Here is a 1,153,433-nt window from a genome sequence, read left to right on the forward strand (position 1 = left end):
TTCTCAGGTCCATAAAATTAGTACCATTGGGTAACAATAAAAATCTGTTATTCAGCGCCAAGATACCCTTCTAAGTGAACATGCACTTTACAAGTACACCTATTATGTCTGGGTGGGCCATGAATAGCCCATAGGGCAGGGTGCAGTGTATTTCAAAAGTTGGGCATGTACCTTTAAGCTTTACATGTTCTGGTAGTGAAAAACTCTTACATTTGTTTTTCACTACTACAAGGCCTACCTCTCCCATAAGATAACATTGGAATTACCGTATTACATTTAATAAGCTGTAACTTCTAAATGGGAACAGGTAACCAGTTCATGTTTGTAGTCTTTGGGAACTGTAATGAAAAATCCTCTATTATGGTAATGTCGGAATTTAGATTACAATTTTGAAAATGAGACTTTTGGAATGTTGACATTCTCCTTCCTTAGCTATTTCGTGCCTGCAGATTGTCTCTGGGTCACATGACTGGGCATACCTAACAGTTGGGCTTTATGTATTCCTCATAGACAGCCACACCCAATGAAGAGCTTAGGTGTGCCTGGATGGGTCATCACTGGCAGGGTGGGAGAACGGAGCATGGGCACAGCCCTACTTACGCTTGAATAACATACCCACTGTAGTTAGTCTGGAGCCCGGGCGGCAGGAAACCTGTGCAATTCAAATGGAAACCATATAGAAGCTTCTCGCACTTCAAAAGAGGCACCAGGTACAAATATTGGACCTCAGACACCAACTCTTCAGTACACTTCTGGATCTGTGGAAGACTCTGCCAGCAAGAAGGATTGATTTGCTTCTGAAAAGACTTCCACTCTGCTGGACAGCTGCCTGGTGTGCTGACCTGCTGCCTGCTTCCCTCTTGCCTCGATGAGAAGGACTGGACTGTAACCTGGACCTAAAACCTCCAGAGTGAATCCAAGTGCTAGTCTATTGTGACCAGCACCTTGACTGTGCAGCTGTAGGTCCGGCTCTGCCGGTGGAGAAGTGTAGCTCACTGGTTAGAGGAGGCATACCCTGAAGCAGAGATCAGACCCGGGACCTGGGTTCGATTCCCGACGCGGCAGGGTCCAGAGCCCAATCGTCCACGGACTCGATAATTCTCGCTTCGGTGCCCACTCTAAGCACGAGTTCACACTATGCAGCTCTGGGCAACAAGCCTGCTTAATCTCCACAACGGCCCCCCGCGGCGGGATGCCTGGCTTTCACCTTGGGGATGCCCAGTACGGGAAATCTTACAGGGAAAAACCAGGACGGGTTCCCAATGCAAGCGCCAAGATGCCCGTAGGGTGATAGCTGCGCTCTATAAGTACATCAATCAATCAATCAATCAATCTGCGAAGTGGTGCCACCCCAGACTCTTGGAATTGGGCCTAAAGGTGCTCTACAAGGTCATCTGTGGATACAGCACAATTGACGCATTACTTCAGCTGCTCGGCGCAAGCCCGAACAGAACTGACTCATCGCCCTGTCTTCGATGATTCTTCCAGTACATTGACACTGTATCAACCTTTCAGCTGCATCGGAACTGCCGCTGCGTGATGCATCCCCGATGCAGGCCTTCGCATCTCTAAACCTCTCGCTGACAGTAGCCTAGAAGAGAACGCAGGACTTCGTTTCACAAACACTACAGTCTCCGCAGAATCAGCCGGTGCGCTACGCATCCTTAACACAATACTTCGCATCACAAGCTTCCCTTGCCGACGGGCTTTTCGAGGACAACACAAGACCATGCATTTCAGCCTTGCAGCTCCCTGTAATCAACCCATCTTCTGGGCTGTACAACGTATTCTCGATGCGGGACCTCGCCATGTTCCACAACTAGGATTTAAGGTACTCTTGTGGGCCTTACTAGGTCCATGTAACTGGTCCATACTCCATTGCAATTGGCCTGAACTTGTGTCTTTGTCCCGGTCCGTCACAGCCAGATATCCACAGTTGGCACTTTGTACCACTATTTCAATTACATCTTTACAAATTGCGTATCTCCAGTTCTACTGATTGGATTTTTGTCATTTTGGTCTTGTTTTATTTATTAAACTTTACTCTATTTTTAGGTCTCTCCTAAGCAGTGGCGGCCAGCATGGCTCACGGGTGGTGGGGAGGGCAGGTTGCGGGTCATTCGGAGGGAGGGGGCCGGGCGGCGGGTCACGCACATTAAAAAAAAATCATCAAAAACAAAAATAAATAAACTTACTGCTGAGCTGGGTCCCGCGTCTCCGCTCCTGCTCTTCTCCGATGGAAGAACAGCTAGGCCCCACTGACCAATCACTATGCTGCAATGCAGCATTGTGATTGGTAGGCACCCAGGCTCCCCTGACCAATCACAATGCTGCAATGCAGTATTGTGAATGGTTTTGAGCATCCTGGTTGGACGCTCAACCAGAGAATGAAAGCCTGAGCTTGTTCTTCATGCAGGCTGTAATGCAGCCTACATGGAGAAAGGGGAAAGTGTGCAAGACTGGTTCGGGTGGATCGAGAGTGCCGACCAAACAGTCATTGCGCACTTAGGAGTGGACAAACCACTCCTCCCCTGCTCTGAGAATAGAGCAGCCCTGCCCACCCGCCCGCTGGCAGAGAGGCAGGAAACATAAACTGTTAATAACTAGAAGCTATTATTATTTTATGTTTCCTCTTCTCGCACTGCTTGAAAGCAGTGGGGCAACGCTCCTCCGCCATAGCATAGGAGCTGCCACTGCTCCTTGGTAGCACTTGCGCTGTCTCTTCGAGACATGCTGTGTTCTGGATATGGGCTTTAAGCTCCGCCCATTGCCCGCCCATGTTTTCAATTGGCATCTTGTCACTGCCTTTTGTAAATGCTTTTTTTTCTTTGGTTAGTTTGCTTAGCGGTCCCTCCTTAGCCCTTGCTTTCCTACTCTTGTAACCTCCTGTAAGGACTGACCCTCTTACATGTGCTCTTACTCTGTATGTTTCATTTACAATTGCAGAGCACTACTTTCACAATAGGCTGTTGTTGCAGGCACAAACCTACCACTTCCTGACCACACTTCCCCAACCCTAATGGTATTTTTAATGTATTTTATTTCTTTTGGTGCAGCCAGTATGATTTGCATTATCTTGAAATATGGCGGTCACGCCTTTCTTTTGTTCTTGAATGGTGCGGCTCACCCACCTCCATTTCTTAAATAACTTCAAAAATACTTTCACACTCAGTGCGGTGCCCGTTTCACAAGTGCCACACTTCAGCCTTTACTTGAAAATTTGGCGCTGAAGCTCCCTGTGCGGTGCCCTGCTTCCCTCCTCAGAACAGAACCCTTCCTATTCTACACTCCACTTCCCCACTGCCTGCTTATGCAGCCCGCGACTTTAGCTTCAGGCGGCTGCTCTGGTTGGAACAGATGCTCCGCAGCAGCCATTTTTTTCTTTTCTTACAGCGCAGCATGCAGAAAAGTGGGAAATAGTATTTTTTAAATAGGTACTTGCTTTTGTTGCAGCACGGCATGTTGGTTTTATTCTATAAATGCAGTTTCTGTCGTTGAACACGATCCCTCACAGGTTGCAGTACCTCATGGGGCCAAAAGAGGTCACCTAGTGATAGCCTGTGGTCCTGCACTCATTCACTGCTTCATGCACAGTAAAAAAGTAAATATTGCTGTACCCACAATAATATTCTGCATAGCCCAAAGGCAAGACCTATTGCATTGCAAATAGTTGGTCTAACCTGGTGTGGAGTCATTTTTGTGCTGTGTTTTAACTTTGTCACTGTTTGAAGCGTTGCACAAATACTTTCCACATTCTCTCTGAGTTAAGCCTGAATGTTCAGTGCCAACCTACCAGAGGATGAGCACAGGTTAATTTAGAGTTTGCTTGTGACTTCAACTTGACACAAATGGTGGGTACTACTTCAGTAGGGTTTCGCCCCCCTCAACCAGTTACCCAATTTCTTACAGGAAACTCGTGCGCTAAAAGGCCTGCTCAGCTACCATACCAGGCACTGGAGGGATCATATGAAAACTGGTGCGCTGAAAGGCCTCCTCAGCTACCATACCAGGCACTGGAGGGATCATATGAAAACTGGTGCGCTGAAAGGCCTACTCAGTTACCATACCAGGCACTGGAGAGATCATATGAAAACTGGTGCGCTAAACGGCCTGCTCAGCTACCATACCAGGCACTGGAGAGATCATATGAAAACTGGTGCACTAAAAGGCCTGCTCAGATACCATACCAGGCAGTGGCGGGATCATGTGAAAACTAGTGCGCTAAAAGAACTGCTCAGCTACCATACCAGGCACTGGAGGGATCATATGAAAACTGGTGCGCTAAAAGGCCTGCTCAGCTACCATACCAGGCACTGGCGGGATCATGTGAAAACTGGTGCGCTGAAAGAACTGCTCAGCTACCATACCAGGCACTGGAGGGATCATATGAAAACTGGTGCGCTAAAAGGTCTGCTCAGCTACCAAACCAGGCACTGGAGGGATCATATGAAAACTGGTGCGCTGAAAGAACTGCTCAGCTACCCTACCAGGCACCGGAGGGATCATATGAAAACTGGTGCAGTAAAAGGCCTGCTCAGCTACCATACCAGGCACTGGTGGGATCATATGAAAACTGGTGCACTAAAAGAAGTGCTCAGCTACCATACCAGGCACTGGAGGGATCATATGAAAACTGGTGCGCTAAAAGGCCTGCTCAGCTACCATAACAGGCACTGGAGAGAACATATGAAAACTGGTGCGCTGAAAGAACTGCTCAGCTACCATACCATTCACTGGAGGGATCATATGAAAACTGGTGCGCTGAAAGAACTGCTCAGCTACCATACCAGGCACTGGAGGGATCATATGAAAACTGGTGCGCTAAAAGGCCTGCTCAGCTACCAGACCAGGCACTGGAGGGATCATATGAAAACTGGTGCGCTGAAAGGCCTGCTCAGCTACCATACCAGGCACTAGAGGGATCATATGAAAACTGTTGCGCTGAAAGAACTGCTCAGCTACCATGCCAGGCACTGGTGGGATCATATGAAAACTGGTGCGCTGAAAGGCCTGCTCAGCTACCATACCAGGCACTAGAGGGATCATATGAAAACTGGTGCGCTGAAAGAACTGCTCAGCTACCATACCAGGCACTAGAGGTATCATATGAAAACTGGTGCGCTGAAAGAACTGCTCAGCTACCAAACCAGGCACTGGTGGGATCATATGAAAACTGGTACACTGAAAGAACTGCTCAGCTACCATACCATTCACTGGAGGGATCATATGAAAACTGGTGCGTTGAAAGGCCTGCTCAGCTACCATACCAGGCACTGGAGGGATCATATGAAAACTGGTGCGCTGAAAGGCCTGCTCAGCTACCATACCAGGCACTGGAGAGATCATATGAAAACTGGTGCACTAAAAGGCCTGCTCAGCTACCATACCAGGCACTGGAGGGATCATATGAAAACTGGTGCGCTGAAAGGCCTGCTCAGCTACCATACCAGGCACTGGAGGGATCATATGACAACTGGTACGCTGAAAGGGCTGCTCAGCTACCATACCAGGCACTGGAGGAATCATATGAAAAGTGGTGCGCTAAAAGGCCTGCTCAGCTACCATACCAGGCACTAGAGGGATCATATGAAAACTGGTGCGCTGAAAGAACTGCTCAGCTACCATACCAGGCACTAGAGGGATCATATGAAAACTGGTGCGCTGAAAGAACTGCTCAGCTACCAAACCAGGCACTGGTGGGATCATATGAAAACTGGTGCACTGAAAGAACTGCTCAGCTACCATACCATTCACTGGAGGGATCATATGAAAACTGGTGCGCTGAAAGGCCTGCCCACTTTGTTGTGTGCAGATTTAGATTCCGTATATAGGTTTCCTGATTTATGCCCTTATATAGGTACAATTCACATTGCGCTTATTTGGACATAGAAATCCAGCCCTTATTTAGACATTGTCCATACAAACCAAATACAGGCATGGCCACCTACATCCGTCCATCCACGTCACAACGAATTCTTGGAAAAACAGACCCTTAAGCCTTTAGGAATTTCCCTCAGCTTGAATATTGATTTCTCCAAGAACTCATTGAGAATGCATGAACATCTATTCCTTAGGGGTTCATTCATGACATTCCTCTGCCCGACTTTTACGTCAATACTGGCATTCCTAGACACCTTCAAGGTATAAATGTACCAGCACTTGCCCTAGCAAATGGTGGTTCCCGGAGGATTCGATCCAACCCAGACTACGCGGTTTGCCATGGCAAGTTCAGAAGGAAATCGAGTTCCAGCCTGATGCACTGACCTGACGCTGCCATCCTCCTCGCAGAGAATCCAGCTCCAGTGCTCTCTGACTTCCCTTGTGGGGGCTCGACTATCGAGTCCAGAAAAGAGATTCCAACCTCTCTCATTCTCAGGTATGGAGCCGACTAGAACTTAGAGAAACGTTTGGCAACTCTTGGCTAAACTAAAAATATAGCTAGCTATACTTTAGAAATAGCACCTACTTCAAACCTCGTACTACACTGAGGTTAGGTACACTGGGATAGAACAATTTAGAAGCATCAGATGAGTATCCCATTTTAGCATTATGTTATTTATGTATGTATTTTGATTAATATATGTCATAGCTACAAACCATGCTATTGCAGTATTATTTTATCTTACTGCTAACCTCGTACATATTGTACTGCACAGTCTGTCTTACGATTGTAGCAATTCATATCTCTTGCATTAGAAATAAGACTGTTCAATAAACCCTTTTATTGAAACGCCCGTCTCTTTATTTCTGTGCACTCTGTAGAAACAAAGCATGCACAATTGACCAAGTGAAACTGTTATCTTTTGTTTCCACGATTCTGAGACTGTTCCGATTCTAAAAGGAAACAAAGTTGTCATGTTTATGTGGTTGTCAGAGACTAATCCCTTCTTATATATTCAAAAAGTTTCTAGTGACCACTGAGTTAGCTGGCACACACAAGTAATTAAGTTTAATATACTCGAGAGAGATATACTGACCTTAGTCCTATGTCAAATCTATAGTGTATGTTATTCCAATGTGCAGAGCCTTTCAGGGATATAGGAACTACACTACATGGCGCCCAACGGTTTGGTAAGGCACTAATTTAACGCTAGATACTGAAGTAACTCAGTCGTGCTTTTTTCAGAGACCCCTACTCATAAAACTCCATAAGACGTCTGGAGTGGGTAGGGATAATATCCGCCATAGCTGAGTAGGACGAAAGTCCTATGTATTAGCTGTTTTGTTCTGTTCAACGTTGAAGGATACAGTGTTCCAAAATATTGTGCACCATATCTTTGTTCCCTTGAAACTTGCTCTGCATTTTGCATTTTAACATGTCCGAAATCGGCACAAACACCGATACTGGTGGAGCTGCGGCTGACCAAGTCACAGCAGCTTTTAATCGTACAGGTTTTTAAGAAACCGACGGGGATGCTATAATCATCCATCCAAATTTAAGGAGAGCCATCACTCTAAAACTTATAAAACATGGCCTAACACCAAGAGGTGGTAGAGCAGTTTTCGTGATAGAGGCACATGAATCTCACCAGACAGAGGTATTCTATTCATGGATAGTATTGCCAGAATCAAATCTAGTAACACATGTGTTTCACTTCTACAAAGATGATTAACTACCAGAGGAATATATTCCTTTCGAGGATATTGAAATTCCACTCACATACCAGGAGCATGAGCTCTGGTTTAAAGGCGCCCTAAAACATTACAATCACATTACCAGGCTCGGTCCACTAGGTAGACCAGGAGCAACATGGCCCATTTTAGCCGGCTACCCACCTCATCCTGACATTGAAGAAATGTTAGATGTGGATCTACTAGCTCAACTCAAGGAGCTAATCAAAATTTATAGACAATTGGTTCAATATGTCATGCAGACTTTTACAGTCCAACCACCATTAACCATTCAAAATCCAACCCCTTATCAGGGGAATACACTAAAAATCACTCCACAGACTTTACACGCAGTCATGGGTAAAATGCCCACAAAATGTGAACAAATTTCATTCTGGATAGCTCAAAAAATTACTCAAATCGAAGCAGTATTTCCTAATACTAGCCCTTATGAGAAACACAGAATTCTAACAAATTTTTTTACCAATGGGGATCACACCACATGTAGAAGACTGCACCTCTTGGGGCACAGTCTTTGCTGCAATCTACACAAAAACACATGGTGTTCCGTCTGTGGCGGTACTACCTGACGTCCTGAAACAGATTCAAAACGAATACTGGGCAGAGCCTGCTCTGAATTCAGGTATGAAGTTACTTAAAAATTTCGACCAGGTCTCAACAATAATATTATCTAATATTAAAGGAGAAGCAGCATCAGTGGCTTTCTGCCAGAAACTAAGGGAATTTGATGTAACAGTACAACCTCAAGAACTAGCCAGAATAATTGAAAAATCCTATGAGGAATTAGGAAGAGACAGTCTGGGATGGAAAGCAGTAAAACCACAACTGTTTGAAAGTCCTGATATGGTCTTTCCTAAAAACACTCCTACCTCTTCTAAAAAGAAGTGGGAAAATAGCAAACAGAATTCCAAAGAGAAGCGTTCTCATTCCAGAGGCAGGTCTCCTCCACAGAAGGAGCCCTCTGAAAGGAGGTACAACTACAGGAATAGGGATCATTTGAGAAAACCTGACAGATATCAAGATAATGATACACGTTCCTCTCGTACCTTTCAGATATCGTCACAGACATTCGAAAGAAGAGGACGGTCAGAAAACAAGGAAGAACGTGTGAAGTCCAAAGACGATCAACACATTCAGAAAAATAAAGCAAAACCTCAATTCACCAAGAAAAAGGTAGCAGGTCTGAAGATCAGACATGCCGAGAATACTGAGAACCCAACTCAGGAACGGAGAATGGTCCCAGACCATGCTGGACAGTGCAGCAGAAGTTACAATAGCTCGCCAGAAACTGAAGGGACTTCTGGAGACAGTGGATTTGAATGAAGTCATACAAGTTGAGACTGTAGACACCAGGGTTAGTTCTCCACATAGGTTATATGACATAACATTCCGGATGGAGGGAGACATACCAAGAAAAGTGAAAGCACTCTTTTGGGAGCATCTTTCAAAGGGTTATGATATACTTCTAGCAGAACAGGACTGGCCAACAGAGTTTGTCAGGGAGTGCCCACATGGCGAGGCCATCATTATGCCTGCCTTCTCCAACCATGTCCCAGTTCATTTAAAATATACATTAGCCAGGAAATGGGCAGTAGCCCAAGCCCCAGCACTGTATAAAAATCATGTAGGATGGGATGAGGACTCACCTCACCATAAAATCCAGTTAAAAAATCAACCGACTGCACAAAGGCAGTACCCAGTTAAGCAAGAAGCTAAAAAACAGGTCAGGGAAATTTTAGATCAACTTGAATATCAGGGGGTGATTGAAACATGCACCTCATCAATGAACAATCCTTTGTTTCCTGTCTCCAAACCAGACAATACATATCGTCTAGTTTTGGATTACAGACACTTAAATTCTTGTTGTAAAACATTTGCAGTGCAAAATGCACATGGTACAGCATCAATGAATAACATTGTGCGTAAAAAATATAAACCCACATTAGACATTTCAAATGGTTTCTTTTGTCAAAATATTGCACCAGAAAGCAGATATTTGGCCGCTTTCTCAATAATGGGGACCCCGCGTCAATTTTGTCGACTGCCCCAGGGATTCAAAAACAGCCCGGGGTTATTCCCAGCAAGGGTAACAGAGTTACTACAAACTTATGATGACGAGGCATTGTCATATGTCGATGATATATATCTGACAGACGATGACCTGGATAAACACTTGAACAGGGTGAGCACCATAATATTGGGCTTCGCCTCAGAGGGTTACAAATTCAACTTTAAAAAGTCAAGAATTGCCCACCTCAACGTCCTTTCCCTAGGATATGAACTATCAAGTGAAGGCAAAAGCCTGGCAGCCAACTTTTTAGAAAAGTTTGCGCTGCTCCAACCTCCAAAAACGCTGAAAAATTTACAGTCGATTCTAGGTTTCCTGAGTTTTGGAAGAACTTACATTTTAAATTACGCAGAAAGGGTTAAACCTCTCTACGAATTAATCAAACCTGGTTTTAAAATCACACATTGGACACAAAAACACACAGAAATTTAGCGTTCACTACAAACAGACATGTTAGCAACGAAACACTTGCAAACACGCGTAAACATACGCAACTTAGTGATCCGAAGAATTCCGGATCAATACGGATTCACCTACTTAACTTTTAACGAAGGTGAAAAAGTACCAATTGTATACAAATCCCACTTGTATACACAAGCAGAAATGAAATTCACTTCTACAGAAAAAATTCTGACAGCAGTTCAAACGGCTGTAGCAAAAGAAAGAGCCCTAGCACAGGGGAAACGCATTATGGTTGTAGCTCCTGTACCAGCCCTACAGGCAGTTACAAAGGCTAGCATTCCAAATGCGAAAGCTTTACATCTGAGATGGATACAATGTGTTAATTCTCTTGCTGCAACTGATGTTGAATATGTTTTTGATCCATATTTAAAAACACAAGCATTCCTGCAATATGAACACGAATGTCCTCTGCCTACTGAAATTCTCCCTCTTGACCAGTACGAATTTATAATTTATACTGACGGATCTGCACAGCCCGCTACGGGGAGTAAACAAGCTTACGGTGCAGCGTGTGCTATCGTTAAAGGTCACATGCGAGATGCCAAATTCAGACCAATGGTCACAAAAACCCAATCTCTAGGAGATTGTACAGCTCAGCGAGCTGAACTACAAGCATTTAAGATGGCACTTGAAAACACGGATCGCGAATTCCCCACACTGATAGTTTGCGATTCTTTTTACTGTGTTCAATCTTACAATGAATATTTACAGAATTGGATTCAAAATGGTTTCAAAGATGCAAAAGGTGGCACAATCAAGCACAAATTGCTTTGGGAACAAGTAGTTCAGTTGCGAAACGGACTACAAAACACTCACTTGATACACACGCTGAGTAACCAACGTGATGGCGTTCACGTTGAAGGGAATTCATTGGCTGATGAAGCTGCGAAAGGGGCTGTGGAAACGGCTTCCGAAGCTGCAATCACTCGTTCAAAAACGAAAATAGACAGCAAAATAATGCTGGCTGTCAATGCATCAAGCAAAGGCAGCGGTGCGCCATTACCTAATAAGTTGCCACTCAAATACTCATATATAATTTATGCGAATGGCGTTCTGTTTGCTCAAATCCCTGGAGTGGGGGATAGAGTAATTCCAAACAGGGAATGTAGAACAGCTTTGATGTACGAAGCACATCTGGGAGAGGGTCTGATACATCAGGGGATCTCAAAGACAATTTTAGAACTAAAAGAGATGTACTGGTGGCCAGGGATGAATACTTTAATTCACATCTTCATTAATAACTGCATAGACTGCAATAGAGATTGCAGTACAGAATGCCACCAGATACCTGACTACAACATAGCCAGCTCAGTTCAGACACCATTATTAGACAGCATTAGACTATCTACGTGCAGGCGTCCTCTTGGACAAATGCAATCCCAGAAACACTAAGTCTCGGTTCCTATGGATGTGGCCTCAGCGCTCAGCTGACGCTCGAACTGTTATGAAAGATTTGCGAGACTTTATCGGCACATACGCAATAGGCACACTACATTCTGACCAGGGTCCTGCGTTTAGCTCTAGGGCTTACAAAGAAGCCATAGCCAGTCTGGGCGTAGCATTGCGGCATTCTTCTCCATTCCATCCTGTGGGAAATTCTGTTGTGGAAAGAAAAAACCGGGACATAAAGCAGTCTATAACAGCTAGGGTATTAGGTTCCGGTGATGGGTGGGTCAAACATTTATATGGGGTGAAGCGCGCACTAAACAACTTACCAAGAAGTTCTCTAGGGGGTGTCACTCCATATGAGGTCCTGTTTGGGACTAGAATGTTGGTTCCGGACTTAGATATGAAAAGCACAGTGGTGGAAAACAAACAATTTGATATCAAAGATCGTTTGGCTGTTTTAAAGGACTTAAATGAACTTAGAACGCAACAAAGCAACGTGGTCCTGAAGCCAACCACCACTGAGAAAAATCCGGCGGTCCCAGCAAGGCCTGTCTGGATCCCAAAGCTTGGGGATCTAGTCAGAGAAAAGATCGAGGACAAGAAGGAATTTGGGCTTTCTTACAGACAACCAGTACCTGTCCTAGCAATCCACGGATCAAGAACAGTACTTTTGCCGCCCCTTGCTGGTAAAAAGGAGAAAAGATTTGTGTCCATCGACCTGATCAAACCACACTATGTGGCCGATACTGAACAGTAGGCCAAGTGGACTCCGCCAATGTAGCAGACGCACTCCTCTAGCTACAATCCGAGAGGTTCAAACTGAGAGACTCATCACCTTTGAAGATTCGACAGTGAGAAATAGAGGACTAAGCAACAATGCTATGGACCTTGTACCTCTTGAGACCCAAATAACAGTTCGCCCAGATACACCTGTTTACAACGAAGTAACAAGTGATCACCTGGTTCAAGCAATTGCATCAAATACGGATGCAATTCCAACCATTGACAGAACTGCTTCTGGCTATTTCATGAACTTTGATACATTTTCTGAGGATCCTAGCGAGCCTGAAATGACGCCAGTACAAAGAACGTTCAAAGAACAAGCAACAGACTTTTTTCATCTACTGAAAAAGACTTATCTAGTTTCACCATGGATTGAACTATGGATTGTTCTGGGAATATTCTTCTTTCTACTTTGGTTAGCTCTGGTAATAACTCTGAGTATGCTGATTAATGGAAGATATATTCAAATGGACACAGCAAGTAAAAGAGTGAACTTACTTCTCCAGCCCCACAAATCATCCCATCGTGAAGCAAGAGACTTGTCAGCAGTGAACATCACAGCGTTTCCTATACCTGATGGTATAGTTTGGGACAAAACCGAATATGACATTTTTGGTCCGTCAGAGCTTTTGAAGATTCCACATTTATTTCAAATTTCATTAAGTGACTTTATTACCTCCAGTAACATTTTCTGATGATTGGGACTTCGAGACTGTTAATAATATGATGTCTGATCTAGAGATATTTACAAGGTTCATCAGACTATGAACAACTGTATTGTTATAACCACTATGGTCATCATTTCTTGCATAAATCTGCAACCCCTAGAAATGTATTTATGTATAACCAATGGGAACATTATCCTACACCACCAAAGGGTAGCTCAAAAACATTTGCAATGAAATTTCCATATTTTGCAGGGTTTAATATCTCGAAGACATTTTACTTTAACCCCTTCTGTGCCCATGACGTGCTGGACACGTCATGGAGCACAGTCGCGCTGTGCCCATGACGTGTCCAGCACGTCATGAGGCATTCCCTGGGGAATCCCTCTGGTGCGTGCCAGCTCCCGAGGCACCTCCCCCCCTTTCACTGTAATGACGATCGGCGCGCACGCCGCGCCGACGTCATTACAGTGAAAGTAAAACTGAAATGAGCCACGAGGCTCATTTCAGTTTCACTTTCTACGTGCTTCCCACACGAGTGAGGCACCGTTATCGGGAGACCCAGGGGGAACGCTGGGTGGTAGGAAATTTGTGTCAGCCCGGTGACGGCACAACTTTCCCACACAAAAATGTGTGAAAAAGGTGATTTTTTCAGCTAAATTTGAGGTTTGCAGGGCATTCTGGGTAAGGAAATGTTGGGGAATCCACGCAAGCCATACCTCCCTGGAATCCCCCGGGTGTCTAGTTTTCAGAAATGTGTTAGTTTGGTAGGTTTCCCTAGGTGGCCGCCGAGCACCGGGACAAAAACCCAAGTGACCCCCCTTTCAAAACCAGGTCGCTTTGAGATAGGCAATTTTCATGTCGCCTCACTACGTTTTGGGCCCTTGCCTGTCGCGGGTACTTGGGCCTCCCACACGAGTGAGGCACCGTTTTTATCGGGAGACCCGGGGGAACGCTGGGTGGTAGGAAATTTGTGTCAACCCGGTGACGCCACAACTTTCCCACACAAAAATGTGTGAAAAAGGTGATTTTTTCAGCTAAATTTGAGGTTTGCAGGGCATTATGGGTTAGGAAACGTTGGGGGATCCACGCAAGCCATACCTCCCTGGAATCCCCAGGGGGTATAGTTTTCAGAAATGTGTGGGTTTAGTAGGTTTCCCTAGGTGCCGGCAGAGCTAGGGTTCAAAAACTACAGCTAGGCACTTTGCCAAAAAAAGTGTCATTATTCACAGCGAAATTGAAGTGTGTCCACGTTGCGTTTTGCGCCGTTTCCTGTCGCGGGCACTAGGCCGACCCACACAAGTGAGGTACCATTTTTATCGGAACACTTTGGGGAACGCGGGGTGGGTGGAAATTTGTGGATTCATGCAGATTCCAGAACTTTCCACCAGAGAAATGTGGGGAAAATGTGTTTTTTGGCAATTATTTAGGTTTGCAAGGGATTCTGGGTAACAGAACCTGGTGGGAGGCAGTCAAGTCACCCCATCCTGGATTCCCCTGGGTGTATAGTTTTAAAAAATGTACAGGTTTGCTAGGTTTCCCTAGGTGCCAGCAGAGCTATGGTTCAAAAACTACAGCTAGGCACTTTGCCAAAAAAGGGTCATTTTTCGCTACAAATTTGAGGTGTGTCCACGTTACGTTTTGCGCCGTTTCCTGTCGCGGGCACTAGGCTGATCCACACAAGTGAGGTACCATTTTTCTCGGAAGACTTTGGAGAACGCGGGGTGGGTGGAAATTTGTGAATCCACGCAAATTCCAGAACTTTCCACCAGAGAAATGTAGGGAAAATGCATTTTTTTGGGCAATTATTTAGGTTTGCAAGGGATTCTGGGTAACAGAACCTGGTGGGAGGCAGTCAAGTCACCCCATCCTGGATTCCCCTGGGTGTCTAGTTTTCAAAAATGTATAGGTTTGCTAGGTTTCCCTAGGTGCCGGCAGAGCTATGGTTCAAAAACTACAGCTAGGCACTTTGCCAAAAAAGGGTCATTTTTCACAGCAAAATTGAGGTGTGTCCACGTTGCGTTTTGCGCCGTTTCCTGTCGCGGGCACTAGGCCGACCCACACAAGTCAGGTACCATTTTTCTCGGAAGACTTTGGGGAACACTGGGTGGGTGGAAATTTGGGGATCCAAGTAGATTCCAGAACTTTCCACCACAGAAATATGGGGAAAATGTGTTTTCTTTGGCAATGTTTGAGGTTTGCAAGGGATTCTGGGTAACAGAACCTGGTGGGAGGCAGTCAAGTCACCCCATCCTGGATTCCCCTGGGTGTCTAGTTTTCAAAAATGTATAGATTTGCTAGGTTTCTCTAGGTGCCGGCAGAGCTATGGTTCAAAAACTACAGCTAGGCACTTAGCCAAAAAAGGGTCATTTTTCGCTACGAAATTGAGGTGTATCCATGTTACGTTTTGCGCCGTTTCCTGTCGCGGGCACTAGGCTGACCCACACAAGTGAGGTACCATTTTTCACGGAAGACTTTGGGGAACGCGGGGTGGGTGGAAATTTGTGGATTCATGCAGATTCCAGAACTTTCCACCAGAGAAATATGGGGAAAATTTGTTTTTTTTGGCAATTCTTTAGGTTTGCAAGGGATTCTGGGTAACAGAACCTGGTGGGAGGCAGTCAAGTCACCCCATCCTGGATTCCCCTGGGTATCTAGTTTTAAAAAATGTACAGGTTTCCTAGGTTTCCCTAGGTGCCGGCAGAGCTATGGTTCAAAAACTACAGCTAGGCACTTTGCCAAAAAAGGGTCATTTTTCGCTACAAAATTGAGGTGTGTCCACGTTACGTTTTGCGCCGTTTCCTGTTGCGGGCACTAGGCTGACCTGCACAAGTGACGTACCATTTTTCTCGGAAGACATTGGGGAACGCGGGGTGATTGGAAATTTGTGAATCCACGCAGATTCCAGAACTTTCCACCAGAGAAATGTAGGGAAAATGCGGTTTTTTGGGCAATTTTTTAGGTTTGCAAGGGACTCTGGGTGACAGAACCTGGTGGGAGGCAGTCAAGTCACCCCATCCTGGATTCCCCTGGGTGTCTAGTTTTCAAAAATTTATAGGTTTGCTAGGTTTCTCTAGGTGCCGGCAGAGCTATGGTTCAAAAACTACAGCTAGGCACTTTGCCAAAAAAGGGTCATTTTTCGCTGTGAAATCGAGGTGTGTCCACGTTACGTTTTGCGCCGTTTCCTGACGCGGGCACTAAGCCCACCCACACAAGTGAGGTACCATTTTTCTCGAAAGACTTTGGGGAACGCGGGGTGGGTGGAAATTTGTGGATTCATGCAGATTCCAGAACTTTCCACCAGAGAAATGTGGGGAAAATGTGTTTTTTGGGCAATGTTTTAGGTTTGCAAGGGACTCTGGGTAACAGAACCTGGTGGGAGGCAGTCAAGTCACCCCATCCTGGATTCCCCTGGGTGTATAGTTTTAAAAAATGTACAGGTTTGCTAGGTTTCCCTAGGTGCCAGCAGAGCTATGGTTCAAAAACTACAGCTAGGCACTTTGCCAAAAAAGGGTCATTTTTCGCTACAAATTTGAGGTGTGTCCACGTTACGTTTTGCGCCGTTTCCTGTCGCGGGCACTAGGCTGATCCACACAAGTGAGGTACCATTTTTCTCGGAAGACTTTGGAGAACGCGGGGTGGGTGGAAATTTGTGAATCCACGCAGATTCCAGAACTTTCCACCAGAGAAATGTAGGGAAAATGCATTTTTTTGGGCAATTATTTAGGTTTGCAAGGGATTCTGGGTAACAGAACCTGGTGGGAGGCAGTCAAGTCACCCCATCCTGGATTCCCCTGGGTGTCTAGTTTTCAACAATGTATAGGTTTGCTAGGTTTCCCTAGGTGCCGGCAGAGCTATGGTTCAAAAACGACAGCTAGGCACTTTGCCAAAAAAGGGTCATTTTTCACAGCAAAATTGAGGTGTGTCCACGTTGCGTTTTGCGCCGTTTCCTGTCGCGGGCACTAGGCCGACCCACACAAGTCAGGTACTATTTTTCTCGGAAGACTTTGGGGAACACTGGGTGGGTGGAAATTTGGGGATCCAAGTAGATTCCAGAACTTTCCACCACAGAAATATGGGGAAAATGTGTTTTTTTTGGCAATGTTTGAGGTTTGCAAGGGATTCTGGGTAACAGAACCTGGTGGGAGGCAGTCAAGTCACCCCATCCTGGATTCCCCTGGGTGTCTAGTTTTCAAAAATGTATAGATTTGCTAGGTTTCCCTAGGTGCCGGCAGAGCTATGGTTCAAAAACTACAGCTAGGCACTTAGCCAAAAAAGGGTCATTTTTCGCTACGAAATTGAGGTGTATCCATGTTACGTTTTGCGCCGTTTCCTGTCGCGGGCACTAGGCTGACCCACACAAGTGAGGTACCATTTTTCACGGAAGACTTTGGGGAACGCGGGTTGGGTGGAAATTTGTGGATCCACGCAGATTCCAGAACTTTCCACCAGATAAATGTGGGGAAAAAGTGTTTTTTTGGCAATTTTTTAGGTTTGCAAGGGATTCTGGGTAACAGAACCTGGTGGGAGGCAGTCAAGTCACCCCATCTTAGATTCCCCTGGGTGTCTAGTTTTCAAAAATGTATAGGCTTGCTAGGTTTCCCTAGGTGCCGGCAGAGCTATGGTTCAAAAACTACAGCTAGGCACTTTGCCAAAAAAGGGTCATTTTTCGCTGTGAAATTGAGGTGTGTCCACGTTACGTTTTGCGCCGTTTCCTGACGCGGGCACTAGGCCGACCCACACAAGTGAGGTACCATTTTTCTCGGAAGACTTTGGGGAACGCAGGTTGGGTGGAAGTTTGTGGATTCATGCAGATTCCAGAACTTTCCAACAGAGAAATATGGGGAAAATGTGTTTTTTTTGGCAATTTTTTTTAGGTTTGCAAGGGATTCTGGGTAACAGAACCTGGTGGGAGGCAGTCAAGTCACCCCATCCTGGATTCCCCTGGGTATCTAGTTTTCAAAAATGTACAGGTTTGCTAGGTTTCCCTAGGTGCCGGCAGAGCTATGGTTCAAAAACTACAGCTAGGCACTTTGCCAAAAAAGGGTCATTTTTCGCTACAAAATTGAGGTGTGTCCACGTTACGTTTTGCGCCGTTTCCTGTTGCGGGCACTAGGCTGACCCACACAAGTGAGGTACCATTTTTCTCGGAAGACTTTGGGGAACGCAGGGTGGGTGGAAATTTGTGAATCCACGCAGATTCCAGAACTTTCCACTAGAGAAATGTAGGGAAAATGCGTTTTTTTTGGCAATTTTTTAGGTTTGCAAGGGATTCTGGGTAACAGAACCTGGTGGGAGGCAGTCAAGTCACCCCATCCTGGATTCCCCTGCGTGTCTAGTTTTCAAAAATGTATAGGTTTGCTAGGTTTCCCTAGGTGCCGGCAGAGCTATGGTTTAGAAACTACAGCTAGGCACTTTGCCAAAAAAGGGTCATTTTTCACAGCAAAATTGAGGTGTGTCCACGTTGCGTTTTGCGCCGTTTCCTGTCGCGGGCACTAGGCCGACCCACACAAGTCAGGTACCATTTTTCTCGGAAGACTTTGGGGAACACTGGGTGGGTGGAAATTTGGGGATCCAAGTAGATTCCAGAACTTTCCACCACAGAAATATGGGGAAAATGTGTGTTTTTGGGCAATTTTTGAGGTTTGCAAGGGATTCTGGGTAACAGAACCTGGTGGGAGGCAGTCAAGTCGACCCATCCTGGATTCCCCTGGGTGTCTAGTTTTCAAAAATGTATAGATTTGCTAGGTTTCCTGTTAGAATCCGGGGTCTCTGGTTGGCGCAGGTATGCACTTGCGACAAGCAGGGACCCTTTTCATCTAAGTCAGGGCAAAGGATCACCTCTTTAAAAATAACCCCTGCTCACCCTCTAGGTAACGTGGCGCGAGCAGTCAGGCTAAATTTCCAGAGGGCATATAGGTTAAGCGTTCAAGTTGTCCCACACAATAATCACCACCCCACCACACAAAGACACAAGGCTGTATTTATGTCCAAAATATAATTCTTTATATAAAAGGTTTTCTTTCAGGCAGGTTGCATAAATACAGTTCTCTTGGTAAAATAATCCAGTTACTCTCAAAATGCTTTACGGGCAGTCCACAGTTGTAAAAATGGCACAGTTCTCTTTAAAATAGGTTTCTTAGGTCTTCTGGGCACTTCGTAGCGCCTTTGGGGTGCCTTTGGCAAGGTTTTTACAGTGCCTTGCCGTTTCCCACGCTTCTCGCGTGAGCCGGAGTACGCTTGCCGAGTCTCACTCTTCTCGAGTGAGCACCGGTAATGCTTTTCAATGCAGTACGGTTAAAACGTAGGTACGGTTCGAACCTTGCTGTTCCCAGGGTAAGTACGGGTCGAACCAAGGCTGTTACGGCTCGAACTCAGCCAAAAGGAGCACTTTTCAAAGCGCCATTATTTCAGCTGGCAGTACGGTGCGAACCAGGCACAAGTATTTACAAGGCGGGTACGAACCAAGGCACTTCACAGGCAGTACGGTGCGAACCAGGCACAAGTATTTACAAGGCGGGTACGAACCAAGGCACTTCACAGGCAGTACGGTGCGAACCAGGCACCCGTAGTTACAAGGCAGGTACGGTTCGTACAAAGGCAAGTACGGGCCGTACTTTTCACGCGCTGGCACAATACCTTGCAGATTTCACGGGGAAGGTTCGTGGCGGCCTCGCGGTCCAGTCCAGGGGTGTCCCACGTCGCGCTGGTGTCCCCAGTGTCCAGGGGGCGGCGGAGCTTCGTGGGGCGCTCGGGCAGGATGCAGGTTGCCACGAAGGGGGTCAGAAGCAGGAGGGCAGCCTCGGGGTGAGATCACAGCGCCGCGCGCTGTTAGCTTCGGCCGGAGACGCGAACCAGGGCACTTTAGTCCTTTGCAGAAGCCTCTACAACCCGGCAGGGGTCACAGGGACTCGGCGCTCAGGCGCGGAGATCTCCACCTTACTTTGCGAGCTACGGCTCGAGGGGGCAACTGTTCACGGTGCTCGGGCTGTCAGGCCTTTACGTTGTTTGCAGCCACGCCAGCAGCAGAAGTCGCGTTGCTCAGCGAGATCAGGGGATGCACAGGTTCTCCGGGGTCAGCTTGCTGAATCACTTCAAGGCACTTCTCCTCTTCTTTCAGGATGGTAGCGCCCACTATTCCTGGGGCGCAGGTCAGGGGGCAAGTTCACACGCAAGCCCTTGGAGATTGTTTTAAAGGCACAAGTTGAATCAAAGTCCTTTTCTTCAGGCTTTCCCTCTCCTTCCAGCAGACAGGCACCCACTGCAGGCCAGTCTCTCAGGCAGAGAGACAGTATTCCTCCTTCAGCTTCTCCAGGTCCTTCTCCTTCAGGCAGAGTTTCTTCTTGGCGCAAACAGGATCTGATTTCTTAGGAGCCAGGCTCCTACTTTTATACACCAATTCTTTTGTTCTTTAGCGCCAGGGGGCCTGGGCCTGGCTCAGTCCAGTTTTTGGAGCACTTTGTTGTGGTGACTCTGCGCTTTCTTTTCAGCAGCAGGGCAGAGACATCAGCCGCTCCACAGGGGGCGGTGCCGGCTTTGTGCTGGCAGAGCACAGGTCTATTCAGAGTCAAAGGTGTACTCCTCCCACCCATCCTGGTGTAATCTCTCTACCCACCACCTGGCAGCCAACCTGTCTCTGGGGTTTCCCCAACCCTGCTCCTTACTGTTGCTAGGCAGAACACACACACAGCGCAGAGGCGGACTGAATGGCCAGATCAGTAAATACTAACTTTCTAAAAGTAGTATTTACAAACACAGGATATTAAAATAAACTTTACTAAAAGAAGTATTTTATTATTCTGAGTCCAGGCATACTAAACATGACTTTCTACCATGCTCTATGAGTCCACTGGGGTCACAGCGTGTAGTGACTCCAGCAGCCCATTCTGGCCTATGGAGAGCAGGTAGCCTTCAATAGTGAAAAACGAAAATGGCTGTAATTCACTATTAAGACATGCCACACACATCAGGGCATGTCCTACCTTATGCCTACAATGCACCCTGCCCTTGGGCCTACCAGAGGGGTGACTAATATGTAGTTAAGGGAAGGTTTAGGGACTGGCAAGTGGGTGCACTTGCGCAGTCAGCGCGACGGTACCAGACCGCACGCAGGTTCTGCAGTGGCAGATCCTAGACACATTTTACTAGGCCGCTTCTGTGGGTGGCACAACCAGTGCTGCAAGCCCACTAGCGGCATTTGTATTTACAAGCCCTGGCACTCCTGGTGCACTCTACTAGGGGCTGACAGTAAACCAAATGAACCAATCATGGACACCAATCAATGTATACATTTTACCATAGGGAGAGCATATGCACCTTAGCACTGGTCAGCAGTGGTAAGGTGCCCAGAGTCATAAATCAGCCAACACCAGGTCAGAAAAAATACAGGAGGAAGGCAAAAAGTTTAGGGATGACCCTTCAAAAAGGGCCAGGTCCAACACAACCCCCTTCCAGCCAAAACGCAGGGTAGACCAATCACCACCGTGATGGTCTTCCCTGCTTGGGGCGATAGAACAAGGACCTGGCCCGCAACTGCAGGGGCAGACTCCATTTCTACGCCAATCTGAACCTATCGGACTCCCTCTGTCCATACTCTCAGGGCCCACCAAGCCAATCCATGGGGAACCCTTCTCCTTGCCTGTGGACACCACCTGTGCAGCACCTAACCTTAACTGGCCCACAGGTGTGTCCCACCAGAGAGACAGCAAAATGCTACAGTGGCCACTGACAGTAGTCAGGGATGAGACCCAGGCCGTATGCCTCTCAGGGCTCTCAATCCTCTGTGGTGCCAGGGAGCAGGGGCCAGTAGCCCCAGGTGCTTGGCACCCTTTGTCCATTCTCCCCCTTGTCAGGTCAGGTATGACATCCTGGCACTGACCCACCAGCCCCGGGACTGTACCCAGCGGCTGGACCAAAGACTGGGGTGGCCTCTCCCACACCCGGTCCTCCTCCTTGGGGCTCTGTACCCTCCCACCTGGAGTGGCACCCCCTTCCAGAATTGCCACGGCACCTGTGGCAGGTGTCCTGCGCAATTCGCCCACCAGTTCAGGGGTTCTATCCTGCAACTGGGTGCCCAGGTCAGGGGGGACACCCTGAACCTGGCCCTTCAACCTAGGGTCTAAACCCTTCAGTTGAGCCGGGGTCAGAGGCGAGGACTCCCTCCCTCTGCACCCCCCTCCAGAGTACTGCCCACTCCCAACTGGCGTGGTACCCCTAGAAGCAACATGGGTCAGGACACTGATTACAGTGGTCCCACCCTCCAGGTCAGACAACACCTGAACCTGGCTTCCCAACCCTGGGTCCAACCCATGCGGTTGAACGCTCGCCTGGCGCACCAGGACTTCCCGGGGAGCACGCATGCCCCCCCTGAGGGTGACACATAACTCATGTGTCGTGTGACAGTCTGCCTGGCGCTGATCTCCAGACCCCTGTCCATCTGACAGTGCCTGAAGATCCCCCAGGACAGAAGTGGTGTCACCATGGTCACTCACGGGGGACGCAGCCCTTCTGGCTGGCCCCTGACCCACTGGTTCTTCCACTGGGGACTCTTTCCCCCTCTCACCCCTCAATCTGGACCTCTGCACCCTCCCAACTGGAGCGGTACTGCCAGACACCAGAACTGATGGAGGCCTGCTTACAGACACTCCCAGCTCACCAGACACTAGGGGATCCCCCTCAACGGGTGGCCCATCAGGACAGCCTAGGCTCCCCGCCTGGTGTTCCCTTAAAGAACCATCCAGGCTCTGAGACTGGGTTTCGGGCACCTGGGGGCACGCAGCCCCACACTCACTCCTTCTCCACTGAGACAGGACGTGAGCCCCTACACCCCTCCCACTACCATGGGACCTAGCTGGGCTACTCTGCACCACTTCCACCACTCTGGGTTGGAAGATACCTGAGCCACTCCCCACAGGGTCACTCCCCAATGCCTCTCCAGACCCTCTGGAATCCACCAAAAGGTCTACCTCCAATGTGAGCTCTCTGCGGTCAGAGAACTCGGTCTCCAACAGGTGTTGACATAGCTCTGGAAAACAGGGACTTAAAATATGCTCTCCCACAATTGGATCACACAGCCCCCTAGCAGGGTTAACCAAACTAGCCTTCACCTTACCATCCAGTGCCTCACACACGTACTCCACACCACTCTCCTGAGACTGGCAAGACAGTATCTGACTGTCTCTGTCACACAACCCACACTCTTCTGGGCGGTCTTCACACTCACCTACCAGGACTTCAATGTTGGGGGAACCCCTCTCCCTGCGCCTCTCATCTAGAGCCAGTAGAGTGTCCCTCCCGCCACTAGGACTATGAACCCCTGCGCCAGTTACCCTATTCCCTTCAGGGATACTGCGCACTACTGGAGCTACCTCATGCCCTTGAACCTCCTGGTGTGTGTTAACCCCCTCCTTCAAGCCAGGCGCCACATCTCTGGGTGTGCGTACTACTCTTTCAGCACTAGAGAATTCAATACTGCTGCCACCATCTGAGCTGGATTCCTCCTCCCACTCAGAAAAGCTCAATCTCTGAGCTACGCACCTTTCTTGCTGCTGGGCTGAGACACTCATGGCCTCAAGCCTCTCGAGCTCCATATCATATTTCTTCATTAAAAAGTCATGCTCCATTTGCATTTTCTTTTCTTCAAGAGCCAGCTTCTTCTCTTCCAGAGCCAGTTCCAGTTTTGCCAAAGTGACCTCCTGTTCTCTTGCGGCCTGCCTGTCTGCCAGCTCCCCTGGCGACAGGTTTCTACCAAAGCTGTGGACGCTCTCTGCTGGTTCCACTAACACAATCTCATCAGTTGCATTCTGTGACTCCATCCAGGCTTTCAGCGCCTTGTAGAGATCTTTCTTGTTCCTGCATCCTGCATGCGGAACCTTGAACTTCTTGCAAAAGTACCTGAGTTGCTTTTTTGTGTAGTCGTCCAGTTTTGACGCATCCCACTCCCATTCCATCTCAGAGGCTTCAGATGCTGTGCTGTTTGAGCCCGGCATGGCTTCAACGCAAGGGATCTTTTCTTGGCAGGCGAAATTAAATGGCAAAGTTCTGTGGCTTAAGCTACTGGACCGCCTACTGTGCAATGGTTAGCAATCACTGCGCAGACAATTAGAACGCAAATCCGTAAATCCGCACCGCTGCCACCAATGTTAGAATCCGGGGTCTCTGGTTGGCGCAGGTATGCACTTGCGACAAGCAGGGACCCTTTTCATCTAAGTCAGGGCAAAGGATCACCTCTTTAAAAATAACCCCTGCTCACCCTCTAGGTAACGTGGCGCGAGCAGTCAGGCTAAATTTCCAGAGGGCATATAGGTTAAGCGTTCAAGTTGTCCCACACAATAATCACCACCCCACCACACAAAGACACAAGGCTGTATTTATGTCCAAAATATAATTCTTTATATAAAAGGTTTTCTTTCAGGCAGGTTGCATAAATACAGTTCTCTTGGTAAAATAATCCAGTTACTCTCAAAATGCTTTACGGGCAGTCCACAGTTGTAAAAATGGCACAGTTCTCTTTAAAATAGGTTTCTTAGGTCTTCTGGGCACTTCGTAGCGCCTTTGGGGTGCCTTTGGCAAGGTTTTTACAGTGCCTTGCCGTTTCCCACGCTTCTCGCGTGAGCCGGAGTACGCTTGCCGAGTCTCACTCTTCTCGAGTGAGCACCGGTAATGCTTTTCAATGCAGTACGGTTAAAACGTAGGTACGGTTCGAACCTTGCTGTTCCCAGGGTAAGTACGGGTCGAACCAAGGCTGTTACGGCTCGAACTCAGCCAAAAGGAGCACTTTTCAAAGCGCCATTATTTCAGCTGGCAGTACGGTGCGAACCAGGCACAAGTATTTACAAGGCGGGTACGAACCAAGGCACTTCACAGGCAGTACGGTGCGAACCAGGCACAAGTATTTACAAGGCGGGTACGAACCAAGGCACTTCACAGGCAGTACGGTGCGAACCAGGCACCCGTAGTTACAAGGCAGGTACGGTTCGTACAAAGGCAAGTACGGGCCGTACTTTTCACGCGCTGGCACAATACCTTGCAGATTTCACGGGGAAGGTTCGTGGCGGCCTCGCGGTCCAGTCCAGGGGTGTCCCACGTCGCGCTGGTGTCCCCAGTGTCCAGGGGGCGGCGGAGCTTCGTGGGGCGCTCGGGCAGGATGCAGGTTGCCACGAAGGGGGTCAGAAGCAGGAGGGCAGCCTCGGGGTGAGATCACAGCGCCGCGCGCTGTTAGCTTCGGCCGGAGACGCGAACCAGGGCACTTTAGTCCTTTGCAGAAGCCTCTACAACCCGGCAGGGGTCACAGGGACTCGGCGCTCAGGCGCGGAGATCTCCACCTTACTTTGCGAGCTACGGCTCGAGGGGGCAACTGTTCACGGTGCTCGGGCTGTCAGGCCTTTACGTTGTTTGCAGCCACGCCAGCAGCAGAAGTCGCGTTGCTCAGCGAGATCAGGGGATGCACAGGTTCTCCGGGGTCAGCTTGCTGAATCACTTCAAGGCACTTCTCCTCTTCTTTCAGGATGGTAGCGCCCACTATTCCTGGGGCGCAGGTCAGGGGGCAAGTTCACACGCAAGCCCTTGGAGATTGTTTTAAAGGCACAAGTTGAATCAAAGTCCTTTTCTTCAGGCTTTCCCTCTCCTTCCAGCAGACAGGCACCCACTGCAGGCCAGTCTCTCAGGCAGAGAGACAGTATTCCTCCTTCAGCTTCTCCAGGTCCTTCTCCTTCAGGCAGAGTTTCTTCTTGGCGCAAACAGGATCTGATTTCTTAGGAGCCAGGCTCCTACTTTTATACACCAATTCTTTTGTTCTTTAGCGCCAGGGGGCCTGGGCCTGGCTCAGTCCAGTTTTTGGAGCACTTTGTTGTGGTGACTCTGCGCTTTCTTTTCAGCAGCAGGGCAGAGACATCAGCCGCTCCACAGGGGGCGGTGCCGGCTTTGTGCTGGCAGAGCACAGGTCTATTCAGAGTCAAAGGTGTACTCCTCCCACCCATCCTGGTGTAATCTCTCTACCCACCACCTGGCAGCCAACCTGTCTCTGGGGTTTCCCCAACCCTGCTCCTTACTGTTGCTAGGCAGAACACACACACAGCGCAGAGGCGGACTGAATGGCCAGATCAGTAAATACTAACTTTCTAAAAGTAGTATTTACAAACACAGGATATTAAAATAAACTTTACTAAAAGAAGTATTTTATTATTCTGAGTCCAGGCATACTAAACATGACTTTCTACCATGCTCTATGAGTCCACTGGGGTCACAGCGTGTAGTGACTCCAGCAGCCCATTCTGGCCTATGGAGAGCAGGTAGCCTTCAATAGTGAAAAACGAAAATGGCTGTAATTCACTATTAAGACATGCCACACACATCAGGGCATGTCCTACCTTATGCCTACAATGCACCCTGCCCTTGGGCCTACCAGAGGGGTGACTAATATGTAGTTAAGGGAAGGTTTAGGGACTGGCAAGTGGGTGCACTTGCGCAGTCAGCGCGACGGTACCAGACCGCACGCAGGTTCTGCAGTGGCAGATCCTAGACACATTTTACTAGGCCGCTTCTGTGGGTGGCACAACCAGTGCTGCAAGCCCACTAGCGGCATTTGTATTTACAAGCCCTGGCACTCCTGGTGCACTCTACTAGGGGCTGACAGTAAACCAAATGAACCAATCATGGACACCAATCAATGTATACATTTTACCATAGGGAGAGCATATGCACCTTAGCACTGGTCAGCAGTGGTAAGGTGCCCAGAGTCATAAATCAGCCAACACCAGGTCAGAAAAAATACAGGAGGAAGGCAAAAAGTTTAGGGATGACCCTTCAAAAAGGGCCAGGTCCAACATTTCCCTAGATGCCAGCAGAGCTATGGTTCAAAAACTACAGCTAGGCACTTAGCCAAAAAAGGGTCATTTTTCGCTACGAAATTGAGGTGTGTCCATGTTACGTTTTGCGCCCTTTCCTGTCGCGGGCACTAGGCTGACCCACACAAGTGAGGTACCATTTTTCATGGAAGACTTTGGGGAACGCGGGGTGGGTGGAAATTTGTGGATCCACGCAGATTCCAGAACTTTCGACCACAGAAATATGGGGGAAATGTGTTTTTTTGGGCAATTTTTTAGGTTTGCAAGGGATTCTGGGTAACAGAACCTGGTGGGAGGCAGTCAAGTCACCCCATCCTGGATTCCCCTGCGTGTCTAGTTTTAAAAAATGTATAGGTTTGCTAGGTTTCCCTAGGTGCCGGCAGAGCTATGGTTCAGAAACTACAGCTAGGCACTTTGCCAAAAAAGGGTCATTTTTCACAGCAAAATTGAGGTGTGTCCACGTTGCGTTTTGCACCGTTTCCTGTCGCGGGCACTAGGCCGACCCACACAAGTGAGGTACCATTTTTCTCGGAAGACTTTGGGGAACACTGGGTGGGTGGAAATTTGGGGATCCAAGTAGATTCCAGAACTTTCCACCACAGAAATATGGGGAAAATGTGTTTTTTTGGGCAATTTTTGAGGTTTGCAAGGGATTCTGGGTAACAGAACCTCTTGGGAGGCAGTCAAGTCGACCCATCCTGGATTCCCTGGGTGTCTAGTTTTAAAAAATGTATAGATTTGCTAGGTTTCCATAGGTGCCAGCAGAGCTATGGTTCAAAAACTACAGCTAGGCACTTAGCCAAAAAAGGGTCATTTTTCGCTACGAAATTGAGGTGTGTCCATGTTACGTTTTGCGCCCTTTCCTGTCGCGGGCACTAGGCTAACCCACACAAGTGAGGTACCATTTTTCACGGAAGACTTTGGGGAACGCGGGGTGGGTGGAAATTTGTGGATCCACGCAGATTCCAGAACTTTCGACCACAGAAATATGGGGAAAATGTGTTTTTTTGGGCAATTTTTTAGGTTTGCAAGGGATTCTGGGTAACAGAACCTGGTGGGAGGCAGTTAAGTCACCCCATCCTGGATTCCCCTGGGTGTCTAGTTTTCAAAAATGTATAGGTTTGTTAGGTTTCCCTAGGTGCCGGCAGAGCTAGGGTTAAAAAACTACAGCTCGGCACTTTGCTAAAAAAGGGTAATTTTGCATTGTGAAAATGTGGTGTGTTCACGTTGGGTTTTGAGCCATTTCCTGTTGTGGGCACTATGCCTACCCCTACAAGTGAGGTACCATTTTTATCGGGAGACTTAGGGTAATTCAGATTTGTAAAGGAACTGTTATTACCTATTGACTTTCAATGCATTTCTGCCTTCCAAATGAAAGACATTGTGTAAAAAAGAAGTCATTCTAAAAAATGACTGATAATTCTCATGCTAGTATGAGTATTCCCAATTTCGGAAATGTGCAAATATCTACTGTTTCTAAACTCTATATTTTGTTCCCATTTCAGAAATACATAGGTGTCTTTCATACCGATTTTTCCATGTACACATTTTTACAGAATAATTACTATATACCCGGTACATAATAAAAAACCATTGCAAGTTGCTGCTCAGTTTTGGGCTCTGGGTATGTCGTGTTCTTGGTGAACCTACAAGTCCTATATATCCCCACAACCAGAAATGTCCAGCGGATGTAAAGGTATATTGCTTTCAAAGAGCTGTCATAATTAGAAGAAGTTACAGGTGAAAACGTTGACACAAAAGTCTTTTTTATTCAACAAATTTTCAATTTATCCTATATTTAACTGTTAGTTTCTATAAAAAAAACCTTGATGGATCTACATAAATGACCCCTTGCTGAATTCAGAATTGTGTCTACTTCCTAAAATGTATAGCTTTCCAGGGTCCATTATTGCTTTTGTACCCATTTCTACCATTAACTGGAAGGAGGTCGAAAGCACAAGAAATAGCAAAAATAGGCTATGTCCCAGAAAAATGCCAAAATTGTGTAAAAAATGTTAGGTTTCTGACAAAAGTCTGGTATCCCCTAAAAGCTGGGAAAATTGTGATTTCAGCCCGACAAACTCTTTTTTGATAACACTTGCAGGGAAAAATCCAGAAGCTTTCATTTGCAGCCCGTTTTTCCCATTTTCCCCCCCAAAAAATAAATGTTGCTGTATTTTGGCTCATTTCTGTGACCCCTCCAGGGGAATCCACAAACCCTTAGTACCTTCAGAATCCCCATGATGTTGGAAGAAAAGGACGCAAATTTGGCGTGGATACCTTATGTGGTCAAAAAGTTACAGGGGCCTCAGCGTGCACTACCCCAAATAGCCAAAAAAGGGCATGGCACAGGAGGGGAAAAGGCCTGGCAGCGAAGGGGTTAAGAATGTCAATAAGACAGGAATGAAAACTATGTTAACGAATACCAAACAGATTTATTCTACAGCTTTTATTGCCCAACTGTCTAAACAGGGTTACGACTTTTGGAAAGACAACATTGAGACAAAAACTGTTTGGGTACTAAAGATTGGCAAGTACAAGGAATAGAAGCTTTGTTTAGAGCCTGTATCATCCCTGAGCAAATTATGTTTTTGAACGACATTGTCCAACAAACATCATGCCTTGGACTAGCCAAGATAAAAGACATGAACACTCGGTCTATACCTGCACCTACAAGTGAAAGCACTACACAGGGGGAGGTCGACATACATACTATTTTGAAAAATAACAGATCAGATCCTGAATGGAAAAAATGGTTTCTCTGGCCCTTAGAACCACAAACAACTGTCAAGATAGATTCCTTAACAAAACCTTTTATAGGCCAGACCCACATTATGTCCAAAGACAGCATCCGGGGGTAGTAACAACTTACAGTGTAGGTAAACTTTGCCGTGATTGGCTACAGAAAGCTACACTAGAGGATGTAAAACAACATTTAACTTTACTTCAAGAAGGCGCGGACCTTAGGGAATTCTTGCTAGGACCAAGAAAACCACATCAAAAACGTTTCATATATGCCGATATCTACGCTGCTTATAATGAAGCATGGAAGGTCACCCAAGCAGAGAATGCAGAACAAATACGAGAAATTGATCGTATTAATCTAGAGAAATCTCTCTCTGTAGTAGACAATTAGTTAACGACTCTTTCATCCAGCAGGATATATTCTTTGGACAGCATTGTATCCTCTGTCATAGACATCATGGAACAAGACTTGGTCCTGTTACAACATGGTCAGTCACAGCTACGTGCTATCATGCTATTAGGCTGGACGCTTCAAAACCTGCGTTCTGACTATGTGCCTTGGCGTTTAATCAATACTACGTCACTGTTTGCAGAATTCAATCTCACTGATAAACAGATCAAAATGGCACAAAGGGGAGCAGACTATACGGTGCTGAGCATTGAAAAACTGGAGAAATTACCATTCACAGTGGCAGAAAAACCAGCTACTGGGTGGATCATACATGGTAAGATTACTCTGCCTATTACGACTTTCCATTTTCAGTATTGCCTAAAAATATACCAGCAGGTAAATATGAGAGGTTGGGTAAAGAATACATCAAGACATCCTGGGATTGACCTTACACACACAGAGGTTGGAGTGGGGGACGTGAAGTGTTTCTTTGCGGTGAAAACTGTGAACACGCACTAAGCGGTTCTCTCCTTTGTCAGGGTATTAATTTACATGGGGCCTGTGACAGTTCCACTACAAACTTATCCTGCCACCTGCACGGTTAACCGGCAGCAGTGATTAATCCAATCTTTGGTCAACTTTCGAATGGGAGTTACATTATGTTGAATGAGCTGCTGGTGTCCCATATCTAGTAACGGTTACATCCAGGGTCACTTGCTGTATGCAAGTCTTGTTTCCTCAAATAGACATAGTCAGGGAGTCGCCTTTATGGTCTTCACTGAATATCTCTTCTATATGAATTGATACTCTAAGCAGAATGAAAGCCATTCTTTTACAAAAAACTGGGCCTTTGACCTCTGACAAAGAAACCTATGATCTCCAAGTCGCAAGGACTTCTGCGGAAATACATACCCTTTTGTATACAAACTGCCCTGTGCATTTCTCAGAAATGTTAGGTCGTATCTTAAACATGTCTGATACGAGCGGTATTGTACATGTATTTAAGAACGTGTGTGCAGGACTGTTAGCACCTTTTCAAGCAGCCCTCGGAATTTTTCCAAACTTCGTGCTCACTGTATTTGGTGGACTGCCGCTCCTTTTAGCACTCGTTGCAGTGATACTATTTTTGCTCCTACTGCTACGATATGGCAAGCCAAATCACCAGCGACACCCAGTTCATCATGGAAAGAACTCTATTGGAGATGAAGTGTCATGAGCGCATCGTCCAAATTCTGGGTGTACCTCGTCTACGAGAATTAAACACCACTTGGTTTCTGTCATTCAGACTAATTTGGCAAGATTGCATCTTACCTGTTCTACGCTGCCTGCTATGCGGTGAGGAATGCGTGCTGGACATTTGTCTGACACTCCCATCAGTCATGCCTACGGATATCGATACTCTGCTGGACCCGATAACGGCCCATGCTATATGTTGTCCCCAGCGGCTGCCAATCCTGATGGTGGCATTTATTGAGATCTCACAGACGCAACATGCTACTGCTGAGGTACGAGAGGGAACACCAGGCACGCAGGTAACACCCAATCCGGACATTGTTGATGCTTCCCATGCTGAAGGCGATAGTTCGCATCTATGTGCTGTTGATCTTCTACACAAGGTATTCCAACTGTCACCTACAACGGTAGACGACTTGTTGTCTACAGGATTAGAAAATGTTATGTTTTCTCCATCCCCACACACTGACTTTTGATTCAAGCACACAGTGTTCCGGAGAGACTATGAATTTGGCCTTCATTCTTTTTCAAACATAATACTGACTTTGGAACTTTTTCTATGATTATATTTTTTCTTCTCTTCCCCATCCCAAAATTGTATTTTTCATTTTTTGGCACAGTAATCTGCTTATAGTAGAACTATTCATAGAGAGCAGAATTCTTTGAGAACACTTCCAGGGACAGGATGCCACTTTGTCATGAATAACAAATTGACTTGTGTAACCTGATTTGAAATGGTTTCAGCCCCTTTTTTCTTCTGTATTTACGAGCCATGTCATCACATGTATATATTTTGGTTCATTCATTTAGCATTCCAATTTGATCCTATGCTTAGAATGGAACATTGCCTTTAATATGTACAACACTTTATGCATAGCAATGGTTTTGTAATGTATTTTTTAGAACATATGTTTTAGAAATGTTTTTAGCTCATTTTAGCAAACCCATGCGATACTCTGTTTTAAGATATGTTTAGAACGTTTAGGATTTAGTAACGTCGTACGAAACTGGAGTGGGTGTTGTGCACAGATTTAGATTCTGTATATAGGTTTCCTGATTTATGCCCTTATATAGGTACAATTCACATTGCCCTTATTTGGACATAGAAATCCAGCCCTTATTTAGACGTCCGTACAAACCAAATACAGGCACGGCCACCTACATCCGTCCATCCACGTTACAACGAATTCTTGGAAAACCAGACCCTTAAGCCTTTAGGAATTTCCCTCAGCTTGAATATTGATTTCTCCAAGAACTCATTAAGTATGCATGAACATCTATTCCTTAGGGGTTCATTCATGACGTTCCTCTGCCCAACTTTTATGTCAATACCGGCATTCCTAGACACCTTCAAGATATAAATATACCAGCACTTGCCCTGGCAAATGGCGGTTCCCGGAGGATTCGATCCAACCCAGACTACGCGGGTCGCCGCGGCAAGTTCGGAAGAAGATCGAGTTCCAGCCTGATGCACTGACCTGACGCTGCCATCCTCCTGGCAGAGAATCCAGCTCCAGTGCTCTCTGACTTCCCTTGCAGGGGGTTAGACTATCGAGTCCAGAAAAGAGATTCCAACCTCTCTCATTCTCAGGTATGGAGCTGACTAGAACTTAGAGAAACTTTTGGCAACTCTTGGCTAAACTAAAAATATAGCTAGATATACTTTAGAAATGGCACCTACTTCAAAACTCGTACTACAGTTAGGTTAGGTACAGTGGGGTAGAACAATTTAGAAGCATCAGATGAGTATCACATTTTAGCATTATGTTATTTATGTATGTATTATGATTAATATATGTCATAGCTACAAACCATGCTATTGCAGTATTATGTTATCTTACTGCTAACCTCATACATATTGTACTTTGCAGTCTGTCTTACAATTGTAGCAATTCATATCTCTTGCATGAGAAATAAGACTTTTCAATAAACCCTTTTATTGAAACGCCCATCTCTCTATTTCTGTGCAACTCTGTAGAAACGAAGCATGCACGATTGACTGAGTGAAACTGTTATCTATTTTTTCCACGATTCTGAGACTGTTCCGATTCTAAAAGGAAACAAAGTTGTCATGTTTATGCGGTTGTCAGAGACTAATCCCTTCTTGTATATTCGAGAAGTTTCTAGTGACCTCTGAGTTAGCTGGCACACACAAGTAATTAAGTTTAATATACTCGATAGAGACATACTGACCTTAGTCCTATGTCAAATCTATAGTGTATGTTATTCCAATGCGCAGAGCCTATCAGGGATATAGGAACTACACTACAACTTATCCATTATGCAGCAGCATAGACTTTTTGAATTCCTCCTGATGATGGTGAACATCTGGAGGGTTTTTTATTCAAATGCCGATTTTCACCCAATCAACACGTTATGCCGTGTGCACCAGTTTTGAACGGTGTATTGTGTTCTCACGGTAAGAAATCATAAGGGTTTTCCTTTTTCCCCTTCAACGAGGGCGAACTATTACTGCTCACGAACAGAGGTGAAGAAAACAAAAAAAAGTGCCAAGTGTAAGTTTTTAAGAAGTTTCAACCTATCATGTTAGTTTGTTTTTCCAGCCAATATTTGTGTTTCTGTTTGCAAACATTAGGAATCTTCAAGTAACTAGAAGGCTGGCTTTTCCTGATCTTCACAATCAGAACAACAGAAATATAATTAACTCATTTTGGAATTATTTATGAAACGTGGGTGGAACGAAGGAGGCCGAGCTCTAACGCCTTCCAAAGGTGGGAATATATTCTGCCTCTTTATGGGGTTTCACAAAGTAGATTCCCAATCAAAACGGCGCTTTCTGAACCCTCCCTAAACCTTTGTCCCCCATGACCATTCATTCACCTGTCTGGCCAAAATTAAAGTGAGTCTATTGTAAATTATTAGGTAAAGTGGTGCAGACTGCTGAAAAGGTGCAAGTTTAAAAAAAACAAAAAAACGTGATTTATAGATTTTTAACAAATACAAGCCATGGCCCACTGTCCGAGAAGAGGGAACATAGGAGATACACATGGATGCAAGACTGTGCATGTATACATTCAGATATACAGTCAGCAGGCTGCGAAAAATGGTGATCCAGCAATATGTTTACAGTTCAGTGGTAGCATATATTCTTGCCAGTCTGTGCATCTGTCCGGGTGGCAGTAGCCGTGAGTCAGCAACGAAAGAAAGGAAAAAAAGTTAGAGTAGAGTAAGAGATCTCAAGTGGAGATCAGCATGGAAAGGAGGAAGAAGAAGAATAGGGAAGCATAGAGGGGAAGGGAAGGGTACCTCTCTGGTCAAGTTGGGGAAAGGGGTACTCCGGCGTGTGAAGCGGTCTCCCACTGACATTGGAGCCGCTCATACCTCCACCGCTGGAGCATGTGCGCAATCATCAGAGCGTGCTTATAGAAAACTTAGCAGTGATTCCCATATGTTGTGTGGGCAGCCTGTGCCGGCATGAGTTCCCAGAACGCTGATAATTGGCTATGGCAGAAAGCAACATCTCTAAGCCATTCCTCGGTACGCGGTCTACGCCTGCGGCCCCAGCAGATAGCCACACGCCTCTTGGCTAATAACAGCAACATAGCAGCCAGTCTCCTTATGTCTGTTGGGAGGTGTCTGACATACCCAAGCAAAGCAGTAAGCGGAGAGCGCTCCATCCATGCACTCCACCATTTCATCCAACACATCAAAGATGCAATTCCAATATTTCAACACATCCTCGCATTCCCTAGCCTGGTGCATGAAGGAGGCCTCAGGCGCACCGCAGCGCAAGCATCTCGCACCTCTGCTCAACCCCGTCCTACACATCCATACAGGGGTCCTATAGAGCCTATGGGGGAATTTGAAATGGATAAGCCTCAATCTGTAATTGGGTGACATATCTCTTGACTGTGTGCAGCAGTACGCCCAGACTCCCTTCTCAAACGGGGTTTTCAGGCTTTCCTCCCATTCGCGTTGGGCGGGGGGAACGCTGACTGGAGATTCGCGCTGCATGCTGGAATAATGCGTGATATGAGTTTGCAGCGCGAGGGGTGAGTTAAAAAAGCTTTCGGAACGTGGAAAGCTGGGGGCGCAACCGGGGACGAGGTATATACCGCTCCGAGCGCTGCCAGCAATTGGAAGTAGTTCAGTCTATCAAGTAGGCCAGTATGTTCATCTCCCAGTGCGGTGTCCAAATCAATAAAGACACCGTCCGGGAAGGCATGTCCCAACGTATGCAACTGAAGCTCGCACAGTCGCGGACAGACCCCTGCCTCATTCGTGAAAGGCAATGCTGGGTGTCTAGTGAGCGGCACTGACGGTGCGAATAAAGTGTCTAGGTGTGCCCTGCGGCCGAGTTGCTGCCAGGCCCAGACTGTGCAGCCAACTGTGTTGATCCCAGGCCTCGGGCGATTTTGTGGGCGAAACAGCACCATGTGTAGCAGAACTGGGTCTGCTTGGTCACTTTCGGGGGCGGTGTGCGCCATAAAGAGGGTCGGTTATACTGAATGGAACCCAAATTGGGCCTGCGTGCAGCTGTGGTACGGTTCCATATCAGGCGCTCCCAGACCGTCCTGCTCAAACAGGAGCGTAAGAGTTTCCCAGGACACCCGAGGTTGCCCTCCCACCCATGCAAGAGATATAAGATTTGAGCGAAGACTCCTCTTGAACTCGAAGGTAAGGGGGATTGGGAGTTTCAAAAAAACATATAGAAATGTAGGCAGAATCACCATTTTGGCAATGGCGATCCGGCCAGCCAGGGAGAGGGGAAGCTCTGGCTGGAAAGGCCGCTAAACCTGGTGATTTCACGTATAAGGGGGTCAAGATTGGTTGCCGGATTGATGACGTATAGAGTCACGTCATTCGCATACATAGACTCAAGGATTACCCTGGGCGTGAAATCGAGCTCCCTTCGGGCATGATGCTGCCATAATCTGACCGCCAGCGGCTCCATGGCTATGGCAAAGAGGAGGAGTGAAAGCAGACACCCCTGCCTCGTGGCATGGGCCACGGAAACTCGAGGGGAGATTTCCCCGTTGATCCGCAGCCTTGCTGTCGGGGAGGTATAGAGTAACACAATCTTTTTAAGGAAGACAGGACTCATACCAATGCGGGCGATGACCGAGAACAAATAAGGCCACTCCAGCGTATCAAAAACTTTGGTTGCGTCCCGAAAAACAGCAGCAGCGGGGAGGGAGGGATCCACCTCCTGCATCACCGCAAAGAGGGTGCGGAGGTTGTAGGTAGTGCTCCTGCCAGGAACAAAGCAACATGAGTATCATAGGAAGCAGTGGAAGCAGCCGCATAGCCAAAAACTTAGCAATGATTTTATTGTCTATGTTGATCATTGATAGTGGCCTATAAGAATCACAGAGTAGCGGGTCCTTATCCGGCTTAAGGATGGTCACGATAAGTGCTTCGCAGAGGGAGGGAGGGAAAACGTCCCGCTCAAGTGAGTCTTCATACTTATTGAGGAGGTGAGGTGTGAAAAGCGGCACAAACGCCTTGTAAAAGGAGAGGGTGAGGCCGTCCCTCCCCGGCGCCTTATCCCCGGGCACAGCCCAAATTACCCTAATCACCTCCTCCTCCGTATATGGCTCGTCCAGGTACTTTCGGTGGGCATCACTGAGCCACACGAGTTCAATGGAGTCGAAGAAAGGGAGCAGGTCAGGAAGTGCCTCCAATTATCGTGCCGCATACAGTGAAGAGTAATATTGAGTCATTTCGACCTGGACAGCTTCCTGCCCGATCACCACCAAATTCTTGTCCGTACCCAGCTCAGAGATATAGCCATTTGCCCAAGCCTTTTTACGAAGACCCGCAAGGGTTTCGCCGGCCCAGTCGCCCTTCCCGTATTGGCGAGTGTGCGCTTCCCGACCCAGAAAATGCGTTTCTCTGTGCCTCCTCGAATTCCGCTACCTTAGCCTTGATCTGCCCAAGGGTCTTGAGCTGATTGGAATCGAAAAATTCCAATTCAAGCGAGCAAATCTTTCTCTAGCCACCACAGATCGTTGCTCAATGAACGTAGAACACCAGTTTGTTTAGCGATACACTTGCCCCTGATGACAGCCTTAAACGCCTCCCATAGTGTGGTCGGGGAGTCCACAGAGCTGACGTTGGTGTCAAAGTATTCCATTATGGCTGATCCAATCTCCTCTCGGAACACCTGGTCCCGGAGGTCACCAGCAGGAAGTCTCCAGCTGGAGGCTTTATTCGGCGCATCTGTCTAATAGTACTGGAGCGTGATCCGATAGGGTTCGAGCAAGATGGGCACAGTGCCTAACACGTGTCCATGTCACGGAATATAAGCCAGTAGTCAATTCTAGACCACGAGGGGCCCGCACAGGAGATGCAAGTACCATCTCAGCTGGACTGGTCTTGGCGGCGCCAGACATCTATCAAATCCTGGTCATCCATAAGGGCCTGCAGTTGCACCGCAGCTCGAGGGTGAGGCCGGCGAGAACCGCTTGACATGTCATAATCGGAGTTGGGAACCACATTAAAATCACCTCCCCATAGCACCGCCCCGGGGTGTAGGGAGTCCGCCAACCGCCACAACTCACTAAAAAACTGGGGGTCGTCAGTGTTGGGGCCATATATTGATATGAGTCTCACCGGGCGACCTTCAAGTACCCCCGCCACTATCACATAACGACCCTGGGTATCGCATATTGCAGTGCGCGTATGCCAAGGGAGGCCCTTTCTAAGAATGATGGCTGTGTCCCTGGTGTAGTTGGAGTATCCCGCTACAAACTTTTCACCCATTCATCCCGCTCACCGGCGCAAATAGGAAGCAGCCATCAGATGCAGCTCCTGTAAAAAGCAGATGTCTGCCCCATATCGATTAAAAAGCGCTGCCACTAACTGCATCGTTCTACCATTGTTCAGGCTCCTCACATTCCAGGTTACAGCTTTTAGCATGCGCGTCTTGTCAGCAGTTACAGTCATCTCTGCATTTCCATGCATCCAGCGCGCCAAGAGGGGAGCAGAAGCTAGCAGCTGTGGACTCAGGACCAGAGAGAGGAAAGTAGAGAAGAAGGAAGAGAAAACACATAGAGGGAGAAACAACCCGACCCAGGTAACTTACCTGCCACTCCAATGGCCCAGCCCCAACCCACTGCAGCCGCCAAACCTGGCTGAAGAGCATCTATCCCATTCACACAAGGCCAGAAAAGGTCAACAACAAACTCCAACATGGGACTCATCCCAGGGGGTAGCGCCAGGGGGCTCAGCGTTGCCCAACATTTGAGTGTTGGGTGGCTGGACCAAAAACGCCCACTAGGGCCGCAAAGTTAGGCAGTCAGGCCACCCAGTTCAGTGCCAGCTTCCACATGTGCTCCGAGGGTTGCCGGTCCCAGGAAGTCCAGGGCATATACCAAATCAACCGAGCACAGAAGTCTCCCCAGGCAAACTTTACACTACTGGGCTCAAACAGGTTTATTCAATCGTTCTTGTTGAGGGAGTCCTCTGCCATTTGATCCCTATTCACAGGGGCCTCCGAACTTGAAGGCTTGAGGCTATGTGCAAATTTGGCAGCGAGCTTGGGGTCCGTAAAGAAAGATGTCTTGCCAGAGTGGAAGACGCGGAGTTTAGCTGGATATAACAGTAAGTACTTGATGTCTTATTGCAGTAGCATTCTTTTGACCGTTACAAATTCTCGACGAGCGGCCTGTACAACAGGATAAAATCGGGGAAGAAGGAGATCAGGTTACCCTGGTACCTGATTTCTTGTTGATCACGAGCCTTTCGCAGCACATTATCGCGGTCCCTTTAGTTTAAGAGTCTCACAATGATAGGGCGGGTCGGGGCTCCCGGGGAGGCCTTGGTCCAAGGGACCTATGAGCACGTTTCACAATACACATCGCCGATAGGGCCTTGCCAAAGAGGGAGCGCAGCATTTTCTCAACATAGTCCACTACTTGGGTCATCGCAGTGGTCTCCAGGATTCCGAGGATGCGGAGATTGTTGCCCCGAGACCTTGCTTCAAGGTGCTCGTTTTTATTTCTGATGACATCCAGCACCTTCTCCATGCGGAGCAACTTCTCCCGGGTCGTTGCTCCTTCATCTTTCAGCATGGATGTGCGCTGTTCGACATCCGCGATTCGCTCATCATGATTCAACACCTTGTCTCGGAGCTGGTCCTGGCGGTCTGACATCGAGTCGATCTTTAGGTCAATGGCGGAAAGAGAGTGTTTCAAATCCGCAAACATTTCACAAATGTTAGGCTCAAAGGTAGCCGTAGAGGCCAAGGCCACTTCGGTTTGTTCTTTCACCGTGGGGATGGCACCTTTTGGAGTTTTCTGCTGGTCAAAGGAGATTTTTGGCTGCCTCGCGTCTGCCTTACCCATGGTGAAATGCCCAATAATTTAGCCAGAGATGGCCAACCCCTAGGCGGAACTGTCCTGTCCCCGTCTGTCCGGGTTCAATATGGCGCTGACACAGGTCGACACAGACACTTCTTCTGGGGGCAGTCTCCGCACCCCGCAAGAGCCAGAATCCGTAGACTGCAGCTCCCAGCACACTGTGCGCACCAGCAGCGCTCCTCGCATTGCACAGCATGTCCTTATGCTCCCTGCTTTGTCTCCGCAGCCGTGAGTCCCACTGGGGCCCCGCTTCCTGGTCGCTGTGAGACCGTCCACTCAGGAGCAAGTGCCGTGCTGCAGCGCCGCTTCCGCCCTGCCCCGAGGTGCCGGTACGATCAGTCCTCAGGCTCCAGGTGGCCAGAGGACACTCCCCTAAGGGGCAGTCAATTTCAGGCACTAACAGCTCCCAAACCCCGCAGGCGCCACATACCTTAGTTCATGAGGGAGGGAGGGGGGGGGGGCAGTCCCGCCGGCAGGGTTCCAGTCAGTAAGGCCTAAGCAGGGCCTCCAATCCCCACCAGACAGCGCAGCTCCAGGGGAAGCAGTCTCGCACCCGATGTTGGCCAAATGTAGGTCAAAGAGGGCCGTCCAGCTGGGAACCGGTGCAGCCCCAAGGATACTGTTCCCTCGCTTTGGCACTTCCCCCACACAGCCAGGCAGTCCAGAGCGCAAGGAGCCACAAATCACAGCCAGCACTGCCTTCCAAGGCCAACGACAGGAGTCCACCGGTAAGGGAAGGCTTCTCAGCCCCCGCAGCCACAGCACCCATGCGGCACCGCCACACCGCACCAGGTGCCCGCAGGCCGCGTCAGCTTCTGTGCCAGTCGGGGACAAGCACATCGGCCCGACCGGGCCGAGAGCGATTCTCGCAGCCCCAGTCACCACCACACAGTCCCCCAGGCTGGCCACACCCCACAGTCTGCCTCCCAGAAAATCTCGCAGCACCTCCACCGGGTCAGCTCCTGGCCGATCGCTCCTCACCTGCATGGCTGCGCGGCGGAGGGTCCAAGCCACACCGCAGGTCCTCCTCTCGGTGTGCATCACCGCGGCCCAAAGAGGAGCTCACCGACGGGCAGTGCTACACAAATACAAGGCTCCCACAGAGCACCAGCCGCATCTGCTGTGATTCCAGGCCCCTCACGCCACGGCAGGGCCGCTTGGTATACTGCACTCCGCTCAATTGGGGTCCGGCGCTCCTGCTCTCGCTCCGCTCAGGCCGGGGCCGCTATTTTCTTCCCTCAGGTAGCCCCCGAACAAGCTCCTCTGCTATGCCTAAGAAGTTGTCAGAATGCAGCTAACTGTGCGTTGATGGCAGCTACGTTCATTAAGTAGCTCACACACAAGTTTGCCTGCCACGATGGGCCCCCGAACTGCAGGATAACTGGTGGATTGGCGATCCAGCCTGCAGAGCCTCACTTCGTGGCGGCCATCTTGCAGCCGGCACTCTAGCGCCCCCCCCCCCCCACGGTGCAAGGTTACTAGCATGTCAAAAACAGTGTTTTTACTCCTCAACTGCAAATAAGGCCTCTAGTGAGGTTTTTTTTGTTTTTTTTTTTTAAAGAGTTTTATATAGCGCAAACTAGACCCGAATCCAAATCAGGTATCAGAGCACTTTACATAGCACCAGTTACGTTACATGAGGACACACATTAATTTTTTGTTAGGCACGGAGAGATGAAGTGATTTGCCCAGAATCACAGGATGTTCAGCGTCATTACCGAGACTCGAACCCAGTTGCCCAGGTCCGAGGCCGAGCACCCTAGCCGTTAGGCCAACTCCTCTTCTCTAGGTAGCTTTAGAAGTAGCAACTCTGGGCCATATTTATCATTCTTTCATGCAGCGCAACACAACAAGCCACCTTTATTGCGCTGCGTAAAATGGAAAGGCAGGAAGGCGCCGTATTTACCATTATATGGCACATTCCTGTCCTACCCTAGTGCTGTCGCACTTTTGGCTGCCTAACGCTAACACAGACACCTTTGAGACATGTTGCAAGGGTTCCTGCATTGTAGGAAGGATTATTTTGTGCAGGAAGAGACACCTTCCTGCACAAAAACAATCCTGAGAGGCATTTCCCTCTTTCTATGTGTGCTGCATCGTGCAGCACACGTAGAAAGAGGAATAACTGGGAGAAATAAAGATATTTCTCCTTGTTACGCCTCACCTGGAGAGGCGTAGCATTTTGACGCATTCCCAGATCTACCACTAATGGTAAATCTAGGAAAGCGCCAAATCCCACCCATGGAACGCCGCCCTGCCACTGAGTAATACAAGAAAGTGATTTGCACTGCCTTGCATTACTCTTGGGGCATTTTTGCAAGGAGCCAGCGGGCTGCTGCGTCATTTTCTTTTGATGCAGTGGTGGTGCTTTCTTTGCTCCATATTTACAAGGCGACACATCTAGGCAGATGCGTCACTTTTCATCGTCCTGCATCAGTTTCTTCCTTAGTTGGAATCAGCTGTGTCGAGTTAGTTTTAATATATGCAAGGTAGGCGTTCCCACCTTAAATTCCCCATAAAACTGATGCAGTAGTATTTATGACATTTTGCAAAAGTGACATGTCTTCGGGAAGAGGGTCACTGAGCTTGAGATGCATCAAAATTCCTAGGCCTCTAAAACCCGAGCATAGGAATGACCCATTGGCTGTGGCATAAGTATCTGACCAGCTGAAGTGAATTGAAACAGTGTAATCTGCAATCAAGTCACATCCCCTCAACAGGTAAGTGCACACATAAGGTAGGTAACACAGTAAATATCAAAACACACACCATCACACACTTGTATGCACTCACAGTGTACTTTCACATAATATGTGACACATACGTAGGCATAGTGGTACACACGAGTACACTATGCCCACTTGTGTGCGTGACATCCAGGACAAATGTAATGGAGTGCAAGGTGAGTGTTCCACCTTTCACGCTCTATTACATTGGACCCACACATGAGGCTACATCCGTAGAGTCAATACTGGTGCATTGCCTGAGGTTTCTGACGCATTGCTGTAGTTGTGTCAGTCTTAGGACAAACTACAGCAATGCACCACTTTTGGGCTGGATGCCTTGCGGCATCCTACCCCTGGATGGATCAGAATTTCTGAAGCATCCTTGGGAGCTGGCGCCATGGGCCCTTGTATTGTAAATACAGCGCACCCATGGTATCATACGGTTGTTTGATGCAGGAGCAAGACATTTTGATGCATCGCTTTATTGGAACAGCGATGCGTAATTTCTTGTAAATAAGACCTTAGATTTATAATGCCATGCAGGACCATGTAAGGTGGCCATGCGTGGCTTGATAAATCTCACTTAGGTTTTGCATCGCCCTTGCGCCACCTTTTGTGGTGCCATAGCAAGGGTGGCATCCTTGCTATGGCAGGAACAGGTTTCAACCCGTACTGTAGACAAGGCTGCCTCTCTGACGTCAGTCTCCTTGGAATCTGATCTGCCAGAAGGGTTTTCTCAATGACCGAGGTGGCAGTAGCTCTGTCTTAGGAAAAAATCATTAGTAAATGCATTAGGTTTCAACTATGTGATATAATAAGCTGTTTTTTGTTGTAAGTTGTGGCTTGCTGAGTAGTTGTACAATATAAGTTACAGAAAGTCTGTTAAAGTGTTATGACTTGTTTATGCACAAAAAGGCAATATATTGTGCTGTTACTAGTGGTATAGTGTGGATAAGTAATAGCAACATTTTGAAAAATCAAAGAAGGAAATAATAGAATTAATTGATGTAATAGCAATATTATGTGCTTGGAGGAGTTCTGACAACTTGTGGGCCTGGTGCCACTGCATCTGCTGCATCATTAAAATCATACCCCTAGTGCCTGCAAGATAACTGCAATTGTGACTTCCTGTTTAGTAGTAAAATATAGCAATAAATATTGGTGTTTAGAGGAGTTATGACAACTTTCGGCCCCAGTGCCATTGCACCTGCTGCACCATTCAAATCATGACCCTTTTACACCCTGTAAGGTAACCTCACACGTGACTGCCTGTTCAACAGTAAAATATTGCAATATTTGGTGTTTAGATGGGCTCCTAGAGCTTTGGGCCCAGGTGTCACTGCACTGTTGCACCATTGAAATCATGACCTTAGTGTGCTGCGTCAAAGAGAAAGGGCAGGAATGTGCTGAATTTAACATTATATGGTGCATTCCTGTCCTCTCCTTGCGCTGGCGCACAAACTACTGCTTAATTCCAACGCAGGCACCATGGTGCAAGGGTGCCTGAGTTGCAGACAGAATTGTTTTTGAGCAGGGGCGACGTCCTGCACAAAAGCAATCATCTGAGGCATTTTCGTCTTTCTACATGTGCTGCAGAAGCACACATAGAAAGAGGAAAAAATGAGGAGAAGTAAAGAAATCTCTCCTTGCTACGCCTCACCTGGGAGGCCTAGCATTTTCACACATTCCCAGGTCTATCAGTGTTGGTAAATCTGGGAATACGCCAAAATCCATGGGTAGATGCGTGGGAACACGCATGCTCAACCCATGGAATGCCTCCCTGGGGCAGAGTGGCCTTGCGTGGCTTGATAAATCTAACTTAGTAGTTGTGTCACCTTTGCGCACCATTGCGTGGAGCAAGGGCGACGAAAATCTTTGATAAATAGGCTCTATGTTCATAAACAATTAGGCAAGGGGTGAAACCACATAGGTTAAACAATGCAAGAGGTGACTACTCCAGATCAGCTTTAGCTTTTTTGGACCACCCACAGTAGACAGGCAGCTGTGGATAGAAAGTATGTTTCGGTGACACATTTCAAGAGAATATAATTCTGTTTTTGTTGAAACACTGTTTGGGGCCTGACGGGACAATGCTACTGAAGCATCTTCCAAGAATAGAAGAAACAATGAGAGAAGAAGAGGTAGGTGCACTTAAAATAGATGAGCATACTACCATAACTGGCATGCAAGACAAAGGATACGACCTGAAAAAATAATGTAGCAGTGGAGAGGTATTCTTCCAGAGAGGTCAACTATCAGGGAAATAAGTGCTGGACTATGTGAGGATGTTGAGGTGAGATTGATAGCTGATTCGGGATCGTGATGCACCTTCAATTGGTGAAGATGGGTTCAAAAATTCAAAAATATTATCTTGTCTAAATCTATTAGTGAATGTTCACATATGATAAAAAGTTGTTTCAAATGGGTTGAGAGTTTGTAGGAAGATTTGAGTTCAAGGAAAATTGTGCAGGGGCTAAATTTATGTTGCTAAAGATAGATCATGGTTGTTGGGGGTGAGGAAAAGAAGAATTTAAACATACTCTTAGACTTGAACCATCTGGACCAGGTTATATGCTTATTAAAATCAGATATGCATCAGATGATAAGAGGTGGTGGACGTTTTCTGATGTTTGCTCGGAGAAATTGGGGATGTTTTACTAAAAAAAATAAGGTTGAAGGAAGTTTCCATTCTGTGCATGCAGAATGGGAAATGAGCATGGCTATGTTTGCATGAGAATGGGAAATGAATTGAGGAAACTGTGCATCAGGAGGTGACTTAAAAAAGTGCATAATAGTTATCTCCTATGATCTTAGCACACTAGCTGAATGATGAGTTAAGAATGTGTGTCAACTTTTGTGATTTAAACAAATGTGTATGGGTATGCCACCTACTTCCCAACATCATGGAAGAGTTGAAACTATTCAAGAGGACACACATTTTTTCCACATTGGATATATCATCTTCTTGTAATTAAGTGGAGTTATAAATAATGCCCTGTGGGCAAGTATCAGCTTTCGTGATTTCTCGAACAGCTATGCACATCCTGTTCCATGATGTTGAGGGACTAATCTACTTTCAAGATGATATACTGACTTTTGGAGTGGATGTAGAGGTAGGTACATAGCAAACCAGTGGAGATGGTGTTATTCAATTTGAAAATTATTGGTGTGATCTTTAAGAGAAAAAAAATGTAGAGTTGAGGTGTATTCAGTGGATTGTTTAGGGAATGGAGTATCCGGTTCTGGTGTTGAACCAAAAGAAGTTTGCAAAACGCAATTAGTGGGGCTTTTAGTACAGTTTGTAAGGACTAACTACAAACTTTCTTGTGTCTAGCTTAATTCCATGTTCCGTTTATGCCCCACTTTGACAGTGTCCTTGCACCCACAAGACAAATACTATAAAAGAATAAGGTTTTTTATGGAGAATGGACTTTGATAAAATGTTCTGCTGGTAAAAGAGAAATCCTGTAGCATTACTTCCAATATTCACAAATGCTTTTCTGAATTGGCACCATTAAGCGTTGTGACATCCACATTAAAACATGTGCAATCATCCATAAACAAACCAGGCGAAATCACCTTAAAAGTAGTATTTCTGAAAACGTGTTTATTGTATTTGGAGCTTGAATTGTGATTGTTAATTAATATTTTGAATTTCCATTGAAATGAAATAGAAAGGATGTCATTAAAATGAATTGATCAAGGTATTGTAGGTCATCTAAACTTGCTATACAGTGCCTAGTGGAAATGTTAACCCCTTCCATGCTCATGACGGAATGGTTCCGTCATGGGCACAAGTTCTAGTGTGCTCATCACGGAACCATTCCGTCATGAGCACACTTTCAAAAAATCCCTCTGGTGTAAACAACAGAGGGATTTCCCCTTTTTTTAGGTCTCGCCTACGCAGCACGCATGCACTGCATAGGAGGAGACCTTTAGTATTCGTTTCAGTTTTTGGCCCAAAAACGTGCACACGTTGCATTGCTTTCAATGGCAACGCGTGCACGTTTGGCGATTCCCTTGCGGGAGCGAGCTTTGAAACCATCTGTTTGTAATTAACAGATGGTTCCTGCTCGCTCCCACAAGGGAAACAGGCGCAGACCCTCTTCTCTTTCCCCTCCCCCTGCTGCCTCCTCCTCTTTCATCGCGAGGCGTGCGCGCTTGTTATTTCATAGGTGGATTCTATAATCTCTCGGGGCTGACTGCAGCGATGCGGCGGGCACAGCCCCTCACCCACCCTGGCAGAGGCTCCCATGTGAGGGCTTTTATCTGGTCAGAGAGGACTGGGAGGAGGGGCAGGGGTAGAGGAGACAGCTGAGAAAGATTTCTTCTGACTGAGTCTCCTTTTCAACTCGACTTGACACCAGCGCTTCCCCTCTCGCTGCCTAAACAATCCGCTCTGTCTCAAACCCCAAACCAAGGAAAACAAAAGCCTGGCCGTTTCCTAGAAAGAAACTCGGAGAGGGTGATTAATCTCTAAACCCTAATTAGCTCTAGTAATTTGTCAAATGACATTAGAAAACACACAGGCAGCGGCGGGCTATGTCAGCAGATTTGGGCTGCCTTGTCACAGCATGTTTGTGGTCAGCGAAGTCGGAAGGGCAGGCTACGAGCAGAGACGCTCGTTCCCAGCATGCAGGGAGGGGACCCCACCAAAACAAATGATGCCTCGTGGCATTGCTGTGGGTATCACATGACTCCATGTCACCAAGGGCACGCTGCGCCTGTCCCCAGCTCTTCTTTTACAGGTCATAATTTTAATTTATAGTAATTGGTTCCACAGGACTACAACTCCCAGAATACATTTGTTGTAAACGTAAAGCCAGGTTTGGAGTATGGCATAATGGGGTAAACAGAGTTATCGGGTAACTGCAAACATGCCTAGCTACTAGGAAACATTCTGTCAATATAAAACATCAATAGGCAGCAATAAATGGCAATCAATACCTGTGACTGTGCTATAACTGTGTGTGGATAAAAACTATTTGGGTAAACTTCATTACTTAGGGTTAGGTCAACTTGAAGGCGATGGAAAGGTAACCTGTGGTACACACTGAGTTATAATTCAATTTGCCGTCAAACTTGAGCATAAAAAGACTCTTGTCATAGACTTGTGAGGACAGGGTGATCAGATAGTGCCATGGCACTAGGTTACTACGTTTCCAGTCCTGGGCTTTCAGCGAATTCTGGGATTTCTCATCTGTACTTCAGTTGAACTAATTGAACCAATTGCTCTGACACACCTGAAACACAAAGCCCAGTGCAGGAAAAAAGGTAATCCAATGACATGAAGCCATTTATGAACAAAGTGAGTGGAGATCTGGCAACCTCTATGGTGGGTGGGAATGCATCATATCTGTGCCTTCAGGTACGTAGAGCGTCGCTACTCAGCTAGTGAGTACCACAGACAGAGCTTTCAAATGCCCTGGGTGCATGTGTGAGAAGCTGACCCAGTGAAGGGTCCCTTTCTTTGCATTGTCATTGAGGAGTGCTGGGCTGGACGTCAAAATTGTGACACGTTCACGCCTTTCCCGCCCTCCCAGTGCGCAGAGCTCATGCAGGCGCGGCCTCCTCTGCATACCGCGACCACACCCTCTGCCGGGAAGCGCCAGCTTTACGTCATCTTCGGCTGGTGTGTTAAACTGCTGACTCGCGTTATTTGCTGCGTGACTCGGTGTCGCGTATTTGTTCCTGGTTAAAATTTCGTACATATTGTGTCAGTACCTATCTACCTAGCGTTCTCAGTGTGTTACAAGGATTTGTTACGATTCAGATGGAGAAAATGCTAGTGTATTCTCTCCAGTTGCATTATCCAAATAGTGTTGTACATTTCTAAAGGCCTGTATATGTTCGTATAACCCCACCCGGTGTTTTTGTGTCATTTAAAATCTAAAACCAAAATATTTTCATATAACGTTGCATGTTTTCCAGAGCAGTGTTGGGATTAACCAAATACAAAATGAGAAAAGCTTAAGTCTCTGAATTGTAAAAGTTATGCGTAGACTTGGTTGGAGCAGGGCTTATGCATCCAGCTGAGCCAGCTCTCGTATTTTTGGAAGCTTACCATTGTACTGTGCAACATATATAGCCTGTGTGAGGCAGTGCACACGTTAGTTAGTATCTGGGGTGTGTGATGAGCTGGATTGTGAAGTGTAGCCCAGGCTCACCTGTGGCCAGTGCTTAATTTGTAAATAAATAAGTGCCAGAGCTCTTGTCAGGACGCCACTCCAGCTTGCACCACACATTGCTCTGCAATAGGTCTCGCCTTTAGGACCTTATAAGTATTTAGTTATGCAGCACAATATCCTTGGTGCAACAACATTTACTGTTGCATGGCTAAACACTTATACGGTCCCAAAGGCCAGACCTATTGGCTATGCCAATGCTTGTTTTTTTTCCTTTGGGAGGTGAACAGCTTCCCCAACCTCCCAAAGCATGGTTTGTGTTTTCATTGCAGTGACGATCGCGCGCGCATGGCGCGCTGTCGTCATTACAAAGAAAACTAAACTGAAACTTAGTTTCAGTTTCACAGTTTCGGTGCTTGTGGGCTATCTCAGCCCCCGAGCACCGAAAAACATGGGAGAGGTATCGATGAAAAGGGGAGAATCTCCCCTTTCCAATGGTACCCTTCCCTAGTGGGTCCATGCTTGGGGATCGCCCCAGGAGGGCGACCCCAAGGGGCATCCACCCAATAGCCACCAGGGAGGGGGGAGGTGCCCCTTGGGCAAGATCCTTTTCTCCCCCATACAATTCTGCCAGACAGCTTTTCTGCCCCCATTTTTTAATATATACGTAGGGGTGGGGGCTGCCCAGAATGGGCATGCCAATGCCCCCACCCCAATTTTTGTTTTTACAGTCTTTCTGCCCCCCCCCCCCCCCCCGGTAGGCAGATAGGGCAATAGCCCCCATCTGCCCCCCAGGGGAGCAGAAAGGCCACAAGGTACCAGTGATTTTTTTTCTCCAAAGTTCAGGGTGGGGGCTGCCCCTGATGTGCCCTGGGGGGTGGTGGAGGCAGAACGCCCACAAGGCGCCAGGGATTTTTTTTTATATATACTTAGGGGCGAGGGCTGCCCAGAATTGGCATGCCAATGCCCTCACCCCAAAGAAATAAATGCTACAGTCTTTCTGCCCCCCCGGAGGCAGATCGGGCAGTAGCCCGTTATCTGCCCCCACACAGGGGGGGCAGAAAGCCCCCTAGGCACCAGGGATTTTCTTTATATGTTGGGGTGGGGGCTGCCCAGAATGGGCATGCCAATGCCTCCACACTCAAAAAATTACCACAGTCTTTCTGCCCCCCCCCCCAGGAGGTAGAAGGGGGCAATGGCTCCTTATCTGCCCCCTCGGGGGGCAGAATCCCACCAGGCACCAGAGGTATTTATCAAAATTCAGTAATTTTGATGTCTCCGGAATACGTTTTGGGCCCTTGCCTGTCATGGGTACTTGACCCACCCACGCGAGAGAGGTACCATTTTTCTCGGAAGACTTTAGGGAATGCGGGATGGGTGGAATTTTGTGGATCCACGGAGATTCCAGAAATTTCCCACAAATAACTGTGAGGAAAATTAGTTTTTTTTAAATAAAGTTAGAGGTTTGTAAGGGATTCTGGGTAACAGAACCTGGTGAGAGCCAAACAAGTCACCCCATCCTTGATTCACCTTGGTGTCTAGTTTTCAAAAATGTATAGGTTTGCTAGGTTTTCCTAGGTGCCAGCAGAGCCAGGGTTCAAAATCTACAGCTAAGCACTTTGCAAAAAAGGGTCAGTTTTCACTGTAAAAATGTGGTGTGTCCACGTTGTGTTTTAGGCCATTTCTTGTTGCGGGTACTAGGCCTACCTACATAAGTGAGGTACCATTTTTCTCAGAAGACTTTGGGGAATGCGTGGTGGGTGTAATTTTGTGGAGCCCTGCAGATTCCAGAACTTTCCACCACAGAAATGTGAGGAAAATGTGTTTTGTTTTTTTACAAAGTTTGAGGATTGCAAGGGATTCTGACATAACAGAACCTGGTGACAGCCAGACATGTCGCCCCATCCTGGATTCCCCTGGGTGTCTAGTTTTAAAAAAATGTATAGGTTTGCTAGGTTTTCCTAGGTGCCGGCAGATCTAGGGTTCAAATCTACAGCTAGGCACTTTGCAAAAAAAGGGTCCATTTTCACTGTGAAAATGTGGTGTGTCCACCTTGCATTTTGGGCCGTTTCCATTTACGGGCACTCGGCCTACCCACACAAGTGAGGTACCATGTTTCTCAGAAGACTTTTAGGAATGCGGGTGGGTGGAATTTTTTGGATCCACACATATTCCAGAAGTTTACATCACAGAAATGTGAGAAAATGTGTTTTTTTTTGTCAAAGTTTGAGGTTTGCAAGGGATTCTGGCATAACAGAACCTGGTGAGAGCCAGACAAGTCACCCCATCCTGGATTCCCCTGGGTGTCTAGTTTTCAAAAATGTATAGGTTTGCTAGGTTTTCCTAGGTGCCCGCAGATCTAGGGATCAAATCTACAGCTAGCCACTTTGCAAAAAAAGGGTCTGTTTTCACTGTAAAAATGTGGTGTGTCCACGTTGCGTTTTGGGCCGTTTCCTGTCGCGGGCACTAGGCCTACCCACACAAGTGAGTTACCATGTTTCTTGGAAGACTTTGGGGAATGCGGGGTGGGTGGAAATTTTTGGATTCACTCAGATTCCAGATCTTTCCACCACAGAAATGTGAGGAAAATGTGTTTTTATTTTACAAAGTTTGAGGTTTGCAAGGGGTTCTGGGTAACAGAACCTGGTGAAAGCCAGACAAGTCACCCCATCCTGGATTTCCCTGGGTGTCTAGTTTTAAAAAATGTATAGGTTTCCTAGGTTTCCCTAGGTGCCGGCCGACCTAGGGTTCAAAATCTACAGCTAGCCACTTTGCAAAAAAAGGGTCAGTTTTCACTGTGTAAATGTGGTATGTCTACTTTGCGTTGTGGGCCGTTTCCTGTTGTGGCCACTAGGCCTACCCACACAAGTGAGGTACCATATTTCTCGAAAGACTTTGGGGAATGTGGGGTGGGTCGAATTTTGCAGATCCACACAGATTCCGGAACTTTTCACCACAGAAATGTGAGGAAATGTTTTTTTTTTGACAAAGTTTGAGGTTTTCAAGGGATTCTGGGTAACAGAACCTGGTGAGACCCAGTCACGTCACCCCATCCTTGTTTCAATGGGTGGCCTACCCACACAAGTGAGGTACCATTCTTATCTGGAGACTTAGGGTAACACAGAATTATAAAGCAACTGTTATTACCTATTAACTTTCGATGTTTTTCTGCCTTTCAAATGAAAGACAATGTGTAAAAAAGAATTCACTTTGAAAAATGTCCTATAAGTCTCATGCTAGTATGAGTACTCACAATTTCGGAAATGTGCAAATAGCTACCAGACGCTTTCATTTGCAGCACTTTTTTCCAATTTTTCAAAAAACAAAACCAAATTTAGCTGTGTTGTGGCTAATTTCTGAGTCCCCTCCGAGGGAATCCACAAACCCTGGGTACCTTTAGAATCCTCATGATGTTGGAAGAAAAGGATGCCAATTTGGCGTGAATACCTTATGTGGTCAAAAAGTTACAGGTGCCTAAGTGCAAACTACCCCAAATAGCCCAAAACAGGCTTAGCACACAGGGGGAAAGGTCTAGCAGCGAAGGGGTTAAATAAAACTGAACGTATGTCTGTATCTGTCTTTTCTGTATAAAAAGGATTGTACTGACAAATAAGTGTTGTGATACAAATGGTGCAAAATTGTTTGTCCTGAACTTGTGGGTTGGAGAAAAAAATGAATGCATGTAGTTTTGTGTTATTTGATCTCTGCAGTCTGGTAGACAAATTGATATATACAATAAAGGTTTCTTTATAATTTATTCAAATAATATAATCACATAATTTACAAGTGAGGGAGCCACTGATACCCACTGATAAGTTATTTAAAGCAGACATGTAGTCAGTGAGCATGGTAGTAGTTTGTCACCAGCCTGGAGAAGCTCATTGCTCATGAATGGCAGTGAACTGTTCAACAGACCAAAAGATACACACTTCATGCAGGTTGAGGGTTTACTGTGTGGTGTTGCTAGATCTTTCATTCTTGTTCTCTAAAAGAATATAAACTGTTGAGGTATTATACGATTTATTAGTAATTCACTGTGGTTATAATTAAGGAGAAGTCCTCATCCTGGGCTCCAACCCCTCTGCCTGGGAAGACTCCTGTTGGCCACCACATCTTGGAAACCCCCCCACACCCACAGACCACGTACAAAATCTCAGCATCATCCTGGACTCCTCACTCACCATGAACCGCCAGATCAACCCTGTCTCATCATCCTGATTCCTCAAGCTATACCTGCTCTGAAAGATCTTCAAGTGGATACCCACTGAGTCCAGAAAGACGGTCACCCACGCACTCATCTGCAACTGACTCAACTACAGCAGCGCACTCTATGCCAGCATCACGTAGAAACTCCTCAAGAAATTGTAAAGTATCCAGAACGCCTGCACCAGACTAATCCTCAATATCCCCGGCCGCAGCCACATCATCAGCCACCTGAGAGACCTCCACTGGCTCCCAGTCAACAAAAGAATCACCTTCAAACTCCTCACACATGCCTAAAAAGCCTTTATACGACGCGGGACATGCATACCTCAACCACCGCTTAGCATTCCATGCACCCAGCAGAGACCTCCGCTCTGCCCAACTGGCCCTGGCCGCCATCTCATGCATCCGCAAGACCACAGCCAGGGGAAATCCTTCTCCTACCTCACCGCAAAGACCTAGAACACCCTACCTCTCCACCTAAGGCAATAACCGTCACTGCCCCAATCAGGAAGGACCTCAAGACCTGGCTCTTCGACTGAACTACAGTGCCTGCGACATATCAGCAGTCCACCTCTCCCCCCCATGCCATGAGACCCTTACGGGTGACTAGTCGCACTTTACAAGTCACTTGATTGATTGATTGTAGGAGATGGGGTGGCTCGGAAGTACTATCATGGTATGAGGTATGAAGCTATGACTGGCCTCGTTTTTTATTTAACAATTTAACAATTTAGCATTTTTCACAAACAATCAGCGAGTACGGACAGGAAGCAGTGCACTTACTTGGCCACTTCACTATCCCTGGGAAGGCGACGCTGTGGGTCTCCCCTGCCGCCACTTGACATCGCTGGCCGCAGTCGGGGGAGACTACAGCTCCCAGGGTGCCAAGCGTCATTCCCTCACTTCCGCCCAGCAGTGCGCAGCGCGCCCGGAGGTGCCGTAAAAAGGAGAGGCTCCCTCGGTGGAGCGGGGGCATTTTTGACAAACAATCAGCGAGTACGGACAGGAAGCAGTGCACTTACTTGGCCACTTCACTATCCCTGGGAAGGCGATGCTGTGGGTCTCCCCTGCCACCACTTGACATCGCTGGCCGCAGTCGGGGGAGACTACAGCTCCCAGGGTGCCAAGCGTCATTCCCTCACTTCCGCCCAGCAGCGCGCCCGGAGGCGCCGTAAAAAGGAGAGGCTCCCTCGGTGGAGCGGGGGCATTTTTCACAAACAATCAGCGAGTACGGACAGGAAGCAGTGCACTTACTTGGCCACTTCACTATCCCTGGGAAGGCGACGCTGTGGGTCTCCCCTGCCGCCACTTGACATCGCTGGCCGCAGTCGGGGGAGACTACAGCTCCCAGGGGGCCAAGCGTCATTCCCTCACTTCCGCCCAGCAGCGCGCAGGGAGGCGCCGTAAAAAGGAGAGGCTCCCTCGGTGGAGCGGGGGCATTTTTCACAAACAATCAGCGAGTACGGAGAGGAAGCAGTGCACTTACTTGGCCACTTCACTATCCCTGGGAAGGCGACGCTGTGGGTCTCCCCTGCCGCCACTTGACATCGCTGGCCGCAGTCGGGGGAGACCACAGCTGCCAGGGTGCCAAGCGTCATTCCCTCACTTCCGCCCAGCAGCGCGCAGCGCGCCCGGAGGCGCCGCAAAAAAGAGAGGCTCCCTCGGTGGAGCGGGGGCATTTTTCACAAACAATCAGCGAGTACGGACAGGAAGCAGTGCACTTACTTGGCCACTTCACTATCCCTGGGAAGGTGACGCTGTGGGTCTCCCCTGCCGCCACTTGACATCGCTGGCCGCAGTCGGGGGAGACTACAGCTCCCAGGGTGCCAAGCGTCATTCCCTCACTTCCGCCCAGCAGCGCGCCTGGAGGCGCCGTAAAAAGGAGAGGCTCCCTCCGCGTCGCGGGACGCGCGCGGGCGGCGCCGGGCTAAGCCCGGGCAAAGGGCGAGGCGTTGTGTGGCCGTTAGGGGGTCGGAAGAGGTCGGGTCGGGCCACCCCCCTAAGCTTTGAAGGGACAAATCGAGTGGCAGGTTCTCTTGTCAATTGACTCTTGTTTTGCTCCTTGCTTCGTAACTTTGTTTTTAATATTGTAGTATGTATGTTATGCTATTCTTTTAAAGATTGTGATTACTGTTTGACTTTCATTTTAGAATCTTTATTGAGGCAGGTAAAGTTTACGTATTATTTTATTTCTAGCCTGTGTAGCGACAGTATATCTGTTATTGTTAGCCAATTTTTATAGGTGCCCCAGTCTATTTCTTGAGGGTTAACTATATTATATTTTCCTTGCCAACTATGGTTAAAAACAAGACGACTATGGATAATTACCTGGTTAAAATGGTGAGCAAGATTAATAATGATAGAAGGAAATCACTGGGTAAAGAAATTTCCCCCGAAACCTTGCTCCCTCCTCCTGATGATAGCAGTAGTCTTAATATGGACGAATCTCTTAGTATCGAACCCCCAATGGAGATATTAGCAACTACAGTCATAGCTCAAAATGTACTAGACCAGGACCTATTAGTTGATCCTGGAGAGACTGTACTACCATACTCCCCCGTCAAGAGAGCAGTAAGGAAATGTAGAAAAACTCAGAATAAGCATGGGAGCGTACATCATAAGCCAACGCCGGAACTAGGACAGAGAAGTACAAAGAATAATAAGGAGACCCAGTCCAATTCTGACGACACGAACTCTGTTTTTTTGGGTCACATAGCTAAGATGTTTGAAGCAAAATTAAATCTTACTATCAAACCATTAGTGGAAAAAATTGATTTTTTAACTGCTGAAGTATCTAGGTTGGGTGGCCTTTTAACTAAAATTAACAAGTTAGAGAGTACAAAACATCCAGAGATATTGGATCAATCTGTGCATTCTGCACAGATGACTATACTAGGGGGAGTAAAATCACCTAAACCCAATCTTATGCCCAAGGAACCATCTCGAGAGGCTGTTAGTACTACCCAGATTAAAAAAACTCCACCTAGAGTCGTGAGGTCTATTGTCCCAGTGGGACCAACACAGTATACCAATCTCCCACCAGACTGTGAACCTTATGTTATTGTACTTTCAAATGTACCACCCCTAGACCCTATAGCATTTAATTTTTGCGAGGAATCACATGACTCACTTAAACGGAAATCAATTGCGAGGCTGAATAAAAATTGTGGATTTCCTACAAATTTTTCTGAACAAATACTGTCTACTAGACGGGTTTCCTGGATTGGTAACACAAGGAAAAGGTTTAAGGTGGATTGTGTGCTTATTAATTTTAAATATCCACAACATGTTGCGACTGTCTTACTTAGAGCAGCTTCCTTGGTATTGGGGGAGAATAATGTGACTGTCCATCCGTTGGGATATATTTATAGTCACTTAGATAGAACATCCCAACCTATTACTACTGAAAATAGGCTCCAATGTACTAATAGAAGTCCATTCTTCCAGATCCCCACTGAAAATAGATATCTGGTACTGAGTTCATTGGATCAGAATGACTGACTTCTACAGGATGGTAGTACCACTGTAGAGTTAATCTCAGACACCCAGGTATGGGGGGTAACCCCGTGTAATAAAGAATCTGACTCCAAATTTATTACCGGAACCGATCTCTAAATCGGAGGTGACAGATGAACTGCTGTTTAGTGATGGACTCTATAAAACCACATTGGGAGAGGTAGCCGGGGGGGAGAGATAGCCAGGGCGGGCGAGGTCACTTGTGGCTATATTAAGAGCTCGGAGGCAAAGAAAAAGGGAAATAATATAGATGATACCCAAGTGGAAGAAGTAAATAGTCCTACTATATCTGTGGATGAGATATTATTAGATACACCCCTACCATGTTTAGAGGAAAACTCAAGTATAAGATTGTTATCTTGGAACATAGCTGGGTTAGCTAGGAACTTAAAAGATGTGGTATGGTGCTCATATATTGAGGACTATGATATCATTTTTCTACAGGAGACTTGGTCTGTAGAAATTCCTCATAGACTAGGGTACAAATCTTTTAGCTCCGATGCAATTCCATCAGTAAGAGGAAGAGCATCAGGGGGGCTGCTTATATGGTTTAAAGCCACCCTGGAAATAGTTGTTACCCAATTGTCTATACCCTCTCCTGATCTATTAGGTCTAAAAATAGTGACAAGAGGAAAAGAAGTTATGTATCTAATAAATATATATAATAGACCGTATCCATCAAATAAGGAATCCAAGGTGGTAGAACTCCTGGATTCCATTTTAGACACATTGGGCCCAACTGCACAGGTAGTAGTCGGTGGGGATTTTAATTGTAAGTATGAACCAGTTTTGGGTCTGGTAACTTTATTTGATGAACAAGATGTTGCTAACGACATCATGCCTTTAGAGTCCATGGGGTCAGTTAAAAGTACTATAGCTGTCACACAGATTTTACAGCTGACCGTGTCTCATGATTTAAGGGCATGTAATGGTCGTTTTCGATCTGATAGACCATCGGTCCCAACCTTTGCGAAAGGCAATTGCAGGTCACATATAGATTTTATATTGGCCTCAATGAGCCTATGGTATTTAATATTTGACTTTAAGATAGACTTCAGGACAGAGAGCGACCATCTCCCACTCCAACTATGGCTAGACCCGCAGCCTTTTACTTCTAGATTAGTTGGAGAAGCCATTTTAAACAATACAGTTGAGGAGCCACAGATATCAAACAACAGGCGTGCCTTAAGATGGCCACATATCTTGGGAAAAGAAAAATCATTGATAAATATTTATAATACATTTTCCGAGACCGTAGAAACATTCCAGAAGCGCCTATTGGGTACGATGGGTGTCCTAGATTTACACAATAAATTGGTAGATGCGCATACTCCCTTCCTGAGTAAATTATATAAAAAAGATGGAAATTTAAAAGGGAACCATCATAAGTTAACGAACCCATGGTATAACAAAGATTGTCGGTTAGCAAAGTCCAAATTGATTCAGGCAGTAAAATCTAAGAATCAATTGGATATAAAAAACTGTAGACAGGCATATAACAAAATCATGATACAAGCGAAAAAAGCTTGGGATGAAATCTTATGGGACGATCTCCTAAATGCGGCCAAGTTAAGAGACCAGATTACATTCTGGAATCTAATTTCAAAAGGAAACAAAAAAGGTAGATCGCCAAAGGATATATATCTGGACGAAAAAACTTGGTGCGATCACTTTTCTAAACTCTACTCTAATGTTAAGGAGGGACGGAATATAGGAGAACAAGAGATTAACTTAGAATTGAGTACTGTTCCCTTACGATTTAGTCTAGAAGAAACTATTCAGGCACTTCAGGCCGTTAAAATGGGTAAAGCTCCAGGCCCTGATAAAATCCCCGGCGACTTATTGAAGCACGATGTGGAAGTGTGGGGACCGTATATAAATTTCCGGAGCAATTCAATTGTGGCAGGAACACCGATCCCCGAATCATGGAAAGGGGCGAAAATTATAACAATCTTTAAAAAAGGTGATCGTTATGATCCGAGTAACTACCGCCCAATTAGTTTAATTGATCTTTTACAAAAGGTTTTTGCCAGACATATTTTAAATAGGCTTTTAGATTGGATTGAGGAGATGAAGATATTATCCAAATACCAAGCAGGATTCAGGTAAAAAACCAGCACGGTTGATCAGGTGTTTAGGTTTATGTGTATCTGTTGGATGTATATTAATATAAGGAAGGGTAGCCTGTATGTGGCGTTTGTTGACCTGAGAGCCGCCTTCGACCTTGTTCCGCGCAACTTGTTGTGGAGTACCCTTAGGAACATGGCGGTCCCAGGCGAGCTCCTTAAAGAACTCATCAAACTACATACAGGAAATTACGCTAAAATCAGATGGGGGAAGGGTGGAGAAATCTCAAGGGTCATACCTGTGGACCGCGGTGTGCGCCAAGGTTGTGTGCTAGCACCCACACTCTTCTCGCTATATGTTAATGATATCCCTAGTTATTTAAGGGATTGTGACCACGATTCCCCCAAGTTAGGCGGCGAGGCGATTATGTCTTTACTTTTTGCCGATGACACGATTCTCATCTCACAGACTCCGAGGGGTTTACAAAATCTGGTGGATTCCTTTCAAAGTTATTGCGTGAGGAAGGGGTTAGAAATAAATCCATCCAAAACCAAGTATATGTCCATAAACCCCCAAAAGTCCTTTAGGAAAAATCTGTTTTTAGATAATCAAAAACTGGAACATGTGGGGAGCTTTAATTATTTAGGATTAATGTTGGATAATAACCTTACATGGAAAGGGCAGCTGGATAGGAGTAACCTATCCTTTAAACAAAATTCAATGCCTATTCTAAAAGTGCACGGCGCAAGCTACTCTAAAGCCATTTCGCCGGCACTTGAGGTATTTAAAGCGAGGGCCCAATCAGCAGCTCACTATGGAGCTGAGCTTTGGGGATGTCGCTGTAAAAACAATTTTGAAAAGGCAGAAAACCATTTTGTACGTAGGCTGCTCAAAATTCCGACTAGAACCCCCCTAGTTCCAGTGTTTCTTGATATTAATCTTAAAAGGACTGACTATCAAGCTATACTAAGACCATTGTTGTATTGGGTTAGGGTATGAACAACCTTGGAGTTGGGTGACTATAAGATCGGATTCATTGAAATAATCCAGATCAATGGCCATAAGAAAATACCATGGCTAAAGCATATCTCTGTGTGGTATGAGAGGTTAGGGCTTACCCATTTATGGGATGTTCCTCAAGATATGACCTCTTCCTCTAAAAAGTTAGTAAAGGACACCTTCTGGTCTTATGTCAATCACAAACTATTGCATAGTTCAACGATTGGCACATTGACTCAGAAATTTTTGACCATAAAAGATATACCCTTGTTTGAACAATTTATGGATGAGGCCCACCACTAGCAAAAACACTATATCTGCAATTCAGATATGGGGTCCTACAGACTTCTGCAGTTACATGTAGGTGGGGGGGGGGGAAATGGTACTGATCTGTGCACTCTTTGCTCTCTAAGGGCAAAAGAAGATGATGTCCATCTACTCTTCTTTTGTCCAGCTTATAAAAAACCGAGAGATCGCTGGATCAAACCTTTATGTAAAAACATGGGGGTTAGATCCTATAAAGAGGCAGAGCGCATAATTAAGTCTAATACCTCGCAAATTGTGGTGTTTGGTACAAGTAGATTTTTATTCAGTGTGTACCTCATTAGGAAATGGTCTGGTTATAAATTATGATGTATAGATGTGCCCTTACGCCTATTCTTATTCTGTATAGAATTACTGTTGCACTGATTCTCTCAGTCCTAATGTTTTTAGTATCTGGCTTTTTAGCTAATTTAGTAATTATATTTATGTTCTTAACTGCGGTATAGCTCAATCATGGTCATAATCTAAAGATTCTTTTGCCCTGCTACATGGTTAAATTCAAATATTGTTCGTTTATGATTGTGTATATATATGTGCTTTGATATTTATTTTCTTGTACCTTGCTTTTAAGGCTATACTAGCCGAAATAAAGTTCAAACAACAACAACAAACAAAATAAAGAAACTTTTTTTCATTAGGGACGAGTGCTTCCTCCAGCACCCAACAAAACTAGTGTCCCTTACACACTTGGGACATTTAAAATGGGTTTTTTTACGGACAGCCATGGTTTCAAGAATGCAGTGGCACCTCATACCCCATTTCCATCTGTGCATGTCTGTCCTCTAGACGTACTAGACAAAATGAGAAGATATATCTTTTATGAAAAGCAAGTTATGGATTTTTCTATTACCAAAGGCATAGATTTACACATGATAACCCTATTGCACTTCAAAAATATAGATATATTCCTCATCCATGGGGATTGAAGAAATACAAAAAGGGAAGCGATAGTCCGTGCCATGGAGTAGAGAGGCACTGACTCCAGCCAACACTAGAATACTAGACCCTCCTCCAAATTTCCATTTGTATATGCTTCACTATTTTGTTCATGACAAACATATGTTTTCTCGTTGGCATTTTCTTATATAAGCATTCTTTGTTCTGGCATGGCAAGCTGGCCGGTCGGATTCCAGCTCCGGTGGTGGAGCCCTCCTCTCTTACAGTATATGTGCTCACATACATAGAGAAGTGTCTTTGTCTTTTCCTGATGAAAGTACACAGTTCTCATCACGCAGTTTGCTTGGCTTTTAAATATACCTTTATACTCATTGGCCCAAGTATCACAATTACATTGTGGGGTTTTAGTGATCAATAACAGGCAATATAGTCAACAAAAGGAATGGAGCCCTCCAAGGGTGATCCATGCCAGATAATAACTGACTATTTATATGTAAACGACTCATTTTCATATACATTATAACATATGTAAACGTGTACAATGTGTAAATTTACCTCTAGTAGATATGCGGCTATAAATGAAAATGTGGCACGAACCTGGGGGAATGTAGAACACACCCAGCATGGAATTTTCACATACTGTGGAATTTCAGCTATTCCCCATTTGACATGACTATGTTTACGTGTACAATGGGTGTAATTATAATGGGCATCAAAAATATTTTAGCTTCAATTACAGAGTTGTTTGGATTCAACTATTTAGAACATATTGTTTGACTACAGACCTTGTGACAGTTCCTTTGTTTTACATTTGTTTACAGCATTTTTCTTTTTCCAATTTGTCAGTATAACACTAAAGTGCTCCACATTGGTCTGTGTGGCTGCACACAAACCACATTTTCATGATAACCACATTGGATAAGTTAACATAAAAGTGTTCTGAATTGGGATCATTTATATGGTAGATATCTGGTTCTGAGTTCTGACTCCCAAGGATAAATTCTGGACACTCTTGAGCCAAAGAAAAATGAATTAGAGAATAAGGCACTGTAAGTGGAGTTACATTTGCAATGATTTAGTAGAGGTTAAAGTACCTTGACAAATAAGGAGGATTACAAGGGGTTTGTAAATCAGAGTATCACAGTGTGGTCAAGGAGGTATTATCTGGATGCTCATTTTTAGTCCACCTACGCATTACTTTTTAGAACAAGTCAATAAATCAAATCTAGTTATTTTGCATTTATTGCACAGTTTGCAAATATACAAATTAAACTCATTGATGCTATCGAAAGATTTTTTTAACATTTATTTGAAAATAGATCAATTTTGTTTCTACTACACTAATGCCCAGCCATATGCTCTAAAACTTCCATCAGTTTCATAAAGTACCAAAGAAAGGGTCCTCTTGATCACCGGCATCGGATAGGGAAATATATCGCCTTTTCGAATGACTACAGAACAATCTATGCAGTGTAGGCTTTGAGCCAATGGCACGTGCAGGTGATACCTGGTGGCACCTAGATGTTCTTAATACAATACACCTGATTTCAACACAGCAGGTTCATTCCCAGAGCTGCTCTCTGTTAGCACAAGACAGGGTGATGGAGTCAAGGCTCTGAGGGGGCACTAGTTTGCTATTCATCTTCATTGTACATCTTGTTCCACCAAATCTTGTGAGTATCACAAACAGAAGCACATTACGCAACATTCCAATACAACAGTTGCATTCGTAGGACGGACATGACAATCTATTAGAGGACTTTACAGTGCAATAAAATATTCTAGCTTTAACACAATCATGGTCCTTAACTTGTGATGTAGACTTTAGTTGGTCTGCTAGTAATTTCATGTTTTGTTTGTTTATTGCAGTTGTTGGCAGTGGATCCCAAAACAGAGTCAAACATTCTCAGTTGGTCTTTTCCTGTTGAATTTTTCTACACTGAAGAAAGTAGAGATTTTGGTGGTGGGCGGACTGTGAGTATATCTATGGCTCTCATAATCGTGAATACCACATCCTCATAAGTGGTCACTTGCAGGGCCAAGTGTAGTGTATTAAATTAAACTTCACACCATCATCCTCTGCCCTGATGATAGACAGCATTTACCCTTCACACGCTTCCAGAAGAGATAACCGTAGCCCTCAGTGGCAAATCCCAGGTTCTTCCTCATGCACAGCCTGTCACAAGGTCCATGTTTGCTTCTGCAGAAGATGAACCCATTACGTGGACAGGTTACGGAGAGCATGAGTACCTTTCGGAGGTTGCCATGATACAGATCATCGTAAACATAAGGGAGTAGCCTGCGACAGACCACTGTAGGAGTAGGAGACAGTGACAAACTTAAAGGAGTGGATAACACCTGTAAACGTCAACACAATTTCTTTGGTGGCATTTTCAATGCTTTAAGGCACACATTTGGTTAGACATGCTCCTTTATGAACAAGGCTATTCATAAGAGCAGTAAATTAGCAGATTTTCAATTTAGTCTTGAAGTATAAAATGCAACTGGTGACTAGCATAGGCTCACGCTGATTGCCTGCTGGCCCTGCCGGTCAACGTCTGCACACAGTGATTTGCATGTCGGAGTCTGCGCTGTTCATTGTCCTTCTACTGGCCATAGCATACAAACTCAAGAATATGGCAAGTATAGGATATCATGTAGTACGTGTGACGTCATTTGGAAATGGGGCTGTTCTTCGAGTGAAGTTCAGCCTTGGCACCTGTGAAAGCTCAGAACAAAGCATGTGTCCCTGCAGGTCCACTGCATGCAGTTCACAGAGAACACTGTCATACGTGACCCACTCTTTCTGGGGCCTCCCCAAATTCTATTCCACTCTCGGATGCCTGCTTCTCTCATTTGGTGAAAATTTGCCTGTTGTTGCGAATGGAGAACGTGGGTGAAAGCTTCTTCCAGACATGATGAGGTCACCATATCCTTGCTGATGTGAGAAGGCATAGCCAGAGCGGCGGGAGCTTGTACGACGGAGACGAACCCTGCGCGGAGGAGGTGGTGGCCTTTTCTTCTCTTCCCGGATCTTCTTCTGGACCTGAAAGGAAATGTAGCAGAGGTTACCAGCAAAGCACTGACAAACAATGCAGGTCAGTCATGTTTTCAGTTTATCAAGAGGGCCTCAGGAGTAGAGTCCACCCATGTGCCAACTTGTATTCTTCAATGCATTAGCTACTAGTTTTCTAGATTTGCCTTTTCATTGAAGAATCTTCTCATCTTCTCCTAATGTGAAGATGAAAGAAGAGTCCGTTCTCAAATAACATCAAACTAACATTTTTTGTAACCATTTTTATTGCATTTGAATATAATGCAAAATTAGAAAAGGGTTATTGTGTTTGAAGTACGGACGATTTGTACTATTAGCACAACACGTGTTGTGGCCCAGATTTTGTGGCCGGGTTGTGTCACTTTTTTTTGTTGCAGCCCCTACACAAAACTTATTTTGAGATTAACAAAGTCACACAAACCCAATTTGTAACACTTCCAGGTTCATGGATTTCACATCCTCTTGCAGGTTTTTAAGATACGCGTCTTGCGCTCCTGTTTTTGCGCTCCAGAGATGGGAGTGTGTCTGCTAGCATTTAATTTAGGGATAAACCTTCTAGTCACCATGAATGATTATGAGTATAGAGGGCGCTTTCAGGGTCAATATTCGTCAATAGGTCTTCTGATTAGGTCTGAGTGATAAATTAATTTTTCAAGGTCGCTCTGAGGTGGGCGTGCACCATTTCTGAGTCTGCAGCCGCAGAATGATAAAAAGTTTTGCAAAATGGTTTGTCTGACAATGATAGACGGGGGGGGGGAGAATGGTCTACATTTCATATGAACCGAATAGACTAAGTAAGGCAGGAGGCGTGGTACGACTACACATCCTCCAGGATAGTGAGATGGCAACAATTCATGCTCCATCAGCAGCTCTTTACCCATTGCTGTGTGAAGTGCATTTACTTATATTCACTAACTGTATTATTTGGGGTGTATGTCTTGGAAATGTCACTCAAACACATATCCAATATGGATGTAGCATTTGCAGCTTTAAGGTAGAGGTGTGACAGGGTGATGCCAAGGCACACGAGAGACAGCATGCCGAAGACACTTGCACGCCATTATACCTATGTTAAGAAGTGAACTCACTCTTAGAACTGCAGCTAGGTTACCACTTCTTACACAAAAGTAGCAATTTTACAAATCGAAGAAATCAAGTTACACACACGTATCCTATATGCTCTATTCTTTACAAGAATCGCTCTCTGACAAGAACAAAATCATGCTTTTTCTTCAGAGACAACTGTAGATTGTAGGTGTCTAACTTTGGGTCATGGGGACTGAACCATACGAGGGGGCTTATTTATGGGCTTTTGCCATAGGGCAGCACTGGGAATGTGTCAGGTTCCATGGGTGTTGCTGTGGGTGTTCCCAGTTTTCTGCGTTAAAGGGGCACATATTGACAAGGCCATGAAAAGCCACGTAAAGTGGCTTTACGTGGCCTAATAAATATGTGGTGGCACATTGCACCACCAGAACATCAAAAAAGTGACGTTCCGGGGGCACAAATGTTTTTAGAGTTTCCACATTCAATGGTTATTAATGGAATTACTTGTGCACTCTGTGTTCATCCTGAAAATGTGGCACATACCTGCCTGCATGGGCCAACATTCATAGTGCCTTCTGCAACATGTCAGTAACATGTCTCAACCCATAAAATACCTTCATCCTCTCAATGTACTCTTGACATTAACTTTTACCTATCAGGAACATGTTCACAACTTGACTAGCCTAATAATCCCGTTGTCTATGGCTTTTGAAGCAGGTGTGCTTTTTTGCAGCCGATACCACACCAATACCCTGAAGTGAATAAAAACACCTCCTTACCTTGTCACTGAAGGTCGGCTTAAGTTGAATTTTAAGGAACCGAAAGGCCAGCACCGGCAGGACACAAAGGATGGTGGTGAGGAAAATCGTGAACCAGACGCTGGGCTGACTTAAAGTATTACGAGCAGTGCCTGAAAAAGAAGAGGGCAATAACTGACACGATATTCCTTTGCTATGATGTGATTTTATGATAGCCTACCAGGACACACTTTTGCATTAATATCTGAGCGATGGCCTGATAGGATGCACATTTGTCTTGATAGCATTGAATGGTTGCCTAGTAGAAAGCACCTTTGCCTTGATATGATTGGATGATGGCCTAGCAGCAATTACCTTTGCCTTGATATGATTTCATGGTGGCCTAGCAGGAAGCACCTCAACTTTGGCATCACTGGACTGTGGTCTGGTAGAACATGCTTTATAATTTGATATGATTAGGCGGTGGTCTGATTAGATGGAATTTTGCCTTGACCTCATCAGACATCTGGGACCTTTGTCTTGACATCAGTGACTGTGGCCTGGGGATTAAGTAGCTGAAGGAAGTCAGGCCCACAAGATCTCGTTATATAGATCGACATAATCTTTGGCCCGATACCCACATTTCTGTAAGTGGAACCTACCACAATGTTAGTTAGTTTTACTCAAAGAATGAATCCCCAAGACCGCCCAGTGAAGAACAGTCCAAACTAGAGAGAAGATCATTACTGTCCCATTGCTTTGATAAATCATCACGCTAATAGAATATGGATAATATAAATCTGATATTGTTAAATTTCATATCGGTACCCTACTATAGGTCCAGGGAACATCGTACACTTTCCCTACATCAGCGCCCGTTATTTCATATGAACGAGCCTTATAAGGACATAACTCCAAATAAGGACAGAATGCCTTGTATGGACATAACTCCTTATAAGGACTGTAGCCTTTTATGGACTAAACCTTTCACCTAGTTCCATGCAGAGGGTGGGTTCTTCCCAATCGATATTGCTAAGACGTCATCCTTAGCGTATATGATTAATTTATGAGTACACTCTCCAGGAGGTACACTTCACCTCTCCCATCGATGCAGAAGGTTTAATCCCCAACGTCATCCTCATATGGGTAACACACGTACATAGACTGTATAAATGCAGCGCCTCTTGTTATCAGAAAGCAGGAGGAACCCGAGACTTCGAGGCCGACACACTGACCAGAGACGATACAGCTCCGGCTTACAATCGCTCCAGCTGACAGTGGTCTGACGATCCCTTGCGGGGTGTCCAGCTCAAGTCCAGTACGAAGTCCCACACTTTCCCTCTTCAGGTAATGGGGTTCGACTAAAAGCCTAGTGGGATTCTTGGCTCTTGGGACTCTTAAACTCTTAGGCTTAGGCTCTATAGCACCTACTCACATACTAGGTACACTTAGGTACATCTAGTCAGGCATCTTAGGAGTACGCACTTTATTTTATAAATGCATTCTATATACGTGTATCTGTTCGTGACTATTGCACAATGGTAGAACAATACAATTTCTTTTACTTCACTGTACTGCTGGTTCTGTTTCGCTGCTACTGTATTACTGTTATTATTGTGAAAACGGCCGACTGTTTCTTCTGTGTATCTCTCTGAGAGCAAAACAAGCATGCACGAGTGACTGGGTGAAAAGCAATATATTGTTTCCACGAGTCTGAGGTTATTGTGTTCTGAGGTTGCCAAAAACGAATTTCTCTGATAGTAGGAGAGTCTAGTGGCACTGCGAGCTAGCTAATGCAAACCACAGGCTAACATATGCGGCGGGGTGTAAGGAGTTAGTCTGCCAACAGACCCACAGTATATGTTATCCGTAAACATCGTAGTTCCTGCATGACAGGGTACTATTGGGACATTGGGACTACACTACATGGCACCCAACTTGGCATAATAAAGGGGCACTTACTCAACAGTAGAATCTGAGTAACTCAGACGTGCTTGGTCTTATTCTCAGAGACCCTACTTACAAAACCCAGAGACGTCTGGAGTAAGTGGGCAAAATCTCCGCCACAGCTGAGTAGGCGAGATACGCTATGTATTGGCTGTTGGTTAATTAAGCTTGAAAGGAAAATTTCCCACAATTGTGACTAAAACCTTTGCATAAAACTTTCTCATAATTTCCTTGGACAATAATTCTGTGTCTTAAACACGATGGCGGACGAGGAGAGAAACTTAAACCCAATAGACAATCTAAATCAGGGACTTAATCAGTCTAGTGAGGAAGATACAAATGCAATCCAAATTGCACCCAAAGTATGACAAACTCTGACAGTTAAACTTGTCAAACATGGGTTATCACCCAGAGGAGGTGTAGTAATATTCGTGATAGAGGTACAGGAAGATTTCAAAACAGAGGTATTCTACTCATGGGTTAGATTCCCAGCAGCAGATGCTGTAACAAAAACTTTTCATTATTACTTACATGATGACATTTCAGCGGTCTACACTTCGTTTGAGGAGACTGAGATTCCGCTTACTTTCCAGGAACATATTTTCTGGTTTAATGGCGCCCTACCCCACATAAGAACAAGAGCAAGGCTTGGTCCTTTAGGAATTCCAGGAGCAACATGGCCGATATTAGCGACCTATGCACCACATCCAGACATTGACACAATGCCACAGGATTAACTACTTGTTCAACACAAAGAGTTGATAAAACTCTACAGAAACATGACAAACTTTGTCTTGAGGACACTTGTGGTCCAATCCACACTAATTACAACTACAGTAGCTCCTCTACAGTGCTCAGGGACTAAAATTACTCCACAAACATTACACGCGGTAATGGGCAAAGTGCCCACAAAACGTGAACAAATTCCTTTCTGGGTAGCTCAGAAAGTAACCCCGTTAGAAGCAGTATTTCCAAATACAACACCATTTGAAAAACACAGAATGCTACCAATCTGTTTGCCCATGGGGATAACACCACAGTTAGAGGATTGCACCTCTTGGTGTACAGTCTTTGCTGCCATATATACCAGGACACATGGTATTCCTTCACTAGCAGTAGTGCCAGATGTATTAAGACAAATACAAAAAGACTATAGAGCAGACCCAGCCCTAAACTTAGTGATGAAGTTATTACATAACCACGATCAGGTATCAGCCATTCTACTAGCTAACATTAAAGTGGAAGCAGCATCAGTGGCAATCCACCAATGCCTAAGGGAGTTCACTCCATTAGAACAGGAGAATGAAATACCCAAAATAATAGAAACTGCATATGCAGAATTAGGCAGAGATAGCTTGGGGGGAAAAAGCTTTAAAACCTCAACTACAGGGCAGTCCTGAAAAGGACACTTTAAAACAAACACCAAATTCTTCAAAGAAGAAGTGGGATAATAAAAAATAAAATTTTAAAGACAAGAAATCTCAATCCCGAGGTAGGTCTCCCCAAAGGGAGCCCTCTGAAAAGAGGTACAATCTTAGGAATAGGGATAATATTAAGAAACCTGACAGGTATCAGGATACTCATACACGTTCCTCTTGTTCCTTTCAGGGTTCGAAGAAAGGATCTGAAAGAGAAGGACGGTCAGAACACAGAGAACAGCGCACACAGTCCATGGACAAGCAGCGCGCTCAAGAATTTACTTCTAAAAAAGAAGAGAAATAAAATCCAAAACCTCAAGTTAAGAAAAAGAAAGTTGCTGGTCTGAAAATCAGAAATGCTCAGAATTCTGAGGACACAACTTCTGAACGGGTAATGGGCTTTGACGATGCTAGACAGTGCGGCAGAAGTAACAATAGCTCGCCTGAACCTGAAGGAATTTCTGGTCACAGCGGAGTTGAATGATTACATCACGGTGGAAACACCATACACCAGGGTGAGCGTCCCACATGAGTTATATGAAGTAACACTCCGACTGGAGGGGGACAAGCCCAGGAAAGTAAAAAGTCCTTTTTGGAAGAATTTATCATCTGTTTATGACATCCTATTAGCAGAACAAGATTGGCCATCTGCATTCGTTATGGAGTGCCACATGGGAGAAAGTGTAATTCTTCCTGCATTTTCCAACTACATTCCCGTTCACTTAAAACATACTTATGTACAGGAGTGGGCAGCAGCCCAAGCTCCGGCATTGAACAAAAATCATGCAGGGTGGGATGAGAACTCAACCTACCATGTGATTCCGTTAAAAGTTTCACCTACTGCTCAGAGGCAATACCCAATAAAGCAAGAAGCTAAAAAACAGGTCAGGGAGATCCTAGATCAACTTGAGTACAAGGGGGTCATTGAGAAATGTACCTCACCAAGGAGCAATCCTTTGTTTCCCGTCTCTAAACCTGACAACTCATATCGTCTAGTTTTAGATTACAGACATTTAAACTCATGCACAAAGACATTTGCTGTCCAAAATGCACACAGTGCCGCATTAAAGAATAACATTGTGCGCAAAAAATACAAAACCACACTTGATATCTCAAATGGATTTTTCTGCCAAAATATAGCGCCTGAAAGCAGCTATCTGACCACCGTCAGTGCGTTGGGGTCCCAGCGACAATTCTGTCATTTAGCACAAGGGTATAAAAATAGCCCAGGTGTATTTTCAGCGAGAGTAACAGAGTTACTTCAAAATTTTGATGAAGAAGCGTTGTCTTATGTAGATGATATTTATCTGACTGACGACGACTTACTGAGGCCCTTGACCAGGGTAAGCACCATTTTTATGGGATTTGCCGCAGAGGGCTATAAGTACAACTTTAAAAAATCAAAAATAGCCCACCTCAATGTCCTATTTTTGGGATATGAGCCGTCAAGTTAAGGGAAATGTCTGGCAGCTAACTTTTTAGAGAAGAGTGCGCTGCTCCAGCCTCCAAAATCACTAAAAAATCTACAATCAATACTGGGATTCCTAAATTTCGGCAGGACATACATTGTAGATTACGCACAAAGGGTAAAACCTTTCTATGAATTAATAAAACCTGACTTTTCAGTCAGGGACTGGACACAAGAACACACCAATATTCTTCTCTTACTCCAGGAATACATGATGGCTTCCAAACACTTCCAAACACGCGTAAACATACGCCACTTACTAACCAGAATCATAGCGGGTCAATGCGGGTACACATATTTAACCTTTAATGAGGGGGGAACTGTACCAAAAATCTTGACAGCAGTTCAGACTGCAGTGGCTAGAGAAAGAGTACTGGCTCAGGGGAAACGCATTATTGTCGTAACTCTGGTACCAGCTTTAGAAGCTGTCACAAAGGCCAGTGTCCCAAATGAGAAAGCGTTACAAACGAGATGGATACAATGGGCAAATTCTCTAACTGCAACAGACGTTGAATACAGATTTGATCCTAGTTTAAAAACTCAGGCATTCCTGCAATATGAACAAGAATATCCCCTACCAAATGAAATCTTGCCTCTTGATCAATATGGATATATTATCTATACTGACGGATCAGCGCAACCTGCTTTAGGGAGTAAGCAGCAATATTTTTCAGCGTATGCAATCGTTAAAGGTCGCATGCATGATGGCAAGTTCCATCCTAGCTGCACAAAGACGCAATTTCTAGGCGACTGCACAGCTCAGTTGGCAGAATAAAAAGCAATAATACTTGCACTAAAAATACGGATCATGAATTCCCCACACTTATCGAGTGTGATTCTTTTTACTGGGTACTGTCGCACAATGAGTACTTACAACATTGAGAACAGAACGGGTTTAAAGATGCAAAAGGTGGCACAATTAAGCATAAACTGCTATGGGAACAGGTAGCGGAATTAAAAACTGAACTACCAAGGAGTCACGTGATCCATACACTGAGTCATCAACGTGATGGCGTTCACGTTGAAGGAAATTCATTGGCTAATGAAGCCGCAAAGGGGGCTGTTCACTCAGCCTCCGTGTCTGCGCTGACTCATTCACAAACAAGAATAGATGGAGAAATAATGGAAGCGGTCATTGCATCACGCAAAGGCAGCACAGCAGTACCTAAAACATTTCCACTCAAATACTCCTACAAATTAGATGCACAAAACATTCCATATGCTCAAATTCCTGGAGTGGGGGACAGAGTAATACTAAATATGGATCGTAGGCAAGGGTTAATACTAGCTGCACACGAGGGTTTGGGCTCTGCGCACACAGGTGTTACAGCGACCATTTCTTTACTGAAACAGCACAATTGGTGGCCAGGGTTTTCTGAGCAAACTAAAGACTATGTCTTGAAATGCGACATCTGCCAGCAGATGAAAGGCTCCACCGTTTCACGCCCGGCACAGACACCATTACTAAAGTCAGACAAACCTCTTGCATGTGTGTACTTGGACCACTGCGGCCCCTTACAAACGGATGGGCCTACAAGTACATCATGGTTGCAGTAGATTCCTGCTCGAGATTCCTATGGGTTTGGCCTCAGCGTTCTGCTAACGATCTCCGTATTATCCTGAGAGAAATTCTGTTGTGGAGAGAAAAAACCGGACTTAAAGCAATCTTTAACAGCAAGGGTATTAGGCAAGGGTGGTAGTTGGGTCACACACCTGTATGGGGTTCAGCGGGCATTAAATAACCAGCTAAGAAGCTCACTAGGGGGAGTACCTGATCTTGATTGTGAAGGCGCAGTGGCAGATGAAAAACCATTTGACATCCATGAAAGTTTGGCTGTTTTACAGGATCTGAAAGATTCCAGGACAAAATAAAGCAATGTCCCTCTAAAGCAGACCGCCACTGAAGAAGTCAAGGTAGTCACGGCAAGACCACCTGTCTGGATCCCAAAAGTCGGGGATTTTGGTCAGAGAGAAAATTGCGGATAAATAGGAATTTGGACCTTCCTGCAGAAAACCTGTACCAGTCCTTGCAGTGCACGGAACAAGAACTGTACTGCTTCCGCTTCTTGCTGGATAAAAGGAGAAAAGATTTGTCTCAATTGACTTAATCAAACCACACTATGTGGCCGATACTAAACAGTAGGCTTAGTGGGCTCCGATGTAGCAGATGTCCTCCTCTAACTACAATCCAAGAAGTTCAAACAGAAAGACTCATCATGTTTGAAGAGCCACCTGTAAGGAATGAAGGAATAAGCAACAATGCTATGGAACTTGAACCAAACATTTATTATTTATTTATTTATTTTTGCGTTTTATAGAGCGCAAACTTGACCCGTTAGGGTATCAGAGCGCTTTACAGGAATCAGCGGCAGTATACAAAAGACTTGGAGAGGGATGGGGGGCTGGAAACAAAGGCATAAAAAGAGACAAAGTACAATTACATTTACAGTTCACGAGGAAACGAGGGTCCCAAAGTCAATGGTGGGAAGCCCAGATGTGGAGAAGTGTGGCTCAATGGTTAGAGCGGCAGACCTCGATGCAGAGCACTGGTCCGGGACCAGGGTTTGATTCCCGTCGCGGCAGGGTCTCGGGCTATAAATTCCGCGGACCGGATATTCTCGCCTCAGTGCCTATTCTAATCATGGGTCCCACGCTGCAACTCTGGGCAATAGCTTGCTTAATCTCCACAACGGCCCCAACAGCGCTGGTATGCCTGGCTTCACCCTGGGGATGCCCAGTAGTGGACATTTCACAGGGAAAAAGCCAGGAAGGGTTCCCTAGCGGTATGAGTACAGCGCCGGGAAACCCCGAACCGGGGTAGCTGTGCGCTATATAAGTACAAGCACATTTACATTTACATGTGCCAGGAGGATAGCGCCTGTGTACTCCCGGGGATGCATCTCTGGGTGAAATAACAGGCAGAGATTAGGCAAGGAATTTGCCCATTAGGAAGGTTTTGGTATCTTTTTTTAAGCGAGCCAGCGACGGGATTCTTCTGATGGCGGGCGGGAGTGAGTTCCATATTCTTGGTGCAGTCCCAGAGAAGGCCCAATTTTCGTTTTCCTAAAACGTGCAGGTTGGAGCAGGAGGTCTCTGGAGGACCATGAGTTTCTGGTCCCTCCCGATAACAAGAGTTTCTGGGCAAGATATGCAGGGGAGTTTGTGTATAATGCCTTGTCCATGATACATGCCATTTTGAGTTTGATTCTGGCCTGCAGAGGAAGCCAGTTCAGTGCTTTCAGATGTGGTGAGATATGGTCGAACTTCCTTGAGCCTGTTAGAAACCTGGCGGCCACGTTGAGGCAGACTTTTAAAGGTGCCAGCGAGATCTTGGGTAAGCCCGAGAGGGTAGAGCAGCCATATTCCAGACTAGTGCCTGGACTGCCATTTTCAGGTCGGGAGTGTCGAGGAAGGGTTTCAGTTTCCTTAGATAGCTCAGGTGGAATCTGGCTGATTTAGCCATCAAGTTGATGCTTCAACATTCAACATCAAAATCAGAATAATTCACATCTTGCAATTAGACCTAATACAGACATTTACATCAACTTGCATCATCGAGAGGAAAATGACATTTTAACTAACCCAGATGCAATTCCAGCAATTGATCGAACAGCTTCTGGCTATTTCATGAACTTTGATACGTTTTCACTGGATCCAAGCGAGCCAGAAACGACGCCAGCCAAAACACAGTTCAAGCTAGAAATAAAGAACTTTATTCTTTTTCCTCAAAAGACATACCTGGTATCACCTTGGATTGAACTCTGGGTAATTTCTGAGATAATGTTTTTTCTTTTATGGCTAGGCTTAGTATTGACTTTTAGTATGCTTATTAATGGATATTATCTTCAACAAGATTCCACAGCCCAAAAGGTCAACGTCATCCTGAAGCCACACACTTCGTCACATCGTGAACAGAGAGACTTGTCATCAGTGAACATCACAGCTGTTCCTATCCCGGATAGTATAGTTTGGGACAAGGTTGATTTCAACCTTGTCCCAAACCGAACTTTTAAAAACTAATCATGTCTTTAAAATCTCATTAAGTGATTTCATTACCGCCGGTACATTTTCTGATGATTGGGACACTGAGACAGTTAATAACATGTTATCTGATTTAGAGAAAACTACTGCATTTTCTAACAATGCAATGTAAGGTGGTTCATCAGATTATGATAAATTGTACTGCTATCAACATTATGGCCATTATTTCCTACACAAGTCCATTTCACCTAGGAATGTATTTGAGTACCATCAGTGAGATCATTGCCCAACACCACCCAAGTGTAGCTCACAAACATTTGCACAAACATTTGCATACTTTTCAGAGTTTAACATCACAGATCCAGCCGCATTTAATTATAAGGTTGCACCAGAATCAGCATTGAAAATTATGCTAACAAACACTAAACAGATTTACTCTGCTTCCTTTTTGGCCCAATTGTCTGAACAGGATTTCGACCTATGGCTAGACGAAATTGACACAAAATCGATTTAGGTTTAAAGGACTGGCAAGTCCAGGGTACAGAGGCACTACTTAGAGCTTGCCTCATTCCACAGCAGATAATCTTTCTAAATGACACTGTGCAACAAACATCCTGTTTAGGAATAGCCAAGATGAAGGAACTGAACACTCCAAAGTTTCGAACACCAAAGAATGGTGGGCAACATTCTTCTGAAAGGGAAGGGGCAACACTTGATGACATACTGAAGTACAATAGAACAGATCCCAACTGGAAGGATTAGGGTGGTTTGGCCCTTAGACACAAACACGTGTCATAAAAGGTTCCTGCACATCACCGAGGGATTCAACATGCATAGGCCAGACCCACGTTATGTACAGAGAGAACATCCAGGGGTAGTAACATCGTATAGTGTTGGGAAGTTGTGCCTACAATGGCTAGAGACCTCAACACTTGCAGAAGTGAAACAACACTTAACTTTACTCACACAAGACATGGATCTTAGGGACTTTTTACTAGGACCTAGGAAACAACGTCAAAAACGTTTCATATATGCAGGCATTTATGCTGCCTATAATGAAATCGGGAAGATTTCCCAACAAGAAGCCGCAGAGAGAATACGGGAAATAGAACGTATTAACTTAGAAAAAGCTTATGCTGTGGTGGATAATGGGTTAACAACTTTGACCTCCAGAGTATATTCATTGGGCAACATTGTATCTTCTGCTATTGACATACTGGAACAGGATTTAGCCATATTACAACACGGCCAATCTCAGTTAAGTTCTATTATGTTATTGAGCTGGACGCTACAATCCTTGCGTTCTGGCCTTGTGCCTTGGCGTTTTTTAAACAGTACATCTCTGTTTTCAGAATACAATCTAACTGATACACAGATTGAAATGGCACAAAGGGGAGCTAAATATACAATGCTGCAAATTGAAAAACTAAACAGACTACCTTTTACAGTAGCTGAATTACCATCAACTGAGTGGCTAATCCATGGCCAAATCACTCTCCCGGTCACTACATTTCAGTTTCACTATTGCCTTGAGCAAAGGCAGGCAGGCACATATGATAGGCTGGGTAAAGAACACATCAGGAAATCCTTGGATTTACCATATAAGTTCCGATGCTGGAGTGGGGATTGAGAAGTATTTCTTAGTGGTACCACCTGCAAGAACGCTTTAAGCGGTTCTCTCATATGCCAAGATATTGTTTTGCATGGAGCTTGTAATGGTTCAGTTTCGAATCTGTCTTGCCACATGAAAGGAACACTAGCTGCCGTGACAACGCCAGTGTTCGAATTACTTTCAAATGGGAGTTACTTGATGCTGAACGATCAAGGTTGTTGTGGCATGCTTCCAGGCGTTGCATATCTGGTCACAGTGAACACCAGGGATACTTGCTGTATGCAAGTATTGTTTCCTCCGACAAATACAGCCAGGGAGGCGCTAGTATGGCCTTCACTGCATGTTTCGCTGATACAGTTTGATACTTTGAGCAGAATGAAAGCCATGCTTTTACAGCAAACCGTGCCGCTGACCTCAGCTCGGGAAACCTTTGAACTTCAGGTTGCAAAGACTCGAATGAGATACAGGCAGTAATTCGAACTAATTGCCCCCTACATTTCATAGAAATGGCGGGTCGTATCTTTAACATGTCTGATACGAATGGCATTATTCACTTATTTAAGACCATAAGGTCCAGATTCCTTAGCACATTTCAGACTATCCTCGGAGTTATCTCTAACTTCATACACTCTGTGTTTGGAAGCATGTTCGGGGGTCTACCTTTGATCATGCTCGCTGTAGCTGGAATCCTGATTATCGTCTACCTGCTGCACAATGGACAAACCATCTGCCAGCGAGATTGCGAAAGTTCTCCTGGAAAGACATTACCGTGAGCGCATGATACAGCATCTCGGTGCACCTCGCCTAAGGGAACTAAGTGCTTCTTGGTTCTTATCCTGCAGACCAGTCTGTGAGGACTGCATCATACCTGTCTTCCGATGCCTGTTTTGCAGAAGCGAATGCGAGTTGGACATCTGTCTGACCCCTCTGACGGAGACGCAAGCGGACTTAGACTCCAGGCTGGAGCCCTTGTGGTCCCATGCTCGACTTTGTCCCCAGCGTGTTCCCATCTTGACGCGTGCCTTCCTTGAGGAGCCGCAGGTGCCTTTCACGACGGAATTACATTTCAGCTCCAGCATTGACACAGAGTTTTCCAATACGGTAACGGAAGCGTACACACCGGCTACTGGACAGGAGGAGTTACATCTATGCACACTTGACGTGCTATGCGAGGTACTTCAATGTGTGACCCCTGCTGTAGTAGGCAGTGATAATGTTATGTCTTCCAGCCAGGACTTCTAATCTGAATCTGTCTCACCGTGTGCTGGGGACAACTATGGAACTTTTTCCTTCCCATTCTATTTTCAAAATAACTTTTGCAAATTGACTCTTTCCGAAGCATGGCCTTCTACAAACACTTACAGTAGTTCAACTTGTGTGATCATACTCATTTAGAACTGTGATTTGCAGACTTTTACATCATTTTGCAAACATTACCAAGAGAACATTTTATTTCATTGTTTTTTAAAACTCTTTTTGAGTGACTTTTTAACGTTTTTAGAAACCTTTTAAATGACTGCTTGATAGTTATATGCACTGATACTGTTATTCCTGTGTGTTTCAAGTAAGGTGGTACACTTCACCTCTCCAGTCGACGCAGAAGGTTTAATCCCCAATGTCATCCTCATACTGAACAATGAGTAACACACGTACATAGACTGTATAAATACAGCGCCTCTTGCTATCAGAAAGCAGGAGGAACCTGAGACTTCGAGGCCGACACACTGACCAGAGACGTTGCAGCTCCGGCATGCCATCGCTCCAGCTGACAGTGGTCTGACGATCCCTTGCGGGGTGTCCAGCTCAAGTCCAGGATGAAGTCCCACACTTTCACTATTCAGGTAATGGGGTTCGACTAAAAGCCTAGTGGGATTCTTGGCTCTTGGGACTCTTAGAATCTTAGGCTTAGGCTCTATAGCACCTACTCACATACTATGTGCACTTAGGTACATCTAGTCAGGCATCTTAGGAGTACGCACTTTATTTTATAAATGCATTCTATATTCATGTATCTGTTCATGACTATTACACAATGGTAGAACAATACTATTTATTTTTATTCACTGTAGTGCTGGTTCTATTTCTCTGCTACTGTATTACAGTTATAGCAGCGCATATATTTTACATGAGAAGAACAACGGTACAATAAACTCTTATTGTGAAAACGCCCGACTGTTTCTTCTGTGTATCTCTCTGAGAGCAAAACAAGCATGCACAAGTGACTGGGTGAAAAGCAATATATTGTTTCCACGAGTCTGAGGTTATTGTGTTCTGAGGTTGCTAAAAACTAATCTCTCTGATATCAGAAGCATCTAGTGGCAATGCAAGCTAGCTAATGCAAACCACAGGCTAACATATGCGGCTGGGGTGTACGGAGTTAGTCTGCCACCAGTCCCACAGTATATGTTATCCGTAAACACCGTAGGTCCTGCATGACAGGGTACTATTGGGACTACACTACAATATGTAAACAATGCATAATGCAACAAGTCAAAATTATGACCAGCCTTTGAAACACATATTATGTGCAAATAACACATTCTATATATAGACATGTTCATATATTTACCACTCTGAACCAAACAGAAGAGGAAAACCCCAAAACAACTGTATTTCCTTCCTTCAAAGAAGCCTTAAAAATAATGAGCTAGTGTTACATGCTATTGGTATAAGATATATGTTAGACCTGTCAGCCCTTTGGGTGGTCCCTCCTCATCATTATTTATTTTGTCCCACTTTCGCCTCAAACCCTGTTTGATCTTTTCCTTTTTGGGAACCACCAGATTTTTTTTAGTGTTGCTACAGATTCAGGGAGCCATTTTAGCTACCCCTGAAACTTCTGTCTGAGGGCCTGAAGCACAAAATGGTGGCCTCCTGTGACATCACCAGCATCCACTGGAACCTACCAGCACCTTCCAGAACCTTCCAGGAGATTCCAGAACTGTGTGACAGTTGGAAACCGTTTAGAATGTTGGGAGGATAAGAGAGGCAGTTGGCAGTTGGAGCTGGCAGTTGGCACCTGACTGGTGAAGAGAGAGGAGCACAACAGTGAAGGAGGAAGGAGTGAAGCAGCAGGGGTGGAAACTTGTGCCTGGAGTGGGGTCCATAAACCCACCCTTGATACTTGTCCCTACTGATGGATCCCAGCCTATAGCCCTGTGTGGGAAGAAGTCAGAAGAAAACCTTCCTAAGGACCTGGACAGCAGGAACAGGCCTTAGAACCAAGAAAACAGCAAGATTCTGACCTGAGAACTGGTTTCCCTGGAGCCTGGCGTCGAGTAGCCGAAGACCTGGAGCCCGAGGTGGAGAAGCGGCGCTGACTGAGGTAGCAGACGTCGTACCCGGAGCCGCCTGAGGTCGTAAGAGGGCGCCGGCGGAGGTCGAGAGGAATACCAAGGGTCGAGAAGGAGGTGAACCGAGGTCGAGTGAGCGGCGTCATCGGAAGGGTGAAGTCCGCCCTCCGGAGTCGTCGGAGACCGAGGTAGAGGAGCACCGGAGGTCGGGAGTGAGGATCGCACTCCGGAGTCGCCCGGAACCTGTGAAGAGGAGCACCGGAGGTCGGGGGTGAGGATCGCACCCCGGAGTCGCCGGAAGTCGACAGCGAGGCCAGGCCGGCCGACGTCATCGGAGCCGAGAGCGTCATCGGACCGGAGCCGCCCGAAGTCGACATCGTGAAGAGACTGCCCGACGCCATCGAATCGGAGGTCGAGATCGAACCGAGGCCACCGACATCGGACCGGAACCGCCTACCGGCGTCGACAAAGAACTGACACTGTGCCGAGGCCGCCGAGACCGAACCGGAACCGCCTCACGGCGTCGACACGACTCCAGCGGCGTCGGAGCATCAGAAAAGGGCAGTAAGTGGAGTAGAGGGCGCCTAAGGCCCTGTGGAGACCTGAGAGACTACTCTGAGGGGCTAGGGAGGTGCTGAAACCCACCTGACTGTGCCTGGGGTGAACTGGGACTAACCTAGAGAGGTTGTGTGGAGAGGGAAGCCAGGGCATTGGAATTTTCCCCCATTTTGATCTACCTCAGTTTAGGCCTCAGCCTTTGCCTCAGCCAGGGAGTAGCCCCCCTCAAGCCGTCCACACCCTACAAGCTGTGCCTGGGCCAAATCAGCCCTTAAGTATTGGAGTGTCAACTGATTCATGAGTGTTACTGTATACTTCCAATTATTTATTGAGGAAACTGTATTTATTAAGTTCTTATCTATTTAATGCTGCACTGTATTTATAGGTCCACAGGACTTGTTGGTGTACAGTATTTATTGGGACAGTATTTATTGGTACAGTATTTATTACCTCAAAGTATTTAATTGTCTGTATATATTGCACTTGTATTTATGCCCTGTTATTTATGATCACCCCTATTTATTTCAGCAAACAGCAAATATTTATTTGACCTGCTCTATTTAAGAAAATGTATATACTGTGATTGTTATTTATTTTCCCAATCAGCAACTAAGAGAAGAAAGATAAAGAAAGCATATTTTCATAATTTTTACGGTGTAGAGTCGTTTTTGGAACGGATGCACGCATGGTTATTGTATGGGTATATTGTATGCTTAGCACTGCGCCTGTTTCCTGACCACTCGAGCCAAGCTACCCCGTTGTGTCGGGAAGGTCCACCACCACCCTGCGGAGTGGGAGTGGGCTGTTTCCAACATAAATTGGTGTTCAGTGGTGGGATAGAGCTGTGCCTACATATACTCAACAATAACTGTGGGTAGTCCATAGGCCTACACCGGGAGTTTTCTCACAGCGGCCTTCCAAATTGTGGGTTTTTGTTTTTTCCAAATTTACTCTGGTGGTGGGAGGAGGTATTACTAAAGGTACCCCCCTGCATTGTTACTGCACAAAACCTGTCCTCTAACCTGAGTGGGCAAGATGGAATTTGTACTGGAAGACTTAGACACGTACACTGTGGCCCAACTCAGGGAGTTTTGCCAGCGGGAGGGGGTGTACTGTCCCCCAGGAGCAAAGAAGGGTGCACTCCAAACCAGCTTAAGGGCTTGGGGGGAGGCACGCAGGGAGAGCAAGGCTGAGGAGGAAGACAGGGATGGAGAGCCTGACCCCGAGGGGGCTGAGATGTACCAACCTGAGGTGGGGAACCTGTCAGCAGGGCCCAGGACACTTTCTAGGGGGGGCAGCCGTGCCTCTAGTGGGGGCTTATCCAGCGTGGAGTTAGCAGATCGGAGAGAGAAAAGACAGCTCACATGGGATTTAGCAAAGCTGGAGAAGGAGAAAGAGGAACAGAGGTTGGCTCATGAGACGGAGAAAGAGAGGATGGCTCATGAGATAAGACTGAAGGAGATAGAGCTTCAGATCCTAAGAATTGGGGCACCAACTGTTCCTAATGGTGGCAGCCAAAACCAAGAGTCCACTAGGGAATCCAAACCTTACCTGCCAAAGGACATTGTAGCAAGCTATGGGGCAGGTGACGACATCGCCAAGTGGCTCGCGGCCTATGAGGTCTCATTGAGGGCCCATGGGGTTCCAGTGAAGTATTGGGGAGGGGGATTGTACAAATACATGCCTCCAGCTGGTAGGGATGCTTTATTGGCCCTCGAAGAGGAGGAGCAAACCCACTACCCCACCATGAAACTGGCGCTCATCAGGAAGTTTGGACTAACTCCGGAAAAGTACAGACAGAAGTTCAGGGGTAGTCACAAACTGGGCACACAGAATTGGGTGGACTTCCTGGACTATGCAAAGAAGGCATTGGAAGGTTGGATTCAGGGCAGTGAAGTACGGAACTACGAGGAGCTGTTTGACCTAGTATTGAAGGAACACCTACTCGAGAAATGTTTCCCTGAACTGCGGCAACACCTGGTGGATAGCAAGCTGACCAGCCCCCGGAAGCTTGCTGAGGAGGCGGACATTTGGGCTAGTACCCGGGTGTCCACAAGGGGGACTGGAGGGGATACTCAAAAGGCCGGACAGGGCGCCCCCCAGAAGAAAGAAGGAGGGGAAAAGAAAAAGGAGTTCTCCAAAGGCCCCCAAAACAACTTCCAAGGGAAGGGAACAGGATTCACCTCTAAGGCTAACCCACCCAGAAACCCTAATCCTGGCCAGAGTCAGCAGCCAAGGGTTGTCCATTGCTATGAGTGCGGTGGCGTTGGACACTATAAAGGAGATCCGAAGTGTCAGAAACGATCACCCCCTCCCACTGGAGGAAAGCCCCCCGGAGTAGCTAGTGTAGTGCTCGGGGAGGAGATGCCCTTAACTAAGGGAAGGGAGTGGGCGGGTGTCACTTTAGTGTCCCTGGGAGAACGGGAGATGGTTCCTAAGATCCAGGTGCCCGCAAATACTGCAAAGTATGGGCAGTGGATCACCATCAATGGCCAAAGAGGGGAGGCTCTGAGAGACACAGGAGCCAGTATGACTATGGTACGTAGCCAACTGGTGTCTCCAGAGCAAGTCATTCCCGATGTACTCCACCCAGCCGCGATGGCTGACGGCAGAACCGGCCACTATCCCGTGGCTGAGGTTCCCTTTGAATGGGGGGGGGTTGCAGGTTCACTTCGAGTTGCCGTAAGCCCTGCCGTGCCAGTCGATTGTCTGCTGGGCAATGACATGGAGCACAACGCTTGGAAGGAGGTGGAATACCGGACTCATACCGAGATGCTGGGTACACCTGACTGGGCTTGTGTGAGCACAAGGCCTGCGACTACCCGAAGAGGGAGTTCATTCCGGCTGGAGCCTGGAACAAAGGCCCAGCCAGCTGCCAGTCAAGGGAAGAACCGAGGACAGGAGGAGCCTGCCTCGGCGTCTCCACCCCGTAGGACGGATAGGCCACCGGAGGTGGTGGACCAGGAGTCTGCGGAGGGGGACGTTACCAACCTGGAGGACTTACCCATCCCGGCCGAGTGGCACGTGGAGGGAGGCCCGTCCAGGGAGGAATTCTGCCAGGGCCAGAGGGAGTGCCCTACCCTTGAGGGGCTGAGGCGACAGGCCGAAGCCCAGGCAGCAGGGAACGTTGAAGGGAACTACAGTGTTTACTGGGAGGATGGCCTCCTCTACAGTGAACCCAAGGCACCCCTACATGGATCGTCACGAGCCTTGGTAGTCCCTCAACGTTTTCGAGCCTTCCTGTTAGAGTTGGCTCACGAGATCCCCTTGGCAGGACACCTGGGGCAAGACAAGACCTTCGCCCGTCTTGTCCCACACTTTTATTGGCCTCAGATGAAAGTGTCGTCCGATACCTACTGCCGGACATGTGTGTCTTGCCAAGCCAGTGGGAAAACAGGGGTGAAGCTGAAAGCTCCCCTGGAACCACTTCCTGTCGTTAGCACCCCCTTTGAAAGGGTGGGCATCGACATTGTGGGTCCGTTAGATCCACCAACTACAGCTGGTCACAGGTTTATCCTGGTTCTGGTGGATCATGCCACACGGTACCCAGAGGCAATACCTCTGAGGACCATAACAGCACCTGTTGTGGCTAGGGCCCTGATGGGAATCTTTACCCGAGTGGGTTTTCCCAAGGAAGTTGTGTCCGACAGGGGGACCAACTTCATGTCAGCGTATATGCGGGCAATGTGGAAGGAGTGTGGAGTGACATACCGGTTCACCACTCCTTACCACCCCCAGACAAATGGTCTGGTGGAGAGGTTTAATAAAACCTTGAAGGGCATGATCAGAAGTCTGCCTGAAAGCCTGCGGAGGAAATGGGACGTCCTCCTACCCTGTTTGCTCTTTTCTTACAGGGAAGTGCCACAGAAGGGAGTGGGCTTCAGCCCCTTCGAGCTTCTGTATGGGCACCCTGTACGCGGACCTCTTAACCTGGTGAGAGACGGATGGGAAAGAACTCCCAGAAAGCTTCCCCAGGATGTGGTGAGCTACATGCTGGCCTTCCGGAGCCAAATGGCTAAGTTGTGGAAGCAAGCTTCTGACAACTTGGAAGCCAGCCAAGCAGTAATGAAGGCGTGGTATGACCACAACGCTCACCCGGTGGAGTTGGAGCCTGGCCAGAAGGTGTGGGTGATCGAACCAGGAGAGCTTAGTGCCCTCCAGGATCGCTGGTCAGGACCCTTTGAGGTGTTGGAGAAGAAGGGTAAGGCTACCTACTTGGTGGACCTGAAGACCCCTCGTCAGCCCCTGCGGGTGCTGCATGCCAACCGCCTCAAACCCCACCACGAGAGGCCCGAAGTCATCTTGATGATGGTGACTGACGGAGGAGAGGACGTGGAAAGCGAGCCTCTCCCTGATCTATTTGCGTCTCAGGAAAAGGATGGGTCGGTGGAGGGAGTGATTCTCTCCCCATCTCTAACTCCTGAACAGCAGGAGGACTGTCGCCAGGTCCTGGGGCAGTACTCTTCGTTGTTCTCCCTTGTCCCGGGTAGGACTCACCTGTGCGTCCATGACGTGGACACAGGAGACAGCCCACCTGTGAAGTCCAAGATCTACCGGATGTCAGACAAGGTGAAGGCCAGCATTCATAGTGAAGTCACTAAGATGCTGGAGCTAGGAGTGATTGAACCTTCTAGCAGCCCCTGGTCCAGTCCGGTGGTGCTAGTACCGAAAGCTGCACCACCGGGTGCCCAACCAGAACTGAGGTTCTGTGTGGACTACCGGGGACTGAATTCAGTGACAAAGACTGATGCACATCCGATCCCTAGGGCGGATGAATTGATTGACCGGCTGGGAGCTGCCCAATATCTAAGTACCTTTGACCTTACTTCAGGGTACTGGCAGATCTCGTTGACTGATGGAGCAAGGGAAAGGTCAGCCTTCTCCACGCCCAATGGCCACTACCAGTTCTGTGTGATGCCCTTTGGGCTCAAGAACGCACCTGCCACGTTTCAGCGCCTGGTAAACCAGATCCTCACCGGAATGGAGAGTTTCTCTGATGCTTATCTGGATGACATAGCCGTCTTCAGTAACAGCTGGGAGGATCACTTGCGTCACCTGCAAGCTGTTCTCCAGGCCCTGAGACAAGCTGGATTGACGATCAAGGCCAGCAAGTGCCAGATCGGGCAGGGGTCGGTAGTGTACCTTGGACACTTGGTGGGTAGGGGAACGGTGCAGCCCCTCCAGGCGAAGATCGAGGCCATCATGGCCTGGGAACCCCCCAAGACCCAGACTGAGGTCCGAGCATTTTTGGGCCTCACGGGATACTATCGCCGCTTCGTGAAGGGGTACGGTACCATCGTAGCCCCTCTCACGGAGCTCACGTCCAAGAAACAACCTCGACGGGTAGTCTGGACGGAGGCTTGTCAGCAAGCCTTTGAGAAATTGAAGAAAGCCATGTGCGAGGCCCCGGTCTTAAGGGCCCCAGACTTTTCCAAGAAGTTCATTGTCCAGACAGATGCATCAGAACATGGCATTGGGGCAGTGTTATCGCAACTCAACGAAGAGGGCCTGGATCAACCTGTGGTCTTCCTATCCAGGAGACTACTTCCCAGGGAACAGAAGTGGAGTGCAATAGAGCGTGAAGCCTTTGCAGTGGTATGGGCTCTGAAGAAGTTGCGGCCATACCTGTTTGGCTCGCACTTCCTGGTTCAGACCGACCACAGACCCCTTCGTTGGCTGATGCAAATGAAGGGGGAGAATCCCAAGTTGTTGAGGTGGTCTATTTCCCTACAGGGGATGGACTTTCAGGTGGAACATCGGCCTGGAGTGGACCACGCCAACGCAGACGGTCTCTCAAGGTATTTCCGCCTTAGTGATGAGAACTCCCAAGGGGTTGGGTAGCTCTCCCCACTTTCAGCTGGGGGGGGCGCGTGTTAGACCTGTCAGCCCTTTGGGTGGTCCCTCCTCATCATTATTTATTTTGTCCCACTTTCGCCTCAAACCCTGTTTGATCTTTTCCTTTTTGGGAACCACCAGATTTTTTTTAGTGTTGCTACAGATTCAGGGAGCCATTTTAGCTACCCCTGAAACTTCTGTCTGAGGGCCTGAAGCACAAAATGGTGGCCTCCTGTGACATCACCAGCATACACTGGAACCTACCAGCACCTTCCAGAACCTTCCAGGAGATTCCAGAACTGTGTGACAGTTGGAAACCGTTTAGAATGTTGGGAGGATAAGAGAGGCAGTTGGCAGTTGGAGCTGGCAGTTGGCACCTGACTGGTGAAGAGAGAGGAGCACAACAGTGAAGGAGGAAGGAGTGAAGCAGCAGGGGTGGAAACTTGTGCCTGGAGTGGGGTCCATAAACCCACCCTTGATACTTGTCCCTACTGATGGATCCCAGCCTATAGCCCTGTGTGGGAAGAAGTCAGAAGAAAACCTTCCTAAGGACCTGGACAGCAGGAACAGGCCTTAGAACCAAGAAAACAGCAAGATTCTGACCTGAGAACTGGTTTCCCTGGAGCCTGGCGTCGAGTAGCCGAAGACCTGGAGCCCGAGGTGGAGAAGCGGCGCTGACTGAGGTAGCAGACGTCGTACCCGGAGCCGCCTGAGGTCGTAAGAGGGCGCCGGCGGAGGTCGAGAGGAATACCAAGGGTCGAGAAGGAGGTGAACCGAGGTCGAGTGAGCGGCGTCATCGGAAGGGTGAAGTCCGCCCTCCGGAGTCGTCGGAGACCGAGGTAGAGGAGCACCGGAGGTCGGGAGTGAGGATCGCACTCCGGAGTCGCCCGGAACCTGTGAAGAGGAGCACCGGAGGTCGGGGGTGAGGATCGCACCCCGGAGTCGCCGGAAGTCGACAGCGAGGCCAGGCCGGCCGACGTCATCGGAGCCGAGAGCGTCATCGGACCGGAGCCGCCCGAAGTCGACATCGTGAAGAGACTGCCCGACGCCATCGAATCGGAGGTCGAGATCGAACCGAGGCCACCGACATCGGACCGGAACCGCCTACCGGCGTCGACAAAGAACTGACACTGTGCCGAGGCCGCCGAGACCGAACCGGAACCGCCTCACGGCGTCGACACGACTCCAGCGGCGTCGGAGCATCAGAAAAGGGCAGTAAGTGGAGTAGAGGGCGCCTAAGGCCCTGTGGAGACCTGAGAGACTACTCTGAGGGGCTAGGGAGGTGCTGAAACCCACCTGACTGTGCCTGGGGTGAACTGGGACTAACCTAGAGAGGTTGTGTGGAGAGGGAAGCCAGGGCATTGGAATTTTCCCCCATTTTGATCTACCTCAGTTTAGGCCTCAGCCTTTGCCTCAGCCAGGGAGTAGCCCCCCTCAAGCCGTCCACACCCTACAAGCTGTGCCTGGGCCAAATCAGCCCTTAAGTATTGGAGTGTCAACTGATTCATGAGTGTTACTGTATACTTCCAATTATTTATTGAGGAAACTGTATTTATTAAGTTCTTATCTATTTAATGCTGCACTGTATTTATAGGTCCACAGGACTTGTTGGTGTACAGTATTTATTGGGACAGTATTTATTGGTACAGTATTTATTACCTCAAAGTATTTAATTGTCTGTATATATTGCACTTGTATTTATGCCCTGTTATTTATGATCACCCCTATTTATTTCAGCAAACAGCAAATATTTATTTGACCTGCTCTATTTAAGAAAATGTATATACTGTGATTGTTATTTATTTTCCCAATCAGCAACTAAGAGAAGAAAGATAAAGAAAGCATATTTTCATAATTTTTACGGTGTAGAGTCGTTTTTGGAACGGATGCACGCATGGTTATTGTATGGGTATATTGTATGCTTAGCACTGCGCCTGTTTCCTGACCACTCGAGCCAAGCTACCCCGTTGTGTCGGGAAGGTCCACCACCACCCTGCGGAGTGGGAGTGGGCTGTTTCCAACAATATACATTACAATTCCACTTTATATTACTTCATTCCTGTGATTAACTAATTAGTCGAATGTGTCTTTTGTGAATCCTGCAACTTTTTGTGCATAATTCATTAAGAATATTGAAGGCAATCCAATGAACTGGGATCTCACCACATGCACTGATTATCCTTGGCAAAGCCAAATATGAGATGGAAAAGGGGAGAATGATCTCAGATGTCCATCTCTTAATGAAGAGTTAGATAACATGATGCATTTACCAACATGCACATTTGTGAAGGTGACTGTTGAGGAAGCAGTATGTTCTTTCGAAAAGAGCTCAATAATATTTGATTCAATAGTCAAGATTAAACAAATCTGTGCAATAGACATTTCTCTGATCAAGACAACATATGCCTACGAAAGATTTTTGCACTATTATGCTGTATAGAGAAGTTCAGCGTTCTAAATAAAAATCAATCTAATCTTTGGGTCTGTGACTCTATTATTCAGATTACTAATAAGTTTGTCTACTAATTGATGACTTTCCTTAGTAATGGGAAGATCCATCTCTTTACCATAGCAAACCAGAAACTATTTAAACCTTTCTTTGTCACATGCCACTGAATGACACTTAAGTTTAATTTCAAATCTCTCACTACTAGTTTAAATTTTGTTCCTACTAAATTGAGGCTGAAACTTTCCGCATTTTAAGTCTCTTCTGGAATCCAAGTGGAGAAACATCATACATGACCCCAGGACCAAACACAACATGACCAGAAGCATCACCCAAAGGAAGAGGAAACCCTTAAAATGTAATACTTAGTCAAACCTCTGTCATGAGAGCTCCACGAACAACCAAAGCTACTGGCTGTCAGAAGGCACATCAAGTCTCAACTGTATTCACAAGACCACAATACCTGGACATAAGCCTCGAATGACAAAGTGCAAGGCTTAACTGTGGGGATTTTGTACTTTACAAATGGACAAAATATACCAGAACATTCTGTACAACAACATACCAAACAAAACTTTTTTATATAGCATTCTATACTCTAACATATTATACTATGCAAACTACACTGCATATGGCACCACACTGTTCCATTTTATACCATATCATATCAGTTTAGACATTTTTCATACAAACAAATGTATGCTTGTGTCAGTGCGATGTGCCTGTGAGCCATTGTGGAGGTGCAGGATCCCCGAGTAAATATGTCTGAAGAAGGAAGTGCTGCCACATAGTAACTGACAAGGGGCAGCCATGGTACAGGCTCCTACCAAGTGTTATTGACTATGTACGCGGGAGCGCTATTGCTTGAGTAGGGGAATTGATGTTCGAGCACATGCAAGGGAATACGTGTGTGTGTCATGTGTTCTGAAGTGGTTTATGGAGTAGAGTGTGTGATGTTGTCTAAGAGGACCTGCCAAACCGGACTATGCTGCTGTTTGGTGCTCCGGCCCTGCACACCTAAAGGTAAGGGGCCGCAGATTGCGAAGTAAACAGCCAGATGTATGAGGCAATATGCATAATAACAACCAGAGAATGCCACCATCGACCTGACTGTAAGTTGTTACTCATTTGTAAAGTTAATTCCTGGTGCGAAAGAGGAAGTTGTAGGTGTACGACAAGACTGATTGAAGGAACTCTTGGTGGGCTTTTCGTGCACTCTCACACAGTCACTCAACTGTGGCTGAGGTGGTTGATGAATGTTAGCCTCAACTATCCAGGTCAGTGCTAAGATATGACTTATTTTCTTCACTCACTTCACTGGATGGTGAGAGTCACAATCAAAGGGCAAGTCCAAACACCCTCATTCATGGCCCACACAAAAAAGAGACCTTTTAATAACGTTATTGAACCTCTTAGGAAGGATGCCCTCCAGACTCACAAACAAGTCCAGTCGTAGAGTCAGAATTAAAGAATACAACCCATAAACACAGAGCTTAGTGATCCCTTGTGTGGCAGGGGAATCCCTCCAGGATAAATCCCATAGAAGAATGCATTGAACAGAAGATGTTGGTTTTCATAGATGGTTGTGGGTAGAAAACTGACCTAATCAGGGAATGGGTGTGCAGATCATGGCTTCTCTTTAGGCATCCCCTCCAAGTATGCAATAGCTTCTAAGACCTTGGGGGGATACGGAAGTTAACAGTAAGTGCACCAGTCGGATACCCACCGAGGAAGGGGAATGATGAGGTGAAGATGAGGTACATGCCGTCGCTGTACATCGTGAAGGTGATTGCGAAGTAAACAGCGAGGCTGCCCCAGATGAAGAACTGGTTCACGGCCGTCCAATATGAGGTGTCCAAACCGATCTACAGGAAGAGAAGAGCAGATAGGAAATTGAGCTGCATACAACCATCATCAACCACCCACAAAAGAGGATTCTTATGAGAATCTCTTTTGTGAGTTTCACAGGATTCTGTCCTGTGTCTGAAAAGTTTTTAAACTCTTCCTCCTAGTTTTTATGCTTCTTAGTGACTGTAGTGGACGGTGTTTACCGAAGACATCACTATTGCCATCTCTTCTTGCTACACCATTATTCAGATGTCCTAGATGCCTTGGGCTACCTAACAGTGCAAAGAGGAAAGTAGTTTAAACCGGTGATGTCATCTGGAATACCAGGCCCACAAAATGGTGCACTACAAAGACATATTTATTACATTTCCAATGATCAAAATCCAACTGCTGCTTGGAAAATACATTAATCAAACGTTATTTACACTGTATTCGTGTTTTTCTTGGTAGTCATTCCTATTGAAGCCCTATATGGGTCGCATAGTTCTGGGTCCAAGAGCTTAAAACAGGCACCAGAAGTATTTGTGTCTCTTGAAGGAATTGAGCCTATTCTAAGAAGAGTGCAAATAGTGATCAATACTGTCCACACTGCTATCAATCGTGTGCTAAAAATACACCAGCTATGCAGGGCAAATATTAATTGCACCTGTTTTTTTCATCTGTTAGTACGACATGGGCTTAAATGTCCCGGTTAGTGACATAACATCATCCAATTAGTGGTGTGCGGTATTTGGACTGGCATTACAAAATTAGTACAAATGACGGCTATCTTTCCAATTCTTGGGGGCAGATTTACTAAGAATCTACACAGTGCCGTGCAGCAAGGCACACTGCTGTGCCGTGTTCAGTGAATGGGAGGGAGCTGCAAGGAGGCCTGCGTTGCGGGGATGATGGTTTTTGTGCAGGAAAGGATACCGTCGCGCACCAACACAATTCAAAGAGGTATTGTCCTCTTTCTATGCATGAAGCAGACTGCATCACACATAAAAAGAGGAAGTAACGAGGAGAAATAAAGATATTTCTCCTTGCTCTGCCCCGCTGTGGTAGGTGCACAGATTTCACACAATTCCAGGTTTGCAAACTGTAGTAAATCTGAAATTGTGTGAAATCCATGGGTGGATGCACAGGAACGCCTATGCTCCACCCCGGAACACTTACCACTAAGAAATGTAATGCAACGTTGCACAAATCCCTGCATTGCATTACATTTCTACAAAACCATGCAAGGCCACACAAATCAAATCAAGCCTTGGTTGGCTTTGTAAATCCCAAATAAGCCTGTGCATTGTCCTGTGTCACCTTGCACAATGCAAGGGTGATGCAAAGGCTTAGTAAATATCGGCCCAGATATTTTTTTGTCTTCACACAAACCAGAGACCACTTGTTCTTGCAGAGTTGTGGTGCAGGCAGACCTGCACTTGTGTGATAATCAGACAAGTCATACAGTACCTGAACAGACACCACCAGCAGCAAGCACGTCTGAGCCACCAAGGCGAAAGACTGGTAGTCGGAGATGGCCTTTCCGTCGTCCCGCACCGTGTTGTACATGGCGCCGAAAGGGATGAAGAAGAGGATGAGGGAGTTGTAGATCCCAAGGAACATGCACTTGACAAACTCTATTTTGTTGAAGTAAATATTCTGCTGCCCGGGTTCGTAAAGCTGTGGGTACTCCATGCTCCAGCGGTCATCTACATCCTGGGGGTCATGATAACAGAGGATGAGTATCAAGAAGGGGAGGGCATGAAAGGAGGGATGGTACACTTTGCTGTCCACGCGATGACCTCAAGACATAGCATGCACTAGTGTGTACTATAAAAACTAAAAACATAGGTTTTCCAAGTATCTACAGTCAAACAATACCAGACAAAACAAAACTTCATTAAAGGGACACTGTCTGCTCTTCTGGTCATCAAGTGTCATCTCAGATGGTATCCTTAGAAGGCTGACATGCCTCATGCAAGCTGTTTATGCTCGGTGAGGTCCTGTACTTATGTTCAATCACAGGTCGAGTCCTAGCTTGATGAATCAGTCTTTCATCCTTCTGGGGTAGATGATCTGTACCGAGTTGAGTCATAGTTACACCAAGAGGTAGTGTGCCCCATTGTGAGTGCTACATAAATTGTTATTATTTGTCCAAGCCAATAACATGCCGAGGCCTTGCTCGTAGACCGAGGTTCTGTCCTCATATCAGTAATGGGGTCTCATCGTAACGAAGGGGAACAAGGCTTTGTATATCTAGATCCGTGCTACATCTGCCCACCAGAGAGGATCCAAACTAGCACTTTAGAACAACCACTGACCATGTAAATCTTTCCCTTTTGAAGGCTTTGTACACAAAGTTGTCCCGTGTGGATATCCCCAAGATCTGGCAGAGGGTCCTCCATTACGGACCAAAGTTGGAGGCCCTTGGATGGTAGGGATAGAAGCTCTATCGACTAGTACAAAATGAAATATTTTAGGGGATGAAGAGATATTTTTGAGTGGTTTGTGCCTCTGTGTTAATTGCTAAAGAAGTGCCCCTCCGAAGACTAACAGAAGCATCACCAGGCAAGTGCAGGAAATATCTATCAGAGAGATGCAGGATTTTTCTAAAAATGTAAAGGGAGACCAAACTTGACCATTATGTGACCTTATGCAAGGCTAGGTTTTAGGGCCATGTCCTGACAGCAGCTTAGTTAAGGCATTATTTACAAGTAATTGCTCAACACGTGACCACCCGCTTAAGGCACATACTCAAGAAACAGCCTCAACCAGGAAGGAACCCAAGGTCTGCTGCTGCAAACACAACTTGCGTCTGGCAAGGCTACCCTTGTGTGCTTGCAGCCACCATGTCACTGTATCGGTAAGTTATTGCGGCTCGATTCTAAGCATTGTCTAAAACTGCCTCCTTTCTCAAGCTACAGAAAACAGCAAGCTCCCTTCTCTCAAATCTGGGGGCACTTTCTTTGCTACGAACAGATAAAGATATTTTCTATCACCGAGTTTCTGATCTATCTTTCAAATAATTTTGAGTCATGCTGCTACGTCATGGAGGATGTAATTGTGTAGGAGGTATATTTGGGGATTAGCGAGGATCAATTACTAACATATTACTTATCTTCACTAATGTAAATCTTGGGTATGTTATCCCAAAATTCAATACCCAAGGAAAACAGTTATCAAAACAATCTTAAATAAGAAAACCTGAAATCACAAGATAATAATAGCTGTTATACAGCCTCTATATCACATTGATTATATCACATGGCAATAATATCACATCCACTACATTGAGCTAAACTCCACATTGCAAGTAAGCCCAGCTAAGATGATACGGGAGTAAGAATAACAATGATATCCTTGCCTTGATGATGTAGTGGTAGCCAATGCGGCGGGCGAGATATTATTCTAGGTCAATATTACCCACCTCCATTTAGTGCCATACAGTGAGTGTTTCTAAGGCACCCGTAGGTGGCGGGTAGCACGCAAGTGTTAAATCTGACAGCATCCAAAGATATTTCTCTTGGGCTCTCCGGTGATCCAGTTACTTGTGCAAAGTAGACTCCCTGCCTAGGACTGCATAAAGGAATCTTATGAAGCATCTTTGGAAAATGATTATCTTCGATTCTTGGTGAAAGTATATATGCAGGCAGCTGCTCTTCCATGGGCCCCTTGCCTCTGGCTGATGTTGGGGAATATTACATTTGATGCGCATATGATTTTCATTACATGCGGGGCAGAAGCAGTATCTGAATATGAGTTATCTGATTGTGAAAGTAGCAAAAAACACTTTTTTTTAAATGAGTAAAAGGGAGTAACAGTGTCTCTTTAAGTACTTCAAGTCTCTTTAAGTACCAAGCATGCATTCCACACAACCCTTTCCATGCAATGGGCTTCAGCGTCATGGCTAAAGCTATCACAAGGTAACCCATATTACTTACTGGGCGCGCTCCGTGTCCATCTCCGCTGGTCGTATTAGTGAACAAAGGATAGAAACAAACATGGATCGTCATCGTATATCCCACATATTCTGTGTTGTACATGGTGCTGGGACTCCGAGGATTAGAGTCAACAGATTCAAAAGTTACATTACAAAGAGTACGATAAGTCTCAATGACAAACCACACCCATTTCAGCACAGCTGCAGTGTAGTGTCCTCGCTTGGATGCAGGGGGGTAGGGGGCCAGGGGGGAGGGCTACGATGCTGTAGAGAGTCTAGTCTATTAAATTAGGGTTTGAACAGATTGCCCAGTAGACCCTCTCTTTCTTTCCCCTCGCCTCTTTTGATTTCCAATTGCTTGGTAGCATCACATCTGGACTCATCTGTTTCAGTCCTTTCTGCTTCATTCCCTTTTCTGACCCACACATTCACACACTTCCTTTTCCACAGTCTTCATCTGATTCTACTGCACAGCCCCATTCACTTCTTTGCTTCTTATCTCTCCTGGACTCGCCTGCGTACCTATCCACACCTTGCGACTTCTGGGCACATTTCCTTCATCATTCTGCTTGAATTACTGTTTCGTTGTTTTCTTATCAAGTAAGCCCAATCCTGCGATGATGAAACCAGCACTTCGTTCTCCTAGAGCATCACAGTGAAATGTTCTGTGAGCGAGTGCTCCTTATACACTGAAGCAACGGTTGGAGGTGGACGCTGGAGGTGGGGCCGGCAGCGAGGGTGCCTTGTGCACTGAAGCAATGGTTGGAGGTGGACGCTGGAGGTGGTGCTGGCAGCGAGGGCGCCTTGTGCACTGAAGCAATGGTTGGAGGTGGACGCTGGAGGTGGGGCTGGCAGCGAGGGCGCCTTGTGCACTGCAGCAATGGTTGGAGCTGGACGCTGGACGTAGGGCTGGCAGCGAGGGCGCCTTGTGCACTGAAGCAACGGTTGGAGATGGATGCTGGAGGTGGGGTTGGCAGCGAGGGCGCCTTGTGCACTGAAGCAACGGTTGGAGAGGGACGCTGGAGGTGGGGCTGGCAGCGAGGGTGCCTTGTGCACTGAACCAATGGTTGGAGGTGGACGCTGGAGGTGGGGCTGGCAGCGAGGGCGCCTTGTGCACTGCAGCAATGGTTGGAGCTGGACGCTGGACGTAGGGCTGGCAGCGAGGGCGCCTTGTGCACTGAAGCAACGGTTGGAGATGGACGCTGGAGGTGGGGTTGGCAGCGAGGGCGCCTTGTGCACTGAAGCAACGGTTGGAGAGGGACGCTGGAGGTGGGGCTGGCAGCGAGGGTGCCTTGTGCACTGAAGCAATGGTTGGAGGTGGATGCTGGAGGTGGGGCTGGCAGCGAGGGCGCCTTGTGCACTGCAGCAATGGTTGGAGCTGGACGCTGGACGTAGGGCTGGCAGCGAGGGCGCCTTGTGCACTGAAGCAACGGTTGGAGATGGACGCTGGAGGTGGAGCTGGCAGCGAGTGCGCCTTGTCCACTGAAGCAACGGTTGGAGGTGGACGCTGGAGGTGGGGCTAGCAGCGAGGGCGCCTTGTGCACTGAAGCAATGGTTGTAGGTGGATGCTGGAGGTGGGGCTGGCAAGAGGGCACCTTGTACACTGAAGCAACGGTTGGAGGTGGACACTGGAGGTGGGGATGGCAGCGAGGGGGCCTTGTGCACTTAAGCAACGGTTGGAAATGGACGCTGGAGGTGGAGCTGGCAGCGAGGGCACCTTGTGCACTGAAGCAAACATTGAAGGTGGACACTGGAGGTGGGGCTGGCAGAGGGGGCCTTGTGCACGTAAGCAATGGGTGGAAATGGACGGTGGAGGTGGAGCTGGCAGCGAGGGCACTTTGTTCACTGAAGCAAACATTGGAGGTGGATGCTGGAGGTGGGGCTAGCAGCGAGTGCGCCTTGTGGCCTGAAGCAGCGGTTGGAGGTGGACGCTGGAGGTGGGGCTGGCAAGAGGGCACCTTGTACACTGAAGCAACGGTTGGAGGTGGACCCTGGAGGTGGGGCTGGCAGCGAGGGCGCCTTGTGCACTGAAGCAACGGTTGGAGGTGGACCCTGGAGGTGGGGCTGGCAGCGAGGGTTCATTGTGCACTGAAGCAATGGTTGGAGGTGGACGCTGAAGGTGGGGCTGTCAGCGAGGGCGCCTTGAGCAATGAAGCAACAGTTTGAGGTGGACACTGGAGGTGGGGCTGGCAACGAGGGCTCCTTGTGCACTGAAGCAACGGTTGGAGGTGGACGCTGGAGGTGGGGCTGGCAGCGAGGGCGCCTTGTGCACTGGAGCAACGGTTGGAGGTGGACGCTGGAGGTGGGGCTGGCAGCGAGGGCTCCTTGTGCACTGAAGCAACGGTTGGAGGTGGACGCTGGAGGTGGGGCTGGCAGCAAGGGCACCTTGTGCACTGAAGCAAACATTGGAGGTGGACGCTGGAGGTGGGACTGGCAGCAAGGGCACCTTGTGCACTGAAGCAACGGTTGGAGGTGGATGCTAGAGGTGGGTCTGGCAGGGAGGGCGCCTGGTGCACTGAAGCAACGGTTGGAGGTGAACGCTGAAGGTGGAGCTGTCAGCGAGGGCGCCTTGTGCAATGTAGCAACAGTCTGAGGTAGACGCTGGAAGTGGGGCTGGCAGCGAGGGCTCCTTGTGCACTGAAGCAACGGTTGGAGGTGGACCCTAGAGGTGGGGCTGGCAGCGAGGGCACCTTGTGCACTGAAGCAATGGTTGGAGGTGGACGCTGGAGGTGGGGCTGGCAGCGAGGGCGCCTTGTGCACTGGAGCAACGGTTGGAGGTGGACGCTAGAGGTGGGGCTGGCAGAGGGTGCCTTGTGCACTGAAGCAATGGTTGGAGGTGGAAGCTGGAGGTGGGGCTGGCAGCGAGGGCGCCTTGTGCACTGAAGCAATGGTTGGAGATGGACGCTGGACGTAGGGCTGGCAGCGAGGGCGCCTTGTACACTGAAGCAACGTTTGGAGATGGACGCTGGAGGTGGGGTTGGCAGCGAGGGTGCCTTGTGCACTGAAGCAACGTTTGGAGAGGGACGCTGGAGGTGGGGCTGGCAGCGAGAGCGCCTTGTGCACTGAAGCAATGGTTGGACATGGACGCTGGAGGTGGGGCTTGTATCAGCAGACTTTAAATCGAAAATTGGAGATACATATGTACTACACCATGAATGCGACATTATCAACCTTGGACGCAAACACAGGTCAGGTGTAGCAACCACTGTGGCTGGCTTGCCCTTTGTTACACTTTGCACTGCCCTTGCAACCTCTGGTCTCAGCACCATGAAGGCAAAGGCATGAAAGCATGTATCTACATGACAAGTTTACAATTCCTTGTCAAAATCTAGTCCCTCAGAAGGAAACAAAAGGCTGCTGATGAGACAAGGGTGAGACATAGTCTGCACACTGTGCTGTCACCAGTGATCAAATGGTGTGTGGTGTCACTCTCGCTGCCCCTGCTACTTTAGTGAACCAACATCAATGAATAGAGCATCCATGTGTAGTGAGATTGTTCATTTAAATCATGCTCTGCTGCTTATATATTGATGCAAATACACAGTCCGGTTCGTACTCTCGACCGAATATGGAGATCAAATCTAGACAGATATTACACTGCAACAAAGGCCTTAGCCTGGCCAGTTCGAATACCCTTCTCGTTCAGCCTACTGCACATTCACAGTGAAGGTCGAGGAAGGAATGAAGTCAACCCTCCTCCCTCACCCCTCCCCCCCACTACCCCATTCGCCTCTCAGTAGTGCAGTGACTGCAGCCTGTGGCACCTACTGATGGGCTGTGCTGGCTAAGCAGACCTGCTGTTGTTTAACAAAGGGTCCTGGGCTCTGCCAGGGGGGTTAGTCAGGGGATTAATTTGGAGTAGAAGTGGCCACAGTTTCACAGCACCTGGGCTGGAAAACTCCTTAAACCAGCTCTGTCTGAGGTAGTACTGGATACTGTCATCAGACATGTGGATTTGGAATTAGTGATGGAGGATGTTATCAGACACGGAGTGGTGGCAAAATGTAAACAAAAGGAGGAATGTACTACCTGTTGTAGTGTTTCAAATATGGATAACAAAGGCCCCTCATTTGGAACTAGAACAGAATAGTGTTGAAACCTAGCAATATAGTTCTGGTCACATAGAGTGGAGTCACCATGAACTTTTTTTTAAATATTCTCAAAGCATTGAAATTGGACTGAAGAGAGAATCCTAAAACCGTACAACATGAGCTAAGCGTATGACAGCCGCATGCGTAAGAAAGCGTGACTTGTTCAACAATTTGTTTTCAAAGCTAAAAAAGATCTTAAATTAAAAGTCTCTTGTTCCATTTGTCAAAGATTATTGTTTACCTCTTCTGTTAAAGTGGCTCAGAAAACTAGAACATTTGCTATGGTTTATATCCGTCACTTAGCGCTTCTTTTATTTCCAGCATTAAAGCACCAGAGACACAATTGACTACACAGCTAAACCTTAGGAAGAAACCCAGAAGGACAAGACACTGAAAAGACTCACTTACCTGGTCAAAGAGACTCATCCCCAGCACTGGCAGTGAGGTGTACACCAGATTGTATAGGGTTATGAACCATTCATCGTACACAGTCTGCAGAGAGAACACAAAGAGGAAACCAGTTAGCAAACCAGAGACACGATCAATGGACCTAGGCGATGATTTCAAGTATGGCGAGCATCTGTCAGGCCTCCATGTTGCCTCCATCTTTCCGGACAAAGTCCACCCTCCAGTCTTCGAGAGTTTGATCTTGTCCATTGAATGCATTGGGTGCAAGGCTGTAGTTTAGGGTCTAGAAGACAGACCTGTTCATCTGTTCCTAGTCGCGTCACTCATTCATTGCCTACTCAATGTTTGTTTTTCATTGTAAGGCGCCCTAAAAACTTCATGGTGCCTGAGCACTATTTATAAATGCCAAATAAAAAATAATTTGGGCCTGAAGCACACACGAACAAGCCAGAAAAGGGATTTTCTACTCTGCGGTAGCTGAGGATCAGTACTATGAGCACCTTACAGAATCTCGAGAGATACAATAGTGGTAGCTTGTGTGTGCTTCTTCAAATCTGAATAAAGGCGCTGTTTACTGCTCTGTGTAACAAATACAGGACCTGTGGGTGAGACAGCCCCTCCTCACTGAATAGACCACCATGTATGGAAAATAAAAAAATATATGTATGTATGTATGTATTTATGCAGGTATGTATATGGTATTTCTATCACCTGAACCTAGCCAAAAGGCAGAGGAGCATAGTACAGGGTCAAAGACAAGCATAAAGTCGGCGAGTAATAGAAGAGGTGGCCGGGTTGTAAACAGTTAGTGCAATGGGATGTAGTGCTCTTTAAAGAGGTGAGTTTTTAACTCTTTCCTAAATTTGATCAGCGCTGGGGAGGTCCTGATGGACAAAGCGATGTTGTTCCAAAGCCCACATGCATAGATGGAAAGGACCTGCTGCCTTGGGTATTCTCTTTTAAACTTCTTAGTCTGCAGTCTGATGGTTTCTTGGCTGCACGTGTGTCGAGAACCTTCTGAGAAAGTGAGCTTGTCTGCAAGAAAAATGTGGGTGCTGGTCGTGATGGTTTTGTAAACGATGCAGCTCGTTTTTAGGATGGTGGGGGTGCGGCAGAAACCAAAGGACTTCTCATCTAGATGGGGACGATGTGATCATATTTCTTCAGGCTTTGGATGCGATGTGCTGTGGTGTATAAGATGCCCTTAAGAGGTGCCAATGCAGAGTCTGGGAGGCTGTGTCACAGGGTGTTACAGGTGCGAGAGTATGAGGGCTAGAACTACAGTATAAAAACACTTTCCGGAAAAAACGGTTTCGCGTTCTTCAGAAGAGAGAGATGGTTCCAGGTCATCTTAGATTTTTTGGCAATGTGTCCCTTATGGGTTAGGGTGGTGTCGAGGGTGAATCCCAGTGATTTGGCATTCAGTGAAAGATGGGGTTCGAAGCCATCAAGGTTCATGTCATTGAGCCAGATTTGTACTGTTTCTTGTTTGCTGTTTTTGGCAAATAACAGGATTTCGGTCTTGTTTGGGTTGCGTTTCAGCTACGTACTGGATAACTAGGTCTTGCTGACGTGTAGGCCATGTTTAAGGCATTGGGTATCTGAAGTAGAGGAGACTTCCAAATAGAGCTGTGTAGCATCGGCGTATTAGTGACTCTTGATGCTGCTATCTCTGAGCAGAGCACCGAGTGGCTCCATGTAGAGGGTGAAGAGGACAGGAGACAGTCTGGAGCTCTGGAGGACTCTGCAGGTGATGGGGATCTTTTTTAGGCCTATAGGGGCCCGTGCAAATGAACTGTTGTTGGTTGGAAAGGTAGGAGGAGAACCAGTGAAGGACATTCAGTGAATGCTATTTGAGACACTAGAGAAGGATGATTGACTGTACTGAAGGCAGCTGAGAAGTTCAGCAATATCAGGAGGCAGGAGTCATCTTCATCTGTGTTGAAGAGGGCATGCAGATGCTACAGCAAGGTGGTGTCTGCATGCTGCAGCGTGATTGGAAGCCAGACCGGTAGTCTCATGCTGAAGATGTTTAGCCTTGATGTGATCTTGGAGTTGAACGTAAACTGCTTTTTCAATGATCCCGCTGATGAATGCTAGGTTAGTGATCCGTCAGTCGTTGGTGAGGTCATTAGGGTCTAGTGTAGGTTCCTTTATGAGTAGAAAGATCTGGTGTGTCTTAAGACCTTCTGTGAAGGACCCTCGAGTGATGGAGGCAAAGGTACTGGGGAGTAGGGTGGGGCAAGTCATATAGATGAGTTACTGGATAGATGCTCTGTATCTACGACTTCAGGTCTAATGGCAGAAAGCTATCAGGTGGTTTTACATGACTGGACATGGGTATCCAGATTGACTACACTGTGAATCAGCTAACTATAACATAACTGGAAATTAGATAAATTGGTTGAGCAAGGAAAAATGATTGGACTGTAAGTAGTGTTCACTCTACCTATTTTGTTTGTTGAGTCATTAATAAATAAGTAAATCATTCTTACTCTTATTGTTTGTATAAATATGGCACATAATTAATATTTTATTTTTTGTAAAATACCAAAGAGTGAGGTGAGTGAAAGAGAGAGAGACAGAGACAGAGACAGAGAGAGAGAGAGAGAGAGAGAGAGAAAGATAGAGAGAGGAGATAAAGAGAAAGGAGAGAGACAGAGAAAGAGATAGAGTGAGTTTATGTGGATGCGTACAGCTTACGCTGCCTGTTCTCCACCTGTTCTATGACAGTAAGAAGCTTTGCCTGCTGTACCACTGCAAAACCTATTGTGTTTTGATTATAGAAGTATGTGTGGCCGATGCCTTTTCTGTACCTGTTCTATGTGTAGGGGTAGTTTGTTCTGATTCATCTGCTGTACCTGCTCTGTGTATATAAGGAAATATTGAAGTGCTGCTGCTCACATTACATCATGTTGTGTGAGTGTGAGGGACTCTTGCACTGCTGCTGCTCACATTACATCATGTTGTGTGAGTGTGAGGGACTCTTGCACTGCGGCTGCCCATGTTACATCAGGTTGTGTGAGTGTGAGGGACTCTTGCAATGCGCCTGCTGCCCATGTTACATCAAGCTGTGTGAGGGACTGTTGCACTGCTGCTTCCCATGTTACAACAGGTTTTGTGAGAGGGAGTGTGAGGGACTCTTGCAATGCTGCTGCCCATGTGACATCAGGTTGTATGAGTGTGAGGGACTCTTGCACTGCTGCTGCCCATGTGACATCAGGTCGTGGGAGTGGGAGGGACACTTGCACTGCTGCAGACCATGTTACATCAGGTTGTGGGAGTGTGAGGGACTCATGCATTGCTGCAGCCCATGTTACATCAAGCTGTGTGAGGGACTGTTGCACTGCTGCTTCCCATGTTACAACAGGTTTTGTGAGAGGGAGTGTGAGGGACTCTTGCAATGCTGCTGCCCATGTGACATCAGGTTGTATGAGTGTGAGGGACTCTTGCACTGCTGCTGCCTATGTGACATCAGGTTGTATGAGTGTGAGGGACTCTTGCACTGCTGCTGCCCATGTGTCATCAGGTTGTATGAGTGTGAGGGACTCTTGCACTGCTGCTGCCCATGTGACATCAGGTTGTATGAGTGTGAGGGACTCTTGCACTGCTGCTGCCCATGTGACATCAGGTTGTATGAGTGTGAGGGACTCTTGCACTGCTGCTGCCCATGTGACATCAGGTTGTGGGAGTGGGAGGGACTCTTGCACTGCTGCTGCCCATGTGACATCAGGTTGTGGGAGTGGGAGGGACACTTGCACTGCTGCAGCCCATGTTACATCAGGTTGTTGTGTGAGTGTGAGGGACTCTTGCAGTGCTGCTGCTGCCCATGTTACATCAAGCTGTGTGAGGGACTGTTGCACTGCTGCTGCCCATGTTACAACAAATTGTGTGAGAGGGAGTGTGAGGGACTCTTGCACTGCTGCTGCCCATGTGACATCAGGTTGTGTGAGGGACTCTTGCACTGCGGCTGCCCATGTTACATCAGGTTGTTGTGTGAGTGTGAGGGACTCTTGCACTGCTGCTGCCCATGTGACATCAGGTTGTGGGAGTGGGAGGGACACTTGCACTGCTGCTGCCTATGTGACATCAGGTTGTATGAGTGTGAGGGACTCTTGCACTGCTGCTGCCCATGTGACATCAGGTCGTGGGAGTGGGAGGGACACTTGCACTGCTGCAGCCCATGTTACATCAGGTTGTGTGAGTGTAAGGGACTCTTGCAATGCGCCTGCTGCCCATGTTACATCAAGCTGTGTGAGGGACTGTTGCACTGCTGCTTCCCATGTTACAACAGGTTTTGTGAGAGGGAGTGTGAGGGACTCTTGCAATGCTGCTGCCCATGTGACATCAGGTTGTATGAGTGTGAGGGACTCTTGCACTGCTGCTGCCTATGTGACATCAGGTTGTATGAGTGTGAGGGACTCTTGCACTGCTGCTGCCCATGTGTCATCAGGTTGTATGAGTGTGAGGGACTCTTGCACTGCTGCTGCCCATGTGACATCAGGTTGTATGAGTGTGAGGGACTCTTGCACTGCTGCTGCCCATGTGACATCAGGTTGTATGAGTGTGAGGGACTCTTGCACTGCTGCTGCCCATGTGACATCAGGTTGTGGGAGTGGGAGGGACTCTTGCACTGCTGCTGCCCATGTGACATCAGGTTGTGGGAGTGGGAGGGACACTTGCACTGCTGCAGCCCATGTTACATCAGGTTGTTGTGTGAGTGTGAGGGACTCTTGCAGTGCTGCTGCTGCCCATGTTACATCAAGCTGTGTGAGGGACTGTTGCACTGCTGCTGCCCATGTTACAACAAATTGTGTGAGAGGGAGTGTGAGGGACTCTTGCACTGCTGCTGCCCATGTGACATCAGGTTGTGTGAGGGACTCTTGCACTGCGGCTGCCCATGTTACATCAGGTTGTTGTGTGAGTGTGAGGGACTCTTGCACTGCTGCTGCCCATGTGACATCAGGTTGTGGGAGTGGGAGGGACACTTGCACTGCTGCAGCCCATGTTACATCAGGTTGTTGTGTGAGTGTGAGGGACTCTTGCAGTGCTGCTGCTGCCCATGTTACATCAAGCTGTGTGAGGGACTGTTGCACTGCTGCTGCCCATGTTACAACAAGTTGTGTGAGAGGGAGTGTGAGGGACTCTTGCACTGCGGCTGCCCATGTTACATCAGGTTGTGTGAGTGTGAGGGACTCTTGCACTGCTGCTGCCCATGTGACATCAGGTTGTGGGAGTGTGAGGGACTCATGCATTGCTGCAGCCCATGTTACATCAAGCTGTGTGAGGGACTGTTGCACTGCTGCTATCCATGTTACATCAGGTTGTGCGAGTGTGAGGGACTCTTGCTCTACTGTTGTACATGTTACATCAGGTTGTGCGAGTGTGAGGGACTCTTGCACTGCTGCAGCCCATGTTACGTCGAGTTGCGTGAGAGGGAGTGTAAGGGACGTTTGCACTGCAGCTGCTCATGTTACATCAGGTTGTGTGAGTGTGAGGGACTCTTGCACTGCTTCAGCCAGAGCTGCACTTGTTTTGTGTGTAAGGAACATTTTCAACGTTTCTCCTTCTCAATGTGATACAATCAGCAATGTTCAGAAGCGCTGCCACATTGACTACAACCCTGCCACACTGGCACATGAAGCATAGCCCTGGCACACTGAGCATACCCCTGGCACACTGACACAGTGAGCGTAGCCCTGGCACACTGAGCATACACCTGGCACACTGACATGCTGAGCATAGCGCTGGCACACTGAGCATAGCCCTGGCACACTAAATATAGCCCTGGCACACTAGCACACTGAACATAGCCCTGGCACACTGAGCATACCCCTGGCACACTGACACAGTGAGCGTAGCCCTGGCACACTGAGCATACCCCTGGCACACTGACACAGTGAGCGTAGCCCTGGCACACTGAGCATACCCCTGCCACACTGGCACATGAAGCATAGCCCTGGCACACTGAGCATACCCCTGGCACACTGACACAGTGAGCGTAGCCCTGGCACACTGAGCATACCCCTGGCACACTGACACAGTGAGCGTAGCCCTGGCACACTGAGCATACCCCTGCCACACTGGCACATGAAGCATAGCCCTGGCACACTGAGCATACCCCTGGCACACTGACACAGTGAGCGTAGCCCTGGCACACTGAGCATACACCTGGCACACTGACATGCTGAGTATAGCCCTGGCACACTGAGAATAGCCCTGGCACACTAAATATAGCCCTGGCACACTGAGCATACCCCTGGCACACTAGCACACTGAACATAGCCCTGGCACACTATCACACTGAGCATATCCCAGGTACACTAGCACACAGAGTATAGCCCTGGACACTGAGCATAGCCCTGGCACACTGAGCATAGCCCTGGCACACTGACACATTTAGCATCAAATTTTTGAACAAACATCCAAAGAATATTTGACAGGCAGTCAGGTGGACAGGCAGTCAGGTGTACAGGCAGTCGGGTATACAGGCAGTCGGGTATACAGGCAGTCAGCTGTACAGACACTCAGATGTGGGTCAGGATACAGTTCTCTAACACGAGAGAGGAACGTTGAGAAAGAGAAGCTGCATTTCTGGTGGCATTGTTTGCTGGAGTAAGAAGGTTTATGGGATGTTAACTAACCTAGTAAAATGATGGACATAATGTTTGCTGGCAGAGCAGTATTGTGTTGTGCTGAACAGTGTTGCAATTTCGACTATCATAGATCTATGACTGGCCTTTTTTCTGGTGGAAGCGTTTCAAAGTTACATTAAAGTTTTTTTTTTCCAACTGCAGCCCTTCCACATGAAACCATAACTTACTGCCTGTAAGGAACCCCTCAGCTAGACTATGGAGAAGAGATGGCACGGTGCCAAAACAGAAGCATCACACAGGCAAACTTGTTGCAGAGAACAATCTAAATGTCTACAAAAAGTTCTAGTAAGAAATACATATTTAAAAAATGAGGAAATGGACAGAAATAGTGCAGATAGAGATAGATATCCTGTTGTAATAAGAGCCAAATCATGCAGCACAGTTGACTAAATTATATGGCAAGAAAAAGTAAATTATGCGGCATAATGCAACAAAATTTGTAACAGTATTACTTCATTATTTTGACATTTTTACACCTGCTAACACTGTCTTGGCATAGGTTGCACCTCATTAGTACCAGTTAAACACCCTAATATAGCAATAAGCAACAGAAAGCTGACCAGTCAACCTTTGCCAAGGGCCTTACACTGCGCAGCAACACACGTTGCTGCATTTTTTTAAAATTTTGAACCGTTTGAGCTCGAAACAACATTTTTATTTGTGAAAATCTGCAGATTATGCTGCGGGTGATAGATTATGTGGCAAATGCGACAAATTCATAATTATGTGAAAAATGCCACAGACGCACAATCGCATAATTCCAGTGAACCTGATTTTGATGCATGGTGGTTTCAAGCATAGATTGGCAGTAGGCAAAGTGTATACAGCTGAACGTGGATCTAACTTATTGGGGTGGGGAGACCAGAAAGACCTAGGCATTATATTAGACTCCAAACCAGAAAATCGTGTGCTATTAATGTATTGGTGGTGATGATATATGGAAGGAGTTTCCCAATGTCTTCACGAATCATTGGGCCTCTTGAAAAACTTCAAACATAAAATCGAGCTTAAAGATCATGCTGTCCCGATACTTCATAAAGTATGCTTTATGCACCTACTCATGAAGGGACCACTTGATTGTCTTCCATAGAGCTCTCAGCATTCCAATGTGCTAATATAGCCTTAAAGTCCGTTACTGGTTGTTAAAGGCCCTGAACATGAGTAACGAGGGTGAGGGCCTTTAACAACCAGAATAGCCCGAGGCAGACGGAGTGCTCAACATTCCAATGTTCTAATTATCATTCTTATCTCTGCCCCTCTCCTACTGACTTTCTTCAGGAATTCTTCTGAGGCAACCAGCCAGGAGACACCACAGTAAGGCCATTATCATAAGAAAATGAGACTCTCTTCAGTCTGGAATATTTAAATATTCTTATAAAATCAACATGAATAGACCATACATAAATAGACTATTTTCCATATTTAAAACTATGTATGAAAACTGATGGCAGTGGCTGCCACCACTCTCTGACTGAGTACTGAGAGCTCAGATAGACTTTTACTGGTGAGTAAGAACCACTGCGAGGCTGCAGCACGTAACATGGCTCTGCAGAACACAGAAGCATATTATCCGGACTGTGGCGATAAGCAACCTTGCGCCACATAACTAAGCACATGTCGGACGAGCAGTAGTAGCCAGCATGGCTCGCTGGGGGCAGTCACGGGGGGGAGTCAAGCGGGTAGAGGGGGGTCACACAGGGAGGGGGAGGTCATAATTAAAAAAATATACATTTCATTCAAACATACCTTTCAGCCGGGTCATGCGTCTTCTCTCCTCCTGCTCTCCTGTCTCCGATAGGAACAGGAAGCATGCAGCCAGGTTCCCTCCCCAAAGCCAATCAGAACACTGTAATGCAGCGTTGTGATTGGTCGGGATGGCATACAGCCAGGGGCTAGTGGGGTGGGCATGTTCTCCATGCAGGCTGCATTGCAGACTGCATGGAGAAGGGCACATGGAGTGCGCATGACTGGTTTGGGTGGCCCGAGAGGACAAACCCCTCCTGCCCTGCTCAGAGAGCAGCGCAGCCCCACCCACCTGCCCGCCCGCAAAGCAAACATAAAATGGTAATAACTCAAAGTTATTACCATTTTATGTTTTGGCTTCTCACAGTGCGAGAAAGCAGTGGGGCGACGCTCCTCAAAAGCAGAGTAGCCGCCCCTGCTAACGAGGCAGCACAGTCCGTAACCCTAGATGTACAATGTACCCCCTCAGCATAAGACAGCAGACTGACTCCATGCCTGACAAGTTCTGCCACAATGAAAGTAAAGGGAACCCTAAACAGAGGTTAAGATAGCCGAGGTGAGCTCATCAGGCCACAGCTGACTTCAAACCAAGGGACCAAGAAGAAAAAGAGACTGGTGAAACCCCACTGGCAGAGGGAACCTGTCAGACTGCCCAGCCAGGCCTCCTCACCATGGGCGTGTGCCAGAGACGGTGCCGCTCAGGCACATTTATTGTTTATGATGTGCAGACAGTGTCTAGTCACCAACCAAAAGACACTTAGCAGCACACAATATTGAAAGAATAAATAAAACACAGCGACATAAAATATTAAAACTCAAACCACGGGGGCACCCCAGCTTCCTGTCACATGGTAATCAATCCACTGGGCTCAGCTTAGTAATATTAGTGAGTGAAAAATGTTTCAGACCCACTTCTTTCAGTCTGTTTTCTTTTCTCCTGTACAGGTTTTCTTCACCACGGGTCAAAGCTGCGTCGAGGTTCCGCAGCTCACAAACCTGCACTTGCCATTTCAGCCATCTGTTTACGCCTGGATGCCGACTGCTTGCATTAAAGGTCTTAAACTTCTATCAAGACTGTCTTATAGCATGAAGTACCTTACGACTGGACCACTAGATGGCAGTATTTTACTGAGTTAAGAATGTGAAGAATGCACAGTAGAGTTCTGGTGTCCTCATGTCAAACAGGGAAAACTTGGAAAGTCAAAATGCAATGAAAGGTTGGTTGTTTTATTTTTTAACAAAATGGAGAGCTGAAGAATCGTTGTCTGCACGACAAAAAACTACTTGTTACAGATGCACTCTCCACGCAAACCTCATCCTATATAAAACAACAGTCATTGATAATGTCTCCCTAAGGCGCTATTTGAAACCACCAGGAATATGACATGGCACACTGTTGAGCCAACAAGGTGCGGGGACAAGAAGGCGCTGTCATTTTGCAATTTAGTTGCTGCGCGATACGATTTGGATTTCGTTTGGACGCATGATGGGCACATTTACAAAAGGATTCACTCTTCATTGGCCAAGACAGCTTTATTAACTTAAGCAGCAATGAAGGCCACCTAATGAGCTGAATTAAAAGAATTAAAATAATAACTGATCTCAATTATTGAATAAATTACTTATTTGGGATGCTCAGTTAAACTTTATGTCCTGAAGATGACCATGTACTATTGACAAAGGTCGAAACGCCGTCGACGCAATTGTGGCCGCAACTAATGGAGGACACATTGTTTTGTTTGTCGGAGTTCCTGTATTGTTCTGAAACTCCTGCTTTTATGTAATTTCTCCATGTCTGCCACTTGTCTGGTTATGTATGTCTATTATATGTTATATGTACCAGCTTATAATACTAAGCCTCTTGATATATTTTATAGAATAAATTGTGTATGTTCTTTCTTATATGGGCCCCTTTTCTCTTTTCCTTTTTGTATTTCGATGTGTGCATCGTTATACTTATAATTTCTGTTTCATTAATTGTTTTTATATTTTTGTGTTGTGATAATTTTATGAACACTTTGAACCATTGTTTGGACTAAATATTGAATGCCCCTGGTTCAGGTGGTTAGGGCTGCCTTTGTGGTGGTTAATGGTGACAAGAAGGAGGGGAGCACTGTTAGTCAGGTGAACCCCGCAGCTTGTTTTATTAAAGAGCAGATAAGACCACATACTATTATACGGTGATTAATCCTGTTAGGCTGACTCATGCTTGAGATCTCTAGCTTGAAGGATCCATGGATATCTTCTTCAGGGAAGACACGACATGTAGAGTTCCCTCTGGATCCGCGGATGTATGTGGTAGTGGTGCAGGGGTCGCTGTAACGACTGTCCATAGACAGAGCAGTGCCACTTAAGAAGCCCTCACTGGTCCACTGACCTGTCATACTTGCAGAAGTGATCAAAGCAATGTTCTCCACTAGCAGAAACAAGCATTGTGGATATATGTAACACTTGCTACCCATGAGAAACATATGTCCTACATTCTACAACCCTCAGCAAGGTGTTATAAACAAACATACGTCCTATGTTCTACGGTCTAACAGGTACTGCCCGACGCGGTGTACTAAATATATGGCCTATGTTATAGAACTCACTACCTCTGAAAAGGTGTTCTAAGCACTATATCACAATGCATTAACCGTCCACAACCCATTCCTGTCCTACTATTCATTGACATTATGCTTGCCTTTGTCCATGTACAGTGCTCAATGCCTTTTGTTTAAGTTTGCGCTATGGAAATACGACATACATACATACATACGTCTACCCGTGCAATAACTAGTCATTGAATCTCTCACAGAGGCAAGAGGTCACCAATGCCACATGACCATATTTTAAGGAAAATGTGTAAATCTAAGCACGTACCTTTATACCCTCATCCGATGAAGTTAAACATTTTTGAGGAATTCTGAAAAAATATACCTAGTATTCTTTTGAAACTGCGTCAGTCATACGTTTCCATGCGTCCTCATATGCGTAATCATTTATACATGCATACAAGTTCATGGTATTTATTTACACATGCGTAAACGCTTAGCAAAAGTCCACGTGTACAGGGACAACATGTTTCTATGTTGAGAAACCCCTTCCCTCCTTCTCCCACCAGTTTTGCATGTGTCCCCCTCCAAATTCCTGTCCTGGATAGGGCTTGGCACCTTCTCTTGGCACAAGTACGTTTCTGACCGTACCCAGTGATCCGTGAACAAGTAAGTGAATTCCTACAACTCTCAAGTCTGCCTGTATTACCCAACTTTGTGTGGCGTCTGTCTCGTGCGGCAGGTGTCGACGTTGCGTGCGCGCGCGCGTCGAAGCTAACAGTCTCGGTTCGCGCCGTTGCTCGGAGCCAACGGTCTCCGCTCGCGCCGCTGCTCGAAGCCAACCAACGGTCCCCGCCCGCCCTGCCAGGCGGGGGCCAGTCTGCTTCAGTGAGCGAGAGAGGAATGTCGCTGCGGCTGGGGCTCCCTTCCCGAAGCAGAAGCGTTGGTCTCCCTAACGCAGCGGTTGCAGTGGCATCCGGGTTCACGTTTCGCACCAATTATATCATATAGCTGTTTGTTTATCAGTAGTTTAGGGGACACCCTGGCATGCCTGCTACGCCACTGCTTAGAGGTATCCCACTCTGTGCCCTCCCACCAGAGGGACGGCACACGAGGGGAGGGAGAGGGGCCGCTGTGGAGAGTGGTAAACAGGCACGAAGGGCATCGTTAATACGTGCCCTAGATAGCGCTTCCCGCAGGCTCAATCCCCTCTGAGCACTAAGGAATCAATCATATAAAGGCATAGATGTAACGGGTTTTGCCGAGGGTTAACCAGTTTATTATAGTGGGAAAGATATGACCAGGACCGCTGGAGATATGCGGCAGGGTTGGGCCGAATTATGTGGCAGAGTTGGGCCAAATTATGCGGCAGGGTTGACTAAATTATGCGGCCCCTCCCCCTGATGGAGTCCGTGATGGCGTGGTGAGCGTGGAGAGCGAAGCAGACAGAAAGAAGAAGTCTGCCTGAAAATTTTGCCATTTTCACCTACTTTTCGGCACGGCTGCGGTCCGGTTCTATAATCGGACCATGAAATCTCGGTCGGCCGTAAAATATAACTGATTCAGCCGGTTGCAGGGCTTGCGGGAGCTCACTTCTGCCGGTTTTTGACGACGCCTTGGATTGCTGCCTGCTGCTACTGCTCGAGGTCAAGGCTGTGGGATCCCGTCCTGCGTCTGGGGGTCTCGCGCGCTGGTGTGGATCGAAGAGTGGAGGCTTTCAACCAACAGATTTTAAAAAATCCCACACCTGCATTGTTGAGTGGGGGTTACTTTTTCACCTGGCGTTCCGCACGGTTTTTTGAATTTCTCGAGCACCCGAGTTGGAGCGGGGAATCATGTGGAGTTGAATGGTCTGAAATCCTCGTTTCACGGCTGAAGCCCGAAGAAAACGCTGTGGGACCGTTTTCGGAAGGAAAGCGAGGTGAGGAGTGAAAGGAACATTATAAGAACCGTAGGCTTGTTTGTACAACGCTAGTATATTTTTGCACAGCTGTCTAAAAAAAAATAAGAGGGGAATCTTTAAGATAAAATGAGGAGACTATGAGGGGAACCTTTGAAACCTTTGGTGCAAATCTAACCCTCAGAGCTTACCGGGGATAGCGGCGGAGACGCGCTGCTCGCGGACGGGGCTTGCTGCTGGTGACGGGGCTTGCTGTTCCCTCCCCCGCTGGGGGACGAACTCGATCTCCCACAATTCCCGGCAGGGTCCCCTCCCCCTACCACACCCACTTCCGCGCCTGGAGGCGCTAAAGTCGAGGAGGCTCCCTCGGTGGAGCGGGAACCTTTGAAACCTTTGGTGCAAATCTAACCCTCAGAGCTTACCGGGGATAGCGGCGGAGACGCGCTGCTCGCGGACGGGGCTTGCTGCTTGGCTGCTGGTGACCGGGGCTTGCTGTTCCCTCCCCTGCTAAAGTCGAGGAGGCTTCCTCCGCGGCGCGGGACGCGGGCAAAGGGCGGGCCGTCTGTGGCCGTCAGAGGCCAAAAGAGGCTGGGCAGGGCCAGTACCCTAACATCTACAGGAGGCTGCTGAAGGTCCACCAAGGTATTGTGTTGAGCTCATCACAAACGAGGGTGGATGTTACGTAAGAGCTGACCTGGGATTATAAGGACAAGGGCAGACTATTGTAAAGTCCTATATAAATTTTGGCATTACAGTAATAGCGACATGTCCACTAAACCCAGAACACGATCGGCAAAAGTAAATACTACGGACCAATTACACCCTAGAAAAATGAGCAAAGCTTTAAAGACCCCGCCACATGTACCAGCGCCACAGACTGCAATTGATAGAATGTTGCTTAAAGCTATTGGTGAAGTCTCCTGCGAAATTGCACGCACGGAGAGGCGACTTTCATTAACACCCCAATTGAGTCAACTGATCTCGCCTCCCCCTACTCTACCACTGACAATTCAGGACTCGGTTTTGGAATCCCCTGAGACTGCTAGTTCCCCTGTACAGATATCCCCGGATAAGTGTGCAAATGCTAGGGGTAAAGGGATTAATATGCAAGCTGGTAAACTGAAAGTGACTAGTAAAAAGAAACCTAGGCCTAAAAAGGGCAGAGGTCGCCCGGCCATTAATGGTAATGATATAGTAACCATTCTGGCGGAAGAAACAAGGGACCAAGCAATGGGCTTTCAGGTTCCCCCGGGCTGGGTGACAAATATTATTAGCGACTTGAAGTCACACTTTGAGCAATTAATTGATGCCCAGACTAAACAAATCCTGAGTAGGCTGGACAAAGTCGTGTCGCTAGTAAAACAAAAAGGAGGGGGTAGTAATACGCCCTTAACATCATTGCCCAATATTTCAATTAGCGACACAGCCACTACAAAGCCAGCATCTGTTCAGAGGGAGAATCTTAGCAAAACTAAGTCATTGGCAAAAAAGACCTCGCCCACCACCCCACTAGATAACCCCGTAGCAGGGCCTTCAAGTGGTTGCATAGGACTCCTGCCATTGGCCACTCATATTCCCCTTCCCACTGGTGGACGAAATAATGACCCCAGCCAGAATATCAGAGAGGTACCTTATACTAAAGCAGGTAACAAGGGGTTCTGTTTAAATTTACCCCCAGAAGCGGCCCCTTATGTTATCATCCTTACAGGGGTCCCAGAGTTAAAACTTGGCCAAACAGAGATGCACGACGAGCTTAAAAACAAAGTCACGCACTGGCTGAATAAAAATAGGCCATTGCCAAGGGATGAACAGGGGGAAATCTTGCACGTAAGAAGGGTCAGGTGGATCGGAAATAAGGCAAAAAACACAGTGGGTGATTGTGTGGTGATTAACTTTAGGGCCAGTAGAACAGTAGACTACATATTAAGTTGGGGCCCGGCAGTTAAGGATAGCACCATTAGTCCCGCACCCTTATGGTTCTTTTATGCCAATGACTCAAGTCCCCCGTCTAGGAATTGGGCAATCCAAAGCAGTGAGGAGGGTTATCAGACTAGTAAGGATGTCTATGGCATAAAGTCACATGTTCTATTTAGAAATCATGGTGGAATAGCCCTGTCAAACAGGTTTGATCCCCTTATGTCCATGGATGAGTGGGATTGACTGCAAAGGGTGGAAGATCAAGCAGAGCAAACCATACAGGATTTCACTTCTGATCAATCCCACCCTTTGGTCAATGATCAAGTCCACTCTACAGGGAGTAAATTAGGTCCTAGTTACTTGGCCGGGGAAAGATCCCGAGACAATACCAATGTAACTAAACTTACACCGGATAATGTGGTGGGGAATAAGGTAGGGACGCAAGAGGACAAAATTATCGAGTTGGAAGCACAGGTGCCCTCCCAATCACATCACGCACAAGTTGTACAAATTGAGTGTGTATTAAAGAAAGTTCCCACTGAAGCAAAGGTTCACCCCCCCAATAGCCAAACAGTTCCACTAGGATCGGTAAGAAAAGAGGGGATTGAAATGGTCTCCTGGAATATTGCGGGGCTAGCTGCCAAATTCCACAACCAGGAGTGGAGACAGTATGTCAACAGATTCCGTGTAATCTGTTTACAGGAAACATGGGTGGTGGACCATAACCCTTTTCATCTTGATGGCTATAAGTGTTTTTTTGTGCCCGCAAGGAAATTGGCTCCGGGAAGACCAATGGGAGGGCTAATCACATATGTGGACTTACAGCTGGAAGGTGTGTGGGCTGATTTGCAGTGGAACTCAGCTAATATACAAGCTATTGGGCTTGAAGTCAGGAAGATGAACATTGTTTTGATTAATGTATATAATGCTGTTTCAGGGAACGGGAAGAGCTCAATAATACAAAACCTAGACGATTTATTGACCGATGAGCTAGCGGCAAGTAAGAGGGTAGTAGCCCCATATGTGATCCTAGCAGGGGATCTAAACTGTCATCTGTGCCCCAATTTAAGATGGACGGAGGGGGTTTGGTCTGGTTGCACAGTGGGAAAAGGCCCACACCTCGAACACACCCCTGATGGATTGGAGTTAGAGAGGGTCTTGAACTATCATGCACTTAGGCACACAATAGACCTGATGGGGCCTAAAGATGGCCATGAAATCACCCCAACATTTAAGGGAAGAGGGTATTGCTCCATTATAGACTATATAGCAGTGTCTATTCCTTTTGTGAACTGGTTAATCAAGGCTGGAATTGAATGGAGCATATTCAGTGACCACAATCCCCTAGTCTTGAGGATCAAGAACTGGGCCCCTTGCAATAACAAGAAAAGTGATAAGGCAAATAGCACACTGAGGGCGATGGACCAGGGGAGAAGGCTCAGATGGTCCAGGGTGGACGGGGACGCCTTTTATAGATCCCTTATGGAGGACGGTAAAGAAATGATTGGGGTGTGCTTAGATACCTCATGTTAGACCTGTCAGCCCTTTGGGTGGTCCCTCCTCATCATTATTTATTTTGTCCCACTTTTGCCTCAAACCCTGTTTGAATTTTTCCTTTTTGGGAACCACCAGACTTTTTCGTGTTGCTACAGATTCAGGGAACCATTTTAGCTACCCCTGAAACTTCTGTCTGAGGGCCTGGAGCACAAAATGGTGGCCACCTGTGACATCACCAGCATCCACTGGAACCTACCAGCACCTTCCAGAACATTCCAGGAGCTTCCAGAACCCTGTGACCGTTGGAGGCGGTTTAGAATGTTGGGAGGATAAGAGAGGCAGTTGGCAGTTGGAGCTGGCAGTTGGCACCTGACTGGTGAAGAGAGAGGAGCACAACAGTGAAGGAGGAAGGAGTGAAGCAGCAGGGGTGGAAACTTGTGCCTGGAGTGGGGTCCATAAACCCACCCTTGATACTTGTCCCTACTGATGGATCCCAGCCTATAGCCCTGTGTGGGAAGAAGACAGAAGAAACTTATCCTAAGGACCTGGACAGCAGGAACAGGCCTTAGAACCAAGAAAGCAGCAAGATCCTGACCTGGAAACTGGTTTCCCTGGAGTCCGGCGTCGAGTAGCCTGAGACCTGGAGCCCGAGGTGGAGAAGCGGCGCTGACTGAAGTAGCAGACGTCGTACCCGGAGCCGCCTGAGGTCGTGAGAGGGCGCCGACGGAGGTCGTGAGGAATACCAGAGGTCGAGGAGGGAGTGAACCGAGGTCGAGCGAGCGGCGTCATCGGAGGAGTGAAGTCCGCCCTCCGGAGTTGTCGGAGACCGAGGTAGAGGAGCACCGGAGGTCGGGAGTGAGGATCGCACTCCGGAGTCGCCCGGAACCTGAGAGGAGGAGCACCGGAGGTCGGGGGTGAGGATCGCACCCCGGAGTCGCCGGAAGTTGACATCGAGGCCAGGCCGGCCGACGTCATCGGAGCCGAGAGCGCCATCGGACCGGAGCCGCCCGAAGTCGACATCGTGAAGAGACTGCCCGACGCCGTCGAATCGGAGGTCGAGATCGAACCGAGGCCACCGACATCGGACCGGAACCGCCTACCGGCGTCGTCAAAGAACTGACATTGTGCCGAGGCCGCCGAGACCGAACCGGAACCGCCTCACGGCGTCGACACGACTCCAGCGGCGTCGGAACATCAGAAAAAGGGCAGTAAGTGGAGTAGAGGGCGCCTAAGGCACTGTGGAGACCTGAGAGACTACTCTAAGGGGCTAGGGAGGTGCTGAAACCAACCTGACTGTGCCTGGGGTGAACTGGGACTAACCTAGAGAGGTTGTGTGGAGAGAGAAAGCCAGGGCACTGGTATTCCCCCCTTTGATCTACCTCAGTTTAGGCCTCAGCCTTGTCCCAGCCAGGGAGTAGCCCCCCTCAAGCCTTCCACAACCCTACAAGCTGTGCCTGGGCCAAATCAGCCCTTAAGAATTGAAGTGTCATCTGATTATATGAGTGTTGCTGTATACTTTTAATTATTTATTGGGGGTACTGTATTTATTGAATTTTTACCTATTTATTGCTGCACTATATTTATAGGTCCACAGGACTTGTTGGTGTACAATATTTATTGGTACAGTATTTATTGCCTCAAAGTATTTAATTGTCTGTATATATTGCACTTGTATTTATGCCCTGTTATTTATGATCACCCCTATTTATTTCATCAAACAGCCAATATTTATTTGACCTGCACTAATTGAAACTTGTATATTGTGATTGTCTTATTTATTTTTCCAATCAGCAACTAAGAGAAAAAGATAAAGAAAGAATATTTTCATAATTTTTACGGTGTAGAGTCGTTTTTGGAACGGATGCACGCATGGTTATTGTATGGGTATATTGTATGCTTAGCACTGCGCCTGTTTCCTGACCACTCGAGCCAAGCTACCACAGTGTGTTCGGGGAGTCCACCACCACCCTGCGGAGTGGGAGTGGGCGTTTCCAACATAAATTGGTGTTCAGTGGTGGGATAGAGCTGTGCCTACATAAACTCAACAATAACTGTGGGTAGTCCATAGGCCTACACCGGGAGTTTTCTCAAAGCGGCCTTCCTAATTGTGGGTTTTTGTTTTTTTTCCAAATTTACTCTGGTGGTGGGAGGAGGTATTACTAAAGGTACCCCCCTGCATTGTTACTGCACAAAACCTGTCCTCTAACCTGAGTGGGCAAGATGGAGTTTGTACTAGAAAATCTAGAAACGTACACTGTGGCCCAACTCAGGGAGTTTTGCCAGCGGGAGGGGGTGTACTGTCCCCCAGGAGCAAAGAAGGGTGCACTCCAAACCAGCTTAAGGGCTTGGGGGGAGGCACGCCGAGAAAGCAAGGCTGAGGAGGAAGACAGGGATGGAGAGCCTGACCCCGAGGGGGCTGAGATGTACCAACCTGAGGTGGGGAACCTGTCAGCAGGGCCCAGGACACTTTCTAGGAAGGGCAGCACTGTCTCTAGCGGGGGCTTATCCAGCGTGGAGTTAGCAGATCGGAGAGAGAAAAGACAGCTCACATGGGATTTAGCAAAGCTGGAGAAGGAGAAGGAGGAACAGAGGATGGCTCATGAGACGGAGAAACAGAAGATGGCTCATGAGATAAGACTGAAAGAGATAGAGCTTCAGATCTTAAGAATTGGGGCACCAACTGTTCCTAATGGTGGCAGCCAAATCCAAGAAATCACCAGGGAATCCAAACCTTACCTGCCAAAGGACATAGTAGCTAGCTATGGGGCGGGTGACGACATCGCCAAGTGGCTAGCAGCCTATGAGGTCTCGTTGAGGGCCCATGGGGTTCCAGTGAAGTATTGGGGAGGAGGATTGTATAGGTACATGCCTCCAGCTGGTAGGGATGCTTTATTGGCCCTCGAAGAGGATGAGCAGACCCACTACCCCACCATGAAACTGGCGCTCATCAGAAAGTTTGGACTAACACCTGAAAAGTACAGACAGAAGTTCAGGGGTAGTCACAAACTGGGCACACAGAATTGGGTGGACTTCCTGGACTATGCAAAGAAGGCACTGGAAGGTTGGATTCAGGGCAGTGAAGTAAGGAACTACGAGGAGCTGTTTGACCTAGTACTGAAGGAACACCTACTCGAGAAATGTTTCCCTGAACTGCGGCAACACCTGGTGGATAGCAAGCTGACCAGTCCCCGGAAGCTTGCTGAGGAGGCGGACATTTGGGCTAGTACCCGGGTGTCCACAAGGGGGACTGGAGGGGATACTCAAAAGGCCGGACAGGGCGCCCCCCAGAAGAAAGAGGGAGGGGAAAAGAAAAAGGAGTTCTCCAAAGGCCCCCAAAATAACTTCCAAGGGAAGGGAACAGGATTCACCTCTAAGGCTAACCCACCCAGAAACCCTAATCCTGGCCAGAGTCAGCAGCCAAGGGTTGTCCATTGCTACGAGTGCGGTGGCGTTGGACACTATAAAGGAGATCCGAAGTGTCAGAAACGATCACCCCCTCCCACTGGAGGAAAGCCCCCCGGAGTAGCTAGTGTAGTGCTCGGGGAGGAGATGCCCTTAACTAAGGGAAGGGAGTGGGCGGGTGTCACTCTAGTGTCCCTGGGAGAACGGGAGATGGTTCCTAAGATCCAGGTGCCCGCAAATACCGCAAAGTATGGGCAGTGGATCACCATCAACGGCCAAAGAGGGGAGGCTCTGAGAGACACAGGAGCCAGTATGACTATGGTGCGTAGCCAGCTGGTGTCTCCAGAGCAGGTAATTCCCGATGTACTCCACCCAGCCGCGATGGCTGACGGCAGAACAGGCCACTATCCCGTGGCCGAGGTTCCCTTTGAATGGGGGGGGGTTGCAGGTTCACTTCGAGTTGCCGTAAGCCCTGCCGTGCCAGTCGATTGTCTGCTGGGCAATGACATGGAGCACAACGCTTGGAAGGAGGTGGAATACCGGACTCACACCGAGATGCTGGGTACACCTGACTGGGCCTGTGTTAGCACAAGGTCCGCGACTACCCGAAGAGGGAGTTCATTCCGGCTGGAGCCTGGAACAAAGGCCCAGCCAGCTGCCAGTCAAGGGGAGAACCGAGGACAGGAGGAGCCTGCCTCGGCGTCTCCACCCCGTAGGACGGATAGGCCACCGGAGGTGGTGGACCAGGAGTCTGCGGAGGGGGACGTTACCAACCTGGAGGACCTACCCATCCCGGCCGAGTGGCACGTGGAGGGAGGCCCGTCCAGGGAGGAATTCTGCCAGGGCCAGAGGGAGTGCCCTACCCTTGAGGGGCTGAGGCGACAGGCCGAAGCCCAGGCAGCAGGGAACGTTGAAGGGAACTACAGTGTTTACTGGGAGGATGGCCTCCTCTACAGTGAACCCAAGGCACCCCTACATGGATCGTCACGAGCCTTGGTAGTTCCTCAACGTTATCGAGCCTTCCTTCTGGAGTTGGCTCACGAGATACCATTGGCAGGACACCTGGGGCAAGACAAGACCTTCGCCCGTCTTGTCCCACACTTTTATTGGCCTCAGATGAAAGTGTCGTCCGATACCTACTGCCGGACATGTGTGTCTTGCCAAGCCAGTGGGAAAACAGGGGTGAAGCTGAAAGCTCCCCTGGAACCACTTCCTGTCGTTAGCACCCCCTTCGAAAGGGTGGGCATCGACATTGTGGGTCCATTAGATCCACCAACTACAGCTGGTCACAGGTTCATCCTGGTTCTGGTGGATCATGCCACACGGTACCCAGAGGCAATACCTCTGAGGACCATAACAGCACCTGTTGTGGCTAGGGCCCTGATGGGAATCTTTACCCGAGTGGGTTTTCCCAAGGAAGTTGTGTCCGACAGGGGGACCAACTTCATGTCAGCATATATGCGGGCAATGTGGAAGGAGTGTGGAGTGACCTACCGGTTCACAACTCCTTACCACCCCCAGACCAATGGTCTGGTGGAGAGGTTTAACAAAACCTTAAAAGGCATGATCAGAAGTCTGCCTGAAAGCCTGCGGAGGAAATGGGACGTCCTCCTACCCTGTTTACTTTTTTCATACAGGGAAGTGCCACAGAAGGGAGTGGGCTTCAGCCCCTTCGAGCTTCTGTATGGGCACCCTGTACGTGGACCTCTTAACCTGGTGAGAGACGGATGGGAAAGAACTCCCAGAAAGCTCCCCCAGGATGTGGTGAGCTACATGCTGGCCTTCCGAAGCCAAATGGCTAAGTTGTGGAAGCAAGCTTCTGACAACTTGGAAGCCAGCCAAGCAGTGATGAAGGCGTGGTATGACCACAACGCTCACCCGGTGGAGTTGGAGCCTGGCCAGAAGGTGTGGGTGATCGAACCCGGAGAGCTTAGTGCCCTCCAGGATCGCTGGTCAGGACCCTTTGAGGTGTTGGAGAAGAAGGGTAAGGCTACCTACTTGGTGGACCTGAAGACCCCTCGTCAGCCCCTGCGGGTGCTGCATGCCAACCGCCTCAAACCCCACCACGAGAGGCCCGAAGTCATCTTGATGATGGTGACTGACGGAGGAGAGGACGTGGAAAGCGAGCCTCTCCCTGATCTGTTTGCGTCTCAAGAAAAGGATGGGTCGGTGGAGGGAGTGATTCTCTCCCCATCTCTAACTCCTGAACAGCAGGAGGACTGTCGCCAGGTCCTGGGGCAGTACTCTGCGTTGTTCTCCCTTGTCCCGGGTAGGACTCACCTGTGCGTCCATGACGTGGACACAGGAGACAGCCCACCTGTGAAGTCCAAGATCTACCGGATGTCAGACAAGGTGAAGGCCAGCATTCATAGTGAAGTCACTAAGATGCTGGAGCTAGGAGTGATTGAACCTTCTAGCAGCCCCTGGTCCAGTCCGGTGGTGTTAGTACCGAAAGCCGCACCACCGGGTGCCCAACCAGAACTGAGGTTCTGTGTGGACTACCGGGGACTGAATTCAGTGACAAAGACTGATGCACATCCGATCCCTAGGGCGGATGAATTAATTGACCGGCTGGGAGCTGCCCAATATCTAAGTACCTTTGACCTTACTTCGGGGTACTGGCAGATCTCTTTGACTGATGGAGCAAGGGAAAGGTCAGCCTTCTCCACGCCCAATGGCCACTACCAGTTCTGTGTGATGCCCTTTGGGCTCAAGAACGCACCTGCCACGTTTCAGCGCCTGGTAAACCAGATCCTCACCGGGATGGAGAGTTTCTCTGCTGCTTATCTGGATGACATAGCCGTCTTCAGTAACAGCTGGGAGGATCACTTGCGTCACCTGCAAGCTGTTCTCCAGGCCCTGAGACAAGCTGGATTGACGATCAAGGCCAGCAAGTGCCAGATCGGGCAGGGGTCGGTAGTGTACCTTGGACACTTGGTGGGTAGGGGAACGGTGCAACCCCTCCAGGCGAAGATCGAGGCCATCATGGCCTGGGAACCCCCCAAGACACAGACTGATGTCCGTACATTTTTGGGCCTCACGGGATACTACCGCCGCTTCGTGAAGGGGTACGGTACCATCGTAGCCCCCCTCACGGAGCTCACGTCCAAGAAACAACCTCGACGGGTAGTCTGGACGGAGGCTTGTCAGCAAGCCTTTGAGAAATTGAAGAAAGCCATGTGCGAGGCCCCGGTCTTAAGGGCCCCAGACTTTTCCAGGAAGTTCATTGTCCAGACAGATGCATCAGAACATGGCATTGGGGCAGTGTTATCGCAACTCAACGAAGAGGGTCTGGATCAACCCGTGGTCTTCCTATCCCGGAGACTACTTCCCAGGGAACAGAAGTGGAGTGCAATAGAGCGCGAAGCCTTTGCAGTGGTATGGGCTCTGAAGAAGTTGCGGCCATACCTGTTTGGATCGCACTTCCTCGTTCAGACCGACCACAGACCCCTTCGTTGGCTGATGCAAATGAAGGGGGAGAATCCCAAGTTGTTGAGGTGGTCTATTTCCCTACAGGGGATGGACTTTCAGGTGGAACATCGGCCTGGAGTGGACCACGCCAATGCAGACGGTCTCTCAAGGTATTTCCGCCTTAGTGATGAGAACTCCCAAGGGGTTGGGTAGCTCTCCCCACTTTCAGCTGGGGGGGACGCGTGTTAGACCTGTCAGCCCTTTGGGTGGTCCCTCCTCATCATTATTTATTTTGTCCCACTTTTGCCTCAAACCCTGTTTGAATTTTTCCTTTTTGGGAACCACCAGACTTTTTCGTGTTGCTACAGATTCAGGGAACCATTTTAGCTACCCCTGAAACTTCTGTCTGAGGGCCTGGAGCACAAAATGGTGGCCACCTGTGACATCACCAGCATCCACTGGAACCTACCAGCACCTTCCAGAACATTCCAGGAGCTTCCAGAACCCTGTGACCGTTGGAGGCGGTTTAGAATGTTGGGAGGATAAGAGAGGCAGTTGGCAGTTGGAGCTGGCAGTTGGCACCTGACTGGTGAAGAGAGAGGAGCACAACAGTGAAGGAGGAAGGAGTGAAGCAGCAGGGGTGGAAACTTGTGCCTGGAGTGGGGTCCATAAACCCACCCTTGATACTTGTCCCTACTGATGGATCCCAGCCTATAGCCCTGTGTGGGAAGAAGACAGAAGAAACTTATCCTAAGGACCTGGACAGCAGGAACAGGCCTTAGAACCAAGAAAGCAGCAAGATCCTGACCTGGAAACTGGTTTCCCTGGAGTCCGGCGTCGAGTAGCCTGAGACCTGGAGCCCGAGGTGGAGAAGCGGCGCTGACTGAAGTAGCAGACGTCGTACCCGGAGCCGCCTGAGGTCGTGAGAGGGCGCCGACGGAGGTCGTGAGGAATACCAGAGGTCGAGGAGGGAGCGAACCGAGGTCGAGCGAGCGGCGTCATCGGAGGAGTGAAGTCCGCCCTCCGGAGTTGTCGGAGACCGAGGTAGAGGAGCACCGGAGGTCGGGAGTGAGGATCGCACTCCGGAGTCGCCCGGAACCTGAGAGGAGGAGCACCGGAGGTCGGGGGTGAGGATCGCACCCCGGAGTCGCCGGAAGTTGACATCGAGGCCAGGCCGGCCGACGTCATCGGAGCCGAGAGCGCCATCGGACCGGAGCCGCCCGAAGTCGACATCGTGAAGAGACTGCCCGACGCCGTCGAATCGGAGGTCGAGATCGAACCGAGGCCACCGACATCGGACCGGAACCGCCTACCGGCGTCGTCAAAGAACTGACATTGTGCCGAGGCCGCCGAGACCGAACCGGAACCGCCTCACGGCGTCGACACGACTCCAGCGGCGTCGGAACATCAGAAAAAGGGCAGTAAGTGGAGTAGAGGGCGCCTAAGGCCCTGTGGAGACCTGAGAGACTACTCTAAGGGGCTAGGGAGGTGCTGAAACCAACCTGACTGTGCCTGGGGTGAACTGGGACTAACCTAGAGAGGTTGTGTGGAGAGAGAAAGCCAGGGCACTGGTATTCCCCCCTTTGATCTACCTCAGTTTAGGCCTCAGCCTTGTCCCAGCCAGGGAGTAGCCCCCCTCAAGCCTTCCACAACCCTACAAGCTGTGCCTGGGCCAAATCAGCCCTTAAGAATTGAAGTGTCATCTGATTATATGAGTGTTGCTGTATACTTTTAATTATTTATTGGGGGTACTGTATTTATTGAATTTTTACCTATTTATTGCTGCACTATATTTATAGGTCCACAGGACTTGTTGGTGTACAATATTTATTGGTACAGTATTTATTGCCTCAAAGTATTTAATTGTCTGTATATATTGCACTTGTATTTATGCCCTGTTATTTATGATCACCCCTATTTATTTCATCAAACAGCCAATATTTATTTGACCTGCACTAATTGAAACTTGTATATTGTGATTGTCTTATTTATTTTTCCAATCAGCAACTAAGAGAAAAAGATAAAGAAAGAATATTTTCATAATTTTTACGGTGTAGAGTCGTTTTTGGAACGGATGCACGCATGGTTATTGTATGGGTATATTGTATGCTTAGCACTGCGCCTGTTTCCTGACCACTCGAGCCAAGCTACCACAGTGTGTTCGGGGAGTCCACCACCACCCTGCGGAGTGGGAGTGGGCGTTTCCAACACCTCACTTAAGGGTTCTATGGTGGTTAAAGCCTTTGAGGCAATGGCACAGGTCATCGATGGCTTATTAAAATCTCCTGTGTCAGGGCCAATTAAATGCTCCCCTAGATGGTTCAATAGAGATTGCTCTAGGGCCCATAACGAACTAAAAGACAGTCTAAAAAAGGTCCCCAGAGACAAGGGGTGTATTGCACAATGTAGGTTAGCATACAAAAAAGCTATAAAATCAAGGAAATTGGCTCTGCAATCACAAACATGGGAAAACCTACGGGAGGCTGCAGATAGAAAAGACCCTAGGGCATTCTGGGAAATAATAAACAACCCTTGCTTCCAGGACGTGGTTGCACCGGAAATTGGCACAACCATTTTACCGGAGCAATGGTTTGACCATTTCAAAGTTCTGTATAGCCACGCTAATGAGCAACCGGGGGGGGGGGGGGCGGGGTAATCTGCCCATGGAGGACAAATGTAGAATTCACGGTGGATGAACTGGTAGTGGGGATCAAGGGGCTGACGCAGAACAAGGCCCCAGGCCCGGACGGTATCCCCCCGGATCTCTACCTAAGTAAAGTTGATCTTTGGGCACCCATCCTTACTAGAGTAATAAACATGGCAGTCTCCACAGGTATGCCAAGATCCTGGTCGACAGCCACAATAGTTCCAATTTTTAAAAAGGGAAAAAAGGACGACCCCAGGTGTTACCGACCGATTTCTTTAATTGATGTAACGGCCAAAGTATTGGGGAGAGTTGTCCTGAATCGCCTTTTAGACTGGGCTGACGAACATGATATAATAACAGACTTGCAATATGGGTTCAGAACAGGAAGGTCAACTACAGACCAGTGTCTGAACCTCTATTTATTAACAGCTAAATACACTATCGCAAGTAACCAGTCGGTTTATATGGGGTTTATGGACCTCTCATCGGCTTTTGACCATGTTAAAAAAGAAAAACTCTGGAACCTGATGATCAAACTAGGGGTAGATGAAGGCCTGGTAGTTATCTTAAAAGCACTCCACTGGAACACCTCCGCCAAAGTGCGTTACAATTTGGAGGGTGATACTACAGCTCCCTTCCTTTGCACCAGCGGGGTGCGCCAGGGCTGTATCCTGGCCCCGTTCTTGTTCTCACTATATATAAATGGGCTAGAACAGGCACTATGTTGTTTAAATGTAGATACCCCTAGAGTAGGCGCACGAGCAGTACCGGTGTTATTATACGCCGACGATGCGGTACTCTTAGCTCGAACTCCGAAAGGCCTCCAGACTTTGCTGGATGGGTTTGTCAGCTTTATGGCTAGTTTAGATTTATCGGCTAATTTAGCGAAGTCATATATACTGTTGGCTGGTTCTAAACCATGTAAAAAGTTTTGTTATAAAATCGGCTCACACTTAATGGAACAGGTTAAAACCTTTTCCTATCTGGGTCTTTTATTTGATGGGCTTTTAAATTTTAAACTTTTAATGGAAGGGAGAAGTGCAAAAGTAGTGGCATCAACAGGGGCCATAATGAACTATGGACGTAGGCTGGGCAGGTGGTCGCCTGAACAGGTCATGCACCTCTATGGCTCAGTTTGTTCTCCCAAGATAATGTATTGGGCCGAAGTTTGGGGCTTTGTAAACTCCACACAAATTCAAACTGAGGAAAACAAATTCCTGAGGAAGGTCTTACAAATCCCACAAAGCACGTCAGCTTATATCACACATGCAGAACTGGGAAGGGTATATATGGAGGACCTGATTAAAGTTAGACCACTTATGGCCTGGTTAAGAATTTGGACTAATAGTGAGGCTGGCCTGAGCAGACAAATAATTAGAGATTGTATGGGTAGAGACAAGGGGATGGATATCCCATGGTTGAGTTACGTAAAGGGTGCTTTGACTGGATTAGACCGTGAGCATCTCTTTACTGAACCCACAACAATCACCGCCGAGGAAAAAACCAACATTAAAAGAATTTTTTTGGCAAAGGAGATTGCACGCAGAGCCGCCTCAGAAGAAAGTAAATCCACAGTCCGTATTTATAGCTCAGTTAAGTCAGCTGAAGGGCTAGAACCATATCTTGCCTTACTATATAATGCACAAGATAGATTTTTAATTACCCGTTTTAGGCTCAACCTTTTACATCACCTTTTGGCTGATCCGCCCGGCTTTACTGCCACGATTGAGCAGAAGGGTACCTGCGGCTGCGACAATAGGTCTCCGCAGGATACCCTTCATTTTGTATTACTTTGCCCTTTTATATAATTATATATTTTTTCGCTTGGTAACATTGGGCAAAACTTCACCTTATTACTACGTTTTTAGCAATACAATGTAGTAATAAGCACCTAGTTCCTAAACTCATTCCACCCTAGCAGTTGGCTCTCAGCGCCTGGATACCCTCGCGGGTGAAAAGCAGCGCTTTAAAAATCCTGTTTGATTGATTGACACTGGAATGCAACTCCTCACCCCTGACAGATTTACTCCAATGGAATAGCACACCATGCAAGGGTAATACTGTGTGTCAGTAAATGATTTCATGATTCTAAATTCACCTTTTTATAAATTTGCAAACGTGACTGTACACACTTAAATAAGGCCATCTGCGCTTCGGAGCTGAACTTGGGCGCGCACATGGCTTTCTAAATCAGAACCATGAATTCTTCTGCAGTAACATTTCACAGCAGAAGAACTGTACACACTCAGTAATACATTTAAATCTATATGTTGTAATATACTTTCCCAAACAATCCAGTTTACTGATAATCTAGATATTGCGTTGGGACCATCAGGTCAGCACGCTTTACGGCTCCAAGAGTAGAGACTTGATGAAGGGGTGAAGGATGATTAAACCAGGTCCATCGACAAGATTGTGTATTAAAGTAATACTGTTTTCCCGTTTTCTTTGGGATCCAGATACCTTCTTCAAACGGATTTTCTAGACAGTGATGTGTGAACCTTACAGTGCCCTTCACAGCCGTGGCGCTCTTCAGCTCACAACTGATGGGGAAATTGATTCTAAACCAATTGCAATCATAAGTTTATTGCGAATGAAAATATTTATTCTACGCTTAATATCACCAACTAGCGTAGGCCAGAGCTGTGACTTTTTTTTTTTGCTGCACCTGGATGGTCACTTGAAAATATGGAGAATGGCTGTTATTTTAGTACGAATTACATTTAGCTGTGGTGTACCTGACACACAGAGAGGGTGGGTGTCCCCCAAATTAGAGGTAATTTGACTGGCACCCTGGCGATACAAGGAACTGATGAAACGGATTCAGCGAAATGTCCCCAGCTCAATTAGAATGTGATGCAAGATAAGGTGGCGTATCCCATCCCTCGGGCTAAGGGAAATTAAAGTCAGGGTCTCGGATCCTAAGGCATCCTGGAATATCTGTGTTGGTTCCATTCAGATAAACAAGACAAAATCTGTTCTAGTGCGCAGTTCTTAATGAGCCACTAGATGGCAGCATTGTCTAATCAACGACTCGTGGCGATTGCAGGAGCGAGCTGAGCTAGTTTTTCAACACTTCTACACATTTGGCGTAAATCTTCCTGATTGTTCTCATTTAATTACTTTCGAATTGGTTTCAAGTCTATTTTCAATACAGATCTTGCTAACACTGCGCGCACTTGGTAATAAAACTGGTTAAAAGAAGGTGGAGACTGATGGTGGAAAAGAACAAAAACTCTAACTATTCTATTCTAGGTGACTTCCACCAGATAAGCATGTTGCATTATGGTTGTCAACTAACACTAAGGTGCCGATTCCGATCCGGTTCGGAAGGCACTCCGACCGAGCCAGATCCGGAGAGTTTTCCGACCGAGCCGGAGTCCTGCAGTCCGACCGAGCGAGTACGATGCGGCCGTATGCTGCCGGACTCGCTTCGGTCGGACTCCCATAGAAGTCAATGGGAGCCGGTCGTACGACGCGTACATGGGCTCCCATTGACTGAATGGGTACGTCGCGGATAAGTGCGCCCCCTACAGTGGGTACACGTCGGTGCCATCCGCACCATACATGCCTGTGTTGGGGAGACCCTTGGGTCTCCCCCTGTGTCCGAGTCGTATGGCTGCGGTTGACAGGGGGTCCGACGCGGACCCCCAAAGGCAACCACCCGGACGATTTGCGAGCCGGACACTCCGGCTCGCACAGGCTGTCCGACGCGTGCATCGTACTGGCTCGGTCGTGAATCGTGTCCATTGCACACCACGGTTAGCTTACGACCGAGACGTACGGAGCGGTTTGATCCCGGAAACGACTCGGTCGGTGAATTTCATGTAGCTCGCATCGTACTTGCTCGCTCGTACAGCTGTACGAGTCGGCCGGAAAACACGCGTATGACTCGTAGTTTTTCCAGCCAGATCGCGTTCGTGCCCTTCCGATCCGGATCAGAATCGGCCCCTAAGTGTTGTATTCACAAAGGAAACTTACATGAGGAAATCTACACATGTAAAACAGAAAAAAAGAACAGGCTGAATGCTGGGTTGGTACAGCTTATGCACTCCCAGTGGGAGGGGGTGTGTTTAGGTATCCCAGCATTCTCCTGTTCTTTTTTCTGTCGTGGAGATGATCATCTCCACTTTGTTAAGGAATGGAACAAGGACTGGAGGCACCAGGAGATAATTACCTTTACTACTCTAGGCTGTTCACCATTTTATTAGTGTAGAGTTACTCAAAAGAGTAGACTTATGTGTCTCTGCAATCTGAGTCAGTAAAAAAGTCCTAGTGACTTTATGACCTTGTATGACATTCCACACACTTGCTGAAGACCCCCACTAATGGGGAAGGCAGGTCCCTAAAGTAAAGTATAGAGAAAATTATCAAAGTATGCTAACGGTTATTGTAAATGAATCTTATATATTTATTTTAAAAGTAGGATAAACTAAAAAAAATGCTACAGCACTATTAACTTAGTTTTGAATTTAATGAAGTATATTAAATGAAATTCTTTAAAACAAATGTACTTAAAAAGGTACACAGTCATTTTTATATTTATTTAATATGTACTAAAAGTTACTAAAAGTTCAAATTATTAAAATTAACAAAAATAATGTATTTTAATTAGTGTAATTATTTTTTTAAATCAACCTTACATTTATTTTTTAATTAATTAAAAACAGGTAATTGAAATATGTTTAAAATAAAAAAAACAATCTATTTTACATTTTTTACATTAGCCAAATGTATATATATATTTTTTAAAAAGGTCAAATAAATTGTTCACAAATAAAAGAAACAAGAGACGAGTAGCATTTTGTAATATGTTATTAGTATTATGATTGATTGTAGAACTATTTAGCGTACTATAAAATCCAGTTTATGAATAGGCCCCTTTATTTTGAGTGACCTTAAGCAGTTTTGTTGTTTTCAGCCAACAGCACTAAGCATGTTGGAACTCATGAGCTAACCCGTATAGCAGAATACAACTCCAAGTTTCTACAAGCTTTGTCTTATTTCATCACAAAGCCAGGACTCGATGAAACTCACCCCCCAAAATATGCCTGCACCTCTCTTGGGATTCCTTATTTGTTTGAATTTTCTCCTGTTCTCACTGTTTTTCCTGACTCCAGAAACTGTGCTCTTCGTGTCTGCCTTTCCTAGGGTGACCATATTATAAACACTAACAACTAAGGCCTTCCACGAAACATAGAAGTAGGAATCAATTTTGCATCGACCGAGGGGCACAGAGTAACTTAACTGATAGCGCTCACCAACACAGACAACACAGGCAAGCACTAAGGGTGATATTAGGTAACTTTTGCACACAGTATCAACTGTGGTAATTCAACTACCTTCTGCTAAGGGATGCTAACTAATTCTGCACTGTAACACAAGAAAATGTGCCTCTCTGTGTGTTAAGTTGACCCTCTCTCAAAATGTGTTAAATGTATCAAAATTTGCCTGGACTGCAAGGCAAATCTGGAACACCTGGTCACCCTAACTATTTCCCCAAATTTGGGGGTTCTTCGAAAACTCATTTGAAGCATCCACAGCAAGAATTAAGGCCAAAACTTAAAGGCCCAGTACTTGTTTAAGTGCCACATTGTAGCTTTCTTGACATAGATGTAATTTTAAACCCTAATCCGTAACAATTTAATCTTCATGAACTGTGTGAAGATTTTTAACACTGCATGCACAGTAAAGTAGTTAACAGCTAGAGGTTCTCTTTAGTTTAAAGTACGCCATTTTTTGGCCTTATCCCGTTAATTTGTGCCACACACAGTCTGTGCCCTAAGGCTGCTTTCTTACCTTGCCTTCTTAGAAAGCGCAAGTTTTGTTCATTTTTAATTCACCGGAAGGGGATGGGTAGGCTTGATAACTATGTCACAGAACAGCCATCTACTTTCTTTCATCCATTGACTGACTTTGTATTACAATATGACTAGGGCACTTATCCATTTCCACAAGAATGTAGCTGACAAACATCAGGCCACAACTGTTCACCTTGCCCTGTCCACACTGCTTGTTATAGGTGGCCAGAGGACTCATTATCACCGGAATACAAAATTGTCCAGTTCTGGGTATTGATTTAACATATCAGTGCATTCTGGAAGTTATAATCTTGGTTCATTTTAACTAAGCCAATTGGACAGACGCACCTGTATACCAATTATAGGTAAGTTCAAAGTCTAGGAATGGAAAAAAGGTGTCCAGGTTAAATGGAGCCATTTGGTCACCCTAGGACTGTTGGAGTGGGATACTTCACAAGACGTAACTGCTTCTGCATCATGTATTAAGCCCATGGCTGAGTAATTGCAGACTTGTGTTGGAAGGAGGGACACTGTGCCTATTACACAACATAGGAGTTTCTCGCTTGGACAACCCACAACAGAGAGAGTCACGGACGACACGCACATCGGTTATATAATAGGGCACGTACTGATGACCAACTACCCTCCACCACACCATGTAAACAAGCATTTTAACATGAAGCTCACAATACACACAAACACTTTATGATGTACTTTCTCCACTGGGATGACCCAGAATGTGCAAAGTGACCACAGGCTCAATGATTAATATCTATGAAGCTTGCCCTATTGGTCAAACCCACAACAGATGATAGCTCCAAGAGTGTTCCCAAATAGCACCAAGAGGCCATGTGATTGTCAAACAATGTGCTGTTCGAAAACGTGCAACACACCATCACAATGACAATTCTGCCTACATATTGTAGTGCAGTTATTAGGCCTTTACATACATATTTTCCAAACATAAATTATTGTAATGTGTGTTCACACAACCAGGGAGTGCTTGGATGGTACTCTCACCTGTGCTGAGAAGCCGCAGAAGAAGCCATACCAGAAGTGAACCAGCGTGAAGGCGAAGTTCTTGTAGAAGAAGTATCGGAGGAACTTGCACATGCGGATGTAGGACCAGCGGCCATGGACCAGTAACAAGCGCTGGAGGTATCGAAACTGAGCAAAGGAGAAGTCACTGGAGAGCACAGCCTGCATTCCTTCCTGTCCACTGATCCCAACCCCAATGTGTGCAGCTGCAACAGAAGACAACAAACCATGGAGAATGAACAACGCAAATGCACAGAAAATCGTTGGTGTTTGAAGCGCTAACATATGCATGGGACTTGCTGTACAACACACGCACAATATGAGTGCAACAGTTACTGTTCAACACATCATTCCTTACACTTGGGTTCCACCATACAGCAAATCTCAATAAACACCAAAATCCATTATAAGGTACAAACACAAGAGATGCAAAGAATTCAGTATACAGAGAAATTTGTCACCTTTTGTAAACCACAGTGTTATATGTCATAGTTATTTCTAGAGCACATGGGTACTGCCTTTCTGTGGCTTTCCGGCACTCATTTGCTTATCAAGGATCCATGCACTGTACCTAAGAGTGGGAGCACCTAGAATGACAAAGTAAGCCCTCGCCCGATTGAGCAATGCCACACATTCTAATTTATTATATCAAAGGCTGCTGAAAGATCCAACATGACCAAGCTAGAAGGGTGATGATCATGAATTGATGCCAGGTGCTCTTCAGTCATCGTCCTCTAGTCAGTCTTTGTCCCAGGAACAGGTCTGTAATGGTGAATTCAGGATCAGGAATCCTTTGTTTGATAGAGAATTCCATGCGGGGACAAGACTAGCTGCTCCCAAGCCTGCCAAGAAATCTGCCAGGAATTTATTTACCTGAAATAACGGCATAAAGAACCCTGGATCAAACATGATTTTAAATGGCCTACAGAGTGACACATTGAGAGGCATCAGATGTCTCACACATCTTCCTTAGGATGGCCAAAGGATATGTAGTTAAATTTATCACAGAGGGTGGCATCAAAGGATCACTGGCTGAAGCCATTTCACCATGCGATGCTAGAGATGGCCTCAGAGCTCAGACTGTCAATGAACTTATCTTGGTTGAGAGCAACATTATCATTAAAAAGGACAGCTATGTGGTGGGAAAGTAGTGATGCATCAATATGACCATTTTAAATAGTTTAGTCCAATCTCACCAGCACTCTCGTTTAACTATTTCTTATGTTCTCATATAACATTTCTGAACCAGAAGGGATGCCCATCACTATCAATGTAAGGCTACAGCCTGTGATTGCGTTAACAGTACTCTGCCAGTCTGTCTTCCGGAGGCCATGGTGAGATAGTGGGAACTCAATTCTGACAAGACTCAAAGGAAGAGAGCTAGAGGGAGCTAATGCAGGTTGGGGTTCCCACACATTATGAGGATGCCAACTCTCCAAGTAACTACAAGTCCATTTGATCTTATTTTGCCAGACCAGGTCTTAGATGGGTCATCATCATCTCTGCGTTACCTATTGGTAAAGTCAACCCCTGTCAGCTCATGATCCCAGATAACTGTTTAACATATTAGTCTTAGAGGTGTTTAGACTACAGGGACATTAAATAGGGGAACAACCTTTACAACGCAACTTTTACAACGCACTACCATTACAATGAAACTGTTACAACGCGAGTGCATTGACAACGCAGGACATTACAACGCAAGTCTTTACATCGACTTGCACTAGATGGCGTGCTAACATTAAAAATAGTGTAGTTTACTATCCCAACACCTTCCTTACTGTTACGTGGACTGGAGTTGGAATAGTAAATTACACTTTTTTAATGTTAGCACGCCATCTAGTGCAAGTCGATGTAAAGACTTGCGTTGTAATGTCCTGCGTTGTCAATGCACTTGCGTTGTAAAACTTTCGTTGTAACAGCATGCGTTGTAACAGCATGCGTTGTAACGTCATACATCCCATTAAATATGCTGACCCGCTAACTGATGACAAAGCTCTACCTACTGCATAACACCAGGACCCAGATGCTAAGACATGTCCCTCACTCCCAGCACTTGCACCGCTTGTGCTGTGCACTAGCTTGCAGCAGTGAGTCTCTGTCCAATTCCACCTCACCTTTCCACATTGGGGCTAGACCTCAGCCTCTTCACACCTATAGATAGTCTCTACAGGTGAACAGTCCAAGCAGGGCATGCTCGATTACTGCCCCATCAGGTGACATCGAAGGAAGTGCTCAAAGTTTCCCACTCAGTCTTGCCAGATTACATATGCGTAATACGATTTCAGTAGCTCTCGATGCCACGCCCATGCTTCATTGAGTAATTTATTTTCCAGTTATGTACCAGTTGTATTAGATGTAATGAGGTTTACAATTGTTTAATGTAATAGCCATTGCTATTTTAGTGAAAAGGATGTCAATTATATGATGTTTAACAGGAGGGGACTCTCGTTGTTTGATGGCCCTGCCTTAGCTACGATATTTAAAATAGGGCAGAACACTTAATTTAATTATGTAACGTGTATGCATGCCACGAATACCACTATGTTACAAGAAACAACCACCATGGGCTATTTTCCTCTTCTTCTCACCTTGCATATATCATCTGCAACTAGGGACATCGCAAAGAGGAGAGGGGGCATAGGTGGCTTTAGGCTTCAGTCCTTGCACTTTCCAAATCCATCTACACTTCAGCAATATTGATTTACAGATTTTGAACGGCAAGCAAGCCTACCAATAATGATGAAACAGCTTACTTTATTGAAACATTAGATGTAGCCAAATGTTTTTGCCTTCCCTAAAGCACATTTGTTGCTTAATTACTTAGAAACAGGTGCATATTCCACCTAACAATCCACAGGGCCCGCATTATGTTCTCACCCACATTTTACACTAACACCTCAAATGCCTGTCTGCTACTACGTTATTGGACTTGGCCCTTTTTATCAGGATCATCCACAGACATTTTGCCTTTACCCTCCTGATTTCTGAACCCATTTTTGTTAAAACTTGGTAAAATTGGCTTACACCCTATTTAGTTTACTTATAAGTCCCTAGTAAAGTGGTGCTGCATACCAAGGGCCTGTAAATGAAATACTACTAATTGTGCTGTAGCACTGATTGTGCCACCCACTACGTAGCCCTTTAAACGTGCCTCGGGTGTGCCATTGCAGCCAGTGTGTACAGCTTTAAGCTGCAATGTCGACCTGGCAAAATAAAGCTTTTGCCAGACCCAAACCTCCTTTTTTAATACATATAAGTCACTCCTAGGGTGGGCCATGGACAGCCCAGAGGGCAGGGTACAGTGTATTAAAAAAGTTGGACATGTACTTTTAGATTTTAGATGTCCTGTTGAAATTCGTTTTTCACCACTGCAAGGCCTGCCTCTCCCATAGGATAACATTCCGGTTACATTATTACATTTAATAAGCTGTAATTTCCAAATGGGAACAGATAACCAGTTCTTATTTTCTGTCTTTAGAATTGTAATGAAAAATCCTAAATTATGGTGAAGTCGGATTTTAAATTACAATTTTGAAAATACTACTTTTAGAAAGTTGGCATTTTCCTGTCTTAGCCATTTGGTCCCTGCAGCCTGTCTCCGGGTCAGATGACTGAATGTAGTTGACAGTTGAGCTTTATGTATACCTCCTAGACAGCCACACCCAATAGAGAGCTTAGGTGTGCCTGGGTAGGCCATCACTGGGAGGATAGGAGGGTGGAGAGGGGCACAGCCCTACTTACACTTGAATAGGCTGTGTACTGGCTCTACACAAAGGGCTGCATACCACCTGTAGTTAGTCTGGAGCCAAGACATGGAAGGCAGGATGCCTGGGGACTTCAATGGGGATTTCTAGATGCTTCTCTGACCTTCCAGAGGAAGGGCACCAGGTATAAATTTGAACCCCAGACACCAACTCTTCAGTACACTTCTGGACCTGTGCATAGTCTGCCAGACAGAAGGACTGCTGTGCTACTCAAAGGACTGCCACTCTTTCCGACTGCTGCTCTGAAAGAACTGCTGACCTGCTGTGCTCACCTGCTACCTGCTGTCGTCTTGCTTGGGTGAGGACCGCTCAAGTATCTGTTGAACTCAGGACCCCAAAGTAACCCAAGGGCTTGTTGGCTGGCTTCCCAACTTCAGCCTCAGGGGCAGAAGGCTCCAGCAACCTTGACCGCAGCACCTGGACTCTGCCATCTGAGTCTACCCTGCCAAGTGGTGCCACCCCAGTCCTGGACCCTTGAAAGTGGGTCTAAGGTGCTCTGCCACCCTCTGTGGATCCAGCAGAACAGACGAATCTCCTCTGCTGCACGGCCCAACCCTCAAGCAAAAACAAGGCAGGTAGTTCCATCAGAAAGACCTGCATCACATCGCATCCCGCTGTCTCATTGGATGTTCCTTTGTGTGACACATTTTCAGCGTAGGCCCTTGCACACCCTGACTATGCTCCTACAAACAGAATGCCATGCTTCAACTGCGCAACACATCCTCAGCGCCAGGCTTCGCATCGGAAGCCCTCGTAGATGGGAACATTGACGATGACACAGGACCTCACACCACAGCCTCTCTGCATCTCAGAACTGACGCATGGCTTCGGCTGCTCGATGCATCTTTGACGCAGACCATCGCAACACTCTGCAAGCCATAATTTAAGGTACTTTGTTCAGTGGGCCTAACTGGGTCCTTATAGCTAGCCTGTGCTCCATCGTGGTCGGCCTTAACTTGTGACTTTGTCCCGTTCCAGGGCGACAATATATCTACAGTTGGCGCTATGTGCTCTTTGGCGCTAATTTCACAAAAGTCTTTACAATTGCATGTCTCCTATTGGATTTTTGTTGTTTGGGTTTTGTTTGGGTCTTGTTGTACTCATTAGTAATCACTCTAGTGTTCTAACTCGGTGTGGGATCCTTTTTGTGTGGTGTTTTTCAGTTTATTACTGTTTGAAGGGTTGCACAAATAATTTACACATTGCCTCTAAGTTAAGCTTGACTACTCTGTGCCAAGCAACCGGGGGATTGAGCACATGTTAATTTAGGGTTGGCTTGTGCCTCAACCTGCAAAGATTGTGGTTGCTGCTTGACCAGTGCTCACACCCCAGTCAATCAACAACACCATTTCTTACACACACCTTTGTTGTAAAATGGGCTTAGAAAATAGTGCATCCTGATTCATTAAGGCAGAAGTTCAAAAACATGTTAGAGGTCATTTGTTTTTTTGGACTCAACCTAAAGACTTTGTGTAAAGTTTTAATGCTGTTGTATGACCCACTCCAACCCCAAGCAGGGTATAGTTACTCCGCAACTGTCTCTGAGAAAGCTCTCTCCTTACCTTTAATCATGCTTACGTCGTTAGCCCCATCACCGATGGCCAGAGTGACCGCCTTCTTGTACTTCTTCACTAGCTGCACCACCTGGGCCTTCTGGAGGGGTGTTACGCGGCAGCAGATAACAGCTCGACACATGCAAGCTGTCCTGAGCAGCTCCTTCTCCATGTTCTCCTCCAACGCGTAGGCCTGTGGGCGAGGTAAAGAGCTCGAAGCATGAAGCTTACAACAGCATAAAGGGGCCTGGATAGAGGGAAGGCAACCTACTGTTCTGTCCGTGGTCATTGTGTGATGTGCGAACTCACATCAGGAAGCATGGTTCAGTAAGGGAACGGCCTACAGCTATCATAGCATCGGTCCAGGCTGGCGTTATATATTAAGAAGGGGAATGCAGGGCCTGTGATAGCACTGCCAGAAAAAAGTGTGGAAACGCCTAGAAGACAGTGAATACCATGAAGGTGTGGGTGCAACAGAGCCAAAAGAGGTGTTTATTGGAGGGCGGCTGTACAGTTCAAATGCAGTTTGTGGAACAGTTTACTCTCTTTTCAGTTACGTTTGTTCACAGTGTGGTTTAGCCTTCACCCCAAAGCAACACTGCGAAGAAGGAAACAATATGTATGTGGGCTAAGTTAAGACTGGGCCATTCGTAAGTTTAGGACATGTGACTCTTTCACCAATACAATAGTCTTTTCCTCGCCTATTCAAGATCTCTAGCCTTATATTGCTCTCCTACATAGTCTATGTTGGCTGTGTTTTGATTCAGTCCTGCGAGTATGCTGTCCTATGCATTCACCATATTTTTAGTAAAGGTGGGTTTCCAGCGTTATTCTGCCCTCAGGTTCAACGGGTTTGAGTGTGTTAATCCTTTGAAGCTCCATAGTTCCTACCTTCTGCTCCTTTCACTGTTGGATTCCCCCAGGATCTCTGTGAGCATGTTATCCTTTACTGGTGATGACACGGAATCTCCTATTTTGGCAGAAGCTATTGTTGGGCTTGAGGTTAGCCATGTTGTTGTTATTAGTGGGTTTTACACTACGGTAGCTCTTTAGTGCCATAACCGAGGCACAAAAGCATATGTAATGTTAGTCTAGATAAGTACAATATATGGATCTGATCTCAAAATGCAGATTCCAGTGTCAAAATATATCATCAAGAAATGAATACCTAATATCTGCTGCCCAAGGCATCAAATGGGGCTTGAGTTTTTAAACTATGGAATCACCGAGGCAAAGAAAGTATTTTCTTTGAAACTCTAGTCAACCAGGGCCCTCCTCGTGTAAGCTCTGATTCGTGGTGGATGGCCGGGACACCTGAGAATGCCATATCAAGATCATGCAGGAAAAGCTTGGAAACTTTACCCTCCAGGTAGAGAGAGGCAAGGCTTCACTTTGCCCAGCCCCACTATTGTGGTGTCCCGCATAAGTAAAGTATTAGCAGAAAATGCTCTTGTGGGGGAAGCAATGCCCATTTCAAATATAATTGAACATGATATAATAAGAGCAACCAAGGGGGCATATAAGACGATGGTCACTAGAGCGATACTGAAAATTCTGTTATTTTAGCAACTTACGGATGACCACATTTGGGGGACAGGCCAGGACTGGCGGTTCAATCATGCTCACGTTGTAGCAGGCAGTGTTCAGGATTTTTTTAATGACAAGCTGAGGAGAAAGACTTTTAAGCCAAACTCACCAAAATATTCCAAAGTGTTGCTAATGTCCAATGACTCTACTAGTACTCTGCATCAGGTGGTATGCATACACCAGGATACGTAAGGATAACCACGCTATGGGACATAGACGACCAGCCATTGCTCCCCAAGACAGGTTAGACCTCGTGAAATCAGCCACCTCCTTCCCCTCCTAACCTGCCTCATAGTTTATACTTTGGTTTCAGCAGCCTGGGTCTGACCCGAGAACAGAATGTAAAGAATTAAACATCTTAAAGTGTCGCTCCTTACCAAACTGTGTCCATTGATGATTATCCCGTAACTCTCTTCGTCATCCACATCCTCATCTGGTAACATCTGAGATTTCTTTTTAGGTGACTGAATATGGATGGTGACCGCATCAGTGTCAAAAAAGGAATCTGGTTTCATTTTGCGCCTTGCACTCCTAATGTGGGATAGAAACTAGAATTAACAACCTGCATTTCAACCCTCCAGGTTATCTATATAGTGATCTCATGGGGACCAAGGGCAGGAATATAAAAATCCCATGGGCGATCCATCAACGCTTCTTCAATGGATGCTGATCATCAGTGCATGGCGTAAAGACTATGCACAGGCATACTAGGGACGAGGAATGAGTATGCTTGAATTAACAACCTGCATTTCAACCCTCCAGGTTATCTATATAGTGATCTCATGGGGACCAAGGGCAGGAATATCAAAATCCCATGGGCGATCCATCAACGCTTCTTCAATGGATGCTGATCATCAATGCATGGCGTAAAGACTATGCACAGGCATACTAGGGACGATGAATCAGTATGCTTGAATTAAGTTTACCCACAGGTCTTTATGACCGTCCCTTTGATATTGTTGAGATGGTCATGGGGCAAACAAAAGTCTAAATTAGGCGAAATATGTCTGTTACAATTCATATAATGGTTATCTGCATTTATTGGCTCTATGTAGGCTAAAAAAGAGGTCGCTATGGGTACACCCCAACAAACCAGCATTATTGATTCTCTGGTGTGTACCTTGGCTTTAATAGTCCTTCCGCTCTCGCTGATCTCCCAGTGTACATTATTTATTGTGCTTCACAGTTTGTCTAGCACAACGGACTGCAGGATTCAATAGCCCACATTGTCAAGTCCCAGTTCATTATGGTTATTCATGACATAAAACGGTTCATTGCATGTTGATGTTGATTCGCTGTAACTCCTAATTTGTCCTTCACTTCATATAGAGCTCATCGGAAGACTGCAGACAGCTCAATGTTCAGAGAGCAAACTTTCAATACAGATAACAGACTGTGCTGCTGGAGAGAGTCTTCGCCAGCACATCGACCAATTATTGTCTCTAAAAAGCCAAAACTGTGCTGGTAAACACATGCGAAGCGTACTGTTGGCCTCTGTTACGAAATGCAAATAAAAAGATTTAAACCATAAAAAGCCAAAACTTGAATCCACAGCCTGTGTTGTGGCTGCACTTCCATCAACCACCACTGATGATTCCTAGGTGTGGCCTTGACTTCCTCTGTCTCAGGTCCCCTACATTAATGCAGAGCTTGCATTCCTCTATGGCACAGTTCATCTGTTGCATCAGCCTGTACGATTCAAGAGCCCAAGATGCCCACCCTTATTACCAGGCACTCTGACTCCATCCGCCACATGCCTCTGGCTTTCCTTCCTCCTCCATCCCTCGGGCTCACGCTTGTTGCCCCCGGTGAGCAGAGAGAGAGAGACATTGGCTGTCTCAGGTCTGCAGTGAATGAGATAGGAGTCACGTGGTGGGTCATACCCACCACTGTGGGTATCATCCACCATTCCGCTGGCTTCCTCGGGTCAAGACAGAACCCGTTTAGAAGAGAGAGATCAGTGAGACGCCGGGTAATCAAATGCGGTTCCACCACATCTGGGTGCTTCTGGAGACATGGAGAAGAGGATGTATCTGTGACACCTCCTTTAAATTCTTCCTTCAAGTCACCAGGGACACATGGGTGATATCAGAGCAGTGAAACTAAGCTTCATGTTTTACTGGTATAACGTAAAAGCAGAGAAGAGCTGGGTTCTAAAGCTTGGGTTCCACCCAGAGGCCTCCCACGGAAGACATTACAAATAGCAGACATTTCTGCCAGCTTTGGTATCTGCTGTGGCATCACCACAGCTGACAATCACTTTAGTTGACACCTTACCCACATTCATTATGAATGTCTTTGGCTCAATAGTGAGAGGTGCACAGAAACAGGGGGGTCGTTATTAAATAGACAAGTTGCAGTTATATAGTATAAAAGTTCTAGTCAAATCTTAATTTTTATTTCTTTCAAAATAAGAATAGATCACATGGTCTAAGCATGTCAACATGGCCATAATACCAGACGCGAGTCCCATGCTTGATGTCCCTTACTCGTAAGGCACTAAGAGGCCTAGACCAGCCAGGGGTTGTTTGAGCTCCAGCCAGGGGTTGCTCATGCTCCAGCCAGGGGTTGCTCATGCTCCAGCTAGAGATTGCTCGAGCTCCAGTCAAGGGTTGCTCGAGCTCCAGCCAGGGGTTGCTCGTGCTCCAGCCAGAGGTTGCTCGAGCACCAGGTAGGGGTTGCTCATGCTCCAGGAGGGGTTGCTCGTGCTCCAGCCAGGGGTTGCTCGTGCTCCAGCCAGGGGTTGCTCGTGCTCCAGCCAGGGGTTGCTCGTGCTCCAGCCAGGGGTTGCTCATGCTCCAGCCAGAGATTGCTCGAGCTCCAGCCAGGGGTTGCTCCAGCCATGGGTTGCTCGTGCTCCAGCTATGGGTTGCTCGTGCTCCAGCCAGAGGTTGCTCGTGCTCCAGCCAGGGGTTGCTCGTGCTCCAGCCTGGGGTTGCTCGTGCTTCAGCCTGAGGTTGCTCGTGCTCCAGCCTGAGGTTGCTCGTGCTGCAGCCTGGGGTTGCTCGTGCTGTAGCCTGGGGTTGCTCGTGCTCCAGCCAGGGGTTGCTCGTGCTTCAGCCTGAGATTGCTCGAGCTCCAGCCAGGGGTTGCTCCAGCCAAGGGTTGCTCGTGCTCCAGCCATGGGTTGCTCGTGCTCCAGCCAGAGGTTGCTCGTGCTCCAGCCAGGGGTTGCTCGTGCTCCAGCCTGGGGTTGCTCGTGCTTCAGCCTGAGGTTGCTCGTGCTCCAGCCTGAGGTTGCTCGTGCTGCAGCCTGGGGTTGCTCGTGCTGCAGCCTGGGGTTGCTCGTGCTCCAGCCAGGGGTTGCTCATGCTCCAGCCTGGGGTTGCTCGTGCTTCAGCCTGAGGTTGCTCGTGCTCCAGCCTGAGGTTGCTCGTGCTGCAGCCTGGGGTTGCTCGTGCTGCAGCCTGGGGTTGCTCGTGCTCCAGCCAGGGGTTGCTCGTGCTCCAGCCAGGGGTTGCTCGTGCTTCCATATACAGTGAACATAGCTGCCCAGTTTAGACAGTTGCTGTTGAAGCAGAGCCAGGCCTGATTTCAATATGGCTGGTCGTGATCTGAGGGGGGACAGTGGTCCAAAACAAAGCACTGGAAAAGAGCCCCAAATGATTGCCAGTGACAGGGATATTTGTAAGTAAAGTTTCTATTCACTGCATTTGTGTGTCATCATTTTAGCAACTGCTTCAAGTAAGGGGGTGTCCACTTGAGGATCATTTGAGATGGTGGGAATTATTTCTTCTTCAAAAATCCGTTTGAAGACATAAAGTTGTATGAGTTATGGGTTTGTGAATGAACTAGATTGAACGACTGTGCATTTCTGTACATATAGAAGTCTGTTAAACGTGTACATATTTTCTAGCACAGTGTAAAGAAGCTTCTTATGTCTGATCACAATCTCTGCTAAAGTGCTGAAACGTCCAGGAGGCGGCCCGCAAGGATAATGACCATGCAACATGCAGGCCTCTGTGCGGGTACCACCCTCAGGGATACATGAGACGCGCATGTGGAAAATGTCGATGATAGGACTCAAGAGATAGCATGGACAGCGATGAGCGAATGATGCATTGGCATTGACTTCCTATTATTTGAATACCTGAGCTCTTCCAGCACTTCCTCTGGGCTGTTTCCTCTGATGATGAACACCTCTTTCATCTCGTCCTGCAGCATGTTGCAGGCATAGCCAATGTTCTCCGCCGTCTCTACGAAAGGAAAGCAGTCACTCAGTATGTGTCTCTGTAGTCTATATTTCCCATGCAGTGAATACAAACTACTGTTGCAACCATTCAAACATATCAAAATATGGTGGTTTTATAAAAGATTATATTGATTTTATAAATTTGATGACCAACAACATTTGTGACAGTGTGCATGTCACTGCAAGGTTCACACAAATGCATGCATGGACGTCAATTCACCAAAATGCCAGGAGTAGCAGAAGTGACAATACATGCCCTTTCACACCTGATGACATCACACAGTTTAATCCTTGTCTCACTATCAGCCCTTTAACAGGTGGCAGCTGTAGAATCCTTTCCCCTTCCAGTGCCGGCCAGGTGACTGTCACTGAACTGATGCCGCAACAGAGTGGTCGCCTTCATGTTAAAGAGGTGGTAATATGAGCAGCTGCATTTTGGGTTATTGTCACGTTAACATAGAAATGACCAAACTATCTGCACTGGAAGAATCTGCCTTTTGGACTTACTGCCCAGAACTGAACTGATACCCAGTGCTTGCCCCTTGTTCTGAAACAGATCCATCCATTCAACTACCAATTATCTTTCTCCCTAGCAGAAAATCTTGTGGTAGATGGTGTTGTGACTTCAATCAGCATTCCATGCCAAGGTGGTGTGGTAACTATTTAATCCCACTCTAGCGCCACATAGTAGCTCTGCCCTGTTCTACGATTTTGTGGCGGTACTATAATATCATACTAAAGTGATTGATATTTTTTTACCACAAATTGAGAAAAATGACAGCAGCTTGAATCCTAGATTGGCAGGTCCAGGATTCCCTGTGGGAGTCTTTGTTCATCGAGTACTCAATGTGTTTATATCCACTTCAAGCGATTTAAATGTCAAACATAGCATGGGCAGCACCTCCAGAGGTCTCCCCAGGTGCACCAGACATGGTCCACATACTTCCTTGGCAGGGCCAAGAGAGGTGCCTTCACCTTCCGCAGGAGTTACCCTTAATCCCAGAAAAAGAAAGGGGGAATAGCTCCCACTTCATTCGTCTTATGAAAATCTGATCCCTGAAGAACAAGCACCTTATATCTATTATATTTTCATTAATGAATTCTTAACAGAATCAACAACCAATTCTACCAGATCAAGGACAGACTCTCGGGTTACTGGGTACTGATGAGGACGATAACCCTTGCCTCGTGGGCCGAGCCATGATATTTTCTGCCTGTGGGCCATACAGGTAAAACACCAGGTACATACACTCCACTGCTACTGAGGTGTTCATGAACACTCTGACTCATCCACCATAACCTGTAAACTTGAAACACTTCTACAGATTTCTAAGGAGCATTTCTCCATTGAAAACCACATCTACAGTGTAACTTGATTGTTCTGTTGATGCTGGTGAAGGCTCCTTTTGACTTCCTAAAACACCCAGGGAAATGATTGTATTCAGGAGGCACAGCTGTAAAAATCTCCGAACCCTCCCTAATCGCGAATAAAGGGCCTAAACTGAGCCAGCAAGCTTCAGCTTCCTGACATCCTTGAAATCATTTCCGATTTTCATATTAATCAGGTTATATTTCTTTCAGTCATCTTTCCTAGGCCTTGTGCATGAATTTCGTCTCATGTGGATGTTGTATAAACCCTGTGATTTTTTATTTACCTGATATGATTATGACCTATATGGGAAACACTCTTGGTAGGAAATATAACGAAGCCTTGGTTTATCATCTAGTTGCACAATTTTCACTTATTTTGACACGTAACCAGATAAGGGGCAAAAGCCCTCTGCGTCATTGCAAAAACATTTTGTGGCTATCAAGAAAAACAGCCCAGTTTGTCAGATCAGTGTCATGTGGACAGTGGTTTGAGACCAAATGTTATATATCCAGTTTATTTTGTCTGTTCATGCTTTAGACTTCATACCCTCTAAGCAGACTGTTTGTGGTGAGGCCTTTAATGGGGATGCAAGATAACAGTGTATTTAGAAGGAGGCAAATGTGGAAGATTTTCCCTCTCATACTATTCAAAGTTTATGAGTAAATTGTTGGTATGTTCTTGTTTAAAATGTTATTGGAGTGCTATACAATGGAACAACATCAGTTGCAAACACAAAACACTAGTAATTGTAATATATTACATTCTTGGTGAACATGTGTGTCTTTACAAATATATAAATGTTATCCGATGCCTAAAAAGAAATTAAAACTTCACCTTCACTATAAAACCATTCCTCAACAAGGCTGTAGAGAAGCAACTGCTGTTCGGGTGAACATTAATGCCAACTGAGGTGGTTTTTAGTGAAGGTATTTGTCTCACTGTGATGTAGCCATAATGATCCCCTCAGCTCTAGGATAATCATGAGCAAGGCTGGACCAGCTAGATTTTACTGAGCGTCTTTTTAATCTTCCACCAAATCGCAGAGCGCAATAATTAAAGTCAATGTCTCGAATATGGTTACTCCTAGACTTGCAAAAATATATTCCTAGATTTCTGGATGTATTTTTTATATTCTCACACTGATGTGGATGGCTTTTGTGCGCAGCTGGGAGCATGAAAAATATTTATTTTTCTTTAAAAAAAAATACTCTTGATAATGAAATGTAGTGAAATGCAAGGGGCTAGCTGTTTATAGGAATACCCTAAGGGGACACTTACCTTGTTTGTCCCCAGTGAGCACCCATATCTTTATGTTGGCTTTGGTCAGTGTCTCGATAGTCTGAGGGACCCCATCCTGAAGTTTATCCTCAATGGCGGTGGCACCTAGTAACTTCCAGTAAGACATGAAACACATTTTACAAAATATAGTTGGCTTCTCAACACAAACACCTGAACCATCTTTAAATAATGCACACATGAATGCTATACAGTCTTTGCAGATAACACCAGAAAACGTCTTTCAAAACGTTCACGTATTGTTGAGCTGTTTTCTATGTAAACCAATTTCACTTATGCTTCATATTCTGACACTTATAAATGAATATCTTCAGTTCTCGCACAGCGGTGTGGATATACATTGCAAGCGCATAACCTGACACATATAAACAAATCCCTTCAGGTCTCCGCCAGCGGTGTGAGTATACATTGCAAGCGCATAGCCTGATACATACAAACAAATATCTTCAGGTCTCGCACAGGGGTGTGGGTATACATTGCAAGTGCATAGCCTGACACATAGAAACGAATATCTTCAGGTCTCGCACAGGGGTGTGGGTATACATTGCAAGTGCATAGCCTGACACATAGAAACGAATATCTTCAGGTCTCGCACAGCGGTGTGGGTAAACATTACAAGTGCATAGTGTGAGAAGTTGGCCTGATGTATGATGTCACTAGTTCTAGTGCACACCTTATATCAGTCCAAACAACCCTTATGGTGATTGGTTGTAAAGTCAACCTTATAGACCAGCTATCCTAGTGGTAGCATGGACAAGAGCAGTCTTAGGCTAAACTCTGAATGGCATGTGAAGCCAGCTGTGATACCATATATAATCCCTTGAATACCAAATGAAAGGACACCACAACAGATATATATATAAAATAAAGTGTATTTATTCTAGTCAAACCCTCAGCACTCTTTATGAGATTCGAGGTAAGTACAACACAGTCTTATTCAAGCATACATTAGTCACACAGGTAAGTAATACAATTAGGCCCTAGGGGCCACGCAAACCATATACTAAAGAAGTGGTATAAGGACCACTGTCACGGAAATAGGATAGGCCTAGGCCTAGGGAATCGCTGGGGCTACACTACACTAGCAACAGTTAGGAAGTGGGAGGCCCACGGGATTCAGGTGCAGAGTGGAAACACCCACGCGTAATGCGTAAAAGTCGATAGAATTACTAGCAGTTAGAAATTAACAGTTTAAGGACACTTCTGAAGCAGCTAGAGAGTCGAGACTCGGAAACTAGACCCTAGGATAGTCACTACCCTTGTGAGCACCGAAGTACCCAAGTTACCTAGCCCACGGGCTGTGGGTGCATAGGTGTGGACTTGCGTCGGGTTTCGTCGTGGACTTCTATGGATGCCTGAAGGAAAGTTGCTGACAGGCAGTCAGTGAAGAGCGTCCGGTGGATACCAAGGCTGGGATCAAGAAGAGAGGATACCTGCAAGCAGAAGGGACAGAGTCAAGGTCACTAGCCAGTGACCACGTGGAACCAGGAAGGAACCAGGCGATGTCGTGAAGATTGCAGGTGAAAGGTGAAGCTTGTCACTGCAGCCACGGGTACCAGGAGGCGTCGAGGACGACCAGGACCAGGAGGCGAGCTGTCCCACGAAGGCTCTTGCTGTCGGCGGCGTCGAAGTCGAACTAGGACTCACCAAGCCTTGGCAAGCGGAACCCACGAAGAACGGAGGACTTGCTTCTGGTGCAGACCAGGAAGGTCTGGGGTACTTCTCTTTTGCAAGGAAGCGGGAGCCAGTCTGGAGGAGCCAAACCAGCAGTGAAGATTTCAAGGGGTGTCGTCACAAAGGCCGCTAGCCAACGGGCAAGCAACCGGACAGACGCGGCAAGCAGGAAAATGCAGAAGGGCCCCACGCAGGACTCGTGGAGTGTGGGGGGCTGATCTTCGGTGCAGATGGTGCTTCAGGTTGGGGCTTCTCAATCCCCGGTGCACAACTTCGAGGGTGCCTCAGAAGCTGCGCTGGAAGATACTAGCCACTTTTCCCAGGTAGCCGGTCCCACGTCTCTCGTCGCCTCCACGGATCTCAGCTCGGCCGTGGATGTGGATCAGGGTCGGAGAAGTCTGGAAGTCAAGGCTCTGGTCGGGCTCTGCAGTCGGTCCCTCGTAGAACTTCAGCAAAGCAAAGGGTAGTCTCTTGATGGTGCCTGTTTGCACAGGGTAGCCACTCCTTGGCCACAAGGGAGATTCTTCAGTCTTCTTCTTTCGTCGAATGTCGAAGGTCCAGAGTTTCTGTTCAAGTTGCAGGTTCAGGATAATCTAATCTCCTGGGGCCCAGCTACCACTCTTATACTAATCTGGGGGGCTGGGTTGCCTGCTAGGTCACGCCTTATGGGTGGTACCTGGGAGGGGGGTGGTTACACCCCCTTCCCTTTGTCCAGTTTCGGGCCAGGAGTGGACTGGGGCTGGAGTGCCCCAGCACCGGTTTGAACTGGACTATGCATGGGACACCTTGTGTGCCCCAGGCATGTCTCATTCCTTTCAGCCCTCCCTGCCCCAATACACTAAAGTCTGTCTGTGGAGGTGCTAGCACCTCCCCAAGCAGGAAACCTATTGTCCAAGCCTCCCTTGCCGAGACCACTCCCAGCAGCAGGAGGTCAGACTTGTGTCTGTGGAAGCAGCATCCATTTTGTGATGCTGAGGCTTTGGTTAGAGTTAAACAGCAAAGTAGGATTTTAACATGTCTCTCCCTCTAGAAGGGAGGGATAATATCCTCATCACCAGAAATGGTATGGGGGTATTATTCCAAAGTGTTAGACACCTTACACGACATGTTTTGATAAAGCCAAACCATAGTTACCATAACCGTTTAAGATTATTAAGCGGTACAAAAGGGGGTGGTGATGGACGAAGCATCTGAACCAATCAAACACTCACACCCAGTCAACAGATCTGGGTTTGATCCAACACCGTTCTTTAGCCCACTCTGCCACCCCAGTTCAGACATGGCCATATGCAAATCAGTCTGACCCTGTGCCTCATGGGAACAGTCCAGCCCGAACTGCCAAGCCATGCCTTCCCTGGACCGGAAACAAGCTTCCTAGGACCGGTTTCTGGCATTTCAGCCGTCTTCAGCCAGGCTTGCTTGAATCCAGTGGCAAAGTGAGCAAGGGACTCACGTCTGAGCATACCCTGCCAACTTATGGCGAACAAAGCGGTACAAAAGGGGGTGGTGATGGACGGAGCATCTGAACCAATCAAACACTCACACTTTTATTAGGCACTTTAAGAGTATATGGTAGGCTATATCATAGAACAGCTATAAGGACATGGTTCCGAAAGCTGCAGACAGGCTCAGCTCATGCTAGAGCACCATCTCACATGTTACCAAGCACTCTGCCTCCAGGATTGTTAAGGCCTGCCATAGGAGTGGCTGATAGGTACACATGTGTCTATTTTAAGGGTAGATATAGGTATACTATATCTAAGCAAGGGGTGATTACACGACCTTGCCCCAGCTGAATGATCAGCCAGTTGTGTCTGATTGGAAGGCCAGACCAGGGGTGGCATAATACATGCTGCAGCCCCTGGGAGGCCTAGGGTACACCTATGCCCTGGGTTCCTAGGGTACACTGTACAGGGTCCAATAAGGTGATCCTTACCAATTGGGAATGTACCTAGGGTACATGGAGTCCATTTTAAAGAGAGAGCAGACAGCCTGAGACCCTGAATGGCAGGATCTCAGGCCAACTAAGTCGAAAAACCAGCTAGACACTAGGCAAAAAGTTGGGGGTAACCATAGTCAGATATCCACCTTCCTACACAACCACCCCCCCCCCCCCAAACGAAAGGAGATAAGGCTGGCCTTGACAAGGCAAGCCTCTATTGCCTAAGTGGCCATATAAGGAAGAACCAGCACTGGCATGGTTACCCCCTGTCTCATGGTCCACTAAGCAATCCCTCACCCTAAAGGTATCATTGGGTCTCCACCATAGGGAATCTCTACCTTTGGTGTGTCTTTGCAAAGTAAAAGGCTGGTGTTGAGATGGAGTACTGAAGTGAGTGTCCTCAAAGTGAGGCCTCAGCTTCCTCCAATCATCCTCCACCATAGATGCCTTTCTTTCTTTCACTGAGTTGCACTGTGCTCTCAGGGTCAGCCTCTGGCTACCTAAAGCTGGAGGCTGGGTCCCTTTTGTGGGCTTACTGGAGGGACAGGTCAGGTTTGGGGCCCTAAGGTCCCATGTTTGCCTGTGTCCAACAGAATCCCTCTGGGGGAGGTCCCTAAATACCTGTAAAGGAGATCCCTCAGGAATGTTTTTAACCATCACCTGGCTAGGGCTACTAGCCAGGCAATCCTCATTCTTTTGATGGGGGGTTCTTGTGGACAGGGGCCCTCTTGGGGTCCACTGGCCTCCCTGACCTCTGCAGCCCTGGGCTGACTGAGGCAGGGTAGAGAGAGGCAGGCTACCTGCACCAGACTGGGTCCCACCTTGGAAGGGGCCACTGACATCAGAGGCTCTGCCAGGCCAGGCCTGGCTACCTCTGGGGCAGTTCCTTCATAAGGGGTGAGGTCAGATCCCTGAGGAGGCTGACCTTTTCCTAATGTCTGGGGAGAGGGAGACTTTTCTTCCTCCCCACTACTCTCTGTTTGTGTGGAGTGATCCATAGTTTCAGGCTTCACTACACCTATGTCAGTCTGGGTATGGGCTGAGACCATTACAGCCTTGCCAACCTTTTCAGGGAGGCACTCATTTTGGGTTTGAGCTGTGACTGTCACAGCCCTGCCAATCTCTACAGGGAAGTCTGTCTTTGCATGGGCTGTGGCTACCACTGCCCTTCCAACCTTTTCAGGGAGGAAATCTACTTGGACAGGGGTTGTGGCTGGCACAACCCCACTACCCTTTTTTGAAAGGCCTACCATTTTGGAATGGGTGTCTTGTTCAACTCCAGCCCAAGCTGAGAGTTCTAAGTCATTCCCCAGTAAGCAGTCCACAGGCAAGGTTGGAGACACTGCTACCCTTTTAGAGCCAGTGACACCTCCCCAGCTGAGACATACCTCTGCCATGGGATGACTGTTCTGTTTGCCATCAATGTTAGTTACCTGGTATGAGAAACCAGGCAAAAGCTGCTCAGAGGGAACTAGCCTATGGGCCATCATAGTGATGCTAGCTCCAGTGTCTCTGTAGGCCTCAGCTTTTCTGCCATTGATGTAGGGCTCCTGTCTGTACCTACCCAAAGTGTTGGGACAGGCAGTGAAGTTGGCAAACCCCATGCCACCATCACAGACAAGAGTAGCTGCTGTAGGGGAATTGGCTAAGCCAGGGTCCCCCTGTGTTCCCCAAGAAAACCCAAGCAAATGTTTGGGGGCACTCCCACCACCTGGGGGATTACTGCTGACAGTAATAGGTGGTGTGACAGGAGTAGTTGGAGGAACAGTTTTGTTTTTAGCCTTTGGGCAACTGCTGTCAGTTTTCCAATGCCCAGGAGTTTTACACTCATGGCAGTAAGGCTTTTTAACTGTGGTAGAGGAGGGAGCTTGGGACCCACCACCCTGTGTGGAGTTTTGGGGCCCTGAGGAAGATTTCTCTTTTGTTTTATCCCCACCCTTCTCTTGAGGCTTGGTGGTATCTTTCTTTTGGTCACCACCCTGATTTTTAGGCCTAATCCTGGTCCTGACCCATTTATCTGCCCTCTTTCCCAATTCTTGGGGAGAGGTCAAATCTGAGTCTACCAGGTGTTGATGGAGAAGCTGGTTCTGACAATTCCTAAGGATCTGCTCCCTCATAATCAAGTTGTACAATCCTGTATAGTCCTGCACCTTGCTGCCAGTTAACCAACCTTCCAAAGCCTTAGTGGCACAATCCACAAAATCAGACCAGTCCTGTGTCTGTGTCTTCTGGGTGTCTCTGAACAACAACCTATATTGCTCAGTGGTTAAGCCAAACCCATCTATCAGAGCACTCTTCAGGACTTTGTAATTGTTAGCATCCTCATCACTGACTGTGAGGAGCTTGTCTCTACCTTTGTCAGAAAAGGAGAGCCACAAGATAGCTGCCCACTGACTCTGGGGTACCTGCTGTACTTTGCAGGCCCTCTCCAAAGCAGTCATCCACTTGTGGATGTCATCCCCATTCTGATATGGGGGGACTATCTTGCTTAGGTTTCTATGGTCATAAGACCTATCCCTATCTCTAAGAATGTTGCTGCCACCAGTGGGTTCTGACCCACACAATTTTTGCTCTCTGGCCAGAGCAAGCTTCTCTTTGGCACGGGCAAGTTCTTCCCTTTCAATCCTCAGTTTGGCTTCCTTCATTCTGGCCTCATGCTCTCTCCTTTGGGGGGAAGTCATCCCCCTGTGGGATGAAGCATTGGAGCTTCTTGAGTGATAGAAGTGGAGAGAGTCCCCTGAGGGAGATCTACCCCTCCTATCTCTCTTTTGAAGATTACTTGGGGGCCTGTAAGGGAAGCTCCCATGCAAGCTCCCATGCAAGCTTAAGTTAGCCTGACTAAGTCTTCTGACTGGGGTCTTGCTACCTCCCTCTTCTTCTGAAGTTTCTTCTGCCTCATCTGTATCAGTTAAGTCAGGGGTCTCTTCTGTGGAGGGGAGGCCCTTATCTACAGCTATGGCACCATACTTGGCAGCTCTTTCAGCATCATAGGCCTCCAGAAGCTCCACTAGCTGTCTAAGGGTAGGGTTGGAACCCTGTTTTAATCTCCTGGAGGTACACAGTTGTCTCATCTCCTGGAAAGTGAATGCATCATATCTAGAGGGAATCTGTCCAGGATTCTCCTCTCCTGAGGGAGTATCAGTGTGATCTCCATTCAGGGACATGATTCTAGTGAGGGTGTGGTGTGTGCACCTACCTACACTAGTTGTATCTACTAAACCTCTCTAGTAGTTGTAGTCAGGGTGTGCTAGGCCCTTCAACCTACAACAACTAAGTCCAGTAGGACTTAAGTATTATAATCTATGTTATATGTACCTAGACAATATCTGTGCGATCTTTCAATTTGGTATCTCAAGATTACAATGGTATTACAACAGCAAGCTCAGATCCCAACCGCTGCCCACCAATGTGAGAAGTTGGCCTGATGTATGATGTCACTAGTTCTAGTGCACACCTTATATCAGTCCAAACAACCCTTATGGTGATTGGTTGTAAAGTCAACCTTATAGACCAGCTATCCTAGTGGTAGCATGGACAAGAGCAGTCTTAGGCTAAACTCTGAATGGCATGTGAAGCCAGCTGTGATACCATATATAATCCCTTGAATACCAAATGAAAGGACACCACAACAGATATATATATAAAATAAAGTGTATTTATTCTAGTCAAACCCTCAGCACTCTTTATGAGATTCGAGGTAAGTACAACACAGTCTTATTCAAGCATACATTAGTCACACAGGTAAGTAATACAGTTAGGCCCTATGGGCCACGAAAACCATATACTAAAGAAGTGGTATAAGGACCACTGTCACGGAAATAGGATAGGCCTAGGCCAAGGGAATCGCTGGGGCTACACTACACTAGCAACAGTTAGGAAGTGGGAGGCCCACGGGATTCAGGTGCAGAGTGGAAACACTCACGCGTAATGCGTAAAAGTCGATAGAATTACTAGCAGTTAGAAATTAACAGTTTAAGGACACTTCTGAAGCAGCTAGAGAGTCAAGACTCGGAAACTAGACCCTAGGATAGTCACTACCCTTGTGAGCACCGAAGTACCCAAGTTACCTAGCCCACGGGCTGCGGGTGCATAGGTGTGGACTTGCGTCGGGTTTCGTCGTGGACTTCTATGGATGCCTGAAGGAAAGTTGCTGACAGGCAGTCAGTGAAGAGTGTCCGGTGGATCCCAAGGCTGGGATCAAGAAGGGAGGATACCTGCAAGCAGAAGGGACAGAGTCAAGGTCACTAGCCAGTGACCACGTGGATCCAGGAAGGAACCAGGCGATGTCGTGAAGATTGCAGGTGAAAGGTGAAGCTTGTCACTGCAGCCACGGGTACCAGGAGGCGTCGAGGACGACCAGGACCAGGAGGCGAGCTGTCCCACGAAGGCTCTTGCTGTCAGCGGCGTCGAAGTCGAACTAGGACTCACCAAGCCTTGGCAAGCGGAACCCACGAAGAACGGAAGACTTGCTTCTGGTGCAGACCAGGAAGGTCTGGGGTGCTTCTCTTTTGCAAGGAAGCGGGAGCCAGTCTAGAGGAGGCAAACAAGCAGTGAAGATTTCAAGGGGTGTCGTCACAAAGGCCACTAGCCAACGGGCAAGCAACAGGACAGACGCGGCAAGCAGGAAAATGCAGAAGGGCCCCACGCAGGACTCGTGGAGTGTGGGGGGCTGATCTTCGGTGCAGATGGTGCTTGGGGTTGGGGCTTCTCAAACCCCGGTGCACAACTTCGAGGGTGCCTCAGAAGCTGCGCTGGAAGATACTAGCCACTTTTCCCAGGTAGCCGGTCCCACGTCTCTCGTCGCCTCCACGGATCTCAGCTCGGCTGTGGATGTGGATCAGGGTCGGAGAAGTCTGGAAGTCAAGGCTCTGGTCGGGCTCTGCAGTCGGTCCCTCGTAGAACTTCAGCAGAGCAAAGGGTAGTCTCTTGATGGTGCCTGTTTGCACAGGGTAGCCACTCCTTGGCCACAAGGGAGATTCTTCAGTCTTCTTCTTTCGTCGAATGTCGAAGGTCCAGAGTTTCTGTTCAAGTTGCAGGTTCAGGATAATCTAATCTCCTGGGGCCCAGCTACCACTCTTATACTAATCTGGGGGGCTGGGTTGCCTGCTAGGTCACGCCTTATGGGTGGGACCTGGGAGGGGGGTGGTTACACCCCCTTTCCTTTGTCCAGTTTCGCGCCAGGACTGGGGCTGGAGTGCCCCAGCACCGGTTTGAACTGGACTATGCATGGGACACCTTGTGTGCCCCAGGCATGTCTCATTCCTTTCAGCCCTCCCTGCCCCAATACACTAAAGTCTGTCTGGGGAGGTGCTAGCACCTCCCCAAGCAGGAAACCTATTGTCCAAGCCTCCCTTGCCGGGACCACTCCCAGCAGCAGAAGGTCAGACTTGTGTCTGTGGCAGCAGCATCCATTTTGTGATGCTGAGGCTTTGGTTAGAGTTAAACAGCAAAGTAGGATTTTAACATGTCTCTCCCTCTAGAAGGAAGGGATAATATCCTCATCACCAGAAATGGTATGGGGGTATTATTCCAAAGTGTTAGACACCTTACACAACATGTTTTGATAAAGCCAAACCATAGTTACCATAACCGTTTAAGATTATAAGGCACTTTAAGAGTATATGGTAGGCTATATCATAGAACAGCTATAAGGACATGGTTCCGAAAGCTGCAGACAGGCTCAGCTCATGCTAGAGCACCATCTCACATGTTACCAAGTACTCTGCCTCCAGGATTGTTAAGGCCTGCCATAGGAGTGGCTGATAGGTACACATGTGTCTATTTTAAGGGTAGATATCGGTATACTATATCTAAGCAAGGGGTGATTACACGACCTTGCCCCAGCTGAGTGATCAGCCAGTTGTGTCTGATTGGAAGGCCAGACCAGGTGTGGCATAATACATGCTGCAGCCCCTGGGAGGCCTAGGGTACACCTATGCCCTGGGTACCTAGGGTACACTGTACAGGTGATCCTTACCAATTGGGAATGTACCTAGGGTACATGGAGTCCATTTTAAAGAGAGAGCAGACATCCTGAGACCCTGAATGGCAGGATCTCAGGCCAACTAAGTCGAAAAACCAGCTAGACACTAGGCAAAAAGTTGGGGGTAACCATAGTCAGATATCCACCTTCCTACACATAGCCTGATACATATAAACAAGTCCCTTCAGGTCCCGCACAGCGGTGTGGGTATACATTGCAAGTGCATAGCCTGATACATATAAACAAATATCTTCAGGTCCCGCACAGGGGCGTGGGTACACATTGCAAGCGCATAGTCTGACACATATAAACGATTATCTTCATGTCTCGCCCAGAGGTGTGGGTATACATTGCAAGCGCATAGCCTGACATATATAAACAATTATCTTCAGGTCTCGCACAGCGGTGTGGGTATACATTGCAAGTGCATAGCCTGATACATATAAACAAATATCTTCAGTTCTCGCACAGCGGTGTGGGTAAACATTGCAAGTGCATAGCCTGATACATATCAACAAATATCTTCAGGTCTCGCACAGCGGTGTGGGTAAACGTTGCAAGTGCATAGTCTGACACATATAAACGATTATCTTCAGGTCTTGCCCAGCGATGTTTGTATACATTGCAAAAGCATAGCCGGACACATATAAACGAATATCTTCAGATCTCGCACAGCGGTGTGGGTATACATTGCAAGTGCATAGTCTGACACATATAAACAAATCCCTTCAGGTCTCCGCCAGCGGTGTGAGTATACATTGCAAGCGCATAACCTGACACATATAAACGATTATCTTCATGTCTCGCACAGCGGTGTGGGTAAACATTGCAAGCGCATAGCCTGACACATATAAACAAATCCCTTCGGGTCTCCGCCAGCGGTGTGAGTATACATTGCAAGTGGATAGCCTGATACATATAAACGAATATCTTCAGGTCTCACACAGAGGTGTGGGTATACATTGCAAGTGCATAGCCTGATACATATAAACGATTATCTTCAGGTCTCATACAGAGGTGTGGGTATACATTGCAAGTGCATAGCCTGATACATATAAACGATTATCTTCAGGTCTTGCCCAGCGGTGTGGGTATACATTGCAAGTGCATAGCCTGATACATATAAACGATTATCTTCAGGTCTTGCCCAGCGGTGTGGGTATACATTGCAAGTGCATAGCCTGATACATATAAACGATTATCTTCAGGTCTCGCACAGCGGTGTGGGTATACATTGCAAGTGCATAGCCTGATACATATAAACGATTATCTTCAGGTCTTGCCCAGCGGTGTGGGTATACATTGCAAGTGCATAGCCTGATACATATAAACGATTATCTTCAGGTCTCGCACAGCGGTGTGGGTATACATTGCAAGTGCATAGCCTGATACATATAAACAAATATCTTCAGTTCTCGCACAGCGGTGTGGGTAAACATTGCAAGTGCATAGCCTGATACATATCAACAAATATCTTCAGATCTCGCACAGCGGTGTGGGTATATATTGCAAGTGCATAGTCTGACACATATAAACAAATACCTTCGTGTCTCCGCCAGCGGTGTGAGTATACATTGCAAGTGCATAGCCTGATACATATAAACGAATATCTTCAGGTCTCACACAGAGGTGTGGGTATACATTGCAAGTGCATAGCCTGATACATATAAACGATTATCTTCAGGTCTTGCCCAGCGGTGTGGGTATACATTGCAAGTGCATAGCCTGATACATATAAACGATTATCTTCAGGTCTCGCACAGCGGTGTGGGTATACATTGCAAGTGCATAGCCTGATACATATAAACAAATATCTTCAGTTCTCGCACAGCGGTGGGGGTAAACATTGCAAGTGCATAGCCTGATACATATCAACAAATATCTTCAGGTCTCGCACAGCGGTGTGGGTATACATTGCAAGTGCATACCCTGACACATATAAACAAATATCTTCAGGTATTGCCCAGCGGTGTGGGTAAACATTGCAAGTGCATAGCCTGATACATATAAACAAATATATTCAGTTCTCGCACAGCGGTGTGGGTAAACATTGCAAGTGCATAACCTGACACATATAAACGAATATCTTCAGATCTCGCACAGCGATGTGGGTATGCATTGCAAGTGCATAGACTGAGACATATAAACAAATATCTTCAGGTCTCACACAGCGGTGTGGCTACACACTGCAAGTGCATAGCCTGACACATATAAACAAATCCCTTCAGGTCTCCCCCTTCAGTGTGGGTGCAAACTGAAAGTGAATAGCCTGACACATATAATCAAATATCTACAGGTCTCCCACAGCTGGGTGGGTACACATTGAAAGTGCATAGCCTAACACATATAAACAAATATCTTCGGGTCTCGCACAACGGTGTGGGTATACATCGCATGTGCATAGCCTAACACATATAAACGAATATCTTCAGGTCTCGCAAAGCAGTGCTGGTATACATTACAAGTGCATATCTTATAACATATAAACGAATATCTTTAGGTCTCGCACAGCAGTGTGGGTATACATTGCATGTGCATAGGACGCCTCCTGCTATGTGTGTTGTTACTCTGTAGGCTTTAATTACAGACTCCAAGTACTATTTTATCCTACCAGGTTGCAATGCCATGGCCTTTGTCAGGAGGTTGCTGCAGCCTGCACCACCCATTGACCCCACTAGCGCTGCCAATGGCAGTACTACCACTACTAGCCATCACATTCATACAAGGGTCACAATATAGGCTTCAAATGTACATTAAAATGACTAATACATGCCACCCAAGCTATTATTATAGCTTTAGGTGGCAAGTATTAGTGATTTTAATGTGTATTTAATGATTAACCAACCGCTGTTGTCCTCCTCAAAAAATAAGACAAACAGCGCCACCACATGGCAGGCTTTCATAAGAGCCGGTGTTGAAAATAAAGTGCCGAACACCGGAAACCACCGACTCAAATTAAGCATTGGTGGTTCCCCACTCTATTTAAAACCTGTGCTTACATCACTGACTCTGGCAGCGTAAATGTCTGGCCTGGTGGCCTATCTGCCAAACCACCGCCAGTGACGGTGGTCCTGCCCCATTGAAGGCAGGGAGACCATCACTCATTTTCTCCAGCTCCTGTCCACTCTATGAATAGCAAAAATGCTGAATACTCTGTGGCCATCACACATAGGGAGAAGACTCCATGTGCATTGGCGCATTTCCTTTCTGATTAGGGAAAACAAGCCTCTGCTTTTGGAGTTTGTTTTCTCTAAACAAAAAAGTTTACTGAGTGGGTACTTTAAAGATTTTGCCTACTTGGCAAATCTCCAACGCTGTGAAGGGAGCTGTGTTGACTCCTTTCAAAGCATAGGGATTTGTGACAGATAGGCAGGGGTCTCTAAATAGAGAGGACAATCATCTGCCAGGGTGGCAGAGGCCCCTGGCAGGACAAAGCCTTTACAACATTGTGACCTGGAATGAAGGAGGGTTAGCAATAAAACAGGGTACATCTGGGTGGACGGAGTTTATAGGTGACCTGCATATATTATGTATCCAAGAAACCTGGTGTATTGAGCAGGCGTATTGCGATGGTTTCTCAACACATTGGCTGGAGGCCAAAGCATCTCATATCGAATAGGCTTCCTGTGATTATCAAGAGGAAAATAACTGTAGGTCCCCTATGAACAACATTTTGGGGAGGTCGGGATGTGGTGTTGGTGAATTTTTATAATAATTGTTTGACAACACTCTGGGTAAGGTGGTTTCAGCCGTTTTAGGGGGACTGGAGTCTCTATTACAGTCGATTACCAATGATTTTATAATAATTTGGGCTGGCGATTTTAATACCAACCCAAGTCGTGCTTTCCGGGTATGCGGGGTCATCGATGAGACTGGGACTGGTTATTCCATTTCCCCCACAATGACTATGGTGAACAATTGAATTCCTTGATCGCCAAATATGACCTACATTTACTAAAATATGAATGTGACGATAATGGGGACCTATTCCAACATTTATAGGGAGGAATTCTGTCTCAGTTATTGATCACATCCTAATATCCGCTAATGCATGGAAGTAGTGTACCATGCAAAGGGTTGTTTGTCTGGGTTTGAGTGACCATAACTGTATTATGCTGACAGTGTCTTTCTGGAGGAAGGCCAGTGAAATAACTAAAAGACGGGTTACCAATATTGCCCCAACTAGACCTAACGGGGTCCGTATAAAATGGGATAGAGTACAGCCGACTGTAATTTTACATGATATCTGCTTCAAGGGCTTTAATGATATTACATGCTGTTTAGAAGATGTGGTTACCCCATTTCAGCTACTCTATAGTTGTATCAGTATCAGCAACATTATAGACGGCCTTCTGACGCGCCCAATTACAAAAGGTCCGGTTAAATGTTGAGGTTGGTTTAACCACGCATGCACCACTGCCTCTAGGAATCTGAAATTGGCCCTATGTGAAAGACCTTGAGATCATCTGCTGATTAAGTTACTTGGATTTAAATATAAAGAGGTGCTCACAGCTAGGAAGAAAGAACTCCAGGACATGGCGTGCTTCAATTTGTCACATGCTGCTGACACAAGAGATAGTACATTATTTTTGGATACTGTTAATTCCGCTCTCCTAAAGGATGATACCTTTCATGAAGTGCTATCACATGTTGCTTGTGATGCCTGGGTTGCTCACTTCTCTAGAACAGCAGATATGGAGCTCGTATCTCTAGAACAGTAGATATGGAGATCGTACTAAATAAAGACCAGTTGATGTGGCCCCCCTCACCTTTGGACAATACGAATCAGGAAGTGTCATGGGCAGTGAAGGAAAGTAAAGAGGGTAAGGCCCCGGGCCCAGTTGATGTCTTTTAGATCGCTATTGATTTATGGGCACCAATTCTTACTAGAGTTTTCATCATGGCTGCGATGACAACGATTCCGCCCTAATGGGGTGCCCCTTTTATAGTACCCATCTAAAAAAGGGTGATAGATCAGACCCTAATAATTATCAGCCAATCTCATTACTCATCAGTAAAAGTGATGTGCAAAATTTTGCTAAAAAGACTAGAAGAATGGGCTTATGATTGCTCAATACGTTCAACAACACAGTTTGGTTTTACGAAAGGTGTGGGGACTCTTGAGCAATGTTTGAATTTGGATCTACTTAAGGGAAGTATACATGTACTAAAGGCGGAAGACTATATTTCTGTTTTGCTGACTTGAGCAGCGCTTTTGACCTAGTGGACCATGCTGTTCTTTGGACCACCTTGCTTGCCATGGGGGCGTCTAGGCCAATCATTTACTTTCTAACAAGATTATATGAGAATCTGGTATGTAAAGTACGTTGTGGGGCACATGGTGAATGCACCAACAATTTCACAGTCAAGCATGGAATTCGGCACGGCTGCGTACCTGCCCCACTGTCATTTTCTTTATTTATAAATGGGGTGGACCAGATATTACAATCAGTGCATGCGGATGCCCCACAGGTGGCTGGGCACCCAATACCAGTGCTCTTGTATGCAGACGATGCTGTCTTGCTGGCCATGACCCCGGTGGGGCTGCAACGCTTAATGGATGCTTTGGGGGACTTTATTGCTGCTAGAAAATTGATTATCATAAAAGTAAAACCTATACCAGTTGCCGGTGACCTCAGTTCATACTTTTTGCTACCTGGGCATCACTTTCTCGGGTAATCACTCATGGGCCAGCGAAATTACTAACACGAGGAGCAAAATGAATAAAAGCATCCATGTGTTTTTTTAGATTCTCAGCTAAGCTGGGGATCCAGGCCTGTTAAAGAGATGACAACAATTTATAGGGCCAGGGTGTTATCCATTGCTACATATGGGGCCGGTGTGTGGGGACACTATAATAGTAAAGCATTTCAGATGGAGGAAAACAGTTTCCTCAAGCGTCTCCTTTGTTTACCTGTCTTGACCTCCTCTGAGATCATTCATAGAGAAGTTGGGCTACAGTACTGTTCAAAGTTAGTTGCACCCCGCCCCCTGCTGCTCTGGCTCTCTATATGGTCCAGAGAGGAATCCTGTTTTACAAAGTCTAACATATTAGATTGCCTTACCCAGGATAAAGTATCTGCGATTCCATGGTTAATCTACATTGATTTTATGTACAGTAAATTATTTAAGATGTCAGTCGGGACTAACCCCCTGCTTGTAACATCACTTAGTAAGTCGTCTATTAGAGAGACTTTTGTGAATCAGAAGAGGGCAGCCCGGGTGGATTGCGAGATAAAGAAATCAACTGTGAAGTTTTACCTAACACTTAATGTAATGGATGGCTGTCAAGATTATCTGACCAATATACCCAATCTTATGCACCATTGTGTATTAGTTAGATTCAGATTGGGAATTGTCCATCACCTTGTTGCTTTCCCTAATATGAAAACGTGTCCTCTTGATTCGACCCTTTGCCCATGTGATGGACGGAGTGGACAAAGCACTGTGCCTTTATGTTGTTCTGTGGTTTTTATTCGGGATTCAGAAGTATCTATTTAAACCCACTTTTGCTTGAGTATAGCAATGGATCGCATATGGCTGCCTTAAAATATCTGCCTGAATTAAATGATGCCAGGGTTTGTCTTAATGTAGCACTTTTTATTAATGATGCAATTAATATCCGCTAAAAGTATTGTTGACTTGTGACTCAAACCAGTTTTAATGGAGATTTTACCCCCTTTAAAAAAATATTTTAAGTGCATTTAGGTCCGATCAACTCTTTCATATTGTATATTGAGTATTGCCTTATACAATCTTTTATAAACTGTGTTGCTATTTATGTATAATACACACAGCTTTTTCATTCATGTATACCTTTATGGTTGTTTTAAACATACAGCTTAAATTTTGAATTGGTTGACCCCCTGTGTCTATCTGTAATCTGTGGTCTGCACTCGGCAGGTGCCTGAGCTCAATGCTCTGAACTGGCAGCGCATGTGCAGAGGAGGGAATGGTTGGCACCACTTGGAGAGAGGCTTCGCATCTTCCAAGGTCGCAGTAGCCAAGGTGCATGATTACAACCCAGGAAAATACATTTCCCAAGAATATTCAGAATATAAGGTTGAGAGGCATCTCAGATGTATTCTTCCTGAAGCCAGGTCCTTGGTCCCAGAGCTCCTGGAACTCTTTTGATATTGCTTGTTATTGTTTCTGGAAGCGACTGAAGCTTAAACTGAATACTGTTTGCTTTCCCTCTGTACCACCCCACTGCGCTGACCATGCTGTGTGCAGCTATAGACCTGCATGTCCTCCTTGATGTTGAACTTCCTTGTCCTCCAAGGGCCCCTGCCGCGTAGGAACACCACATGCTATGTGCCCAGAGCTATGCTTCATTTTGTACTGTGTTACTATTTCCCATATGTGATCTCATGATACCCGTCCCTCCTTCTTGTATGCACTGCTTTGCTTTAAACTTCCAATAAAGAATTGTGAAACCGACTGAACGCAGAGAAGTATTCTTAGGAATCCAATCGTGCTGTGGAAACAAACACCATTTGTTAAAGTGCTGTTTCAGGGATATATGGAGTATAAACTCATTGCTTATCCACCCGAGGAAAGGGAAGGATCCTCATCACTTTAAAAGACTTTAATACTTTGCGCATTATGCTTATATTGTATTCAGGTAGTGATATGATAATAGAGACGTGATCCTTTGGAATCAGTATGAACTTTACAATTCTGATAAATCTTTGTTATATCACATTTCAAGAAAACAACCTCAAATTGATATTCAAACCAGGAAGTGTGTTCTCATGAAACATAAGCTAGTGATCTTATCAGTGGCAGGAGTCAGAGGAGTTTGAACTCTTAATGACCTTTCTTGAATAGCATTTCAGTTTCAGGAATACAAAGTTCCATCATAAAATAGAAAGTCAGAGACAGAGCTATTATGAAGGCATATCGCTTACAATAGCATAGAGATATTAGGAAGGTATATTATTTACAATAGCATTTTGTAAAGGGTGTGATACATAAGGCCTTCATTACAAGTTGGGTGGAATTGACACACATGTGGTAAATACCTTTACTCCGGAGTGGTACTTACTACCCAAGCCAAGAGCCTCCGGATCATCATTGACAACAAACTTGAAAAGACCATCCGAGTCAACGCTGTCACTGCCTCTTGCTTCCATACCCTGAAGATGCTGAGGAAGATTTTCAAATGACTCCCAGCCAGCACCCCGAAAACTGTCATACATGCCCTTGTCACCAGCATGCAGAAGTATGGGAACACCCTCTATGCCAGGATCAACAAGTAATTTCCCCAGAAGGCTGCAAACCATTCAGAACTCTGCGTTCAGACTCATTCTCAACCTCCCACACTCTACACGCATCACACCACACCTAAAGAAGCTTAACTGGCTTCCCATACACAAACGAGCACAATTAAAACTCCTCCCTCACTTTCAAGGCACTACATAACTCCGGCCCAACAATCTGCTTTCACAAACCTTCCATACAACCCCGCTCATCCGTATTTCTTCTTGCATATGTCTAACGCATACGGGAATCCAGATCCAGCAGTCAAGCCTTCTCCTACATCGTTCCTAAAGCATGGAAGGACCAGCAGCAACACAAAAGTGTCTCCTCCCTTCTTTAATTCCACAGCAAGCTGAAGACCTGGTTTTTCGAGTAGTCCCACTAGGCCCTAGGTTTGGCTAGACTCACACCTGCTCAGCAAATGATACCCTCCCGCTCTACACATCTGCATTACCTAACCATGTGTGGTAAATACCTCCTAGCCTGACTTTTTATCTTGCAAATGAGGTATAATATGTGGAATTAGTATTTAACACACCAAATTCTGCATCTTTTTCTTTTTTCCAGACCCTTTCCGCCGATCCATTTCAGCAGGTTTGACCTGCTGCAAATTATCAGGGGAATGCTGTGAGGATAAGATCATTCCAGTTCCAATCACTGTGCAAACCATGTTTGCACAGGGCACTGCCCCATTTAATCATGGCAAAAACATATTAATCTTGTCTTTAGAAATACCCGATGACCCAAAAGAGCTCAGTACCAAGCGGAATGATGAGTCAGAGTGGTGAAACCCAGTGTCTCTGTCATCGACCTCATTCCATCCCCTGTTCTAACGCTCTGCCACTAACCAGCATATTCCTCTTGTGTATGAATGGCTGTGGATTTACAGAGGTGCAGAAACATTGATCATTCCTGAAGGGCAAGGTTAGTGCTTTCTGACACTATCTTCTTTGTATTCTCCATCAAGTCTTCTCACTTCTTTCATTTCTCACAGAATTATCAAGACCAATGCATTTGTTCAATCAGGCATTGACTTTGGTAATTAACTGTAATTAGGGGAGGAAAAAGAGTCATTTAAGAGCACAGTAAAAGGATGACCAAACAGCATGGTAAAATAATCGTACAATAACATGGTTAAAGGGTGGGCATGTACAAAAGCTACACAGTAGAGCGCTTATATACTACAGATATGCCGCAGGAAGCCAAACTTCGCAGATGCCTTTTGTTTACATCAGTTTTCAAATAAGTCCCATGATTAGCATAGACTTGTAAATCATGTATAGGATATTTGGATCGCTCCGCTTCTGAGAGAGAATAGGTAGCACAACATTACTCTGGCTACCATGCGATATATTTACATGCCAACGTAAGCCTATATTGTTGCCCTTTTCTCAACTTAAGTTCAGTAGAGCACTCCAATGCCTGAATTTGTCTATTCAGTTTAACCGGACACAATATTATAACAGGCATAACTGTCACCAAACTGGGGGTGCTAATTTTGTAAGATAACTACCTGTCCTAAATAGTCTACTATTATACGCTCTGTGTCTTCAATATTTACCCCTGTAATTCCCCTGGTATTCAAGATTTCATCCTTAAATAATTGATGTCTTCAATAATTAGCATTCAGTTCTCTGCTTCTTCAATACTCTACCTTTAAATGTCCCACGACCTCAGTACTCCATCATTTAATGTGCAGTGTCTTCAGTATTCCACCCTTCAATACGTCCTGTCTTCAATATTGCGTTGTTCAATGCTCTACATCTTCAGCAGTCCAACTAACTATTAGGGCTCAACCATTCCATATTTCATTGTTCACTATGTGCCATGCTATCAATATTCCACTTTCCAATATTCATCCATTGAATATTAAAGCTTCAATAATCCACCATTCAATATTCCATTATTTGGCGTCCCATTTCTCAACTTTCCATCATTCAATATTCCAACATTAGTTTTCAATCCATTAAGAAGGCACCATTCAGTGTGCCATATCTTATACATTTGATCTTTCAGTGTTTCACGTCTTCAAGATTTCGACCATTTCACATAACGTTCCTCTGTTCAGTATTTCAAATGATAATCTTCTGCTGTTCAATAGTCTCCTCTTCAATCTGCCATCCTACAATATTCCATTCTTTAACGCCCCACCTTCTATCCTTTCGTATTACGTCCTTCAACGTAACATTCTTCAATGTTGCCTTCTTCAAAGTCCCACTATTCAATATTCCACCCTTTAAAATTTCAGTCATAAGTGTTCCACCCTTCATGTACTCTCTTTAATGTTTCCCCGTTTAATAACCCATCCTTTAATTTCCACCTTTTCAAATTCTATCCCTAACGATTTTGCTCCTTAAGGATGTTAGTACTTCCCCATTCAATGTTTATCCTTTGAAATTCCACCATTCAACGCTCCCTCTGTCCATGCCCAGTGCTTAAATGCCCCCTCTTCAATGTTCCAGTATTCAACGGCCTATCATTTTAATGGCCCACCCATCTATTTCCAATGTCACATACTCCACCCTTCAGTGTTCCATCCTTGAATGGTCCAGGTGTCAATATTCTGCATTTCAATATTCTGTTCTTCAACTGCCCATTCTGTAATATGTTTCTGTTTAATCTGCCACCCTTCAGTATTGCATCACTAAATGTTCTATTCTTCAAACGTCTTCCCCTACGTTTTCAACCCTTCAATATGCTGTTCATCAAGACATTATCCATACATTTTCCACCACTCAGGATGCTGCCTTTAAATATTCAACCTATTATTATCCCATCCTTAAATAGCCTACTTGTTAATATTACACTCTTCCTTGATAACCCCTTTATGTCCCACAATTCAATGTTTCTTCCTTCAATATGACATCATTAGATATTTTAAACACACGGTGCTGGTGTTCTTGAACGTATCATGCCACTACCGGTACTGGTTAAGGTTGTCCATGACCGGCCGCATCATAAGAACACGTAAGACCATGGCATATTGATACGAAGGCATCCTCAGTATCTATTGCGTCGCCCATGGTTGAAGTTGTTAAAGATGTTTTGAACACCTTGATACTTTCACATGGGACTCTGCGTCTAGATTCTGAGACTCGGTGCTAGTCATAAAGATCGGGGTGTGGGAATAGCTGCACAGACTTTTTCTACATGTATCAAAATAGATCTGTAATGATGGTGTGTTAATCTTTAACAGACATAAGCAACTGAATATACTTTTCACTGGTTATTTTTCTGTAGTTTGTGACATGCACATGAGCTTGCTGGTCAGTGTGATTATGTTCAGTACATACCAGCAAATCCTTTTCAATCTCTTCAGATAACTCCGCCAGTTTCTCCTCCCTGTTGTCTAAGGATGTGCTTGCCTCATGGTGGCGCATTTTCCACTCGCTGAAATAGTTTTTATCTAAGTCCTTGTAGGCCAGGACGAGAGTACGCAGGCCCTCTCCAGCAAACTCCTGTCAAAGGATACAGAGGTCAAGAGAAGGTAGCCCAACCATATACCCAAACCATAGTCAGAAAGGGGGGAAAATGTTTACTAATCGTTGGAGAGTTTGGCCAGTTTGACATGGCAAATGGTAAACATTGAATCAATCATGGAACATCGCGGTAAGTTAGTTTGACTGTAAATTATTACCTGTGGAGGACAGCCTGAGGATGACGTGTGACTTTTAAACATAACTAGCTCGTTCTACTGTGTACGTATATAGATCGATGAACCACTTTAAAGATATGATTTCTTTGATAGATAATGTCTATTCACACATCGTGTCATATACAAAGACCTCAAAGAGAAAGTCATGAAAAATTGAGAATATGGATTGGTATGGCAAACATTGATGGACCTGTGCTGGACTCTCCAGAGGGTACACAATGGCCTCGTCCAACGGCATGGCAGGTAGCTCTTGAGAACGGCCAGCAGAGTGGAGGAAAGATGCACAACAGAAGATGGAGCACTGACAGTGAGAGAGAAAAGGGACTACAATAGGGGTTTGCTTCAGTGCCTATTACAGGGACCAAGTGGCTCTTGCACAACATAGCCAATGAAGTACTTACTAGTATAAAACAGAGCCTGTGTATCATGTTACACTGGTGTGAACCATGGCATGATACACTGGGAATGGAGCTGATGTGAACCATGGCATGATACACTGGGAATGGAGCTGGTGTGAACCATGGCATGATACACCGGGAATGGAGGCGGTGTGAACCATGGTATGACAGACTGGGAATGGAGCTGATGTGAACCATGGCCTGATGCACTGGGAATGGAGGCGGTGTGACCATGGCATGATACACCGGGAATGGAGGCGGTGTGAACCATAGCATGGCACACTGGAAATGGAGGCGGTGTGACCATGGCATGATACACTGGGAATGGAGCTGGTGTGAACCCTGGCATGATACACTGGGAATGGAGGCGGTGTGACCATGGCATGATACAGTGGGAATGGAGGCAGTGTGACCATGGCATGATACACTGGGAATGGAGCTGGTGTGAACCATGGCATGACATACTGGGAATGGAGGCGGTGTGAACCATGGCATGATACACTGGGAATGGAGCTAGTGTGAACCATGGCATGATACACTGGGAATGGATGCGTTGTGAACCATGGCATGATGCACTGGGAATGGAGGCGGTGTGACCATGGCATGATACACTGGGAATGGAGCTGCTGTGAACCATGGCATGATACACTGGGAATGGATGCGTTGTGAACCATGGCATGATGCACTGGGAATGGAGGCGGTGTGACCATGGCATGATACACTGGGAATGGAGCTGCTGTGAACCATGGCATGATACACTGGGAATGGAGCTGCTGTGAACCATGGCATGATACACTGGGAATGGAGCTGCTGTGAACCATGGCATGATACGCTGGGAATGGAGGCGGTGTGAACCATGTCATGATGCACTGGGAATGGAGGCGGTGTGAACCATGTCATGATACGCTGGGAATGGAGGCGGTGTGAACCATGTCATGATGCACTGGGAATGGAGCTGCTGTGAACCATGACATGATACACTGGGAATGGAGCTGCTGTGAACCATGGCATGATACACTGGGAATGGAGGCGGTGTGAACCATGGCATGATACACCGGGATGGAGGCGGCGTGAACCATGGCATGATACACTGGGAATGGAGGCGGTGTGAACGATGACATGATACACTGGGAATGGAGGTGGTGTGACCATGGCATGATACACTGGGAATGGAGGCGGTGTGAACGATGACATGATACACTGGGAATGGAGGTGGTGTGACCATGGCATGATGCACTGGGAATGGAGCTGCTGTGAACCATGGCATGATACACTGGGAATGGAGGCGGTGTGACCATGACATGATACACTGGGAATGGAGGCGGTGTGAACCATGGCATGATACACTGGGAATGGAGGCGGTGTGACCATGGCATGATACACTGGGAATGGAGGCGGTGTGACCATGGCATGATACACTGGGAATGGAGGCGGTGTGGCCATGGCATGATACACTGGGAATGGAGGCGTTGTGACCATGGCATGATACTCTGGGAATGGAGCTGATGTGAACCCTGGCATGATACACTGGGAATGGAGGCGGTGTGACCATGGCATGATACACTGGGAATGGAGGTGGTGTGGCCATGGCATGATACACTGGGAATGGAGGCGGTGTGAACCATGGCATGATACTCTGGGAATGGAGCTGATGTGAACCCTGGCATGATACACTGGGAATGGAGGCGGTGTGACCATGGCATGATACACTGGGAATGGAGGCGGTGTGACCATGGCATGATGCACTGGGAATGGAGCTGCTGTGAACCATGGCATGATATACTGGGAATGGAGGTGGTGTGACCATGGCATGATACACTGGGAATGGAGCTGGTGTGAGCCATGGCATGATACACTGGGAATGGAGGCGGTGTGAACCATGGCATGATACTCTGGGAAAGGAGCTGATGTGAACCATGGCATGACTCTGGGAATGGAGGTGGTGTGACCATGGCATGATACAATGGGAATGGAGCTGGTGTGAACCATTGCATGACTCTGGGAATGGAGGCGGTGTGAAGCATGGCATGACTCTGGGAATGGACGCGGTGTGAACCATGGCATGACACACTGGGAATGGAGCTGGTGTGAACCATGGCATGATGCACTGGGAATGGAGGCGGTGTGACCATGGCATGATGCACTGGGAGTGGAGCTGCTGTGAACCATGGTATGATACACTGGGAATGGAGCTGGTGTGAACCATGGCATGATACACGATACACTGGGAATGGAGGCGGTGTGACCATGGCATGATACAGTGGGAATGGAGGCGGTGTGACCATGGCATGATGCACTGGGAGTGGAGCTGCTGTGAACCATGGTATGATACACTGGGAATGGAGGCGGTGTGAACAATGGCATGATACACGATACACTGGGAATGGAGGCGGTGTGACCATGGCATGATACAGTGGGAATGGAGGCAGTGTGACCATGGCATGATGCACTGGGAATGGAGCTGATGTGATCCCTGGGTTGATACACTGGGAATGGAGCTGGTGTGAACCATGGCATGATACACTCGGAATGGAGGCGGTGTGAACTATGGCATGATACACTGGGAATGGAGGTGGTGTGACCATGGCATGATGCACTGGGAATGGAGCTGCTGTGAACCATGGCATGATACACTGGGAATGGAGGTGGTGTCACCATGGCATGATACACTGGAAATGTAGCCGGATTTGAACCATGCCATGATACTCTGGGAAAGGAGTTGATGTGAACCATGGCGTGATACACTGGGAATGGAGGTGGTGTGACCATGGCATGATACTCTGGGAATGGAGGCGGTGTGAACCATGGCATGATACACTGGGAATGGAGGCGGTGTGAAGCATGGCATGACTCTGGGAATGGACGCGGTGTGAACCATGACATGATACACTGGGAATGGAGCTGCTGTGAACCATGGCATGATACACTGGGAATGGAGGCGGTGTGACCATGGCATGATACACTGGAAATGTAGCCGGATTTGAACCATGCCATGATACTCTGGGAAAGGAGCTGATGTGAACCATGGCGTGATACACTGGGAATGGAGGCGGTGTGACCATGGCATGATACACTGGGAGTGGAGCTGCTGTGAACCATGGCATGACTCTAGGAAAGGACGCGGTGTGAACCATGGCATGATACACTGGGAATGGAGGCGGTGTGACCATAGCATGATACACTGGGAATGGAGGCGGTGTGAACCATGGCATGGCACACCGGGAATGGAGGCGGTGTGAACCATGACATGATACACTGGGAATGGAGGCGGTGTGAACCATGACATGATACACTGGGAATGGAGCTGGTGTGAACCATGGCATGATACACTGGGAATAGAGGCGGTGTGAACCATGGCATGATACACTGGGAATGGAGGCAGTGTGAACCATGGCATGATACACTGGGAATGGAGGCGTTGTGACCATGGCATGATGCACTGGGAATGGAGCTGGTGTGAACCATGGCATGATACACTGGGAATGGAGGCGGTGTGACCATGGCATGATGCACTGGGAATGAAGGCGGTGTGAACCATGGCATGATGCACTGGGAATGAAGGCGGTGTGAACCATGACATGATAGACTGGGAATGGAGGCGGTGTGACCATGGCATGATGCACTGGGAATGGAGCTGGTGTGAACCATGGCATGATACACTGGGAATGGAGGCGGTGTGACCATGGCATGATGCACTGGGAATGGAGCTGGTGTGAACCATGGCATGATACACTGGGAATGGAGGCGGTGTGAACCATGACATGATACACTGGGAATGGAGGCGGTGTGAACCATGACATGATACACTGGGAATGGAGGCGTTGTGACCATGGCATGATGCACTGGGAATGGAGCTGTTGTGAACCATGGCATGATACACTGGGAATGGAGCTGGTGTGAGCCATGGCATGATACACTGGGAATGGAGGCGGTGTGACCATGGCATGATGCACTGGGAATGGAGCTGGTGTGAGCCATGGCATGATACACTGGGAATGGAGGCGGTGTGACCATGGCATGATGCACTGGGAATGGAGGCGGTGTGAACCATGGCATGATACACTGGGAATGGAGACGGTGTGAACCATGGCATGATACACTGGGAATGGAGGTGGTGTGACCATGGCATGATACACTGGGAATGGAGCTGATGTGAACCATGGCATGATACACTGGGAATGGAGGTGGTGTGACCATGGCATGATACACTGGGAATGGAGGCGGTGTGAACCATGGCTTGACAGACTGGGAATGGAGGCAGTGTGAACCATGGCATGATACTCTGGGAAAGGAGTTGATGTGAACCATGGCATGACTCTGGGAATGGAGGCGGTGTGAACCATGGCATGATACACTGGGAATGGAGGCGGTGTGAACCATGACATGATACACTGGGAATGGAGTTGGTGTGAACCATGGCATGATACACTGGGAATGGAGGCGGTGTGAACAATGGCATGATACACGATACACTGGGAATGGAGGCGGTGTGACCATGGCATGATACAGTGGGAATGGAGGCAGTGTGACCATGGCATGATACACTGGGAATGGAGGCGGTGTGAACCATGACATGATACACTGGGAATGGAGTTGGTGTGAACCATGGCATGATACACTGGGAATGGAGGCGGTGTGAACAATGGCATGATACACGATACACTGGGAATGGAGGCGGTGTGACCATGGCATGATACAGTGGGAATGGAGGCAGTGTGACCATGGGTTGATACACTCGGAATGGAGCTAGTGTGAACCTTGGCATGATACACTGGGAATGGAGGTGGTGTGACCATGGCATGATAAACTGGGAATGGAGGCGGTGTGAACCATGGCATGGCACACCGGGAATGGAGGCGGTGTGAACCATGGCATGATACACTGGGAGTGGAGCTGCTGTGAACCATGGCATGACTCTAGGAAAGGACGCGGTGTGAACCATGGCATGATACACTGGGAATGGAGGCGGTGTGACCATGGCATGATACACTGGGAATGGAGGCGGTGTGACCATAGCATGATACACTGGGAATGGAGGCGGTGTGAACCATGGCATGGCACACCGGGAATGGAGGCGGTGTGAACCATGACATGATACACTGGGAATGGAGGCGGTGTGAACCATGACATGATACACTGGGAATGGAGGCGTTGTGACCATGGCATGATGCACTGGGAATGGAGCTGGTGTGAACCATGGCATGATACACTGGGAATGGAGCTGGTGTGAGCCATGGCATGATACACTGGGAATGGAGGCGGTGTGACCATGGCATGATGCACTGGGAATGGAGCTGGTGTGAACCATGGCATGATACACTGGGAATGGAGCTGGTGTGAACCATGGCATGATACACTGGGAATGGAGCTAGTGTGAACCATGACATGATACACTGGGAATGGAGGCGGTGTGAACCATGGCATGATACACTGGGAATGGAGCTGGTGTGAACCATGGCATGATCCACCGGGAATGGAGCTGATGTGAACCATGACATAATACACTGGGAATGGAGGCGGTGTGACCATGGCATGATGCACTGGGATTGGAGGCGGTGTGGTACAAAAGGGGGTGGTGATGGACGGAGCATCAGAACCAATCAAACACTCCCACCCAGTCAACAGATCTGGGTTTAATCCATCACCGTTCTTTAGCCCACTCTGCCACCCCAGTTCAGACATGGCCATATGCAAATCAGTCTGACCCTGTGCCTCATGGGAACAGTCCAGCCCGAACTGCCAAGCCATGCCTTCCCTGGACCGGAAACAAACTTCCTAGGACCGGTTTCTGGCATTTCAGCCGTCTTCAGCCAGGCTTGCTTGAATCCAGTGGCAATTGGAGGCGGTGTGACCATGGCATGATACACTGAGAATGGAGGCGGTGAGAACCATGGCATGATACACTGGGAATGGAGGCGGTGTGACCATGGCATGATACACTGGGAATGGAGGCGGTGTGACCATGGCATGATGCACTGGGAATGGAGCTGGTGTGAACCATGGCATGATACACCGGGAATGGAGGCGGTGTGAACCATGGCATGATACACCGGGATGGAGGCGGCGTGAACCATGGCATGATACACCGGGAATGGAGGCGGTGTGAACTATGACATGATACACTGGGAATGGAGGTGGTGTGACCATGGCATGATGCACTGGGAATGGAGCTGCTGTGAACCATGGCATGATACACTGGGAATGGAGGCGGTGTGACCATGGCATGATACACTGGGAATGGAGGCGGTGTGAACCATGGCATGATATACCAGGCATGGAGGCCGTGTGAACCATGACATGATACACTGGGAATGGAGGAGGTGTGACCATAGCATGATACACTGGGAATGGAGGCGGTGTGAACCATGGCATGATACACTGGGAATGGAGGCGGTGTGACCATGGCATGATACACTGGGAATGGAGGCGGTGTGAACCATGGCATGATACACTGGGAATGGAGGCGGTGTGAACCATGGCATGATACGCTGGGAATGGAGGCGGTGTGAACCATGTCATGATACACCGGGAATGGAGGCGGTGTGAACCATGGCATGATGCACTGGGAATGGAGGCGGTGTGAACCATGGCATGATACACTGGGAATGGAGGCGGTGTGAACCATGGCATGATACACTGGGAATGGAGGTGGTGTGACCATGGCATGATGCACTGGGAATGGAGGCGGTGAGAACCATGGCATGATACACTGGGAATGGAGGCGGTGTGACCATGGCATGATACACTGGGAATGGAGGCGGTGTGACCATGGCATGATACACTGAGAATGGAGGCGGTGAGAACCATGGCATGATACACTGGGAATGGAGGCGGTGTGACCATGGCATGATACACTGGGAATGGAGGCGATGTGAACCATGGCATGATACACCGGGAATGGAGGCGGTGTGAACCATGGCATGATACACCGGGATGGAGGCGGCGTGAACCATGGCATGATACACTGGGAATGGAGGCGGTGTGAACCATGGCATGATATACCAGGCATGGAGGCCGTGTGAACCATGACATGATACACTGGGAATGGAGGAGGTGTGACCATAGCATGATACACTGGGAATGGAGGCGGTGTGAACCATGGCATGATACACTGGGAATGGAGGCGGTGTGACCATGGCATGATACACTGGGAATGGAGGCGGTGTGACCATGGCATGATACACTGGGAATGGAGGCGGTGTGAACCATGGCATGATACGCTGGGAATGGAGGCGGTGTGAACCATGTCATGATACACCGGGAATGGAGGCGGTGTGAACCATGGCATGATGCACTGGGAATGGAGGCGGTGTGAACCATGGCATGATACACTGGGAATGGAGGTGGTGTGACCATGGCATGATGCACTGGGAATGGAGGCGGTGAGAACCATGGCATGATACACTAGGAATGGAGGCGGTGTGAACCATGGCATGATTCACTGGGAATGGAGGCGGTGTGACCATGGCATGATACACTGGGAATGGAGGCGGTGTGACCATGGCATGATACACTGAGAATGGAGGCGGTGAGAACCATGGCATGATACACTGGGAATGGAGGCGGTGTGACCATGGCATGATACACTGGGAATGGAGGCGGTGTGACCATGGCATGATGCACTGGGAATGGAGCTGGTGTGAACCATGGCATGATACATTGGGAATGGAGGCGGTGTGAACCTTGGCATGATACACTGGGAATAGAGGCGGTGTGAACCATGGCATGATACATTGGGAATGGAGGCGGTGTGAACCATGGCATGATACACTGGGAATGGAGCTGGTGTGAACCATGGCATGATACACTGGGAATGGAGGCGGTGTGACCATGGCATGATACAGCGGGAATGGAGGCGATGTGAACCATGGCATGATACACTGGGAATGGAGGCGGTGTGAACCATGGCATGATACACCGGGATGGAGGCGGCGTGAACCATGGCATGATACACTGGGAATGGAGGCGGTGTGAACCATGGCATGATATACCAGGCATGGAGGCCGTGTGAACCATGACATGATACACTGGGAATGGAGGAGGTGTGACCATGGCATGATACGCTGGGAATGGAGGCGGTGTGAACCATGTCATGATGCACTGGGAATGGAGGCGGTGTGAACCATGTCATGATGCACTGGGAATGGAGCTGGTGTGAACCATGGCATGATACACTGGGAATGGAGGCGGTGTGAACTATGGCATGATACACTGGGAATGGAGGTGGTGTGACCATGGCATGATGCACTGGGAATGGAGCTGGTGTGAACCATGGCATGATACACTGGGAATGGAGGCGGTGTGAACCATGGCATGATGCACTGGGAATGGAGCTGGTGTGAACTATGGCATGATGCACTGGGAATGGAGGCAGTCATTTGATGTCGGCAGAAAATGTGAATGTTAGCGTACCTTCTTGTTGCATATCCCACAACTGTGGTCCAAATGCAACAGGTTCTCCCTCTGAGAGTGAAATGGATGGTTTTAAATCAGAATCTATGGGGTTACATTAAGAATATTGTGGTTCTATGAAAATAAGGCATACAGATTATGCAAAAAATATTAAAAACCCTAAAAATCTTCTATGGGTGCCACAAACCCGAAGGTGAATGCCTGATTTCAAATACACATGATGTTGCTATGTAGAGACCATCTGTAGCATTAGGAATGTTCCTGTTGCATTAGATAGAAAAACTGACACTCACATTGAGATGTTCAGTGGTGGTGTCCTTCAGGGCCTCGCAGGATCCATCCAGAAGCTCATAGATAATGGTGTCCGCCCCCTTACAGTACAGCGTCAGCCTTCCGTTCGGGTCTCGCACTACAACACAAATGAAAGATTATTAGGGCGATCAACACTAGGGCTATCCAGCTGTCCTTTACAGATAACACCAGCAGCATCTTCATAGGTTTTCTTTCTCATACTAAAGAATCATGAGAAGTCATTGGCTAGCTTGTGGTGACATTAATGAAAGCTGAGCGAAGTTACCAACTTTTGTAATTTAGAAAGTTGAAAAATGAATGAACTTCACACATTTTCCTTCAAAGCTTAAAAATGGCAGCAGACTTTTTCAGCAAAATCATTTTTACTAGAGACAAAGAAGATAGAAAAACCTGCTGCCAACAGTTTTTAACCAGTTTTAAAACTCTACCAACTTTGCAAAGTGGAGAAATATGACAAAACGTTAAGGAATACTTCAAGAAGACGTTTGACAACCTTGCCCACCTGATATAGCCACTGATATATAATGAAATGTTTTATATACTGCTCCATGCTTCACTTAGGTCCATATGCTCGACTATAGGAGCAATGTAAGATATTAATCAGTGTAATAATGTATAATTTCTATGTCTGTGATTTTCCCACTATTGTGTCACTCACTTGCCCTATATCCTTTAGGCATCAGCCTATTTATGCACACTGTTGTGACCACACAATAGGGCTGGTTCGCTCTATATATACATATTTTTCTGATAACTATTGTATTTCTGATGTCAGCAGGTACCCCAAGGCAATGGTTGTGTGTTGCTTTGGAAATCTTCAGTACTAAGTGCATTAAATGTACCTAAACATTTGGATCACAGATACGACTTTTTCCCTACTTCAATAATTGGTCCCCGCTCGGCGTGATGGCCTTTAGCTCCCACTGCGGATGCAGTTTTCCCTCCTGAGGCCAGAGGTGCTTTATGCCTCTGCTCCTGCACTCTGATTTACTTTCACTCAGCTTTCCAAGGTGATACTCCGAGGTTACTACCTCGCTCCACTCTCTAGATAGATCCACCAAGTCCTTGCCCACTGCATTTAAACAACAAATGCAGAGCAGGACGGGTTACCCCACTCTGGGATCATGGCGCACGCGGCCAGGCTGCATATATGGGAACAGTAACATAGCTCCAACCCTCATCTTTCCTCTAATATCGAAGATGATGCCCAACTGGATGATGCACCGTTAGATTTCTGTCTGGATTTAAGTATGGGATCTACCTTGAGTGCCAAGGCGGACGACATTAGGACCATTTTAGATTAGGGAGGTTCTGCCCCCCGGATCGTTTTAGACCTATTGGTGGCATTTTATACAGTCTCTCACTCAATCTCCATCAGACGCTTATCGAAATTTGGAATCTGCTTGAAAGCACTGGAATGGCTGTCTCCCTTTATCGCGGAGATATCTCGGTCTATCCTTTTAACTCTCGGTCAATCTCTGTCTAATCTGGTCACATGTAGGGTGCCCCGGGTCTCCTCTTCAATATTTCTCCTCTCACTCTGTTATTCATTCTATTGGATATACCAATGTCTTACACTGACAATATGCAAATTATCATCTCTTTTGCAAGTTATGTTGCAGACACCCAAAAACGCCTCTCACCTCGCTTAGCAGCAGTTTCTATCTGGATGCTCAAGAATCATCTGAAGCTCAACTGTGAAAACTGAGATCCTTTTCTCTAGACACCTCTCTTCCGCCTGGTCACTGTCCTGGTGGCGTCCAGGTCAAGGTTCCACACCCATCCCCCCTAACTCTGTCAAAACGATGGGATTTTTCTTTGATTCTGATCCATCATTTAAGACTTAAATGAATCGGATTGCCTCATCTCACTTCTTGATCTTGAAAATGATCAGGGAATTAATCTTCTTCCTTTTACTATCATCTCGTAAGTCCATTATGCAACCATTAATTATATCTAGGGTATCCTGACTATATTCTACAGCAGCTTCAGATCATCCAGAATGCTGCAGCTCTTCTCATCCTCATTATTTTCTCACAACAATCAGTCTACAAGACATCCAATGGGCTCCAGAAAGGAAGTGCATGGTTTTTAAGTCTCCTTATCTCATTTATAAGTTCTTTCCTCATATCGACCCTGGCCACCTCAGGTCTAGATTCAAACCTTACACTCTATTCCTTAGATCACCAGGGCTTTGCTCCTTCAAATTTCTACCATCAAAGGAACCCACTCCGGTGACGGAGCATTCTTCTACTTGGCTGCTAGTACTTGGAACTGTTTGCGTCACTCCATCCGAACATCTCTCACATTCTGGGACCTCCTTAAAACCTGACTCTTCTAGCATTGTTAGTTTTCACTCCTCTCTACCGCTCTGCGTTGTATCTCACAATCTCTTCTACCCTGAGCTCCAGCTCACTCCATGGGTAGCAGTGTGCTTTACAAGTCACTTTCATTGATTCATTCATTCTTGACACTCAGTGAGCATGTCTCACGCATTAGTCCCATGACGTTCATGATGGAACCATTGTGATGGATCTTCATCACCTGCATTAAAGTTCTTGGACTTTGTTGCTATTTTCAAGAATTGTCGCGAGGGGACCTTTTTGCTCCTCCGTGCACCACGTATCTTAAAGTGGACATCCACCTTGCATGGAGGGAACAGGTGTCTGCGCATCTTTGGTTTGTCCTTTTGTCTGGACAAACTGAGCATCTCTTTGCCCCTCTCTGTTAAATGAATCTTACTTTAGGCAGGACCATCAGAAATACATGATTCTGACGCAGTGGCTTTTTCCATCAATGTCAGACTGCAAGAAGGAGATGCTCTTAATGGAAATCTAAAGGGGTTCCTGTGCTACTAAATATAGTTTCTAAGGCAAGGACAATTAACTTAAAATGTACAAAAATCCATCATGACAATACTTGGAGCATTAGATGCAATGACCAGAGGAGAAATTCACATCAAGTTCAAAATACTTATTATTTAGAAACATAAGCTATTTCGTATGTACTAGAAAAATAATGTATACATCATTTAAAAAACATCTAGCATTTCACTTCATTGTTGTTTCAACCATACACTTACTCATACCCTCTCATTCGTCCACAACATACATCTAATCACAAATATAGGACAAGGTTCCTCAAAAATAGGAAAATAAAACTGAAATAATCTTTGTCACTATTTGGCAAAAATAATGATAGATATAATGTCACAAACAGTGTTTCCTATAGGGTACATTTAACTTTTATACATTGTATTTCTGAAACATTGGCCATTTTTCATTATAAATTTCTCCTGTGAAATTTACAATGAGAATGTGATGCTCTTGCCACATAATCCACATTCTGCTACAAAGAGGGATGATTTTAACAAGAAAATCTTTCATGTTCTAAAAGAATTAAAGTTATTAAAATCACTGCAAAGGTGGGAAGCTGAGCGCCTTGGTAAAGTCACCTGGTTCCCTTGTGCTTCTGATGGATATATTAAGGCATGTAAGGAGGTGATGCCTTTGCATCAATGGTAGGCTCTCTCATTGGCTGCCTTTGGGATTTGTTCTGACTGTTTTGCTTTTGATTTGCTGCTTTCTTCACTATTGTATTTGCCGCCTCTGAAGCACAGCTTTCTCACCAGTGTCTTCTGCCCTGGGTGTTTTCATTCCTTGCAATGCTGTCGTGCTGGGACTATTGTCTTCCTGCATTGTCCTCGTCATAGCCCTCGTTATATTTTGGGTTTGAAGCATGAGCAGTTCTGGGCCTGCAGGTCAGGCCCACATGCTGCCGGGGCTCCACACCTCCACCCCGTAGAGCAGTGGTCTTCAAACTTTTTGATGCCAAGACCCCCCATCAAAATGTTTTCAGGCGTAAGGACCCCCTCCCGACAAAAATTTCTAGAACCTAGCACTTCTTATCAGTGACAACCATACATGTTCTCCAGAGAAACGGTCAATCTGTGGTTGCTCCTCATAAGTACCAGTTTAACACCCAAATATTGCAATAAGCAACCCAAAGGTGACCAGTACAGCTTCACAAAAGGCCTTCTACATAGCGGCAACACCTGCTGCTGCTTTTTAGCAACATTTGAATCTTTTGAGTAAATCATTTTGTTTTGTTAAAATCAGCAGATAATGCGGCAGATGATGGATTATGTGGCAAATGTAGAATTATGCCAAAATCGCTGCGGCTGCACAATCACAAAATTCCAGTGGCCCTTGGTATAACAATTGAAATGCATGGGCTGAAACGTTATTGCATGGCATTAGATGAGAACCATACTATATTTCATGGATGCTGACTGTTGGCATTTACAACGGCATGTAACGGAGGTAGCTGAACATCATTCATCATAATTAAAGCATACGTACGTTTTTTAGGTCTTTCACCGTCAGGTAGCTGAATATAAAATAACGGGCAGTTTCAATGAATAATAAATACATTTTTAAAAGTTGTTACTCAGTGGGAAATGTACTATGCTAAATTACGAAACCTCTATTAGTTGATGCACTGCAGAAGTCTGTGTGAAACCAGAGAGCCACAGAGTTAAATGGTGGTTGGTGCAGTGGAGAATAGTGTGACCTGTGTATTTTTTGTGCAATGAGGTCACAGCCCAGGACAGAAAGCACTGTCAATATGTAAGTCTTTAGTTTATTCTTGTATTACACACAATACAAGATAGACCGCTACAAAATGCGCAAAATGTTTTACTATAAAATGGTGCTTCCAAAATATAGGGACTTATTTATAAGCACCTTGCCCTGCCGGTCGTCTTTTTTTATGATGCTCTGGTTGCGCAGAGTGCAGACCCAAATCTATGAGGCTACGCAAAGTCACTTTGCGTGGCTTTTCATGGCCTCCTAGACATGGTGTACGGCAACGCAGCACAAGTCGATGCGTTGCCTTACACTGGCAACTGACATCGGGGGGGGGGTTACATGGGCATTGCGGGGGGTTTCCTTTGGATTTTGACACATTACCAGATTTACAAGGATCTGTAAACCTAAGGATGCGTCAAAACTGTAAGCTGCCCCAGGGGATACGTAACAAGGAGAAATATCTTTATTTCGCCTCATTTGTTTCCTCTTTCTTTGTGTAGCACACATAGAAAGAGGAAAAAGCCTCCTTGGGTTGTTTGTACGCAGGAAGGCGTGCCTTCTTGCACAAAAACAATGCTGCCAACAATGCAGACGCCCTTGTACCATGGTGCAAAGGTGCCTGCGTTGGCGCTAGGCACCAAACTGTGTGCCGGCAGAAAGGACAGGCGTGCACTGTATCTTATAAATACAGTCCATTCCTGCTCTTTTGAATTGGCAAAGCCCAGCGCAGCATCAATACCTGCAGAGTTTGCAGCATTAATACCTGCGGAGTTTGCAGCATTAATACCTGCGGAGTTTGCAGCATTAATACCTGCGGAGCTGCCCCACACCATTTCATTGTAAATAACGCCCATCGAATTTAGTAATATCCAGACCCTTTGTAATGCAAGTTTCTTTTTACATAACTGTCCCTCCAACACATATGTAGTAAGCACTATGTAAATACAAAGACAATTAAACACAAGCACTTCACAGCTCTACCACTCAAATAGCTTCAAGTGATTTGATCAATTAACTGCAACAGGGCTCTCCGGCCCTGAGAAATCAAGCCAGGCAGACAGCAAAACACACCTTACTGCCAGGGTGCTGCTGGCCTGAAAGAAGTGCAAATGTGCACAACAAGTTAATCTGAAAATTCTTTACATTTGCAGATTAACCCATTGTGCACATTTGCACTTCTTTAAGGCCCGCAACACCCTGGCAGAAATGCATGTTTAGCGGTCTGCCTGGCCTCCATTTCCCAGCTCAGGAAAGCATTTTAACTAACTCTCTGGGCCGTTTTATTTTAGCAAATGAAGAACGCGACCCCCTTTCCATGCCTCCACGGCCCCCCTGGGGATCGCCCCCCACAGATTGAATACCTCTGCGTAGAGACACAAGATTTGGCTGCCAGCCGCACCATTCCCATGCACAGCGCCTGGCAGCGGCGTTTCCTAGCCCGGCTGCCCCACACACACTTGGGCATGTTAAAGGAAAATGTGTTCCATTCCCATTCTGTGCAGTTCAGTCTTTTTTCACCGGAAGGATGTCCTTAGATACAGTGAACTTTGCACAGGCCTGAAGCATGATGGGAGAGCACTGGCTTAGTGATCTCAAAACCCAGAGTTCAACCCCAGCTCTACCTGCTGCACAGGTTTTAGATTCAACACCATTTTACAACATCACGAATTTTAGGTCTCTTTCCTCCTGTAGGCAAAAGCCTATGGTGGACCGCAGTGCCTGGAGTGGGATGAAAAAGATGGAGAGGTCTAAAAGGGGTGTGGCCTGCGTAATTAAGAGCATAGTTAAAATAAGGAAACAAAAGTCCCATGCTTCACACAGAATGCTACCTGACTAGTATCTGGGTGTCTCGCTAGAGTGTTTTGTTATTACGCCCAGACATAGTGCACAACAACAAACTTGCGCCTAAAAAGCCAGACCTTTGGGCCCTGTGAATGCTTGCTAACACTTTGACATACCCGAGTTACAACAATGGTTTTGATATGAATAATTAGAATTCGTAATTACAAATGATACACATGTGATCATGACTCAGTGCGCGCTGGAGAGAGGCCAGGATTTGGATGAGCAGGTAGTCTGAGCACTATTACGGCTCACTGACAGATACTGTGAGAAACTTTCACTGCCTCCAGTTCTCAGTCATGCCAACTCCTGAATCACAGTCTAAACACACCTGCACATATAATGCCAACTCAGTACACATGCAGTGTACACATGCTAGAAAAGCCTACAGCTCGGCCTCTTAGAGCAGAGACCGTTTGGCTTTGCCAAAACTTACTAAAATAAATTCCAATTACATTTTTACAATCTGCCGACAATTGGACATATAACAAAATGCACAGAGAAAAAAACTGCACTGAAATAAAAAGAGTTTACAAATATTAATAAATTCAGTACTAGTCTTCACCTACTGAAAATACAATGTATATGCAATCAATTAATATGAATTTGCACTGATACCAATAACAACTTGAAAAAAGTCTGTACTATTCCCAAGCTTTTTCTTTCCTTCATAGCCATGTGAGACTGATTGGCATTGCCAATGCTTGTTTTTTTGCTCTGAGCAGATGGTAAATGTACCCAGGTACCTTTGGCTGGCTTGGGGCGTCATGTAGAGATTAGGGGAGTAGGGGTGGAAAGTATGAGTTGTTTTCTGGCAGAGGGGAGAATTCTATGCTCCCCAGTGTCAGAATAAACAGTACATTAGGCACGGCTGCATTTTACCACGTGGAATTACTCCTACGGCTGCACTAGAGTCTTAGGCTACAAAAATACCATCAACTGAAAAGGCGAGATCATGAAAGTAAGCGTGTGTAGGTAAATATACATCTATTATATATAGCTTCACATGTATCACCCTTGCTGATATATATAGGTATATCTGCTTGACATTGTAACATACAACCTCGCACCACACTATTTGTACTAGTACATATAGAACAGTGAGGAGAAAGACATCTTACATGTAAGTCATATGTAATGTGTAAGAAGTCCAGTTGGGTTAACATCACAATCAGCTGTCGCCAGTGCTTAATTTGAGCAGGTGGTTTCCGGTGCTCGGCACCGGCACTTAATTGTCAGCACCGACACTTATGACAGCTGCCATATGGTGGCGCTGCTTCTGTAAATTAGAGATGAGCAGACCAACAGTTGTTTATTAAATTAATATAATTTAAAAACAACTAATACATGAATCAATGTTGGCTGCTTGCACAAAAACATGCACTTTAATAGGACGTACAAGAACGGATGTTTAACTCAGAAAGGTACCGCCAACCCAGCTTTCTCCGAAGCACATGCACTTTAGATTCACTGAAGAGCGCAATGCCCAATGTAAAATGATGTTTTTTTTTAACTGTTTTAGCTATTGAATTACGAACAAGAAACATTTTTATTGTCACATGCATGCAAAGGTTTTAATTAATCATGCATAATAAATTACTATTACTAACTAATACCTGCCTCCCAAGCCATTATTTTAGCTTTGGGGGCCTGAATAGTCAGAAATGTCGCACTTGTAGCAGTGTGATGGTTAGTAGCTGTGTAGGTACTGTCATTGGCAGCGCTGGCAGGGCAATGGGTGGACCAAACTGCGGTGGCCTCCTGACGTGGGCCCTCACACTTATTGTGTTACAAATGAAGCACCAGCTGGTGCACACCCCGCACTATAGTCAATCCCTGCACACTATAGACGATTGGCAGCTGCTGATATTCAGCTGATGGGGTACAGACCCTTTCCCCTTCCCCTGTTAGAGAAACCTGTTATTCCTTGTGGTAAAATCCAATGATGGCTACACTTCTCTTTCCACTCAGTGTTTTGTGGTGTGTGTGTGTGTGGGGGGGGGGGGGTATTTGGTGACAACAGTGCCTATGTCATCCTTAGGACACGACAATGCGACCCACAACGCGGGCCCCACTGTGGTGAGTGGAGGCCGTTCATGGTCCCCTTCCTCTTTCAAATGCTGGGGCTAGAACTGCCTGACCCTTCAGAAACCCTGTCTTCTGTCCCTGAGTTGGTCAGCCTCCTAAACACACCTAGAATGAGCAGCGCGCCTGACCTTTGGGCAGGGTTGGGTCTTTTTCCCCTGTTTGTGTGGTTCTGATGCAGCTCCAGGATCCTGCCCAGCAGCAGCGGTCTGGACAAAGGAGAGCCAGGGTGGGTAGACCAGTGGTGTAATGAAAAATGATGTTCCCCTGCAGAATGGGCTCAGTGGGTCCCCCTGAACGGTTGGTTAACCCTTCCAATACCTGGGCTTGCTCGGTAAAGCAGAGTGGCTGAATGTATGATGTTACAACGCATACATTTACTACGCTGCCTTTAAAACACCATTTTTACATTGCAACATCCTTTACAACGCATTCATTTACATCGCATGCCATTAAAACAAATTTGTTAAAACTACATTTACAACGCATTCCATTACATCGCATTATAACTTTACAACGCATACCATTACAACGCATACTATTACATTGCATTTAAGGTAAGTGTTGGATAGTGTAGGGGTAAACATTGCTATTCTAACTCCAGTGAGGGCAACAGTAGGGTAAGTGTTGGATAGTGAAGGGGTAAAAATTACTATTCTAACTCCAGGGGTGCAACAGTAGGGTAAGTGTTGGATAGTGAAGGGGGAAAAATTACTATTCTAACTCCAGGGGGTGCAACAGTAGGGTAAGTGTTGGATAGGTAAGGGGTAAAAATTACTATTCTAACTCCAGGGGGGTGCAACAGTAGGGTAAGTGTTGGATAGTGTAGGGGTACTATGCGTTGCAACGGTATGCGTTGTAATGACATGCGATGTAATGCCTGCATTGTAGTGACATGCGTTGTAGTGTCATGCATTGTAGTGACATGCAATGTAATGGCTGCGTTGTAGTGACATGCGTTGTAAAGGATGTTGCGATATAATCACTGCATTGTAAATGTGGTGCGATGTAATAACTGTGTTGTAAAGGTTGTTTCCCGAGTGGCTTTTCCGAGCGTTTAACTATTTCTTACTCCATGCCAGTGCACACATTCTGCAAGGCATGCAATAGCCTCCAGAACAAGTAACCCTGGGGGCACCCCCCCCACTGTGGGGCCTCAGTTACACCCCTGGGGTGGACCAAATTAACATCTCAGATCGTTTGGTCCTCTTCCGTCGTCTCCTCTTTCCTATGGAGAAGGCGCGGGAAGCTGCCCTTGACAACCACCTTATATTCAAAAGGGTGCTGCTCCCATCACTGGGACTGGGATTACCGACACAGCATGCGACCGAGCATACTTAGGGGTGTCCATGAGGCAGTACGTCAGTTCCACTTCCATTGATCGACAACTCACATGGCCTATGATGTAGTCACCCTTGATACTAGGGCGGAGCCTAAAACTGTGTTGCTGCTCTAGCTGGTTTACCTTGCGACAGAGACAAGGAAGATGAATTCTCTGAAGCAGAACCTGACTTTGTGTATCAGACTTGACACCCAACTGCCGACAATTGGACATATAACAAAATACACAGAGAAAACTGCACTAAAATAGAGTTTACAAATATTAATAAATTCAATACTAGTCTTCACCTACTGAAAATACAAGGTATATACATTCAATTAAAATCAATTTGCACTGTTACTAATAAAAACTTGAAAAAGTCTACTATATTCTCAAGTCTTTCCTTTCCGTCATAGCCATGTGAGACTGATTGGCATTGCCAATGCTTGTTGTTTCACTCGACACTTACATTCATGTTCGCTTCACAGACACTGTTCTCAAAGCCTGGCGTCAGGATGCCCTTTGGTAGCAGTGTCCCTAATCACGAACGCGTTGCGAGTTGCGCGGTACTAGTGGCACGGTAGATTTACATGTGACTTTACTGCTACCGCACGGTAAATCCGCTCAGTACCCCACAATTACAAGTGAAACCCCACGAACTGGGGAATTCCCATCTGGGACCGCAGTTTCCTGTAGTTTCCTGGAGTAAAAACACAGTGAATTCCCAATTCCGTGGGGTTTTACCAATACATGTACCCACTGCTCTGAGCATTAGGTACATGTACCCAGAACCTTTGGCTGGTTTGGGGCGTCATGTAGAGATTAGCGGGGTAGGGGAGGGGAGTAGGAGTAGTCTTCTGGCAGAGGGGAGAATTCTATGCTCCCCAGTGTCAGAATAACCCGTACACAGGGCACGGCTGCATTTTACCACGTGGAATTACTCCTACGGCTGCACTAGACACTTGTGCTACAAACTATACCATAAACTGAAAAGGCGAGATCATGAAAGTAAGTGTGTGTAGGTAAATATAGATTTATTATATATAGCTTCACATGTATCAACCTTGCTGATATATATGTATATCTGCTTGACGCTGTTACATACAACCTCACACCACACCATTACTACTAGTACATATAGTACAGTGAGGAGAAAGGCATGTTATGTAATGTGTAAGAAGTCCAATGGGGTTAACATTACAATCAGCTGTTGCCAGTGCTTAATTTGAGCCAGTGGTTTCCGGAGCTCAGCACCGTCATTTAACTTTCAGTACCGACACTTCTGACAGCTGCCACTTGGTGGCGCTGCCTCTGTAAATTAGCGATGAGCAGAACAACAGTTGTCCTGACGCCCATCTAACAGAGATTTACTAAACATTTATGCAATGCAGCAAGGGAACTTGTAGTGCTACGCTGCGTGAAAGGGCAGAAATGTATCATATCTACTAAGATATAGCACACACCTCCTCTCTCCTTGAACTTGTGCCAGCCTAGCACCAATGCAGACACCCATGTGCCATGGCACAAGGGGGCCTGTGTTGTGATCAGAGTCGTTGTTTTGTGCAGGGAGGGATACATTCCTGCACAGAAACTTTTCTTAGAGGCGTTTTCCTCTTTGCATATGTGCCCCTCGTTACTCCAGCCTCAGCTAGCCCCACCATTTTGTCACACACCCAGGTTTACATGCTTTAGTAAATCTGGGTTTGCCTAAAAATATGTGGGCGGATGCACAGGAACGCCCATGCACCACCCAATGTAAGGCCCCCCCAATTCAAAGTAACGCAAGGCAGAGCTCTTCGCTGCGTGCAGGCTTAGCGCGGCTCTGTCAATTCTGAAATATATTTTGTGTCATGACGGTGCCATAAGTGACGTACCCACGACGCAGAATGTTAATATCTGAGCCTTAATGTGAGGAGATGCTTGAGGAGAAAGTAATCCATCCAGGATCTGAGGGCCACCTGAGCAGCTGCCGGGGGCTACCAAGAAACAGAACTATGAACATTCCCACAGGGGCGGCAGAGAAGCCCCCAGTGGACGAAGCTGCCGGTGAGACATGCTCTCAATGTGCCATTTATGGACTTCGGAAACTTCCGCCCTCTGTGCGCGTCACTTCCTGGAGGGACTATTCTTATGCACAGCAGCACATCTCTTCTGTAGCTCAGGCAGGCCCTGGGACTTCATATTGGAGGATCAGCACCCCCCAGAGACAGGCTAGGAGGTCTGTCCTTCCACTCAGTGCAAGCACCTTCTAGTTTGTCTTAGACCGGCTGCACCTCTGTAAGGACATTCACACTTCTTGTGTGATAGGAGCACATTGTATCAGAAGCCCTCGCCCATTGACGGGGACTGGATAAGGGTTGGATTGCTGACCCTTGGTACCGCCGAGGAAAGGCTCCTGTTGGTTGTGGGGGACCCCAGGGCTCTTGTCAACACTTCTCTTCTTCTTCTGACCATTGCAACAATATCCAAGGAGCTACAACATCAGTAGTAAACAGCAGCGTCTCACCTGAGAGCTGACAGCAACCAAAGGCTGCCACGGCACCTGGGCGGAGGGGGCCGACGAGAGCGCTTCTAATCCTCTCTGCACAGAGCGCCTCGCCTTGTCCTACAAAGCTTCGGCAAGTAGCGCTGCAAGAACTTACTCCACACAGACGCCTCACGGGGCCATTTATTTTTATTCTCAGAGATGCATCACAATGATCTGAAGTGACATAGCGCCCCCTGGGAGCGCCTGCTTCCCCTGGAGGTGCATTTTCTGCCCACTGCATTTGTCAAGCTGTGTCTGCGCGAGTCAGTCCTGACGTCTCCGCGTCACCGCAGCGCGCGCTTCCACCGGGGGATGTCAGTGCTCCGCTATCTGTAGTCCTCCTGGGCTCCCCGCCTGTGTCCAAAGTTCTTACAAATGGGATTCGTTTGCGCCTCTCCCTCGCCAGAGTATACAAGGGTGTTGGAACAAATTGAATGTTTTAATTACTAGGGATCGGAGAGCTGAATCCCTGGCTATCTGTAGGGAGAATACTTATTTGACAATAACATGCCAACTTACCAAGGAGAACTGTAGTTAGTTGACAGTTATGGCAATAAAGTTTGTTAAACTGGCAGAAATCAGCTCCTCGGACGTCTAAGAGGCCAGTGTTTCTCCAGCCCCTCTGGTGGGGGCCCGCGGGGCAGTAGCAGAGGCCCTCAGCAATAGCAGCAGTTTGGGAATTTTTCAAGTGCTAGCAATCTTATGTTAAACATTTTGGGGGCCCTGGACAAGGCATATTTTTTGGGCCCCTATATGGAACAAATTTGAATTTTATTACCCATGTACTGCTAATTCAAGCCTGTGTCATGCCAAACAGTACTAAATTATATGTCAAACTTTAACAGAGCCACAAAGATTAATTTGACCCTGGGTAGAGAGAGAGAGAGAGAGAGAGAGAGAGAGAGAGAGAGAGTCGGTGATAAATGTAGGCCGAGAAGATGAGCGGTTTAGATAGAGATTTAAACTAAAGTAGACAGAGGTCTAATAGAGAGAAGGTTCACTTTCCTAGGGGCCCCTTGGGAGGCTGGGGCTCTAGGCATTTGCCCATGCCTTAAAACGTCTCCGAGTACCATTTATTTGTGGCCCCAGTGCCTTTAATTCTTCATGTGGAGCAGCCTTACTTCCAAGTGCTCAACTGTTACTTCAGTGAGCTATGTGTCCAGTTTTATGGTAGTGGAAAATGACTGGCATTAGATCCAGACAAGGCTGAAGAGGGTTCTGGCACCCAGGTGTTAATGGTGTTAATGCAGTGCTTCAAGAGACAGGTGCCTTTGACGCATGTGAGTCGGGTGAATGCTGCCATGCGTGTCTAAATGCCCACTCCATGGCTGGTCTGGGTAAATCATTGACACATTGTAAAGGGTTATTCTCATATTCAAATGTCTCACTTATCATTATTATGTCTTTCTTTTATGTTCATTTCCTTTGTCGCGTCCTGCATGTTATGTAATAACTTCAGCATGCGCACCTCAGACATGTTTATGTTTGAAGATGCATTGTTGGGGTTCTGTTCCACTCAGAAGCTCCAACCGTTGGATTAGCCATTCAACAGTTGCGCTTCTCTGAGGACAGCTGTGCTGGGGCGATGCAAAGCTTCACTGAAACTCACCTTATTCGTCTCCTCCTCCTTGGATTACGGACCACTATCCGCACTTTACACACATACGGGCTCTCTCCTTTACGTAACAAATGCATACAACCGCTACATCCTCCCCGACTTCAGGAACTATTCAGAAAATCACAGGAAACATTGGGAACAACTTCAATAAAGTGTAGCCAGGCTAGAGGTTGGCGTCTTGCAAAAGCAAAGAGTTTTCTAGAGTAAATACTGGGCACAAATAAGAAGCGACATGTGCTTCAAAGACTGTCGTTTAAAATAGTATATTTAGAATTTTAAACCTGTGTCTTCAAAACAAATAATGCCAGGAATAATGTATTTCTATACATTTGGGTGATTGAAGCAGAATCTAGTCCCTACCAGAACATGCACAGTTGTGTCCTCATCACTGGTTACCTTTCCTCAAGTGTGTGTCACAAAAAAACAGTGTGGTTGTGGTCAAGCCTCTTAGTTGACGAGGGCGGCCATGGAGAGGTGCTGTGTGGTGCACCGTCATCATGCTGTCACATCATGTGGTCCTTCGTCCCTGCGATGACGCAGAGAGTCTTAACCCAATCAGATGAGAGAAGGAAGAGCCTTATAACGACAGCCTTAGTTGTTCAAGATGCTGTTGGGTGTCGCATGAGTGGGTTTGGATGGTGGATACAACTGTGAGACTTGATCTTTCCAAAAAAGCCAAGTTGGATACCGCCCACCTGAGATCTTTTTCACACGTGCCCAAGGATAACCTGGAATTCTCATGTAAGTTCAGTTGTTTTACCCAGTTTCTAATGGAGGGGAAAGCCCTTCTGATCCTTGTGAGAGTTGGAGGTGACAAGAGCATCTGTGGCTGAGCACAAACTCTGTATTTGTAGTGCCCAACTTCAGATGTCATTCGACAGTCACATCGGATGCTCTTTGGAAGTGCTCTCTGTTGTAGTGTTCCAATGATACTTCAATGTATAGTTATTCATCATCTGCGAGTTAGCAGTTAGAGTGTGACCCTCAAGGGTTCCACTTAGAGATTAAAGACAATAGTGCGCACTGGGGAAGGCTTGAGGGTGTGCTGGGTTCACAATGAATGCGCCAGTCCACTTTGAGATGCGACTGTGTTTGAGAGCAGAACACAATGCATACTCTCCTCCTCCCAATGAATGCTACATTGATTTGGTTATTTAGTGTTTTATAGAGCGCAAACGTGACCCATTAGGGTATCAGAGCGCTTTACAGAGAAAACACGTTGCATACAAGTATGAAATAGTCAAAGAAAAAAATATATAAGTAGGAGTAAAAGGAGGTGAAACATGTAGACGAGCGGCCTTAATCTTATTAGACTTAAGTGCCGCCTTCGACACTGTTGCCCACCGTACCCTGTGGCAATGTCTTAGGAAAGGAGGTGTGGCAGGTAGTGCCTTGAATTGGATGGAATCCTTCCTGTCTGAGCGCAGCTTTCAAGTGGTGCAGGGATCACACTACTCTAAAGACATCAAGCTGAAACAGGGGGTGCCTCAGGGGTCCCACCCTGTTTAATCTTTACGTCACCCCCTTAGCGAAGATCACGGATAAATTCGGGATCAATGTTGTGTCCTATGCCGATGTTACTCAACTGGTGATTTCCCTTACACAGGCAAAGTATAAGGCAGCCTTCAATTTTGTGTCCTGCCTGCAAGAACTGGCTTCTTGGATGGCAAATAATTGCCTGAAATTGAATGGCAACAAGACCGAGGTGCTTGTGATAGGGAAAGCTCCATCAGTGTGGTCAACGGCATGGTGGCCCCAGACTTTGGGTCCCACCCCCACGCCTTGTGAACAGGCTAAGAACCTTGGGGTATGGTTGGACACCAAGCTCTCCTTTGAGCACCATACCAGGCGGGTGACAGGCGCCTGTTTTGGAGTCCTACATGGTCTGCGGAAAACCTTAGATGTGTTGCCTACTGCAGCCAAGAAAACTATGGTGCATGCTCTGGTGACATCGCGTCTGGATTATAGGAACATACTGTACCTGGGTGCAACTGCTAAATGTAGGCAGAGACTCCAGTGTATCCAGAACGCAGCAGCACAACTAGTTCTAATGCTTCCTAAGAGAGCCCCTGCTAAGAGGGCCTTAGCCTACCTACATTGGCTCCCAATTAGGGAGAGAGTTCGGTTCAAGGCTCTGTGTGTTAGCCACCGGATTATACAAAGGAAGGGCCCCTCCTACCTACATGACTTATTAACCCCCTACTCACCGACCCAGCAACTAAGATCTAGCGGGACGGGCCAGGTGTGTGTCCCTACCATCAAGAGAGCAAGGATGGGTGGCCGCTCCTTCCTCTACGTGGCAGCACAGCAGTGGAACAAACTCCCTCAGAGCCTCCGGCTGGAGGGCTCTGAGGTTACCTTTCGGAAAGGATTGAAAACATACCTCTTCCCTTCTGTGTAGACCCCCCTTGCTATGTCCTGATTTTTAGGTCTCCTCTTTTGATCCTGAGTGTAGCTGGTACCGCAGAGCGGGGACACACTAGCCTAGTGTAACCAGGCGCTTTATAAATGTGATTATTATCATTTATTATTATCTGGGGAATAACAGGGCGTATACAATGTTCAGATCATAATGCAGTGAAATCCAGCTACTACATTTGTGGGAGTACAAGGTCAGTACAAGATGGACAGCAGCCATTCTAAATAGACAACCTTCAATCTTCACCAAAACATCTGATGTCAAGCTTACAGCCGACATACAAGAAGGATAAAAAAGTGCTGTATCTCACCAATGACTGACATCCTCTTGCGCACATTGTTGAAATCCAAGATGGCTAACAGCTCATATGTTTTGGTTTCACCCATTTCCACCACTGTGATAGTCTCCGGTGTGCGGGAGCGGAACACAAAACCAAAGTTCCGAGCCGCTGTGACGAGGGCACCTTCATCAGGAGACTGGGCCTGGTACACCAGCTGACCTGAGGCACAGGAGAGAAGTGATAGATTTAAGAGGAAAGTGATTCACTGAGATAATGCTACACAACATTGAAGCATTAATAATTACTTGTGCTTTGTGTTCCCAAATAGTTTCTCCTCCACTGCCTTTGTGCCATCAAACCCAAGTGTTTGAGACTCTTTATATACTTTCTTATGCATTTTTTTTAAATATCTTTTTTATTGGCATTTATGTGATGAAAAAGATTATACTCAACACAATTACACATCTATAGTAAAAGTATCATATAACATATTGTACACATCTGGAACTTTTTCTGTTACATTATTTATGCATCTTTGTTTTCTTCGTAGACTCCTTTCTGTACCAATTTGTCTCCAGATTGACCATCCCTTCAGGTTTCATTGCAACAGTAAGATAATCCCTCACTATGACATTCTATTTAGTAGGGAGTAATCGGGCCTACTATCAACATTGTCCGCCTTAGATGGGTATATTTTAAAGAAGCATAAGTCTGCCACATAATAGAGTATTCAAAGATCGCATAGGAGAAAGTAAAAGCCATATAAAGAGACAAAGAAAAACACAAGAGAACAAACTCTGTGTCATTGTAAAATGAACATACAACTACATCTAACGATAAACTACCAGGGGTACTTAGTCTGTACAAACATCTGCGACAAATTAACCAACGCTACTGTGAGGTCGGGGTGTACCCAGGTGGGAGGGGGAGGGAGTGGGGATGAAGGGGGGAAAACCCGATAAAGCTCCAAGCCAGCAGGGGCAACACCCAGTGCCTACCCCGATCAAGTGTACATCCTAATTGTGGCCCGATACCGGAGACGCAATCACCCTCCACTCCCCAAGAACTCCGATGTACCTACCCATTCCGCAACAGTCATCCAGCCATTAGAGTGTGTGTGCCTCTCCCAACCCCTCGGAGTCAGTTGAATTTGTGTGTGAGGCCTGTTTAGGTGTATGTCGTGTATCCCATGCCCTCACTATGTCTGCCCAAGGCTCTGCCAGTGGCTTACGCCGCTTTGTAATCTTATCTTCTTTAATCAATGCCTTTTCCTCTGCTCTAGCCCAGCAGGAAACATCATCTTCCCAGTTGACCACAAAAGGAGTCTGCGTCGCCTTCCTCCTAAGAGCTATTCTCCTCTTAGCCAATAGGAAAGCCAGATCTATGACCCAGTCTTTTGGATTTGGGTGTCTGGAATAGGCCTAGGAGGCAAACATACGGAGAGCATGCCAGATTACAAGACAAAACCCTGTTGACCATATATACAATCTTAGTCCAATAATCTTTAAGCCGAGGACAGGTCCAAACCATGTGGTCAAAATCAGCATCTCTCTGCGAACATCTGGCACAGGCATGGTCGTCACTCCCATATACCACGTTCAGCCGGTGTGGGGTAAGGTAAGTTCTATGGAGCATATTGAATTGTATAAGCTTGAAAGCCGCATTCCTGGACACCTTTTTTGGGCTACCCAAAAGATTCTTCCACTCCTTCTCTGTCGATTGCCTATTCAGGGTACCTTCCCATCTCTCTTGTAGGCGAGGCAACGGTCGAATCGTTATTTCCATTATTGCCAGGTAGAGCCACTTCACCAGATGTCCAGCTGAGCCCAAAGTCACCATTGCCTGTTGGGCCGCATAGGTTACTGGCTCTTTCACATCTGTTCCTCATAGTTCCGCCAGTGCCGCCCGTATCCTATGATAGGTCAAAAACTGCCCTGGTGGTATCTCATGGTATTCCAGGAATTCATCTAACAGGAGTAATTCACCATCTCGGTAACAATCGCCAACCGTCTGCACTCCCGTTTGGTCCCAGCCATACAGCTGTCGCTGTGTAAGGGGGGGACCCATTCCTTGGATCGTGCCGTACATCTATCCCAGCATGTCACTGCCACTGAGAGTAACACCCCATGCCTTTCATCCTCTGGTGACGGTTGAGAATCCTAGGGAGTGAAACCACTTGTGTGGCGCCAGGTGGGAGTTATAAAGCATCTAACCCTCTCCCATCGAGCCACCGGGCCAACCACTGAAACTGTGCCACCAAATAGTATGCTTCGAAATCAGGGCCCCCCCCCAATCCACCTCCCGCGAGCAGAAGTCGCAAAGTCTGCAGAGATACTCTATTGCATCCGCCATCCCACACTAAATCCCTTAATATCGCATCCAAGGTCTTAAACTAATACTTAGGTATCACCACTGGTAAGTTAATGAAATAGTATAGGAGTCGAGTTAATACCACCATTTTAGATAGCGCCCCCCTAGCCATAACTGGCAGTTTGAGCATGCGCCAAAAGGCCACATTCACCCGTAGCGCTCTCAGGGCACCTCAAAGGTTCCCTCCAAACAGATCTACTTGACTATGAAAGATATGAATCCCCAGGTACTTAAAGGAGGCCGAGGCCCATTCCAGGTCCAGTGGGAGGGTAAGAGGCCTAGCAGGGGCAGGGGGCAACAGGAACACATAGGTTTTTCTCTTATTAATTCGTAATCTCATGCTCAGCAAATTCCACCAAAATGTGCAGCACTAACTGGATCCTGCTAGACCCATCCCGTAGATATATTAACACATCGTCTGCGTATAATGATATTATGTGACAGGTCCCATCGAGAGCCACCCCTAGTCATTCACTTTCCTGACTGAATCGTTCTGCCGATGGCTCCATTGCTAGAGTAAAAAGCAATGGCGACAGGGGACATCCCTGTCGGGTTCCTTTGCTGATGGAATAAGGGGCCGACACCATGTTGCCTGTGCGCAGCTGAACACTAGGATTTTCATACAGGAGGCGGACCCAGTTTAACCACCCTACTCCCATCTGCATCCTTCCCATTACTGCTAGCAAAAAATCCCAGTGCAGGGAATTGAAAGCCGTTTCCAGGTCTATCGCCACCACTACTGCGTCGGGGTGGTCTCCCAGGTCTTTCTGGAACAGGACATTATATAATCTCCTCAGGTTATTGGACGTGGAACGTGAGGGGATAAAACCGCTTTGGTCCGTGTGGACCACTCGCTGCATGCGCGGTAGGAGCCTGGTTGCCAACGCTTTACTTAAGATTTTAAAATCCATCTTTAACATTGATAAAGGCCTAAATTCCGTTACCACTGCGTGGTCATTCTTGGTCTTAGGTAAGGGGATCACCAGCGCTTCTCTAACTGAGGGTGGCAGTTGCTTCTTCTGAAGTGCAGATGCATACACCTGTTCCAGCCTCGGGGCCAACATATCCACAAAGGCAGCATAAAATTCGGCCGGAAGGTCATTGGGTCCTGGCGTTTTCCCCCGTGCAATTTCCTTGATTGCTGCTCTGATTTCGCCTGCCTTAACCGGCAATGCTAGCGAGTCCCGGTCTAATCCCTGTAACCGCAACCCGTCTAAATATGCCAGTAGTACTTCCCATTGGCTAACTCCCAGTGGCTCATAGAGTTTCTCATAGTACTCCCGAAACGCATCATTAATGGCCCTCTGACAGCAGAGTACCTGCCCATTTATGTCTGTGATACTGGGAATTGGAGCTCCCCCATCCTCCAGTTTAATCAACCAGGCCAATAACTTCCTGGCCTTGCCCCCCTCTACATGTTGCCTTGCTTGGTAAGTTCGAAAAATCTAGTGCCCATAGCCTGTCCCAAGTGGAATTATAAAGGCTCCTCACATCTGCCAGTTTATTCTGCACTGCAGCCCCCCCCCCCCCTCCATCTCTCTATCCAACACCGACATTTGTGCTTCCAAGGCTTCTAATTCCCGGGCAATCTCTCATCTAGTTCCCACCACCTGTCCTAAGCATTGTCCCCTCATTACTACTTTAAATGCATCCCATTCCACTAAGGGGCAGCTAGTGGTTCCCTGGTTCTCTGCAAAATAGGCGCCTAGGGCTACAGAGAGGAGCTGCATAAATCCATCCTCCTCCAACAGGACATGGCCCAATCTGCACAATTTGATTGGGGCCCTCTCGGGGGTAGGGGCGAATTGTAGTAGCAAGGGACTATGATCTGAAATTGATCTACCCAGGTATTCAGCCCCAGATAGCATCGGGATCAGTTTATCGGAGCAGAGGAACATATCTAGCCTTGTGTGCAAATCATATAGGTGGGAGTAGTAGGAGTATTCTCTCCGTTGTGCATTATGTGATCTCCAGACGTCTAGCAAGTCTCACTCCGTAATCCAGTCCCCTAGCTATAGTGGCAGCGAGTGTATCCCATAGGCGAGGAGTAGATCTATCCCATCCTATGTCGTACACACAATTAAAGTCCCCTCCCATTATCAAATCCTCGTGTGTCACCCCTGCCAGTGTCCCAGACAGCCGTTCCAGGAAGGGAATCTGATCACGATTTGGTGCATATACACTTCCCAATATCATTTCCCTGCCTTTCAATTTGCCCTTGATCACTACGAATCTCCCGTCTGCATCTATTATTTTCTGGGAGAGCTGGATGGGGACCCCGGCCGGATCCCCCCCTTGCAAAAGCTGAATAAGTAGTTGCAAATAGTTGCCCTCTCCATCCACGTCTCAACCGAGTTACCTCCGTCTCCATGAGGTGAGTCTCTTGTAGCATTACCACATGCGCGCCCCTGCGTCTGATATAGTTCAGTATACTGTAACTTTTTGAGGGCGAGCCCATACCCCGGATATTCCAGGTGAGGAGTTTAAACTCCTCGGCCTGACCAATGTTCTGTGCCATCTGTTAACACTGTACCCCCCCCCCCCCCGCCCCCCAGCAACCACCCCCAGAGCGTCAGCTTGAAGAATTGTCCCAAACCTCCTGGCATGTAACAACAAACCCAACAGTTCAACTCCCCAACCCATGAGTGGACTGACAACGGTCAGCTGCCCAAAATCACAAAAAAAAATACTGCATGCTACTAAGCCACAGCAAGTAGTTAAGGCCCAAAGCTGCTAGCGCGAGGGCCTATACTTTCTTATACATGTATTGTCATGCTCCTTGAACTCTCTCTCTCTCATTCCCTGGGTGAAGATAGCTCTACTCCACCGATACTCTGCTCTTTGGGTGTTGGAGAATCATGAGGGGCCATAAGTACAGCTTTCCATATTGGACGCACCAGCTCATTGTAACTTTTCTACGTTTGTGGTGTGACGGAACCAAAGAAAAGAGGTCAGTCTCTTTCTCCAGAACAGTCACAATGCTCCTAAAGAATGCTGTGATTCATTTTTCAATGCACATTTTAAACAGTCCATTACCAAAGTAAGCACATTTTAAGCTATTACAAGTCACAGTATCAGAAAAACTCTTACCGAAACGGTGTCATATGCATATATTGCGATAAATGCTTGAGGTTGTGCCAAGAGTACTTAGAGAGGTTGCACACACTTAAATTCAAATTCAAATAATCTTTATTCGGTTATTAAAAAATAGCCATAAAAGATACATATAATACAATCGGGCCTACATCTAATACAGAATAGTTCATACATCTATACATCATTCATATTAAAACAGACATGTTAAAAGCAATTGATCAATATAAATATTAAAAACCGAGACAATGGTGTTCTGTTCATTTGGTCAAGTGAGAGTTTCCAACCTCCCTGGAGAGAAGTATCATGAGGCGCCAATCTATTTTTGGTTCTTTCGTTTCTACTCCCTATAATGAGGGCAGCCTGATTAATCCTCTCCCCTGGTCTTTCTTAATCTGACTGCCAAACGCAAAAAATGTACCATACTAAATAGAGTGAAAGGTTCAGAGGCGAGTTTAAGAAATAAGAGAGCCGCTTTGGCCTGTTTTATATTGGCGCGTTTTAGGATTGTTTTTAAAAACAGAGAACGTGGGTAAGCATAAAAGGGACAAATTAAGACGAAGTGAAGGGTGTCTTGCGGAGATCTAAGATCGCAGCCGCAACACCCTTTTAAACTAACGTCATGTATAAAGCCCGCTGGGACGAACAGAATGTGATGCAGCAAATCCAGTCTAAATCTAGACATTAGGAATCTATCCTGTCTATTATACATATTGGCAAGATAGAATTCCATGCCCGGTTGAACTTTAATGAGCTGGTATGACCAGCCCGTCTCTTGCCTCTCTGGCCCTATTCAGATGCTGCCTACAATCTATCTTTATGACACCCTTGTCTCTGCTAACCAACGTACATGGTTCATAAAAAAGATTTTCATGCCCCAGGCTGGTCAGTACATCCCTTACATATTTAAGCCATGGTATTCGGGGCCACTTGTCCCCTTTCATACAATCCTCTAAAATCAATCTGCTTAAGCTTGCCTCTGGGTTTGTCCAAATTTGTATCCAGCAAGTGATTGGTTTAAGGGCAGCCTTAGCAGTGAGATAATCTATGCCTAGCTCCTCATGTGCAATAAATGAAGAAATACATGTTGGCACTTGCAAAAGCCTTTTTAGGAATTTGTCTTCTTCACGTTGGATGTTCCCCACATCTGAAAAACCCCAGACCTCGCTCCCATATAGGATCTTTGCACAACATACCGAGTTATATAGTTGAGCAATTTCATGCGGGGACCAGCGACCCAATCTTGTCGCATAGTTCATAATAGACCCCGCAGCGCTGGGATGTTGGCTACATTTATAACTTACTAGGGGCTTAAAGTTAAGGTCTTGGTCAAAAATAATCCCCAGATAATTGAAAATTTTAACTTTTTCCAGTATATGGGTTCCTATCGAGAAACTACAATTCTTAGCTGGCTTTTTACCCACTTCCATGACATATGACTTTGAAAGGTTGGGCACTAGATCTAAATCCGCCATGAACCTAACAAAACCATTAATAAGTGCCTGTAAACTCCTTCCTGTGTGGGCCAAAAGGACTGCGTCGTCTGCATTTAGGAGGACTGGTATACTTCTCCTCCCTATGCAGGGGCAATATGCCTCCAGTACTCCCAACGCCTTATCTAGCCCGTTTATGTACAGCGTAAATAGAAATGGCGCTAAGATACAGCCTTGCCGCACCCCTCCCCAGCATTGAAAGTCGTCTGTGAGGTCACCGTCATCGGTGAATCTCACCTGTGCCGTTGTATCGAGGTGAAGTGTCTGCAAGACTCATATCAATCCTGGTTCAATGCCCATCTCTGCCAATATCTCCCACAGCTTTCTTCTGTTGACACAGTCGAAAGCTGCTGAGAGATCCATAAAGGCTAGATACACAGTACCTTCCCTAGCCAGAGTGTATTTGGCCACTAGATGATAGAGATTAAGGCACTGGTCTGTGGTAGAGCGCCCATTTCGAAAACCATACTGGAGATCGGTGATAATATTATGTTCTTCGGCCCAATCCAAGAGACGATTTAAGATAACTCTCCCCATAACTTTCGCCGTGACATCTATAAGGGATATTGGGCGATAGCATTGTGGGTCATCTCTGTTTCCCTTTGTGAATATTGGGACGATGACGGCAGTAGACCATGATCTTGGCATGCCCACCTCTCTAGCTGCATTTAGTACCCTGGATAATATTGGAGCCCAGAGGTCCACTTGACTTTTGAATAAGTCTGGTGGAATCCCGTCAGGCCCTGGTGCCTTTCTCAATGCCAGGCCGTCTATTCCTATTTTAACTTCTGCAACCGTAAATGGGGTGCACTCCCCCTCGGGTAGTTCTATGACTTGAGATTGCTGCATCTCGTGATTGCTCCGATTATATAAACTTGTGAAATGCGCTACCCAAGTCCTCTGGCAAAATATGGGACGCCACTTGTGGCTTGTTCGGGGCTTGGAAACATGGGTCATTTATTATTCTCCAGAAGCTTGTCATATCGCGGTGCTCCGCTGCTTCTCTTAGAGACTCCCAAGCCTGAGATTGGAGACAATTTTTCCGCCTATTGACAGCCTTTTTGTACTGATTCCTACAGTCAGTAATCGCACCTCTGTCCCTTGGTACTGTCTTAAGTGCCTGCTTCAGATTTCTGAGAGCCTTAGAGCATTCTTTATTAAACCATCTGGAGCCGAGGTCGGTCTGTTTTTTCGATTTACGCCTTAAAAGACTGTCAATATGCTGGGCAGTTCCCTCAAATGCTGCAATCAGGTCGCTCCCCTCTACAGTGCTGTCCAGGCATTTCCACGTATGGCTATCACTGTCTGCAAGGAGCGCTCTGTGTAATGCTAGCCCATTGATCTTGCTCCATTTAATTCTCCTGCCCTGGTCCTTTGCCTTATATTGTCCCTCGGTGGTCCTTTTGTCCACTTTAGAGCGCAAGTCTAAAATCCCTATTGTTATTTCTAGGGGGTTGTGGTCGCTAAATGCGCTAGGGACTATTGAAAAATGACTGACCCTACTAATTAAAGCATTAGAGATAAAGATGTAGTCGATGATAGAATCGCAGCCCCGTCCCTTAAACAAGGGGGTCATTGTGTTTGGTGATCCATCATCGATTAAATCCATTGTGTGTGTTAGGGCCAGTTTACCCAAAATTGTGCCCAATGCCATGCCCTCTCTGGAGTGCTCTGTGTGCCAACCCTGTATGGAGGGGCAAGCGTCCCATATACCTCCTTCCCATTTCAAATAGGGGCACGGGTGGGTGTTAAAATCCCCTATCAAAATTAACTGGGTGCTTGAGTCCCCCGTGTCGTTTAACCCCATTAATCTTTCATCTAACTCCACCAAATTTGACATCGATTGTCCCACATTATAAAAATTTATAAAAATGACCATGAGGCCCCTTGTAGTGTATCTTATACCCTGGAGACAATCAGAGTCCCACGCCAGGTCTTGCCAGGTTCCTTGCAGCGTCAGTGCCACATAAGTAATTAGGCCACCCTTGGCTCGACCCATTAGGCGATTTGCGGGCCGGGACAAAAAACAGTTTGTATCCCTCCATAAATAGCCCGCTGCAATCCGTTTCCCAAGTTTCCTGCAGGCAGATGACTTTGTACCCTTTAATAAAGACTTGCCATTCGCTATTGGTGACTTTAGTTGCAAGTCCCGCGATGTTCCAGGACGCCAGTCTCAGCTCCGAGGTTATTTGAACCCGGCAGCTGTTTCCTCCCCTGATCTTCCTTTGTACAGGGTTCATCTCTAAACAGGGTACTTTCAGGGGTGTGTCTTCTACGTCCCTCACCTGCCCTTCGGCTATAACAGCTTTTAACTCCAGGGCATCGTTTCCTTTTTTAGTTACAATTCCCAGGTTCCCTTGGGTGTCTCGTGCTCTCTCAACCTCAATGCTCACCGGACTCCCCAGTCAATCTTGTTCGTCCAAAGCAGAGAAATTGGAGAGGGCTGCAAATCTGTTTGGAGCCAAGCGCGTATTATCATCTCTGCTTTTCTTAACTGTTCTTGGCCAATGCACATTCTGCCCTGGGTCCAGGGCACTGTCCCTATAGAAAAAATACAGTGGGAGCATCCTTATACATGACCCTCTCTCACTCTCCCCAAACCGATTATATAGGAGTTCTTTAACTAACTCCGGATGTCTAAAATTAACAATAATGCAGTCGCCTGCAAATTTTTTCTCTCCACCCCCTATCCAAGTTACCCTCTTGGCCATGAGGATTTGGTCGTGCTGAAATCTCCTTACTGGTATGTTGTTGTTAATCCAGTGCGCGGCCTTATTAATCAGGGTACTGGCCGATTCCTCGCTGCCATTATTTACTCCCGGTACTCCTACTAGCACTACTGAGTAAGGACAGGAGGCCGGGGGTAAGTCTAATGTCTGGAGTCCTGGAGTGCCCTGGATACAGTCCATACTGTTATTCTTAAAGGACCTCTTGCGCTCCTTATGTACTAGACCAGTATCCCTGATCTCATGTCGTATACCTAAGTTATCCGAGGCCTCCCTGCTCGGGTCCTTGCCACTGGGTTTGTCTGTTTCCGGGGGAATATTTCTCTTCTCACTCTGGTTTTTCTCCCCATTATTTGTTACCTTGTTTCTACAGTCGGTCACTGTGGTGCCCTCCTCTCTCTCCTGCGGGAGATCCTTGGTGGGTTGCCCCCTATTTTTGGACACAAAGCTATCTATAATCCCTTCCATATTAGAGATTTTTGCCATTACTGGCCCTAATAAGCGGTGGAGAAGTTGTTCCATTTTATTTTCTAGTGCTGAAATAATTTCTTGGGTCCCATCCCTCCCTTTTTCGTAACAGCAATTTGGACAAGCTATATTATCAGGGTTCTTAGTAGTGCCTTTGGTGGGCTTAGCCGGCCCTTTTCGACTGGGTTTACTGGCACGGGTAGAGCAATGTGAGCCCTGCTACGACTTGTAGTTTTTTAGAGCGTGTTACTACCTCTCCTCTAGGGCTCCGTATGGGGTTAGCTTCTCCTGGTACTAGTTGAATACTAGTCCCCTCCCTTGGGGCATCCCCTTGCACTACTCTTTGTTGTGTAATCAATTGAGCGTTCCCTGTGTCTTATGAACTCAGTACTGCATTTTGCCTGCCGTTAGTCGGCCCTATTGACCCCACAGTCGTAGTATCCCCCTGTGAGCTTAGATCGATGGTTAGTGGTTTGTCAGAAATGTCAGACTGAGTCTCGTGGACCGTAGAGGGTTCAATTGAGTGTGCCCTTCCGCCGGGCGTTAGGCAGGAGGCTATGTTACCCAAAGAGGATCGTTTCTTTGCTAGTTGGGAATCCAGTGAAAGTCTATGCTCAGCCAACTGAATCTCATGTACTAAAAGCGATTCGGCTCTTGTAATAAAAGCATCAAGGGTCCCTTTGACCCCTCCCTCCGCCCTCGGCTTGGAGATCTTGTTTTTAACCATTATTAGGCGACACAATGCCTATGATCCCTTTTACAGACCCTTTTGTTTTAGATACGCAGATCTAATCCACTAACAGTATTACAAGGAAACCGGCTATGCTCAGTACCTGCCGCTTTCAGGCAATCTTCCTGCGAACAATATACACAAGGCCGGGTCAGTAAGGCGTACAACATAAACTTGAGTCACCTGAATAACAGCATACCATGTGGGGCCTCTCGTGACCACACCTGCAAAGAGTATCGGAAAATGACTTAAGGCCAGGAGGAATGTACATGCATGAGGAACGGGACGTGGCCCTGCCCTGGCCTCCTTTGGCCCCTGACTGCCACAGACGGCCCGCCCTCTGCCCGGGCTCAGCCCGGCGCCGCCCGCGCGCGTCCCGCGACGCGGAGGGCGTCTCTCGGTTTTATCGCCTCCAGGCGCGGAAGTGCCGGTGATTGGGGGAGTGGCTGCTACTTGGGACCCTGGGAGCTGTAGTTCCTGCGCTCTGATAGTCAAGCCCAGCAAGCGCCGCCAGCAACGGGAGGGAGAGCGTCCACCTTTCAGGTGAGTCCTGCAGCCGCTGGTTTCCCTGCAATCAGACCCCAGTCAAGAGCGATGTCACACTCAATGTGCGTGATTCACAGAGATTTTGCTTTGTAGCACTCCTGAATTTCTGGAGTTAGCCCAGAATGCGACAAGAGTGTCCCGCGCCTACTCCTAAGTCAATCTTTGTGACTCTGGCCCATGAAGTCTACACTTTTTGCGATGTGGCCGAGACAAACCTGAGTCATAAAGACCATCCGAAGAAGGCTGCATTGGAGAACATGGCCCCCCTGCCCTCCAATGCTTTATCCCAGATTTATCTATATTTAAGTAGAGGAAGTTCGCTCAATTCCATTTCATGTAATTGCTTGGCTCCCAGGATCATATTCCATCCAACTGAAATATAACAAATAGAGGAAATAGGTCAGTCCCCTGCAGGACTTTGCATGACACCATAATGAGGACAGTTCCATTACCCAACGTGCTCTGGTTTGTGTTGGTTACCAAGGAGGGGACAGATCCGGTCTGTAGTAATTGCAAGTACTTGCTGTTCAGGATGCTGTTAGAGAGTCAAGTGAGTGGGTTTGGAATTTGGAGTCAATTGTGGGGCCTGATCTTTCCAAAGAGGCCGAGTTGGATACAGGCCAATTGAGAATTTTTGCTCCCATGCTCGTTGGAGGATAAGTTGGGATTCACATATAAGTTCAGTTACTTCACCCAGTTAGTAAGGGCAGGGGAAGATCTTTTGATTTATGTAAGAGATCTGGCGGTGGCAACAGCATCTGCTGATGAGCACAAGCTCAGTCTTGTGGGGCACAACCTCAGATGACATTCGACAGCCACGCTTAGATGGTGTTTGTAAGCACTCTCAGTTCCTGGATGCTATTAGTCGATGATACTGTTATATATATATATGTAGCTAGCAATAAGAGTTTTCAGCAATACAGAGGTCAACTCACCTAAACGTACTAACCGCACAAACTACACCATTTAATGTTCCCACGGCATACATGGGCAGCACAGATGCTGTCTAGCTGCTATGCATCTTTGAAGAGACTGAAAAATGTTATGTCGCCACCAAAGAAAACAAACAAATATAAACATACATATTGGATCAAATATCTACTTGGAGAGTTAGTAAATACTTGGCACAAAAATTGTACAATTTCCCAGTGGCTTTAGGAATGGGTCAAGATGCTTTATTTATTTTTTTAAGCTGTGGCACATTGTTGGTGGTATCTGTCTTCCAAACCAGTTTCACTCCAACTTTGAAATATTTCAAATTCATTTCACTTAGTTTAGTAGACATATCACTGAAAACTACAAAGGTTCACTATACTTAGCTTATGACTGTTGTAGTTGAATACACTCCTAATCACACTTTGGCCAACATCCCTACTGTGAGCTGACTGGGGCCTAAGAGGAGTCAGATTACATGGCCATTGTCTGGAGGCTGATGACATCACAGCTGGTTTCTCTCCAAAAACATGAGCTATGCTATTGGGTGAAGAGTCGCTTCTTTCTGTAGTATCATGCTCTCTTTCTCAACTTGAGATAGTGTAGAAGGCTTCCCGCAGCCTCCACTGTCACCGGCTAGCATCAAATTCTCAACTGATATTAGATCTGCTACAGGGCAGAGTCCACAACCTCGGATAGAGTGTTTGATCGTCTTGTGTTGCTCGTGGGACCTTAGCATAGATCGAAAACTTTAAAGAAAGCTCACCTTCCTTCTTTTCCTCCGACATGGCCGTGTGGCAGAGCGCCAGCAATCGGAAGAACTCTTGCGTGCTCGGCTCTTCCAGTTTGATGGACTCAATCAAGCTGTGATCATGGAACACAAATTTTGGGTCGGCCAATGGGTTGAAGGAAAAGTCCACTTTTTCAGTATACTAAGGAAAGTTTAAAGAAAAAGATGAGGGCTTGTGCATATTCTTTTATATCTTAGTTTCTGCTCTACATTTTCATATAACCACCCTCTACAACAAATATCCAGAATCCCTATAGAGAAAGAGAGAAACAAGTGGGGGGTGGGGGCACTTATATAATGTTATAAAAATGCACACACTGGATCATCTATTTGATAAAAAGAGAATGAAAATGAACGCCTGTCAGTGCATGAGGGGGCGAACGGATTAGTTGCTTCAACACACAGAACACTCTCCGTTCATGATAATATTCAAGTTTTAATATCCAAACCATGAACTGAAGCACTGGCTAGTCTCGTACCTCTGTAACTTCCATCCTGTGTCCTGCGAAATCAGTCACGTCACCTGAGGAGAAACATAAACAGGAAGTGAGACGACAAGGGGCTCAATGGTGTTTCTTCAGATGATGAAGGCGCACGGTGATGACGTTCAATACTCCACTCGCTCCCAAGCAGGGAGGCCATTGGTCTTCCTGGCCCCAGAATCCATAAACATGCAGGGACGTAGCTTGCTCAGAAAGATTGGGGGAGGGGGAGGGGTGAGCGTCAGATTTTCCAACAATCATGTTGGCATATAATGTTAAAATACATTATAGGACAAGCAGGGTTCATGTGAGGAGCTTAAGAGGAGTGCAAAGACAGAGGAATCCGGACTGGCAGGGGTACTAAGTGAGAGAAAACACAATATTTTGTAAAATACCCAAAATGTTTGAAGATTTTGAAAACAGAGAGAGGAAGAGTGTGTGTGTTTGTTTTTACCTGTGAGCATGGAAAAACTTCCAACAGACACCTCACCATGCCCAACTGAAAGCACCTGTACCCAACCATTTAACAGAAAATACATTTATTGTGGGTGTAACACCCCCCCTGAAGCTACGCCCCTGCCCCCTTGGGGCTCTAGCATGGAGTAAGGGAGTGCATCGCATCAGTGGTGATAGAGACAACTCACCATGTAGCATAAAAAGGAAAGACGTTTGTTGAGTGCAATGACATGCATGTGTAAAAACGAGCCGTTGGTCAATGGGTGGATGAAGAATTGTTTATTTGAGTTAAACATATAAAACCCACCGGTGAGGAGAACAGAGCACCTCCAGCACCAGTCAGCTCCACACCGTTAAAGAACACACGCCTCCCAAGATGCCCATTTGGCAACAGCAAGATTCCACATTCTTATAATGACATATTAACTCAATGACATTGTTATGTCTTAAAGGAGGTAGTCAACGCAGGAGGAAAGGTTGAAGTGTAGATGTATTCTTATAGGCAGGAAGACAGCACCAAAGGACCCTCACAAAGCAGCTCCCATCATACGCCCACAGCAGCAACGGACTCCACTGGAGCTTCCAAGAAGCTAGCATTCTAATAACCTAGGAAACCAGTCATGGTGTTGAAGTAGAAAGGTCCACAAATAGCCATGTAGTAGGTTCCAAAGATGATGCTTTATTAGGTTCCAGTTACACCAGATGTACAATAGTAGATAAGATGGTAGGCTGGTATAGTGTAGCCCCTCCAGGAGCAGCCTCCATGCTGCTCAGCCTGAAATCTTCCAACTGATACTCTAACCAAGACCAAGCACGCAAACATTCCGTGACATCATTCTACAGTCATTCAGGTTGAAGAGAAGAGGGAATATCAATGTAAAGAAAGAAGGAGAGAAATCACTGAAGAAAAGAACAAAGAATGAGGAAAGTCAAAGATGTAAATTCAACAAAAGAAAGAAAATGAAAAAGGGTAAAAAATAGCAAGAAATACTATTCTAAACACAATAATGCACCAGCATGAAAACACAATAATACAATGGCATGAAAATGCAATAATACAATAGCATGAAATTGCAGTAATACAATGACACGCACACCATCCCCTTTTCTCACAAAGGCACAACCCAGAAAACAAAATGAAAACCATGAAATACGCACACCTGAAGGAGCAAACAGTCTCAGGCAAAGCATGAAGTGAACCACAAGTAGAAACGTAAGGCTGCGCTGTAAAGCGCACTGCACACAAAGTAGAACGTATGCCCTGAAATACTATTAAAAGCAACATACATACTCACAAAATCAAATTCATAAACCAAGAAGCAAGCACACAAAACCGAATGATGAACGAGAAAATATGGTTCCATATAATTAGTGTCTGATAATCGCTCGTATTCATCCAAGTTCAACGATAAACCATATGTAACTGGTTTGGACTATTGATTGCTTTTATCAAAACCGTCTCATAAGTAGAAGAATTGTGTGTCGCAAAACGGAGAGTGCTCCGGTCATCATTGCATGAAATTCGTGTTACACCAAACCAGTTACATATGGTTTATCGTTGAACTTGGATGAATACGAGCGATTATCAGACACTAATTATATGGAACCACATATAGGCCTTACCTAATGTGTGGTGTACCATCTGCGTAATATTATATTTTCCCTGAGGAAGTCGTTGGGCCATTAACCCAAGACAAAGCATGTGTTGGCTGCAACATTTGTGCTTACCTGTTACCATGAAATATCATGCTATGACCTCAAGGAGAGACTTTGAGAAATAAGAAAATAAAGAAGACTGTTTCCTGATTATATGGACTGAATTTTCTTCTGAGACAGTGATATTACTGGTTTGAACATTTATTCATTTGTGCTCGGGATCGATATTTTGCTCTAACAATTTAAACAAGAAGAAAACAAAATGAACACAAGAAAATAAAGACATTCATATGACACAATCTTCAAGATATTCAGGCAAACATCTAAATATCCCTCGTGTGGATACCAAGGGATCAGTGAGTGCACTTTGAGTGATGCTTTCAGCACTAGATAAAACCTCAGGCAAACAGGGAGTTTCTTCACGCAAGGTAGACTCCACACAACATTTATGAGCATCAGAAGAAACTTCAAGCAAACAAAGACAATCTTTGATGAAAGTGGATTCCGCACTACATTCTTGCATGTCCAATTGCTCAGTGAAGGACTGACACCCCTCGTGCAGACTGAAACCCATGCAAGATTACTGGACCTCAACCTGAGCAGGAATAAGATTCTCATTAGACATTCCCAATTCAAAAAAAGTTATGTCCACTAACTACCACACCATCAGTGGAGGTAACACTTTGACAGGAATCAGAAATATTGACATCAGATTTTTTTGTTTTGGCAACTCTCCTTTTGCTCCACCACTTCCCACTTCCCACCAGCATGTTTGTCAACTTGAACAATCTTTGTTTCGGGGTAGAATTTAGATCCACCCTTCTTGAATGGTCTCCTAATGTGGACAAACTCACCCACAACAAAATCCTCTAACTTGACTTTCTTGGCATCATCATATCTTACTTTAGATTTAGCTTGATTCAACTCCACTCAATGTCTGATTTGATCACTTTTGGGAATATTGCCATCCACACAAGAACTAGAAATCACCCACTCAGGAGAAAGCTAATTAAAAGAACGTCTACCTCTCAACAAAATGAATGGAGAAACACCAGTAGTAGAATGAGGGGTATTGTTGTAAGACCAAACTCTTTCATCAACAGCATCCTACACCTGTAAACCAGAAGAAACCGCTAATTGTATAGTGTCTTTCAAAACACGGTTTACCCTCTCAACTAAACAGCTGCCTTGAGGACTATAAAGAGCGATGGTAAGGTGTTTAATCCGAAACTTCAACAGAAAACTCCTCTCAATATTCGAAACAAATTGAACTCCGTTGTCTAAGATCACAAAAGCAGGAATACCTTCTGTATGAAATAACCGCTTCAAAAATTCAATGACGTTATCTGTGTTGGGTTCTCTCATAAATTCGACAGAAACCTACTTGGAAAAATAGTCGACTACAGACAAAATGTACGTAAAACCACCATTCAAACTACCAACAGGACCAAGAAAATCTAATCTTAATTTTTCCCAAAGTGTCTGAGGAAAAGGCACAGGGCACAGTGGCGAATTGAACGTGCAAAGAGATTTCTCAGTATGACCACACTATCTGCAATTATACAACATGGTCTCTACCAGGCTATCCATGCCAGGCCCCCAATAGTATAAACGTAGTCTCTTTTTAGTACCAGTAACACCCACATGCCCTTTGTGAGACAATGCAATCAACTTGCTCCTCAACCCAGCGGGAGGAATTAACACAGAACCTCTCATGAAGAAAATTCCTTCTACATTTAATTCATCTTTAATCTTGAAAAAGGATTTGAACTCTTCACCTACTTGAGCTTCTCTAGGCCAACCAACAGAAATGAACTTCTGAAGGATAACTTGACATTGATCAGAAGCAGAGATGCATTCCCAATCCTGGAAGAAAATAACCTCTTTGGTCAAAGCAAAACCATCCACTAGTCCAACAACAAATTCCTTGTCCTCATGAACTAACTCATCAGCACTCAAATTAGAAGGGCACCTGGAAAGGAAATCAGCTCTAAAATAATTTCCTCCAGGGATATGTTTCATGGTAAAGTTGTACTCATACAATCTGGACAACAAACGAATCAACCTAGGACTGGCGTTGCTCAAACCTTTGTCGTTCCCCATAAAAACTAAAGGTTTGTGGTCAGTAACCAACACAAACTTTCTCCCCCACAAATAAGTTGCAAAATTATGAAAGCCCCAGACACAGTCCAATGCTTCCTTTTCAATTGTGCTATAATTCTTCTCAGCTGTCACAAGTCTACGGGAAGCAAAAGCTACTGTATTCTCAACTCCATCCACCATCAGATTTAAAATGGCGGCAAGACCTAAATTGCTGGCATCAACAGTGACAATAGACATGGCATTACCTTTATACGGTTGAAGTGCAGGTGCATTTATAATTAAACTCTTTACATTTTTTAAAGCTTCCATTTGTTCTTCTTGCTAGTTGAACTTTACATTGCTTCTAACGAGTCTCCTCAAAGGTTCACTTACCAAGGCAAAATTGTGCACAAAACGGGAGTAATATTCACTTAGGCCTAGGAAAGATCTTAACTGATCCTTATCTGTAGGTTGGGCACAGTCACTAATGGCTTTTAAAAGATCTTGCTTGGGTCTGATACCAGAAGAAGAAATAACATGCCCCAAATACTCAACTTCCTTGATTAAAAATGTACATTTCTGTTTCTTCACTGTCATGCCAAGGTCTTCGAGGATACCAAGAACCTGGTCTTGTTTAAGTAAGTGTTCTTTGACTGAATTTGAAGAAATTAAAATGTCATCTTGATAGGTAAGTACATCTTTCTCGTCTCCTAATAACTGAAACATAAGTACGGCCAAACGGCATTCTGAGGAAACTAAATGCTCCAAAAGAAGTGCTGAAAGCTGTGAGATCACGAGAGTCCTTGTTTAGTTCAATCTGATGATAGGCAGCTCTCAGATCAATAGTGGAAAATAGCTTTGCACCAGAAAGTTGAGCTAACATGTCATGAATCCTTGGTAAAGGGATACAGTCTACTTGAATGTTTTAATTTAATGACCTCAAGTCAATGCATAATCTGAGCTCATCAGAATTATTTTTAATGCTACATTGATGGGAGAAACCCATAAGGAGGAGTCCACAGGCTCAATGGCTCCATCAGAGCATAACTTTTGAAGATGTTCCTTTAACCTTTCTCTAATGCTCAAAGGGACATGGCTTACTTTGTGAACAGCAGGGATGGCATCAAGCTTGAGAATCATTTTATGTTCATAACCTTTTCCCATTCCTAAATTGTCCTCAAATAGTTGGTGTTCTTTAAAAACATAATCTAAAAAGGAAACATTCTCTTGCACAGTATTTACAAGCGAGATGGGGTGTTCGGTCCCAGGCCTCAAAATCATACCAAATTTACCCTCATCTCTCCAACCTAGAATGTTGTAACCCTTCTTTGCTACGTAAACTTTCGTATGGATGAGTCTATCTTTAAATTGTAAACTTTCTGGAAAATGACCCAATTTCTTGACCACTAAAAGCAAAAGTGCGCATGTCAGGAGGAAGCAAATCCATGCCATTCCATTCTTCTATGAAGAATTGGTCCGAAATAATGGTAAGGGGAGAGCCAGAGTCAACAGTAACTCTGGTGGCAACATTTCCAATTTTAACATCGCAAATAGGATCACCTCCATCACAAACAGATTGAGCCACAGTATTCACCATTTCAATAGACAAAACAATATTCCTACTTTGAGTAGCCTCATTGTATGAACTTGATGCATTCTGGGATTCTTGTGTGTTTAAACCCATAACTTTGTTGAGTTTTATAGATACCTTGGCAAAATGACCATTTTTCTTACAATTGGAACAGGCTTTATCAAGAGTTGGACATGTTGGAGTGTTGGCCAAATGGGACTTTGAGCCACATCTGAAACATTGGGTATTTCTATGGCTTCTTTTTAATTCAGTTTTGGAGGTAGTGGGTTTATTAGTTTGCGCTGAGTTAAAGGTAGGCTTTTGATATCCGCTTCAATGTTGATATCTATACCCTTTCCTAATTCTTTAAATGCTGTAATAGAACATTCAGTTCCTCTGTCAATATCTAGTGTTTCTAATAAAGAAGGGTTCCTGCAACATAAAATTCTGTCTTGAACTTTTGAATCATGACAATTTACTACAATCTGATCTCTTAAATATTGCTCTATTGGACCTACAAACTCACAGGAAGGAGCTAATACTCTTAACTCAGCTAATGTTTTCATGTTCTTGCTGTTTGCGAGTATAGAATTGATGTCTCTCTACAATGACGCTAGGTTCATCTTTAAAATGTTTTTCTAACCTGGCTATTGCTTCTGCAAACTCATCCCAATACTCCGAAGGAGGGTGAATTATGGGTGGTTGGTGGTCACAGATTCTCTGACCCTCAGACCTTCAACAATTATAAAGCAATGCATTCTTTCTGACTGCAGAAAACTTCACACCATCTATCGCTAATAAGTAGCTGTTAAAGAATTTGTACCATTGGTTACATTTAACTTTGGGTGTACCTGGTTTACAAGAATGAGGCTGGAAGAATGGCTGTTTGAAGAGCCATTTATGCTGAAATAAGTATTAAATAATAGCACTTAAATTTGAAGCACAGTACAGAAGTAAGCAAATGTAACTTTCGAAGAATGGTGTGCGCGTCACAATGCTTAAAAAGGTCATAAGCAGTTAAGTAACAATTTGAGTAAACCCAATAGTACAGTATGAGAAAGAGGTGTGTGAACACCACCCTTGAAAAGAATGTCAAAGCGTTGAAAAATATGTGGTGAATCAACAGGTGAACAAAAATAAATAAATGTGAGAGACGAAAGGTGTGTGCGTCACCGCGATTAAGGTACGCACCAAAGAATGCAGAAAAAATAAGTGCGTTGCCACATGTGAGCTCACAAGGATTTAACATGCACGGGCAAAATGAATACTGAGCTTTAATGAAAAAGGTGTGCTCGAAGTGCTCAATAAAACTTTCAAGTCGGGTCTCTGAGGAGGGGTGCGCGTCACCGCGCAAGCAACAAGGAGCTGAAAGAATCTTGAGGAGGCAGCGAAGGACGAAGTCTTAAAGGTGATGAACCTTGCCTTTAAGATGATCACATAGAGGATGTTAGCATGCCCTGCGTGTGCCGTCAGCTGTCCACTTGAGACACAGAATGTCAGCAGGCGAAGGCATTCTGAATTTCTGATGACGGAAGAAGGAATCCAGAGACGAACGCCACGTGCAGGAAGAATCGGGGAGTCAAGAAGATTCCAAAGAAAGACGTTGGTGCTCGCAGAGGTTTCAAAGGTAAACCAATTCAACGCAAACACTTAAGGTTGAACAACAGCAAATGTGAACACAATAAAAATGCCAGTAATTCAAATTCACCAAACAGTGTGAAGCACAGGGCTGAGAAGTAGAAAAACTGTGAGGTCGAAGCGAGAAAATTCCCTATCCAGGCGCTGTAGGGGTGTTGCTGAAGAAAGTGAAGGCAGTAAAGGCAGTAGAGTCTTGAAACAACATCCAGAAGGGAGAGACTGCATATACCTTGGAGAGTCCAGAAGAAAATAACATTCTGTAGAGGAGGGTAGATGGCGAAGATGCAGACACGTGTTGAAATGGGTTCTCAGGGTGCTGGCTTCATCCCAGTCATCGCCAATTCAGAGGTAGTCCACGCAGGAGGAAAGGTTGAAGTGTAGATTTCTTCTTATAGGCAGGAAGACAGCACCAAAGGACCCTCACAAAGCAGTTTGCATCATACGCCCACAGCAGCAACTGACTCCACTGGAGCTTCCAAGAAGCTAGCGTTCTAATAACCTAGGAAACCAGAGATGGCTATGATGCAACATGCACCAAAACCATAACAACAGCGAGAAAACATAGAATAAAAGGAGCATAAGGATATAACAGACATACATGTCATTCCACTCAACAACGTTGCAGTGGCCTAACACTAAATGAAGGCTGCCCTCCACCCCCCACAAAATGTCAAGAGGGGCCCCTGAGCCTCTGATATCTCACAAATATTCATTAACCTTTGGCTAAATGGCCCCCGCGACAGGCTAGGGGGCACCTGAAGGGCTAAAGGGCCCCATCCGCCACAGTGGCCTTCGTTACGCCACTGGGACGTTGTACAATGCTGCAGCCTCCCCCCTGTCCGCATGATCCAAGGCACAAGCACAGAATGTGTGACACTGCACCATGCCTTATGGACCCTCCCGACTCAACGTATTGACAGGAGAGCTGAGGAGGTAGACACAGGCAGAGCCAGCATCATTCTGACCCACTGCCACCCACCGCACCTTCCTGACCTGAGCCTTCTCATGCGTGTCTATTATGATCAACTAATTTCATGAGGAGCCCTCATTTTCAGTAACAGCATCAAACTGGACACTATGATGGAGTTGTTTGGGACACAAGCGGGTTTATCAAGTGACTCGTGCACAATGTTGAGTCTGATGGACAAGAGTTTTTTTTTTAAAACAGATTTTATTGACTGATGGGCAAGAGATCCAGCTGGCTTCTGGCATTTCTGCAAGCTCTTTCTTCCAACGTGTGGATCCCTGACCCGAGGCGTGTGTCACGCTCTATGACTGATGAGCGACATGCGAATGTTTCCGTGACTCGGATTAGTTGCAGTGAGGAAGATTTAAAATGGCTGAAATGAGAATATTACATGGCCTATGTGGGGATGCCCAATGTTACTAACAAGTGCTGAATCCTTGCCTCATTTATAGAATATCTTCATATCATACAATGACGAACAACGGGCCCGATTGACAAAGCCATTTGCGCATAAAACTTTAACGTGCATGGGCAAATATCCTTTTTAGGTCTCGGCTGCGAAGGCTGCGCTTGCGCAGTCTCGCTCCGAGATTTAATGTTTTCAGAAGAGGGGCTTGAACCCGCCCCTCTTCTCCATTGGCTGGCCTCTTAAATGCTGGTCAGCCATTGGAGAAGAGCTTTGTCTCTCCAAAGAAGCCCCGTCTTTTTCGGATTCAGGGGCGTGTTTTTTACTTTCTTTCTCTCCTCTGAAATGTAAACATTCCAGCCAATGGCAAGAGGAGAGAAAAAGAAAAACACGCCCCGAATCCGAAAATGCCGCTGCGTTTCTCCGATGCATTTCTGCTTGACCTCGGAGAAAGGCGGTGGTGTTCATGGCGTCATCCCCGTTGCTCCTCGGTCTAAACACAGTCCCTCCAGGGGCCCTTCAGATGCCCTTGTTTATCTCGTTCAGTGAGAACACTTGTTTAAACTTGGAGGCTGCCATTTGTAATGCAATACGTCTCGCGTAAATGCGAGTTGTATTGCATCTCGCGAATAGTAAGCGCAAACACCGGACGTGAGGCGTCTCACGCCTGAGTGTGTGCGGGGCTCCCGTGCACCAAGGAGAGCCCCGCACACCGGCCAGTGGAAGACGGAGCTTCCCCAATTGCTCCAAGGCTGGAGAGGGGGATCCAGATGCTGCCCTGATTGTGACAGAGCAGCGCAGGATGCTGCATGGGGGTAAGGGCGCCCTGCTGTTGCGAGTTCAGCCCCACGCATCGAGTAGCTGTGTAGAAAGCCATGACCGAGGCACCACGCGCTGCGAAGGGGCTGCCCATTTCCTCAGCTGCATGAGGCTGCATTTGTAACATGTCATCATGTGCTTCTACATAGAGACCTTCGGGCATCAAGCTCGGCGTGCAGCGCCGTTCCACGACAGACTTTAGCGCCGGATCCTGTATCCACCCGACCCAGCTCGCCTTGACTTGGAGGAGCTCAGACAGCTGTGGACGTGGCGCGCGGTGTAAACTTTGGATCCGGCACTTGTCTTTGTCAGGACACACAAGACTGGTAAACGCGTTCGTTTTTCTTGTAATACCAGTACTATATGGGCATACATTGTGAGCTAACAGCACCTCTACCTCTGCACATCTGGTGCTGTCGAATCCATTCACTGAATATAACGTTTAAAGCGTATTTACCGTGGAAGCACTGCTACTGGCGGTCATGCGACCTGGAAGTACTACAATTGTGGTTAGTGTCTGATTTTATAAGATCAATCGCCAGCAACGGACTTAGGTTGAATTCACGGATGGGCGTTGTAAGTAGCTGAGAGATGGTCACTTTGTGCACACATGCATATTCTGTACAGACGTGTCTTCGATCCAGGCATAGAGCGACAGGGCTTGTTCTGCCCGCACCCCAGGAGGTAGGTGATCGTGAAACAGCTGTACGCCCCTTCCCAGCATCACCCTCTGTTCCCAGCTCGCAAACACACCCTTCAGTGAGACAAACCTGTACGCCCTGAATCAGGAGAACCCCGTAAGATGTTAATCGCTATTTTCCTCGTTACATCCCCATCAGCATCCTTGCCTCAGTTACAGAGAGAGACGCTACAACGGGTTTTGCGGTCGTAACTGCCAAAATAGTAGCCCTTCTTACATGTGACACTGTCAGCTAGCAGGACCCGGCTTTTACACAACAGCACTTTCATACGGAGATGTTTGGTGCATGCCTACAGTGTTACAGGAGAAGGAATGAGTCTCCGAAAGTAGCAGGACTGCTGAAGGTGTCACACATAAAAAGGGACCGCTTCGGCTGTACCTAGATTGTGTTCATGACAGGGAGTAGCACAATGACCTACGAGCCCTATGGAACCCAATCTCCAGATACACCCATTTACAAAATGTGTCTACCTCACAGACACACAGTACATTATCCGTAATGGAGGCATTAATTGGGGGTCCCCGAGGTAAGGTTCGAACTTATGTTGGGACACACTTTACTGTGTCTGTTAAGCTTGTCCATTCGTGCTCTGATGAAAGGGAATGTAGCGGGAATAAGAGGGCACGGCTCTCAGCCTTTTCATTGTCTGCACTGCTCAGACGGCTGACCTAGCTAGAAGCATATTTGAATTCACACCTCCAATGTCGAGGCAGGCGCCTTCACCCCTCTGTCAATCTCCGACCTCATGTGTAGTGAGTGCTGCTTCATGTTGAATCTATGTCAGCCGCAGTTTATACACAAATGTCCAGTGGTTCAAGGTCCTATGCCAGGTGCTACCCTGGGGTTGCTTCGTATAGCTAAGAATCCTCTCTAGAGCTGTCGCTAATGTGCCATCTTCAAAATCTGAGTGCAAGCCACGTCAGTCAGGCAGCAAGCAGCCTTTAGTCAGCACTGTAGAGGTAACCAGGAGTAGGCTGCAGCTGAGTACCCACCCGGCGCCATTAAAAGAACAGTCCGTATCCTCCTTCTTGCCTGTGTGCACTGCTTTAGGGATTAGAGCTATTGCCCTCTAGCTCTGTCACACATCACACAGATGTGCACCTGGGAACATGTAGGTCTGGACATCGAGAGAGTTGGAGAGTATCGGCTGAGGGCTTGGAGTATCGTGCACGGCTCTGCTAAGGCAATTCTGTCACTTAATGCCTCCCTGGTGGGCCCCCACTGCAGCACAGATGTCAGTGTTGGTCCAAGGGGCCATAGCCAACTTTTCTCCTCCCCTCCCTAGCAGATACATGAGTAAGACTGCCAGGCTATGCTGTCTGCAAAACAAACACTGCTAGGCTGCAGCGCGCTCTATCCAACGTTGCAGAATCTGCACTAGCTGTCAAGTTTCGGATTGCCCAGCTCTCCTATGTTGCTGCATTGCTCTCTACTGGTTTTGCCTCATTTTTCGCTGCACTACTATCAATTTCATCTCTCTCTCTCTCTTTGTCTTTGTCTCTCTCTCTTTCTCTTTCTCTTTCTCTCTTTCTCTTTCTCTCTTGCTTTCTTTCCCTCTCTTTCTCTCTCTCATGCTTTCAGACACATCTCCCTTCTCTCACACACTGTTTCACCCTCACACACACTCTCTCACTAAAGCTCTTTCACGCTCACTCAAAGCTTGCCCTATCTGATACATTCCATCAACGGTGACCCCGACATTTTGAACAGGTGAAAGCAAATAATACCTTTTTCATTGTTCATTCCCCCCTTAAATATCTTGTTTTAAGCAATGCCCAACTTTCACAAGAATTCTATGTTAAAGAACAGTAGATGTTACAGTGCCCAGTATAATGTGCTGCATGGCTAAATACTTACAAGGTCCCAAAGTCAAGACCGATTGCATTGCAAATGCTTGTTTTGTCAAGAAATAGATTTGGCTAATGGGTAATAATTGATCACACTCATGTTGGCTTACTTTGAGTCCCAAAGTTAGATATCTGTAATACAGCATTTTGGTAGCTAATCAACAGGACCAAAATCCTGATCTTTTTATAGGCCTAAGGCATTGGGGCAGGTAGCATTAAAGCATTAATCGAAGTTGGCATTTAGGCAATGATTAACTGTGCTCTGTGTCTCCATATAACTACCTTGGTGTGTGTGTGTGTGTAGGTGGCTCTGTGGGCGGCTCTATTTGTGTGTGGGTTGCTCTATGTGAGTGCTCTCTGTGTGTGGGTGGCTCTGTGTGTGTGGGTGGCTTTGTGTGTGTGGCTCTGTGTGTGGGAGAAAATGCAATAGGTCTCGCATTTGAGAGTGATTAAGCTATTGACATTGTAAATTACAATGCCATTTCTTTAAATGTTTTAGAAACAAAAACATAAACAAAAATAATGTCATGAGCAATGCCAATAGCTCTAACTTTAACAATGCCGAGACCATTGCATTGTAAATGCTTGTTTATTAATGTAAAGCCATGTTTTACGTCATAGAGATGAATTTACACTGTAAAGAGATCACTCACATATACTTGAATGTGTCAGAAACAAGGACGTAAATTTACAAAGTTATCCAGCAGTACTTCTGAGTGTAATGATGAGAGGTACAGGTTTACTTGAGTAAACTCTTTTATTAAAGAGCAAGCAGATAGCACAACTCACAACTTGGGCAGCTCTCCTCTTACTGTCCTGCTATTCTAGAATCCTGCTCCGTGGCATCACCCAGTAACTATGGTACAGGGTGCATGCACCGTAGCTAGGATACCACATCTTCTCCCTTTACATTGAACAAAAGACAATAATACGACAATAAATAATTGCAATTAATGATCCTAATAAAAGGAGAACATGACAATCACTAATTACAAATAGAATGAAGAAAAACTAATTAAGAAGATGCAGACAATGTTATGCTAACCCTACCTCCTATTTAACAAACTTAGTGCCAAAAAATAGAAAAAATAAAATGAATTACATTGCATAACTCATATATTTTGTAGGTACCTTCACCAATCTGCCAGCACGTGTTACTCTGGAACTGCTGCAAGAAGGTTGTTCTGTACATAGTGCCCCCCTTGCAGCTGCGTTTGTGGTGCGTGAATGAGAGGAGGATTCTTTCCCTAAATCCATAACTTCATCCCACATCCAATCCAGAGGTGAAGCTTCCTTTGCTTCTTTGTTTGTAATACTATAATTTCCTTTGCATTTCACAATTCTATTATGGTGCCAAACCTTGTTGTCACTTAATTTCGCAGACTTAGAATAATTCTCCAACACTTGTAACGGTGCAGAGTATTTACTCTCTCCTTTTTAGGTCTCGCCTGACTCAGCGCATGCGCTGGTCTGGCGAGACTTATTGAGAGGGCTCCAAAAAGTGCTACCAGGCCAGCCTAGAGCTACAGTGCATGTGCGCGAGCGCCGCGCTTTACCGCGATTACTTTCACTTTCGCGGCCGCACTGCCGCTTTGATGTATGATCGCGATCACTTTCACTTTCACGGCCGCTTGGCATAGCCAATAGGTCTCGCTTTTGGGACGTTATAAGTATTTAGTTATGCAACTGTTGCATGGCTAAACACTTATAAGGTCCCAAAGGAGAGACCTATTGGCTATGCCAATGCTTGTTTTACTTTAGTGCCTAACTTTATTTTCACCCAATCACCAATCAGAAGATCCGCTTCCTTGGTAGCATTTTTTTTGTCAAAATTGTCAATGTACGATTCCTGTATTCTACGTAATCTTGAGCGAACTATAGCAGGAGACCATTTTCCACACACTTTTTTTTATTCCACGCAACATTATCCTAAGTGAAAGGTTCTCTTCCCCTCAAAATTCTAAATGGACAATAACTAGTGCAAGTAGGAGTAATTCTGAATGCCCAAATGGTGCTAAATAATTCTTTCTCACATTTCTTCCCTGCGCTGATAGACGCTTGTATGCTCCCCATTATAACTCTATTAAACCTCTCAAGTATTCTATTGAGTATGCCATCAGGTGTTAATACTTTGAGTAGGGGCTTATGATCAGTACATAAGGTAAATCTAGTACCCCAAATGAACTGCCTACATTTTTCCATGGCCCATTCAGTGGCCAACATCTCCCTCTCTATTACAGAGAACTTCTCTTCGGAAGAGGTTAGAGAACGAGATGCGAAACCAATTGTCCTTTCAATCCCATTACCACTAATTTGAGAAAGAACTGCACCAAGTCCTTTCCCACTGGCATCAGTGGTGATGACACTGTGGGCCATATTGTCAAACGCCTGCAACAGAAAGGCAGACACCAAGTCGTGTCTTATTTTATCAAACTCCCTTTGAAGTTCCTCATTCCAATGAAAATCCTGTTTGACTTTGAGATGTTGTCTCAAATTGTAAGTTTTGCTTGCAAAGTTTTGTACAAATTTGGAGTAAAACTCCGCAAGGCCAATGAAAGACCTTAAGTCATCCTTTGATTTGGGAATGGGGCGTTCTCAATTGCATTTATCAATTTCTTCTTGGGAGAAATTCCAACACCCCCAACTTCATGCCCTAAATACGTCACAGATTTCATACCAAATTTACATTTCTTAAGTTCTGCTGTCAGGCCTTTATTAGCAAGAATATTCAATACTTTAGTAAGTCTATCATCGTGCTCTTCCTTGTTACTACCCATAATCAAGATGTCGTCTTGAAAATATGCAACTCCTCTTTGATCTTTAAACAACCTATGCATCAACCTTTGGAAAAGTGTGGCTGCCGAAGCCAAGCCAATAGGCATTCTGACAAAGCGATAGCAGCCAAAGGGTGTGATAAAAGCAGCTAAATTCTTGCTAGACTCATGTAGAGGTATCTGGTGGTAAGCAGACGTTAAGTCTATCGTTGAAAACCATTTAATACCTTTTGTTTTGGCCAAGAGTTCGTCTATTCTTGGTAAGGGAAATGTATCTATTAAAATATTATTTAAATCCCTCAAATCCACACATAGACGCAAACGGCCATCCGATTTTCGTGCGACGACCAATAGGGCGAGCCATTCTGCCCTCTCTATCGGTTCAATCACGTCTTTCTTCTCCAATGCATCCAGATCAGCCATGACTCCATCTCTTACACTAATAGGTATATTGCTTGCCTTATGACTAACAGATGAGCGTTGTCCTTTAACACAATCTGGTGTGAAAAGCCAACTAATTTACCCACTTCCCCTGAAAAAACAGTAGGAAACTGTTCAACAATGTGATCCATAAACTGCTTGTCGCCTTCATCTAAGATCATTACCTGGTCGTCATTTTTTGGATTGTGTACAATACCAAGTGCACCCTAGTCTACCCATCCTAGAACAGAGGGTCCTACTTCTGTCACATAAAGCTTCCTCAAAGCTTTCCTTCCTTTGAATTCAAATATCTCTTCCACAAATCCAACCATGGGAATCCTTTAACCAGTAAACGTGGGTTGTAATTCCTTATTTAAAATGTTTGCAAACATTTCATTCCATATTCCTTGCTGAATAATTGTGTATGGGGAACCTGAATCTGGGACTATATGTATCTGTACACCACCAATTTTTATATCACAAGTAGGTTTCTTCTTTGATTTTTCATTAACATTTGATACAAAATCATCTGAATGGTAGTCATAAATAGTGCACAAAATTTCTTCTTCATTGGAAGAATCCAAATTATTATTTCTCTCCGTATTATTATCATTAATACATCCAACTTCTTTTTTATTCTTGTTTAATCTTATCTTACAAGCCTTGGTAAAATGTCCTATTTTTCCACAATATGTGCATTTAGATTTTAATGCTGGACATTTGGTGTCATTGGCATAATGCCCATTATACCCACATCTGTAGCAACATGAGACTTTATCCCCTTTAGGTTTGTTGACAATATTAATATTATTTTTTTAGTTGTATCAACTGAAGAACGTTTCTCGTTTCTTTTTGTATTGCTAGAGACCTTACCAACAGTCAATCCTTCATCATTGCCTTTCAGGGCTACCTTTGCGCACTTCTTAGACATCTCGGCTTTTCTCACTATAGCAATGATTTCATTTAGATGAGCGTCTCCACATGTCCACAATTTCCCTTGAATAGATGAATTGTTACAATGCATAACCAATTGATCCCTAATGAAACTATCATGAAGAGTGCTAAATTCACAATTAATAGCTAATTCTTTTTAAGAAGCAACATAGTCCTCTACAGACTCCGATTTGCCTTGCTTCCTTTGGAAAAATGCATACCTGCTGATACCTACACACACAGGTGGGTGGTAATGTGAATCCAGATCTTCCAGAGCATCAAGAAACATGTTACCATCGGAAGCTCTTGCTTTTTTTCCATCTGGTTGAAAACTCTGTTGCCTTCATGGCCTAAACTATAAAGGAGCATTTTCTTTTTTCTTGATTGGGTAAATTCGTCATCACATTCTTCTTCAGGAGCAGCAACATAGTTCAAGAAGTAGTCCTTCCAGTCTGACTCTTTAATTAATGGTTCACCAGGGCGCGGTAAAAATGGTACAGGAGGATTTAATCCACTTTGTGAAGCCATTGTAAGATAGTTTATTAATAACCAGAGAAAGTCTATATAATGAACTGAATGAAAATTAGTTTGTGCACAAAATTTGGTCAACAATGAAAAAAAAAATATTTTGGGTTCAATTAAAACTTGGTGTGCACATCACCGCTGAAATGTAATAGTATTTAAGATATCCGAGTATCGCCAAATGAAGAAACAACACTTTTTTTTTAATGAAAAGAATACCTTAAAATGCGAAGAAAAGAGTCTTGAAATTCAGTGAAATGCAATAAAATTCGAAACAAGATGTAATTAATCTTCTTAGAGTAAGTAAATGTAAAAAAAAAACAGATCGTCGTCGTTCCGATGCAGCTTTATTTCCACAGAACCAGTTGCTTAGCAGCTGACAACATTCAAGATGGCTGCCGTAAGGTCACGTAGCGTCACCTGATGACGTATGATTGCTCCAGCATGTGGCGTCATACGCTTATCCTCCTCTCGAGAGTGTGGAAAGAACGGGGATCACAGCGCGCTATGACTGATTGCCTCGCTCCAAGTTGCGCACACCGCCGCTCGAAAAATGCGGCCGATGGAAATTCCCCGCCGCTCGAACAATGCGGCCGACAACTGTTATAGTAAGATGCCGTTAAGGTACCGTACAATGCCGCTTCTCAATTTCCAAAACTCGCATCCATGCCGGGTCAACAAAGGAGGGGGCGGTTTTGCCTGCGAAGTGTGTATCAATCAAGCTTCAACATGGTCCCCTCTCTGATACAATCAAATCAAGTTACTTACTATTTGAATGTGGTAGAGTTCATTGCTGTGCACCTCTTCGAAGACAAGTCAGTTTCACTTTTGAAGACAAGTCGACTTCACTTGCGCAGCGCGTCCGCCGTATTTTGATAATAATGCAATTTCAAATAAATCCAAGTTGCAATCAATTTTCCAAGTTCAGTAAATAAATGAAGATTCCTTTAAGGTAGGATCTGCATGGGTCCTTCCTCTGCTTGCTTGGTCATCGCTCGTCGCCAAATTGTAATGATGAGAGGTACAGGTTTACCGGAGTAAACTCTTTTAGTAAAGAGGAAGCAGATAGTACAACTTACAACTTGGGCAGCTCTCCTCTTACTGTTACTCTCCGGCTATTCTAGAATCCTGCTCCGTGGCCTCACCCAGTAACGATGGTACTGGATGCATGCACCGTAGCTAGGATACCACACTGAGCATCTTTGATTGTCTCTGCTACCCAGCTATACTCCTAGAAACCTTCACCCACTTTACAAAGTCCAAAATAGACTCCAGTAGGTTTCTTCCTATGATTGAGGTACATTTCTTACTTTCTTGGAATTTTCAACAGTTTATCCCTACCGTAGTCCTCCGGCTGCCTCAATTCGCTTGTGAAGGGATAGGAGAACAGAAGGATTGTAAAGCACATCAAAATGAACATGGCTCTTAGAAGCCCAGCTACTTTCTCCTTCTGCTGCTACCTTCATGGCCCCTGACACTGGAAAAGCAAGAGCAGTTCCAGGGGGACCAGCGCAAGCTACGGATAGCCCTCACTGACTTGCTTTAGAGGGACACCGTCAGTGGAGGTTTGATCTTGGGGCTCATCAGTAAGAAATCGTTGTGTGTGATGTGAACAAAAGAGATCAGGCAGTTCAAAAGGACCAGGACTGAAACAGAACAACTAGTGATTTTGTTGTGTGTAGCAGAACATAAATAGAATGGAGGACAGCAGAGTAGGAAAGAGAAGATAGTGTCCCAGGGTTTAGTGGCACAAAAAGTACAAGGCTTGAAGAGGAAGGGAGCACATGGTCGAGGAGGTTGGACAAAGAAGATTTGTGTGACACAACCAGGTACATGGGTGGAGCGGTGGAGCTGTGTGTTGTAAGGAGAAGATGGACTTGGAAGACACCTTTAAAGAAACAACAGAGACAACAGAACAAAGAAAGAGGAAAAAGGGAAGCCCACAGGCACAGGTGGTTTCTTGTTTAGGGCACTCGGGCTGAGCGTCTCTGAAATTCCTGCTTCTTTTCTGCAAAAGATATTAAATACATTGATTTATTTAGAGATACAATTGCTGATCGTAAATGTATTTAAGTCTGGGCTGCCTGTCTCAGTCTGCCTGCCCCACCTCACTCTGAACAAGTAGTAGAATCCAGGTAGTAAATCACTTTTCTGCAATGTAACGCATGATGCAGGGCTTACCTTTCAAAAGCCCTTCAGTGCCATGGGAGTCTATGATGGTATCCACTGTAGGCCATGGACGCTCCTGGTGTCATGGTTTCAGGCATTGAAGGATGCATCCCTGAATGAGACCAGACATCCATCATTCACAGGCATAGATTCCACCCTTTCCCTTCCGTCACAGGGTAGGACTGGATGCAAGCACAGTGAGATTTGGTGCCTTGTCCTCACTAATGGTGTTAATGTCTGCTAAAGTTGTATTGTGCTGAGACGCCTGGCCACACTGACCTCACCTACTGAGACAACCCAGGTGTGGCTGCAAGTCGCAGGCACCTTGGGAAGTGGAGCTGCTAACTGCCCATTTTGGATGGTTTGTGGGAAATGCCCAAGGTGTGACCAGCGAGGGGACAAGGTACAGGCTTTTTGTTCATGTGTGGTTTTTTAAGATTACAGGGCACATATTTTTGCTCAGATTTCAGTTAGAGTAGGCCAACAGGCTGAACCATCACCCCTTTTGGCACTCTGTGACATTGCTGCAGATTCCTGGCATGGGAAAGACGGTACACAATTTATTTTTATCTCAATGGTGGTTGCCCGCTCGAATATTACTAAATACTGGAATTCTCCCATTGGTCCTGCGTTCTACGAATGGACCAATAGGTTAAAGATAGTCAGTGAAAGGAAGCTTTGGTGGCATATTTGGATCAATAAAATGGGATGCTACAAGAAAATATGTGGCATTTTTGCTTCAGACTAAGAAAATAGGTGTCCTCTTACCAATGACCACCTGGAAGCCTGTGGGTTGGATGCCCATGTGGCACAGATGTAGGCCAACATTTCGGTTAGCTAAGCTTGGACAAACATTTTTGGCACTTTATTATACCAGGCCGTATGGCACTTAATCACACTGCTTAGTTACTGAGGTGCATAAATCAAGCACTTTAGGTGATATCTGCACTTTAGTGGGGCGCCTTAGTAAGACTGCTGGTTATATGCCCACATGGTACAGGAGCATGGCAGCATTCCAATGTGTTTAGTACTGACAAGCACTATTAGCACTTTCTCATACTAGGCCACAGATTTGTCAACTAGGTTGTGGTGGCTATTGGGTTGTTCAATTTTGCCCTTTAGGTGATATTTGCACTTTATGGGAACTTTTTTTAATATGGTATTGGAAAATGAATTGGTTGAAGTGCTTCTTATATTGATTCACATGAAAATGTGATAATTATATGTATTACATTGTTATGTATAAAACTTTATCACTTGCTTAAAAAATAAAAAGAGAAGTGGAACTGCTGTGTTTATTCCCCGGTGAAGATGATCCCAAAGAACGCTTGATAAACGGTAATAGAACAAACGATAGCACCGAGCCTCTTCAATAGTGAACGCAGAAAGAACCATTGTTACCTGATGTACTTTCATTGGTCCGAGTTGCATAGCGCCAAGCATGCCAGTAAATATACCTCTTGGCACTAAGGGGAGAAATTGAAAGGCGCAAATACTCATCATGCAGGACTTTTGCTCCCTGGCTCAGTTAGTCCAAATATCTGCAGCTGCTTTTGTCAAGTGCAAAGGGAGGAATATGTGCATATAGTGTCCTGATTTGTAAAATACTAGAAGCATATCAAAAACCAATAAATGCTATGAGTATGCATGCCTAGAACACGGCTGGCATAGTCGGTGTTTATTAAGGTCCTGAATTATCTAGATCGATTGGCACAATGGTTCAAGAGCAATTCATCATTGAATGTTAAAAACATCAAGGTAATGCATGTCAGAGATTTAGTTCCTGTTTCCTTTGCATGTGTTATACTTTATCTTGCATTCCCTTAGAGTGTTAGCTCTTTCCATCGTGTTGTGTTTATGTGTTTTTTTCGTGCATTGTATTACTCTTGCACAGCGCATACTTTGATTCGTGCTTGGTGTTTCTGATGGATCGCAATTGAGAGCTTTGCGCTGGGGTAGAAGGTAGTTCACATTCATCACAGTGCCCGCCAGTGGGATGGCCTCTCTCCAGAGCACACAGAGCAATGGTCACGTATTCCAGTTGCAATTGAAATTCTGTGTAAATGTGCGCAGTTGCCAAATTATTGACAAGGCGAAAGTAAAAGAAAATAAAGTAGTTACATATGAGTCAGTGCACTGTATGTTTTGGTAGTGATGAAGTGAAGGTGATGCGAGGTACATGGCGGTTTTCAAGACAAGAGGGCATTTCTCAAAAACAGCCCGGACTCCATTCGAGTCCGTGGATTTACTGGTCATTTTTATAACCTCGGATGTACTCTGGCCACCACAGGGACCACCATCCTTCCTCAGCGTTTGCAAGAAGCTGAGGCACTAAGGAAGGCCAGGCCTGCTTTCTAGACCCACCGTAAGATGTGCCATTGATAGAGCACTTGTTGAAGGTCATGATGTTCTGGGTGAGGGTTCCAGTCTTGTCGGAGAAGATGTACTTGATCTGGCCAAGCTCCTCGTTGAGAGTCGTCGTCCGCGCTTCAGCCGGAGTGTCCTTCTTCGGGTAGTACATCTTCCGGTCCCAGTTAATGTAAAAGCTGTTGCCCAACCGAATAATCTCTACACTGGTTTAAAAGCAAAAGAAAGTACAAGAACAATAATGAAGAGTTAATATGGAAGCACAACACGCCTTTCCGCTGAAAGACCCCTTGAAATATACGAATATTTGCACAATGAAAAAGCAATTATCCGTAGATGAAACAAACCTCCATCTGCAATCAGCTAATGAAGTATTCTTTGCAAGTTTTCATGACATCATCATGAATGTTGGCAAATAAATGCACATGATGAATGTAGGTATTGGTTTGTTAGTTTCTCTGGACAATATCAAACCCGAACTAGAATAAGTAAATGAAAGGTTTTTAACCATTATTGAATGTTATATAAATGAAACCTCGAAGCATCACTGGCATTTCTCAGCCAGGGAGAAAGGGATCAGGCTCCCTGGATAGAATGAGGAGGGCGGGACGGTCCATGGAGGTGAGATGTCCTTTGCTTGTGTCTGGGCAGGAAGGGAGGCAGAGAGGACTAGTTCTCCAACTAGGACATGGGTACTGGATAAACCTAGGGGCCTATTTATGAGCCGGTTTCTGTCGCTCTTGCATCACGCAACATGGTACATGCACAGCGCAAGTCTTAAGTAAGTTTCATGAAGCCACGCATAGCCACTTTGCATTGGCCTGAGTGGCTTCATAGATCTGTAGTAACTCAATGCAGCGCAAATCACTGTGTCGCGTTACCCTGCCCTGGGAAGGTCATTCCCTGGGTGCTGCATGAATGTTCCCATGCAACTCCTATAGTTTTTGTCGTACTCCCAGATTTACCAGAACTGGTAGACATGGGAATGTGCCAAAAACATACGCCTTCTCAGCAGAAGGGTGGTTACAGCAGGGAGGAACCCTCTAGCAAACTGAATGATGACGTCAAGCGGCAAATGTGGTGGAAAACAACATTCATTACATACATGCAGCAGGCAGAACACTAGAGCAGTAATATAGGTTAATGAAGGCCACAGCACTAGGCCATGTTGTGTTTGTGGGGCTACCAACGGGGGGTCCGCTTCTACCTACTGTTGAGCAGACCAGTATCAACCCTCCCTCTCCCCATGCAAATAACTTCGCCTTCTTCCGCCATACGATTCAAATACCGAATCACTGGTTGCAGCTAGCGCCTCCATGTGGCGGGGTATGGCTCCAAACATGTCTTTGTTCACTTTAAGGTTAGCACTCCAACTGGTAAAATTAAATTTTGCCTGGAGATGTGAATATCCTTGCAGCGTTCCTGCTTGTTATTTAACAGTTTTTTACTCCCAGTTTATTGCTAGGGGATAGGATTTTCCACCCGACCGAGAAGGCTGTATGTTTGTCAGTAATAAAGCCCTGTTTCTCTTTTTGGCAGAGGGTTGGCAATTGTGTTAGTGGAGTCCATTTCCGTACTGTGGGTGGCGTTGAGTTTACTTGCACTAGGGGGCAGCAGCGCACCACACATTGCCATGCTCTGCATTTCTGCTTGTCCTGTTCAATGCACTTTATCTGCCAGTCACCAGGAGCAGAAAGCCACCTACCTGACGTAGAGAGAGATGGGGACGACGGTGTTGAGAATGATGACGTAGGACCAGAACATGAGGAAGCCAGACATGGCGGGGTTCGTGACATCCGACAGCCAGGGAAGGTAGACCTGGAAGTAGCGCCCAGTGTACGCCTCCCAGATACCGTTGCCGATGGCAAGGATTATGCACATCCCGGCCAAGAACACGAAAATCTGCAAGAGTTTAACAAGCAAGCGGTAATTACAAAACAGCAATAACTTGTTTTCAAATAGCGCTTCGTTCGAAATAACAAGCAGTTTAAGGGAATTCCTCTCGTTGTCTGGATGCGAGGTAATCGAAAGCAGATGTCAGCAGCGAGCTATTAACTTTCTGATTATTTTACCCACCTCCCTACAGAATATGTGGGCACATGCATCAAGCTTTTTACCGGTCGCAGCGAATCAGCCCGTTTGCGACCGGTAAAAAGGCATTTCTGATGCATCAAACCATAATGCATTCGCAAAATAGGTAATCGCAATTTTTGCGATTATCTATTTTGCAAATGCATTTAAGGAATCGCATTTTGCGATTCCCTAAATGCAATGCATGAAGCATTTGAAAAATGCGACTTTGCATTAAGGATTCGCAAAGAACCATCAACTTCAAGTTGATGGTAACTTGCAAATACTTAGAAAAATGCATAAAATTGCATTTTTCAAAGTGCCATGTGGCGCACACACATGCCCTAAAGGTCAATCAGGAGTAATGCCAGGCAGCGCAAGTTGCATTACTCTGCCCCATGGAGGCGTTTCATGGGTGAAGTGTGAGTGTTCTCATGCATCCACCCAATGATTCTGAAGCGTTCCCACATTTACCATGGGTGGTAAACCTAGGAATGGGTCAAAATGCAACCCCTTCCCAGGGGAGGCGTAACAGGAAGAAATATCTTTTGTTCTCCTCGTCTTTTCCTCGTTCTACGTGTGCCGCATTCTGCAGCACACATAGATAGAGGCAAAAGCCTCAAGGATTTTTTTTGTGCAGGAAGACGCCACTTCCTGCACAAAAACAATCCTGCTTGCAACGCAGTCACACTTGCACCATGACACAAGGGCGACTGCGTTGGAACTAGACATCATGTAATGCGCCAGCACAAGGATAGAGCAGAAATGTGCCATATAATGTTAAATATGGAGCATTCTTGCCCTCTCCTTGTCACGCAAACAGCGCAGCAACGTCTCTTGCTATGCTGCATGACACTCACTTTGATAAATATATCACTATGTGATTTGCCCAGGGTCACACATTTTTCAGTCAAGTGTCAGAGTTGGGATTAGAACATAGGTCCCAAGTTCCAGAAGCAGAAACACCACATGAAATAGAGCACTTCAGTGAAAATGACTGCTACTCCCCCAGAAATATCCCATAGGGTAAATGGTCTCTCAGGTTCCATACGTGAAAGCTGCTGTATTGTAAAAACATGTGCTTCTAGGCACTCTGACTGTGGTGAGACGTCATAAGAATGCAGATCTCAGATGACTGACACTGTACATAGCCCTCTGCTTGATGCTCTTTCACCATCACGATTTGTTTCTTTATCACCTAGAACACCTTGGCAAAAACGATAGAAGCCAGACTGTAAATAGCTTGATCAGTACATAAAACGCTTTGATCTTTCTTTGGTTCAAAGAACAAATGGTATAATGATGACTAAAATGGCATACTTTAAAATATAAAAACTCAAAATCAGCCTGCATGAGAAACTCCAGCTATGGTTCTCTGTCTGTAGCAGGAAGAGGCTGCTCGTAAGCGAAGCCTGCCCTCAATAAAACACCCAGAACCCAACATTAAAACATTTCTGTTGTTTCCCCTCGTGTAGGGTTGCAGGTTCGTAGCATGTAATGTCTGCACATAAATAGGAACATGCTTGTTTTGCCGGACAGCATCACCAGGCAGCACCTACTTGTTGGCAGGGGTGAGGCCATTTTGTGTCTGCAAAACACAGTCTATGAACATTGTTCTGGCCAGGTCCGCCAGGAACAGACCCATGTGGGTTTTGCTTCATGCCAGGGCCTCTGTCGGGCTTTCATGAGAAACCCTTAAAGAGAGATCAGTGAAGAACCTCCCTTGCTTCAGCAGGGGAGCCGCAGATGAGAGGGAGACCTACAGGAGAAGGAGCAGGATCCTACCCATAATGCAGCAGTGATGTCATGGAGCCATTCCCTGGAGCGCCTAGACACACACTCACACCTAGGTCAGGCGTGACTTGGAGAGAGCACAGGGTGAGTGTAGAAGACGTCTGCATGGTCACTTACCCATAGATCCGCCACAGCATGATGGGAAAAGGCGACGTTTATGATGTCGGAGTAACGAGGGGGTAACGACCAACATCTGGCAAAAGGGGTAGTGTCTGAAGTAGTTACGTGTGGAGATAAGATTTATACTCAAAACAAGTTATGCTTCTGATCTGAATGAAACGTAAATTACAATTGTAACCTATACAGGTTGTTACCTATTGAAGAGGAAGTGAGCAGTGTAGATAGTGGTGTTCCCCCACCGCAGAATATGTGGCTCGTTTTCAGATACCTTGATAAGCTTCAATAAATATAATATAGAATTATAGATTGATAACAGTGGTTTCTGAGTGACGTCACATAAACAACGAGAGCGAAGCTCAAGTTGTCTGTGATGTCACTCATAGCTCTAAGGTGAATAACATTTCTGCGTTTCACTTTTTACTCGTCTATAATTTTATGTTATGCATGGCCCCCAAATCATGTGCCCCTGCTTAAAACTGCTACGCAGCGGGAAAGGAGTAAGGGGGAGCCATACTTAACATGGTTTCTGTTATGTATCCCTGTACTATGCACCTGCAAAGGCATGGATGCAGAGCGCAGATCCCTTCTAAAAAAGCACTTCAACAGGCTGGGCATAAGAACATGCCGGCAGGCGGTAAAGGCTTGCTTGGACGGAACGAACATTCAACTAGCAAGCCACGTCGTCAAATTCCTGGAGAAAGCAGAAAAGAAGCAAGAATGACAGAGGGCCAAAATAGGCCGACGCCAACCAACGAAGTGAAATCCAAAACCGAAAAGGAACCATCTTATTCGGTATGGGTAATGGCCCGACACCCGCATGGTAAAATAGGAGACAATATCACTGCAGGGGACTGCTATGACCCAACAGACCCAGCAACAAAAAACCATAGTTCGGCCTAACACCCAGACGCAAAACAACAGACACTCCATCTTTTTAAATTCTATGCTCAGTCCGAAATAAGCTCAAATTCTTGTATTCATTATAATTATTCTGTTTTTATCACTTGATGCTAATCTCGTTACACATATATATTTGTCATTGTCTTTTTTAAATACCAATTGTATCTAATTTATGGTTTTTATATGCTAATAATTGCAATGGTTTTAATTAACTGAGCAATAAAGACTTTACTTACTTACTTACCCTGTCCCAGGGCAACAACAATACAAAAACCCTCACCTGCCATCCTTCAGCAAACCCCGCTACCTTCCCTTCCTTCCTCCCTCCTCCTGCAGCCGTGCTTCCTGCTTTCAATCCAAGCAGACACGCAGCGCTGCGATGCCAGGCTCTCAGGGAGCCCTGGAAGGCCTTTATGCCGCAGCAACACTGGGTAACAAGGTTTGTTATCAAATGTTGCTACATCATAGCAGTGAGTTATGACATTTGGAAACTGAAATAAATGATAATGGGTCTCTATGAGCGTCATGCATAACAGAATGATTTGCTCCCAAAGAAATGGTGCGGCCAGTGGTTTATTAGCTAGCACTGCTTGTCTTGTGTTTCAGCCACAAAGCCTTTAGTCAGGCTCTGAGCACATCCCCCATAGAGCCTCAAATGAGACAGCAGGTCAAGAAAAGAGGGCTCGCTATGTTCAAGAAAATGTAAAGATTGTAGCTTATGTTCCTGGTAGCAGAACAGTCAGTTGTGTCACACAGGTTGGCTGAGAGGGTGGATACAGGGGAGAGTGTGTCCTTCACTGGCGCTATGCTTCCAGTGTGGCACCGTGACATTAAATATATAGCAGCAAGCGTGTGGCATGGCAAGGGCACCCTGCAGCACATGTGCTCTTTACACATTATCTTATGTTCTAGATTGTATTTTTATGTGAGTTTATTTAATCTTACTTTAAGTTACGTTATGTTATTTAATGTTATGCAACTTAGGGCTAGATGTAGGTGGCCAAATACTGAGCGGTAACTCAGAAATTTGCAGAATTTCTGCGTTACCAACCGGTATTTGGCTGAGTGCAATGTAGGTGAGTTGAAACCTACTTGCAAAATAAGGAATCGCAAAATAGCGATTCCTTATTTTGCTCTTGCATTTAAGGAATCGCAAATACCAATTCCTTAAATGCAATGTACGTACCACTAAAAATAGTGCACTTCAGCCTTAAGGAATCACTATTTACTACCAACTTCAAGTTGGTGGTAAGTAGAGATTTCCTTTGCAAAAGCACTTTTTTGCTTTTTTAAATGTGCCATGTGGCACACATCCATGCCCTTAGGGCATGAATGTGCACCACATGTGCACACATGCACATTTCAGGGGTGCAACAGGGTGTCCTTTGGACACCCTGGCACCCTTGAAATAGCTCCCGCTATTAGCGATTCGGTAATACCGAATCACTAATAGTGAATATCTTCCCATTCATTCCTATGGGCCTTCTAGCCCATAGGAATGAATGGGTAGGTATTCCTTAATAACGAATCTCAATTACCGATTCGTTATTAAGGAGTCGCTAATATTTTAGCGATTCCTATCTACATTCCATTTAGCGAGTCCTTAATAGCGATTCGGTAAAAATCGCTATTAAGGACTGGCTAAATTGAAGTTACCTACATCTGGCCCCACATGTTCTGTAATTTAATATTATATTAGGCCCTGTTATTTAATGTTACACTGGGTTATGTTTTGCTTTGTTACATAATTGTTGCAAAGTCATCCTGTGCCCTGGGCACCCCCCAACTTTTTGCTGACTGATACTGGTGGTAACTGACTCTGACTGGCCCTGGGCTCTGCCTAACCAGGCCCAGGGCTATGCTGAAAGAGGCACATTAGAATACAGTTAAAACACCTACATACACTAGGGCACAAAATGGTATGGTGGGGTACCCCCTGTGATTGGCATCACCTCCCCTATAGGCCCCTAGTATATAATAGGGCAGGGGGATTGAAACTACCTAGAAGTCCCCAGTACCCTGGGGCATGGCAGTTTAGAGGCCAGCAGCCTTTTTATGCACTTGCATGTGTGCACTGCTGAAGCCTGAGGTCAGTTTAAAAACAGCCCTGGGTGCCAGGACTGCTTTTAAAAAGTAAATTGTGCCCAAACTCGACTTTGGTGTTTGGGGCACTTAAAAATGGATACCCTACAATGTTCTGGCATATTTGGGACCCCCAGGGTCTCCCCTAGGTATCCAAGGAGTGGGGGGGGGTCAGATATGTATAAGGTACACCCTTATAAAATGAGTCTTTATATGCCTGGGTAAAGTGAAATTTCACATTTCACTCCCCACATTGTGGTACAGTGCTGCTCAAATTCAACTTTGTTGCTAGGAGCACTGTGGAGGGAGGATCTGCAATATTTCTACAGATTCAGAACCCTTAAAGTCCCCCCTAGATGCACATGGGGTGGGGTTCCTGTAAATATAAGGCAAGTACTTATAAAATATATTTTTGTAAGTCCTGGTGCTGGAAAAATGGCCAAGTCATTTTTCCCAATGCAAATCCCCTGTTACATATGTTAACATAGTAGGAAGATATTGATTAATAACTCTTGATAGGAGACGGCTAGAAATGCCATTCAAAGACTTCCCAGAATGGTATTATTAAATCCAACAATATCATATTGTTGAATTTCTCCTAAAGTGTACATACAAGAAGTTATAAGACTTTCTTGTTTGTAAGTCCAAATCCAGCCTTCCAGTGGTCTGCCCTGATTGGTCAGAGTTAAGTGAATTAGCCAGGCTGCCTTGTACAGGTGATAAAGAGCCCCTGGGGTCAACCAGCTCTACTGGGTGGACAGTGTGCTGTTCCATAGGAATGCCAGGCCAGGGGGAGGAGTCGTAAAACATGGTCTTCAAAGAGGAGAGCAGAGACCAGTGTCCTAACACCTTGCTGGAAAATCAGCCATTATGGATTTGGAAGATTTGATGCACTCTGGGACAAAATAATGCCACACTCTACAGGATGTGGTCATATCTTTGAGGAGTTACCCTGCTCCCATTGGTCAGAAGTGACCTCCTGCATGACCCAGAGAACTTGGAATAAGTATCTGAGAGGGGCAGATGCCTCCAGATCTGCTTCTTGAAACTTACTGAAACAAGAAGTGCCCTGTTGGTAAGTTTTGCTGTGCAAAGATTTCTAAGGCCTGACCTCTGAAGACTGCACCATCTGAAAACTCCAGCCCTGTGGATTATCTTGCTGAAAAATAACTGAAGAGTGGACTCCCTGAAAGCTACAGGTTAAAAGAGCTCATCTGGAACATCACCAACTAAATCTACAACTTTGGAGAACCACCAGTGGATGTGTAAGGGTTTTGTACCAGTGGATTGTGGGAACTGCAGTCCTCAACTTTCAAGGACCATCTTGGAGCTTCCAGGCCTTTGGAGTGAGTTTGAGACACTTCGGGACCCCTTGAGGAACTTCAGGAAGAAGTTCAAGAATTTTGGAGAACTTTGGAGCAACTTTGAAAAAAAAGCTCCATAAAGGCACCGACTCAACCTGGCCAGCCAGGCCGCCTGCCTTTAACCGTGAGCCGGCCAAGCCAACCAGGTCTGTCCCGCTAAAAGCTCCATCGCTCCAAACTTCCAGAGATTGATGTGACAAGAAGAAAACTGAAGCGAGCGAACCCTCACCAGATCCGGCTACATGAGGAGCAAAGAGAGACCACGCGAGAAAAAGATCCAGAAAAGTTTCTAAGTGCGCTCGTAGAAAAGGTGACTGGGAGCAACCGCAAGAGCCAAGCCGCCTGCCTTCCATCGCGTGTCGGCCTGGATTGCTGGGTTGTCCCGCTGAAGGAATCTTGAGAAATTTTCTAAGTCCGCTCCAGTCAATCCGGCGAACCCTCACCGGAACGGACTGGCTGGGAGCTTTGAGGGCCCTCGGGAAGAAAAGCTCCAGAAAAGTTTCTAAGTGTGAAGATAAAAACTGAGACGGGGACCTGCCGCGAGCTGTAGCCGCTCAGGGCTCCATCGCGCCCGGCCTAAACTTTCACTTTGGTCCAGTCTATCCCGAGCAGGTATCACAATATTGTGCTATATTTTATTAAATCTTTAAAAATTCATATCTCCGGTTCCCTACATTGGATTTTTGTAGTGTTGGTGTCATTGTTAAGATAAAAATATTTCCTATTGGTATACATTGGTGTTGGATTTTTATTATGTGTTGTGTCTTAATTATTTACTGAAATGGTGTTTTTAAATGCTTTACATACCTGTCTTTGAAGATAAGCCTGTCTGCTCGCAGCCGCGTTACCAAGGGCTGAGCATAGGAATAACTTTCTAAGACCTATGCTGAGTCCTATCATGTGTTAGTGGCCTTATTGCCAGTGGCAGACCGACATTTGCCCCTACATATAAGCCACTTTCCAACAATAATCATATGTAAAAAAATATGTTTTGTTGTTTAATGTTATGTTAGGTAAGGTTATTTTGTTTAATGTTACGTAAGGGTATGTCCTGTTATTTAATGTTATGCTGAGTTATGTTATGCCGTGCTATGTAAGGTTATGTTATTTATATATTACATTAGGTAAGGTTTTATTATTTATTGTTATGTAAGGTTATGTTATTCAATGTTATATTAGGTAATGTTATTTCATGTTATGCTGGGTTATGTTATGCTTTATTATGTAATGTTATGTAAGGTTATGTTATTTAATGTTACTTTAGGTTATGCTATGTTATGTAATGTTATGTTATATGAAGTTCTTCATGGCTGTACCTCATTTCATAGAAAAAATCTCATGGGTCATACAGGCCTAACAACTCCATGTTGGCGAAAATACTGAAATGGATTAAAAAACATTACAAAAAGTGGTCGTGCGAGACCAGAAAAAGGATCAAAAAACATGTTTAGGAACAGAAGGGGCAGTTGTAATTGAGCCTGTTGTAGTTGTTCCCTCTCTGCCTTCTTTTAGCCAATCAAACACCTGCACTGATTCACTGCACCCACCATGTCCCTGCACCAACACCCCACAGCCATCACCGCTTCTGAGGCAGCTTAGCTCCTCCCTCATGTCTGATAAACTTGTCTCTCTTATAGACCATGTAACCCACTAAGGAAGAATTTCCAAAAATGGAGACAGCTGCTGTTTTCACAGAGAGGCGACATTTATGGGGAAAGAGTGTGTGCAGAAACAGTACCGCTTGGAATAACTTCCCTGTGTTTGTTTGCACTGCAGAAGTGCAAAGAACAACAGAGAGAAAATGTAACTGTGTCCAGACAACAGGGTGAGATCTGAAAACGCTGTTTAGGCCCCACGACTCATTGGAAATTCATAATAAAATTAATGTAATGGCGTGTCAGTTCCCAGATTCATCTTCCCCTACAGCTCACCCCACAGAATCTCTGGCTCTGGCGGGCTGTGGTCACTGAAGGGCACCACACTGGCCCTCAGGCCCCCTGCAGACACTGCGGATGGAAGGGCAATTCTCAGGAAGGCTGGAGGGGCTGGGATAGCTGGGGTTATGCCAGAGCCTGTTTGTGACCAGCACTGAGGGCTTTGACTTAGACTAACTCATTCTTCTACTGGAGAGGCCATAGTGGGTGGGTTGCCTGGCATCTGAAGATCTTTCATACAAAGAGAGAGAGAGAGAGAGAGAGAGAGAGGGAAAAACCAACTCAGGTCCTCCCAGCTTTACAAAAAACAGGTTTGAAAGCCTTAGGCCTCTACTATATTGCATCAGAATCCTTTGCAGGTATGGTAGGGATCACATGAGCCCTGAGGAAGGTCGATGACCAGTATAGGCAAATAGACATGTTCAAAATGTGTAGACGAAATCAATGAGGATGTCCGAAGCACTGTTTTCAGAAAACAGCCTACCATTTGGGTTTTTTACAATGGCCACCAGGGTACCCCAAAATTAAGAGATATTCTTCAGGAATACCCTGAGATATTTTAATAATGTTGATCCCTGCTTATATTCAGTAAAAGATTTATCATGTACTCCCAGAAAATGGTGGATTCCATATGGTTAGTATCCACCTACTCAGGTGGGAATAAGACACCAATGAGGAAGCACACCACAAAGACAAGTGGGTTTCTTTTGGTACAAGTAATATACCTGGACAATAATGAATGGCAGTCCTGTTGCAAACCCGTGCACCTTCAATGTAATTATGTGGTGTCTGCAGACCCCAGTACCCGCTGACCCTGAGCAAACCAAGAGCTGGAAATCTTTTCCCTTCAGTGGTTTTAACCTCACCGGCTACCCTTGACTACCTTATCGGGCAGCAGAGGGAATGCCAGGAGTCATCGCATACCCAGGATATGCCTCTCTCCTTCACTCGCAATGCAGATGCCCTGGTTGAACTCCTGACGCCCTACGTGTCTGGAGGGATACTGCTAACAAGCCCCCTAACAATGGCCCTGAAATGAAAGTGAAGAGCACCAGACTGGCACAGTCTTCTGCAGGTTCATTTTAACAGAACAGTCTTCATTCCTGAGTGTCAATGTCATATTATGACCACCTAACATCTGTTGTAGCGTTTTAGAAATTTCCAAAATGAGCAAATATCGCGTGAAAATTATGTTTGATGATTAATGCTTTCTATGATGCATAGAGTCGTAAACAATGAACTACTGTTGCTGCTCTCGGAACAAGTTACCTAAGTCACTTAGAAGTGTAAATAATGCTATGAATTATTAATTTTTGTGTAATACACCATTATTTTAAAATGGATGCAGTTTTTGGTGTTCTACTCAACTTGCTCCTACTCATTTCTCCTCCCTATTAGTGTCCCACTGCACAGCCACATGTGCTCTGCTTCTGTAGAGTACGAAGTGAATGACATCCATGTATTAGCAGCGTACAACATTGTTAAAAAGTGTGTATTGCGAATGAAGCTTCCATTGTGTAGTCAAAGTATAATTTCCAAGGACTTCCACTGGAAGTGTTAGTGTAGATATGCTAAACTCTATGAGCCATTGTTTAAGGAATGTTTCATGCTGTACATCTCCGGAGTGCAGTTGCTGAAACAGCAGGAAGAATATTTCTCTTACCTTAAGGAATGGGTTCCTACTAAAGTTTTAGAATATTACGCAGGTGTTTCCAATTTGCCAATGCGCCCCTCACCATGATCATTCCATGCTGAATTTGCAGAATCTATTAATAGCTTGTGTGATTTGTCTATAAAACCTTTGAGTTTCTGTCTTTTTGGGGATTCTTTATATTTTCCTCATTAGTGACTTACATACTCCTCTTTCGCCCTTAAACTCAATAATGAGATGCTGTTAGTACTATTTATGAGTTTGACACTTAAGATTTGTTACTTAGGTTCTGACTAACTAGGAGTTTTATGAATTTGCATTAATCTGTACTTCTGTAATGATGCTTCATGGGATTTCATGCAGTTTTCTCTGCACCATATTTTGCATTTCCTGTAACAAATTCACTTTTTACCCTACTTTTGATGTAGACCTTAGTCCTTTATGCTGCCACTATTTTATTCTGTTTAACTCTGCTATATTGTATTTTTCCTGATGAGGCGTGTAGACTCTAACCGCTAGATCAACTGGAGACACAGGAGCTGAATTATTTGGGTAAAACCCAAGGTAATCAAATATCGGGATTCAAGTGATTATTTGGGTGCACCTCCCACGAAGTCTCTTTTTTTTAAGCTTATGTGGCATAATGTCTGCCGTACAGTATTAGTATCACATGTCAAGTCCTGAAGACAATTTACATTCTATGGTAACTTCATGTATTAGTCAATTATCATCTCAGTTTCCCATTGTCTTTCTACAAATTCTAGCTTTTATTACAGAAAATATGCTCTGGTGTAAAAAAAAAAATAGCTAAATCCATTTCCACTATTTTTGTATATGGGAATGCAGCACACAGTATTCGCACCAGGGCAAACCTGACACAAACTATTTACATATTCTTCTTTTGCTACGTTCACTTAATAAGATATAGAGAATTTTGTTTGCTCTTCAAATGCGAAAGATGAAACAAAAAAGTAAAATACGTTTGCTCTATTTTTTTATCTGTGAAAAAGTACCAAAAACAATGCAAATCTAGTTGCTCATGTCACTAATGAAGTAGAGATTTGTTGTTACAAAATCTATGACAAAAGCAATAGAGAGAAAAAAGTGTTATTCATATGTTCAACAAGGATTTTACAATCTATTTTCTCATCCTTGCCCTATGTTACACAAGTAGGAAACTACTACAAGAAAGTGTTGTAAGGTATCTATAGTAAGACCCAAGAGGAGGAATACTTAGCTCTAATCATTGACTTACCCATAAGACCAGGACGTTCATGAGGCGATCTATACTGGTCCTCTTTAGGGTTGTTCTTCCACTGTTCTGCATCAGTTTTGTATCTGGCCCTAGAACAGAGACACATCATTCTACAATGTGTTATACATATTTTATCTTATATACTTGCCTCTTATAAACACACTTTTGCCTATTTATGGGTTCTTAGCACTGAGCGCTGTCTGGAAACTACCGGGCATATTTATCAAAAGTTCACACAACGCAGAGCAGCAAGCAAATTGATGTGCTGCGTTACCTGAATGACAGAGAGATGAAAATAGCCATATCTACTACGATATAACGTTCTTTAGCTCTCTCCCTGTGCTGGTGCACTTGAAGCTGCCTAGCGCCAACACCGGCACCCCCTTACACCAGTGCCATCTTAACGCATGGGTATCCTGAGAAGTTGCCTGGGGGCCCCACGAGGATAGGGGCTCCATGCAAACCACATGTAACACTAATTTTTACATTTTTATTCCTGTGAGTGGTTATGTAGGTAGGGCCCAGTGCACTGCTTTGTCTGGTGGCCTATAATGCTGTTAAGACGGCCCTGCCTTGCACCATGGTGTAAGGGTACCTGCGGTATGCGCAGAATTGTGTTTGTGCAGAAAGGAATATCTTCCTGCTCAAGAACAATCCTTATAGGCATATTTCTCTTAGTAAGAGTGCTGCAGAATACATGAGGATATTTCTCCTCATTACTTCTATCTGGTAGGTGCGCCTTTTTGACATAACTCCAGATTTATAAGTGTAGTGAACTCACTGGACACAGTCAAGTTGCATAAGAGTTCTTTATTGCATCAGACGGAAAACCCATTAACAGCATCCCAAGCCAGGCACCTACAACAACTGCCATGGCTAGATTCAAACCCACCACAGAACGCAATGTCACAGAAGCTGCACCTGCCCCACATTCAACCATCCACAGCTGAGCTCAGAAGATAACACAAGTACACATCCCTCTCCTCTTACTGAACACCCTTTAAAACACAAGGGTAAAACTCTCAACCCATGAAAAACGTAACTTTTAAATCACTTGACCCACACATCCCCTTACACCCCCAACAATGTGCTGTGACACTCTCCCCAACACTACACCAAACACAACCACAACACACCATAGATTTCACACAACACAACACAAACACAAGACAAAAAAAACTCCTGACCCATAAACCCTACAGTCAGTGGAAGTCATCCACAGAAATACCCCCCAAATAGCCAGGTAGTCTTCTAAACCTTACAGTCCTGGCAACCCACAATCGAACATCACTACCACCTACACCCTGGCCAGAACTCGATCACTGTCAACATCTTTACCCTGAAAATCTCTGTCATTCATGTGCAGCCACCTAGAAACCTTATGTTACCCCCAGGAGATACATTCAAGGTACCTCTCTTTTGATACAAAGCAACCCTTCTCAGGTTCCATGTTTGACCATTTTCTAACCTGACCCAATTACTTCCCAGCTCTATCACTTTGCATGGGCCACGAAAACGGGACAAACCTCTACCAAACCCACCAGACTTAATTCTCACCTAATCGCCCTTGTTAATGAGCCCCTGGGATTCCCCTTGTGGCACTCCTTCAGTCCTCTAGGTATCAACAACCATATCCATCCAAGAGGGAACTAACTTGGAACCAGGTTATCTCTGTCGCATCATTTCAAATGGCGATTTACCTGTGCTGGTATTGACTGTGGTGCGATGAGCCCAGAGTATATCTTTGATGGGAGCCTGAATAGACAATCCTGCACTGTACGCCATTTTCACAGTGCCCTTGATCAACCTGTTGACCCTTCCCACCAAATCACTACTTTGGGGATTGTACAATCACATGCTTAATCCCCACAAGGTCCAATAATGACCTAATCTCTGAGGAGGTGAGCTGGGTGCCATTATCCAAAAGATCGAAGGAATCCCTTCTCTAAGGAACACCTCCCTTAGGACAGCTTTAGTAGACTTGATGCTGATGACCCTCATAAAAACAACTTCAACCCATCTGGATTTGGCATCCACTATGACTGCAGCAAACCTTTCCTGATCAGGCAAGAAAATAAAAGGACCTATGAAATCCAAACAGATATTTTCCAAAACATACTTACCTCCTCCACTTTCTGATCCTGGACAGAGACTCCTAAGCGGTTCAAGTGTTTCTCAGATTCTTTACACAATCCACATTCCTTCACCAATGTTTTCACCTGGCCTTCCGGGAGCGGACAACAAATTTATTTTTCCCTGAAACGCTGTAGCGTGAATGTCTGACCCAGATGATCCTCATGTGCCAAATGCACAAGTTACTTACTTGTGTAACGATATATCTGTAAGAGACATTAGTTAGTGATAGATTCCTTACCTTAGAATATACCCAGGCGTCAGACTGGATCTGGAAAGTTTCCGTGAGCAGTACCCCTGCGTGTCGGTAGGCGTCGTCGTGCGGCTCCGTGTACGTCGCTGGCGTCGTATTTGCCGAGATGACGTCATGGGAGCTACTTAGATGCGCTCACGCACGCTGATGTCAGTTCTGTACACAACTCTCCGCGCCAGGAACGTAGAGGCATGCCAGAGAGTGACTACTGGTGCAATATAACTAGGGCCCTGAAAGGGATGACCTGAACCCTAGAGAACAGTTCGCAGAACGGGGAGGATGGGCGGGCGGTAAGGAATCTATCACTAACTAATATCTCTTACAGATATATCGTTACACAAGTAAGTAACTTGTGCATCTGAAAGAGACACGTTAGTGATAGATTCCTTACCTTAGAATACATACCCAAGCAATACCAACCCCGGTGGAGGGTCTGCGAAGAGAAATCACACCAGAAAGTCATGGAGAACCGACCGGCCAAAAAGCCGCCTCTCCAGACTTGACTGTCAAGGCAATAGTTCTTAGTGAAAGTATGCAGCGAGTCCCATGAGGCTGCCTGACAGATATCTTGCAGGGGGACACCGCATCCCAATGCTGTAGTAGCTGCTGTGGCTCTGGTAGAATGGGCGCGCAGCCCTACAGGAGGTTCCTTTTTAGCCAGAGAGTAACAGGCTTTAATGCACAAGACAACCCATCGGGAGATAGTTCACTTATGCACAGCTTGGCCTTTCTTGGCGCCCACGCCGCCAACATAGAGCTGGTCATCCACCCGGAACTGTTGTGTGCAGTTGAGATAGAATGAAAGCGCATGTTTTGGGTCCAGACGGTGGAGCCTCTTTTCCTCTCTTGAAGGGTGCGGAGGCGGAAAGAAAGTGGGCACAGTGACAGTTTGCCCGAGATGAAAGGCAGTGACTACTTTTGGCAGAAAGGAGGGACGTGGTAAAAGCACAACCTTGTCCGGATGAATCGCCAAGAAAGGAGGTTTACATGAAAGAGCCTGGAGCTCACTCACACGCCTAGCTGAGGTGATGGCCACCAGGAAGACAGTTTTCAAAGTTAATAACCGCAAAGGACAGTTATGAAGAGGCTCAAAGGGAGCGCACATTAAGAATGTGAAAACCAGGTTTAAGTCCCACTGAGGCATCACAAAAGGAATAGGAGGGAAAAGGTGAGTAATGCCTTTGAGAAATCTATTGACAACAGGAGACTTGAAAAGAGAGGGCTGATCAGGCAGTCTGAGAAAGGCTGAAAGAGCTGAAAGGTAGCCCTTGATAGTGCCCAGAGTAGAGCCCTACTGGGCCAAAGAGAGAAGGAACAATAGGACCTCAGAAAGAGGGACAGAAAGGGGATCCGACAGGATTCCCTGATGCTGCGTCCACTGGAACTTCAGGTCCCACTGCAGAGCCCGCATATGCCATCTGGCACGGTTGATGAGCAGGATGTAGGAGGCCATGAGCCCAGCAGTCTCAGGGTCTTCTTGACCGAAACCCAGGACCTGGGCTGAAAAATCGGAATCATAGCCCGAATGTCCCGGACTTGTTGTTTGGGAGGGTAAACCCGAAATCGCGCCGTGTCCAGAACCGCTCCGATGAAGAGGAACTTCTGAGAGGGAATCAGAAGCGACCTCGGCACGTTGATGGAGAACCCCAGCAAATGCAGGAGGACAGCCGTAGTCTGGAGGCGGGAGACGACTGCCTGGGGCGAGCCCGCCTTCAACAGCCAGTCGTCCAGATAGGGGAAGACTGAGATCCCTAATCTGCGCAGATGAGCTGCGACCACCGCCATCACTTTCGTGAACACCCGAGGGGTGCTGGTTAAGCCGAAAGGGAGCACGGTGAACTGAAAGTGCTCATGGCCTACCGTGAACCGCAGGTAACGCCGGTGAGCCGGCAGGATGGGGATATGAAAATAAGCATCCTGCAAGTCCAAAGCTACCATCCAGTCTTGCGGGTCTAGGTCAGACAAAACCGGAGCAAGCGTGAGCATCTTGAACTTCTCCTTCTAGAGGAAGCGATTGATTTTCCAGAGGTCTAAGATAGGATGCAGGCCCTTGTCCTTCTTTGGAACCAGGAAGTAGTGAAAGTAACAACCACGACCTACTTCTGGCGTCAGAACGTGCTCAATGGCCCCCTTGGCCAAGAGGGCCGCAACTTACTGCTGTAGAAGCGCCAAGTGATCCCCCGACTTGTGGTGGTACTGAGGCGGCATGCCTGGAGGGGTTGTCTCGAAAGGAAGGGAGTAGCCGCTTCGGACTATCTGCAAAACCCACCTGTTCGGAGTGATGGGGCACCAGTGGGGGAGGTGAAGGCGAATCCTGCCACCCAATGGCATTTGGTGGGCCTGAAACATCAGACTAGGAAGTCCTGAGCCAGGCGTAACGGCGTAGCGCCACTGTTGTGGAAATTGCTCTGCTGAGGGAGTCGGCTGTGTCAAGGACACAACGGATAGTGAATTTTGCAGCATCTCTTCCCTCGGTAATGGCTTGGGGGAGCATCGCTTGAGCTTCCACTGGACACTGAGGCAGCACCTGTGTCACAGTGTCCCACACAGAGTGGGAATAGTGGCCCAACAGGCACACAGTATTCACCGCTCGCAACCCGGAACTGGCAGAGGTGAAAATCTTTTTCCCAAACTGCTCAAGTCTTGTTTTTTTTTTTTTTAGATTCTTTGTCCGGAGGTGCGGAAGGTAATGCGCTCGGAGAGGCAGAGGCCTGGACAACCAGACTCTCAGGCGCTGGGTGTTGCGTGAGAAAACTGGAGTCGCCCGGGGCCGGGTGCTGGCGTCGTGCCACACTCCTATCCACAGGAATCCCTGTGTTAGGCTTGATCCAGGTGCTTAACAGAATGTCTGTAAGCACGTCATTAAAGGGCAGTAGCGGCTCCGCCAAAGAGGTCGCCGGCTGCAGCACCTCAGTCAGGAGATTGGTCCTGATAAGCACGGAAGGGAGCTCGAGGTTAAGAGCCTCAGCCACCCTATGCAACACCAAAGAATAAGTCTCAACCTCCTCCGTAGCTAAGGGGACAGTGTACCAGGGTGCGGAGAGAAATCCAGATCACCTGGATCTTCCATATCACCCTCCCACTCCGGTTCATCCTCACAATGAGCTGCGAGAGGGTCCTCAGACCCCCCCAGTACTCCCCTTCGTCCACCGGCTGTTTAAGAGGCTGGTAAGGATGAGGGGCTCGGGGAAAGGGAATAAACTCCCCACCCAGAATAGGAATCGGAGGATAATAGACCAATCCAGGCTCGACGTAGTCTGGCCCCATAGGCAACGGCGTCTTGTCCAGCATCAGCCCCGACGCCGGAGGCGTCGAACCCGGCACCTGAGCCGGCATCGGGCCCGAAGGCCGGAGCCAACGGCGCCGCAGGGTATCTTGCCCGCGTAGCCGGGGCCAAAGGCGGCGGCACGGGGTCAGAACCACCCAACAGATCCACGGGGCCCAAAGGCACACCTGAGGGGCCCGATGGGGCAAATAAACGGCCCATGGCCGACAGGAATACCTGTATTTCTTCCGGAGTTGCGTACGGTCCCGGGAAAGGCGGGTAGGCAGCAGGCAACAACAGAGGCTCCACTGAGGCCACGGGGGAGTGACCACCTGCCCTCTCCACCGCGTCCATGACCAGTGAGGGGTAGATGAAGAGCGACGTCGCTTCTTCGACTTCTTATGGTGCTTTGACTTACCTGTCCCTGATTCCGACGAACGGTGGTGTCGGCCCCATGACCTGTCCCTCGACTTCCCACGGGAGCGGGACCTCGAGCGTCGCGGTACAGATTGCCGGGCCTCAAACAACTTTTGGAAACGCTCCCGCAAAGCCTTCGGCACCATGGCCCAACAATCGGGGCACTTCTTGGGGTTATGGGCGTGCCCCAAGCAGAAGACACACACGTCATGCGGGTCCACCACCGACATGTTCTGCCGGCAGTCCCTACAGGACTTAAACCCGGGCATCTCTACTGCACCAGAAGTCGAGGACTCGACAAAGCAAGAGAAACAAGTCTCAGAAATAAAGTAAAAATATTAACTAGGAGTACCGCTCTCTCTTGCATCTGTGCTTGCTGGCGCGGAAAAAGAAAGAACTGACGTCAGCGCGCGTGGGCGCGTCTAAGTAGCTACCATGACGTCATCTCTGCGAATACGATGCCAGCGATGTACACGGAGTCGTACGACGACGCCTACCGACTCGCAGGGGTACTGCTGACTAAAACGTTCCGGATCCAGTCTGATGCCTGGGGATATTCTAAGGTAAGGAATCTATCACTAACATGTCTCTTTCAGATATATTAACTTGGGACGCATAAAACTGGGAGGTACAAATCTACAACCCCTCATAACAGCACCTTTACCTTGTAAGGATAACTCCTCTACCACCTTATGAAAAGGTCTGAGCACCTCCGGCAAAGAGCTTTCTCTCTGCACGTCTCCTTTCACCATTTCAACTACTGATTTCAACGTGCTTTCATTCTGCATTGCCCCCATCCACTCTGCCTTGGAGACACAACCTTCTAGCCCCTCAGTGGCATCCATCACATCAGCCACCACCTCTTCTGTGTAAAAACGTCTATGTTCAGCAGCTTTATCAGGTAACCTTGACAATCAATCCGCCACCTTGTTTTTCCATCATGGAAGGCACTCCACCTTACAATCAAAGTCCTGCGATTTCACCATCTATCTGGCTAACCTGCCTGAGCAATTTATAGTCCACCCTAGCCCCAAGACTTTGAGAAATGGTCTGTAAGCATCTTTTAAGAGTATCTGACTTCCCAAAATATAGCAGCGAAAATCTGATATCTACCACCCTGCCGCTATGCTTCTCAATTTATGACGGAGTAGTTTCTCTCAGCCTCCTGAGGCAAATGCAACAGTTTTCTCCACACGCCCATGCACTTGTGACATTCCTGCCCCAATACAACCACACTCTCATCAAACCGTGATCACTGTTTTTAAACCACTCAGGAACAGTACAAGGACTCCTGCATTGGCAATATCATTCTTAAGTAGTGTGAAAGCAGCTTGCTGTTGATTTCCCCATGAACATTTTCTCCCTTCCCTCAACAGGAGTCTCAATATTTCTATCTTGTGAGCAAAGTCATGGACAAACTTAGCGTAATACTTCACCAAGCCCATAAATGACATGGCTTTCATCAAAACAGGTATTTTTGATTTCACTATTGCACTCACCAAATCAATTTTAGGCCTCACTCCTTCTCTAGTTATCAAATACCCCACGTACTCTACCTCCTGCAGCAAGAATTAGCATTTTTCCCTTTGTAGTATCAACCCTGCCTCATTAACCCGAGACAACACCTCACCCAAGATCCTGTTATGCACTTCAATGATTTCCCCAAACATCAAAATGTCGTTTTGGAAAAACACAACATTAGAGACACCAGACAACAAGGTTGCGATCAGTCGTTGGAAAACACTTGCCGCCGAGCACAAGCCAAATGGTAGTCTCTTAAATTGAAAAGTCCCTCCGGACGTTATGAAAACTGTAAGGCCGGAGTCTGGGTGAAGTTGCATCTGGTGATACGCGCTTCTTAGGTCTAACTTTGAAAAATATTTCCCACCAGACAATGTAAAAAAGAGTTTTCTTATGGTGGGTAGTGGTAACGAGTCCATCACCACATTCTCATTAAGCCTATGTAAGTCCACACAGAACCTCAACGAATCATCTGACTTCTTAATAATGAAAACTGGTAAAAGCCATTCAGTGGCCTCCACAGGCTCTACCACGTCCGCCTTAATCATTTGCTCCAGAATTTCCTGCACCATCCAGAGCTGAGCTACACAGAGTTCAGAAGATAACACAAGTTACACATTATAACAATAAGTGTTTGTAAATCTAGGCTTTCATCAAAATCCTTGGGTGGGTGCACTGCAACGTCCATGCTCCATCCATGTAACGCCTACCTGATGCAAAGTAACTCAAGACAGCGCTTTGCGTAATTTTGTATTTACTAAATAATGTGAAGCCACATAAATTGGCTTAACAGATACCAAAAATAACTTTGCGAAGGGCTAAGCCACAAAAGTGACGCAACCCTGAAGCAAAATTATAGTAAATCTGGGCCAACGTTTCCGTGTAGATGTAGGTTTCTTGTAGAAAGAACCAGATTTTCAGGTTGCCTTTTCCTCTTTCTTGTGTGTGTGTGAGAGAAAGAAAGAGAAAGAGGGAGGGAGAGGGAGAGAGAGAGAGAGAGAAAGTGCATGTTCATGCTAGCTTCAAAATTCCCATTCCCAGAATCGGTGCCTCAGCCTTCCTTGCTCCAGTATCTCCCTTTCTCAGTGTCAGTGTCTCCACGTCCCAAACCCTCGCTGGTTCAGTGTCAGTGCCTCCTTGCTTCAGCGTCAGTGTCTCCTTGCCCTATTGTCACTGCCTCTCTGTCCCAGTCCTTCACTGTTCCAGTGTCAGTATCTCCTTGTTCCAGCCTCAATGTCTCTCTGTCCCAGTGTCACGGTCTCCCTGTTCCAGCCCCTTGCAGTCCCACACCAAGAGTCTCATTGTACCAGTATCCTTCCCTTAGTATAGGCATCAATGTGCCCCCTTGATCCAATATCAGTGTCTGCCTGTCCCAGTGTCAGTGTCCTCTAGTCTCAGTGTATGTGTCTTTCTCGCTGGCCGTGTCAATTTCTAAGTCTCCATGTCCCACTGCCCATGTGAATCTGTTCCAGTGTCCGTGTTTCTCTGTTTCCCTGCTCTAGTGTCAATGTGAATGCCTATTTTGCCTGTTGTGTCTCCATTCACCAGGGTCCATGTAAATCTGTTCAAGTGTCTATTTCCCTGCTCTAGTGTCAATGCCTGTGTCTCTGTGTCCCACTGTCTCTAAGTCCCAGTGTTCATATAAATCTGTCCAAGTGTTTGTGTTTCCCTGTTTTATGTCAATGCCCATGTCTCTGTGTTTCTTTGTTTCTAAGTCCTAGTGCCCCTGTGAGTCTCTGTCCAATTGTCTATGTTTCCCTACTCTGGTGTAAATGCTTGTGTCTCTGTGACCCTCTGTCTCTAGGCCCCAGTGTCCCTGTGAACCTGTCCATGTGCCTGTGTTTCCCTGTTCTAGTGCCAATGTCAGTGTCTCTGTGTCCTGGGTGTCTCTATCCCCTAGTGTCCATGTACATCTGTCCAAGTGTCTATGTTTTCTTGCTCTGATGTCAATGCTTGTGTCTCTGTTATTTCTTGTCCCTGTGACTGAGTTCTTTGCCCCATTATCCAGATCTCAGTGTAGGTATCTGTCCTGGTGTCCGTGTTTCCCGATCCAATGCCCATGGCTGTGTCTTTGTGCCCCCCATATCTTCCTGTCCTAGTGTCTGTATATCCCTAGCCAGGTGTCACGATCACTCTGCTACCATCAATTTCTCTTTTTTATGACGATGAACTCATACTGTGGACTCCAATTTCATCTTTAATCCCAAACTTGCTGGATAAACAAATTATTTTGTATTTCTTTAGCAGTACCCCCGAGTCCCCGATACCACATCAGTAGGTTTTGATCACTTTTCTTCTCTTCCACATTTAACAGATACCTGAACTTGCAAATCGACTGGCAGGTAGAGTGGGCTTAGGTCACCTCCAGGACCTGTACTGGTGCTACCTTTGGAAGAAACCCCAATTTCAACGACATCCGCCCCATCTCCAGGAAGTGGTGGCCAACAATGACAATGTCTCTGCGTGTCGGAGCTGACGTGCCGTTCAGCCACACTAGAACCAACACTGGAGGTAGGCCAAAGGCAGTAAAGCTGGGCCTCTAATGATATATAACAACAAAACTGCTAATACTGCGCCAAGTCTTAAATCTCAACTTCTTTTATGAGGACACACCTTGAAATGAAACAAAAAGTGTCAAAGACCTTTGTTTTTCTTGAATTAATCAATGAATTTATTTGTTTTAGATTTTTAGCCTTCCATTTACCAGAACGAATCAAGGGGTAAACAGTCAATTAATGACACATTTTTAGGAAGTTTCTCCACACCATTCATTGATTCACATCATACATACTATTCCAACATACCATTCATTCCCATGGATTGATCATACTCATACATTCACAAACACACCCATTCTGAATATTTAATTAGAAAACGAACATTAGAATCTTTCTATTTGGACCACAGAGAGAGAAATTGGAAAAAATAATCTCTATAATTGTTTCTTTTTTATCAAAAATTCAAAGATTCTTCTGACCACAAGAATCTTTGAATTTTTGATAAAAAAGAAACAATTATAGAGATTATTTTTTCCAATTTCTCTCTCTGTGGTCCAAATAGAAAGATTCTAATGTTCGTTTTCTAATTAAATATTCAGAATGGGTGTGTTTGTGAATGTATGAGTATGATCAATCCATGGGAATGAATGGTATGTTGGAATAGTATGTATGATGTGAATCAATGAATGGTGTGGAGAAACTTCCTAAAAATGTGTCATTAATTGACTGTTTACCCCTTGATTCGTTCTGGTAAATGGAAGGCTAAAAATCTAAAACAAATAAATTCATTGATTAATTCAAGAAAAACAAAGGTCTTTGACACTTTTTGTTTCATTTCAAGGTGTGTCCTCATAAAAGAAGTTGAGATTTAAGACTTGGCGCAGTATTAGCAGTTCAGCCACACTAGCCATTAATTGTGCATACATCTTCCAGATTTACGAAGTCTAAGCTCCGCTTGTGTGTTGAACTGTGAAGAAAGAGGGTGGAGGCCTATACAAATTTCACCTTGACCAACAGAGACAAGTAATGGCTCCATTAAGAGAGAGCCAATCATGAAGGATCGGCCACTTATGCTGATCAGCAGAACAGGTAGGGGACAAGTGAATGCCTTCAGTACCGGTCCTCAGTTTAGAAATAACCAGCATGGCCTCTCAAGGGAAACAGAAAGAGGTCTTCCTACCAGAAGGCCCTAAAGATCTCATTGAAAGGAAGTATTCCCTTAAGTTCATAAGGAGGTCTGCTCAGTCCTGCCCTTGTGGCCTTTCATCCTTGGGGCTCACTTGACCTAAGCTTTCACTCACAACTTGCTGGTAAATATTTGAGGTAATATACAGCAGCAATAAAATGGTTACTGCAGTATTTAGAAGTCTGCCAGTAAAGAGGAGAAATGATTAACCAATAGTTATTCAAAAATGTTGCATTATTTCATAGTGTTTCACACCAGTCGCTGGTAACTACCATCAATGTGTTAATATATTGATGAATAACATGTCCAGTTACACAATTAGTGGGTACATTTAACACAGCTTTACCAGCAATAAACAAGACCCCCATTCATTGAATTCTAATCATTATTATTTAAAAAGAAGTAGTGTGCAAAGCCAGGACCTCGGGTGGTCCCTCTGAGTTGTTAGGACACACACGTTTTGATTGTCAAGGAAATGAGATAGAAGGCTACAAACCAATGGGTCAGCCATTATTGATGAGGCTACAGTGGGTACTAGTAGATGACAAAGGATGGGGGGATGTATGACTTTACGACGCATTCCGTTGTAACGCATGCCTTTACCATGCATGCGTTACAACGCGAATGCCTTCAACACGCATACTTTTACAACGATTTTCGTTGTTAAATTATGCATGTTAATGGCATTTTCATGTTAAAGGATATGACACTAAAAATATACCCTTTAAATTTACCCCTGCACGACACCACCCCCTCATTCCCCCTTACCTCTCCTCTCCTCGATCTTCCTTAGTGACGTTGCACGTCGTTAAGAGGAAGCGGAAGTGTCCTTCCTTTTCCTCTAATGACGCAGATTGTCTCCACATCTTTCTTTAAAGAACGGAAAAAGGTGCGTTTTTTATATTTTTTTATTTTGGGGGTGCCCCCCACCCCTCTTTTTCAATCCCACGCTGTTTTTTTGGGGGGGGGGAGACCCCCCAACCCCTCTTTTTCTTTTCTTTTAACTTTAGCACACATGCCTTTACTACGAATTTCGTAGTAAAGGTATGCGTGGTAAAGGCTTTTCATTGTAACCATGCATGCGTTGTAATGCATGCGTGGTTATGGTTATGCGTGGAAACGGCCGCGTTATAGTGGCCGTCTCCCAGGATGGGGCCCTCCACCTACCAGCAAAGATGACGATGCCGAAGCACCACTCGGTGTTCCGGAGGGTGCAGCCGCGCAGCAGGATCTTCTCGTTGTCCAAGGAATACTTCTCCTTTTTATACGTCAGAGTCCCGGAAAACCGGTCCAGCTTGTTGTTTGGGGCTTCACACTCAATATGACCTGGAACAAAGAGAAGCAAAAGCAAAGGAATGCTCTGGTGACTTGTGAAGAGGCAGGGGGCAATACACAACTTATCACAGTCATGCAATAACATTCAGACATGCTTAATATTATGTCCTAAACATGATCAACTACCATCTGTGCTTGAGCTGTGAGCTTAACAGGGACAATAATTCAAAGCCAAAAATGACAATCACCACTCTGTGGCATGCTTGTGCTCACATTAGGCCTCATTGCTTGAACAGTGATTCATGACAAACAACTTGATGGTGGTTCACAGGACAGGCTGGCCACTATCTTCTGTGGTGAGATGAGAACTATCTGCTTTAACAATGAAAGTGGTAGTGATCAGAAAAGTGTGAGTCCATTTTCTAGTGCAGAGACCAAGACGGGATCTCACCCCCGTACATGTGTGAGTATGCCGCACTGCACTGGGCTTTATCAGCCCCAGATGGTCTTTTGGACTATCTGTCAAGGACACCTCCACTTTGTGGGACTGTATAGTGTGAAGTATTTTTGTTTTTTTAATTGAACAGCTTGTTGAGAGTTACAGACATGCCCCCCAGCAAAAGGGGGAAGCAGTTCTTCCAGAGCTAGCACATCTTGAACAAGCCCTTTTTTATACAATAAACAGCTTCATACTTAAAACAACCCTTCCACCCATCCCCCACCACCCCGTCATTTTTATATACATTCACGGTTTCCAATATCAATACATTTCGGTATGCATAGCCCCAAATGGCAGACCCATAACTTCTCAGCTGGTATACAATAATCACCTGTAGAGTGAATTATGACAGATCTGGATTGGCAAGGAGATATTCAGTGAGGGGGGCCCAGAAGTACTTTGGACGAGATGCTTCGGGCAGCTCATCAGCGTATATTCCCAATTGGTCCCGACAATATATTAAATCCTTAAGCCACTCCTTAACTGTTGGTACAGCCTTTGCCCCCCAGCACCTTGCCACTGCTCTCTTAGCAAACAAAGTTGCTATGGCCACTAGTCTTCTATTACAGGGCTTACGTTTCTGCAGCCACTCCAGCAGACACACCTCAGGTACACACCAAACAGGCTCCGCAATGATATCAGTCAACACCTGCGTGACATGCGTCCAGAATTTTGAGATGCCAGTGCAAGACCATGCTAAATGGATAAAATCTGCATTAGCCTGACCACAGCGTACACAGATGCACTTTCACGCAAGCCGAATCTGCATAATTAAGCTGGTGTGTAATAACGTTGGTGTAGGTATTTAAAGTGGATGATGCGGAGATTGCAATTCGCTGTCAGGCGCCCCGTTAAAACACAGCAAGACCGCCAAGCCTCCAAGCCTCCAACGGCAGTGGAGAGGACAGGAGGTCATTCCACCTTGTATAAGGGGGGATTCACTTATCTCTTGTTCGCGGAGAGAGGCATTGTATAATCTAGTAATGAGGCAGCTTCGGTGTTCCCCTCCTAATACCGCCCGCAAGGCTAGCAATGTTCGTGGTTCATCAGGGAACCCCGGGTAAACGGTAATTGCCTGACGCACCCTCACATATGTAAATCCCAACATCATTCCAGTTTCCTGCCTTGCCTACAGATCCGCCAGGGTTCGGAATTGACCCTTTTTATATAAGTCGCCTAAGTTAGTAATTCCCACTTTACTTAGTGTCTTCAAAGCTGCTGGCTCCCTAGCGGCTGATATGCCAGGATGCGCAGCAAGCGGTAGATTTCGTGCGTACAAATAATCTGACTGTGCCCTAGTCGTGAGAGCCCTCCATACCCAGGCAGTACAATGAACCGGGCTAATTTCCGAGCGTGGGCCCCCTCCACCACCCATCAACGCTGCCGCTATCAGAGGCATCGGTAATACAGAGTCCGACTCGATCGCAATATGCGGTTGGAACTTCTGTGGGAAAAACCAGAAGTGCGCAAACTGCACCTGTGCGCACAAATAATTTCATCGCAAGTCTGGGGCTTTAAAGCCTCCACGGTCAAATGGCTGAGTCAGTACATTCCAACTGCAACGGGGCTTACCACCCCCCCAGACAAACGTTAAGAGAGCCGACTGCAGTGTAGTGAACAGAGCTTTATTCAGACGAATAGGGATATTTACAGGGACCTGTGTGCCATTTCTTGATCCACGGTCTCGTTATGTTCTGTCACGAAATCACGGATCTTAGCTAATATCTCAGGGGCTGGATTGGTGGCATAAGCTCTCTCCAGTGCTGCAATTTCCCCAGCTAGCTTTTAGATTCTGCAGCGGATATCTTTAAGAACCCCCTGCCTGGGTGCCAATGCATACTACTCGAATCGTAACCTTAAAGGCCTCCCACAGAACCCCCTGCTTGTCTACTGTACCCTCATTTTCCCGGAAATAATTATGGATTGCCTCACCTACTGTGTGTCTAAAAATCCGATCCGTCAGGGATGATGGCTGCAATCTCCACGTGAACGGGGGTCGTTCATAGCCCGGGACCTTCAGCTCCAGGAGGACGGGAGAATGATCGGACAATGTTCTCGCTAAGTGGTTCACATCCATAACCCAGGTACAGGCAGCCTCAGACAGCAGCCAATAATCCAGTTGGGACCATGTCCTATGCACAGCTGAGATAAAAGTACTTTCCTTGGCCCCTGGGTGCCTCATACGCCACACATCCTTCAAATTACCAGCCTCCAGTATGCCCAACAGCGAGGTAGTCGATAGTCTATGTCTCGTTGGCTCAACACCCATTCTGTCAGCTTGAACATCTAAGCAAGTATTAAAATCCCCCCCCAAATAATTTCCACTATAGGGAATGCAGAGATACGATGCCAAACATCCGCATAAAAGGGGTGGTCATCTATATTTGGACCGTATATATTCACCAGGATCACACTCATACTCCCAAGCATACTGTGCACAATTGCTAGCCGACCCTGATCATCTGTTTCTGTACCATGCACCTGGAATGGCACTCCTTTCTAAATCAGAATCATCACCCCCCGAGAATATGAGGAGTAGGATGAGGCGATCTGCACCCCCGCCCACCGTAATCCCACGTTCCGTTCAGAAAGGGTGGTGAGGTGAGTTTCTTCCAACATGGTCACGTGAACATTCAGTCTATCTAGGCTAGCTATCACTGTTCGTATCTTTTTTGGGCTGTTGAGACCTCGTATATTTCATGTTAGAAATCTAAAGTTACTACCCATGGGGTTCATCCATAAGGGAGATATCTACACATTTTAAATACATTATGGTAAACAATGCACCGGGTGCCAATAGTGCAAACCGCTCGGAAATTCAGGAGATCACATTTACGCCAATTCAGGAAATCAATGGACCACAGTTTGTATCTGCTTAAATATGCTAACCACCGCATTGGAAACCCCGTGCCTATTGGTAAACAGGAGTCATTCCGGTAGTGCCAACAGTGCCCACCCCTCCCCCCACCAACGCCCCACCCACTTTGGCCACCCCAACTAGCCAAAGCCATCCCTGTAACAAAGAAACATACCCCCCCATAGGAACAATCTCACAATCTTCCCATCCCACCCACCCCAAAAAAACAGAAAACCAGTACAAATGGGGCACTCCCATGTGGGGGTCGTCAGCCCGCTTCTAGCCTCCCAACTAGTAGGAGGTGGCTGAACAACCATGGTAGCTGTGTCTTCCACATATTGTTGCATCATCCCTCCTACCCCTTGTCCTAGTATGGAATATGGTGTCAGTGACTTCCATTTAAATCAATCCTGAGGAGAAGAGGAACAGTGAGTGCGAGTATTATTCATTTTAAGCCAGCAATAAACAACCAGTCTATAGTGAAGTAATAGACCATTAGATCCCTATTGTTCCTCAGAGTCGGATGCCGCCTGTTAGCATGTTCCGTTGCGGCCTTGGGATTTGTGAAGAGTTTGGAGTCTCCCTCAGGACTAATATGCAAGGGAGGAGGGTATAACATTGCATATGGTACCCCCTCAAAACTCGGAAATCTTTTCACAGCGCCAAACTCCCGCCTTGCAGCCTGCACCGCGACTGTAAAATAAGGGAAAAATTAAATGGAATTGCCCTGGTGCACAATGTTACCCTTGTCGCGGGCCAATCTGAGAATCACATTACGATCCATGTAATTTAACAATCTCGCTATGATTGGGTGGGGTGGGGCGCCCTGTACAGGCTGCGCCACGAGGGATCTGGGTGCTCGCTCAACTATAAACATGGGGGATAACTGTTCAGCTCCAAAAATCTCTTTGACCAAATTCTCGATAAAGAGTTCCATCTTGCCAACATTCGTAGATTCTGGAAGGCCCGTTATACGAATATTGTTACATTGAGAACGGGCCTCCAAATCCTTATTCTGAATCAGGTAAAGCACATTCTCCATGCTCAGTGTCTTCCTGGCCACGTCGCTCAGGCCATCCTCCGTCGCCGACACACGCTGCTCTACCTCACCCATGCGCGCACTATGCTTCTCAAGCTGCGCCGACATGTGATCTAGTCAATGATTGACTGCAGCCATAGTCCCCTCTATAGATTACAAACTGCGTTGCATGGCCAGAAGTGTTGTCTCTAGGGTGGGAGTCTCGGCTGCTGGGGCATCAGCCTCCAAATCAGAGGCCGCACTCTGCGTGGTCTTGGTAGATTTGCGGGCCTCGAATGTAAGGCGGGGTTGTGTTTTATCCGTCCGCCCCATAACAATAGACAGGCCGGGCTCGTAAGTCCAATTAGTATTGATAGAGTGAGTGTTTAATAAATCGACCGCTGCTGCACTTGCAGTCGCACTTGTTGCCACCCTATATAAGTAGTCCACTTAAGCAGGATATTGGGACTCTTTGTATAATCGCCCCGCCAAGGTTAGCACTTCAAAGTGATTCCAGTGTTTTACAGGTCCCCGCAACAATGTCCGGCCATAACTTGTAATTACAGATGGGAAGCCGCCTCTGCTCACAGTCCTGGCCCGCCGTATGCGATATCTAGACAGCGCCCAATTTACCTCTGTGTAAGTCAGCAGCCGCACAGGCACTTCGAGTCCCACGCAGGTCAAAACAATGCGGTCCCCAGGTCGGGCCTTGACATTTCCCCAGGAAGGTGCCACTAGCTCAGTCAGCTGCTCCACGCGAACCCAGGGACCCGGCCACAGCTCGCAGGCCGCAGCCCTCTCCTCCACCAGCGCCGTCTGGGGTGCGGCCTATCTAAGGATAGGCCACCCTCCACTCACCGCAACCGTTACCGAGCACGCCGAGGGCCGCCGCAGCACCTGGCTCGTCTTGCAGGATTCCTGCGCCTACGCTTCTGTCCCTCATACGTCTGATAATGGTTCCCTTGGATACTGCCGCGATCCAGGGGGATGGCCTTCTGGGATCACCGAGTGTGCGCGGTCCTCTCTGGGCAGCTCCGCCGATTCTGCAAGCCCCAGGTCAGTCCCCTGCACAACTACTCTCAGACCTCGCGGACGCCGCCATCTTGAAGAGCAGCCTTCGGGATCGAGTCCTCCACGTCTACCGATTCAGCAGCGCTTCCGGGCAGCAATTGTGGCCTGAATCTGGGGAAAACACAGCAGGCGTAGGAATCGCTTTGATTTTAGCGCTTACTGGTAGTGTTATAGACAGATACTAGACGGATTGTCGGTTCAGCCGGGCAGAGCCTCTCTATTGAGAGGCCATCTTGCCGTGTGCCCATGCCACGCCCCCTGTACCGTGTGATGTTTATAAGCACATAAATAGTTTGGTTAGACTTCCACGCTTAACAAAACTGTGCAGTGTGAGGAGTGAGGATGCTGTGTAATAGTGCTGTGTGTACTCACATTAGATTCCTCTTCTTTCACAACCACGCAGAACAGCTTATGATTTCCTACACCAAAACTGCCTTGAAAGTGCTGTCTTATGAACTTCTTCATGGAGCAACATTCTCAGGTTCATGTATCTGACACATGTTTCGCTCCAGTAGCCTGTTCATCTTCTCCGTCACACAATCTGTTGTGTTCACTGGCTGCATGGCTTCCTTCAGCCTCAGATGTCCTCCTTGGTATAGCTATGGTGGGCTGGTGGACTGTGCACCTTTTCTGGTTTTGATCTTCTACCTGTCAAGCTAGGCCGCTATAGCACATTTTAACAGGCCCGATGATCAGGCCACTCTGCCTTTGTTTCTGGAGGAGTGTTTCAGTGCATTTAAAAGATACAAAGTGAAACTTACGATCAATCACATTGAATATTTAAAACGTTACACACTAATTGCATTAAATTGTCCCTTCCTGCTCCAACAGTTAGTTATAGCACTACCTTCTGGATTACAATAAAAATATTAGTTTGCATCACTAAATACAGTTTCATAAGTTTCTTGAGAAATGTATTTTGGTTACCACAACAGTATTTTGCAATTGTACAAAATTGCATTATATTGTAACTGCATTTTTTATAAGCAGCATGGTGTTCCGGAAACCCAGGGTTTATCGCTCATTAAAGTGTTTTTATTGCAATGAGTCTTGTAATCATTCCAATAATTTGCTCAAGTTTCTTAGTGGTAGTTGAGATTCATAGGAGTTAGGTGAGACCATCGGCGGAGGGATGATGCTGATGGCTCCTGGAGTTATAGATGGGCGGAGGGATGTCAGTTCATGCTGATGACTCCTGGATAGATAGATGGGATGGAGGGATGTCAGTTCATGCTGACGGCTCCTGGAGTTATAGATGGGATGGAGGGATGTCAGTTCATGCTGACGGCTCCTGGATATATAGATGGGATGGAGGGATGTCAGTTCATGCTGATGACTCCTGGATAGATAGATGGGATGGAGGGATGTCAGTTCATGCGGACGGCTCCTGGATATATAGATGGGATGGAGGGATGTCAGTTCATGCTGACGGCTCCTGGAGTTATAGATGGGCGGAGGGATGTCAGTTCATGCTGACGGCTCCTGGATATATAGATGGGATGGAGGGATGTCAGTTCATGCTGACGGCTCCTGGATATATAGATGGGCGGAGGGATGTCAGTTCATGCTGATGACTCCTGGATAGATAGATGGGATGGAGGGATGTCAGTTCATGCTGACGGCTCCTGGAGTTATAGATGGGATGGAGGGATGTCAGTTCATGCTGATGACTCCTGGATAGATAGATAGATGGGATGGAGGGATGTCAGTTCATGCTGACGGCTCCTGGAGTTATAGATGGGATGGAGGGATGTCAGTTCATGCTGACGGCTCCTGGAGTTATAGATGGGCGGAGGGATGTCAGTTCATGCTGACGGCTCCTGGATATATAGATGGGATGGAGGGATGTCAGTTCATGCTGATGACTCCTGGATAGATAGATGGGATGGAGGGATGTCAGTTCATGCTGACGGCTCCTGGAGTTATAGATGGGCGGAGGGATGTCAGTTCATGCTGACGGCTCCTGGATATATAGATGGGATGGAGGGATGTCAGTTCATGCTGACGGCTCCTGGATATATAGATGGGCGGAGGGATGTCAGTTCATGCTGATGACTCCTGGATAGATAGATAGATGGGATGGAGGGATGTCAGTTCATGCTGACGGCTCCTGGAGTTATAGATGGGCGGAGGGATGTCAGTTCATGCTGACGGCTCCTGGATATATAGATGGGATGGAGGGATGTCAGTTCATGCTGATGGCTCCTGGAGTTATAGATGGGCGGAGGGATGTCAGTTCATGCTGATGGCTCCTGGAGTTATAGATGGGCGGAGGGATGTCAGTTCATGCTGACGGCTCCTGGAGTTATAGATGGGCGGAGGGATGTCAGATCATGCTGATGGCTCCTGGAGTTATAGATGGGCGGAGGGATGTGAGTTCATGCTGACGGCTCCTGGAGTTATAGATGGGCGGAGGGATGTCAATTCATGCTGACGGCTCCTGGATATATAGATGGGATGGAGGGATGTCAGTTCATGCTGATGGCTCCTGGAGTTATAGATGGGATGGAGGGATGTCAGTTCATGCTGACGGCTCCTGGAGTTATAGATGGGCGGAGGGATGTCAGTGCATGCTGATGGCTCCTGGAGTTATAGATGGGCGGAGGGATGTCAGTTCATGCTGATGGCTCCTGGAGTTATAGATGGGCGGAGGGATGTCAGTTCATGCTGATGGCTCCTGGAGTTATAGATGGGCGGAGGGATGTCAGTTCATGCTGACGGCTCCTGGATATATAGATGGGATGGAGGGATGTCAGTTCATGCTGATGGCTCCTGGATATATAGATGGGATGGAGGGATGTCAGTTCATGCTGACGGCTCCTGGATATATAGATGGGATGGAGGGATGTCAGTTCATGCTGACGGCTCCTGGATATATAGATGGGATGGAGGGATGTCAGTTCTTGCTGACGGCTCCTGGAGTTATAGATGGGATGGAGGGATGTCAGTTCATGCTGACGGCTCCTGGAGTTATAGATGGGCGGAGGGATGTCAGTTCATGCTGACAGCTCCTGGAGTTATAGAGGGGATGGAGGGATGTCAGTTCATGCTGATGGCTCCTGGAGTTATAGATGGGATGGAGGGATGTCAGTTCATGCTGACGGCTCCTGGAGTTATAGATGGGATGGAGGGATGTCAGTTCATGCTGACGGCTCCTGGAGTTATAGATGGGCGGAGGGATGTCAGTTCATGCTGACGGCTCCTGGATATATAGATGGGATGGAGGGATGTCAGTTCATGCTGACGGCTCCTGGATATATAGATGGGATGGAGGGATGTCAGTTCATGCTGACGGCTCCTGGAGTTATAGATGGGCGGAGGGATGTCAGTTCATGCTGACGGCTCCTGGATATATAGATGGGATGGAGGGATGTCAGTTCATGCTGACGGCTCCTGGATATATAGATGGGATGGAGGGATGTCAGTTCATGCTGATGGCTCCTGGAGTTATAGATGGGCGGAGGGATGTCAGTTCATGCTGACGGCTCCTGGATATATAGATGGGATGGAGGGATGTCAGTTCATGCTGACGGCTCCTGGATATATAGATGGGATGGAGGGATGTCAGTTCATGCTGATGGCTCCTGGAGTTATAGATGGGATGGAGGGATGTCAGTTCATGCTGACGGCTCCTGGAGTTATAGATGGGCGGAGGAATGTCAGTTCATGCTGACGGCTCCTGGATATATAGAGGGGATGGAGGGATGTCAGTTCATGCTGACGGCTCCTGGATATATAGATGGGATGGAGGGATGTCAGTTCATGCTGACGGCTCCTGGAGTTATAGATGGGATGGAGGGATGTCAGTTCATGCTGACGGCTCCTGGAGTTATAGATGGGCGGAGGGATGTCAGTTCATGCTGACGGCTCCTGGATATATAGATGGGATGGAGGGATGTCAGTTCATGCTGACGGCTCCTGGATATATAGATGGGATGGAGGGATGTCAGTTCATGCTGACGGCTCCTGGATATATAGATGGGATGGAGGGATGTCAGTTCATGCTGACGGCTCCTGGATATATAGATGGGATGGAGGGATGTCAGTTCATGCTGACGGCTCCTGGAGTTATAGATGGGCGGAGGGATGTCAGTTCATGCTGACGGCTCCTGGATATATAGATGGGATGGAGGGATGTCAGTTCATGCTGACGGCTCCTGGATATATAGATGGGATGGAGGGATGTCAGTTCATGCTGACGGCTCCTGGACATATAGATGGGATGGAGGGATGTCAGTTCATGCTGACGGCTCCTGGAGTTATAGATGGGCGGAGGGATGTCAGTTCATGCTGACGGCTCCTGGATATATAGATAGGAGAAGGAGGGATGTCAGTTCATGCTGACGGCTCCTGGATATATAGATGGGATGGAGGGATGTCAGTTCATGCTGACGGCTCCTGGAGTTATAGATGGGATGGAGGGATGTCAGTTCATGCTGACGGCTCCTGGAGTTATAGATGGGCGGAGGGATGTCAGTTCATGCTGACGGCTCCTGGATATATAGATGGGATGGAGGGATGTCAGTTCATGCTGACGGCTCCTGGATATATAGATGGGATGGAGGGATGTCAGTTCATGCTGATGGCTCCTGGATATATAGATGGGATGGAGGGATGTCAGTTCATGCTGACGGCTCCTGGATATATAGATGGGATGGAGGGATGTCAGTTCATGCTGACGGCTCCTGGATATATAGATGGGATGGAGGGATGTCAGTTCATGCTGACGGCTCCTGGATATATAGATGGGATGGAGGGATGTCAGTTCATGCTGACGGCTCCTGGATATATAGATGGGATGGAGGGATGTCAGTTCATGCTGACGGCTCCTGGATATATAGATGGGATGGAGGGATGTCAGTTCATGCTGACGGCTCCTGGATATATAGATGGGATGGAGGGATGTCAGTTCATGCTGATGGCTCCTGGAGTTATAGATGGGCGGAGGGATGTCAGTTCATGCTGATGGCTCCTGGAGTTATAGATGGGCGGAGGGATGTCAGTTCATGCTGACGGCTCCTGGAGTTATAGATGGGCGGAGGGATGTCAGTTCATGCTGATGGCTCCTGGAGTTATAGATGGGCGGAGGGATGTGAGTTCATGCTGACGGCTCCTGGAGTTATAGATGGGCGGAGGGATGTCAATTCATGCTGACGGCTCCTGGATATATAGATGGGATGGAGGGATGTCAGTTCATGCTGATGGCTCCTGGAGTTATAGATGGGATGGAGGGATGTCAGTTCATGCTGACGGCTCCTGGAGTTATAGATGGGCGGAGGGATGTCAGTGCATGCTGATGGCTCCTGGAGTTATAGATGGGCGGAGGGATGTCAGTTCATGCTGATGGCTCCTGGAGTTATAGATGGGCGGAGGGATGTCAGTTCATGCTGATGGCTCCTGGAGTTATAGATGGGCGGAGGGATGTCAGTTCATGCTGACGGCTCCTGGATATATAGATGGGATGGAGGGATGTCAGTTCATGCTGATGGCTCCTGGATATATAGATGGGATGGAGGGATGTCAGTTCATGCTGACGGCTCCTGGATATATAGATGGGATGGAGGGATGTCAGTTCATGCTGACGGCTCCTGGATATATAGATGGGATGGAGGGATGTCAGTTCTTGCTGACGGCTCCTGGAGTTATAGATGGGATGGAGGGATGTCAGTTCATGCTGACGGCTCCTGGAGTTATAGATGGGCGGAGGGATGTCAGTTCATGCTGACAGCTCCTGGAGTTATAGAGGGGATGGAGGGATGTCAGTTCATGCTGATGGCTCCTGGAGTTATAGATGGGCGGAGGGATGTCAGTTCATGCTGACGGCTCCTGGATATATAGATAGGATGGAGGGATGTCAGTTCATGCTGACGGCTCCTGGATATATAGATGGGATGGAGGGATGTCAGTTCATGCTGACGGCTCCTGGATATATAGATGGGATGGAGGGATGTCAGTTCATGCTGACGGCTCCTGGATATATAGATGGGATGGAGGGATGTCAGTTCATGCTGATGGCTCCTGGAGTTATAGATGGGCGGAGGGATGTCAGTTCATGCTGATGGCTCCTGGAGTTATAGATGGGCGGAGGGATGTCAGTTCATGCTGACGGCTCCTGGAGTTATAGATGGGCGGAGGGATGTCAGTTCATGCTGATGGCTCCTGGAGTTATAGATGGGCGGAGGGATGTGAGTTCATGCTGACGGCTCCTGGAGTTATAGATGGGCGGAGGGATGTCAATTCATGCTGACGGCTCCTGGATATATAGATGGGATGGAGGGATGTCAGTTCATGCTGATGGCTCCTGGAGTTATAGATGGGATGGAGGGATGTCAGTTCATGCTGACGGCTCCTGGAGTTATAGATGGGCGGAGGGATGTCAGTGCATGCTGATGGCTCCTGGAGTTATAGATGGGCGGAGGGATGTCAGTTCATGCTGATGGCTCCTGGAGTTATAGATGGGCGGAGGGATGTCAGTTCATGCTGATGGCTCCTGGAGTTATAGATGGGCGGAGGGATGTCAGTTCATGCTGACGGCTCCTGGATATATAGATGGGATGGAGGGATGTCAGTTCATGCTGATGGCTCCTGGATATATAGATGGGATGGAGGGATGTCAGTTCATGCTGACGGCTCCTGGATATATAGATGGGATGGAGGGATGTCAGTTCATGCTGACAGCTCCTGGATATATAGATGGGATGGAGGGATGTCAGTTCTTGCTGACGGCTCCTGGAGTTATAGATGGGATGGAGGGATGTCAGTTCATGCTGACGGCTCCTGGAGTTATAGATGGGCGGAGGGATGTCAGTTCATGCTGACAGCTCCTGGAGTTATAGAGGGGATGGAGGGATGTCAGTTCATGCTGATGGCTCCTGGAGTTATAGATGGGCGGAGGGATGTCAGTTCATGCTGACGGCTCCTGGATATATAGATGGGATGGAGGGATGTCAGTTCATGCTGACGGCTCCTGGATATATAGATGGGATGGAGGGATGTCAGTTCATGCTGACGGCTCCTGGAGTTATAGATGGGCGGAGGGATGTCAGTTCATGCTGACGGCTCCTGGATATATAGATGGGATGGAGGGATGTCAGTTCATGCTGACGGCTCCTGGATATATAGATGGGATGGAGGGATGTCAGTTCATGCTGACGGCTCCTGGATATATAGATGGGATGGAGGGATGTCAGTTCATGCTGACGGCTCCTGGATATATAGATGGGATGGAGGGATGTCAGTTCATGCTGACGGCTCCTGGATATATAGATGGGATGGAGGGATGTCAGTTCATGCTGACGGCTCCTGGAGTTATAGATGGGATGGAGGGATGTCAGTTCATGCTGACGGCTCCTGGATATATAGATGGGATGGAGGGATGTCAGTTCATGCTGACGGCTCCTGGACATATAGATGGGATGGAGGGATGTCAGTTCATGCTGACGGCTCCTGGAGTTATAGATGGGCGGAGGGATGTCAGTTCATGCTGACGGCTCCTGGATATATAGATAGGAGAAGGAGGGATGTCAGTTCATGCTGACGGCTCCTGGATATATAGATGGGATGGAGGGATGTCAGTTCATGCTGACGGCTCCTGGAGTTATAGATGGGATGGAGGGATGTCAGTTCATGCTGACGGCTCCTGGAGTTATAGATGGGCGGAGGGATGTCAGTTCATGCTGACGGCTCCTGGATATATAGATGGGATGGAGGGATGTCAGTTCATGCTGACGGCTCCTGGATATATAGATGGGATGGAGGGATGTCAGTTCATGCTGATGGCTCCTGGATATATAGATGGGATGGAGGGATGTCAGTTCATGCTGACGGCTCCTGGATATATAGATGGGATGGAGGGATGTCAGTTCATGCTGACGGCTCCTGGATATATAGATGGGATGGAGGGATGTCAGTTCATGCTGACGGCTCCTGGATATATAGATGGGATGGAGGGATGTCAGTTCATGCTGACGGCTCCTGGATATATAGATGGGATGGAGGGATGTCAGTTCATGCTGACGGCTCCTGGATATATAGATGGGATGGAGGGATGTCAGTTCATGCTGACGGCTCCTGGATATATAGATGGGATGGAGGGATGTCAGTTCATGCTGATGGCTCCTGGAGTTATAGATGGGCGGAGGGATGTCAGTTCATGCTGATGGCTCCTGGAGTTATAGATGGGCGGAGGGATGTCAGTTCATGCTGACGGCTCCTGGAGTTATAGATGGGCGGAGGGATGTCAGTTCATGCTGATGGCTCCTGGAGTTATAGATGGGCGGAGGGATGTGAGTTCATGCTGACGGCTCCTGGAGTTATAGATGGGCGGAGGGATGTCAATTCATGCTGACGGCTCCTGGATATATAGATGGGATGGAGGGATGTCAGTTCATGCTGATGGCTCCTGGAGTTATAGATGGGATGGAGGGATGTCAGTTCATGCTGACGGCTCCTGGAGTTATAGATGGGCGGAGGGATGTCAGTGCATGCTGATGGCTCCTGGAGTTATAGATGGGCGGAGGGATGTCAGTTCATGCTGATGGCTCCTGGAGTTATAGATGGGCGGAGGGATGTCAGTTCATGCTGATGGCTCCTGGAGTTATAGATGGGCGGAGGGATGTCAGTTCATGCTGACGGCTCCTGGATATATAGATGGGATGGAGGGATGTCAGTTCATGCTGATGGCTCCTGGATATATAGATGGGATGGAGGGATGTCAGTTCATGCTGACGGCTCCTGGATATATAGATGGGATGGAGGGATGTCAGTTCATGCTGACGGCTCCTGGATATATAGATGGGATGGAGGGATGTCAGTTCTTGCTGACGGCTCCTGGAGTTATAGATGGGATGGAGGGATGTCAGTTCATGCTGACGGCTCCTGGAGTTATAGATGGGCGGAGGGATGTCAGTTCATGCTGACAGCTCCTGGAGTTATAGAGGGGATGGAGGGATGTCAGTTCATGCTGATGGCTCCTGGAGTTATAGATGGGCGGAGGGATGTCAGTTCATGCTGACGGCTCCTGGATATATAGATGGGATGGAGGGATGTCAGTTCATGCTGACGGCTCCTGGATATATAGATGGGATGGAGGGATGTCAGTTCATGCTGACGGCTCCTGGATATATAGATGGGATGGAGGGATGTCAGTTCATGCTGACGGCTCCTGGATATATAGATGGGATGGAGGGATGTCAGTTCATGCTGATGGCTCCTGGAGTTATAGATGGGCGGAGGGATGTCAGTTCATGCTGATGGCTCCTGGAGTTATAGATGGGCGGAGGGATGTCAGTTCATGCTGACGGCTCCTGGAGTTATAGATGGGCGGAGGGATGTCAGTTCATGCTGATGGCTCCTGGAGTTATAGATGGGCGGAGGGATGTGAGTTCATGCTGACGGCTCCTGGAGTTATAGATGGGCGGAGGGATGTCAATTCATGCTGACGGCTCCTGGATATATAGATGGGATGGAGGGATGTCAGTTCATGCTGATGGCTCCTGGAGTTATAGATGGGATGGAGGGATGTCAGTTCATGCTGACGGCTCCTGGAGTTATAGATGGGCGGAGGGATGTCAGTGCATGCTGATGGCTCCTGGAGTTATAGATGGGCGGAGGGATGTCAGTTCATGCTGATGGCTCCTGGAGTTATAGATGGGCGGAGGGATGTCAGTTCATGCTGATGGCTCCTGGAGTTATAGATGGGCGGAGGGATGTCAGTTCATGCTGACGGCTCCTGGATATATAGATGGGATGGAGGGATGTCAGTTCATGCTGATGGCTCCTGGATATATAGATGGGATGGAGGGATGTCAGTTCATGCTGACGGCTCCTGGATATATAGATGGGATGGAGGGATGTCAGTTCATGCTGACAGCTCCTGGATATATAGATGGGATGGAGGGATGTCAGTTCTTGCTGACGGCTCCTGGAGTTATAGATGGGATGGAGGGATGTCAGTTCATGCTGACGGCTCCTGGAGTTATAGATGGGCGGAGGGATGTCAGTTCATGCTGACAGCTCCTGGAGTTATAGAGGGGATGGAGGGATGTCAGTTCATGCTGATGGCTCCTGGAGTTATAGATGGGCGGAGGGATGTCAGTTCATGCTGACGGCTCCTGGATATATAGATGGGATGGAGGGATGTCAGTTCATGCTGACGGCTCCTGGATATATAGATGGGATGGAGGGATGTCAGTTCATGCTGACGGCTCCTGGAGTTATAGATGGGCGGAGGGATGTCAGTTCATGCTGACGGCTCCTGGATATATAGATGGGATGGAGGGATGTCAGTTCATGCTGACGGCTCCTGAATATATAGATGGGATGGAGGGATGTCAGTTCATGCTGATGGCTCCTGGAGTTATAGATGGGCGGAGGGATGTCAGTTCATGCTGACGGCTCCTGGATATATAGATGGGATGGAGGGATGTCAGTTCATGCTGACGGCTCCTGGATATATAGATGGGATGGAGGGATGTCAGTTCATGCTGATGGCTCCTGGAGTTATAGATGGGATGGAGGGATGTCAGTTCATGCTGACGGCTCCTGGAGTTATAGATGGGCGGAGGAATGTCAGTTCATGCTGACGGCTCCTGGATATATAGAGGGGATGGAGGGATGTCAGTTCATGCTGACGGCTCCTGGATATATAGATGGGATGGAGGGATGTCAGTTCATGCTGACGGCTCCTGGAGTTATAGATGGGATGGAGGGATGTCAGTTCATGCTGACGGCTCCTGGAGTTATAGATGGGCGGAGGGATGTCAGTTCATGCTGACGGCTCCTGGATATATAGATGGGATGGAGGGATGTCAGTTCATGCTGACGGCTCCTGGATATATAGATGGGATGGAGGGATGTCAGTTCATGCTGACGGCTCCTGGATATATAGATGGGATGGAGGGATGTCAGTTCATGCTGACGGCTCCTGGATATATAGATGGGATGGAGGGATGTCAGTTCATGCTGACGGCTCCTGGAGTTATAGATGGGCGGAGGGATGTCAGTTCATGCTGACGGCTCCTGGATATATAGATGGGATGGAGGGATGTCAGTTCATGCTGACGGCTCCTGGATATATAGATGGGATGGAGGGATGTCAGTTCATGCTGATGGCTCCTGGATATATAGATGGGATGGAGGGATGTCAGTTCATGCTGACGGCTCCTGGATATATAGATGGGATGGAGGGATGTCAGTTCATGCTGACGGCTCCTGGATATATAGATGGGATGGAGGGATGTCAGTTCATGCTGACGGCTCCTGGATATATAGATGGGATGGAGGGATGTCAGTTCATGCTGACGGCTCCTGGATATATAGATGGGATGGAGGGATGTCAGTTCATGCTGACGGCTCCTGGATATATAGATGGGATGGAGGGATGTCAGTTCATGCTGACGGCTCCTGGATATATAGATGGGATGGAGGGATGTCAGTTCATGCTGACGGCTCCTGGATATATAGATGGGATGGAGGGATGTCAGTTCATGCTGACGGCTCCTGGATATATAGATGGGATGGAGGGATGTCAGTTCATGCTGACGGCTCCTGGATATATTGATGGGATGGAGGGATGTCAGTTCATGCTGACGGCTCCTGGATATATAGATGGGATGGAGGGATGTCAGTTCATGCTGACGGCTCCTGGAGTTATAGATGGGCGGAGGGATGTCAGTTCATGCTGACGGCTCCTGGATTTATAGATGGGATGGAGGGATGTCAGTTCATGCTGACGGCTCCTAGATATATTGGCGGGATGGCGGGATGTCAGTTCATGCTGACGGCTCCTGGAGTTATAGATGGTCGGAGGGATGTCAGTTCATGCTGATGGCTCCTGGAGTTATAGATGGGCGGAGGGATGTCAGTGCATGCTGATGGCTCCTGGAGTTATAGATGGGCGGAGGGATGTCAGTTCATGCTGATGGCTCCTGGAGTTATAGATGGGCGGAGGGATGTCAGTTCATGCTGATGGCTCCTGGAGTTATAGATGGGTGGAGGGATGTCAGTTCATGCTGACGGCTCCTGGATATATAGATGGGATGGAGGGATGTCAGTTCATGCTGACGGCTCCTGGATATATAGATGGGAGGGAGGGATGTCAGTTCATGCTGACGGCTCCTGGTTATATAGATGGGATGGAGGGATGTCAGTTCATGCTGACGGCTCCTGGATATATAGATGGGATGGAGGGATGTCAGTTCATGCTGACGGCTCCTGGATATATAGATGGGATGGAGGGATGTCAGTTCATGCTGACGGCTCCTGGTTATATAGATGGGAGGGAGGAGATTTGTTAAAACTGTACTTGAAATCTACCAGGCATGCCTCTGAGTGAAAACAGCCACCATTTCGAGGGATCGTCAAGCTGGGTGCCCCAGAGCTGTGATATGGGACCGTTTGTGGGGGAGTATTGGATGGTGTTGGGACGGTGCATTTTAGAAAGAAGAGAAAGAGTAAAGAAGATGGAGAAAAAGGAATCTAAACAGAAGGACAAAGAACTGGAGATAAAACCTTTTAGTTTAATTTTGATTTCAGTCCTAGATATTGACTAAGCCATCCTAAAATGGAGCTCGGATTAAAAGAATAAACAATTTGATAACATTTGTTAATTGACATTTTCTTGTGTTGATAAATTCTGCCAGAAGGGAAGGGTGGGGTTGTGACTGAGTCAAATTATTATCTGCCAATCAAATTATCAGGTTTTTTTTCTGGAGGGAATACTCACCATTGAAATCCGACATTTTACGAAGGTCTTCACCCATGTCCCCTGTGATGGTCAGCGACTGTTTCACTTTCAAGTTTGTTTCCCTATGTGAGAATATAAAAGACAAATATTAAATAGTTCAGAGGAAGGCAGATTTGCAGAGACCAAGGGGCTTATTTATGAGAGCCTTGCATCACTTTTGTACCACGTAAAGTGGTGCATGCATGACAAAGGGCTCTCCTAAAGATGTACGAAGCCACGCAAAGCCACCCTGCATGGCTTTGATTGGTCTCATAGATATGGAGTAAGGCAACGCAGCCCAAATCGCTCCGCTGCCTTACTCTGCACCCAGATGGCATTCCACGGGCGTTGCGGTGGGTTTTCCCACACAGCACCCATGGAATTCGACCTGCTCCAGATTTACAAGGTGATGTAAACCTGGGAAAGCTTCAAGTCCATACGCCTTCCGAGGTGAGGCGCAACCAGGAAATATATGTCAATGTTTTCCTCTTTCCATGTGTGCTGCATTCTGCCGCACACATGGAAAGAGGGAAATGCCTCTCAGGATTGTTCTTGTACAGGAAGATGCCCATTCCTGCACACAAACAATCCTGCCTGCAACAGAGGCACCCTTGCACCAAGCTGCAAGGGTGCCTACGTTGGCGCTAGGCTGCCAAAAAGGTGCCAGCACATGGAGAAAGGACAGGAATGCACCGTAAGGCTTAAATACAGTGCATTCCTGCCCTTTCACGTTGGCGTAGGGCAGCGCAGCAAGGTGCCAGGCTGTGCTGGCCTATGCCAAAACCCATCAATGAGGCCCCAAGTTGCCTAGTCCATAAAAATATTCACATCCTGATAACTACCACCTAACAGAACCTGCTGACAAAACTACCACTGCATGATTCAAAACTAGAGAAGATGCTGCTGGCACAAAGGGGTACTTTCACTGTCAAATGAGAACATACTCATGTATTAATACTAACTCCGTGTCTTTGTGGTATTTAAGGAACAGAAGCACTCACCTCTCAGCTGAGGCTACTATGTTGGATAACAGATTAACCATGGAGTAAGAGTCTTATGCTTACTGTGTTCATGGCTAAGTGAAATGGTAGTGTGCCATAAGTTTGCACCGAGCGCTAAGATGTGTGGATAAATGTGCTATTCTGAAAGACTGAGGTGCTTTGAGCATGAGCTGACCTTCCCTCAGTTCCCATACTTCCTTGCATGGGAGCAGGACAGGCAGAGGGTGAGTGAGTCAAGCGTCAGCCAGTGGGATCTACCCATACTGTGACTGTAGGAGATACAGGTCATCACAGTACTAGAAAAGGAGCAGAGGGTGAGGGAGTCAAGCGTCAGCCAATGGGATCTACCCATACTGTGGCTGTAGGAGATACAGGTCATCACAGTACTAGTAAAGGAGCAAAGGATGAGGGAGTCAAGCGTCAGCCAGTGGGACCTACCCATACTGTGGCTGTAGGAGATACAGGTCATCACAGTACTAGAAAAGGAGCAGCGGGTGAGGGAGTCAAGCGTCAGCCAGTGGGACCTACCTATACTGTGGCTGTAGGAGATACAGGTCATCACAGTACTAGAAATGGAGCAGAGGGTGAGGGAGTCGAGCATCAGCCAGTGGGACCTACCCATACTGTGGCTGTAGGAGATGCATGTAATCACAGTACTAGAAAAGGAGCAGAGGGTGAGGGAGTCAAGCGTCAGCCAGTGGGACCTACCCATACTGTGGCTGTAGGAGATACAGGTCATCACAGTACTAGAAAAGGAGCAGAGGGTGAGGGAGTCGAGCGTCAGCCAGTGGGATCTACCTATACTGTGGCTGTAGGAGATGCATGTCATCACAGTACTAGAAAAGGAGCAGAGGGTGAGGGAGTCAAGCGTCAGCCAGTGGGATCTACCCATACTGTGGCTGCAGGAGATGCATGTCATCACAGTACTAGAAAAGGAGCAGAGGGTGAGGGAGTTAAGCGTCAGCCAGTGGGACCTACCCATACTGTGGCTGTAGGAGATACAGGTCATCACAGTACTAGAAAAGGAGCAGAGGGTGAGGGAGTCAAGCGTCAGCCAATGTGACCTACCCATACTGTGGCTGTAGGAGAAACAGGTCATCACAGTACTTGAAAAGGAGCAGAGGGTGAGGGAGAAAAGTATAAGCCAGTGGGACCTATCCATACTGTGGCTGTAGGAGATACAGATCATCACAGTACTAGAAAAGGAGCAGAGGGTGAGGGAGTCAAGCGTCAGCCAGTGGGACCTACCCATACTGTGGCTGTAGGAAATACAGGTCATCACAGTACTAGAAGAGGAGCAGAGGGTGAGGGAGACGAGCGTCCGCCAGTGGGACCTACCCATACTTTGGCTGTAGGAGATACAGGTCATCACAGTACTAGAAAAGGAGCAGAGGGTGAGGGAGTCGAGCGTCAGCCAGTGGGACCTACCCATACTGTGGCTGTAGGAGATACAGGTCATCACAGTACTATAAAAGGAGCAGAGGGTGAGGGAGTCAAGCGTCAGCCAGTGGGACCTACCCATACTGTGGCTGTAGGAGATACAGGTCATCACTGTACTAGAAAAGGAGCAGAGGGTGAGGGAGTCAAGCGTCAGCCAGTGGGACCTACCCATACTGTGGCTGTAGGAGATACAGGTCATCACAGTACTAGAAAAGGAGCAGAGGGTGAGGGAGTCGAGCGTCAGCCAGTGGGATCTACCCATACTGTGGCTGTAGGAGATGTGTGTCATCACAGTACTAGAAAAGGAGCAGAGGGTGAGGGAGTCGAGCGTCAGCCAGTGGGATCTACCCATACTGTGACTGTAGGAGATGCATGTCATCACAGTACTAGAAAAGGAGCAGAGGGTGAGGGAATCGAGCATCAGCCAGTGGGATCTACCCATACTGTGGCTGTAGGAGATACAGGTCATCACTGTACTAGAAAAGGAGCAGAGGGTGAGGGGGTCAAGCGTCAGCCAGTGGGATCTACCCATACTGTGGCTGCAGGAGATGCATGTCATCACATTACTAGAAAAGGAGCAGAGGGTGAGGGAGTCAAGCGTCAGCCAGTGGGACCTACCCATACTGTGGCTGTAGGAGATACAGGTCATCACAGTACTAGAAAAGGAGCAGAGGGTGAGGGAGTCGAGCGTCAGCCAGTGGGACCTACCCATACTGTGGCTGTAGGAGATACAGATCATCACAGTACTAGAAAAGGAGCAGAGGGTGAGGGAGTCAAGCGTCAGCCAGTGGGATCTACCCATACTGTGACTGTAGGAGATGCATGTCATCACAGTACTAGAAAAGGAGCAGAGGGTGAGGGAGTCAAGCGTCAGCCAGTGGGACCTACCCATACTGTGGCTGTAGGAGATACAGGTCATCACAGTACTATAAAAGGAGCAGAGGGTGAGGGAGTCAAGCGTCAGCCAGTGGGACCTACCCATACTGTGGCTGTAGGAGATACAGGTCATCACTGTACTATAAAAGGAGCAGAGGGTGAGGGAGTCAAGCGTCAGCCAGTGGGACCTACCCATACTGTGGCTGTAGGAGATACAGGTCATCACAGTACTAGAAAAGGAGCAGAGGGTGAGGGAGTCGAGCGTCAGCCAGTGGGATCTACCCATACTGTGGCTGTAGGAGATGCGTGTCATCACAGTACTAGAAAAGGAGCAGAGGGTGAGGGAGTCGAGCGTCAGCCAGTGGGATCTACCCATACTGTGACTGTAGGAGATGCATGTCATCACAGTACTAGAAAAGGAGCAGAGGGTGAGGGAGTCGAGCATCAGCCAGTGGGATCTACCCATACTGTGGCTGTAGGAGATACAGGTCATCACTGTACTAGAAAAGGAGCAGAGGGTGAGGGGGTCAAGCGTCAGCCAGTGGGATCTACCCATACTGTGGCTGCAGGAGATGCATGTCATCACATTACTAGAAAAGGAGCAGAGGGTGAGGGAGTCAAGCGTCAGCCAGTGGGACCTACCCATACTGTGGCTGTAGGAGATACAGGTCATCACAGTACTAGAAAAGGAGCAGAGGGTGAGGGAGTCAAGCGTCAGCCAGTGGGACCTACCCATACTGTGGCTGTAGGAGATACAGGTCATCACAGTACTAGAAAAGGAGCAGAGGGTGAGGGAGTCAAGCGTCAGCTAGTGGGACCTACCCATACTGTGGCTGTAGGAGATGCATGTCATCACAGTACTAGAAAAGGAGCAGAGGGTGAGGGAGTCAAGCGTCAGCCAGTGGGACCTACCCATACTGTGGCTGTAGGAGATACAGGTCATCACAGTACTAGAAAAGGAGCAGAGGGTGAGGGAGTCAGGCGTCAGCCAGTGGGACCTGCCCATACTGTGGCTGTAGGAGATACAGGTCATCACAGTACTAGAAAAGGAGCAGAGGGTGAGGGAGTCAAGCGTCAGCCAGTGGGATCTACCCATACTGTGGCTGTAGGAGATACATGTCATCACAGTACTAGAAAAGGTCAGAGGGTGAGGGAGTCAAACGTCAGCCAGTGGGATCTACCCATACTGTGGCTTTAGGAGATGCATGTCATCACAGTACTAGAAAAGGAGCAGAGGGTGAGGGAGTCGAGCGTCAGCAAGTGGGACCTACCCATACTGTGGCTGTAGGAAATACAGGTCATCACAGTACTAGAAAAGGAGCAGAGGGTGAGGGAGTCAAGCGTCAGCCAGTGGGATCTAACCATACTGTGGCTGTAGGAGATACAGGTCATCACAGTAGTAGAAAAGGAGCAGAGGGTGAGGGAGTCAAGCGTCAGCCAGTGGGATCTACCCATACTGTGACTGTAGGAGATGCATGTCATCACAGTACTAGAAAAGGAGCAGAGGGTGAGGGAGTCAAGCGTCAGCCAGTGGGATCTACCCATACTGTGGCTGTAGGAGATACAGGTCATCACAGTACTAGAAATGGAGCAGAAGGTGAGGGAGTCAAGCGTCAGCCAGTGGGACCTACCCATACTGTGGCTGTAGGAGATACAGGTCATCACAGTACTAGAAAAGGAGCAGAGGGTGAGGGAGTCAAGCGTCAGCCAGTGGGATCTACCCATACTGTGGCTGTAGAAGATACAGGTCACCACAGTACTAGAAAAGGTTTACAGTAGCTTCTGGGTTGAGACATTGTCCATGAGGATGGTGACAAGCCATAGACAGCAGTGTGTGCCAAGAATGCAAACTGCCATAATGAGCTGGTAAAGGCAGCCTCTACCACTCTTCCTCACTATTGTGGAGCGCACGGGTGGAGCTCTGTTGGACAGGCAAGAGGCCATCGCTCAAAGGAGACTTCTGTTGTGCATGGTCAACTTCTGAAGACATTAGACGGGCTGTTGGTAGTTTTTGTGGGTCATCCTCTTTTGGACTGTCTCATTGGTGTATACTTGGGTGATCAGTCTGACCTCTCCGACTATAGATGTTATTCTTAAAGAAACAACTAACATGAGTAGGGTACAGGTAGCTTGTGTTCAGTGAGTTGAACGCAACTCCGAGCACTGAGGCCATTTTACGAACAGATTATGTTGTGATCTCAGAGTTGAGTTGCAAGTTTTCCAGAGTTTTAGTCCTTAGACTCCTGTTGTTCTTCATCGGTGTGCCCCTTGAATATCGAATACAGAACATCGCGGTATAAAAACATTGAGGACAAAATATCGCAACTGAAATAACAAAAGGCACGCAAGTATAGGTTTTTTATACCTAACTCCACATATATGCACCCTGGCAAGGTATATTATCAAGGTATGTAGGTGTGGAATAGTGGCTCTATACATCATCTATATGCACTTACCTTTAAATATTTTGGTCTTTGATATTTTGATATTTGATATTGATATTTTGGCTATCTATAAGTCATTCGCCCAGCTTCCTATTGCGGAGACTAGCCCTACGTCACTGGTTCATAAACCATTACTGATTATTCCTAGTCCGACCTTGGATGAATTCTCTGCCTTGACGACTAAAGTTAAATCCGGCTCCCCGGACGACCCCATGAGACCCTTTCAATTCCGGGAATTCGCTGAAGGCTGCTTCCCTGCTCTTCATGGCCTTATTAATTTGTCCTTCAGCACGGGCAGTGTTCCTAAAGCTTGGAAACAGGCGACGGTTATTCCAATTCTTAAAAAACCCGCCCTTGATCCCACCAAGCCCGAACACTACCGACCTATTTCCCTTCTTCCTTGGCCAGCTAAATTAGCAGAAGCTCATGCTAATGCTATTCTATCTTCTCACCTGCAGGAAGCAAATATATTGGACAATTCCCAAAATGGGTTTCGTGCAGGCCACAGCACAGAAACTGCCCTCCTGGCTGTGGTGGAACACATCAGGCATCTGTTGGATCTGGGTCAGACGGCGGCACTGATCCTTTTGGATCTCAGTGCCGCCTTCGTTACGGTGTCTCACCAGATTCTTTTACATCGCCTGATGGAAGCTGGAGTTGGAGAGGTGGCACTTGAGTGGTTTCGCTCCTTTCTTAAAGATCGAGCCTTCAAGGTTTCCACACCCCCTTTTGTTTCTGCTTCTCGCCCCATACTCCAGGGTGTTCCCCAAGGGTCGGCCCTGAGCCCTACCTTGTTTAACTTATATGTTCAGCCATTAGCGGAGGTAGCCCACAGTTTTGGTCTCTCCTTAGTGTCATACGCCGATGACACGCAGTTGGCGGTGGCTCTTAATGGCGACTCCAACATGGATGCCCCCACCTTTCAGTCAGCTTTAAAAGCTGTGGCCGGCTGGATGGCGAACAATCGGCTCCAACTTAATGCCTCTAAGACCGAGGTCATTATTTTTGGTAGGGAAAGTGAATTATGGGGAGATCAGTGGTGGCCTTCTGATCTTGGCCCCGTCCCCTCCCCTGTGACTGAGGTTAGAAACCTTGGGGTGTGGTTCGACCATAAGCTCTCCTTCACTTCCCACACAAAACGTGTGGCCGGCACCTGTTTTGGTACCCTGCAGTGTCTCCGACCAATCTTTAAGTTCTTCGATGCGGGGACCAGACAGATTATTGTCCAAGCCCTGGTTCTTACCAGACTAGATTATGCTAGCTCCCTGTTTCTGGGCCTTAATCAGGCCGAGCTATCTCGTCTTCAGAGAGTTCAGAATGCGGCAGCTAGGATGCTTGTTGGCCTTCCGAAGTTTGTCTCGGCCCGTCGGACTATTCAGGATCTCCATTGGCTGCCGGTGGGGCAGAGAATTAAGTTTAAAGCTCTTTGCTTAACTTTTAAGATTCTCAAAGCAGCCTCCCCTCCCATCCTTGCACAGACTATCCAGCACTATGTCCCCGCTAGAGCTCTTCGCTCTGCTGGATCTAATTTGGCCATTGTGCCACGTTTCAAAAAATCTAGGATGGGCGGACGCTCTTTCTCAGTGTTGGCGGCTACTCTCTGGAACTCTTTGCCTGCCTCTTTGCGCTCCATTCCTGAGTTGCTTCCTTTCAGAAAGGCACTTAAAACCTTTCTTTTTACCACAATCTAGGCCCATCTTTTCCACCTTTTCTGTCGTGTTGTGTTATTATTCTCCAAAGCGCCGGGACGCCACTTTGCTGCGGCATCCGTGCGCTATACAAAAATCATATAACATAACATAACATAACGATATTCGTACATGACGATACTTCTGTGTTCGATATTCATTAGGAAATTCATCTCCATTGATGCTTCAACCTTTTAATTTTCTTTGGGGCGATCACAGCGGAGTTATTGGAGCTGAAAGCTCTGATTGGAACATCATGGGAGGCCAGCTTTCGGGAAAAGCCAGGGCATCCGATCTAATCAGCCTTATGCATCGTGCACAGGATTATGAGTTTGATGTGGACCTGTTCTGGAGAACTTTCAGAGCTGGGTGATGGTTTCCAATCTTTTGGCCACCTGGTTTTAGGCCAGTGACGTCTGCTCAGATCATGTTGGGTAGGCTGGTGTACATGATGCTGCGCTAGTCAAACCGAATGAAGTCAAACAAGTGCTCTGGTTTAGTCGGCATGCAAAAGAGGTGAGACTTTCCTTTGTAGCGATAGCTGAAATCAAGTTTTCTTGACTACAAAAAGTATGCCTATTTGTTGTCATGTGTCTGGAATAGGGCCCAAAGTTTGGGGGCTTTTGACGACAAGAGCTCTGTCCTTCTTACCACCAACGGACAACATTTCTGCTTTAATGCTATTCGGTCACTGACGTTTTCATTCATCCAGAAATATATGCTAATGTGGCAGTCAGTAATGTTGTTCGTTCCCATGATCCTCTCTGTAGTCATAGAGACATCTGCATGGCAACAATGTACATCTTTCATTTGAGATTGAGTTACTCGATCATCCGCGTAGGCTTCGAGCGGCAGTGGAGACACTGATGGGCTCTGTGGAGCATGGCAAGTCACTTTTCATGTGGACGACTCTGTGGATCCAGTTCTATTTCTTCAGCTGGGGCCCATGAAAAAGAAGGTTACGATGGATCAAAGAATTATATAACATCGACTCAGAGGAGATCTTTGCTGTCACCAAGTAATGCATGACTGTGCCCCAACCTGGTTTGTGCATGAATGAATTGAATGTGACTCATGTACCACAGAGATGTCTCTCACTACCAACTAAGGGTGAGATTTATCTAACCCGCATCCCTGTAATACAAGCCCAGTCGTTTCACTTGAATAAAGTATATATATTTTGCCAACTTGATTTCAAAACTCCGAATTGTACTCGTAAGAGGTTTATTTCAAAATGTCCAACATTTTGGAGACTTACTATGAACACCTACATACATACATGTACACACGCCGCGCATTTCTACAATTATTGCTCCTGCACCTAAGTGCCCCTTGAGGATTGTCCACAGGAGTAAGATTCTATGACTCAGCAGCTGCCATCTGCAACCACAATGTATTTTAAAATAAAGACGTGAACTGGGCCAGTAGTTGCCAGGCGGCATTACTTACCCATCGAGTTCGGCAGTTTCGATGTATATCAGGCTGTGGGGCTCGCTGCTGGACAGCAACAGGAGGTCTGCCTACACAAAAAGGAACAACACAAGTGGAAATAGTCAATTAAAAATGCTGCTCTGAAATCAGATAAAGGAATCAGGACGAAGCATGTCATGTACTGGAAACCAGCTTTGAGAGTAGAAATATTGAGATTTTCAGCTGCAGTTTAACACGTTTCCACAGTGGTACATCATTTTTGGGAGGAGGGTGTTACATCAGAAGCCTTGTTAAAATCACACATTTTGTAGTATGGCAGATTCAGTCATACTCTACATACATACTCATACTGGCCCAGATTTAAAACACTTTCACGCAATGCAGCAAGGGAACTGGCAGCACCGCGTTGCATGAAAGAGAGAGCGCAGGAATGCACTGTATTTACTAAGATAGTGCCCGATTCTGGTCTCTCGTGGTACTGGTGCACATGTGGCAGCGTAGCATCAATGTAGTGCACCCCTGCTCCACAACGCAGGGGTACCTGTGCTGGAGTCAGAAGGAGTGCCTTCCTGCACAAAAGCTATTCTTAGAGGCTCATGCCTCTTTGTATGTGTGCAGAGGCTCATGTCTCTTTGTATGTGTGCAGAGGCTCATGCCTCTGTGTATGTGTGCAGAGGCTCATGCCTCTTTGTATGTGTGCCGAGGCTCATGCCTCTGTGTATGTGTACAGAGGCTCATGCCTCTTTGTATGTGTGCAGAGGTTCATGCCTCTCATGTGTGCAGAGGCTCATGCCTCTTTGTATGTGTGCAGAGGCTCATGCCTCTTTGTATGTGTGCAGGGGCTCATGCCTCTTTGTATGTGTGCAGAGGCTCATGACTCTCATGTGTGCAGAGGCTCATGCCTCTCATGTGTGCAGAGGCTCATGCCTCTTTGTATGTGTGCAGAGGCTCATGCCTCTTTGTATGTGTGCAGAGGCTCATGCCTCTTTGTATGTGTGCAGAGGCTCATGCCTCTTTGTATGTGTGCAGAGGCTCATGCCTGTGTATGTGTACAGAGGCTTATGCCTCTTTGTATGTGTGCAGAGGCTCATGCCTCTTTGTATGTGTGCAGAGGCTCATGCCTCTTTGTATGTGTCCAGAGGCTCATGCCTCTTTGTATGTGTGCAGAGACTTATGCCTCTTTGTATGTGTGCAGAGGCTCATGCCTCTGTGTATGTGTGCAGAGGCTCATGCCTCTTTGTATGTGTGCAGAGGCTCATGCCTCTTTGTATGTGTGTGCAGAGGCTCATGCCTCTGTGTATGTGTGCAGAGGCTCATGCCTCTTTGTATGTGTGCAGAGGCTCATGCCTCTTTGTATGTGTGCAGAGGCTCATGCCTCTTTGTATGTGTGCAGAGGCTCATGCCTCTTTGTATGTGTGCAGAGGCTCATGCCTCTTTGTATGTGTACAGAGGCTCATGCCTCTTTGTATGTGTGCAGGGGCTCATGCCTCTTTGTATGTGTGCAGGGGCTCATGCCTCTTTGTATGTGTGCAGAGGCTCATGCCTCTTTGTATGTGTGCAGAGGCTCATGCCTCTTTGTATGTGTGCAGAGGCTCATGCCTCTTTGTATGTGTGCAGAGGCTCATGCCTCTGTATGTGTGCAGAGGCTCATGCCTCTTTGTATGTGTGCAGGGGCTCATGCCTCTTTGTGCAGAGGCTCATGCCTCTTTGTATGTGTGCAGAGGCTCATGCCTCTTTGTATGTGTGCAGAGGCTCATGCCTCTTTGTATGTGTGCCGAGGCTCATGCCTCTGTGTATGTGTACAGAGGCTCATGCCTCTTTGTATATGTGCAGAGGCTCATGCCTCTTTGTATGTGTGCCGAGGCTCATGCCTCTGTGTATGTGTACAGAGGCTCATGCCTCTTTGTATGTGTGCAGAGGCTCATGCCTCTTTGTATGTGTGCAGAGGCTCATGCCTCTTTGTATGTGTGCAGAGGCTCGTGCCTCTTTGTATGTGTGCAGAGGCTCATGCCTCTTTGTATGTGTACAGAGGCTCATGCCTCTTTGTATGTGTGCAGAGGCTCATGCCTCTTTGTATGTGTGCAGAGGCTCATGCCTCTTTGTATGTGTGCAGAGGCTCATGCCTCTTTGTATGTGTGCAGGGGCTCATGCCTCTTTGTATGTGTGCAGGGGCTCATGCCTCTTTGTGCAGAGGCTCATGCCTCTTTGTATGTGTGCAGAGGCTCATGCCTCTTTGTATGTGTGCAGAGGCTCATGCCTCTTTGTATGTGTGCAGAGGCTCATGCCTCTTTGTATGTGTGCAGAGGCTCATGCCTCTTTGTATGTGTGCCGAGGCTCATGCCTCTGTGTATGTGTGCAGAGGCTCATGCCTCTTTGTATGTGTGCAGAGGCTCATGCCTCTTTGTATGTGTGCAGAGGCTCATGCCTCTTTGTATGTGTGCAGAGGCTCATGCCTCTTTGTATGTGTGCCGAGGCTCATGCCTCTGTGTATGTGTGCAGAGGCACATGCCTCTTTGTATGTGTGCAGAGGCACATGCCTCTTTGTATGTGTGCAGGGGCTCATGCCTCTTTGTATGTGTGCAGAGGCTCATGCCTCTTTGTATGTGTGCAGGGGCTCATGCCTCTTTGTGCAGAGGCTCATGCCTCTTTGTATGTGTGCAGAGGCTCATGCCTCTTTGTATGTGTGCAGAGGCTCGTGCCTCTTTGTATGTGTGCAGAGGCTCATGCCTCTGTGTATGTGTACAGAGGCTCATGCCTCTTTGTATGTGTGCAGAGGCTCGTGCCTCTTTGTATGTGTGCTGAGGCTCGTGCCTCTTTGTATGTGTACAGAGGCTCATGCCTCTTTGTATGTGTGCAGAGGCTCGTGCCTCTTTGTATGTGTGCAGAGGCTCATGCCTCTTTGTATGTGTGCAGAGGCTCGTGCCTCTTTGTATGTGTGCAGAGGCGCATGCCTCTTTGTATGTGTGCAGAGGCTCATGCCTCTGTGTATGTGTGCAGAGGCTCATGCCTCTTTGTATGTGTGCAGAGGCTCGTGCCTCTTTGTATGTTTGCAGAGGCTCATGCCTCTTTGTATGTGTGCAGGGGCTCATGCCTCTGTGTATGTGTGCAGAGGCTCATGCCTCTTTGTATGTGTGCAGAGGCTCATGCCTCTGTGTATGTTTGTATGTGTGCAGAGGCTCATGCCTCTTTGTATGTGTGCAGAGGCTCATGCCTCTTTGTATGTGTGCAGTAGAACGCAGCATACAGGCAAGGAGGAATGAACAGGTTCAAATAAAGATATTTCTCCTCGGTGTGCCAGCCTCAGATAGGCACAGACTCGGGTTTACAGACTTTAGTAAATCTGGGTTTGCATGGAAATACATCGGTGTTTGCGTAAGAATGGCCCTGCTCCACCTATGTAACTCCTCCCACAACGAAAGGTAACGCAAGGCAATCAGGATTTGCGTCACTTTGTAAATCGCGAAATACATTTTGCATTGTGGCTGCGCCTAAACAGTAGTACAACTACAACGCAAACTGTTAGAAAATTTGGGCCACTGTGTGTGCATGGTGTACAGATAAGAGGCTGGAAGCAAATCATTCATATATTTTACAGAACATTCTTTTTTCTGTGTGTTGATTGAAAAATGTTTTTGGAAAATCAAATCACAAACAACTCACTTACCGTCACAAAATTGTTGTTTTCAAGCTTGATGATGTCACCAACCTGAATGTTCATCCATTTTTCATTGGTGAATCTGTTGGACAAATATTCAAAGTTTAATTGTTGGTCACCGTTTACTATGATACCGCACAAGGTATGAATTTTACAACAGTGCAGAGCACATTTCCTTTTGTGCTTGGCACTTTTACTTTTCCTCTGTACCAACATTTGCACCAAACAATTAGTGCAAAATATTATAGCACTCATAAACAGTGTGAATGGCACTTGGTTTAGGGATACAAATGTCACCACAAGAGTGTCCGTTGCCGGCGCGCTTCAAACCAGTGCGAGCGACTCTTTAGTGCTAAATGTGCACAAGATGTCAACCCATTGGTCTTTTTGAAGCCTCCGAGATGTCTCTAACTACTTTATGGTGTGGAGAGGTGCCCGCAAAGTGGGGCAAGACTTGCTACAGGTGCAGTCGCCGGGGCTGCAAGATTTCTGAGGGTCCTCAGCGGAAGGGCCCCGCTTACCACCATTGCAAACAGTCTCCTCCTCTCTCTGGGGTGAGCCAGATAGGGTTGATCGGCTAGATGAAGGTCCTCCAGGGCTCTCTGCTTGGATTCCTGGAGGAGCTTCAGAAAGGCTTTTGAGATGCATTCTGTTGGGCATGAGACTCAAACTGAAGTTGTTGGGTTTCCACGCAAGGCCAAGGCGTTGGGTTTCCATCGCCCAGGTGTGTGCGTAGGTGGATTTTATGTGCAGGAAGAAGTGTTCCTGACAAGTTCTGTCCACTTGGTTTTCCGGGCCGATTTCAGACTTTTTACCCCGTATTTTATTGGTGACGCTTGGCTTCTGTTTTAGATGGAGTTGTCACCAGTGTCAATTTCAGGGCGATGGTGGAGATACAGCTGGTAGCAAAACTAGTGACATCCATATTTTTTTTTTGTGAGGTCACCTATTGTTCTCCAGACCGCGTATTTCTGCTCCATGTGCGATTTGCCGTCTGACCTTGGCTTGCACCACTTTGCCAATAAAGTTTAAGAAACAGTGGCCTAATGAGCAGGAGAGTCTGAGGACAGCATTCGGCAATGCCTCAGATATGTCAATTGCCTTTTGGAGGAATAAGCCCCACTTTAGGTAGCCCGAAGTATGAAAAGGTGTTTACATCTTTGGGGTGAGAGTTTCCAAAGGTGAAGATTTTATTCTGCCTCAGATTTTTCCTGAATACCATCAATCTTGTTTTTTTCTTGTTTATTTGTTTTCCTTTTTTCAGGCATTATATGTCCATAGCTGTTAGCTGGCTCTGTAGCCCTTTGGGGGGGCATGAGATGAGGATGGAGTTAGTTGTCACCATACAATAGGGCAGGTACCTGGGACACTTTGATTGATGTAAAATCTGCTGTAAAGTTTAGGATCAATCAGCGAAAGCTGATGTAAAGTCTAGGACCAATCAGCGAAAGCTGATGTAAAGTCTAGGACCAATACTTATCCACTGTGGAGAGTCTTTCTCTAAAATATTCCTGAATTGGGATTAAGATGTTTTCATTCTATGTCCAAACATCTATGAACTTAGCAAACATTTCTGGTAAATATGGATAAGGCTGATGGGCCTGTAAGATGCTGGTTCATTTTAGGGCCTTTGTTTAGAATGGAATGCTAATGCTGTTCCGCTGGGGGCAAGTTTCCGAGGCGGGGATCCTTCAGAAAAGTGCAGCTAGAAGTTTGGCCCATCATTTGGGAAATGCTTAAATACTGTGGGTGGGAACTTAACCTTTGTGAGCTGGTCCACTGCCAACTTTGTTCTCTCCTCTACAAAGACAGCTTCATATTTGGCTCTGGTATTATCTCTTCCATCAGCTATGTCATTTTCTGAAGAGGTTGGTGGGGAAACTTAGTAGGTTAACAAATTGCCACAGGTCCCACAGCGCCGAAAGCAGCTGTGCAGCGGCTAATCCAGGCCTGTGCGGAGATGTTTGCCTCTAAAGAGTTGCTTTTGGTGCCCAGATTCCACCAGTTTGCCTCCAGAAATTGAGGGAGTCATTCTCTAGGTCTTGATCTGCTTCCCGTGGGTATCTTATTACTGTGGGAGTCATCGAGCCCAAGAGACTCATAGCAGGTCAACCAGTCCCTGTTACAGGCAGTGTCATCCTCACGATTCAATGCTGTATCCATGATTTTGTGGTTGTTTTTCCACCCCTCCAGTTTGAGTCCAAGTGTCTGGTTCCATTTCAGCTTTACAGTGAACACATGCTGCTCTGTTCATGTGTTTCTGGGGTCTTCTTGGAAATATTGTCCTTAATATCAAGATGGAGCGCATTGGGATCTTCTCCAGTCTCCAGGATAACCTACAGTTTTCATATCTCCCTGGTCTTCAGCTCAGAGAAGGATGTCCTTGTTGACTGTGCTCCTCACACTTTGTTGGTTGGGATTTTCACGTTCTCATTTTTCAGTGAGGGGAGGGTGGATATCAGACCTTCGCGTTCACAGAAACATTTGAGATCATTTCCATTTGAGTCAATTTTTGCAAACTTATGACAAATCAAGGGAATGTCCAAGGCATTCAGTTTGCAAATTTGGGTCCGAGTCATTCCCCCATTGGCCCATTTTACAACTGAAGTCCCCGCAGAGGAGGATCAAGGGCTTGGACTCAGCCTTGAATATATCCCTCCTTCCTTTTCTGCTGAACGTAGATATTTATTACTCTAAGATGATCCTTTGTAATAGGAAGATGTAGCACTTCTCAATATTTTTGTGTAAGTTGTCTCAGACTCCTGCATGGCATTGCTATTTCTTGTGCCAGTCAGCTGGGACGCATGCTCAGAGTTTCGATGTATCCTGGGATTCCCAAGGCGATGCCATTTATATTTCTTGCACTTAGACTTGGTGATTTGTCGGAAACTCCATCACATCAGTATCACCTACTTTTTGGGGAACGACGGACACATTCCATGACAGGTTCAAAGTTTTCTTTCTGAATGTGCTGTTTAGCTGCCCTAATAATTCTAGTATTGAACTGTCAATTACTGTAGTGTCGAGTGTCAAGAAGGCGACTGCACCAGAATCATTAATGTGTTAATGGGTCTGCAGGAAGTGGAGAGGCCCATCACTGACGTTCTCCATGTCAGAGGCCAAGCACGCTGATGCGTCTACCTCCAACGGTAGCGGCCACAGTGAAGAGAGCCAATGGCTGAAGTGGGCTGACCAACTTTGCATACTGAGTGGAAGCAAAATGTGAATGACATTTGAACAGACCAATGGATGAAGAGTGCTGACAAAAACATATATATGTATTTACACTGGAACACTGCCTACCTTATCCATACCCCATACCTGTAACACAACTGAACGTACATATAAAGTGGTACCTACTTCGCATCTCTAAGCACCTGCACCGTCCGGTTGTTAACTTGGTTGTCACTTTTGTGGCGATACTAGAGAGACAAAAGAGAGCACATCTAATCCGCTGTTAAAACTGTAATTTCCCCAAACACTGGGGCTGCCAAATCAATATTTCTTACATTTGTTTTGCAAGATTCTGGTACTGCATTAACCACATCCCTAGTATGCTTTGGGACTATTTGCAATGTATAGCACGGAATACATTTTGGTTATAAAATATCCAAGATTAAAATATAAACAATGGGTTTGTAGGTGCTGCACTGTAAGAGGGTGTAGCGAGGAAGAGGAACACGTGAGGGTGTGCACACGCACACAAACACACACACACAACTGCATACAGCCTTACTGGGAAATGGGGTGGAACAAGAGATGTGGCGGGAGAGAATCAAATTCACCAGCTGACCACAAGAGAGCAGGGTTGGAGACCATCAGCTCCAAGCATATTAATGGGAAAAGGTAGTATTAGAAAAACTAAGGATCCTGGGAGAAATCGCGGCAAATGTTGTAAACCACTGTCAGTCGCTCAGGGTAGCATTCCAACTCATCATTTCCTCATACTGTGCCACTTTGGACAGTGGCCACACATATGCAAATGAGTACAGACCCTGTCTCTCATGGGAAAAGCCCCTCCAGAGCTGCCATGCAGGGTGAACTGTAAGTGTGCTTTATGCATGTGCTGCTTCCTCCATTTATGAGTGTAGCATTGTATGTGAAGCAGCCATTCAGACCCAGAAGTGAAGCAGCGGTTATTGCCATAGCGGGGTGCACGATTGGTAAAGGATGGGAGGCGGGGGAGAGTGCTGCTTGGCCATCGTGTATGGTGCCAGGACAAAGTGTCGGGGCGGGGGAAGAAACAAAACAAAAAACAAATAAAATGAAAAACGTACCTGAATCTGGCTGCATGGCCGCTGTCCTGGCTCCACTGCAGGCACCGGCTCCCAGACTGCCCTGCGGCCAATCCGGACGCTGCTCTCACAGTTTGAGAGCAGCTTCAGGATTGGCCTGAACACCCTCGATCTGCGCTCCTAGGGAGACTGGGAGCCTGTGCCGGCGGTCCCGACCCAGCAACGCAGCTCAGGTTGGAGACCGCTTCAGTGCGCGTAAAGGTTTGGCTGGCCAAACCGTCATGCGCACTGACAACAGTGCACCTACCACTCCCCCTCCTGCCTTTCATCCCTATGGCCCCCTAGACTCCATGGTGGGAGAAAAATAAAATGATAATAAACATGCTTTATTATCGTTTCCTTTTCAAGTTTTGCAGCTGCTGCTGCTGCTGGCACGGGGTGGCGACGCTCCTCCGACAAAGCGGATGAGCCGCTGCTGCTGCATAGAGAAGCAGTGGTGCGTGACGGATGGAGGGGAACGGTGAATCCCATATAGAGAAGCAGCGGTGCGTGATGGATGGAGGGGAGCGGTGAATCACATATAGAGAAGCAGCGGTGCGTGACGGATGGAGGGGAGCGGTGAATCCCATATAGAGAAGCAGCGGTGCATGACGGATGGAGGGGAGCGGTGAATCCCATATAGAGAAGCAGCGGTGCGTGACGGATGGAGGGGAGCGGTGAATCCCATATAGAGAAGCAGCGGTGCGTGACGGACGGAGGGGAGCGGTGAATCCCATATAGAGAAGCAGCGGTGCGTGACGGATTGAGGGGAGCGGTGAATCCCATATAGAGAAGCAGCGGTGCATGACGGATGGAGGGGAGCGGTGAATCCCATATAGAGAAGCAGCGGTGCGTGACGGATGGAGGGGAGCGGTGAATCCCATATAGAGAGGCAGTCGTGGGTGATGGACAAGGAGGCAGTTGTGAATGTCCTATAGAGAGGCTGTGGTGGGTGACACATAGGGAGGCTACTGGATGAGCTATATGCGTTGGCAAGAATTGGAAGCAGGGGTGGGAGAAGTACAGGGAAGCAGTGGTTGGGGTTGCACAGGAAAGCGCTGGTGGATAACGTTTAGGGAACCAATGGAGAGCATCATTCATGAAGCAGCGTTGGGGTGGCACCGGAAGGAATAAGTCGAGGATTGTTTGGGAAATAAGTGCTGGGAAGTGAAGGGGGAGCAGTCCTGGGGTTCCTATAGAGAAAGTGGTGGGAGTCAGTGAGTGAATATATGGGAGGATCTTCCTCAGGGCGGTAGCGGCAGCCCTGCAGGAGACCAGAAATCAGAGTGCTCAAGAAGGAAGACACGGTGTGAGCATTAGGGATGGCCGAAAGTGTGGATGGTACAAAGAAGCATGGCTGCATCTATTGATCCATGGAGGATTCCAGCTGCCAGTGCTTCCAGTCTAGGACCAAGAGTCCCCGTTGAGAGCTTGCCGCAAATATAAGTAGATTCTTCAGTCACTATGACGATCACTAAAACGTAGATAAGTAATATGGACTCAAACAATGAGATAGATTGATACAAACTGCCCCTTACGTAATCGTCTGTTGCATCCTTGATGGCGGACACTGCGAGCACGAGCACCAGCGGGACCACAGTCGTGAACCAGGGTAAGGAAGACACTTGAGGGATGACCTGTGAACAGAAGCACACGTAGAAACATGACGCCAAAGACAGAACACGTTAGGACCAGCGATATCATGCTACCATCTGCACACACAGAACAACACACCTAGGTTACGTGTTACTATCAATGTGCCACAACAGGAGTTTGCGTTCATACCTCAAATATTTAACATTTGTTTCTTATTTATTTTCCTCAGTTATCAAATTTGGCTCAACCAATATCAGCCAGGATTCCACTACATCCATGAGTTATCTTAATGCATTCCCCAATTTATTTATAGATTTTACGAACGCCCATCCTGTTTCACAGCACATTGTTTCGGAAATTGAAGATCATTTAACTCATTATTCAGTTTATCTATCAATTTTTAAGTTCAATTGTTTTGTTAAACAATATTTCAATAGTCTTTCATGATTTAATTACAACTGGAGTGTGTTTTTACTGGTCAGAATGTAAGCAAGAAAGCTCTCTAGTGCACAGCCCCCAGATCTCCTCCCCTTTAAAAAGAAACAACCCACAGGGATGGGGTCGCCAAGTCCTAAAAAGGCTTAGAGAGGAGGAGCACATGGCCCCTACCCCTTTAAAGTGCATAGGGCTCTGGGAGATGGGGTCCCCAGGGCCAGGCCCTGTGGTCAAACCTCTGTTGCGCCCGGCCGAGGGTCGTGTGCGGCGTGGAGCTGGCTGCCTTTGGGGGGGGGCTTGGCCACCGGGCCTGGCTGCAGGTCAGGCCTTGTGACGAACGTCCCACTGCGCACGGGCTTCAGCCAACGGCTGTGCGTGGCGTAGGAGTTGGATTTACATATGGTAATTAAATATTACTTTATGTTAAAATAAAATTCACTGAAAAAACCAAAGGTTTAAGTAGCGTTATAATGAGGTGAAATGCTCAGAACAACGTAAGGTTTTAAACTCTAAAAAACACATTCACAGTTATAGTTATCTCAAGTAACTATAACTCATGCCGTTTAGAGATCTGAATTGGTAGCAGTGGCCCAAATGTACTAATTTATTGCAAGTGCAGTGTGCATCCAAATGTCCAGAGCTGCTTCATGCAAGAGGGTAAGCACAGCGCAGAGCCTTATCTACTAAGATCAGCCTGCTCCTGGTGTAACCCCCTGCGGTGGTGCACAAACAGGCTGCGTTGCGAGAAGCACAGCCTCGCACCATGGGATCCCAAGGGCTGTGCTGCGTTGTGCACAAGAGAACCATAAGTGTGATCTGGTGTCATGTCCTGCGGTGGTGCACAAACAGGCTGCGTTGCGAGAAGCACAGCCTCGCACCATGGGATCCCAAGTGCTGTGCTGCATTGTGCAAAAGAGAACCACAGGTGTGATCTGGTGTCATCCCCTGCGGTGGTGCACAAACAGGCTGCGTTGCGAGAAGCACAGCCTCGCACCATGGGATCCCAAGTGCTGTGCTGCGTTGTGCAAAAGAGAACCACAGGTGTGATCTGGTGTCATCCCCGGCAGTGATGCAGAAACAGGCTGCGTTGCGAGAAGCACAGCCTCGCACCATGGGATCCCAAGTGCTGTGCTGCGTTGTGCAAAAGAGAACCATAGGTGTGATCTGGTGTCATGCCCTGTGGTGGTGCACAAACAGGCTGTGTTGCAGGAAGCACAGCCTCGCACCATGGGATCCCAAGTGCTGTGCTGCGTTGTGCAAAAGAGAACCATAGGTGTGATCTGGTGTCATCCCCTGCGGTGATGCAGAAACAGGCTGCATTGCGAGAAGCACAGCCTCGCACCATGGGATCCCAAGTGCTGTGCTGCATTGTGCAAAAGAGAACCATAGGTGTGATCTGGTGTCATGCCCTGTGGTGGTGCACAAACAGGCTGCGTTGCGAGAAGCACAGCCTTGCACCATGGGATCCCAAGTGCTGTGCTGCGTTGTGCAAAAGAGAACCATAGGTGTGATCTGGTGTCATCCCCTGCGGTGATGCAGAAACAGGCTGCGTTGCGTGAAGCACAGCCTCGCACCATGGGATCCCAAGTGCTGTGCTGCGCTGTGCAAAAGAGAACCATAGGTGTGATCTGGTGTCATTCCCTGTGGTGGTGCAGAAACAGGCTGCGTTGCGAGAAGCACAGCCTCGCACCATGGGATCCCAAGTGCTGTGCTGCATTGTGCAAAAGAGAACCATAGGTGTAATCTGGTGTCATGCCCTGTGGAGGTGCAGAAACAGGCTGCGTTGCGAGAAGCACAGCCTCGCACCATGGGATCCCTAGTGCTGTGCTGCGTTGTGCAATAGAGAACCACAGGTGTGATCTGGTGTCACCCCCTGCCATGGTGCAGAAACAGGCTGCGTTGCGAGAAGCACAACCTCGCACCATGGGATCCCAAGTGCTGTGCAGCGTTGTGCAATAGAGAACCATAGGTGAGATCTGGTGTCATCCTCTGCGGTGGTGCAGAAACAGGCTGCGTTGCGAGAAGCACAGCCTCGCACCATGGGATCCCAAGTGCTGTGCAGCGTTGTGCAATAGAGAACCACAGGTGTGATCTGGTGTCACCCCCTGCCATGGTGCAGAAACAGGCTGCGTTGCGAGAAGCACAACCTCGCACCATGGGATCCCAAGTGCTGTGCTGCGTTGTGCAATAGAGAACCATAGGTGTGATCTGGTGTCATGCCCGGTGCCTGCACACAAAAAGGCCTCTTTACACGACCCAAAGCTTACACCACGGTGCAGAATGAGGGTGTGCGTGATATTTGAACTGGAAGCACGCCCTTCCTGTACAAAGTCCACTAGGTACACACCTGAGAAAGTTCCCACGCATTGAATGTGTGTTGTGCTCTGCAGCACAGATGGAATGCTCCGATATCTTATTGGAAAGGAACACATTTCCCCTCGTTTGCACCTGCTTAAAGTTTTTGATGCAAAGCCCAAAGCCCATAGATGTTTGCAATGATCCGCTTCACGAACACTCCCTCGACGCAAAGGAGCGCAAAGCAGCTCAAAGGGGTTTTCGTACTACATAGAGTTCCCCTTTCCAGCCCAAAACACATCTTGTCCTACATAGTACATTGCATCACTCTAAGTTGCACTAGTGTAGCGTACAACTATACAAACCTGGGCCAACATCTTTCACAGGCGGCCATTGATCTGGAGCAGATTCTCACCATTTAGAAGGGTCGCTTCATTTATTTCTTGATGAAATCCGTCCAATGTTGCTTCCCTATTCAGTTTTACATCCCATCAAAATATCGAATAATTACATGTGTGTAATATCACGTCTACATGTTTTGCTTTATGTTACGCATTCTATTTCCTTTCTTTTGGCATTGTTTATCTCTGTTTTTTCAAAATTGCCTGAAATTATTGGATTCACTTCAGTGGTCTCAAATGTACTGTAAATCCAATCCCAGTAAATAGATTCAAACATAGAATGAGGCATTTAATAACTCGTGGCTTCCCTGATGATGGAGCGATGCACATGTCAAAGACCAGAGCAGCTCTGCCTCATTCCCTTGTCAATGTTGACGCTTTCAGTCCACGAGTTTATCATTACAGCCAGTTCTGAGACATTCTATGGGGGGCGCATCAGCCTCCACCTAGGGAAGCCCCTTTTCAATATTGATCATCCATAGCTTTGATCAGAGGCCTGATCTATCGACAGCACTGCCAGTGGGTATGCCTACTCATGCAGTCACACACACATGCATGCCCAGGCTTGTGAAGCGGGGCCTGCTGGTGTTCGGATACAATGTCAGCATCACTCATGGTTGCCAATTCTTGCAGTATATGTCTGTGAATCACAGATTCTTAAATATTTAGGCCTCTAACAAGGATTTAGGAGTCTTCAAAAACCTACTGAAGTAGGCGCATCTCTTGTGTCTTCATGTAGAAGGGCCCAAGAGCTTCACCTGCTTGAAATAAGTCCTTATCCGGGCCGCCTGGGCCAGGAGCCTCCCACTGGCAGATTATCATCGCCTCTCATGATCGCAGGATCTCTCCTTCCCTAGTTCCTTCCATTCAATATCCCCGAGTCTGCCGAAGTTATATTATCCAATAACCATTTCACTTGGAACAGACTCCTGCTTAATCCTTTAAAGGGGTGAGTAATAGTCAACAAACGGGGACTCGATTAGAAGCTTTGCGGATCCACCGTAGTATGTTTCTCTTCCCTTCCCTCATTTTCACCACTCAGTACAAGTCTTTGAGCCCTTTTCACCTGTTTTAACTACAGGACGACGTCCAAGTGCCTCCTTTACATTCCTGTCATGTTTATCGTTAGCATCTGGGTGATATTCTGTAGTGATTGCTACTCATCTTTCTTGCTCATCCTCTGCTGTCACCATGTGGAATGTTGGTACTCATGATGACACATGAGAATGTTGGGTTCCTGGCTCTGAGTTCAGTTGGGAGCTTGGGGCTGAGCTGTTAGGAGACAGCTCCTGGTGGGGTTTTCTTCATCCTTCTTAACATCTTGATACCTTGACTACTATCTTGTACCATCTACTAAATAAATACTTATTCTTACAAGAACCTACGTGGACCTGATCCTCATTTACTTCACAACGGATTCAAATGCAGTCTCTGTGATATTCCAGTCCATACACCCATTCTGTGATATTCTTTCCTTAGGGGACTTACATGTACGGAAATAACCCTGTATTTGTAAAGCGCAAACTAATCACCCGTAAGGGTCTCAAGGCGCTGGCGGCCGTAGGAGACATTAGGTAAAAAAACATGACGTCTTCCTCTGCACGACTTTACGTCAATCCTGGCATTCCTAAACACCTTCCAGGTATAAATATGCCTTCCCTTACCATGGCAAACCACGGCACGGCTCGGCACGACTTGACTGCACGGTTCGCCACAGCAAGTTCGGAAGAGACCATATCCCGGTCTGACGCACTGACCAGACGCTGTCATCCCTGCTCGCAGAGAATCCAGCTTCCAGTGTTCTGACTCCCCTTCGTGGGCTGTTAGAGTTTGAGACCCGGAAAGAGATTCCCACCTCTCTCATTCTAAGGTATGGAGTTGACAAGAACCTAGAGGGACTCTTGACATACAAACTTAGTATATATCATACTATAGAAAACAGCACTTACTCTTACCTTGTACTACACTTAGGTTAAGTACACTGGGGTAGAACTATTTAGAAACATCAGATGAGTATTCACTTTTTAGCCTGTGTTCTTTATGTATGTATATATGATTATATGTCATAGCTAAAAGACAATGCTAGTGCAGTATTATTTCTTCTTACTGCTTACGCTGTGCGTATTATATCTTGTTTATTGTCTAATGATTGTAACAGCTCACATCTCTTACACGAGAAACAAGACTGTTCAATAAACCCTTTTATTGAAACGCCCGTCTATCTGTTTCTGTGTAACTCTGAAGAAACTAAGCATGCACGATTGACTGAGTGAAACTGTTATCTATTGTTTCCACGATTCTGAGATGCATTCCGATTCTAAGGGAAACAAAGTTGTAATGTTTATGCGGTTGTCAGAAACTAATCCCTTCTTGTTCATTCGAGACGTTTCTAGTGACCTCTGAGTTAGCTGGCACACACAAGTAATGAAGTTTAATGTACTCGATAGGAGCATACTGACCTTAGTCCTATGCAAAAACTATAGTGTATATTATTCCAATGCGCAGAGCCTATAAGGGAAATAGGAACTACACTACAGTTCCGCACCACACACAAGTACAGATCATAGATATCAGGTAGGTGAAAGAGTTGCATCCTTACCTGCAAAATCAGCAGGAACACAAAATAGATGTTTGCCACTCTCTGGAACTGCTCGAACAGGTTGAGGAAGAGGAAGGTGAAGACGTTGTATTTGGATGTCTTGATCTCATTAGTCTGTGAATAGAAAGCGCACATCACTAAACATGGGGCTATACAGTCTACTCCACCTTTACTTACGTTTGTTAAATTCCAACCCTGGCCTCAGTGTTCAAAGTCACGTGCTCTTGTTTAACCCTAAGTGCGGCATTTATGTATTTAACAGTTTTATACAGCGTCCCAGTATTAATGGAAGTACCAAACAGCTTTAGAAGGGAACAAAACATGACTGGCAGAAAGAATCACATGAAACAGAAGTTAAAGATTAAAAGGAGTTCTCGGTTAGGACTGAACACCAAGAGAACGTTCTAAATTCAGAAACAACTGGAAAAGGTGGTCTTTAAAAATTCACGTGGAGGAAGGGGTGGGGTTGGTGATGCTGAAAGGTACTTGTAAGATAACAGGACAGTTTATTGCCTTAAAGAATTGTATGCAACGGATAAGGCCCAATTCAAAAAGGTAAACATACATGTGTATATTTATTGCTACAACTATGTGTAACTCTAGACTTATTTTCCTTTTCTCAATTTCTGAGAATAGGTGTACACCTGGGTGTAGCCTTACATGTCTCCACCTCCTCAGATCAGGAGGTTTCAGCCTCCTACAACGGGCTTTAGCACATGAAGTTGCTACTAGTAATTTTGCACATATAGATGGAGATCTCGGCCACCATGGCAGAATTCTACCTATGGGAAAGTATATGGCACATAATTAAAATGTATTATTCTCTAAAAAAAACATTAAAATGTTTTAATTCATAATATAAATGTAAATTAATATAATATACTTTTTATTAACCTAGAACTAATACAATTAAATGTTATAGCACATTAACTTAAACTAAATGTGGATTAAATAATTATTTAATTTAAATATATGTATTTCAATGTCAAAATATTTGTTTAATAATTCTATGATACATAACGTTCTTAATACACACACACATATTGAAATAATTTAAAGTATTTAACATGAGTTTCTGTGAAGTGTTATTTTATGTCCCTACCCTCCATTGTGTTCTGTGGGAGTGTTTTAATGTACCTGTGAACAGCGATGTGTGGTGCTCCACTTACTCCAAGGCTAGGCTGGAGTGCTTTTGAGCCTCTTGTTACACCTTAAGGGCTGTATTCGTTTTAGAAGTGTAATTTGGGAATAACAATTACCCTTTAATCTTACTCTATGATGGGTTTGTAGTAGCATGCCTACACAAACTCTACAGACCACTCCCATTTAGTAGTAAGTATTCTCCATTTTCCATCCACTCCCATTTGTCTCTCCCACAGTTACAACAAAAACATACACCTATGCGTTTGCAGGTCTCCAGCTCTATATTTGTAAATTCACTTTTGTAGTATGTGTGTAGTACTACCGTGCTACTACTTTACGAACTACAAAATCCAGTTTGTCATTAGGGCCCATACGCTCATGAATATGATTTGACCAAAACGATGTTTCATGTCACCACAAAAGAATATATTAAAATGTTGACGCCAGCTCATTAACATCATTACTTTATGCTTGATTTTCCATTTTTAGAACAAGTGAATAGTCAGCAAACACTCCCCTTGGACAATAACCAATGATATTGTGTACACCAGCCATAATACCACTGTCACACCAGTACTTATTCTAGTGCTTATACCTGAGTGCTCTAGTTCAGTCCCCATCATTCCACAAGCCCCATCCTTCTTTCATTCCGCCTCCTAGCCCTCTCTAGAACAGCTCCAGCTGATATGATCTAGAGAGAATATTGACTAGACATCCCTCCAGGGTTATACATGCAGATTGTAATATGCTATTTATTACCATTGTTGAAAGTGGGAAAGTGTCATGACAAAATGTGAAGTCTTTGGCCTTGAGCCGAGGGGTTGGCCACAGGGCCTGGCCATAACAAACCTGGCCCTGGGTACCAGCCCATGCCTGTTTGCCAGAGCAGGCACTCAATTCCTGTTATGCACACCCTTTGACTGTGTGCATGGATTTTTTTCTCTGGTTTTTTTATCTATAAAAATTGTTTTACTTTTTTTCACTTCTTACATATTTGAGGGAAATCATAATTTTCAGCACAAAATCGACCCTTTTTTGCAGTGCACAAAAAGGCAGCCGTGAGACAGTATTTGGGTCCCCTTTTCCACACCTCTGGTTGGCCTGCATCGCTCCTCTTTACCGGGGCACCTCACAATGTACATACATTTAGTCATGAGCTAAGAAAAACACAAATACCAATAAACGTGTCCATGTAAATCCTTTTTTTTTGTTGCACGTTCTTCTCTTGGACACTTGAAATAGTTAGTCTTCAGTTGATATAGTACAGGAGTATCACAACCACGCACATACATCAGTAAACATCTTCAAATACATGTAATGATTCAAAATCAGCCATACAGCCAACATGTATTTTCGCGATACTCTCGCTTCTTCAGGGGGTGTTGGTAACATAAGATATCACTATTAACAACTTGAAATAAGTGCATACAAAAAGAACTTGTTACAGATGCAAAGCTTATGATGACGTCCCAGATCAAAACATTTTTAAAATAATTTCTTAAATAATTGTGCTAAGGAAGACCTCAAAAGAAAAAATAGGGAATAGAAAGAAAGAAAAAAAAAGACAAAGCGAAGAAAAAGGCATCTATATATCAAAGATATACCTAACTAGAGAGACCTGAACCTCTCATTACAATAACTAAGGTTCCGGTCCAATATACGGTAAAAAATACCGTGTCATCTCAAAATGGATCATTAGCCCAATAAAATCACTCACTATTTTGAGGTTTCTAAGATACAGTTTATCAAGAATATACAGATATATTCCAAAACAAGAATTTTGCTATAAGTGTTGTACGCACCACCTGTGTCACCATACTAATAAATGAGTCAAAATGTCCCTCACATATGACATCGCGTTATTAAGAATCAGGTAAAAAAAAAATATGTTGTTCTCCTATCTTCGTAAATACTCATTTCGGTATACAAAAAGGTTTATAAAAAGATACTACACAATACCTTTCCAAAATTGTTTCCATGGCACACTTTCACAAAGTACTCCTTGAATCTGATTCTTCCAATTCTTTGTGCTCCAATATGTTGTTCAATAACTTCCTTCAATAGCTAAAACATATATGCATATACATGTATACATCTAAATCTAAATCAGAGGTCTATTCAATAAAAACCCATTCAAGCAAAAAGTAGAGCTCATCACTCCAACTTCATAATTCAAAATTAGAAATTTGATCTCAGCAGGTCACTATCCCTGTGATGGCTGCGATTCCTAATGGTTTGCAAATTGCAACCTACCTTATTGATATTCATGAGGTAGGGAGATATGCGACGCACTAGCATTCACATATTAAAAACATTTCATATATTTAGACTACTGATTACCAAATAGTGATTCAGAAAAAAATCGCTATTTGGGAATCATTAGTCTAAAGGAACTTACAGACCATGTATTTGTAAAGCGCACGTTCACCCAAGGGTATCATGGTTTGAATAACAGATGTTTATGTTACATCTGGCCCTATGCCCCCAAGTACCGTAATGGCTGCCAGCAACATTTTCCTTCATGTTGCTAGCAGCCAATCAGAGCCTTGTGCTCCTGCATGAGCAAGATGGCCCAAGAGTAAAAATGTCCCCTGGCCAATCAGAATGCTCTATTTTTTTTAATTAGGTTTGAGGGACTCTCACAAGAGTCCCTCAAATCCAACCATACAGATGAACAAATATTTTTGTATCCTAATGTTTCAAAAACTACTAAATGTATTTACACCAAACTACAAAAACCAGGGGCCATGTTATCAAGGAACGGCGATAACATTATCCCCGCTTTAGCGGCAGGAAACTGCTGCTAAAGCGGCGATAATGGGCTTGATAATATGCCCTTGTGAATTCCCATAGAAGCCCAGGTTCTGGTGTGAACCTGGGCTTCTATGGGAATTCACAAGGGCATATTATCAAGCACATTATCACCGCTTTAGCGGCAGTTTCCTGCCGCTAAAGCGGCGATAATGTTATCGCTGTTCCTTGATAATATGGCCCCAGGTTTTCTGGACCAAGATCTAGCTTCCTGCTAAATTTGTTGTAATTCCATTCGACCATTTTTGCGGTAGTGCTTCTTAAAAAGTCTATGGAAAATGCATGGGGATTAAGAGTTTTGAGCCCTCCCCTTTCTCTCGCTCCGCGCTACACGGATCACCCGGAAACTTTCCATGCAAAAACTTGGCAGAAAAGACAAGCGTTTTGGAAAGTTTTGTATAGATTTGTTAAACGACGTCAACGTTATTATTCTTATGGAACTGCAAGCCTAACTATAACTACCCAGTGAGATATATATACATATTTTAACTGCATCCCATTTTCCTTAAAGGAAGTAATAAAAAGAATATACCTTTAGGCCCTGGGATATGGGATCCATGCCCAACAGTGGCTTGGGGAGGGGAGCGCACACACACCCCTCCCCTTTTTGAAAGCAAAGCACCACGGGGTCACCTGGGCCAATAGTGGCTTGGGGAGGGGACTGTGCGAGCCCTTTCCCCAGCAGGGAGTTGGCTGCTTGTAGGTGGGTTGGATGCAGGGCCTGGTCGCAGGTGGGAGCGCAAGTTATAGTTGCGTTAGGGCACTAGAGATAACTGTGAATTTTATGGCAAGACCGGAGGCTCCTATTATGCTATCTTTTCTTGCATTTATTTCAATATCAGCAAGATAAGGGTAAAACTACACTCCCCAGAAGGCTGCAGGAGAAAACTACTGGCCAATGGGGAGAACAATAACAAAAAACAAACCAATCAGGTCAGGCCAACCATATAAGGACCTATCTGACCGCAAGCAGTCCTCTTTTCTTGCTGCTTGCAGTCAGATAAGTCGACTATTTTATTTCTCTTACTTAAAATTCCGTATTTACAATTGTTTAAGCACATTTTACTTGTTTCTTTGTTGCTTGGTTTCCGCTTTGTTTCTCGAGCGTTTCACACGCTGAGTTGCCGTGGTTACGGCTTTGTTTCCAACTACGTTTTTTCATTCCCCCCTCGGTTGTCAGTTTGACGCGTCTGCTCCCACGCGCGCGCGCGCTGTGTTTACTTTGCCGGTTTTGTTTCTCCTCACGTTTGCTGCCTCTGTGCCGCCTCGCCTTTCCCACCGCTATCTGCCTCTATATTGCTGCTTTCACGCGCTCTCCTCAGCGCTCCTCTGCCGGCTTGGTGACACACCTCCTCAGGCTCTTCTTTCACCGGCAAGCTTGCTGGTACACGCCCCCTTGGTTCTCTTGACACGGTTAACCCCTTATTTGCCAGTTTCTATTACAATGGAGATTCCCAGCTCTCCTGAGCTTGACAATGAGGAAACTGCTAATTTTAAAACAGATTTAAGCAATTTTATTAATTCTTCTGTGGAGACTGCAGTAGAACACTCCATGCAAAGAGTGTCAAAGACAATGGAAAATTCTCTCATCAGTATTATGACCAAAGCTTTGGCCCAGTCTGCGGGGGAACGCAGAAAACGAAAACTGGTTCCTGCCACTCTGTTACCCAAAAAAGTGTCACATGTGGTCAGCGAGGTTTCCTCGCGCAAGATTGAGGATGTTATTCCTCCCAGGCCTCAGTCAAAGGAGGGGTCTACTTTGACATTTGGCAAAAGTAAAGCCAAGCTTAAAAACGTGGAGGTTCCTAGGAAGCTGGTCATTAATACCATCCAGGATACGGATGATGATGATTTGTGTGACACAGACGAAGACACTCTTTTTGACCTTTTTGGTGGTGGCGACGCTTCGCCCCAAAAGCAGAAATTGTCGCCTTTCGAGTCTGAACCTATTCTGGACTCAGAGGGACTTCCTATGTTTGACCCTGCTTTGATTAGACACCCAAATTCTACGGAATGGTTTCCCCTTCCTCATGTGGGGGAGTATATTTCTTCAAAGTTGCGCCAACCTCTGGATAAATCAGTCAGAGCTAAATTAAAATCCGAATGCCCCAAACCTTCTTTGGCCTCTAACATCACGGTCACTCCCGCCATTGACCAACTGCTCCTCACCTTTTTTTCTAAGTTCGGTAAGGACCCTCGTAAGGGGGTGGACAGAGCATGGTCCTCTTGTCAGGACAAACTCTTGGATATGGTGGGCCCCCTTGCCCGCATTTTGGATCTGGCAGAGTCGGCGCGCTCAGAGGAGCTGGTGCTAAATCCTGAAGAAGTTTCACTTTGGGCTCAACGTACGTTTTGTTTATTGGGCAATGCCAATGCCGCTATTACGCATGAAAGGCGCAAAGGTCTCCTGATTAAGTTAGACCCTAAGTTAGCCAATTTGGCTTCTCAGGACCCTGGAGTCAAGGCGGACGGCCTAGTCTTTGGGGATTCTTTGGTCAAAGACCTGTCTAAATTCGTTTCCACTTTCGCCTCTCTCGACAAGGCTCAACTTTCTATCAAAAAAGTTTTTGCCCCTCGGGTTTTTGGCAGGGCCGGCAGAGGCAGGAACCGCTCTTCCGGCCGCTTCTCCAATTACCAAGGTTCCAGAGGCGCCTCCAGCGCCGGTTATCAAGAATACAAGCCGCAGTTCTACCCCCAACGTGGCCGTGGCTTCCGGGGTCGTGGCCAGAGAGGCCACAGGGGCAACAGCAACAACTCCAACTTCTCCCAACAAGGTAAGCCTGTCTTCTGGCCCTCCCGTGGGAGGGCGTTTAGCGCTCTTTCTAAGCAAATGGCAAACTTTAACCTCAGACCCTTGGGTTCTCAGTTCTGTCCAAGGTTATCTCATAGAGTTTTACGCTCCTCCTTTCCAGGATACTTTGCCTCCTCCTCTGGTTTTTTCCGCCGACGTGTCGCGCCTCATCTCTCAAGAAATTCATTCCCTGTTGACAAAGAAAGCTATCCTAAGACTCCCATTCGACCCCTCGGGATTTCTAAGCACATTATTTCTGGTTCGCAAAAAGAACAAAAAGATGCGTCCGGTTATCAACCTCAAAGTTTTCAATCAGTTTGTTGTTTACAGACATTTCAAAATGGAGACCATCATTCATTTGCGAGACACTCTGCGAGTCAGCGATTGGTTGGTCCGCTTGGACCTTCAGGATGCGTATCTGACAGTTCCTATCCATCCCTCACATTCCAAGTTCCTCCAGTTTCAATGGCTGGACGTCACTTATCGGTTTTGTTCGCTCCCCTTCGGTCTTTCTTCGGCTCCTTGGTGTTTCACAAAAATCATGAAGCCTGTGGTGGCTTATCTTCGAGCTTTAGGAATTCGTCTGATTATTTATCTGGACGATCTTCTTCTCATGAACGAGAACAAATCAGGTCTCCTGCGGGACCTTCAGGTGACCCGATCCCTTCTGCTCGATCTCGGATTTCTTATCAATCCAGACAAGTCCATGTTGGTTCCCTCTCAAAGTGTGGATTTCCTGGGGTTTCGCGTAGATTCTCCCTCAGCGTCTCTCTTTCTCCCTTCCGAAAAGATCGCAACTATCCGTTCAGAAATTTCTCAGGTTCTTTCTCTTCCCCGAATCTCCCTTCGCTCCCTGGCAAGGATCGTGGGGCTTCTCTCCGCTTCCATTCAGGCCATTTTCCCAGGTCCTCTTCACTATCGAGCTCTTCAGCGTTTAAAAATACGACATCTACGTCAGGGGCTGGCTTATTCAGATCTTATCCTCCTAGACCAAGACTCACGCTCCGAACTTCAATGGTGGATAGACCATTTAGATGCGTGGAACGGAAGGACCATCTTCGCCACGGCCCCAGATCTTGTATTAGAATCCGATGCCAGCCTGGCGGGCTGGGGCGCCCGTTGTGGGCCAATCTCGACTGGAGGTACATGGTCTCTAGAGGAGTCGTCATTGCATATCAACTGTTTATAGATGCTTGCAGGCTCCTTTGCAATCCGTAGCCTCGCAAAGAACAAGGTAAGTTGCTCCATTCTTCTCAGGATGGACAATGTTTCTGCGGTCCGTTACATCAACCGTCTCGGTGGCACAAGATCCAAACCCCTTGCGGAGCTCGCCAAAAGTCTATGGCATTACTGTCTCCTCTACAATCTCTCCCTTCACGCCGAGTATCTCCCCGGCAATCTCAATTCCGTCGCGGATTGGCACTCTCGGTTTCTCCGGGATTCCAGCGATTGGAGGTTACTTCCCTCCGTGTTTCATTCTCTCTCGCTCAAGTGGGGCCCTTTCTTCATCGACCTATTTGCGTCCCGCCTCAATTCCCAGCTACCTCGCTTTTACAGCTGGCGCCCGGATCCGCTAGCTTTAGCGACCGATGCGTTCCTGCAGGATTGGTCTCTTCATCTCAACTACGCTTTTCCTCCCTTCATTATGATCAACAGGGTTCTTTCCCAGGTTCGACGTCAACAAACGTCTCTAATCCTGGTAGTGCCCTTTTGGCAATCCCAGATATGGTTTCCTTCTCTTCTGGAATTAGCGGTGGACTTTCCGGTCCTTCTTCCTCATTCCACGGATCTTCTTCTGGACCCTCGAGGTTCCCCTCACTCCCTCATTCTGGATCGGTCCCTGACTCTTTCGGCCTGGAAGCTCTCCGGCCTCTCTCTTCTGACCAACTCCTTTCTCAGGAAGCTTCACTCTTTATCAGCCGGGCCTGGGCTCCCGGCACTTCCAGAGCATACAATTCCGCTTGGTCTCTTTGGTCAAGCTGGTGTCTGGAACGGTCTATCGATCCCGTTTCAGCCTCTGTGACTTTCGTAGTTAATTTTCTGGCCTCGGAGGCCAGCGCTGGCAAGTCCTATCGCACGGTGAACCTGTACAGATCAGCCATTTCACTTAACCATCATCCCATCGACAATAAACCAGTTGGCTCTCATCCGCTGGTTTGTCGTTTGTTGAGAGGAGTCCGATTTTCCAAACCTCCGTTGGCTAAGTATTCTTCTTTATGGGACGTTAATTTGGTTTTTAAATTGTTTTTGGATTGGCCTGACAATGCTGCTCTATCACTGAAAATGTTATCTGCAAAACTTACTATGTTGTTGTGTTTAGTCTCAATTAAACGTGTCTCTGATGTTAGGGCTTTAGATCTTTCTTCTAGGCAGTATTCTCCTACTGGAGTGTTGTTTCAAGTGCAGAGACGCACAAAGACAAATTTACAATCAGTGTTTTATCCTTACTTCCCAGCTCAACCGAAATTATGTGTGGGTCGCTGCTTAAAAGCTTATGAGCAAAAATCTGCTGACTTTAGGACTTCTTCCCATTCCCAATTGCTCATTTCTTTCCGCAAACCTCACCTTCCTGTTTCTTCTGCTACTCTGGCCCGTTGGGTCCGTTGGATCATGTCTCTTGCGGGCATTGATGCTTCTGTGTTCGGTGCTCATTCTACCAGAGGTGCCATGGCTTCTAAAGCCTTTTGGTCCGGCTCCCGCCTAGAAGATTTCCTTAAGTCAGCAGATTGGTCTAACGATAATGTTTTCAAGACCTTCTATTGTAAACCTGTGATTACTGCTTCTTCTCTGGTTGTTGATATGCTTTGAACTAGCATAATAGGAGCCTCCGGTCTTGCCATAAAATGTAGATTTTCCTAATAAGTTATGACGGAAAGTCTTAATTTTATCAAAGACACGGAGGCGAGTATTATCCCTCCACAACAGCTCTAATTTGTTCTGTTTTCTCCCCCCCTTAGGTACTCCAGCGTTACCACCGCCTTCCTCATGAGCCTGGTCCTACCTCACCGGAGTTCTCGACGTCGACGTCCATCTGTTTGCCTTCATGGTTTCCTCAGGATGTTTCGTCCATGGTGTCTATGACCCAAGAACTTTTTACCTGGATATTGACTGTTTACTTACTGTTATTTTTGGTTCCTTTGTTTTCGACTTCTTCATGATTCGCACAAGAAAAGAGGACTGCTTGCGGTCAGATAGGTCCTTATATGGTTGGCCTGACCTGATTGGTTTGTTTTTTGTTATTGTTCTCCCCATTGGCCAGTAGTTTTCTCCTGCAGCCTTCTGGGGAGTGTAGTTTTACCCTTATCTTGCTGCTATTGAAATAAATGCAAGAAAAGATAGCATAATACTCGCCTCCGTGTCTTTAATAAAATTAAGACTTTCCGTCTTAACTTATTAGGAAAATCTACATTTCAATGTTTTTTGAGTTGGCACTGAGATTTTCACCTAACTAGAACGTCATTTTAACCTTGTTTTTATTTAATATATATATATATATATATATATCTTTGGCTTCCTGTGTATCCGGAATCCTGTTGGAAAGAAGTCATATATATATACCTATTTAGATATATTCACAGAAAGTACATTTTAAACATAGTAAGCAAACATGTACATACACACATATATTATATATATAGATGAAGCTTTGTAGGTTTCCCCACAAGTATTTTTTGTGGCCCAATGTGGACCCTCCTGAAATTCACTTCTAGAGACGCCACAGCCCAAGCTAGCTGAGCAGGCCGATCCCTTTCCCCTTTTAAACCTGTGTAAAGAGCCCCCCTCAGTGAGGCCCCCTGGTGGACACTTGGATTGGTTACAGGCTTTGTGTTCTTTTCCCTGCCAACCAGACACCTAAGGCCGGCTGCCCACAATACAGTATTGCTCCTTTGGTGACCTCTCCAGCCACAAGCCCCTTCCCTCTTTCTACACCCCTTCTTTCCTCTCTCCTGGTTCCTCCTTTGCATCCCTCCTGCCTGAAGGGGGCGCTAATGCTCTCTCATGAAGCCCTTGTGAAATAGAGCGCGTTACTTGTCCTTCTTCTCTGTCAGTGACGCCTCAGTGTCCCTGAGAACCAACCGTGAGTGCTGGCGTGTCTGTGCTTGCGAACCTTTCTTGGTACAAAGAGGAAGCATTAGCTCGGTTGTTCAAAGGGCTGAGGCCATCTGTTAAATATTGACTCTGGGTCTAATCTGATGGAGTGCAGGGCCCGCCCCTTGGATCTGCTGGAAACGGGATGTGAGCTTGGTTTTTGGCCGTATTATGCTTGAAAGGATGAATTTCAGCAGCCCGATGTTTGCCTCGGCGTGGCAAAGGTGAGCACCGGCCTGCCCCAGCCTGCAGAGGAAGCCCCTCCCTCTGTCTGCCTGTGCAGGGGCTCATTCATTTAACAAGGGAGGAGCAACTCCGACCATCAGTCCGTCCCAGGTCTCTGCCAAGTGCAGTCAGTGCTGGCTGATGTACATGGGCCTTAGGGGTCAGCCCCACCCGAAGCAATAGATTCAGGACCCAGGTAAGCGGGGCTGGAACTGTGAGGCATCACTTTCTGTACACTGCAGGGTCAGCACGCCACAGATCCAGTGAGTGGAGCAGACAGCTAAAGTGAGCAGTTCATGTGCAGTACCACACAGTTCCATTTTGAAGGGGGTGATAACAGTGCTCTGTCAGAGAGCGGAAGCATGGACTGCTGCTAGGCCTGGGCTAAATTTCCGTTCTGCTCGCGGAAATTGCGATAATTTGACATTTTCGCATTCCGCGGAGAGCGCGAAAATGTCAAAATTTCCGCATTCCGCATCTTCGCGATATTTCCGCGTGTTTGCGGAGATTTTTAACATTTTCGCGATAATTTGCGAAAGTCGCTTTCGCAAATTCTGCCCACCCCTAACTGCTGCCAGCAAGGATGACACCTCTTTCTAGGTCATCAGAGACACTGCTTGCCATCCAGAACGTTTGGGAGTTCGGCTAATTCATTTTGGGTGTTGTGGTCTTGTTCTGCTGCCTTTGAACCAATCAGAAATGATGACTTGTAGGTGAAAAGTTCAGGACTGGAGACAGTGTTGTACTGACCTGGAGTGAGGTGGTCACTCCACCTGCCGCCAGTTTTCAAACAATACCGTGACCCATTTGCCCCCCGAGACAATCATACTGTTCTTTCAGTCGCAGACAGATGTGATTGTGGGATTGACAGTGTGCAACCTGCAGTCCAAGGGCAATTACCACGAGGCTTAATGTGGTGATGGGGAATGAGTGGCCTTCCTTGAACTGGCAATCATGCTTATGGGCGTGAAGGGCAAGGCAGCTCAGAATTTTTACGGGGTTTGGGTCACAACATTTAATTTTGGCCAACATAGCACAAGTACTTTGAGGAGCAGTCCCACTGAGAGACAGCAGGCAGCCAAAGTTGAGCTAAGTAGCCTGACACACAGGGCCCGATTCACACCGAGCTTCTGCACTCGGGGCACAGGCTCCATAGTGATAGCGGGATCTCCGCACTCATGGCAGGATCTCCACACTCATGGCGGGATCTCCGCACTCATGGCAGGATCTCCACACTCATGGCGGGATCTCCGCACTCATGGCAGGATCTCCGCACTCATGGCAGGATCTCCACACTCATGGCGGGATCTCCACATTCATATCGGGATCTCCACACTCATGGCGGGATCTCCACATTCATATCGGGATCTCCACACTCATGGCGGGATCTCCACACTCATGGTGGGATCTCCGCACTTATGGGAGGATCTCCACACTCATAGTGGGATCTCCGCACTCATGGCGGGATCTCCACACTAATGGCGGGATCTCCACACTCATTGCGGGATCTCTGCACTCATGGCAGGATATACGCACTCATGGTGGGATCTCCACACTCATGGCAGGATCTCCGCACTCATGGCAGGATCTCCAAACTGCAGTTTCTCATTGCAGAGTTTCCGCCACAAGAGCAGAGATGCCACCACAACTGCGGAGGCTCTTTGTGAATCGGGCCCACAGTGTACCAGGCTTTTGAGAGGCAGCGTCCCTCCGTGCTCTGACAAAGAACTGAGAGTAGCACAAAGGCTCTCTAACAGAGCAGTGTGCACCCTCATCTTCAGGCAATGATGTGGCATAACCAGACCCTGTGATCATACAGGTACGGCGACTGACAATATAGGGGATGCTGTGTCAATTGTATGCAAAACCATAAATAAACAAATCTAAAAGAAACAAACTTTAGGGGATGCAAGTCAAAAGTCACAAGTCAGGGGTATAATATTTTACATTTCACGCAACACAGGCAACCAACCAAAGTTGCTGCACTGTGTTTTGTGAAAGGGAGACAGCAGAAATGTGCTAGCTTTATTCAAATATGGTGCTTTTCTGCTAACTCCTTGCATTGGTGCACGTGTGCAGCCTCGCCCCAAAGCTGAAACCATTGCACCATGGTGCAAGGGTGTCGGCATTACAGACAGGATTGTTTCTGTGAGGAAGGGACACCTTACTGTATGAAAACAATCCCTAAAGGCAATCGTTAAAGGCATATTCCTCTTTCTGTGCATTTATTTATTTTATTTTAAAAGTTTTGTATAGCGCGAACAAGACCCCAAAGGGTATCAGAGCGCTTCACATCAATGGGAAGGGGAAACAAAGTAGGGGACATTGAGGTAAGGGAGGCTTATTTGTTAGCTAGTACGATTGTACATAAATGTGAGCAAGAAAAAAAAAATTTAATACAAAACTATAAGGCACAACGTTACACAGTAGGTAAGGCAATGAATCAAAGACATTAATAATTGATTAAAAAAATGCCACAAAAAAAAAACGGACACTTTGAGAACAGACGAGCCATGGACAAATTAAGGCAGGAACTTGTTCATTAGGATTGTTTTAACTTCCTTTTTAAAAGCCACCGTGTACGGGATTCTATGAATTTCCGGTGGGAGAGAGTTCCAGATCTTGGGTGCTACGCCCGAGAACGCTCTGAGCCTTGTTTCTTTTTACGAAATGTCTGCGGTTTGAGTAGCGATGAGGTAGCACTTCTGGAAGGTCTGCCACCCCCTGAAAATTCAAGTTTTTGTGCCAGATATCCGGGTGATTTATGGTGAAGGACTTTGTGTGTCAGAACGGCAATCTTTAATTATATTCTCGCTTCGTAGGGTAACCACTTTAAAGATCTTAAGGCTGGGGAGATGTGCTCATTTCTTTTAGTGTCGGTAATCAGTCTGGCCGCGTCATTCAGGGAGACCCTAAGCAGGGCTAAGGAATATTTGGGGAGGCCACTGTGCGTTGCACTTCCATATTCAAGCCTAGGTAGGACAAGTGCTTGTACCACCTGCTTGAAGTCTTCTTGAGGGAGGAAAGGTTTAAGGTTCCTAAGAGTCCTTATTTGGTGATTCGCACCCTTACACATCGTACTAATATTTTTCTTCATGTTCAGGCGTGAGTCCAGGGTGATTCCAAGAGATTTTGCTGAGTCGAAGATAACTGGGGAGCAGTTGAAGGTGGTGAGGTGTTTCATCCAGGTGTCAATCTTTAGGGTGTGCTTAGGGGGGGGGGAGATGAGAAGGAATTCAGTTTTAGAGGTGTTCAGTAGAAGATGGTTTTCAGTTAGCCAGTTTTGGATAATCATCAAGGATGAGTTGAGTGAGAAGAGGTCTTCAGATGAATTGATTTTCAGGTAGAGTTGCGTGTCGTCTGCATAGATATGGCAGAGCATGTTCAAGGAAGATAGAAGATTCGCTAGTGGTCCAGGAAAATATTAAAGAGCATAGGAGAAAGGGCCGAACCTTGCGGGACCCCAATGGAAACTGCAGACGGATGGGATAAGGTATGGTTCAACTTAACTCTTTGGGATCTATTGTGAAGGAAGGAAGAGAACCATTGCAGTAGGAGGCCGGAGAGGCCCATTCTATGTTACAGAATAGCTAGAAGTTTATCGTGATTAACAGTGTCAAATGCAGAAGAGAGCTCAAGAAGGATTAGGAGGCAGGATTCATTATGGTCTAGCATGATTAAGATATCATCAATGATGTGGAGGAGTGCAGATTCAGTACTGTGACCACTCCTGAAGCCAGATTGATATTGATCCAGGAGATTGAAGGTCTCGATGCGCGAGCACAGTTGCGAATGGACACATTTCTCTAATAGCTTAGCCAGAATAGGGATGTTGGAGATGGGTCGAAAGTTGTTGAGATCAGATCTGTCCGCATCAGTTTTTTTTAGAATAGGTGAGACCTGGGCTGCTTTTAGACATTCAGAGATCTTACCTTGAGTTAAAGAAGCGTTAACAATTTTAGTCCATAGGGGGATGAGGGCCTCCTTGATTTCTTTGAAGATAACTGGTGGCAGAGGGTCGTTAAAGTGATTGGAGGGGTTGATGCTAAGCAGGATTTTGTAGATGTCATCTTCACTGAGGGGCGAGAAGGAGTTCCAAGTGGCCCTGTTCTTAGTGCTGATACTGAGCAGCTTTTGTGTCGCCGAGAGGACAGGTTGAACCGTCATCTCAAGTGAAGTAAGACGGGCCCTCTTTGCTTGGAGGTCAAGGCTGATGGCTTTTTTTTCTCGATAAAGAAGATAGCCAAATCAGAGCAGGAAGGGGACTTGTCTGTTGAGTCAATATGATTGGAAGCTATCCCTGATTGCTGTTTGACAGTTTCAAAAAGTTTTTGGGGTGGTTAGAGGCTTGTCTAAGCTGCAATCTGAAGTAGTCTGCCTTAGTCATCTTGATTTTTTTCTTGTAGGAGCTTCTGACCGTTTTAAGGGCTTTTAGGTTAAAGGCAGATGGTTTTGATCTCCATAGGCGTTCAGCTGCTCTTAAGTTGCGACGATCTGAGTTTAGGTTGTTGTTGTTGAACCATGGTTTGGAGAATTTGGATGCAGAGTTTTTTAGTTGTAAAGGTGCTATTGAGTCCATGATATCAGAGATAATTGAGTTGTAGAAATCCGTGAGGTCATGAACATCAGTCATGTCGACTTGTGGAGACAGGGCTTTTTTACAGTCTGTATCTAGACAGTCCATGTCAATATTCCTGAGGTCCCTTTTCCAATGTTTAATTTTCTAGAGGGCTGGCTCTTTTTTGGTATCACCTCCCTATTGATAAGGAAGAAGATGCTGTAGTGGTCGGACCAGTCACAAGGAGTAATGTCTAGCAGTGTGATGGCATTACTTTTAGAGATAATGAGGTCCAGAATTTCTCCTTTGTTGTGAGTTGGTCGGTCACAGAATTGAATAAGGTCCATCTCTGCTAGGAAACGTTAAGACAGATCACCGCTTGATCATTGTGCTTAGACCAGTGAAGGTTGAAGTCACCAAGGTAGATTTAGGATAGTGAGTGGTCATCATTGGTGGAGATAATTTCCATTAGTTGTTCGATGAATAGCAAGTTGTCACCAGGGGGGTGGTAGAAGGTATGTAATTTGCATATTGGGAGGATGTTACTGAAGATTTTGAGGCACAGATATTCTGCTACTGTTGAGGTGGGGGCCTCAATGTGAGATACCGATAGTGTATTCCGGTATATACAGGCTAATCCCCCACCCTGTTTCGTGGTTCTGTTAAGATGGGTAATGTCGTGACTAGGCGGTACCAAGAGGTCTAATATAGGAGTGGAGGAGGGATTTGGCCAGGTTTCCGTGAGGATTATGATATCAAGCTCATTATTTTAGATTAGGTCGAATATGTCTGTAGCATGTTTTTTAGCTGATCTGCAATTAAGAAGTGCACACTTCAACCGGATAGGTATGTGAGATGTGGGGGGCTGTGTGATGGTCACTTGCTTGAGATTGTCAATATTTATGACTCTGTGGTTGTTAGAGGGTTCCCTGTTTGGGTTGGCTAGAATGGACTAAATTTGGGCCATAGGGACCTTGTCAACATCTAGAGTCATAGAGTAGGAGAGGAGTAGATCCTCTATCTGACTCGTCGCAAGTTCTACCCTCGCTCTTTTTGGGTGGGAGAGGGCATTGGGGAGGGGTAGGGTATTAGAGATAGGGAACGAGGCATGTTGGTTGAGGCCGGTGATTGCAGAGGTGGGGATTATGTGCAGTGTTCCTAGGTGGCTAGTAGGCTTAGGTAAGGACAGATGGTCGGGTGAGCGGGCTATCAGTTCATGGAGTTTGTGGATAAGTAGGTTCACTTGGATAGATAACTTGTCCAAACACGCTACCAAGTCTGAGTGTTGGCTCAAGGAAAGGGGCAGAGGGTGAAAAACATTTGGAGAGGGGGGACCACGAGTGAAATCTGGATAAGGTAATATGGGGGAACTAGGTTCTTTGGATAGATATGCTTCCTTATGATTGTGAGGGGGCTAGGCTTGAATGGGAGGAGTGGCCGGGGGGGGTGGATGGTAGAGAGCTGGTTGTGTGTTAAAGTGTAGGTGCTCAGAGTGTTAGGATAGGGAGTTATTGTTGGTGACAGTCTTGTGTTTCCCTCTGAGGGGAGGGCTTAACAAATGTATCCCTATAAGGAGTAGTGTTGTCAGAAAGTGGGCGAGGAGGGGGAATGTCTTCAACGGGTCTCACCATAAGGGAGATGCATGCTGCAGAATGCAGCACACAGAGGAAGTAACAATGAGAAATAAAGATATTTCTCTTCATTGCGCCGGCTTCAGGGAGTCGTAGACTTTTGGCGCATTCCCAGGTTTACAAGCTGTAGTAAATTTGGGAATGCACCAAAATCAGGGGCAGATAAGGTTTTGTGAAGGGGTTGCATCACTTTTATGGCGCAGCCCCAACACAAAATGCTTTTTGCCATTTACTAAAGCCATGCACAGCCACTTTCTGTGGCTTTACGTGGCTTAGTAAATACAAAGTGACACAAGGTATTTGCGCTACCTTGCATTACTTTGCATTGTGGAGGCATTAAATGGGTGCCGCATGAACGTTCCAATGCATCCACCCATGGATTTTGGCGCGTTCCCAGATTTACTAAAGGAATCGTTAAAGCAATCTTTTGATCTTTTAGTGTGAAGCGATTGCTGAATTTTAATCACACTAGAGATCAATTTTATTACTTTACCTTCTTTTACGTTCACATATAGAGTTACAAGTTAAGAGGGCGATGACCTTGGTATTTTATGCAGCAGGCATGGAGGTGTCCATGAGGTGAGGCTGAGAAGGAGCTCAGCATGAGCAACAGTTAGTGTGTGCCTCACCGAGTGAGTACCAGTGGCTAAGATGACTTCAAGCGTTCCCTCCATCACTCTTCTGTGTTGTCATTGGGACGCTCCAATGGTCAGATCTGAGTCTCGTGCCCACTGTGCCACCGGGACTAAGCTCCACCTGACTGAAGAGAGCCCGATTAGGCTGACACCAGGGCTGGGCTGCTTGTTTCTGGTTCAGAGAGGACCTTGCTTTGTAGTTTTAGCTGCACTGTTCCTATGGGAGCAGGATCAATGCTGATTTGCATATGGCTGGGTATAATCTGATGTGGCATGGTGGGCAAACAAATGATGGAGTAGACTGTGTCCACAAGTAATGACCAGTGGCGTATATGACTTCAAGCCTCCCACCCATCGCTTTTCTGTATTTTCACAGAGTTGTGGACCGCAGTCCTAGGACATGAAGTGGACTGTGGGTGATCTGGTGTTAATCTGCACCCCCACACATGAACGGGAGTGCAGTGTCCAGAATCAAGAAGATGAGGCATGAGGTGGTTCTTATAGTCTGCCTGTGAGAGCAGAGAACAGCATGAGCCTTGTGGAAGATGCTGGTGTAAGTCTTGTCAAGAGGAACAGATTGGGACCATCTCACAATTCTTGTATGACTATATCACTGGATAAAACGTATAATGTATTCATATGAAAGGGGAACTTTAACAGGAGCGACTGGCAGGGGAAAGTTAGATGAACGCCTGGGAAGTGTCGCTGTTCTGCATTGGAGTCGTCGAGGAGCTGCTAATGGCCAGAGTGGGCGAGCGAGGTACACTGTCGCCATACAAAGTGAAGGGAGTGAAACTAGCCGACTTATGACTAGCGTCATTAATTGCTGTTTTACAAGCTGAAATGGGTGTTTTAACATTACAAAACGGAGTGATGTCATTCACCTCAAAATGCAATAAGGACACAGAGAACGGATATCATTTTGGAATGATATGATAAGAAAATATGTTTTTTAAATAAACAAGAGATACTTTCAAGTAAACTGAAACAAATCACATGACGGGAAATGTCTCATTTCCTGGATACATGGTGCCCAATTTAAGAACCCGTCTGAGGCTAGATGGCGGAAGCATAGCTCCTGTCTCCAGAAATATGACACTGTCTGTGCATTTTCTGCTGTTAAAAGCTTCCAAAGGCTGTAGGCCTTAAGTCATGACTGTCCATACGGCTGTTAATGAAATTATGGGGTCAGCTATAGGTCAAACCCAGCTGCCCCTCAAGCCCCTAACATGTGGCCAGCTCTTCAGGCACGCCCATCCTCGCCAAGTAACTCTGACGTGCAGGCCAGGCGTGGGTGACGTGCCGCCCAGGCTATGGGTGACGTGCAGGCCAGGCCTGGGTGAGGTGCTGCCCAGACTATGGGTGACGTGCAGGTCAGGCCTGGGTGAGGTGCTGCCCAAACTATGGGTGACGTGCAGGTCAGGCCCTGGGTGACGTGCAGGTCAGGCCTGGGCGTGAAATAGTCTCTAACTAGAAACGCTGTCCATGCCAGCCCTCTTTTACGCACAAACGCAATGCCCTGGAAAGCATGGCAGCCTGCCAGGGTGGCTGGCATGACTTTGCTTCCTAAAATCCAAACAAGGAGTAGGGATGCCAACTGTTGCTGCCCTCTTTCTAAGAGTCAACATTACAGTAGTCAAAGGACGTCATTAGCCTTTCAGACAAAAGAGAGCGATCCTCTGATGTAATGGAATCAGCGTCTAGGTCTAACTGAGTCTTAGCGATGTCTGCTTCCACTGATGTCACTGCCTCTTTGTATTGCCTCCTCCTGTAAGCCATTTTGTTTGTAATAAGGCCTCTCACAAACGCTTTAAGGGAGTCCCACACCACTCTGATGCTTGCCGATCCTACATTTGTTGTTAAAAAGTGACTCACCTCAGACTTAAAAAAAAGAACATCCTCCGGGTGAGAAAGTAAGGAGCGATCAAAGGACCAACTTCTAGCTGACAAATTTAGCATCGAAGTAAGCTCCATGGTTACTGCCGAGTGGTCTGATAGATGTAATGGGAGGTATTTAACATCTTTAACAGAATCTACTAATGTATGGCTGACTAGTACAAAGTCTATTCTGGATTGGTGGTGATATTTTTGATTTCTATAAGAGATACCCAGCTGTTCACCTGCCCTCAACCTCCAAATATCCACATAGCCATATTGCTTCATTTCACTAAGCAAAAAGGATCTAGATTTTGATGGAATTCGAGATCGACTATTATGCGATTTATCAAGAGTGGGGTCTAAAACGATATTAAAGTCACCTGCAAAAATAACAGGCTCTGGGAGGGACAAAAGGTGAGAAAAAATTACCTTCAAAGATGACGGATCGTCCTGATTAGGACCATAATACCCCACAATAGTAAACTGACTGCCCAAAATAGACAGGGAGGCAATAACCCATCTACCCGCTGGGTCAACCTTAAAATCTAACACTTTAGCCCTAAGTTGTTTTTTGAAGATAAGTGAAACCCCTCTACAAGTCAAAGACTGAGAGGTAGAAATTGAAAAGTCGATCCACTTATTCTCCTTAACTAAGGTATCCATTTCGTCTTGGACCAGATGCGTCTCTTGCAGGATAATGACCTGTGCCTCAGAATCCCCAAGATATTGAAGTATTTTCCTGGCCCTAGGTTTAGTACGCAGGCCATTTACGTTCCACGATATTATCTTTAAATTAGCCATCTGACTTCAATGCCTCTCAACCCTACCCAGAGACTTGGGACATCACCCGTATGACCTAGCCTAATGTCTGATAATTGCATCTCTGAAATTATCCTACACCCAGCAGAATGCAATAGCACACAAGGTTGGCACATGAGGAATTTTATAAACCATTTTACCCCGTGACCCCTATACCCCCCCACACTCCCCTCCCACCCATGGAGAACCCTTGGTGTATCTAACCGGAACAAATCCAGTAGATAGCACCCCCATCTCAAGCTCCCGTGACCCTCCCTGACGCTAAACCAATTTCCCCTCAAAATGTGAGCTAGTTGCGCACATATTCTAACAAAATCTGTGGATGCTGGTATATGAGAATGGGAGTTTATGGATACAAGGATAGAACAAGGAAAGGAGAAAACAGACTAAATTTTCTACCCTACACCATATATATATATATATATATATATATATATTTTTTTTTTTTTCCCCTTTTCACCATTCTCTTTTTTTTTTTTTTTTAAGTCTCCCCCATTCCCCCTCTCCCCCATAATAGTTGTGTGGTAGCCAAACTACCTCTACTAATGCCAAAAAAAAAAAAAAAACTAAATTCAATACCTACAAATCTGCTAATATATTTTAACACTCAGAAGCCCATTTTATTTTTTTTTATCTGAAATTTTTACAAAAAGTACATATCAGCCAGCTGCCTTATTGCCCAACTCCAGAAGGAGCTCGTCAGCGGCTTGCACTGACCTGATGTTAAACATCTTATTATTGAACATCACCTTCAGGGCAGCAGGGAACACCAACGGAGCCGTTGCCCCCAATGTTCTAAATGCCTCAAGCCGCCTACCAAACTCCCACTGCTTCTCTAACGTAACCCTAGAAAGGTCAGATCTAATGAGGAAAGTAAATCCCTTTCCAAGGAGGGATTTTTGTTTCAGGGCTATGTTGAGGATCTGTTCTTTGAGTGCATAGGTATGGAAGTTAACCAAGATTTTACGAGGTTTAGATCTTTGTTGATTTCTCCTGAACGGATCTCTATGGACCCTCTGTATATCGATGGTCAGTTCCTCTAGAGATTTATCGAGAGATAACGACTCCTTTAGCAATTGCACCACAAAATTTTTAACGTCAGAACCCTCGGCACCTTCAGGCACATTAAGTATACGTATATTGGCTCTCCTGGCATTATTTTCCAGCAATTCCATCCTATCAAGTAGGGCCTGATCCTCTTTTCGTAGATTAACAATGTCTTCCTTGGCTTTGTCCAAATGGATAGACATCACAGCAACCGTCTCTTCTAGCTCCCCCGTCCTAGATGTTAACCCATCGATCTTCTTATCTAAGGACTCGCAATAGCTCCGAATGTCTGCCTGATTAGCAGAAGACTCTTCAAACCCTTTTTTAATATCACGGGACAGGGTTGAGAGCATTGCCAGTATAGAAGCCGCTGAGATTACGCCCCCGTATCTGGATCCACTGGGGTTACCGGATCAAGAGTAGCAAAATCGCCTGCCCCCCCTACTTCTCTTGTGTTACCTTGACCGCCCCCCCCCCGGAAGTTGAGGCTTGAGAGCCTTGACCGAATCCATGGTCTCTAAATCTGGCTGAACCAAATCCACCTCAGACAAAACACCCCCAGGAGTGAGCTTTGTACCAGAGTCTCCACCAGAAGGGGCACAAGAGGCAGGAACAGAGTCTGCAGCTGGAACACCCATGACACCTAGAGCACTCGAGACGGGCATACCGTTAACGCCAGTGTCCATTACTGTCAACGGAGAAGACATGCCCTGAGCCTCCGTCAAACGAAGCACCTGTGGTACAACTTTAAAGAATGAGCGCAGAGACGGGGTTATCTTTGAGTTCAAATCAGGTGGCACGCTTGAATCCCTTTTATATTTAGCTTTACCTCTGACCCCGTATGATCTTGTACCCTTTGATTTTACTTCCACCGACAGATAGGAAGAGGCTTTCTTACCTTCAGGGGGTGAGGGTCCGCCGTGTACCAAATCAGCCAGATTTACCTGTGAGGCAGGAGCAGACTTCTTCCACTGTACCTTTATGGACTCTTTACCTCTTCTACGTGAGGTTCTACTTTTAGATGACTGCTGTTGAAACTGCTGTAATTGCTGTGGACACTTCTTAGTTAGTACCTCCAGGGGCCCCTCTCCACCCTCCTCGCCGCTTTCCATGATCTTCGCGCCCGCAGGGCACTCCACACCTCCTTCCCCCTCCACCGCACCTCGCGAAATATATTCAAGCTTCTGCGCCTGGGAGGAAATATTACATGCAGCGAGAGACAGACAGCGCGCCTTCCTCCCCCGACGCAGCTCCAGGGCGGCTACGGACCACAATCCTAACTTTAGGAAAGCCGGTAATACAAGTTGAATAGGGCGAGTAACACCCGCTGCACCCGCTGCACCGCCGCTACCTCCACCGCTAAACTCGCTTCCTCCGGTCATAGAGAGGGAAAGCAGCCCGCATACAGCGAGCGGAGGCGGAGACCAGGTACGAACGTTTAGGAAACAAATGGTCCGTATTCCTACCAACACGCGTCTTTTTTGACAAAGTTATCTTAAATGAGAATCTGTCACTCCGGGTTTACGGGGAAACATTATTAGACGCGTATTCGCAAACGTCTAAGCAGAGAGCATCGGGAGCCTGATTATGGAGCGCTGCAGCGGATCAGCCGACCGCCGCCATGTTCTCCCACGGCTGTACTGAATGGGGCATCGGGTTTTGCTCACACTGCACCGAGGTCTTATGGCTAGTCACCCGACAGCGTTGGGTAACGCCCTACTCACACTGCACCGAGGTCTGATGACTAGTCACCCGACAGCACGGCTGTACTGAATGGGGCGTCAGGCCCTGCTCACACAGCACCGAAGTCTGATGACTAGTCACCCGACAGCGTGGGGTACTGAATCGAGTGTCGGGTCCTGCTTATCGAGGTCTGATGACTAGTCACCCAACAGTGCGGCTGCACTGAATGGGGCGTCGGGCCCTGCTCACTCTGCACCGAGGTCTGATGACTAGTCACCCGACAGCACGGCTGTACTGAATGGGGCGTCGGGCCCTGCTCACACTGCACCGAGGTCTGAAGACTAGTCACCCGACAGCGTGGGGTACTGAATGGGGCTTCGGGCCCTGCTCACACTGCACCGAGGTCTGATGACTAGTCACACGACAGCGTGGGGTACTGAATGGGGCGTCGGGCCCTGCTTATCGAGGTCTGATGACTAGTCACCGGACAGCACAGCTGTACTGAATGGGGCGTCGGGCCCTGCTCACTCTGCACCGCACTCTGCACCGAGGTCTGATGACTAGTCACCCGACAGCGCGGCTCTACTGAATGGGGCGTCAGGCCCTGCTTATCGAGGTCTGATGACTAGTCACCCAACAGCGTAGCTGTACTGAATGGGGCGTCAGGCCCTGTTTACACTGCAAAGAGGTCTGATGACTAGTCACCCGACAGCACGGCCGTACTGAATGGGGCGTCGGCCCCTGCTCACACTGCACCGAGGTCTGATGACTAGTCACCCGACAGCACGGCTGTACTGAATAGGGCGTCGGGCTGGCTCACTCTGCACCGAGGTCTGATGACTGGTCACCCAACAGCGCGTCTGTACTGAATGGCGCGTCTGGCCCTGCTCACACTGCACTTAGGTCTGATTAGTCGCCTGACAGCGCGGCAGTACTGAATGGGGAGTTGGGCCCTACTCACACTGCCCCGAGGTCTGATGACTAGTCACCGGACAGCGCGGCTGTACTGAATGGAGCATCAGGCCCTGCTGACAATGCACCGAGGTCTGACGACTAGTCACTCGACAGCATGGCTGTACTGAATGGGGCGTCGGGTTCTGCTCACACTGCACGAGGTCTGATGACTAGTCACCCGACAGCGCGGCTGTACTGAATGGGGCATCAGGCCCTTCTCACACTGCACCGAGGTCTTATGGCTAGTCACCCGACAGCATTGGGTAACGCCCTACTCACACTGCACCGAGGTCTGATGACTAGTCACCCGACAACGTGGGGTACTGAATGGAGCGTTGGGCCCTGCTTATCGAGGTCTAATGACTAGTCACCCAACAGAGCGGCTGTACTGAATGGGGCGTTGGCCCTGCTCACGCTGCACCGAGGTCTGGTGACTAGTCACCCAACAGCACGGCTGTATTGAATGGGGTGTCTGCCCCTGCTCACACTGCACTGAGGTCTGATGACTAGTCACCCGACAGCGTGGCTGTACTGAATGGGGCGTCGGGACCTGCTCACACTGCACAAGGTCTGATGACTAGTCACCCGACAGCGCGGCTGTGCTGAATGGGGCGTCAGGCCCTGCTCACACTGCACCGAGGTCTTATGGCTAGTCACCCGACAGCCCGGCTCTACTGAATGGAGTGTCGGGCCCTGCTTATCGAGGTCTGATGACTAGTCACCCGATAGCGCGGCTGTACTGAATGGGGCGTCAGGCCCTGCTCTCACTGCACCGAGGTCTGATGGCTAGTCAGTAGTCACCCGACAGCGCGACGGTAGTGAATGGGGCGTCAGGCCCTACTCACACTACACCGAGGTCTGATGACTAGTCACCCGACAGCCCAGCTGTACTGAATGGAGCATCGGGCCCTGCTTATCGAGGTCTGATGACTAGTCACCCAACAAAGCGGCTGTACTGAATGGGGCTTCAGGCCCTGTTTACACTGCATAGAGGTCTGATGGCTAGTCACCCGACAGCGCGGCTGTCCTGAATGGGGCGTGAGGCCCTGTTCATACTGCATCAAGGTATGATGACTAGTCACCCCAGATCCACCCACAAGCACCCTGAGAACAGAGCTGAGCTGTGCACAGCCCTGCATGCCTTCTCCCTACTCTCCCTCGCGCAACGTGCGAAAAGCTGGCCGACAACTTGGCATAGCAATGATTTGCCCTTCATTAAACTCATTTAATTAGGCTAATTCCTCGAGCAGTTTGTATGCGTCCCTAGCAAAGATTTCTTTCTGGCGCAATACCCTTCTCAGCTGAAAGGTGGTTTGTCTCTTATAGTTGTATTTTTAGCGCCTCGGCTGCAAATTACTCATTTGCGTCTGTAGACGAGGGCCAAGGAGGGCCCGTGCCCTAGCTAGATTTGTCCTGGTCCCTTCTTGGGCCCCATCACCACAGCTGTTGAATGTGCCGGAAGATAAGACAGGAGAAACAGTCACTCAACTTGCCAATTGTCCAATTACTATTCAATGCAAAGCACCATTGTGCGCCTAAAATGTTCAAATCTAACTTTTTATAGGACTATAGATATAGATACACATATATACAGACATACATAACAAGTTATTGATGGACAAGTAGATAGATAGATAGATAGATGGATAGATAGATAGATAGATAGATAGATAGATAGATAGATAGATAGATAGATAGATAGATAGATAGATAGATAGATAGATAGATAGATAGATAGATAGATAGATAGATTGATTACGCAGTGGCGAATAGCTATAGTTAGGAATGCGTTTCCATAGGACGAGCATTTTTTTGGTTTACTTATAACTTTGGCGCTATTTGACAAATCCTGACGAAACTTTAAAAAAAGTTCATCCTTTTCAGCTCCTTCCTGGAAAGTTTCAGGGTGATCTGTGAAGTGGGGACCATAAAAAAGGAGGATGAGGGGCAAAACCCCAAATCCCCATGCATTTTCCATAGATGTCTTCATACAGCTCTACCGCAAATACTACTAAACAGAATTACACCAAATTTGTCAGGAAGTTAGACCTTGATAAAAAAACATTTTTTTTTTGATTTGTTGTAAATCAGGTGAGTAGTTTTTAGATAATTTAGGATCTAAAATATTTGCATATCTGGATGTTTGGGTGCGAGGGGCACTATAGGTGACGTTATAGTTAGGTGAAAAGCTCAGTAAGAATTTAACAATTTAAACTAAAAAAACACTGAAAGTAAACAATTATAGTTATCTCAAGTAACTATAACCTGTGCCCTAAAGTAACTATAACTCTCGCCCAAAGGTAAATGTAACCCTGTGTCCAACTCCCAACAGGCAACAACCCGACAGCAGGCAACCCTATGCTGCATATGGGCATTGATCGTGCATGGCGTGGAGCTAGCCACAGGGCCTGGCTTGCAGCAAGGCCCTGCATCCAGCTACCCGCATGCAGCCAACCGCATGCAGCCATCCCCACACTACACACAGCCTTTGGCCATGTGCAGCAGGGGTGCTGGCGACAGGGTCCTGACCTGCAGCCAGCCCTGTGGCCACACCCGAGCAGGCCTCCAACCCCACGCCGCTCACAGTTTTGGGGTGCGCATTGTAGAGTTGGACCCCATCCCATGTGACTAATAACATATATATTAAGCGGAGAGGGCGAGCAGCTGCTGGGGCCACTTCCAATAAAAAGGAGGGGGGGGCCTCATGGCTCCTCTCCCCAAGCCTTAAAAGGCTGTGGGGACCCCATCCCCTGGGCCAAATACAATTTAACAGGGTAGGAGGGTGTGCAGCTTCCCCGAGCCTTAATTGGCCCCTGGCCCAACATCTTTGCACATACACGCTCTCGCATGCACACTCTTTCCTACTGACATCAATGGATGGCCCCTCCAGTTTTATTTATGTGCCACTGTCTCCCCCATAAAATTCACTTGAAAAGAAGCCACTGAAATTACCGTTTATCTGCAGATTATCACAGACCATAGTGCCTGTCATTTCCGGTAGAGAGTTACTACTGTGAGCACGAGTGACTGAGCGAAAAGTACTGAGCTCCTTCCACGATCCCTGAGGGGTCAGGGTTATCATGTTCGATAGTTGCCAGAAACTATTCACGCCTTGGTAAGAGGGGCACATAGTGGCACTGTGAGCTAGCTAGTCTACAGGTGAACATATCCAGTGGGGTTGTCTGGAATCAGTCTGGACACCAATCCCACAGTTTATGTTGTCTAAACGTGCAGATCCTATATAGATTTATAGGAATTACACAACAGTGCTTTGAGAAGCCACCTTATGTACTGATAAGTCACAAGGCAAAATGCACATTTACAGGTACTCACCATGAGTTGTCTCAATAACCTTTATGGACCTGACTCCTGTTGGTCCAGCAGACCTTCCTCCCTGCATCAAATTCACTGAATGTCTGCGGGTTTTTGAAGCAGGCCTTGTTCCTCAAAGAGGGGATTGCAAATAAACTGAGTAGAGTGAATGTAAATGGTAAACTACACAAAGAGAAGGCTGACTGGGTAAGTGGAAAGCCCGGAATGACACTACCACAAATTAACTGCTCATATGAAACGGAGTCAAAAGGTTATTATCTGGGTTTGGGAGTTATGAGGAGTTTGAAACATTTAAGAAGATCATAACCTCACAGAAGTTAATTTGAGGCAGTAGATCTAATAACCACGAGGCCCTGCTGCTATGTGTGGAGTCCAAGGCTATGGACATTAGCCCTTTACTTGCTGGAGTGGCACCCACCCACAGTGGCATCTTCAAAGGATGCCATATAGTCTGTCCAGCTGTGACATCCATTTGCACGAAGCTGGCAGGTGATTTGTAGGTGACTGGCTTTTTGCAATAACTGAGGACCTGACTTGGAGCATGGCGGACGGGTACACCGTCACAAACCTGACGGCTATCCCATCATCTGCAAAAGTCTAAATGAGTCCCTTAATCTTCTCTGAAGTTGAACACAGTGCAATACAAGACACTTAAGGCCGGGATCTCATAGGTTTCATGCCCAATCTTCAGATTGCGCCATTATGACATTTCTCAAGAACAGTGCTAGAGATGGTTCTCATCTGATGTTGCAGATCAATAGGTGTCATTTTTTCTACGGTACTAGACGGTTCTGTCGCTGTTACGCTCTGTACAATACCTGACTCCATTCCAGAAGAGAGATGACACCATACTGCCTCATATTGGGCAATATGTGCCACTGCAGCAGGTTGAGTTTGGAAGACCATGCCCCAATGGAGAAGGTGGTGTGACAACTCAAACCAATGGAGGGTCGCGTTTCCCACCCTATGGACAAGTCATTACTTATAAGATCAGATTTATGCCCAAGGTACTTTCAGTTCACAGCGTGTGGCTTCTTACCCGATACCGAGGTTCTATGGGACCCAACAATGACGCTGTCTGCCTCTTGTATGTCTGCTAGGTTGGTTCGTCTGTCTGCTTGTGCACCGCTATGCAGGGTCTGTGGTTCAGGGGTTCTTACTTACCGCGAAGCTTCATTATTTCGTCCTTCACCATCGCAGTCCTAAAGTTCACTGTCCTTCCTAAAGTCAGGTGATAATGGGGCAGGCTTTACGAGTGACTTCTGGGAATTCTTACAGGCTTTTTTGTTTTTAAAAAGGAGACAAAATAAAAGAAGACCAGTGATTTTTCGTGGAGACATTTAAAAAAAAAAAAACAGGGTAAGCATATTGCCTGTCTCTGGGATGATGATTTGCAACAAAAAGATGTGATGAGATGTGGCCTAAGGAATATTACTAGATGATTTTTTGGACGGTAATGTGGTGGCAGCGTCTCATCGAGCGGCTTTAATTTGAGCGTGAGCACTTCCGATAAACTACTTTAAAATTAGAAATTTTTATTTGCTTCAATGGGTTCTACATATAAGGACAGTAGCTTAAATATCGAGCAACTGTCGTTGGTAGAAATACTAAAGAATTGAGTAATTTTCAGTATAGGTGCCAATTTTAAATGAATTAAGTTACAAATGTACAATAAAACCATTAAACATATATATTACTAAATTACAGTGGAGTTCTGACAGCACAAGGGCTGTTGGCAGCAGCTGAGGAGAAATGCAGGTTAGCATAATTAAAGCAGCTGCTTAAACACCAAAAAGAAAATATTGCATTTCTTTCTTTTGTTATGTTTTTCTAGCTGTACAGTGCCAAGCAGAAAGTACATTTTAAGGCAACATATATATTTTATCCACTCCTTAGGTAAATATAGAAAAGTTAAAAGCTTTCTGCATGTTTGTACTGTGCCTTTTTATTAAAAAAAAGAACAACTTGAATTATATTGCTTCTAACATCTTTTTGCAACAACTATCTAACAGCATTTTTGATGTGTTTAATTTTAAGATTCTATTTTTATTCTTCATATTTGAAAACATGCTCTCTCCTTCATATGAATGAGCTACACTTCAAGAATGTAAGTTGTTTGTAGGAAAGGTGATAGGGTAACTATGTATTATATGGGATAAAGTACCCTGTGTCGTACATGATAAGGATAGTGCAAGCCACCTTGGAGCTTCATAACCTCATAAAGGTGCTTGACCTTTGGCCTTGCTCCTCCATAGTCATGGAACGCCTCAATGACTTGCAATATTTTTATAAATTATGTCACGGGGTACTTTATCCCATATATATTTATTTAACTTTAAAATGCATTGAATTTCGTCTATCTGAAACTGCACTATAAAATCTCATCCCGCCACAGACAGGTTAACCCGGAGCGGAAAGTACATATTGCTTCTTGGACAGCTCACTCCCTGCCTGTGAGTGCCCTGGGTGTGTCTAAAGTTGTTGCAGATGTAACCTTTGGTCTTACAGAGAGCAGATATTAACAACACACGTGCATCTCATACAAAGAACCCTTGGCCACACCGCTGAACCTACAACTTTCATCACAGGCTGTGATAACAGCAGCAGCACACTCGGCAGATCTCATAAACGCATCAAAGGGGAACGCTCGGCTTGCATGGTGCCTCTCCCAGTAAATGTAGATTCACGCCTAGCAAACCACGCAGGCGCCATTTTGAAGTGACAGCAGGTCTTCCTTTTGCTGCAGGTGACCAGGGTCATTGTTCATTTTATTCTGTCGGTAGAAGTAGGGAAGGGCTGCCGCTTTAGCTGCCGTGTCACGAGGGACAACTTCAGCCACTTCTGGGTTTTTACCCAGCAGCACTTTCGAAGCTATTTTTAAACCACTGATTAAAACACTAGAACTAAACTATGTGCCAGGATGGCAAGTGGCGTAGCCTAAAAGCACGATTGACTGAAGGGGTTACTTATAACACCACTTGCCAGTTACACAACCACTCAAACCATGCCATTTTGTGAGGACATAAAATGCATTACATATTCAGCTGGCTTGGCTGGCACCAATACAGACCCCCAGGATATTGCAGCATAGATTTGCAAATTTTGCGTCACAAAAATAGACAGTTTGCAGCATAAAAGTGAAAATTGTGTGGTATTTTTTGGCACTTTATTTTCCTAGTAGTCCTTATTCAGCTTTAATTCAATAGAAACTGTTTTAGCAGAGTATTCCACTTTGAAATAGGCATGTTTAAAGTGCCCGAGAGTGTTTATTTGCAATAGTCTCCTTTGTGGTAACATTCTGGCACATAGGTTAATCCAAGGACAATAGCACAGGGTTACTGCCCATCGTGCTTTTGGTGGCATTGTGCCCCAGAGCCATCTGCTGTAGGACTCCAAACCTCTCCCTCCGGCGCCCTAGGGCGCAGGATCGCAGTGGGTGGAGGTGCATTGCCACGGCTCATATAAGCACATTAAATATTGCCTTAGGCAAGACAGTGGCATGGGCACTGGTGTAAGCCCTTTCACAATGCAGCCCCCCCCTCCGTGTGACTTACAGGTGCTGTGTGTGCAGTCTACACCCCAAATATGAGACTCTTCCTACCCCAGCCCTCTGCTAGCACCCCCTCCCCAGGCTATTCATAACAGTAAATGCCTTTCACTACTCCCCCCCCACCTTTTGCCTTCTGACGGGATCCCACCCCCATTGTACAATCTCTTGCTCCCTGTGGATGAGTTGGGGAAGCAGCAGAACATCAAGCAATTCGGCTAGTGGGTCTGGTGGGCATGTGTCATGGCACAAACACAGATTTCTGTGGTTACCTGCACATGGTGCACAGGCGTTCCCGTGCTTCCTTTAGTTTGTCCCCTTATGCCGCACCCAGCATCAGGATGTGTGGCTCTGTTACTGGTATTATGCATGAGCTGGCCTGCATACAACAATGCAGACCCGTGAAGACCTATGAGGAGGTGTGTGGCCGGTTCCTTGTATGATGCGGCTTCCTGGGAGAAAGGTGACTGGACCGTCTCTCATGTCTGGTCACCAGCAAGGAGGAGCCTGAGGAGACTGCTGAGTGGAAGGAGGGGGAGATTGAGTCGTTACATGGACTTCACAAGCCCTCTGGAGGATGAGTTTAAATGCAAGCAGTGCCTTTGCAGAGTACTGGGGTTGTTCTTTGAGCATGGTTGGATTTTGAGTGGGACATCGCTTTAAAGTGGTCTGGTACAGGAGAGCTCCTGATTGAACAACCCTCCCCACAGCCATCTTTGTGTCAATCCTCACATGTCCATTAGGGCCTCATTAGGGCATATGGTGTTTTCATAATCAATCAGCAGATTCATAGGGCCAAGTTATGGCCAAAAGGCCCAAAAACAACCATGTGTGCCGTGGTTTTAGTGACATATGCATAGGTTCAACTATTATACACAGATAACAAGGGTGGAACAGAAAGGACAGAGGGGAGAGAAATACACGAAGACTGACAAAATGAAGAAGTCTACAGGACATAGAGTCTGAGCTCCACAACACGTCCATACCACATCCCCGAGGTGCGGCCTACCGTGATCCGGCAGCAAACCTTGAGATGAAAAACCGCGCAGAAGGTGAGTGAAATACCTTCGAGAACAGCCATGGGAGAATCACAATCAACACTTCAGAGTTAAAGCAATCGCAGTTTGAGGAAACAGCTGAAGATCACACATTTCGTCAAGATTGCTCATATCAGACCAATAGCTTGCTGTCCTGAACCAGAGAGTGCCAAGACTCCAGAAGTGCTGCGGAACCATAGAAAAGGTAGATATGGGCTAATCATATGCTACTGATATAACGAGAGATCAGACCTACCAGGCAAGGTGAAGCATGGTCTGTCAAACCAGGGCCGGCTTTAGTACTAGAGGCGCCCTGTGCGACAATGTTTGTTGGCGCCCCAATGACCACCTCCGCTACAGATTCCCTCACTACCACCATTTGACAGTGCCCCTCAAGTCTCCATAACCACTGTCTCTTAGATTTATTTAGTTTCATAGCGCCACTCATAAAAGTTTAAGATGTCAGCATACGCTTTACATCACACACACATTGCACAGAGACAACCAATCATCGGTGAGTAAATCAGTATATAGGAAATGTTACATAAGACAGAGGCCTACAAAGAGTAAGAGTCACATTTCATCCATACTGGTAGGCAGTATAGTTTAAGAGTGATTGGATTGGAAAAGCACAAATTCAGAATTTAAAATGTAACACCATTATTAGGGGTATTCTCTAATAATAAGAATTGATTTCTACCCAAATGAACCCCTTTTGCAATATTAGGACAATGAAAGACTGGGTAAAAAATATATAGCTCTAATATTTCCCTTGCTGTTTGCATGAAGCTCTTTGGTGGCAGTCAATAGCTCACTATTAGGATTTTAACTTATAAACTGAAAATAAAAAAAGGATCTCTGACAAAAGCGGTAACCCATTGATTTGTTTATATTATATGCACTTTGTGGTGTGAATGGGACACGTTCTTCGCAGCAGGCACATAAACCCTCTGCGCTATGATGAGTCGAATCTCTCACTAGACAAAGCTCCAGTCTCTCCAGGAAGAACATTAATCACCGGAGTTGTCATTTCTATTGATGCTGGAAAACTGCTTATTATGTACGCGGCATCAGGTGCTTTTAAAAAGATGAGGATGACGCCCCCGCCCCTAGTCAGCGCCCGGTGCGGTGGCACCGATCGCACCGCCCTAGAGCCAGCCCTGTGTCAAACCAACCCCACATTGTCCTGATCCCTGACATCTTATACATGTGGACACCGGGGTCTTATTATAAGAGGCTCGCAGCGCTGGAGCATTCGCTTTTTCGATACTCCGGTGGGAGAGGCCTCTCAATCATATCTATGAAGCCATGCTAAGCTACGCTGCGTGGCTTTGAGTGGCCTCTTAGACATGGAGTAAGGAAGGCAGCGCATAGGGCGTGTCAAGGAGGCATTCCATGGGCGTTGTGGTGGGTGTAGGCACCCTGCACCGTGGTACAAGGGTGCCTGTACTGGCTCTAGGCACCAAATTGTGCGCTGACGCTGACTGAAAGGATAGGAATGCATTCCTGCCCTTTCAAAGTGGCATAGGACAGCGCAGCAAAAAGACTTGCGGCGCTTTCCTGCTGCCAGTATTTTGTCACCAAGGCCCCAATTATCTAAAATGGCAGGGATGGCCCTTCACCGCTGATGACATTATAGGGTTGACCACTTTTCCAACCTTAGTCCCTCATCAGTTTCCTATTTGCTGCTAAGGGGCTCAGAATAGCCACTGTGCAATACACTAGCCCCAGAACTCCATTGCTTTATTGTTCGGTTCAAGTTATACAAGTCGATACCTGTGTACCAGAAGTGGAAACTACAGAAAGTAAGCAGGGCTTATACAGCTCTGTGAACATTCTCTTCCTGTTATTGGGTCCATGATCCCTGAGACCAGAGGTAGCAATGCCAGGCTACCTGAGAGCCACCCCTACGTGTCATGCACCTCTGCATAGGGATTTAAATGGATCAAATCTATGGTCTGGCCCTTGTTCATGCTTACCATGGGCCAGCAAACCCAGCAAGGAGCCGCCAGAAGGTAACAGTGCAAGTATGTGACAAAAATAAATTGTGTGGAATTAGGGATGGACACGAAGAGAGAGAGGATAAGAAAGAGCTAGAAAGAGGGATGGGGGTATGAAACAGTGTATTAAAGAGGGAGGAAGACAAGAAAATGAAAGGAGATTTAAATGAAGAAACACCATGTTGTACAAAACAAGTGAGAGATGAAGGAAATTAAGAGCTGTGTAAGTGTTGAACTAGGCCTCTTCTGCAGGATCACCCCAAACGTTTGCTTCCATTTGCCTTCCTTTACTTGACCCGTTTTTGTTGGCTTTTATGACTCTGTGCACTTTCTCCTTTCTAACAGGTGTAAAGTGCTTGTGTTTTACCTTGAAAACATGGCAAAATTGGCATACAACTGACTGGTATATTTAATTTACTTGTAAGTTCCTAGTATATGGTACTATGTGTACCCAAGGCCTGTAAATGTAATGCTGCTAGTGGCTGCAGCATGTATTGTGCACCTACTGTAGCCACTGCAGCCTGTAGGGCAGTTTTAAGCGGCCATTTCGACCTGGAAAAATAGACCTTTTGCCAAACCTAAACCTTCCTTACTTATAAATCACCCCTAAGCTGGGCATGTGTACTTAGGTTGTACATGCCCTGGCAGTATAAAACTCCTAAAGTCGTTGTACACTGCTGTAAGGCTTTCTCTCCCATGGACTGACACTGGGGTTACCTCAGTTTGATAGCTGATACATAAATAATGTTTCCTCTCAAATAAATTGCAATTTTAAATCCTCCTTAATGGTGAATTCTGATTTGAAGTTACAATTGTGAAAATGCCAATTTTAGAAAATTGGCATTTTTCTGCCCAAACCAACTGTGCGTTTCTGCCAGTGTTGCATAATTGTGACTTTCTCTCCTGTTGTGGGTTGTGTATTGCTTCCAGACCTGGGAACAAAGAAGGACTAGGTGTGAGGGGAGAGGGTCTTCCTGACAGGAGGGCAGGAGTTGTGCCTGCCCTCATTACACTTTGAAGGACCCTACCTGCAACACACACAAAGCACCCCAACACCGGGCCTGCCCTTGCCTTTGTCACCTTACACAGTTTGTAGCCAAACCCAGGGCAAGAACTGACCACAACAGGTTTGGTGGTAGGTCATGGAATTCTCACACCCACAAAAGCAGGCATCATGTATAAAAGTGAGATCTTTAGAACCTCTCAGAGGAACATTCCGGAACCCATTGAAGAGTCAGAAGAAGGACTACCATGCTGTCTGCGGAAGAGGGAATGCCCTGCTGACTGAAGAAGGAACATTGACCTGCTTGAACCCAGGCTGTTCAGAGTGATGCCAAGGGTCAGTTGACTGATCTCCTGTTTGAGCTGCAGGGAGACAGCAAGCTTCCAGTGGCCTCCTTGCAACTGCCCAGCTGACCAGCACCAACTTCTTCTTCCTGGACCTGCCTGAGCCCTGCTTGTGGCTTCTGCTCGAGTGAGTCCTGATCCCCAAGAGGTCCCCCCCAGGTCCTGCACTCTTGGCTGGCATCAGTGAGAACTCCAGAAGAAAAGGTGCAGATATAGAGGTTTTGGGCTCCAAGCAACTGCAAAGTGACATCTTGGCACCGAGGATTACTGCCCGCTGCAAACGCCAACGCAAAGCTCAAGTGGGACCAGTCCTTCACGCTGACAGCAACTATCTGTGACGAACGCCAAGATGAAGCTTCAGTAAGTCCTTCCTCTTCACACTGATAGTGACAGCCAGTGTCAACCACCAACGTGAATCCTCAGCAAAGACTAGCTGTTTGAACTATAAAATTGACTTCCCGTGACACCTGCCCTGCTCCATGCCTCAACAGCCTCCTCCTCGCAGCTGTACACACAACCAGAAGTATTCAGAAGAATTTTGAGAAAGTAACTTTTTAGTGGGACTAACCTGGTCCCTGTATTTAGCCTGCACTCCATTGAAGTTGTCCTGAACTTGTGACTTTGCCCCAGTCCAGCATGACCAGATAGCCGTGAGTGGCCCTTTCTGCTTTTTGGCGCTTGTGCCAAGCTACCAGGATTAAGCACAGGTTAATTTAGTGACTTTTGTGGTTCACCCTGACAACTATTGTGCTTATTATTTGAGTGGGGCTTCCACCCTTCTCAACAAACAACCCAGTTTCTCTATACAATGGGTAAAAGGGTAAAGGGGTTCAGAGAAATGTAATTCACAAATAAATGAGAAAAAGACAAGAGTAGCAGATGAACAAGAAATAATGCAAGGATAAAGCAAAGTGCTGTAGCGGCAAGCAGGGGGAAGACAGCTGGAAGTGAAAGTGAAAGATGTACACTGAACAGTGGAGGAAGTGAACAATAAGAAATTGGGACAAAAGATGAGGAACAGAAGAAGAGGAAAAAGAAAAAAGGAAGAGATGGAGGGAGGAACGATATGATGGAGCAAGAAGGGAGGAGCAACATGTGAGAAAGCTGGGATTAAAAGAACCCACAAGAGTGAGAAGAAAAAGGAATTGGGTGGATGGAAGAACAAAAGATACGGGGAGGACTCAACAATAGAACAGAGAAGAGTAGAAATCATTACTTAATCACAAAAACTGCCAGGAAGAAGAGAGGAATAAAGGTGCAGAGTAGAGTGAGAAGGGTGACAGCAAATGAAACTGAGAAACAGGCACTTGGTAGTTGTCAGGAAAGCTGGTGAAGAGAGTGCTGGGGCAGGGGGAGGAGATAGAGGGGTGCAATGATGGAGGTACCTTGCAGGAGCTCAGTAGGGTTTACTGGAATCCTGTAGGAGCGCACAGACAACCAGCAAGAGCTTACTAGAAGCCTACAGGAGTTCAGTAGGGTGCTTGTAGCAGCTTACTAGGAGCCTACATGAGCTCAGTAGAGTGCCTGAAGGAGCTTACTAGGAGCCTACAGGAGCTCAATAGAGTGCCTGCAGGAGCTTACTAGGAGCCTACAGGAGCACAGTAGGATGCAGGCACTCCCTGGGAGCCTACAGGAGTTCAATAGGGTGTATGCAGGCACCAATTGGAGCCTACAAGAGCTCAGTAGAGTGCCTGAAGGAGCTTACTAGGAGCCTACAGGAGCTCAGTAGAGTGCCTGAAGGAGCTTACTAGGAGCCTACAGGAGCTCAATAGAGCGCCTGCAGGAGCTTACTAGGAGCCTACAGGAGCACAGTAGAGTGCCTGTAGGAGTTTACTAGGAGCCTACCGGAGCTCAGTAGGATGCAGGCACTCACTGGGAGCCTACAGGAGTTGAATAGGGTGCCTGCAAGCACCAACTGGAGCCTACAGGAGTTCAGTAGAGTGCCTACAGGAACTTACTAGGAGCCTACAGGACCTCAGTAGAGTGCCTGCAGGAGCTTACTAGGAGCCTACCGGAACTCAATATGGTGCCTGCAGGCACAGACCAGGAGCCTACAGGAGCCCAGTAGAGTGCCTACAGGAGCTTGCTAGGAGCCTACAGGAGCACAGTAGAGTGCCTGCGGGAGCTTACTAGGAGCCTACATTGGTTCAGTAGGCACTCACCCGGACCTTGCAGAAGGGTGCCTGCGGGAGCGCACCGAGTGTCTGCTGGAGTGCTGAGAGCCTGCAAGACTCACTGAAAGCCTGCAGCTTACTAGGAGCCTACAGGAGCTCGGCAGGAAACCTTCAGGCCCTCACCGGGACCCTGCAGAAGCACAGAAGGGTGCCTCCAGGAGCGCACTGAGTGTCTGCTGGAGTGCTGAGAGCATGCAAGTCAACACTGAAAGCCTACAGAAGCTCAGTAGAGTGCCTGCGGGAGCTTACTAGGAGCTCACAGGAGCTTACTAGGAGCCTACAGGAACTCAGTAGGGTGCTTGCAGGCACTTCCTGGGAGCCTACAGGAGCTCAATAGGGTGCCTGCAAGCACTCACTAGGATCCCACAGGTACTCAGTAGAGTGTCTGCAGGAGCTTACTAGGAGCCTACAGGATCTCAGTATGGTGCCTGCGGGAGTGGACTGGGAGCGTGCAGGAGCTCAGTAAGGAGCCTGCCGGAGTGGGCTGGGAGCCTACAGGAGCTCAATAGAGTGCCTGCAGGCACTTACCAGGATCCTACCGGAACTCAGTAGAGTGCCTGTGGGAGCGCAGTGAGTTTCTACTGGAGTGCTGAGAGTCTGCAAGATCGCACTGAAAGCCTGCAGGAGTTCAGTAGAGTGCCAGCAACAACTTACTAGGAGCCTACAGGAGCTCTGTAGAGTGCCTGCAGGCACTCACTGAGACCCTACAGGAGTTTAGTAGGGTGCCCGCAGGCACTCACCAGGATCCTACAGGTACTCAGTAGAGTGCCTGTGAGAGCCCACTGAGTTTCTGCTGGAGTGCTGAGAACTTTCAAGACCAAATTGAATGCCTGCAGGAGCTCAGTAGAGTCCCTGCCGGAGCTTACTAGGAGCCTACAGGACCTCCGTAGAGTGCCTGCAGGAGCTTACTAGGAGCCTACAGGACCTCAGTAGAGTGCCTGCAGGAGCTTACTAGGAGCCTACCAGAGCTCAGTAGGGTGCCTGCAGGCACTCATTGGGATCCTACAGGAGCTCAATAAGGTGCCTGAAGGAACGGACTAGGAGCCTACAGGAGCTCAGTAGAGTGCCTGCAGGAGCTTACTAAGAGCCTATAGGAGCTCAGTAGAGTGCCTGCAGGAGCTTACTAGGAGCCTAAAGGAGCACAGAGGAGTGTCTGCAGGAGCTTACTGGGTGGCTATAGGAGCTCAGCAGGAAACCTTCAGGCACTCACCAAGACCGTGCAAAGGCACAGAAGGGTGCCTGCGGGAGCGCACTGAGTGTCTGCTGGAGTGCTGAGAACCTGCAAGATTTACTGAAAGCCTGCACCTTACTAGGAGCCTACAGGATCACAGTAGAGTGCCTGCAGGAGGTTACTAGGTGCCTATAGGAGCTCATTAGGAAACCTTCAGGCACTCACGGGGACCCTGCAGAGGCACAGAAGGGTGCCTGCAGGAGCGCACTGAGTGTCTGCTGGAGTGCTGAAAACCTGCAAGATTCACTGAAAGCCTGCACCTTACTAGGAGCCTACAGGATCACAGTAGAGTGCCTCCAGGAGCTTACTAGGTGCCTATAGGAGCTCGGCAGGAAACCATCAGGCCCTCACGGGGACCCTGCAGAGGCACAGAAGGGTGCCTGCGGGAGCTCACTGAGTGTCTGCTGGAGTGCTGAAAACCTGCAAGATTCACTGAAAGCCTGCACCTTACTAGGAGCCTACAGGATCACAGTAGAGTGCCTGCAGGAGCTTACTAGGTGCCTATAGGAGCTCGGCAGGAAACCATCAGGCCCTCACGGGGACCCTGCAGAGGCACAGAAGGGTGCCTGCGGGAGCTCACTGAGTGTCTGCTGGAGTGCTGAAAACCTGCAAGATTCACTGAAAGCCTGCAGAAGCTCAGTAGAGTGCCTGCGGGAGCTTACTAGGAGCTCACATGAGCTTACTGGGAGCCTACAGGAACTAAGTAGGGTGCCTTGCAGGCGCTTCCTGGGAGCCTACAGGAGCTCAATAGGGTGCCTGCAGGCACTCACTAGGATCCTACGGGATCTCAGTATGGTGCCTGCAGGAGTGGACTGGCAGCCTGCAGGAGCTCTATAAGGTGCCTGCTGGAGCTTAATAGGAGCCTGCAGGAGCTCATTGGGTGCTTGGAAGCTCAGTAGAGCACCTACAGGAACGCAGTGGAAGTTTTTAGGAGCTTAGTAGGATGCCGCAAGGAGCTCATTGGTTGCTGGTAGGAGCTCTATCGGGTGCTTGCAGGAGTTCAATGGGCTCCCGTAAGCACTTAGTGAGATGCCTGCAGGAATGTACTGGATGCCAAGCAAGATGACCAAGTGCCACATGCTGTGCGTCTATGCTGTGGTGACTGGAAGAAACAAAGTGAATGACACATTGACAGACCAATGGATGAAGAGGGCAGGCTAAAAGTGAGCATCTTAGAGATATAATTTTAGCAAAATGAAAAGGTATGGACTAACGCCAGACCTGAAGGACTACTCTTGTCAAAGTCGAGCCACGGCACTCCCTCTCATTCAGGTGAGACTGAGCTCTTGTATGAATGAGCTGTGATGACGTATGCTGCTTAGCAGCTCTAATGACACACTGCTCGGCCAGGCGTGGTGTAGATGGAGGCTGTAAGCAGGCATTCTGCTGGACTCCTGGGTGACTGTGTAACCTCTTGATGGCCAGGGTGGCCTCGGCTGTCAAAGCAGGCCCTGTGATGCACAGAAGAGGCGTCACTCAAGCACGAGGCTAACTGTAGCGGTGGTCACACGTCACCAGTCTTTGCTCTGCCCCAAGTCCTTCTTTGCATTCAAAGTTAGAAAGAAATGTTTGGATTTGTGCGGAAAAACTAAGGGACATGAAGTTTTTTTAGCTGAGCGAGTTGGGGCATGTTGGGGTGGCTACTGTTATTTGCCATTGGTGTTCCACGGCCTAATTCGTTATTACATTTAACTAAACAACTAATGTACTGCCATTTACTTTTAAACTTACTTTGTCAAGTTTACAAAAAAATGTTTTGGGCCCAGGATAAAGGTGCTACATACCTATATAAACTGTGAAATAAACTATCCTGCTGATTTTGATTATGTTTTGTCCAATTACACCACATTTATGAATTTAATAAACACAGTGTGGTGGGAGGATTTGCAGAAAATGCTTTCGAGAACCGTGAAGTGAGACTTTCAACAACAGGTAAGTACGAAAAGTATTTATTTCCAATTCTATGCAAAATATAGTCCACAGCTGCGTGACATCAAGCACACGGCAGGAGGTTGAACTGACCTAACTGCCATGCGCTACACAATAAATAAAGCCTACACATTTCTAATGCAAACTTGCATCTGCGCGCATGTTTGAAAATAATAAAACAAGGAAAGAAGGTCTGCACTGCGCCGCGGAATGTAGAGCCGCGAGAGCGCTGACACAAACGAAAGCAGAAGGAATATCGCTCTCGCGCCTGCAGGCTGCAGAGGCACGAGAGCGATGATGCCATAACCAGTGGCGTAACGAAAGTTTAAGGGCCCCCCTGCAATGTACACATAGGGGCCACCCACCAGATCTAATCTGGAGCTCTCAGGCCTGAGCACAGTGCTGAGGGGGCCCCCTGCAGCTCGGCCCCCCCCCCCCCCCTGAGGGGGATGCGGGAGCCTGTGTTACGCCCCTGGCCATAAGGAGATGAAGGCATGCTACAACAACTTCCCTTTCCCAAAAAACAAAAACAAAGGTTAGAAAATGCCTGGAAAAGAAAGGAAATTAATTCATGTAAAAGTCCTTGAACTTAGATGATTTCCCCACATTACGAACTATTTGTTGTATTTCAAAAGACATACATGCCTCATGGCTGCTACAAATGGAAACGGAAAAACATGAGTTCTCTACACCAGAACCACGCATTAGAAACTCTGAGACAACACTGGAAGCCGAGCCAATAGAGTCACTCTCAGAAATATCAGAATATCAGAAACCTCCGTCCTCCTAATGCGTGCAATTGTTTCTGCCGGTTCTTTGGACACTTTCAGCAAATCCCTTTTGCTCCACCAACCCTTACCTTTTAAGAATGCTTAACCTCTAGAAACCTTCTCAACACACACAGGAACTGACCATCTAGACTCACTCTTCTTGACATTATTGGGAATTCTTACCAAAACTGAATCACCCACTGATAGATCACAACGGCGTGCTTTATTCTATGAGTCAAAAATGTGTTTGGTGGCCACCAATAGAATTGCTTCAAAGCCTTGCATGTACTAGTTACTCCTAAGTACCTTCCATGTGCCTCTCTGATGAGTAGAGACTTAGAGAGGAGGGTGGCACACAGCGATCACCCCTTACCACAACTCCTTCCACAACCGCCAACTTATCAGAGACCTGAATGAAACGACGTGAGGAAGACTCACCACACGTCTCCTTGGGCCACCCTCTTCCCATGAAATTAGACTCTTCAACCAAAATGGGATCCAGAGCAGCAGCTTGAAACCATTTTTCATGTGAAATGAGACAAGCACTAGAAATGACATCATCCACCAGAGCAATGACACATTCATCACTTCTCAAGTTTTCAGTGGAATCCTCCTGAAAAGGTAATCTGGATAGACAATCATCTCTCGTGTTCTTACCACCGGGAATGTATTTTAAGATAACTTTGTATTCCTGTAACTTGGACAACAGCCTATCTAAACGTGATGAGCCTTTGCCAGTACCATCACCGTTCAACAGATGAAGCAATGGCTTGTGATCCACGAACATGGTGAAACACGCACCCCACAAGACATTTTTAATTTTTTCGCCGCCCAGGCACATGCCAATGCTTCACGTTCTATGGTGCTGTAGCGAGCTTCAGCTGCTTAAGAGAGAGAACGTGAAGCAAATGCAACTGTGCGTTCCTTGCCCTGAATAACTTGAGTCAGTACAGCACCTAAACTGACCTGACTCACATCAACTGTTACAATGCACTCTATATCTGCTTGAACAGGTGCAAGCGCAGGTGCCAAAATAATTAACTTCCACAGAATCAAATGAAGATTGAAAGTCATCACTCCATATATATTTTACACCTTTCAATCAATCAATCAATCATAGCATTTGTAAAGCGCACTACATACCCGTGAGGGTCACAAGGTGCTGGGGGGGTTGGTGGGGGGAAGCTGCTACTGCCCAGAAAGCCAGGTCTTGAGGAGTCTTCTGAAGGTCAGCAGGTCTTGGGTCTGCCGTAGGAGGATGAGGAGGGTGTTCCAGGTCTTGGTGGCGAGGTGGGAGAACGATCTGCCACCGGAGGTCGCTCTTCAGATGCGGGGGACTGTGGCGAGGGTGAGGTCGGCGGAGCGAAGCTGGCAGGTGGGGGTGTTGAAGCTGAGTCGTCTGTTGAGGTACGCTGGTCTGGTGTTGTGGAGTGCCTTGTGTGCATAGGAGAGGAGCTTGAAGGATATGCTCTTGTTGACGGGGAGCCAGTGCAGGTCTCTCAGGTGGGGTGTGATGTGGCTGCGGCGGGGGATGTCGAGGATCAGGCGTGCAGAGGCGTTCTGAATGCGTTGAAGTCGTCTCAGGAGTTTGGCCAAGGCTCCTGCGTAGAGATCGTTTCCGTTGTCCAACCTGCTGCTGACTATGGCCTGGGTGACCGTTCTTCTTGTTTCGGTGGGGATCCACTTGTAGATCTTGCGGAGCATTTGGAGGGTGTTGAAGCAGGAGGAAGAGACGGCGTTGACCTGTTTTGTCATGGAGAGGGTGGAGTCGAGGATGACCCCTAGGTTACGTGCATGGTCGGTGGGTGTTGGAGCTGTTCCCATTCCGGTCAGCCACCAGGAGTCGTCCCAGGCCGAGGGGGTGGATACGAGGATGAAGACCTCCGTCTTGTCTGAGTTAAGCTTCAGACGGCTGTTCTTCATCCACTCGGCGACGGCATTCATTCCTTTGTGGAGGTTAGTTGTGGCAGTGTGGGGGTCCTTGGTGAGGGAGAGGATCAGCTGGGTGTCATTGACGTAAGAGATGAGGTTGAGGTCGTGCAGTCGGGCGACGTGGGCGAGCGGTGCCATGTAGATGTTAAACAGCGTTGGGCTGAGGGATGAGCCCTGGGATATGCCGCAGATGATCTCGGTGGCTTTAGAGCGGAAGGGGTGGAGGCGGACGCTCTGTGTTCTGCCAGAGAGGAAGGATATGGTCCAGTCCAGGGCCTTCTCTTGGATCCCGGCGTCGTATAGGCGTGTGCGTAGTGTGCGGTGGCAGACCGTGTCAAAGGCGGCTGACAGGTCCAGGAGGATGAGGGCCACGGTTTCTCCATTGTCCAGCAGGGTCCTGATATCATCGGTGGCGGCGATGAGGGCCGTCTCGGTGCTGTGGTTGTTGCAGAACCCGGACTGGGACGGGTCCAGGATGCTGTTCTCCTCACGGTTGCGGGTCAGTTGTTTGTTGACGGTCTTCTCGATGACCTTCGCCGGGAACGGGAGCAGGGAGATGGGCCGGACGTTCTTGAGGTCCTTGGGGTCTGCCTTGGGATTCTTGAGTAAGGCGTTGATCTCGGTGTGCTTCCAGCTCTCCGGGAAGGTTGCTGTCTCGAAGGAAATGTTGATGGCTTTCCGGAGATGGGGTGCGATGGCAGTGCTGGCTTTGTTGAAGATGTGGTGTGGGCATGGGTCTGACGGAGATCCGGAGTGGATGGTTTTCATGATTTTGATGGTGTTGTCATCGTTTATGTTGGTCCAGGAGAGCAGGCGGTTGGTGTGGATGGTAGTTGTGGGGGCGGGGGTCTCAGTGGTGGTCGTGGCATTGAAGCTGTCGTGGATGTCTGCGATCTTGCGATGGAAGAAGGTGACAAGCGAGTCGCACAGGTCTTGTGAAGGTGGGATGTCGTTGGTGTTAGAGCTGGGGTTGGAGTGTTCCTTCACATTGTTGAAGAGCTCTTTGCTGTTGTGTGCGTTGTTGTCTAGGCGGTCTTTGAAGGAGACCCTTTTGGCGGATCTGATGAGGTGATGGTGTCTGCGGGTGGCGTTCTTGTGGGCTGCGTCGCTGTCTGGTGTTCGTTCACGGTGCCAGCTCTTCTCTAGCTTTCGGCAGGTTTGCTTGGAGGCCTGGAGGTCCTCCGTGAACCAGCTTGCTTTCTTGCTGGTGTGGCTGTTGAAGGGTTTCTTGAACAGGGCGAGGGTGTTGGCGCAGTCGTCGATCCACTGTCTGAGGTTGCGAGCGGCGGTGTCAGGGTCGGTTAGGTCGGCGGGTGGGCTCCAGGCAAAGGTGGTGGTTAGCTGGTCTTTGGTGACTTTGCTCCAGCAGTGGTGAGGGATCTGTTGGGTGCCGTGATGCGTGGTGGGTTTCCGGAAGGTGAAGTGGAGGCAGCGATGGTCGGTCCAGTGGAGTTCGGTGGTGTGGTTGAAGGAGAAGTGGGTACTTGCGGAGAAGATGGGGTCAAGCGCGTGGCCAGCGGTGTGGGTGGATGTTGTGACGAGTTGTCTGAGTCTGAGGTTGGCAAGGTTGTCGATCAGGGTGGTGCAGTTGGTGTCGTTGTTGTTCTCGAGATGGAAGTTCAGGTCCCCGAGGAGGATGTAGTCCATGGAGGCGAGGGCGTGCGTGCTGATGAAGTCGGCGATGGAGTCGCTGAACTGTGCTCAGGGTCCGGGGGGTCTGTAACGAGTGTTCCTCTGAGGGTGGTGTTGGGGTCGGTGTGGATCTGGAAGTGCAGGTGTTCGGCGGTGCTGACTTTGAGTGTGTTCCTGTGGACGATGGCGACTCCTCCTCCTACTCCGTTGGTGCGGTCCCTGCGGGTGATCTTGTAGCCTTCCGGGATATCTTCAAAAGATAACTAAGGGGTTGCACCACATAAGCATAACCATTCACAAACCTGGAATAGTATTAGCTAAGACCCAGAAATGATGTGAACGAATCTTTATCCCTCGGAATTTGAGCATCCTGAATAGCCTTGATGAGAGACAGTTTGGGTGAAATACCTTCAGAGCTAATAGAATGACCTAAGTAATCAAACCTTTGAGCATTAAACTGACATTTATCAGATCTCAAGGTGATACCATAGTCACTAAATCTGTGTAGCACTCCATTAAGAATTACATCATGCTCAGCCGGTGTCTTTGCCAAGATGAGAACATCATCCTGGAAAGCCTTCACACCAATAATGCCCTCCGGAATTGTGTCCATCATCCCTTGAAAAACACTGGCGGCAGAAGCCAGGCCAGAAGGTAACCTAGTAAATGTGTATGCTCCAAAGGGAGTTACAAACGTGGTACGTAACCAAGAATCAGAATCCAAAGGAATTTGGTTATACGTCGACTTCAAATCAAGTAGGGAAGAGTGACAAGCAGCACCACTATTGGCTAACAAATCATGTATTTTTGGTAAAGACAAGGGTGCCCATTATCCCCACTATTGTTCGATCTGTATATGGAGCCACTGGCAAGAAAACTGAGGGCAGAGCAGAGGATTGTACCTTTCCAATGCAAAGGTTGGTTAAAGAAACTGGCATTGTACGCTGATGATTTATATGGCGGATCTGCAGAATGCAATGACTTAGGCAATTAGACTTGCTAAGGACGTTGGAAGAGTCTCAGGATATGAGATAAATAGGGGCACGACGGAGATTATGACTTGGAACTTGGATGGAGGTGCAGAGAGAACTACAACTGAGATGAGATATTTGGGAGTTAGAGTGACAAAAGATATCACGAAACTCTTGGAAACTAACTTTAATAGGGTAAGGAAAGAGGTATGCGATCTAATGGCAAGCTGGGTACACCTTCCTTTAACCATTTTTGGGAGAGTAAACTTAGTGGAAATGGTCATACTCCAGAAGTTGATTTTTCTCTTTAACTCCTGCCATTCAAAGAAGAAATTGAGGAGGAGGAGAGAAAAAGGAGGGCTAGCTCTTCCGGATTTGCAGTTTTATGCGTGGGCTTCTTTGCTTAAAAATGGTAGGATGCTTCTGGACAGACCCTCATGCTCGGAAATCGGGATGCTATTTTCAGAAATGCTAAAAGGAGTGGAAGGAGAGGGTTTGGGTTGCATGATGAAATTTGCAGACCCATTATACTTCAAAAAGGTGAGGCTAAAAATTCTCCAAGGCATGGCGGAAACTTGGTACAGGATTAGAAAGAAACTAAAATTGCCGTACTACAGCAATCTGGCCCCTATTTGGGATTCACCAGGATTGCCGTATTGGATGAAGGATAAATTGGCAGGGCGTTAAGAAAAGCTGGCATTGAGAGATGGGAGAACCTACTAGAGGGAGAACAACTGATCTCATGGGAAGAACTCCAATGTAAAACGATTCATCAAGTTTCCATGTTTAAATATTTACGAGGGGCGTGGCCAAGATGGCGAGTGGGTAAGACGTGCCTAGCTTGTCTCCCCACTCCCGTCGGCCGCCCGCTATCTTCCCGGCACTGTAGCAGAGCACCGGACCCTCGATTGTGCTCCAGAGAGGAGCGATAATTCCAGGGACTATTTTTCGGCGGGATCTAAGCGGGGGAACGGCCCCAGCCGAAGTGTCCAGCAGTCCGGCCCCAGTGAGCCAAAATGGCAGCCCGGACAGTGTAACGGAGCTGCAAAGTGAGCCTATACATTGGAGGCGTCTGCTCCAGAGAGGCTGAGAGTCCGGCGGGCCGTCCTTGGCCCAAAGGAAGAGAGGGGTGTTACCCCCCCCCCGGGAAGCCCGTGGGGGGCAGAGGGAGCTGCAGAGGAGTAAAAGTGCGCGGAGGCCCACGCGGAGTCAGAACAGACCGGACGTGCGAACCCTCGATGACGCGCTTGGGGCTTCCGAGAACAGCGACCATCGGGTCTCCGGATAATAGAGGTGAGCAGTCCTGCGGCACTTCCTTTTCCTGCAAGACAAAGCAGACGCGCTGCACAGCGCTGCTCCAGGCTCGCGGCCCCATCTGTGATAGCGAGGCCCAGTTCCTGCAGATGCGCTCCCGGGAGACTGGACTGAGGGCTAGCAGACGAGGACCTGAGCTGCCTTCCCGCGCTGGTCTTTATGGGGGAAAAGGAGAATTAGGGGTCCTCCACGGCCATGCAGTCCTCTGCAAGACACAGTCTACAACATAGTTGGGTGAAGACCCGCTTGGTCATGCGCTGAAGTCCACTGAGTGTTGAGGGCTCCGAGGCAGGAGAGGATGTAGGGGAGCAAGCGAACGGCCCGAGTAGCACTTGGACGAGTCGGTGGGCCCTTTGCTCAAATTTAACGTGCTCCCCACTACAGCATCAGAGGCAGTGATCCTAGCGATACAGCGGTTACCTGGGGGTGGGGGATCAAAGCAAAGAGCCTGTGGACGCGAAACAAGACACAGCATGCACTGCCGTAGGTAGGAGGTGGGGGTCACTCAGGCAGACCTCCGGTCACTTGAACACCTTGGGGGTGCGCACTTCACGCTACGCATCAAACTGGGCCGCGTCCCTAGATCAGGGACCTGCCACTGGCAGCGCTTCTGCAGGCCAGTGAATCAGCAACCTCCTGGTGCGTTCGGGGCTACGAGGAGGCTCAAGGTGCAGCACTCGACGGAGGGCCTGGGTGGTCCGGGGGCAGGAGTGCAGAAGGAAGCTATAGATAAGGCTCTGGTCGGACGGAATGCGGCCTTGTGGCGCCATATTGCTGGAGCAGAAACTAGAGAGATCTGCAAGACACGTGGCGGGATCCACGTCATGACCCGCACCTTCATATAGCCGCCTCAGAGTGGGCAGAGGGAACGAAACAGAAGAGAATTGCAAACTGTACTGCCCCAGCCACATGAGACACGACTATATGGCCCATTGCTCACGCACCACTGCTCCCAACAGGGCAACACCAACGCACGTGAGGCCACAATCTCTGTCAATAACCTTGGGCCACATCCTCACGCCACTGCCTCTCGTGCCCAGCCACAGATTGGACATGTCCTCAACACGGGCGAAGAAGGACAGAAATGTGAAGGACCTGTCCACCAAGATGGCAGGGGGAGCGGAGGAGACGGCCGCTCATCCCCAATCACGCCAGTAGGGCAGGAGGCGAAGTCCATGGAGGAGCCAGTCACGTGTGCATTTCTAGCACAACTATTTTCCACCCTACAGGAAGACCTACAAGCCCTCAGAAAAGACCTCTTCAATGAGATCAAGGAGGTGCGAAGAGATATGGACGCAATCGGAGAGAGGGTGGCCACAATGGAAGATCATGAAGAATCACGGGATGAAGAAGTGGAGCAATTGAAGCAAGAGATGATTCGCCTTCAAACCCAACACATAGACCTTCAGGCTCACACAGAAGATTTAGAAAATCGCTCCAGTCGAAACAACATACGCGTGAAAGGCGTTCCCTCAAAAGAAGAAGGCACGGACATCACTCAATATCTCCAGGGCCTCTTCCATCACATCTTGCAGGAATCACAGGACTTTGCAATAAAAAATGATAGGGCCCATAGAGTAGGTTTGCAAAGAAAGGCACCAGCACCCCCTCCCGACATACTGGCCTACCTCACATACTTTCAACTTAAGGAACTCATTCTGAGGAAAGCCAGGGAAGCGCAACCACTAAACTATAGAGGGCACGACATTGCCCTATATCAGGACCTAGCAGCGATCACGTTGCAAAAACGTCTAGACTTCCGACCAGTCACAACGCATCTTCGAAACCATCTCCTACACATGGGGGCACCCCTTTCGCATTATTTTCAAGTGGGACGGCAGACTACGGCAAATAAGGTTATTGCAGGAAGCTTGCAAGGTCCTGGGTATCGGCAACCCCCAATGAGCCGAGCCGGACGACGGAGATAAGAAGGGTCAAAGAGAGATATGGCAACGTGTTGGTGGACGACGGAGGCAGGAGGCCTCCTTTAAGCCGGACTCAGAGACTATAGCTCAGGAACGTCAGGCAGCGCTGGCCTCGTTGACCGCTAAATCCTGGTCTAGAACTGAAGATTAATCTGTTTAACGGGTCAGATAAGTGGTTTAATGCCTTGCCGGGGGGTGCGGCAGGTGGTCGACCTCTTTTGAGACAAGGGGCTAGCCAGCAATCCCTCCTCACTACTCTGGGATCTCCTTGCGCCACTTGGCACTTCTTCCCTCTCTGGGGCCTTTTCAGGCCCCTGGACCCATGACCAGGGGTCCGGTTCCTGTACAGGCTCCCGGGAGTCAAAGAGCCCCCTCCTTAACCCGGGTTGGAGCAATCCTGGAAAATAATTTCTGAGCCTAGGCTACCCTGGGGCCAAATCGGATAACCCCTCCAAATCATTCACCATCTACCAGTGCATGATTGTACTCATCCACACTTGGCACTGGCTGTGCGCTGCCTCCAAATCATTCACCATCTACCAGTGCACGATTGTACTCATCCACACTTGGCACTGGCTGTGCGCTGCCACCAATCACACTAGTCTACCCTTAATGTCCAGTTCCCTCATGCTTAACTCATGAGCGTAGAAAATCAGTTTCTCTTCCAACGCGAGAGCGTTCCTGCTCTCCTCTGCTTAAGTTTTAAGTTTTAACACCTCCAACTCATGCAGTCTGACCCTTTGATTTTCCTCCAACTCCTCTGGTGAAAAACTCCTCCCTGAATGGCTACTACCAGCCCCTGCGGCTGGTCCCTCCACTGGCAAATCCTGTGGACCAAATCCATTCCCTGGGTCATCCTCATCCACCTCAACATCACCCGTCTCCTGAACCTCTTTAGCTTCCCACCAGGCCCTCAAGGCCACTTGCAGCTCCTCCTTCTTGGCTCTACTCTTCATGGGACATCCCAAAGCTCTGCAGAATTTCCTCAATTGATAAACCTTGTAGGTAGACAATGCCTCAATATTAAGCTCTAAATCTGCAGCCTCAGCCTCACCGGCTATCTGGCTCTCCCCTTGAGACATGATGTGTGGTTTAAAGGTTACTCAACTATAGAACCACCAAATCAAAACAATATGTTGTTGCGTTGTGGTCTGTGATCAATTTATGATGTACACCAATTACTGTGAATGGTTTTGCACATATGCATTTCAATCACATTAGGATCGTATCGCACTGCTCTGCCGCCAAATGCTGGAAGCCGGAATCCCAGTCCAACACTACTGTCACCCAGTGCGAGACCCGGGGCTCCCCACTCAACGTTAGGCCAAGAAAGGACACCGTTTGAGATAGCCCTGCTCTCCCCCTTAGTAGCTTAGCACGAGCAGCCAGGCCTATATCCAAAGCACGAGTGTACAGTATGTGCAACCACGCCCACAGCCATCCCCTGGTGACACCACAAACGGACTCCACATGAGTTTGATTAAAACGAGTATAAACTTTATACAAAAAGAAATACGATCAGACCACACGATACAGAAGTCAACATAGAATAAAGGGTAATATTCATTCCGGCTGGCTGGTAGGTTCAAATCTCAACCACCGCTCTCCAATGCTATGCTGGTCGTAATGCTAGAATCACACACGTTGCAATGAACAAGCAATAATGCCCTACTTAACGAAACAATCCTGTGCTAGGCAAAGGAGAAATAATACAATGCGTAACTATACACCCCGGTAGCTTGCAATGGGAGAAATAATGCAATGCGTACCGCTACAATAATGTACTGCGCAATGAAGAAATAATGCAATGCTTCACACCCCAATCACATACTTTGCAGTGAAGAAATAATGCAATGTGGGCCGCTACATTCATGTACTTTGCAGTGAAGGAATAATGCAATGCGGGCCATTACAATCTTGTACTTTGCAAGGGAGAAATAATGCAATGCGTAGCGCTACAATCGTGTACCTCATTGTGCAAAAATAATGTCAGGCATCATCAGACAGTCCGGCAGTTTGTTAGCAGCAATATTGGCAATGTGTATTACGACAATCAGCCTCTTCGATAACAGTTGCCCCCCACACGTATCAACGATGACACAAAGTACAGCTTCTCACTCGGGCCCCCAGTACTGCTGCTCCTTTCGTCAGTACGAGCCCTAATCTGAGCCAAAGCAAAGGCTCACGTCGTCAGAAGGACTGAAAGGCCATGTGAGTGTCCCTCCAAGCCCGCATCCCGCCCAGGTAGAGATCCACGTTAACTCGGGGCACGACCCCACTCTCCTCTCTTCCTTCCATGAACTGGGCCTTCCGTGCAGAACTTTCTCAATGGGCCTCAGCGGCTCAGCCTGGCAGCTCAGCTCTTCCGAGGCTGCTGGTCCGGGCCGCGACTGTTAGGAAGGTCACCAGTGAAAAACGAAATGGAGTGTTTTTCACTGTCAGGACATAGCACACTCCTCAGTATATGTCCTGCTTTTTACCTACACTGCACCCTACCCAGGGGTTACCCGGGACCTACCACAGGGGTGCCCAATGTGTATGTAAAAGGGAAAGCAAGGCCTGACAAGTGGTTGCACTTGTCAGGACAACATGCTAACTTAGCAAACTGGGCGCAGGCCCTACACTGCAGGCCTGAGTTCCCTTCTCCGCGCTTCTTTGCAGTACTAGCCCTGGCACACACAGTGCACATCACTAGGGACTTTACTAGTAAGGCAAACATACCAATCATGCCCAACCAATTACCATTACACTTTACATTGGGAACACTGGTACTTTGACACTGATCAGCAGTGGCACAGTACACAAAGCATCTAAATTGGCAACTGTATGTCTGGAAAATGGTCTAGGGGGAAAGCAAAACGTTTAGGGAACTTTAGCCAAAAAGGTCAAGTCCTATACAACCTCCTCCCAGCCAAAAGCTAGGGTAGACCAATCATTACCTTGATGGACTTCCAGGTTTCGGGCGATAGAACCAGGACGCGGGCCCTCTACCACAGACACACCCTCCTGTTCCACGCCTTCCTGACCAACAATGCTGCTCCATGGATCCCTCCCAGCTAGGGGGACCCTCCAGGGGTGCTGGTCCCATGCCAACCCCATCCCTGGAGCGGTACCCTGGGAAGGCCCATCGGGCAGAATACTACCTCCAGACATCCTGTCCTCTAGGTTAAGAGTGGGTCTACCTTGGTCACTCCTAGGGGACCCAGCTCTACTGGCTGGACTCTGCCCCATTGGTGTCCCTACCGAGGGACACAACCCTCTCTTAATCTTCCATTTAGTGTTCTGGGCCTGCCACTTAGGAATGGCACCCACCAACTTCAGGACTGCAGGAGCTCTGACTACAGACTCCCCACGCCCTCCTGACACTAGGTGTCCTTCCTCACACCTCTGGCAACTAGGCACTAGGCCTTCACCCGGAGGCTCTCCTACGGCCCCCTCAGTTTTCTGGGTGGTGCTGCTGGCCACAAGATGCACCCAACAACCTGTTTCACAAAGGAGGTGCGGATGAACACTGCGGCTTCTGGACTATTCTCTGGGGTAAATATTGTTTTGTTCGTTGGGGTTAGGGAGGTGGGGGTGAAGGGGTCCGGTACACATTAAGTTTCTTTCCAGGTGGTCCCTGGAGTTCACGTAGCACCTTCTTATGCACCTTCACAATGGTACATACCGATATGACCTGCGGTGGGGGAGCTCAGTTATGTTTGTGGGCAGGGAGCGCCCTAGGGGGCTGTACTAGATCAATCCACAATAATCTGTCATGGTCACGGAAGAAGTGAAAATACTCACGGTTAATGTTAAGGGGCTCAACAATCCAGTCAAAAGACGTCCAATCCTATCCTACCTGGAAAGTGCAGAGTCCGATATATGTCTCCTACAAGAGACACATCTCCTTGCCAAGGATCAACACCGCATGAGATTGAGAGCATTCCCCCAACAATATTTCTCTTCCACAGGGGAAAAAAAGGCGGGGGTGGCCCTGCTGATATCCAATCGCTACTGGGGGGTAGTACAACAGAAGGTGGCTGAGCTAAAAGGGAGATTGCTGACCTACACCATACAATTTGGCTCCCAACTCAAAGTGTTAGGTTCTATTTACGCCCCCAACTCGGGACAGGAGAGCATTCTTAAAGTAGCCCAGGCGGACGTCATGGCCCTACAAAATCGCATGACATTAATCGGGGGGACCGAAATATGGTAATGGACTCGAGCAAGGATAGATCACGGGCCTCTTATTGGCACAAGAGAGAACTGTCGGGGGAGGGGAAGAAATGGCTGAAGGAGATGGGCTTCGTAGATATCTGGAAGGAGGCTCATCCCACCTCGACACAATACTCCCTTTTCTCACACGCACACAGATCTTAAGCGCATAGACTATTTCTTAGGGACGGGGGAGATTAACAGGGTAGTCAAAGCAGTGAGTTTCGAACCTGCGGCTCTTTCAGACCACGATGCACTGACTACACATATATCGTTGCCGCCAAGTCCCCGTCAAGCTGGCTGCTGGAGACTTAGAGAGAATATGCTCCACAGGTAAACAGTGGAAAAGCAATTTACTAAATGCATTCAGGAATATTTCACTCTCAATGATACCCAGACATAGCGACAACAACACTTTGGAAAGCGATGAAAATGGTAGTGCGAGGTGAGCTAATAGCGCTGTCGCGGGCTACTGAGATCCAGTTTAGCAGCCCAAGTACAAGAACTGGAAAGGGTATATAGCAAGACGGGAGCGCCCAGGGTTTGGAGGCAGCTGAAAGCAGCAAGGCCACAGCTAGCCGGAATAGATTTGGACATGGCAGAATACACGGCAGTTAGGTTAAAACATTCTTACTACATCTGGGGCGACTGCAATTGTGGTTCTGCCTAAGCCGGGTAAAGATAGACAACAATGTGGCTCATATTGCACTATATCTTTACTCAATGTAGATTTTAAAATCTTTACCGGAATACTCGCTACACGGCTAGGCCCCTGCATGCTACACCTGATTGAGCCAGACCAGGCAGGATTTATTCAATCCCGCCAATGCACAGATAATACAAAGAGGGTACTCCACCTTATTGACAAGGCCCACCAAATACAAATGGACGCACTTTTTCTTATCAGTCGACGCTGAAAAAGCGTTCGACCGGGTGGATTGGGGCTTCCTTAGTCAGACAATGTCCAAGGTCGGTTTGAGGGAGAAGTTCAGGGAGTGGGTGGGCTGCTGCTACAACAGGCCTTCGGCATCCATTAGAGTAAACGGCATCTCCTCACAAGCATTTGCCATTCAAAGGGGCACCAGGCAAGGTTGCCCGTTATCCCCCTTCTCGTTCGCTCTCTATATTGAGTCCCTGGCACAAAGGGTTAGGGACAACCCTAACATTAGAGGGATTCCATTTGGGAGAGAAACACATCCGATCAGCCTATATGCAGGCAATGTGATTGCGGCGATGACGGAACCGAAGGAATCACTGCCCGCCTTTTTGGAAGAATTGGACATATTCGGCCGTGTTTCAGGTTTCCGGCTTAATGTTGGAAAATCGCTCATATTGAATTTAAACCCAGCGCCAGCCACTTTCAACCCCAGGGAGGAATGGCTGTCCAGAATTCAAATACTGGATTCTATTCCATACCTGGTCTTGGATTTAGCGGCAACAGTGCTCCAAGCGACTCAGCTGAACTATGCCAGGCTAGCCCGGCAAGCGAAAAAAGATCTGGGCGCCTGGAGTAAACACCACCTATCGCTACTTGGGAGAATAGCGGCGGTCAAAATGTCCCTTTTACCAAACCCTGCCGGCATTGCCTCCCCAGGGAGTGATCGCCTCGCTACAACAGGGCATTAATCAGTTCGTCTGGGCAGGGGCACGACTACGGATGAGTAAGGTTTCAGGATATATGTGGCCCGAAGTTGGAAGTTTGGGGATACCAGACGTCCTCAGCTATTATAAGGCGGCACAGTTGAGGTATTTAGTGGAATGAGCACGGCCAGAATCCAAAAAAAGATGGCTTTTTCAGGATAGAGCACTTGCTGGGATTCCTCTCTGGAAGGCCCCCTTTTTAAAGAAGGCCCAACGCCCAAGGGGATTGATGGCGTCACCGATTACTTAATCCGTGATGACAGTTTGGGAGGGGGTGGCGACTATCTTTCCGTCTCCCTTGACCCTCCTGTTTGGCAATAGCGAATTCACACCCGGGATGTCCGATAGAGCTTTTCCGGCATGGCGGGACAACTCCTATCACTCAATGGGTCATCTATTTGAACCATAAGGGATAATCCCATTTTCTCAAATGAAGCTTGAGTATGGAATTCCGGAATCCGAGAGATTGAGATACCTGCAATTGCGACATTGGGTACTTCAGAAGGGAATAAGGGAGCAAGGGTCCCGCCGACTGACCAAATATGAAAACTGGCTAATTACCAAACTTACCGATAAAGGACTGATATCTGGGTGGGGAACTTACGCAGAAAGACTGGGAAAGGATTTATTATAGGGCAAAACACACAGCTCGAAACGTAACCAGCATAGAAACCGCCATGAAAATAGCTACTTATTGGTACCTCACACCTGCGCACCTACATAGAGGTAATCCACAAAGGAGCCCTACTTGCTGGCGTGGCTGCGACAATGAGGGAACATTATTACACATTCTGTGGGATTGCCCACTGCTGTCTAACTATTGGACTAAAATTCTTGATGAGATAGACAAGCTATTTGACACACAGATCCTGAGGCTTCCTGTTTATGTCATCTTAGGCCTCCCCAACCCAGTCACATTCCCACTTAAAAGCATGAGAGGACGCCAGATGGGGTTGGCACTAGGGGCAGCATTGCTAAATATACTGTTGCATTAGGGCTCCTCCATCTCTCCCACACATATGGCTTCATAGGCTCTGGCATATTTTACGGATGGAACAGATTTCGGCTACCCTGAATAACACCAATGACTCATTTCAGAAGGTATGGAGCCCATTCCTAACACTGCTCTCGTCTGAGTTCAATTAAATTACCCAGCCCAAATATCTAAGAGTGTTGCACCTATCAAACTTATGGAAAGAACAAACATCATCACTCATTGTTTAGTAAGTGATGTAACAAATGCAGAATTGGGACTCGCTCAAGGTGATACAGAGACTACCGGAGGAGGTGGTGGGGGGGGGGAGTTTACATATTTGGTTTATCACAGAACTTTCACTGGTGTTATCCACCTATTGTTGTACAGCGGTTTTATCTATGACAAATACTGTGCTGACGATATGCTTCTTTCTGTTACGGGATTATATGTGGATGGTACCTTCTATTGCATTGTATTATTTATGCCTCTGTATTGTTTTCTAATTTTGAAAATGCTAATAAACACATTTAAATATAAATATTTACAAATCCAGAGTTGGTTTCAGTCATCGGACAATAGGATTGGGGGTTTGAACAAGCTTGAAGAAACTTTGACTTTCCACGGATCTAAGAAGAAGGAAACATCACACTGGTACTGGCGGATGATGGAAGAAGCGGATGGGAAGTTTACGTTGCCACAAGAGCTGTTGGGGAGATGCTTGCCCGTAGCAACGTTGGAGAAGTTATGGCAAGTATCTTTTTCTATGCTTTTTTGCGTGATTAAACCTGCCTGTTAAAGGAGAAACCATCTCTTTTCAGTCTACAGAGTGCACTGGATGCCACATAAGCTATCGAAATTTAATAACAGAGGAGTGGTGGTATGCCCCGAATGCGGTCAGAGGATGGCGGATGACCTGCGTATGTTTTTGGAGTGTCCAGGGATTCAGGTATTCTGGGGTGATGTGAACAAGGCTTTGGACGATATTTTGAACATAAAGCTTCAGGTAAGCCCTCTCCTCATTTTCTTTGGTGTGGCCTCGGAAGTAAGGGAATCTGATAAGGATAAGCTAAAATTAATCTTTTACGCAGTATTGTTGGCACAAAGAGAACTTTGTAAGAAGTGGACTAACCCGAATCCCCCTACGTATATTGAGTGGAGGGTGTCCATGGAAAATACATTTAGGTTGGATGCAGTTTCTCTAGAGAAGCAGAGGTATGCCTTTTGGCTCCCTGTAGTGGAATGGCTGGAAAGGCAGGGATAGTGAGGGACTATCCAATGATTATGCCTAACCAGACCTCAGTACAAGAACATGCCACTCCCGCTGTTTCGCTTTTTGCCCCCTGGTCACTGGTCACATTCCTCTTGTTCTTCAGCTGGGAGAGCTGAATGGAAGGGAGAATGCATTGAAGTGCACCTGGTAGGTTTTGGATGTGGGGGCAGTATCAGAAGCTCAAGGGCAAGATATTCGGACAGAGGTGCTGTGTGAGGCTAATGAGGACAAAAGAAGAAAAGAAAAAAAAGAATATTTCAATTAACTTGGCATCTAGCAGAGAAGACGCCATACAGAAAACAATGAGTATATCACTTTGCACGCCTATTATCCCGACTAAGAAAGTGCAAATCAGGGTTTTTGTTTTGGCCATAATCTTTCTCTGAATGTGCAAGTTCAGAAAACCTGTACACCCTGCTTTGTATTATCAAGGATGCTGAGAAAAAAATCTCTTTCCTTTTCTTAGAACAATTAGCTTCCATTAATGAATGCTACTATGCTATGACGCCTCGACTATGGCAGTGCCCTTATGCCTTGGCCTGCATGAGAATCAAGCTTCTAAACTTAAAAGAATACAAAACATGGCTCCCTTTCCTGTCTTCCTCTCATTTGCTTTGGGTCAACGTCTGATGATGTACCAGTCCCAAAAAATGAGTGTAAAAGTCCACTCTCTGCAACAACATGAAAAATTAATCACTGTGCACTTTCCAGCACAATAAGTATAATAAGTAACAGTCTTTCTCTAAGGTGAGTTTTTTGTACGTTTTCGTGTGTAAGATACAAAGCGAATGTTTATGGCCACCCTTAAATTTTAGAAATTTGTGAGTGCCTACACGTTCCCGTGAATCCTCTCCTCAAAACTCTCATGTTCCCACCATCAGCTCTCAAGTGTAAATCTAGATAATCTGAAGACATGGACCACTTTTTACAGACGTTGGGGCCAGATATACCAAGCCATTTTGCGGCTGCAAACCTGTGATTCACAAAATGAGAGATGTTGTGACCGCAAAATGTTTTTTTGGTATTCACTAACCTCTGCTTGCATTTCAATAAAGGCTTACAGTTTCAACAATATGAACTTAGAAATGGATACAGAATCACAGTTTGGTAAGAGCATGTTTATGGGCATGTTTACGGCGTATTTACCATATTACGAATTAGTACCAGATGTGTCAATGGCTTGCAACCAGAATTCCACCTGCAAACCATTGAAAAGTTATTGATACCTCCAAGGGGGTGGTTATTCATTCATAAAAGGGAGGGGGCCTCCGTGGAACTTCTTCCCCTTTGTGAACGCTACAAAATGTTTGGACCACTGCCAACTTTCAACCAAACTTGTATTTTTTTTTTTTTAAAGTAACCCTTTCTTTTTAAATATAGCCCATTTCCTTTAAGGAAAACAGGCTATAAATATATATTTTAAAGTGTACTTTATTTAAATGCCATCAAAGATATGGTGGTTTGCTGACCCTAGTAGGCCAACATTCCTGTGATGGCCTCCAATCAGAGTGAGTTGCAAATTGAGACATCTCTCATTAATAGTGATGAGGTTGGTTGGATTGTGGCCCACTCCTAAAGGGAAGTTTGCGAACCAACCTATTAGTACATAGATCTGTTTGCAAAATCAGAATTGTTTCACAAAAAAAACATTGTGCAATTTGGGTCAGCTTTTTGTGAATCGATTCTCAGTACATCTATAAATATCGATGTGCGATTTGCAATGCTACACATCATCAAATACTGATTTAATAAATCAAAATATATCAGTTGTGTTTCCAGATGACACTTTTGGGCACCTAAAGTCCAAAACATCGTAAGAATAAGGCTAAGGGAGTCCAAATAGATCGCTTCTCTCTCCAAAACAAAAAAAGTATCATCTTTAATGGCTTATATGTATCAAGTGTTCATCAAATGCAATTAAAAAGAGAACTTTATGAATCTGGTGCCTTATGTACTCTTTCCCTAACAATTGTCACAAACAAATCATATAAATCTGCAACATCAGCCTAAAAACACAAATACATAATTTGCTAATTGCAGTTCACAAATGTAATCAGTTGAAAAACTTAAGATGATGAAACACTACCTGAATATTTCCATAGGTTTTCTATGTACACTGTTTTACCTACATTTAGTTCTATGCATGGTTTGCAATAGTCTGTACAGAGAATAAAATGAGACCCCCCACTTCCTTAAATGACAAGGCAACAACAGGATGTCAGAACTCTGCAGCTTGGTCTTTCTTCTGATATGAGAGGACACCTCCTCAAATTCTAAAATCAGGTGTTCTGCAAAAGCCATAAACTATATCCACTGGGAGGGACCATTTAGAGGATATAGAATTGTGCTTTTACTTAAGAGCAACATTTTTACGCTTTTTTCTCACTCTCTCTTCCCCTGAACAACAAATGTAGGGATTACTTTTATGGGGTTTTGAAATTGCAAATAGGCTATACATTACTAATAGGCGAGGAAGTTGTATTAATCATGTACACAAATGTAAGTTCCTTCAAAGGTCTTCTTTATTGAGTATGCATCTTCACATCATCATAACCTCCAGCATAAAGACACACTAACAGTATTTCCTAGAACATGGGTAAACCTCCCATTCCAATGACATTACAAAGCCCAGCTACCATCTTGCCCTACAGTGCATTCCAACACTTCTCCACCCGCAGAAAATGAGGAGAAAAATTAGTACAAGGTTTAATACTCAATTGAAAGAATGAAATCAATAGCAAAACTCATATCACCAAAATTGACATCAACAAGAATAATCAAAAGAAGTGTGCATTAAATAGAATGTTTGACTTTACATAAGTTTCCTATGCTCCATTGCTTTCCATCCTCCAATTTGGCCACAGATTTAGACACCTTGATCACTTTCTGTGGCATGAAAAACTTACTGTCACCTCTCATCACATGCCCCGGTTTCTTCACTACCACCCAATCTCCACACTTCAAATCAACAACTTTCACTCTTTCCCTGTTATCATAATCCTTTTTGTTGCGACTTTGAGCTTCAGATGCTTTAGCAAACGTACTCTCACGATCAACCCATATCTGTTTTTTTCCAAGTAACCACATTGGAGATTCTTTTGTCGCAGGCTCCCTTCCTTTAAGAGCAACAAAAGGGGATACCCCCATCACTGAATGCGGAGTAACTCTATGGGCCCATATCATTTTTTGCAATTCTTCTTTCCACGCCAATCCATTGGCTAAAGATAGCTGATAATCCAGTTGACTCTCTCCACCAATCCGTTGGCTTGGGGACGATAGAGTGCAACTCTGTCATGCCTGATACCCACACCAGCCGGAAAATCAGTCATGGCTGAGAACATCAGCTGTGCTCCATTATCTGTAACCAACGCCTTGGGTATACCCTCCTAAAAAAACACTCTTTTCAAGAACTCTATCACATTCCTCGTTGAGACACTGTAAAAAGTCTCAATCACGCACCATTTGCTGTGATAGTCTACAAGAACCACAATGAACCTGTCACTATGACCCAACTTTTTTATAGGACCTAAAAAATCAATTGGCAACTTCTCCCAAAGACTACAGGGAAGTTTTACACAATCTAACGGTGGTTGCCTGATCACTCTGTTCTTATCGCTGTTGCCCCATATAAGACAATCCTTAACTACTTTTTCCACTTCCTTATCCATACCAGGCCACCAAAAGGATTGCCTCAACCTCCTTTTTGTCATACTTCTCCCCAAATGTCCTTCATGCACAATTCTAACTAACCTCCCTCTCAATGCTCTGGGAGGAACAATGCGATTACATCTCAACACTTTGTCTCCCAAAATACTCAGTTCTTCCCTTACAACCAAATACTGGCTTAAGTTTTCACTCAAAGTACTATCCAAACGCCAACCTTTACATATTAGATTCTTTAAATCCTTGTATTCACCATCTTCAAGTATTGAACTACTCCATTCCTCTTGACTTAAGGCTGGCTCACCATCCACAGTTTCAACCACATCTGTACAAGAAACATCAGAAATATCTTCGTCTTCAACCATAGGCATACGTGATAGGCAATCAGCCACCACATTCTTCCTCCCTCTAACAAACTCAACAGAAAAATTAAGATCCATTACAGTCAATAACCATCTAGAAATACGAGGTGTCACACTGCCTTCAAGTCCCATGCCACACTTAAAGATATGCAGTAAAGGCTTATGGTCAGACTTAGGTATAAAGGGGAACCCCCACAAACAATACCTGAAGTGGTTCAGACCCCAGCAACAGTCCAATGCTTGTTTCTAAATTGCTGAGTATGAACGCTCCGCAACTTGCAACCGTCGTGACACAAATCCTATAACTCTGTCCTCACCTTCCACCTTTTGAATTAAGACTGCTCCAAGCCCTACATTGCTGGCATCGGTAGACACAATGGTCTTCCTATTACCATCAAAATGTCCCAATGTAGGTGCATGTGCAAGTGATTGCTTGACATTATTGAACCCAGTCTCACATGCTGACCCCCATTCAAACGATACCCCCTTCTTCAGTAAGGCTATCATGGGTTCCACCACATCAGCAAAGTTGGAAACAAATTTGGAACAATATTCTGCTAGCCCTAAAAAGGACTTCAATTCTTCCTTTTCACTTGGTTGAGGGGCATCCTCAATGGCCTTCATTATACTTTTTTTCGGTCTTATACATTTTTCAGATATTTCATGGCCTAAGTAACTCACCACCTACTTGTCTTCGTAGCTGACATTTTTTTCTTCAGGGTTAAACCATGGTCACCAATCCTTTTTAACCCCTCATTCATTAACATATCATGATCCTCCCATGACTTGCCCACCACCATGACCTCGTCTTGGAAGCACAACACATTTTGCATACCCTTGAAAATACAGTGCATTATTCTTTGAAAGACTGTCGAGGTTAACGCCAAGCCAAACGGCATCCTACAATAACGATAAGCACCCAGGGGGTTCACAAACGATGTGAGGGATCTGGATTCATGATGCAAGTTTACGTGATGGTATGCCGCCGAAATGTCTAACACACTGAACACTTTTGCCCCTCCCATCCACTCTCATCGCCAAAATCTGTAGTTATCAGGTACACAAATGTAGGTTTCTTCCAATGTCTTCTTTATTGAGAAAGCATCGTCATAACCTCCAGCATAAAGACACACTAACGGTATTTCCTAGAACATGGGTAAACCTCCCTTTCTAATAACATCACAAAGCCCATCTACCATCTGCCCTACAGTGCATTCCCACAGAAGTACAGGTAAGATGGAGGTAGGTTTTGGGATATCAGCAAATCTCATGTAATTCCTTGCAGGTCTCAAGCTGGCTGATAAAATGGTCAAAAAAACACCAATATCTTACCGCATATTCAAATTTGGAGTTGAAATCCCTGTCATTGGCTCGCAAGATTCGCTCTTTCTCTGCAGGAGCAAGAAAATAAAGATTTTCAGACAAAGGCAGCAGAAGTATTTCATTGATGGACTTTCAAGCAGGAGATTGTACATGGCAGATTGACGCAAAGAGATTACGCCCAAAGTCGCATGGATCAACGAAGCATGGTTCAACATTGCACTGCACAGAGCAATATGGCCAAAGGCATTATGGTTAAAAGTGGTATGATGCAAAGTAGCATAGTGCAAAACAATATTGCTCATATGTTTAGGCATTTTCAGCTGTAGAGTAATATAGTTCAAAAGCATCATTTATAGTACTATGGCTCAAAGTATTAGGTTTAAAAGAAGTATGGTTCATTGTTTCATGTATTAAGGCTCAGTGTAGTGTCATTTTTAGTAGTTTGTTTCATAATGATGAGGTTTCAAGTAAGAGAGTGCAACGCAGCCCGGTTTACAGTAATATTGTTAGTAGTATGTTAGTCTATAGTGGTATGATTTAAAGTTATATTGTTTATATTGATATTGTTTTAAAGTGGTAATGCCCAAAGAAGAATGACACACAGTACTAGATATGAAACTGACTCAAAGTAGAATTATTTATAGCGAAAAGTTCGAAGGGCAAGATGTATTACTACACTGGTCGCATAACTAGTCTCAATTTTAAACTAGTTTTTTATGATCAGTGTGGAATTTTGCAAATAGACCTATGTACTAATTAGTTATTCCCGAAAATTCCAAATCAGAGTTGGTCACTTTTATTGCAATCCTTTTTTTATTGAATATTGAGTACATTTTACATTGCCACACCGTAGTAGAGGTACAATTACCATAAACAGGTCTCATCCTGATCAGACAAGCACTTGGTATCATACATATTGCATTCATTTTGATCATATCCAATTGGAATGGGTTATAAAGTGACCCATCTCATCAATACTCTTTACATAGGTCGCAAATTGCATTCCACTCTCATTGAACACAATCACAGGCATGGTGGCCTGCAAGAGTTAGCAGAAACCATGTCTGTGATTGTGTTTGAATTAAGAAACCATTATTTTTATGTATCCTTTTTTCCTTAAAGGAAACAGGACTGTGCTAAAAAAAAGTTCTCTTTAAAACAACGTTTCCCTGACAGTGGGCAGCGATCCTGTGGACCTCTGCCTACACTATCTGAAACTTGTTTTTAACATTCAACAATGGGGAAAGCATCCAAAAGGTACCGTTTTCCTTCTGGGAATGGACTACCACCTCAAATTGGAGTTTGGTAAGATTTCAATGTTGTGCGACAGGAATTACAGTCACAAACTGTTAGAAATGGAACCTCTAGTTTTCAGACGTTTGCACCCTGTCCAAGTAGGGACCACCATTCTAGTCTGGGTAAGTCATATATAAGCCCTAAATTAACCTTGTCTCACCCTCTGGTAGCTTGACACAGAGCAGTCAGGGTTAACTAACGAAGCAATGGGTAAAGTATTTGTACAGCACTTAAGATACAGTAACTTAATGAAAACACCACACAAAGATTCCACACAGATGGGGAAAAATAGAGCATATTTATCTGAGTAAAACAAGACCAAAATGACAACATTTCAATCAGTTGAAGTTAAGCATGACTTTTTAAAGAATAAATGCAAAAACAGTGCTTGAAGTAAATAGCGCTAAAGGTTGCGCTAGACCAGGGTAAATCTGAAAAGTCAAGCTGACCACAACGGAGCGCAGGTCGGATACAGTTCCAAATGGATCCCACTGAAGTTTTACGATCTCAAGTTGAGTTAAGAGTCCCGTTCACAAGGATAGAGTTCGCTGGGAGCACAGTGACTGTCACTGGGGGTGGTCCGCGGGGCTTGAAGGACCGCCGGGCAGTACGGACAGAAGGGCTGGGGCTTCGCGAGCTGCAATGCTGCTGTGGATAGAGACTAACGAGCGCCACAGTTCCGGAGCTAACAAGCCTGTTCGCAAAGAGCCCAGAAGCTTGATTTAAAGAGCCCAGGAGCTGTAGATAATGAAAGCAGCTTCCAAACCCACTTCTGAGGCCCACAGTTTGGAGGGGGTACCACAGGCAAGGGTAGGACTCACAGAAGGTAAAGCCCAGCAGCTCCAGCAGAATTATAAGAAGTGTTTTGTGTCCCTTAGACTTCAGTAAACAGGATGCACGCCAGCAAGCCCTTGGAGTCACTAGGTTCAGTACTTGGCCTGAGCAGTGCAGAGATCATCAGGCAGCAGGGCAGCTAGGCAAAGCAGAGAAGCAGTATCTCAGAAGAGTCACAGCAAAGTGGCAATCCTTCAGCACAGCAGCTTTTACTCCAGAAGAGTTCTTTATAGGTCCAGTAGTGTACTGATTTGATATGGCCAGAGCACTGCTACTCATACCAAAAGTGTCTTTGATGTAAGGGGTGACTTCAGAGAAACTCTTTGAAGTACACAAGGATCTCTTTCAGCCCAGTCCTGTATGCCAGGCTAATACTGTGGGTGAGGGGGTAAATCAGTGTTTTGTGTGAGGATAGAACACAGCCTATTCAGATGTAAGTGTGAGTCACCTCTTCCCCTTCCTGACCCGGAAGGCTATCAGAATGCAGATGAATCCCCTGTCACACCCAAACCTTCCTGTGTTGTGGCTATCTAGATGGAATGCACAAAGTGTAGCTGTCACCCAGCCCAGACGTGCATTGGAGACAGGCTGCAAGGCACACAGAACAGTAAGAACAGAGAAATGTCCACTTTCTAAAAGTAGCTTTTCTAAAATGGTAATGTCAAATCCAACTATACAATTCAAGAGGATTTATCACCAACATTCCAAAGATATTAAACATGAAGCAGCTTAAAAGGTGTTTTAATGAATCCTCAAAGTTAGCCTATAGGAGGAGTAGGCCTCACAGCAGGGAAAAACAAATGTAGCTGTTTGTCACTGCCAGGACATGTAAAACTTAAAAGGATATATCCTGCCTTTTAGTTACATAGAACCCTGTCCTTAGGATTACTTAGGACCTACTTTAGGGCTGACTTATGTGTAATAAAAGGTGAGTTTAAGGTTTGGCAAGTGGTTTTAAATGGCAAGTCGAAATGGCAGGCCTGAGACATGTTTGGAGAGGCTACTTGTGTGGGTGGCACAACCAGTGCTGCAGGCCCACTAGTAGCATTTAGATAACAGGCCCTGGATACATGGTGTACCATTTTACAAGGGGCTTACAGGTAAACGAAATATGCCAATCAGGTATATACCAATGTCAACATGTTTAGGGGAGAAGCACATGCACTTTAGCATTGATTAGCAACGGTAAATTGCTCAACGTTCTATGGCCAGCAAAAAGATGCAGCAAAACGTGGAGGTAAGCAGGTGAAATGTTGGGGGAAGACCACCCTAAGGATGACAGGTCCAACACAAACCATTGTTACATTGCATGACAATTCAGTATTTGGTAGAGACACCCATAACACGCCCCTTTCAAATACCGAATCAGTATCCAGTGGCAATCACATTTTAGGAGTTAATAAATCTGTACTGACTCCTACAAGGGATTCGCACATTGGAAAATTAATTTGTGAGATCAGAAGCTCCAACTCAAGCAACTCAAGACCTGGCTGTTCGAGCAGTAGCGGACCCCCCTCCCCTAGCGCCTTGAGACCCTCTGGGTGAGTAGTGCGCTATATAAATGCTTTGATTGATTGATTGATTGAATTCGGTGTGTTTGTGTTAATATGGAAAAAGTTGATGCCAATATGAGAAACAATACTATAATTTATGTGAACTAAATCGTGTCTTTATTAATTAATTTGCCCGTTGTGACCTCCACATCAACCCCGCCTCGCGAATACGTAGTCAGGCAAGCACTGAGTCCTATGCCTGAGGTTACTGGTTGAAGGGTCACAGGTGTGGTGGCATGTAGCCCACCAATAGGTGCAGTGACACTACAATGTTCAAGGGAGATTGGCCCTAATAAAAGCCCACATGGCCAGAGGGGGTACGCACGTGCCTAAAACACCATAAAGTCAGATGCCACATAAGTTAGGAACATATAGCCAATCAAAACACAGCACACACAGCACAAGCAGTGATCATGTGCTCCCCATGCCGGACATCTGGACACGTTACCCACTGACCACATTGTGTCCACGCAAGGTTGAGGCCCACCTGTATTATCCATCAAACAATTCTTTTATGACTCCAAAGGCTGCAACTTACATTTCTTACCATAAAAGGACGACCAAAACCATTTATGGCATACAATGAACTGTATATAAGAACATCTCAGATCGATTGTAAACTGTGTCCGTCCTCAAACCCTATGCCTGTAACTGATCTCCCGGCCTCAATGTTTACCTAAATGAACTGTTCCTCTTTTGCCAAACGCCTCTTGTCTCTTGTTTTTCAAAGGTAATTCATGTTCAAGCAACATTTGTGACTGAAAAAACGGATTATACATTTGGCCCAAAGTGATATATTTCAATGTGGGATTGTTTACAGTAATGTAGCTTTAAATAATAACATTAATGAAGTATGGTTGAATGCTGCTTGGAATAAAGTGATATGATTAAGTTGTATCATTCAAAGTGGAGAATGTGTAAGATTTGGGTCCCTCCAAAGTAAACAAAGTAACAATATATATATATTACTATACTATAAGAGATATGTTCTATTAGGAAAGTGCTCCATAACGAGAAGAATTAATGCTGAAAGAGTCAAATTTGCTGAAATATTCAGTGTAGTGGACCTCTTCTCATCGCATCACAATCACATGCTACAGTGATTAAGTGTTACATTAAATGCATCTTTCCAGTTGCAAGTTCACATTAACCCTAAAAATGCATTATGATAAGCAGTTACTCAAACTGTGCTACTTCAATGCTGTTCAAGGCACCCCTTCTGATTACAGAATAACTGACAGTGTGTTTTAGGCTGTATGCCTAATATTAAACCTTGCTCCATTGATAAACAAAGCTGAAGATTCAGATATGTTTTTGAAATGTCTGCCAGTCTGATGCCTTACAAGTGGTCATTCAATATTTCCAAGGACCTACTATCGGTGCAATATATCCAGGACAAACACATTCTGTTTATTGGTGTCTGTATTTCCTTTTGTATTTAGTTTTAGATCTATTTAAATATTTTCTTCCTTTTTTGTCGACAGGCAGCACAAGTAACTTACTGCTTATTTAACAAGCATTGGCAATACCAATAGGTCTGGCTTACGGTGCGTTTTCAGCCAGTAGTGCATTTAGGCACTCCATAACTCATCATATATGCACTTTTTCACTTACCCTGGCAATCATGAACCAATAATCCACTGACTCATTTGCATTTACCACTCATCCATCCACTATAAAATACACACAAAAAGTCAACAAAAACATGCAAGATAAGTTAAACAAATAAAAGTAGAAAAAAGAAAATATTACGGAGCCTAGACATGGCGGGCAAATGCATGCAATAAAAAATACGCAAAAAATGTAAACATAGTAAGAGTAGCTATCTTGTCATGGTATTGCGCACAGCATATACACAGTGTGACAATAACCCACCCTTGGCTTTAACATACGCTTTTCACGATTAATATTTTAGCCCTACTGTATTTGTCATAACTTTTCATAATAAACATATCAGACATAGCTTTTCCCAAAGAAACTATCGGGCACATATCCATTTTCATCGCCTTGTCACCATAACCAATTCAGTAATACAATGGCCCATATGTACACAATTACAGTTGAAAAACAGTAAACAAAGTTTACAAGGCCTAGCACAAGGTAATTCCTCTACCCCCAGGGTTTGTCAAAGGGTGCAGTCAACACCAAACCCCTTTCCAGTAATGTGTTACATTCCACGTAAAAAACATAAACCCTGCCTATAGGTTTCAGTGCAGTGTAATAGCAAGACGCACTAAAAAGCCAACTGCATTCAATGTATGTTTAACATACGTTTTACGCTATGCTTTTCACAATAAGTCATGCCTTCTGCCTTTGTCGTAACATTTCATATTGAACAGTTCACCAGAGCCATCTTAGGCCTCCTACATTGCGTTTAATCCTTCCTACAAGGCCAAAAGCGCAATACGAGCATCTTTTTCCTGTGGAGGCGCAACCCTTCTGCATAACCCCAGCTTGCATAGCCATACCTGCCCACCTGCAAACTTAGCTCACAGAAATCCCTGGGGGCTGACCTGTGCGGTGGGGATCCGCAGCTTCCAGTCTAGAGAGTAATGAAAGGAGCTGACCAGACACCCATGGAGTTCCAGCCAGCACTCGTTCACCCTGGCCATCTGTACAGGGCTGGCCGAGGGATGCCCTATGGACTGGAAGGTTTCCAAAGGCATTTTGAGTCACACTCTGTCCTGTTGAGAAAGTCATCAGTGAGAAAACGAATGGGCACTGATCTGAGACCCCAACATTTGGGAATAGGAGAGAGAGAGAATAAGCACTGATCTGAGACCCCGACATTTGGGAATAGGAGAGTGAGAGAATGGGCACTGATCTGAGACCCCGACATTTGGGAATAGGAGAGAGAGAGAATAGGCACTGATCTGAGACCCCGACATTTGGGAATAGGAGAGTGAGAGGATGGGCACTGATCTGAGACCCCGACATTTGGGAATAGGAGAGAGAGAGAATAGGCACTGATCTGAGACCCCGACATTTGGGAATAGGAGAGTGAGAGAATGGGCACTGATCTGAGACCCCGACATTTGGGAATAGGAGAGTGAGACAATGGGCACTGATCTGAGACCCCGACATTTGGGAATAGGAGAGTGAGAATGGGCACTGATCTGAGACCCCAACGTTTGGGAATAGGAGAGTGAGAGTATGGGCACTGATCTGAGACCCCGACATTTGGGAATAGGAGAGTGAGAGAATGGGCACTGATCTGAGACCCCAACGTTTGGGAATAGGAGAGTGAGAGGATGGGCACTGATCTGAGACCCCAACATTTGGGAATAGGAGAGTGAGAGAATGGGCACTGATCTGAGACCCCGACATTTGGGAATAGGAGAGTGAGAGAATGGGCACTGATCTGAGACCCCGACATTTGGGAATAGGAGAGTGAGAGAATGGGCACTGATCTTATACCCCAACATTTGGGAATAGGAGAGAGAGGATGGGCACTGATCTGAGACTCAACATTTGAGAAAGGAGAGAGAGAGAATGGGCACTGGTCTGAGACCCAACATTTGGGAATAGGAGAGAGAGAAAATGGGGGAATAGGTGAGAGAGAGAATGGGCACTGATCTGAGACCCCAACATTTGGGAATAGGAGAGAGAGAGAGGATGAGCACTGGTCTGAGACCCTGACATTTGGGAATAGGAGAGTGAGAGAATGGGCACTGATCTGAGACCCCGACATTTGGGAATAGGAGAGTGAGAGAATGGGCACTGATCTGAGACCCCAACGTTTGGGAATAGGAGAGTGAGAGAGTGGGCACTGATCTGAGACCCCAACGTTTGGGAATAGGAGAGAGAGAGAATGGGGGAATAGGAGAGAGAGAGAATGGGCACTGATCTGAGACCCCAACGTTTGGGAATAGGAGAGAGAGAGAATGGGGGAATAGGAGAGAGAGAGAATGGGGGAATAGGAGAGAGAGAGAATGGGCACTGATCTGAGACCCCAACATTTGGGAATAGGAGAGAGAGAGAGGATGAGCACTGGTCTGAGACCCTGACATTTGGGAATAGGAGAGTGAGAGAATGGGCACTGATCTGAGACCCCGACATTTGGGAATAGGAGAGTGAGAGAATGGGCACTGATCTGAGACCCCAACGTTTGGGAATAGGAGAGTGAGAGAGTGGGCACTGATCTGAGACCCCAACGTTTGGGAATAGGAGAGAGAGAGAATGGGGGAATAGGAGAGAGAGAGAATGGGCACTGATCTGAGACCCCAACGTTTGGGAATAGGAGAGAGAGAGAATGGGGGAATAGGAGAGAGAGAGCATGGGCACTGATCTGAGACCCCAACATTTCAGAAAAGGCGAGAGAGAGAATAGGCACTGATCTGAGACCCCAACATTTGGGAATAGGAGAGAGAGAGGATGGGCACTGATCTGAGACCCCGACATTTGGGAATAGGAGAGTGAGAGAATGCGCACCGATCTGAGACCCCAACATTTGGGGATAGGAGAGAGAGGATGGGCACTGATCTGAGACCCCGGCATTTGGGAATAGGAGAGAGAGAGAATACCTATTCATTCTAACACATTCTCAGATTTACCAACACTGGTAGACCTGGACATGCGTCAGAATTGTACGCCTCTCCAAGAGAGGTGCAACAAGAAGACATATCTGCATTCCTCCCCATTGTTCCCTCTTTCTAAGTAGTAACTGCAGCACACTTAGGGCCCGATTAAGAGTTTTGCAGTGCTGGAGCAGATCGTCACGCTGGCCATCCGCTTCCGCACTGGCAACCCCGTGGTCGCACCTCCCACCAGATTACGAGTTTCCTCATGTCTGGTAGGCTGTTTTTGGTGGTATTATGGCGGTGCCTCTGAAAATGGGCACGCAATGGGAATGCCAAAAACAGTTCCTGCATGGATATCCATGCCGTGCAGGAACTGGAGTGCATGCACACAGGGAGGCACATGGTGCGCCCCCCTGCATGTATACCAGGCATGTGGGCAACCAGGGCCATGGAGGAAAGACCTCCATGCCTCAGCTGGCGGTCCTGAAACTCGCAATATGCATGGCGGTGCCAAAGCAGCACCACTAGCATATTACTGAGGCCCTGACCGCACTGCCATTGCCAGAGAACGGTGGTTCCCTGGCAGCTGCAGTGGTGCAATGCAAGTCCGGCCACCCAACTTGTAATGGCTGGACCACCACCACCGCGCCCCACGAGTCTGGCTGTCCTCGGACCGCCAGACTGGTAATTAGGCCCTTAGAAAGAGGAAAATGCCTCGGAGGATTTTTTTTGTGCAGGACGGTGACCCTGGTATATTTATCTCAGAAAGCGAGTAGATTGACTGGGGTTCAGTTGATCTCTGTCCAGAGCAGGCCTGTAGTGCTAAGACCTCTCAAACACAAGCTCAAGTTTGCATTAGCTCAAGTTTGCATTTTAACGCAAGCGTGTTCATTCAAGTAGCCTTTTGCCCTTCCATTTTACTACCGCCTCTTGAGACATACCTGAAATACAGGAGCTTAAAGAGATCGTGCTTTACAGGATCATATCATGCTAGGTGGCCAGCAACGGGAAAAGAAACAGTTCTTTCCGTCCTCTGCAGGGACATATCAGGCTATGTGACTAGTAACAAGGGAAGAAATACTTCCCCCTGCCCAGTGGCTGAAGTTGGAGGGATCTATTGGGATACCTCTTGTTACCTTGCACCCATGTTTGATGACCTCACCCCCCTTGCACTCATCATAATCCCTAATACTTTTTTATGCAACCTCTGAACAACACCTCATGCTGAGGTAAGAAACAGTTCCCTCAAGAGAAATTTGAGGGCCATAAAATGTGTTTCAATAATCCCTACATAAAAAGTTTGGGATTCACTTTGAATTGAGATCCTTATATAACACAATGTATAGTCCTACAATTGTTCCTCTTTTCGGTCTTTTGAAGGCTAAATTTAGACCTCATTTGCACTATGGTTTGATAACATTTAGGACTAAGTGCAACCATTGGTTGCAAAACGCACTGAAAAAGTGCTTAAAATTGATATTTGACTTACCAAATTCAGTACTACTACATTGTTTACATTTTACATTTGGGCTACCGCAAATGGCCTTAATTTACACTGCTTATATATTATTTTTTAAAGTTGAAAAAAAACAAAGGATGGAACATTACAACCATTACATTATATTGGCTAGCATTACTTGATACAAATACTGTAGGAATTTCCCCTTGAAAGAATATTTATATAGATCCATACATATGGTAGCAGCAAATTAAATTGGGTCATTAAATCAATTTTACATGTCTTTTAAGAATAAATTAAAACCATGCACCAAATGAGCTTGAAAACCCTGTTAGACATCATCATGGAATGAATGCAATAAAATCACTTAAACCCCAATATTATTTAATTCATTATCTAAAGCAAAAAATGGGACATAATTTCTTCATTTTACCATTGATACCTAGTGCTGAAATACAAGCACATTGGTCTGTAGATTAATAAGACCAATTGTATTAGTTGTTAATGGTTTGGAAATACGAAGCCCTCGATTACTTTCCTATGTATTTGCTCTCATTTATTAAGGAAGCGCCAATGATTTTTTAGACATATTTTTTTACCTGTGGGCATTGGCTCTACTAAAAGGCACTAGAAGTCTTGTCTGTGTTGATGAAGTTAACATAAAACTACTAAAACGTTTGGTGTAATTTCAAGACAGAGCATGATATAAACTAAAATGACTAAAGTTAATGGTTTTGCTTTCAATAGCAGCCAATTAACAAGTGGAAGGAGAAATAATTTGACAAGCATTATTATTACTTAAAACAAAAGCACAGGTGCACCACGCCACAACAAACAAGTCCGTTGGAACAGTTGTAAAGTCCAAATCCAGTCAATAAACGGATGAAAATTCCTTGATTTTATCTCTTTATTCCATATCAAGGAATTTTCATCCGTTTATTGACTGGATTTGGACTTTACAACTGTTTGTTGTGGCGTGGTGCACCTGTGCTTTTGTTTTAAATCATTGAGTTCCTGCGGGAACAAGCATTGAAACGGTGGGTGCTGTTTGGTGTGCACACATACCCTCGAAAGCATAAAAGGGATATGAATTTGGGAGTAACATCTGGATAGGTGCTGGCAGTTAGAAGGTTCCACTGTTATCCTTAGATTTTTTTAGCATTATTATTACTATCTGTTACAAAGGCAGCCATAGCTCCTGGATGATTATATACGGAGTTATTATATGATAATTTTGAAAAGAAGTATTTAGGGCCATTCTAAATTGTGTTCTTTAGTTCGTATTTAATTTTGAAAAATTAGTGTAATTTATCTTTTTAATATAAAGTTCACTGTAAATTTCTTTCAAAGGTAACTCAAACTTTGCTCTCCTTGTCTATATGTTTCCAGATTAAGACCTTCTGTAGCAACTGTCCCACTATTGATAGTACCAGTCTAAAAATCTAAATTGCATTGAGTAGAAATAATGCTAAAGTGTAATCAATCAGCCCTGCCATACTGATAAGATATGTCAAAAGTTGAACTTTCACTCAGTCCTCCACACATCACTCAAGTCAACAAATGGGTCACAATTCTTTATAACAATATACTTCATGTTTCCATAACAAGTGGGAAACACAATGTGGACATGATGTTACAGGAAGCACAACAAGAGTGGCAACAGTATTTCAGCCTTCATTTGATTATGGGATCTTTCTCAGGGCAAATAATGCTTATTCGTATTACTTGAAAAAAGCAGGGGAAAGTCTTCCAGGTGCAAAAACAGGTATATGGAGAATCAGGTATTTAAACCCAAATGAGTGAGTAAATAAATGTTGAATGAGATTTCTCTTGGTAGTTTTTAATCTTCATTGGGTGTTCTATAATGACATGGACCTGGTCAGGCAGTTACAATACTTCAAGGGAATCTACTTCCATATACTGTTTCTGTCCTTCTTTAACACAGAATGGTCAAATTATCCCTTTGTATTTGCAGATCCTGTTCAAATAAAGCTTGTGGTTGACTGTTAGTTAGAAAATAGTCATTGTACCTTATATAGAAATAAAACATGCGTTGATTTGGATAATAAGTGAAAGCTAGATACGTGCCACCTCACATTAGTATGGAAAGGGTGGTTGATTCATTTGTTGTCCTTTAATTTAAAAAATAGTTTCCTTTGAGCTTAAAGTTATTTCTTTGAAGACTAAAGTGCAATATTTTTTAGTGTTTAGTTGGACACTTGAAAAGTTTAATATAAGGGAATGAAGAAGTGTGTGAGGAAAGTTCAGGTTTCATGTATGATGTGTATTATTTCAGTGTTTCCATTTTGGTGTGTTGTATAAAACATACAATTACCTCACCAGGGCCTGGAGTCCTTTCCAACTTAAAATGAATATTGTTACTTCCTTCACTAGCATAGGGGCCTCTAAATAACCAAATAAATTGGCCCGAATTCCTCAATTCTATTGGGAATACTGAGCAGGAATTTGCAAGTGGGGCTTACAAAATGATGTGCCATGTACCGTGAGCTGATAAATAGAGCCAACACTTGACCTGCATTGTCATTGTACGTATTCGCTCACAGATCATTTTCTCAGGTTTCAGGCTCTATTTCTAATTTGGCAAAAAAGACAGTAGCTCACTTTACAAAAAGGGATTTGTAAAACAAGATGGAACAGTTGAAATATGGTGAATGAATGGGAGATTCTGAGAGCAAATATGGATAGTTTTTGGATGGTTCATTGATTTTTCCACTTCTATAATTTTTACTCTGACCATTGTGTTTTTCTCTTTGATTAATATAAAAACATTTATATTTAAAAGTGTAATCTACTGGAAAATTTGACAATATTGCCTTTCAGTGACCTTGTTATTTATTTTCTCTACAATATCAGAATCAATTATAAAACAAGAATTTTACAATACTAATGTTTCATATCTTATGTACACTCATAAACTTAAAAACATATTTTCAAGTCTCCTTAAACGGGTTCGCTCTGAAGTCGCTTTGGTTATGTGAGTCCAGTAACATTCTGCAAAGCTTGTCAAAGAAACATTGTCTATTTCCGAATGTGAGACTGTGCACAAGGGCTGCAACTCCATTCAAATCCGCATTCTACAAGATGCTCTGGAAATACAAGGGTACTGGTCTCAGCGTGGTCTTTATTTGCATAACATTCACAAACACAGGAGAGATTTCATTGATAACAAGAAAACAGATATAACATTAAGAAGAATGAATGCAGTTAAAAATCGCCAAATAATTGCTTGTATTTAGAACAAAGTAGGATCAAAAGGTTATTTTGAAGCTATGCTACGCTGTACAGCCTCATCGTGTGGGCCAGCATCTTATGCCATCATAGACTAACGCTGGCCGGGATAAAAACCACAACATGACACAAAAGCTTCTCTCTCTGGATCCAGATGTGTAGGGCATATTTACAAGAAAATGGTGCAGCGCTGTAAGCCATCTTGTTGCGCCGAGCTGCACCCTTAGGAAAGTGCAGGGATGTGTCGTATTTACAGCAATACGACGCATCCCTCTACTTTCCTCTGTGCTGGCGCACAATCGGCTGCCTAGCACCAACACAGGCAACCTAGCGCCATGGTGCAATGGTGCCTGCATTGGAGGGATGATTGTTTTTGTGCAGGAAGGGACACCTTCCTACACAAAAACAATAATTGATGGAGTTTAACTCCTTTTATGTGTGCCGCAAAATGCAGCACAACATAGAAAGAGCAAAGAACGAGAATAAAGATATCTCTCCACTTTAAGGCCTACCCTGGGGAGGCGTTAGAATATGACGCATTCTTAGGTTTACAACACATTGTACATCTGGAAATGCGGCAGATTCCATGGGTGTTGTGTGGGAACAGCCACAGCAGCACCCATGGAACGCCCCTTTCCTGCAGAGTAATGCGTGAAAGGGGGCCTTATTTACAAGGCCATGAAAAGCCACGCAGAGTAAATATGGGCCAGCACACTGCATCTCTTATTTACTGACACCCCCGCATCCCACCCGCTGATATCCTCAGACAGGTCCTACTGAGTCAAGCCTCGCCAGGACATTTGGTATCCGAGGGGTTTGCACTCTCATGAGGAGAGGATGTACTCCACACCGCTCAACTCAACCTCAGGCCCGCTGGAAAGAGGCGCACTCCTGGCCATTTCAAGTTAATTTACAACTGTCCTCTCGATTCTTCTTCAGCCTTTTATTTATGTAAATGAGCACCAATGATTTGTTTTTGCAAGGAACCAGGGGGCATATTTACAAGGAGGTAGCGTCACCACAGCATCATTTCTTGCGACACACCGGCGGCTCCGTCGGTGCCCAACACTGCTCCAATATTTACAAACTGACGTGTCGGGCCCAATGCGTCAGTTTGTAGCGGTCTGCGCCACATTATGCCTGCGCCAGGTATAATGTATGCAGGGTGGGCGTTCCCACAGTAAAAGCCAAGCAAAACCGATGCATGAAATTTACAACTTTTCACTGCATCACTCTGCGACTTGACTGCTTCAAAATCCCTGCGCTTTCTCGATCAAGCGTAAAGAACTGACGCAGGGCTTTTAGCAGGGGACTCGCCTCTGTGTTCTGACGCATTGCTGGAGTTGCATCAGTCTTATGACCAACTCCAGAAGCGCGTTTCTTTAGCAACAAAAGATGCGACAGGGTTTCTAACGCATCTTTGAATCTGTGCGCCGTGGGGCTCTGTAAATACAGCGCATCCATGGTGTCGCTAGGGCATTTGTAGCAGGCGCAAGAAATCTTTCATTTCTCGCAAATATGCCCCCAGGTCATTACAACACGTTGAATTAGCCAGTTTACACAAAAAATAACATTAATGTACGGAGTACACAAAATCCTCAAACACTGTCATTAAACTGTCAATTTCGGAAAAGGTTGCTTCGTTATATATTTTATATTTCAGAACAAGTCACGTAGTTTACATCGAACACAATATGTGACCTCTAACTGCACATTTGGCCGTACGTAGTTTTCTGTTCTTTACATGTAACACAAACTAAGTGCAGCCTGCGCCGGATGCGTTCCTCCCTGCTTGAAACGTGGCCAGAGCAAACGCAGGGCACAGTCAATAACTAAATATTACATAAACAGAGGCTCGGGGACCAGTGTTTCTGCTGAACAGTGGGTGGTGTTTTCCTGTTGAGCTGAGACGCAGAAAGCTCTACAAATAAACATATTCTAAATTAAAATTTAGGATTAAACTCAATCCCTCAAAAAGCGACGTACGTTACGGCGAGGCGGAAATAGCATTGTCTAAAAGCGATGGCCTCTCCACAAAGAAGTCTAAAATGTTTATATTACAGATAGGGGGCGGGAGCCGCGAATGCAGCTTTGTTTTGATTTCTGCTTCCCTGGGATGTGTCAGTATCAGTACTGCTGCCCAGCTGGAGAGATTGGAAAGACTCAACAAACGTCACTGGTCCTGACCCGGAAGTATTCACCCTGGAGCAGCAGAGAATGGATGAGGTGGAACCTGTCAACAGTTGGACAACATTCCATGTTCTCATGAGCACGAGAAGCCTTCACACTCGGACATGTGTGTGAATGTTTCCTACTCAGAATTCTGCTTAGTACACTAGACATTTCTACTGTGTGGCTGCCACCAAGAATACCCTGATTTAGGTAGAAAATGAGCAGAAAGTACCCGGACCCCCAATGATCTTGCTTTGCGCTTTAACGGAGTGTATCGCGTGCTGAGGGTGTGAGTCCAACGACTAGACACAAAGTTGACTTCTTGGGTGTAACTAGTGGCTTCTCTCGCAGATGGCTGGTCACACCGAAGCCGCCTGGCTCCTTCCGAGAGACAACCATCAAAATATTTTTCAACTCCCTGACTCCACAAGCCACGACCTGCCACTCCCGCTCCCCTTTCTGTTGAATCTCAAAAGTAGACAAGCAGAGCCTGGCCAGCCCAGAACAAGACGTGATTTCATATGGTGGCCCACGACATGGAAACAGTCTAGAAAATTAGCCTTCAAACCAAGGAAACGAGCACTAAAAATGTGGAAAAGACTACAGAAAAGAAGACCAGGCCATCCTTGATGCGTTGAGTAATACAATGACCACCACCTAAGTTACCTTACTGTGTTCAAATACCTTTTTTTTCCAAATCTAATCCACTGATTGACAGTATATGGTTTTGCACTCATTGAACTTTTTGCGTGAGCATATCTGTTGACATGGACAGGATTGTGGGTGTTCCTGGGTGGGGACATATGCCAGACTTGGTGATACCCACAAAGTCAAAAGTGTGTAGTTGCCCTACCTCCATGACTGAGGCTATGATTTCAGTGATCCCGAAACCCGGGAAAGATCCCCTGCACTGTGCCTCTTATCACCCAATTGCGCTTTTAAATCTTGATGCGAAATTGTATTCCTCCAACATCGCTAAGCGACTGAATGACCTCGTGCCTGACCTCGTGCACCTCGATCAGTCGGGCTTCATTAAAGGGCGGCAGACTCATGATAACACTCGTAGAATTATCCACCTCATTGAAAAGGCCAACAGGCGTCGGATACCTGCTGTGTTGGTGGGCCTCGATGCTGAGAAAGCCTTTGATCGGGTTAACTGGGCTTTTATATACCACACCCTGAAGGCGTTCGGATTCTCGTCTAAATTCCTATCCATGCTTAGAGCTAATTACCGGCAACCTCGCTCTAGGGTAGTAGTCAATGGGGCGCGCTCAGCTACCTTCTTCCATTCTAGGGGCACCAGACAGGGTTGTCCCCTCTCGCCCCTATTTTTCGCTCTTAGCATTAAACCCCTAGCATTAGCAATCAGAGCGAATTCCAATATTCAGGGCATTCCATTCGCGGGGGAGCCCCATAAAATTTCCCTCTTTGCAGACGATGTCCTCTTGTCGCTTTCCGACCCGGCCACCTCTCTTCCAGCCCTGCAGACCGAACTGAAACGCTATGAATTAGTTGCAGGCCTCAAAATTAATTTTAGTAAATCTTATATCCTCAACCTCACTCTGCTGCTACAAGAGGTTCACAGGCTAAAACCTCTTACTCCTCTCGCATGGGCTTCCTCTTCCATCCAATATCTGGGGGTATGCTTGACTCCGACGATAGATAGGCTCTACGCGGCTAATTTTCCTCCCATTCTCTCTCGTATACAAGCCGAACTTGAAAAATGGAAGCCCCTTTTCATGTCTTGGCTTGGCAGGATACATGCCGTAAAAATGACACTCCTTCCTAAGCTCCTTTATCTCTTCCAGGCTTTACCCATAGAACTAGAGAGAGACTTCTTCCGCCGGGTTAAGACGATGATCCTTCACTTCATCTGACAGGGGGGGGGGGCGAGCCCGTTTCGCCTTTAATCTTCTGCGTCACCTTCGCGGAGAGGGGGGAGTTGGTCTCCCAGACATTCAGTTATATTACAAGGCAGCGCAGTTGCGAGTTCTGGTTGAGTGGTCAAAGGGGGAGTCCGACAAACACTGGCTGCATATGGATCGTTGTGTGACTGGGCGAACTATATGGGACTTGATCTGGCGCCCCAAAAAAGACCGGTCCAAAAATGCCTACATTGCTCCGCCCACACGCACTATGCTGAAAGTCTGGGACACGTTAGCGGGAGATTAGAGGTGGACCACTTTCCCATCACCATTTACACCACTTCATTTTAATCCAGAGTTTCCACCGGGTATTCAGGAGGGTCCCTTTGATGCCTGGAGGGTTGGAGGATGCCTTGCTTTGACACACCTTTTTCATAACTGTGATCCCCTCACTTTTGACACTTGTCAGCGAGACTATGCGCTAGACACCACAGAGCGATACCACTACACGCAACTGATGCACTGGGCCCTAACACCACAGGTACGTGACGCTGCTACCCGCCTCCTCACGCAATTTGAATTTTTTCTTACTAAGACCTCAATTATGAAGGGGGCGATTTCGTTTATATATAAACTCCTACTCACCACTACAGTTTCCCCGAGACCACGGTACATGTCCATGTGGGAGAACATTTTACAACGCGGTATTTCGGACACGGAATGGGGCCATCTCTGGGCTGACATATCACGATTCAATCACTCCTCCGAGCTACGGGACGCCCACTTAAAGACCATGATGGACTGGTATCTTCACCCCTCTAGGCTCAAACAAATCTTCCCCTCTTCTTCTGACAGATGCTGGAGAGGGTGCGGATTATTGGGAGACTTCCAACATATCTGGTGGGATTGCCCGTCTATCCGCCCATTCTGGGAAGAAATACTTGCCCACATTAAGGATAGGTTAGGTTACCCTATCCCTACTACCAAGGCGGGTGTCCTTCTGGGTTTACGTGATCCGGCCCTAGAACATCAGACTCGAGCAGACAAAACCATCATGTGGTTGTGCGTAGGTGCAGCGAAGGTCACCCTGGCAGCCGCTTGGAAACAGAGGGCGGCACCTGCGATCTCCTTGTGGTACTCTAGACTGTGGAAACTGCTCAGTATGGAACGAATGTCAGACATCTTTCGGGGCGATTTTAAGAACTTTGAATTTAGATGGGGTCCCCTGGTTGCCTTCCTCTCACGAGGTCTTCCATCTGCTGTATGCCCTTCATCCATCAGAGCTCTCCATCTCTTCCAACTCTAAACTGGTCTCACTTTACCTTTGTCAGGCTAGACACTTGAATGCTGCTGTCACCATTGTCGGGGGGGGGGGTTGTTTTTATTTTTTGTTATCCCCCGGTTGGGGTTTGTATCTGCACCACTATAAGCTGACCAGGTGGCTTCTCTTGACGAGGAAGTTCAGAGGCTTTCGATCGCAACGGAAAGGTGAGACGTACTCAGGTCTGTTGGCTCTCATTTCATGCTATCACAGATCTTGCCCATATCCCATTAGAGTGAGAAACTGTGACTCTCTTTTAGCAATCCAGTGATACCGGGATTGGACTGATAATGGATGTTATGTGTTGTTAGCTACTCATAGTCTCATTGTAATCAGTGTTTCTCCCTGTGTGGGGTGCCTGGCTAGCACTGTTATATGGTGTTGTTTGTAAAACCTAATAAACAAATGTTTGACAAAAAAAAAATGTGTAGTTGCTCACAGACTTTTGGAAGGTGCGTTCTCATCCTGAGACCATCGAGGGCGGAGAATTGGTGGCAAAGTAAAGGGGCACTCCCAGGATTGGTCAGGGTGTAGGAATAGCTGTTTCACCACGGGGAAAGCAAACACGTATCTCTGTGCAATGATCTTGACTCCCCTGCTTTTTTTAGGTCTAGCCTGAGACAGGGCATGAGCCGTCGACTGCGAGACATTTTGTTAGCTTACAGTGGTTAGGTAGCAGCTCTCCGCCTCTGGGGATACAATCTGCCTCCACTGCAAGATTGTTGTCCCCGATATCCTCTAAAGCCACAAGGAAAAGAGCCTCTTGTGAAACCTTGACCACGGCCGGGGAACCGACTCCTTGTTCTCCCGGCCATTCCAAAAACACGCTCCTGAAACACTTTCTTAATCTCTTTTCCAAGATTTTTTAAGGGAACTGAAAACACCCACATATCTAGAAAGATCCTTAAAAAAGGCGTTGCCAAACAATAGGCATTAGCCAATGGGCCTTCTTCCTTGCCCGCTAGGTCTACTCATTTAGGATCTATTTCTAACGGGTCGCTTTTCATTCTTGCATTAGACAGCGTCGTATTGGTGTTGCCTAGAAGGCAAATAGCCCTCTGAATCCACTGACAAAGCCCCCCAAGATCATTGTGATTTCTGAATTTAATTCCTATTTCCCCACTTGACCAAATGATGCCCCCTTGGGTACTCACTTCATCTCCCTGTGTCACCAGTCACTTCTCTGCAAAAACACTTGGAGTGCCAAGAGGTGGTTGAGATTGTAGTGCACGCTATACAAGTACAATAATTCATTCAAACGTTGCTGTAAAAGTGCTATTCAATGCCACTACGTCCCATGTATTCCATTGCATGGCAATCGATATAACTACTACCTCAACCGTCCACAACTCCGCTTCTTCTCCTATAGCTTGCCTTTGACCCTGTACAATGCTCCGCTGCCTTGTGGTTTGGTTTGAGCTACAGAAATACCATAAACGTACCTACATACACACATACATCACATGGGGAAATGAGGGAAGTATGAGAGGTGGATCAAACAGTTAGTAGAGTTTAGGTAGATGACGGTGAGGTAAAAATAATAATTATTTCGACCTTGTAGTGGTGGACGATATATCGGATGCGATAATGTTATAGGTGAACAATATCGACCTCAATATGAAATTACATTTTATAAAGAGCTCGATTGCCCGTAGGCACCTCGGAGCTGGACCAACATCAGAAAAAAGGAAGAAAAAAGAAACAAACAAACAGCATAATTAGGATCTACAAGTTAAAAAGCCAAGTTTTAAGATTCTGCTAAGGAAGTACAGGCTTTGAGATGAAGTGGTTGTGCATTCCACCGTTTAGTTGTCCCATATAAGAAGCGTCTTCCACCCCCAACAAGCTCTTTTATGTTTGGGGACAATCAAATGGAAGGCTGATGAGGATCGCAGTGTCCTAGGTAGAGTGTATGAGATGAATTTCTTTTTTAAATAGTCCAGTCCTACATCAAGCAAAGGCAATGCAAAGAACCTTAAAACGAATACGCTTAGGTACTGGCAACCAGGGGGACGGAGCCTAGCCAAAAGCAAGATGGACGCTCAATAGAGGGGCTCTGCCAGCCAAATATAGAATCCTGCATGATCCTGTCCAGTTAGCCGTCCACTCGCCGCCGGAACACAGTCCAAACAACCATCATTGGGTAGGGGATCCACCAGAAGTGGAGTGAAGCGCCCCAGTGATATGCAGCGATGCTAGGAAGTCGGGAAAGCTGAGCCCTGGTCATTTTGCAGACCCGGTTCTAGAGGGGGGGGTGCGGGTGGTCCATGCCCACCCAAACATGAGCCTGGCCCACCCAAACGTAAGCCTTGGCCCTCGCAGTGACAGCGCAAAGGCCAATACAAAATGCCATCTTTAATTTAAAACGTTACTCCTAACGTTGTTTTTAGGTCTTGCTGGCTATCGCGTAAGCGATCGCTCAGCGAGAATCTAGTAAGGGGCTCCCAAAAGTGCTCCCAAAAGCGGATTGCATGGCGAGCACGCGCACAATCACGTGCATCGTGCCGCCATGCAATCCACTTTTGGGGAAGCGCTTCAGCCCACTGGCGCGTGCACTGGCGACGGGCATGCGGTTACGCGCACAATGACGAGCAGAGGCGCCATATGGCTTTCCTCTCTCGTCATGGTGCGCGCACATCGCACACCACTCGCCAGCCAGCCTGCTTTCACTTTTGCGCCTCAGTGCGTAGCATGTAGACTCATAAATAAAAGACTGACATTGAGCAGTGTGCTGCACAGTACGTCCCAAATGCCTACGTGCACGTATACAGCAAACAGAAAAAAACAAGCATTTGCAATGCAATAGGTCTCGCAGTTACACGAGTTAAAGCTATCGGCATTGTAAATGACAATGCCAATAGGCATTGTTATTTGCAATGTCAATAGCTCAAACTCGCGTAAATGCGAGACCTAATGCATTGCAAATGCTTTTTTTTCCTTCTTCCTCCCCTGCTCCCCAAAGCCAAGTGGAGACGTGGTCGCTGCCGAAAGTAATTAGAACCAAAACGGGAAGGGAAAAAATTCAGGGAGGGGTCTGGACATGGACTTATTACTTTTTTCCCTCTGCGGCCAGTGCCGCCCTCTGCCGGTAGGCGAGGGATTTTTTTTTTATCTTGATTTTTGGTGATATTCCATAGCCCAAGCATGGCTTGAGGGCATCAGAGCGCTTTTCAATTAGTCATTTCTTTTTTCAACAGTCGCCGACACGGATGTCGAACTAGCAGGCATACTCAATCGTCGTATTTTTTTTTCACTGAAGAAGCATGGTATGAAAATACACATTTATTCTGTAGTAGAATATCCGTTTTGCACTTATGCAGCCCAAAGAGGAGAATCATCAGTAGGTAGAGTTAGTAGGCGCTTCATCAAGGTTCCCGAACAGTCAACTAAGATGGATAACTGTGAGGATAGTTCACTCGGTCAAAGACCCTGCTGCAGATATCGGAGTGAAGCCTGCAAGCCACTCGTTTCGGTCCCTGTATCATAATTTGGCTGGTTAATGTATCTGTTGTAGGACGCTAACTCAGTGCAACGAGCAGGCAACATATGTCAGCCTAATCTAGCCGCTGGTGAATGCTAGTTGTGTGTGGCCCACTCATTCAGTTCTAGCTTTGTAACTCAACGCACAATGCATGCTGGGGTTTTATAACCTCTTAAAGCTGGAGCCCACAAGTCACACAGTGCAACCAATGATTGGCTATAAAGTTGACTGATTGACGTGTCACACAAAAGAGGCAGCTCTGTCAGGGCAGAACACTCCGGAGATCTGGTTGAGATCAACAAAAACAGTTTCTCTTTTTTATTGTTTTTTTTTTTTTTTTTAATAGAACTGTGATCGAGACTTCGCAACTTCCAAAGTGTTTGCTTGAACATGTTTGTAAAGCCTCACTCCACGGATCCATTATCATGATTTTACTAGCTCTAAGAAGAAACAAACAGCAGGCGCTATGCAGAAAAAGGCATCGTTATTCTTGAACAAAAGAAGCTATCGGCAGTCATAGGAGCAAAAAATTATTTATGCTATTTTGATTTTTTTAGGAATGGGTGGGTCAAAAACTAGAGGACAAAGAGAGATGGGAGGAGACAGGATATAAGAGGCGGGAAGAGGGAGGTGAAATCGAGGGAAGTGGTCAGTGAAGGGAAAAATGGATTTAGAATGAGAAAAAAGAAAAAAAGGAAGGAGCACGGAGTCAGCAGGAAGTGGGAAAGGGGTGGAAAGCCTTGCAGAAAATAAACAAGATGTTACAGCTAATCCAGGTGCACATTTGTTATACGAATTGGACGCTAAATACAAGACGAGCCTTGGAAATATTAGTTACAAAGTAGATAGCCCAAGTGGTGTGCTTAAGGCAAAATCTATCAGGTAAACATTTATAAACGGTCTGTCTCGCGGAGAGACTATCCCTTTTGTCGGGAGCCAGGTTGTTTAAATCACACCTCGGCTGCCTTTCGCGCATAAAGAGGCGAACCGGGTCGGTTTGTGGCAAATAAAAAAGCGATAAATTAGCCGGGAACTATATGGCGGAACTGGGTTCGAGTCTCGGCGTCAGCTCGAGAGCGTGTGGTTCTGAACAAATCACTGTATCTCCGTGCCGTGCCCCACCCCCCACCAAATGAATGCGTCCTTGTGTAATGTAACGGGTTCTCACGTAAGGGAACTATGTGGTGGAACCGGGTTCGAGTCTCGGCGTCAGCTCGAGAGCGTGTGGTTCTGAACAAATCACTGTATCTCCGTGCCGTGCTTCACCCCCCACCAAATGAATGCGTCCTTGTGTAATGTAACGGGTTCTCACGTAAAGCATTCCAGTACCTTCGGGTTGAGTTCGCGCCATATAAAAACTGCAAAAAAATAAAAAGAATGAACTGCAGAAGAGAGAAACCCGTGCTGCAGCAACATGTTCAATTCAGGAGCGAGAAATAACAAGCTGGCGCCATTGTGAGGGAAGTGGGATAAGGGAGGGGGTGGCAAATGGTGAGCACTTTCCGGCCGCTTTGATGTTCTCATCAAAGCGGCCGCGAAATGAGCTTTTGTAAACAGGGAATTTGAAATTGCAAACTAGTGCTTTCAGGCTGCCAAATGGTGCGCGCGCCCGGCGCACATGCACTGTGTTTGGAGGCCTGAAAAGCACTAGTTTGCACTTCCAGATCCCCCTTTTACAAAAGCTCTCGCGAGAGCAGCGCTAAAGCGCTGGCTCAGGCGAGACCTAAAGAGTATGTGCCTAGGATCACACATGGCGTGCGGAAATCGGGATTAGGACTCCGATGTCCCGGTCTATCGATGACATAGTTACCACTTTAGCACATTTTCCTCGGAGACGAGCGCTGTATATTTTGAAATTAAAATAGTTTTTTGTGTCAGATTTAATTTGAAGTAATAAAAGTATTTTCCAAGTATACATGCTGCTTTCGGTCCGAAATCATCTTACAGCGGTTGCTTATTGTTGCATTTCTTGTGGTACATATTAGATATGTCTGGGAAGACACCTTATTCGATTAACGTTAGTAAACGACCACCTACCACCCAGTCACCACACAATATAGGCGGTTGCTAACGCTCACTCATTTATTTGCCTTGTTGTATGATCTGCATTTCATTCGATTTTTTGGGGCAGTGGGAATGAAATGAAGTCAAATATGAAAGCAGAGTACGGGGTCAAAATACTTTCCGAGTTAATCCTTCTTACCTTCACAATAGTTGCTTTTGTTGGCGTGGCGAGAATGCCCGCAACACACATACAAACACGCCCCCTCAGACCCATGTTGGGGGTGGGGTGGGGGCAGTCTGCTGCCTGGCACCGTTTTGCAGGATGTCCACTTAACCTGAGATGTCAGTTCCTGTCTGTGGGGTTTCTCTGCGCTAGGGACTTGCGCACGAGGACATGTTTAGATGCCTATAGGCTGCACACGAGGATGCTTAAACAGGTGTTATCAGGAAGAATGAGTCGGTTAATGCTCGCTTGGATTAGATCACGTGGTCGCCATCTCATCTTTAACCGACTCAGCTATATCGCTAGCGGGACCGGTGAACGGAAAGGGGCGGGTTTTTTACATCAATATAAACTGGGTACTAAAAGTCCTTTGACGGGGCGTTTTGCTAATATTTTTGATTCACATTTGCATGTATGGTACGTGTATTTGGGTTGTCTTGATGCCTAGAGCGAGCGACCTCGAAGCTGGGGAGCCGGGTTCGATAGGCACAACTGTAACTGGGCAGAATGTCCTTTGAGTGTTTTTGTCAGGTTGTGCTTTTTCTGCAATATGCACAGGACTTTTGGCCAATTTCATTGACTAAGACGCACACGACTGGTTGATCTTTTGCCAAGTAGCAATGTCGTAAACCAACTGTACCCATTCTTCTGGGATTCTGTCTGTTTTGCTTTCAGATTAAATTTCCCCCTACCTACTCTCCTCCAGACATTAAGCTGCAGAAAAGATAATGACCGCATACAGGGCTTTAAGTGGGTTGAAAAAAACTGGGGGGGGGGGTCTCTCAAAGGGGCGTGGCCAATGTAATTAAGGGCATGGCTTAAAAACACGTAAGCTAAAAATCTGTGCTTAGCTAAGAGTTCCGCCCGACTTATATTTTGCTGCTTCTGTCATTGCATCCAGATACGTCATACAACAACTAACATCATACCTACAGGAAGTCAGGACTATTGGCTTTATCAATGGTTGTTAGTTGCATAAGATAAATAAGCAGCAACTATGGCTTGTTATATATAATATTGAAAATGCTTCCACTTAAAGCCCTGGTGACACCGCGACAGTGTTGCTGCTCCTGAGTTTCAAAAAGAGAATGGAAACCCAGAGAGAAAATGACTCTCATTAAAGGATTTCCCTTCCTCTACAACGCTCACCTGGCATGACGTCATGCCCTAACTTCTCCACAAGTGAGCAGTGTGAGCACGCGGTCATCGATGTGCCTGCTGTCACTGCAGTCCAGAAAAAAAACGGACCGCCTGCGCCAGGGCACAAAACCGAGCCCGATAGAGACCCGTTTCGAAGCCCCCACTTAAACCCCTGACCGCATACATCTTCACAATAGACTGAAACAAGCATTGGCATAGCCAATAGGCCTCGCCTTTGGGACCTTATAAGTGTTTAGCCATGCAACATTTGCATAACTAAACACTTATAAGGTCCCAAAAGCGAGACCTATTGGCTATGCCAATGCTTGTTCTTCGTGTTCTGGGATTTGAGTAATTTGGCCTGGGCTCTTTCTTACAGCCATCCCCAATACCCCAACTCCTTTTAGAAAGGTGGGCTGTGTCGTGCAGGAACAATGGGGGCATAGCGAAGGGAACACATTCTTTATTTGGCACTGAGTGTGGATATTTCCTTTTCTTTTCAGTGCTGGAGTAAAGAAGGTTATTTATTCCTATTCACCTTTCCTGACCCCTGCAGCTGCATATCAAATCAGGCCATGACACAAAGTTTGACTAATGGAGTAGGTAAGAGAATGTGTTACTATTTGTTTTTATTTTGTAATTCTGTACAGGACCAGCAAGGCACATACTTTCTGTATGTTTCATTTAAATAGTTTTTATCATTATCATGGCCATGGATGCAAGACAAAAGACACACAATTGATGGACGGAATGCAGAACAAATCAAATCATTAACCCCCAGTCACAGATCTGGGTTAAATCCATCATTCTTTTGCTCACTATGCCACCCCAGTTTAGACCTGGCCATATGCAAATCAGTCTTGGCCCTGTGCCTCATGGGAACAGTCCAGCCTGAACTGCTAAGCCAGGTCCTCCCTGGACCGGAAACAAACATCCTGGGACCGGTTTCGGGGTTTCACCCCTCTTCAGCTAGGGTAGGTAGATATGATGTAATCTAGGGCTTGTAGGGTACAACAAGAAGTGACAAATTGGGCCCGGAGTGGCCCACCCAAAAGCACTCTTGACCCACCCAAAATAAAATTCCTGGAGCTGGGCCTGCTTGAACGTAATCTCTGCCTGAAAGATATCGCTGAACTGCGGTGGCCTTTGGGGCGGTGTGGGCCTGAGCGGCTGCCCATGCAAGCAGGCAGCTGGAGTGGGCTGTGCGGACTGCTGCCGCCCCCCTTATGATCTCCTGGAGGAGAGGAGACCTGCGGCTGGGGGGCTTCACGCCACGGAGCGCATACAGCCCTGGGGCCCTTGAGTGAAGTGGCTAGGTATTCTCCGTGGCCCACTGTCTGGCAGGCTCTACGGCACTGAGCCTCTGGATTGCGGTGGAGTGGTGGCCCGCGTGGGCAGCCTGGAGGTGTGATCTAAGCTTGTGAAGCTCCTGGCCATGGTTGACGCCTTAAATTCAGTCCACTCCTGCACTAATCCTACTGACTGCAGTGCCTTGAGGAGCGACGCGGGCCTGAGCAGTGGCAGACACAAGAGAAAGGTAGGAGTGGTCTGCGCGTGCTGACCCTGAGCCTCTGCGGCCCTTTGGAGAATGTCTGGGGCTGGGGAGCGCCCCATGCTGCTGGACACACATGGCCTTGAGGGCCCCGAGTGAGGTGACCGGAGGCTCTCTCAAATACGCTCTCTTATATGTGTCAAAGTGGCGAGTCGCATATGAGGGGAAATCATACCATTAAACATACCCCAAAGCCGCTCTCAAATTTGCTAAAGATGTCGCAGCTGGGGGGCACTCACCCCGGGGGTCCCTGTGTGCTCGGAAGGAGGCTGGACTTGATGACAATGACGGAGATCCCTCCTGTTCTGCCCTGCAGTCCTATGGGGGAGCCTCCCCTTACAGCGGGACAGTTCTGATCTGGTGGAAGGAACTGCATGGTACAAACCCCGCAAGCTGACTTCCTACACGATCTTCTTTGGCACTGGGACTGTGCGATGCACGCGGGGGATGAGACCGCTGGCGTACACTTCGGGTGATTGTCACCACTTCAGCCACCCAGTCGCCCTAGACTGGGGGAATCCACCTGTCTCTCCTTTGCCTCCAGGGATGTATCCCTCATGTACGGTTACTTTTTGGGATTACGCTAGCAACCATTAAACAATACAAAGAAAGTTACAGCAATCACGACACTAATCTTATATAATTAGCGGACAATGTAATTTATTTTCAACACATTGATATAATCTGTAATGAATGCAATATAGTTTCAAAGCACTAATCTCTTCTATTGGGCAACCCAGCTGCTCCTACATCTCGGACCATATACTTATAAACGACGGTGCTCTGGTGTTGGGAAAGGAAGGGTGGGAGTGTTCTGGATCGAAGTGAGCAAGTGAGGGTGAAGGACAAAGACGATGTAGAGTGACATAAATGCATCAAATTCACATGGTGAGACCTTTACCACGTATCTCAGGTAAAATGTTCCAGTGACAATACATAGCCTTAAAAGACACAGGTATTGAATTTCTGTTGTCAGGGCTTGTATGTTGAGTAGTTGTGGTTAACGTTTCGACCCCTTAAAAATCAAGGTGATTCAATCCTTAGGGTGGGGTCTTCATCAGGACTGTCTGATAGGAGCATCTAAAGACAATTGGATATTACATATTAGGGAAGGGTTCAACATGGTGGGTCGTGAATGCTCATGGTAAAGGTAGTAGTTACCTAGTCTGGCCCACAGCGTGGAAATCAAGCTGTACAGTCAGGGGGGTGGGCTCAACAGAGCTCCTACAGGTCAGAGGAGAAGCAGAGTAAGGAAGCATAATACTTGGTCATCCAGAGACACTGAGGGGTCTAAGCTAGAGCTGAAACATCACTCACTATTAAATCACAAGTCAGGCCCAAATCGCCTGATCATACGTGGTTCAACTGTGGGTCGCAGAGTCCCTCGCAGTTTATATGTCAAATCTATAAAAAAACGTGAAAGACAGTAGTGAAATCTCAGAAATCACGTTGTCTTGAACAAACATGATAAAACTCTGGGGGGGTATGAGGTTTACTCAATAAACTGGACCGGCTGTACTGGTGTATGACCACCCCAACTGGCGGGTATGGGCTCACCCTAGGGAGCGCACAAACTGGTAGACTGGCCGCGGGCGTCTTATGGACATAGGCTGCAGGGTCAGAGTGACTACTGAGTGCATGGATACGGTGGCATCCCCATACATGGGCTCAGGGGCACGTGAGGAGGATGGGAAGTAAAGCGGTGAATGAAACATCCCAATGATGGGCTTCGCTTTACCGACTCTGCAGGGTCGTTGGGGTCATTATTCTCAGCATCACGGCGGCATTGCCAAAACCCAAACGGCCTCGTGTGTACTTTAGTGGATATTGGAGATGGGGCACAATGGTGAAGCAGAGGCGGGCGACCGACCCGCCCGTGATACCGGCGGTCTCTGGCAGCCCCCGGCGGTCTCTGGCAGCCCCACGTGCTCTCAGTCGGCGGCTGCACGTGGCCTGCACGTTCACCGCCCGCGTGTTTTTAAATGAGTCGAGCGCGCTGCCCGAACCCATTTGCATCACAGGCAGGGAAGTCGGGGTTCGAGGTGCGCGTCCCCGTGTCCCCTCTTAACAGCGCTGTGCTCCGCCCGCCTCTGCGTCACCAGTGCACCTATATCCAACATCCACTAAAGTACACACCAGGCCATTTGGTTTGCGGCAATCCCGCCGCGATGGCATCATGTGACCCATGTCATGATTGTGGCATGTTGTATGTGTTTATGTATATGTTTATTTATATTTAACGATCTTCTCAGAGGTGCAAGACCCAGGGCTGAGGGTTCTGAGATACATCTGAGGCATGGGAGGGATGTCTGACACAGTCTCAGAAACCAAATCCGTTCCAGGAGAACCACACTGGAAACACCAACCAAATGCAGTCCTATTGGTACGATGACAACAAGCACCGGGTGCAACACAGGTGCACTTTGGACCCATCCTATCACAAAGATACTGGCTCGGAGGGTAGACTGTGACTTATCAGCAATAGGGTTTTTCCTTATGAAGCAACACTGTTTATCAGTGAGATCATGTAAGGGATATCAGCTGACCATGAACTATAACCCTAGGTTACAGAAGAGCAGATAACAAGCACATGCACCTGCAACAGCCATGAATTTATTAGCACTTCATACAGGATGGACAACGCTTAATGTGAGGCACACCTCTATACACAAGACAATTTTCTTTACAAGCTTCAGAAATAGAGGCATAATATATAATGTATATTATTATAATATAAACAAATGAAGATCTATATTTTAATAGATTAATATGACATTAACTTTATAATAATAGAGTAACTATCACACATTAGGGCTATAACATTCTCAGCAACACTACCCTTTTCAGAAGTTACTTGCTAGAGAAGGAGGTCTGTCACATTTGTAAACAGGGCTGAGAGTACTGGTTTATCAGCTCTTATTTTAAAAACCCCATAGGACACAACTGTCCCAATGTCTGCTAGGATGGGCTGCCACACACGGCACGCTTCCAGAGAAGGATTGCTTTCCTTCCTTTTTAAGTCCACGTGTTTCAAACAGAAGGTTGCCGCTTTTGAAATATGAATTGCCCCCCTTAAATGGTCAGTTTTTAATCAAGGGGGGTGGGGGTTTCAAACAACATAGCTTTAGTTGTGATGAAACCCAGTTTAAAGAAACCCCTTCAGAGAAATATGGGGAGATGTGGTCAAACTACCAGTGGCCAGTGTGGCGGGTGAAGGATGTGCTGTTGTAGAGGCCCTAGATGCGGTGAATTACGATTTGTCATAGTCCACTCTTGGAACTTCAAGGAATGGGATCGCAAGCTTAAAAGTCCATGCAACAGATAAGGGGTGTTCTTCCCCAGAGGAGTCTTAGTTGGAAATTACAAGCCATGAAATTAGAGGATCCAGGGAAGCTCAGATTTCCAAGGAAAGGTTAGACCAGCAGAAAAGGGAAGTAATTGTACTACTGAATATTAACACCAGCAACGTCATGATACAAGGATGCTGAGGACACAAGATCAAGGGACACAGTATCCAAAGGGAAGTGCATCTAGGGTCGGTGTAGATTTACTATTCCTCGGTCCTCATCTATGTACCTTGAAGATATATGTACGGCGGAGGTGAATATATGTGGAACTTAGTATAGAAAATCTAGACTTACTTACTATCAATATTTATTTTCAATATTTTGTCCTTGATGTTCTCTCCCACCGATATTGTGGATTTGATAGTTCAGGGTACACACCAGTGGAAGGTAGGTAACCAGTGTGTATCACTTACAATATAGCCTTATAGTGGCTTTGTCTGGCCTCCTAAATCATGAGTAAGGTGACGCAGAGCAAATTGCTTTGTTGCCTTACTCTGTGCCGGGAGACGTTCCATAGGTGCGTGGGTTTTCCCAAGGAATTTGACGCTGTCCCAGATTTACAAAATGATGTAAACCGGGGGAAACGTCAAATCCGTACGCCTCCCAAAGTGAGGCGTTAAGAGAAATATGTTGATTTCTCCTCGTTTTTTCCCATTTCCATGTGTGATGCATTCTGCAGCACACATAGAATGGTGCTGCTTCCTGCACAAAAACAATCCTGCCTGTAATCGAGGCCCCCTTGCACCGTGGTGCAAGGGTGTCTACGTTGGTGCTAGACTGGCAAAACGGTGCCAGCGCAGGCAGAAAGCACAGGAATGCTCTGCGTTGCTTAAATACGGTGCATTCCTGCCCTTCCACTTTGGCATAGGGCAGCGCAGCGAGGTGTCTTGCTGCGCTGCCCTACGCCAACATGCCATAAACGAGGCCCCCAGAGTGCTGCTAACACATTGAACAAAGACTGTATGTTATTCTTTCTATGTGTCACTTGCCATCATTCATACAATAAACACATGGATTTATTTGCTTATCCTTTTTAGTTTCAGAAACCAAGTTAACACTTAAAATGTATTGCACGTGTAAATGTAACACTTCTCAGGTGTACTATGCCTCATATTGACTCACGCTTGAATCTAATGCATGCTGCAAACTGCGATACAAATAAGGCTGATAATCATCAATATTGTGCTTTGGAATTATCGATGCTCATCGTAAAGCTCACAATGGTCACAGCAAATTACAACATCCACACCAACACAGGTAAATGAACAGAATCCAATAAGAAAAAGAAGGCAAATAAAATAAAACTGATGATGGGTTCAGAAACCAAAGAAATAGAAAGCAACTGAAAAATAATGGTAAAATAATATTTCCTTAAAAGTCCATCAATAGCTAAAAGATGTCAAAACAGTGCAAAAGTTGTAAGTGACTTCCAAAAGGTTCACCATTGCCTAAGCACTGCCTGTAGCGGGCCTTCGAGCGCTTGCGGTCTGATACAAGGAAGAGTTTGCCCCACAGCAGGATTTTATTGCCACACTAGAGACTTATCCAGAGTGTGACGTCTTCTGCAGGACCATCTACGAAGGTGAGTGTGATGTGAGTTCCACAGGGCTTATACCTCTACCGGCGGACCCCGGTCAAATGCAGAAGACCAGTCCATAAATCTCAGACCAGGCCAAACCCACTTCACATACCACCTTTTGCCAAAGGAACTGCCACCATGTACTATGTCCAGGACTCTCGGGAACAGATTGTTGTTTTTGGCAATGGACTCTCGTCAGCAGGTCTCAGGTTTCAGCCTGGATGTGCTGATACCACCTATTATGCATCTGAGTCTTAAAGTTAGATCCCCCTTTGAGAATGTCCTAGGCAGGGAGCCTGGCCTCAGACGCCATACTGACCCTCGCCCTTATGTCCCTTGCCTTCACACGATACCTTTTGGCTGGTTGAGGGCTTATGAGCCAATGTTCCGGGGTAAACTTTTCTTTAACGCTGCACACGGGGAAGGCTATGTCAATTTTGTGTAGCTCTATTTATTCAGAGGTATGCTGTGCCACTCTTTGGCTGAGCCCCATCTTCTGCAAAGTGGTACTCAGGGTGTGATTCATGGCACATGGTACACTGGCTGATCTAATTTCTCTGACCTAGCGTACAAGAGGTTTTGCATTGCTCAACTTGACATTCGCTGTCTGCGCTATTGCATAGAGGTATTAACTCACTAACAGGATTGGCCTGGCCCATTGGGCAATCTGGCAGTGCCAAAAGGGAACTTCCTTTCTCATAAGCTTCTTTGATTGCTATAGTTACATCACAAAAAATCCTTCAATTTCTTAAATTTTTTTAAAAAAGATGTCACTTTCAAAAGCAGTATAGGCTACAGATGTAGTTCTCAAATAAAGTACCGCCCTGAAGGACTATGGACAACCTAACTAAGTATTCTTGGGTTCTCTGGTCCAAGCATAACATTAGTAAGATGCGTTGGGCCCCGGGGTCAACGTGGAAGGGTGGGGACAAAGCAACATGAATGGCGAGAATGGAGTGTGGGTGCAAAGCAACACAGATGGTGGAAAGGGAGGGGAGGGCTAAGCAACACAGATGATGGGTAGAGAGGGTGAGGCATAGCAACATGGATGGTGGGAAGGGAGGGTGAGGGCAAAGCAACACAGAGGGTGGGCAAGGAGGGAGGGGGCAAAGAAACACGGACGGCAGGCAGGATTGGTGGGCAAAGCAAAACAATGTGGGGAGAGTGGGAAGGTGTGACGAGAAAGCAACAATGTGGGTAAGCTAAATAGTGTGGTGTGGGAGGGGAAGGAGTGAAGTGAGATGGTGAGGGAGCAGGGAGAGAGCCTGCAAACACAAGAACTATTATGGAGTGCTGCAACTAAAATAAAAATAGTAGCACCAACAGTGGAAGGACTCTAGCCGAAGAAATAAATAGTACTTGGGCCATGCTCCAGGGGAGGGACAAACACACAAAGAGGAAGTCAAGCCAGCACATGCTGACCAAAGAGAAGCAAGAAAATGAGAGTGGCGAATAAACCATCCAATGGTAAGCAATGGGTGGGCTCTAAGAACCCTGTAAGTAATGAATGTGCTTCCTAAGTGACAACACATGCACTGTCTCAGGCGAGATCTAAAAAGAGAGAGAGATCATTTTTAAACATTTTAAGCAAACATGCAGGTCATGTATTGCCTCAAACACTTGTGGCTTTGCAGTGAAAGACATACATAGACATGTTAATGTGCATGGCAAGGGACGGTGCCTGTTTTTTAGGTTTCGCCTGCACAGCGCTTGCACTGTGCTTGTGAAATCTATTGTATTCAATATAAATCTTAAAAGGGGCCTACATCTTGCCCCCTTGATTTTCATTGGGTCCTGTGCTTGCCACTTACTTTTCCTCCATTTCTATTGGCTGTAGCATACTATTTCCTGTTGTTCCTCTCGTTTGTTTCTCTCATCGGTGTCCCGAGGCCCAAGTACTGTTTTGATACGCTTTGGTGGGACTTCTTTTAAGCATGTCAAACCCTCTGCATGCTTTGTGGGAAGCCAGCTATTACGGACTGTGTTCCAACTGACAACACGCTACATCATTTGCCTTTCTATTAGAAAAAAGCCAGGATTCACGTTTCTTGTTCTTTAGATTTGTGAGCAAGCGTGCGCGATCCCCAATGAAGGTAATGGAGCACTTACAGACTGACACATTCACAGACACATAGTGTGTGTGTTTTAGGCTGCTCCTCCTTCGCATTTCTTCGGCATAATTACTTTCCACCAGAGCCCCTTCCCCAATGTTGTTGCTTTCACCAGCCCCCACGCATGCTCATCGTGCATTGCATGTTTTAACTTTCTTGACTGTCCAGCGATGGGGCATTGAGACTACCAGTTTACTGGTTTAATTAGGGACTTTTCATTTAAATAGGGATTTACCCTTTAACCACTTGCACAGTGGGCACATCAACATGAATTTGTTCACTCATCCTGCCCCTTAACATCAAAAGAAGCAATCACGCACGTCAGGAGAATTCAAACCTGCGAGCCTAAGACTACAACAAACTAATGCCTGTAGCGCCAGTGCACAAACACACAAGTCTTTTGTTTCCTTTTTGTTCCTGTGTTTGCCAATTATTGAGTGCACGGCACAGAGCTAATTAATCCCCCCCAATCGAGGATTTCAAGCGTGACGGGATTGTGCTCCTTTGTCTATTTTCCCTTCTTGGTATGTCAGAGTTCAGTGGTAGTGTGGGCCTGAGTTTTTGTATATGACAAGCGTTAGTCATTTTTTATGTATGTTTCCTGAATGTAGAAGGAGTGCAAAATCAAGCTTAACTACGCCTTAGTCCTGGAACTGGAATATCATAAACTTGGATCCTTACTAGGGTGGGGCATGTCGCTTCCTGCACATGTAACACTAAAAGTGAAATGGTTGCATGGAACATCCCTGGCCGTAAGTGCACATCTGGTAGTTTCTGTGAGACCATCTGCAAAGTACAGATAGACTTTTCTGCTACTACATAATTGGGCCATGGCGCATGTGTTCTGGGGACACCCGTATGTGTCACAATGGTGTATAGCCCTTTGTGTGAGATAATCTGAAGAGTGTAACTCAAACCAATAACCCTTATGTAAGTGTTTTGCATAAACAGAAATCAGGTTTAAAAGTATGTGTATGACCAATATTTCACAAAATTCTTTTTTGTTTTACTTTTCATTCGTTTTATGGGCAGAAATAATGAAGGAGAATGCTGTTTCTAGGTGTGAGTTAATGATTTATCAAGATGATATGCTTCATGGACTCATTACACTGATTTATGTACAGAGGAAATCAACAAAGCCTGTAATTTATGCCACAATATTAAGATGAAAAACCAAAGGAAATGATGGACGGAGTGTTGAACATTGCAAGCACTCACCCCCAGTCAACTGATCTGGGTTTTATCCATTACCGTTCTTTAGCCCACTCTGCCACCCCAGTTCAGACATGGCCATATGCAAACCAGTCTGACCCTGTGCCTCTTGGGAACAGTCCAGCCCGAACTGCCAAGCCATGTCTTCCCTGGACCAGAAACAAGCTTCCTAGAATCGGTTTCTGGCATTTCAGCCGTCTTCAGCCAGTGGCAAAGTGAGCAAGGGACTCACGTCTGAGCATACCCTGCCAACTTATGGCGAACAAAGCAAAACCACAGGAAATGATGGACGGAGTGTTGAACATTGCAAGCACTCACCCCCAGTCAACTTATCTGGTTTCAAACTGGAACGGCATGGTGAGCAAAAAAACGATGGATTTAGGCCAAGATCTCTGTACTGGGGTGAATGTATGACATTGTTCTGCATTCTGTCCATTAACTGTTGTTTTTGCATTTGTCACCCCGAGTGGGAAGGGTATGCCCAGACGTGGGTCCCTTGCTCTCCATGCCACTGGATGCAAGCTATCCTGGCTGAAGAGGGGTGAAACCCCGAAACCGGTCCTAGGATGCTTGTTTCCAGTCCAGGGAGGACCTGGCTTGGCAATTCGGGCTGGACTGTTCCCATGAGGCACAGGGTCAAGACTGATTTGCATATGGCTAGGTTCAAACTGGAACGGCATGGTGAGCAAAAAAACGATGGATTTAGGCCCAGATCTCTGTACTGGGGTGAATGTATGACATTGTTCTGCATTCTGATCATCAACTGTTGTTTTTGAATTTGTCACTCCGAGTGGGAAGGGTATGCCCAGACGTGGGTTCCTGCTCTCCATGCCACTGGAATCAAGCTATCCTGGCTGAAGAGGGGTGAAACCCCGAAACCGGTCCTAGGATGCTTGTTTCCAGTCCAGGGAGGACCTGGCTTGGCAGTTCGGGTTGGACTGTTCCCATGAGGCACAGGGTCAAGACTGATTTGCATATGGCTAGGTTCAAACTGGAACGGCATGGTGAGCTAAAAAACGATGGATTTAGGCCCAGATCCCTGTACTGGGGTGAATGTATGACATTGTTCTGCATTCTGTCCATCAACTGTTGTTTTTGCATTTGTCACCCCGAGTGGGAAGGGTATGCCCAGACGTGGGTCCCTTGCTCTCCATGCCACTGGAATCAAGCTATCCTGGCTGAAGAGGGGTGAAACCCCAAAACCGGTCCTAGGATGCTTGTTTCCAGTCCAGGGAGGACCTGGTTTGGCAGTTCGGGCTGGACTGTTCCCATGAGGCACAGGGTCAAGACTGATTTGCATATGGCTAGGTTCAAACTGGAACGGCATGGTGAGCAAAAAAACAAAACGATGGATTTAGGCCCAGATCTCTGTACTGGGGTGAATGTATGACATTGTTCTGCATTCTGTCCATCAACTGTTGTTTTTGCATTTGTCACCCCGAGTGGGAAGTGTATGCCCAGAGGGAAGGCTATGCCCAGACGTGGGTCCCTTGCTCTCCATGCCACTGGAATCAAGCTATCCTGGCTGAAGAGGGGTGAAACCCCGAAACCGGTCCTAGGATGCTTGTTTCCAGTCCAGGAAGGACCTGGTTTGGCAGTTCGGGCTGGACTGTTTCCATGAGGCACAGGGTCAAGACTGATTTGCATATGGCTAGGTTCAAACTGGAACGACATGGTGAGCAAAAAAACGATGGATTTAGGCTCAGATCCCTGTACTGGGGTGAATGTATGACATTGTTCTGCATTCTGTCCATCAACTGTTGTTTTTGCATTTGTCACCCCGAGTGGGAAGGGTATGCCCAGACGTGGGTCCCTTGCTCTCCATGCCACTGGAATCAAGCTATCCTGGCTGAAGAGGGGTGAAACCCCGAAACCGGTCCTAGGATGCTTGTTTCCAGTCCAGGGAGGACCTGGCTTGGCAGTTCGGGCTGGACTGTTCCCATGAGGCACAGGGTCAAGACTGATTTGCATATGGCTAGGTTCAAACTGGAACGGCATGGTGAGCAAAAAAACGATGGATTTAGGCCCAGATCTCTGTACTGGGGTGAATGTATGACATTGTTCTGCATTCTGTCCATCAACTGTTGTTTTTGCATTTGTCACCCCGAGTGGGAAGGGTATGCCCAGACGTGGGTCCCTTGCTCTCCATGCCACTGGAATCAAGCTATCCTGGCTGAAGAGGGGTGAAACCCCGAAACCGGTCCTAGGATGCTTGTTTCCAGTCCAGGGAGGACCTGGCTTGGCAGTTCGGGCTGGACTGTTCCCATGAGGCACAGGGTCAAGACTGATTTGCATATGGCTAGGTTCAAACTGGAACGGCATGAATGTATGACATTGTTCTGCATTCTGTCCATCAACTGTTGTTTTTGCATTTGTCACTCCGAGTGGGAAGGGTATGCCCAGACGTGGGTCCCTTGCTCTCCATGCCACTGGAATCAAGCTATCCTGGCTGAAGAGGGGTGAAACCCCGAAACCGGTCCTAGGATGCTTGTTTCCAGTCCAGGGAGGACCTGGCTTGGCAGTTCGGGCTGGACTGTTCCCATGAGGCACAGGGTCAAGACTGATTTGCATATGGCTAGGTTCAAACTGGAACGGCATGGTGAGCAAAAAAACGATGGATTTAGGCCCAGATCTCTGTGCTGGGGTGAATGTATGACATTGTTCTGCATTCTGTCCATCAACTGTTGCTTTTACAATAATAAGATGGATGTTTGTAATAATCAATGTACAATGCAAAAGATGTTCATGCAATGCGATGTAAACTTCCTGTGTCTGAAGATGGATGGCATTCTCATTCCCACCTCCAGAAACGGGCGATGAGGTTTAAAATGCATGGTGTATGCGCGCCTTCAGTGAAATGCACAGTCATTGAAACATGAATGGATGAATTATTAATCAAGTAGTGCCTTGTGACATGGTCTTAAGTCTTCACATGTATGCTGGTACACAGGACTATGTTTGAGGTTTGAGAATTGACATAAGCAGAGATGTGTGTTGCCTGAAGTGCCTGTGAAACCTTGTTTGTCATGCAATGCATTTGATTCTTGTAGCATTCTAGATAGCTATTTAGGTAGGAGCAGGATGGAGCTGGGCCCAAGTTCTGCTGGTCAAACCCAATTCTTAGGCTTGACAGTGGAAAGAGGCAGGAGGAGCAGAACCAACAACCTTCAAGCGAGTGCCTGCAATCTACGTGCTCTAGCAGCCTGGGCGATGTTGAGACTCTCCCATTAGGAAATAATCCCTTATTGTTGGTAGAGGAAGCCCTGCAGTGGGCACCAATTGTGTCTACGCTGGGCCTACATTATCCCATTAAGGAGTGCCCATTAAATGCTGGAGCTAGAGGCCTCGCTGTGACTCAGGTCTAGGTCTTCTGGGACCCTCCAGCCCAATACGAGTCGGGCTTTCATTAGGCTTCTGCTGCCACTCACTCTAAACTCATTCTCCAAGACTTAAAGACAAAGCCTTTGGTCTTTGGTCCTTTGGTTCTATAAAGGAAAGAGATACTCGTCCACTTGCTGAATTGCACAATGCGAATACAAAAAGCTGGGATGTATCCCGACTTCAGCACTTGACGTAACTGTGTGATATCTCTTGTGTTGGTTTAAAAGACTGTATCGTTGGTCCATGTATGATAAAGATATTTTGTGCACATACCAACTGGCCTGCCTCTTAGTTCATTAATGGTATTGTAGTCAAGGGCGTGAGGGGGCACAAATGTTTCTAATGTTCAAACTATCACTTTTAATAGATGCCTCTCAATGCAGTGATGTAACTTGATATGCCAAGTGAAACCTTTCCCCATATTAAAGAAATACACTTTTTTCAATTTTGAAGAGTCTTAGATATTTTTACATGATATTTGTTGCATGAATGACACGAGAAACCTTTTCCTGACTAGGCCGGTGCCCAGCTCTTGAAGCCCAGTCAGACCTTTTGCCCGACTCTGGCTCAGCTCTCCCTGTTAATTTGTTGTCTCGCCCATCGTTACGGTCACCAGTGCCACGCTCTGCATGGGTAACCTGCAATGGACGAGATCTCATCAGCCTCCGCTGTGAAGCACCACAGAGCTGGGAGAGGCAAAGGCAGCAACTAAAACAAACGGCGCTCACTGAGCAGAAGCACGTGCCATTGCCAGAGCACAGGGCAAGTCAGCTGCCTACAGCTGCCCGGCTACACATACCTCACCAAAAGTTCAGAGGGCCATGCTGCTCCAGGCAGTGTGCAGAGAAGCTATTGGGGGTGCATAGTGGGGAGCAGGGGAACAAACAGGTGTGAACAAATGGTAGAAACCAGCTTTTCACCAAGATTTCAGCAAGATATCCTAATGAGGTACACTAGTGTCTCTGGTGGTCTGTGGGGGGTGGGAGGTTCAGACAGGACTGTGCCCTTGATCCATTTGTTTGGTACCCTGCTTTGGCCCTACCGCCACAGCTGTTGACTGCAGCCCATGCTAGGTCGCAATACCAAAAGAAAAAGCATTGGCAATGCCAATCGTTTTGCTTGCCAATACTGAACGAGTGACTCAATCGGCTTTGGCAATGAGGTATTGTCCTTCAAATGAATAGCAGCAGCCACTCTGCCTGGTGATTACCCCACACATAAAAATACCTAGAATAAAACAAGTCCTTTGCTAAACATCTACATCTCACTGCTCAAAATGCTTGTCGGGTCTCTGAAGAACTCCTCCTGCAGTACAGATAACGACAGCACAATATGTCTGTAAGTGAGAATCTAGAAAAAACAAACAATGGATTCAAGATGAGCTTGCTTAATATAAGAGCCTACCATAAATGGACCTTGTGTATACAGGTTTATTTATATGTTGTACAATAGACTTGTATGTGGATTGATCTGGTAGTGTTGAACGTTGCTTTATGCTTGCAGTTTATATGATTTTATTTAATCTAAAGCACCCTACATCTGAATGTGAATCTGCAAGTTACAGGTTGATTTTAGCAGGAGCAATCCAGCCCTTCATCATTCAGTGGTGGGGAGGGGAGAACTGACTTTGAACTTGTGAGCTGCATTTTTTGACAGCATAGTTATCTCCAGTAACGATTAAGTCTACATCCTTGTGACAGGGTTGTAAATTAGTGGCAGGACCAATTTAAATTGATCTATAGGCAAATACCAGTGTATGGGTATAATATATTTATACCTGTCAGACTTATTGAAACTAATATAATTATGGCTCCTAATGAGAGGAGTACTTTGCCAATAAAAGGTCAATTTTTGTTTCACAACTTAGCAACCTCTTGCTCGTGATGGGAGAATATGTCAGCAGAAGCTAAAACGCATTCACCCCTGTTGATTTTTAAGGGCGAAAATCCAAACAAAACATAACGACGAGGGGGAGGAGCCTAGCGCGCAACCAAGATGGCCGCGTAGGTGTGAAGCTCCCGAGGACCTCCGCGACCTCCTGAATTAATCCTGATTATATCCTGTCTTTGACGAGGGGACTGTGTCTGTGTACCCGAGCTGAGGCGGCACCCGTTTTCCGTTTTCGAATCGGACCCCGGACACTGGTGGGAGCACCGATCGAAGATTGCGGCCTTCTCCGCGCCGGCCCCCCGGATTGGAGTTGTGGGGCGATCCGGGGACAAAGCGAACAACAGCGGCGGGCAGGGCTGGGCGACTCGCGTACCCCGCGCTTTCACTTTCCCTTTTGCGCCCCCCTTGCCCTCAAGCGAGGTAGGGTTGCGGAGCGGGGTGCGGTGTTGTGGCCTTGCCCCTGTGCCCGGCTGGTTTATCGGCCCTTTCGAGGAGATTGGCACGACTTTGGGAGTGCGACATGTCCACAAAGCAAGATGGCGACCGGGCCAAGGTGAAATCGACCCGCCGCGGCCCGGCACACCAGTCAAACAGTATGGACCGCTACACCCTCCAGAAGGGATCCCCAGAGGCACAGCGTACATCCCCCGCGGGCCCGGCTGAGGCGTCTGCTCAACCCGCGGATCCGACCCTCCGGGACGTCATGGGCGCCATTGCCGAGATGAAGGCCTCGGTGGACCAGCGCTTTGATACTCTGGCGCAGAAGATAGACTCGGCCTTGGTGGAGGTGGGCCTGGTGAGGGCCGACTTGTCTAAAACAAATGACCGGGTCGATTCCCTGGCCCACACCACCTCCAGTCTCACTACAGACGTGGCGGCCCTTCAAAAGGAGGTGCACCGGCTTGGCCAGGCGAGCGCCATGATGGACCGTCGATTGGAGGACGCCGAGGGTCGGGCCCGGAGGAACAACGTTCGTATTGTCGGGGTGCCGGAGGGACGGGAGGAGGAGGCGGCAGATTTGTTTGTGGAAGACCTGATCCTCACCCATCTCCAGCCCCGGGGGCTGAGTAAACTTTTTGCGGTGGAACGTGCTCACAGGGTCCCCGGAGGAAGACCTAAGGTCGGAGCTCCGCCGCGGCCTCTCATTGCCCGGTTTTTTAACTTTCGGGACAGAGACGCTATCTTGCAGACTTCCAGGCTACAGGGACCGGTCAAGCTTGATAATATGGACGTGAATTTCTACCCTGACTTTACTCCGACGGTCCAAAAGCAGAGACTGAGTTTTCTCGGAGTTAAACGACGCCTACGGGACATGAACCTTAAGTACTCAATGCTTTTTCCAGCTAAGCTGAGGGTGGAGGTGGATGGTCGCACGCACTTTTTTGACCGTCCCGAGGCGGCTGGGGACTGGTTGGATACTCTGCCTGGGGATCGGGGCCGGGGGGGTGGGGGGGGTGCGGTTGGCGGGGAGGGCGCGCCGGATCAGAACTGAGGGGTGAATAGTAGGCCTTGCTCTGGACAACATCTTGGTTACCATTCACTGATCGTGTATGTTCCCCTCCTATGGAGGTCGTACGGGGTCCGTTGGGGGCTTTCCCTCCTCCTCTGGGGGACTAGTTAGTTTTTCATCTATGGGGCGACAGGCACACTGCACTTTGGGGGGGCTGTCTGGGCTCATGCAGGGGTGCAGGGAGGGGGGAGTTCTGTTGGGATGGGTGGGTGGGGGTGGAGTGTTGTTTGTTTGCACCGCAAGGCGAACCCTTTACTGTATTGTTGTTTTTGAGATGCTCTTTGGGGGACGATTGATGGCTTTCATGTATGATGGGGGGTAGGGATCTGACTGTGTTATCATGGAACGTTAATGGACTGGGGGACAGGATTAAGCGTGGTGTGGTCCTGCAGTATCTGAAACGAATTTCACCAGATGTGATCTTCCTGCAGGAGACACACCTTATAGGTAATTCCTTTCATGCCATGAATCGGAGAGGCTATTGCTTGGTGGCCCACTCGGGCTTCACCTCGGGCTCGCGGGGGGTGGGCATCATGATTAAGAACTCACTCCCATTGGAGATTGATGAGGTGCGCCATGATGAGAGGGGACGTTACACTGTCTTGGTGGGTAGAATGGAGGGCAGAGTGGTCGTTTTTGTATCAGTGTACGTTCCGCCGGGGTTGCAATCTACCACGTTTGCGGACCTGGGGCGCCTCCTCCTTGACCTCCCGGATGGGCTTCTGGTAGTTGGGGGGGACTTCAATGCGGTGGCTTCAGGGTCTATGGATCGTCATCCCCCCAGGGACCTCCCCCGGGCACAGGCGTGGCTGTCCGGCCTCTTAGATACACTAGGATTGGTGGATTGCTGGCGACTAAAGCATCCCGCGCAGCTGCAATACACCTTCCACTCGGGTGCCCATGGTAGCCTCTCGCGGCTTGACTATATCCTTGTTCCTGCGGCCTATGCTGGGAGGGTGGGAGAGGTGCGCCATTTGGCGCGGGGTATTTCAGATCACTCCCCACTACTGCTGCATCTTGGTGTCTTCCCGAGGGGGGAGGGCAGGGTAGCCCCAATCAATGCCTGGTACCTGCGCGACCCCACTATTCGAGCCGAATTGATCAAATCCTTGCAGCGGTACTTTGAGGAGAATGTGGGGTCTGTCCCTTCTGCCATCTCCCTTTGGGAGGCTTTTAAGGTAGTTCTTAGGGGGGAGGCCCTCTCCTTTATCTCCCATGCCCGGAGGCGCGAGCGGGAGGAGGTAACCCGGGTGGAGGCCGAAATTACTGAACTAGAGGGTGACCTGGGGAGCGGGGTGACGGATGCCAAATTGCATGTTCTACACCTCAAGCAGGCGGCCTATAGGGCCCTCGTCACGGAGGCGGCCAGGGGCCTCAGTAGAGAGCAACAGGGGCGACTGTATGATGTGGGTGATAAGGCTGGTAAATTGATAGCGTGGTTGGATAAAAAGGAGAGAGCGAGTCGTGTGGTTCCGTTGATCGAGAGGATGGATGGTGTGTGTGTCACCGAGCCGGACGCCATTGTCTCCTGCTTCGCGGATTATTTCCGCGAGGTATATTCCCCGGTTTCTCCCTGCTCGGAGGAGGATTCCCATGCCCTGCTTCGGGACATCGCGCTGCCCTCCCTTTCGGTGGAGGACAGGGATTCGCTGGACGCTCCTCCCACCTCGGACGAAATTGCCCTTGCTATCCGCTCGGTCGCATCTGGCAAGGCCATGGGCCCCAATGGCATTCCTATCGAGCTGTACAAGCTGCGACCGGATGTGCTGGCGCCCCACCTGCGCGCGATGTTCCTGGCGGCCTGCTCGCGGGGTTCCCTTCCGCCGGACCAGGGTCTGGCCACGATTGTGGTGATCCACAAGGAGGGGAGACCCCGTGAGCGGGTCACATCCTATAGGCCTATCTCGCTTTTGAATGCGGAGCCCAAAATCCTCGCCAAGGTGCTGGCCAACCGGCTGGTCGGCGTGGTGGGCGACTTGGTCCACCAAGACCAGTCCGGCTTCATACCCCATCGTAACACGGCCCTTAATCTGCGACGCTTGCACGGGGTGCTCGCGCGTGTCCCGTTCGTGCGGGAACCGGCCATCTTGGCGTCCTTGGACGCCACCATGGCGTTTGATACGCTTGAGTGGCCATACATTTGGGCGATGCTGGCGAGGTTTGGCTTCGGACCGGGCTTCATCAGCTGGGTCAAGTTGTTGTATTCCGGCCCGTTGGCGCAGGTGGTGGTGAATGGACGAGTCTCGGCCCCATTCGCACTGGGACGGGGTACGCGACAGGGCTGCCCCCTGTCGCCTCTCCTGTTTGCACTGGCCCTGGAGCCCCTGGCGGAGTGGCTGCGGTGGCACCCTTCCATCCGTGGTCTCCGTTGGACCCCTGAGCATGAGGACCGTGTGTCCCTCTACGCTGATGATATCCTTCTATATCTCGCCTCCCCGCGTAAATCACTGATTGTCCTAGTTGATGTTTTGCGCTCATTCGGTCGCAACTCAGGCCTCGTCATCAACTGGGCGAAATCCTGTGTATATGTGCTTGCCGGGGAGGCTCCGGTCCTACCACGGGACTGTCCGATCCAGATCGCCTCTCAGGGGTTTCGGTACCTGGGTATATATATTACTCTGGACCCGGAGGCCCGCTACGAGCGGAATTTGCTGCCCCCCCTCCAGCGTTTGAAGGAGGACGTGGTGCGTTGGCGGCGTCTGCCGCTTTCGCCGCTTGGCCGAGCGGCCTTGTTTAAGATGATGTAGTTGCCGCGCTTTCTGTACGCTCTCCAGAACACTATGGATTTGGTTCCGGCGCGCTACTTCCGAGAGGTGGAGAGTTTGCAGCGTCGCCTGTTCTGGGACGGGAGGCCACGTATCGCCTTGGCTAAATTGACACTCCCGTGGTACGATGGGGGGGTTGCCCTCCCGGATATTAAACGGTATTACTGGGCCTCCCAGATAGCTGCGATTAATCATGGCCTTTACGGGCCCGCCCTGAACCCGGCATTTGAAATGGACAAGATGCTCCTGCCCGGTGGCGACTACAATCGGGCGCTCTACTCTGGCGCGCCGGACCCTCGCCTGACGGGACCGACGCGTGTCATGGTGCGTGTATGGCACGCGGCTAACGCAGCTATGGGGTGGAAGGACCGTTTGACCCGGGCGTCACCGCTATATGCATCGGCGAGGTTGGGCTCCTTGTGGACCTCGAAGGGCTTCGAGAAATGGGACACGATCGGCATCAGCACAGTGGGAGATCTCTGGACGAGGGGGGAATTCAAAACTTTCGAGATGCTGCAGACGGAGTTTCAGTTGCAAGGCAGTGAGTACTTCCGGTACTTACAAGTCCGCCACGCGCTGGGCTCCGTCTTCCCGGATGTCGCGTCCATTCCGGAGTCTTCCCCCCTGGAGGACAGAGTGCTGGATGGCCATGTCCCAGACAGCACGATCTCCCTTATATATAAAAAACTGATCAACGACCGATCGGGCCTGCTGACTGGCCTCCGCGAGGCCTGGGTTGCCGATGGGCTGGAGTTGGACGACGAGGACTGGATGTCCGCGGTGGCCTCTCCGAAGGAGGTGGCCATCCCGGCTCGCCTTCGCTTCGTCCAGCTTAAGATCCTCCACCGGGTTTACGTGACGGGGCCAAGGCTTCTACGTATGGGCTTAGCTGAGGATGGACTGTGTAAGCGTGGCTGTGGTGCTTTGGCAACTTTCTTGCATATTCTGTGGGAATGCCCAAAGGTGGAGCGATTCTGGCGTGGTGTGCATGAGGTCCTGCGAGTGGTTACGCGTGTTGTGCTGTTGCCTGAAGCGAGGAGATGCTTGCTGAATGTGTGGGAGCCAAATGACTACTCGGTTCCGCAGACGCGGTGGGTGACTCTGGGATACATGATCGCTAAGCGTGACATTGCCCAATTGTGGGGATCCCAGAGGCCTCCGGCGGTGTCGGCCTGGAAAGAACACATGGATTGGTGTATGTTTCGTGAAAAGGTGGTGTATGTTGCGAGGGGTAAGCCTGGGGCGTGGGTGAAAATCTGGGGCCCCTGGAACGCCTATCGCGGGGGTATTTGCGAGCCGCCGCTGCTGCCGGCTGCTTCGCCAGCTCCGTCCCCCTAGCCGACCCCCTCCCCCAGCCATGGGCACGTGGTTCCCCAGTCCCTGATCTGTTCTCATTCCCCTCGTCAGAGTTTGGCGATTGGTTAGGGTCCCCCACTTAAGGAGCGCGTGCTGTCACTTGGGATTGCGGGTTGCCTTGCGGGTGTGGTTGTTTTTGTGTTGTTGTGTTTTGATAAAAGGAAACCGTATTGTTGGTTTGGAGTTATGTGGCCTGCACTACTGATATCTCCTGACTTACCCTTTTTGCACCGCCAAGAGATTTCTCTGTATGTATGTCATATGCTACTGCCACTCTAGCGGCCGGCCAGACGGTTGTAGGCCCATACTTGTAACTATTTGAGAGTGTAATAAACGGTTTCAAAAAAAACAAAAAAACAAAAAAAAAAAACATAACGACGATAGCATGAAGAGTGTAACCTCACTACTCTTTTCTCTCATTTTTATTTTCTATAATATTGGTGTGTGCTTACTGCAGCACGGCGAACTGAATTGTCTATTGTGCTGACTGAGTATCATCTAGCACAGATATTTTCGCTCAATTGGAAAACATAAAAACTATATTAGTTGCATTAAGTTTTCCATTAGGACTTGTACTTTTATTTTTTAATTTTCAGATGTGAGGTAGGTAAAGTAAAAGAGTTGGAAAGCAGCGCTATCATGTAGGAGATGTAGTCTAGTACTTAAATGGCTCTTACAGATCCTGCTGACTTAAACATTCTGATGCCAAATTGTGTGATCTTGGACACACTGATTTCTCACACGTGCCTCAGATCTAACCCTGGGCGTAGTTTGCATAGTAGCGCTACGCGTAGCTACGCAAAGTGCACTTTGCACTACGCACGCTATGCGAACTGCGTAGTGCGGTAGGCAAATGCTGTTCGCACTGATTGCACAGTGCCGGATGCTTGTCCGCACTGTGCAATCATTGCAAACAGCATCTTACACAGTGCAAGCGGTCGTTTTCTGCCGCTCGAGTAGATTTGTACTCGAGCAGCAGCTTTCTCATCGCGGACAGGTAGTTTCTCTTTATGAGCTGTCGCGAGCAAACGTTACCGCTCGCAATGAGAAATCTGACCTCCCCACGTTGTGAATCTCGCCGGGAGGTTTATTTTCCACGCTCGCGATCGGCAACTTGATGTTGCTGATCGCGAATGAGGAAAAAGTCCCGCCGGGATGTTGATTTTGCTCGCTCGCGGTCGCCAACTTGACGTTGAGGACTGCGAGCAAGCAAAAAATGTCTGCTACGCTACGCGTTTTTGCACTGTGCTACGTGCAATTCGCGTAGTAGCGCAAACTACGCACGCTACGCGAGCGTAACGTAGTACTACGCCCAGGGTTACTCGGATCCCCCTAATTTGTTTTCAGTGGCGAATTGCCCAAGTTCTGCTTTTCATTCGCTTTTGTTGGACTTCTGTTTTAGATCTGACCTGTACAGCGCAGGCGCTGTGCTTGTTTGGTTTGTTCTCCTCCACCCTTTACCTAATCTCACAGTGGCGCAACACATTTCAGGCTGGCTTGTCGCCTTCATGTTTTGTTTTTCACCTTCATGTTTTTGTTTTTTCCTCCGCCCTTAACCTAATCACCCCGCTTTATATCACCACCAGTTACTGCACAATATATTGCTCTTTTTCCCAATAAACAAGTCATAACACTTTTACAGAGTTTCGGTACTTAAATTGCACAACTGCTCACCAAGCTAAAACCTACAACAACAAAAAAAGTATTATTAATTGAATAGGCGCAACCTATTGCATTTGGTAATGCTTTTTTCCTGTGTCACTGCCCAGCACAAGGCAGCATTCAACAACTATAGTGGTGAGACCCAAGGGGGGGCCAGGACGAATGGCGCTGCACCGTGGGCCCCATCAGCCTCCCCCTACCCTAGAGACCCCAGTGGATGGGATGAGGGCTGAACTGCACACTGCACTGTGAGGTATAGCATGGCAGTGCACTGCACTGTGAGGTATAGCATGGCAGCGCACTGCACTGTGAGGTATAGCAGGGCTGCACACTGCACTGTGAGGTATAGCAGGGCTGCACACTGCACTGTGAGGTATAGCATGGCTGCACACTGCACTGTGAGGTATAGCACGGCTGCATACTGCACTGTGAGGTATAGCATGGCAGCGCACTGCACTGTGAGGTATAGCAGGGCTGCACACTGCACTGTGAGGTATAGCAGGGCTGCACACTGCACTGTGAGGTATAGCATGGCTGCACACTGCACTGTGAGGTATAGCACGGCTGCACACTGCACTGTGAGGTATAGCACGGCTGCACACTGCACTGTGAGGTATAGCACGGCTGGGTAAGGTGGCGGGAGTTCTGCCCCAGGGAAAAGCCGCAAACGGATAAATATATGGTCTTTGCCTCGCCTGTCTGGAATTAGCTTCACAGATCTAGGGCGGAAAAGACTTGTGTCTAACAAAATGTAAAACCAAACAGACCATCTCAGCAAAAGTGTTTTTGCAATCAGCATTTCTCTGTCTTTCCAGGCTTGAGAGGAGCGCATGAGAGCATCTCTTGAAAGACCTCGTCACGCGCGCCGTGGCACTCAGACCTTTCCAGCTGGCCAGCCGTACGTCAGAGGCGGCCAGCTCTCAAAAATGTAAATATGTTCTGACCACAGACAAAGACGGCCCAGAGAGCAGTCTCACTTTAGCAGATCTGTAAAGCGCAGAGAGTGGAGCACCCTGCCTGGACTACAAGCGTCGTCACTCCTGGCTTTTGTAGTAAGAACAAGCATTTGCAATGCAATAGGTCTCATATTTGGGACCTTATAAGTATTTAGCCATGCAGCACATCATCCTGGGTGCTACAACATCTACTGTTACTTTATGTGACACTGATGAACAACCATGCTGTGGCTAGGAGCAGTGCAGCCTGTGGACTCTGATAACGATGCCATTAAAATGTCACTAAACGTTCTTTCCGTTCAATGGGATTGCTGGTCACAGTTCGCGATTCTGTTATGGTTTCCCCTGAAAAATTCTTGCGGGTCATCAGCTATCCCCTAGCAGAACTTCAATGGAACATTTGTAGATAAGAGTGTTGGACAGGACACTTAGACGAAAGAAGGCTATCAAGTCTTCACTGTCAAATAATAAGATCAGCCGCCAAATAATGACCTCCATCTTCGGTCGTTTTTTAAAGCATTTCCTCGTTTTCTCAATATATATATATATTTATTTGGGGGGGGGGGGGTTCCACTGATTCCAGAGCTGGAAACAAAGGGATAAAATATTGCAAATGTATTTGTCATGCAGACAAAACTCTTGACAGGAGTGTTTTAGTACCGGCTTTTGTCAATGTCGGTTTTGCCGGCACCATAGTGCATATTAAATACATATAAATAATTTCATTGGGGGGCACAGATCACTAGGAATCAAAAACAGACAATGCATTTAAAGGTCCCGTGCATCAAAGCACCATGGCAGCCATATTTGAGTGCATCAAAATCATCCGAGTACAAACTTACTCTGGCAAGGAGTAAACAATTAAAAAGCAATGCAAATGAAAATCAAAAGGCAGCATGAAAGAGGGAGAGAGAGAAAAAACATACCAAGGAAGATGCTTATTTTACATTTCCTGTCACTTAAAAAATATACATTATTCTGGTTCATTACATGGATTGTTCATGTCTGTGCAACACAATGTTCCCCCTCCTCCCGCCAGACTAAAGGATCTCTGTTAAAAACCGATCGCGGCGAAGAGTTCATTCCCACCCATGCAGTCTAATCTTAGGCATCACCCTGCCTCCCCCATGATAAGACCCCCTTGCGGATGTATATCAATTACTCACTCCAACCATTACTCAAGTCAGTAACATCCTTTAGGCATTTCTTTCCCCTGCATACCCAACCGTGCCGTCGCTTCTAAAAGCCACCTAACCCATGACACCCTTGTCCTCACTACCCCGTCCACGGCTACGGGGAAAAATGCCACGTGCACTTACTAATATAAAGCGCTCTCACTGCATCACTGGACTTTAAAAGTATAACCATTGCCATTAATTTCCATGAAACAAAAATGCTTCCAAAGGACCAATAGGTATATTTCATAGTGGACTAAAAGACCAGAGAGCTTCCTCTGTGACCCATCTCTTCTGAACAAGCGTGGTGTTTTGCGTTTCCAGAGTTAGGGAGGGAACGGCGCGATGATATTAAGTAAATTCCGGCAAGTTAAGCGATTATCCGGGTGGCCGTGGCAGATGAGCCTTACGCTTTCAACATGCTCTCTGGTCAGCTGGCTGCGGCTCCGAGGCTGGGCTGCATGCCACGGGCGCCGTGTTAAAGCAGGAAGTGCAGTGTCTATGCATATTAAATTATGCGGGTGCCATGTTTAAATGAGGCACTAGGAGGGCCAAGTTAGATGATTTAAAACAAAACTCGCTGCAGATAATACTCACGGGGTACAATATGGCTATGCGCATGAATGAAATGCGACCATATTTGTTTGTTACTTATGTTGCAAGTATTTGTTTGTCTACAAAAAATGAAGTTACATCCTTGCAAATGAATCGCTTGCTCTTATTTGCCCTGTCTAGACATATTACTCTGGTTAATTCCTTAAAAGGTTTGAGTACCTGCAGTAATCATGTTAGAAGACACTTTTGAAGAGAAGGCCTCGTGACTTTTCTACTGCACAGGCAGTGGCTTGTCCCGGTTACAGCCGCCTGCCTTCGCCGCCCTGTTTGTAAACAATGAGGCACGTGACACCGTGTCATACACATATCGGATGTCTTCCTCGGCCACCGTGGCTGCGTACGTAAGGAAGTGCTCCAGTCAATGTTAACTCTACTGCGCTGACCTGATTGCCTGACTTGAATTACTGCAGAAATCACGGAAAGGAGATGCAGTTTTAACAAGCGCGCGGTGGGAGCGTGGAGCGTATGAGTGCCTGGTGGGAGCGTGTGAGGCACAAAGGAGACGCCATGCACGTGCACATCGCCTTTCCGTGCGCGCACATGGTTTGTCTCCCGTCGCGCACCAAACCGACAACAATGGTCTCGCCAAGGCGAAGCAGCGCATGCGCTGCATTCACTAGGCGAGACCTAAAAAGCCCATTTTCAAGGGAAGGGCTAGGTCATTTAGTTGGAAACTGCATTACTATTACTTCTCCACTGAACCTGTCAATTTGGCACTAACTTTTCAGAAATCATATAACTTTTAGCCCTTGTTACTTTTAATCCTCCCCCACACTTTGTTAATAGTTATACTACTTCCACTATAGAGTCTAGACCCCTCCACCAGCCTGCACTTTCAAACCGCCCCCACCATCCCATCATCTCTGTAACTTGGGAAGAACATTTGCTTACAGTTTCCCGGCGCATACGCTCTAAACTGGAGGGGGAATCCCAGCCTGGACCGCAGCCTGACCCAGTAAGATGCATGTCCAAGACTGCAAGGGGGCTGCAAGTGGCTGCAAAGGGGCTGCATGGGGCTGCTTTTCTGACAGACCTCGTGAAAGAGCGGACGAGTCGGTGCTGGGAGAGGGCAGGCTCTGGGTCCAGCTTGTATTTCCTGCGGTTGAAAAAAGAGCCTCTAAACATATTAAAGAGGTTATTGTATAAAAGTGCACTGGCTCAACTGGTGGAAGAAGCCTAGACATACACATTGTACTTCACTTATGTTATGTTTGGTTGTTTCAATATTTGTAGACACATTTATACATATATGTATTGTTGAGGGGCCCGGGGTATTTGTTCTGTCCCTTTAATAAGTAGTGTTCTATTTGAGATTTATTGCAATGGACGTTGGTGTGCTGTTTTACAGTGGAAATAAACCTCTTTCTATTCACATTAAGTGACTCATGTGTTCAGATACCACACTAGGATCAGTTCCCACATACATCATCTGTCGTCACCTTTACTGGCGGCCGTACCGTTTGATTAGAGCGGGACGAACCGCAACCGTATCTTACAGACAGCGCAGTACCCGTGCGTTGACTTGTGCAGACGTGGACTCTATTTCACAGGGAGCTCTTTATGTTGGAGCGTGCACTTCCGGATAGGCGGCCAGTGCAGCTCCTTGAGATGGGCGTGCACTTCCGGATAGGCGGCCAGTGCAGCTCCTCGAGATGGGCGTGGACTTATGGATAGGCGGCTGGTGCAGCTCCTTGAGATAGGCGTGCACTGAGGTGCTCCGCGGGATGTTAAGCAGGAGCCTGGCTGCGGCATTCTGCACCAACTGGAGTCTCTTGAGTAGCTACAGAGGGAGACCCCGGTATAACGCACTGGCATAGTCCAGCCAAGATGTTACAAGGACATGGACTACCGTCTTCTGAAAGAGAGCAGGAAGCAGGAACAAAAGTTTCCTAAGAATCCGAAAAAGTCCACAACAGGTCCTAACTACACATTCCACCTGTGGTTTGAAGGACAAATTGTGGTCGAACTTCTCTCCGAGATTCCAAACCACTGTGACAGGAGTCTGAGGAGATGGAGCAAAGCAAGGCCACCCTTCACCACCCCATGAGGGAGCAAGGGATGCAAAGACCAATCCTTCTGTTGTGCTAGGGTCGCACCGGAAATTACTCCAGCGCATCCACTGAAGGACCGCTGACAAGCATGCTTCAAATTTTATTCTGGGCGATAGAGATGTTCCCATCCCAGGTTAAGAGAATCTGCGTGTCGTCAGCGTAAGTAATGACCTCCACTCCAAAGCATGTCACATGTTCATGCGCACTCGACTGAGTAAGGAACCGCACTGGAACAACACCACGGCGCGTGCACATGCGTCATGCTTGAGCCATTTCTCTCTAAACACCCCCCTCCCGTTATCCCCTTCCCCCCGGCCATGAGGAACGCTGTTCTGTCCCTGGCTCCTGGGGTCAGTTTGCACTCAACAAATACCGACTAGAAAAAATAAGAAAATATAAGTAAATTGATGCACTTTTATTATTATTAACATTTGTTAAACGAATCATCCCCCAGGCGATCTCTAGGCGCCACAAGATCAGAGGGGCAGAAGGGAGACAATTAATGAGTGACTAAACAGCCAGGTTTTAAGGCGTTTTTTAAACTGCCCTAGGTTGATTGCTACTTGAGTGCAATTCTCTGGCAAAAAATATGTTTTGCAGGGGTCTCTTCTCCCAGAAAACCTACATTTTGCAGAATTTTTTGACGGGTTGTGTTTTTCGAAACTTTAACAAATCTGTTAAGTTGGTGAATTGTATTTTTTTAAAGTATGAACTTCAGGAAGTTGGTGTGCGCAAGCCCCAAGGAGGCTGCAAGTTAAAGCCAACAAAAGGAACAGAAGTTGATGTCACGATAGAGCCCAGGGATGCATCGAATTAAAGACAGCAAACAGCAGCATTGCTGGCGTGACACGTCATTGTCTGCATCCTTTTGGAAGGACAGATGCCACAGGCCTTCAGCCCCAGACGGCTCCTGTCAGGTTCACGGCACCTTTCATTCGGCCTGGAGGCCAATACATGGGAGCACGAGGATCGATCCAATCGGTATCATGATCGGTTTGCTTGGGGCCAGAACTTTTACACAATTATAAAGTACAAAACCAGGACCACATTTAAATAAAAGTATTGAGAAGCGCGAGGACAAACCTACCTATCATTCAGGTCATGTTTGTGGAATGAAAAATGAAATGTCTTTATACGAAATTCAGAGTGTATCTAATATAAAATGCCTGCGCCCCAGCTACCCTCTGAACTCAATCTGGAAACCTGTATCTCATTCGTCACGTGCGGTGGCCAAACATTGAGGGGTCAGACAGCAGCAGAATAACCGGGGGCAGCACAAAACTCCCTTAATTTCTTAAATTCCTTGGGTCATGAAAAGCGGTTTTAGTTCGGCAAACAAGAAACAGAGCAGTGCACGTGGACGAACGTTAGGACTCTGCACATGTATACCTAGAGATTTGCCTGATTCTAAATCTTTCCATTTTTGGAAGATAAAGGAACCGACACGCAGGGCGATAGAATGATTTGACCAAGATCACACAATGCGGCCAATCGAATGAAGCCAGGGTTTGAACCATGGACTGAGCAAGGGGTTTTGCGGACTCCACGCCCCCTCAGAAGGTACAATTTAGCCTTCCTTAACGACTGAGACAGGCTAAGGAAGGTAAGGCAGAGAAGAGGTTAACAAATGCAGCGGGAGAGCCCACCCCCCCCCATTTATGAGCTTTTCAAGTCAGGATATAAATTGTTATTCACATAATGAGGTCAGAATCAGCCATCCAAGAACAGCTTCCAAAGCGCACTCTAATATCTGGGAAGAGGTTTCTAAATATTGCTCCCTAATGAACTCAACCTTGAGCCTGGCCTAATTTACCAATGAGCCTCGAGCGCAGCACTGTCGCACATCTGCCTCTTTCTTACTTTATATTCTGCCAGAGGCAAATTGCAGATACAACAGAACATAATACATTCTCCTTAAGTAATTGTACTTTTCAGGTTCCGAACAGATCGAACCTAGGAGCATATGTATCAAATACCGTTATTGAGATTCTCAAATAGCGATTTTTGGAGGATCGCTATTTGAGAATCGCAAAACGGGATGTAATAAAAATTCGCAAATATTTTGCCATTCCTTGCATTCCTTAATTGCGATTAGCAAATTGCGAATCGCATTTAAGGAATACCTTTCCGTTCATTCCTATGGGCTAGGAGGCCCATAGGAATGAATGGGAAAACATTCTCAATTTGCGATTCGCAATTATAGAATCGCAAAATGAGAATGCAATTTCAAGGGTGTCAAAAGGACACCCTGTTGCACCCCGGAAATATGTATGTGTGCACATTTGGCGCATATACATGCCCTAAGGGCATGTATGTGCGCCACATGGCACTTTGAAAAATGCAAAAAAGTGCATTTTTCAAGGAAATCGCAAATTACCACCAACTTAAATTCAATCGCAAAATAGAGAATCGCAAATTTTGCGATTCTCTAATTTGCAATGCCCTTTTGGGATGATACATCCCAAAAGTTTTTTTCCTGTTCGCAAACGGGCCGATTCTGAGAATGGGAAAAGGGCTTGATACATATGCCCCCAAATCTCTGCTAGTCTGATTCTCAAACGTTACAAACGAAGCCAGGCATTAGCACCCATCAAGTTATGCCTTGTAAATCGCGAACTTTCTTTTCAATTCTCAAAAAAATCCAGTAATCTAGAAATTCATTGACAGTGGTCAGTGGCAGCTCCTCCGCTAAGGCGGAGGAGCATCGCCCCACTGCTTTTTTGCAGTGAAACACAGAGAAAATAAAATGATAATAACTTGTGTTATTATAATTTTATTTTCTCCTTCCTCCGCAGCTTTGCGTGAGGGGGCGGGGCAGGGGAGGAGTGGTAGCACCTTTCTAAAGTGCGCAATGAATACTTGGATGGCCTTCTCGGGCCACCCAAAAGAGTCTTGCGCACTTCGTATTTTCTCCATGCAGGCTGCATTACAGCCTACGCGGAGAACATGCCCAGGCCTCCAGTCAGCGTCTGGGCACCGAAACATGGTGCTCAGACTAATCACAACGCTGCTTAGGCAGCGTTGTGATTGGCTGACTGGGAGTATGGGAGCCTGGGTGTGAAGCCCCTGTTTGCAGACCTGTCTCCTCATTACCTTTCCTGATCATCTGTTTTTGGTATGAGCCAAAACCTTTCTAAAAAGACATCCCTCAAAACTGTAGATTTCACTGCTGGATCTCCACCTGTGAAGAGCCAGATGATCGGCCCCAACCCAGCTCCTGTGGATCAGAGCCTTGGGCTGCTGCTTGTCTCAGCCTGGTCTTTGGGACAGAAGCCCAGCTGATGATCTTCCAAGTGGACTCTATCAAGCGTCTTTTCCAAACCATGTTAAGCCTTTCTAGAGGGAGCAAGGTGTCCTCAGTGTTTTGTGACTACAGAACCATATTATCAGGCAAGATTGAGCAGTAAAATATTATATTTAGAGTTCTTTTGGAAAAAATGCATATGTTGGTTCCATAGCAACGCGGTGCAAGAAGTCTTTGAGGGGACCTAGAACCGGTGAGAAATACTGGCCACGAAAGTATTCAGTCAAACGACCATCGCTCAAACTACCTAAGCATGATCGAAGCAGACATGGTATGCCAGGGGCCAGTTAGGATGACATCGATTAATACAGCAGCCTGTGCTTGAGTGTAAAATGAAGACCAGAGGCAGCAGACTGGCTGCAGCAATATCAACAGTGGACCTTTTTATATCAACATACATTGGCATGAAGGTGGTCATTGATTACTATGGGCAGAGTTCAGTCCAAGCTTCGCGCACCTCATGTAAAACAGGCAGGAGTACATTTCACCCTGGTACATGGTATTAGTAAATATGGCTAATCAGTCAGTGGCGTCCATTTCCCAGACTGGTAAAAGCAGGCACAGTTGCAGAAAGGTGGGCATTTCGGGTATGGTGTTCCTGTAATATATGCTGATACCTTGGAGGCATTCTTACCCTGTAAAGGAATACTAATCAATTCCTGTGAAAGGCAGGAACAAGTGTCTTAGGGAAACAGCTTTTCCCACTCAGACTTCACCACACAGTGCCGTTCCCAAGCAGCCTTTTCCACGTACGCCTTTACCATGCATGCCTTTACCACGCATGGTAAGCATATTTAAGGTAAGTATATACGTATAGAAGTTACAAAAAACTGTAGCCTAAATTTAGGGGTTTGGGGTGGGTAGTGGTAAAGGGAGCTCAGGGTAATTTTAAGGTTTGGGGTTGGTAATGGTAGAAGGTGGTATGAATAATTTTAGGGTTTAGGGGTGGGTAGTGCTAAAGGAAGGTTAGGAGTAAATTAAAAGAGGGGGAGGTGTTGGAGGGGCTTCCCCTAAAATGAAAAACAAAAATATTATTCCCTCTGACAGGTTCTTGCCTTCTTTGAGACCCGTTGCGACGTTTTTTTCTTTCTCTTCCTCCGGCTAGCTGCTTTGTGTGTTTTTTCCTCTTTTGCTCTTGATAAATGCTTATTTGAGAAAAATAGGTGCCAGTCCCCAAAAATGAGTGCTGGTGGAGCCCACCGGAAACCACCGGCTCAAATTAAGTACTGGTCACCTTATTTAATTCAAGATGGGGTTCTAGAACAAGGGATCCTGACAAGACTTCTCAGGACTGAAGTACGGGAGAGATGTTTTTCTTCTATCTGCAGTATTTGGACAAACTCAGGTGCAGATGTAAAGATTTCAGAGTGGGGACAACGGTGACGTAGAACGGCCTGTCTAGAAGGGCCGGGACTCTTAAACTGCTGCCACCCTCTGTGCATCACTGAGAACTGTGGCACTCAAAATGGCCGACTAACTTTAAGATTAAAAGACTCCCCTTGCGTCAAAGTCCACCTACTCACATCCACTCACCCAGCTCACCCATTCCTTCACATCCAAGAGCATCCCGAGATTTTTGATGACAAGCCTCATTTGTCCGTCAAAAGTGAGCGCATCACAAGCACCGGACGGTGGTGGTGCACTCAGCACCAGGTTCCAGGGCATCACCCTGGGTGTCACTCAGTGTCAAGCCTTTACTGGGCTTCCAATGCGAAGATCCTGACCCTCCGCCCTAGAGCGTCCGGGTTGGATTCCTTTGGAGATCCGTAGAGGCCCAGCTCACATCAGCTTTGGAGACCCTTGGCCATGACTCCAGCTTTTTTAAATATAAAAAAAGAACCTTTTAAAATCTGATGCCCTCTGAGCTTGAAGCCTACGCTGAATAGCCGCCAGTTGAACCATTGCCCCAGGTTTCGCAGTTGTTTATTTCATATCTATGGTATGCCGTCAACATCAGTTAACTTATGTTTGTTGAACTAGAGCTCAAGGGGCCGTATTATGGCTAGGGTGCACTTAGGGAAAGTGCGCCCTATTACATTGAATGCCCCCAGGACAGCCAGGAACCAAAGTGAACAAGCATTGGCATAGCCAATAAGTCTCGCCTTTGGGACCATATAAGTGTTTAGTCAGAGCTGGGACTTAGGTGTGTGCGCTGGTCCGGGTCCTTGTGAGGGGAGATCGCTCTTCTGGAGTGGGTGGACGTGCTTCTCCTACAGAGGTGTTGGTGCCTCTTCCGGTGAACATCCAGTCGCGGGAGGGTGGCAAAGGAGGTGGGTTTATGGCTCCGGCCACCCGCCTGCCGATGATGGGGATTACCCGTAGTGCTGTCGTCCGCCCGTTCAGGTTCTTGCGCGGGTGCTGTCAGCCGAGTGCCTGCTGTCTTCTGTTCTAGAGCAGCCCTACTGCTTCCTGTGCAGGCTCAGCCGTGCAGGAGCGGCAGTGGTAAAGGGGGAGGGGGGTGGTGTTCCGCCCGTACTCTCCCGCTCCTGTCAGGGTTGCGTCCTTGGAGATAGGGTGCTGTTACATGTGGTTGGTGAAAGGGGTGGGATAATAGTCCCTCATTGGAAGGGCGAAGGTGTCTGCAGTCGGCTGTCTTTCAGAGTAGTGTACTGCCGCCTTCCTCTGCAAGGATTTGGTTGTGCGAGGGAAGTGATGTTGAAAGGCGGGAGCGTAAAACTTTTGTGTGACGGGGTGGGTGCTCTTCGGAGTGAGTTCCTCCTGCTGCTCCGCCTCGTGCTATACTCTTGGCTGTGGGGTGGCGTTGTACGGGGGGCCCACCGGCACATAGGGGTGCGGCCGCAGCTGTCTTCTGTGGTGAGCGCTGTATGACTAGCCTGGCGTCTGCTGCTCCCCAGGGTAGGGCGTTGCTGGTGTCCTTCTTTCTGTCCTGGGTAGGCGGTGGGGTTGACAGGGATGCAAAGGTTACTTGTCTAACTAAAGGGCCTTCTTTCCGAAGAGGGGGGCGAGTTGTGCCTCTTCTCCGAAGCTTTGGGCCGTAGGAGTGGGCGTCAGCCCGTCTCTATGAAAGGAGTACCACTTGTGAGCAGGAGGGGGTGACCGCCGGAAGGCTCCCCCTCCCGAAGGCTGACGGGGAGGTGGTTAGTTGGACTGTCGCACCCCACTAGAGGTTTAGCCCCGACTTGCCTCTAACTGACGGGGTTGAGGGTGTTTTCGATGGATGGGTGCTCGGAGTCGGTGAGGGGAAGAGGGTCTGCGCCTCCTCCGTGGGTGGGCACAGGCCCAAAGGGCTGGACTGCTGTGCTTGAGGTGTTTGTTTGTCCAATCCGATACCGACTCATGGGTGCCCGCCACCTCTCTTGCACAGACTCTGTTGCTGGAAGGGAGGGTGACAATCCTATGTGGGGGAGCCGATGAGAGAGTCTCCCTCAAGGGAACAAGGAAGGAGGGGGAGTGGGTTAAACTAACAGTATCTCTGTGCAAGGTGGAAACGAGACTCCCTGCGTATTTGGAGTAGGAGATGCTCCCTAGTTTTTGACTGTGAACATTGGTACTGACAATCCCTTCTGGAGGTAAATGGGGGCATTGCTCTCAGACACAGGGGCTCCAGAATGAGCAAAAAGACAGTCCCTTCTGGGAAGAGAGCTGTCTGTATCTCCGAGGGAGGATATCCGCCAATCCTTATGGGGCGGCGGGTGTTGCAATCCTCAAGGAGGAGAGAGACCCTTTAGGGGTGTCACTATGTCCGCGTGTAGGGATGAGAGCAGAGCTGGTATCTAGGGGGAAGGTGTTGTAGGGTGTTATGTGCCCCTTTCAGGGGTGGGAGGCGCGCTGACCGCTGAGTCCTGCAACCTTAAGGCTCACTTTTCTGCGTGGAGATTAAAGGTGGTCATGCTAGGGGCGGGAGGGAAAAGCATGGATAAACAAGCGTGGCTGTGTGGTGGCAAAAGTGAAAGCGACTGAGAAGTGAAAACAGTTGCAGCGTCCCTCGAGTGGTGTGCGCGCGCTCGTGTGAAATCCGACACAAAACAGATGGCTCACTGCGTGCTGCTGCTCGTAACCGCAAGCTGTAGGCTGTGGGCGTATACATTTGCTGGGGAAGGTGAAACATGCATCCGCCTTTTCCCAATTGCGTGCTGTCTTTGCACGCAAAGACCAATAGAAAAAACCAACAAAAAAGTCCAGATCGATTCCAGGAGATCATTTTCCTGGGCAGCGCATGCGCGCTGCGCTAGGCTCGACCTAAAAACGGAGCGACTTTGAAGCTCCGTGTTTCACTGTGCATTTAAAGAGGGGAGAGAGATCCCCCTGCAGGCGGGTGTAGTGAGGGGCTGCACATGCCTGCACGAGGATGTCTGGGTGAACCATAGGACCCCTTTACTGCCCTCCAGAGGGATAATATTAGGGGGTGCACAAACAGTGCGCCACCCAAAAGGTGGTGCACTGTTAGTGTGCCTCCTGACAGCTTCTTTGCCTATGTGCCCTGGTCTATAATATGGCATAGTCACAGAGGCAATGGGATTCCCTCATTTGCATGGAGCCATGCCTGGGATTCCCTCATTTGCATGGGGCCATCCCCCATGCAAATGAGGGAACACCCTCAGGTGACAGCACTGGTGCTATATGTGCGCCAGTGCTGTCTGTATTACAGAAAGTGCTGCACAAGCGACTGCGGCCACTTCTGTAATACCAGAGTGCCCTAGGGGCATGCAAAGCGGGCGCACATGCCCATTGCGCCCCGGGGCACTTCTGTAATACGGCGTTTGGTGTCAAGAGTGTCTGATTGCAACCTAATCATGTCGACAATATATGGAGCATAATACGTTAATTGGGATATTGCAAAGACGTTAATGATCCAATACAAGTACCAGTCTGCTGGTCCACGAAACTCTGAGGTGACTTGCAATAACCAAATGAGGTACATTTAGGGGTTCTTTATTCCTTATAATACAATCCCCTCATATTTCTTCGATGAAAAGAAATACAAAAAATCTAATAAACAAACCCTTGATGAGTACATCTACGAAACCTGATACGAAAACTTACTCAGTGTGTCAGATATGCACAAAATACAATACATAAAAAGTATACAAATATTTCTTTGGTATATCGGTCTAATATACTTAAAACTTTTTTCAAGTGCAATTAAAATTAAACTCTAAGGATTCTCAATCAAAATCACTGATAAACATACATTTAGACTTATATGTAAATCTACTCCTGCACCTAAGTGTAAATCTATACATTTGTCACCATTTCCTAGAATGTATATACATATATATGTATGTTTTATACATTTTAACTATTTATGTATAACTCACACTATGATGATAGTTATTATCACTAATATATGTGATTTGAAATACAACAGTCTGTTTTCTAATTCCATGAATGTCTAAGCAAGCATTGGAGCACTTAAACCGTAACAAGAAAGTGTTTCTTTACTGTTTAGCACTATAGGGGTGTGTTCTTTCCCATTCATTGTATATATAAAGACGACGTACTATAAGTTCTGTATGTGATCAAGGGCACTTGATGCCCGAAACGCGTCATGAAATGAGGATTTGAAAATAAAAGAAGATATTTTGCCACTAACTGGTCCTGGTGGTCCGTTTCTGTCAGTTCGCCACAAAGGAGGTGCTGAGAGGTGTTTGAGTGCATCAATTCACGGAAGTTTGGTTGCTTTCGTTAAACGGACCCCTCCCTTCAAGTCGGCAGCAGCCCTCAACCTATCGTTGCTTGGAATCCGGAAAGGAAATTTGGCTGTGACCCCCTACGTGCCGGAATAGCATACACCTGTGGATAGACGCCGTCGATCGGGTCGGAGGACTCGCGAAGGAACGTCCGTACCGCGGGTGAGTGAAACGGCAGCTCTGTAGGCGGGGAATAAGGACTTTGGGCATATCAGTTTCGGAACCCGAGAAAGCTACAGGGTGAAGAATTTACTGTGTATTACATATTAAAAATCCTCAACCATGTCGGAAGATGAAGTACGTATACGAGAAGCGATGGCGAACGAGCTTTTCAGCAAAGTACCCAAAGCAAACGCCGCTGGGTCAAATATCAAAGTAACAGAAAGTAATTCAGACAATGACGTTAAGATTTTGTTAAAAGAACTAGAAAAGAAAATGAAAAATGAGATCACCAAGTGGTGGGAGCACAAGTCCCTAACAAAGTACGTGGAAGTTAATAGGATACCACGAGGTCTAAGGATTTTTCTCGCTCCTAGTTTCGATAACCCCAATCCCTTAATGCTCAGAGAATGGGGTGAAAGCAATCTCATAGCTTCAATGAACTTGGTACATATTTTAATCAAATATGCAGAAATTGATCGCCAAGCGCTATTGGTTGATATCGATAACATCAACAAGGAATTAATGAAATCTGAGAAAAAAGACTTTATTAAGGCAAAACGAGAGGAGATCAAGGAACGGCTTAAAAAGCACGAAGAAAAGATCACAGCAAGGAAAATACACAAATTTGCACGCGACCAAGCCGATTATGAACTAGGCCAGATTTATACGTTTGCCCGAAAATACGAAAAAGCGAAGAAACTGAAATTCAGTGGCAAAGAAAAACCTAATGCTGTGAGCAGCGTGCGAGAAACATCAAATGATGGCAATAGCTCCAACACAGATAATGAATCTCTAACTAGTGGATCAAGCATGGAAGAGTTAAACATGGAAAGTACATCTGGGAGCACAATTCTCAGCCTTGGAGAAGAAATTGATTTTTTAGTGGAGGAGCGGAGGCAAACATTGAGACCGAGGAACGAACGAAAGCCAATAGAAAAAGGCGGAACACCAATAGAAGAGCGCGACGCCGTAGGTGCCGGCGCGAAGCAAAAAGAAAAGAAGAAGAGAAATCAATGGCGCAAGTAGCAACCGCTAATAATGAAGAAGAAGAAGAAAAAACAATCATTAATCTATCCACTGTAACACTAACCAAAGCTGAGGAGCAACTGCTTGCATTGGGTTTAAATTTCTGTCCAGAAAGCAATTTTAATTATGCAAACACCAGAGTTGATGTGTTCTGTTTCATACGCAAATTGAAATTGAGCAAATTTTTCACCATCAAATCAGGTTTAGAAAAAGCCAAACTAACCGCTTTACCAGAACCCAATAACCCCACAAGATTGCAAGCATCTGATATTCGAACACTTTTAACCATACATGATCTCAGCAATGAACCAGTTATAGATACACAACAACAACAACAACAAGATTCTGTGGATAATACTCAACAGAGACTGCGTAAAATAGACTTACAACAGAAAGGAGCTGGGGAAAGCCCTTACAAGCCGAAATCAACGTTCCTTCCAATGATGCCGAAAGACGCAGTCGACATTTTCCATGAACGCGTCATAGAAGAAATCAAAAAGCTACACCATCAAGTGAACTACAAAAAAAGTAAATTACAATAGAACAAAATCCAATATCAAAATCTGATGAAAAAATTAAATGACAATGTGGAAATTGTAATCAAAAAATCTGACAAGGGCGGTAACATCGTTTTATGGCCCAAACAAGAATACATTTTGGAAGCAATGCGACAATTGAACAATGAACAATGTTATGAAAAATCTACTATGAGGGAATATAACAAAACGAAAGACTCTCTAAAGAAGGAGCTACAATTTTGGAAACGGGAAGGATTAATAACTTCAGAAGAATTTTTATATTTGCATAATGAACATCCAGTTCTTCCTTTCCTTTATCTCCTACCCAAAGTCCACAAAAACATTATACCAATTCCAGGTCGCCCCATAATATCGGCAATCAACAGCATGACTGAACATATGGGCGAATACGTGGATTTCTTTTTACAGGAGTTGGTAAAAGCTTTGCCCTCATATGTAAAGGACACAGGTGATTTTTTAAAGAAAATCAATGATATTGTCTGGACAGACAATTCGACATTAATAACATTAGACATTGAATCACTGTATACCAGTATAGAGCACAAGTCTGGTTTGATCGCTTTGAATTATTTTCTGGAGTCGAGGCCCTGTGAATACTATCAACATAACAAAATGTTAGTAGCTTTTGTTACTTGGTGTTTGAACAACAATTATTTTTTGTTTGGTAAAGATGTTTACAAACAGATACAGGGTGTTGCCATGGGGGCCTGCTTCTCTCCTAGCTACGCATGTTTACATGTGGGCTGTTGGGAGGAGCAGGTCCTCAGGAAGCAACATCTAGAGACCTTTAACAACAACATTGATCACTGGTTGCGTTACATCGATGATGTGTTTTTAATATGGAAGGGGAGCATTGACAGTGCCAATAGATTTATTGAAAAGATCAATACGAATTGTATGAACTTACATTTCACATCACACATAAGTCAATCTAGAGTGGAATTTTTAGACGTGAATGTGTTCATCAAGGAAGGCCAAATTGTCACCACAGCCTATAGAAAACCAACTGCTGGCAACACAATCCTACACGCAACCAGTGCACATCCCAAGCACCTCATCAGCAGTATTCCGTACGGGGAACTGTTGAGGCTTAAACGTATTTGCAGTACCCCAGAAAATTATGACAAATGCAGAGAAGAAACTCTGAGTCGACTAAGAAAAAGAGGCTACAATAACAAAACGTTAGTGGAAGCCGTAAACAAAGCTGATAGTCGAACAAGAGAATCATTGCTTCCACAAAATGTTGAGAATGATACAGCTCCTGCAGACACAGTCGATGACACACCAAGACTGATAATAGCGTATAGCAGGCAAGAGAGGAAAATAAGATCGATCATGAACAAAAATTGGCCCATCATTCTTACTGACAATGTCCTAAACTCAAGACTGCCAAATAAACCAGTAATTACTTTTAGGAAAACTCAATCTATGGGGTCCAAGTTGTCTAAAAATAGCCCAGAATTGATCGGTAATGCATCTTGGTTAAAACCAAGACAGGGCTTTTTTAAATGCACATCATGCAGAGCATGCAAGTTTGGAGTGAACACAACCCAGTACAAATCTCCCTTTAGAGAAAATGAGATAAAGATCAAGGGTAGTTACAATTGTCGTACTGAATTTGCTGTTTACGTTCTTGCGTGCACTTGTGGGCTTAGGTACGTGGGAAGCACCAAGCTTCAGGTGCACGTAAGGATATTGCAGCATTTACGAGCAATCGTCAATAACGATCCGGCCTATCCGGTTGCTCGTCACTTCAAAGAGGCACATGACAACGATGTAAAATGTTTATCTTATTTTGTGATTAATTCAATCCCAGTACCACGTAGGGGAGGAAATCGAGAGAAGATGTTAAGACAATGCGAAACCAAAATCATCTTAGAACTCGATAGTAAATTCCCCAATGGGTTGAATAATTCAGAGGATTTACACACGTTTCTTTAACTGAACTTAATATACATATCTTTTAACAGCTTTTGCAGCAATGTATATTTATAGAAACAATGATGTAAATAACCAGTGGACCCCTAACAAAATGTAATATTTAATATTTAATATTTCATGTTATTCATGGTTGGTAGTCTTCTTGAGTAAACGCACTGACATTTTTATATTTTTTCGTACTTTTTGATATCTGATATTATAATCATTAAGCACTAGCACTTCTCGTTCACCTAATAGGAATACCTCCAAATAGTAGCTTTTTTAACCACATTTTATATAAATTTTTATCACATTTATGTGTTATTTATTTATTCATAAAATTGTGAATGTTATGCATTAAGCACTTTATGAATTTGGTAAACCTATATCTAAAGAGCACATTTTGCACTAAATTTGCACAAAGACGCTTTTTACCACAGAAACACAAAGAGGTACTGCGAAGAATAGCAATATGCTATACATTTTGGAAAACAAACCGCATTTAGGCAGTCATAGGTTTTTCCAATGACAGACATTCGCACAAAATACTGTTGAAAATATGCTTTCATCATGGTGAATTAATGTGTATATTTTAATTATTTATACATATTTATTTATTATTGAAAATGTAATATTTCTTTGTATGTTTTATACATTTTAACTATTTATGTATAACTCACACTATGATGATAGTTATTATCACTAATATATGTGATTTGAAATACAACAGTCTGTTTTCTAATTCCATGAATGTCTAAGCAAGCATTGGAGCACTTAAACCGTAACAAGAAAGTGTTTCTTCACTGTTTAGCACTATAGGGGTGTGTTCTTTCCCATTCATTGTATATATAAAGACGACGTACTATAAGTTCTGTATGTGATCAAGGGCACTTGATGCCCGAAACGCGTCATGAAATGAGGATTTGAAAATAAAAGAAGATATTTTGCCACTAACTGGTCCTGGTGGTCCGTTTCTGTCAGTTCGCCACAAAGGAGGTGCTGAGAGGTGTTTGAGTACATATATATATATATTCACTTAAAAAACCATAGGTTTCACACATGTTATAGTTAGCTGGACATTTCCCTCATAAAAAACCAATGAAATTCCCCCGTTATAGTTAGTGCAGGCAACTATAACTCACGCGACCAAAATCCTCTGCTGATGACGTCAGATATTACATCACTGTATTTAGACACCTATTTACCCATGTCTTCTTCCATTAATCTTTAGCTATACATATATTACAAATATTTATTTTTCAGAAAGACACATATGTAATCAGTGATGTTGCGCGCACCGAGTGCCCACGAGGCGTTGTTCGTACGGTGCGCGCACCCCGCGATTTTTTAAAAAAAAACTAAATGTTTTTTCACCCTAGGGGGTCCTTCAGTGACCCCCTGACAAAGGGGGTCAGGAACTCCCTACCCTGCCCCCTTTTCACGTTCTCCACCTTTGTTTTTCACTGCCTCAGACTGCGAGAGACAAAATGGCGGCCGACACTTCCTGATTTCGACCGATTCGAATGTTTACTGACATCTAACAACCAATCAGAATTGCACTCACGCACGGCAGGGTGCGCGCACAGTGCGCGCACGGTGCGCGCGTATAGATATTGATATGGTTTTAAATGCTATTTTCTCAGGAAATACTGAACAGATTTACACGAGACCTTCAAAAGGCACTTCCTTGACCTTATGGCTACCTCTCTGCCAAATTTCACGTAATTCTGTTCAGCCGTTCGGGCTGTAGCTGCGACTAAAGGTCCTATGGAAAAATACATGACGAAAACGCGTTTTGGGCCCCCCCCTTTTTCTCAGCCCCCGCTTGTTGAATCCTCCCGAGACTTTCAGGGTAGGAGCGGAGCGGAGCGCCCCACCTATTTTGAAAACTTCGCGAGGATTCGTCAATCGGCGCCAAAGTTATTCAAAATAGAATTTTGAGATTTCCTATGGAAACTCGGTCCTAACTATAACTATCTACTGGCGGCCGCCAGTAGATAATATATATATATATATATATATATATATATATATATATATATATAATCCACAGGTGGATGGGAACACCCGTTGCCTCCAGAACGAAGGGCGCGTCGAAGAAGAGACCTCCCAAACGCGGTCACAAATATTCTCCAAACTGAGAGTGAGCCTTAAGGTTGCAGGACTCAGCGGTCAGCGCGCCTCCCACCCCTGAAAGGGGCACATAACACCCTACAACGCCTTCCCCCTAGATACCAGCTCTGCTCTCATCCCTACACGCGGACATAGTGACACCCCTAAAGGGTCTCTCTCCTCCTTGAGGATTGCAACACCCGCCGCCCCATAAGGATTGGCGGATATCCTCCCTCGGAGATACAGACAGCTCTCTTCCCAGAAGGGACTGTCTTTTTGCTCATTCTGGAGCCCCTGTGTCTGAGAGCAATGCCCCCATTTACCTCCAGAAGGGATTGTCAGTACCAATGTTCACAGTCAAAAACTAGGGAGCATCTCCTACTCCAAATACGCAGGGAGTCTCGTTTCCACCTTGCACAGAGATACTGTTAGTTTAACCCACTCCCCCTCCTTCCTTGTTCCCTTGAGGGAGACTCTCTCATCGGCTCCCCCACATAGGATTGTCACCCTCCCTTCCAGCAACAGAGTCTGTGCAAGAGAGGTGGCGGGCACCCATGAGTCGGTATCGGATTGGACAAACAAACACCTCAAGCACAGCAGTCCAGCCCTTTGGGCCTGTGCCCACCCACGGAGGAGGCGCAGACCCTCTTCCCCTCACCGACTCCGAGCACCCATCCATCGAAAACACCCTCAACCCCGTCAGTTAGAGGCAAGTCGGGGCTAAACCTCTAGTGGGGTGCGACATTCCAACTAACCACCTCCCCGTCAGCCTTCGGGAGGGGGAGCCTTCCGGCGGTCACCCCCTCCTGCTCACAAGTGGTACTCCTTTCATAGAGACGGGCTGACGCCCACTCCTACGGCCCAAAGCTTCGGAGAAGAGGCACAACTCGCCCCCCTCTTCGGAAAGAAGGCCCTTTAGTTAGACAAGTAACCTTTGCATCCCTGTCAACCCCACCGCCTACCCAGGACAGAAAGAAGGACACCAGCAACGCCCTACCCTGGGGAGCAGCAGACGCCAGGCTAGTCATACAGCGCTCACCACAGAAGACAGCTGCGGCCGCACCCCTATGTGCCGGTGGGCCCCCCGTACAACGCCACCCCACAGCCAAGAGTATAGCACGAGGCGGAGCAGCAGGAGGAACTCACTCCGAAGAGCACCCACCCCGTCACACAAAAGTTTCACTAGTGAACAAGCCTGCAGGTCAGGCGAAACGCGTCTAGCTTTTCAGCTGGCAATAAAGAATCTATTTCACAGACGCGGCGTCGATTGCTTTTCTAAAGTTTGGAGAATATATATATATATATATATATATCCCACGTTTGCAGTCTCAACAAAAATCCGTATCCACGGAGAAGATAGAAACCACGCAGATCCAGAGTAAGGCACAATAGTTGATTTATTTCAAAGCCGAGTCTTCACAAAATCTGACGCGTTTCGGGCATCCGCCCTTGCTCACAGATATATATATATTCAAAAACCACGAGTCCACCAGCTGTTGCTCCACAACGCCACGGGTGCTGCTCAGCGCATGGAGGTTTGCGCAATTCTATTCCTCACCCCAGGCTCACTAGTCGAAGGAACCTTTCCAATAGAGCGCACACAAGAGCCATCTGTTTACAAGCAGGATTTACAATTTATTTTCGTCCTTTTCGCATTAAAGTTGACAAACGCGTTTCGGCGTGGCCGCCTTCGTCAGTGTCTACTTAACTATTTCAACATGTACCTTTTAAATAAAGTTGTACCCTGAAATGAAAAAACGAGTGATTTGTGATTTGCAGTAGAAACAAAAGAAAGCACATATGCATTGGTACGGCGATGGGAACGTGCTTCGCCCCCAGCTACGCGAACTTGTTCGTGGGCTGGTGGGAGAAGCATGTGGCCTGGACCGGTACCAATGAAAAGTGGATGGATAATATCGCTTTGTGGACGCGGTACATTGATGACTTGTTCATTCTGTGGCGTGGTCCACAGAGCGATGCAGAAGAGTATATTAAAGCTCTGAATATCAATAACCAGAACCTACAATTCACAAGTTGTATCAGCAAGGAGGAGGTAGTATATCTAGACTTAAGGGTATACATTGAAGGAAATAACATAGAAACAACACTTTATCGAAAACCAACTGCAGGAAACACTATTCTCCATGCAGGAAGTTGTCATCCGAGAAGTGTAGTGAATAATATACCCTTAGGAGAGTTTCTAAGAATGAAACGTAATTGTTCTACCACCCCAGAATACAACAAAGCAGTTAGCCAGGCTAAATTAAGATTTAAAAAGAGAGGCTATTGTAAAGGCATCTTAGATAAAGCTGAACTCCAATGTAATTCCATAGAGAGGCAACATCTACTTGTGGATAAGGAAAGATGTAAAGATGAAAACATCAGAGTTATCACTAATTTTAACGACAAGTCTTCTCAAGTGTTTCAGATCCTCAGAAGAAATTGGAGGATACTGACAGCTGATCATGTAGTAGGAAACAAATTAACTGACAACCCCCTTGTGACCTATAGAAGAGGGAATTCCCTGAAGGACCATTTGGTGAATAGTCATTATTCACCCAGAAGGAAGAAACCATTATCCATTAAGGGTTTCTTCCCTTGCATGAAATGCAAAGCATGCAAATATAGTCACAAAGTTAAAGATTATCAGATACCAGGAAAGAAAGGAAGAACTGCAATCCCAAAACTTTTGAATTGCAATTCAGATTTTACAGTGTATTGTTTAGTGTGCCCCTGTGGTAAGCAATATGTGGGCAGCACGATCCACCCAACAAAGAAAAGAATTTTGGAAGACCTGAGGGCAATAAACAATAGAGACCAAAACTATCCAGTTGCACGCCACTTTGAGATGAAACACAATAGCAATGGCAATCTTCTTACGTTCTTCTGTCTGGATCAGATTGCAAAATCTGAAAGAGGGGGAGACCGAGTGAAGAAATTGCGTGTACTAGAATCGAAATACATTATCAAAATGCAAACCAAATGTCCAAAAGGACTCAACAATGAAGAAGAAATGTGGGTCCATATAGGATAGAATGGAGTTCTACTAAATCAGGGGTACTCACAAACTTTCTCTCGGGGGCCAAATTTACAGTGTGGTTTGTGGCAGAGGGCCGCACCGGTGGGGGCGGGGTCAGTGGGGGAGGGGGCGGGGCTAGAGCAAAAAAAAAACTGTGAAGATGAGGTTGAACACAGGCCCCTGCAGCAGACGCCTTTGCAATGCAATAGGTCTCGCATTTACGAGAGTTTTAGCTATTGGCACTGTAAACGACAATGCCTTTTATTTCGGTTTTAAAAACTAAAACAAAAATAAAAGGCTTTGTTATTTGCAATGTCAATAGCTCAAACTTGCGTAAATGCGAGACCTATTGCCTTGCAAATGCTTGTTATATCATATCTCCTCCCAAAACCTTCCTCAGCCCATCCCAATTGTGTTTCTCCATCTTCCGCTCTCCTTATCCTCTTCTTTCCCTCTCCTGTCCCCTCTCCCTTTCTCCACCATTTTACCTCTCATGCCACTCTCTTTCTGCTAAGCATCCTTCTTTAATTCAGGGGTGGAGCTTCCATTTGTGCAGCAGGTTCAGCCGCTCCAGCTTCAAAGGTCGACGGAACCATGAATATTGCTGTATTTTACAGTTCAAACAGAGAACATAGGGGGCCCACTGCCTTCCTTGCAATAGGGGTCATGATACACTGGCTATTACACTGCTTTAATGACCACAATCTGAGCATTACAGACTCCCTCATCCTAGCGCCCCTCCTCCTTCAGTAGGTAGTGTCACTTTTAGGTACACAGGAATCTGCAGACTGGCAGCACCTGGCAGGGGCTGCATGCACGGGCCTCACAGCCAGGCACTGATCTCAGCGCATTACTTGGGCTGTGTGCACACATCTCAGTCAGGCACAGATATCAGCGCATTCCTGGGGCTTTGTGCACACATCTCACAGTCAGGCACGGATGCCCCCGCATGGCTGGGGCTGCATACACGAGCTTCACAGCCAGGCACAGATTTCACCGCATGGCTGGGCTGCATACACATGCCTCAGAGTCAGGAACATATCTCAGCGCATTGCTGGATGTGTGCACATATCTCACAGCCAGGCACAGATCTCAAAGCATAGGTGGGACTGTGTGCACACAACTCACGGTCAGGCACAGTTCGCAGAATCTGGTAAGGGTGTGTAGTGTACATAAATCTAACAGTCTGATAGGGACTGGCGACATACATCTCACAGCCAGTCACAGATCTCACGGCTTGCATGCTGTGTACATAGATTTCACATTTTGGAAGGGGTTGTGTGCACACACCTACAGATCTCACATACTGGCAGAGGCAGCGTGCCCAGATCCCAAAGCAGAGAGCATTGGTATTCAGAACTTTCTCATGTGGCAATGCCATCAGCAGTCATATACTTTGGACCCCCTCCTCCTGTTTTTTCTACAAAATAACTACTGGTCTGGAGTTACACCCATTCTCTTTGGAAAATTCCCTTTGGGAATGCATCAGTACCCATAGATTCTATGTAATCCCATTTTAGATGGAGGACAACTGCACTCACTAACTCAGTTGTGATTCATTTTGGAGATTAAAACATTTAATCGAATCCATTTCATTATATCACAATATTTAGATCACACTATAAGATGAAAGTGTCATTTTGACAATAGAAAATATACAGTGATGCAAATACAAAAAACAATGTTAAACGAAATCCTAACACTTGGCACGTCTTACATTCAAAGTCTTGTGAAAAAAATAGTCTAATACGTAGTAAATTCGAGGATCACTCATGGCCAAGAAATAAGCAAATGCGAGCACACTGCTTAAACCGTAAAAACGTTAAAATAGCAATGATTTACTTTATTTTAACAATAGAAATACTACTTTAAAAAATGTTAACCGTTGTAGCCAAAGAACCCAAGTTACATGAACAAATACATTCACCAGGCTATAAACTCGATCATTTAGCTCTTTTTGTCAGCAAAGCGAAGGCATTACTTTTAACTCTAATAATACTGTTTTTCACACGTAGATGTACAGTTATTCATGATAAATATCGGGCTGGCTTCTCGCAGCACTAAATAAAAGGTTGACTTCCACGGTTTCACTGATTCAACATAGTCGGTCTCAGATATCACAGCAATTCTACGGCGCACGCTGAGTCAGGTTCCCTGGAATCCAAACCGCCGCCGCACCCAAGTACTTCACAGGTCTTTTAAAGGCCAAGTCACTTGTTAATGAGGCTTTGTTGTATTTCATCTCTTCTTAGCGCCCCTGCATCTCCCCTCATTCAGAGGGGAGATGCAGGGGCGCTAAGAAGAGGTAAATAGAACAAAGCCTCATTAACAAGTGACTTGGCCTTTAAAAGAAACGCCCAGCCGGTCCGCGCTGCTATAACCGGCGGTGCTTGCACAGGAAGGACGTCTGCAAGGTCCGCGGGCCGCCAGGGAAGGCTTGCCGGGCCGCAGGCGGCCCGCGGGCCGTACTATGAGTACCCGTGTACTAAATCAAATGGTATCTTGGATATTCAATATATGACATATATCTGTATAAATATGAGATTGTCGTAATTATGTAATTTGTTTTATGCTCATATTAGATAGACACATCATTATATAAATTTTTTTTTTTTTTTTGCGGAATAGCCAGCCCATTCAGGGCATAATGATAGAAAGATGAGAGAGAGTAAATTACGGCAGGCAATAGTAACACTTGAATTTCAAAAGTGTACAAAGTATTCTTTAATGTTAGAGAAAAATATGGCAGGCAATAGTAACACTTGAATTGTAAAAGTGTACAAATAATTGTTAGATGTTGCTGCGAAAAAACATTTATGTTCAAATGACATGTTTTGCCTGCTGCATTCAGTGATAACCAGATAAGGTTGACTGTTACAAAATGGCCACCGCGAAAAACGATAATGTTCAATGCATATGTGCTTTCTTTTGTTTCTACTGCAAATCACAAATCACTCGTTTTTTCATTTCAGGGTACATCTTTATTTAAAAGGTACATGTTGAAATAGTTAAGTAGACACTGACGAAGGCGGTCACGCCGAAACGCGTTTGTCAACTTTAATGCGAAAAGGACGAAAATAAATTGTAAATCCTGCTTGTAAACAGATGGCTCTTGTGTGCGCTCTATTGGAAAGGTTCCTTCGACTAGTGAGCCTGGGGTGAGGAATATATATAGCTCTTGGAAAAGGAAATAGAGCCACAAGGCGATCCACAGTATAAACAAAAAATGGTGGAGGAGATGAATGCACGACTTAAAAAGGAGGAGGAAAAAATAAAGAGCCGAAAGACCTACAAATTCAGACGCGATCGTGACGATTACGCAAATGGACAAATATTTACGTTTGCAAGGAGATATGACTCCATGCGTGTTGACACAGCTAAAAATCGCATGGGCAATAAGGGGGATAGAAGAAACTATCAAGCAGCAACCAATGTTTCCCCCTCAGCCTCTGAGCTCAGCTCAGCCATGGAGAGCGGATCAGAGTCCGACAATGCGGCAGCGAGATCCGAGGCAAGGAACATTAAACTAACATTGGGGGAAGAATTAGATATTTTAAAACGCAGCAGGAGAGAAACATTGAGGCCACGCACCCAGGCACCCGAAAAAGCAGGGCAACTCAACGAAGAAGGGAGCGTAGGCAAGCAAGGCGAAAACGTCAGAAGGCGTGGGAGGGGCAGGGCTCGACGATAGTAGACCAGTTGCCAGAAAATCTATGTATTGACCCCTCCGTGTAAGAAAATACGAACACCATTGTGAACCTTGCAGGCATTGATCTCTCTGCTGCTGAACGACAACTTCTAACATTGGGACTTTCCTACTGCCCCAAGTCTAACTTTAATTATACCCAAACTCGCGCGGATATCTACAAATTTATTCGTAAGCTCAAATCGCAAAAATATCACCATCAGCGAGGCAACAAAGAAAGATCAGAACAATTTGGAGGCCCAGAGATGACTTCTGAAATGCATGGGCTTCGTGGTTCTGACTATGAGCTTTTTGAGGCTACGCGTAGTTTGGAAAGAGGGGATATCACGGTCAATGATCAACCTCAAGATGAAAATGTGTCAACCAATGTACAAGCATCTCAGATCCCTGGAACGGACATAAAACCCTGGACTCCGTTCCGGCCTAAGTCTAAATTTGTACCAGTGATGGCGAGAGATTCTATAGACGTTTTTAATGAACAGATAGTGGCGCAAATTAAAAGGCTCAACATTGCTACCAATGAAGTAAGTAAAAAGAAGTTTACCAACCATGAGAGAAGATATTGGCAACTTATCAAGAAATTAAAGGAAAATCATGAGATCATCATACGCAATTCAGATAAAGGAGGCAATCTGGTGCTGTGGCCATTGAAAGAATATTTGGAAGAAGCACACAGCCAATTAAACAATACAGAATGCTATAAAAGAGTAGCACCGGCAAAATTCAAAGCCACACAAGAGACGCTCTTTTCCCAGCTTGTGGCATGGAGAAGTACAGGTTTACTTAGCTGGGACGAATTCAAATATCTTAAAAAAGAAAATGCCACCATCCCTGTAATTTATTTTATACCAAAATTACATAAAGATATTAATAAACCCCCAGGACGTCCAATAATTGCCGCGTGTGATGGTCTGTTGGAGAATATGTCTAGATACATTGACTTCTTCTTGCAAGACTTTGTGAAAAGTTTAAAATCATTTGTACAGGACACAAGTGATTTCTTAAGGAAAGTGCAGCATATTAGGTGGAAACCTTCTTATTTAATGATTGCACTCGATGTGTCCTCGTTATATACTTGCATTAGGAACAATGATGGTATCAGAGCTATTGAATTTTTCTTGATGAATAGACCAATAGAGTTTTTTCTTCACAACAAAATGTTGGTAAATATGCTTTTATTTTGCCTTGAAAATAATCTGTTTTTATTTAACGGTATTATGTACCAACAGATACAGGGAGTTGCCATGGGGGCCAGCTTCTCTCCCAGCTATGCCTGTTTATTCATGGGATGGTGGGAGGAGCTGATCCTCATGCAACAGTACAAACGGTTATTTAATGAGAAGGTAATTTCCTGGCTCCGCTATATCGATGATCTTTTTATAGTGTGGGATGGTGATGTTGAAAGCGCCACAGATTTTATTACATTGTTGAATGACAATGCACTTAATTTAAAATTTACCTCACACATTAGCAAGGAAAAGGTCACATTCCTTGACGTGGAAATCAAGATAATTAACAATAGGATCTCTACTACCCTCTATAGGAAACCTACAGCGGGAAATACACTATTACACGCTTCTAGTGCCCATCCTCCGCATCTAATCAAGAGCATCCCCTACGGGGAGATGCTCCGCATTAGACGTATATGCAGTGAGGAAAATGAATGCATTATTAAGCAGGGTGAAAGCCGTGTGAGATTCCTAAACAGGGGCTATAGCTCAGAGATTATTGAGTCTGCCATTATTAAATCTAGATCCTTGGCAAGACAGGACCTGTTAAAAAAGAAAGAGGCTTTATCAGACTCGAAAAAAGCGCAGGAACCTATTCGCTTGATCTTAGGATTTTCACGTCAGGAAAAACAAATAAGGAATATTGTGAGAAAAAGCTGGCCCATTGTGAAAGATGACCCTATAATTGGAGAACTATTATCCAATAGTCCCTCAGTCGCCTTTAGAAAAACTAACAGTATGGGCATGGCTTTAGTCAGAAGCAACTTGGAAATAGGTAATAAAGGCTCCTGGTTAACAATGAGAAAAGGATTCTTTAAATGTACATCTTGCAAAGCGTGTAAATACGCAATCAACACTAAGAATTATGTTACAGCATTTGGTTCTAAATCATGTGACATTCAGCATTTTCTCACATGTAAGACCGAGTTTGCTGTCTATGTGCTTACCTACAGGTGTAATTTGAGATATGTAGGGAGCACAAAACTGCCAGTGCATAAAAGAATCCTGCAACATTTGAGAGCAATTAGCAATAATGATGAAAGCTACCCGGTTGCCAGACATTTTAAAAGTGTTCACAATAGTGACCCAAATTTCTTGCAGTATTATGTTATTGATACAGTCATCCCACAAAAAAGAGGAGGGGATAGGGAATCCAAACTAAGAAGACTTGAAACAACATATATCTTACAGCTGGATTCCAAACACCCCATGGGGCTCAATAACAGTGAAGACCTCTATACGTTTTTATGAAATTTGGTGCTTGTCTATAAAACTTTGTAAGGAGGATATAGAGAGAGAGAGAGAAAAAATGTCTATAGATGCCTGACACTGCAAATGATAGTCCACTGCAATTGAATGGGACTTCTCTCTATATTAGTGGTTTTACCTCCTTGTTCGATTATGGTCCTCCCTGAACGGTTGTGTATTGCATCTTCTTCACTAAAATTTGTTTTGGATAAGAATATTTTAGGTAATATTTTAGGATGATATTTATATATTTATTGTATATATGATCATGTTTTAGGAATGATTTTAGAAATTGGCAATAGAAAGCGTATTATATGCTTCTATTAAGTGATGTACAGTTTCTGTTGGATCTACCTGAAATATTTCAATATAGGCATTAGTATCTATCATCCTGGGCCTTTTTTTGCACTTTATATTTATTCATGCGGTTTTGCACTCTGTTCGGATCTCGGTTGAGGACTGATATTATGCCTCAATCGGATTTGAGTAGCTTACTTGCAATCTTCAGTGGTCACCAACTAGCTTTCTTTGTATGTATTTATCATTGATTTTATTGGGAAATTGCACTTTAAATTGTTGTAGATAGGGCACTTTCATTTGTATAACACTTGTTCTTGGACATATTGTGAAACACATTTTATGCATTTATGCAAATATTATGTTATGGAAATACCTATAAATTATTTTACATGATGTAAAAAACGAATAGTGAAATAATACATCTACATTATGTGGTTATTGTGTCTAGAAGGGTATTTATCTGTCATGGTGCAATACATGTGTTTTTTCTATGTCCATTAAACGATTCACTAGCACTTGCACTTTAAAAAGAGCGGTCATCAGCCAAAGAGTTGTCATGTGATCAAGGGCGGGATCGCCCGAAACGCGTAATGGCGGAGAATGGCTAAATAAATAATACTGCACGAAAAAGATTGGGTCTGCGCTCGTTTGTTTTCGACTGAAGGAAAAGTGAAGGCGAGTGGTAGTGATATATATATATATATATATATATATATATATGCAGGAACTTCGTCACAGCATCAGAACTTTGCAGAAAGGACGAAGCGGGCCCAGTAATTCAGTGCAAGTGAGTTTTTTTAATCCAAAAGTGTGTCATGCACCGCTCGTGCGCAGTTGTTTGTGTTGGCGACTATAGGTGGTTATCAGTCTGGGCGGTTCTATAGTTGCTATGGGCAGCAACAGGGGGCTGGTTTGATCACTAGCCAAACCTAGAGTAGATAGGCGGGGGATAGAGTTGGCTTTCCTGATAGCTGTGTCAATCACCTCAGCCGAGTACCCTCTATCCAAAAACCTTGCCCTACTTGATACCTATGCCGCTATACACTCCGATTCCATGCTACAAATTCGTCTGATGCGCAGCATCTCCCCATAGGGAATATTGCGTATCAGATGATCTGGGTGGTGACTGGTAGCATGTAGAACCGTATTCCCCGCCGTTGTTTTGCGGTGTAACCGAGTCTCCAGGCTGTTGTTACTGATGTAAACCTCTACATCTAGAAAGTTCACAGAAGAACCGCTCACATGACCTGTGAATTCGAGATTAAGGGTGTTTACATTGATGTCCTCAATAAACAGTTTGGCTGAAGACTCTGATCCGTGCCAGATGAAAAATAGATCATCTATGTAGCGATGCCATGCTACAATATGATTTGTGAGGATGTGTCCAAACTGGGCCTTGAGGACTTTCTCCTCCTATAAACCCATATGCAGGCAAGCGTAACTACGGGAGAAGCAAGCCCCCTAGCTACACCCCTCATCTGCTGAAACACCTGACTTTGAAACAGAAAGTAATTGTGATGTAGACAAGAATGAATCATATCCACTAGCATTCTGTTATGTTGCAACATATTCGCAGTTCTGGTTCGTAAGAAGTATTCCACTGCTCTGATACCATCTAGATGGTGAATGCTGGTATACAGAGCAGTGACATCCAAAGTAACCAACAAATAGTCATCTTGCCAAGATACTGATTCTAGCTTTCTTAAAAAATCCCCTGTATCCTGTAAATAGGACGGTAACTTTTTGACATGTTCCTGGAGAAAAAAATCAATATATCATGAAGTATTCTCCATGATACTGTTCTTTGCCGAAATAATCAGTCTTCCCGGAGGTTTCTCAGAGTTTTTGTGAACCTTAGGGATCAAGTAAAAGACAGGAATGACTGGATGATTAATTTTTAAGAACTTGAACTCGTCACTACTCAATAAACCTGTTTACATTTTTCTCCTCGCGAAAAAGAGGTGGGCACTCCAGACAAGGCAAGCAATTTTACTTTTTCTTTATTGCAGCATGTCAGTACTGGCGCAGCTCGGCTGATCCCAGCCTTTCTCAAACAGCCTCGGCCCGTATAGGGCGTGCTACCGGGGCGGTGACGTAGGGCGGGGGAGGGGCAGAGTGGGGGGTTGTAAAATGCAGCATACGGCCGATTTCAGGTAAATAATTACTTATCTGAAATCGGCCGTATGCCGCATTGTACAAACCACCACCCTGCCCCTCCCCTGCCCTCCGTCACCACCCCGGTAGCACGGCCTATACGGGCCGTGGCTGTTCTCAAAGTAAGATCGATATTTATATATATATATATTCTCCCAAACTGCCCAGCAGATGAGGCCGCAGCACACAACACGGATTCACCATTTGCACAGGGCGGCCTCTGAAGAGAAGGGAGACACCCTTTGAAACGCGTCAGGCCAGGAGGATTAAACACAGGATCGTAAGCTGCCTGTTGTAAGAAATAAAAAGGTTGTTCCTTACGTGTTGTGTGCTGCGGCCTCATCTGCTGGGCAGTTTGGGAGAATAAGTGACACGGCGGGTCCAGGCAGTGGAGGGATCGCGCCATCCGACACTGGGATGCTTACAGGGGGGAAACCTCCCCCTTGGCAAAAGGCACAACACGGATTAATTTCGACAGGCAGAGTGTGATTCGGGGGCCCAATGGAGGGCTAGAAACAGACTCTTTAAGGACTTGTAGCATTTGGGGCCCATTGGAGGGTTTAATTATGCAAAAATCAACCACAAGGACCAGCATGCATTGTTGAAAGAAAGTGAAAGAGGCACACCTGGGGCCAATCGAAAACGTTAAAACATGCAGGGAACTTGTGGCAAAGCAGGGATTCACCATTTGCACAGGGCGGCCTCTGAAGAGAAGGGAGACACCCTTTGAAACGCGTCAGGCCAGGAGGATTAAAAACAGGATCGTAAGCTGCCTGTTGTAAGAAATAAAAAGGTTGTTCCTTACGTGTTGTGTGCTGCGGCCTCATCTGCTGGGCAGTTTGGGAGAATAAGTGACACGGCGGGTCCAGGCCGTGGAGGGATCGCGCCATCCGACACTGGGATGCTTACAGGGGGGAAACCTCCCCCTTGGCAAAAGGCACAACACGGATTAATTTCGACAGGCAGAGTGTGATTCGGGGGCCCAATGGAGGGCTAGAAACAGACTCTTTAAGGACTTGTAGCATTTGGGGCCCATTGGAGGGTTTAATTATGCAAAAATCAACCACAAGGACCAGCATGCATTTTTGAAAGAAAGTGAAAGAGGCACACCTGGGGCCAATCGAAAACGTTAAAACATGCAGGGAACTTGTGGCAAAGCATGGATTCACCATTTGCACAGGGCGGCCTCTGAAGAGAAGGGAGACACCCTTTGAAAAGCGTCAGGCCAGGATGATTAAACACAGGATCGTAAGCTGCCTGTTGTAAGAAATAAAAAGGTTGTTCCTTACGTGTTGTGTGCTGCGGCCTCATCTGCTGGGCAGTTTGGGAGAATAAGTGACACGGCGGGTCCAGGCCGTGGAGGGATAGCGCCATCCGACACTGGGATGCTTACAGGGGGGAACCTCCCCCTTGGCAAAAGGCACAACACGGATTAATTTCGACAGGCAGAGTGTGATTCGGGGGGCCAATGGAGGGCTAGAAACAGACTCTTTAAGGACTTGTAGCATTTGGGGCCCATTGGAGGGTTTAATTCTGCAAAAATCAACCACAAGGACCAGCATGCATTGTTGAAAGAAAGTGAAAGAGGCACACCTGGGGCCAATCGAAAACGTTAAAACATTCAGGGAACTTGTGGCAAAGCAGGGATTCACCATTTGCACAGGGCGGCCTCTGAAGAGAAGGGAGACACCCTTTGAAACGCGTCAGGCCAGGAGGATTAAACACAGGATCGTAAGCTGCCTGTTGTAAGAAATAAAAAGGTTGTTCCTTACGTGTTGTGTGCTGCGGCCTCATCTGCTGGGCAGTTTGGGAGGATATATATATATATATATCAAAATATATCCCTCTGCTCATTTATGAGGAAAGAGAACGGCACTCGAAGTCATGGAAAAATAACCTGTTTAATGGATCAGATCTCCCCAGGCACGAGGACACATCAGAGACGCGTTTTGGCAGTTGCAACTGCCTTTTTCAATCTGACTTGTGCCATAAGGGTGCTTCACTTAAGTTAAAAAAATTAATAAACATAGAAAGTGTACTCCCCGTTTGCATCAATCATTCAACATGAAACACAAAAGGAGATGTAACCTATTACACATCTGAAAATTAAAATGCTGATTTTTCAGCAGTATTTGACATATAACTCTTAAGTGAGTAATTAAACATTACGCCCGACCAGTGCCCTTGAGCGTTCATCCCTAAATCCACTGATTCTGAAAAGACCCATCTTCCATCACAATGGCAATTAGAAAACCCGGACTGGAATGTAGTTGAAGTCCTTTGCTGCCGGGAGGACAAATGTCAATGAAGTCTCAAGGAGGTTGCGATGGTCTGGCGACATTTTCTCAGTGAACTGACCGCCATGGAGAAAAGTGTCCAGGCTATCGATACCCTTGACAGCTCTAAGGCACCAGGACTGGATGGCCTAACAGGGACCTTCTATTAAGCTTTCAAGCAACAATTAGCTCCTCACTTCTTGACACCGTATAATGAGTCCTTAATTACTGGTCCACTACCTCCTTCTTTACGTGAAGCAGCTCTTACTCTATTGCTGAAACCAGGTAAGGATCCCTGTCTCTGTGCCTCCAATCGACCTCATTCCCTCTTAAGCCTTGATAATAACATTTTAGCCAAGGTCCTAGCCACCTGATTGTCTCTCTTAATGGAGCAGATTATCTCGCCTTTTCAATCTGGTTTCGTACCCCATAGATCTACTTTTCTCAGTTTACCACCATCATTGCAGTACTCCGTAAGATCTCACTACCCACGCCTGCGGTTGGTGCTTCGCTAGATGCTGAAAAAGCATTTGATTCTCTTGAATGGCCCTTTTTAAGAGAAGTCCAGGGCAAGTTGGGTATTCCTCCTCCTTTCATATCCCTAATCATGCCTTTATATTCCAACCTGTGGCTTGTGTACGGATCAACGGCTCATTAAATGAATCATTTCCTATTATGAGAGGGACCAGCCAGGGCTGCCCCCTGTCTCCCCTCCTCTTCATTATTGCAATGGACCCTCTATTTCTCTATATGCAAGAACAGCATTCTCATCAGGGTCTTCAACTCAATCACAGCCCCCTTCTATTCTCCTTATATGCAGATGATAAACTGTTATTTAACCGCCACCCATCAGACAACCGTTTACCACTTGTGTAGTAGATTGTCCGATTCTGCAATTTATCTAGGCTACAGATTAACTGGGCTAAATCTGAACTTTTCCTCCTAACAGACTCATGCAGCCCGCTCCAGTGGATTACCCCTTCACGTGGGCAGCAGATGGCACCAAATATCTAGGCATTCGACTCCACAAAGACAAGGACCAAATTCTACAGCTTAATTATGGCCTGGCGTTGGAAGATCTTGCCATGCAAGTGTATCATTGGATTAAATTGCCTCTCTCTGTGGCTGGACATGTGGCTATCATTAAAATGGTCATACTTCCCAGCTTCTATATCTTCTTTTAAACATTCCTATTTCACTTTCACAGACCTTTTTCCACTCTTTGCGTGGTCCCCTCGTGCGCCTTGTCTGGAACGGGAGTCGCCCCGTGTTGCAGGGATACTCTCACTCCCTTATGAACGCAGGGTATTTGGGGTCCCCGTTCTTTATTTATATTACATAGTTGCCCAGTGTCAAAATACACATCGATGGCATCACCCAGACGTACGAGTTCCATATCTGAGGCCTGAGGAGGGCCAGCTGGGTGGTCTTTCCACTCCTCGATACTGCCAAAAGGCATCCCATTGGAAGCCAATGACAGTCAAACTGTATCCACAATCTGCTGAGAATGGCGCAGACTCTGGCTGACATTGGGTGAGGTCCTATTACTTCCGTGCCCTTCCGCTTCATGACAATCCTTGGCCCCCCTCATACGTGAAAAGTTAGTGCAGCGTACACTCCTCCGCCATAAACTATTCATCATACGGGGTCTTTTCCCTGATTTTTTTTTTGTTGTTGAAACATTTTTATTAGTTTCCAAATCAATAACAACTGTTCATTACAGCACGGGTTCCCTCGTGTCGGAAGATCAGCTCCCCTCCCAATCCCAACTCGTCCCACCCCTATGTCAGTGTGCCCTTGTCCCCCAGTTCACCCTCGATGTGCTCCCCCAACCCTGGAATTCAATTACAGTTGCTCACCTCCTCTCTACGTAAGCAAATCGTCCCTCGTAGCCAGGCCTCTGGCCTTAGTCAGGGGACCGCTCTCCTCTCCTGCCTAACTCAATCCCCAGTTCCCCTCGCCTCACGCCGATCCGAAGCGCTCCCCTCTTCTTCCACCTCAGACATCAGCCCCTGGAGCTCCACTACCAACGCTTCCCATGCCCTCGCCGTCGCTAACGCTTTCTCATCATCACCCCTCAGAGCCATCTGCACCCGGAGCGTACCCTCCGCCCCCGCCCATCTCGCTAAGGCTGCCCTCCACCGCATATAGCTGGGCCCCCCCCTGGATTTCCAGTGCAGGGTCAATTCTCTCTTAGCCAATATCAGCCCCAGATCATAGAACCTACTAGTAACCGTCGTGCGGCGGGTGTGGGGAAACCATAGCAGCAAGCATGTCCCCATCTCCGGAGTGAGGGAGCGGTCCGTCACCTGGTTCAGACAATCCACTACCTCAGCCCAATAATCGCCTAGCTGTGGACAGGCCCAAAACATGTGGCGAAAATCTACCCCCTCTCCCCCACATCGAGGGCAGAGAGATTGCGCTCCACCAAAGTATTGCAGGATCTTGGCCGGCGTCATATACGCCCTGTGTAATGTGAAGAACTGAACGAGCTGGAATCGTGCGTTCCGAGTCCCCTTCCAGGCCCTCCGCACTAGCGTAGACCATGTGGTTTCCGGTATCGCTTTCCCGAGGTCCCTTTCCCATTTTTCTCGCAGGGCGGCCAGTGGTTGCAAACCCTCCGTCGATAGTCTGCGGTATAAGCAGGTTATGGCTTTGGCCGTCCCTGCTGCCATCACGACATACTGACAACCCGCCGCAGTCGGGGGTTCCGACAGCCCCATGTTCCAATGCTTCTGAATGCTCGCCACCAAAGCCGCATGGAGCAGGAAGTCCCCCTGCGGGAGCCCATAGGCCTCCAGAAATTCCTGAAAAGACAATAATGCACCGTCCCGGTAGAGGTCCCCTACCATCTGTACCCCTAGCTCCTCCCAAATCGCTAGCCCCGACCAATCTCCCCCATGCGGGAACGCGGTACACATCCCAAGTGGGATTTCCGGAGCGTACGGGCGGACTATACCTGCCCGCCTCTGGCACCTATTCCAGCACTGCCGGAGGGTGCGTTCCTCCAAGGTCAGCTGAGGCAGATCCAGTCGCTGCTGGAGAACAATGAAGGCCAGCACATGCCGTGGGATCAACCTGTCCCGTGGGCCCTCAGGGCCTCGATACTCCCGGGCCACCGCCTGCGTAAGCCACTGGAGCTGCGCCGCCAGATAGTACCATTCAAAGTCGGGGGCTGCCAGGCCCCCCTCCGCTCGTGGCCTTCGCAATGTGGCCAGCGCCACCCGACGCCGTCCCGACCCCCAAATGAACCCCGTCGAAAGAGCCCGTAAGCGCGCAAAATATGGCGCCGGGATCCAGATAGGGAGCGTGCGGAAAAAATAAAGAAGACGTGGCAGCGCCACCATTTTCAGCAACGCCACCCTCCCGGCACAGGAGAGCGGGAGCGTACTCCAAAATCCCATACTACCCCGTAGTCCCCGAAGCGCCCTGCCGACATTCCCCTCCAACAAATCTGCCTGGGTATGATAAATGTTAACCCCCAGGTAGCGCAAGCAGCTGCTCTCCCATCGGATATGGCCCGCCGTCTGCGGTGTCCCGCCGCCCTGCGACAATGGGAACAGACATGTCTTACCCCAATTGACCTTCAGGCCGGACATGCGGCCGAACTCCTTCAACAGCGCGGTCGCGCCCCGTAACGCATCAGTCGCGTCCCTCAAAAACAACAGCAGGTCATCTGCATAGAGGGAAATGTAGTGGGCGTCCCCCCTCAGGGAAACTCCGGAATAAGCACCCCCCTGTCGGGCGTGAGCGGCCAGTGGTTCCACCGCCAGCGCAAACAACAAGGGGGAGAGGGAACAGCTCTGTCTCGTCCCCCTCCGCACTTGGTAGGAAGCCGAGATAGTAGACCCCGTCTTCACCCGGGCCGTGGCCCCGCTATACAACAAGGTGGTCCAACGGACAAAGTCCTCCCCTAAGCCGAATTCCCGCAACACTCGGTACAAATACGGCCACTCCACACTATCGAAGGCCTTTTCTAGGTCGACCGACAGTGTGCAGGCCTCCGGGTATTTGTCCCGGTCCAGCTCCATCACTCGTAGCAACCGGCGAATAGAGGTGGCTGTGCTGCGCCTAGGAATGAAGCCCGCCTGATCCGGGTGAATCAAGGCGGTCATGTGGGTCAAAAGGCGTGACGCCAAGATTCTACTCAGGATCTTGTAGTCCACCGTCAGCATAGAAAGCGGGCGGTATGCTGTGCGAGCCCCCGCCTCGCCACCGGGTTTCAGCAAGGGTATCACGATCGCCTCCCGAGCAGAGGCAGGCAACTGTCCCATTTCCCAGGCCTCGCTATATAGGGTCTGCAGCTGCTGCGCCAACAGCTCCGGGTAGGCCGCATAGAACTCGACAGGCAAGCCATCCGCCCCCGGGGTCTTGCGACGAGCCATGTGCTTAATGGCCATTCGGATTTCGCTCAGCGAGATCGCGCCCCCAATGTCCTTCCCAGCGTCCGAGTCCAGCCGAGGTAGGCGGGCTGCCAACAGAAAATCACCAAGGCCCTCGGGTTCCTGCACCATTGTACTATCGTATAACCCAGCATAATAGCTGGCAAACCGCATATTAATCCCCACCTGGGAATAAACCGGGACCCCCCCCTCCTCCTCCAGTAGGAGTATAGGGTCACCGCGCGCCGCCGGGTTCGCCAACCACGCCAAAAGGGAATCCACCTTATCCCTTTCCGCATGCGCTCGGACCAGATCATTTCTATGATCGTGACAACGAAGCCGTTCCATGGAGACCGCCACACGTTCCCGCGCCTCCACAACCCCGACCACTTCGCCGTCCCCGTCTTGAAACGCCCGCTCCGCTTCCCGCAGCCGTGTCTCCGCTCCGTCCACCTCTTTCGACAAGGCCCTCCTCACCCCGGTGGTGGAGGAAATGCAAGCCCCCCGGACAACCGCCTTAAACGCATCCCATTCCGTCGCTCGGGTTGTCGCCGTCCCTGTGTTCTGCCCGAAATACTGCGTCATACAATCGCCAATCTCCGCCTGGAACACCGGGTCTTCAAGCAGCAAGGGGTTAAGGCGCCACGTAGGGATCGCCTGCCGCTGCCTAGACCATTGCAGCAGCCCCACGCATGGGTTATGGTCCGACACGGTCCTGGCTAAATATTCACTGTGCCGCATCGAAGGTTGAACATCCGGCGAGCACAATATGCTATCCAATCTGACGTGCAGCTCATGTGGAGCCGAGTAGAAGGAGTAGTCCCTGTCCTGCGGGTGATGGGTACGCCACGTATCTACCAAGCCCCAAGTATCTTGCCAGACCCGCCTGCTTTTGGCCGCCCGGCAAACCGCCGACTGTGCCAGGGGCGGATGAGACCTGTCCAACTCTACATCCAACACTGAGTTGAAGTCCCCCCCCAATACCACCGCCCCCGTCAAATACTCTGCCAGTTGACCCGACAGTCTGGAAAAAAAAGCGGCCTGATCAACATTAGGGGCATACACACTACACAAAGCTATATCCCTGCCATCCAGCCGCCCCTGCACCGCCACAAACCTGCCCTCTGGATCCACTAACGTCCTGAGATTCTGAAAAGGGACTCCCGCCCTCACCCAGATCAGGGCACCCCGAGCAAACTTCGAGAATGTCGTGTAATACAGTTGGCCCCTCCAGCGTCTACGCAGCGCCTGCCCCTCTTCTTTGTCCAAATGGGTTTCCTGAAGGAATGCTACCTGTACCCCTCTCCGCACTAAGTACGCATGGACTTTATGCCGCTTCACCATTGAGGTGAGCCCTCTCACATTCCAAGTCATAAATCTCAGTTCAGGGGGGTTCCCCATCCCATCGTCAAACCAACCACCCAGTACGGGACCCCCGAGGCACACTGACAAGCCCCAAAAACCGTATAACTACCCAACTCCCCGAGCTCCCTCCCCTCCCCAGAACAGGCGCTAAACTGTAGGTACCCATCCAAATACTATCCCCAACCATAAACAAACCCTCTGGTAGCCACCAGAGTCTCACTTCGTCCGTGAGGTTGAGGTGGTGGCTCACCGCCAGACGGGCTTGACAACAGTCCTCATCCAAGCATCCTTGCCCAGTCAATGCCAATCGTTCCCCGGCGCTCCCCTCCGTTCAGGCCCCCCCACCTCCCCCATATCACGCTCCCCATGACCAACTACCATGCAGCGTTCCAGAGCAGTCCGCCCCTCAACCCCGCAGGACCCCGCCAGGCCTCTCTCTCATTGTCCAGCAGCTCCCCACCATCTGTGCACTCCCAGCCGAGGTCCGGCAGCCCCCCAAACCTTCAAGCGTCCAGCAACTCATCAGCAGTCCCAGGGGTGACAGCAGGTAACTCCTCCACCTCCTCCTCAGCACCATCAGAATGGGAATCCTCAGTGCCCCTCCGGGAGCCCGATGCCTCGCTGAGCTGGGAGACCACCGCCCCGGAGATCTCCGATACCGCCTGCAGAGCAGCCCGCCGTTCCAGCACCGTCTGGGAAGCACCAGGCGACCGGACCCCTGCCTGTCGTGCCTTGTTGCGTCTGCTACGGCGGGGCTTGGCCAGTGCCTCCATCGGCCTCCCTCCATCCGAGTGCGCCGCCGCCCGGGTTCCGTTCGCCTCCAACCAGCTCCAGGCCGCCGCAGGGTCAGTGAAGAACGACGTCGCCCCATCCCGCATCACTCGGAGTCGCGCCGGGAACAGCAAGGAGTACTGCAGCCCCTCGTCCCGCAGTGCCTTCTTCACAGCCTGAAAAGAGGAGCGTCTGCGCTGGACCTCCATGGGGTAATCCGGGTAAATTGAAACCGGGACATTCTGCACCTGGAACGGGCCCTGCGTCCGAGCCCTCTGTAAAATGATGTCTCGGTCTCTGTAGTGGAGCAGGCGGGCCACCACCGCCCTCTCCAAGGTGTAGAACCGCGTGAGCCCCTCCGGTACCACCACCTCCTGCAGCCAGGTCTCCAGGAAGGCCAACATGTCACCTCCTTCAATTTTCTCCGGCAGACCCACCACTCAGATGTTGTTGCGGCGGCTACGCCCTTCAGCGTCCTTGGCCCTCTTTTCCAGGACCACTACCCTCCGCAGGAGGTCCGCCGTCTGGGTCTCTGTCACCTTCTGGGCCGGGGCCAGCGAATCCAGCTTGTCCTCCGCAGTTTTGACCCTATCCACGAGCTTCCGGTGATCCGCCCGCAGCAGCCCCAGATCCGTGGACACCTGGGCAATGTCCGCCCGCAATGCCGACTTCGTGTCCGCTATGGCCAGGAGGATTTGGTCCATCTGCTGCTGCTGGAGGCCCGCCGCCGCGTCCGCATTCTGTCCGACCTCTCGGCCCGCAACAGTATCCCCCGCGGGGTCCGTCGGGGCACCTCCCAACCTGGGGCGCGGCTTGCCCATGATCCCGCACCCGGTACCTGCAGGCAGGCGCGAGGCCTCGTTCGCAAGACGGCTGGCAGCTCCCAGGCCCCGCGCGCCCAGCGTCCGCCGCGGGGTCCCTCTTCGCTCCGCCACCGGTCAAGCCCCTCACCGGGGCGGCTCTGCCGTCCTCCTCGGGGCACCACGAGACTTCAAGCCCCCACTGCGCACCAGCAGCTGTGCACTCCGCCAGGGCCGACGCCCGCAACCCTGGGTCCGAGGGCTCTGCGCCTCAACGTCGTCCACAGGGCCAGCCGCTACTCCCGTGGCCCCGTCCGCCCTTCAGCTGCACAGGGTCCGCCGTCCTCCGACTCTGTCTCCGCTCCCGCTCCAGGCCGCCTCACCGGCACCGCAGGTCCAGCTCCTCTCTTTTTGGTCCGCCGTTCCACCTCGGGAGCAACCCCCAGCAGCAGCGCACGTTCTCGACCCGCTGCCGCTAGCCTCCCGCCGCGGGCGTCCACCGCCGTGCGCTGTCCTCTACCTGCCGATGATCGGCACTTCCTGCCGCGCCCGCCGGGGCTCCCGCACTTCCGGCCGGCGTCCAACGTACTGTGGGCCGCGGTCGCCCGTCACCGCACAGGCCGCCTAAGATGGCCGGCAGCCACCCGCCTCCGCCGCAGTTGCAGTCTCGGCCCCCGTCTCCGGCGCCGCCAATCCGGCCAGCAGTCTGCTCCAACAGCACAGAGCAGGTGGGGGGAGCCCTCCCGAAGCTCCGGAACGCCGGGGACACCACTGGTCACAGGATTTTTTCCGGGCGGGATGCGGAGCTCTTCACTCACGCGTCCATGCCCGTCAGCTGCTAAGCCACGCCCCCACGGGGTCTTTTCCCTGATGGTCATGTTTTGCAACCAACTGTCGACCCTCGTTTGCAAGACGCCTCGTACATGGATCACCTCATCTTTCAGAGACTGCACAACACTTTGCGACCTCTCCTCTTTTCTTACCCACTGTCCCCAGAGGACTTTTTACCCTTGATGCTCGTGGTGTCCGACGTGGATGGCGATCGCATAACCTGTCAACTGTACCATTCGCGTATTACCATGAAACCTGATACTACTAAGCTCGCCCTGGAGGTTTGGGCCGAGGAATTGGGAACTCGCCCTCACCGATAATATATGGTCATACTGTTGCTCACAGATTCAACGTATTTCGATTAACCATAGACATAAACTGCTGCATTTTAAATTTCTCCATCGCATCTACCTCTCTCCCTCAGATATAGCCAAATTCGATACCACAAGATCTGATCACTGTCTCAAGTGCCGTGCTCCGGCAGCGGATTTCACACACCTAACATGGACGTGCCTGTCAATATCTGCATATTGGGCTTCTGTCTTTACCCATGTCAGATACAGTGCTTATATCCGATCCCCTCCTGGCCCTCTTATGGTACACCAAGGACTCACCTCAATAGCCTTCCTATTGGCTAAGCGTGAGATCGCGCTACATTAGGGCAGCAACAAAATACTCACTTCCTGAGCTTGGCTTAAAAGCATGACCTATTGCGACAATGTCAGCGAAGACTATGCCCTCCTTCAACCCCCCACATCTCGCCCCAGAGACTTTTGACAATCTCTGCACAATTACCTATGTGCTCTTGAACATGATCCTACAGACTAAAATCAAATTCCTTTTTCCTTCAATTACAGACTTCTTGTTATTGTATATTCTACCTACCCATCTCGCAATTATATGCATTAATTTTACCGCTCTATGATCTTCCATGTTTGCTCACTATAATGATGTTGGTTCTCTGTCGTTGCAACATTAAGATATGCTCCAGTGATGTGATTTTTGGCGGCATGTTGTTGTTAAATTGTCGGCTATATATTTGAAAATCAATAAAAACATTTTTTAAATAAAATACTTAATTTATTTTATGAATGTTAATTTTTCAATAAAATTAAAAATCCCTCCCTCACCATTATTTTCAATTAATATCTGGTACACTTGATTAAAAGGTGTGTTTAATTATTCTAAATTCCCTTTTTAGTTTTTAATAAAAGTTTAAAATATGATTTCATGTTTCTATTAAATAAGTTAACTTATTCATTTCTAATATAAAATATTTAATTTTTAAATCTGCATAATTTTAACACTATGTATATTGAAAGTCAAAGTAATTTAAATATTTTAATATTATTGTCTATGGGGTGATAAGTCTCAAAATCCATTATTTTCTATGGAGGTGGGTTTCAGTGCATTTGAGTTGCCATGTGGGGTGCTTGACTTTTACATCTGTTTTGAGACCTTTAGGTAGTAGTAGTAGTATCTTTAGAGGTTCAGAAGTGTAGTTTGTGAATAGCAATGGTCTTACTATTTTGAGGGTGTGTGTTTGTATTACCTGTTCCCTTCCTAACCCCCTCCTTACATCTCCCTAAATCCCTCCCATTTTTTAGTTATCATTCTCCGATTCCCCACCACTGTCCCCTCCCACATTTACACCTAAAACGTTTGCTTACGCGTGCAGCGATCTCTGTATCTGCGTGTAGGTTTGTGAATAGCATTTTGTAGAATGTGAGGAGCATGACAGTAACACTACCTCACGTGCTACAAAATGCAGTTTGTGAATAGGCCTCATGCCTTTCAGGGATTTATAGGGGCGTCTATGGGATTTCAGCTTCAGTCTTACTAGTCAGCATTCCTAACTGCACTGCGCCCTAACTCCCAATCAGTACAAAAAGCATTTGTAACCCTTCAAAATAGCAAGAAAACAGTCACCTTAGATGCTGCTGCTAAACCCTGAAAAGTACCTTGTGCTCTCCATCGCAGACCGCAGATGCTGCTGTTAGTGATGGTGTCCATTTTCACACTCAAGGCACATGGCAATATATAGTTATGTACTTCCATGTATACAAATTGTATCTTATACCTCTTAAATTTACACGAGACATATCTGCTACAAAGGTTGCCCATCACCAGCCCCGTACAGCCAAAAAGCAGCCCTCACCTAGCGAACAAGCAGGGAATAACTGAAGATATCTGTCACACACTACTAGACAATTTGGAGGGCTTCAAGTATAGTCCATCACTGCAGGTCTCAAATAGCTATACAATCCGACTGCGTCTTCATATCTCACAAAGACACTCAGCTATGAAATGATAATGAAAATGCCCACCCCAACAGACCCAACCACCTCTCTCATGCCAGCTCAGGGCCACAACAATACACACAATCTCAGATTGGACAACCCAGTGCAGTAGCCAGCTAAGCAGACTGTATCATATGAAATGCCATAAAGGGACCTGCAGAGCTGTACAAAGCTACTAACATATAGAAAACCACAAAACTGTCCATCTGTCTCTTTCACTTCATCATCCACCACACGGCTACGTGCTGCGTCTCATAACGCAATAACTGCACCTCGGTGGTCACCACGCATGACATGGAAACACTTCCCACACAGGATCAAAACAAAGACAACATCCTTCCAGCCACACACCGTACATGGTGTAGCTTGCCGGTCATGTGGACCAGCGCACAAACATTCCACATAAGAGTAGTAAGTGCTCTATAAATGTTGTCATACAATACAGACAGTGCATTTACATGTACAGCAGACTCTTCTCCCACCAGTACTGCTGTTCTTTAAGGATTCCCGTGAACTGGATTTCAAGGACAAACAAATAATATTTTAATTACAAAAATACAGCACCTGTATAACGCTGGGCATTTTTTGTGGTGGATTCATACGCGAGGTTATTTCAGAGCAGAGCGTAAATGTAAAAATGCTTCCATGTTATTTTTCTGATGGAATTTACTTCCTCTCCACAGGCTGTATCATGAACAGCTCAGGGCAGAGCCGAGCTCCTGTTTTTAAGTGTTTTCACTGTTTCAAGCACACACCTTCATCCTAGAACCCCTCTGAGCCAGTGCGCGGCTGGGACGCGGGGCACCGCGGTTGCCTCCACCTGTAAGTGGCTCTCCTCTGTGCAGTCAAGTACACTCAATTAGAAACTTTTGCTTGGTTGAATTAATATACTTGTATCAAAACTGAGAATGCATATTTTAGACGAAAATATGTTTATTATCAGAACTCATAAGCTGGTATTTGAAGAAAAATGGCTGAATTACCAAAATATATTTAAATCTGATATTTGAGTGAAGGCTTTGGGGAGATTTTCTATAAATGTTATCACCTTGGTACCAGAGGCACGGCAGCTGTGGCTGTTATGTGTTACCCAAGGCGAGGCAAAGCCTTTCGTACATTACGCTTGGCCGCCACGCATGACGAACGGCGGCGATCACTGCTGGTCGTATTCCTCCATAGGATGGCCATAAATGTAATTTTGTCATAAGTGGTCACTATTACAACACTAATAATAGTAGCTCTCGATGAGTTTCATTGAACATAAGTAACTCTAAATACAGAGAGGGTTGGACATTGTAAACGCTTCATAAAAGGCACTCGACGGTGTAGTGAGACCGCGCGGCGTTTCATGATACGTGAAAGCAAACGCAGCTCGCGCAGGTGAATGTTGCCGCGATGTCTCGCGTTCAGTTCGTGAGACAAAGCAGGACAGAGAAGATGCTTTAATGGAAGCTATTTAGATGTCACTAGACAACTATAATATAATATTACAGGAGACTTCTTACATTTACTCCTATTACAAGTGATTTGTGACATCAGAACTCGCACCTAATAGGAAAATAAAAGATAGCATTTAATAGGGACATTAAATTATCCCATGTTTTGAAGGCACTATCTTATAAAGTAGTCTATAACTTGATGAATAACAAAAATAGCCAGCTTGCTGCCGCTGGCCAATTGGATCCTTTTACGGTGGGCACTAGCATCCCATGGTACAGCCTCTGAAGTTCAGCTGTACGCCAGTTTACGCTAGGGTGTGTTTTTCTGGTTTTCTAAACCGTGTTACATACTCCAGACTAGGCTGTGTAAGGCCTAGATTCTGGAGGGTAGACTGAACTGCAGTGCTTAATTTGTAAAACATTAAGTGCCAGGGCTCTCGTCAGGAGGCTACTGCAGCTGGCACCACTGATTGCCCCTGCCGATGATAATAGCAACACAACTACTAACCATCCCACTCCTATAAGTGTGACAATTCAGACTGTTTCAGGCCTCCAAAGCTATAAGAATGGCTTAAGTGGCAGGTAATAGTCATTTTTCTTAATGTATATTGAATTAATAATTAACTGTTGTTGTGGTCATCTCTAACTTGGTCAGCCAGCACCACCTTGTGGCAGACTCTCACAAGCACCAGTGTTGACAATTAAGTATGGTGCCGAACACCGGAAACCACCGACCCAAATTAAGCACTGCTGAACTGATGTCAACAGAGCTGAGAGTCACGGATGGCTGGGTGGAATTCAGCCTTCTCCCAGAATTCACTTTGCTGTTACCAGTTTCCAAAATCTGAAGTGAATTTGATGTCGTGGGCCTTGCTCAGCAGATTGTTCTGCGGCCCTACTCTTTGAATTTACAGGGTCGATTTCCCTGTATCTTCCTGTGTTTTATCATTCTGGCATCATCTCGCCAAGATGAGGCTAATTTGTGAACCAATGTAAAATATTCAATGAATAAATAAAGATTTTTTTTAATGTTTTATTTTGAGCTGAGAAGTCAGAGGGGAGAAATAAGTAACCAAGGTATATCTCCCCTAAACATTGTTACAAGGTGTTGCTTAAACAGTAGAGTCTTGGTCTCATGCTAAAGTGCTTCATAGCACATTTCTGCTGTTAACCCTTAAGCGCTGTAAATAAAAGGTTCAGTATTACCAACAACATAACGCGCCATTACGTATCTGCCCTACCTACATCTCACCAGATAGCCCAGAGGACGGACACTGGATGTCCCATAGACAGGTGGCATTAAAGAAGCCTTTGAAAAGGCTGCAGTAACACACATTGGGTAGGGACAGACGACAGTTGCTGGGTTCAGGAGCCTCGACAGGCTCCGGGTCAAAGGCAGGCGGCCTCCTGAGTCTGTGGGCAATGGAGGGCACTACTCTTCCAAACATGGTGGCCACAAACAAAACAGCAAGAGCACTGGCCAGCACCGGTTGGTTTTTTACACTATAGCCAGGGCCACTAGAATTCCCCAAATTTGCAGCTGAAGCTCTTTCCACATAATTAAGGATTTGCCACATTTGTCACATAATTCATCATTTGCTGCACAATATGCTGCTTTTAACAAAACAAAATGTTTCTAGCTGAAACGGATCAAAAGTTACTAAAAACATGACAACACTTGTTGCAGAGCAGTGGAAAGACATTTTCTAAGGTTGATTGGTTACCTTTCTGCTGCTTATTGCTGTACATGGGCGTCAAACTGGTTCCAATGAGGTGAAACCGTTGCCCAGATAGTGTAAATATGTGTACAAATGACAACATAATGAGGTAATACTATCACAAAATGTGCTGTATTTTTTCCCATAATTTGTATTCTCTTGCCGTATAATTCAGTCAATCCTGATGTATAATTTGAATCTCCCCTGCCACATAATTCCATTGGCCCTGACTAGAGCGTTAGTAAAGAGGCTTCATGGCTGTGCGTGCACTGACTGCTACAAACATTCTTAAGGAATGATTTTTTGGTGTGTTCCTGCTTTTGACGCCGTTTGCATCCTGAAGAAGCACGCGTTATTAGCAAACAGAAGCCCCATCGTCAGCTGACGGAGTGAGTGCCTGCTCGTGGCCTGTCTTCTTGGTGCAATGGCTGCTCATGTGCTGCACCCTGGATGACTTTAGGTTAAAATTCTGTCAGCTTGGAGCTTACCAGTTACCATTCCCACCTGCCCTGGCCAATGAGGGATCCTAGCTCACAATCCATGCAAACAACATGGGGAACCATCCAAAGGTAAGGAAAGAGGACCCTTAGATGCCTGCAGCTGATCCCCTCAGATGTAATCCTCTCAGCTTCCTGTTATTAAGGTTTGTTATGGGCATGACTAGTACTTTTATGTTCCGGCTGGTAAAAAATTAGGAAAATCACCTAAAGCCGGCATTTCTTCTCCCTTCTTTAAACAGTGAACATAAGACGAAATCCCTTTGAAGTGTGCTCTACAGCTGCCCTGAGGATGCCTGGCTGACAATTAAAGGAAAGGAAGACAGAACAGCCATGTTAAAGATGAATAGGATGATTTGATATAAAGCTTTATTTAAGTGCCATGTCCAGGTCTTATGGCCGATATTTTTCTCTGAGAAGTTGGCAACGACGTATATTGAGAACACGCCTCTCACATGTGGATGAAGGGCCAACAGTTGGGAGGCTACTCATTTCACCACGTCCTAGACCTAAATATGGAAACAAAGCAGTCTTGTGTGCCAAGATTTAAAAAATGCCCTTTGTCTTCCTACCAAATTTTCCTTCCACTCCCAAAGTTTAACAAACAAAATGGCTGATACACATTTCTGAATCTCCTCATAATACAATCTGTCCCAATAGATATTGCTCTAATAGGGAAACACGCTGGATAGAGAGAATGAACTCTATCAATAATGGGCTGAACTCCGCCGAAGAATGGCGGGGTTTTGTGACCACACTAACCCACTGATGTGACCACATCGTTATCAGATCTCCTGTCTATAACTGCATCTTGTAAACTTGTCAATGCGTATCTGTAGTCGTTAAGCATTATTTTCTCCTATGGTTGTTTACAATATATGTACATTGTGAAACAGTAACAAAAGGAGATACCTCTATGCTATATATTATATTTCAAGAAAAACAGTGGTCCCATACAAGGTAAAATGGTACAATATCACAATTTTACAATCAAAACTGGAATTACATTTGTGTCCAATGAAAAAGGTAGAAGCCTTTATTAACAATTAAATTTAATGCACAAATTATATTACAAAGGGTGAGTGAGCAGGACATGACAGGGTAATGGGAAATCAGCCGATTTCCTTACCGCAGGCAAGTGACTTAACAAGTGACTTTTCAATTGGTGAAAATGTAAATAAACAAAAAGTCACAATCCGCTTTACATCTCATATTCCACAGTTAGATACAAATTTCAGTTTAGAGTTAGAGATGTGTGTGTCGACGACGTTTTGATCCCAGCTAGGTATTGGGATCTCATCAGGACTAAGTGATGAAACGAGTGCCTGGGAAGTTGCTGAAGGGTGGAGTCACACGGGGATCAGGGCGGATCCCGATGTTAGGAAAATTACACCGACTGGGAGCCCGGGGGGTGATCGCCGCAGAGTGGAGCCTGGAAAGTTGGCAGGCGCAGGAGAGAATAGCCACTACACGGAGCTACTACCGTTCACTTCATGGCTAGAGCACACGGGAACATTACACTTCACCAATTGAGGCCTGGATCATAATATCCCAACCGGCTGACTGTGACCTTATTATCCCCACCGGCACTGCGCCCCCTCAGTCCCGGACAGGACACTACCTTCCTCCCACCGCTTCTCATCTGCTGCCCATTAAGGCTTAATTCCCCTGTGCCCATTCTGTCCCGGACGGGACATCTCCTGCGCCTGCCAACTTTCCAGGCTCCACCCTGCGGCGATCACCCCTCTAAGCTGAAATTTGTATCTAACTGTGGAGTATGAGATGTAAAGCGGATTGTGACTTTTTGTTTATTTACATTTTCACCAATTGAAAAGTCACTTGTTAAGTCACTTGCCTGTGGTAAGGAAATCGGCTGATTTCCCATTACCCTGTCACGTCCTGCTCACTCACCCTTTGTAATATAATTTGTGCGTTACATTTAATTGTTAATAAATGCTTCTACCTTTTTCATTGGACACAATCGTAATTCCAGTTTTGATTGTAAAATTGTGATATTGTACCATTTTACCTTGTATGGGACCACTGTTTTTCTTAACATATGTCCACCCTTGGTCCCGTCAGACTTTTAGGGTTTCCTTGTTTCTTTCTTTGGATATATTATATTTCAGCACAATATAATTTCTTCAAATGTCTACCTTTTGATTGCCGGCTAAAATATGTCCTTCTTACCAATGTCACAGTTGAAGCCCAGTGTGGCTTCAAAATATAGACTCATATGTTATCAACAACAGAGAATGTATAATTACGTATGCGCCTCCTTGGACACACTATTTCATGTAATTGCGAATTATGTCTTTGCGCAATATTAAAATTCACTACATACACTTTTATTAGTGGAAACACACATGTATCAGACATGTTATGAAAACAAACCAAGTGCATAAACAAGGACTTGAAAATGTCCTCCCATATGTCCCTTTTGTTACAATTCCCCCACATGGTTGCTGGTTGCTGCATGGGATACCCATCCCTTTTTCGACCGCTCATGCATCCGTTTTTTACATAAACTCTCAAAGGACATGCATCCATCATTTAAAATGCCCCCTTTTCTGTGTCACAGCCATTTTTTGCCACAGTGTAATCCTATCCTTTACCCTGCATTTACCTTCTCTTTACATTTTGACCTTTCAATCTCCGGTCTTTCTTTACTTTCTACTTTTTCTACCGAAAAACGGATGACACGGTGTTGCAGCACTCAACTGTGATGCCTGGCAGTCATTCCAGTTTTCGGTGGGAGGTTGTGTATTTAAAGGCAGAGTCAGCACAGGCTCACTGTCATTTAGCCAACAGGAGACAGACTGACGCTGTCGTGCTGCCCGCGTAGGGTATCGTCACGCGCTTTGAGGACTGCTATTATTGAAGGTAAGAATCTGATGATGCTGCGCACATTTAGGGACTCTAGTAGTTTCACTCTCCCTGTTGCCTCACTAATCGTCTGAGTCCTGTTAATTACGCAATTCGTCTTCATTGAAAAATACTTGCTTCTATAGATGAGCTTCATACCATATGTAGGTGAGAACCTTTGGCCTTGCCCGCCATTGTTCCACCACGCAATGCCGTTATGCAATAAAACCAAATGTAACTCTGTCCCCCCTGCTATTCTCAGGTACAGACCACCATATTGAACATTCATGATTCACAGGTCAGCGCGACAGCACCGCTTGTGATTAACACCAACTCCAGGTAAAATCAGTCCCCAGAGGTACTCACTTTATAGAACCACACCTTAAGTGTGCAGGCCCTAATTGTTTCCCATTAATAACAGAGTTCCTCATCACCGTCTTTATACAAGTCTCTGTGCATCATCAACACAGTAACAGTGCTCAGCTACCCGTAGAGTACCAGCCTTTACTCTCACTTGGGGTAAGGTTTCCTTATTATGTAATATCATTAGTACAGATAGCCCTTACAGCACCTCTACCATCTTGCCTGCTGTCCCTATACTTAATATTCTTCTCTTTGTTTTTCTTCTCACATAATCAGTACCCGGCTGGGTGTCCTTGTGAGTATCTCGTTTTCCTTTTTCTCCTTCACCCACTGTTGGCACGTACACCTCACGCGGCTGCGCATTCCACCCGCCAGCTACTTTTGATTTTATGACCTTTTATCCAGTTGGTCGCATTTGTGCCGGTACATGGGCCATATGCTTATTTTATTATTTTTACTTTTTCTTGATGTCCCTAAATCCATAGGTCCTGATGAGACCCTAGATCACGCATAGGGTCAAAACGTCATCAACAACAAATGAAAGCAAACCATTAACAGCGCGTATTATTGTATATAGCTGCTGTATATTGTGTATTGAGTTGCTAAATGGTTGACTTGTTTGAATACCTTGGAAACCTTGTAAAATACTGTCACAATTATGTCACCAACCAATATTTTAGGTTCCTGTTTCTCACTGGGGACACTACGCACATTTTTTTTTCAATTATATATAGAATTATGTTTGTAAAATATAAAATATGATTTTATCAAACTATAACCATAGGTGTATGTGGTTTCTTCACCCTCTGACATAATTTTAACCCTTCCATTGTGATTATGCACCTTATTATCTATATATGATTCTATTATTCCACAGGAACCACTGTTTCTGACAATAATTTACCCACCCAGGTTCCTTAGTGAGTTGGGTTCCCTTGTCCTTTTCTCGACTAATAGGGAAACACATCTGGCTAATGTTACATTTAGGCAACTGTAGGCCGCTGCTTTACAGCACTACCACAAATTGTCACAAGAGGGTGCCAAACAGCACCTGAAAGGGCTTTGGTGTTACAGTGAAGGAAATGTCTTAATGGCCAACTACTATTTGGCCTCGGGCTTTGAAAACCCGGACAAACATTCTCTACAAAAACGTGATTTGCTGTTGAAAGAACCATAGGTGGCAGGGTGATTTCTCCCTGAGCTCCATCACCCACTTACAGTGTAAAAAGCCGCAGAGTGGCTCAAGCAGATATGATTAGAGGGTCGCTACAGTATGCTTTTGTACCCCTATCATTTAACAAATCCCTTTACTTTAGTATGTGAGCATGCCCTGGGCTTTGATTTCTGGTTGTTTTTGCCTCACTGTTTATGAATATCAAGAAATTTCAATTTTTTCAAAAAGATTATTGCAAGCGTTGTGCCCTGTCTCTTCCCATGATGTCACTAGGAACAGTCAAAAAGTGATCGTGAGTTTATAATGACTGTCGGACCCCATTCAGCAGGCCACGGGGCAAGTAGGGGTCTCTGGGCTACAACTGTGGAAGTTGAGGCCTTTTACCTCTGCTGTCCAGGGGCCTGTCCTACTGCGGCTCTGCAAAGTGGGACAAACACAACCCTTTCCGTACTTGACTCAGATCTCACCAGCAACAGGAGCCTCGAGGTGACACGGCAGTGTGTTCGGAAGCCTCGAGGTGACACACAGCAGTGTGCTCAGGAGCCTCGAGGTGACATACGGCAGTGTGCTCAGGAGCCTCGAGGTAACACATGGCCGTGTGCTCAGGAGCCTCGAGGTGACATACGGCAGTGTGCTCAGGAGCCTCGAGGTAACACATGGCCGTGTGCTCAGGAGCCTCGAGGTGACACACGGCAGTGTGCTCAGGAGCCTCGAGGTGACACACGGCCGTGTGCTCAGGAGCCTCGAGTTGACACACGACAGTGTGCTCAGGAGCTGCACAGCGCTAGGACTTCGCTTGGACGGTCACAGCAGGAGCAGAGACTTCCAGACGGCAGGTAGACGAACCCAGGATCAACTACAGCACGCCCTTCTACGATCCGCTCCTCCTTCAGGGTTGGCGCTTCCTTCCCTCGCTCAGGGCTGGGATATCTTCTTGGCATCCAGGACAGTCCAGTAATTCATCCTTCAGATCGGACTCCAGGCGTTTTTCCCTTTCCTCTGGGGAGCTGGCTGTCAATGTGACACGAACCCTTAGTTTTGTAGTAGTCCCTGAGAACTCTGCAGAGTACCCCCACCTCTGCAGAAAAGACCACAGCTATGAACAATGATGGGGTTCGAGCTCCCATCTTTTCGCAGACGGAGGATATGTTTTCTGATTCCTTGGCACAGTTGGGTCAGGTGCCCCTTCCTGTTTCCTTGCCAGGCCCCCTTCCAGGCCGGGCTCCTGGCTGCAAGGATGCTGCCCAGCAGGACAGTCTGCAGGTGGACTGCCCACCACAGGAGTACACAGGGGTGATCGCTGGCTGCACCCAGCTCCTTAGGACCCGTCCTCACAGAGATCTGGAAGAGAAACAAGAATCTGTGCACCTTCAGAGGGCTCCTTTCACCAACAAAAGATACTGCAAGGCTCATCTTGTACCCCCGCCATCCACCTAACTCAGCTGCAGCCAGGGTCAGCCCGATGTATCCGGAAGGGCCCGGACACTTCTATGGAGACCCCGTCTCCTCTTTCCTCCCCATAGCTTTTGGATGTCTCCCTCTCTTCCAGGAGATGCCCGCAGTACACATGTGCTGTTTGGAGAAAGCACCCTCTCCATCCTGTGCTCTGATGCAACTTGCGGGCCTGTATCACTTGTGCATGGCATCTTGTAACATCGAGCACACACACAACAACACACACACATGCACAACGCATGGAATGTGTTCAGGGTACCAGATTCATCATGAGCAGCAGAACTTCACATGACTGAGCTTCTAGGTGTGTAGTCACATCTCACAGGTACAGGCCCGCCACTGTAATTCACCAACCGTGGTACGCTGCCACCACCGGGCTCGAGGCATGAACCCCACGAAAGGGACAGTGCCTTGGTGGAACTCTCCAGGTTCAGGACCGGGTCCAGAAGCTATTCTCATCAAAAGATTGTTCTTCAGGCAATTTACATACATGGGATTAGTGTGTGTCATGACCAAAAATCAGAAACCCAGGATCATAGGAATGCAGTTCGGGGTGCAGGGCCGGCAGGGCGCACGGCAATACATCATGCAAATGACATCTTTGTCCTAACAATGCCATTTCTTTTCAAACTAAGTAGTGTATTTGATTCATATATCTTTTTCACTGGGCTGAATTTTGTGTGCTTTAAAAGAAGTCCACATATAAATCAAAAACAGTAGCAAAATACCTGTAACACATAGTTTCCATGTGCAAAGATGTTTAAAATCCTAAACTAAGATCCATGTCAGTGATGCGGCTGACCCTGTCTTTCCTAGAACTCCAAAGGAAAACAGTGCCACAGATAACAGTTGTTTTTGTCCCTGGATTTTAGGAAGTGAAAATGAGCAGGGAAAGAATGTACTGGTTTCACTGCATCTTCTCAGGAGGGCAGGCCTCCCAGGCAGGCCCCTGCTTGCAAGATGGGGTTTGCATTCCCTAAAGAGTGGCATGCACTGGGGGGGGGGGGGGGCAGCCGTAAAAAGGCACCCCCTCCCTCTGTTTGCAAAGCCCAGCCTCTTCTGTGTGAACTTTGACCTCTTCACCTGTGTATTCATTGTTTAGTTTCTATACGTGTAATATACAGGCTTCCAGCCAGCCCACGCCCTATTCTTATTGAGTCATTCACAGTTCTAGTCTGCACCCTACAGCACACAGCTGAGGCCCTGTTTGTGGTTTTTAGAAATTTGCTTTTATGATCAGCAATTAAAGTATATATGTATATAGATGTGAAGAAAGGTATTTATGAAGAATGGAGGTTTTTAAGAAGTATGCTGCATTTTTTATTGTAATGTATATTAAGGAAATGTTTCTATTGTCTTATTGGCAAGATATTATACTGTTAACAAAATTCAAATTTCGAAATACAGCATACAGCTATCTAAAGCAAATGTTCTAGATACCCACATAAAATACATTTACAGTTAAATGTTATTCTAAAAACCTGGTGTCGATCTGGCTCTCTCGAGCTATGTTGGACACCCCTGATTTCGACTATGGGGCCAAACCTCTAGAGTTGAGATATTTATAATGGTCAGATCTGCTTTCTGCAGAGAAAATGAAAAAGGACAATAAAAAGGTCGAGGTTATGCCGATAAGCACTGGCCCCGAGTGGGCCCTGGGTGGGCCCTGAGTGGGCATAGAAAAATCTATTCCCTGAGCCAAGCAACCCTGACACTACCAGTGGTCTTATTGGTCACTCTTTAAATGTTGCATATATTCCCATATACTAATGGGTTCCAGAGTAGCGTGCTACACACCAAAAAAGCGCTTCAATCCCCATCAGGGGCAGCAAGCACTATATGAATACAAACCTCTTTCCCTCTTCCATCCTGCTGCTACCCTTCTCTATACTTGAATAACATAACCACCATCAAATTGCTTCATATTTCACTTTACTAATTTTCAACACTAAACATTTTATGGGTTCTGAAGTAGCGTGCTACTCGCCAGAAAAGCGCTTCAACACCCCTTCAGGGGTAACAAGCGCTATATGAATGCAAACCTTTCTCCCCCTTCTATCCCTCCGCTATCCATCTCACTCCAAATAACTGACTAATATCCACCACTCAAATTACTTTCATATTTCACCAATAATCCTTTATGGGTTTCCGGAGTAGCTTGCTACTGCCCCCCCACCCCCCCCCCCAAAAAAAGGCGCGTCAACACCCCATCAGGGGTAACAAGCGCTATATAAATCAAACCTTGTTTCTTTTCTATCCTTCCGAATCCAAATATCTGACTAACCTATCCACCACTTTAATTACTTTCACATTTCACTATACTAATTCAACACTAATCCTTTATGGGTCCCAGAGTAGTGTGCTACTCGCCGAAAAAGCGCTTCGACTCCTCGTCAGGGGTAGTAAGCCTTATATAAATGCAATTACATCACAATACAATATACTCAGATTTGAACATCGTAACTATTTAAATTATTAAACGTTTTTGCCAAAAAGAGAGGCCGAGAGTGTGTGCAGACCAACAAGCAGAGTTATGGTACAGGATTCATGATATCATGTTTAGTATCAGAATCCACAAGGCAGTGCTCAGGGGAGGTGTTCACAGAAGCCAGATGGCAGCCGTGAAACATTCCGAGAGTGAACTTGCACAACCCACCTTTACTCTTAAGGAGTAGCAACAGGTGTATCTGCCTGGGTATCAATAAAACAACACATTATATTGTGTAAATCAACTGGACAGAAATTAACCTCTTCAGTGCCCATGACGAGCTAGTCTCGTCATGGAGCACGGTCGTGCTGTGCCCATGACGAGACTATCTCGTCATGAACCCCACCCACTAATGTAACGCCCGGCACAGGAGGGGGAAAGGGCGTGGCACAGAAGGGGATAAAAGTGTGGGATCTGTTTCCCAATCTGTGGTGCGTTACACATGAGAGATAGAGCTTTCACTAACTTAGTGCAACTTTGTCCTGTCATCCATCTTGGATGCGACGCCACAGTATTCAAACTGATCACTACTGTGGCTATTATTTTGCTGTAGGGATGGATTTGCTATAAAAAGACTAAGGGTCTGATTTAGATTTTGGCAGACGGGTTCCTCTGGAACTATCAATCCCATTATATCCTATGGGGTGTATCTTTCAGCGGACGGAATATCTGTCCCCGTTTTGACGGAGTAACCCGTCCGCCGAGATCTCAATCAGGCCCGTAGATTTCCCAAGCAGCGCTGAACGAAGGGCCACGTAACTGTCTCAGACCCGACAACATACTATGCACCGAGTCATGGTGCGTGTGCAGACTCTGGGAACACCCGACTCCAATGTAGGCGAATGGTGAGAGAATCTCCAAATGTATTTTGTAAAAATGTTTATATTAATATTTATTTAAAATTAATACTTAAAAAATAAATACATAAAATAATATTTAATGTAATAAAAAACAATACTTTTTGCCTGCTTCTCATTGGTGAAAAGTCTATGAATTATGCACTCAAGTAGTGAATGTATGAAATCCTTTGTTTAAAGTCCCGTAAAAGTATTTGATTTCTCCTTGCTAAGGCGAACTCCTTCCCCATTCTTTCAGGGCAAATCTATGCTGGATTTATACTTACTATTGACCTGCATACTAATGGAACTTACTGAATGATGGCCCAGCATATGCATTTCTGTAACTGATGTTCTATAAGTAAATCTTTAAACTTTAGTCCTTGTCTGTCATTCTTAAAACAGAAGTGCTTCCAATCTAGCATTCCATGTGTAAGATAATCGAGAGACGTATCCAGCGGGGAGCACCAAAGTCCGATAGGGACTACGCCGCTCGAAGTCCAGTCGTTGGCGCGTACAAGAAGGTAAATGAGATACAGGTTTGTGCGCCAGCATTAGTGACAGGTTGCCCAAAAACACTCAGATAAAAGCCACAAACAGCAACTCAAATGTTCTATACATTTTATCCTACAAGAATAGGACTACACCAATTTTCCTGGCATCAAGCATGTGATAGAACCTTTCTCCAACATGTCTGAGTCCCAGGGAAGAAGACCAGAGGACAAACTGATTAATTTAGATAGCAAGTGGAATCAACATTAGGAAAAACCTTGGAACCTGCTCTCAGCAGCAAAAGCGTGCACTTTATAACTCTCCGAGCAGATAGACTTGGAACTAGAACAAGCAATGGCAAAGTCAATATGTCTTGCCTCGTAGACATATCGGCTGTGACAACGCTTACTGCTGATACTGAAGAACATCAGGAAAAACAAGCATTTGCAATGCAATAGGTCTCGCATTTATACGAGTTTGAGCTATTGGCATTGTAAATGACAATGCCTTTTATTTATGTTTTAAAAACCCACACATAAATAAAAGGCATTGCCATTTATAGTGCCAATAGCTCAAACTCTTAACAACTGCGAGACCTATTGCATTGCAAATGCTTGTTTTCTTAGCCATGCAGGGTATATTCCTGTCCCGAATGTATGACGATACAATGCGTGGTGTGACCATGTGCAAGGTAACAACGACCGCGTTGTTACCACACGTGGCATTACATCGCAAGTCGTTTCAACGACTTTCGCTAGGTGGCGCGCTGGACTTAGGAATAGTGTAAATTACTATTCCTACTCCAGTTAACGCAACAGCAGGGTAGGTGTTGGATTTAAAATCCAACACATTTCCTGGTGTTGCACGCCACTTAGCGCTGGTCGGTGAAACTACTTGCGATGTAATGCCACGCGTGGTAACAACACGGTTGTTGTAACGACCGCGTTGTCAACCCTGGTGGTATTGCCAGCGTTGTAAACCCTGTCTCCCTCCCGTCCCATATGTAGGATTCTGTCAGTCGTTGGGAGTCTACCAAGCACCAATTGGGGTGGGCAAGGGGGGCAACAGGAGGTTCTGCATGATGAAGAGAATCTTTGTTAACAATGTCCTTTTTACTGTTGCTATTCTGTCCACCCAGGAAAGATCTCCAGCACTTCAGGAAAGGAGAAGTCTGGTAAACAGAGTGCTCAGGAATTGGTTTGGACTGGGCAAAGGCCCCTCTGCATTCAGAGGACAAAGGATTTCTGGGTATAAATTTTGGGACCCTGATCCCAAGAATTTAGATCACTTTTGGAACAGGAAGAAACCTTTACTGAGGAGCGGAACCTAAAGAAACTGAGGAGAGACTATCCCTAAGCTGAAGTGCTGCTTGGGGGATTGGCCTGCAGTGGTTTGCCTGACTGCCAAAGGAAGGAGAAGAGACTGTGTGCTTATTTCAACTTGTAAGGATCTCCAAGGGCTTGGACCAGAGCTTGCCTCCTGCTGAAGTCTCAGGGACAACAGACTTCAACCCCCAGCTCCTCAGAGTTCTTTGGGAGTGCCTGCTGCTGTTTTGGGCCTTCTGAGGGACTGCGTGTCGCAAGGAGCTGGAAGCGCGACTCAACGAAGCCGAAGCGTGTCGCCGTCGCTACTGCTGCCATCGCACTTCTGAAGAAGGGTGTCGCCGCTGGAGTTGTCGCACTCCACCGCATCGAGAGAAGAGTCTCGCAACGAGGAAGAAGCGTGTCGCCATCGCTGTTGCTGCCGTTGCACTTCTGAACAAGGGTGTCACCACTGGAACTGTCACATTGCACCGCATCGGAGAAAGCGCCTCACATCCCCGAGAAGCGCGCCGCCGTCGGAGCTTCTGCCGTCGCATTTCTGAACAAGGATGTTGCCGCTGTAGTTGTCGCATCGTGCGGAAGCTTTACGCATCGTGGGAGAAGAGTGTCGCAGTTGGAGCTGTTGCCATCGCACTTCTGAACAAGGGTGTCGCCGCTGCAGTCTACGCATCGAACCGACAACTTCTCGCATCCCCGGAGAAGCGTGCCGCATCTGGAAGATCTTCACCTCTTTATTTTTTTGCACCAGAAATTTGCTGCATTTCCATCGCTGCGATGTTGCTTGTCGTGGAAGCGCAATGCAAGGTAAGGTACATTGACGCAAAGTGTCGCATCTTAAGAACTGAACTGAACTAAGCTAAAAACTACCATCTTAAAGTAATAGTATTGTGTATTTTTGTCGTTTATGGTCCTGTGGTAAATCTATATAAAGTGTACGTATTTTTTATATAAAACCTGTGTGGTGTCCATTTGTAGTGTTGTCACTGGGTTGCTGCACGTGGTCACAAATGCTTTATACACTGCCTCTGAGATAAGCCTGTCTGCTCGTGCCAAGCTACCAATGGGGTGAGCAGTGGTTATTTTAGGAGTGTACCCCCTTACCCTGACTAGAGGCAAGGGTCCCTATTTGTCACAAGTACCTACCTGTGCCAACTAGAGACTCACAAATCTAACATCATGGAGTAGATTTATGTGGCGTTAATTATGTGGTATGGAGTGGAGTGTAATTTTGTTGTGTGGCATGAAATTTATGTGGTGAACTGTGTGGTGTGGCATTGTGTGGAACTGTGTGGCATGGTGTGGAATTATGCGAGTGTAAATCTGAGGCACGTTACGGAGTTGAATTTTTCCGAGTGTAAATATGTCTTTTGGAGCTGAGTGGATGTGTGTGAAGTGTAATTATGTGGTGTGAAGTGTAATTATGTAGGTTGGAGTGTACTTTTGTGTAGTGTTATTATATGGATTTGAAATCTGTTGGATGGAGTGTAATTGAACTATCTTGCAAGGGGTGGTATTATGTGAAGTGGAATTCTGTGGCATGGAGCGGAGTGGACATTTTTGGAGTTGAATTTGATGGATTGCCATTATGTGGCCTATAGTATAATGATGCAGAGTATAAATGTGTGGTTTGGAATAATGAGATGTTGAAATGCGTTGTGTAGTGGAATGATGTGCTGTTCATTTGTGTATTGTGGAATTGTAAGGCACTTAATTGTGTGGCGTTGTGTTGAATTACGTGGAGTTGAATGCTTGTTGTCTTCATAAGCCATGCGAGTGAGTGCGCAGTGTGAATCAGCCGGCTAAATTGTCCAGTGATATATGCAGGCCTTAGATTGTGTTGACTTGGAATGTGCTATGGCCAGAGTTACCAACTTTGAAATTGGGGAAGTAAGTTCAAGTCTTAGTATCGCCTCCATATCCTGTGAATCTCACATGACTGCTGTGGTCAGTGTGTGTGGGGGGGGGGGGGGTGGCCCTGTCCTTAACAGTGTAGTTAGTGCCCTCTTGGCCAGCTGTTTTAAACCACCAAGACTGATGCTACATTGCATCACTGTGAGAGATCAGTGGCCTTCCTTTCGTCCCCTCTGAAACAAAGGATTCACTCAGCAGAGAAATGCTTTATTGCAATAACTAAAGAATAAATAAAAATTGTGAGCTGATTTTTGTATGTCACCTACTGTGTGCTGTAGCACCTCTCTTCCAGTAATCTGTCTCTTCCTAATGCTGGTGAGGTGGATGAATTTGAATCCGCACCGCATGGGCTCCAGCTGGAGCTGTGGATCGCATTCCAGTGCACTGGCGTCGATGCAGTCCAGAGGAGTAAATGAAGCATTGCATAGGCAGATGAGAGAGGAATGCAGTGGGGGGGAAGCAGTGGGGGTGAGAAGGGAGACAGTATAGTGGAAGTAGAGAGGGGAAGCAGGAGAGGAAAGGAGTGGTGGGTAAGAAGCAGCGGGGGTGGAGCTTAGGGTGGCAGGAGATAGAAACAGAAGGGAAACCATACACAGTCCATTTTATTCCACTGCTACTGTACGGTTAAGATCAGACAGTATTAAAACGTGTTATATTCACAACATTGCGAAACTTCTTTCTGTTTTAAAACACCTCGCGAAGCGCTTTGCAACCGTTATGAAGAATAAGCGAGCCTTGTTGTGTTGCAAATGTGGATTAACACAGAGAAAATGCAAATGTGGATTAACACAGAGAAAATGTACACACACTGAGAAAGCTTATACCATGGGTCTTTTGAAAATACACTACACAGAAAGGGCACCAGGTATCCAGCACGACTGCAACTGCGAGATTTTACAAAAATCCTCATGGTAGGAGAAAAAAAATGTATGGAAGATTACATATTAACCACCTTTGGCGTTGCAAGTTATACATCTACAAATAGTTATCTGCCATCACGTTAAAGGGAAGACCCAACGAACACTGGTAGTTGTTTTTTGAGTTCCTGTTTACTAGTAACCTGAAAGTTGCCCGGCCATGTTTACAACTAAGTAGCATTCTTCCTGTCCCTACAGCTGAGCAACCTATTCATATCAACAGAAAAGCACAGCAGGGCAGTGATCTGAAACTGTGTGGGAATCACTGCTGGTCTTGCTGTTGTCACGCAGTAAACTGTTAATGGCGGTCGCGCCCTTGACACGCAGCAAAATATGAATTGGAATCTTGAGAGTTTGTGGGATCTGTTCAATGAGGCGCTGCATTTGTGTTTACTGAGCATTTCAAAGGCGACAGCCAAACGCGGCAGTGGTCGGTGATCTTTTGTGACGAGCGGCGGTTCATTGAGGGATAAATACAAGCACATCAAATATCCCTAAGAGTGCACGGCTTATCAGAGCGCAGGAGGCTTGGTGTCTGCTGTCAGCTGTAGGCACGCAGTATCGTGCAGGCGGTGGGGGCAGAGGCAAAGGGAGATTAAACAAGGGCTGGGCGAGAAGGGAGGGGGGAATGTGAGCAACAGAGGAGCCCGCAAAAGTGAAAGTGATCGTGTTTACGATCCCCACGGAGGAAAGATACATGGCGCTGCGCGCGTGCACGTTCACGTACACTGTAGCTTTAGGCCACGGCAGCACTTTGAGAAGCCCAGATATAAAATGTCTCTTCGAGCCTTTGGCTCGCGAGACCTAAAAATGAAAAAACTGTGTGATGACGGGGCTGCTGTTTCAGCCATGTCATTCTGTAGGCGTGTGCTTGCTATATGACACATGCACGTGCATGTGCCACCATGCATGTGCTTGCTTACGGGATGACGAGTAGCCGTTTTCTTTTTTAAATTTTTGTGTGTGTGTGAAAGCACTATTCGTATAGCAGAGTGACTATCAGCAAATGTCAGCTGTAGGGCCCTCCAAAAAATGAAAATCAAAACAAAAATGGAAATGACTGTGAGGGTGCGGGAACAACAGAGTAATGAGTGGGAGAAGAAGCAAAGTTGAGTGTGTAGGGGCGGGGAAACCATGCGCAAAAGCACATGGCATCTGCCAGACACTCATTTAAAAAAAAGTACAATTACATTTTTGTATTTGAAAGACCGTGAGGAGAGGGGAAGTAGCAGGAGAGGAGCGGGTGACCTCGAGTAAAGAGGGTGTGGGGCATGTTTTTGAGTGGAAGTGTGCAGCACGAGAGAGAGAGTAAGCAAACAAATGCATAATCCCTTCGCTGTCGCCGGTACTTGGCCCACCAACACACGTGAGGTACCATTTTTATTGGGAGGCCTGGGAGAACACTGGGTGGTAGAATTCTTTTGTCTTAATGGTGATCCCACAACTTTCCCACACAGAAATGTGAGGAAAATGTGATGTTTTTAGCTAAATTTGATGTTTGCAGGGGATTCTGGGTAAGAAAACGTTGGGGGGTCCCACACAAGCCACACCTCCCTGGACTCTCCCGAGTGTCTAGTTTTCAGAGATATCTGTGTTTTGTAGTTTTCACTAGATGGCTTTCTGCCCCCCAAGAGGGCAAATCAGGGGTAATAGCTGCCATCTCCCCCCCCAGGGGAGGCTAGACTATTATTAATAGGGCCGGGGGGGGGGTTGGGGCATTGGTATGCAAATTGTGGGCTGACCACACCCTTCTTTTATTAAAAAAAACAATAATCCCTGGTGCCTAGTGGGCTTTCTGCCCCGGGCAGATCGGGAGTAATAACCCCCATTGCCCCAGGGGTGGGGGTCCAGAAAAACTGTCCTTTTTGTGTTTTTAGGGGGTGTTGGCATGCCCTCTCTGGGAAGCCCCCACCCCTCTTTTACAATGAAAATAAAATTCTGGTGTCTAGTGGGCTTTCTGCCCCGCCCCTCGGGGGCAGATATGGGGTAATAACCCCATCTGACTTCCAGTGGGGAGAAAAACTGTCCCTTTTGTGAGGGGGCATTGGCATGCCCATTGTTGGTAGCCCTCGCCCCTGTTTTATGAAAAAAGCAATAATCCCTGGTTCCTAGTGGGCTTTCTGCCCTCCTGGGAAGGGAGTGGGGGAATCAGGGGCTATAGCCCCATCTGTGTCCTATGGGGCAGAAAGACTATGGCAATTTTTGGGAGGGGTGGGGGCATTATAATGCCCATTTAGGGCATCCCCCACCACCTATGTATTAAAAACAATTCCCTGGTGTCTAATGGGCTACTGCCCCCAACTGCCCCAGAGGGGAGGCAGGAAGACTAAATATGGCCATAATAGTTCCATGATTTGATGCATAAAGTAGCAGTTTTGACTCGTAAAGTAGCACAGAAGGTTAATGTGCCTGCTGCAAAGCACATTGTGTAACATGTAGATCACAGATTTGTATTTTATGAAGATGTGTTAGTTGGCTACTGTTTCTGATACCAGGATCATTTTATTAAATTGAGCTTTTGTTAGTGTTCGGCTCAAAGTGAAAATAGGAAAGCCTCCTACTTTCTTGTATATAACTGCACCAACCAGAATGCAGAAAACATACGGATGCTGCGGAATTTGACAAATCAGGACAAATAAAGCTTATTTTCTTGTGCCGGCCAGATCCCAGATCTAGCCCATAAATAGCGGCCGGAACCAGGATCCGGAGTGATCTCCCTACTTTCTAGCACAGCTTCACCAACAAGGCCTTCAAGTGTTCTATACTGTGTCCGAGGCACCAGCATAACTACTGCGCTATAGCTCAGTGGCATGACAAAACTTGAGGGGGCACCCCTGCAAAGTACATGGAGGGAGCGACCCACGCTCCGGACCAAGTCAGGAGCTCTCAGGCTAGGGGTCACCGCTAGTGCACAGTACCCAAGGGGGCCCCCTAGGACTCTCCGCACCGCAGGGGTTGCCGGGGCTAATGTTACGCCACTGCTATAGCCGCCGCTTGTGAGGGAGCGTGACGGAGAGTTCACAACAGTCTCATCTATGAGAAGAGACAGCTGCCGGCAAGGAACTGAAGCGAGCCACACATAGCTGTCGCGTCTCCCACCAAAGAAAAATAAATTTTTGTTTTTGTTTATAAGGCGCTTCCATAAACACAGCACAATTTTGCCAGGAACTTAAGGATCGGTTCAAAATGAACATTTTTTTATGTTGTAAAAAGGAGAACATCAACTACATGAAACTCATCAGCTGGAATTTGAGCACTGAGTGATAACAAAAGGAAAGAACCAGCCATTGGCTATATCTGCTTTTGACCCCAAACAACACCATATGTGTTAAGGAAGAGCTGTACCTACTCTCTAGGTCAGTGGTTCCCAAACTTTTCACTCCTGAGGACCCCCATTGAGTCACCACTGAAAGCCGGGGACCCCCAAGCAATTTGTAGGATTTAAATTTCAAACATTAAAACAGTAATTAAAAAAAAATAAACACACGTGTGCACACAAAACAAATACTCGAATTACTAAGGATTTCAGGGGCATATTTACAAGTCCCTATCGCCATGGGAACGTCACTTTTAGCGATGTTCCTGTGGCAATAGGGGCTTCGCCTTATTTACAAGGCAGCGTTAAGCCACTTATTGTGGCTTAACTCTGCCTTGTAAATAAGGCCCCCTTTCACGCAATGCTTAGCGTGAAAAAGGTGGGCAGTGGGAGTTACAGTGGGTGTTTCATTTCAACACCCATTGATTTTGATGCTGTCCTCTATTTACAAGGTCAGCTTAAATAGGAGACAGCACCCAAATTAAGACCATGAAAAACCTGGTCTTAACTTGGCGAAATGAGGAGAAATGCCTTATTCCTCCTCGTTTTTAGGTCTCGCCTGACCCAGCGCATGCGCTGGTCTGGCGAGACTTATTGAGAGGGCTCCAAAAAGTGCTACCAGGCCAGCCTAGAGCTACAGTGCATGTGCGCGGGCGCGCACGCCGCGCTTTACTGCGATTACTCTCACTTTCGTGGCCGCACGGCCGCTTTGATGTTTGATCGCGATTGCGATCACTTTCACTTTCGTGGCCGCACGGCCGCTTGGCATTGCCAATAGGTCTCGCTTTTGGGACCTTATAAGTATTTAGTTATGCAACTGTTGCATAGCTAAACACTTATAAGGTCCCAAAGGCGAGACCCATTGGCTATGCCAATGCTTGTTGCTTTTGCCAACGGAAAAAGCAAAACATCTTTGATTGTTTATGTTCAGGAAGATGACCCTTCCTGCGCATAAACAATCTTTAATAAAAATGACGTTTTGTAACTTCCATGTGTGCTGCATTAGGCAGCACACATGGAAGTGACAAAAAGGCATTACAAAATTGTTCATGTGCAGGAAGTGGGAACATAGCAGCATCAGGATAATGATAGACTGGGAATAAACATATGTTGCTAACTTTTACCATGCAGTTTGCAAGCAGCTCTTTGATGACAGTTTATAGGACACTGCTAGATTACGATTGTCCCTTATATGAATTGCACAGTGACGAAAGAATCTCTGTGACAAAATCAGTAGCCCACTGACCTAGGCACATAAAATACTGTTTTTTAAAATGCATCGTACACGTTCTTTGCAGTAGGCATATTAACTCTGTGTCACATCAGATAAGTCAAAGCTGCTACTGGACAAAACTCCTCTCTCTCCAGCAGGTACATTAATCACTGGCATTTTCTTGACACTTTTATAGTTGCTCGAAAACTGCTAATTTTACAAAGAACTTTGCAGTGCTTTTAAAATTGCTGCCTGCGGACCCCCTGGGAATGTGCTTCGGACCCCTGGGGGTCCTTGGACCCTAGTTTGGGAAACACTGCTCTAGGTGACAACGGAAGGTGATCCGAAGCCGGCACCGGTAGTGGGGAGCTGTTGGGCCTAGTACAAAAAGAATACATTTCCAAGCCAAAAAAGCACTGGTAAAGCCAAAAATACTAAACAATTTGTTTTTAAAATAAATGAAAGGAGACAATGGCTTAGGGGCTCTGGCACCAAAGTGCACTGCTTTGCAGATGAACATACATTTGTGCAGTATTATGCTGTCACTCACAGTGAAAAGAACCAATGGCGAAAGTAGGCTTACCCTTTGCCCGATAATGTATGCGGGTGGTGGGCGAAAGCAAAATGTGAATGACAGCTGAACAGACCAACGGAGAGGGCCACTGACTGAAAACTCCTGCAGGTATGTGTGTACTTATGTATTTTCTTTTTTAATGATTTTTTCTGAAAACATAAGTCTAGCAAAACAACTAAAGGTGTCTCTAGGCCACATCTAAAAAGTGTATATAAGTGATAGGCTTAACTTAAAAATTCTTAAAATAACGAGGACTAGACAGAGCACGGGTGTCTTTTTTGGGACATCAGGCAAGAGAAAATAACTTAGCAAAGTGGTATTACTCTAAAATAAACATACGGATAAACGGCTCACGCAACAAAGCAGCACGAATGTGAAAGTTAAACAAACACACAGGCTGCCAGGCGCTCAGATGACAAACGGACGCCGAGCAGCGAAACCAGGAAACCCTCTGGGCGCTGCTTGTATGTGAGCAGGGCAGCAGGCCCTTCGTTTTACTTCACGTTATTGGAATGGGAGGGAGCAATCAGTACATGGGGGAGGAGTGAGGCCGGAAACACATGCACTCTCGCGGAGTGCTGAATAAAAAAGAAAACAAGCATTTACAATGCGAAAGGTCTCGCATTTTCGAAACTTTGACCTATTGGTATTGTAAATGACAATGCCTTTTTATTATTGCAGGTTTTTTAAACACATAAATAAAAGTCGTTGTAATTTACAATGCCAATAGCTAAAGATCTCGCAAATGCGAGACATATTGCACTGTAAATGCTTGGTTGTTCATGTCAGCATACACTGCACCGCCCCATTATATATGTGTGATGCGGTGGCGAAACTTGTTCAAAAGCACGTTTACTTCACAACAGCCACAACCCTTGCATTGTAAAATGGAAAAAAATGACATGCAGCTGCTGCTGTACCCAAAAAGTATGTATTGAACAGCAGCGTCGGTTGGTGGCAGGTAAAGCGGAAGGAGGTAAGTTCTTCTTCGTCATTGCAAACAAACCTGTCCAGTTACCTGCACACCCACTGAAAGTGAGCATGTGACGTAAGCACAGTCCTCCCCCCACAAAAAAAATTAAATGCAACAAGCTGAATTTTTTTTATTTGTGAATAATTAATGGCATACGTGGCGCAGGATCTGTGGGAGTCTGCTGAATGCAGGGCTGCCAACGCCATCCATGGGGTGACTGTCTTCCATCACTCTACACTTCCTGTCTCTTTACCTCACTTGTGCTTTCTATTATCCAGCTCTCCCTTTGTCATTGTTCTCCTTTCACTTCATCTTCCATTCTCCCCTTTCCGCCTCCCTATCGCAGGTGTTGGCTCAACCTCGTGTGATTCTGGTCAAATAACAATTTTCCATTGAAGGAAGTGGCCCGTTTAGTGTCACTCGCGACCACCTCTCAGCCTTCTATACAAATGAAGAGTCGGTCAGACAGTAGAGAATACAGACCAAAGGTATTTATTGAAGGCACACACGAGTGGAGTCCAGTCTGACCAGCCTCCTTAGATTGCTGCAGAGGGACTGACCTCCGCCAACAGGGTAACACATAATGTACATCTCCAGAACCACTAAAAACACGCCCAGACTGGAAATTTCCAGTTGGTAGCTGGTGAATAAAGGAGATACAGAAGGATGAGTTGCAATCCTGGGACCAGGTACGTGCTATCTCAGCATCAAGTTTACTCTGCCTGCGCCCACTGCTCTGAGGGTGGGAGCAGGCCTATCTAGTGAGAAAGGTATGTGATGACAAAAACAGTCTATTCATTAGCACAGCAGATCTCAACCTTGGAGAAATACACAGAGAAAAATAATATAGCTGCTGCTTTTTGCTGAGGCAGACATAAACATGAGATAGAAGTTAGTTTCGATCATGGCTCAAAATGGCGTTTGAATATATAATGGTGCAGCGAATGCTAACTTAAGTCGTACAATGCATAGACAACTCGGCTCAAAGCATTTCTAGTCTAACAGACCCTCCTTTTAGCATTAGCTAAAGCATTTTGTTACTGTCGAAGAACAAATAACCTCAAACAGAAGATATATGGTGCCACTACAAGTTGCTCTATGCATTGTCAATATTCAAAAATACCTTCATCTATTAACATGAGACCCTTGATATCCTGCATCATCATAATAGTGGCATTAGTGTCATGCACTGCTATTTTTTGTTTAGGCGTCAGAGTGTTCACACAATAGGCACAACAAGCAGGGAGGCAGTGTATGCAAAGACAACATGTGAAGGTAATATCAGCCATTACCATCAGAAAGGTAAGAAGCTTAAAACCCCAGGACGTGAATATACCCCAGAACCATCCAGAGAGTGTCCAAGTACCACTTTCTTGGTGTATGTCAGATCAAAGTCTATGCAACTTCTGTATGGCAGCATATACATTAGGGGCGTGGTCTGGGATGTACACGAAGCAGCTAATGCCAATAACGCAACAGGCCTAACCCCGATCAGCGAGGCTGACGTCTAACACCATCCGGTTTTGTAAGGTAACGAACCTCGTGGCCGGGAGCTCAGCAGTGATGTTTGTCAGTATGCCAGCCGTTGTATTAATAACCCCTTCAACAATCCTTGTTAACCAACAAATGTTAAGACTATTAAACATGGGGCCCCAAAAAGGTGCTATTCCCTTCATGGAATCCTCAAACTGTTGCAAAGTGGTATCTGTCTGATCTATATCTTCTGTGTTAATAACCCTTCTAACTTGGGGCAAGTGTACACTACGACGCGGTAGCCGATGGTCTTTGTGGTAATTTGATGGAGCTATATACACGGGGGTAGAAGGAAAGAGAGATAACACGTGCCTGACCATCCCTCCGGGAGCCAGACATAACCTTGGGATCCACAAACAACATAGACCTTAGGGGGTGGTATTAAGGGGCGGACTATCAGTCGTTCCTAACATATAAGTAGAATTGCATCTGCTCTTCCCCACCTTTATCTTCCCAGTTCCCTGGACACAGAAACTAGCTGTGGTGCTGACCACTGACAACAGTTTTGGCTTATCCTCAGTAACATTACGAGCCTGGAAAGACTGGAAATATTCTGACGTGTTGAACCCCAGAAAATCAGCTATTTCCATTTGAGACCACATCACATTGCTCACCCCCTGGTATGCATGCATGCAGGAACTTAAGAACAATCTACCAAACAGTTCTTGGCCCATTGAAGCACCAGGGGGAGCCCTATGCTGGAAATGTACATTCTGTACCATGATGCCAGAATCAGCACGTGTTCTCTCTAGAGTATTGAATTGGGGATGGGGACGCACCATACTGAGCAATGCAAACCAACCCTCACAACTGCTAAAATAGGACAATGGCATGAACAATAAGTTCTCACTCTTATGGGTCACTGAAGTAAGTATTCCGCACACCCAGAAATTAGTTGTGTTAGACGCAGTATGACCCTGATGCAACATTTGTATAAACACCTTATCCATATAAGACCTTCGGTGCTCTCCTTTGTGAGGGGCCAAAGTGACAAACATGTGTTCAGGGGGAAAAGGTGTTGTCCCAATCAAAGAGCGTACAGGATACTTTTCCTCTAAGAACCAAGATATTCCTAATACAAATATCAAGGCAATTGCAATTAAGGATAAGAAAACTATTTTACTTTTTGTGGACCAACCCTGCTCTGGGCACGGAGGTGCGGAGATGCAAATGGCTGTTCCTCTTCAAACAGTAGAATCCTATTGTACATCAACGTTGGCGCGCTTGAGCACAGGCGGTGGAGCTGTCTGACCCTAGCTCTTGAAGAAATCCCATGTTGCACAGGATAATGTACCTCCCTCCAGGGGAGCACCTTCGATCTATCTTGTCCAATGTTCGAACTATGCACCAATTCCACCTCTCACTAAACTACTGTTGGCACCATAGGCAAGGTACACCCTGACTTGCGCAGTACATCCCTACTAATCTGACTCCTCCTTTGGTGCACTGTTCCTCTGTCGGGGGGCGCAAATTGTACCTAGCTACTCCAGGCACAGAGGGGACAGTAAAAAGGGGCTCAGACACAGAGGGGCCAGTGGAAAGGGGCTCTTGAACTGCCTTAATCTCCGGGGGCACTGCACCACTTAGTACCTCATTGTTCTCGGCCTCTGTTTGGGTCCATGGTAGCTTGGCATCTGAAAAGGGTCAAACCGTGAGACATGCTCCCACTCCGAGTCCCCTATTCACTCCTTGACCCACTCATCATAGAGCAGGGGTAGACGCACTCTGCGGCAGTGTTGACTATGAATCCAGTGACTTTGACTGCAGTGCGGGTGGCAAGGAGAACCTGGACTGGCCCCTTCCACCTCGGCTCCAAGTTTTTCTTTCTGTGAAAATTCTGGATCAGTATAAAATCACCAGGTTGCATATCATGTCCTGGCCTCTTGGGTACTGGCAGAAGAGAGTCCTGGATCTTTTGATGAATAGAACACAGACTTTTAGTTAACTCATACAAATAGTCCACTGAAAGAGGATATTCAATTTCAGAAAATCTACGAGGACGCGGGACGCCCCAGACATTTGCTAGGAGGAGGGACTTCTAAGCCTATTCACAAATGAAAAGTAATGATTTTGAAAGGACAGTAACAGGAACCAATTGAAAAGATGGGCAGGAAATGGATGTCGTTTCTATGCCATGCCTCAATACTGCATGTCTCGCAGAGCAGCGCATGCGCTGCCCAGGCTCGATCTAAAAAGTAGTTTAGTGAATGTGAGCAGTGGACGGATACGAAACAGCCAATCAGACGAATAGTAAAGAAGCAATGCTATACAGGAGGGACAAACACAAGAAGAGGAAGACGAGGAAGGCAAGCCGTTGAGTGAAAAAAGGCAATTAAATGAGAGGTACAATAAAGCAACTAATGGTAAGCAATGGGCGGGCTAGAAGCCCACCGTAAGCTATTGGTAAACCCACAAGAGGTCCCTTGCAACCTGACAGCGCTTGCTGTCTTCTAGGCAAGACCTAAACATCACATTAAAACTGCAGTTTAAAAAGATCTGTAGCAGAGGTTGATGCAAATGTGTCTGACATCCTCTCTGCTGCTGTCAGTTTCAGTTTTCATTGAGCATTGAGCCAATAGTGCAAAATCAAAGGTAAACTCACAAGGCGGTTTTAAATCGCTTCTTTACAAAGTGAATTCAAATGTAGGTAGGAAAGGGTGGAGAAGGGAGGGGTTTAGAAAAGAAAGATCTGAGAAAGAAAAAAGACCTCATCGTTTGGTACGATGGTGCCTCCTTCGAAGCCAGTAACTCCTCTTCTCATGGTCCAGCGCGCGCCTCTGTACCCAATGTTAGGTTCTCGATGCCCCTGTGCAGGAGCCATATTCTTGTTAACAAGTCCCTTGGGTCTGTCCACCTCTGAGAGTTTCTGAGGGAGGCATTCACAGGCTGTTCCTCAGATATTGCTTTCATTGGGAAGAAACAGTCTGTTCTTTTGGTCACCGCAGACAGATCTGCCAGTAGGTTCACGCTGCCCTTTGAATGCATGAATGAATGAATGCAGGGATTTCTAGGGCACACTGCTCCTGCGAGGAGTGTCCTGGCGCGAACAGACCTTTCTGGGGAGCCTTCTATTTCTAGACTGTCATTTACAGGTGGAATGGTCCTGCTTATGGCTCACTACAATTCACATGGTGCAAGCCTCGCTTTAAAGTTAGAGGTGTTCAGATTATGTTTACCCCAAGTCCCACTTCTACACCCCTCACGGATTTTGCAGATTCCTCTGTGAATCGCAAATGATTTCAATCCAAACAAACCAAACTTAGATAAAAATAGATGCAGATATTTCCTGCAAGTTTCCTGATTTTCATATTAAACTTTGGAACATAAAAGTTGGAAACTCCATAAAGTTGTGCTCTGCACACGCCTACATTTCTTGGAACCCAAGAGTCTAATAATATAGGATCCTTCCACAATGAGCAAGCATCCCTCATTCAAATGTTTAGGGAAATCTTGAGGGGCTGAATGGAGAAGAGCCCCGCCCTCAAAACCCACTGCCAAGGAAAGTGGCGGACTGCTCCCAGATGGGTGATCCAAGATGTCGCTTGTAATGTCCTATGTATTTTGTGTCGCTGTTTCTTTAACAAGTGGGATGACTGATATGTCCTACAGGACAGGATATCTTTCGGGAGATCGGGCCTTTCCATTTCTCTCAAGGTGTTTATCCTCAGGGGTGTGTGCTCGTCAGATATAGATATTGATTGGCCCAGCACCCACCAATCACATTCTTTTTCTGAGCAAGAAGCCTCTTGTTGTGCTTTTGTTTTTCCCATGACCTGCAAGCTCTGGTATTCCATAGAGTAAGGGAAGGTGGGAATGGGAAATGAGGAAGGGGCGTTAAGGACTAAGTGCCCTATTTTGCTGGGCAGCAGGAGTGACGCGTGAGCATAGATTCACTATGGCTAGCTCAGGCCAGACTGATTAAATAAGATAAAGGGAATAAGTACTGCCCATCAGGATTGTATTGCGCATTATCAATGTGCCTGCCTGCTGGTAATTAATCTTCACAGAAGCTAGGCACCGCTGGTTGCTGGATAGACCACCACTTGCATAAAATGAGCAACAGACAAAACGTATTAGCAGTCCCCGGCGAGAGGGACAGACTAGGTCCAGAGTGTGCAAGCCTGCCCCCTCTGGCAGTCTGGTGTCAGTACGCCTAGCAGTGCTTGAGCGAAGGCGCCTCGTCTGCGTTGATGAGCAGGGAGGCGGGACATGGTATTTCATTTACTGAAGAGCTTCAGACGCCAAGACTGACACATGACTGCATAACGTCCACTTGCCACAAATGCTACTGCCTATGCAATGTGGCTGCATAAAAACCGGGGAGTCCAATCTACTGGTTACCAGCACCCCAGATAAGTGAGCTGAAACCAAGAGTGGAAGAAGCGATAGCAACTCCAGTGTTAATTCCAGGACCTTCCGCTGGTGGCTGCTGCCGCTGTTTTTAGTGGTCAAGTTTCCAACACAGCTCACCTTCTCCATTCCTGGTGCCCTTTAGGCCCAGCTACAAGTTAGCACGAGTGCAGCGATATATTTTAGGTGGTAGTAATGCATAAATATATGTAATTGCAATTTGAAATTGAAATGACGTGTTTTATGGGATTTTTCCTTGAGATATTAGATCTTTCAAAAAGAAAAGTGAAGGTGTGCTGCTCTCACTATACCATCACACATGTGGTTTATTTGGGTTAGAAGATAGTGTAGAGAGGGAGGGATGTACGGTTACTGAGCCTGAAGAATGCCCACATATGATTCTTCCGTAGACCAGGGCTGAAACGTGTATATCAAAAAGAACAGTGAGGAAGGAGTCATAATCACTACCCAATGCGCCCACTTCTTTAGTTTTTAGGTCTCGCCTGAGACAGCGCATTCAAAAATTTTTGTTTACGAACAGGGGAGCTTAAAGCCCGCCCATTGCTTACCATTGGTTAACGGAATCCTTGTATCTCTTTGATCAGCATTCAAAGGCATATATTCTTCTTTGTGTGTTTGTCCCTCCCCTGGAGGGTGGCCAAAGTACCAGTGTGTGTCCTTCCGCTCATGGCGCTTCTGGAGATACTTGATTTTTTTACTTGTGTCCGTCCGCCACACCGTCTGTGTTGCTCCCCCCTCCACCTGCTCACCGTCCCTGTTGCATTTGCCTCCATTTTATTTGCCAGCCCGCCCACATCGCTTTCCGCTCGCCCTCCCTTCGTGTTACTTCGCTCTTCTGCCGAATGGGCTCTGATAGTGGGCCCTGGAGTGCGACTAGCGCTGCGATGCCATGCCAGTGGAATATTACCCGCTATACAAAAGCCAAAGAAGAAACATGTGTTATGATAATCTTGGACACAACATGCACGCGGTTCTACGCTTTAAGACGCGTGCCATTTTAACCTGATTTGTTCTCTTTGTAGATGTTTCTTAAAATATACATTTCTTGTGAGATTCAATCGAGTAAACTCTATATTTTGCCTATTTTATGAAACTTCTTATTTCTTGCTTAGGGCAGAGTCAAATAGACACGAGTCATATTCCAACATCTTCAAGGATATGTAATAACCAAATTAAAATTATACATTTTCCCAGTAAAATTCAGCCCAAGTTCCTGCTTGGCAGGGGTGGTTTGTCCCTGCTTAAAATACACTTTCTGATTTTAGACCAAACAGGCAGGGCCACGTGGTATATTTGCCTAGTAAAAAAACTGCTAATAAAGACTTCAGCTAGACAGTATAGTGCCAGGTACTGCTCCATATAAAACTTAATAAACTCAATAAAACTTGTTTTTTTTCTTCTTCTGGGCTATGGGGCTCTGTTTGTTAGTTAGTTGCATATCATTTGTCCTTGTTTAGCGCCGGGACACTCTTCTGAGTAGCCGCACGCTCTCTAAATTTCCCTCATTCATTCATTCATAAAATTGCCCTCTCCGCCTGCCCACTGTTTGATTGCATTTTACACATCTGCATAAAGACTGCCTGGAGGAGTTGACAGTACTCTCTGCCACACACTCCGGGCTCACCACATACCGTGGGACCAGAATCAAAAACAGTAGCGGCTGCTACCGGAAGGGGGGGGGGGTGCGGCGCAGGGTGCGGGGGGGGGTTAATTAATGAAATAAATGACTTACATTAGAACGGTCGACCGCCCCCTCCCCTGTGTCCTCTTCCTTCTTCCTGTGCAGTCCGGCCAGCAGCAGGAAGCACCCGGCACACAGGCTCCCCTGAGCCTATCACAGCGCTGCAATGCAGCGTTGTAATTGGTCTGAGCAACATGGATCGGCGCTCAAACTCGTACAGGGAGCCTGTTCATGTTCCTCACCAGGCTGTGATGCAACATGCTAGGAACATGCAAAGTGCGCATTAACTGTTTGGTCGACCCAAGAGGGCCAGCCAAACAGTAAATGCGCACTTTGGGAGCGCAAACCACTCCTCCCCTGCTCTGGCCGGCCTCGCCCACAGCACCCTGCACACAGGCCGCTGACTGCATGCAATAGGAAAAATTAAACGACAAAAACGTCATTTTATATTTCCTTTATGTGCAGTGGGGCAACGCTCCTCTGCCTTAGGAGCAGCCATTGATCGAAAGGCCAGCAGAGCCACGCACACATTCTTGATCCTGGGCCCCTGCTGCAAAGAGCAACAGACATCAAGAAGTGATCCCAAGCTCCTAAACCATCTACACCTCTCTGAGGCCTGGCAGCTGCGGTCTACCCATAGACATGACCCCATGCTCCTAAGCCAATCCGCACCACTCCGAGGCCCTGTAGCCGAGGTCTACCCATAGACGTGACCCCATGCTCCTAAGCCATCTACACCTCTCCGAGGCCCTGCAGCTGCGGGCTACCCATAGACGTGACCCCATGTTCCTAAGCCATCTACACCTCTGCTGTGGTCACCCCATAGACGTGACCCCATGCTCCTAAGCCAATCCGCACCACTCCGAGGCCCTGTAGCTGAGGTCTACCCATAGACGTGACCCCATGCTCCTAAGCCATCTACACCTCTCCGAGGCCCTGCAGCTGCGGGCTACCCATAGACGTGACCTCATGCTCCTAAGCCTTCAGCACCTCTCTGAGGCCCGGCTGCTGTGGTCACCTCATAGACGTGACACCCATGTTCCTAAACCATCCACACTTCTCTGAGGCCCGGCTGCTGTGGTCGCCCCATGGACGTGACCCCAGGCTCCTAAGCCAGCCCCACCTCTCCGTGGCCAGGCTGCTGTGGTCACCACATAGACTTGACCCCATGCCCCTAAGCCATCAACACTTCTCTGAGGCCTGGCTGCTGGGGTCTACCCATAGATGTGACCCCATGCTCCTAAGCCATCTACACCTCTCTGAGGCCGAATACTGGGGTCACCCCATGGAAGTGACCCCCATGCTGCTAAGCCACCCACAACTCTCCGTGGCCCAGCTGCTGTGGGTACCCCATAGACATGACCCCAATGCTCCTAAGCCATCTACACCTCTCCAAGGCCCAGCTTCTGTAGATACCCTATAGACGTGAACCCATGCTCCTAAGCCATCAGCACCTCTCCATGGCCCGGCTGCTGTGGTCACCCCATTGACGTGACCCCATGCTGCTAAGCCATCTACACCTCTCTGAGGCTGGCTACCGGGGTCACCCCATAGAAGTGACCCCCATGCTCCTAAGCCAGCCACACCTCTCTGTGGCCAGGATTCTGTGGTCACCCCATAGACGTGACCCCCATGCTCCTAAGCCATCTACACCTCTCCGAGGCCCGGCTGATCTGCTCACCTCATACACGTGACTCCCCCATGCTCCTAAGCCATAAACACCTCTCTGAGCCCCCGCTGCTGTGGTCACCCCATAGACGTGACCCTTCCATGCTCCTAATTCATCTACACCTCTCTGAGGCTCGGCTGCTGTGGTCACCCCATAGACGTGACCCCATTCTCCTAAGCCATCTGCACCTCTCTGAGGCCCGGCTGCTGGGGTCACCTCATAGACGTGACCCCACGCTCCTAAGCCTTCTACACCTCTCTGAGGCCCGACTGCCGGGGTCACCACATAGACGTGACACCATGCTCCTAAGCCATCTACACCTCTCTGAGGGCCGGCTGCTGTGGTCGCCCCATGGACGTGACCCCAGGCTCCTAAGCCATCTGCACCTCTCTGAGGCCCGGCTGCTGGGGTCACCTCATAGACGTGACCCCACGCTCCTAAGCCTTCTACACCTCTCTGAGGCCCGACTGCCGGGGTCACCACATAGACGTGACACCATGCTCCTAAGCCATCTACACCTCTCGGAGGCCCGGCTGCTTTGGTCACCCCATAGAAGTGACCCTCCCCCATGCTCCTAAGCCATCTACACCTCTCCGAGGCCTGGCTGATGAGGTCACCCCATAGACGTGATCCCATGTTCCTAAGATAGGCACACCTCTCCAGGGCCCGGCTGCTGTGGTCACCCCACAGATGTGACCCCCCCCCCAAGCTCCTTAGCCATCTGCACCTCTGAGCCCTCGCTGTTGTGGTTGCCTCATAGACTTGACCCCTCCAAGCTGCTAAGCCATCAACACCTCTCCGAGGCCCAGCTGCTGGGGTCACCCCATAGACGTGACCCCATGCTCAAAAGCCATCTACACCTATCCGAGGCCCGGCTGCTGTGGTCACCCCATGGATGTAACCCCATGCTCCTAAGCCATCTACACGTCTCCCAGGCTGCTGGGGTCACCCCACAGAAGTGACCCTTCCCCCCCCATGCTCCTAAGCCATCTACACCTCTCTGAAGCCCGTCTGCTGTGGTCACCGCACAGAAGTGACCCCAGGCTCCTAAGCCATCTACACCTCTCTGAGGCCCGGCTGCTGTGGTCACCCCATAGACGTGACCCCCTGCTCCTAAGCCACCTACACCTCTCTGAGGCCCGGCTGCTGTGGTCACCCCATAGACGTGACTGCATGCTCCTAAGCCATCTACACCACTCTGAGGCCCGGCTGCTGGGTGCACCCCATAGACGTGACCCCACGCTCCTAAGCCATCTACACCTCTCCAAGGCCCGGCTGCTGTGGTCACCCCTTAGACATGACCCCCCGCTCCTAAGCCATCTACACCTCTCCGAGGCCCGTCTGCTGTGGTCACCGCACAGAAGTGACCCCAGGCTCCTAAGCCATCTACAACTCTCTGAGGCCCGGCTGCTGTGGTCACCCCAAAGACATGACCCCATGCTCCTAAGCCATCTACACCTCTCTGAGGCCCGGCTGCTGTGGTCACCTCATAGACGTGACCCCATGCTCCTAAGCCCTCTACACCTATTCGAGTCCCGGCTGCTGTGGACACCCCATAGAAGTGACCCCTATGGTCCTAAGCCATCAACACCTCTCTGAGGCCCTGCAGCTGCGGTCTACCCATAGACGTAACCCGATGCTCCTAAGCCATCTACACCTCTCTGAGGCCCGGCTGCTGTGGTCGCCCCATGGACGTGACCCCAGGCTCCTAAGCCATCTGCACCTCTCTGAGGCCCGGCTGCTGGGGCCACCCCATAGACGTGACCCATGCTCCTAAGCCATCTACACCTCTCCAAGGCCCGGCTGCTGTGGTCACCCCATAGAAATGACCCTCATGGTCCTAAGCCATCAGCACCTCTCTGAGGCCCGGCAGCTGCGGTCTACCCATAGACGTGACCCCATGCTACTAAGCCATCTGCACCTCTCTGAGGCCCGTCTGCTGTGGTCACCGCACTGAAGTGACCTCATTCTCCTAAGCCATCAACACCTCTCTGAGGCCCGGCTGCTGTGGTCACTGCACTGAAGTGACCTCATTCTCCTAAGCCATCAACACCTCTCTGAGGCCCGGCTGCTGTGGTCACCCCATAGAAGTGACCCCCATGGTCCTAAGCCATCAGCACCTCTCTGAGGCCCTGCAGCTGCGGTCTACCCATAGACGTGACCCCATGCTCCTAAGCCATCTGCACCTATCCGAGGCCTGGCTTCTGTGGACACCCCATAGAAATGATCCCCCATGGTCCTAAGCCATCAACACCTCTCTGAGGCCCGGCAGCTGCGGTCTACCTATAGACGTGACCCCATGCTACTAAGCCATCTGCACCTCTCCAAGGCCAGGCTGCTGTGGTCACCCCATAGACGTGACCCCATGCTCCTAAGCCATCTACACCTCTCCAAGGCCCGGCTGCTGTGGTCACCCCATAGACGTGACCCCATGCTCCTAAGCCATCTACACCTATCCGAGGCCTGGCTTCTGTGGACACCCCATAGAAATGACCCCCATGGTCCTAAGCCATCAACACCTCTCTGAGGCCCGGCAGCTGCGGTCTACCTATAGACGTGACCCCATGCTACTAAGCCATCTGCACCTCTCTGAGGCCCGTCTGCTGTGGTCACCGCACTGAAGTGATCTCATTCTCCTAAGCCATCAACACCTCTCTGAGGCCCGGCTGCTGTGGTCACCCCATAGACGTGACCCCATGCTCTTAAGCCATCAACACCTCTCTGAGGCCCAGCTGCTGTGGTCACCCCATAGATGTGACCCCATGCTCTTAAGCCATCTACAGCTATCCGAGTCCTGGCTTCTGTGGACACCCCATAGAAGTGACCCCCAAGGCCCTAAGCCATCAGCACCTCTCTGAGGCCCTGCAGCTGCGGTCTACCCATAGACATGACCCCGTGGTCCTAAGCCATCAACACCTCTCTGAGGCCCGTCTGCTGTGGTCACCGCACTGAAGTGACCTCATGCTCCTAAGCCATCAACAGCTCTCTGAGGCCCGGCAGCTGCGGTCTACCCATAGACGTGACGCCATGCTCCTAAGCCATCTACACCTATCTGAGGCCTGGCATCTGTGATCACCCCATAGACTCCAAGCTTAGCTCACGCACCATCTACCATCCCAGCTCTCTCCTCCCGTCCTAGTTCAAGAGCTGTCCACAGGTCAATGGTCTTCACCACTGACCCCCAAGCTCTTCACCCCCAGCAGCACAGAGGGCACTATGATGGAGAGCATAAGCAAGCTGGAGACCCTGGTCTTGACAAGAAGCACATCACGTAAGAAGCACCTGGACGCTCCAGCACAGCTAGGTCTGGCGCCATCTGTCCCCTTAGCTAAAATGCAGAGCTGGCCTGTTAAAATGCAGAGCCTCTTACAATTAGATTCTGCCTTAATTTGCAGATCCAAAACTTGAGTCCAGAATATAACAAAAAGATTTAATTTGTGGCACTGGGCATACTGAACCTCACTGTGCACGCACAGGACGTACTGGACCTCACTGTGCACGCACAGGACGTACTGGACCTCACTGTGCCAGCTGGGGCTTCTGGACCTCTATGTGCCAGTAGGACATTGTGGACCTCTCTGTGCCAGCTGTATGTACTGGATCTTTCTGTGCCAGCTGAAGTAGACCTTGCTACTGCCTATGAACCTCCTAGACCTCACTGTGCCAGCTGGACCTACTGAACCTCTCTGTGCCAGCTGGACACACGGGGCCTCACTGTGCCAGCTGGACACACTGGGCCTCACTGTGCCAGCTGGACCTACTGAGCCTCTCTGTGCCAGCTACACCCACTGGGCCTCACTGTGCCAGCTAGATCTACTGGGCCTCACTCTGCCAGCTGAAGCTACTGGGCCTCTCTGTGCCAGCTGGAGCTACTGGGCCTTTCTGTGCCATCTGGATCTACTGGGCCTCACTGTGCCTGCTGGACCTATAGGGCCTCACTGTGCCAGCTGGAGCTACTGGGCCTCCCTGTGACAGTTGGAGCTACTGGGCCTCACTGTGTCTGCTGGATCTACTGAGCCTCACTGTGCCAGCTGGAGCTACTGGGCCTCACTGTGCCAGCTGGAGCTACTGGTCCTCACTGTGCCAGCTGGACCTACTGGGCCTCACTGTGCCAGCTGGACCTACTGGGCCTCACTGTGCCAGCTGGAGCTACTGGATCTCACTGTGCCACTTGGAGCTAATACCCATCACTGTGCCAGCTAGTCTCACTTAAATCCCTTTGACAGTGGATCGAAGACTAGATCTCCCGATGCTGGATGGTCCCACCTTGCCAGTTTTTCAAGGCTAATCCACCCAACACACGTCCACACTCACAAGACACGTATTAAGACACAGCCTATGCCCGCTTTACATACAACCCTAGTGCTGCCTAGTGACCCCATGCTCCTAGGCCATCTACACCTCTCTGAGGCCCGGCTGCTGTGGTCACCCCATAGACGTGACCCCATGGTCCTAAGCCATCAACACCTCTCTGAGGCCCGGCAGCTGCGGTCTACTCATAGACGTGACCCCATGCTACTAAGCCATCTGCACCTCTCTGAGGCCTGCCTGCTATGGTCACCGCACTGAAGTGACCTCATTCTCCTAAGCCATCAACACCTCTCTGAGGCCCGGCTGCTGTGGTCACCCCATAGACGTGACCCCATGCTCTTAAGCCATCAACATCTCTCTGAGGCCCAGCTGCTGTGGTCACCCCATAGACATGACCCCATGCTCTTAAGCCATCTACACCTATCCGAGTCCTGGCTTCTGTGGACACCCCATAGAAGTGACCCCTATGGTCCTAAGCCATCAGCACCTCTCTGAGGCCCGGCAGCTGCGGTCTACCCATAGACGTGACGCCATGCTCCTAAGCCATCTGCACCTATCCGAGGCCTGGCTTCTGTGGACACCCCATAGAAATGACCCCTATGGTCCTAAGCCATCAGCACCTCTCTGAGGCCCGTCTGCTGTGGTCACCGCACTGAAGTGACCTCATGCTCCTAAGCCATCAGCACCTCTCTGAGGCCCGGCAGCTGCGGTCTACCCATAGACGTGACGCCATGCTCCTAAGCCATCTACACCTATCTGAGGCCTGGCATCTGTGATCACCCCATAGACTCCAAGCTTAGCTCACGCACCATCTACCATCCCAGCTCTCTCCTCCCGTCCTAGTTCAAGAGCTGTCCATAGGTCAATGGTCTTCACCACTGACCCCCAAGCTCTTCACCCCCAGCAGCACAGAGGGCACTATGATGGAGAGCATAAGCAAGCTGGAGACCCTGGTCTTGACAAGAAGCACATCACGTAAGAAGCACCTGGACGCTCCAGCACAGCTAGGTCTGGCGCCATCTGTCCCCTTAGCTAAAATGCAGAGCTGGCCTGTTAAAATGCAGAGCCTCTTACAATTAGATTCTGCCTTAATTTGCAGATCCAAAACTTGAGTCCAGAATATAACAAAAAAAATTAATTTGTGGCACAGGGCATACTGAACCTCACTGTGCACGCACAGGACGTACTGGACCTCACTGTGCATGCACAGGACATACTGGACCTCACTGTGCCAGCTGGGGCTACTGGACCTCTATGTGCCAGTAGGACATTGTGGACCTCTCTGTGCCAGCTGTATGTACTGGATCTTTCTGTACCAGCTGAAGTAGACCTTGCTACTGCCTATGAACCTCCTAGACCTCACTGTGCCAGCTGGACCTACTGAACCTCTCTGTGCCAGCTGGATCTACTGGGCCTCACTGTGCCTGCTGGACCTACAGGGCCTCACTGTGCCAGCTGGAGATACTGGGCCTCCCTGTGACAGTTGGAGCTACTGGGCCTCCCTGTGACAGTTGGAGCTACTGGGCCTCACTGTGCCAGATGGAGCTACTGGGCCTCACTGTGCCAGCTGGAGCTACTGGGCCTCACTGAGCCAGCTGGACCTACTGGGCCTCACTGTGCCAGCTGGAGTTTCTGGGCCTCACTGTGCCAGCTGGAGCTACTGAATCTCACTGTGCCACTTGGAGCTAATACCCATCACTGTACCAGCTAGTCTCACTTAAATCCCTTTGCCAGCGGATCTAAGACTAGCTCTCCCGATGTTGGATGGTCCCACCTTGCCAGTTTTTCAAGGCTAATCCACCCAACACACGTCCACGCTCACAAGACACGTATTAAGACACAGCCCATGCCCGCTTTACATACAACCCTAGTGCTGCCTCGGCCTTGCATGGGCGCTCTGCAATGTCCGCCCTCCTCGCCTTCCACAGAAGAGCTGACCACACCAGGGTGGACGTTGCTTCACAGTGTTTGCTAAATATTTGAACCTCTCCACAGGCTGGGGTGCATCCCTGGCACCGTTCGCACTGCAGATGTGTGCTGTGTAAATATGTGGCTTTCCTGTGTATAACAGAATCAGAGACATTTCGAAAGCTCATGTAGGGATATCCCGCCCTCAACTGTAAGTCAAAGTTTAACAGCCCCGATAAAGCTGGTGTGCGCCACTAAAAGGCCCTGTAGTCTATAGCTCCTGGCCCACCCTAGTGAATATAGCATCTTGGCCAGCACAAGTTAAACAACTGACATCCCGAGCGTGACACAAAACCGGAAGTAGGTGTGAGCCAAGGAAAGGTGTGGGCCAACTTTATGTCACTTGGTGACCCTCCTGTGAACTCTCGGCTCCCCGAGCTGGAGGGTTATAACGTTTAGAGGCAGAGAGACGGGTGAGGTCACCACAAGTATGGGTATGTGAAAAGGAGGCGGCGAGGTCACCAACAACTTCCGGTACGTGAGAGGGAGGGACAGCGCGATTTCAGCAAAAGCAAACAACAGATGTAAAAGAACTGTAACCTGTTATTGTATGCGCAGATTTTTACAGAATTCTTCAAGCACAAAATGTCCTCATTTAGATAGGCCTGGCCCACTCAAACAGCCAGGCAGTGCTGACCAACCGGATCTCCCACAATCTTGTTAACTTGTCCAGAAGTCATACCTGGGGCTTGGCAGCACCAGCAGTCGGTGCAGTCTGCCAGTCATCTCCACCAGCAGTCGGTGCGGTCTGCCAGTCATACCTGGGACACGGCAGCACCAACAGTCAGTACGGTCAGCCAATCATGCCTGGGACATGGTGTCATCAGCAGTCATTGCGGTCAGCAAATCATACCTGGGACATGGCGTCACCAGCAGTCATTGCGGTCAGCCAGTCATACCCGGGACATGGCGGCACCAGCAGTCAGTGCGTTCAGTAAATCATACCTGGGACACGGCGGCACCAGCAGTTAGTGCAGTCAGCAAATCGTACCTGGGACATGGTGTCATCAGCAGTCAGTGCGGTCAGCAAATCGTACCTGGGACATGGTGGCACCAGCAGTCAGTGTGGTCAGCCAGTCATACCTGGGACATGGCTCCATCAGCAGTCGGTGCGGTCAGCAACTCATACCTGGGAGACGGCGGCACCAGCAGTCGGTTCAGTCAGCAAAGCAGACCTGGGACACGGCGGCACCAGCAGTCACTGCAGTCAGCAAATCATACCTGGGACACGGCGGCACCAGCAGTCGGTTCAGTCAGCAAATCATACCTGGGACACGGCGGCACCAGCAGTCACTGCAGTCAGCAACTCATACCTGGGACACGGCGGCACCAGCAGTCGGTTCAGTCAGCAAAGCAAACCTGGGACATGGCGACACCAGCAGTCAGTGCGGTCAGCAAATCATACCTGGGACACGGCGGCACCAGCAGTCGGTTCAGTCAGCAAATCATACCAGGGACATGGCACCACCAGCAGTCGGTTCGGTCAGCAAATCATACCTGGGACACGGCGGCACCAGCAGTCGGTTCGGTCAGCAAATCATACCTGGGACACAGCGGCACCAGCAGTCACTGCAGTCAGCAAACCATACCTGGAACATGGCAGCACCAACAGTCGGTGCGGTCAGTCAGTCATACCTGGCACACGGCGGCACCAGCAGTTGGTGCGGTAAGCCAGTTATTCCTGGGACATGGCGGCACCAACAGTCAAAGCAGTCAGCAAATCATACATGGAACATGGCACCACCAGCAGTCAGTGCGGTCAGCAAATCATACCCAGAACATGGCGTCACCAGCAGTCAGTGCGGTCAGCAAATCATACATTGAACATGGCACCACCAGCAGTCAGTGCGGTCAGCAAATCATACCTGGGACATAAATGGCACAAGCAGTCAGTGTGGTCAGCCAGTCATACCTGGGACACGGCAGCACCAGCAGTCAGTACGGTCAGCCAATCATGCCTGGGTCATGGCAGCACCAGCAGTCGGTGCGGTCAGCAAATCATACCTGGGACACAGCGGCACCAGCAGTCAGTTTAGTCAGCAAATCATACCTGGGACATGGCGGCATCAGCAGTCAGTGCGGTCAGCAAATTATACCTGGGACATGGCATCACCAGCAGTCAGTGCAGTCAGCAAACCATACCTGGGTCACGGCAGCACTAGCAGTCAGTGTGGTCAGCCAATCATACCTGGGACACAGCAGCACCAGCAGTCAGTTCGGTCAGAAAATCATACCTGGGTCATGGCGGCATCAGCAGTCAGTGCCATTTTCATCTACAAGGCTGCCATATTCATCTACTAACCTGCCATATATATTCATCTACAAGCCTGCCATATATATTCATCTACAAGCCTGCCATATTCATCTACAAGCCTGCCATATTCATCTACAAGCATGCTATATATATGCATCTACAAGCCTGCCAGATTCATCTACAAGCCTGCCATATATATTCATCTACAAGCCTGCCATATATATTCACCTACAAGCCTGCCTTATTCATCTACAAGCCTGCCTTATTCATCTACAAGCCTGCCATATGTATTAATCTACAAGCCTGCCATATATATTCATCTACAAGCCTGCCATATATATTCATCTACAAGCCTGCCATATATATTCATCTACAAGCCTGCCAGATTCATCTACAAGCCTGCCATATTCATCTACAAGCCTGCCATATATATTCATCTACAAGCCTGCCATATATATTCATCTACAAGCCTGCCATATGCATTCATCTACAAGCCTGCCATATATATTCATCTACAAGCCTGCCATATATATTCATCTACAAGCCTGCCATATTCATCTACAAGCCTGCCATATTCATCTATAAGCCTGCCAGATTCATCTACAAGCCTGCCATATGCATCTACAAGCCTGCCATATGCATCTACAAGCCTGCCAGATTCATCTACAAGCCTGCCAGATTCATCTACAAGCCTGCCAGATTCATCTACAAGCCTGCCATATATATTCATCTACAAGCCTGCCCTATTCATCTACAAGCCTGCCATATTCATCTACAAGCCTACCTTCATCTACAAGCCTGCCAGATTCATCTACAAGCCTGCCATATGCATCTACAAGCCTGCCAGATTCATCTACAAGCCTGCCATATTCATCTACAAGCCTGCCATATGCATCTACAAGCCTGCCAGATTCATCTACAAGCCTGCCAGATTCATATACAAGCCTGCCATATATATTCATCTACAAGCCTGCCATATTCATCTACAAGCCTGCCATATTCATCTACAAGCCTGCCTTCATCTACAAGCCTGCCAGATTCATCTACAAGCCTGCCATATGCATCTACAAGCCTGCCATATGCATCTACAAGCCTGCCATATGCATCTACAAGCCTGCCATATATATTCATCTACAAGCCTGCCATATGCATCTACAAGCCTGCCATATATATTCATCTACAAGCCTGCCATATTCATCTACAAGCCTGCCATATTCATCTACAAGCCTGCCTTCATCTACAAGCCTGCCATATTCATCTACAAGCCTGCCATATGCATCTACAAGCCTGCCAGATTCATCTACAAGCCTGCCATATTCATCTACAAGCCTGCCAGATTCATCTTCAAGCCTGCCATATTAATCTACAAGCCTGCCATATATATTCATCTACAAGCCTGCCATAGTCATCTACAAGCCTGCCATATTCATCTTCAAGCCTGCCTTCATCTACTAGCCTGCCAGATTCATCTACAAGCCTGCCATATGCATCTACAAGCCTGCCAAATTCATCTACAAGCCTGCCATATTCATCTACAAGCCTGCCATATTCATCTACAAGCCTGCCATATTCATCTACAAGCCTGCCTTCATCTACAAGCCTGCCAGATTCATTACAAGCCTGCCATATTCATCTACAAGCCTGCCAGATTCATCTACAAGCCTGCCATATTCATCATAAGTCAGTTTGGCGAAGCTTACGATCTTTGTTGTTTCACGAGGGGCAGAAAAGACGTGTAAACACGGTTTTGTAACCAGGTCAAGGATTTCAATGACTTTCTCAATTCAACGGTCAGGAAATGCAGTTTAAAATATTTCTCAATTAGGTTTGCTTGAACCGAATAGAAAAAACCTGAGTATTTGCTTTGGACCTCCTGAGGCGGATGTGTTAAACTGTGGGCAGCATTTAATTTCAGGGAAGGAACCCCTCCCGCACAAACAGATTTTAAGCATCCCTGGAAAAGCTGTCCTTGCCAGGCAGGCGATAAGGTGCTCCCAATCAATCAATCAATCCGTGGATTTGTAGAGTGCTTCTTGTCACCCCTGACAGAATGTTTTATTGTAACGAATAAAAGATGCGCATCTTTTATAGCACCCAGTACACTGACAGCTGAAAGATGTGGAAGAAGAACCAAACATCTACAGAAAATAGGATCTTTGAAAGTGCTTTTTAAGCACCATGCCCCAGTATTAATGTGAGAGTGGTGCTCTATATATGCCGGATGAATACAACTCTGACGTAGTTACACCTTGGGGTAGCTATAATAATATCGTAGTTAGAAAGATCTTCTGACAAAAATATTGTGGCTTAAATGTCCTTCACAAAGTATGGCTCCCAGTGGCGGTGCGTCCATTGGGGCGCTGGGGCGTTGCCCCACAAAATGTGCATCTAATTCAGTAACTCACTGACGCTAATTCCTGGTGGTCACCAGGCCACGCCCAAGGCAACCAGGAAGCTGAAGGGAGTCGGGCCTCTGCAGCACTCAGTAGGCCGCATGTTCTGTTTTGGGCTGGTCATTTTTACGACCAGCCCGAACATGCGCACTAGGCTTCCCCTTAGGAGAGCGAGGGTTGCTTCATGCTGCAGCCCCCGGTCTCCTAATGGGCGGGGAGTGTGCCTGCTCAAGCCAATCCTGGCGCTGCTTCAGCAGTGCCAGGATTGGCTGAGAGACACCGCACGCTTTCACACTTCACCGCGCAGGAGGCTGGCTGGCATAATAGCCAGGCATTGGGTGCCACGCATGGGTGGCTCTTGCAGAACGTATGTGGCCAATCACTGTGGTTTATCAAGCCATGCAGAGACAGTGATTGGCCATTTTGTTCATGATGATGTCGTCGTCAGAGCAGACCACAGGCGCCCCCCACACATTACGACATCGGACACACACGAGTGCCTGCTGCAGCCTGCCTAAGTCTACTGCTCGTCGTGACTGGTCACTGGCGCTCGGGTCACCAGATTGATACTTGATAGACGTCGTCACGTAAGGTAAGTCACACACATAATGCATTTTATTTCCTGTGAAAAAATGGGATGGGTTTACTTCTAAGTTCTATGTATGCCCAAGTGCAAACCTGTTTTCAGTTTGGCTCTGAAATCCTAAGCTCCTCTGGGTTCCTAGCGTTGTACTGCAATAACTCACATTTCGTACATCGTCTTCTTGATCTGTGGTCCTGGGCCAGCTGGTGAAACCGCTGCACTGCTTATGACTCGTTTTCAAAATAGAACATTAAACCCACCTTCTAACGAGTCGAATCCCAAGACAATGTCTGCAGTTTCACGCTTTTGGTCCTGCACTTGGATAGCAGTTATTCCGTGATTGTGCAGCCCAGTGAGATGATGTCCAGGACTCCACGGTCACCGACTCGGATTTGAGCTGGTACTTCTCAACCTCGACCCTATCGCTGGGTAATCACTGGGTAATAATCAAACACCCCCTGGTCACTGTTACTGGTGCCATGGCCACAGCACAGGCACTGGGAAAAAGGTGTTGAGTAGGGTCACAGCACAAGCTCACAGCCCACAACCCAGACAATTGGGCTGTTTAGGGTCTCTTAAAAGCTGAACGAGGATGCTTAAGAGCTCTTCGGGGCATAAAGCGGTCTATAACAGCTAGAATATTAGGTACGAGTGTTATTGTGCATGTATTTAAGACCATATGTTCAGGACTGTTAACACCTTTTCAAGCAGTCCTCGGAATCATTCCAAACTTTATGCACTCTGTGTTTGGTGGTCTGACGCTTCTTTTAGCACTCATTGCGGAAATCCTATTTTTCTTTCTCCTGCTATGCTATGGCAAGCCTACCCACCAGTCTCACTCCCAACAATTTGGAGAAAGTGCTCCTAGAGAGGAGGTGTCGTGAGCGCATAGTACAACTACTGAGTTTACCTCGTCTACGAGAAGTGAACGCCACATGGTTTCTGTCATTCAGAACAATCTGGCAGGATTGCGTCTTACCAGTTGTGCATTGCCTGCTTTGCGATGAAGAATTCGTGCTAGACATATGTCTGACACTTCCATCAGTCATGCCTACGGATATCGATACTCTGCTGGACCCGATGACGGCCCATGCTCTGTGTTGTCCCCAGCGGCTACCAATCCTGATGACGGCATTCATTGAGATCTCACAGACGCGACATGCTACTGCTGAGGTACAAGACGGATCAACATGCGCACAGGTATCATCGAATACTGCTACTGACAATGTTCCACATCTATGTGCAGTTAATCTTCTAAATGAGGTATTTGACCAGTCACCAATATCGGTGGACGACTTCTTGTCTACAGGATTGGATGATTACATGTTCTCTCCGACACCTTCCACTAACTTTTGATTTGGCTCACATTGTACCAGACAATCACTGAATTTGGCCTTCATTTTTCTAAAAAAAAAAGACAAAGCTTGGAACCTTTAATTTTTTTGCTTTAACCTTTTTTTTTTTGGCTCATGGTCTCTGCTTATAGTAGAACTATTCATAGAGAATAGATTTCCTTGAACACTTCCAGGGACACGTTGTCATCTTATTTTTTTAACACCAATGTAATCATGACATGAAATGGTTTGTTTTTCTTTTCTGTACCATTGAACCATTTCATTGTATGTATATTTGTATATACTTGTACTCATTCATTTAGCGATCGATGTAATATGTTTTGCTTAGAATGTGACTTGCTTTAATTATGTACAGCTCTATTGCTTTTTGATGCATGGCCACTGTTTTTAGAAGACGGTTTTTATGCTTTTAGATATGTTTTTAGTGAATCAAGTGATACTGTATTTTTACATATTTATCATGTTTAGCATTTAGTAATGTTGTTCTATCGAAAGTGGAGTGGGTGTTGTGTGTCACTTTAGATACCCGTATATAGGTCTATTGAATCATATCCTTATATAGGTACAATTCGACTTGTCCTTATTTAGGCATAATATTCCAGTCCGTATTTAGGCATTGGCCATGCAGATCCAAATACCGGCATGGTCACCTACATCCGTCCATCCCACGTCACAACGAGTTCTTAGAAACCAGTCCCTTAAGCCGTTGGGATTTTCCCTACTGGGATTATTGATTTCTCCAAGAACTCATCTATTATGCATGAACTATTATTTCTCACGGGTTCATTCATGACGTCTTCCTCTGCCTGACTTTACGTCAATGCTAGCATTCCTAGACACCTTCCAGGTATAAATATACCTTCACTTGCCCTAGCAATTCACAGTACGGCACAGCTCGGCTATACAGTTCACCACGGCAAGTCCTGAAGGAGTTCGAGGCCCCGCTTGACGCACTGAGCAGAGGCTGTCTTCCCTGCAGCTTCCAGTGTTCCAACTCCCGTTGCGGGGTGTTAGAGTTCGCGATCTGGAAAGAGATTCCCACCTCTCTCATTCTAAGGTATGGAGCTGACTAGAACCTAAGGAAATTCTTAGCATCTCATATACAAAATACTAACTTAAGCTCAGACCAACTATAGCTTAAATCAGCACCTACTTCCTACCTCGCACTACATTCAAGTCAGGTACACTGGGGTAGAATTATTTAGAAGCACCAGGTGAGTATCCACTTTTAGCCTGTGTATTTATGTGTATGTATATAGATATAGGTCATAGCTAAAAGACAATGCTGTCGCAGTTTTATTTCTTCTTACTGCTGACGCTGTGCATATTATATCTTGCTTACTGTCTAATGATCGTGACAGCTCATACCTCTTACACGAGAACTAAGACTGTTCAATAAATCCTTTTTTATTGAAAATGCCCGTCTTCCTATTTTCTGTGTAACTCTGAAGAAACTAAGCATGCACGATTGACTGAGTGACACTGCTATCCATTGTTTCCACGTTTCTGAGACACGTTCCGATTCTGAAAGGAAACAAAGTTGTCATGTTTTTGCAGTTGTTAGAAACTAATCCCTTCTTGTTCATTCGTGAAGTTTCTAGTGACCTCTGAGTTAGCTGGCACACAAGTAATTAAGTTTAATATACTCGATAGGAGCATACTGACCTCAGTCCTATTCACAGAGCTATAGTGTATATTATTCCAATGCGCAGAGCCTATAAGGGAAAAGGTTAGGCACCATCCACATTACTAAACACACACAACACTACAAAGCCCCTCAGGCTGGGGTGTTGCCACACGGAAGCCTACAAGCACACACAAACCCCACATGCCTGCCACAAAGTAGTAATTAACATTGCGTCACTGGGGGCCTTGAAAGTTTGCATAGCGCCCAATACCCCTCTGGCTACAAGCACCAAGACTCACCAAGGCCTCCCACCAGTAATGGATGCTTCAAAGAGTGTGCAAATGTCCAAAGAGCATATCAGAGATACCACTTTGAGTAGGTTCAACACCAAAGCAATGTGTATCTTAGAACCTTTTAGATAAAGTTAGCTTATACATAACAAATTACGATTAATAAAGTAATTTATTCTGTTTAAATACCAACCATAAAGCATCTTGCTGTAACTTATCGAATCAACACAGAAAATCCGTAGACGTAATTGACATGAGTAGAGTTTAGATAAATTGTTCTTTAAAAATCCTGCTACTTTTAAAAGGGCAATTCTATCTATCTACAAAGCCCTCCACAACACCGGACCCCAATACCTCAATGAAAGAATCTCCTTCTACGCCCCCAAGAGAAACCTCCGCTCCCCGTCATCCACAGAGCCAGAACAGGAGGCAGATCCTCCTCCTACATCGCGGCCAAGACCTGAAACGAACTCCCCCTCAGCATCAGATGAAGCCCCACACTGCACACATCCAGGAAGAGCCTCAAGACCTGGAACGAACTCCCCCTCAGCATCAGATGAAGCCCCACACTGCAAGCATCCAGGAAGAGCCTCAAGACCTGGAACGAACTCCCCCTCAGCATCAGATGAAGCCCCACACTGCAAGCATCCAGGAAGAGCCTCAAGACCTGGAACGAACTCCCCCTCAGCATCAGATGAAGCCCCACACTGCAAGCATCCAGGAAGAGACTCAAGACCTGAAACAAACTCCCCCTCAGCATCAGATGAAGCCCCACACTGCGAGCATTCAGGAAGAGCCTCAAGACCTGGAACGAACTCCCCCTCAGCATCAGATGAAGCCCCACACTGCAACATTCAGGAAGAGCCTCAAGACCTGGAACGAACTACCCCTCAGCATCAGATGAAGCCCCACACTGCAAGCATTCAGGAAGAGCCTCAAGACCTGGAACGAACTCCCCCTCAGCATCAGATGAAGCCCCACACTGCAAGCATTCAGGAAGAGCCTCAAGACCTGGAACGAACTCCCCCTCAGCATCAGATGAAGCCCCACCCTGCAAGCATCCAGGAAGAGCCTCAAGACCTGAAACGAACTCCCCCTCAGCATCAGATGAAGCCCCACACTGCAACATTCAGGAAGAGCCTCAAGACCTGGAACGAACTCCCCCTCAGCATCAGATGAAGCCCCACACTGCAAGCATCCAGGAAGAGCCTCAAGACCTGGAACGAACTCCCCCTCAGCATCAGATGAAGCCCCACACTGCAAGCATCCAGGAAGAGCCTCAAGACCTGGAACGAACTCCCCCTCAGCATCAGATGAAGCCCCACACTGCAAGCATCCAGGAAGAGCCTCAAGACCTGGAACGAACTCCCCCTCAGCATCAGATGAAGCCCCACACTGCAAGCATCCAGGAAGAGCCTCAAGACCTGGAACGAACACCCCCTCAGCATCAGATGAAGCCCCACACTGCAAGCATCCAGGAAGAGCCTCAAGACCTGGAACGAACTCCCCCTCAGCATCAGATGAAGCCCCACACTGCAAGCATTCAGGAAGAGCCTCAAGACCTGGAACGAACTCCCCCTCAGCATCAGATGAAGCCCCACCCTGCAAGCATCCAGGAAGAGCCTCAAGACCTGAAACGAACTCCCCCTCAGCATCAGATGAAGCCCCACACTGCAACATTCAGGAAGAGCCTCAAGACCTGGAACGAACTCCCCCTCAGCATCAGATGAAGCCCCACACTGCAAGCATCCAGGAAGAGCCTCAAGACCTGGAACGAACTCCCCCTCAGCATCAGATGAAGCCCCACACTGCAAGCATCCAGGAAGAGCCTCAAGACCTGGAACGAACTCCCCCTCAGCATCAGATGAAGCCCCACACTGCAAGCATCCAGGAAGAGCCTCAAGACCTGGAACGAACTCCCCCTCAGCATCAGATGAAGCCCCACACTGCAAGCATCCAGGAAGAGCCTCAAGACCTGGAACGAACTCCCCCTCAGCATCAGATGAAGCCCCACACTGCAAGCATTCAGGAAGAGCCTCAAGACCTGGAACGAACTCCCCCTCAGCATCAGATGAAGCCCCACACTGCAAGCATTCAGGAAGAGCCTCAAGACCTGGAACGAACTCCCCCTCAGCATCAGATGAAGCCCCACACTGCAAGCATCCAGGAAGAGCCTCAAGACCTGGAACGAACTCCCCCTCAGCATCAGATGAAGCCCCACACTGCAAGCATCCAGGAAGAGCCTCAAGACCTGGAACGAACTCCCCCTCAGCATCAGATGAAGCCCCACACTGCAACATTCAGGAAGAGCCTCAAGACCTGGAACGAACTCCCCCTCAGCATCAGATGAAGCCCCACCCTGCAAGCATCCAGGAAGAGCCTCAAGACCTGAAACAAACTCCCCCTCAGCATCAGATGAAGCCCCACACTGCAAGCATTCAGGAAGAGCCTCAAGACCTGGAACGAACTCCCCCTCAGCATCAGATGAAGCCCCACACTGCAAGCATTCAGGAAGAGCCTCAAGACCTGGAACGAACTCCCCCTCAGCATCAGATGAAGCCCCACACTGCAAGCATTCAGGAAGAGCCTCAAGACCTGGAACGAACTCCCCCTCAGCATCAGATGAAGCCCCACACTGCAAGCATTCAGGAAGAGCCTCAAGACCTGGAACAAACTCCCCCTCAGCATCAGATGAAGCCCCACACTGCAAGCATCCAGGAAGAGCCTCAAGACCTGAAACGAACTCCCCCTCAGCATCAGATGAAGCCCCACACTGCAAGCATTCAGGAAGAGCCTCAAGACCTGAAACGAACTCCCCCTCAGCATCAGATGAAGCCCCACCCTGCAAGCATCCAGGAAGAGCCTCAAGACCTGAAACAAACTCCCCCTCAGCATCAGATGAAGCCCCACACTGCAACATTCAGGAAGAGCCTCAAGACCTGGAACGAACTCCCCCTCAGCATCAGATGAAGCCTCACCCTGCAAGCATCCAGGAAGAGCCTCAAGACCTGAAACAAACTCCCCCTCAGCATCAGATGAAGCCCCACACTGCAACATTCAGGAAGAGCCTCAAGACCTGGAACGAACTCCCCCTCAGCATCAGATGAAGCCCCACCCTGCAAGCATCCAGGAAGAGCCTCAAGACCTGGAACGAACTCCCCCTCAGCATCAGATGAAGCCCCACACTGCGACATTCAGGAAGAGCCTCAAGACCTGAAACAAACTCCCCCTCAGCATCAGATGAAGCCCCACCCTGCAAGCATCCAGGAAGAGCCTCAAGACCTGAAACAAACTCCCCCTCAGCATCAGATGAAGCCCCACCCTGCAAGCATCCAGGAAGAGCCTCAAAACCTGAAACAAACTCCCCCTCAGCATCAGATGAAGCCCCACACTGCAACATTCAGGAAGAGCCTCAAGACCTGGAACGAACTCCCCCTCAGCATCAGATGAAGCCCCACACTGCAAGCATCCAGGAAGAGCCTCAAGACCTGGAACGAACTCCCCCTCAGCATCAGATGAAGCCCCACACTGCAAGCATTCAGGAAGAGCCTCAAGACCTGGAACGAACTCCCCCTCAGCATCAGATGAAGCCCCACACTGCAAGCATTCAGGAAGAGCCTCAAGACCTGGAACGAACTCCCCCTCAGCATCAGATGAAGCCCCACACTGCAACATTCAGGAAGAGCCTCAAGACCTGGAACGAACTCCCCCTCAGCATCAGATGAAGCCCCACACTGCAAGCATTCAGGAAGAGCCTCAAGACCTGAAACAAACTCCCCCTCAGCATCAGATGAAGCCCCACACTGCAACATTCAGGAAGAGCCTCAAGACCTGGAACGAACTCCCCCTCAGCATCAGATGAAGCCCCACACTGCAAGCATTCAGGAAGAGCCTCAAGACCTGGCTTCTCGGATGAATGACTGGAGCGGCCCAACATCCCCCAGCGCCTTGAGTAGTGTGCTCTATAATTCCCTGATTGATTGATCTTCAATTTATTGGCAGTATGCAAGAAAATCCTCAGCAGTAGTTAATCCAAGCCAACCAGTGCGAGTATGACACCATCAGCTGGCACAATAAAAAACACTATTATATATTTAACAGCTTCCTGTGGAGTACCAACAAGTCCACAATATCTTTGATCAGGTTCGATATTGTACAACGCGCCCGCTAAATCCATTAGCGCCCACTGATTCAAACAAAACACATCTAACCACGTATTTCATAGATCATATGCAGGATGTTGGAAATGTCAAACCATTCACATTCAATGGGTAACAGTTATAGGAACATTTAACTCTCAAATGATGAATATCTTCCTGACATGACCACTCCCTCAGGGCTGTTTTAGTAGTGGGTGTCAATGAAGAGGGTGGTAGGAAGTGGTTTGAAGCTACCTTCATCATAACCCGAGCAGAGCTAACTCAGTTACTATCTTCACCCCAGGATTGGTAATGTGGTGATTCCTGCGTAACCTTCCAGCATTCATGGAGACGCAAGGGCAGTGCTCCAGACCCCATCATGCGACCTGGGTAGGAAAGACTGAGTCTGAATTAACCTGGAGGCTTGGAGGACTACATCTGCTTCACTTATTTGGACCCCACTACTGTGAAGGAAGAGATAGAATCCAGCTCATTTTAAGATCATTTTCACATTGTATTTCTTCTGGTTTTAAGGTGGTGATGGGTCCTAGTGGAACTGATGGCTTTGTATTAATTCCAGCTACACAAGCCTGATGAATGTTTGCAAGATTTACCTAAAAGATTTGAGTAACACAGATTACAGGAATGACAACTTTCCATTTAAAAGCAGAGAGTCTGAGGCATAGAGATATATAGATATGACATGCAGATATATCATTTCTGTATGCAAATATATAGGATTCAGTATCTCAATAAAGTATTAAAGATATTTTACTTGTCTTTTGGTAACCACTATGACTCATAGGCATTAAGTGCAATGTCCAGTTCTCTGTTTCCTCTCTTATCCCATAACTCGTTTCTCAGTTTATCGCCCCCGTTGTACCAGGACTACACACTTTGTGCCTTCTGACACTTCAAAGAGACTTTGCATCTATTGTTTTGACTTTGACAAAAGAATGATAGGGATGTTCAAATGGCTCCAGGCTTTGCAGAGGAAATAGCCAATTTATTGTCTGCGATATGGATTAAACTGAGTTGAATTGAATGCGAATTCAGGCATTCAATCCATTCTTGGAGAGAAATCATCAATGCTTTAAAAAATAGAAACTGCGGGAAGGGCTCAACATGAATAATATTCTATAATGTGTTTGTTACATTGCATTATGAAGTTAAATACATGTGGGAAATAAATTCATAAATCAAACAAACAATACATCACAGGTGGAGCTTTGTAATCTGATTCAATATATGTGTCAATTTGTTTCAACAGGGCATGGGCAAGAATTCAGTTGCGCCTTTATATGAAAATCAACATTAAAAGGGCAAATAGTACAAATAAAGCATAGAATAGCATTACCTACAGGGTGCTCCATAAATGCCCATAGAGGATCCATTTTCCCCCTAATGGTCCATTTTTGTGCTTCACTCTAATTCTCCAGCTCTCTGGGATTACAGGGCTAAGCCTACATTTTTTATACAGACTAGAAAACTATCTTCACAGGCACAAGCTTCATAGACTGGACAATAGACAAACCATGAGCAATCCCAACCAAAAATAGCACATTTATTCAATACACGTAACGTAGCAAATATCTTTAGCAGAATCAAACTCATTTTACTTTCACATTAATAGGATACTTAACAAATCTGTACAAACCATACTCGAATAACACAAACGGCTGAGGGACATTCTAGAAATTAACAAAGGGGTGCCCAGATTTAACAAGCATTGGCATATCCAATAGGTCTCGCATTGGGACCTTATAAGTGTTTAGCTAGAGACATTGACTTTGCCTATGTGTTTATTCTGTGCTGTATACAAGTTACCATATATATGATCAAGAAAGCATTATGAACAACTGACCATCCATATTTAAAAAGTATTCACAATAAATAATGAGGGGTTTGTTTTGGCCTTTTAATGCGCGCAACTTTTATATGCCTGTCTGAATGGTTGCTTGTTATTGTTTTTTTGGTTATGGGGGGGGCATAAATAACAGGAGGGTGACGGTTGTGAAATCGTTGGGAACGGCTGAGAAACAGGAGAGGGTGACCGAGGCCGGGGAGAAACATAACAAACATATAATATATAATCAAGCGCGCACGGCCATGCGTATTGTACTTGGCGGGAATGACAATATGAGCCTACGCCGTGGCAGGAGGCGAGACAGGGTGAGCAATGGAGTGTGTGCATGGAGCTTTACGCAGACATGTGTACGTATGAAGCAGCTACAGGTTTAAATTGAAGCAGGGCTGACTGCAAATGTTATATTTGCTAGAAAGATAACACGTCAATGTAGCATTGTAGCATTTTGGAGTAGGGCCATTGAAGAAAGAAACAGTGAAAAAATTGACAAAGTTGGATAGGAAGAAACGGGAGTGCAAAATGGAGAAAGTTGTGTAAGAGGAACCTAGTTCTTTAGCTTCCCGATCGCAAGCTATGCTCGTTACGCCATATCCTTGCGCTCTAGGAATATTGCCTATAGTCATGTTGTGTGCCTATGCTCTATTATTATACAGTTCTGTTGCAGAGAGGGCTTCTGTGCCCCTAATGTTGCATGCAGTGCACCACAGTGATGCAGTGCATCAGGTGTTCGTCTGGAAGGAGGGAGTCTGCGGGAGGCTAAACACTGTACGCAAGATGCCGCCTATAAATTATAAGACACCCCATAATTTGGCAGAACTGTCCCGATCTCTGACAAAAGAAATGCGAAAAAGTCAAGTTTCACTGTAAATCAGTACCATTTAGCAGTTTGTCGTTTTGTAAAGTTAATAAAAAGCTGAGACAGAGCGATAAATCGAGTTTTGCGCACGATCACATTTTTGTGCAAAATGGAAAAAGTTGCATAGGGGAAAACAGGAGTGCAAAATGGACTATGTTGTATAGGAGGAGATGTTTGAGAAGACAGGACGAGGGTGACCTAGTCCGGGGATAAACATTACAAAAAATAGAAGCAAGCGCGCACGGGAGCGTGTATTGTACTTGGTTGTAAGAAGAATATGAGCGATCACCGTGACAGGAGGTAAGACAGGCTGATAAATAATATTTGCGCATGGAGCTTTCCGCAGAAATGTGTGCGTAAGCAGGAGCGACACGTTTAAAATAAAGCACAGTTGAATGAACAAAGTTTTATAGGAGGAAACAAAAGTGCAAAATAGAGAAAGTTGTTAATAAGGAGAGGTTTGAAAAGGCAGAGCGAGGGTGACCTAGGCAGGGGAGAGACACTATAGCAATGTAATCAAGCGTGCATGGGGCCATGCTTATTGTAGGTTGCAGGAAGGACAATGTGAGCCGACACCGTGGCAGAAGCTGAGACAGGGTGATAAATAATAAGATTTTCGCATGGATCGTCCCGCACAAATGTGTGTATATGCAGGACCTGCAGGAAGGGAAACCAAAAAAAAGAGCACACACAAAAACCACAGAATAATGAAAGCTGACAAATGCAAAAAGTTCCAGAAAAGTTTAATTTAAACACGTTACGAAAAGAAAGCTACGGCAAAACAAGCAGTTCAAGTGGGGAAAAAAATTGAAACAGCTGTTTTAAGCACTCGTGCCCAAAAAAGTATAATTGCAACATGTCACAAAGAGAAAGCAAAAAGGAAAAACAAGCAGTTCAGAGTGGGAAAGCATGTGCTATCATGCTCCTTGCGGGAGCAAGCAGAGGCACGCAGGCCATCTTTTCAATTAGCGCGCACGCCGCTGCTCGCTCCCGCAAGGTGGATGCCAGCACAAGCACGAGACCTGAAAAAGAGCTGACCAATTTCAAAAGGTCATCTCCTAGAGCACCGCATGCGTGCTGCCTAGACGAGACCTAAAAAGTGCCTTGGTGCCATGGTGATGGTAGAAGGCACTATACAGTTGCTGATGACGTAACACACATTATACTAGTTTTAATTAAGTTGTTTACAGAATGAGTAGGGCGGTATAAACTAAGAACTGGCCTCAGTTAAGGATGCACTCACATGTTTCAGATCAGAATAGTATAATGTTCTTACCTTCAAACTTTTTCTTCCCGCAGTAAAATCCAAACACTGAAAACCCCATGTTTTCCCACAATTACAGGTCCATGGAGATCCTAAAGTCAAAGAAAAGGTAATTTATTAATTTTAATATGTATTTTTTATTCACGTGTTTTTTTGCAGGAGCCATTTAATTTATGCAGCAATGCCGAATTAAATTATGCGGGATGGATGGGAAATATGCAGCAAGAGGAGGCACACAGTGGAGCATATTATCTGGCGAAGGACAAAATGAGTGGTGCATTCTGGGGCATGATTCTCCAGCGATGATGACTTTAACACACGTGTTGGAATAGAATGAACCCCAGAGCCTGATGAAGCACAGCTGGTTCCTCGTATGCGCACATTGAGCTGAAACGTTCACATTGGGATCTCTCAACAGGCGGTGAATGCATACAGTACGAAGAACGAGAACATTCTATCAACATTGTTCTCCCTACTTCCCAGAGAAACATAATCGATGTAAAACATATACAATGTTGTGCTCGGCGGGATGTAAAGCTTCAGTGCACATGTACACACGGTGTGCTCACCCCAGCTGTGTGTTAAAGCCTCCCTCTGGAGGCTCAGACCTGGTGTGTACTGGACTCACGCCGTGGCGCCTGTTGTGGGACATCTCTGCAGCAATAAACATGCCTGCTGAACAGCAGCATGTCTGCACTGAATGTTCAGCATGTAGGACCCTCCTTGAGAGCCACCCCAGATCTTGAAGATAGATTTACAGCTCCTCCAACGCAGGCTGTGTCCAGAATACTAGAATGGAACCCTCAGATGGCATCTCTGGGACCACTGCATGCTGTGGCTTGGGTCTCACCTTACCTCTCAAAGAGATCTTTGTTTTCTGTGGTTTATGCTCATCGCCCTGCCTGTCTAACCCCTGACTTGTGGGGCATCCCTCATGTCTCAGTGCTAGCCCCCCCTCTTCTCCTTACATACTACCTCCCTTACCAGCTACCTGCCGACTCCTGTGTTTACCTCTCCTCTCTTTCTCATCTTACCACATGACATGGGCTCCAATGGTTCAACGCCAGTATAACACTGAGTGAGTGTCTTGCAACTCATGGTGAACGCTACGAAAACCAAGATCCTATATCTCCCTACATCCTCGTCGCCAGCCAGTCTATTCTGAACTTTCCACCTCCCACTTAATATCCTAAATCAGCGCTTCTTCGCTTTTTGACTTCGGTGACCCCAACAGAATAACTCAGCATTTTGCACAATATGAACCTCAAAACAATAGACAAAAATACAGAAAAACATATATATCAAACAAACACCCAAATTATGATTTTTTTTAATTCATACTCAAAACACACACAAAAATCGAAATTGTAATTTGAATAGAAAAGTTACTAAAAACTTCAAATTATTCAGCAAGAGGTGGATTTTAGCTTCACATCTATAATCATGTCACTGAAAGAGAGACTGTGGTGTCAGGTTAGTCCTTTTTAGCGTTCTAAGATCTAACCCGGGTCACAGCTCAAACGTCACAAGTGCCTGCGGGTGGGGCACCGACACTCACTCTGGAGACCAAGACTTTTTTTTACATCATCATCAGACTTTGATCAAGAGAGAAAGACTGCAAAGGCTCACAGGAAGAGAAAAATAAGAAAACAGTCCATGTACAACGCCCATCCAGCGTGGCTCTCGCGTCCCCTTCTTACGCACAGCCACAGTCCATGTACTACGCCCATCCAGCCGTGGCTCTCGCGTCCCCTTCTTACGCACAGCCACAGTCCATGTACTACGCCCATCCAGTGTGGCTCTTGCGTCCCCTTCTTACGCACAGCCACAGTCCATGTAATACGCCCATCCAGCCATGGCTCTCGCGTCCCCTTCCTACGCACAGTCACAGTCCATGTACCACGACCATCAGCGTGGCTCTTGCGTCCCCTTCTTACGCACAGCCACAGTCCATGTACTACACCCATCCAGTGTGGCTCTTGCGTCCCCTTCTTACGCACAGCCACAGTCCATGTACTATGCCCATCCAGTGTGGCTCTTGCGTCCCCTTCTTACGCACAGCCACAGTCCATGTACTACGCCCATCCAGCTATGGCTCTCGCGTCCCCTTCCTACGCACAGTCACAGTCCATGGACCACGACCATCAGCGTGGCTCTTGCGTCCCCTTCTTACGCACAGCCACAGTCCATGTACTACGCCCATCCAGCCATGGCTCTCGCGTCCCCTTCCTACCCACAGCCAAAGTCGATGTACCACGCCTATCCAGCGTGGCTCTCGCGTCCCCTTCTTACGCACAGCCACAGTCCATGTACTACGCCCATCCTGCCGTGACTCTCACATCCCCTTCTTACGCACAGCCACAGTCCATGTACTACGACCATCCAGCGTGGCTCTCGCGTCCCCTTCTTAGGCACAGCCACAGTCCATGTACTACGCCCATCCAGCCATGGCTCTCGCGTCCCCTTCTTACGCACAGCCACAGTCCATGTACTACGACCATCCAGCCATGGCTCTCGTCTCCCCTTCTTACGAAAAGCCACAGTCCATGTACTATGACCATCCAGCCGTGGCTCTCGTCTCCCCTTCTTACGAGAAGCCACAGTCCATGTACTACGCCCATCCAGCCGTGGCTCTCGCATCCCCTTTTTACGCACAGCCACAGTCCATGTACTATCACCATCCAGCATGGCTCTCGCGTCCCCTTCTTACGCACAGCCACAGTCCATATTTACGACCATCCTGCCATGGCTCTCGCGTTCCCTTCTTACGCACTGCCACAGTCCATGTACTACGCCCTTCCAGCCATGGCTCTCGCGTCCCATTCTTACGCACTGCCACAGTCCATGTACTGCGCCCATCCAGCCATGGCTCTAGCGTCTCTTTCTTATGCACAGCCACAGTCCATGTACTACGCCCAGCAAGCGTGGCTCTTGCGCCCCCTTGTTGCGCACAGCCACAGTCCATGTACTGCGACCATCCAGCGTGGCTCTCGCGTCCCCTTATTACGCACAGCCACAGTTCATGTACTACGACCATCCAGACGTGGCTCTCGCGTCCCCTTCTTACGCACAGCCACAGTCCATGTACTACGACCATCCAGCGTGGCTCTTGCGCCCCCTTATTACGCACAGCCACAGTCCATGTACTACGCCCATCCAGCTGTGGCTCTCGAGTCACCTCCCTATGCACATCCACAGTCCATGTACTACGACCATCCAGCCGTGGCTCTCACGTCCCCTTCTTATGCACAGCCACAGTCCATGTAATACGCCCATCCAGTGTGGCTCTTGGGTCCCCTTCTTACGCACAGCCACAGTCCATGTACTACGCCCATCCAGTGTGGCTCTTGCGTCCCCTTCTTATGCACAGCCACAGTCCATGTAATACGCCCATCCAGCCATGGCTCTCGCGTCCCCTTCCTACGCACAGTCACAGTCCATGTACCACGACCATCAGCGTGGCTCTTGCGTCCCCTTCTTACGCACAGCCACAGTCCATGTACTACACCCATCCAGTGTGGCTCTTGCATCCCCTTCTTACGCACAGCCACATTCCATGTACTACGCCCATCCAGTGTGGCTCTTGCGTCCCCTTCTTACGCACAGCCACAGTCCATGTACTACGCCCATCCAGCCATGGCTCTCGCGTCTCCTTCCTACGCACAGTCACAGTCCATGGACCACGACCATCTGCGTGGCTCTTGCGTCCCTTTCTTACGCACAGCCACAGTCCATGTACTACGCCCATCGAGCCATGGCTCTCGCGTCCCCTTCCTACGCACAGCCAAAAGTCGATGTACCACGCCTATCCAGCGTGGCTCTCGCATCCCCTTCTTACGCACAGCCACAGTCCATGTACTACGCCCATCCTGCCGTGACTCTCACATCCCCTTCTTACGCACAGCCACAGTCCATGTACTACGACCATCCAGCGTGGCTCTCGCGTCCCCTTCTTAGGCACAGCCACAGTCCATGTACTACGCCCATCCAGCCATGGCTCTCACGTCCCCTTCTTACGCACAGCCACAGTCCATGTACTACGACCATTCAGCCATGGCTCTCGTCTCCCCTTCTTACGAAAAGCCACAGTCCATGTACTATGACCATCCAGCCGTGGCTCTCGTCTCCCCTTCTTACGAGAAGCCACAGTCCATGTACTACGCCCATCCAGCCGTGGCTCTCGCATCCCCTTTTTACGCACAGCCACAGTCCATGTACTATCACCATCCAGCATGGCTCTCGCGTCCCCTTCTTACGCACAGCCACAGTCCATATTTACGACCATCCTGCCATGGCTCTCGCGTCCCCTTCTTACGCACTGCCACAGTCCATGTACTACGACCATCCAACCATGGCTCTCGCGTCCCCTTCTTACGCACAGCCATAGTCCATGTACTACGCCCTTCCAGCCATGGCTCTCGCGCCCCCTTCTTACGCACTGCCACAGTCCATGTACTGCGCCCATCCAGCCATGGCTCTAGCGTCCCTTTCTTACGCACAGCCACAGTCCATGTACTACGCCCAGCAAGCGTGGCTCTTGCGCCCCCTTGTTGCGCACAGCCACAGTCCATGTACTGCGACCATCCAGCGTGGCTCTCGCGTCCCCTTACTACGCACAGCCACAGTTCATGTACTACGACCATCCAGACGTGGCTCTCGCGTCCCCTTCTTACGCACAGCCACAGTCCATGTACTATGACCATCCAGCGTGGCTCTTGCGTCCCCTTATTAAGCACAGCCACAGTCCATGTACTACGCCCATCCAGCTGTGGCTCTCAAGTCACCTCCTTATGCACAGCCACAGTCCATGTACTACAACCATCCAGCCGTGGCTCTCACGTCCCCTTCTTTTGCACAGCCACAGTCCATGTACTACGCCCATCTAGCGTGGCTCTCACGTCCCCTTCTTATGCACAGCCACAGTCCATGTACTACGACCATCCAGCCGTGGCTCTCGCGTCCCCTTCTTACGCACAGCCACAGTCCATGTACTACGACCATCCCACGTGGCTCTCGCGTCCCCTTATTACGCCCAGCCACAGTCCAAGTACTACGCCCATCCAGCTGTGGCTCTCGCGTCCCCTCCTTATGCACAGCCACAGTCCATGTACTACGACCATCCAGCCGTGGCTCTCACGTCCCCTTCTTATGCACAGCCACAGTCCATGTACTATGACCATCCAGCCGTGGCTCTCGTCTCCCCTTCTTACAAAAAGCCACAGTGCATGTACTATGACCATCCAGCCGTGGCTCTCGTCTCCCCTTCTTACGGGAAGTCTCAGGCCATGTACTACGCCCATCCAGCCATGGCTCACGCATCCCCTTTTTACGCACAGCCACAGTCCATGTACTATCACCATCCGGGATGGCTCTCACGTCCCCTTCTTACGCACAGCCACAGTCCATATTTATGACCATCCTGCCATGGCTCTCGCGTCCCCTTCTTACGCACAGCCACAGTCCATGTACTACGACCATCCAACCATGGCTCTCGCGTCCCCTTCTTACGCACAGCCACAGTCCATGTACTACGCCCATCCAGCCATGGCTCTCGCGTCCCCTTCTTATGCACAGCCATAGTCCATGTACTGCGCCCATCCATCCATGGCTCTAGCGTCCCCTTCTTACGCACAGCCACAGTCCATGTACTACGCCCATCCAGCTGTGGCTCTCGTGTCCCCCTCCTTATGCACAGCCACAGTCCATGTACTACGACCATCCAGCCATGGCTCTCGCGTCCCCTTCTTATGCACAGCCATAGTCCATGTACTGCGCCCATCCATCCATGGCTCTAGCGTCCCCTTCTTACGCACAGCCACAGTCCATGTACTACGCCCATCCAGCCGTGGCTCTCGTCTCCCCTTCTTACACACAGCCACAGTCCATGTACTACGACCATCCAGCCGTGGCTCTCGCGACCCCTTCTTACACACAGCCACAGTCCATGTACTACGCCAATCCATCCGTGGCTCTCATATCCCCTTCTTACGCACAGCCACAGTCCATGTACTACGACCATCCAGCCGTGGCTCTCACATCCCCTTCTTACGCACAGCCACAGTCCATGTACTACGACCAGCTAGCCGTGGCTCTCGCATCCCCTTCTTAAGCACAGCCACAGTCCATGTACTACGACCATCCAGCCGTGTCTCTCACGTCCCCTTCTTATGCACAGCCACAATCCATGTACTACGCCCATCCAGCCGTGGCTCTCGTGTCCCCTTCTTACGCACAGCCACAGTCCATGTACTACGCCCATCCAGCGTGGCTCTAGTGTCCCCTTCTTACGCACAGCCACAGTCCATGTACTACGTCCATCCAGCCGTGACTCTCACGTCCCCTTCTTACGCACAGCCACAGTCCATGTACTACGCCCATCCAGCCGTGGCTCTCGCGTCCCCTTCTTACACACAGCCACAGTCCATGTACTATGCCCATCTAGCGTGGCTCTCACGTCCCCTTGTTACGCACAGCCACCGTCCATGTACTATGCCCATCCAGCATGGCTCTAGCGTCCCCTTCTTACGCACAGCCACAGTCCATGTACTACGCCCATCCAGCCGTGGCTCTCGCGTCCCCTTCTTACGCACAGCCACAGTCCATGTACTACGCCCATCTAGCGTGGCTCTCACGTCCCCTTCTTATGCACAGCCACAGTCCATGTACTACGCCCTTCCAGCATGGCTCTAGCGTCCCCTTCTTACGCACAGCCACAGTCCTTATACTACGCCCTTCCAGCATGGCTCTAGCGTCCCCTTCTTACGCACAGCCACAGTCCTTATACTACGCCCTTCCAGCATGGCTCTAGCGTCCCCTTCTTACGCACAGCCACAGTCCTTATACTACGCCCATCCAGTGTTGCTCTTGCGCCCCCTTCTTACGCACAGCCACAGTCCTTATACTACGCCCATCCAGCGTGGCTCTTGCGTCCCATTCTTACGCACAGCCACAGTCCTTATACTACGCCCATCCAGCGTGGCTCTTGCGTCCCATTCTTACGCACAGCCACAGTCCTTATACTACGCCCATCCAGTGTTGCTCTTGCGCCCCCTTCTTACGCACAGCCACAGTCCATATTTACGACTATCCTGCAATTGCTCCTGCTTCTCTAATATATGCAATTACTATGAAAAATGTGCATGTGCTCATTTCAGACTATTCAATCTTTATTAGTATATAAAATAAAAATGTGCAGTATGACCTTGATCTATGTAACTTACGTCACCTTTCCTTTGCGTAGTTTGGCTCGTCGCCACCGTCGCCATACGTTTGTACTTGAACACCAGTTAAGTAGAGCAATGTTCCCTTCATAAAAGCATGTAAACAAAAACCTAAATGTGGGGGTGTCCAATAAGGTGCCAGGAAAATGCAATGCAGTTTGGAGACCTATCATAAAATAGTAGCATTTTAGGTATTCACAGGAATACACTTTCCTCACGGCCACGAGCACCTGGCCTAGACCCAAATGGATCTGATGTGTTAAGATGTTAACAATATATGTATAGGAATCGGTCCACGTATTGTTATGTATTGGATTTAGAATGTGCTTGGGTACCAGAAGCAGCATTCAAGGAGCTATCGAACTCCAAAGTTCCCCAACCTGCCAGGCAGGAACTCAGTCATCAAACGGCCAGGTCACGAGGTGTCTGCCGGGCAGGAGATGGTTCTACTGCTGCTGAAGTGCTGAAGCAGAGAATCTATACGCAGGGATCTTTGGATTTCCACAAAATGCGCATGCGCAAAGCAAATAGTGTGCAAGGATGCAGTATAGAAATCAACGGAAGGCTGAGTGAGTTGAACTCTCGCTGCTGAAACCTGCAGTGATCTGAGAGTCATGGGTCATGGGTCCGAATCCCGGTAAGGCTGTCTCAGCTTTTCCTCCTTCCGAGCTCAGTTCACAGGGCGCCATTGCATTAGGTAAGAGTAGCACCTGTCACATATAGCACTTAAAATAGCAGAAGTGCGGCATAAAGCGCTATGTAAAAGAGCAGTCATCATTAGCATCGGAACACAGTCCAGAGGTTGGGGCTGGGGTTGGGACGCGACCTCTGCACAATAGCAGCGCCCTTGGGCTGTAGGTACGCAGGGAAGAAGAGGTGGTGAACGCGCTGACAGCGGCCAGTGCTCAGGCCCAGGGTGGCCCGGCCTCTTCAGAGTCTGCCGCCGTCGGCATCCCCTCAGGAAGCCCGGATGGCTATCACTGCCCGATGTGATCTGAGGGCGATGAAGGGCTCTGCAGCGATGTGTGAATTCGGGCACCGGGCCAAACCACCGCGCACGAGCCGCAGCAGCATGGCAGACACTGGCAGCTATGTCCGAGCTCGGACCAACGGGTGTGAAGTGGCCGGGGTGCAGGAGAACTCAAGCATTGGCAAAGCCAAGAGGTCTGGACTTGTTAAGCTGGTACAGCAGGGCTTAATTTGTGCCGGTGCTTTCCGGTGCTCAGCACCGGCACTTATTTCACCGGGCCGGGTCTATACAATCTCCGGCAGATCGATGGCCCGGTAATTATTTAAATAAATGCCTGCTCTCCTTCTGTGGCTGCTGCCTGGTATGTCCTCATAGGAAGTCCACCCTGGCCCAGGCATACTGAAAATGCGTGGCGTCATCACGTTAGTGATGACACTGCAGCAGATCGTGCCTGCCTTTCACGGAACATTGTTTCATTTCCGTTGAGGAATGGCTGAAGGCGGGCTTTCGTCTGAGCTGGGGCGTGGCAGGCTGGAAGTATTCAGGACTGCCAATAAACATTGTACAATGTCCAGCAGACGTGAATATATATGAGCGCCGGCAATCGGGTATAATTTGTATACATTTGATTTACTTGCTTCATAAAAGTATCATGAGCCCGAAAGGGCATGCCATTATTTTATGTACGCGCTGGCAGGCGGGGAGCGCCGCGATGACATGAAAAGAAAGGACAATTCGAAATAAAGCATCCTTTGTGCTCCCGAGAATCACTCTGCACCCAGACTCACCAAATGCGTTCCTGGAGTAGAGGATGGAGAAACGATCCTGGGAGACGTTTCACAGAGAACCCTATGATTTTGTGGTTCAGGAGACGTTGGTGAGTGCCTAGGGTGTGGGGGAAAAATTGGTAGGGTAGCCTGGCTCTTTGCAACCCCTGCTTTTGCAATATTATTTCAAAAGCAGGTAGTTATCCCTAAAAATGTTACCCCGGAGTAAGTGATCTCCAGCCCGTTTGGCGTGCCGCTACATGCCCAGCCCCGGCGCTGCCAGCAGGACAGCTGGGTTGCGTAAATGAGGCCACACACTCTAAAAACACAGACTAACATCCAGTGCGGCAGAGAGCACCAGGCATTGGGGGGCAAGAGGTTGAGAGACACGCACACACATAGTGCAGCAGCTCAGTGAGCCAGAAAGCTGTGATATTTCAAGTACTTTGCAGCAAGCGCTAAAACATAAGACACATTTTATTATTAACACTCTCCAGAGGCGCACTGACACTGTTGACATTTAACTTATGTAAATTGCGAAATAACGCATCCTTTGTGCTCCCGAGAACCCTCTGCATTCTTAGGTCAAGACAAACTCATTCAAGTTCAAAGTTGTTGAGGTTAGCACATTTATTGCACGCACAAAGTTCACTTTGACTCATCATCTCTCAAAGTTCTCTTGAAGTTCCCAGTCATGTGCTTAAAGTTCGTTTCAGCTCTTTAGGCAATGCATGCCTCAGCCCATCATTTGCTCAAAGCTTGCGTCTGCACATCACTTGCGGGCTCGCTTTTTCTCGTTGTTTGGACAAGCTTGGCTTTAGTGCCTCATTGCGCAAAGTTTGGTTTGGCTCATCACTTACTGTTAATCGGGTGCTTCGCTTACCGCCCTTGCTTGTCCTGCATTTTCTGCAGCTGCACGGTTGAGATCACAAGCCTGTTAACTTTACCAGCCCCTGGTTGGCAGAAGTCGATAGTGTTTCGCACATGGGGTTTGAGACCCCGAATCTGAAGCCTTTGTGAGCTTGGCCTCGATGTTGGCTCTCCTAGAGTCGTCCTTCCAGGGACTGGTTGCTCTGGCCAAGAAGCAATAGACAGATTATGCCTTAAATCGGTGGCAGGGTCTGGTCTGCCAGAATGGGGGAGCACTGTGTTCACTCTGAAAGAACTAGGCCTTAGAACTAACAATGGCTTGTGCTCTCATAGTGAATGCGCAAATGGCACGCCCCCAAGCTAGCCACTCAGTGATAGGGTGTCCAAAACGCTATTGTGTGTCTTGGACAGCACAGCTATGCATTCATGAGGCTGGCCAGGAACGATGCAGCCTTGTCACCTCGCAACTTTACATAATTAATTACTCTATTTTTAATAAAGCAGAGGTGTACTTTTTTCTTGCAGTTCCTCACTATCTGCTTTTCTTCCTACCCTTCACACATTACTGCTTCCCTTCTTTCCATTCTTCTTTCACTGTCTGCCCTACGTCCAGTTTCCTCTTAATCACCACCTCCCCTCATTAACTGCTTATCATTTTGCACCTTATCTTTCTCTTGCACTCTCTTTTCATGCACCTCACTTCTGTCTGCTCTTCTTCCCTTTCTCCTCTTTCCTTTTTTCTTTCTCATCATGGTCCACTCCAGTCTTCCACTCCCTATCTTTGCTTTCCTCAGTTCTCTTCACATTCTTTGTCTACCGTATCTATCTTTGCCTTCAGACCTCTCCTTCCTCACTCTTCCTTTTGTATTTTTCATTCTTGCACATTTCTTTATATCCACTCCAGGAATCAGTTTTTGTTCTCAGGATCAAAAATTTTAATCTCGGTATGCAACTCAGTCTTTCATCTTTCTGAGGTCGATAAAATTTGTGCCTATAAGCTGGATAACATTTTAAATTCTGTGTCAAGGCCCCCTTTGGTGAATATGTGCTTTACAAACATACATGGTATGGTAAGCACACAAATGTATTTTAATCTTTTGTTTTTCAATTTCTTTGCAATATTACACTGTAATTATTCTCTCTGTCCCTAGTTGACCCAGTACCTTTCATACTTGTATCCTTTCCCCTGACCTCCTTTTTTTTCTTCGTCACATCTTTTTCTTTTCCCTTTTTCTCTTCCTCAGCACCTCCAGCCATGCCTCCTTTCCCCTCTTGCTTCCTTACACCCTCATTCCATTCTTGCTTTCTTCCTTACACCCTCATTCATTCCCCATCCTTCCTCCCCTGGTGCATTTATTCCTCTTTCTCAATTCTTTCCTTACTTTCTTTTTTCCTGCTCCTTCCTTCACCTCTTCTTTAATGTCCTCCTTTCTTATCTCCAACCCTTCCTTATGCTGCTCTTGCTCCTTTCATTTCTTCTTTCTATTCATCCATCACACATCATTTACTTCCTTTCTCCCTCTATTCCTTCATTTCTTCCTTTCACATTATTTGCTTATTTCCTTCTCCTTTCATCCGTTACTTATATATGTCCTCACTCCAGTACTCCCCTTCCTACCAGCATTTGTTGCTGCCTTCTTTAATGTATTCCTTCCTTCACCCTTTCCTATCTTTTAAACATCACAGTACAAGCATATTCTCTTTAGTTTGCAAAGCTGCCTCAAGTACTCCAATGACCTTTCCTAAAGCTGCATTTTGAGAATTACACACGTTCTCTAATTTGAGCTCACTTTTAAGTTGTTCTCATAGGCTTCCTATGTGTTATATCATGTGATGATATATTGATTTGTACATCACACTAATCACCCGAGAGGGTATCCAGGCACTTGGGCAGGTGTGAGATCCCAGAGGTGCTTATGTGAAGAGCCAGTTCTTCAGCTTCTTGCGGAACTCAAGATGTGAGGAGGTGGCTATGATGAGTTGAGGCTTGTGGATGTGGGTGGAACCAAAAAAGGAAGTGGGGGCCGCCTCTTGGAGAAGTGGGCGTACCCGAGAAAGTGGGTGTGGCCTCCCCCCAAAAATGTGAGCACCTGCACTTAATATTTTACAAATTAAGCACTGTGGTACAGTGAATACATACAACATGTCTCTTACTAAGAGTCAAGAGATACCAACACTACGGAGCTTTTGTGAAAGCATCCACGCCTCAAATAAGGCTCAGAACACATGAAACCTATCGCAAAGGCATAAATCTCATCCCGCGGGAGACTGGAGGCAACTTTTTAACAGGACTCAGGTGGGTGCTGATGGGCTCCTGGAAGCCCCCAAAATGTTGCATTACACATGGGTGGCATCTCTGTACACTCGGGGGACCCCAAAGAAGAGAACTGCAAATCTAAGGAGCGTGCCAGAGGATTCTGGGACACTCGTTTTCCTCCAAGCCATGAATATTTAAGTAGTTGCGCTGTATTTTCCTTTTGTGTTTTTCTCAATAACCCTCGCACTGCGCCTAGCCGGTGGAACTTATTCTCCTACCCCCAGCCCCACTGGCGATCCCAAAGAAGTTAGCCAACAAGGATGGTACAGTTGTGGTCGTTGTTGGCCGCAGTTTTATTATGGTTACATACATCTTGGCATGACTTCGGTCATATTGGGTTATTTGCGAACTGCCATATCTTTGGACACAAAGCCGTGCCCCCCCATTCGTAGTTTGTTGTATCTCCAGTTCGTAAATGACCCGACCCCCCAACCAGTTCTGTTGTTGGTCCTTGGTATTCTTTCTTTGGTCCAATTACCACCGGGACCACCATTTGGTTGGTCACCCAAGCTTTCTGCGTGTAGGGAGGGGTAGGTTTCTCTCCCCCCGGAGTTAGGCCCCAACTCGCTACCTTTTGTGCCCTGCCGACAGGCCGGGTCTGGGCCGCGAGCGCCGTCTCCGTTTGCTACCCCTCTTTTGTTGGCCAGGCCACATCACCCTGCCGTGCGGCATCCCAAGGTGAGCGGCCCTCCTCCTACACACCGCCCTGTCGGTGTGTCTCGTTAGCCAACCATCGTACCGTTTTTCCGCCACGCCGCAGGGAGGCTCACGTCTTCTTGCGGCTCCCCCCTATGCTCGCCCCGTTTTTTTTTTTGTTTTTTTTTATCTGCAACCTGCCAAGGCCATCGCGCCCCATAGGTTGCCCCAGAAGACCTCCATCCCTTCCTCTGATAGATGCACCCCGTCCTTGCCATATAGCTCTTGGCGGCCCGGGTGTATCAAACCATGTCTGATTGACTCCATACCGTTGGCGCTGCAAAATTTATGCATAGCGATGGTCAGTTTCCTTCTGCTGTTCTCCACCGCTTTGTGGGACTCTGCACCCCTCCAGTGCCCCCTGCTGATCATTTCGGACCATATGACGGTTGTCCCCCCGAACGCCGCCGATGCCCTTATGAGGTCTTCCTGCATTGCGTGGCTTAAAGCTCTCCTCCCCATGCGTGCCAAGTCATTACCCCCGAGGTGGATGATCAGTAGGTCCGGGTGCCATGCTGCATCTGCCAGGAGATGCTCCAGTGTTGTCGTCAGCCTGCTCCAGCTCATCCCTGGTTGTCCCAGCCACCGGATACACGTGCCTCTGGGCTTGTCTGCTAGCCTGTGGCCTGTTTGCCGCCACCAAGTTCCCATCCTGGCGACAAATGAATGGCCCACTACCCATACCAGCCGGGGGCGTTCTCCTGTTGAACAATGGATTGCATGTCAGACAATCAGACAGTCCTTGTATCAGATATCATTTTTTTTTTTTAGTTTCTTGTGGCGTGCCACCCTGCCGTGCGGCATCCCAAGGTGGCACGTTGCGCGCCACTGACCCTGCCGTGCGGCATCCCAAGGTGAGTGGCGCGACCCTTCCCGCGGGTTCAAAGCAGCTGTGGCCTGATATATGTTTTGTAAGCCCTGGACCGCCACCGGCCCATTTCCTGAATTCTTGCCTCTGGCATCCCGTGTTGTGATGCCGCCGTTGCTGCGCCGATCCTGAATGAGTGAGGAGCGAATGCTCGCGAGGGCAACCCTGCCTTGTCCAGGGCATGGCGCATCAATGTAGTAAATTGAAATCTGCTCAGGTTACTACCGTCCTGATGCTTGAACAGTGCCCCCCCGCCTGTGGGGCGCGCTACCATGTATTTCTGCAAGCAGCATACTGCACATGACCTGTCGCTCTGTATGCACCTCAGCTGCACTACCGCGCCCTTTCCCTCCTGGTCTGTCTTTGACCTTCGCAGCTTTATTTGCACTGAGGCTGGCCCGGGTTTGACGTCCTCCGCTTGGATGCAGCGCTCTGCCGGCCCCTGCCTCCTGGGAGCCACTAGCTCGCTAATGCGAAAGGCACCAAAGAATGCTATAGAGAACGCTGCTTGGAACAGGAGTAGTTCAAAGTTATCCTTCGTACACCAAGATAAGGCTTCCAACAAACTGCCAAGCTTTTCAAAGTCTATGGGCCTCCTGCCATCAACCCTTTTTCCTTCGGCCCGCCTCCACCCTTTCATGGCTGCCTTGATGTACAAGGATGCTGTGGGGTCCTCCCCAGTATGGATTTTTGCATAATGGGCCATGGTTGCCAGGTGGGCCTGTGCCCAGGACCTTGTCTTTTTGTTGGCAAATGCCCACTGTATAAAGCGCTCCGCCGCCCTTCTTGTCCCCTCCCTGTCGGTCAGGGACTGGACGCCACCTATCTCCATCACTGTTGTTGCGTATTTTTTGTAGCGCCGAGCCACTTCAGGCGTGAGGGCCTGGTTCACCAAGATCGAGAGTTCTACCCCCCCAGGTCCCACAGTTGCGCTGGGAAAGGTGTCATGTGTTCGTCCGCCCCGGGCGCCAGCTCCCTGAAACGGTCCATCTGCGACCTGGACAAGGTGTCTGCTACTGTGTTGTCCACCCCTGGGACATGGCGGGCCTTCACCTCCAGATTCCCTTCCAGCTGCAATTTAACCAACTGACGCATTAGCCTTAGGATGTTGGGGCACCTTGCCGCCCCCCTGTTAATGGCTTGCACCACCCCCTTGTTGCCAGACCAGAGTGTTAGCTTCATGTTTTTTAGCTCGCGTTTCCATATCGTCATGGCCACGACAATGGGGAACAGCTCCAAAAATGTTATGTTACCTGTGAGACCTATTCTGTGCCATTTCTCCGGCCACTGCCTAGCACACCACTTCTTGCCAAGAATTGCCCCGAATCCTGCACTGCCAGCTGCATCTGTAAACAGGGCTATCTGCTTGGCTGTTACCCAGCCCTCCCTCCATATGAGGACGCCATTGAAGTCAGTGAGGAATTTGTCCCACATACATAGGTCTTGCTTTACCCCCGTTCCCAACCGTACGTGATGATGCAGATGTGTGAGGCCTGCTGTCAACTGCGTGAGTCGCCTTGCGAACACCCTACCCACTGGTATAACCCTGGCAGCGAAGTTGAGCTTCCCAATTAGCCTTTGTAGCTCCCTGAGCGTTGCTTTGTTCCTACCGCATAGGCCTCGTACTTCCGCTCTAAAGTCCTCTACCTTGTCTTGAGGAAGCCTCGCCGTTCCAGCCACGGAGTCCAACTCTATGCCTAAGAATGTTAGTTGTGTAGCGGGGCCCACTGTTTTATCCGGAGCCAGGGGAATCCCCAGCGCCCCCGCCAGCTCTTCAAACGCTGCCAATGTGCTCCCGCAGATTGGTGACTGGGGAGGACCCGTGAACATGAAGTCATCCAGGTAATGGAGCTTCTCCCCTTCCGGGTGCCTATCGTGCAGGGCCCCTTCTACAAAGGTGGCGAACAGCTCAAAGTATGCACAAGATATGGCGCAGCCCATAGGCATGGCTTTATCAATGTAAAGGTCCCCTTCCCACTGGAATCCCAATAGATGAAAGCTGGAAGGGTGGACAGGTAACAGACGAAAAGCGGACTCGATGTCTGCTTTGGCCATGAGTGCCCCCCGCCCTGCCGCCTTTACCATGTCAATAGCATCGTCCACGGATGTATAGCTCACAGAGCATGCCTCTGGGCTTAGTCCATCGTTCACTGAAGACCCTTCAGGGAAAGAGAGATGGTGTATGAGTCTGAATTGCCCTGGCTCCCTTTTGGGAACAACCCCCAGGGGGGAGATCACCAGGCCTCTTTGCAGGTGCGGTGGTAAAGGGCCCTCTATCCTTCCTAAAGACTTCTCCTTCTCCAATTTCTTGGTGACCACCCCTGGGTGTTGCCTTGTGGATTTCAAGTTCTCTGCCCCCCCTAGGGGAAGTGTGCCACTGAATGGTATCACAAAACCTTCTTCAAAACCTTTTACCAGTGTTGCTGCGTCTGCTCTGTTATGATATTTGTTTGCTAATTTACGCAGCTGATGTACGTTAATTGGGGACCTGGCTAGCTGGCAATCCTCCAGACCCCGTACCTCCACCTTACTGTTTTCTTTTCTTGTCCTTTTTGTCCCTCTTCTGCTCTTGCTTGCCTCGACACCCAGCTGACGGGTGCCCGCCCCCGCAATTGGAACATGCGTGCAGGAACTTACATGCTGCACCCCACGTGCATTCCCCGGCATCAAATCTCCAGCAAATTGCAGGGGGGCCATTGGATGAGGTTGGTCTCCCCGCGCTGGGCCTGGGCCTATGAAACGCCTTCCCCTTCCCTCTATAGGAACTCCGAAAGGACTGATCATTCTTTCCGGCCCATGCTTTTACCTCTTTTGCCACTAGCATCTTGTGTATAAACCCAGAGACGTCCTCCTCGTTCCATTCCATCTCTGGATGCCTCTGCATCTTCAGCCTAAAACCCTTGTCATATTCCAGCCATGCATCACCTGGGAATTGTCTCTGGGCCCAATGAATGTTAGATTCGTATAACCATAAATCTGCTGCACAGCGCGGAAACTTTTCTACAATGATACATGCCATAATTCTAAATGCATCCAACCAATTGTCAAAGTTTCGCTCCTTCCTGGCGCCGCGCCTCTCCCTCTTGTCCTCCTCTTTCCTATCGCAGGCTGTGAGGTCCAACCCTTCCATTTGTACCTCTAGCAAGGAAAAAATGTCTATAAATTCTTTACGCCATATCCTTTCTTTGACTGCCACAGGGATAAGACTTGCCAAGCCCGTAGCCCTTGTGGTCAGGGACGCAGGGCCAGGGGATGGCCTGCTGTAGCCCTCTGCAGCTGGTGGCTCACTCGTTGGGGCGTTTATGCCGCCCGTGTATCCCCATGCCGCCAGGGGGGACCCCGCATTGCCCTGACTGCTCTGCCCCCCTTGTCCCTGTAGTCGGGCTTGGCGCGCCCACCCGGGGTCTATCAAGTGCCATGGCAAGCCGGACACGTCATCTGCGCGCTGCGCCCCGGCTTCCCCGGCCCCCTGCCCAAGACCTGTAAGCAATAGCGGCGCCATTGATTTTACACATTCTTGCACAATGGTTGAAATATGCTCACCGCCTGTAGCTCTGCTGGGGTCTCCGCCGCTGTCGCCTTTTGGTGCGCCCCCTGATGGTGGGTTCCTTCTTTGCGGCTTCTTCCTGGGAACCTTCCTCTGAGCCTGCCCTGGTGCAGCAGTCCCTGGTGCTGCCGTCTTCTGCTTCTTGGGCGATGGTGGGCCAGCGTCATCCGTTGCTTGTGCCTCTGCACTTTCTTCTCCCTCCAGGCCCAAATGTGGCTTCAGCCATTCTCTGCCATGTACCTTCGCTGCCTCCCTGATGCGCTTTAGGAGCTCTGTAATTTCTTCAGGTTGCCCTTCTGCCATCGCTGTTGGTGGGGTGCTGCCGCTTGCTTATGCACCAAATGACGCTGTATATATATTTTTTTTTTTGTATGCCTTGTTTCCAACTACGTAATCAGCACTTCCGGGCCGGGTGCCCACTCCAACGGCCCTTCTCTCCGCTTCGTGGCCGAGTTTTTGCCCCCAAGCCACCGATCTGCTGCTTTTCCCCGCTGCTCAGGCTCTTAAAGGAGCGTTGTGGTGCACGCGAGACCGGCCCAAGCCCTGTTGATGTCTGCGGTGCGCTGTCCCTTTAAGGCGGTCCCGGCACGTTCGTCAGAAACGCGCTCACGTGCCGCTGGGTGCACCCGCGAGCAGCGCGCCTGCGGCGATGCCGGGTGAAGGAGCTGCTCCGGGAACCAGAGCGTGCGAGAATTTAACCTCTCAGGTCACTTGGACTGCTTTGGCAGGACTTGAAAGCCTGGTCTTGGGAAAACCTGGCACACCACCGCAGGCCCATTCCGGTGAAGCGGTAAGATCCCCCCCGTTCTCCGGGTGGCTCGAGGGGAGCCCTGGGACTCTGGTCGCCGGTAGAAAGCTTGCGGGGAGAGGGAGCGTGACTTTCGTCGCTGTTCGTGAGGGTCGCCTCGATCAAATGGTTCCTTTCCAGCTCACTGCGAGGGTCGCCACCTGGGAGTCTCGCCACTCGGGAGAGGGGCGCGCCGGGTCACCGCAGTCCTGGACTCTATGCCTGGTCGCCGTTTTGTTGCTCGTCCAGGCAGCACTCCGTCGTCCGTCCAGGCAGTACTTCGTCTCTCGACCAGGCAGAACTCCGTCGTTATTTGCAGGAACCCACGTCGGTGCGCCGCTCTCCCTGCTCCCCGAAGTTAGGAGCTCCTTGGGAGAGCGGTTCCTTATATTCCCCTTTTTTCCTTTCCTGCCGATCTGGGCATGCCCCCCCATTGGGGGGTTTGCGTCCTGCCTCGCCCCCCCATTGGCTGCGGGGGGGGGTGGTGGCCGCGAGGCGCGTGGGCAGGAGGGGCAACTGCTTGCCGCTTCCGGTCGCCGGAGGCGCCCAGAACCAGTTCTTCTGCCACCTTCGGCGAGGCGCGGGTTATGGCGCCGGCCCCTGAGCCTCTCCCCCCCTTCGGGGAGGAACGGCGGCCTCTGCAAAAGCAGGTCTGTACCCCAGCTTTACATTTGTTTTAAACCGCCGGTGCCCCTGACCCTTTTACTTGGCATCCGGCGCATGTACAATTCGGGGGCTCAACGGGGAGCTCACTCACGCGTGCCCCTCCTGCTCCCCTTGCCAGCGGAGCTGTTATGTACCAGCGCAGAGACGGCCTCCTTTTGATTCTCCCCGCTCGCTGTCAGAATGGGTGGAGACAGCAATGCTGGGTACCTCACAGTCCCCCCAGACATGGGTAAAGGGAGTCGCTGTAGGTACATAGGTGCAAATTTCTGAGACCTTTGCGTCACAACGTAGTATATGTGTGACGCAAACATCTAAGTCAGATTTATGAAGTCACACAGAGTCACTTTGCGTGGCTTTAAATGGCTTCAAAATTCTAGAGTAAGACAACACAGCGCAAATCCCTTAGTTGCCTTACTCTGCGCAAGGGAGATGTTCCATGGGCACTGCTGTGGGTGTTCCCATGCAACTCTCATGGTTTTTAATGCATTCCCAGCGCTGGTGAGATATTTAGTGAGTGGGCTTTAAAAAGCCTATCACAGCTTTTTGGGTGGCATACTGCGTGCGGTTACGCGCACAGGCACGAGCAGAGGCGCCATCTGACTTTCCTCTCGCTCTCCCAAGCGTGCGCGCCTCGCTCCGCCTCTCTGTCTTGCTCACCCCTCCCCCACCACAGAGAAAGCCCACCACAGAGCGGGTCTCACAGCCGCGTGTCTTGTTTCTCAAGAACCCCTATCTGCGTTTTACCTAGCATGTTAAACTTCCCACGAAGTTGGAGCCGTCCCGCTGCATCGTTCGTGGGCACCCTTACAGCCCGCTATTGCGATCAGTTTCTGTTTTCATTTCACGCTTGCTCCCCCATCTTGGCTACAGTATATTAGAAGGTCATGTTTTATATTTACAAAACGCGCGCATCCCACAACGGGCTTCAACTTAAAATATGGCAGCTTTATATTTACAAAAGAGCAATTGCTGCACAGCGCAACATCACTTTAATTATGTTTTTTGTGCAATGCGCCACAGCACGCTTCACATTTAACATTGCGGCCCTGCCTTTGTTTTGTGCTGCACGGCTTGCATACATTTTTAAAATCATTCATTTTTTTTTTCACCACAGCGCAATGTCCCGCATTAACTTTAACAATGGTAGTGGCGTTTGCTCCCCCTTTCCACGCCTTGGCTACAGCTACGTAGGTCATGATTTACGGCAGATTCTCTTTACGGCAGCCGATCTATTTTTACCTTAACCAAGGCCACATTCCCCAGCCAATATCCTGCGCTCCATACAAGGCGCCTTCAGAGCAACATTGGCGGTAGCTTGAGTCGAGAGCTCCTGCACGCGGGAGGGCTCGAGGCTCACCACAATCCAGTGCAGGAGGCCACCACCAAGACAACAGAGGCTGCTCTCACCTAGAGGTTGTGCCATGAAGACCGCTCCTAACTCCAAGGAAGCTCCAGAACCACTGAGAGACGCGCAACTACACTGCACAAGCCTCCGGTGGTTCTGTTGTTCCGATTGTTAGTTCGCTCGGCTCATCTGTGTACTTTTCTCCCACCCCCTATGTCATGCACTCACCCATGTGTGTTAATGCCCCTTCTTTATTTTGTCGCCCTGCTCTCTTGCCTGTGTACTACTTTTCTCTCCATGGTGCCCATATTGTATACTTCTCCCCGCTCTCTGTGTTGATCCCGCTCTTGCCCCCTATGATGTGTTGATCTCGCTCTTGCGCCCTATTATGTGTTGCTTCCGCTCTTGCTCCATGTGTTGTGTTGCTTCCGCTCTTGCCCCCATGTTGTGTTGCTTCCCCTCTTGCCCCCTGTGTTGGGTTGCTTCCGCTCCTGCCCCCTGTGTTGTGTTGCTTCCGCTCCTGCCCCCTGTGTTGGTTTGCTTCCGTTCCTGCCCCCTGTGTTGTGTTGCTTCCGCTCTTGCCCCCTGTGTTGGGTTGCTTCCGCTCCTGCCCCCTGTGTTGTGTTGCTTCCGCTCTTGCTCCATGTGTTGTGTTGCTTCCGCTCTTGCCCCCATGTTGTGTTGCTTCCCCTCTTGCCCCCTGTGTTGGGTTGCTTCCACTCTTGCCCCCTGTGTTGTGTTGCTTCCTCTCTTGCCCCCTATGATGTGTTGATCCCGCTCTTGCGCCCTATTATGTGTTGCTTCCGCTCTTGCTCCCTGTGTTGTGTTGCTTCCGCTCTTGCTCCCTGTGTTGTGTTGCTTCCGTTCTTGCTCCCTGTGTTGTGTTGCTTCCGCTCTTGCCCCCATGTTGTGTTGCTTCTGCTCTTGCTCCCTGTGTTGTGTTGCTTCCGCTCTTGCCCCCATGTTGTGTTGCTTCCGCTCCTGCCCCCTGTGTTGTGTTGCTTCCGCTCCTGCCCCCTGTGTTGCTATCTGTGTTCCTCATCCTCCCTGTTGCTATTCATTGCCCCCCTTTCCGTGTTGCTTCCTTGTACCCACCCTCCATGCTACTTCCACCCTCCCCACCTTCAGTGTTGCTTCCGCCCTTGCCTTTTGTGTTTCTTCCTTCAACCCGGCATTCTATGTTGCTTTCCATGCTATAGTTTTTGATTCCCACCGCCTTTCCGTATTGCTGCATCGCTCGCGGGCACCCTTACAGCCCGCGATCACGATCAGTTTCTGTTTTCATTTCACGTTTGCTCCCCCATCATTCTGTAGAATCTGCCTCATTTGTCCCCACAAAAGGACACTGCGTGAAGCGTTCTGGCTTGCTTTTAATCCGTCGCCTCGGAGGCCCGTAATCGATCTCATCATCTGTAATAGTATTCCAGCCAGAGGCAGCATTCTTTGCCCACTTCTGGACTGTGTTGGACCTTTCTTCTTACCAAGGCAGGGGCAGGCAAATGCTGCAAAAATCTGACCAGAATTGTTTCCACCATGGGCGCTTGTAAAGAGCCCACTAGGTCCCGTTGGTTAGGAGCAGTGGGAATGGCAGATAGCTCAGTGTTCGGTGCATGCTACGGGGATCTGTGTGTAACACATAATTCTCAAATTCCAACGCTGGCACGGAAAATACATCCATTTCACACATTTTAATTTTATTTTGGATGTTTGAAAAAAGATTAATTCTGTCATTGTTGCCGCCTCAAAGCACTTTTGGAAGATGGGCTTTCAAAGGGGTTTATGAAAGAACAGAGGTGCTAAAAAAAAACAAGCATTTGCAATGCAATAGGTCTTTTATAAGTGTTTAGCCATGCAACGGTTGATGTTGTTGCACCAAGGATATTGTGCTGCATAACTAAATACTTACAAGGTCCCAAAAGCGAGACCTATTGGTTATGCCAATGCTTGTTTCCTCTTTCTATGTGTGCTGCATTTTGAAGCACACATAGAGAAAAACGCTCTCAGATTTATTTTGTGCAGGAAGGTACCCCTTCTTGCACAAAAACAATTCTGCCTACAACACAGGCACCCTTGCACCATGCTGCAAGGGTGCCTGCGTTGGCACTAGGCTGTGAAAACGGCGCTAGCGCAGGCAGAAAGGACAGGAATGAGTTGCATTGAATAAAAACGGCACATTCCTGCCCTGTCCCTGTGACGCAGGCCAGCGCAGGAAGGTGACGTGCTATGCTGCCCTGTGCCACAAATTTCATAAATATGGCTCTTGGTATTCCTCAGAGGGTTTGTCCCTCCCTGGGAGCGCCATAGCTGAGAGTGCAATACCGCTCTTGGTTCTTTGAGTATGCCGGGGAGATGGGGTCCCCCGGGACAAGATTTTCGCAGTGACTTCCGGGGAAGCGGTACACAGATAGCTACAAGATGACCCTCATTGCACATCTCTTTAGCACTTGTCCACATAAAACACTTTATTAATGCAACTTAATCCACCAAACACTCCAGAAATGATCTTGCACTATATTGGGCAGTGCCACAATTTGTGTTTGACCTGCCTGTGAGTCCAATTAATTCCTAACATATTTCAATGATGTATCACTATGCAGAGAAAACAGAGGGACCAATAGGGATTCTATGTAGGGCATGGGTGTGGCAGAAGGTTCAAACTTTACAGCAGTGTTGGGTAATTAATGGGGCACAATGAACTAACCAGATTAGCGGAAATAAGGCATCCAGTGAACCATCAAAAAGTCATTTGAGATGTTTCCATTTGTGGTGGGATGTCAAGTCTGTGGATTGTCTTTTGGACAGGTAGTTTTTTCATAATTCAGAATTGGTTGTAGCCATGAGGTTCAGACTGTGGGAATAAATATTAGTGGACCTGAGCTCCTGCGGTTGGCACAGCAACCTAACTATAATTCGATCACGGAGATCCAGGAAACAATGTTCACTCTGTTACAACAGCAGCAGATGGTTCTCAAATAGTAGCCCCTATCGCACAAGTCTTTAGAAACTACCAGGGGTGCTGCAACGTCACTTGAAGCAGAAGAGGCGGTGCTAACTAGCAGCCAATATGCACCAACATGACTGAAGTGTGGCCAATTTATGTTGAGTCTCGGTTATTTCATGGATATTAGGTTACTGTGTTGTGGGGTATTTCTTTCACCCAAAGTCCATCATCGCAGCACAGTTACCCACCGGGCTGTACACTATAACCTGGAGGGATGGTGTGTGGTTGGAGGGCAGACATGGGTGAGGGTTGTTTACCGCCTTTCAAGGAGGAAGCAGTAGAAATGGGCACTGCATCAACAAACTGATGCCTGTTCACCATGAGGTAAAAGGAAGTGGTGCTTCAAGATGTCCACCACAACCACTGCAAGATGGTTCAGAGAGATCATTCTTGTTAATACCATCTGCTGGGATCTGGAGCTCACAAGACCACACTCCAGCAAAGTAAACACAGGCTTCCATCCTTCTGAGATGGGTCCACTGAAGAACGATAAGTTGGGTCAAAGGATATCTGTTGTTTACAGCAGGTCCGTGTGTTTGAAGCACCAGCCAGTCTTTCCAGGTGCACAAAGACCTCTGCCTACCCCTGTCTGGGGAACAAGCTCAGCAGAACAGTCTGTTGGTCCTTGCAGCGGGGCTCATTCCAAGTTGGCCCAGTGACTGGTTCCATGCGTAGAGCTACCCTGTCCAGGTTGGATTACACCCCAGTTACTGGTCATCGCTAATTCTCGATCCCAGAAAGGAAAATAACGTGGGAATTAGAGCGTCTAGAACCATGTGATATTTCTGATTCCAGGCCCTTTTCTAAGCATATTTTCCTCCTGCTGAAAATAGGAGGAAAATGTTGGTGGAAAATCGTTAGGTTTTACTGGGAGCGTTCCCATGCCCGGTAAACCTTGTGCAGAGTGATACTGCAGTGGGATACTGAGTGTCGTCCTTCTAAATATTCAGTTATTTCGTTTGTAAAACTTAGTGTGCCTGGTGTCAGTGTCATGTCAGTGCAATAGTGAAGGGGGTGCATAAGTCCTGGCTGTGCCTTGTTCCCTCAGCCAAGTACATTCCACATCAGTGCACAGGGAAAGGCTCAAGAGATTAAAAAAAAACTGGCTTCCAAAGTAGTTTAGGAAAACCTCTGAGGAACCGTAGCTGGGAGCGGGATTTCAAAACAAAGCAGCCTATGGCAGTCTTTGACATTTTGCAACCATTAGCTTTATTCGACCTTAAAAACTCCCATAAAGTGTTTCACTCTTCCCACAGGGACATGGCATGCATTTACTGCCAGCATGGAGGAAGAGAGGATGAATGACAGGGACTGGGCTGCTGTGTGAACTGGGAAGTTGTAAAAGCAGTCATGTGAGGCAAAAGGCCTTTATCTCCTTCCTCCACAAAGCCTCTTCATCCAACTCCAGCATCCCCTCTTGTGACGTTGGGGATCTCTCCCAGGCTTATGCGGTACCTGTGCTGAAGATATTGTACAGTAATTGCATTTATATAGAATTTCATACACTTGAGAAGGCATGAAAGTGCATTAGCAGACGGGAAGGCGCAGGAAAGTTGCAGTATGCCCAATTCAAAGTCAATTTCTAAAGTTATTCGAATCTCTCTTTTTTAGATAAAATATTTACCTCCGAATAAAAAAAATACAGTTTTCTTTGTCATTATAAAGTGGAACTCGTCACCTTGGAGACACTGCTGCAGTCTTGGAGTTATATTTCTGATTATGAAGTTGTACTCGTCACCTTGAAGATCCCTCTGCAGTCTTGGAGTAACTCTCCTACTAAAGTAAGTCTTGCAACCCTGAATCTACATTTACAGTCTAAAAGTTATCTTTGATATTTTATTTGGAACCTTAGAAATACCGCTGAAGTCTTGGAGTCATCTTTCCGAGTAGGAAGTTGTACTCAGCACTTTAAAGAGGTTGCACTCATCACCCGAGCAATACTGCTGAAGTCTTGGAGTTAACTTTCTGTTTATGAAGTTGTCCTCTTCACCCTGGAGATACCATGTTGTGAATAACAACACAAGAGGGGTGTTTTGAGAGGAAGGTTGTCGTTTATTTGCAAAGGACAGCAAACTTCCCTTCCAGAAGCTCTTTCAAGTAGACCAACTGTCCTCCCCAGAACGCTCTCCCCGAACAACCGCGGCGAAGTTCTAGCACCAGATTCCACTTCAAATGGAACTCAAGTAAGAACAACCCATAACATACCACCGCAGTCTTGTAGTTATCTAATTAGGAATTTGTACTTGTCACCCTGGAGATACCGCTGCAGTCCTGGAGTTATCTTTCAGATTATGAAGTTGTACTCGTCACCTTGGAGACACTGCTGCAGTCTTGGAGTTATCTTTCAGATTATGAAGTTGTACTCATCACCTTGGAGACACTGCTGCAGTCTTGGAGTTATCTTTCAGATTATGAAGTTGTACTCGTCACCTTGGAGACACTGCTGCAGTCTTGGAGTTATCTTTCAGATTATGAAGTTGTACTCGTCACCCTGGAGACACTGCTGCAGTCTTGGAGTTATCTTTCAGATTATGAAGTTGTACTCGTCACCTTGGAGACACTGCTGCAGTCTTGGAGTTATCTTTCAGATTATGAAGCTGTACTCGTCACCTTGGAGACACTGCTGCAGTCTTGGAGTTATCTTTCAGATTATTAAGTTGTACTTGTCACCTTGGAGACACTGCTGCAGTCTTGGAGTTATCTTTCAGATTATGAAGTTGTACTCGTCCTCTTGGAGACACTGCTGCAGTCTTGGAGTTATCTTTCAGATTATGAAGTTGTACTTGTCACCTTGGAAACACTGCTGCAGTCTTGGAGTTATCTTTCTGACTATGAAGTTGTACTCATCACCTTGGAGACACTGCTGCAGTCTTGGAGTTATCTTTCTGACTATGAAGTTGTACTCGTCACCTTGGAGACACTGCTGCAGTCTTGTAGTTATAGCTCAGATTATGAACTTGTACTCGTCACCCAGGAGATACTGCTGCAGTCTTCGAGTTATCTTTCTGACTATGAATTTGTACTCGTCACCCTGGAGATACGGCTGCAATCCTGGAGTCATATTTCTGATTATGAATTTGTACTCATTACGTTGGAGATAATGCTGCAGTCTTGGAGTTATCTTTCTGACTATGAAGTTGAACTCCTCACCTTGGAGACACTGCTGCAGTCGTGGAGTTATCTTTCTGACTATGTAGTTGTACTCATCACCCTGGAGCTACTGCTGCAGTCTTGGAGTTATCTTTCTGACTATGAAGTTGTACTCGTCACCTTGAAGATACCACTGCAGTCTTGGAGTTATCTTTCTGACTATGAAGTTGTACTCGTCACCTTGGAGACACTGCTGAAGTCTTGGGGTTATCTTTCTGACTATGAAGTTGTACTCGTCACACTAGAGATACCACTGCAGTCTTGGGGTTATCTTTCTGACTATGAAATTGCACTGGTCACCCTGAAGATACTGCTGCAGTCTTGGAGTTATCTTTCTTACTAGGAAGTTGTACTTGTCGCCCTGGAGATACCGCTGGAGTTTTGGAGTTATCTTTCTGAATATGAAGTTGTACTCGTCACACTAGAGATACTGCGGAAGTCTTGGGGTTATCTTTCTGACTATGAAATTGCACTGGTCACCCGGAAGATACCGCTGCAGTCTTGGAGTTATCTTTCTTACTAGGAAGTTGTACTTGTCGCCCTGGAGATACCGCTGGAGTTTTGGAGTTATCTTTCTGACTATGAAGTTGTACTCGTCACACTAGAGCTACTGCTGAAGTCTTGGGGTTATCTTTCTGACTATGTAGTTGTACTCATCACCCTGGAGCTACTGCTGCAGTCTTGGAGTATCTTTCTAACTATGAAGTTGTACTCGTCACCTTGGAGACACTGCTGCAGTCTTGGAGTTATCTTTCTGACTATGAAGTTGTACTCGTCACCTTGGAAACACTGCTGCAGTCTTGGAGTTATCTTTCAGATTATGAAGTTGTACTCGTCACCTTGGAGACACTGCTGCAGTCTTGGAGTTATCTTTCTGACTATGAAGTTGTACTCGTCACCTTGGAGACACTGCTGCAGTCTTGGAGATATAGCTCAGATTATGAACTTGTACTCGTCACCCAGGAGATACTGCTGCAGTCTTCGAGTTACCTTTCTGACTATGAATTTGTACTCGTCACCCTGGAGATACGGCTGCAGTCCTGGAGTCATATTTCTGATTATGAATTTGTACTCATTACGTTGGAGATAATGCTGCAGTCTTGGAGTTATCTTTCTGACTATGAAGTTGTACTCGTCACCTTGGAGACACTGCTGAAGTCTTGGGGTTATCTTTCTGACAATGTAGTTGTACTCGTCACACTAGAGATACCACTGCAGTCTTGGGGTATCTTTCTGATTATGAAATTGCACTGGTCACCCTGAAGATACCGCTGCAGTCTTGGAGTTATCTTTCTTACTAGGAAGTTGTACTTGTCGCCCTGGAGATACCGCTGGAGTTTTGGAGTTATCTTTCTGAATATGAAGTTGTACTCAACTCCATGACTGCAGCAGTGTCTCCAAGGTGATGTCTTTCTGATTATTAAGTTGTACTCGTCACCTTGAATATACCACTGCAGTCTTAAAGTTACCCCCCTACTGTAGTTGGCCTTGCCATGTTTTTCCTTTACCTGGCTTGTAGCTACTTGAGCAATTCTGCATTTTTCAGCAACTCTACTCTTTCCTTTTCTGCTCACACATCAGCTGCTTCATGCGCTTGTCTGCTTTGAGTTAGACATTATTCATAAACGTGTGAGTTTACTAACATTTCAAGACACAAGGATCTCACTCTATGTCCCTCTGTAAAACTGGGCACAATAAAGGCCCTGTGTGATGCTGTTTGTACACGGTATAAGGTGCGTTTCTGCACCGATTCCAGGATTTGCACCGTGCACTGGGGAACAATGTGTGGAAAGGGTCTGCAAAACGGTGCTTTCTCATCGTGCCTCCTCGCCGTAGTGCTTTACCCACACAATTTGCGCCAAACACCTTCTGGGGGAATCCGCTCATGGAAAGACCTGGAACTGAGGCTGAGTGCAATGTGAACCCAGCCAGTGAGGGCACAAACACCGGGGTCATAGTGAACCCAGCCAGTGATGGCACAAACACCGGGTCAATGTGAACTCAGCCAGTGATGGCACAAACACCTGTGTCAATGTGAGCCCAGCCAGTGATGGCACAAACACCGGGGTCAATGTAAACCCAGTCGGTGATGGCACAAAAACCGGGGTCAGTATCAACCCAGTTGGTGATGGCACAAACACCGGCGTCAGTGTAAACCCAGCCGGTGATGGCACAAACACCTGGGTCAAAGTAAACCCAGCCAGTGATGGCACAAACACCAGGGTCAATGTGAACCCAGCCAGTGATGGCAAAAACACCAGGGTCAATGTTAACCCAGTCAGTGATGGCACAAAAACAAGGGTCAATGTGAACCCAGCCGGTGATGGCACAAACACTGGGGCCAATGTGAACCCAGCCGAAAATGGCACAAACACCGGGGTCAATGTGAACCCTGCTGGTGATGGCACAAACACCGGGATCAATGTGAACCCAGCCGGTGATGGCACAAACATCGGGGTCAATGTGAACCCAGCCAGTGATGGCACAAACACCGAGGTTCTTATTTATGAAGGTTCTCTTGCTCTTGTTTTTTGCTGCCATCACTGTTCTTCGGTCCTTATGGCCTTCCTTTTTAGGTCTCGCCTGACCCAGCGCATGCGCTGTTCTGGCGAGACTTTTTGTGAGGGTTCAAAAAATGCTACCATGACTAGCCTAGAGCTACAGTGCATGTGCACAGGCGCGCGCTTAGGAGCAGAGGCTGGCAAACCTTGTCATGCTCATTAAGCACCCGCAATCACTTTCACTTTCGCCCGCGATCACTTTCGCGGCGCCCCTTTGATGTTCTCGATCAAAGAACATCAAACATCAAAGAACATGTTGTTGTGTTAATGCTTTGCTGCGCCCGTTTGACTTACAATGTGCTTTCTATTTCCACAAACTCGATGTTTGTGTTCCTTTATTTTGAGATGCTTTTAGTATTACTGTTTTGTGACTTAAAGAACATTAAGGAAATGTTACTGTTAAACTAGACAACGTTCATAGTGTTTATTTCTGATCGCAGCGGCTGCTTCATGTCCGTTGCACCATTCAGGGAGTCCTTTCGTTGGCGCTTTTATGAGGACATGATGAGGAAGCTGGAAACTTTTGGCACATTCTCTTTAAAAGCACAGCATGTTGGCGACTGGTTAATCGATAAGACCTATGTAGCGCTTTAGATCTCAAAGCGCTATGGTGGGTGCAGCAGTTACAACTCATGAAATATGGGGTGCAACTCACAAGGAGGGGGCAGGTTTGAGTGCACATTGGCTGCAATAGAACTCTTAAGATGATGGGCTGTGTGTATCCATTATCAGCACTCACTCTTCGCTAAGTGATCTTGTTTGTTTTGTTGTTGTGTTAATGCTTTGCTGCGCCCGTTTGACTTACAACGTGCTTTCTCTTTCCACAAACTCGATGTTTGTGTTCCTTTATTTTGAGATGCTTTTAGTATTACTGTCACACACACAACCACACACACAACCACACACACAACCACAACCACACACATAACCACAACCACACGCACAAACGCACAACCACACAACCACAACCAACCACACACAACCACACATACAACCACAAACACACACACAACCACACACACACACACAACCACACACACACACAACCACACACAAAACCACACACACACACACAACCACACACACAACCACACACAACCACATGCACAACCACACACACACAACCACACACAACCACACACACAACCACATGCACAACCACACACACACACAACCACACACAACCACACAACCACACAAACAACCACACACATAACCACACACACACAACCACACCCACACACACAACCACACACACAACCAAAACCACACCCACAACACCACACACACAACCCCACACACACAACCACACACACACACAACCACACACACAACACGCACACACGCAACATGCACACCCACAACACCACACACACAACCCCACACACACACACAACCACACACACAAACACACACACACAAACACACACACACAACCACACACACAACCACACACACATACACAACCACACACACACAACCACACACACACCCAACCACACAACCACACCCACAACCACACCCACAACCACACACAACCACAACCACACACAATCACAAACACAAGCACACACACAAGCACACACACAACCGCACACACACAACCACACACACAACCACACACACACAACCACACACACACAACCACACACAACTACACAACCACACCCAACCACACACATAACCACACACACAACCACACACAAACACACACAACCACACACACACAACCACACACAACCACACACACAACCACAACCACACACACACAACCACACCCACAACACCACACACACACAACTACACACACAACCACAACCACACACACAACCACAACCACACACACAACACACACACACAACCACACACAACCACACACAACCACACACACAACCACAAACAACCACACACAACCACACACACACACAACCACACACACAAACCACACACACCACACCCAGACAACCACACCCACAACCACACAGACAACCACACACAACCACACCCACAACCACACACACACAACCACAACCACACACAACCACACACACAACCACAACCACACACACAACCACACACACAGCCACACACACAACCACACACACAACCACACACAACTGCACACACACAACCACACACACAACACACACAACCACAACCACACACACAACAACACACACACACACACACATACACTCAACCACACACACACACACACACAACACACAGCTACACACACACAACCACACACAACTGCACACACACAACCACACACACAACACACACACACAACCACACACACACACAACCATACACACACACAACCATACACACAACCACACACAAACCACAACCACACACACAACCACACACACAACCATACACACAACCACACACACACAACCACACACACAACCACACACACACTCACACACAACCACACACAACCACACACACAACCACACACAACCATACATCCACACACACACCCACAACCACACCTGCACCCACAACCGCACCCACACACAACCACAACCACACACACAACCACACACAACCACAACCACACACACACAAGCACACACACACAACCATACACACAACCACACACACACAACCACACACAACCGCACACACAACACACACAACCACAAACACACAACCACACCCAACCACAGCCAACCACACACCCACAACCACACCCGCACCCACAACCGCACCCACACACATGCACAACCACACACAACCACACACACACAACCACACACACAACCACACCAAGCACTGGCATAGCCAATAGGTCTTGCCTTTGGGACCTTATACGTGTTTAGCCACGCAACAGTTGATGTGGTTGCACCAAGGATATTGTGCTGCATAACTAAATACTTAGAAGGTCCCAAAACCGAGACCTATTGGCTATGCCAATGCTTGTTTATCTTATCTTCTTTCCTCTCCTGAACCTCTCTGAGTCCTCTCATTGTCTGCTCTGTGAACTTCCCTTTCCTCTCATTTCTCACTCCATGGTGTTCCTCTTCACTGAAGCTCCTTTCACTTTCGGTTTCAGATCTCCTTTATACCACCACGTGGCTTCGAACTTCTACGAAAAACAGATGCATCTAAAATATCTGAAGACACCAGCGGGAATGTGTAGGAATGTTTCTCGATCTGCCCACAAGGGTATGCAGCCTCCCCGGATGGGTGCCTTGAAAGCAAGTAGACGAGTCCTCTGCCTCACTAGCTCACACCTATCCCTCCGGTGCAGCGGGTGCTGAGTGGTGCCGCGTACCTGCCTACTTCGAACAGGACCGAGCGAGCGAGGCAAGTGGTGCGGACGTCTTCTAGCAATTTCAAGTGTCTCCTCTCCTCCCTCCAACCCTCTCACCCCCAGCTCCAAGATAAAACAGGGCCAATTTCCGCATTTTGAAGCATACTTCTCTTAAATCGGCTCCGGACCGCACCCTCCCCATTCAATCTTTGAGAAAATGGTTGCAAATCAGTGGACTTTTCAGCACAACTTCCTTAAAATCTGACCACTGAATTCGAGTTATTCAAATCCAGTTAAGGTATTTTTCATGACACATCATTTCTCAAAATGCATACAGCTTCAATTTTCACTTTATTTTTCCCGCCTTTCTCTTCCTTCTTGATTCTCAGTCACTTGCAGGGACACTGGATTTATTTGATTCTGCACCCGCAGCATTGTTTACATAATTATGGATTTGCCACACAAGCCATATAATCCACCGTCTTCTGCATAATGTAGATTTTAGATTTTGCCTATAAATTTTCATTTATAAAAATGACCACATAGTGAAGTAATACTGCTAAAAAAAGGTGCTGCATCACACTGCATAATTTGCCTTTTCTTGACGCATAATTTATTCATTCTGCTGCATAATATGGTCCTCACCTGAAGCATAATTCCAGTAGCCCAGGTATACTTAGAAAGGAAGGCGGTCAATGCATTGGTAGGGTGGTAGCCTTGCTCCCCAATGGTCAAGCCACCACTGCTATCCTCAGTCTCACTCGGTGCATCCTTCAGTAGCGGCTCCTGGAGGGAGTGCTGCCAGGTGGCGATGCAGGGCGGGTGAGGGGCAGGGTAGAGGGTAGTAAACTCCGGATTATGGCCGAACGGAGGTAAGTATACAAATAAATAAATCGAATTTCATTGCGCGCGCTGCATCGCATTTGGCGATGCATCTCCATAAGAGAAAGGGGTTTGTGTTTTCTAAAATAGGGTGTTAAAAACCAGTTGATATATTTTAAGTAAAATTTACAAAAGAATAAAAAGTGCTTGCTGGTGCTGTCACAGGGGCATGGGTTACGGTCAATAATTAAATTATAACCCAAAGGGAAACCCAGCATGAATTTTATGGAACCGGCCCTTAATCGAAATAATAGAGACCTCTCCCAACTAGTCATAGGTAGAGTAAGATAAAGTGGGAGAGGTTGCCTGGGCAGGTCATTCTCAATATATCTAATAACCGTAGCTTTCAATGTTTCCCTTTCCAACCGTTCTGCCTCATAAAGTGCATATAGTGCTTGTCTGACCTCTACCTTGTCTTGACATCCAATACTGGAGGGATCTACAAAGAGATCACCTTTATTCACAGCGCTTAATGATTTTGAAACTCCCGCTAACCATGGGATTAAAAGCCCATGATCACATTTAAGACAGTCTTTGATTATGTCTTGTGTTAGCGAGGCTGCGTTATTCCTCCAAATTCTCAACCAGAATAGAACTGGTCTGCTTCTAATGAAATCACAGACGTAAGGGAGGTTTAGCTCTTTGTGGCAGATAAATTCAGAGGACGAAATTGGGGCACCCAAAACTTTTCTGCAAAAACGTGTCTCTTCTCGTTGGATGCCGGGATTTTTAGCAGTAGCCCAAACTTCGGCCCCATAGGTGGCAACAGGAACACACTGTAATTTAAAAAAATTTAAAATAGCACTGGTTGCACCTAGTTTCTTAGGGCGTGGGAGACTCAGTATTGAGTTAATGGCCTTCGAGAACTTGCTCGTGGCGTGGGCAGAATGCCCACTCCACGAGTTGTTCGCAGCGAAGGCCACCCCTAGATATATAAAAGAATTAACGGAGTCAAGTTTGTCAGACCCGATATGGATGGTGTTAAGTTTCCGTTTACCAGGTCCGCATGACATAACAAAGGATTTTTTAAAGTTCACACGCAGGTCCAAGCCCTCCATATGATGTACAAAATTTACCACAAGCGCACGGAGGGCATTAGGGGTGCGGCCCATAAGGACCGCATCATCTGCGTATAATAGAACTGGCAAGGGGTGCCCCTGGATAGTTGGGACATCTCTGGTTACTTGTTTTAGGGCCTTTGCTATGCCATTAATATAAACAATGAACAACAGGGGTGCTAAGACGCACCCCCTGTCTGACCCCCCTGCCAATTTTTATAGCACCAGAGACTTCTCCTCCTGACCCAATCCTGACTTGTGCCCTAAGATCGGTATGGAGATATGCCAGGAAGTGTACTAAGGGCTCGTCCAATCCATAACTGAGAAGCATTGACCACAGTTTTGATCTGTTTACCAGGTCAAATGCGGATGAGAGATCCATGAAAGCGAGATATATAGGAGAGGATCGGGCAACGGTATACTTATCAATTATTAATTTTAAATTCAAGCATTGTTCAACCGTGCCCACCCCACTCCTAAATCCCATCTGACATGGATCCAATAGGTCAGAATCTTCAGCCCACTCTACCACCCTATTGTAGATAACTCGCCCAAGTATTTTTAGAGTATTGTCCAAAAGCGAAATTGGTCGGTAGTTTGCTGGGTCTGACCTATCGCCCTTTTTATAGATTGGAACAATAATACTAAGGGACCATGTCTCGGGGATGGACGCTCGTGTCATACTATTAAAAATGTTATATAAAATTGGTGCCCATAGGTCTGTGCTGTGTTTTATAAAATCTATCGGTAGGCCGTCTGGTCCAGGGGCCTTATTGCCTAGGCTCTCTCTAATGGCTGACGTCACCTCAGGGAGATCAAACCGTAAGTCTCCCAGCTGTTTCAGATCCAAGGTAATTATTTCTTCAGCAGGAGCAGCATAGATGTTGGAGAAGTGGGCTTCCCAGGTAGGGCCAGTTATATTGCAGCCAATAGGGGATACATTTTTACCCATGTCGCGCATTTTCCTAACAGCGGGCCAGAATTGCCCGCTGCTCTTTAAATTGGCGCTATCAACCAGGGACTCCCACTGTTCCATCAGAAGTGCCGCCTTCCTTTCAGCTATTTTTTGTTTGTAAAATTTCCTAGCTGTTTGTACCTCCGCTGTGTTCCTTGGTTTCGTGGTTAGTGCCCTACGTAATTCCCTATTTGCCATAGAGCAAGCCGAATCGAACCATCTAGGGTCCTTCGTCTCAGGGAGTATAGGGACTAACAGATAATTTTTAATTGCCACGCATAATTTCCCAAAATCGGTGACTATTCTGTGACAATCTTCATCCATTGATAGACAGGAGTTTACCAATGCTAGGTGATCATTCTTTACGTGGTCAAGTAGGGCTTCACAGTCAATTCTCCTCCATTTAAGACGGAGACCGTCACCCGATGGCGTGATATCTCTTGCGCCATTGAATTTAGCATATATTGGGCTGGGGCCCAAATACAAGGTGACTGTAAGAGGATTATGATCTCCATATAGGGTCTCTACCACATTTGAGTCAGTAACACAGTCTGTTAAGTGGGGGGATGTGAAAATAAAATCAATCGTTGAATTTGAATCTCTCCCTCTAAACGTGGGGGCGTGGGTCAGTCCTGGGGATTGGCTTGTTTCCATAACATTACTAAGAATGTGGTCGTTTAAAATCTTAACAAGCTCAATACCTCTGCGATCTGCTAGATCGGAACAGCTTTTGTCCTCTGCTTGGTATTTACTTGAGATTTTTGCATTGAAATCACCCCCAATGAGGATCCCTGACTTCTCGCCTGGGCCTATATTCATATTTGCATCAAGGTGTACCAATAAATTAGAAAGTGCTGCATAATTCCTATTTGGTATCAAATTAAAATCATTATTATAAAAATTGATTAAATAAATCAAGGTCTTTCGTTTATATTCGAGGACCTGGATATTTGGGTTCCCCAATGATAGGTCCTTAAAAGTACCGCCAGCCAATATTCTGATCCCTATAAAGAGTCCTCCCATTGCTCGACCATGGGCGGGCTTAGAGGCGGGTACACTAAAACAGTGATAGCCCTCTAGGTACACATTCCCTGTAGCCCAAGTCTCTTGAAACATAATGACATCTTTGCCATCCAATAGCTGGACCCACTGGGGGTCAGACAGTCTAGATTCGATGCCTGCAACATTCCAGCTAAGGATGGACAGATCATAACCACTATGCCTGCCTAGGTGTTTAACACTGGTGGTCTGCTTGTAATTAGGTTGTGGCGTTAATGTTGCGTCCTCACATACAGCTCGGGATTTGTCAGTAGTAGGCTGTGTGGCCATCGGTTGAAATGAGATAGTATTGAAAAATGTAGTTCCAGGCCCCACTAATATCGGAGATACTAATGTAATACTGACACTAGGGGCCGGTGGGTCAAAGGGCCTGCTACAGACATTCTCCACCAATGATGTGTTGATCGAACTTCCAAGAGCGTTGGTAACATTATGGGCCGATAAATTATCCAAAACAGCCCGATTATTCAGTGGCCCATCCAATACAACAGCAGTCAAGGTAGGTAGCTTAAGAGAGCTGCAGGCACCACAATCCACAGCCATTGGTTTATCACTAGAGAGTCAATCGACCCCATCCAAGCCGTTCAGGCAGTTAAAACGATTAAAATGATTAAGATGGAAGTAGGGCCTGTCTTGCACCTGAAAGTTTGGACGCTGTGCATGATCCCTATACCTATGTCTATGTTCCACCCTCACCCACTCATCTGATGTCGGAGTATGATGCATATGGGTTGGGGGGAAGAAAAAGGATACTGGCATGGTCTGGATAGTAGAATCCAATGACCTGTTTATTCCTTTACAAATATGCCGCACAGTGCCCGGATCCTTAAAGCTTGTCAGGATGCAGTCCCCTATTATAGATTTCCTAGTTTTACCTAGCCAGGAGACCCTTCTTACCATAATAATCTCACTATTAAAATGGGACGGTAGGGGTCGATTCCAATTCAGCCATTTAATGACCTTATGTTTTAGTGATTGGTAATCCTCGTTCTCCCCTAGTCTTAAGCGGGGAGCACCTGCTAAAACCACCGTTAGACTATTAGCCTCTGGTGGCAAGTCTGGTCTCCGTGGACTTGGGGCCAGCCGACCCGGAGATGGTGGAGAGATACCACCAGCTTCTAAGTTGCCGTCAAGAATCCCCAGGTGGGAACTTTGAGAGGTAGAGTTTAATGTCTCTCTGGGCCTATTGGGTGCGTTGCTGCGCGGTACATGGTCTGAAACAGCCATTAATGGTTGTAGAGGAGGGGCAGTAGTCACTCTCTGGGGGGAGGCTTTATTGTTACCCTTCGTACCTCCCTTTTTGGTAAGGTTTCCTGCGGGGGGATAGGGTCCCGTATTATTTGATTGCTTGCTAACTATGGTGTTCAAATTAGTAAAAGCTGTTTCCAGTAAGGTGAGCCTACTCTCTACTTTTATCAGACTATCGCTAATGGGCTGTAAAAGAGAACGCAATAGCGATTCTAAGCTCCCTATAGCTGTGAGAGGGTTAGATGTATCAGCCACTGGGGTGCTTAGAATAGGGGCTCTAGTTGGGCTAGAGACCTTTGAGAGAAGAGCAGTGGGAACGTTCTTATTATCCCTCCCAGGTTGGGGTACAAGTGTATGTTTTTTACCGAAATCTAAATGCGTCGGTTTGATTTTCCCCCTGCCCCCCGTTGACTTTTTACTCCGTTTACTCGGTGGGGGCTTGTGCAGCTCTACCTCAACTCTTTGTTTAGGTTTGCATTTCTTGGCTGCGTGCGAGGGTGAGATTTGGGTGACCAGATTAACAAAAGTAGGACAAGTCCCAGAAGGGGTTATAACTGGGAGTTTTCCAGGGGCCAACTCAGGGGAAGTGGGAATGTCCCGCAATAAGAGAGGAAAATCCTCAGGGGTCAGAGATTTTAAGCTAGGTGGGGGCGTATCATCCTCTTGGGTAATAGGATACGGGATGATCTCTGGCAGGGGCGTATTCTTCAGGGAATCAATGGAGCGCCGCCGCTCAGCCCTGCGTTTCTCCAGTGATTTTTCCTTACCCACATCATCTTTAGTAGGTTTAAAGTACTTGTCCAATGTCCCTGCATTACAGCCCCCTTCCCTGGCGGTCGGTTTGCAAAGTCCTGGGGAGGACATCCTCCTGGACAAGGTATGTTTTGGACGAAAGGGATATGGCCCGGCCCGGCCTCTTTTGGCCCCTGACGGCCACAGACGGCCCGCCCTTTGCCCGGGCTTAGCCCGCGCGCGGTCCCGCGACGCGGGGGGTGTCCCTCTGCTTTATGCGCCTCCTGGCGCCAAAATCTGGTTGGGCGGGTCTCCTGCCCCAAGAGGTGCTGGGGATTGTAGTCTTTAGTCTCCCCACCGCGGCCGCGAAGGTAAAGACGCGGCGGCGGGAGACTGGAGCGCTGGGTGCAGGTCCGACGCGGGAAACACGCCACTGGTACGTTTGTTTTGTTAAGATTTTGAGCCCGCTCTGCCGGGGGTGTCCCTCTGCTTTATGCGCCTCCTGGCGCCAAAATCTGGTTGGGCGGGTCTCCTGCCCCAAGAGGTGCTGGGGATTGTAGTCTTTAGTCTCCCCACCGCGGCCGCGAAGGTAAAGACGCGGCGGCGGGAGACTGGAGCGCTGGGTGCAGGTCCGACGCGGGAAACACGCCACTGGTACGTTTGTTTTGTTAAGATTTTGAGCCCGCTCTGCCGGGGGTGTCCCTCTGCTTTATGCGCCTCCTGGCGCCAAAATCTGGTTGGGCGGGTCTCCTGCCCCAAGAGGTGCTGGGGATTGTAGTCTTTAGTCTCCCCACCGCGGCCGCGAAGGTAAAGACGCGGCGGCGGGAGACTGGAGCGCTGGGTGCAGGTCCGACGCGGGAAACACGCCACTGGTACGTTTGTTTTGTTAAGATTTTGAGCCCGCTCTGCCGGGGGTGTCCCTCTGCTTTATGCGCCTCCTGGCGCCAAAATCTGGTTGGGCGGGTCTCCTGCCCCAAGAGGTGCTGGGGATTGTAGTCTTTAGTCTCCCCACCGCGGCCGCGAAGGTAAAGACGCGGCGGCGGGAGACTGGAGCGCTGGGTGCAGGTCCGACGCGGGAAACACGCCACTGGTACGTTTGTTTTGTTAAGATTTTGAGCCCGCTCTGCCGGGGGTGTCCCTCTGCTTTATGCGCCTCCTGGCGCCAAAATCTGGTTGGGCGGGTCTCCTGCCCCAAGAGGTGCTGGGGATTGTAGTCTTTAGTCTCCCCACCGCGGCCGCGAAGGTAAAGACGCGGCGGCGGGAGACTGGAGCGCTGGGTGCAGGTCCGACGCGGGAAACACGCCACTGGTACGTTTGTTTTGTTAAGATTTTGAGCCCGCTCTGCCGGGGGTGTCCCTCTGCTTTATGCGCCTCCTGGCGCCAAAATCTGGTTGGGCGGGTCTCCTGCCCCAAGAGGTGCTGGGGATTGTAGTCTTTAGTCTCCCCACCGCGGCCGCGAAGGTAAAGACGCGGCGGCGGGAGACTGGAGCGCTGGGTGCAGGTCCGACGCGGGAAACACGCCACTGGTACGTTTGTTTTGTTAAGATTTTGAGCCCCTGACTATCATGGTACCTTCGTCTCTGCTCCCTCACACATCTGTCGCCAGCCTGACTGTCTCATGGTACCAGTGTCTCTTCTCCCTCACACATCTGTCGCCAACCAACCATGGTACCAGCGTCTCTGCTCCCTCACACATCTGTCGCCAACCTGACTGTCTCATGGTACCAGCAGCTCTTCTCCCTCACACATCTGTCACCAACCTGACTGTATCATGGCACCAGCATCTCTGCTCCCTCACACATCTGTTGCCAACCTGACTGTCTCATGGTACCAGCATTTCTGCTCCCTCACACATCTGTCGCAAACCATGGTACCAGCATCTCTGCTCCCTCACACATCTGTCGCCAATCTGACTGTCTCATGGTACCAGCGTCTCTTCTCCCTCACACATCTGTCGCCAACCTGACTGTATCATGGCACCAGCGTCTCTTCTCCCTCACACATCTGTCGTCAACCTGACTGTCTCATGGTACCAGCGTCTCTGCTCCCTCACACATCTGTCACCAACCATAGTACCAGCGCCTCTGCTCCCTCACACATCTGTCACCAACCTGACTGTCTCATGGTACCAACGTCTCTGCTCCCTCACACATCTGTCACCAACCTGACTGTCTCATGGTACCAGCAGCTCTTCTCCCTCACACATCTGTCACCAACCTGACTGTATCATGGCACCAGCGTCTCTGCTCCCTCACACATCTGTCACCAACCTGACTGTCTCATGGTACCAGCGTCTCTGCTCCCTCATACATCTGTCGCCAACCATAGTACCAGCGCCTCTGCTCCCTCACACATCTGTCACCAACCTGACTGTCTCATGGTACCAACGTCTCTGCTCCCTCACACATCTGTCACCAACCTGACTGTCTCATGGTACCAGCAGCTCTTCTCCCTCACACATCTGTCACCAACCTGACTGTCTCATGGTACCAGCGTCTCTGCTCCCTCAAACATCTGTCGCCAACCATAGTACCAGCGCCTCTGCTCCCTCACACATCTGTCACCAACCTGACTGTCTCATGGTACCAACGTCTCTGCTCCCTCACACATCTGTCACCAACCTGACTGTCTCATGGTACCAGCAGCTCTTCTCCCTCACACATCTGTCACCAACCTGACTGTATCATGGCACCAGCGTCTCTGCTCCCTCACACATCTGTCACCAACCTGACTGTCTCATGGTACCAGCGTCTCTGCTCCCTCACACATCTGTCGCCAGCCTGACTGTATCATGGCACCAGCGTCTCTGCTCCCTCACACATCTGTCGCCAGCCTGACTGTATCATGGCACCAGCATCTGTGCTCCCTCACACATCTGTCGCCAACCTGACTGTAACATGGCACCAGCGTCTCTGCTCCCTCACACATCTGTCGCCAACCATGGTACCTGCATCTCTGTTGCCTCACACATCTGTCGCCAACTATGGTACTTGCGTCTCTGCTTCCTCACACATCTGTCACCAACCTGACTGTATCATGGCACCTGCGTCTCTGCTCCCTCACACATCTGTCGCCAACCTGACTGTCTCAATGTACCAGCGTCTCTGCTCCCTCAAACATCTGTCACCAACCAACCATGGTACCAGCGTCTCTGCTCCCTCACACATCTGTCGCCAACCTGACTGTCTCATGGTACCAGCAGCTCTTCTCCCTCACACATCTGTCACCAACCTGACTGTATCATGGCACCAGCGTCTCTGCTCCCTCACACATCTGTTGCCAACCTCACTGTCTCGTGGTACCAGCATTTCTGCTCCCTCACACATCTGTCGCAAACCATGGTACCAGCATCTCTGCTCCCTCACACATCTGTCGCCAATCTGACTGTCTCATGGTACCAGCGTCTCTTCTCCCTCACACATCTGTCGCCAACCTGACTGTATCATGGCACCAGCGTCTCTTCTCCCTCACACATCTGTCGTCAACCTGACTGTCTCATGGTACCAGCGTCTCTGCTCCCTCACACATCTATCGCCAACCATAGTACCAGCGCCTCTGCTCCCTCACACATCTGTCACCAACCTGACTGTCTCATGGTACCAACGTCTCTGCTCCCTCACACATCTGTCGCCAACCTGACTGTCTCATGGTACCAGCAGCTCTTCTCCCTCACACATCTGTCACCAACCTGACTGTATCATGGCACCAGCGTCTCTGCTCCCTCATACATCTGTCACCAACCATAGTACCAGCGCCTCTGCTCCCTCACACATCTGTCACCAACCTGACTGTCTCATGGTACCAGCGTCTCTGCTCCCTCACACATCTGTCGCCAGCCTGACTGTATCATGGCACCAGCGTCTCTGCTCCCTCACACATCTGTCGCCAACCTGACTGTATCATGGCACCAGCGTCTCTGCTCCCTCACACATCTGTCGCCAGCCTGACTGTATCATGGCACCAGCATCTGTGCTCCCTCACACATCTGTCGCCAACCTGACTGTATCATGGCACCAGCGTCTCTGCTCCCTCACACATCTGTCGCCAACCATGGTACCTGCGTCTCTGCTCCCTCACACATCTGTCACCAACCATGGTACCTGCGTCTCTGCTCCCTCACACATCTGTCGCCAACCATGGTACCTGCGTTTCTGCTCCCTCACACATCTGTCGCCAGCCTGACTGTATCATGGCACCAGCGTCTCTGCTCCTTCACACATCTGTCGCCAACCATGGTACCAGCGTCTCTGCTCCCTCACACATCTGTTGCCAACCATGGTACCTGCGTCTCTGCTCCCTCATACATCCCTCACACATCTGTCTCCAGCCTATCATGGCACCAGCGTCTCTGCTCCCTCACACATCTCGTCCCAGTGCCCCTTCGAGTTACTGTGCTCACTCAAATGGGCACTCGGTGGGAGTGAACCAAGTTGCGTAGCTTCCTGTCAGTGACCGACTCCCTCTGCGGCGGTCCACTGCTCAGCCTAGCCCAGCCTGCAACCCAACTTCTCGGCCATCTCAGTGTCAGCTCCTTGCCGCTGCCGGCAGCGACCCTTGACAGAGGCAGCCGGACTTCTGCCCATGGCCCCACTCGGCCCCACTCAGCCCCACTAACTCTCTCTCGGCCTGGAGGTTCCGGCGGAAACTGTCAATCCATGGAAAATGTTCGGATTGCCAAACACCGGCATGAAAGTAAAACAACTCAGTTTTGCAGATAAACTAAAGTCTTTTATGTATAATAAAATCCTGAAAATAGGACGCATTTCAGTGGCAATAAAGATTGATTCTTCTCATTCAGTGTAAAGTGCTGCTACAAACATTCTTGGCGCCTAGGCGTCCATTTAGCTTCAGTTGTATTGATGTGGAAGTGAGAGACATGAAAACTATAACCTGCTTCACGCCGCCCTTTTATTTCCCAGAATCCACCGTCTCCCTGTCCCACTTGTCTCCCTGTCCCACACATACCCTTCCCCACCCAGACCCCGCAGTCCCAGCTCTGCCGCTATCTTTGTTACACCTCGACCTCAGAGTGTGCGCGAATACTCGACAGACACAGGCTCAGACATGGGTCCCGTGCTGTGGTTTCACGCGCTTCTCTAGCAGGATCACGACACAAGGCGCTAGGCAAGCCACAGAGCAGGAACAGCCACAGCCGCCTCCGGGGCACGAAGGCTGCCGCAAGCCCTTGAGCAGAGAGAGCAGCTCGTGACCGGAAGTGCTGCCCTCAGGGGTTGTGCAATGGTGTAGGGGCTTCCACCTGCAGAATGGCCGGAAGGAACCCGGGCCCAGTCAAGTACTGTGCCAGAGACAGGAAGCATTGCTTAACAATCTACACAGCAACCACCACCAATCAGGTGTCACCTTCCATGGCCAGTGACAACACACACCCTCCCCGCTCACACGTGCAGCACACAGCCCAAGGGTACCCAGTGTATACAGAGCCATGGCAACCGCCGCTCACGACAGCACATGGACCCAAAACAAAGGAGGGAATTATAAACCTAGCATTACTGTCTGCCTCACACTACCTAATATCTCCTGCCTTGGGACTGGATTCGCTGCTGTAAACGAGCTGCTCTCCACTGCGTCACTAGTTGAACCAACCCAACATCTACAGTGGCACCAGAGGCTACCAGGAACAGTGCAAGGGTGTCCCTGCCTTATGCAGTGAGTTGACACCACCACTGAGTTGCTGGTTGTGTAATGTCCTTCAGCTGGAAGGTACCACCGGTGCCATCTTCGGAGGGATGGACCAGTGCTCCCCGGTATACTTATCAATTATTAATTTTAAATTCAAGCATTGTTCAACCGTGCCCACCCCACTCCTAAATCCCATCTGACATGGATCCAATAGGTCAGAATCTTCAGCCCACTCTACCACCCTATTGTAGATAACTCGCCCAAGTATTTTTAGAGTATTGTCCAAAAGCGAAATTGGTCGGTAGTTTGCTGGGTCTGACCTATCGCCCTTTTTATAGATTGGAACAATAATACTAAGGGACCATGTCTCGGGGATGGACGCTCGTGTCATACTATTAAAAATGTTATATAAAATTGGTGCCCATAGGTCTGTGCTGTGTTTTATAAAATCTATCGGTAGGCCGTCTGGTCCAGGGGCCTTATTGCCTAGGCTCTCTCTAATGGCTGACGTCACCTCAGGGAGATCAAACCGTAAGTCTCCCAGCTGTTTCAGATCCAAGGTAATTATTTCTTCAGCAGGAGCAGCATAGATGTTGGAGAAGTGGGCTTCCCAGGTAGGGCCAGTTATATTGCAGCCAATAGGGGATACATTTTTACCCATGTCGCGCATTTTCCTAACAGCGGGCCAGAATTGCCCGCTGCTCTTTAAATTGGCGCTATCAACCAGGGACTCCCACTGTTCCATCAGAAGTGCCGCCTTCCTTTCAGCTATTTTTTGTTTGTAAAATTTCCTAGCTGTTTGTACCTCCGCTGTGTTCCTTGGTTTCGTGGTTAGTGCCCTACGTAATTCCCTATTTGCCATAGAGCAAGCCGAATCGAACCATCTAGGGTCCTTCGTCTCAGGGAGTATAGGGACTAACAGATAATTTTTAATTGCCACGCATAATTTCCCAAAATCGGTGACTATTCTGTGACAATCTTCATCCATTGATAGACAGGAGTTTACCAATGCTAGGTGATCATTCTTTACGTGGTCAAGTAGGGCTTCACAGTCAATTCTCCTCCATTTAAGACGGAGACCGTCACCCGATGGCGTGATATCTCTTGCGCCATTGAATTTAGCATATATTGGGCTGGGGCCCAAATACAAGGTGACTGTAAGAGGATTATGATCTCCATATAGGGTCTCTACCACATTTGAGTCAGTAACACAGTCTGTTAAGTGGGGGGATGTGAAAATAAAATCAATCTTTGAATTTGAATCTCTCCCTCTAAACGTGGGGGCGTGGGTCAGTCCTGGGGATTGGCTTGTTTCCATAACATTACTAAGAATGTGGTCGTTTAAAATCTTAACAAGCTCAATACCTCTGCGATCTGCTAGATCGGAACAGCTTTTGTCCTCTGCTTGGTATTTACTTGAGATTTTTGCATTGAAATCACCCCCAATGAGGATCCCTGACTTCTCGCCTGGGCCTATATTCATATTTGCATCAAGGTGTACCAATAAATTAGAAAGTGCTGCATAATTCCTATTTGGTATCAAATTAAAATCATTATTATAAAAATTGATTAAATAAATCAAGGTCTTTCGTTTATATTCGAGGACCTGGATATTTGGGTTCCCCAATGATAGGTCCTTAAAAGTACCGCCAGCCAATATTCTGATCCCTATAAAGAGTCCTCCCATTGCTCGACCATGGGCGGGCTTAGAGGCGGGTACACTAAAACAGTGATAGCCCTCTAGGTACACATTCCCTGTAGCCCAAGTCTCTTGAAACATAATGACATCTTTGCCATCCAATAGCTGGACCCACTGGGGGTCAGACAGTCTAGATTCGATGCCTGCAACATTCCAGCTAAGGATGGACAGATCATAACCACTATGCCTGCCTAGGTGTTTAACACTGGTGGTCTGCTTGTAATTAGGTTGTGGCGTTAATGTTGCGTCCTCACATACAGCTCGGGATTTGTCAGTAGTAGGCTGTGTGGCCATCGGTTGAAATGAGATAGTATTGAAAAATGTAGTTCCAGGCCCCACTAATATCGGAGATACTAATGTAATACTGACACTAGGGGCCGGTGGGTCAAAGGGCCTGCTACAGACATTCTCCACCAATGATGTGTTGATCGAACTTCCAAGAGCGTTGGTAACATTATGGGCCGATAAATTATCCAAAACAGCCCGATTATTCAGTGGCCCATCCAATACAACAGCAGTCAAGGTAGGTAGCTTAAGAGAGCTGCAGGCACCACAATCCACAGCCATTGGTTTATCACTAGAGAGTCAATCGACCCCATCCAAGCCGTTCAGGCAGTTAAAACGATTAAAATGATTAAGATGGAAGTAGGGCCTGTCTTGCACCTGAAAGTTTGGACGCTGTGCATGATCCCTATACCTATGTCTATGTTCCACCCTCACCCACTCATCTGATGTCGGAGTATGATGCATATGGGTTGGGGGGAAGAAAAAGGATACTGGCATGGTCTGGATAGTAGAATCCAATGACCTGTTTATTCCTTTACAAATATGCCGCACAGTGCCCGGATCCTTAAAGCTTGTCAGGATGCAGTCCCCTATTATAGATTTCCTAGTTTTACCTAGCCAGGAGACCCTTCTTACCATAATAATCTCACTATTAAAATGGGACGGTAGGGGTCGATTCCAATTCAGCCATTTAATGACCTTATGTTTTAGTGATTGGTAATCCTCGTTCTCCCCTAGTCTTAAGCGGGGAGCACCTGCTAAAACCACCGTTAGACTATTAGCCTCTGGTGGCAAGTCTGGTCTCCGTGGACTTGGGGCCAGCCGACCCGGAGATGGTGGAGAGATACCACCAGCTTCTAAGTTGCCGTCAAGAATCCCCAGGTGGGAACTTTGAGAGGTAGAGTTTAATGTCTCTCTGGGCCTATTGGGTGCGTTGCTGCGCGGTACATGGTCTGAAACAGCCATTAATGGTTGTAGAGGAGGGGCAGTAGTCACTCTCTGGGGGGAGGCTTTATTGTTACCCTTCGTACCTCCCTTTTTGGTAAGGTTTCCTGCGGGGGGATAGGGTCCCGTATTATTTGATTGCTTGCTAACTATGGTGTTCAAATTAGTAAAAGCTGTTTCCAGTAAGGTGAGCCTACTCTCTACTTTTATCAGACTATCGCTAATGGGCTGTAAAAGAGAACGCAATAGCGATTCTAAGCTCCCTATAGCTGTGAGAGGGTTAGATGTATCAGCCACTGGGGTGCTTAGAATAGGGGCTCTAGTTGGGCTAGAGACCTTTGAGAGAAGAGCAGTGGGAACGTTCTTATTATCCCTCCCAGGTTGGGGTACAAGTGTATGTTTTTTACCGAAATCTAAATGCGTCGGTTTGATTTTCCCCCTGCCCCCCGTTGACTTTTTACTCCGTTTACTCGGTGGGGGCTTGTGCAGCTCTACCTCAACTCTTTGTTTAGGTTTGCATTTCTTGGCTGCGTGCGAGGGTGAGATTTGGGTGACCAGATTAACAAAAGTAGGACAAGTCCCAGAAGGGGTTATAACTGGGAGTTTTCCAGGGGCCAACTCAGGGGAAGTGGGAATGTCCCGCAATAAGAGAGGAAAATCCTCAGGGGTCAGAGATTTTAAGCTAGGTGGGGGCGTATCATCCTCTTGGGTAATAGGATACGGGATGATCTCTGGCAGGGGCGTATTCTTCAGGGAATCAATGGAGCGCCGCCGCTCAGCCCTGCGTTTCTCCAGTGATTTTTCCTTACCCACATCATCTTTAGTAGGTTTAAAGTACTTGTCCAATGTCCCTGCATTACAGCCCCCTTCCCTGGCGGTCGGTTTGCAAAGTCCTGGGGAGGACATCCTCCTGGACAAGGTATGTTTTGGACGAAAGGGATATGGCCCGGCCCGGCCTCTTTTGGCCCCTGACGGCCACAGACGGCCCGCCCTTTGCCCGGGCTTAGCCCGCGCGCGGTCCCGCGACGCGGGGGGTGTCCCTCTGCTTTATGCGCCTCCTGGCGCCAAAATCTGGTTGGGCGGGTCTCCTGCCCCAAGAGGTGCTGGGGATTGTAGTCTTTAGTCTCCCCACCGCGGCCGCGAAGGTAAAGACGCGGCGGCGGGAGACTGGAGCGCTGGGTGCAGGTCCGACGCGGGAAACACGCCACTGGTACGTTTGTTTTGTTAAGATTTTGAGCCCGCTCTGCCGGGGGTGTCCCTCTGCTTTATGCGCCTCCTGGCGCCAAAATCTGGTTGGGCGGGTCTCCTGCCCCAAGAGGTGCTGGGGATTGTAGTCTTTAGTCTCCCCACCGCGGCCGCGAAGGTAAAGACGCGGCGGCGGGAGACTGGAGCGCTGGGTGCAGGTCCGACGCGGGAAACACGCCACTGGTACGTTTGTTTTGTTAAGATTTTGAGCCCGCTCTGCCGGGGGTGTCCCTCTGCTTTATGCGCCTCCTGGCGCCAAAATCTGGTTGGGCGGGTCTCCTGCCCCAAGAGGTGCTGGGGATTGTAGTCTTTAGTCTCCCCACCGCGGCCGCGAAGGTAAAGACGCGGCGGCGGGAGACTGGAGCGCTGGGTGCAGGTCCGACGCGGGAAACACGCCACTGGTACGTTTGTTTTGTTAAGATTTTGAGCCCGCTCTGCCGGGGGTGTCCCTCTGCTTTATGCGCCTCCTGGCGCCAAAATCTGGTTGGGCGGGTCTCCTGCCCCAAGAGGTGCTGGGGATTGTAGTCTTTAGTCTCCCCACCGCGGCCGCGAAGGTAAAGACGCGGCGGCGGGAGACTGGAGCGCTGGGTGCAGGTCCGACGCGGGAAACACGCCACTGGTACGTTTGTTTTGTTAAGATTTTGAGCCCGCTCTGCCGGGGGTGTCCCTCTGCTTTATGCGCCTCCTGGCGCCAAAATCTGGTTGGGCGGGTCTCCTGCCCCAAGAGGTGCTGGGGATTGTAGTCTTTAGTCTCCCCACCGCGGCCGCGAAGGTAAAGACGCGGCGGCGGGAGACTGGAGCGCTGGGTGCAGGTCCGACGCGGGAAACACGCCACTGGTACGTTTGTTTTGTTAAGATTTTGAGCCCGCTCTGCCGGGGGTGTCCCTCTGCTTTATGCGCCTCCTGGCGCCAAAATCTGGTTGGGCGGGTCTCCTGCCCCAAGAGGTGCTGGGGATTGTAGTCTTTAGTCTCCCCACCGCGGCCGCGAAGGTAAAGACGCGGCGGCGGGAGACTGGAGCGCTGGGTGCAGGTCCGACGCGGGAAACACGCCACTGGTACGTTTGTTTTGTTAAGATTTTGAGCCCCTGACTATCATGGTACCTTCGTCTCTGCTCCCTCACACATCTGTCGCCAGCCTGACTGTCTCATGGTACCAGTGTCTCTTCTCCCTCACACATCTGTCGCCAACCAACCATGGTACCAGCGTCTCTGCTCCCTCACACATCTGTCGCCAACCTGACTGTCTCATGGTACCAGCAGCTCTTCTCCCTCACACATCTGTCACCAACCTGACTGTATCATGGCACCAGCATCTCTGCTCCCTCACACATCTGTTGCCAACCTGACTGTCTCATGGTACCAGCATTTCTGCTCCCTCACACATCTGTCGCAAACCATGGTACCAGCATCTCTGCTCCCTCACACATCTGTCGCCAATCTGACTGTCTCATGGTACCAGCGTCTCTTCTCCCTCACACATCTGTCGCCAACCTGACTGTATCATGGCACCAGCGTCTCTTCTCCCTCACACATCTGTCGTCAACCTGACTGTCTCATGGTACCAGCGTCTCTGCTCCCTCACACATCTGTCACCAACCATAGTACCAGCGCCTCTGCTCCCTCACACATCTGTCACCAACCTGACTGTCTCATGGTACCAACGTCTCTGCTCCCTCACACATCTGTCACCAACCTGACTGTCTCATGGTACCAGCAGCTCTTCTCCCTCACACATCTGTCACCAACCTGACTGTATCATGGCACCAGCGTCTCTGCTCCCTCACACATCTGTCACCAACCTGACTGTCTCATGGTACCAGCGTCTCTGCTCCCTCATACATCTGTCGCCAACCATAGTACCAGCGCCTCTGCTCCCTCACACATCTGTCACCAACCTGACTGTCTCATGGTACCAACGTCTCTGCTCCCTCACACATCTGTCACCAACCTGACTGTCTCATGGTACCAGCAGCTCTTCTCCCTCACACATCTGTCACCAACCTGACTGTCTCATGGTACCAGCGTCTCTGCTCCCTCAAACATCTGTCGCCAACCATAGTACCAGCGCCTCTGCTCCCTCACACATCTGTCACCAACCTGACTGTCTCATGGTACCAACGTCTCTGCTCCCTCACACATCTGTCACCAACCTGACTGTCTCATGGTACCAGCAGCTCTTCTCCCTCACACATCTGTCACCAACCTGACTGTATCATGGCACCAGCGTCTCTGCTCCCTCACACATCTGTCACCAACCTGACTGTCTCATGGTACCAGCGTCTCTGCTCCCTCACACATCTGTCGCCAGCCTGACTGTATCATGGCACCAGCGTCTCTGCTCCCTCACACATCTGTCGCCAGCCTGACTGTATCATGGCACCAGCATCTGTGCTCCCTCACACATCTGTCGCCAACCTGACTGTAACATGGCACCAGCGTCTCTGCTCCCTCACACATCTGTCGCCAACCATGGTACCTGCATCTCTGTTGCCTCACACATCTGTCGCCAACTATGGTACTTGCGTCTCTGCTTCCTCACACATCTGTCACCAACCTGACTGTATCATGGCACCTGCGTCTCTGCTCCCTCACACATCTGTCGCCAACCTGACTGTCTCAATGTACCAGCGTCTCTGCTCCCTCAAACATCTGTCACCAACCAACCATGGTACCAGCGTCTCTGCTCCCTCACACATCTGTCGCCAACCTGACTGTCTCATGGTACCAGCAGCTCTTCTCCCTCACACATCTGTCACCAACCTGACTGTATCATGGCACCAGCGTCTCTGCTCCCTCACACATCTGTTGCCAACCTCACTGTCTCGTGGTACCAGCATTTCTGCTCCCTCACACATCTGTCGCAAACCATGGTACCAGCATCTCTGCTCCCTCACACATCTGTCGCCAATCTGACTGTCTCATGGTACCAGCGTCTCTTCTCCCTCACACATCTGTCGCCAACCTGACTGTATCATGGCACCAGCGTCTCTTCTCCCTCACACATCTGTCGTCAACCTGACTGTCTCATGGTACCAGCGTCTCTGCTCCCTCACACATCTATCGCCAACCATAGTACCAGCGCCTCTGCTCCCTCACACATCTGTCACCAACCTGACTGTCTCATGGTACCAACGTCTCTGCTCCCTCACACATCTGTCGCCAACCTGACTGTCTCATGGTACCAGCAGCTCTTCTCCCTCACACATCTGTCACCAACCTGACTGTATCATGGCACCAGCGTCTCTGCTCCCTCATACATCTGTCACCAACCATAGTACCAGCGCCTCTGCTCCCTCACACATCTGTCACCAACCTGACTGTCTCATGGTACCAGCGTCTCTGCTCCCTCACACATCTGTCGCCAGCCTGACTGTATCATGGCACCAGCGTCTCTGCTCCCTCACACATCTGTCGCCAACCTGACTGTATCATGGCACCAGCGTCTCTGCTCCCTCACACATCTGTCGCCAGCCTGACTGTATCATGGCACCAGCATCTGTGCTCCCTCACACATCTGTCGCCAACCTGACTGTATCATGGCACCAGCGTCTCTGCTCCCTCACACATCTGTCGCCAACCATGGTACCTGCGTCTCTGCTCCCTCACACATCTGTCACCAACCATGGTACCTGCGTCTCTGCTCCCTCACACATCTGTCGCCAACCATGGTACCTGCGTTTCTGCTCCCTCACACATCTGTCGCCAGCCTGACTGTATCATGGCACCAGCGTCTCTGCTCCTTCACACATCTGTCGCCAACCATGGTACCAGCGTCTCTGCTCCCTCACACATCTGTTGCCAACCATGGTACCTGCGTCTCTGCTCCCTCATACATCCCTCACACATCTGTCTCCAGCCTATCATGGCACCAGCGTCTCTGCTCCCTCACACATCTCGTCCCAGTGCCCCTTCGAGTTACTGTGCTCACTCAAATGGGCACTCGGTGGGAGTGAACCAAGTTGCGTAGCTTCCTGTCAGTGACCGACTCCCTCTGCGGCGGTCCACTGCTCAGCCTAGCCCAGCCTGCAACCCAACTTCTCGGCCATCTCAGTGTCAGCTCCTTGCCGCTGCCGGCAGCGACCCTTGACAGAGGCAGCCGGACTTCTGCCCATGGCCCCACTCGGCCCCACTCAGCCCCACTAACTCTCTCTCGGCCTGGAGGTTCCGGCGGAAACTGTCAATCCATGGAAAATGTTCGGATTGCCAAACACCGGCATGAAAGTAAAACAACTCAGTTTTGCAGATAAACTAAAGTCTTTTATGTATAATAAAATCCTGAAAATAGGACGCATTTCAGTGGCAATAAAGATTGATTCTTCTCATTCAGTGTAAAGTGCTGCTACAAACATTCTTGGCGCCTAGGCGTCCATTTAGCTTCAGTTGTATTGATGTGGAAGTGAGAGACATGAAAACTATAACCTGCTTCACGCCGCCCTTTTATTTCCCAGAATCCACCGTCTCCCTGTCCCACTTGTCTCCCTGTCCCACACATACCCTTCCCCACCCAGACCCCGCAGTCCCAGCTCTGCCGCTATCTTTGTTACACCTCGACCTCAGAGTGTGCGCGAATACTCGACAGACACAGGCTCAGACATGGGTCCCGTGCTGTGGTTTCACGCGCTTCTCTAGCAGGATCACGACACAAGGCGCTAGGCAAGCCACAGAGCAGGAACAGCCACAGCCGCCTCCGGGGCACGAAGGCTGCCGCAAGCCCTTGAGCAGAGAGAGCAGCTCGTGACCGGAAGTGCTGCCCTCAGGGGTTGTGCAATGGTGTAGGGGCTTCCACCTGCAGAATGGCCGGAAGGAACCCGGGCCCAGTCAAGTACTGTGCCAGAGACAGGAAGCATTGCTTAACAATCTACACAGCAACCACCACCAATCAGGTGTCACCTTCCATGGCCAGTGACAACACACACCCTCCCCGCTCACACGTGCAGCACACAGCCCAAGGGTACCCAGTGTATACAGAGCCATGGCAACCGCCGCTCACGACAGCACATGGACCCAAAACAAAGGAGGGAATTATAAACCTAGCATTACTGTCTGCCTCACACTACCTAATATCTCCTGCCTTGGGACTGGATTCGCTGCTGTAAACGAGCTGCTCTCCACTGCGTCACTAGTTGAACCAACCCAACATCTACAGTGGCACCAGAGGCTACCAGGAACAGTGCAAGGGTGTCCCTGCCTTATGCAGTGAGTTGACACCACCACTGAGTTGCTGGTTGTGTAATGTCCTTCAGCTGGAAGGTACCACCGGTGCCATCTTCGGAGGGATGGACCAGTGCTCCCCGACTGTGGTCTCAGGTCCTCCTCAAGAGGCCCATGTGCATCGCTCTCATCGTAGCTGAGCGTCAGCGGCATTCTGGTGTGCATGCATACAGTATCCCTGTGATAAGTATGGATATTTGAGTGCTTAAATATTATTGTGAGGGTTCTATTACAATATGACTTTCCTTTCCTTAGACCATTTGATATATGAATGCTCCAAATGTTTTTAATCCACAGAAGACAGAGATTTTGATGTCTTATTTTCACTACACCCAAGAATTGAGAATCGCAATTAATAGAACCAGTAATTCAACATTTAAGGTACTAGATTATTAACATAATCTGACATAAAACAGATGTTCATTAGAATTAATGTCACTATATATTACACTAATCCCCCCCAAAAAACTTAATAGGAATAGCGATAATATGTTATGTTAATGAAAAGACCTAATACAATTAAAAGTTTTTATAAATGATTGCTAATGTTCCTCTCCAGCTATTAGATAATTCCCAAAAATGAAGACTTTTCACAGCCTGGTGGGCAGAAAATCTGGATTTTATTAGACTTGGAGGCTAAGATTATGCAAATCTCCTTTATTGCCAGCTCACAGCAGCGCGCAATGCAAGAATATGGAACTTCAAATAATATTCTAACACATTATAAAGTCCCTCTACGCCCAGCCATCTTCCTTCTTTTCAGAAACTGCATACAAGATAACTCCCAGAAGAAAAAACGTAAACTTCGGTGGAAAATGGTTCACCTTTACCAAGCCAACCCAGAGGAGGCTTCTTAATCTGAAATAGAAAACAGACTAGAGAACATCTTTATAATCACTGCGGTGGATGATCTTAGCCTCCATGTCTTTAATAAAATCCAGATTTTCTGTTTAACAGGCTGTGAAAAATCTAAATTTTATGGAATGACACGGAGGGTAACATTATGCAAGTTTAAAGTGTATTTAACACATTATCTATTACATTGTGATTGGTCTGAAATAGCAATTCTTAAACATATTCATTCGACCAGTCGGCAGCTCTAAGAATATCTTGCAGACCACCACCCAGAATAAAGGCTTTGGAGGCTGACGCACCCCTAATGGAGTGTGCTCCGAAAATAGAGACGTCCACTCCGCTCTCACTCATAACGTCTTTCCCCCATCTTGCTAATGTAGGAGAAGTGACGGCTTTATGAGGCCATCTATGTGAAATTAGAAGCTGTGCTGTATTTCCTCTCAAGCTTTCCGTTCTCCTTTCATACTCTTTCAAGCATTGCACAACGCAAAGTCTTTCATTCTGTAAAAAATAAGGGTAAAAGATAGAGGATGACACAGACTTTGTTCTCTTTTTGAGGTAGAAGTAAACTCCCTCGGGTTGATAGGCCCTGTTGGAGACATTTATGTCCTGAGTTCGTCTGAAAGACACCAGGCAGAGTAGTACTGAAAGATTATAGGAGATATGTTTGAGAGACAGGTTTGAGTTGTCTCCCCAGAATGCTATGTCTTGTAAGATATTTTTAATGTCCAAAAAGGCAGTGTACTTTGCAGTTGGGGGGCTTAGTACCCGCATACTTCTCATTACTTTCTTGGTTAATAGACTGACGAGCAGACACGCCATTCACCAAGCAATGTCCTGCGGCTATAGAGGATCTGTAGACATTAACTGTTCTGTAGGATAGACCTGATATGAATAGTTCCAATAGGTAGTTAGCTACATGAACTAAATCAGTTGAAACGGGATCGTAATTTCATTGAAGACCCCAATGAGCCCATTTGTTCCAAGCTATTCGATATGCCTTCCTCGTTCCAGAAGCCCACGATTCTAAAATGAGTCAGAAAGCATCTGGCAAAAGCCATGGGATCTGCCACTGTCTCCTGAAATCTTCCAGGCCATCAGTACTAATAGCCCCTGTTCTACGAGGGGGTGTACTTCTCCTTTTTGACCTAGGAGTATTTCTCTGAAGCTCGGTATTGGGATGGGGAAGTCTATGGTTATTTCTAGGATGATTGGGAACCAGGCTTGGGACCTCTACAGAGGCGTTATTACTACTAGGCTCTGTGTGCATCAATGTGCATGTAGGAGTAGTCGTGGTAACATGGCAAATAGAGGGAAAGCATAGGGTGCTAGACCCTTCCATTCAGAGAAAGGCATCTATCCCCTGTGCTTGTGGGTCCAGTCTCCAGCTGAAGACGTTCTTCAGTTGTGTGTTCAGTCCGTCTGGAACGAGGTCTGATCCAAAGGGACCCCATTTCGTTTGGATGGTCAGGAATGTACCCCTGTCCAGTATGCAGTTACCAGAGTCCTTGAACACCCTGGAGAACGAGTCCGCCATGCCATTATTTAACCCAGGAATGTATTCTGCAACAACCGAAAGCCCTTTGCTCAAGCCGTATGCCCAGAAACACTTCGCTAGGTCCATGAGTCCTTTAGAGTGAGCTCCTCCCAGCTTGTTGACATATCTCACTGCTGAGATATTGTCCATGCGCAGCATCATGCAACATTTCATCACTTGGTGGGTGAAGCAACGAATTGCAAATGAACCTTCTAGTAATTCCAAGCAGTTGATGTGCAATCCCTTCTCCTGTTCTGTCCAGCGACCCCCTGTTGATGAGTTGCCACATCTTGCACCCCATCCTTCGAAACTTGCATCCAACTCTATTATTATCTCTGGCTCCTCCCCAAAGACGGCTCTGCCATTCCAAGCCTCAGCATTTTTCGGCCACCTGAGGAGTTCCTTTCGTGAATCTTGGTCTAGAGAGAGAATCTGAGAGTATGATTGTGAGGTTGCCAGGGTCTACGCCTTAACTCTTTGAAGAGATCGGTAGTGTAAGGGGCCTGGGAAGATTGCTTAGATCGTGGAGGATAATGAGCCCAGGACTCTTGCTAAGAACCTTAAAGTGAATTCCCTTTTTCCCAAAATGTTCCTCAACTCTTTGCTAAGTTATGTTATGTTATGTTATGTTATTCGGATTTGTATAGCGCACAGCTGCCCCAGCAAAGGGGTGTCCCGGCGCTGCAGCATCAGAGAGCGGATCCAAACCCTAAAACAGAGGAGCAACAGAATAAAAGTAGAATGGTCAAGAAAACTAAATTGGAGGAAAGAGAAAAGTTTTAATCGCCTTCCTAAAGCCGGACAAACAGATCATCCTACGGATCTGAACAGGCAGGGAGTTCCATAGCGTAGCTGCCAAGCAGCGAAAAGACTGGCCCCCAGCGCGAAGGCGTTTTACGCGGGGGACAATAACCAAATGCTGCCCCAAGGAGCGCAGCTGACGCGAGGGAACATAAGGGATGAGCAGGTTACTAAACAGACTAGGAGTAGCTAGCTTCAGAATCTTAAAAGAAAGACACAGCGTCTTAAATTGAATGCGCTCCGCCATGGGAAGCCAGAGAAGTCTTCGAATGGCACCGGCAGAGGGGCATAGCCGCGGGAGCCCTAACAAGGTTCGAGCAGCGGCATTTTGAACACACTGCAACCGAGTTATTTCAGCTTGATTAGCCCTTAATAAAAGTGAACTAGCATAGTCCAGTTGAGATAAAATAGCTGACTGGACAATCAACTGGCGTGTTGGGGGATCAAAAAACTTTAAAAGAGGCTTAAGACCCAGTAGGACTCCAAAGCAAGTACCGGCAACTTTTTTAGTATGGTCTTGAAAGTTGAGGGAGGAATCCATCCAGACCCCCAAGTTCTTAACCACTGCCTTGGGATTAGGAGTGCTACCCAGGACAGTCAGCCACCATCTCTCACTCCAGAGGCTAGAGTTCCTCCCTACTAACAGTTTTCCCGAGGACCGCAGAGACGTCTTTTCTACTCTCACAGGAAGACTGTGTTGATTAATATTCACCGCCTTGAAAAAGCCCACGGCCAATGGGCCACTAGGGCGAAACACGTGTCGGCTTTTGTTTTTCTCTTCACAATTTGAAATTTTTGCGCTCCTTTGATAAAAAGATAAATAAAAATAACACAAATGATCTTCATTCGAGCAATGTCTCTGATATTGATTATCCACTGACGTGGACCAATTAAGAAGGCACTACCCTCCATCGTTTTCTTAACCTAAACTTTTCAATGGCTCTTGGGTGTAGCCATTTACAAGGACTGTGCCACATATAAAATTGGGCCCTAACAACTGCAGCGTCGCAAGTCCAGAACTTTCCACCCATACAGCAACCTATAACCTTCCCTACTAACAGAACCTCAGTTTTGCTAGCGTTCAGCTGTAAGCGATTAGCGGTCATCCAATCTGCGACGGCCGCCAGGCCGCCTCTAAACCTAGAGGTGTTCAGTGAGGAACCTTCTGCCAGGGTCACCACCAGCTGCGTATCATCTGCATAGGAGACCATGGTGAGGTTCCACTGCCTGGCGACCGCTGCAAGAGGCTGGACATACAGATTGAACAATGACGGGCTAAGTACCGAGCCCTGGGGCACCACCGATCGATGGAATGAGCCTGAGAAAGAAAGGGGGGGCGGACACTCGGAAAGATCTATCGGTTAGAAAAGATCTAAACCATTCCAAAGCCAAGCCAGCCACACCCGCCTCCTCCAGCCGCTGGAGCAGAATGCCATGCAAGACCGTATCAAAGGCGGCACTGAGATCCAACAGGATCAATGCCGCCTTCTGACCGGAATCAAGAATGGTCCGCAGGTGTTCAGTCATGGCCAAAAGAGCAGTTTCCGTGCTATGGCCCGGGCGGAAACCATTCTGAGAAGGATCCAAGATGTTATTGGTACTCAAAAGGTTTGTGAGTATTTTATTAACATGCGCCTCTGTAATCTTAGCCACCCAAGGGAGGAGAGATATAGGCCGCAAATTTTCGGGCTTGACAGGGATAAGTAATGGTTTTTTGAGAATGGGGGATACCCATGCCTGCTTCCATAGCACAGGGACAGTAGCTGAAGAAAAGGCGAAATTGAAAATCTGACATAACAGGGTCAAAAAAAGAGAGAATGACTCCCTAAACTGAACCGGCTTTAAAGGGTTGGCCGGAGAGCCAGATTTAACTTTCCGGCTCAACTGAATGAACTCATCCTGTGAGATTCTAGGGATGACTGTTAAGGAAGGTTGTGGCAGGGATCTAGGAAGAGTGGTAGAAGAAGGAGAGCTCACTTGTGGGAAGGACCGGTAGATGGTGCGAACTTTCTCAACGAAGAAAGTGGCCAGGTCTTCACACTGCCAATCAGATGAAATAGCGGAAGACGAGCTTTTTCTAGCCCTAAGGTCTTTGAGGATCTTAAAGATACATTTAGCTGGATTAGGACTGAGCTTGATTTCATTGGCAAAGTATGCCGCTCGAACCTTACAGATAGTTCTGTGATATTGTTTAATTAGAGACAGATAATTTTTCCTGGGATCATAGTCCTTTCTCCATTCACGTTCTGATCTTTTACAGGACTTCCTTAAGGTGGTCAATGAATCATTATAATCATTATAAGTTGCCTTAGTTTGTCCCCTGGTAGTTTTTATTCTGCTCTTGTTGTATCTACAATAAATTCCAGGATTCATGTTTCCTGGTTGGGCACCAGGCATGATTTTTTTCTTGTTTATAACAAAACCCAGGTATTCTAGTAAGCGTATGGTGAGGTCTGTATGGTGAGAGAGTACTCATTTGGACTGAGCCATTAGTAGGATGTCATTCAGGTATTATCAGTGTTTGGCCTCTTTCCTTTAGCCAGCCCGTTATCGGTCTAATTACCTTGGTGAAGCACTAAGGGGCCGATGATAACCCGAAGGGGAGAATGCAAAATTCCCAAAGTTTCCATTTGCAAGTGAATTGGAGAAATTTCTGGTGAGGACCCCATGTTGGAACGGTCAGGTATGCGTCCTTTAGGTCTAGTCTTGTTAGCCAGTCCCCTTTTCTCAGTACATCCCTTAGGAGATGAACTCCTTCCATCTTGAAATGGTGATATGTTACCCATTGGTTTTGTTCCTTCAGGTTTATAACTGGTCTTAATCCTTTGTCATTCTTCTATACCCGGAAGATATTGCTGACAAAGCCCAAGAACGCGGCCTGTTTTATTGCGCATTTCTCTATTACCTCCTTTACTTCCCTTAGATACAATTTCTTGTCTTTCTCCAAGAAAATTATTTCCCGTGGTCTCTTTACTTGGGTAGGGGTATTCGTGAATTCTATCTTGTATCCCCTGACCGTGTTCAAATCCCACGGATCCTATGTCACTAGATTCCAGTTCCCACAGAATTGGGCCAGCCTGCCTCCCACCTTTGTATGGATACCTGAAAGGTATTTGTAGATTTTTACCAGTAGAGAATCCTCTTGGTTTGCGTTCACCCCTGAAGGATCTGCCTCGACTACGTTGCCTTTGTGGGTAGAAGAGTTGCTGGTTGATGAAAGCTGATTGGGGGAATCTACTGCCCCGGCCCAAGTAGGGTCTTGTTGAGCTTTGGCCACGGCCGGGAACTGACCCTGCATTCTCCCGGCCCTGCCGAAAATCCTATCTTGGAATATCCTTTTAATGTCTTTTTGCGATTTTTGAATAGAACTAAAGGCTCCTACATATTTGTCCATTTTTTAATGAATTCATCTCCGAAGAGGAGTCCTTCAGAGTCGCATCCCGAGTCTTTGTTAGCCAGTTCTATTAGTTTGAAGTCTCTTTTTAGTAGGACGCCCTTCCTTCGCTCGTTAGAAATTGCTGTGTTTGCATTCCCTAAAAGGCAAATGCATCTTTAAACCCATTGGTGAAGTTCCTTGGGATCGATTGGTGTATCGCCCAGGAGGCCGGCCTCTGCCATTTTGAAGAGTTTGGTTAGTGGGCCAGATATGTCGAGAAATGGGTCCTGGCAGCATTTCAGTCCCTTATCGATCCCTTTCCTAGGGTATTTACCACCCTTAGCTATGAATGCTTTGGGGTCTAGTTCTGGGGTCATGACCACCTTATCAGGGAGGGAATGTCTTGGGCATTCCGAGCGTAGTCTGGCTCTTACTTCTTTGGGGATCTCCTTTCTTAGCCAGAAGGAGATGTATTCCCTGACATGTTGCAATGGTGTCCACTCTGGGGATAAGGGATGTTTGATCATTAAGGGATCGAGCAGATCTTCCCCGAAAGGGTCCACATTGCCCATTTTAGAGCCTGAGGCCTTGCTTGCCTCGTCAGAAGCTCCCATTGCCCTTGGGTCTCCCATCTCCTCAATATCAGTATCGCAGTGGGATGAACACGAGAGTTCAAATTCAGGTTCTGCAGTGTCATTACTGGGAATGGGAATCTCAGGGCCTGCTTCTTGCCCATCTGCGGTGCCCGAGGCACCGCTCGTCACTACCTAGGGTGTATGAAAATCCCCTTTGGGAGCTCTTTGACTTTATTGACCGTTTTTTGAAGGCTTCCTGCAGCCGTCCTTTTCCTCGGGGTCTTGTTTGCCCCATCTGATACTTCAGCTTGATGTGCGTTTGAGGTGGGACCATGCTTTTTTTGTTAATGGTATCATCCAGGGACCCTATTACTCTGTTCAGGGCCCTATTACCTATTTACCATTTGTTCTATTTCATCCTTCAAATTTTCATCTAGAGGAGCTATAGACATGGACTATTTAAATTAAAAATGGCCGTCTTATTCTGTTGGTATGTATTCTCCCAAACTGTTAAAGTGCCGGTGGGCAAGTACGTGTCGTGTGCGACCACCTCCTTATGATCTTTCCTCAAGGCCGTAGTAGTGTCTCTTCCTGTTTTCTTAATTTTTTTGTTTAATTAACAGTGCGGTCGCGTCAGTCGCGTTACACCGTCTTGGGACTTGCCGCTAACATGGCAGCGGGGAAAAGGCGCATTAGATTGACTTGCTCTGCTCCCCCCTCCCCCCCCCCCCTTTGGTAGGCTTGTGTGCTGCCCAGGCAGGCTCAGGAGTTCTGCTCCCGAAGACGGCAGGAGTTCGGTTCCCAGAGGATATGTTTCCCCAGGTAACGCGGCTTTTAAATCAAAGTCGGTCACATTTTTTTCTTGAATTGATGTATTTCACGAAGCAATGCTTTTTTTAAAAGAAGAAAATAAAGGGGAGAAAAAGTGCGAACACTGCAGGGGTGGCTTTATAAGAAAGCTGGTCCTATTTAGTGAATAATTGATTTTTTAGCCTGAAGCGAATAAAAAGAAATACGGAAAAGTTAGTTGTTAAGCCCCCTCCCCGATTATTCGTTAAAGTAAGCTTTAGTAAGGTGGGGGGTTCTAGGGTCTAAATAAGGGGTATAAAGCCATTTGTATTCCAAAGGAAAGAAAAGGTGCTTATCTAGTGAGCAGCAGGAACAAAGCAGGAAGACGGCAGAGCCTAGAGGGACTTTATAGTGCTTTAGAATGTTACTTGAAGTTCCACATTCTTCAATTGTTGCTGCTGTGAGATGGCAATACAGTAGATTTGCATAATGTTAGTCTCCATGTCATACCATAAAATCTATCACAAGTTGATTTTGAGGATGCGGACTAGAATAACTTGCATGGTAAAGATCATTTGTTGTGAACTATCGTGGTTAAGAGCACTTTGTTATGTTACATAAACTTTCTAATGTGATTCTGTACCATTTGTCTTGGCTCAACCAATCTGAAAAGGAAAAACTGGGCCAAGCCAAATCCTCCCATAGCTCTTTCCTTTTTTAATGTTTGCATAAATGATGAAATTGTAGTGCACTATCTTTATGAATTTGTTTTGACTTGAGCAATCTCCTTTTTGTAAAGGTTTTTATTAACTTGTACAATACATATTTACTTACTTACTTGTAGTGTATATGTGCACAATCTTTTTTTATTTATGTTTTCTATATATATATTGCTGGGTGTCTACAGCTCTGAAGAAGCAGCCACATGCCGCGAAACTCGTGTTGGCTGTTGTAGAAGAAGATTCACAAGACTTACACCATCAATTAGAAACGTTTTTACGCAAATGGTTGTTGCTGTTGCACAACTGTACATTTGCTAATGTAAAACGTATCTGATGTAACCTGATTTGAAATCGGTTTTGTAATACACCGCACAGAACTACATTTATATTCTTGAGTGAATGTATTCATAGATAAATATGTAGTGAAACTGTAAAAGCATCTTTAGAGCTCTCCTCCTAACGATAGGTATTTTTCATAATATTTCATGTTCTCAGTCTCATTCTAGTGCTGCGTGTCCTACGTTCAGCTTCACCGCCAGGTGCTTTCCAGTTGAATGAAGTCATCAGTTTGGCTGACGTCAAGCCTGGGGTGAAATTGGGGCAGGGCAATCTGAGAAGGCACTGCTCACCTTTGTCACACAAGCTTGGTACACTGTTCCCAGAAGTCTTTAGTCCACCGCAAGCCGGTGGAGCTCTTTAGGGGCAGGTGCGGTGTGGTCCATTTCTCACAGGTTTAGATACAAGGGTGTGCAGTGCCTTGGGAAAGGTGCTAATAGTTTGTCAGGTCAGTGGAGTACGCTCCAATAGGAACAAATGCCCTCACACACCCGAGAGGTGTCATGCTTCACCATCTGGGCTTGCTCCTTATCGGGCCGGCGCTGCAATGCCTGACGGGCACCCACGATGGGCTCTTTGCCAGAGATCTTATAGTTATGCCATTAGATGAGTGTGGGTGTGTGCGGAGTGAAGAGTAGTGTGGTAACAAGAGTGAATAAGATAGGTTTGGTGATACCGGGTTTGAGTAACATTTACTAGTGAGGCTCACTAACCTAATTAAAACCAGTGTTGCTCAAGTGTTGCTGTTACAAGATGCCACTTTTTGTGATCGTGGTTAAAGGAGAGTTTAGAGTCACACAAGATGCCAATGTTTTGACACTAAAAAAATCACAGAGCAATAATAGCCAGCTACTGCCCATCACTCACAACACTAAAACACTTCCCCTCACAGCGTCACTTGCAGCTCACACCTTCCAACCAGACACAAGAGTGCTATCTAATGTTAACAGCTGAATCCCTTGATCCCCATCACTCCATTACACGCTTGGTGGCATACGACACAATAAGAGCACCGCGCTGGCCACCATACACAACACCACATCATTCCAAGCAAGAGCACCCTAAGGGTAGTCACCAACTTGTCCACCAATCTGGAATAGTGGAATAAAGAGCTGTATATATGCAATTACAATACAGTCTTTTCAGAGCTCGGTTGTCACACAACAACAACAACAACAGTAGGCACTAGGGATCATAATTCATTTGTTTACACAGCACAACACAGCAAGCCATCTTGCTACGCTGCGTGAAAGGGCAGCAATGTGCTGTATTTAACATCCTCTTCCGGCTAACAAGGCACTAATTTAAACATTTGTTGACCATCTAGCCCACCGGTAGCGTAGCTTCATCCAGAACGTTGGCTGTACTACAGTGCCGAGTCGTTGAGTGCCGGTGGCACGTTGGAGTTGCCTTGAGGAAGTCACTGAGCCTGCGTTGAGTTACTTTTTCAGGGGCCTCTATGGATTTGTGGTCGAGAACAGGCGCTCTCTTCCTACTGACAGGACAGGGGTTTCAGTGGTCGGATGCATGCTCAGTGTGTGGTCTGACCATGGCTGGGCCTTTACATCCAGCCACAATGTTTGGCTTGTCCCTTGGGACCCTTAGGAATAGCTGAGTGTGGCCTGTCCACGGATGTCAATGCTACCCTGGCTTGTCCCTTGGGACCCTGAGGAATAACTGATTGCGGCCTGTCCATGGATGTAAATGCTACCCTGGCATGTTCCTTGGGACCCTTAGAATTACCTTGGGCGGCCTGTCCATGTAGTCAATGCTATCCTTATTCTCATGTGGGACCCTTGAAATTAGCTGAGTGTGGCCTGTCCACGGATGTCAATGCTATCCTGGCTTGTCCCTTGGGTCCCTTAGGAATAGCTGAGTGTGGCCTGTCCATGGATGTCAATGCTACCCTGGATTGTCCTTTGGTCTCTTAGGATTACCTTGGGCGGCCTGCCCATGGATGTCAATGCTATCCTTATTCTCATGTGGGACCCTTGAAATTAGCTGAGTGCGGCCTGTCCACGGATGTCAATGCTATCCTGGCTTGTCCCTTGGGACCCTTAGGAATAGCTGAGTGCAGCCTGTCCAAGGATGTCAATGCTTCACTGGTTTGTCCTTAGGAACTCTTAATTGTTACCCTATCTCCTCCCTTGGGACCCTTACGATTAGCTGGGCAGGGCTTGTCCATGGATATCAGTGCTACCCCTGCCTGTCCTTTGGTACTCAAGATTACTGCCCTCGCAACCCTTGGGTATGGGGGGATCATGAAGGCTGGCACAGAATGCAAATAAGGTGGCAAGAGCCTACTTTACTTTCAGCAGATTCCACATGCCCTTCCCGTAACCCGTGATCAGCAAACAAGCGGGCGGTGAGTAGGTTCACATGTTGATGTCATCACAGGTCAAAGGTCCCATTAAAGAATTAAAATGCGCGTCTTAAAAACATATTTGGAACCTAAAGGCGCCATTTAAATGTAAGATTGTCTCCGTTTCTGTGTGCGCAGGCCACGCCCCTTATTTTCTCTTTGCATTTCTTATCATTCTTCGATAGCAATGTACACCCTGATGTATGCACGCATGGCAGAGGCAGCACCAATAAATGCATTACCGATGTACGCTGTTATCTATGCACGCACAAAGATGTCAATACCAGTAAATGCAATATCAATCTATGATGTAATCTATGCATGCACAATGATGTCAATACCAGTAAAAGCAATATCAATCTATGCTGTAATCTATGCATGTACAATGATGTCAATACTAGTGAATGAAATACCGATGTACGCTGTAATCTATGCACACATAGTGATGTCCATATCAGTAAATCCAATGGCGATGTGCACCGTAATTATGCAAGCATAATGACATCAGTCCCGGTGAAGGCGATGTTGATGTATGATGTAACAACTGTACGTATAATGAGAATATCTGTAAATATGATATCAATGACCACCATGTTACATGTGCACGAACTCGTATCATTGTTGTCGGATTCATCCAAATTGACCTCCCCATCAGCCCCGAATCAGAGATAAGCGGTCAGACAGGCCCTGCGACCCAAACCCAAGCCTACCGATTGACAGGTCACTGGTGGGGTTATACTTAGCCTAAAGCCAAACACGCACCCAGGGAAAACCCTGAACGATCCCACAGATAGGTAGTCACACCGCAAACGGGAGCGAAGAGATCGTCCCCAATAAAACACATTTGGCCAAAGGCGCGGGTTCCCAAAATACAACAAAGTTAGATGCTATATGTATTTAGGAACACTCAGCCAATCAGGGCACAACATGTACACCACACAAGGTAATCATGCGCTCCCCACACCGAACATCTGGACACGCACACACTGGCCCACACCAGCTCTCCCCGAGGTCGAGAGCCATCTGTGTCTCCCTTATCAAATTGTTGTACTTGTTATTTAGGACTATGATGCTTTTCAAAGAACGGCAGAGTGTTTTATTGTACCCACAAAATGTATATATGTGCGGCGAAAACTTCTGTACTCCGAGACTGTCTTCAGACGCGCCTCTGTCGATACGCTCCCAGCAGCTGTGTTTAATTAAACCTACTTGTTCCTGTTTGGCCAAACGCCTCTTGTCTTTTCATTTAAGGTAAATTCATATTCAAGCAACACATATATTACTACTATAGACAATATCCGGGTGTCAATCATTTATGACTTACTACCATGTGATGGAATGTATTACCATGCGTAATATTTGTATTGTCCATTATCTGACTTCTCCAATAAAAATCTTTAGAAATTCAAAAATTAACATTGTATAGAAAAGGACAGAAAGACATAGTGAATTCATAAAGAAACAGTTACAAGCTGCCTATAGTTTATTCCCCATCCCTTGCAGAAGCATCACAATCCGATTGGAGCAGTTCTTCAGAACGTAGATTGTTATGTTTCTATGCGCATAACAATTGTGTGACAAAGCCCGGGGATCTTTAAACAATTTTTGTTTAGTTTGCTTCATTTGCCTCATTTCAGCTTCTGTGGTGTGATGTGTGTTATGAAGTGCTTCATACTGCACTTCTCCTGCTTCTAAGCAGTGTAAATAACAGATGTTACTATCACCCACTTTGTGATTTCAATGTCTCGACCTCGGAGAAAGGATGAAAGGCTGAGTCAGCCCTGCAGCACTCATGACCTTCAGATCACAGCATCGGTCAGCGGCGCCCCTTCATCCGAGTGAGCCATCTGCCACATCTCGCTGCTTTGAGGATTCCACAGCAAGGACGCAGGAAGTGTTTCCTAGTTTTAGGTCTTGCATGTAAACATCTTTAGTTGTCTAGTGAGAGGTACTGTCATCACATACTAGACAAAATAAACACACACATACATGCTTCAATGGACTTTTGGACAGCCCCTTTCAGCCGCTGCCTGCTGTGGTTCAGCAGGCAGTGGCTTTGCAAAGGAGCCCTGGGCCTTAATAGAACGAGAGATCATGGACCCACCTACTGCATTCATGAACAGACTGCTATAACATGAGCATGTTGGGCCCCTCTCACCCCTGGCGCCACTGCACCTGCTGCACCCTCAATAGCTATGCTCCTGGCTAGGGGCAGTCTATCAGTGTTACCCCATGGCAATTCGTAATTGGAAACACCAGAAAAATAGTTCCACAAATGCAATCTTTTTATTCCGCCCCACCCACAACGGTTCCTAACTCTGAACAGTCTGTTTTTTTCTGAAGGAATTGTCCCTGTTCTGCCAAGGAACGTTTCCTTCCTTCTTTTTTTTCTCCTTTCTATTTTTCTTTCCTTCTTTCGGTTTTTCCTATGTTCCTTCCAAACTTCCTTGCCTCCTGCTTTCTCTTTCCCTTTCATCTTTCTTTCCTTGCTTGGATTCCTTCCTCCCTTGTTTTGCGCTCTCGCTCCGTGTGCTTCTCTCTTACGTTTTGTTTCTCACTGTGGCCTTGTTGAGTTTCTGTGCCACCCTTCGGCCCCCCCCAGACAGACACCTGTGAGGTTGTGTCTTCGTACCTGCAGTGTGATTTCTTTGCTTCTGTGTGTGCCTGGAAGTCACAGTTCACAGGACAGGACGCCGTGCGGTGTAATCTGTCCAGTGCCCTCGCTGTGGGAGGCGCTGTGAGGCTGTGGAGTCCAGGCGCCTTCATCGCTGCCAGCTGGACTACAGCTGTTTAACATTAAAGCTGTTTCCCCCGCTCCCCCTTCGGCAGCTCTGCATCAATAACTCACACGAGGGTCTCGTCGGATGAGCCCTGGAGCACTTCTTGTCCCCACTCGAGCTTTGCAACAAGATATCCTTTATTCAACACAAAAACCTAGGCCTGGCGCTCGAGCTCCGCGGACCCCCAGCTCCGGCCCGGGTCCTCCCCCTCGAGCTGTCAAGGATGCTCGCGAGCACCAGGCGCACTATCGCAGGCATAAACCAGGGCTGCTCACACGATGCGCACAGACGTGGGTCCACTCACAGGATGCGCACAGACGTGGGTCTATTCACAGGATGCGCACAGACGTGGGTCCACTCACAGGATGTGCACAGACGAGGGTCTACACACACGACATGTACAGGCGTGGCTACACTCACAGGATGTGCACAGATGTGGGTCTACTCACAGGATGCGCACAGGCGCGGGTGTACACACACGACATGTACAGGCGTTGATCCACTCACAGGATGCGCACAGACGTGGGTCCACTCACAGGATGCGCACAGGCGCGAGTCTACACATAAGACATGTACGCGTGAGTCCACTCACAGGATGCGCACAGACGTGGGTCCACTCACAGGATACGCACAGACGTGGGTCTATCCACAGGATATGTACAGACGTGGGTCTGCTCACAGGATATGCGCAGGCGTGGGTCTACTCACAACACATGTACAAGCGTGGGTCCACTCACAGGATACATACAAGCATGGGCCTGTCTACTCACAGGATACGCACAGGCGTGGGTCTACTCACAGGATACTTAAAGATGTGTCTCACTTCCGCTGCCCTCTCCTGTCTCCTCATGTACCAGAAGATCCCGCCAAAATATGTCAATTACTCCCAGATGTTGCACTGTGAAGGTGCCGCCTTTCCAATATATTACACATTCGTCTGTAGCTGCCCTCACTGCATTGCTGTGTTACATACCAGTGTTTGGTTGCACTGTAAACCGGCCCGGTGCGAAAAGCGTCTGCCTCGCAGCAAATAAATACACGAACACACTCACGGCTGCAGGTGTGTGCCCTGCGCAGCCATCTTCAAAATTAAGCACGAGAAACACATTCTGATGGCGAAAGAAATGGGTCACTTCTTGCATGTGAGACAGCGCCCCTTTTCACATGGTTGGCCCTCACTTTTGCCTGCTATTTGATGTGGTTTGGATTGTAGTGCACAGGGTTCCTGCCACCAGGTCCCATGTGCCAGTGGTTATGCCCTAAAACGTTTCCACAATTGGCCCTTCAGGCCTCATGTAAGTCCCTAGTAAATGGTGCCTGGGTACCTAGGGCATTAGGACTGAAGTGGGTCCCCTAGGGACCCGTCACTTAGGCACTGCAGGATGCCACTGCAGCATGCATGGCCTGGAGCAGACAAAACAACAACGTCGACATGACACACTGCCTGTGTGCCCTGTCCAGCAGCACTGCCTAAGGTATAGGTAAGTCACCCCACTAGCAGCCCTTGCAACTCTAAGGCAGGGTGCACTATACCATAAGTGTGGACATATCTGCATGAGCAGATATGCCCCTATAATTTTAAGTCCATTCTTAGATATTATAAGGGCCAAGGAAGCCATAGCGCGCACATGGACTGAAAACACCACAACTCGAGTTCCCCAGCACCATGATGGCTTCTCTGAATCTCGGACTGTTTGGTACCAAAGTACTCCTCTCAATAAACCCACACTGATGCCAGTGAGGGATTTACTGAATCATGAACTCAGAGGGCACATCAAAGGTGCCCCCTGAAAACCTACCAACCCTGGTGTGGTCACAGACTAGCTGTAGGCAGCCTGCTACCACCAGACATGTCTCTGGACCCCTGGGTTGAGAGCCTTTGCTCCCTGGGACCAGAAACAATGGACATCCTGGGCGGAGGTGTCACATCTCCTCCACCAAGGTGGGCACAGTGTTGGAGGGGGAAGCTTCAAAGCTTGCCGCCTTGCTCATGGACCCCCCACCTCTGCTGCAAGCAGCAGATAGCAGCCTTCGGTTTAAACCCCCACCTCTGCCAACTCAACCCCTAAGGTGGGGGAGGCAAGGTAAAGCACACCTTTCAGTCCCCGCCATCTTGAAGATGGGGAGACCCCTCCAATCAGGGCTAGGACTGTGCCCCCTCCCACAGGAGGGTGGCATAATTAAGGGTGTAGCCACCCCAGGTAAGGTGCCCATTGGCCCTACCTGCTACTCCCCTAACACGCCCTTAAATGTAGTATTGCGCTGGCTCTCCCAGACCTGGAAACTAGTTCCTGCCGACCTAAGAAGAAGGATGAAGATGTAGTGCAGCGAAGCCTGAAGAAGCCTACTGACTTCCCCGAGCCCTACGGCCTGTCTCTGGCTTCACAGACCCTGCAAAAGAAGATGACGCCTGTCCTCCTGCCAGCGACTTCCAGAACCCGAGAAAACTGCCTGCCCTTCGACAACGACCAGAAACTCCAGAGGACGCGGATCTGTCTCCAAGAAACCTACACCAAGGACTCCAGTGCCCTCCGGATCCACAAGTCCTGCCCACTCTGCACCCAATGCCTCCGGCCTGTGTCCAGGTTGCCCACCAGTAATCCTGACTTCAAGTCCAGCATTGGCTGACCCCTCCTGGACTCCACGACGATGGCTGCAGACTGAATCCAGAGGCCATACCGAACGCGACTGGCTCCAGTAAGAAGAATGCAACGTCTAAGGACACCCCTGTTCCCGAAGCCCTTGGGTCATAGTGTGCAGAATTGACAGTGCCCCTATGACCCTCAGTGCCTCAACTTACCTTTGCTGTTGTTGTCTTCCAAAGGCAGCCTTCGGTGCGACGCCTGCAGCCTGTTTGCCCAACCAAGTTTCTACATTGAAGAGTATTGGGCTCCCGATGCTGTGTTTTCACCCTGCACCCAGCCGCCCCTGTGCTGCTGGTGGTGTAGGTTGGGTGCTGCGTTGTGGCTCCCCCTGTGCATGCTCTAACCCCCAAAGCTTGGCCCCTGCAACCAATTTACCTACCTGCAGGGGGTGTGGCTCCAAGAACCCTCAATCTCCATTGAATCGCATTCGGCCTATCACCGAATTTGACCTCTGCACCTGGCCGCCCCTGTGCCGCTGGTGGTGCAGACTTTGTACTTGCCTGAACCGTGCCCTCTGCTAACCTTCACCCCTGAAGACTGTAAAATGAGTACTTAGCCGTAAAACCACATGGTTGTTTTCCTCCATAAGATAACATTGAACTGTTTGAAAATTGCACAGTGTTGACTGTTAAAAGACTAAAGTATTTTTCCTTAAAAACTTACTTACCTTGTTGCGAAGATCTTGGTCGTCAAATAAAACAAAGCTTATTTCTCAAAAATTGGCGCGGATCTCCTTTTTGGGTTGTGTGTCCCTTAATGGTCTATGTGTGTGCTATAAATGTCTCACACTCCTCTGTGTTAGGCCTAAGGCAGCTCACCCACGCTACCACCAATAGAGCGCTTTGGGTTTACATTGAGCCCTGTACACTTCTAGGGAATCTCTGGACTCCATACACGATATAAACACCTAGTGGTATACATATACAGAGCCAGCTTCCTACATTGCACAGACGACACACCAAAGAAATGACAAAAAAGGCAAAGAGGGGGTAAGAGAACAAAAGAGGGAAAAAGTAGCAAAAGGTGCAGACCCTAGAGGGACACGGAAGTGAAAGGCCAGGAAAAAGTAAAGAAAGAACATTAAACAAGCATTGACAAAGCCAATAGGTCTGCCCTTAGCATGCTCGTGCATGCAAGCAGAATTTGTGCATATCTGTGTGAGCATGTTAAAACCAGACACATTATAACACTTGTGCAGACACAAAGCTCACCTTGCATTGACAGGCCCACCTCACCATGAACTCACACAGGCACACCTCACCATGAACTCACACAGGCACACCTCATCTTGCACTGACACAGGCACACCTCACCATGAACTCACAAAGGCCCACCTCACAATGAGCTCACGCAGGCACACCTTACCATTAATTCACACAGGCACACCTCACCTTGCACTGACACAGGCACACCTCACCATGAACTCACTCAGGCACACCTCATCTTGCACTGACACAGGCACACCTCACCATGAGCTCACACAGGCACACCTCATCTTGCACTGACACAGGCACATCTCACCATGAACTCACACAGGCCCACCTCACCATGAACTCACACAGGCCCACCTCACCATGAGCTCACGCAGGCACACCTTACCATTAATTCACACAGGCAAACCTCATCTTGCACTGACACAGGCACACCTCAAGATGAACTCACTCAGGCAGACCTCATCTTGCACTGACACAGGCACACCTCAAGATGAACTCACTCAGGCACCCCTAATCTTGCACTGACACAGGCACACCTCACCATGAACTCACACAGGCCCACCTCACCATGAACTCACAAAGGCCCACCTCACCATGAGCTCACGCAGGCACACCTTACCATTAATTCACACAGGCAAACCTTATCTTGCACTGACACGGGCAAACCTCAAGATGAACTCACTCAGGCAGACCTCATCTTGCACTGACACAGGCTCACCTCAAGATGAACTCACACAGGCACCCCTCATCTTGCACTGACACAGGCACACCTCACCATGAACTCACACAGGCCCACCTCACCATGAACTCACAAAGGCCCACCTCACCATGAGCTCACGCAGGCACACCTTACCATTAATTCACACAGGCAAACCTCATCTTGCACTGACACAGGCACACCTCAAGATGAACTCACTCAGGCAGACCTCATCTTGCACTGACACAGGCACACCTCACCCTGCATTCACAGAGGTACAGCAAGTGTCTGTGTCATACATACACACTTTGTGAGTTCTGGATGTGTAATGGCCGTGCACGCCTCCACAGTACTCCAACTCACAGACACATCAGGTACATCTCAGGCAGCAGCGGTGCAAGCGTTCTTGGGCCTTGAGCTCTGTAGAGTTCCCTTATTGGAATGGACATCAGATTCTGGAAGACCCACATAAATCTGTAAACAGTGAATCACCGCCCGTGGTGTGGTGGGCGTGTAGAGTGTCTCGGGGGCTGGAACAGACAATGAGCTGTGACTGTGCAGTCCTCTATATGCACCTGTGGTACACAGACAGCACATATATGACACCTCCCACACATGCATGTGACTGCTGATATGGTGCAGGTTCTGGCGAGACTTCACCTCTCTCATGGTGTACATTTGGCTTCGGGCTGACTACAGCCCTAGATTTACTCACACCCGGTATATGACACTCTGCCCTCCCATCAGTCCTCACCCCCTCCCCCACCACCAGGGCAGGTCCAGCTACAGGACATTTCTAGGTAAACAATGAAAAACCAATGGTTTTTCTTTCTTTATCTAGAAGTACATGCACTTCCCCATCAACAAAATCAGCCCCCACTGCAATGAAAACGCCCCCCAGCTTGGCAGCCCACCAAAACGCCCGGTAGCCAGTCCGGCCTTGCATATCAGCCGATCTTCTATACCAGGCATAGGTCTCCGATGAGCTGAACTGGACCCAAAGCCGTTGAATTAGAATTAAGCTAGATTTCGTGTGGCTGAGCAGAGTTCAGCTAAAGTCAGACACAGAGCAGTGCACGTCACGCGCTTGAGTCCGGCACACGGTGCAGATCAGCACACAGCTGTGCACGTGGGACTCGGGCGATTATCAGACTGTAGCACTGAATGGTCCACTGCGAACCGGAAGTAGCTGTCTCTGAGTGCCTGAGTACACAGAGCTTCGGTTTCTGGCCAGGCTCAGTGCAGTGCAATGCAGTGGTCAAAGGAGTGCAGCTGTCACTGAGGTCATACTACATAGACTACTGGTCCAGGGTCAGGCCCAGTGCAGTGCAGGGTCCGAAGGAGTGCAGCTCTCTCTGTGGGTCAGCGGTCTCAGAGGGCTGGAGTGCACAGAGGGCTGGTCTGTGGCCAAGCCCAGTGCAATACAGGATCCGAAGGAGTGCAGCTGTCTCTGAGTGCCGGAGTAAACAGAGGGTCGATATCTGGCCAGGCCCAGTGCAATGCAGGGTCCGAAGGAGTGCAGCTGAATCTGGGGGCCAGAGTACACCGAGTGCTGGTCTGTGGCCAGGCCCAGTGCAGTGCAGGGTCCAACGGAGTGCAGCTGTCTCTGAGTGCCTGAGTTTACAGAGTGCATGTCTGTGGCCAGGCACAGTGCAGGGTCCGAAGGAGTGCAGCTCTCTCTGTGGGTCAGCTGTCTCAGAGTCCCGGAGTGCACAGAGGGCTGGTCTGTGGCCAAGCCCAGTGCAGTGCAGGGTCCGAAGGAGTGCAGCAGTCTCAGGGTCCCAGAGTAAACAGAGGGTCGATTTCTGGCCAGGCCCAGTGCAGTGCAGGGGCTGGAGGAGTGCAGCTGTATCGGAGTGCCGGAGTACACCGAGTGATGGTCTGCGGCCAGGCCCAGTTGAGTGCAGGGTCCGAAGGAGTGAAGCTGTCTCAGAGTCCGAGAGCACACAGAGTGCTGGGCTGTGGCCAGGCCTAGTGCAGTGCAGGGTCCGACGGAGTGCAGCTGTCTCTGAGTGCGAGAGCACACAGAGTGCTGGGCAGTGGCCAGGCCTAGTGCAGTGCAGGGTCGGAAGGAGTGAAGCTGTCTCTGAGTGCGAGAGCACACAGAGTGCTGGGCTGTGGCCAGGCCTAGTGCAGTGCAGGGTCCGACGGAGTGCAGCTGTCTCAGAGTGCGAGAGCACACAGAGTGCTGCGCTGAGGCCAGGCCTAGTGCAGTGCAGGGTCCGACGGAGTGCAGCTGTCTCAGAGTGCGAGAGCACACAGAGTGCTGGGCTGTGGCCAGGCCTAGTGCAGTGCAGGGTCCGAAGGAGTGCAGCTGTGTCTGAGTGCGAGAGCACACAGAGTGCTGCGCTGTGGCCAGGCCTAGTGCAGTGCAGGGTCCGACGGAGTGCAGCTGTCTCAGAGTGCAAGAGCACACAGAGTGCTGGTCTGTGGCCAGGCCCAGTGCAGTGCAGGGTCCGACGGAGTGCAGCTAGCTCTGAGTGCCGGAGTACACAGAGTGCTGGTCTGGAGCCAGGCCCAGTGCAGTGCAGGGTACGAAAGAGTGCAGCTGTCTCTGTGTGCCTGAGTATACAGAGTGCATGTCTGTGGCCAGGCCCAGTGCAGTGCAGGGTCCGAAGGAGTGCAGCTGTCTCAGAGTGCAAGAGCACACAGAGTGCTGGTCTGTGGCCAGGCCTAGTGCAGTGCAGGGTCCGAAGAAGTGCAGCTGTCTCTGAGTGCAAGAGCACACAGAGTGCTGGTCTGTGGCCAGGCCTAGTGCAGTGCAGGGTCCGAAGAAGTGCAGCTGTCTCTGAGTGCCCGCGTGGCTAGGCCCATTGCAGTGAAGGGCCCAAGCAGGTGCAGCTGGCTTGGACTGCATGAGTGCAGCAGAAAGCACCAGGGCTCAGAGCTCCAGGGCAGGCACACAGAGGTGTCCACAGGCAGGCACACCACGACAGAGGCACTGCACGTGGCGAGGGGATGCAGATGGAAGGAGGGCCGAGCCCAGAGGGTGTGTGATAGGAATGGGGGAGGCACCGAGTCTCCCCAGCAGGCTCTGACACAGAACAGCATACCAACGCCCCAAGAACCTTCTGCTCCCAGTGTGGGTAGCTTCCGCAACTGCATGACGTCCTGTGTATAAGACAACTGTGCATCATTTCCGGTGCAAGAGAGGTTCTTAACAATCACTGCACGCTTCTCTCCCAGGCCTGTCTTTGAATTCTGCACGTGTGCTCTCGCGATAGAGCAACTTACATCTGACATGGGACAACGAAGGAGCTCTACTGAGAGGTTTACAAGCCACCCCAGGGCCCGGGGGTCACATCACCTGCTGATTTCCACTTGTACAGGTCGCCCCTAGAATATAAGGAAAGGGGCAAACCTTTCCAGCACTGTGTTTAGGTTTCAGAGGAGAGGAGAGGAGAGGAGCGCCCCCTCTTGGCGCCTGGTGTTCTGAGCCGCAGTGACTTTCAGGGGCAGTTCTAGGGGAAGCTGAGGAGCCTCCTCGGGGGTGTGCGCCAGACCCTGCAGGGTGCACCCTTTCTCCCACCACCCTCTGCCTGCGACAGCACCCTGAGCGGGTCAGACCCGCTGAGCCCTCCTGCCCTGCAGCGTCCCTCACTCCCTCTGCCTCCTCCTGGGAGGCGCAGTCTAGGGGGAGGGAGCTGCCGTGAACTGATCTCCGATAGGCTGAATGGACCACAAAAGCCCCTTAGACAGGTTTGAAGTACTCGGCCCTGTCTCAACAACTAAAAGATGGGGCTTAGAGTTTTTGTGTGTCAGTCAATAGTAGTTCTTGTCTTTACCATGACCTTAATAAGGCTCGTCCGACTGGTGCTCATTCGCCTTCGGGAGCCTGTGGGAAATTCAGAGGGGCGAAGGCCATAAACCCCTGCCCAAACTTTTGGCTTTCATTGTTTGAGAAGGAATAGGTGGATCTGGTCTTTCTAAAGATTGTGTATTTCGTGCTCTGGTTGTAGCCTTGATTCTCCTTTTTAATTTATGCATTTGTTCAGCAGTAGCGATCATCTTTGCCTTAAAATAATACAATCAAATAGTGCCAGACTAGTGCTCATGTCACAAATTCTCATACCTGCCCTTTTGGTATCTTTTTACAAGTTCAATGGTATCTCTGCCTGGCACATGTTGCCATATGGATTACTGGATATTCTCTGATTAACCCCCTTTCTTGGTGTGTACACACACTAGGGCCGAACAGGCCCTAGGGGGCACCAGGCATTTCCCCAGTGGGCCGCCAGGGTGGGGGCTGGTTTTTGACCCCTGGGGGGAGGTTTGTTACCGGGGGCCAGTTTATCTGCATATCTGCAATATCGGCCCCCTGTAACAAAAGCAGCTGCAGTGTTACCCATGCCCCAACCCCAGCGCGGCCAGTCAGACTCAATTGCCAGGGCAGGATTGCATTCCTAGTCCGGCCCTTACACACACACACACTTTTCTACTGCCCATAGGCTAGGCTGGCGCTATTTAGCTGCCTGCTGGACCTGGCCATCTCTGTTGGGTCACCCTCAAATTTTTCACATTCACCCCTCCTGTTTTACTGAATTAGTTTTAGTTGACTTTAGGACTGTGCACACTTTACCACTGCTAATCAGTTGCTAAAGTGAATGTGGTCTCTCCTTAAAACATGGTTAAACTGGCTTATATCGAAATGACACATTAAATTTACTTATAAGCGTCTAGTAAAGTGGTACTACAAGTGCCCAGGGCATGTCAATTAAATGCTACTAGTGGGTCTGCAACACTTATTCTGCCACCCACTAGAGTAGCTCTTTAAAACTTCTTGTCTCAGGCCTGCCATTGCAGCCTGTGCATGTGGTTTTAGACTGCCATTTTGACCTGGCAAAAGAAACTTTTTGCCAGGCCTAAAGCCTTTTTTTTAATACATGTAAGTCTCACCTACAGCAGGCCCTAAAGAGCCCATAGGGCAGGGTGCATTGTATTTAAAAGGTCGGCATGTACTTTTAAGTTTAACATGTCCTGGTAGTAAAAAACTTTGAAATGTGTCTTTCACTACTGCAAGGCCTACCTCTCACATAGGATAACATTGGGTTACCCTATTACATTTAATAAGTCATTACTTTTATTTGGGAGCAGGTAGAAATATCATGTTTGGTATCTGAGAAATTGCAATTTAAAACCCTCTTTAATAGTAAAGTCGGATTTTAAGTCACATTCTGAAAATGCCACTTTTAGAAAGTTTTAAAGAAAAAGCACTCCTCTTGCGCTCCCACTGTCACACTGCGAAAAGTGGGAATCAATCCCACCAATGTATTGCCTATATCCAGGTGCTCCTATATAAACTCATTATAAACGTAGCTATTTGATTGTCCAATCTTAAAACCATACGCCATTATTCTTTCATCATGACGGAGACAGTGTGATTGAATCTGTAATCTTTATTGACATCTTCAAATACCAGCTGCATGCCAATCCAGGCTTATACACAGGTACGCGCAAATCAGGACTAGGACAAATACAATAAACAGCTTAATCACTTTAAGCTGTTTATTGTATTTGTCCTAGTAACCCCTGACGAAGAGCCAAGTAGGCTCGAAATGCATTGGGTATTCGTACAGCGTGTCAACTTCAAAACGTGATTGATTTGCGCGTACCTGTGTATAAGCCTGGATTACCATGCAGCTGGTATTTGAAGATGTCAATAAAGATTACAGATTCAATCACACTGTCTCCGTCATGATGAAAGAATAATGGCGTATGGTTTCAAGATTGGTGCCATTTGGTGCTACAGCTTGTTTCCTGGGTCCCACAATGAGGTGTAGATGGCAGTTGGCCTTTGTGTGTTCTCACACACAGCCATACAATAGAAGATCCAGGTGTTGGCAGGATGACTTGATGAGAGGGGTGGAGCTGTCACTGGCCACACTAGCACTTCAGACACACTGCCTCAGCTCACACACATAGGACTTCACACTAGTCTATTGTGCCTTCAGATAGACTCGGACTAGGGCAGGGAGGCAGGACATTCCAGACACTTCTGTTCTGGAATGATTCTAGAAATTTCTTCCACTTCAAAGTGTGCACCAGGTATTAAAAAGGGACACTCCGACCCACACTTCAGACCACTTCTCGATCTGTGGAAGACTCAAAAGAAGGACTGCTCCGCTGCCCTGCTGGTGGAAGGGCTGCACTGATGCAAGAAGGGTAGCCTGAGGAAGGAAAGAAAAGTGGCCCTGGTCCTTGAATCAAGAACCACCTGAATGACTCCAAAGGCTAGCTGACTGGCTTCCTGTTCTGAGCTACAGGGACATAAAAAATTCCAGAGACCTGTTTTGCATCTGCCCAGCTGCCCAAACTTAACTGGACCTGCCTGTGCCCTGCTGCTGACCCCTGCTGGAGTGAGTCCAGATCCTCAAGAGGTGCCGCCGCAGGTTGCAGAACCTTGGTCAGAGTGCACTCCTCCTGGCCCAAATATGGGTTCCCTCAGAACCAAAGCAGCGCAGAGCAACTAGACACAGGACCTCAAATCGCGGCACCTCGCAGTCACTGATTGGTGGCCTCACCTGAATCAACACAGTACGATACCAACTCAATAAAGGATCTCCCAGATCCTCATCATAAGTGACGCAATGCCCCACATCAAGGACATAAGGTGCAATCCTCGATAGGACCAATATGGTCCCTGTATCTGGTCTGTGCTACATCGTGGTCGGCCTGAAGTTGTGACTTTGTCCTGGTCCGGCGCGACCAGATAACCACAGTAGACGCTCTGTGCTTTTAGGCGCACTATACTTACTTTAAAACTTTGAAATTGCAATTCTCCAGTTCTGATTGGATATTTGTAGTTTTAGAGTCAAATAATTTATTACATTTTACTCTATTTTTCTAAATTGGCGTGTAAATTTTCTCGTGTTGTGTTTTCACGTTATTAAGTGTTGTATAAACACTTTACACATTGCCTTTAAATTTAGCCTGGCTGGTTTGTTGCTAAGCTACAAGAGGGTTAAGCACAGGTCACCTTAGTGACTTTTTATGGCTCACACTCACAAGGATTGTGGTTGTTGCTTGAGAAGGGACCACGCCCCCTCAACCAACAAACACATTTTTCTTACTGCCTATATGATTTAGTCCTTTTTACAACTGTAATTTGTGTGTCTGTCTCTTACAAACTGTTAGCCATCACACTGACAATCTCTGCGTCCCATTACACTATAACCACACCTCAGTGGTCCTCACACACGACATGAAAACACTTACCACATAGGCTCAAAACAAAAACACACCCTTCCAACCACACACTCTACACAGTGTAACTTGCTATCTATGTCGTTAAGTCCTTCAACGTCCCACATAGTGGTAGTAAGCAGTATACAAATGCTACAGCACATTAATCGCTTCCCGCAGGAGGACATGGTAGGCATCAGTGGGCAGTAGTTTCACAAATGTGGGAAGAAGTTAATGGAGCAAGGGAGTGGTAAGATCCGCAGAAGTCCTTACAGAGCTCCTCTGTCACAGCTGCAGAGTTCAAACCAAAACAAGCTACCAAGGGGCAGAGGGACTGGGAACTAACCAGAGGCTTTTTATTATCTCAAACAGGGTCTTTATAGGTAAAATACTGAGACCACGCCACGAAAAATTGTTACAGGAGAGCTGAGACATGGCAAGGACCAGGTGAGAGGTGAGGGATAGTCAGGGAACTAATAAGAGGCAGTATATATGTGGGGCAGCGATGTCTGGCACAGAAAAGCTTTCCACAGGAGCAGACAGCATAACTGCAACTGCTCATCCTGTGGTAACGCATTCATTGCACTCCCTCAGTCAGCATCTCAAGTGCTCTGAAGTGCCTGGACCAGCCTGCCACAAGTGAAAACTATATCAAAATAAAAAGAAGAGGAAATAAGAGGAGGTCAAGGCCTGTAAAAGTAATGTTAAATTAAAAAATAAACACTGAATATCCTTTTAATAGAACAGCACAGGTGCGTTCTAGCAGGCACAAGACTTAGAACAGGTATAACAGCAACCAGAAGACATCATCGAAACACACAAGACTGAGTAAGGATGCTGGTGGTGCTGGTGGGGATGTTTCACTGATACTTTTAGATCTGTCTGCTACATTCAGGTCTGTCAGCCTCCCACTCCTTCAGCAGAATCTTTCTGGCCTAGGTGTCTAAGGGGTCTTCAAATGAAAGGTGTCTATTATGAATGGCATCTTGTTATTTTGCTGTGTTTAATGTGAGTACCAACTCCCGTAAAGAATGTTCTTCCTGTAGAATGTAAACTGTACTACACTCTGTCCGGTTGGATCAGCTGGCCTGCTATCCCCCGTTGTAGTGGGTCATATCACCTGTGAGTATAAACTCTACATGCCAATGAGTATTGAGTCATTTTTACTATCTTGCCAATTATGTTTTTGCCACAATTTCCTCTTCACTCAAAGTGATGAAGTGGCTAGAATCTTGGGTTCTACCATTTCCTCTCTCCGATTCTAGTGCCAAGCCCGAGCCCAGGTTCCATATTTTTTTTCCTGCAGTAGAGGGTTTTTGTTGTAAGTGCATGACACCCAAAGCCTCTCAGATGTGAAAGAGAAGGTGAGTCAAACATCGATGTTGATGCTCTTCTCATGCTAATTAAACGGTCATCAATGCTCCTTCCATTATAGTCAAACGTTGACATCAATGCTCCTACTAGGCAAGTCAGACTTTGATGTCAATGCTCCTCTCAAGCTAATCAAACCAGCGTTGATGCTCCTCCCATGCTAGTCAAACATCGACGTTGATGCACCTACTATACAAGTAAAACATCAGCATCAAAGCTCCTCCAATGCGAGTAAAACATCGATGTAGATGGTCCTCCCATGCGAGTAAAGCATCGATGTCAATGTTCCTGCCATACAAATCAAACCAATATCGATTCTCCTCCCATGCGAGTCAATCATCTTTGCCGATGCTCATCCAATGCAAGTAAAACATCGATATTGATGCTCCTCCCATGCAAGTCAATCATCAACATCAATGTTCCTTCCATACGAATCAAACCAATATCAATTTTCCTCCCATGCTAGTCAATCAACACCGATGCTCATCCAATGCAAGTAAAACATCGATATTGATGCTCCTCCCAAGCAAGTCAATCATCGACATCAATGTTCCTTCCATACGAATCAAACCAATATTGATTTCCTCCCATGCAAGACAATCATCAACGCTGATGCTCGTCCAATGCAAGTAAAACATCGATATTGATGCTCCTCCCATGCAAGTCAATCATCGACATCAATGTTCCTTCCATACGAATCAAACCAATATCGATTTTCCTCCCATGCGAGTCAGTCATCAACACCGATGCTCATTCAATGCAAGTAAAACATCGACGTTGATGCACCTACTATACAAGTCAAACATCAGCATCAAAGCTCCTCCAATGCGAGTAAAACATCGATGTAGATGCTCCTCCCATGCGAGTAAAGCATCGATGTCAATGCTCCTGCCATACAAATCAAACCAATATCGATTTTCCTCCCATGCGAGTCAATCATCTTTGCCGATGCTCATCCAATGCAAGTAAAACATCGATATTGATGCTCCTCCCATGCAAGTCAATCATCAACATCAATGTTCCTTCCATACGAATCAAACCAATATCGATTTTCCTCCCATGCGAGTCAATCATCAACACCGATGCTCATCCAATGCAAGTAAAACATCGATATTGATGCTCCTCCCAAGCAAGTCAATCATCGACATCAATGTTCCTTCCATACGATTCAAACCAATATTGATTTTCCTCCCATGCAAGACAATCATCAGCGCTGATGCTCATCCAATGCAAGTAAAACATCGATGTTGATGCTCCTCCCTGTGAGTAAACCATCAACTCCGATGCTTCTCCCATGCGAGTCAAACATTGACGTTGATGGTCCTTTGATGCAAGTCAGTAATCAACGTCGGTGCTCCTGCTATCCACGATTCACTGGTCGATGTCTGCTTACTCTATTATGTTACGATGATTAGGACCCTTACAACATTTCACTTAGTGCCTAGCAAGTTCTGACACATATATTTGTACCAACTATAGCTGCTGGACCCAACTAGATATGTTTTCCTCTTATCACCTTGATGCTGGGGATGTCTACATCTTTTTATGGTTTGAGGAGATGTGTGGTCTAGTAGCTAAGCCACTGAGAGTGGACCTTGTTAACTGAGTTCAAAACCTGGCCTATGCAGTTGACCGAAAATTGTGTGATTCTAGGCAAATCAATGAATCTTCCTCGGGCTGTGCCCACAATGTAAATATATCAAATCTGTCATAATTCAAAGATGTAAATCCCTGCTTGACTCGTCATGAGGTATAGTGTGCCATGGCTTCCCAGGTAGGTACCACTATCTATGGGAACAATGTCAACCTCACTGCAAGGCAAAATCTTTCACATCTAAATTCCCCAGGCACAGACCTGCGAATAGTGCAGCGTCCCCTGGTCCCTTGAGTAAATCCTCATTATCTCAGTCGCTCTCCATTAGTCTCAAAGTACGTAAACCGATAGTCCAAAAACTGGAGCTTGGTGCTTCTGCCTCCAAGCTTCCCAACTCTGGAATATACTCCATTGTCCTTTCAGGAAAGACTCCAAATATAGGGAAGCCTTGAAGAGATGTTTCTTTTTTACCCTGTAATTCCTTTGACCTGTTGGTCACATCCTTCCCGCTAACTGTTTCTTTGCTACTCTACAGCACTGTACTTTGGCTGGCAGAACACAGCATAGGAAGTGCTGGACTCCATTAGCTTATTTTTGTAAACAGTGAATTACAAATAACCGACTATTTCAATGGATATAGGCTGTGTCGGGGCAGATAGTCGGCTCAGTCTGATGGGTGTGTAAGGTATCACCAAATCACCAGAGTGTGAGCCCTCTCACACTCTATCTAACCTGTCTACACATATTATTACTGATTCTAAATTTCAGAAATGTATCTGTCACCCTATGTTACCACCAATCCATATAGTTCACTACTACAGCGCTGTCGAGCCTTAAAAGGGTGTAATGCAGGGTTTGTCTTGTGTGGAGCCAAGCATGTGACCGGAGGTCCACAAACAGATGGCAGCAATGAGTATCTAACCCACTGAAGCATCTTGCCTAGAAGGACTCTCTCCTCACCGAGTTAGGACTCTGACCTCCAGTGGAGAAGCCCCAGTCACCTAAGGAAATATTGAGGCCCTCTGGGCCAGGATCAGAGCTGTCATGGCCACACCACAAGCTTGCAGCACAGACAGAGGGAAAGGAAATGAGGCTGTGGGGTTAAGCACCAGAGCCATGCTGGAAGCTGTGCAAAACCACCATGAGCCACCAAGGGGACGTCATAGAGGGAGAGGAGGTTAGAGTGTGGGAAAAGCTCATGATCCATGCTGGAGATAATGCAGAACAACCAGGAGCCACCAAGGAGAGGCCACAGAGGGAGAGGAGGTGAGAGTGAGGGGTGAGCACCTGATCCATGCTGGAGATAATGCAGGACCACCAGGAGCCACCAAGGAGAGGCCACAGAGGGAGAGGAGGCGAGAGTGAGGGGTGAGCACCTGATCCATGCTGGAGATAATGCAGGACCACCAGGAGCCACCAAGGAGAGGCCACAGAGGGAGAGGAGGAGAGAGTGAGGGTGAGCACCTGATACATGCTGGAGATAATGCAGGACCACCAGGAGCCACCAAGGAGAGGCCACAGAGGGAGAGGAGGCGAGAGTGAGGGGTGAGCACCTGATCCATGCTGGAGATAATGCAGGACCACCAGGAGCCACCAAGGAGAGGCCACAGAGGGAGAGGAGGTGAGAGTGAGGGGTGAGCACCTGATCCATACTGGAGATAATGCAGAACCACCAGGAGCCACCAAGGAGAGGCCACAGAGGGAGAGGCGTGAGTCTGTGGGAAAAGCTCCTGATCCATGCTGGAGATAGTGCAGAACCACCAGGAGCCACCAAGGAGAGGCCACAGAGGGAGAGGCGGTGAGTCTGTGAAAAAAGCTCCTGATCCATGCTGGAGATAATGCAGAACTACCAGGAGCCACCAAGGAGAGGCCACAAAGGGAGAGGAGGTGAGAGTGAGGGGTGAGCACCTGATCCATGCTGGAGATAATGCAGGACCACCAGGAGCCACCAGGGAGAGGCCACAGAGGGAGAGGCGGTGAGTCTGTGGGGAGAGCTCCTGCTCCATGCTGGAGATAATGCAGAACCACCAGGAGCCACCAAGGAGAGGCCACAGAGGGAGAGGAGGCAAGAGTGAGGGGTGAGCACCTGATCCATGCTGGAGATAATGCAGGACCACCAGGAGCCACCAAGGAGAGGCCACAGAGGGAGAGGAGGTGAGAGCGAGGGGTGAGCACCTGATCCATGCTGGAGATAATGCAGGACCACCAGGCGCCACCAAGGAGAGGCCACAGAGGGAGAGGCGTGAGTCTGTGGGAAAAGCTCCTGATCCATGCTGGAGATAATGCAGTACTACCAGGAGCCACCAAGGAGAGGCCACAGAGGGAGAGGAGGTGAGAGTGAGGGGTGAGCACCTGATCCATGCTGGAGATAATGCAGGACCACCAGGAGCCACCAAGGAGAGGCCACAGAGGGAGAGGAGGCGAGAGTGAGGGGTGAGCACCTGATCCATGCTGGAGATAATGCAGGACCACCAGGAGCCACCAGGGAGAGGCCACAGAGGGAGAGGAGGCGAGAGTGAGGGGTGAGCACCTGATCCATGCTGGAGATAATGCAGGACCACCAGGAGCCACCAAGGAGAGGCCACAGAGGGAGAGGAGGTGAGAGTGAGGGGTGAGCACCTGATCCATGCTGGAGATAATGCAGGACCACCAGGAGCCACCAAGGAGAGGCCACAGAGGGAGAGGAGGCGAGTGTGAGGGGTGAGCACCTGATCCATGCTGGAGATAATGCAGGACCACCTGGAGCCACCAAGGAGAAGCTACAGAGGGAGAGGAGGTGAGAGTGAGGGGTGAGCACCTGATCCATGCTGGAGATAATGCAGGACCACCAGGAGCCACCAAGGAGAGGCCACAGAGGGAGAGGAGGTGAGAGTGAGGGGTGAGCACCTGATCCATGCTGGAGATAATGCAGGACCACCACGCGCCACCAAGGAGAGGCCACAGAGAGGGAGGCGGTGAGTCTGTGGAAAGAGCTCCTGATCCATGCTGGAGATAATGCAGAACCACCAGGAGCCACCAAGGAGAGGCCACAGAGGGAGAGGAGGCGAGTTCAGCCCCCATGCCAACCAGGACCTTGCATGGCCCAATGATGTTGATACGGGAGTCGCACATACTGGCGATGCCACCTCACCCCTCCAGGGCGGCTTGGGGGGTCCTGCTAATATAAAACAATAAAGAAATAATAATGTCTATCTTTTCCTCTCGTTATGATTCAGCAGTGAATAGTCTGGCTGCTGCCAGCGGAGTCTACTTCCAGGTTGAAAGTCGAACAGTATCAGGTTTGTAAACAAGTGGGGTATTTGCCCTTCAAGGGCAGTTCATGGCCTCCTTCTTCTGCCAATTACCCTTGGAATTGCTTATCGTTATGTGTGCTGACAGGGAAAAAACTGAATTTAAAACAAGAACTGGAAATAAAGAAAACTGCTGATTCTGCAGACTGTTGCCGAGATGTAGGTAACTTCTGCTTCTGTGCTGCTCCACAGCATGAGACAGCGTAGAGAGCAACTGCACACCAGTGGCAGACAGAGATCAACTGCACACCAGTGGCAGACAGAGATCAACTGCACACCAGTGGCAGAACAGAGATCAACTTCACACCAGTGGCAGAACAGAGATCAACTGCATAACAGTGGCAGAACAGAGATCAACTGCACACCAGTGGCAATACAGAGATCAACTGCACACCAGTGGCAGAACAGAGATCAACTGCACACTAGTGGCAGACAGAGATCAACTGCACAACAGTGGCAGACAGAGATCAACTGCACACCACTGGCAAACAGATATCAACTGCACACCAGTGGCAGACAGAGATCAACTTCACACCAGTGGCAGAACAGAGATCAACTTCACACCAGTGGCAGAACAGAGATCAACTGCACACCAGTGGCAGACAGAGATCAACTGCACACCAGTGGCAGACAGAGATCAACTGCATACCAGTGGCAGAACAGAGATCAACTGCACACCAGTGGCAGAACAGAGATCAACTTCACACCAGTGGCAGAACAGAGATCAACTGCACACCAGTGGCAGACAGAGATCAACTGCACACCAGTGGCAGACAGAGATCAACTGCATAACAGTGGCAGAACAGAGATCAACTGCACACCAGTGGCAATACAGAGATCAACTGCACACCAGTGGCAGAACAGAGATCAACTGCACACTAGTGGCAGACAGAGATCAACTGCACAACAGTGGCAGACAGAGATCAACTGCACACCACTGGCAAACAGATATCAACTGCACACCAGTGGCAGACAGAGAGCAACTTCACACCAGTGGCAGAACAGATATCAACTGCACACCAGTGGCAGACAAAGATCAACTGCACACCAGTGGCAGACAGAGAGCAACTTCACACCAGTGGCAAACAGATATCAACTGCACACCAGTGGCAGACAGAGAGCAACTTCACACCAGTGGCAGACAGAGATCAACTGCACACCAGTGGCAGAACAGAGATCAACTGCACACCAGTGGCAGACAGAGATCAACTGCACACCAGTGGCAGACAGAGATCAACTGCACACCAGTGGCAGACAGAGATCAACTGCACACCAGTGGCAGACAGAGATCAACTGCACACCAGTGGCAGAACAGAGATCAACTTCACACCAGTGGCAGAACAGAGATCAACTGCACACCAGTGGCAGACAGAGATCAACTGCATACCAGTGGCAGAACAGAGATCAACTGCACACCAGTGGCAGAACAGAGATCAACTTCACACCAGTGGCAGAACAGAGATCAATTTCACACCAGTGGCAGACAGAGATCAACTGCACACTAGTGGCAGACAGAGATCAACTTCACACCAGTGGCAGAACAGAGATCAACTTCACACCAGTGGCAGAACAGAGATCAACTGCACACCAGTGGCAGACAGAGATCAACTGCACACCAGTGGCAGACAGAGATCAACTGCATACCAGTGGCAGAACAGAGATCAACTGCACACCAGTGGCAGAACAGAGATCAACTTCACACCAGTGGCAGAACAGAGATCAACTGCACACCAGTGGCAGACAGAGATCAACTGCACACCAGTGGCAGACAGAGATCAACTGCATAACAGTGGCAGAACAGAGATCAACTGCACACCAGTGGCAATACAGAGATCAACTGCACACCAGTGGCAGAACAGAGATCAACTGCACACTAGTGGCAGACAGAGATCAACTGCACAACAGTGGCAGACAGAGATCAACTGCACACCACTGGCAAACAGATATCAACTGCACACCAGTGGCAGACAGAGATCAACTTCACACCAGTGGCAGAACAGAGATCAACTTCACACCAGTGGCAGAACAGAGATCAACTGCACACCAGTGGCAGACAGAGATCAACTGCACACCAGTGGCAGACAGAGATCAACTGCATACCAGTGGCAGAACAGAGATCAACTGCACACCAGTGGCAGAACAGAGATCAACTTCACACCAGTGGCAGAACAGAGATCAACTGCACACCAGTGGCAGACAGAGATCAACTGCACACCAGTGGCAGACAGAGATCAACTGCATAACAGTGGCAGAACAGAGATCAACTGCACACCAGTGGCAATACAGAGATCAACTGCACACCAGTGGCAGAACAGAGATCAACTGCACACTAGTGGCAGACAGAGATCAACTGCACAACAGTGGCAGACAGAGATCAACTGCACACCACTGGCAAACAGATATCAACTGCACACCAGTGGCAGACAGAGAGCAACTTCACACCAGTGGCAGAACAGATATCAACTGCACACCAGTGGCAGACAAAGATCAACTGCACACCAGTGGCAGACAGAGAGCAACTTCACACCAGTGGCAAACAGATATCAACTGCACACCAGTGGCAGACAGAGAGCAACTGCACACCAGTGGCAGACAGAGAGCAACTTCACACCAGTGGCAGACAGAGATCAACTGCACACCAGTGGCAGAACAGAGATCAACTGCACACCAGTGGCAGACAGAGATCAACTGCACACCAGTGGCAGACAGAGATCAACTGCACACCAGTGGCAGACAGAGATCAACTGCACACCAGTGGCAGACAGAGATCAACTGCACACCAGTGGCAGACAGAGATCAACTGCACACTAGTGGCAGACAGAGATCAACTTCACACCAGTGGCAGAACAGAGATCAACTTCACACCAGTGGCAGAACAGAGATCAACTGCACACCAGTGGCAGAGAGAGATCAGCTTCACACTAGTGGCAGACAGAGATAGATCAACTGCACACCAGTGGAAGAACAGAGATCAACTGCACACCAGCGGCAGAACAGAGATCAACTGCACAACTGTGGCAGATAGAGAGCAACTTCACACCAGTGGCAGAACAGAGATCAACTTCACAGTGGCAGACAGAGAGCAACTTCACACCAGTGGCAAACAGAGGTCAACTGCACACCAGTGGCAAACAGAGATCAACTGCACACCAGTGGCAGAACAGAGATCAACTTCACACTAGTGGCAGACAGAGATCAACTGCACAGTGGCAGACAGTGAGCAACTTCACACCAGTGGCAAACAGAGAGCAACTTCACACCAGTGGCAGACAGAGAGCAACTTCACACCAGTGGCAAACACATATCAACTGCACACCTGTGGCAGAACAGAGATCGACTTCACACCAGTGGCAGAACAGAGATCAACTGCACACCAGTAGCAGACCAGAGATCAACTTCACACCAGTGGCAGACATAGATCAACTTCACACCAGTGGCAGAACAGAGATCAACTGTACACCAGTGGCAGAACAGAGGCCAACTGCACACCAGTGGCAGACAGAGATAAACTGCACACCAGTGGCAGACAGAGATCAACTGCACACCAGTGGCAGACAGAGATCAACAGCACACCAGTGGCAGACAGAGAGCAACTTCGCACCAGTGGCAGACAGAGAGCAACTTCACACCAGTGGCAGACAGAGAGCAACTTCACACCAGTGGCAGACAGAGAGCAACTTCACACCAGTGGCAGAACAGAGATCAACTGCACACCAGTGGCAGACAGAGATCAACTGCACACCAGTGGCAGACAGAGAGCAACTTCGCACCAGTGGCAGACAGAGAGCAACTTCACACCAGTGAGCAGACAGAGAGCAACTTCACACCAGTGGCAGAACAGAGATCAACTGCACACCAGTGGCAGAACAGAGATCAACTTCACACCAGTGGCAGAACAGAGATCAACTGCACACCAGTGGCAGAACAGAGGTCAACTGCACACCAGTGGCAAACAGAGAGCAACTGCATACCAGTGGCAGAGAGAGATCAACTGCACAACAGTGGCAGAACAGGAACCATCTCCTTCTAAACTCTTTCCAGAAATTCAAACAAATATGGATCCTCTTTCTAAATTTCCAGCTGACCTCGGGTTAATGACCAGGGTGTGCTGTAAAATGATATAATCGTGTTTTACACATATATATATATAGACCCTGGTCCAGATTTATCATAGTATTGATTTGCCCTTGTGTTGCCCTGATGACACGGTGTCATCAGGCAACACAACACTAAAGTGAGATTTACCAATCAGAGACGTTGTATGGCCCTGCGTTGCATGGTAAATCTGGAGTAGCGCAAGGCAGTGCAAGCCGCTACCTTACTCTGCCCGGGGAATTCGTTTCATGGGTGAAGCGTGGGTGTTCCCACCAGTGGCGGCTGGCACTGATCAGGGGTGGCGGGCTGGGAGGTGGAGGTGGCGAGAGAATGGGGGAAGTGGGTAAACAAAAATGAAATAAAACTTACCTTCTCTCCGCGTCATCCTCGTCTCGTCTTGTCTCTCCACTCCTTCCTCCGGCTGGAACAGGAAGGACTCAGGAAGCACCCATGCTCCCCTGAGCCAATCACAACGCTGCAATGCAGCACTGTGATAGGTCTGAGTGCTGTAGTTCAGCACTCACACGGGGACTGCGGGCCTGGGCATGTTCTCCACCCAGGGTGTAATACAGCCTGGGTGGAGAACATGCTAGGCACGCATGAATGTTTGGCCAGCTCGAGGCGGCCGTTCAAACATCCATGCGCATATAGGGAGTGAAAACCACTCCTCTCCTCCCCCGCTCTTTCAGCAGAGCAGCCCTGCCCGCCTCGCAAAGCTGCTGGGTCTGCAACAAGAAAAAATAAAATGTTAATAACATTGAGTTATTATCATTTGATTTTTTCTTACACTGCTGAGAAGCAATGGGGCGACGCTCCTCCGCATTGGCGGGGGAGCTGCCACTGGTTCCCACGCATCCAACCATGGATTTTGGCGCATTCCCAGATTTACCATGACTGGTAAACCTGTGAATACGAAAAATGATGCGCCTTCCCAGGGGAGGTGCAACGAGGAGAAATACATTTATTTCTCCTCATTGGTTCCTCTTTCTATGTCGCTGCATTCTGCAGCGCACTTCGAAGGGGCAATCTTCACAGGATTGGTTTTGTTCTAGAAGGTACCCCTTCCTGCACAAAAACAGTCCGCAGCCACCCTTGCACCATGACCCAAGGATGCCTGCGTTGGCATTAGGCAGCATATTGTGTGCCAGTGCAGGGAGAGCAGGATTGCCCATATATTGGTGAATATGGTGCATTCCTTTTCTCTCCTTTTCACGCAGCGTTGCGTGAAAGATCGATGAATCTGGGCTCCTATGCTTTTCATTCTGAATGATAGTCCTTTCTTTATTTTGTTTCCTCTCTCACGCCTCCTTGGTCCAGGCAGCATTTGTTCTTGTTTTCTGTGTCTACAAGACAGTCTCCTTCTTCAGGCAAGTCTTGGACGGCGAGGGTCCTCTTGGGTAGTTGGAGGCTTGGTGACCCGTGGCTCATGGTAGGGACTATCTGGGGGCTCCAAGGACCGGTGAGACTGAGCCTATTCACGTGACACTGATGTTGGCTTCGTAATGATGAAGCTTGGAGTCTGGGCAGCCTCTAGACCCATCATGACAGTGATGTCACCAGGAGGGCACTAGCTGCTGATTGGAGGCTGGGTTTGCACTTAAAGGCAGCCCAGCCGACAGATAAGCCTGTGTGTGTGGCACCAACACACTATGGGTGTTATTACCCGGCAGCCGCCATCTTTCTCTGTCTTGACCATTCTCTGATACATTCCGAGTACCAGACCGGCATGTCACACTTTGTTTATTTATGTGGCACACTCATGACAGAATCACAAACAATGCACACACTAGGATTGTTTGGACGAGTCTGACCCTAAAAGCCTTCCATCAGGATATTCTAAGGTTAGATCCTGGTTGAGGGGGTCCCTCAACACTGCTAGAGCTGAGCCTGAGCCTTCAAATGAATTCTTGCCGCCTTTGTGGGATTTCATATCTATCCCAGGGCTCAAACCATTTCAAGCATTATCAGCTTTCAAGAGAATCTTGATGACCCTGCAGACTGTGAAACTGTTCAGGGCAGGGGGTTGATTCATTCGTATATTGTAAGTGTTGTCCTTTGGTTTTAAAATGCATTGATTTATTATGTGGCATGTTGCCCTTTGAAGCTATATTTGATGGCGAGCTCCATACCATCAAATCAAACACACGCCACGAGGCTCGCGTTGTGAACGAGGTGACGTAGGTAATGAGGATTGAGCAGAGTGACCAGGACATTAAGGTAGGTATAAGGACAGAGACGACTGGAGCCAAACTTTGAGGATGAAGGGGCGGCAGGAGTGATGTGTTCACCCTTACAAACACACTGCAGCAAGGAGGGGCCTCAAAGCAGCTCCAAACCGATCCCAGAAAGAAGAGTACAGTGTCATGTGCTACGAAACTGAACATTAAGGAGCTAGAAGTTCAGAAAACGGTGGAGAACTTTACCTAAAGTATTCTCCCACATCACACAGCTGCAAATACCGAAGGACATAAAACAAAATAATACTGGAAAATTGTAATAATGCAAAGAAAATGGAATACTTTGAATACTTAAGTAAAGAAAGGGTTGAGATACTTAAGATTGGGCCCTCACATCTGTTTTAGCCCCACAACAACTTTGAGATATTTTTCAGAAGTGTCTTCTAGAAATGCTGAAAGGGTACCTTCGAGAGGGGTGATAAGTAAAAATGAGCGGAGAAGCCAGCTTAAGATCTTGTATATTTTCACAGGGCTAATCGGAGAAGTGTCATTCAGTGGCTTAGTTCTTGCAACCAGAAGGCTCGGGTTAGAGCAAATTGTGTGATCCTTGGCAAAACACTCTATCTTCTGTGCCTCAGTTCCTTTAGGTGCCAACATGGAAGGGCTTAGTAACACGCTTATCGGGACAGAGAAGATGTGGTCTAGCAGCTAGAGCTACCGACTTTGGAACTGTGGGACCACCAGGTCCGAATCCTGGCTGCAGCTCAACACCCTGTGATCCAGGGCAAATCACTTAAACTCCCCCTGATTTATAAATGTGTAATGTGGCCTTGCTTTCTTGTAAAGCGCTCTAATGCCCTGGGGCCAAGTTCATGTTCTTTAAAAATACTGAGAGGCACATGTACAACAAAATGTCAGATTGCGACGCTGGGCCAAATTTGGCAGCGCCACGCTCCGACATCTTCAAAATGCAGGGATGTGCCATATTTACTATAATACAGTGAACCCCAGTGTTTTCCCTGGTGCTAAAATGAGCTGCCTAGCACACACAGGCACAGGGGTGCCTATTGGAAGGGTGCTTGCATTGCAGGGAATGATTGTTTGTGTGCAGGACGGTGTGCCTTCCTGCACATAAAGAAACATTCAGGGCGATTTGTTACTTCTATGTGTGCAGCATTCTGCAGCAGACTTAGAAGTGACAAGTCACCATTATTTAATGATTGTTTATGTGCAGGAAGGTGACCCTTCCTGCACATAAACAATCATTAATGGCGTTTTGCTCTTTCTATGTGAGCTGGAATGCAGCACACTGAGAAAAGCAACAAGCATTGGCATAGCCAATAGGTCTCGCCTTTGGGACCTTATAAGTGTTTAGCCATGCAACAGTCGCATAACTAAACACTTATAAGGTCCCAAAAGCGAGACCTATTGGCTATGCCAATGCTTGTTTTAACTGCTGCAATCTATTGAAGCCTCACCGAGAACATCAAAGCGGCCGTGCGGCCACGAAAGTGATCGCGATCAAAGTGGCAGCGAAAGTGAAAGTGATCGCGGTACAGCGCAGCGCGCGCGCACGCGCACATGCACTGTAGCTCTAGACTGGTAGCACTTTTTGGAACCCTCACAAAATGTCTCGCCAGACCAGCGCATGCGCTGGACCAGGCGAGACCTAAAAATGTGAAGAAATAAAAGTATTTCTCCTCGTTGCGCCAGTCTAACACCTGCTCGTGCATGGTGTTAGTTTTTGCCACTGCCTCGGATTTACACCTCCTTGTAAATGTGGGGCAGCATTGAAAAGCAATGGGTGCTGCGGCAGGAGGCCCCGAGCAGCACCCATTACACGCCCCTTTCTCGCAGATACCTGTGTGAGAGGGTAGCATATTTACAAGGCGATGTTAAGCCACAAAAGCTGGTTAACGCCACTTTGTAAATATCGAGCAGGGCAGACCGCCACCAGAGTCAAAAACAGTGAGGCTCTGGTGGCAATAGGGGCTTGTACATATGCCCTGTAGTATTACCCTATATTTACACCGCCATTTTAAAGATTTGTGCAAAAAGCATGAATGAATATAAGGGAAGGGGATTGTTGGGGCTGGCGGCGTTTAGGGGTGTAGTAACAGACCCCTGCTACCCAGGCCATTTCTAGGCGCGGGGGACACCATGCGTTCCTATGGCACCGCCGCTACTGCATACAAGGTTTAGCCTTGGAAGGCCGCCAGGCTTGGCTTCTTCTAAACATGGACTGGGGCCAAGGCGAGCTCTGGTCTTTGGAAGTGCGCGGTGGGAGGCCAGCAAACCGCGGTACATGCTATGCTTCTAGGCGCCAAATCTATGCAGGCAGCGGGCTGTTCCTACGTCATCTGTTCATGAAAGACAACATACGACGACGCAGGGAGGCCTCCTGGTCTCTGTGCTTTCAGACTGGCTCGGAAGTGTTTTTCCTGCTCGTAGTCCCTTGTATCTCAGTGTTTGGAAGGTTGCAGCTCTGGCCTCCCAAGGCCTCAGTGATCAGCCCGCGAAACTGGCACATGTGAGCGTTTAAACCCGTGCGTTCCATCGAGACCGTGGCAAAATAGGGCTGAACATTCACATCCATCATTTCATTGTCGTTTTTAATATGTCATGATTCAAGTCAAGTCAAAGTTGTTTGTTTTTGGCCGCTAGGCAGGGCTTTAAGTGGGCCGGGTCCCACCGGTGCTGAGCACTGGCAGTTTTTTAGAGGGAGCCTTGACACGGGTCTCTATCCGGCTCTGCTTTGTGCCCTGACGCAGGCGGTCCGTTTTTTTACGGCCTACAGTGACAGCAGGCACATCGATTCTTGTCGGTATGATGTGACTTGTTGTATCAAATATATCTGGAATCCTGGATGCAATGACAGAAACAGCAAAATACAAGTCGGGCGGCACTCTAGGCTAAGCACAGATTTTTAGCTTGTGTGTTTTTAAGCCACGCCCTTAATTAAATTGACCATGCCCCTTTGAGAGACACCCCAGTTTTTTCATCCCACTTAAAGCCCTGAAGCTAGGGCCATGAAAGTATACAAAGAATGCATAAAACCACGTAATGAAGAGCTAAAGTCCAGAATACTTGGGATAAAAACCGCGAGAACCTACACAGAGCCAGACTGCAGGCTAGTGTCCAGGAATGAAAGAACACAAGGAACATCCAGGCTGTAACAAAGCGCAAACGGAACCGGTAACAGCTCGATAAATACAGAACATCACGGAAGTTGAAATGAGGAGCAGCGGCCTCTCGAGCGTCCCTTGAACCGGCGGCGAAACACAGGCAGACCTGCAGGGGGCCCCTCAGCAGCACAGTACTCAGGCCTGAGAGCTTCGGATTAAATCTGGAGCGGGGGCCCTCCGTATACCTTGCAGGGGGCCCCCTCAACTCTCGGCACGCCACGTCACTCTGCCATACACAGGATGTATGCCTGGCACCCTCTGAGGGTAGGGCAGGCAATGCCACATGGTGTACATGCCCTGAACCCCAACCGGTCACTCTCTGGGGCAACAAGAACAGGCCAGCTGCCCTGTACACTCTCCATACACAGCACTCATGCCAGCACTCATTCCAGGGCCACTGCTGCCCGGTACGCTGTCCATACACAGCACTCATGCCAGCACTCATTCCAGGGCCACTGCTGCCCCGTACACTCTCCATACACAGCACTCATGCCAGCACTCATTCCAGGGGCACTGCTGCCCCGTACACTCTCCATACACAGCACTCATGCCAGCACTCATTCCAGGGGCACTGCTGCCCCGTACACTCTCCGTACACAGCACTCCTGCCAGCACTCATTCCAGGGCCACTGCTGCCCTGTACACTCTCCATACACAGCACTCATGCCAGCACTCATTCCAGGGCCACTGCTGCCCCGTACACTCTCCATACACAGCACTCATGCCAGCACTCATTCCAGGGGCACTGCTGCCCCGTACACTCTCCATACACAGCACTCATGCCAGCAGTCACTCCAGGGCCACTGCTGCCCCGTACACTCTCCATACACAGCACTCATGCCAGCACTCATTCCAGGGCCACTGCTGCCCCGTACACTCTCCATACACAGCACTCATGCCAGCACTCATTCCAGGGCCACTGCTGCCCCGTACACTCTCCATACACAGCACTCATGCCAGCACTCATTCCAGGGGCACTGCTGCCCCGTACACTCTCCATACACAGCACTCATGCCAGCAGTCACTCCAGGGCCACTGCTGCCCCGTACACTCTCCATACACAGCACTCATGCCAGCACTCATTCCAGGGCCACTGCTGCCCCGTACACTCTCCATACACAGCACTCATGCCAGCACTCATTCCAGGGCCACTGCTGCCCCGTACACTCTCCATACACAGCACTCATGCCAGCACTCATTCCAGGGGCACTGCTGCCCCGTACACTCTCCATACACAGCACTCATGCCAGCAGTCACTCCAGGGCCACTGCTGCCCCGTACACTCTCCATACACAGCACTCATGCCAGCACTCATTCCAGGGCCACTGCGGCCCCGTACACTCTCCATACACAGCACTCATGCCAGCACTCATTCCAGGGCCACTGCTGCCCCGTACACTCGCCATACACAGCACTCATGCCAGCACTCATTCCAGGGCCACTGCTGCCCCGTACACTCTCCATACACAGCACTCATGCCCGCACTCATTCCAGGGCCACTGCTGCCCCGTACACTCTCTATACACAGCACACATGCCAGCACTCATTCCAGGGCCACTGCTGCCCCGTACACTCGCCATACACAGCACTCATGCCAGCACTCATTCCAGGGCCACTGCGGCCCCGTACACTCTCCATACACAGCACTCATGCCAGCACTCATTCCAGGGCCACTGCGGCCCCGTACACTCTCCATACACAGCGCTCATGCCAGCACTCATTCCAGGGCCACTGCTGCCCCGTACACTCTCCATACACAGCACTGATGCCAGCACTCATTCCAGGGCCACTGCTGCCCCGTACACTCTCCATACACAGCACTGATGCCAGCACTCATTCCAGGCCCACTGCTGCCCCGTACACTCGCCATACACAGCACTCATGCCAGCACTCATTCCAGGGCCACTGCGGCCCCGTACACTCTCCATACAGAGCACTCATGCCAGCACTCATTCCAGGGCCACTGCGGCCCCGTACACTCTCCATACACAGCACTCATGCCAGCATTCATTCCAGGGCCACTGCTGCCCCGTACACTCTCCATACACAGCACTCATGCCAGCACTCATTCAAGGGCCACTGCTGCCTCGTACACTCTCCATACACAGCACTCATGCCAGCACTCATTCCAGGGCCACTGCTGCCCCGTACACTCTCCATACACAGCACTGATGCCAGCACTCATTCCAGGCCCACTGCTGCCCCGTACACTCTCCATACACAGCACTCATGCCAGCACTCATTCCAGGGCCACTGCGGCCCCGTACACTCTCCATACACAGCACTCATGCCAGCATTCATTCCAGGGCCACTGCTGCCCCGTACACTCTCCATACACAGTACTCATGCCAGCACTCATTCCAGGGCCACTGCTGCCCCGTACACTCTCCATACACAGTACTCATGCCAGCACTCCTTCCAGGGCCACTGCTGCCCTGTACACTCTCCATACACAGCACTCATGCCAGCACTCATTCCAGGGCCACTGCTGCCCCGTACACTCTCCATACACAGCACTCATGCCAGCACTCATTCCAGGGCCACTGCTGCCCCGTACACTCTCCATACACAGCACTCATGCCAGCACTCATTCCAGGGCCACTGCTGCTCCGTACACTCTCAATACACAGCACTGATGCCAGCACTCATTCCAGGCCCACTGCTGCCCCGTACACTCTCCATACACAGCACTCATGCCAGCACTCATTCCAGGCCCACTGCTGCCCCGTACACTCTCCATACACAGCACTCATGCCAGCACTCATTCCAGGGCCACTGCTGCCCCGTACACTCTCCATACACAGCACTCATGCCAGCACTAATTCCAGGCCCACTGCTGCCCCGTCCTCTCTCCATACACAGCACTCATGCCAGCACTCATTCCAGGCCCACTGCTGCCCCGTACACTCTTGTTGGAGCCAGCCTCGTGGCGTGGTCCTGTTCCCCCTCGCCAAGCCGCACGAGGTCCCCTGCACTTCGGGGCTCCTCCATTTTGGATTGTACGTGACTCTGCGCACCAGCCTACGTGACCCCGCTCAACCCGGCCTCGGCCCCAGCAAGCCCCGACATCGAGGCACCAACAACTGGCCAGGGGGTACCACGTGAACACTTCCCCACTCCCGGCGAGGGCAGTATCGATGGGACCCCCAACCGTCCTCCCACACCTAGGTGCGATCGCCCCACAGCTCTCCTGGGCCTGGCGCCTCTCCTGCTGAGCGTCTGGCCGCTCCCGACCCGGCCTCTCCGCCCCCCCAGGCGCAAGGGTCCGGACATCAAAGGGCTCCAGCCCTATATCTGGGGCGACCCTGCAACGGGACAGCAGTTGTATCCCGGAGTCAAGAGCCCTGCTGATCGGATCGCGGCTGACCCTACGGAGAAAGACTCATCCTGGAACCACGCTCTGAGCCCTGCTGACTACGTCGCGGCTCCACCGTGCTTAAAGACCTTCACGAACCTTTGGGGCCCTGCTGACGCTGTCGCGGCCCGACCTTGTTGAACTTGCCATCAGAGCCCAGCTGACCTCGTCGCGGCTCGACCGAAGCTGACCTACCACCGGAGCCCTGCTGACTGTGTTGCGGCTCGACCCAAGCGGAACTACCACCCGAGCCCTGCAGACACCGTCGCGGCTCTCCACGTCCGAGCTGCTTTGAGACCAGCACCTGCCGCTCCGATCCCCGGAGCCACCTTCGGCCTAACGCAAGGTCTGGCGCAGAGCTTCCCCGTACCAGGCTGGTACTAAGACTGTCCCGCTACCCTGACCCTACAAAGACATTGAGACTCTTTCTGGATCTCTCGATCCCCCTGTAAATATTTTGAATGTGCTACTATTGATAAAGTACCTAGATAAGCAACTGATACGGAGTCCTGTGTGGTGGTGTTACTGGGCCTAGTACGATCATAGGAGAAAGACCTCTCCTAGGAGGCTTCTCAGCGGCGCTCGGCTATAACTTTGCGGTAGGAAGGTGCCCCGGAGTGGTCCCCCTGACTCCCCGGTGGTCCTCCCTCCAACAACTCCCCATACACAGCACTCATGCCAGCACTCATTCCAGGGCCACTGCTGCCCCGTACACTCTCCATACACAGCACTCATGCCAGCACTCATTCCAGGGCCACTGCTGCCCCGTACACTCTCCATACACAGCACTCATGCCAGCACTCATTCCAGGGCCACTGCGGCCCCGTACACTCTCCATACACAGCACTCATGCCAGCACTCATTCCAGGCCCACTGCTGCCCCGTACACTCTCCATACACAGCACTCATGCCAGCACTCATTCCAGGGCCACTGCTGCCCCGCACACTCTCCATACACAGCACTCATGCCAGCACTCATTCCAGGGCCACTGCTGCCCCGTACACTCTCCATACACAGCACTCATGCCAGCACTCATTCCAGGGCCACTGCTGCCCCGTACACTCTCCATACACAGCACTCATGCCAGCACTCATTCCAGGGCCACTGCTGCCCCGTACACTCTCCATACACAGCACTCATGCCAGCACTCATTCCAGGGCCACTGCGGCCCCGTACACTCTCCATACATAGCACTCATGCCAGCACTCATTCCAGGCCCACTGCTGCCCCGTACACTCTCCATACACAGCACTCATGCCAGCACCCATTCCAGGGCCACTGCGGCCCCGTACACTCTCCATACACAGCACTCATGCCAGCACCCATTCCAGGGACACTGCTGCCCCGTACACTCTCCATACACAGCACTCATGCCAGCACTCATTCCAGGGCCACTGCTGCCCCGTACACTCTCCATACACAGCACTCATGCCAGCACTCATTCCAGGGCCACTGCTGCCCCGTACACTCTCCATACACAGCACTCATTCCAGGGCCACTGCTGCCCCGTACACTCTCCATACACAGCACTCATGCCAGCACTCATTCCATGGCCACTGCTGCCCCGTACACTCTCCATACACAGCACTCATGCCAGCACTCATTCCATGGCCACTGCTGCCCCGTACACTCTCCATACACAGCACTCATGCCAGCACTCATTCCAGGCCCACTGCTGCCCCGTACACTCTCCATACACAGCACTCATGCCAGCACTCATTCCAGGGCCACTGCTGCCCCGTACACTCTCCATACACAGCACTCATGCCAGCACTCATTCCAGGGCCACTGCTGCCCCGTACACTCTCCATACACAGCACTCATGCCAGCACTCATTCCAGGGCCACTGCTGCCCCGTACACTCTCCATACACAGCACTCATGCCAGCACTCATTCCAGGGCCACTGCTGCCCCGCACACTCTCCATACACAGCACTCATGCCAGCACTCATTCCAGGGCCACTAGACCAGGCCCTGCGGTCACATCTGATGTTGTGCCAGGGAGATCTTAAGGCTCTTGGGGGCCCTGGGCCAAACGTATTGTGGGGGCCCCGGTTCGGAACAGCTTTGAATTTATGATCCAGTTTTGGCTCTTTCGTGCCCTCTTTGGCCGGGTCACTGACAGTTGGCAGCAACACTCGTCCACATTCTACATGTCTTTCCATCTAATATTCAGGGATAGTGATGGTGTTTTCAATATTGTAACACAGCAGCCACTCACTAACATCTCTGCAGATCATCTCTGTGACACCCTCACATTTTGTATGTGAGGTCCTTTTTTGATCTAAAAGAAACTTTTTTATGGCTGTAGCATGAAACAAACATTTTTCTGCAAAAGGGCTGTAATAGGCTCACACGCATCACCCACAATAAAAATAAATTAAAGGAAGGTATTTAAAACCATCTGTTTAAGAATTATTCAAGGGGCAAGAGTCCTCAGAACAGAGCTGGTTCTATCAGAGGGCCCCTGAAAGGTTGGGGCCCTGGGTCAAAGCCCACTTTGCCCATGCCTTAAAACGGCTTTGGTTCTGCCCAGTCCTGCCAGCAGTTTTGCCCATGCTGCTGTGACCGCCCCCAGTGTGGGCACTGCCCCATGACACCCTGACTGCCTGGAAACTTCCTGGCAGTGGCTTAATGCAAAATGATGGGGCCCCTCTGTAGACTGTGACAAGGGGGCCCTGAGTATCTCATATCTCACAGATATACATTCACCTTGGGCTCAACCATGGGGCCCCTTAAAAGGGTTGGGGGCCCCGGAGCAGGGTCAGACTGGCATGATGGGCAGCCAGGCAGTGCCCGAAGGGCTGGTCAGATATGCCAGTTGGGTGCCGGATTTATGGTCCGCTGGACCGGTTTTTACTGTTGATTTTCCTGAAATTAAAACAAACATTGCCTGCAACAAGCTGACAACCAGCAGTCTTGCATACCTTGTAACATTAAACAGCCTGTCTTCACAAGTTCACAGCTGCCCCAATTTGTAATTATGGGGGGCGGGGGCATTTATATTGTAGTGCGCAGAACTATTATCTACCCCCCCCCCCTACCCTGGATACTCAGACCCCTCCCCTCCCCTCCCCCCCCCCCCGTCACGCCCCCCTTCCTGGAAACGCTTGTCTCATTTTGGAAACATTTTGGCTCGTTTCTAACGAAAACACCAGAAAAGAAATGGAAAGCGCCCCGCCCCAGCCACTCCCTCCCTTATTGACGGGAATAACGCGGCCCGTCTGCTGTCACCAGTCCAGCCGCCCACGGAGCCCCCCCGCCCCCATCTGCAGCTGGGCTGGCAGCCCCAGACGTCTGTCCCAGGCAGGGCTGGGGCGCAGCCGAGTGTTCCTGGCTCACGTCCCCTTCCGAAGGCCGAGACAACTGTAAAAGGATGTGAAACGATGCAGGCGCGGGTTGTTCCAAGTGCGGGAGCGTGGGGGGTGCTAACTGATGCCTTTAAAGTTTTGCAATGGTTGGTGAACTTGCAGCTACACCACACCCAAGACACCGGCAGAGATTGAGTGCGACGACACTTGAGTTGTTCATCTTTACAGCGCTTTAAGCCACAATAAGGTCACACACAGCACTAGGTGGGCACAGGATTGGTGGAAAAGAAAGACCTCCTAAAATTAAAATGAAGGGGCAAAATAGCAGGAATAGAGGGAAAGAAAGGAACCTCGCGGGTGGAGGGTGTTGTGTTGCCGGTACGATAGCACGACCGGGGCAATAATTACACGGGAGACAGGTTGCGTGTGTTACTTGGTGCGCCGTCGTAGCCCTGGTGGCGTACGTGCGTGCGGGACCATCTTTATTAACTTAAGGTCACCTGACCTTCACGTTGGGCGCCTGTTGCGTCACAGGCGCAACACAACATTCCTCCCCAACAAACATTGAAACAACAACAGTCAGCAATCTCTGGAGCGAATTGCTTACACACCAATGTTCAGCCAAAATAATATAAAATAGTCTTACGTAAAGTAGTCCTTCAGGCGGCAGGACGGCGCTGGGTTACCTCGCAGCCGATGCTGGGATAGTCCCCTCCTCTGGGAGCCACGGTCTCCAACATCCGGGTCCTCTTCGCCGCGCTGGGTCTCAGGACAGTGATCACGGTCATTCAGCGTCACGCCGGCAGCTCCCCTGCCCGGGCTCGACGAGGGGCTTACAGATTCTTCAGTAGTCGATGTGTCTGCTACTCCGCTGGAGCTGGCCTCCACCACTGGGGTCCTCTGGGAGTTGTTGTCAGACCGGACTGGCGAGGGTCTCGACCTCTCTGGTTGGTATTTCTTGAAGTGTGACACATTCCGGGTTACGGTTTCTCTTCCTCGAGTGGCAATGATCCGGGTTCCTTTGACATTGACTACGGTCCACGGGTCCTTTTCATATGTCAAACTAAACTTGCCGCTTGTGACTCGATTTTTGAGTAGTACCACATCGCCTCTGCGCAGTTGGGGCACTTGGGCCCTCCGTCTGTGACTGACCTGTGCATGTGCCTTGTGTCGCCGGGCATCAATCTGGATGTCATCCAGGGTCTCCGGCTGCCACTTGGGGTGATGAGGAATCGAATCAGTGACCACTCGCCCCATGAGAAGATGGGCCGGGGCTATGCCAGTAGTGGTGTGGGGTGTTTGGCGATAGCTCCTCAAAAAGGTAAAGATGGCCAGTTCAATGGACTGTCCCTTGTCATGCGCGATCCGGATTACCTTATTTAAGGTCCGCATGAATCTCTCTGCCTCGCCATTTGCTTGTGGCCACCGGGTGTGATTCTTCGGTGGTGAATGCTGAGAGACTTCAAATAAGAGGCCAGTTCTTGCCCTTGGAAGGGGGGTCCATTGTCTGTTCTCAGTTCTTGTATGAGGCCATGCGTGGCCATGATTTTTTCAAGCTTTGGTATTACCTCCGCGGCACTGGGTGCAGATATAATCTCGACTTCAGGGTATTTAGAGTGGTCATCAATAGCCACAAACGTGTGACGTCCGTCAGGTAGGCTGCCAAAGTCTAAGCTGACGCGGGACCACGGGGTTGTCGGTCGGGATTCTACCATGATCGGAGCAGGTCGGGGTGTCTCCCCCCGTCACCTGACAGGCCTCACATGACCCGACAGTGGCTTCCACAAGTTCGTCCATTAGCGGGAACCACACCTTGTTTCGGAGTCTGGACTTGGTCTTGACCATGCCTTGATGTCCGAGGTGTGCCAGACTGACAACCTGTTCGGTTAACGATGTCGGGATTACCAGCCGGTGTCCTCTGAGGAGGCACCCCGTGTCATCTTCAGACAGTTAATCTCTGACGTGGTGTAGGCTGTCAATGATCCGCTGTGCGTTGGCCGTCAGGCCTCTCCATTCTTCCTTGGCCTTGTGCCAGTTGCCACTTTGTACAGCCGCTCTGGCTCGTTGTAGGCATTCGTCTTGGCTGGTGACTTCGCGGAGGCTCTCCATGGAGAGGGTAATTGGTTAGAAGCGAGCAGTGACGCACCGCACATATTCTTCCGTGTCAGCCGCGTCCTCCATTTCTGGGACCATGGCGGCCCTGGGATGTCGGGACAGGTAGTCAGCCGGATTCCGAGAGCCGGGCTGGTATTCCACTTTGCAATTGTAATTCTGGAGCTGCAACATCCACTTCTCGATCCGAGGCGGAGGCTTGGTAGATGTCCCCGAGAAGAGTGCTACTAGTGGCTTGTGGTCCGTTGCTACCACAAAGGGTTTTCAGTATATGTACAAGTGAAAATGGCGGCACCCCAATGAATGGCAATGGCTTCTTTCTCAATTTGGGAGTATCGTTGCTCCGTCTTGGTTAGTGATCGGCTAATAAAAGCCACGGGGGCCCAGTCCTCCTCCTGGCTCCGTCTCTGCAACAGTACAACCCCTAGCCCCATGGGGCCCGCATCCACCGCAACCAGCGTCAGCTTTCTGGGATCAAAGAAAGCAAGTGTGGTGGCTTCAGAGAGGGCATCCTTGATTTCCTCGAATGCCTTGGCTTGGTCAGGACCCCACTTCCAGGGATTGGACTCCTTGGTAAGCTTTCTCAATGGTAGGGTCAAGTTGGCAAGATCCCGGATGAACCTCCTGCAATAGTTCACCATACCAAGGAAGCTGCGGACCTCGGTGACATTGGTGCGGGCGACGGCATCTTTTATGTCTCTGACCTTTTCAGGGTCGGGGTTGACTCCTTCCATGGAGAATGTGTAACCGAAGAATTGTAGCTTTCTTCGTAGGAACTCACATTTCTCCCTGTGTAGGGTGAGGCCTGCATCCCGCAGTCGCCGAAGTACTTGCGTGAGGCGAGTGTTATGTTCGGTAATAGTTTTTGCATGTACCATGATGTTGTCACTGACATTAATGATGCCAGGGATATCCGCGATGAGTTCCTGTATGATGTTTTGGAAAACTTCAGCCGCACTGGACACTTCGAAACTCAATCGGGTGTATCTCCGGAGCCCCACATGTGTCAAAAAGGTTGTGATGTTGCGAGACGCCTCATCTAGTACCAACTGATGGTATCCGGACCTCAGATCTAACTTGGAAAACCAGCAGGCTCCGGCCATCTCCACAATCAGATCGTCTATTGTGGGGGTGATGTGGCGTTCTCTCTTGATGGCGACATTGGGAAGCCTCATATCGACACAAATCCTCACCGCGCCTGGCTGTTTGGGCTTTCGGGTGACAACGATAGGGGACACCCACGGGGTGGGGCCAGTCACTTTCTCAATTATACCCGCGGCCTCCAACTTCTTGAGCTCTTCCTCGACCAGGGGACGCAGGTGGAATGCTACCCGCAGGGCCACTGGTTGGACGGTGGGGTCGATGTGGAGGTGTATCTCTTTCCCCTTGACCCTTCCGATCCCCTGGAATACTTCCGCGAATTCAGTTAGGAGATGCTGGACTGACTCCTGGTGGACCCCGAAGGCAAACGTCACTACCCCCAGGTCTTCGGCGGCTCTGCTCCCTAAGAGCATTCCTTGACCATCTTCGGTAACGTACACGTTGGTGGTGAGGGATTGGGCACCATGTGATATGGACGTTCGGAATCAGCCTCGTATCTTCAGAGGTGTATCTTAACCGTATGCGAACACGGTGATGGTCGAGGGGTGAAGGACTGGCATCGGATTCATGGTGCGGTGTAGGGTCGACGCCATGATGTTGATTGTAGCACCGGTGTCGACCACGGCCATGACGTCTTGGGACCCAACTCGAATGCTGCACTGGGGCAAGCGTTGCGCTTTCCGGGTTGTGGTGCCGATCATGTGGACTTTGTGCACCACCCGCTCTTCCTCCTCATCGTCGTCCATATCACTGGGTCCTCTTTCTCCTTCGGGCAGGGCATTTACCACTTGGCGGGGTTTGCGGTATCTCTTGGACCTGCAGACTTTCTCGAAGTGGTTAAAACGTCTGCATCCTGAGCATCTCTTGCCTTTGGCGGGGCACTCAGCTGCCGGATGGGGTGAGCCTCCGCAGTATTCGCAGGCTTTGGGTTGCCCTGATTTGGATGTCCCGGGTCCCTTCTTAACCCACCTCGTCGTGGGTTTGGTCGTTACGGTGTTCACTGGCTCAGCCTTCACAGGTACTTGTAGGGCTGCTTCCATGTGTGCCACTCGTGCTTTCAACAGTTCTTTGGTCCGCCCCAGGGTCAATATGTCCGCGAGGGACTTTCCGGATTCTTCAAGTATCCGTTCCCGGAGCTTGGTAGAGGCGCACCCTTGAATTATCTGCCCCTAATTTCTTCTATTTCGTCGGGGAGTCCGCAGGTGGACGCTAGGTTTTTAAGTCTGGCATTGTACGTATCCATCGATTCATCTGGGAGCTGGCGCGCTTGCCTGAATATGAGCCTCTCGTAGTCTTGATTGGCCATGGGTTCAAAATGTCAGTTGAGGGCATCTATCAGTGTGTGATGGTTCTTGGGCGTGGCTTCTACTATAGTTTTGGTGATGTTATGGATGTCTTTGCCCCCCAGGTGCAACAGCATTGCTCTTTTCTGGTCCTTGTGGACCTTAGTGGCCTCGAAAAATATGAGTAGGCGATCCACCCAGTCCTTCCACTTGGGTGCCAGCGATGAGGGCGATCCCTCTATGATGGAAGGCTTTATGGGGGGTATCGTGGCCATGGTCGCCGCCTTAACTGGTGATTATAGTGTTGTCCAAGCCTCCCACGCCGGTCAATTGTTCCTCCTGTGTGTGGTTCTCCCTTGGATCGTGTGCTTTTGCCAATGCTTATTGACTCCACCTCTCTTGCCAGGGCTCCCAGCACCCAGTCTGGCCACTGTTGGCTGCTCACCTCTTCATGGAGGGGCAGGGGCTTGGGCTTCTTGTGGGGGTCTCCACCCCTCTTGCTGATGGCTTACTTCACCCAGACCCTGATGTGTGCCTCAAGGGTGTGGGCCTCCCTCATCTCCCACCTGTTTGGCAGACCTACCCCTGATGCCAGATCAGTCCAGGGGGGGCCTGATACCGCTGTGTGCAGCCTGATTACTTGAAATACAGAGCCAGCAGCACGTGGCCGGTAGGCCAGAGCCTCGCGTGCAGCTCGCGTCGGGCAGGGGGAGGGGCAGCAGCACTTCTCCTCACCTCGGATAGCTCGCGCCGGTGATTCCGTGCCTCCTTAAGCAGCGCGCTGAGTTGCAGGTGCTCCAGGGGCTACGCCGCCTTCGAGGACAGCAGCGTTCACACGCCGGGGCACGAGCGCCGCGAGCCGATGGCAGAGCTCGCGGCCGCCACACCAGCATCCACCGATCAGCAAGGACACGCCCACCCTCATCGCCAGTTGTTGTGTTGCCGGTACGATAGCGCGACCGGCAACAGGCTTATGGGGATCGCGGTATCGCGGGACAGCAGGGCAATAATTACACGGGAGACAGGTTGCGTGTGTTACTTGGTGTGCCGTCGTAGCCCTAGTGGCGTACGTGCATGCGCGACCATCTTTATTAACTTAAGGTCACCTGGCCTTCACGTTGGGCGCCTGTTGTGTCACAGGTGCAACACAACAGAGGAGTCTGCCTCAAAACTCAAGCACTACACAACACCGAGCGATCATAAGTTACTAGGCGCTGTATTCTCACCAGAGCGGGCCGCCTGTAGCTCAGCAGAGGTGGGAGAAGGCAGAAGTCTGTGTTAGATTAGAATTTTAGGCAAACAATCAGTGCTGATGGACAGAAATGGAAATTACTACACAAAATATGTTTACACTGGTCATAGATGTACAGTTTGTGTGTAAATCAGAGCTGTGAGTGTGATTCCTGTTAAAATTCCGAGCTGTGCACCCCTAGTGTCCAGGGGAAGGAGGCCCCTTATAAACTATTGTAGGACTGGGGGTACATGCACTCTGTTGGAGCGTCCTACAGCTGGCCCTCTGTGCTGCCGAGATTGTGGGGAGCAGCGATCTCCCACATATCTGCTGGCGCTGCCCGAAGATGCTTTCTGATTGGACGAGGTGCTGGCGGGAATACGTGCGACCCCGGGGTACCCCTTTCCGGAGAGATTTCCCTATGTCCGGTGTGGGATGGCGACTCAGGATTCTACAGCCCTAGCTTCATTTTGTACAGAGGTTCGCCTTGACGCGTTTTAAATTCGCTATTTTTCATCGTTTAGTTTCTTTTCTTAGGGTTAATGACTGGTCGAATGTTCTGATTAATTGTCCATGTGATGACGCGTCTACCCAGTGCACTTTGCACATTATGTTCTTTTTTGTCCTTTTTATAAGGTTCCACCTAAACAGTTCATATTTCCAATATTACGTGAACATAATTTGAAACAATGTCGTCTGGCTCTCTTGTTTTATTTCTTTACCGATCTGCTTTAGGATTTATACTTACTTATGCTCCGTGATTCGCTACAGGAAGAATTAGTCTGCCATTATGAATTTTTCTACCGCTGTTTTTAAATTGTAATCTTTTTAACTTTAATAATTTTAATTGTGCATGATCAAGTTTGCGTAATTTATTTTATCTTGTTTTCTCGCTTTAATGATTTTACTATGTAAAATGAATAAAGCTTTAATGAAATTGAAATTGAATTCCCATTTCAACCCAAAAGTGACAAGGTAATTGTTTGGAATAGCCTGGGAGCTGCTAAAACTCGCTCGGATTCCTGGAAGATATTATGACATTCCTAAACGTGGCACCTCCTTGCGATGGAAACAGTGACAGGCACTACCACAGACTTGGGGGCATATGTTCAAGGACTTAACGCCACCAGTGTATCACTTTTAGTGACGTCCTGGTGGTATAAACTACTTTGCCATATTCACAAGGCAACGTTAAGCCACATTAATTGGTTTAAAGCTGCATTGTAAATATGGCGCAGTAGTTTATGCCACCAGCACGTCACTAAAAGTGACATTCTGGTGGCGTTAAGGCCTTGTAAATAATGCCCCTATTCACGCAGCACTTAGCGTGAGGGGGCGTGCAAAGGGTGTTTCAGTGGGCGTTCTGTCACAACACCCAATGCTTTTTGACACTGCCCCATATTTACAAGGTATGGGGCAGCGACAAAAATACAGCCAGGAAATACCTGTTCTTAAGCAGGCCATACAAAGAGAAATTTTTTATTTCTCCCCATATTTTGCTCTGTCCACGTGTGCTGCATTCTGCAGCACACGTTGAAAGAGCAAATCGTGAGTAAAGATTTTTTATGTGCAGGAAGGTGTGCCTTCCTGCACATAAACAATCACCCCTGCAGCGCAGGCACCGTACCAAAATGGCGCTAGGTTGCCTGTGCTGGTAGTAGGCAGCTTTTTTAGCGCCAACACCAGGGGAAACGCAGGGGTGCACCGCATTCTTGTAATTATGGCCTATCCCTGCATTTTGAAACTGTCAGAGCGCTGTATTACCAACTTTGGCAGAACAGTTTTTTGGTCATATGCCCCAGAGTGACTCTACGGGAGCCCCTGGTGAACTATCTGCTAGAGGGGGAAATTCTATGGGCTCATCCACCACGGCTGAAGGCATTTCACCTGTTTTAACCTACATCACCTTCAAGCAATAGTTGGCGACCAAGTACCAGGATTCTGACTTGACTTTACTACATAGGGTTAGGCATGCATGGGTGATCCACCACACGGCAGAACGTATTACCATAACCCTTTCTTTTCTAGCTACAGCAAGTCTCTGACAGGGAGGTGGGAGGTAGAGAGGGAATGGGAATGTTTACTAGAGGTACTCCACTTGAGTGGTATAAGATGCAATGTTATACTCAAAGATATTTGTATTACAACTGTTAATTATAGTTCAATAAACATTGTTTGATATAAAAAAACAAATATGGAACTGTAAGAGTGTGTCTAGCAGGTCTTTACGTGCACCATCTGGAGTCCAAAATAATCCCACAAACCCTTTCTACAACAACATAAAAACGTGGCAACGGAATATAGATGACATACTATGGATTTGGGAAGGGGACACCCCTCCACCGAAGCATTCATGATATGGCTGAATGATCTAAACATTGACCCTGATGAAGGTACACTTAAAACTACGACACACTTCAAACCTACAGCTAAAAACTGCTTGCTCATGTACAACAGCTTTCATCCACGCCATCTGAGGGAGAATCTCCCTTACGGACAATTCCTCCGCCTACGGAGGAACTGTACCGAGCTACACCACTACAAAAGTCAAGCCGCAGATCTAAAAACCAAACTGCTGCAACAGAACTATCCCAAAGGCGTCATTGACAAGGCCATGAAAAGAGCAAGGAATAACAATCGAGACTCTTTACTGGAGGATAAAATGACTAGTGAACAACATGAGCGACCCATCTGTGTAACCACCTTTAAAACACATGCAAACCAGATCACCAAGGTGGTGAACAAACACTGGAGACTCCTCAACAGTTGCCAAATAAATTTTCCCAAACCCATGTTCGCTCATAAGAGAGGGAGAAATTTAAAAGACATGCTGGTGAACACCAGACCTAAGAAAATGCCACCCACTAGACCTATGGACCAACTTCTACCCCCGGTTCAGGGCCACCATCCCTGTGGCAGCTGCAGCACATGCCACTTAACCCGTAAAAGCAGGTTCTTGCAATTCAGAAATGGCAGTAAATGGGAACAAAGGGACTTCACTAATTGCAATAGCAAGAACACCATTTACATGATCACTTGCCCATGTAACCTTGAATACATTGGAATGACTTCAAGACCTGTCAAAATCCGCATCGGGGAGCATAAGAGCAACATCCATTGCAAGACAAGTACAACTAAGATGGCCACCCACTACCTAACCAACAATCATGGAACTAATGACCTGAAGTGGACTGTCATTGAGCAATTGAATAGTGAATCTGGCATCTTTGAGAAAGAACAAAGATGGGTATTCCGTTTGGGTACACACATTGAAGGGCTCAACGACGATATACCTTGGAACCAATTCTCATGAATCATCCGTATTAGATTCCCCAAACTACCCGCATTGGGTTGAAAAACTACCCCCAAATGGCTTTTCCCACCAAGCCAAGCCGCCAAGGAAAACTACCCTCTTGAACTTATCACCTTGGTACCAGCACGAGTACACTGACTATTAGCCTAACTGTTCGCCATCTCCCTGTAATATCCTTCATCTTGATATGGCCCCTAACGTTACAAGCCTCCCTCTATCCCAATCATCTCGAGTGGTTAGACAACCCTTGTTATTTTGCCACTTTTCCCTTTCCCCGCTTCTCTGTCTTTCAGCTTTAATACTGATGGGCAATCTCCCACTTTTTTATGCCTCTTTTTCCATTTATCTAAACTTCATAGTGGATTAAGTCCGATGCCCTAGCCTGATGGGCTACCCCCACTACCCACCCCCCTTTCATGCCTCGTTTTCCACTTATTTAACTCTCATTGGTTTTAGTCCGACGCCCCAGCCGCTTTAGCCGGCGCGCATGTCATTACGTGTGCACCTGCTCCGGACATACAGCACTGCGCGCACCGCCTTTCACCTCTCACTCGTACAGACGCGTGCTCCACATCCGGAGGATTGAATAACCGGAACCGCTTTGGGTTTCACTACGGGTTAGCACTCCAGCTTCAAAAACCCGTTGACTTCCACAGGTGTTTTCAATCCACGACTCCTGCCATAGCGGGAACTTTAATTACCGATCCTATTTAAACCCCCGCCCACTGAGCTCCTTTGTCCAGCGGAGCCGCGGGGAGGCCAGATACAGCGGGGCAGTGACCCAGTAACAGTGAGTACGGCAAAGCCGGGGACCCTCTTTGGCGCTCAGTCGACATGGTAGTACGCCGAAGTGTCCCTTACCAGTACTGATACCTTTGCATATCACCATTTTTCTTTCTCTAGATTGCGAAGACAGGCACCCTGTTACAGGCTCATGGGGCAACTTTACCTTTCAATTCGAGTAGGTCGCCTTTTTCCACTATTGCTTCTTCCATTCAGGAACCAACCGCCCCCCGATTTTTTTAATGCATCATCTAACTCAACCTTTTGGGATCGCTAGACGTGATCCTTTGACATAGTGTGTGTGCTTTATGTTTAATGTATGTGTGTCTCTGTCTGCCCCTTTTTCCTCCTACTATTTTAGCGGGATACGCCACCAACGAACTGCACTAAGATTAATGATAATGAGATATATGGTCACTCATTTCACCTCTTTGTTGCAGGTATATTATACATTCACCATGGCTGGCTATACTATATGTGGTGCATCAAGACACTTGTACCTCCTTTCTTTATTTCAGATGCATTGACTCATGATACTTAACCAGGTATCCAGCAAGGTGCATTGGGAATCGACATGCACGTATATCCTTGTGACTATTAGCATAATATTGCAGTACACATAATTCGTGAGTGTAGACAGGGATCATTCCAGTCCTGACGAAGAAGCTTGGGGAGCTTCGAAACATGTTGACACACCTAGGAGGCACAGCTCATTGAGGCATATCTACCTCCGCCCCCTTATTTTTAATATTACCAGCTCACAGGTATATTAAAGATTTTTCTAATCCGACGAGCCAGGTATTTTTTAGCCTCACCCATCCATTCACTCCTGAACCTAGCACTCACTTCCCTACAAAACACATAGTCGTTTTCACAACCAAAAGGTGCTCCCACGTAATCGTAGGTTGTAGCACGCCCCGTCCTGTAGAGGGGCAGGAAGACCCCTATGATGAAGCATGACACCAAGGGCCCTTTTGGTGTGTGAGGGATATTTTAACAACACTGTGTGTTCTTTTCCCACCATTGTAGGAAACACACATTACCTGGGAGGACATTAAGATATTCTTTCTAAAATCTGTTCTGAGGGCGGATCTTTATGGTTTGCAAGTTACTGAAGGAGGACGTATCCACCTCCACTACTGTTAAGTAGTACCTCTCTACTCCCCCCTTGTTTTTTTCATATGTAATACAGACTACAAATCAATAACCTAATCTCAATTAATTTATGAATGGGAACGTCTCTATGCAGCTACACTACTCCATCCACTTTGGCTTGATCCAAGATGAATGTCCTTTGGAAGCAAATAATTAGTAGGTTGTTGGTAACCACTGGATTGCAGATATCAAAGAGTCGGTTCTTGACCTGCCTAAGATTACCAGGTCTTCACCTGTTGAAGACTTTCTAGTCTGGACCTGCAGTAGGCTTCTGGGTCTTGACCTGCAGTAGTCTTACAGGTCTTGACTGGCAGTAGGCTTCGGTGTCTTGACCGGCAGTAGGCTTCTGGGTCGTGACCTGCAGTAGTCTTATAGGTCTTGACTGGCAGTAGGCTTTTGGGTCTAGACCTGCAGTAGTCTTACAGGCCTTGACTGGCAGTAGGCTTCTGGGTCTTGACTGCCAGTAGGTTTCCAAGTCTTGACCTGCTCAAAACTCACAGGTCTTGACCAGCAGTAGGCTCCCAGAGCTTGACCTGCCAAAAATGCCTGACAGGCCTTGCCCTGCAGAAGCATCCCAGGTCTTGCCCTGCAGAAAGCTCCCAGGTTTTGCCCAGCAGAAAACTCCCAGGTCTTGCCCTGCAGAAGACCCCCAGGTCTTGCCCTGCAGAAGACTCCCAGGTATTGCCTTGTACAAGACTCCCAGGTCTTGACCCGCAGAAGGCTCCCAGGTCTTGCCCTGTAGAAGGCTCCCAGGTTTTTCCCTGCAGAAGGCTTCCCGATCTTGCCCTGTAGAAGGCTCCCAGGTCTTGCCCTGTAGAAGGCTCCCAGGTTTATCCCTGCAGAAGGCTTCCTGATCTTGCCCTGTAGAAGGCTCCCAGGTCTTGCCCTGTAGAAGGCTCCCACATTTTACCCTTCAGAAGGCTCCTAGGTTTTGCCCTGCAAAAGGCTCCCAGGTTTTGCCCTGCAAAAGGCTCCCAGGTTTTGCCCTGCAAAAGGCTCCCAGGGTTTACCCTGCAGAAGGCTCCCGGGGTTTGCCCTGCAGTAGGCTCCTAGATTTTTCTCTGTAGAAGGCTCCCAGGTCTTGCCCTGTAGAAGGCTCACAGGTACTGACCTGCAGAAAGCTCCCAGGTCTTGACCCGCAGAAGGCTCCCAGGTTTTACCCTGCAGAAGGCTCCCAGGTTTTGCCCTGCAGAGGGCTCGCAGGTTTTGCCCTGCAGAAGACTCCCAGGTCTTGCCCTGTAGAGGGTTCCCAGGTATTGCCACATAGAAGGCTCCCAGGTCTTGACCTGCAGAAGGCTCCTGTGTTTTGCCCTGTAGAAGGCTCCCAGGTCTTGCCCTGCAGAAGACTCCCAGGTATTGCCCTGTAGATGCTTCCAGGTTTGCCTTTCAGAAGGCTCCCAGGTTTTGCCCTGCAAAAGGCTCCCAGGTTTTGCCCTGCAAAAGGTTCCCAGGGTTTACCCTGCAGAAGGCTCCCGGGGGTTGCCCTGCAGAAGGCTCCCGGGGTTTGCCCTGCACTAGGCTCCTAGATGTTTCACTGTAGAAGGCTCCCAGGTCTTGCCCTGTAGAAGGCTCACAGGTACTGACCTGCAGAAAGCTCCCAGGTCTTTACCCGCAGAAGGCTCCCAGGTTTTACCCTGCAGAAGGCTCCCAGGTTTTGCCCTGCAGAGGGCTCGCAGGTTTTGCCCTGCAGAAGACTCCCAGGTCTTGCCCTGTAGAGGGTTCCCAGGTATTGCCACATAGAAGGCTCCCAGGTCTTGACCTGCAGAAGGCTCCTATGTTTTGCCCTGTAGAAGGCTTCCAGGTCTTGCCCTGCAGAAGACTCCCAGGTGTTGCCCTGTAGATGCTTCCAGGTTTGCCTTTCAGAAGGCTCCCAGGTCTTGCCCTGCATAGGGCTCTCAGGTTTTGCCCTGGAAAAGGCTCTTAGAGTTTTCCCTGTAGAAGGCTCCCAGGTCTTACCCTATAGAAGGCTCCCAGGTATTGCTCTATAGAAAACTCCCAGGTCTTGACCAGCAGAAGGCTCACAGGCATTATCCTGTAGAAGGCTCCCAGACCTTGCCCAGTAGAAGGATCCCAGGTCTTGCCCTGTAGAAGACTCCCAGGTATTGCCCTGTAGAGGGCTCCCAGGTATTGCCCTGTAGAAGGTTCCCAGGTATTGCCCTGTAGATCGCTCCCAGGTATTGCCCTGGGCTCCCAGGTATTGCCCTGCAGAAGGCTCCCAGGTATTGCCCTGTAGATGCTCCCAGGTTTTGCCTTTCGGAAGGCTCCCAGGTTTTGCCCTGCAGAAGGCTCCTATGTTTTGCCCTGTAGAAGGCTTCCAGGTCTTGCCCTGCAGAAGACTCCCAGGTATTTCCCTGTAGATGCTTCCAGGTTTGCCTTTCAGAAGGCTCCCAGGTCTTGCCCTGCATAGGGCTCTCAGGTTTTACCCTGGAAAAGGCTCTTAGAGTTTTCCCTGTAGAAGGCTCCCAGGTCTTACCCTATAGAAGGCTCCCAGGTATTGCTCTATAGAAAACTCCCAGGTCTTGACCAGCAGAAGGCTCACAGGCATTATCCTGTAGAAGGCTCCCAGACCTTGCCCAGTAGAAGGATCCCAGGTCTTGCCCTGTAGAAGACTCCCAGGTATTGCCCTGTAGAGGGCTCCCAGGTATTGCCCTGTAGAAGGTTCCCAGGTATTGCCCTGTAGATCGCTCCCAGGTATTGCCCTGGGCTCCCAGGTATTGCCCTGCAGAAGGCTCCCAGGTATTGCCCTGTAGATGCTCCCAGGTTTTGCCTTTCGGAAGGCTCCCAGGTTTTGCCCTGCAGAAGGATTCCAAGCTTTGCCCTGCAGAAGGCACCCAGGTATTGCCATGTAGAAGGCTCTCAGGTCTTTACCTGCAGACGGCTCCCTAGTACTGACCTGCAAAAAGCTCCTAGATTTTGCCCTGCAGAAGGCTCCCAGGTTTTGCCCTGCAGAAGTCTCCCAGGTTTAGCCCTGCAGAAGTCTCCCAGGTTTTGCCCTGCAGAAGGCTACTAGATTTTTCCCTGTAGAAGGCTCCCAGATCTTACCCTATAGAAGGCTCCCAGGTATTGCTCTATAGAAGGCTCCCAGGTCTTGACCAGCAGAAGGTTCACAGGTATTGCCCTGTAGAAGACTCCTAGGTTTTTCCCTGCAGAAGGCTTCCAGGTCTTGCCCTGTAGAAGGCTGGTGGATCTTGCCCTGCAGAAGGCTCCCAGGTATTGCCCTGTAGATGCTTTCAGGTTTGCCTTTCAGAAGGCTCCCAGGTTATGCCCTGCAGAAGGCTCCCAGGTTTTGCCTAGCAGAAGGCTCCTAGATGTTTCCCTGTAGAAGGCTCTCAGGTCTTGCCCAGTAGAAGGCTCCCAGGTATTTCCATGTAGAAGGCTCCCAGGTCCTGACATGCAGAAGGCTCGCAGGTCCTGACCTGCAGAAAGCTCCCAGGTATTGACCTGCAGAAAGCTCCTAAGTCTTGTCCTGTAGAAGGATTCCAGGTTTCAACCTGACAGGTGTTTTTGCGTTCTTCACCAAGAATTGAAAATAAAAAACAAGGCAATGACACTTGGCCTGGTTTAGGCTTAAAGAATACTGGCCATTAAATGGGTGAGTCTAGAGGGCCCCTAACGGAGTGAATGGCTGAGAGATGGAGAAGCGTGTATGGATGGTATACAGTGGCTTCTAAGGGTTGTACGGGCACTGGATAAGCTTAAGGGAGATTTGTAATCTAAAGAGCGTCCTTCTACATCCACAACAGGAAGCTCCCCCAGAAGAGGCTGTCTAGCATGCATGTTTCAGTGTGGCTAAAAACTTGTATATATTGTTTGTATGTCTGGGGATACCAATTTGTTTGTGATTAATGTTTTTCTGTACATTAACTGTTATCCAGATCTGTAAATCAATTTTGAAAGCTGGAAAATTACCCATAGGCATCAAATCCTCGGTAATAACCATGATACAAGTAACTGTTATTGTATTTATGTTCATTGTATTGTTTGATCCATTTTTAGCCAATTGCTAAATATTTTTTTTAAAGATTAAAAATATGTTTTCTATATCTGATTGGTACATTAAGTTGTTCCTTGATTCGTTTTTCGATTTCAGTCTGCTTTCATTTCTATTTGACCACATTGTTGCCTAGCGATTTTGATTTACAATTGCATTTTCCCTGTCCTAGGAAAGTTTTATCAGTTTCAGGGGGTCCTTATTTTTTGCACTATCAGCATGGCGTGCCATGCTATGTAAAAAGATAATAATTAAGCGTTGCGAGAGAGCGTGTCCTGCCTGCACCAGCAGGCATGTTAAAACCACTAAATAAAATAGTGCTCGGAGGCTGTAATTAAAGCCTCCAGAGTAACAGCACATGTAGCAGGGGGTGTCGCCATGGGAGGTTACAAAATAAGACAAGGCGGTACCAAGGCGGGACTACTAAGCCTTTGGACCAATGAACAGCACAGTTTACAGTGGACAATTACAAAAACCAATGAAAATATGGGCGGCGAGTAGGCGGAGCTTCAAGTCACTACCTCAATACAGCATGTCTCGCAGAGCAGCGCAGTCGCTGCCCAGGCACGACCTAAAAAGGAACAAGCATTGGCAAAGGCAGTCCAAAAACCAAGATTGGCAGGTTGGGACATGAAACCGAAGCAGGCAAATGAAAGTGACAGGAACGCCAGCCAATGATAAGCAATGGAAGGGCTCCAAGCTCATGTATGTCCTTGGTAAGCCACAATTCTGTCTTGCAACAGAGACCCTGTGCAGTCTAGTAGGCGAGATCAAAAAAACAAGGTCAAAGGTTTTCTCCATGCATGCCCCCAGGATCTGGACCAACATCCATATATCGATCAGGACTGCCCCAGCCCCGCCCACAACGACATCATGATGTAGGGACCTTGCAGATCTCTTGCTGGCTGCATTCTTGCTCTTGACCCTGTACAGCGCTATACTGCCTTTGGCTAGGTCAGCGCTACATAAACACTGTATTTATGCAGACACACCCAGGTTGCCTACAAGTGCATGAGGCAACTTAGCACAGTTATAAAAGCTTCTTTAAACTAAACCCTGAGGGGTTTCCTAGTTACTCCATCCGAGTATGTCCTCCTTGCGTGAACGTGTGTCCTAGAACGCATTAGGATTGAAATAATGTACTTTCACCCCTTTGTTGTGCTTACTAGTCTTCAGCTAGGAACACACCGCTTGGGAGGCAGGCAGGCAGGCAGTTATATCACGATAATGCCCTCTGGAGTATCGGACGCTTGAGCTCTATTGAGGGCAATGCTGTAGATCTGGTGTCCTGATTTCCAATATTGTTCATCTATCCCTTATTGATTAATTACTTCATGTGTCTCTCAACCGGTGGAATGTTCTAACAGCATTACAGGCCCTCACCGATGAAGGAGTGAGCGTACAACAGCGCATAGAACCCTAGGGCAATAACCAGATTGACGCTTCTGTGTCTGAGAACTGTCCTTGATGGCAGAGCCATATTTGTGATGTCACGATTCATGGGTGAGGCAAGTTTAGTGCCAAACTCTGTAGCCTCTCATCAAAGGAGTGCTCGTACTTCTACAACACTCACTAGCGCCTCGATACCCAACAGATAGCGCCAACCCATGGGAGAGGAAAAGGCAGCAGCAAGAATGTCACCACAAGAGAGTGACACTCATGGAGGGAACGCTATGCATCCCTAGCAGCACTCACCCTGTCAGCTTCAGCGCCAGCCCAGCTACCGATACACTCAGAGACACGAGGGGTGCGCCACCCTGCCCCTGGGCTGTGGCATCTAGGCGCTGCCACCAGCATCAGCTTACCCAGTGCTGGCTCCATCCAAGAAGTTTACATTCAGAGCCACGAGGGGTGTGCCACCCTGCCTCTGGGCTGTGGCATCTAGGCGCTGCCACCAGCATCAGCTTACCCAGTGCTGGCTCCATCCAAGAAGTTTACATTCAGAGCCACGAGGGGTGTGCCACCCTGCCTCTGGGCTGTGGTATCTGGGCGCTGCCACCAGCATCAGCTTACCTAGTGCTGGCTCCATCCAAGAAGTGTACATTCAGAGCCACGAGGGGTGTGCCACCCTGCCTCTGGGCTGTGGTATCTGGGCGCTGCCACCAGCATCAGCTTACCTAGTGCTGGTTCCACCCAAGAAGTCTACATTCAGAGCCACGAGGGGTGTGCCACCCTGCCTTCACCTTGTGGCATCTGGGCGCTGCCTGCAGCATTAGCTTACCCACTGCTAGACCCACCCAAGAAGTTTACATTCAGAGCCACCAAAGATGTGCCACCCTGCCTTCACCTTGTGGCATCTGTGCGCTGCCTGCAGCATTAGCTTACCCACTGCTGGGTCCACCCAAGAAGTCTACATTCAGAGCCACGAGGGGTAGACCACCCTGCCTTCACCGTGTGGCATCTGGGCGCTGCCTGCAGCATTAGCTTACCCACTGCTGGGTCCACCCAAGAGGGTTACTTGTGTGAAGAGTTGACTGGGCCACCTGGGCGGCAACACTGGCAAAGATACAAAATCCAAGTAACGAGGGTGGGTTCTTACCGCTGGCAGGGAACCTGTAATGGAACCCACTACACTCACAGAAATGTGCCACTAAACTCCCATTTAAGAAACACACACTGGCAAAGTTAATAGGTCTGGTGTTGGCCGCCAGCCTTATGGCTTTGTCAAGGCTTGTTTTCTCATGGTTTTTGCAAAAAACGTCAAATACTGGCCCTCACTGACAACCTGAGTAAACGCAACCCTGGGGGGTCATATCGGTGCTCAAAGGAGAACTGAAGCAGACTGTTAACGAGTATTGTCAGTGCCTAGAAGCTAGACACATCGGAGTATTGTCAGCGCCTAGACGCTGGACACGTGGGAGTATTGTCAGCGCCTAGAAGCTAGACACATGGGAGTATTGTCAGCGCCTAGACGCTGGACACATGGGAGTATTGTCAGCATCTAGAAGCTAGACACATGGTATTGTGTAAAGCACTCAGTCATCCACTGGGCCTTATCCACGGTTTTTAAAACCATTGTTATATAAATATATCAGGAGATCTATATAGCGCTTAAGGCCCGGGGTGTCGAAGCACTTTAAAGCCCAGAGAAGCATGTTCGTAGGTAATCCTTGGTTAGCAGGATGGGTTCCTTTCTAATCACATGAGCTACTCGATGAAGGATATTTTAAAAACAGCGTATTTATCACTGTTACAGTGATGGTCCGCGTTCGCATGGTGGTCCAACTGAAGTGAGCTATGAATACATACATGACTAATGCACTCTGTAGCGCTCTAGTGCTCCGAGGGTCTCAGGTTGAGCCCCGGAAGCACGCCGCACAATGTATCACTTTCTGGCCAGGCGTGGCCAGAAAGCTTTAAATAAAGGGACCGAAGTGGCACGGCACTTCCGGTCCACACCAGAGCAGCAACAGTGTGGGTGTCATTTACTGCGCATATCTGGCGACGCAGCGCTGCAGGGCTAGCCTGGTCTTGGGTCCCTACACTGGCGACGAGGGTGGGATGCCCGCAAACCAAACGGCGCCAGCCGGCGGCATTACCTGCCAGAGCAACAGATGACCCGATCGCCCCAGCTGCAGCACCAGAGCGGAGCACCGACGACGGCGGCAACCACCGGAAGCAAAACTACACTCACCAGTAAGCAGCGTGAGCAAGGAGCTGCGTGTGGCACCGGCGGTAGCAACGGCAGGAAGGCCCAAGGCAGAGACGCTCGCTGAAGGAAGCGACCCGGCAGCAGGCCCAGCAGTGCGCGCATGCGCAGAGAAAGCGACGCGTCGTCACCAGAGAGAGAGAGGCCCTGGGAGAGCACGAGGCCTAGCGAGCACCATAGAGACCCAGCGAGGCGGCCGACCACACCACGGGACGACGCAGTCAAGCCCAAGCGAGCACAAACAGCGCCCCATCAAGCATTGGCCAAAACAAAGACAAACACAAACAAACATTGGCCAAGACAAACACCAACAAACACGAGCAAATACCACCAGTAATCCAATAGAAAGACGCCCAAAAGAAAAGCGCCCAGCTACCTCCCAGCACCAAAATGACCACAAATCCAGGAGGGGCATCTGGGGGAGCCGGCCAGGCTCAACAAGCAGCACCACCTGCGCCAGCATTAAACATCGGAACACAGCCGCCAATACCGTCAGCCCACTCACAGATCCAAGCACTACCACCTTTCAGCGAACTGATAGACCCAGGGACAGCAGCTCCCCGATGGGCTGTGTGGCTAGGGCAGCTCAACAACTACTTCACTACCACTAGGGAAAAAGATAACGAAGTAAAGAGGTCCCTGTTGTTACACTTTGGGGGCACGGAACTGTACAAATTATTCAAACACCTCCCGGACACAGGAGATGACGATGACTACGACGCGGCGGTCAACGCGCTGAACGCACATTTCGACCCCCAGCTAAACCCGCACTATGAGCGATTCAAGTTTCGCCAATCCAGACAAAGGGAAGGAGAAACCATGGATGCGTTCCATGCACGGTTGAGAGATCTCATAAGCACGTGCACGGATGATGACGAAAAGAAAGAAGTGACCGCACAGCTTATCCAGGGCTGCCGCAACAAAAACCTAAGAACACTCATTCTAAGGCAACCGCGCATCACACTTGAAGAAATATTGATCCTGGCCAGATCCCACGAACTATCTGAAGCACGTGCAACAGCAATGGAAGCAGCCCTGAACCTGCGGGCAGAAGCAGGAACCGTGGTGAAGACAGAAAGGGTGGATGCAGTCCGCCACACCAGTCGGGGAAGCAGAGGAGGATGGCCGACCAGGACGCCACGCCGAACGTCATGCGGATACTGTGGCCGAGACGCACACAACCAAGATGGCTGCCCGGCACGTGGCAAGACATGCTCAACATGCGGAATACCCAACCATTTCGCAAGCGTGTGCAGGGGTGGCTCCCGAGGAAGAGGGGCGTCAGGGAGAAAACCAATCACAGGAGCCGTGAGACAGCTATCGCTAGACGACGCAACGTCGTCTCGATCACACAGATCGCCGAGGCAATCCCAATTCGACGAAACATCCACAGAGGATGAAGATGAATGCTACTACGTGTCGTTCGTAAGTGAACTAAAGAAGAGGCGGAGACCCCAGCCGAAATGCCAAATACACATCGACGGATCCCCAGCGACGGGCGTCATTGACACGGGAGCCACCGTGAATGTCATGGGAATCCAACACTATAAAGCACTGAAGCCAAGACCCAAGCTAGTCCCCTCGAAGGCGCGAATACTAACATACGGCAGCCAGGAACCCCTCCCGCTGCGAGGGAAGATGACGGTCCAAGTAAAGGCGGACGGCAATGAGGTGACGACAACGTTCCATGTAGTAGACCAGGAAGCAGACCTGCTCGTAGGTAGCAACACAGCGGAAGACCTCAGCCTCATTGCATTTGCAAACGCCGTCAAAGCACTCCAAACAGAAGACATCCTAGAAATGTTCCCCACATTATTCAAAGGCCTCGGCACAATCAAACGACCGCCGATCAAGTTGCACATCGACCCCGTCATCCAGCCCGTAGCCCTGAGGCACAGAAGGATACCATTCCACTTGCGCGCAGCCGTCGAAAAGGAACTCAACCAACTTGAAGAACAAGGGGTGATTGAGAAGGTATCGGGGCCGACGCCGTGGGTATCCCCAATGGTGATAGCCGAGAAACCGCGCCAACCAGGCAAAATCCGCATCTGCATAGATATGAGGGCCCCCAACAAAGCCATTCGACGGGAGAGGCACCTCACCCCAACAGTTGATGACATCCTGACGGACCTGAATGGGGCCCAATGGTTCTCTAAGTTGGACCTTAACGCAGGATATCATCAGCTCAGGCTAGCGGAGGAGAGCCGCTACATCACAACCTTCTCAACGCACCTGGGGCTGAGACGATACAAGCGACTAAATTTCGGCATCTCATCCGCAGCCGAAATCTTCCAAAACACAATTAAGGAACTCCTGACAGGACTTGACGGAGTGCTGAATGTCAGCGACGATATCTTGATTTACGCACAAACAAGTGAGGAACACCACCGAAGACTGAAGGCCACCCTACAGAGACTTGCTCAGTATGGCGTCACGTTACACAAAGACAAATGCCAGTTCTTCAGGAAATCAATAGAGTTCTTCGGATACGTATTTGACTCAGACGGAGTTAAGGTGGATCCCCGCAAATCCCATGCCATCAAGAACGCCCCAGCACCATCAACCGCATCCGAAGTAAGAAGCTTCTTGGGCATGGCACAGTACTGTGCAAGATTCATACCCAATCTTGCCACAATCGCAGAGCCTCTGAGAAATCTGACGAAGAAAGACAGCCCATGGAAATGGACGGCAACGGAGGACGAAGCATTTCATCGGATCAAAGAAGCACTATTAGACAGCACAACGATGGCATACTTCAACACCGCGAGACCCACCGAAATACTAGTTGATGCCAGCCCAGTGGGCCTAGGAGCTCTCCTGTCGCAAGAATCTGAACCAGGGGTGTGGGCCCCGTTGGCGTTCGCAAGCAAGGCCCTGACAGCGACAGAGTCACGGTACTCGCAAATTGAGAGGGAGGCGCTGGCAGTAAAATGGGCTTGCGCCCACTTTCACCTCTACATATCTGGTCACCCGTTCAGAATGGTGACAGATCACCAACCGCTAATTCCCTTATTCCGTGGCACCGCACCGCACCCACCGCCAAGGATTGAACGCTGGGCGATCCAAGTTCAACAATACCAAATGGACCTAGTGTACCGACCTGGGGCGAGGAACCCGGCGGACTTCCTGTCTCGCCGTCCCCCCCGCGGAAGGATCCCACAACACAGACCCGGAAGTCCAGACCGAAGAGTTCATCAACATGCTAGCAACCGGTGCATGTCCCTGCGCACTGACCGCCAACGTCATCATCTCCCATTATGACAGTGATGCGGTCGTCAAGAGAGTGAAAGAAGCAATACAATCGGGAACGTGGGCAAACTTCCTGAAGGATACCAATGGGTGGAACGAAGCAGACAGGACACGCCTGCAACAATTCTGGAAGATTCACGATGACCTCAGCCGCGCTGACAATGGCCTTCTACTGAGAGGGACTCGCGTGGTAATCCCCAAAGCGCTGCAAGAGAAAGCAACCACCCTGGCACACGAAGGACACCAAGGCACCCGCAGAATGAAAGCGAGGATGCGGGAGAAGATATGGTTCCCCAACATGGAGGAGGACATCGAAGCTTGCGTGCGGGAGTGTCGAGCATGCCAAATCACCAGCAGCCCCGAAGTGCCAGCCCCAATAATCACGGAAGACCATGCCCCATCGCCATGGTCATGGCTAAGCCTAGACGTTGGCAGTTTCCCGGATGGGAGGGTCACCGTAGTACTAATGGACAACTACACTAAATACCCCATAGTGGAAACGGCAGCATCAACCAGCTTCGCGAACATTCGCCCCATCCTCAGCAAAACTTTTGCCCTATTCGGCATCCCGATGGTCATCAAAACGGACAATGGGCCCCCGTTCCAGGGGAGCGAGTTCAAAGAGTTTCTGAACAACCTTGGAATCACACATCACCGAATCACCCCGCAATGGCCACAAGCCAACGGCGAGGTAGAACGTTTCATGAGGACAATAAACAAAGTACTGCGGATATCTTCCGCGGAAGGGAGTGACCCAGAAGAAGCACTGCAAGCGTTCTTAAGAGAGTATCGCAGCACACCACACAGCACCACCATGCAGTCACCATGGGCGTTGATGCTGGCCGGACCTCGGAGAGACTTATTACCCATGGCTGACAATTGGGCTCCCGCACCGTACTCGCCAGCAGACACCCAAGAAAGGAGAAGGAGGACAAACGAGAAGGCAAGTCGCAAGAGGAGGGCCCAAACAAAGACCCTGAATCCAGGAGAAACTGTGCTGATCCGAACAAGGAGGCCAGGAGGAAAGTTCAAGACTCCGTTCGAACCGGAACCCTGGGTCATCATGGAAACCAAAGGAACAGCAATCACAGTCAGCCGAGCTGGAGAAGAGGTGACTCGCAACGTATCATGGTTCAAGCCGATACCCACTCCAAAAGGACAGAGCTCAAGTGATGGCATACCTGCAGCGAGGGAAGAAGGAGAGAATACAGCCACGAACGACACCTCGTGCCTGCCCCCGGACACTACAGAACACCCACCTCTGCCATCACCGGGACCTCCTCGAGACCAGATCCCTCCGAGAGGCAAGTGGCAATACAATCTTAGATCCAATCCACGGCCCAATCACAGACTAGCAGATTTCGCATGTTGAACTGTTTGTCATAGTTATTTTGAAAAATCCAAGTTGGGAAGGGATGTAGCGCTCTAGTGCTCCGAGGGTCTCAGGTTGAGCCCCGGAAGCACGCCGCACAATGTATCACTTTCTGGCCAGGCGTGGCCAGAAAGCTTTAAATAAAGGGACCGAAGTGGCACGGCACTTCCGGTCCACACCAGAGCAGCAACAGTGTGGGTGTCATTTACTGCGCATATCTGGCGACGCAGCGCTGCAGGGCTAGCCTGGTCTTGGGTCCCTACACACCCCATCCAGAAACGATGCCAGTTCAAGATCCTCACGCACGCCCCCATGACCCAGGACCTTCCTGCCTCAACCATTGACTGAACTTCACCCAACCCTTTAGACACCTGCGCTCCTCTCCACTCGCCCTCGCATTCACCCCCGCATCTGTCGCCCCCACAGCGGCTACATCGCTGCCAGTACCTAGAACGACCCCACCCCCGCAAGCTCCGAATAGCCCCCTCACTGGCAGACTTCAGAAAGAGACTTAAGACCCGGCTCTTCGACGGAGACACAGCGCCCAGATACCCCAAGGGTGACAGTTCTGCACTTTACAAATGCTGTTGATTGATTGACACAAGTCCCAGAATGCATTAGGGCACTACATGAAAGCCCATGACTTCAATAGGGGAGTCGTAGATGACAAAGAGCTAGAACAATGCTTAGCTCAAGCCCTGGAGTTATTCTAGGCCCTGTTTGAGAGGTACACCACACCCCATGAGACACCTGTGAAGATGTTTAATATTTCCAGACTCGAGAGCCTGCAGCCAAGTACAGTGGGCCATCCTCAGCCTTCCGAGCTGACCTTCTAGCCGCAGTGCCTTTTAAAGTGACAAAAAGACGCGATTGGTTGATGCCACATTTGCGTTATTTTAATATCCCTCTCAAATAACAAACTATTGCAACAGAAAATGGTGTTTGTGGCCCTGGGTGCGAATGCCAGCAGATTCCGGCTGTGCCTGCACACACGCCACAAAACTGCCTTCGAGTCTTTTTTTTTTATTTAGCAGAGAAGTTACTCGCAAAACCCCAGAGAGAACGCAATAGGAAAGCAACGAATGTTCACAAACGGCATTCTTGTCACATTCCATGTGCAGAGTTTTGCTTTCGACCATGTTCACAGCTCCGTTTCAAGACTGCAGCAGAAAACGTGTAACTTACAGGACATGCAAACAATGCCAATGCAGAGTGCTTTGGGGTCCTAGTAACTGTAGAAAGAGCCATACAAATGCTGATCATATAACGCGTGGGTTATGCCTTTTTCCAAAAGATTTAGGGCCAGGTGTACGACCTTTCAGTATAGCAAGTCACAAATTGTGCAGAATTGTGACTCGCAATTTGCGACTTGCTAAACTGAATGTACAACAGTGTCTCAGACACTGCTTGCGAGTCCTAATGAAGTCGTAAATTGCATGCCTCATTAATATTCATGAGCCAAGCGCAATTTGCAACCCCATTGGGAATGGCTAGCACTTACAAGGATGGTGGCCTGCTGGGGTCAGCAGAGCACCATGTCTGTGACTGCTTTTTCAATAAAGCAGTTTTTTTTTAAAAATGCAGCCTGTTTTCCTAAAAGGAAAACGGGCTGCATTTAAAAAAGAAAAATGAAACTTTTTTGCTTCATTTTTAGGTCTCGCCTGACCCAGCGCATGCGCTGGCCTGGTGAGACTTTTTGAGAGGGCTCCAAAAAGTGCTACCATGCCAGCCTAGAGCTACAGTGCATGTGGGCGGGCGCGCGCACCGTGCTTGACCGTGATCACTTTCACTTTCGCGGCCGCACGGCCGCTTTGATGTTTGATCGCGATCACTTTCGCATAGCAAATAGGTCTCGCTTTTGGGACCTTATAAGTATTTAGTTATGCAACTGTTGCATGGCTAAACACTTATAAGGTCCCAAAGGTGAGACCTATTGGCTATTCCAATGTTGTTTAAGGGAAGGCAGTGGTTCCTGGGATCACTGCCTGCTCTTAAAAAATATTTCCGCACCCATTCACAAAGGCGACCCCTTCCCATTTGCGAGTGGTTTACCACCTACTTGAGGTAGGTGGTAAACTACGATTGTTTTGCGACCGCAAAACAATCATACATTGGTGTTAGACTTGCTATTAGGAAGGGACGCCCTTGGCACGCCCCTTCCTAATACCGAGTCGCAAGCCATTTTTTGCGAGTCGCTAAAATATGGTTTGTGCATGAGGCAGACCAATTTTGTGGTCACAAACATACCGAATTCCTGTCTGTGGCTGCAAAAAACAGTCATACATCTGTCCCTTAATGTATATGCAACTAATGCTGTGTACACATTCTGAACATTACTTGTGTATTCAAGTGCACTGATGACTTAAGACAATCTACGCCGAAATCAACAAGAAACTATTGCACAAACTCCAGACCGTCCAGAACGCCGCAGCCAGACTGATCCTAGACACCCCCCGTCAGAACTACATCACCTAACATCTCTGCGATCTTTACTGGCTCCCCATCGAAAGAAGAATAACCTTCAAACTCCTCACTCACACATACACGGCCCTCCACAACATCGGACCAGCGTACCTAAACGACCGCCTCTCCTTCCACGCACCCAAGAGAGCGTACCTAAACGACCGCCTCTCCTTACACGCACCCAAGAGAGCGTACCTAAACGACCGCCTCTGCTTACACGCTCCCAAGAGAGCGTACCTAAACGACCGCCTCTCCTTACACGCACCCAAGAGAGCGTACCTAAACGACCGCCTCTCCTTACACGCACCCAAGAGAGACCTCTGATCAGCGACCTCTCTCTGGCCACCATCTCACACATCTAAGAGACCAGAACGGGAGGAAAGTCCTTCTCCTACCTGGCTGCCAAGGCCTGGAACGACCTTCCCCTAAACTTCTGGCAAGTCTCTACACTGCTACAGTTCAGGACGGACCGCAAGACCGGGTTATTCGGATGACCCCAGCACTCAATTGAGCCGCCCGCCACTCCCCCCCTAGCACCTTGAGACTGTGGTGGGTGTGTAACTGTGCTTTACCAGCCCCTGACTGATTGATTGATCTCCCCCTGTCTCCCTTCCCCCTCCCCCCCCACCAACACACACAACACTACGGGGTCCATTTACAGGAGCTTTTCAGAGTACGTCAAATAGTATTTATGTGGTACTCCGTTACATGGCTTGTGAGTTGGTGGGAAAACATCTAAAATTGGAATAAAATGGGAATAATCATATACACATAGTACACATACCAAATACGGTGACCTCTTTGCACTTTTAGTAATAGTGAGTTGGACGTATGGGTGCAGATTCACAAAGGCTTCGGTGAGTACACAAGAATACTTCTGTAGTATTTCCTCCCATACTTATAAATGCTTTTGTGAATGGACTTCCTGCTTCACGCAAGGCACGCTATAGGTACCACGCATGCGCAGCCTTTGGTCAGGAGGTTCACGGTGCCATGCACACACTGCACCTACTCCCTGGTGTAAATACATTGTACGCCAGGAACGAAATTCTGTACATCATCTGCTCTCCCAACTTTTGGAACCGGTGGTAGTTTCTGCCAGCGAATTTGTGAAGATAGGTTATGAGCAGTGATAAAGCGCTCTCTCACCCAGGAAGGTATCCAGGCGCTAAAGCAGAAGCAATCATGGCCTAGCATAGGGCAAGTCTAGCAGAGCTAGTCGAAAAGCCACTCGGCAGCTTGAATGAAGAGGCGGCCCTGGTGTCTAACAATGTAAGAGCCAAGGTGCCTCTGCATTAAAGCATATACTGTTCTGTCTCTTCCAAGTCGTTCCTGGGTAGAAAACAGATTTGCCGAGGATCACACAATGTTAGTCCAGTCTAAAAGCCGAGATTGGAACTGAATATTTCAGGTTAAAAAAAATTAACTAGAGTGACAAGGTGAGCTCACACCAGGAAAGTCCTGAAGAAACTACACATTTCCTATATACCCAGACACCACAGCGCCCCCCTGATGCCCAGAGACAGAAGCTAAAATATCAAAAAAGTTGATGTATACGCACAACTATGTTCAATGTAAAGTGCTCAATGACAAATCTTGTGAGATGAAACGTTATCTGTTGTGCTCCCGGGGTATCGCTCTCCGGTCAAGAGCGTGAAAGAACAAATAAAACGAATAGCACACCCACAATAGGGGGAGTCCCCCCTCCCCCCCCCCCCCCCCCGCACAACCCAAACCCTGTGCGGGTCTAATTCAAGTTCATTCAAAATAAAGACGGTCATCCAAGATTTGTTGTTGAATGTCTTATATACTTCTTATTTCTTTTCACAAAATCATATGAATTTCAAATTCAATCCATAGTTCCAAGTTGACAACAGAATCATCCAAAATGCATTAGTATGTCCTTCTCAGTTTTAAGTATCCCAATGCATTTCGGGCATTTCGCCCATCATCAGGGATAAATCTATAAAATAAATAAAATGAAATGCAATGAGGATTCCTTCCAATAGGCACTGAACAAAAAGTAAGGACAGTGTGATGTAGTTCTAATACAACTGAAGTGGTAACTGATGATCCCACGCATCCATGCATTCATTATGGTGACCTAGGTAAGGTAAGGCCAATTAGCCATTATCCGTAAGCGTGCCAGTATATTAAAAGTACGAGAGAAATATACGAGTGTTAGAATCATGCAACAAAAGTTACGGTGTTATCCCCATGAACATACATGCCACGTTGCCTGCGAACTAATGATGTATAAATAAGTGAGCGTGACTCCAAACAAGATGAAATCACACAATGTGATAAAAATAGTCCAGTTCCCAGATCGTCATGGGATCGAGAAAAAGGCTGTGATCCAAAGATAAAAAAAAAGGTAATTGTGAACGAAACCGAGTGAATTTACAAATGCCCGTTGATAAACATGAGTATCGCCGCGTAATCGGAAAGAAGAGATTGTGCACCCAAGTCAAAGACGGTAGTTGTAAACGCAAAGAAGTGAATTTACAAATGCCTGTTAATAAGCACAAGTAACATAGGGTGTCTCACAAGTAAAGGGAAATTCACTAAACCGGCATGCTGTTAAAGCCCGGCGTTCGGCATGTCCCGTATTGTTAATACTCACTCATGTGCCGAAAGTAGCGTGCGTCTCAGTCTGCACGTTCAGTTCACCATACCGGCGTGCTGTTAATGTCAGATAAAATGAAACACGGCGCAACAGTGCCCGGTTTCTCAAGATAAGGAAATGAAATAGGACTACACCCCAGGTGCGCGTGATTGGAAGTACCACTTCCATTTTATTAGAACTACATCACACCGTAACTTTTGTTGCATGATTCTAACACTCGTATATTTCTCTCGTACTTTTAATATACTGGCACGCTTACGGATAATGGCTAATTGGCCTTACCTTACCTAGGTCACCGTAATGAATGCATGGATGCGTGGGATCATCAGATACCACTTCCATTTTATTAGAACTATATCAAACTTTCCTTCCTTTTTGTTCAGTGCCTATTGGAAGGATTCCTCATTGTCATTCTTTTTATTTATGTTATAGATTTATCCCTGATGATGGGCGAAATGCCCGGAATGCATGGGACACCTAAAACTGAGAGGGACATACTAATGCATTTTGGATGATTCTGTTGTCAACTTGGAACTATGGATTGAATTTGAAATTCATATGATTTTGGGAAAAGAAATAAGAAATCTACAAGACATTCAACAACAAATCTTGGATTACCGTCTTTATTTTCAATGAACTTAATTTAGACCCGCACAGGGTTTGGATTGTGCGGGGGGGGGGGGGCGACTCCCCCTATTGTGGGTGCGCTATTCGTGTTGCAGGGACTCAAGCTGCCCTATATCTTGCCTCCGGCCTCGAGCACGCCTTGGAAGGAAAGGCCGACGTGCCCAACCCTCCAAGAGTTGAAGACAGAAATCAAGGCACTTCTGACATTTACAAGCAGGCGTCAGGCCCGCCTGCTTCCACTTAACAGAGGTTTTCCTGCTGCACACATCTGGGGGCAGGCGGCAGGACACAGAGCGTTGAACGTTTAGAGGTTTATTCTGAAAAAATAATTGCTTATAGCTGCAACAGCGCACACTCCAAGCACCATGCGGCCGCTCCCCTTGTTTAAAAAAAAAACCAAGTGATTGGTTTTTGGTTAGCAGAATGTTCTACAACAGGGAGTCATTCAAGAAAGAAACGCGACAATGGCAGACATTTTTACACGGAGCACCAGCAGATATTAAAATCGCAAAAACAACCCAAACAATAACAGTAGCGCGGAGTTAAAGTCGGCCGCTTCCCTACTTAACTACACAGTGTGATCCTGGGCAAATCACCATCCCGAGCCTAGTCAGTAACGGCAAGCCATAATCTTATAGCCACGCCCCCTAAATAATCTGGCAGCGATTAGAAAGCAGACTGGAAGCGTATAAGGGACGTTTACAGGTAAACCTTCACCCTAGCAAGTGATTAACAAAAGATGAAACGCAGCATTACGAGCGCAGTCGCCGGAGCGCTGCAGAACCGGGAGACGTGGGAGCCGCACTGCGTACACACCGGGGCTGGAAGCAGAGAAACAACTTCTTACGAGCCCAGCTGCTTTCAGGGAAAGTTCGGAGCATTAAAGGTAGAGGGACGGAAAGTAAATACACCGAAGGACTCACCTAGCGCCCACCGGACTCCTCTGAGAGCTCCAGGCGCTCCGACTCCATGCAGCGCTCTGTCCTCGGCTCTTCCTCCAAGCGCTGCCTCCGTAGCCCCTCCCCGCCGCTGGCCGCCCGCAGCACTCCCTGGCAACCCTCGGGGGCTCTGCAGAGAACCGCACACCCCAGGCCCCACAAGAAGACCTCTAAACCCCACCACGCTCCAGCACGAACCCCGGCTCCACAGACCGCCTTGCTTCACTTCTGTTTACTTCCCAGCGCTCTGCGGCTGCTGCCTGTCGGGGGCGCTGGCCGGGGGCCAGGCTTTCATAACTTTTTCTGTTTCCTGTAGATAGGGAACATGGGAGCTAAAATAAACCACGACAATTCATTCACGGCGAAGGGTCTGGAGGGAGGAGGCCGCAGCACGGAGCGCCTGGACCCTGGCAACTCTCGTGACAGCAAAAAGCACACCGTGCAGCTGTGGGCCGAGTCCAGAGGTGCGCCCCCACCCCTGGGGTGACGAGGGGGAGGAACAGTAAAGAAAAAGAAGAGACTGCCGCCCCCCCCCCCCTCTCTTCTACCTAACAGGCCGTGTCACTGATCATCTTTCTAGCGCTTTGAAGGAACAGAAGGAGGCACGCAGCGCTCTATAAAAACTTTATATGTAAGTATGTATATAGCATTTTTATTTCGCGAGCTTCGCCAAAAGGCGGCGTGGCGCTCTACATGGTCAAAGATGAGCTTGACTGCGGTGTTTTTCGACAACCCTATCACTATATAAGAATCTGCGTCTGAAGTCAGAAACCAGTTTGGAGCACTTCGCTTGCACGGGCTGGATTCAACTGCTACAACTAGGCCTGGGGTAAAATTCCGTTCCGCTCGCGGAAATTGCAATAATTTGACATTTTCACGCTCCGCGGAGAGTGCGAAAATGTCAAAATTTTCGCAATCCGCATTTTACCGGAAATTTTTTGCTTGCTCGCGCTGTAAAATAATACATTCTCGCGTGCGTGCGCTCGCCATACCTGAATCCCCGCGTTCGCCGACAAGTTTTCCCGATCCGGCCGCGTTCTCCACGAGATGTTGGATTGTTGGTAGCCATTTGCGCTGTCTCGCGACAGTTCGCGCCCGCAGTAACGTCATTCATCGCGCGATCACGTCTTTCTTCCCGCAATCATGCACCGCGAGACAAGTGAAAACAAGATGGCCGCGCCCGTGAGCAACCGCATGGGTAAGTTGGCGAGCCGCGACCATGCAGAAAATACCGCGAACGGGCGGGAAAAAAACTTCTGCATCTTCGCGATATTTCCGCATGTTTGCGGAGATTTTTAACATTTTCGCGATAATTTGCTAAAGTGAATTTCGCAAATTCCGCCCACCCCTAGCTACAAGAGAGCCATACACAGCGGAGCATTAACGGAGGTGAACCGGACTGTGGGTGCTTGAGGGTCATATTCTCGGGCATTGGGTCTACACTTTAAGTGCAGTCGATTTGCACCAAAGATGGCTCGGTGCTCGGCCCGATAGCACCACAACATAAAGACATCGGATACTGTTTGATTATGGCCAATAACTAGGGGAGGTGTGCAGACACTGGGCTTCGCCACCGGATGTGGGTTCTTAGGTCACTGCATGGTCAAGGAGAAGCATAAAGTTAACCAGTAAGAGACGAGAAAGCCGGCTGGGGATGGTTCATGCATTGGATGTAATGTATAGAAAGTAGTTATTGTGCACAAGAGGGAATCCGCACTGTAATAACCATTACAAGCAGGTAATTCCGCCACGCCTCAACCCACTGATTCTGCCTAAGTGAACGCAGCAAAGAAAGCTGTGAACTCCGCAGAGTGCGGGGATACGGGTAAAATGTGGCGCGCCCATACTAGGTCTATATGTACCCCTCAAGTCTAGGAGCGGCAGAGTCACCCGGGCCTAGAACTGGCACCTCTCTGATTACAGGGCCCGTGTCTCCACCGCAGAACCTCCCCGGAATCTGGGAGCCTGGAACTCCATAACACAGGGAAAGGCAGAACCTAGAATGAAGTCACCATGAGGTGGAAAATAAAAACACTTTAGTAAAGTCTGGCATTATCCTACACCAGGTACAGCCTCATGTGTACAGGTAAAACCTATAGGAACAGACACAGCTCTCACCTTACAGGAACAGCCTCATATGTACAGGTAAAACCTATAGGACTAGAAACAGCTCTCACCTGCCACGTACAGCTTCATATGTACAGGTAAAACCTATAGGTCTATACAACTCTCACCTGCCAGGGACAGCCTCATGTGTACAGGTAAAACCTGTAGGATTAAACATAGCTTTCACCTGCCAGGTACAGCTTCACATGTACAGGTAAAACCTATAAGACTAGACACAGCTCTCATCTGCCAGGTACAGGTTCACATGTACAGGTAAAGCCTAAATGACAAGACACATCTCTCACCTGCCAGGGACAGCCTCATATGTACAGGAAATACCTATAGGACTCGACACAGCTCTCACCTGCCAGGGATAGCCTCACGTTTACAGGTAAAACCTATAGGACTAGACACAGCTCTCACCTGAAGTACAGCCTCACATGTACAGGTAAAACCTACAGGAACAGACACAGCTCTCACCTTACAGGTACAGCCTCATATGTACAGGTAAAACCTATAGGACTAGACACAGCCCTCATCAGCAGGTACAGCTTCATGTGTACAGGATATGCCTATAGGACTAGACACAGCTCTCACCTGCCAGGTACAGCCTCATGTGCACAGGTAAAACCTATACGACTATACACAGCTCTCACTTGCCAGGTACATCCTTGTGTGCACAGTCAATCAATCAATCATAGGCATTTGTATAGCGCACTGCTCACCCGGAGGGTCTCAAGGCGCTGGGGGGGGGGGGAGGCTACTGCTCAAACAGCCATGTCTTGAGTATCTTCCTGAAGGCGAGATGGTCTTGCGTTGTCCGGAGGTGGATGGGGAGGGAGTTCCGTGTCTTGGCTGCCAGGTAGGAGAAGGATCTTCCTCCGGCGGTGGCTCTGCGGATGCGGGAGACGGTGGCGAGAGCGAGGCTGGCGGAGCGGAGCTGGCGGGTGGGCTTGTGGAAGGTCAGGCGGCTGTTGAGGAACTTGGGGCCCAGGTCGTGGAGGGCTTGTGTGCGTGGGTGAGGAGTCGGAACGTGATTCTTTTGTTGACGGGGAGCCAGTGCAGGTCTCTCAGGTGTTCGGAGATGTGGCTGTGTCGGGGGATGTCCAGGATGAGTTGTGCTGAGGCGTTCTGGATCCGTTGGAGTTTCTTCTGGAGTTTGGCGGTGGTGCTGGCGTAGAGGGCGTTCCCGTAGTCCAGCCGACTGGTGACGAGGGCCTGGGTGACTGTCTTCCTGGTCTCGGTGGGGATCCACCGGAAGATCTTTCGAAGCATGCGCAGGGTGTTGAAGCATGAAGACGAGACGGCGTTGACTTGTCTGGTCATCGAGAGGGAGGAGTCCAGGATGAAGCCTAGGATGCGTGCGTGGTCCGTTGGCTTGGGGGTGGCTCCCAGGGCGGGGGCCACCAGGAGTCGTCCCAGGCGGAGGGTGATGATCCCAGGATGAGGACCTCCGTCTTGTCTGAGTTCAGTTTCAGGCGGCTGTTCTTCATCCATTCGGCGACGTCTTTCATCCCTTCGTGTATGCTGGCTCTGGCGGCGTCCGGGTCGCTGGTGAGGGAGAGGATCAGCTGGGTGTCGTCGGCGTATGTGATGATCTTGAGGTTGTGTTGACGTGCGATGGTTGCGAGGGGGCTCATGTAGACGTTGAAGAGGGTGGGGCTGAGCGATGACCCTTGTGGAACGCCGCAGATGACTTCGGTGGCCGCTGACCGGAACGGGGGAGGCGGACTCTCTGGGTTCTTCCGGCGAGGAATGAGGTGATCCACTCCAGGGCCTTCTCCTGGATGCCGGTGTTGTTCAGGCGCTGTACCAGGGTGCGGTGGCAGACAGTGTCGAACGGAACGCTGCGGAGAGGTCCAGGAGGATGAGGGCCGCAGTTTCCCCGTTGTCCATTAGGGATCTGATGTCGTCTGTGGCTGCGATGAGGGCGGTCTCCGTGCTGTGGTTGGCACAGGTAAAATCTATAGGACTAGACACAGCTCTCACCTGCCAGGTACAGCCTCATATGCACAGGTAAAACCTATAGGACTAGACACAGCTCTCACCTTAGAGATACAGCCTCATATGTACAGGTAAAACCTATAGGAACAGACACAGCTCTTACCTTACAGGTACAGCCTTGTGTGCAAAGGTAAAATCTATAGGACTAGACACAGCTCTCACCTGCCAGGGACAGCCTCGTGTACAGGTAAAAACCTATAGGACTATACACAGCTCTCATCAGAAGGTACAGCTTCATGTGTACAGGTAACACCTATAGGACTACACACAACTCTCACCTGCCAGGGGCAGCGTCATGTGTACAGGTAAAACCTGTAGGACTAGATACAGCTCTCACCTGCCAGGTACAGCCTCATATGTACAGGTAACACCTATAGGACTAGACACAGCTCTCACCTGCCAGGTACATCCTCATATGTACAGGTAACGCCTATATGACTAGGCACAGCTCTCACCTGCAAGGTACAGCCAAATATGTACAGGTAAAATCTATAGGAACAGACACACCTCTCACCTTACATATACAGCCTCATATGTACAGGTAACCCCTATAGGACTAGACGCAGCTCTCACCTGCCAGGGACAGCCTTGTGCACAAGTAAAACCTATAGGACTAGGCACAGCTCTCATCAGCAGGTCCAGCTTCATGTGTACAGGTAAAACCTATAGGAACAGACACAGCTCTCACCGTACAAGTACAGCCTGATATGTACAGGTAACACCTATAGGACTATACACAGCTCTCACCTGCCAGGGACAACCTCATATACAGGTAAAACCTATAGGACTAGACACAGCTCTCACCTGCCAGGGATAGCCTCATGTGTAGAGGTAAAACTTATAGGACTAGACACAGCTCTCATCACAGGTACAGCTTCATGTGTACAGGTGAAGCATATAGGACAAGACACAGCTCTCATCACAGGTACAGCTTCATGTGTACAGGTAAAACATATAGGATTACACACAAATCTCATCTGCCAAGTGCAGCCTTGCATGTACAGGTAAAACCTATAAAACTAGACACAGCTCTCACTTGCCAGGTAAGGCCTTTTGTGCACAGGTAAAACCTATAGGACTAGACACAGCTCTCACCTGCCAGGTACAGCCTTGTGTGCAAAGGTACCATCTATAGGACTAGACACAGCTCTCACCTGCCAGGGTCAGCCTCGTGCACAGGCACAATGTTGTATACCTAGACACAGATCTCATCTGCCAGATTCAGCTTCATATGTACAGATAAAACCTGTAGGACCAGACACAGCTCTCACCTGACAGGTGAAGTTCCATATGTACAGGTAAAATTTATAGGTCTAGCCACCTCTGATCAGCAGAAGCAGCCTCGTGCACAGGCACGATGTTGTATACCTAGAAACAGATCTCATCTGCCAGGTTCAGCCTCATATGACAGAGTACAGGTTATAATATGCCAGGCCAGGCTCATATGCCAGGCACTGGTTATAATACATCAGGCACAGTCTCATATGTCAGAGTATATATTATAATATGCCAGGCACACCCTCATATGCCAGGCAAAGGTTATAATACTCCAGGCACAGACTCATATGCCATATACATGTTATCATATGGTCGGTGAAGCCTCACACCCCAGGTATTGTTATTGTATTCATGGTATAACACGATATGTCCAGGTGTAACCTGCGCTACCATCTCACCAGCCGCCTTCCTGCATTACCCCAACACACACCTTAGAACCATGAGGTACGATTCACTACCAGCACAGACAAGGCAATGGACAACCGCACAACCACCTCAACGAAGAATGACAAAGTGATGTGGCACACCCAGAATCACACTATAAATGTTTTTGTTTGGATTAAACTCATTTAACTTTCACTTTAAACATGAACCATCAGTTAAAGAGGATGTTAATAAATAATTCTCTGTTAACCACACAACCAAATAACTATACACAAGTGATCGATGGGAACCAGTGTGAGAAAGTGCCATCTTTCTTGCATGGTATGCCCCCACTTTTTGCTGAATTGCTGAATGTACATTGACTGAGTGTGCCCTGGACTCCTGCCAATCAGGTGCCCAGGGCCTATGTTCCTTCCCTAAAACCTAAAATCCCAAATTGGCAAACCCTGGCTACATGTCCGCCCCTGGTAAATGGTACCTTAGGTATCCAGGGCCTTGTGATCAGGGAAGGCCTCTAAGGGCTGCAGCACTTATTGTGCCATCCTTAGAGGCCCTGTACCCTAACACAGCCACACTGCCCTCACAGGCTGAGTGTCTGGGTACAAGGCAAAACAAAGAGTCGACATGGCACACATCCCTGTGTGCCATGCCCACAACCTACACCCCCCATGCATACATCAGCCACCCCTCTAGCTGGGTGCCCTATGCCAGTGGTGTGGGCACAGGAGCATGAGCCCTGTGCCCCTACAGTACCCAGGTCCATTCCTGGGCACTGTAAGTGCAGTGCTGCTATTTAAGAGTATATGGTGCTGAGAGCCCGTCAAACACGAACTCCGCAGCACCATAATTGTAACACTGAAGACTGAGAGGTTTGGTATCAATCTTCTCAGCACATTAAACCCGCACTGATGCCAGTGTGGGATTTAATGTACAAAGCACTACAGAGGGCATCTTGGAGATGCCCCCTGAAAACCTAACCTACAATCCACGTCTGGTCTGGGAGGCTGCCTAGGCTGCCACACAGCAGACATGTTGCTGGACCCCTGGGTGGAGAGCCCCCACTCTCCTGGGCCTGCAACAATGCACATCCTGGGCGAGGTGCTAGGTCTCCTCCCCCAGGATGGGCAGGGGGAAGCTTCAAAGGCATGCCGCCTCTGTGAGCTTCTCCAGGCCACTTGCTGTACCCAGCAAACTGGCCCCCACCGGTTCTGACCCCCACTCTGGCGGGAAGACTGGCCAGAAACCCCAATTAAGGACAGTGGATGTGCCAGCCTGCCAACCCCACCCCTCAGGTGGGGGAGGCGAGGTGAAGCACATCTCCGGGCGCTCGCCATCTTGAATATGGGAGGCCCTGCCCAATCAGGACTAGGCTACTGCCCCCTTCCCACAGGAGAGTGGCAGGATAGGGGTTTTACCGAACCCAGGGCAGGGACCAATTGGTCCCTGCCCTTTACCTACCTGTAACGCCCCTAAATCTAGTATTTAGAGGCACCCTGAACCTTCCTTCTCCAGATTCCAGATTCCTAAAAGGCAAAGAAGAGCAAGAAGAAAGAAGACCTGCCGTGCAGCTGCTAAGAAGAGGAAGACACCAACTGCTTTGGCCCCAGCCCTACCGGCCTGTCGACCCTCGAACCTTTTCCTGTTAAATCGCGGCACTTCTTGTGGCCAGCAACCTCACAAACCCCGAAGGACCTGTCTACCTTGTGACTCTGCGCATCTGGGACCCCCATGAGCAGTGGCTCTGCTCAAAACAAGTTTCTAACCCCTGGCATCAGCCCGGAACTGCGAACCCTGCATACTCTGCACCCGCCAAGCCTGGTGTGTGCCGGAGTGGACAAAGACCCCGAGGATGTCCCCCCGGCGACTGTGACCCCGAATCCGGCATCCAAGGTCTCACCTCGACGCTCCTGACGACGCCTGCAGCCTCAGAACCAGGGACCCCCCCCAACCGCGATCAACAGAGGGTAAGATTTCCCGACACCAAAAGGCACCCCTGTACCCGGCGCCCTGAGGCCCCCTGTGCCCGACTCCTGGGTACCTACCTATCCTCCAACTACCCAACTTACCTCTCGAAGTGGTGGTGGCACCTGAAGCATCTGTGTCCCCGAGCTTGCAGCCTTTGTTCGCCCTGGAGCTTTCCCATTGAAATCCAATGAGCGCCCGAAGGCTCAAAAACACCCTGCACCCAGCCGCCCGAGTGGCCCTGGCAGTGTAACCTCTACTCCTACCTACTTCCCCATTTGCCCTGAGCAAGTGACCAGGAGCCCAGCTCCCACAGCCGCATGGCCTGCTAGTCAGCAGCCATCAACCAAGGCCCCCCTGCCTTCCATAGGATAACATTGGGCCTAACTCTCTCTGCACCCGGCCGCCCCAGTGCCGCTGAGGGTGTAACAGCTGTACCAACCTGACCCTGGGAGACCCCTGAGTCTGTGCCCAGAACCTTAACTCTGCCAGTTGAGTACTTACCCAAAAGCCGATAACCCAATTTTCTTCCATAGGGTAACATTGACTGGTTTCTTCTGCAATTTCTTCTGTGTGGAGTTTCTAAAACTTAAAATATTCACCTAAAATCACCCGAGTAACAAAAACGGAAATACACTCCTGCTATTAGGAGAGATCCCAGTGCTGGATCTTGGTGCCGAGCACTGACCCTGAAAAGTACTCACAACCGTACTTACCAGTAACCCAATTTTCTTCCATAGGAAACCATTGACTGGTTTTCTGTGAAATTTCTTCTGTGTCGATTTTTGCAAATTACAAATATTCTTTAAAAATCGTACCAACTGTGAAAACGTAATTACTTACCTGTTTTAGATAGAGGTCCCAGTACTGAGTCTAGGAGCCCAGCCCTGGATTACAAAAGTAACGAGAACATACTTTACCTGTAACTTGAATTTTCTCCCATAGGGAATCACTGACTGTTTTCTATGAAATTTATTCTGTGTCAATTTTTAAAATAGCAAAATATTGCCTAAAAATCATAACAGTAACTGAAACGAATTTACTCACTTGTTTCCAAGACCTGTCCCAGGACTGAATCCAGGATCCAGTCCTGGAATTAGAAAAGTAATCCTGAAAGTAATCTATTGCAAATAACTTAAAAACGCACATTGAGCTCAATGTATTATTGTGTTTGAAATGCTGTTACCTATTGCAACAACCTGTAACTATTGTCTACAAAAGTAAATTGCATATTGCAAAAGTATTTAACTAAAGCCTCTCATTCTGAGAAAGTATATTTTAATACCTACTGTTGGTTCTAAAATAAAACAAGCATATATTTTTTATATAAACCATTGGCCTAGAGTTCAGTTCTTGAGTGTGTGAGACCATTTGCTAACTGAGTGTGTACAACAAATGCTTTACATTGTCCTCTGATACTGCCTTACTGCTCGACCAAGCTACCACTTTAGAGAGTAAGGTTATATCGAACTTTAACCTCTGCCAAACCCTTGGGGACTGTGAACTCTGTACACACTGTACCTATTTGGTAACAGTATATACAGAGCCACTTTCTCACAACCAGTGCTTAATATGGGCTGGTGGTTTCCGGTGCTCAGCACAGGCACTTTATTGTCAATACCGGCACTTATGGCAGTCTGCCACATGGTGTCACTGTTTGTCAAATTTAGAAATGAATACAACAGTAGTTTATTAATTTAACATACTGTTTGGCCAGACTGAAACTCAACCAGAGTGGCATTCTGGTCATACAATCATTTCATCTCCTCCTGGCTAGCTTCCAGGTTCACCTGAGCGAGTTTCCTGAAGCGCTGAGTCTGGTTTCTGAAGGCCAGCATGTAGCTGAACACATCTTGGGTGGTCTTACCAGGAATTTTCTCACAGCCCTCCTTGACCAGACTCAGGGGGCCTCTCACAGGGTGCCCATACAGCAATCTAAAGGGACTGAACCCTAAGGATTTCTGCGATACCTCCATGTAGGCAAACACCATGCATGGTGTAAAGATGTCTGTAGGAGAGTAGGGTCTTCTATCCTATGGTCACCCCAAATGTTTGCTTTTTGCTTCACTGGTTTTTGACATATTGAGGCTGTGGGCCTGCTAATCAGACCCCCAGCCTGCTGTTCTCTCTACTAAATTGACACTATGCACCCTAGGTGCATAACCAATTGGAATTGGATCACCCTGTGAGCCCCTGTACCAGTGTAGACTAGGTACCCAGGGCATTGGTGTTTCTAAGGCCTACCAGGGGCTGAAGAATGTATTGTGCCACCCCTGGCCTGGCCTAACAAATTTGATACAACTGGCTGATCACTCAGCTGGGGTAAGTTGGTGTAACCACCTCTTACTTAGGTGTAGTATACCTATACCTAACCTTAAATGGGACACATGTTAACCTATAAGTCACTCCTATGGCAGGCCTTAACAATCCTGAAGGCAGAGTGCTTGGTTCCATGTGAGATGGTGCTCTGGCATGAGCTGAGCCTGTCTGCAGTGGTCGGAACAACTTCCTTCTACCGGTTCCAGATATCGTCATACCATATACTCTTAAGTGCATTATGAACCTCGCGGTTAAATGCTATCTTTGGTTTGGCTTTATCAAAACATGTCGAGTAAGGTGTCATACGAATTGGAATACTAACCCCTCGCCAATTCTGGCGACGGGGTTAGCATTCCACCCTTCTAGAGGGACACGACATGTACAGTACCTGAAACCCGGGTAAAATCAGACATAGCCTCAGCTCCACCAAATGGACGCTGCCACCACAGACACAAGTCTGCCCTCCTGCTGCTGGGAGTCCTTCCAGCTTGGGAGACGTGGACAAAGGGTTTCCTGCCAGGGGAGGTGCGTGCACCACCCCAGACAGGATTTTGTGTATTGGTCAGGTAGGGCTTGAATGGAATCAGACATGCCTGAGGCTCACAAGGAGCCTCGGTGCATATGCCAGTTCAAACCGGTCTTGGGGCACACCAGCCCCAGACCTGGGGCGAGCTGGACAAAGGATTGGGGGTGTAACCACCCCCCTTCCTGGTCCCACCCTTAGGGAGGGACCTAGCAGGTAGTCCGGCCCCTAGAATCCGCTTAAAGGTAGGAGCTGTGTCCTAAGACTTCAGACATCCTGGAATCAACTTACTACAAAGAAGAAGACGGGAACTTCGACGCTCTGCTGCACAGAGGACAGAAGGAAATCTCCCCTATGGTCAGGGAGTGACCATCTTGCTAACGCAAGCCCCAACCAGCTACTCGACGTCTGCTTTGCCGCCGCCTCCTGCCGGAGCCCGAGCCCAGAGCCCGACAAGACCTGGACCTCCAGACCTCTCACCGCCCGATCCACAGTCCCTGAAAAGAAGGAACCCGTGGAGGCACCGAGACAGGTGGAGCCAGCCATCTTGAAAGACCCACGACAAGCTGCAAGCGTGACAACAGAGGCTCCCTCCAAGTTGTGCTTTGGGTCCTAAGAAGCCCAACATCCGAGCAGCATCTGCACCAAAGGTGAGCCCTCCAGCATCTCCACGATCTGCGTGGGGCCCCTCTGCACTTTGCAACTCGACGCGCCTGCCCGGTCCCTGGCCCGTTGGCTAGTGGCCATTTTGGCGATGAACCTTGAATACTACAACACTGGTCTGGTTGCTCCAGACTGGCCCCTGCTGCCCTCCAAAGGAGCAGCCCCTCTGACCTTGCTGGTCAGAACAATCAGCTTTCTTCATTTTCCACGACTCCTGTAGTGGGGATGATAGGAGAACTAGCCCAGTGCTAAGTGTTATACGTGGCCCAGCTAACTTAAGGCTACTTGGGACTGACAATGGGTTCACCCCGTTGGAGCTCCCTAGTGGACTTAACCAGGGGCTTGGGAGTCAGAGGAATCACTCAGGTGACTCTAATGCTTCTCATGCCTCTAGAGGCTCTCAAGTTCACTCCAGAAGACGGATGACCCGCCCTCAGAGGAGGGAGCATGAGGCCAGAATGAAGGAAGCTCAGCTGAGGATCAGGAGACAGGAGCTAGAAGTAGCCCTGATGGAAGAGAAACTGAACAAGGCTAGGCAACCTAGAGAGAGTGGGTCTATACCCACTGGTGGCAGCATTGTCCCTAAGGACAAAGATAGGGTCTTTGACAATAGGAACCTGTCCAAGGTTGTGCCCCCCTACAAAAGTGGGGATGATATCCACAAGTGGATGACTGCTCTTGAGAGAGCCTGCAAAGTGCAGCAGGTTCCTGAAGACCAGTGGGCAGCAATCTTATGGCTCTCCTTTGAAGGAAGAGGCAGAGATAGAATCCTCACTGTTAGGGAGGAGGATGTCAGAAACTACAGAGCCCTGAAGAGTGTCCTAGTTGATGGGTTAGGCTTAACCACTGAACAGTTCAGGTTAATGTTCAGAGATACCCAGAAGACACAGACTCAGGACTGGTCTGAATACATTGAATGTGCCACTAAGGCTTTGGAGGGTTGGTTGCTGGGAAGTAAGGTATCGGATTATACAGGATTGTACAATTTGATGATGAGAGAACAGATTTTAAATAACTGTCAGAACCAGCAACTGCATCAACACTTGGTTGGCTCAGATCTGACCTCTCCCCAAGAATTGGGAAAGAAGGCAGACAAATGGGTCAGAACCAGGGTTAAGCAAAAGAACCAGAACCAGGGCCAAGGGGGTGATCAGAAGAAAACAGACCAAAAGGGTGGAAATCAGAAATCTAAAGACCAGAAGTCTTCAACAGGGCCCCAAACTAGTACTAATGAGGGTGGGTCCCAACAACCTAAAGGGAAGAAGAAAGAAGGTCCAAAGAAACCCTGGTGCAAATCTTGCAAGAATACAACTCACTGGACTAGTGATTGTAAGAAGGGTGGAGCCCCCAACACTGTTGCCCCTAAGGCACCTGCTCCCAGTAGTACTGTTAGCAGTGTTGGTCCCCAGACAAAGGGTGTAGTGGGAATCACTATGGGAACTAAAGGAGATTCTGACTTAGACAGAACCCTGACACAGGCAGTCTTGATCTGTGATGGGGACATGGATTTGTCCCTGACTGTGAGCCCCAGTAACCTGGGCAAGTACAGACAGACTCCTTTAATAAATGCAAAAGTGGCTCAAGCCTACAGGGACACATGTGCCAGTGTCACTATGGTGACACCAGGCTTTGTGGACCCTGGACAGTACATACCAGGTGAGAATTACCTGGTGACCAATGCCAGCAATGCCACTACTTCTCATAGTGTGGCTATTGTTAACTTCTCATGGGGAGGGGTAACTGGCCTCAAAAGGGTTGTGGTTAGTGCAGACCTCCCAGTAGAATGTTTGTTGGGCAATGACCTAGAGAGTTCTCTATGGTCAGAAGTGGAGTACAAGACACATGCAGAGATGTTAGGTATATCACCACATGTCCTTGCTGTGACCAGGTCACAGGCCAAAAAGTGCCTCACTGAACCACAGGTCTTGGATCCTGGAACAATGGACCAAGCACCTACCAAGAAGAAGAACAGGAGGGTTAAGGCTGTGCCTTCCCCCCCTGCCTCCAAGTGATGATCAGCCTTCCCAGGAAGATGATCTAGAAAACCCTGAAGGAACTGTCCCTGAAGAGCTTGAACCTGATCAGGTTGAGTTTCTGGGGACAGGGGGACCTTCCAGGGCTGACTTGGGGCAGGCTCAGTTAACCTGTCCATCTCTTGAACCCCTCAGACAGCTGGCTGCTGCTGAGGCTGCTGGGAATGCTCAAGGTACCCATAAAGTGTATTGGGATGATGGGCTCCTTTATTCAGAGGCTAGAGACCCAAAACCTGGTGCAACCAGGAGGTTGGTTATACCTCTGCAATTTAGGGGCTTCCTTCTTACCTTGGCCCATGATATTCCTCTAGCAGGACACTTAGGCCAGAACAAGACTTGGGACAGGCTTGTCCCTCACTTTCACTGGCCTCACATGAATGAAGATACCAAGGAGTTTTGTCGCTCCTGTGTAACCTGCCAAGCCAGTGGCAAATCAGGTGGCACAACAAAGGCCCCCTAATACCACTACCTGTGGTGGGGGTTCCCTTTGAAAGAGTGGGAATAGATATAGTGGGTCCCATGGATCCTCCCACTGCATCTGGGCACAGATTTATACTGGTGGTAGTGGATCATGCCACCAGGTATCCAGAGGCAATTCCCCTTAGGACCACTACAGCTCTTGTTGTGGCCAGGGCCCTGCTGGGAGTATTCTCCAGAGTGGGGTTTCCTAAGGAGGTGGTTTCTGACAGAGGTACCAACTTCATGTCAGGATACTTGACAGCTATGTGGAAGGAATGTGGTGTCAACTACAAGTTCACCACTCCTTATCACCCACAATGCAATGGGCTTGTTGAGAGATTCAACAAGACCCTAAAGGGTATGATCAAAGGATTACCTGAAAAGCTCAGGCGAAGATGGGACATCCTTCTACCCTGCCTTCTGTTTGCTTACAGAGAGGTCCCACAAAAAGGAGTTGGCTACAGCCCCTTTGAATTGTTGTTTGGGCACCCTGTAAGAGGCCCACTGTGTTTAGTGAAGGAAGGATGGGAGTTACCTCTCAAAAAGCCTAAACAAGACATAGTGGACTATGTACTTGGTCTCCGCTCCAGGATGGCTGAGTATATGGAGAAGGCATCCAAAAACCTGGAGGCAAGCCAGGCCTTACAGAAAGCTTGGCATGACCAAAAGGCTGTCTTGGTTGAGTTTCAGCCAGGACAGAAGGTATGGGTGTTGGAGCCAGTGGCCCCAGCAGCACTCCAAGACAAATGGTCTGGACCCCATACAATCCTGGAAAAGAAGGGAGAGGTTACCTACTTGGTGGACCTAGGAACTCCCAGGAGTCCCCACAGGGTACTCCATGTTAACAGGTTAAAAGCATATGTTGACAGGGCAGACATGGGCTTGCTCATGGCTACAGATGAGGGACAGGAGGAAGAGAGTGACCCTCTCCCAGACTTGTTGTCTCAGAACTCTGAAGATGGTTCAGTTGAAGGAGTGACCCTTGGAGGCAACCTCACTGATCATCAGCAGATTGAATGTAGACAGGTTCTACAGTCATTTCAACATATGTTCTCACTGATACCTAGTCAAACTGACTGGTGTACCCATGTGGTGGACACTGGTGACAGTCTCCCTGTGAAGAACAAACTTTACAGACAACCTGACCACGTCAGGGACTGTATAAAGGCTGAGGTACACAAAATGCTGGAACTGGGTGTCATTGAACCCTCAGAGAGCCCCTGGGCTAGCCCAGTGGTTCTGGTCCCCAAACCTCACACCAAAGATGGCAAGAGAGAGATGAGGTTCTGTGTGGATTACAGAGGACTCAATGCTGTCACTAGGACAGATGCACATCCTATTCCAAGGGCAGATGAGCTCATAGATAAACTGGCTTCTGCTAAGTTTTTGAGCACATTTGATTTGACAGCTGGCTATTGGCAAATCAGATTAGCTGAGGAGTCTAAGTCCAAAACAGCATTTTCAACCCCAGGTGGGCACTACCAATTTTTGGTGATGCCCTTTGGTCTGAAGAATGCACCTGCCACCTTCCAAAGGTTGGTGAATCAAGTCCTTACTGGGTTGGATGACTTTTGTGCAGCATATCTTGATGACATTGCTGTCTTTAGCTCCACCTGGGAGGATCACCTGAATCACCTGAAGAAGGTACTTGAGGCTCTGCAAAAGGCAGGCCTCACTATCAAGGCTACTAAGTGCCAGATAGGGCAGAGTAAGGTTGTGTACTTGGGCCACCTTGTAGGTGGAGGCCAAGTTCAACCACTGGAGAGTAAGATACAATCCATCAAGGACTGGTCTCCTCCAACCACCCAGACTCAAGTTCGAGCTTTCTTGGGCTTGACTGGGTACTACAGGAAGTTTGTTAAGAACTATGGGTCCATTGTGACTCCTCTTAATGATCTGACATCCAAAAAGATGCCCAAAAAGGTTCAGTGGACAGTAAGCTGTCAAAAGGCATTTGATGACCTGAAGAAGGCCATGTGCTCTGCACCTATCCTGAAAAGTCCTGACTACTCCAAAGAGTTTATTGTCCAAACAGATGCTTCTGAGTTGGGTGTGGGAGCTGTGCTGTCACAACTTAATGTAGATGGTCAAGACCAACCCATTGCTTTTATTAGCAGAAGGTTGACCCCCAGAGAGAAGAATTGGTCAGCTATTGAGAGGGAGGCCTTTGCTGTGGTGTGGGCCCTGAAGAAGCTGAGGCCATACTTGTTTGGCACTCACTTCAAGATTCAGACCGACCATAAGCCCCTCTTGTGGCTAAATCAGATGAAGGGTGAAAACCCCAAACTGCTTAGGTGGTCCATTTCCCTACAGGGGATGGACTTTACAGTGGAGCACCGGCCAGGTACAGACCATGGGAATGCAGATGGTCTCTCCAGGTACTTCCACGTAGGACATGAAGACGAGACTGGTCAAGGCTAGTTTAATGTCCCTGCGTTTGGGGGGGGGGGGTTGTGTAGGAGAGTAGGGTCTGCTATCCTATGGTCACCCCAAATTTTTGCTTTTTGCTTCACTGGTTTTTGACATATTGAGGCTGTGGGCCTGCTAATCAGACCCCCAGCCTGCTGTTCTCTCTACTAAATTGACACTATGCACCCTAGGTGCATAACCAATTGGAATTGGATCACCCTGTGAGCCCCTGTACCAGTGTACACTAGGTACCCAGGGCATTGGTGTATCTAAGGCGTACCAGGGGCTGAAGCATGTATTGTGCCACCCCTTGCCTGGCCTAACAAATTTGACACAACTGGCTGATCACTCAGCTGGGGTAAGTTGGTGTAACCACCTCTTACTTAGGTGTAGTATACCTATACCTAACCTTAAATGGGACACATGTTAACCTATAAGTCACTCCTATGGCAGGCCTTAACAATCCTGAAGGCAGAGTGCTTGGTTCCATGTGAGATGGTGCTCTGGCATGAGCTGAGCCTGTCTGCAGTGGTCGGAACAACTTCCTTCTACCGGTTCCAGATATCGTCATACCATATACTCTTAAGTGCATTATGAACCTCGCGGTAAAATCCTATCTTTGGTTTGGCTTTATCAAAACATGTCGAGTAAGGTGTCATACGAATTGGAATACTAACCCCTCGCCAATTCTGGTGACGGGGTTAGCATGCCACCCTTCTAGAGGGACACGACATGTACAGTACCTGAAACCCGGGTAAAATCAGACATAGCCTCAGCTCCACCAAATGGACGCTGCCACCACAGACACAAGTCTGCCCTCCTGCTGCTGGGAGTCCTTCCAGCTTGGGAGACGTGGACAAAGGGTTTCCTGCCAGGGGAGGTGCGTGCACCACCCCAGACAGGATTTTGTGTATTGGTCAGGTAGGGCTTGAATGGAATCAGACATGCCTGAGGCTCACAAGGAGCCTCGGTGCATATGCCAGTTCAAACCGGTCTTGGGGCACACCAGCCCCAGACCTGGGGCGAGCTGGACAAAGGATTGGGGGTGTAACCACCCCCCTTCCTGGTCCCACCCTTAGGGAGGGACCTAGCAGGTAGTCCGGCCCCTAGAATCCGCTTAAAGGTAGGAGCTGTGTCCTAAGACTTCAGACATCCTGGAATCAACTTACTACAAAGAAGAAGACGGGAACTTCGACGCTCTGCTGCACAGAGGACAGAAGGAAATCTCCCCTATGGTCAGGGAGTGACCATCTTGCTAACGCAAGCACCAACCAGCTACTCGACGTCTGCTTTGCCGCCGCCTCCTGCCGGAGCCCGAGCCCAGAGCCCGACAAGACCTGGACCTCCAGACCTCTCACCGCCTGATCCACAGTCCCTGAAAAGAAGGAACCCGTGGAGGCACCGAGACACGTGGAGCCAGCCATCTTGAAAGACACATGACAAGCTGCAAGCGCAACAACAGAGGCTCCCTCCAAGTTGTGCTTTGGGTCCTGAGAAGCCCAACATCCGAGCAGCATCTGCACCAAAGGTGAGCCCTCCAGCATCTCCTCGATCTGCGTGGGGCCCCTCTGCACTTTGCATCTCGACGCGCCTGCCCGGTCCCTGGCCCGTTGGCTAGTGGCCATTTTGGCGACGAACCTTGAATACTACGATGCTGGTCTGGTTGCTCCAGACTGGCCCCTGCTGCCCTCCAAAGGAGCAGCCCCTCTGACCTTGCTGGTCAGAACAATCAGCTTTCTTCATTTTCCACGACTCCTGCTTTTGCCAAGGCTTGTTTGCTTCCTTCGAGTTGCCGACACCGCCGACAGCGAGAGCCTGCGTGGGACAGCTCGTGAACCGACTCCTGGACATCGTCGACCTTCAGGGACCACGTGGCTGCGGAGACAAGCTACCACTCATCACCTGTTTGCACCCGACATCGCCTGGTACCTATCTGGTGCCATGCCGGTCACTGGCTAGTGACTGTGAACACTGTCCCCTCTGCTTTCAGGTCTTCTACAACTCCGATCCACCCTTGGATCCACCGCATCTCTTCTGGACCGACCGCCTGCAGCATCTTTGTCATCATGCTCCATTGAACAGATAGACGAAACCCGACGCACTTCGAGACCTATGCACCCGCTTCCTGTGGGTGAGGTAAAGCTGGCACTCCGGTGCCCAAGTGTAGAGAAACATCTCTAGTGTCTGTGTTTTAAGTCTTAAGTTCGTAGTCCATCCAGAAGACCCTTCTAGCAGTAACTTTTGAACTTTTACGCACCCATTGAAAACCTATGGGAGCCCGCGTGTAACTTTCCTCACTGCACACGCGACCCGTGTGTGGAAATTTAGTTCGTATCTGAACACTATCTGCGCCATCTTGTCTCTCCCCAAACGCCACACGCAGAAAACGCGCAACGGCCATTTTAGGCACCATGGTCTCATTGCCGATCGCCAGCGCGTTCCTCAGGCGCTGCAAACATCCCCGCGCGCCGGCCACCCCCGCTCTCTCATACATGGGCCATATACCCTCTCCTTCTGCGCGACCCTGCCATGGAACCACATCCCGCGCCTGACCAACACCTCCTTTCATCCCATACATGGTCATATATCCTTTTGATAACCCCCTTCCTCTGCGCCCGATTGTCCGAACCGATCCCAGACCATCACCTAGCCCTGCGGATACAGTTTATTGCCCCTACTGTAAGGGAAACACCTCACATCAAAGGGATTACAGTAGATCAAGGCCCCCACCCCCTGAGACCCGACCAGTCGCACACACCCCCGGTAATTGGCGGAATGTCCAGCTGTGTGATAGCCATCTCCTACTGCGGGTGGGGTGGGAACTTCTACCGTAGCTATGTGTGGGAGCGGATCTGAGCCGGGGATTCTGAGGATGTTCTTTCATGTATCAAAGCGATCTCAAGAATGTGCCATGTATGATAAACCTACAATAAAGTCATAAACGTGTGTATAAGAGACGAGGTCTCAGAGATGCAGTTAGAGCACCTCGAGACGATACCTTGCTGTCCGATCTGATGTGTTCTGCTCCGACGGAATAAAACTTTGTTTCCTGACTTCCAGTCTCCGGCGCCTGCCTCTTTTGTTGGTTAATCATCGAATGGTATAAGAGGCGATTACCGCCGGGCAATACTTGAAGGGTTATCGACTGAACCTGCCGCTACCATTTAACAATTGGCGTCCCAAACGTGGGGCCCATCAGCGACACGTGGATCCAACGGGAGAGGTCCCGACGACAGAGTGAACAACTGCAACGATCGGGAAGAGCTCCTGCCCGATAGACCCTCGTCTGGCAGCCGATCATCCGAACTTCACTGGTTCTGAGCAGACCTCTCTCTAGTGATCTACGGTCCTGACTGGGAACCATCAGGAGTGCCGCGGCAAATACGGAGAGTAGAGGACGATCGGGCGCTGGAGGCGGAAGACGAGAAACTGTCCATGCGGTCCGGGTAAGGTCGTGTAACACGACAAATTGCGAAACGATTGATTGATTGATTGAAAATACTAGTATTGCTTATTTGATTGTTCTTTTTGAGATATTCGCTGTCTACAAACGGGGAAAAGTAGAAATACTCTCTCTCTCCCTTTGCAGATAGTGAAGGGTAGGTAACGCGGACTTTTGTCCCCCGTTGTAACCCGTCGTGCCTATTTTTCTCCCCACTGATTGATTGTCCGAACATTGATTGTTTTTGACGAATAGTGCTTTTTGAGATATTCTCTGTTTGCAAATAACGTAGAATAGAAATATTCTGTCTAGTCTTTGCAGATAGTGAAGGATAGGTAACGCGGACTTTTGTCCCCCGTTGTAACCCGTCGTGCCTATCTCTTTCTCACCATTTGATTGATTGATTGTCCGAACACTGGTTGTTCGATATTGGTTCTTTGGAGGTATTCTCTGCTTACAAATAACGTGGAATAGAGATATTCTGTCTAGTCTTTGCAAGCAGTGAAAAGATAGGTAGTGCAGACTTTTGTCCCCGTTGTAACCCGTCATGCCTATCTTCTCCCCACTGAGTAGTAGTTGGTTCTGCCCGGACCGCTTATTAGAGATGAACCATCCGGCTCCACTGGAAGGCACCCCTAATAAGGACATGTTTACTAAATATGGACTAGTCGCTGTAGCTTATAGCAAACTATGGCATAAATATACAAAGAAGGACTCCGAAAGTCAGTGGCCACTGATGGGATCCTTTGATGACCATAAAATAGAAACGCTAGAAATAGCTCTACGTAACAATAAAACGACGCCCACTATGCTCGATAGTATCGGCATGTGGAGCAAAGAAGCAACGCAACGGAAAAAGAGAGAAGAAGTAAAAGCAGAAAAAGAACTACGAAAGGCAGCTCACCTTGTCGCTAGAAAGTTAGAGGAAGAAATAAAGGAGAGAAAGGAAGCTAAACAAAAACAAGAATCTGAAACGTCAGGCCAGTGCCCTGTTAGGACCCCCTCTATGCTCTACCCTGAGTTGCCTTCCAAGCAACGGGCGAACGATGAATTGCTATTAGGTCCTCCGATCATCTACATGCCCCCTCCATACGCTCCCTCCCAACCTATAGTGCAGCACCCACAACCCCCGAACGCAAGCGAAAGCAGTACCAGGGCCTCGGTCCTCACGGCCTCCGCGCCGGCCGAGCCTCTTGTACTAAACACAACGTTAGCAATAACATTAGATGACCCCTAGACGAGAAAGAAAGATTCCGCCAGATTGAATCGGCTAACAAAGGATGAACGAGCCGGAATCGATAAGGTAGTGAGAACACTAGTAGAACGGAAGGAAAGTGAGGAATATGTGACAGATATGTATAACTCGTATGCCGACAACCACAGACGACACTTTGTCGTACAACTTTGTTATCACACTCTGAATGCCTATGAGGATAGGTACCAGGATAGAGGTCCCGAAGGCTTAGCAACCTTGTATAGAAAGGTTGATATTGGGGAAGAGGGAGAGGGCGATGTGGCGGACCTCTTCACACGTACACTCGAAGTCTTCCGACATCTTAAAGAACACAGGCAGACGACCAAGACAGAAACCCCCATAGCGACTGAACCCCAGGCAGGAAAAGCTGATACCATGATGCCCATCAAGGAAGCCGCTCCTTACTGGGTCCCCCCACGAGGTCAGGGAACACACGATGACATCAACCACCAAGATGCGAAGGGAAGGGTTGTATATAACTGGGTCTATCAGCCATGGGACCGACAAGACATCCTGACCTTTAGAAAAACCCTACCCGACTTAAGAAAGAACCCGACTGCCTTTTACACAGAACTAGGTACGGCCTTAGGTTCAACTATAATGACCTTGGCGGATATCGATTTGTTCTTCGGGTTATGTCTGCCGGCTGATGTGTGGAAGCAAATCCGGAAAGTCGACCACGCTGAGCCGTTCGGATATACCTGGGTACAACTCGATACCATAGACAAGCAGCGAGAACCTGGACAGAAACCTCTAAAGGCCATATTGGAACTCCCAGACAAGATTGTTCAGAAATTAAAGACCCTAATCCCAGAAAGGAAGGTAGACTGGTCGATAGTGACGGCTTGCCGCCAGAAACCCCAGGAGGATGTATCCGAATACTTCTCTCGATTCGAGACAGTGTTTTCCGATTATAGTGGCCAGGACATGACCACTGCAACCGGACATCACCTCTTTGTCCAGAATTATGTGAAGGGTCTGTCACAGGAAGTCTCCCAGAAGTTACAGACCAGCGAAAGTAGTTGGGCAGCCTCCAAACCCGCGGCTATCCTCCAGATGGCCCAGTACTACGAACACCAAAAGAATGAGAATGATAGGGCGTCCGAGAGAAAGAAAAAGGAGCTGAAGGAAAGGGTAATGATCGCACAGTTGCAAGGGGTGACTATAATAGGAAGGGAACCTCCCAAGGGAAACTACCAACCGACTGCTCCTAGAAAACTACCCCCTAGAGACCATGCACCCACACCCTACGTTGGACGCAGGGACTTAGACGAGAATCAGTGTGCGTTCTGTAAAGGGTTCGGACACTGGAAATCCCAGTGCCCGGTTCTTCTGGATATGAACAAGAATAGGGACACAAGAGACATAGCAAACAGCCCCAGAAATAGAGGACAGGGACGAGGGTACACGAACAACACCACCAACGACAGGCCAGACAGACCAAACACCTTCGACCGCCCCCGACAGAACCAGTGCCAGCAGTCCGACTACGAAAACGCCCATGACTTTGCATAGGACCGCCAGGGGCAAGGGAGGGATCCAGTCGAACTCCGTGTTGACCAGCAAGGTCCTTACGTCACTGCTAAGGTCCTGGGCACAAAGTCTCCATTTTTGGTAGATACTGGGGCGACACGTAGTGCGCTATCTAAACGACTGATCCCAAGGGCACCCTTGTCTGGCTCACATGTAACCTCAATAGGCTTTGATGGAACGCCCTCCACTAATCCCTTGTCCGCACCAATCTCCTTTGACTTGGAAAATAACACCACTGACACGACATTTCTGCTCTCCTCCAACACCCCCGACGCCATTATGGGTCTTGATTTCCTAAAACATTTCCGGGCTACCATCAGATGTTCCCCAGACGGAGTTCGAGTCATACTGCACGATAACCCAGATCTGTTCAGGCCTTGTCTCGCACGACGTATGTTCTCCATAACCGATGCTGACCTGTCCCTACTTGACACGTTACCCACACATCTATGGGCTAAAACCGACTCAGACGTAGGACGCATGGTGATCGACCCTGTACACATAACTGTCCGACCGGACGCAGTGCTCCCAAAGCTTCCACAGTATCGGATATCGCCCGAAGGCGAGAAGGCGTTGGTGGAAATCATCCAGCCCCTAGTCAATGCAGGAGTGGTAGAAGAAGTAGTTAGTAATGTTTGCAACAGCCCTATCCTACCCATTGTTAAGAAGCAAGGCGAGGGAGATGAGAAAGCATACCGCTTCATTGTCGACTTACGAGAGGTTAACAAAGTAGTCATACCTCAGTACCCCGTAGTCTCAGATATCACCACCATCCTCACCCTGATTCCGTCCACTGCCACTACCTTTACCGTTATTGATCTAAAAAACGCATTCTTTTCCATCCCCATCCACCCAGACAGCCACTACCTTTTCGGCTTCACCTTAAAAGCCCGTTCGTACAGATTTTGTAGGGCACCACAGGGCTACACTGAGAGTCCCAGCATATATAGCCAAGCCCTCAAGAGACAACTGGATGCAGTTCAACTACCGGACGGAGTGGTGTTAATACAGTACGTCGATGATATTCTTTTGGCGGCCGACACCACTCCGCTTGCAGTCACAGCCACCATCCACCTCCTCCACTTCCTCGCGGAGAACGGTCACAAGGTCTCCAGGAAGAAGTTGCAATTCTGCCAACCCCAAGTGACATACCTAGGCCACCTCCTATCCAAAGATGGGAGGAAGCTTACACCTGACCGAATTCAGACCATCCTAGAAACCCCTGTTCCCAAAACTCAGAAGCAAGTGCGGTCTCTGGTAGGCCTCACCTCCTTCTGTCGACAGTGGTTGCCAAACTTCAGTCTTATTGTAAAACCTCTGCTTTCCCTGTTGGCTAAAGATGTCCCCTTCCCCCTCCCCTGGACACCCGAATGCCAATCCTCCTTCAAAGAATTACGAGATGCCCTTTGCTCAGCACCAGTCCTAGGAACCCCAGATTACACTAAACCTTTCTCCCTCTTCACACACGAAAGGGAGGGATGCGCGTTGTCTGTTCTAACCCAGTCCATAGGTCCCAAGCAACGCCCTTGTGCCTACTTCTCTGCCACTCTTGACCCTGTAGCCAGAGCTTTGCCCGCCTGCCTTCGAGCGGTAGCCGCTGCTGCTGTCTCTATCCGACAAAGTGAGGGGATCGTGCTTTCAAACCCCCTCACCGTGCTAGTACCCCATGCAGTTGACACCCTCCTGAACCAGACTAAGACTCAACACCTGACTAGCGCACGACTGACTGGTTATGAACTGACTCTGCTTGCACCCCACATCACGTTGAAACGATGCACCACTCTGAACCCAGCCACTCTGCTACCTCTCCCTAACAATGACTCCAATGCGTCCCCTATACATGACTGTGTGACCCTCACCGACGAACAGACCAAGAGTAGGGTTGACCTCCGAGATACTGCCTTCCCAGATCCTGACGGAGAGCTGTGGGTAGATGGCTCATGCATCAAGCTCCCCGACGGCACCACTTCAGCCGCCTATGCAGTCACCACGGCCCGAACAGTTGTTGAGAAAGCCCGCATCACACAGCGATCCGCACAGGCGGCTGAACTGATTGCTCTCACACGAGCATGCATCCTAGCAGCGGGGACAACCGCAAACATTTACACCGACAGCCAGTATGCCTTCGGGGTTGTTCACCACTTTGGGCTCCTATGGAAGGAGAGGGGATTCCTGACTTCCCATGGCACACCCATCCTACATGGAGATCTAGTCTCCGCTCTGACCGAAGCAGTCCTCCTCCCCACACGGCTAGCTGTGATCAAATGCCAGGCACACAAAAAGGTGACGGACATTATAGGACAGGGAAATGCGCTGGCTGACATCACTGCCCGAACTACAGCCGAGAATAGGTCAACAACAGGCATGTACGTGACCAGGTCACAAACTGAAAAATGGAAGGATGCTAGGGAAACCATTAGAGACATACAATTAGCCAGCTCACCACACAAATTGACTGAATGGGCACGGGTGGGATTGAAAGACGATGAAGGCTGCTGGCGAACTAGAGACACGAACAAATGGTTGCTACCTGACTCATACCTGATTCCCATGCTGACCATGACATACTCCCCCGCACACATAGGGTCTGCCCCCATGATTGAACTCATCTCCAAAGTCTGGCACAACGACAAAATCCCAGACTCAGCTAAACGCCTAGTCCAACAATGTCTGATATGCCTCCAACACAACCCTGGTAAAGGAACTGCTGTACCCCGGGGAGGGTTTTGGGTTCCTAGTCATCCCTTTGAGGTCCTACAGATGGACTACATTCAGTTAGAAAGGTGCCAAACCCTAAAGTACGTGCTTGTCGTTGTGTGCGCCTTCAGCAAATGGGTGGAAGCCTATCCAACCCGCGACAACACTGCTATGACTACCGCAAAAGTACTACTGAAAGAATTCTTCCCCCGTTACGGCCTTTGTCGAATTTTGTGGAGCGACAACGGCCCCCACTTCGTAGCCGAAGTTATCCAACTCATCTTAAAAGGGTTGGGTGTAAAACAGAAGTTTCATGCGGTCTTCCACCCCCAATCTGCAGGCTTGGTTGAGCGACATAATGCCACATTGAAACTCAAACTAGCCAAAATAGTTGCCACCACAGGACTGAAATGGCCAGACGCCCTCCCACTAGCATTGCTATCAATGCGTTCCACTCCTACCAAACACCACTTAACCCCCTACGAGGTCGTCTTCGGGCGACCCATGAACCTTTGGACTGCACCAAAACCAGCATCCATTCACGACGTCCCGGAAGTCCTCATGTCTGACTATCTGTACAAGCTAACTAAAACGTTGTCTGTTATCCATCAGCAGGTGCTGCAAGCCATTCCCGATGCTTCCAGGGGCCCCGGACACGACATCCAACCCGGCGACTTTGTCCTAGTGCGCAACTTCCAGCGCACCAAGAGTCTGGAGCCCCGGTGGACGGGCCCCCTGCAAGTCCTGATCACCACCCGAACAGCTCTTCGAGTGGAGGGGAAACGTAATTGGCTGCATGCACACCACTGCAAGAAGGTATCATCGACCCTGACGACCACCGACAACATCACCGCCCAAGAGGAACTTCTGGACAAAGACCGACCATCCCTGAGCTGCTACCCGAATACAGAGACACTTGAATTGACTGAATATCCCGATCCCACTGTGCCATCCAAACAAGGGTATAACCTACGACGAAAGGAGGGAACTTCGGCTAAGCAGACCACGAACTAAGTTGAAATCTCAGAGCGGTAGCCTAGTCACCTCAAAGGCCTCCAGGAGAGAAACTAAACAAAGTCTGTGGTTCTGCCCGCTACCGAGTCCCTTGAAGGTGATGGAAGCGCCCGACATGAAGATGATGGAAGCAACCGGACGTCCGAAGATCCACTACAAAAACCCAAAGACTGACAAAATGCACAGCTCAAAGACTATTGCACTTTTTATTACCCTTCTCCTTTGCCTCCTTCTCATGGTCACTTTCTGGATCATGGAAGAAAACGCACCCGCTCATAAGACATTGCTGACCACTGCTCAACCCACCACCATGAAGGAACACCATCTGATTTCACTTTCACCCCAACTCCGAGAAAGACGTAAGGAGTTCTGGAATAACTCTTTTGTGCAACTGCTCCACCAACACAACCTTGCCGCCAATGCCACTAACTGCTGGATCTGTGGATTGCTACCACATGCCACTGGACATTCTATCCCTTTCATCCCTTCGCTCCTTCTCTGTCCATGGCTCCTGCCTCGCTTGGCTAATCCTCCTGCAAGAAAGTTACAAGGACAATGCCATTTCCGGCAAAACTGTGTCGCACTTCTATCATGGGTTCTGGCTGAATCAAACTGGAAAAACCTCTGCCCCCTTTTGTCCTCTGAGATCAAACACCTCTTTCCATATGGACATCCCTGCCAAGGAGCGAGTTGAAATGCAGGTGTTCAACAACCCAGCCAGACCCACCTTCTCTTACCTCCGGAAAAGAACGGCCGCCACCCTAACAGTGGCCCTATCCGTCGTCAACATCACAGGTCTGGTGTGCCTCGAAGGCCTAGGAACACAGCCGGTAGGCCACAGTTCCTGTCTCATCACCCGAACATTGGACTCAGTTGACCCACCCTCCTTTGTTACCTCCCCAAATATGTACTTCGTCTGTGGTACTAAGGCCTACACCTGGCTTCCGAAAGGTTGGGGAGGCACCTGCTACATCGCTTTTATCCTTCCTCCAACATATGTGGCTCCAGCAAACCATCACAGGCAGAAACGTGCAAAGGACATTGTACAAGCCGACTCCACTGGAGCACAGTTCATGGATGCAGTAAAGGGACTTGTTCCGCTGTGGGGTCCAATGGCAAACAGCCGTGCCATCCGGCACCTAACCCAGGCAGTCGAAACCACAATGAACATTACAGCCGGCATCCTCACCAACAACACTGCTGAGCTTCAGGCCGTCCGCCTGGTAGCTCTTCAGAACCGCCTCGTTCTAGACGTGGTTCTGGCTGATCGTGGAGGAGCATGCCACATCATTGGGTCCAGCTGTTGTACCTACGTACCGGATAACTCACCCTCAGTCTACAAGGCGATTGAACACCTCCACAGACTTTCCGCAGAGGTTCATCAGGAGCAAGAAGGATGGTCGCTTGGGAGTTGGTTTTGGGACACCATTAAAAGTTGGGGGTGGAGGTTGTTTACATTTATCATGATACCAATTGTGATACTGTGTGGGTGTTGTCTGGGGATTCAGTGCTTGCCACCTTTATGTTCACTTTTCACGAACTACATCTGCCCTAAGACTCTGAACTTTGAAGCAGAACGAATGAAAGCCCTGTACGAAGTAGAAGTACGTGGTATTATGGGGATAGATCCGAACTAAACAAGCTGGCAAGATATGTTAAAAGGGAGGACTGTGGAAATTTAGTTCGTATCTGAACACTATCTGCGCCATCTTGTCTCTCCCCAAACGCCACACGCAGAAAACGCGCGACGGCCATTTTAGGCACCATGGTCTCATTGCCGATCGCCAGCGCGTTCCTCAGGCGCTGCAAACATCCCCCGCGCGCCGGCCACCCCCGCTCTCTCATACATGGGCCATAAACCCTCTCCTTCTGCGCGACCCTGCCATGGAACCACATCCTGCGCCTGACCAACACCTCCTTTCATCCCATACATGGTCATATATCCTTTTGATAACCCCCTTCCTCTGCGCCCGATTGTCCGAACCGATCCCAGGCCATCACCTAGCCCTGCGGATACAGTTTATTGCCCCTACTGTAAGGGAAACACCTCACATCAAAGGGATTACAGTAGATCAAGGCCCCCACCCCCTGAGACCCGACCAGTCGCACACACCCCCGGGAATTGGCGGAATGTCCAGCTGTGTGATAGCCATCTCCTACTGCGGGTGGGGTGGGGACTTCTACCGTAGCTATGTGTGGGAGCGGATCTAAGCCGGGGATTCTGAGGATGTTCTTTCATATATCAAAGCGATCTCAAGAATGTGCCATGTATGATAAACCTGCAATAAAGTCATAAACGTGTATATAAGAGACGAGGTCTCAGAGATGCAGTTAGAGCACCTCGAGACGATACCTTGCTGTCCGATCTGATGTGTTCTGCTCCGACGGAATAAAACTTTGTTTCCTGCCTTCCAGTCTCCGGCGCCTGCCTCTTTTGTTGGTTAATCATCGAATGGTATAAGAGGCGATTACCGCCGGGCAATACTTGAAGGGTTATCGACTGAACCTGCCGCTACCATTTAACACGTGGACCTCCTGGTCACTAACTGACGTTAGCTCCTTGTAGGCCCAGCGATTCTAGAGGGCCTAGGCCTTTTCCCTTTCCTAGTTGTGGTACTTATACCACTATTTTAGTATATGGTTTGAGTGGCCACCAGGGCCCATCCATACAAAGTGCAACTTCTGTATATTGTAATACTTTCTTGTTTAACGATTTGTGCTCCTGTGCTCATAAAGAGTCTAGGGGATACTTTGAGTAATAAATACATATATATTTTGAATATATATCTGTGTGGTGTCCTTTCATTGGTATAAAGGGGGGTTGCATATGGTAAAACAGCTGGCTTAACACGCTTTAACGAGTTTAGCCTCAAAGACTGCTTAGCCTACGCTACCACTAGGGCAGCTAGTCCGAAAAGGTTGACTTACAACCACACCATAAGGGTTGCTTGGCATGGTACAAGGTGGTCACTTTAACTGGTGAACATCATATACCAGGCCAACTTCTCACAATGTCCCACTTACGTCTCATGGGTTCTGCAAGACCCTTTATCATGCCTTTCAGGATTCTGTTGAATTTTTCCACCAACCCATTCCCTTGGGGATGGTAAGGAGTGGTGAATTTATACATTACACCTCTCACCTCCCACAGTGACTTCATATACCTGGAAATGAAGTTTGCATAATGGTCAGAGACTACCTCTCTGGGGAACCCCACGCGGGTAAAGTTCCCCAACAATGCACGGCTTACCACAGGGGCCGTGATTGTCCTGAGAAGGACAGATTCCGGGTACCGGGTGGCATGGTCCATCACGACCAAGATAAACTTGTTGCCTAAGGCTGTCTTGAGTTCCAGTGGCCACACTATGTCGATGCCCACCCTCTGGAAAGGAGTGCTCACCACAGGAAATGTTGGAGGGGAGCCTTACACTTCCCTCCTGTCTTGCCACTTGTCTGACAAGTCTGACAAGACCTAAAATGTGTGCCAACGTGCCTCTGCATTTGGGGCGAGTAAAAGTGGGTGACAAGCCTGTGATAGGTCTTGTCGCACCCCAAATCTCCTGCCAAAGGCACGTCATGAGCCAGACCCAGTAGGAAGGCCCTGTAGCACTCCGGTACCACCAGCACACAGGCTGACCCAGGCTCAGCAACCTTAGGCTCACTGTAAAGGACCATTCTCCCAATAAATCAGATGTGATCCAGACTGATTACCTGCTGCCTGGTCTGCAGCTTGCAGCCTCAAACCAACAAGAGTAGGGCATTCCATCTGCGCCTTGCAGAACTCCTCCCTGGAGGGACCCCCTTCCTGCTGCCAATGGGTCAGCTCAGGCAGGTCGCCCAGTTCGGCACTTGTTCCCCTGTAGGTTCCAGGGCATCCCCCTCAGGTTCTGCCTCCTCCTGGACCGTGGGAACTTTGGGAGCTGGTTTTCCACACCCCCCACCCTTCCTCTTTCTGGCAGGCACCTGGGCCACTCTTTCAGGCTCCAGGTCCTCTTGATCACCCTTACTGGTGGCCATTGACAGCGTGGTCACACAGACCCACTCAGGCAGTCCCAGCATCTTTAAATGAGCCTTGCGATCCACCTCCTTCCAAGGTGAACTCTCCAGGTCATTGCCAAGCAGACAGTCAACAGGCATGGACGGACTAACAACAACCTTCAAGGGACCTTGGACACCCCCCCACTCAAAGGGGACCTGTGCCTCCTTACACTGGCGCTCAGAGTTGTCTGCAGCAACTACAGGGTGGAGTACATTGGGGATGACCTGCTCTTCAGACACCCATTGGCACCTGACAGATGTCACACTGGCTCCTGTGTCTCTCAGAGCCTCCACCCTCCTCCGATTGATGGTCACCCACTGCAGGTAATTTCTAGTGTTATCCGGCAGGCAGGTTTTCTGAACCATCTCTCTTTCTCCTAATGATACAAGGGCCATCACAGCTGACTCCCCCCCACCCTCACTAGGAACCAACTCCTCCCACAGCACTACACTAACTAACCCCGGTGACGGTGCACCAGTGGGTGCTGGTGGTGCGCTGGGGCACTTGGGATCCCTTGCAACGTGGCCGTCCTGACCACATGAATAACACTTTCGGGGACCCTGGTTGTCTGGCCTACCCTTAGGGGGCCATGGCTTCTTAGAAGTGGGGGGCTGGGAATTCTTACCCTGGGAACTATTTTGGGGCCCTTTAGAGAACTCCTTTTGGTTACCCTTGTCCCCTCCACTCTTCTGCTGGGGACCCTGCCCACCTTTGGTTGGGTTTCCCATAATCCCCTTGTGGACCCTGATACTCGTCCAGCAGTCCGCCTCCTGAGCAAGCTTCCTGGAATCAGTCAGCTTACTATCCATGAGATGCTGGTGCAGCTCTGGAACACAAAGGCTACTCAAGTGATCCCAACCAATCGGATTGTACAAGCCCTGGTAATCAGTTACCTTGCTGCCCTTTATCTAACCATTCAGTGCTTTGCAGTACATGTTCACACACTCAACCCAAATATTAGATTCAAGTTTCTTGAGGGACCTACATTTTTCCCTGTACTGCTCAGGTGTGAGCCCATACCTAAGGCATAAAGCCTCCTTCATATTGGAGTCAGTCAGGGCACCCGTCTCCCCCAAAGGTGTCAGGGTGTCCCTCCCAGTGGCCTCAAAGTGCTTCCATAGGCCCGCCCCCCAATGTTTCTCAGGGACCTCATGCATACGCAATGCAGCTTCATAAGATGCAAATCATGCATAAACATCCTCCCCCTTCTGGAAATTCTGTACTATATCCTTGGGTATGTAAACCTTGCCCCCTTGCACTGGCTGTGCGCTGCCACCATTTGTACTGGACTCCACTTGTTTGGCTTTAATGTCTAGTTCCCTCATACTCAACTCATGGGCCAAGAGCAACTTTTTTCTTCCAAAGCAAGAGCGTTCTTACTCTCCTCTGCCTCTAGTCTCATGACCTCCAATTCATGATCTCTGGCCCTGCGTCCTTTCTCTATTTCCTCTGGCACCAAATTTCTAGAAGAATGACTGCTCTTCCTACAGGCAAATCCTGTAATCTGAAACCGTTCCCTGGCGCACCCCCATCCACACCTGCATCCTTTGCCTCCTCAGCTTGTCTGGCCTCCCACAAGGCCCCTAAGGTGTTCTGCAGCTCCTCTTTCCTAGAGTGGCTCTTCATGGGACATCCCAACTTTTTGCAGAATTGCTTGAGTTGCTCTACTTTGTAATCACTCAACATTTCAATGGCAAACTTCAATTCTGCAGCCTCACTCGCTGATTTACCATTTAGAGACATGATGCGTGGATAACTCAAGGGTCAGATCAAAAATAGAACCAAAAATAAAACACAGTATGTGGTTGCGTAGTGGTCTGCACTAAACTAGTGATGTACACCAATCACTGTGGGTCAAGTACAAATACAAGTTCAAATCCTCACCGCTGACCACCAATGTTAGAAATGGGGGTCTCTAGTTGGCAGAGGTAGGTACCTTTGTCCAAAGAGGGACCCTTGCTTTTAGTCAGGGTAAGGGGAATACACATTTTAGATAACCCCTGCTCACCTCCTTGGTAGCTTGACACGAGCAAGCAGGCCTATCCAAAAGGCAATGTGTAAAGTATTTGTACCAACACTCACAGTATCACAGTGAAAACACCACAAATGGACACCACACCAGTTTTGAAAAATAAAGTATTTTTATCTAAACTCAACAAGACCAAAATGACAAAAATCCAACATACAAGTATTAAGAATGACTTTCAAAAGGTTTTAGCAACTGAGTCCATAGAAAACTACGGATGTGTGATTTCTTGCAAAGTACCTGTCGTTGTGACAAAATTCACCAAGCCAAACAGCTGCAGCGATGGGAAGCATTGAAAAACAAAGAGATGCGTCGGGTCCTGAGACCTTTGTGGATGCGATGCAACAGTTCTGCTGTACACAGGGTAGCGATGCGTCCAGTCTGTAGGGGGAAACTCTGATCTGCGGGTGATGCGTCAGGGAAAACGTGCCACACAGGTATGATGCGTGGAAATCCGGACTGCGGTGGCGGATGATGCGGCGGCGTCGAGCGGCGCTGCGTCGATTTCTCCAGTCGCGATCCCTCGATGCGTCGATTCTTGCTGCGGCGACAGGCATTGCATCAGTTGAGATAAGCTCTACTCAAGCCCTTGGAGACTTTCCTCAAGCAGGGGACACAGCACACAGTAAAGTCCTTCTCCTTTTTCTTGGCAGAAACAGCAACTGAAGGCCAACCTCAGACACACAGCAAGGGCAGTTCTTCTCCTCAGTTTCTCCAGCTCCTCTCCTTGGCAAAGTGGCCTCTTGATTCCAGAAGTAGTCTAAAATTCTGGGGTGTGGGCCCCTCTTTTTATACAGAAAAATCATTTGTTCTCTGAAGGAGGCAGAGAGTGTCTGTACCCAACCAAAACCAGTTCTGTCCTCACTGGTACAGCTTCCTGGCAGGAGATGGAGGCAGCATTGTGGAAGGCAGACCAGGCCCATTCAGGTAAAAGGAAATCTCCTCCCCCTACTCTAAATGCAGCCCAGGTCTATACAGCTCAGCCCTGAAGCATCGGGTTCTCTGGAGCCACTGCACCCCTCCACCCCCTGTAACACTAAAGCCAGACAGTCAATACACATCCTGGCAGAAGCACATTGGATGGCTAAGCAAGAAAATACCTACTTTCTAAAAGTGGTATTTTCAAACACAGAATGCAAAAATCACCCTCACTAAAAGATGCATTTTAACAATCTGAGTTCATGCATACTAAACTTTATTTCTCTATCTTGTTCCCATGGGAAGTTATATTTATAAGATGTTACAAATAAACTCTGATTCTGTCATATGGGGCAAAATAGCCTCTCAATAGTGAAAAACGAAATTGGCAGTATTTCACTATGAGGCCATGCTACACACACCAGTACATGTCCTACCTTTCACATACACTGCACCCTGCCCAAGGGGGTACCTTGGGCCTACTATAGGGGTGCCCTACATGTAAGAAAAGGGAAGGTTGGGGCCTGGCAAGTGGGTGCACTTGCCAGGTCAACATGGCAGTTTACACACTGCGCACAGACACTGCGCTGGCAGGTCTGAGTTACCTTTTCAGGGCTACTCATGTGGGTGGCACAATCAGTGCAGCAGGTCCACTGGTAGCATTTGATTTACATGCCCTGGCACACTCAGTGCACTTTACTAGGGACTTACCAGCAAATCAAATATGCCAACCAAGTAGAACCAATTGTAACAATAATTTCTACACGGAGCACTTGCACTTTGACACTGATCAGCAGTGGCAAAGTGCCCAAAGCATCTAAGCCAGCAAAAAACGAAATCCAGCACAGCGTCAAAAATACAGGAGCAAGAGGAAAAAAGTCAGGGGAAACCTTGCCAAAGCTGCGAAGTCTAACACATACTTTAACACAGCTGCAGCTCGTCCATATGGGGGAGAAGGGGTCACCCCCTCACCTTTTTTCCAGTGAAGAAGAGTGTCTGTCAGGCTGAGTAAAGGTGAGCCTGACAGACACTCTTCTTGTTCAGATCAGGAAACCTGGAGCTAAACATACGCTAAATGCGGAGGCTCCTGGCTGCATGAGCTGAACTTTGCAAGGCTGAGGAGTTCATATCCCTTTAGACGCGACCTCCTCAGCCTGGCAAAATTGCCTCGAGGCCCTCCCCCATGTGACGAGGTGGAGCGACACTGATTGCCGATGATCTGGACACTTCAGTTGTATGCCCTTAAGTGCCCGGGGCAGAGTGTCAATCAGTGACACCTCGTCAGAGAGTGGGGTGGGGTAAGCAAGTGTCACTAAACCCACCCCACTCTGCGACGAGTGAGGGACTGCTGCCATCTCTCACTGACTAATCCTAGGTCAGCCAATGAGAGAAAGCAGGAGTCCCAACGCTCCTGGGACCTCTGAGGCTTTCCTCTCCCAGAGCTGCTGAACAGGTAAGTTTTATGTTTGTGAATGTTTGGTGTGTGCGTGCCTGTATGTATAAATGTGTGAATTTGTTGTGAGTCTTGTGAATGGGTGTGTGCGCGTTTGTGAATGCATGAGGTGTTAGTGAGTGTGATTTGTGCATGTGTGGCCGGCTCACCCTCCTCCCTGCCAAAAAACTTCTAACATTGACTAATCCCTACTGCCCGTGTTAGGCCTGTGGCTGTGGAGGCCTGGGATAGTCTGAACTGTCACACTTGCAGGAGTGTGAGGGTAGTAGTTGTGTTGTTACTATCATTGGCAGCATGGCAGGGGCAATGGGTGGCGCAAGCTGCAGGCATGGGCCCTGGCACCTCTGTTTTATTTTTACAAATTAAGCACTGCTGGGAACCCCAGAAACATACAATAAGGGTTCCCAGAGCAAAGAGTGCTACAATGTCACACTGATAGCAGAAGGCGCTATATCGATGTGAATAATGTAACTTATGTTAGGTAAATGCTCAAAAACCCTAATTCGGCCAGCATTTAGCACATGAAACAACATAGCACCAAGTGCAGGTAGCTATACCCGAGTGCAGCATTATACGTAGAGTCCTTACATGTATGCCAAGAACCGTCCGGTGTGTCCAATGCAGGTTAGATATACCTGAGTGCAGCGTCATACGTAGAGTCCTTACATGTATGCCAAGAACAGTCCGGTGCGTCCAATGCAGGTTAGATATACCTGAGTGCAGCGTCATACGTAGAGTCCTTACATGTATGCCAAGAACAGTCCGGTGCGTCCAATGCAGGTTAGATATACCTGAGTGCAGCGTCATACGTAGAGTCCTTACATGTATGCCAAGAACAGTCCGGTGCGTCTAATGCAGGTCAAATATACCTGAGTGCAGCGTCATACGTAGAGTCCTTACATGTATGCCACGATGCTTCCGGTGCGTCTAATGCAAGGTAGATACAACTGAGTGCAGCGTCATACGTAGAGTCCTTACATGTATGCCAAAATGCAACCGGTGCGTCTAATGCAAAGTAGATAGATATACCTGAGTGCAGTGTCATACGTAGAGTCCTTACATGTATGCCACGATGCCTCCGGTGCATCTAATGCAAGGTAGATATACCCGAATGCAGCGTCATACATAGAGTCCTTACATGTATGCCACGATGCCTCCGGTGCATCTAATGCAAGGAAGATATACCTAGGGCTTTAAGGGGGCCGGGTCTGTCCGGGTCTGAGCACGGCAGTTATTTTCAGTGGGCCTCGAAATGGGTCTCTATCGGGCTCTATTTTTGGACCTCACAAAGGTAGTCCAATTTCTTTTTTAGGTCTCGCCTGAGCCAGCACATGCACTGTCTCAGGCGAGACATTTAGTATACAGGATTTCAAAGTGCTAACCACCGGCTTTTGCTGGCCTAAAGCTTGCATTCACGCGAGCGTGAACATGCACAGCTGCCAGCTTTCAGCGCCCGAGACGCCATCTGGAGCGTGATTGCTTTCACTTTTGGCAGTGCTGCGCGCGCACCACTCGTGTGTTTGCCGGCGCGCGCACCCCTGCTTTTATGTTTTTCGCACGATCGCGATCACTTTCCTTTTCCCGCGCGGCCAATGCTTGTTATTTATATCAGATATATTTATGTCATTTCAGTATCCTAAAAATCTGGCACAGATACCAAAGTTCCCCGTCAATTTGAAACATGAGCTAATAACCAGGACAATGACCACACTTAAGAATAATGTGCATAACCGAAATAGGAAAGTATTGAAATAATATTTCTCTGCATTTTTGAAGTTGCTAAATTGGCCTTTTGCACTTCTACTTTTTTCAAGTGCATGCTCTGTAGAAATCAGTTGTTTTTTTTCATCCCGGTAGTGGCATAAAAAGGGTTTCATGACCCCTGTGAAAGATTGGAAAATGAGACCTCCCCTAATAGTCTGTTGAAAAATACATGACAGCCACGATTTGGGGTGCATTGCTACCGCACATCTATGTGTTCTGGTCCCATTTCACTTGCTTCAGTAATAACAGTTATGTTTCTCAATCTTGGAATTGCACCAGTGCCTACATTTTAACAACAGTTTTCCTGCCTACGTACAACGCACAACTCCTAGTTTAGTACTACTGTTTCCCTGTTTGTCCCTACCACTTTCACTGCTAAGTTGTTGTTGTAAATAAACTGCAGAGACTCTGTTATTCTCTTAATAAAACTTCTTTTTCAGTAACACGGTTTCCGCAGAAAAGCCGACTATCACTACCATGTTTATTTCTATAGGAACTTTGACTATTTCTATAAACCTGCCATCCCGCCGCTTTTTTACTGTACATAAATATGCATTTTATGTCTCCTATCACAAGACTTGTAGTGCACAAGGCTCGAATTTTGTAACCCTGTCGCTGGACTGATCAGTTTTCACCTCACAGGAGATGAGATGCATTAGACGTTTTTATTCCCCTGAAAGCTTGCACGGAAATTTGCCATACACAAGGTCATTGTTCACAAAAGCGGAGTTACCCACTTTCTTGAGATTAACAAGGAAATGTATCAGTGGATTGTGATTGTAGCTGTGGTTGCAAGTACCAACTTTTTCCCTTTAAGATGGTAACCATTTGCAAAGCGGCGTCAGTCAAAGTGGTACAGAGTTCACTGTGCTAATCGCAGCTGAGAGCATCGGTGGAGAGGGGAACAGGGATCTCATGGGCCTCTGAATGCTCTGCCCGATGTCCCTTTTGCAATATAACATTTGCTTTGCTACTGCAATCATGTCCCTCTGGGGAGAAAGGTTGGTCTGCTGACACTTTACAAATGCAGATTTGGGTGTCTGCTGTTTAATGGAGATCTTCCTCAGTGCATTGTGCATGGGTTCGAGGAATCACAGCAGGCTTTCTGCTTCTTGACTTTCTAAGTAACAGAATTTCTAAAAGTCCCTAAAGCCAACGCACAGGTTTAAATTCTTGGAATCTGCGGCATGGAGTCCGCCGTGTTTGGATACTGCAGAGGCAGGGCATGCTTCTTCAAAATCCCTTCCTAACTAAATGGTATGGTTCATCAGCGATCTGAAACCTGTGTAACAAGCATTTGCAATGCAATAGGTCTCGCATTCACGCGAGTTTAAGCTATTAGTATTGTAAATGACATGCCTTTAATTTATGTTTTAAAAACGAAAACAAAAATAAAAGGCATTGTCATTTGCAAGTTCAATAGCTCAAACTCGCGTAAATGCGAGACCTATTGCATTGCAAATGCTTGTTTACTTCTTCCATATCTTGAGTGGACTGGAGGTGAGAAGAAGATGCAGAGAGTGCCTTAACAATCTTGTCCTATTTCCTTCAATATATTTGAGACCTTGAAAGGCAGGCGAAGCTATAGAACTGCTTTTGCTCGCAGTGCATATGATAAGCTAATTTTGTCACCAGTACAGATGCCACAGCAGTTAACAACTGGTCACAAACTGTTCTGCATAATGGCTGCCTACGTCAAATATGTAGAGTTACAGGTTAAAGGAGCAAGCAGATAACTCTGTCTAGCACTGAATGTGTTGTTTTGTTTCTCATTTGGTCAGTCAGACTTTTGCAATGGAGTGTGGAGAGCACTCTTCGTGTGCACGCGCATGTGTGGGATTTAACATTGGAGGCCTTGCCACTTACAACAATATTGCCTCTGCACCAATGACTACCCCCGTCACTGTTGCTTCATCAACGCATTAAAAACTCAGTGTCCCAAGTGTTCTTTTACTAGGTACATTACAAAATGTCACTGAATCAGCTTCTGTTTCTTGAGTGGTATAATACTGCCTTTTTTCCTTCGTGAAAGAATTTATTTACATTTCGATTGCAGAGAGCCTGTATTGTAACAAGCATTGGCATAGCCAATAGGTCTCGCTTTTGGGACCTTATAAGTATTTAGTTTTGCAACACAATATCCTTGGTGCAACAACATCAACTGATGCATGGCTCAACGCTTATAAGGTACAAGGTTTAGCCATTCAATAGCTGATGTTGTTGCACCAAGGATATTGTGCTGCAAATCTAAATACTTATAAGGTCCCAAAAGCGAGACCTATTGGCTAATGCCAATGCTTGTTTTATTTGGACTGCAGTGAGAGCATGCACATCGCTCACTATTGAGAAGTGGAGACGTCATGCCAGGTGAGCAAGGTTGTAGGGGAAGGGAAATCCTTTACAGAGAGCCATTTTCTCTCAGGCTTTCCCTTCTCTTTTTGCAACGCAGAAGCAACATCATCGTGTAGTGATTAGGAGAGAGAGGACCAGGCGCGCAACGCCCATTGCCCCGGGCTGAGACAGCTTCCCGGGCGCACACACAGCCGCACCCGAGTACTTCACAGGTCTTTAAAAGACCATTTGCTTGGTAAATGAGGCTCTGGTTTTTTTCACCCCTTTTTAGAGCCCCAGCATCCCCACTCTGCCTATTGCTGAAAGAATTAGCCTCCCCCGAAATTTGGCTCTCGTGTGCCTCTGGAGACGACCACAGGCACCCAACTCCAGCATGATCCTGCTCTGACCTTTCACAGTGTCTTGTTTTAGTGCTATGCAAACACCCCTTTGCCTGTCTCACTTAGTTCTCACACCCCCTCTTTAATATGAAGATAGTAGCGTTGAAATTACCTTTATATTCCTATACTGTGCTTCACCAGGAATTATAGAAGGGCAGGTTCTCACCACCCCAAGTTAGCTGTTTGGTATACTCTCTCAAATGCAAGAACTACAGGTATTCAGTATCTGTCAGTCATGGCCAATTTAAAGCAGTCTTCCTATATAGAAATGGACAAAAGGTTATGTTTCTGAATTAGCGTCTTACACTGAAAAGCTGCTTTACATTTCTTTCGCTGGATCAACCTTTGTTTAAAACACCACCAGAGAAGGGTGGTGAACTACGGTCCACAAAGAGCAACTGCAAGCTTTCTTGTTCTTTATCAGAAACATCTGCCTGTCAATGGTTATCACCAGCCTTTTCGGTCCATTAAGAGCTTGGGTGGATGAGTATAATACGGGGTGTTTAGGATAGGGGGCGGAGGGTGCACGGAAAGAAAGACGGATAGGTGAATAAAGGGCGAGTGGATGGATGGCCAGCTGGATGAATGGATAGCTAGATGGATGGATATATGGATGGATGGAAGGATGAAGGGATGCATGGACCAGTACCAGATGAATCGATGGGTGGATGGATGGATGGATGGATGGATGGATGGATGGATGGATGGATGGATGGATGGATGGATGGATGGATGGATGGATGGATGAATGGACCAGTACTTAGGATAGGCGGGTGGGCTGATAGATGCTTAGGATAGGTGCAGGGACATATGTATGTATGTATGTAGGTAGGAATGTATGGTTGGATTGAAAGATGGTTGGATGGCGCAGTGCTTAGGATGGATGGATGTAGTGCTTTAAGTGGGCCGGGTCTGAGCACCGGCAGTTATTTTCAGGGGGCCTCCGAAGGTAGATCAATTGGAGGGTATTTTCTTAAGCACACAATGCTAGTTATCTTGATTTAGACCAGGCTCCTACTTGGATAGGCCACACCCCTTTGAGGTTTGCCCCGCCCCTTTTAGAGCACCCCCAGGTTTTTTTCCCACTTAAAGTCCTGGATATACCCGAGAGCAGCGTCATATACATAGAGTCCTTACATGTATGCCACGATGCCTCCGGTGCATTTAATGCAAGGCACCGCAACCGTGTGTCTGGATACAATCTCATCGCCCCAGCAACTCACAGCCTCTCTCGCTCAACCCTTCCGGAAGCAGAAGATTGAACCCGTACCAGGAAGCTGTCTGTCTCTGACAATCCAAGAGCCCTCATCAACACTCAGCAATCAGAGTCTATTCTTAGAATGCGTCAGGTAAGTACTTAGTGCCTTGGGAACTCACAGGCCTATTGCTCTAGGTATCACTGAAACTAAGTGCCAAGGTACTGCATTTCACCAAGATAGGCACTACATGTCAGTGAGATGAGCACTGCATGTCTGCAGACTAGGCACTGCATGTCTCTGGCCTAGGCACTGCAAGTCAGAGGGAAAGGCACTACATGACTATGGCCTAGGCGCTACAAGTCAGAGGGGTAGGCACTGCATGTCTGTGGCCTACGCACTGCAAGTCAGAGGGGTAGGCACTGCATGTCTTTGGCCTAGGCGCTGCAGGTCAGAGGGATAGGCACTGCATGACTATGGCCTAGGTGCTTCAAGTCAGAGGGGTATGCACTGCATGTCTGTGGCCTGGACACTGCAAGTCAGAGGGATAGGCACTGCATGTCTGTGGCCTAGGCACTGCAAATCAGAGAAGTAGGCACTGCATGTCTGTGGCCTAGGCGCTGCAGGTCAGTGGGGTAGGGACCGCATGTCTGTGGCCAACGCACTGCAAGTCAGAGGTAGAGGTATAGGCACTGCATGTCTGTGGCCTAGGCGCTGCGAGTCAGAGGGATAAGCACTGCAAGTTTGCAGAGTAGGCACTGCATGTCTACGAGATAGGTGCTGATGTCTGCGGACTAGGAACTGCATTTCTGTGGCCTGAGCACTGCATGTCACAGGGATAGATACTGTATTCCAGAAGATAGACACTGCATGTGTATGGAATATGAACTGCATGTCAGCGAGATAGGCACTGCGTGTCTAAGGGCTAGGCACTGCAAGTCAGAGGGATAGGCACTACATGACTATGGCCTAGGCGCTACTAGTCAGAGGGGTAGGCACTGCATGTCTCTGGCCTACGCACTGCAGGTCAGAGGGGTAGGCACTGCATGTCTGTGGCCTAGGCGCTGCAGGTCAGTGGGATAGGCACTACATGACTATGGCCTAGGCGCTACAAGTCAGAGGGATTGGCACTGCATGTCTGTGGCCGAGGCGCTGCAGGTCAGTGGGATAGGCACTACATGACTATGGCCTAGGCGCTACAAGTCAGAGGGATTGGCACTGCATGTCTGTGGCCTAGGCGCTGCAAGTCAGAGGGATAGGCACTGCAAGTTTGCAGAGTCGGCACTGCATGCCTACGATATAGGTGCTGATGTCTGCGGACTAGGAGCTGCATTTCTGTGGCCTAGACACTGCATGTCACAGGGATAGATACTGAATGGCAGAAGATAGGCACTGCATGTGATTGGAATAGGCACTGCATGTCAGCGAGATAGGCTCTGCGTGTCTAAGGGCTAGGCACTGCGTGTCTGCAGACAAGGCTCTTTGTGTTTATGGGATGGGCACTACATGTCTGCGGATTGGGCACTGCGTGCCTCGTTTTCTCTTTTAGAAGATCAGAGTGTTGGTCAAGCGTTGCGCCAAGTACTCAAGCCCTTGGCAGTGTCTGGGGGCGCTGATAGTTTCAGGGAGCCCGGAGGCCACAAACCCAGGTCCCTGGCAGCTCAGGGCCACACAGTGGAGCTCAGAGGGCACAGTCGGGTGCCTACAGCAGGGGAAGGGATGGGTTTCTGAGTTGGGGAGAGGGATGGGCACGGCACAAGGGGCACACTCAAGGGCAAATAACACAAGTGGTCGCATGCCAGCCGCGGTTTTATTGGGGCCACAAAGTCGCACAGACACAACCCAGAGAGGTAGCAGCTGACCCAGAGGTCTGAGCTGTCCCCTCTCTCCGGGCGGAGGATGCCCATGCATGCAATGGCCTCTCCCGCTGAGAGCCAAGGTCTGACCATCTCCTCCAGGACAGGTCTGGGCAGCGCCAGTAGCACTCCAGGCTTGGGAAGAGAGCAGGTCCCCAGGGCAGCGTTCACAGCAGCGGGGCCTCAGCAGGCAGGCAGGCGCTCAGCTTCCAGGAACGTCTCCCTTCTCCTCGGCCCAAGCTGTCCCTCCTCTGTGCTAGCTAACTAGGAGGAGAGGCCAGTCTTACCATCTTTGTTGCTACACAGAGGTAGCTAGGAGAAGAGGCGAGGCGAGGCTCCTGGTCCAGGCATTCCCTCTTTGCTGCTACAGAGGCCTAGATAGGAGGAGAGGCGAGGCTCCTGGTCCAATCATTCCCTCTTTGTTGCTACACAGGCCTAGCTAGGGGGCGAGGCGAGGCTCCTGGTCCAGTACGACCCTCTTTGTGGCTACACAGACCTAGCTAGGGGGCGAGGCGAGGCTCCTGGTCCAGTACGACCCTCTTTGTGGCTACACAGACCTAGCTAGGAGGAGGGGCGAGGCTCCTGCTCCAGTCCTTCCCTCTTTGCCGGTAGCCAGGACTAGCTGGGAGGAGGGGCGAGGCTCCTGGTCCGGTCCTTCCTTCTATGCCGCTACACAGGCCTAGCTAGGAGGCGAGGCGAGCCTCCTGGTCCGGTCCTTCCCTCTTTGTTACTACACAGACCTAGCTAGGAGGCGAGGCTCCTAGTCCAGTCATTCCCTCTTTGTTGATACACAGACCTAGCTAGGAGGAGAGGCGAGGCTCCTGGTCCAGTCCTTCCCTATTTGCCAATACACAGACCTAGCTAGGAGGAGAGGCGAGGCTCCTGGTCCGGTCCTTCCCTCTTTGCCGCTACAGAGGCCTAGCTAGGAGCAGAGGCGAGGCTCCTGGTCCAGTTCTTCCCTCTTTGCCGGTACACAGGCCTAGCTAGGAGGAGAGGCAAGGCTCCTGGTCCAGTACATCCCTCTTTGCTGCTACAGAGGCCTAGCTAGGAGGAGAGGCGAGGCTCCTGGTCCAGTCCTTCCCTCTTTGTGTTACTACCAGGCCTAGCTAGGAGGAGAGGCGATGCTCCTGGTCCAGTTCTTCCCTCTTTGCTGGTACACAGGCCTAGCTAGGAGGAGAGGCAAGGCTCCCTCCTGGTCCAGTACTTCCCTCTTTGCTGCTACAGAGGCCTAGCTAGGAGGAGAGGCGAGGCTCCTGATCCAGTCCTTCCCTCTTTGTCGGTAGCCAGGACTAGCTGGGAGGAGGGGCGAGGCTCCTGGTCTGGTCCTTCCTTATATGCCGCTACACAGGCCTAGCTAGAAGGCGAGGCGAGCCTCCTGGTCCGGTCCTTCCCTCTTTGCCGCTACAGAGGCCTAGCTAGGAGGAGAGGCGAGGCTCCTGGTCCAGTACTTCCCTCTTTGCTGCTACAGATGCCTAGCTAGGAGGAGAGGCGATGCCCCTGCTCTTGGTCCAGTCCTTCCCTCTTTGTGTTACTACACAGGCCTAGCTAGGAGGAGAGGCGATGCTCCTGGTCCAGTTCTTCCCTCTTTGCCGGTACACAGGCCTAGCTAGGAGGAGAGGCAAGGCTCCTGGTCCAGTCCTTCCCTCTTTGCCGCTACACAGACCCAGCTAGGAGGAGAGGTGAGGCTCCTGGTTCAGTTATTCCCTCTTTGTTGCAACAGAGGTCTAGCTATGAGGAGAGGCGAGGCTCCTGGTTCAGTTATTCCCTCTTTGTTGCAACAGAGGTCTAGCTAGGAGAGGCGAGGCTCCTGGTCCAGTCCTTCAATCTTTGTTGCTACACAGACCTAGGGAGGAGGAGAGGCGGGCCCCTGGTCCTTCCTTCCATGTGCAAACAGCCTCATCCCAAACTGCCAAGTCAGCTCCCTCTGATTGGATGCTTTCGGTGTACTTAGATCCTGTTAGTGAGGTGCAGCTCGAGTCTTGTGGCACCTTGAGCATTGGACCCACACCGGGGCTGAGGGCGCTGCCCCGAGGCAGAGATGATGGCTGGGGTGCTTGTGCAAGTCTCAGCCACCAGCAATCTCACGGTTAGCTCCATGTCAGCAAAGGCTGGCGAGTCATAGGGTCAAGCGACACCTCACAAGGCCCCAGAAAGCCCCTCTCTCTCCTGTGTGTATCCCTCTGATGCCCCATTAATGCCCCCCACACCTGCCCCTCTCTGTGCTCTGCATCCTCTAGCTATTCCAAACCCCTGGTGCCTGTGTGCCTCTCTTGTGCTGCCTTTGCTATCTTGTTGGCTTGCGTTCTCCTCACCCCACCACATTGTATTCAGTCCTCTTCCCTCATATCGTTTTCTCCCTCTTTCAGCTAAGTATCTATGCTCTACTTTGCTCCCCCCACTATGTCTGTACCCTCTTTCTTCTTTTCCCTCCCTCTCATCTATGTACCACATCTCTATGTCGCCCTCCATCCAATCGTTTCATGATACACCTGCTTCTCTCCTCGTTGTAGCCTCTCCTATGTTTTCGCTCTTCTTCTCCCACCTCATTACTTTCTGCTCTATTCCCTCTCCTCACCCCTACACGTTCTCCTCTCTGTCGCACTTCTATGCCTCCTTACAGCGGTCATCTGTCTCCTCTCTTTGCAGTTTCTCTCCTCTGTTTCCTTTTCCCCTTCCTCTGTCTGCACTCTTTTTCTCTCCTCTCCCTCTCATTTGCTTTTTCTGTCCTCCATTCACTTCTTTCTGTGCTGCCGTTATCGGTGTTTTCCTCTCTCTGTCCTCATGTACTCTTTCTTATGCGTCACCTCTGTCCCTCATCTCTCTACATCTATCCATGGCTTTCTCTCTTTTTACTCGTCGTTCGGGCCTTTTTCCAGTCCTCGCAGGCGCGGGGGCAGCTGAGGCTCATCACAGGGCGAGATGGCGGCCGCGTCCCTGCTGACCCGGGCACCTCGGCCGGCTCGAGCGAGCAGGATAGCGTGGGGGAGGTGCTGAGGGGCACCCGGGCACCCTGCTGGCCTCGCCACCCTGCCCCCGTGTGAGAGAGCACGTGCAGTGCGGACCCGCTACTATACTGAGAAGGGCGCAGCCCGCCTTTCTGTTGTCCATTTCCCATCCAGGCGAGTGGGAACTTTCCGGGGGCTCCAGGGAGCGGACAGGGGTTCAAGGGGACTCCAAGGTGACTCCCCAAGTGTTGCAGTCAGCGCTCTAGCGGTTCTCGCTAGAGCGCCCTTGTTGCCTGTGACGTGCGTACACCACGACGGTGGCGTACGCGCGGAGTATAAATAAAAGGGGCGTGCCCATGTTGGGCACTTGCGCACCGACCTCGAAACTGCATGTGTGGCCTCCATTCATTGCGCGCTACCGCAAGTAGGCCCGCGCCGCGCAGCAACGCAACATTGGCGACGAGGCGGTCGGACCCGCCGTGCACACCCTCAACGGCGCCCCGCTGCGCGCGTCGCGGCAGACCCGCGATCGCGCACCGGAGGCCCTCGAACCTCCCCTGATCCAGCGCTTCTCGCGCTACCGGCCTAACCTGCGAGGTGAGCACGTGCACCAAACACAGACCACGCAGCCGCGCGGAAGAAGATTCCCGCCATCTGGCCCTTCACCGAGCCTGCTTCTGAGCCCTGGCTGTGCCGCCATAGGCCGCTCTCTGTGCTTCTACATACCCGGGGTCACTCCCCAGTTGCTGCGCAATGGCAGACGACGAGGCTCCGTTCCCTGCTCACCCGTTCCACCCGCCCACAGGTGTCCTGCCTCCGTTTAGCGAGACGGCTGACCCGTCGACCGCCGCACCACGCTGGCACACGTGGATTGGGCGGTTGAACAACTATTTCATCGGCACCCGGGAGACGGATGGCGCAGTGAAGAGGTCCCTTCTTCTACACTACGCGGGGGAGGAGGTATACCTGTTGTTCAAGCACCTCCCGAACACGGGTAACGCGGATGACTACGATGCCGCTGTGACGGCCCTCAACACATATTTCGACCCCCAGACGAACCCGGATTTCGAGATGTTCAAGATGCGCCAGGCCAAGCAAAAGGAGGGGGAGTCAGTAGACACATTCCATGCACGACTGAGGGCGCTGGCGGACACCCACCTGGTCGGCGACCGCGCAAAGGAGGAGATAAGAGCCCAGCTCATCTACGGCATCCGCAGCAAGAAGTTGCGGACCCTCATCCTCCGCCAGCCGAACATTCCCATGGCCGACATCCTTGTGCTAGCCCGCTCTCACGACCTATCCGACGCACGGGCAGAGGAGATGGAACAAGCACTGACGCGAGGCCCAGGGCCGAGCGCGTCAATCAAAACAGAGCGCGCAGACGCAGTGCGGACGCACGAGAAGAAACGCAGGCCTGCAGCCAGACAGTCTACCCCGACACAGTGCGACTACTGCGGGTATGAAGACCACCAGGGAAGAACCTGCCCAGCAAAGGGAAAAACGTGCACGAACTGTGGTACGATGAACCATTTCTCCTCCGTGTGCAGAAAACGCGCCACGAGGAAGGAGGCTCGAGGGAGAAGGCCCACAAGAGGCATGGTGAGGCAACTGTCCCAGCTGTCCCTCTCATCCAAAGCCGACACAGGGCAGCGGCACGCGCAAGCCCTACAAGAAGACGACTTGAAGTCCGATGACGACGAAGAGACCTACGTAGTCTCGTTTACCAGAGCACTAAAGAGCACGAGACGTCCCCAGCCCCGGTGCGACATCATGGTCGCCGGATCGAAGGTGAACGCCGTGATCGACACAGGGGCATCTGTCACCGTCATGGGGGTGCAGCAGTACAACCGCCTTCGACCCAAGCCAGAGCTCAGAACCTCGAAGGCCCGGATTTATGCGTACGGCAGCGATGTCCCGCTGCCCCTCCTAGGGAAGATGACAGTGCCGGTGGGGACGGAAGATGCGGAGATCACCATTGAAGTGCACATCATTAACCAAGAGGTAGACACCCTCCTGAGTGGGCACGCCGCTGAAGACCTGGGGCTCCTGGTGTTCCTCCGGAAGGTTCAGGACACGCAAACGGCCGACCTTCTGGATCAGTTCCCTGAGCTGTTCACGGGCCTAGGGAAGATCAAACGCCCGCCGGTCAAACTTCACATCGACCGCTCTGTTGCGCCCACAGCCCTGAAGCACAGGCGAATCCCGTTCTGCCTACGACCGCTGGTAGAGGAAGAGCTCCGGAAACTCGAAGAACAAGGGGTCATAGAGACAGTCACCGGACCCACTCCGTGGGTGTCCCCGATGGTAATCGCGGAAAAACCACGCCAACCAGGCAAGATCCGGGTGTGCATCGACATGAGGCTCCCCAACAAAGCCATCAAGAGGGAGAGGCACATCACGCCCACCATGGATGACATCATTGCAGATCTGAATGGCGCGAGGTGGTTCTCCAAACTAGACCTCAACGCAGGCTATCACCAACTAACACTAGCCAAGGAGAGTAGGTACATCACTACCTTCAGCACGCACCTAGGGCTAAGGCGATACCGGCGACTCAACTTCGGAATATCTTCGGCAGCGGAAATATTCCAGAACACCATTAGAGACATCCTGCAAGGCCTGCCTGGGGTCATGAATGTGAGCGACGATATCCTGATTCACTCGACGACCGTAGATGAACACTATTGGCGGGTCAGAGCCACACTGACACGCCTCAGAGAGTACGGAGTTACCCTCCACAAAGACAAATGCCAGCTGTTCCAACAGCGGATTGAGTTTTTCGGATACACATTCACAAATGACGGCATTCAAGTAGACCCCCGCAAATCACAAGCCATCAAGGACGCTCCTGCACCCACGTCAGCCGCAGAGGTGCGCAGTTTTCTAGGGATGGCCACATACTGTGGAAGGTTCATACCAAACCTAGCAACAATTGCAGAGCCGCTTCGACAACTCACGAAAAAGGACGCCCCGTGGCAATGGGGGCCCCAAGAAGACTCGGCGTTTCAGTCCGTTAAGACGGCGCTCCTTGACCAAGCCACGTTAGTATACTTCGACCCGGAGAAGAAGACAGAGCTGATAGTCGACGCCAGCCCAGTGGGACTTGGTGCGGTCCTCACCCAAGAGCAAGAACCAGGCCGGTGGGCCACGTTGGCCTACGCAAGCAAGGCCCTCACAGCGACCGAACGGAGATACTCCCAGATTGAGCGGGAGGCGCTGGCCATACGATGGGGTTGTCGACACTTCCACCTGTATGTCTGTGGACATCCTTTCACGATCGTGACGGACCATCAGCCGCTGGTACCCCTGTTCAGAGGAACAGCTCCGCACCCCCCGCCACGGATAGAACGGTGGGCCATCGGGCTGCAACAGTACCACCTGGACGTAACGTACCGGCCTGGAGCCAAGAACCCCGCCGACTTCCTGTCCAGACACCCAGGCCCCCGCGAGCACATCCCAGAGGGGACGACCGAGGAGGACGAAGCGGAAGCACACCTCGACTTCATCGCGGCCTTAACGTGCCCACAAGTGCTGACAATACAAGAGATAAAACAAGCAGCGGAACAAGATCCCGTGATGGCCAGAACCAAAGAAGCCCTCCTGCACGGATCATGGGCTAACTTCCTACGGTCCGCTAACGCGTGGACACCGGAAGAAAGAGCAGACCTGCAGCAAATATGGAGAGTATGAAACGAGCTCAGCATTACCAGAGACGGAATAGTCCTACGAGGGGCCAGGATCGTCGTGCCAACAACGCTGCGACGCCAAGCCACCCTGCTGGCCAACAATGGACATCAAGGGACTGAGAGAATGAAAGCCAGGATGAGAGAGAAAGTGTGGTTCCCAGGGGTGGATGCCCTGGTGGGTGAGGTCGTAAAGAACTGTCCAGCGTGCCAAATGACCAGCGGACCGGAGCATCCAGCCCCCATCACAACTGAGGAACCCGGAAAACACCCCTGGGATAAAGTCAGCGTTGATTTTGGGACCCTCCCTGATGGCAGAGTCACGCTGGTAGTGATGGACAATTTTTCCAAGTATCCATTGGTAGAAGCGCTGCCATCCACTGCGTTCACATTTGTAGGACCAGCGTTGGAGAAAATATTCCACATGTTCGGACGCCCGTCGGAACTAAAAAGCGACAACGGGCCACCATTCCAAGGCCACGAGTTTAAAGAGTTCCTCGCCCGCCAAGGAATACGACACCGGCGGATCACTCCACAGTGGCCTCAGGCAAACGGCGAGGTCGAACGGTTCATGAGGACACTGAACAAAATCCTCCGCATTGCCATCACGGAACAGCTGGACCCCGAGCGAGAGATCCAGCGTTTCCTCGGAGAATATCGAAGTACGCCCCACTGCTCAACCAAACAAACTCCCTGGGCCCTCATGCTGAAGGGGGCCCGCCGGGACGGTCTACCCATGATCCCGGGGTGGGCACCCCCACCGTTTGATGCAGAACAGGCGCTACGACGACGAGCGCACCGAAACCAGCAGGTGAGCCGGACGAGAGGGTGTCGGGAGCGCGCCCTCGAGCCGGGAGACAATGTCCTTATCAAGGATCGGCGGCCGGGGAGCAAATTCAAGCCACGATACGAGCCGGGCAGTTGGACAGTAGAACGACGCCAGGGGACAAGGGTCACAGTTCGCCGGGGAAATGAGTCAGCCACCCGAAACATCTCGTGGTTCAAACGCATCCCCACAGCCACAAGACACCGGCCCGAATCGGAGGAAGAGGATGGGGACGCACCGGGCCCCGTGGGGCCGCAGTCATCGCCGCCCAACCAGCCGGGAGAGACGGCAGCCCGGGACGGGCCTAGCTCCGGAGCTGAGGAAGCTGCCCGTGACGACCCGGGGGTCACCAACACCCGAGCAACGGCCAGGTATGAACTGCGGCGGAACCCCCCGCCAAGTAGCCGCCTCAAGGACTTTGCCTGTCAAGTAAGTGACTGATAACAGGAACTTTTGGTCCGAGCTTTTCAGCCATAGTTGGATAGGGATGTTGCAGTCAGCGCTCTAGCGGTTCTCGCTAGAGCGCCCTTGTTGCCTGTGACGTGCGTACGCCACGACGGTGGCGTACGCGCGGAGTATAAATAAAAGGGGCGTGCCCATGTTGGGCACTTGCGCACCGACCTCGAAACTGCATGTGTGGCCTCCATTCATTGCGCGCTACCGCAAGTAGGCCCGCGCCGCGCAGCAACGCAACACCAAGGGAGGGACGGAAGGAGGGGGCTGCTTTTTCTATACCGAAGCAGCACCCGGTGGCACTGGTTAATTTGTAAAAAACAAGTGCCGGGGCTCTAGTCAGGAGGCAGCGTGCACCAGCCCATTTGTCCTGTCAGCGGTGCCTAAAAAAAACAACTACTAACCATGAAAGTGGGGAGAGGATGTGGCGTAATGGTCAGAGCTGCAGACTTCTGAGCTGAGGAAACAGGTTTAAGTCTCTGCGTTGTCTCAACAGCCAGTGATTCTGGGAAAATCACTTAATCTGCTCTTAAATGAATGTGTCCTTAACTGGTGCTCATGAAAAGCACTGGTGTTGATGATTACATGCCGGTGCTCACCAGAAACCACCTGCTCAAATTAAGCAGAGGCCGGTGCGCCCCCCTTTGTTCCTGTCATTTGGATGAATCACCGTCTCTGCGATCAACAATTTCCCCACCCACCCAAGCCCCATATACAGGGTCCTCTAGGGGGTTCCTTTAAGTTTCGGGCGAAAGAAGGTGGAAAAACCGTAAGTAATATCTAGGATGCACAAATGTATGACGCCATACACGGATCGAAAGCTGGGTCCTAATTACTGTTGATGCGGGTTTGGGTTGGCTGGAAGGTTGGGTGGGGCTGAAGCAGGCGCGCAACACCCATTGGGCTCACCGGGCTTCAGCCCCCCCCCCCCCGTCATGTGCGTCAGCCCGGCTGAGACAGCCTCGCGGGCTGGCGTCCGTCTGATTGCAGCCGCACCCGAGTACTTAACAGGTCTTTAAAAGACCATTTACTCGTTAATGAGGCTTTTGTTGTGTGTTCACCCCTTCTTACAGCCACTCTGCCTATGGCTGGAAGACTTAGCCCCCCGAAATCTTTTTCAGCCCCCCCCCGAAATCTTTTTCAGCCCCCCCGAAATTTTGCTCTAGTTGCCCGCCTGGGCTGAAGGCAGCCTGGCATTCTAGCCCTACCCTGGGGTTGCTCATAAATGGATTTTATTTTTTGTCTGGGAGGGAAGTGGCTGGGCTTGGCCAAGAGTGTTTTCCCTCCCTATGCTGATGGGCGTCACTGTGTGGAATTTGCTACTATGTCTACACAATAAATCAATTCTAGTGAAAAATGCACACTACATCCATATAATTGTGTGCACACACACATATATATGTATCTTAGACTCCGTGTCAAGACAGCAGGTTAGTCGCCTTCGCCTTCAGCACAACGGACACGGACCAATTAATAGTGCTAAAAGTTTATGTATATATATGCTTGCCTTCTCTTTTGTCTGATGTATATGCTGCACAAAGGCCTGACTGGTCCTCCCTGTCATACTGTATTATGGCATTATATGTGTAGGACTTTGACTTTAAAAATGTGAAATGATGGCAAACTGTTTGTTTACTTTGTAGCATGAAAAGTAAAGAAGAGCTGCGGCCAACTGATAAACCAAACACGAGTTAGTTAATTTTGTGACGGGGAGTATTGGATGAGATATCTGAGTGCACTTACTACCGGTATTCGGGCTTTGGAAGAAAGCTGGGCCTCTAAGCACCTTTCACTCGCCGACTCAGCGTGGACAAGTAGTCCACTGAGAGCTTAACTCCCAAAACTGGAGTGCGCTGCATCTGGACACAGTGCTGCACAGTGCATTGCAATAAAGATGTGAATGTCCATCCATTGTTGTGAGTTGTGCACTTACCGCTCTTTCATGGACACTCAGTATATATTCATATGCACAATAAACATATAGTACAAAGTACACAAATCACTAAAAGTATGGATACAATGCCAATGTAGTGATAAAACCATCCAGAAATGACTGATTGCAGACACTAGCAGACTCCTGAAAACCAGAACGACAGATATCAGTTACCATGCTATGGTGGCGCGGTGGGCACAATGTTTGCAAACTTGTCATCTTTGCGATCAATGCCTCAATGACAAATGTGAACTGATAAAGGGAGTACAGCAAATTTGTAGTCAAAATATTGTTAATTTGTTAAGGGTTCACAAACTCTACCATTCGTGGCCCTGGTGAGCTCAAGCAACAAACAAGCATTGGCAAATGCCTTAGGTTTCGCCTATGCGATTAATAATAAGCTGTTTTGTGTTGTAAGTTGTATCTTGCCTTTGTAGTTGTACAATATAAGTTACAGAAAGTCTGTTGAAGTGTTATGACTTGTTTATGTACAAAAAGGCAATATATTGTGCTTACATTAGTGGTATAGTGCAGGTAAGTAATAGCAACATTTTGAAAAATTAAATGAAAGAGGGACATATTATAATTAATTTATGTAATAGCAATATTATGTGTTTAGGTGAGTTCAGACAACTTTTGGGCTGGTGCCAGTGCACCTGCTGCACCATTCAAATCATGACCTTATTACCTGTAAGGTAACTGCATTTGTGACTGCCTATTTAGTAGTAAAATATTTTCAATATATGATGTTTAGAGGAGTTCTGACAACTTTTGGCCCGGTGGCACTGCACCTACAGCACCATTAAAATCATGACCCGCTTGCTTGCCAGATAAGTGCATTTTGACTGACTGTTTAGTTGTAAAATATAGCAATATTTGGTGTTTAGAGGAGTTCTGACAAATTTTGCCCCAGTGCCACTGCACCTGCTGCACCATTCAAATAATGACTGTGTTGCCTGCAAGATAATGGCACTTGTGACTGCCTGTTTAGTAGTAACATTTAGCAATATGTGGTGTTTAGTGAAGTTATGAAAACTTTTGGCCCTGATGCCACTGCACTCGCTGCACCATTTAAATCAAGCCTATTTCAACTGCAGGTAACTGCAAATGTGACTGCCTGTTTAGTAGTCAAATACAGCAATATTAGGTGTTTAGAAGAGTTCTGACAACCTTTTGACCCGGTGCCACTGCACCTGCTGCACCATTCAAATCATGACCCTAGTGCCTGAAAAATAACTGTACTTGTGACTGCCTGTATAGTTGTAAAATATCGCAATAATTGGTTTTTATTGGTGTGCCTGGAGCCTGTGGTCCCGGTGCCATTGCATCTGCTGCACCATTGAAATCATGACCCCGTTATCTGCAAGGTAACTGCACTTGTGCCTGCCTGTTTAGTTTTAAATGTTAAAAGACGATGACAGAGTGCACACCTTTTTCCATATTGCCTAAAGTGTTCCTGTTTATTGTGTTTCGCGTGCTGGCCCGGAATCGTGGACTGCCCTGCCACGTGCTTATAAATCACTGAAACCAATGGGGCGGGTTAACGCCCCACTCCGGACGCACAGCCTTAGATGCATAACAAAGATGCCGAAAGTTAATCAAGTTCATCATTTTCGTTTATTTTCATATTACTCATTCCATGTATAACGATGACCATGGTTTGTTCAGTCACATGTTGGACACACTGTGTTCACATTGAATCCCTAATGCTGTAGACATGCCTTTACGAGCCTTATTCTATAGCATGGAAAGCTACACAGATTCTCCTCGATTGAATCAAATTCATCACCCAATGCATTTCGTGCCTTTCATAGCACTTCGTCAGGGGTTCACTACAAATTTAAAACATGACTGTTAGGTTACATCTCAAAATGTTTCATATTTATCAATTTAAATAACCAATACACACCTTGTCAACAGCGTATGCATATGACTAAAGATCACCCCGTAATTAACGTTTTTACCCGCTGAATTCATGAAACTAAATAACACCAGTTAAACGCCCCGTTCTTCATTTAACAAAGGTTACCCACACCTTGATTTCCTTAATAATGTGTAAACTCTCTTGTCTATCCCTAAAATCAGAATCTGTTACACAAGCCCGTACCTCGAATGTTTAGATGACTGCCTCTTCTCATTCCCAAGCATATACTGAATGCTCCACTCCCTCCTTCTATTATGATCACCTGTGTAGTATTCCCACCTCCTCGTGTCTTCCCAGATCCCGCCTCCTCAGTAATCAACATACAAAGCCCATAATGCATTGGTGTTGTTCAAAAAATGCTAAAGCAGAACATGTTCCCCTCCCCACATTATCACATCGTTCAATTGTTAAAAGCATGTTTTATCTTTTGTGTGTTTGAACTCCAATGTCGTTATTGCTGTTAAGAGATATACTAACACCCCGTATTACGAGCACACGTCCTCGACATTTAACCATGGAATTCACCGACCTCCCACAGATGTAATTATAAACGTTGATCACACCAAGCATCAAATTATGACTAATTAGGTGGTGTTTTGTATAAAAAGTAAATGTCTCTTAACTCCAATGTAACCGTGAGTCCAGTAAATATTAATCTACTGTCTGCTCTGAAAAAGTAGTAATACGGGGTGTTAGTATATCTCTTAACAGCAGGCACGAGGAGGTGGGAATACTACACAGGTGATCATAATAGAAGGAGGGAGTGGAGCATTCAGTAAATGCTTGGGAATGAGAAGAGGCAGTCATCTAAACATTCGAGGTACGGGCTTGTGTAACAGATTCTGATTTTAGGGATAGACAAGAGAGTTTACACACTATTAAGGAAATCAAGGTGTGGGTAACCTTTGTTAAATGAAGAACGGGGCGTTTAACTGGTGTTATTTAGTTTCATGAATTCAGCGGGTAAAAACGTTAATTACGGGGTGATCTTTAGTCATATGCATACGCTGTTGACAAGGTGTGTATTGGTTATTTAAATTGATAAATATGAAACATTTTCAGATGTAACCTAACAGTCATGTTTTAAATTTGTAGTGAACCCCTGACGAAGTGCTATGAAAGGCACGAAATGCATTGGGTGATGAATTTGATTCAATCGAGGAGAATCTGTGTAGCTTTCCATGCTATAGAATAAGGCTCGTAAAGGCATGTCTACAGCATTAGGGATTCAATGTGAACACAGTGTGTCCAACATGTGACTGAACAAACCATGGTCATCGTTATACATGGAATGAGTAATATGAAAATAAACGAAAATGATGAACTTGATTAACTTTCGGCATCTTTGTTATGCATCTAAGGCTGTGCGTCCGGAGTGGGGCGTTAACCCGCCCCATTGGTTTCAGTAGTTTTAAATGTTAGCATTAATTTATGTTTAGTGGGGTCCCTAGAGCTTTTGGCCCCGTACCCACTGCACCTTCTGCACCATTCAAATCAAGTCCCTTTTAACTGCAAGGTAACTTCAATTGTGACTGTCTGATTAGTAGTCAAATATAGCAGTAGTACGTGTTTCAAGGAGTTCTGACAACTTTTGGGCCCGGTGCTACTGCACCTGGTGCACCATTCAATTCAAGACCCTGTTGTCTGCAAGGTAACTGCACTTTTGGCTGCCTGTTTAGTTTTAAATATTAGCATAAATTTGTGTTTAGTGGGGTCCCTAGAGCTTTTGGCCCCGTACCCACTGCACCTTCTGCACCATTCAAATCAAGTCCCTTTTAACTACAAGGTACCTTCAATTGTGACTGTCTGTTTAGTGGTTAAATATAGCAGTAGTACGTGTTTCAAGGAGTTCTGACAACTTTTGGGCCCGGTGCTACTGCACCTGGTGTACCATTCAATTCAAGACCCTGTTGTCTGCAAGGTCACTGCACTTTTGGCTGCCTGTTTAGTAGTGAAATATAGCATAGCTCTTGTATATTAACTTTATTTTTAATGTGCAATGTTTATTACAACATTTAGAATTTGATCATGATGACCACATAGATTCCGTTGAAAAAAATCAATCCAATAATGCCTACAAAGTGCACAGAAAGGTGCAGAGGCATGAATAGGAGATGGCACAATCGTTCTACGGCTAAAGCGTCTTCTTTACACAACAAATAACAAGCATTTGCAATGCAACGGTCTCGCCTTTAGGATCTTAAAAGTATTTAGCCATGCAGCACATTATCCTGGGTGTTATATTAACTCTTCTCATTTAGCCTTATACAACTGCTAAAACCGGATGAAAAGAGCATTTGTTCTCAGTGGGGCGCCATGGAAAGGGGTTAAGGTAACTGTTAGTCCCAAACAATTAAGTTTTACAAAAACCAACATGCATTGACAAAGCTAATGTACTGACAAAGTGAAAAGGCTGGCAGCATAGGTCGGAGCAGCTAGCTTTGCAACTGCCTGTGCTGCTTTGTCGGGGACATGTCGCAGCAGAGGAATGTGGAGGTAAAGAACAGCGCGGTATGAAACTGAAACTGATCAGGAGCAATAGCTAGACTGAAACAGAAGCGTGTTCTGTACTCGAGAACGACACGAGCCGAACTTGAAATATGATCTGCGAAACAAATATGATCTGCGAAACTTGTTACTAAACCACTGTTCACAACCACTCGCATTACATCAGCTGCTCGGGGTGCTTTTTATTGAATGGATAAGATCTCCTTCAGGCCCTGAACACTGTGAGCTTAAACTCCACGTTTTGTAACACCCACGAGTAACGACGACAGAAAAAACACGGACGGAAATAGGAATTAGACGAAATGATGACACATCATTAAAATATACACACATATTATATATATATATACACACATATACACACAATAAACGGAAGTGTACCATAAGGGGTGAGGGTGAGGAACACTAAGCAATGTTACAGGGGAAAACTAAGCCATGTTACATGGAAAACTAAGCAATGTTACATGGAAAACTAAGCAATGTTACAGGGAAAACTAAGCAATGTTACAGAGAAAACTAAGCAATTGTACAGGGAAAACTAAGCAATTGTACAGGGAAAACTAAGCAATTTTACAGCAGCCCTGAAAAAAAACAAAGCAATATTACAGGGACAACAAAGCATTTTTACAGGGAAAACTAAGCCATGTTACAGGGAAAACTAAGCCATGTTACAGGGAAAACTAAGCCATGTTACAGGGAAAACTAAGCAATGTTACAGCAGCCCTGCAGGGGAAAACTAAGCATTGTTACAAGGAAAATTAAGTAATGTTACAGGGAGAACAAGCAATGTTACAGGGAAAACTAAGCAGTGTTACAGGGAAAACTAAGCAATTATACAGCAGCCCTGAAACGGAAAACTAAGCAATCATACAGGGAAAACAAAGTATTGTTACAGGAAAAACTAAGCAATGTCACAGGGAAAACTAAGCAATGTTACTGCAGCCCCGCAAGGGACAACTAGTATCTTAATTCAAAGAAATTTGACCTGTAATATATTTTCCCGTTTAGGGTTGGGGGTTGATGGTCTCTGGAAATGTGGCTCCCAGTATCTGGGGGCCCCACACTCATTTGCAACCACCTCAAAGGAGGGAATGAGTAAAACTGCAGTGAGATCTACAGGGCTAGCAGTATTTATGGCCACGTAGGACCTTCTTGATGCAGCTAGCCAGCAGGGCAAATGGGTGATGAGCTTCTGCACACAAAGGCAGATCAAAGGCTCACAAAAACAGTAAAAGCGGAAGGAGGCAGGGGGATTCTTGCCAGATATTCACTCAATTTACCTAGTCTTGTAGCGGCAGATTAGTCAAGAATAGAAAGAGGCATATTGTGTCTGCCTCTCTGGACTCTGGGCTGGCTGAGGACTTCCATGCAGGCAAGGTCAGCAGCGCAGGGCATGGTGAGCAGCAGCGGGCAAGGTGAGCAGCAGCAGGGCAAGGCCAGCAGCAGAGGGCAAGGCCAGCAGCAGCAGGGAGAGGTGAGCAGCATCAGGGTAAGATCAGCAGCAGCAGGGCAAGGTCAGCAGCAGCAGGGCAAGGCCAGCAGCAACCGGGCAAGGCCAGAAGCACAGGGTAAGATCAGCAGCAGCAGCAGGGCAAGGTGAGATGCAGCAGGGCAAAGTCAGCATGAGGGCAAGTTCAACAGCACTAGGGCAAGGTCAGCAGCAGTACGGCAAGGTCAGCAACAGGGCAAGGTCAGCAACAGGGCAAGGTCAGCAGCATCAGGGCAAGGTCAGCAGCATCAGGGCAAGGTCAGCAGCAGCAGGGCAAGGTCAGCAGCAGGACAAGGTCAGCAGCAGCAGGGCAGGGTCAGCAGCAGCAGGGCAAGGTCAGCATGGGAGCAAGTTCAACAGCAGCAAGGAAAGGTCAGCAGCTACAGGGCAAGGCCAGCAGCAGCAGGGCAGGGTTCGCAGCAGCAGGAGGGCAAGGTCAGCAGCAGGAGGGCAAGGTCAGCTGCAGGAGGGCAAGGTCAGCAGCAGGGCAAGGTCAGCAGCAAGGCAAGGTCTGCGGCAGGACAAGGTCAGCAGCAGGACAAGGTCGGCACCAGGCAAGGTCAGCACCAGGCAAGGTCAGCAGCAGCAGGGCAAGGTCAGCACCAGGCAAGGTCAGCAGCAGCAGGGCAAGGTCAGCAGCAGGGCAAGGTCAGCACCAGGCAAGGTCAGCAGGGCAAGGTCAGCAGCAGCAGGGCAAGGTAAGCACCAGGCAAGGTCAGCAGCAGCAGGGCAAGGTCAGCACCATGCAAGGTCAGCAGCAGCAGGGGAAGGTCAGCACAAGGCAAGGTCAGCAGCAGCAGGGCAAGATCAGCACCAGGCAAGGTCAGCAGCAGTAGGGCAAGATCAGCAGCAGGGCAAGGTCAGCAGTAGGACAAGGTCGGCAGCAGCAGAGCATGGTAAGCAGCAGGGCCAGGTCAGCAGGGCAAGTTCAGCAGCAGCAGGGCAAGGTTAGCAGGGCAAGGTCAGCTGTAGGACAAGGTGAGCAGCAGGACAAGGTCAGCAGCAGCAGGGCAAGGTCAGCAGCAGCAGGGCAAGGTCAGCAGGGAAAGTTGAGCAGCAGCAGGGCAATGTCAGCTGTAGGACAAGGTGAGTAGCAGCAGGGCAAGGTCAGCAGCAGGGCAAAGTCAGCAGAAGCAGAGCAAGGTCAGCAGCAGCAGGGCAAGGTCAGCACCAGGCAAGGTCAGCAGCAGCAGGGTAAGGTCTGCACCATGCAAGGTCAGCAGCAGCAGGGGAAGGTCAGCACCAGGCAAGGTCAGCAGCAGCAGGGCAAGGTCAGCACCAGGCAAGGTCAGCAGCAGTAGGGCAAGGTCAGCAGCAGGGCAAGGTCAGCAGTAGGACAAGGTCAGCAGCAGCAGAGCATGGTCAGCAGAAGCAGCAGGGCCAGGTCAGCAGGGCAAGTTCAGCGTCAGCAGGGCAAGGTTAGCAGGGCAAGGTCAGCAGCAGCAGGGCAAGGTCAGCTGTAGGACAAGGTGAGCAGCAGGACAAGGTCAGCAGCAGCAGGGCAAGGTCAGCAGCAGCAGGGCAATGTCAGCTGTAGGACAAGGTGAGCAGCAGCAGGGCAAGGTCAGCACCAGGCAAGGACAGCAGAAGCAGGGCAAGTTCAGCAGCAGCAGGGCAATGTCAGCTGTAGGACAAGGTGAGCAGCAGCAGGGCAAGGTGAGCAGCAGCAAGGCAAGGTCAGCAGCAGCAAGGCAAGGTCAGCAGCAGCATGGCAAGGTCAGCAGCAGCATGGCAAGATCAGCAGCAACAGGGCAAGGTCAGCAGCAGACGAGCACGGTCAGCAGCAGCAGGGTAAGACCAGCAGTAGCAGGGCAAGATCAGCAGCAACAGGGCAAGGTCAGCAGCAGACGAGCACGGTCAGCAGCAGCAGGGTAAGATCAGCAGTAGCAGGGCAAGATCAGCAGTAGCAGGGAAGATCAGCAGTGGACGCGCAAGGTCAGTAGCAGCAGGGTAAGATCAGCAGCAGCAGGGCAAGATCAGCAGTAGCAGGGCAAGGTCAGTGGCAGCAGGGCAAGATAGAAGCAGCAGGACAAGGTCAGCAGCAGTAGGGCAAGGTGAGCAGTAGCAGGACAAGGTCAGCAGCAGGGCAAGGTCTGTAGCAGCAGGGCAAGGTCAGCAGCAGTAGGAGCAGCAGCAGGACAAGGTCAGCAGCAGTAGGGCATGGTCAGTAGCAGCAGGGCAAGGTCAGTAGCAGCAGGGCAAGGTGAGCAGCAGCAGGACAAGGTCAGCAGCAGTGGGGCAAGCTAGCCAAGCTTCAACCCGGCTTCAGGCTTGTTTTCAGCTGACAGCAGATGGACAGCCCTGAGCTCCACGGTTTGGGAGCCGCAGCAGCAGAGTCCACATAAGTCTGTGTGACTTTGTTCAACAAGCTGACGGTGAGCATCAGCTGACATCTCCAAGGCCTGGAGCTTGGGCAGCAGCCAGCAGGCAATTAGAGTCATTGTATTCTTATATAACACCAACCAGGCGGTGGTAACGTTCACTCCTCAGAGGGTCTTCTGGGATGTGGACCCCTTGCCTCTTCCACTAGTGCATGCTGGTGGCCAGAGCCTACATGCAGCTGGTCATGTACAGCCACTAGGCTTTTTGTTTTCCCCTAGGATATCATCAGGAGACAAATGAAACAGGAGAGGAAGAGGAACTGGGGGTGGGCCTTGGTTAATTTTTCACAGAGGGCAGCCTCCATCCTTTACCTTACAAACAACACTGTCACCAAAATACAGATCTTGCAATCCGCGAAGGGTAACTCCAGCGACAGGTGAACTACTAGCCATGGTGAGCTGTCTTGGGGCCACGGTCCAATGTTTGCGACCATTATTGCAAAATCAGAGCGCTTAGTGTTCGTAAATATTTGCACAAAAGCATGAAGACGCCCCTTCTGCCAAAGGCTGCTGAACTTATTTAAAAAGAGTAGGCATCACACCTGGGTTCAGCTACTGCAACACAAAGGCTGCAATGCTGCAACCAGCCATGGTCTGTGCAAAGGGGGTGTAGGGGAGGCTACCCCCCATTGAGGCTGACATTTGGTCTCCCACTAGAGATGTCCCTAGGGAGCCCCAGGTCTGAAGCATCCCTTAGATCTGTGGCTCCACAAACTGCTGACAAAGACAAAAACCGGGGGGGGGGGGGCGCGTTCAGGGACAATGTTGGGATGTCAGGGAAGACACACACAGACCTAGGTCCTTACAGTTCTCACCTATTGACATACCTCACTCGCCTGTGCATTTCTTTCTAATGTTTCTCCTGCTTTTGGACTTGCTCTCGCTCATGGCCCGACTTCTCGGCAACCATTGTAAACATGGAAAAACAGATGTTTAAAGTAGAGTAGGCCATGCACTAAATCTCAGTATCCTTCAAACATGCACGCTGGTGTTTATGCTCCTTAGACTCACATGGGCCCAGCTCCTCCTCAGCTAACTCAGGCCACAGACCACGATCTGCAAGATGCCGAGGGGCTTATTTACCGATATGCCACGCAACGCAGCTTCCGTTGCGTGACAGGGAAAGGGCAAGAATGCACTGTATTTAAACGTAATATGGGGCTTTCTTGCCTTTCCCAGCGCTGGCGCACAATGTGTTGCCTAGCGCCGACGCTGGCACCCTTGCACATGGTGTAAGGGTGCCTGCATTGTAAGCAGGATTGTTTTTGCGCAGGAAAGGGCACTTTCATCACAAAACCAATCCTTTGTGGCGTTTCCTCTTTCTATGTGTGCCAAAGAAAGAGGAAAAAACAAGGAGAAATAAACATATTTCTCCTCGTTAAATCTCACCTGGGGAGGCGTAACAATTTTGGCGCATTGCCAGGTCTACACTTATGGTAAATCTAGGAATGCGTCAAAATCCATGGGTTGTGCATGTGAACACTTACACACCACCCATGGAACACCTCCCTGGGGCAGAGTAACGCAAGGCAGCGATTTGCGTTGCGTTCTGTTAGTCTGGCTTCATCAGGTCATGCAACGTGGCCTTGCATGGCTTGATAAATCGCATCTTAAGGGTTACATAACTTTTGCACCCTATTGCGTGGTCAAAAGCGACGCAATCCTGTGATGAATATGGTCTTAGTGCTTGACTGTCTCGTGCAGATTCCCTTGATTTGGGGCAGAAATTAGGTCAGGACAATAGGAAGGGACTCAGGGAGGGAGGCTGAGAACTAGGTTGAATATCACAAGACTAAGTGTGGGTCAATGTATAGCTTCCTCAAAAAATACTGTACCTGGAACTGTACAATAACACACTGTATTAAACTTGAGTGAAGTTTATTGCCATCACACAGGTAGTGTGAGACATCACAGCACTTACAACAACACGCACGCGGAAGGATTTTACAGAGGAGAGACAAGAAGGCAGGTTTTCTTCCCTGAACACATGTAGTAGGCAGATCAGAGCCCCGCAGAGCAGAATTCAGCTGCGACCAGTCTCTGCTTAGCCTGGTATGCTGGGACAATGCCATCACTGACGAGGTGGGGTACACTTTGGTTGCACCCCCTGACCGTTAAAGCTTAGACTCTATGTTCGAACATCTCCTACAAAAACATGGAAGGCTTCCACGCAACTATAGGATTGTCTTGCCCCTAAAGTACAGGGTAGATCAAAAGGGCACACAGTGGATGGTGACTACACTTCCCAGCTATGTTAGGATATCTGCCCTGGAGCAGGGCCAGAGGGAAGCAAAGGGATGCCAAGAAACATTGCATGCCGAGAGGCGATGGAACACACACTGCACATTAAGAAGAGGAGTGCAAGAGTACAAGACCCCTCTGGGTCTCAGCTTTGAATGGCCTGCCACTCAGAGATACAGAATCAAGTTCCGCCAGCTGCATTAGATGGCCCTGGACTAGGATACCTTTTTAAAGATGTACCCTCGAGCTAGATAGACGTTTGTGTGAACTTGGGTCCTCCCTCATGTAAACTTTTGACCTCTAGCATTTAGAAGGTCTAATCTCATTGGTTGCAGGTGATAACCAGGATTTAGATGGTGTACACTCATTGGTTGCAAGTATCACCAGGGTTTAGATGGTTTATGCTTATTGGTTGCAGGTATCTCCATGGTTTAGATGGTGTATGGTCATTGGTTGTAGGTTATCACCAGGGTTTAGATGGTGTATGGTCATTGGTTGTAGGTGATCACCAGGGTTTAGATGGTGTACGCTCATTGGTTGCCGACAGGGTCTGCATGATGTATGCTCATTTGTTGCGAGTTATGTACAGGGTTTGCATGGTGTATGCTAATTGGTAGCAGGTGATCATCAGGGTTTAGATGGTGTACGCTCATTGGTTGCAGGTATCTCCAGAGTTTAGATGGTGTACGCTCATTGGTTGCAGGAACTATAGGGTTTATAGGGTGTCTGCTCATTGTTTGCAGGTGATCACCAGGGTTTAGATGGAGTACACTCATTGGTTGCCGACAGGGTCTGCATGATGTATGCTCATTTGTTGCAAAGTATGTACAGGGTTTGCATGGTGTTTGCTAATTGGTAGCAGGTGATCATCAGGGTTTAGAAGGTGTATGCTCATTGGTTGCAGATTATTTACAGGGTTTGCTTGGTATATGCTCATTGGTTGTGATTGTTCACCAGGGTTTAGAATGTGTACAGTCATTGTTTGCACGTGAGGAATGTTTCCACAGGAAATCTTTGCATCGCTTCCTAAACATGAACATGACAGAAATCACTAAAAGTCTGTATGGTCCATATTTAAAAAGCATGCCTGGTGATGGGTTGAGTGAGTGGTTGCTTCTTCTTGATGTCAGATATTTCCAGACTGAGGCCATCGTTGCACAAAAGGTCGCAGGAGCTTCTAGTAAGGACGATTCCTTTTAGCCAAGAATTGAGTGGTGTACACATGGCATATTTGTACATCAGGGTATGTCCAGTCAAACTGGGACATGGTTAGTGAAGGTTGCCTGCTCCAAGCAGCCTACATCCTGGGTGTAGCCAGACGATGGACAACAAACATTTCTACTTTCCTATATAGGGAACCTGCCAGTGACCCAGAAGGGGCGCACCATGTACCTAACCCCCAGACACCCTCTGCTAACGTGGTGCTGTGACCTATCTTGCGAAGTATGCACTGCAGGCTCCAAACAAGCCCATCTGTGCTGCCCGGGGATGGAGCATATGTTGGATTAACCGTATACATGCGGTTTAAAACAACCCAAGGTAGCAGCAGGTCTCCAGCGAGCACCCAATGAGGCTCTGCACATGTTCACTGCTATTGTAGACATCACAAAGAGGTGCTCGGAGTGTTCAATGAAGGGGCTACAGCACTCTAAACTGGGGTATAGTCTTCAAACTGGGAGGCAGGCCCACCCCTAAAGGGTACTCAAGTAAACCCAGGGAGGACACCATGCTCTGGCCTAACAAGGTATTATGCTGATAGCAGTGCTTTCAGTCACGGCCAGCTTTAATCGCGGACGGAGGGTCGTGCGGGGAAGGGAGGTAAATTTAATAATTAATAAAATTAAAACGTACCTATCCGCAGGCAGCCTACCTTCCCTCTCAAAAGAGAATCACAGCGCTGCAATGGCAGCGTTGTAATTGGTGGGGACGCCGCCCAGCCAGGTGCCTTTGGGAAGTCCATTTCCTCATGTAGGTTGCATTGCAGCCTGCATGGAGAAAGGGCAGAATGCACATTACTGATTTGGACGGCCCCGGAGGGCCAACCAAACCAGTCATGCTCACTCAGGAGTGGGGACACCACTCCTCCCCTGCCCAGCCATGATCCTAGAGCAGCCATGCCCACCCGCCCGCGACCAAACACTTCTGCTTTCTCGCAGTTTGAGAAGCAGAAACATAAAATGGTAGTTTTACCATTTTATGTTTCTGCTTCTCGCACTGCGAGAAAGCAGTGAGGCAACGCTCCTCCGCCCTAGTGGAGGAGCTGCCCGAGTGCTTGCTTTTAAGCTGAAATAAACTGAGCGTCAGTAAGCTGCTCTGTAATGGGCCATCCCTAACGTCTTTTGTCATTTCTATCCGAGCTTGAAGTTTGTGAAAAGGGGAGGGACTCCAAATATTCTTCAGAGCCTCCACCCCCTGTCTAGTAATGATACTGTGGATAATTTTACTTGTTAGTTAGGCCGGCCCGACCAGAACAGTGCCTCATGCGTTAGATTGCATTTTTAACATGGTAACAGAAACTAATTGCAATGTTTAAATAAGTCTAGACATAGTTAAACATTGTCAATAAATATGAAAACTTCCAAGTAGGCCCAATGATTTTTCCCCTACTGGGGGGTGCAGCCTTAAACCGTTTGAAGACCACTGCTCCAAACACATGGCACTGGCAGTCTCTTCTGAAAAGCTACGGGTACCATGGCTGGTCCAAGAAAGTATCCCAAGAGGGCATGTGGTCTGCTCCCCCCCCACGGGAAAGGAAAGGATCCATCATGGCTGGTCCAAGAAAGTATCCCAAGAGGGCATGTGGTCTGCCCCCCCACGGGGAAGGAAAGCATCCATCATGGCTGGTCCAAGAAAGTATCCCAAGAGGGCATGTGGTCTGCCCCCCCACGGGGAAGGAAAGCATCCATCATGGCTGGTCCAAGAAAGTATCCCAAGAGGGCATGTGGTCTGTACCCCCACGGGGAAGGAAAGCATCCATCATGGCTGGTCCAAGAAAGTATCCCAAGAGGGCATGTGGTCTGCCCCCCCCCCACGGGAAAGGAAAGCATCCATCATGGCTGGTCCAAGAAAGTATCCCAAGAGGGCATGTGGTCTGCTCCCCCCCCCACGGGGAAGGAAAGCATTCATCATGGCTGTTCCAAGAAAGTGTCCCAAGAGGGCATGTGGTCTGCCCCCCCCCCCCCCCCCCCCCCACGGGGAAGGAAAGCATTCATCATGGCTGTTCCAAGAAAGTATCCCAAGAGGGCATGTGGTCTACCCCCCCCCCCCACGGGAAAGGAGAGTATCCATCATGGCTGTTCCAAGAAAGTATCCCAAGAGGGCATGTGGTCTGCCCCCCCCCCCCACGGGGAAGGAAAGCATCCATCATGGCTGTTCCAAGAAAGTATCCCAAGAGGGCATGTGGTCTGCCCCCCCCACGGGGAAGGAAAGCATCCATCATGGCTGTTCCAAGAAAGTATCCCAAGAGGGCATGTGGTCTGCCCCCCCCCCCCCACGGGGAAGGAAAGCATTCATCATGGCTGTTCCAAGAAAGTATCCCAAGAGGGCATGTGGTCTGCTCCCCCCCCACGGGGAAGGAAAGTATCCATCATGGCTGGTATCCGATGCAGACACTTGTTCATTGTTGGCATCTGACAAAGCTAGAAGCATGTGAGTGTGATCTTCTAAAGCTGGAGGGCTCCCGGACCTCCGAGAGGGACCGCCAAGCCCTGACAGGCACTTCATGGCATCACATGCTGTGCACATACATGTAAATAGATCTGATTCAGGTGGGAGACTCCTGATCCTCTAAGTCTATAATGGTTTTATTTTACTTGTCTCCCACCTGAAATTGCCTCTGCTTCAGTGGAAGTCAACGGGAAAAACACATTCTCCCGATAATGTTTTTAAAAATCTCTCACTTTCCTGTCCTAAAATGCTGACGCGTCTGTAAACACAAATGGAAAGGAGGCCAGCAGTGGTAATGGTGCAATGAAAGTGGTGGAAATACCAGCAACTTAACATCTGCCACACCAGCAGGTCATAGCATTGCCCTGGAGACCTACCCTCCTGCCACTGGCTAGAAAGGCAGGGCCCTGCTGTCAGAGCACAGGCTGTGCCGTGCCTCTCCATAGGGGGCGCTGTGTTTAGCCCCTGCGCCTCTTGTTTGAGCACTGTGGGACAGTGTTTTGGTTGGGAAATGTCTGCCTTTGGTTATGCTTTGCCTGGTGTATTGATATGGAATGCAGGTGCTGGATACGGGGATTTGGCCGGATAACTACATCCCAGTAAAATGTGCCTGTATGTCCTCACATTTCATTACTGTGTCAGAATATTAATTGGAGAGTGTCTATGTCCATGACGCCTGGATTTTTGATTTCACAAGTTGCTTACTCTGTCAGTGCATGAGCTGCCGGTAGATAAGGCTTTCTCTGGCCTTCACGTACAGTGACCTTTGCACATGTCCATCCCCTGCTCCGTGCCTGTTCCCTGCCTGCTCTTTGCTTGCCCTGCAGCTGAACCTCACCTGTGCCCTGCCTCTTCCTTCCAGTGTCTCCAGGTCTTTGTCTCCCTTGTACATGTCACCAGGCTGGCCCTAATCTCATCAGTTCTATTTATGTTCTTTTCTTGTGGCACTTGGTTCCAAGTGGCTGTCACAGGGATCTGTGTCTGGCACCGGGTGCCCACTGGGTCCAGCAGACTGTGTACAAGGCTGGCTCCACCACACCATGACAAGCAGAGGGACATGAGCCGAAATGAGGACAGCAGATGATTTGACATCCTTCTTTGTGGATAAAATAAAGGCGATAAAAGATACAACCCCCCGCCCCCCGATTGTTAGACTAAAGACTGCGCCCGAAAATAGAAACCCCTTCCCTCTTTCAAATTTTCCCTTCATCAGCCAAGATCACCTTATGGAACTAATGACAAAAGTTAAATCTGGATCTCTGAAAGATGCGCCCCCCCCCCACGGATCCCCCAAATTATTTTCTCTTCCTTTTCAGAAATTGCTTTATCACTCCGTCTTTAACTCGGGGCAGTGTCCCTCAGTCTTTTAAAGAGGCCGTGGTAATTCCACCACAGAAAAAAACAGGCGAAGACCCTCTGTCGTTGGAAAACTAAGACCAATCTATCTTCTTCCCTGCCCAGCAAAAATCCTAGAGGCACATGTGGTGCAACACTTATGCTCCTTTCTAGAGGACTCTACATTTTTCGATCCCCACCAGGCAGGCTTCGGCCCCACTCACTCAACTGAGTCTGTTGTCCTCTCGTGGTGGATAATATGAGAAAAAAGCAGATGGAGGTAGTAATCAGGCACTGGTCCTACTAGATCTAGCTGCAGCCTTTAACACAGTGGATCACGTAATTTTCATCAACCGAATCGAGGCCGCGGGCTTACAAGGGGTTGCCCTAGACTGGATGAAATCCTTCCTCAAAGACCGCTCCTAATCGGTTTGCCTCTCTCCTTACTGCTCAGCCTAAGTTCACTTGAATTGTGGAGTACCACAGGGATCATCACTGTCCCCACATCTTTTTAATCTTTTTATTCGCCCTCTGGTACACACCCTCCAGCAGAAGAAGGTGAAAATCTAACTACGCTGACGAAATGTAGCTGGTTTTTACCATCGATGATACGTCGGAATCAAGGGAGTTCTTCCAAAACACCACGCTATATATCAGAGATTGGATGAACAATAATCAGTTGAAGCTCAACTCTGATAAGTCGGAGATTGTTGTCATTAATAACAAGCTCAGCCACTGTAATCCTTCTTATTGGCAGACGGAGATGGGATCTCCCCCATACCAAAGAAAGCCGTAAAAAGTCTGGGTATCCAAATTGATGAGACTCTATCCATGAAATCACAGATAGGAGCTGTAACGTCCTTTTGTTTCTCGGAACTCTGGAAAATTAGGAAATTCTTCTCAGTGGAAGCGATCATTCAAATCATCCTTGTGTTAGTCCTATCAAGAATCTACTACACAAACTCCCTCTCCCTAGAACTTCCAATGGACCTCAATCACAGACTTCAAATGGTGGAAAATCAAGCAGCAAGAATGGTCTTTCAACAACCTAGGCACTGCCATATTAAAGCACCGATAAAGAAGCTAAGTAGGCTTCTTGTGGCTCAACAGACCATCTTTAAATCAGGCTGTATTATCTTTAAATCACTCCTTAATAAAAGCCAGAAGTTTCTATCCTCAAGATTCCCGAGCTATAGCCCGAACTGCAATCTCAGATCAGCTCAGCTAAACCTCCTAATGGTTCCGTGATTCACGCGAAAGAGGTTGGGAGGAGCAAGAATCTCAGTGCTAAGTCCCCATATCTGGAACTCACTCCCAACTGAAATTAGTCTAGCAGCAAACTATAGGCGCTTTAGAAAGCTACTGAAAACGTGGCTGTTCACACAAGCATATTGCCACTAACCTGATCAGATGTGGCTTTTCTTTAACCCAGCGCCAAGAATTATTTTTGGTGAACATGCACTATACAAGTTTGGAATAACATAACTTAGTGAAGGGTAGCCCTGAGTTACCTTACTCGTGGGCTACAGCTTTGTAAATAGATTCTACAAGTAATGTGGAGAGGCACTTCTGAATCCTGGAGTTCTTGACAAATGATGATGTTTGGGGTAGTAATGGAGTGGGTTGGTGGGTCCACTGTGGAACCTTGTTTTGGTTCTAATGTTGTCTGGAGAGCGAGTGTTCTACTTTAAGGAGTTGTTCAGCGGCTGGCCTGAAAGGATCTTGGTCACTTCAGGCTGTGGCTAATAAACCTAAGTCATGGTTTACTCCTGCCTCTGTGTTTACCTCACCACATTTCATGGCGACGAGGATGGTAAATTGACCTTTATGACAAAGTTTCTATTATTATTGCTACAATTGTTGGTCTGATAAAGCCAGTGGCAATGTTACAACTGCACATTTATTTTTATTTCAGGATCTTTTCATACAAGCCTTTCATGCTTATGCTCATGCATCCTATAGACTTTGCTGTGGTAGAATCGCCCACGACACCTACAGGTTAGAAGCACAGGCCATAATCGATAGCCATGAAACTATGATACACAAGTTGTCAAATTAGAAATACAAATAGATGGACCATAAAAGAGCGAATGAAGGGACTATATGTGTAGATGGGCTACCATACTGATGTTCGACGCTCACAACACGTATGTATGCGTGGGTATTTATGAAGCACAAAGAAACAGAGCAGTGTGCATGCAACTGTGACGAGAGGGGAGTCATTCAAGATTATGTAAAATGCACATATGGACATCATTGGCCAGTTATAGAGATACATTAGATTCAGACAAAGTGAAACAGAGAAGCTAAAAGATAAAGGTAGGAGGCCCAGGAGAAGATGCAATGCTGGATAGATGGACATGATGCAGAAACGTTACCTTCAGGTACCTGGAACATGACACAGCGTTACATTAAGGTACCTGGAACATGACACAACGTTACATTCAGGTGCCTGGAACATGACACAACGTTACCTTCAGGTACCTGGAACATGATACAACGTTACATTCAGGTACCTGGAACACGACGCAACGTTACATCCAGGTACCTGGAACATGACACAACGTTACATCCAGGTACCTGGAACACGACGCAACGTTACATTAAGGTACCTGGAACATGACACAACGTTACCTTCAGGTACCTGGAACATGACACAACGTTGCATTCAGGTGCCTGGAACATGACACAACGTTACATTCAGGTACCTGGAACATGACACAACGTTACATTCAGGTACCTGGAACATGACACAATGTTACTTTCAGGTACCTGGAACATGACACAACGTTACATTCAGGTACCTGGAATATGACACAGCGTTACATTCAGGTACCTGGAACATGACACAGCGTTACATTCAGGTACCTGGAACATGCCACAATGTTACTTTCAGGGACCTGGAACATGATACAATGTTACATTCAGGTACCTGGAACACGACACAGCGTTACATTCAGGTACCTGGAACATGACACAACGTTACATTCAGGTACCTGGAACATGACACAACGTTACTTTCAGGTACCTGGAACATGATACAATGTTACATTCAGGTACCTGGAACATGATACAATGTTACATTCAGGTACCTGGAACATGATACAATGTTACATTCAGGTACCTGGAACATGATACGTTACATTCACGTACCTGGAACATGATACAACGTTACATTCAGGTACATGGAACACGACGCAACGTTACATCCAGGTACCTGGAACATGACACAACGTTACATCCAGGTACCTGGAACACGACGATACGTTACATTCAGGTACCTGGAACATGACACAACGTTACCTTCAGGTACCTGGAACATGACACAACGTTACATTCAGGTACCTGGAACATGACACAACGTTACATTCAGGTACCTGGAACATGACACAATGTTACTTTCAGGTACCTGGAACATGACACAATGTTACTTTCAGGTACCTGGAACATGACACAACGTTACATTCAGGTACCTGGAACATGACACAGCGTTACATTCAGGTACCTGGAACATGACACAGCGTTACATTCAGGTACCTGGAACATGACACAATGTTACTTTCAGGTACCTGGAACATGACACAATGTTACATTCAGGTACCTGGAACATGACACAATGTTACATTCAGGTACCTGGAACATGACACAATGTTACTTTCAGGTACCTGGAACATGATACAATGTTACATTCAGGTACCTGGAACATGACACAGCGTTACATTCAGGTACCTGGAACATGACACAACGTTACATTCAGGTACCTGGAACATGACACAACGTTACTTTCAGGTACCTGGAACATGATACAATGTTACATTCAGGTACCTGGAACATGATACGTTACATTCAGGTACCTGGAACATGACACAACGTTACCTTCAGGTACCTGGAACATGACACAACGTTGCATTCAGGTGCCTGGAACATGAAACAACGTTACATTCAGGTACCTGGAACATGACACAACGTTACATTCAGGTACCTGGAACATGACACAATGTTACTTTCAGGTACCTGGAACATGACACAAAGTTACATTCAGGTACCTGGAACATGACACAGCGTTACATTCAGGTACCTGGAACATGACACAGCGTTACATTCAGGTACCTGGAACATGACACAATGTTACTTTCAGGTACCTGGAACATGATACAATGTTACATTCAGGTACCTGGAACATGACACAACGTTACATTCAGGTACCTGGAACATGACACAACGTTACATTCAGGTACCTGGAACATGATACAATGTTACATTCAGGTACCTGGAACATGACACAGCGTTACATTCAGGTACCTGGAACATGACACAACGTTACATTCAGGTACCTGGAACATGACACAACGTTACTTTCAGGTACCTGGAACATGATACAATGTTACATTCAGGTACCTGGAACATGATACGTTACATTCAGGTACCTGGAACATGATACAATGTTACATTCAGGTACCTGGAACATGATACGTTACATTCAGGTACCTGGAACATGATACAACGTTACATTCAGGTACCTGGAACACGACGCAACGTTACATCCAGGTACCTGGAACATGACACAACGTTACATTCAGGTACCTGGAACATGACACAGCGTTACATTCAGGTACCTGGAACATGACACAATGTTACTTTCAGGTACCTGGAACATGATACAATGTTGCATTCAGGTGCCTGGAACATGACACAACGTTACATTCAGGTACCTGGAACATGACACAACGTTACATTCAGGTACCTGGAACATGACACAATGTTACTTTCAGGTACCTGGAACATGACACAACGTTACATTCAGGTACCTGGAACATGACACAGCGTTACATTCAGGTACCTGGAACATGACACAGCGTTACATTCAGGTACCTGGAACATGACACAATGTTACTTTCAGGTACCTGGAACATGATACAATGTTACATTCAGGTACCTGGAACATGACACAATGTTACTTTCAGGTACCTGGAACATGATACAATGTTACATTCAGGTACCTGGAACATGACACAGCGTTACATTCAGGTACCTGGAACATGACACAACGTTACATTCACGTACCTGGAACATGACACAACGTTACTTTCAGGTACCTGGAACATGATACAATGTTACATTCAGGTACCTGGAACATGATACGTTACATTCAGGTACCTGGAACATGATACAATGTTACATTCAGGTACCTGGAACATGATACGTTACATTCAGGTACCTGGAACATGATACAACGTTACATTCAGGTACCTGGAACATGACACAACGTTACCTTCAGGTACCTGGAACATGACACAACGTTACATTCAGGTACCTGGAAAATGACACAACGTTACATTCAGGTACCTGGAACATGATACAACGTTACATTCAGGTACCTGGAACATGACACAACGTTACATTCAGGTACCTGGAACATGACACAACGTTACATTCAGGTACCTGCAACATGACACAACATTACTTTCAGGTACCTGGAACATGATACAATGTTACATTCAGGTACCTGGAACATGACACAGCGTTACATTCAGGTACCTGGAACATGACACAATGTTACATTCAGGTACCTGGAACATGACACAACGTTACATTCAGGTACCTGGAACATGATACAATGTTACATTCAGGTACCTGGAACATGACACAATGTTACATTCAGGTACCTGGAACATGACACAACGTTACATTCAGGTACCTGGAACATGACACAACGTTACATTCAGGTACCTGGAACATGACACAACGTTACTTTCAGGTACCTGGAACATGATACGTTACATTCAGGTACCTGGAACATGATACAACGTTACATTCAGGTACATGGAACATGACACAACGTTACATTCAGGTACCTGGAACATGACACAACGTTACATTCAGGTACCTGGAACATAACACAACGTTACATTCAGGTACATGGAACATGACACAACGTTACATTCAGGTACCTGGAACATGACACAATGTTACATTCAGGTACGTGGAACATGACACAGCGTTACATTCAGGTACATGGAACATAACACAACATTACATTCAGGTACCTGGAACATGACACAGCGTTACATTCAGGTACCTGGAACATGACACAACGTTACATTCAGGTACCTGGAACATGACACAACGTTACATTCAGGTACCTGGAACATGACACAACGTTACATTCAGGTACGTGGAACATGACACAACGTTACATTCAGGTACGTGGAACATGACACAACGTTACATTCAGGTACCTGGAACATGACACAACGTTACATTCAGGTACCTGAAACATGATACAACGTTACATTCAGGTACCTGGAACATGACACAACGTTACATTCAGGTACCTGGAACATGACACAACGTTACATCCAGGTACCTGGAACACGACGCAACGTTACATTCAGGTACCTGGAACATGACACAACGTTACTTTCAGGTACCTGGAACATGATACGTTACATTCAGGTACCTGGAACATGATACAACGTTACATTCAGGTACATGGAACATGACACAACGTTACATTCAGGTACCTGGAACATGACACAACGTTACATTCAGGTACCTGGAACATAACCCAACGTTACATTCAGGTACGTGGAACATGACACAACGTTACATTCAGGTACGTGGAACATGACACAATGTTACATTCAGGTACGTGGAACATGACACAGCGTTACATTCAGGTACATGGAACATAACACAACGTTACATTCAGGTACCTGGAACATGACACAGCGTTACATTCAGGTACCTGGAACATTACACAGCGTTACTTTCAGGTACCTGGAACATGATACAATGTTACATTCAGGTACCTGGAACATGACACAACGTTACATTCAGGTACCTGGAACATGACACAACGTTACATTCAGGTACCTGGAACATGATACAATGTTACATTCAGGTACCTGGAACATGACACAGCGTTACATTCAGGTACCTGGAACATGACACAACGTTACATTCAGGTACCTGGAACATGACACAACGTTACTTTCAGGTACCTGGAACATGATACAATGTTACATTCAGGTACCTGGAACATGATACGTTACATTCAGGTACCTGGAACATGATACAATGTTACATTCAGGTACCTGGAACATGATACGTTACATTCAGGTACCTGGAACATGATACAACGTTACATTCAGGTACCTGGAACACGACGATACGTTACATTCAGGTACCTGGAACATGACACAACGTTGCATTCAGGTGCCTGGAACATGACACAACGTTACATTCAGGTACCTGGAACATGACACAACGTTACATTCAGGTACCTGGAACATGACACAATGTTACTTTCAGGTACCTGGAACATGACACAACGTTACATTCAGGTACCTGGAACATGACACAGCGTTACATTCAGGTACCTGGAACATGACACAGCGTTACATTTAGGTACCTGGAACATGACACAATGTTACTTTCAGGTACCTGGAACATGATACAATGTTACATTCAGGTACCTGGAACATGACACAATGTTACTTTCAGGTACCTGGAACATGATACAATGTTACATTCAGGTACCTGGAACATGACACAGCGTTACATTCAGGTACCTGGAACATGACACAACGTTACATTCAGGTACCTGGAACATGACACAACGTTACTTTCAGGTACCTGGAACATGATACAATGTTACATTCAGGTACCTGGAACATGATACGTTACATTCAGGTACCTGGAACATGATACAATGTTACATTCAGGTACCTGGAACATGATACGTTACATTCAGGTACCTGGAACATGATACAACGTTACATTCAGGTACCTGGAACATGATACGTTACATTCAGGTACCTGAAACATGACACAACGTTACCTTCAGGTACCTGGAACATGACACAACGTTACATTCAGGTACCTGGAAAATGACACAACGTTACATTCAGGTACCTGGAACATGATACAACGTTACATTCAGGTACCTGGAACATGACACAACGTTACATTCAGGTACCTGGAACATGACACAACGTTACATTCAGGTACCTGCAACATGACACAACATTACTTTCAGGTACCTGGAACATGATACAATGTTACATTCAGGTACCTGGAACATGACACAGCGTTACATTCAGGTACCTGGAACATGACACAATGTTACATTCAGGTACCTGGAACATGACACAACGTTACATTCAGGTACCTGGAACATGATACAATGTTACATTCAGGTACCTGGAACATGACACAACGTTACATTCAGGTACCTGGAACATGACACAACGTTACTTTCAGGTACCTGGAACATGATACGTTACATTCAGGTACCTGGAACATGATACAACGTTACATTCAGGTACATGGAACATGACACAACTTTACATTCAGGTACCTGGAACATGACACAACGTTACATTCAGGTACCTGGAACATAACACAACGTTACATTCAGGTACATGGAACATGACACAACGTTACATTCAGGTACCTGGAACATGACACAATGTTACATTCAGGTACGTGGAACATGACACAGCGTTACATTCAGGTACATGGAACATAACACAACGTTACATTCAGGTACCTGGAACATGACACAGCGTTACATTCAGGTACCTGGAACATGACACAACGTTACATTCAGGTACCTGGAACATGACACAACGTTACATTCAGGTACCTGGAACATGACACAACTTTACATTCAGGTACGTGGAACATGACACAACGTTACATTCAGGTACGTGGAACATGACACAACGTTACATTCAGGTACCTGGAACATGACACAACGTTACATTCAGGTACCTGGGACATGACACAACGTTACATTCAGGTACCTGGAACATGACACAACGTTACATTCAGGTACCTGGAACATGACACAACGTTACATCCAGGTATCTGGAACACGACGCAACGTTACATTCAGGTACCTGGAACATGACACAACGTTACTTTCAGGTACCTGGAACATGATACGTTACATTCAGGTACATGGAACATGACACAACGTTACATTCAGGTACCTGGAACATGACACAATGTTACTTTCAGGTACCTGGAACATGACACAAAGTTACATTCAGGTACCTGGAACATGACACAGCGTTACATTCAGGTACCTGGAACATGACACAGCGTTACATTCAGGTACCTGGAACATGACACAATGTTACTTTCAGGTACCTGGAACATGATACAATGTTACATTCAGGTACCTGGAACATGACACAACGTTACATTCAGGTACCTGGAACATGACACAACGTTACATTCAGGTACCTGGAACATGACACAACGTTACATTCAGGTACCTGGAACATAACCCAACGTTACATTCAGGTACGTGGAACATGACACAACGTTACATTCAGGTACGTGGAACATGACACAATGTTACATTCAGGTACGTGGAACATGACACAGCGTTACATTCAGGTACATGGAACATAACACAACGTTACATTCAGGTACCTGGAACATGACACAGTGTTACATTCAGGTACCTGGAACATGACACAACGTTACATTCAGGTACCTGGAACATGACACAACGTTACATTCAGGTACCTGGGACATGACACAACGTTACATTCAGGTACGTGGAACATGACACAACGTTACATTCAGGTACGTGGAACATGACACAACGTTACATTCAGGTACCTGGAACATGACACAACGTTACATTCAGGTACCTGGAACATGATACAACGTTACATCCAGGTACCTGGAACATGACACAACGTTACATCCAGGTACCTGGAACACGACGCAACGTTACATTCAGGTACCTGGAACATTACACAGCGTTAACATTCAGGTACCTGGAACATGACACAATGTTACTTTCAGGTACCTGGAACATGACACAACGTTACATTCAGGTACCTGGAACATGACACAACGTTACATTCAGGTACCTGGAACATGACACAACGTTACATTCAGGTACCTGGAACATGACACAACGTTACATTCAGGTACCTGGAACATGACACAACGTTACATTCAGGTACCTGGAACATGACACAACGTTACATTCAGGTACCTGGAACATGACACAACGTTACATTCAGGTACCTGGAACATGATACAACGTTACATTCAGGTACCTGGAACATGACACAACGTTACATCCAGGTACCTGGAACATGACACAACGTTACATTCAGGTACCTGGAACATGACACAACGTTACATTCAGGTACCTGGAACATGACACAACGTTACATTCAGGTACCTGGAACATGACACAACGTTACATTCAGGTACCTGGAACATGACACAGCGTTACATTCAGGTACCTGGAACATGACATAAGATAAAGGTAGGAAGCCCAGGGGATGATGCCAGGTCTGGGTAGGTAGCCACGATGCAGAAACGTTGCATTCAGGTGCCTGGAACATGACACGATGTCGCAAGAAGATCAAGGAAGAAGAATCACGATACAGAGAACTTTGCATGTCCAGATATGCAGAAAGGGAAGAGTCCAGGTAGTGGATTGTAACATGGATGCATCTATTGATCTAATATGTGTGGCTTTATTTACAACGTACCAGATGAAGGGGTGTCAGAGCACTTTACAGGGGGCAATGCCATTACAACTGAAAACAAAATTAACAAAAGGTTACAAACTACAAAATATTCTAGAGAAAATAAAGCATTTAATTTTAAAAACACCAATGGATGGAAATCATAAAATACTATACAAAATAAGTTTACCAGGTTACACCGCATCCCCTGGAAAAGCACAGAGTGGTTACTAACTACAGAGTATTCTACAGAACACGTTTTCCAGGACTAAAACGTGCTGGGAGATCCATTTAAGATCTGACCCGACATCATTGAGACACGTGGTATAAACATGATTATAACATTGGAATGTGGAGCACTCCATTGTAGACAATGGAGTGCTCCGTGCTTCTACGGGCCGGTAAAAGCCCGCAGAGCAACATTCCAATGTTTTACAAAAGCCTCTCGAAGCTCGAACGGATTTAAATATCCTCGAGCTTCGAGAAGCCTTGGTTTTATTTGTTAGAACATTCTGCCCTCTAGTGGCAGAATGTTCTAACCGCCTTATAGCCCTTCGTAGCAGGGCTATACCGGCTATTAAAGTCCCGCTGCTTTTTTAAAGTCCCTCGCCTTCGGCTCGGGCCTTTAACGCTGCAGCGGGCAGTGCTTTAAATGGGGAAAAATAAGTGCAGGTACTCATTAAAATAGAGGTGTGGGCGGGGCTAAGGGCAAAATAACATCATACATAGAGACTTCTGTACCAGTTGCAGCACATATTAAAACACATGAGAGATGTGTTTATGTCAAAAAACACAGATTAACTCATAACAAAATGAAAGTCATGATGGCACTTTTCCCCCGAATGGTCTCTGCGCACCTGTTTGACAGTGCAGGGTCTGTCTAGAGACCCTGCCCTGTTAATCACAGCGTGAATGCCGTGACACAAACCCTCTCACCCCCCTGCAGTTTGGGGACAATGAAATGGGCGCTGCTGGAATCTTCACCAGCAACTCTGTAAAGGATACTTCAGCCAAGTGAAGTACAAGCTCCTGGGAGGCAGAGCGGCCTCTGCCCTGCAATGGAGCAGAGAATCCGAGACTGCCGTGCCTTGGATCAGGGTACTGGTACTCTCCCTGGCTACAGAGAAGTGCCGGTACTGACAGCAAAAAAATTAGGAAGTGCCGGTACTCAGTACCGGTGAGTACCGGCCCATTTAAAGCACTGGCAGCGGCCCTTTAATAGCTGGTATAGCCCGCTACGGCGGGCTATAAGGCTATAATGTAGATATATGATTCAGGGATATTGATGAGTATATTTTGGGTTTTAAGCCCTGCATTGACCATTCCACGTTTAGCTTTGGATATAGGTCTGGACTATGAATATATTAAGGCTGGAGTTGGCGCATATCACATGAGGAGGGATCAAGTTCCACATTTTCGTCGGGCTTCCTGTGAATGTTTGAGAAATAGTCAGGGCTCGAGTCGGGGTACCACGCAGGTGGACGGTGTCCCCCCACTTATTTTACCGGGAGCTCGATAACTGGAGCAAATGGAGCCACACATTCACTCTTTGGCCTCTCTGGGGCGAGATCGGAGCCCATTCAGAACGCTGATCACGCCCTGGCTTCTCTGATGCAATCACATCTAAGGGGTGAGCGAGGGGAGGCAATGAGTCTGATGGTGCAAGCCACCTTTCGTGACGTCACTTCCTGTCGTGACGTCAGGGTCCCCCCACTTCTTTTTTAGCACTTGTGCCCTGGAAATAGCTCTTTGTTTCATAAACCAAAGAAGCTCCAGGAACTTGGATTCAGAAATACACAGAGAGACCTTAGAAGATCTAGGTGCACAGACCATGATTCAGGAGATCCGTGTAGAGCGACGATAGCACAGGCACGTTAGAACAGCCAAATAAATGGACCAGACATAAGGGATTGTGAAAGATGTCCATGTAAACAAAGCATAATTCAGAAGAGAAGAAGATTAACTGTATTGCAAAGACAATAGAAAATAGTTAAACAGAATGTGAATATGAGATGTTTGTGTAGGAGATGGGACTGACTACTATGGGTAATATGTTCCCACACAATAAATGTATTTCACTAAAAGACCCCTCACTTTGTGCACATCCGTCACCCCTGAAGAAGTTTGCGTATCTGCAATTGCGAATGGCACTTAGAGAACTATACTCCTCATTCCCAGCCGAACCCCTACAAGTGAACGCATTACAAATACTTTTAACAGCACCTACAAGACAGAACTTAGTGACGCGCCTTTACGATGCGGCACAAGAGGGACAGGCAAGAGTCTCAAACACTGCGGCTCACAGGTGGGAAATACCACTCGGCGAACCAATAGATGAACAAGATTGGCAATATAGCTGCACACAACTCAAGCTCCTTACGTCGAATTGCAACCTGCGCATTATACATTTTAAGTTCTTGCACCAAATATATTACACCCCGGCCAAGCTACACAAATTTGGACTTAGGGATAATGATAACTGTCAGAGGTGCAACGCACAAAATGCAGACTTTCTACATATGTCATGGGCATGCCCGCAACTCCAACTGTATTGGCAAGATATCACGAACACACTCACAGAGATGCTCTCAGAGCAGATACCGAATGGTGTATATTCTGGGTGTACGCAAACTTAAGCTCGCTGGACGTAGGCAATTCCTGGCGGTTGCACGACTGCTTGCATAGCTATACGATGGGGGAGCAAAAGGCCCCCGAGATTCAAAGACTGGATCACGGACATGACCTACTGCAGGGAAACGCTAGAGGTGTATGCAGAGGTAATACCGCAGGCCTCGCGCCCAAGAGATTTCTGGGAACCACTAATTCAGTACCTGCAGTCAACTCAGGCGGAGACGGACACACCATAAAGGCAGATCAGGGATATACAACCCATGAGTATTCATAAAGGTGGGCAAGGTTTATGTATAGTGACGATTAGGGTGTTATGTAATACAACATTCCAAAACACAACAACAGGTGCTGTTCATGCTCAGTAGCCATTTTCTCAATCTGTATCGCTGTACAGTGATGATTATTATGGGCATAATATGTGTAGGAATTGCCATGAAAAAATGTACTACGGATATGTACAATGACGCGTACTTTTATGATGTAATGCTGCTGGATGGATGAATAAAAAAATAAAAATAAAAAAAAAGAACATGAGCTGTTTGTGTAATAAAGGGGGACATTCTCACAGAGATGTAAGACGAGCCACGTTCATGGACTTCGACACAGAGATGTAGAGCATAAAGTGTCCTTGGAGGGATCCTCTATACTACACTGACGCACATGTAGCATCAGGGCGATCTAGGTTGCTTCTGCACCCATGCCATGTCATTGGTGATGGCATGAAAATGCCACGAGGATGTGCACGGACCGTGCACCACACAGAGGTGGTTTGCAGTCACTGCACCCCAAGGAAGTCCCCATTGACCTCTCCAGACATACCTCTGCAGGCGGGTGCAGTCACGTACCTCTCTAGCCTGTAATGGGATCCCTGTCGTGTTTTCAAAAGCAGGCTGAGTTGCTGTCTGCACAGTGGGAGGTGGTTCTGTTGCTTCAATCAACCTATCTACTTTCACTAATGTGCCCCCCCCTCCCCAGCCAGGCACAGGTTTGCAACTGTGCTGTGGGCGGCGCATTCATTGTGATGGGGGCACTGACCATGTCTGCACCCAACGCACTGAATGAAAGGTGTACTGTGGCGCAGGCCAAGGCAGTGTGCCCTCTCTGTGATATGGGCCCAGGTAGGTGAACCATGATATAAAAACATAGAAAGACCCGCATTGGTGGACAAAGAAGAAAACTATAAGGAAATCAAAGCTGAGATACGGTAATATATTTACAATAGAAGATCTATGTGGAAAGAGCAGGATACAGAAAAAGAAGACAATGCAGGTAGACTGACTGTAATGTAGAGACACTAGAAGTTCCAGGCAATAACCTGCAACACAAAAAGGTAGAAGATCTAAGTAGATGAACTTCAGTACAGAAATGTTTAAAAGATCCAGGTAAAGGATCTGGATACAGAACTGCAAGAACACCAACTAGAGAGACCATAAGATAGAGACACAAGAGAATCAATATAAATAAACGCGATCCCAGAAGAGCCCAGAAGATGGACCATGCCACCAAGATGTAAGACTATCCCGTTCGATGATCTGTGATATCTGAGATCAAGGAGGTCAAGGGAGGCGGGACCATGCCTTTATTAGATTTTATTTATTTGTGCAGGAACCAGACTGCAGGACAGAGCACTTTACAGAGACGTCACAGGTACATCAAAAGCATGAGGACTATGGTCATAACAATCAGAGCGATTTGCGTCGGGGACAGAAACAACAGCAACAGTAAAGTCAACATGAAGACAATGTCATAAACATCATAGAACATCAGCTATAAGACAAATTTTGTCTTTTGGATACAAGGTTAAATGTGGCAAGTGTCTCTTTTTGGTGGGAAAGCGTCCATTATAAAAGGAGACGATGTTGAAAAAGAAGGATTTTTAGCTCTCTTTAGGACTCATGTGAGGGATTAGTCCTGACGATGTTCCAAATTTTCGTAGTGTTCCCTAAAACAGCTTGATTCAGGGTTTCCAAATGTAGAGTCTGTGCTTCAGAGACAGCGGGCGCCCCCTGAGATGATCAGTTTGAATGCAGGGAATTTGGCAGAACCCTCATGCATATCCTTGTGAATTATGCAAACCAGCCTATAAATGCTCCTGGTCTCAGTGGGGAGCCAGTTAAGTGTGGCCAGGATTGGAGCAAAACGAGTGGACATTCTAGCACCGGTGACAAAGCAAACTGCAGAGTTCACGTTTGTCATATTTGACTTTAAAGGGCCCAGGTGCACTTTGGGAATGCCAGTTAGAAGCAAGGCGCCATAGTCTACTTTACAGACGACAAGAAATTGAACTACAGCTTTGAAGTTGTCTGTTTAGATATGGGCTTAATCTTGTTGAGTCAGCTACAATAGATGACTCAGGAAGAGGGACTGCATGCCAGAGACACTGGAAATCCAGGTACATGAAAAGTGACAGAAAGGTGTCCGAAGACCCACGATACACAGATGTGAGGATATTCGTATAGATACAGCGCTGGACGATTCTAGTAGACATATAATGTTACAGTGGCAAAGAAACATGATCACATGTAGCTGGATGGACCGTTATAATGAGTCATCACAGAACTGCAAATATCCAGGTAGATGAACAATGATACAGAGTCAGGTTGGCCAATATGTTTATGGGATTTGTAAAGCGCGTGACTACCCTTGGGCATCTCAGCGCTGGAGTGATTCAAAGGTAAAAGCAGCCGGCACCTAGTCCTACGGGAAGAGCCATGTCTTAATTCTTTTCCTAAAGGAAGCTTCATTTTCAGTGAGCCGAAGCTCTGGGTCTAGGCTGTTCCAGAGCGTGGGTACCAGATGGGTGAAGGATCTTCCACCCCATCTGGCTCTTTTGATTGTGGTCGCTTTCATCAGGAATTTTGAAATTGATCGAAGATGTCGGTGGGCGACCAGCTTTTGGATAAGGGCAGGGCCCCTCCCATACATGGCTCGATGGGCCATGTTAAAAACTTCAAGTGGACAGGCGCTGAAACAATGATGAGGCGTTGGGTGATCTACATATCAGGACCATAATGTAGAGATATTAGCTGCTCAAGGGAGATGGACTGTCAAACAAGGACATTAAAAGATACAAATACACAAACCGTAACAAGGATTTAGGAAGATCCAAGCTGACGGACTGTGAATTAAAGGTGTAAAAGATCCATGTAGAGGGATCCTGATACAGAGATATTAGATTCAGGTAGATTGACATCAATACAGTGACATGGAGTACCCAGGTAGATCATACAGGTTTGTGGACTTTAAGTGATGGAAATACTAAACGTTCTGGTAGTAGCACTTACAGAATCACACATCTGAAACACCAATGGTAGGGTCGATGTAACCAAATCGCACAAATTAAATATATATATCAACCAATGACACCACAATGACGGCTCTCATCGCCACCAAGAACTAACTAAGCCTTGTTGTCAAAGTTTTTACAATAAAAAGAATTATAAAAAAAAAAAAAGAACTAACTAAGCCTCACCAACAAGGGAGACACGACAGCCCTCATCCTACTGGACCTCTTGGAAGCCTTCAACACTTTCTTCAACTCCATCCACATCCAGAGACTCCATAAAGTGGAATTCAGTGACCCGCCTTATATATTAAACATGGCGTTCTCATGGTATCCTACAACCTGCTGCCATTGGTGTGTATGCCAATTATGGACCCATAGAGTTCACAATCCGACATTACAAAAAGCCAATGGCACCCAAGCGCACGTAACATGCAGTCCATGACGTTGCATCGACGAATCATGCCAAGTTGGTTCCACAATTCAAGTGATTTATTGTTGAGATGTCCCAAGTGTTCAAACAAATGTTGATTGAGAATTCATACACTAAAGCTGGAACCAACTTATGAAGACTTGTCAACACAACTACATGGGCTACATGTTACAGAGATTAACAATAACCAGGTTCACACCGTTTTTATACTACGAATTTAGAAGATTCTGGTACAAGGACTGTGAGAGAGGGATGGTAGGAGACCAGGTGGAAAACTCCCAATCCAGAGACATACAATGTCCATGTAAATGGGTGGCTAGAAGACAGAAGATGATCTCAGTAGACAGACCAAGTGAAAGGGACTAATCAATATAGTATTACATATATGCGGAAGGTCCCGGTGGACTACATGTAATACATGGACCTAGCAAGATCCATAAACAGAGCACATGATGCTGACACATTAGTAGACCCTCCTAGAAGGCCCACTACCGTGATACAGAGATGTATAAAGATCGCAAGCCGAGAGAATGGATGCAAGTCGATGGACACTAATACTCCAATAAAGAGATCAGATTGGTTGGCTATATGCCACAGATGTCAAAGATCCTTGTCGACAGACTGTTCTACAGAGACATCACCAGAACCAGGCAACTGCACTGCAATAGGAAGATGTAGCCTGAGAAACAGAAATTATAAAACCAATGCTTAGGCCATTATCTAAAATGTAAGGGATTTTGCACTGATTTTATAGAGAGGAAAAGGGAGTTAAGGGGTGGGGAACCTGTCACAATTAATTTCCATTCACCCTGAGAACCAAACGGTGGATGTCCTGGTAGGGTGAGTGGCCGAACAACACTTTTGAAGTTTTATTAATTTCTCCAATGGGTATTTGGACCTCAGCCATATACACAATGTGAAGAAGGCTGGCAGCCTAAAATTAGATCCAAGTTACAAGGGTGCTGTTATTTTTGAGCTGCTGAATCATTTTATTATGAGAAAGTGGAAACAGCCGGTTTCTTCCATAGAGAATATGTTGGAAGGTGTCCAGAGGACAATGAAAGCAGCAAGCAGAGGTATTTTCTGCCTCTGTGCACCCTACACCAGATATGGTTTCAAGCAGATTCTGGTACATTTAGGTATTTGTCAACTTGACCTGGTTTTTAGTTTCATTGATTGGCCGAAACCTGGCAGCAGTAGACGGCATGATCACCCTATGCAAGAGAATAATCAGAACAGTACTATTCTTGTTCAGCATAACCGCCTACGATGAAATGCAACTCTTGTGACCACCCTGTCACTATCATGAGGTGCTCATTTTATTGACCTCAGAAGGATGAAAGGTTGAGTCATTCATTGCGACATTCAATCCTATGACATTTCACGCACATCTCAACACAAGGTGCACATTCAGCTATTTTTTTGTAGCACTCACTTTCTTGATGTATTGTATTGTAATTGCATATATAAAGCACTTACTTCCACTGATGAGGCTTTGAAGCACTTTGCGAAAGGCAGCAGAAAACCAAGGTTAGTGGTTAGTCCAGTGGTTATTGATTAGTATTTGTTTTGGGGTTTAGTCTTGCACTGTTAAGGAAACCATTCCATGCATTCACACATGTTTGTGACAGATTAAATGAATAGGAGTTGTGTGTGACCATTACTGGGAGCTCTTGTAAATGGCTGTTGGGGTGAATAGATAGGTTAGAGGTGATTAGTGATTCTACATTTGCTGGACTATGGGGTCAAAGAAGCAGAGGTTGTGATCTATCAGGGGAGCTGTGGGCAACTTGCAGAAATGTAACAGAGAGCAAGGCAGACAGGCATGCGACAGGGCAGGTCACTTTCAGAGAGAGTAAGGCATGCAGAGAATAAAGGGTAAGAAGAGAGTCGTTCAAGAAGAAGGAAGAACTATTGATAGATTTAGGTGAAGATCAATTTTAATGGGCGTTTTTTGGAACATAACGGGAGCAGGCTTTTTGGCACAGAATGCAATCGGAGGATGTAAAAATTGTAGAAGGGAACATGCATTTGACATATTGTATTGTAGCATTTGTACGGCGCTTAGTACTTCCGAGTGATTCGCACAAACGCTTATCCACGCAGGTAGCATGTTACTGGTGCAGCATGATCATGGTGGGCTCCGCTGGCACAGTCCAATCATGGTGCGCTCCGCTGGGGCAGCCCGATCATGATGGTCTGAGCTGGCACAGCCTGATCAGGATGGGCTGAGCTGGCGCAGCCTGATCATGGTGGGCTCCACTGGCGCAGCCTGATCATGATTGGCTAAGCTGGCGCAGGCTGATCATTATGGGCTCCGCTGGCGCAACCTGATCATGGTGGGCCCTGCTGGAGCAGCACGATCATGGTGGGCTCCGCTGACACAGCCCGATCATGATGGGCTCCACTGGGGCAGCCCAATCATGATGGGCTGAGCTGGGGCAGCCTGATTATGATGGGCTGAGCTGGCATAGCCTGATCAGGATGGGCTCCACTAGTGCAGCATGATCATGATGGGCTGTGCTGGGGCAGCCTGATCATGATGGGCTCCACTGTCACAACCTGAACATGATGGGTTGTGCTGGTGCAGCCTAAGCATGATGGGCTTCGCTGGCGCAGCCTGATCATGGTGGGCCCTCCTGGCGCAGCCTGATTATGGTGAAGTCTGCTGGCGCAGCCTGATCATGGTGGGCTCTGCTGGTGCAGCCTGATCATGATGGGCTCCGCTGGCGCAGCCTGATCGTGATGGGCTCCGCTGGCACAATCTGAACATGATGTGCTGTGCTGGTGCAACCTGAACATGATGGGCTGTGCTGGCGCAGCCTGAGCATGACAAGCTCCGCTAGCGCAGCCTGATCATGATAGGCTCTGCTTGGGCAGTCTGATCATGGTGGGCTCCGCTGGCGTAGCCTGATCATGGTGGGCTCCGCGGTGCAGAATGATCATGATGGGCTACCCTGGTGCAGACAGATCATGATGGGCTCCGCTGGCGCAGCCGGATCATGTGGGCTCTGCTGGCGCAGACGGATCATGTGGGCTCCGCTGGTGCAGCCTGATCATGATGGGCTCCGCTGGGGCAGCCCGATCATGATGGGCTGAGCTGGCACAGCCTGATCAGGATGGGCTGAGCTGGCGCAGCCTGATCATGATTGGCTAAGCTGGCGCAGGCTGATCATTATGGGCTCTGCTGGCGCAGCCGGATCATGTGGGCTCCGCCGGTGCAGCCTGATCATGATGGGCTCCGCTGGGGCAGCCCGATCATGATGGGCTTTGCTGGGGCAGCCTGATCATGATGGGCTCCGCTGGGGCAGCCCGATCATGATGGGCTCCGCTGGCGCTGCCTGATCATGATGGGCTCCGCTGGCGCAGCCCGATCATGATGGGCTTTGCTGGGGCAGCCTGATCATGATGGGCTCCGCTGGCGCAGCCCGATCTTGATGGGCTTTGCTGGGGCAGCCTGATCATGATGGGCTCCGGTGGTGCAGCCCGATCATGGTGGGCTACATTAGCGCAGCTTGATCATGGTGAGCTCCGCTGGTGCAGCCTGATTATGATGGCCTCCCTTGGCACAACCAGAGCTGAGCGCCTATTTTATGCGCCTGCAGGAGGTAAAGTGAATTTATTTAACCCGATATTCCTGTGACTTAGTACTTTATTTTTAGATAGTACAGCTCAGAAACAGAAAGATGCAAACCTCGCCCACTGTTTCTGAGCTCAAGAGAATAGAAGACAAAAATAGGTCGAGGAAGAACTCTAAAGATTTTACATCATTTTTGAAATATAAAGTTTTCTTGTACCACACCATTCTAGTCTGCACGCATGTGGTATGCCAGACACCAGGGATGAAATCAAGTCCATCGTACCTTCAAGAGGAAGATGGATAATGGTTCTAGTCCTTTTCACCAGTGAGGATAGAATGCTTTTTATAAAAATAAATGTAGAGAGGAAATGCTGGGACAGGCTGTAGGGGCTCCAAAGCCAGGCTGCAGGTTACTGCCTGAGTCTATGGAGGAGAAACCACCTTAAACCCAGCATGAAAGAGCTCTACTGGCCTCTTGTCAGGGTGCTCTGTAGTGTCCACAGCCTAGGCTGGCATGGCCCTGTGTACATATAAGAACTAGTCCCTCAAAAAACGCTCCGAAGGACTCCGGATGGTACTGCATTGTAAAAAACGTAGTACTCATGACAAGACACTGAAGCGCTCTACAGCGAGTAGCGCACTACAGCGAAACCCAAAGCTAGTGGTTAGTCCAGGGGATATTTTTACCATTTTTTTTACTGTTTTTAAAGCATATAAGCAGTACAATTTCCACATGGGTTGAATGGTGTTAGATATGCAGAGTACATCCAATACCGGCTCGATCCTTATAAAGTAAATTAAAAAATTGAGATATCTCCGAAGAACACAAGTTAATCCATGGCAGTACCCTACCCCGTGCCTCACCTCGCCTGATCTGTGGGATCAATCATTTATCAAACACAGACTTACTCTCCTTACTGAGCTCCTATGATCTCCCGCCTCATACACAGCACACTCAGACAACCCGCATATTCATTCCCTAATCCAAACAATCCCCTCCAACACCCTCAGAGTTACAAAACACAATGCACGAGTTATAGTTGACACTAACCTTACGCAAATCCCCATCACAACGGACCCCAACACAATCGCCAGCATAGCTCACCTTTGTGGAGAGGTGTGGCTCACTGGTTAGAGGCGGCAGACCCGTAAGCAGAGAATCGGCCAGAGACCAGGGTTCAATTCCCGACGCGGCAGGGTCGTGGACCAGGGTCAAAACGGACTCGATAATTCTCGCCTCGGTACCTACTCTAACCAGGAACACACTCGGCAACTCTGGGCATTAAGCTTGCCTCATCTCCACAACGGCCCCCCACAGATGCTGGGGATGCCTGGTTTCACCTTGGAGATACCCAGAAAGGGACCATCTCACAGGGATAGCCAGGACGGGTTCCCCAGCGGTCTATAGCGCCGGGACACCTCCTTGTGAGGTAGCTGTTCGCGCTCTACAAATATCAGTATTATTATTATTATTATAAATGCATACTTCTAAATTGTAGATCGGCCTCAAAACATGCAACCGATATAGCTGACCTCATACTCACCCATGAACCGGATCTACTAATATTAACCGAAACTTGGTTAAATGAGTCATCTATACCCATCCTCGATATATTAGTACCTCCAACCATGCAATCAGCAGACTTGATAGAACCGATAGGCCAGGAGGTGGCATTGCTTGCATACATCGGTGCAATATCTCAGTGAACCGCTCCCACTCACCTGCACTATCCTCCTGTGAATACCTCTGTCTACATATCACAAGCAAAAACACACCAATATGCTCACTACACACTTTATACCACCCACCAGGAGATAATCTCACCTTCATCGAGCAACTCATGGATATTATTTCTACAACTGCTGGGCAACAAAATACTAAAATATTCCTCGGACACCTCAACCTCCACTGGAATGACCTTAAGGATCAGTGGTTAATAGCCCCAAAATCCTTCTCTCTGGCCTTGACCTCACCCAAATCTGTACCAGCCCCACACACGAGAAAGGCTCAATACTTGATTTAGTCATTTCCAAGAATGAAGCCATTCAGCTTGAATCAATCCTCCCATGTGATTGGTCTGACCACCACATCATCGCATTCCTCATTAATGAACCAGTAAAACTACTCTCTGCCCAACCCACAAGAACTAAAATTTGGAAGAGAAACCTAAAACATTGCCGGCACAGATCTAGCCACAAATTTCAGCCCCAACATCTTGCTACCCCCTGAAGGACTAACAGATGTTCAAGATCTGACAAAACATTACTTCCACTCCATAAACCTGGTTCTGGACAAAATCACTCCCTCACAACTGAAGAGATCCTCCACAAAAGACTATAAACCCTGGTATGACGGCAGACTCAATGAAGACAGAAGATCACTAAGACTAATTGAACGACGATGGAGGTCTGCTCCCTCCTCCGAACACCTCACTCTCCCAAGAAACACAAGAAACTCCTACTACAGAAAGATCAGATGCTCAAAAGCAGACTTTTTCAGGAATCAACTAGACCACGCCAAGAATGGCCCCAAAAAACTATTTGAACCTATCAAATCTCAAAGGATACACCTCATCTCCCCCATCACCCAGTTGCGAAGAATTTGCCGCCTTCTTCACAATGAAGACAGAAAACTTAAAGACGGAACTGCTTAACAACTTAAATAACTCACACCGACATTCACTTAGACTCCGCATCATCCCCCTCAGAAACCCTACCGCTATGCTCACCAAAGATCGAACTAAAAAACAATGACTCCTGGTCCTCCTTCAACACCTACTCCGAAGAAGATATACTAAAAACGCTCACGCCTCTCAATCCCTCCGACCATTTCACAGACCCCCTCCCCTCAAACTGCATAAAAGACTTCACTCCTTTGCTTCTGCCCCTTTGGACCAAGATTATAAATACCTCTCTCCTTCAAGGAATCCTCAAATCTGGACATGTATCTCCCATCTTAAAGAAACCAAAAGCTGACCCTTCGGAGTTAAATAATTACCGCCCAGTTTCCAACATTCCGACTCTGGCAAAACTGCTAGAAAAATGTGTTAACTTACAGCTTAACAACCACATAGACCATTTCAATCTACTTAACCAATACCAATCCGGCTCCTGGACTGGCCACAGTACTGAAACTGCCATGTCCCACATAATAGATGACGCCCTAAAAATCCTTCATCGAAATGAAGCCTGCCTGTTAATCTTGCTGGACCTATCATCGGCCTTTGATACCGTCAAACATGACAACCTGCTAGACCTCCTGAAACAAAGAATGGGATTATCTGAATCAGTTTAAACTGGTTCAGCTCCTGCCTGCAAAATAGATCACAAAGCTTCAAGGTTAATCAATCTTTGTCTAAACTCGTCCCAGTCACTTTAGGAGTCCCACAAGGATCTTCCCTCTCCCCAACACTTTTCAACCTACTCATGGAAGCCCTCACCAAAATTCTCAGCTCCGCTAATGTCCACTATCACATGTACGCAGACGATACACAAATCTATTTGAAAATCCACTCACTTGAGGACATCAAATCTCTCAACCTAACGCTACTAAAAACACAGACGTGGCTGGCCGAAAACAATCTGAAACTAAACACTCTGAAAAACGAATTCCTACTAATCGCTCCCCCTAAACAATCAACCATCATTCAAGACTGGATGAAACACCTAACGGCACTCAACTGCCAACCCCTCATAATTGATTCAGTAAAATCATTGGGTATCACTCTTGGTAAAGATCTAAACATGCAGAAACACATCAGCATCGCAACAAAAGGAGCAAACTTTCAGATGAACACCCTGAGAAGTCTCATACCCTTCCTTCCCGCAAACGACTTTAAACTGGTGGTGCAAGCACTAGTAATCCCAAGACTGGAATATGGGAGTGCTTCTCTCTGCGGTCTCCCCAGATCAACGACTGCCCCCCTTAGAGCCTCAATCAACACGGCAGCGAGACTCATTACAGGCTCAAAAAGAAACTGTCACATCTCTCTGACCTTAGAGCCCTCAACAGGCTACCTTTCGATGCCAGGATCCATCTAAAAATTGCATGTTTGACTTACAAGGCCACACATCACAACACTCCAAGCTACCTGGCACAGAAACTAGTGCTCTCCTGCGGCAACAGATCCTCCAGGATCTCCAATAACCTTCTACTGAAACCGCAATGTTTTGCCAAGAAGGTAACTGGGCCTTCTTAGGAATGGCGCCCAGAATTTGAAATGCACTGCCCACAGAAACAAGACTTAATCCGTCCTTTGTCTCCTTCAAAAAAGAAGTGAAATCTATTCTCTTATCTAAACTCACTTGAACCCTGTATATAACTTGAATGTCTTACTGTGTGCTCTCACTGAACTGTTTTTATCCTACATATGTCTGTAAAGCGCTCTGATACCCGCAAGGGTCTTGTTCGCGCTACATAAAACCTTCAAAATAAATAAACTATATCCTTTAACACCAATGTCCCCCAACACCCCTTACATCAATCCCTGTTTCCATAATACTTCTCACATCGTGTGCCTGAGCGTTATCTTCAGCAGGGATCACTGTGGCTCCCTTCTATTTACGACCTCCAGTGTTGCCCAACCTCAGCATCAACAGTGGTCCGATATAAACCAGAATTGGTCGCCATCCAACCTCCACAGCCCCTAACCAAGACACTTTACAGGTAGTGCAGTCACTCCAGCATAGTCACTCATCTCAGTCCAAATCCCTCTAAGCTCAGACAGAAGCAACTCACTGCTATCCATGATCAATAGTTTCCTACGCCAGAGCGGCCAGGGTTCACGGCGGTGTGTTATCCAGAGGGTCATTCAGTAATCTTATCATGTCGGCCCAGGTCAGGATGTCCTCTGCTCATGTGCTTCATCAGCAGTTCCTCAGCTGTGGCCTGTTCCACCATGTCCTCTATCAGCTGAACAACAGGCTAGTGCATATCTGTTCTTCTCTTCACAAGCCCCACCCCAGGGATAGACATTTCCTCACCATCTTCCCTTTTTTTATTGTTGGGTATTATCTGAACAGGCAGTCCTGAATCGTGAGCTGCCCTCCTCGGCCTGTGCTGTGTGCAAGCATGGCCAGTATATGAGACCTGAAGCTTTGAATCACCCGGCATCTCCAGATAAGGTGCATCAAATCCACCCCATCCTCCTGGCAGCGCAGACGCTGAGAGGAGCCTCCAGGGTAGACCTTACTCAGGAGTCAGGGAACTCATGTGAACATAAATATATTGTATAAGTTTGAATCAAGCATTACTAGACACCCGTCTCACCCCTCCTACATACTTTACCCCAGTCCGCATCTGTAATAAGGTCAGACACCACTTCCCTCCATCTGTCCTGTGTTCTTAGCCTCAGCAGAAGTCTGTCGGCGCAAAGGGCTCTCTATAAGTATGTTTCCAACTTTCTACAATTTGACAAGGCGTACATTTCCGCGCATCAATAAGCTGTCTGGCTCGTGTTCCCCATGCGTTCCATAAGACAATCTTTTTTCACAGTCATCCTGTTCCACCCTGCCAATGCACAGCATCTTGTAACTGTTCTGCCGTATAATACAGCTCCATGTGTGGTACCTCCAAACGTCTCTTGGCCGATTCTCTCTTCAGAGTAGTTAGCTTGCCTCTACTCTGTTTCCCTGCCCAGATCAGCTCAACTAGTAGTGTATCTAACTTCATAAACACCTTTTGGGGCATCTCAATTATTGTGCCTTCAAAGACATAGAAACACAGCGGCTTAAAACCATGTTAGCTAACTCTACGCTGCCCATAACCAACAATTGCAGCATAGTCCAAAGTTTAATGGTCACTTGAAGTCCACTTACCTCTTATCCCATATTTAGCCTGGTCAGTGGCAATGCATATCCCAAATATTGCAAATGTGTTGTGACCCAATCGCGACCCAATGTTGGCAGCTGTTGAGCCTCCAAACCCTTAAGGCTTCCCATCAACAAACAGAAGGCGCTGACCTTATACACACGATATGGTGGTGCCCACGCATTCGGGGGTTCTGGGACTCTATTAGGCGCCTCACGACCAAGATCAGACACCGAGAGATACATAATACCATAGAGGAATGTATTCTGGGTTTGAGGAAAAAAGCGGCCAAATACAAAGTACAATATAGATTTATAAATCTGGCGCTTCTCTTGGCAGTGCGGGCCATCACTATGAGATGGAAGTCAAAAACACCACCCACTGAAGACGCGTGGCACAGCCAATTAACAGGGTGGGGCATAGAGTGCTATAATAAGGCAGGAGGAGGTGAGAGGGCTGCGGAAAACTCCAATAGCACTAGAATGGGATGTCATGATGGTAACCTGTAAATCATTGGACATAGATTTTAATAACGCTGTTGGCAGCACACAATAGGACACACAGGGCTGAGACTCTAATCCGAACGGTCTGGAGCAAGAAGTAAGCTTACTGCAGGATGTACTGAGATGTAACATATCAGTACATATATATAAAAAAGGAGCGGAGACATCAGAAGAGAACAGCCTAGAATCCACAGTGTCAGTGCGGCCATGAGCAACTTCTCTTCTTCAGTGAACTCTTCCCGCCTGCTCACGAGGACTTTCCTATAAGGAAATCAATATATACCTCTTGGGTGATCGATTCCTTGAGCAAAGAAGGAAAATGGCCCTATTCATTTTGGGAAGCTGCCTATGAAATCGAGACACATTTACAGGAACGTTTCACCTAAAAAACAGTGAAAAATGTGCAACTCAGAAGCGCTTTGCACCGCAGCTGGCATCTACTTCCACGAGATGTAGCCATCAACTAACCCGTGATACAAAACACGCAGCACAATAGTCTGAGACACTCCTTTCTCTCACTGCTAATGGTCCTGCTGTCTCTTTGCTGGAGTTGTCAGATGTATTGTGTCAGGGTCTGGTGTATACCCAGCCCATACAGGCTAGGAAGCTCCTTCAATACTCAAGGGGCCCACTCCAACACTCTGAACTACAGGAGGTTGTTGTGCACCAAAGCATGCTTGAGGCTCTTGACATCCTAAAAGGACTCATGAGTCGCGATGGGATTCACGAGTAGCAGGTGCTGCGGCACTTCTGTATGTGTGACATGGACTGAGATCTGCAGCATCACACTCCACCCATGAGTACAACACACTCATGCATTGGAGCATGCGCATTTACAACAAATGTTACCCCGACCCCTGGTAGGAAACCTCCGAGCCAAGAGGTGTTGTGTAATTGGTGCCCTAAAATGTAAACCTATAGGAATAGGGTGCTGTACCATATTAAAACAGGTTCAAGACATGAGATTCAGAATGTGATCTTGACATGGGGAATTAGCCTTTTATGACCATGTGGCTGACAAACCTAGAGTATAGAAGGAGCACCTTCCTGAACTCAGGGAGGAGATCAATATATCAACGGATCTCTCCGCTATTAGCAATAATGGGTAAAATCTTAAGTGTGTCATGAAAGATTACTTAAAGGTCCAGCCAGACATTGGACACCAATGACAAGGTTTGTAGACTTCTCTCCAGAACATGGCCCAGGAATGTCCCTCTGGCACTGAGGACGTAGTTAGTGTGCCAACTTGAGACAGAGAACCTGGTGGGCTGCAACCCGCCAGTAACATACTAAGCATTATTTGAGCGTGGTGCATTCTAGGTAACTATCAGCCATGCAAAAGTTCACAGGGATAGTTAGTGGAACCCAAAACCTATTTCCTCATGAACATACACACTCCAGAACACTAGGAATATATTTTCAAGATTTATCAAAATCCTATCCTTGTGTACACAATATGAATAGTAACTATTTTAACAATTAACAAGATAGGGACAATGACACTTGTCAGAAGGCAGAATAGAAAATACTGTAACATGGCAGCAATATTATGAGGGTTGTTTACATCAATACTTTGAGCATTTTCTTTCCCTTGGTTCACTAAGCTAACCTTAGCACCAGAAAGGTGTCTACTCGCGTTTCATAGATGCTTCACGCCTGCATACCTTTTCTGAACAATTGAAGCAATGTTCAGTGAAGAAACAACATCTTGCATTTTCATATTGGTAGCTATGTTGTCCTCAAACCAGCAGATAAGCTGGAAGGAGAACCTAATGTGCCTTGTCCGTAGATTTCATCAGGAAAATGTTTTTACAGGTATTGGATGACCCTTGGCTTCGATCCCCTAAATCAATGTTTCGCTGTATCGAATAACATTCCTTCTAGTGTATATAATCTGTCTGCATATCTTCAGAATAAACAATTAGTAATGAAGTACCTTTAACATGTCACCTACTTATGTTCTGTGAAACATTGCTTTTATTTAAAAACAATAACTGAGAAATCAAGATAATCATTTTTATGAAAATGTGTTCATTATTAAAAACGATGACTAGAAAAACAGCCATGCTAAAATAACACAGGGATATATCCAAGCAAGCTGAATTATCATGTTGCAATGAAACAAATACTTTAAAAACATTCGCATTTTGTGCATTTGCATTTAAAACATATACCTAAATAAATTAACATGTATAATCCAAAAAGGGCACCGAAAATGGAAAACATCTGAAAATGATAAAATGCATTTTTATTTAAATATATCTAATTTTTCCTATTTGACCCAGATAGTAGCATCACGGGGTGAGGTCTATTCCGCATTAAGTAAATACCTACTATGTTGCGTTTCCCTAAGAAAATGCATTAATTTATAGAGAAGTTGGTACTTTTCGCACCAAATTTCGCTTGTATCATAATGTAGCCTGACTTTTCTCCTGGTAAAGTTTGCCAGGCTTGTGCAAAGTCCTCGCCCTTCTTTCAGCATCTCTGATTGCTTTCTTCCATCTGATCTAGTCTCACCTGGTAACAATCTTCTAAGTATGAGCTCATAACTCATCCTCACTGACTCTATTCAGCACACCAATCACAATCCTCAGAAACTTTAACGTATCCATATCCACTGACTAAAGCGCATAATGAATTACGTTCTCTCCCCAATTCGCAGCACTTTGGAAATCAAGCAGCACATCACCAAACCAATCCAATTCCAAGGCAATATGGTAGCTCCCATCCCTTCTGCCGCTCCCATACTCCACTACAAATGTCTGTTGCCCCCAGACTGTGTCATATCGTGCCACATGCAAAGGATCACGACACAACGGTAAGCTTGTATAATTCTTTTATTTCCTTCTTCTGTGTACAGATCGTATGCGACCGGTGGTCCTTCCTCCTTGCCTACTTCCCTCCTTGTGTGTCCCCTTACGCCCCGACCGGATGTGGTGTCCGATGACCTTCCTGGCCATCGCCCATCGCCCATCCCCAGGTCCTAGTGTCCACTTCCAGGACACTACAGACTGCAAGGATTAGTTCATCATTTGTTTCCCCATCAATTACAACCCATCTCTGAAATGATATGAACTGAAGAGAGAAAAAACAACATTTCCCTCCTGGAAATTCATCCCTGTGGACTCCCTCCATTAGCTGCTCATCAGCCTGTCAAGCTCCCTTCTGCCGGCATCAGATTTCCCCGTGCCTGCAACGTGACTGCTCATATCCATGTAGAACTCTGATGTTCCCCTGAAAGCGTTGACCAACATACTGAAAGAATGGAAGCTGCACCTTCCATGAAAGAAGGCTTCAAGATTCCTGCTTCCCTAAAGGCCACAAAAGGAAAGGTATCAATGATGGGGACATTGGTGACTGAAGATTTGGCAAAAGGGCAGAAGGAGTGGACGGCGATGTTGGACACAATGTTGAAAAGGCATGAAAAGATGGACCAATCCACTGCAGCAGAGGCGTCTCGCCTGGAACAGATGGGGCATAACGTCATGGTGATTGAAGCTTTGATGGTATAACAGATAATAGAAGGCATACAACAGAGGTAGAAATGGAGGGGGCTTCATGAACAAACTGCCTTTGGAATAATGTTTCAAGCGTGAAGTGTCATATTGTTGGAACAAAAGCTTGACGTATCTCACTATGGACCGAGGGCAGCAATCCTGGGGTATCCTCCTATTGGCCTTAGGAAGAAGTTATTTCTGTGTTGAGAGCCTATGTTCGAGGAGCAGCTGACCTCGATTACTTCTGCATAAAAGGTTTAAGGAAAGCATAGAGTCTCTACTCCAGGACGTCTGAAGGCCGCGGCAGGGAGGGAGGAGGCATCTTCTTAGTGGTATTGACTGACCTTTATCTTCTCATCATAAAAAGAGTAGGAAGAATGATGCACGTCGTAAGAGCCGATGGCCAGGGAATTCTGTTCTAACCAGATTTTAGCACTGAGAAGCAGCTCATGAGAAAGCTCGAGTTGCTACGTAAAGACTTACTGATCCTAGGAGCGTTGGCATCGGTGCAGAATCCTGCTAACCTGAGAGTGACACACGCACCCGAAACATACTATTTTTTGTCTGCTCTTCTCTGGTAGCAGCGCCTGAACCATCGATTCTGTGTGGACACCCACAACCTTCATCACGTCTGTACAAGGCCGAGATGTTCATGCTACGTCCGACCTGGGCTTGAGCTCCAAGGTCAGCTCCATTACTAAAATATTTTCTTTTTTGTTTCACCAACTGAAGCACACCTTCCCATTTTTTTTCAAGACCCTGTGACACACCGGGGTTCGCTCTTTGTTCAATTCACACCTAGAATACGCCCATTTTTCCTGGTCAACGTGCCGGAACATCAAAAGAACTGCAGTGTCCCCAAATGTGGCAGAAGACCAATGGATCTCCTCAAAAAAATTCTAAATCTCCCCGTCCCCACTGGATAGCTGCACAAAGAAAGCATTAGGATCAAACTCCACAGCCTCACCCGCACCTCCTTCCATGCACGGCCACGCTATAAACTTGTGCTCACCCTGCCCCCCCTCACTGCCCTAGTAAGGATTTTGAGGGCTCCGGGCCAGAAATATTTTGGTGCACCTGATCGGAACAACTTTGCTAATTTAAGCCCTATGTTCCTTAACAATATTGAACTGTATGTTAAAAGTTCAGAGAGAGAAATACACAGAGGTGAGCTACAGAGAAATAGATTTCGCAGGGGGGCCCTTGGAAGGAGGAGCCCTGGGCAACTGCCCACCTTGCCCATCTCTGCAGCACCTCCTCCTGATCTGATCCCACCTCAAGGCTTATAACAAAGAGGTGAGTGACCCTTCCTACTTGCAGAGAAAACTCTGGACTCCAAGCATCTTATCAGCTCTCCCTATGGAAGATGATCCTTTATCCAGAAGCCATCTTCAGAATGACAGAGGTCCTCTCCCACCGGGTGGAGACAACGTTCCGCCTAGTTGCCTTGCAGACACCACTAAGGGACCTCTTTGGCACCTCTGAGAGCGGAATCCAACACACTGCGGCGTCTCATCACATGTGACACAAAATGTGTGAAAGGATAAAAAATGGAGGGGATACCCTGACGTCACAACCGAGAAGGTAAAAAAAAAACAGTTTTGGGAACTTTTACATGAAAGCCAAAAAATAAAGATATTGAACCAAAAATTGTATTTACACCAAATTATTTCCTTCAAAGTTCAAAAGTAAATTGAACTATTAAAGGAAAACGAATTACTTTAGCATAGATGGGGTTTATTTACCACAGAATTGGCGTCTATATATTAAAGAAATTAAATCTAACTTGATTGCAAATATTAATGGAAAAAAGACGACACAACAAAAAAGCAATACCAACCATTAAAAAGAAAAATATCTCCAGTAATGGGAGGAAAACGTTTGTTTGAGACACAGCTGCATGGGATTTCTGCACATATCACATAAAATGTGCATGTGGGTTTGGCTATGTGAGAAAGACTACAAGAAAAGCAAAAAGCGGATGTACAAAACACAAAAATACCGCCAGCCATCAGAATGCGGAAGCACCAGAAGCAGAACATTATTTGAAGAAGAAACACAACCACCACATTAGATTTCAAACGAATCTCGGTGCGACTACAACAGACCGGATCCCGTGTGTCTTCTAGGGGAAAAGTACATTAAAGAGACACTATGCACTGTACACGGTGAGTGTCTCAACGAGGAACTGCAGCAGAGAGCAAAACCAGAACTGAAAGCCGGTCGGGTGACGTCAGAAAGCCACGCGACGAGCACGCGCCATTCTTAGCCACAATGAAAAGGAAAAACAGCATTTAGGGGATTTCCCTAAGATATTGTAAAACCTACTGAATGTAACATTTTGGGGCCGCAGGGAGGTTTTCTTGGGTGTCATTCAATGGGGGGGGGGGGGGGGGAAGGGGGGACAACAGGCTGCGTCGGGAACGCGATATCCTACAGATTCGAACAGAAGAATGACAAACCCTCGGGCTCATGAGCTGGAGCCCCAGAGTCCAATCATGAGGGCAATCATCTGAGGTTTGGAATTGACTTGGCTTGCCATTTGGTAAGATTGGCACCATGGAAGCCCTTTAGGGGTCGCAGGTGCGACCCCAGGTTTACCCCTTGCAACGCCTGGCACTGCCTTTGCAACTCCTGGTCTCAGAGGTGGTAAAATCAGTGCCAGGAATACAAGGGCAGCTCATCCTTATGGACGGCTGCGGCTCTGGGATTGCAGTAATATATTGTGAATAATATTTTATAATTCACTATTAAATACAGTAATAAAGAATGAATTACAATTAGCTGGCTATAACCGCCCCTGGCAGCTAAGGTAAGTAAAAAATGCTTTTAAATAAACGTCGTGTGCGTGCTTGCGGGTGAGAGCGTGTTTAAGTGAAAGGGAACGTGTAAATGTGTGTGTATGCGTAAGCATGCAAATCAACGAAAACAAAACAAAGCTAATCAACTTTGGTAAATACCCCCATAAAAAGCAAGCAGCACGGTCCCTTGGCGAGCATCGAATCAGAACAACTACTGCCTACAATTATTTGGGGGTTTGGTTAACAGAGCAGGCCATAACGTCCAAACATACAAGGGAGCTAAGGCCGCGAATCAACAAAATAATTCTGTCTCTTAGACGACTGAGCTATCGTCTAGATAGTCCATCGATAGAGCCCATGTTGACTTACTCAGGGCCAAACAAATACCTGCTATTACCTACGGCCACTTAGCCTTTCCAGGCGCCTTAACGAAAGTTATCAATGCAGCTCAGGTAAAAGCATACAAAACAGTGCTGCAGGCGCCTACACATGCCCGAAACACCAAGCTAAGGATTGAGATAGGCCTAAACAGACGGGACTTGGTTCTTCAGGGGGACCTAATAAAATATTACATCGGAGCACTGGAAGCGCCACAAAAGAATCTTAAACACTCTTTAAAGCTGATCTTTAGGACAGACGGTTCCCAGTGGCACGTGAAGCTGGACCAAGCCATACATCCATGAAATCCCCTATTCCGCTTGAGCTAAAGCCGTGAAGCACCAAGTTCAGACTCACTCGTTCAAACTGGATCAATCCTCACTCCGATATAATTCTCTCACTTTGCCGCTAAATAACTCATACACCCCAGGGAAAGCTCAACCTTACATGCGTGATCCTCTCTCAGCCCAAGCTAACAGGAAAATCTTGTTTTTCCGTCTCACTGCCCTTAGGATTCTGGACTTCAACCCAAAATGGGCATTAAAAGACAACAACATCTCTTGTCCGTTATGGAATTACCACAGGCAATCCTGGATACACCTTCTATGTTTTTGCCCAAAACTTGCTGCGGACTGTCATCGTCTTTTGCACCCAGCACAAAAGGACAAGGGCCTGAGAACGTGCAGGGACGCCTTGGACTGGTGCTTTACGGAAACAACTACCTGCTTTCTTGCAAGAGTTGGCAAATTTATCAAATAAGAATCGCTCTTGACCCCCAGCTACCGGTCGCAGATCCTGGGGCTTCCACTTCCCAGGAGCTAAATTAGCTGGCGCTACAGCCCTGGCGGAAGTCCTCTAACCTAGGGGCCCACAGTGTGGTTAAATAGATTGTAAGTGAAAGCGGGTCCGCGTAGGTGGCTTAGCTAGATCTGGCAACAATGGCTGATGAATTCTATTTAAAAAGGGATTTTCACAGGAGTGTCTTTATACTTTTAACCTATTGTAACAAAGTCTCACCCAGGAGTATACTGCTAAGAACTGCGCCCATGCAGGCAAGGTGCACTCTATTTTATTTATTTAATGTGTTTTTACTGTAAAGATTTTAAGTAATCGTACGGTTAATAAAGAATTCATTCAGTGCATGCACACGAGTGTGAGTGTGAGTGAAAGTAAAGGTTAAATAGCGTGTGATGTCACCTCTGCTACCCCTGGCATTTTGGTGAATCGACGTTCATGACTGGCACGTCAGCAGTACCACTGGAAATATTTAACATTTGGAAATAATACTAAATAGCCTTACAGCACCCAACTTCTCCCATGCCCACACTCTGCAGACACAGTAATCAGCCAGCCCCTTCCATAATTTATAAATAATAGTCCAGTACTTGGCTTGATTCTGGTGACATAAAGGAAGAGAGTTGCACATTTTGGGCAACGAGCCTTGGGGATCCTGGAAGGCCCAACCAGAGCAGCTGAAGCGGAGCAGACTATGGCCTAACCGTGCAAGAAGCCATGATGGCTGGCGATCGGCGACCACGCAGGCCCCTGTCAGAGGGATGTCGCGGTGCGTGGGGAAGGAAGGGCACGTGTGGACAATGTGGTGACCCGCATGCTGGCATAAGGTCTGGCCATGAAATGTGGATTCACTAAAGAAGATATTGGTTGTTTTAACGTGTCAATCAGGCTGTAAATACAAATGCAATGTGGATGCCAGCCTGACAGTGGCGCTGTTCATTCCTGGCAACGTGCACTCTGCCATGATGGTCAACCATGCTCAACAAACATGGCCAATGCGGATGCCTGTGCTGCAATGGTGCGTCCACACAGGGGCATGGAAATAGTGCAGTCCAGTCCATGCAGTGCAATGTAGACTCAGGCATGGTAACGGCTTGTTACATATCACTGCAATGTAGACTCAGGCATGACAACGGTGCATTACATACCAGCGCAATGTAGACCCAGGCATACAAATGGTGCAGTGCATATCAGTGCAATGTAGACTCAGGAATGCCATGGTGCGTTACATATCAGCGTAAAGTAGGTACATGCATGGCAACGGTGCATTACATACCAGCGCAATGTAGATTCAGCAACAGAACGTTACATATCAGTGCAATGTAAATTCAGGCATGGCAACAGAACGTTACATATCAGTGCAATATAAATTCAGGCATGACAACGGTGCATTACATACCAGCGCAATGTAGACCCAGGCATACTAATGGTGCAGTGCATATCAGTGCAATGTAGGCTCAGGAATGCCATGGTGCGTTACATATCAGCGCAAAGTAGATACATGCATGGCAACGGTGCATTACATACCAGCGCAATGTAGATTCAGCAACAGAACGTTACATATCAGTGCAATGTAAATTCAGGCATGGCAACAGAACGTTACATATCACTTCAATGTAGACTCAGGCATGACAACGGTGCATTACATACCAGCGCAATGTAGACCCAGGCATACAAATGGTGCAGTGCATATCAGTGCAATGTAGGCTCAGGAATGCCATGGTGCGTTACATATCAGCGCAAAGTAGATACATGCATGGCAACGGTGCATTACATACCAGCGCAATGTAGATTCAGCAATGGAACGATACATATCAGCGCAATGTAGACCCAGGCATACAAATGGTGCAGTGCATATCAGTGCAATGCCATGGTGCGTTACATATCAGCGCAATGTTGACCCAGGCATACAAATGGTGCAGTGCATATCAGTGCAATGCCATGGTGCGTTACATATCAGCGCAATGTTGACCCAGGCATACAAATGGTGCGGTGCATATCAGTGCAATGTAGGCTCAGGAATGCCATGGTGCGTTACATATCAGCGCAAAGTAGATACATGCATGGCAACGGTGCATTACATACCAGCGCAATGTAGATTCAGCAATGGAACGATACATATCAGCGCAATGTAGACCCAGGCATACAAATGGTGCAGTGCATATCAGTGCAATGCCATGGTGCGTTACATATCAGCGCAATGTTGACCCAGGCATACAAATGGTGCAGTGCATATCAGTGCAATGCCATGGTGCGTTACATATCAGCGCAATGTTGACCCAGGCATACAAATGGTGCGGTGCATATCAGTGCAATGCCATGGTGCGTTACATATCAGCGCAATGTAGACCCAGGCATACAAATGGTGCGGTGCATATCAGTGCAATGCCATGGTGCGTTACATATCAGCGCAATGTAGATACATGCATTGCAACGGTGCATTACATACCAGCGCAATGTAGACACAGGCATACAAATGGGGCATGTCAGTGCAATGTAGACTTAGGAATGCCATGGTGCGTTACATATCATCGTAAAGTAGATACATGCATGACAATGGTGCATTACATACCAGCGCAATGTAGATTCAGCAATGGTGCGTTACATATCATCGCAATGTAGATACATGCATGGTAATGGTGCAGTCTATATTAGCGTAATGTAGACTCAGGCATGACAACGGTGCGTTAAATATCTGGCCAAAGTGTCTCTGGCATGGCAGTGGTGTTCTACATAGTGATTTATTTACAAAATGCATTGGCAAAGAGGGCTTTGCCTACATAGGGAATGTGGAAACTGGCATCATGCCGTTACCTGTAAGGTAATCGCCATCTCTAATGCCTGAGGTGTGATCTTGTATGTTAAGTAACCGGCCTCAGTCCAAGCACTGGGTAAGGCAGCTCTGAAATCCTCAGGAGCCCGCTGACACAACAGCATAAAGAATCTTCTAGAGCGCCAGTGACCACCACTGACAGGCTGGCATTTAAAGCACAATGTTGGCATACTTGAATGGTACCACTAGCAGGCTGACCTATTTTGCATCGCGTCATTGGCATCCCAAACATTCTGATGGACACTTGACTGCCACAGGGAATGTGCTGGGCACTATGCCCTGACAGAGGCTTTGAGATGGGTGCTCCATGCCCATCCTTTGTGCTGCTGCACAAGGTGACCACTCTGCAGCTTCTATAGTTTATCATGTCTATGCTGTCCCTCGTGAGACTGCTACGGAGGGCAAACCTTTCCTCTCTCAAGATTACACCCTCGCCTGTCTTCGTGTCTCCCGCCTTCAAGATATCTCTCACCCCATCGCTCTTTTAAGATGCTGGCTGGGCTGAAACTTAGGGGGGTTGAAAGTACAGGCGTTGGTCCTTTGCCGCATTATCTGGTCTTCTCGGACAGCATCGCCTAACTCGTCTCTTATGGTTCGACACCCCACAAGCTTTCCCAAGTCTGTACAATCCCTAAGCATGAGGTCCCTTGAAGGCCCCAATACTACAAATGTATTATTTCGGTTTTGCCAGCTAAAGCACACCTTCCCTGTGTTGCATTGTTAACCCCTTTGTCAATACACACCAGGAATACACTAGTGTCTGCCGGTCAGCGTCCCGGAACACCAAGAGAACTGCAGTGTCCAGAATGTAGCATAAGACCAATTGATCTGCTAAGAACAAATCTAGCCCTCCCCATCACAACCAGCTAGCTGTACCAAGACAGCAGCATTAGGATCAAAATCCTCACCCTCACATGCATGGTCAATCTTGCATCCTCTTTCCTTCCATCCACGTTTACACCACAAAAGCAGTCCTCACCCTCACACGCATGGTCAATCATGCATCCTCTTTCCTTCCATCCACGTTTACACCACAAACGCAGTCCTCACCCTCACACGCATGGTCAATCTTGCATCCTCTTTCCTTCCATCCACGTTTACACCACAAACGCAGTCCTCGCCCTTCCATGCATGGTCTTGCACCCTCTTTCTTTCCATCCACATTTACACCACAAACGCAGCCCTCACCCTCACATGCATGGTCAGCAGTGGCGGCTCCTCCGCAATGGCGAAGAAGCGTCGCCGCACAGCCTGGCTCAGAGCCAGCAAATGGAAAATAAAAAGATGTTCTTGCATCGTTTTATTTTGCCTTTGCTGGCTCTGAGCCAGGGCTGGAGGGAGGGGCAGGGCAGAGGCATGGGAGGGGGGATGAGGAGTGCTACATGCACTCCCCAAGTGCTCATACGGTTTGGCCGGACGTCTCAGACCGACCAAAACACACATGTGCACTTAGGTTTTCTCCAGCCCAGCTGCATGGAGCAGCAGGGCTGCAGAAACCCCACAGACTCCCTGTCCTGAGCGGAGCGTCTTTCTAGACAGTTTAGGCCAATCCCCGCGCTGCTCTGCAGGATGGAGATTGGATGGGAGTCTGTCCCAGGGACTGCTGGGACCAGTCTGGAAGAGGAGAGGCGGTGCGATGCTGGAGGTGGCCGGCAGATAATGGTAGATTATATATATTTTTTAATATAGTATTTCTAATCCGCGTAATAGGTATGTATTTCCGAAAGACAAATCTCTTTACGCCATCACGTAGAGTGACATGTGAACACCATTGCTAACCAGGGCTGGAATGGACGACTGAATCTACACCAGCCAGGCCTGTCCTGTTGAACAGGCTAAGGACAAGCTAGGTCAAAATGTGTGCCAAAAGAAACGCAAGCTGTACTATTTTGTTAAAAAAAAGGTGGCAGCCATCTTGACTCCAGGCAAGACACTGTCCACAGGAATAAAGAACTCCAGCAAACTACGCAGACCACAAGAACAACATTGACTCTACAAGCTCCTTTACGGCAAACATGGCAACAGACCCGATTCAGGCAGGAAACTAATTTTTTAAAACCAAAAATGACTTTATTTTATTTTTGCTGTCTCCCGCGTAAAATTGCCTTCGCCTCAATGTACATCAATGGAGAAAATAAAATCCCTGATTTTTTCTCTCCAAAATATCCCTCTTTCTAAATTATAATATTAGTATGTATATTAAGATTTGCACAAAAACTCCCTGGTGCACCACAGAACGGCAAGGGAAGAAAATATTCTGAACATAAAAAATTAGAACATTTCACCAATATGCAGATAATAGGGCACATGAGAAGGTAAATGCACTCAATGCATTACACTCTTTTTGAACAATACACCATGGATCCTGAGACCTAAAACCATTCGGATTTCACTCCGTCACCAAGTTTCATAAGTGTTGTAGCAATGATCTACTCCCCTCTATGACGCCTCTGAAGAAGCTGTGAGCTCTGTAGATACAAAACCCAAGGGCTGATTCACCAAGCGTTTCCAAAGTGTCACAGAACTACTCGTCGTAGGTTTCTTATTATTATTGGAGTAGTTTTGATGAATTTGGGGAGTATTCATAGAAATCTACACAAGATGTTGATTTCCACTATATTTATAGCAGCACGAGAACAGCAGCCCTCCAGGAGTAGGCATCAGCTCTCGACAATAAAATATGATGTGATCGCGTGAACGGATTGTGCGTGAGGCCGCTGAATGAGTAGCTTATCAAAGTCGCAGGTGTGCTGGAAAATTTAAGAAAGATTTTGGGGCCTTGTTCGATCAACAAAGGGACTGGGTAAAGTAGATGACCAAAACAAGGAACTTGCTAATGACTTACCCATCAATGTAGTACAGAATGCACTAATATGAATCCAGACGCACGCTCCGCTACCTGCTAATGATGTGCTGTCAATCAGAGCTCATTATGTACCATATATGTAAGCAACTTTATTTATTTCCATCAAGGTTATGCCCATATCCAGCCAATTCACAGCAATTTTAGGTCATTATTCTCTGACCGCCATTTTGTTCTTTAAAGTAAATTAATAAAGTGTTTTGTAAGAAGATAATAACACATGGGGTTGTTCACTTCTGTTGCCCACCATGGAAACACACATATTACAATCTTTAGTTTGTAGTATATTTTTGCCTGTCATAATGGCCAGGCAAATATACTGCTAATTTCCATAAATATACTCCTGAGTGGTTGTGCCATCCATTTCGCATGGTTACCCCAATGAAACTCCAAATCTAGTTCTCTGAAAGTCCACCACTCTTGCACATGTCCCTAGTATTGAGTTCAGTCTGAAGACCTAAATACCTGTAGATCAGGATATGGGTTGTGGAACTGCAGGAAGAAAACAGCTTGAGAATTGGTCCTTTCGAAACCACCTTGAAACTGTTTTCATCGACCAGTGGCAGTGAATGACCAACAGCAAAAACAGAACGTACTCAGTGTCCTCCGCGTCAGACTTGACAGACAACTATTGGGAAACAGTTGAGAATGGAACCTTAGAACTTTAGGTGCAGGTGTAATTGATTGCTAGCCACAAAGAAGTCCCCGTTGACATGCAAACTCCACCCACCCAATCCTCAACATGAAAATTATTGGTTCTATTGTTATGCTATGTTATACCACATTTATATAGCGCACGCTCACCCAACAGGTAGCGCTACTGAGTAGTCAATCTCTCCAGTTAGTGCAACAATGTACACAATCTCCATCATTACAAGCTAAGTGACCAGAGGAAATCGTGGGCACACCAGGCATGATAGCTTATGATATAAACCCTCCTCATCATCAGAAAGCAAGAGGCCCATACTGAATGGAAACACGACTGGAGACACACAGTTCTACTGGTAGCAAGGAACATCAAGGACCTCTGCAAATTAGAGCAACAGGACCTGCAAAAGATGCAGGAGATCAAATGTACCTTAGTGGCATCATCTAAGACTCAGATCTCTTCTCTCTTTTCCCACAATCTTCAACATGGACCAAGTCTAGCTGAAAAGGGACACAAGCCAGAATCTCCCTGAAACCTCTAGCATCACTTGCACCTGAACGTCTTCTTTAATGATGCTAATCTCACCTCGTTCAAAATATGAATCTCTTCAGTATCCCAAGAGAGGCCTTCCAGGCATCGCATACGGAACCCAACAGACCAAAGCAATGGCAATCCAGGGCCTGACCGAGATAAATATTGCAGGAGTCCCCACACTAGCCCTCTCCGATCTAGCTCTGGGTAAGCACATGTCTTCCTGCTTCCACGGGCACCATTTGCTCCTTGGCATTATAGTTGTCCATGTATAGGATGCTAATCACAAAGTAAATAGCCGCTTGGCGCAGAGCACTCCAATAAATCAATCACAACAAAAGAGAAGGAACCACAGAGAAAGACTGATCAAGCAGACTGGTAGGTGTCTTATGCACTCTCACGTTGCAGGAGTGATGAGCATCGTCATAACAACATCTGTTTTGTGACATATTCATTCCTCACCCCTCATCCCTATTTCGAAACCATCATCCCTACTTCTCATCCATCACCACTACCTCTCTTCCATCATTCCCACTACTCATCCATTATCCCTACTTCTCATCCCTGCTTCTTAGCCATCCTCTCTACTTCTCATCCCTACTCTCGCTTAACTCTGATTGGCTGTTGCCAATCAATCAGTGTGAAGGTGTGTTTCACAACATCTGAGGGATGAGAAGCAGGGATGATAGATGATGTATCAGAGGTATGAATGAGACACAGGGATGATGGATCAGAAGTAGGGATGATGGATGATTCATGGAAAGTACGGATAAGAAATTGGAATGATGGTTAAGAATGATGGATGAGAAGAAGGGATGATGGGTGAGAAATAGGGATTATGGATGATGCATGAGAAATATGGAAGATGGATGAGAAGTAGGTATGATGGATGAGAAGAAGGGATGATGGGTGAGAAATAGGGATTATGGATGATGCATGAGAAATATGGAAGATGGATGAGAAGTAGGTATGATGGATGAGAAGTAGGGTTGAAAAGTAAAGATGATGGGTGAGAGGTAAGGATTAAGGATGAGAAGTAGGGATGATGTGTGAGAAGCAGGGATGATGTGTGAGAAGCAGGGATGAGAAGTAGGGAAATGGATGGGATGAGAAGTAGGGATGATGGATGATAAGTAGGGACAGTGGAAGAGACGTAGGGGTGATGGATGAGATGTAGGGATGAGAAATAGGGATCATGAATAAGAAGCAAGGAAGAGAAGTAGGGATGATGGATGAGAAATAGGGATGTGGAGTGAGGAATGAGGATGTCCTAAAATGGATGATGTACTCCTAATATCCAGTGGAAGAGCAATACGAAGATTAGGAGCACCCACGACCTATACTCCTGTTTTTAGATTTTGAAAAGGCACAAAAGCTGATGCACTGCCTGCAGAATGTGTGCTACTGGTAACTTTGCACTAAAGCAGGCGGCTGCTAGTATGTAGATATATCTGCAAATGGGGCTAGCAAGGTAAGCGATTTGTTTTCATACAGGCATCCAATGATGCTCTTTCACAAATAAGAATTAAAGCTCCTTTTGGTCTTTGAAGAACCAGGGTGCACTTCACATTTGGAGCTTCGGTATGCACCACGTCTGGTAGGCTGGAAGCCTTAGAGGGTGAGTGTTGGCATAATTCAGCTGCTTTTGAAAATGGCCCTAGTACAATCTTGTGATGTTGTTCAGTCGGTATGGAAGTATTTTGACTACTCATGTAGAAAATCATTCACAAATCGAGCTCAAAAATGAAAAAGTAGCACTCAAGTTTCGGGCACTATCTGATCTGATGTGGCGATACCGTATACAAATCCTGACCGTTACCAAAAAAAAAACGTGAGCAGTTTGTGCTGTGGTGAGTTCCACCAGGAGTGTGGGTCCAGCAAGCAGTTTTTCAGCCTTTTAGTTTAGGCGCATTTATGCTCGCCACCTCGGCTACCAACACAAGACTAGACAACTCGTCTCTTCATCAAAGACGGCCTGTGCTCCAGTAACACGCTGATACATCCATGTCCTTCATGTAGGTGTGAAAGAGAAGTTCTGAGCTACCAGAAGATATCTGTGTTTGGGAAAGATGTCAATCAGAGGAGGGGAAAGCAGCAATCCAAGAGGGACCCAACAGGTCACTCTTCGCCAGCTGGACACTAAACACTCTAGCGTCACTGTGTGCTCCCTCTGAGAAAGGAAAGATGGAATCCACTCCAGCAGTGGCCTGACAGATGAAGCACTGGGGCATAGTGAGGGTATATGATCGACATGACAAGAGCGGACCATGAACCTAAAAGGATGGGCACAGAGCGATGGGTTTAATCAGCTTGACCATAAGTGTTTCCAGACATGGCTTATGTGTACTTATCCACCGCTGTGCTTTATCAACCTCCGTCGACATGCCGTACCCAATGCCCCCAGGTACCCCATCGCTTCTCAGCACCTTCCGTATGTTGTAGCTGCTCCACTGTACTCCAGATGTAGAGAAGAACCATCGTCAGCACTGAATTCAAGCAGAGTCCAGAAGCTCAACTCATAGATCTCTGTCTCGTCGCCTCTTCTTCCTGGTCCACCAACCAGCTATCTCCGGTACCCTCCCCCTGGGTGTTGCCCCCATGAAGCCACACTGCACATATGTAAATACGCTGTAGCTTGCATTCTGATTAGAGAGATGTGTCTTCGTACGGCAATCGATTCAATTCAATGTTTGTGTTCTGGCTACTCTCACTCGGGTCCAAGGTCAACAATTTGATATCAGTGTCAACGACACTGAACTTCTGTTCCAACTGAGCGGTCATGAGGTGAGCGATAACAAACTTCAGGTACATATGCACTGCAAGCGTCAACCACTTCTGTTTTTGTTACGGGGGCCGATATTGCAGCACCACTACAAAACCAGCTCTCAGTAACGAAACCGAAAACTGGCCGCCACCGCTGCAAAACAGGCCCACCCTTCCAGCCTCCAGGGGAAACGCCTGTGCCTGCTACGCCCAGTCTAGCCCTGGTGTCTGGAACAGCAGTGTGTTTATTGGCTCCAGTTGAAATAATGTTACAAAATAGGAATACTTGTAGCTAGAGGCGAGGAATAGTTGCATGGCATTGCAATGTTCCCAGACAGCACTATGTGTAGATAGCTTTGACATCACATATATTTTTTACACAAATGTACAGTGTGAGGTTTAGGAAGATCCAGGGATTTACCTTAAATTATGAAATGTTTAATGAGGCGAAGAAACGTGGTGTCTAGGCTCCAAAGTCTTGATAGGTGCATCTTAATGAGGTAATAATAAAAGCGGTTTCTAGATTTAGGAGTCAGGATTAGAGATGCAGAAATTTACAAAATCGTGGACTTTGCAAATTTACCCTTTTTAAAAACTTTGCCTTCTTCACACACTGCAAAGCTGGCCAGGCTTAAAACAAGTGAAGGAAAAAATGGGCCCCGCACTACAGGGTTAAAGTTCACTCTGCTGTGCAGGACCATGATTGCATCACTTAGCACCCGCTTACCATTTACCTTCAGCGACACAACACACCTGTTCTTTGCCAGTCAGGTCTACTAAAAGCAGGAGAAGATGAGAGGTTGTTGAGTGGTGGCTGTAGTGTGGCCCCTGCTTCCACTTAGGGTTTGCACCTCCCTAAGTTGAAGAAGAAGAATAGGACCCATTGTAACCGGATATCCTGTATATCTGTTGTAGGGACAGGTCACCAAATTAAAGCCATGTCTTAGCAAAATGAGGGGATGCTACACTCCTTCACAAAGCTATCTAACTTCAGGAATGGCGCTTTCTTTAGCCCATCCCTAGGTAGGATGCAGGGGTCTGTAGGCAGTTTACATGCAAATAATTCCATAATCTCCACACTCTAAAAACACAAAATGTGCAGACCGGTTGTATGTGATTTCATAGAACAAGTATTTCATGGAATACCATTACTGAGAAACCATTTCATCTAAACTGTTTATTGGACATTTTCAAAATGAATGGGATTTACCTTTTCATAGAAACCAATTCAGAGAATAGCTTTTTTGTCAAAATTGGCTTTAGAATTCCTATTTTTTAAAGTAAAACCAATGGTTGCAGGTCTTACTTTCAGAAACAGTTTTGTTGGAGATATTTATTTCAGTGCTTTACTTCAGGTGACATTATTTCATATTTATATTTTTTCCATTGTCAAACTTTTACTTTGGATGTTTTTAATTCACTGACACGTCACAACCCCTGAACACCATTAACCCCTTGCCTGCTCATGACGGAACCAGTCCGTCATGAGCCACGGGCGCCGTGTGCTCATGACGGAGTGGTTCCGTCATGCTGCGGCCGTTGCGGCCGCTCCGCCCACGCGGAGCTGATTCCCCGCCTGTGCAGGCGAATAATGCAAGTGGGCGGAGTCGTGACAGAACCACTCCGTCATGAGCCACGGGCGCCGTGTGCTCATGACGGAGTGGTTCCGTCATGCTGCGGCCGTTGCGGCCACTCCGCCCACGCTGCGCTGATTCCCCGCCTGTGCGGGCGAATAATGCAAGTGGGCGGAGTCGTGACGGAACCACTCCGTCATGAGCACAGCGCGCCCGTGGCTCATGACGGAGTGGTTCCGTCACGAACATAGCGGCACCGCGCTCACCCCGAACCCCCCCAGCGCCGCGGCAAAATTCGTGCCGCAGCGAAGGGGTTAATACCTGCTCCTAAAAATCCCTCACAACACCTAAACTTACACTCATTCTTGAAGCCTAAAACCCCTTTCTACCCAAAAACCACAATGCCTAAACCATAGAATCATCCACTACCCCTAACTCCACCCATCCCTGAACCCTAAAAAACCCTCACTGCCCTCAAACACCAGCCAGCCATGACCCATAAGAGCGCATCACCCTAAACTACTCATTCCTGAACTCTAAAAAACCCTTTTTAATATAAACTCCACTCCCGCCCTGAATCCCGAAAACCCCTCACCACCCTAAAGTCTACCCCATCCTGAACCCTAAACTCCTCTTCACGGCCCCCAGCCGCTACCTATAATTGAACCTTAAAAACCCTCACCAGCCCTAAACTCCATCCATGAACCCTAAAACCTCTCAATACCCTTACACTCAACCCATCCATGAACCTAAAAAACCCTTTCTATGCCTGTACTCCAATCATTCCTGCCCATTAAATACCCCTCGTCACCTTCCCTGAACCTGAACAGCATTTCAGGCAGGCTGCAGAACTGGTCTTCAGCTTGGCTTCATTCTGTGTACACATAGACCTGTTTCCATGCAGAACCCTACAGAACAGGACTGTGCCGTACATATGTACAATGTAAGTGTGTCGCTAGCAGACACGGTAAGATCCAAGACATAGGACCACAACAGTGTCTACGATGTAGCAAGAGTGCACACCGATTATGAGATAAATCATTTTCATGACAAAGAAGGAATCATTATTTCCAAGCTGTTTGAATTACATTTAAAAACGTGAATATTTATTTCACCATCTTAACAGAAGTCCTACTCTCTCCCTTCCACGTCCATCATCCAGGGGCATAAATACTATCTAGGCTACCGTTAGCCACAGGGCACAAGTCCTAAAAAACAGAAGTGGGGGGACTAACCAAGTTAGGCACTATGCAGGTGACATCATGGCGCGTGACATTACAGTATGTGACATCTCACATGGCATCACAGCCCAGTAAATTTGAGGACATTACAATATTTAACAAATAAAATTTTGCATCGGGGTACTGCCAAAATAGTGACACAACCCTGACGCAAGATCTAGGCCTCAGCTTATACATTTATTTTTAAAACCCTGCCACAAAGAAATTAGCAACAGGGAAAAATGTGGCAGTAAATTGTTTCGGCTTTCTTGGTTGCAAAGTCTGCAGTTTAAAATACCTTATGGGGTTAAGGCATCTGCTGCAGAGATCTTTGTATGCCAACTAAATCGCAGGGAATAATAAAGGTGAGATACCTCTGGAGGTTAACGTACTTGCTGGAGAGATCTGTGTTTTGTCTAGTCTCAGTTTTGAATGAGAACAGCATAGAGGGTTAATGTGTCTACTAGTAGGACTCCTGCAAAGCACATGATGCAACGCACAGATGACAGGTCTTTACTTTATGTAAATGGGTAAGTGGCTTACTGCTTTCAACACAGAGATCCTTGTGCTACTTGCAGTTCATAAAGTTGAATCCTTCTAATGTAGCATTGTGAGCTCCAAAGGACATGTGGCTCCTACACCTTGTAGCCGTCATTGTACGTCCTATACATTGATTTACACACATATGATTATTGTCGATTTAGAATTGTGTACGTGCGATGCAAAGCGCTCGGACACCCTGCATTGGGAGGAGTAGAGCTATAGTGCTGTAAAAGAAATAAAACAAACTGGTGGCATTTAAATAGTTGTGACAACCCAACACATCTGCCATTCTTACAGTGCATGCATATGTCTTGTATACAGGGACTAAACAAAGTCAAAGGCACGCCTGTCTTTAGTACCTTTGGAGAGATAAGTTGTGACTCTGTTGCCCTCCAGTGCATCGAGGTGTGAGGCTCCCGATAGCTCCCAGCCCGGAAACTCCACCAAAAGGCCTGATGGCTCCTTATCGACAGACTTTGTTGTGGGTCCAGCTGGTTTCTGATAAGCCCCCTCCCCGTCTGCAAGTTGATACTCCAAACAATGAAGACAAAATGCAGACGCTATTGAATGTGTCTCAGTGTCTGAAAATAACACCGGGACAGGTTTAGAATACTTGTGTGGGGTCCAACGTCTTGGCAGGGTAGACTGCTTCCACCCTGTGAAAATAGTGGGTAGACGGCATCCACCCTGTGAAAATAGTGGGTAGACGGCATCCACCCTGTGAAAATAGTGGGTAGATGGCTTCCACCCTGTGAAAATAGTGGGTAGACGGCATCCACCCTGTGAAAATAGTGGGTAGACGGCTTCCACCCTGTGAAAATAGTGGGTAGACGGCTTCCACCCTGTGAAAATAGTGGGTAGACGGCTTCCACCCTGTGAAAATAGTGGGTAGACGGCATCTACCTGTTGCGTGTACCGTCGTCTTGTGCCCTGGTTAGCCCTTATTAGTACCAGTTTAACACCTGAATCCACCAATCAACACATGGAAGGTGCCCAGCAAACTTTTGCAAAGCGCCTGTCACTGTGTTGAACAAGGTACCAGGCTTCTTTTAGGAACTTGAAACTGTTTTTCACTGTACATTATGAACTAGATAGTGGAATATGTGGTCAGTGTTGAAAATCCATAATTTGTCGGAAAACGAAGAGGGACAGCTGGAAAATATGAACTGACATAAGGACTACTGTAGGAATATTCAACACGTACCTTTTAAAAAAGCATAAAGGAGGGATGTTGTCTACTTCTGTCCTACTCATCATCCCACCTCTCTCACGCCCAAAAATACAGAAACGCTGCCTTCCAGGAGACAATCGTGTTGTCTCCAGTCTCTACTTTTACATCTGAGATAATAATTTGGCAGGATGCGCCTCTGAACGTTCTTCCAAGTGGACGATTAAACAACAAAGAAGTGACCACTTCTGTGCGCCACAAAAAGGATGAGAAATGCATCAGTGGATTATTTTATTTATTTATTTAAGAGTTTTATATAGCGCTGGCTAGACCTGAGGGTATCAGAGCGCTTTACATCAGTACATGCTCATATCAAGATAACGGGAATGCAGCTCCCGTGTCTTCATTTGTTTTCCCTTGCCTGGTGCGTGTGAGAGGGGCCGATACCCGAAAGCATGGGCGTAGGAAGTGTGGGGGACGCGGGGATATATCCCCCCCAGATTTTGGAGTGGGGGGGACACGGGGGACATGGGTGGGGGGGACGAGGGGACAAAGGAATTTCCCCTCTCCCTTCTGTTATCGCAGGGCCATTAGCACGCGAAAGCGCTACCTAATGACCCTGCACTTGACCTGCCTGGAGTCAGAGGCCACCCGCCCTCTGCCTTTTGTTCTGCTGCAGGAAGGCTCAGCCGTTCTGGGAAGGGCAGAGAACGGAGAAAAAATAAACGCTGTCTCTTTTCCTTCATGGCAAGGACCGTGTCCACTCCTCCTGATCTGCCTCTGGCGGCTGCCCTCCTCTCTTTATTCCTCCTTCTCTTTCTGTCTCTGTCTCGCTCCTGCTTACGTGCTAATTTCAAGAGGCAGCTCTTAAGGTACTCTCTCTTGCCTCTCCTTTTCTTTATTTGTTCCCCTGTGAAATTGATCCAAAAGAGGCTGAACACTTTGGCTGTAAATGTCCTCATTTTCTGACCGTTTTCTATTGAAAAGAAAAACCTCGGAATGGAGAGAAAAAATAGTTAAATACCTAAATAAAGCAATACAGAGTGGACAGCAGACAGGCCAGACTGTTATTTAAACCCACACACATTAGCGTCACTTTACAGAGTTTGCCAGTGAAAGCTCTACTTTCTTTTTATCTTCTTTCTTTGAACAACATTGTTTTCCCAGGGTGGGTAAGTGCGCCATTCCTAAAGGGACTGCAATACCTGGTTGATGGGTAGATTGAAAACGTTTAATATGATCGTTTTCAACTTTTTAATTATTTTAGCTTATAAAATGCGGCTCTGTGTTTGGGGATGTGGTCTTTTTTAAACCAAACTGCATACATTTTGAAAGGATATAAGCAATGGACATTGAAAGGGGTCCCTTCCTGGTCCTGTAGCCATGTCTTGAACTTTTCAGGCAAAATCACTTACTGATTTCTGAATAATGAGTTTAAAACCGTTAAGGTAACCATGTTTTTTTCTGATTAGAGTTCACATGCTTTGCTTATTCTTGCATTCCCTATGAGTGTTTGCTTTTTCCAGGGTGTTATTCATTTTTTGTCAGGCAGCATTTTACTGTTGTCTAATGCATAATTTGAATTTAGTCGCAGCACAATTGAGTTGTGCTGAAGGCAGTGCGAGTTTCTCTCAGTGGGGCAGTATGGTGTTCAGTGTGGGAGAGAATGTGGCACTCTGGCCAGAGCTGCTGAATTTAGAACTGGAGACCTTCATGATCAGTTCATCATACCACACTCCTGACAGAGCTTATTCCGATGCTACACCTTAGAAGGCCCGATAGACCTTAGAAGCCCAGGTGTCTTAGCACCCGCAGGTGGACCTGTCTACCACAATCCATACTGCAGTTCACTTCCAGTCTTACGGGCAGGCATATGAAGAAGCACATCCTAGATCGACAGTGAATCTGTCAGTGAGGTCACAAGACCCTTGAGGCCAGTCCACCTCACCCATTAGTACCTCCATTGGCCTTTTTCCAGCACTAGCAGTGCAACTTGCCAGGGGTTGGCAATGTAGGATTTGCATGCACACCAAACTTAGGGGGTGATTATAATGGCAGTGGGACCGCCACGTCACCCCGTCGGTGGCGGTCCCACCGCCATTGGTGACTGCATTACAGCCCGCCATATTACAATGGCGGGTGGTTACCTGGCGGTCGGAAAGACCAACCACCACGCACCCGACGGGCTTCTTGAGCCCGCCGGTGTGGTGGAGGGGCTCGTGGTTCCTACAATGCTGGTGGTGTCTACCATGCACCGCAGCAGGGATTACGATGTCCCTTACCCGCCAGCTTATCAATGGCGGTTCACCTGCCATGGAAATGCTGGCGAAAGGGACATTGGGGGCCCGTAGCAGGCCCCTTTACCCCTGGCCCCCAGACTATGATGCCCCACAACATATCACTGCACTATGTTCCTTTTTTTTTTACTTTGCGGCGGATGATGCAGCCAGCAGCACCTGCTGCAATGTAAAAGATAGGCACTGCGAACACCGTAGTGGCAGTCGCATTGTAATGCCTATCGCGGGGCCTCCACCTTGAAGGCAAGCGGTCCCATTCCACGATTCGATGGCGGTGGTACTGAAGTCCGCCTGCCATCGTAGTCAGCCCCTAAGTTTGCATTTTATGAATATGATTCAGCGGGAAATAAATTGATGTTTGCAATTTAATTGACTTTGGTTGGCCTCTTATCTATGAGATTTCCCTGTTGAATGTGCCTTTACATTATACATTTTCGGTTGTATGAATTGATTGCATACTACACTCTCCTACAGGTATTAATTTGAGTGTCATTAGGAGTGTCTGGGACCAATTGTTTTCTTAGGAATTGTTTTCTTTACTAACCTTTGCAAAGGGCCCTAAACTTCACAGCAACACAAGTCACATTTCTTTTAGTAATTTGGGACCCGTTTGAGCTACAAAATTGTTTTGGAGGAAATCATTAGATTATGCAGCAGATGATGTATTATGTGGCAAATATGATACAGCCATAGTTAAGTGGAAAACATTTTTCCACTTAATTTTGCCCCAACATTGTAGTTGATCAATTTGTAAGTTCCCCAAACCCAAAAGTCGAGTTTGGGCACAATTTGCATTTTAAAAGCAGGCCTATAACACAGGGCTACTTTTAAACTGACCTCAGGCTTCAGCAGTGCACACATGCAAGCGCAGAAAGGGCTGCTGGCCTCTAAACTGCCATGCCTTATTATATTCTAGGGACTTAAAAGTAGTTCTAATCCCCCTGCCCTAATATGTACTAGGGCCTTATAGGAGAGGTCATGCCAATCATAGGGGTACCCTAACCCATAGTGCACCCTAGTGTATGTAGGTGTTTTCACTGTATTTTTAAGTGCCTCTTTCAGAATAGCACTGGCTGTTTAGGCAGAGGCCAGGGTCAGTCAGTCAGGTACCACCAGTACCAGTCAGCAAAAAGTTGGGGAGTGCCCAGGGCGGCTTTGCAACACTAGAGAAACACAAACTCAGAATGTAAAACATAACACCATGGTTGGGGGGTTCTCTTCAACAATCAGAATTGATTTCTATCCTAATGAACCCATTTTCCAACATTAGGATAGGGAAAGACTGGGGGAAAATCATAACGTTCTAATCTATACATTGAAGTTTTTATGCAGATCTTTGATGACGGTTAATAGCTCACTGTTCAATGTTAGGATTTTAACTTATAAACTTCAAATACCAAAAGAATATCTCAGACAAAAGCAGTAACTCACTGACCTTTTGAATTAAAACTTTCACTAGACAAGCCTTCGATCTCTCTCAAAAAAAGAACATTAATCACCAAAGTTATCTTCACATTTTTATTGTTGCCTGAAAATTGCTGGAGACCAGGAATGCAGCAGCAGGTACTTTTCAAACCATAATGCACTTGCAAACACGACGCCCCCACCCTAAGTCAGCGGCCTTTGTTTGCTTTGTGCATTAAGATGCAAGATTCGTGTATATATGGTTTTTTTAAACATTTGGTCTCATTACTATATGAATGTAAATAACAATAAAGAACACATGCAAACTGTGACTACATGCCTGATTTTCTCAATATTTCACTTAGAAAGTATGCGATTGTATTTGTTTAACAGGCGGTGATTTGTATAGGGTCACTGGAAAGTGCACAAGGTTGTCCCTGTCCCCCCCAGAATTTTAGTGTCTCCTACGCCCCTGCCCGAAAGCATTACATTTTAAGGAGTCACCCCTCAAAACTAGCAGCATTGTTCCAACTGAAGCACCAGGCAACACGCCTGCCCGACATGGAGCCACAGGGCCCCCAACTCGCCTCTCTCCCTCCACCCCCACACACGCGCGCGCACCAACATACGCCTCTGGCCCACAGTATGTAAAGCAGGTCTTCGCTCAGCCAATCGGGAGGCTTGGAATGCGGGCAGTAACCACTGGTAAGTGCAGCTTTCTAGGTTTATTGTCACGGACTCGAATCCGATAGAGTGTGGACGTGCGTGGCGCCCTGGGCTGGGTGAGATTAGGGGCGGTGTGCTCCGAAAAGCCATATTGGCCACTTGTAGTTGACGTTAACTACTGTTACCTGGCCGTCCTCTTTGTATGTGCCATCAGCTGTAGGAGGGGAGTCGATAGTAATTAATACCCTGAACAGAGGGCAGTAACGCTTACATGTGCTGTAAGTCGCCAGGGTGCCCTTTTATTTTGCTACTTTTTAAACCGCTATCTTCAAACGACTGAAAGCCTTCATCTGTAAAATCCCTATTTCCCTGCCCGCAGCGCGGGGGATCTGATGCCTTATAGTGCCTCGATACCTTCGCCTCTAGGAGGACGCATGGGATTTGCCTCCGGGTTTTATGTATTATCTGAATTTGTCATGCGCCAATGCGTGGTTCTCTAGTCAGGGGTTGTAGTATTACCTACATTTTACCCGTGAGTTAGTTTTTTTTCTTTTTTTGCTTCTGTTTGTCATCTTTACATTATTTAACTCGCTCCTTCGCTCCCACCGGTAGCGCGCCCTCTGTGGGCAGGGGTGGATGCCCGGCGTAGCAGTTTATACCCATCTGGCGCTTACAGCACGTTCCGATCTGGGACTTGACATCTCTTTTCCCCATCAAATGCCGGCTTGAAAGGCGCTGTTGGCTGGGGGGTCTCGCGGGATACGGAGCCACATGCCAGCCTCGCATCGGCGCTTCCCCCCGGGCGCCAACATGGTCTGTCATCGCTTAACACTTCTGAGCGACGTTCGTCTTCGACTGACTGCTGTTGATGCTTTTACCCACGAGGAACTTGTGCGTGTAAGTAAAGTGTGCATATTGGGTGAAATCGAGCGCGAATCTCCGTGGAAAGGGTGAGCAGGTCACGTCCATTGCGACCTGTGTTTGTCATGTGACGTCACTCACTTGCCTAATTTCGGGTGTCTTTGCACCGCGGTGCCCACCCGCATGGATGCCTGGGTTTGTTACGTCAGAAGCTGCCACCGGGACCTACTGATCCCCCCTCCCCCTTTGGACCTGTAAGGCGTGCATGAAACGGAGGTTATCAGCCCTCTGGTAAGACAGATGTGCGCAGACCTCCAGCCGTGGGCTTTGGGCCCACGCAGCTGGCGGCGCCACCGGACAGCGAGGTCTCGGTGCGAGGATAAAGACCCCTGGCAGGAGGCGCTTGTGATCAAGTAAAGACGGCCCCTACCTGCCTGCGTGAGGTCCGAGTCCAGGGTCCCCCGGCGTGGCTCCCAACACTAGCCAATCAGTCTTCAGGCGGGAAGAGGGCATTCATCCAGGGGCAGCGCTGCAGTTCGCCCAGGGCGGGCTGTGCGTCCTTACCCAGGGGTCCAGCAGCGTGGGTAGGCCTCAGTGTGACCAGGAAGAGGCCGCCTGGCCGCCCTGGGGTGCTGAGCCTGCGGCTGGGTGGAACAGGGCACGGGCTGGTACTGAGCAAACAGCGCCTGAGCTTTGGACCCGAGCAGGAGGCGCACCTGTGCGGCGCTTTGCATGCGTCGCCTGACAGGAAACACACCGGGAGCCTGGCAGCAGGCTGTGACCACAAGGAAGTGCTGGGCTGTCTGTCGCCTCGGGCCGTGTTTGCCTCCATGACCCAGGTGGAGGCAGGCGTGCGCCAGCCCTCCGGGTCCCCATAGAGACAGCCCGCAAACACCAAGGGATGGAAAGAGCAGGACACGCAGGTTTGAGGCCTGGCTGTACAATGGAGCTCTGAAAATACCAAAGCGCTTCTCCACACCAAGCACTCTTAAACTATACTGCCTACCAGTATGGATGACATTTGACTCCTACACTTTTAGTCCTTTGGCTTATGTAATATTTCCTATACACTGATTTACACATGTATGATTGATTGTCTCTGTGTAATGTGTGTGATGCAAAGTGCTCGGATACCCTACACTGGTATGAGTGGCGCTATATAACTAATTCAATGCATCTGAGAGAGTGTGGTTATGGAGACTTGGTCACTGTTAAAGGGTGCTAGTGAGAGAATCCGTGGTGGAGGTGGTCATTGGGGGGGCGCCAACAAACATTGTCACACAGGGCGCCACCAGCACTAAAGCCGGCCCTGCAGCAGATTTGCATTAGCAATGTGCAAATCTCTAAACTGGGACCTGTTTACATGGAAGAAGTGAGAAATCTGGTAATGATGTTTCTGGTGGATACTGTATCTTACCACAAAGAACTGCTTTAAAAGTTTCCGGATTCAGTTTGATGCCAAACCTTTTTCCCAACGACTGGTGTACACCGATGTTGTGGAAAGACGCCTTGTTGCTAAAATAACATCAACGATCACAGGAGGAAGGTCAGATGAGGTCAACTACCACCGCTCAATCCCCAAGCATGGAGCTGCAGATTGTGCAGGCCCATGTGCGGCACCCTAGCCTGGTGCTGCGACAGAAGACCCTCCCAAAGGGGCAGCTTGATCGAGGACAGATGCTCATGTCCAGGAGGCCCCCACTCTCCTGGCCCACTCTGGTGCGACTAGGATGACTTAAGCCCAGTCATTTCTGATATTCTTCAGAACTCAAGGCAGGATAGGTAGTGGCAGGCAGGAACACAGGGATCACAGACTCCACTCTAGGTGGAAGTCACCTCAGAGACAGAGCTGCCTTGCGTACTCCAAAGCACAAAAGTGATCACATTGCACATTCTCTTCAGTGGCAAATAGATGGAGCCAGAGTTCTGCCCATAGCTGGAAAATGCCCTGTGCCACCTGTGGGTACAATGCCATTTGTAACCTGGTAAGCGTCAGTGGTTGTCTGCCCTGGCATTTAGGGAGCCTGCCAGGTTGGTAACCGTCAGAGAAATTCCTTGACAGTCCAGCAACTTTCAGAGGCTCACAGCCTCTTGACACATGGACCAAGGACCCACCCTACCCTGCTAACTGCATTATCACATGGTGGTGGCGTTGTCCATCAGCAACTGCACCTGCCTTGCTGGACAAGAAGGCCTTCAATCCCAATAAATAGCTGTCAACTGCAAAAAACTGGCGTGGAGTTGACTCACCAGAGGCTTCTGATCCCCACCAATCGCCCCTTTGTTGGTCAAATTACTGGCCCATATCTCTTCTTTCAACCTTTTCCAAAGTACTGGAAACACACATTAATTTTCAACTCTCCGCACATGTGACATTGCATAAGTTATTCCATCCCTCACAGTCAGATTTTCGTCCTGGTCATAGTACCAAATCTGCTCTGCTTGGGGTCACAGAGGACCTCAGGCAGCAGCTTGACTGTGGTGGTACGGCAGCGCTCATCCTATTGGATTTCAGCTCAGCCTTCGACACAGTTTCTCACTCGATTTTGGTGGATAGACTTGAAGCCTCAGGAATTGTAGGTGTGGCATTGCCAAGGCTGATCTCTTTTTTTAGAGGATCGCTCTTTCCAAGTCTTCTCATATACAACTAAATCAAACTCAGTAGCCTTAACGAACAAGTTACTTACCTTTGGTAACGATGTAAGACACATAGGTTAGTTATAGATTCCTTACCTTCAGGTCGCGGGGATGACATCACGGTAGCTACTTAGACGCCGCCCTTGCGTGCTGACGTCAGTACTGTACACAACTTTCCACGCCAGAAGCGCAGAGCCATGCAAGACACTGACCACTGGTGCACAAAACTAGGGCCCTGAAAGGATGTCCTTACCCCTAGAAGTCAGTTCGCAGAACGGGGAGGATGGGTGGGGCGGTAAGGAATCCATAACTAACCTGTGTTTCCTACAGCTATATCGTTACCGAAGGTAAGTAACTTGTTCATCCGAAAGAAACAGTTAGTTATAGATTGATAAACTTAGAATAGATACCCCAGCAATACCAACCTCGGAGGTGGGTCTGCGAACTAAGTTCACACCAGAAAGTTCTGGAGAACAGAACGGACAAAGAACCCGTCTCTCCGAACTTAGATGTCCAGGCAGTAGTGTTTGGTGAACGTGTGCAACAATGCCCACATAGCAGCCTGACAGATGTCATTAAGGGGACTCCTCATAGCAGTGGTAGCTGCCGTCACACTGGTGGAATGGGCGCGCAGTCCCACTAGAGGCTCCTTCTTCGCCAAACAATAGCAAGCTTTGATGCACAAAATGACCCACCTGGAGATGGTCCATGTGTGCACGGTCTGACCTTTCTTTGCGCCCACGCAACCAACGAAGAGCTGGTCATCCACCTGGAATTGTTTGGTGCGATCCAAATAGAAGGAAAGCGCACATTCTGGATTCAGACGGTGGAGCCTCTCTTCTTCTTTTGAAGGATGCAGGGACAGAAAGAAGGTGGGCAAAGTAATGGTTTTACCAATGTGGAAAGAATTAACCACCTTGGGAAGAAAGCAAGGTCTAGTTCTGAGGATGACTTTGTCCGGATGAACAGCCAGAAAGGGAGGCTTGGAAGAAAGAGATTGTAGCTCACTCACCCTGCACGCAGAGATGTTGGCCACCAGAAATGCAGTTTTCAAAGTTAGAAGCCTGAGAGGACAGTTATGTAACAGCTCAAAGGGAGCCCACATAAGATATGTAAGAACCAAGTTCAAGTCCCACTGGGGCATTACAAAGAGAACAGGAGGAAAAAGATGAGTAATGCCCTTAAGGAAATGATTTACAACAGGGGACTTGAAAAGAGAAGGCTGATCAGAATGCCTAAGGAAGGCAGAAATGGCCGAGATGTAGCCCTTTAGAGTGTCCAGAGCAGAGCCCTGCTGGGCCAAAGAAAGGAGGAACAAGAGAACCTCAGAAAGAGGGGTGGAAAGGGGATCCACAGCCTTTGCCGTGCCCCATGCCACAAACCTGTTCCATCTGCAGTTCCGTCTTAGTCGAGGAACGCCTGGCTGCCAAGTTAACATCACAGGCAGGCAGGTCAAACGACATAAACTACCGCCGTTCAATCTGCACGCAAAAAGGTGGAGGCTGGACAGGTTTGGGTGGAGGACCGTCCGATGCTGCTGCGATAGAAGAAGGGGCACCCCTTCCTTGGCCACAAAAGGGGCGAAAAGCAGACTGCGCAGGGCGGATGGTGGAGAGGCCCAAGGACCTGGCCGTAGCCTGAGAGTCCTTAACGTGCTCCAGCACGTTGTCTACTTTGTCACCGAATAGGCGACGGCCATCAAAGGGCATATCCATAAGGGTGGATTGGACATCCCCTGAAAAACCAGTCAACCTCAACCAGGCGTAGCCTCGAAAGGCTACCGATGTGGAAATCATCCTGCCAAGTGAGTCGCCGGTATCCAGCCCACAGCGGATGGTAAACTTCGCTGCATCTCTCCCTTCGGCAACTGCACGAGAGAATAAGGCCCGGGCCTCCTCCGGGCACTGAGGCAGCACTTGCGCAACCGTATCCAACACGGAGTGGGTGTAACGGCCCAACAGACACGCAATGTTTACCGTCCGTGTGAGAAGTTGGCCTGGTATATGCTGACCACTAATTAAAGTGGGCACCTTGTACCAGTCCAAACAACCCTTATTGATGATAAGGTTATAAAGACAACCTTTATTGAAAGCTATCCTAGTAGTAGCTATGGAGAACAGCTTTCAGGCTAAGTCTCGAAGGAATGTAAAGCAGCTTGGTTTACCAGATTTTAACCTCCTGAATGACCAAATGAAAGGAGAGCCACACAAAGAATATATAAAATATATGTATTTATTACTAAACACTCTCTACTAACCTCTTTATGAGATTAGAGACCAAAGCACACAATATTTAATCACTAAAATGACAGTAAATAGCACAATACACAGTGGGCTCCAGGGGGAGACCAAACCATATACTAAGAAAGTGGTATAACAACCACGACTTGACTAGACAGTGCCTACAGCACGTGGAATCGCTGGGACCCCAAGGAACGACCCAAAGTAGTGACACAGGGGACCCACGGAGGATGGGTGCAGTGTGAGAACACAGACGCGAGCTCCGTACAACTCTATGGGAAAGGTGCAGTTGGAATTTTAAAGATTTAGGACACTTCGGAGAGGACTTTAAGCAAACCCAGTTAAACATAGAAGGTTCTAAGGCCAGCACCCTTGAGAGTACAGAGATACCCATTTTACTTATACCAGAGGAGCCGGGTGCATAGGGGTCTAGTGATGTCAGAAACCTTCGTAGTTTTTAATGGCGTGATGCGGAAAAGTGCCTCTGTGGTGGAGTTGAAAAGTGTCCGGTGTGATCCAAACCTGGATCGGAGCTGAGAAGAACCTGAAAGCAGAGGGGACATAGTCTGGTTCACTTCACAGTGACCAGAGGCACGATGACAAGTTACTTACCTTTGGTAACGCTTTTTCTGGTGGTTACAGTATCTGCCTGAGGATTCCTCACCTTATGAATACCCCCTGCACCAGCATTCCACGAAAAATTATTTCCTAGCTCTCCCACGAGGACGTCACAATAGCATGGCTCAGCTCGCGACACCGAATGACGTAATCGGAGCCATAAGAGGTCCTCGTCGGTGTGCTGACATCAGTTCCACCCATTTTTTCCGTGTCACAGAGGCAAACGGGCGGACCGACACATTTTCAAATGCAAAAATAGCATACCAAATATATACACATATATAAATTCACAAATGCATAATCAATAAAGACAGAGAAATAGCAACTGAATAAGCATTTCTCATTATTAAAATATCAACATGATTAAGACTTATTAAAATAAAAAAAAATTTGGTAGAAGCAGGTGGACAACGGGGAGGCGGGCGGGACAATGAGGGGTCCACAGGCAGATACTGTATCCACCAGAAAAAGCGTTACCAAAGGTAAGTAACTTGTTCTTATGATGGATACTTCTGCCTGTGGATTCCTCACCTTATGAATAGATTCCCAAAGCCGTACCACTCTTGGAGGAGGGTGTCCACCTGACTAGACCAAGAAATCTTGTAAAACAGAACGAGCAAAATGGCCATCCCTCCTAACCTCAGAGTCCAAGCAGTAATGCAAAGGTGTGGAGGGAGGCCCAAGTTGCTGCCTTACAAATGTCATCAACAGGAACACCTCTAGCCAAAGCAGAAGAAGTAGACTTAGCTCTGGTGGAATGAGCTCTGATACCTTCAGGCGGTTCCTTCTTGGCCAGGGCGTAGCAAATCTTGATGCACAAGATAATCCACCTGGAGAGAGTCCTCTTGTGCACAGCCTTGCCTTTCATCTTCCCAACATAGCCCACAAAGAGCTGATCGTCCAGTCTCAGATCTCTTGTCCAATCCAAGTAAAAGCTGACAGCTCTCTTAGGGTCCAAACGATGCAGTCTCTCCTCCTCCTTAGAAGGGTGAGGGGGAGGATAGAAGGTAGGTAAAGTAATGTATTGTCCCAAATGAAGAGGGGTAACCACCTTGGGAAGGAAAGCAGCCCTGGTCTTTAAGACCAACTTATCCGCATGAATGGTCAAGAAAGGAGGTTTCGAACTAAGAGCCTGAAGCTCACTTATCCTCCTAGACGAGGTAATGGCAATCAAGAAAACCGATTTAAAAGAAAGAAGCCTCAAAGGGCAAGTATGAAGAGGCTCAAACGGAGAACCCATTAAAAAGGTAAGAACGAGATTCAAGTCCCACTGAGGCATAATGAAAGGTGTGGGAGGGAACTTATTTGTAAGGCCCTTAATGAACCTCATGACAATGGGGGACTTCAATAAAGACGGCTGGTCCGGCAAACATAGAAAAGCCGACAAGGCCGACAAATAGCCCTTAACAGTGGCTACAGTACAACTTTGCTGTGCCAAAGAAAGTGAAAACTCCAGAATATTAGACAAACGGCCCTTCAAAGGGTCAATGTCTCTCTCTCCGCACCACCTAACAAACCTGGACCATCTGGAAGAGTAAACTAACTTAGTGGAGTGTCGCCTGGACGATAAAATAACATCCACTATATCCGGCGGGAGAGAGAAGGAATTCAGGTTGCTCCGTTCAATCTCCAGGCATGAAGGTGCAGGCTCTGGAGGTGGGGGTGTAGAACCTGCCCCTGCGACTGCAAGAGGAGGTCTGCCCTGAGAGGGAGACGGAGCGGAGGGTGCGATGAGAGGTGAAGTAGATCTGTGTACCACACCCTTCTTGGCCAATCCGGGGCAATCAATATGACTTGGGCCCGGTCTTGGGGAATCTTCCTCAGAACCCGAGGAAACAAGGGTATGGGAGGAAACACGTAAAGGAGCTGTGCGCCCCAATCCAACTGAAACGCGTCCCCCAGCGCTCCCCGCATCGGATATTGAAGACTGCAGAACGACGGGCAGTGCGCGTTCTCGTGAGTGGCAAACAGGTCCAACCGAGGAGACCCCCACATCTGAAAGATGCGATGGACCACCTCCGGATGAAGCCGCCACTCGTGATCGGGCGAATAACGCTAACTGAGACTGTCCGCACGAACATTCAGCACACCGGCCAGATGATTTGCAAACACACAAATCCGAGGGTTCTGAGCCCAGGACCAGAGCCACACAGCCTCTCGACAGAGACGAAACGACCCTACACCCCCTGTTTGTTGATATACCACATCGCGGTAGTGTTGTCCGTCAGGACCTGAACGACTGACCGCGAAGGGAAGGGAGGAAGGCCTTCAGTGCCAAATGAATCACCCGCAAGTCCAGCAAGTTGATATGAAGCAAACTTTCTTCTGGAGAACAAAGACCTTTGACCTCCAGATCCCCCCGGTTAAGCACCCCACCCTAGAGTGGAGGCATCCGGGATCACTGTGGCCACCGGTGGAGGAGGCTGAAAGGGCTTTCCTTGAGACAGGTTGTCCTGCACACTCCACCAAATCAGCTCCGCTGCAGCTTCTCTGGAGATCTTGACCTTCTCCCCGAGATCTCCGTTGTGCTGATACCACTGCCTGCAGAGGCACTGCACCAGTGGAGTGCCCTCATGTGCCAGTGTGCATGGTTGACCAACAGAATGCAGGAAGCGAACAGACCGAGCAGGCGAAGAACCTTCAGGACTGCAACAACCGCTCCATCGTGAATAAAGGAATCATTTCCTGAATGTCGAGAATCCTCTGCGGAGGAGGGAATGCTCAACACACAGAAGTGTCCAGTATTGCCCCTATGAACAGGCTGCGCTGAGAAGGCACCAGGTGAGATTTGGGTACATTTATCATGAAACCCAATTTGAACAACAGATGAGCTGTTACCTGCAAGTGGCGCAAAACCAACTCTGGAGACTCCGCTTTCAACAGCCAGTCAGCCAGGTAGGGGAAAACAGGAACCCCTGACCTTCTGAGATGAGCCGCTACCACCGCCATCACCTTCGTAAAGACGCGAGGTGCTGAGGTTCTGTAACAATCCGAACCCGTGAATTCGGTATCGTGGTACTGATATGATTTTGGTACCAATGAACCGCAAATGATCCATTGTATACATGACAGTGTTTTCGCTGCGCAACTAGCATGAATTCACTGGAAAATAGGGCATTCTGTCGTAAAAATCATGGCATCCATTTTAGTTACGGCATCCATCTTGTTTCTTGCCCTCACATAGTCAATGAACGGACAATGACCCCGGCAGGATCACCTTGTTAAGGACACGTAAGCTCGAGCCCGAGAAAGGCTGACGCTGCGTGACTAGGCAGAATCAATCTGCCTCCCTTGCCCGAGGCCAGTCCTGCTATACTGGTTCTCGTGTCCGTTGTCCTGACTGAAAGGCCGAAGACGATTGCCCTGCCCGTTTATGATCCATAAACACCTCTTATCCTACATTTCAATCCTTTGCACCTGGCTCTGCTCCTTTCCTTCTGGGCTTTTACAATGGGGAGGTTACGATTTTTATGATGGGGAGGATCGGGCGAAGAATGGAAAACTGTCGAGAGGACCTGATCGAATACCGAAAACCTACAACTAATCATTGTTTGATATTTATTTATTGTCTGTTTGGGATACCGGGTTGGGCATGAGAAATATTCGTGTAATGTTGCCCCAAGACATTTTTCTTGTATTTAAGAAACGACCCACTTAATGCAATTTGAACAATCTCGTAGATTCTGCCTCTGTGTGGTTCCTATGACTTCTGTGTCCCTGCAGTAAATAAACCTTGGTCTTTGACGCCGCCATCGAGAAGCCCGTGTCTCTGTTTATTTGTGCATCGGGACAGGGGGAACTCAGGGGTCTTCGGGTGTTGATTCCCTGACTCTTAAAAGTCCAGAAACTCAAATTGGCGCCCAACGTGGGGCGGCGTCATCCGGTACCGGTCCAAAGCCTGAAAAGTTCGAGAAGTTTCGTGTGAAGATTCCGGAGGGAGGTACCCCGCTTCATCGATCCCTGCATGTCGTAAAAGTGGCCCGACGATCTCTTCCACGAGGGTTCCCGTTCCCAGACGGCTACAGAGGACCGCTGCCTTGACTGTCGCCCTGTCTTGGACCCGAGGTGCAGACCTTAGTACGGCGAGACGTAGACGGGTTCTCCTTGGTGACGTCTTCCACATTTCAGTTAAGTATTAAGTGGGTCGTGCTCAGTTTGGTTATTTGGATACGTTTGTTTTGGATTTGTAGATTATCATTGGTTGCTCTTGTTAAGATAATCTTTGTATTTGGTATTGGTTCATTTTGGTAGGCCTAAGTTCTCTGCGCATTTTGGTTGGAATCTGTCTTCGTTAGTCATGACTAAGAGTAACAATTGTTTCTTGTCCTTATTACGTTGCAACGGGGATTCCCGGTTGGAGGATTCGTGTTCGGTTCCTCCGATTGGAACTCCTACATATGAGCTCTATTGTAAACATGGTGTGGGTCCTATTACGTATAATGAAGTATGGGTCCGTTATACCAAGAAAGATGGTGTCCTTAGTTGGCCACCGCATGGTAGTTTCGAAACGGAAATATTAGATAATTTAGAAATGAAGTTGTTCAAGAGAAAAGCCCGGCCGGCAATGTTTGATTCTTTTCGCGTATGGCGCAAAGAAGCCAAACAGAGAGAAATTAGGAAAACGAAGAAAGAACAGAAAGAGAAAGGGTTGATTTTAATGGAGTCTGCTAGGCAGCTGCATGTCAACGAGACTGAAAAAGCAATGGAGATGGCGAATAGAAAACATAATTTGGCGATTGATAGATGCTACCCTGTATTGCCATCTTGTCCTGCTAAGCCAATAGAGGACCCTGAAAAGGATCCTCTGTTGTCTTACCTGTTGAGTTCACCTCCACCGTATGCACAGGGTATTACAGTACCACAGTTACTACCTGTTGTACAGCCAGCTGCTGGTCAGCCTGGAATAGGTGTTCCACTTCCTTTGAATCCAGCTCCTGTCTTTCCCGTGATTAATGATCCTACGGCACTCCCTCTTCCTGGGTCGCCTATTCCGCCTTTGCCTGTCGTTTCGCAAACTGCTTTACCTACTACTCCTACCCTTACTATTTCATCTGCTTCAGCTGCACTGTCTCCGAACCCTGTGAACATACTGACTCCGCTTTCCGTTCGTCGGAAGATAACCGACTCTGTAACTAATATCTTAACTCCTCTCTACAGGTCTTTAATTGGGACCCCCGTTTCTGACTCTATACAGAGACGTAGCCAGCTTCCTGGTCCCCAGGAATGAGAAATGTTAGATTCGACAGCTCTTAGGTGGATGTCGAAAGCTGCGAAGTATGATGCACGAAGAGTGTTAGAGACATTTATGCAATGGAATGAACCGACTCAACGTTATGTTTTTGACGTGATGTGTTCTCTTGTACGTGAAGAATGGGAAGATGATGACTTAGATACAGTCCCCTCTGATTTAATAAATATTCAGCAGAAATTCGCCGCAGGAATGGTGATAGGTTCAGAAGTAGGGAGAGCGATAGAATTGATTTTAGCTTATAGGGATGAGTCCCCTTTTCGGGCGACAAGAGACCCTGATGGTACACCGATAACTAGAAAAAGACGAGGTCAATATCCAATGAGGGAAGTTCCGCCCATATGGCGTGAAGCAGTTGCCGCTGATGGGAACTTGGGTATTGCAGCTGCCCCAGCACAATTCCAGAGAGTGTGGATACACATTCCTTGGAAACGGGCTGAAGTATTAGCAGTAAAACAAGCATTACCAGACCCTCGTAAAAATCCTGCTGGTTATTACAAAGAATTAACACAGACAGTCCAAGCGTGTATCATGAATTTGGCAGACATTGAAATGCTATTCGGCAATGTAGTGCCACAGCCTATATGGGCCAAGATTCGGCAAGAGAACCACCCAGTCGCCCTAGGAGGTGATTGGCCAGCTATTATAGCGGCAGACGCACAACAAGTTGGCGGTGCTAAACCTGAACCTCTGATTGCTGACTTACCTGGCAGAATAATTAATCTAATGAAAACGCTGATGCCAGCGTTACGAGTCAATTGGGATAAACTATCGGCATGCAAGCAAAAGAAGGACGAAAGCGTCTCTGACTTCTTCACTAGATTTGAAGAGACTTTCGTAGATCACAGTGGGCAGGATATGAGTACTGAGGGAGGCCAGAGACTGTTTGTCGACAAGTTCGTGTTTAATTTACTACCTGAGCTTAGTAACAAGTTAAAGGATTCTGAAAGTGCATGGGCAGTGTCAACGACAGCACAGATACTTGCAACTGCTCAGTATTACGAGAATAGAGAGAAAGAAGAGAAGGAAAAATCAGAAAAGAAAACGAAAGATTTAAAAACCAAAGTTCTTTTGCAACAGGCGTATCCGCCTCGTTCAAATCAGTCAGATTCACAGCAGCGACCCCAGTTTCAGCAGCAGCCACAATTCCAGCAAGGGACGACCCAAAGATTTAATTATAGTTTTCCCCGACAACAGTTAGCATGGAATCAGTGTGCTTATTGTAAAAAGGAGGGTCATTATAAGAATGAGTGTCCAGTTCTGCACCCACAAACTAGTGGTGTCCCAGCTCAGAGAGTTAATGTTGGGTTTATGCAAGCTCCTAGAGGTAGAGGGCGTGGTACGATGACACCACAGGCTGATCGCCAATCGAATTATTTCGACCAGCGAAATATACAACCTACGCAACCAGGTAGATCTTCACAGTATCATGTTGAGGATTACTATGATCATAATGAAGAGATTCAAAGAAGCGAGCAATAGGACAGCCGCAGGCAGAGAGAGGGAGTAGTATCAGTTCCAGTTGATCAGAGTGGACCTTATGTCGCAGTAGTTACATCAGGCGTGGTCGAACCGTTTCTGTTGGATACTGGTGCGGCAAAAAGTTCAATCATGCGTACGAAACTCCCTGGCGCACCTTTGTCTGGCTTAACGAACACTTCAGTAGGATTCTCAGGCGCCCCTGTTCACAATCCTGTGTCCAGTCCTTTATCTATCTCTGTTGGGCCATGCGAGCTAGAAGCACCCCTCATCTTAACAACCGGTTGTAATGAGAATCTGCTTGGTTTAGACCTGTTGAAACGCCTGCATGCGACATTGTACTGTTCTCCTTCAGGAGTACAGCTCACATTAGGCAAGAGAGTCATCTCTCCAATGTACATGTCGATGGATAAGCTCCCACCGGAGCTGCGTTCTCTCCCTGATACTCTTTGGGCAACTGGTCCTAACGATGTAGGCCTCTTGGAAATTCCCCCTTACGTGGTAAGTCTAAAAGCGAATGTTAAATTTCCACGAATCCCACAGTATCGGATTTCAAATGAAGGTGAACAAGCACTCTTGCTGATTGTAAAAGACTTGATACAGAAAGATGTGATAGAGGAAGCTAGAGGAAACGTCTGCAATAGTCCTGTTCTGCCGATTCTGAAACGTACTGACCCTTCCAAACCTCCAATCTACAGATTTGTGATTGACCTCAGAGAGGTTAACAAAATTGTGATTCCGCAGTTTCCAGTGGTACCAGATATCATTGCATTACTGACGTTGATTCCTGCATCGGCATCATGGTTTACGGTGATCGACTTGAAAAATGCATTTTTCAGCATTCCCATAGCCGAAGAAAGTAGAGACATTTTTGGTTTCTCCTTAGGAGGACGCAGTTTCAGATTCAAACGCGCTCCACAAGGTTATTGTGAAAGCCCTTCAATTTACAGTCAAGCATTAAAGAGTCAATTAGATGCCCTTGTACTTCCTCATGGTGTTGCTCTGATCCAATACGTAGACGATCTTTTACTAGCCGCTGATGACAAGGAAACTTGCAAAGCAGCTACAATTTCTTTGTTACGTCATTTGTCAGACTTACATCACAAGGTGTCACCTTCTAAACTGCAATATTGTTGCCAAGAAGTGACCTACTTAGGTCATCTTTTGTCAAAGGAGGGAAGAAGGTTGACCCCAGAGAGAATCAAAGCAATTTCGCAGATGACTGTGCCAAGCACACAGAGAGAAGTGCGTGCGTTTTTGGGTATTACGTCATACTGCAGGCAATGGATCCCAAATTTTTCTCTCATGGCAAAACCGTTGGTGGCCCTGACTGGAAAAGGTGTTCCGAGCCCTTTGCCATGGTCTGATGAATGTCAACAGAGCTTCTCCGACTTACGTGATGCGCTGTGTTCAGCTCCTGTGTTGGGTACTCCTGACTACAGTAAGCCATTTACACTATATGTCCATGAAAGAGAAGGTTGTGCATTAAGTGTATTAACGCAACAATTTGGTGACAAACAGCGGCCTTGTGCGTATTTCTCATCCACGTTAGATCCGGTAGCCAGAGCATTGCCAAGTTGTTTGAGAGCCACAGCAGCAGCTGCAGTGTCTATCCGACAGTCTGCTGGACTAGTCATGAACAACATGTTAGTAGTCATGGTTCCACATGCTGTGGATACACTCATGAATCGAACGAAAACTCAGCACCTCACCAGTGCTAGATTATCAGGCTATGAGCTGACGCTTTTGGCAAGTCACATTCAGATTAAGCGATGCAACATATTGAATCCAGCAACGCTGTTGCCGACTACTCAAGAGTCGAGTGATTCAGAGCCCCATGATTGTTGTTTCAGAACTGAGGAAGAGACAAAAGGTAGAATTGATCTAAAAGATACTCCGTTATCAGACCCAGACGGCACGTTATATGTCGATGGGTCCTGCTTTAAATTACAGAATGGTGATGTGACGGCCGCGTATGCAGTTACGACTGAGTACGATTGTTGAGACTGCAATAGTGAGTCAGAATTCTGCCCAAGCCGCAGAATTAATTGCATTAACAAGAGCGTGTGTTTTAGCTGAGGGAAAGAGAGTGAATGTGTTTACTGATAGCCAGTACGCCTTCGGCGTTGCACACAGCTTTGGACGTCTCTGGAAAGAAAGAGGTTTTCTCACGTCCCATGGAACTAAGATCCAACACGGACAGTTAGTCAGCGATCTATTAGAATCCTTGACCCTACCGAATGAAGTTGCGATTGTGAAGTGCAGTGCACATCGAAAGATTACGGATGATGTTGGCCGAGGGAATGCGTTTGCTGATGAGGTCGCTAAAGAAACGCCCAAGAACATGACGAGCCGGATGTACGTTGCAACGTCTGCAAGATGGATTGCTGAATCAGGAATGTGTGAGAATACGATTGACAGTGTGAAAGCAATCCAGAATGAGGCAACTGAAAATGAGAAGAATGAATGGAAGGAGAAAACGGGTAAAATGGATTCAAGTGGATGTTGGGTTGATCTGTCAGAGCAGCAACGTTGGATGTTACCCGATCCGTATGTACTTGCAGTAGTCACGATGGCGCATGGAGCGGCGCACATCAGTTCGAAAGGGATCTGTAAAATGTTAGCTCCAGTATGGAAGAATGATGGAATTACTAAGTGTGCGGAAAGAGTGGTGAAAAACTGCATGGTATGCCTGATGCATAATCCTGGCAAGGGAACCCCAACCCCAATTGGTCATTTTGCTCCCCCTTCTTGTCCCTTTGAAGTGATTCAGTTGGATTATATCCACATGGACAGGTGTAACAATCTTAAGTATGTCCTAGTGGTAGTATGTGCCTTCTCAAGATGGATTGAGGCATATCCGTTAAAGGATAACACTGCCATGTCCACTGCCAAAATCCTCCTCAAAGAATACTTCCCTAGGTATGGTATGCCACGGATTGTTTGGTCGGACAATGGAAGTGAGTTTGTAGGGAAAGTTATGAAGAGTGTGTGTGCGGGCCTGGGTATTTCTCAGAAATTCCACAGTGCGAATCATCCACAGTCAGCGGGTTTGGTTGAAGGGTACAATGGCACCCTGAAGCTGAAACTTGCGAAAATTCAAGCTTCCACTGGTCTCTCTTGGCCAGACGCACTGCCTTTAGCTTTACTGTCCACCAGAGCGACTGTACACTCTCGAGTAGGGCTCAGCCCATATGAGATTGTGTTCGGCCGCCCTGCTAATGTTTGGGGAGTCCCTAGGTTAAAGGAATTTAAACAGATTGAATACCCAATGTTGATTGATTACCTTCATGATCTGACTGCTAAATTGAGCCTTATTCATCAACAGGTATTCGAATCTTTGCCTAAACTGCCGGAGAGTCCAGGCCACACGTTGAAACCCGGCGACCAGGTGGTAGTTCGGAACTTTGAACGTACTCGAAACCTTCAGCCAAGATTCGTGGGCCCATTTCAGGTCCTCCTCGTAACCAGAACTGCAGTACGCCTAGCTGGCAGGAAAAATTGGGTGCACGCCAGCCATACGAAGCGTGTCCCTCTTCCACTCCCCTATGACAACTGGGTTAGACAAGGAATTGGTGTATCCGAGACAGAACCTGTTCCTAGGCACATCCTTTTCAGTGATGCAGAGTACCTAACGGACCATCCACTAACTAAAACGCAGAATTTTGGCACCTCAGCAGAAACCGCTCCTTTGAATCCTGAACCGAGTATTGTACAAAGTGAACACTTGTCACCTGTGGACTCGAACATTTCTGCACCTGTGGACCAGCTATTTCAAGACCAAACAAGACCTGGAAAGTACAGATATAATCTACGTTCTCATGTGATGAACTGATGACATTGCATTATTACATTTCTGTTTGAAAACTGTAAAACTGTTTTGATCGCATTACATCCCGTACAGTCAGGAAGTTTGCTTTTTATTTTTGTTTTTGCTACCCTCTTACCTTGCCGTCTGGGTTACCGTAGGGTCGTAACGTGTGCCTTGTTTTAATTTACAGGGAATCAGACATTAGGTCGGTTTCTTCTGTTTGTCTTGGGAACTCCCAGGATAAACAGAGGTAAGTTTTTAACAGGTACAAACCATCCGTTGCGAACGGTTGTAGAAGATGGAGCTTCCTGAATTACGACGGGTTAAAGTCATAAATGTGCACAAGACAAAATTATATGACATATTGTATAGTAAATGTTTCCTAATGCAATGTGCCCTGACACTTCTGATTGTTTTTATAACTCTGGTAGGCGGAATTATTTTTGGTATTCAATTGATCTTTGCACCTGTTACGTCTACAGTATCTCCCCATATTTCTGTTTCCCCGACTATTGGTACTATTCATTCTTTCCACCCTTTTCCTGCCCACGAGCAAGCTCGACGCTCTGAGTTTATAAATAACACTTTCATTCAGCTCTTGCACCAACATCAACTAGTGGTTAACACAACAAACTGCTGGGTATGTGGCCTGATACCACATACCATGGACAAGGGCATCCCTTATTTGGTTCTGCCTTTCAGTTATAATGGATCATTCTGGGCATTTCAGACCATGTTCGCCTATGCTCTAGAGACCTACCCTCCACGACCTCCGCGTTCCACCCGGTATAACTCTGCTAATAGAGCCTTGGTAAAAGGAATCACTGACATGGTGAGAGATGTCAATAATACTCCGTACATTCCCAAGGATGAGTTGTGAGCTTACATGGGGTGTAACATTACAGAATATGGCATTACTCTGGGCGAGAACAAACGTAAGAGCTCAACCCCGATCTGGGTCGTACCCCACCAAGGTCAGGTCTGTTTGCAAGGAAATGGGAGGAATCCGAAAGCTCGACTAGAGAAGAGTGACTGTATTGAAACATACGTGTTTCCGTCACAATCTTCCCCTGCATTCTTAGCTGCTAAGGGTACCTATTTTGTTTGCCAAGACAGAGCATATACATGGCTGCCCGCCGACTTCTCAGGCTCATGTTATATTGCTCAATTGTTACCTCCGACATACACTGCTGCACCGGACTATCACAAAACAAGAGTTATGAGAGGTGTATTCAGTAAAGAAGATACTGCTGGCCAAGAAGCAGGAGACTTTTTCAAAGGTTACCTCCCGTTCTGGGGGCCTATGGTCAACAGTAGAAACCTGCGTCAACTAACACGAGTAGTTGAATCCACCATTACCGAAACTACAGGTGCCCTTAGTAACCTGACAGCTGAGCTTCAAGCGGATCGCCTCATGACGTTACAGAACCGTATGGTTCTTGATGTGTTACTTGCAGATTGAGGTGGGGTATGCAAGATGATCCAATCAAGTTGCTGCGTTTTTATCCCAGATAATGCGCCAACAGTATACAAGGCCATCTCTAAGTTACACAAAATCTCTGACTCCATTCACGTAGAGGAAGGTGACTGGTCACTAATGGGATGGTTCTGGAATCTGTTATCTGCATGGGGTTGGAAGGTTTTAATGGTCATTGGTGTTGCATTGGTATTTTTATTCTCATGCTGTCTCATTATTCAGTGTGGCCCTGCCTTATGTAGCGTTTGTGTTTCATCATGCGCAAGAAGACCACCTGTTTTCAGAGATATGCCACGAGATAGAGTAATGCTGCAACAACACATCAGTGACCTGATGAACATAGAAATGGACTCTGACATAGAGTGAGTTATTGCCTATGTAAGGGCAAAAGGACGGTCTGAGGTTCTGTAACAATCCGAACCCGTGAATTCGGTATCGTGGTACTGATATGATTTTGGTACCAATGAACCGCAAATGATCCATTGTATACATGACAGTGTTTTCGCTGCGCAACTAGCATGAATTCACTGGAAAATAGGGCATTCTGTCGTAAAAATCATGGCATCCATTTTAGTTACGGCATCCATCTTGTTTCTTGCCCTCACATAGTCAATGAACGGACAATGACCCCGGCAGGATCACCTTGTTAAGGACACGTAAGCTCAAGCCCGAGAAAGGCTGACGCTGCGTGACTAGGCAGAATCAATCTGCCTCCCTTGCCCGAGGCCAGTCCTGCTATACTGGTTCTCGTGTCCGTTGTCCTGACTGAAAGGCCGAAGACGATTGCCCTGCCCGTTTATGATCCATAAACACCTCTTATCCTACATTTCAATCCTTTGCACCTGGCTCTGCTCCTTTCCTTCTGGGCTTTTACAATGGGGAGGTTACGATTTTTATGGTGGGGAGGATCGGGCGAAGAATGGAAAACTGTCGAGAGGACCTGATCGAATACCGAAAACCTACAACTAATCATTGTTTGATATTTATTTATTGTCTGTTTGGGATACCGGGTTGGGCATGAGAAATATTCGTGTAATGTTGCCCCAAGACATTTTTCTTGTATTTAAGAAACGACCCACTTAATGCAATTTGAACAGTCTCGTAGATTCTGCCTCTGTGTGGTTCCTATGACTTCTGTGTCCCTGCAGTAAATAAACCTTGGTCTTTGACGCCGCCATCGAGAAGCCCGTGTCTCTGTTTATTTGTGCACCGGGACAGGGGGAACTCAGGGGTCTTCGGGTGTTGATTCCCTGACACCTCTGGACTCTTAAAAGTCCAGAACCTCAGTGCGGAAGTAAGATCAAACGGAAGAACCGCAAACTGATAATGTTGCGACCATTCCGTGAGCCGGAGATACTTCCAATGTGACCTCAGGATGGGAAGATGAAAATACGCATCCTGTAGATCGATGGACACCATCCAGTCTTCCTGTTGCAGCACAAGAAGAACCTGAGCCACGGTCAACATTTTGAACTTCTCCTCTGAGGTAAAGGTTCAAAATCCTAAGGTCCCGGATTGGCCTTAAGCAACCATCCTTTTTGGGGATCAGGAAATACCGGGAGTAGCAACCCTGACCCCTTTCCTGCTCCGGAACCACCTCTATCGCACCTTTTCGTAGCAAGGTAAGAACCTCCTGCTGTAAAAGCAGTTAGTGGTCCTCTGAGCACCAACCCTAGCGAGGAGGGTAAGGAGGAGGAAACTCCAAAAAGGGAAGGGCATACCCATTCTCTACAAGATTCAAGACCCAACGATCTGATGTGATCAGTCTCCACTCTTGTAGAAAATGGGACACCCGACCTCCAACTGGACCAACATGTTCTAAGATGGGGGATTTAGAACTGCTTTCCTGATGTACCAATGGTGGTGGGAGGGGAAGTAGAGGAAGAGGAGGAGGATTGCTGTCGAGCTGCACCCCTGAGGCCTCTTTTATTCCTCCCTCTGTATGACTTGTATAAGGGATTCTGCTGTTGCTGGCCCTGTTGAGATTGCTGACGGCCACGAAAGGAAGCCGATCTCCCAAATTCACAATACCGCTTTTAGCCGTATCCTCTGTACTGCACCTGGAGGCCTAGAGACCTTGCAGTAGCCCTGCTGTCCTTAAAACACTCTAAGGCTGAGTCTGCCTTTGAATCAAAGAGTTTTGACCCATCAAAGGGCAAATCCAGCACAGTCGCCTGAACTTCAGGTGAGAAACCAGACGAACGAAGCCAAGCCTGCCTCCTTGCAGCCACAGAAGATCCCATCACACGAGCTACAGAGTCAGCAGTGTCCAGGCCTGATTGAATCACCTGACGTGCAGCAGCCTGTGAATCAGGAAGGACTTCCATGAAAGTAGCCCGATCCTCCTCAGTCAACTTATGAGCTAGCTGCATGACTGAGTCCATTAAAGCATGAATATATCTTCCGAGAAGACAGGTAGCATTAGAGGATTTAAGGGTCATACTGGAAGAAGAGAACACCTTCTTTGCCGCCTGCTTCATCTTTTTAGAATCCCTATCACCAAGAATGGTAGGGAAAGAACCAGAAGATTGCTTTGAACAAGAAGCCTGGACAACTAGACTTTCCGGCGTAGGATGAGAGGATAAAAAAGCCGGATCACCAAGAGCAGGCCTGTACCTTTTAGCGATGGAGCGAGAAACCGGAGGAGCAGACAAAGGCTTCTGCCACACCTCCATTATTGGTTCAGTCAAAGCATCCGTAAAGGGAAGCAACAGTTCAGTAGTGGAAGAAGAAGAATTAAGAACTTCTGTAAGAGTATTAGATTTCACCTCAGCCAAGGGAAGCTATAAACCAAGCAAATCAGCCGCCTTCCTTATGACCACATGATAAGGAGCAATGTCTTGCACAACACCAGCATTCGCAGATGGAAGATTATACTCAGGAGAAGTATCCAAGCCACTAGCCTCGCGAAGGCCCTCAAACTCATCCATAGAATCAACAACCTCCCCTTCCTCCTGATTCTGTGCATATTCCTCCTCTTCAAGGATCCTCTGCGCCTCTCTCCTAGAGCGTTGTTTAGGAATCGACATCAGTGGGGCCACGTGCGACGTCGGTGAAGCCATCAACGACGTCCACAGAGGAGCATCGGCTTCGAACCTCGACACTGATCGAACTCGAGGCGGAGCTGAGTCAACAGCCGAAGGAGTCCGTGGAGCCGTAGTGGAGGACCTCGGCGCCAGGAAATGCCAAGCCGGAGTCGACGGCAAGTAAGGCATAAAGGGTGCCTGAGGATAAAATTGAGGAACACCCAAGTTAAAGGCCAAAGGACCCACGGGGCCCGTAGGCGCACCGGATGGAGCAGAGGCCCTGGCAAACATGCCAAACATTGCATTAAGAAAATGCGAAGAGTCTGACCCAGGAGCAGGAAAAGCAGGATATGGATCAGTACCTTCCTGAGGTCGAGCTGGAGGCTACGGAGCCGGGGACGGCACCCTCACAGGAGAAGTCAGCTGGCCTGGAGTCAACTCCCTAGGCACCGGAGACATCGCCGGCGTCGGTGAGTCTTCCTGCTGCGAAGAGCCTTTCGAAGCCGGCTATACCGGATCTGGAGATGGAACTGGCGTCACCTGAGGAGAAGGAGATGGAGAAACTAAGTCCTTTCTTTGAGGCCGATCAGCCGGATTCAGCCATCTCGACCTCGAGACCCTGGTCTTCGAATAACGGTGTCGAGAGCCATGCCTCCTCTTGGACTTCTTATGTTTCTTCGACTTCGATGTATGGGACGACGAAGACTTCGCCCTCTTACGACCTCTCTTCTCCGTTTTGGCTTTGGCCATAAACAACTTAGCTTCACGCTCCTTAATGGCCTTCGGATTAATCTTCCTGCAGCTTCGACACTCCTCGACGTCATGATCCGAAGATAAACACCAAAGGCAATCTTCATGCGGGTCCGTGATTGAAATATGCCCGCCACACTCTCTGCAGGGTTTAAACCCAGTCTTTCCTGGAAGTAGCCATCAGGAACCAACAAGTGATACAAAGATTCCCTCGAAGAAAATGGAGAGCCCTAAGAAAAACCGTTAAGCGTCAATGGCGCGGAAAAAAGGGGAACTGACGTCAGCACGCCGACGAGGTCCTCTTATGGCTCCGATGACGTCATACGGTGTCACGAGCGGAGCCATGCTATTGTGACGTCCTCGTCAACATGGGAGAGCTAGGAAAGAATTTCTCGCTGAATGCTGGTGCAGGGGATTCATAAGGTGAGGAATCCACAGGCAGAAGTATCCATCAGAAGACCAATGCCCACCGATGTCAGGTGTTTCAGGTGAGAAGAGGTGAAGCTTGACTCTGCAGCCACAGGGACCAGGAGATGGCGACGGCAACCAAAGTCCGGAGATGAGCTGTCCCACGAAGGATGTCAAGTGCTGGGAGGTCAGTGTCCGGATTGAACACCAACAAGACTTGACAACTGCAACCCATGCAGGCAGAGGAAAGATGCTTGGGTGAGGACCAGTAAGATCCTGGGGACTCGCCAAGCTATGGAGAGTCAGGGCACGTCTGGAGCAACCAGGAATGCCCACGGAAAGTCACAGTTACCTTCAGAGGGACCCACAGGTTGACAGAAAAGGGATCGCGAAGGGACCTCGAGCTGAATCACTAAATACCGGCCCACGGAACACTCGAGGAGTGTAGGCTGGAAATATTCTGGTGAATTACTGCTCGGGGTCAGGACTACAAGTAGCCCAAAGCACAGCCTAAGGGATCGCCAAAAAGCATATCCTGCTGCAAATGTACGCGGTGCACAGGGGTTCGGGTTACATGGTCCCCACGAGGGATACGGGTCTCAGAATTGCTGAGAGCACAGATCAACCTCAGAGACCTCGGGAACCCACCTCCTGTGTTGCAGAAATCTTCGGAGTCCTCAGGAGCTTGGGAGATGCAAACCGGTCAGATGCGTTTCAGGTGCCTGCTTTTCAGGGGAGTAACTCCTTTACTCCAAGGGAGATTCTTCAGTCATCCAGCGTCGTGCAGATCATCGAAGTACTTGGTTTCTGTAGCTGAGTTTAGTCCAGGTAAAAATCAAAAGTCCTGTAGTCAGGGGTTCCTACTTTATACCCAAGGAAGGGGTGGGACAAACTCTGGGGACCCACCTATGGGAGGGTCAGGACAGAGGGGTAGCTACACCCATGTCCTTTGTCCAGTTTCACGCCAGACTGGGAGCAAATGGCTCCGCAACCGGTTTGAGCTGGACTATGCACAGGGACACCAAATGTGCCCCCAGTGCAGACATCAAAGCACTCTCAGAGTGCACCCACCCAGCCCCAATACACTAAAGCCTGTCTGGGAGGTGGTGACACCTCCCTGTGACAGGAAGCCTATTGTCAATCCTTCTCCTGCTCGAGCCTGGCTCAGCAGCAGGAGGGCAGACTCATGTCTTTGGCTGTCAGCATCCATTTTGTGATGCCAGGGTCAAGAAAGCTGGTACCGGGTGTACCGGTGTTGTCATATTTCTCTCTCTAGGAGGGTGGAATCATACCTCTCCTGCCAGTTAGTGGCGGGGAGGTATGATTCCAAGGTGTTTGACACCAAACACGACATGTTTCCATGCAGCCGTTTTAAAGTTAGCATTTACCGCAAGGTCATAATGCACTTAAGTATATATGGTTGGCTGCATCACAAACAACCCCGGAAAATAGGTTCCGAAGGCTGCAGAGGGGCTCTGCTCATGCAGGTGCACCCTCTCACATAAAACCCAGCACCCTGCCTTCAGGATGGATAAGGCCTGCCATAGGGGTGACTGATAGGTTTATATGTGCAGTGATATAGGATATAGTGAACCTATATCTAAGTAAGGGGTGCATGCAGCACCTTACACAGGCTGCTGTAGCAGACCTGTGGTGTCATTTTGAATGGTCTCCCAGGGGTGGCATAATGCATGCTGCAGCCCCTGAGAGGCCTCTGGGGTACCTATGTCCTGGGTACATAGTATGCCATATACTAGGGACTGATAAGGATACCCCAGAATCCAATCTGGAGTGTACCTAAAGTACATGCAATCAATTTAGAGGAGAAAGCAGTTAGACTGGGGTCCAGGATAGTAAGATCCCAGTCAATCTAAGTCGAAAACAGTGAAACATCAGCAAAAAGTGGGGGTAACTATAAGAAATAGATCCTACTCTCCTACAGACCACAGTCCCAAGTTGGAGCAAGAAAACATCTTTGTCCCAAGATGGTCCAGCTTTTTGGATTCCCTATCAGGTGGAGCGGTAGGGAATGCGCCCTTGGAGGTGAAGGCTTGGACCACCAAGCTCCCAGGGGTGGGGTGTTGGGAGAGGAAAGTGGAGTCGCCCTGGGCCGGGCGGTGGCGTCAGGCAATCAACCTATCCACAGGAGCCCCTGTGTTGAGCTTGTACCAGGTGCCCAAAAGGATGTCTGTTAGGGCTCCATTAAATGGCAGCAGGCACTCCGAAGAGCTCGCTGATGGCTGAAGCACCTCTGTCAGGAGGTTAGTCTTGACTGCCACTGTAGGTAGCTCGAGGCTGAGGACCTCGGCCGCCCTACGCAACACCACTGTGTAAGATGCTCCCTCCTACATAGCCACGGTAGGAGGAGACAACATGCCAACGTCTGGTGACGTATCCAGACCACTGGCTTTTCCCAGTTCCTCTCTCCAGTCCGGTTCGTAACCCAACTGGTCAGACAAAGGGTCTCCAGGCCCCTCCCAGTCCTCCTCACTCTCCTCTGGCTGCCAGTCTGGTCTAAAAGAGCCAGGGTAGAACAAGGGCACAAAAGTACCCTTTGGCCCCGGATCCGGCGTTGTTCGACGCCGGTCCGGCTCTGTGCCTACATCAGGATGGAGGCGGGGGTCGTCGCTGGCTCAGGACAGAACTGGCGTCGGCTGCAGACGTGGTGCTGGTGGATTCGGGGCCGGGGGAGGTGTAATGATGTTGAACGGCGCCGATTGGGATCCAGACCTGGATACAAGGGGACCCTTCGGTGCCGGAGCCGCCGGCGTTGAAGGCCCAGGGCCCCCAGCTGTGTCCGCGGGGCCCAAAGGCGCGCCGGCAGAGTCGGGCTGCCCAAAGATGGCGTGCATTGCTTCGTAAAACTGATGAAGTTGGGCAGGGGTTGCTGCAGGTCCCAGAAAGGGAGTGAACCCCGGAGTTGGCCCTTTGGGCTCTGCACGCGATGCTACAGGAGGGGCACCACCCGCATCCCTCGTCGCGTCGGCCGACGGACGGGGAGAAGTTGAAGAGCGACGATGCTTCTTCGACTTCTTCTTGTGCTTCGACTTACCTGACCCCGAGTGCAAAGACCTGGATGAAGAATGACGGTGGCTCCGCGACCGGTCCCTCAACCTCCTATGCGACCGGGACCTCGAATGGCACGGAGCCGACTACCGGGCCTCGAGAAGCTTTCAGGACTGCTCCCACAAAGACTTTGGATTCATGGTCCGGCAGTCGGAGCACGACTTGGGGTCGTGGACGCGCTCCGGGCAGAAGAGGCACACGTGGTGCGCATCCTTCACCAACATCAGTCGGCTACACGAACCGCAAGCCTTGAAGCCGGGTTTCCCTGACGTGCACCAGGAGTCAAAGACTCAAAAACGATGTTGACAAAAGTCGTTAAAAAGTCAGTCAAAAAATGACTAGAGGTACCGCTCTCTCCGGATCTGCGCTGGCTGGCGCAGAAAAAAAAAGAACTGACTTCAGCGCAGGAGGGTGGCGTCTATGTAGCTACCGCGACGTCATGCTGGCACCACAACGCCAACGATAAGCACGGAGTCGACAGACGCCACCTTCCGATGCGCAGGGGTACTGCTGACGAAAAACGTTCCGGATCCAGCCTGACGCCTGGTGGTAATTCTAAGGTAAGGAATCCATAAGGTAAGAAATCTATAACAACCGTTTCTTTCAGATATCAGGAGTGCCACAGGGCTCGATCCGGAGTCCTCTACGTTTTAATCTTTATGTTCGCCCTTTGGCGGACAATGCAGGAAAATCTGGGTTGACCATCTTCTCTAACGCAGATGATATGTAGATCATTTTCTCTCTTTCATCTGCTCAGCATCAGGAACCTCCATTACTTCAGCTTGGACTGCGTAATATTTCTTTGTGGATGTCTAGAAATGCTTTAAAGTTGAACGGCTCTAAGACTGAGGTCCTCATCCTGGGGAACAATCCCGAGCTCTGGGGAGCTAGCCATAGGCCCACCTCTTTAGGATCCTTTCCGACTCCAGTCCCGAAAGTTAAGAACTTGGGTTTTACTATTGATAATAAGCTTTTTCTCGGAGCCCAAGTGCCTGGAGTCACCTCAGCTTGCTTTGCGGTCCTCAAGTGCCTAAAAAAAACCTCTGTCTAATTCCACCTGCAGCCCAAAGTACCGTATTTCAGGCCTTGGTGATCTCCAGACTTGATTATGGTAATGTACTGTATTTGGGTGCGGACAAGGTCGCCGGCTCCAGCTCATTCAAAATACGGCGGCCCGTCTGCTTTTTCGGTTGCCTCGTCACGCCACTGTTTTCCCTCTGCTCCACCAACTTCACTGGCTCAAGGTAAACAAACTTATTGAGTTCAAAACCCTTTGCCACATGTTTCGAGCTCAGCATGGCTTGGTCTCCTCGTACATCCAAAGCCTTGTCAAGCCTGATCAACCCACTCGCCAACTGAGATCGGCCAGCCTTGGTCTTTTCTCAGTTCCCAGAGTGCGGCGGACCCTTATGGGAAGCCGCTCATTCTCCTACCCTGGACCTAAATTGTGGAATTCCCTTCCGTTGGAACTCAGGATCTGTCGGTCTCTTTTAGCCTTTCGCAAAAAGCGGGAGACTTTTCTTTATAGTCAGGTTTCATCGCTTGTCCTGCTCAGTACTGGGTAACCCTGTTGGGTAGCTGTAATCTTTATAGATCTTTAAAAATAAAAATAAATCTCAGGTGGCCTCCCCAGCCCAGCAATGATACATCTGTGACCAATGTCAGCTCTGGATAGGGTCAGGAACAAGGTCTGCCAATGACCCATTCTCAGTTCAGTAGCCACCACTGGAGATCGTTTGCACTCTCCGCCTAAATCTGGATACAATCCAAGAGATTCTCCTGATGAAGAGACCATTGAGATTTGAGATCCCACGGCAGGGCCCACGTGTGCCACCAGGAATATTTGGCCAACAGGATACAGGAGGCCAGCAATCCCAGGAGCCTCAGAGTCATCTGCAATGAGATATAGGAAACATCAGGATCATAGCCTGATCATCCTGGTCTGTGCGCTCCAGGGAACTGTACCATATCCAGAACAGCTGTGATGAGTGCCGTAACACAGGTCCCTGCAGCACGTGGTGGGGGGGGGGGAAGCTCCGGGGGCCCCCTCAGCACAGTACTCTGGCCAGAGAGCTCCTGATTGAGTCCGGAGGGGGCCCTCCATGTACCTTGCAGGGGGGGCCCTCAAGTTTAGTTACATCAGTGGCTATGATGAGTAGGAGCTGCTGCAAAGGAGTTATGTGTGACTTCGGTATTTTGACAGTGAACCCCAATGATGTTAAGAGGTTTGCTGTCATCTGGACATGAATGACGACTGCCTGGAGTGAGATCACCTTCAGCAGTCAGTTGTCAAGTTAGGGTATTACGGGTACTCTGACCTTTGAAGGTCTGCTGCCACCACCACCATCACATTTGGGAACACCTGAGGAGCACTAGTGTGGCCAAACTGAAACACTGCAATTGAAAATGCTCTTGGCCCCACTATAAATGTTAGGGAGCACCTGTGCTCCTGCTGGGCAGAGATTTTGAAATAAGCATCCTCCAGGTCCAACACCACTATACAGTTGGTGGGGGCTAAGGCAGACAGGACCTGGGCTAGTGTGAACATCTTGAATGTGTCTTTTTGCAGGAAGGCATTGAGAGGGCGAAGATCCAAAACGATACAAAGGTCTCAGTCCTTCTTCAGCACAAGGAAGAAGCAGGAGTAGCCCCTACTTCAGAGGTGGAACCCTTTATATGGTTCCTTTGACAAAACAGCTTGCAGTTCCTGCTGCAAGACAGACAGATGGTTCCCTGTCAGCCCACCTGATGGGTGTGGAAGATGTGGCAGGGAAGAAATAAAGGGGCGGACATAGCCTGGATGGCCAATTTGGAGGACCTATTGTCCTGAAGTGTAGCTGCATGTCTAGAAGGACACACTAAACCAGTTTTGCGGCTGCTGATAGAGGAGAGGTGGGGAACTGAGCTGCATGTTGTTCCTGCTGTCTTTGTGTACTGCGGCCATGAAAGGGCTGAAAGGTCGCCTGATCTGGTCGAGGGATCTGGCATTGGCAAAACTGAAAACCCCAACCGTAGCCAAAATTGTTTGGGGATTTATCTGGTGGGAGTACAAAGACCCAAGGAAAGTGCTGTGGCTCTACTTTCATTAAACTGTTCCAAGTCTGAGTCTGCTTTTTCTCCAGAGGCAGGACACGTCAAACAGCATGTCCATCGTGGTGCTTGGACATCCCCGGAGAAGCCCGTGGTCCTCTTCCAGGCATTTTGCAGAAGAGCCATACTAGTGCCCCTTGCTTGACCTAAACAATTGGTTGTGTTCAAGTAAGAGCACATTACAAATTTTGTGGCATCATGACCATTCTGAATAACCTGTGTAAGGGGTGCCCGAAGGTTGCCTAGAACAGGTGGTTAGGAATAAGCTAGTGAGCTTCGGTAACGCATTATCTGGTAGAGATATAGTTTAGCCGCATAACTTTTGAATTCTCCCTAGGCGCCAGACTGGATCAGGAAATTTTTCAGCAGTACCTCTGTGCGCCGGGGTACAGCATTGTACGACTCCGTGATGACATCGACTCTGGTTGTGATGTCAGTGGAGTCATTTAAGTCTCCTCCAGAGCGCGGACGTCAGTTTCTTCTGTGAAACCTTCTGCGCCACCACATAGATCCACTATAGAAACTGGCTGTGGAAACAGTGTGCCAACATAGATTAATGTATCTTTGAAACAATAACTAGAAATCAGTAATGAATGGTATGGCAATACCAAGACAAGATCTGCAAGGTAAGACCAAAATGTTCATGCTAGAGACATATGATAGACATCTAGCTGCAGACTCCTTAACATTTGAAATACATACCATAGCTATACCCACCCGGAGTGTGGAAATCTGAAATATTTTCTGTTAGCATAAGCTGAAGCCATCCTGGGTATGGCATCCATTTTCTTGGCTTTGTAATTCTCCCATTCCCTGCTGCTCGTCTTTTTCCCTGCCTGTGCTGTCTATTTTAGTTGACTTCTTGACTCAGATTAAAGCAATATGCATGCTAAAGAGTTTGTAGCTGCCAGAACACCTTGTCTCAGACTCAACTGTCAATCTCTTAGTGCTGCCATAAGCACTCCTGCTCCCCCTCCCACTTTGCTGACTAAGTGATTTCCCATCTGCCCATGTTTTTCGGTAACTATTCCTGTGTAGGTCTGTATTTGCATCCACATGCTTACCAGTGCAGAAAAAGCTGTATATAAGGCCTGTGTTCTGTGACTTCAATGCACTACCTCAGGCAGCACTTGAGAGTGCTGTGTGGACGTAGGCCCACTCACGAGTGATTAATAAACTTGTTATTTGAATTCCAGCTTCAGTGCCCATCTCTACTTTGTTGGTCTAAGGACCCGTGGACAGAGAAGGGTGTGTTCATTGAAAAGCACATTTCCACAGTTGGCGCCCAAAACGTGGGTCCTCATCGGAGACGCGGCTGTCCAAAGGAGTGGTCTTGATGGAATAGTAGAATATTGCTGTGGAGACGTCCTGCATGAGGAGATCCTTGCAGCTGAAGTGTTTTTTCCGGTTTTCTTGATTTAAAAAAAAACAAAACATATTTTATTAGTTGATTGCATACATATTACAGCCCCCTGAGTATTAGGGTCATCATTGAAATCACATTGCATTATATTACTACAGCAATCTATTGGCATGTCTGCCGTCCAGAGATACCACAAAATTTTATCCTGAACAATAACAAACTCCCCCCAACTCCCCCCACCCTGTCGCCTGCGTCGCACCATGTCCATATATTCCCCACCCCAGCCTTAAAGTCCTGCTGCCACGTCATGTCCCGATCAAATGGATCCCCCTATCTTTCCTCCAGCCTGACCAGCCCCACAAATCATCCCCATACATGCTCCTCGTCCTCCACTGGTTGTTCCAGCCACAGCCCCCGGTATTTCGCCCACCTTTTCCATATTTTGTAATGTTTGCGTGGACATCTCCGGGCTACAAATATGGGTTGTTCCAGGCCCATACAGAAGTCTAGGCCGTTCTTCCATACTGTCACTGATGGAGCTCGAGGCGCCTTCCATGCTCTAGCGATGTCCCGCTTTGCTAGCGTATGGCCCAGCCGCAGCAAGTGCCGCTTGTATATATTGCCCCCAATGCCCTCCATGACATGCAGCAGTGCAAATCGTGGCGTTCGTGGGACCGCCCACCCCAGTACCTCGGACAAGCAAGTAATCATCCCCCTCCAGAACCGGTCTCAGGCAGGGCAGTGCCAAATAGTATTAAGAAATGTTCCTTCCCCCTGGCCACACCTAAGGCAGTCCGGCGTGGCAATCATACCCGCTCGGAACAGTCTGGCCCGGGTGAAGTAAACCCTATGCAGGTATTTAAATTGTATGAGGCGCAGGCGCATCGCTATAGCCGCTTCCATCGGAGCCGCCAGGGCCTCTCTCCAGTCTTCCTCATCTAGGGCACCTATGTCAGATTCCCAGTCCCCCCGCAACTTCTGGAGCTTTGTAGAGCAATGAATAACTAGGGCCTGTTAGATCCTGGAGATCTTTTTGGTCTCCAAGTCCCCTATAAAGAGTCTCGCTTCCAACGGACTAAACTCGGGGAGGGATGTCAGTCCCTCCAAGCTAGGAGACAGAGCATGATGCAGCTGGAGATATCTGTAGAACTGTGATTGGGGCATAGAGAATTCTCTTTGTAGATCCTGGAATGATTTGAGCGTCGTGTCCCTCATAACGTCTCCCAATGTCGAGATGCCAATTGCATCCCATCTGCGGAAGCCCCTTAGCACCATCAGGTCTGGGAAGCGACCATTGTTCCAAAGGGGGATCTCTTCAGTTAAGACATTCCAGCAGCCCATCCGACGCAGTGCCTGCCGCCAGATCAAGAAAACCACACGCGTGGCCGACGGTATACTGCTGCGCACCGGCGCCGAGTACAGGATAGTGTGTAGTGTATTAGATCTCCCTAAGCAGCCTCTCCAATGTGTATGCTGGGTCTTTCCTATACCCATACCACCACTCGTTGAGAACAAGGAGGTGCGAGGCCTGATAGTAAGACAAGACATCCGAGGACGCAATTCCCCCGCAATACGAGGATAGAAAACATGTTCTCAGGGCCACTCGCACTTTACCCCCCTCCCACAGGAACTGCCCCAACACTGAATTCACCTGCCGGAACCATCGAGGCAGGTTCGGATATGGATGATTTCGCAGCTGGTAGAGCAGCTTCGGCAGCGCCACCATCTTAAATATTGCCGACCTGCCATATAACGTCAGTGGCATTCGAGACCAGGTCTTGAGAGCCGAACGGATGCTCTCCCATACCGGCGCTATGTTGCGGTCCCAAAAAAGCGCCGGAGCCTCCGAAAGGAACACCCCCAAGTATTTTAGCCCTCCCACGGCCAGCTGAATATCCCTCGCCCACGCACTGGGCCTCGAGCTGTCCCCCAGAATCCACAGTGTAAATTTGTGAGGATTCATATAAAGTCCCGACGTTTCCCCAAAGATCTGCATGATCCGTAGGAGTCGCGGCCCGACACATCTAGTTCCGTAAGGAAGAACAGGACGTCATCCGCATGTAGTGCGATTCTGTCCGATACCTCCGGGGACCACTCAAAGCCCCTGACCTGCGCATCCATACGCACCCATGCCGCCAACGGTTCCATCGCCAGCGTGAACAGGTATGGGGACAGGGGGCATCCCTGCCTCATACCCCGCTGTATGGGAAAGACAGGTGATGACGCCCCCGCCGCCCGCACCGTCGCCGTCAAGTCCGTATAGAGGAGTCAGATGTAGGAAAGAAAGCGCGGGCCCAGATTAAGTCGGCGCAGTAAGGCAAACAAGTATACCCAGCTCAGAGAATCAAAGGCCCTATCCATGTCCGCCAACAGGAGCGCCGCCTGGTCCCCGGTTTGTCGAACCGCCGCCACATGCGCCCGCCTTATGTTATGTCTTGTGGCCCTCTTGGGCATGAACCCTGCCTGATCAGGGTGTATAAGAGCTGATAAGTGGGGCAGAAGGCGATTGGCCAAGGCCTTGGCAAGGATCTTTGCCTCTACATTAAGAAGGGAGATCGGGCGATACGATGCCCGTTGATCCTGGGGTCGACCGGGTTTGAGAAATACCACCACTTCTGCGTGTCTCCAGTCTGGAGGGAGTATGCCCCTCTCCCTAGCCTCCTCCACCACGGCCCGGTAATATGGCGCCAATTGTGTGTTATAGCATTTTAAAAATTCGCTCGGGAACCCGTTGGGCCCAGGCACCTTCCCTGAATTAAGTTCCCCCAAGGCTGTGCGGAGTTCTTCCTCCGTTAACGGAAGCTCCAGGCGATCCCGCACTTCATCAGACACCGGAGTAGGGGGTAGATCAGCCAAGAATTGCTCAACGGTGGCCGCTGGCAGGCATTCCTGGGGGGCATAAAGATCCGCATAATAGGCAGCAAAGCTTTGGGCTATAAGGAGTTGGTCAGTAATCTGTGCCCCTTCATTATCCAATAAGCCCGGGAGGGCCTGGGCGTGAAAGGCGCCCTGGCAGAGCCGATAGATCATTTTCCCAGATTTATCCCCCCACTGATATATCCTGCTACGTGTCGCCAGCCAAGTCTGGCGAGCTTCATCCATAAGAAGGGCTTCACAGGACTGTTGGGCCTGGAGCAGTTGCCTCAGCCGCTGCTCTCCTCCCTCTTCCCTGGCCTGCCGCTCGAGTGCCTCAACGGAGGCCTCCGCTCACGTCAGTTCTTCCCCGCGCCTGCTGCGGGCCGCCGAACACCAGGAGATATCCACCCCTTGTAGAGTGGGCTACAAGGCCTCCCACACGGACCCGACACTAGACACCGATCCCTCGTTTGAAGTGAAATAGTGGGCAATAGCTTCCCTCACATGTGTACTGTAGGCTGCATTCTGCAGGTGCCACGGCGACAGGCACCGACCCACCCCGCTCCTCCGTCAAGGGGCCGCCCTCCGGTCCACCATACGCATCTCACTCTCCTCACCTCCGCGGCCCGGCCAGGCTGCCGCTCGTGTCCATGAGGGGGCGCCCGGCCCGCAGCAGGTATCAGCCCACGCGTGGATGGCCTCCTCCACGCAGTCGGGGACCGGACCCCGCCAGTCACCGCCGCCGCAGCCCACAACTCCAAGGGGGCCCCTGCCGTCTCCACTCTGGGCCGTCCCTCTGCTTCTCCCGGCCCCTGCCCGCCGAGGAGTGGCTTGGGCGGGGGGACAAGGTTCTCCACCGGGTGTCCGCCGGGGGTTATCGTCCCCACACCCCCTTCTGGCAGGATAGTTGGTTGGGGGAGTCAGGATATTACAGGATATTGTAGCGGGCTGGACGGAGCTTGCCTAACTCGCGTCCGCCATTACGGCTCGCTTGGCCACACCACCCCCGGTTTTCTTGACTTGACCCTCCAGGTGTTAGCCGGTTCCGACTGAGCTATCCTTTGGCGTTATTTTTGCAGTGACCATTAGGTCGACCAAGAGCTTTGCAGTCGGAAGTTGGAAACTTTGGTTTGGTAAGGTCGCTGAAGCGGCACTCTTGATTTCCTTGGCCAAGATTCTGGTTTTGTTTGTTTGATTTATCATTTGCAAAAGATGTGGAGATTTTTCTCTACTTTTGAATATTTTGGAGACGTAATATTTTACAAAAACTTGGTAGCATGCCTGTTCCTAGCACACTCTGTAGGTTGTGTTGCTGTCTTGGCGGTACCAAAATGGATTTAGAAAGAAGTCAGCCGGCTCCCCCCGAGGGGACACCTAATAGGCATATGAACATTAAATACGATATTTCTGCCATAATGTATAGCACACTGTGGAACAAATATACGAAAAAGGATCCTGATCAACGATGACCAGTGAATGGGTCATTTGATTTTAAAAAGTTTCAGTATGTAGAGCAGTGTTTGTTTAAGCATAAGAGTCGACAAGATATGTTTGATTGTGTACGAATGTGGGAGAAAGAAGTGCAAGAGAGTGAGGAAAGAAGAAGCTATAGCAGAAAAAGAACAGCGAAAAATGATATATCAAAAAGCATTGGAATTAAAAAATAAAGAGATGAAGGCAATAGAAGAAAATGAGGAAAGGGAGCGTCGTTTAGGGGTAACTGGCCAGTACCCAATAGGTGCCCCATTTATCCCATACTTAATAAACCTCGGGATTACTCCATTTTGTTAGATCGAACTCCGCCCTGTATACATTTCCCTCTGCCCCTGAGGATGATCTTTCCGAATTAGAACATCTTTCTCCAGATGATAAAGACTTAGATAAGCAAGATGGGCGGCAGACTCGCTCTACTTTGACTGTTGATGAAAAAGCCACTATCAGATCCACTGCTCGCAAAGAAGCTCATGGGACGACTTCTGCCCCAGACCTTGTAGCGATGAATCAGCAGTGGAAGGATTTAGAGCAGTTTTTTTTGCAGAGTTGTTTACCTGGGAGGTAATACTTGGTTTTAGAAACGTTTCTAAAAACTTAGGGCCCACTGATATCAATTCTGATTATAAACAATTAAATGATGGAACTTTTCTTTTTTCAAATATACCTAATTTAATTGGGCGAGTGGTTAAATGAAGACATGATACACTACGTTTAAAAGCAAAAATCAGCTGGTAAAGTTAAAACTGCACAAACAGTTCAGATCCCAGTGCAGAAAGAAGAAGTTTTGGGGACAGACAATGACCCTAGTGATACTGTGGTTACTGTAAAACCGATGCGTGAAGCTGCGCCTTTGTATGTTCCTCCGAAGGGTGCGGGAACAAGTGCTGATAAAGATTCAGATGATGCAAAGGGATATTTTGTCTATAATTGGGTCTATACTCGGAGTAGAGCAGATGTTATGGCTCTTAAGGCTGCTTTGCCTGACCCGTGAAAAATAAGTCCGCTTTCTATGAAGAAGTGGAAGGAGCCATTAGCTCCTGCACTATGACCTTGCCAGATATTGATATGTTTTTTTAACTTATTTTTCTCCCTGATATGTGGAGAACAATTCGGAAGATAGATGATAACGTAGCATATGGTGATACTTGGGTGCATTTAGAATTGGCATTCTGCAGGTGCCACGGCGACAGGCGCCACCGAAATGGCTGCCGCCCTCTGCCCATTGCCAGCTCGAGGGACACTGGAGAGTGATCAGATAAGCCCCGGGGTAGCATCTCTGTTAGCACCACTCCACTGACCTTCACCCGGGGAATAAATATGTAGTCCAGCTTCGAGAAGGTGGCATGGACCACCGAGAGGTACGTGTATTCCTGCCTATCCCCGTGAGTCCACCGCCAAACATCAATCCAGTCAAGACTAGCCACTAGGGAGCTTAGTTTCGTGGAGCTGCCCCTCCTCATACCTTCCTCCCCCCCACTTCGATCTCTGGCCAGGTCCATAACATCGTTCCAGTCTCCTCCCACTACAGAAAGCATATCCGGCATATCTGCCCAAAGGGCCAGTACCTTCTCCACAAAAGACCACTGCAAGGTGGGGGGTAGACACACTTCCCAAAATCATGGGGACCTTCCCCACCGTACCCCTAATAAAAAGATAGCGGCCCTGCGGGTCAATCCACTGTTGTGCGTGTACATATGGGACCCTACGATGGACTAGTATCGCCACCCCTCTGGATTCCCTCGCAAATCCTGCGTGAAAGATCTGTTGGTACCCATAGCGCTGCAGACATGGAGTCTTCGTACCCAAGAGATGCGTTTCCTGCAACATAAGGATATCCGCCCAAGCCCTTTTGGCCTGATGTAATATTGCTCCCCGCTTAATTTTGTCAAGGGCCCCCCTCACGTTCCAACTTACAATTCTGAGGGTACCTGGGACTCCTACGTCCCTTGACGTTGTGCTAGCCATAGGGAAGGGACCCCATCTCCCTCACCAGTAATGAGCTGCGGCTGGATGTAAGAATGAAGTCAGAGGCCCATAATAGACGCAAAACCTATAACAATTCCCCCCCAACAATCCCCCCACCCCATACCTCAATAACTCTGAAGCATCTGTCACGGTGGGGGGGATACCCAGATCCCAACGGGGGAAATGGCACCGCCCCATCCAATGCATCCCCAACTCACAGCCCATGGTCCTTGGGCCAAATCTCAACCGGAACAAGTGCAGCAGAAAATCAGCCCACTCCTTACCTCCCCCAACCATTACAGTCCAGGTACTATGGTAAGTACATTGAGGGCCAGGGAGACCACCCCCACCCCTTACCAACCCCAAGCATCAGTATATCAAAAATCAGTGTCCATGCTCCGGGCCTCCCCCGCGGAAGCCTCACCAGAACGCCTCCTGGATCATGACCGCCTGTCACCCAACCGTTGCCATCTCTTCAGATCTTTCCGGGCCACCTCTCCCGAGGAGGAATCCGACTCCCTACTGGGCGGCGTGGGTACTCGTATCTGCAAAGTCTCGTCAGTCCACTTGAATACTTCCTCCGGGGTATCAAAGAAGTGAGTACGGGATTGGTACACCACCCAAAGGCGAGCCGGGAATAGCAGGGCATATGGTAGCTTAAGTTCTCGCAGCCTGGCCTTCGCTGCCATGAAAGATTGTCGCTGTTGCTGCACTAGGCGGGTATAGTCGGGGAATATGGATATGCGCACATTTTCATACAGCAGCGGTTCTTTAGCCAGGGCTTGTTTTAAAACTGCATCGCAATCGGAATAGTTCAGAAATCGTGCTATCGCCGGCCGCGAGTGCGCCCCCGGCGGCGGCTTCTGCATCAGTGCCCGGTGAGCCCGCTCCACCACGAAACAGCGGGACATCGTATCCGGCGGTAGCCAGCTGTCCAGCCACCGCGTGAGGAAGCGTTCCATATTGCCCGCCTCGCAGCCCTCCGGAAAACTCACGAACCTCAAGTTGTTCCGTCGGGCCCGTCCTTCTGCATCTTCCACCCGAAGCGCCAATCCCCGCTGAATCTTTTCAATGGTCGCCATTTTATGCTTCAGCGTGGTAACATCGTCCTCCACCCCTGAGATCCGGGTCTCCGCTTCTGTGATGCGAGACACAGCGTTGCGCAGGTCCTGGCGCAGCAGTGTGACTTCCGACCCAACCGCCCCAATTTTGGCATCGAGCATGTACCTGGATTGGGTTATGGCTGCCATGAGGGCCGCGTTGTCCGGGACAGTCTCTGGGGGTCCCCAGCCGCGCCACCCGCCACCCCGGGGCCAGTGAACTTATCGATAGGGCCATGGCGAGCGGAGCCACTGCCTTTGTCTCTTGTCATGGCCTCTTCCGGGGACCTCCCATGGGGACAGTCGCGGCAAGGCCAATCGCCGGAGCAGCGGCCCCGGGCCCAATGAATCCCCCCGAGAGGTCTAAGCCCATCGACTCAATCCAATCCTACCGACTGCTGGGTGGCCGCACCGTCCGCTGCCAACGCCGCCCGTCCAGGAGCTTCGAGTCCGGCCGCCCTCAATGCGGCGATCCACCAGGCCCAGTGCCTAGATTCTCCACCTCTCCTCACGCGGCCCAAACGTGCCGCCAATTTCACACCGCCATGGTGTTCCGCCGAATCCCTGGGACCACCTCTCGTGTGTCGGGGGCCTGAGCGACGACCCACCCCGCTCCTCCGTCAAGGGGCCGCCCTCCGGTCCACCGTACGCATCACACTCTCCTCACCTCCGCGGCCCGGCCAGGCCGCCGCTCGTGTCCATGAGGGGGCCCCCCGGCCCGCAGCAGGTACCAGCCCACGCGTAGATGGCCTCCTCCGCGCAGTCGGGGACCGGACGCAGTCGGGGACCAGACCCCGCCAGTCACCGCCACCGCAGCCCACAACTCCAAGAGGGCCCCCGCCGTCTCCACTCTGGGCCGTCCCTCTGCTTCTCCCAGCCCCCGGCCACCGAGGAGGGGCTGGGGGGGAAAGGTTCCGATGAAAAGGACGCAAATCCTTCTGCCGCTGTGTCTGCCAGCGCTCCCCCACCGCCAGCTCTCAGTGCGTTATCTCCGATTTCGAGGGCACGTCACTGCCGCCACACTCTCCAGACGGCCGGCCGGCCACACATAGCTCTCCGTCCGGCTCCCGGGGACGTGGCCGGCCCTGCTTATGCCTCTTCAGTGTCTCACAGGCTGCCAGCCCTCAGCGCCGCTCCCATCTCCTTTCGTCCGGCCCAGCACTAACAGTTTCGCTTGGGGCCGGACACACCGCTGCCCGCCACCTCCAGGGGCCTCCCGGATGCCGCACTCGATTCCCCGGCTTCGGCGATGCTCCAAGGCCCCGAGCGGCGAGCGGCGCAAAACAGCCGCCGATCGCGTGCCCGGACGCCCCGGAGCTCCACCGGGTGTCCGCTCGGGGGTTATCGTCCCCACACCCCCTTCTGGCAGGATAGTTGGTTGGGGGAGTCAGGGTATTACAGGATATTGCAGCGGGCTGGACGGAGCTTGCCTAACTCGCGTCCGCCATTACGGCTCGCTTGGCCACACCCCCCCCGGTTTTCTTGACTTGACCCTCCAGGTGTTAGCCGGTTCCGACTGAGCTATCCTTTGGCGTTATTTTTGCAGTGACCATTAGGTCGACCAAGAGCTTGGCAGTCGGAAGTTGGAAACTTTGGTTTGGTAAGGTCGCTGAAGCGGCACTTTTGATTTGCTTGGCCAAGATTCTGGTTTTGTTTGTTTGATTTATCATTTGCAAAAGATGTGGAGATTTTTCTCTACCTTTGAATATTTTGGAGACGTAATATTTTACAAAAACTTGGTAGCATGCCTGTTCCTACCACACTCCGTAGGTTGTGTTGCTGTCTTGGCTTTACCAAAATGGATTTAGAAAGAAGTCAGCCGGCTCCCCCCGAGGGGACACCTAATAGGCATATGAACATTAAATACGGTATTCCTGCCATAATGTATAGCACACTGTGGAACAAATATACGAAAAAGGATCCTGATCAACGATGGCCAGTGAATGGGTCATTTGATTTTAAAAAGTTTCAGTATGTAGAGCAGTGTTTGTTTAAGCATAAGAGTCGACAAGGTATGTTTGATTGTGTACGAATGTGGGAGAAAGAAGTGCAAGAGAGTGAGGAAAGAAGAAGCTATAGCAGAAAAAGAACAGCGAAAAATGATATATCAAAAAGCATTGGAATTAAAAAATAAAGAGATGAAGGCAATAGAAGAAAAAGAGGAAATGGAGCGTCATTTAGGGTAACTGGCCAGTACCCTATTAGGTGCCCCATTTATCCCATACTTAATAAACCTCGGGATTACTCCATTTTGTTAGATCGAACTCCGTCCCGTATAAATTTCCCTCTGCCCCCGAGGATGATCTTTCCGAATTAGAACATCTTTCTCCAGATGATAAACACTTAGATAAGCAAGATGGCGGCAGACTCGCTCTACTTTGACTGTTGATGAAAAAGCCACTATCAGATCCACTGCTCGCAAAGAAGCTCATGGGACGACTTCCGCCCCAGACCTTGTAGCGATGAATCAGCAGTGGAAGGATTTAGAGCAGTTTTTTTTGCAGAGAAGTTTACCTGGGAGGTAATACTTGGTTTTAGAAACGTTTCTAAAAACTTAGGGCCCACTGATATCAATTCTGATTATAAACAATTAAATGATGGAACTTTTCTTTTTTCAAATATACCTGATTTAATTGGGCGAGTGGTTAAATGAAGACATGATACACTACGTTTAAAAGCAAAAATCAGCTGGTAAAGTTAAAACTGCACAAACAGTTCAGACCACAGTGCAGAAAGAAGAAGTTTTGGGGACAGACAATGACCCTAGTGATACTGTAGTTACTGTAAAACCGATGCGTGAAGCTGTGCCTTTGTATGTTCCTCCGAAGGGTGCGGGAACAAGTGCTGATAAAGATTCAGATGATGCAAAGGGATATTTTGTCTATAATTGGGTCTATACTCGGAGTAGAGCAGATGTTATGGCTCTTAAGGCTGCTTTGCGTGACCCGTGAAAAATCAGTCCGCTTTCTATGAAGAAGTGGAAGGAGCCATTAGCTCCTGCACTATGACCTTGCCAGATATTGATATGTTTTTTTAACTTATTTTTCCCCCTGATATGTGGAGAACAATTCGGAAGATAGATGATAATGTAGCATATGGTGATACTTGGGTGCATTTAGAAGAAATAGATGCGGCTAGAGAACCTGCACAGAAACCACAACAGGAGATAATAGATCTTCCCAAAGCTATTGTAACTAAGTTAAAAACTCTCATATTCCCTAAGAAAGTAGATTGGACAACGTTAGTGTCTTGTCAGTTTCTGATTTCTTTACACGATTTGAAGAGACATTCCATGACTTTAGTGTGCAGTCATTGACAGATGACACGGGTAAGCATCTGTTCGTCGACAAATTTGTCGCTAAAATGTTGCCAGAAATAGCTAGTCGACTTAATGCCAGTGAGAGTTCATGGACTTCGTCTTCCCCAGTCTCCCTTTTGACTATGGCCCAGTATTATGAGCATCAGGAATTAGAAGCAAAAGCCAAAGAGTTTAAGAAGGTTAAGGACTTAAAGATGAAAGTTATGTTGGCTCAAGTATATGGTCCTCCATTCAGAGGTGGTGGTAGAGGCGGATGTGCAGTATATACTCCTGGTGTACCCCCTTTCTATCGATCAACTTTGTCTTCTGATCAGTGTGCTTATTGTAAAGAGGTTTGACATTGGTGTGCTGAGTGACCCCTTTTGCGAGGTCAGCAGTATCAACGGGGTCGAGGAAGTATGAGAGGACACCCAGGGAATTCATGAAACAGGGGAGGAATAGAAATTCGTCCCAGGTTTGAGGCAGTTGAACATGGGCCAAATGTTTGTAATACTTTTGATAGACGAAATCAATATCAAATGTCAGATTATTCGGCTGATGGTCTTGGGGATTCTGATTATGCATAGGAATGCCTAGGATGGGGTAAGGAACCGGTTGAGGTCCCAGTAGATCAGAAAGATCCTTATGTTGATGCAAATGTATTGGGCTCTACTGATCGGTTTCTGATTGATACAGGAGCTATTCGTAGTGCTCTGTCTAAAAAATTGGTTCCTAGGGCTCCCCTGTCTAGTGCAATGATAACATCGATAGGATTCGATGGGCCACCTATATGTAGCCCACTGTCACAGCCACTTGCATTTAGTCTTGATAAATTCACCGCAGCATGTCCATTTTTGCTTTCCCCTACCACGCCGGATAACATTGTGGGTATCTATATGCTCAAACATTTTCGTGCTACAATAAATTGTTCCCCAGAAGGTGTGCGTGTTATTTTAAATGATAACTATCCAATGGTTGAGAGGTCTTGTCTCATTAAAGAAGATATTGCTCTGGCATCTTTACTTAGTACTTTATGGGCTACATCAGATACTGATGTGGGACAAATGGTTATTCCACCAGTGCATATTCAAGGGAAGGAAGGTGCTTCATTGCCTCGATTAGCCCAATATAAAATATCTCAGGAAGGCGAAGAAGCATTGACGCACATTGTTCAGGATTTGATCAAAGTGGGGGTTGTGGAGGAAGTCCCTTATAACATTTGTAACAGCCCTATTCTTCCTATTTTGAAAAGAGACACTGACACTAAAATTTACAGATTCATTATTGATTTACGAGAGGTTAATACAATTGTAGTGCCCCAATACCCGGTAGTCCCTGACATCACGACTAGTCTTGCTATGGTTCCTCCTAATGCCACTACATTTAGTGTAATAGATTTGAAGAATGCTTTCTTTTCAATACCCATTCACCCTGATAGCCGTTATTTGTTCGGCTTCACTTTGAATAATAGATTATACAGATTCTGTAGAGCTCCACAAGGGTATACAGAGAGTCCTAGCATTTCGGGCATTGAAAAGGCAGCTTGATTCCTTTCCTGTGCCGAAAGGGGTGGCTCTTATTCAATATGTCGATGAAATTTTGTTGGCTGCTGATACCCCTGAACAGTGTAATGAAGGAACACTGTCATTATTATCATTCCTTGCCTCTCACCATCACAAAGTCTCTCGGAAGAAATTGCAATTTAATTTGTAGACAACAGGTTACCTATTTAGGTCACCTCCTGTCTAAGGAGGGACATGCACTCACACCAGATCGCATTCTGACCATTTTAGACACACATGTGCCCCGTACTTAGAAGGACGTCCGAGCATTGAGTGGCCTAACTTCTTTCTGTAGGTAGTGGATCCCTAGTTTTTCATACATTATTAAACCCTTGTTGGCCCTTTTGACTAAAGACACTCCGATGCCTCTCCCATGGACTACTGAATGCCAGAATGCTTTCCAACAGCTACGTCAAGCTCTTTGTTCGGCACCAGTATTAGGAACTCCAGACTACACGAAGACTTTCACACTCTATGTACACGAGAGAAAAGATTGTGCCCTCTCGGTTTTAACACAGACACACGATAAACAACGTCCTTGTGCATATTTCTCAGCTGTCCTTTATCCAGTTGCCCGCGTGCTGCCTGGTTGTTTCCGAGCGGTAGCAGCAGCGGCTGTGTCCATACGTCAGAGTGAGGGAAAAGTCTTGTCACATAGATTGTTTGTGTTAGTACCTCATTCAGTCGATGCCTTGCTAAATCAAACAAAGACACAGCATCTGACTAGTGCTCGCTTGACAGGATATGAATTGACACTTTTGACCCCTCATATCATGTTGAAAAGATTTTTGACTCTGAATCCTGCTATATTATTGCCACTTCCAGCTACCTAGTCTCAGTCACAAGAGCTACATGATTGTATATCCCTTACTGAAGAACACACAAAGGGTTGTGTTGACCTACAAGATGCACCTTTTTCTAGTGTTGATGGGGAATTGTGGGTTGATGGGTCCTGCTTGAAGTTGCCTGATGGCACGACATCTGCTGCTTATGCAATTACAACACTTCAGATAGTAGTTGAGACAGCTCGTATCCCACAGAAGTCAGCTCAAGCAGCAGAGTTGATAGCACTGACAAGAGCATGTGAGCTTAGTACATATTTGCTTGTTAACATTTACACTGATAGCCAATACGCCTTCAGCGTGGCTCATAACTTCGGGCAGCTATAGAAAGAAAGAGGCTTTCTCACTTCACATGGGACACAAATAGTGCATGGGGAATTAGTACATAATCTCCTTACTGCTTTGACCTACCTAAGAAAGTAGCAATTGTTAATTGTAGTGCGCACAAGAAAGGGACTGACAAAATAGGAGCAGGCAATGCCTTTGAGGATTATACAGCTTGGGAGACCGCAATGCAGCGAAGTACCATATCTATGTATATAGTTAAATCACGGGCTGAACGTTGGCATGATGCCAGGTAAGAGGTCCTGGACATGCAACAATCTGCTTCTGTTGAAGAATTAGACCAATGGTCTAAGGAGGGAGTATTGGATGATGAGGGCTGTTGCAGGAATAAAGAAATGACAAAATGGAAGTTACCTGCAGCCTATTTACACCCTATGATTCACATGGCACATGGGCCGGCACATGTTGGAGCATCCTCAATAGCAAAGCGACTTATGCAAGTTTGGGATCATCCAGAGATTGTCGGTATGGTATTGCCAACCTTGTCTGATTTGTCTCCAGTATAATCCTGGAAAAGGAACACAAACTCCAACAGGATAGTCTGCAATACCTACTGCACCTTTTGGGGTCCTGCAAATGGATTACATCCAGCTTGAGCGCTGTAACAACCTGAAGTATGTCTTGGTAGTGGTTTGTGCCTTTAGTAAATGGGTGGAGGCATACGCTACGAAAGACAATACAGCTCTTACTACAGCAAAGGTGCTCCTAAAGGAGTTCTTTCCCCGATTCGACATTTGCCGAGTTTTGTGGAGTGACAACGGACCCCATTTCATTGGGCAAGTTGTTGATTATCTCATGAAAGGGTTGGGAATTAAGCAGAAGTTTCATGCTGCTTTTCACCCACAATCAGCAGGATTAGTGGAACGGTACAATTCTACCCTGAAATTAAAATTGGCCAAGATACAGGCTTCTTCATCTTTGAAATGGCCTGATGCACTGCCTTTAGCATTGCTATCCGTTAGATCAATACCACATACACGATCTGGCCTCACACCGTATGAGGTGGTTTTCGGAAGGCCAATGAATATTTAGGGATTCCTAAGCCATGCCCTATACATGATGTATCCTAGTATTGAAGAATAACTATTTGTATCAGTTGACTGACAGTTTGTCTTCTATCAACAGGTTCAGGAGACTCTTCCACACAGGTCGCAAGGTGAAGGCCACTGCCTATGCCCTGGAGACTACGTTGTAGTCAAGTCTTTCCAGAGAGCCAGCTCCCTAGCCCCGAGATGGCAAGGCCCTGAGCAGGTGCTGCTGGCTACCAGGACTGCAGTTCGAGTGACGAACCGGAATAACTGGGTCCATGAGACACACTGTCAAACAGTGTTGCAAGACCTAGTGAGCCCAGCTGCGTTGGCAGATCACCGCGATATCCTGGTCACCGAGAAAGGACAAGCCACATCACCTGAAGGATCTGAGGAAGTCTTCCCGGACCACACGATTCCTGGTACATCCCGATATCAGCTGCGACCCAGGAAGAAAGACTCTTCGTTGCTGAAAAAGACTGTTTGAGCCACTGTCCTGGGTGGTTAAAGACTGACTACAAAGGGGGTGGTCTATTAGTGACTACTGGTCTCAGCGTTAGTGAAGAAACCAACGCCTGCCCAGGACCTTAGGGCACCATCTGTTTTGTTGTTTGTCGACAAAATAAATATGCCCAAGGAGAAGAAACCAACTGCTGCAAGAGTTTGTAGCAAAAGAACAATGATTGCTACTGGACTTACCTTGACTATCGTTAATGTTGCTATAATAACATGGATTGTAGAGGAAGTAGCTCCTGTCCGAAATCTATTGACTGCTACTACTCCTGTCCCCATTGAACATCATTACTTTACTCTTCCATATCATGAGCAGAAGCACAGAATGTCCTACCTCAATAACACTTTCATTCAGATGTTGCACTATACACACAATGCTACGAACGTTACCAACTGCTGGGTATGTGGAATGATGCCAGCTCATCAGAAAAAGGGAGGAACACCTTTTATTCCTTTGCCGTTTTGTCATAATGGCTCCTGCAGAGCCAGGTTTGCACTATTGTGGGCTTCTCATATCACTAATATTACTAACTTTCGATGTAGGAAGACTTAACGCTCAGTTGAATAAAGTCTGTTACCCTGATGAGGAAGGAGGTCCACAAGCTAAAGGAACTGTATGGGAAATGGAGGAGTAACGTCAAGGAAATTCCTCCACACACTATGTTTTTCCCAACACTCGAACCATCAAGGGAACTGGGTCTCCTGTTATTGCTGTTACTAGAGCTCGAGCGGATCTTTGTGTTAGCAGTATTGGCAATATCCCTATGGGAAAAAGTGACTGTACTTTAGTGTTAAATATTACTGGAATGAACAATAGCAGTTTTTTGCCCTGACAGAACACCTATTTCATTTGCGGAAGTAAAGGTTATCATCATCTACCTATTGGTTGGCCCGGCATCTGCTATGTGTCCTTTTTGCTTCCACCTGTGTATTTGGCACCTGCATCCTACCATAAAGACTATAAACTGTATAAAGACATTTCTAAAAGTCAATTCAAGAGGACAATAAACAATGATGACGTGGATTAAACTGATACTGCACTGCAGCAGTATATTGACTTTAATTTGGGACTATTCTTGTTGGTGTGGCCTTAAACAGCAGAAAGATCTGCAGCTTGACCATTTGTAGAGGCTGTAACCAATCAGACAGCAATGGCACTTGGAAATATCACAGAAGAACTACAAATTGCGAGAATTGTGACGCTCCAAATTAGGATGGTCATCCTGGCTGGCTGTGGTGGTACATGTCGCATCATCGGGAGTAGCTGCTGCGTTTATATCCCTGACCATTCCCCTTCTGTTTTTGATGCAATCTCCAAGATGCACAAACTGGCCACTGAAATCCACTAGGATTCAGGGACTTGGACTTTGACTGGATGGCTATGGAACATGTTTACTGTATGGGGCTGGAAACTATAGTCAGCCCTATGTATAATTTTTGTTATTCTTTTTACTTGTTGCCTATGTATTCAATGTGGCCCAATGCTCTGTTCCCTATGTATTTCTACTTGTACCTCATGTATACCGACTAAACGAAATGTCACAAATGTAAATGCTCGCTTGGCAATGGACCAAGAAATTACTGAATTAATGCAGATAGATGTGCACAATGTTTTCCCTACTCCCTCAGAAGCATAGGAAGATGTCTTCAGCATAGGCTAAAAGAGTCGTCTGTGGAAATCTGAAATAATTTCTGTTAGCATAAGCTGAAGCCATCTTGGTTATGGCATCCATTTTGTTGGCTTTGTAATTCTTCCATCCTCTGCTGCTCATCTTTTTCCCTGCCTGTGCTGTCTATTTTAGTTGACTTCCTGACTCAGCTAAAAGCAATATGCATGCTAAAGAGTTTGTAGCTGCCAGAACACCTGGTCTCAGACTCAACTGTCAATCTCTTAGTGCTGTCATAAGCACTCCTGCTCCCCCTCCCACTTTACTGACTAAGTGATTTCCCATCTGCCCATGTTTGTTGGTAACTATTCCTGTGTAGGCCTGTACCTTCTATTTGTACCCACATGCTTACCAGTGCAGAAAAAGCTGTATATAAGGCCTATGTTCTGTGACTTCAATGTACTACCTCAGTCAGCACTTGAGAGTGCTGTGTGGACGTAGTCCCACTTATGAGTGATTAATAAACTTGTTATTTGAATTCCAGCTTCAGTGCCAATCTCTATTTTGTTGGTCTAAGGACCCGTGGACAGAGAAGGGTGACCCCTGCACCAGTGTGCTCATTGAAAAGCACATTTCCACAGGAGGAGGGTCTGCGAACTAATACTACAAAAGTTCTCGGAGAGAATCAGCAGGTTGAAATTAACAATACACCAGACATACATAGGAATTAGATGAAAAAGAGTACGAGCTCCTTATAAAAACTGTGGCAAGGACCACAGGCAATGTAATTAAAAACAACCCTACAGGCACAGAATAAACGATGCCCAAAGGGCAGTGGTATATCACTGTGTCAGAGAACAACAGTCAACAGTAGAAATGTAGTAGATGACCCCTAAAGGGTGAAATGAGCCTATGGACTAGAAAGGCCAAAGGCAACAATGAATGTCATGTAAACTACCATTCCCTACACCTGCAAGGAAGTATTCAAAGGAACTTATCTTAAGAAATCCATTAAAAAAGAGCTTCCAGTACATATCTACATTAGAGCCCAGATGAATGAACGCATTCATCGCAAGATCGGAAAGACCAAACCAAGTACAAGGACTGATGCAAATCAAAGTGTATCTTTGGAGAAAACAGCACTAGATAAAATGACTACTACAAGGGACCCACAACGCATAGAACCTGTAGGGACGTGAAGATGGCAAATATCCAGATTTGAATAGGCCAAAAATAATGAACAAACACTGTACATACAAGTATAGATTCATACTCATAACACACACACATATATATATATATATAAATAAATCTACAGGACACGACATACAGTCATAGATAAAACTACAGCAAAAAGAGAAGCAAACTGCAACTCAAAGTAAGAGTTGCAAAAACATAGTACATATCTTGTCTTATTGTATATAGCAAAGCTAGATCTAAATATGCACAACACAGATATATTACACCTGTGTGTAAGCCATATACCCTAAGTAACTTAGCATTAAGGTAATGCCAACTGTTCAAATGCATCCTGAGAGGCTGTTACTATCATCAGCCTAAAAAAAAACAGGAAAATGAAACTTTGCCAACAGCAAACACTTACAACCACACTTGGTCCAATAGGTCAAAATGAAGTACACCCCAACCCATGGCGATCTCAAAAAGATATATCCAGTTGGAGTCTTTAACCGCAAGGTATACTAGACAGAACCGAAATCTGACCATAAAACAGACGAGGGCTCATATACATATACATATCTGATCCCTAAGAGACTGTAAGTCACAACAAGCATTTGCAATGCAATAGGTCCTGCATTTACACGAGTTTAAGCTATTGGCATTGTAAATGACAATGCCTTCTATTTATGCTTTAAAAACATAAATAAAAGGCATTGTCATTTACAATGCCAATGACTCAAACTTGTGTAAATGCGAGACCTATTGCAATGCAATGATTGTTTTCACTCGTTCAGATTGCCCCTAAGCCCGCCCCCTCATGCGAAGGAGGGAGGGTGCCAATAGAGGAAGCGAGCACGGACTGGCTGAGGGGAGGGAGTGGGCAGCAAAGAAGCCGAAGCTGCTCCTGGTTCAGCGCGGTGTCCCGGAAGCAGGCACCAAGCTTATTGTGAAAGTTTATAAAAGAATTAAAAAAGAGAGCGCAGTGTCCCTGAAGCATGCACCGTGCTCCTTAGTGAAGTTAAAAAAATTAATGAAACCGAGCGATATGTCCCTAAAGCGGGCGCCGCGCTCAGTATTACATATAAAAAAATAAAAAAACAGAGTGCGGTGTACCTGAAGCGGGCTCTGTGTTCAACATGCAAATACAACAAAAAGCAGCCCCCATTGTCCCCATAAGTGTCCATGAATAAAATAGTGCTCACCCACTAGATAAAGCCAACCGTGTAACAAGCCAAGTAAAAGGGCCAGTCGATACGGGCGGTAACATATGGAGACAAGGCGGTACTAAGGAGGGACTAACAAGCCTCATAATCAATCGAAAGCCAGAGTTTACAAAAGACAATCACACAAAGCCAATGACAAATATGGGCGGAGGCTGGACAGGGCAACAGGTGCATACCCTAATACAGCATGCCTCGCAGAGCGAGCAGTGCATGCGCGCTGCCGCTAGAATCAACTTAAAAAGAGCTATCTGTGTCATCCAGACTGTACAAGTCATAGAGCTTTTTCCTAACTTTTAGCTACACTGTACAACAGCTGCACTGTAGTACAGCATGGCTAAAACACATTGACAAAGGCAATAGTATTGGCTTTGCACATGCTTGCTTGTGAAGCAGTCCATCTATGTCAACAGTGCTTGCCACTTAAAACATGAGATAACCCAAAAACGACAATGATTCCAAGGGCGTGGTAGGACAGACCTTGGAGAACCGCAAGTTATTTACATTTTCACAACCAGAGGATCTAAAATGGAGCACAGTAACATTAAAATGTGTTGCTGGTAAAGAAAAATAAGCAAGAAATTGAACCAAACAACAGATGTCTGCTTTAGCTCGGATTATTATTTTTGCAATAACGCATACTACAATGATTTGCACTCCTCGAACGACTGTTTACTTGGAAAATCAGAATAAACGTAAATTAAACTTTCCGTTTTACAAGCACATCCCTATGCTCCCAGGAAATCTCCCACCTTTGGTCAGTTAAGAAAACAACTGCAACATTAATTTTATGTAACTGACCTGCAATAGTGAGGTCATCATCAGGAGCCAGTTCGGCTCATACACTGAAAGGAGATAGATGGGTGAATTGTTAACTCTTTGGGGACCACGAGAAGAATATTTCTTTGTGTCTGACTGGTATCGCCCCTTATATGCGCCCGAACATGCTTACTTTTTTTCAGATTTGTTTAAATGCTTGCACTGCAAGGCTTAGCCTACGAATTAGTCCTGCCAGAGTTCCCACGTCTGGCATTTTTCATAGAGTAACTTACTCGTTTGCATCAACAGTGTTATGTTATGTTAATTGGATTTATAGAGCGCAGCTGTTACCCTAAGGTGTCCTGGCGCTATGCACTGCCTGTAAGTTAGCGGAGAGAAGGTCAATGAGTAAACAGTCGAGTCTTCAGTCCCTTTCTAAAGGAGAGGAGATCTACAGCATTCCTCAGGTGGAACGGCAGGTCGTTCCAAGCCTTGGATGTGCATGTAATGAAACTCCTACCTCCCCAACTGGCTTTTTTGAATGTAAGGATTTGGACGTTATTTGCTCCTGTGGACCGAAGGGTCCTTCCGGGGACATACCATTTGAACCTTTGCCTTAAATGGTCAGGACCTATTCCGTTAAGGGCTTTAAAGGCTGTACAGAGGGCCTTAAAAAGTACCCTTTGTTTCACAGGAAGCCAGTGTAGCTGAATTAATTCTTTTTTCACCGAGACAAATTTGGGTGTGCCTGACAACAGCCTAGCTGCTGCGTTTTGGGCTATCTGAAGCCTATTGATGTGCAGTTTTTGGGCATTCAGATAGAGGCTGTTGCAGTAGTCCAGTCGTGCCATGACAAGTACCGTGACCACCGTCCTGAGATTTCCTTCTGAGAGATAGGGTTTTATTTTCCTTAAGATTCTCAGTATCAGGAAACATGCAGACACCACGGAACTTATATGATCACTAAACGTGAGTCTGTTATCTACTGATACCACTACATTTTTTGCTTTCAGGGTAGGGGTAGGGCAATTGCCCAAGTCTGCTGGCCACCAGTCAGGTGTCCATAACTGGGGATTATTTCCAAATACAATAACCTCGGTTTTGCTGGAATTTAGTTTTAGACAGTTAGTCGACATCCATCCTGCTATGGCCATCATGCAGTCATGAAAGCGCATATAACCAACTATTCTTCAGAATTGCCCAGTGCTTAATTTGTAAAACAATAAGTGCCAGAGCCCTCATCAAGAGGCTACCACAGCTCTCACTACCCGTTGCTCTTGTCAGTTCTGCCAATGACAGTACCAACACAACTCTCGTGGCTGAGACTGTGGGCCACTCACACGTATCTGGACTCTTGATTTTCGATCACCTCCTGATAATCATCTTTTTAATTCCGGCAGAGCCCGAACCACCTGGCCAATTCCCGGTGGAGCTGCACCGACAGCTTTAGGGGAGACTGGCCCAAACACACCGCTTTGGCCGTCACCTACCCGGCCGTACCTCGGATATATGTCTCGTCTTTTCTCCACTGCTGTCTCCTTCCAGTTGGTCTCCCAGCTCTTCCTGTTCTTTTTGACTCTTGAAACTCGTCCGGCGGAGCCCGAACCGCATGGCCGATTCCCGGTGGAGCAGCACCGACAGCTATAGGGGAGATTGGCCCTGGCACACCGCTTTGGCCGTCACCTACCCAGCCGGACTTCAGACATTTGTCTCGCCGTTTTTCTCCACCACTATCTCCTTCCAATTGGTCTCCCAGCTCCCCCTGTTCTTTTTGAATCTTGAAACTCGTCCGGTGGAGCCCGAACCGCGTGGTCGATTGGTTGATTCCCAGTGGAGCTGCACCGACAGCTATAGGGGAGATTGGCCCTGGCACACCGCTTTGGCCGTCATTTACCCAGCCGGACTTCGAACATATGTCTCGCCTTTCTCTCTGCTGCTGTCTCCTTCCAATGGACTCCCATCACCCCCTGTTCTTATTGAATCCTGACACTCGTCCTGCCAATAACTCCTGTATTGAATTTGTAATTTTTCTGTAATTAATGTGAATTTTTCTGTAACTGGTAACGCGCTGTTTCCTTATGTAAAGAGCTCTGATACCTCCGGGTCTAGCTAGCGCTAGATAAAACTCTCTAAATACATAAATAAATAAACAAACAACTTCTAACCATCACACTCCTACAGTGTGACAATCCAGTCTCTTTCAAGCCCCAAAGCTATAAAAACAGCTTGGACGGCAGGTATTAGTCACCTGGAATGTATTTTAAATGAATGAACAACTGCTCTTATCTCTAAATCAGGAAAACAGACATAAGAACCTTAAATCACTGGCACAAATTAAGCACTGGAATTGCCATTCATTGATGAAACACCTAGGAGTACATTAAATATCTAAAAGCCGTTGCAGAGAGACTACGCTGAAATAAAAGCACATCAAATGAAGCAAATAACCGAATAACAACCTCAGAAAATCGGACTTCTGAAGAAGCAAAAACAGCAGGTAACCCTCTTAAGACTGCAACATAGCTAAAGAATCACCATTGAAACACCCCAGTCCTGCCGGCTCTCTAAGAAGCACAATAGACAGTTAAGACTAGCTTAAAACTAAAAGCTACTGAAGGATCATCTCTGAGTACAATTAACACATATAGTGCAAACTCGACCCGAAGGTATTGGAGTGCTTTACATGAGCACCAGTTACATTACACAAGGACACATTCATTTTTAGATCTCGCCTGGCGTAGGCTGCGCGCATGCGCAGTCTCGCTGGCGAGATTGAATGTTTTGAGGGATTTTCTGTAAGGGGCATTAAGCCCCGCCCCTCTTTTCCATTGGCCGGCGTCACCGTTTATGCTAAACGGTGGCCAGCCATTGGAAAAGAGGTGTCGGTGACGTCTTTGCTCGGCTTTCTGAGCCGTCTGCCTTCCTTCTGCCGTGAAAGCTTTCTGAGCTTTATGGGGCCAAACACATGGCCCCATAAAGATAAGAAACCTTTTGGAAGGCGAGGCCGTCCAAGTGGGATGGCAGAAAAAGGCAAACAAAACGTCACAGTCACAGACGATTACATTAAAAACAAACAATGGCCCGCTCTTACTCCGAATTTAAGACCCGTGTGCGCAGTAAGAGCGGGCCATCGTTTGTTTTTAATGTAATCGTCTGTGCAAATGTCCAACTTCTGCTCACGCCAAAGTTTTACAGCTTCTGATGTCCCTAGTTGCTACGACCCTGACGTTGACATTTATGCCCCGACTCTCAGACATTCATTTCCATCGACGGCACCCAAACATCACTGAACCCTGTAGTTGACAGCCCCTCTACTTTCACTGCTCCCTCTCTCAATCTCCAACTAACCCATGCCATCAACCCATCTTGCTGAGCCCACGTCCTCCAACAGCCACTCTGCCACCGAGATTCCTCCTGCACCCCTCCACCCCCCCACACACTCACACAAAGTATGGTCCACCCAAGCTCCTAGGGCATGACCGCTGATCCCTACTCCGACCACCTCACGTGCTTCAGGAAAGGGTAACTAAATGCTGCCTTGGCCAGGCACACTGCGGACCATCCTTTGTCCCCCGTCAGGTGACCGCTGCCGCTGCGTGTACCCACTCTCGTCCAGTGCCATGGGTGCAGGAGCTGCCTGCGTGGACTGCCCGGTACCCGAGCGTGATGTGGAACCCTGGCGCCCTGTCCATGGGTCCCCACTCCCCATCAGTGCGCCGGGCATCTGGACTCCAGGTCAGAGGCTGCGGTGACCCCTCATTGCCCTGGATGGGGAGACGCGGGTACCCCATATGGACCCGGGGCCAGAGGTTCCCCATCACTGCTATGGATTAGTGGACGCGGATATCTGGAATCCAGGTCAGAGGCCGCGGGTGACCCCTCATTGCCCTGGATGGGGAGACGCGGGTACCCCGCATAGACCCGGGATCTGAAGTTCCCCGTGATTGCTAGAGATTAGTGGACGCGGATATCTGGAATCCGGGTCAGAGGTCGCCATGACCCCTTATTACCCTGGGTGGAGAGACTGTGGTACCCCATGTGGACAAGGGACCAGAGGTTTCCCATGATTGCTAAGGATTAGTGGACGTGGTGACCCCCACGGGCACCCTCGGGTCGGAAGACTCCTGCCCTGGACAGGAGAAGCGGGGTGCCCCGTCTGGACAACCTTATCAGTGTACGCGTGAACCCCCTCTTTGCGCTGCATCTCTGGTTCCTGTGTTGGGGGGCACGACCCATCCTGGTTACACTAAGTAGGGGTGCTTCACTGCCTACTCCAGCGCTCAGAACTATGCACCAAGCGCTGATCCGCATTAGTTAAGGGGCTTCCGACGGATGTGCAGTCCGTGGCGCTCGCCTGCGTGGTGGACTTTGGGGTAACATGAATTGGAGTAAACCTCAAAGCCAGGGATAACGGCTCACTAGGGCGCCGCACGCAGTCTGGTACCAGCCTGGTCTTGGTGAGCGAGTGTGCTTGTATGGCAGACTCCATCGCCCCACGAGAGCGGGCGCCTGGAATCACCATTTGTGAGAGAGGTGATGGGTGAATGTTCGTGTGCATAGCACACAGACTCGCTCCATGTGTGTGCGCCAGAGCATAGAGCGCACTGACTCTTAGAGAGTGGTTTCTTAGCGCACACTGATTCGCCCGACTTGCGAGTGAGTTTATGGATTAATGAGTGTCTTTATATAGCACGCGCTGACTGACTCGTCTAGGCATTTCGACGAACTCATAGGTGTGGATTTCAGGATGCCGGTCATGTGGCCTAAAGTGGGGGAGGCTGGGCATGAGGTGCCCACACTTTTTTAATTTTAGAAAAACAGTACCCCTATTTTTTTTTATTTTATGAAAAGGCAACCGCCCCGGGGCGGTTAATTCCACGAGTTGGACTGCTTCAGTTACAGTGTGAGGCTGGGGGTCTCCTGTGGGAGGCGCAGACACAGCCTTCTTGCCCGGGTGCAGCAGCCTGATCAAACTGGGAATGTGCGCAACCGGGCAATCTGCAAACGGAAAGGGCCCTCGGAAGCCGGTGTTGGCTTTAATTGATGGAATCCCTTGAAGCTTTCTGATGACGCATTCATTTTTTGAGAGGTATGGAAGGGAGCCATAAGCTGAGCTGTGAAGTGTGAGCTTTTAAAATACAATTATAAAGAAAATGCACCATGCACAGTCTATGTATTACTCATATCTGCATTTTCGAAGCACTTTATCTTAAACCTTTTTGCCTATTTTATACTTGCCTATCGTATACTGTGTGTGGTGCAAGTTTTAAACAAGTATTTGCAATGCAATAGGTCTCGCATTTACACGAGTTTGAGCTATTCACATTGCAAATGACTGCCTTTTATTTAAGTTTTAAAAACAAATAAAAGGCATTATCATTTGCAATGTCAATAGCTCAAACTCGCGTAAATGCGAGACCTATTGCATTGCAAATGCTTGTTTTGGTAGGCACGGAGAGATGAAGTGATTTGCCCAGAATCACAGGATGTGGAGCCGACCCCGAGGTTCAAACCTTGGTTTCCCAGATCCAAGGTCGGCAGTCTAGCTGTGAGACAACATCCTCTCCCCGAAGAAGCACCTAAAATGATACCATACACCTGAATAAACAAGTCAGAATAAACAACACTCCTGAACTATATACTTAGATATGGCCACAATCCTACAAATCGTTCATCTCAAAGAGGAGTCATATACTAGTGCTAGATCCCCAAAATCCCTCTCAGAGAAAATAAATGTGAGGTACCAGCTTAGAAAACACTTGCCATCAGAATCACCCCATCTGAAAACACTGAAAGGTTGAACAACAACCTCCGATATCACAACAATCATATAAGACAGCACATGTAACAAACACTCTCAGAGGCATTCACAAGCATGATGACAATCTAAATAACTCCACAAGCCTCAGAGGCATCTAAGAGTACATCAGCATACTTGAAGAGGCATCTCCGAGGAACTTGCAGACCTTACTATGAATCTCACAGGCTCCAGTCCACATCCACAGAATTACTTCAGATAACATCACAATCCTGAAGTGCCATCTCAAATGAGATGTTGCATCTGACTCCGTGCCTCCAGTAGACCTCAAACCCATGAAACATCTAAGAGAACATAACACACCTGAAGAAACAGTTGGGATGACATTACAAACTTGAAGAAGCACTTCATAAACCTCACACGCCTAAAGATGTATCTGGGAGGGTGTCACACACTGGTAGGACCACATTAGATTAAAAAAAAAAAAAAAAAACACCCACACAACAATTAAAAATCCCATCTGAGGCAAAGAAATTAAAAAGCATACCATGAAACTCGACATGGCACTGTCTGGGACCACACTAGACTAGCACTGTTGCTCAAACCCAGTTCTCCCAGCTATCGCCTTGCCTTTTGTTTGGAGAAAAATACTTTAAAATGCAAGTGTTGTCTCCGCAAGGGGACAATAATGCAAGCACAAGAAATATCTGAACCCAAAACAGCAGAAAACGCTCTCCTGAAGCAAAGTAGAAGTCAAAAGAGAGCTGCTAGAGCAAAGACAGAATAAAAAGGAAAAAAAACTAAGAAAAAAACGAATGATTGCCATCTCTCGCCAGGCTTTTCTGAGCTGGACTTGCGCCTTCTTTTATAAACTAAGTGAAACTGAGTCTCGAAGCTGAATTAAGCGATTTAGAATTCCCACATCAGAGAGTCCGATGTTTGTAAAATCTTAAGGCCCCACCAGACTGCTCGTTCCCTAAACCACAAGAGCTAGCTCTGCACAACCTGCAGATGCAAAAAACATGAGGCAAGCGTGAACAAGCATTGGCATAGCCAATAGGCCTCGCTTTTGGGACCTTATAAGTATTTAGTTATGCAGCACAATATCCTTGGTGCAACAACATCAACTGTTGCATGGCTCAACACTTATAAGGTCCCAAAGGCGAGACCTATTGGCCATGCCAATGCTTGTTTTCATTAATTATGGACACAGTCCGCTTGCTTCCTGCCAGGGGATGGAGTGAAAAGCGCCTGACCGCTGAGTTTACAGGAAAGACAAACACTTGCACACTGAAGTCGTCTGACCGGCTGAGTCTTTTAACCAGGTGAGTAACACATTTTAATATTTAAAGCCAAATATATCTAAGCCAGCTCATGCATTTGTTGTTGTCAAGGAGGAGCAGTGCTTCGGCTCAAATGCCAATATACTGTTTGATGGATGCAAGTGTGTGCTCTTGGGCAGAGCGTGCACGCACTGGACCGCGAAAGTGAAGACGGATGTGGCCCTTTCTAACTTGTCAGTTGAAAAGAGTCTCCTAACGATTGCAGATTTGGTACCAGAGTGCAAAGGAGACAGTTTATGCTGCCAGAATCCTGTTTTGCTTCCTTTAGAATTTACTGCTGACTGTCTTGCAGATTTCACGTCACAATCATTTTACAGAAGGAAGAACGGTCTGTAACCATGAGGCTTTTTAATGAGTTTGTATCCAGCTGCGTGGCTTTACCCCTCGTCTGTTTAAATATATCCTCTGCGCATGAAAGCAGAGCATGGCAGGAGCCATGCACGCTGATCCGCAGACTGTAATGGCAAGTTCTAGGTCAGTATAGCGCCTAGAGCGCTTTTATTATTGATCTATCATTCAGACTTGTGTAGCGTTCCTGCATCACTAAGTATTAGGGCCCCTTACATGCGATTCACATTCGTAACGCACCATTAAATGTACAGCAAAACATCCGACTACAAGAACGAGTCTCGAATAGAGCGCAGGTGTCAAGGAGCTTCAGAGCAGCCTGGCAGAGTCGAAGCCACATGTTGTACACCCGTCAACTGCCGGGGGAGAACATTTAGTTCAATACAAATCAGAAGGGGTGAGTTTTTAAGCGTTTTTCATTCTTAAATCGATGTTAAGACACGGCGGTGCTATCCGTAGATTCAGCTCAGAGATCTTTGACAATCACAGCCATGGTTTGCCCTTTTAGGTGCTCAGGGTGAGGCACTGGACATGCTGTGGACGTTGTCATAACTGGTGGATTATTTCTGATGCCGATACGGAGTGGGCGCTTGGTTTGAGATCAAGACGCATTCTTGCCAGTCTTGGGGAACATTCCACTCGTTCAGCTCAAGTTTCACTTCGACTGGGAGTCAGTGTACAAATCACAGATGAAAGGAGCCGAACCTGAGAAACAACTTCTTACAATGGTTTTCTGAGAGCATGTGTAGAGAGGGGGTGGGGGTAGAAGGGACAGAAGCCCCCCAGCATGTCTGAACCAGAGTCAATCAAGACTTCTTTCAGCAAGCAGGAAGTGGGATAAGGGAGGGTGTGGCAAATGGTGAGCACTTTCGCGGCCGCTTTGATGTTCTCAGTGGCCGCGCGGCTCACTGAGAACATCAAAGCGGCCGCAAAAGTGATCAGGCAGGCTGACAAATGGTGCGCGCGCCCGGCGCACATGCACTGTATTTGGAGGCCTGAAAAGCACTAGTTTGCACTTCCAAATCAATGTTTTCTAAAGCTCTCGCCAGAGCAGCGCTAAAGCGCTGGCTCAGGTGAGACCTAAAAATGTAAGGAAGAGGGAAAATAAAAGGAAGGCTGGAGGCGGAAGGGGTGTGATGAAACGTCGTAACGGCTCCCAGCTCCAGCCCCAACCCCCAACTAACTCACTCCTCGGCTAGCGTTCGAGCAGGAGCCTGTGAAACTTAAAGTGAAGAAGGTGAGCTTTAGAAAACAGGCTTTATTTGTGTTCAGGTCAAAAGCAGTTATTCTGCAACATGCTATTACCAAAGAGATAGAGGCTGTAGTGCTGTTGCCAGTGCTGCCGACTCCGAAGCTGAGGATCCGTATTCGAGCCTTGGTATCGGCTCAACATCCAGTGATATGTAATTCTTAGCATTTCACTTAATCTCCTCCCGCGCACGCTACTAATTAAAATTAAATAAAAAAAAGAAACAAACAATAAATAGTACCTGTATGAAGTGGGAGGAAAAAAGTAGGGGAACTGTGGGCGGATAATCAGAGGGCGGGAATAACCCATGGATTTGGTCACTGGGCAGAGTCAGAGGTGTGCCAGAAAGAGCAATATATCCTAATTTTTAGTATTTGTTTCCCAGTTCACTAACCAGTTACAGCTTATAAGGTTATTTAATTTAACCAATAGATACACATGTTAAGGTTTAATATGGCATTGCCATTAAAATACATTCACAAAGTGGGATATGTTTCCAATCACAAAATGTCCCAAATATCCTTAAAAGTGGAATCGCAATCCATTTGTCTCCCAGCCATGGAGTTTCTGTCATCAGCACTTCTCCTCCCTTTTTCTACAACAGCAGTTCAAACATGAATGGCAAAATATCCTAGTCTGCAAATGTTTTCCACATAATTATGGATCTGCCATATTTGGCACATCTGCTGCATAATCTGATGATTTTAACTAATAAATTGTTTATAGCTCAAACGGATCAAAAGTTGCTAACAAATTTGACTTGTGCTGCTGTGAAGCGGAGGGCCATTTGCAAAGGTTGACTGGTCCCCTTTCTCACTGCTGCAGTTGTATGTTCCACTGGTACTTATAAGGTAAAATCTTTGCAGAGACTGTTAGCATGTGTAAAAAGGTCAAAATAATAAAGTATCAGAAACTTACAGCACCACCAATACCAGTGTAGGGTGTCAGAGCACTTTACATCACACATATTACATAGAAACAATCAATCATACATGTGTAAATCACTGTATAGGAAATGTTACATAAGACAAAGGACTACAAGGTGTAGAAGATCACATGACAACAATACTAGTAGACAGCATAGTTTAATAGTGAGTGGTCTGGAGAAACACAAACTCAGAATGTAAAACTGTTGCAAAGTCATCCTGTGCCCTGGGCACCCCCCAATCTTTTGCTGACTGATGCTGGTGGTAACTGACTCTGGCTGACTCTGGGCTCTGCCTAACCAGGCCCAGGGCCAGTGTTATGCTGAAAGAAATACATTAGAATACAGTTACAACACCTACATACACTAGGGTACACAATGGTATGGCGGGGTACCCCTTAGATTGGCATGACCTACCCTATAAGCCCCTAGTATATAATAGGGCAGGGGAATTGAAACTACCTAGAAGTCCCTAGTATCCTGGGGCATGGCAGTTTAAAGGCCAGCAGCTCTTTTTTGCACTTGTATGTATGCACTGCTGAAGCCTGAGGTCAGTTTTAAAGCAGCACTGGGTGCCAGGACTGCTTTTAAAAAGTAAATCGTGCCCAAACTCGACTTTGTTGTTTGGGGCACTTAAAAATGGATAACCTATAATGTTTTGGCATATTAGCGACCCCCAGGATCTTCCCTAGGTATCCCAAGGGTGGGGGTCAGATATTGGTAAGGTACACCCTTATAAAATTAGTTTTTATATGCCTGGGTACAGTGAAATTTCACATTTCACTCCCCACATTGTGGTAAAGTGCTGCTCAAATTTGACTTTGATGCTAGGAGCACTGTAGAGGGAGAATCTTCAATATTTTTACAGATTAAGAACCCATGAAGTCTCGTCAAGTTGCACATGGGGTGGGGTTCCTGTAGATATAAGACAAGTACTTATAAAATATGTTTTTGTAAGTCCTGGTGCTGGAAAAATAGCCCAAGTCATGCTGGAAAGTTATTGATTAATAACTATGGATAGGAGAGGGATAGGAATGCCATTCAAAGACTTCCCAGAATGGTATTAATAAATCCAACAATATCATATTGTTGCATTTCTCCTAAAGTGTACATACACGAAGTTATAAGACTTTCTTGTTTGTAAGTCCAAATTCAGCCTTCCAGTCCTCTGCCCTGATTGGTCAGAGTTAAGTATATTTGATGCACTCTGGGACAAAATAATGCCACACTCTACAGGTTGTGGTCATAACTTTGAGGAGTTACCCTGCTCTTATTGGTCAGAAGTGACCTCCTGCATGACCCAGAGAACTTGGAATAAGTATCTGAGAGGGGCAGAGCCCTCCAGATCTGCTGCTTGAAACTGAAGAGAATCAGAAGGGTCTGAGTGCGCGGAAGATTTTGAAGTGCATTTCCAAAGGCCAGGACTCTGAGTTTGTGCCTTTTTGCACCATTGGAAACTACAGCTCCGTGGATCAAACCTGCTTCAAAAGGACTAAGGAGTGGACTCCCTGCAAGCTACAGGTTAACAGAGCTCACCAGGACATCCCCACAAAGAATTCCCAGCCTGGAGTAACAGTGGATTTGTAAGGGTTTTGTTCAAGTGGATTGAGGAATTGAAGTTTCACACTTTCAAGGACCCTCTTGGAGATTCCAGAACCTTGGATTGTGTGTTGGATACTTTGGGACCCGCAAGCAGAACTTCAGGAAGGAGTTCTAACTGGACCCCGCCTGCTGGAGAAGGTGGCACAACACAGTGGTGAGAAATTCTCCAGAACAATTTCTAAAGGTGTGTCCCTGTCAGAGAAAACGAAATGACTAAAAGGGCACTGTTGGTTTCTAAGCATTAGAAAGTGACTAATCTTTAAAAATTCACATCTCTGGCTCCCTACAGTGGATTTTTTTTGTTTTGGTGTCATTTAAAAGATAAAAATATTACCTATTTCTATAAATTGGTGTTGTAATTTTATTTTGTGTTGTGTCTTAATGATTTACTGAATTTGTGTTTTTAAATACTTTACATAACTGTCTTTGAAGGTAAGCCTGTCTGCTCGCAGCCACGTTACCAAGGGTTGAGCATAGGAATAATTTTCCAAGATCTATGCTGAGTCCTATCATGTGTTAGTGCTTTATTGCCAGTGGCAGACCGACATTTGCCCCTACCAACAATCCACTTTCCAACAAAAACGTAATACCATGGTTGGGGGTTCTCTTTAATAATCATTATTAATTTCTACCCAAATGAACCCTTCTTTGCAACATTAGGATAATCAAAGACTGGGGAAAAAAAATAACGCTCTAATTTGTACCTTGCAGTTTGCATGCAGCTCTTACATGACAGTTTATAGCTCACTGTTCTATGTTAGTATTTTAACTTATTAACTGCAAGTAACAATAGGGTCTCTCTGACAAAAGCAGTAACCCACTGACCTATTTACATTATGTGCACTTAGTGATCTGCATGGTACATGTTTTTAGCAGTAGGCACGTTAACCCTCTGCGCTTCCGTTCCATGAGTCAAAATTCCGACTAGACAAAACGCCATCTCTCTATACTAAGAACATTAATTACTGGAGTTCTCTTGAAATTTTTAATGTTGGCAACATTTTTTGGAGGCCAGGAAGGAGGCAGCAAGTGATTTTAAAACAATATTATACTTACAAACACAACGCCCCCACCTGATGTCAGCGCATGGTGCAGTCGCTCTGCCCTGGAGCCACCTTGTTCAAGGGTCCTGTTACCTCAGTGACAGAGTCACTGTCACTCTATAGAGTGCTGCTTCATAGACCTGCCCGCAAGACTGGTGGTGAACTTCATGGATTGTGGTGGACAGGCCTTCAAGGTTAACCCACACTTGCCACTGCTAGGGTCCACCTGCAGGTGCTAAGACACCAGGGTTTTTAAGATCTTGCAGGCCTTCTAAGGTCATGCATGGGAATGTGCTCCCTCAAGGGGAGTGGTCTGGTGGATTGGTCATGAAGGCTGAACCTGGTTCCCCAGTTCCAAATTCAGCAGCTCTGACCATATAGTGCCACATCCTCGCCCCCACTGAACACCACACTGCCCCACTGAGAGAAACTTGCACTGCACTGACACGCTATAAACACCTGGATGTGACTCAATTCAAATTGCGCACTAGACAAGAGCAATATGCTACCTAAAAATGTTTTTACAACATCCTAGAAAAAGCAAACCCTCATAGGGAATGCAAGATTAAGTAAATCATGTGAAATGTCAGCAGGAACAACATGGTTACCTTTTTCCTTTTACACTCATTATTCAGAAATTAGTGAGTGCTTTTGCCTGAAAAGTTAAGGCCATGACTACAGAGCCCAGAAGGGACCGTTTCAATGCCCATTGCTTATATCCTTACAAAACGTATGCAGTCTGGTTTAAAAAGACCACATTCGTGAGCACACAGATGCTGTGCACATTTTGTTTTCCAATTCACCCATCAACCAGGTATTTCAGTACCTCCGGGAAAGTTGCACTTTCCCACCCAGGGAAAAGAATGTTGTTCAAAGAGACGAGAAAACAAAAGTAGCGCTTAATTGGCAAACACTGTAAAGTGGCGCTAATGTGTTTAGGTGTGAATAAATCAATCTGACCACCTTGCAACCACTCAGTCTTGCTTTAGTTAATTAGTTAGTTATTTTTCATATTTGGAATGTTTTCTTTCTCTCCACCCCGAGGCTGCACTTAGAAATTGAAAAATTTCAGAAAATCACGTTTCCAGCAAAAGTGTTTTTCTTTTTGGAGTCCATTTCACAGGGGAGCAAATAAACGAAAGGAGGAAAGAGAAGGTAATACCCGTTTCTTGAAGTCTCGGTTTTCACTAAATGAGGAGGAGCAAGACAAAAAGAAAGGGAAGAGGGGCAACAAAGAGAAGGGGGGGTCGCTGCCAGCGGCAGGAGAACTGGACACTGTCCTTGTCTTTTCTGGGCAGGAAGGAAAAGACAGAGTCCTTTTCCTTCTCTGCCCGTTCCACCCGTCCACAAAAGCCTTGGCGATTTCTGCCAATCAGGAGGCATGAGCAAGTAGGGGAACGGAATCTAAGACATTAGAGAAGTAGGGGCACGCCGTGCCCTGCCCTGCCGATCCCGCCCACTTCGACCACTGCCTGTATGAAAGCAGACGTCCACTAATTACAGGAAATTAATCTGTAGTTGAGCCATGCTGCTAAACTACAAACGGAAGTGATCTTTCGGGTGTCGGAACCAACCAGGAGACAGCAAAGAAGAGCAGCGCTCGACTCAGCCTATGGTAAGTAGCAGCCTAGATTAAAGCCATTTTAGTGATTACTACATGTCTTACAGACAGCAAATGCGCTGCCAGGCTCGACCTAAAAAGAGCAATTGCTCATTAGATAAAGAAAATGTCTCCAAGGAAATAGAGGACATCTACCCTCTCGATAGGAAAAGACAACTACACCAGCACATCAACGTATAAGGAAAGAAAAACTCAGGATGTTCTTAAGGAAAAGAAGAACCATAAAGGTGAACATTCTCTTTAAGAAAAGAAGAAATTCTCCCACAAAATGCTGGACATGACTGTAAAAGTTAACCCCCTAGGGTAAAATATATTCTGACACAACATTCCAGATAACATAACAAGCAGTGGTCACGGAACAACCATGTTCCAAGAATGAAAGTAGGCCATAGAACCTCCATAAATAGGGGTAAGCGTTAGTAACACAATAATTTGGAAACATACTAAATAGAGCCCTTATACATGCTATATGTAACGTCTCCAAGAAAGAGAAATACATCTCCAGGGATAAAACACCATGCGCAGGCAAGGAACAAAAAACGTGAGAAAGTTGGCATAACTCCCTTATAGGGTAGCATGAACCTTGCAAAAACCACCCAATGCAAAATCAATCCGTGGATCCCTTGAATCCAAAGCAAAGTGCACCCGGCCAAAACGAGTGAAAAGGACAGCAATCAAATGAAGGACCGATCAAACAAGAATGTCTTCGTGGAAATCTTGGTCAAAACATACTCAAAATTGCACTGAAGTAGACATTCAGAGCAGCTGTAAAGTAGAAGCATACTTTCTGTAAAAAATGGTCTCCCATAGGGCATAAGCAAGATGTCCCTATAGGAGATACTCAAAATCGAAAGTAATGCATACCAGCATACCGAACTGCCTCCAAAGAAGCATGAGACATAGGTAAACTTCCTAACTGGAAGAAACATCACAAACAAAAGACCTCTTGAGCATGAAGCCCATCATCAGAGGAAAAAAGGAAGGGAAAAACCTTTGCTATTGGTATCCTTGTACCACAATCTGTCAGACAGTATTGAAACAATAATATCTGTTAACCGCAGGAACACCACATCGGGAATCACCAACAAGCGGAACTTATACCACCATGGCACTGCCATAACATGGCCAGCCATGTAAGAACCAAAAGATTAATATCCCCCACACAACCCCAGTATAGAGGGGAAAAAATCAAAGAGGAATAAAATTAGAAAAATGAGAAATCAGGACCCTGTTTCACTTTGTCTTTCACAGAAACACTGTAAAGCTGAATCGGCCTGGGCACCAAAAAGATGGGTGCCATCAAAGGGCGTATCGAAGAAGGCGGCCTAGACTGCTTCTGAAAAACCTGAGGTCCATAAACAGGCACGACGTCATAGCGCCCCAGAGGATGCCATGGCCCGACCTACCAAATCAGTAGTATCCATGCCACATCTAAATATCAGCTTAGCTGCCGCCTGTCCATCCATAATCAGCTGTTCAAGATTAGGTCGGAGTGTTGGCGAAAGTCTGTAAGGAATCCGCCAAAGTGTGAGAAAAACACCCAAGAACACAAGACATGTTAGTGGACCTTAAGGCAGAACTGGTTGAGGAAAAATATGTCTGCCACATGAATCTTGCTTCCTAGATCTGATGGAACAATAGGCAGAGAATCTATATTCTGAGAGGCTGATGCAGCCAGTACCACCAGACTACGAGAGGTAGGATGCCTGAGGAGACGAGTTGGATCTCCAGGAGCGGGCAGGTGCCTGCGAGATATAGCACGATCCACTGAGACCTTCGTATTAGGCTTAGCCCAAGTACCCAACAAAATGTTGTACAGGTCCTCACTATATGGGAGAACAGGCTCCAACCCTGTCCGACCGGCGTGGCTCCACTCACCTCCTTGGGGCCTGGAAGTGCTCCAGTGGAAGATGGGGGTCCAAAGATGAGATGTAGAGAGTTATAGTACTCCCTAATCTGGGCCACTGATGCCCCTGCTCCCAGAAAGATGGGGAGGCACAGGGCAGAGTCGTGTACGGCCTCAATCGGGGAGCAGGATGAGCTGTGGGAGATGGAGTCTCCACGCGGTAAAGTCAGGGGTATCTTGACTTCAAGCGGCTGTGCTTACCTTGAGACGTCAACAGAGTTATGTCCCTGTGATCAGCTCAAACTCCTGGATCAGTTCTGTGAACGGACCTCCGAATGGGAAGAAGAAGACAGAGTTCGTGAAGTCTCCAAGGACCGCGACAGACACGCCACCAAAAGTTTCACACAGTGTTCCTTGAGCGTCTTTGGCTTAAGCTTCTGGCAGGAGGCTCAATCCTCTGTGTTGTGGTATTCTTCCCATACACCACATACAAACGGAATGCAGGTCTGTAGCCGACAGCTGTTGTGCACACGAGTGTATGAGATAGGCTTAGTATATGATGCACACTTATTTAAGTTATGCACCTTGCACTAATCCAGGCAACCCCTTAGGGTGATTTTAGCGGTCTTTGATAACAGTAGAAAGCTCTCAAAGTGGTAGCTGTGGTGAGCAGCCTATCGTCGCCGACTGGATGAAGATCAGCCGCCTGAAGCTGAACTCGGCCAAGACGGAGGTCCTCATCCTCGGCTCCAACCCATCAGCCTGGGACGACTCCTGGTGGCCGACGGCACTGGGGGCAGCCCCGACACCAACCGACCACGCACGCAACCTGGGAACCATCCTCGACTCAACGCTCTCAATGACCAAGAAAGTCAACGCCGTCTCCTCCTCCTGCTTCAACACCCTCCGCATGCTCCGCAAGATCTACAGATGGATCCCGACAAATACAAGAAAGACAGTCACCCAGCCCTCATCAGCAGCAGACTCGACTACGGAAACGCCCTCTACGCGGGAGCCCCAACCAAGCTCATCAAACTACTACAACGCATCCAAAACGCCTTGGCGCGACTGATCCTCGACGTACCACGACACGGCCACATCACCCCCCACTTGAGAAACCTGCACTGGCTCCACGTCAACAAGAGGATATCCTTCAAGCTCCTCATCCATGCACACAAAGCACTCCACAAGACCGGCCCAGCCTACCTCAACAGACGGCTCTCCTTCTACATCCCCAACCGCCAGCTCCGCTCCGCCGACCTCTCACTCGCCACCGTCCCGCGCATTCGAAGAACAACCACCGGCGGGAGATCCTTCTCCCACCTCGACGCCAAGACATGGAACACCCTCCCACTGAGCCTACGACAGACCCAAGACATGCTGACCTTCAGGAGGATACTCAAGACCTGGCTGTTCGATCAGTAGCGCCCCCCCCCAGCACCTCGAGACCCTCGCAGGTATGTAGAGCGCTTTACAAATGATTGATTGATTGATTTAAGCAACTTGTTTTACAAGTTTAATCTTATAGTGTAGGTTAAATGAAAAAGAACCACACTGTTTCAATAAAAATACTTCTATTTATTACACAATACTCACAAACACATTGACATCTCTCCTACCTGAAGATATCAACACAATACACAACATCACTTCAAATGCAATAATGTAATTAGCACAAACCACAGTGGTCTCCAGGGGGAGACCAAACCATGTACTAAGAAATTGGAATGCGAACTGCAAAGGAGGACGGGACTTGGACCAGAAGACCCAGAGGAGACGGGGACACAAGGAACCATCTGAGGTAAGTACCCAGCAACCCCACAGAGGCTGTGTGCAGAGTGGGAACACAGCCGTGTGACCAATGGAAGTCAACGGAGAAGTCACTGTTGCAGTTTTGCAGAAGGACCCTTCCCAGAAGAACCAGAAGAATTCCCTTGGAGTACAGAAGGTTGGAGAGGTACCCCACCCGGGGATGCCCCAGGAACCAGGTTACCTACACCAGGGAAGCAAGGTGCAGAGGGGTGAAGAGATGTCAGAAACCTCCGTAGACGACAATGGAAGACTTAGAAGAAATTGTCTCTGGAGTAGAAGTCCGATGGAATTAAAGGGTGGATTCTGGAAGTGAAGAACTTGCAAGCAGAGGGGACAGAGTCAGTCTCACTCTGGATTGACCAGGAGGTACAGAAGAGCAATGCCCACCGATGTCGGAAGGTTCAGACGAGTCGACAGTGACCTTATTGAAGCAGCTGTGAGGACCAGGTGATGCTGAGGAAGACCAGGAGCCGTGCATGAGCTGTTCCACGTCGGATGTCGGTGACTAGGTGGTCGGTATCCGGTGGGAGAACCAACAAGCCTTGGTAGCCGCAACTGGCATGGAGAACAAAGAGGGAGAAACGTTGGGACCAGCAAGGTCCAAGGGACTTACCAACAGCAGGAGTGTCACAGCAGGCCCCGAGCCAGCAGGGAAGCCCACTAAAGCAGTAGAAGAACCCCAGGAGGACCCACAGGCCAAAGGCACAGTAGCCGCAAGAGGACCCTGAGCTGCTCACCAGGAAGAAAGTCCCACGGTGCAGAGGATGGAGTGAGGCTGCTGAGCTTGGAGGGAAGAGATGCGGGAGCTTCTTGTAGCCTGAAGATCTCTGGAGTGCAGAGCCAACATGACTTGACAACGGCAAGTCAACGCAGTGCACAGGGGTTCGGTCCCAGTGGTTCCAACGAGGAATACCGACCTCAAAATTGCAGAGAGGACAGGTCAGGCCTCAAGGGAGTTGTAGAACATTGGGAAGTCCGTAGGATGACAGGAGTAGCAGACCAGTCAGCTTCGTTGCTGTGCCTGCAGATGCAGGGGAGTGACTCCTGGAGATTACTTCGGGTGTCCTTGGTGCCCACAGGACTATTGAAGAACCTGGAAGAAGCACAGAAACAGACAACAAAGAAGACTTGCAGAACATCGAGACCAGGAGCAGCAGGAGTCTTCCTTGGTGCAGTCTTGGTTCCAGGCAAAGTCCACCAAAGTCCGAGTGTCCCAACGGTCGAAGAGTGATGTGGTTTCTGTCTTGAGTCTTGTCCCACGACAAATTTAAAGACCCACCCACAGGTAAGCTCTTAAGCACTTTAAGGCAAGAGTTGGAACAACTCAGGTGACCTCTCAGAGGAGGGGCTGGACAGAGGGGAGGATACTCCCATGTCCTTTGTCCATTTTCATGCCAGGGCCGGAGCCATGGGCTTTCTGAATTGGCTCAAACTGGAGTATGCAAGGAGGGCACCAAATGTGCACTTCAAAGCAGTCTGGTGGTGCTGGTAAGCTCCCCCATCCCAGCCCAATTCACTAAGTTCTGTCTGGGAGGTGGTCACACCTCCCTGTGACAGGAAACCTATTGTTCTACTTTTCCCTGCTCGAGTGTGGCTCAGCAGCAGGAGGGCAGAATCATGTCTGTGGTCGGCAGCAGCAATAGCTTGCTGTCAGACCTTGAAAGGCTGTTACCGGGAATACAGGGATGTACCCCCATGGGAGCCCCCCAGTGCATGAGATCATACTTCAAACACTGGAATCGGTGTTGTGGCATGATTCCAACATGTCTGACACCAAACATGACCCAGTGTTGTGCAGCCACTATTTAGTTAAGCATCTCGTAATGATTGATGCCCACTATATTTGTATGACTGCAATGCATCAAGGGACAGATCTGTATGATTATGCCAATTTGCATAAGCACCCAGATCCGGAGTAGAGGGAGAATTCAGTTTTTTTTGAAGTAGCCAATCCAAAGCAGGTTGTCTGAAAAATAGTGGAATTCAAAAACAATATGTGGTTCGGGATGAGACAGGCACGATGCAAAGCTTCTGTTCCTTGTACCTGCCATGGTTTAGAACCCCAAACCGATTTAAGATCAATAGTAGCTTTCCACAGATAATAACCCCTGATTGACAAATCATCCATAAAGGATTTGGAATACAATAATTTAGTGTGTGTCAGCCTAACCTTCGAGGCAGACTCTGCTGCCACTTTAAAATAAAAGGCGTCAGGGTTCGAAACACTGAAATCAGTAAAATAGGTACATTTGTTCACTAACGTGCTGAAGCTGCCTAGCATCGGCGTTGGACAATGTTCCCATTGCGTATAATTTACAAAATTCCGATACGTATTGGCTTTATGTAGGAAATGATTGCCATAATGTTGATAGCAAAACAGCTCCCCATAATTGGCAGTGTCTAAATACAAATCTTCAGCATCAAATGCAGCATAATATTTCAAATCAGAAAACAGTGCCTCTATGGCCTGAACGTCCCAATCATCAGAGCGGATGTTTTGTTTCACAACATCACCCATAGAAACACGAAGCACATTCGGAACATTAATAACCTCATTGGGTCCATGAATTTGAAATTTAACAGCATCCCACACAGTCCCATCTAACACAGGCCAGGCAGTAATATTCACAAAAGTCTGGTCTCTCTTCATGATGTGTGATGAGGAGTGGGGGGCCAAAGTTCCATCAATTAGTCTAATTGTCGATCTTTCTTTTAGGTAGTGCCCATTCACAAGACGAAAAAATACCACCACAAATCCAATGGACATAAACAAAAAATTACATATGAGCACCAGCCAAATGCAAGTCCAAGGGGGAATCAAAAAATGTCTTTTAAACCAAACAGCAAAAATAGAAACTTTTGATGGAGTTCTGGAAGTCATAGAGTTAGTATCAAAGGAGAAACTGGGTAACTGCGGTTGATTGTAAAACAGGCAATTTCACATCTGTAGGATAAGCATACTCAGGATCTTCAGGTGGACCACCAGCCGGTGGTAGCAACAAAGGATCAGAAACTGTATGCATCTCGATAGCAATATCAGGCATGGTGGTAGAAGTCGGAGCCAAAACTGAATTTCTCAGCATCGCAGGACAAGAAACCGCTGGAGTCATACTGAGAAGAATCGGCCATTCGCTTTAGTTTGACATTGTCAATGGAGATGTACCTGTTATCCTTGCGACCAGGAAGTGGAGGTAAAATGAACTCCTTCTTGTTCTCCACCTTCTCACGGACCAGGTCTCCAACTCGAGGTAGCCAGCCGACTACCGGAATCTGAAGCGCAGCATCAGATGTAGAGGGCAAGTGTTCTTTTGCGAGACTGTCTCTGGTCTCTTGTAGACTCTGTAATTCAGCACAGTGATCATCTACGTCAAAGGGTGCGGCAGACGCCGCCACGTCTAGACCATCAAGGTCCGGGACAAACATTTTTATGCCAAAGAGCATTATGTATGGGGTCCGCCCACCCAGAGACCTTCTAGGGAGATTATTAAGTGCACGTTGAATGTTATACAGATGGGCAAACCAGTTCCGGCCAGTGCCTAAAACCCTGGCTGTCAAGGATTGCTTTAAGTCACGGTTCATTCGCTCCACTACACTATTACCCTCAGGTCGGTATGGAGACGAAAATTTGACTTGGACACCCAAGGATTTCATGGCTTCTTTGTACGCCTTAAAGGCGAATGCAGGGCCTTGATCAGAATGAAAGGTACCACATGCAAAAATTCCCACAAAGACACGCAAATCCCTTATGACAGTACGAGCATCAGCACTACTTTAAGGCCATACCCAAAGAAAACGTGTGCACGAATCCACTGCAACGAACAAGTTACTTACCTTCGGTAACGCTTTTTCTGGTGAATAACAATATCTGCCTGTGGATTCCTCACCTTGTGAATATCCCCTGTGCCAGCAACATTCGGAAACTTTTGTAGCAGTCCACGCCGATGAGGTCGAAGACGACGTCACAGAGACACGGCTCCGCTTGCGACTCCGCTGACGTCACCGGCTCCATAAGAAGACCTCGTCGGCGTGATGACGTCAGTTCCGCCCCTTTTTTCCGTGCCTTCGAGGCACACGGACGGACTGACAGCAATATATACACAGTATACACAGTACATAATATACAAAGCGACACCCACAGTGTGGATAATCAATAGAAAGGCAAAAGAAACATCACTATGCCTTTGACAGTAACAAATACATCTTGAAACATCATCATGGCCCAAGTTGCCGCCCTACAAATGTCCTCCACAGGAACACCCCTAGACAAAGCAGAAGTGGAAGACTTAGCTGTAGTGGAATGGGCTCTTAAACCCTCTGGAGGTTCCTTACCAGCCAAAGAGTAGCATATCTTGATGCACAAGACAATCCATCTGGAAAGGGTGCGCTTGTGCACCGCTCTGCCTTTCCTGCAGCCAACAAAGCCCACGAAGAGCTGGTCATCAACTCGAAAGTCTTTTGTCCTGTCAAGGTAGAAGCTCACTGCCCTCTTAGAGTCCAAGCGGTGAAGTCTCTCCTCCTCCTTGGAAGGGTGAGGGGGAGGATAGAAGGTAGGAAGGGTAATGGACTGCCCCAGATGGAAGGGAGTTACTACTTTAGGCAGAAATGCAGCCCTGGTCCTGAGTACCATTCTTTCAGCATGAATGGTCAAAAACGGGGATTTTGAACTTAGAGCTTGAAGCTCACTTACTCACCTTGCCGAGGTGATTGCAATGAGAAAAACCGTCTTAAAAGACAACAGTCTCAAAGGACACTTGTGTAAGGGCTCGAAGGGAGAACCCATAAGATAAGTTAAGACAAGGTTTAAGTCCCATTGAGGCACAATAAAGGGAGTAGGAGGAAATCTGTTTGTAAGGCCCTATGGAAATCGTAGAACAATAGGTGATTTGAACAATGACGGCTGATCCAGCAAGCAAAGGAAAGCCGACAAAGCCGATAAGTATCTTTTAACAGTAGCCACAGCAAATCCTTGCTGTGCAAGAGAAAGAGCAAACTGCAGAATGTCAGATAAACGAGCCCTCAAAGGATCAATTGACTTCTCTCCACACCAGAGTACAAATTTAGACCACCTATAGGAATAGATAGATTTGGTGGAATGACGTCTGGCAGACAAAATTACATCTACCACATTTGGCAGGAGAGAAAAAGAATTCAGGTTGCCCCGTTCAATCTCCAGGCATGAAGGTGTAAGCTCTGGAGGTGGGGGTGTAGAACCTGCCCCTGCAACTGCGAGAGGAGGTCTGCCCTGAGTGGGAGACGGAGCGGAGGGCACGAGGAGAAGTGGAGAAGATCTGTATACCATTCCCTTCTTGACCAATCCTGGGAGATTAATATGACTTGGGCCCGGTCTTGGCGAATCTTCCTCAGAACCCGAGGAATCAAGGGTATGGGAGGAAACGCGTAAAGGAGTTGTGAGCTCCAACTCAACTGAAACGCGTCCCCCAATGCTCCCTGCATCGGATACTGGAGACTGCAGAATGAGGGGCAATGAGCGTTCTCGTGAGTGGCAAACAGGTCCACCCGAGGAGTCCCCCACGCCCGAAAGACGTGACGAACCACCTCCGGATGGAGCCTCCACTCGTGGTCGGCGGAGAAGTGCCGACTGAGACCGTCTGCACGTACGTTCAGAACCCCGGGCCAGATGATTTGCCATCAGACAAATCTGATGGTCCTGAGCCCAGGACCAGAGACGCAGAGCCTCTCTGCAGAGACAAAGAGACCCCATTCCTCCCTGCTTGTTGACATACCACATCGCGGTAGTGTTGTCCGTCAGGACTTGAACCGACTGACCGCGAAGTGAAGGGTGGAAGGCCTTGAGTGCCACACGAATCGCCCGCAATTCCAGAAGGTTGATGTGAAGCAACCTTTCATCTGGAGACCAAAGACCTTTCATCTCCAGATCCCCCAGATGCGCACCCCACCCTAAAGAGGATGCATCCGTTATCACTGTGGCCACCGATGGAGGTAGATGGAAGGGCTTTCCTTGAGACAGATTGCCCTCCACACTCCACCAAGATAGATCCGCCACAGCTTCTCTGGAGATCTTCACAGACTCCCTGAGATCTCCTTTGTGTTGATACCACTGCCTGCGGAGGCACCACTGGAGTGCCCTCATGTGCCAGTGTGCATGGTTGACCAACAGAATGCAAGAAGCAAATAGACCGAGCAGGCGAAGGACCTTCAGGACTGGAACGACCGCTCCATTGTAAAATAAAGGAATTAATTCCTGTATGTCGAGAATCCTCTGTGGAGGTGGGAATGCCCGACACACAGTAGTGTCCAGTACCGCACCTATGAACAGGTGCGCTGAGAGGGCACCAGGTGAGATTTGGGCACATTTATCGAGAAACCCAATTTGTACAATAGCTGAGTTGTTACCTGCAGATGATGTAGCACCTTCTCCGGCGACTCCGCTTTGATCAGCCAGTCGTCCAGATAAGGGAAAACTGAAATCCACGACCTTCTGAGATGGGCTGCCACCACTGCCATCACCTTCGTGAAGACTCGGTGTGCAGTAGTAAGACCAAACGGAAGGACCGCAAACTGATAATGTTGCGATCCTACCGTAAAACGGAGATACTTCCTGTGTGACTTCAGGATGGGGATGTGGAAATACGCATCCTGCAAGTCGATCGACACCATCCAGTCCTCCTGATTCAGCACGTGAAGAACCTGCGCAAGGGTGAGCATCTTGAACTTCTCTTGCTTCAGATAAAGATTCAAGATCCTGAGGTCCAATATCGGACGCAATTTGCCGTCCTTTTTCAGAATCAGGAAATACCGGGAGTAGCATCCCTGACCCCTCTCGTGCTCTGGAACCACCTCTATCGCACCTTTCTGTAGTAACTTCAGGACTTCCTCCTGTAGGAGAAGACGGTGGTTCTCTGAGCAAGCCCCTTGACAAGGAGGGTCATTTGGAGGGAATTCCCGAAAGGGAAGGGCATACCCATTTTCTACAAGATCCAGAACCCAAAGGTCTGTAGTAACTGATTCCCAATCTTGTAGAAAATGGGTAAGCCGGCCCCCACAGGACCAGCATGATCCAGAATGGCGGATCTAGGGCTGCTTTGCGATAGTAGGAGGGGAAGAGGAAGAGGAGGAGGAGGAGAGCTGACGGCCACGTGTGCGACCCCTGATTCTGCCTCTGTACCCCTTATACAGAGAGCTCTGGTGTTGTTGCTGCTTTGCTGCTGGGTCTGGCTGTAAGAACGAAAGGTTGCCCTTCCAAAACCCCTATATCTTTTAAACAATCCCCTTGACTGGGATTGAAGGCCCAAAGACTTAGCCGTAGCCTTACTTTCTTTAAAATGTTCCAGTGCAGCATCTGCCTTTTTTCAAAGAGTCCAGAGCCATCAAAAGGCAAGTCCAACAGCGTTGATTGTACATCAGGTGAAAACTCTGAAGACTTAAGCCATGCGCTCCTCCTAGTGGCAACAGAAGACCCCATGACTCTAGCTACTGAGTCAGCTGTGTCCAGTCCACACTGTATCACCGGACGCGCTGACGCCTGGGCATCCGCCAGGACCGCATTCAAACCAACCCTATCCTCTGATAGTTTTGGAGCTAATTTCTTTGCAGAATCCATGAGCGCATGAATATAGCGTCCCAAGAGGCAAGTGGCATTTGTAGACTTAGGAGCCATGCTGGCCGAAGAAAATACCTTTTTGGCTGATTGATCTAATTTCCTAGCCTCTCTGTCACTTGGAACCTGGGGAAAAGCACCTTTAGATCTCCCTGAACAAGCAGCCTGAACCACCAGGCTCTCAGGCGACGGGTGAGAAGTTAAAAACTCTGGGTCCCCCGGAGCTGCCCTATACCTCCTGGCAATTGTTTTCGAAACTGCGGGATCAGAAAAAGGCTTACGCCACACTTCCATCACAGGATCTATGATGGCCTCATTAAAGGGCAACAAGGGTTCTGAAACAGTAGTGGGAGAATGCAGCACCTCTTGTCAAAATGTTCGACTTGAATTCAGTAGAAGGCAACTGCAGATCTAACAGCTCAGCTGCCTTCCTTATGACTGAATGATATGGTGCCACATCCTTTGAGGGTTCATCAGAAGGAGGAGTAATTTCCCATTCAGGAGATATATCCAAACCACTAGCCTCCTTTAGCTCTTCAAAAACGTCATCCGACTCCACAAGCTCTACTTCTTCTGCCTCTTCCAAAAGGTACCTTTGTTCATCCAGCAACCTTTGAGCCTCCCTCCTAGACCGGATTCTTATAACCGGCATCGGCGGCGCCGTGATCGAATCCGACAGCGTCGGTGCCGGCGTCGAACGTGGATCCACAGGAGCAGCCGGCATCGAGCGAGGTCGAGTCGGCGCCGGCGAAGAAGGGAGCGGCGTCCATGTCCTCGGTGCCGGTAGATGCCAAGACGGCGTTTCCGGAAAAAATGGCATGAAGGGGGCCTGAGGATAAGCCTGAGGCACCCCCAAACTGAAAGCCATAGGACCCGTAGGTGCACTAGTGGAATACATGGCTCTTGAAAATACCCCGTACATTGCGTTTAGATAATGCGTGGGGTCCTGACCTGGTCTAGGGAACGCAGGATACTGATCAGGCATCACCGGACTCGGGCCAACCGGCGCCGACTATGAAATTTGCGGGGCCGAAGGCTCACCCGGAACTGGAAGCTCCTCAACCGGGGCCGGAGACGAAGCCGGAGATGGAACCGGCGTCGAAGATGGAACCGGCGTCTGAGATGGAGCCGGAGAATGAACCGGTGAAGCCACTGGAGAAGAAGGGCCAACAGGTGAATCCAGAACGGGTGAGGGAGATACAGAGTCCTTACAGCGTCGAGAAGGTGACTTCGGAGCCGTACTCTTCTCAGAGTGACGTCGAGAAGAATGTCTCCTCTTCTTCTTGTGCTTCTTAGATCTTGAAGCATGCCCCGAAGTAGACTTCGACGCCGACCTCGATCTTGACCTCGTTCTTGATTTTCTCCTACCTCTCTTCTCTTTTTTCCTCCTTGCGATGAAAAGCTTTGCTGCTCTCTCCTTGAGAGCCTTGGAACTCATCTTGCGACAGCAAGAACATTCATCCACATCATGGTCCGAAGATAGGCACCATACGCAGTCGTCATGTGGATCCGTGATGGACATATGCTTTCCACATTCACAACAGGGCTTGAATCCCGACTTCTTTGTCGATATTTTCACAATAAAGGACAGAGAAAGCCAGTAGAAACACAAAGTAACAGTGAAGCTACAGATAGAGATTCCCGAAATCCATTGGCGGCGACGGCGCGGAAAAAAGGGAACTGACGTCATCACGCCGACGAGGTCTTCTTATGGAGCCGGTGACGTCAGCGGAGTCGCGAGCAGAGCCGTGTCTCTGTGACGTCGTCTTCGACCTCATCGGCGTGGACTGCTACAAAAGTTTCCGAATGTTGCTGGCGCAGGGGATATTCACAAGGTGAGGAATCCACTGGCAGATGTATCCATCAGAATAAGACGTACTTATATGCAGTATCAGAGGAGAAAGGACCTCAGTGATCTAAATAAACACATCCAAGTGGTTTATTAGATATGTACAACTGAGTTTGTGGTGGGCGCACAGCAGTCGAAGGCTTAATCTGCTGGCAAATGTCACAATCAAGAACATAAGTGCGAGTTTGTTTATACAATCCGCGCCACCAGTAACGCTGTTGTAATTGAGTAACAGTAGCAGACACGCCGGCATGGGCAGAGGCCATACCTTCGTGAGCCGCTGTTATCAAGGACGGTCTGCAGTCCGTGTTGGGAATTACTCTGCCACCAACATCGTTAATTCTCACATACGTGACGTTATCAGGACTTAAGTGATAATGGTACCGAGAAGGGAAACCTCTCGGATAATTACTTCCCTTCTCTGTAGCAGCAATAGCTGCCAAGATGTCATCATCGATCTTACTTTTGGATCTTGTAACTGCTGCTACTAGATATGTCGCCACTGCTGTTTTCGCTGCCTCGTCAGCCAAGCTTTTGCCGACAGCGTGGACACCAACTTTCTGGTGACCAAGAGTTTGAATTACATTCACGAGAGGCAGATGTTGTTTAAGTTCTGCCACTCGAACCCAAAGCTTTTTATGCTTAATTGTGCTACCCTTGGAATCACGATATTCATTTGAGACCAAAAGAATAGATTGCCGTTAAAAGACGGAACACAGTAAAACGAGTCACTCACTACAAGAGTAGTAACTAGAGGATCAGCAAACTCCAGTGCAAGCACCAGAGCACGGAGCTCTGCCAACTGTGCGCTACAATCACCCAATGACTGCGTATGCACGACATCAGACTTGAATTCTCCATTCACGAATGTACCCGCCCCAATTGTGCAGGCCGCTGAATAGGCATGCTTTCGATCCCGTCGCCGGTTGCGCCGAACCGTCAGTGTAAATGACACAATGGTAATCTTCAAGCAGACGCAAAGACAGAGGAGCCGGATGAACGAATTCATACTGCAAGTACTCCTGAGTCTGTAATGAGGCATCAAAGATATAGGTGACATCTGGCGATGTCAAAGAAGTAGCCCATTGTATCCAACGTGGATGCAAAGCTTTAGAATTAGGTACACTGGCCTTTGTCACTGCCTCTAGAGCAGGATATGGTGTGACCACCAACATGCGTTTTCCTTGCGATAGCGCTTGTTCTTTAAGAATCGCCATCAGCACTGCAGTCAAAACTTTTTCGACTGTGGAAAAGCGCAGTTCAGCCAAAGTGTACAGGTGTGATTTGTAGGCAATGGGGACGGTGTCGCCCTCATTGAACATTAAGTACGTGAAACCCACCGCGCCTGGCACAATTCTTATTACCAAGTTAGTGTGGTTATCACGTTTCAGTAAGTATTTTGAAGCAAGAAGATCAGCTTGCAAAGTTTGCAAAATAGCTGAATGCTCTGGCAGCCAGCTCGCTTTGGAAAAAGTAGGTTGTACCAAGGCATATAACGGCTTGATACGCTGGGCATAATCGGGAATGTACGTACGACCGAAATTCAGAAAGCCCAGCAAAGACTAATTTTTTCAGTGTTGTAGGAGCACGCAAGCATGCGCACTTCTCCAGAAAGTGAGGAGCTAACCCTCGACCCTCATTGTTGAGCTCATAGCCCAAAAACAACACTGTATACTCTGCAATGTGAGGCTTCGCAAAGTTGAATTTGTAACCAAAGTCTGCAAACATAACAATGATGCGATCAACGCGACACAGATGCGGCCACAACTCATCGTCCGTGAGATAGAGATCATCAACATATGAGTACGCATCGGGGTCAATACTCTCCAACCGAGAGACTACACGTGCGGCAAAGACGCCAGGGCTGTTTTTATAGCCCATGGCTAATCTTTTAAACTGTTTTTGTTTGCCGCCAGAAGTAAATGCTGTCCACTGACTATTAATAGAGGACAGGTTATGGCTGTAGAAGCCATTGGATATGTCAAGTGTGGTCATAAACCTTTTACGCACAAGACTATCAACGAGGGCAGAACTGTGGGTATTCTGTACAGCACATGTCCGACAATGAGAGTTCAAATGCTGGTAATCCAAAACAAGGCGGTACGACCCATCAGGTTTGGTTACAGTGAATAAAGGATTATTCATTGGTGACACACATGTTTCAATAACACCCTGATATTCCAATTGCTCAAGGATTTCCGCGACGTGAGATCTAGCTTCGCAGCGCATGGGATATTGGGGCTGCGGCATTGACCGTAATGGAATCTCATGGCTTGGAGACAATTTATCCCACCCAACCTGAGTACGGTACAACGCCGGAGCAAGCACCTGAGCCCACTCTTCGGCAAACCTTTCAGCGTGCTCCTTTGGCACTGTGTGCGCAAAGGACGGGAGGATTACCTCCTCCCCTCTAGGAGCATCCAAAATGAAAGCCGGGGGCCAGTCTGCCTCCGCTAAGAGAATATCATAGGAAGAGGTCAGATTATCCCAAAAAATTCCTTGTATTGTACGTTTTATGTCACCTTCAATTAAAAGGACTGTGTCATATAGTCTATCAGGGGGAGCCACTCTAGTGTCAGCAGTTTCTACAGTAATGAACGTGTCAGTTGCTGTCGCCTCCAAATAAGGACGCAGTGCTTGCCGCACTACTGTAACCTCCGCTGCGCTGTCAAGCAGCGTTAGTGCCCATGTCAGGTTCCGAAGCTGCGTTCTCACTATCTGTGGCATACCTTGCTGTTAGTGCAGCAACTTTCTTCTTTTGAAACGGGGGACGCTGATGTGCAAACTCGTCCTGCTTCAGGCTGACGGGGTTGCTCACGTCCTTGTTGGGCACCCCGACCTTTGCCACGTTCTCCGTCACCGGACTGTGAGACCGATGTTTCCTGTGAAGAACGAGGAGAAAGTTGTTCAGTAACCTGAAATCTATCAGGTGACCTAATATTAGTGCGATCGCGCAAATCGTATGTGCGTTCACCATTCGCCTGTACTGGAGACGCAGGACGAGACCCCTGTTTCTGCTGCTGCTTTCCCCGTTTCTTTGTTCGCCAATTTTGCTTAGGAAAAGTTGGACGATCGTCTTTGATAGACGAACTCACCTTAGTTTGCTGTATTAAGTCTGGAATGACAATAGTTGGCTTAATCCCTAAACTACTGTGGCCAATAGTTCTATAAGCTTCCGCAATAATTTTAGGCAACTCTATCGAGCTCATCAACGCGGGCTAAGCCATTAGCCACATGAAATTGTACCACATCTCCCTTGAGATTACCAAGGACGAGAGTGGCAATTACGTCGAACACACCGACAAGCCACATACCCAACTCGACTGCCGCCTCCGGACCGTGTTGATCTTGAACACGTTTGATGATGGAGGGAAGCACAGCCATAGACGGGGTGCCGAAGCACTTCGAGTAGACCGCTGCAAAAACCTTACCCCAGTTGTCACAATCGGACACCTCTGGGACTAAGTCCTTCTGCAAACTAATGGTGAGGATCCTGTGTTTTTCCACAGGAGTAGAGTGCGGAAATACTGCTTCCAGCTGGTCAAATTTCTCAGCAAGCCTATAAGGCAAATCGCCCTTAATCTGGGGGCGCTTGCCCATTACCGAATTAACCATGACGGGACTAATAACAAACCCGGCCTGGCCAGCTGGCTGACCCGCAACCGCAGGTGCCCCCACCTGCACGTTGCACGAGACGTATTGCACTAAAGCCCTATACACAGTAATCAGGGCTGTATGGAGGACACGCAACATTTAAATACCAAGGATGAGGCGTAAATCCGGCCAACACCGGCCAAGAGGCCCCTGGAATTGACAAAGGGCCCATTCTAACCAGTGTAACCGCATGGGGAAGAGCGCCATTAAACCAAATACGATGCTGCCAAGCGGAAATAGGAATTTCTTGCGTCCTATATGGCGTATAGTTTGCTGGGAGCCGCGTGGGAGTATAGGAGTGAAACGTATCATCGTCCGCCGGCATAGTCACCCAAGAGTAAAACAACTCGTAAGGATATGACGCATCGGCACTCACCACAAAAATAACGGCCATCCCATCGTCCGGCACCCCAAACTGCGTCAAATAACACCGCAGAGGTGTTCGGCTATGCGCTGCAATATCGACCGCCATAAGGACACAGAGAAGAACAACAATGGATTTTACAGTATCATAAGGGTTCAGAAATATTAAAACCTTTTTAATTAACAAGCTTGAGGGAACCTATCGTACAAACAGGTAGGCTAAGTCTGTCACTCCCGCTATAGAGTTAGGGTGTCGTGGACTAAGGCGTTTCAAATCAAAAGACCAAACGTTAGGTGCGCCATGTTGCAGGGATTCTGCTCATGCAAAGAACTATGCGCAGGAAACCAGGACCTCAGTGAATTGCGGTGTACCAAAAACTCACCTCAGTACCCAGAACCCCAATCCGATTAGCATCAGTGTCCCATTCGTTATCCGTATTCTCTCGGAGCTCCCAATGTATAGACAACCCAGAACAAGCGACTTAGAGTAATCTCAGGAATGGTGGGAATCAGAAATACCTGTTCGTTATTATTCTCATATCAGTCCACAACAAGAGTAATCAGAGACACGGTAAAGTTTAAAATGTTTATTTTATAAACTACGTGTCCTAAGATGCAGTACTTTGGCTAACATAAGCAGACAAATGATTAAAAGTAAAACCATCAGCATTGTTACAATACCATAGAAAATGAAGGGAGAAATCATATTACAAATGACAGTGGATTACAACCACCCTCCCTTCACTAGTGAGCTAGTATTATTATACTAATAGAAGGTCTCTAGGTTTGAATGGGGAACCCCATACCGTAAAGATCAGCTTAGGTGAATCACATCACAGGATCAGCTTTGCTCTGCGCCTGGAAAAGTTCTTCTCCAGAATGTGTGTGTAATGCATGCAAACTGCAATATTAAAGGCTCTCGACCATCAGGTATTTGCAGCTGTGTGCGTATTATGGCTAGAGAGTGGGCCGATCAACCTGAACTCAAAAACATACATTGTTTGGCGGCTCAGAGTATTTCTGCACACAATGTTCAGACCAAGGTCGCAGTGCATGCCTAGGGATGTGAACAACAGACAGTTCTCATGTGAAGAAAAGGCAAGCAAGCAGTTTTCAAATAATAACATGTCTCTGCAGTGTTGTGTGCAAAAGCAGCAAAAGTGGCAAGATGGCGTTTCTAACATCTAACGCGCTTATGCTAACATAGCAATGTATGTATCTAAAACGCTGGCTCCACTACATAGGTTTTAAGTGATATATAGAAACTTGTATTTGTTCTGAGAGATGCAAGCACCAACTCATGCAGACTGAAATGGTAGACCTGTAGTCACAGTTTGAGTGGACTCCCTTGGGTGGCACAATACATGCTGCATTCCATGGGAGACCCCTGGTGTGCCTATCCCCTGAGTCCCTTGGTACCATATACTACGGACTTACCAGAACCCAACTATGGATGTACAAATGTACTTACCATGGTAAATGTAGGGAGGAAGCACAGTGACTGGGGCACTGATTAGCAGGATCCCAGTCAGACTAGGTAAAACCATACTGACACCAAGCAAAAAGTGGGGGTACCATAAAACCAGATTTTACTTTCCTACACATACCCACAACGCTTAAAGCCCGACGACATAGGATAAAGGCACACAGTTCCCAACTGACAAAAACTGTCGAAGTAGGACAGAAAAAAACATCCAGAGGAACCGTTTCTCCGGATCCGTGTTGCAGCACGGAAAACAAGAAACTGACGTCTGTGCGCCGGAGGGGACTTATATGACTCCACTGATGTCACAACCATAGTCGATGTTATCACGGATCCATACAATGTCGTCCCCCAGTGTGCAAAGGTACTGCTGAAACATTTCCGGATCCAGTCTGGTGCCTAGGGAGAATTCAAAAGTTAAAGGAATCTGTGGAAAGATGTCTCTATCAGATACTTGTGCCACAAAATTCCAAAGGGCTTGGGAGTAGGGGCCTGAAACAAAGCTGTAATTCACCGACCTCATAGCAAGGCTCGTAGAGGGGAAAATCTATTTTGTATTTTCCCAATTTCTCGATTATTTTAGATTCATGATAAGGCGGAGTGGTAGGAAAAGATTTGGGTTTAACTTTGCTGGTTGACGCCTGTATTATCAAACTCTTTGTCAGATGCTTGGTAAGAAAGGCTGGGTTGCCTGGTGTGGGACAATGGCAACATGCAACCTGCTGGCTAATGGCGGACCTGTACATGGTTAGGACCATGTGCCTGAAAGGGTATCCCTGAGGGCCTCAATAAATGGAAACAAGGCCAAGTTGAAGTACCTTAGTTAACACAGTTTTCATTTCCATTGTGGGGAGCTCTAAGTCAGAACTTCTGCCACCCTACGCATAGGAAGTTCTAAGGAGCCACTTTCCTCTGTAGCAGGACAAAGGGGAAACACAAGGCCAGTATCTGGAGATGAATCCAGTCCTCTGCATCTTGGAGGTATTGATACCAGTTCTACTCATCATACTGTGGAATATAAACAACCGCTTCATTATAATTGTCATTGTACGAGTGAGTACCAAAAAGACTGTTTGGGCCCTACCACGTGGTAAGGGCAAAGTGTTGGAGTAGGAGGGATTGCCTAGTGGCTGAGTGCTGGCAGGAGCTAGGCGCGATCTCGGTCAAAATGGATTCTGGTAGGAGTTGGATAGCACAATGGGGTGAATATTCTCCTCTGGCATCAGCATTGCCGTCAGTGCTCTAATAACCAGCAGACTGGACTACGGCATCGCCCTCTACGCCAGAATCAACAAATCCCTGCTACACAGACTCCTGACCATCCAGAACGCCGCAGCCAGACTCGTTCTCGGCACCCCACAACTTGATTACATGGCCCAGCACCTTCGAGACCTCCACTGGCTCACCCACGCCAACAAATCCCTCCACAACATCGGACCCAAATACCTCAATGAAAGAGTCTCTTTCCACGTACCCACCGCCCTCACCCTAGCAGAGACTCCGCACATTCGCAGAACCAAAGCAGGTGGAAGAGCCTTCTCCTACCTCGCGGGCAAGGTCTGGAACGAGTTTCTTGTCAACATCAGACGCTCCCCTACCCTGTACACCTTCAGGAAGAGCCTCAAGACCTGGCTTTGCAGCTGACATGGAGCTGCACACCCCACTCCCCCAGCGCCTTGAGACCCTCACGGGTGAGTAGCGCGCTTTAAAAGCCCATTGATTGATTGACAGAGTGCGAAGTGAACCAGTGCAGGGGATGGCGTCGTGAGCGAATTGGCAGGGGAGTTGTTGCTGAACCAGGGGAACAGATGGCAGATTCGCTAGCAGAAGTGGACAGCAGGCAGAGGTACGAAAAGAGGCCCCTGTGGATCCTTGGGACCCAAAGGACACCAGAGGAAGTTGGTAAAGTGTTGAAAATGCACACCATGACATCTTTGAAGGCCTTTACCTGCTCCGATGTTGCCAACAGACCTGGAAAGACAGGGTGTTGCGGGACTAAACTCTGTAGGAAGGTGGATATCTGACTATGGTTACCCCCAACTTTTTTCCTAGTGTCTAGCTGGTTTTTCGACTTAGTTGGCCTGAGATCCTGCCATTCAGGGTCTCAGGCTGTCTGCTCTCTCTTTAAAATGGACTCCATGTACCCTAGATACATACACAATTGGTAAGGATCACCTTATTGTACAGTGTACCCTAGATACCCAGGGCATAGGTGTACCCTAGGCCTCCCAGGGGCTGCATCATGTATTATGCCACCCCTGGCCTGGCCTTCCAATCAGACACAACTGGCTGATCCCTCAGCTGGGGCAAGGTCGTGTAATCACCCCTTGCTTAGATATAGTATACCTATATCTACCCTTAAAATAGACACATGTGTACCTATCAGCCACTCCTATGGCAGGCCTTAACAATCCTGGAGGCAGAGTGCTTGGTAACATGTGAGATGGTGCTCTAGCATGAGCTGAGCCTGTCTGCAGCTTTTGGAACCATGTCCTTATAGCTGTTCTATGATATAGCCTACCATATACTCTTAAAGTGCCTTATAATCTCAAACGGTTATGGTAACTATGGTTTGGCTTTATCAAAACATGTCGTGTAAGGTGTCTAACACTTTGGAATAATACCCCCATACCATTTCTGGTGATGAGGATATTATTCCTCCCTTCTAGAGGGAGAGACATGTTAAAATCCTACTTTGCTGTTTAACTCTAACCAAAGCCTCAGCATCACAAAATGGATGCTGCTGCCACAGACACGAGTCTGACCTCCTGCTGCTGGGAGTGATCCAGGCAAGGGAGGCTTGGACAATAGGTTTCCTGCTTGGGGAAGTGCTAGCACCTCCCCAGACAGACTTTAGTGTATTGGGGCAGGGAGGGCTGAAAGGAATGAGACATGCCTGGGGCACAGAAGGTGTCCCATGCATAGTCCAGTTCAAACCGGTGCTGGGGCACTCCAGCCCCAGTCCTGGCGCGAAACTGGACAAAGGGAAAGGGGTGTAACCACCCCCCTTCCAGGTCCCACCCATAAGGCGTGACCTAGCAGGCAACCCAGCCCCCCAGATTAGTATAAGTGTGGTAGCTGGGCCCCAGGAGATTAGATTATCCTGAACCTGCAACTTGAACAGAAACTCTGGACCTTCGACATTCGACGAAAGAAGAAGACTGAAGCATATCTCTCTTGTGGCCAAGGAGTGGCTACCCTGTGCAAACAGGCACCATCAAGAGACTACCCTTTGCTTTGCTGAAGTTCTAGGGGGGACCGACTGCAGAGCCCGATCAGAGCCTTGACTTCCAGACTTCTCCGACCCTGATCCACATCCACAGCCGAGCTGAGATACGTGGAGGCGACGAGAGACGTGGGACCGGCTACCTGGGAAAAGTGGCGAGTATCTTCCAGCGCAGCTTCTGAGGCACCCTCGAAGTTGTGCACCGGGGATTGAGAAGCCCCAACCCCAAGCACCATCTGCACTCCACGAGTCCTGCGTGGGGCCCTTCTGCATTTTCCTGCTTGCCGCGTCTGTCCGGTTGCTTGCCCGTTGGCTAGCGGCCTTTGTGACGACACACCTTGAAATCTTCACTGCTGGTTTGGCTCCTCCAGACTGGCTCCAGCTTCTTTGCAAAAGAGAAGCACCCCAGACCTTCCTGGTCTGCACCAGAAGCAAGTCCTCCGTTCTTCGTGGGTTCTGCTTGCCAAGGCTTGGTGAGTCCTAGTTCGACTTCGACGCCGCCGACAGCAAGAGCCTTCGTGGGACAGCTCGCCTCCTGGTCCTGGTCGTCCTCGACGTCTCCTGGTACCCGTGGCTGCAGCGACAAGCTTCACCCTTCACCTGCAATCTTCACGACATCGCCTGGTTCCTTCCTGGTTCCACGTGGTCACTGGCTAGTGACCTTGACTCTGTCCCTTCTGCTAGCAGGTACCCTTCCTTCTTGATCCCGGCCTTGGGATCCACCGGACACTCTGCACTGACTGCCTGTCAGCAACTTTCCTTCAGGCATCCATATAAGTCCACGACGAAACCCGACGCAAGTTCACACCTATGCACCCGCAGCCCGTGGGCTAGGTAACTTGGGTACTTCGGTGCTCACAAGGGTAGTGACTATCCTAGGGTCTAGTTTCTGAGTCTCGACTTCCTAGTTGCTTCAGAAGTGTCCTAAAACAGTTTATTTCAGAACTGTACTATTTCTATCGACTATACGCATTACGCGTGAGTGTTTCCACTCTGCACCTGAATCCCGTGGGCCTCCCACTTCCTAACTGTTGGTAGTGTAGTGTAGCCCCAGCGATTCCCTAGGCCTAGGCCTATTCTATTTCCGTGACAGTGGTCCTTATACCACTTCTTTAGTATATGGTTTGCGTGGCCCCTAGGGCCTAACTGTATTACTTACCTGTGTGACTTAATGTATGCTTGAATAAGACTGTGTTGTACTTACCTCAGATCTCATAAAGAGTGCTGAGGGTTTGACTAGAATAAATACACTTTATTTTATATATATATCTGTTGTGGTGTCCTTTCATTTGGTATTCAAGGGATTATATATGGTATCACAGCTGGCTTCACATGCCATTCAGAGTTTAGCCTAAGACTGCTCTTGTCCATGCTACCACTAGGATAGCTGGTCTATAAGGTTGACTTTACAACCAATCACCATAAGGGTTGTTTGGACTGATATAAGGTGTACACTAGAACTAGTGACATCATACATCAGGCCAACTTCTCACATTGGTGAGCAGCGGTTGGGATCTGAGCTTGCTGTTGTAATACCATTGTAATCTTGAAATACTAAATTGAAAGATCACACAGATATTGTTTAGGTACATATAACATAGACTATAAATACTTAAGTCCTACTGGACTTAGTTGTTGTAGGTTGAAGGGCCTAGCACACCCTGACTACAACTACTAGAGAGGTTTAGTAGATACAACTAGTGTAGGTAGGTGCACACACCACACCCTCACTAGAATCATGTCCCTGAATGGAGATCACACTGATACTCCCTCAGGAGAGGAGAATCCTGGACAGATTCCCTCTAGATATGATGCATTCACTTTCCAGGAGATGAGACAACTGTGTACCTCCAGGAGATTAAAACAGCGTTCCAACCCTACCCGTAGACAGCTAGTGGAGCTTCTGGAGGCCTATGATGCTGAAAGAGCTGCCAAGTATGGTGTCATAGCTGTAGATAAGGGCCTCCCCTCCACAGAAGAGACCCCTGACTTAACTGATACAGATGAGTTAGAAGAGACCTCAGAGGAAGAGGGAGGTAGCAAGACCCCAGTCAGAAGACTTAGTCAGGCTAACTTAAGCTTGCATGGGAGCTTGCATGGGAGCTTCCCTTACAGGCCCCCAAGTAATCTTAAAAAGAGAGGTAGAAGGGGTAGATCTCCCTCAGGGGACTCTCTCCACTCCTATCACTCAAGAAGCTCCAATGCTTCACCCCACAGGGGGATGACTTCCCCCCAGAGGAGAGAGCATCAGGCCAGAATGAGGGAAGCCAATCCGAGGATTGAAAGGGAAGAACTTGCCCTTGCCAAAGAGAAGCTTGCTCTGGCCAGAGAGCAAAAATTGTGTGGGTCAGAACCCACTGGTGGCAGCAACATTCCTAGAGATAGGCATAGGTCTTATGACCATAGAAACCTAAGCAAGATAGTCCCCCCATACAAGAATGGGGATGACATCCACAAGTGGATGACTGCTTTGGAGAGGGCCTGCAAAGTACAGCAGGTTCCCCAGAGTCAGTGGGCAGCTATCTTGTGGCTCTCCTTTTCTGACAAAGGTAGAGACAAGCTCCTCACAGTTAGTGATGAGGATGCTGACAATTACAAAGTCCTGAAGAGTGCTCTGATAGATGGGTTTGGCTTAACCACTGAGCAATATAGGTTGTTGTTCAGAGACACCCAGAAGACACAGACACAGGACTGGTCTGATTTTGTGGATTGTGCAACTAAGGCTTTGGAAGGTTGGTTAACTGGCAGCAAGGTGCAGGACTATACAGGATTGTACAACTTGATTATGAGGGAGCAGATCCTTAGTAATTGTCAGAACCAGCTTCTCCATCAGCACCTGGTAGACTCAGATTTGACCTCTTCCCAAGAATTGGGAAAGAGGGCAGATAAATGGGTCAGGACCAGGAGTAGGCCTAAAAATCAGGGTGGTGACCAAAAGAAAGATACCACCAAGCCTCAAGAGAAGGGTGGGGATAAAACAAAGGAGAAATCTTCCCCAGGGCCCCAAAACTCCACACAGGGTGGTGGGTCCCAAGCTCCCTCTCTACCACAGTTAAAAAGCCTTACTGCCATGAGTGTAAAACTCCTGGGCATTGGAAAACTGACAGCAGTTGCCCAAAGGCTAAAAACAAAACTGTTCCTCCAACTACTCCTGTCACACCACCTATTACTGTCAGCAGTAATCCCCCAGGTGGTTGGAGTGCCCCCAAAAATTTGGTTGGGTTTTCTTGGGGAACACAGGGGGACCCTGGCTTAGCCAATTCCCCTACAGCAGCTACTCTTGTCTGTGATGGTGGCATGGGGTTTGCCAACTTCACTGCCTGTCCCAAAACTTTGAGTAGGTACAGACAGGAGCCCTACATCAATGGTAGAAAAGCAGAGGCCTACAGAGACACTGGAGCTAGCATCACTATGGTGGCCCATAGGCTAGTTCCCTCTGAGCAGCTTTTGCCTGGTTTCTTATACCAGGTAACTAACATTGATGGCAAACAGAACAGTCATTCCATGGCAGAGGTATGTCTCGGCTGGGGAGGTGTCACTGGCCCTAAAAGGGTGGCAGTGTCTCCAACCTTGCCTGTGGACTGCTTACTGGGGAATGACTTAGAACTCTCAGCTTGGGCTGGAGTTGAACAAGACACCCATTCTAAAATGGTAGGCCTTTCACAAAAGGGTAGTGGGGTTGTGCCAGCCACAACCCCTGTCCAAGTAGATTTCCTCCCTGAAAAGGTTGGAAGGGCAGTGGTAGCCACAGCCCAGGCAAAGACAGACTTCCCTGTAGAGACTGGCAGAGCTGTGTCAGTCACAGCTCAAACACAAACTGAGTGCCTCCCTGAAAAGGCTGGCAGGACTGTAATGGTCTCAGTCCATACTCAGACTGACATAGGTGTAGTGAAGCCTGAAACTATGGATCACTCCACACAGAGAGTAGTGGAGAGGAAGAAAAGTCTCCCTCTCCCCAGACATTAGGAAAAGGTCAGCCTCCTCAGGGATCTGACCTCACCCCTTGGTGAAGGAACTGCCCCAGAGGTAGCCAGGCCTGGCCTGGCAGAGCCTCTGATGTCAGTGGCCCCTTCCAAGGTGGGACCCAGTCTGGTGAAGGTAGCATGCCTCTCTCTACCCTGCCTCAGTCAGCCCAGGGCTATAGAGGTCAGGGAGGCCAGTTGACCCCAAGAGGGCCCCTGTCCACAAGAACCCCCCCATCAAAAGAATGAGGATTGCCTGGCTAGTAGCCCTAGCCAGGTGAGGGTTAAAAACATTCCTGAGGGATCCCCTTTACAGGTAGTCAGGGACCTCCCCCAGAGGGATTCTGTTGGGCACAGGCAAACCTGGGACCTTAGGGCCCCAAACCTGACCTGTCCCTCCAGTGAGCCCACAAAAGGGACCCAGCCTCCAGCTTTAGGTAGCCAGAGGCTGACCCTGAGAGTACAGTGCAACTCAGTTAAAGAAAGAAAGGCATCCATGGTGGAGGATGATTGGAGGAAGCTGAGGCCTCACTTTGAGGACACTCACTTCAGTACTCCATCTCAACACCAGCCTTTTACTTTGCAAAGATACACCAAAGGTAGAGATTCCCTATGGTGGAGACCCTATGATACCCTTAGGGTGAGGGATTGCTTAGTGGACCATGAGACAGTGGGTAACCATGCCAGTGCTGGTTCTTCCTTATATGGCCACTTAGGCAATATAGGCTTACCTGGTCAAGGACAGCCTTATCTCCCTTCGTTTGGGGGGGGGGGGGGGGGGGGGGGTTGTGTAGGAAGGTGGATATCTGACTATGGTTAACCCCAACTTTTTGCCTAGGGTCTAGCTGGTTTTTCGACTTAGTTGGCCTGAGATCCTGCCATTCAGGGTCTCAGGCTGTCTGCTCTCTCTTTAAAATGGACTCCATGTACCCTAGGTACATACATAATTGGTAAGGATCACTTTATTGGACCCTGTACAGTGTACCCTAGGTACCCAGGGCATAGGTGTACCCTAGGCCTCCCAGGGGCTGCATCATGTATTATGCCACCCCTGGCCTGGCCTTCCAATCAGACACAACTGGCTGATCCCTCAGTTGGGGCAAGGTCGTGTAATCACCCCTTGCTTAGATATAGTATACCTATATCTACCCTTAAAATAGACACATGTGTACCTATCAGTCACTCCTATGGCAGGCCTTAACAATCCTGGAGGCAGAGTGCTTGGTAACATGTGAGATGGTGCTCTAGCATGAGCTGAGCCTGTCTGCAGCTTTCGGAACCATGTCCTTATAGCTGTTCTATGATATAGCCTACCATATACTCTTAAAGTGCCTAATAATCTTAAACGGTTATGGTAACTATGGTTTGGCTTTATCAAAACATGTCGTGTAAGGTGTCTAACACTTTGGAATAATACCCCCATACCATTTCTGGTGATGAGGATATTATTCCTCCTTTCTAGAGGGAGAGACATGTTAAAATCCTACTTTGCTGTTTAACTCTAACCAAAGCCTCAGCATCACAAAATGGATGCTGCTGCCACAGACACGAGTCTGACCTCCTGCTGCTGGGAGTGATCCAGGCAAGGGAGGCTTGGACAATAGGTTTCCTGCTTGGGGAGGTGCTAGCACCTCCCCAGACAGACTTTATTGTATTGGGGCAGGGAGCGCTGAAAGGAATGAGACATGCCTGGGGCACACAAGGTGTCCCATGCATAGTCCAGTTCAAACCGGTGCTGGGGCACTCCAGCCCCAGTCCTGGTGCGAAACTGGACAAAGGCAAGGGGGTGTAACCACCCCCCTCCCAGGTCCCACCCATAAGGAGTGACCTAGCAGGCAACCCAGCCCCCCAGATTAGTATAAGTGTGGTAGCTGGGCCCCAGGAGATTAGATTATCCTGAACCTGCAACTTGAACAGAAACTCTGGACCTCCGACATTCGACGAAAGAAGAAGACTGAAGAATCTCCCTTGTGGCCAAGGAGTGGCTACCCTGTGCAAACAGGCACCATCAAGAGACTACCCTTTGCTTTGCTGAAGTTCTACGAGGGACCGACTGCAGAGCCCGAGCAGAGCCTTGATTTCCAGACTTCTCCGACCCTGATCCACATCCACAGCCGAGCTGAGATCCGTGGAGGCGACGAGCGACGTGGGACCGGCTACCTGGGAAAAGTGGCGAGTATCTTCCAGCGCAGCTTCTGAGGCACCCTCGAAGTTGTGCACCGGGGATTGAGAAGCCCCAACCCCAAGCACCATCTGCACCGAAGATCAGCCCCCCACACTCCACGAGTCCTGCGTGGGGCCCTTCTGCATTTTCCTGCTTGCCGCATCTGTCCGGTTGCTTGCCCGTTGGCTAGCGGCCTTTGTGACGACACACCTTGAAATCTTCACTGCTGGTTTGGCTCCTCCAGACTGGCTCCAGCTTTTTTGCAAAAGAGAAGCACCCCAGACCTTCCTGGTCTGCACCAGAAGCAAGTCCTCCGTTCTTCGTGGGTTCCGCTTGCCAAGGCTTGGTGAGTCCTAGTTCGACTTCGACGCCGCCGACAGCAAGAGCCTTTGTGGGACAGCTCGCCTCCTGGTCCTGGTCGTCCTCGACGTCTCCTGGTACCCGTGGCTGCAGCGACAAGCTTCACCATTCACCTGCAATCTTCACGACATCGCCTGGTTCCTTCCTGGTTCCACGTGGTCACTGGCTAGTGACCTTGACTCTGTCCCTTCTGCTTGCAGGTACCCTTCGTTCTTGATCCCGGCCTTGGCATCCACCGGACACTCTGCACTGACTGCCTGTCAGCAACTTTCCTTTAGGCATCCATAGAAGTCCACGACGAAACCCGACGCAAGTTCACACCTATGCACCCGCAGCCCTTGGGCTAGGTAACTTGGGTACTTCGGTGCTCACAAGGGTAGTGACTATCCTAGGGTCTAGTTTCCGAGTCTCGACTTCCTAGTTGCTTCAGAAGTGTCCTAAAACTGTTTATTTCAGAACTGTACTATTTCTATCGACTATACGCATTACGCGTGAGTGTTTCCACTCTGCACCTGAATCCCGTGGGCCTCCCACTTCCTAACTGTTGGTAGTGTAGTGTAGCCCCAGCGATTCCCTAGGCCTAGGCCTATTCTATTTCCGTGACAGTGGTCCTTATACCACTTCTTTAGTATATGGTTTGCGTGGACCCTAGGGCCTAACTGTATTACTTACCTGTGTGACTTAATGTATGCTTGAATAAGACTGTGTTGTACTTACCTCAGATCTCATAAAGAGTGCTGAGGGTTTGACTAGAATAAATACACTTTATTTTATATATATATCTGTTGTGGTGTCCTTTCATTTGGTATTCAAGGGATTATATATGGTATCACAGCTGGCTTCACATGCCATTCAGAGTTTAGCCTAAGACTGCTCTTGTCCATGCTACCACTAGGATAGCTGGTCTATAAGGTTGACTTTACAACCAATCACCATAAGGGTTGTTTGGACTGATAGAAGGTGTACACTAGAACTAGTGACATCATACATCAGGCCAACTTCTCACAAACTCTGCATTGGCTCTAACAGAGATTGGGAGCGAGACTGGGAGACCTGTTAACACGCCATCTCTGGAGTCAGCCAGTGGCAGGAAAAGGCTAAGAAAAATATCATGATCTGTGTCTGACAGCGCATAAAGAAAGGACCTGAAGTCAGCGTACATGGGTAGCTTGTACATGTTGCTCCTATAGTCTATTCTGGAGTGGAAAGACATCACCTATTGGCGAGCAGAACTACAGCTCTAAAAGTTTCTGAATCTAATCTGAAGCCTGGGGAATATTCACAAGGTGAGGAATCTGTGGATAGAAGTGTTCATAAGAATGTGTTTTTTGTGCGTAGCTAAATTGACAGTGCTTCCTATCCTATTATATGCCATGCCATCATCTAGCTTGTTAGACACTAGAATTTACACCCAAAAACTGGTATAACTCCTGAGTCTCATTTGTATGGTAAATAACAGTGCACGGCCCACCATCTACCACTTTGCCCTACCACCCAGAAATATTGCATATTTTGATTTGAAACCTCCAACATTTAAATGAAATTCCTCTATATTGTCTTTCTCTAAGTTCTAATGAGAAAGTGGGAAACCCTCTTAACATACAAGCTACGCCATTTGTAACAATACTGTCAAAAGCAGATTATTTAACTGAGGCAGCAATCAGAACAATGCCAAGGAGCGAGCCTATTGTCTCAGGAACTGCCTATGGCTGAAGAACAAAGAACAACTATGAAGGGTCTGAAATAGAATTGACAATACCTTGAATCTTTGAAAGACCAACCCAAACCTGCAATTCCATAAAAACTCGACTGACAATATAAACAAGAAGTACAGAAGCTATAACTCAGTATCCTGCAAAAGTCGAGAGAAATAGACTGGTGAATTATCTACATGCCACACACTAGCGACTGTCAAGGGTTGTGCATGATAACGCAAACTGAGGAAGAAATTTCAATCATAATGTCTTTATTAGTAAGCACTGCAAAACAGGCAGGCAAACAAGGCTGAGGAAGAAAACTGGGTGCTTCAGAACATTGATGCAGATGTTTGTCTGTTTTAATTTATCATTTCTGCAGTGAAAACAATGCTAAATACAAGATTTAAGGTACGCGTATTACAGACAAGTGCAAGCAACACCATAAATAACACTGCATGTAGAATAAAAACAAACCATATCAGCAAGTACCTAATGACAATCTATACAAACTGTAGCTGGTAAAGCAAAAGAAAAAGTGCAAATACTTTCAAAGTGCAAAATAAAGCAATCACCAGTCCAGCAATCAACAAAAATCAAGCATGTTTTGTAAAACGATCCAACATTCTTCTTGCATCAAGGTGAAAATACTTTCAAAGTGCATGGTAAAAACAAATCCAGCAGCTTCCCTCACAAGGACTGACCTGAACCACCAGCCTTACTTCATAACAAACAGAGGCCTCAGACCTCAGTGTGTCAACACTGGCGGTATTTACAATCTACCAAGAGTATAGACACGCCTGCTAAATTACAGATTTACCATTGCCTCCAAATGGCTCTATCGTCACGTGTGACACCGCCAGCCAGGCCTGGATTTTAAGCCAACAGCGCCTTGCATTCTGGGAGTTGTGCTGTGACCATCTAAGTGAGAGGTTAAACATTCTAGCATGCAAAGTGTTGTTGGATTAAAGCTACGAATGGACACGACATGGTGCCAACGACATTTGGCAGCTATGTTTTATACAAGCACAAGGGATGTTTAATTTCCTCAACACAAGCTGCATCAAATAGCAAACACGTTGTGCGGAGAACCCAGAAACGTGCTGTGTTTAGCCCCCGTGTATGGACCCGAGGTGTCATTTTCTAAGAGACCCAGTGGTAAAAGCCCACAGTTGTCTCTAATGCATGTTTGTGCCAGGTAGTGGTCGAAGTGGGGGATAAAAAGTAGGGGAACTGTGGGAGGAGAATCAGAGGGCGGGAATAACCAATGGATTGTGTCAGTGGGTGGAGTGAGAGGTGAGGCAGAAAGAGCAAAATATTCAAATTTTTAGTATTCGTTTCCCATTTCACTAACCGGTTACAGCCTATTACATTATTTAATGTAACCAATAGATACACGTTTATTTAGGGTTAAATATGTGTTATTGACATTAAAATACATTCACAAAGTGGGATACGTTTCCAATCACAGAATGTCCCAAATATCCTTAAAAGTGGAACCGCAAGCCATTTGTCTCCCAGCCGTGGAGTTTCTGTCATCAGCACTTCTCCTCCCTTTTTCCACGAGAGCAGTTGAAACATGAATGGCAAAATATCCTAGTTTGCAAATGTTTTCCACATAACTATGACTTTGCCATATTTACCACATAGTACATCATCTGCTGCATAATCTGACGATTTTAACTAATAAATTGTTTATAGCTCAAACTCATCAAAAGTTACTAAAAAATGTGATTTGTGCTGCTGTGAAGTGGAGGGCCCTTTGCAAAGGTTGACTGGTCACCTTTCCCATTGCTGCAGTTGTATGTTCAACTAGTACTAATAAGGAACAATCTTTGCAGAGACTGTTAGCATGTGAAAACATTTCAAAATAAGAAATTATTAGAAAATTTACAGCACCACTAATACCAGTGTAGGGTGTCAGAGCACTTTACATCATACATATTACACAGAGACAATCATTCATATGTGTGTAAATCACTGTGTAGGAAATGTTGCATAAGACAAAGGACTACAAGGTGTAGGAGTCACATGACAACCATACTAGTAGGCAGCATAGTTTAATAGTGATTGGTCTGCAGAAACACAAACTCAGAATTAAAAACATAATACCATGGTTGGGGGTTCTCTTTAATAATCAGAATTGATTTCTACCCAAATGAACCTTTTTTTGCAACATTAGGATAATCGAAGACTGGGGAAAAAACCATGACGCTCTAATTTATACCTTGCAGTTTGTGTGCAGCTCTTACATGACAGTTAAGAGCTCACTGTTCTATGTTAGGATTTTAACTTGTTAACTGCAAGTAACAATAGGGTCTCTCTGACAAAAGCAGTGACCCACTGACCTATTTACATCATGTGCACTTTGTGATCTGCATGGTACATGTTCTTAGCAGCATGCACATTACACCTCTGCCATTCCTTTTCATGAGTCAACCCTTCCACTAGACAAAACACCATCTCTCTCTACTAAGAACATTAATCACTGGAGTTATCGAGACATTTTTATTGTTGCCCAAAAATGTTGGTGGCCAGGAAGGAGGCAGCAAGTGCTTTTAAAACCACATTTTACTTACAAACACGATGCCCCCACCTGAAGTTAGCGCCCGGTGCAGTCGCACTGCCCTAGAGCCACCCTGCTCAAGGGTCCTGTGACCTCAGTGACAGAGTCACTGCCACTCTATGGTGTGCTTCTTCATAGGTCTGTCCCCAAAACTGGAGGTGAACTTCATGGATAGTGGTGGACAGGCCTTCAAGGTTAATCCACACTTGCCACCGTCAGGGTCCACCTGCTGGTGCTAAGACACCAGGGCTTTTAGGATCTTGCGGCGCCTTCTAAGGTGTAGCACAGGAATGTGCTCCCTCAGGAGAGTGGTCTGGGAGCCTGTAATTAAGGCTGAACCTGGTTCACCAGTTCCACTTCAGCAGCTCTGACCATAGCGCCACATCCTCTCCCCCACTGAACACCATACTGCCCCACTTAGAGAAACTTGCACTGCACTGACCCGCTATAAACACCTGGATGTGACTCAATTCTAATTACGCACTAGACAAGAGCAATATGCTGCCTAAAAAAAATTAACAACATCCTAGAAAAAGCAAACACTCATAGGGAATGCAAGATTAAGTAAAGCATGTGAAACGTAAGCAGGAACAACATGGTTACCTTTTTCCTTTCACACTCATTATTCTGAAATTAGTGAGTGCTTTTGCATGAAAAGGTAAGGCCATGACTACAGGGCCCGGAAGGGACCCGTTTCAGTGCCCATTGCTTATATCCTTTCAAAACATAGGCAGTATGGTTTAAAAAGACCACATTCGTAAACACACAGTCGCTGTACACATTTTGTTTTCCAATTCACCCATCAAGCAGGTATTTCAGTACCTCCAGGCAAGGTGCACTTTCCCACACAGGGAAAACAATGTTGTTCAAAGAGAGAGGAGTTAACAAAAGTATCACTTCACTGGCAAACACTGTAAAGTGGCGCTAATGTGTTTAGGTGTAAATAAACCAATCTGGTCACCTTGCAACCACTCTGTCTTGCTTTAATTAGTTATTTATTTTTCACATTTGGAATGTTTTATTTCTCTCCACCCGGAGGCTGCACTTGTGTCAGAGAAAGACAACGTTTCCAGCAAAAATGTTTTTCTTTTTTGGATCCATTTCACAGGGGAGCAAATAAACGAAAGGAGGAAAGAGAGGGCAATACCCGTTTCTTGAAGTCTCGGTTTTCACTAAATGAGGAGCGAGACAGAAAGAGAGGGAAGCCTCGGAGGCTTGGAGGCCGTCACCGTGGCGTGTGAGCAGAGTTTAATTTATGGGGACTTGGGGAGGCGTGCGGGCAGGAGCACCATTTCATTTGCGAAGACTGAAGAGCCGTCTCCCTTCACTGAGAGTGAGGGGGCCCCTGGAGCGCCCCCCCCCGCACCGCGGGGGCCTGTGTTACGCCCCTGACTACCCCTCAAGTCTAAATGACCCCATGAATAATCACAGTGGCTCTGGCAAGAAAAGTTGCATGCGCCTAAGAAAATGAATTATCCTATCCAAAGCTACTGTAATTCACAGCGTATACGCTAGAAGATATGTGATCAAAGACATATGTAACCAAATTATAAACCTACACCCCATACTACTGGCACCCCTTCACATAAAAGGGCTGCCAGATGCAACGGGTATTAATATGGGTTCCACTTCGCTGAAAATAGCAGGATTAGGGATTTACAGATTCTAAATCAGTACACCATATAAAGCTACGCAAATTTATATTTTCAAGCATATTTATGATGCACTATGCCTAATTCTATATGTTTATGTGTAAGCGGAATATATCCAAAAACACATTTTTAGGCCTACTATTAGACAAGACTTTTTGATTTTACTAAAATTATATGTACTATATATTTATAGAACAGCCAGTCCTTTTAATCCATTGGTCTGTCATTTTGTGGTACACATGTTTCTTCCACCCCCCCCCCCTACATCATACAACATAAGCACTACAGACTACAACTATCTTTGAGGTGTGTTTATGCTGTATACTGAAAAAGACGACAATGACAAACATCTGCTGCTGAAAGATTATTTATTACACTAACCTATTTTTTGTGAAAACAATGGCACATACACCAATCAAAAATATAGAAGATACATTGGGTTTTTATATATAATACATCTGTGGGTAATAACAAAAAGGAAACTAGAATGTGAGGTTAACAAATTATTCTAAAAAGCATGCCAGTGAAATACGTGATTGATTTCATACATTTGTACAAGTTTGAAAAAATACAAAAAATACAATAGTAACCCATGCAAACCTTTGATTCTTTTGTACATTCTTTTACAGTACATCTTGTGCCTTGGCCCGCACACACCAGCAGAAAGCTTCAAGTTAAAGTCACAAATGACTGGAGAGGAAAGAACCCCGGAGAGCATGTCCCAGCTCTGGCTCAAAGCTGCAGCGGTGTTGTCATTGTACTCACAGAAGTCCTTGGCTCAAGCCCACACAATTCCGATCCAGAGTACTCTCCTTTAGATCGCCACAAAGAGAACCCTCTCATATTGAGAAAGGTGTGAAAAAGAGCCATACGTTTTCATGCTGGCCTGCAGTCGTTTCATGCCAATTGACACTGTAGCCTGGCTGTGGGGCACTACTGTGGTACAGAAACTTGGGCACAGCAGACTGACCAAACTCTCGTATTCACTGAGGGACAAATGGACATTGTAACACGAAGCAAGAGAGACCGAATGACGTACCATAGAACATGGGCTCAGCCACGTGGTAACCATGTAGAAATGGGGGTGTTTCCACTCAGCCAATGATAGCTATACTGGCAAATCATAATTTATGCATTAAATTGGTACCTGAAAAACAGGTTGTTCAATACAAAACAGAGCCAAACGAGCAATTATTTTCACTCAATAACCTATAAGTTGACATTTGGACACGTATTTTGGATGGGATGATGCCCACAAAGTCGCCATTGGGCCACATTTTTAAGACTCATTAAAGGAATTAGTTCCTACAACCACTTAAACGCTTGAGGCAGATACCATGCGGAAAAAGACAAAGATGTGTTGAGTTTTATTCTGTCAAATCTGGAAAAAATATTGAATGGTGAGAAATGCCCCCAAAAGTAATCAATGCAAGGTCTCCATCCAAAATAGGGAGCATGATATGGACAAAATACATTCAATTGGCATGATGAATGATGAAGAAGGTGGATACATGATCTGGGTGACATTAGTAACCATCAGCTGCCAGGGACATCCTTTAGAATATTAAAGTTAGATTATTTTTAGAGTGCAGTTCTCACCGCCCCTGGGGAGCCAAGAGTTCCTACCACTTTGAAAGGAAGCAGAGACTACAAAGCTAGAGAAAGCAAACTAACAATTACATCAGGTGTATTAGAGCAAGTGTTATGAGAAATACCATAATTGTCAAAGATTGTATTTAATCTATATATGCAACAATAGATGGACGTATTTCGCTTTATAGTGGTTCTGAGACACTATGACGAAGACTATAGACCTTAGTCCATCAACAGGAAGAAAACAACATTGCCAAGACTTCTCCCTAAACACATCTTTAGTGCACACCACCAACTGAATCAGCTATCAAGGCTATGAGTAATCTGTGAGTAATTTGTACTAGAAATTGGTAACAGGTTTTAAAGGGAGTAAAAGACTTCTGAAGGACAAAGTGCAAAGGGAGATCAGAGACGGAAAAAAGAGGTAGATCTGCTTGTATGGGTATAGTGTATGGAATGTACCCACTCCTGTAAAGCTGAATGTGAAATACTAAAAGTAGAGGGTTGGATACTTTAGCAGTTGCCTTCCCAGAACAGCAGGTATGACGCAAAAACAAATACGTAAACCTGTTTGGCTTAATAGTCCTGTAAAAGGTGTTGAAAAGTTAAAACTACAGCATTTCTATTCCCACTTAAGTGCAAGGATTGTGTACAAAAAGTCAGACAGCCCATAAATAATGTGAGTGAAAATAAAGTTGTTTCCAGGAATACCGTTGCCGTTTAAGAACCAATGAATTCACTTTGAGACTACACCGTCTATAAGATTACACTAGTAACCTGAGTAACAAAGAAACAGAACGAAGTTTGGTGTTTTTCAAAGAAAAGAGGTTGGCTACATAGTTGGTTTTAGATCTCAGAGATACAGTGAGCAAGGCTAAAAAACTGCAAGTGGGCCTTTGCAATTATCTATCTATCTCTATATATTTATATCTGTCTATCTATATAGACAGATATAGATATATATAGAGTGTGGGGAAAGCTAGTAAGCAATGGCATTCTAAAAACGTATCCTAGTGACATGATTGAACAGCTTTAATTCTTCCTGCAGTTTTTAATCCTGGCCCAGGGACGCATTAATAAAGATATTTGCGTACCCTGTAGTCAGTTCTAACTCTCACATTTTTACCTTGTTCATGATATGGTGACCTCAACACACTGAGCTCATTATAGGGTATTTATTATACCTCAGAAAAACATCCTTTGAGTCCTCCCTCTCAGTGAGGGAGCTGTATACCGCACCATGACTAGGTATGACGATGTGAGGAGGTTCCCAATGATGAAGCAAGCCACCTATGGTGGGTGAGGGACATTGGCCTTTAAAAGTAATATTCAATCTGAGCTAGGTCATCTCTCTTTTTCCATTTTATATTTACTGTAGACCCAGGTGTTATGTTGCGTTTCATAGTGGTACTCTAGGGAGTCAACTCCTGCGGGTCTTTAAATATCCCTGACTCTTCTTTTGTGATCTGAATGCCAAAAGTGGACAACAGCCCAGGGGCACCAATACAGGACTGTTCGAATGAGGTTGAAGATTTGTAGGCAGTGATTTCCATCTTTTAGAGGGAGTGCTCTCTGAAGAGTTCACCCCTCAGGTTTTTTGGGAATTACCAGATGGTTGGGGCAGTTCTGATGTTGACAGGAATGTTGCAACAAATCCTGTGAGGGCAGATGAAGCGACCAGTTAAATTGTTTTTATAATAAATCACAGCTGCTTTTGTTTGTCTCCAGTTTAGTGCTGATCTGTTTTCTAGTTTCTCGGTTAGGTGTGATGAGGGACCAGATAAGATGATAAAATGAAGAAAAGAGTAGAATTGATTTTCAGATAATTCCATCTTATTATTCAAGCAACAAAATAACACATACTACTTTCCAAATAATTTTAGTTGGTATTTTACAGCAGACTGTAATATGCATACAGGCTATTCGTGCTTAACGGGCAGAGACATAAAAATCGAATCCCGTTTGTGGAACTGTGCCATTCGAAAACTGTGTGGTTTGCTAAATGGAATCTGTGATTTGCCATGACACAAGGTATAGCAAAAAGAGGAAATACATAATCTGTGCATTCATCAAAGCACTTAGAAAGCCCTTGAAAATATGTGGACGGATCAACAAGAATGGATTATGTAGAGTACAGAAGCATGAACATGTGGACTCCAAGTAAGACAGGACAAGATGTGGAAGAGAAAAGGGGGAGGGGAAGAAAGCACTATATACAATTAGGAAATAACGGAAGGCTATAGCTTGTACCCAATGGAAAGAAGAAATCAGAAACTGGAATATTTGGGAGGAGTGAGGCCAACAGTTGAGACACGCCAGTAGGCAGTCAACCATAAGAAAATTATGAAAGGGCAGTGAAAGAGTTTATAACCAGGGCAAAAACTAAAAGAGGTGTGGATCATTTTTTGCATAGGTGGAATAAAGTGGACCTAAATATCAACCTGGTTAGGTCGTATGTAATGAAAAGCATCTTCCTAAAATGAGAAACCTGAAGGTTACACGAAACTGAAAGAAAAGAGAGGGTTCAGAGGTAATGTTCAGCGCTGGGACGCCTCGTTGCTGTGGAAGCCATGCGCATTACAAATCCTTTAATAATAATAATAAAGTGCCACATAACAATGTCATACGTGACTTAAAGCTGGAAGAAGATTCATGCTGTAATGTGATTAATAATTTGAACGCTAAAAAGGGTCAGGTTCCCAATTTAAAGGAAAAACAACAGCACTTCATCCTATTTTTTGCCTAGGAAGGCATCAACGACGTTTCAACCTTTCTGATTTGACAGGTCATCATTAGGACATAACATGTAGAGAGCAACCATCATTTGTTCAAGCAAAACTAATTCAATCCCAAACGTCAAATATGTGAAAATCCTGCACTACGATCAATGCAATTCAAATTACGTATTTCGGAATGCATGGACGAGAGGAGCGGACTGTGATAAAGTAAATTAAATTATATATACCCATTGGATTCGGGAAGCTTCACGCAATTTAAGACTGTGGAAGTCCTCAAGCCACGTTAAACCTTTCTTGGATTTGTGGAAATTATACTTTGAATTGATTGTAGAGCAGGATTTGCACCGATTTGATGTTTGGGATTGAATTAGTTTTGCTTGAACAATTGATGACCTGTCAAATCAATAAGGTCGAAACGCCGTTGACGCCTTCCTTGGCAAAAAAATAAGAGGCAGCATTAAGTGTCTATTGTTTCTGTGATCCTACAAACCTGTTGTACATAATGTTCCTTCTTTGCCATAATTTTTGATTAAACCATTGTTTGTCCTTTGTTAGTGATATATGTTTGTGTAACCCTGTGAGCACCTTTAGTATTAATATATATTTGGCTCCTTTATTAATGAAACATTTTTAGGGGATATTTGTTCGAGGGTACTGTATTATTTTATTACTTTTAAGTGGGATTCTTTAAATGAATGATTTGAAGTCACAATTGTTTTTCCTTTAAAATTGGAATCTGAACCATTGTAGCGTTCATATTGTTTATTAGCCCCAGGTTTGGATTACAGGGCTGCCCCAGTTTGTTGCAATCACTGTAATCTGACAAATGACACCATGACAGCTAAGACAGCAAAATATCTGTGAGTACGGAATTGGTGGTGTGTTCATGGAAGGAAAAGAAATCTCAGGAAAAAGTGATAGCGAGAACATGGAGCAAAAAGAATTGATGAGTCAGGAAACAGCCTGACTGGAAAGTGGAGTGCCTGGTCTACAACTGGGCCTGGAAATACTCTGCGTCTCATTCAGGGTGAGGACAAGAAGAACAAATGTGCATACATAGTTGAACATCTGCAACCACCAAATATGATGCTCAGGACAGTACAAGATCCTGAGAGATGAGAAGAGTTTGCAAGTCTGAGGTATCACAATGTTCGAAAACAGTCGACAAGGTGCCGTAATAACCCTTGATGCTCAGCAACTTTAAGCTACAGAATACCTGCACCAGATTGTCTCATGAAAAAAGTTTATATATAAGCTGTGTATTTTATGAAGTCCGTAAAGCCAAATAACTGTCTCTATTTTTCCCTAAACACACAATGACCACTGGTTCGAAGAGTGTGAAGACACGATCAGACTGGAGATGGAGAGAGGTCTAGCATTAAATGCACACAGCGATAGTCGCACCAGCACACCTCAGTTGCAGGCCTCAAAATCACTTACAACCACTTCATTTATGGTGTCTTGCATTAATAACAGCAAAACTTATTTATGGTTGAACACAGTCACTAGTGCCACATAGTGTCTAGGACCCAAAGGACACCATTAGCTAACTATTAGCAGATTGTTTTATAGTGATAACAAAAATATCTATGCATCCTGGAAGTAAAATGACCAACATATACTTCCCGGATTTCCTGAATGTAATCACCGTCTGCGGTAACCATGTTACTACCAATGAAAGGAAGTATGTTTCCATACAAAATATTATTCAGAGATCGTATTAATAAGTGATGTCACTGGGTAAAAGACACAGATAATGCATCCTTTTTTTTAATCTACGTGTCTCGGGCACTCAACTGAAAAACATCTCTTTCAAGAGTAATTCATGATCACAGGAAAACTCCCATTTCAGTGAAATGAAATTTTTCACTTCAACATGGCTGCCACAATTTCTGAACGATCCAGGGGCTTACTCCATTCAAGTCCTCTTTCTAAGGTTACAGCAAGTCATTTCTCCACACAAAATTATATGTCCTCCTCTTTACCATAGTGCAAATAAATATTTCCAGTAATGACATCAGTTGAAAGTAAATGGCACAAATGTCTGCACACAGGACAATCACTCTTCCCACACAAAAAGCAGTAGCAGCACAGTGATCTGTATCCTGTAGAAGAGAGAGTTGCACCCTCTGAGGCTGTAATCTGTATCCTGTAGAACTGAGAGATAAACACACTGAGGCTGTGATCTGGATCCTGTAGAAGGAGGAGTTAAACACTCTGGGGTTGTGGCGCGGATGCGTTACTGTCGGTCGGTGGGGCTGAGGTGTGGTGGTTGCGGTCTCACGGGGACCACCTGGAATTGTCACAAAGACTTCCACAATAGCTTGAATCAGGTACCGAAAATAGCACAGAGGGAGACCAAACAGTTCTAGGGATTTTAAGTTAAAATACAAAGTTTACAAGACAAAAACAATAATTTAACAATGAAACAATAGTCCCTATAGACCCTTTTCGGAGTAACTGTCCATGAGCCAACAGATAACATACCTGCTTTATAGACCTAACCTCTCAACACTCCCCATTAACAACAATCGGCTCTGGCAAGTTAGGGTTCAGGTGTCTGCATATAGGGATGAGCAGCAAAGGCCGAGCTAGCCCTACATGTGCACACGGCTTATGAAATTAAAAGTGAATCCACATGGTCACTGCCGTGCCAGCAGCAGACTATTTCGGAAAAATGAGGTTAGGGGCTTCAAAAAAGGGCTATACATCTAGTTTTCTTTTCTAGTATTTTGACAATTTTGTAAGTGCAAGTTGTTTACGATAAGTTCTTAGGTGAAGACTCAAAGATCTATTATGGTACAAGCCATGTTACACAGTACGCACAGTGTGTAGAATTTTGAGCAGGAGACTGATGTCCATTTAAGTTGGTTATGCACAGAGTTGGCATGATAGACTGAGTTACATTTCTCACACATTTTCTGTTAGGGATATATATAGAGTGAGAGCGCATGTGAGGTTTAATCATGTTCGCAGATTAGGTCAATTCAAGCACACTAGGCGTGAAAACAGGTATCATGGCTGCAAAATTGATAATACTACACTAAATCTTCTCTGTATCAAGGCCATCACTAAAATTACAACAGGGATCTTACTGGGTAGCTTTTGGGAATTTATATTTTGACTGTACTTACTATATATAAGCTTGTCTGCCTAAAACGAGGGCATGAACTGCAAGAATCCCAAAACAACTTACAAATTCCTCACCAATACAATAGAAGTTTTTATTTTATTCTCACTTTTCTTCAAAAGCCATCAGCTTCTAAGGATAAAATCACAGTGCTTCATTCCAACCACACTAAAGAGCTGCGAACCCCAAGTACAAAGATTAGGCTAGGTTATAAAAATTATTTATGTACAGAAATCAGAGCAAGGTCTTTTACATATCAAATAAAAAGTTTATAGTTAATATTCTGATATAGCTATAATGCAGTTGTTGCTAAAAATAAATAATTCACATATAGATTGGTCATCTGCATCATTTGCTGTACAAAAACGTGCTCCAATTGAACTCGCGCAAAGAAACAAATTGAATCGTTCATAATTACTCATAGAAAATAAATGTTGAACAGTTGCACATATTGGCACAAGGCATACATTATTGGAGAGGGAACTGGGAAGGAGTAAGGAGGAATAAATAGAGAGCCATCAGGTCCCTTCTTCGGTGGAGCGGACCTCTGACTTGAGTTTGACAAACTCCCTGGCCACCTCGTCGTTGGTCCTCTGGGAGAGGATCCGGAGGACCGTGAGCCCCGTCTCGTCCATGTGAATCCTCCGCCCCAGCGGGCACCAGCAGGCACAGCTTCCTTTATCTTCTATATCTCTCAGCTGCATCACTGCGATGCCCAGCACCCGGTCCTCGCGGGCGAAGCAGTAGTCCTTCACGCAGACCTGCAGCTCGTAGCAATCCGGCCCATCTTCATTGCCCAGGATGCTGAAATCAGAGCAGACAGCCATGAGAGAAGTGAAACCACGATAACTCATTTATTGAAAAAGAAACACATTACGTGAATATGGATCACTTTACAATTCTTCTGCACAATCAATCCCTACCTCACTTGAAGCCTGTGCCTGCAGAGCACTGGAAGACCAGCAGAGGGCAGAACAATGATCCTTCACAGCAGTGGATTTAAAGTCTCACTTCCCCTTCCATCAGCTGAAGAAGGATAACTGAGTTATCCCTATCAGGCAAGCTGAACACCATACTGAAGCCATACTTTACGCCCCAGAGACACTGGGAACCAAGAAGGGGAAGAATGCAGCATCGCTGTGAGCCCGAAGGGGTAGATGACTCTACATCATTTATCAGTGGCTGGCTCGCCACCACACACCCACTGATCTCGCATTGATATTTATGGAAGATAAAAAAGCATAGTCAAAGCACAGGTGCCTCTTTAGCGTATACAAATATGTGTCACTGTTACTGGGCTCCCCATCACCTCAACGCATCTTAGATCCTTCAATTGTACGTACACAGAAAGAGGAGTCCCATGGATCCCATCGATGCTCGACATGTCCAGCGCGTAGTGAGCGGATACAACTTAAACCATAAACTGAAAGTCGACCATGCTAATAAGTGCAAAGCCACGCCAAGTGAGTGGGATAGCACTTAATTATTTAGACTCAGATGTGCCCTAATGCATTAAAAACTATTTGGCAGGGAAAAGCATCGGTCAAAAACATTTTTGGAAAGAGATGAAACTTTAGATCACTAAGTCAAACCTTATCAATTAAAAGTGTGAGCAATGGAGTTTCAGCACAAAGATCTTAAGCTCGTCCACCATAAGGACTCAAATTATAGGAACCCGATTTTATTTTCAAAACGGAGCAACCTGAAGCGGCAGGAAAGCATGAGCTCGAAAGGAGGCTCATGAAAGGGACAGATTTGGATTTATTTGATCTTGCAGAAATAATGATGTGGGAAGAAAATTATTCAGAAGAACATTCAGCAACAAGACACCTAGAGCAATATGTAAAACGAAGATGTCTGTGGAAGGCTGAGACAGCTGTACCCATCAATCTCTCCTTATGTAAGGAGAAGGCAAAATCAAGAACCTGCAGAATCTCACAGGCCGGGGCCTCACGTGTGTACATGTAAATGCGAGTAGCATCTCTCGAGACCCCAGGAGAGGAATTTCCTTGAGCAGAACAGTGAACATGCTTTTTATCCTGAAAGCAAAAAAGTCTGTCTAGCATCCCGAATGAATGAAACTGATGGCTGATGAAGTGCAGCCTTTAAGCTGCTCAGTGTTCTTCGGGCACTGTCCTTTCCCAGCAGGTGACCTGCAAGACCGCGCGCGCTGCAATGATCGACAGCCAGGTCCTGGGCTTGGAATCATAAGGGATACACACTAGGCCTCTTCTGGATGTACTTACTCGTTGTGTTTTTGGTAGGAACTTACCTGCATCAGCAGGTCCTTTACATAGGGGAGAATGCTGCTCATAGCTAGGGGTCCCCGAGAAGACTGATGGGGTAATGATTCTCTAAGATTCTCACGAGCATCTCAAAGGCCTGTGGAAAGACTGCTCCCCAGAGGAGTGCCCTGTTCTACCAAGTAAACATCCCTCACCACAATGACCTGAGAAAAGACGGTATCCAGGCCCCTCATGTCGGATGGTTCTCTGACGCAGTTCATCTGAGCAGATGCCAAACAAGACGGAGAGTGCATTATGCAGAATCTCCCAAGATTCATTTCTGTACATCCTGAGAAGCCAATGAAACTACATTTTTCGTAGGGCTCTTAACTGAGCCTACGTATGAGGATATTAGTGACAAGTAAAACCATAGCGTGCAAAGTCCCTTCCTGATGGGACATGTAAACTGCACAAAAACATACATTACCTATAGAGGGTCCAATTCCCTCTCCCAAGTTTATGTGCCAAACCAATGATTTGGGGGTGCTGCCTATGAACAACACCAAGTCTGTGGTACAAAGATATAAAATCTCAACGTGCAAAGATGTTAGCAAACCATGACAATATGGGCAGGCCCTCGGGAAGAGGATGCGGCCTATAGATGCCAAGTGTCTAAAAGGGAACAACATATAAACGCGACCTCCCCCTGCGGTGTAGATAAGCCACTACCCTAGTCATCACTTTAATCCAGAGGGTGTCAAACTGAAGCTAAATGGAAGGGTCTCCCACCTCCAAATACCGAACCAAGCAGATGTTTATAGGACTACAGTCTACTGCCAGTCCCAATGAGCAACTATGGCCATGATCGAAACCTTTACCCAAGCGGTTGAGTCGAGCTATGCAGACCGGCATGGATCTCCAAGAGGCGCACTTTAATATTCTGATCACGACAGCAGTGCGCTCTCAACTTCATCTGTATCTTTATGAAGAAAACCAGCTTATCATGACCAAGTCAACGTGCCCAGCTCTAGCAAGTCTCTGATGTGCCACTCTCTCTCTGCAAATTGGGATTTCTAGGCCGCCGGTTATGACGCATGGTGTAGGACGCGGATTCGGGTGTCCATAACCATACTCTTCTTTACCATTGCTTTGTGGATTGTGGGATGGGTCATGGGTAAATTCTGCCCTCTGTATTGCTTTTAGAGCACGTGAAACTGTTTGAACAAAACTATGCATGACTTCGGTGCTTAGACAATTTAATCTTGAAAAACATTTTTTGAGGGAAGAGGAAATACTGAAAGACTGGTTTTGCTCTTTGACACTAATGGGATCTTGCTGTACTGCGTATAACCCGATGAAGTTCAACAGCAAGAGTAGCGTTGGCAGCGGGTGTGTCATTTTAATATGATCTTTGGCGTGTAACAAAGAAGCCAGGAAATATTCACTACGGTTGTCAAGACTATACTTACAATAGGATGGGACTTCTCCTGTTGATTGAGATGTATTTGGGTGCATCCTGCATTTGGACTTCCCAAGGTAGGAAGCTCCACATCAAGCACCCTGAGTCCAGAGACATGTTTGCTGACCTCAAGAAGTAATTCCTCCAAGGCATGTCCTGATGGTGAACACTGCTGCCATAGTCTGGCTAAACAAGGACAGGCGCAGTCCCATTTACTCTGCCAACTAGCAACTCTATCAGGAAATGACTCCTGCGGAACAAAACTCTTTCTGTGTCCCAACTAGATACGAAGAAGAATTTGGGAGCATATAATCCAATCAAAATATTATGGCCCTCATATCAATCAGGCTTTCAACTTAGTGACAGCACTAAGGCCACTTCCTTTGAGGTGCTGGATAATGTTCAGTTTCAAAGCCAAGGGGAATGCGATTCGAGGGGCGGTAACAGCTTTCCCCTGCAGCAAGCATGCCTCCAATGAAACACGCTGCGACTCTGCTGATTAAAAAGGGCAGTGTTTATTATGCTGAGCAGAAAGCTAAATTTTTTTATATCTCTTTATTTGAATGTTATAATTTTCTTATGAGTTACAATATGCAAAGGATATATCAATACTTAACAATGCCAACATATGGCAGTTCTCATTCCTGTAACATTATACACGTGTTTCTTACATGGTACTATGCGGAGGAGGAAAGCGTGTCAGTGACATAGATCATGCATTTAAGTCTAACATTTAGCTACAAGTTTGAGTCCGCTCTTTGGGCGATATCCATTTAGTCATCATTACCCGCTGCTTGGAGAACTGCAATGCAGAGACTGTTGTATACAACAATTCAAAACAATAATGCAACCACGTTGCCTATCTGAGCCCCCACCCACCACAGTTAACAATACCCCTCTCATTCTGGCTTCACTTCCCAAACGACTGAGTCTTATAGGCTATATTTACTGGCACTTTCGCCCGCACCCCGTGAGCCCACTGCAACGTCGCATTATCCACGTATAACTCGCCTGCAGTGGTGGAACCTGGGTGCAGTTAACTCTAATCCTGACCTCAGTCCCTGTCCAAGGATACCCCGTCCCCCGTTTGTACAGTATGTTATAACTCTACCAGCATAGTGTCCCATTGTTGCACAATAGGATATTTTCTCAGCCCCATTATATGACTTCTTTGTGTAATGCTACCCTTTCTGCCTGGGCCAACACCCGAAGTGATCTTTTCCAGGCATCGGGTCGGGGAAGGCAGGGGGGGGGGGGGTGTTGTTTATTCTTTCATCTACGGGTGGCCTGTCTCTTGGCTGTTATAAGGCCTAGATCTATGAATCTAGGTCCAGAACCTAAGCCGACATGTGGCCCACCATCACAAAAGAGGCCCCATGCTCCACAGCAACCGTCGGAGGAAAGAGAAGTCCGGTATCTGGTGAGGTGTCCAGACAATCGGGCATGGGCTCTGCTGGGGGGGGGGGGGGTCACTGTAGGTATAGGGATCCTCAGATCCTCCACCATTCGTGTTGCTCAGTGGGCCCTTGAGAGAAATAGGGTTCCATATCCAATTCAGGAAGTGCTGGCCTGGTCAGCACCGGAACAGACGTTGTGTGACGCTGGTCCGGGTCTGTATTAGAGTTGGGAATCATGATGGGATCGGTACCGCCGATGGGTGTCAGCAGCTCTGGGAACGGCACCAATGGAACGGTTCCAGGAGAAGGTTACGTATCCACGACCGAGGCTGATCTGAATCCACCAACAGATCCTTCGGGGTTGACTGTTGCTGAGGACCATGGGACCCAAAGGGGCTCCAGAGGGGTTCAGCTGGCCAAAACTAAGGCTCATGGCCTCATAAAACTACTGGAGTTGGGCGGGAGTCACTCTGGCTCCAGGGAATTCAAGGAAGTACAAAGCTTATCTAGTTTCTGACAACTGCTGCAGAGGAAACATGTGAGAGCAATGTCTGAATTTGTGGCCTTGTTCTCTCACATTATCTGGAGAATGGAAGCGACCGGGGGAAGTTAAAGAGTGCTTCGACATCTTAAAAAGTTTTTATTATGGGACCTACCTGATGAAGTTGGGCAGTGCGACGAGGACCGACGCGATTGAGTCCAGGAGCCGTCCCAAGACCTTCCATGCAAATGGGACCTGGAGCGGAGCAAGGGTCGCATGGCAAACGGCCAAGAGTTTCATGGCCCACTTGCAGATGGCCTTGGGTTTCATGGTCCAGTACTCTGCACACAACGCGAAGTAGTAGTCCCTCTCCAACCACCACAGACACACCAAGTGGAGAGCCGTCAACGACATCTGTCGATGACAGGATCCAAAAGGCTTGAACCTGGTGGGTTTCTTCAGGGACATCTTGAAAAAATAGCAAAAAGGCACACTGGTTGTTGACAAAACATAGAAAGAATTCAGTCAATAAGTGACTGAGGGGAGCTTGATCCGGATCCGCGTTTATGGCAGGGCAAAGAAGGAACCCAGGTCAACATGGTGGGGTGGCACTAATTTTGTCACTGCGCATGTCACTTCTAGCATGGACGATGCTATGCAGAGACGAATGACAACCTACTGGTGCACAAGGGTATTGATCAAAATTTTCAGGATCTAGCCAGGTCTGATGCCGGGGAATGTTCTAAGGTAAGGAATCTGTGGCTAGAAGTCTATATCAGTCTGATTCTGGTGTGGACTTTAATGAGGCCTGCTTTCTGGTTGTAGTCACAGAGAAGTATGCAGTTTATGTGCCACTGCATTCAGTATTGTGTGCTAATAATCTCAGTTTACAGGTTCTAACAGTTCAGAGACACAGCAGGCTTTTTGTCATACTTACAAGTGAAATGTTTCATTGTACTTGGGGGCCCAGTTGTTGCTTTTGGACTTGGTTGTAAACTTTCTTTTCTTGTCACTTTGGTGGGGCCCAATCATGGTGACCTCAACAAACGGTCGGAACATGGCGGTGGTTTGCCACTTCAGGTCATTGGCTGCTACAACTGAAAGAAACAATAAGTTCAAGTCATATTCAAGATACACTCATTGTTTTAATATCAGTGCAGCTCCAGTCACAGAGAAGTGAGTACTGGATCAGTGTCTGCCTCCTGCGGGTAAGAGGAACATACCCTTAGTTACTTTTTACACAATCTGAGACACAGAAATGAGGTGCAGTTGGCAATAGGTCTTAATAAATCACGAGAATAGTTCTTGCTATTACCAAATGTTTGCTTAGACACTTCAAGCAACAAAAACAGGAGACTCCTACCGTCATGTGGCATGCTCACACTGTCAAATACACAACAGGCTGAAGTACCAATGCCTCACTCCCAACTAATGTAGTCAGAGTAAAGTATGTACTAATCAGACCCTGACATGAGTTAGTAATGCAAAGAAACAGGAGAACATCAATGAATAACTGCATGATGCGCAGTCAGTTTCTTAAGCAGTTGTAACTATAGCCTCACGGCTTTAAAAACCACTTGGCTAGCAGACTACGACACATGAAGACTTCGCTGTACCACCCAACCGCACAGATGATCCACCCTGGGAGGCAAAGTGACGGGGGCAGGTGTTCCAGGGGAAACTGAACTTAAGTGAAGTAGCTGGGGTTTCTAAGCTTCTCATACTACTTAACAGAGCATCACTGTCTTTACTACAGTGTGGTATTTTGCAGTACTGCCCGACCTCAGGCTTTCCAATACTGTGCTGGATTAATGGTGTTTGCCTAAGAGGATGGCGGGACAGTATCAATACTTTTAAAAACTTGGGGGCGTTGGGGTACTTGTAGTCTTAGGATCGAGACCGTAGACCATTGCACTGAAGAAGCAACATAAATGTTACCAGTGAAGTCATATGTGACCCCATTTTTATCTTGGCCCCCATTTTTCATGGTCTGGTTTTACTGGCTTTAGGACTGAGTGCCCTCTTCCACTGTTAAATAGCAGTAAAGCACCTGCACTAACTAATTGAAGCCCTTGTGAGATAGTGACGCTGACCTCGAACACTCCAGAACCCGCTGCTAAGTTGAACTTACAACTGAAATCATGATGACCTTTCACCCTATTCCAGAGAGCTTACTGCCATCGCTACAGCTTCTGCTCTCTGTTCCAAGCTGCCTTGCCTGATGGTCTCGCCGATGTCCCCACTCGCCCCACTCGGGCACTGGGTCTTCATAGGAGTGCATCAGAGGAAGGCCACTGTGCACACTTGCTGGAGGGGCCCTACCTGCAGAAGGACATGTGGATAGAGCTGCCGACCTTGCAACCTGGGAACTCAGGTTCTAAGCCCACTCTCGCCGCTTGGCCAAACATCATGTCATTCCGGACAAACCACTTAATCTCCTTCTGCCTAAGCGTGAAATGTATTTTACAGTCCCCACTTCATATACAAGATCTTGTAGATCGTTTGTCAACCCCTTTCACTTAAAGTACATCGCCCCGTTGCTTCCTAGCTAGGCTTGTGCACTAAAAATACGAATATACACACAAACATCTAGACTGTCACTGACACAGCTGTTAGGTGTCGACTGACGACGCGGAGCCACACCCCCCAGTGGAAATGCGGTGCCCCTCCTTAACACGACAGCCCACCATTCTCAGCCCGTGGACTTATGCCCAGCCCCACTAAAGGGCCCTCTGCCGGAACTGTTCCTGCCTGGACCTCCAGCCAGTGCCCACCGTCTTTATGTGCCCCTCCATAACTGTGCAATGTCGCACCCATCATCCTTAACACATCCACCCAGGGTAAGCAGCTGCTTATTGGATTCTTTGAGGGTCTGGCCTGTTACCTTTGCAGTAACCTTGAGCATTTGATTCTTGGTTGAACACATAATCTGTGCGTTATCAAAATGCTTATCTCCACTAAACCAGTCCTTGGGCTGGGATGTTGCGCTGTTTTTGTGAATAACCCCTACATGCTGTGGTTTGAGAGATACAAACTCTTAATCTCTCTTCCTGCTGCACCTGCACTCACTTGCCTTTTGATGTAGCGTGAAAGCTGTCTTTGATAGGAGTGCCCCTCAATACAAACAGCTCTTGCCTTAATTTGTACTACCATGGGCACAGACATCCAGAACAGACCAGCATCTTTTCCATCTTGAAAAGTACAACAATCCCCTTGTCCATTACAGACCCAATGTTGCTCATCTAATCACACATCAGAGCAGACGATGGTTTGGGAACACCACAGAACAAGCCACTGAAGGGGCTTTGTCGGTCAAAGTGAGTGTGATGCTGTTATACAGAACATAAGCTTTGAATAGCCCCTATATGAATAAAGACTTTCTACTGATCGGTGTTTCACATATGTCAACATCAAGAAATATATGTTCAATTTGTTTGTGGAGCTAAAGCTTATTCCTAGTTGCCCCAGGTGTGGCATGGGGTCCGTTACTCTAGCCACATCAGTCTCTGCTATCAGACATTCGGCCATTCATCCTCTCTAGAGACACTGTGAGATCTCTAACACTAGATGTTTCTCCCTCCTCTTTCCCATGTATGGTGTAGGGGAGGCTATTCGAGAAACTAGACAAAATGCTGAAATATCAGAAGAGGTAGTGAACGCTATTGCTTTGAGGTGGGTTACGGATCAGTTAGATGCCTAGAACACAATGCTCTTATAGTATGGCTTTTGTCGACCTCCCGGCATTTAATGGAGAAGTCTGCACAACAGTAGGTACTGAGTGTTGTCACCTCACTTAGCATGCATGAACAAATAGACCACATTAAGGATAGTGTTAAGAAGCGACATGAAATTAAAAATGCAACAAATTCAACCTAAGTGTTATTGGGCTTGGTTGTCAGGAATGAAGGCTCTTCATCAGGAGGCTGAAGATCTAAGATCTAAGAAAAAGTGACTACAGTAATTCTAACTGTTGTTACCTTAGATGTTCTAATAGCATGCATCGTTCAACACACTTGCATTAATAAAGGTTCAGTCCATGCTTATCCGCATGCTAAATTTGAGTATGATAAAGATATTGATAATGAACAAATTAGAACTGAAATAATCATACTGTATGTAATTGAATTGCTGTAAAGGGTTTTGCCTCCCGGTATAGAAAGGGGGCCAGTAAACGCTCTCCCACGTGATCTACGTTAATGAAAAATTGCAACTTCTTACTTAAGAGGGTGTTTTGTGAGATCCACCTTTTCTGTGTTGTCCCCCATATTTTTCGCCTTTTGCTGGATCCTATATTTTTGCTGGTATTAGAACCCTGCTAACCAGTCGTAAAGTGCCTGTGCTCCACCTTTAAACACGGTTGAATTAGTATACTCCTAATTGGTATATTTAACTCTCCTATAAGTCCCTAGTATATGGTACAAAGCGTACACAGAGCACGGAAATTAAATGCAACTAGTGGACTGCAGCACCTATTGTGCCATCAACCATAGTGGAAGTGCAAACATGGCTTCAGGCCTAGCCTTCGTAGCCTGACTGTAGCGCTGTAAAAACTGCTATTCGAACTCTCAAAAGAAACCCTTTTGAAAGGTGAAAACCTCCCTTTAAAAAATATTAAGTCACCCCTAGGTAGGCCTCATAGTCCACTAGGAGGTGTGCATGGTATTTAAAAGTAGGACATGTAGATATTTAATGTCAACATGTCTTTACAGTGTTTAGCACCCAAAAGCGATCTTACACTCTGGAAGGCCTAGTGTTCTGGGTAGGAAACCAGAGTACAGATTAAAATCCTAATACTGCATCTGTGGAATGGAACTAGGTAGAAAAATAATTGTTAATAAACATCCAATTCAAGGGTAAAGTCAGATTTTCAATACATATTCTGAAAGGTAAGTTCGGAAAGTTAAATTTTCCCTGCTTGAAGTTCCTGAAGGATAAATTTGCATGTGCTCTTCTAACTCTGGCCATCAGTAATCAGCATTTGAATAGGTGTGTAAAAGTGTGAAATGCCTTCCAGGTTCAAACAATAGGCTGACCTGAGTGGGCAGAGATTACTCCTCTGAACCTCCCAGAATATGCAGGATGGGGGCTGTATGCATAATTTTTGACATTACAATGTCAAATCCTACTCGAGTGTCAAATCATGCTTGACAGGTATGCTGGGTTTACATAGAACGCTATTTGGGGGTTTATATATAATACTTTGTGAAGCACTTGAAAGGCCAAGATAATTCTTGTGTATCCGCTGTCTGGTTGTTGATAGACCTGCTTTGTACCACCATACTTATTCCTGTGGGCTTTACATATAAAACATTTGAAAGGAAGGGGAACAGAATGCCAAACCAATTTTTGTGTATGTACTGTCTGGTAGCCGGAACACCCAACTTTTGTTCTTTTAGACTTCTCTGAGTCTATTGTGGGTACAGTGGCTGCCTCAACTGGATTGTTGTTTTAGATGTGGAAGCACACTAGGATTACCATAGTATACTCACCACACACACCCCTAGCCTTCAGAGCCCAAGCGGAGTGTGGCCGAAGGCTTTCACCACCTTGAAATGCCCAAACTGGGTACGGCCTGCCCAGGGCTTGTTCCCACACACTCGCTCGTTCCATTGCATAAATATGGCACCTCCAGGCACCCTCTTCAGGACACTTGACTATCATTGGACTTTAAACTTTTTTGGCACTATACCTACTTAAAACTTTGAAAATCCATCTCTCTGGCTCCCAATATTGGATATTCTGCATTTTGGTTATTACATTTTCTCACATTCTTTCTTGAGAGAAGATCCTGCCACTTGCTCATTAGTTTGCATCAGCTAGTTGTAACCTTCATCACGTGCTCTCACTTTCATTTATTCGTATTGAGAAAAAATTGAAATGATTTTAGCATTGTATGCGCCAAGTGTTTAGGATGGAAGCTCTGGTGTGTTGAAATGACAATGGTCAAGCAATATTTTGCTAGCCTACTGGCTATTTTGTATTAAACTCATGTAAGGTCATCCAGAGTATTGTTTTTATCTTTTACACTTTGGCTGACTGAGCCATAACTGGCTTAAAACTAGTTCTGCCACTTATCACAGGGCTACAATATACATTCTTGGTTGGAATTGTTAACGGCTCTGGCTCAGCAAACAATCGCCAATGCCTGAGTCCAGGAAGAGCAACTGGTTAATTGATGACAACATAGCATGGATTAGCCAACTAGGAGTGGAGAGGAACAGCTGTCAGTACAAGGGGCTTCCCCTTTTAACTTGTAGGTGGCAAGGAAGGCATCTCGTATTCATTCCCAGTGCCATCTCAGACAGCCAAGCTCCAGTCATTGTAGGAGGGAGAATCAGTTTCACCCGTCAGATTGGAGAAGAGCTTATCAAAACAAGGGAGTAGATAAGGAGCTGAAGATAGGCCTGCTGAATGGCAGCTGGGATCTTCCACTGTGGATCAAGGACAAAGTGCAAGAGGTGTGAAGAACAAGTTACTTACATTCAGTAACGATATATCTGTAAGAGACATATATTAGTTATAGATTCCTTCCCTTAGAATTACCCCCAGGCATCAAACTGAATCCGGAAAAAAAACCTCGTAGCAGTACCCCTGAGTGTCAGTAGATGGCGTTGGTCGTCTCCTCGTTTGTCGTCGGCGTCGTGATTGCCGGGATGAAGTCACGGTATCTACTTAGACGCCTCCCTTGCGCGCTGACGTCAGTTTTTACATGACATTCCACGCCAGAAGCACAGAGCCATGCAAGACACTGACCACTGGTGCACAAAACTAGGGCCCTGAAAGGGAGTCCCTTACCCTAGGAGTGAGTTCGCAGAACGGGGAGGAGGGGTGGGCCAGTAAGGAATCTATAACTAATATAGTTCTCTTACAGATGTATCGTTACCGAAGGCAAGTAACTTGTTCATCTGAAAGAGACTATTAGTTATAGATTTGTTACCTTAGAATAGATACCCCAGCAATACCAACCCCGGGGTGGGGTCTGTGAACTAAGTTCACACCAGAAAGTAAAAAAAAAAAGTAAATCCAGTATTTGTAAAGCGCAAACATTTACCAGAAGGCATCCCGGCACTGGGGGCCGTCGGGAAGATTAAGCAAGCTATTGCCCAGAGTCACATGGTGCTGGGCTGACCTGCCACCGGTGCCGGGGATTGAACCGTGAGCCCCAGATTCCAGCGTCTGTCGCCCTGGCCGTGGCACAACACCTCTTCCCTCCTGGAGAACTGAACGACCAAAGATGCTGTCTCTCCGGACTTGGCTGTCCAGGGATGCCCACGTGGCTGCCTGGAAGATGTCACTGAGGGGGACTCCATGTCCCAAAGCAGTAGTGGCTGCGGTCGCACTGGTGGAATGGGCACGCAGTCCTACCGGAGGTTCCTTCTTTGCCAAGGAATAACAAACTTTGATGAAAAGAACGACCCACCGAGAGATGGTCAGTTTTTGCACGGCCCGACCTTTCTTGGTGCCCAAGTAGCCAACAAAGAGCTGTTCTTCCACCCGGAATTGTTTTGTGCGAACCAGATAGAAAGATAGCGCACGTTTTGGATCCAGACGGTGGAGCCTCTCCTCCTCCTTTGAAGGATGCGGGGGCGGGATGAAGGTGGGTAAAGTGATGGTCTGTCCAATGTGGAAAGAGGTAACCACTTTGGGGAGGAAAGACAGTCGAGTTCTAAGGGCAACCTTGTCTGGATGGACAGCAAGGAAAGGAGGCTTAGAAGACAGAGCCTGAAGCTCACTCACCCTGTGAGCAGAGGTGATGGCAATAAGAAAAGCAGTTTTTAAAGTTAAGAGTCTTAGAAGACAATTATGTAGCGGCTCAAAGGGAGCACACATAAGGTAAGTTAAAACCAGATTCAATTCCCACTGGGGCATTATGAAAGGAATAGCAGGAAAGAGATGAGTAATGCCCTTAAGGAATCAATTTCAATAGGGGACTTGAAAAGAGAAGGTTGATCAGGAAGCCGAAGAAAGGCTGAAATAGCTGATAGATAGCCCTTATGGGCGCCCAGAGCAGAGCCCTGCTGGGCTAAAGAGGAGAAACAAAAGAACCTCAGAAAGAGGAGCAGAAAGGGGATCCACAGCCTTTGCTGTGCACCATGCCACAATTGTGTTCCGTCTACAGGCGTATACCGTTTTAGTGGAGGAAAGCCTGGCTGCCAAGATAACGTTACAGACTTCGGAAGGAAGGTCGAAAGCTGTCAACTGTCGCCGCTCAATCTCCATGCAAGGAGGTGGAGGCTGGAAAGGTTCAGGTGGAGAACCGTCCCCAGCTGCTGCGACAGAAGATCCTCCGAAAGAGGCAGTCTGATCGGAGGTTCGATGGCCATGTGTAAGAGCTCGGGATACCAGACTCTTCGTGCCCAATCCAGAGCCACAAAGATGACTTGGGCCCGGTCGCGTTTGATCTTCTTCAGCACTCTGGACAGAAGTGGTATATGCGGAAAGGCGTATAGAATACCGCAACTCCACTTGTGACAAAAAGCGTCGCCGAGCGAGTGCAGCCTTGGAAATTCCAACGCGAAGAACTGCTGACATTGCGCGTTCCCTTCGGTGGCGAATAGATCTAACCAAGGCTCTCCCCACTGCTGAAAGAGACCTTGCACCACCTCCGAGTGAAGACGATATTCTTGATCCATCATTCACCTGCGGCTGAGTTTCTCTGCCCTGGTGTTCAGAGAACCTGCCAGGTGTTGAACCACCAGAGAAATGCCCTGATGTTCAAGCCATGTCCGAAGGCGGAGAGCCTATTGACATAGGGTCCACGACCCCACCCCGCCCTGTTTGTTGTACCACATGGCAGTGGTGTTCTCCTTGAACACCTGCACTACTCTTCCCCAGACAGAGGGAAGGAATGCCTTCAGTGCAAGACGAATCACCCGGTGCTCCAGAAGGCTGATGTGGAGCCCGGACTCCGCCGGAGACCAGAGGCATCTGATCTCCGCCTCTCCCATGTGGCCGCCCCACTCCAGAAGTGATGCAACTGTACCCACTGTGAACTCTGGTTGGGGACGGGAGAGTGATCTGCCGTTGACCCAATCCTGGTTCATTAGCCACCACTGCAATTGGTGAGCAGTGCCCGCCAAGATCTGGATGCAATCGGAAAGATTCCCCTGATGCTGTGCCCACTGGAACTTCAGGTCCCACTGCAGAGCCTGCATATGCCACCTGGCATGATCCACCAGCAGGATGCATGAGGCCACGAGCCCCAGCAGCCTCAGGGTCATTCAACCTGAAACTTGGGATAGAGGCTGAAAGATCGGAATCATAGCCCGGATATCCCATACACGCTGTTTGAGAGGACAGACCCGAAATTGCGTTGTGTCCAGAACTGCTCCGATGGGAGACAGGTGTGACTTCGGCACATTGATGGAGAACCCCAGCGAGGTCGGCCGTAGTCTGGAGATGGGAGACGACTGCCTGGGGCGAGCCCGCCTTCAACAACCAGTGTTCAAAATAGGGGAAGACTGGTACCCCTTATCTGCGCAGATGAGCTGCGACCACCGCCATCACTGTCGTGAACACCCCAGGGGCGCTGGTAAGGCCAAAGTGGAGCACGGTAAACTGAAAATGCTCGTGGCCTACCGTGAACCGCAGGTAACGCCGGGTGGGCCGGCAAGAGGTGGATGTGAAAATAAGCGTCCTGCAAGTCCAACGCTACCATCCAGTCTCCAGGGTCGAGAGCAGACAGGACCTGAGCCAGGCTCAACATTTTGAACTTCTCCTTCCGGAGGAAGCGGTTGACGTAAAGATAGGACGCAGGCCTTTGTCCTTTTTGGGCACCAGAAAGTAGTGGGAATAGCAACCACAACCTACTTCTGGGGCAGGAACTTGTTCCATGGCTCCCTTGGCCAAGAGAGACGTAACTTCCTATTGGAGAAGGGCCAGATGATCCCCCGACATTCAATGGTACTGAGGAGGCATGGCTGGGGAGGTAGTCTCGAAGGGGTCCTTGGACTATCTGCCAAACTCACCTGTCCGACGTGATGGTACGCCAGTGGGGGAGATGATGGCGAATCCTGCCACCCACTAGCGTGTGATGGGCCTGAAAGGTCGGACTAGGAGAGCTTGGAGGCTGCTGCCGAGGGGGCAGAGGTGGACTGGCCTGCCCACTGGCCCCCAGGACCACGGCGGTGGTTCCCACATCCCCAGCCTCGCTGGGGCTGAACAGCTTGTGTCGGACTGTGGCCCTGGAAGGAACGTGTTGGGGCACCCCTTCCATAGCCACGAAAGGGGCGAAAAGCAGACGTGTGGTGGAGAGGCCAAAGGACTTGGCTGTAGTCCGAGAGTCCTTAAAGCGCTGTAGCGAACGGTCCGCTTTGTCACTGAACAGGCGCCGGCCATCAAAAGGCATGTCCATCAGGGTGTTCTGGACATCCCCAGAAACGCCAGTCAGCCAGGCGTAGCGTCAAAGGGCTACCGACATTGAAATTGTCCTACCCAGCGAGTCGGCGGTGTCCAGTCCACAGCGGATGGTAAACTTTGCTGTGTCTCTCCCCTCGGCAGTTGCACGGGAGAGCACAGTCTGGGCCTCCACAGGGCACTGGGGCAGCACTAGAGAGGCCAGGTCACCCAAATATGAGATGCACGGCCTCACAGAACTACTCAAGGTTAGCGGGGGCACTCCGGCTCTGGCGGGCGGCGGGAGGTGGGGGGGTGCAGAGAGGACCAAGGCCCAGGCTCCACAGAGGAGCAAGGCATCGAGCTGTACTGTCATTCCTGTGCCTCATCGAGGACTTGGACCTGCGCTGAGAAGTTGAAGAACACTTCGACTTCTTGCTTGTGGGAGTTACCTGGCGATTTCGATCGGCAAGATGAGCGGTGGGAGCAGCTCTGTGAACGGTCCCAGGATCTTCCACGTACTGTGAATGAGAGCATAACAGGGTCGTCTGATGATGGGCAGGGAGATGCTTCAAGGAATGTCCCACAGAGCTTTCAGCTCATGGCATGGGAATCATCGCAGGCCTTGGAATTGCGGTCCTGCTCCAAGCACCACAAACAAACCAAGTGTGGGTCTGACACAAACATTTGCCTGCGACAGGCACCACAGGGTTTAAAACCTTTTCGTTTCTTGGGCGACATCCCTCGCATACCAGCAGAAAAGCTTCTCGAAAAAATCATCGACAGATCATCAAAAAAACTGTCAAAAAGTTACTGGGATATCTCTTCCAGATTTGTCCTGAGTGGGGTGGAAATAAATGAACTGATGTCAGTGTACTGTTATGGGGATTTTATAGGCACCGAGGGAGTCACTTTCAATGCAGAGCCAAATGACGCCATCTACCGGCATGCAGGCGCACTGCTCAAAAATGTCTGGATCCAGGCTAACGCCTGTGGTAAGTAATACTAAGGTAAAGAACCTGCGACTAGAAGTTTCCATTGGATACATTAGTTTACGTTACACATACTTACAACCTGGACTAACAGGCTGATAAACGAACCTATCTTCCTGTGCAATGAAGTTATGATCAAGTGTCGACACCATGTCGAGAACCCAGGTTGCTACTTTCCAAGACTTACAACATGCCACCTACTCCCATACAAAAGTGCCAGATCACTTACCGGCTGGGGAGACATTATTTTTGTTTCATTAGAAATTGTGTTAGGAAATGAAAGGATTTTTATATAGAAACCTGTTTAATATAGAGGGTGATAGCTGTCCCCTAGATATGTAGCTCATCTTTTCCTTCTGTTTTTTTCTTTCACTTTACATTAAATTCCTCCTACCTTGTGTTCCACATCTCATTCCTCTTTCTAAGTTTAGTGCTTCAGGGTGGTTACAACTTGCCTCCCCATATTCCCTAAAATACCTCAGCATTTAAAGATTTTTAGCCAATCGTGTTGCTTTTAACATAGAATATATGATGTTCCAAATATATTGCCAGGTTTTAATTGCGTTATAAGACACTGTGCTTTGTTCCATTTTACTATATGCTCTGTTTCACACAGGAAATGTCATGATTATGATATCTGTGTTTCAACAGGGTTTATGTATGTGGGCACATGTGCTCAGGACAACTGTATCCTGTAGGAAAACCCTCGATCCGCTACTTTTTATCTGCTCCTAGTGAGCAGCGACGAAGATGCACATATTAAAAGTGATAACTTTAGTGGGGCCCTGCTAGGGCACTGTAGTCGGAGCTGCTGCCTCCTTCCTCCCTTGCCAGTCTGCCTGCTTCACGTCAAGGCAGCACAAAACCAAGTGTGGCGCCTGGCACCGGCTGATGCTGATGCCAGCACTATCACTCGCCTTCAGGCTCATATTTTCACTATTTTCAAGTTCCCATTCGCCCACAAGCTGGGTTTAAGTACTGGCAAAACACAACCAAGGCACTTAATACAGAAATTAAAAGAACTAAACCACATTTTAAGAAAGATAAACATTTAATAAGAACAATGTCACAAAAATGATCATACATAGAAGCTAAAATCACAATGAAAACAAAAAGCACAATATCTGCCGTGAGCTTCAGATGCTATATTGCATGCTCATTATACTGCAGCACGCTGGTGCTCGCTGCTGCAGCCACGGCCTGCTGGATTCACCCGTGGAGGGTATATGTGGACCCTAGACTCACCCTCACCTGAAGGACTGCATGCAGTGACACTTGGAGTGCAAAGGCTTCCTCTCGAGTGGTGATCTGTAGGAGAGAGGGGGCGGAAGTCATGCAAGCTGTCAACTCTCTCTTGGAGTTGAACTCTTACAGCGCTCCAGCTAATCTAGGTTGGGAAGGGCCTTCTTCTCCCTCTGACTCTCGCGAGGGTGTCTTCCAAAGACCTACAAGACTAATGCCAGCTGCGAGCGGTCTCTTGGAGGTCAGACTCTTACAGCGCTCCAGCTAATCTAGGTTGAGAAGGGCCTTCTTCTCCCTCTGACTCTCTCGAGGGTGTCTACCAAAGACCTACAAGACTGATGCCAGCTGCGAGCGGTCTCTTGGAGGTCAGACTCTTTTTTTTTTTTTTTTTTTTTGGAAAACCTTTATTTAACAGTATGTGCAGACAAATACGGGCCTACAACCCTCTGGCCGGCCTCGACAAAAAGGGGCACATCAGCAAGCAATTATACGATTCAGCAGCATATCAGCACAAGCACGAATAGACCAGATTACGTTATACACAATTGTGCCGCCGAGCGCCAGGATGATGAGGTTTAAGTTTTATAAAGTTTTGAAATAAGTCCATAGCAACAGGTCTGGAAGGATCCGAATCAGAGCAATGCAGTTAGGACTATAGTGGGCAACGATCATCAGAAGAGTCAGCAAGCATTATCCGTAAGGTAATCAATCGCACTCAATGAAATCAGGATAGAAAAGAAGCATATCACATGACGATCCCCAAGCACTACCCACAAGTTCCCAATCCTCCCCTCGACCCAAGAAATAAGAAAGGAAAGAGCAAACGAGAAAGGTAAAGAGTAGAAAGGGAGAAGAGAAAGAGAGAAAAGAAAGAAAGAAAAAGGAGGCCCATAGAAAAAAAAAAAAAAAAAACAACAGGGAAATATACCCCCCACCCTACACGCATGCAGAGGCTACGGCCTACCCCCCCTAGCAGTGTGTCTGTCGCCCCAAAAGAGTACCCGAAATGTAGGAGAAGAGAAAGAGAAGAAAAAGAAAAAGAATGTCACGGTTGATCGGAGGAGGGCCAAGGATCTATTCAATACAAGCAAAATCGTTACCCGCGGTCACCCAACCCCAGGCCCCGACCTAACACCCTGCTACATGTACCTCCAACAGTCACAAATCCCAGTCCCAGCCATATACGTATCAATGTGCAACAAGAAAAACCCCCTTCCTCAGCCTTGGCCCCTTCGAATCTGCAGTCCAACAGAATCCAATTGCAGTACAGCCAACCTGGACGGGATGGGCCACCATGGAGTCCGTTGCAGCAATCGAGGGGTAAGAGACAAGTCAAACTGGAGCGAAGCTCGATAGTAAAGGACCACAGAATGCGCCACTGCTATGCGGTGGCTAGTACAACAGGGAGCAGGACGATGCATAAATCCCAGAGTAGCGGCCGGCCGATGTACAGGAAGCAAGTCCAGGAGGACGCTCAGAAACGTGGCACCAAAGGACAAAGGAGATGGGCAAAACGGCGGCTGAGGCACAAGCTCCGGCCATACCAAAGGAGCAGGATTGTCAGACTCCTCCAGGGCAGAGCCGAGGAGTACCGCAGCGGGCACTGGGACACGTCCCCCCGTCACTGCCACATACCTCAACTCGGGTGATCCACCGACAGTCGACTGAAGATGTGGCTTAACATGCCGCACTGGAGAATCATCATGGCCAGCTGAAAAAGTCCGATCAAACCGGTCCTCCAAACCAGTGGCAGAGTCGCGGAAGGCCAACCACAGGTCCTCCAGTGCTGCAAGGATGTCGCGAAGCCCCAGCGGTGGATCAAGGATGGAGGGTGCTGTTGCGTCCGCCATCTTAGGCAAGCAACCATCGAACGCCCCGGGAAGCAAGCCCCCTTCACCAGCCATCGGTATCTGGAAGGTGATAAGCTCTCTGCGGGGCCCCGGTGGTGCAGGAAACGTGGAGGCAGCCGGTCGTGGAAAGGCTTCAAGGACAGGGGAATCTGTGGTGCAGGGAAACCCACCGGCGAGACCAGGGCTTCCGATGCGGAAGATGGCGTCCGCTGCTGTAGGCTGCAACAAAGAAGCGATCCCGGCCCTCTCCCAGCTGGGCCGGGATACAGTATACGGGAGCTGGATACAATGTTGCGAGCGGGGCGCGCTGGGCAGCCGAGCATGGAAAAGGCAGCTGTGAGAATCCCAGCGCCGCGCTCCAGGTCCGGTGCACCGGCTCCTCCCTCTCCACAGCGGCCGCAGCTATCGTTGTCGCCGCCGGCCGTCCCCACTAAACAATGGCCCGGCTGCGACCGCTTGGAAGGCCGGAATGGAAACCGGGGCCCAACTCCGCCGGGGCAGCTCCGATTTCGACCGTAATCAAAGTATCGTGGTCAGGAACGTGGCGCAGGTAAGCGCGGGGCTCGGAGGCGCAGGATTCTTGCCAGGATAGCGACGAAGGGCGAAAGGGTCGGCGGAGCCGAAGAGCTAGGCGGCCATCTCGGCTGCAGGCTAGGCTCCTCCCCCGCGGAGGTCAGACTCTTACAGCGCTCCAGCTAATCTAGGTTGAGAAGGGCCTTCTTCTCCCTCTGACTCTCTCTCGAGGGTGTCTACCAAAGACCTACAAGACTGATGCCAGCTGCGAGCGGTCTCTTGGAGGTCAGACTCTTACAGCGCTCCAGCTAATCTAGGTTGAGAAGGGCCGCCTTCTCCCTCTGACTCTCTCGAGGGTGTCTACCAAAGACCTACAAGACTGATGCCAGCTGCGAGCGGTCTCTTGGAGGTCAGACTCTTACAGCGCTCCAGCTAATCTAGGTTGAGAAAGGCATTGCTCTACCTCGGACTCTCTCGAGGGTGTCTACCAAAGACCTACAAGACTGATGCAAGCTGTGAGCTCTCTCTTGGAGGTCAAACTCTTACAGAGCTCCAGCTAATCTAGATTGAGAAGGGCCTTGGTCTCCCTCTGACTCTCTCGAGGGTGTCTACCAAAGACCTACAAGACTCATGCCAGTTGCGAGCGGTCTCTTGGAGGTCAGACTCTTACAGCGCTCCAGCTAATCTAGGTTGAGAAGGGCCTTGTTCTCCCACTGACTCTCTCGAGGGTGTCTACCAAAGACCTACAAGACTGACACCAGCTGCGAGCGGTCTCTTGGAGGTCAGACTCTTACAGCGCTCCAGCTAATCTAGGTTGAGAAGGGCCTTGGTCTCCCTCCGACTCTCTCGAGGGTGTCTACCAAAGACCTACAAGACTGATGCAAGCTGTGAGCTTTCTCTTGGAGGTCAGACTCTTACAGCGCTCCAGCTAATCTAGGTTGAGAAGGGCCTCGGTCTCCCTCTGACTCTCTCGAGGGTGTCTACCAAAGACCTACAAGACTGATGCAAGCTGTGAGCTCTCTCTTGGAGGTCAGACTCTAACAGCGCTCCAGCTAATCTAGGTTGAGAAGGGCCTTGGTCTCCCTCTGACTCTCTCGAGGGTGTCTACCAAAGACCTACAAGACTGATGCCAGCTGCGAGCGGTCTCTTGGAGGTCAGACTCTTACAGCGCTCCAGCTAATTTAGGTCAAGAAGGGCCTTGTTCTCCCACTGACTCTCTCGAGGTTGTCTACCAAAGACCTACAAGACTGACACCAGCTGCGAGCGGTCTCTTGGAGGTCAGACTCTTACAGCGCTCCAGCTAATCTAGGTTGAGAAGGGCCTTGGTGTCCCTCTGACTCTCTCGAGAGTGTCTACCAAAGACCTACAAGACTGATGCAAGTTGTGAGGTCTCTCTTGGAGGTTAGACTCTTACAGCGCTCCAGCTAATCTAGGTTGAGAAGGGCCTTGGTCTCCCTCCGACTCTCTCTCGGGTGTCTACCAAAGACCTACAAGACTGATGCAAGCTGAGCGGTCTCTTGGAGGTCGGACTCTTACAGCGCTCCAGCTAATCTAGGTTCAGAAGGGCCTTCATCTCTCTAGAATGGGACCTCGGGTGCACTTCCTCCAACTTTCTTGAGCGGGTCTCCACCAGAGGTTGGGTAAAAGTAAACTGTTTAGGATCATCCCAAGTGGCATTAACTGCTGACACCCGCTGTCCGAGTTTGACGGCCGTCTTTAGGCTTATTTCCAGAAGTTGTCTGCTTATGTTATTCGTATCCATGTACTGGCAAACCAGCTGCACGATGACGTAAACTTGGGCTATGCTGCAGAAAGTTCATGTTCTTTCTTTTTGCAGTTTTACACAGCGCGCGCTTGAGTCAATGGTACTGGAGCACTTTACACGAACACTATGTCTTACACAAGGTCCGATTCATCGCTTTCTTTAGGCACGCGCAGGGATAGAGGTGATTTTCCAAGAATCACAGTATGGTGAGTCAAGGCCGAGACTTGAACCTGGTTCCCCAGTTCCTAATTCAGCAGCTCTAGCCATCAAGCCACATCCTCGATCACTTGACGAGCTTCTCAGTGGGATGCTGTAGGCTGCTGTTCCACACATTGTTTCCTTATGTCATCCTTCAGCCCCTCCAATACAAGGTGCATTTTTGCAGTACAATCATCATTCACCAAGCGTCCAAGAAACTGGAGCCTGTTTTGCAAGTTGCATATTTAGTTACTTTTCTGCAGCCTGTTCTGGTTGCATTCCCTGGCAGTATTTCCTCAACCGCGCGTCTAGCTCCGTTCCCACCCTCGAGTATCTTCAGTGTTCTTGGCCACACCTAGGAGCATTCGCAACACCTTCACATGATTTGCAGGCAGGGTTGTCCTACTTTTTCACCAGTCTGCTTTCTGGGTTAAGGCTAGGTTCCCTTTGCCCCAGTCTCTCTTAAGTGGCAGACGTGTCTTCACTGGATGTTCAGCTCCAAGGAGTCACCCCTGTAATAGTGGGGCGAGGTCTATGCTCGCACGTGCGGACACCATGAGACCGGCTCCTCTTTTAAGTTCTCTCTCTTATTTTCAATGTAATCTCGTCTGCATGCCAGGTAGGATACCAGCCTTGAGCAGTCTCACGCAGCATCAAGCAACAATGCTTTGGGCATCTTCCTACCCATGACCAAACCACCCTCGTCAGTACCAGTGCTCACAGGAAGCGGTGATCTTACCTTTCACAGTGACTTTGTGCTCGCCCGTTCCTGGGTGTGTGAAGAGGTCAATCTGGATGGACACTTCTCCCACTGGGTCATCAACACCAGAGCCTGGAGTGCAGAAAAGATCAGAAGGCACAGATTAAGAGAAGCCTCTCAATGCTAGTAAATGCCCGCGCTCTTCCAGTCTGGGGCTGTCCCTCACTAAGGAACAGCCGGGTCAGGAGCCTGGACCTCCCCCTCATCCCTGGAAAAGGCTCATGCAGTGCACACAGCTCTCAAACGCCAAAGAAGGTGCTGCCAGCGATCTCACAAGAAATCACTATGCACATTACTTCTCATATGGCGCTAGGCAAACAGAACAAGTTACTTACCACTAGAAACGCCTTATCTGGTAGAGACTATCTAGGTGCAGATTCCTTACCATAGAATATTCATAAGACGTTAGATTGTATCCGGAAATGTTCGAGCCGTACCCCATGTGTGCCATTAGGAAGAGTTGTTTGGCTCTGCGTCGGCAGTGACATGAACGGTGCCTATATAGGTGCCACCCCAGCAAGATGATGTCAGTTTCTTTTCACGACTTTCCACACCAAAGTGAGGAGCCATGAAGAATGCAAACACGCTGGTGTGTACTGCTAAAGCCATAAGATGGTTGACGCTATGAAATCAGTTTGCAGAGCAGGAAAGTCGGTAAGCAATATGTGGCTAGTTAGAGTCTCTACCAGATAAGGCGTTACCAAAGTTAAGTAACTTGTTCATCTGATAAAGAGTTCTAGCCGCAGATTCCTTCCCTTAAAATAGATACCCAAGCAATACCTTCCCAGAGCTGGGGCTGCAACATGGATTAGACTAGAAAGTCCTGTGGGACTAATGAACAAGTTACTTACCTTCGGTAATGATATATCTGTAAGAAACATTAGTATTGATAGATTCCTTACCTTAGAATTACCCCAGGCGTCAGACTGGATCTGAAAAAGTTTCTGTAGCAGTACTCCTGCACATCGGAAGGTGGCGTTGTGCGGCTCCGCGTCCATCGTTGGCGTCGTGGTCGCCGGGATGACGTCGCGGCAGCTACTTAGACGCCACCCTCACGCGCGGAGGTCAATTCTGTACATGACTTTCCGCATCAGGAACGCAAAGACATGCAAGACACTGACCACTGGTGCATTGAAACTAGGGCCCTGAAACCGCAGAACGGGGAGGATGGGTGGGACGGTAAGGAATCTATCACTACTAATGTTTCTTACAGATATATTGTTACCGAAGGTAAGTAACTTGTTCATCTGAAAGATTTCTTACCTTAGAACAGATACCCCGGCAATACCAACCTCGGTGGTGGGTCTGCAAACCAAGATCACACCAGGAAGTACCGGAGAACAGAACGGCCAAAGAAGTCGTCTCTCCGGAATTGGCTGTCCAGGCAATAGTGCTTAGTAAAAGTGTGCTGCGAGGCCCACGTAGCTGTCTGACAGATGTCTTGCAGGTGGACACCACGTCCCAATGCTGTAGTGGCTGCCGTCGCCCTGGTGGAATGGGCGCGCAGCCCCACCGGAGGCTCCTTCTTAGCCAGAGAATAACAGGCTTTAATACACAAGACGACCCACTGGAGATAGTCCGCTTGTGTACAGCCCGACCTTTCTTTGCGCCGATGTAGCCAACAAAGAGCTGATCATCCACCCAGAACTGTTGTGTGAAGTTCAAGTAAAACGAGAGCGCACGTTTTGGGTCCAGACAGTGGAGCCTCTCTTCCTCTCTAGAAGGATGCAGAAAAAAGGTGGGCAAAGTGATGGTTTGCCCGATGTGAAAAGAAGTGACAACTTTTGGCAAAAAGGATGGATGGGTTCTGAGCACAACCTTGTCCGGATGGACAAATAGAAAAGGAGGTTTACAAGAAAGAGCCTAGAGTACGCTCACTCGCCTAGCGGAGGTGATGGCAACAAGGAAAGCAGTCTTTAGAGTTAAGAGACGTAGAGGACAATTGTGAAGAGACTCAAAAGGAGCGCACATCAAGTATGTAAGAACCAGATTAAAGTCCCACTGTGGAATCACAAAAGGAATAGAAGGGAAAAGGTGAGTAATGCCTTTGAGGAATCTATTTACAACAGGGGACTTGAAAAGAGAGGGCTGATCAGGGAGCCTAGAAAAGGCGGAAATAGCAGAAAGGTAGCCCTTGATAGTGCCCAGAGCAGAGCCCTGCTGGGCCAAACAAAGAAGGAATAGAAGGACTTCCGAAAGAGGGGCAGAAAGGGGATCCACAGCCTTTGCTGTGCACCATGCCACAAACTTGTTCCACCTGCAGGCGTATAACAACTTAGTGGAGGGCTGCCTGGCCGCCAGAATAACATTGCAAACTTCAGGAGGTGAGTCAAAGGAATCAACTGCCGCCGCTCAATCTGGTGGAGGTGGAGACTGGACAGGTTCGGGTGGAGGACCGTCCCCTGCTGCTGCGACAGAAGATCCTCCCGAAGAGGCAGTCGGATCGGGGGATCGATCGTCATACTGAGTATCTCGGGATACCAAACTCTTCGAGCCCAGTCTGGAGCCACAAGAATAACTTGGGCCCGGTTGCGCCTGATATTCTTCAGCACTCTGGGCAGAAGTGGTATAGGCGTACAACAGACAGCAACCCACTCGTGACGAAAAGCGTCGCCTAGCGAGTGCCACTTTGGAAATTCCAACGCGCAGAACTGTTGACATTGCGTGTTCTCTTCGGTGGTGAATAGATCTAACCAAGGCTCTCCCCACTGTTGAAAGAGACCTTGCGCCTCGTCCGAGTGAAGACGCCATTCGTGATCCATCATGCACCTGCGGCGGAGTTCGTCCGCCCTGGCGTTCAGCGAACCTGCCAGGTGTTGAACCACCAGGGAAATGCTCTGATGTTCCAGCCATGTCCAGAGACGCAGAGCCTCCTGACATAGGGTCCACGACCCCACCCCGCCTTGTTTGTTGCAGGACCACATGGCGGTGGTGTTGTCCGTGAACAGCTGCACTAATCTTCCTCAGACAGAGGGAAGGAATGCATTCAGTGCAAGTCAGATCGCCCAAAGCTCCAGAAGGTTGATATGGAGCCGGGACTCCCCCGGAGACAACAGGCCTCTGATCTGCGCCTCTCCCATGTGACCGCCCCATCCCAGGAGGGACGCATCCGTCACCACTGTGTGCTCCGGTTGGGGTAGGGAAAGGGATCTGCCATGGACCCAATGCCGGTTTGTGAGCCACCACTGCAACTGTCTTGCAGTGACCTCCGAGATCTGGATGGACTTGGACAGGTTCCCCTGGTGCTGTGCCCACTGGAACTTCAGGTTCCACTGCAGAGCCTGCATATGCAATCTGACATGATTGACCAGCAGGATGCAGGAGGCCATGAGGCCCAGCAGCCTCAGGGTCAGCCAGACCGAAACCCAGGATAGAGGCCGAAAGATCGAGCTGAGAGCCTGAATATCCTGGACTCGCCGTTCGGGAGAATAGACACGAAAGAGCATCGTATCCAGAACCGCTCCGATGAAGAGGAACTTCTGAGAGGGAACCAGGTGCGACTTCGGCACATTGATGGAGAACCCCAGCAAATGCAGGAGGTCGGCTGTAGTCTGGAGGTGGGAGACGACTGCCTGGGGCGATCCCGCCTTCAACAGTCAGTCGAGATAGGGGAAGACTGGAACCCCTGATCTGCGCAGATGAGCTGCGACCACTGCTATCACTTTCGTGAACACCCGAGGGGTGCGGGTAAGGCCAAAGGGGAGCACGGTGAACTGATCGTGACCTACCATAAACCGCAGGTAATGCCGGTGTGCGGCAGGATGGGAATGTGGAAATATGCGTCCTGCAGGTCCAACGTTACCATCCAGTCTCCAGGGTCGAGGGCAGACAAGACCTGAGCCAGAATTCACACCTTGAAACTCTCCTTCCGGAGGAAGCGATTGACGTTCCGGAGGTCTAAGATAGGACACAGACCCTTGTCCTTCTTGGGCACCAGAAAGTAGTGGTAATAACAACCACAACCTACTTCTGGCGCAGGAACGCGCTCGATGGCCCCCTTGGCCAAGAGGGCCACAACTTTCCTGTTGAAGAGGTGCCAAGTGATCCCCCAACCTGCGGTGGTACTGGGGTGGCATGGCTGGAGAGGTAGACTCGAAGGGGAGGGAGTAGCCCCTTTGGACTATTTGTAAAACCCACCTGTCCGTAGTGATGGTGCGCCAGAGGGGGAGGTGATGGCGAATCCTGCCGTCCACTGATGTGTGATGGGCCTGAAAAACCGGACTAGGAAGGTTTGGAGGCAGTGGTGGCCGGGGTGGAGGTGGACTGACCCGCCTCTGCGGGTCCCACGTCCGCAGTCGCGCTGAGACTGCTGCGGTCTGTGGCTCTGGAGCGAACGTGTTGGGGCGCCCCTTCGGAGCGAAAAGCAGAAGGCGGAGGAGGGCGAGTGGCCGAAAGGCCCAAGGACTTGGCCGTAGCCCGCGAGTCCTTAAAACGCTCCAGCGCACTATCTGCCTTGTTGCCAAAAAGGCGACTGCCATCAAAGGGCATGTACATCAGGGTGTTCTGGACATCCCCCGAGAAGCCAGTAGTCCTCAGCCAGGCGTGGCGGCGGAGCGTCACTGTCGTGGAAATCGCTCTGCCCAGCGAGTCGGTGGTGTCAAGGCCACATCGGATTGTGAACTTGGCTCCATCTCTCCCTTCAGCAATAGCTTTGGAGAGCACTTTCCAGGCCTCCTCCGGACACTGAGGCAGCACCTGCGCCACCTTATCCCACACAGAGTGGGAATAATGGCCCAAGAGGCATGCCGTGTTCACAGACCGCAGCCATGAATTGGCGGAAGAAAAAATCTTCTTCCCAAACTGTTCCAGTCTCTTGGATTCCCTATCCGGAGGTGCTGTAGGGAAGGCGCTTTGGGACGTGGAGGCTTGGACAACAAAGCTCTCAGGGGTGGGGTGTTGGGAGAAGAAGAGTGGGTCACCCGGGGCCGGGCGAAGGCATCAGGCCACGTTGCTATCCACAGGAGCGCCTGTGTTGGGCCTGGACCAGGTGCCCAAAAGAACGTCCGAAAGTGCATCATTTAAAGACAGCAGTGGTTCCGCAGAGGTAGCCGCCGGCTGAAGCACTTCTGTCAGGATGTTCGTCCTGACGGCCACTGTAGGGAGTTCGAGGTGGAGAGCCTCGGCTACCCTATGCAACACCACTGCATAACTTGCACCCTCCTCCAAAGCCACGGTAGGAGGAGTTAGCATGCCAAGGTCAGGAGAGGTGTCAAGACTACGGGCATACCCCAAATACTCAACCCAGTCCGAGTCAAACTCACACTGTGCTGTGAGAGGGTCCTCAGACCCTTCCCACTCCTCCCCTTTCTCCGAAGGCAGTGGGACAGGCTGAAAAAATGGAGGCTGGATATAGGAATTGAAAGGCCCCATAGGCGTCGGAATCGGCGTCGAGCGGCGCCGTTCCGGCGCCGTGTCCACATCAGGGCTGAAACCGGGGGCGTCGTAGTCCGGGGGCACAGGCAATGTTGGGAGTGGTGCCGGTGGGGTCGCCGTCGGTGGAGGTGTCACTAGGTGTCGACTGGGATCCAGGCATGGATCCTTGGGGGTCCTGTGGCGCCGGGGCCGGAGCCGACAGCGATGCCGGAACCGAAGCCGCTGACAGTGAAGGGCGAGGACCCCCAGTCGGGCCCGAAGGCGCGCCGGCAGAGCCCGACAGCCCAAAGAGGTGGGCCATGGCTGACAGAAATTCCTGCAGCTGGGCCGGAGTCGCCGATGGACCCGGGAAGGGCGGGTAGGCTGACGGAGACACCATTGGCGCCGCCAGAGCAGCGGGAGAGGCACCACCCGCACCCTCAGCTGCGTCGCATGGCAGGCGAGGGGAAGCCAGTGAGCGATGATGCTTCTTCGACTTCTTGTGATGCTTTGCCTTACCTGACCCCGAGTACGAAGGCTTCGATCCTGAAGAATGATGGTGATGGCTCCGTGACCAGTCCCTCGACCTCCCACGGGACTGGGACCTTGAGCGCCGCGGATCTGAGTGCCGGACTACAAGCAACTTTCGGGACCGCTCCCGCAAAGTCTTTGGCGCCATGGCCCAGCACTGGGGGCACGACTTGGGGTCGTGGTCGTGCCCCAGGCAGTAGAGACACGCGGTGCGGGTCCATCACCGACATCATTCGATGACAGTCCCCGCAGGACTTGAAACCGGCTATCCCGACTAGAAAAGAAGAGACAAAAAGGCCTTGAAAAACTCAGCCAAAAAGTGAAAGGGGGTACCGCTCTCTCCGGATCTGCGCTTGCTGGCACGGAAAAAGAAAGAACTGATGTCAGCCTGTGAGGGCGGCGTTTAAGTAGCTGCCGCGGCGTCATCTCGGCGACCATGATGCCAACGATGGATGCGGAGCCGAACAATGCCACCTTCCGACGCGCAGGGGTACTGCTGATGAAAACTTTCCGGATCCAGTCTGATGCCTGGGGGTAATTCTAAGGTAAGGAAGCTATCACTACGTGTTTCTTTCAGATAGGGCAAAATGCCCATCTCACCACTCCTCACTGTCCAGGCAGTAGTGCTTCGTAAATGTGTGCAGTGAAGCCCATTCTGCTGTCTGACAGATATACAGGACAGGTACTCTCCGAGCTAAAGTAATGGTCGCAGCCTTGGCTCTGGTAGAATGCGCTCAGAAACCTTCAGTAGGTTGCTTTTTGGTCAATACATAGCAGATTTTGATGTAGAACACTATCCATCATAAAATGGTCCTCTTCTGCACTGCCTTTCCTTTTTTTGGCACAACCTACCCCACAAAGAGTTTATCACCCACCCAAACTCTTTTGTGAGGTCAAAGTAGAACGACAATACTATTCTGGGGTCTAGCCGAAGGAGTCTCTTCTCTCAGAGGGGTGAGGTGGAGCATAAAAGAGAACCAAAGTGATGGACTGGGCTACATGAAAGGAAGTGACCACCTCCAGTAGGAAGGATGCTCTAGTGAAAAGGACGAGTTTGTCTGGGTAGGGATAGTAAGGCACGGAGGCTGTGACGACAGTGCCTGTGGCTCACTGACCCACCAGGCAGATGTTATCGCCACTAGAAAGGTTGCTTTTATGGCAAGGAGCCGGAGAGGGCAGTTGTGTAGCGGCTCAAAAAGAGCAGACATCAAAAAGGTGAGAACCAGGTTGTGGTCCCTGAATGAAAGGTGATGAAGACCTATGAGAAACCTATTTACAAGAGGGGATTTGAGCCTAGAAGTGATGCTTCTCTCACTATGCTCAGCTCTGGCAGGGAAAGGAAGAGTGGTCCGCCACAGACCTAACCACGGTTCGTTAGCCACCAGTGCAGTTCCTTCTGAGATCTGGACTATGATGGAGAGATTCCCCTGATGATGTGCCCACTGGAACTTAATGTCCTAATGCAGAGCTCTCATATGCCAACAGGCTTGTCCCACAAGAAGGATACAGGAGGCCATGAGGCTCAACAGCCTCAGACTCAGTCTCTCCAAAATCTAGGATAGAGGCCAAAAACATCGGTATCAGAGCCTGAATATTCTGGACTCGACACTCGGGGGAAGGGCCGAAACTGCTCTGTGCCCAGAACAGCTCCAATGGAAGGGAGCGTCTGAGAAGGAGTCAGGTGTTACTTCGGCACGTTGGTAGTGAACCCCAGTGAGTGCAGAAGGTTCGCTGTAGTCTGAAGGTGAGAGACAACTGCCTGGGGAGAGACCACCTTCAACAGTCAATCGTTGAGGTATGGTAAGACTGGAACTCCTGACCTCCGCAGATGAGCTGCAAACATTGGCATCAATTTGATGAACACTCAAGGGGTGCAAGTAAGGCCGAAAAAGAGCACGGCAAACTTAAAGTGCCATTGGCTGACCGTGCACTGCAGGTCATGCCTATGGGCAGGAAGGACAGGGATATGAAAATAAGTGTTCTGTAAGCCCAGAGATACCAACTGGTCTCTTGGGTCCCGGGCAAATAGGACATGCGCGGGCATTTTGAATGTCTCCTTTTCAGGAAGAGACTGAGAAGGCGCAGGTCTAGAATAGGACAACGGCCTCTGTTCTTCTTGGGCCCCAGAAAGAAGCGGGAATAGCAACCGCGACCAACTTCTGATTCTATTGACCAAAGAGAGCTAACACCTCCTGACAAAACAAGGAGTGGTGGTCCTCTGTCAGCTTGTTGGAAGTAGGTGGCATGGGGGCGGGACGGGCAGGTATTCACAAGAGGGAACAGCTGCTTTGGAAAAGCTGTAAAACCCAACGGTTGGATGTGATTGACCTCCAGTGGTGCAGGAGATGGTGTATCCTGAACCCCACTGGATAACCATGATGCTCGGATGCTCGGACGGCATACTAAAGGAGTTTGGAGGCTGCGATTGCTGGGAGGGGTGGTGGACTGGCTTTACCTCTGGCTGCATGTCGCACGTCTGTGGGAACTGCATCCTTGGCCTTGGAAGGGACGAAAGGTGGCTGGGATTGATGTGGGACCATGAAAGGCCTAAGGACCTGGCCATAGTCCTACTGTCCTTGAAGCGCTCCAGCACTAAGTCCACCTTATCTATGATGAGAAGAGTGGCATCAATGGGCATGTACATGAGTGAAGCCTGGATATCCCCTAAATAGCCAGTGGTTCTCAGCCGGGCGTGATGTCTCCGTGCCACCAAAGTTGAAGCCACTCTACCCAGAGAGTCAGTCGTGTCCAGCCCACATTGGGTGGTGAACTTTGCTGCATCTCTGCCATCTGCAATTGCATGTGACAGTATGGCTCGTGATTCCTCCAAGAACATTGTCCGTACTTGCACAATCAAATTCCAGATTGTGTGGCTATATCGGCTCAACAGGCATGAGGTGCTACACGACTGCAATGCTAGGCTGGGGGAAGCGAAAACCGTCTAACCAAAAATGTCCAGCCTATTGGAATCCCCGTCCAGGCGAAGGGAATGTGTCAGGGTTAACTTGGGATGTGGAGGCCTGGACTGCCAGGATCCCTGGGATGGGGTGCTGGATGAGGAACTTGGGATCCCCTGCATTGGGGCGATGGCGAGGGGCAATTTTCCAATTCACAGGAGCCCTTGTGCTGGGCTTTGACTAGTCTCCAAGAAGGGCATTTGTAAGTGTTTCATTAAAAGGGAGTAAGCATTCCAATAGGGCAACTCCTGGCTGAAGCATATCTGTCAATTGACTTGACTACCCCTGAGGGTAGGTGTTGGTTCAAAACCTCAGTCGCCCTCCATACCACCACAGCAAATAAAGCTCCCTCCTTCATAGCCATTTAAGGAGAGGCCAAACGAGTGTCTGGAGAGGTGTTCAAACCACTGTTGTCTGCTAATTCTACAAAGCAGTTAGCCTCAATGCCCTCTACAGGGTAGTGTTAACCATAAGGGGTCTCAGACCCCTCCCGTTTGCAGCCCAAGACCAGGCCTATTGCAAGAATAAGGTACTTTCTCCAACATAAGGGGCCTGCCCCCTGTCAGCGCCAGAGCCAGCATTGTACAGTGCCTATCTGGCTCAGTATTGGAGTTGGGGATGACGATGGGGATGGCGCGGCCATGCAGTGTAGGAAGCGGAGCAGGCACCAGGGAAATGAGGTGGCTTCACTGGTGCCGCTCCAGATCCATCAATGGATTCAAGGGGCCTGACTGGCACTGGGGGGGCAAACTCGCTGGTGGAAGACCAACAGGGGCCCCTCACAAGCTAGTGGGGTCCGAAGGTGGGCAGGGGTTACTCCAGCTCCCGGAAACCCTGGGAGGCACGGAGACAACCCAGGCACAGGATCCGCCACAGAGCTAGGTCTCGAATGTCAACGCTTCCTTTCTTGTCAAATGTCTTCGATGGACATGGTGAAGTTGAAGATCTCTTCGACTTCTTGAGCCTGTGGGACCTGCCCGATTTCCCCGACGAGCGCCTGGAGTGGCTACGTGACTGATCTTGGGAACTTTCTCTCGACCGAGATCTTGTGCATCGCACGTAGAGGAGCTTGAGGGACTGCACCCTCAAGGACTTGGGGTGCATGGTGTGGCCGTTAATGCAGGTCTTGGCGTCGTGGTCGGACTCCAAGCACCAGAGGTACACAAAATGTGTGTCTGTCACCAATTTCTGTTGATGACAAGTGCCACACGGTTTGACACCAGCCTTCCTAGCAGACATCCTGACGCACCAGGAGACAAGGTTTCGACAAAGTCAAAAAAGGGACAGTCAAAAAAGACTGGGGTAGTTCTTTCCAGATCTTCGCTGACTTGTGCGGAAAGAAAAGCACTGATGTCAGCCTGGGGTGGCGCCAATATAGGTACTGCACACGTCACTTCCAGCATGGATAACCCCATGTGGAGTTGAACAATGCCACCTACCAGCGCGCTGGGGGTACTGTTCATGAAGAATTTCTGAATCCAGTCTGATGTCTGAGTAATATTCAAGGTACGGAATCTGCAGCTAGAAGTCTCTATTAGATCCGCTGATTAGCTTCACTTATAGAGTGTCAGCATTTTATTCTCTCAGAAGAAGCACACCTACACACAAGCTAGTCAGTGTTATTGTTTTCACTTTATATTTACTTTAGTGTTGCCTTTGTGTTTAGAGACGGATGTGATAGCAGGACACTTATGATGCACTTTACATCTTTATCAGATCTCATCTCATGCCAATGCTGTTGTAAATTCCTTTTGGAGTGTTTTGCTTTTCTGACTGCTGCGATTTAACAGCATACCAGATCAGACTGTGTCCATTTGAAACTATTCTGTAAAGGGTTATCGTCTTTTTACTTTTCTTTCTCTAGTTTTTCTTTATTATTCCTTATTGCCTTCTTTCATTCTGGTTTCTTTCTCTTTTCTTACTTTTCTTTCCTTCTCGTTATTTCTTTCCCTTTCTTTCTTTCTTTCTCTTTCCATATTTCTTTGCCTTCTTTCATTCATTCTTTCTCTCTGTTCTTTTCTTTCCTTCTCTTTTCCTCTTTCTTTCGTTCATTTCCTTCTCTCTTCCATTCTTTCTTTTTTTTGCCTCCTTGCCTTAAATTGTTCTTGCTTTCTTTCTTGTCTGCCTTCTTTCTTTCTCAAAGGCAAGGACTTGCAGACAGTCAGTCAATGCCAAGACTGGTTGACTTTTTTAGGTCTTTGTTAGCCAATACCTTTTCAAATGATGTATAATACATAGTTACTTACAGAGGTTTCAGCCAAACTTCATTCATTAGCCTGTGGTTGGTGTCATTCAAATTTTTCTTCCACCAGCAGGCATCAAGGGGCAGTGTATCAGCCCACTTAAGCCATTGGCTAACTTCACTACGAGTTATGGCGTGCTCCCCTTACAAGGAACACATCCACAAACAGAGTAATTCCCTCAGTGCCAGGGCATACTATGGCAATGTATCCGATGGCAAGGATAACTTAAATGGATCGGGTGAGGCCCCTCACCAGAACAGAGGCAACAAGCACTGGCAAAGTCAATAGATCCAGGCTTAATAAGGTAAAACACACACAGTTATGCACAAATAATGTTCACACATGACAGCACATTAAAGCCAGACTTTGTGTGATCCTGTTTCACTGATGGGCCATACCAGGTGACCTGTGCTTCTATCAACAGAGGTTTCACTTGGTGTACGTAAAATTCAACAGTCCGACAAGACAACCCCAATCCAAACTTGGGTGGTTTTGTAATTTTCTGGATGCACAGTACATGATGTAAAAAAGCACTCAGGAAAAGTTAACTTTAAGTACGTTTCCCAGTAATGACAAGGAAACAAGCAGGATTTTACACTGCAATACAACCTCGTTGTGTTTCGCATAGTAACACAAAATGTTGAATTGTGTGGAACATATCCAGCAGGGGTGTAGCTTGGTCATTAAGATTGGGGTGTGGGGGGCGAGTGTGAGCTTCAGATTTCCTGACAAGTACGCTGACATATAATGATAAAATACATTGTACACAAGCAGGGCCCATAAAAGTGCCTTAAGGAGCAGTGGAAAGGGAGAGGAATTCGGATTAGCAGGAGCACTAAGTGAGAGAAACAAAATATTTTGGTAAATAATCAACATTTTTAGGACTTACTTTCAAAACTGAGATGAGGCAGAGTCTACGTGTTTTTGTCAGTGTGTGCGTGTTTTTGTCAATGTGTGCGTGTTTTTGTCAGTGTGTGCGTGCAAAAATCCGAGGTGAAATCCGACAGACATCTCACCATACCCGACTGAAAGCACCTTGCCCAACTATTCATCAGAAAATGAATGTTTTTTAATGTCATTAATATAGCGCATGGTTACTTCACATGAAGTGTCCCAGCGCTAGGAAGCTGCAAACCACAGCATACCAGATCAGATTGTGTCCACGTAAAGCACAGCGGGGAGAGCTTAACTGGAACCAAAAAAGGCAAGTTTTAATTTTTTAGGTCTCGCTAGCTTAAGGCTGCGCGCATGCGCAGTCTCGCTGGCGAGATTTAGTGTTAACAGGGTATTTTCAGTAAGGGGCATTAAGCCCCGCCCCTCTTTCCCATTGGCTGGCGTCACCGTTTATGGTAAACGGCGGCCAGCCATTGCGAAAGAGGTGCCGGTGACTTTTTCGCTTGACTTTTCGAGCCGTCCCATTTGGACGGCCTCGCCTGCTTTGCGTTGGTCGCAAAAGGTTTCTTATCTTTATGGGGCCAAACACATGGCCCCATAAAGACAAGAAACCTTTTGACAGGCGAGGCCACGGCAGAAAAAGCCAAACGAAAACGTCATGGCGAGCGCTTGTGTTTATATGCGCTCGAGCCATGCTGTGCATTCTACGTTCCAGGTTGTGAATCGTTTGGTGTGTTGGTGATGGAGCCACCAGGTGGCTGGGGTCTGTGGAGGTCGGCGTGGGCTTCTTGGTTGCCGATCTAGGGTTGATGCCGTGTTGGAGTTGTGGTCGCCTAGACTTTCGTGATGGGTGCAAGAAATTAAAGGACGGAGTAAAATTCGGGGGGGGGGGGGGTAACCGTGGGAGCGGGCGGAGTTTGAGGGGAAGGGAACATAGACCACATTGGCCAAGGCCGATCTCCGAGCTCTATTTGGAGCCTAGGGAGTAACCATCTCCTGCAAATAAACTGGGCCTTGACAAGAAAGTGCCTTGGAGCAAAAACAGAGAGCCTTAAAGGCAATGCTGTTTCACTAGTAACCAGTGCAACTTCTTCAGTGCGCTGCTGATAGAGGCATGCAGGGCACAAGTTCATGTTTTTTGGGCAGGCTATGGAAGAAGTTGGAGTTAAATAATTTGGGGAGTTTAACCCCCCCCCCCACACACACCTGAAGCTACGCCCTTGATATGCTGCAGAAAACACATACCTGGGGTTACAAGCAAACTCACATGAATGTACTCAATGTAGAGAGAGTGAGAGGTGGGAGGTACAGCGAGGAGGGGCGAAAGGGACGGTGGGGACAGGTGGCAAGCAGAATGGAAGAGAGGAGGAGTTGGAGAGGGAGAGAGAAAAGAAGTGGGAGGAACAGAAAGAAGGAAATAAAATAGAAGGAAGGAGGAGGGACAAACAGTGAAAGCTAAGGAGAGAGTTAAAATGGGAGCGAGAGAACGCACACAATCTAGAGTGAGGGAGAAGTGGGAGAAAGCAGACGGGAGCGACGATAGGGATAGGAGTTGAGAGAGTTAAAAAAGGTGAGAGCGCTAAAGAAATGGGAGGAAGGGAGAGGCAAGGTGGAGGAAGGGAGAGGCAAGTTGGGGGAAGGGAAAGGCAAGGTGGGGGAAGGGAGAGGCAAGGTGGAGGGAAAGAGTGAGGAGGGGAGACGACGAGGACAGAACCAGATATATACGCACATTTATTGAAGTCCGGGTATTTAAAGTTGCAGTTTCTAATTTCACTGCGTTTTGTCTCAGGATAAAAGTGCCGCTTTGCTCACCCTCCGGTGGCGTATTTGGCCTCGTTAATGTTGTGTGGGAAGGCAGCCTCCTGCCTCTCAGTGCTCCGGCAAAACTCCCTGCACCCCAGCCTCTCAGAGCAGCATCAGGGCCGGACTGGCAAAGAAAACGGGCCCGGGCAGCAAAACAAATGTGGCCCGCATTAGTGAATCAGGGAGCTAAAAAAGGGACTCCTATTCTGCAAATCCAGGCAGTTTTGAACTTGTAAAGAAACGCTGTAAAGTGTTTTGCAAGGTATGGGAGAGTGCAGCATTTGTGCTCGCTGCAGGCAAAGTCTGTGGTGATAACAGGGAAATCAACAGTAAAAAACGGTTAACCGGAGAATACACCGGTCTAAAAACAGCCCAAAAAGCTGCCTCCACAATAGACAGGGCCACTGGAATTCTACGGCTGAGGAGGAACACAAAGCAGGAAGACTAAATTATGTGGCGGGAGAACGCAAATTATGCAGCATAATGAAGCACATGTAGTATTCCCTCATTATATTGTCATTCTTTTTTAACACGTTAACACTATCTCGGCAAAGGTTTCACCACATTACTACCCTTTTGAAATCCAAGCAGAGCTATAAACGACAGAACAATGATCAGCTAACCTTTGCCAAGGGCCTGCCACTGCGGGGCAACACGTGCGGCTGCATTGTAAGTCACATTTTGCATTGCTAGCTATTGGAATTAGTCTTGGGTTCTGTAGGAGAATATGCATGTGCTCCAGCGTCTTTATGTGGATTAAATTAGTAAGAGTTAGTGTGATCAGACGTGCATCGCCCATAGAGCTAAAAGGGCCCGACACTAAATAAGGCTGTAAATAAAATGGCATGTATTCATTTGTAGCATTACTTTTCTGTCTTTGTTCCCTTTAGTAGTCACGGATCATTTAAAAGTGCTTTCTATTTATATTTGCTGTTTGAAGCATGAACAAATACGTGCTAAAAATACCTGCTTTAAGTGATTTCGCTAATTTTTGTACTGGCTGGGACATCAAAATACCGGTGATGCCGTTAGAAATCCGATCAGCTATATGATGAATGTAGCTCCTTTTTCTAATGAGTTGACATTGCAATTTTTCATGGCTCCCTCCCTTCCCTTCTTTTTAGTTTATCTTCCCTCCTTTTAATTGATTATATATACATCTTTAACTATTGTATTTAGAATTGCTTTTAGAAATGTTTTATTTTATATAGGTATTTTCGCTTGTGATACATTTTTCTGTATTGTCTGTATTTGTTCATTCTTATGGAAAATTTAATAAAACATTTTGAACTTAAAAAAAGAAATCCGATCAGCTGCCAACTCTAATCAGTAGACTGCAAGTTTGTTGCAGGATCAGCACATTATTGATTTTCTCCACCCTCCATCATTGAGTGATGCCACAATAGCACAAGTTTAAACTTTTATCTGAAACCCTACGCCAGTGGTCAAAACAATGCGGAGTTCCTCCAGGTGTCTGAGGAAACATTCGGCATTCATACAACTCCCTCCTCATTCTCACCGCTCACCCTTCACTTTCATGTTCACACTGCTCACCATGTACTCACACCATTCACCCTCCTCCTACCCTTCAAGTCACATGGGTACAGCACTCACCCTGCACTCACACCCCGCAAACACACACATCACTCACCCTGGAGTTACATCACTCACCCTGCACATCCTCCTCCCACCCTGCACTCATACAGACAAAACTCTCAGCCTGTATTCATACAGGTACTCTGTTCATCCTGCCTGTACACAGGAACAGTAGTCTGTTGGAACTCATAGGGACACACCACTCACTCTGCACTAACTCCATTCACCATGCACTCACCAGTCACTCTCACAGATCACCCTTTACTCTCACCCTGCACCACACACAGGCACACCACTCACCCTGCATCTACACCGCTCACACCACCCTGCGCTCACACCACGCTGCACTCACTCCTATCACTCTCCATGCACTTTTCTCACAGGACACTCACATGGGCCCTCCTCTCACATTGCATTCATGCATCTCACCCAACACTCACTTTGGCACATTTTTCACCTTAAACTCACACTATTCACCATCATTCAGCACTTACTTCAAAGAGCACTACATCACGATGCATTAACAGTACACAAATTAGCCACCTTTCCTATTACCCACTAATTTGATGTTTGCATTTGACCCTGTACTTCTGGCTAAATTTGTGGTATACAAATACCACATACATACAAATGCACTGGCCTATTTTTTTGCATAGCCTATCTGAAATGTAATAAGGGAAACTCATGCTGATGTTAGGTATTACAAATGCAGAAGAAGAACAAGTTACTTACCTTCGGTAATGCTTTTTCTGGTGGATACACTATCTGCCTTTGGATTCCTCACTTTTTGAATTACCCCTTGCATCAGCCTTCCGCAGAAATCTTTTCTAGCTCTCCCACGTCAACGAGGACGTCACAATGGCAAGGCTCCGCTCTCGACTCTGTATGACATCACTGGAGCCATAAGAAGACCTCGTTGGCGTGCTGACGTCAGTTCCACCTATTGTTCCGTGTCTTCGAGGCGAACAGGTGGACCGACAACATATTTGGAGTATACACAGTATAGAATATATACACAAATACACACAGTATATGGATAAAGAAGAAAAGCTAAAGACCCAAAGCATTTCCTAACAACCAACAGCATGGCAAGCAAATGCCATAGGAAAACAAACATGTCAAACCATGAAAATCTTTTTGGTATGCGAAGGTGGACAATGGCGAGGAGGGTGGGTCAGTGAGGAATCCACAGGCAGATACTGTATCCACCAGAAAAAGCGTTACCGAAGGTAAGTAACTTGTTCTTCTGTGGATACATCTGCCTGTGGATTCCTCACCTTTTGAATTGAATCCCAAAGCAGTCCCACTCCCGGAGGAGGGAGTCCACCTACTCATTACAAAAAGTCCTGCAGCACATAACGTGCAAAATGGCCGTCCCACCTCACCTCTGAATCCAAGCAATAATGCTTCGAGAAAGTGTGGCGGGAGGCCCATGTTGCAGCCTTACAAATGTCTACCACAGGGACACCTCTAGCCAAAGCCAAAGAAGATGATTTAGCTCTAGTAGAATGAGCTCTGATACCTTCGGGAGGCTCCTTTTTTGGCCACGGCGTAGCATATCTTGATACACAAGATGATCCACCTGGACGGGGGGCATGGCTACGGCACAAGACAGGATGGCAGCCTCTTGAGGGAGCTCCATATGCCAGGCTGCACTATACAGCAAATACCACCGAATTAAAGCACTAACACCATTGGAAACACCCTCAAGTGTCTGGTAACTGCCGCGGGCACACTTGGTGCGGCTTTGAATTATAACGGCGAGCGGGAGCTCACTGAGATCGGAGCTGACGCAGGGCACTGGCAGACGAAGAAAATGGGGGCCGACCGTGGGCGCAGGGTGAAAGAGCTGAGGAGATGCAGCGCGGAGCCCCGGGGAGTCGGACTGTATGCTCCTGAATTAGCAATCGGAGCGGACTCACCGACTAAGACTGGACGCACGCCCGGCGGCGGATCCGAGGACATCGGAAGCCGCGGGAGTCGCCTGCTGATGAGCGCTCTTGAGAGCCGGCCTCGTGACTGCGGAGTGGTGATTGCCTACAGCGGAGCTGGATGACAAGGCGCTGCCGGCGGCCGACCGTCCTCCTGGGGGCTCAGCGGGAGTACCGCAAGTGGGTGGGGGCTTCTTGCTGTGGCGGGCGGGCCCGCGCGTCTGGGCCCAGGTTCCCGTGTGAATTTTCATGGGGTGAGGTCCAGGCAGGCTGGCTGCTCCGGGCGCAGTGTGGGAGCCGCACCTGCTGCCTATTCTGAGGGGCCTTCGATCCAGCCTTAAGACCGCGAGTGCGGGGATACCGGCGGTTTAGCCCGGTGCATGGCCCTGCCTGCCCTTGGTGGACTAGGGTGCCTGGGGTTCCGCTGGGGTCTCGGGCCTGCGGAGGAGGCTGGTGCTGGGCCCTGTGGGCGAGCCACGGGATCGGCGTGACACTGTGGGCTGCGTCTGGGGCTGTTGCTGCTCCTGCTGGTGGAGTGCTCCTTCTGGTGCCTCAGGGAAGTTTTGCCACATCAACCACAGGCGTGGTGCCCAGTCGTTGAGTCGCTAAGAGGGACATAGTGGAATGCAGAGTCTGGCTAATTGAAGAGGTGACGGTGGAACTAGGTGATCTGCGTACTAACTGCGCAGCTGCCGCTGCAGGGATCACTCAGGGATCTGCCGACACGTCTAGATCTGGTGATCTGCCCGATAGTCTGCACGTGGCGCTTGGGACCATCTGTGAACCATTGCGGAGTGCTTGAGGGTACACGCGCTTGAAGGTGGTTTGATCGTAGGCGTCAGTGATTTGCATCTTTACAGTCTGGGCTTGAGGAGAACACTGAAGGACTGGAGTCAGGTACATCGTTTCTACGCCCTGTCACTATGGGGAAGCAGGATCCCAAACAACCGAAACTCCCATTTGAAAGTAAACGTAACACGCGAGTAACGGAGAACACGGGGGATCAGGCCGCGACACAGGGCACGTCGGACGCTGCTGAGAGTCCGGAGGATGACACGCGAACCATCTTAATGGAACTGCGATCCGGTATGAAAACCATTGACATTAAGATTGATGCACTCACGTCCAGCTTAGACGTGGTGAAAAAGAAGGTAGATGCTCATAAACGCAGACTTGATGTCCTGGAAAATAGACTGTGGGATACACAGGATTCGCAGACGGAGTCGCGGACACAGATTCTGCAAATGGGAAAGTGCTGGAGGTCATCAAAGCTAAGAACGAGGACTTAGAAGCGCGCTCCAGACGTAACAACCTTCGTATAATTGGTCTGCCGGAATCCACTGCTATCTCTAGGATGTAGACGTTCATAGATGGCCTGCTGCGGAAACTCTTCGCTCCAGTTCTGACGGCGGTGATGATAGTGGAGAGAGCTCAACGATCTCTGGGCCCCGACCCAAGCCGGGAGTGCCACCACGGCCAATAATCGCACACCTTCTAAACTATGCAGGCAGGGATGCGATACTGAAGGAAGCCAAAGCCAAGAGTCCCATTAATCATAAGGGTAATACCTTGTCATTCTTCCCGGATTACACACCCGCAGTGTAAGAGGCTCACAGAGAGTTTGTGCCGGCGAAAAAGATCCTTCAGGCAGCATCTGTCCCACATGCTATGCTGTATCCTGCCAAACTGAAAATAACGCACGAAGGGCAGGCGCACTTCTTCACGGACTCTAAATCGGCTTTGAAGTTCACTAAACATATCTGCAAACCAAAGCCTCGCCATGGTGGTTCGGGGAGTCCGTCGTCATTGCCAAATCCAGAAGACTCAGATAATTAATGGGTGTTTCTATATTTCTGAGATTATATATGCCACTGTGACGGAGTAATGCATCATAGTTAGACCAGATTCGGCTCTGTATCTGACGCTGGTGCAGTGTATTGTTTGTATGATGTTAAGTTGTTCACGAATGTTAAGCAAACCAGATAACGATGTCGCTGATGTTTAATGGTGCAAAGGTGCGACAGGTTAATACAGCCTGGCACCCCCACATGGTGGGTTTCTGCTGCCGTTCCTTCCCCTCCCGTGGGTGTTCCCCTACTTCGTAATCTTTATGGCAGATCGGGTGGGTGGCGGGGCGGGGGGCAGACTCGACCTAATTGGGAGGTTAGAGTGGGGGGAGGTAGAGGGAGGGATTGGGAGTTGTTTTATTTTCAGTTTTGTTTGTTGTGAAATTGCTGTCTAGACTGGGTGATGGTGAAGTTTGTGGATTTGAAAAATGTAATATTATTGCTGTGCTCCTGCTCTGGCCCAACCTATCAGCTTGGCTTCATATAGATATTGGAAAGCTTGATGGGTGTGCGCTATAGGTTCCTACCTTTGAACATACGAGGGCTGAACCCCCCAAAGAAATTACGTCAGGTGTTGTACGAGTTACTTACCTTCGGTAACGATGTATCTGGTAGAGAAGATTCTAGCTGCAGATTCCTTCACGTAGAATTATCCGCAGGGGTGAGACTGGATCTGGAAACTTTTTGCCACAGCATCCCTGCGCGCCGGGGGCGGGGCGACATCACGCGACTCCGCCCAGGCGTCGTCCGCGTACGTGACGTCAGCGAGGTCACATAAGACCTGCCCCGGTGCGAGCACATCAGTTTTCTTCGGAGAACTTTTCCACACCACAACACGGAACCACCAGATAAAAAAACTGTGGGAGCATGGAAACAGTGTGCGAAGAGCAGAAAAAATGGGAAGAAACGGTGACTAACACCACCACCAGGGTAGTGCCAACACCACAGAACCCAAGGGCAGGGAAAGAAGAAGAACAAGCAGAAATCTGCGCAGTCACCCTGCCCGCACATAGACAACCTCCCATCCCTGTGCCCCGAAGGCAAGAACAGGCGTAAGTAAAAGTCATGGCACATGTAGGAAGCTCACCCTCCTCATCCTGAGCAAGGAATGGGACCAGTCCCAAGTCAGACAGGGACAACAAACCTCCAAGCCACCCCGACCTAGAGGGCAACCACCCACAAAGGACACGGGCAAGACAAGGCCAGATGACCCTTTATCAGAGGATAGCAAGGGAGGGAGGGGAGGACAGGGATAGAAAGCAATCCCCCCCAAACCTGGAGTAGCCAGAGCAGCAGGACACCGGAGCACCAGAAGCCCATCCTCCAAGGACCAAAGGAGGAATGAACCGCCCCCAGACGGAGCCACCCGTCAAGAACAAGGAAGGCACTCACAGGAGAGACAGCCCCCTACCAGGAGGCGAGTACCGAAGACCAACCCAAGGGTCCTCGCAGAATAGGGGAGGAAGGGCGGTCCGTGAAGGAATCTGCAGCTAGAATCATCTCTACAAGATACATCGTTATTGAAGGTAAGTAACTCGTACATCTGATAGAGACTACTAGCCGCAGATTCCTTCACGTAGAATAGATACCCTAGCAATTCACCCTGGGAAGGAGGGTCTGCGAAAGGACCCCACCTGCTAATGCAGAACAGAGGGCCCCACAAGGGACCAGATCTGTGGACCAGGTAGAACCTCTCCCCTGCCAGGCCAAGGGAACCCCCACAAGCAGGACCCCACCGACCCCAAGGGGATGTAGGAGGGAAAGAAGGCTGAAGAGGCTCGTACACCCACAGCAGAGGAACCAAGGGCAAGGACTGAGAGGCCGAAGCACCCTACTCTACCACGAGGCAACATAGCTTCCGCCCAATGCCAAGACAGGAAAAGCGGAAGAAAAGAAGAAGAAGCCTAGAGGACCCAAGGAATCTAGGGAAAAGAAGGCGAACCTACTCCAGATGGAGAGCAGCCTGCCAGCCAGAACAGCCCCGGCAGTCAAAGCCAGAAGAACAGCCCGAGGCCCCAGGAAGGCAGAGTAGGCGACGCCAGGCAATGGAGACACAGGATCATCCCAGACCTCAGGACAGGAGCAGGGAGAGGAGGAGATGCCCGGGCCACCACTACAAGTGGCCGCGCACACGACCTCAGGAAGCAAAAGCAACCTACCTAAACGCCATGGAGAACAGGCACCCGAAGGCGACCAGAATCCTCTAGCAGAGCGCAAGCCATATGACAGTTACCACTACCCCACATAGGGTACGATAAGTCCCAAGATATGGGAACCCTCTTTGGAAGAACTTCTGCAGCAGAGGAAAAAACAAAAGAGCCAGGGGGAACACCCCCGCTGAAGACTTGACAAGCAGCCCAAGCAAAGCAGAAGGCCCAATCTCAGGGACAAGTCTGCACAACAACTCCTGCAGAACCACACACAATCAACACAAGGGCCGTCCAGCAGCCAACAATGCCAAAGTCCCAAGGAAGGACGTAAACGGCTAGAAACACACTACACAGTCAGAACAGCCGGCCTAAGAAGGCCCAGAATCAACCCAACTCAGAAGTCACTGAGGAGGGGACGGAGGAGGAGGATAAGGCGGAGGAGGCGGACGGAGCCCTGCCAAGAGCCTTTGGATGGCGGTGTCGGCCGGGGCATGGAACAACAGGCTGTCATCAAACGGAAGGTCGATGAGACGCTCCCGAATATTCTCAGGGAATACTCCGTCCCGAAGCCAAGCATGGCGACGGAGAGCGACAGAGGAAGCCATGGCCCGGCCCAGCACCTCCGAGATGTCCAGAGCGGAGCGGAGAATAAACGCCGCAAGCTCCCGGCCATCTAACGCATGATGCCGCAAGTCCACCAGGCCAGACTCCTGGGATGCTGCAGATCCCAGAGACTCCGCTGAGTCGCACAAACAGGAGGAAGCCCTAGCCAGCACACACAAGGTGTTAAGGGCCCGCACCCGCTGGTCGAGGCGAACATGTTGCGTCCCCAAGAGTCCAGCCAGCGGGCCTCTCGGGACGGCGGAGTCAACAGCGGTGGCAGGGAGGGAAAAGCAGTCCGCAAAAAGGGAGCTGGCGGCTGAGGGGTGAAGGGAAAGACACGCCGGGTCACGCGGCGCCGGGAGGTGCCGGTGCAGAAGATGCTGAGGCACTGGGCCCCCTGAGGCAGTACGCTTCCAAGCCCTTGTCAGGGAAGAAAGGAGCGAACCTTCAAAGGGAAGTAAGATTTCCCTCCCTGGAGGACCTCCAATAGATGGTCTGCCAGAAAGTGAGCCACCGCATCACCCATGCTCAGGATGCCCACAGCCGTGGACACCGCGTGAGCGAAGGCTGCACCCGCCTCCGTAGGGCCCCGCGGTGGAGAAATCAGCTCCTCCGTGGGCGACGGCTGCAAACTAAGGCGGCCGTCCCCGAGGCCAAGCGGGGCGGGAAAGGGCCAGACCTGGAAGTCAGAAGGAGCTGAAGAATGAGGGACCTGCCGCTCTTCCGACAAACACCTCTGCCCCAGGAAGGGCGGGAACCGCCCTTCGACGCCGGTGAAAAAGACACCACACGGCGACCAGTCTCCGGGGAGGACGACACCAATATGCATGCCTCCGGAGAAGAAGGAGCGTCCGAAGACGAATCCGCGGTACGCCCCCTGCACAGAGCCATAGAATCCGCTGCCTGAGGTAGGACGTCGGCACCAACCTGCGTCGCCAGACAAGGTACCTCCAAGTCACCCCGCACCGGGGACCGGAGTGGAGACCGGAGTAGAGCTGGAGCCGCACTGGCCCCGGGGCGCAGCCGGAGTGACGCCTACCCGATCCCCGCCGAGGCAGCCACCATGGCGGGGGATCGAGACGGGCCTGGGGAGTGACACGAAGCCCTCCGACAGCTGCGGCCCAGAATGAGGCGAAGATTGCTCGGCAACCCATGCGGCGGTGCCAGGGACGATTCAACCTCCGACTCGCCCTCCGACGAGGCATCCACCTGTGTGGAGGGACGAGAGGGACCCAGAGAGGGATGAGGGGTCTCCCCTCAGCCTCGTCCCGGAGCAGGACGAGGAGGGTCCACCGACCTCCGTGGCTTCTCACGGTCCAGCTGCTGCCGGCGCCATAGCGGCGTCACCTTGACCTTAGAGAGGACCACCCTATCAAAGGACCGAGAGGGGCTCTGGGATGTGACTAGGGGTGGGCGGAATTTGCGTAATCGCGTTACGCAAATCTCCGCGAAACGGTAAAAAATCTCCGCGAACATGCAGAAATTCCGCGAACACGCGGAATTGCTTGTTCGCGATACTTTTTTCCTGTTCGCGATCGCTGTTTGCGTGCTCGGGGTGAAATATCTCGCGAACACGCATATTGAGAACGCGAACAAGCAAAAAATTTCGCGAAGTTGCGGAACGTAGATTTTTTTCAATTTCGTGTTCTCCGAGGAACGCGAAATCACCCAAATTTCGCAAATTCCGCGAACGGAACGGAATTATCGCCCAGGCCTAGATGTGACCAGGGCCCCGGCGACCTCCTGCGACACCACAGGGACCTCCGCGGGAGTTTGCGGCGAGGCAGAGATGCCGTGGCCTGAAGGAGGTGCCCCAGGGGAGCCGCATCCCAACAGTACCACATCTTCCAAGCCTGGATCCGAACCAGTCGGGCCGGAGCCACCGGCGGCGCCGCAGAGGGCCCTGCGCAGAGTGAGGGATCCGCCGACGCCCCAGGAGGGGAAGGAGGAGTAGACTCCAGCGAGGCCTGCAAAGCCGCTGCGTATGTCTCCATTTGGACTTTCGACGCCCCAACACCGTGAAACGGTGGATGGGACGACACGCAGGGCCGCATCACCCGTGGAGAGTCCACGCCCCCGGGAGGCCGGAAACAGGCCCCTGGGGACAAACTGCGACACTTACTCACCGGGGAGCGACACTCATGTGACATCGGAGAAAGGCGAGGACGACGACCACGGCAGAGTCTGAAGCCATCCGTCGAAGCAGACCGAGGGGAGGACGTCGACCTGGAGAGAGGTGCAGAGAGAAGTTTCATCCGGCGTTCCTGCCGCGACTTCAGCTACAAGTGTTGCCACTTTGTACAGTCTGTGGTGCCGTGATCCTTCCCCAAACACCACATGCAAATGAGGTGAGGGTCCGTCGCCGACATAAGATTCCCCCAAGACGTGCAAGACTTAAAAGCCCAAAGGAATTCGCACACTGGTCCACTAAAAATGGAAGAAAAAAGGGGCCTAACAGGCCCGTAGCAAGGATCGGATCCGCGCTGCACGCGGAAAAGGAAAAAAACTGACGTGGGCGTGCCGGGGCGGGTCTTATGTGACCTCGCTGACGTCACGTACGACACCTGGCGGACTCACATGATGTCGCCCCGCCCCCGGCACGCAGGGATGCTGTGGCAAAAAGTTTCCGGATCCAGTCTCACGCCTGGGGATAATTCTACGTGAAGGAATCTGCGGCTAGTCTCTATCAGATAGCTTACTTAACTCGCCATGATGTACATGTCGCTCTACTACAGGAAACGCACTTGACCAGCTGCACAGAACACACCATTGCTGTCAAATGGGCCGGATATAGGCTTGCCTCCTCGTTTTCATCCTATGCCAGGGGCGTGCTGATTCTGATCAAGCGAGGGATTGCCTTTACTCCACAGATAAGAGAGGGGCGTAGCGCAATGGTTCAAGGGAAATTAGGTGGCTCCTTATTGTCGATTGTAAACATATATGGTCCCATTGCAGATGACCCTGAGTGTTTTTTGAGAATGTATACCAAGTCGAGAGAATGGCCGGAGGCGGACATTTTGTGCTCATCTTTACACATCTGTGGGGTTCCATAATGCCTGAGATGGAGAACTATCTAGAGGATGTGGCATGCGTGTGGTTGTCTGATGCTCATAGGGAATACCTTAGCCTGCCAATTGATGCGGAAGATATTAAAGCCACAATTTCGGCCCTGCCTAGTGCGAAGGCCCCGGGGCCCGACGGCCTCACAGTTGAATTTTACAAGACATATGCAGACCTGATTACCCCTTACCTACTAGAGGTATATGCCGAAGCGCATGATTCAGGGGTGCTGCCGCCCTCGCTTCGACAAACATTGCTTAAAAAGGATAAACCTCCTGATAGGTGCGACTCCTACAGACCGCTCTCGCTGATCAATATCGATGCGAAGATACTTGCCAAAATACTGGCCGTTAAACTACAGTCACTGATGCCTTGTCTGATATTGCCGGACCAGTCGGTTTTTATACCTGACCGATCTACATCGCACAATTTGCGGACCGTTTTCGCTATGCTCCATGTGTTGGAGCCGAGGTTACCTGCTGCGGCGGTGTTGTTGGATGCCGCTAAGGCCTTCGACTCGATCAAGTGGAAATACATGTTTTTCGTGTTACGGCGTATGGTTCCCCCTAATTTTTATAAAATGGGTTATGTTATTGTACGCGCAGCCATCAGCCCGTGTACTGGTAGGGGGCCTGACGTCCGACCCATTCGACATTGAGCGGGGCACCTGCCAAGGCTGCCCTTTGTCCCCGCTGCTCTTCGCACTGGCAGTGGAGCCACTGGCATGTGGCACAGGGAAACGGCATTGAATTTTAACTATCGCCCAGTGGCCATATCGCTGTACGCAGATGACATGGTGTTGTTTGTTCAGGAGCCCTCTCGGTACTTGGTGCAGGTGATGCGGGAATATGTTAGATTTAGCACATTATCGGGTTTGACTGTGAATTGGGAAAAATCTACCTTTATTCCGCTAATGGAATCTATGGCTCAGCCTGATGTTGAGTTCCCATTGGCATGGTCCGCAGAACCTATTAAATATCTTGGAGTGTGGATCCACCGAGATCCGGACCTAGTTATACGCAAAAATTATGGCCGGGCCTGCACCAAGTTAGATCAACAAGTTGATGTCTGGGTGGCTCTGCCACTATCTCTAGCGGACCGTATCGCACTGGTAAAGATGGTGGTCCTGCCGCGGTTTTTGTATCTCTTCGTGAACATCCCGATTGTGCTGTCAAGGAGGTTCTTTGATACCCACCGCACCCTGCTCTGGTTGGTCTGGGGAGGCAAACATGCTCGAGTGAGCTGGTCTGTTCTTACTAGCGATTACGAAAAGGGGGGGAGGTTTGGGGCTCCACACTTCTATGCCTACTATCTCAGCGCCCAGGCCCAATATGCGTATTATTGGGTAAGGACACACGCATTTACTCCACATGTTGCAGTAGAGGAGGGAGACGCTTATCCGATTCCTCTGCACAGCATTATCTCACACACAAAACGCGGACTCCCGAAAACGGAAATTAACGCGGTGGACACCACAATTGCTGCATGGCAGGCGATAGATCGTTGGGCGCGTAAGCTGCCCATATACGCTCCGGCCATGAACATAGAATATCATGCTGCATTGTCAGTGACCCATGAGGCGAGCTCGATGCGGCTTCTCAAAGAAGCAGGGCTCCAGCAGATGCGAGATCTATACCCGGAGGGGTCGTTTCACACAACGGAAACCCTGACCTACATAAGTAATCCCACACTACTGTTTCGATCTGCGATGCATAGACTTAGATACGCAGTCAGGGCGCACTATGATACCTATCCCATTGAGCCCCCCACGTTACACTCATTGCAGATGGTACTCACTACTCCCACCAATAAGAAGCTGATTTCTAGATTATATAAGCTTGTACGTGAGGAGAGTGAGAGGGAAATTGACAAAAGCTGGGGGAGATGGAATGACTGCCTACTCGCCCGATACTAGATAAAGATTGGGAATATATCTGCAGTTTAATGGGCACACTTGCTAAGAACGGAAATTTACGTATGATACATTTCAAATATATACATCAGGTGTACTATACCCCAGCAAGGCTACATCGATATGGTTCCGTGAATCAAGCTGTTGTATAAGATGTGGCCAACATAACGCTGATTTCTTGCATCTGGCATGGGGGCTGCAGTGTACCCCACTTGTTTGTCTTTTGTGCTGTATTCCACATGTGAAAAGGGGTGAAGGGCAGTTTCCTGCGACTGGCGTTACTCGTGGCCAAGCGCAGGGTAGCGATTACATGGGGCGGGAAGCGCTCCCCTAAAGTAGACCACTGAATCAAAGATTTAGTGTATTGCAAGGAAAATTTAGAAACATTGCAGAGGAACTACCGACGACATCAAGACCTAAGGACATATGGGAGCCACTGAGGCAATATCTGCAGATAAGAACGGCAGCGGAAATGCAGTGTGAACTGGACTAGATGGTGCGTGGGGCAGCGCAAGGCTAGTAGGAGTTGCTGTCTATATGCAATGGCACTGAAGTGTCTTCGTCTTCCAGTGTGAAAATATGTACTTGATTAATTTTATTATGGGGTTCATGTTTCTTTTTTTTTTTTTTTTGTCTTCTCTTTTTTGTCTTCTTTTTTGGTTTGTCGCTGGTATAATTTGATGATTATTGGTTTTGTTGAGAGTATGTGGAGATAATATTCATGACTATTTTTGTATGACGATATCGTGACGTACGATTATTTTCGTTTGTTTGTATTTGGTTTTGAATAGCAATAAAAAAAATTTAAAAAAGATGATCCACCTGGACAGCCTTCTCTTGTGGACAGCTTTGCCCTTCATCTTCCCCACAAAGCCAACGAAGAGCTGGTCGTCCAACCTCGAGTCCCTGGTTCTGTCCAGATAGAAGTTGCGCCCCCTACGAGGATCCAGGCGGTGAAGTCTCTCCTCCTCCTCCTTGGAAGGGTGAGGGGGAGGACAGAAGGTAGGAAATGTCATAGACTGTTCCAGGTGGATAGGAGAAACCACCTTAGGTAGGAAAGCAGCTCTGGTCCTAAGAACCATCTTGTCTGCATGGATAGTAGTAAAAGGAGGGCTAGAACTAAGAGCCTGAAGCTCACTCACTCACCCGCCTGGCCGAGGTGGTAATCACCGGAAAAATAGTCTTAGAGAAGAAAGCAGCCTCAACGAGCAACTATGAAGAGGCTAAAAAGGAGACCCCATCAGAAATGTAAGAACTAAATTCAAATCCAACTGAGGCATAACGAAGGGAGTGGGAGGAAACCCATTGGCGAGGCCCTTAATGAACCTCATAACAAAGGGGGACTTATATAAGGATGGCTTGTGCGGAAAACAAAGGAAGGCCGACAAATAACCTTTAACTGTAGCCACAGAACAACCTTGCTGGGCCAAGGAAAGTGAAAAACAAAGTACATCTGACAAACGGGCCTTCAAAGGATCAATAGACCTCTCTCCACACCACTTCACAAACCTGGCCCCGTCTAGAGGAATAGACCGTTTTGGTGGAGTGTCTCCTGGACGATAAAATAACATCCACCACATCCGGGATGCCCGTTCAATCCCCAGGCATGAAGGTGCAGGCTCTAGAGGTGGGGGTGTAAAACCTGCCCCTGCTCCGGCGAGAGGAAGACGGAGCAGAGGGTGCGATGATAGGAGAAGAAGAGAGGTGAAGAAGATCTGTGTACCACACCCTTCTTGGCCAATCCCTGGCGATCAATATAACTTGGGTCCGGTCTTGATGAATCTTCCTCAGAACCCGAGGAATAGGGGTATGGGAGGAAACGTGTAAAGAAGCCGATAGCTCCAATCTAGTTGGAACGCGTCCCCCAATGCTCCCCGCATCAGATACTGGAGACTGCAGATCAACGGGCAGTGCAAGTTCTCGTGAGTGGCAAATAGGTCCGCCTGAGGAGACCCCCACAACCTGAAGATGCGGCGAATCAACTCAGGGTGAAGCGTCCACTCGTGGTCGGCTGAGTACTGAGACTGTCCACACGCACGTTCAACACCTCGGCCAGATGATTTGCAATTACGCAAATCTGGTGATCCTGAACCCAGGACCAGAGCCCGCAGGGCCACTCTGCAGAGACGATACGACCCTACCCCTCCCTGCTTGTTGATATACCACATCGGGGTAGTGTAGTCCGTCAGGACTTGAACTGACTGACCGCGTAGGGAGGAAAGAAAGGACTTGAGAGCTAAATGTATTGCCCGCAATTCCAGATGGGTGATGTGGAGCAACCTTTTCTCTGGAGACCAAAGACCCTTGACCAGATCCCCCAGAGGAGCTCCCAACCCTAGAGTGGAGGCATCTGTGATCACTGTGGCCACTGGTGGAGGAGGCTGAAAAGGCTTCCCTTTAGACAGGTTGTTCGAAACACTCCACTAACACAACCCTGCTGCAGTGTCTCTGGAGATTCTGACCTTCTCCCCAAGATCTCCATTGTGCTTATACCACTGCCTGTGGAGGCACACTGGAGTGTCCTCATGCGCAAGCATGCATGGTTGACCAACAGTATGCAGGAAGCGAACAGACTGAGCAGGTGTAGGACCTTCAGGACTGTAACAACCGCTCCATCATCAAACAAAGGAATAATTTCCAGAATGTCGAGAATCCTCTGTGGAGGCGGGAAAGCTCGACACACAGTAGTGTCCAGTACTGCTCCTATGAACAGGTTGCGCTGAGAGGGCACCAGGTGAGATTTGGGTTCATTTATTGAGAAACCCAAGTCGAACAACAGCCGTGTTTGTACTTGCAGATGACGCAGCACCAACTCAGGTGACTTTGCCTTAAGTAGCCAGTCATCCAGATAGGGGAAAACCGGAATCCCCAACCTTCTGAGATGGGCTGCTACCACCGCCATCAACTTCGTGAAGACCTGTAGTGCGGACGTAGGTCCGAACGGGAGGACCGCAAACTGGTGGTGTTGAGACCCCACCGTAAAAGGGAGATACTTCCGATGCAACTTCAGGATGGGAAGATGAAAATACGCATCCTGCAAATCGATCGAGCCCATCCAGTCTTCCTGTTGCAGTCCTAGAAGAACCTGAGCCAGGGCCAACGTCTCGAGAGTCTACTGCCTGAGATAAAAGTTCAAAATCCTGAGGTCTAGGATCGGCCTCAAACGACCGTCCTTCTTGGGGATCAGGAAATAACAGGAGTAGCAACCCTGACCCCGCTCCTGCTCTGGGACCACCTCTATCGCACCTTTCTGTAACAAGGCAAGAACCTCTTCCTGCAGGAGCAGCAGATGGTCCTCTGAACACGAGTCCAGGCAATGAGGGTAAGGAGGTAGAAACTCTAGGAAAGGAAGGGCGTACCCATTTTCTACAAGATTTAAAACCCAAATATCTGAATCTGATGTAACAGATTTCCAATTTTGTAGGAAATGGGACACCCGGCCTCCTACGGAACCAACACGCTCCAAGATGGGGGATCTAGAGCTGCTTCCCTGTAGTACCGTGGTGGGGGCAGGAGAGGAGGAGGAAGACTGCTGCCTGGAGGCTCCCCGCAGGTGGACTCTACTCTTTCCTCTGTACCACTTGTACAGAGGGTTCTGCTGCTGCTGAGGCTGTTGATGGCCTTGAAAAGAAGCCGCCTTTCCAAAAACTTGAAACCTCCTGAATCCATAACCCCTAGACTGTTACTGCAAGCCCAAGGATCTCGCAGTAGCCCTACTGTCCTTGAAGCATTTTAGAGCCGAGTTTGCTTTCGTTACAAAAAGCCTGGACCCGTCGAAAGGCAAATCAAGTAGAATGGCCTGCACATCCGGAGGGAACCCCGAAGACCTGAGCCAGGCATGCCTCTTGGTAGCCACAGAGGAACCCATCACTCTGGCAACAGGGTCCGCCGTATCTAGCCCAGACTGGATCACCTGACGGGCTGCTGCTTGTGTATCTGCCAACACCTCCAAGAAGTGACCACGGTTATCCTTAGGCAATTTAGGGGCCACCTCTTTAGCAGAATGCATTAAGGCATGAATATGCCTCTCCAACAGGCACGTGGCATTTGTAGATTTCAACGCCATGCTCACAGAGGAGAAAACCTTCTTGGCAGATTGATCTAGCTTTTTTGAGTCCCTATCCCCTGGAGTGGTGGGAACGACCCAGCAGACTGCTTCGCTGAACAAGAAGCTTGAACCACCTAGCTCTCCGGCGAAGGCTCGGTGGTTAAAAAGGCCAGATCACCAGGTTCAGCCTTATACCGTCTTACCACTGTTCTTGTTACCTCAGGACAGATAAGGGCACTTCCAAAATTGGCTCTGTTAAAGCCTCGTTGAAAGGCAGCAAGGGCTCAACTACAGAAGATGGTGAATGCAACACCTTAGTCAGGATATTTGACTTAACCTCAGCCATGGGAAATTGCAAGTCCAACAGATCAGCTGCCTTCCTGATAACAGAATGATATGGAGCAACATCCTGTGAAGGCAAAGCTTTCGGGGAAGAACGTTCCCACTCCGGGGAAGTGACCAAGCCACTGGCCCCTTGAAGGCCCTCAAGTCATCCAGTGAGTTGACGATTTCCCCCGCTTCTGCCTGATCCTGCTGGTACTCCTCTTCTTCCAACAGCCTCTGGGCCTCACTTCTGGAGCGCACCCTCAGGATCGGCGTCGGCAGTGCCAGGGACATAGGTGCCGGCGTCGAAGGTGACCCTTCAGAAACAGGCAATGGCGCCGGCCCAACTCCAGCAAATGACACACAGATGATGGATGGAATGCAGAGCAAATCAAACATTCACCCCAAGTAAGAGATCTGGGTTGAATCCATCGTTCTTTTGCTCACCATGCCACTCCAGTTTGGACCCAGCCATATGCTAATCAGTCTTGACCATGTGCCTCATTGGAACAGTCCAGTCCGAACTGGCAAGCCAGGTCCTCCTTGAAATGGAAACAAGCATCCTGTGACCAGTTTCAGGGCATCACCCCTCATCAGCCAGGCTAGCTTGAATCCAGTGGCATGGTGAGCCCGGGACCCACGTCTGGGCATACCCGGCGCACTTAGGGACAGAAAGCAAAAGAGACACAGATGATGGACGGAATGCAGAGCAAATCAAACATTCACCCACAGTCAAGAGACGTGGGTTAAATCCATCGTTCTTTTGCTCACCACGACGAGATCCATATCGGTGCTTCGTCTTGTGTTTCTTCGACTTAGATGTGTGGGAGGTCGATGACCTCGACTTGGATCTCTTACGACCCCTCTTCTCCTTTTTTGCCCGTGCCATGAAGATCTTCGCCTCACGCTCCTTCAGCGCCTTCGGGTTCATCTTCCAACAAGACGAACAACCCTTGACGTCGTGATCCGACAACAGGCACCAGAGACAATCGTTGTGGGGTTCCGTGATGGACATATGGCCCCCACACTCTCCGCAATGCTTGAATCAATGTAGCTTCAATGTAGCCATACCACTGCTGCATCAAGGGAAACAGAGAAACAAAGTATAACCAAGAAAATGAAGACTTCCAGAAAAAAACGTTAAGCGCCGATGGCGAGGAAAAAGGGAACAGATGTCAGCATGCCGACGAGGCCTTCCTATGGCTCCGATGATGTCATACGGAGTCGCAAGCGGAGCTATGCCATTTTGACGTCCTCGTCGATGTATGAGAGACAAGAAAAGATTTCCGTGGAATGCTGGCACAAGGGGTAATTCAAAAGGTGAGGAATTCCACAGGCAGAGGTTTCCATCAGACCATCCCTTACCAACACTAATTTCTTGATTTCTAACAGAGATGCTTTACATAGCAATCGGGTATTGATTTGGTAGTCAATTTGTCAGCCTGGGGGGAATTGGTTATTACCACAACTGTCCGTCTGTCAGCCTGTGTGGTTAGAAAATATTATTGAAGACCAGGGTTTCTTGTAGAAGGCCACAAGAAACAAAAACACAATGTTTGTTTTAAATATTTATGAGAAAGAAGTATGCATGTTCATTCAGTCTACCACAAAACACACCAACTGAAGAACTGTGAAGCAACACAAATGGCAGCAGTGGTCTATACAAACAAAAACACCATTTTGAGTGATGGTGAGGATTCAAGCTGAGGAGGTTGAATTCAAAGGCAGTCAAGTATCTCTCACATGCTGAATGTAGAGAAATACTTTACAAATCATGACCCCGGTGCTAGGAAGCATCAATGTCTCCCTTTGGAAGGTCAAGCAGGCTCCATAAACGTTGATCTGGTGGCTGGATATCAAGTTGATAAGGACAGCTGCACCACCTATAGCGGTAGATAGTCATCTGATGAGATCTCACTTACTTCTGGAAAAGTTGGAGGCAAATTGCTGAAAGCTCTGGCTGTTGAACTTCCCTGTTCATTTGTGGGAAGCAAGGTTTATCTCAATGGAATCCTCTGAGAAGAGCAGAGGCAGAGTCCAGAAAATCTATGTCTCTAGAACTTCTGGGCCACTTTCAGGGAAGACTTAGAAAGGGACGGAAAGTGTAGTACCCCCGTCAAATGTATCTCTCAAAGATCCAAATTCAACTACAAATAACAGAAATGAGCATACTTGTGATCGCTATTAGTGGGAAAGTGATCGCTATTAGTGGGAAAGAGGTCTATGGAAGGCACCAATGTGACAAAATCTACATCACGGCATCCTGACGAACCTCACACTAGTGGTTGGCCATCATCATCATCCTGCTACTACTATATGTGTAGTTGGTATCTACACCTAGCTCTTCAGTGCACAACCCATAGTTTCAAGGCTCCACAACACAGCTTTCTAAAGCCCTATCTGTCCTCTTTCCCTGACTTGGCACAAAGATGACAAGCCTCTACATTATAATTGAGGCCCAAAAACTACAATTTAGGCATCTACCAATTTCAATCAAAACAGGGCTTAAAATCCAAAGATTTTGGAAGTAACCTTTGGGTACAAAAAAGTGAAAAAAGAAAATAAATCTAATTCAGTACAGAGAACGCAGAGGGGAGCTCTGGGTCCTGAATGTAGAGACGCAGTTGAATTCACTGCTTTTACAGTGTATGCACCTCACTTTCGGGGGTGATACCAGTGTGCTACTGATAACGGGAACATACTACCAATAAGGAATTGATAAAGTATTCATTATAAATTAAAGGATCCCATAGGTACATCGAGACATTTATTTTTATTCATAGATTTTGTTCAAAATATTTTTGGTTAAGAGCAGTGCTTAATTTGTGACGGTATTTGTTAGTGCTCAGCACCAGTACTTCTTTTTAAACACAAGCACATGGTGACATTCCAGACTATGTTTTGAGTTTAGCTCAAGTGCAGAGCAGGTCATAGCATTACAAAATGATAAAAACTCGGACTTCCATTCTATCCCAACAGCCTGGGTTACCTGCAGTAGCCAACACGTTTTAAAAGTATGATGGTTAATAGATTTAGCAGCAGTGGCAGGAATTGTGAGTGGTGGTGGCTGCAGTGGAATACCTTGGGCCCTGGCACATACGTTTTTACAAATTATGCACTGAAAAAAGGCACAAAACACAAGGTTGTGTTTTGAGAGGGCTGACTGGTATGTGGAAACATGGGTTTGTTTTGTGTGTGGCCAGTATCATGCCTCCAGTATATGCGCAGTTGTGATAATGCAATATGACTGATGGGTATTCAGAACTATTTATGTTTGGTAGTTAAAGTTCTCAACTGAAGAATAATTAAATTTTTAAAGATACTTACTCAGGAAACTATCAGCAGAATAGATGCCTTGAGAAAGTGTGCATGGAAGGTGATGATTAATGGTTATGTAAACACACCAGGTCTCTGATTATTGTGCACTGACTCTATTGGGTAGGCTCTTGTGTGATCTTATGTTTATCTATAATGTGACAGGATGGATCCATCTGGTACTGGCATACCCAAGTGTTCACTCAATAGTGCTTCTCTTGCAGGGATGTCTATTAAGATATCTGTAACCATGATGGTGACACATTACATTATTTGGGTAAATGCTCAAGTGCTATACCACTGTCACACCTTGAAAGCAGTGTGGCAGAGGGCTGAAAGGATGGGAGCGGTGGCCTGAAGACTAGTAAGACAAGCATTGCTCATTCACTCTGCACTAATATTAACACCTTTACGCACTACAGTTTAAACACTATCACTAGAGTCGCAAGAAGCACAACATTTAACACCAACATTCCAGCTGCAACACAACTTGCGATCATCTTGCTGATGGAAGAGAGTGAAGCCCTGTTCTGCTGGAAGAAGCACTGCACTCAGCATGGCAGGTCTCTCTGAAGAGGGCAAGCTGTGGCACTGGGGCGTGGAATGGAAGCACTGCACTCAACGTGGCGGGTCTCTCTGGAGAGGGCGAGCTGTGGCACTGGCACTGGGGTGTGGAATGGAAGCACTGCACTCAGCGTGGCGGGTCTCTCTGGAAAGGGCGAGCTGTGGCACTGGGGCGTGGAATGGAAGCACTGCACTCAGCATGGCAGGTCTCTCTGGAGAGGGCAAGCTGTGGCACTGGGGCGTAGAATGGAAGCACTGCACTCAACGTGGCGGGTCTCTCTGGAGAGGGCGAGCTGTGGCACTGGCACTGGGGTGTGGAATGGAAGCACTGCACTCAGCGTGGCGGGTCTCTCTGGAAAGGGCGAGCTGTGGCACTGGGGCGTGGAATGGAAGCACTGCACTCAGCGTGGCGGGTCTCTCTGGAAAGGGCGAGCTGTGGCACTGGGGTGTGGAATGGAAGCACTGCTCTCAACGTAGCGGGTCTCTCTGGAGAGGGCGAGCTGTGGCACTGGTACTGGGGCGAGGAATAGAAGCACTGCACTCAGCGTGGCGGGTCTCTCTGGAGAGGGCGAGTTGTGGCACTGGGGCGTGGAATGAAAGCACTGCACTCAGCGTAGCAGGTCTCTCTGGAGAGGGCGAGCTGTGGCACTGGCACTGGGGCGTGGAATGGAAGCACTGCACTCAGCGTGGCGGGTCTCTCTGGAGAGGGCGAGCTGTGGCACTGGCACTGGGGTGTGGAATGGAAGCACTACACAGCGTAGCGGGTCTCTCTGGAGAGGGCGAGCTGTGGCACTGGCACGTGGAATGGAAGCACTGCACTCAGCGTAGCGGGTCTCTCTGGAGAGGGTGAACTGTGGCACTGCGCTGGGGCGTGGAATGGAAGCACTGCACTCAGCGTAGCGGGTCTCTCTGGAGAGGGTGAACTGTGGCACTGCGCTGGGGCGTGGAATGGAAGCACTGCACTCAGCTTAGCGGGTCTCTCTGGAGAGGGCGAGCTGTGGCACTAGCACTGGGGTGTGGAATGGAAGCACTGCACTCAGCGTAGCGGGTTTCTCTGGAGAGGGTGAGCTGTGGCACTGGCACTGGGGCGTGGAATGGAAGCACTGCACTCAGCGTAGCGGGTCTCTCTGGAGAGGGCGAGCTGTGGGATTGGCACTGGGGCGTGGAATGGAAGCACTGCACTCAGCATAGCGGGTCTCTCTTTAGAGGGCGAGCTGTGGCACTGGCACTGGGGCGTGGAATGGAAGCACTGAACTCAACGTAGAGGGTCTCTCTGGAGAGGGTGAGCTCTGGCACTGGGGTGTGGAATGGAAGCACTGCACTCAGCGCAGCAGGTCTCTCTGGAGAGGGCGAGCTCTGGCACTGGGGCGTGGAATGGAAGCACTGCACTCAGCGTAGCGGGTCTCTCTGGAGAGGGCGAGCTCTGGCACTGGGGCGTGGAATGGAAGCACTGCACTCAGCGTAGCGGGTCTCTCTGGAGAGGGCGAGCTGTGGCACTGGCACTGGGGCATGGAATGGAAGTACTGCACTCAGCGTAGCAGGTCTCTCTGGAGAGGGCGAGCACTGCGGCGTGGAATGGGTGGCAAGGGTGGGTGCAGACTAAAGCCTACTTTCAGGGAGGCTAATAGTGCGATGCTAGTATGAAACATACCCTTCTCGGGAAGTGTGTCCTCGTTAGCGGTCAACCTAATACCTTTCCCATCATGCACTGGACCATGAAATCAAACAACAAGAAAGCAAAACATGTAAAACACACAATTCAATGAATTATGAAAATTGAAGTCCACAAACATTTTTAGAAATGACTTCCACAGAGAAAAATGAAACAGGGATGTAAGGAAGCACAGTGTGGCACGTACATAGACTTATCAATAATTTGTACTGCATAAGACAACACAAGTTTGGGATGCAGAAAAGAAAAATGAATTTTGAAAACATACAATCCGACCATGAACATTATGTGTAACTATCACCCAAAACAAGCAGAAAGGGCTTGGCATATGACAAGAGAACGGGCATTTGACATACATAAATATATAAACTCTAAATAGTAGTCTGCAAAATCCTAAATATGAACTTGAATGTTCTCAGAATTTAAACCGGGACTCACATTGCACCTCGCAATGTTGCAACTCTTTGCCGGCAGAATTGGTCCCTTCTTGACAAGGACAATACAGCTGGTTAATAATGTGCTTTTAACTATCAATTTTGTAATAATTTGTATGTTTTTTTAAATGCTTTTATGATTGTATCAGACAGCGATCGAATAAAGCAGTGTTGACTTGACTTGGACAATAAAATCACCCTTTACTCCAAATGCGGTGAGGTAGCTCTGAAGCAGTTCGTTTTTAAAACTGTGTAACAGAAAATAATTTAGAAAAAGGTTTTGAGATACCACAGAAAACTAGAGTAATGAAGTCCAGCTCCTCTACTTCAGTTTAGATTTTTTTTTATGTTTCAGATGCTAAATAATGTAAAAAATGTAAACCCTCCGATCGACTACAACGGGCTTCAGAAGTAAACTTATATGGGATCTGAAGCTTTCTTTGCTTGCCTCCCGACTCCCTCTGACCTCCGTGCTCAGTTTGAGCTCTTACAAATGCACTTGAGTTCTCTGATTTTCAATATTTTTTTAGACATGCAAAGCAGAAGACACAAGGACTCTATGAAAGCACTCTGTCCAACTAGTGACTTTTAGCTATTTTCTAACGTAAGCTATTTCTAGCCTTCCTTTAAGCATGGAAGAGAAATAATAGCCAGACTACACTCCCCCAAAACGTTAGATAATGAAATCACATACAGAGGTCTGAGAGGGATCAAACCTGTAGGAAGCTGGCTCTGTATATACTATACCAAAGTAAGGTATAGTGTGCACAGAGTCCAGTGGATCCCCATGGGGTTTTGCAGAGGTTAAAGTAGATTCATTCTTTGCTTGCCTCCCCTATTCCTTCCCTCTCTCCCCAGAATCTCTTTCCCCCTACCTGCTTTGGTTATCCTTATGCCTATGCTCCGCTCAATCTCCCTCCCCGTCGCCCTTTTACATTATCCCCTTACCCTTCTACACGCCTTGAACAAATGGATGTAACTCGTAATTGACATACCTTCTGTAATAATGTGTAATTTGTAACCTATGCAACCCTACGAGCCCGACTGCCTATTATGGCCCCCTCTAGTATGCCCTTGTCCAAAGCACTCCAACTCCCCTTGTTGGGGATGGATCCAGCATTTTTGCCCTGGAGTCTCAGAGACCCTTCTGAGAGAGTCCACAGTGACAAGGGACTCTCACATAGTGGAGGTCTGGGATTGATCCCCCTACCACTGGAAACCGTCTCCTACCCTGCCGGAAGTCTGACACTGTGTTCACGCTGGGTTTTCTACCCCCTCCCCCTTCATTTTTCTAAGTGTACCCATGACCAAAGCACTACTCTCCCCTTGTTGAGGAGGGATCCAGCATCTATGCCCTGGAGTCTGATCGACCCCGCTGAGAGAGTCCACCGTGACAAGGGAATCACACTAAATGGAAGACTGGGAATGATCCCTTTACCGTGGGGAGCCATCTCCCACCCAGCCGGACATCAGACACAGTTACTTCGTCATCTCCTCGCTGTGTCTCCAACCTCCCACCCCTTCCCTCCTTCATTCTTTGCTTGCCTCCCCCATTCCTTTCCTCTCTCCTCTGAGTCGCTCTCCCCCAACTTGCTCTGTTTTTCCTTGTGCCAATTCTCCGCTTAATCTCCCTCCCTGTCACCCTTTTACATTACCCCCTTACCCTCTACACGCCTTGAACCAACGGATGTAACTTGTAATTAATGTACCTTCTGTAACAATGTGTAACTTGTAACCTATGTATCTCTCCTCAAGTAAAGCGCTCTGATACCTCCGGGTCTAGCCAGCGCTATATAAAACCCAAGTTAGTTAATTAATACTAATGCTCTCTTTTCTGCTAGTGCGGCAAAGGAGTTAGGCTTATCAGAGGCCTGTTTTAAGCATTTTCGGTACACTCTCAAGCAACAAGTGATTACACACACTCAATGACTAGATCCAAGACCAATGGTTTGTAAAAATATGACTTTGTTACTTTTATTTCTAGAAGCAGAAAACATTGGGCTGCAGGTAACTGCAGTTTTCAAACTGGCAATAGTCTTCAATGCAGGAATTGAATACTTAGTGCAGGATTCAACAAGTTATATATAGTTTTTAGAAACAGCAATACTGTGCAAATCAAGAAAAATATACACTTAGTGCAATATCTCAAATCAGCAGTTTTTCAGGTAAGTATACAGCTTACCATTCCAGTCATCAGGGTTTGAGAATAGCAGAGGGCAAGATTCAGGTAAGCACAAACACTGCACCACCAGCGGCACAGGGGCAGACAGCTTTAGAGGTCAAATCTGGAGTTAGGGCCCAATGTTAACCAATGGGTTCAAGCTTCGAAGGTTTAGGCAAGCACGGGATGGGGGGCCACAAGGCAGCGCCAAACCTACACCACCAGCGGCACATGGGCGGCTGGGTGCAGTGTGCAAACATGGTGTCGGGCGCCCAATGCAAGTCAATGGAGGAACTCGTTTTTTTAAACAGGCTGCAGGTGTCGAACAGGAAGCTGCACAAGGAACACCAGTGGTAAGTGAGGGTGCTGTGGGTCGCAGGGACACCGTCAGTCGAGCTCTCCAAGGCCCAGGGGCTTTGGGTGCAGGGGTGTCCTCTGATGTCGGATTTCTCTTACCAGAGCAGGTCGCGGTTGGGCGGAGCCTTAGGATTCACACTGCAGGTGTCTTTGTGGAGTCCTGAGGAGTCAGCCAATGCTGGCCTTGAAATAAGGATCGCTGGGGAACCTTTTCTGGACCAGTGGGCCACCTGGACGCAGGCCAGAAGAGTCAGGTGCAGAGTGGTCAGGGATCGAGGTTCTGGAGGGCACCAGAGTCCTTTGTCTTGGTTTCTTAGGAACAGTTCCGCTATCCTCTAAAGTTTTGGTCTTTTTTGAAGATAGGCAGTCCTCCCAGGGGTTTTGGAGGTCACTGGCAGCAGGATAGGCATCGTTTTCTTTGTAGGATCTTTGAAGCTGAAGACAAGCTGGTAGGGCTGGGGCCAAGTCAGTTGGTGTCTTCAGTGTTCTCTGCACAGCGTCTTCTTTGTCCTCTCTCTTCTTAGGTCGGCAAGAACTAAGGTTCAGGAGGTAACCCTAAATACTCAATTTAGGGGTGTGACAGGTGCTGGAAGGTAGTAGCCAATAGGCTACTTACCTTTTAGTGTGACTACACCCTTTGTATGTCCACTCCCTTTGGGGAGGGGGCATACCCCTAATCCTTTTGTCTGAAATCCTCCAACACAATATGGAGGATAGTTAAAGGAGGGGGTCACTTCAGCTCATGACACCTTAGGGGTGGCCCTGGCTGAGAGGGGACACACCTCTCCAGATTACTAATTTTCCCGCCGCCCTTTGTGCCAAAAGTGGGGCGTGGTCAGGGGGCAGGCATCTCCACAAGCCGGAGATGCCCTGGCTAGAAATACAAAGGGCAGGACGTCTTTGAGGCTCACTGACCTTCAATGTTGTTCCTGCTTGGGGGTTAGTGAGAAGCCCCTCCACTCAGAGCAGGCTTTGTTCCTGACCCACAAGAGTGCAAGACTTTCACTTATGGGGGTCAGAAACATGTCGAAAAGCAGAAGGCTGGTGCAGACGAGTCAGGCACACACTAGTGGATTGGTAGGTTTTCAGGGGGTACCTCTGAGGAGCCCTCTGCATGCATTTATTAATGAATACAACACTGGCATCAGTGTGGGCTCATTAATCTGAGATGTTTGGTACCAAACATCTTAAGATTTTGTCAAGCCAACATGGAGCTGTGGAACTTGTATCGACAAGCCCATGCACTCAGTATGGCTTCACTATGCACTTATAATGTCTAAGAATGGACGTAGACACTATAGGGGCATATCCGCTCATGCAGTTATGCCCTCACAAGAGGCATTGTGCACCCTGCCATAGGGCTGAAAGGCCCACTGTAGGGGTGACTTAACTATACCTCTTGCAGTGCTCACAGGCATGGCACACATGGGTGTGTGCCAAGTTGATTCTTCACTTTTAGCTGCACCGGCCGTGTGCATGTGTTTGGTGAGGGGTCGCTTAGGGTGGCATAATACATGCTGCAGCCTTTAGAGACCCGCTCTAGTCACAATACCCTTGGTGCCACTTGTACTTTTTTTTATAAGGGACTTATATGTGTGCCAGAGGTTTGACAATTGTGGAAACAAAGGTACAGTTCTGGGAAGGAACACAGGAACTGGGAACCTGGTTACCAGGAACCTAGTGCACATTCAGTCAAAGTACATCAGAATCAGACAAAATGTGTGTGTGTGTGGGGGGGAAGACTGGGGAGAGTACTGGCACAAAAAGGGCCATTTTCCTACAAAAACTGTATCTGAAAAGTCAAATTAGATACATATATCTTTGTCAACATGGTACAAGCACTCCCAAAACCCAGCATCTGCAGGAAGGCGTGTCAATAGGATCAAACCAATAAGACTGTAAATAATGATTCTCCTCCGATACCTCGTTGATAGCCTCAAGACATCCTGGCTGTGGATTTGTTTTTTCATGGTATCCAGCTTCTGCTGAGAAATAGGAGACTGGCTCTACACGACACGGGCATCACCCAGCTGGATTCTTGCTAGCAGACTACATTTGCCAGGAGATGCAGGCAACAAGCCTCAAAGCATTGCTGAACTGGACGGCTAAAACTTGACTGGAGCTGGGACCGTGGCCCAGGCTGATGCCAAAAGATGTAGCATTGGCAGCTTGTGTACTCTCACAGGAGACATTTTAAAGAATATCAGTTACAATGAGGTGCAGTGGGTGAAGCCTGCTGTATCAGGGCTGAGAAATTAAGGTAAATTGATCAGCCTGGTGTCGCTTCATTATTCAAAATAGTGGCAACGTGCTCAGACCTGAGGTGCAGACACACGTGCAAAATCAAGGATCCTAACAGGGATGAGAATGCTCTTACCTCCAATCGACGTGAAGCTGAATGTGAGTGTGCCGCCATTGGGAAAGCTAATGAACGAAGACCACCAATGGTGTCTTATGCAATCTGTAGCACTATGGAGGAACCCAGCACAATTTGGAGCCTAGGTCGGTAGGACCACAGAATGAGCATCTGGAAAAAAGGGCAGACCACTGGTGACGTCAGTGGGTAGACACTTGAGAGTATGAGGTCCATTGACAACAGAAGAAATAGCCACATTGCACTGATCGTGCAAGCGTGCTCATGCAAAGACCTGTGCAGTCTCATCATGTTGTGTGACCACACATCGGCTGTTTTAGAAACTGCTGTCTGGCTGACATGCATGAGGATTGCACAGAATCGCCAGTGGTCCCCATGATGGTCGGAGAGCATAGTAAAAGTTTTTGTAGGCTGCGAGTGCCAGGGGAGTGGCAGAATGGCTGAGCTTCTGGCTGCCTGTCCCACGTCTGTGTGAACCGCATCCTTGGCCACAAAAAGATTGTGCAGTTTGCTGGCCAGGGTGGGCATTTAAAGACATGGACGGAAGCCCCTCCCTTGGCCACGAAAGGGGCGACACACAGACTGGGATTGACAAGGGGCCATGGAAAGACCAAAGGACCTGCCTGTAGCCATACTGTCTTTGAAGCGCTCCGCCACCGAGTTTGCCTCATCTCTGAAGAGACGAGTCACATCATAGGGCATGTCCATGAGGGATGCCTAGACATGCCCTGTAAAGCCAGTAGTTCTCAGCCAAGCATAGTGTCTCACGCCACTGACGACTAAATTGCTCTACCCAGCGAGTAGTTCACATCCAGTCTACACATCATATTGTACATTTTGCTCCAACTGCAATTGCCTATGACAGCATGGCTCCTCCGAGACCATTGGCAGCCCTTGTGCAACCAAATCCCAGATCACGTGGGTACAATGGCCCAACGAGCATGAGGTATTCACTGACGGCAATGGTAGGTTGGTGGAAGAGAAGAAACCCTCTTATCAAAGAGGTCCAGCCTCCTGGATTTACGGTCTGGAGGAGTGGAAGGGAACCCGGTAGGATTAACTCGGGATGTGAAGGCCTGAACTACCAAGCTCTCCGGGGTGGGATGCTTAATGAGGAAATTGGGATCCCCTGGAGCGGGGTGATGGCGGCAAGCAATTGTCCTATCCACAGGAGCCCTGTGCAGGGCTTGGACAAGGACCAAAGAAGGACATCCTTCTTAATTAAAAGGGAGTAACTTCTGGCTGAAGCATTTCTGTTCCACAGAGGGAAGCTGAAGGTCCAATACAAGATCTGAGCTGCCCTCCTCACCACCACAGCAAATGAAGCACCCTCCACCATAGCCTCGGTTGGGGGAGATACCAAGCCAGTGTCTGGGGAGGGGTCTAAAACACTGGCATCTGCCATTTCCTCATTCCAATTGGCCTCAACATACGCTACAGGGTACTAGTAACCATAAGGGTCCTCAGACCCCTCCCTTTCATCCTCGAATCTAGGACTATTGATAGAATAAAGCACCAACATGAGGGGTGCCCCCATCAGTGTTAAAGCTGGCGTTGGACAGATCCCTGTCAGAGTTAGAAAGGATGACGACGGGGAAGGCGCAGCGGCTGGTGTCTGCATTGGAACGGATGCCAGGGAAAGTCAAGCTAGCTCGTCCGGCACCACTCCAGATCTATCAGGAGGATCCAAAGGCCCGACTGGCACTGGGGGCGAACCCACCGGCAGAATACCAGTAGGAGCTCCTTCCAAGCCACAGGGCCTGAAGCCACTATACCGGGGACGGGCCACTCAAATATGAGGTGCATGGCCTCATAGAATTCTTGTAACTGGGCAGTAGTCATTATGGCTCACGGAAATCCTGGGTAGTGTGGAGACGGCCCAGGCGGAGGCCCCACCACAGAGCTAGGCTTAGAATGCCAACGCTCCTTCGCCTCGTCTGATGACTTTTTGATGGACGTGGTGAAATCGAAGATCTCTTTGACTTCTTGTGCCTGTGGGACTTATCTGATTTTCTACTACATGTGTTACCAAAGGTAAGTAACTTGTTAATCTGATAAGAGATTTCTAGCTGCAGATTCCTTACCTTTGAATTAGATACCCAAGCCATACTCTCCCGGTGGTGGGTTGTGGACCAATTCCTCACACTTGAAAGTCCTGCAGGACCGAATGGGCAAAATGCCCGTCCCTGTGAACCCGACTATCCAGGCAGTAGTGCTTGACAAACGTGTGCACAGATGCCACGTTGCTGCCTGACAGATGTCCAGGACTGGGACACCCCGAGTCACAGCTGTAGTCGCAGCCTTTCACCTGGTGGAATTGACACTTAATCCATCAGGGGGCTGCTTCTTAGCCAGGGCATAGCAGATCTTAATGAACAACTCCGCGAGAAATGGTCCTTTTCTGCACTGCCGGCCCCTTAGCTCCCATGTACCCCACAGAGAGTTGGTCATCCACCCGGAACTCTTTTGTGTGGTCAAAGTAGACCAACAATGCTTTTTTTGGGTCCAGTCGGTGGAGACGCTCCTCTTCCTTAGAAGGAAGCGGGGGAGCAGAGAAGGTGGGCAGCGTAATATACCGACCCAGATAGAATGGGGTCAGCACCTTTGCAAGAATGAAGCACAGGTGCGAAGCCGCACTTGGTCTGGAAAGGACATCACGTAGGGAGGCATACAAGATAGGGACTGCAACTCACTCACCCTCCGGGGGGATGTTATCACCACCAGAAAGGCTGTCTTAATGGTAAGCAGCCAGAGGGGACAGTTGTGTAACGGCTCAAAGGGAGCACACATATGAAAAGGGAGGACCAAATTAAGGTAACACTATGCCATAACAAAAAGCGTGTGCAGAAACAAGTGAGCCAGCACCTTCAAAAACCTATTTACATTTCGAGACCTAAAGAGAGAGGGTTGGTCTAGCAGCCGCAAATAAAGCGGCTAAAGCAGAAAGATAACCCTTGAGAGTACCTAACGCAGAGCCCTGCTGGGAAAGGGTAAGAATAAAATAATAACAGTGGAAAGAGAAACAGAAAGAGGGTCAATAGACCTTTCTGTACAGTATAATACAAATGTATGCCAACGGCAGGCGTATACCTGCTTAGTGAAGGGCCACCTTGCTGCCAGAATAACATTGCGTACTTCAGGAGGAAGGTCAAAAGCCATCAACTGTCGCCGCTCAATCTCCACGCATGGAAGAGGAGAGTTGACAGGTTTGGGTGGAGGACCCTCCCCTTCTGCTGCAACAGAAGATCGGCCCGAAGGGGCAGCTTGATCAGTGGATCGGTGGTCATTTTCAGAAGCTCGGGATACCAGACTCTCCTCGCCCAGTCCTGAGCCACAAGAATTACTTGGGCCCTGATCTTTGTCAGAACCCTAGGAAGGAATGGTATGGGCGGAAAGGCGCACAGCAGGCCTGAGTTCCACTCGCGACAAAAGGCATCGCTGAGCGATAGGAAACTCCAGCGCGCGTTATTGCTGACACTGCGCGCTCTCTTTGGAGGCGAACAGATCTAACCAAGGTTCTCCCCACTGCTGAGAGACCTTGCACCACCTCCGACTGGAGAGGCCATTCGTGATCCGCTAGGCATCGACAGCTGAGTTCGTCCGCCCTGGCGTTTAGAGAACCTGCCAGGTGTTAAACCACCAGGGTTATGCCCTACTGTTCCAGCCATGTCCAGAGACACAGGGCCTCTCGACACAGGGTTCACCACCCCACTCTGCTCTGCTTGTTGCAGTACCAAATGGCAGTGGTGTTGTCTGTGAACATCTGTACTAACTTTTCCTACAGAGGGAAGATATGCCTTCAATGCCAACTGAATCACTTGATGCTCCAACAAATTAGTATGGAGCCCCTACTCCGCCGGAGACCAGTGGCCCCTAATCTCCACCCCTCCAAGATGGCCGCCCCATCCCAGAAGTGAGGCATCTGTCACGACTGTGAGATCTGGTTGGGGAAGGGAGACCCAACCGCGGTTTGTTAACCACCACTGCAGATCTCTTGCAGTTCCTTCCTAGATCTGTACCACGTCGTGAGATTTCCCTGATGCTTTGCCCACTGGAACTTCAGGTCCCACTGCAGAGCTTGCATACGCCACCTGGCATGCTTTACCAACAGGATGCAGGAGGCCATGAAGCCCAACAGCCTCAGAGTCAGTCTCACCGAAATCCAGGATAGAGGCTGAAACATCAGAATCATAACCTGAATATCCTGGACTCGCTGCTTGGGAGCATAGGCCCTGAAACTTCACAGCCCCGATGAAAGGGAGCATCTGAGAAGGAGTCAGGTGTTACTTTGGCACGTTTATAGAGAACCCTAGCAAATGTAGGAGGTGTGCTGTAGTCTGAAGGTGGGAGATGACAGGTTGAGGCGAGGACACCTTCAAGAGCCAGTTCTCGAGGTAGGGGAAGATTGACACCCCTGACCTGCGCAGATGAACTGCGACCACTGTCATCACCTTGGTGAACACCTGAGGGGCACTCGTAAGGCCGAAGGGGAGCAGAGTAAACTGAAAGTGCTCGTGGGCTACCTTGAACCGCAGGTAACGTCTGTGGCCCAGCAGGATGGGGATGTAAAAATACACATCCAGCAAGTCCAACACTACCATTCAGTCTTCTTAGTCTAGAGCAGGCAAGACCTGAGCTAAAGTAAGCATCTTGAACTTCTCCTTCTCGAGGAAGAGATTGATGGTCCGAAGATCTAAAATGGGCTGCAACCCTTTGTTCTTTTTCGGAATCAGAAGGTCGCGGATTTAACAGCCACTGCCGACTTCTGAATCTGAGACCCTCTCTATAGCTGCCTTAGCCAGGAGAGCTGTAACTTCCTCTTGGAGCAATTTGAAATGATTCTTCAACAGCCGTTCTTGGCTTGGCAGAATGGGAGGAGGAAAAGAAAGGAAAGGTTGAGAACAACCCTCCTGAATGATCTGCAAGACCCACTTGTCCGATCTTATGGACCTCCAGTGGGGGAGATGATGATGGATTCTCCCACCAACTGGAGTGGAGTGGTCTTACAGAGTCAGCCTAGGAGTGCTTGGAGGCTGCGTCTGCCGAGGGCAGGGTGGCCGATGACATCTGGCTTCCAGTCCTTGGTTGGAATGAACCGCATCCACTTACCAGCAAATTTTGGGAACTCTGTGCAGGATGGTGGCTGGGATAGGGCTGACGTGGCTGGAAACCCCTTCAGTTGCCAAAAAAGGGGCAAAAGCTAGACTGGCCACAGGGTGTAGAAGAGATGCTCAAGGATCTGGCCATAGCTCGAGAGTCCTTGAATCTCACCAGGGCTGAGTCTGCCTTCTCCCCATAAAGGCAGGATCCGTCAAACTGCATGCCCATCAAGTTTGCCTGGACATCGCCAGAGAAGCCAGTTGTCCTACGCCAGATGTGGCGTAGCAAGGCCTCCGTCGATGAAATCGCTCTGCCCAGTGAATCAGTCGTGTCCAGGCCACAGCCCTACGATGAATTTTGCTGCATCTCTCCCGTCCTTACCCACCTGAGAGAGCATAGCCTGGAACTCCACTGGGACTTGTGGCAGCACTTGCGCAACCATCTCCCAAAGGGAGTGGGAGAAACGGCACAATAAGCATGTAGTATTCACCTACCACAATGCCAGGCTGAAGGTAGAAAACATCTTCTTCCGAAGTGATTTTAGCCTGTTGATTCCCTATCCGGAGGGGTGGAATAGAGTGTGCCCTGGGAGGTAGATGCTTGCACCACCAAACTTTCAGGGGTGGGGTGTTGGCTGAGGAACTTTGGGTCATGGAATTGTCCCATTCACAGGTTGAACCACACATCTAGAAGGACATCAGTAAGTGCTTCATTGAAGGGTAAAAGGGGTTCAGAGGTGGAAGCCCCAGGCTGAAGGACTTCGGTCAGGAGATTAGTACGGACCTGCAAAGACGGTAACTCTAGTCCAGGGACCTCTGCTGCCCTCTTAACCACCATGGCATGAGATGCCTCCTCCTCCATAGCCACTGAGAGCATGCCAGTATCTGGGGAAGTGTCCAGTTCACTGGCTTCCCCCCGTTCCCCATACTAATCCATCTGCTCTGCAGAATCATCTTGGTGTTCTAAAGAGTCCATAGACCCCTCCCAATCCTCTCTCTTGAACCCAAAACATCATCAAAATGTTCAGGCGACAACATAGAACCCCTGGGTTCGATCGGCATCTTAATCGGCGTAGAGCAACGGTGTTCCGGCTCCGTGTCATCAGGTATAAGGACGGGGCTGGCACCGCTGGTGGGCGCTGGCGGCACGGAAGGCACCAACTTCGGGTCTGATGCAGAGGAAGGTCGCAATGGCACGATCGGCGTCGTCCAGGATCAGGATCAGATCCCTGAGGCCACAGCAGCGCCGGAGCAGATGGCTTCAAATCCGATGGGGCCCCTTCCGACCTCGCGGGGCTCAAGGCCTAACCAGAGGGGTTGGCCTGCTTAAATACATGGCGCATGGGCTCATTAAACTCTTTAATTTGAGTGTGGGTCACCACCGGAAAGGGACGGAGCTGCGAAGTCGACCCTGGCTCCAGCTCCGCATTACAGTGCCTAGAGGATCAGTGCTCCTTACCTCGTTTGTCGACGGACGACAATCGAGGCGAAGATGAAGTCCGCTTAGACGACTTTTTCTTGTACCTATTTCTCGAGTGTCCCGATGACCTCGATTGGGACGAAGAGGACTTTTGGCTCTAGAAGCGGTCCTGCAACCTCCTCTTCTTCGATTGGGCTCGGGACCTCCGTGGCATCTCGCTGGATAGTGTTAACTGCCGGGCCACAAGGAGCTTCATAGCTCGCTCCCGCAAGACCTTTGGAGCATGACGTCCAGTCGTGGTCGCGCTCAAGACATCAGAGACAGACGAGGTGGGGGTCGGTAACCGACGTCATGTGGTGACATGCACTGCACGATTTAAACCCTGTCGTCTGTGGCACCTTTATAGGATGTGCGGTGTATCTTTAGCCATTAACACATACATGAAGGTTACTGTATATTATTTACAATACATCAGTACATTTGTATTTCAAGATAGACAGTTGCCATATTTGTGTTAGTATCGCTGCATCGACTATATTATGTAGATACTTCTGTAAGCAGGTCGGAGTTGATCTTCACATGATCCCATTCATGACATGCTGGATGTGAAAAGTATCTGCGCACATGGTTTTAATTGTTTTCTTTTTCTTTTGCATTCATGACATGCCGAGTGAAAAATGGTTGCACACGTGGTTTTATTCTTTTTTATTTTGTTTTATCTTTCCCCATTTCTCCTTTGCAGTGGATATCTGCACATACCTTTGGTCGTGTGGGTAGATCACATGTTTTTGATTTCATGGTACACTTGGGAAATGCATGCGGAATATTCTTAGGAGATGTTCTTTTCACTGGTATGTTCCACGGGCACAATCCAGGATTGTGGTTAATGGTTACACACAATGTATCATATATCTTGTTTGAGTTTCAGGGCTCTCATATCGTTAATTCTATATCTTCAGGTATTTTTCAAATCAACGAAGCATGGCTCTCCTGATGAAGTCTTGTTTGCCGAAACATGTGTAGAGAGATCCTTTGAGTGCATTGTGCACTCCAGCCATATTATTGTTACCAACTATATATGATATTTAACCTCTGGATTCATTGTTATGTGTCACATCTTGTTACATATATCAATAAGCAAATATATGTTTTGTGTTTACCTTCTTTATCTGGATCTGTATGTTAAGAAGTCATTTATTTATAAATTTACTGGAATGCAATTGTTGGATTCTTGAGTGAATTTTATGAATGTGTATGGGTTATGATAGATGTGAACAATTGGATTGGATTGTTTTCGAACCGTACTCTATGTATATTTATGTGTATGTCATGTTTTTGTCTAATTTGAGTATTGATAATCAAATAATGTTAATATTGTTCTATATTTATGTGGGTTATGAGCTCTGTCTATTATGAAATAATGTGCCAGTAAGCAAAGAGGGTGGTTGCCTGAGGATTTACACTATAGTTGGTTTTTTCCCTGCCTCAGGAACTCTTCATTGTTGCAGGGGGTCACCTTTTTATTTGCATTGATTACCCACAGCTTGTCTGTGCTGGGATTATTTTGTAGCATGCGTTTATTGTGAAACACTGTGTGTATTCATTAACTTCGCTGGGTCCTTCTCTTTAGTAAACATTTTTTTCCACAGTGGTTTGCATTCTTTTCTGGTATTTCTGTTGCAGGCCATTCACCAACCATAAAATATTTGACAGACATTTCAGATGTAAGTATGGACTTACTCCAAACTTTCGGGATGACGAATAAAGAGTATGCCACTTTGGTAGGTAACTCAACTAAGTTTGATAACCAAGCAAGTAGCCATCCTATAATCAGTGGTGATGTACATACATTATTGCTATTGAAAAAGAAGATCAAAACAATAGAGATGCATGGATATTTCATGCTAGAATATCTCCGGGCTGGGGTCATACCCCAGGGACTCTGGGTTCATAATATACCTGGAATATTTGTACAAATAAAAAAAAAATTTAGAACGATTGTCCATGATAGCAAATCGGTGCTCTAGGGATTTATGATGTTGATTGTGGAAATGGTAAAGGAATTACTTCTAACCTTATTAAATGAACTTGATGAGGTAGAAGAAAATATATAAATAAAATGTGCTAAAAGATGCTAAGAAAAACATAGATGAAGTTGATAAAGAAATGTCGTCATATTCTGATTCTTTTTAAAATGGAAAACTGATAAGTTGAAAAAAGATGTAAGATTCACAACTAAAGAAAGAACATACCATTACTTAAATGAGAATTTTTATAGTCAGAATAACTATCAGGAAGATGATGGTAGGGAACAGCAAAAACACAATCGAAATACTCACCTTTTAGGATACGTCTCATTCAGGCAACGAAGACTTCATCTACCAATTTGATAATGAAGGTAGAAGGACCACTTATGGAGCAGATCAGCCCACAGGAAAGTATTTTTTTATCCAGGCGAGCGGCCAGAAGGGTCCCTTGGAGACCCAGATATCAGCCCAGATTCAGGGGTCAATTTCAGCAACACAACAATCAGTATCTGGTCACCAGGAATGGCAAATACGGGATACCCTAACATAGATTCCTATCTTTAATCTTTCTGGTAAAAGAATGGGCCCTACTGTAGACTCATTGTTATCTTAAGGTTTATCGTTTGTTCCCCATACTAAACCTGATGTGTTCGAACTCTTTCAGAATGTGATGGCATTCTTTAGAAAAATCCGGCTTAAGAAATTCCTTTTGAACCACGAGAACACATACACATAAATACCTTTGACAACATCTCTGGATTACATCCACCCTCCACCTTTACTCCTACACTTGAACAGGTAGGCCCAAGGTCTTCATATTTGAGAATATTGTCTATCAAAGACTGAAAGTTGCTAAACGTTACATACCTTGCACTCCTCACAATTTAGGAGCAGACGAAATGAAAGCTCCCACGGAACTGAGCATGAATAAATCAGTCACTATAAAAAATTGTGAGAAAGGCGGAGGGATACTAATTTTAGATACAAACCAACTTTTGAACAATCAAGTCCACTATTCCCTTGTTCATACAGATCTCACATCTAGAGTAAAAAGTAAAATTCAACAGCTGACCATGAGAGCCCTCACTGATGGCGACATATGCGAAAAAGAATATGATTACCTCAATGTGGAGAATCCCAAGAATGGCAAGTATATACGGTATTCCTAAGATCCACAAGACTGAGACCGATCTGCCATATTGACCCATAGTGACCACAATAGGATCAGCCACAGAGCCACTATCCAACTACGTGGATGCCATTTTACGTCCCTATGATCCGCAAATAACACTGTATTATCCAGGATACTTGGGATATCATTAGGTCGGTGGAGGTCCTTCCTTATTATAGAAACCAACAAATGCTAGTCACCCTGGATAAAGAATCACTTTATAGAAACATGCCTCAACTTGAGAGCATAGAGGCAGTTGGTTCATGAGACAGTACAAGGTCCTCGCATGTTTATGATAGAATGCTTACATGTGGTCCTTTAAGAGAGCACTTTTGAATTTAGAGGTGACCGCTACAAACAAATTAAGAAAGTCAGCATGGGGGCCTCTTTTGCTCCCACAGAAGCAAACATTTATATGGCTAGATTTGAACAGAAGTTCATTTACAATGAAGTGGCACCTTTTTATGAATCTGTAACCCATTGGGTAAGATTCATTGACAATATTTTCTTCATTTGGGTTGGGACCACGGATACCCTAGAGGAGTTTCTGATTTGGCTGAACTTGTGCGATTTGAATATGAAATTCACAGCACACAAGAGGCATAAGAGATAGAATACCATGATATTGTGATACAACACAACAATGAATTTTTGGAGGTGAATTTATATGTCAAACCTACAGCTAGACACACATTACTCCACTTCGATAGTTTCCATCCTACGGCCCTCAGGCAAAGTATCACCTTGGGACAGTTTCTTTGGCTCCAAAGGAATTCCACAAATCTTTTGGATTTTTACCTAAAATTTAATGATATGAAAGAAAAGTTCATTGTGAGAGGATAACCAAGACGGTTGGTACGAGAAGCTTTTAAAAGAGCGCGGTTTTATGACAGAGATTACCTCTTACATAACACCCAAAGGTACAAAAATAAAAAATTGGTGTGTTTCACCTGCCAATCACCTTTAAATGAGAAGGTCCACCAGATTATCTGTGCCAACTGGCATATTTTAAATTGAGGCGTAGACAAAGATGAACAAATTCCCAGGCGTTTGTTTGCCCAGGGGCGAAATTGGAATATTAAAGATCTGGTTGTATGTTCCAGTCTGCTGAGCAAAACCAATTGGACTCCACCCTCTATTTCGTGAGAGAACACTGTCATAGGAAATTACAAATGTAATACATGCAAGGCATGTGACAAGGTCTGTAGGAACAGGCTGCCTCATTCTGAATAGACGTACAGTACACCTAAAAAGTTTCACAAACTGTAAAACCAAGAATGGTGTGTACTTATTGTTATGTGCTTGTGGGTTAGGTTATGTGGGAGAAACAGCTGGTCTTATAGTGACTCACCTTACACAGCTCTGTTCAGCCATCCGTACCCAAAAGATAGCGGATTCCTTGTGAAACATTACCTTGATGAACACCACAAACCTGAGGAAATACAGTGGAGTATCCTTGAAAAAACTAAGACTAAAAGAGGATGTGACCCCACAGAGACTCGCAAAAGAAGGTAAGTGTGCTGGATTTTCACCCTTGATGCTCATAAACGGGGTTAAATGGGGAAATGCAATTTGATATAGTGCAGGTTAGTTCTTTTCATTCTTCTTGCACAATTTGCATAGTTTATCCCTCGTATAATTCTTTATTTGGATGTGATTGCATCACCCATATTGAAATAGCCTCCCTTATTACAATATTCCATGGGTCCTCTTATGTGAGGCGCGTTCTAGTCCTGAAGAAGCACCTTTGTGTGTTACCACCCGTGAACTGCAGCTGCCAGTCCCAACATGGCAGCATCAATAGAGCCCGAGGACATTCCCTCCCGTGTTGAAGGATAGACAACTCCCCCGCTTGTGGAGGGGCGTCGAGTCTGTCTTCTAGTTCTAGCTCTAGCCGGTGTATGTACCTTGTGCCTTTTCAATGCGAGAAGCATAAAAGGCAGAGGCGCCGGGTCAAGTGCCCTTGACTCGGCGGCATCGCACGGGCCTCCTCCCGGTGATTTCACAAGACAAGGCACACAAGCCTGTGCTCCTGGTGTGTCGGAGTGTGGAAGTGTGCGTGGAGGCCACGCTCAGTGCTACTACTGTCCCTATGTAGTCTCTGAGATCTCTCCAGGGCGGAGCATACACGGGAGAGCTGCCTGTGTGCACCTGGCGCGCCCACGCGGCGTTGAAGCCCGCTCTCTCGGGCCTTTAATCTGCTGAATTATCTTAGAATAGACGTTCTGCTACTTTCTTTTTCACTTGCCATCAATTCCTTTTATTTAGTACCCAAGGCCCTTTGCGGGTTGAAATACACACAGAAGCACAGTTAAGGGACAGCGATGTTGTCCCCCTGCAGCGCAGTGACCAGGAGTTTTCGACCTACCTGCAATTCATTTCAAGTTTTCCACAACACATAACCCCAGTGCCAGGCGCTACTGGTATCGATCCGCGGCAGGGACACCCGAACGGAATCAATGAGGAATGTGCAGTCTATCTTTACATGAAGGTTACTGCATATTAAGTAGAATACATCAGCACATTTGTAGTCCAGGATAGGCAGCTGCCATATGTGTGCCAGTTTCGCTGCATCGGCCATGTTATGTAAATACTCCTGTAAGCGAGGAGCTGTCGATCTTTACATTAGCCCATTCATGACATGCTGGCGGTGAACATTGGCTGCGCACGTCATCTTAATTTGTTTCTCTTTCTTTTCCATTCATGACATGCTGGGTGTGAACAATGCTTGCACACGTGGTTTCAATCTTCTTTTTTATTTTGTGTTATCTTTCCCCGTTGCTTCTTTTCAGTGCATATCTGCACATACCATTGGCCGTGTTGGTGTTCACACGATTTTCATTATGTGGTACACCTGGGTGATGCATGCAAACTATTCTTAGGAGATGTTCTTTACACTGGTATGTTCCACGGGCAGAATCCAGGATTGTGGTTAATGGTTACACGCAATGTGTCATATATCTTATTTCAGTTTCAGGGCTCTCATATCTTTAATTCTATATCTTCAGGCATTTTTCAAATCAACCAAGCATGGCTCTCCTGATGAAGTCTTGTGTGCTGAAACATGTGTAGAGCGATCCTTTGAGTGCATTGTGCACTCCAGCCATATTATATTTAACAACTATATATGGTATTTGGCCTCTGGATTCCTAGTTATTTGCCACATCTTGTTCTATATATCAATAAGCAATTATACATTTTAGTGGTTGCCTTCTGCATCTATCAGAATCTGTATATTAAGAAGACATTGACTTATAAATGTACTGGAATTTAATAGTTGGAATGTTGAGTGCATTTTATGGATGCGCATGGGTTATGATAGATGTGGATGATTGCATTGTTTTAGAGACGTACTCTTTATATACATTTATGTAAATGGCATGTTTTTGTCAAATTTGAGTATTGATAAAATAATTTAGATATTTTTCTATATTTATGTGGTCATGACCTCTGTCTATTAAGTAAAGACAGTGGTTGCCTGAGGATTTACACTATAGTTGTTTCTTTTCCCTGCCTCAGGAAATCTCCATTGTTGTAGGGGGTCACCTTTTTATGTGCAGTGTCTTGCCATGGCCAGCTTGACATGTGCATATCACCCCTACACAATCAACACTTGTCTGGGATCCAAAGACCATCAATATGTCCCCCAGTCTGAAGTGATACAATGAGCTCACCTACCTGGCCAATCTTGGTGCTGCTTTCATTCACTGCTCATCTCATGCTCATGACAGCAGCATTAAGATTGGGTGGGATAGAAAGGCTATGTATTAAGTAAATCTTGCAGGTTGCACATGACAGGGAGGCAGCAGAGGATGGGAGGATTATTAGAACATGGCCAATCACTGAGTGGCTTTATTTTGAGGCTACATAGTAATTGGCAATGCTTGCTCCCACCAATGTGGGGGTGCACCCTAACCTTCATGCACAACAGCACTGACTGATGACACAGTGCTCGTGGGTGTGAAAGTGCTAGTCGAATGTCTGTATCTTCTCATCCCCACTTTATGAGCATGTGTATGCAGGACTTGCCAGCTATCTCCATTGCCTAAAATCCATCTGTGCAGCGAGTGGCTCTGCATGTCTTTTAATGTTATGTTATTGTAATGAGTCTTGTAAAGCGCGTGAATACCCGCATGTGTCTTTGCGCTGGTTAGAGTGACAAAGAAATACAGATGTCTATAGAATTAACAGTGTTGAAAAGCCAGGTCTTTAGCGGTTTCCTAACAATCAGCAAGTTAGGGGCATTTTTGATTGCAGATGGTAGGGCATTCCAGGTCTTTGCCGTTCCCAGAAAAAACTCCTGCCGCCCAAAGTGGACAGTCGTAATCTGGAAACAGCAATACGTTTAGCCGAAGCTGAACACAATGTCTGACTGGTTTTAACCACTGAAAACTATGCTGTAGATAGACCCTGAGCCATTAAGTGCTTTGAGAATTATACAGAAAGCCTTGAAAGTGCATCTCTGTCTGATTGGAAGCCAATGTACATTTTTAATGGCTACGGTAACAGTATTTTCAACAGACGTCTGGCTGCTGAATTTTGTAAGATTTTCAGCCTGTTGAGAGTATACTGAGGGGCTGTAAGAAAAAGACCATTGCAGTAATCCAATTTGGAGGTAATAAGTGATACGATTAATTTTTTTTGCAGGTGAGACAGAATAAAGGGGGAAGATCTTTTTTAACATCCTTAACATATAGAACGTCAAAGAAGAGAGGGCATTAACATGGTTATTGTAGGTCAGTTTATGATCAATCAAAACTCCCAGTTTCTAAGCTTTGGTGGTGGCAGAGGACAGATTGCCCAAATCTGCTGGCCAACATAAAGGTGTCCAGAACTGGGGCTGTGCGCCAAAGGGTATGACCTCGGTTTCCTCTACATTCAGTTTAAGACCGTTCGTACTCATCCAAGCGGAGACTGTGTGCATGCAGTCGTAGAATCTGTTTCAGACTCCTTCATCTGTCTTGGTCAGAGATACGACGATCTGAGTGTAAGATGTTGAAGAAAAGCCAAAACTCTTAATGAAGTTAGCAAGGGGTGAAATATAAACAATGAACAGAGTCGGGCTGAGTGAAGAGTCGTGTGAACTCCACAAGGAAAGGAGAGCGACTGAGATGTATACCAGCCAAGTTTGACAGATTGTTCTCTTTCGATGAGAAAAGATTTTAAAAGGCTTTATGGTATTCATTTTTTTAACATTTCCGTCTGTATTTATCCATATTTATTTTGTGTTTTGAGAATAAATAGTCCTAACACTGTATATTTCCACATTTATTTAGCTGATAAACATGCACTCATACTTTGCTAGCTGTCGCGTTTTAGCAAATTAGGAATCCAAATATAGCTAAACCTTACACCCACAGGTAAATATGAGTTTTATAATACAAATATACACTAACACACGCCTGTATTCAGGAAAATCTGAACCTCTTTTTAACATCTCATCCTGTGTATCTGCTCACCTGTGTTCCTGGAAAGCATGAAAGACAGCATGGACTGTTACCCAAAGAAGCATTATTTTCTGTGTTTTTCCGCTTTTAAAAATTAATACAGACAGGAAACACATTGTTTTCTGTCTGTATTTATCTGTAAAAATCAGCAAAAACGGAAAACTGGGAGCCTTATTTATGATCTACCGTATCAAAGGCAGCGGAGAGATCAGCAGTATCAGTGCAGAACCTTGATTTTGATCGTGTGAGTGCCTGTTCTCTTCGGTTGCCTTGATCAAGGCTGTTTCAGTGCTGAATACGTTACAGAAACCAAACTGCATGGCATTAGGATGATTAGTAGACTCAATATGATCCGTGAATCGAACATTCATAATTTTTTCCACGACCTTAGATGGGAAAGGGAGGCAGGATTTGGGACGGTAGCTGCTAGGGTTTTTTTGGTCCAGGTTGACTTTTTTCAGAAGCGGAAGAATGGATGCTTTCTTTCAAATGGGAGGAAATTGGCCGACCCGAACATGTTCGAGAAAATGGCCAAAAGTGGGGAAGAAAAGGATTCGGTCGCTGAACTAGCTATTTTAGGTGGACAAGGATCATGAGGAGAACCAGATGGAGATGCTCTCACAAGATTGATAACCTGTGCTAGAGTAAGTGGAGTAAAGCTACTAAAACTGGGAAAGTTACTGCGTGTCAAGGTGGAGTCCATAATAGCAGCTGAATTAAGAGTTGAGAGAGAGACGAGATTATAGACTCCTTCATCCTTTTCCAGAAAAAAGTCTGCTAGGCTGTTACTGAAGGGTTGAGAGTTATGCCTGGAAGTATCAGATACCAGTGTGGTGAGTTTTTTTACTGTCATAAAAAGCTCTTTTGACGAGTTTTCTGCTACCTCCATCTTATTTGTAAAATAAGACTATTTTTCTTTAAGAATAAGAGCTTTTTATAGGATGCTAAGCAGAGCTTATAATTGTTTTTCTCAGTCTATCACAGTAATATCTCCAGATCTTCTCTTAACTGCGGCATTTTTGCTTTTGTGCTTTCAGTTCTTCTGAGAACCAAGGAGTGGATATGGTCCTTCGCTTAGCTTTGCTTAGCTTAGGTGGTACACGCAGCTGAGTGGCTTTATCAGGCCATATTGTGTATTGAGTGGCAGCAGTATCGATATTAGTAGAGTGCTTAGGAGAAGAATTATTAAGTTCTTCCAACAGTCTATCAGGCAGTAGGGAATGCCAAGCCCTGGAGATATATGCGCTTGAGTTAGTTAAATGTGGTGAGGTATGCAGCCATGTGCGAACCCTAATATCTTCACTGATAGAATAGTCCTATTTCCTGATAACCCCCTCTATAGACCTTGATTCCTACCAGATGCATCTTGTGAAGAAGCGGCTAGCCAGTGAATTCCAATCTCTTTACTCTGCCTTCAGACCAGAGAGCTTTACTGGTGTAGAAATAATTCTATCTGTAAGTGACTTTTAGGAGAAGTGTTTCTAAGCCTGTTCATTTGATTGACTGTTCAAATGGACACAGTCAAGGTGTCAAGTTAACTCGTCATTTTGAGCCACGGAATTTGGGTTGAGAAAGACGTGAAAGGCAGTGACGCAGTGTAAACAAAGACGTGCTGCATGAACTTGCATTTGTTAATTGTGTGACTAGTTAAGAGAACTAGGCAGGCAGAGATACATTTCTGCTCTCCCAATTGAAAGAGCTGCTTGTCATCACTGGATTTGTTTTGTTGCAGAGTGTGTACATCGGAGGTGGAGGTGACGCACCACCCTTAAATCAGTGACTCACCATAGGACGCCATTTTTGAAGAAAGTCACATATCATAATACAGTACTTTCAGTGGTGTAGCAAGGATGCTAGGTGCCCTAGTGCAGGCAAGGAATTTTTCCCCTTGTTGGGTAGTATAAGACAGCCTTAAACTGAAGTCGAACTGGACTCACATACCACCCTGTCTCCTTTCATCTGCTCTAAAGGCTGTTCTCATCCATTCCACATGACCTACACCTAGGTGTGTTGGCAGCTTCGACTACTGGAGAACCTTCTAATGTCATCGGGAATCAAAAGGAGCATGATGTCACTTCTTCTACCCATCGCATTTAGGTGAATCAATGTCATTGTCCACCATTAGGTAGTTTTGATTGCGTGTTGTATTGTGGGATATTTGTAGACCGACATATAAACTAGTGGAAATTTCATCACACTTTTTAAACTGGTATGTTTTTAATGGTAACCAAAACTGCCCATTGGTTTTTATATGCTAGAATGCGTAAGACAGGCAGGAGAGTGTACCTGGTAGAGACGATTCTAGCTGCAGATTCCTTAACGTAGAATTATCCCCAGACGTGAGACTGGACCCAGAAAACTTTCTTGCCCAGTATCTCTGCGCGCCGGGGGGCGGTACCACTTGACTCTGCCCGAAGACTTCCGTGGGCGTGACGTCAGCAAGGTCACATAAGCCCCACTCTTGCGTGCTGTCAGTTTGCTTCGGAGAACTTTTTCCACTCCACAACGTGGAGCCATCACAACAAAACTGAGGAGAGCATGGGAACAGTGTGCGAAAAAACCAGAGAAACAAAATAGAGAGAAACAAAAGGTGAGGAACAGCACCAGTTGGCACCAAGGCACCAGAAGGCTACAACAGCAAAGCCAGAGCTGGAAAAGAGCAGAGCACCACTCTGAGGAACAACAGTGCAAGCCAAGGCGATAGCACCAGGTGGCAGTAAAGCATCAGAAGGCCAGGGCAGCGAAGCCATAGCAAGAAAAGCGCAAAGCACCACTCCGTGGAACCACCGTGCAATCCAAGGCGAGAGTCATCCTGGAGGCACAAGCATGTGAAAGCCCATGACAGAAAAAGAGAGGGTCTGCAATCACAAACAGAAAGACCTGCGGAGAAAACCGCAGATGGCTTGCCAATCAGCCAATAAAGAAGACACAGAAGGCCTAATCTCAGGACCTACACGGGCTTACCAACAGCCAAAACCACAAGTCAAAAATGGGCCGGACCAGCAGCCAACAGCACCAAAGGGCCAACAGAAGGACCCTGAAGGTACACCAACCACACAGAACACACAACCAGGGCCACTCATTACTAGGCCCTAGAAAACAACGGCAGAACACCTCCCAGAACACAGACCGACAAACAGGGTCAATGAGGAGGACGATGAAGCCCGCAAGGAACCTCTGAATGGCAGAATCTGCAGGGGCGTCAAACAAAAGAGCGCCAGTGAAGGGAAGGTCAACCAGCTGCTCCCTAACATTCTCAGGGAAAACACTATCCCTCAGCAAGGCATGGCGACGGAGGGCCACTGAAGAAGCCATGGTGCGACCAAGCACCTCAGAAACGTCCAGAGCCAAACGAAGAATAAACACCGCCAGCTCCCGGCCATCCAACACATGGTGCCACAGATCAGCGCAAGCACCCTCCCGAGAAGCGGAAGACAGAAGGGACTCCGCCGAATCCCACAAGCAAGAAGTGGCTCTGGCCAACACACAAAGCATGTAAAGCGCCTGCAAGGCAGCACTGGAGGAGGCGAAGATGTTGCGCCCCCAGGAATCTAACCACCGGGCCTCCCGTGACGGGGGAGACAACACAGATGGCAAGGAGGGAAAGGCGGTCTGCAAAAGAGGACCCCTGGTAGAAGGGTGGAAGGAACGGCAGACAGGATCATGTGGAGCAGGACGGTGGCAGTGCAGAAGCGGCTAGGGCACCGGGTCCCCCGTGGCAGGATGCCCCCAGGCCCCCACGAGAGAAATATGGAGCAAAGCCTCGAAGGGAAGAAGCAGCTCCCGTCCACCAGAGCCCTGATGGAGAACCTCCAGCAAATGATCTGCGGGGAAATGGGTAGCCTGGTCGCCGATGCGCAAGATCCCCGCAGCCATGGAGACAGCCCGGACGAAGGCAGCACTCACCTCCGTAGGGCAACGCGGTGGGGAAAGCAATTCCTCCGTGGGCGACAGCTGTAGGCTAAGCTGGCCGTCCCCTAACCCAACCGGAGGAAGGAAGGGCCAACCTCGGAACGGGGGAAGGTTGACTGACGAGTGGGGAACCTGAAGCACCTCTGGGGAAGACTGCGGGCGCGGGGAAGGCGAAGAGCCATCCTTGGAAGATGCCGGGGAAAAGGCCACGACGTGACGTCCCGTCTCTGGAGAAGAAGAAACAAACAGTTGCCGAACCTCTGGAGAAGAGGGGGCGCCCGAAGATTAATCAACGACCCGATGCCGGCACGGCACCGTGGAGTCTGCCACCAGCGTCAGCTCAATGTCGACCGCCGCTGAAGAGGACACCGAAACGACCTCTGCCATGACTCACACAGCGGGAGAACGGGGCAGGGTCGGAGCCGGGGCAGCCAAAGAATGGCACCGAAAAGGCATCGACTCTACCTCCGACGAGGCAGCCGCCTGCCAGGAGAGACGAGGGGTGTCCGGGGACACGACCCGGCCTCTAGCCAGCCCCTGCGGCGCCGCCATGGCCAGCAGCCACCGGCGCCTGAGCGCCTCGGACAAGGCCGCTGCCAGCCCAGAAGACCAAGAGGGACTCGAGGACGAGCCCCGGCAACCTGCCACGACACCACAGGGACCCTCATGGGGATTTGCGGCGAGGCAGAGGAGCCGTGGCCCGTAGGGCCGCACCCCGATGACACCACATCTCCAGAACCTGGAGCCGAACCTGTCGGCGCCGGGTCCGGAGCTGCCGGCGACGCCGCAGAAGGCCCAGCACATGGCAAGGGATCCGCAGACGTCCCAGGAAGTTGAGGAGGAGAAGGAAGACCCAAAGAGGCCTGCAAGGCCGCCGCATAGGCCGCCATTTGGGCTCTGGTCGCCCCCACGCCGGGGAACGGTGGGTAGGGTGGCGACGAGCGGGGCCGCACAACCCGCAGAGAACCCGCGCCCCCTACAAGGCAGGGACCGGGCCGCGGGGACAAACTGCGACACTTACCAACAGGTGAGCGACGCCCTTGTGACCTCAGAGAGGGATGATGTTGGAGACGGGAAGCGGCGGTTCTTGAACCCTTCTGCGGGGGACGGACGCAGCAGCGACGACGCCGACCTGGACATGCGGGCTGAGAGGAGTTTCATCCGGCGCTTCCGCCGGGACTTCGGCTTCATCTGCTGACAAGCCTCGCAGTCCGTGGAGTCGTGGTGTTCCCCCAAACACCACATACAAATGGCGCGCGCAAGATGAGCACGTCTTGAAGCCCGAAGGCATTCGCACACTGTTCTCAAGAAAACGTAAAGCGTAAAAAGAAGGCCTGAAAACAGGCCAGAAACATGATCTGGATCCGCGTTGCACGCGTAAAAGAAGAAAACTGACGTCAGCGCGCCGGGGTAGGACTTATGTGACCTCGCTGACGTCACGCCCGCGGAAGTCGTCGGGGCGGAGTCGCGTGGTACCACCCTCCAGCGCGCAGAGATGCTGGGCAAAAAAGTTTTCCGGGTCCAGTCTCAAGCCTGGGGATAATTCTACGTTAAGGAATCTGCGGCTAGTAGTCTCTATCAGATAAAAACTCTCCCCACCTCTTTAAAAAAATAATAAAAACTGTTATCTGTCAGGCCTGTTTGCTTTGTCAGGTCAAACTTATCAGCAACTTTTACGTCCCATCACTTTCAAAAGTCACCAGCAACCACTGACCAAACTCTAGGTCTTAACGGTTCTAATTTATAAAGAAGATGTGGCAGAAGCAAAGGAGTTTAAATGCTAAACACAATGCCCCCAGCACGAAGACTAGCTATCAGGGGTTATACCTGACCAGTATCACAGCATCCTTGGTGGAGCAAGAGGAACAGGGAGCAGGGCATCTCGCATTGACATGGTTTTGCCTTCCGAGTTGGCAACGGCTAGAGATATTTCTTCTCCTAGGCACTCCTCATGAGGGTGAGAACCAGCCGTCTCCTACCTGGCCTCTTAATTCCACTGGGACTGGAAGCCACGACCTTTGAACCCTGCACGCAACCAATTAGCCTCTCTCTCCAGTAAGGACCCGAGCTGCATTAGGTACATGAGGAACAGGCTATGATGCAGGTAGGCCTCTGGCATCTGTTTTATGCACTGGGGCCCTGAGTCTGCGTTTCAGTCAAAGAGCCAGGTTTTGAGTTCCTTCATGAATTGCGGCAGCGATGGTGATTGTCTGAGGGGCAGAGGCAGGGAGTTTCAGGTCTTTGCAGCAAGGTAGGAGAAGGATCCTCCTCCAGCCATGGTCTTGTGGATTGTAGGACGGTGGCCAGGGCCATTTGGGTATAGCGAAGATATCTGGTGGAAGTGTAGAAGGAGAGGCAGTGGTTGAGGTATGCAGGTTCGGCGTTGTGGAGGGCTTTGTAGGCATGCGTGAGAAGCTTGAAGGTAATTCTATTGTTGATAGGTAGCCAGTGAAGGTCTCTCAGGTGGCCGGTGATGATGTTGCCGGCATAGGATGTTCAGGATGAGTCTGGCTGAGGGGTTCTGGATGGTCTGCAATTTTTGGGGGGCGTTTCTGGGTGGTGCCGGCATAGAATGCATTACCATAGTCGAGTCTGCTGCTGACAAGCGCATGGGTGACCGTTTCCTGGACTCAGTGGGGATCCACTTGAAGATCTTACGAAGGAGGTGGAGCGTGTGGAAGCAGGAGAAGACGGCGTTGATATGTGGGTTCATTGAGAGCGAGGATGATGCAGAGGTATTGTGCATGGTCCGTGGGTGTGGGGGGGATTCAGAGTGCTGTGGGCCACTAGGCGTCATCCCAGGCGGAGGGGGAGAAGCCCAGGACGAGGACTTCGTTCTTCTCCGAGTTAAGGCTTGAGGCAGCTGTCCTTAATCCAGGTGGCGACTACCTTAATCCTATCATGAAGTTGCTCTTGGCGACTGTGGGTTCATCTGTGAGGGAGAGAATCAGCTGGGTACCTTCGTGTAGGAGACTATGTTGAGTCAGTGGCGTCTGACTATGGCTGCAAGTGAGGCCAAGTAGATGTTGAAGAGGGTGGGACTCAGGGAGGATCCCCGAGGCACTCCACAGCTGAATCTGTGGGTTCTGATTTGAACAGTGGAAGTCTGACTCTAGGGCTTTGTTGTGGATGCCGGCGTTGTAGAGTCTTGCACAGAGGGTGTGGTGGGAGACGGTGTCGAAGACAGCTGAGAGGTCCAGGAGGATGAGGGTTGCAGTCTCGCATTGGTCAAGAAGGGTGTAGATGTCATCTGCAGCGGCGAGGACAGCAGTCTCATTGCTGTGGTTGCTTCTGAATCCCAATTGGGAGAGGTCCAGGATGTTGCTTGTTTTGAGGTCCGTCGGGTCGGCAGAAGGTTTCTTCAGCAAAGAGTTGATCTCTACTTACTTCCAGTTTTCCGGGAAAGTTGCGAACTCAATGGAGCAGTTAATGGTGCGGCTGAGTTCAGGTGCATTGGAGGTGCCGGCTCTGTTGAAGATGTGGTAGGGGGAGGGATCCAAGGGGGCTCCGGAGTGAATGTTCTTCTTGATCCCGAAGGTTCGTCAGAGGTGAGGGTACTCCAGTTGGTCAAGGTCTGCTGGGGGCTGGAGCCATTGGGTGCAGTGACTGCAGGTTGGGTGGATGTGTCTTGGGTTGCGAAGCTGTCGTAGATCTCATTGATCTTGCAGTGGAAGAAGGAGGCAAGGTTGTCGCAGAGGACTTGGGACGAGGGGAATGTCTGCTTTCTCTACATTGGGTTTAGTGAATTCTTTGACTACGGTGAAGAGTTCTTTGCTTTTGTGCACATTGGCATTGATGCGCTCCTCGATGGATGCTTTCTTTGTTGTTCTGATGAGGTGGTGGTGTGCGGTGATGGCGGATTTGACGGCTGTGTGGCCTGCCATAATCTTGCTGCATCTCCATATTTTCTCGAGCCGTCTGAAGGTGCGCCTAGACTCTTGAAGGGCGGGGAGAAATAGCTGGCTTTCTTGAAGGGCTGCTTGCCTGAGGGTTTCTTGAGAGGGGCCAGTGTGTTGGCGCAGTTGGAGATCTAGCGGTGGAAACTGCATGCTGAGGTGTTGGTATCCCTGGATGTCTGTGGTGGGGTCTTGCTGAGGGAGGTGGTGAGCTGGTCTTTGGTGACCTTGTTGCAGCTTCTGAAAGTATCGCGGTAGGCGTGGTGGCGTACAGTGGGTTTGGTGAAGGAGAAGTGGACGCAGTGGTGACTGGTCCAGTGTGGCTCGGAGGCATGGCTGATGGAGATGTTGATGCTTGTGGAGAAGATGGGGTCGAGCGTGAGTTTTGCTGAGTGGGTTGGCATTGTGACCAGTTGTTTAAGTCGGATGGGGGTGAGATTCTCCAGTAGGGATGAGGTGTTGTGGTCTTCGAGGTTGTCCAGGTGGAAATTAAGGTCGCCGAGGAGTATGTAGTCCGGGAGGTCTGTAGATGAGGGTGCCGCAAATGATAGCGTACGGGTTGGTCTGGAAGTGAAGGTGCTCCATGTTGGGTGAGTGGTCCTCGAAGCTGATTGTGAGGCGGAGGGTGTCTTTGTTTACGATGACGATTCCTCCTCCCAGTCTGTTGACGCCGTCCTTGTGGATGATTTTGTATCCGTCGGGGATGGAGGCTGCGATGTCCGGGGTTGAGCTGGAGTTCATCCAGGTTTCTGTGAAGAAGGCAACATCGGGGAAGGTGGAGTCAAGCTGGTCCCAGACCTCCACGGCATGTCTTTCAAGGGAGCAGGTGTTGAATAGGATACATCGGAGGTGGTTGGGTCTGGTTTTTGAGGGTCTTGTGGTCAGTAGGTCTGGTGTGCAGAGGCCGGCGAAGCAGCAGGTGAAAGGGCCTTGGGTTTTCTTCTGCGACGGGAGGTGGCATGCGGAATGGATTCTGGTATTGAGGGTGTGGAGGTTGCTGGCCTCGCAGCGGTGGATGGTGCAAAGACCAGGGTCGGTGGCGCTGGGTGACATCCGGGCACAGACAGGCTTGCCTTTGGTGCGGCCACTGTTACCGTAGCGTGAGGGGGAGGGCTAGACAGCTGGAAGGCGGGAAAAACCGGCAAAGAGGCCCTGGAAGGGGGGGGGGCATGGGGGAAAAGCAGCGGCAGGAACACAGTGAGAAAAAAGGCACAAAAAGTGCAGAAAGAGAAAGAAAGTGGCAGAAAGGCAGAAAAGATTAAATTAAGGAAAAGAGGAGATCAGAGGAAAAGAGGAGATCAGAGGAAAAGAGGAGATCAGAGGAGAAGAGGCAGAAGGCCGAGAGATAGAGTGCAGAGCAGCAGCAGAGCAGAGATGCTCCCTTCGGGATCACCAGGGATGAGGTGCCGGCGGGTGCCTGCAGGTGGAGGAGGGCCTCGAACTCAGTACCCGAAAGGCTCAGGGGGCAACAGCTACCAGGCGGAGCTGCGACCTGGGAGCGGTGAATTTCCAAAAGGAACCCACCACTCCGATCTTTCCAGAAGTCCGTCTGACAGGCTGCCCTCCAATGAGGCATTTAAAAGCCTGGAGTAGGTTTGCAAAGTTGTGCTGCAGAAGCAACCATATTAGTTCATTCAGGAGTGACCAGAATGAATGACCTGCAGACGCTTGCTGTGCTCACCTCAGCCACGGAAGATCATCACTGTTAAATGCCATTGAGTGGGTCCTTTTACCAGTGCACCAACCAAGAAAGACCGCTAGATGTCAGTGCAGTTCCAGATATCTGTTGTAAACATCTCATGATGATGCTAAGGATGCACATTTATGAAGCAATTCACCACATTCATGACAGTTGACGGGGCCGAGAAATATTCCAGATTATTAAAAGAGGGAAGAAAATCAAATAATAGCCAAGTCCTACTGCTCTAAATCTCTAGGGGCAACACGAGCGCCATTGACTCTCACAACACATCAATGAGCCAACACACTGCTTAGCCTCTTAGGGTTCTGAATTGGTATTTTAAGGCTTGGTGTTTGAGAAGTTTATTCATATATATAGAAGCAAAAAAGGAACTGCTTAAATGTAAGAAGTATACACACCCGGTGTGCAGGGTACATCAGTTTAGACACCCCAAAAGCCCCGCCCACCGCCAGATGCTCACAGGTCAGGCAAACCATGCCATGTGATGTGATGGGACCTCCTGGTGCTGCCCTGAATCTGCTTCAGTGTCACAGCCTCCTGCGGCGCTTGTGGTAATGGAGACAGAGACAGCTGACACAACACAACACAACAACCACGCACACGTGAGAGCTAAGGGCGGGGCTTGGTTGTGCACTGAATCATCATTTGCACAGCTGTTGGGCAGCCCCAGCAGGCAGGATGGCTCAAGAAGTTGAACGCTCGCTTCTGAAACATGCAGTGATCTGCAGGTCAGGAGTTCAAACCAGCCTGGACTAATACACATCCTAGTAACAGCGCCTAGAAAGAGCGGCCGTTTAGCATGAGGCGCAGACTTACCTTGAGCAGTCTGCGTCTGCACAAAGGTCTTGATGAGGGTGTCCGTGGTCTGGGTGTAGAGGGACAGGGCGTATCGCAGCGACTGCATGTCCGGGCTCTTCTCCAGGAAGGCTTTCTTCAGACCGTTGCCGCCAGCGTGGAAGTATTGCTGGAAGAAAGGCAATGCACAATGAGACCTGCGGAAGGATGGCAGCTCAGCGCCGACGCCAAGAATGAGGACGCCGCCATGATTCTCCCATCACTGGAATACACCGAGGCTCCGGGGCACCCGGGTGCGTGTCTAACTTTCCTCTGCTATGTTACCTTGTTTGTGTACGTATAGACTATCCATCAGGGACATATGAGTGTGACATACATTTTGCATTGGTTTTCCACACGTTAGGAAGAGATACACAGGTGCCAAGGGGACAGACAACTGGAACAGCCAGGAGCCTCAGCCTGGCCTCCAGCACTATAGGGACAAGGCAGAGGAGCAGAGACCAGCAGAGTACAAGGATGTCTATTAAAACGCTGCCACAATCAGGCTACAACACACCCATGTAAAGACCCCCCCCCCCCCCCCCTACGTTCTATGCACAGCATCCGCGTTGTAACACCTGCTATCCTCTGGCAGGATCAGCAGTAATGGGAGCGGCAGGCTTTAGGGAACAGAAGTGACTGTGTTGATATGAGCTGCACCTTGAATACACCACCACTCCCGAGCATGCGCACCAACGCATTAGCAGTGGGTAGAGAATGTCAAGTTACTTACCTTCGGCAACGCCTTATCTGGTAGAGACATGATTTAGCAGCATATTCCTTACCTTTAAATTACCCAGATGTCAGACTGGAACCGGAAGATTTTTCTTTGAGCAATACCTCTGTGTGCCAGAAAGTGGTGTTGGTCGGCTCCACGTGACGTCATCTGCGCAGTAGTGAGGCCCATGTCACCTATATAGGGACCACCTCAGCACGCTGACGTCAGTAACTTTTCACAACTTTGCACACCAGGAGCGTGGAGCCATGAAGTGCACTGACAGTGGTGTGTGATGAACAACTAGGGTCCCCAAGGGATCAACCCTGACACTAAAAACCTATCCGCAGTGCAGGGAGGATGGGTGAATCGGTAAGGAATCTGCGGCTAAATCATGTCTACCAGATGAACAGGTTACTTACCTTCGGTAGCGATATATCTGTAAGAAACATTACTTAGTTAGATTCCTCACCTTAGAATATCCCCAGGCATCAGGCTGGATCCGGAAAGATTTTTCGTCAGCAATACCCTTGCGCGTCGCTAGGTGTCGTCTACGGCTCCGCGTCCGTCGTCAGCGTCGTGATCGCCGGGATGACGCCATCAGAGTAGACACCGCCCTCGCGCGCTGACGTCAGTTCTTGTACATAGCTTTCCGCGCCAGGAACGCAGAGCCATGCAAGAGACTGACACTGGTGCCATGAATCTACGGCCCTGAAAGGAATGACCTTAACCCTAGATATCGGTTCGCAAAACGGGGAGGATGGGTGGGGCGGTGAGGAATTTAACCCCTTCAGCGCGGCGCGGATAACCGCGCTGTGCAGAAGGTTCTATTGCGCGGGCGGGGCCATGACGGAGCGCTTCCGTCATACGCACAGCGCAACCGATGCGCATCGAAGGGGTTAACTAACTAATGTTTCTTACAAATATATCGTTACCAAAGGTAAGTAACTTGTTCATCTGAAAGAAACACGTTAGTTAGATTCCTCACCTTAGGATAGATACCCCAGCAATACCAACCCCGGTGGTGGGTCTGCAAACCAAGATCACACCAGGAAGTCCTGGAGAACGGAACGGCCAAAGAAGCAGTCTCTCCGGACTTGGCTGTCCAGGCAATAATGTTTGGCAAACGTGTGCAGCGAGGCCCACGTTGCTGCCTGACAAATGTCCTGCAAGGGGACTCCCCGACCCAGGGCAGTAGTAGAGTGGAATGGGCCCTCAGCCCCACAGGATGTTCCTTCTTAGCTAAGTAATAACAGGCCTTGATACACAAAACGACCCACCGAGAGATGGTTCGCTTGTGCACCGCCCGCCCCATCTTAGCGCCCACGTAGCCAACAAAGAGTTGGTCGTCCACCCAGAACTGTTTCGTGCGGTCCAGATAGAAGGACAGAGCCCATTTTGGGTCCAGATGGTGGAGCCTCTCTTCCTCTTTCGAGGGATGCGGAGGTAGAAAGAAGTTGGGCAGTGTAACAGACTGGCCGATGTGAAAGGCAGTTACCACCTTAGGCAGAAAGGAAGGACGAGTCCTGAGAACAACCTTGTCCGGATGGACAGAAAGGAAAGGAGGTTTAGAAGACAGAGCCTGGAGCTCACTCACCCTTCTAGCAGAGGTGATGGCAACCAGGAAAGCAGTCTTAAGAGTCAGAAGGCGAAGGGGACAATTATGAAGTGGCTCAAAGGGAGCGCACATCAGATAGGTCAACACTAGGTTCAAATCCCACTGAGGCATTACGAAAGAGACAGGAGGAAACATGTGAGTAATGCCCTTAAAGAATTGAGAAACAACAGGGGATTTAAAAAGAGAAGGCTGATCAGGAAGCCGTAAGAAAGCAGAAATAGCTGAAAAGTATCCCTTGAGGGTGCCCAGAGCAGAGCCCTGCTGGGCTAGGGAAAGAAGAAAGAGGAGAACCTCAGAAAGAGGGGCGGAACAGGGATCCACAGCCTTTGCTGTGCACCATGCCACAAATTTGTTCCACCTGCAGGCGTATACCGATTTTGTGGAGGGATGCCTGGCTGCCAGAATGACATTACAAATTTCAGGAGGCAAGTCAAATGACATCAACTGCCGCCGCTCAATCTCCACGCATGGAGGTGGCGGCTGGACAGGTTCGGGTGGAGGAACGTTCCCTGCTGCTACGACAGAAGGTCCTCCTGAAGAGGCAGTCGAATCGGGGGATCGATCGATAGACTGAGTAGCTCGGGATACCAGTATCTTCGTGCCCAATCCGGAGCCACAAGGATGACTTGAGCCCGGTGGAGCCTGATCTTCTTCAGCACTCTGGGCAGAAGTGGTATAGGCGGAAAGGCGTACAACAGACCGCAACTCCACTCGAGTGCCGCCTTGGAAATTCCAACGCGCAGAACTGATGACATTGTGCGTTCTCTTCAGTGGCGAATAGATCTAACCAAGGCTCTCCCCACTGCCGAAAGAGTCCTTGCGCCATGTCCGAGTGCAGACGCCATTCGTGATCCATCATGCACCGGCGGCTGAGTTAGTCCCCCCAGGCGTTCCGAGAGCCCGCCAGGTGTTGAACCACCAGGGTGATGCCCTGATGTTCCAGCCATGTCCAGAGGCGCAGAGCCTCCTGACAAAGGGTCCACGACCCCACCCGGTTGTTGCAATACCACATGGCGGTGGTGTTGTCCGTGAACACCTGCACTACACTCTCCCGAACAGAGGGAAGGAATGCCTTCAGTGCAAGACGGATTGCCCGCAGCTCCAATAGGTTGATATGGAGCCGGGACTCCGCGGGAGACCAGAGGCCTCTGATCTCCGCCTCTCCCATGTGGCCCCCCCATCCCAGGAGGGACGCATCCGTCACCACTACGTGCTCCGGTTGGGGTAGGGAAAGGGATCTGCCACAGACCCAATCGCAGTCCGTGAGCCACCACTGCAACTGTCTTGCAGTGCCCTCCGAGATCAAGACATGGTCGAACAGATTGCCCTGATGCTGGGCCCACTGAAACTTCAGGTCCCATTGCAGAGCCCGCATCCGCCACCTGGCGTGATGTACCAGCAGGATGCAGGAGGCCATCAGACCCAGAAGCCGCAGCACCAACCTGACCGAAACTCGGGATAAAGGTCGAAAGATAGGAATCAGAGCCTGAATATTCCGAACCCGCTGTTCCGGAGGATAGACCCGGAACTGCGCCAAGTCCAGAACCGCCCTGATGAAGAGGAGCTTCTGGGAGGGACTCAGATGCGACTTCGGCACATTGATGGAAAACCTCAGCAAATGCAGGAGGTCGGCTGTAGTCTGGAGGTGGGAGACGACTGCCTGGGGCGAACCCGCCTTCAACAACCAGTCGTCGAGATAGGGGAAGACTGGAACCCCTAATCAGCGCAGATGAGCTGCGACCACCGCCATCACTTTCGTCAACGCTGAGCGGCACTAGTGAGGCCGAAGGGGAGCACAGTAAACTGAAAGTGCTCATGGCCTACCGTGAACCGCCAGGACGGGGATGTGGAAATAAGCATCCTGCAAGTCCAACGCTACCATCCAGTCTCCAGGGTCTAGGGCAGCCAGAACCTGAGCTACGGTGAGCATCTTGAACTTCTCCTTCCGGGGGAAGGCGTTGGCGCTCCTGAGGTCCAAGATAGGGCGTAGGCCCCCTTTGTCCTTCTTGGGAACCAGAAAGTAGTGGGAGTAACAACCCAGACCTACTTCTGGGCCAGGAACGCGCTCGATGGCCCCCTTGGCCAAGGGGCCGTAACTTCCTCCTGCAGAAGTTGCAAGTGATCCCCCGACATGCGGTGGTACTGCGGTGGCATGGCTGGAGGGGTCGCCTCGAAGGGGAGGGAGTAGCCCCTTTGGACGATTTGCAGCACCCATCTGTCCGATGTGATGGTACGCCAGTGGAGCAGGTGATGGCGAACTCTGCCTCCCACTGGCATGGAATGGGCCTGAAAGCTCGGACCATGAGGGCTTTGAGGCGGATGCTGCTGGGGTAGATGTGGACGGACCGGCTCTTTGTCCCCCTGCTCCGCCTCGGCGGAATCCACGTCCGCGACCGCGTTGAGGCTGGTTTTGCGGCCTGTGGCTAGACGGACGTGAGGTGGTGCCCCTTCCTTGGCCACGAAAGGGGCGAAAAGCGGAAGTTTGCGGGCGCAGGGCCGAGAGGCCCTAGGACTTGGCCGTAGCCCTGGAGTCCTTAAAGCGCTCCAGCGCACTATCCGCTTTGTCGCCAAAAAGGCGACGGCCATCTAAGGGCATGTCCATGAGGGTGCTCTGGACATCCCCTGAGAAATTTGTGGATCTCAGCCAGGCGTGGCGACGAATCGCCACCGTGGTCGCAATTGCCCTGCCTAGCGAGTCCGTTGTGTCCAGTCCACATCGGATTGAATACTATGCCGCATCCCGCCCCTCGGCAAAAGTCTGGGCGAGCCGTGTCCGGGCCTCCTCCGGACACTGGGGCAGCACGTCCGCCACCGTATCCCACAAGGAGTGGGTGTAACGGTCCAAAAGGCACGCGGTGTTGATACACCGCAATCCCAAACTAAGCGAGAACAGTTTCTTCCCAAACTGTTCCAACCTTTTGGATTCCCGATCCGGGAGAGCGGACGGGAAGGTGGTCTGGGAGGTAGAGGCCTGGATAACCAGGCTCTCGGGCGTGGGGTGCACCAACAGAAAGCTGGGTTTCGCCCGGGCGGTGGCGCAGGGCCACGTTCCGGTCCACAGGAGGGACTGTGGAGGGCTTGGACCAGGTGCCCATCAGAACGTCGGTCAGTGCTTCATTGAACTGCAGCAGAGGCTCCGAGGAGCTTAATGGCGGTTGAAGCACTTCAGTGAGGAGATTAGTCCTCACGGCCACAGCAGGGAGCTCAAGCCCGAGGGCTTCGGCCGCCTTGCGCAGCACCACAGAGTATGTAGCACCCTCCTCCGTAGCCACGGAGGGAGGAGAGATGAAGCCAGTGTCAGGGGAGGTGTCAAGACCACTGGCATCCCCCAGCTCTTCTGCCCAGTCCTGAGATAACTGGCACTGCTGTGCCAGAGGGTCCTCAGACCCCTCCCAGTCGTCCCCGTCATCCGACTCCTGGTAGACAGGTGGAAGGGTCGGAGCCGGCCGGAAGATGAACCTGTCATCCATCGGCGCCGCATAAGATGTCGGGCGGCGCCGCTCCGACGCCGGGCCCGGACCGGGACTAAACCTGGGGACGACGTCGTCCGAAGATGGCGCCAGGGGCGGCACTGAAGGGGTCGACCGGCGTCGACCGGGATCCAGGCCTGGATCCCACGGGGGCCTGCGGCGTCAGAACCGAAGTCGACAACAGCGCCGGGGCCGGAGCCGTTGGCTTGCTAGGCCTCCCAGTCGAGCCTGCTGGGCACGAAGGCACGCCGGCAGGCGTCGACGGCGGAGTCAGACTCCTCATGGCCACGAGGAAGTCTCGGATCTCCGCCAGAGTCGCATCAGACCCAGGGACCGGAGGGTATGGGGTCGGACGCAACTCCCGCGGCTCCGGCGGAGCCGTGTGGGTGGTGCCACCCGAACCCTCAGCCGAGTCGCGCGATCGGCAAGGGGAGTCAGAAGAGCGATGTCGCCTCTTCGACGACTTCTAAGTGTACCTCGACTTACCGGAATGCGAGGACTTTGACCCCGACGAGCGGTGAGGACTGCGGCTCCGCGACCGGTCCCTCGACCTCCTCCTCGACCAGGACCGTGAGCGGCGCGGAGCCGACTGCCGGATCTCGAGCAGCTTGCGGGACCGCTCCCGCCTAGCCTTCAAGGTCAAGGCCCAGCAGTCGAGGCACGACTCGGCATCATGGTCGGCCCCAAGGCAGCAGAGACACCGGCGATGGTGATCCGTGACCGCCATTAGGCGGTGACAGGCATCGCACGGTTTGAATCCAGGCATCTCTACCGGCACCAGAGTCGAGGTTGACTGGAAATGGAACCAAAAGAGTTAAAAAAGTTTAGTCAAAAAGTGACTAAAAGGGTATGCTCTTCCCGGATCGGGCTTACTGACGCGGAAAAAAGAACTGACGTCAGCGTGCGAGGGCGGCGTCTAAGTAGTCCGACGACGTCATCCCGGCGATCACGACGCCGACGACGGACGCGGAGCTGCAGACGACACCTAGCGACGCGCAAGGGTATTGCTGACGAAAAATCTTTCCGGATCCAGCCTGACGCCTGGGGATATTCTAAGATAAGGAATCTAACTAACGTGTTTCTTTCAGATTGATTTGTTATCAAGATGAATATTGAAAAAAAACAGAAGAATGTTTTTGGTAATAGGAAGACATGCTACCACTGATTCGAAAAATGGATTGATAATGATATCAGTAGGACCCAGGTGTCCATAGATGAGCATGCGTATAAAGAATGAGTTACTTACCTTCGGTAACGATGTATCTGGTAGAGATATAGTCTAGCCGCAGATTCCTTAACTTAGAACATCCCCAGGCATCAGACTGGATCCGGAAAACTTTCCGCAGCAGCACCTTTGCGCGCTGGGGGCGGCGCCGTACGGCGCCGCCCTGGCATCGTCCACAGACGTGACGTCAGCGGAGCCATATATGCCCCTCCTGGCGCGCTGATGTCAGTTTTCTTCAGAGAAACTTTTCATGCTGCAACGCGGAGCTACCACCAAAAAACTGTTAGAATATGGGAACGGTGTGCGAAAATGATGAAAAGACATGGAATAAGGAAAAACAGCATCATAAAGTAAAGTGCCAGGCACTGTATATTGGAAACTAGTAAAGGAAAATAGCAGAGCACCGCTCTGAGAAGCAACCCCGTAAAAGTGAAGGACAACCACCCTGGGAGGTAAATGAAGATGTAAACAACAGCATGGCAGACGACAGAAAGTCCACAACCTTAATGTATAACCGTGAAGGACAACAAGTCCGGAACATAGGAGCTAGGACAAATGACCACAAGACGTCACCAGAAAGAGACGTTGTATCCCCAATAAGAGATCTCAAATATGTGGCAGAGCCAACAGACCTCAAACCAATGGATCACAGGGGTGGTAAGAGACCCCAAGGCGATAAAGAAAGAGACCGGGGGGTGGGAAAAAACACGAATAGAACACACACTGTACAACCCAGGACGCAGGGTTGGAATGGATACATGACACATGAGCATACCGTCCAATTACGAAAATGGGCGGAGTAGAGCTATGAAAGCAGAATGAAGCATTCTGTGTGGGAGTGAAGTGAAAGTGTCACCCTGCAGAAGGATCAAGCAACCCGGAGGGAGGCGAGCGTAGAAAGCCCAAATTGAAAAGGTCCTCGTAGAACGGGGAGGACAGGCGGGCGTTAAGGAATCTGTGGCTAGACTATGTCTCTACCAGATACATCGTTACTAAAGGTAAGTAACTCGTTCATCTGATAGGGATGTCTAGCAACAGATTCCTTAACTTAGAATAGATACCAAAGCCATACCCATAGAGGAGTCGGGTCTGCGACTGAACCCCACCAAGTTCTAGAGAGAACTTGGCCGTCAATAATGTGACTCAAAAAGTGCCGTCAATCATGTGACAAAGCACAGTGGGGACAATGATGTCAGCGTAGCTAACTCCTAGACCATGAAGCTCAGAAGAGAGCGGAGAACAATGGAAGGCAAAGGTACCACAAGCCGACAAGTACAGCATGAAAACCCCTTTTGTGTATAACCGGTTGAGAGAGGGAAAGCCAAAAGCCAGAATGCGCGTGCTGGAGCAAGAGTTCACAACTTTGAAAAGGGAAGGTGAATGAAGCCTAGGGCCCGAGACATCCGCAGGATCCAAGGTGTCGACAGAAAATAAAAAGCGATTACCGGTCGACCAGGCAAAACAGTGGAAACAACACTTGTACCTGTGCGTGCAAGATACAAGGGGCAACGGAGGCAAAAGGCTGACTCCTGCCCAGCAAGTTGCGGTGCGGAAGAACAAGTTACTTACCTTCGGTAACGATGTATCTGTAAGAAACATTAGTTAGTTAGATTCCTCACCTTAGAATATCCCCAGGCGTCAGACTGGATCCGGAAGATTTTTCGTCAGCAATACCCCTTGCGCGTCGCTAGGCGTCGTCTGCGGCTCCGCGTCCGTCGTCGGCGTCGTGCGCCGGAATGACGTCGTCGGAGTACTTAGACGCCGCCCTCGCGCGCTGACGTCAGTTCTTGTACATAGCCTTCCGCGCCAGGAACGCAGAGCCATGCAAAGACCGACACTGGTGCCAAAAATAAAATCTAGGGGCCTGAAAAGGATAACCTTAACCCTAGATGTCAGTTCGCAGAACGGGGAGGATGGGTGGGTCGGTGAGGAATCTAACTAACTAATGTTTCTTACAGATACATCGTTACCGAAGGTAAGTAACTTGTTCATCTGAAAGAAACACGTTAGTTAGATTCCTCACCTTAGGATAGATACCCCAGCAATACCAACCCCGGTGGTGGGTCTGCAAACCAAGATCACACCAGGAAGTCCTGGAGAACGGAACGGCCAAAGAAGCAGTCTCTCCGGACTTGGCTGTCCAGGCAATAATGTTTGGCAAACGTGTGCAGCGAGGCCCACGTTGCTGCCTGACAAATGTCCTGCAAGGGGACTCCCCGACCCAGGGCAGTAGTAGAGTGGAATGGGCCCTCAGCCCCACAGGATGTTCCTTCTTAGCTAAGTAATAACAGGCCTTGATACACAAAACGACCCACCGAGAGATGGTTCGCTTGTGCACCGCCCGCCCCATCTTAGCGCCCACGTAGCCAACAAAGAGTTGGTCGTCCACCCAGAACTGTTTCGTGCGGTCCAGATAGAAGGACAGAGCCCATTTTGGGTCCAGATGGTGGAGCCTCTCTTCCTCTTTCGAGGGATGCGGAGGTAGAAAGAAGTTGGGCAGTGTAACAGACTGGCCGATGTGAAAGGCAGTTACCACCTTAGGCAGAAAGGAAGGACGAGTCCTGAGAACAACCTTGTCCGGATGGACAGAAAGGAAAGGAGGTTTAGAAGACAGAGCCTGGAGCTCACTCACCCTTCTAGCAGAGGTGATGGCAACCAGGAAAGCAGTCTTAAGAGTCAGAAGGCGAAGGGGACAATTATGAAGTGGCTCAAAGGGAGCGCACATCAGATAGGTCAACACTAGGTTCAAATCCCACTGAGGCATTACGAAAGAGACAGGAGGAAACATGTGAGTAATGCCCTTAAAGAATTGAGAAACAACAGGGGATTTAAAAAGAGAAGGCTGATCAGGAAGCCGTAAGAAAGCAGAAATAGCTGAAAAGTATCCCTTGAGGGTGCCCAGAGCAGAGCCCTGCTGGGCTAGGGAAAGAAGAAAGAGGAGAACCTCAGAAAGAGGGGCGGAACAGGGATCCACAGCCTTTGCTGTGCACCATGCCACAAATTTGTTCCACCTGCAGGCGTATACCGATTTTGTGGAGGGATGCCTGGCTGCCAGAATGACATTACAAATTTCAGGAGGCAAGTCAAATGACATCAACTGCCGCCGCTCAATCTCCACGCATGGAGGTGGCGGCTGGACAGGTTCGGGTGGAGGAACGTTCCCTGCTGCTACGACAGAAGGTCCTCCTGAAGAGGCAGTCGAATCGGGGGATCGATCGATAGACTGAGTAGCTCGGGATACCAGTATCTTCGTGCCCAATCCGGAGCCACAAGGATGACTTGAGCCCGGTGGAGCCTGATCTTCTTCAGCACTCTGGGCAGAAGTGGTATAGGCGGAAAGGCGTACAACAGACCGCAACTCCACTCGAGTGCCGCCTTGGAAATTCCAACGCGCAGAACTGATGACATTGTGCGTTCTCTTCAGTGGCGAATAGATCTAACCAAGGCTCTCCCCACTGCCGAAAGAGTCCTTGCGCCATGTCCGAGTGCAGACGCCATTCGTGATCCATCATGCACCGGCGGCTGAGTTAGTCCCCCCAGGCGTTCCGAGAGCCCGCCAGGTGTTGAACCACCAGGGTGATGCCCTGATGTTCCAGCCATGTCCAGAGGCGCAGAGCCTCCTGACAAAGGGTCCACGACCCCACCCGGTTGTTGCAATACCACATGGCGGTGGTGTTGTCCGTGAACACCTGCACTACACTCTCCCGAACAGAGGGAAGGAATGCCTTCAGTGCAAGACGGATTGCCCGCAGCTCCAATAGGTTGATATGGAGCCGGGACTCCGCGGGAGACCAGAGGCCTCTGATCTCCGCCTCTCCCATGTGGCCCCCCCATCCCAGGAGGGACGCATCCGTCACCACTACGTGCTCCGGTTGGGGTAGGGAAAGGGATCTGCCACAGACCCAATCGCAGTCCGTGAGCCACCACTGCAACTGTCTTGCAGTGCCCTCCGAGATCAAGACATGGTCGAACAGATTGCCCTGATGCTGGGCCCACTGAAACTTCAGGTCCCATTGCAGAGCCCGCATCCGCCACCTGGCGTGATGTACCAGCAGGATGCAGGAGGCCATCAGACCCAGAAGCCGCAGCACCAACCTGACCGAAACTCGGGATAAAGGTCGAAAGATAGGAATCAGAGCCTGAATATTCCGAACCCGCTGTTCCGGAGGATAGACCCGGAACTGCGCCAAGTCCAGAACCGCCCTGATGAAGAGGAGCTTCTGGGAGGGACTCAGATGCGACTTCGGCACATTGATGGAAAACCTCAGCAAATGCAGGAGGTCGGCTGTAGTCTGGAGGTGGGAGACGACTGCCTGGGGCGAACCCGCCTTCAACAACCAGTCGTCGAGATAGGGGAAGACTGGAACCCCTAATCAGCGCAGATGAGCTGCGACCACCGCCATCACTTTCGTCAACGCTGAGCGGCACTAGTGAGGCCGAAGGGGAGCACAGTAAACTGAAAGTGCTCATGGCCTACCGTGAACCGCCAGGACGGGGATGTGGAAATAAGCATCCTGCAAGTCCAACGCTACCATCCAGTCTCCAGGGTCTAGGGCAGCCAGAACCTGAGCTACGGTGAGCATCTTGAACTTCTCCTTCCGGGGGAAGGCGTTGGCGCTCCTGAGGTCCAAGATAGGGCGTAGGCCCCCTTTGTCCTTCTTGGGAACCAGAAAGTAGTGGGAGTAACAACCCAGACCTACTTCTGGGCCAGGAACGCGCTCGATGGCCCCCTTGGCCAAGGGGCCGTAACTTCCTCCTGCAGAAGTTGCAAGTGATCCCCCGACATGCGGTGGTACTGCGGTGGCATGGCTGGAGGGGTCGCCTCGAAGGGGAGGGAGTAGCCCCTTTGGACGATTTGCAGCACCCATCTGTCCGATGTGATGGTACGCCAGTGGAGCAGGTGATGGCGAACTCTGCCTCCCACTGGCATGGAATGGGCCTGAAAGCTCGGACCATGAGGGCTTTGAGGCGGATGCTGCTGGGGTAGATGTGGACGGACCGGCTCTTTGTCCCCCTGCTCCGCCTCGGCGGAATCCACGTCCGCGACCGCGTTGAGGCTGGTTTTGCGGCCTGTGGCTAGACGGACGTGAGGTGGTGCCCCTTCCTTGGCCACGAAAGGGGCGAAAAGCGGAAGTTTGCGGGCGCAGGGCCGAGAGGCCCTAGGACTTGGCCGTAGCCCTGGAGTCCTTAAAGCGCTCCAGCGCACTATCCGCTTTGTCGCCAAAAAGGCGACGGCCATCTAAGGGCATGTCCATGAGGGTGCTCTGGACATCCCCTGAGAAATTTGTGGATCTCAGCCAGGCGTGGCGACGAATCGCCACCGTGGTCGCAATTGCCCTGCCTAGCGAGTCCGTTGTGTCCAGTCCACATCGGATTGAATACTATGCCGCATCCCGCCCCTCGGCAAAAGTCTGGGCGAGCCGTGTCCGGGCCTCCTCCGGACACTGGGGCAGCACGTCCGCCACCGTATCCCACAAGGAGTGGGTGTAACGGTCCAAAAGGCACGCGGTGTTGATACACCGCAATCCCAAACTAAGCGAGAACAGTTTCTTCCCAAACTGTTCCAACCTTTTGGATTCCCGATCCGGGAGAGCGGACGGGAAGGTGGTCTGGGAGGTAGAGGCCTGGATAACCAGGCTCTCGGGCGTGGGGTGCACCAACAGAAAGCTGGGTTTCGCCCGGGCGGTGGCGCAGGGCCACGTTCCGGTCCACAGGAGGGACTGTGGAGGGCTTGGACCAGGTGCCCATCAGAACGTCGGTCAGTGCTTCATTGAACTGCAGCAGAGGCTCCGAGGAGCTTAATGGCGGTTGAAGCACTTCAGTGAGGAGATTAGTCCTCACGGCCACAGCAGGGAGCTCAAGCCCGAGGGCTTCGGCCGCCTTGCGCAGCACCACAGAGTATGTAGCACCCTCCTCCGTAGCCACGGAGGGAGGAGAGATGAAGCCAGTGTCAGGGGAGGTGTCAAGACCACTGGCATCCCCCAGCTCTTCTGCCCAGTCCTGAGATAACTGGCACTGCTGTGCCAGAGGGTCCTCAGACCCCTCCCAGTCGTCCCCGTCATCCGACTCCTGGTAGACAGGTGGAAGGGTCGGAGCCGGCCGGAAGATGAACCTGTCATCCATCGGCGCCGCATAAGATGTCGGGCGGCGCCGCTCCGACGCCGGGCCCGGACCGGGACTAAACCTGGGGACGACGTCGTCCGAAGATGGCGCCAGGGGCGGCACTGAAGGGGTCGACCGGCGTCGACCGGGATCCAGGCCTGGATCCCACGGGGGCCTGCGGCGTCAGAACCGAAGTCGACAACAGCGCCGGGGCCGGAGCCGTTGGCTTGCTAGGCCTCCCAGTCGAGCCTGCTGGGCACGAAGGCACGCCGGCAGGCGTCGACGGCGGAGTCAGACTCCTCATGGCCACGAGGAAGTCTCGGATCTCCGCCAGAGTCGCATCAGACCCAGGGACCGGAGGGTATGGGGTCGGACGCAACTCCCGCGGCTCCGGCGGAGCCGTGTGGGTGGTGCCACCCGAACCCTCAGCCGAGTCGCGCGATCGGCAAGGGGAGTCAGAAGAGCGATGTCGCCTCTTCGACGACTTCTAAGTGTACCTCGACTTACCGGAATGCGAGGACTTTGACCCCGACGAGCGGTGAGGACTGCGGCTCCGCGACCGGTCCCTCGACCTCCTCCTCGACCAGGACCGTGAGCGGCGCGGAGCCGACTGCCGGATCTCGAGCAGCTTGCGGGACCGCTCCCGCCTAGCCTTCAAGGTCAAGGCCCAGCAGTCGAGGCACGACTCGGCATCATGGTCGGCCCCAAGGCAGCAGAGACACCGGCGATGGTGATCCGTGACCGCCATTAGGCGGTGACAGGCATCGCACGGTTTGAATCCAGGCATCTCTACCGGCACCAGAGTCGAGGTTGACTGGAAATGGAACCAAAAGAGTTAAAAAAGTTTAGTCAAAAAGTGACTAAAAGGGTATGCTCTTCCCGGATCGGGCTTACTGACGCGGAAAAAAGAACTGACGTCAGCGTGCGAGGGCGGCGTCTAAGTAGTCCGACGACGTCATCCCGGCGATCACGACGCCGACGACGGACGCGGAGCTGCAGACGACACCTAGCGACGCGCAAGGGTATTGCTGACGAAAAATCTTTCCGGATCCAGCCTGACGCCTGGGGATATTCTAAGATAAGGAATCTAACTAACGTGTTTCTTTCAGATTGATTTGTTATCAAGATGAATATTGAAAAAAAACAGAAGAATGTTTTTGGTAATAGGAAGACATGCTACCACTGATTCGAAAAATGGATTGATAATGATATCAGTAGGACCCAGGTGTCCATAGATGAGCATGCGTATAAAGAATGAGTTACTTACCTTCGGTAACGATGTATCTGGTAGAGATATAGTCTAGCCGCAGATTCCTTAACTTAGAACATCCCCAGGCATCAGACTGGATCCGGAAAACTTTCCGCAGCAGCACCTTTGCGCGCTGGGGGCGGCGCCGTACGGCGCCGCCCTGGCATCGTCCACAGACGTGACGTCAGCGGAGCCATATATGCCCCTCCTGGCGCGCTGATGTCAGTTTTCTTCAGAGAAACTTTTCATGCTGCAACGCGGAGCTACCACCAAAAAACTGTTAGAATATGGGAACGGTGTGCGAAAATGATGAAAAGACATGGAATAAGGAAAAACAGCATCATAAAGTAAAGTGCCAGGCACTGTATATTGGAAACTAGTAAAGGAAAATAGCAGAGCACCGCTCTGAGAAGCAACCCCGTAAAAGTGAAGGACAACCACCCTGGGAGGTAAATGAAGATGTAAACAACAGCATGGCAGACGACAGAAAGTCCACAACCTTAATGTATAACCGTGAAGGACAACAAGTCCGGAACATAGGAGCTAGGACAAATGACCACAAGACGTCACCAGAAAGAGACGTTGTATCCCCAATAAGAGATCTCAAATATGTGGCAGAGCCAACAGACCTCAAACCAATGGATCACAGGGGTGGTAAGAGACCCCAAGGCGATAAAGAAAGAGACCGGGGGGTGGGAAAAAACACGAATAGAACACACACTGTACAACCCAGGACGCAGGGTTGGAATGGATACATGACACATGAGCATACCGTCCAATTACGAAAATGGGCGGAGTAGAGCTATGAAAGCAGAATGAAGCATTCTGTGTGGGAGTGAAGTGAAAGTGTCACCCTGCAGAAGGATCAAGCAACCCGGAGGGAGGCGAGCGTAGAAAGCCCAAATTGAAAAGGTCCTCGTAGAACGGGGAGGACAGGCGGGCGTTAAGGAATCTGTGGCTAGACTATGTCTCTACCAGATACATCGTTACTAAAGGTAAGTAACTCGTTCATCTGATAGGGATGTCTAGCAACAGATTCCTTAACTTAGAATAGATACCAAAGCCATACCCATAGAGGAGTCGGGTCTGCGACTGAACCCCACCAAGTTCTAGAGAGAACTTGGCCGTCAATAATGTGACTCAAAAAGTGCCGTCAATCATGTGACAAAGCACAGTGGGGACAATGATGTCAGCGTAGCTAACTCCTAGACCATGAAGCTCAGAAGAGAGCGGAGAACAATGGAAGGCAAAGGTACCACAAGCCGACAAGTACAGCATGAAAACCCCTTTTGTGTATAACCGGTTGAGAGAGGGAAAGCCAAAAGCCAGAATGCGCGTGCTGGAGCAAGAGTTCACAACTTTGAAAAGGGAAGGTGAATGAAGCCTAGGGCCCGAGACATCCGCAGGATCCAAGGTGTCGACAGAAAATAAAAAGCGATTACCGGTCGACCAGGCAAAACAGTGGAAACAACACTTGTACCTGTGCGTGCAAGATACAAGGGGCAACGGAGGCAAAAGGCTGACTCCTGCCCAGCAAGTTGCGGTGCGGAAGAACAAGTTACTTACCTTCGGTAACGATGTATCTGTAAGAAACATTAGTTAGTTAGATTCCTCACCTTAGAATATCCCCAGGCGTCAGACTGGATCCGGAAGATTTTTCGTCAGCAATACCCCTTGCGCGTCGCTAGGCGTCGTCTGCGGCTCCGCGTCCGTCGTCGGCGTCGTGCGCCGGAATGACGTCGTCGGAGTACTTAGACGCCGCCCTCGCGCGCTGACGTCAGTTCTTGTACATAGCCTTCCGCGCCAGGAACGCAGAGCCATGCAAAGACCGACACTGGTGCCAAAAATAAAATCTAGGGGCCTGAAAAGGATAACCTTAACCCTAGATGTCAGTTCGCAGAACGGGGAGGATGGGTGGGTCGGTGAGGAATCTAACTAACTAATGTTTCTTACAGATACATCGTTACCGAAGGTAAGTAACTTGTTCATCTGAAAGAAACACGTTAGTTAGATTCCTCACCTTAGAATAGATACCCAAGCAATACCAACCCCGGTGGTGGGTCTGCGAACCAAGATCACACCAGAAAGTCCTGGAGGACAGAACGGCCAAAGAAGCCATCCCTCCGGACTTGGCTGTCAAGGCAATAATGCCTGGCAAACGTGTGTAGCGAAGCCCACGTCGCCGCCTGACAGATGTCCTGCAAAGGGACTCCCCGTCCCAAAGCAGTAGTAGCCGCTGTGGCCCGAGTAGAATGGGCGCGCAGCCCAACAGGAGGGTCCGTTTTTGCCAAAGAGTAACAAATTTTGATGCACAAAACGACCCACCGAGAGATGGTCCGTTTGTGCACAGCTTTCCACTTCTTAGCACCCACGTATCCAACGAAAAGTTGGTCGTCCACCCGGAACTGCTTTGTGCGGTCCAAATAAAAGGAGAGCGCACGTTTTGGGTCCAGACGGTGGAGCCTCTCTTCCTCTTTGGAAGGATGCGGAGGCGGAAAGAAGGTGGGCAAGGTGACAGACTGCCCAAGATGAAATGGAGTCACTACGTTCGGAAGAAAGGAGGGACGAGGCCGAAGGACAACCTTGTCCGGATGAACAGACAGAAAAGGAGGCTTTGAAGATAAAGCCTGGAGCTCACTCACCCGTCTAGCCGAGGTGATGGCTACCAGAAAAGCAGTCTTAAGAGTCAGAAGACGAAGAGGACAATTGTGAAGAGGCTCGAAGGGAGCGCACATCAGGAATGTCAAGACCAGATTCAAGTCCCACTGAGGCATTACAAAAGGGACAGGAGGGAACGTGTGAGTAATGCCTTTTAGAAAGCGTGTAACCACAGGGGACTTGAAAAGAGAAGGCTGATCAGGAAGCCGCAAGAAGGCAGAGATGGCAGCAAGATAACCTTTCAGGGTGCCCAGGGCAGAGCCCTGCCGGGCCAAAGAAAGAAGAAAGAGGAGAACCTCAGAAAGAGGGGCGGAAAGGGGATCCACAGCCTTTGCTGTGCACCATGCCACAAATTTGTTCCACCGGCAGGCGTATACCGTCTTTGTGGAGGGACGCCTGGCTGCCAGAATGATATCACAGAGTTCAGGAGGCAAGTCAAATGGCATCAACTGCCGCCGCTCAATCTCCACGCATGGAGGTGGAGGCTGGACAGGTTCGGGTGGAGGACCGTCCCCTGCTGCTGCGACAGAAGATCCTCCCGAAGGGGCAGACGTATCGGGGGATCGGTCAACATACTGAGTAGCTCGGGATACCAGTATCTTCGTGCCCAATCCGGAGCCACCAAGATGACTTGGGCCCGGTCGTGCCTGATCTTCTTCAGCACTCTGGGCAGAAGTGGTATAGGCGGAAAGGCGTACAACAGACCGCAACTCCACTCGTGACGAAAAGCGTCGCCGAGCGAGTGCCGCCTTGGAAATTCCAACGCGCAGAACTGCTGACATTGCGCGTTCTCTTCGGTGGCGAATAGATCTAACCAAGGCTCTCCCCACTGCTGAAAGAGACCTTGCGCCACTTCGGAGTTCAGACGGCATTCGTGATCCATCATGCACCGGCGGCTGAGTTCGTCCGCTCTGGCGTTCAGAGAGCCCGCCAGATGTTGAACCACTAGGGTGACGCCCTGGTGTTCCAGCCACGTCCAGAGGCGCAGAGCCTCCTGACAAAGGGTCCACGACCCCACCCCGCCCTGTTTGTTGCAATACCACATGGCGGTGGTGTTGTCCGTGAACACCTGCACGACACTGCCCCTGACAGAGGGAAGGAAGGCTTTCAGTGCAAGTCGGATCGCTCTCAACTCCAACAGGTTGATGTGGAGACGAGACTCCGCCGGAGACCAGAGGCCTCTGATCTCCGCCTCTCCCATATGGCCACCCCATCCCAGGAGGGACGCATCCGTCACTACGACATGCTCCGGTTGGGGAAGGGAGAGGCTCCTGCCCATGACCCAATCGCGGTCCGTGAGCCACCACTGCAACTGCTGTGCAGTGCCCTCCGAGATCAAGACATGGTCGGACAGGTTGCCGTGATGCTGGGCCCACTGAAACTTCAGGTCCCACTGCAGAGCCCGCATGCGCCGCCTGGCGTGATGCACCAGTAGGATGCAGGAGGCCATCAGCCCCAGAAGCCGCAACACTAGCCTGACCGAAACCCAGGATAGAGGCCGAAAGATAGGAATCAGGGACTGTATATCCTGGACCCGCTGTTCCGGTGGATAGACCCGGAACTGCGCCGAATCGAGAACCGCTCCGATGAAGAGGAGCTTCTGAGAGGGACTCAGGTGTGACTTCGGCACGTTGATGGAAAACCCCAGCAAATGCAGGAGATCCGCCGTAGTCTGGAGGTGGGAGACGACTGTCTGGCGCGAGCCCGCCTTTAACAACCAGTCGTCGAGATAGGGGAAGACTGGAACCCCTGATCTGCGCAGATGAGCAGCGACCACCGCCATCACTTTCGTGAACACCCGAGGGGCACTGGTGAGGCCGAAGGGGAGCACAGTAAACTGAAAGTGCTCTTGGCCCACCGTGAACCGCAGGTAACGCCGGTGGGCCGGCAGGACGGGGATGTGGAAATATGCGTCCTGCAAGTCCAACGCTACCATCCAGTCTCCGGGGTCTAGGGCAGCTAGAACCTGAGCCAAAGTCAACATCTTGAACCGTTCCTTCCGGAGGAAGGCATTGACGTTCCGAAGGTCCAAGATAGGGCGTAGGCCCCCTTTGCCCTTCTTGGGAACCAGAAAGTAGTGGGAATAACAACCACGACCTACTTCTGGACTCGGAACGCGCTCGACGGCCCCATTGGCCAAGAGGGCGGAAACTTCCTCGTGGAGAAGATGCAAATGATCCCCCGAGATACGGTGGTGCTGCGGTGGCATGGCTGGAGGGGTCGTCTCGAAGGGGAGGGAGTAGCCCCTTCGGACGATTTGCAGCACCCACCTGTCCGAGGTGATGGACCGCCAGTGGAGCAGGTGATGGCGAACTCTGCCGCCCACTGGCGTGGAATGGGCCTGAAAGCTCGGACTAGGAAGGCTTTGAGGCGGATGCTGCCGGGGTGGATGTGGGCTGACCTCGTCGTCCTCCAGATCCGCCTCGGCGGAAACCACGTCCGCGACCGCGCGCAGGTTGGTTCTGCGGCTGGTGGCTAGGCGCACGTGAGGAGGCACCCCTTCCTTGGCCACGAAAGGGGCGAAAAGCGGAAGATTGCGACCGCGGGGCCGAGAGGCCCAAGGACTTGGCCGTAGCCCGGGAGTCCTTAAAGCGGTTCAGCGCACTGTCCGCCTTCTCGCCAAAGAGGCGAGTGCCATCAAACGGCATGTCCATGAGAGTGCTCTGGACATCGCCGGAAAACGGCATGGACCGCAGCCAGGCTTGACGTCGAAGCGCCACTGAGGTGGAAATGGCCCTACCCAGCGAGTCCGTGGTGTCAAGCCCACAACGTATAGCATGTCGCGCGGCATCCCTCCCATCGGCCAGAGCCTGGGTAAGTCGTGTCTGGACCTCCTCCGGACACAGGGGCAGCGCGTCCTCCACCGCATCCCACAGAGAGTGGGAATAACGGTCCAAGAGACAAGCGGTGTTCAAAGACCGCAGGCCCAAACTAAGGGAAGAGAACAGTTTCTTGCCAAACTGCTCCAGTTTCTTGGAATCCCGGTCCGGCGGGGCGGTCGGGAAAGAGGATTGGGAGGTGGAGGCCTGGATAACCAGGCTCTCAGGGGTAGGGTGTTGGGACAGAAAACTGGGGTCGCCCGGAGCAGGGAGGTGGCGCCTGGCAACGTTCCTGTCCACAGGAGGAACTGTGGAGGGCTTGGACCAGGTGCCCTGTAGAACGTCAGTGAGGGCCTCATTGAATGGCAGCAGAGGCTCAGTGAAGCTTGCCGCAGACTGAAGCACCTCAGTGAGGACGTTCGTCCTCACAGCCACGGCAGGTAGCTCGAGCCCAAGGGCTGCGGCCGCCTTGCGCAGCACCACGGAGAAAGCAGCACCCTCCTCCGAAGCCACAGTCGGAGGAGAGATGAATCCAGTGTCTGGTGAGGTATCCAGACCACTGTCCTCCCCCAGTTCATCTGCCCAGTCCTGGGACAGTTGGGCCTGAGCGGCCGTAGGATCCTCGGATCCCTCCCAGTAGTCCCCATCATCCGACTCCTGGTGTAGAGGAGAAAGTAACGGAGCCGGGCGGTAGACAAAATGTGTCTCTAGCGGCGTCGATCTCGGCGTCCATCGACGCCGGACCGGCGCCGGGCCCGGACCGGGACTGAACTGGGGCACGACGTCGAGCGGAGTCGACGTCGGCGTCGGGGGTGGAACTGGAGTCGACGCCGGTGGAGGAGTGACAAGGTTGACCGGCGTCGACGGGGACTCGAGAACGGGTCCCTCGGGCGCTTGCGGCGTCGAGGCCGGAGCCGTCAATGGCGCCGGGGCCGGAGCCGCCGGCTGGCAAGGCAGCCCAGTCGGGTCCGCGGGGCCCGAAGGCGCACCAGCGGGCGCCGACGGCGGAGCCAGGTTCCTCATGGCCGAGAGGAAGGCACTGACTTCCGCCGGCGTCGCGTTAGTCCCAGGGACCGGAGGGTATGGGGACGGACGCGGCGCCTGCAGCTCCGCCGGAGCCGCGGGGGTGGAACCACCCTGACCCTCGACCGAGTCGCGCGACCGGCGAGGGGAGTCCGAAGAGCGATGTCGCCTCTTGGACTTCTTGGAATGCTTCGACTATCCCGACGACCGATGGTGACGTCGGCTGCGGCTCCGCGACCGATCCTTGGACCTCCTCCTGGACCGGGATCGAGAGGCGCGCGGAGCCGAGTGGCGAATCTCGAGAAGCTTACGGGACCGCTCCCGTCTAGCCTTCGAGGTCAGGGCCTTGCAGTCCGAACACGACTCCGCGTCGTGATCGAGGCCCAAGCAGTAAAGACACCGGCGGTGATGGTCCGTAACCGACATCAGTCGGCTACAGTCCGTACAGGCTTTAAACCCAGGCATCCTACCGGCACCGGTGTCGAGACTCGATCAAAAAGGATCAAAAAAGTTAGTCAAAAATTGACTAAAGGGGTAGCTCTCCCGGATCTGCGCTTACTGGCGCGGAAAAAAGAAGAACTGACGTCAGCGCGCGAGGGCGGCGTCTAAGTACTCCGACGACGTGCAAGGGGTATTGCTGACGAAAAATCTTCCGGATCCAGTCTGACGCCTGGGGATATTCTAAGGTGAGGAATCTAACTAACGTGTTTCTTTCAGATCAAGAAAACGCATACTAGATATACTGGAGTTAAAAGGAATCTGAGGACACCGTCAAAAGTGGAACTGGATCTAGGGTTTGAGAGATCCACCAGATGTAATGTGTCGCCTGTAAGCAAAACGCAGAGAGACGGCAACCGGTATGACAGAAAGCGCATACCGGCCTTGTATGAAGAATAGCGGAAGAAGCACTGTTCAAGCTGCATCAGCTAGACACATGTGACAACATCGGCAGGCAACCAATCCATGGCCAGAAGGCCGGTAGTAAAATAGAAGACACGCCAAGATATAGGCGGTCTGTTACAACTGGCGAAAGGGCCAATGGTACACAGCCTAGCATCATAGTAGGAGCGACACAGTAAGATATCGAAGCACACCAGAAGGCACCTAAACACATTATGTGGATGTTGGAACCACACAAGGAAAGTAAAGGCCTCCTGCAGGGCAGCGTAAGCAGCTCAGATGCAAATGACATCAAGAGGGCAAAGGGGGACCAGGCAGCCGAACACCACATAGAGGTGGTGGTACAAGTAGACCTGGTCAGTGACCACGGACACCGCATGAAGGAAAGAGCAACATCCTCCCCTTACTCAGGAAGAACCACGGTCCCATGCAAGCTAGAGGCACGCCCGTGTTAACAGTCAGGATCAATGTAAGTGCCCCGGACCACAAGAAGCAAGTATTCCGAAGAAATACACCCCATGAAAAATCACAGTATGATCCAAGCAGAAGTGTGGAAACACCTGTGCGGGGTAGCAGGGAATGTGGGAAAAAACGAGAAAAGAGGCCACATACAATAGAGATATAAATGCGAAGCTAGTACCTTGGAGGACGAGCCCAATAAGGGCTGCATGCCCAAGTTTGTACTAATAGCACTAAACATTGCCACACTGCGGCAGAGACGGTGTGAGCCGTAAAAGCAAGGACAAAAGCACTAAAGACAAACGGGACCAAAGGCACCCGAAGTGCGACAGGGCGATACTAATAATAGGATCGCAGAACAAAAGACAGGGAGGGACTCTTTGAAGGATGACCGCAAGGAATACTCCATAGGAGCGTACTAAGGCAAGGCAGTCGCCCAGCACCAGCATATACCCCACATAAGGTAAGTGTCAACCCCTGATAAGGAGATCCTCTTGGGCAAAACACGCAGTCAGAGGACTGAACCGGAGGTTAAACCAGCCATACAGCTGAAATCCAACAAATCAGAGAAGGCTGAACAGCGTGGACAGCAACCGGGGAACCTACTATACACGTTTGTGATAGAGGTGTAGGAAAATAAGGCACAGAACCTTGCAAAAGTTATGGCAACCCGGACAAGAGCCGGGAGACTGCTGAATCCACGTGGGGATCAAAAAGGTCCACACCATTAAACGGTAGATCTCTGAGGGCATCCTAAACATTATCTGGGAAACGACTGTCGCACAGCCGTACATGGAGGCGCAAAGCCACAGATCGAGCAATAGCTTGTCCCACAGAGTCAGTGGCATCAAGGGAAGAATGGAGCGAAAATTGCGCCATTCCCCTGCCATCAAGCAGAAGCCGAAGCAAATGTGACCGCGGCTCCTCTGGAATAGAAGGGAGAAGGTTCTCGACCAAGTCCCAAAGGGTCGAGGATGAATGCGCGAACACACATGCAGTATTCAATGAGTGGATACCCACACTGGTAGAGGCAAAAATTTGGCGCGCACACGCATCCAGCCACCGAGACTCCCTAGTGGGAGGTAATAATGGCAAGGCGGATGAAGACTGCAAGTTAAAGGCCGCCTGAAGAACGAGTTCCTGAGCCATAGGGTGAGTGGACAGGCAGAGTGGAACACCTGGAGCAGGACAGTGCCTACGAGCAATAGCCCGATCAACAGGGTCACCAGAAGAGGGCCTTGCCCACGTGCCACGCAAAATGTCAAATAAAGAGCTGCCAAATGGCAGCAAAGGCTCCACCTCAATAGGCACCATATGGAGCAGATCCATTAAGGGATCAGACAGCAGGGGGACCACAGGAGGCTGAAAACCAAGAATAGCAGCCGCCCTGTGAATGACACGCGCGTAAGCAGCACCAACTTCAGTTGCCATCCTGCTAGGCGACAATAAGCCGCTGGTAGGAGACGGTTGAAGACTAAGTCGTCCACTGGACAACAAAAGTGAAGGAGCCGGAGACTGACCTGAAGTCCAGGCAACACAAGGCACTTGCACCATGGGCCCCCGATCTGGGGAATCCAGAGAAGCAGCAACCTCTTGAGAAGGAGGCGTTGTTGCCGGCACCGGCGTCGATCGACACAGTGTAGAGGTCGCAGCGATGTCCGAGGAGTCAGGAGGAGCAGCAACCTCCTGAGGAAGCTTGGACGGTGGCACAGGCGTCGATCGACGCCAGGTTGGAGTCGTCTGGTTGTCGATGACCTCCAGAGTGGACTCAACCTGGATGCCGTCCTGCGTCGATCCCACTGCAAAATAGGCCCATTTGGTCAAGTCGGGCGTCAAGCCGGGCGGCGGGGCCGGCGCCGCCTCCCATGTCAGCGCAGGAAGCTGCTCAGGGCTATGCAAAGACTGATGGGGTATGCTGGACAGGTGACTGGGAGGACCCACTGGGCCGTAATCCGTCGGCGTCGTATCGTCTCCGGAACCAGAGTCGATGCACACAGCCGGCGCCGAGGTAGAATCTGCCTGCGAGGACCCACCTCCACCTGTTTGGGACCCGAAGGCGCTCCAGGGAGAGGTGGGGACCCAAAGTACAACTGGAGTGCAATAGAATAAGCCTCCATACGGGCACGCGTCGCTCCAACCCCCGGAAAAGGAGGGTATAGAGAAAGCGACTGCCGGGCACCCTTACCTGGCATAGAGCGAGAGGAGCGGGCGCCAGCAGTACCCGATTGGAAGGAGGACCTCCGTGCTTGTTGCTTGTGCTTGCGCTTACCTTCCCTCTAACGACGTTCGCGGGAACGGCCTCTGGACTGAGCCCGATCCGGAGGGGAAGAGCGGCGACGCAAAGGTGCTGGATCGGACAGCCGTGCGGCCAGCAGTTTCATACGGCGCTCTCTGAGGGATTTGTGCTTCATCCTGACAGGCGTCGCACTCTTTGGAATCGTGGTGCACGCTGAGGCACCACATACAGATGAGATGCGGGTCAGTGCCAGACATCTGATGCGCACAGGCTTCACAAGCCTTAAAACCCGAAGGCATTGCAACCTGTTCCGGCGACACTGAAGGTGTCGAAAAAAGGCCTAAAAACCAGGCCAAGGAACTGCTGGTTTTCAAGGATCCGCATTGGGTTGCGGAGAAGGAGAAAACTGACGTCAGCTGGCTGGGAGGGGCATATATGGCTCCGTGGATGACATCAGGGCGGAGCTGTGCAGCGCTGCCCCTGCGCGCAGAGGTGCTTCCGCAGAAAGTTTTCCGGATCCAGTGTAACGCCTGGGGATATTCTAAGTTAAGGAATCTGCGGCTAGACGTCTCTATCAGATGGAGATTTTAGGTGATATTTTAAAAGTTAGGGCTAGCGCTATTAGAGCAAGTCGGAGACCTCAAAATACTCGTTATAGAAGCATGGCACGCCATCTCCCAGTTTTGATGTTCTATCAAAATGTTTAATAAGATAGCCAGACTTAGAAGCTAGTGATATTTATGGAGCAAAGTCATCTTTTAGCCATGTCTCTGTTTTGAAAAACAGGTCTAATATGGGCTGTTCAATATTACAGTGAACTTCAGAGTAGTGTTTAAATAAAGACCGCACATTGAGAAGTGCAAATTTAAAAGATGGAATGGTGATCGTTGGACAATGACACAGGCATTGAGCTGAGAATAGTGGCTCCGGGCACTGTCTTTTTGACACAAACTGGCAAACAGACACATGGACATGAAGATGTTGGCCCTGTTACAAGGACACTGCTATTTGGACAATGATGTGGGGACACTGATATATGGACCTTGTGACTGGCATTGGCAGATACACATCGACACTGACTTTGGTACATGGAGATACAGAGAGACAGTGTCACTGAGAAGGGCACGTAAAGGTAAACAAGGTCACTGGCACAAGAGGCCACAGAGATATTAATGCAAGGATACAAAGACTAGGCCTGTGAGATTGACTGAGGGACTATGGCTACTCTGTTCAGGGGCATAAGAAAAAACAAATCTATTGTCCAAACATTGTTCTTTAACAGCCCTTAGCACCAAGCAGGCATAACATTGGTATTGCTGTTTATCAGCAATACTGCCTAAGTGTAAGAAAATGCCTCTCTTTGTATGATCACCCCCAATGTTTTGGACTGATGCAGCTGTTTTTTCAGACTCTGACGGTGCACTGAGTCCTGCCAAACAGGTTTCAGTGCCAGCGCTCTGACCTAAAAATGTTATTCTGATTGGTTTACCCACAACTGGCATAGGTTAACTTACTTATACGTCCCCATTATTTAGTACCAGAGGCACCCAGAGCTTGTACATTAAAGTGTCCCGCATAGACTGCAGCATGTATTGTGCCACCAAGAGTGTGACAAAGCAAAGCTGACATTGCTGATCTGGCAGAGCAGTTTTCGAACCACTAATATCAACATTTTACATTTAAAATAATGGCAAAGTCCGGACCTTCCTTTTCATAGATATAAGTCACACCTCTAGCAGGTCTATCAAGCCTTAAGGTAGGCTGCTATATTTTAAAAAATGTGGGACATGTGGTTTACGTGTTCTTACAGTAAAAACCCAAAATTGCTGTTTTTACTGTAGAAAGGCTAGTAATCCCATTGGCAAGTACGGCGTTACACGCTGACCACTCAGTTGTGCTAAATTCTGAATGGGACTATTAAAGTTGAAACTTTGAGGTATCAAAAGAATCTGTGCATTAAACCTGGCGTGATGCTGAAGTCACATTTAACAACACCCATAAGTAAATGGCAACTTTAGAAAATTGACATTCTGGTGCCCAAAGTTTTCCAGTGACCATTAACAGTTGCTGGCCATAAGACAGCCCTCCGCCGTCATAGAGGGAGGTGTGAATGACTCTCAGGAAGGAACACAAAGGGCCTGCCATTGGAAGAGGTGTTACTTGTCCCAGGCAGGACAACCAAAAAGGGTGTGAGCCCAAAAGGCGAGCTTCAAAGTGGAAGCTGCTTTTGAAAAGCAGATGGTGGAAATGTTAGAGGGACAGCTCTTTTGTTCTGGTAGACTTGTTGGCATAGAGTACAACCTGTCTACTAAACTGGTAGAAACCAGTTTTCCCACAGGGTAGGGTACAGAGCTCCACACACCGAGAGAGGGGTCCTCCCATCTTAGGAGTGGCAGAATGTTGCATAGCTAGATGGAACACTTTGCAGGAAGCGGTCATCAGGCATGTGGGGACCTGGTAACCCATTGTCTAGTAGTCGCCGCATCCCCCAATGGCAAATTCTGGGCATAAAAGTGCCACCCTTGGCATCACGACTTCAGCTCACATCTGTATTGAAGAGTGGACCGGAGGAGGACTGCCCTGCTGTTCCCTGAACCGATCAAAGTAAGGTTGCACCAAGCCTGGACCGCACCTGCTGATCCTTGGGCTAGCAAAGAGAGGTCTGTGCCTGTGGTGTCCTGCTCAAACAAAAGTTGTCCCAGAACTCAGAACGAAGGAGTGGCTCTGAGAGTCAGTTAGCTGACTTCTTGTTATAGCTACAGGGCCACGAAATGTTAAGAAGCCTGCCTTAGTGAGTTGGTAGCAAAGACTGCCTGACCGACAAAGTGCAGCCTGAGAGACCAAGTCCCAACCCTCAAATGTAGCACCCGAGTCTGCTGGACCTAGGAGAGTCATCGAGTGCAGTTTGGTCACCTTAGTCGGGAGTTATCACCAGTTAAAGGGAACCATTGGTTTTGCTGTAAGTGGAGACAAATTGCAATTGGGTTTTCGCTGGACTTCAACTGAACTCCAGTGTGACATCGACCCCATGACCATTGTCACCCCACTGTGAACTTGGATCAAGGAGTAGCCCCAGGAAGGCCCTTGCCACCAAATCTGCATCCTTCAGCATCCTGTATCTTTTGCACCAGGACCACTCAACTGAAATCTATGGCATCCAGAGAACCTGAAACTGGACTGGATACTGCGAGGTAAATGCCCAACCAAGCCACATTGGCCCCTTTGACTCACTCCCTTTCGGAGTTGGCTGTCCAAAGCGGGCTGGAGTAGTCTAACTTTACAACATTTTTCAAAGTAACAGCTAAATATGGCTGCTGCCAATGCTTGTGTGCTATTTGAATGAAAAGCAGTGATTTACTATTTGCTTATTAATTTATATCTCCTGAACCCTCTGGTGAATTTTGCGAATCCTGGTGTCTAAAACATTAGTAAAAATTAGACCAATTTTTATAAATTGGTGTCGGATTTCTGACTGTTCTAGTACTTATAAATGCTTTGCACTATTGCCTTGGACAAAGCCTGAATGCTTGAAGTCATAGCTACCCAGGGTTGAGCCAAGGTTTTGCAAACAAGCCTAACCATATCATATTATAAACCACTTTCCTCTCACTAAGTTTTATTGTTTAGCCAATAAAGTAGCTTACCATTGTCCAAATTAAATAATTCCCCAGCCCTGCCAAATTTAACCAGAACTCTGCCTCAGCCAATGCACATCCGCAGAATTCATCTTTACAGTTTACAGCACTTTCATCGATGCTAAACTGTTCTGTCAATGTTTCCCCATATTTGTCTTTCACCTTTGGCATCCCTTCCTGTCTTTTGGTCTGCGTCAAAGTCTAATAGTGAAAAATAAGTCAGGGGCCCCAAAACAAAGCTTAGGTGCCCAGCACCTCGAATCATCCATACAAATAAAACACTGCCCCAATCTGGAATGATGGCAGGGCATCTGCTTGGCTGGTTCTAGCTCTTTTTGACTAGTGGAAATGGGTATACTGGCACACTCACTTGCTGAGCTGTGCCCATGTTCCCCCAACGGCTTATTCTTAGCTTGTCTTTCAGTTCTGGTCTCTGTTTCATTGAGGTCTCTCCTGCAAGAGTTGTATGCAGTTAGCTCAGTGCTGTCGGACAGTGGGATACAACTTTGTGTGCATTGTGTCTGCGTACTCATATGTATGACAATTAACCCTGGGTGGAGTAAAGCTACGCGAAGTGCAAACAAAACTCTGTTGCACTACGCGGAGCTCCGCAAGCGGCAGAATACGGTAGAAAAGTGCAGTTCCCGTTGATTGCACATGCCGGACGCTTTTCCCCACTGTGCAATCATTGAGAACAGCACCATGCACAGCACAAGCTTACCTTTTCTGCCGCTTGAGTAGATTTTTACTCGAGCGGCAGCTTTCTCAACACGAGCAGGCAGTTTCTCAATGTGAGCGGTTGCGAGCATAAGCACCCACTCACAATGAGAAACCAGACCCCCCCCCCCCGCGTTGAGAAATCTCGCCGGGAGGTTTATTTTCCACACTCACGCTCGCCAACTTGATGTTGGTGATCGCAAACGAGGAAAAATCTCGCCTGGAGGTCGCTTTTCCTCGCTCGCCAACTTGACGTTGGTGAATGAGAGGGTGGAAAAAAACTCAGCTCCGCTGTGCGAAGCAGAATTTTTCGGAACCCCGCGAGCTCCGCGTAACGCGGGAAACTCCGCAAACTCCGTGAGCGGAGCGGAGTTCACTACCCAGATTTAATGACAATGTGTTTAGAACTGCCTTTAAAACCCACTCAGTTATTCTATTGTCAATAATTGTTATTAACCTCTTGAGTGCCCATGACGAGATGGTCTCGTCATGGGCCGCGGTTGCGCTGTGCCCATGACGAGACTATCTCGTCATGAGCCCCGCCCGCTAATGAAACGCCCGGCACAGGGCGTGGAAAGGGCGGGGCACTCAAGGGGTTAAAATGTGTCTGCAAATGCAGCATGTGACACACATTTCCCCAAAGGTGCTTTGATGGAGAATACACAACCACATGTATATTTCCTGAAAGGCTCTCACTGTGCTTTTAAAAGCATAATTTCCTCTTACTTATCACATATAGCTGTCAAGGAAAAATTTGTAAAAAAAATACGACCAAATGTACTACGTTCTTTAAAATCTCAGTATATTGTGTTGTTTTAAAGCTAGAGTTGTATCGCTCTCCACCCGAGACCACTTTTATGCTATAGTTATCGTCTGAGGCCTAGCCCCCAAAACATCCCTCATGGAGATGCTATTCTGGCTAAGGGCCAGAATAGCATCTCCATGAGGGATGGCTGGACATCACTTGAAAAAACGGTGGGCCTCAGCCAAGCGTCGCGGTGAATGGTAACACTGGTGCAAATGGCCAGTCCTATTGAATCGGTGGTGTCCAAGTAATGATGAATTGTGAGTGGGCTGTGTCACGACTGTCCTGTTCTGGGCCAGGACAGGTTAGAGATCTTCAGGAACACCTGAGAGGACTTGAACCACCGAATCCCAAATGGCATGGGTATAGTGCCCCAGTAGAAAGCTGGCATTTCCAGACTGTAGCACCAAGCTGGTAGAGAAGACGACACATTTTCCGAATGTCTCCATCCATTCTATCTATCTGGGAGGGGTAGTTTGGAACGTGTTTCAGGGGAGGGGTGCAGAGATAAAAAAATGCTGGGTCGCCGGGTCAGGTCAGCAGTATTGTGCAATCTGACAGTTGACTAGGGGGCCAAAGTAAATGTGGACCATGCCCCCAAGAAAGTGTCCGTAAGGGTCTTGTTAAGTTGGGCTCAGTGGAGGTTGCCCGGCTGAATTATTTCCGTAAGATCATTGGTATTGACGTCCAAGGTAAGGAACTGGAGGTGAAGGACTTTGGCTGTCTTAAACATGACCATGGTGTAGAAAGCCCTCTCTTCCACGGCAGGACAAGAGGGTGAGAGGATCTCCAACTTAGGGGAGGTGTCAAGGCTACTAATTTCTTGCAACTGGTTGTACCAATTCTCCCCATGGTATGGCTGGTGAGTCTCATCACCCGCGTTCTAATGGTTTTCCAAATCTGTGCCAAACAAGGGGTACAGAGTATGTGTTCTCCCATGTGAAGGTTCTTGCTTGTGGAAGAAGTGGTGTCTTGACAGAGGCCGGGCGTGGGCATCGGTGGATGTCTAAGCGGTGCCGTCTCAGAGTCAGAGAGTACGTCCTGTACCTCGTCCTCTTGTGTTGATAAAGTCAGCGTTAAAGTTCCGGGAGTGGAGATGAAACTGGAGCAGGAGGCAGCCACGTTGAGGCTCGGAGGATCCAACTGGTGCTGAGGGCGTACCTGTCGGCTGTATTCCATATGGAGGGCCTCTTGATCTGAGGGGCCTAAAGGCGCACCAGAGGGAGTCAACGAGGATCTTTAGAGTCTACAAATGGCCTTCGATCTACTTTGGTGCAGCAGAGGGCCCCAGAAACTAAGGTTATGCCAGAACAAGTTGCGGAATAGGCTCCCAAGTTGAACGATTTCAGGATGAGAACTGATGTCGAAGAGCTGGGGTCATGCCATATTAATGGCTTTGTAACATCACATCTGGGGAGGCACCAACGTTAAATTGGTGTCTTGGTGCCACCCACTGGGCCAGAAGAAATATTTAAGCTTTCTGAATGCAGTCTGGAGCCTGAGGGAGATTCATATGGTGAGGAATCAGCTGGTAAAAGTATCCAGCAGAAAGGGCACTTTCAAAGAGGGCACTATGAAATACAGACACTTGTCCTATGATTTACCTGGGTTCATCAGTGTGGGAAGCAAACTAGTCCTCGCCCCTGCATTGAGTGGTGAGAGCCATGTTAGAGAAGCCGTGTGAGACAAGAGAACTAGAGGACAAAGCCTTAGACTAATAGATTGACTTCATCCAGGAAGGAGAGATGACCTCTAGAGGGCTGACTGACCACCTGTCAACCACACTGTAATTTAGTGAGGTACTGCGTATACTAGTGAACTACTAATTTAAGTGCCTGAATGATAGATAACTATCTGAAATGGTTCTTTGCATTACACGTCTCTAACAGTAAGTAACTATTCCGCTCAAGAGGAACTTGTTAACAGGGGTTAACTTAGGATAAGCAGTCTTGTGTGAAGCAATCTATACATGTAGGCGTTTGAAACAGAGAAAGAACTGGAGCTGGTTTTGCTCTGATGGTTCTGACTGATCCCAGTCTGCAACTGTGATGGAACCTGTGACCCCCTCTCTGCTCTTTTCTTAAAAGTAGAATGGCGCTATTAATTTTGTTTGCAGATACTCCTGCAGGTGCCATCTGAGAGAGGGAAGAAAAGCTTTCCATGATGATTCTCCGAAAGATGCTGACCTCATACAAAGACTGCTTATTTCTAATAACTGTATTAGGTGGTGTGCCCCTAGGTCAGTGGCGGTAGGAGCTATGTAGAAGGCTGCCCCAATATCTTCTTCATAAGCAATTAGTAATGCTGCAATATGTATAAGGATACAAAATGAGTATGTGCAAAAAGAAGATCTCATAGCAACAGGGAAATCGAAAGCTGCATGTACTAAAGGCCCCGAACCTTCAGAGTTGTAAGGAAGGCACTGAATTAAGGCATCATGCTACCATTTAAAACTTTATGCCAAGTAACCCAACTGGTACTGCCTGATAAGATCCATTCAAGCAGACTTTCTTTGGGTGATGCTTTGGAGAGAGTGCTTGGCTATGACTGTCTTGGTGAGAGTGCTTTGCTAGGACTGCCTTGGGGAGAGTGCCTTGCTATGACTGCCTTGCGGAGAGTGCCTTGCTATGACTGCCTAGCGGAGAGTGCCTTGCTATGACTGCCTTGGGGACAGTGCCTTGCTATGACTGCCTTGGGGACAGTGCCTTGCTATGACTGCCTTGGGGACAGTGCCTTGCTATGACTGCCTTGGGGACAGTGCCTTGCTATGACTGCCTTGGGGACAGTGCCTTGCTATGACTGCCTTGGGGACAGTGCCTTGCTATGACTGCCTTGGGGAGAGTGCCTTGCTACGTATGCCTTGGGGAGAGTGCTTTGCTACGACTGTCTTGGGGAGAGTGCCTTGCTATGACTGTCTTGGTGAGACTGCCTTGGGGACAGTGCCTTGCTAGGACTTGCTTGGGAACAGTGCCTTGCTATGACTGCCTTGGGGAGAGTGCCTTGCTATGACTGCCTTGGGGAGAGTGCCTTGCTTTGACTGCCTTGGGGAGAGTGCCTTGCTATGACTGCCTTGGGGAGAGTGCCTTGCTATGACTGCCTTGGGGAGAGTGCCTTGCTATGACTGCCTTAGGGACAGTGCCTTGCTATGACTGCCTTGGGGAGAGTGCCTTGCTATGACTGCCTTGGGGAGACTGCCTTGCTATGACTGCCTTGGGGAGAGTGCCTTGCTATGACTACCTTGGGAAGAGTGCCTTGCTATGACTGCCTTGCGGAGAGTGCCTTGCTATGACTGCCTTGCGGAGTGTGCCTTGCTATGACTACCTTGGGAAGAGTGCCTTGCTATGACTGCCTTGGGGAGAGTGCCTTGCTATGACTGCCTTGGGGAGAGTGCTTTGGTATGACTGCCTTGAGGAGAGTGCTTTGCTATGACTGCCTTGGGGAGAGTGCTTTGCTATGACTGCCTTGATGAGAGTGCCTTGCTATGACTGCCTTGGGGAGAGTTCTTTGCTATGACTGCCTTGGGGAGAGTGCCTTGCTATGACTGCCTTGGGGAGAGTGCTTTGCTAGGACCACCCTGGGAAGAGTGCCTTGCTATGACAACCTTGGGGAGAGTGCCTTGCTATGACTGCCTTGAGGAGAGTGCCTTGCTATGACTGCCTTGGGGAGAGTTCTTTGCTATGGCTGCCTTGGGGAGAGTGCCTTGCTATGACTGCCTTAGGGAGAGTGCTTTGCTAGGATTACCCTGGGAAGAGTGCCTTGCTATGACTATCTTGGGGAGAGTGCCTTGCTATGACTGCCTTGGGGAGAGTGCTTTGGTATGACTGCCTTGAGGAGAGTGCTTTGCTATGACTGCCTTGGTGACAGTGCCTTGCTATGACTGCCTTGGGGAGAGTGCTTTGCTAGGACTACCCTGGGAAGAGTGCCTTGCTATGACTACCTTGGGCAGAGTGCCTTGCTATGACTGCCTTGGGGAGAGTGCCTTGCTATGACTGCCTTGGGGAGAGTGCCTTGCTATGACTGCCTTGGGGAGAGTGCCTTGCTATGACTGCCTTGGGGAGAGTGCCTTGCTATGACTACCTTGGGGAGAGTGCCTTGCTATGACTGCCTTGCGGAGAGTGCCTTGCTATGACTGCCTTGCGGAGAGTGCCTTGCTATGACTGCCTAGCGGAGAGTGCCTTGCTATGACTGCCTTGGGGAGAGTGCCTTGCAATGACTGCCTTGGGGAGAGTGCTTTGGTATGACTGCCTTAAGGAGAGTGCTTTGCTATGACAGCCTTGGGGAGAGTGCTTTGCTATGACTGCCTTGATGAGAGTGCCTTGCTATGACTGCCTTGGGGAGAGTTCTTTGCTATGACTGCCTTGGGGAGAGTGCCTTGCTATGACTGCCTTGGGGAGAGTGCTTTGCTAGCACTACCCTGGGCAGAGTGCCTTGCTATGACTACCTTGGGGAGAGTGCCTTGCTATGACTGCCTTGAGGAGAGTGCCTTGCTATGACTGCCTTGGGGAGAGTTCTTTGCTATGACTGCCTTGGGGAGAGTGCCTTGCTATGACTGCCTTGGGGAGAGTGCTTTGCTAGGACTACCCTGGGAAGAGTGCCTTGCTATGATTATCTTGGGGAGAGTGCCTTGCTATGACTGCCTTGGGGACAGTGCTTTGCTATGACTGCCTTGGGGACAGTGCTTTGGTATGACTGCCTTGAGGAGAGTGCTTTGCTATGACTGCCTTGGGGAGAGTGCTTTGCTATGACTGCCTTGAGGAGAGTGCCTTGCTATGACCGCCTTGGGGAGAGTGCTTTGCTAGGACTACCCTGGGAAGAGTGCCTTGCTATGACTACCTTGGGGAGAGTGCCTTGCTATGACTGCCTTGGGGAGAGTGCCTTGCTATAACTACCTTGGGGAGAGTGCCTTGCTATGACTATGATGCAGATAGTGCCGATGGTCAACAGTTCCAGGTGCATGGGCCACAGTCGCTGATTACGCAGACGAGTAACAACGTGAGGGTAAACTTACTTTGATGGTGTCCAGGGCTAAGTCCATCACAGCACACTGCTTCGGCGTCAGGCTTCGAGTTTCCTCCCGCACCATGTGATCCTGAAACCCAAATCACAAGCATTAGCATCAGCTTCACAGTGGAAAGAAAGAGCATGTTGCAAGGCTAGTGTCTGGGGGTTATGAGGTTAAGGGTAGCATGCAGAGACCGGAGCAGTGGAAACAAGCAGACTCACAAAGTGTACCGACAACACGTGTTTGCTCAGTTCAAAGGTATCTCTGTGTAGACTGCTGTACTCTTGAGCACATCTGTAACTGTTTCAAACTGTGAAAACCTATTTATCATCATGTCAGATTTCATACAGCACTCTGGGATTTGGCCGCTTGTCTTCAGATGATGAGCACTTTCTGGTAGGCAGGTGAAGCGGGCAGGTGAAGTGGGCAGCTCGGGCTGGTCATAGATTTGCCACAGCGATCAGTGGAACATGGATGAAATGTGACTTACCTTCCAGTGCTATGACAGTCATCACCAGGAATTCTATAAAAATTCATACACACATAAATGTTTTCCACGTGATGATGTATTCACTCCCTTGCCAGCTAGTCACTATAAAACCTTTGAATTTGGAGCAGCTCTCTAAGGTATGCACTAGGCGACAGAGGAGGAGGTAATGAAGATTCCCTCAGACCAACCTTACAGGTAATCTGAGTCACTGAGCAGGTCTGGCTCTTACCCTGGACTAATCCTACGGACAGTAGGTCTGCTTTGATAGGAAGCCATATTTAAGCTATAGAAGCAGCTAGGGAGGAAGGAAAGCACACGTCCTCTAGACAAGTACTTCGAATTCTCTGGGGTAAAGGACCTCAAGGGTTTCTTTTTGAAACTGTCTTCATAATGAGACTCCCAGTTTGGTGCTCGGTCAGAGGACCATAGATGTTTAGTGTCCCAGCCTCCACAATCGGCAACAGAGGATAAAGTGCACGGCAGAAATCTTGGCAGAGACGGCTGTTTGAGACCCTCTACACTCTGCATGGCAGTGGTTGTGAGTGCCACTTGCGCATATAGCTATAATTTATTGCCCACAAGCACTTTTTGCAAGCATCTGTGCAAATACAGTGGGTACTGCAGACCGCTCGTTCGTCAAACCAAAACTGACACATGTGGTCAGGTACAGAGGACTGACACGTTCTTATCCTTATAAAGATGTTCTCCCCTCACAGAGCAAGCACCGAGCAATGGGATGGAAAAGGAGCATCACCCTTCAGCTCAAAAGATTGACTAAAACCTTGATTGTGCTAAAGAACACAGCTATTTAATATTATGTAATACAGAAAAAGGAGGCACACTTCAACTAACATGTATTCTACTTGGCTCTGTAAGAGATAGGAGCTGAAAATCTGTATTCACACAAAATACACATCTTCTGATATAAATGAGAAGATATGTGTATTAGTAAATGACAAAACAATGGGATAATGTAAGGTTGATACAGGAGTTTAATGCCGAGATAAGCACAAAAATCACTAAACTGAGCAACAATAAAGACAACTGCTCAAGAGTAAGTGCCACCATAGCTATCCTACACTGTGTAGTGTGGCTGATCTCAGCAGACTGCCAAAGGGAATCACTAAGAGTTTATTCAGACACTGGGGTGGCCAACATGTTATTTTCAGTTAATTCACTGTTGTTCTATACCCAAGTAGCCTAGTTGCTCACATCAGGATAAAGTGCTTTATGATACCCGCAATTATTCTGAAAGCGGGCGAGAACTACAGTATAATTATCAAAAGGAGTGAATATGTCTCCGAGGAAGGTCTATCAGTCTAGAAGCAACACATCTACGAAGAAGGCATGATATGGAATGGACACTGATACCGGCGTTTTGGAGCTGCTGTGAAATGCTTGAGTCTATTCTGGGGTCTCATAGGATTTGCTACAGAATGTGCTGCTTTACGAATATGGTGCATTCCCACACTCAATCACTATAGTTAAAGGAAATGTGTACTGGAGCACAATGCTAAGGGGACTGGACCCTGAAAGGTCACACTTTGCATATTCAAAATTCGTAGGTGACATAGACCAAGACCTGGTCGCCCTTAGCTAAGACCAGCCACATTGAAACAAACCTGCATTCTTCATTAGGAGCAGATTTGTAACATGAAAATAAACTAACGGATTAGCGGACATGGTATGGATAGTCCTGCACAGTGAAGCCCACCTCACAGAGCCCAGTGGACTATGTGTCGGATTCCATCCCAGCAAGGCAAGTAAGGGAACTCCATCTGCTACAGCAGCAGCTTGCACACCTGAAAATTTGGTTATCACGTCAAAAATATTGCAGCCATAACCATCAGGCCATCCATGTAGAGTAAATAGATTTTGTTCTTAGTTTGTCAATTTGTACCTTTCTTGGCCATGGTTTCTTGGAAGCTAGAACCTAGAAAACGGATGTGGTCTCAGAGAAAGAGCTACACAGAGCATGCAACACCTGCAGCCATCCCAAATGTATGTTAGTAGCATGCGGTGTACATGACGTTCACAGTACCTGCTTGAAAGATGCAAACAGAAGGAGCAGCTACGCATCACTATGGTACTACGATAGACAAGAAAGATACAAAGCAGTCACAGGCAGGACAGCAGCAGTAGCAGCAGCAGCAACAGCAGCAGTACCTTCAGTTTGGATAACTGTCCAAGCTCCTTAGCAGCAGTGAAAATTAATTGCGTGCCCTATGATTGCATGGAATAAAAAGGTGAAGAGACAAAAGCAAGAAGACATTCGATTACTGCCAAGCATTTAAGATCATCTGCTGTAAGCGAGCATAAGTAGAATTTCAAGATGGCTTCTTTCGGTGGCACTCGACAGCCTGGAGGGCAGAATCAACTCAGGCTTCAGCAGGACCAGTGAACATTGATTGGACACCACTCAGAAATATTGTGGCCCTGATTTACAAAGAGCCTCTGCACTTGGGGTGGAGGCTCCGCAGTCATAGTGGGATGTCCGCACTCATGGTGGAATCTCCCAAATTGTAGTGGGATCTCTGCACTCATGGTGGGATCTCCGCACTGCAGTTTCCCACTGAGGAGATCCCGTCACGTCTGCGGAGCCTCGGCCTGAGCACGGAACCTCCGCACTCGTGGTGGGATCTGCGCACTTGTGGGGGATCTCCGGACTCGTGACGGGATCTCCGCAGTTGTGGATGGATCACTGCACTCGTGGTGGGATCTCTTCACTCATGGTGGGAACTCCGCACAGCAGTTTCCCACTGCGGCGATCCGACCACGAGTGCAGAGATCCTGTTACATCTGTGGAGCCTCTGCCACAAGCACAGAAGCTCTGCACCCGTTGTGGTATCTCGACACTCATGGTGGTATCTCCGCACTTGTGGTGGGATATCAGCACTCGTGGTGGGATCTCGGTACTCATAGTGGGATCTTCGCACAGCAGTTTCCCACTGCGGCGATCCCACCATGATTACAGAGATCCCGTCATGTCTGTGGAGCATCCACCCTGAGCGTAGAGGCTCTTTGTCAATCCGGGCCGGTATGTCCATTTACTGCATGAACATTCGTTGTTTCTGGATCTGTCCCACGAGAACTGGTAGTGAGTATGCTTATCTTCATGAGGTTTACATTCTAGAATACATTTGTGTTCATCATTTATGTCGAACACCGGCCACCATACCCATGAGCGCCCAAGTCAAAAAAGAAACTAAACACTCATTTGTTACTAACGTTGGCACCTTAAAGTTGAAGAACTCATTATTATTTCCACTTTCAAAGACATTCATACCTTACATGAAACATTACCATTAAGATCAATGTGGTCACCCTGTTTCCCTCGGAACCTGGGTATCGATATGTAAAGCTACAAGTAATTCCATTGGGTAAGCACGGGGAGGTGCTTATTTAGAACCAAAACATTTATTCAAAACTACGTTCATCGTAGTAAACAATCATTACAAATTATTGGATGGGGGCACGCTGATGATCTTCATCTTTGTTGAGTGTGCATATGAAAAATGTTTGGTCATGCTCCATCCGGGCTCGGAGGAGTACATGAATTTTTTTTCGTTTGCTTTTTCGAGAAACTAGGGCTGTGGCTAGGCTGCTTTGTCCTGAGGAAGACCCTATCTGATGTATCTACATACACACGTATCCACAGGGTCGAAACGTTGACGCAAAACAGTCTCATGTCCAGGTTCACTATAGTTAGGAATCAGCAAGACAGTGCACATTATAGTGAAAGACCAGAGAAGGGCAGAGAATCTATGTTTTTGTCTTTTTTTGTGTTTGAAACTGAAACATAACTTATTTCACTTCTTGTCATTTCAGTCACATATTGAATTGTCTCTGTATTGTTGTCTTTATGGTTTACGTCTGACAGCCTGTATTTATTGACTTGGGGAAAAAAATGAATGTGAAAGATAGCAAATCAATTTAAAGATAGAAATAAATGTGTGTATTTTTGGTAAATTGTTGTAGGTGTGGTGCATTCAGGATTGTTTATTATGATGAACGTAGTTTTGAAGAAATGGTTCTATATAAGCATCTCCCAGTGCTTACCCAAAAGAACCACTTGTAGCTTTACATTACATGAAACATTAGCAAGATTTTAATATTAGTATTAAAGTAAACTGTCCTAGCTGTCAACTATAGGTACTCATAGCTTCTGTAGTCCACCAGAGGGCGAATCTGAACGAGAAAATCAAACATTAGAGCACTTCCACTTATGTTTAAAATAGAGCACTTACAGGCATGTTTCACATAGAACACTTCCACTTACAGGCATGTTTCACATAGAGCACTTACAGGCATGTTTCACATAGAGCACTTCCACTTACAGGCATGTTTCACATAGAGCACTTCCATTTATAGGTATGTTTCAAATAGAGCACTTACAGGCATGTTTCACATAGAGCACTTCCATTTATAGGTATGTTTCAAATAGAGCAGTTACAGGCATGTTTCACATAGAGCACTTCCACTTACAGGCATGTTTCACATAGAGCACTTCCACTTACAGGAATGTTTCACATAGAGCACTTCCACTCACAGGAACGTTTCACACAAAGCACTTACAGGCATGTTTCATTTACAGCACTTGCACTTATAGGTTGTTCTAGGGCAAATTTCCTTGTGAAATCGTTTTCATACCTATTTAAAGTACTACCAAAGCCATTGCATTATTACTCATTAACACACATTTTAAAAGTACTGCCATTTTGTATTGCGATGTACACTACTCATCTAGCCTGGCTGTTCAATTAAGCCTAGACTCATTTTGGAGCTGGTATAGACAAGAGAGAATTTAGCATTATATGCTCCAACAGCGCAGTCGACGAAGCGCTGGCCAGTTGCTTTGCAAAGGTACACTTTAAAATATTTTTACGGCTTGCTGTATTTCGCCATTAAAATATATTTGACTTCAGTGGGCCTCTCAGAGTATGGTTTTTCTTCCACATATATAAGCGACTGTGGTCATAATTTTGTTACATCATCTAGCTGCTCCTTGAAGTCTGTGTAGTACGCTGTAGCATAGCTTGTAAACAGCCATGTTTCTTAACAGGAAAGGGGACTTGAACCTAGGAAAATCAGGAAAGGCACACCTGTCAGAGTTCTGCAAAGCTCAAGCAAATTGTAATGTCCCACTAAGGCCCTCGTTACAAGTGGGCTCTAAATTCCAATGACAGCGGTTACCGGGAAAGCAGCTAAAATGTCAGTGTGAAAATCCAGAAGAAAGTGAGGATTTACCAGGGCAACTTGGCCCAGAAAAATTATACCCATGGAAACTCCTCATTCTAAGGGGACCCTGAGGGTCTAACTGGTCATATGATGAGGTTCTACATAGTCAACAGATATGGCGCAATTTTTTTTAAAAACAAGCAGATCACCCCTTAGACCACAGGCCAACATGGCAGTCAATAATCGCTAGAGCTAAACTGCCTTATTAACGTTGATAATCATGTTTAGCCTCTTTTTACAGGTGCTTAACCCATTGCAGTTATTTTTTTACCCAGTTGTTTTTATTTTCTCATGCTTCTGATATTTAATAAGCACATTTTTGCTCTTTTTACATGTACTTTTATCTTTGCTTTCAGCTCTCTAGCTATCATTGATTCTTGAGAGACACAGTAACTCTTGGTTAAGACCTGCTACAGTACCAGAGGAAGAGCCAAAATGAACTATAAAAGCCACCTCTGTTTTTGTGCTGTACTGAGGACTGCCTCTTCCTGCCTACTGTGCAGAGGTGGATTTGTCCAATGTGGTACTGCCCTTCACTCATATCAGTCCGGAACTTCCTAACACCCCATACCGCTTGGTACTCTTGCCGCAGAGGAGAAAGATACATGTTCTACACTTGTCAAATACTATGACCCAAAGAGTGAAGGAGGCTATACCAGGGAGAAGTCCATTCAACCACCTTCTGTCACTGCCACAAAAAGCAGGCATGACGTCCTCTGCATTGGCCTTAGAAAGGACCTAGTTCAGCCAGGTTGACTGCCCACCCTCTTTTGACACTGTCACACAGCAGAGAGGGTCGTACCCCATACTGTAACACAGCTCATACATTAAATAGGCAGCCACACAGCAGAGGGTCCGATACAACACTGTTCTCACACTGCCCACACACCCTCATATAACACTGCTACACAGCAGAGGAGTGGCATTGCCAGTGTGTCATAGGCCCTAGTTCATGGAAGGTAGTGGGACCCCTGATGTATTTGGCACTGTCACACAGCAGAGACACTCAAAAGGCTGCCCAGTCAGCCTCCTACAACACTGCTCAACAGCAGGGGATCCTAACCCAGTCTTCTCACAAGGCCTCACACACTAAAAAGGCTGCCAACCTATCCTACTATAACACTACCACACAGCAGTGGACCTTAACCCAGCCTCTCTTCACGTGGCAACACACAGTAAAAAAGGCTGCCCACTCAGCCTCTTATAACACTACCACACAGGAGAGTAAAAAGACTGACCACCCATCCTACTAAAACACTGCCACACAGCAGGGGATCCTAACACAGTCTCTTCTCACACTGCCACTCACAGTAAAAAGGCTGCCCACTCAGCCTCCTATAACACTGCTGCACAGTAGGGGATCCTAACACAGTCTCTTCTCACACTGCCACTCACTGTAAAAAGCCTGCCCACTCGGCCTCCTATAACACTGCCACACACCAGGGGATCCTAACACAGTCTCTTCTCACACTGCCACACACAGTAAAAAGCCTGCTCACTCAGCCTCCCATAGCCCCGAAACACAGCAGGGGATCCTAACACAGTCTCTTCTCACACTGCCGCACACAGTAAAAAGCTAGGACGACTGACATCAGAAGAGCCGTCCCGCATGCCCAGCTGATATAATATTGGGTGAACTTAAAGAAGGAGGCACATCCAAAGGAAGGTGCAGCAGAGGCACCAAAGTACTAAGGCGTAGAAACGGAGGAAGAATCGAAGAATTTCAGACCACACCCTCCGACTGGAAGGAAAGTAACCCTTGTCCAGAAGAGAGAATCGTTCAGTAGCTGAACACGAAGAAGGGAGCAGTGTAAAACCGGGGAACCACCCCAGTAAGTTGAACGCAAGAAGGGCCTTATTGGCAATGCCACATGCATCACTGAAAAGCTCCCTGAAACATGGAGACTTCGGACCAGACCTTGCAGCCTCGAAGAGAGGTGAAGAGTTAGGAAGAAGAGTACCCATGGAAATTGTATATATACATAAATACATATATATATATAGCAAAAACGGGTAAACTAGCCACGACTATGCCAACATGGTTGTAGAGGAACACACCTGGTGCAGTAATGGCAGACGGAAGCTGCCTTTAAAGCGTAATGAACACTCCGAAAACCTCCCAAGGAGGAGAATGAAGCAAATAAGCAAGATGACCCATGACGTATAGAAGATGACGCCAAGGCACAACCTTGAGCACCGTACAACAGCAGATAAGAGCACCAGAGGACGCATAGAGGCCAAGAGATCTCTTAGGCCCAGTTGATACAAACAGAGCTATATAATAGCAAACAAGTACCCCACACAGAGTATGCACACCCCAACAACGGGGAACACCTATTAGGACAAACCACAGTCAGAGGAACAATCTGTGGAACACTGCCACAGTAGGTTAACTGCCAGTTTAAAATGCATAATGCATCTAAAGGATGCTAAATGAAAGGGTAATCACCCCCGACCATGCGAAAGGAAGACCGGAGTCTTACTACCAGCCTAAAACACATAACGCATCAAAAGGATGCTAAATGAAAAGGTACCACACCAGAACAAACGCCTGAGGAACACAGGTCTAAGGGGGGGCGAAAGCCCGCAAGGAGGCACTGAACAGCCGAGTCGGCGTAAGCATCAAATAATAAAACCCGATCAAAGGGTAAATCAACAAGTCTCTCCCGGATATTCTCCGGGAAGACGCTATCCCGTAACCAAGCATGGCACCGCAAGGCGACTGAATCAGCCATAGCCCAGCCTAAGGAATCAGCAGTATCCAAGGCGGAGCGGATCGTAAACTCAGCAAGGTCACGGCCATCCCGGAGAAGATGAAGGAGGTGAACACGAGTGCCTTCAGTGCTGGTGGAGAGCAGAGGTAGCCCGAGCCAGGACTCACACTGTATTTAGTGACCGTAGTGCAGCACTAGTGGAGGTAAAGATGTTCCGACCCCATGACTCAAGCCATCTGGACTCTCGGGAGGGAGGAAGCATTAGCCGGGGCAAGGAAGGGAAGGCAGTTTGCAAATCAAACCCCTGCATGTTTGGATGCACAAATAAGCAGACTGGATCATGTGGAGCAGGACGGTGGCGGTGCAAGACTGAACGAGCCACCGGAAGCTGGCCGAACCCAGGTACCCAAAAGGGCATCATAAAGAAAGGCTTCAAAGGGCAGAAATGGCTTCACATTCCCTGGCCCACGGTGAAGGACATCAAGTAAACGGTCAACAGAGAAGGGCGCAGAAGGGGGTTGCATATTCAAAATCCGAGTGGCCAAGGAGACTACTCTGAGAAAAGCCGCACCAGCCTCTGTAGCCCTCCGAGGAGGGCTAGTAGCTCATCAGTAGGTGAGGGCTGTAAGCTAACCCTCCCAAGACAGTGAGGGTGCAACCAATGCCCAACTGATGGGAGCCCCGTTGACGAATGGGGGTCCTGATGAGGCTCTTGAGGAGGCGAGGAGCCTGCTGGGTGCGGGTGCTCCTGAGGAGGTGGGTATCCTGCCAGATCCACATATTCTAAGGGAAGCACAGGCAAGAATACATCCGGCGTCGCCGGGTGTGAGGCCGACACCAAACTCTCTCCAGACGCTTCCGGAGAAGAGTCAACAACCCAGCGATCGACGGCGGAACTGCGTTGAAGAAGCCTGGGGACAGCCGTGCCGAAAGAATCTTAATCCGGCGCTCGCGCCGGGACTTCGGCTTGAGGTGTTGGCAGGCGTCACAGTCCGTGGAGTGGAGGTGCTCGCCCAAACACCACATACAGATAAGATGTGGGTCCATCACGGACACTTGCCGCGAACAGGAAGTACAAGAGTTAAAGCCTGAAGGCATCGCATACTGTTTCAGACGCGAAGCGCCGAAAAAAAGGCCTGAAAACAGGCCAGAGGAACCGCTTACTCCGGATCAGCGTTGCACGCGGAAAAGAAGGAAACGGACGTCAGCGCACCGGGAGGTACTAATATGACCTCGCTGACGTCACGTACGTGGACGACGTCAGTGTGGGGTCGTGTTGCGCCATTCCCCGGCAGCTCCAAAACTACATTATTCGGCGCCAATCGAGCCTCGTCTGGTGCCGACTCGACTCCATCCGGCGTCGAGTCGGCCCCGTCCAGCACGGAATCCATGACAAGCTCCCCTTCCGAAGAAGGAGAAGGCGTCGGAGCCGGGGATGCAAGCCTCTGGCGCCGTACCGGCACCGACTCAGCCTCAACCACAACCGGCTCCGAAAGAAGAAGCGGAGGCAGAGCCGGGGAGGCAACAAGCTCCCCTTCCGAAGAAGGAGAAGGCGCCGGAGCCAGGGAGGCAAGCCTCCTGCACCAACTCAGCCTCAACCACAACAGGCTCCGACTCCGAAGAAAGAAGCAGAGGCAGAGCCGGGGAGGCAAGTCTACGGCACCGGACGGCGCTGACCCCAGCGCCGGACAAGCGGCCACCTGCCCAGAAGGCCGAGGTGTGCACAAAGCGAGTCTTTGAGCACAACCACCTGCGACGCCACAGGGAGCCCCACGGTACTATGCGGCACAGCAGGGGTGCAATGGGTCGTAGAGGGGGACCCAACTGGGCCACACTCTGACTACGCCATATGGACCGTAGAGGGGGACCCAGACGGGCCACACCCTGACGATACCACATCTCTGACGTCCCTGGAGGGCAAGGGCTCATTTGACGCCGGAGGCGAACCCACCGGCGAGTCTGTCGGGGACCCCACAGGTAGCGGAGGCCCCGAGGACGCCCCAGGGACGGGAGAGGACCCAAAGGAGGCCTGCAGAGCAGTAGCATAGGCCTCCATCTGTGCCCGAGACGCCCCCGCACTCAGATACGGCGGATAGAAGGGGGCCGACTGCCACGGGCGCACGTCCGGAATGTTCCGGGAACCAGTGCCCCTAACAACAGATGAAAGTGAGGTTGAGGACCTCGGCGACATGCGCCGGGACTTACTAAGAAGTCGTGAACGACGACTCCGGTCCCCAGAAGGCGATCGACGGCGGAACTGCGTTGAAGAAGCCTGGGGACAGCCGTGCCGAAAGAAGCTTAATCCGGCGCTCGCGCCAGGACTTCGGCTTGAGGTGTTGGTAGGCGTCACAGTCCGTGGAGTGGAGGTGCTCGCCCAGACACCACATACAGATAAGATGTGGGTCCGTCACGGACACTTGCCGCGAACAGGAAGTACAAGAGTTAAAGTCTGAAGGCATCGCACACTGTTTCAGACGCGAAGCGCCGAAAAAAAGGCCTGAAAACAGGCCAGAGGAACCGCTTACTCCGGATCCGCGTTGCACGCGGAAAAGAAGGAAACGGACATCAGCACACCGGGAGGGACTAATATGACCTCGCTGACGTCACGTACGTGGACGACGTCAGGGTGGGGTCGTGTGGGGCCATCCCCTGGCGCGCAGAGGTGCTGCTGCTGCTGCAAAAAAAAATCCGGATCCAGTCCAACACCTGGGGATATTCTAAGTTAAGAAAACTGAGGCTAGATGTCTGTATCAAATACATTCTCTTCTAGAACTGCCACACACAGTACAAAGGCTGCCCACTCAGCCTCCTATAACACTGCCACACAGCAGGGGATGCTAACACAGTCTCTTCTCAGTCTGCCACACTCCATACAAAGCCTGCCCACGCAACCTCCTAAAACACTGCCACACTGCCGGGGATCCTAACAGTCTCTTCTCACACTGCCACTCACGGTAATAAACCTGCCCACTCAGCCTCCTATAACACTGCCACATAGCAGGGGATCCTAACACAGTCTATTCTCACACTGCCACACACGGTAAAAAGCCTGCCACTCAGCCTCCTATAACACTGCCACGCAGCAGGGGATCCTAACACAGTCTCTTCTCACACTGCAGCACACGGTAAAAAGCCTGCCCACTCAGCCTCCTATAACACTGCCACACAGCAGGGGATCCTAACACAGTCTCTTCTCACACTGCAGCACACGGTAAAAAGCCTGCCCACTCAGCCTCCTATAACACTGCCACACAGCAGGGGATCCTAACACAGTCTCTGCTCATCTGCTATACACAGTAAAAAGGCTGCCCACTCAGCCTCCTATAACACTGCCACACAGCAGGGAATCCTAACTGAGACTTTTCTCACACGGCCACACCCAGTCAAAAGGCTGCCCACTCAGCTTCCTATAGCGCTGTCAAACAACAAGGGATCCTAACACAGACTCTTCTCACGCTGCTACACACAGTAAAAAAGGATGGCCACCCATTGTACTATAACACTGCCACACAGCAGGCGATACTGACACAGACTCTTCTCACACTGCCACACACAGTAGAAAGGCTGCTCACCCATCCTACTATAACACTGCCACACAGCAGAAAGGAAGTCAATTCCGTCCTATTCTGAAATAAAATGTTGCATCCTTTCTCATGTTTGTGTCAGAAGACAGCAATCCAATCACCAGATAGAGATAGGAAGAATTTCTTTTTAGAAAGAGGCGAGGTCTTCACCTACCAGAATGATGTGGAGTAAGATTGCGTGTTCCACCCTAAAGTTCTCATAACATCCACTTGGCATCAATGTTTCTCAGGAGCTAATGGTCCCTTCAGAGAAATTAAGAAGGCTTGTTTAGAGTATCCTTCTTGGCAAAAGATACCGATAACGACCCCAGTAATGGGTAGCTGGCATAGCAAACCCAGGAGCCCAGAAATGTTTGCAGCTGTCTGTATAAATCAGCACCAGCTTTAGGGCTGTGCACCAGGCTGACCTTGTAGGCGCTGCGTTAAGAAATAGCTTATAGGTTTAAAAGACCCGAAGCTTTCAGGCAACAATAAAAATAAGGTAACACTGGCGATGATTTGTTACTGTTGGAGAGAGATTTGAATTTTTGTCTAGTGGCAGTTTTGAATTTGAAGACAGACGTAGTGGGTTAATGCGCCTGCTGTACAGAACTCTATTTAAAACAGATAGCTCAGTGTGTTGCTGCTTTTGTCAGAGATTCTTTTGGTACCTGAACTTTGTAAGTCACAATCCTAAATTAACTCAGTGAGCTAGCAACTGGCATGAAAGAGCTCCCTTCAAAGTGCAAGTTACAGGTTAAAACGTTACGATTTTCCCCAGTCTCTAATTATCTTAATGTCATTGTATTTACATAGCTCTTACTACCCCTGATCATGTGTCAAAGTGCTTTTTGGCGAGTAGCACGCTACTCCGGAACCCAAAAAGTATTAGTGGTTAAGCAGTATAGGGAAATATGAATTAATTTGAGTGGTGGTCATGTGAGTCGGTTAGTTGGATTGAAAAGGATACTGGAGGGATAGAAGAGGAAAGAGTCTAGAAAGTATTTATTGGAAGATCACAGTAGTAGGAGGAGGTTTGGGATAAGTAAAGGAGAGATGGAGGAGGGAAAAGTCTCTAGAAATGGATTACGGAGGTCCTCGTAGTAAAACGAGGTTTCAGATGAGTCTAAGGGGGGGTACATGAAGGAATAATTTAGAAAGGGTTGTTTGGGACATCTTAGTAGTAAAATTAGGTTTGGGATGGTGCAAGGAAGGATAGAGGAGGGAAGAGCCTAGAAAGGTTTATTCTGGAGATCATAGTAGTAGAATGAGGTTTGGGATGCGTCAGAGAGTGGAGGTAGAAGATATACTGAGAGAGGTACAGGGTGAAATATAGGGTAGTGAATTGGAGAGACACAAATGTGTTTTTAGGTCTCGCCTGGCGTTCCATGCGAGGGCTTCTTGGTATCAATACGGTTCGAGAAGTTCTGCTCCGTCCCTAAATTTCATTGGCAAGCGTCATTTACCGTCATTAATTATGCCGAACAGAGTGTGCTCATTGTACCGGAGGCTTTTCAGTCCCTCCTGGTTACCACCTTGTCCTCTTTTGACCACGCCCACCAGGATTGGATCTTTCACTGGCGGCGTGAGACGGTGGGTTTTATAATGACTGGCGCACTTTTTTGTGTTCTTGTTACATTTTCGCAGCGTCCACTTCAGGGATACCGCGCTCTGTTTGTATCAGTTTTTTTTTACTTTGAAACTGAGGGCGGCGCCGCTTCACGGACACCACACTCGGTTTATTTATATATTTCTTAACTTTAACACTGAGCGCAGTGCCCACTTCAAGGACACGGCACTCAGTGTTAAACTTAAGAAATATATAAAGAAACTGAGTGCGGTGCCCGTGAAGTGGCGCCGCGCTCAGTTTTAAACTTAAACATTTGCAATGCAATCGGACCTATTGCATTGCGTGTGCGTCGCTGTATCTGCGTGTGTTATTTTTACGGCTTTATTTCTCGTTGCAGAAATAGCCGATTGATAGGCGCCGGGTGTTGGATTTAATGTTCGTTCCAACGATTCCCCTGGGGAATCTGAATGATACAAACCTTTTAAACATTGGAAGCAGGCTGCTTGAATGAAGAATATATGCGTTTGACTGAAAAGACTAGAAGTTCCTCAACTAATTCCGTATTTCTTTTTTTTTTTTTTTTTTTTTTTTTTTTATTGTTCCACAAAAATCATACATTAACAATTAACAGACAATCATGAAAACCGAAAAGAAATAGTTACACATGGTTATGATATATAGCGGAGCCAAACACCGTTATTTACAAATCAAAATAATCTTTTAGCGGGCGCCAAATAATAAGACCAAATCGTCTCTTACGTGGTTTTTTCAACATATACAGACTAGTTTCCAGGTTATACATATTAAGTAATTTAGAGCGCCATCTATCAAAGCTCGGGGGTTGTGGTTGTAACCATGCTGTTGCTATTGATAAACGTATCATAGCGGCTATAATGAAAAGAAAAAAACGAAACTCATACAGGGGGTGTCCTTGGGTAGCTTCCTCCCCAATACCCAATAAGAGTAAATTCGATGACAGTGATACCGATTTACCAAGCACATACCCCAAAAATCTGGAAATTTGATTAAAAAAAGGTGTTAAAGAGGGACAAGTATAAAACACATGTACTATGTCAGCTTTACTAGCTTTACAGCGAAAACATTCGCCGGAGTTAGAGTATAGAGAAGAGCTACCCCATTTCATCATCACCGCAGGAGTGCGGTATAAATTAAAAATAGTTTTATATAACTGAGCCTTCAATGACGCAGAGTACAACACCATATGGGCCATTTTTATAGATTCTTGTATATTAATAGATGTGGATAGAAGCCGAGCTGACCATTTCGCGTTAGTTATGTGGATATCATCTTTACGATGTGCTATAAGCTCCTTATAAATAATTCCGATAGGTGCTTGCAATCTAATAACATCTATGATACGGATTGAAGACAGGGACGTGGTGTGTTTAGAAAGAAAATCGCGTATCTGTAAATATTTAAAGAATTGAGTATTGGATAAATCAAATTGCTGTCTTAATGTATCAAAAGAAAGAAGAGCACCCTCGTCAGAAACAAAATCACCTAGACATGTAATCCCCTTAGAGCACCAGCCTCGTGCGACTGAATCGCCAAAAATAGACGGTAGTAGATAAGGTGCCCTAAGGGGAGTATATATCAGAAATTTGGGTATGTTACACATTTTACGAACAGATCTCCACACATTGTAAGCCGAAATAATAGTTTTAAACCGGGTACGCTTATAGTAGCTACCATCAATATTAGAGATCAAACATTTTTTTGCAATTGAGCCCAGCGTAATTTGATAAATTGACGGTGTTTCTGCCACATTAGACAATTCCTCTCCGGTCAGGAGGATACGCATCCTTAGAAGTAAACATGAGATCTGATAAAGAGCAAAATCCGGAACACCCCACCCCCCACGAGCAGGTGGCAGTGTCATAAAGCGAGAAGCTCTACGAATTTTTCCTGGGGCCCAGAGGTATTTTTCACAGACCGATTGTAATTGGCGAATCTGACATCCAGGTATCAAAAGGGGAACAGCACGAAAAAAATAGAGTACTCTGGGAAGTATGATCATTTTAAGTAAATTAGCTCTACCAACCAGAGTTAAATGGAGACTCTGCCATGACTCCAGTGCATGTTTGGTTTTATCTAGTATATCAATCCAATTAACATTGATAAGATCCTCCAACTTAGGCCTGATTTTAATGCCCAAGTAAACCACTTCTTCCACGATCCTACTATCAGAAGCTACCGTTTGGTCCGTACATAAGCATTGGGTCTTAGCTTTGTTAAGTTTATATCCAGAATATCTGCCAAAACACTCCGCTAATTGCTCTATAGTAGGTATAGCAGTATTTAAATCAGACGTGATGACAGCTATATCATCCGCGTAAGCGAGAACACTATACTTCGTGCCGTGAGCAATATAGGGGGGAATTTGTGAATTAAGATCGAGCATTCTAATGAAGGGATTAATATAAAAAGCAAAAAGAATAGGGGAACAGGGGCAGCCTTGCCGAGTCCCTCTATGGATCTGAACCTCTTCCGATTTAAGACCCATAGCACATATCCTTGCGGTAGGGGACCGATAAAAAATTTGAAGAGCCCGAAGAAAGCCTGGGTTAAACCCTGAGCGTACCATAACCTCCCATAAGAAACTCCATGACACGCGGTCAAAAGCCTTCTCGGCGTCGAGCAGGACGAGACCCAGAAATCTGGAGTCAACCTGCGCGGCGTCGAGAAGTGCTATGACCCGGTTAATGTGATCGACCGTCCCCCGCCCTGGCACAAAACCATGTTGCTGTGGCGATACCAAGCCCACAACTAGCGGAGCCATACGGTTTGCCAATAATTTAGCATACAATTTACCGTCACAATTAACCAGCGATATTGGGCGGTATGACCCTGGTTGATCAGGAGGTTTCCCCTTCTTTGGAAATATAACTACATGGGCAGCATCCCATGACTGGGGGGGAGATCCCAATCTAGCTGCTTGGAAAGTGATCAATAAATCCTCACGAAGCTCTTGATAAAAGGTCTTATAAATCTCTGATGGAAGAGAGTCTGGCCCGGCTGCCTTACCCGAAGAAAGTTTAAATAATGCACCTTCAATTTCTTTAGCGGTAAAAGGCAGATCCAATCTTGCTGCCGCCACAGAATCAAGCCTATCCCAATTTAATACAGGTAGTCCCAAATCGGGTGGAAGCTTACCATCATCCGATTGGCTATACAAATCAGTGTAAAATTGATGAAATACTTTCATGATGGCCAGGGGTTCATAGACTAATACCTGTTGATCATTGTAAATAGAATCTATTTTAGATATTTGTTTTTTTGCCCGAATCCTTTGAGCTAAACATCTCCCTGCAGATTCCCCAAACTCATATAACTGTTTCCTATAGAGGTGATATTTAAGCGAAATCTCCTGGGCCCATACAAGATTGATCTTAGCCTTACAGCAAGCTAATCTATCTAGGCTATCCTTAGGATCGTCATCTACCTGTAATTGAGCTATAAGATCCAATTCAGCATTCCGTAAATGATTAAATAGCTGCATCAAATTTTGTTTGCGTAGTCCTTGTGCATGTAGGGCATAACTAAGGACCTCACCTCTAAAACATGCCTTAAAGGAATCCCAGACTACCGCGGGTTCAGCTGAACCACGGTTAAGATGGAAAAAGTCCGGGATCCACTTTTTCATATGCTTCACAAATAAGATATCATGTAGTAATTTCCTATCAAAGGTGAAAGTCTTGCTCTGTCTTGAAATAGCCACGTTAGAAAAAGAGATAGCAACAGGAGCATGGTCGGATAGAAGCCTAGGATGAATTTGAATTTGGCTACAGGCAGCCCAGGCAACAGGAATAATGAAATAATCCAACCGAAATAATTTGGTGTGTGGTGAAGAAAAAAAAGTATAGCCAGGTGTCTGTGGGTATAAAAAATTCCACCCATCGACCAGACCATGATCAGCCATCAGGTTCTTTAAAGCCTGAAAAACCTTAGGTTTACGACCCCTATATATCCAGGAAGTAGGGCTTGTCCAATCACAATCACTATCCAAATGGATATTAAGATCTCCACAACACACAACAGGTGCGGGCCATGAAGCAAGCTCACCATTTAAAAAATCAAAAACATTAGCCTCATCAAGGTTAGATCCGTATATATTACAAAGAGTAAACCGTATATCTTTGACTAAACAATCAAGAATAGCCCATCGGCCGTGTATATCTGCCAAAAACCTCTCAGTTTTAACTAACGAGGGGCGGGCCAGTATGGCCACCCCCCGCTTTGTATCTAATTGTTTAGAGGCTACCAGAGTAACATATCCCAAATCATCTAACTTCTGGCGTACCGACCACGAAATATGTGTTTCCTGAATACAAACAATATCAGGGTTAATTAGATTTAGTTCCATTTGCATCTTCCTTCGTTTCTCAAAATTATTGAGGCCGCAAACATTGTAAGTTACAATTTTTAAATTCAAATTAGCCATTAAATTCAAAATTTCGAAACCCACTCATAAGTACATCACACAGAAAAAAATAGCACAGAAAAAAAATCAAACAATTGTGGAACATATTTTTTCTTTTTGTACCTCCCCTCCCCCACCACACCCAACCAACCCCCACCACCCCACCCTCTGCACGCCCCCCACCCACCCCACCCTCCCAATAGTGAGGCAATAGGACCAAGGTCCTGGTGATGGGGAGCGGAACGACTCACCCGCGGTATCCCAGACCCAAAAAAAAAAAAAAAAAAAAAAAAAAAAAAGCATAACTAAGACACAATTGCCACCTCTAAGCCACATTAGTATCTTCCGCTCCGCTCACAGGCGCCAGCTGTTGCAAATATTCCTTGGCCGATACTTCTGAGAAAAAGAAACTGTTTCGGCCCTGAACCACAACCTTTAACTTAACTAATTCCGTATTTCTGCGTTTACGTGAAAGTGAAGGCTAAAAGGAAATATAGCAAAATATGTTTAGACTCAAAAATGTGGGTAAAGGCAAAAAGAAAGGTGGCAGTGGACAGATTGAAGCCCGAACCAGGACAGTACTCCCCTTGAAATAAAGCATAAAATGACACAAACACACACACACATCTATCGCATTTCCGACAGTTTAAGCTTTTGGCATTGTAAATGACAATGCCTTTTATTTATGTTTTAAAAACCAAAACATAAATAAAAGGCATTGTCATTTACATGCCAATAGCTCAAACTCGCGTAAATGCGAGATCTATTGCGTTGCAAATGCTTGTTTTAACAGTAGGAGTAAAGTTATAAATATATAGATACTTAAGTACCTGGAAGGTATACATGTATAAGGAAGGTAATATATAAGATTTAAGTTGTATCTAATAAAATCAGACTCTCAAGTGTTGCTGTATTTTAAGCTACTTTGTGTGTTTTTTTTCTTTTCAATAATTCAATAGTGAAATAATTGTAGATAAATAGTTATGATAAAATTTACATTTTGTGATAGACAAATGGAGAACCATAAGTATCTAATCAAATAACTTATTTGAAAACTATGCAGTGAACTATATAAATGTTAAGCATGGAATAATATAACCATAACTAATATGTACATTTGTTAAGCAAACCTAAAGACTATCTATATATATTCATACACATAATTATTATACATATTTGTACAAAGAAATACACATATCTAGATTCATACATGTATTGAAATTAAATGCCTATATAAACAGGGATTTGCTATACATTTATGTTTGAGTATAGTGATTATGTGTGGAAGTGCCAACTCTTTAGTGTCTTCTGAAGATAAGATAGTTATCCATGGATCTTATGTTTGGGGGTAATGAATTCCATAGTTTGGCTGCCTGAACAGAGAAGGATATGCCACCTATGTTTTTTTTCTGGATGCGGATGTTCCTTTGTTGAATGTATTTGGTAATGTTATTCCTGATGAAAAGCGGCCCTGTTCCATGAATTACTTTGTGGGTGATACGAAGCAGCTGTAAAAGTGATCTTTTGGCAACCGGTAACCAATGTAGGGCCTTCAAGGCAGGGGAGATGTGGGCTTATGGCTTTTTATGTAAGAGTAGTCTGTCAGCATAGTTCTGAATCCATTGCAGTCTTTTCATAGTTGATAAAGATGATCCGTGGTAGAGGCCATAGCAGCTTGCGCTTCTCCAGACATATCACTGTTCAAATATAATTCCCAGCCATATGGATGGCATGTGACTCCTACATGTTGTAATCCTCATAGTTTTATGCAACATTTCCTATACACTGATTAAGAAACGGATGATTCATTGTTTCTGTATAATGCGTGTGTGATGTAAAGTGCTTTGACTTCCTACACTGGTCTAAGTAGCACTATAAACAAATGCAATGCATGTGAGAGAGGTGCTATGGAGAGATGAGAGGCACTGTTGGAGGGTGATAGTGAGGTAACCTGTGAAGAAGAAGGTCATTGGGGGTGTGGGCGCCAACGAAGATTGTCGCACAGCTCACCGCCAGCGCTCGAGCTGCCCTGGATAGATGGAGTGTTCTGCTATTGCTATGGAAGGCTTAAGATGGCTTTGCTCACAGGGGACTCTTCCGCGTTAGCATATTATTCACTGTGGCTTTATCATCTTAAAGCAGTGCTTAATGCAGAAACTGACAACATTAATTGCCTTACAAAAGCGTGGCAGGCAATCAGGCCGAAGATGAATTGAATTAAATGTGGCTCTTTGCTTGGGGGTAGCAGAGGGGCGTGGATTCTCCGAAGCGCATCAGTCATGCGGCTCTGAACGGCGCATTCATGGACAGCTATTGTCTGCAGGCCTCATTAGGAATTAGAAACTCGAGGCCTGATCATTAAAGAGGAACAAATCCTGCAATATTCTTTCCTTTCTTGCTTTCATGTCCGTCATTTTTTCAGAAACAAGGAGAAAAGAGAATGTTAATGCAAACAAATAATAGTGATGTGCTAAGACATCAACATTGACTGGTGTTCTCTCAGACTCGCCGTTTTTGGGCGACCACTTGTACGGTAACAGAGCAAACTAGAATTTCCAGCACAAACGAAAAAGTTGATTCCACCTCAACAAGGATGAAGTCGCAAAGGCTCTTACCCGAGTTTTTATCCCGTTACCTTGCATTGAGTTTTGTAGGCGCCAATGGAAACGGCTTTACTATTAAATTGAAATGGTTAACAACGTTTTTCACCACATTCCCCTCATCAATTTTTCTATACATCTTTATGCTAATTAGTTGATCTTTCTTTTTTTAAATTATGAACCTAAATTGGACTTTATTCCTTTGAGTGGATTGCTTATTTGACTTGCTGTACCCTACACAATTCCACCAATGTGAGCCCTAAGGGCTGCCCGCATATAAAACTTAATGTGGACATATTTAAAGAACCGATTGATATAAAGCTCTCTATAGGGGCGGATCCAACGGAAGTGAACATTTAAAGGAGTACATACCGTTTGGTGAGATGAATGAGATCACCTTCTAGGGCATTAGTACGGTGAGATCTTCCGTCTATGCTATATTTTTATAACACGACAACAGCAGCCAGGCAGACTTAGGGGAGGCTTCTGCCAGATTAAATTGTTAATTAGCCAAAGCTGTAAATCTATTGTTCTGAGATGACACAGTGCATAACTCTAGGGGTTAATGCATATGGATATAGATTATTTTTTTGTGCATTTAAATGGGCCACGGTGGGTGAGTTTTTCACAACAATCTTCCTAACTGTATGGTGGTTACCAAATTTGTGTTTTCATTTCCTCGACTCGAAGGGTGATAACTGCATATTTTTATATCGCCACACAGTGGCACATGGATGTATAAGAAAATGCAATAAAGTTTGTGTTAAAAAAAAAAACGCCGTAGCACCCTGGTCTGGATTCCATTGGGCAAGAGTAGCCTGACGCAGGATACTGCACAAGGTACATTTTACAGTGCAACAGTTTGGGGAAGCTTTTTCTTTCAAAATCGGCATCTGCCTTCTCTTTTCTTAGTACAGCTGTTCTGGGGGAACAACACTTTCAGTGGACACAGCATCCTGGAGGGAAATGATCCAGTCTGTATCCTATGCCTGAGGGGCACATTGTTGGCGGACGGTAATACTTCTCAGCCCATACTTGTACTAGTGAACAGCGTTTTTCTTAAGACAGTATTCTGAAGCTATTAACCCTCCTACGAAGGTTACTGAGCTGTCCAGTCGTCCTATTGTTCATAAACACTGTTAACATTTGCATTCCTAATGTGAGCGAGAGAATAACTTTGCCATACAATAATGCCAGAGGATGCAGAACAACATTTCATCATATAGCGAATAAAAGCCACATACGACAGTCCCCCCACAGGAGTTCATAATGGTAGTAGGTGTGTGCTCTAGAAATGATACCACGCGACTGGCATGTTATGCCGTTGCCTATTCAGAATCAAACCGAGAACGTTCTCCTCTTTGATACAACATCATCTAAAGAAAATGTAAGGCACACTAATCACTACATGAACAGATAGCAGATCCGTATGGTTTGGGTGTGTTATGCTCACAAGACAGACAGAAGGATGCCATGGTTCAATGAGTATGAAAGGTCTGGGTCACTTCAATCCCCAAAGACAGACAGAAGGATGCCATGGTTCAATGAGTATGAAAGGTCTGGGTCACTACAATCCCTAAAGACAGACAGAAGGATGCCATGGTTCAATGAGTATGAAAGGTCTGGGTCACTACAATCCACAAAGACAGACCGACCACATATGAAAAATGTATGAATATGAGAAAGGACTTGACCAAAACAGGTCATGTCGCATGCAACATGGCGACCAGGATGGATTTGGTGAACTTCAGGAGATTTGCACGTACAGATGACTGTGATGTCTCCATACTTACGATCATCTGCAAGGACCAGCGTGAACACCAAACAGAAGCGGGAGTCAGAAGTATTCGCACGTCATAACAACAACCACCTCAATTTCCTTCCCAAACATAAACGAACAGAGCATGGCAGTAACGAAGGCGAGGCTCTCAATATCCCGTCAACAATAAAAGCTAAGCCACCTCTAGAAGGGCCCTCTGAAAGGTACTGTCATGCACCATGTAGGTCCACGTCTACTGAAGCATTCCTGACCGGAAGAATAAGTTACTTACCTTCAATATATATATCTCTTGTGGATACTCTGGTTCCTCTTTGTCTCCTAATCTTTCAATCTTCTTCGTAGAAGTCAAGACAGAAAGCAGATTATTTATTAGCAACAGCTCCCTTAGAGCGCTAGGGAGCACCGGAGCGGCTCCGGCTGTGAGACTGGCTACATTCAATGCATGTGACGCCGCTGATCCAAAAACGACCACAATGGCCATCCGCTGACATGGTCTTCCCTACAAACTTTTGATTACAAGACATAATAGCCTAGACTTCCAATCTAGAAGTGATATTCCCTTTGCTCAAGCTGTTCTGCAAGATTTTGTCGAGTAGATGGGGTTTTTCCTCCATCTCTCTTCCTATTGCTGTCATTGCTAAGGGACTTATTTAAAAAAGAGGAATCTGTGAGAAGAAACAATCATCAGAGAACGCTACTTACTATTGCTAACCCTCTGAGGGAATAATCTATCTTCTCCAAGATTCCTTAACAGTCATTTTCTCGAGTTCTGACAAAATGGATGAGACTGCTTACAAAATGAAGATAATTTGAAAGTAAAGATAAAGTGTTTACTAATGGCTCACCTTATTTTTTCTCAGCACCTTCTTCTTCTGAATGCCCATGCTGTCATAACCGCAATGCAGACATGAAGCACATTTTCTGGGACTGCCATCTCACCCAGTCACTCTGGGTGAGCTGCAAGTGGCCACAGAGAGTTCAACACTTTAGGAGCCGTGTCCAGGGCTTGTACAGCCTCCTAGATTTGGAAGAGCGGTAAGCAAATGGTTGGACTTAGTCTTCCTTATAGCCCAGCGATGCATCCAATGAGGTGGAAGGCCGCAAGCCTGTCCAGCGTAGCTCAGTGCATGGCACAGGCATAGGATGGGCTGAGGCAGAGGCTGTGTCTGAGGCGAAGCAGGCAAGGGACTGCACAAATGTCCTTTTGCTATCCTTTGGGAGGAGTTGCTTCAAAGCCTTTCACAAGGATGACACCACCTCCTAAAATGGAAACGACTGCACAAATGTACCAGTGCTGCAGGCAGGATTGTACTCATAGAATGCGCCTTGGGCTTTACCCTCTAGGCTGCTCTACTGACGGATGCTTGATGCATCTCCACCGATGACATGCCCTCCTCCCTGCTACTCTTCGTCAAGTATGATAGGCTTGCTGTTGCTTTAGACTGTTTTTCTTGATGTTCTAGTAGTTCTGATTATCTTCATATGTCCAAAACGTCATACTACTACTGTAAATTGCTGAACTAATGCAACTGTTGACTGACCATATCCCTGTCCCGTATATTACACTACATTCTATAATATTTATTTGTAGAAGACAACACGTTTTGTAATGTACCCCCGAACATGTAATGTCTGTCGAACATTATATGGTGTTTGGGTCTGAGGAATAGAATCTTACAACCTGTTTGCATACACAAGTAAATCTAGAGGCGTTAAAGATTCTCCTATCTAACAAGTTACTTACCTTCGGTAACAATATATCTGTAAGAAACATTAGTTAGTTAGATTCCTTACCTTAGAATACCCCCAGGCGTCAGGCTGGATCCGTAAAGATTTTTCGTCAGCAGTATCCTTGCGCTTCGGAAGGCGTCGTCTGCGACTCCGCGTCCATCGTCGGCGTCGTGATCGCCGGGATGACGTTGGAGTACTTAGACGCCGCCCTTGCGCGCTGACGTCAGTTCTGTACATAGCTTTCCGCGCCAGGAACGCAGAGCCATGCAAGAAACCGACACTGGTGCCATGAAACTAGGGCCCTGAAAGGGATGACCTTAACCCTAGATATCAGTTCGCAGAACGGGGAGGATGGGTGGGCGGTAAGGAATCTAACTAACTAATGTTTCTTACAGATATATCGTTACCGAAGGTAAGTAACTTGTTCATCTGAAAGAAACACATTAGTTAGATTCCTTACCTTAGAATAGATACCCCAGCAATACCAACCCCGGTGGTGGGTCTCCGAACCAAGATCACACCAGGAAGTCCTGGAGAACGGAACGGCTAACGAAGCCGTCTCTCCAGACTTGGCTGTCCAGGCAGCAGTGCTTGGCAAACGTATGCAAAGAGGCCCACGTTGCTGCCTGACAAATTTCCTGCAAAGGGACTCTCTGTCCCAAGGCAGTAGTAGCCGCTGTGGCCAGAGTGGAATGGGCCCTGAGCCCCACAGGAGAATCCTTCTTAGCCAAGGAATAACAGGCCTTAATGCACAAAATGACCCACTGAGACATGGTCCGCTTGTGCACTGCCCGCCCCTTCTTAGCGCCCACGTAGCCAACAAAGAGTTGGTCGTCCACCCGGACTGTTTGGTGCGGTCCAAATAGAAGGAGAATGCACGTTTTGGGTCCAGACGGTGGAGCCTTTCTTCCTCTTTCGAGGAATGCGGAGGCGGAAAGAAGGTGGGCAAGGTAATAGACTGCCCGATGTGAAAGGCAGTACCCACCTTAGGAAGAAAAGAAGGGTGAGTACTCAGAACCACCTGGTCCGGATGAACAGAGAGGAAAGGAGGCTTAGAAGAAAGAGCCTGGAGCTCACTCACTCTTCTGGCAGAGGTGATGGCAACCAGGAAAGCAGTTTTGAGAGTCAGAAGACGTAGAGGACAGTTATGAAGTGGCTCAAAAGAAGCGCACATCAAATAGGTTAACACCAGATTCAAATCCCACTGAGGCATTACAAAGGGGACAGGAGGAAACATGTGAGTAATGCCTTTTAAGAATCTATTTACAACAGGAGACTTGAAAAGAGAAGGCTGATCAGGAAGCCTAAGAAGGCAGAAACAGCTGACACATATCTCTTGATGGTGCCCAGAGCAGAGCCCTGCTGGGCCAGGGAAAGAAGAAAGAGGAGAACCTCAGAAAGAGGGGCGGAAAGGGGATCCACAGCCTTTGCTGTGCACCATGCCACAAATTTGTTCCACCTGCAGGCGTATACCGTTTTAGTGGAGGGATGCCTGGCTGCCAGAATGACATTACAAACTTCAGGAGGCCAGTCAAATGGCATCAACTGCCGACGCTCAATCTCCACGCATGGAGGTGGAGGCTGAACAGGTTCGGGTGGAGGACCGTCCCCTGCTGCTGCGAAAGAAGGTCCTCCTGAAGAGGCAGTCAAATCGGGGGATCGATTGATAGACTGAGTAGCTCGGGATACCAGTATCTTCATGCCCAATCCGGAGCCACAAGGATGACTTTGGGCCAGTCGCGCCTGATCTTCTTCAGCACTCTGGGCAAAAGTGGCATAGGCGGAAAGGCGTACAACCGACCGCAACAACACTTGCGATGAAAAGCGCCTCTGAGTGAGTGCCGCCTTGGAAATTCCAACGCACAGAACTGATGACATTGCGCGTTCTCTTCGGTGGCGAATAGATCTAACTAAGGTTCTCCCCACTGCTGAAAGAGACTTGCACCACCTCCGAGTGAAGACGCCATTTGTGATGCAACTGCGGCTGAGTTCGTCCGCCCTGGCGTTCAGGGTACCTGCCAGATGTTGAACCACCAAGCAAATGCCTTGACGTTCCAGTCACATCCAGAGACGTAGAGCCTCCTGCCCCGCCCTGCTTGTTGCAGTACCACATGGCAGTGGTGTTGTCTGTGAAGACCTGCACTACCCTCCCCTTGACAGAGGGAAGGAATGCTTTCAGTGCAAGTAAGATCGCCCTGAACTCCAAAAGGTTGATATGGAGTTTGGACTCCGCCGGTGACCAGAGGCCTCTGATCTCCGCCTCTCCCATGTGGCTGACCCATCCCAGGAGGGACGCATCCGTCACTACTGTGTGCTCCGGTTGGGGAAGGGAGAGGGATCTGCCGCTGACCCAACGCTGGTTCTTGAGCCACCACTGCAAGTCCTGTGCAGTGCCCTCCGAGATCTGAACGTAGTCGGACAGGTTTCCCCGATGCAGCGTCCACTGGAAGGTCCCACTGCAGAGCCCGCATATGCTATCTGGCATGAAAGATCAGCAGGATGCAGGAGGAAATGAGGCCCAGCAGCCTCAGGGTCTTCCTGACCAAAAAACAGGACCAGGGCCGAAAGATCGGAATCATAGCCCGAATGTCCCAGACTCGCTGTTCGGGAGGATAAACCCAAAACTGCGCCGTATCCAGAACCGCTCTGATGAAGAGGAGCTTCTGAGAGGGAATCAGGTGCAACTTTGGCACGTTGATGGAAAACCCCAGCAAATGTAGAAGGTCGGCCATAGTCTGAAGGTGGGAGACGACTGCTTAGGGGGAGCCCGCCTTCAGCAACCAGTCGTCGAGATAGAGGAAGACTGAAACCCCTGATCTGCGCAGATGAGCTGCGACCACCGCCATCACTTTCGTGAACACCCGAGGGGCGTTCGTAAGGCCGAAAGGGAGCACGGTGAACTGACAGTGCTTGTGGCCGATGGCGGTGAGCTGGCAGGATGGGGATATGAAAATACGCATCCTGCAAGTCCAACGCTACCAGCCAGTCTTGCGGGTCTAGGGCAGACAAGACCTGAGCAAGCGTCAGCATCTTGAACTTCTTCTGGAGGAAGCGATTGATGTTCCGGAGGTCTAAGATAGGGCACAGACCTTTGTCCTTCTTTGGAACCAAGAAGTAGTGGGAGTAACAACCACAACCTACTTCTGGCGTCGGAACACGCTCGATGGCCCCCTCGGCCAAGAGGACCACAACTTCCTGCTGGAGAAGTGCCAAGTGATCCCCCGACATGCGGTGGTACCGAGGTGGCATGGCTAGAGGGGTGGACTCGAAGGGGAGGGAGTAGCCCCTTCGGACTAACTGCAGAACCCACCTGTCCGAAGTGATGGCGCACCAGTGGGGGTGGTGATGGTGAATCCTGCCGCCCACTGGCATCTGGTGGGCCTGAAACAACCGACTAGGAAGGTTTTGAGGTGGCGGTGGCAGGAACGGTGGTAGATTGACCTGCCCGCTATCCTCGGGATCCACCACATCGGGTCCCACGTCCGCGGCTGCGCTAAGACTGCGGCTGCGCAGGCCTGTGGGCCTGAAAGGAATGCGATTGGGCGCCTCGACCCTGACCTCGAAAGGAGCGAAAAGCGGACCCCGAGGGAGTGCGCGTGGTGGCGAGACCCAAGGACTTGGCCGTAGCCCGAGAGTCCTTGAAGTGTTCCAGGGTGCTATCCACCTGGTCACCAAAGAGGCATGTGCCATCAAAGGGCATGTCCAACAAAGTCAGTTGTTCTTAGCCAAGTGTAACGGCGGAGCGCCACCGTTGAGAAAAGTGCCCTGCCGAGTGAATCGGCCATGTCAAGGCCACAACGGATAGTGAATCTAGCAGCATCTCTCCCCTCGGTAATGGCCTGGGAGAGCACCACCCGAACTTCCACAGGGCACTGAGGCAGCATCTGTGCCACCGTGTCCTACACAGAATTTGAATAGTGGCGCAACAGGCACACAGTATACACCGCCCGCAACCCAGAACTGGCAAAATTGAAAATCTTTTTCCCAAACTGTTCCAGTTTCTTAGATTCCTTGTCTGGAGGGACAGAAGGGAATGCGCTCTGTGAGGCAGAGGCCTGGACAACCAGACTCTGAGGCATCAGGTGTTGTGTGTGAAAGCTGGGGTCGCCTAGCGATGGCGGATCGCCACACCCTTATCCACAGGAGCACCTGAGTTGGGTTTGTTCCGGGTTCTCAACAGGACGCCAGTAAGTGCGTTGTTGATGGGCAGCAGCAGTTCCGCAGAGGAGGATGTGGTCTGCAGTACCTCAGTCAGGTGATTGGTCTTGATAGGTACAGAAGGGAGCCCGAGGTTAAGAGCCTCAGCCGCCCTACGCAACACCACAGAAAAAGTCCCAACCTCCTCCGTAGCCACGGAAGAGGGGGACAGTGTACCAGGATGTGAAGAGAAATCCAGATCCACTGGACCTTCCGTATCACCTTCCCATTGTGGAAATATGGATTTTTATGATCAGTTATGTCCTCTATCTTGGACCCCAACGGTTTCATGTATAAATCACAAGTACATGTATGTTTCCTCCAGTTCCAGTTATGAAGACGCAAACACATGTGCGTCCACCGTCAACATGTCCTCTTTCAGATCCGCCATGAATGGGCCGGATATTCTATTCCTAAGTATGAAAGGCCACCGGCTTTATATGGTTCATTTATCCCATTTTACAGTCCAGGCGAGTAGGCCTGATTCTGCCATTAAGCCTTTTCCTGCCTTCTGCCTCTGAAAGCTCCAGTCTGAGCTCGCATCTGTATCCATGAACTTTGTCCTACTCCCTGCGCGGCTAACGGTGCCTGACTCGACCTGTCTGCTTGCCAAGAACTGTATTTCACCTTCGAGATTATCTGCTCCGCTCCCATCCAATGCATTCCTGTCTAGTAGTTTAAGTAAACATTCTGCCAGCTACCGAGCAAAGGGCCCGGCTTCTCTGTCTTTATGCAAGTAATTCATAGCCCTGTTACTATGGAAGATTTCTGCCCTTGCATTTCATGTAGACACTTAGACGCTTGTACACGCACTCACAGTCAGTATAGAATAGATTTTATTCGAGAGACCTTTCCTTTTGGATAACATAGTTCTTTAAACATAGGATGTTAGATATGATTTGGGATTAGGTTGACTTGACCCCCCAGACTTCTGTCTCCACATGTAGAGCTAAATGTCAAGTCCCCTTCACCCCCTAGTTGCACGTCAATCACACGTCATGCTGCTGCGCGCGCATCTCTGCCAAGTATTTCTGCTGACATTGCGAAATTCTTTCATGAAACCACCCATTTGTGACATCATACCTAATGACGTCCTTTAGTTACGCCTAGTTACACCCATTTTAGTTACGCATGTATGTTTTATCTCTGTTATCAACTGTTACGCCTCCTGCATCCGTTTCACTGTAATGCCTATTCTATAAAAATGATTACCTGTCAATAAAGTATTGTCCTTCACTTCCTGAACCTTGGTGGTGATGGAATATGGAGTCCATCAATTCGAATTGATTTTGGAATAAAGCCCGTTCCGAACCTCTAATACCACGGATTCTGCCTCTTATTTTACTGAGCTATTATTATAAATTTTCCGCATCAAATTAAGTACCGGTAATTAAATTATTTACCACATATATGGCGCCCGAACAGGGACACTTTCTCATCTCACGCGCCGGAGGTGCGTTGCAGGCCCGGTCTCCTGTCACAGCTGGACGGACAACAACGCGTACCCACAGGATTTCCTGTATCTCCCTCCTGCCGAGCGGGGGTAACTGAGGCTGCGATCAACACCCAGACGAGGCGGTGAGAAGTGCGAAGTATCCCGACCAGAGCCTAGCTGAGAGAGCAAGATCCGAGGTATACAGAGGCCCACCTGTTTCCGAGGTTCCGAAGTTTCGAGTCGAGTCCAGTCCGGTTCAAGTCCAGTTCAGTTCAGTTCCGAGGCCTTCCGTTCCGAGCTACCCGGTGAGTACCATTGTCGGGGAGGCGTTCTGACGTGCACATAGGTTGTGCCGGTCAAGACGGGTTTGGGTACACAAATCCGGTCTGCACTGTTTCAGCAGTGTATCTGTACTGTTTAGCAGTATATCAAGTATGTCTAGTATATAATTCAGAATTACCTAGTTAGTGCCGAGTATTATGCTTAGTGACTAGTTCCCTAAATGGCCATCATTGTTGTTCATTAAATGTTAAATGTTAAATGTTTTAAATACGTTCTGCATATTGTGGTGTGAATGACTGTTCATTATTGTGTTTTGTTGTATTAAACGTGTTCGAAATTAGGTATCAGATCAGTTCTCAATATGCCGCTCTTTTCGAAATTAAGACAGATCAAAACTAGAAAAGGGGTACTCGAAGAAGCTGTTCCCATTCCTCCTAGGGACACTCCAGGGTACTTCATGTATCATAAACATGGCCTAGACGCCATATTATTTCTTGATTTATGGGTAGACTACACCAAGGAATTACCAGAAAGTCAGAGGTGGCCCGCAGCTGGGACCTGGGATGCAGATTGCATCATGAAAGTAGAGGAAGAATTATGGAAAAAGAAAGCTAGACAGTCACAGAAAGATGCCATTGAATTATGGCGTAAAGAATCATATAGACGTACAGAAAAAGCACTCAGACAGGAAGAGAAAGGTAAAGAGAATTCAAATAAAGTCCGAGAAAATATATTAATTGAAGAAGGTACTCGAGTAAAATCAGAACAAGTAGACAGACTAAGAAATGCCCTTATGAATGGTATGTATCCTCTTCTGGCCGAAGGATTACCTAAGGCTACTCCGGAGATACCAAAAGACTTGCCACCCCCATTGTTTCCGATAAAAGCACATCCCAAAGGGCATCCCAGAACAGCAGAAGATGTTTTCCTTTCCTCTTATACGCAGCTCCCGAGTATGCTAATACTGCGCCACATAGACCGCCTGCCGAGGGGGTTCAACGCCAAGACCCTCCTCCGTCTGTACCTCCGCAACAACAAACTCCGACACAAGTTCCGGCAAGCACATCTGTTTCTACAGCTGTATCCACACCTACGGTTGCTATATCACGTTCAACGAATCCTTTCACATCCAGCACCCCAGGTGGTGCTACAGGAGGTACATCAAACATTTTTTCCACGCCACCCAGAGTAAATAAACTTTCCTTTCAAGAATTAGCCCACCAACGTACGCCCAAACTAGTAACTCCCGACATGCTTAAGGAACTTCTAATAGATTGTAGATATGACCCTGTGCCCGGCAAAGAGGACGAAATGCTGCTGGCATCATTACGTATCCGACGAGCTGCAATATATTTAGGGAGGCTACCAGGAATGACTACACATTTAGAAAATATATATCATTTTGTCCAGTCAGGACGAGATTCTGAAAGTATTAATAGAGCCATGGAGTACCAGAAAGTGGAGATACAGGGGGAACTGTTACGTTTCCTCATAAATTGTGTGATCAGAAATCAAGACCGACCAGGGGTAAATCCGGAAGAAATGCAAATTCTTACCACATGGAGTCGGAATATATCAGAGGGGAGACATGATAAACGATTAAGTATAGTAGCTATGTGCCGAAAGATCCGCAAAGAAGTAGAACGAATACACGAAGAAAGATTAGCAGTAGATCAGCCTGAACAAACCGAGGAGGAGGAAGAATTAGAACTGACCACAGGACAGTTAGAAAGCATGGCATATGTAGGTAGAGGAAGATCATGCAATAATACTAGATGCTGTACTGATCCGATACGTCCGATACGTCCAGATAATAGCAGAAATTTCCAAACCCCTATAATAAATATAAGGTCCCCCGAACATTCGTTCCAAGCCGCTGACAAATTACTCCGAGAACGAAGGGGTTATCATATACTCGATTCTATGGACGAACAAGAATTAGCCAGGTCAGCCGTTCACTGGGTTGACAGTCCCGGAAAATATAGTGATGATACACTAGCGCACACGTTTTTGAACCTCACCCCAGATGAACAGCGTTTAGCTGGTATCTATATGATTCAACAACTCCTTATATTATATAAAAGCCAACACTCTGATCCTGGTCCCTTACCTGATATATTGACTGAATTACTCACGAATAAATGGAGAGGTTCAGGCACTGAGTTAATTAGAGAAATACTAGAATCCAGAAAGCAGTACATTCTTTTAGTATGCCCCGAACATGTCTCACTGCCCATCAAGGAAAGAACGACGTATTACATGGACAGACAGAATCCCTTACGCGAAGTTCACCCGATAAAAGGTGATGACAATCAGTTTAAACGTGTGTTTGTATACACACCCATATCTAAAATAGAACTATTAGAAATGAAGAAAGTGGTACCCAGTCATGACAAAGACCCAGCAGGTTTCCACCGTGAAATTAAAGACATGTTGCTCATGGGAGAGTATACCTATCCCGACATTATGAAAATATTGAAGGTATTAATGCCTGCGGGCATTTACGAAAAACTCAAGGAAAAGGATTGGGAGGTGGGAGACCAAAAGATAGATTGGACAGCATTAGAAAACGAAGAAAAAGCTCGAGGTCCAGGTTCAGGGCTTGGGGAAAAGACCAAAACACTACCAGGTTTACTAGTACAGGTACTGCCACGTTTATTAACTACGAAAAAGGAAGACTGGGGTGCAATCTCAGCCTGTAAACAAAAGCAAGATGAAGACACTAGTGATTTCTATGCCCGATTCGAAAAATGTTTTGGTATAAATAGTGGAATAAAAGCAAGTAGCGAATCGTATCCACATCTGTTTGTGACAAAATTAGTTGAAAATTCCTTGCCCCAAGTTAAGAATAGAGTATTGAAATTCGAGAGTACCTGGCAAGGCAACACTCCGTCACAAATGTTACAAATGCTACAGTACCATCACAATAGAATTAGAGAGGAACAAGAACATGAACAAAGACGCATGAAAGACACGAAAATGAAAATGCTAGTTTCCCAGACAGTTCCAGCTGACGGTCATAAAAAGGGTATGACACAGTCCAGTGTTTCAGCAGGTCCTGTAAAAGGGACATGCAACTATTGTAAACAGCCAGGTCATTATGTGCACGATTGTCCAGTTTTAAAACATAATATCGCCATAGGTAATACAAAGGAAAGACCACGGCCACTTAGACAGGATCAGAACCAACAAGGAGCCCCGCAGCATGCACAGTCCATGCCGGCTCCGCAACAATCTATGCCAGCTCCACCACCGCAGCCTATTGCTGCCACACAAACGACACAACAGATGTACCAGACCGCACAGTATGACTATCCTGATTATCAACGATACTCATGAAACAGCCTAGAGAGGGAAGTTGGCTTACCCCTTATCGAGGTCCCTGTAGATCAAGAAGGACCTTATGTACACAGTGAACTATTAGGCCAAGATAGAAAATTTTTACTTGATACAGGGGCAAGCCGAACAACAATAAAACGTAGTGAAGTTCCAGGGGCACCCCTCTCAGGCTCACAGAATATTTCCCTTGGCTTTTCAGGAAAACCTATCATTAACGAAGTATCACAGCCTCTTCCACTTACGATTGGTCCCTTGACACGAACTACAGATTTATTGCTTACTAAATCATGTCCAGAAAACCTGTTAGGTATAAAAACATTGAAAGCTCTAGGAGCTATAATATGTTGTTCTCCGGAAGGAGTAAGATTGTTTTTACGTGATTTCAAAGGGCACTATGTGTCCCGAGACATGGATCACCGACTACAGACTTTACCCACACATTTATGGGCACAAGGCCCTACAGATGTTGGTTGCATGAACATTACACCATATCGAGTCACACTAAAGACAGGAGTGGTACTACCACGAATGCGACAATACAAGTTACCCCCAGATGCTGTAGTGGCTTTACTGCAAATCATTGACGAGCTTATTACCCAAGGAGTGGTTGTGGAAACCGACTCCAATGTATGTAATTCCCCGATAATTCCGATTCTTAAACGAACTGATCCAAAAGCCCCGCCAGTATATCGATTGGTTATTGATCTGCGCGAATTAAATAAATGTATTGTACCACAATACCCCGTAGTCCCAGATATTTCTTCATTACTGACAGCCATTGATTCCGAAGCAACATTCTTTACTGTAATTGATCTCAAGAATGCCTTTTTCAGCGTCCCAATAGATCCGGAAAGCCAATACTTGTTCGGATTTAGTTTAAATGGACGAAGCTTTAAATTCACACGCGCACCTCAAGGATTCACAGAAAGCCCCAGCATCTATAGCCAAGCACTGAAACGAGAACTTGACAGTATCCACATGCCAGTCAACACTGCCCTGCTTCAATATGTCGATGATCTGCTGATCACCGCTAGAAGCGAACCTGAATGTGAAAAAGCCTCACTGACGGTCTTACAATTTTTGGCCGAAAAGGGGCATAAGGTGTCCCCTTCTAAGCTGCAATTCTGTGTCCAGCGAGTTGTTTACCTTGGGCACTCGCTGTCCAAGGAGGGAAGGCAGCTTACACCAGATCGCATCCAGTTAATTGCTAACATGCCTATACCCAAGACACAAAAGGAGGTGCGGGCTTTCATAGGCCTCACTTCATACTGTAGGCAGTGGATCCCTCAGTATGCATTTCTAGCAAAACCACTCATTCAGTTGACAACACAGGAGGCAGCCACATCGACTGTCCTCCCTTGGACTCAGGAACATACACAAGCTTTTGAAAGCCTAAAGAAAACTTTATGTCAAGCACCTGTTTTAGCAACACCATGTTACAATAAACAGTTTACACTCTTTGTTACAGAACGCGAAGGTACTGCCTTGTCAGTACTCACTCAGGAACAAGCAGGATCACACAAACCATGTGCTTATTTTTCTAGTACATTAGATCCCGTAGCTCAGGCTCTGCCTGCGTGCCTGAAATCAGTGGCAGCAACAGCTTTAGCAATCCGACAAAGCGATGCCATAGTGTTAGGACACCAATTGACAGTACAAGTACCACATGCAGTAGAGGTTCTCTTGAACCGCACACAAACACAACACTTGACTATAGCAAGACTCACCGGTTACGAATTAACATTGTTTCAGCCACACATAGAAATCAGACGTTGTAGTACATTGAATCCTGCCACACTGTTACCAGTAAACGGAACAGACCCACTAGCACATGATTGTATTGAAGTTATCACTATCACGACGAAACCCAGACAAGACTTGACAGACGTCCCATTGTCAGACCCAGACCTGACGTTGTATGTAGATGGTTCATGTATGAGAACAAGTACAGGAGAGTTAGTGGCCGCGTATGCAGTCACAACAGACACTGAAGTCATTGAAACAAATTGCATAAATACCTTGTCCGCTCAAGCAGCAGAGCTCATCGCTCTGACACAAGCCTGTATTCAAGCCACAAATAAAAAAGTCAACATATACACAGATTCACGTTATGCATTCGGAGTTGTACATGACTTCGGCGTGCTGTGGCGAGAGAGAGGTTATTTAACTTCTCACGGTGCCCACATTCAGCACGGACCCCTCATTCATGCCTTATTAGATGCAATACATCTACCCACTGCAATATCAATTATGAAATGTAAAGCTCATACGAAAGTTACTGATATCATTTCCCAAGGCAATGATCTAGCTGACAGAACAGCTAAACAGACTGCTCAAACTCACACATCTGACATGACAAAGACAATAGTTCCGACACCAACACATTGCATGACGGTTAAGGATCCCGCTCTTGACGTAATTGACATACAGACACATGCTACACCAGATGAAATAAAGAAATGGACTGAATTAGGAGGGATCCAAACGGATCAAGGATGGATGACGAAGGAAAAATCTGTATGGTTCCTTCCTGATTCTATGGTTCAAGTTATCATTAATACAATACATAGTCCAGCGCACCTAGGAGAAAAAGCTATGCTAGACAGCATTCAACACATTTGGTTCAACAAACATTTACGAGCAGCAGCTAAACAAAAAGTTCGTACCTGTATGATCTGTTGTCAGTTTAACCCAGGTAAAAGCATTCCTGTGGAACAGGGTGGATTTCAACCTCCTGATCACCCTTTTGAAGTCCTCCAGATGGATTATATCCAGATGGAACGATGTCGAGGATTCAAATATGTTCTTGTAGTTGTCTGTGCTCTTTCCCGTTGGACAGAAGCATACCCGGTTTCAGATTACACTGCCCCGACTACTGCCAAACAGTTGGTTCGAGAATTCTTCCCACGGTACGGTTTACCACGTGTTGTCTACTCAGATAACGGCCAGCCGTTCTCATCCGAACTAATGAAACACGTTTCACTTTTGTTAGGCTATCAGTGGAAATTTCACTGTGTCCGACACCCCGAGGCAGCAGGTCTCGTGGAACGACATAATCAAACTCTGAAAATTAGATTGTCCAAAATATGTAGAGAGAAAGGTGTCGACTGGGTAGTAGCCTTACCAGTTGCACTCTTTTACATAAGAATGGTAGCGCACTCTCGAACAGGGCTATCCCCTTATGAGGTGATCTTTGGCAGACCACCGAATATGTGGGGGACGCCTATACCACGCAAAATAACTGATATTGACTGTAATATGCTGACAGATTACTTGGCTTCCTTGATGTCTGCACTACAATCTTGTCGTTCACAGGTAGCTGCAGCCTTTCCCGACAACACCGAGGTGAAACCCCATGACGTAGTTCCCGGGGACCTGGTGTTAGTGCGGAATTTTGACTGGAAGACTCAGCTGGATCCTAGGTGGAAATCGCCTCAACTAGTACTGCTCACCACGAGGACAGCCGTGAAGATCGAAGGTCGCAAAGGCTGGATACATTCAAGTCATATCAAGAAATTTCATGGACTACCGTCTGATGTAAACGATACACCTCGCGTGTCTTCACCGATTGACTCAAAGCTTCCTTTGGTTGAACAGAGTGATAAGGAACTATACAAACTAAAACTACGGTCTAACAAGTCAGACAATTTGATTGTTTAAGTCCTCTCCAAGGTGAATCGGTCGAATTTGTCTCTGAAATGTATCCCCTAGACCTGAATAGAGAAAGAAACCGAGAGATGCAGTTGAAACAACATGCGTACTGTAAATCACTGCGTAGTCATTGCACAGTGACGTTATTAATTTTGTTTTTCTTAAGTCTTTTAATAATCGCTGCAAGTATATTGTTGCACATATATTATCCTATTTCTAAACATGTTTACAATGTTACTGCTGAACATTCTTTTAGTGAATTACCCCCGCATGAGTTGTCCTATAGATTTGCGCTGCGCAATAACACTTTTATTAGTATGTTACATCATTCCCATCAGACTAGCAATGCTACGAATTGTTGGATATGTGGCCGACTCCCTCCCTATCAGAACTATAAGGGAATTCTGCCTCTCTTTCCATATCCGTTCACACACAATGGCTCCTGTGGAGCATGGTTTAGTTTAATTAATTCCTTAGATTCAAACTCAGTAACTTATCAAGACAATTGGGTATGGAGAAACCTGAACCTAGTTTTACTCAAAGTCTGCTACCCTAACAAGGAGGGACTTCCCAAAAGAACAGGAACTGATCTAGAAAATGAAGTATATGGATTAGGGAATTTCACGCTTAACCTCATGATCCTGAATGTTGAATCCGAAGCTGCACCAATTTTGCCCGCTATGTCAGTATTTCCAGTCAAAGGTGAATTGTGTGTAAGAAAGAATGGTTCCATACATATGGGCCATAGTAGATGCACCACTGTAATAGAATTCAGTGATCAAGGCAAGTCTACATTTAGAGCTACTCGCCATTCCTACTTCGTATGTGGTCAGACTGCATATATACGTTTGCCTCTAGATTGGGATGGTACCTGCTACATCGGATTCCTTTTGCCACCTGTTTTCCTAGCTCCTCCTGATTATCATAGAAATACTCATTTAGTACACAATAGAGAACGGAGAGATCTCCCAATCGTCGACTACACTGAAACAGCATGGGAAAAATACACAGATTTCAATAAAGGTCTCTTTCCCTATATAGGTACAGTTACCAATAGTAAGCTGATACGTAGATTAACCAGAACCCTTGAAGCAGTAGTGAACGAAACTATTTCCGCCTTAGGCAATTTAACAGAAGAGCAGTCTGCTATGCGGATTGTTGTGCTTCAAAATCGTCTTGTCCTTGACGTCATCCTGGCCGATAGGGGCGGAGCTTGTAGGGTCATCGGATCAAGTTGTTGCATTTTCATACCAGAAAATTCGCCATCTGTATATAAAGCCATAACTCGCCTTCATAAGATTGTAAGCCAGATACACCAGAATCCAGGCACCTGGACTTGGTCTGGTTGGTTTTGGAGTGTATTGTCAACCTTTGGATGGAGGGTCCTATCCTTCCTAGGTATTGGCTTTCTCATACTATTCAGTTGCTGCCTATGCCTACAATGTGGACCAGCGATTTGTGGTCTGTGTGCCACATCGTGTATTCCACCACCAAGATTTCATTCATTCCGGAAGAAGAAAGAAGAACAAATGATGCTATATGAACAGATCAACGGATTGATGAAGATTGATATCTCCTAAGGGCAAGTAGGGGACAAGGAGGGAATGTGGAAATATGGATTTTTATGATCAGTTATGTCCCCTATCTTGGACCCCAACGGTTTCATGTATAAATCACAAGTACATGTATGTTTCCTCCAGTTCCAGTTATGAAGACGCAAACACATGTGCGTCCACCGTCAACATGTCCTCTTTCAGATCCGCCATGAATGGGCCGGATATTCTATTCCTAAGTATGAAAGGCCACCGGCTTTATATGGTTCATTTATCCCATTTTACAGTCCAGGCGAGTAGGCCTGATTCTGCCATTAAGCCTTTTCCTGCCTTCTGCCTCTGAAAGCTCCAGTCTGAGCTCGCATCTGTATCCATGAACTTTGTCCTACTCCCTGCGCGGCTAACGGTGCCTGACTCGACCTGTCTGCTTGCCAAGAACTGTATTTCACCTTCGAGATTATCTGCTCCGCTCCCATCCAATGCATTCCTGTCTAGTAGTTTAAGTAAACATTCTTCCAGCTACCGAGCAAAGGGCCCGGCTTCTCTGTCTTTATGCAAGTAATTCATAGCCCTGTTACTATGGAAGATTTCTGCCCTTGCATTTCATGTAGACACTTAGACGCTTGTACACGCACTCACAGTCAGTATAGAATAGATTTTATTCGAGAGACCTTTCCTTTTGGATAACATAGTTCTTTAAACATAGGATGTTAGATATGATTTGGGATTAGGTTGACTTGACCCCCCAGACTTCTGTCTCCACATGTAGAGCTAAATGTCAAGTCCCCTTCACCCCCTAGTTGCACGTCAATCACACGTCATGCTGCTGCGCGCGCATCTCTGCCAAGTATTTCTGCTGACATTGCGAAATTCTTTCATGAAACCACCCATTTGTGACATCATACCTAATGACGTCCTTTAGTTACGCCTAGTTACACCCATTTTAGTTACGCATGTATGTTTTATCTCTGTTATCAACTGTTACGCCTCCTGCATCCGTTTCACTGTAATGCCTATTCTATAAAAATGATTACCTGTCAATAAAGTATTGTCCTTCACTTCCTGAACCTTCGTGGTGATGGAATATGGAGTCCATCAATTCGAATTGATTTTGGAATAAAGCCCGTTCCGAACCTCTAATACCACGGATTCTGCCTCTTATTTTACTGAGCTATTATTATAAATTTTCCGCATCAAATTAAGTACCGGTAATTAAATTATTTACCACACCATTCTGGCATATCCTCGCATTGAGCTGTGAGAGGGTCTTCAGACCCCTCCCACTACTCCACTTCGTCCACCAGTTGTTGAAGAGGCCGGTAAGGACGAGGTGCCCGGGGATAAACTCTCCACCCAGACACGGAACCAGGGGGGTAATAGACCAATCCTGATTCTGCGCCGTCTGGCGCCACATCCGGTGCTGCCTCCAGTGGCGGCAACAAGACCGGAACCGGCACCGAGGCCGGAACCGGCGCCGAGGCCGGAGCAGGCGGCGCCACAGGGTATCGTGCCGGCGTAGATGGGGCCAAGGGCAGCGGCACGGGGGGAGAACCACCCAGCGGGTTCATGGGGCCCAAGGCGCTCCGGAGGGACCCGATGGGCCAAACAAATGGCTCATGGCTGACAGGAAAGCCTGTATTTCGTCCAGAGTCGCGTGCGGGCCTGGAAAGGGCGGGTAGGCCGCAGGCAACAACAAAGGCTCCATCAAAGCAGCGGGGGGTGACGGCTGCCCCCTACACCGCGTCCCGCGACCGGTGAAGGGTAGACGAAGAGCGACGTCGCTTCTTCAACTTTTTATGGAGCCGTGACTTACCTGTCCCCGAGTCCCATGAGCGATGGTGACGGCTTTGCGACCGGGCCCTCGACCTCCCACGTGAGCGGGACCTCACTGATTGCCAGACCTCCAATAACTTTCGGGAACGCTCCCGCAAAGCTTTCGGCGCCATGGCCTGACAATCAGGGCACGCCTCGGGGTCATGGGCGTGCCACAAGCAGAACAGACACACGTCTTGCGGGTCCGCTACAGACATGTTCCGACGGCAGGTCCTACAGGACTTAAACCTGGGCATCCCTACTGCACCAGGTGTCGAGTACGCGACAAGATAAGAGAAACAAGTTCTCTGAAACCAAGTTAAAATATTAACTAGGGGTACCGCTCTCTCTCGGATCTGCGCTTGCTGGCGCGGGAAAAGAAAGGACTGACATCAGCGCACGTGAGCGCACCTAAGTAGCTCCGACTACGTCATCTCGGCGGCTACGACACCACCAACGTACGCCACGCCTACCGACGCGCAGGGGTACTGCTGACGACAACTTTCCGGATCCAGTCTGACGTCTGGGGATATTCTAATCAATCAATCACATCATTTGCAAAGCGCACTACATACCCGGGAGGGTTTCAAGGCGCTGGGGAGGGGGAGGGGAGGTGAGGGGGGTGATGCTGCTTTCGGTCTAAGAGCCAGGTCTTAAGTTGTCTCCTGAAGGTCAGCAGGTCTTCGGTTTGTCGCAGGTGGAGGGGGAGGGTGTTCCAGGTCCTGGTGGAGCGATGGGAGAAGGATCTGCCTCCGGAAGTGGTTCTCCGGATGCTTGGGACTGTGGCCAGGGCGTGGTCAGTGGAGCGGAGTTTCCTGTTGGGTACGTAGAAGGAGAGTCGACTGTTGAGATAGGCTGGGCAGGGTTTTGTAGAGTGCCTTGTGTGCGTGGATCAGGAGCTTGAAGGAGATTCTTTTGTCGACGAGGAGCCAGTGTAGGTTCCTCAGGTGGGGGATGATGTGGTTGCGGCGTGGGATGTAGAGGATCAGGCGTGCAGAGGCGTTCTGGATTCTCTGTAGTCTGTTGATGAGCTTGGACGAGGCTCCGGCGTAGAGGGCGTTTCCGTAGTCGAGTCTGCTGCTGACAAGGGCCTGGGTGACTGTTTTCCTCGTGTTTGTCGGGATCCATCTGTAGATCTTGTGGAGCATACGGAGGGTGTTGAAACAGGTGGAGGAGACTGCGTTGACTTGTTTGGTCATGGAGAGTTTCGAGTCGAGGATGACTCCCAGGTTGCGTGCGTGGTCGGTGGGGGCCGGGGGGACCCCAGTGACGTGGGCCACCAGGAGTCGTCCCATGCGGAGGGGTTGGACCCGAGGATGAGGATTTCCGTCTTGTCTGTGTTCAGTTTGAGGCGGCTGTCCTCTATCCAGTCTGCGACGGCCTTCATTCCCAGGTGGAGGTTGGATTTGGCGGTGAGGGGGTCCTTGGTGAGGGAGAGGACCAGTTGGGTGGCGTAGGAGATTATATTGAGGTTGTGCTGTCGGGCGATGCGTGCTAGTGGTGCCATGTAGACGTTGAACAGCGTCGGCCTGAGGGAGGATCCTTGAGGGACGCCGCAGATGATCTCGGAGGCATCAGATCGAAACAGGGGGAGGCGGACTCTCTGAGTTCTGTCGGAGAGGAAGGAGGTGGTCCAGTCCAGGGCCTTGTCTCGGATCCCTGCGTCGTGGAGGCGCGTGCGTAGTGTGTGGTGGCAGACGGTGTCGAAGGCGGCGGAGAGGTCCAGGAGGATGAGGGCCACCGTCTCGCCGTTGTCTAGCAGGATCCTGATGTCGTCTGTGGCGGCAATGAGGGCGGTCTCGTGCTGTGGTTGCTGCGGAATCCCGACTGGGATGGGTACAGGATGTTGTTGTCTTCGAGGTGACGGGTGAGCTGGGTGTTAACTATCTTCTCGATGACCTTTGCTGGGAACGGAAGCAGGGAGATGGGTCAGAAGTTCTTGAGGTCGCTCGGATCCGCCTTGGGTTTCTTCAGTAGGGCGTTGATCTCTGTGTGCTTCCAGTTCTCAGGGAAGGTGGCAGTTTCGAAGGAGAGGTTGATGATTTTGTGCAGGTGGGGTGCGATGGAATTGCTGGCTTTGTTGAAGATGTGGTGCGGGAGAGGGTCGGACGGGGATCCGGAGTGGATTGTTCCCATGGTCTTAATTGTGTCCTCGATGCTCACGTTGGCCCAGGTTGTGGGTGGTGGGGGTGGGTGCGGTGGGTTCGGTTCGGCGCGGTCGGCAGTGGTCGTCCGGGGTCTGAAGCTGTTCTGGATGTCGGTGATTTTCCGGTGAAAGAAGGTCGCGAGGGAGTCGCACAGGGCTTGCGAAGGTGGGATGTCGTTGGCATTGGAGCTGGTGTTGGAGAGTTCCTTCACGATGGTGAAGAGCTCCTTGCTGTTGTGTGCGTTGTGGCCAAGGCGGTCTGTGAAGGAGGTTCTTTTGGCGGTCCTGATGAGGTGGTGGTGGTGGTTGCGGATGGCGTCTTTGTGGGCCGTGCGGCTGTCTGGCGTCTTGTTGCTGTGCCATATGTTTTCCAGTTACCGGCAGGTGCGTTTTGAGTCGAGGAGCTCCGGGGTGAACCAGCTGACTCTTCAGCTGGTGTCTCTGCTGGTGGGATTTTTCAGCGGTTAAGGTAAGGAATCTATCACTAACGTGTCTCTTTCAGATATGCCCTGCAGAAGCTTACGATTGTGTGATAACGCCCTATTGTGTGTTGCCCACATTTGTTTAACAAGATGTGGGGTAGAGCGTTCTCTTACTTTTCCCCCTTTTATTTGAACAAGCTTTCGCTACACTTTCGCACTTGTGCGAATTACTGGAAATTCAGGAAATTGTTGAAAGTCCACCTATTATATTATTCCTCTTTCTGCTGACACTTGTTAATCCGGTTACAGTGCTGAAATGCCCTTGGGTGAGTGGTGCGCTATATTGAATTTAAATAACATAACAAAACATAAGGCACAACAGCATCAGAGTCAGTCTCACCGAAATCCAGTAAAGAGGCTGAAACATCGGAATCATAGCCTGAATATCCTTGGCTCGCTGTTCAGGAGGATAGATCTGAAACTGCACTGTGTCCAGAACGGCCCCGATGAAAGGGAGCATCTGAGAGGCAGGCAGGTGTGAGTTTGGCGCACTGATAATTAAACCCAGCCAATGCAGGAGATTCATCATAATCTGGAGGTGGGACATGACTGCCGGGGGCGAGCAGGCTTTTAACAGGCAATTGTCAAGATAAGGGAAAACTGGAACCTGTGGCCTACAAAGATGTGTGCAACGACTGCCATCACTTTCGTAAACACCGAGGAGCGCTGGTAGGGCCAAAAGGGAGCGCAGCAATCTGAAAGTACTCTTAGCCCACCATGAACCTCAGGTAGTGGCTGTGGGCAGGCAGGATGGGGATGTGGAAATATGCATCCTGCAAGTCTAATGTTACCATCTAGTCTCCAGAGTCCAGGGCAGACAGACCTGAGCTAATGTGAGCACTTTCAACTTCTTTTTCTGGTAGAAGTTGAGAAGGTGCAGACTTAAGATAGGATGAAGGCCTTGGTCCTTTCTGGACATCAAAAAGTAGCAGGACTAGCAACCATGACCTACATCTGACACCACCACCCTCTTGATGACTCTTTTGGCTGAAAGAGCCAACACTTCCTGAAGAAGCAAGGAGAGATGGTCCTCCATCAGCATTTCTTACGGTGGTTGCATGGGTGGAAAAAATTCCAGTAAGGGGAAGAAGTAGCCCCTCTGGATGATTTGCAAAGCCACTTGTCTGATGTTATTTACTTCCAGTGAGGCATGCAATGGTGAATCTGACTGGCGCGGGAAGAAAAGATCTGACGTCAGAGTCCTGGAGTGGCGCCTACATAGGCACTGTGCACGTCACTTCTGGTGCGGATGACGCCAAGCCGAAAAATGCCACCTGCACAGGTGTACTGCTTGAAAATTTCCAGATTCAATTTGACACCTGTGGAATATTCTAAGGTAAGCAGTCTGCAGCTAGAAGTCTCTATCTGCCACACCAATCTACAAACTTAGACTGACTCTACAGAAGAGTGACAGGCAGCCAGGAAGACATGCACATCAAATGAAGACAACTGCCGCTGCTCAATTTCAATGTCTGGAGGTGCAAATTATGCAGGTTTAGGTGCAGGACCATTCTATGCTGCTGCATCAGGAGCTCCTTTCGAAGATGCTCATGCCCGGAAGATCTGGGTAACACACTCTTGGTGCCCAATCTGGAGGCACTAGCATGACTTGGGCTCAGTCATTCCTGAACTTCCTCAGAACTCAGGGTAGGAGAGGCAGTGATGAGAACCAACCAGGAGTCCTGTTCTCCACTCATTCAGAATACATCGCAGAGAGCGAGCCTTTGCAGAAACTGCAGTGAGCAAATATTTTGACATTGGTGTGAGAAGTTGGCCTGATATATGCTGTCCACTAGTTATAGTGGGCACCTTGTATCAGTCCAAACAACCCCTTATTGGTTATAGGTTAAAGACAACCTTTATTGAAAGCTATCCTAGTGGTAGCTATGGAGAGAAGCCTTCAGGCTAAGTCTTGAATGAATGTAAAGCAGCTTGTTTTAAGAGTCTATAATCTCCGGAGTTACTAAATGAAAGATATCCACACCAGGTATATATATAAAATATATGTATTTATTACTAAACACACCCTCCTAGTCTCTTTATGAGACTAGAGGTCAAAACACATAAGTTACACTTCAATATTCATAGTAAAATAGCACAAATACACGTCAGGCCCTAGGGGCGAGCCAAACCATATACTAAAATAGTGGTATAAGAACCATGACTTAACTATACACAAGTCCTAGAGCCTGTAGAATCGCTGGGACCCCAAGGTACCACCCAAGGTAGTGACACAGGGGACCCACGGGGACCGTGTGCAGTGTGTGAACACAGCCGCGAGCTCCTGTTCGCTTCTATGGGAAAAGTCGCGGTTAGATTTTTAAAGATTAGGGACACTTAGAAATGAGTCAGGACCAAACCCTTTTGGACTTAGGAAGTTCTAGGGCTAACACCCATGGGAGCACCGGAGTACTCGTGTTATCTCACCCAGGGAAGCCGAGTGCATAGGTGTCTTTAAGTGTCGGGTCATGTCGTCTATTTCAATGGCAGCTGGCGAAGAAGTGCTGCTGCCGAGAAGATGCGAAGTGTCCGAAGAGATCCAAGCCTGGATCGAAGATGAGAAGAACCTGAAAGCAGAGGGGACAGAGTCTGGGTCACTAGCCAGTGACAAGGAAGGCGATGGACAGATGTCCACCGATGTCAGGTGATTCCAGGTCAGAGAGGTGAAGCTTGACTCTTCAGCCACGAGGACCAGGAGGCGTCGAAGACGACCAGGAGCTGGATTTTGAGCTGTCCCACGAAGGATGTCGAGTGCTGCAGCGTCGGTGCCCGGATTGGACACAACTAGCCTTGGCAACAGCAACCCACGCAGAAACAAGAAAGATGCTTGGGTGCAGACTAGAAAGGTCTGTGGGACTCACCACTTGGTAGGGAGTCGGGGTACATCTGGAGCAACCAGGGAAGCCCAAAGTTACCCCCTCAGGGACCCACCAGTCAACGGACCAGGGATCGCGAAGGGACCTCGAGACGAAACACAAAATGGCGGCCCACGGTTCACTCGGAATGACCAGTCTGACAATCTTCGGTGGATTCAGTGCTTGAGGTGGGGGCTACAAGTCAGCCCAAGCACGACTTCAGGAGACGTCGAGAAGTCAATGCACTTGCAAAAGTGCACGGTGACCAGGAGTTCCGGTTCCACGCTACTCACGAGGGCTGCGGGTCTCAGCTTTGCTGGAGACTCGGGTCGGCCTCTGAGATGTCTGGAAATCCTCTTCCTGGGCTGTAAATACTTCGGAGTCCGACAGGAGCTAGGATAATGCAGACCAGCAAATTGCTTTGTTGGTGCCTGCCAAGCAGGGGAGTCACTCCTTTACCCCAAGGGAGATTTCTTCAGTCCTCTGGTCTTGAGCAGAGCGTCAAAGGTCCAGGATTCGGCTTCAGAGTTTTGTCCAGGGTAATCTAAAGTTCTGGTTACAGAGGTTCCTTACATATACCTAAGAAAGGGGTTGGACTAGCTCTGGGGACCCACCTATGGGAGTGTTTGGAAAGAGGGGGGGTTACACCCATTTCCTTTGTCCAGTTTCGCGCCAGAGCAGGGGCTGGAAGCCTCTGAACCGGTCTGAGCTGGACTATGCACAGGGACACCAAATGTGCCCCCAGTGCAGGACTTCAAAGCACTCATACAGTGCTTCAACCCAGCCCCAATACACATAATCCTGTCTGAGAGGTGGTTACACCTCCCTGTGACAGGAAACCTATTGTCCAGGCCTCCCCTGCCGGAGTTTCAGTCAGCAGTAGGAGGCCAGACTTGTGTCTGTGGCTGCAGCATCCATTTTGTGATGCCAGGGCTCTATTAAGTTTCTACCAGGTATACCAGTGCTGCCATGTCTCTCCCTCTAGAAGGGTGGGATCATACTCCCACACCAGTTACTGGTGTGGGGGTATGATTTCAAGGTGTTTGACACCAAACACAACATGTTTCCATGCAGCCAGTCCAAAGTTAGCATTTACCGTTTGTTTATAATGCACTTAAGAGTATATGGTCAGGCTGCACTACTGACAACCCCGGAGAAGAGATTCCGAAGGCTGCAGAGGGGCTCAGCTCATGCCTGGGCACCCCCTCACATATAACCAACCACACTGCCTTCGGGATTGGTAAGGTGTGCCATAGGGGTGGCTGATAGTTTTGTATGTGCAGTGTATGGTGAGATATAGTGAACCTATATCTCCGGAAGGGGTGCATGCACCACCTTACCAAGGCTGCAGTAGCAGACCTGTGGTGTCATTTTGGGTGGCTTCCCAGGGGTGGCATAATACATGCTTCAGCCCCTGGTAGGCCTCTGGGGTACCTATGCCCTGTGTACATAGTATACCATATACTAGGGACTTATAAGGGCACCTCAGATCCAATCTGAACTGTACCTAAAGTACATGGAATCATTTTAGAGAGGAAGCAGCTAGGCTGGGGCCCTGAATAGCAGGGTCCCAGCCAGACTAAAGTCGAAAAACATGAAACACCAGCAAAAAGTGGGGGTAAACATGTGAAGCAGATCCTACTCTCCTACAATTGGTTGTTCTAAAGGGTGGCAAAAGATCTGGCCAGGGTTCTTCCTATTGCTGAAAGCTAGCCTGGACCCCCTCATCATTGAGGTAGGGGAAACTAGAATTCCCAACCACAGATGTGCTGTGACCACCGCCATCACTTTCATGAATACCCGAGGGGCACTGATGAAGCCGCATGGGAGCACGGCAAATTGAGCTCTTGGTCCACCTTGAACTTCAAGTAGCATCAGTAGGACTGCAGGGCGGGTATTTGAAAGCAAGTGTCCTTCAGATCCATAGCCGTCATTGATTCACTTGGATCCTGGGCAGACAGAAGGTGGGTCAGTGTGAGTATTCATGAATGTGTCCTTCTGCAAACAGGTGCCGAAAGGGAAGGGATCTAAAGAACAAGTTACTTACTTGTCCGCGTGACATCGTTGGCAGCGTCGGTTATGATGTTGCGGTTACCTATATAGGTGTCACCCAGGTGCGCGGACGTCAGTACTTTTAGTTTTTTCCACGCCAGAAGTGCAGAGCCACGAAGTAACTGATGTAGTTGTGTGCAAAACTAGGGCCCTGAAAAGGGGAGTAACAAAATCAGTCCGCAAAGTGGGGAGGCATGGGAGGGGCTGTACGTAATCTGCAGCTAGATGAACAAATGAACTTACCTTGTGTAACGATATATCTGTAAGAAACATTAGTTAATTAGATTCCTAACGTATGTTCTTGTACATAGGTTTCCGCGCCAGGAATGAAGAGCCATGCAAGAAACCGACACTGGTGCCATGAATCTAGGGCCCTGAAAGGAATGACCTTAACCCTAGATATCAGTTCGCAGAACGGGGAGGATGGGTGGAGCGGTAAGGAATCTAACTAACTAACAGATATATCGTTACCAAAGGTAAGTAACTTGTTCATCTGAAAGAAACACGTTAGTTAGATTCCTTACCTTAGAATAGATACCCCAGCAATACCAACCCCGGTGGTGGGTCTGCGAACCAAGATCACACCAGGAAGTCCTGGAGTACGGAACGGCCAAAGAAGCCATCTCTCCGGACTTGGCTGTCCAGGCAGTAATGCTTAGCAAACGTGTGTAGCGAGGCCCACGTTGCTGCCTGACAAATTTCCTGCAGAGGGACTCCCCGTCCCAGGGCAGAAGTAGCCACTGTGGCCCGAGTGGAATGGGCCCTCAGCCCCACAGGAGGTTCCTTCTTAGCCAAGGAATAACAGGCCTAAATGCACAAAACGACCCACCGAGAGATGGTCCGCTTGTGCACTGCCCGCCCCTTCTTAGCGCCCACGTAGCCAACAAAGAGTTGGTCGTCCACCCGGAACTGTTTGTTGCGGTCCAAATAAAAGGAGAGCGCACGTTTTGGTTCCAGACGGTGGAGCCTCTCTTCCTCTTTCGAGGGATGCGGAGGCGGAAAGAAGGTGGGCAATGTAACAGACTGGCTGATGTGAAAGGCAGTAACCACTTTAGGGAGAAAGGAAGGACGAGTCCTGAGAAAAACCTTTTCCGGATGGACAGAGAGGAAAGGAGGTTTAGAAGAAAGAGCATGGAGCTCAATCACTCTTCTGGCAGAGGTGATGGCAACCAGGAAAGCAGTCTTGAGAGTCAGAAGACGAAGAGGACAATTATGAAGTGGCTCAAAAGGAGCGCATATCAGATAGGTTAACACCAGGTTCAAGTCCCACTGAGGCATTACGAAAGGGACAGGAGGAAACATGTGAGTAATGCCTTGAAAGAATCTAGCAACAACAGGGGATTTGAAAAGAGAAGGCTGATCAGGAAGCCGTAAGAAGGCAGAAACAGCTGAAAGATATCCCTTGAGGGAGCCCAAAGCAGAGCCCTGCTGGGCCAGGGAAAGAAGAAAGAGGAGAACTTCAGAAAGAGGGGCGGAAAGGGGATCCACAGCCTTTGCTGTGCACCATGCCACAAATTTGTTCCACCTGCAAGCGTATACCGTTTTAGTGGAGGGACACCTGGCTGCCAGAATGACATCACAGACTTCAGGAGGCAAGTCAAATGGCATCAACTGTCGCCGCTCAATCTCCACGCTTGGAGGTGGAGGCTGGACAGGTTCGGGTTAGGACCGTTCCCTGCTGCTGCGACAGAAGGTCCTCCTGAAGAGGCAGTCGAATCGGGGGATCGATTGACAGACTGAGTAGCTCGGGATACCAGTATCTTCATGCCCAATCCGGAGCCACAAGTATGACTTGGGCCTGGTCGCGCCTGATTTTCTTCAGCACTCTGGGCAGAAGTGGTATAGGCGGAAAGGTGTACAACAGACCGCATCTCCACTCGCGACAAAAAGCGTCTCCAAGCGAGTGCCGTCTTGGAAATTCCAACGCGCAGAACTGATGACATTGCGCGTTCTCTTCGGTGGTGAATAGATCTAACCAAGGCTCTCCCCACTGCCGAAAGAGGCCTTGCGCCACATCCGAGTTCAGACATTCATGATCCATCATGCACCGGCGGCTGAGTTCGTTCGCCCTGGCGTTCAGAGAGCCCGCCAGGTGTTGAACCACCAGGTTGATGCCCTGATGTTCCAGCCATGTCCAGAGGCGCAGAGCCTCCTGACAAAGGGTCCACGACCCCACCCCGCCCTGTTTGTTGCAATACCACATGGTGGTGGTGTTGTCCGTGAACACCTGCACTACACTTCCCCGGACAGAGGGAAGGAATGCCTTCAGTGAAAGCTGGATAGCCCGCAGCTCCAATAGGATGATATGGAGCCGGGACTCCACCGGAGACCAGAGGCCTCTGATCTCCGCTTCTCCCATGTGGCCCCCCCATCCCAGGAGGGACGCATCCGTCACCACTACATGCTCCGGTTGAAGTAGGGAGAGGAATCTGCCACTGACCCAATCGTGGTCCGTGAGCCACCACTGCAACTGTCTTGCAGTGCCCTCCGAGATCAGGACGTGGTCGGACAGATTGCCCAGATGTTGAGCCCACTGGAACTTCAGGTCCCACTGCAGAGTCCGCAGCCGCCACCTGGCGTGATGCACCAGCAGGATGCAGGAGGCCATTAGAGCCAGCAGCCGCAGGACCATCCTGACCAAAACTCAGGATAAAGGCTGAAAGAACGGAATCAGAGCCTGAATATCCCGAACCCGCTGTTCTGGAGGATAGATCCGAAACAGCGCTGAGTCCAGAACCGCTCCAATGAAAAGAAACTTCTGGGAGGGACTCAGATGCGACTTCGGCACGTTGATGGAGAACCCCAGCAAATGCAGGAGGTTGGCCGTAGTCTGGAGGTGGAAGACGACTGCCTGGGGCGAGCCCGCCTTTAACAACCAGTCGTCGAGATAGGGGAAGACTGGAACCCCTAATCTGCGCAGATGAGCTGGGACCACCGCCATCACTTTCGTGAACACCCGAGGGGCACTGGTGAGGCTGAAGGGGAGCACGATAAACTGAAAGTGCTCGTGGCCTACCGTGAACCGCAGGTAACGCCGGTGGGCCGGCAGGACAGGGATGTGGAAATAAGCGTCCTGCAAGTCCAACACTACCATCCAGTCTCCAGGGTCTAGGGCAGCCATAACCTGAGCTAAGGTGAGCATCTTGAACTTCTCCTTCTGGAGGAAGGCGTTGACGCTCCTGAGGTCCAAGATAGGGCGTAGGCCCCCTTTGCCCTTTTTGGGAACCAGAAAGTAGTGGGAGTAACAACCCCGACCTACTTCTGGGCCAGGAACACGCTCGATGGCCCCCTGGGCCAAGAGGGCCGTAACTTCCTCCTGCAGAAGTTGCAAGTGATCCCCCGACATGCGGTGGTACTGTGGTGGCATGGCTGGAGGGGTCACCTCGAAGGGGAGGGAGTAGCCCCTTCGGACGATTTGCAGCACCCACCTGTCCAACGTGATGGTACGCTAGTGGAGCAGGTGATGGCGAACTCTGCCTCCCACTGGCGTGGTATGGGCCTGAAAGGTCGGACTAGGAAGGCTTTGAGGCAGATGCTGCAGGGGCAGATGGGGGCTGACCGTCTCTCTGTCCCCCTGCTCCGCTTCGGCGGAATCCACGCCCGTGACCGCGTTGAGACTGGTTCTGCGGCCTGTGGCTAGACGGATGTGCGGCGGTGCCCCTTCCTTGGCCACAAAAGCGGCGAAACGCGGAAGTTTGCGGGCGCAGGGCCGAGAGGCCCAAGGACTTGGCCGTAGCCCTGGAGTCCTTAAAGCGCTCCAGGGCACTATCCGCTTTGTCGCCAAAGAGGCGACGGCCATTGAAGGGCATGTCTATGAGTGTGCTCTGGACATTCCTGGAAAAATTCGTGGATCTCAGCCAGGCGTGGCGACGAATCACCACCGTTGTCGCAATCGCCCTACCTAGCGAGTCCGTGGTGTCAAGCCCACATCGAATTGAGTACCGTGCTGCTTCCCGCCCCTCAGCAAAAGCCTGGGCGAGCCGTGTCTGGGCCTCCTCCGGACACTGGGGCAGCACGTCCGCCACCGTATCCCACAGGGAATGGGTGTAACGGTCCAAATGGCACGCAGTATTAATAGACCGCAACCCCAAACTGAGGGAAGAAAACCGCTTCTTCCCAAACTGTTCCAACCTTGTGGATTCCCGATCCAGAGGAGCGGACAGGAAGGCGGTCTAGGACGTAGAGGCCTGGATAACCATGCTCTCAGGGGTGGGGTGCACTGACAGAAAGCTGGGGTCGCCCGGAGCAGAGCGGTGGCGCCGGGCCACATTCCGGTCCACAGGAGTGACTGTGGAGGGCTTGGACCAGGTGCCCATCAGAACGTCAGTGAGTGCTTCATTGAACTGCAGTAGAGGCTCCGAAGAGCTTACTGGCGGTTGAAGCACCTCAGTGAGGAGATTAGTCCTCACGGCCGCTGCAGGAACCTCCAGGTGGAGGGCTTCGGCAGCCCTGCGCAGCACCACAGAATAGGTTGCACCATCCTCCGTAGCCACGGAGGGAGGAGAGATAAAGCCAGTGTCAGGTGACGTATCGAGACCACTGGCATCCCCCAGCTCGTCTGCCCAGTCCTGAGTGAACTGGCACTGCTGTGCCAGAGGGTCCTCAGACCCCTCCCTGTCGTCCCCGTCATCCGACTCCTGGTAGACAGGTTGAAAGGACGGAGCCGGGCGGTAGATGAATTGCTCATCCATCGGCGCCAGAGGCGGTGCCAGGCGGCGCCGTTCCGACGTTGGACCCGGACCGGGGCTGAAACTGGGGACGGCGTCAGGGTGGCACTATAGGTGTCGGTGCCGGCGGAGGGGTCGTAAGGTCAACCGGCGTCCACCGGGATCCAGGCCTAGATCCCACGGGGACCTGCGGCATCGGAACCGAAGTCAACGACGGGGCCAGAGCCACTGGCTCGCTAGGCCTCCCAAGCGGACCTGCGGGGCCCAAAGGTGAGCTGACAGGCCGCGACAGCGGAGCGAGAATCCTCATGGCCACGAGGAAGTCTCGAACCTCGTCCGGAGTCGCGTTAGGCCCAGGGACTAGAGGGTATGGGGCCGGACGCGACTCCTGCGGCTCCGATGGAACCGCGCGGGTGGTGCCACCCGAACCCTCAGCCGAGTTGCGCGACTGGCGAGGGGAGTCAGAAGAGCGATGTCGTCTCTTCGACTTCTTACTGTGCCTCGACTCACCTGAATGCGAGGACTTCGAACCCGACGAACGGTGATGACTTCGGCTCCGCGACTGGTCCCTCGACCTCCTCCTCGACTGGGACCTCGATCGGCACGGAGCCGACTGCCAGGGCACGAGGAGCTTGCGGGACCGCGCTCGCCTAGCCTTCGAGGTCAAGGCCCGCCAGTCGGGGCACGACTGGGCATCGTGGTCGGCCCCAAGGCAGTAGAGACACCGACGGTGGTGATCCGTAACCGACATCAGACGGTTACAGGCGTCGCACGGCTTGAAACCGGGCATCCCTACCGGCACCAGGAGTCGAGGTCGACTCGAAAGATGAACCAAAAAAATCCAAAAAGTTGAGTCAAAAGTGACTAAAGGGTATGCTCTTCCCGGATCTACGCTTACTGGCGCGGAAAAACAAAACGGACGTCAGCGCGCGTGGGCGGCGTCTAAGTACTCCGACGACGTCATCCCGGCGATCACGACGCCGATGACGGACGCGGAGCCGCAGACGATGCCTAGCGACGCGCAAGGGTATTGCTGACGAAAAATCTTTCCGGATCCAGCCTGACGCCTGGGGATATTCTAAGGTAAGGAATCTAACTAATGTGTTTCTTTCAGATACAGTCTCTACCAGATAATGCGTTACCGAAGGTAAGTAACTTGTTCATCTCATAGAGACTTCTGCTTCAGATTCCTTACCTTTGAATTAGATACCCAAGTCATACCATCCCAGCGGTGGGTTGTGGACCAATACCTTACACTAGAAAGTCTTGCAGGACCGAATGGGTAAAATGCCTGTCCTTGCCTGACTGTCAAAGCAGTAGTGCTTGGCAAATGTGTGCAAAGACACCTAACTTGCTGCCTGACAGGTGTCCAGGACTGGGACAAGCTGAGCCAAGGCTGTAGTCGCAGCCTTTCCTGTGGTGGATTGGACCCTTAATTCCTCAGGGGGCTGCTTCTTGGCCAGACCATAGCAGATCCAAATGCAGAGAACGAACCAGCGAGAGATGGTCCTTTTCTGCACTGCCCGCCCCTTCTTAGCTCCCACTTGCCCCACAAACAGTTGGTCATCCTCCTGGAACTGTTTAGTGCGGTCAAGGTAGAACGGCAGTGCTCTTGTTGGTCCAGGCAGTGGAGACGCTCCTCTTCCTTTGAGGGAGCAAAGAAGGTGGGCAGTGGGATGGATTAATCAAGATGGAATGGGTTCACAATCTTTAGCAAAAATGAAGCACAGGTGCGATACACCACTTTGTCTGGAAAAGACAATATGTAGGGAGGCATACAAGATAGCACCTGTAATTCTCTCACCCACCGGGCAGATGTTATCGCCACTAGAAAGGCTGTCTTGATGGTAAGCACCCAGAGGGGACAGTTGTGTAAAGGCTCGAAGGGCGCACACATAAGATAAGGGAGGACCAAATTAAGGTCCCACTGTGGCATGACAAGCGGTGTAGGTGGAAACAAATGAGCCAGCCATTTCAGAAACCTATTTACAATCTGAGACCTAAAGAGAGAAGGTTAGTCTGGCAGCCGCAAAAAAGCGGATAGAGGGGGAAAGATAATCCTCGACAGTCCCCAAGGCAGAGCCCTGCTGGAAAAGGGTTAGAATGAATAGAAGAACAATGGAAAGAGAAGCAGAAAGAGGGTCAATAAACCCTTCTGTACAGTATAATTTACATTTCTTCCACCTGCAGGCGTATACCATCTTAGTGGAGGGACGCCTGACAGCCTGCCTGCCAAGATAACGTTGCATACATCGATAGGAAGGTCAAAAGCCATTAACTGCCGCCGCTCAATTTCTACGCATGGAGGCGCAGAGTTTACAGGTTCGGGTGGAAGACCCTCCCCTGCTGCTGCGACAGAAGATCCTCCTGAAGTGACAGCCTGATCGGAGGATTGATACTCATTTTCAAAAGCTCTGGATACCAGACTCTTCTGCCCAGTCCAACACCACAAGAATGACCTGGGCCCAGTTGTTCCTGATCTTCTTCAGAACCCTGGGCAGGAGTGGTATGAGCGGAAAGGTATACAGCAGGCCTAAGCTCCACTCGTGACGATAGGCGTCACCGAGCGATAGTGGCCTTGGAAACTCCAGCACGCAGTATCGCTGGCACTGCGCGTTCTCTTCGGAGGTGAACAGATCTATCCAAGGTACTCCCTACTGCTGAAAGAGACCTTGCACCACCTCCAACTGGAGATGCCATTCCTGATCCGCTAGGCATTGACAGCTGAGTTCATCCGCCCTCGTGTTCAGAGAAGCTGCAAGGTGTTGGACCGCAAGGGTTATGCCCTGCTGTTCCAGCCATGTCTAGAGACACAGGACCTCTCGTCAAAGGGTCCATGACCCCACCGTGCCCTGCTTGATGCAGTACCACATGGTGGTGGTGTTGTCCGTGAACACGTGCACTAACTTCCACTTGATAGAGGAAAGAAATCCCTTGAATGCCAACCGAATGGTTCGAAGCTCCAACAAATTGATGTGGAGCCCCGACTCCGCAGGAGACAAGTGTCCCCTGATCTTCACCTCTCCCAGATGGCCGCCCCATCCCAGAAGTGACGCGTCTGTCATGACTGTGAGCTCTGGTTGGGGAAGGGAGAGGGGTCTATCATTGACCCAATCGCGGTTCGTTAACCACTGTAGGAGAGTAGGGTCTGCTTTCTATGTTCACCCCCACTTTTTGCTTTTGCTTTACTGGTTTTCGACTTAGATGTGGCTGTGGGCCTGCTAACCAGACCCACAGCCCTGCTGTTCTCTCTCTAAATTGATAGTATGTACTTTAGGTTCATAACCCATTTGGATAGGATCACCTTATTGGCCCCTGTACAGTGTACCTTAGGTACCCAGGGCATAGGTGTATCCTAGGCCTACCAGGGGCTGCAGCACATATTGTGCCACCCCTGGCCTGGCCTTCCATTATGACACAACTGGCTGATCACTCAGCTGGGGCAAGGTTGTGTAATCACTCCTTGCTTAGGTGTAGTATTCCTATACCTAACTTACATATAGACACATGTGTACCTATCAGCCAATCCTATGGCAGGCCTTAACAATCCTGGAGGCAGAGTGCTTGGTAACATGTGAGATGGTGCTCTAGCATGAGCTGAGCCGGTCTGCAGCTTTCGGAACCATGTCCTTATAGCTGTTCTATGATATAGCCTACCATATACTCTTAAAGTGCCTTATAATCTTAAACGGTTATGGTAACTATGGTTTGGCTTTATCAAAACATGTCGTGTAAGGTGTCTAACACTTTGGAATAATACCCCCATCCCATTTCTGGGGATGAGGATAGTATCCCTCCCTTCTAGAGGGAGAAGGCATGTTGTAACCTACTTACCCGGTTAAAGTTAACCAGAGCCCCAGCATCACAAAATGGATGCTGCTGCCACAGACACTAGTCTGACCTCCTGCTGCTGGGAGTGATCCCGGCAAGGGAGGCTTGGACAATAGGTTTCCTGCCTTGGGAGGTGCGAGCACCACCCCAGACAGGCCTTAGTGTATTGGGGCAGGGAGGGATGAAAAGAATGAGACATGCCTGGGGCACACAAGGTGTCCCGTGCATAGTCCAGTTCAAACCGGTGCTGGGGCACTCCAGCCCCAGTCCTGGCGCGAAACTGGACAAAGGGAAGGGGGTGTAACCACCCCCCTCCCAGGTCCCACCCATAAGGCGTGACCTAGCAGGTAACCCAGCCCCCCAGATTAGTATAAGAGTGGTAGCTGGACCCCAGGAGATTAGATTATCCTGAACCTGCAACTTGAACAGAAACTCTGGACCTTCGACATTCGACGAAAGAAGAAGACTGAAGAATCTCCCTTGTGGCCAAGGAGTGGCTACCCTGTGCAAACAGGCACCATCAAGAGACTACCCTTTGCTTTGCTAAAGTTCTACGAGGGACCGACTGCAGAGCCCGACCAGAGCCTTGACTTCCAGACTTCTCCGACCCTGATCCACATCCACAGCCGTGCTGAGATCCGTGGAGGCGACGAGAGACGTGGGACCGGCTACCTGGGAAAAGTGGCTAGTATCTTCAAGCGCAGCTTCTGAGGCACCCTCGAAGTTGTGCACCGGGGATTGAGAAGCCCCAACCCCAAGCACCATCTGCACCGAAGATCAGCCCCCCACACTCCACGAGTCCTGCGTGGGGCCCTTCTGCATTTTCCTGCTTGCCGCGTATGTCCGGTTGCTTGCCCGCTGGCTAGTGGCCTTTGTGACGACGCATCCTGAAATCTTCACCGCTGGTTTGGCTCCTCCAGACTGGCTCCTGCTTCTTTGAAAAAGAGAAGCACCCCAGACCTTCCTGGTCTGCACCAGAAGCAAGTCCTCCGTTCTTCGTGGGTTCCGCTTGCCAAGGCTTGGCGAGTCCTAGTCCAACTTCGACGCCGCCGACAGCAAGAGCCTTCGTGGGACAGCTTGCCTCCTGGTCCTGGTCATCCTCGACGTTCCCTGGTCCTCGTGGCTGCAGCGACAAGCTTCACCTTCACCTGCAATCTTCACGACATCGCCTGGTTCCTTCCTGGTTCCACGTGGTCACTGGCTAGTGACCTTGACTCTGTCCCTTCTGCTTGCAGGTCTCCTCTCTTCTTGATCCCAGCCTTGGGATCCACCGGACACTCTTCACTGACTGCCTGTCAGCAACTTTCCTTCAGGCATCCATAGAAGTCCACGACGAAACCCGACGCAAGTTCACACCTATGCACCCGCAGCCCGTGGGCTAGGTAACTTGGGTACTTCGGTGCTCACAAGGGTAGTGACTATCCTAAGGTCTAGTTTCCGAGTCTCGACTCTCTAGCTGCTTCAGAAGTGTCCTTAAACTGTTTATATCTAAACTGTACTATTTCTATCGACTATACGCATTACGCGTGAGTGTTTCCACTCTGCACCTGAATCCCGTGGGCCTCCCACTTCCTCACTGTTGCTAGTGTAGTGTAGCCCCAGCGATTCCCTAGGCCTAGGCCTATCCTATTTCCGTGACAGTGGTCCTTATACCACTTACTTAGTATATGGTTTGCGTGGCCCCTAGGGCCTAACTGTATTACTTACCTGTGTGACTTAATGTATGCTTAAATAAGACTGTGTTGTACTTACCTCTAATCTCATAAAGAGTGCTGAGGGTTTGACTAGAATAAATACACTTTATTTTATATATATATCTGTTGTGGTGTCCTTTCATTTGGTATTCAAGGGATTATATATGGTATCACAGCTGGCTTCACATGCCATTCAGAGTTTAGCCTAAGACTGCTCTTGTCCATGCTAACACTAGGATAGCTGGTCTATAAGGTTGACTTTACAACCAATCACCATAAGGGTATTTGGACTGATATAAGGTGTACACTAGAACTAGTGACATCATACATCAGGCCAACTTCTCACATTGGTGAGCAGCGGTTGGGATCTGAGCTTGCTGTTGTAATACTATTGTAATCTTGAGATACTAAATTGAAAGATCACACAGATATTGTTTAGGTACATATAACATAGATTATAATACTTAATTCCTACTGGACTTAGTGGTTGTAGGTTGAAGGGAGTAACACACCCTGACTACAACTACTAGAGAGGTTTAGTAGATACAACTAGTGTAGGTAGGTGCACACACCACACCCTCACTAGAATCATGTCCCTGAATGGAGATCACACTGATACTCCCTCAGGGGAGGAGAATCCTAGACAGATTCCCTCTAGATATGATGCATTCACTTTCCAGGAGATGAGACAACTGTGTACCTCCAGGAGATTAAAACAGGGTTCCAACCCTACCCTTAGACAGCTAGTGGAGCTTCTGGAGACCTATGATGCTGAAAGAGCTGCTAAGCATGGTGCCATAGCTGTAGATAAGGGTCTACCCACCACAGAGGAGTCAGATGGGGCTTCAGATGAAGAGGTAGACAGCCAGGGCCAAGTAGGAAGACTTAGCCAGGCTAACCTAAGCTTACATGGGAGTTTGCATGGGGTGCCCCCATACAGACCCCCAAGTGGGCTTAACCAGAGAGGCAGGAGGGACAGATCCCCTTCAAGGGAATCCATCCACTCCCATGTCTCTAGCATCTCTAGTGCTTCCTCTCACAGGGGAATGACTTCCCCTGAGAGAAAGGAGCATGAAGCCAGAATGAGGGAAGCTAATCTGAGGATTCAGAGGGAAGAACTTGCCCTTGCCAAAGAGAAGCTTGCTCTGGCTAGAGAGCAAAAGTTAAGTGGGTCAGAACCCACTGGTGGCAGCAATATCCCTAAGGATAGAGACAGGCACTATGATAATAGAAACCTGAGCGAGATTGTCCCTCCCTACAAGTGTGGGGATGACATCCACAAATGGATAACTGCTTTGGAGAGAGCTTGCAAAGTACAGCAGGTACCCCAAAGTCAGTGGGCAGCTATCTTGTGGCTCTCCTTCTCTGAGAAAGGTAGAGACAAGCTCCTCACAGTTAGTGATGAGGATGCAGACAATTACACTGTCCTGAAGAGTGCTCTGATTGATGGGTTTGGCCTAACCACTGAACAATACAGGTTGTTGTTCAGGGATACCCAGAAGACACAGACTCAGGACTGGACTGACTTTGTAGATTGTGCCACTAAGGCTCTGGAAGGCTGGCTAGTGGGAAGTAAGGTTAAGGACTTTACAGGATTGTATAATTTGATCATGAGAGAGCAAATCCTTAACAACTGTCAAAACCAGCTACTGCATCAACACCTGATTGATTCTGATCTGGCTTCTCCCCAAGAATTGGGAAAGAAGGCAGATAGATGGGTCAGGACTAGAGTTAAGCAGAAAAACCAGAACCAGGGCTGTGATCAGAAAAAGGCAGACCAGAAGGGTAATGATCAGAAACAAAAAGACCAGAAGTCTTCACCAGGCCCCCAAAAGGCTCAGGGGGAGGGTGGTCCCAAAAAGGATAAAAAGAAAGATGGCCAAAAGAAACCATGGTGCAACTATTGTAAGTCCAACTCACATTGGTTTAGTGAGTGCACCAAAAAGGATAAGCCCCCAGCCACCATTGCCCCTAAGGCAACTGTACCCCCTAGTCCAGCTGTAAGTGGTGGTTCCCAGCAAAAGGGTGTAGTAGGGTTAACCCTGGGAACTGAGGAGGATTCTGGCCTAGTCAGAATACCTACTCAGGCTGTTCTGATCTGTGATTGGGACTTAGCCTTGTCCTCTATTGTAGGCCCCAGTAACCTGGGCAAGTACAGACAGACTCCTTTTATCAACCAAAGAATGGCTCAGGCCTACAGGGACACTGGGGCTAGTGTCACAATGGTGACATCTGCCTTTGTGGACCCTGGACAGATCATACTAGGTGAGAATTACCTAGTGACCAACGCTAGCAATGCCACTACCTCCCATAGTGTGGCTATTGTTAACTTCTCCTGGGGAGGGGTAACTGGCCTCAAGAAAGTTGTTGTTAGTTCAGACCTTCCTGTAGAGTGTTTACTGGGCAATGATCTTGAAACTTCAGTTTGGTCTGAAGTGGAGTATAGGACCCATGCAGAAATGCTGGGAATAGATGCACATGTCCTTGCTGTGACCAGGTCACAGGCCATAAAGTGCACCACTGAACAAGTGCTGGATCCTGAAACTATGGACCAGTCACAACCCAAGAGAAAGAGCAGTAGGGTTAAGGCTGTGCCTTCCCCCCTGCCTCAGGTAGTGGATCAGCCCTCCCAGGAGGATGATTCTGAGAGCCCTGAAGGAACTGTCCTAGAAGAACTTGAACCTGATCAGGTTCAGTTTCTTGGGACAGGGGGACCTTCAAGGGCAGATCTGAGGCAGGCTCAATTAGACTGCCCCTCTCTTGAACCCCTCAGACAGCTGGCTGCTGCTGAGGCTGCAGGGAATGCTCAAGGTACCCATAGAGTGTATTGGGATGAAGGGCTACTGTACTCAGAGGCTAGAGACCCCAAACCTGGTGCATCCAGGAGGTTGGTCATACCACTGAAGTTCAGAGGCTTCCTTCTTACCTTGGCCCATGATATTCCCCTTGCAGGACATTTAGGCCAGAACAAGACTTGGGACAGGCTTGTCCCTCACTTTCACTGGCCCCATATTTCAGAAGATACCAAGGAGTTTTGTCGCTCCTGTGTCACCTGCCAAGCCAGTGGCAAATCAGGTGGCACCACAAAGGCCCCCCTCATACCACTACCTGTGGTGGGGGTTCCCTTTGAAAGAGTGGGCATAGATATTGTAGGACCAATGGACCCACAAACAGCATCTGGGCACAGATTCATACTGGTGATAGTGGACCATGCCACCAGGTATCCAGAAGCTATTCCCCTGAGGACCACAACAGCTCCTGTTGTGGCAAGGGCCCTGCTTGGAGTATTCTCCAGAGTGGGCTTTCCAAAGGAGGTCATTTCTGACAGAGGTGCCAACTTCATGTCAGGATACTTGACTGCAATGTGGAAGGAGTGTGGTGTGAACTACAAGTTCCCCACACCCTGTCACCCACAGTGCAATGGGCTTGTTGAGAGATTCAACAAGACCCTAAAGGGAATGATAAAAGGTTTACCAGACAAGCTTAGGCGAAGATGGGACATCCTTTTACCCTGCCTTCTGTTTGCTTACAGAGAGGTCCCACAAAAGGGGGTTGGCTACAGCCCTTTTGAGCTTTTGTTTGGGCATCCTGTAAGAGGACCCCTATGTTTGGTGAGGGAAGGATGGGAGAGACCTCTCAGACAACCCAAACTTGATATAGTGGATTATGTACTTGGTCTCCGCTCCAGGATGGCAGAGTATATGAAGAAGGCTTCTAAAAACCTTGAGGCAAGCCAAGAACTCCAAAAAGCTTGGCATGACCAAAAGGCTGTGCTGACTGTTTACCAGCCAGGGCAGAAAGTGTGGGTGTTGGAGCCAGTGGCCCCAGCAGCACTCCAAGACAAATGGTCTGGACCCCACACTATTGTTGAGAAAAAGGGAGAAGTCACCTACTTGGTGGACATTGGGACTCCCAGAAGCCCCCACAGGGTGCTTCATGTCAACAGATTGAAGGCATATGTTGACAGAGCAGACATGGGCTTACTCATGGCTACAGATGAGGGGCAGGAGGAAGAGAGTGACCCTCTCCCAGACCTGTTGACTCAGAACCCTGATGATGGCTCAGTTGATGGTGTGGTCTTTTCTGACAGCCTCACTGTCCATCAACAACAGGACTGCAGACAGGTTCTGCAATCCTACAGACATATGTTCTCTCTGACCCCAAGTCAGACAAACTGGTGCACCCATGAGGTGGACACTGGTGACAGTCTGCCTGTGAAGAGTAAAATCTACATGCAACCTGACCATGTCAGGGACTGCATAAAAGTTGAGGTACAAAAGGTGTTGGAGCTGGGAGTCATTGAACCTTCAGAGAGCCCTTGGGCTAGTCCTGTAGTCCTTGTGCCAAAGCCTCACACCCAAGATGGTAAGAGAGAGATGAGGTTTTGCGTGGATTACAGAGGTCTCAATGCTGTCACTAGGACAGATGCCCACCCAATACCTAGGGCAGATGAGCTCATTGACAGACTGGCAGCTGCTAAGTTTTTGAGCACATTTGACCTAACAGCAGGCTACTGGCAAATCAGACTAGCTGAGAATGCAAAGGCCAAAACTGCTTTCTCGACCCCAGGAGGACATTATCAATTTGTGGTAATGCCCTTGGGTTTGAAGAATGCACCTGCCACTTTCCAAAGGTTGGTGAATCAAGTCCTTACTGGGTTGGATGATTATTGTGCAGCTTATCTTGATGATATTGCTGTCTTTAGCTCCACCTGGGAGGATCACCTGGTCCACCTGAGGAATGTTTTAGAGGCCCTGCAAAAGGCAGGCCTCACTATCAAGGCCACTAAGTGCCAGATAGGGCAGAGCAAGGTTGTATACCTGGGCCACCTAGTTGGTGGGGGTCAGGTTCAACCACTGGAGAGCAAGATCCAGACCATAAAGCACTGGACTCCTCCAACTACCCAGACTCAGGTCAGAGCTTTCTTGGGCCTGACTGGGTACTACAGAAAGTTTGTTAAGAACTATGGGTCCATTGTGACACCACTTAATGACTTGACCTCCAAGAAAATGCCAAAGAAAGTTCAGTGGACAGTAAGCTGTCAAAAAGCATTTGATGACCTGAAGCAGGCCATGTGCAGTGCACCTATTCTGAAAAGTCCAGACTACTCCAAAGAGTTCATTGTCCAGACAGATGCTTCTGAGTTAGGTGTGGGAGCTGTTCTTTCACAACTGAACGTAGATGGTCAAGACCAGCCCATTGCTTTTATAAGTAGAAGGCTGACCCCTAGAGAGAAACGTTGGTCAGCGATTGAGAGGGAGGCCTTTGCTGTGGTTTGGGCCCTAAGAAGCTGAGGCCATACTTGTTAGGCACCCACTTCAAGATTCAGACAGACCATAAGCCCCTCTTGTGGCTAAATCAGATGAAGGGTGAAAATCCCAAACTTCTTAGGTGGTCCATTTCCCTTCAGGGGATGGACTTCACAGTGGAACATAGACCTGGGACTGACCATGCCAATGCAGATGGACTCTCCAGATATTTCCACTTAGAACATGAAGACTCAACTGGTCAAGGTTAGTTTAATGTCCCTAAGTTTGGGGGGGGGGGTTGTGTAGGAGAGTAGGGTCTGCTTTCTATGTTCACCCCCACTTTTTGCTTTTGCTTTACTGGTTTTCGACTTAGATGTGGCTGTGGGCCTGCTAACCAGACCCACAGCCCTGCTGTTCTCTCTCTAAATTGATACTATGTACTTTCGGTGCATAACCCATTTGGATAGGATCACCTTATTGGCCCCTGTACAGTGTACCTTAGGTACCCAGGGCATAGGTGTATCCTAGGCCTACCAGGGGCTGCAGCACGTATTGTGCCACCCCTGGCCTGTCCTTCCATTATGACACAACTGGCTGATCACTCAGCTGGGGCAAGGTTGTGTAATCACTCCTTGCTTAGGTGTAGTATTCCTATACCTAACTTACATATAGACACATGTGTACCTATCAGCCACTCCTATGGCAGGCCTTAACAATCCTGGAGGCAGAGTGCTTGGTAACATGTGAGATGGTGCTCTAGCATGAGCTGACCCTGTCTGCAGCTTTCGGAACCATGTCCTTATAGCTGTTCTATGATATAGCCTACCATATACTCTTAAAGTGCCTTATAATCTTAAACGGTTATGGTAACTATGGTTTGGCTTTATCAAAACATGTCGTGTAAGGTGTCTAACACTTTGGAATAATACCCCCATCCCATTTCTGGGGATGAGGATATTATCCCTCCCTTCTAGAGGGAGAAGGCATGTTGTAACCTACTTACCCGGTTAAAGTTAACCAGAGCCCCAGCATCACAAAATGGATGCTGCTGCCACAGACACGAGTCTGACCTCCTGCTGCTGGGAGTGATCCCGGCAAGGGAGGCTTGGACAATAGGTTTCCTGCCTTGGGAGGTGCGAGCACCACCCCAGACAGGCCTTAGTGTATTGGGGCAGGGAGGGATGAAAAGAATGAGACATGCCTGGGGCACACAAGGTGTCCCGTGCATAGTCCAGTTCAAACCGGTGCTGGGGCACTCCAGCCCCAGTCCTGGCGCGAAACTGGACAAAGGGAAGGGGGTGTAACCACCCCGCTCCCAGGTCCCACCCATAAGGCGTGACCTAGCAGGTAACCCAGCCCCCCAGATTAGTATAAGAGTGGTAGCTGGACCCCAGGAGATTAGATTATCCTGAACCTGCAACTTGAACAGAAACTCTGGACCTTCGACATTCGACGAAAGAAGAAGACTGAAGAATCTCCCTTGTGGCCAAGGAGTGGCTACCCTGTGCAAACAGGCACCATCAAGAGACTACCCTTTGCTTTGCTAAAGTTCTACGAGGGACCAACTGCAGAGCCCGACCAGAGCCTTGACTTCCAGACTTCTCCGACCCTGATCCACATCCACAGCCGTGCTGAGATCCGTGGAGGCGACGAGAGACGTGGGACCGGCTACCTGGGAAAAGTGGCTAGTATTTTCAAGCGCAGCTTCTGAGGCACCCTCGAAGTTGTGCACCGGGGATTGAGAAGCCCCAATCCCAAGCACCATCTGCACCGAAGATCAGCCCCCCACACTCCACGAGTCCTGCGTGGTGCCCTTCTGCATTTTCCTGCTTGCCGCGTATGTCCGGTTGCTTGCCCGCTGGCTAGTGGCCTTTGTGACGACGCATCCTGAAATCTTCACCACTGGTTTGGCTCCTCCAGACTGGCTCCTGCTTCTTTGAAAAAGAGAAGCACCCCAGACCTTCCTGGTCTGCACCAGAAGCAAGTCCTCCGTTCTTCGTGGGTTCCGCTTGCCAAGGCTTGGTGAGTCCTAGTCCAACTTCGACGCCGCCGACAGCAAGAGCCTTCGTGGGACAGCTCGCCTCCTGGTCCTGGTCGTCCTCGACGTTCCCTGGTCCTCGTGGCTGCAGCGACAAGCTTCACCTTCACCTGCAATCTTCACGACATCGCCTGGTTCCTTCCTGGTTCCACGTGGTCACTGGCTAGTGACCTTGACTCTGTCCCTTCTGCTTGCAGGTCTCCTCTCTTCTTGATCCCAGCCTTGGGATCCACCGGACACTCTTCACTGACTGCCTGTCAGCAACTTTCCTTCAGGCATCCATAGAAGTCCACGACGAAACCCGACGCAAGTTCACACCTATGCACCCGCAGCCCGTGGGCTAGGTAACTTGGGTACTTCGGTGCTCACAAGGGTAGTGACTATCCTAAGGTCTAGTTTCCGAGTCTCGACTCTCTAGCTGCTTCAGAAGTATCCTTAAACTGTTTATATCTAAACTGTACTATTTCTATCGACTATACGCATTACGCGTGAGTGTTTCCACTCTGCACCTGAATCCCGTGGACCTCCCACTTCCTCACTGTTGCTAGTGTAGTGTAGCCCCAGCGATTCCCTAGGCCTAGGCCTATCCTAATTCCGTGACAGTGGTCCTTATACCACTTACTTAGTATATGGTTTGCGTGGCCCCTAGGGCCTAACTGTATTACTTACCTGTGTGACTTAATGATGCTTAAATAAGACTGTGTTGTACTTACCTCTAATCTCATAAAGAGTGCTGAGGGTTTGACTAGAATAAATACACTTTATTTTATATATATATCTGTTGTGGTGTCCTTTCATTTGGTATTCAAGGGATTATATATGGTATCAGAGCTGGCTTCACATGCCATTCAGAGTTTAGCCTAAGACTGCTCTTGTCCATGCTACCACTAGGATAGCTGGTCTATAAGGTTGACTTTACAACCAATCACCATAAGGGTATTTGGACTGATATAAGGTGTACACTAGAACTAGTGACATCATACATCAGGCCAACTTCTCACATTAGGTGTAGTATTCCTATACCTACCTTTTATATCGACACATGTGTACCTATCAGCCACTCCTATAGCAGGCCTTAACAATCCTGGAGGCAGAGTGCTTGGTAACATGTGAGATGGTGCTCTAGCCGGAGCTGAGCCTGTCTGCAGCTTTCGGAACCAAGTCCTTATAGCTGTTCTATGATATAGCCTACCATAAGTGCCTTATAATCTTAAACGGTTATGGTAACTATGGTTTGGCTTTATCAAAACATGTCGTGTAAGGTGTCTAACACTTTGGAATAATACCCCCATCCCATTTCTGGGGATGAGGATATTATCCCTCCCTTCAAGAGGGAGAAGACATGTTGAAACCTACTTACCCGGTTAAGGTTAACCAGAGCCCCAGCATCACAAAATGGATGCTGCTGCCACGACACAAGTCTGACCTCCTGCTGCTGGGAGTGATCCCGGCACGGGAGGCTTGGACAATAGGTTTCCTGCCTTGGGAGGTGCGAGCACCACCCCAGACAGGCCTTAGTGTATTGGGGCAGGGAGGGATGAAAGAAACGAGACACTGCCTGGGGCACACAAGGTGTCCCATGCACAGTCCAGTTCAAACCGGTGCTGGGGCACTCCAGCCCCAGTCCTGGCGCGAAACTGGACAAAGGGAAGGGGGTGTAACCACCCCCCTCCCAGGTCCCACCCATAAGGCGTGACCTAGCAGGCAACCCAGCCCCCCAGATTAGTATAAGTGTGGTAGCTGGGCCCCAGGAGATTAGATTATCCTGAACCTGCAACTTGAACAGAAACTCTGGACCTTCGACATTCGACGAAAGAAGAAGACTGTAGAATCTCCCTTGTGGCCAAGGAGTGGCTACCCTGTGCAAACAGGCACCATCAAGAGACTTACCCTTTGCTTTGCTGAAGTTCTACGAGGGACCGACTGCAGAGCCCGACCAGAGCCTTGACTTCGAGACTTCTCCGACCCTGATCCACATCCACAGCCGAGCTGAGATTCGTGGAGGCGACGAGAGACGTGGGACCGGCTACCTGGGAAAAGTGGCGAGTATCTTCCAGCGCAGCTTCTGAGGTACCCTCGAAGTTGTGCACCGGGGATTGAGAAGCCCCAACCCCAAGCACCATCTGCACCGACAATCAGCCCCCCACACTCCACGAGTCCTGCGTGGGGCCCTTCTGCATTTTCCTGCTTGCCGCGTCTGTCCGGTTGCTTGCCCGTTGGCTAGTGGCCTTTGCGACGACACACCTTTGAATCTTCACTGCTGGTTTGGCTCCTCCAGACTGGCTCCCGCTCCTCTGCAAAAGAGAAGCACCCCAGACCTTCCTGGTCTGCACCAGAAGCAAGTCCTCCATTTTTCGTGGGTTCCGCTTGCCAAGGCTTGGTGAGTCCTAGTTCGACTTCGACGCCGCCGACAGCAAGAGCCTTCGTGGGACAGCTCGCCTCCTGGTCCTGGTCGTCCTCGACGTCTCCTGGTACCCGTGGCTGCTGCGACAAGCTTCACCTCTTCACCTGCAATCTTCACGACATCGCCTGGTTCCTTCCTGGTTCCACGTGGTCACTGGCTAGTGACCCAGACTCTGTCCCTTCTGCTTGCAGGTATCCTCTCTTCTTGATCCCAGCCTTGGGATCCACCGGACACTCTTCACTGACTGCCTGTCAGCAACTTTCCTTCAGGCATCCATAGAAGTCCACGACGAAACCCGACGCAAGTTCACACCTATGCACCCGCAGCTCGTGGGCTAGGTAACTTGGGTACTTCGGTGCTCACAAGGGTATTGACTATCCTAGGGTCTAGTTTCCGAGTCTCGACTTTCTAGCTATACCAGAAGTGTCCTAAAACTGCTTATTTCTAACTGCTAGTGATTCTATTGACTTTTACGCATTACGCGTGAGTGTTTCCACTCTTCACCTGAATCCCGTGGGCCTCCCACTTCCTCACTGTTGGTAGTGTAGTGTAGCCCCAGCGATTCCCTAGGCCTAGGCCTATTCTATTTCCGTGACAGTGGTCCTTATACCACTTCTTTAGTATATGGTTTGCGTGGCCCCTAGGACCTAACTGTATTACTTACCTGTGTGACTTAATGTATGCTTAAATAAGACTGTGTTGTACTTACCTCGAATCTCATAAAGAGTGCTGAGGGTTTGACTAGAATAAATACACTTTATTTTATATATATATCTGTTGTGGTGTCCTTTCATTTGGTATTCAAGGGATTATATATGGTATCACAGCTGGCTTCACATGCCATTCAGAGTTTAGCCTAAGACTGCTCTTGTCCATGCTACCACTAGGATAGTTGGTCTATAAGGTTGACTTTACAACCAATCACCATAAGGGTTGTGTTGTTTGGACTGATATAAGGTGTACACTAGAACTAGTGACATCATACATCAGGCCAACTTCTCACAACCACCACTGCAGAGCTCTCGCAGTTCCTTCCGTGATCTAGATCGCATCGGTGAGATTTCCTCTATGCTGTGACCACTGGAACTTCAGGTCGCACTGCAGAGCCCGCATAGACCACCTGGCATGCTTTACCAACAGGAGGCTATGAGGCCAATAGAGGCTGAAACATCGGAATCATAACCTGAATATCCTGGACTCGCTGCTTGGGAGGATAGGCCGGAAACTGTGCTGTGTCCAGAACAGCTCCGATGAAAGGGAGCGTATGAGAAGGAGTCAGGGGGCGAATTCGGCTCGTTTCTAGAGAACCCCAGCAAATGCAGGAGGCCTGCTGTAGTCTGAAGGTGGGAGAGAATAGGGGCAAGGATACCTTCAACAGCCAGTCATCGAGGTACACCAAGACTGACACCCCCAACATGCGCAGATGAGTTGGGACCACCGCCATCACTTTGGTAAACACTCGAGTGGGGTACTGGTAAGGCCAAAGAGGAGCATGGTAAACTGAAAGTGCTCGACGCATACCTTGAACCACAGGTAACGCCTGTGGTCAGGCAGGATGGGGATGTGAAAATACGCATCCAGCAGGTCCAACGCTACCATCAGTCTTCTTGGTCTATGGCAGACAAGACCTGAGCTAGAGTGAGCATCTTGAACTTCTCCTAGAGGAAGAGATTGACGGTCTGAAGATCTAAAATTGGACACAACCCTTTGTTCTTTTTCGGAATCCGAAAGTAGCAGGAATAACAGCCACTGCCTACTTCTGAATCCGGGACCCTCTCTATGGAACCCACTTGTTTGATGTTATGGACCTCCAGGAGGGGAGATGATGATGGATTCTTCTGCCAACTGGAGGTGCGTGGTCTTGCAGAGGCAGTCCACGAGTGCCTTGAGGCTCCCGCTGCCGAGGGCAAGGAGGCAGACGACTTCTGGCTTCCATTCCTAGGTCGGAATGAACCGCGTCCACGTCCCCGCAAAGCTTTGGAAGTCTGTGCAGGATGGTGGCTGGGATAAGGCTGACGTGGCTAGAAACCCCTTCCATTGCCATGAAAGGGGCGCAAGCTAGACTGGCCACGAGGTGTAGAAAGGAGGCCCAAGGATCTGGCTGTAGCTTGAGAGTCCTTGAAACTCACAAGGGCAGAGTCTGCCTTCTCCCCAAAAAGACGGGTTCCATCAAATTGTATGTCCATTAAATTTGCCTGGACATCGCCCAAGAAGCCAGATGTCCCAAATCAGGCATGGCGCCTCAAGGCCACTGTTGTGGAAATCGATCTGCCCAGCGAATCCATCGTATTAAGGCCAACACTTATGGTGAATTTTGCTGCATCTCTCCTGACCTTAACTGCCTGACAGAGCACAGCCTGGGCCTATTACGCGACTTGTGGCAGCACTTGCGCAACCGTCTCCCAAAGGGAGTGGGAGAAACGGTCCAATAAGCATGCGGTATTCACTGACCGCAGTGCCAGGCTGGAAGAAGAAAACATCTTACCAACTGAATCCAGCCTCTTGGATTCCATTATAAGGAGGGGCGGAAGGGAACGCACCCTGGTATGTAGTAGCCTGAAAAACCAAGCTTTTGGGGGTGGGGTGTTGGCTGAGGAACTTTGGGTCACCTGGAGCTGGGTGATGGTGGCATGACCACAGGTTGGCCAGATTCTGTGTACTGGGTAGCGAAAAATTACCCAACAGCGCCTCTAGACAGCATGGCTCTGCTCGAAGGGCTCTGCATAGAGTCACTCCTGAGTTGCTGGCTCAGGCCGCTATGGACCATCCTTGCCCACTTTCAGGGGATTTAGAGCAGGATGTGGAGTCCTTGCAGGGGTGACTGCTGGAGAGGTTGAATGATCTGGCCCCCGCAATGGCCCCTCGGGACACGGCTAAGAGGGTTTCAGCTCCGTGGTTCACTGAGGCATTGTGTGCCACCCGTGCCCATTGTAAGGTGGCGGAGAGGGCATGGCGCCTCCACTATGATCCGGAGGCCAGACTGGCTTACAGGACAATGATCAAATCCTATCATCAGGATATTCTCCGTGAGAAGAAGGATTATCTGGCCAGGAGGATTGAGGCTGCCTCTAACTCTTGTAAAGAGATTTTTACTGTGGTGAGGGAGTTTACGGCTCCCAGATCCAACGTGTCCCATAGTGTTCCATCGGAGCTTTGGGTCTGTGATCTTGCCAAATTTTTCACGGATAAGATAAAGTCTATCCAGGACTCTTTCCCAGTGAGGTCTGCGGAAGTGTGTTCTAGTTTGAAGGCCGGATTATCTTCACCGTCCACGCAGGGTGCGGTTCTTGATGAGTTTCCATCTGTCTCCGCTGATGTCTCCCTAGCTCTTTTGGCCAATCTTAGATCGGGTTCGCCATTAGATTCCTGTCCAGCCAAATTTTTTGCCAAGATGGCGGCCGTGGTTAACCCATTGGTCAACTCTTTGGTGAATCTGTCTTTGAGGAAGGGGAGGGTCCCGCTGCCCTGGAAAAGGGCTATGGTGATCCCCCTCCTCAAAAAGCCTGGGTTGGACTCTGAGGTTTGGCTAACTACAGGCCGATTTCCCTTCTGCCGGCCTTGGCTAAAATCACGGAGAAGCATGTGCATGGCGTTCTCTCTAGCTTTCACGAATCCAATGACCTGTTTCACCCATCGCAGTCCGGCTTCCGCCCTAACTTAAGTACGGAGACGGCACTTCTGGAAGTGTCAGAGATCATCAGGGAGACACTGGATTCTGGAGGAAGGGCCATGCTTGTCATGCTGGATCTGTCGGCGGCCTCTGACACCGTCCCCCATGAGGTGCTCCTCTCCAGACTTTACGACATCGGTCTGAGGGGGACGGTGTTCAATTGGTTTACATCTTTTCTCGAGGGCCGCCGACAAACGGTCTGGGCCTCCCCGAGCTCCGCCGAGATGCCGCCACTGGGAGTCGGTGTTCCACAGGGTTCTGTGTTGAGCCCGACTCTGTTCAACATCTTTATGACACCTTTGGCGGCACTGGTGGAGTCCTTTGGGGCCCAGATCGTATCCTACGCGGATGATACTCAATTGCTCTTCACGTGTGGGAAAGATCAGGCTTTTGATGGAGAGAACATCCGGGGTTGCCTGGAGATGGTCTTCAGCTGGTTCCAGCGGAACAGCCTTAAAGCAACCTCCAACAAAACGGAGGTGCTGTTCTTCGGCTGCTCTCTTGACCCTGATTGGCAGGCCTGGTGGCCAATAGATATGTGTCCCTCTGCCCAGGCATCGCATGTGGCAAAAAATCTGGGACTGAAGGTTGATAATAATCTGTCGCTGAGATCACATATTCTTGGCCTGGCGGGCACCTGCTTTGGCATACTTAAGATGCTCCGGAAGTTCCTGCCTCTGCTAACAGAAGAGCATAGAAAGATCACTGTGCAAGCCTTAATAGGCTCCAGACTGGACTATGCGAACGTCCTCTATGTAGGTCTTCCGGACTATCTTGTTCAGCGGTTGCAGGTTGTGCAGAACTCCGCGGCCCGTGCTATTTTTGGTCTCCATAGGCGAGCGAGAGCCTCGGGTCTGGTGCGATCGCTTCATTGGTTGCCCATCTGGAAGCGGATTATGTTTAAAGCACTGACCTTGGCGCATAAAGCGCTATTTGGCGCCGGAGCAAAGTACCTACAACGGAGATTGGCTTTCTACCGCCCAGTTAGATCACTGCGGTCGGAATCTTTGTTTTTGGCTGTGGTTCCTCGAGTGAGGAAGGCTCGCACTGGGGGACGCTCTTTTAGTTTGAGGGCCCCTCAGTTATGGAACTCCTTGCCTTTGGACCTACGGTCTTCCTCTAATCTCCTTTTGTTTAGGAAGAGCCTTAAGACTTGGCTTTTTAACCTCTAGGATGTTTCTTTTTCTCTTGTTCGCTGTCTGTTTTATGATGTTATGTTTTTTACTGAGCTGCCCCGATAAAGCGCCGGGACACTCCTCTGGAGTAGCCGTGCGCTATAGAAATAAAATTTTAACATAACATAACATGCAATTCTCCTAATCACAGGAGCCCATGTGATAGGCTTGGATCACGTGCCTAGAAGGACATCAGTTAGTACTTAATTAAAAGGCAAAGGGGGTTCAAAGATGGAAGCCCCAGGCTGAAGCACTTCGGCCAGGAGATTAGTCCTGACCTGCACGGAAGGCAGCTCTAGTCCAAGGACCTTGGCTGCCCTTTTAACCACCATGGCATAAGATGCCCCCTCCTCCGTAGCCACAGTTGGCGGAGAGAGCATGCCAGTATCTGGGAAAGCGTCCAGTCCACTGGCTTCCCCAAGTTCCCCATACCAGTCCAAATGCTTTGCAGAGTCATTCTGGTGTTCCAAAGGGTCCCTAGACCCCTCCCATTCCTCTACTAAGCCTAACAGATTCTCAAATTGTTCAGGCGACAACATAGAACCCCTGGGTTCAATCAGCATCCAGTGGCGCCGTTCAGACTCTGTGTCATTGGATATGAGGATGGGGCTGGCACCGGCAGCACCAAAGGCACCGACTTCGGGTCCGATGGCACGACCAGCATTGACCACGATCCGGAATCGGATCCCTGAGGCCCCACCAGCACCGTGGCCGGAGCCAATTGCATAGAACCGAATGGGAATCCAGAGCTCACCAGATGGGTAGGTCCGCTCAAAGACATAGCTCATAGCCTCATATAATTCTTTAATTTGAGTGGGGAGTCACTTCAGCTCCCAGAAAGAGAGGGAGGCGTGTAGTCTATCCTGGCTCCGGCTCTGCAAAACAGAGTCTAGAGCGTGGGTGCTCCTTAACTCGTTCGCAGACGGACGATAGTTGAGGAAAAGATGAAGTCCGCTTGGAAGTCTTCTTCTTCTTGTGCCTCTTCCAGAGAGTGCCAAAGACCTCAAGTGGAATGAGGAGGACTTGGGTCTCCGGGAGTGGTGCCACAACCTCCTCCTATTTGATTGGGACCGGGACCTATGTGGAGTCTCAAAGGATGGTGTTGACTGCCTGGCTGCAAGGAGCTTCATAGCCCGCTCCCACAAGTCCTTCGAAGCCATAGCCTGACAGACCGACACGACTTTGAATCTTGGTTGCGCTTAAGACAACAGAGACAGATGAGGTGGGGGTCGGTAACTGACATCATGTGGTGACTAGCACCTCACGGCTTAAACCCTGTCTTCCTCAAACACATCCTAACACACGAATTGAAAAAAAATTTGAAGTCGACAAAAGTTGAAAAAGGGCCTGTCAAAAAGCAACAGAGGGGTAGCTTACCGGATCTGCACCTAGCTGGCGCGGGAAGGAAACAACTGACGTCCGCGTGCCTGGTGGCGCCTATAGAGGTGACCGCGACATCATAAGTAACGCTACCAGCGCAGGCACGTGGAGCTGAATGGAGCCACCCGACGGCACGCGCAAGGGGTATTGCTCGAGCAAAAGGTTCCGGATCCAGCCTCACGCCTGGGACATTAAAAGGTAACGAATCTGCAGCTAGAGGTCTCTTGAGGCTTGAGCCGGGTGTGACTGGAGAGCGCGCGGCTAGCGAGGTATTGCAATAGCTGTCACTTGCCTCTATTCATTTTTATTCTGACTGCTGCTTCTGCGAATTTGCACATTGATGATATTGGTTTGCTAATTTGCACATTTAGTTATTTTACTTGTTGAAGCGAGGGGAGCCGCCATCTTGGTTGCTCCGGGGTCAGCGCTCTAGGCTTCCTCAACGTTCTCCATTTAAGGCCGATGCCTGCGCAAGCGCGCTCAAAGACATCTGAGGCTTGCCGGGTGTGACTGGAGAGTGCGCGGCTAGCGAGGTATTGGAATAGCTGTCACTTGCCTCTATTCATTTTTATTCTGACTGCTGCTTCTGCGAATTTGCACATTGATGATATTGGTTTGCTAATTTGCACATTTAGTTATTTTACCTGTTGAAGCGAGGGGAGCCGCCATCTTGGTTGCTCCGGGGTCAGCGCTCTAGGCTTCCTCAACGTTCTCCATTTAAGGTCGATGCCTGCGCGAGCGCGCCGCCGGCGCGCCGAAGGCGCGCCCAAGGCAAGCCCGTCTGCGCCCGTCCGCGCCCAGGCGCCAGCTACGCCGCCAAACTTATTACATACTCGGCCAACTCTCTCAGAGATCTGCAATCCTCATACCCCTCACTATAGCTGGCCTTGCGCGCCCCGACTTACACCTTTCTCGTCGGCTGTTGCCCCCCGCTAAATCAGTCAGGAACGATACCCCTATCCGGGTGCTGTATCTGAACACCCGTTCCCTAACCAAACACCAAGTTGATATTTTTATCCTTCTATCTAATGAGAAACCAGACGTACTTCTACTCACAGAAACCTGGCTGACCACAGATTCTCTCCCTGATATTCTGGCAGCCCTCCCCCCAGACTATTATATTCTTCATGCCGACCGTATCGGCAATCGTCCTGGGGGTGGGGTGGCAGCCATTATATCTAAACGCCTTAATTTCACCGCCATTCCCCCCCTTTCCCTCCCGGAAGTAGACAATTTAATTATTAGTCTGAAAACCAACGCAGGAGTCTTAATACTTCTCCTCCTATACCGACCCCCACACCCCATGCCGTCCTTTGCTACCGGCCTGACCGAACAGCTCTCCGACCTACTGACTTCGTATCCCAGGCTAGCTCTCTTTGGCGACCTCAATTATTGGTTTAATGATGTCAATGCTGGACCACATGCCACAGCACTTTTTGAAGCCCTTCGTAGCCTTAATCTGACCCAACAAATTTCCTCGCCCACTCACATCAAGGGCCACATCCTGGATCAAATCTGGACCCAAAACATAGCACTTCCCCAACCATCTGTGTCCCCCTGCGTGTGGTCAGACCATCATCTAATCGACTCCACCCTCACTGTCACTGGCTGTACTCCCGCCCCCCTGCTGGCTGGTGGTCTCTCCCTCAAATGGAACTCCTATGATTCCCAAGGCTTTTTTACGACCTTAGCCAACACCCGCCCAGCCATTAACACCTCCGCCAAGATTGACACGTTGGAAAGTGATATCGGTACCTGGTTAATGTCGGCTAGTGACCAATTTGCCCCTTTTACCAAGTTCCCCCGTACCAGACATCACAACTCTCACAGATGGTTCTCGGGCGAACTCAAGAAGCACAAACTGAGGGTGCATCAGCTGGAACGGACATGGAGACGCAACTACTCGGAGCCAGACAGATTACTCTACACTACAGCCCGCAGAGATTACAAACACGCAATCTCCTCAGCCAAATCGGAACATTTTTCTACCAGAATCCTCTATGCGAACAACAAATCAAAGGAGGTCTTCAAAATCATGAACAAACTCACCTCAGATGATAGAACTCTCCCGGGTCAGATCCCTACTCAAGAGACCTGTAATGCCCGTAATCTTTTCTTTGTCGAGAAAATCAATAAAATCAAGGACTCCATTCCCCCCCTCCCTCCGATACTCTCCCCAGTCTTCCCGTCGAACAATTCATCTACTTTCACTCACTTTCCCATCCTCAACTCCAATTCACTAGCCGATCTCGCAATCTGGGTAAAATCAGGCTCTCCCAACGACTGCTGCCCCCTTCGATCCTGCGGGACATCTGCCTCAAACTACCGGACTGCATTTTACCTCTATTGAATGGCTCCCTCAGCACCGGTTGCGTCCCCAATTCCTTCAAAGAGGCCATTTTGGTGCCGCTCTTGAAGAAACCCGGTCTGGACCCGGCGGAACATTCCAACTACCGCCCTATATCGCTTCTACCTTACTTTTCCAAACTAATCGAGGCCCACGTTACCCGGTGCTTTTCCAACTTCATTGAGACCTCCTGTTACCTGGAGCCCAATCAATCCGGCTTCAGGCCCGCCCACTCCACCGAGGCTGTTATCTTAGCAGTTCTGGACACACTGAGGCGTAACGCTGACACAGGGATCCCCCAGGCCCTTGTACTCCTGGATTTGTCCGCCGCGGTCGACACGGTTGATCATAAGATCCTTCTTCACTGTGTCGAGCAGGCGGGCATCCAGGGTCCGGCCCTTAATTGGACTCAGTCCTTTCTAATCGGCAGAACACAAGCCGTCCGCTTGGGTCCTTACACTGCACCTAAAACCCCTACAACCTATGGGGTCCCTCAGGGCTCCGCCTTGTCACCCTTGCTGTTCAACCTCTACCTCCGTCCCTTAATCCGTTCGCTCTGTAGCTGGGATATCACAGTGTATAATTACGCCGATGACTTGCAGATCATCTTTCCACTTGATTTTCCGGACGCTGTAAATAACTTCCATTCCACCATGATACACATCCAGGAGTGGATGGACTACAATCAGTTAAAACTAAATTCCGGCAAAACGGAGCTTCTCCTTCCAGGTTACAGCCCCTCCCATTGGGGCCCGCAGTTCTGGCCTAATAACTTTGGTCCTCCCCCCGGTCCCTATGAAATCAGTAAAAAGCTTAGGTGTGACCATTGACACCGAACTTTCCCTCAGACCTCATATGGGCGCTGTGATCTCCTCATGCATGTTCCAGCTTTGTAAAATCCGCAAAGTCAGCCATCTACTACCACTAGCTGCTTTGATCCAGGTAGTCATCTCCCTGGTACTATCCCGCTTGGACTTTTCTAACTCCTTGTACTACGGTCTCCCGAAATCCCTGTTGCATCGCCTTCAGGTCGTACAGAATCAAGCAGCCCGTCTTATCCATAACACTCCCAAATGGCAGTCGGCCAAACCTTTGCTATACAAACTGCACTGGCTACCCATAGAACAAAGGGCGGCCTTCAAGTTGGGCTGCCTTACGTTCAAATCCCTTCACTGCCCCAGTCCTGCTTTTTTGACGACTCATCAACCCTCACCACCCAACGCGCAATCTTCGCTCAGCCCTCCTTAACCTGCTCGCTGCCCCTAAAACCAAAACCAACAAATTTGGCGGACGCCGGTTTGCCTACCTCGCCCCCAAATTTTGGAACCTTCTTCCCCTACCCATTAAATCTTGTAGCTCTCTCCTTCACTTCAGAAAACTGCTTAAAACCTTCCTCTTCCCCTTACCCTGCTAATCCCTACCGCCTCTGACCCCCTGACTCCCCTCTGTCTTTTAGCGCCAGGAAACCATTGGTGTCAGTGCGCTCTATAAATTTAACTTAACATATCAGATATAGTTTGCACCCCAGGAAACAGCTGGCACTGACAGACTGGAGGGCTAGACTGGCTGAGAACACCCGCTTCCCATATGCCTCAATGAGTTTTGATTCTCTGACAGGAGTTGAGGGAACAGAATTGGGGTTCACCCTACTGGTGGAAGCATACACCACCAAACATTCTTGTATAGGGTGCTGCATCAAAAAATCAGTGTCGCCTGGAGCCAGTCTGTGACGTCTCATAACCTGTCTGGTCGATAGGAAAAGGTCTTGACCTAGATGTCCATAAGGGTGCCATTCAGGGCTTTATTAAATGGAAGTAAGGGTTCTAATGAGGTTCTTTCTCTGTAGCAGAGATGGGTGAGCCATCAAAAAAACAGGGCGAACCGAGCCAGATCCAATCCAAGGGTCTAGCTTGGCTCTTACAGCTGAGCATGAGCCAACCCCTGAAAATGCTTGCCATGTAAATCATATAACAAACATGATAAAATCTCTCCAAAATTCCAAAAAGTGCACTTCTTTTACATGTGGAAGCTTTGACATTAATACTTTGCATTATAGCACTGCACTGGGAAGTACTTATTTAACTATTCCTGCCCCTGCCTCCACCCTGGGGATAGTATCATTAGTGAACTGAGAGGGAAGACAGTTGTTATGTGAACCCTATATGTGGCCCACATTTTTAAAGCTAGAGCAACATTATAGTCTCAAGCATAATAGGTTTTTGTAAAGCTGGTATTTTGAACTCATGTATTTTAAGGTGTTTTCAAATGAAATAGTGAAGAAAATGGAGGACTGGTAAAATAAAATATTTGCCTAAGCACACAAAATTTGTTTAAGAGGGGAAGCTGCGATTATTTGGGGTTTTCTGGTTTCACTTTCTACAAATTAGTCGCTAAACGAGAATCCATTTGTCTCTCCTTTTTACCTCAAATGTTAATGCTTTGTTTTTATGTCTTTGTGCATAAGGGTACAGGGACGGAGGCAGGCAGAAGCCAGATGATAGCTCAGCTCATTACTGGTTTGAGGTTCCAACGGGACCTCAAGCTGAGCCAGGGTTCAGGCTCGAGCCTTGCTCGAGATTTTAGTGTCTCGCCCACCTGTACTCAGTAGCAAAACCTCTGTAAGTATGTTGGCTTTGACTTTCATGGCTGGAAGGTACAAATCAAGAACCTCTGCTGAACATCAGATTACCTCCGCAAAAGAAGCATGTTCTCCCATTGGCAGTCCAAGGAAGAGAACCGTTCAGTGTTTGGGAAAGTGCCCAGTCCACTGGCTGCCTTCAAGTCCATATTGAAGTTGTCATCATCATAGTGTTGGAGAAAATAACCCCCATCATCAGCTCCAAAGACAGGTTTGCTCTGTTGGTGTGGCTTCGGGAAACAACCTTTGCCAGAGTCGAGATAATTTTGGTTTGTAATCTGATAGCCCTATAGGAACGGGGTCTTCCTCCAGCATTGTTGTCAAAAGAACAAGAATGGGTTTTTGCACCAGGTAGAAAGTTATCTCAGACATCGGAGCAGATACCTGGCAGGTTCAAGAGGCACAGATGGCCTGAGGGCATACCCGCCCGCCGTGACCCAACTGGAGGCCTCTTCGAGTACCTGGGGCCAGAAGGTACACCGGAGGGATCCAGAAGTGTGCAGAAAATTTAGAACATGGCCTCCCAAAAGACCTCAAGCTGTTGAGACGTCACTGATGGACCAGGAAACTCGGGGTGCAACAGAATCATTTGCGAGCAGGGCTGCTCGGCAGGGGATGGGTAGCAGCACATCCTCGCAATTTCTCAGGTTGAGGGTGGCAGGGATGGGACAAATCCAGATTGGCCTTCTTATGCTTCCCTTTGACATGCAGGGGCATAGCTGTTCAAATCGTTCAGATTTCTAAAGGCGAGGAATCCATAGTTAGAAGTAACGATCAGAAAGACCATCTCCTTTCTTCTCTCTTGCACTGATATACCTGAGATTTGAACTTTTTACTTTTATGTACATTTATTTTTTTATGATCAACTGCTTTAAATATAATAAAATCAAAAAAGAGAAGAAGGCATGATCTCTTATCACATACGCTCTGTAATCTCACTGTACGGGTTGATATGAGGTTCTCTACTATTTGAGAGGAAGAAAGGGTATCATTCAATTAATTTGTTTACCGTTTGATCTGTAAGGGGTGGCAACACAATCATCTTCTCCATGGTGTTCATCACCACTCTCCACAGCTCTTTAAGAACTCGCTTCAGCACAGTCTTCTCACATACAGTAGCAAAGAGCGTCAAGCTGCAGAGAAACACAAAGAAACCAGAAATTAACAGAGATGAGGGACAGAGGGCTTGGTATTTTCAGGGTAAGAAGGCAATTACTTAAAATACATTTTGCTCTATATTTTATTTTTATTGCACATAAAGTTTGAAGTTTATAACATAGAACAGTCAGTAAAACCTAGAATTATAAGTTAAACAAGTATAAACAACTCTTTTTTCAATGGCTTGATGGCTTACTAATATTCTGTCGCACCAGAAATTGCTATTTTATGCCTATTAGAATCTTCAGAAAATTCATAATCCTGAAATAAATGGGAAGTTACTTACCTTTGGTAACAATAGATCTGTAAGAGACATATGTAGTTATAGATTCCTTACCTTAGCATTACCCCCAGGCATCTGACTGGATGTGGAGAATCTTTCTGTAGCAGTACTCCTGAGCGTCGATAGGTGGCATCCATCTATTCTGCGTCTGTCTTCGGCATCATGGTCACCGGGATGACGTTGCGGTGTCTACTTAGACGCCGCCCCTGTGTGATGACGTCAGTTCTGACACGACTTTCCATGCCAGAAGAGTAGAGCCATGCAAGACATTGACCACTGGTGCACATAACTAGGGCCTGAGAAGGGAGTCCCTATCCCTAGAAGTCAGTTCGCGGAATGGGGAGGATGGGTGGGGCGGAATCTAAAACTACATAGGTCTCTAAGAGATACATTGTTACCGAAGGTAAGTAACTTGCTCATCTGAAAGAGACTGTAGTTATAGATTCCTTACCTTAGAATAGATACCGCTGCAATACCAACCCCAGTGGTGGGTCTGCAAACTAAGTTCACACCAGAAAGTCCTGGAGAACAGACGGCCAAAGAAGCCATCTCTCCGGACTTGGCTGTCCAGGCAGTAATGTCTAGTGAACGTGTGCAGTGATGCCCACGTGGCTGCCTGCGGATATCAACCAGCGGAACTCCACGTCCCAAAGCAATAGTGGCTGCCATTGCCCTGGTGGAGTAGGAGCACAAGCCTACTGGAGGTTCCTTTTTGCCAAAGGATAACAGATCTTGATGCGTAGGACAACCCATCGAGAAATGGTACATTTGTGCATTGCCCAACCTTTCTTGGTGCCCACATAACCCACAAAGAGTTGAATGTCCACCAGGAATTCTTTAGTGCGGTCAAGGTACAAGAACAGTGCACATTTTGGGTCCAGACGGTGGAGTCTCTCCTCCTTCTCTGGAAGGGTCAGAGGCGGGAAGAAGGTGGGCAATGTGATGGTCTGGCCTATGTGGAAAGAGGTAACCACTATGGACAGAAAGGACCACTTTGTCCGGATGAACAGTAAGAAAGGGAGGCTGAGACGACAGAGCCTGAAGCTCACTCACCCTGCGAACAGAGATGATGGCAAGAAGGAAAGCAGTCTTTTACGAAGGAAGACAAAGAGGACAATTATGTAGTGGCTCAAAGGGAGAATACATAAGTAAGTACAAGATTCAAGTCCCACTGAGGCATTACGAAAGGAGAAGGAGGAGTAATGCCCTTAAGAAACCGGTTTACAATAGGGGATTTGAAAAGAGAAGGATGATCAGGAAGGTGAAGAACGCACAAAATGGCCGAAAGATAGCCTTTAAGAGTGCCCAGAGCAGAGCCCAGTTGGGCCAAAGAAAGAATGAAGAGGAGAACCTCTGAAAGAGGGGCCGAAAGGGGATCCACAGCCTTTGCTGTTCATCATGCCACAAAATTGCTCCATCTACAGGCATATACCATTTCAGTGGAGGGACGCCTGGCTGCCAAGATGACATTACAGACTTCGGGAGGAAGGTCAAAAGCTGTCAACTGTCGCCGCTTAATCTCCACGCAAGAAGGTGGAGGCTGGACAGGTTCGGGTGGAGGACCTTCCCCTACTGCTGCGACAGAAGATCCTTCCGAAGAGGCAGTCTGATCTGAGGATCGATGGCCATGTTTAAGAGCTCGGGATATCAGACTCTTCGTGCCCAGTTCGGAGCCACAAGAATGACTTGGGCCCAGTCGCGCTTGATCTTTTTCAGCACTCTGGGCAGAAGCGGTTTGGGGGAAAGGCATATAGAAGGCCGCAATTCCACTCGCGACAAAAAGTGTCACCGAGCAAGTGCCGCCTTGGAAATTCCATCACGCAGAACTACTGACATTGCACGTTCTCTTCGGTGGTGAACAGATCTAACCAAGGCCATCCCCACTGCTGAAAGAGACCTTGCACCACCTCAGTGTGAAGACGCCATTTGTGATCCATCATGCACTTTAAATATAAATATATGGTCCTGTATGCTACATGTGGTGCATCTGCATCCATCGGAGGAGAATCATACAGAATCACTCAGATAACCCCATGTCCACGGTTTTGTTGACATTGATCTAAGACATATTTGGTCCTGATGAAAGTGGTTTAATACGATGTCCACCGAAACGGTAGACCTTATCTAGATACAAGGGAATCCTACCAGAGACATTGACAAGAACTGGATCAGAATCGATTGCAAAAAAGGAATTTAACTTTCGATTGTCTCTTTCAGAATGATATAGGATCCCATACATGTTTTAAAACAATCTTTTTTCACAATGTTTGTGTTGTATGAATGTTAGTGTGATAGTAGAGCTTTGAGATGTGTGAATGCAGGTATTGATGGGTGTTCTGTGGCGTTATGACTAATGATTCAAATTGTGTCCGGATAATCTCCATATTAAGATTGTAAATATATAAATGTTCATTTAATATGAAAAAATTAATATATGTGTGAAAAATTGTAAAAGAAGAAAGAATAAAAAATATATTTTTCTAAACACAATAAAATACAATTGTATGTATTAATTATGTTGTAGGAATTTGTCGTGGGGGACATTTCTATAAGAAGAGCTTTCAGCCAATATTAAAACAAAGTGGGTCAGTTTAGAAGTTTTCTCATAGGTCAAAACCAATAGGTCCCTTCCTTGGGGTGGGTACACCCCCTAATGTGCCACCCTCCAGTGCGAAGTGGGTATGAGCCTATTCCTGACTGGTTGGGTCCTCTCATCTTCAAGATGAAGGGGACTGAGATGTTTGCTTCACCACGCCTCCTCAACCTGAGGGGTGCGGTCGGAAAAGGTGGGCACACCTCTCCTCCTAGCCTGTTTTTCCTGCTGATTCTCCCGCCCAAAGTGTGGGGCAGAACCGGTGGGAGCCAGTTGCTGGGGGTAGAAAAACGCAGGGACAGTTCACAAAGGCGGTCAGCCTTTGAAGCTTCCCCTTCGTAGACCCAGCCCATCCTGGGGGAGGAGGCATGACACCTCTGCCCAGGATGGGCTTTGTTTCTGTACCCAGAGAGCGGTGGGTCTCTACCCAGGGGTCCAGAAACCTGTCTGGTGGTGGTAAATGGCGGGCAGCCACTCAGGAACCACACCAGGGCTGGTCTTTTTCAGGGGGCATCTCTAAAATGCCCTCGGAGTCCATTTTATATTAAATCCCACACTGGCATCAGTGTGGGTTTAATGTGCTCAGACGTTTGCTACCAAACTTCCCAGGTTTTAGTAAAGCCATTATGGAGCTGTGGAGTTCGTAATGACCAACTCCCAGACCGTATACTCTTTATGGCTTTACTACACCTACAATGTCTAAGAATGGACTAAGACACTGGAGGGGTACAGGGCTCATGCCACTGTGCCCTCACCTGAGGCTAGCGCATCCTGCTAGACGGATGGCTTAACTAGGCCTCATGCAGTGGGTTGTGGGCATGGCACACAGGGATGTGTGCCATGTCGGCTCTTAATTTTTCTCTGCACCAAAACACACAGCCTGCAACGGCAGTGTGGTGCTGCAACCCTTAGAGGGCCTTCCCTGGTCACATTGCCATTGGTACCCTTGGTACCTTTTACAAGGGGCTAACCTGTGGCCAAGGATGTGCCACTTGTGGGTACAAAGGTAAAGTTTGGGGAAAGAATACAGGCTCTGGGAGTCTGATTGGCAGGGACCCAGGGCACACCAAGTCAGGTTGCATCAGATGTTAGGCAAAACGTGGGGGTTACTGTGCATAAAGGGGCACTTTGCTACACCTACTCTAAACTGGAGCCATGTATTGTGGAGGGTCACTAAAACACCTGAAATGCAGGGTAGTGAACCTCTAAAATGCCTCACTGCACACCTCACGATTGAACAGTAATGAAATGATGTGGAGTAAGTGGGCTATAGAGGTCAACCCATACCCAGCCCATAATACCCAATGAGGTATTACTACAGCAACACCCATATTAAACTTTAAGTGACCATGGCACCCCCTGGCCGCAACTCTGCAGAAACATACAGAAACCAAAACTAAGTTGTAAAACAATATAATGAGCTGTGTTTATCTCAAAATGGTGTACACAAGAAAACATGCAAGAAATGTGACAATCTATCATCTACGAAAGCTGCTCATTAGAACTGAATTTCAATTTAAAAAAGAATTATTATTACATGGAAATTCCTTTCTGAATGTGGAAGGATGTTTCAATGGAGGACATCATCTTTCTTGAGATTTGTACTTGTAGGGATGTTTCAATAGAGGACAGCATCTGTCTTGTGATGATGTGCCTACCTTACTACTAAAGACCTGACATCTCAAAATACAACAAATTTGCAGCCAATTACCGTACAAGAACAGTAACAAACCTCACTGGCCCATCATTAAAAGCGTCTCTTTTAAAGCATATAAAATGTATGCTACTGAAGTTCAGATACAGCAAAGTAGGCAAAATGCAAGGCTTCAAAATATTATTAGGATTACGGTTTAGGTTTAGATGTAGTTATAGAGTTAGGGTGCAGGGATATGGTTAGGTTTGGGGTTAGAATCAACATTATGGCACAAACTGAGTTAGGAATTTACTTGAAAAACACTTTAGTTCTTAACAATTGAGAACTGTTTCTGTTTAAAAATCAGCTAGGATGGTATAGAACCAAATTAGAGTTTCCCCACACCTTCTATGCAGTGACAACAATGCAGTGACTACTCTTCTAAACTTACTTTCCATCAAGGAAGTCCATGAGGGGTCGCAACACATTGTCTGCATCTTGTGCAACAGTATTCCGGGCACTGGCTGGGACATTCCCTGTTCCTTTAACGTGGCACAGAATTTCAGACATCTGTTTGATGCAGTCATCAATACGAAACTGGAAACTAGAGAATTAAATAAAAATACATTTTACTTATCAAGCATCTTCCATATTATATTCAATATTAGATTTAACTTTGCAACAATTATTCAATATGATGGCAGAAGGTGGTGAGATTTGGATGCATTGCTCAAGTTTTGCTATCCAATCAGAGCATAGACTGTTGCATAGCTATTGAACTCTTTTGTATTCCCAGAGAAGTTCAGTAAGTCACTTCCCAGCAAAAGAGTATGTATAGCAATCTTACAATCAGAAACAGCATCTCTGCAGTTATAGCCCAGACCAGTAATCAATAAGAAAATAACTTTTTCCTCATTTGAAGAATGTGCAAGAAATATTCAGACAAAATTAGTCGTCCCACCGCTAAGAAAGATCTTCCGATGCTTCTTGCAGTCATGTCACGCCCTGCAAAATACCTCAAACTACTGGACGATTCTTTGCTTGTTTTCCTTTAGGATTTTCCATAAGTACATGAAGGTGTTTTACAAATATTAGCATTAGAATGTTTAAATTATATGCTGCTAATTTGGTTCATGAACCAGTTCAGAAACGCAAATTTGAAGGAATAACCAAACCTGAATGGTTGAGATGCTTTTTTTTTTTGCATCAGCCATTTCGAGGTTCACATTTTGCTTTTCGCTTCTAAACTAGGGTCACCAGAAAAACACTGAACTCATATTTCGGTTGAATCAAATTGCAACTTTTCAGTGTCCAGAGCACTGTCCAACAAGTCGTGTCCAGAGCATCGTCCAACGCCGCCTTCTTTCCGTCATAAAATGGCGGATGGACAGGGCTTAAATAATTAATTTTCTCCCTTAACCCTTCCTGGACTACCTAGAAATTAAAGGGCAGAGTTTATGACCTACCTACCGGCTCTGGCCTAGGGTACTGGAAGTGCAACACATTCAACAGCAGATTTTCACTCTCTAGCCCCTCCCTGGCCTGGCAAAGGGCTGGAGAGTAATGTTTGCATGCTATTCCCTTATCCAGTTCCCAGCTATGGGACCATACCAGCTATCTTACTCCACCTGTGTAGCAGAGAAGGAAATGACAGCTAATAAATGTCTTAAGAGCAAGTTACTTACCTACGGTAACGCATTATCTGGTAGAAGCAATATCTAGCTGCAGATTCCTTACACCTCAGGTGTCAGGCTGGATCCAAAAACTTTTGCGTGAGTGGCACCCCTTGCGCGTGCCGTCGGGTGGCTCCAATTGGCTCTGCGTGATGTAGTTGGCTACATCACGGTCACCTATATAGGCGCCACCCAGGCATGCAGACGTCAGTACTTCTCACTTTTCCACACCAGAAGCTCAGACCCATGAAGTAACTGGCGTAAGTGTGTGTCAAAACTAGGGCCCTGAAAAGGGAGTAACCCTAGCCCTAACAAATAAGTCCGCAGAGTAGGGAGGCATGGGTGGGTCTGTAAGGAATCTGCAGATAAATACGGTCTCTAACAAATAAGCAGTTCAAGATGGTAAGTGATAAAGACCTCTAGCTGCCGTTTCTTTACCTTAGAATAGATGCCCGAGCCATCCCATCCTGGCGGTGGGCTACGGACATATTGCTCATACTAAGTCGTCCTGCAAAATGCCTGTCTCTGCGGACCTGACTGTCTAGGCCGTAGAGCTTGGCAAACATGTGCAGAGACGCCCATGTCGCTGCCTGGCAGATGTCCAGGACTGGGGCACCCCGAGCAAATGCCATGGTTGCAGCCTTTATCTGGTGGAATGAGCTCTTAATCCCTCAGGGGGCTGCTTCTTAGCCAGGGTCTAGCAGATCTTAATGTAGAGAACAACTCAGTGGGACATAGTCCTTTTCTGCACGACATGACCTTTCTTAGCTCCCACGCAGCCCACAAAGAGTTGGTCATTGTTAGACCTGGCATCTCCCAGCGTTTCTCCTGTCTTTTTGCTTTCTGACCTCCCGGTTTTGACTGGTTTAGTGTCTGCACACTTTCTCACTGCTGTCCAGTGTTAAAGTGCAAGTGCTTCTATGGTAAATTGTATTATGGATTGGTGTTTCCATGATTGGCATATTTGATTTACTGGTAAGTCCCTAGTAAAGTGCACTGAGAGTGCTAGGGCCTGTAACTCAAATGCTGCTAGTGGGCCTGCAGCAGTGATTGTGCCACAAACACGAGCCGCCTTTCAAAGGTTTCTCAGACCTGCCACTGCAGTGTCTGTGCACAGTTTTTACTGCAATGTCGACTTGGCAAGTGCACCCACTTGCCAAGCCCTAACCTTCTATATTAGTACATGTGAATCACCCCTAATGTAGGCCCAATCAATCAATCAGGGCGCGGGGTGGGGAGGTCAGCAGTTCTGTTTAGCTGAAAAGCCAGGTCTTGAGTGCCTTCCTGAAGGTGTTCAGGGAGAGGGCACGTCTGATGTCAATCGGGAGCTCGTTCCAGGTCTTGGCTGCGATGTGGGAGAAGGCTCTTCCCCCTGATATGACTCTCTGTTGCGGCGGGTTGCGGCGAGAGCGAGGTTGGCGGATCGGAGGTTCCTTTTGGGTACGTGGAAGTTAATTCTGTCGTTGAAGGATTGGTGGCCGGTGTTGTGTAGGCATTTGTAGGCGTGGGTGAGTATTTTAAAAGAGATTCTCTTCTCGACGGGGAGCCAGTGGAGGTTCCGTAGGTGTTGGCTGATGTGCTCGTGGGGAGGGATACCAAGGACGAGTTTGGCGGCGCTGTTTTGTATTGTCTGGAGCTTGCGGAGTTGAGACTTGTTTATTCCAGCATAGAGGGCATTTTCATAGTCCAGTCTGCTTGTAGTGAGTGCGTGGGTAACTGTCTTCCTTGAGTCGGTGGGGATCCATTTGAAGGTGTTACAGAGGATGCGTGGGGTGTTGAAGCAGATTGAGGTGACAGCGTTGACCTGTCGGTTCACGGAGATGGATGAGTCGAGAATGATACCAAGATTCCTGGCGTGGTCCTTGGGGGCTGCAGAGGACGGTAGGCCACCAGGTGTTGTTTCATGCCGACGGGGTGGTCCTGAGGACTAGGACTTCTGTCTTCTCCGAGTTGAGCTTCAGGCAGCTGTTGCTCATCCACGCTGCGACATTCTGCATTCCTTCCTGAAAGTTGAGTCTGGTTGTGGTGGGGGCCTTGGTGAGGGAGAGGATGAGCTGGGGATCGTCAGCGTAGGATACTATGCTGAGGCCGTGCTGATGGACGATGGCGGCGAGGGTGGCCATGTAGATGTTGAAGAGGGTAGAGCTGAGCGATGATCCCTGGGACACTCCGCAGTTCATTTTCGTGGGTTCGGACAGAAAGGGTGGCAGACTGATCCTTTGGCTTCTGCCGGTGAGGAACGATTGGATCCAGTCGAGGGCCGTTCCTTGTATGCCGGCGTCATGAAGTCTGGCGGCGAGTGTGCAGTGGGAGACAGTGGCGAAAGCTGCCAATAGGTCGAGTAGGATCAGGGCTGCGGTGTGCCCTTGGTGGAGGAGGGTGCGGATGTCATCTGTGGCGGCAAGTAGGGCGGTCTCGGTGCTGTGGTTGCTGTGAAATCTACATTGCGAAGGGTCGAGGATGGCGTTGTCCTCGATGAACCTTGTTAATCCTGCGTTGACGGTTTTTCCACGACCTTCGCAGCGAAGGGGAGGAGCGAGATGGAGCGGTAGTTTTTGAGGTCCGTCGGATCTGCTGTAGGCTTCTTGAGCAGGGGCCTGACGTCATCGCCTTTCCAGTTGTCGGGGAAGATGCCGGTCTCGAAGGTGGTGTTCATGATGAGTCGTAGTTCTGGTGCGATGGCGGCGGCTGTGGTAGATGTGTGGTGGGCAGGGGTCTGTGGGGGCTCCCAAGTGGATGCCTTTTATGGTCGAGGTGGTGTCTTCAGAAGTGACGACCGGTGACCAGGAGATGGTGGGCTGGCTGGCATTGCCGGGTGGCGGGCTGGTTGCGAGGTCAGGTGTGTGGTTGTTGAAGTTGTCGTAGAGGTTTTTGATCTTTATGTGGAAGTAGGATCGGAGCATGTCGCAGAGGTCCTGGGAAGGGGTGATGTCCATTGCTTCGCAGGGGGTGGAGGGGGGGGTGGGGAGGGGGTTGGTGAATTCCTGGATGACGCTGAAAAGTTCCTTAGAGTTGCTGGAGTTGGCGAGGATTTTGTTGTGAATTAAGGGCGTTTTGGTGGTTCTGATATGTTGGTGGTATTCCGTCATGGCGTTCTTGTAGGTGACGTTTTTGGGTGTCTTGTTGTTTCTCCAGGCGTCTGCATGTGCACCCGGTTTCTTGTAGGTCTGTGGAAAACTAGGCGCCTGTCCTGGGGCATTGTCCATTGGCGTTGCCTTGAGGGGCGAGTTTGACTGCGCAGTTGGTGATCCATGTGTGGAATTCCCTGGCTGCGAGGTTGGCGTCAGTTGCAGAGGTGGGGGTGATGTGGTTGAGGGTGGAGTTGAGCTGTTCCTCAGTGACTCTGCTCCAGTTCCTTTGCGGCGGGCGTGGAGCGGGTTTTGGCGGCTTGGGCTTGTCGACGCTGAAGTGCACACAGTAGTGGTCGGTCCAGGGGGTTGCGTGGTATGGCTGAAGTGGACGCTGTTTCCTACTGAGAAGATAGGGTCGAGGGGGTGTCCTGCCTTGTGTGTCGGTGAGGTGACGAGTTGTTTCAGTCCGATGTTGGCGAGGTTGTCTCATAGGGTGATGGAGTGGAGGTCGCTGGGGTTGTCGAGGTGAAAGTTCTGGTCAACCATGAGTATGTAGTCCATGGAGGCGATGGCATGGGGTGCAATGAGGTCGGTGATGGAGTTGGCGAAGAGGGCCCGGCGGCCAAAGGGTCTGTAGGTGAGGGTGCTGCAGAGCATGGAGTTGGGGCTGGTCTGGACCTGGAAGTGCAGGTGTTCGGCAGTGGGGAAGGTGTCGCTGGAGAGGCGGAGGGAGTTCTTGTGGGCGATGGCGAGGCCTCCTCCCGCGTGGTTGGGGCGGTCCTTTCTCTGGATCTTGTATCCGTCTGGGATGGCGATGGCGAAGTCTGGGGCGGAGGATGAATTGGTCCAGGTTTCTGTAAAGAAGGCGACATCGGGTGAGAGGGTGTCCAGGAGGTTCCAGATTTCCACGGTGTCTATATACAGGCAGCGTACGTTGAGGAGGATACATCTTAGGGTGTCGGCGTTGTTGGCCGCCGGAGTTGTGGTGAGTGTCTAGCCAGAGAATTGGCCGCGGGTTGTGTTTGGCATGGTTTGCTGGCAGTTGTTATTTCTTCCGGGATTGAGAGCGAGGGGGACAGCTGAGTCGTAACGGTGGATGGTAGGAGAGCCAAGGTCCCTGCCGCTGGTTGCGGTTGGGTCGTAGACGGGCTTGCCTTTGGCACGCCTTCAGCGCGCCAGCGGCACAACCACGCAGCGGCCGGCATCAAATAGGGAGGGGGAGGGACGGGCAGCTGGAAGGCGGGGGCAGGAACCGGCAGGGGGGAGGGGCTACATGAGCAGCAGCGGCAGGCACGGTGAACAGGCACTGAACCTGAGGGTAAAAACGTGCAAAAATCAGCGAATCACAAGTGACAGTCAAAAAACGGCAAAACAGGCAGACAGGACAAAAACCAAAAGCAGGCAACAATGGGGGCACACTACCAATGGAACAGAGCACAGCGGCCTCGAACCTACCAGGTGGAGGGGTGAGGGTCAGCAGCAAGGAACAGCACAGCGGAGCTACTGGGGATGAGCAGATCTCAGACCAGAAGTCCCCCTATGAGCAGTGTGCAGTGTATTTGAAAGGAAGGACATGTACTGGTGTGTGTGACATGTCCTGACAGTGAAATACAGTCTATTTAGTGTTTCACTGTTGAGAGGCTATCAGTCCCGTAGGATAGAATGGGGAATACTCTTCAACATTTTACAAGTATGTCTGAACAGTATGTTCTGTGTTTGAAAATACACTTTTAGAAAGTAGGTATTTTCTTGCTAAGCCATCTTGTGTGCCTCAGCGGGGTTGTAGATTGACTGTCTGGCTTATGAGTGAAATGGGGCTGGGAATGCGCATTCTCTTCAGACAGCCACTGGGGGAGGGGCGGAGGGGAGAGGGGGGTCAAGATGTGTCCCGCTTTACTGGATGAGTCAGTGCAGGGCTGAATAGACCTGGGCTGCATTTAGAGTAAGTAGTGGGAGGAGATTTCCTTGCACCTGAATGGGCCTGGGCTGCGTTAGACAATCCCACACTGGCGACCCGGGACTCGACATACAGCACATAAGGTTCACGCAACCAGGTCCTTATTAAGGAGGCCTTCACAGGATGCAGTATAACGCGCCTGATCACCACGCTTCCTCGTGGATGACATTATAGAGCATCAACACAATGCGCTATTCATCCTACAATTATAACATTTGGGAAACCAAGAACCACGGCTCTCCATCCGGTTTCAAGCCATTAATGCCCTGAAGAAGTTCATTATCTTAATGAACGAAACACGTTGGCTGAAGCTCATGTTGTCTGGTGACGTTTAAAATAAAGGATTGCCTTACATAAAGGAATTGGTCAGTCTTATTTATTGGAAAAGATACTTTTGGAGTGCACCACTCCACGCTTGTACAGTTTCTATTCTACTTTGCAGTTTGCACCAAACAACGGCAGGTACAGGAGTTGCATGTGCACACCAACTCTCATCACTTTCGGATAATTACAAGAGGAACATAGCAATGAGGTGCGGCTATTGCGGTCCGCCGGTGTTTGCTGCTTATTATAGCCTTGGGCTGTATTTAAGAGTAGTAGGAGGAGATTTTCTTGCACCTGAATAGGCCCTGTCTTCCTTGGACAATGCTGTCTCTACCTCCTGCTGGGAAGCTGGGCCAGAGAGGACCAAACTGGTTTAGACTAAGCACAGACACTCTCTACCCCAGAGTGTCATGTCCTTTAGGCTAGTCCTGTCATGTGTATCCCTTTTTAAATACATTGTCTCATCCACACGCCATAAGGTTATGAATAGGTGACCTTTTAAGTAGTAGCTTGCTCCTATCTCTTCAACACACCAGGCTCTTATGAGTTTATCATAATCTCTGTACTTGATATAAACATGTCCACAGGCACTGCATAATTATTCTGTAAAGGGTCACCAATTTTTTCATCCTTGGCCAACAAACCGCTGTGCATGATTGCATTTGTTTGGAAAAAACACTTATAATTGTTTTCAAAACATTTATGATTGTTTTCAAAACATTGATTCTAGAAGAAACTCTGGAGTGACCACTCTAGTATACAAGACCCTTATATTCCCCTGCAAATTAGAGGAGAATTCCTTCCAAGCTGACACAGGGTCCTGCATGCTGAATCTTCAACATGCAGCGGTCTGACTGTGGGGTGTCATACTCAAAGCAGAGATAGGGTCCTTCATTCTCAACCATCAGGTGAGGGGGCTGGTTCTTCCCTAGGGGATTATTGGCTATATATATATATATATACACATATACATGCTACACCTACATATCTAGGCTAGGTACATTCAGGCAAATTACTTAGGGCACGCATTTTAAGACTATGCAAGTGCTACTGTTTTTATCTGAACTGCTTTTGTTCATTTTATTAGCACTATGGTAGAAATGTATTTACTATATTGGTACTTGCAATCTCTTTCGTATGCTTCTGCCTCCTGATTGTCACAGCAAATATGTTTTACACAAAAATGATGCTGGACCAATAAATACGTATTGAAACGTCCTAATTGCCATCCTGTGTATTTTCTGAGAATAAGAGCGCACGAGTGACTGAGCGAAAAGTACTGTACTCCACGATCCATGAGGAATCAGTGTTGTCCTGTTCAGTGGTTGCCAGAAACATCCTACACCACTGTAAGATACAGGGGGTGGTAGAGGCACAGTAGAGCTAGCTGGTCTATCGGCTGACATATTCTGTAGGGGTGTCCGGAAGCGGTTTGGACACCAAGCCCTCAGTTTAGGTCATCCAAAACACGCAGGTCCAGGGGATTCCTAGGAACTACACAACAAGAGAACAAAGAGGAAAGCAGTTTAAATATTGGGGCACAGACCCCAGAACATTAGTACTCGCTGGAGACAAGGAACCTACCAAGAAGAAGAGCTGGAAGAACTGCTACGAGTAGTCGTCCCCCGTTGCTGTGTTGTTGCTTTGTTGGGTTAGCCTGCAGTTGCTGCTTCTGCCTTAGGCAGTAAAAGGACTGGACTGAAATTTCTTTACTTGTTATTGAGTATATCCAAGGGCTTGAAATAGAGCTTGCCTCCTGTTCACGAAGTCTCAGGGACAGCAAATACTTCACTTACCTCTGGATACTGCCTCTAGAACCGTTGTTTCACTTGCCACAGAGGGGGAAAGCCACCGACAACGCTGCGGGTTTTGCATCCTGAAGGCACCGCAGAGGGCACCGCCGCTCCTGGCACCACAACCTTGGTCTCACTCACACAGCGACTGCCGCCACCAAGCTGCTCCGTAAACCGCGATCTGTGGGCACTGCACTTTGCACCACCTCGCTTCACTTCGCCGCCATGGTCTCACCGATGACTTCGCTGCCTGCTGACCTCGACACCTGTGACCATATCGTGGTTTAGGGGCACTGTTCGTAAGTCTCACAACGCACTGTCCCGTCCCACACCTCAGTCTGGCGGGCAGAGCATGCCAGTATCTGGGTAAGTGTCCAGTCCACTGTCCTCCTCAAATTCTTCATACCAGTCCATCTGCTCTGCATACTCATCCTGGTGTGGACTGGACTCCTCAAATTCCTCATACCAGTCCATCTGCTCTGCAGACTCATCCTGGTGTACTAAAGTGTGCATAGACCTCTCCCAGTCCTCTCCTGTTACGTCATGAAAATGCACAGGCGACAACATAGAACCTCTGGGTTCTATTGGCGTTGAGCAACGAGGTTCCGACTCAGTGTTGTTGGGAATGAAGATGGGACTGCAGCCACCGGTTTGGCGTCGGTGGCCCCCAAGGCACCAACTTTGGGTCCGACACCGGGGAACGTCTTGTAGGCATAACTGGCATCGACCCGGATCCAGAATCAGATCCTTTAGGCCCACCAGCGACGGCGTCAAATCCGATATGGCCAATTCCGACCCTGCGGGCCCAAAGGCACAGCAGAAGGGTCAGCCCGCTAAAATACGCAGCGCATGGCCTCGTAGTACAAGTTACTTATCTTCAGTAACAATGTATCTGGTAGAGACTGTTCTAGCCGCAGATTCCTTAACGTAGAATTATCCCCAGGTGTGAAACTGGACACGGAAAACTTTCTTGCCCAGCATCTCTGCGCGCCGGGGGGCCGCACCTTACGACTCCGCCCCGACGTCCTCCGCGGGCAAGACGTCAGCGAGGTCACATAAGCCCGACCCCGGCGCGCCGACGTCAGTATGCTTCGGAGAACTTTTCCGTGCCAAAACGCGGAGCCATCACAACAAAAATGAGAAGAGCATGGGAACAGTGTGCGAAAAACCAAAGAAATAAAAGTGAGAAAAACAAAAGGTGAGAAACATCACCAGACGTCACCAAGCACCAGAAGGCGATAACAGCAGGCCAGAGCAGGAAAAGAGCAGAGCACCACTCGGAGGAACAACTGTGCAAGCCAAAGCGAAAACACCAGGTGGCAGTAAAGCACCAGAAGACCAGAGCAGCAAAGCCATAGCAAGAAAAGCACAAAGCACCACTCTGTGGAACCACCTTGCAAGACAAGGCAAGAGCCATCCCGGAGGCACAAGCATTGGAAAGCTCCATGACAGAAAGAGAGAGAGAGATAGAGAGAGAGAGTCGGCAATCACAACCACAAAGGGAAGGGCCACAAGCCCGGAACAGAGGAGCAACAGCAAGTCAACCCCAGACTACACAGCCAAGGATGGCCATACCTCCTGAAAGGAGCAGGAAGTCAAAGGACAGAAAATCCATCCGCAGACCTCAGTGTCAAGGAGGGCCATAACCCCTGAATGGATCCGGAGGTCAAAGGACAGGTAACCCATCCACCGACTACACTGTCAAGGAGGGCCACAACCCCTGAATGGATCCGGAGGTCAAAGGACAGGTAACCCATCCGCAGACTACACTGTCAAGGAAGGCCACAACCCCTGAAAGGAGTAGGAGGCCAAAGGACAGGTAAAAGAACCCCTGAAGAAGAAGACCGGTAGGGAACCAGAAACACTAACCACAAAGGGAAGAGCAAAGGGAGGCCCTCACGCTGGAGATTAACCAGCGAGAGGGAAGTATGGCCGGAGGGAGGCGACTGCGGAAACCCAAGCAGAGGGTCCTCGCAGAACGAGGAGGAAGGGCAGGTCGTGAAGGAATCTGCGTCTAGAACCGTCTCTACCAGATACATTGTTATCGAAGGTAAGTAACTTGTACATCTGATAGAGACTACTAGCCGCAGATTCCTTAACGTAGAATAGATACCCTAGCCATACCCAGAAGGGAGGAGGGCCTGCGAGAGAACCCCTCCACCCGGAGAGAGACAGAGCCACAGCAGGGGACATGTCACAGGGACAAGAAGGGAAAGGCCAGGATATCCTAAGCCCCACCAAGGGAGAACTGATCAACACCCGCAGGGGCAGACAGCACCTGAAAAGCCTTAAGGAACACAAGGACCACCTCAACCCCCTAGGGAGAAGAGGTAGAACCAGAGGCAGGGCCCCCCTGAAGAAACACAGACACAGTGACAGAAGAGAGCTGAACACACCCCAGCCGTAAGCAGTGGACAAGGCAGGGACAGCTCCACCGCCAACAGTGCAGACGGAAGAAGAAAGGCACAAGAGTACACATCAAAGGCCACAATGGTGTAGCAGAATAAACAGGCCTGCACTGGCATAACAGCCAGCAGCAGACAACACCACTGAACAGTGCACCCAGGACCAACTAGACATCTGTGAGAAGTTGGCCTGATATATGATGTCACTAATTCTAGTGTACACCCTGTATCAGTCCAAACAACCCTTATGGTGATTGGTTGTAAAGTCAACCTTATAGACCAGCTATCCTAGTGGTAGCTTGGACAAGAGCAGTCTTAGGCTAAACTCTGAATGGCATGTGAAGCCAGCTGTTATACCATATGTAATCCTTTGAATACCAAATGAAAGGACACCACAACAGATATATATATATAAAATAAAGTGTATTTATTCTAGTCAAACCCTCAGCACTCTTTATGAGATTCGAGTTAAGTACAACACAGTCTTATTTAAGCATACATTAAGTCACACAGGTAAGTAATACAGTTAGGCCCTAGGGGCGACGCAAACCATATACTAAGTAAGTGGTATAAGGACCACTGTCACGGAAATAGGATAGGCCTAGGCCTAGGGAATCGCTGGGGCTACACTACCCTACCAACAGTTAGGAAGTGGGAGGCCCACGGGATTCAGGTGCAGAGTGGAAACACTCACGCGTAATGCGTATAATCGATAGAAATAGTACAGTTTAGAATTAATAAGATTTAGGACACTTCTGGAGTAGCTAGGAAGTCGAGACTTGAGAATTAGACACTAGGATAGTCAATACCCTGATGAGCACCGGAGTACCCAAGTTACCTAGCCCACGGGCTGCGGGTGCATAGGTGTGAACTTGCGTCGGGTTTCGTCGTCGACTCCTATGGATGCCTGAAGGAAAGATGCTGACAGGCAGTCAGTGAAGAGTGTCCGGTGGATCCCAAGGTCGGGATCAAGAAGGAAGGATACCTGCAAGCAGAAGGGACAGATTCTGGGTCACTAGCCAGTGACCACGTGGAACCAGGATGGAACAAGGAGATGTCGGGAGATTGCAGGTGAAGAGGTGAAGCTTGTCGCAGCAGCCACGGGTACCAGGAGACGTCGAGGACGACCAGGACCAGGAGGCGAGCTGTCCCACGAAGGCTCGTGCTGTCGGCGGCGTCGAAGTCGAACTAGGACTCACCAAGCCTTGGCAAGCGGAACCCAGGAAGAATGGAGGACTTGCTTCTGGTGCAGACCAGGAAGGTCTGGGGTGCTATTCTTTTACAGAGGAGCAGAAGCCAGTCTGGAGGAGCCAAACCAGCAGTGGAAAATTGAAGGTGTGTTGTCGCAGACGCGGCAAGCAGGAAAATGCAGAAGGGCCCCACGCAGGACTCGTGGAGTGTGGGGGGCTGATCTTCGGTGCAGATGGTGCTTGGGGTTGGGGCTTCTCAATCCCCGGTGCACAACCTCGAGGGTGCCTCAGAAGCTGTGCTGGAAGATACTCGCCACTTTACCCAGGTAGCCGGTCCCACGTCTCTCATCGCCTCCACGGATCTCAGCTCGGCTGTGGATGTGGATCAGGGTCGGAGAAGTCTGGAAGTCAAGGCTCTGGTCAGGCTCTGCAGTCGGTCCCTCGTAAAACTTCAGCAACGCAAAGGGTAAGTCTCTTGATGGTGCCTGTTCGCACAGGGTGACCACTCCTTGGCCACAAGGGAGATTCTTCAGTCTTCTTCTTTCGTCGAATGTCGAAGGTCCAGAGTTTCTGTTCAAGTTGCAGGTTCAGGATAATCTACTCTAGCAGGGCCCAACTAGCTACTAATATACTGGGCTAGTGGGCCGGGCTACCTGCAAGGTCCCTCCTATGGGTGGGACCAGGAAGGGGAGTGGCTACACCCCCTTTCCTTTGTCCAGTTTCGCGCCAGAGCTGGGGCTGGAGTGCCCCAGCACCGGTTTGAACTGGACTATGCATGGAGCACCTTGTGTGCCCCAGGCATGTCTCATTCCTTTCAGCCCTCCCTGCCCCAATACACTAAAGTCTGTCTGGGGAGGTGCTAGCACCTCCCCAAGCAGGAAACCTATTGTCCAGGCCTCCCTGGCTGGGAGGGCTCCCAGCAGCAGGAGGTCAGACTTGTGTCTGTGGCAGCAGCATCCATTTTGTGATGCTGAGGCTTTGGTGAGAGTTAAACAGTAAAGTAGGATTTTAACATGTCTCTCCCTCTAGAAGGGAGGAATAATATCCTCATCACCAGAAATGGTATAGTGGTATTATTCCAAAGTGTTAGACACCTTACACGACATGTTTTGATAAAGCCAAACCATAGTTACCATAACCGTTTAAGATTATAAGGTACTTTAAGAGTATATGGTAGGCTATATCATAGAACAGCTATAAGGACATGGTTCCGAAAGCTGCAGACAGGCTCAGCTCATGCTAGAGCACCATCTCACATGTTACCAAGCACTCTGCCTCCAGGATTGTTAAGGCCTGCCATAGGAGTGACTGATAGGTACACATGTGTCTATATACAAGGGTAGATATAGGTATACTATATCTAAGCAAGGGGTGATTACACGACCTTGCCCCAGCTGAGTGATCAGCCAGTTGTGTCTGATTGGAAGGCCAGACCAGGGGTGGCATAATACATGCTGCAGCCCCTGGGAGGCCTAGGGTACACCTATGCCCTGGGTACCTAGGGTACACTGTACAGAGTCCAATAAGGTGATCCTTACCAATTGGGTATGTACCTAGGGTACATGGAGTCCATTTTAAAGAGAGAGCAGACAGCCTGAGACCCTGAATGGCAGGATCTCAGGCCAACTAAGTCGAAAAACCAGCTAGACACTAGGCAAAAGGTTGGGGGTAACCATCGTCAGATATCCACCTTCCTACAACATCTGCCTAAGGCAGAGGCCAGGAGGGGCCAAGAAGGGCCAGGACACGCCCCACGAGAGAGGCCAGCACCCACTGACCCCCAAATGAATTGGAACTAGGGAGAAAGAAACTAGAAGGACAGAAGCGCAAAACCGCGACAACGGAAGGCCGTAGACAGCAGGCCGGACCAGGCCCGGGACACAGCGATCCAGGCGATGGAAGGCCTGGGGCGCAACGCAAGCCACTCCAAAACCATCAGCAAGAAGATCGCACTTGCGACATACCGTGACACCACGGAGAGCAGAAGTCCGAAGGACGACTACACCTCCCCAGCACATGAGAAAGCTATATAATAGCTACCATTACCCTCTTAGGAAACGTTTCCGCATCAGAGAACAAACAGAAGATCCTGCGGAGAAAAAAAACGCAGATAGTTTGCCAATCAGCCAATAGCGAAAAGACAGAAGGCCTAAACTCAGGGCCTACACGGCTTACCAACAGCCAAAACCACAAGTCAAAAAAGGGGTCGGACCAGCAGCCAACAGCACCAAACACCTAACAAAAGGACCTGAAGGCACATGAACCACACAGAGCACACAACCAGGGCTACTCGGTACAAGGCCCCAGTACAACAACGGAAGAACACCTCCCTCACACAGACCGACCCACAGGTCACTGAGGAGAAGGAGGAGGAGGAGGGCAAGCCCCGCAACAAACCTCTGAATGGCAGAATCGGCAGGGGCGTGGAACAAAAGAGGGCCATCAAAGGGAAGGTCCACCAACCGTTCCCTCACGTTCTCCTGAAACACACTATCCCGGAGCCAGGCATGGCAACGAATGGCCACAGAAGTAGCCATGGTACGACCAAGCACCTTCGAAACGTCCAGAGCCGAGCGAAGAATAAAGGACACCAGCTCCCGGCCATCCAACACATGGTGCCTCAGATGAACACAGGCACCCTCCTGAGAAGCGGCAGACATAAGGGACTCAGCCGAGTCCCACAAGCAAGAAGTGGCCCTTGCCAAAACACAAAGAGTGTTAAGGGCCCGCAAAGCTGCACTGGTGGAGGCTAAGATATTGCGCCCCCAGGAATCCAACCAGCGGGCCTCGCGTGATGGAGGGGACAACACCGATGGCAGGGAGGGAAAGGCAGTCTGCAAAAGAGGGCCCCTGGTAGAGGGGTGGAGGGAAAGACAGACAAGGTCATGCGGTGCAGGACGGTGGTGGTGCAGAAGCGGCTGTGGCACCGGGTCACCCGTGGCAGGCCGCCCCCAAAAGAGACGTGTGAAGCGAAGCCTCAAAGGGAAGAATCAGCTCCCGACCCCCATAACTCTGATGGGCAGCTGGATCGTCCATGCGCAAGATCCCCGCCGCCATGGAAACAGCCCAAGCAAAAGCAGCACCGGCCTCCGTTGGGCCCCGTGGAGGGGAAAGCAGTTCCTTGGTGGGCGACGGCTGCAAACTAAGGTGGCCGTCCCCCAGGCCAATCGAAGGAAGGGAAGGCCAAGTTCGAAAAGGAGGAGTAGGAGGAGGGGTGGCGTAGGAATGTGGAATCTGAGGACCTTCCGGCAAAGACTGCAGGCGCGGCAACGCCAATGAGCCGTCTTTGGAAGACGCCGGGGAAAACTCCACGACGCGGCGGCCCGTCTCCGGAGAAGACGAGACCAACAAGTGCCGAACCTCTGGGGAAGAGGGAGATCCGAAGACGACTCAACGTCCCGATGCCGGCCCGGTGCCGTAGAGTCTGCAACCGGCGCCGAAGGGGACGCCGGAACGACCTCCGCCACAACTCGCGGCGCAGGAGACTGGAGTTGTGTCGGAGCCGGGCGGCTAAAGAACGGCACCGAAAAGGTGTCGACTTTACCTCCGACGAGGCCGCCGCCTGCGTGGAGGGACGAGGTGGGCCCGGGGACACGCCCCTACCTCCAGCTGGCCCCTACGGCGCGGCCAGGTCCAGCAGCCGCCGGCGCCTGATCGGCGTCACCTCGGCCTCGGACAAGGCCGCCGCCTGCCCAGAGGACCGAGGGGGACTCGAGGACACGCCCAAGCCCCGGCAACCTCCCGCGAAACCACAGGGACCCCCGCAGGGGTTTGCAGCGAGGCAGAGGCGCCGTGGTCCGAAGGAGGGAACCCTGAAGGGCCGCACCCCGACGGCCCCAAATCCTCCGAACCTGGATCCGCCGCCGACGATGCCGCAGGAGCCCCCGCATGCGGCAAGGGACCCGCAGACGTTCCAGGAAGTGAAGAAGGAGATGGGACAGCCAAAGAGGCCTTCAAGGCCGCCGCATAGGCCTCCATCTGGGCTCTGGTCGCCCCCACGCCGGGGAACGGCGGATAGGATGGTGACGCGTGGGGCTACACCACCCGCGGAGAGCCCACGCCCCCAACAGGCCGGAGACCGGGCCTCGGGGACAAACTGCAACACGTACCAACAGGTGAGCAACGCTCTTGCAGCCTGGGAGAGGGACGATGTCGGAGATTAAGGCGGGGGTTCTTGAAGCCGTCCGCGGGGGATGGACACAGAGCTGACGCCGACATGGACATGCGTGCCGACAGGAGCTTCATCCGGCGCTCCCGCCGGGACTACAGCTTCATCTGCTGACACGCCTCATAATCCGTGGAGTCATGGTGCTCCCCCAAACATGGGCAACATTATTCCATTCATTTTAGATATTCCCCAGATGAAGGCCAATGGCCAAAATGCATTGGGATATTTGAATGTCATAAACGAGATGGAGCATTATTGATGCATTGTGAGACATGAAGTACAATTTCCTCTTAATGAAAACATGAAGAAATAAAAGTGAATTTTTTTAAATCATAAAACAAAGATGAAACTTCATTGAACACGTAATCCTCTTCTGAGGAACTAGAAGCTGTGCCCGGGGGACATACCCCACGTTTTTGGGGATGCTACTTAAGACGGCTCCCCCAAACACCACATACAGATGTGATGAGGGTCCGTCGCCGACATCTGGCGCGCGCAAGACGAGCACCTTTTAAAGCCCGGAGGCATTCGCACACTGTACCCAAGAAAAACAAGAAAAGAAGGCCTGAACAGGCCAAGACACAGTCCGGGTCCGCGTTGCACGCGGAAAAGAAGAAAAACTGACGTTGGCCTGCCGGGGTGGGGCTTATGTGACCTCGCTGACGTCACGCCCGCGGAGGACATCAGGGCGGAGTCGTGAGGTGCCACCCCCCGGCGTGCAGAGATGCTGGGCAAGAAAGTTTTTCCGGTCCAGTCTCACGCCTGGGGATAATTCTACGTTAAGGAATCTGCAGCTAGTAGTCTCTATCAGATACATTCTTTTTTTGAGCGGGTGTCCCTCCAGCTCCCGGAAAAGGAGGGAGGTGCAAAGTCGACCCTTGCTCCGGCTCTGCAGAACCGTGCCTAGAGCTCGTTCATTAACGGATGACAGCCAAGGTCAAGATAAGTCCACTTAGACTTCTCCTTCTTCTTGTGCCTCTTCCCCGAGTGTACAGAGGATCTTGAGTGGAAGGAAGAGGACTTGGGGCTCTGGGAGCGGATTCACGACCTCCACTTCTTCGATTGGGACCGGGATCTCCGTGAAGTCCCCCTAGCCAGAGTTGACTGCCGGGACGCAAGGAGCTTCAAGGCCCGCTCCCGCAAGGCCTATGGAGCCATGTCCCAATAGTCCAAGCACGACTGAGTAGTGGTCGCACTCAAGACACCAAAGCAGATGAGGGGGGGAATCGGTAACAGACATGGCGCGGTGATGAGAGCCACACGATTTAAACCCTGTCTTCCTCGAAGACATCCCTCGATACACAATGGAAAGAATTCCTGAAGTCGAAAAAGGCCTGTGAAAAAGTGACAGTAGGGGTAGGTCTTCCTGGATTGGAGCTTAACTGGGGCGGAAAGAAAAGAACTTTGGTCCGCACTCCTGCGTGGTGCCTATATAGGTGACCGCAATGGCATAACCGATGCTAATGATGCCAACATCACGCGGAGATGAATGGAGCCACCCGACAGCGCGCACAAGGGGTATTGCTCACGCAAAACTTTCCAGATCCAACCTGACGCCTGGGAAATTCTAAAGTAAGGAGTCTGCTGCAAGAAGTCTCTATTAGATTAAACTGTACTTCGCTAACCTCACAGATAAAAGCAAATTGCTCATAGGTCACTCATTATTACATTAGATTTAACATTGTTGAGACTGGCTTAGTACATGTGCTCACTAATATAAGTGAAGCACCCTGCACTAATCCAGACAGCCCTTATGGTTATTTTAGTGGTCTTAGATAGCCTTAGAAAGGTCTCTAAATGGCAGCTGTGGAAGGCAGCCTTCAGGCGTAGTCCAGAAGGAGTGTAAACAAGCTTGTTTTACCAGCACTTAATCTTATGGTATGAGCTAAGTGAAAAAGACCAACACAGTGTAGTTATAAAAATATGTATTTATAATTTACACTCACTAACACAATGAATTATCTCCTATCCGGAAATAAAAACACAATACACACAATACTTTGTAAATAGAATACGTAAAGAGCACCGAATTCATAGTGGTCTCCAGGGGGAGGCCAAACCATATACTAAAATAGTGGTATGTGAACCACAACTTAAGTCAGGATTAGACGTAGAAGACTCTGCGACCCAAGGAACCACCCAAGGTGAGTGTCTAGGAACACCACGGAGGCCGTGTGCAGAGTGGGAACATGACAGCATGCTCAATGGAAGTCTAGGGTAACTCGCGGTGGCAATTTTAAAGAAGGACCCTTGCCAGTGAACCTTGAAAAAACCTTGTGGAAGATGGAAGATTGTAGAGTCACCCTACCCGTGGATACCCCAGGAACTAGGATACCTACACCAGGGAAGCCGGGTGCATAGGTGCTGAGTGACGTTGGAAACCGCCGTAGACCACAATGGAGGACTTCAGGAAAAATGCAGCTGGCAAAGAAGGTGAAAGAGTCCGTAAAACCCAAAGGTGGATTCAAGATGAGGGATACCTGCAAGCAGAGGAGGAAGAGTCTATGCCACTCAGGAGTGACCAGGAGGCACAGGAGATGAATGCCAACCGATTGTCGGAAATGCAGGAGAGTTTGACGGTGCCCTTGAAGTTGCAGCTGTGTGGACCAGGCAACACTGTCGAGGACCAGAAGCCGTTCACGAGCTCTCCCACATCAGATGTCGAGAGCAAAGGGGTCGGTGTCCGGCAGGGCCACCAACAAGCCTTGACGGCAAAAAGAGCCGTTGTTGGAAAAGGTGCAGTGTTGGGATCAGCAAGGTACAAGTGACTCACCACGAGCGGTTAAGGCAGAGCAAGCCTCGAGCAAGCAGGGGAGACCACTGGAGTCAAAAAAGACCCTCAAGAGGGGCCAGAGGCACAGGAGTCGCAAGAGGACCTCGAGCAGCTCACCAAATGATGAAGGCCCGCGGTGCAGGTGAAGATCTTAGCTGTAGGAGATGCTTGAGGCTGGAGCTTCTTAGAGCCTGAAGATCTCTGGAGGAGAGAGTCAACAAGCCTTGGCAACGGCAAGTCGACACGGTGCACAGAGGTATTGGTCCAAAGGTTCCGACGAGGGATACTGGCCTACAACTTGTTAGGAAAACAGTGCAGGCCTCGAGGGAGTTGCAGAACCACCACCGGTGTTGCTGAACCTTTTGAGTCCGTAGGAGCTTAGGAACAGCAGACAGGTCAGCTTTGTTGCGGTGCCTGCAGATTCAGGGAAGTGACTACTTCACTCCAAGGAACTGTCCTTCGGGTGTCTTGGATGTCCACAGGTTTCGTGAAGAGCCTGCATGGAGCACAGGCAGCCTTGACTTGCAGGACGATGAGACCAGGAGCAGCAGGAGTCTTCCCCGTTGCAGTCTCAGTTCCCCAAAGCGAAGTCCAGCGATGTCCCAGACAGTCGATGGTGTTGGATCTGAATCTTGTCCCACGGCGAATCTTGGGACCCACCCAAAGATAAGCCATTAGGTACCCTAAGTAAAGGGTTGGGACGATTCAGGAGTCCCTCCCAGATGAGGGCCTGGACTCTGGGGAGTATACTCCCATGTCCTTTGTCCAGATTTGCACCAGAGCGGGAGCCAACGGCTCCCTGAACTGGTTTGAACTAGAGGATGTAAGGATGGCACCAAATGTGCCCTTCAAGCAGTCTGAGTGGCACTGGCAAGTGCCCCCACCTTGTCCCAATAAACTAAGTTCTGTCTGGGAGGTGGTCACACCTCCCTGTGACAGGATACCTATGGCCCTACCTTCCTCTGCTCAAGCTTGGCCCAGCAGCAGGAGGGCAGAATTAGGTCTCTGGTCGGTAGCAGCCATAGTTTGCTGTCCGGGTCTTGAAAACTGGAACCAGGAGCACTGAGGGCCTCTGGGAAGAGCTTTACAGTGCATGGCAACTTGTTTGATACCAAACTTGACAGGGTTCATTACAGCCAGTTTAGGGATGGTCATCGCGTAGTGACACATGGCCACTCTATACATCGAAATGGCTGACGCACTTACAACCCGGGAGAATGGACTCAGTGGATTGTAGCAGGTCTAGTAACGTCAAACATCTACTCAACCTAACTGAAATGCACTTGACCTCTGACTCTGAAAGCTGAGCAAATGTGACAAGTTAACAAGATTTAAAAGCATTTTTATTGCTCACAAATTGCTATCTTGTCACATTTGCTCTGCTTTCAGAGGCAGAGGTAAAGTGTCAGTTTGTATTCCTACTTGCCAAAAAGGGCGAGTAGGACCTAAAAATAGCTTGTCCTTATTAAATCTGACTCGCAAAGGCAAGTGGTTTTTTCGAGCCCTTTGTAGGGGTGTCCTGCTCATGCAGGGGTACACTCACACTTAGAACCAGCTTACACAGGCTGCAATGGCAGGCCTGTAGTCACAATTTGAGTGGTCTCTCATGGGTGGCATAATATATGCTTCAGCCCATGGGAGACCCCTGGTGTATCTATGCCCTGGGTGCCTTAGTACCATATACTAGTGACTTACAAGGGTACACCAGTAGCCAATCTGGGGTGTACCTAAGTACTCACCATGTCAAATTTAGGGGAGAAGCACAGAAACTGGGGTCCTGATTAGCAGGATCCCAGTCAGACTAGTCAGTAAAACAGAATGAAACCACCAAAGAAGTGGAGGTGACCATAAAAGCAGATCCAACTTTCAATCAAATCCATTATTTATTCAAAAATATACCATCTTCCCTCCATCATACCTTCACCCACTTCCATAAAAGCATAAAGATAAATCAATTTACTATCACAAACACTCATGGCACATTCAGTCACAGTCATTCAAAGTCTCTCATCCCGATACATTTGATACCACAAACAACTCAATATCTCTCATCACATAAAATCAGTAGAAAAGAATGTCATCTCAGGTCTTAGTCATGAAATAAATGACTGCATATGAATCCCCATATCAAGAAGGGGATGAAATTGATTGACTACTGATATGCAGTAATTTGTACCATTCAAAGCGTATTTATGAATATTAAATGAAGGATATAGCAATATTGTTTAATATATTCAACTCTAATAAAGGAGAAGAGATGACTCTCTTTTCTACTGATTTTATCGGATGAGAGAAATTGAGTTGTTTGTGGTTCGAATGTATCGGGACCTTGAATAACTGTGGCTGAACGTCGTGTGAATGTCTGTGATAGTGAATTGATTTACCTTTATGCCTTTATGAGCTGCCCTCACTTTCTAGTTTCATACATAACATCAGGGGGCTCGGATAGAGCTCAGATGCCCTCACTTTCCAAGGTCAAAGGGGGGTTACCGTATACTCTGGTGGCTGGAAGCCTCTAAAGACATTTTATAATTAGCCGGCTGCTAAAGGCTGGGACAGCTATCAGCTGCCCCAGCCTCCTTAACTTCACAAATAGTGACTGAAGGAGGACAAAGGGAGCATCCAGCTGTTCCAGATTGTCACCATCATGGGAAGACAGGAAACAAGACACTAGACAGAGAAATTCCACACCAAGTCATGTAAATCAGGGCACACCGCACATGGACACATGCCAATAATTAAATAGTCTTCTATTCTCTTAAGGACAGTTGCTTCTGAAATGTTCATGTTTAAAATACTTCAACAGGGAGCCTAAGAGAGTCTGTAAACAATACAGTATACAACACCACATGGTTCTGTGTTAAGAGACAGTAGCGGCTGCTGTGAGGGAGTAGTGACAGGGGCACGGTAGGGGTTGGGGTTGGGGAGGACGAAGGACAACGGAGAGGTGGGGGGAGAGGAAACAAACAAAACAAAAAACGAAAAGAAACTTACCTTCGCCTGCCACTTGACACTCTTCTCGGTCTCCTCTCCTTGCTGCAGCACAGGCTCCCAGCCTCCCTTGCATCCAATCCTGATTTCATGTTGGAAAGCAGCGTCAGGATTTGCCTGAGCACTGGGAATTTGCGCTCCCAGTGAGATTGGGAGCCTGTGCTTTACTGTTTCTAACCCAGCAACGCAGCTGGGCTGGAGACAGCTCAGTGCACGTGTGTTTGGCCGGACTGAGACAGCTGGCCAAACACATATGCGCACTGACAGCAGTGCTGCCCACCACTCCCTCTCCTAACTGCCCGATGGCCCCGCCCCCAGGACGCAGCACGCACAAGTTGAAAAATAAAATAACTTAGGGAGGAGCCACTACTGTTAAGAGAATCACACACAGTGATGCAAATATTTGTACATTTCTTTAGTTAAAGAACCTCCTTCACGGTGTCACACTGACGCAAGGGGAGTGGAGTTAAATGGGGAAAGGGAGATATATATATCTAACTCTGACTATTGATTTGTGACTGCAGATCAGTTGAGACACAGGCATAGGGACAGAGTAATTCAAATCTTCATTTTGAATAAAGCAGCCAGAGAAGGGGAGCTAGAAAACATGGTCCACTTCACGTTTGATCTTTCATGAACAAAAACAGCAACTAAGGCATACTTCCCACTCTATATAATTTGACTTTAGAACATTATGGTTTTAACATGTTTTACTGCAGCCCAAACCTACTGGAGAAGTCATGCCTGAATTATAAATACATGTTCAATTGTTATTGTGTGAAAATACTGTTGACTTTTTGTCGTAATAATGAGAGAAAAATACAACAGTTATAAGCAGCAGAAAATTAGGAAGAAATGTTTTACATTCTAAATAGTTCAATGTATTTATTATCTACGAGTGCCAGTACAATTGTGTTTATATATAGATGTGCGTGCATTACTGAAGGCAATGCTTTAGCCATCTGATGAGCCCTGGGATCTCTGTGCCGGCTGTGCTAGTTTTTAAGTCTGGCTTGACAGTGCAGTTGGTGCCAGACATTATGTGATCAACCTAAAAAATAACCTTAAGGAGTAGTATCAGGAAAGAGGCTTTGCCAACATTTTGGATGCTGGGAGTACATTTTGAATGGGCAGAAGTTGTGTGCTTCCACAGAAAAAACTACTTTCACTCCACGAAGCTCTAATCATTTTATCTATTCATCTGACTGAGCTTTAACTTCCAAGGACACACATGATATTGTAATGTTATTAAAATCTATTAGATAACTAGATAATTGTGAAGTTTTCTCTAGCAGCAGGACAGATGAGAAGAGAGCAGTAATTAACTTTAAACTTCAGAGAGCCGTTTTCTATTTGAGAGCACCGGGCTTTACTAGTGTACAAGGAGGATTAGGTCTAGCTTTACAGTGAAACTGTCACCTGACTTATGTGATCAACACAAAAAGAGCTTTCAGAGTCCTACTGTGAATTGGGTTAAGGTTCCACCCACATGTTGATTCCCCCTAGTACAGGATTTGAAAGGACCGAATTGGTTTCCATTAACAAAACTGCCATTATTGTACTTTTTAGCCTGTGGGAATGTTTATTCTCAATACAGCAAAACTGATTTGCTTATGGTGGTAAGACAATGATCAAGGCTATAGGCCTGATCTGTTTATTATGAAATTATATGATAAGGGCACCAGACCTGGCGTGTTTATTGTGAAAATGAGAAGTTAAAGTCAATGGGCATTTAAGTTTGTATTGCTATTACACTATATGAAAGCATACAGAAAGGTATTTTGTTACATGGAATCTCAGATTACAGTAGAAGCAAGGGTTCTGACGTTGACCACCCACACTGACAAACCCTGGGGGTTTTCACTGTAATAATTCTTGTAGTGCCCTGTTGAGAAGAACAAGTTACTTACCTTCTGTAAGGATGTATCTGTAAGAGACATATGTTAGTTATAGATTCCTTACCTTAAAATGACCCCCAGGCGTCAGACTGGATCCGGAGAATTTTTCTTCAGCAATACCCCCGAGCGTTGGTAGGTGGCGTCGGTCGACTCGGCGTCCGTCGTCTGTGTCGTAGTCGACGGGATGTCGTCGCGGTGCCTACTTAGATGTCAGTTCTGACACGACTTTCCACGCCAGAAGTGCAGAGCCATGAAAGACACTGACCACTGTGTGCGCCAAACTAAGGCCCTGCAAGGGAGTCCCTATCCCTAGAAGTCAGTTCGCAGAGCAGGGAGGATGGGTGTGGCGGTAAGGAATCTATAACTAACATATGTCTACTACAGATGAACAAGTTACTTACCTTCAGTAACGATATATATGTAAGAAACATTAATTAGTTATAGATTCCTTACCTTAGAATTACCCCCAGGCGTCAGACTGGGTCCGGAACGTTTTTCATCAGCAGTACCTCTGCGCGTCGAACGATGGCATCGATCAGCTCCGAGTTCGTCGTTGGTGTTGTGTCACCGGGAGGATGTCACGGTAGCTACTTAGACGCCACCCTCGTGCGCCGACGTCAGTTCTATACACGACTTTCCGCGCCAGAAATGCAGACCCATACAAGACACTGACCACTGGTGCACAAAACTAAGGCCCTGAATGGATAACACCTTAACCCTAGAAATCAGTTTGCAGAACGGGGAGGATGGGTGGGGTGGTAAGGAATCCATAACTAACCAATGTTTCTTACAGATATATCATTACCGAAGGTAAGTAACTTGTTTATCTAAAAGAAACATGCTAGTTATATATTCCTTACCTTAGTATAGATACCACAGTAATACCAACCCCGGAGGTGGGTCTGCGAACCAAGATCACACCAGAAAGTCCGGGAGAACAGAACGGCCAAAGAAGCACTCTCTCTGGACTTGGCTGTCAAGACAGTAGTGTTTCATAAAACTGTCCAACAAAGCCCACGTAGCTGCCTGACAGATGTCATTCAGAGGAACGCCTCATCCCAGAGCAGTAGTTGCTGCCGTCGCCCTTGTGGAATGGGCACGAAGGCCCACTTCAGGCTACTTTTTTTGCCAAAGGATAACATGTTTTGATACACAAAATGACCCATTGGGAGAACGGCCCGACCTTTCTTGGTGCCCACTTACCCAACAAAGAGCTGGTCATCGACCCGTAACTGTTTGGTGCGATCCAGATGAAAGGAGAGCGCACGTTTTGGGTCCAGACAGTGGAGCCTCTCTTCCTCCTTTGAAGGATGCGGAGGCGGAAAGAAGGTGGGCAAAGTGATTGCCTGCCTGATGTGAAAAGCAGTGACAACCTTAGGCAGAAAGGATGGGCGAGTCCTAAGGACAACTTTGTCCGGATGCACAGATAGAAAAGGAGGCTTGGCAGATGTGATGGGCACCAGGAATGCAGTTTTGAGAGTTAAAAGCCTCAAGGACAGTTGAGAAGCAGCTCAAAGGGAGAACACATTAAATAAGTTAAAACCAGGTTCAAGTCCACCTGAGGCATAACGAAGGGAATAGGAGGAAAGAGATGAGATATGCCTTTTCAAGAAGCGATTTACAACCGGGGACTTGAAAAGGGAAGGCTTATCTGGAAGCCGAAGGAAGGCAGAGATGGCCAAGAGATAGCCCTTGATAGTGCCCAGAGCAGAGCCCTGTTGGACCAAAGAAAGGAGGAACCAGAGAAACTCAGAAAGAGGGGCAGAAAGGTTATCCACAGCCTTTGCTGTGCAACATGCCACAAATTTGTTCCACCGGCAGGCGTATACCATCTTAGTGGAGGGACGCCTGGCTGCCAAGATAACATTGCAGACTTCGGGAGGCATGTCGAATGATGTCAACTGCCGCCCCTCAATCTCCACGCAAGGAGGTGGAGGCTGGTCAGGTTTGGGTGGGGGACCGTCCCCTGTTGCTGCGACAGAAGATCCTCTCAAAGAGGCAGACAGGTCGGAGGATCGAAGGCCATGTTGAGCAACTCGGAATACCAGACCCTTTATGCCCAATCTTGGGCCTGGTCGCGCCTGATCTTCTTCAGTACTCTGGGCAGAAGTGGTATAGGCGGAAAGGCGTACAACAGACCGCAACTCCACTTGCGACGAAAAGCGTTGCCGAGCGAGTGTCGCCTTGGAAATTACAACAGGCAGAATTGCTGACATTGCGCGTTCTCTTCAGTGGCGAATAGATCTGACCAAGGCTCCCCCCACTGTTGAAAAAGACCTTGCACCACCTCCCAGTGAAGACGCCATTCGTGATCCATCATGCACCTGCGGCTGAGTTCGTCTGCCCTGGCGTTCAGGGAACCTGCCAGGTGTTGAACCACCAGGGAAATGCCCTGATGTTCCAGCCATGTCCAAAGGTGAAAGGGCCTCCTGACATAGGGTCCACGACCCCACCCAGCCCTGTTTGTTGTAGTACCACATGGCGGTGGTGTTGTCCGTGAAAACACCTGCACTACTCTTCCCCGGACAGAGGAAAGGAATGCTTTAAGTGCAAGACGAATCGCCAGGAGCTCCAGAAGGTTGATGTGGAGCCCGGACCCTGCCGGAGACCAGAGGCCTCTAATCTCCGCCTCTCCCATGTGGCCACCCCATCCCAGAAGGGATGCGTCCGTCACCACTATGTGCTCTGGTTGGGGAAGGGAAAGGGATCTGCCATTGACCCAATCCTGGTTCATGAGCCACCACTACAGTTGACGTGCAGTGCTCTCCAAGATCCGGATGCAATCGGACAGATTCCCCTGATGCTGCGCCCACTGGAACTTCAGGTACCACTGCAGAGCCCTCATATGCCACCTTGCATGATCGACCAGCAGGTTGCAGGAGGCCATGAGGCCCAACAGCCTCAGAGTCAACCTGACCGAAACCCGGGATAGAGGCTGAAAGATCAGAATCATAGCCCGAATATCCCGGTCTCGCTGTTCGGGAGGATAGACCAGAAACCGTATCGTGTCCAGAACCGCTTCGATGAAGAGGAGCTTCTGAGAGGGAATCAGGTCTGACTTTGGCACATTGATGGATAACCCCTGCGAATGCAGGAGGTCGGCCAAAGTCTGGAGGTGGGAGACGACTGCCTGGGGCGAGTCCGCCTTCAACAACCAGTCGTCGAGATAGGAGAAGACTGAAACCCCTGATCTGTGCAGATGAGCTACGACCACCGCCATCACTTTCGTGAACACCCGAGTGGCGCTGGTAAGGCCAAAGGGGAGCACGGTGAACTGAAAATGCTTGTGGCCTACCGTGAACCTCAGGTAAGGCCGGTGGGCTGGCAGGACGGGGATGTGAAAATAGGCGTTCAGCAAGTCCAACGCTACCATCCAGTCTTCCAGGTCGAGGGCAGACAAGACCCGAGCAAGCGTCAACATCTTGAACTTCTCCTTCCGGAGGAAGCGGTTGACGTTCCTGAGATCCAAGATAGGACGCAGGCCCTTGTCCTTCTTGGGAACCAGAAAGTAGTGGGAATAACAACCACGACCTACTTCTGGGACAGGAACGCGCTCGATGGCTCCTTTGGCCAAGAGAGCCGTAACTGCCTGCTGGAAAAGGGCCAGATGATCCTCTGACATGCGGTGGTATTGTGGTGGCATGGCTGGAGGGGTATCCTCGAAGGGGAGGGAGTAGCCCCTTCGGACTATCTGCAAAACCCACCTCTCCAACGTGATGGTGCGCCAGTGAGGGAGGTGATGGCGAATCCTGCCACCCAGTGGCGTTTGATGGGACTGAATGTCAGACTAGGAAGGTTTAGAGACTGCTGCAGAGGGTGGGTTGGTGGACTGGGCTGCCCGCGGGCCCCTGGAACCACGACGGTTGTTCCCGTGCGAAGGTTGGGTAATTTGCTGCAGCCTGTGAGTCTGGGTGGGATGTAGCGGGCACCCCTTCCGTAGCCACGAAAGGGGCGAAAAGCGGACTGCGCAGGGCGGTTGGAGAGGCCCCAGGACTTGGCCGTAGCTTGTGAGTCCTTGAAACGCTCTAAAGCACTGTCCACTTTATCGCCGAATAGGCGACGGCCATCAAAGGGCATGTCCAGGAGGGTATTCTGGACATCCACAGAAAAGCCAGTCGATCTCATCCAGGCATACCGTCGAAGAGTTACAGACGTAGAAATCGTCCTACCCAGAGAGTTGGCAGTATCCAGCCCACAACGGATGGTAAACTTGGCCGCATCCCTCCCGGCGGCAACAGCCTGGGAGAGCACTGTCCGGGCCTCCTCCGGACATTGAGGCAGCACCTGCGCAACCAAGTCCCACACAGAGTGGGAATAACGGCCTAATAGACGTGCAGTGTTTACCGACTGCAGTCCCAAGCTGGAGGTAGAGAAAATCTTTCCAAGATGATCCAGCTTCTTGGATTCCCTTTCCGATGGAGCGGTAGAGAATGCGCTTTTGGAAGTAAAGGCTTGGACAACCAAGCTCTCAGGGGTGCGGTGTTGGGAAAGGAAAGTGGGGTCACCCGGAGCCGGGCGGTGGCGTCGGGCAATCATCCTATTCTTGGGAGCCCCCGTGTTGGGCCTGGACCAGGTGTCCAAAAGGACGTCAGTAAGGGCTTCATTGGACGGGAGCAGAGACTCCAAAGAGCTCACCGCCGGCTGAAGCCCCTCTGTTTGGAGGTTAGTCCTGACTGCCACTGTAGGGAGTTCGAGGTTGAGAGCCTTGACTGCCCTATACAACACCACTGCGTATTACGCTCCCTCCTCCGTAGCCACAGTAGGAGGAGACAACATGCAAGGTCAGGGGAGGTGTCCAGACCACTGGCATCCACCAGTTCCTCTCTCCAATCCTGCTCAGATTTTAGCTGATCAGTCAGAGGGTCCCCTGACCCCTCCCAGTCCTCCTCCTCTGGGTGCCAATCTGGCCGAAAAGGGACCCCACGAGTGAACAGGAGCACAAAAACCCCACTCAGCGCCGGATCCGGTATCAGGCAACGCCGGTCCGGGTCCACATCAGGATGGAGGCCGGGGTAGATGCCAGGCAGGGGGCCGACTGGCATTAAATGAGGTAATGGTGCCGGGGGAAGCGGTGCCGGTGGAGGCGTAATCAGGTCAACCGGCGCCAATCCGGATCCAGGCCTGGATCCAAGGGGGGCCATGAGGCGCCGGAGCCGTCGGCGGAGAAGGCCTTGGCCCCCCAACCGAGTTTGCGGTGCCCGAAGGCGCGCCAGCGGTTTCCGGCTGCCCAAAGATGGCATGCATCTCCTCGTAGAACGTAAGAAGCTGGGTGGGAGTCGCTCCGGATCCTGGGAAGGGGGGGAAACGCGGAGTCGACTCTTCAGGCTCCGCATGCGGGTCGGCCGACCGACGAAGAGAAGTCGAAGAGCGACAATGCTTCTTTGACTTCATCTTATGCTTCGACTTACCCGAACCCGAGTGCGAAGACTTCGATGACTTGAACTAATGGTGGTAGCTCCGGGACGGTCCCTCGACCTCCCTTTCGACAGGGATCTCGAACAGCGCGGAGCCGACTGCCGGCGCTCAAGCAGCTTTCGGGACCGCTCCCACAAAGCCTTCAGCGCCATCGACCGGCAGTCGGAGCATGACTTGGGGTCGTGGTCGCGCTCCAGGCAAAAGAGGCACACACGGTGCGGATCAGTCACCGACATCAGTCGGTTACAGGAACTGGATGCCTTGAAGCCGGGCATCCCTCGTGCACCAGGAGTCAATGGACTCAAGAAAGAAGTCGACAAAAGTCGAGAAAAGAGTCAGTCAAAAAGTGACTGAAGGTACCGCTCTCTCTGGATCTGCGCTGGCTGGCACGGAAAAAGAAAGAACTGATGGCAGCATGGAGGGCTGCGTCTAAGTAGCTACCTCGACATCATCCCGTCGACACGACGCCGACGACAAACGCAGAGCCAACCAACGCCACCTTCTGACGCGCAGAGGTACTGCTGATGAAAAACTTTCCAGATCCAGTCTGACGTCTGGGGGTAATTCTAAGGTAAGGAATCTATAACTAACGTGTTTCTTTCAGATACATAGTTACCGAAGGTAAGTAACTTGTTCATCTGAAGAACAAGTTACTTACCTTCGGTAACAATATATCTGTAAGAGACATAGATTAGTTATAGATTCCTTACCTTCTGATTCCTTACCTTGTGAATTACCCCCAGGCATAAGACTAGATCTGGAGAATTTTTTCATCAGCAGTACCCCTGTGCGTCGAAAGCTGGCATCGTCGACTCCGTGTTCATCGTTGGCGTTGTGGTCGGTAGGATTACATCGCGGCAGCTACTTAGACGCTGCCCTCGCGCGCTGACGTCAGTTCTGTACACGTCTTTCCATGCCAGAAGCGCAGAGCCATGCAAGACACTGATCACTGGTGTGCAAAACTAGGCCCTGAAAGGAAATCCTTAACCCTAGAAGTCAGTTCGCAGAATGGGGAGGATGGGTGGGGTGATAAGGAATCTATAACTAATCTATGTCTCTTACAGATATATCGTTACCGAAGGTAAGTAATTTGTTCATCTGAAAGAGACAATTAGTTATAGATTCCTTAACTTGTGAATAGATACCCCAGCAATAACAACCCCCGGAGGTGTGTTAGCGAACCAAGTTCACACCAGAAAGTTCTGGAGAACAGAACGGCCAAAAAAGCCGTCACTCCGGACTTGGCTGTCCAGGCAGTAGTTCTTCGTGAACGTGTGCAGAGATGCCCACGTCGCTGCCTGACAGATGTGGTTGAGGGGGACTCCCCGTCCCAAAGCAGTGGTAGCTACCGTTGCCCTGGTGAAATGGGCACGTAGCCCCACAGGAGGCTCATTCTTTGCCAAAGAATAACAAGCTTTAATACACAAAACAACCGATCTAGAGATGGTCTGTTTGTGTACGGCCCAACCTTTTTTAGCGCCCACGTAGCCAACGAAGAGTTGGTCATCCACCTGGAATTGTTTTGTGCGATCCAAGTAGAAGGAAGGCAAACGTTTTGGATCCAGACGGTGGAGCGTCTTTTCCTCCTTAGAAGGATGCGGAGGTGGAAAGAAGGTGGGCAAAGTGATGGTCTGAACAATGTGGAAGGAAGTAACCACTTTGGGAAGAAAGGATGGACAAGTGCGAAGGACAACCTTGTCCAGATGAACAGCCAGAAAAGGAGGTTTAGAAGACAGAGCTTGGAGCTCACTCACCCTGCGCGCAGAGGTGATGGCAACCAGAAAAGCAGTCTTTAAGGCCAGAAGCCTAAGAGGGCAGTGATGTAACGGCTCAAATGGAGTGCACATAAGATAGGTGAGAACTAGGTTCAAGTCGCACTGGAGAATTACTAAGGGACTGCCTCAAGGCCACCGTAGTTGAAACAGATCTGCCCAGCGAATTGGTCGTATCCAAACCACACTGTATGGCCAATTTTGCTGCATCTCTGCCATCCTTGACAGCTTTGAAGAACACAGCCCGGGCCTCCTTCGGTACTTGGAGCAGCACCTGCGCAACCATCTCCCAAAGAGAGTGGGAGAAACGTCCCAATAAGCATGCCGTATTCACCGACTGCAATGCCAGACTGGGGGAAGAAAACATCTTATTCCCAAAAGAGTCCAGTTTCTTGGATTCCCTATCCAGAGGGGTGGAAGTGAATGCGCACAATGGGAAGTAGAGGCCTGCACCAGCAACATTTCTGGGGTGGGGTGTTGGCTGAGGAACTTTGGGCTGCCCGGAGCTGGGTGATGGCGACGTGCAATAGTCCTATTCACAGGAGCCCCTGTGCTATTCTTGGACCATGTTCCTAGAGGGACGTCCGTAAGTGCCTCATTAAAGGGCAAAAGGGGTTCAGAGGTGGAAGCCCCAGGTTGAATCACTTCGGTCAGGATATTAGTCCTGACCTGCACTGAGGGCAGTTCCAGTTCAAGGACCTCAGCTGCCCTATTAACCATCATGGCATAGGAAGTCCTCTCTTCCGAAATCACTGTGGGTGGAGAGAGCCTGCCAGTGTCTGGGGAAGTATCCAGACCACTGGCTTCCCCAAGTTCCCCATACCAGTCCATAGTCTCCTCAGAGACATCCTGGTTCTCTAATGGGTCTCCAGACTCCTCCCATTCCTCTACTGAGCCTAGCACGTCTACAAAGTGCTCAGGCGACAACGAAGAACGCCTGGGTACTGTCGACGTCGGAATTAGCATCGTTCGATGCCGTTCCAGCTCTGTGCTGTCAGGGATGAGGATGAGGCTTGCGCCGCCGACGGGTGCCCGAGACGTCACGGGCACCAACTTCGGGTTCAACGTTGGGGAAGGTCACGTTGGCACGACCGGTGCCTAACATGATCCAGGATCGGATCCATGAAGCCCCACCGGCGCTGTGGCCGAAGTAGACGGCGTCAAACCCACGGGGCCCGGCGCATGGCCTCATAAAAATCTTTAATTTGAGCAGGAGTGGCTCCGGCTCCCGGAAAGGGAGGGAGGCACGAAGTCGACTCTGGCTCCACAGAATCGTGCCAAGAGAGTTGGTGTTTCTTACCTCTCTCGACGACGGACACCACTTGAGGTGAAGTCGAAGTCCGCTTGGACTTCTTCTTCTTCTTGTGCCTCTTCCCCGTGTGTCCAGATGACCTTGAATGGGAGGAAGAGGACTTAGGGCTACGTGGGCAATCCCGCGACCTCCTCTTCCTCGAACGGGATCGTGACCTCCTCGGATTCTCGCTAGACATGTCAACTGCCGGGCCACAAGCAATTTTATCGACCGCTCCCTCAAGGTCTTCAGAGCCATTGCCCGACAGTCTGAACACGACGCAGACATACGCGGTGGGGATTGGTAACTGGTAACATGCGGGAACAAGTCCTGCATAGTTTAAAACCGGTCTTCCTACCAGACATCCCTCGCACACAAAGTCGTACTCCAACATATTGACAAAAGTCGAGAAAAAAGCCTCCCAAAAAGTGGCAGAGGGGTAGCTCTTCCCGGATCGGCGATTAACTGGCTCGGAAAGAAAAGAACTGACGTCCACGTGCCTGGGTGGCGCCTATGTAGGCACCACAACTTCATAACCGAGGTTACCGGTGCCAACGATGTCGTACGCAAGGGGTAATGCTCAGCAAACGTTTCCGGATCCAGCCTGATGCCTGGGAAATTCAAAGGTAAGAAATCTGCAGCTAGAAGTCTCTATCAGATTATTCGGGCAGCAATGTTGCTTCCTGCTATGGCCTGCTCAGAATTCTCTGCAAAGTGCCCCCTTTGTTTCCCTTTCAAGCCAAAAAGCTGTTGATTCAGGCACTCATTCTATCCAGAAAAGATTTTGGCAATACCCTTTACCTAGGTGCCCCGATCTCAGTAGTAACGAAACTGCAGATTGTACAAAACTGTGCGGCAAGGCTGCTTATGTGAATCCCAAACCGTTGCTTAGCAAGGCCTGCGCTGTGTTCTCTCTATTGGCTCCCAGTACAGGAGAGAATCAACTTTAAGGCCCTCTGCATCACCCAGGAGTCTCAGAGAGGGAGCGGTCCACCGATTAACATGGACTTGATTCACTCTTATAGGGCAAACAAACAGCTCCGTTCTGAGGATCTCCACCTGGTGGTGGTCCCTAGGATCAAGAAGGCCAGAAGTGGTGGCCGGCTTTTTTCGTATAGCGCCACCAGACTCTGTGTAGGGAATCAAACCATCACGTGTTCCGGCTTTTCCCCTAGGAACTCGTTTGCTCCAGTTACAGCTCCAGCGCAGGGATGCTCCCGGGAAGCCATGCGCTATATAAATGTCATTTCATTCATTCATGTCTGGTGAATATGTGCAAAGGAGCCCACGTGGATGCCTGGCAGATGTCAATGAGTGGGACTCAACGTGACAAAGCAGTGGTTGCTGCCATAGCTCTAGTGGAATGAGCTTGCCGCCCCACTGGAGGTTCCTTTTTAGCTAAAGAGTAACAAATCTTGATTCAAAGGACGACCCACCAAGAGATGGTATGCTTTTGCACAGCGCGACCTTTCTTGTAACCCACATAGCCAACGAAGAGTTGATCGTCCAACCGGATAGCCTTTATGCGGTCAAGGTAAAAAGACAGCGCATATTTCGGGTTCAGACGGTGAAGTAGCTTCTCCTCCTTGGAAGAGTGCGGAGGCAAGAAAAAGGTGGACAGAGTAATAGTCTGTCCGATGTGAAAAGGAGTGACAACTTTAGGTAGGAACGAGGGTCTCGTTCGAAGCACCACTTTATCCGGATGGACCGAGAAGAAAGGGGGCTTAGAAGAAAGAGCCTGAAGCGCACTCACTCTGCGAGCAGAGGTGATGGAAACAAAAAAGTCAGTATTCAGAGTGAGAAGCCTAAGAGGACAATTGTGAAGAGGCTCGAAGGGAGCGCACATAAGTTAAGTCAAAACAAGGTTCAAGTCCCACTGAGGCATTATAAAAGGAGATGGAGGAAAGAGATTAAAAATGCCTTTAAAGAACCTATTTACAATAGGGGACTTGAACACAGAGGGCTGATCTGGAAGCCGAAGAAAAGCAGAAATGGCTACCAGGTAGCCTTTAAGAGTGCCCAGAGCAGAGCCCTGCTGGGCCAAAGAGAGATGGAACAAAAGAACCTCCGAAAGAGGGACAGAAAGGAGATCCACAGCCTTTGCTGTGCACCATGCCACAAACTTGTTCCATCGACAGGCGGAAGGAAGGATGCCTGGCTGCCAAGATGACATTACAGACTTCAGGAGGAAGGTCAAAAGCCATCAACTGTCGCCGCTCAATCTCCACGCAAGGAGGTTGAGGCTGGACAGGTTCCGGTGGAGGGCAGTCTGATCGGAGGATCGACAGCCAAGCTCAGGAGCTCGGGGTAACAGACTCTTCATGCCCAGTCTGGTGCCAAAAGTATGATTTGGGCCCGATCGCTCTTGATCTTCATCAACACTCGGGGCAGAAGTGGTCCAGGCAGAAAGGCGTATGGGAGGCAGCAACTCCACTCATGTCGAAAAGTGTTGCAGAGCGAGTGCCGCCTTGGAAACTCCAATGCGCAGAACTGCTGACATTGCGCGTTCTCTTCGGTGGCGAACAGATCTAACCAAGGCTATCCCCACAACTGAAAGAGACCTTGCACCACCTCTGAGTGAAGACACCATTTGTGATGTGCCAGACACCGGCGGCTGAGTTCATCCGCCCTGGAGTTCAGAGAACCTGCCAGGTGTTGAACCACTAGGGTCATGCCCTGATGTTCTAGCCATGTCCAAAGGCAAAGAGCCTCTAGACAAAGGGTACACAACCCCACCCCGCCCTGTTTGTTGCAGTACCACATGGTGGTGGGTGTTGTCTGTAAACACCTGCACTGCCTTCCACTTGAGGGAGGGAAGGAAAGCCTTCAGTGCCAAGCGAATCGCCCAGAGCTCCAACAGGTTGATATGGAGCCCAGACTTCGCCAGAGACCAGACTCCTCTGATCTCCACCTCTCCCAAGTGGCCGCCCCATCCCAAGTGTGATGCATCGGTCACCACCGTGAGTTCTGGTTGGGGAAGAGAAAGGGATCTGCCAATGACTCAATCCTGGTTCGTTAACCCCCACTGCAGTTGTTGCGCAGTTCCCTCCGAGATCTGGACATAGTCGGAAAGATTCCCCTGATGCTGCGCCCACTGGAACTTCCGGTCCCACTGCAGAGCCCACATATGCCTTCTGGCATGATCCACCAGCAGGAGGCATGAGGCCCAGAAGCCTCGGGTCATTCTCACTGAAATCCGGGATAGAGGCTGAAAAATCAGTGTCATAGCCCGAATATCCCGGACTAGCTGCTTGGGAGTATAGGCCCGAAACTGCACTGTGTCTAGAACAGCTACGATGAAAGGGAGCAACTCAGAGGGAGTCAGGTGCGACTTCGGCAAGTTGATACAGAACCCCAGCGAATTCAGGGGGTGTGCCATAGTCTGGAGGTGGGAGGCGACAGCCTGGGGCGAGCCTGCCTTCAACAGCCAGTCGTCGAGATAGGGGAAGACTGGGACCCCTGATATGCGCAGATGAGTTGTGACCACCGCCATCACTTTCGTGAACACCCGAGGGGCACTGGTTAGGCCAAAGGGGAGCACGGTGAACTGAAAATGCTCGTGGCCTACCATGAACTGTAGTTAACATCTGTAGGCTGGCAGGACGGGGATGTGGAAATAAGTGTCCTGCAAGTCAAACGCCACCATCCATTCTCCAGGTTCGAGGGCAGATAGGACCTGAGCCAAGGTTAGCATTTTGAACTTCTCCTTCCGGAGAAAGCGGTTGAGGGCCCTGAAGTCTAGGATAGGACGCAGGCCTTTGTCCTTCTTGGGCAACAGAGATTAGCGGGAATAGCAACCATGACCTACTTCTGGCACAGGAAACCTCTCGATAGCTCACTTGGCCAAGAGAGCTAAGACCTCCTGGGGGAAAAGCACCAAATGATCCTGCGACGTGTGATCTAAAGACAGTGGCATGGAGGGATGGGTAGTTTTTAAGGGGAGGGAGTAGCCCCTTTGGACTATCTGCAAAACCCACCTGTCTGAATTGATAGATTGCCAATGGGGGAGGTGATGGCGAATCCCGCCACCCACTGGCCGCTGATGGGCCTGAAAGGTCTGACTAGGAGGGTTTGGAGGCTGTTACAGGGGGGGGGAGGCGGGGGGGGGGGGGGGAGTTTGTACTGGCCCGCCTGCTGGTTCCCAGACCAGCGTCGCTGGGTCCCACGTCCGTGGCCACGCAGAGGCTGGGGAGTTTGCGTGGGCCGGTGGCTGGACTGGGTCGGACGTGGTGGGATGCCCCTTCTGTAGCCATGAAAGGGGCGAAAGGCAGACTGTGGTGGAAGGGAGGACGCAGCGAGGCCCAAGGATCTGGCCATAGCCCGTGAATCTTCAAAGCGCTCCAGCGCCGAGTCTGTCTGGTCACCAAAAAGGCGACGGCCATCGAAGAGCATGTCCAACAGAGATGACTGAACATCCTCCGAAAAAACAGACATCCTCAACAAGGAGTAGCGCCGAAGGGCTACCGACATGGCAATCGTTCTGCCCAGTGAGTCGGTGGTATCCAGTCCACAGCGAATTGTGAATTTTGCTGCATCTCTCCCATCTGCCATGGCTTGGGAGAGAACGGCCCTGGCCTCCTCTAGGCACTGAGGCAGCACCTGCGCAACTGTATCCCAGATGGTATGGGAGTATTGACCCATGAGACACGCGGTATTCACAGAACGCAGTGCCAAGCTGCGCTTCCCAAGGAAGAAAAAGCTTAGACCACCAAGTTTTTGGGGGAAGGGTGTTGGGTGAGGAAAATGGGATCGCCCAGAGCCGGGGGATGGCGGCAGGCAATCGTCCATTCCACAGAAGCCCCTGTGCTGGGCTTGGACTAACTGCCCAGAAGGACGTCTGTGAGGGCTTCATTAAAGGGCAAGAGGGGTTCAGAGGAAGTTGCCATCGGTTGAATCACCTCCGTCAGGATGTTAGTCCCGACTGCCACTGTAGGGAGCTCCAGGCCCAAGGCCTCAGCTGGCCTAGGCGCCACCACATGCCAAAGTCTGGGGAGGTTTCCAGACCACTGGTGTCACCCAATTCCTCTCTCCAGTCCGGTTCTTCCAGCTGGTCTGTCAAAGGGGCCAGCGACCCCTCCCAGTCCTCATTACCACCCTTAGGGCAATAGGGAACACCTTGGATGAACAAGGGAACAAAAGTACCCTCCAGCGTCGGATTCGTCCATCTCGGGGATGATGATGTGGACGGCATCAGCCGGGGGCATGGCCAGCACCGGGGTCGTCGTTGCCGGGATCGACGCAGGGGAAGGTCGAATAAGATCGACCGGTGTTGATCCTGTTCCAGGCCTGAATCCAAGGGGACCCTCGGGCGCCAGAGCAGGCATCGAAGGCCCAAGGCCCCTAACCGACTCCGCGGGCCCGAAGGCGCACCAGCGGAGTCCGGCTGCCCAAACACATGGCGGAGGGCTTCGTAGAACATACAAAGATGGGCAGGGGACGCCCAGGTTCCCGGAAACGACGTGAGGCGCGGAGTCGTCCCTGAGTCAGGCGCTGGAAACTGAGCCTTGGACCGACGACGCTCTGGGTCCCGCGGCGTGTCAGCCAACCGGCAAGGGGAAGGCAAAGAGCGATGGTGCTTCTTTGTTGCCTTCTTGTGCTTTGACTTACTCGAAGAGTGCGAAGACTTGGACGAGTGGTGGCTCTGCGTCCGGACTTGAGACCTTCCCCTCGAGCGAGACCGGGAACGACGCGGAGTCGACTGCCGGGCCTCCAAAACCTTTCGGGACCACCCACGCAAAGATTTTGGATTTATTGCCTGACAGTCGGAGACTGACTTCGGGTCGTGGCCGTGCTCCAGGCACCAGAGGCACAGGAGGTTCGGGTCCATCACGGACATGAGCTTCTGACAGGAGTCGCAAGTCTTGAAGCCGGTCTGACGATGGGACATCGCTCGCACACCAGGAGTCGAACACTCGAAATAAGACATCGAGAAAAGTCAAAAAAAGTTTAGTCAAAAAGTGACTATGGGGCAAGCTCTCTCTGGATCTGCGCTAGGCTGGTGCAGAAAAGAAAGAACTGGCGACAGCACGCAGGGGTGGTGTCTAAGTAGGCACTTCGGCGTCATCCCAGTGCCCATGACGCTGACGACGAACGTGGAGCCAACCAACGCCACCAACCGACACGCAGGGGTACTGCTAAAGAAAAATTCTCTGGATTCAGTCTGATGCCTGGGGGTAATTCTAAGGTAAGGAATCAATAACTAATAGTCTCTTTCCGATGGGTCGTATACTGCTTTGCATACTGTATTTTTCTACATATTTGTAACTGCATAGCTGTATGCATGATGGTTGCCAGTTTATGTGCACTTGAATAGGCCAGTGCTGGGTAAAGTGTAACATCAAGGTTACAGGATAAAGGAAATTTGGGTTCTCTGGGAAAAGTCATGCCAGACCTGTTTATTATGAAATGTTACTACAAAGTTAGTAGGTCTGAGCTACTTATTATTGATAAAGAATGAGTTAAAGACAATAGTCTTTTAAACATGGATTGCTATTACACTGCGCTAAAGCATGTAGCCGGGTCGTTGGTTACATGGAATTCCACAGATTTCTATAGAAGGCAAGGGTGTTGGTGATTCACCTGAACAAACTGTAGGGATAGAAGATATACACTACAATAATCCTTATTAGGCTCTCTTCAGAAATACAGTATTTTGCTTTGCCAACCGTAATTTTGAATATATTTGAGCTTTTATGACTGTGTGATGGATAGTTGGTTGATTGATTGATGATTGCCTTGAGAATAGCTGACACTCAGTACAGTACTGTAAGAAATTGTGGTTTCAGTTGAGGGGTGTGAGAACCCACCTAAAGTAATCATCAGAATTCTGCTTAGGGTGAACCACAAATGTCATTAACTAAATCTGTGCTTAAACCTCTGGTATATTGGCACAAAGCAGTCTTAACTTGGAGGCAATGTGTAAAGTATTTGCGCAACACTCAAATAGTAATAAAGTGAAAACACAGCTCAAGAACAACTCAATTTCGAAAAATAGAGACCACTGTAATAAAATGAATGGCAGCCAAATAAAAAATCAGATCAGTAGAAATTAGTAATTAATTTTTTTAAGTTTGTGGTTAAAAATAGCGCCAACTGCAGGTATCTAGTTGTGCCGGAGAGAAATGCAGTCAAAAGTTCAGACCAACTGCAATGGAGCATAGGCCATGTACAGGACCAAATTCAGCCCACAGGGAATTGTACCTTATGTCCTTGGTGTGGGGGCAGCACGGTGCTGCGTTTCAAGGCTCTGCGTTGGATCCATCGTACCCAGCAATTAGGAGCTGTGTGGTGCTTAAATCTATGTCTCTGTGTCTGATCCGGTGAGGATGGTGATCAGGGGCTGCAAAGTGCTGCGATGCGAGACTCCTCACTGGATCTGGTTACTCCACCGATCAGGTGCCATGCTGCGATGAGAGGCCCTGCACCGCTCTGCTCAGGATCTGGTGGAACCCACAGTTAAGCAGGGAGAAGTACACCCTGACTCCAGCCAAGGGTCGATGACCTTGATGACAGCACTTGTAGGTCAGGACTCACTCCCACAGAGGCCAGCAGAGGGGACCCGTGAGGGTAGTTGGGTTTGGTCAGCTGGAAAGCAGAAAAGGACCATGGAAGCTTGTTGTGCCTTGTGCCCCTGTAGGTCAAATGGGTCGTCAGTCAACTGACCCCTGGGGTCACTCCTAGGGTTCTGGGTTCAAGGCAACATTCTTCCTTTACACAGCAGAACAGTCCTATCGAATCATCTCAGGTCTAGGAGTGTTCTAATTTCAGGTTCTGGGAATGCCACTTCTTTACACAGTGCCAGTCTGTGGGTGGAGGAACATCCCTTTGTCTAAACCTAAAACTGATTCTGGTCAGTTCTTTTCTTTCCCCTGGGTTTGGCTCCAGACCGTCTAGTGAAACAAAGGGCAGGCAAGCCCAGGTTTGAGCTGCATCTGCCAGTGACAGACGGCTACTTCTGAAGTCAAGAAGGGCTTGGTACAGCCCCTAGGCTGCCTTCTAAAGTGCAATCAAGGAAGGGGCACAACTGCTCTCCAGCCATCTTGTCAAGAAGACCGATTCGCCTCTACACCAAGGCATCTTTGTCCACTATCTGGCACCAATACAAATTTCCCGGTGGAAGAGCCATCACCAGCCCCAAAGCAACTGGCCATTCACAGAGAGGCTTTAGTGCAGTGCTTCCCAAAATTTTAGAGCCGAGACACACTTTTGCAACTTACCTCGCTTTAATGGAGGCGTTTTTAATGTAACAAAAGCATCGTACAGTAGCGTATTGTTATTTGAAGACAGCACATTTTCCATTGAAATGGTCACTAAATTTGCATTGACATACAGTTTTATAGATATACTATATTGCACACAAATGATAAAGTGTGGAAATTGGGTTGCTCTGAATGTTTATTAATTGTGCATCATCAAGTAAAGTGTGTTGATTTTCTGCAATCCTATTTAAATCTTTGTTTCTGTAACACTTCAGAATTACAACTGCTTTTAGGCAGGGATATGGCATGTTTCTAAAAGTTGCATTACCAAAATAATAATTTAAAATCTGACTTTACCACTAAAGAGGGATTCAAAATACAAATAAAATGAGTTGGAGAGATATTTCTCTAGCTGTTATCAAACTGGTTTTAGTACTTGTTAAGGTAAACCAGGGTTAGTCTATGGGAGGCTAGCCTTGTCACAGTGAAAAACGACTTTGGATGTTTTTCACAGCTTGGACGTGTAAAGTATTAAATATGCATGTCCTACTTTTAAATACCAAGCTCACTGCCTAATGATTAGTTAGGGCCTAAATTAGGGGTGAAATATGAGTATTGAAAAGGAAATTTTAGGCCTGGCAAAGGATTTATTTTGCCAGATCGACACTATTTCATTCGTCCATTCAATAAACTTTATTCGTCCAAGAGGGATCATAAAAGTATACATGTATAAACACGCAAGAACAAACAAGAATTAGCACCAGTAGATAAAAAAACAGTGAAAATGGTAGAACAAGCAGATAAAAAACATCGCAATTAAAAATATTAGCTGACGGTAATACATTTAATGCACAATAAGAATAATGCAATTAACAACAATTATAGGCTTCACTGATTGCAAGAGTCCCGAGGTCCTTCCTGATTCTAAGAGCATGCCTGATAAAAGCAATAACTGCATGGCATATGGGCTTGGAAGGCAAACACTGGAGCAGCTTAAGGCTCCGACAAGCTGACCTACAGTTAAAAGAACGTAAAAGAGGTCATAAAAATTTAGCTCTGGGTTCTGAAAAAAAGACTACAGTGAAACATGAAATTAATTGTGGATTGTTTACTAACATTATCACAGGAACATGGAGGTAAAAGCGAAAACCAGCTACGCTGAAGGGGAAAAGCAGTCAGGAAATTGACAGTGCACAGTCTAAAGCGTATAAGGTAAAATCTGTGTTCTTGGGATGGAATCAAGACTAAGTATGGTTCAACCTGGGCTGATAATAAGATATCCATTGGATAGCGGACAGCGACAGCGTCTATAACTTGGCCTTTTGTCTGCCTTATCAAATTATAATATGACTGAAATAGGGAGTGAAATTGGGACTTAATATTCCCAGTGATCATACTGGGGGAATGGAACAGGTGTGGAACTCCTAGTTCTGCAAAGGTTTTCCTGACATATGAGAACCAGGAAATGTTGTTACTGTTATACAATTTAATGCAATCAGCTAATAAATTGCATGAGAATTTTGTAAAGATGGAACTCCAAATGTGAATCCTTAGGAGAAGTGGGTCTAGTCTAGCTGTTTCTTTGATAGAGGGGTGACCAACCCCTGAGTGGGTAATAAAAGTTGCAGTGCTGTTTGAAACAGCCAGCAATCTTACGGGAAATTTGTTCTCAGCTACTTGTAGATGGTCACATTCAGCATAGCTCCAGACCCCCCACCCTGTAGGCGCCTACTGAAATGCATTTTGCTTTGTAAAGAGATAACAGATCCTTCACTGGGTTCTGCTTGAGTTTTCTGGAGAAACCAAAATTGGCTTCAGCCGCACAGTTCATTTTGCTCCCGCTCTGTTCGAAAAGTTTTGCTCAATTAAAATTACCATCCAGTAAAATACCTAAGTTGGGCACTTTTGTGATTACCACACCTTCAATGATAAATCTGCGAGTACAGATATTTCTAGTTTGAAACCGCCCTACCGGCAGCAATGGCAGCAATAAGAAGTGTTAGGGAGCTACGTTAGTGGGTGGCACAATGAGTGCTGCAACCAACTTGAAGCATTTCATTGAAAGGCCCTGGGTACAGGTAGTACCGTATATTAGGGACTTCTAAGTAAAGAAAATGTACCAATCATACTTGTGCCCATTTTACCATGTACACCTTACCACTGTTTAGCAGAGGTAAATTGTTCAGAGTCCTACAGGGAACAAAAAACTGGTTCAGCAGCAGAAGGGAAAAATCTGGGGTAACCCTGCAGAAATAACAGCTTTCCAACAAGTAGGCTTTAGTTGGGTATGGTGACAAGCCAATGTTAGAGGCTTTATGCCCAATTGTTTATTATGAAAAGTTACGATAAAGGCAGTAGGCCTGACCTTTTGATTGTGAAAAGCATATCTTAATATCAAAAGGATTTATGGATGGATTGTCATTACACTGTTTTAAAACCCGCAGAAGGGTATTTTGTTAAACGGAACCTCACAAATTACCATAGTAGGCAGGGCTTTGGTGCTGCTTACCCCTCTGACAAACTGTGGTTACAGAAGATTTGTACTGTCAGGTTCCTTGTTAGGTCCACTTCGGAGAGACAGAATTTTGCTTTTACAATTGTAATTTTGTATACATGTAATTTTATGACTGTATACCAGATGGTTACCTTGTGGGAAAGTGTATGCTCAGTACAGGAGGCATAGGTTGGTTATAGTGATAAGCCAATGATAACAGCTAGAGCCCTGATTGGTTCACTAAGAAAGAATATTTCGGTTGCCATAGGTTTGATGTATTCATTATTAGAACATTGGATTGTAGGGAGCTCCGTTGAAAACAATGGAGTGCTCCGGGCTTATAATGGCTGGTATAAGCCCGTAGCTTCAACATTCCAATGCTTCTTTGTTCAGAGCTCTGGCTGTGAACAAAGGCTTCAGGGAGCCTGAGGGGATTTCAATCTCCTCGCGCTTCCTGAAGAACAAGTTACTTACCTTCGGTAACGCTTTTTCTGGTGGATACAGTATCTGCCTGTGGATTCCTCACCTTGTGAATATCCCCTGCGCCAGCATTCCACAGAACTTTTTTCCCCAGCTCTCTACGCCGACATGGACGTCATAATACCTCGGCTCCGCTCGCGACTCCGTATGACGTCACCGGAGCCATAAGAGAGCCACGTCGGCGTGATGACGTCAGTTACAACCATTTTTTCCGTGCCTCCGAGGCGAACAGGTGGACTGACAACAGATTCAAAGTATATACAGTATACAACATTCGAACAAATATATACAGTACATATACAAAAAGGAAAGCTAAGGAACATAAGCATTTCCTATAAGTGTACCAGATAGAAAGAAGACACAATGTAAAACACATGTCAAACAAGACAACCTTTATGGTATACAAAGGTGGACAACGGGGAGGCGGGTGGGACAGTGAGGAATCCACAGGCAGTTACTGTATCCAGCAGAAAAAGCGTTACCGAAGGTAAGTAACTTGTTCTTCTGATGGATACACCTGCCAGTGGATTCCTCACCTTGTGAATAGATTCCCACAGCAGTCCCACTTCCGGAGGAGGGTGTCCACCAGGGCCGTACTGGCCGTAGCGGGCACCGGGCAATCACCCGGTGCGCCGCACGGGTGGGGGCCGGTTTTGTGCCCCTGGGGTCCGTGTTTGTTAGCTGCAAAATCAGCCCTGTAACAAAATCGGCCGAAAACCGGCCCTGGCAAAGAGCTCGGATGCACCCCCAAACTCCCTAGGGGGCCGGCCGAGCACTTTGTCAGGGCCAGTTTTGGTTCCCAGTCCGGCCCTGGTGTCCACCTTTCTATACCAAAAAGTCCTGCAAGACAGAGCGCACAAAGTGGTCCTCCCTCCTCATCTCAGAGTCTAAGCAATAATGCTTTGCGAAAGTATGGAGGGAGGCCCAAGTCGCGGCTTTACAAATGTCTGCCACAGGAACACCCCTGGCCAAAGCAGAAGTAGAAGATTTAGCTCTAGTTGAATGAGCTCTAATACCCTCAGGTAACCTTACCAGCAAGGGCGTAGCAGATCTTGATGGCTAGGATGATCCATCTGGACAGAGTATGCTTGTGCACAGCTTTTCCTTTAGAATGTCCAACATAGCCCACGAAGAGCTGATCGTCCAAACGAAAGTCTTTCGTTCTGTCCAAGTAAAAGCTCACAGCTCTTGTTGGGTCCAGTCGGTGAAGTCTTTCCTCCTCCTTGGAAGGATGAGGAGGCGGATAAAACACAGGGAGAGTAACAGACTGCCCCAGATGAAAGGGAGTAACTACCTTAGGTAGGAAAGCAGCCCTGGTCCTAAGAACCATCCTTTCAGCATGTAAGGTTAAAAACGGGGGTTTAGAACTAAGAGCTTGAAGCTCACTCACCCTCCTTGCCGAGGTTATGGCTACAAGAAAGACCATCTTAAAGGACAATAGCCTCAAAGGACAGCTATGAAGGGGCTCAAAAGGGGACCCCATCAAGAAAGTTAAGACAAGATTAAGGTCCCACTGTGGCATTACAAAAGGAGTAGGTGGAAACCTATTTGTAAGGCCTTTGATAAATCTTAGTACAATAGGAGATTTAAATAAAGATGACTGACCTGGAAGACATAGAAAAGCCGATAAGGCCGATAGATAGCCCTTGACCGTGGCCACAGCACAGCCCTGCTTAGCCAAGGAAAGAGCAAACTGAAGCACATTAGAAAGATGGGCTTTTAAAGGGCCAATGGATGTCTCTCCACACCATTTAACAAACTTAGACCACCTATATGAGTAAATGGACTTGGTGGAGTGTGTCATGCCCCACGGTTAGGAGCGGCAGGCGGTCCAGTATATAAGGTCTCTGAGATATCATGAACGCGCTTAGCGTTCTAGCCTGGAATCTTATTCCGTCCTAGTTAGTGTAGCCTGTCTTCCGGTTGTTGATTTCCTGTTCCGGGAGTCCTTCTTTGTTGTTCGTTGTTTTTCGCGGCTCGTTCCGCGTCCTTGGCGTTCGCGGAAGCGCCACTCTCTGTTGTTTTGTCTGTTGCTTCGAGTTGGTGGTTAGCGCTCCTTTCTTGCATCTCAGCAGTCTTCTGGAACTCCGCAAGAATTGTGAGTGCGCTGGTTCCCCCTTTTTTGTTCTGCGACCCTCCTTACTATTGCAATCACTCCGTGTTGGTGGCGTCTGGTGTGTGTGGCTGGGTACCCCAGTGTGCTCTGGCTCCGTGTTTTCGGTCCAATCCTAATTACTTCCAAAACCTCCTGTTAAGTGCTTTGTTCTTTGCACCTCCGTCATTTGGTCCCCACAACCCGCTCCCTCAATACAGCGGAAATATACCGGGTCTGGTATATCATGGAGTGAGAGGTGCCGCCCATCCCCGTGTGCCTCCCTGTATTTTAGTCACTAGTGGGTCCTCAGTGTTTTGCTCGCCAGTTGGTCCTCTTCCCTTCCAGACCCCCATACTATCCCATTCAGTGAGGATCATCCGTGGCTAAGAACACAGAAGGAAGGAGGTGGAGCACTTGCGTGGACCACGGTATGGTTTGACCGGTGTACGTCAGAAACACGGTAATAGCGCTGTGCGCTACCTTTCTTTATATACACGACCTACCCTTGAGCGGGCGTGAGGTAACGATTGTTGTTCTGTTCCACTTTAGTCTTCCGCCCTTCATCAACACCAACATGGCTAACCTGTTACCGGGATCCACATAGCAGAATTGGGGCTTTTGGGTGTTCGCAAAGGGTGAGTTATATTTAAGGCAGATCTGAGGTTATTGGGCGTGGGACAGGCTCTCAATTAGTGCTTTATGTTACATAGGAGACTAGACTGTACTTTCCACGGTTCATACCTCCTGACTGGGAACAAGATCCTCCATAGGAAAGGGCATATCGAGAGGTAGGACTGTACAATTAGCAAAGTGTTATTTGTAGGTATTCTTATGTGGATGGTCTATAATCTAACTTTCGTTACAGCACAGAAGAGTCTCACCCTTGGATCCGCCTCTGCCACTATCTTGACGTCATACCCTCCTTCCCTTGTTTTGTTTCCCTGTTTTCCCCTGGCGTGTCCTCCGGTTCTCTAGTGTTCGATAGAGACGGGGAACCGCAGGGGAAGACTGGGAATTATCTTCACGGACCTGACGCTCCTGCGGATCGACCCACGTATCCTTACAGAGTGTCGCCTGGCCGATAAAATAACATCCACCACATCAGGCGGGAAAGAGAAGGAACTCAGGTTGCCCCGTTCAATCTCCAGGCATGAAGGTGCAGGCTCTGGAGGTGGGGGTGAAGAACCTGCCCCTCCGACTGCGAGAGGAGGTCTGCCATGAGAGGGAGACGGAGCGGAGGGTGCGATGAGAGGTGAAGTAGATCGGTGTACCACACCCTTCTTGGCCAATCCGGAGTGACCAAAATAACTTGGGCCCGGTCTTGGCGAATCTTCCTCAGAACCCGAGGAATCAAGGGTATGGGAGGAAACGCGTAAAGGAGTTGTGAGCTCCAACTCAACTGAAACGCGTCCCCCAACTCCCCCTGCATCGGAAACTGGAGACTGCAGAATGAAGGGCAATGCGCGTTCTCGCAGGTGGCAAATAGGTCTATCCAAGGAGACCCCCACGTCCGAAAGACGTGACGAACCACCTCCGGATGAAGACTCCACTCGTGGTCGACGGTGAACTGCCGACTGAGACTGTACGTTCAGAACCCCGGCCAGATGATTCACCATCAAGTAAATCCGATGATCCTGACCCCAGGACCAGAGCCGTAACGCTTCCCTGCAGAGACGATACGACCCTACTCCTCCCTGCTTGTTAACATACCACATCGCGGTAGTGTTGTCCGTCAGGACTTGAACCGACTGACCACGAATGGAAGGGAAAAAGGCCTTGAGCGCCAAACGTATAGCCCGTAATTCCAGAAGGTTGATGTGAAGCAACCTTTCCTCTGGAGACCAAAGACCCTTGATCTCCAGATCCCCCAGATGAGCACCCCACCCCAGGGTGGAGGCATACATTATTACTGTGGCCACCAATGGAGGAAGATGAAAGGGCTTTTTTGAGACAGATTGCCCCCAATGCTCCACCAAGATAGATCCGCTGCAGCTTCACTGGAGATCCTGATCGACTCCCTGAGATCTCCGTTGTGCTGACACCACTGCCTGCGGGGGCACCACTGGAGTGCCGTCATGCACCAGCGTGCATGGTTGACCAACAGAATGCAGGAGGCGAACAGACCGAGCAGACGAAGGACCTTCAGAACTGGAACAACCGCTCCATTGTGGAATAAAGGGATCATCTCCTGAATGTCGAGAATTCTTTGAGGAGGAGGAAATGCTCGACACACAGTAGTGTCTAGTACTGCCCCTATGAACAGGTTGTGTTGAGAGGGCACCAGGTGAGATTTGGGCACATTGATCGAAAAACCCAAGTCGAATAACAGCTGAAATGTTACCTGCAGATGATGTTGCACCATCTCTGGGGACTCTGCTTTCAGAAGCCAGTCGTCCAGGTAGGGGAACACTGGAATCCCCGACCTCCTGAGATGAGCAGCCACCACTGCCATCACCTTCGTGAAAACTCGAGGTGTGGTAGTAAGACCAAACGGAAGGACCGCAAACTGGTTGGGTTGCAACCCAACCGTAAAACGGAGATACTTCCTGTGCGACTTCAGGATTGGGATGTGGAAATACGCATCCCGCAAGTCGATCGACACCATCCAGTCTCCTTGCTGCAACGCTTGAAGACCCTGTGCAAGGGTCAGCATCTTGAATTTCTCCTGTTTCAGGTAAAAATTCAAGACTCTGAGGTCCAGGATCGGACGGAATCTGCCGTCCTTTTTGGGAATCAGGAAATACCGGGAGTAGCATCCCTGACCCCTTTCCTGCTCTGGAACCACCTCTATCGCACCTTTCTGAAGCAATGCAAGAACCTCCTTCTGCAGAAGAAGCAAAAACCTTGGCAAGGAGGGTAAGGGGGAGGAAACTCCCGAAAGGGAAGGGCGTACCCATTCTCCACGAGGTTCAAAACCCAAAGGTCCGTCGCAATCGATTTCCAACCTCGCAGAAAGTGGGACATCCGACCCCCCACAGGTCTCACATGGTCTAGGATGGGGGATCTAGGGCTGCTTCCCTGAAGCTTCATTGGGAGCAGAGGAGGCAGAAGATGAAGATGGGTTGCAGCCAGAACCTCTCCGTCCCCTTTACCTACCTCTATACGACCTTTAGAGGGGATTCTGCTGCTGTTGCTGAGGTTGCCGGAAGGTACGAAATGAGGACCTTTGAAAGGCGGAATCGGCCTTCTCCCCAAACAGTTTCTCTCCATCAAAAGACAAGTCAATTAACGTGGCCTGAACATCCGCAGAAAAGCCGGAAGAACGAAGCCAAGCCTGGCTATTGAAGACCCCATAATTCTAGCCACAGAATCAGCAGTGTCTAGACCCGACTGAATAACCTGCCTTGCAGCAGCTTGAGTGTCCGTGACCACCTCCATAAAAGAGGCTTTCTCTTCTTCTGGCAGCTTAGAGGCTAATAACGTCATAGAGTCCATCAGTGCATGAACATAGCGCCCCAATACACAAGTGGCATTGGTCAATTTAAGAGCCATGCTTCCAGACGAAAAGACCTTTTTGGCTGTTTGATCAGTCTTCTTAGAATCCCTATCCGCTGGTGTTTGAGGGAAGGCGCCTGACGATTGCTTCGAGCATGAAGCTTGCACCACAAGGCTCTCTGGAGAAGGGTGAGAAGAAAGAAAGCTTGGATCCCCCGGAGCCACCCAGTATCCCCTTGCCACTTGTCTGGATACTGCAGGCGAAGAAAGAGGCTTGCACCAAACGTCCATCACTGGCTCTAATATAGCCTCATTAAAAGGTAACAAAGGCTCTACAATTGACGAAGGTGAATGCAAAACTTCAGTCAAAAGGTTCGGTTTATATTCAGCAGAGGGTAACTGTAAGTCCAGCAACTCTGCAGCCTTTTTGATGACCGAATGATAAGGGGCCAATTCTTGTGGTGGTGAAGACCTAGCGGAGGAATGCTCCCTCTCCGGAGTAGTATCAAGACCACTAGCATCCTTAATGCCTTCAAAGGCATCAGAAGATCCATCAGCCTCACCTTCTTCCACTTCCTCCCTATAACGCTCCTCTTCCAAAACCCTCTAAGCCTCTCTTCGAGAACGGATCGGAGGACCCGGCGTCGGCGGCGCCGTACGCGGAGTCGGCGGAACCGAACGTGGAGTCGGCGGCACCGGAGGAGTAGGCGTGGAGCAGATGGAGTCGGCATCGGTGTCGAGGGAGGCTCCGAAGAAGGCAAACGATCCAGACGAAGCCGGGATGGATCTCCAGACGGCGCCGGGAACTGCCATGAAGGAGCCATCGGCAAGAAGGGCATAAAAGGAGCTTGAGCATAATGCTGCGGCACTCCCAAAGTGTATGCCATAGGACCCATGGGACCAGATGGTGCACCGGATGGTAAGGCAGCCCTTTGAAAAATCCCATAAATCGCATTGAGGAAATGCGTTGAATCCGCACCCGGAGTCAGGAACTGCGGGTATGGGTTTGACCTCGGATCCGGTCGAGGAGTACCAGGAACCGGAGCCGAAGTGTCCCCAACTGGCGCCGCTGGTTCAGCTGGCACTGGAGAAGGCTCTTCCGCCTGATCTGGTTCGGCGTCAGAAGGTGGAGACTCCACTGGTGCCGGTGACTGCGCCAGAGTCCGCTTCGGCGAAGGTGACTTCTCTGGAGACATTCGAGAAGGGGAAGGAGATGGATATACAACTTCCTTGCTTCGACGCCGAGGCGATGGCGACCTCGAAGCCTTACTCCTCGACGATCGGCGCCGAGAGCTATGCTTCCTCTTCTTATGATGTTTCTTCGACTTCGAAGAGTGTGAAGTCGACGACTCCGGCCTTGACTTCTCCTTTTTCCTACCTCTTCTTTCTTTCTTCGCCTTGGCCATGAAGAGTTTCGCCTCCCTCTCCTTCAGGGCCTTAGGGTTCATCTTTCTACAGCTGGAGCAGTCCTCCACATCATGATCTGAAGAAAGACACCACAAACAAACCTTGTGGGGGTCAGTCATGGACATGTGGCCCCCACATTCCCTACAAGGTTTAAAACCTGACTTTCTTGTCAAAGACATAGCTTATCCAGAAACAGTAACCCACTACAAGACTACAAAGTAGCAGGAGAGTGCAGGAAAACCGTTACGCGTCGAAGGCGCGGATAAAAGGGAACTGACGTCATCACGCCGACGTGGCTCTCTTATAGCTCCGGTGACGTCATAAGGAGTCGTGAGCGGAGCCGAGGTATTATGAAGTCGGCGTCGAGAGCTGGGGAAAAAAGTTTCGTCGAATGCTGGTGCAGGGGATATTCACAAGGTGAGGAATCCACTGGCAGATGTATCCATCAGAAGCCTTTCTTTTATTTGTTAGAACATTCTGCCCACTAGTGGCAGAATGTTCTAAAAACCTTATACCCCTTTGTAGCTGGACTATACTGGCTATTAAAGTTCGGCTCCCTTGTTAAAGGCCCTCGCCACACTGGAGCGGGCCTTTAATAGCCGGTATAGCCTGCTACGGCGGGCTATAAAGCTATATTAAATATTATTTTAAGCACATTAGGTCTTACATATTAACTGTGAAAAGCATATTTTAAAACCAACAGGCATCTAATGGTGGATTGCTATTTATCGTAATCAAGGCTTACAGGTGGGTGGTTTTGTTACATGATGTGTCACAGATGCCCTTTGCAGGGAATGATGTTGGTGTTGGTTACTGTCTCTGACAAACCCTAGGGGGAGAATATTTGCTAGAGTCACAAAGACTTGCAGTGATCTGGGACTCTTGGGCTACTCACATTTTAATGGCGTTGCAAGCCTACAGTGGTAAATGAACAGTACAACTATACTATTGCTATGTATTTTTTTTAATGCATTGATGTAAGCTTTACCAACACACTATGCCCAGCTCACCTGTTACCAAAAACGGTGCTGAGCTCGTCCAGGACATTGTTCAGCTTGACTTGAAGCTCCTTGAGGGTGTCGCTGGCTTCGGGGTCCAGCTGGAAAGGTACACAACAGGTTAGTTCAGCAAACAACCATAACTTTTTAACGTCCTCTTTATTAGCATTTTCTATAATAAGGATGAATCAGCAGATCTTTGGTTGATAATACTGAAAAACGATGGGTGACTTCCCTGTCTTCCCAAACCATGAAAAAAAAGCCACCCGAGTTGACTTACAGAGAAGGAGCTGCAGGTTGCCCTGTTAGAGCGCACCTCTAGACCCGCACCTCTAGACCTGCACCTCTGGACCCGCACCTCTACACCCGCACCTCTAGACCTGCACCTCTGGACCCGCACCTCTAGACCTGCACCTCTGGACCCGCATCCCCATCTACAATGACCAATCAGGGGGGCATTGATAGAACTGAAAGGCGTTCTGATGCACAAGAGCAGATGTGGGGTTATTCCCTCTACAAACGCTCCGGATCCTGCTTTGGCGGAGGTCTTATAACAAATAATTGGTGTTTCTAAATGGTTGAACATTACCAGATACTCACCTTAACCAGGCACTCACCATCACAGGCATTTGGGCTAGCCAACTGCCAAAACAAAAACCAAACGGCATCCATCATCTCTCAAACCCGATGGTGCTCATCGATTGTGCCATGAGTGCACATAGTTTCACAGGCTAGGATAAGGTGAAACATGGTTTCAAGCTTTTAATGAACAACTGCCAGCCATGATACTCTTGCGGCTTCTGTGATGGCTCTTCAGAAAGGATTCTACTACCGTGAGCACCTGCAGGATGACGCCCGGGCAGTGAATTCGTGAAAACTGAAAAAATGGTACATCGTAGGCACCAATGTTACATTGAGCAAATGCAGTGTAGCGAGGCAGCATTACTCTGGTAGCGTATGCGCCAGGACAAGTAGTTTATTTAGTAGCTCGGAAGATGAGCATTGGCAAGTGAATAAGTGTCGATTTTGAGAAGTGCTGGTTTTGCCTCTGGTTTTTAGGCATGCTGCGTACCATCCCTGATGCTTCTTTTTACTTTCTGTTTGGTGATGACTTGGATTGGCAAACAAAAAATGTGTGAAAGCGCAGGTGAGAGAGAGTAACGGAGGGCATGGGCGCGGGGTTTCAACACAGAGGGAAGAGGTACGGAGGAGAAGCAACAGACCAGAGAGCAACGTGGAGCGTGCGGGGTAGAAGCACACCAGCAAGAAAGTAACTGCTGAACAGACGAGCAAGTAACGGGTGACTGGGACATAGAAGTGAGCACAGGGAGAAGGACACGTGCAACAGGGAGCAATATGGAGTGCAGGAGGAGAGAAGTCCGCTAGGGAGATCGCTGGAGAACATCTGCACCCTCATGGAGAGCTTAACCATAAATAAAAAAAAGTCATGCTTGAAAAGCAAGCAGTGGAAGGATAAAAACCAGCCAATCAAAAGAGATGGTAAAGAGGATATGCTTCGTGGGATGGACAAACACAAGATTGACAAGCTGGAACACGAATAAACAGAGAAATGTGACTGAGAGGTAAGCCAACCAACGGTAAGCAATGGGAGAGCTCCAAGTCCCTGTAGGCAGCTGCGCTGTCTGATGGGAAAATTAACCACAAATCTAGCAAGCTTAACACGAAGACCATCACAGCCACAGGGGAAACATGTGGGTCTAGCTGTCCTGCCACCTCCCTCTCGACTACTGTTGTGGAAAAGATAAGAAAGATGCAGTCTGATTAGAGCTTGCATGCGTGAGACATTCCCATCATAAAAACACCCGTGCCCATGACCCCCAACAAAACAACCCATTACTAGTCACTGCTGCTTCCGTGAGTGATTTCTTGCATAGCCAGCCAACAGGGATTTAGCTAACTTAGCTCACAACACACTGGTCGAGTCAAGCTTAAACCGGCTACATCACCAAATAGCCCAAGTAGACGTGCTCAGTGTGGGACAGACAGAAGAGCAGCCTTTGCGCACGGATGGCACAGCTCAGAGTCTCAGGCTTGAACGAGGAGCAATCCAGGAGGGTAATGGGGGTTAAATGTACCCTTTCCGATACTTGTCATTTTTTCTGATCATTTTCAAGTGTTAAGCAGAAAATCAACGAATCTTTCCCCAGCAGAACTCGCGGATTATACTAAATACTCTTCACATTTCAAATGTAGGCTACTTTAGGAGGTTACCGGCCACAGATCCATGACATCAGTACAGTCTCCAGTCGCCACCACCCTGCCCTTGCCTAAGTGGTCTGGGAATTGCATTGACGCTTACAACCTTAAACAAGCATTTATAATGCAATGGTCTCGGCATTGGTAAAGTTAGAGCTATTGGCATTGCTCATGACATTATTTTTGTTTATGTTTTTGTTTTTAAAAAATTTAAAGAAACGGCATTGTCATGAGCAATGCCAATAGCTCTAACTTTACCAATGCCGAGACCATTGCATTGTAAATGCTAGTTTTAAGGGTATTGTCAGTACCACTGCAAATTCGTTCACACTGTGCTGACTGTTCGAGGTGCGTTTTTCGTACCCGAGTGTTGGCGTAATAATGTAAAACATGTTTTAAGACTGCTCCGATGATCTGTTTTGATCAGAATTAAAGAGACAGAAAGTGGACTTCCGCCTCAGACTACAGAAGAATAAAGCAGCCATCTTGCAAATGGCATTCTTCAAACATATCACAATTGGAAAAAAGACTTTGGACTCAAATCGATCAAAAAAACACAGTCAAATACTATTGAAAATATGTCCCATTTTTGCCTTTTATGCAAGATTATAAAACATTATTAAATACTGTATCTATAAGTTTGTATAATATTCTGGGGGGGAAATAACGAACCACCCGTATTTACTCTTAGCCTGCATAGGTCTGACGAAATGAGCGTTTCATTTCGATTTAGCCTTCGCATTTGCAAGAGCGCCGTTATACATAAAGATGTGACTTTGCATTTAACAGGAAGTAATCTCTAACTGAGCACTTGAAAATGTACCCCTCTGTCCATTGCAAAAGAAATGGCAATAGCTCTAACTTTAACAATGCCGAGACCGTTGCATTGTAAATGCTTGTTGAAAGGTGGCTCTGTAACGTCCCAAGTGCACCAATGATGCCTCCACATACATACAAACACAGTGCAGCGACAGCCATTGAAGAACATCCCTCTGTCACAGACGAGCCGAGTCAGTCAGGCAGCAGCAGCATCCAGACACACATACATGCAGATGTAGCGCTAGTCTATCCTGAATGCAGATCGAGTGTATAATGAGTGTGTTTTGTCTAATAATGGCTCATCGAGGGGAGAGGGTCAGAGTTCCCTACCTCACGTGCCTAATGAGGGAGGTGACGGGCAGCGAAGCAATTCACACTTGGCTGATTTGCTCGCCGTCAGCAAGTTCCGCGAACCCACCAGCAGGCCTTTAAGGGGAAGCCACGAAAATAATAAATACGGACTGGCTCTTCAGGCCTGAAGAAGTTATCACTAGAATGGAAGTCTGGGGTGTTGATCCCCTAGGAAATTAAAACAAAGAGTCACTCCGAAGCGGCCCTAGCAGTGCGCCTTTCTCCGAGGCAGAGCAGAAATGCCTCGGAGAAAGGCAGCGTCGTTTTCGGATTCGGGGGCCTGTTTTGCTGTTGTCTCCTCCTTGAGACTTCTTGCAAAAAACACGCCCCCGATCTGAAAAGGACGGGGCCTAATCTGAATGACTGACCTCTTCTCCAATGGCTGGCCAGCATTCAAGAGGCCAGCCAATGGAGAACAGGAGAGAAGAGGGGCAGGTTCAAGCCCCTCTTCTCCAAGTCATTAAATCTCGGAGCGAGACTGCGCAAGCGCAGCCTTCGCAGCCGAGACCTAAAAAACACTAATCAATACGAAAATATCGGTTATTAACAAATTCACTCTAAGTGTTTTAAATCAAAAAGCGACCCGATTGTTTTGCTTTTTGGCCACGCTTGTGCAGTCACTTTCCTTTTTCACCATGAGTTACCGACCAAAACACACAATATAATGAAAACGTGTCTAATAATTTGCAACGGTGGTTAGCAGCTACTCGTGTCGGACCTTCATTTCGGATAGTTAATTTCTTTTGCCCCGAGAGGATGAGAGGTGGACTTGGCTCTTGTGTTCGCCCCTGCGCCACACAGGTGTACACATCTGGGACAGGCGCATCTCACACTGAGTTACTTCATCCCGATTGTAGGAAAAAGTATGAGTCCACAGATTCAAAGTCTCATTAACCTTTCCCTGACTGAGGGGCAAGTTCCCAGGGAATGGAAAAAAGCGCTGGTAAGGCCCATTAGGAAAAACTCTTCCATTCCCTGGACTGACTTATCCAATCTGAGGCCTATCTCACTACTCCCTTTTTTAGGGAAGGTTATAGAGAAACATGTTAACAAGCAGGTTTCACAGTACATTGAACAGTTTGGCAAGCTTGACAGTTCTCAGTTTGGCTTTAGACCCAAACACAGTACTGAATGCGCTCTGCTATCGGTGACAGATGACCTTCACATGTATCAGGATCGAGGGTATTCGGCGATCCTGGTACTGTTGGATTTATCGGCGGTGTTCGATACAATATCTCACAATATCTTAATCGAACGTCTGACCGCAATTGGAATTGAGAGCACAGCGTTAACCTGGCTAAAGAGTTTTCTGTCTGACCGCACCCAAACTGTCAGCATGGGCACATTTCGGTCGACAGAAACTCATATCACCAAGGGGGTGCCACAGGGCTCTTGTCTAAGCCCTACCTTGTTCAACATCTATGTGGCACCCCTGGCCAGCATATTGAGAGACTTTGGGTTTGTCCCTGTCTCCTATGCTGACGATACGCAGCTCCTATTCCCTTTTAAACATCTTACCGACGAAGTGAAGGTGGCTTTCTCAGATGGCATGAAAGCTGTTGCAAATTGGATGAAATCTAACTACCTCCAATGCAACGTAAATAAGACCGAAGTAATGCTTTTTGGGGAGGTTAGAAATCTGTGGACTTCAGAGTGGTGGCCATGTGAGCTTGGTCAAGTACCTGAACCCAAATTGGTCGTAAAAAACCTAGGGGTCCGTCTTGATCGTGAGCTCACCTATAAACAACATGGCAACTGGGTTATCGGCCAATGCTTTCATGCTATTGGACTCTTACGCAAAGTGTTTCCACTATTACCTGATTCCACTAGAAAAACTTTGGTTCAGGCACTAGTGTTGAGTCGCCTGGATTACTGCAATGGACTCCTGCTGTCAGCCAACCAGGGAGTCCTAGCAAAACTCCAGGTGATACAAAACACCGCGGCAAGACTCGTGCTGAATGCCCCCCCAAGAACACCTTCTAAACCACTCCTTGACAAATTACACTGGCTCCCAGTTTGTAAAAGGATTACGTTTAAGACATGTTGTCTTATTCATAGAACCATACATGGTTCTGGACCCTCCTATTGGAAAGACAAATTCACTCCCTACAATCCCACTCGGCTTCTTAGGTCCAGTAGCCAACTTCGACTTAAAGTACCTACCATCAAGAGGAGCAGACAAGGTGGGAAAGCCTTGTCCGTGGTAGGCCCGACACTATGGAATAAACTTCCTCTTGAGCTCAGGCAATGCTCTGAATTCTTGATTTTTAGGAAAAAACTCAAAACGTTTCTATTTTAGTAATTCATCAACCGTTTCAGTTCTATATGATGTATTGTGCTGAGCTGTTCCTTCCGTCTCCTGTAGCTGCCAATTTTTCACTCTCTTCTTTTCTTTCTGTGCGCAGAGATACGCTTATGCAAGAGTCGATTCTAGCGCGATATAAATCCAAAAATAAAAAAAATCAAAATCAAGGTAGGCTTTCCTCCAACAACAAATGATGCCAGGAGCTGTACTCACACCTCACGCTGGGGCGGATCTCCAGGCGGTCCGTCCACTGGTGGGGGCACCCGTCTGCTTACACAAGAGGGAAACGCGCTCTCAACACAACTAGTCCAGTTGTGAGAACCTCCAAATTAATGGTTGGGGTGGAGGCTGCCTGGGGTCTGGCCTAGGGCCTCGTCCATTGCGGGAGGGGTGCAACGGATCTACACACGTCAAAGTTCGTTCGCCCCCAGCAAGCTTCCATACTGATCATGCAACTAAATACAAGGATACAAAACTCACGCCTACAACTTAAAATGGACGTATTCAGCCTGCTTTAGGGGCCGGGGTCTCTTTCTTGAGGGTCAAGTAATGTCCTTTTATCCTATAGAAAAAAAGCTAGGATTTTAATCCAGGCGTTTGCACCCGAACACAATGTGTGATGCTTGTCAGATCACATTAAGCTCATTTGTCGCACGTATCTTACCGGACAGTATTAAGCGCACTTAAAAACAGGCCTAGCACAGATAGCGCAGACACAGAGGGTCACACTTCCTTCTGCACGGGCATGCCATCTTGGAACCAACAAGGGCCACACACCGACACCCGCAGGACACTTCCGAAACCATCCAAGCAATCCCATCTGTGAGCATCCAGCACATGGACCTCTTGTGGCTTGTTTGACAGTGAACAGGAGTATTGAGATTTTGTTCAGTTAAAAGGCCGGTCTGCGGATGTGGGCGACAGAAGCGCACAGGCGAAACTAACACGAAGCGCAGAGGTGGTGGACAGAAGCGCGCAGAGGCACACAGAAGCGCGCAGAGGTAGACAGAAGCGCGCAGGCGAAACTAACACGAAGCGCAGAGGTGGACAGAAGCACGCAGAGGTTGACAGAAGTGCAGAGGTAGACAGAAGCGCGCAGAGGTAGACAGAAGCGCGCAGAGGTAGACAGAAGCGCGCAGAGGTAGACAGAAGCGCGCAGAGGTAGACAGAAGCGCACAGAGGTAGACAGAAGCGCAGAGGTAGACAGAAGCGCGCAGAGGTACACAGAAGCGCGCAGAGGTAGACAGAAGCGCGCAGAGGTAGACAGAAGCACGCAGAGGTAGACAGAAGCGCAGAGGTAGATAGAAGCGCAGAGGTAGACAGAAGCGCGCAGAGGTAGACAGAAGTGCAGAGGTAGACAGAAGCGCAGAGGTAGACAGAAGCGCGCAGAGGTAGACAGAAGCGCGCAGAGGTAGACAGAAGCACGCAGAGGTAGATAGAAGCGCAGAGGTAGATAGAAGCGCAGAGGTAGACAGAAGCGCAGAGGTAGACAGAAGCGCAGAGGTAGACAGAAGCGCGCAGAGGTACACAGAAGCGCGCAGAGGTACACAGAAGCGCGCAGAGGTAGACAGAAGCGCGCAGAGGTAGACAGAAGCGCGCAGTGGAAGCGCAGGGCGGACTCAGAAAAAACATGCAGGGGAGACTGCTGGAAACACAAGTACTCCATGTAGTGCTTGATGAAAAAGAGTAAGAGTTCCAAAAGAGTAAACTCTTATGGAGGATTAGAAGGAACCGATCAGGGCAGTAGTAAGCAAGCTATGCTCCACATTAGGACAAAGACATACTGAAGAGAGTAAAACAAACAGGCCCGGCTCCAGGAAAAAGGATTTGGGTGGGCCAAGGGTGCATTGGGGAGGGCCACTGTGGGCCCAATTTGTCGCTTCTTGTGGTAGCCCTAGATTACGTCATATCTACTTCCAAGCAGTCACCATGACACAACGGATCGATTCTGTCTGTACACAGAGCATGTGGAGCGTTAATTGTAAATAATAAACAAACACTCGAATTCCAACAGGCCAGGCTTCAAAACAAGTACTTCCAGGCCCGATTATCCACTGTTATACCATCCCTCTCCTGTGCACCTTATCTCACAGCTGACCTTGGGCCCCAGCCCCCTATCAGCCACCATCCACCTCCACTTACATGATTCGCATAGAAAACATTAGTAAAATCACCTTCAAACTTAAAACATTGAATATAGCAGTAAATATGATTAGCACACACTTTACAATATGTTCACAGTTGCCCTAATGACTTGACTGCTAATTAATTACAAACAGAAAGGCCATGATAGGACCGGCTTTAGGGCTATTGCCAAAGTATTTTTTGGCACCCCCAATGACCTCCTTCTCCGCAGATACCATTACTACCACCCTCGAACAGTGCCCTCCATTTCTTTGTAGCCCCTCTCTCATATGCATTTCATTTGTTGTACAGCGCTGCTCATATCAGTGTAGGGTGTCACAGTACTTTACACCACACACACATTATACAGAGACAATGTATCATACAAGTATGTAAATCCATCTATAGGGAATGTCACATGAGCCAATGAGGGTTACAATGTGTAGGAATCACATGTCATCCATACTGATGGGCAGTGTATTTTAAGAGGGTTTGGGCTGGGGACGCACAAACTCAGGATTTAAAGCATACCCCAGTGGTTGGGGGTTGTCTTTACTAATAAAAATGTATATCGGCCCAAACTCTTTTTAGCAACATTAAAATAATGAAAGACTGGGGAAGTTCTAACTATATATTAACACAAAAAGTGAAGTTCTAACTATACCATTCATATTTGTACGCAGCTCTTTGATGACAGTTCATAGGTCGCTGTCCTGTGTTAGGATTGTAACTTTTGAACTGCGGGTAACACAAGAATCTCTATGACAAAGGCAGTAACCCGATGAGCTATCCACATAAAATACAGCTTATCTCCATTTCAAAACTACCAACAGACAAATGATTGCTCTCCAGCAGGATGATCATTAATCACCAGTTATCTGGACATTTTTATTGTTGTCTTGCATCCATGGCCATGATAATGATAAAAACAATTTAAATTGAGCGTATACAAAGTATGTGCCTTGCTGGGCCTGTGCAGATTCAGAAAATAAAAACAAATAGTAACACATTCTCTTACCTACTCCGTGAGTCAAACTTTGTGTCATAGCCTGATCTGATAAGCAGCTGCAGGGGGTCAGGAAAGGTGAATCAGAATAAACAAACTTCTTTTCTCCAGGCTGAACAGAAAAGGAAATATCCATGCAGCAGGATGGTAGGCAAAAGTTACTTGGTGCCAAATAATTTGTCCCCTTTGCCATGCCCCTATTGCTCCTGCAAGACACATCCCACCTGTCTAAAAGGAGTTGAGTGACTGGGGATGGCTGTGAGAAAGTGCCCAGGCCCAATCACACATTTCCCAGAATAGGAAGAAAAACGAAGTTCGGAGGAACATTTTAAATGACACTGCCCATGTTCTATTGGCCTTTATGTCCTCACTGCGAGGACCAAGGCTCATGTTTGGGTGGACCCAGGCTCATGTTTGGGTGGACCCAGGCTCATGTGTGGGTGGTCCAGGCTCATGTTTGGGTGGCCCAGGCTCATGTTTGGGTGGGCCTGGCCCACCCGGCCGCCCCTCTAGAACCGGGCCTGAAAACAAATATAGCCAGCAAATAGACAGCAAGCAAAAAACAAAGCCAATGGTAAGCAATGGGCAGACTGTATCCCTAGCGAAGCTTTCAGCATGCAAACAGAAAGCTGCCCTGTCTGGTAGGCTTCCACCTAATAACAAGCATTTGCAATGCGGTAGATCTCGAAATTGCGAGATTTTAAGCTATTGGCACTGTAAATGAAAATGCCTTTTATTTATGTGTTTAAAAAAACCTGCAATAATAAAAGGCATTGTCATTTACAATACCAAAAGATCAAAGTTTATAAAATGCGAGACCTCTTGCATTGCAAATGCTTGTTTGCTCTCTTGAAGTTCATGAGTTTGATCAGTCAGCAGGGCTGGAGGGTCCTTTTGCACCATGTTCGTGTCCTTGATTCACCCGCACACATGTATTCAGTTAGCTGGGCTGTGCTCCTTGTACTCCTGGTCATTGTTGCCGAGGTCTTCCTCCGGGGCAGGGGTCAACAACGGGTTGCTCCAGTGTCCTTGATCTGGTCCCAGCCATAGAAAGGGGCAATGCACGAGGAAGCAATGCCACCCAGACCAATGGGACAACTAAGCATCCGTGGGCGTCATTTCAGAACCGAGGACACTATCTCCCACACTATCTCCCGCCCCTAATGCAGTTTTGCAAAGAGAGAAGCGTGTTTTTCCTTTTGATGTTAGGAAGCGAGAATGTGCCTAAGGACTGAGCTTGCCTTTGGGAAGCCTGTCCCATTGAACACTCGGCCCAGGAGAGCAGGCTTCATGGGACCTCCAACCCTATGGATGATGAGGTTTGTTTCACTGTGTCCATTAAGGTGGGGTTCTTTCTGAAGTTTGCTTGCTAACTCGAGGACGCCACTGATATTAACATGCAGTGCTCTGCCTCACACTTAACTTTGTATTAAAAAAACAATAGTGTTGAGGTTTCCTGGATTGCTTTATCTGACAAAATAATCATGTTTGTGTGATATTGTTCATTTAAATACTGAAGCATACTTCATTTGTCTCGACGAGATTTCTCCTATAGTGTCATAGTAAATAAACATGTAATACATGTATTCCCCAAAGTCGATTTTATTGCACTAATTCCAGTTTTCAAAGAAAACAAAGCACGAAATTTTATTATTTTGTGTAAAATGAGGAAGAGGAGTGGATACTGACAAGTGGTTGAAATGCAGATTATTGAGATAGGGCAACCTGGGCTCAAATCTTGAGTCACACACTTGAAGGCTCAAATCTTGAGTCACACACTTGAACAAATTGTGTGATCGTAGGATGAATGACCCAGAGAGTATACCAGATGTTTGGATTTTCTCTTACTGTATGTTTTCAATTACATATAGCTGATTTGTTGTAAGAAACACAAACAGCAAAGAACGTGTGTCACGGGCCAGCCTTTTAAGATGCTGCCATCTCTTTCCACCTTTACTGTTTGGGCGACTGGCAATGTTTTTTACAATGCATTATTTGATTTGTGTCCACTGAGAAGCACTAACGGATATTAGTGTTGTCTACAATTCGTAGGTGAGATTCCATCAAGTCCCACTGTAATGTTGAAACTTGCTGGCGATATTCACAGTTTCACACAACAGTTGTGACAAAATATAATGGCACTGTATGGTGCCGCAGTGAAACCGCAGAAGTGCGCCATTGTGAAGTGTTGAGTATCCCAACCGATGCATCCTTCTGAGGAGATGTTTGAGCTCTGGCTTGAAGACCACGCGATGCTGCAGAAGTTATTGGGGCACGGTTGCGCCCAAGTAAATTCGGTGGCATTTGGAAAGAAAATAAGTCCAAATAAACTTGCCAAGTTTATGTATACAGTGAATGTCAGCAGCAGACTCGGAAGAAAAGCAGCGGCTCCTGTATTTCGACAGTGTTGCTATTCATCAAAGGAGAAACTTGATAAAGGAAATAGTACACGCCCCGTATAACAACCAAATAAAGGGGCCAGTAGCCATGGGAGGATACAAATGACGACATGGATGTACTAAGGAGGGACTAACAAGCCTCATAATGAATCAGAAGACAGCATTTACAAAGGACAAACACACAAGCCAATGAAAAATAAGGGCGGGGGAGTGATTGAAGCTTCTCTCCATACTGAACTACCACAGCTCTTCGCAGAGCACTGCTTGCGCGCTGGCTCACGCTCAACCTAAAAAGGACAGCAGTAATATGAAAGAAAAAGGAGGCAGTCATGGCGCCCAACACAGTCCTTCCCTTTACAAACCGTCTTCACACAAGTCATACATCTAAGAGAACTCGAGAAGACAGAGCAACGGGAGCCAAACATAACACAACTACCTCACCTCTTTCATTAAGAAGGTAAATAGGAACAAGAAAGATAAATGAAACTTTACAATACACCAAAAACTATAAGAACTAATTAAAAAAAAACACACGGGATGACTAAACCTAGCAAAACAATTAGCAATGTTCACAAATATACTAGTCAAAATCAACAACCAAAAGGAAAACACATTCAGTACAAAATGTATTTCTTGAATTGGGCGGGACTGTTCCTCTAGCATGTGTGGTACAAACCATTCTTGTGAAACGAGCTACTGCCTTGTGCTCCATAAGACTGAACTGGAACGTTTGTCTGTACAACCATTTCATACTTTTATCTACTGGTCAATGCGTGCCCATCCTCACCACTTCTTCCTCCAACGTTCACAATACACTCACAATTCCACCGCTATCCATTGAACAACCTGACAACACAGGCATTTCCACACACGTTTTCCACCTTAGATACAGGACCATACATCTAACCTCATTTTCACTACCCTAGACTTATGTACCTTAATTCGTATCAAATCCCTTCTCATGAGATTACAGACACAAATCCCTTTGATCACGTCAAACCAGTTCTTGCTGTACGTCCAGGTCTTCATGTCCCAGAAAATCCCTTCATACCCTTTGTCATCCATTGCTACCCTACCTACCACTCTTGAATGTACTCAACCAAGCTAGGCAAATCATTTGCAACTCTTCTCCAGAGGGCCTGAAAGACACTATGCAGTGCTCCAAAAAGCCCAAAACATGGATCTGATCAGACCCTCCAAATTCAATACCAACAACACCACTCCTTTGACACAAACTCACCACTGTCTTTATTCCTTCTGAGAGGCCATTACCCTGAGGATGTTACTGGGAGCACCTCTTGTGCCTCCAGAGCTTTCTAAAAGCCTGCTTTGTTCTTAGGAAATAAATTGTACCCTACTATCAAAAAGAATCGCATCTGGAAATCCCTCTCTTGAAAATACATCAGTAAGAAAAGCCAGCACAATCCAGGTATATGATTTTCTCACGACTCTCACTTCAAACTTGGGCAAACCCTAAAACACCAGCCCCACACTTTGTCAGAACAACCAAACACACCCATAGGGGGAACCCTACTCTGAAGTCTTTTATCATTCGAAAAATACACGGCACATCTGCTAATTCACCTTTCCACATCCCTATCCACTGCAAGCCACCAGCACCTTTCCTACAACCTTTTCTTCTTAAGTGGCATGCCCAAATGCCCTTCGTGACTGGTCCAAACCAATATGGTTCTGATCTTACAGGGATTATGAGCGGATAATACAGGGGATTCTGTAATCCCCGACTATACTGCAGTTTCTAATTTCTCTATAATCGGCGACCTGTGATGCACACAGTCGCCGATCATAAAGAAAAGACGCCAGAACTCGACTATTATAGGTCATTACCATGAAGTTCTGATGTCACAATGCCTGCTGCTAGAGCAAGGAGCCCAGGGGAAAGGCAGGTCGGGTTAGGGAGCGTAAGTGAAGCAGCTGTTTAAAGCAACGAAAACAGAACATTGATTTTCTTTCTTCTTAATTTTAATAGCTTAGCAAGCAGTCAGAGTGAATTTCTTAGAGAAAAGCTAGAATCTTTCAGCATGTTTCTACACATTCTGAGCTGCTGCACCTTGTTTTGCTTTTAAACTGACTTGTATTGAACGGTTTCTAATATATGTTTGCAACAAATATCTAATATGTTTTTGATGTGTTTAAAATTGCACTAGAGGCTTATTTTTATTCTTCATTTTTGCAAACATGGTCGTTCTTTCAAATGAAAGAGCTACGCAGAGAGGTATTTAGTGGTTTGTGGGAGAGATTATGGTGTGACCATGTATTACATGCGATAAAATACCCTCTGGCATACATAAAAAGAATATTGCAAGGCACCTCGGAAGTCCATAACCTCATAAAGGAATTTGTTCTTCTGTCTCGTCTTCTATATGGTTATGGAACCCCCTCAATGACTGGCAATGTACTTATAATGTATAGCAGGGGGCATTTTATACCTTATATCAACATGGAAAATACCTCTCACCATCAATGGAAAGTTTAGTTTGCAGTTTCCTAAATATTTGCAGTTCCCTAGGTAAGCTTCCTTATTAAGTCCAGCCATCTCTTATATACTCCATAATGTTGGACAGCCTGACATTTCCACTCCATGCATTCCTCCACTCCTTCTCATCAACACATTTATTCCACACTCAGCATGTAATTGCCACTAAGCATACAACATCCTCCTCTTCATCTTCCGGCACATGACACTTGTTCTCAGGTGTCAGAAGACAAGAAAGACTATCAGGCTTCTTATTTTTATTCCCAGGCATATTCTTCACCTCAGAATGGTGCTCCATTAACTTGGAACTGAGACAGACTATTCTGGCAGTGGCTTTCCTTAAACCACCAATAGTAGCATTTAATATGGCAAACAAAGTTTTATGGTCAATACACATAAGAAACCTATTTCTCCACACGTATGATTTAAATTTCCGAGAGCCCAAAATGCAGGCCAGCATTTTTCTCTCTATGACCAAATACAAGCGTTCGTGGGATATCAGTGTGTGAGATGCAAAAGCAATGTCCTAACGCCCACATTGCTGGCAGCTAGAGTAATGCACAACTTATTTCTCAGTATTTAAGAACAAAACAATGCTGCTTACTGCAAAAGCTTTTTGATCAATTAGAAAGTTCCTTCCAGCTCATGCCCCCACACAAATTTAGATTTTTTTTCTTCAATAACTCATGCAAAGGTTCAGCAATAGTAGCAAAGTTTGTGATGAACTTTACACAAAACTCACCACCATGAAAGCCAACAACTGGTCACGAATAACCGGCATTACAATATTTTCAATAGTCTCAACAGATCTCAGGTGAGGTTTGATCTCCTCATCTGAAATCACATGTCCCCGGTACTCCACTTTTTGGACCCTGAAAACAGTCTTATCCTTTCCAAGTCTTAATTATCTTTTTTAGTGCCACCATAACAGCATTCAATTTTTGCAGATGTTCCATCTCATGATTGTTAAAAATTAAGACAGCATCTCCAAATGCTAACAGTACACTCAAACCATGCAGACCAGCCCTCATAAAATGTTGGATCACAGCCGAAGCTAATACGAGTGTAAATGGTATCCTGCAAAATTGAAATACAAATTCTGGTCTGACAAAGGCTGTTAGATGGTGAGACTTCTTAGCTAGCAAGAGCTAATAGTAAGCAGGGTGAAAGTTCAGCTTAGAGAAGAACTGGGTTCCCACTCCCCAAACAGTCTACTTTTCACCAGTCTTAGGCAACAGGTGCCCATCTACCCAAACTCCCATGTTTAGGCTCCTTAGATAAATGCACATCCATAATTCATTGTTCCTCTTACGGGCCACAACGACAGGAGACTACCAAAGAGGTTTTTTATGATTCGTACCTTAATCATGTGCTCAAAGGCCTCTAGCTCTCCCAAATCATCACAAAAAGTCACTATGATCATCCAAAACCTAAAATTGCCACTTCTCATGCCATAGCACCTGCTGAATACAGCCCTAGTTTAGTACAATACCCAGACTGACCTGGTGGCGCCACCCCAAGATTTCAAGACCATCTAATGAAATATACAACTTGATGATCCACCAGCCCTTGAAAATCAACGGTTGTCTCAAAAATCCTTTCAAGGGATTCTTTGTATGAATGTTTCTTCCAGGATTGATGTCTGATGGTATGAGATCATGACCGAGTCCCGCCTTGTCTATGATGCATGTGCAAATAATAGTAATCTTAGATCCTAAGTTGGTTAAAAGAGGCACAAGCACTACTCCCACTACAAAATCTTCAAAAGAATCCATCATAGGAGCATCCTGTTGATGTTTTTCATACACAGCACCAAAATATTAAGATTCCTTGCCAAACCTTCATCATTTTTTTCTTCTAAGACATCATATATTTGTTTTTTCTTAAGGATGCCTTTTAAACCCTACTGAAACACCCAGCATCACAATTCAAGCGTTTTTTTTTTTCGCAAAAGGAGAACACTGCTTGAAAGACGCCACAAGGACCTTTGAAGCACTACTGAAACAGTCCTTGTCTTCATATAAGCAATGACCCAATGCAAAATTTCTTCCATTTCAAGGCATATGCAACACCTGTGGAAGGCCACTTAGCCTCTTCAAGCATGCTCATGCAGACTTGCGGCCTTACTAATTGTCCGCACAGCATTAGCTCAGAAGCCATGCTGTCAAATATAAGAGGAGAGATCGGGATGCCCCATCTAGCCACTGAACTTCATTAGCAGGTCTGGTCTATGGACGGACCGGAGAAGGAAGCCCATGAACCACCACTGAGGTGGCCACTCCTGAGGTATGAGGATCATCTTGATTGGGACAATTCGAGGAAAACTATTGGGATCACGTGAATCGTCGGAAAAGCAAAATGAAATTTGGCGGACCAGTAGACCCATAGGGCATTTCTTAGTGTGCTAGGTTGGAAGTACCTTGAGGAGAAGCTTCTGTATTTTCTGTTGTCCGTAGTGACGAAGAAGTCGATGGCTGGAGTTCCCCACCTTAGGAAGGTGATTTGAACAACGTCGTTGTTTAAGACCCACTCGTGGTTCTCTTGTAAGAGTCTGTTGAGAGTGCCTGCCTCAGCATTTTGTACACCTGGAAAGTGACCTACTGTGATCGTGAGGTTCCTGGCTAGAAGCCATTTCCAGATTGTCAGGGCCTTTTGTGACCAGAGCCTGGACCTTATCCCTCCCTGCTTGTTGAGGTAGTACATGATTGTTGTATTGCCTGTCTGAAACAACAGGGAGTGGGATCTGAAGGATGTATTTAATGCCTGCAGCACTAGATGGACTGTGCCCAGCTCAAGGATGTATGTCGATTCCCTCTGTGCCCAGTGGCCTTGGATTTGGAGGTGATATATGCGGGCTCCACATTCCAGTAGCAAGATATTCGTGACTATCGTTTGAGGAGGAATCCTCTGATGAAATGGCGTACTTTCAAGTAGGGTGGTAGGAGAGCATCACCATTTGAGGGGACAGCTTTATCCTGTCTTCTCAATTGCTTTCCAGTTGAACCCACCGGTCCACTAGACATTCCTGCAGAGGGCACCTGTGGAGCTAGGCATTTAAAGCGAGAAAGATGTTGGCAGCTATTGAGCCAAGGACACAGTTCTCACCATTGGATGAGAGGCTTTCTAGAAAACCTGACACTTCCTAAGGATCTATAACAGTCTCTCCTTCAAAGGAGACACTCTTGCCTGTATAGTGTCGACGGAGGCACCCAGATAGTGTATAGTCTGGACCAGGAGAGGTGTTGACCTGTTGTGGTTGACTTGAAGGCCCAACCTTTGGAGGAGACTGCAAGTCCAGTGAAAATGAAGCTGAGCTTCTTGAGGGATGTAAGCTTTGATCAGCCAATCATCTAATTATGGGTAGACAAATATTTAGTGTCTCCGAAGGGCAGCAGCTACTGCCATGTACTTGGAGAATGTCCTGATCGATGTCTCCAGGCCAAATGGAAGTACGTGATACTGATAATGGTCTCGACGAATTTTAGGAGCGACCTCAATTATACACTTTGCACTTGGCTTCTGGTTGAAAAACTGTGAGATGGTGCCCTCTACTGGAGATAGTAACAGAACAGTGGGAACAAAAAGTTAATGGCTTAGAGCCTATTGTGTCTTGCTTGATACTAAATGGATAAATCAACTCTCTAATGATAAAACTGGCTCTGGTAAGCTTGAGGGAACGTTTTTCTTCCTTGAGCTGTTCCAGGCCGAGCACCGTACAGTTCTCCATTTATATATTCTATATGCTGCATCTAGTTGCCGAAGAGGGTCAAATTCTGAATTTGAAAAATCAAGTATTGTAAGCGGAGACTGGAGTAGGAGCACTAAGACAGAACCAAGAATGTTTTCGGAAACAATGCCTGTACTGGGTAAAAGGAGGAATCAGTTGCTGCATTGATGACCTTATTAAACACTATGAAGCCTGTATTGACTATTTGTAGGAAAACATCCCATTGTACCATGAGAAAATCATTCGCCAACTTCTCAAAAAATTGCCAGAGCGCTGTCTCATAACAGCCTCTTGTACTGGTATCTTTCATGGTGGTTGCGGCCGTGGTTGATGGTCAATAGGATCTGAGAGACCGAAGATTCAGAGCAAAGGACAAGAGAATCCCGTTCGGGAGAAATCGATATAGCAGAGACAGGATGTAACACAATTCCTATGCTAGCTTAAGAGCATCAATAATTAAGAACGTAACAGTCACAGCGCTGACTATGATATAGTGGTGCAGCATCTCTTTCCTGACCCGTCTGGAAGGAGAAGAGCCTCAAACATTACTGAAGCCAAAGACAACAGAACTGACATCCGTAATGCCAGCCACCTAAGAAAAGCGAGACGGGGGGAGTCTGACAGAGTTGGCATAAATCTCCCTGTATGGAGGAAGAGTATTGTGATTGACACCTAGATCATGTGTGTGATCTAGCTTGATCAAGACACATGACTTCAGAGGTGAAACACCTGTAAGATGTGATGGCGCAAACAATGTTGCTTATTTTATTTATTTCTTCATTATTATTTTATTTATTTATTTTTTGGAGGAAAAAAGCAGTTCCAGGAAGTATTATTCTGGGTGATTTTAACTTTCATCTTGAATTTAACAATAACCCTGACACCAGCCGGCTTCTTGACAATCAAGCAGGGTATGGTCTCCATCAAAAGGTGGTGGGCCCCACACATTTGACGGGATTTTCTCCACTAACTCGGTTGTCACACTGATTAATTCTGTCCCTCTTCCCTGGTCTGACCATTTTGCAATCAATTTTAACTTTCAGTACTCACTTCCCGCACAGCGGGATAGGAAGAAACCAGCAATCTTAAAAATCAGGCAGTGGAACAAAACCAAAGGTACCGAATTGGAGCAGGACCTTAATAGTTACCCTCCCGCTCAGGTTTTGGATAACAACGAGGCTGCCAGCCATTTTCATAGCTGGATAGCCAAAGCTGTAAATAAAGTGGCCCCATTGAAAGAAATTAAACCTAGAAGAGCGCTGGCACCATCTCCATGGTACGGTCTGGAATTGAAACAGCTGAAAGTTCTCTGCAGGAAAGCCGAACGTACCTGGAGAACGGAATACAGGATGAAACACAAGATATCTTACAATACAGCGTTAAAACAATAGAAAGAAGCCATCATTCTAGCATAAACCACCTACTATTCAGCAAAAGTAGTGGCAGCTAGTAACTCTACCAAGCCACTTTTAAAAAATGTTGAAGAACTATCTAAATCACGTCAGAATACACGTTTTTGTCCTGATTCCGTGTTTTGCAATAAAATGGCAAATTTCTTTCAAAATAAGATCAATATGATTTATGATGAACTACGAAATAACAGGCAGGGAGGCGTTGACGGCCAACTTGTCACCACCGATGACACGCCGCTGCAATGTCAGCTGAACATGTTTCATTTACTTACTTTTGCAGAAGTAAAGAACAAGTTACTTACCTTCGGTAACGATGTATCTGTAAGAAACATTAGTTAGTTAGATTCCTCACCTTAGAATATCCCCAGGCGTCAGACTGGATCCGGAAGATTTTTCGTCAGCAATACCCCTTGCGCGTCGCTAGGCGTCGTCTGCGGCTCCGCGTCCGTCGTCGGCGTCGTGCGCCGGGATGACGTCGTCGGAGTACTTAGACGCCGCCCTCGCGCGCTGACGTCAGTTCTTGTACATAGCCTTCCGCGCCAGGAACGCAGAGCCATGCAAAGACCGACACTGGTGCCAAAAATAAAATCTAGGGGCCTGAAAGGACAACCTTAACCCTAGATGTCAGTTCGCAGAACGGGGAGGATGGGAGGGTCGGTGAGGAATCTAACTAACTAATGTTTCTTACAGATACATCGTTACCGAAGGTAAGTAACTTGTTCATCTGAAAGAAACACGTTAGTTAGATTCCTCACCTTAGAATAGATACCCAAGCAATACCATCCCCGGTGGTGGGTCTGCGAACCAAGATCACACCAGAAAGTCCTGGAGGACAGAACGGCCAAAGAAGCCATCCCTCCGGACTTGGCTGTCAAGGCAATAATGCCTGGCAAACGTGTGTAGCGAAGCCCACGTCGCCGCCTGACAGATGTCCTGCAAAGGGACTCCCCGTCCCAAGGCAGTAGTAGCCGCCGTGGACCGAGTAGAATGGGCGCGCAGCCCAACAGGAGGGTCCTTTTTAGCCAAGGAATAGCAAAGTTTTATACACAAAACGACCCACCGAGAGATGGTCCGTTTGTGCACAGCTTTCCCCTTCTTAGCGCCCACGTACCCAACAAAAAGCTGGTCGTCCACCCGGAACTGTTTTGTGCGGTCCAGATAAAAGGAGAGCGCACGTTTTGGGTCCAGACGGTGGAGCCTCTCTTCCTCTTTGGAAGGATGCGGAGGCGGAAAGAAGGTGGGCAAGGTGACAGACTGCCCAAGATGAAATGGAGTCACCACTTTCGGAAGAAAGGAGGGACGAGGCCGAAGGACAACCTTGTCCGGATGAACCGACAGAAAAGGAGGCTTTGAGGATAAAGCCTGGAGCTCACTCACCCGTCTAGCCGAGGTGATGGCTACCAGAAAAGCAGTCTTAAGAGTCAGAAGACGAAGAGGACAATTGTGAAGAGGCTCGAAGGGAGCGCACATCAGGAATGTCAATACCAGATTCAAGTCCCACTGAGGCATTACAAAAGGGACAGGAGGGAACGTGTGTGTAATGCCTTTGAGAAAGCGTGTAACCACAGGGGACTTGAAAAGAGAAGGCTGATCAGGAAGCCGCAAGAAGGCGGAGATGGCAGCAAGATAACCTTTCAGGGTGCCCAGGGCAGAGCCCTGCTGGGCCAGAGAAAGAAGGAAGAGGAGAACCTCAGAAAGAGGGGCGGAAAGGGGATCCACAGCCTTTGCTGTGCACCATGCCACAAATTTGTTCCACCGGCAGGCGTATACCGACTTTGTGGAGGGACGCCTGGCTGCCAGAATGATATCACAGACTTCAGGAGGCAAGTCAAATGGCATCAACTGCCGCCGCTTAATCTCCACGCATGGAGGTGGAGGCTGGACAGGTTCGGGTGGAGGACCGTCCCCTGCTGCTGCGACAGAAGATCCTCCCGAAGGGGCAGACGTATCGGGGGATCGGTCAACAGACTGAGTAGCTCGGGATACCAGTATCTTCGTGCCCAATCCGGAGCCACCAAGATGATTTGGGCCCGGTCGTGCCTGATCTTCTTCAGCACTCTGGGCAGAAGTGGTATAGGCGGAAAGGCGTACAACAGACCGCAACTCCACTCGTGACGAAAAGCGTCGCCGAGCGAGCGCCGCCTTGGAAATTCCAACGCGCAGAACTGCTGACATTGCGCGTTCTCTTCAGTGGCGAATAGATCTAACCAAGGCTCTCCCCACTGCTGAAAGAGACCTTGCGCCACTTCGGATTTCAGACGCCATTCGTGATCCATCATGCACCGGCGGCTGAGTTCGTCTGCTCTGGCGTTCAGAGAGCCCGCCAGATGTTGAACCACTAGGGTGACGCCCTGGTGTTCCAGCCACGTCCAGAGGCGCAGAGCCTCCTGACAAAGGGTCCACGACCCCACCCCGCCCTGTTTGTTGCAATACCACATGGCGGTGGTGTTGTCCGTGAACACCTGCACGACACTTCCCCTGACAGAGGGAAGGAAGGCTTTCAGTGCAAGCCGGATCGCTCTCAACTCCAACAGGTTGATGTGGAGACGAGACTCCGCCGGAGACCAGAGGCCTCTGATCTCCGCCTCTCCCATATGGCCACCCCAACCCAGGAGGGACGCATCCGTCACTACGACATGCTCCGGTTGGGGAAGGGAGAGGCTCTTGCCCTTGACCCACTCGCGGTCCGTGAGCCACCACTGCAACTGCTGTGCAGTGCCCTCCGAGATCAAGACATGGTCGGACAGGTTGCCGTGATGCTGGGCCCACTGAAACTTCAGGTCCCACTGCAGAGCCCGCATGCGCCGCCTGGCGTGATGCACTAGTAGGATGCAGGAGGCCATCAGCCCCAGAAGCCGCAACACTAGCCTGACCGAAACCCGGGATAGAGGCCGAAAGATGGGAATCAGGGCCTGTATATCCCGGACCCGCTGTTCCGGTGGATGGACCCTGAACTGCGCCGAATCGAGAACCGCTCCGATGAAGAGGAGCTTCTGAGAGGGACTCAGGTGTGACTTCGGCACGTTGATGGAAAACCCCAGCAAATGCAGGAGATCCGCCGTAGTCTGGAGGTGGGAGACGACTGCCTGGGGCGAGTCCGCCTTCAACAACCAGTCGTCGAGATAGGGGAAGACTGAAACCCCTGATCTGCGCAGATGAGCTGCGACCACCGCCAACACTTTCGTGAACACCCGAGGGGCACTGGTGAGGCCGAAGGGGAGCACGGTAAACTGAAAGTGCTCTTGGCCCACCGTGAACCGCAGGTAACGCCGGTGGGCCGGCAGGACGGGGATGTGGAAATAAGCGTCCTGCAAGTCCAACGCTACCATCCAGTCTCCAGGGTCTAGGGCAGCTAAAACCTGAGCCAACGTTAGCATCTTGAACCTGTCCTTTCGGAGGAAGGCATTGACGTTCCGGAGGTCCAAGATAGGGCGTAGGCCCCCCTTGCCCTTCTTGGGAACCAGAAAGTAGTGGGAATAACAACCACGACCTACTTCTGGACCCGGAACGCGCTCGACGGCCCCCTTGGCCAAGAGAGCCGAAACTTCCTCGCGGAGAAGATTCAAATGATCCCCCGAGATACGGTGGTGCTGCGGTGGCATGGCTGGAGGGGTCGTCTCGAAGGGGAGGGAGTAGCCCCTTCGGACGATTTGCAGCACCCACCTGTCCGATGTTATGGACCGCCAGTGGAGCAGGTGATGGCGAACTCTGCCGCCCACTGGCGTGGTATGGGCCTGAAAGCTCGGACTAGGAGGGCTTTGAGGCGGATGCTGCCGGGGTGGAAGTGGGCTGACCACGTCGGCCTCCATTTCCGCCACGGCGGAAGCCACGTCCGCGACCGCGCGCAGGTTGGTTCTGCGGCTGGTGGCTTTGCGGACGTGAGGAGGCGCCCCTTCCTTGGCCACGAAAGGGGCGAAAAGCGGAGGTGTGCGCCCGCGGAGCCGAGAGGCCCAAGGACTTGGCCGTAGCCCGAGAGTCCTTAAAGCGGTTCAGCGCACTGTCCGCCTTCTCACCAAACAGGCGAGTGCCATCAAAGGGCATGTCCATGAGGGTGGTCTGGACATCCCCGGAAAATGACGTGGACCGCATCCAGGCGTGGCGGCGGAGCGCCACCGTGGTTGAAATCGCCCGACCCAGCGAGTCCGTGGTGTCAAGCCCACATCGTATGGCGTGCCGTGCTGCATCCCTCCCATCGGCCAAAGCCTGGGTAAGACGCGACCGGACCTCCTCCGGACACAGGGGCAGCACGTCCTCCACCGTATCCCAAAGGGAATGGGAATAACGGTCCAAGAGACAGGCGGTATTTAAGGACCGCAGGCCCAAACTAAGGGACGAGAACAGTTTCTTGCCAAACTGCTCGAGTCTCTTGGAATCCCGGTCCGGCGGAGCGGTCGGGAAGGAGGATTGGGAGGTAGAGGCCTGGATAACCAGACTCTCGGGGGTGGGGTGTTGGGACAGGAAACTGGGGTCGCCCGGAGCAGGGCGGTGGCGCCTGGCAACGTTCCTATCCACAGGAGGAACTGTGGAGGGCTTGGACCAGGTGCCCTGCAGAACGTCAGTGAGGGCCTCGTTGAACGGCAGCAGAGGCTCAGTGGAGCTTGCTGAGGTTTGAAGCACCTCAGTGAGGATGTTAGTCCTCACAGCCACGGCAGGCAACTCGAGCCCAAGGGCCTCGGCCGCCTTGCGCAGCACCACAGAAAATGCTGCACCCTCCTCCGAAGCCACGGTCGGAGGAGAAGTGAATCCAGTGTCTGGCGAGGTGTCCAGCCCACTGGCCTCCCCCAGTTCATCTGCCCAGTCCTGAGAAAGCTGTGACTGAACAGCCAGAGGGTCCTCGAACCCCTCCCAGTCGCCCCCTTCTTCCGATTCCTGATAAACAGGAGGAATGATCGGAACCGGACTGTAGAGATGGTAGGACTCAAGCGGCGTCGGATGCGGCGTCGGTCGACGCCGCTGCGGCGCCGGGTCCGGATGAGGGCTAAACTGGGGTGTCGGCGTCGGCGTCGGCGGCGCCGGAGGTGTAGGCGTGTGCGCCGGCGGCGCCGGTGACGGCGTCGGTGGTTCAGGCGTCGGCGCCGGTGGAGGAGTGACTAGGTCAACCGGCGTCGACTGGGGCCCAGGCATGGGCCCCGCGGGGACCTGCGGCGTCGAGACCGGAGTCGTCGACGGCGCCGGGGCCGGAGCCGCCGGCAGGCAAGATCGCCCAGTCGAGTCCGCGGGGCCCGAAGGCGCGCCAGCGGGCGTCGACGGCGGGGCCAGGCTCCTCATGGCCGAGAGGAAGGCACTGATCTCCGCCGGCGCCGCGTCAGTCCCAGGGACCGGAAGGTATGGGGGCGGACGCGGCACCTGCGGCTCCGCCGGAGCCGCGGGGGTGGAACCACCCTGACCCTCGGCCGAGTCGCGCGACCGGCGAGGGGAGTCCGAAGAGCGGTGTCGCCTCTTGGACTTCTTTGAGCGTTTGGACTTACCCGACGACTTGGAGCCAGACGATCGATGGCGTCGGCTAGGGCTCCGCGAGCGATCCTTGGACCTCCTCCTGGACCGGGATCGCGCACGACGCGGAGCCGAGTGGCGAAGCTCGAGAAGCTTGCGGGACTGCTCCCGCCTAGCCTTCGAAGTCAGGGCCTGGCAGTCGTTGCACGACTCCGCGTCGTGGTCGGGGCCTAAGCAGTAGAGGCACCGGCGGTGGTGATCGGTCACCGACATCAGTCGATGGCAATCCTCGCAAGCCTTGAACCCAGGCATCCTACCGGCACCAGATGTCGACAGACAAGGATCAAAAATGATCAAAAAAGATTTAGTCAAAAAAGACTAAAAGGGGTAGCTCTCCCGGATCTGCGCTTACTGGCGCGGAAAAAAGAAGAACTGACGTCAGCGCGCGAGGGCGGCGTCTAAGTACTCCGACGACGTCATCCCGGCGCACGACGCCGACGACGGACGCGGAGCCGCAGACGACGCCTAGCGACGCGCAAGGGGTATTGCTGACGAAAAATCTTCCGGATCCAGTCTGACGCCTGGGGATATTCTAAGGTGAGGAATCTAACTAACGTGTTTCTTTCAGATTGAATCTATATGTTCCACCAATTTGCACTACTCTCACTTTGACAAAAGGAAGGAATGCCTTCAGTGCAAGACGGATCGCCCGAAGCTCCAGAAGGTTGATGTGGAGCCCGGACTCCACCGGAGACCAGCAGCCTCTGATCTCTGCCGCTCCCATGTGGCCGCCCCACCCCAGAAGTGATGCATCTGTCACCACTGTGAACTCTGGTTGAGAGGGATCCTCCGTTGACCCAATCCTGGTTCGTTAGCCACCACTGTAATTGGTGTGCAGTGCCCTCCGAGATCTGGACGCAATCGTGATGATTCCCCTGATGCTGTGCCCACTGGAACTTCCGGTCCCACTGCAGAGCCCGCATATGCCACCTGGCATAGACCACCAGCAGGATGCAAGAGGCCATGAGGCCCAGTAGCCTAAGGGTCATTCTGACCGAAACCCGGGATAGAGACTCAAAGATCGGAATCATAGCCCGAATATCCCGGACTCACTACTCGGGAGGATAACCTGGAAATTGCCTTGTGTCCAGAACCGCTCCGATGAAAAGGAGCTCCTGAGAGGGAATCAGGTGTGACTTCGGCACGTTGATGGTGAACCCCAGCGAATGCAGGAGGTTGGCCGTAGTCTGGAGGTGGGAGACGACAGCCTAGGGCGAGCCCGCCTTCAACAGCCAGTCGTCGAGATAGGGGAAGACTAGAACCCCTGATCTGCGCAGTGGAGCTGCGACCACCACCATCACTTACGTGAACACCGAGGGGTGCTGGAAAGGCCAAGTGGGAGCACAGTAAACTGAAACTGCTTGTGGCCTACCGTGAACCGCAGGTTATGCCGATGGGCCGGCAGGACGGGGATGTGAAAATAAGCATCATGCAAATCCAACACTACCATCCAGTCTCCAGGTTCGAGGGCAGACAGGACCTGAGCAAGTGTCAACATTTTGTAAATTTCCTGGAGGAAACGGTTGACGTTACTGAGATCCAAGAAAGGACGCAGGCCATTGTCCTTCTTGGGCACCAGAAAGTAGTGGGAATAACAACCACAACCTTATTCTGGGGCAGGAAATCGCTCGATGGCTCCCTCTGTAACTTCCTGTTGGAGAAGGGCCAAGTGATTCTCCGACATGCGATGGAATTGAGATGGCATGGATGGAGGGGTAGTCTCGAAGGGGAAGGTGTAGTCTCTTCGGATTATCTGCAAAACCCACCTGTCCGATGTGATGTTGAGCCAGTGGGGGAGATGATGGAGAATCCAGACCCCTATTGGCGAATGGTGGCCCTAAAAGGTCGGACTAGGAGGCTACTGCAGAGGGGGCGCTAGTGGACTGGCGCGCCTGCTGGCCCCCAGACCGACGAGGTTGGGTCCCACGTCGCCGGCCGCGCAGATACTGGACAGCTTGCGCAGACCTGTGGCTCTGGCCGGAACGTGGTGGGGCGCCCCTTCTGTAGCCAAGAAAGGTGTGAAAAGCAGACTGCGCGAGGCGAGAGGTGGAAGCGAGGCCCAAGGACCTGGCCATAGCCCTGGAGTCCTTAAAGCAATCGAGCGCGTTGTCTGCTTTGTCGCCAAACAAGCGACGGCCACCAAAGGACATGTGCAAAAGCGTAGCTTGGATATCGCCCGAAAAGTCAGTGGTCATAGGGCTACTGACATTGAAATCGTCCTGCCTAGCGAGTCGGCGGTGTCCAGCCCACATCATATGGCGAACTTCGCTGCATCTCTCCCTTTGGCCTCCTCCGAGCACTGCGGCAGCACCTGCGTGACCTGTCCCACACAGAATGGGATTAACGGCCCGAGAGACATGCAGTGTTCACCGACCGCAGTCCTAAGCTGTAGGAAGAAAACATTTTCTTCCTAAGGTGGTTCAGCTTCTTGGATTCCCTATCAGGTGGTGCGGTAGGGAATGCGCCATTGAAAGTCGAGGCTTGGACCACGAAGCTCTCAGGGGTGGGGTGATGGGAGAGGAAAATGGGGTCGCCCGGGGCCAGGCGGTGGAGTCGGGCAATCATCCGATCCACAGATGCCCCTGTGTTGGGCTTGAACCAAGTGCCCAAAAGGATGTCCGTGAGGGCCTCATTGAACGGCAGCAGGGGTCCGAACAGGGCGCTGCCGGTTGAAGCACCTCGATCAGGAGGTTAGTCCTAACCGCTACTGTAGGACACTCAAGGTTTAAGGCCTCAGCCGCCCTACGCAACACCTCTGCGTATGATGCACCCTCCTCCATAGCCACGGTAGGGGGAGAAAGCATGCCAAGGTCAGGAGAAGTGTCTGGACCACTGGCCTCACCCAACTCATCTCTCCAGTCTGGTTCTTCCAACTGGTCTGCCAGAGGGTCAACAGAGCCCTCCCAGTCCTCCTCACCCTCCTCTGGAAGCCACTCAGGGCGAAAGTCAACACCAGAGGAGAACAGGGGTACAAAAGTACCGGTCAGCGTTGGTCCCGACGTCAGTCTGGCTCCGTGTCTACATTGAGGGGGAGGCTGGGGTCGACGTCGGTTGGAGACACAACCGGCATCGGAGGGGGCAGAGGTGTCGACAATGGATTCAGCGCCAGAGGTGTCAGGAGGCCAAAGCCGCCAGCATCCAAGGTCTAGAGCCCCCAGCCGAGTCCTCGGGGCCCTAAGGCGCGCCGGCGGAGTCAGGCTGCCCAAAAATAGAATGGAGGGCTTCGTTAAAACTACAAAGTTGGGCCGGGGTCGCTCCGGAAAGGGAGGGAGGCTCGGAGTTGACGACAACCATCCGCATCCTGTGTCGCGTCGGCAGACGGACGGGGAGAATGCGAAGAGCGACGGTGCTTCTTTGCCTTCTTTTTGTGCTTCGACTTACACGAAGACTTCTAGGAGGAATGGTGGTGATGACTCCGCGACCGGTCCCGCGACCTCCCTCTCGACCGGGACCACGAGCGGCGTGGAGCTGATTGCCAGGCATCAAGAAGCTTTCAGGACCACTCCCACAAAGACTTCGGGGCCATGGCCCGACAGTCGGAGCACAGCCTTGGGTCGTGGTCCACCAGAGGCACCGACATCAGCTTGTGGCAGGAGCCACAAGGCTTGAAGCCGGTCTGCCGAGATGACATCCCTGGGCACCAGGAGTCATAACAACTCAAAAGAGGTCGACAAAAAGTCGCAAAAATAGAGTCAAAAAGTGACTCGAGGTACCGCTCTCTCTAGATCTGCACTGGCTGGCGCAGAAGAATAAAGAACTAACGTCAGCGTGCAGGAGCGGTGTCTAAGTAGATACAGCGACGTCATTCCGGCGACCACGACGCCAGCGACGAACGTGGAGTCGACCGACGCCACCTACCAATGTGCAGGGGTACTGCTGAAGAAAAATTCTCTTTATCCAGTCTGACGCCTGGGGGTAATTCTAAGATGAGGAATCCATAACTAATTGTCTCTTTCAGATTTATTAGCAATAGGAATCATTGCTAGCCACGCTAATAGAAAAGTGCGGTGTAATGATAGATCACACTACTCCCATGGTGTCACTTTACATTGATAACATACTGGTATGTATATATGTGGGATCCAATGCAGGTTTCTTAATGACTGTTGAGACAGCAACAGAAGTTTGCAGATCTATCATGATTATCTACGAATTGAAGAAAGTCCAACCTTTTTGCGCTGAGAGCATTAGCGAGCAGAAAGGTTTCTACACTTCCTAACCTGATGTCTGGCATGGCAGCAGGATGGTCTTCAGAGCTGAAGCACTGAGTCTGCACACACCATCCGAGATGAACAAGTTACTTACCTTCAGTAATGCTCTTTCTGGTATAGACTTTAACTAGTAGCAGATTCCTCACCTTTTTAATATTCCCCAGGCTTCAGACTGGTTCCGGAAACTTTACCTCTGTACTCCGGAAGGTGGCGCCTTACAGCTCTGTGCGAACAGCTTTCCACTCCGAAGTGACGTGCAGGGCCTATAGTGGCACCACTCCCGCGTGCTGAGATCAGTTGCTTATAAGGCTTTCTGCACCTGAAGACATGGAGCACCAAAAGCAAACTGGTATATCAGTGTGCAGATTAACAGACTTGAGCTCTTATTTCAGAACTAGGAGGATCAGTGAGGAATCTGCGGTAAGACATCATCTCTACCAGAAAGAGCTTCCCAAAGGAAGGTAAGAAACTTGATCTTCTGATACGGACTGCTAGTAAGAGGCTCCTAACCTTCTGAATAGATACCAAAGCAATACCTATTTGGAGATGGGTCTGTGAATAGACTCAAACCAGAAAATCCTGCAGGACCAAGCAGTAATATTGAACCTCTCTGTGAACCTGACTGTCCAGACAATAGTGCTTTGTGAATGTATGGAGGAATGCCCATGCAGCTGCCAGGCAGATGTGTAGGGCAGGGACACGTACTAATGCAGAGGTAGCAGCTTTGGCCCTGGTAGACTAGGCCTCTTTAAGAGGCTGCTTCTTTGCTAGTAGATAGAAGCTCTTAATGTAGAGTACGATCCAGCGTGACGTCGTACAATTCTGCACAGCTTTTCCTTTTTTGGCTCTGGCGAACCCCAAAAAGAGCTGATTGGCAATTATGGGGCTGCTGATACTGTGGCTAGGCAGACTATCACTGACAAAAACTGAAGCCTCTTGAGAAGCCTAGAAAGCAGCAAAATGGCTTACAAATCGGCTGAGGCTGTTGATATTGAAGGCCCAGAAGTATTGTGATAGCTCTACCAGCCTTAAGCCGCTCCAAGGAAGATTCAGCTTTGCGTCTAAACAAGCAGGCACCATCGAAGGGGAGGTGTATGAGTGGCTGGCACATCTGTTAAGAGCCCCAATGTGCAAACCCAAGCATAACAGTGCACTGCAACAGAGAACTCCAGATCATGAGTCACCAAGTCATCAGTTTCCAGGCCTGACTTGATGATGTGCTATGAAGCATCCTGGCCATCCTTAATGACCTCTGAAAAATGGGCCCTGACGTGACCTGTGGCGACTAGTTGGCCCGCGTTGAATAGGGCATGAGTGTATCACACCAAAAGGTAGTTGCCATTCAAAGAGCTCAACGCCATACTGCTGGTCGAGAAAACTTTCTTGCCCCAACTCGCCAGGTGCTTAGACTACCTGTGCAATATAGTTGCGGGTAAGGTTCCCTAAACCTGTACTAAACAGCAGAAACCTTAAATGACTCAGCTCTCTGGAAACAAATGTCAGGAAAGGAAGGGGTGTCCACAGGGTTGCCACCAGCCAATTTACTGCCGGCACA

General features: G+C 48.2%; 2 protein-coding genes and 1 long non-coding RNA gene across 9 annotated transcripts in view; 1 reads left to right on the top strand and 2 right to left on the bottom strand.

Annotated features, from left to right (window-relative positions):
- Positions 1-60,739: 60,739 nt before the first annotated feature.
- Positions 60,740-757,521, bottom strand: LOC146863805 (phospholipid-transporting ATPase ID-like). 3 transcript variants are annotated; one of them, XM_085628123.1, is made up of 28 exons: positions 757,202-757,521; positions 504,613-504,692; positions 357,522-357,580; positions 294,675-294,788; positions 288,887-288,985; positions 286,435-286,496; positions 283,084-283,156; positions 279,438-279,508; positions 270,540-270,622; positions 252,263-252,421; positions 239,823-239,911; positions 228,358-228,554; positions 226,650-226,858; positions 205,323-205,366; positions 204,820-204,985; positions 191,725-191,913; positions 174,995-175,110; positions 165,530-165,694; positions 144,358-144,469; positions 141,606-141,711; positions 137,893-138,046; positions 135,938-136,121; positions 130,591-130,814; positions 98,060-98,143; positions 91,091-91,336; positions 89,520-89,658; positions 65,278-65,408; positions 60,740-63,442 (listed from the first exon to the last, which is right to left on the bottom strand). In XM_085628123.1, the coding sequence occupies exons 2-28, from the start codon at positions 504,659-504,661 to the stop codon at positions 63,221-63,223; spliced, it is 3,546 nt and encodes a 1,181-aa protein (XP_085484249.1). In that variant the 5' UTR covers positions 504,662-504,692; positions 757,202-757,521; the 3' UTR covers positions 60,740-63,220. The 3 variants fall into 3 exon arrangements, with proteins under 3 accessions (XP_085484249.1, XP_085484251.1, XP_085484250.1); XM_085628125.1 differs by lacking the exon at positions 757,202-757,521 and adding an exon at positions 689,745-689,764; XM_085628124.1 differs by lacking the exon at positions 757,202-757,521 and adding an exon at positions 635,718-635,983.
- Positions 690,279-690,890, top strand: LOC146863806 (uncharacterized). The gene is made up of 2 exons (XR_014976566.1): positions 690,279-690,381; positions 690,657-690,890. It is a non-coding gene; the product is annotated as an uncharacterized LOC146863806 (long non-coding RNA).
- A 103,760-nt stretch (positions 757,522-861,281) lies between the features above and the next one.
- UNC13B (unc-13 homolog B) overlaps positions 861,282-1,153,433 on the bottom strand; it is a 2,660,654-nt gene continuing 2,368,502 nt past the window's right edge. For 3 of the 5 annotated variants that reach the window (XM_085628129.1, XM_085628127.1, XM_085628126.1), the window contains 9 exons: positions 1,123,330-1,123,418; positions 1,071,941-1,072,093; positions 1,066,832-1,066,955; positions 989,455-989,511; positions 986,805-986,885; positions 952,148-952,295; positions 884,509-884,601; positions 867,812-867,971; positions 861,282-862,116 (listed from right to left, as the gene is read on the bottom strand). In XM_085628129.1, coding sequence (XP_085484255.1) covers positions 861,831-862,116; positions 867,812-867,971; positions 884,509-884,601; positions 952,148-952,295; positions 986,805-986,885; positions 989,455-989,511; positions 1,066,832-1,066,955; positions 1,071,941-1,072,093; positions 1,123,330-1,123,418 — 1,191 coding nt within the window. In that variant the 3' untranslated portion in view covers positions 861,282-861,830. The remainder of the gene's footprint in view (positions 862,117-867,811; positions 867,972-884,508; positions 884,602-952,147; positions 952,296-986,804; positions 986,886-989,454; positions 989,512-1,066,831; positions 1,066,956-1,071,940; positions 1,072,094-1,123,329; positions 1,123,419-1,153,433) is intronic. The other 2 variants (XM_085628130.1, XM_085628128.1) reach the window with 1 other exon arrangement.

The sequence above is a fragment of the Triturus cristatus genome, chromosome 2_1 (genome assembly GCF_964204655.1).
Source record: "Triturus cristatus chromosome 2_1, aTriCri1.1, whole genome shotgun sequence".
NCBI classification, from domain to species: Eukaryota; Metazoa; Chordata; class Amphibia; order Caudata; family Salamandridae; genus Triturus; species Triturus cristatus.

Coding starts and splice junctions, on each gene's coding strand:
- LOC146863805 (XM_085628123.1), bottom strand. CDS start 504,661: ATGGGGTTTTCAGTGTTTGGATTTTACTGCGGGAAGAAAAAGTTTGAA. Junction 252,422..270,539: donor TAAAATGTCGGATTTCAATG/GTGAGTATTCCC, acceptor TCTTTGTTCCAG/GTCATATTGAGTGTGAAGCC. Junction 228,555..239,822: donor TGAACGTCCTGGTCTTATGG/GTAAGTCAATGA, acceptor AAACTCTTGCAG/ATTTTCGTGTTCTTGGCCGG.